At 39.1% G+C, this 1,153,433-nt stretch overlaps 3 protein-coding genes, 4 long non-coding RNA genes, 1 other non-coding gene and 2 pseudogenes across 59 annotated transcripts; 4 read left to right on the top strand and 6 right to left on the bottom strand.

The window, feature by feature from the left end:
* The first annotated feature begins 107,513 nt into the window (after window positions 1–107,513).
* Window positions 107,514–108,703, top strand: LOC123577489 (annotated as a pseudogene).
* Window positions 108,704–152,641: 43,938 nt separating this feature from the next.
* LOC123576556 lies at window positions 152,642–176,253 on the bottom strand. Its single transcript, XR_006701485.1, has 4 exons — window positions 176,097–176,253; window positions 172,636–172,828; window positions 158,268–158,342; window positions 152,642–154,439 (listed from the first exon to the last, which is right to left on the bottom strand). It is a non-coding gene; the product is annotated as an uncharacterized LOC123576556 (long non-coding RNA).
* Window positions 175,272–297,566, top strand: RHOBTB1 (Rho related BTB domain containing 1). Of its 12 annotated transcripts, XM_045437524.1 has the most exons (13): window positions 175,738–175,910; window positions 190,832–190,931; window positions 233,905–233,955; window positions 234,083–234,174; window positions 259,072–259,273; window positions 259,654–259,757; window positions 276,884–277,069; window positions 280,249–281,228; window positions 283,047–283,165; window positions 288,969–289,119; window positions 291,935–292,023; window positions 294,764–294,869; window positions 295,390–297,566. In XM_045437524.1, exons 5-13 carry the CDS (start codon window positions 259,082–259,084, stop codon window positions 295,557–295,559), a joined length of 2,097 nt encoding a protein of 698 aa, XP_045293480.1. In that variant the 5' UTR covers window positions 175,738–175,910; window positions 190,832–190,931; window positions 233,905–233,955; window positions 234,083–234,174; window positions 259,072–259,081; the 3' UTR covers window positions 295,560–297,566. The 12 variants fall into 12 exon arrangements, with proteins under 12 accessions (XP_045293484.1, XP_045293478.1, XP_045293483.1 ...); XM_045437522.1 differs by lacking the exons at window positions 175,738–175,910; window positions 234,083–234,174 and adding an exon at window positions 175,300–175,486; XM_045437527.1 differs by lacking the exon at window positions 234,083–234,174 and having other exon boundaries at window positions 175,726–175,910.
* Window positions 297,567–364,256: 66,690 nt separating this feature from the next.
* CDK1 (cyclin dependent kinase 1) lies at window positions 364,257–392,695 on the bottom strand. Of its 4 annotated transcripts, none has more exons than XM_045437517.1 (8): window positions 392,562–392,680; window positions 390,010–390,070; window positions 383,385–383,541; window positions 382,409–382,532; window positions 380,260–380,430; window positions 378,638–378,801; window positions 378,372–378,513; window positions 364,257–364,292 (listed from the first exon to the last, which is right to left on the bottom strand). In XM_045437517.1, the coding sequence occupies exons 2-8, from the start codon at window positions 390,044–390,046 to the stop codon at window positions 364,272–364,274; spliced, it is 816 nt and encodes a 271-aa protein (XP_045293473.1). In that variant the 5' UTR covers window positions 390,047–390,070; window positions 392,562–392,680; the 3' UTR covers window positions 364,257–364,271. The 4 variants fall into 4 exon arrangements, with proteins under 4 accessions (XP_045293473.1, XP_045293471.1, XP_045293470.1 ...); XM_045437515.1 differs by lacking the exon at window positions 364,257–364,292 and adding an exon at window positions 374,016–375,168 and having other exon boundaries at window positions 392,562–392,695; XM_045437514.1 differs by lacking the exon at window positions 364,257–364,292 and adding an exon at window positions 374,016–375,168 and having other exon boundaries at window positions 392,634–392,694.
* A 1,372-nt stretch (window positions 392,696–394,067) lies between these two features.
* LOC123577584 lies at window positions 394,068–394,174 on the top strand. The gene has a single exon (XR_006701942.1). It is a non-coding gene; the product is annotated as a U6 spliceosomal RNA (small nuclear RNA).
* A 3,253-nt stretch (window positions 394,175–397,427) lies between these two features.
* LOC123577488 lies at window positions 397,428–397,818 on the bottom strand. Its single transcript, XR_006701873.1, has 2 exons — window positions 397,707–397,818; window positions 397,428–397,604 (listed from the first exon to the last, which is right to left on the bottom strand). It is a non-coding gene; the product is annotated as an uncharacterized LOC123577488 (long non-coding RNA).
* A 46,873-nt stretch (window positions 397,819–444,691) lies between these two features.
* Window positions 444,692–1,132,595, top strand: ANK3 (ankyrin 3). Of its 38 annotated transcripts, none has more exons than XM_045437484.1 (54): window positions 444,692–445,020; window positions 562,196–562,234; window positions 902,420–902,521; window positions 902,929–903,027; window positions 903,241–903,339; window positions 912,032–912,130; window positions 917,607–917,792; window positions 918,449–918,472; window positions 919,635–919,733; window positions 941,139–941,237; window positions 963,969–964,067; window positions 969,787–969,984; window positions 972,064–972,162; window positions 974,862–974,960; window positions 976,817–976,915; window positions 979,662–979,859; window positions 981,875–981,973; window positions 982,255–982,353; window positions 987,945–988,142; window positions 994,277–994,375; window positions 1,002,704–1,002,802; window positions 1,002,892–1,002,990; window positions 1,003,530–1,003,625; window positions 1,007,919–1,007,991; window positions 1,008,152–1,008,214; window positions 1,022,487–1,022,540; window positions 1,029,557–1,029,680; window positions 1,031,332–1,031,343; window positions 1,034,587–1,034,689; window positions 1,050,579–1,050,685; window positions 1,052,641–1,052,673; window positions 1,055,365–1,055,589; window positions 1,056,124–1,056,222; window positions 1,058,395–1,058,549; window positions 1,075,780–1,075,991; window positions 1,077,212–1,077,419; window positions 1,079,656–1,079,752; window positions 1,080,438–1,080,666; window positions 1,081,308–1,081,433; window positions 1,082,373–1,082,495; window positions 1,082,932–1,082,958; window positions 1,084,021–1,084,102; window positions 1,088,170–1,094,658; window positions 1,096,591–1,096,665; window positions 1,099,748–1,099,879; window positions 1,100,799–1,100,942; window positions 1,103,806–1,104,487; window positions 1,106,520–1,106,898; window positions 1,108,599–1,108,649; window positions 1,110,963–1,111,049; window positions 1,117,539–1,117,622; window positions 1,117,735–1,117,794; window positions 1,119,304–1,119,384; window positions 1,131,176–1,132,595. In XM_045437484.1, the coding sequence occupies exons 1-53, from the start codon at window positions 444,961–444,963 to the stop codon at window positions 1,119,373–1,119,375; spliced, it is 12,894 nt and encodes a 4,297-aa protein (XP_045293440.1). In that variant the 5' UTR covers window positions 444,692–444,960; the 3' UTR covers window positions 1,119,376–1,119,384; window positions 1,131,176–1,132,595. The 38 variants fall into 38 exon arrangements, with proteins under 38 accessions (XP_045293440.1, XP_045293446.1, XP_045293452.1 ...); XM_045437503.1 differs by lacking the exons at window positions 444,692–445,020; window positions 562,196–562,234 and adding an exon at window positions 794,774–795,904 and having other exon boundaries at window positions 1,103,806–1,104,117; window positions 1,104,397–1,104,487; XM_045437490.1 differs by lacking the exons at window positions 444,692–445,020; window positions 562,196–562,234 and adding an exon at window positions 605,758–606,295.
* On the bottom strand, window positions 767,985–769,603 carry LOC123576550 (annotated as a pseudogene).
* LOC123576551 lies at window positions 1,077,394–1,078,420 on the bottom strand. Its single transcript, XR_006701483.1, has 2 exons — window positions 1,077,839–1,078,420; window positions 1,077,394–1,077,596 (listed from the first exon to the last, which is right to left on the bottom strand). It is a non-coding gene; the product is annotated as an uncharacterized LOC123576551 (long non-coding RNA).
* Window positions 1,111,589–1,113,311, bottom strand: LOC123576552. The gene is made up of 2 exons (XR_006701484.1): window positions 1,113,121–1,113,311; window positions 1,111,589–1,112,623 (listed from the first exon to the last, which is right to left on the bottom strand). It is a non-coding gene; the product is annotated as an uncharacterized LOC123576552 (long non-coding RNA).
* Window positions 1,132,596–1,153,433: the final 20,838 nt, after the last annotated feature.

Below are 1,153,433 nucleotides of genomic sequence, written 5' to 3'. Positions count from 1 at the left end.
ATTGAGCAGTTGTGCCTCTGGAGTTTTCTCATTCACTTTGGCATTCCTACTGTCCTGCTTACCTGCTATTGCATAAAAAACTGCACCAGAACAGTGACTGAAAGCAACAGCCATCACTTATCTTGCTCTGGGAGCTGGCTGAGCTCAGCTAGGTGGTGCTCCCTCAGAGTTTTTCACGAAGGTACAGTCAGAAGGTGTTGGGGGCTCACATCATCTTGAAGGCTTCTTGCTGACACATCTGGGATATAAATTGACAATGTTCAAAACACTGGGAACCAAAACATCTGGAGCTCTTCCAGCATCTGTCTCATTGTGATCCTTACATGACCTTTAGGCACAGTGACTTCCCAGTAGTCAGGCTCCTTACGTGGTTGGTGAAGGCTCCCACAGGGGTTGCCCTAGTAAGTGGCATTGGTTTCTTGCCTCAGAAGTTACCCAGTGTCACTTCTATCACATTCTGCCCCTTGAGGCAGTCACAAAAACCAGCCCAATTTCAAGTGAACTGCGTCAAAGGATTTGCAACACATTTTACACCCACCAGACCCACAGGGCATAATGCTGGCCCATCCCTCTAAGGTCCCAGAGCTGTCCTGACACTTGCCAGTTGAGAGAAATCTCATCTTTCTCCTTTCCTGTTAAAGTCATTTTCCTTCCATTCTCATCTGAGACTGCTCCAGGATAGCAGATAGGAAAAAAGGAGCCCTGAATTTCTACCTGAAAGCGTAGACACTGGCACAGTAACTAGAATGAAGAAATAATCTTTTACTATTAAAAAAGTCAAAGACAAATGACAAAGGGCAACTGACCCTGGAGGAATTCATTTCAGAAGACAATAAGGAGTGGGAGGAACTGAGGCAGTCCATCCAAAAGGGGCAGCTGGGACTCTGCTTTAGCCAGTTGTGGCCATGTGGGAGGCAGGCCCCAGTTTGCTAGTCATGCCACTTTTTCTAGAAAAGTCAGCAATCCCAATTTTTATGTGAAACATCCTGATTGTTAAATACTAGTTACTAATTCAAATGCCTTCAAAACATCATCTGGGCCAAGCAAAATAGGTCATGGGCCATATTCGGGCTTCCAGACACCAGTTTGTATCCAAGGCACCAGTCTTGGATTTCAGAATAGGTAAAAATAAAGAAAAGTTGGTTTCAGTCAACTTCTGACTTCTGCTCCGTTAAAATCCTCAAGTCAAAGAAGCATGAAAGAACCTGTTTATACATTTTCTATAGAAAAAAAAAAGATATTAATTAGTATTTCAATAAAGTATCCTGCCACACAGTATTTACCAGGGATGAGAAAACCATGAACGAATTGGCCATATCTGGCCTGCTGCCTGGTTTTGTAAATAAATTTTATTGGAAAACAGCCACATTCATTTGTTTATGCATTGTCTTGGCTTCTCCCTTGCTGCAATGGAGGACTTGAGTAGTTGCAACAGACTGTGTGGCCCGAAAAGACTAAAATATTTATTATCTGGCCCTTTACAGAAAAATTATGCTGCCCCCTACACAGCATCATTGAGGCTGGGAATCACAGCAATTTAAAACTAAGGGCTGTTAAATCTATTTCTAACATTGGGGCTACAGTGTGGATATTTCCACTTTAAGGAAAAGGCTGTAGTTTCTCTGGATCACTGGTAGCAATTGACTTTTCCTGTTCAGCTTGGTCTGTAATTAGCAGGTGTAGTCAACCTTGACTGTTTTCCCTATGACATGATAGTTAAGGCCTGTAACTCAGCAGCTTTCTTCTAGTGAAGAGGAAGAACAAAACACACTGAAAACTATGCATTCCATCCTTTTCCAGAGCACCTTTATTTAAACTTCACTGACATTATCACTTTAGAGCATGACTCTTCCCTGTCAAGCACAGAAAATTTAGAATGAGGATATAATCCCCAAGTTTCCAGGTGTGTTCAAAAAACAGACTCTTTAAATGTTTTCTAAGAAAAAAATCAGTTGATATTTTTAAGAAAAAAATATTAATTTCCTTTCTTATACTCTTTCACAAAAACAAAAAGCCTGCTATTACTTTATATGGCAGAAACAATCATTGAGCAATGGCTACCAGTTTCTCCCAAAGTGCCCAACTCAGAAAGAAGTTAATAAACTGATGAGGTCTAAATTTCCAGCCAAAAACATCACCATTGCTGTAGTTTTACTTGGATCTTGGGCTTTACCAACTACACAACAAAAATGAAATAAAATGATTCTATGACTTCTGGTTCAAGACCAAGATAGTGTAATACATTTCTCCTTATTCCTCTCACTATGTACAACTAAAACTCCTGCACATTATATAGAAAGCAAACATAACTAGACATTTAAAGGTGGCAAGAAGAAGGTAGACAAGCTAGGAACCTTAGGACCCAAGGAATGACATGGTTTTATCAGTGGAGGCCAAGTGGGGAACCTAGACATCTATCTCTACCCGTTGGTAATAGGAAAGATCCCCCTTCACCTGTCAGTTTGGTATCAAAAGAGGCCTGCTAAAATAGAAGATTTCAAGAATATCCAGATTTTATAGCATAATATTCAAGATGTCTAGGATAAAATAAAAAAATCAATCATCATGCCAAGAACCAGGAAAGTCTAAAATTGGACAAGAATAGACAATTAACAGATGCCAACAACAACATGACGCAGATGTAAAAATTATCCAACAAGAAATTTAAAGCAATCATCATAAAAATGTTTTTATAATCAATTACAATTACACTTAAAACATATTAAAAAATAGAAACTCTCAGCAAGAAAAGAAAAAAGGAAAAGAAAACATAAAGAGGAACCAAATGAATAGTTTAGAACTATACAATAGCCAAAACAGGAAAGTCAACATATGGACTCAATAGCAGAATGGAAAAGACAGAAAAAAAAAAAAAAAGAGAGAGAGAGAGAGAGATCAGTGGCCTTCAAGATATAACAATTGAAATGACTCAATCTGAACAACAGAGGTAACACAGACTGGAAAAAAAAAAAAATGAACTAATCCTGAAGGGCTTGTAGAAGTATAACAAAAGATCTAACATTCATATCATTGAAATCCCAGAATAGGAGAAAGAGGGCGGGGCTAAACAGTATTCCCAAATTTGGCAACAGACATAAACCTACAGGTTCAAGAAGCTGAGTGAATCCCAAACAGAACAAACCCAAAGAAAACCATGCCAAGATTCATTATAATCAACCTTACAAAAACAAAGAAAAAAAAATATACTGGAATCAGCAGGAGGAAAAAGACAACTTACGTACACAGTTAAAATAATTCAAATACTGTAGATTTCTCATCAGAAACCATGGAGGCCAGAGGGAAGTAACACATTTTTTGTGTGCTAAAAGCAAAGAACTGTCAACCTTAAATTCTATATTCAGCAAAATTATCTCTCAGGAATGAAGGAGAAATAAAGACATTCTCAGATGAAGGAAAAATAAGAGAATATGCCACAAGTAAACCTTCTGTATAGGAAGTTCTTGAAACAGAAAGGAAGTGATTAAACAAGGAATCTTGGAACATCAACAAGGAAAAAACAATAACAGAAAGAACAAAGATATGGGTAAATACAATACATGCTTCTCTTCTTGGGTTTTCTAAATTATGTTTGACAGTTGAAGCCTAAAATGTAACATGTGAAATGTGATTCTCAACATATGCAGAGTCAATATGTAAGGCAATTCTATTATAAACACAGGAGGGTAGCAGACTTTTAAGGGTGAAGCTTGTACAGTTCGCTCAAACCAGTTCGTATCTTCATAATAGTGATGGTTATACAAATTTACATATGATAAAATGGCGTAGATCTGTATGTACCAAATATACTAGAAATAACACATGCTATAAAAAATGTAGGCAAAAGGGAACACTGCACTATTGGTGAGAGTGTAAATTGGCTTAACCACTATGGAAAACATTATGGAGGTTCCTCAAGAACTTAAATAGAACTATCATATGATTCAGCAAACCCACTTCTGGGTATTTATCCAAAGGAAATTAAATCTCCATCTTGAAGAGATATTTATACTCCCATGTACATTGCAGTACTATTCACAATAGCCAAAATATGGAAACAACCTAAATGTCCACTAATGGATGAATGAATAAAGAAAATGTGGTATGTATACAATGGAACATTATGCAGGAATAATAAAGCAGGAAATCCTACCATTGGCAACAACATGGATGAAACCCGAGGGCATTATACTAAGTAAAATAAGTCAGACAGACGAAGATACATACTGTATGATCTCATTTATATGTGGAATCTAGAGTTGCTGAACTTCTGGAAACAGAGAATAGATTAGTGTTGCCAAGGGATGCAAGGGAGGGGAAGTGAGAAGACATTAGGAACAAACTTCTACATATAAGATAAATAAGTTCTGGGGATCTAATGCATTGTGACTATAGTTAACAATACTGTATTGTACACTTGAAAGCTGCTAAGAGAGTAGATCTTAAATGTTCTCACACACACACATACACACACCACACAAAGACAAATACGTGAGGTAGTGGATGTGTTAACTAACTTCGTATGGTAATCATTTTACAATATATACATATATCAAGTCATCACATTGCATACCTTAAGTTTGCACAATGGCAGTGAACCTGGGTGGCACAGTTAAGCATCCGACCTCGGCTTAGGTCATGATTTCACGGTTTATCGGTTCAAGCCCCACGTCGTGCTGACAGCTCATAGCCTGGAGCCCGCTTTGGATTTTGTGTCTCCCAACTCCCCTCTCTCTGCCCCTCCCCAACTCACGCTCTGTCTCTCTCTCTCACACACACACACAAATAAACATTAAAAAAGTTAATTTGCACAATGTTATATGTCAACTATATCTCAGTAAAGCTGGGGGGAAAAGACGTATACATATACACATTGTCAATGTCAATGTCAATGTCAATTTCCTGCTTTTGATACTATACTACAGTTACATAAGCTACAACCATTGGAGGTAACCGGGTGAGCTATACATAGGACCTCTGTATTATCTTTACAAACTTTTGTAAATCTATCATTATTTCAAAATAAAAAGTTATTTTTAAATGACATCAGATGGATACAAAGTTTCTAGTTGGGATGATGAAAATGTTCTGGAAATATTGGCAATGGCTACATAACATTGTGGATGCAATTAATGCATCTGAAGTGGCTAAAATGGTAAATATATATATAAACATATAGTATATACTAACATGTAAATTATAATATAATTTATGTTATATATCTACTATATAAATACAAATATATACAAATTATACAATATAATATATATATTATGTTTATATTATATATTTATATATTATTATAGTCATATACTTTTATGCAATATATTGTATTTATATATAAGGAAATATAAATTTTTATATAATTACATAAATTTATTATCTATAAATACATAAATGTAACATATATATTACTACAATAAAACAAACACTCTAGAAAGATTATCCTTTCCTTTTTTTAATTTTTTTAATGTGTTTTAATTAATTTTGAAACAGAGAGAGTCAGAGCATGAGCAAGGGAGGGGCAGAGAGAGAGGGAGACACAGAATCCGAAGCAGGCTCCAGGCTCTGCGCTGTCAGTCCAGAGCCCGACGCGGGGCTCGAACTCACAGACTGTGAGATCATGACCTGAGCCGAAGCTGGATGGGTAACCGACTGAGCCACCCAGGCGCCCCGAAAGATTCTCCTTTCCTGGGATTATCAGAGTCAGTCTTTTAGAAAATACGAAGTTGATCCAGGCCAGGGACAAAGGAACACTCTGAGGCTGTTGAACATGGAAACTGGCTCAACTTCTCTGTACATTTCATTCCCTCAGCATTTAGCATTCTAAATGGATTTATTTTTCTAAATGAAACACCAGAAAGTATACATTCCATTCACCTCTTCTCCCCCCTAAGGATGTCTGGTGCCATCTGGTGATGAGGTAAAAAGATTGGATTTCCAGAGGGATTAGTCTAGCTGTTTAATGTAGGAAGTTAGCACTGAGGTTTTTAACCTGTAGTGACAAATGGCCCTGGGCTATATTCAAGTTCTACAAATAGATTAAGCCCTTTCCCTTCTTAGGAATAAAACTGACTCATCCAGTCCTAAAAATAGATTCCTAATCACCTGGCCTATTTTCCTACTGTTGTTTGAAAAGAAAAAGCAATAAACTCCTTTGACCAGACCTCAGTAACTTATTCCCTTACTTAAGAAATTAAGTATACAATTTTTAATAGGAGCTTTTTCTGATAAATTGTCTCCTTAAAAATGTTAATGATCTCTTATACCAAAGTGTACAATTGCAGAAGGAAATAAAATATCCAAGCAAACCCAGTCCGAAAAAAATCTGAACTGCAGCAGGCTCATCAAATTCCCTCAGAGATCTTGTACATCTTAATTTTTCCAATAAATAAAAGCTTTTAATTTTGGATTAAGTTTGATATTATTTGTACTTTTATAATGAATATTGTTGAGTTTGTGAAAAGGCAGTCCTTGGAAAATCTAATCAACCCCCTCATCTTTCCAACAGAGCCTATATTTGCAGATGTTATAACACCATAGCAGAAACAACAGCATCCTCAAGGAACCTCGTATTTTAGTGCCAGCCAAAGCAACAGATTTCTCTAAGCCTTTTTAGATAAGAGAAATCTCTCTGCTGTTTGCTTTTGTTCACTTGATTCATTTCCCTGTAAAGTGAAAGTCTTCACAATTCCCTGGGCAAAATGCCTATGAGAGCTGGCAGGGCATTTCATACTTCCTATTATTAAGAAGACACCAACAACAATAGTACTTACTTTATTTTGTTTACATCCCTTCTTGTTCCAGAATATGATAATAACAGGAGTTATTATAATGGGAGTTACATGGTTGTAATAATAATGGGAACTGCCATTTAGTAAGTGCTCGCTATGTGTCAGGGGCCGAGCTGGGCATTTTTATGTGGAGGTGAAGAGCAGAGATTCTGGAACCAAACAGACCTAGTTCAAATCCCAGTTCCACCACTCACTAGCTCTGTGGTCTCACACAGGTTACTTCCCCTCTCTTAGCCTCTCCCTTTGTAAAATGGGGAGAATTATGGTTCCTATCTCATAAGATGATGGTGAGGTTTATCTCAGATCCTGCTGATACTTCAACGCAAGCCCTAACATGTAGAAAGCACTCTGTAAAGGTGACTCTCATTAACTTAATCTTTGTAACTTTCAAAATACAGAGTACTTCAATAGGACACCGGCTTAGACAGATACACCAATTGGCCTTAAATAGGGTTTCGATCCATGATTATCTGCTCCCAAAGTCCATGACCCTTTCCTCACCGCTATGATTCTATTTATTCATTTTATTGTAATAGCAATGCTCATGAAAGCTTTGTTATTGGAGGTGAAAAAGCAAACCGTGATACAGGCTCATCCCCTCTCACTATGGCTCTCTCTTCTGGGACTTCTCTTCCCCTGCTCATTCTCCTCCTCTTTCTCTGTCTTTGGCAAAGCAAAGATCCCGATGGGTGAATCCAAAACTTGCCTGAACTGGGATTGGTCTTGTTGAGAGATGGAAAGGATGAAGGGTTCAGGAGGGGGACCCAAGGCCTCCAATGCCTACACCAACTGCCTCCGCTTGATGAATTTCAAACCAGGTCAGCCCAAAGACAGAGAGGATGTGGCACTCCACATGGCCATTGGCTTGAATGATGCTCCAATCAGACTGGAGCTCTTTCGATACACACCATTCACACCACTAGTGCCACTCCACTAAGGGTTTTTTGTTTTGTTTTTATTACACAGTAGCATCCAACAAAGATGACACATGTAATACATAACTGCTGCCACTGAAAGAACATTGATAATGCTAGAATGTTCCCATCTTCCCCACCCTTACCAGCTCCTCTAATTGAGCTTGCTTATTTGTACATACTTTGTATATGTCTTGTTTGGCTTTTCTTTATTTAGCTGGTCTGGGAAAGATTTAATTCTCCTCTTCCTCTCCCTCCTCCTCCTCCTCCTCTTCCTCTTCTTCTTTCTCCTCTTCATCCTCCCTTCTCCTTTATCATCATCATCATCATTTAGTTTTCCCATGCCTCCCTAAGCTCATCATTTCCACTTGGAAACTACTCTGAATATTCTCTAAATCCTTCTTAGAAATAATTTTCCATTCAACAAATAAGGCTACAAATCCATGCCTGCAACTCTTCCTGGTTGCAATCTTTTTTTTTTTTTTATGACACCTGTTGCCTGATAAAAATGTATTTCCCCAACTAGTATATGATTTCCCCCCACTTGTCTTGTGCTACCTGATTGAAAACCCACATTTTAGTTTTATGGCTTTTGCTGTCACCTTTGTAAATTACAGAGCCAGCTTCATGAGACACCACTGCATCTGGGGATTCATTTCAAACTGATATTTTTGGTGTGACCACATGTGGCCCTATTTGTTCACTGAAACCTGCGGGAAGGGGAATGTGGGCATTTTAGAATCTCACCAGGCTTTCATCTCTCGTGCTAGGCTGTCCCTTTGCTGACACGGACCATTATTTTCCCCTCACTCACACAGCCTCTCTGGTTTGCTTTCTACAACCCTACACATTTCTCATCAGCTTGTTGTGAGCTCTGACACATCCCAAGTAAGTTATTTATTTTGACAGTTGTGTGTGTAATACATCTAATGTGGGATGAACCTAAGAGTCAGATAACCAGTTATTTTAGTCCTGGGAAACAACTTCATTATCTTGTGAAATGTACTTTCAACACTCAATTCTAGCAAGTAATGAATGATATTGTGTAACATGTTTGCAGCAATTACCTTTGGAAATGAAGACTCCCTCTGGAGCTATTGATAGAATGCAAGGTGAGACCCTTTTTCTTGTAGAAGTCCGAGGTTTCTGTACAAGACCAGTAAGCATGCAACACAAGCATAAAATATCTGTGCAACTGGATTGAGGGTAATGACCTGTCCCCTACCCCACCTGGCAGCCCTCCAGTCCCCACCCAGTTCTGGCTTAGCCTTGTCCTAGGCTTGGAGACCGATCATGATTCTAGTTAGAGGGAATCTGAGGATCTTAGACTAGAAGCCCTGCTACTTTGCATCCGGTCAGCCTTTATTCAGTTCTGTTATTGCTATAAACCCTTGTTCATCTCATAACTGGGCCATCCATAGGTCCATGGTCTTGAATTTTCTGTCTCCTTGCTGTTGCATGTTCTACTGAGCAGCATGTAGGTGTTTTGATGAACCCAGTTTCCAAATGCTGGCTCTTTCTTGTGGGTGCATTTGTTATTCCTTCTGAAGACCCCTGAGGGCCCCTTCCTGTGGAAGATCCTGGCACAGCCTGGCCTCCCCCCTACCCCATGGCCCCTAAAAATGGTTTAACCCTCAGCCCCTATGCAAGTCTACTCCTCAGCCACCTACTCCTCTGTACAGTCCTTTGGGACCCCAGTGAGCTGATGTAAACCCTAGCTACTCTTACTAGCATCCAGGTCTTCTTGCCATAGCAACTATTGCTGACACCCCTTGCTCCCGGGCTCTCCACCTGTCAGGTCCACTCTCTCTCTCCTATATCTTTCTCCACATCCCTGCAACATCACACACAGTAACACTCACCTGGACTAGTATCTCCCATGCCTTACTTGATGGGTTGAATTTCTTTCGTACTCTGGACTGTGGAGGGCTTTGCACTTGGTGAATTCTTTCTTGAGATAATCAAGGTGTGAGGGGCCGCTGGAATAGCCTCTCTGTGTAAGAGCTGTGGTGAGGCTGTCCCTAAATTTAGAATATATGGCACCATATGGGTGATTGTCAGCAATTCCAGGGGCAAAGTGAAAGATCCCAATTAACATTTTACACTTCCATTTTATAAAAATTATCTTTTGAGTGTCTATCATTTTCTAAGCATGTGTTATTTTACTTACGCCTCACTGCAGCCCTATATTATAACACCAATTTTACAAATGAGGACACTGAGATTCTTGGAGATTATAGAACTTGTCCTAGGTCAAACAGACAATAAAGGATGTATTTTCATTTATTCCTTCAATATATATCTAAGCAGGTAATATGTTTAGGGAATATGCTGGGTGCTGATACTACAACAGAGAAATAACAGTGCTGTTTGTGTTTGGTTTTCTCCAGTAAGACATAAATTGTTTGAAGGGAGGGGGTTTGTCTCAATGATCTCTGTAACCCCAGTGACTACCACAATGCATACACTAAGAGCTCAATAATCACTTGTAAACTGAACAAGTCATGCCATCAGTCATGCTCTAGGTCGGTGATTCTCAACCAAGAGCAATTTTGCTCTTCAGGGTACATTTGGCAATGTCTGGAGACATTTTTGTCATTACTGGCATCTATTGGGCCAAAGCCAGCAATGCTAAAATGTTCTAAAATGCACAGGGCACCTTTGAGACACACGTGCATGCACACATGTGCGCCCACACACACACACACACACACACACACACAAAGAATTATCCAAACCCAAATGTACTGAACTTGAGAGACCCTGCTCTAGGTCTGACCCCATCCATTCTGTGGCTTGCCACCACATGCTAAGCCTTTCTGTAGCTAGTTATATAGTTCTTACAATGGATCCTTTACCAGTTATGTGAGGGTAAATACCATAAAACCACAGTCCTTTGAAATCACGTTCCCATTTGAGCCACAACTAACCCAACCCCTAAATGTAATCCTCTAGTGGACTTCCTTTTCTGAGCTGTGACTTTCCTATTTCCTCTGCACTTGTATTTCTTGAAACTTGGTCTTGGATTAGACTAAACCACAATTTATTAATGAATAGAGTAGATATCAATTGATATAACTGCTAAGCTTCTGAAAATCCTCCTTTTTTTGGAATCACTATCAATCACAGAGGTGGGCTCCCAGGGGCTGTACTCACCTTTTGGCCATCGCTGGCAGACACCAGAGCCAAACTGAGTCAATTTGAGCCTTTCCTGGCATTTGGAACTTGACTGGAGAAACACAGGGGCTGGAGGTCTTAGGGACTGAGCTGAGAGGCTCCAGGAACTGTCCATGTCCTGGTCTTCCCAGAAGCCTAGATCTTTTGCTTTTTGTTCAGTTTTGCAAGCATTCTTAATCATTCCAATCCTCCACTTTGGCGTAAGTAGTCAAAATCCATGCCTCTTGCCTGCCACCAAAATGACAGTAAATAATATGTAACTCAATACCATATTGCTACCTACTTTTAGAAAATATTTGAGGGAGTTGATAAAAAAAAGCATTAGCATGATAAGACCAAAGCTATTAACAGAAAGCAAAAGATAAAAACCAATAAATTTTAGAATAACAAATAACTTCACTTTATTCCCTCCATCTCCAGGTACGCCACCCCCAAGAAACATACATGATCTCCCACCTCTCTTTTTCCTTCCTTATTCAAAGAACATGACAATACTATGCTATAGGTCAGTGATGTTCAACAGTTAGTGCCCTATAATAAACTTAAGAGTATTTTGTTAACCTCCATCCCCCATCTCCCCTTCCCAGGATATTCTGATATGGTAGTTCCAGTGAGGACCATCCATAATTTTCAAGAGCTTTCACAAATGATCTTAACATGTAGCCAGGATGGAGAATTACCTTAGACTAGTGGTTTTGCAGAGCAATGCATTCCAAGAACCCAATGAAATCTACGAACTCTCTGTCCAGAAAAATGTACATATGCCTTTATACTATTTTCATTACCACAAGGTACACAGATGTCCTCAAGCCCATCTATGAATGCTTGGTTAAGAACCCTGTTTCTAGACACTGGTAAGCAATGAAGGTGGAGGGGCAAGAAGACATTATAAATAAAACATGGCCTGGCCTCAGAAAAACTTATTTTAGCAAAAGGTCTTAGATACATGAACCAATAATTTTTTCAGGGCCACCCAGTATCTTTCAACTTACTTTCTCTGACTTGGGCAACTTTCAGCTTTCTTCTAATAATATCACAGTCTTCCAAGTCCTTCTCTCATGCAAATACAAACAACAGTTAACCTATCTTAGAATTGACTATAGTTTAAATGGGGTCCAAGTTTTCACCTAAGGCATGAGGCACAAAGTATAGTTTGAGTCCTTTTTGTGCCTAATAATCTTTTGTAATTATGCATATATTTATTCAATTATTGTTAATATATGCCTACTAAGTTTCAAGAGCTTGCTTTGTAAGTACAGTTAGGCATTGCATTTATGTAAACTCCTAGAAGGTAGAGGTTGTAGAAGTGCCTCATGTAGATTAGCTGATAAAATCTTACTAAGCTTGGATACATCTTCTGATTCTCAATGCATGTTGCACCACCAAGGAAAAGGACAGTGGTTGCAAACTATGAACAATCATTCTCACTGGCCCTGAAACTTTGACTGTCTTTGATATAATGGAAATTCCATAGGTTGAAGAGTCAGGACACTTGGGTTTGAAGTCCAGCTCAGTCTTTGCCTGGCTGCATGAATGGAGTGAGCTTTATTAACTATTTTCACCCTCATTCCTAATCCACAGGCAATGACAAAGACCACATCCCTAATGAGTAATTTTTAGCATTCAATGAGATGGAAAAAAATTTAAAGTCTTATATTATGAATGACTACACAAATAGTAATCTGGAGGCAGCCTGGCATGAAGGGATGAGAGTGGGCTTGGATTTGGATAAATCTGGGTCTATCATTCAAAAGCAGTGTGATTTGGGGAAGTTGCTCAACCTCTATGAGTGAGCCTCACTTTTCTATAAAATGAGATGCTTATGCTATCTTAGAAGACTATTATGAGGATTATGTGTGCAATGCTTATCACAGAATTTGCTCCATGGGAGCACTCAAAATATATTAGTTTCCATTATAAATATTAATATTAATAATTAATATTAATGATATTAGCTCTTCAGTAGTAGAGATAAGTTCACACTAATCTGGTTATATTTTCTTGTCCTTCATCTCAGGAGACACATGTTGCATGGCATAGGTTTGAGAAAAATTGTCAGAATTAGGTGAGCCCTCAGTCACCCTGAAATTGGCCACATGAAATTTAACACCCATCCTGGCCTCATTAGTACAGAGATTAAATGATATACTTGACTTAGGAGTAACTTCTGCTAGGCCTAAAATAGTCAAAACAAGAGACAAAGAGAGGGAGAAGAGGTTAGTGGCCTAATAAAGTCTGTTTCCTTACAAAGAGGCCCACTTGAAGACTAATTTAAAATAGTGATATTATGGGGCTTTTTATATCACTTTAAACAATTCTTAGAGCTTAAGTGGTCATAAAAACTCCATTTCAAAAAATAATTGTATTTTTTAACAGCTGCTTGTGGTTTTAGAGAGCTGCTTATCCTTCCCCCCAAAAGAGCTTACAGCCTAATGTCAAAACATCTGGCAATTACCTTGGACACTGATGTCAATCTCACAGGCAATGAAACTTCTACTATTCCATTAGGAAATGAAAATCACTGTGACATCTGACCACTTGTATTTTAGGATTGTTCCTGACCCTGAATTTTTATAACAATCATGAATCCATAATAGACACATTGTATGACTGAACTAGAGCTCTGATGAGTCGTTGAAGCAATTTCCTTTCCAGGCTGCTAGGGCAAAAACATGTATTGGTCACTATGTATCCAGCCACTGTCATCACCCTGAGGTAAAATGATGAAAAGATATATAAGGACTATATCTTCAGGTTTTTAGGATCTACGTTCTTAACTCAAACACCAAGGTTGAGTTTGAATGACACCAAGGTTTATTTGAAAGCTCATTTAGCGCCTCCTTTGCTGAAAACCTCACAACCATTTACCTTCTAAGAAAGGAATGGTTAATCAAAAAACATGGTGTTGAAGTTGACCACAAGAGCACTGCCAGTCTTTCAGAGAGACAGAATAGGAAGATACCCACTTTAATGAAGACAGAGATAACTTCATACTTCTAAACATTTTCCTTAGCAACCCATGGTCCCTGGCATTATCACCATTGAGTTACTTCCTTCAAGCTCAACTTGTTCTACAGGACCTGGCAAACATGGTACAACTCATTTACATTCATTATCCAACATGGAAGATTAGTTTGCCTATTATTTGGCAAAGAGTGGAACCTCAGTGGAATAATCAACGGGACAAGCTTGAATTTTTAATGCTGGGCTTTTTAATATTTGGAAGGGCAAGTTCTAGTACACAGAAGATCTTGAGAGCAGAAGACAGTTGGGAACGGGTGCTGATGACAAGTTGCATCTTCCTTACAGGCATACAGGCTCTGCTAGAGATATCACTCATCCAAAGTTGGCAAATGGAGAGCATCTCCAACCACAACTCTTCAGGAGTCGTGGATACTCAATCAGAGCGTCCTTTCCAGCTAATTCTAGATGCAGTTTCAATCTCTCCCCCCTCACCCATCCAAGAGGCCACTGCCATCCACCTGAACTAGGAAGAGAGGAGAAACCCAGTGCCTTCAAAGATCATCTTCTTCTCTTTTTCCTTCCAACATACCTTCCGGTTGACTTTCTTAGGAAAAATAGGATTTTTCCTGTTTGAAAAAACATTCCAAGAAGAAAATGAAATAGGAATGGGAGGTTGTTTCCATTTTTAAAGACTTTGGTAGATGATTTGTTTTTAGAAATATCTTCCTGGGATTTATATCATTTTCCTCCCACCTTACCTCTCCTGTGTCCATTTTAGAGAAAAGCACCTCGTTTATCTTTGGGAGACAGTAATGCAGAAACTGTAACTGAGCAGATTTCCCCTTGAGGATCAAAATATTTGTGTTAAATGAAATGAGAAATCTGCTAAGTGGCGGCATGAATACCCCAGGGAAGGATATTTCGTAATTTTGAAAAATTCCTACTGAAATTCTTCTCTTGCCAAGGAAAGAGGAATGATTTCTATTAAAATTACTTCATGTCTGAATTACTCTCTGCCCCTTGGGAACATATAACATTACAGCTTTTATACTCAGTAATTTAGAAGGACGAGGGACACCTTATTTGGAAAGCATACAGGCTTAACACAAAATGTTGAGTATTAAGTATTTTCACCACAAAAGTCTCCTTTTGAAAATTTGGCACTGTTAAACTGTTCAAATTAAAGTTTGTTTTCAGAATTGATCTCTGTGATTGTCTGCACACATTATTTTTAACTTCCTACCTTTATCCTACCATTCCCTGAAACTACAGAGAAAATTCTTCAATTGGTGTGCAGGAATTGCACTTTTTATCTAAAACAAGATAGATGGTAGCACATTAATAAAGCAGTTCAATGCTTTGAAGCCAATCAAATCAGTAAACTGCATTAAAATATATGTACCTAAGTGTGTATATATGAATAAATTGGCCTACAGTAAAGGCTTTGGAAAGGCACAAGAGATGGAAAACAGTTATCAACCCATGGGCCAATTCTGATCAAGTATTATGGGTCCTGTAGATACTGCATTGAGAAAGCCAAATTCAGGTTAAGAAGGGGGAAAAAATGCCATTTAATACCAATATTGTGCCATGATCCCAGGTGGCCAAACACAGTTGTCATCCCTGGTATGTGTTAATTAACAACAAAGGTGCTCTTAGGTTGGTGCAATTGGAATTGTTTTCTGCGTTTTCTCATTTTCTGTCGTAAAACATATAATGTTTTTGTAATAAGATTAAAACTATTTTTAATATTTTTTTAAAAACTGAAAAACCTGTTTTTTTCTTAAGTTGTCCCAAAACTTAAAGGGAAGTAATTAAATTATCATCTTTGTGCCCTGGTCAGAAAAAGTCATCTTTGGGATCAGTGGAAACCTTGCAAAGGTATAAGGTACATTTCTATGTGTTAAAAGTCAGTAGTTCTTTAGATTATTAATTCATCATTAATTATTTGAGTTATTAGGCAGAGTTCCTAATGTTATTGCTGTAAGATGGGCTTGGGCTAAACAGAAGCAGGTGTAGGATGAGTGAAGCAGCAAAGCTGTAAGAACGTAAATCCACCAGAACAAGAGCCAGACTGTTTCTGATTTTTAACATGGTTGTGGGCTCAAGCGCTCTCTCTCTCTCTCTTTCTCTCTCTCTCTCTCTCTCTCTCTCTCACACACGCACACACACATACTCACACACACACTTTGCCCATACAAAGGAGAGAATAGTAACATCTGTCTCAAGTGCCCTCATGTGTATTTCAAAATGTCACAATGTGTTTGAAAAGTGCTTTGTAGTACAACTTACTAGTGCCAGCACAAGAGCACTACTCTAGTGCTATCACTGTTAGTAGTAACCGTAAATATCCCTGATTTCCATATTAAAGGAAACAATAGTAGTCAAAATACAAATAATCTGAAACTATTCTTCATGTTTTAGTAACTGATTTCTAATAGCATAGACTTATCAATGCCTCTATGCAATAATCATCAGAATATACGTGGTTCAACAAGTTGCCACACGTGAAACAGAGCCCCAAAGAAGTTCAGTGATGATTCTGGATCACATTTACACTTAGTGTTGAACATGAACTGGAAACTGTGGCTTTTTCCTTTCCTTCCACTCTTTCTTTCAGTCCACACTGCTGCTTCTTTTTTATCTTTATAATCATATTTCCTGCACTATTCAATTTGAATGAATGGTCCAAATTTGGCTGAAAATGTCGACAAAATGATTGTGCAATCCTTGACCAATTACCATCCAAGAGAGGAGACCTCACCTAGATAGGTGGTATAGTATAAAATCCTCACCCCGAGACAGATATTTGCCATAGATCACCAATGAGTAGGTTTATCCAATATATGGGTAAACATCATCCAAATGAATAAATAACCTAGCTTATGTGGTTAAAAAAATTAAATAAATAAATAAATAAAAGCAGCATACATATTTGAACCTCCATGTTGTGCTTCCTCTAATATTTGAATATTAAATTAGAAAAAAATAAGAATACATAATTTGTATGGGAGCTGGGCCTGAAGTAATATGTAAAAATAATAGCTATCATTTAGAGTACACATGTTTTGTGCCAGATATTTAAACATATTACAGATTGTCTTTATAGCAATCCCATGATATATTGATATTGTCATTTTACAAGTGTGAAAACTGAGATTCAAAGACATTAAGTAATTTTTCTAATTTACTAAATAGCAGCTACTTCAGAACAGAGCCAAGATCTGAACCTGCAAAGCCCATGCTCTCTTTGCTCTGTAATATTAACATATTAGTATTAGACAGCTCATTATAATCATTCTTATCCTCCTAAATTAGTTCACATGGTTGTAAAAGTGCTCCGAATGGAAATTTTAAATTACTAGTTCCAGGTTGTGCCATGTGATAGTGGCAAAGTCAGACCTAGCACCCAGTCTTCTGACTTCTTCATTAGCGTGTTGTCCACTTCTTTAATCAGCCTTTAGCTGATCAGATAGCCTACCAGCTCCTGCGACTTTCTAAAATGGTTAGCCATGGCAAAGCAGCAACCACTAAACAAATCCACAAGTTGAACCCATCAAGGTACACAGAATTTGTTCTGACTGGTGGACAATAAGGTGTTTCATAGGGCAGTTTCTGAAGATAAGAGTGTAGGAGAGGGATACCTCAAGAAGACATGGCTAAACTCCTGAACTGATGTTTCTAAGCAGAGAAAATCTCAGATTTCATAGAAAAGAGATAAAAATTAGCTGAAACTGAACAGTGTGTCTGTGGTCCTGTCTATGCCCTTGTGCAAGTCACTGGTCCCTTTGTGCATCTTTAAATCAGAAATTCTAATGTCAGTCTGATTATATCACAGAATAAGAGTAACAACGAACCCAATGGCAATAAAGCAGTCTACCCAAGAAGTGTGCAATAGAAATTATTCAAATTAATGATCTGGGCAGCTTGCAGGTAACGTGCCTGCTCCAATTTGAGCCAATTCCTTTCAAGTTGGACTTTTTTTTTTTTTAAGAGTTCTGCCTCAATTCAGTGAATTGGATTATTTCAATGAAATACACTTAATAAGTTCCCTTGGGCATCACTTGATACTTCTTTGCTATTCTTTTTACCTTTTTTTGTATTAGATTTAACACCTGGGTAATACTAAGTGCCATGGTTACCATAAATTATAGGAGACTAAATAAATATTTGAGAGAGCAGGAGAGATTTGATTAAATTGCTGGAAATGAAATGTTGAGTACCATTTCCCACACCAAATAGACTTTCTTGCTTCAGTGTGCACTGCCAACAGTGGATTTGGTTTTCATAGCCCCAGACATTTTCTAAATGGGTAAACTGCCAGCATGACCACGTCCGCTTTTTCTTGTTTAAGTCTCAACACACTTTTTTATCCTTTGACTTTAATCCAAGCTGGTAAATCATGGCCAAGAATTGAAGGCTTGATAATAAGGGGCTGCAATGTGGAGCTCTACCACAAAATCTACCTGGAATGGGCAGGAATATTTATATTGTAAATGTGGGTTTGGGGCGTATGAGATTTATACTTCAAAAGTGACGTCCTTACTGGTAAGTAGGGATGAATGGAGGAATTCAGCTAAGATGAATTAATAACAATTACAGCAATGTCAGGAAATTTGGAACAAGCAAAAAAGATTACTGGGTGCCTCCAGTGGAAAACTATGCACTGCTTAGAGCAGTCAATTTCAATATTCCTGATCTATAAATGACTCTTTTCTTTGGATTCCCCTTTTGAACCAGTTGTACTCATTTAAAAATTTTTTTTAATGTTTATTCATTTTTTAAGAGACAGAGAGCAGACAGAGGAGGGGCAGAGAGAGAGAGGGAAACACATAATCCGAAGCAGGCACCAGGCACTTAGTTGTCAGCACAGAGCCCAACACGGGGATCAAACTCACGAACCTGCGAGATCATGACCTAAGCCAAAGTCAGACACAACCGACTGAGCCACCCAGGTGCCCCAGTTATACTCATTTAATGAGTTAAATGAAATCTTTTATTTTACCTTTTTTAAAAAAAATTATCCTTTCCCAGTTTTAATAACTAACATATAGTGAAATGCTTATGGTGCTAAATTTTGCATGTGCAATTACTCATTAAGCCAAACAGTATAGAAGTCCATTTCCCCTTTAAAAAGATGAACTGAGTGAGGTATAGAGAAGTCACATAATGCCCACATAAGAAATGAGGTAGAAACTCAGAGAAGTGTCCTTTGTCACCCAAAAAAGTACAAATTTCTGGTTAGTTCTCCATCACTTCTGACTAGATGAGATCATAATGAATGATTTCTTGAGTTTTTCCCCTTTTGAGAACATATTCTCACAAAATGCATACTAGTCCATATCCTGTTTGCAGTCTCACCAAATGACACCTTTCTCTGATGGCTGATAACAAAGATATCTTCCCAAGAAGAATGTTCACTCTTCCCTAACCTAAGGATTCCTCTAAGGAAGTCAAGAATTAAAGAATGATGGAGAAAAGGAAGAGCCCTGAGTTTAGAAGACAGAAAGAAGCAGGTGGCAACTACAAAATCCAGGTTTCTGAAGTCTTTGCTGAGACCCAGTAGCAGGATGGGTCAGGCAACAAGAGGGCATGCGATGGAATCTGGTGTTTGGGGACCTGACAATGAATTCATTACTCCATTCTCCTTGAATTCCAGAGAAATGCTCCCCAGTGCCCCATCACCCCCAGCTTCCATTCTCTTGGGAATATAGTGCTCTGCTTTTAGGCTCAGATTCTGTAGTGGCCTATGTACAATCACTTTTCTGTCCCAAACGGGAAAATCCTTCTAGGACTGATCAGCCATAAAGTCTGGGTAGGTTTGTTGACCTCCCTAGACCCCAGTTTCTTCAGCCAGAAAGAAATCCAGGGTCGAGATTCCTTTCAACTTCAACATGGAATGATTTCTATAATTAATCTCCATCATTCAGTGAAACATAATTTCAAGTGCACAATGAAATATAAATGCTTTTTAGGAATTCTATTTATTTATTCCCTTTTTCTTATGTCTATTTAAAATTTATTTCATTCCAAAAGGGAGTCAGGCTGGCTTACTGTATTGTTTCATGGTAATAACCCGTATTGTATTGTCTGCTGAAGAGTTAGGATAAAGTAAGCAGATCATAGTAGGTAAGGCTGTTGATTGCAAGTACAGAAAATCACTCTGCCATTTAAGGGTAATTAATGTTCTCGTGGAATCCCAGGACAGGAATACCCCCTTGGCCCTGTGAATGAACAGGAACCATGAACTGGAGTAACCTCCCAACTCTGCTCCCGACTGTGCACCTGCATCATTCATTTCCATTACAGAGTATGGCACATGACATCTACAAACAGTAACCACACATATATACCATGTAAAGAGGGACCAGCTTCTCTAAGATCCAACCCAAAATTCCTGGGGAAGGAATTGGCAAGCTTGGGTCAAATGCTCACCTCTTGATCAATCAATTGTGGCCACCATCCAGGAAAGGTCCTCTGATTGAAACGTGTGCTCTTCCCTCCTCTAATCAACTGTAACCTGTGGGTGGAACCACACTGTGCAAAATGGACACTGGGAGCCACACACCCACTCCTGCCTCAGGTAAGAGGAAGGGGATAACTACCGGAAAACAAGGGAGTAACATAACAACTGAAAAGATGTCCACCATAAGTCCCATAAAAGGAACCATTATTAAGTAATACAGTATTCATAAAACTTTAAGTAATAGCATAAACCTCATTAAAAACCCAAGCTAGAGGCTTTGTGCACCCCCTCAGTCCACAGGGACATTTAAATACATCAGAAGTGATCAAGCAAAACACACTGTATTCTCCCCTCTAATTAGTATCTTTCTTTGCTTCTCTCAGGACCCTTATATGTGGTCCCAATAAAAGTCCCTGCACATTCCCAAAGAGTTCTTCATCTGTTTCTCAGCATTTTTCTTATGATTGTTGGACTTCACTTACTCCATAAAAGCACATTGGAACATCAATGCGTATCCCTGTTTTCACAATTGTTTCTCTCTGCACAATTAGGCATAATAATTAAAGCATCCTTTTTGTCTGAAAGGCAATTAAAGTACAACATTGGAAACATGCGACAATAATATTGAATAATGTTACATTTGTCAGTGAGGTCACTAAATGGGCAATAGATCTTAGAAAGCAAATGGTCTTTCCTTTGTAAACAGATCATTGCTGAGCTTACTTAAATGGCTATAATAAGTCCCATATAGCACTGGCTGCCGTAGCAAGTTTTCCTAGCTTGCTGTATTTCTATTCCCTTATCAGAAGTGAACGCTTTGTGGCAATGTCCAAATATGTGGACATTGACATGCTGATGAGTCTAAAACCACTTGGAATTCAGCAGACAGACAAATAAAGATAAAGTATTACAGACTTTTTAAAGTTTATTTAGAGAGAGAGAGAGAGAGAGAGAGAGAGAGAGATAGCAAACAGGATAGGGGTAGAGAGAGAGGGAGACAGAGAATCCCAAACAGGCTCAGCGCTGTCAGCACAGAGCCAGACGTGGGGCTCGAACTCATGAGGCATGGGATCACGACCCAAACCAAAACCAAGAGTTGGACACTTATCCGACTGAGCCACCCAGGCACCCCAAGTATCACAGATTTTAAAAATAATATTTAAAAGGTCTCAGAAACATAATGATGCACTATCAGATGTTTAACTCTAAAATGAAAGACAACTATGGCAACTAAAAGTAACTACCAAATAAATTCAGTAATCCCTTACCAACTATACTTTTGCAATGACATTAGCTTTCCTTCACTGCACATCTCTGACTCCTCTACTCTGCACTAAAAGTAGCCTTCATGAGGGCAGAAATACTGTCATGTTTGTTCATTATATTACCCCCAGTACCTGAATTAGTGGCTGACAACAGGTGATGCTCAAACTTTTGTGTGTGTCTTACTATATTCATTTTATTTTTTACTGAAGTGTAATATACAACAGAGAAGCACACACACCATGGGTATAAAACTCACTAAATTGTCACAATCTGCATATATGTATGCAACCAGAACCCAGAGCAAGAAACAAAACATCACCAGCATCTTAGAAACCCTTTTGTACCCTTTCCTAGTTACTATCCCCAGAAGAATAATCACGATCCCCAATGTGAAAAGCATAGTTTAGTTTCGCTTATTTTTAGACTCTATAAATAGAACCACATAACGTGAACTATTTTGTGTGTAACTTTCATTCAACACTACACTGGTGAGATTCATCAACGTTGTAGGTAACTGTAGTTCACTCCTCTCCTGTTGTGTGAATGTACCGGTTTACTTAGCCATTCAGCTGCTGATATAGTGCTCTTGTGAACATTCCAGTGCATATCTTTTAGTATATACATTTCAGTTGGATATACACATAGGAGTGAAATTGCTGTGCTATTGAATATGCGTATATTCAGATTTGTACATTAATAATTTAAAATATTAATAATATGAACTTTAAAAGAACCTATATTTTACTTGAATTTGAGGTGAAATTAACACAATTCAATACCTTGATTTCCACATGAGGACCTAGTTCATTTAAGAAAAACAATACAAGGGAATGCAAGCTGTTACCAACTAGCTGTGTGGTCTTGAGCAACAATACTCTGGCCTCAATTTCTTCACATAAATTAAGAAAATTAAATAAGATAATCTCAAATTCACTTCTACATTCCAGCTCTAAAGTTCAAAAAAAACTCACTTGGGGTATAATTGTCAGAGTTGTGACTAAAAGTCATGCTCCCAAACTCATTTCCAGTAGTTTTAACTTCAGATCAGTGAGATTAATTATTGATATAACCATTTATTACCAACATTAAAAGTTAATATTAGCGAATATTTATTGAATGCTCTTTCCAAGTGTTTTTCATGCACTGTCTCATCAACTTCTGACAACTCATAATGAATTATTATGCCCATTCCATTTACAAACAAGTAAACTGAGGACCCAAATGGCTAAATGCCCCATCCAAGGTCACAAAACTGCAGAGTGATTGAGTTAGGTTCTTTTGTCTATGGGCAGTCATCTTTAAATGTTAACAGCATCCAATTTCAAATTCTTTTGCTTGCTACAACTTAACAACTGTTTCTAGCCACTTGTTCCAACAGAAACTTCCAATATGTGACTTGTGACATACACAGTCTGAAATAAGCCACACTACAGCAACATTTTTTTGTGGGCTTCTCCCAACCTGGGTTTAGCATTCTGAGAGTTGGATTCTTCACTGACATCTCCCAAGATCATCTGGTGCTGATTTCTATCTTCAGCAACACTTGGACGGGTTTCTTAACTCATGAATTTATGAAGGCAATAAAACTGATGAATCACAAATATCTGAACCCATATAGGAAATGATGCTAAAGGAGATAATAAAATTATATATCATTATCTACCACAAACTATAAATATTATGCATCAAGGATCTGATAGTAATGTCTAACTTCAGCTTGATAGCAAGCTGGTGGAAACCTGTAGTCATGTCATAAGTAAAAGATCTCTGCTATGACAATTCAGATTTCTGCTTCAATACTCTTTGATCCTTCTTTTTCTATATTCCATCAAGGTTTTAATCAGCTATAAATTTCCATTTTATTATGTACTAGATTCCTGGTTTCTCAAATTCTCAGGTCCTGTCTGAAATCATTCTATTTGATGGCCTTTAATGAGGAGGAGGGGTGGTTCATCAATTGATTTTTAAGGAGGCTTTGCTTTCAGCCAAAATACTTGACAGCAGTATGTTTATTGGGTATCTTGTTATATGGAAATTGTCCCTTTATTTCTACACATAGGTCTTATGGTTCACATTCCATTTCTTCTCTAACTGATCTAAACAGATCTGTAACTGGTCTTCCAACCAAAGTCCACCATGATCTACATTTACATTTAGTCCTACCCCAATGTTGAGGCTGGGGGGTATAGGTAAGGAATGGACCTTACCCTGTATAGTTTGGGGTAGGAACACTGTCCATTCTTCCTAAACTTTTCAAGTATCTTTTGGAAAAGCATATTGCATACATACACATACACCCACATATCACTTTAATTACTGCATAATGTCTCACCAAAGTCCATTCTGACAAAATCCAAGCTTGATTTTGCCATTATAAATATTTAGGATAGCAGTTCTACCTGGCCATTTTGCCATAATACATGTAGACTTACATAACCTGGAAAGTGGCTCTAGTTCTCCATCTGAAGACATAGGAAGGTAGCACCTCAGCAAAAGCTGCATTCATGAAGGTTGTCTTCCCTAGACCCTTGTTCTTTGGTAATGTCCACTGCCTTAGTCCCTGGTCCACATGTGACCCTTATCAAAGTTCAGTAACTGCAGCTATTTCCAAACCTTTCCTGATACCTGTGGTTTAGCCATTAGTAGACATCACTGCCCTTACCTTGGTCACTAATGATTTTGTGCAATTATTTAATAAGCATGGGCTGACCAATAAACAAGTGACTAGTAGTAACTTTGATTAGCAGCTTTATATTTCTGCAGAACCTCAAAACAGATCCAAAGAAATGGTGGTCATTATGGGTTCAGGGACTTTAAGTCCACAGGTCAGCCCCGCCAGAGACAATCAGTTCCAAGTTCCCTTCCTTGGCAGAATTCTGGAAGGCCTATCTGGACCAACAACACCTGTGTAATAAAGTAAAGAAGAGAAAGGGGGTTCAGCAAGACCGTGACAATTGGCGTGATTTGGAGGGAAGGAAAGGTCAAATAACAAAGATCATGATCAAATCTCTTACCAGCTAGGTATAAATTAAGAGACAAGAGCAGAGTGATGAATAAAGAGCCCCTTTCCCACACTTTTGATCCCAGGCTGTCTACTACCACGCTCTAAGCTCTTATAAACTAAGAGCCAGAACTAGAGGCAGATGGGAGCAGAGACACATTAATCATGGGCAATCACAATGGAAACCACAGACTCCTTCTGCTGAAGTCCCCTATTACCCGGCTTCTGACCCATTCCACAACATAATTTGAGAAAGCAGTATAGACCAGGTATTTCATTGGAAGAAAGGAAAAACTAAAAATAAAACATGGATAGTCAGTGAAATTGAGGACATTTTCAAGTTCTTCAAACATTACAAAAATGGTCAAACCAATGCAGGGGGAACTGGAGAATGTTTACATAAAATGAAATGATACCTCACAATTATAGCTACAGTTTGACCAAATGGACTATGGGGTCTGTGCATAACCATTCTTTTTGTCCTGGACATAAGGCTCTTTCCCTATGATAAAGATGTTATAATAGAAAAATTACATGAGAAGAAAGTTAAAAAAATTAAAAAGATCTGGAAGATGTATGAGAGGAGTTAATTACATAGGATAAAGTGAAGTCAGCAAGCAACAGATTTTGAAATTTGAAAGTTAACATAAGCCTGTATTATGAAAAGTCTTCTGGGTACCACTGATCTGTTACTTCTCCCATAGTCTCTGTTGAAGTCTAAGTGGATGGTAAATAATATAGTTACACAACCACATTTTTTCCTTTTTTTCTCCCTTGTTAAGAACACTACTGGAAACTAACCATAGACTGAAGAGAGGGAAGAGTTTTCTCCAGAAGCCTTGTATAACTTTATCTGAGATTGCAGTAAAATAGTCAGCTGTGGCTTAGTTTGATCTACTTATCCATACTATCACCTGAAGGTTGAGCCTGCCCAGAGAGTAGAACAGATTTCATTTTCTGTGTGCTTGCAATAAATCTTGGATTTCATGAGCATTAAATATTTGCAATAAATCTCATTTTATTTAAATTACATTGATCAGGTTGCTTTCTTTTTTTTTTTTTTTTTTTTTTTTAATACAGCAAATCTCTGGCAAAGATGGGATTTTAGCAAAACACAAGTTCTCCCATTGGGAAGAAACACAATGTATCATTTGGATTTCAATCAGAAAACATAAACCATTTAAGGTATTTCAAACAGATAGAATTTAATCTAGGGAACTGATTGAACCAGTGATGAAAAAAAATAAGGAGCTGAACTGGAGATGATGAGACATCCCAGAGATCAGCAACAAGAAAAAGATGGCACTGCCCTAGGACTGGAGAAACACAGAGAAGAGGTGGTGTTCCCAAATCCACAAGCAGAGGTCACTGGGTACAAAATGGGGTGATAGTGGGCCTTCCCAAGGGAGCCATAAAGAGAGACATTTTCCAGCAGAATCTGGAACCACACAGGAGGCACAGGAACGCTGCCAGAGATGCTACCAAAAGCAAAGAAGAGAGAAGTCTTTTCTCCCTCTTCGGGTCTCCTTTATGCCAGTGTAGTCCATTGGTCAAACCTACAAAGATACTAAAGGGCTAGAGCCCTGAAAAATATAGTTTCTTCTAGTACAGAACAGGGCAGATAAATACAGAATATGGATCCGAAAGTAAGCAAGCCAAGATCTGCCCCAAGTGGGCTTCAAGAAACACTCTGTACCACATAATAAACACCCTGCAACAATTCTGGGTGGTCTGGGGGCATAATAACGGAACTTTAGTTTGTGTTATTCTCCTTATATTTTTCTTTTTACCCATTTCATTCTGATCCTCAGTGTCCTGCCTTGGGGATTTCTGTAAGATCGTAAGTTACTTGAAATAATAAAACCAGCTGCATATATTATATTAAAGATACTAGAGGAAGAAGGAAAAGAGGGATGTACCTATATGAGCAACAGGCAGCAAAAGGGGAATAATTCTAAACACTATATAGAGAATAGAATACAGATACCTTAGGGAATCACTCACATGTTACTCAGTGTTGACATCCCAAGGAGAAAGCATGTCCTTAGGGAAAGTGGGTATGTGGCATCCCAATGAAGCCTAAAACCTAAGCACAAGAGATCCCTGCCTTGGCAAAGGGTCCCATGCCCTAGACAGGGTCCGGATACAGCAAAGCTTTCAGACAAAAAGGGAAGTGCAAGCTGAAGTACCATGGGTATCAAAAGGAGCCAACAAGCTTCAACTAATTCCCCATCCCAGCCTTCCCTACTCACTTATCTCAGTACCAGCAGGAAACAAATGGCACACTCAGAAAAGTTTAACTGAAAGAACTTAACAAGAGGACTATTACTTAAATGCGAAGAGGATTAAGGAAATCAACAAGGATGGCAGGGCATCTTGGAGAATGCCATTACATTCAAGGCCTGAAGGGAAAAAGGAAGAAAATAGTGTTATCACAGCCCCATACAAGCTGAAACCACAGAGAAAAAGCTTTCCACCAAGTAGTTCTGATGCCTAGGGAAGCACACTCACTGTGACAACAATGGTGAGAGACAAGAAAAAAGCAAAAGAAATAGATATACTAACTTTTTCCTTTTCAACTCTAGCTGGTACCTCTCTGGCTCAACCCATCTAGAAGTCAAAGAGCACAGCACATAAGCCCAGCTATGGCAATCTGCCCCTGTGCTCCAGGGCACAAAACGGGCAGAGAAGGTGAGAAGAGCTAAAACTAGAAGAGTTTAAATAAAGAACAACCCAGAGAAAATTAGAATAATAATTCAAAAAGATACACACAACCCCTATATTTTTTGCAGCATTATTTATAATAGCCAACATATGGAAACAACCCAACTATATATATATATATATATATATATATATATATATATACATATATATATATATATATATATATATATATATATAGTGGAATATTACTCAGCCATAAAGAAGAATGCAATCTTGCAATCTTGCCATCTGCAACAACATGAATAGATCTAGAGGGTATTATGCTAAGTTAAATAAGTCAGTCAGAGAAAGACAAATACCATATGATTTCACTCACATGTGGAATTTAAGAGACAAAACAAATGAACAAAGGAAAAAAGAGAAAAACTAAAAAGACTCTTAACTATAGAGACAAACTGATGGTTACCTAAGGGAAGTGAGTGGGGGATGGGTGAAATAGGTGAAGGGTATTAACAGTACACTTATGATGAGCAGTGAGTAATGTATAGAACCCTTGATTCATTATATTGTATACCTGAAACTAATATAACACTGTACACTAATTACACCTGATTTTTTATTTTTTTAAAGTGGAAGGAGGATAAAGAAAGAAAGAATAACCAACACTCAGCAGCTCCAGATTTTGTGGAGTCTGAGGTTTCTACAATTTGAGGGGCTTACCTAAAAAAATAACTACAAATATAGGGGCTTCTGTGTGGTTCAGTCAGTTAAGCATCTGATTTCAGCTCAGATCACAATCTCGCGGTCTGTGAGTTCGAGCCCCAAGTAGGGCTCTGTGCTGATAGCTCAGAGCCTGGAGCCTGCTTCTGATTCTGTGTCTCCCTCTCTCTCTGCCCCTCCCCCCCACTCATACTCTCTCTCTCTCTCTCTCTCTCTCTCTCAAAACAAATAAACATAAGAATTTTTAAAAATTAAAAAAAATAACAATATATAATTACAATACAAAATTTGGTATGGAAGTACATCTTTGTTTCTATTGAGAAGAAAAATCACACAAAAACACAAAGTTTAGGGGCACCTGGGTGTCTCAGTTGGTTAAGCGTCTAACTCTTGATCTCAACTCAGGTTTTGATCTCAGGGTCCTGAGTTTAAGCCCTGCATTGGGCTCCACGCTGGGTGTGAAGCCAACTTAAAGAATAATAATAAATATGGAGCACCTGGGCGGTTCAGTCAGTTAAGCAACTAACTCTTGGTTTTAGCTCAGGTTCATGAGTTTGAGCCTCGCATCAGGCTCTGTGCTGCCAGTGTGAAGCCTTCTTGAGATTCTCTCCTCCCCTTCTATCTCTCTGCCCCTCCCACGTTCTCTCTCTGTCTCTCTCTCTCTCTCTCTCTCTCTCAATAAACAAACTTAAAATTTTTAAATTTTTAAATAATAAATAAGAATTTTTAAAAAACCCAAAGTTTAAAATTTTTTTAGTGTTTATTTATTTTTGAGACAGAAACAGAGTGCAAGCAGGGGAGGGGCAGAGAGACAGGGAGACACAGAATCTGAAGCAGGCTCCAGGCTCTGAGATGTCGGTGCAAAGCCTGACACGGGGTTCGAACCCACAAACCACAAGATCATGACCTAAGCCAAAGTTGGACACTTAACCGACTAAGCCACCCAGGTGCCCCCGCCAAAAAACCCCAAATTTTAATACCTAACAAATACTCAACTGTCAGAATCTGAAAGAAGCATATTCTTATTAATTAATAACTGCCCTAAGATATTTTTGTAATATTTACCTTCTCTGTAGTATTGGCTGCAATTTTTTTATCATCTCTTTATGTCAGAACACTTTCTTTTTTTAATATGAATGTTATTGTCAAATTGTTTTCCATACAACACCCAGTGCTCATCCCAACAGGTGCCCTCCTCAATGCCCATCACCCACCCTCCTGTCCCTCCCACCCCCCCATCAACCTTCAGTTTATTCTGTTTTTAAGAGTCTCTTACGGTTTGGCTCTCTCCCTAACTTTTTTTTTCCTTCTGCTCTCCCATGGTCTTCTGTTAAGTTTCTCAGGATCCACATAGAAGTGAAAACATATGGTATCTGTCTTTCTCTGTATGACTTCTTTCACTTAGCATAACACTCTCCAGTTCCATCCACGTTACTATAAAAGGCCATTTCATTCTTTCTCATTGCCACATAGTATTCCATTGTGTATATAAACCACAATTCCTTTATCCATCCATCAGTTGATGGACATTTATGCTCTTTCCATAATTTGGCTATTGTTGAAAGTGCTTCTGTAAACATTGGGGTACAAGTGTCCCTATGCATCAGCACTCCTGTATCCCTTGGGTAAATTCCTAGCAGTGCTATTCCTGGGTCATAGAGTAGATCTATTTTTAATTTTTTGAGGAACCTCCACACTGTTTTCCAGAGTGGCTGCATCAGTTTACATTCCCACCAACAGTGCAAGAGGGTTCCCGTTTTTCCACATCCTCTCCAGCATCTATAGTCTCCTGATTTGTTCATTTTAGCCACTCCGACTGGCGTTAAGGTGATATCTGAGTGTGGTTTGGATTTGTATTTCCCTGATGAGGAGTGACATTGAGCATCTTTTCATGTGCCTGTTGGCCATCTGGATGTCTTCTTTAGAGAAGTGTCTATTCGTGTTTTCTGCCCATTTCTTCACTGGATTATTTGTTTTTTGGGTGTGGAGTTTGGTGAGTTCTTTATAGATTTTGGATACTAGCCCTTTGTCTGATATGTCATTTGCAAATATCTTTTCTCATTCTGTTGGTTGCCTTTTAGTTTTGTTGATTGTTTCCTTTGCAGTGCAGAAGGTTTTTATCTTGATGAGGTCCCAATAGTTCATTTTTGCTTTTAATTCCCTTGCCTTTGGAGATGTGTCAAGTAAGAAATTGCTGCAGCTGAGGTCAGAGAGGTTTTTTCCTGCTTTCTCCTCTAGGGTTTTGATGGTTTCCTCTCTCACATTCAGGTCCTTTATCCATTTTGAGTTTATTTTTTGTGAATGGTGTAAGAAAGTGGTCTAGTTTCGTTCTTCTGCATGTTGCTATCCAGTTCTCCCAGCACCATTTGTTAAAGAGACTGTCTTTTTTCCATTGGATATTCTTTCCTACACTTTCTAATATCCATTTTTACAATGAGAATAGAATGAAAATTTAATATTTTCTGGAATCAAAAAAATTTTATTATTGATAACTGGGATGCATAAAATATGCAACATTACAAAAATATGCTTTTGTTGTGTATAGTTCTGTTGTAAATTTGTGCCCTACAAACAGGAATTTTGATAAGTTCTATTTTGCATGATTACTATAAATTTTTAAAAATATATGCTGCTTTTTAATTTGCATATATTATCATTTGTATACACTATCAAATATATTTCCGGACAGCACAGCACTTCCATTGAAAACAGATTTTGATGAGAACCAAATTCTCCACTAACAATTAAATGCATCTGATGACTGAACGAATTTTCCAGAGATCAGCTTCCAGTTCCATGCATTGCATGCCTAGCTTTTACTCTACTATCCATATTTCTGTTTCCAGGAACCATAGAGGGCATTCATACACTGATGGCCAGCAGTGGCTTAACTACACAATAGTGACTGAAAAATCACATAGATATAACTCACTAAACCCAACTAAATATCATGAACTCAATTTTCCCTAAGCTGAATCTTATAAAATCCTGAAGCGTGGTTAAAGGAAATACAGAACAATGAGGTTTGTAGACTTCCATTTCAACCAAGTTAAAATATACTCATGGTATAATTTTTAAAAAATTATTACCTAACTCTTCTAGAAGCAATAACTAGAAAGTCTAGTTAGCAATAACTCACTCAGTGACAAGGAGTACCCCTAGTGTCCAGATTGTGGTTTCTAAATACCATTTCTAAATAACAGTAATAATAATAATAATAATAATAATAATAAAAATCAACGCTTAAATCCTCAGCAAGATGGCTGATTCCAGGTCTGGTGCAACAAATCAATATAAGCCTACAACATCCTGTCATATGAGAAAGTAAAGAAGCTCTCCACATTCACTGAGGTCATGTCAAGAGATAATAGGAGCCAAGTGAAAGGGACTCCCACTGGCCAAAGATGAGATAGTTTGTGCATCAAAAAGTATAATAACTATAATGAATTAAATCAGATATGTTTTTTAAGAATCTATGAGGTCATACTGGTTTCCACAGTGGATGTAACAATTTACATTCCCACCAACAGAGTGCCAGGGTTCCTTTTTCTCCACATCCTACCCAAAACTTGTTATTTCTTGCCTTGTGCACTGAAACTAATGAACACAATGTGTCAAGTACACTCAAATAAAAAAAAATACAAACATACGATACATGTCACGCCAAGTTAAAAAAAATCTATGAGGTTATAATGATATATTTTTAAAAAATCGGTGGTTCCATTTGAAGGTTTATTAGGGCATGAACCTCTCATTCTAAGATTTTCTAAAGGGGGATAAATTATCCCACCGTTCGTGTACTAACTAGATTCTAGTGTAATCAAATAATTGATGAAAAGTAATTCTTCTCCATAGAAGAATTCCACTTAGTAATTACAAAATGAATGATTAAATTAAAATATCTATCTTTTGTAGGCCCTAATGAAATAATAGCAATAGACAATGGTCATCCAGGGTTGCTAAAACCATCTGGGAAATGATGCATGGGTCAAGCTGAAAATATCTGAAACCTCCAGTCAATCTTAACATGACAAAAAATAAAATAAGATAAAATAAAATACAATGAAAAGAAAGTGTGTCAAGCATCAGATGCCTCTGATGTGATATAATAGTGAGTCCACAGCAACACTTATGAAATGTTCTACCAAAACATTGAATTTGAATATGATCAAGGATCTTAGCTACATGTAACTACCAGTTTACAGGAAATACACAAAGGAAATACACAGACAAACATGTCAAATGACACCACAGGGATGAAATCAGCTAATCCCACAGTGTAGGATATGCTATAAGACACAAGATCCAGTTTCTTCAACAAATAAATGCATTAAAAAAGAGAAAGAGGGAGGAGAAAATTTATAGATTTAAAGAATTTTAGGAAACACCAAATGCAATACATGGACTTTATTTGAATTCTCATTCAAACAAGTCAGTTTAAAAAATGTTATGGAAAAATAAGGTAAACTTGGTGAATACTGAAAGTGTATTTAATGATATTAAAGAAATAGTGTTTCATGTAGTGGTGGCGTCCGCAGCAGCAGCAGAAAGAGTTTGGTTGGGGCCACGTCTCACACCATTTTGCCGGTACAGCCTACCAAGAGGCCAGAAGGCAGAACTTACCTTTGAATCTGTGAACGAAGGCATTGAATGCATTTGTAAAATTATGAAGAGCATCCGAAGAGAATGAATCCCAACAGCCCCTCTATCACATATGATATCAGTCAGTTGATTTTATCGATGATCTGGCAGACCTCAGCTGCCTTGTTTGCAGAGCTAATACCCAGGCATGCCAACCTCATAACAAGGACTGGATTAAAGAGAAAGTCTACATGCTCCCTTGTCGGCAGGTCCAACATGCCAGGAAATAGTTGAGTAGGAGGCATTGGGGGTTGGGGGTGGGCTTGGATCACAGGTATGTCCAGTGTGCTCAGGGGAAGTTTTGTGTTCTAGGAATCCTGTTTCCATTGTGTACACTCTAGCCAGAATTGAATGTATTCAATGAAATGGGAGGACCTTTGTCAATCTGAAATCCCCATGGCCCCTTGCCCCCAACTTTTATTTAACATAAACCTTTTAATAATATAGACAGAAGTTGATTTTTATCAGTGAATACTGGTTCCAGTCCTTCAAACTATTCATATCTGCTTTATAACATTCACCATACTAACCCTTGTTCAAGTTGGTGTGGGAGTGGTGACAGTTCATTGTATCTTCAAGATCAGGTCTTAGTGAAAAACAAATGTTCTTTAGGGTTTTGTTTTTTTTAAGAAGAAATCATGTTAAGTAGTTTTTTGAAGGGGGGTAAGCTGTAATAGTGATTTAAAAAAATAGTGTCTCATCTCTTAGAGATACATACTGAAATATTTAGGAGTGAAGTAATATTGTGTCTACTATTTACTCCAAGTCATCCAACAGATAGGGGTAAGGCATAGGAGAGATGGTGTGGATAAAATAGGGCCCACCATGTGCTGATAATAGATGAATCAGGGCAACAGGCATATGGAGATTTATCCTACTATTTTTTCTAATTTTATGTATGCTCAAAACTTCCATAACAATTTTATTTTTCAAAAAGCAGCTGAAGAAAAAAGAACTTTTCCAAAAGGTTTACTGAAACTGGAAAATGCCACTTTTCCTCTTGTATCATGGAGAAGAAAGTCTACTTAGGCCTTCAACTCTTCAGGCAGAGAATTTGACCCAACAGTGATTCCCTTCTCTCTTTCCAATCGGTAAATATTGCCTGTATCGTCAAGCATTCAAGGCCAACTCCTTAATTTATCACAGAACACCTGTCTACACATCACCACTGATATAGGACAAAGATGAAAACCTTGAGCAGGGGTATCCTGACTCGGTTATGTGTAGCAGGACAAAAACCTTTCTGAACCCTGAACAGACTTTGAATTAATTGACCCTCCACTATTATTTGAAGGCCTTGCCTGAGTGAGAAATAAATAAATAAAGCAAACCTCAACAAGCAATCATTAAAAGGTACTTGGATCGTCAGCTGGTGACAGATCTCTGAATGCCGGGGAGGGGGTGGGGGTTGTTCAAGATCTCTGCAGTGCACGTAACTTCTCCCTGAAATAGCTAAAACGCTTCCTCGGCTCCCACCAGCCTCTGGAGTCCTTGCTTTACGGAAATTTAAGGCTCAAAGTGTCTACCCTTCCCCACGATAAAGTACAGAATTGATCAGGATTATGGAACCTGGAACTCTACATGTAAGAATTTTGTTTGAATATATCATGTGTTAGACAGTGACACCTATTGGTAAAGTGTAGTATTGTAAACCAGGACTATCGAATATTGCAATGCAGTCAAACCTTTCTAACTCAGACACAATGGAAAAAAGACTGAATTGGGGAAAATCCGTGGCAGGAAAAAAATCACTGTCATATGCTTTTATCACCTTCAACTAGTCTACATAATTCAACCTAGGCTAAAGGTGAGGTGTACTAGACCCTTACAGAAAGTATTTTTTTGAGGAGCACAGCAAATATTCAGCCTGAACTGTAGTGATATGCCTTAAATTGCAATTAATTCTTTTTAAATGGGTGTTCCCAAATTTCTTAAAGCTGCTTTGTTCTCTTAAGTGGATAAACATTTCACAACCCTATCTCGATAAAGTATTAAGTGAATTTTATTTCTCTAAAAGTGACCCTCTGAAAATTCACAAATTCTAAACTTGTGAGATCCAAATCAATAAAAAATATATATATGCCTTCTATACTCAAATTAGACAAAAGATTAGGAGATACATTTCAGTATTGTAAACGCCCAATGTAAATATGGAAGGAGGGGGCTTCTAAGTATGAAATAAATAACCTTAATCAGTTGTACAGGGGGAGGATGGATCCTCTCATTAAAGGATTAGATTGTAGGAACAAAGACAAGGCAAATGTGAAAAATAAAATCCCATCCAATTGTTTCAAATGTCCAGTCATCAGTTTGATCCCTTCCCTCATCAAAAGTGCTTACTTTGGGGGCATCTGGGTGGCTCAGTCGGTCAAGTGCCCTACTCTTGGTTTTGGCTCAGGTCATGATCTCAGGGTTCATGAGTTCAAGCCCCACATCGAGCTCTATGCTGACAGTGCAGAGCCTGCTTGGGATTCTCTCCCTCTCCCTCTCTCTGCTCCTTCCCTGCACACAGATCTCTCTCACTCTCTCTCAAAACAAATACATAAACTTTAAAAAAAAATTCTTACTTTGTTCATTAGAATGATTTATATAACTTATAAAAGTAATCTCCATCAGAATCATTTATAAATATGCTTATATTACAGTGTCAATATAGGTATATAGTACAAATATATATTTAAGTATGTATCATATAAATATGTGAAAATACATTTATGCCATAAAATTACATTGTAAAATAATTTTAATAATGAACTCAATGGGGAAACTAGATTGACTCTAAGTGATTTGTTTTATAAACTCCACTTGAGGGAACACACCCACATATTGCACAGGGAGTGATGCCTGAAAGAAGTCCTCTTGAACCAAGGTTCCTCCCTCCAAATCCCTCAGTCCTCTCCTTCCTGACTACTTGACAGCACTGTAATGGGTGGTGTAAGGTTTTCTCAGGCTCAGTTCTGAAGTCACCTTTGCCCTGTGTCTCCTCCTCAATTACTCTTCTCTTCTGAATCCTGGTCTCCTCCCCTCAGGGACTGGGAAGGCAGCCTTGACTGCTGCGCAGAACAAAGGAGTGCTAACATTTTACTTTCCTCTGTGGCTCTCTCCCCTCCCCTCTCCCTGCCTGTTAGTCAATGCCAGAGGAGTGCTTTGAGGAATCCACTCTCAGGTCCTAAAGTCACCGTGTGACTGAGGTGCTTGATCCCACAGGGAGCGGAAGGTACAGCAGGGCCTCCGATAGCCGAGAGCCGGCAGGTCTCTGGAGGACACGTGGAAAGCATGCGGGTTCACTGTGGTAGATGTGGTAACCACACTGACGCTGTGACAAGCAATTTCAAACTCCAGAAAAACTAGCCTGGAAGGACTGGATCTAGAAGGAAAAACAGGAAGAAACAGACAAGGCCTCTAACTGATGAATACTTTGCTAATGCTTCCAAAGGAAGGACAACCTGTTAATAACAGACCAGGAAGGCAACCTTGCAGTTAATTTTTACTTTCTATTCTCATCATCAAAGCATGTTTAATGTGATCCTGCATGGGGCAAGAGGGCCCTTGCCAAAATTAAAATCAGAAAAGGTTGGCCATCTGTGAGCGTTAAAGGAATATGGAAAGAGTCAGAGAACAAAGGATCAACTCCTGGAATAAAGAAACATTTTTTAACTCATGGCTGTTTTGGTGTGTCCTTGTTTACCATAGGACTGTGGGGTAAAAAAGTTCAGAATCTTTAAATAAATAAAACATCACAGTCATGCTGATTTATTCAAGTCATTCACTCAGGGAGTGAGTTAATTGGAATCACTTGGGAATGAGCAGATTCCACTTCCTATAGGAGCCAAGCGAAGCCTCAGATGAAGCAGTTGTTGGAAAAGTCAGGGCAACGCTGATGGTTCATGAAGACAAATTAGTTGAGCCTGAGAGAGCTTGGTGAGCTAACGCAGACTCTGAGGGGTAGGATCTCAGCAAGCTGACTCAATGTTTTACTTAAACACCAAGATTCTGGTTACCAAAAGCTGAGGACTCTATCAGCTGGAAAGGCCCATGGCTACTTTCCTCTTCATAAAAAGGTAGGAATAAATCAGTGGTCACCAAAGTGTGGTCCCTGGACCAGCAGCATCCACAACCCCCAGAAGCTTGTTAGAAATGGGAATTCTCAGGCCTCACCCCCACACACTGAAACAGAAATTCATATGGTTGTGTTTTAATAAGCCCTCCAGGTGATTCTGAAATACACTTGTTAGTGTATTAAAGTATGGGAGCCACTGGAAGAAACTCCTGGAATAAATGACAAAAATGGTCCAATAACTTTGTTACAGTTAAATAGGGACTCAAGGAGTCTTTCCCTTCCTGCCTGGCTTTACCCTGGTCCAGGCCACCACAGCCTCATGCCCAGACACCTACAGGAGTCACTTCTCTGGTATCCCCATCTGGTTCAGGCCCCTCCAGTCAATTTCCCACAGTGTTGGCAGGGTGAGCCTGAAATTACAAATCAGCTAGTGTCACTCCCTTGATACCCTGCAGTAGCTTCCCACAGTATTTAGGATCAGGTTCAATTCATGAGCTGACTTCTGCTGTGTTGCCCAAACGTTCTCCCAAACTTGAATCTCTTTGTACCTGAGGCTCCAGACAAGTTGAACTGCTTTTAGCTCCTCGAATCCAACTTCCAGGCCATGATGCCATGCTTTTTCCACTACCTGAAACCCTCTCTCCATGTCTCTTCATCAGGCCTAACTGGAGGTGACTTGGTGGCAGAAAAGAAAACCCATGGGAGTAAGAGTCATTAAAGAGAGAGGGAACCAGGAGAAAGAAGAGAAAGGAGAGAAACCAACCCAAAACTGTGTCCGCCTGTGCTGTGCACTTGGTGCATGGGGTCTCAAAGCCCATCCTATCCTTTGGTCTTCATCTTCTGCAGGTGTTCAACCTATCCGTGACTTCACCTTAAATGCACCCCCCCTCTGCTGGACCCTCTAGGCCCCAAAAGAAAACACTCTCTGCAGATTAGGCTCTCCATGGCTTCCAAATAATAATTAGCTACTGGACACACAGGGGTTCTCAAAGTGTAGTTCCCACACCAGAAGCATCGGCACCACCTGGGAACTATTTAGAAATTCAAATTATTGGATTGAATAATTCAGAACCTACTGTATCAGAAACTCTAGGACAGGGCTCTGCAACCTGTATTTTTAAAAATCCTCCAGATGACTTTTATGCACAATAGAATTTGTATCTAAAATACTGTCTGGGGGTGGCTGGTGGTTTATTCAGTTAGCATCTGAACTCGATTTTGTCTCAGATCATGATCTCACAGTTCATGGAATCAAGCCCTGAGTCGGGCTCTGCGCTGACAGCATGGGGCCCGCTTGAGATTCTCTCTCCCACTCTCTGCCCCTCCTGCCCCCTCATAAATAAATGAATGAATGAATAAATAAATAAAGTGCTGCCTAAAGTATCTGTGTTAGAGCCCATGCTAATAGAACACCAGATACTCTCCTTGGCCCTCAAAGGGCTTTATATTTAGGCCTTTGGGCGATAATACCCCTCTCTTTTTTGTGTGAACCTCAAGATTGTTTTCATTGGTGTGACTAAATCTCAGGCAGGTGGAGCCAGGCAAAGCATGGGTGGCCCCTTGAAAGGTTATAGCACCTGTCAGATGCAATTGTACAGACATTAGTGACTATGATAATTATAACAGTACTAGTAATCATCGGAAAGTAAATACTGATGATCATTTGCTAACCCCTTATAACATACTTTACTTATCCAACATAGTACAACCTTAGAAAGTAGAAATTAATATACCCCCATTACGGATGCAAAAACCAAGTCTCAGAGGTCACATGATTTGCCTAAAGACATTCGAGGAAGAAGTGATAGGTCAAGGACTTAAATGTGGAACTGACTAGCTCCAAGCCGCCCATTTGAGGGCACTAATTATTCCTACAAAGGTGAATGGGTGGTTACCAGAGGGAACACTCTGCTTCTGGAGCCAGGCCCCTCTTCTTCTAAGGAAACATGGCAACATATTGAGTTTCCTTCTGCCCATCCTGCCTTTCTTTTGATGGCCTTTCTTTCAGTATTTGCTTTTGGGCTTCTCATCCTCACTGACCAATGACTGGGATCATGCAGTTTGCATTTTCTGTTGCCATGCAGAAAGTGGCAGACACTGTGAAAGAGAGTGAGCCTTCCAGATGAAATGCAATGTGTAAATGGAAATTGTCATCATTATCCCCCGAATAAATGGAGAAGATGAACGTTGGCTCTAGCAGAACTGGAAGGAAAAATTGGACTGCGAACAAAAGCATTATTAATTTAAGGAACTGCCTGAATTTGCCTCTGGCAGTTTCCTTTGTAAACACCGTTAACACTCTGGAATGCTTGAATTGTATCTAAATGCATAGCTTAAATATGTAAAAACAGAAACCCAGGCATTACTTTCAGGCATCCAGAGAATTGTTTGCTTCTAAAATCTGCCAGAACAAAATACCACTAGCATATGAGACTTCCAAATTATGAGGGTCTAATATTTCTCATAAAATCCTTTCACAGAATATAGAATTGTTGACTACCTCCTACCCAAGACCAGTTATAATTTACGACTGACAAAATATGGCTCTGTAACACTGCTGGTGCAGAACGTGCTTATATTTGTGTTCCTCTGTAACATGAACATGATTCTTGGAGGTAAAAGGCTGCAGCAAGTGATATCTTTAGGCAACAGAGTTATTTAAGTGGCCAAGTCACAGCTGAGTAACTTTGTAAATGAACCTGGTAGAGTCAACTCTGTGGAGAAGAATAATTGCATCTTTATGACCTCATTCTGAGGTGGAAAGCCCGTCACTCAGGCACCATGGTGGGAGGCATTCAGAGAAGTTGTATTTTGGACACTAGAATCAAGTAAGTTATATTTCCCAGAAGGAAAATATATCTATGAATTTTGGATGAGGTAGTTCTAAGCGAAAAGCCATCCTACCCTCACCAGGCTCACAGACTTTTCCCAAATAATCTGGAAAGTAAACATGGGCTTGTCAGTTCTCTGGAGCCCAAAAAGCATTTGGGAAAAATCTTGACTGAGTTTGATGAGCAACCATACCCTGGGGAATTCTCCATTTAGAAGCAAGAGAATAAAGGAAGCGTTGGAACAGTTGCTGCTAATTGGGAACCAACCAGCCCCTGGAGCAACTGATAGTAAGCTAGCAGCTTCCTGAGCATGAGAGAGTCAAAGTTTGAATCCCTTGCTCAAGTGTAGAATAACAATAATGACAGCAACCAACACAGACTGGGGTCTTACAATGAATGGGAGAAACAAACACTTCATATATACTCGTATATTTATGTGTATATATATATGTGTGTGTGTGTGTACATGTGTATATGTGTATATATATGTATGTAAAATCATTTCTATACATTAATATGCATATATAATTATTTAACCCTTTTAATAGCCTTATTAAGTAATTTTAAAATATTACTCCCATTTTACAGATAAGGAAACTGAACACAGAAGTTATGTAATTTGTACATACTAGAAAGCAACAGAAGCAGGATTCAAACTGAGTCATGCTCCAGAGTCCATGTTCCTAACCACTTACACACATCATCACTTGACAGGGAAAGATCATGGGCTTTCATGTTTGGCACTAAGGAACTGATTTCTGACTTACTTACTTCGAGGTACAATGGGATGCCATTGTGCAAGCACAATGGAATATTACTCAGCCATACAAAAGAATGAAATCTTGCCATTTGCAACAACACTGATGGATCTGGAGAATATTATGCTAAGTGAGATAAATCAGTCAGAGAAAGACCAATACCATACAATTTCATTCATATGTGGAATTTAAAAAACAAAACAAATGAACAAAGGAAAAAAAAGAGACAAACCAAAAAACAGACTCTTAACTATAGAGACAAACTGATGGTTACCTAGGGGAGGTGGGTGGGGGATGGGTGAAATAGGTGAAGGGTATTAACAGTACACTTATCATGATGAGCAGTGAGTAATGTATAGAATTGTTGAATCACTATATTATATCCCTGAAATTAATATAACACTGTATGTTAACTATACTGGAATTAAAATGAATAGAATAAGATAAAATAAAAAATGTGACCCTGAGTAAGTGACTTAACTTTATTCCCTGCCGATAAAATAGATAAAATTCTGAACTAGCAGATTGTCATAAAGAAGGTACTTAAGACTTAGTAGACACTCAATAAATAGTTTCTTAAGCTACATCTTCATTAAATTCACTAACCATTTCTGGCTATGATCCAGTATTGGAATGGTAGCTATCAACTCCAGACTACTTCTCTGGCTAATGATCTGAGAGGCACAAGCAGAGTGGAATGATTGCAAACTATAAAGGAAAAAATCATAAGCACTTACACACACAAATATACGGACTGGATTTTGGTGGAACTCAAAAGACAGAAAACACCTGCCTTCTACATTCAAATCCTATCAAATTTATCAAGTGCCTAGCATCATTGGATGAGGATCCACACTTAATTCTAAATCTGATTTTTGTTTGAAGAGTGTCAAAACTTTAAGTGCCAGCAATATATATTTTAAATAGATATCATTTCATATACACAAATTCATAAAAATATATATACAGTGTGTGGGGGGGTATTTCCCCCTAGGGTGATTGTGTAACAAATTCACCTCATTGCTTCAGGCTATTTGAACCTCTCCATTAACTGGGCTGGATTAATTCTGAAATGATTCACTTAAGTTGTATTTCTCTGTGATTATTAAAATGAGATTTCCCCCCTTTTTCACAACAATTTCACCATTTTTCAAACATGGCTAATGATTCTGCTTTTCCTCCAATCCTTTGGCCATATTCCTTACCATGAAACAACTTGGAAAGGATGTGTGATTATGAATGATTTTTTTATCTTTCCAAGTGGGAACCATGAAGTACTATTGTACTTTCTCATCCACTCCCCTATTATTTGGCTTCCTTCCTCTTTCCTGGGGAAGAGAAGGTATTTCAAGAATAGAGAAGATTAGTTCATTATTTTCAGATGCCTTCTTACCTTGTTCTGTTAGACTCAAATCTCAATGAATTCATTTAAAATAACTGATCATTGGGTATCATTGAGGAATTGCCACTGTGGTATATTCTGACATGTATTTTTGAGTTCCAAATAAAACAAGAAGTTTCTCAGGGTGTAAGTAGCCCCTAGTATATTCCCTGCCTCCCTAATTTTATTTATTCCACATCTCCTGGTAAAATATCCATTGAGAAAAAGAAAGTAAAATGATTATCTGTTTATTAAGTTATTTTGATAGACAGGAACAGAGACTCATTAATGTCACTTGAAGAAAAGGGAGATTGAACATTAACTAGACTTACTGTGGTGATGATTTCACAATATATATAAATAGCAAATCATTATATTGTACACCTGAAACTAATATAATGTTTTATGTCAATTATTCTTCAATTTAAAACAAATCTTTGATGTTTGAAAAAAAAAGAAAGAAAAAGGTAGAGGGGATAATCACAAAGTCATTATAAAAGGTACAAGAATGCATTTAATTCAATTTTCTCCCAAATGTACAGAAAAAACATTTCTTCTTCCCTCTGGCCACCCCCCAAGTGACCTTGTCCTCCTGGAAAAAGTATCTCCTATCTGAGAAGTCCTCACCTTTGATAGCAATGAAAGAGGCAGGGGACACATGCACAGCCAGCCACATGAACCTGACCCACCTGGCAACCACCAGGGAGAAGTCTTCCCTGCCAGGTCCAGAATGACAGGTAGGTGTCCCTCCTGGATGCCTGGGCAGATGGTGATGTCACAGAGAACACAGAAAGAGCAGGTCTGGAGAGGAAGAGGATGAGTTCACGTTTGCAAATATCAACTCTGGGGCACCTATGAAACATTCAAGAGTATATCTGGGCTTGATTCTCACGAGAGAGGTCTGAGCTGCAGAGACAAGACTGGTGACTTGCCCAGGCTACATGGCTTGAAGGTGGTGGTGGCAGTGCTGGAAGTTGATTGGAATCAGGTCTGTGTTAGTTCGTCCGTTGTGTGCTGCATGATGCCCCACATCAGGCCGACTAGTGAAGGTGTGAGGTGTGAGGCCGCCCTTCTGACCCTAAGCTCTCTGTACCTCATCCCCTTGCTTCCTATTCCACTTTCCCTGCCTGCAGACTTCCTGTGCTTGCTTGTCTCTCCTTCTCCTTTATCTTAATTAACACTATACTCAGGAAAGGATCCATTAATATTGCTTTCCCGAGGGGGATTGACTCTTAAGCAACAACTCACCATGGGCAATGCTGAGGATGATGAACATAATGATGAGCCTAAGAGGATCACTTATGGATATATTTTGTGTTTGTCCAGGCTGGGTTTTCCCCTGCATCTTCCTAAGTATCCAGGCTGTTCTTTCTACCTCACTGAAGATATGCACTGAAAAGACCCAATCCTACACACAACTTCTATTTCTGGATCTTTCAAAAGCAGGAGTTCTTAGGGTACAGCTGCAAGAGAAATACAGGGTGCCTGGTTAAATGTGAACTGCAGATAAGTAATAGTTTTTTTCAGTGTAAATATATCTCCAGTATTACAAGGGACATTCTTATGCTAAAAAGTTATTCATTGTTTAGCTGAAATCCAAGTTTAACTGGGTGATTTCTTCCATTTTGTTTTTTTGCTAAATCTGGCAATCCTACTGTAGGGTAAAGGGGAAGAGCCTTTGCAAACACGACAGGGGGATAAAGAAGGGAGAAGAAAATAGCAGGAGGGAGAGAAACCCAACACTAGGGCAGCTTCTGAGAAGCCCTCACAGAAATGGTCCTGAGTCTACCCCTCGTACAAGGGAGAGGGTACAGGACCTCACTGGAGAGGGGCTATTATCCTGCAGGAGTCTGGGCCTTTGGCCTCAGGGCATGTTCCAGGGTCCCCAGGACTAAACCAGGCAGACATCCCCTGAGTCCCTTAACATCAAGTAGCTATTTGTGCTTAGAAAATTATTTTCTCTATTAGGCCCCAAAGACTGAGATAAGGGAGGTCTAAGAATGCTGACAGTAGACTTCCTGCCAACCAGCATACAGAAGGCTTCAGACTACATTTAATTCTATCTAAAGGAAATTATGTGACGTTTCTAACATCCTGTTTTGTGAAGAAAACTTCATAACTGCAAAATAATCATCATTACTAATAAACACTGGATATTTTCTATGTGACACACACCATGTTAAGTGTTTTATGTTCATTATTTTGGCTTTTGTATTAAAACATTATTATAGAACAAAAGGAGGGGTCCTTTGTTAAGGGAGTGCCAAACTTTGAGGAGTCTGTGAAGAAGATTCCAGAAGAGTAAAAGAGGACATAAAGCAATGCCTACTTCACTTATTGATTAGCCTGGCTCTGGCCCCAAAACCTAATTATAAAGGAAATTAGGGGCTCCTGGGTGGCTCAGTCAGTTAAATATCCAGCTGTTGATTTCGGCTCAGGTCATGATCTCATGGTTGTGAGATCAAGCCCCATGTTGGGCTCCAAGCTCAGCCTTGAGCCTGCTTGGGATTCTCTCTCTCTCCCTCTCTCTTTTCCCCCTCCCCTCCCTTACACACACTCTCTCTCTCTCTCTCAAAATAAATAAATTTTTAAAAAACAAATAAAGGAAAAATTATCTCAGAAAGATGCTTCACTCAATATACAATATATTTGTTTCAGGAGCCAGCCCTCTGCCAGCCTGCCTTGCTGCTCCCTTTAAAAGGCAAAAAGGGGGTGCCTGGGTGGCTCAGTCGGTTGAGCATCCGACTTCAGCTCAGGTCACGATATCGCGGTCCATGAGTTCGAGCCCCGCATCGGGCTCTGTGCTGATGGCTCGGAGCCTGGAGCCTGCTTCCGATTCTGTGTCTCCCTCTCTCTCTGCCCCTCCCCCGTTCATGCTCTGTCTCTCTCTGTCTCAAAAATAAATAAACGTAAGAAAAAAAAATTTTTTTTAAATAATAAAAGGCAAAAAGGGTTGGTCCTGATGTAAATGCTAAACTCCTAGCTCAGAACTTGCAGCCTTTCCCCTAGCACAGGCTAAATTCTTCCAAGCTCTGTAACTCTATAAAAACCACCTGTACCTTTGTGCCAAGGTTTTAGTGAAAGCATTATATTCTGCAATTACTATTCACTTGAAAGAGGGAAAATTTTCTTTCCAATCGACACAGTATCACTTCCCTCACAGACAGAATTGTTCATCTAGCACAGGCATTTCTTGTTTTATTTTACTTCAATTTCTGTGCTTCACAGATACTGCATTTTTTACGAATTGAAGGCTCATGGCAAACCCTGCATGGACCAAGTCTATCGGTGCCATTTTTCCAACAGCTTTGGTTCACTTCATGTCTCTGGGTCACATTTTGGTACTTCTCACAATATTCCTAAACTTTTCATTATTATTATATTTGTTATGGTGATCTGTGATCCGTGATCTTTGATGTTACTATTGTAATTGTTTTGGGGTGCCATGCCCATATAAGAGAGCAAACTTAGCCCATAAATGTGGTATGTATTCTGACTGCTCCACCAATGAACTGATCCCCATCTCCCACTCCTCAGGATCTCCCTATTCCCTGAGACAGAGAAATATTTAAACTAGGCCAATTAATTACCTTATAATGGCCTCTAAGTGTTCAAGTGAAAAGAAATCATATGTCTTCCATTTTAAACTGAAAGCTAGAAATGATAGAGCTTAGCTAGGAAGGCATGTCAAGGGGTGCCTGGGTGGCTCAGTCAGTTAAGCGTCTGACTTCTGGCTCAGGTCATGATCTTGTTTTTTGTGGGTTCAAGGCCTACATCAGGCTCTGTGCTGACAGCTTGGAGCCTGGAGCCTGCTTCGATTCTGTGTCTCCCTCTGTCTCTCTCTGCCCCTCCCTTGCTCACAGGCTCTCTCTCTCTCTCTCAAAAATAAACATTAAAAAAAAAGGTTTTTTTTAAAGGAAGGTATGTCAAAACTAAGGCCAAAAGCTAGGCTTTTTGTACCAGTCAGCCAAGTTGTGAATGCAAAGGAAAAATTCTTAAAGGAAATTTATAGTGCTCCTCCGGTGATCACATGAATGATAAGAAGGCAAAACAGCCTTATTGCTGATATAGAGATATGTTTAAACCAGCCACAACATTCCCTTAAACCAAAGCCTAATCCATATCAAGGCCCTAACTCTCTTCAATTCCATGAAGGCTGAGAGAGGTGAGGAAGCCGCAGAAGAAAAGTTTGAAGCCAGCAGAGGTTAGTTCACAAGGCTTAAGGAAAGAAGCCATCTCTGTTAACATAAACGTGCAAGGTGAAGCGTCAAGTGCTGATGTAGAAGCTGCAGCAAGTTATCCAGAAGATTCTGCTAAGATAATGGAGGTGGCTACACTAAATGACAGATTTTCAATATATTGGAAGAGTAGTCTGTTAGAAGAAGATGCCATCTGGGACTTCCATAGCAAGAGAGGAGAAGTCAATGCCTGGCTTCAAAGCTTCTAAGAACAGGCTGATTCTCTTCTTAGGGACTAATGCAGCTGGATCCTGGAAGTTGAAACCAATGCTCATTTATCCCTCCAAAAAACCTAGGGCCCTTAAGAATTATGCTAAATCTACTCTGTCTATGCTCCATAAATAAAACAACAAAGCCTGGGTGACAGCACATCTGCATATAACATGGTTTACTGAATATCTTAAACCCAATGTTGGGACCTACTTCTCAGAAGAAGATTCCTTTCAAAATATCACTGCTCATCTCTAATGCACCTGATCACCCAAGAACTCTAATGGAGATGGACAACGATATTCTTGTCATTTTCATGCCTGCTAACACAACATCCATTCTGCAGCTCATGGGTCAGGAGTAATTTTGATTTACAGGTCTCATTATTTAAGAGATGCATTTTGTAAGGCTATACCTGTACAGATAGTGATTCCTCTGATGGATCCAGGCAAAGAAAATGGAAAGTTTTCAGGAAAGGATTCACCATTCTAAGTGCCATTCAGAACACTTGTGATCCATTGGAGGAATCAAAATATCAACATTAACAAAGGTTTGGAAGAAACTGATTCCAACCCTCATGGATGACTTTGAGAGATTCAAGACTTCAATGGAGGAAGTAACTACAGATATGGTGGAAACAGCAAGAAAACTAGAGACAAAAGCAGAACATGGGGGTGCCTGGTTGGCCTTGTCAGTTGAGTGTCCAACTCTTAATTTCAGCTCAAGTCAAAAATCTCAGGGTCGTGGGACTGATCCCCGCGTTGGGCTCCATGCTGAGCATGGAGCCTGCTTAGGATTCTCTCTCTCTCTCTTCCCCTCACCCCCACTTGTGCTCTCTCTCTCTGTCAAAAATAAAAATTAAAAACAAAAGTGGAGCCTGAAGACGGGCCTGAATTGCTGCAATTTCATGATAAAACCTGAATGGATGAGGAATTGCTTCTTATGGATAACTAAAGAGAGTGGTTTCTTGAAACAGAATCTACTCCTGGTGAAGAGACTTTGAAGATGGTTGAAATGACAACAGAGGATTTGGAATATTACATAAACTTATTTGATATAGCAAAATCAGGTTTTGAGAGGATTAGCTCAAATTTTGAAAAAAGCTCCACTCTTGGTAAAATTCTATCAAACAGCATCCCATGCTGTACAGAAAACATTCATGAAAGGAAGAGTCCATCAATGTGGCAAACTTCATTGTTGTTTTCTTTTAAGAAATTGCTACAGTCACCCCAGCCTTAAGCAACCACCACCCTGATCAGTCAGCAGCCATTGACATCAAGACAAGACCCTCCACCAGCAGAAAGGTCATGCTTCATTGAAAGCTGAGAAGTTGATTAGCATCAAAGTATTTTATTAAATACTTTAGCAATAAAGTATTTTATTAGAATATGTACATTGTTTTTTTAGACATAATGCTACTGCACACATAAAAGACTACGGCATAGTGTAGACATAGTTTTATATGCACTAGGAAACCAAAAACAATTTCATTTGACTCACTTTATTGTGATATCCTCTTAATTGTGGTGGTCTGGAACCGAACCCACAGTGTCTCTGAGGCATGTCCATGCACAGTGTTCCTTCTCCAATAATAAGAGGCAAACAGGTTTCGACCTAACTTGGAAGCATTTTGCGCCTCCTACATGAAGGTATGAAATGGTTTTTCTTTCATGCTGAAAAATAAATCACAGTCATCCAATAGTCTAGCACCTGACTTTGAAATCTGAAATCATCTTCAAGACATCACAAAAATAGAAATCATCATCATCATCATCATCATCATCTTTCTCAACAATGACTAGCATAATAGTGTTTGCCCATGTTACAAAGGTTTATAAAAGGATACAGGTCATGAAATTTCTTGATTTTTGACCAAAACTTAGCAATTATGTTTTGAAGAGGTTTTACCACTTAACCTTACAGATGAACTCCCTACCAAAACTTATTGGAAAAGCGGTTTTTTTAAAAAAAAAGAGAGATTTGTGTTATAGGATTTATTGCCAAGTCCATGGTCTCTGGTACAGACACCTGATATTACAAATAATTCAATCAGAGGTTAGTCTTAATTATCTTGATGTTGAAAGCAAGAAGTTATTGACATTAATATAAACACTTTGCACTGGGGAGCTCCCCACCATCCACAATGAAGGCAGAAATAATAGTTTCTTTTTAAAGGAACTGGGAGGCATATACACGAATATATAATCCCTAACCCCATGCAGACCCTGCATCTTTGACCTCCTTAGCATTTATACTTCTGTATAAACTGCAATAAGTTAAAGGCAATTTTTCCTTTGGTAAAAACAATAAAGATCCAGACCTTTCTCCACCTGGATGTCTCACATTCTTCAAGATCAAAAAACTTCATTTCTCTCTGCCTTTTAAAAATATATTTGTTCTGAGCTAGGATTCTCAGTTGGATATTGGAGTTGCAAATATGAAAAAAAGACTAGAATGTACTATTATCAGTATGAACTCATGGTTTTTTTCAATACAGACAGACAAAAAAAACACATACATAATACATAATATAGAAATATATATTATAGGGGCGCCTGGGTGGCGCAGTCGGTTAAGCGTCCGACTTCAGCCAGGTCACGATCTCGCGGTTCGTGAGTTCGAGCCCCGCGTCGGGCTCTGGGCTGATGGCTCAGAGCCTGGAGCCTGTTTCTGATTCTGTGTCTCCCTCTCTCTCTGCCCCTCCCCCGTTCATGCTCTGTCTCTCTCTGTCCCAAAAATAAATAAACGTTGAAAAAAAAAAAAAGAAATATATATTATATACAAATACATATAAATAGAAGTACAAATGTTAAAATATATATATTTACATGTATACATATATATACACACACACATATTTCCTAGCTCTGTCTAGAAAAGGAATTGGAAATATTAACACTCCAATAGTAATGAGTACACCCAAATTTTAGTACTATGAATGAGTGCTCTCTGGACAAAGGAGGATTCTAGGACTGGAACAAAGAGAGTACCAAATGATCTCTGTTGTACTATATTGCTCTAGAAGTCAGAAAGTATCCAAAGAATGGTAGAGACTATCAAAAGCATACAGAAACTAATTTGAAGGGATTCTCAGAGGGAAAATCAGGGACAATTTGAACATCAGAATAAATGACATAGTGGATTATAACTTATTTTTAAGAAGAAATCCATGAGTCTGACTTCAGCTCAGGTCATGATCTTGCAATTCATGGGTCCAAGCCCAGCCCCATGTCAGGCTCTGTGCTGATACCATGGAGCCTGGAGCTTGTTTCAGATTCTCTCTCTCTGCCCCTCCCCTTCTCATGTTGTCTCTCTCTCTCTCTCTCAAAAATAAATAAACATTTAAAAAATTAAAAGAAAAAGGGAGATCGACTGGGTGGCTCAGTTGGTTAAGTGTCTGACTTCGGCTCAGGTCATGATCTCACGGTTCATGAGTTCAAGCCCCTCATTGGGCTCTGTGCTGACAGCTCAGAACCTAGAGTTTATTTCATATTCTGTCTCTCTCTCTGCCCCTCCCCTGCTCATGCTCACTCACTCTGTCTCTGTCTCAAAAATAAATAAACATCTAAAAAAATTTTTAAAAAGAAAATCCATGAGTCCATACTGATATAAATAAGTAAATACATAGATGAGGAGAGCAGAAAAGCTCTTCCTAACAGTAATATAGATATAGTCATATAAATACAAAAGCAATTATGAGTTAAAAAATCAACAATGGGGAAACAAAAGCAAAAATAACCTCTTAGGACTTCATCAAAATAAAAAGCTTCTGCACAGTGGAGGAAACAATCCACAAAACTAAAACACAAGCTATGGAATTGGAGAAGATATTTGCAAATGACATATCTGATTAAGGGCTAGTATCCAAAATCTATAAAGAACTAATCAAATTCAACACCCCCCCAAAAAAAACAAATAATCCAGGTTAAAAAAATAGGCAGAAGGCATAAATAGACTTTTCCAAAGAAGATTTCCAGATGGCCAACAGACACATGAAAAGATGCTCAACATCATTCATCATCAGGGAAATACAAATCAAAACTACAATGAGATATAACCTCACACCTGTCAGAATGGCTAAAATTAACAACACAGGAAACAACAGGTGTTGGCAAGGATGCAGAGAAAGACGAATCCTCCTTACACTGTTGGTGGGATTGCAGCTATTCTAGAAAACAATACAGAGTTTCCTCAAAAAGTTAAAAATAGAACTACCCTACAATACAGCAATTGTACTACTAGGTATTTACCCAAAGATTACAAACATACTAAATGGAAGCGATATATGCACCCCAATGCTTATAGCAGCATTAGCCCAAATGTCCATTAACTGATGAATGTATGTATGTGTATGTATCTATGCATGCATGTATATATAATGGACTATTACTCAGCCATCAAAAAGAATGGAATCTTGCCATTTGCAACGACATGGATGGAGCTAAAGAGTATTAACGCCAAGTGAAAGAAGTCAGTCAGAGAAAGAAAAATACCATAAGATTTCACTCATATGTAGAATTTAAAAAAAAAACAAACAAAACAAATGAGGGGTGCCTGAGTGGTTCAGTTGGTTAAGTGTCTGACTCTTGATTTTGGCTCAGGTAATGATCCCACAGTTAGTGGATTCAAGCCCCGCATCAGGCTCCATGCTGGGTGTGGAGGCTGCTTAAGATTCTCTCTCTCTCTCCCTCTTTCTCTCTCTCCCTCTCTCCCTCTCTCTCTGTCTCTCTGTCTCTCTCTCTCTCTCTCTGTCTCTCTCTCTCTCTCTCTCTCTCTCAAAACAAACAAACAAACAAAAAAGAAACAAAACAAATGAACCTAGTGAGGAAAGAAAGAAAGGCAAACCAAGAAACAAACTCTTAAATATAGAGAAGAAACTGGTGACTACCAGAGGGGAGGTGGTGGGAATTGGGTTAAACAGACAACAGGGATGAAAGCATGCACTTGCTCTGATGAGCACTGGGTGTTGTGTGTAAGTGATGAATCACTGAATTCTACACCTGAAACCAATATCGCACTGAATGTTAATTTGCTGGAGTTTAAATAAAAACTTGGAGGGAAAATATACAAATTTTTTAAGTAAAAAAAAAAAAGAAAATCAGTAATGGATGCTCAAACTATCAGTTAAAAGTTTGATAAGGAACATGATAGTTACATAGCCTCAGAGTGTCCCCACAAAAACCCTGATAATTAAAAAGGGGAAAATTAATGTTATAGTGAAGAAATTTAGTGAACATCATCCTAAGTTATCAATGTCAGTATCACTGATTTTGGGACAAACCTACATTAAGTGCCTTATCCTATGACACACCAAGGAGGATACAACCTAACTTCTTTCTTTTCAAAAATGCATAACCTGAATCTAGTCATAAAGAAACATTAGCTCAGCCCAGGTTGAAGGGCATTCCACAAAATAAATGGTTCCTACCTTACAAAAATGCAAAGACATGAAAGACAAAGGTTTAAGAACTGTTTAAAATGAGAGGACAACTGCAGAGACAACTAAATGCAATGTATGAATCTGGATTGGATCCTGCACTGGGAGAGACAACTAACAAAATCTGATTGTGTCCTGTGGATTCAATAACAGTGTTGTACCAACATTAAATATCTTAAGTTTAATTATTTTACTGTGATCACGTAAGAGCCCATCCTTTTTCATAGCAAATATACACTAAAGTGTTTAGGAGTAAAGGAGCTAATAGTCTCCAACTTACTCTCAAAAGGTTCAGAAAAAAATTACCTGTGTGTGTATGACAGAGGACAAGAGCAAATGGGGTAAGAGGTAAGCAAGAGTGAATCTGGATGAAGTATTAGGTGGCATCTTGTACTATTCTTGTAACTTTTCTATACATTTAAAATAATATCAAAATAAAAAGTTACAAAAATCTCCCCATTTTTCAAGGCCCAAGTGGATCCTATATCTTCCATGAAGCCTTCTTTTCCTACTACAGAATGAAATCATAAGTCATAGAATTTTATTGCGCGAAGAGTCTAAGTACTTTCTCCAGAGAAATCCTGTAGCGGGGTGAGTCTGTATTATTCATCAGTTATTAATTAATCAAAAGACTTCTGAGGAAGTCACTCCTCTTGTCTCATCTATTACCAAAATCTTCTGCTATCATTTACCTCTCCAATTATATTGAAAGCCTCTTGAGACCTGGAAATGTTTCTTACAAGTTCTTTAACCTTCTGACCTCTTGTTCACACGCCCCACCCCTTCTGTCCCTACCCCCATGGCTCACAGCCTCTTGGCCAACAATAGAAAACAACACTGGTGTACTCCTCCTCTTACTCCTTAACCCATCATGGTTCAGCTTTAGATGCCAGCCCTTTATGACACCATAGACTGGATTGATTATCTTTGTACATACTCCTGAGAGCACCCCATTCTTATGCCAGTGTAGCACTCATTGTGCTAAACTGAAATTGGCTACTTTCTTGTTTATCTCCGCCACCATATTCCAAGCTCCTTGAGGGCTGAGACTGGGTGAGAGGATTAGAGATTCATTAAATATTTATTGAATAACTAAATGAGTAATGATGGCTTAATTTCTGGAAGTCAACACTTGATGCCGGCTTCGATACCATTTTCAGACAACCTACTTCAGAATCACTTGGGGTGCATGTAAGCTATGCTACCAGGACTCACCTGGAATGTAATCAATCTTTGGGGGAATAGGGGCTGAATATCAAATTCATAAATTTATCAGGCAATTGTAATTAACACTAAGAGGCCATAGATGGAGCAGAATGAAGTCATTTTCTATTATTCCTGCCCCTGCATTTCTCACCCCTAGTACAAAACTCCCCGAAACAAATCTTGCTGTGATCCTGGAGTTTCTACTCAATTTACACCCTCCCTATTGAAGTATGGCCTTTGAGGATCTGGCCTCCAGGACTATTTCTCAGTGGCCAACTTTAAACAATTTTGCAAGCTCCTCGTGTCCATCCAAAATTTAAGGCTAGTTGGTGCTAAAGAAGCCAATTTACTTAATATATCTGGAAAGGAATGACAAGGAAATACAGTTTAACATAATCAAAATTTTACATAGAAAATAACAAAAAGACAACATATAGGATAAAATACAAAAAACAAAAACAAACAAAACAAAACAAAACAGAAAGACTTGCTTTCCAGCTCTAGTCCTACCAGAAAAGAAGGATTTTCATCTGTAAAAACATTGACTTTGGATTAAACCAACTGTTACATACAATTACATATCCCTTGAAGTACTAGCAGTGCCCTCAAAGTTTTAAAAACTTGGAGAGGGGCGCCTGGGTGGCTCAGTCGGTTAAGCGTCCAACTTTGGCTCAGGTTATGATCTCACGGTTTGTGAGTTCAAGCCCTGTGTCAGGCTCTGTGCTGACAGCTCAGAGCCTGGAATCTGCTTCAGATTCTGTCTCCCTCTCTCTTTGCCCCTACCCCACTTGTGCTTTGTCTCTGGCTCTCAAAAATGAATAAATGTAAAAAAAAATTAAAAAATTAAAAGTTGGGGAGAAGACACTTATGGTTGTATGAAGTTTTACTGAGGGTCCTAACAGTGATATTTTTAGCCTGTGCATCTCTGTTGTGTGTTAATACAGACTGTTTACAAGCTACTAATAACCTCTTTGCTTTGTGATTCTAGATGAATTGCAAAAATAAGATATTCATTTCTCTTTCCATCTCTTAAATGCCATGCCTTTATCATGATCTTTATTTTAAGGTTCATGAAAAGACAGCCCCCCCAAAAAAAATAATCAATGGACAGCATCTTGAACACTGTGACATAAATTATTCTGAGTTAATAATTTACTAGTTTAGAGAGCCAAGGGAGATAAGCAAGATTCCCAACGTAAGTGAAAAAAAAAAAACTGTGTGCATATTTAAATAATTCATACTTTAATTAAAATTGCCTATGGAACACTAGGATAGTCCAAAATCATTTGACCAACACCTATGTTCATCAGTTTGAAAAAGAAAAAAAAAGAGTCACCATAAATAACTTTGCATGGTTTTCGAAGGTCCCCAAACTGTGGAAACATATAGGTCACATGCTTTTACCCCGTGCTCCGTGCTAGAATTAGCTCGTGGTGTCAAGAGGGGGAAGCACACACTAAACAGCAGGTACTCAGTGGGTTTTGCTGCATGAAGCATAATGAGGATTTCAGATGTAACACACTAATACTTGTTTTATTACCGTAGTCAATTGTCCGTGCATCTTAGGATTCATGTTGTGTACATTGGCTAAGTCATGTTTCTTTCATTAGCTGAAGCAATTAATGTACATTCAGCCTTTTAAGTGCTACCTCTTTATGCTTTCTCCTTGTGTAATTCAGTTTGCAATGATTAAAATAATTTTTCAATGGAGATGTCACAGCTTAATGAAAAAATATATAGCAGTAATGTAAGAAGCATTTGTAAACATTTTTAGGAGGATATTGTTTGTTGTTACACAACCCTGTAGCAGATGGCTATAAAAAGCAGCTCAAATTCAAGAACGAGCTGAGAGACCTCAGGGGATTGGGATAAATAGGTGAAAGAAGGAGAGATTTTATTGTTCTGAAAGAGAATTTAATGCCACGTCAGAAATAGCTTTTGGTCCCTCTTTTGGTTTGTATGGTTAAGGACTAAATATAGGCTGGTGTTGACAATGAATGCCTCAGTCTTTTAACCATTGGGCACTCACCTTGTGCCTGGCCCCGGGCTAAATCTTTGACATACACAGCTTCTCATTCAGTCATAGAAACTGTGAGGAACTGAGACATAGAAGAATGAAACAACTCTCCCTAGAGTCTCACTGCTAGTTAGCACTGGAGCTAGGATGCATCCCGCACCCATCACCCTTTTACCTTTTTACCCTTTTACCACCTAGCAGAGTGGTTAATGAGTCAGGCTGCGTGGGGTTATGTCTGAGCTTGGCTGTATAGTAGCAGTGGGACTGGAGCACGTTGCTTAGCCTTTCTGAAACTCACTCAGTTCATGGTCTTTAAAAATGGAGATGGTAATAGAAACCCAACTCACAGCAGTGTTGTGAAGAGCCAGTAAGTGAATACATGCCACGCGCTCAGAAGCACGCCTCGGCACACACATGGCAAGCGCTCGCTCAGCATCTCCTCTTAGAATTATTACTATTTCTGCTATACTGCCCACCCAGTGATGTCTGCTACTCTATTTCAGGCCTAATTGTTTCTTTGTTTTAAGCAAGATGCTGTGCTATTATGATGCCTATTAGTAAATGAGTATGTGTGCAAAGCGTCTTGGAGAGAATTATGACTTGCTTGTCACATGTTATAATCAGAATCCAGATTTCATCAACGTATCTTTCCTAATTTAGTAAGTGGTTATCCTTTTAATGCAATGGGTAATAATTTCACTAGATGTATTTTTTAAATTATTTTTAGCTTCTGTAGGCATGATATGATAATTCAGTCTTTAGCAACTAAATATATGTGATTAGACAAAGTAGTTCAGCTATTGAGAACATCATATAATGTTTCCTTTAGATTCCCAGTCAGCATTGAACAGAAGAAAAGCTATTCCTGATCTATGGTAACTCACTACATTCTTTATTCAGGCTGGCTGCTTCCTGAAAGCTCTCATACTTCCCTCTGCCTATATAATGCTTCCCCTGATTCTATATTTGTCATGCCCCTGCTCTCCCTCAGAGACTAAGTTAAATGTTACCTCCTCCAGGAAGCCCTCCAAGAAGCTTTCCAGATCTGCTCTTCCTTCCCGGATAAAATTATCTCTCTCTCATATGAATGCCTGAGACAGAAAGCATCCATTTTCTTCCAATAACTATACTCTCTTTCTACTTGCTTATGAACTTCTGGGCTTCAGCCAACAAAGGGCTTTCCAGAATAAAGACCGTATCAGCCTCTCAGAACACCCTGGGTATGGCCAGCCATGTGACCACAGTTTGGTGAACAGGATGTAGACAGAAGCATCGTGTCCTATTTCTAGGACACGTCCTCATATAGAGCAGTTCTTGACTCTTTCCCTCTTTCTGATTGCTCAAGTGGACTTAGCGGCTGATACTTGAGCAGCCATTTTAGACCATGAGGTAGAAGTCAAGTGTTGATGATGGCAAGAACGGCTAGTTAGTTCCTGATGATTATAAAGTCACTGGGAAGCATGGCCTGCCCACTGCCAGAAACTATGTGAGAAAGAAAGAAACTTTCAGTTTCTTTCATTTGTATATGGACCCAATCTTGACTCATTCAACTCCTTCACATTTGGTATTGAATGCACCTGTATCTCCTGCATGGCACTCACAATATCACATTGTATCTAACCACGAGCATAGCTGTCACTGTGCTAGATGGGAGTTCCCAAAAGTGAGGACTGCCCATTGAGTACTCATCACATGCCAGATTCTTAGTAGGCTCTTGAGTAAATGCTTGTTGCATAAAGACAACCTGAACCAGAATGTGTAGAAGACATTAAAAATATAGCTCCTCTTGACACGAAATCAGGAGCATTGTTTTGTATAAGCATAAACGTCTTTTTCATGCACAGATTTACAGTGCACAACAGAGAAGCAGCACAAAAACGTTCTGTTGTTATGCCTATCCATTGCTCTTACTCAGAATGACCTTATTATAATTAAGAGAGTAAATTCTCTCGCTTCAGGATTGTTTGTTTGCTTGAAGCCTCCAGCAATAAAGCATCTACATTTGGCTGAAGAACACTCTCGTCTGAAAAGATCATCCTCTTGAGTAGAAAGCCTTAGGAAGAGTGAGTGGTAGCTGTGAGGGAAGAGAGGCTCACGGCTATCACATGATTCTTACATGTTACATGAGCCAAGGTTGTGGGATATGATTACAAGAATTATGAGACTCAGCCCATGTCCTAGGTTTTAGGCACTTGCTGGATATTTCTACACTTAGTCTGACTTCCTATCCAGAATAATTGTCCAGGGGTTCACTAAAAGAGACAGTGTCCGTCATTTGAAAGTCTATATTATTATGAATTGCAGGGTTTAAAAAGTAGCAGGAACAGAATATTTTAAACTTGAAAAGCAATGTTTTAGCAGAAGGTAATGATTTCGAGTATGCAGCCTTGGGGTTTTGTTTAGTTTTTGTTTTGTTGTTTTTTTTTTTTCTTTAGAATAAAACAATCAACTAAAAGAAAATAGAATATCTTGGGCATGAGTGTGTTACTGATTTATCCATCCTCTGCTATGATCCCATGACTCTCTGGTAACACCACATATCTGAAATTATTATATGAACTTTGCAAAAAGCATGACTTCTATGGGAATTCAAAACTCAACTTGAGTATTAAGCACTTAGCTCAGTTTCATTTCCCAACACTACTGACATCATGAAGCTCTTCAGAAGGTTCTGAGTGGTATAGAAAAAAGGTTTGTCTGAATTTAAGAGCCTAATTTGTCTGCTTTAGAAGAAAAAAATATAATCTTTTTGGTGGCAAAGATTTTTGAGATATAAGTATGACACTGATTTGGCTGTAAATTTTTAAATGGCAATGAGAAAATGAGCCATGTTCTTTTTCTCAAATTCACACTTGGCCAACAGTGAGAATCCTTTCATACTGCTTCCTCTGAATAAGGGTCACTTTATTCAAAGGGCAGAAAAAAGTAGAATTATTTAATATATAAGAGCAGCTGCAGAAAATGCCCTCACTGCCATTCTGAGGCCCAAGACAAATTGGAAAACATATGTCCCTCTGACATCAGTCACTTAACATCTTGCTCCCCCTAAAGATCACCGTCCTGGCTAACCATGTGTTGGCCAGTTTAAAAGTTAGTTCATTGGTACCACACAGCAATACCACTAGAAATAATGTACTCCAGACATTTTGTATATTGGAAATAGGTATTTTATCTGTGGAAAACAATGCAAATGTCATTGAAACAACTTAAAGGGCATAATTGTTAAAACAACTGAGCATGGCTAGATCATTTTAAGAGTGAGATTCTTAATCAGAATCACTTATCACCTTAGTTATTACCACAGTTATAAAATATTTGCCATCAATAAAGAAGAGAGGGAGGGAGGAAAGAAGGGAAAATGGAAAGAAGGAAAACATCTTCAGAAAGATGTCATAATCTCCCTGGTTTCAAGAACCTTAAGCCAGAGTCTTAGAGAATCTGAATCCCTGATGATGTAACCAGCCTTTGGATCCCCTGGGAAGCTAAAGCACGGCTGTTGTCATTCATATGTGTCTTAACAAAAGTCTAAGGACATGGGGACCACAAATTCTATCTGTGGCTCTGTCCAACCCTGGATTCTTGAGAGTCTTTTCTGTTCTTTTTTGCCTGGGTTTCCCCCCAGCCTACCAAAGGGAAGAGAAAGTGAGAGAAAGTAAGGAAGAATGTGTAGAGGAAGGGCAATAATATTAACATAGAGACATAATTCCCATTTATACCCCAGGTTTTCCCTTTTTTTACCTATCTGGGAGACTTTGGGTGTTGAAAGTACTGGAATGTGAGACCACATTCAGCAACTGAGCTGATCCACTATGTACTAGAAGTACTAAGTACTAAGGTGTGGGGAGAGCCACAAAGAACGGCCGAATTACAAGTAAAATAAACAAACTCCCGGTGGAGAGGAGCCAGTGCCCCTCTAAAATACTAGACCAGTTTCAGTGACCTTGAACCCAGAAGCATTTGTATAGCAACTCAACCAAATGCTGGCACTCCAATCTGAAATCAAAGCCAAAGGCACAGTTTCAGAATCTGTAACCTATCTGATCTTAATCTCGATCCACGGAAACTTCATGAATATTTTCTACTGAAATAGAGCCCGATCCAGGAGTTCCACTGAGGCATCTTGGAGGTACAGTACACTTGAAAGAGTTTATAAACAATTCACCCTGAAACTCTAAGGGAAGTTGGAAATGAGTAGGAAGTAATTCTTTATGAACCAAATCAAAGAGAAAATTGCCAGAAATTACATTACTTCTTTTTGTAAGACAGAGCTGAAACTGTTTTGACACTCATTAAAAACAAGACAGCAGGCTCAAAAGGGAGTTGCTTGTGCTAAACTCCAAGTCACCAAATCAAGAGGTAATTGCAGGTATGGCTTTTCCAGAAATGGAATCTCAAACCAGTCAACCAGGAATCACCTGATCAGCACTAGTTAGGTAATCTGCCTGACAGACCCCTTCCATCCTCTAAAGTAACCTTGTAACAATCAACAGACTTTTTTACCTAGTGTAACTTCCTTGTTCCTGACTATAAAAGTTATTTTGTACAGCTCCTCAGATCTCCTTTTTATTACTAGATAGGATGCTGCTTAATGCGAATTAATTTTTGCTCCAATACACTCTTAAAATTTTAAATAAGCCTTGGTTTATCTTTTAACACAATGAATTATTCTTTATTCAACTGATGATTCACTCTTGCCAAAACAGTTCCCTCTTGCCTTTTTTTTTTTTAACTCAGAATGTTTAGTCATAAAGTTATTATTGAGTGTTTTGGGTTTTATCCCTGTAAGCTGGCAACCAGATCTGAACTGCGTTAATAGATCTGGTAAAACCCTGGAACTTGACTCAGGAGGATTTGTTTCTGTTTGTTTTCAAAAATACTAATGACAATAACAATTATAACTGGTAGGAAAACAGTTTCAACACTGTTGCTGGTTGCTACCAAAGTACTGAGTTCCCTGTTTTTGAGAAACATGCTAAGGGATAAACTTTGTATTCTTTTTTTTTAAATTTTTTTTCAATATATGAAATTTATTGTTAAATTGGTTTCCATACAACACCCAGTGCTCATCCCAAAAGGTGCTGTCCTCAATATAAACTTTGTATTATTCTAAGTAGGTCTTTCGTAGTTTGAGAAGGGCCTTTTCTCTCTTCCCTCCTCCACTGGAAACCTTTCCCCACAAAAAAATTAAAATTAAAAAATATTCTTTTGGCAATCTATTTGGGGGAGGGGGGGTGTGTGCTAACAAGATACTCCTAAGGGTAATGAGAAGACACTAAAGAGAAACTTGCTTTAAGTGATAATTTTGCCTGAGGTCCATTTACCATGGCAATAATTAGAAAATCTGAATGTGGTAGGCAATGTTCTAAGCTGACCCCCCCAAGATTCCAGCTCTCTGGGATACAATCCCTGACCAACCCCGTCGTTCCCCTAACTGTGGACAGAATAAAACCTGGATGGAACACTCTCCTCCTGGTCTGGAAGAAAGAAAATTGCCATATTGTGAAAAGAGGGTGGCCTCTAGGAGCTGAGAGTTGTCCCAGCCAATAGCTAGCAGGAAAACAGAGAACTCCGTCATACAGCCACACAGAAATAAATCTGCCAACAACTAGTGAGCTTGCGAGGACACTCCAAGTCTCAGCCAAAACCTTGATTTCAGCCTGAACAGAGGGTGTATCTAATTTGTATCCAGACTCTTAACCCGTAGAAACTATGAGATAATAAACTGACATTTTTATAAGCCACCAAATTTTAGGTAATTTGTTATGTAGCGATAGGAAACCAATATGTTGACAAATGCACGTAAAAGTCAGTCAACAGAACTATTAAATATCCCTGCAGTAAATGGCACTACTTTATCCTGGTGGAAGCAAAAGCAAAGGTTAGACTTGGTATTCGATACTGTTTTCTCTTCTTTTTTCAATGATAACATCTGGCATTTGGCATAAGTGCCTAGAGCAGTGTTTTCATGTCTCCTCTGTCATCTTCTTCAGTGGACCACAGAATCTATTTCAGAGGAAATCATGGAATGATTCCCTTCTGATAAGATGCTCAAAGTCAAGATTCCATTGAAAAGAATATATGCAGCTAATCCATTTCGATTAAGTAAAGAAGTTTCTCTCTTATATATATGGTATCTCCTCAAGTACAATCAGAATTTGGTCAGTCTAAAAAATGTGTTTGTAAAGAGGGGAGCCCATAGGGTCCAGTTGTACATATGGATAATATTAGAATTCTAATCATTGGTGTGTTTGTTTTCCCTTTTCCATTTTGTAAAAGTTATAGTAGTAGGTAGTAGTTGTGGTATAGTAGTAGTATCCTTTATGGCACATTATGCTCAGCTGTTTTCTCTCCACTGAGACTCCCAAAGGAAACAGACTTAATCTTAATGAGGAGAGAGCACACTGGAAGGGAAGACAGTGGTAGCCTGGGCATTAGGAGACCTAGGTTCCAGGACCTACTTCGACATTAAGTAGCTCATGATTTTAAACATACAATTTTCTTTTTCTAGGTCTTGGTTTCTTCATCTATATAAAGAAAAGGTTCAATACGCTCACTATAGTTTACGGTGTTTAAAACCGCAGGGAATCCCTAATGTAGCCATGGTGAAAGTGAAGACAGCAATGAGGTAGGGGAGACAGGAAACCAAGCAGGCAGGCTCCAGGTCTCCACGTTTACTTCCACACAGGTTAGTTATTCTCAGTTTCATACCTGTGGGCTCCATGGAGGATTTCATAACAACAAAGGCTGCCATCGCTTTAAAGCAAAAATGTTGAAAAGCACCGAGCTAGATGGTCTATTAGGTCTTTCTCAGAAAAGACTATGAGTCTTTCAGAAGAAATAAACCAGGAGAATGAGCATACGTTCATTCTTTTTCTGATCATCATTTTTGTCTTAGATTCTGCTTAAGTAGGAATAAATTATTTTTAAGGAAGATGAGGTGTCCATTAATCCACCTGGCATTTCAGCTTTCTTTGTCATGGAGATGTTCTCCTTCGCTTTTCATTCAGGTGGTACGTTTCACAGACAACCTATACTCAGAGCAACCATGATGTTCCAGCACAGTAATTACTTCATTTAAGCTTAGCTATATTAATCAAGCTAATTCGCTGGGTGAGATAAAAATTTCTTACATTCTAAAGTTGCTTATGTAAATAAGTTCAAAAATCAAGGAATAAATTATTTTCTGTCTTTCTGTCCAATTCCTAGCTCTGGTCCCTGAATTTATGTTTGATGCTGGAGAAAGACCAGCTCCACCATCAAGCAGAACAATTCCTTCGTACTCTAGGAAGCTGCATAGACTTAATTAGGATTGGGTACTACTAGGTGTAGGGAGAGTAGAATGACTGGGAGAAATGCATAGGAATAGAGTTTCTAAAAATTAGTGATGTCAACCAGTAGGGAGCAGAGATGCAATCTGTGTTATTCTTGCCACATCTCAACTGCACTCCTGTCTAGATTTATTACTACCAAACCAAGGTAAATACTTTCCATCCTTTCTGCTGAATGGAAGCATGGCCTAATACGGACAAATATCATTGATCAATTTTAACAGAAGCTACATTATTATAATGATTATGACTACTTTTGCCAATACTTGTTGAATTACCATGTTCCACTGTGAAAACTGTACTGAGCACTTCACTGCTATCACCTCATTTAACCTGTGCAACCACCTGCAGTGTAGGTATTATTTTCCCCAGCTTACAAATGAGAAAACTGAGGCTCAAGGGAAGTTATTTAACTTGCTCAAGGCACACAGCTAACAAGTGACAAGCCTACATCTGTCTGACTTCTAGAACTTATCCACACGTTGTACTCTCCTCAAACCACTAGCGTTCGATCTGTTTTGGAGCAAAAATCAAGATATTTACTTTTGGGTGCCCTCATCACCAACATAGTATTGTGTACAACAAATGGTATTCAAAATATTTGTTATTGAAATAACTATCCTTGTTATTATCAGTGATTAAATTAAAACTGAATCCATTGGAAGGTATGGAAATATTAATACACCGCTCAGTGGAACTGAGCTTTATAGTTACCATGATAGCAAAACAAAATGCACACAGAAAAGCTTAATTTTAATTCATACCATCTCTTCTCTAAATGGATTTTTAAACATGGGACCATTTTCCTCTATACATAAATTCCTAATTCTCAAAAGCAGCAACATCTAAAGAGGACTATCAAAGCAAGATATCTAAAAAAAGATATAGTCTAATCCATATTAATTTGAATCTATATAATCTCTCCTGTAAATGGATTTGTTGCCATAGGACCATGGTCTTCACTACATGGAAATTTCTAATTATCTTGAATGCAATAATATTTAAAGAAGAAAATTCAAGGCAAGAATCTAAAATAATGACTGGTATAGTCTGGGTTACTTTGGGATTCATCCTAAAATAACATTTAGCTCATTAGCAATAGCAGCCTGATCTATTCTCCCTACTTAGTAAGTGTTACATATGGTATCAGCTATATTTTCCAAACCCCGAATCAGGGTACATGACATAGGATTGCTAGGGAATATCCAGAACATATGGTCACCATCATATTAGGGAACAACCACGAAAGATACTTTGGAGTTGCTATTCCTACAGCACATATGTGTTTCAGGGAATAACCTCTTAGTTTCCCAAAGATATAGCCCAAATCTACCCAAAGCCTTTGAGAGCTGAAGTTAATTATATATCCAGGTAGGTGGGCCAGCAAGAAAGCTCAGAAAACAGCTTGATAATACAAGAAATCAACCCTTCAACCATTTTCAGTTTAGAGAAGCCACATCAAACCTTAATGAGAAACCACATGTAGTGGTAAATTCTGGCATTTAATTTTATGATTATTTACAGCCATTCTGGTGCATAGCATATGGCATAGAGTTGCCTTTTTAAAAGTACCAGGAAAATAAGCTGGAATGGACTAAATACATAGCCATTGAGTTTTATTCCTCTTGATAAAGAGATGGGAGACATATTTAATTAAACAAACAAAAGAAAAGATAAAATGGCATGAACTGTGGGTAATAATTCATACATTAGGAACCGCTTGGCATCATGCCTTAGGCAAAAACTGGTGACAAATATTAGGAAAGTAACAAAAGTTCCAAAGTAATTTATTCTTAGGTGAACGTCCTATAGTCTGCCAAAAGCTTCATTCTTTTAATTCCATAGTCATTTATCATTCTAATAAAATTCTATAAAATACACTGTAAAACCTTTCACCTATTTGGTTTTTAAATTACTTTCTGAAATCTCATAGGAAACTTCAGGAATAGAACCAACAGTAAGACTCTTTTTTTTCTCCCCAAGAATAACTACTTTGCTCATCTGGATCCAAACCTAACAGATTTGAGTAAATTTACTTCCCAAATCAACCATTATGGTATGTTCCATTGAATGGTAAGATGAACAACTACACACAATACCATAGAGTAAAAAAAGAAAAGCAGAAGAGTTTCAGGTACAGGATCGCAGAGCAGGGATTTGCCTCTCTCTCTATCCAAAACCCTGCCCCAAAAGAGTATACCAGGACAAAGGAACACAAGCATAGAAACACACAGAATGGGGGAAGAGACTAGTTCTTCACATTTCTGGAATTACAAAGCAGACAGAAGCACACTGATGGAAGAAACAGCAGAACAACACACAGTCCAGAATCTGCCGCAGGGAGGCATAATGCAAATCACTGAGCAAGAGAGGCTCTGGGCTAGAAGCAAGACTGTGGGCAAGAAGGAAAAACAGGCTGAAAACAGAGGCAATGACAGAAGGATGATGAATTGAAGAACAGCTCCGGTGAGTCCCTGTCTTCTTTGATCCCCACATCTGAAGGCGGGCAGGTGGAAGGTAGGCTACTCTTTACTCTCAGGCAAAAAATTAATACAGAAATAAAAATTAAGGAAATGACCCTTATAGACAAAAATGTATTGGGGCCAGCCATGGAAAGACTCACCACTGCTATGTTACTCCTATGGATTTAAGCCAGAGGGGGAAAAATAATATAAAATTTGACATTTAAAATTCAAGATTTTCATCAATTATCATTTGAAAACAATACCCAAACCTTGGAAACATTTAGAACCCACTTTTCCTGTGTCCAAATGCCTAATGTGCATCCAGGATTCAGAACCCCAGGAGCTGCCTCTACTTATAAGATGACTGAAGGCTATTTGAGTAAGGAACTGCAAGCTTTGATGTGGGGTGTGAGTGCACACAGGCATCTCACAAGTATGTAACACTTCAAAACAGCCACTTAAGAAAACGTTGAATATTCTCAGTCATAAAATATTGAAGATTTAAAATCAACGAATTTCAGTCTCAGAAGGCCAAAGGAAGAAGAAATGGATGCAGATCAACACAGAGCCCCAGTTTTCCTCTGACAAATAACCCATCCCCTTGCTATCAACTAAGACCCTTTGACTTGACTTAATGACACTCCCAGACCTAGGATGGAGTGGCCATCTGATGCTGGTCTAGCCACCTGGGATTTCCTTTCTTTGGCCATAATAATTATTCGAGAACCAAATCAGAGCCAATAAGACACAATGTGTCTATGACTCTGAAACTATGGAAAGTAGGACAGTGCTTTTTCTTATGAGACTGGAATCTGAAAAACTATAGGTTAGATTGGTAGAGCCAATATTTCCAACATAAGGAAAAAACCTGAGAATAACTCCAATAGAGAAGATCAGCTGAGAGACACTGAAAGAGAATCCAGCACCTGATAACATACTCTGGGTTCCAAAACTGAGCCTAGCCTACGACCAAACCTGCAACTGAATTTTAAGTTATGGGAGACAACAAATTCCCTTTTAATAGGTTTAGTATGGATCTTTGGTAACCCACGGTATTCTAAGTGAAACATGCTCCCATCTACACATGAACACTTTCTTTCTCTGTCGCATACTGTTCCCACTCCCAGCATAAACACAGGATGCCATTTCCACGAGTCCAATACTCACATTTATAGACACAGAATCACAAACCAGCTCATTCATTCTCATTCTCAAATGTCCTGTGGTCCCATCTAGCCCCATGATAGGCCCAGAAAGATTATCCCAAATTATTGCACAAAGTAAAAGCTTGACTAGAAGAGAATCAGGCTGTGATTGCCTTATCAGTCATTATTATCATCAAAAATACTAAGACTTGGGGAAACAGGGTGGCTCAGTCCATTCAGCATCAGACTCGATTTCAGCTCAAGTCATGATCCCAGGGATGTGGGATCAAGCCCCACCTCTGGCTCCATGTTGAGAGTGGAGCCTGCTTAAGATTCTCTTTCCCTCTCTCTTCTTTCTCTCTCTCCCTTTGCCCCTCCTGCTCTGTTCCTGCTCTCACTCTCTCAAATAAAAAATAAAAAAATACTAAGACAAAGATTTACAAGGAGAATAAATACAAAAGCATGTAATAATAAAACTACGGAAAGCATCATAGTAAAACTACTGCAACGTAAGGACAAAAAGAAAATCTTCAAAGATGCCAGAGAAAATACATATTACCTTCAAAGAAAGCCTAATGTGATTTACAGCTAATTTCTCAACAGAAATAATGAAAGGCAGAAGAATATAAAAAATCTTTGAGGCACCTGGGTGGCTCAGTCGGTTAAGCCTCTGACTCTTGATTTCAGCTCAGCTAATGATCTCAGGGTCAGGGGATCGAGCCCCACATTGGGCTTTGCACTGGTGTGGAGCCTGCTTGAGAGTCTCTCTCTCCTCCTTCTGCCCCTCCCCCACTTTCATCTCTCTCTTAAAAAAATGAAATGACATAACAAATTGTAACTATAAATTGACTAGGAAAAAAATACACACACACACACACATGTATATATATATATATATACACACATACATACATAAATCTGGCAGCTTAAAAATCTTTTTTAGCATAACACCAAAGAGGAAAACCAAGAAAAATAGAAAAGAGGAATAGATCTGACCACATAAAAAGTATACATTTATAAGTTTTTATGTAAAATGAATGCTATAAAAATGTAAAAGATATTTTCAAACGGAGGAGAAATATAATATTTCCAATATATAAAATATAAAGCTATTATCCTTAATAGGTAAATAGTATTTACAAATCAATAAGAAAAAATATAATCACTCAAGATTAAAATGAGCAAAGGATATAGATACAATTCACAAATAAGCAAATATAAACATTTAATAAACATGAGTATATTTAACTTCATTAGTAATAAAAATATAAATTAAACAAAAATGTCACAGAAACTCAGCTGTAAAATGGTCAATATTCTTCAAAATTTTTAATATTGAGTTTTCAAAGAATATGCTGATAATTAGGCTTTTTGCGCTTCTGGAGGGCAGTTTAGTAGTGTACACTTTTATAATCTTTTGGGGGGAAACCAGAAATTTTTTGTATAGAAAAAAAATTCATACTTGTGTTTTGGTCTATTCATTACACTTCTAATAAAGAATACTTAATCAATAATCAAAAAGGTAAATGAAGGTTTAACTATAAGGAAGTTTATTACAAAGCAATTTATGTGTATAAACTTCAGAAACAACCTAAATATTCAACAATAATAGAGTGAATAAAGTAGTAAAATATGCTCTAATATTTTGTAATAAAATAAAAGGGGGGGGGCACCTGGGTGGCTTGGTAGGTTAAGTGTCTGTCTTCGGCTTAGGGCACGATCTCATGGTTCATGAGTTTGAGCCCCATGTCGGGCTCTGTGCTCACAGCTCAGAGCCTAGAACCTGCTTCGGATTCTGTGACTCCCTCTCTCTGCCCTGCTCATGCTCTGTCTCTCTCTGTCTCTCAAAATTTAAATAAACATTTAAAAAATTTAAAATATATATATAAACAGGTAAGCATAGTTTTATTCCATTTCTTTAGAAGATTTTTGTAGGATACACATCACCTTTTGTAGTACAGCACAAATTTTTAAAATACTGTATTGGACTCAATTTATATGCCAGATTTACTCAGCACCACTGACCTCCCAGGCTGGACTGAAGACTCTTAGCTGCACAGCAATATAACCAACCTGAGTTCAGTGGTGAAGGTTTTGGGTGCAACAAGCAGAGGACATATTGAGAACAAGAAGGCTGTTTGATGACTCTCAAATCAGATCCCATTTACATACTTGGGAAGCCTCCAAATGTGAAGGTTGGGTGTGGAGAGAGGAAAGAAGAGCCCAGTAGGTCCTTGTCTTACATTCTTACATTTCCTTTCCATCAGTGACTTTGGTGGGAAAAAAAATAGCACTCCAATTTGGGATGGTTAAGAGATCAGCCTGCAATTCAGTATCATTGCCAATTCATGCAAAGAATCCTTGAGAAGGGTTTCAAATCATTGTGTTTATGCCCTAAACAGATTGACTCTACAGCTACACACAGTTATTACCTGACATGCTCTCATCAGTGTTCCTTGAAAGCAAATCCTTTTGATTCTTTCCCTTCTTAAATACAATCTTCCTCCACCTCACCCCAGGTCTTGGTGGTCTTCTATTCTTATGAGAATAATAATAAATGAGACTCGGACAACAAAGGACAAGATTCAAGATTCCTTAATCAGATATCTCAGAACACAGACAAATTTAAACAAATTCTGTCCATGCAGGTGTTAATTTCAGTGTCCTTTCAGGAACATTCAGTTAAAACTGTATCAACATTCTGGTGCAGATGATCAAAGACAAACACTATTATCTTTTATGGTAAGTTTCTGTTGCCATGACACAGGTTCCCTTTTTGTGATCTCAAAATGGAGATAAAAAAAGAAAAAAAAACAGAAACCTCAAATATAGATTTTTACAAAGGGTGGCTGAAATTAGCAATACAATATTACTAAACTGGGAAACTTCTTTAGAATCTTAAAGTTGGTGAGACTCCCAAAATACATGAGGCACATGTTTGTATACTGTCCAAGATTCAAGACTTTTCAATCATAAGAGAAATCATGTATGTTAAATAAAGGTAAATAAAAATCTGCCTTGCAGGATTCCAATAATATTAAAAATAAGCTTTTAAAAACCTATTAGTCTTATCTCCACATTAGATAATGGATTAGACAATAGATACATCTGCTCATTAGTACATTTCCTCAACAGTCTAGAATTGTATCTTAATGGTGATTGTTTTAATCAACAACCGTGCATTAAAATTTTCTTAGCTGCTAAATTTGCATCTAGGATTCCCTTCTAGTAAATTCTCCCATGATGCATTTGACTAATCCAGAACTTGCGTGCTAGTGACTTCACACCCTCAAGGTGTAGGCACAGAATTCAAATAACCCAGTAAATCCCTTTCCTGGAATGTTAGGACTTGGAAGAAAACAGTTTATAGGTAGTGCCTGCCTTGGTGGCTGACAGTTTAGGATGGGAACCAGGGAGATGTTAGCAGCCATGGAAAAAAAAAAAGCAGTGCCCAATAGGAATATGTAGCAATATTCAGAGAAAAGCAGAAATAGGGCAGCGGGAAGAACGTATGGACACTGTAGGCCATTCTTACAATTACATCTCATCAATAACATCCCCCTTTGGTTCGAGCTACTTCAAGTTAAATTTTTATCACTTGCACCTGAAATACTTCTGACCCATTCATCATTTTTCCCTATAAATCCTCACATTCATTTCTTTTCTGGTCTTAATTGTTGCCAATTCAAGTTGTGTCTCCCATGAGATAGTCAATTCACATTTTGTTAAAAAGCAAACAAAATACTGATCAGATGTCATAATTATGAACCTCAAGTTTATGTTCAGAGTAAACATTTTGTATTGTTGGGTATCACTCAAAACAAAAGGCCTTCAGTTGAGATTTAAAGATGTCATACAGCATATAACACTACAATAGCAATCTTTTAAAACATGCTCTAAACTGAGTTAATTGCATTTCTTATAAAATTCACTACCTAATTTTCAATAAATACATTTTTATTTTCTTTCCAATAACAAACACTAATATTTTTCTAGTACTTAAGATTTTACAATGCCTTTCACATATAATCATATTTGAGACTCTCAATAACCATGTGGAAGGTAGAGTGGATATTGTTTGCATTTTTGTACTATTTATGGTAGGCTAATTGCTACAATTCACAACCCCAAAAACTCAGTGACTCAAAACAATCAAAGTTTTTTTGCTAATGTTGAGTCTAATGCAGACGAAGCAACCTTCAGAGATGCCCTTGTGACGTCATTATCACCAACACCAAGCCAGCAAGAGGGCAGAGCAAGGGAAAGTATGCCAGACACTCCACCTCTTCACAAGTGACACCCATCAATCCACTCACATTCCATTGGCCAGAACTAGTCACATGACTTTGGCTAAAAAGCCAAGAAAGAGGGAAAGGTAGTCCTTGGTTGGATAGCAGCTTCCCAGAGGCAAATCCGTACTATGGAAGAAAGCATGGATTGGGAGTATTCAGGTAGCCATCCCTGCTATAGTTTTAGAGGTAAAGCCACTGAAAATCACATAGAGCAGGAACTGAACAGAACAGTTACTCCAACCCAGGTGTTCTGACTTCTAAGTGGTGCTTTCTCCTCAGCACAAATGCGAAAGGTAGTCACAATGACATGCATTTAAAGTTGTCCATACATCTCTCCTTCTTCTCAACCCACTCGTTCAGATTTTTTTTAGAGACTCTTAAAAAACTCAGTTATTTTAGTATTTGTTTTATTCTGACCTCCTTCCTTTCCCGCTGTTGTCTTGCCCCACCACATTAACCATGCTCCCTCTATTTTTGCATTTATTTGCATTCATGTATATTGGAATGTATTTTACCAAGGTCTATATCCACTGGCAGAACATGAGCATCTTGAAAGCAATGTTACTCCTTTATTTAAGTGATTAATACATTTAATCACTTTGTGTCTGGTACACAAAATGATTAATATATGCTTGGTGACTGAGGAATGACTTTCTCCCTATCTGCGTTTATTCAACACCTTGACCTCTCTTACAGATTAAACCTCATTTTCCTCTATTAACAGGGAAGACCAAAAACAGAAGCCAGAGCACATGCTACAGAAACAAAAATGTGAGCCTGGTAATGTTCTATATTTAACACGTTTTATTATGACTCCTCTTCAGTAGCGTCAGCAATCCCCCTTTTTATAATGTTTGTTTAATTCTACCGTTCAGCAGCCTCAAGAGTCAGGGCGCCTACATTAGCTCTGAGTTGATGCTTGGATGAGCCTTAAATCTTCATGTTTTTTGACACCGTGCTGAGACAAACTCTTTGATTCAGGAAAACTGCATACTCTATGGAATAAGGCTGAAGCAATTAATCAAATATTTAATTATATCATAACAGAACACACAGTTATCAAGCTTTTAACTAACAATGGTAAAGAGTCCCCAGTGACCCAGGCAACAGAAGACACTAAGACACAAAAGGCTGCTTAAACCTCCATTCTTCCTGCCTCAGTGGAAATGTGTGGAGTCTGGAATGGATCAGCACCAAAAGGCGAAGAATCTGGTAGCCGGGCCTTTAATAGCAGTCCCTTCCCTCAGAGACTGCCTGTTCCAGACGTTCCCAATCACTAGTCCAGACTGACCTGCCAACTTTCAGCACCTTGCATACTCTGAAACAGAACTCCTCAGTCCCTTACCCTTTGCCTCCTTTCTTACTCCTGGAGAACCACAGTCTAAAATCTAGATAGTACAATCCTGACATTTTGAAGCATGATTATCTTGAAGGGCGTGCAACACCAAAGAAATCATCCTACCCTTGGCTGACCATAAACAAATTCAGAATCCATAGAATGGTGCAAAACATTTATTTTCTAATTATGTCCACGTCACATAGATATCCAGAAGTCTCTTCTCCTTGGTCTCTTTCCCTTCTTTTCAACCTCTCAGCTTTAACCCCAAATTCCTGGTTCATTCTGTGGCTATCCTTATGCCCAAGGCCAGAGAGATATGTTCCTGTCCCACTCCTCCTGGTGAGACTGGGCATGTACATTCTTTAGATTGGGTAACGTATCCCAACTCCTCTCTCACTGATATGGAGAGCATGTCATGGCATAAACTTGATGGATTGTTATGCTTAAACAACCCTTCATACCAGTGTGAGAATGGTAAGAAACCAAGGTAATAATGGGACGGAGAATCATCCTGCTACAAAAGTTTGCCTACCCACTGTAATCTCAGACAGGAGACCATTTACCTCTACAACATAGCCCTCTATGTCACATACAGCTTACACCCACTTTTTCAGACCAATAAGATTATTGCTGCTTCCCAATAAATGTGTCAAGAGTTGTCTACCAGTTACAGAGTTAAGATTTAAGGTTAAGGCTTAATTCTGAAAAGGTCTGAAAACTGCAAAGTATGACAAAGTAGATCGATTGTTCCAATTTTTTACTCTTTCCTTATAAAAAGATTACCTATCCATAGCCTTCACCATGGATTATGCAGTGCCACCAAGTAGAATATGCAAAATACACACAACTCTAGGGGCACCTGGGTGGTTCAGCTGGTTAAGCATATAACTCTTGGTTGGCTCGGTTCATGATCTCACAGTTCATGAGATCAAGCCCTGCATCAGGTTCTGCACTCTTAGCGCAGAGCCTGCTTAGGATTCTCTCTCCCTCTTCCTCTGCCCCACCCCCTCCTCTTTCTCTCAAAAAAAAATTTTTAAGTACATACAACTGTACTTTCAACTTGGTTATGTGACTTGCTTTGGCCAATGGAATGTGGGTAAAAGATACAGTGTGCCAGTTCGAACCAGAGAGTTTAAGAGGTGTTGTTTGCACCTTTAACCTTAAGCCCCTACCATGAGAACAGCATATCCCATATAGTGGCTCTTCCTTTGGCTTGGGCCCAGGAATGAGAAACACATGGACATGAGCCAAACTGAAACACCTCAAACTAAACCAAACCCAGCCGAACTCAGCCAAGCCCAGCAAAGCCACAAGCAAACTGTGGCTCTCATGTAACATGAGCAGTAAGTAAAATATCTCTTGTAGTAAGCCACTGCAATTTGGGGTTTGTTTGTTGCATGATACTCAATAGGTTCTGATTAAATTTTTGTAGACTGAAATTTTAAATAAATGAATGAATGAATGAATAGTAAAATACACAATTCAACAGGATAAGAGCTATCATAAAGCAATTTTAAAATAATTGTCAGATTAATAGACACACATTTTCAAAATTGTACCATGTAAAACATTAGTTTTGCTCAAGATATTAAAATGTATTTCTTGAGAAAACTGCTTTACAGTTAAATTAGTTTAGAAAATCTTGCATGAAAATACCTCCCTTTGGAGATTCATAATGCACATTAACAATTAAGGGCTCTGAGAAGTCATGTGATAAAGAATCCTATTTAACTTAATTTAGTACCTCCTAAAATTAATTGACCATCCATTCTTCCCCCTACTGGAATACCTATTAATATTCAATGTTTTTCAGAACATGGTTTGTGTCTTGGCTTGGGCTGCCATAACAAAATAGCATAGACCAGGTGGCTTAACCAACAGGAGTTTATTTTCTCCTAGTTCTGGAAGCTAGAAGACTGATATCAGGGTGCCAGCCTGGTGAGTTTACAGTAAGGACTCTCTTCCTGGCTTGCAGATGGCTGCCTTCTCACTGTGTCCTCACATAGCAGAAAGAGAGAGAGAGAGAGAGAGAGAAGGGGAGGGCCTCTTCATCTTGTTATGAAGCCACCAATCCTATCAGATTGGAGCACCACCTCTATGACTTCATTTAACATTCATTATCTCTAAAAGCTCTATCTCAAAACGCAGCCATATTGGCATATGAATTTTGGGGAGGACACGATCCAGTGTATATAACAGTTTGGGAAGTACTGGTAAAATAAGGGGTGTAACAGGAGGGCAGCAAGGTGAGTTCGGTCTGTTGGTATAAACAGGCAACACTTTACTTAGGAGGTAGGACTTAAATTAGTCTGGGACCCAGGGTGAATTTAGCAAGTTATTTGAGGGATCTATAAAATGGTCCATTTTAAGTTGACAATCCTGTCAAATTTCAGGAGTCTGAGCAATTTGTTAGTCCAGAAAAATATACTACTTTAGGTATTTTACTACCCACTCCTTCCCTCACCCCCGAGAGGAAGGAAGATTTTTCTCCTCCCCTGGCAACAGCCCAGTTAATGAGAATCTGTCACAACTCAACCAATGAAAAGCCACTATACTTTGAACTCCAATGGACTTTCAATTTATAACATCCTTCCCAACCTCCCTCTTTCCTCCATAAAATAGCTCTCCTTTCCTTTGTTCTCTGGACTTGCCTGTGGTTTTGCTGTAGCTACTTGTCCCAAGTTGCAATTCTCTGCTCTTCCCAAATAAGCCCATTTTTGCTGATAAACTAAGAGTTTCATTTTTCAGGTTAACTGTATGTTTATTTGTTTGTTTTAAGGTTCAGGAGGAGAGTATCTAGTACAACTATTTAGTAAGTTAATATGGTATAAATATATAGAGGTTTGAAAATGCAAAAGCTCACAGGAATCAGCATGTCAAATGCAAATGGGTAAAATTAGCCAAGTGCAAATGATAGGGGTGCTGGGAATTGTCACAAACTGGAGAACACAGGCTCCGCTTTCTAGAATTCTAGCTAGTATTACCTTGTAGAGGTGGAAACTGTTCACACATTTCCTCATTTTTCAAGCAAAACTGGAAACCTGAATTTTAATGTAAAAATCTCCTAACTTTAAATGTTGGTGACTAACTGGACATTTTTAAACCCTCTCTCTATATATGGAGATAAATATGTTCCTCCATCTCCACACACACACACACACACACACACACACACTCGCAGGTCAAGTGCAGTCCAGAGGTCACCAGTTTTTAACCTGTGACATATACAATAAACACTTATTATTGAACGAAGACATCAAAACTATTTCTTTCCTTCCAGCTGAGTGACAGATACCATAGGAAGTCCTGATGTTGGAGAGCAGCAGCTGGGATTGTCAGAATGGGATAGCATTAATTTTTATCTTTGCTCTATGAAGAGAAGCACTCTTTAGACCACTAAGATTTATGGAAATGTCTGAGAGAAGTTGCCATCAAATATTTCTTCTCTGTTAAACAAATACTTCTAAAGGACCCTAGTCCAGATGTCGTTATACATGGACTGGACTTCAGATGGTGTGGACTTTCACTGCCTTATTCAATGTCAAATTGAAAATATTACTATTCTTTTCATACTCATTATGAATATTATTTTAAGATGATGACATTAAGTCATGCATAAGAAGTTGTACACACAATATTGAATCATTAAGACTTAACTGCAGGATGCATTACATATAAATCCATATGTCTTCCACCTAACCATGATTTCTGTTTGTTTGTTTTTGTTTTTTACCAGAATGGTTTAATCTTAGGAGAGGATGCCCTAAGTGGGGGGAAGAAAACTGCTCCCAAATTTTGGAGGACATATTAAATTTAGTTTTTCTCTGCAAAGCTCTGCTTCCTGTACTCCTTGTCCCACTGCTGTCCCTCACACCTCTTCCACCCAGAGAGAAAGCAAGATGTGAGGCCCTGACAATGTGCTTTTGTTCATTTCTTGAAGAATTAACTTTTGGAAAGTCTTCCCAGGCCCTTTCCATGAGGAAGCTAGGACTTGCCTCGTGTCCAACTGAATGCCTGACCCTCTTCCACATCCTCCAACCCTTTATCCTTACACATCCCTGTGTGGCAGCAGGACTTGCCCCAAGCTAAACTGATCTGACTGTGTACCCCTGTAATTGGGAGTAGGATGTAAGAAACCGTCTGAGTTCTCTTGAATAGAGGAGACATAAGGGCATCTAAGGAGAGACTGTCAGATGGCACAGCCTGAGCACTAGAAGGGTGATACAGAGGGATAAAGCAAAGCCTGGAAGCAGAGAGAAAGTTCCAGGGATCACAGTGCTTGTTTCTAATTGCATCCTGAGGCCTGTCAGCTCTTCAGTCTTTGGGCTCCTTGAGACATATCTGTACCGTCATAATAAACACTCCTACACTTCCTTTTTAAAAAAAAATGTTTATTTATTTTAAGAGAGAGAGAAAGGGAACAAGTGGGGGAGGGTCAGAGAGAGAAAGAGAGAGAGAGAGAATCCCAAGAAAGCTCCACACTGTTAGCACAGAGCCCAATGTGGGGCTCGAACTCACTAACTGTGAGATCATGACCTGAGCAAAAATCAAAAGTCAGATACTTAACCGACTGAGCCACCCCAGTGCTCCCCCTCTGCTTCCTTTTATAAGCCCATTCTTACCTGTTTGTAGGACCTGATGAGGTCAACAGTAGTTCTATTTTGTAAACATTACCAAGTTCGATCCAGGATGTTATACCATTTAAAAAGCGGGGCAACTGGGTCACTCAGTTGGTCAAATGACCAACTTCAGCTCAGATCATGATCTCATGGTTCATGAGTTCAAACCCCACACCAGAACCTCTGTCCCCCTCTCTCTCTGCCCCTTCCCCACTGGCTCGTGCACTCTCTCTCTCTCCCACTCTCTCTCAAAAATCTATAAACATAAAAAAATTTTTTTAACTAAACAAACAACCCCTTTTCAGTTCAAAGGTGGCTGATTAGAAAATCAAATTCATGGTATATCTTAAGAAACCTCATCCTCGGGCACCTGGGTGGCTCAGTCGGTTGAGTGTCCAGTTTTGGCTCAGGTAATGATCTCATGGTTCCTGGTGGTTTCAAGCCCCATGCCAGACTCTGTGCTGACAGCTCAGAGCCTGGAGCCTGCTTCAGATTCTGCGTCTCCCTTTCTCTCTTCTCCTCCCCTGCTCTGTCTCTGTCTCTTTCTCTTTCAAAAATAAATAAACATCAAAAAAAATTTTAAGAGGCCTCATTCCAAATTTAATCAAATTTTTATAGAGAAAGTAAGCAAAAATACAATATGCTGAATATTTATTTGAAACAGCAGCTTCCTTATTTCAAGCCCTTGTACTTAGAACACTGTACATACAGATGTGGAGCTGCTGTATCCCCTGGTTTTCCCAGAGACATAAGAGGCTACGGCAACAGGGCAGCTAGAAGGTGTGGCCCACCTTCAAGTAAGTCAGATGAGGTGTGAAACAAGGGCGTCAGCTAGGACCCATTCAATTTGAAGCCATCATTGCTACTGTATCAAAATACCATACCAAACCTTGTTGTGATTTACTCCATAGAAAAGGGTCCCTGCCTTGGTTTCCTTTTGTTAGGCTTCAACCCCACCCCCACCCCAACCATAGCTTTAGATTTTTACTTTTAATTTCACCCAACTTTACTCTTAGCTTTATAATGACTTTAACTGTTCAATATTTAATGAACCAATTAATTAAATAACATTTATTATGCTGCAGGACAGTGGTTCTCATATTTTAGTATGCATCAGAATTGCCAAGGGAGCTTGTTAAAAACTCCAGGCGCCCACCAACCCAGAGTTTCTGATTCAGGAAGTCTCAAGTGGGGGCAGGAATTTCATTTTTAAGAGTTCTGCTGCATCTGATCTTGGTGATCGGCTGACTACATTTGGGGACGAACCAGTCTAGGGAAACAGGATTACAGCACAGTATGCTTTGCAGGTGGTAAAGAAAACTGGCAATAGAGTTCAAATCCCTGGTCCATTCCTTACTAGCTGTGTGATTTGGGACAAGTTATGAAATGTTCTGTGACTCAGTTTCCTCATCTGTAAAATGAGAACAGTAATAATACTGGAGCCACAGGGTTGTTGTGGACATTGAGTGAGGGAGCACAAGTGAAGTCCAAATCTCCTGGTACCCTGCCTGGCACTTTTGCTGAGTCCAAATGCCTCCTCCTCCTTCCAGAGCAACTGAGCAAGAGGGCTAGACTCTGCTAAAAGAATCATGGAAAATTCTGGGAAAGCAAATATGCGCCCCCAGCCCCCATCCATCCGTTTCCGGGAGAAGAAAAGGGCAGTTGTCTGAGGTAAAACAGGTGTGATGTGAAACGCCCCCTCCACCTGAGTCAACTCAGGGGTGAAAGCCTGTATGATGTGAACAGAAACAAGAATGGTCACTACTACCGAAGTAACCAAAAAAAAAAAACCCAAAAACCCTTTGGGACAAATGGCACTTTCCCTCCTAAATGATCCCGTATATAGGACCATTTACAACGTGTATACACAGATTTCACTGTCCTATTTATAGAAAAAAATGGGTCGCTGCTGGCCACTGACCTTCGCCAGCCCAGGGTGACCACCTTAAATCAAGAGCTTGCTGTAACACAGCTGAGCTTAGCAATTTTAATGAGAAATCTGGTCCTGCTGGATTACTGTTCCTGGACCACATCTTGTCAGCAATTCCTCAGGAAATTATTCAACCATCCCCAATTGCAAAGAAACAGATGGCGTACTGGAAAAAAAAATATTCTGAAGTGTATGAGCTGGTAAAAAGCAAATTTGAGGACACAAAGGCCAAGGATGACACAAATACTAAAAGTACTTTTTCCTCAGAAAAATGGACTTGTGGACATCTTTGTTTTTTCCTGTCCTTTTAAACCATGAACTACTCTCAGTGGAGAGATTTGCTTGACTTTTTAGAGCCGTTTAACAGAGACAGCTTGTTTTAATAATACAGAATAATACTGATCAAACGCTCTCATGGAAGATCAAGTTTTAAAATTTGTATTAATGCCCTGCTTTCATTTCCCTAATATCCTATAACCAAAACTCTAGGATCACACTCTATTATGCCAACTGCCCACAAAGAAATGTGGAATTATTATTAAAAATTATCATGGCACCTGAGAAAATAGCAGTGTAACCCTCATGAATATTAAATCTTTTCATAATGATCAGTGTTATTACCATGAATACTAAAATGTTACGAATTCATTGCAAATCATGCTCAGTGTGAAAAGTTGGCCTGTAACCAGAAAGTCTGAATTATACTTGGCAAATGCTTGAATCGATTTAAGTTATAAAAAGCAGGAAAAGGAAAATGGATAAAACGTTCGACCTTCAGCCTCAGAGGCCAAAAGGTGTTAGAAATCTTTCAAAAGAAAAGCAAGCTGCAATTTTCAAATATTTCATGGGAATGTTCGAATCTTTTTCAGAGTCCCCACATATGCCGAATTATATCCCAGCGAAGAAGAACCAGAGAAATGTTAGGCAGGAGAGACTGGCACATTTAATTATTAGTCTGTGGTTGTACTTAGATGGCACTAACTTGTACAGGTTGGTCCTACAGCGTGTCATGGGAGTGATTCTGACCTTGGAAGAAATTTGTGAAAAATAATCATTTTATGACAGCGCCTGCAGTTTTAAACACAAAGCAACTTGTAGTGGTCACATTTCCCACTGAAGTGAGCGCCAGTATGTTCTGCCTCAATAACGGGAAGCCACATCTATAGGAAAACAAATGTAAGGAGTGCTTTTCATGGCTAACTGATCACAAGCCTTCAGCCATGTGTTTTTATATTTGTATGACATTCAAGCAAATAAAACAGAATGATTGATTCTCAAGACATTCCAAAAGCAGAGTAACAGACGGAGTTTCAGGCAAAGAGATCCTAATGAAAATCTGATGGGAAAGTGGATCTCTCTCGGGGGGATTCCGACTGAAAAATCTGGGGGCAATTTATAATGAACTGAAGCCTACACTTCATGAGTATTCCCTTAATAGCGTCACTTACAACTCTATTTACTGAGTAGGTCTCCCCATTCTTGTTGCGTGATCAGAAATCATAGGAACCACGCTTTAGAGTTCACATCAAAGCAAAGAGGTTCAACTCAAAATTCTCTCCTTGGAAAACATGTTTGTAAATCCACAGATTATTTAGCATCGTTCAAAATTAGGAGCATGTTCAACATAGATTTTAAGTAGTGTAATTTTACCCCAAAACTAGTTTAAGGTCCATCTGAAATTTCAAGTATCCAAAAATATCCTTAAGATTTAGAGAAAGTTCTGATTGGTGGACAGATTTAAGCAGCTCACAAGTTCCTAAAACATTCTCTCAGTGTCTTCGACAATAATTCTTTAAGGTGATGGAGAATACAGGACAGATGCTAATTTTGCTTCTGGGAATTTCTATGAAGTTACAGGATGGCACTGAAACTGCAATACAGCAGGATCTAACTCAACAGAACATCAATCAGTAAAGAACAGTATGGCATGCCTGGAATCCATTCAGAATGTCCTCGGGGCAGATTCCAAGATATTTTTCCCCCTCTCAATTTTAAGTGCCATAAGCAATGTCTTACATTCTTCCAGTAATTTCTTAAATTATATAATCACAGCCAACCAAGTGGCTCCTGAGAGTTACTCGGCTAATGATCCACCAGTAAAAATGATTGGGCTCTTCAGAAGAATTACTTTGCATTCTTCTTGAATTCACCCAGATTCCTCCAGCGCCCTCTGCACCTCGTTGGTTTCAACAACACTTTCTCAACAGGGTCTGACGTCTTCAGAGTCTGAGGGACCCAGGTTAGAAGTACAGATAAAAATTCTTCATATGTTCCCAGAGAATCATGAATAATATTTCTAAGTTCAAAAATAGCTCCTACTTACTTAACAAGGCAAGCAAATTGAGTAAAATTTTAAAGGAATACCATGAAGAAAAAATTTTCAATATTCCAGTTTAAATGAAGTCAGATGAAAGAGCATGGTAAAATGAAAGGAAAAAAAAGAATGTGGTTTTGATTCCTGGATCTTTCATGTAAAGGCAGTGATTGCTTTTCTAGGTCTCTGTGTCTTCATCTGTAAATTGGGAATAACTATGTATCTTGCAGGGTTACTGTTAGGATTAAATGAAAGAGTAGCACTGTGACCGACACCAAAATATGGCTTAATAAACACTTATTTTCCCTAGGATTAGAATGTCTCTTCACAAATGTGATTCCTCTGTGTGTCTGCAGAGGCCTGGGGCAGAACTAGCCATTTTCAGGACATCTCCTGTTTATAAAGCCCACTCATTAAATGGTAGCATTTCTTCTCTTCCTCATCGGAAATTGCAAAATACAAGCAACAGATGCTCACTCAAAACAGCTCACATAAAGGAGGACAATTGGAAGGATGTGGGGAAAGTTTCAAAGGTGTCAGTGACCACGGCAGCTACCTAGCTTCTCTCTCTCTCTCTCTCTCTCTCTCTCTCTCTCAAGCCTACTGGTGTCTTCCCTACTTCCCTCTGCTTGCTGCCTTCCCTCACCTGCTTCTCTTTGAAGACCAGTTCTCTCTGCCTGTTGAGGCACGTGGCTGAAAATGCACCCCGTGCCAGACCCACTGCTACATGGTGTCTGCATTCAAGCATGCACCACCCTATGAAGACACACTGTCTTTGACAACAGACTCACACAACAGAAAATCTGGTCTGTCTCTGGCAAATCAGCTTTATCTCTGGTACAAGAGTGGGAAACAGCAAGGGCAGTTGCACCATGAGGACCATGGCCCATCCTTTCTGAAAACACTGTAACTGGGGACAGTTCTAAAAAAAGGAAGAATGTACTAGGCAGGCACCCAGAGCAGACCTACTCCACTTCTCAACAAGATGTTACCTGCTTCTCATTTATCAAGAGCCTGGAGGCATCAGTGAAGCTGTGGCACTGTGCCGGGGGCCAGTGGGCATCCATGGCTGTCATGGTTCTCAAAAACTAGGATCATGAGCAACATAGAAATTCAGGCCCTGAGCAATCATGGGAATTATCAACCGCTTCCAGAGTTAGAAAATGGTGCCAAGCTTCTTGTCTTTCCTATTTCTTCTCCCATGCATTATACATACCTCTGGTCAACTCCCACACACAGGCCACACACAATCACCTCACTACACAGGTCTGCCAAAAACTCACTGTCCATAATCAGTCTGCCCTTACTGCATTACCTGTCCTTCTCACAGGTATTCTCTTCTTTCTCTCTTCTTTTTTTCCCACCTACTTTCCCTTGTAACATCCTCTCTCCTTCTTTCATTTCCTGGCCTGTTAGCCCTCAATTCCAGAACTAAGTTTGAGTCTATAAATAAAGCATATACTGGGTATATGGGTATATCATATTATATCATATAAGGGGTGTCAATATGTTTGACACTGAAATGTCTCTTACTTTATTTGTTCTAAATTGAGTTCACTCTGGTATTAAGCCCCTCACTCAGAGTTTTCATAAACTGAATCTCAGACGTATTTAGGGAGGCCCTCCCCCTCTCTAGAGGATTATTTAATAGTCCCAAAGAGTGTATACAGTCCTTAACATTGGAGAAAGAGGCCTCTTGTCTTCAGACCATCATGACTATCTTTGAGATGTTCATTATCTGACACACACACACAGAGGCCATCTAAAGGCAAGTGTTTCCCCACCTCTTGCCAAGCTCAGGCACAGCATCTTTTGCTATGGCTGGAACCTAGTGTATAGACTTTTCAGGCATTTGTGCTGTCATTCCCATCTGAGGCACAGCCATCTCAGGATGGCAGTGAGGAAATCCATCTCTCTCCCTCCAAGGTCAAACTACATATCCTTCCTCCAGTCCTTGGAGGCCACCTCCTTTTCAAATAATCCATTCACTTAGTGAGTCTAGATTTTCAAAGCACAAAGAATTGGCGACCTCCCCCTGAGGGCCAAAAATGTCCAGTTTCTGGGACTCTAAGTTCACTTGCTGTCTGGAAGGTAGAGAAGAGAAAAACACCTCTCGTTTATTCTTTGACTCTCCTGTAACTGTGAGAACAAGACAGATATTAATACCACTTGCTTTAGCAACTCCCTATAAGTGAAACTTTTTAAATGAGTGTGCTTGAGGCCTCTTCCCAAGCTGTTGATTCCAAGGTCATTCTCCGAGAAACTGCAGGTGAGCATTTTGACCATCTATATAAGGGGTCATGGAAAGGAGATACTTCAGACTCTGATGTTCTCAAGCAGCTAGAATGTAGAGGTGACCACACAGACTTCCTAGTCTGGCCTTTGATTTCTTTATCCGTTAAGTAGTAATAATACTTGTTATTATTAGCTGTTGCGAGGGTTAAATGGGGTGACATTTGAAAGGGTCATGCCAGAGGTACTGAAAGGTGTTATATGGAAAGTTTCTTTTTCTGTACAATGAGGGAGCCACCTTCAGAGTGGACTCCAACCAATCAATAAGTCTTCCTTCAAAACAGAGCTTAAAACGCCCCCTCTTGAAGAGCAACAGCCTGCAAAGAATGCTAATCAGAGCGGAAAAAAAATAGCAAGCTGAAGACAAAAGACAAAGACCACTCAAGTAATCTCCACAGTTCAACAATAAAGCCCGGCAGCCAGCATTTGGGGAATTATATTATCCACCTGCCCCCTACCGTCTTCCCCCCCTCTCATCAGAGCCAGCAAGGGCTCCAGAGGTGTGCTCCCAGGCCAGAATCTGGGAGCCAATGTCAAGCATGGAAGTATGTGAAAGGCTCTGATGTCATTCCTGGGGCAAAAGCAAACTCTTTTGTGTAAAGGTAGTTTTAGGAAGCAAGGAAAAATCCAGAAAGTAGAGTCCCTGGAGTTGCCAGAAAAGAACTGAAGGCAAAGAGATGTGTCTACAACATGAAACATGCACGGCCAGGCTAGGCCAAGAACGTGGAGCTAGGAAATACTCCTGTGCCAACCTGAGTAAGGCCAGGTACACTCACTAGGAGAGTCCAGAGGTAAGGGTGGAGGAGACAGAACAGGGAGAGAAGTACTATGCAGGCTCCACAGATAAACACAAACCTTTGGGCAATAACAGCAATTCCAGAAGTACTGATAAAATATAGCTAACATTTTTGTGTGCTGGGCAATATTTAAAGCATTTATTTGGCACGCCTGGGTGACTCAGTTGGTTAAGTGTCCGACTTCAGCTCAGGTCATGATTTTGCAGTCCGTGAGTTCGAGCCCCGCGATGGGCTCTGTGCTGACAGCTCAGAGACTGGCGCCTGTTTCAGATTCTGTGTCTCCCTCTCGATCTCTGACCCTCCCCCACTCATGCTCTGTCTCTGTCTCAAAAATAAATAAACGTTAAAGCATTTATTTAATCTCACAACACCCTGTGAAGCAGTTCTATTGTTGTCTCCATTTTATGGCTGCAGAAACTGAGGCATCAGAACCTGCCAAGATGACACAGCTGAGAAGTGGCAGAGCTGGGAGTGTCTTCAGGGTCCAAGCACTCCCATGGTTCTTATGAGATGCCAGGCACTCCTTGAGGTATCTTACATATGGTAACTTAATACTTACAGCACCCTGTCCCATAGGCACTATTATGAATCAAGTATAAGTCTATATATATTGGTGCAAAAATACACTGATCTGATATGATACTTATTAAAGATCATCACCAAGAACTCTGTGAGGAGGAATCTGAGGCTCAAACCAGCCCCACTGCAGAGCACTTGTTCAATAGTTATTATATATAAGATAAATTCAGTAGATACATACAACATATACATATATATACACCCACATATCTAAGGTAAACAGTAAATCCTTACAAAATTCTATCTGAGTTCTGAACATGTTTTTAAAAACTAACTACACAAAAAGTAAAAAAAACAAAACAAAACAAAACAAAACAAAACAAAACAAAAAAACTACCCTATGATCCAGCAATCACACTACTAGGCATTTACCCAAAGGATACAAAAATACTGATTCGAAGGGAAATATGCACTCCTATATTTATTCCAGCATTAATTACAATTGAAAAATTATGGAAATAGTCAAAGTGTCCATCAATTGATGAATGGATAAAGAAGATATGGTTTATACACACACACACACACACACACACACACACTGGAATATTACTCAGCCATTAAAAAGAGTGAAATCTTGCCATTTTCAATGACATGGATGCAGCTAGAGTGTATTATGCTAAGAGAAATAAGTCAGTCAGAGAAAGACAAATACCAAGTGATTCCATTCATATGTGCAAGTTAAGAAATAAAACAAAGAAACAAAAGGAAAAAAGAGAAAAAGAGGCAAGCCAAGAACAGACTCTTAACTCTAGAGAACAAACGGATGGTTAGTAGAGAAGAGATGGGTGGGGGGATGGGTGAAATAGGTGATGAGGATTAAGGATGCACCTGTGATGAGCACGGGGTAGTGTATGGAAGTGCTGAGTCACAAGACTGTACACCTGAAACTAATATTACACTGTATGTTAACTATACTGGAATTTAAATTAAAACCAAAAACACCACCACCACCACAACAACAACAATAACAACACACACACACACACACACACACACACACACACACACCACAGTATCTGAATCTGGCAGGAAAAAAGCAAACTAATAATTCTGGGGGGCTTAATTCTGTGTCAAGAGCAACTTTAGACCTTTCCCCCCAATTTAAATTGTTCATTACACAAAAGCATTATCTATTTAATCCAAATCTAAGAAATTTTCTTTCAAAACGAAGAACTAACCTTCCAAGGGACAAAAATTTAATGAAAAGAGGAATACTAATGAAATTAAGGTATTTGAAGAAAAATAGTTCTATGTTAAGGTATAGCTTAAAAGCAGTGGAGGAGAGAGACCGATGTGCCTTCATGGGAGTCTGCATCTGGCATCCCAGCACAAGGAACATCTCGCAAGGCATACCATGGCCAGAGAGACAGAGGACCACACAGGCAATGGTCCAGAGCAGGAGAGCCATTAGTAAATGTCAGTAGGGGAGCCGAGCATTGCTGACACAGATCTGGGGTACCCGCCTGGACTGGCATGCATAGACCTTCACATTGTCAAGCATGTGCAGAAGAAAAAAAACAGAGATCAGAGATACAGAGTGATGTTCAGAAAAATGGAAATGGAAGGATATTTCTGCAGCGGAACAATCATGTGCCCTGAGAGCTCAAACTTTGCGTTTTCAGACTCAAATTTCAAAAAGGATATGGCCATCTTTTCAGCTGAGCTGATGGTGAATAATTATATCCTGTCTACATTTCTTCTCAAATTAGATGAATTTTAAAATATTATGCTGACAGGCAGGTTTCATAGCCATCCTAATTCAATATTTTGATAAAGAATTTCTTCTGTACATCATTAGTGCTTCACTGGCTCCTCTTTCTTATGTGGTATGGACTCTGAGGGAAGGGAAGTTAATGTTGAAGCCCATCATTTGATCTCCCAAGTAGCCATGTAAAGAATACCTTTGCTAGGTCAACTGTAAAAATAATATATTTTTTCCTTGCCTTTCTGTTGTTAAATAAAGTGAGGGGCCTCACAAGGAGGTAACTGGCTTCAGACAGCCTTTTGCGTGTAGAATCCAGGCAGGTTAGCAAAAAAGCCAGTTGCACGTCTGGGTTTGAAGCCATCCTTGAACTAGCATTGATGTGAATCCTGGTCCCATCGCTGAACTGGAATTGATGTCCTTGGGGAACTGCCTGCCTTCTGTAAGCTTCTCCTTCCCCTGCTGCAAAACAAGTAAAACTACATCTACCTTGTTGTGGCTTGGCAAGCTTCTAAACCTAAAGATAGGTAAGTGCAATTTTCACTGTTGCCAGAAGGTTTAGCTGGGGATCATATGACCAAACTTGTCAATAAACACACATTTCATGAAAACTGTGTCTATTAATTCTAATGCCAGCAACCAAAAGATGAAAAGGAGGGGTTGCTAGGGTTCCTCAGTGGCCCAGTCGGTTAAGTATCTGGCTCTTGATTTTGGCTCAGATCATGATCTCACAGTTCTGGGGCTCAAGCTCCATGTCGGGCCCTGTGCTGACAGTGCAGAGCCTGTTTGGGATTCTCTTTCTCTCCCTCCCCCTCTCTTGCCTTCCTGGCTCTCTTTCTGTCTCAAAAAAATAAACTTGAAAAAAAATAGAAACAGGGGTACCCAGGTGGCTTAGTTGGTTAAGTGTCCGACTTTGGCTCACGTCATGATCTCAGGGTTGGTGATTTCAGGCCCCACATCAGGCCCTGTGCTGACAGCTCTGAGCCTGAAGCCTGCTTTGGATTCTGTGTCTCCCTCTCTCTCTGCCCCTCCCCCACTCATGCTGTCTCTCTCTCTCTTTCTAAAATAAAATTTAAAAATGTTTTAAAAAAGAAAAAAAAAAGGAGGGGCTGCTTTAAGAATAATGTTTTTCTTGGCATTTATTTATTACTTAATCTTTAAAATCTAATATTCTAATTCCTACAACTGTAATTCCTACAACTGTAATGGTAAAATATTATCCCCTATTTTGAAAAATGATAAAGTATATAAAAGTCTGTGTAAAAATTCTGTGCACATCTGAGGACTCACAGGAATAGACATTTGACAAAATCTGCTTGTACCTAACAAACCTTCATTTCATGCAGACAACTAGATATGCTCTCTTCAGAGTTTGATTTTTGGATTTAGGTGGTGCATCTGAAAGAATGAGGCTGTTAATTGGATTTACAATGAATTCTATGAATAAATAAGTATACAGCATTAATATTTTATTAATAATTATTAAAATATGTTGGAAAGGCACATATTATACTAGATATTTACTAATACATGTAAAGTATCTAGTACAGCATTGTCATAAAGCAAACACTCAGAAAATGATAGGTCTTAGCAAATATCCTGTAGAAAATAAGAATATAGTTAGAATAAACTGGAGAAGTTCCGGTGTGTTCTTTTGGAACATATCTTGCCAAAACCAAGCCAACATTGTCTGCCTTTTACAAACTATAGCATCCTACATTCTAGAAGAAATCACTTTATTTCAATATGGGGATATTTAACTTTTAAATAGTTATTAGTTGACTTATGTCAACTCTGGTTATTTTTAAGTCCCTAATTTTTTATTCAGGCAACCATGATTTTTTTTAATATTTCAATCAGTATATACTAGTGCATTTTCATTGGCTTCACCAATCTATTAAAAACATCTGAATCTATTATCCTGTTACTAAAAACATCACTCCACCTATGACAATCTATTTTTGTTATACAGCATACACCGCATTATCCGTTCTTGCTTTTCTGAATGCATCAACTGGGTAGAATTCATGGCTGCAAATTTCTAAATCACAGTCCTTCACCTTTCACATTCAATAAATCTCTTGTTTCGCTTAATCAAAAATTATATCCTCCTCTTCTAGGGCAATACATGGAGGCTTAATGCCATATGAAATCTATGTATCTGTTAAATCTTGTTTTGCATTCATCTTGCTCAAATATTTATGGCCTTCTGAACTTAGAGCTCAGAAGGATAGTGGTGGCTTACATTTCCATATGGAATCTGCATTTATTCCCTCTCCCTTTTGAGACACCATCATACTGATTCTGGAAAAACAAAAACAGATAAACCCAAAAGCACAAAGGGAATGACAAGGCAATTCACCAGTAAGCAAGGGATCTCAAAATTTCTGTAAGACAAAAAAACAGATGGATGAGTCTGAAGACTAATGGAGAAAGATGGAGAAAACCGTAACTAAGAATACTAATGAAGTAGACTGCACTCAATAAAAGAAAACAGGTCTGCCCTAGAACACTCAGAATCACCAGGTATGGCAGAGGACAGATTTAAAGAATAGGCTTGAAATGAGGATTCACTGAAAGTCTACAGATGGAACAGTCAACACTCTCCCTCTCACCTACTCCCATGCAGAACACTCTAAAGTGAGATATTTATCTTCCAGGGGAAAAAAAGGCATCCTCTGGATATGGTGAATAAATTATCTGTGAAGAAGTAGGGCAGTCAGTATAGCAACTAGCACCCCTGAGCAAATTGCTCATCATGCTGGCATTAAGGAATCTCAATGCATCATCTTTGCTTTTCTAACCCCTTAACATAACCAACTCCTTCCCCTTCACCAAGTTCCACCCACATACACAAGGCTTGCAGTCCATTTTTTAATCCCACCAATGATGGCATTGAAGATAGCTGAAACCAGCAATATAAAGACATCAGGCAAAAATGACTGAAGATGAACCAGAATAATTCAGGGAGAGAGGAAAAGAGAGAGAAAGAGAAAGAACAAAACTACTTCTGGTTAGTGTTCCCACAGAGGATGACAGAGAAGATATGGCAACCATAAACCAAGAAGAGGAGGCTATGAAAACAGTACAAAGGCCAAAAAAAAAAAAAAAAAAAAAAAAAAAAAAAAAAAAAAAAAAACTCTTAGAAATTCCAAAATTGTCAAATTAAAAAAAATGACACATTATAATATTAAATCAAGCAAATTTCTCAGAGTGTAGGACAAAGAGATTGAGATAGAAGACATCGTTATGCCTTGACAAAATAATATACATTTTTATTTTCAATTTTTAGAATCAACTTGCACACAAACTGGGGAATACTTTGCTATGACTACTGATCAGAATGTATGTATTCTCAATCCTGCCAGTGTAAGAGGAAAGCTGTAACTGACCAAGGATAGAATGAGATGAAAGGCAGTGGAGGAAAGCATGGGAACATTGATGTCATTATCCTCACAGTGGGTAGTGAGTAAATACTGTCCATTACGATGCAAGAGGAAGTGGTGGCTAATTCCTGCTGGGAGTTGAAAAACTGACCAGTAAAGAAACTAGGAGTGGATAGAAATGGGGAGAAAGACGTAGAGGCCAGTATTACTAAGCTAACTCTTTGTACATCATAATAGAACACTGATAAGTCAAGAAAGATAAATTAAGAAACAGCAACGTGAGCAATTTTATATGAAGAAATGGAGAAAAATACATGAATAGACAAAAGCAAAGACAATGATAAGTAGTTGACTCTTACAAGTGAGACTGGAGTGAGGAAATTACCAGAAGCCAAGAATTATTGCTTTTCATTCTAAGTGTTTCTATACTATTTGACCCTTTAAACCATGAGCATTAAATAAAATTAACTTTAATGCATTGTTAGAAAAACAAAACAGCTTCTATCTACCTCAATCCCAAACCAGTTGAGAGGCTGTCTGTGCCTTTTGTATTTCTTTGGTGGATGTTCAACATTGATGCATTTCAGAATCAGGGGGGGTCATTTTCCAGCCATTGCAGACTTCCTTAAAGCCCATATTTACCCGTTTGATACTGCAATCTATCTTCAAACTAAAGACAAAGAGGTAGAGAGAAATGAGCAGAAATAGTTTCATCTGACCTGCAGAGTCTGATACACTCAGGAAGGATTTCAGCATTTAGCCTTTGAAAATATGCTAAGTTCGTCACAAATGAAGTAACCTCTTGATTACTTAGAATCCTTATCCAGAAATGCTGTGGGTCCCACTACCATTGTGACTCTCGCTTTGCCTCATTTTACCACACAAGGAGAGAAGAAACACACATATACACAGCTCACTCTGTTTTTGATCTAGTGGAAAAATTTAGTTTCCAAGCATGCCCAGTATAGATTCACATCAATTCCCCTGGACTTACTGAAGTTAGAAAGGTAACAGTGTAGAACTATGAGGTATTTTTTTTCTGCTTCTTTGTATCTTTTGATATTTTCTTGATTTTGCAAAAGGGAGACATATTACTTTCAGTAGATGAAAAGAGAATAAAAGCTCTCAGGGAGTAGGGGGAGATCAGGAATGAGAACTTGAAAGACCTCAATTATCAAATAAAGGGAGATACATTTCAATTCCACCTGATGCACTAATGGGGTGAGGAAGGAGGTGCATACATTTTGATTTTTACTTGCATGGTGGGACAGCTTCCTAAAAGAAACTCTGGTCAAAGAGCCCTATGTCAACTTTCCTCTTCACTGACTTCAGAAACTGCTAAAATATCTCGTGCCATAATTTTCCTCCTTGTTTTCACACAGTTCTATGTGAGTAAATTCATTTTTTTTATTCACTGTGTATATTGGGTTTATTTGTTTACACATCATAAAGCTAATACATGCTCCATACAAAAATAGTAGAAAATACTGAAATGCACATTTAATTTTGCAATCTGCTTAGCAACTTATTGTGAACATTTTTACTTCAGTAAATATATTTCTCCCAAAATTGTTTATTGATCACAAAATATTCCATCTGGTACCCGTTTTACACTTTTGTTAATCTTTTATCGTTGGACATTTCAAGTGTTTCTAGTTTCTGACCATGATCAATAATGCATTGGTGAATATCTTTATACATACATCTTTGTACACATCTCTGAGAATTACTTCAGAGAAGATCGCTAAATATGAAGCTAGTAGACAAAGGCAATATTTTTAAGTCTTCCATCAAATTTATTACTTAAAATCTATTTAATTCATTAAAATTCATTTTAATCCACATCTTTCATTTTAACCCACATCATCTCATCCTTTTAGGATCTGCTCTTATTAAATACAGCATTTTCAGATCTAGAAAAAAAAAAGCCTTGAAATGAATATACCAAAATGTCTGTATTTGATTTGACTCCGGGTAATGAGATTATGGATAATTTTACTATTCGTCTTTTACAGAATTTCTCAAATTTTCTCTATGATCACATATTACTTCTTTTAATTTAAATTTGTTAGCTTTTATTTTTTATTATTTTTTTAAAAAACTTTTTTAAAGTTTATTTATTTTGAGAGAGAGAGAAAAAAAAGAGAGAGAGAGAGAGAAGGTGCAAGTGAGAGAGGGGCAGAGTGAGAGGAGAGAGCTAGAACACCAAGAAGGCTCTGGACTGTTGGCACGGAGCAAGACTCGAACTCACAAGCCATGATCATGACCTGAGCTGAAGTCAGATGCTTAACCAACTGAACCACCCAGGCAGCCAATTTGTCAACTTTTAAAATCTAAAATGTCAGCATTAATATGTGTAGTTTATACACACCTGCTTCCATGCCAACTTCCCCTTTGGTCTTCATCTAAGGTGCCCATGGACCTTGGAGAAGATGACATTCAATCCTCTGAAGTTGAAGAAGTGAAAGCTCCTCATCCAATGGGAACAAATCCACAGGCCTGGCTCTGTCAGATTTTCTAACTCAGACATAGAGACTGTCACTACTAACTGGTAGGCTCTGGGACTATAAAGTCATCTAGAGAAGGCATCATGCTAAGCGAAGTAAGTCAAACAGAGAAAAACAAATACTGTATGACCTAACTTATATGTGGAGTGTATCGTTTCAAAAACCTCATATTTTGAGAACAGACTGGTAGTTGCCAGAAGCAGGGATGGGCGACAAAATGTGTGAAAAGGGTAAAAAAGTACAAGCTTCCAGCTATAAAATAAATAAGTCCTATATCGCATATTTGAAAGTTGTTAAGGAAGAAAATCTTAAAAGTTATTATAATAATAAGAAAACAATTCTACAACTATGTATAGTGACAGATGTTGGCTGGACTTATTGTGGTGACCATTTCACAATATCTACAAATATCGAATCATTATGTTGCACACCTGAAACTGTTATGTCAATTATTGCTCAATTAAAAAAAAAAAAAAGTCATACAGCTCAAGAGCCAGAGTCCACTACTCAGCTGACTAAAGCCTTGTACATGTCTCAGATGTGGGACAGCGACACCCAGAAGTAACAGAGGGAGCCAACCTGCAGGGAGAAATGGAGGTACATGCCTGGAAAGGCAGAAATATGACTGTGTGTCCTCAGAAAGATAGAGAAAGATACCATGGTTCCTGATTTCTAGATCTCACTCCTGTCTCTGTGAATCCTGTGTCAATTTCTTTTCCATCATGTATGATATTTATGAGATAGCCAGTTGTAGTCTTAACAACAACAAAAAGCATATATATATGTACATCTATATACACACACATACCTACATACATATATATCTAGATGAGTTTGTGTTCTTTGAGATTACTGCCTACTTGAGCAACATGACAATTAACTTCATATTAAGTTTGGTGTGAGAACATTGACATTCTAAACCTGAAAGTGAAAAAAGAGAGCCCACGCACATCATTCCAGCCTCAACATAGACAAACGTTTATATATGGGGAGGTTTCGCATAAAATCTGAATCTTTATCTTCTTTTGAAAATATTGCATAGATTGAGCATCACTGTGTCCCAGTTTTCTGGGAAGCCTAAACTGGCTGGAAATGAGCAGCTGCTGACCCTGTAGTCACCTGCAGCTCACATTCACCTGTTCAGGCATCTTTCCTGGCCGGCTATGTTTCTTTCCTGTATCGTTTAGCCCCCCCCCCCCCATAGGAGTGAAAGTTCCCCACCACCTATTCTAAAAGATCTACTCTGAATGTCTCCCTCTCCTTTGTCTGCTTCTGAAGGTCTGATTCCTGGGTTCTTTATAAGAGATTACATGCAATGCTCACTCCATCTCCTGGATTCTCACCAAAGCCTCACTTTTAACTAAAGTTAATGGCTTGTCATTAAAGGGTGGTGTTGGTGACTGAGGAATCAGGCATTTCATCTGCCTCAGCAGTACATCTGTGGCAAAGGATAAAAGCCATAAAAATCAAAACTTCCTCATTTCTCCAGAAAACCTTCCCTTTTCTAAATTAGAAACATCCATTTTGGAAAAAATATATATATATCTGCAGATTCTTTGACACCACATCATTATCCCAAACCCAAACACAAGCCATGAGGCTGAAGGATCTGATGAAGGATCTGATCTGAACATTAAAATTATTCAGCTCCAATTATGAGATTGCCTGGTTTACAGAAGTGATTAGATGGTGTTCATTTGGGGGTCCTGAAAAACTGTTGTGAAGAAGCAAACAAGGCATCATGGTATTTCACATTTTGGATGGGAGCAATGTATGCCAGCTTTGAGCACCTGCTGATGCCCAATTCTTCTTCACCTTTTAGTGAGCCTTGGAATAACTCAAGGGCAATAAAGATAACTAAGTGGGGCCACAAAGGAGATCTTAATCTCCAAAGTCTTGAAAATCTGAGGTCCTCGGCATTTGCTAAACCTCAGAGGAAATGTTTTTGATAAGAGTGCATGCTTTCGGAAAACTATTTGTAAAGAAGCAGAATGTTTTCTTTTACCCTTAATTTTTTGAAAGCTTTTGACATGAATCATTAACATTTTTCAAAATGAGCCCAATCCCAGGTGAACTAACATATATAAGTAAAGTGTTTGCTCATGAGATCTGAATGATTTTTTTATTTTTTTTTATTTTTTTAATGTTTTTTATTTATTTTTGAGACAGAAACAGAGCATGAGCAGGGGAGGGGCAGAGAGAGAGGGAGACCAGAATCTGAAGCAGGCTGCAGGCTCTGAGCTGTGAGCACAGAGCCCAACACGGGGCTCAAACTCACGCACCATGATATCATGACGTGAGCCGAAGTCAGACGCTTAACCAACTGAGTCACCCAGGCGCCCTGAGTGAATTTTTTCAACTTACCACTTCAGGGCAGGAGATCAAACCAAGAATTGAACAAATTGCAGGCTAATGAAGAATGTCCCACCTTTTCTCTAGAAGACCAGACTTGTAGGAGACAGAAGGGAAAGGCATCAACTATAACACTGCTTTCCATTTATCAAGATAACATATTTCTCTGCAGAAGTATTCCAAATTGTGCATTTCAAACACTAAGTCAAATTAGGGGTTCAGCCAAGCTCTGACCACAGTCAATATTAGCCAACCATTAACCAAGTTATTTTAATTTTTAATAATAAAAAATAGAATAGAACAATAATAAGTAGAACCAAATATATAATTATAAAACAGAATAGATACATTTATCCAACTCACCATTCTTCAAGTTTCAAATGGACACAAGGAAACACTGATGAGCTGATTCAGCAATGAACTGTCATTCTCCAACAAGAATATTGAATGTTAACATACTTGACTTGAGACTGCAATTAAATGTACATCTAAAAGGCACTGCATGAGAATCTGGAGGGAATCCAACCCTTTCATTCTACTGTAATGTCAGACAGTCTACAGCCACCTTAACATTACACGCTGAATATGAAATGTCTGCTTGTATTCATCACTACAGAGATTTGCAGAGAGCTTTAAATTATAACCCCTTGTGAATAACCACAGGCTTGTTGCTATGTATTTGTTTCATTTTTAGCAAACTGAGAAATAAGGGACTCCAGCAGACAAGAAATAATAGTCAGGAGCCCCCTGGGATATGACCCTGTGATCTCTGCCAGGTTCCGACTTTAGATTATCCAAGAAAATTTCAGGCTTCAGTTCAGGTCTCCATTGAGGTCTGAACCCCAGTACCCCCAGCCTCATTCCACAAAGAAAGATATTGCTATCCTCAAGAGGAAACACTTGTGACAAAATGTCAGGTATATTTTATTAATAGTAATGACCCTGGTCATGAGAAGGTGATTAAACCAGTTCCTGATTTGCTGGTTTGCTAGGAAATAATCTTAACTGACAAAACAAAGTGGTATTTTTTAGAAATATATATACCACTGTTTCTTCCTGAGCCATACTCCTCACATATGAAATATCAGATCTCAGAGGGAAATTAAATCATAAAATGCTGTAATGTCTCATTTAACAGATACAGTCAGAGAGCACTAAGTTACAGGTGAATGAATTTTCCAAATAACTTGAAATTTACCCCATTAAGCATCAACCTCTTAAAAGCTTAACAGGTAGATAAATAAAGTATATGTGATACAAATGTATATAAGTTATAATGTTACAGTGTGCCATATAAATTATAATGTTTTATATATTAAATATGAGGTTTTTTTTTGCCTTTTAAAACAAACGGCATTGAACACGTACGCTTCTTAATAACACAGATCCTTAATCAAGAAAATGTGTGCATATGTTAATCTAAGATTATTAGTATTAACTAAGATTATTAGTATCCTAATATTGCTATATATTTTGATTTGGCTTTTGATAATTTTTCGGTCTCCTTTTCAATGTCAGCTGTTTGGTATCATTTCAGGTTGATAATTCTATAGTCTTTCTCAGCTATCCAAAATCCCTCTTACTCTAATTCCTTATTTCTAATTTGCTCTGGACAGATGGACTAGATTTTTAGAAGTGTGTGTGAGAGAGAGAGGGAGAGAGAGAGACAGAAAGAGAGAGAGATGACTGTAGCCAGCCTTTAAAGACTCCCACAAGAGTACAGTGCAGGATCTTAAGTTACTGGAAACTACAGCCACATTTCTGACTTCTCAGACTGGCTCTTAGCCAACTTCCCAGTAGTTGATGTGGCTGGTTAGGTGACATCCTGATAAATGAGGTATTAATGAAGCATGATATTATATAAATTCTTTTCAATTGAAGGCTTAAGGAAACAATTCAAGTTTCAAGATTAACTTATTTCCATCCCCAAATTATGCAACCTTGGTGTGCAATGTAAATAAAATATTATTGAGCATAAAGCATAATTTAACACTTAAAGAGCAAAGTAGTAATTTGGGATCACAAATGTTTGGGGAGAGAAATAAAAGGCAGCATATTAACGAACATTCTTCTGATGAATCTTCAAAGAATTATACCAGTCACGCACTTCAAAGTCCCAGGTTTAACTTGTTCACTTGTTCAAGCATGCCTGGGGCCCTGGCTGGAGACTCTTCTGAAAGTCAAAAGAAGGGCAACACCTCGTTGTGTTTTTAAAGTCTCCTAGAGGGCTGAAAACCACAGGGACTAACCCCTCTGGATTATTACCGCCCCCCTCCCAGGTACTGCTTTCCTATTTTAATATTAATATTCACCCTCAACTCTCCTGTTCTGTTCTTCCTCTATTTCTCTTTTCTCTTTTGTCCTGCCCCGCCCAATAGACTTGGCAAAGGCTCCAGTGCTCTTTTCAGGAAGTGTGAGATCTTCCGGTTTTTCTAAGGCACTAATACATGCTCTAAACTTACTTTCCTCAAAACGAACATCTGCCAACATTCTGTGCTTTCCCATCCATGTTGCTCTTTATTTATTTATTTCCTCCTGCCTCATATTATAGCTGTTTTTTACTTGCCTATATTCCCACTAAATTCTAAGCTTCTTGAGGATGAAGATTATTCCCTATTCACCTTGATATCTAATGCCTAGTCAACAGGGGGCAGTAGCTCTGTAGACATATACATATAATGTATATTTAATTAAATTGATGTTATTTGTACCCAATAAGGAGAAGGAAAATATACTACATTGATATGTGTTGTTTTCAAAGCACTTCTACATTCATGGTCTTAATTTAAACATATAGCAAGCCAATGGTTTAAATGAATCCAAAATACTCATTTATTATTTTGCCTCCCCAGCATTCATTTACTTTTCTTATGATACTAGCACTCTGATTTTCCCTCCTGAAGGATTCCTACACTTATTCTATTCCAAGTGATACAGGCGGCACTAACTCCAGTCCTGGCTCTACACATGGTCATGTGATAGATGCCGGGCCTATCAGGGCACAACATCCCCCAGACTCTGGTGATTGACTCAAGAATAAGCACTTGCCGAGAGAGAGAGAGAGAGAGAGAGAGAGAGAGAGAGAAGAAAGAAAGAAAGAAAAAAGAGGGAAAGGAAGGAAGAGAGAGAGGAAGAAAGTAAGGATTAAAGAAAGGGAGAGAGGGGGGAAAGAGAGGGGAAGGAGGGAGGAACAGGAAGGAAGGTAGAAAGAAAGAAGGAAAGGGAGAGAGAAAGAAAGAGGGAGGAAGGAAGAAAGGAAGGAAGGGAAAAACCTGAATTCTGGGGCTTCTGTGAAACTGTTAGGAAACCAAAATAACTTATTTTTGAAGTTTCTGTGACATTAGGATGTAAATTAATTTGATATTACAAGGGAAAGACATTACAAAGACACCAGAACTGAGAAAAAGAGAAAAAATATTGACTCTTAATGATATCTTTTGAACCCCTGAATCCAGCCAACACCTAAAGCCTACATAAAAGAGTTTTGGTAAGTGAACCAATAAGAAAAGGTTATGTACAGTAAAACAATCAACAAAAGGTAATTACAGATTGAGAGAAAATATTTCCAAACTATATGTCTGATAAGGGGTTAATAACCAAAATATACAAAGAATTCCTACAACACAACAGCAATCAATCAATAAATAAAATAACCTAATTAAAAAATGAGCTAAATACCTGAATAGGCATTTTTCTAAAAAAGACATATGAATGGCTGACAGGTACATGGAAAGGTGCTCAATATCAATAATCAACAGGGAAATGCAAATCAAAATCACAATGAGATATCACTTCACACCTGTTAAAATGGCAATTGTCAAAAAGACAAAAGATGGCAAGTATTGGCAAGAGTGTGGATAAAAAGAAAATCCTTGTACAGTATCCGTGGGAATGCAAATTGGTACAATCATTATGGAAAATAGTATGGAGGCTCCTCCACAAGTTAAAAATAGAACTGCCATATTACCAAACAGTCCCACTTCTGGGTATATATTCAAAGCAAATGAAAACAGGATATCAAAGAGATATCTGCACTCTCATGTTTACTGCATCATTATTCACAATAGCTAATATATGGGAGCAAAGTATCCATCTATGAATGAATAAATAAAAAGATGTGATATATGTACCATATACGTATAAGAATATTTTTCAGCCATAAAAAGGGGAGATCCTGCCATTTGTGACAACATGGATGAACCTGGAATACATTATGCTAAATTAAATAAGCCAGACACAGAAAGACAAATACTGTGTAATCTCACTTACAGGCAAAATCTAAAAAAGTTGAAATCATACAACTCATAGCAGAATGGTGGTTGACAGGGATGAGGGAGTGGGGGAAATTGGGAGAGATGTTGGTCAAAGGATACAAACTTTCAGTTAGAGTAAGTTCTGGGGAATCTAATGTACAACATGGTAACTATAGTTAACAATACTGTATTTGAAATTTACTAAGAGTAGATCTCAAATGGAGAGCACTTGTTATGATGAGCACTGGGTGTTATATGTAAGTGATGAATCATTAAATTCTACTCCTGAAACTAATGTTAACTAGAATTTAAATAAAATTTGAAAGAAAAAAAAGTAGATCTTAAGTGTTCTCACCACACACACACACAAATGATAACTATGTAAGGTGATGGATATGTTAATTAGCATGACTATGGTATGGATATGTATATTAAATCATCACATTTTACTGTTAACACATCACACAACCTAAATATATATAATTTTTATTTGTCAATAATACTTCAATACAGCTGGAGGTGAAAAAAAGCCATTTGAATACATTTTTTTTCCATCTTAAATAAGAAAAAGTCCTGACTAGCCCAAAGATTAATATCAATGAGGGTTAAGGTTGTTATATGACCTACCTCTGACTCATGGAAGTTAAGCTGAAGAAGGTTTTGGGGACCATGATAGTTCTCCCTCTGCTACCTTGCTCCCCATACCATTATTCCTCCTCAATGCAGTGTCATAAAATACCAACATCCCAATGGCAACACTTAGGGAGAGTCACGAAACTACTTCAAAATAAGTCAATGTTTTTTTTAAAAAGTACATTGTTGCTACAAATTTATTTTATACAGTTCAGATAAATTTACCAAGTATTGACAGCTTTCACAATTTTACTCATCCACAGTATGAGTGAATATAATCACCAATATTCCCCACACTGTTTTTCCCCCTCTTGGTACCAAATAGATTTGCTATTTCCTTCCAGATTCAGGTAAGTCCCTATGCCATGTGACAAGAATAGAAATTACTCAAGCAGAATACATTTTTTAAATGTCATGAACTAGGACAAAGAAATGAAACAGATCAAAACTTGTCTATGTGGTCTGACTAAATAATTCAACAGCAGATGGTTCTGGAAATTCGGACAGCTCTCAGTAGTTAAAGATCTCAGCCCCAGGCAGAAGGAGGCTTGCTTCAGCTGTTTCAATGATGCCTACCCATTTTCAGCCCACAATATTGGTCAGTGTGTGCTCACCTGGCTTCTTCCATAAAACAGAACTTAACAAAACAAGGGGAAAGGAAAATAAACCTGGAGCTCATGTGAAGTATTGGCTGGTAACTTCTGCTGATAGGAAGGAATAGGATCTGTCCCTCTACTGGGTAAAATGTCAAGGTCAGGCTGGTCAATTCTCACACACATATGAAGATGAAAAGGTCATCAAGCTTTGGGGATTAATTTTGTTTTGTTTTCCATTTGTCCATATACACACACACATTCAACCCTCATTATTTGCAGATTCTGTATTTGCAAATTTGCCTACCTGCAAAAAATTGTTATCCCAAAATCAATACCAATGATGTTTTGTGAACATGTGCAGACATGAACGGAGTCTACAAAAAATGTCAGCCACACATGTTTCCAACTGAGGTAAACAAGGTGATGCCCTGCCTTATTTCAGCTGCCTATTATAAAAAAAGTATCCTTTTCACAGTCCATGTAGGGCCATGTTTTCCACATTTTTGTGTTTTTTGCTGATGATTTCACTGGTTAAAAATGGCCCCCAAGCGTAATGCTGAAGTGCCATACACTGTTCCAAAGCACAAAACAGTGTGATGTGCCTTATGGAGAATAGACATGTGTTAGGCAAGCTTTGTTCAGGTAAGAGTTATCGTGTTATTGGCTATGAATTCAATGTCAATGGACCAAGAATATATATTAAATAAATTGTTACATAAAACAAGGTTATGTATGGATCAGTTAATGATGATGTTGTGACCAGAGCCTCATAGGAGTCTAACCCTATATTTTCCCTAGAAGCAATGGTTCAGTGACTTTGCAAAACATGACTAGTGTGAATAATGAGACTTGACCATTAAAATGCTGTTAATTGACATTGTGTACAGACAGACCTTCATTTGTACAGCCATTTTTTAGGGGAAGGGCTACATGACCCTTCCTGTATTCAACTGAAGGTCCAGAGATAGAGTCGTGGTGAGAACATTCGGGGCCTGCTCCACCCAGTCCCAGCAGGCAGGAAGGTTATAAATCCCCTTGTGGGACAACCTTACAGTGGACATGGAAGATGAAAGAGCTGACTTTGAGCCAATTAGAAACTGCTTCTCTCATGAGTCCCAGTAATGACATTCATGGAAGAACCATGGAAACTGCTTACCTGAGAAACAGCAAAACAAGGTACAACTACTAACTAATGCCATGATCCCTTTCTCCAAACATGGACATAACTTTAGAATCTGCCTCACCACAAGTGGCAATTATGGTGGCAATCTTTGTGTTTGCTCCCTGCATCCCAAGTTTAAGCAAGGCATTGATTTTTCTATCAAAGTCTAACAGGTTGTAGCCATAGTGACCAGTTCTAATGTCAGCATCATTGGCCACAAACACACATGGCATACCTGCCAGGTAAAACGTGATGCAAGACAGTTTGAGAAAAATACAAAAAAGTTCAAGGTAAGGTTGTTACCTTTGAAAATCTAATGATAAAAGGAAAAAAAGCTTAACATTCCAATTTAAAGCTTTTGAGGACCTTAATTAATTTGGCATTTCTATGAACTAATTCAGAATTCCTTTCAAAATCATGCAATGAGCAGTGGTAGGTCCAATGTCATGGCTCAGGCTTAAAGTATTAGCATATGAGCCTTTTGGAATAGGACATACTATTTTACTTTTTGTTTGTTTGTTTACTCCTCTTTCGGTGGCAATTTTATGCCATGCACATAATTGGAGCTCAATAAATATCTCCTGAATTAAATAGAAGGTACCTGGCTGGTTATTTGCTGATATCTTCCTAACCTAAAGCCCTGTCCTTAGACAAGGACAGTTATGGATCTTACTCTTTTTTAGAGTGTTTTCCATAATGGCTATTTCCAAATTGTTCAGGATGCTAAAGGAAAACAGATCTACCGAGCAAATGTCCCCTGAATGTGGCATGAATATGGCAGAAGGGATGCACGAGGAAGGAGAGAGAGATAGGGTGCTGGTAAGGAGAGAAAGGTTGAGAGACAAGCACCAAAGCTTTATTAGGTCCTAGAAACACGGCAACTAGTATAAGAGTGCAGGAACCAGGACTTCTAGTTAAATATCGTGCACTGAACGTATACAGTTTCATTCCCTCTCAAAACCTATTAATACAATAACAAATTATAAACACACAAGCCCAGCAGTTCATGAATTTCACTCATGCTCACAAACTTTAAAACCAGATTTAGTTCCTTGGTCCTCACTAGGGAGAGGAAAACCAAGGTTACCAAAAATATAAAGACATTCTCCACAATGAAAGAAAAGGGAGAAACACATTAAAAACGACAGAGATGAGGGGCGCCTAGGTGGCTCAGTCAGTTAAGCATTGGCCTGCAGTGCAGGTCATGATCTCATAGTTCGTGAGTTCAAGTTCTGCATCAGGCTCTGTGCTAAAAGCTGCTTTAGATCCTCTGTCCCTCTCTCTCTGCCCCTCCTCCACTCTCTCTTTCTCAAAAAAATAAACATTATAAGAAAACAACAAAAAGGAAAAGTTACAAAAATATTATCAGAAGATAACTTACAAAACTATTATGACAGCATCAGCAATAATACTGAATATTGCATACATCAAAATACAGGGTGTCACAAAAAGAAGTAATATTTAGAGAAATAAAAGAACTCTTAGAAGTGAAAATTACAAGAGCAGGAATTGAAAGAATTCAACTAAAGGGTCAGGAGAGAAACTTAAGGAAATTTCCTTAGAAAATAGACACAAAGACAAAAATATGGAAAAAGAAGAGAAAGGATCAGAAAATTAGAGAAATAGTCTAGAAGCTCCCAAAAGAAACTGCACAAAAGATAGAATAGGAGAATCCAATTAGTAATGGATGCCACATTCATAAAACTGAAATATAAAAGTTTCCAAACTTAATGGGCTAACCTACTACACTTGACAATGAATAAGACAAATCAAAGACCCATCACCAGTAAATCAGCAATAAAACCTAACGGAATGAAAAAAATTGTCATATGGAAGAAATTAGGAGTCAGATTGGCATCAGATGACGCAAAACCAACACCAGAAGCTAAAACTCAAAGAAATAATAATGTCTTCAAGATTCAATGAGAAGTGGGGCATCTGGGTGGCTCAGTTGGTTGAGCGTCCAACTTCAGCTCAAGTCATGATCTCGCAGTTTGTGAGTTTGAGCCCTGCATCCAACTCTGTGCTGATGGCTCGGAGCCTGGACCCTGCTTCAGATTCTGTGTCTCTTTCTCTCTCTGCCCCTCCCCCACTTGTGCTCTGTCTCTGTCTATCAAAAATAAATAAAATATTTTTAAAAATTTTAAAAAAAGATTCAGCGGGAAGACTGATCTCCAAAATTCTACACTTATCCAAATTATCAAATAAATGTGATCATAAGGACTTTTTAGATATACAAGTCCTCAAGAAATTTACCTGCTGTGGCCCCCTACTCTAGAAAGTACAGGATAAACAATGCTTTCCACCAAAATGAAGGTATAAACCAGGAAACAGAAAGACATGGAAATAAGGAAACTCGGGACTCAACGAAAAAAACGAGGCAAAATGTGTCCTAGAATGGTAAAGAAGGGAAGTGTAGAGTGACTGTTGTGCCCAGGCCCAGAAAGCACTAATCCAGACTAGAGCAGAAGCAAAGAGGGTTCCCCAGAAGTTCCCTTTCTAAAAAACCTAATTAAAACTAAACATATTACTTAATGTGTTTCAATCTATTGAGTTATTTATGGGGGAACCTAGGCTGCTCAGTCAGTCAAGCATCTGAGTCTTGATCTCAGATCAGGTCTAATCTCAGGGACTTAAGTTCAAGCCCCCACTGAGCTCCACACTGGGCATGAAGACTACTTAAAAAAAAAAAAAGAGTTATTTAGAATAGGTAATAATCCCATAGTACATACTTGGAAGTTGCTTAGAGAGTAAATCTTAAATGTTCTCACCACAAAAAAGAAATGATAATTATGTGACACGATGAAGGTTTTAGCTAATGCTATGATAGTAATCATTTTGCAGTTTATAAGTGTATCAAATCAATACGTGTATACTTTAAACTTATATAATATTATGTCAATTGTATTTCAATAAAGCTTGAAACTTAAAAAAATTAAAGTCAAGAAAAAAGAGATTTAGATATGACAGAGTTTGGGAATAATTTTTTCATCCATAAAATTGAGTAGACTAGCAGATCTCCAAATCCTTTCCAGCTGAAACAACCTATGATCTCTAACCTATGATCCCAAATTCTTTAAAGATGAAAATCTATATTTTAGAGCCAAGGTCAAAGATGTATGGTTCATGCACTTACCCGGGAAATGAGCCAAACAATAATATTTAGAAAAACATTTTATTTATATCAGGATTTTAAAACTTGGCTAGTTAGCCTAATAAGCTGTGCTTCCTCTAGTCAAACCACACACAACCCACCTCCTCACCCTCTTCCAGGCACGGACTTCTTACTGTGGTTCCCAGAGAAGGATCTGTAAACAGGTGACAAGAAATGACTTTGCTAATATTGGTATCTGTCACAGACAGGCCACCAGTCTACAAAGAGAATCTAAGGATAAGGAAGCCACTTAAGCATAAAATTCACATTAGCAAACTTATCCTTGCATTTGCTGATGACCCAAACCTCAAATACATGTGAAGTGTTCTACATAACTGGGAATAAATGTGTATTTCATGTGAAATCTCTTTTTTTCTCTTCAACCTCCATGTAATCCCAGAGATCCTGCTGGTCATATATTTCTTGTTCAGTAGAAATGAATTTCCAACCTAAGCAATGAATATGAAAACAAGAGACCAAGAAACTTTTCATACTTTTCCCCCTGGTTTCTAGCTTCACTTCCCCTCTAGCCATTACCCTTAGTTATATCTTGCCATGACCCCCCAGCCTGATCCTATCTGCCATATTTTCTCCAACCTCCCTGTCATTGTCAGTGGGTCTCTGTCCTCAGATACCTTCTCTTTGCCAGATGAGTTACAACCCTACTGTTCCTTATGCTAAACCGCTGGGAAAGAACCATGAAGAAGTTTGAGGGCAAGGCCAAGGAAACCTGCTGAAACCCACTCAGCTGTTTCAGGAAATCAGGACAAAAGCTGAGAGTCAATTCTGGGCTTCCCTTGTACTTTATTCAATACTATTTCCATGACATCCCATGAAACCTGAGAAATTAGATAATCCAGGACTAGAGCAGTCAAAAGGTAAATAAATGACCACATGTGACTTGGCTTTGAGGAGATATTCATCTGAAGGTTTGCAAGATTTTCATTCACATTAAAGCTGCATATTTTGGGAGCAACTGGGTGGCTCAGTCTGTTAAGTGTCTGACTTCAACTCAGGTCATGATCTCACAGTTCATGAGTTCAAGACCTGTGTCAGGCTCTGTGCTGACAGCTCAGAGCCTGAAGCCTCCTTTGGATTCTGTGTCTCTGTCTCTTTCTCTGTCTTTCCCCTGTTTGTGCTTGCTCATGGTGTCTCTCTTTCAAAAATAAATATATAAACATTAAAAATATATAAATATTAAAACTGTATATTTTTAAATCTGGCTAAACTGGGATCCTTAATGTTTGGGGAGAGGCACCTTCCACTCTGAGTGTTTATAGCAGATTAGGGGACAGCTCAATGGCCTCATGCAGACAGCAGGGGGTACAATTTATTACATTGGATGAACCTAATTCTTCTAGATCAATATATCTCTGTACACAAAGCTTACATGAAGAAATAGTTAAAGTCCCTGACAGGGATTGCAAATTCACCTGCCTGGAGGAGTCAGGAGGTAACATCAATGACTGGCCACAGGCAGCCACAGGCAAGAGGGAGACCACAGGGAATTGATGAGAGCAAGCCCCATCTGAGCGGGGACAGCTACTTCGCTCCCGCCTGTTGCTATCACGCAACAGCATATGCCTGTTGTCTCCCTATGCTTCATTCTTGAACCATAAAATGCCCCAACTTTTCAAACACTAGAAAGAAAAAAGAAAAATCTGTAAATTTAAACCAACTGAATCTATCACATTATAGTCATGCAAATTTTTATCTTTGCCAGCCAAATGGCTCTTCAAGAAGACAGTAGTATCAGAAAGGTTTAGAGAACCCTCTGGGAGACTGTTCCAAATTTCAAATACCTCAAACGTGACCTCTGGCTCTTTGCATGCACCACTGTCATCAACATCAGCAGGAGTTAAGAATTTATCAGATCAATTATATCAAGATTTTCAAATGGGCGCCTTCTTTTTATCTCTTCTGTATCAAACACTTATTTCATAATCCTTTGAAATATGGATGCTAGTCTAAACAAAGAGTACTGAATTTTCCTATTTAAGAAAATACTTGTACTAATAAGAGACCAAAAGAGACTTTATGTAAATTGACAAAAGATCCATTTTCCGTGGCTTGCATTAAAACTTTCAACATCAAATTAGGTAAAAGTGTCAGGAGGTATTCTTAAAAGCTTGACTGCTCAGGAAAGATCCAAGGATATGAGTGCAGCTGAGCGTCAGGACGTTATGGGTGGTTTTTCCTCAGCAAGCGTTTGGCAGACGCTGTTTCCACAGGATAGGATTGTTCATCTATCTCGCATTTTAAAATTAAACTAGTATTTTTATTGGGGCACGTGGATTAGAGGAGATCATGAAAAAAGAAATGGGTTGGCAAGAGAGAAAATTCAAATACCACCCAACGTCCTAAATTGAATTGCCTTGAAATAACCTAACAAGGTCATAAAAGTTTAAAACACTTCAAGTGTCAAAAGCTCAGAATCTCAAAGCATTTCTAATTAGCAAAGTTCAGTTCATAGAAGGAAGCTAAGCGCTCAAGATTAAACCCAGCTGATGATCCTGACCACTTCCACTTAACCAGTCCACTTGACTAAGCCATGGGTTCCTTTTCTCTGTAAAATATCTGCCTGATTTTACATTGGACAATTACCACTAGTAGGTTGGTTTCTAGAATGCCCACACATATGTTTAATGTTCACTCTGAGTTCTCTATGTTTCTCTCAAGTCAGTTTATGCCAGTTTTCTTGCTATTGCAATTACATAACTTAATTAAATGTACACAAACTGATGCAATAGCAGTGTGGGAGTTTGAGGATTCTATGAAAACCTGGTCAAATACTTCAGAAAGAGTTGACAAAGGCAAGAAAATTATTGTGGTAAGATATCTGTGAAAGAGTGTGAGGTATATTTAACAATCCAGGCAGATTCTGCTCTCAGGCTACCTCACAACCCCTTAACTTCTAGCTCTGCTTTTAGTAAATTAAAACTAGGAGACACAGGAGACAGTGTCTTGTGGGTATGCAGGACGCAAGGAAGATGACCGAGCTCTCCTCAGAACACTGAAAAGAGGGGCCTTGACTCTTCATCAAATATTAGTGAACAACATGAATATTTAAAACATGTATATATTGGGGCACCTGGGTGCCTCAGTCGGTTGACCATCTGACTCTTGATCTCGACCCAGGTCATGATCTCATGGTTCATGTGTTAGAGCCCCTCATCGGGCTCTGCATTGATGGCACAGAGGCTGCTTTGAATTCTATCTCCCACTCTCTCTCTGCCCCTCACCTGCTTGTGCTCTTGCTCTCTCGCTCTTTCTCAAAATAAATAAATCAACTTTAAAAATTAATTAATTAATTAATTTCAAAAAACAAAACATGTATATATTGTTTTCATGAGTCCTTTCTTTTACATTCCTATTTGAGTATAGTTGACATACATTGTTACATTAGTTTCAGGTGTACAGCATAGTGATTGGACAATTCTATACATCATGCTATGCTCACCACAAGCGTAGCCACCATTTGTCACCATACAACATTGTTATAATGTCACTCATGACATTCTCTATGCTTTGCCTTTTATCCCCATGACTTATTCATTCCATAACTGGAAGCCTATATCTCCCTCCCTTTCACCCATCTTGTCCACCTTCTAGCAGCCATCAGTTTGTTCTCTGTATTCATTGATCTGATTCTGCTTTTTGTTTCTTTGTTCATTCATTTGTTTTTTTTAGATTTCACATATGACTGAAATCATATGGTATTTGTCTTTCTTAGTCTGACTTATTTCACTTAGCATTACACATTCTTTGTCCATCTATGTTGTCTCAAATGGTACAATCTTGGGCAGAACTTTCCAGAATGCTTGGTCAGAAGTGGAGGAGCCATGGCTGCCCAAACTACACCCAGGAATGAGCTCCTTCCCACTCCCTCACACCAACCTTGGCCTGCTCACTTGCTGTAGAAAATGGTGAAAGAAACTACTTACTGTGATGTTTGGGGTCAAACCCAGTGCTACCCAGGAAGAATTGAAAAAGGCTTACAGGAAACTGGCTTTGAAGTACCACCCTGACAAGAATCCAAATGAAGGAGAGAAGTTTAAACAGATTTCTCAAGCTTATGAAGTGCTCTCTGATGCAAAGAAAAGGGAATTATATAACAAAGGAGGAGAACAGGCAATTAAAGAAGGTGGAGCAGGCAGTGGTTTGGACTCTCCCATGGACACCTTTGATATGTTTTTTGGAGGAGGAGGAAGGATGCAGAGAGAAGGGAGAGGTGAAAATGTTGTACATCAGCTCTCTGTAACCTTAGGAGATTTATGTAACAGTGCAATAAGAAAACCAGTTCTGTAGAAGAATGTGATTTGCGACAAATGTGAAGGCCAAGGTGGTAAGAAAGGAGTGGTAGAATGTTGTCCCAATGGCTGAGGTACTAGAGTGCAAATAAGAATTCATCAGACAGGACCTGGAATGGTTCAGCAAATTCAATTTGTGTGCATTGAGTGCCAGGACCCTAGGGAATGGATCAGTCCTAAAGATAGATGTAAAAGCTGCAATAGAAGGAAGAGAATTCGAGAAAGGAAGATTCTAGAAGTTCATATTGACAAGGGCATGAAAGATGGACAGAAAATAACATTCCATGGTGAAGGAGACTAAGAACCAGGACTGGAACCACGAGCTATTATCATTATTTTAGATCAGAAGGGCCATGCTGTTTTTACTTGGTGAGAAGAGGATCTTCTCTTGTATATGGACATACAGCTGGTTGAAGCACTGTATGGCTTTCAAAAGCCAATATCTACTCGTGACAACAGAACCATTGCCATCACCTCTCATCCAGGTCAGACTGTCAAGCAGGGAGATATCAAGTGTGCTAAACGAAGGCGTGCCAATTTATTGTAGGGTGAATACGAAAAGGGTCACCTAATCATCGAAATTAAGGTAAACTTTCCTGAGACCGGATTTCTCTCTCCTGATAAACTCTTTGCTAGAAAAACTCCTATCTGAGAAGAAGGAAGTAGAAGAGACTGATGAAATGGACCAGGTAGGACTGGTGGACTTTTGTCCAAATCAGGAAAGATGGCACCATCACAATGGAGAAGCATATGAGAATGATGAACATCTTCCTGGGGATGGTGTTCAGTGTCAGACCTCTTAATGGGGCCTGTGAATAACCTGCTGGCATCTTGTATGCAGTAGTGAATGAGAGAAGGACTGTAATCATAGCTCATTGTTTTTGTTTTAATATTCAACTATTGTAATGTTTTAAAAGTTAAATGAAGAATAAACTCAAATATTAAAACTCTGCCTTTGCCCCATATGTATGATGACTTCAGTGTGCAAGATAAGTTTAACACTCGTAAAAACTACTTTTAAAAAAAAATCTCCCCTAGCATTTGTTAGGCCATACCTTGTAACTGATTTCAGCTCTAGGTACCTGAAATAGTTTAGACTGAAATGCAAGGTGTATGTATTGATTTCAGTGTATGACCCTTAATTGGCAAACTATGAAGTTAAAACTTGTGTTTAATTGGCAGTCAGAAGAACTTAACTTGTAGGGAAGTGTTGGTCTGTAGTTCTATTCAGTGGGATTGATTGTGATGCTTCTGCAATTATTCTATTGCCTCAACTGTTATTTGAAGATGGCAAGCTGTGTGATTAATTGGGCCTGTGGTATCAGTGGTGGAAAGGTACCTTGCTAAAGAAGCATTTGTCATAATCTGCCATTTAAGGTCTTGCACTTATAGAACCGCATTCCCTTCTGCTGTGCCGTCTTATATATATTATATAAAATTTTATATCTTATGTATTTTTTTATATTTATTTACATTTTATATACATATAAAATCAGTCCTGGTTACACTTTTCTTCCTTCTCTTTGTACCATGATAAGCTTCAGAGTAATGACTTTGGGAGCAGGGTAACTTAGAGTGAAGAGACATTTGCATGGAGAAGTGAATTTGCATGTATGAGCCAGGAAGGTGTTTCTTAGGTATGTTACAGGCTTACTTTAAACCATTTAACTTACACCCCATAATTTAAATGTTGGTAGTATAGTAAATTATGATGCATAGCTTTAATTATATGTTTATAAGTTATGTTCACAAGCTTGAATCTGGATATCAGAATTAAGCATTCTTGAACTATATGAATGTCTCCTTAATATACTGATTACAAAGCAAAAAAGAAATGGTACAATCTCATCCTTTTTAATGCTTTGTAGTATTCCAGTTTGTGTGTGTGTGTGTGTGTGTGTGTGTGTGTGTGTGTACCACATCCTCCGTATCCAATCATTTATCCATAAATACTTAAGATGCTTGTATATCTTGGCTACTGTAAATAATGGTGAAATAAACATAGTGATGCATATATCATTTTGAATTACTGTTTTTGTTTTCTTTGGGTAAATACCCAGTAGCAGAATTACAAGATCAAATAGTATTTCTATTTTTAATTTTTTGAGGAACTTCCATATTGTTTTTCACAGTGGCTGTACCAATTTCACAGTCACTGTCCCACCAACAGTGAATGAGGGTTCCTTTTTCTCCACATCTTCCCCAACGTTATGTCTCTTTTATTCTAGTTATTCTGACAGGTGTAAGGTGATGTCTCACTGAGGTTTTGATTTGCATTTCCCTGGTAATTAGTAATGTTGACTAATCATTAATCATGAATCCCCTTTCAATTTACTGACAAATTTTTTGACCAGTGCTAATCACATCGGATAATAGGGCTTCTACTATGTATGGTCATTCCAAGTTAACCCTATTTTCAATATGAACAAGGTAGCACTTTTACCAAAATTTATATTTGTAGCCTTTAGGTATTAAACCATTGTCAAGATAAATATTATCTTCTCGGTCTAACATCCTAGCATAACGATCAGTTGCAAGGTTAACATTTCAGTGGACCAAAATCAAGGTAATACCTATGGAAACACTCCACTATGAAGTTGCCTTTTTCTTCTTGATCTCATAAAAATGTTCATGTGAAATATTCCTAATTAGGTCAAAATTTTGAGAATCAATAATCATTAGTAGTTTTATGTACAAGACCCTACTAATAAACATAGACACACTATCTATATTTATACAGTTATTTTTCACAGCACTGAGAAAATTAAGTGCCAGAGATAATAAGTTGCCCACAGTCACTGTAATGTGAAAGGCAATAGCCATGACTTGGCCTCTGGTCTCTTGGACTCCAAAGCTTGTACTCATCGATATAATGCTATCAAGAGCCCCCAGAATATGTCATTTTAATGCTACTCAACTAAAGGCTCCAAGTCTTTAGAATATCCAGATTTTATTTTTTTAAATGGCTTCATGGGGCGTTTGGTGTGACTCCATCAGTTAAGCATCTGAATCATTTTTTTAATATAATTTATTGTCAAATTGGCTTCCATACAAAACCCAGTGCTCATCCCAACAGTGTCCTCCTCAATGCTTATCACCCACTTTCCCCACTGCCACATCCCCCATCCCCCATCAATCCTCAGTTTGTTCTCTGTATTTAAGAGTCTCTTATGGTTTGCCTCCCTCCCTCTCTGTAACTGTATTTTCCCCTTCCCTTCCCCCATGGTCTTCTGTTAAGTTTCTCAAGATCCACATGTGAATGAAAACATATGATACCTGTCTTTCTCTGACTGATTTCTCTTAGCATGATACCCTCCAGTTCCATCCACGTTGCTGCAAATGGCCAGATTTCATTCTTTCTCATTGCCAAGTAGTAATCCATTGTATATATAAACCACATCTTCTTTATCCATTCATCCATCAATGGACATTTGTGCTCTTTCCATACTTTGGCTATTGTCGATAGTGCTGCTACAAACTTTAGGGTGCATGTGTCCCTTTGAAACAGCACTCCTGCATCCCTTGGGTAAATTCCTAACAGTGCTATTGTTGGGTCATAGGGTAGTTCTATTTTTAATTTTGTGAGGAAACTCCACACTGTTTTCCAGAGTGGCTGTACCAATTTGCATTCCCACCAACAGTACAAGAGGGTTCCCATTTCTCCACATCCTCACCAGCATCTATAGTTTCCCGATTTGTTCATTTTAGCCACTCTGACCAGTGTGAGATGTTATCTCAGTGTGGCTTTGATTTTTATTTCCCTGAAAGCATCTGAATCTTGAATCGGCTCAGGTCACAATCCCAGGGTTGTGGCATTGAGCCCCACGTCAGGCTCTGCACTGAGCGTGGAACCTGCTTAAGTTTCTCTCTCTCTCTCTCTCTCTCTCTCTCTCTCTCCTTCCCTCCCTCCCCTGAGCTCTCTCTTTCTCTCTAAAATTAAAAAAACTATTAAAAATGGTTTCACATAATTTTTTAAGTCAGTGGTTATAACATGCAATTATATAATTTAAAAACACTAAATGCTCCTGCGCAAAATTTCTTTACAACAGAAAGTATAAATACATATTACTAATAAGAAAGTACTTCAAAGGAAGGATATAAAAGGAATAATCCTTGGACTTTTAACTCATTCATACAAATACTCTAGGCTTGTACTCAGCACTGAGAACACCAAGATGTCTAAGATAATATTATTGTCCTCAAGGAGCCTGTGGTCTGTGTGAGATAATTAAGCAGCTGTAACATGATATCCCAGCAGTTCTTTTTTTTTAGATACAATTTATTGTCTAAAGGTTTGTGATAGTTTTGTCATTGAAAAAGTATATCTATATAACTTGTCAAGTTGGCTAACATACGGTGTATACAGTGTGCTCTTGGTTTTGGGGGTAGATTCCTGTGATTCATCGCTTACATACAATACCCAGCGCTCATCCCAACAAGTGCCTTCTTCAATGCCCATCACCCATTTTCCCCTCTTCCCTGCCCTCCCACCAACAGTTCTAATAGAGATCTACCCTAAACACTGCAGAAGCAAGAGGTGATGAAAACTCAACAAACTGGTTATAGAAGGAACATATCTCAACACAATGAAAGCCATATATGACAAGCCAACAACTAACTTCATACCAACAGTGAAACGTTGAGAGCCTTTCTTCTAAGACCAAGACCAAGAAAAGTGTGCCAATTCTCATCACTCCTATTCAACAGAGTCCTGGAAGTCTGTACTAAAATGATGAAGCATGAAAAAGAAATAAAAGTCATCCAGCACAAAAACAGACACATAGATCAATAGAACAGAACAGAGAGCCCAGAAATAAACCCACAATTAATGGCAAGAAATATGCAATGGGGAAAAGACAGTCTGGTCAAGAAATGGTGTTGGGAAAACTGGAAAGAAACATGCAAAAGAATGAAACTGGACCACCTTTTTACCACAAACACAAAAATAAAATCAAATGGACTTTAAATCAAAAGGCCCTAAAATGTGAGACCTAAAACCGTAAAACTTCTAGAAGAAAACATAGGCAGTAATTTCTTTGACATTCATTGGCTGTAGAAACATTTTTCTAGCTATGTCTCCTCAAGCAAAGGAAACAAAAGCAAAAATAAACTTGGGACTATACCAGAATAAAAAGCTTTTTGCACAATGAAGGAAGCCACCAACAAAATGACAAGGCAACCTACTGAATGGGAAAAGATATTTTCAAATGATATATCCAATAAGGGGTTAGCATCCAAAATATATAAAGAACTTATACAATTCAACACCTAATAATAATAATAATAATCTGATTAAAATGGGCAGTGGACCTGAATAGACGTTTTTCCAAGGAAGACACACAGATGGCCAACAAACACATGAAAAGATGCTCAACATCATTCATCATCAGGGAAATGCAAACCAAAACCACAATGAAATATCACATTATGCCTATCAGAATAACTAGAATCAAAAAGACAAGAAACAACAAGTATTGGTGAGGGTGTGGAAAAAAGACACTCTCATGCACTGTTGGTGGGAATGCAACCTGGGAGAATATGGATATTCTCCAAAATATTAAAAATAGAAATACCATATGATACAATAATTCCACTACTATTTTCCCAAAGAAAACAAAAAAGATATATGTACTCCTATGTTCATTTCAGCATAATTTATAATAGTCAAGATATGGAAGCAACACAAGTGTCCACTGACTGATGAATGGATAAAGAAGATGTGGTGTGTGTGTGTGTGTTTGTGTGTGTGTGTGTGTAACAGAATATTACTCAGCCATAAAAAAGAATGAGATACTGCCATTTACAACATGGATGGACCTAGAGGGTATAATGTTAGGTGAAATAAGTCAGACAGAGAAAGACAATACTATATGATTTCATTCATATGTGGAATTTAAGAAACAAAACAAATGAACAAAAAAATGAGACAAACAAATAGAAACCAGAGTATTTTTTTTCTTTTCCTTTTTTCTTTTTGAGAGAGAGAGAGCATGTCAGTGGGGGGAGAGGAGCAGAGGGAAAAAGAGAATCTTAAGCAGGCCCCATACTAGGCACAGAGTCCAGTGCGGGACTTGACCCCACAACCAAGGGATCATGACTTGAGCTGAAATCAAGAGTCAGATGCTCAACCAACTGAGCCAACCAAGCACCCCAAAAACAGACTCTTAATATAGAGACCAAACTGGTGGTTGCCAGAGGAAAGGTAAGTAGGGGGATGGGTGAAATAGAAAAAGGAGCTTAAGCATGATGGACACTATGTATAGAATTGTTGAATTATTATATTATACATCTGAAACTAATACACCACTGTATGTTAATTATACTTCAATTAAAAAAGAAATAAAATTGGGGCACCTGGGTGGCTCAGTTAAGCGTTTGACTTCAGCTCAGGTCATAATCTCACAGTTCATGGGCTCAAGTCCCACATTGGTCTCTGTGCTGATAGCTTGGAGCCTGGAGCCTGCTTCAGGTTCTGTGTCTCTCTCTGTCTCTGTTCCTCCACCACTCATACTCTGGCCCTCTCTCTCAAAAATAAATTTAAAAAATGAAAAAAAAAATTTAAAGAAATAAAATGCATCCAGGGACACCTGAGTGTCTCAGTATATATGGAAAAGCCTAAAGACTCCACTCAAAAACTGTAAGAACTAATCAATGAATTTAGTAAAGTTGCAGGATATAAAATCAACATACTGAAATCTGTTGTGTTTCTATACACTAACAATGAAATATCTGAAAAAGAAAACAACCCCATTAACAATAGCATCAAAAATAATAAATAATTATAAATAAATTTAAAGAGGTGAAAGATCTGTATACTAAAAACTACACACTTTGACGAAAAACTGAATAAGATACAGACAAATAGAAATATATTCTGTGTTCATGGGTCGGAAGAGTGAATATTGTTAAAATGTCCATACTACCCAAAGCAATCTATAGATAGAATGCAATCCCTATCAAGATTCCAGTGACATTTTTCTCAGAAATAGAGGAAACAAACCTAAAATCCTAAAATTTGTATATAGCCAAAGCAATTCTAAATAAGAACAAAGGTGGAAGCACTATACCTCCTGATTTCAAACTATACTACAAATCTTTAATGATCAAAATACTATTTGGAAGGCACCTGGCTGGCTTAAGCATCCGACTTCAGCAAAGGTCGTGATCTCATGGCCTGTGAGTTTGAACTTCACATCAGGCTCTGTTTTCCCAGCACACTATCCTTTTTCTATTGTGTATTCTTAGCGTCCTCGTAGAATATTAGTTCAACAAATTGTGCTGGGAAAACTGAATAACCACATGCAGAAGAATGAAATTGGATCCCTATTTTACACCACTCACAAAAATTAACTCAAAATGAATGGAAGACTTAAACATATGACCTGAAGTTATACATCTCCTGAATAGGGGAAAGCTCCTTGACATTGGTCTTGGTGATGATTTTTTAGATATGACACCAAAAACACAAGCAACAAGGCAAAAACAAATAAGCAATTCTACACAAAACTAAAAAGCTTCTGCACAGCAAAAGAAATAAAAGTATGAAAAAAAAACCTATGGAATGGGAGAAAACATTTGCAGATCACAAATTTTTGTGATGCAGGTCTAGTAAGAGGTTAATATCCAACATATATAAAGAACTCACATAATTCAGTAACAAAAAAAAAGCAACCCAATTTAAAAATGGGCAGAGGGACTAAACAGACAGTTTTCCAAAGTAGACATAAAAATAGCCAACAGGCACATAAAAAGATGCCCAACAATACTAACCCTCAGAGAGATGCAAATCAAAGATACAATGAGATATCATCTCACCCGTGTTAGAATGGCTATCATCAAAAAGACAAAAGCTAACAAATGCTGGCAAGGAAATGGAGAAGAGAATTCTTGCACACTGTTGGTGGGGATGTAAATTGGTACAGCTATGGAAAAAGCATGAAGGTTCCTCAAAAAATTAAAAATAGAACTACCATGGGATCCAGTAGTCCCACTTCTGGCTATATATCTAGAGGAAGTGAAAACAGGATACCAAGAGATATCTTCACTCCATGTTCATTTTAGCATCATTCACAATAGCCGAGATACAGAAACAACCTAACTGTCCACCAAAGGTTAAAGGAAATGTGTTATATATACATACATACAATGAAGTGTTATTTGGCCATTAGAATAAAATCCTTCCATTTGCAACAAAATAGGTAGATCTTGAGGGCATTACGTTAAGTGAAATAAGTCAGAGAGAGAAAGACAATTACTGTATTAGATTACTTAAATATGAAATCGAAGAAGTACAAGTCATAGGTACAGAGTAGAATGGTGGTTACCAGAGTCTTGAAGGGGGTTAGGTGGGCAGTTGGGAAGATGTTGGTCAAAGAGTACAAACTTCCAGTTATAGGATAAATGCATCCTAGGGATATAATGCACAGCATTATGATTATGAATAACAATAATGTACTAGATACTTGATGTTGCTAAGAGAGTAGATCTTAAATGTTCTCACCACAAAAAAAGAAATGGAAGTTATGTAATGTGAAAGAGATGTTAGCTAACACTAAGGTGATAATCATATTGTAATATATACGTATCAAATCAACATGGTATATACCTTAAACTCGCACAGTGTTACAATGAGATACATAATGCTTATTGAATTATCAATCATATCTCAATAAAGCTGGAAAAAACAAAACAGGTGATAAATTTGCCAGGGAGTATGCCACAGAATGGAGTCTTGTCACTAACACTACAATTGCTGGCACATGGTACTAATAAAAGCAGACAACTTTTAGTCAGTTTTGTTTTGTGTTAAACAGTCTACAACCAATGCACTGGCTTCTGACCACACCCAGGTGAACTGTCTCCACCATCACCACCACCACCCCTGGCATGCCACTGTGAATTTGAGCTAGGTCTGGCTAAACAGAGAAGACATGGAAGGTCCTTTCAGAGAGAGACAGCCCCATATTTGAACAAGCATGGTGGTATGAAGAAAAAAGTAGGGGAAGAAGTTTGGTGTAGCTAAGCACAGGGTACAAAGAACCAAGCTGATATAAAGACAATCTAAAGTCAAGCCAGAATCTGAGCTGACTGCCTCAGGAAACCTGAGTAATCTGACACTCTCTAGTTCAAATTCTGGCTCAACCATTTAGCTTCTACATGATCTCAAAGCATAAACCTATCAAATTAACGTAATCACAAAATGCCTACTCTGTACAGTTGTTGTGTGGATTGAAGGTGATGATGGATGTTTAATGCCCTGTATGGTATGAGTAGACAGTACAAAAGAGCCCCCTGAAGGAGTTTAAACAGAAGAATGACATGTTTAGATGTGTGGTTTAGAATGATTTCTCTGACAACAGTGTGGAGTCAGGGAGATGAATAAGGGATTTGTGTGAAAGTACAGGTAAAGGAAGGAGAAGATATATATTCCAGCTAGCAGTTGTAGTATTTGAAGCAGGAAATAGGTTCTAGAGATATTTAGAGGAGGAGAGTGAACTAAATGTTAGTGGGAGTATGTGGAGCATCCAGCATTTTATTAGCCCACCAACAACCAAAGTGATGATTCACATTACTCTGAACACTTATTTATACCTACCTCTTAATAAAAAATAATAAATTTTGATTAAAAGATGTCAGGGTAAGGAGTCAAGTACACCAAGTTCAGATCTGACTCAGCCTTAGCTGGCTCTGTGACCTATTATGAATTTCCTCATTCATAAATATGAAGAAAATATTCATTCCACCTAGTCATAGGATTTTGAAAAGAATGAAGAATATTATTATCAACAAAATTTCAAGGTTTATCATAGGCATTGAATTAATAAGAATGGAATTCTCCATGGTTATATACAATGTTATTGTGGGAAAACCTGTGCTATTTTTGTAGCTTTCCTGTAAGTCTGAAATGATTCCAAAATAAAAGTTAAAACAGTTTTAAGGATGTGAATGCGCTTGCAACCCACGTGTGAGTCTAAAAAGCTGTTCTCAGAGATGCGGTCCGCAGAGAAGTGGGGACTATTCAAGCTGAGTTTCAGTGATGTTGCTCTGGCAGATTGAATGACTGCCCAGTGACACACTGACTCTTGGAAGCTCCCTTGTGGCAAAATTCTGAAATCTCTTCTTGCCAAACCTTTCTTTTCATGTAAGAATCACAGTAAACAGCCAAATCAAACAGGAAATCTTTGGCTTGTTTTAAAGAAGACTTTGGAAAACCACGTCGAGTAGCCATTTGTCATTGCCTGGAGCTGCAGGGAGAGGAAACACCAGCCCATCTCCAAGAACTTTTCTCACATGGTCTTTCACACAAGATCAGAAGGTCCCTGTGGACCTCTTCTTGGAACCCAAATCTCTAGTACAAGAAAAATAGATGAACATTTTTTTAACCAAAAATCATATGCCAGACACTATTAGCAGCTTCCATATCCTTTTGAATGGAAGAGTTTTTTAAAAGGTTTTCATCAGTAGGAAAAATTAATGGGAAAATAAGGTGTGTGTGTGTGTGTGTGTGTGTGTCCAACATACTAAGGCCATTGGTATGAGCACAGAAGACATAAAAATAGCCACTGCATTGCCTAATTTCCTTCTAACCAAAAAACCACTTTACTGATGAAGAAGCAGAAGTTTAGGGAAGTGACGTGTCTTGCCTAAGAGTCTTTCCTCTTAGAAGAGTCTTTCTAACTTCAGAACACTCATTCCTATCTGACACAATATATAGCAAATAGTCGTGGGTAGATCCCGGGAGAACTACAAACAAGAAATAAATCATGCACGAACGGCCATCATTGAAACAGGCTTTCACTGCCACGAAACTACTCTGCAGAGCCTGACCTAAAATCACCTACCCCCATTCAACCATAGGAAAAAGAAAGCCCCAACACAAGCACAGCCCCCTCCAAGCACACATAATCACTGGATTACAATTCTCCTCACATGCGTACGTGCAAAGAAAGGTCTTTCGAATGGAGCAAATAATCCATTAAATACTCAATTAAAGCCATTTCCAGAATGTACAAGAATGTGATTTAGGTCACACACGTGATGTCAGAACTACAGGTTGAATCTCATCGATCAATGAAGCAGAAGAAAATAAGATTGAAACCAGTTGTTTGGCTTCATGTAGCTAAAATAACTGCATGATTAACTAAATTTTTCTCTTTCTAACTGGTTGTCATGGTATTGTGCAGATAGAATCTTAGACTGAGACTGCAGACAACAACGAATTTGTGACATTCTGCCTTGACCCTTATATTGCAATTATATTAGGGCTGTCATTCTCAGATGACACAAAATCACAATACACTCTCTTAAAAATCTCAGAAATTTGGGAATGGGAAAGCCAAGGAGTCAAGGGAAAGCCATGTTTTTAATAATTTTAAAAGATGGTTTTATTATTTTCAAATACTATATACATTCAAAACTCAAATATATATGAGAATGAAAAATAAATTCAATTAAGACAATGAAGAAATGGTAAAGACCTGCATTGCATAGTAATATATCAAAAATACACAGTTCTTACAGTTTACAAATATCAATTGCTTTACACTGAGATAAAGCCACTTTGACTCAGTGAGAACTGCAATCATGATGATAGTCATTAATGTTTATTGGACATTCAGAACATACCAGAAGTTTTACATGTATTTTCTCATTAAACCAAAACCATTTTAAGATGGTGTCTAAGATTATCTCAATTTTACAAATGAAGAAACTGAGTTCAAGGAGCTAAGTACTTTGCCCATGATCACAGAGCTGGCAAGGGGTTGGACCCCTATCCATAAGACTCCACAGCCTGAAGCCTCAACTCCATCCTGACTAGCCTCTGAATACACACACTCCAAACTGCCAGATATCCAAAGCTTATTCCTTCAGTTACATTTCTTATCCATCCCCTATTTCCAATCTCACTGAGACCAGAGGGCACCTTTCAAATGAAGAATCAATGTTCACTACAGCATTATTTACAATAACCAAGATATGAAAGCAACCCAACTGTCCATCAATAGATTAATGGATAAAGAGGTGGAATACATATGCAATGCAATATTACCCAGCTATAAAAAAAGAATGAAATCTTTCCACTTGTGATCTAAAGAGTATTATGCTAAGTGAAATAAGTCAGAGAAAGAAAAATACCATATGACTTCACTTACATTTGGAATCTAAAACAAAACAAAACAAATGAACAAACAAAACAAAAAAGAAACAGATGCATAGATACAGAAAATAAGCTGTTGGTTAGTACAGAGGGGAGGAGTTGGGAGCAGGGGAAATCAGTGAAAGGCATTAAGAGGTACAAGTTTCCAGTTATAAAATAAATAAGTCATGGAGAAGCAATGTACAGCATAGGGAATAGATGCAATAATATTGTGATAACTTTGTATGTTACAGATGCTAACTAGACTTATCATGGGATCACTTCACAATGTATAAAAATATCAAATCACTATGATATACACCTGAAACTAATAGAATAGTGTACATCAATCATACATCAATAAAAAAAGAATCAATGAATGATGAGTAGTTATCAATTTTGAAAGGTAAAAACAAACCTTGGAATCTAAAACAACTAACTGAAACACCCAACTCAAAATAAAGACATTTTTATTTCAGCAATAACATTCAGGATTTTAATCCACTTCCATCATTCTTTTTAATTTTTTTAATTTTTATTTTTTTACTTGAGAGAGAGAGCATGTGCGCAAGTCGGGGAGAGGGGTAGAAGGAGACGGAGAGAGAATCACAAGCAGGCTCCACACCCAGAATGGAGCCCAACAGGGAACTCAATCCCTGGGATCGTGACCTGAGCCAAAATCAAGAGTTGGATGCTCAACTGACTGAGCCACCCAGGTGTCCACACTTCCACCATTTTTAAGAGATATATTTCTTCCTGGTTTGCTGGAGGTATTAAAATGAAGACTTTAAAACAAAGAAAAATAATTCTTCTCTAAGCCAAAGAAATTAGTGCTCCTAGAATCCACATTCAATCTGACCTTTCTATAACATATTGTGGTTAGTGCCTGGAGATGTGCACAGCGGTTATGGAAGTCTCTCTTCAGTCTCATTTCCCAGACACTGCACAGGGAAGATGTCAGGGAAGCCATGTTCGCTAGTGTTCTAGAGATGCAAATAGATACTAAAAGAGAATTAAATCAGCAAGAATATCGCAGCACGGGGACTCTGTATTATTTGCCCCTAGAGGTTCAAAAGTGGAAGATAGACAAAATAGACACTGTATCTCAGTGGGCAGAAGAAATGATTCATTATCTTAGAACACAATCCCTAATGTACGTGACTTAAAAATAAAAGGAAACGGCAATAAATTTTCATCTATAGTGGGTTTGATAGATCACAACTCTGATTTCCCCTCCCCACTGAATTATTAAGGAGGAAGTCAATATGAATATACAACAGAGTTGTGTCCTGCTTTCTCTTTTTGGCAAACTGGTCTTGGCTCCTAATTCCCAGCAGCATCAATTAACAATGCGTAATTTTAATAAAATGCTTGAAAATACAGAACTGCTGCTGTAAAAATTAATTGTCTTGAGCTGATTTCCTATAAACACCGTTAATCAATATTTTGCCATCCCACAAGCAGCTGCTAGCCTTCTTCCCGTCATTTGAGAGAGAAAGGAATGTGAATAAGGTGACCACGTACTCTACAGGTGTGTGGGAGACATTTGAATTTTTAACATCTTGGAATGTAAAATCCGGGAAAGAAAATAAATAGTTTTGTATCTTAAGCTAAAGCTGAAGTTCTTAAGAAGATTTCAGAGTGATTTAGATTAAATGATTTAATTAAATAAGGTCTGAATGAAGATTTCCTGTTACAATGGTACCTAAAATGTGATCAATTGTTTGATGCCAAACTCTGGAAATTATACCCATTTATGTCAAAGAGTATTGCATATGATCATTTGGTGTGTTCAGAAATAAGATGATGCAGTTTATATCACAGAAAATGTTTTCAAATCTCTAGATCAGCATGAATATTTGAAAAAAGCACTCACTTAAGAAGAACAGGAGTCCAGGCCCAGCTCTGCCACCTCTTATAACCTTGAGTAGGACAATGTAGAAAACTAACATTTCCCCTCTTGTAGTCAAAGTTTCCTCATCTCTAATGGGAGGAAGGAATCTCTAAAGGTCTAGTTCTAAAGTTCCTTGATTTAAAAGCAAAAGGCTTGGAGCATTCACACAAAGATGGAAAACCACACATATTCTTTAACAAATGTTGGATATCTAGGCGTGTTAGTTCTCCAGGCCAGTGGGTACTGTCCAATTCTGCAGCCGTGAGGCCCACATTACTATCAAACACTTGAAATGTGCTGTGCCAAATACACACCAGATTACAAAGACTTAATATGCAAAAAAAAAAAAAAAACCAATGATTTTATATTGATTACATATGGATATGATATTTTGGATATGCTGGGTTAAAAAAGTAAAATACATTATCAAGATTAATTTTACTCCTCTCTTGTTCCTGTTTTCAATGTGGCTACAATAATGTGTTAGGTTGCTTACATGGCTTGCATTCTGTTAGTGGACCACACTGGTCTAGGTCTTGGCAGCTTAGCAGTAAGTGAAACAGACAAGTCCCCACCCTTCAGGAACTTGCACTCTAATAGAGGCAAGAAATAATGAACAAGAATAATTAATTTTAAATAACAGTGCTATGAAGATAATAAAAGAGAAAGTTGTGGCTAAATATTTTTCTTTAGATATGGTGGTCAGGAAAGATCTTTTAGCCAAGGGGACATGTAATCTAAGAACTAAATGGTAAGACATGGGAACTTGACACAGATCTGTGAGAAGAATGGTCCAGGAAGAGGGCACAGCAAGCCCCAAAATCCTGAAGTGGAAGCAAACTTGGGATGTTTATTTTTACTGCACATTGAAACACATTTATAACACAAAATTTACCAGAAGTACTATTCAGGCTCCATAATGGATTTCCCTGGCACCAAGCAGTGTTTTAGGAGCTATCACATACATCACCCCATTTTGTCTTCTCAGTGACTCTCTTTCTATGAATCTGCAGCACAGTGTCCATGGCACAGATGAAGAAACTAAAGCTCAGACAGTGTGAGGGGCCCGCCCAAGGACATCTGATGTGGAAGAGAGAGTGGGGACCAGAAGATCCCCTCTTCACACCTCAAATCCAAGGTTCTTTGCAGTGTCCTCTGTCATCGTCACCCAAAGTACACAGCATATGCAAAAATGATTTCCTAGCAGAAGTGTGATGTCTCTGCCACTCTTTCCTAGCTGTTCTTTATTGCTCAGTGGCTCACAGAAGGAGGAGTCAGTTTGGAGAAATGCAATTACCACCATCAAGTATTTCACAAACATCAAGTTTGCTCTCAGGCAGCACAGTTACTAAACAACATTGTTCATTTTTAGAAAGGAAGGAAGAAACGCTTAATCCCTTTCCCCTTCTCCTCTCTTCCTCTTAATTACTAAACATTCATCTTACTCATTACATTTGTTAATGGCTTAACAAGTATTTTTGTTTGTGGTTCAGATGACCTCAGAAAGACAGCTGTGTAGTGCAGATCCAGGAGCCTGAGAGACCTGGGTCAATCCACCTCACCACTGAAAGGCTGTATGGTCTTGAACTGTACAATCTTAACACAAAGTCTCAGTTTCTTCATATGAAAAAAAAATGGCATAAAAGTACCCACTGATAGGCTTGTGAAGGCTAAATTAGAGGATCTTGAGCAAGTACCCATCCCAGAAGCTAATGGCGGCCCTTCAATGAATGCTGTACAATTATAGGTGTGACCACACTTTAAAGAGGCTTCACTGCACTCTCCTGGCAAGCTGAGGCATGGGGAGTTTGGGCCTATTAAAATCCTTGAGCATCCATGGGTTAAATGAAGATGACCATTTTTCCTTTATTCTGCAATATAACTGATATGTTTCTATAAATTAGAATCTCCTCACACCGGGTCCCAATCAAATCTATTCTCCATCAATTATCATTGGGGCAATGGCAAAATTAGAAACTATTCTTTAGTCACTGAACCCTTTTCTTGTGACTAAAGAATAATTTGGAGTTCCTAAATACTTTTACGAACTAAAACTTCCCCAGGTATAATCATAAACTAAAGCAGCTTCTGAAAGATTTCTTTGAGATTCCAAAGGGAATGCCCCAATACCTTCAAATAGCAGTAGCTTCAGCTTTTGGACTGCAGTTCTTTCTCCAAAAACAGAGCACATAGCTTCAAGGTCTGTCCCCTTCAAGCTATGACACAAACAGCTAAGCCTGGCCCCTGGGAAAGTGCTCCCTGCTTCACAAAGATCTCAACCCGAGCAATTAGAGGAGAGGTCTGTGAACCATGAAGTTATTGGGAGTGGGGGCGGGCAGGAAAGGGCATGGAGATATAACCTCAAACATTTATATACCTGTATACTGATGAAACACAAACAGTATTCCCTGCTTGATGCTGACTGTGTTTCTGGGAACTTGTACTGGTTGTAGAAATAACCAACAAAATCCAATGGTTTCATGGTGAGAGGATGTTTTCTCTCTTGTCTAATTGTGTGAGTTGTCCCAATGAGCAGATGTTTCTCTGTGAGGGAAGTGTATGAACTTGTTCAGTCCCAAAGACACCCACTCCATCTAAAATGCCTGACACAATCATCTGTCCATCTACCAAACCACTTCTGTTATTTCTTTTCGATTCTAAATCACAGTGTGTCAATTACCCACATACGGCTTCCCATAACCATTCCAAACTTTTCTATAAACACTGAGCTGGGGATAGGGTTTCAGAGGGATTAAAAGGTATTTTATTTATTTGCAGTGAAATGGTGTTGGGAAGTCCTTTAACATCAAGAGCAATCATAGGAGATGCTGTGGAAAGGGACATTAGCTTCTCACCACTCATGACTTTGTCTCATCGTCATGGGGGTTGAATTGTGTAGACTGTATATGAGCTTCAAGAAAACCTTTGTGTCTCCTTCCCTTATTACATCTCTGCCCCCTTTTGTAGATGCCCCAGAATGGAAGTAAGAGGACAGCTGGCCCAATTCCTTCTTTCTGGAGCTCTGCAAACTCGCATGTGGAAAATCCTTAAGCATTATCTTAGGTCATATGCACAGATCTAGAAATCCATACTTAGAAAGCACACCAGGGGTGCCTGGATGGTCAGTCGGTTAAGTGCCCAACTCTTGATTTCTGCTCAGTTCATGATCTAATGGGTTTGTGAGATTGAGCCTCACATCAATCTCATGCTCCACGCTATCAGCAAAGAGCCTACTTAGGATTCACTCCTCTCTCCCTGCCCCTCCCCCAACTCGTTTTCTCCCTCCCTCTCCCTCTCTCTCTCTAAAAACAAACAAACAAACAAACAAACAAACATTAAAAGGAAAGAAAGAAAGAAGAAAGAAAGAAAGAAAGAAAGGAAGAAAGAAAGAAAGAAAGAAAGAAAGAAGGAAAGAAAGAAAGAAAAAATACACCAAAGACCTAGGACCAATATGGACCAATATGTCCTTAGTATAAACTTTTCTCAGAGTGACAGGGATTTCTGGGAGTGTATTGGAAGACTCATTTGCTTCTCCACAGAGATCTGTTTCATTCTAAGGAAACATACAAATCCAGTTCACTCATATTTTTACCTTATATTCTATGTAGAATATCTAACCTAAACTTGAAGTTTTCAACTTGCGATACCAAAGAACATAGACTTCACATTTCTTTCAGAACATAGCTGTTCTTCTAGTTTTAGTGTCTGTCTTCTCCATTTCCCATTCCTTCTTATACCTCAATATGATTGATCCCCAAGTTGAGAGGTATGACTGCGAGGTCATTTACCTAAAATGTTCTATCAGAGTTATCCCCAGAAAGGTATAGATCTGGGACACATAGGAAGTGCTCAATAGACTTAATGGTGTAGACCATTAACGCTCACAGTCTGGCGCCAGTCAGCTATGCGTTTCCCACCACCTTCCAACTTTATATCCAGGTAAAATATCTTCAAATGATTTTCAAGAGATCCAAAAAGGGACAGGATGCAAGATACAATTTAGAACCAGAAAGAATCATCTAGTCCAACCTCATCATCATTTTGCTGGGAAGAATATGAGGCACAGATTGATGATGACTTGTCCAATGACACTGTGTTTATAAGGCCAGAGCTTAGGAACATACGCCATCTCATGACTTACAGGCTAATGTTCTTTTCCACTATCCAATTTACCAACCCCAGGAATAGCTCTGCCTCTTATCCTAAGACTATCCTCCAGCTGTCCATAACAAAAATTTGGAAAGACTCAGCATTGTGAACTGAAAGGACCTTTGATGTGAGATCTGGGGCCAAGTTCACCTATGTGTAAGTTTCCAGGAAATTAACAGCAACTTCTCTGAGCCCTTATTTTCTTTTTGGTCAAGTGGGGATAATACCTGCCTTTGGTGCCTGCATTCTGCATTGTTGTAAAAAAATCAAAGGATACAGGGAATGTGAAATTGCTGTGAAAAGTATTAGGTGTAATAATCCTCCAATTCAACTGAACTAATAGGCAGAGCACTGGATGCCTGAGAGGAACAGATACAACACCTGCTATAAGTCCCCACATCATAACATATCTGGAACTAAAGCAAAACCTCTTCCCAGCAGCTCTGGAATGGGAGGAAAACCAGGAGGGGAAAAAAAGAGGAAACAAAATCCTATAACATCATGGTGTTATAGATGACCAACTGTCCTGGTTGTCGCAATTTTAGCATTAAAAGTCACATGTCCTAGAAACCCCTCAGTCTCAGGCACACTGGGATAGTTGGTCACCCTAAAATACAATACTTTTTAAAAACCTAAAATGTGAATCACATTATATTCACTTACAGGAAACTGAAAATGTTTCAGTTAAAATTTTTTCAGTAGCCAACTGTGAACTTTACATTACCCCTCTTCAGTGAGGTCAGAAATGTGAGGCAAACCTAAGTAAAGGCTTTAAAACATATTTTTCTGCCTCTGATGGCCAATGGTTTATTCCTCTCCTTATAAAACACTATACACAGCAGAAAAACAACAGCAAGATAAAATGGGTGAGTATAGAGACAGGATAGGAGATTAGAAAACATCAAAAAATACAATTTTATAACTCTTCTGCTCTATCCAGCCAATGAGTGCCTTGCATCCTCCCTGTCTGTGTGCAAAAGTTAGGAAGCTTCTCAAAAAGATGGTTCAAGATGGCAGCATAGGAAGATCCTGAACTCGCCTCTTCCCAGGGACACAAAACATTCTACAGCTACATATTAAACAAGTCCTTATGAAAAAGACCTAGCAACTAGCTGAACAGTTCCTCCACAACAAAGGACAAAAGGGTCAGATAGAAAGGTGGGAGAGGCAGAGATGCAATCTCACCAAAAACCTTACCCCTAGCACAGCAACCCACAATCAGAAGAAATCTCACAAATACAGAACTCCCTGAGAGAGTGAGGGGTTTGTGCCCCACAACAGGCACCCCAATCCTTGAGACCTGCAACAAAGAGACAAGCCCCCAAAACACCAGTCTTTGAAAACCAATGGGACATACATCCAGGAGATGCCATAGGGCTGCAGCAAGAGAGATTCCTCTTTTAGAGGGCCCACACACAGATTTACTCACCCCAGGACCATCACAAAATCAGCAGTTTGAAAAGCACCTAGACCATATGTAAAGGCAATTCATTTACTAATCTTAAAGCATGTGTCATAGGGGCAAGAATCTGTTGGGACTCTCTCTTCAGACAGAGGTACTGGCAGGCACCCCTTTGAAATTCTGTCTCTACCTTGTTAGTGCTAGTACTAGCAGCTACCATTTTTGCACTCTCCCTCCAACCTGTTAGTGCTGGAGCACACACCTCACCCTGTGCCACAGGCCCACCAAAGCCACCCTGCAAGTGCCCCACCCTTGCACTGCAGTCACAGAGCTGCCAAAAACAGTGGGCATTAGCAGCCTACAAGGGACACCCTTGAGTTCCTGGGTGTGATGACCAGTGGGAACTTCATTTCTGGGTCTCACAGGTCTGAAACTATTTGAAAGACCGTTCTAGCAGAGTATCACCCCCATGGGCACCACTTAGACAAAAGACTAAAATAGGTCCTTAGTCTTCTTGTGAAAAAGACCTATTTATTTGTCCTACAGAGTCAGCCTGGTGGCAGACTTCAGTTTAATATGCAACTATGGGGCGCCTGGGTGGCTCAGTCGGTCAAGCGTCATGATCTCGCGGTTTGTGGGTTCAAACCCAGGTGGGGCTGTGTCTGTGCTGACAGCTCAGAGCCTGGAGCCTGCTCCAGATTCTGTGTCTCCCTCTCTCTCTGCCCCTCCCTGTGTTAGCGCTCTCTCTCTCTCTCTCTCTCTCTCAAAAATAAATAATAAACATTAAAAAAATTTAATAATAATATACATCTAGAGGTTATGGAAATGCTCTCAGGGAACAGAAGCTTTGTGTTCTACCTCGGTGTCACTAGATTTCACTGGCACTTCCCAGAAAGAAGCTCATACACTCATCAGGAACCATGACTTTTACAATTGTCACCAGGGGGACACCTCTAGATCATGTGGTCTGAAGATCCAGCAGGGTTTACAATTGTGGTCCCACAGGACTGTATGTATTTGTATACTTTATAAGCTGCTGCCTGAGGGATTAGCTTTCAATCAGCTTGAAACTAGGTGCTGACTGAGATCCCTTCATCTGGAATGTTGACAGGTCTTGAAACACCTTCCACAACTCGGACCTATCAAGAACCAATTACGCTCCTTAGATAATCACAAAGTTTCAAGGGACAACCAAGAGCTATGGCAAAGTTCAATGATGAGGTTCATCTCCTACACAAGGCCACTCCTTCAAGACTGGGAGAGATAGCTGTTTCACCTAATACATAGAAACAAACGCAGAGAAATGAATAAATAGAAGATTATGTTCCAAATAAAAGAACTGGAGAAAATCTCAGGGGAAAAACAAAGCAAAACAAAACAAAACCTTAAATGAAATGGAGATAAGTAATCTACCTGATAAACAATTCAAAGTAATGGTCATAAAGATGTTCACTGAACTTGGGAGAAAAATGGACGGACACAGTGAGAATAAAGAGAGAAATATAAGAAAGTACCAAATATCAATCACAGAACTGAAGAACACAACTGAACTGAAAAATACACTAAAGGGGTTCAATAGCAGACTAGCTGAGGTAGAAGAAAGAATCAATGATCTGGGAGACAGGGCAGAGGAAATTACCCAAACACAATAGCAAAAAAGAAAAAAGAATTTTTTTGCAAAAAAAGTAAAGATAGCTTACAGGACCTCTAAGACAGCATCAAGTAGAATAACATTTGCATGAAGGAGAAAGGAGTGAGAATGAGGCACAAAGTTATTTGAGGAAATAATGGCTGAAAATTTTGCTAACCCGGGGAAGGAAATAGACAACCAAATCCAAAAAGCCTAGAAAGTTCCAAACAAGATGAACCCAAAGAGACCCACAAAAATGTCAAAAGTTAAAGAGACACTCTTAAAAGCAGCAACAGAAAAAAACAAACTTGTGACATACAAGGGAACCCCCCCCCAAAACTATCACCAGATTTTTTTTTTAATGTTCATTTACTTTTGAGAGAGACAGAGCATGAGTGGGGAGGGGCAGAGAGAGAGGTAGACACAGAATTTGAAGCAGGCTCCAGGCCCTGAACTGTCAGCCCCAGTAGGGGCTCAAACTCAATGAACCATGGTATCATGACCTGAGCTGAAGTTTAGATACTTAACTGACTTAGCCACCCAGGCACCCCTCAACAGATTTCTCATCAGAACTTTGCAGAGTAGAAGGGAGTGGTATAATATATTCGAAGTACTGAAATTTAAAAAAAAAAAAAAATCTAAGAATTCTCTATAAGACAAGATTAACTTTCAGGATTAAAGAAGAGATAAAGAATTTTCCAAATAAGCAAAAGCTGAAGGAGTTAATCACCATGAAACCAACCCTACAAGAAATGTTAAAGGGACTTTTTTAAACTGAAAAAAATGGTGTATCAATTACTAACAAGAAAAACATAGGAAAGTAAAAATCTTACTGGAAAAGGTAAATATTTACTAAAGGTAGTAAATTAAATCATTTAAAAAGCTACTATGAAGATTTAAAAAAAAAAACAATAAAAGTAACTACTGATCTAATAATGAGTTACAGGATACACAAAATAGAAAGGTGTAAAATATGACACCAAAAACATAAAATGAAAAAAACAAAATGAAACATACATGCATACATACATACATAAATAAATAAATGAAAGAAATGGAGCAGGTAGAAAAATGTAGAATGTACCCAGGGTACCTGGGTGGCTCAGTCAGTTAAGCATCTGATTTTGACTCAGGTCATGATCTCGCAGTTTGTGAGTTCAAGCCCTGTGTTGGGCTCTGTGCTGATAGCTGAGAGCCTGGAGCCTGCTTCGGATTCTGTGTCTCCCTCTTTCTCTGTCCCTCCCCTGCTTGCACTCTCTCTCTCAAAAATAAATAAACATTTAAAAAAATTTTTGAAAGAATGTGTCCAAACTTAAATTGCTATCTACTTAAAATAGGTTATTATGTATAAGGATGATAAATGTGAACACAAAGCAAAACTTATAGTAAATACACACAAAAAAACAAGAAAGAAATCTAAGCCAAATATTAAAAATGTCATTAAACCACAAAGGAAAAATATAAGAGAAGAAGAGAGGAACTACAAAACGTCATCAAAATATTAACAAAATGGCAATAAGTACACACCTATCAATAATCATTTTAAATGTAAATGGACTAAATTCTCCAAACAAATGGATTTAAAAAGTGAATGGATAAAAAAAAAAGAGACCTATGTATATGCTGCATACAAGAGACTCACTTTAGATATAAGGACACATGGACTGAAATTGAAGGGGTGGAAAAAGATGTTCCATGTAAATCAAAGCCTGAAGATGCTGAGGTAGCTATACTTATAGCAGACAAAATTGGCTTTAAAACAAAGACTATAATAAGAGACAAAGAAGACATTATATTAAGATAAAGCAGTCAATCCAAAAGAAGACATAACATTTATAAATATTTATATACACAATATAGGACCACCTAAACATATAAAGCAAATATTAAAAGACCTAAAGGGAGGAATTGACAGCAATACAATAATAGTAGAGGGCTTTAACACCTCACTTATATCAATGGAACATCCAGACAGAAAATCAATAAGAAAACATCAGCCTTAAACAACACATTAGGCCAGATGTACTTAATAGCTATGTATAGAACATTCTATCCAAAAACATGAGAACACATTGTTCTCAAGTGAACAGGAAACATTCTCTAGTATAGATCATATGTTAAGCAACAAAACAAGTTTCAAAATAAATTTTAAAAGATTGAAATCATATCATACATCTTTCCCAACCACAATAGTATGAAACAAGAAATGAATTACAAAAAGAAAATTGGAAAAAGCACAAATACATAAAGATTAAACAATATACTAGAAAACAACTAATGGGTCGGCAAAGAAATCAAAGGAGAAATCAAAAAATACCTTCAGACAAATTAAAATGGAAATGCACCATGCCAAAATCTTTGGGATACAACAAAAGGAGTTCTCAGAAAGAGGCTTATAGCAACACAGGCCTACATGGAGAAACAAGAAAAATCTCAAATAAGAAATCTAACTTTATACCTAAAGAAGAAAAAATAAAGCACAAAGTTAGTAGAAGGAAGGAAATTATAAAAATTAAGGTGAAAATAAATGTGATAAATGCTAAAAAGGCAATAGAAAAAAATAGCGAAAACAAAATCTGGTTATTTGAAAAGATAACAAAATTCACAAACTTTTAGCGAAATTCACTAATTAAAAAAGAGAGAGGACTCAAATAAACAAAATCAAGTATGAAAGAAAATCTACAACAAATATCAAAGAAATACAAAGGATTAAAAGAGATCATTATGAACAATTACATACCAACAAATTGGACAATCTAGAAGAAACAGATAAATTCTAGAAACACAGCCTTCCAAAACCGATTCATGAAGAAACAGAAAAATCTAAATAGACCAATTGCTAGAGAACACTTCCAAACTAATTGCATGAGGCCAGCATACCTTGATACCAAAATCATATAAGAATACCACATACACACAAAAAGATTATAGGCTAATATCCCTGATGAACATAGATGCAAAAATCCTCAACAAATATTAGCAAGCCAAATTCAACAATACATTAAAAGGATCATACATCATAATCAAGGGATATTTATTTCAGGGATTCAAGGATTATTCAACATCTGCAAATCAATCAACATAATAACTCATATTAACAAAATGAAGAATAAAAATCATATAATCATCTCAAGAGATGAAGAAGAAGCATTGAACCAAATTCGACATCCACTGATGATAAAAAAAAAAATCCACAAAGTGGGTATAAATGGAATATATCTCAATATAATAAGGGTCATATATGCCAGGCCCATAGCTAGTTACTTGTATATATAGCATATGCACTCTTGCTACTTTTATTCAAGATAGTATTGGGAGTCCTAGCCAGAACTATGAGGCAGGAAAAAGAAAGAGACGGCATCCAAATTGAACAGGAAGAAGTAAAACTGTCCCTATTTGGAGGTAACATGATTTTAAATATAGAAAACTCAAAAATCTTGACCCAAAAAACTGTTAGAACTAACAAATGAATTCAGTGAAATTGCAGGGTACAAGATCACTGTACAAAATTCTGTCACATTTTTATATACTAAAAATGAACTATCAGAAAGAGATAGTAATAAAACAAACTTATTTACAATTGTATCAAAAGGAATAAAAACTGGGGCACCTGGGTGGCTCAGTCAGGTAGGCATCCGACTTCAGCTCAGGTCATGATCTTTCAGTTCATGAGTTCGAGCCCCGCATCAGGCTCTGTGCTCACAGCTCCGAGCCTGGAGCCTGCTTCAGATTCTGTGTCCTTCTGTCTCTCTGCCCCACCCCACCCCTCCAAAAATTAAATAAATAAATAAATAAACTCGGAAAATTTTAACCAAGGAAGTGAAAGACCTATATGCTGAAAACAATAATACATTTATGAAAGAAACTGGAGAAAACAGAAATAAATGGAAACATATTCCATGCTCATGGATTAGAAGAATTAATATTAAAATTCCCATATTACCCTAAGCAGTCTACAGATTCAGTGCAATCTTTATCAAAATTCCAGTGGCAATTTTTACAGAAAAAGAACAAATAATCCTAAAAGTGGTATGAAACTACAAAATATCTCAACAAGCCAAAGCAATCTTGAGAAAAAAGAACAAAAGCTGAAGACATCATGTCCCCAATTTTAAAATACATTACAAACCTATAGTGACCAAACAGTATGGTATTGGCATAAAAACAGATATACAGATCAATGAAATAAAGCCAGAAATAAACCCACACTTATGTAGTCAATTAATTTATCACATACGAGGAAAGAATACACAAAGGAGTAAAGGACAGTCTCTTCAATTAACGGTGCTGGGAAAAAAATGACAGCTACATGCAAAGGAATGAAACTGGACCACTATCTTACGCCATATATAAAAATTTACTCCAAATGGATTAAAGACTTGAATGTAAAACCTGAAACCATAGAACTGCTAGAAGAAAACTTAGGTGATAAGCTACTCTCGGTGATGATTTTTTGAACCTGATTCCAAAGGCAAGGGCAACAAAAGCAAAAACAAATGGGACTACATAACATAAAAGCTTTTGTCCTGTGAAGAAAAGCATCGAAAAAAACAAAAATGAAAAGACTACCTACTGAGTGGGTAAAGAAATTTGCAAACCATATATCCAAAATATATAAAGAACTCATACAACTCAGTAACAAAAGAACAAACAATCTGGCTAAATGTCAGCAGAAGATCTGAATAGACATTTTTCCAAAGAAGATATACAGGTGGCCAACAGGTACATGAAATGATACTCAACATCACTCATCATCGGGAAATGCAAATCAAAACCACAATGAAATATCACCTCACACCAGTTAGAGTGGTTATTATCAAAAAGACAAGAAATAAGTATTGGCAAGGATGTGAAGGAAAAATAACACACATGCACTGTTGGTAGGAATTAAATCTGATGCCACCACTATGGAAAACAGTGTAGAGGTTCCCCCCCACGCCCTCCAAAATTTAAAGTAGAATTACCATATTTTCCAGCAAATCCACTTTTAAAGGATTATCCGAAGACAACAAAGACACTAATTTGAAAAAGTATATGCAACCCTATGTTCATTGCAGCATTATTTACAATAGCCAAGATATAGAAATAACCTAAGTGTCCATCAATGGATAAATGAAAAAAAAAAATGTGGTGTGTGTGTGTGTGTTAGGATACTACTCAGCCATAAAAAAGAATGAAATCTTGCCATTTGTGCATGAATGGGCCTTGAGGATATTATGCTAAGTGAAATAAGTCATACAGGGAAAGACAAACACTGTATGGTTTCACTTCTATGTGGAATCTGAAAATCAAAACAAAACAAGATAAAACTCATAGATGCAAAGAACAGATTGGTGGTTACCAAACAGGACAGAGTTCGAAAGATGGGTTAAATGGTTGAAGAAGATGAAATACAATCTCCCAGTTATAAAATAAGTAAGTCATGGGGATTTAATGTACAGTATGTTGACTATAGTAAATAATATTGTATTGTATATTTGAAAGTTACTAAGAATAGATCTTGAAAGTTCTCCTCGTAAGAAAAATGATTTATAACTCTGTATGGTGATGGATGGTAACAAGACTTATGTGGTGATCATTTTGCAATGTAAACAAATACAGAATCACTATGTTGTACGCTCCAAACTAATATAATGTTATATATCAAGTATATTTTGATTTAAAAAAAGAAATTTTTAAAGTTTTAAAAAGAAGTTTATCAAAGCTTAGTATCCAATATGTTATTTTATCTTACATTTGCTCCCGTTTTTCTAAAAACTACAGAAAAATGTAGTAACTGGTCATGACAGCATGGACTATCCCTAATATCTATATCTATTTTTTTTAAGTGCACTTTTAAAATGGAGGATTGTAAAAGGCATTGTTTCAACTCGATTTATTCCAGTTGGCTTTTCTGGTCAAGGCCCTTAGAGCGTGTATTCTCTTGGCCAAGACTAGAAAGAATGTCATCATCAATATTCTAAACTATTCATCCCAAGTTCTAAATTAGGATCAGGCAGTCTGCCTGAATATACACCAATTCTGAAACCTATTCCAAAGAAGCAATTTTGCAGTGGGCAGAATAACTTCTTTAGGACTGTGTGCAGAAAGCATACCAAGATAAATGAAAGGCTTTGGAAAACTTCTGGTGTGCAACCACATTCAGAGTTTTCACCAAATATTTATTCTGGTGCCTCTATCTCCTTTTATTTCTTTTTTCTTAATGTTTTATTTATTTTTGAAAGAGAGACAGAGCATGAGCGGGGGGAGGTGGGGTGGGCAGAGAGAGAAGAAGGCACAGAATCCGAAGCAGGTTCCAGGCTCCCAGCTATCAGCACAGAGTCCGATATGGGGCTCAACTTCATGAACCAGGAGATCATGACCTGAGCCAAAGTCGTACGCTTAGCTGACAGAGCCACCCAGGAGCCCCTGGCTCTTCCATTTCTTTAGCACAGATTTTTGAACATATGGCTTCAGGACATTTTCTCTATCTTTCTGACTCCTTCACCATCTCATATTCCAGTTTTGCAAGTGAAGACATGTATGAAAATGATGGGTGGGGTTTTTTTGCCCTTCAAATATGAGGAAAATTAGAAAATAAAATATACTAACACAGCAACACTCCTAAAGGACTTACATACAAATCTTGCAATGAACTCTATTGACATACAACGTACAGCAAGCCCCTGAGATTTTGTCCAGCATTATTCTTTCCACAATCCTTTTAGATCACATACAATTATGCCCACATAGAGCTAAAAATAGTTTTAAATTCCGATGAGGTATAAAAGCAAGATAAAATGACAGGCATAGTACACTTAGTAAAATAATCAATAGTACCTCATACATCTGTACTTTCAAATCTCCTTGAGAAGAATGATCTATATATACCAGCGTGGATTATTGGCTGGGGAGAAGAAAAGAGGGCCCTCTTTACCCGTGATGAATTCAAAAAGATCATAAGAACATTTGTCTTTAAAAATAAATCCAGTAAACTATACACTACACATTCCATCATCAGGCATATGTTTATGAGGTGCCTTGACAAAAAAGGTGTTTTGTTATGTTTTAATTTTTTAAATATCTTAGCTATGGTTTATTCTTCCATGTGAAATCCACCTGGGCCTCTGGGCCTGTGTATACATGCAACCTCATGTTACCAGCACTTATGAGAGTACTTACTATGTATAAAGTCCTAAAATTTTTACAAATGTAAATTTAATCATATTAATTAATATTAAGAACAGTAGGTACAATTCTTATCCTTATTATAGAGATGAGAAAACTGAGCACAGAGAGGTTAAGAGACTTTCCCAAAGTCACAGAGTTAGTAAGTACTGGAATCAAGATTGAAACCCAGACAATTCAGCCATGATCTTCACCACTGCCTCAACAGGCCATAGCATTTGCTGCCCATACTAGAGACACCTGTTGTTTAGTCTTTCAAAGATTCTTGCCAGTCTCAGTGCTTTTGACATGTTCTCTTTGCCCGCAGAATTCTTCCCTGCTGGCACCTTCTCACCATTTCCCTCCAAGCGTAAATGCCTTGTACTTAGGAGATCTTCCCTGTGCCCCCTCTAAAGTTAAGTATCTCTTTTCCATCCTTCTCTCTTTCTGTTCCTTGTTTATATCTCTCTACCATTCATCGCAATTTATAATTAGTTTCTTTCTTGTTTCTGTCAGACTTCCCCACTAGAACATTCTCCCCATGAAAGGACTGCCTATCTTCATCACTGTAGTTTCCCCAAGTACTAAGCACCGTAACTGCCTCATAGTCAAAATCAATAAATATTTGCTGAATAAATGAATATTTAAAAACTCTTTACATAGTCTGAACAAATCGCCTAATTGGGACAACTTTGGGGCTAACTTGAAGCTATGTCCAGGTGCAGATTTAAGAAAAGAGGTTCTGGGTCAGGATTATTTAGAACGTTTCTAGCATAGTCCATGAATATGGGTCCAATCTCAACACTTTTTAGACATCCTACTTCCTGCAAATGGTGAGGGTCCTGTAACAGCACAGCACCCTGCATCAATGTCCAAATGCTGCCTTGACTCATACCGAACAACTGGTAAATTCAAATATAGAAGGAAGATGCTTGGCTGGAGGGGATCCAATCTTGTAGCCCCTGGCCTCTTGTGCTGCCTACAGATGTATGTTTTTGCCGTAGAGTCTAACTTTTATATAAAGCCTACCTAAAAGTGTGGTGCTATAAAGGCAATTAGGTCCCCAATTATTTCTGTCAACCTCGGAATGATGGTAAAACTAGAAAGTCTCACTTTTCCAAAGTATTGTTACATAATTATCTTATCTGAACTTCCAAACTGAATAGCTGCTAGTCTGGAGTTCCACTGGGCGGAAATTACTGCTAGCAATTACCAGTGTTACAGGTCTTGCCTGAGATCAGAGGTCCCTTTCCCTGGTCTTCAAACCAACACTCTGAAGTAGAGACATTTTTAACTGCAGGGTCTGTTTGTGCTCACAGCGCCCTGCAAAGCCATGCCATCCCTCTGCCTGGGCAAACGTCAGGCCAGCCCCAAAACAGCACTGATTAACAAGTGACCACATCAGTTACAGTCATGGCTGGAAACAGATGAGACTTTCAAACTGTGTAATTTAAAGAGAATTGAGTAAAGGAATTGTTTACAAAATTAAGGTCAAGGTCTAAGCAATCAAAAAAAAAAAAATGAAAGAAAGAAAGATGTAGTGCAGTCCTCTAGGACTAGCAACAGCAGGTGCCATTAGCACTCCTAGACATAAAAGGGCAAGAGCAGCCAGTGGTTCCCAGAACCAGATTCCAGAACGATTAGCTGTGGAGGCAGGTATCTGGAGGATGCCATCTGACAGGGAGTTGTGGCCTTCAGAGGGATGCAGACAGCCTGCGGCAGCCATGGCAAGAAGGAAGCAGGGAAATGAATAACCCAACCTTCTCTTAACTCACACCAACCACAGATCCAACCCAAATGGGACCCAAAGTTCTGAGAAATCATGTGATTAAATAATGTGACCACAAAAATATCCCCCCCACACACCCAGTTATATCTTACAGCATCACACAGAAGTGGTTCTTCACAGTACAGACTTTGAAAAAAACTGGAAAAGATGACTTCTGTCATCTCTTCCAGCTCTAGCATTCTATGACTCTGGCCAGTAATGAATGGGAAGGCATAGGACATGAGCATCTAAAAGCCAAGTGATGGCACTGTCACCTTGTGTTAACCAATATTACTTGCAGAATTATAGCCAGTCCCAGGATTCCATTCGGTATGGAGTCCTTGGCCACTGGATTAACAACGTGTGGGGAGGGGGTGTCTTTTTGGATAAAATAGCTGAAATTCATCCAAATTTCTTTTTTAAATGAGGCTGGAGGTTACTGAGAATTCACAAGAACCTATTAATTGCCTTCCCAGAATCATGATTGTGACAAGGAGTTCATACCAGATGCTCCTAAATATAATGAGACTAATTTGTAAATGTTCCCATAATGCACTGACTCTGAAGGAGCTCGCTGTCAGGGGAAAGTTTCTTCTGACCTCAGTTAATGACCTCCTTACATCGTGAAGCATGAAGATTGATAGATCTTGTAATTTTATCCCTGTTAATTTAACTGCAGATGCTATTCTTGGGCAACTTGGTGATCACAAGATTTGAAATATTGATAAGAGTCTATAGGACGGCAGTAAAGAAATAGCGGTTTTTAACAGACTGTGAAGGAACTTACAGCTTGTTAAAGAAAACTGGCTGCAGCTCAAAAATGCATGGGAAACTGACAGAGTGGGAAGCATTTAAGATAGAGTCAAGGAAGTAAACCATAAAATTTATATTTATGAAGCCAGCAATACCAAATGAGCAACAGGAACCAATGTGGCTGAGTGTGGAAGAGAAGACATATACACCAGCAGAGAAGCAAGGAATATTAGAAAAATAAAAATGCATGTGTATACTGTAATGTTTAACCACCAAACATTTGCAACTAAGAACTGTGGAGAATACCTGTGACTTGGTGGCTTTGCCTGGGATGGGAATGGACTGCCCAGCACCCAAGCCACCCCACCACCTGGGAAGGGTTTTTACTGGTTATCCCTCTTTGTCTCCTGCACCCTGCTTCCCTCATTCTGCCCCCATGCTGGCTTCTGGGACATCTGTATATCCGAACTCCCAGTTACCGTGTTAGGAAATTCAATTGCACAATCCACAGGGCTGTGAAAGATAACAGCCTTAGTGAGAAGTCCTGAGTAGAAGGATATACTTTTTGTGCAGAATAAATTTCTTTCAGGCATTGCCATGTGATGTTGTTTTTTGTCCAAGCTGTAACCCACCCCTAATGCACAGGGGAATTATAATACCCAGGCAAGGGGAAAAAATTGTTCATAATTATCAGATAAATTCCTTGCCATTCTATTGAGATATAAAGTATTATCTCCATCTCAGAAATGAAGAAACCAAAACAAAGAGATTTCAGCACATTTCAGCAATGTGACCAGCCCGCTGGGTTGTGGGGAGTCACCATTGCAGCCCAGAGGGAGAGAACCTGTACATTTTCATCACTTCTGATGGCTTTACCCCCAAGGACTTGAGAAGGGAAACAAAGCAACTGGAAACGGTACCTTGAGTTCTTCTCTTGTCTCACCATTACCCATTTCTCTTGACTACCCCAACAGTAAGTGGAATTATAAAATAAGTATGGAGGAAAAGGGGAAGAGAGCACTGGCATACAAGTAAAATGGCCACTGGTAGTTACAGAGCTCCAAATCTGTGCTAGGGAGAATCTGGTGGCTGGGGCTTTTTGGGGAAGTGATTTAGATCTGCACAGAAGGGAAGAAATAGAATGACCTCTCCTGAGGTTAGGCATTGTAACACAAAAGCAACAATATTGGACTAAAAGTCCAGTGGGTCTGGAGTCTAACCCCAGCTCTGCTATTCTCAAGGTTTGCGTGACCATAAGCAAGTTGCTAATGTGCCTCCTGCATCTCAGGTTGTTTGCCAAAGAATGGAAGTTCCTTCCCAGTTCTGTCTCCGACCCCTCAAGCTCCACTCATAACTGGTTTAAATATATTTAAACCAAATGGCTGAGCAGAATTGAGCTTTTAGAAAGAGTCTCCCTTCACACAGCTGACAAACCAGCTTCCTGTGGTTTCTGTTAGCAGGAAGCTATCCTCAGCAGTATAAGCGCCCTGGATCTCAACCAGTATTTCTGAGTTCTCTGAGATAACTGAGTTCCTGTCTGTCATGATTTAGGGAGCAACACGTTGCCTGAAAGGGGCCCAGGGTGAAAGTTCTCACACTTCCTAAAAAATCCAAGACAGGATGCTGTAACATTGAAGAATTCTCAGAAATCCAAAATCCCCCACTGCTATAATGGAGTCCAAGTATCTACTCCATGTACGAGAGCTCACAATAAATACAGTTAATAGACTATTTTTGTCAATCTGTTTTCTTAGAGTTCTGAATGTCTTGGATTTGATATTAAAGGTTTCCTTTGTTCCCTTGTCAAAGACATTGCCTGACAAGCCCAGAGAAAAGTATAGTGACATGTTTTTATAGAACATATCACCAAAGCTTTATTATGAAGCTTGAAGCATTAGGTTTTTGAATATATATTTTAAATAAATAGAAAAGTAATGATGGGCTCCCAACAATTGTAAAATTAGAGGTTCCAACATTATTCTAACAGATGGCATCTTGCTTTGTGTTATCGTGTTTGAGTTAGCAACAGTCTTCATTATACAGAGATATTCTTCATTGTGTGATCTTCATAATAGGGATTAAGGAAAGGATATAAATGCAGTAATTTAGCAGATCTTATTGTTGGAAAGTGCTCATTTACTTCTAACTTGCAGCATGACTCTGTTGCTTAAAAAATGTTTTCCTGCTGTTTTTTAGCAGCAGGGAGAACACAACACATTGTTGTTAAGGTTGTTGATTCTAACTAGCTTTCATTAGGTATAAAAACCCATAAAGAATCAATAAATACTTTGTGTTTTTCTAAAGAGCATTCAAGGGTGGGTACTGTTAATGTGCTCATTGTGTCCAAACAGTATTAGCCCAAGAGAAATAATGAGGAAAAACATGAATAGAAAATGGAAAATACTGTTAGTAATGCTTTCCATGCAATAAAGCATTTCAAGTCAATAACTTGCTTACTACTTACAGGCCAGCACAATATTAAAAAAAATTCCCTTACATAACTAGCCATCTATGTTTAATGGGATTTTCTGTACAAATATTACATGGTCCCTGAAGGAGCTATTAGCTGTTCATGGCAACTGTCCATCTTGATCCTATTCCTCTAAGCTAGCCTTACCCATCCCCACACCACAAAGATAGTGGCCAATTAAAAAAAAATGCTATGGCTTCTTCAGCTCTATCTCGGCATTGCCTACTGACCCTGCAAGGCTGATTACAACACAATTAATATGTTAGGTGCTCAATAAATACTTCATGTATAGGAATGAATCGTCTCTAATAACTGTCTCAAAATTGCTTGCTTGTAGTAAAGTTGGGATTGATAAGAATACTATTTGTAGACAGTGGACTGAGACAATAAACTCATTGTTTATTATTCTAATCATTGTTAATATCATGATCCTTTTGAGAAAATGATAAAAATAATGAACTCTCTCCCCAGAAAAATTCACACACACACACACACACACACACACACACACACACACACACACACTTGCTTTTACATACAATTTTATGTGGTTCCAGAAATCTTTTAAAGCATAGCAGATTCGAGGTTAAGGGTCCCTGACCTTCCAAAGTAATAAAATGGGCCATGAAAATATTCATGAGCAATAGTGAGCAAACAATGACAAAATTCTTTGCAATGTTATATAATTCACTTTTTTATTAAAAAAATTTTAATGTTTATTTTTGAAGGAGAGAGAGAGAGAGAGTGTGAGCAAGGGAGGGGCAGAAGAGAGGGAGACACAGAATCCAAAGCAGGCTCCAGGCTCTGAGCTGTCAGCACAGAGCCCGATGCAGAGCTCGAAACCACAAGCTGTGAGATCATGACCTGAGCTGAAGTCAGATGCTTAACTGACTGAGCCACCCAGGTACCCCTATATAATTCACTTTTCAAGGATATCCATTGTATGGATCTTACAGGGCATTTGGATTTGGAGTCTGATTATTTGCTTCTCAAAAGTATTTTCCAATCTACCAAAGACAGTAAGTGTCTTGAAGTCAGGAGGTCCATATCTTTGAATCCACAGTCTCTGCCTCATAGCTGACCTTTGGTATATGTTTGGTGTGTGTGCTGGATGAATATATGGTTCTCTTGCCACTTCTGTAAATAGCTATGCTTCACTGAAGTGTTTGCATTTAGGTCATTAAATGCTTGCATGGAAGTGCAAAAAGCCTCTGTCAATTGAAGATTACTCAGAAAAGAAGATAAAGCGCATCTCAAATTGTAATGTGAGTCAATGGGAAAAGTGATTTACTTTACAAAAATGAAATTTATACAAAACTAGTGCATAAATCAAGATCTCCTCTCTCTCATGAATAATTTGAGTCACCTAGTATAATTTATAGCCTTTGTCATGAAGCCAATTTAAAACCCTATTCCAATTTTAGTATGTCTTCTGTTGAAGCTAGCACAAATACTGATGCAGGAAACTTGTCTGAATTGCATAAATATTTTTCTGGAGTAAGGGATGTGAGCTCTTCAAACACTGGGCATTTTGTTTTGTTTTGTTTTGCTTTTTAGGTCTTTGTTGAGACAAATTTTGAAATCTGCAACATCATTGTCACAAAGAATTCTTGTTATGTGAAGGTTATACATAGCTAGTGGCTCCAACTAAAGATGCAAATAAGATACTGAGGGGAGTAACTTCACTCTTCTGGAAATGCTAGAAAATTCCAACGTCCTGATTTGTGGGGAAATATTCATGAGAAAGGATTTTTCCTACTCCTAGCAGGAAAACCTCATTATGGTACAATCCCCTTTACCAATAAGCCTCTCTGCTTTGAGGTGCCAAACTGATTATCCAGGAATTTAGCTTCCTCTATGTATTAATTAGTTTGCTAGGACTGCTATAACAAAATACTGCAGACTGTGTGGCTTAAACAACAGAAACTTATTTTCTCCCAGTTGTGGAGGCTCTAAGCCCAAGACCAAGATGTCAGCAGATTTGGTTTCTCCTGAGGCTTGCAAATGGCCATCCTCTTGCAGTCTCTTCACATGGCTGTCCCTCTGCCACACACCCTAGTGTCTCTTCCATTTCTTATGAGGACATCAATCCTATTGGATTGGGGGCCCACCCTAAACAGTGTCATTTTACTTAATCATTTCTTTTAAAGAGTGTAACTCCACCTACCATTACATTCTGAGGAACTGGGAGATTAGACTTCAACATATAATTTTAGGGGAGAGGCACAATTCAGTCCATAACACTCTGAACTCCAGGAATCTGGCAGCTTGACTTCTCATGCTCCTGTCTTCACAGATCACCTCTGGCTAAGCCTACTGTCCCAAAATCAGGTTTAGCGTGACTTCTTTCTGATTCCAGGGTCCATGGTGTCTCCGAAGCTATTAGTTACTTCCACTTACTTTTCTACCACTGCCAAAGTAACCAGGGGCGAAAAAAGAGTTCTATGTAGAATTCTGAATCACTTGCTTATTCTACTGAACTCTGTGTGTGTGTGTGTGTGTGTTCTTCTTGACATAGAAAACAAACCTCCAGTTCCTTGTTTATTTTTTTTTTTATTTTTTATTTTTTTTAACTTTTTTTTTCAACGTTTATTTATTTTTGGGACAGAGAGAGACAGAGCATGAACGGGGGAGGAGCAGAGAGAGAGGGAGACACAGAATCGGAAACAGGCTCCAGGCTCCGAGCCATCAGCCCAGAGCCCGACGCGGGGCTCGAACTCACGGACCGCGAGATCGTGACCTGGCTGAAGTCGGACGCTTAACCGACTGCGCCACCCAGGCGCCCCACCAGTTCCTTGTTTAAATGTAAGCATCAATAAATCTGTCACAGTTTCTCTGACATTGGCCATAGAAACTTTTTTTTAGATATGTCTCCCTGAGCAAGGGAAAGAAAAGCAAAAATAAACTATTGGTATTACATCAACATAAAAAGTTTCTGCAGAGCAAAGGAAATAATCAACAACAAAAAAAGACAACCTACTGGGGGCGCCTGAGTGGCTCAGTCGGTTAAGCGTTCAACTTCCGCTTGGGTTGTGATCTCGCGGTTGGTAAGTTCGAGCCCCGCATCGGGCTATGGGCTGACAGCTCAGAGCCTGGAGACTGCTTCAGATTCTGTGTCTCCCTCTGTCTGTCCCTCCGCTGCTTGCACTCTGTCTCTCTCATTGTCTCACAAATAAATAAACATTAAAAAAAAAAAAAAGACAACCTGCTGAATGGGAGAAGATATTTGCAAAGGATACATCTAATAAGAGATTAATATCCAAAAAACATAAAGAACTTATAAAACTCAACACACACACACAACAACAACAACAAAACAAATAACCCAATTTAAAATGGTCAGAAGACATTAATAGATGTTTCTCCAAAGATGGCATCCAGATGGCGAAAGATGCTCAATATCACTCATCATCAGGGAAATGCAAACCAAAATCACAATAGATATCACCTTGCACCTGTCAGAATGGCTAAAATCAAAAACAGAACAACAAATGTTGGTGAGGACATGGAGAAAAAGGATCACTCGTGCAATGTTGGTGAGAATGCAAACTAGTGCAGCCACTGTGGAAAACTGTATGGAGGTTAAAGTTAAAAACAAAACTACCTACGATCCAGTAATCACACCACTGGGTAAATACCCAATGAGTACAAAAACACTAACTTGAAAGGATATATGCACCCCTATGTTTACTGCAACATTATTCACAATAACAATTATGGAAGCAGGCCAAGTATCCACTGATAGATGAATGGACAAAGAAGGTGTGGTATATATAAACAATGGGATATTACTCAACCATAAAGAAAAATGATATCTTGCCATTTCCAACAACATGGACAGACCTAGAAGGCACAATGTTAAGTAAAATAAATCAGTCAGAAAAAGACAAATACCATATGATTTTACTCGTATGTGGAATTTAAGAAACAAAACAAATGAACAAACCAAGAAAAAATGAGACAAACCAAAAAAATACTCTTAACTATAAAGAACAAACTGATGGTTACCAGAAGTTGGTGGGTGGGGTATGGGTGAAATAGGTGACAGGGATTAGGGGTACACTTATCATGATGAGCACTGAGTAATGTATAGAATTGTGAGAGAGAGAGCAAGCATGTGAATGTGAGTGGGGAGGAGGAGGGGCAGAGTGAGAGAGAGAGAGAGTGAGAGAGAGAATCCCAAGCAGGGTCCATGCTCGGTGTGGAGCCAGATTCAGGCCTCCATCCCACAGCCCTGGGATCATGACCTAAGCTGAAATCAAGAGTCAGACGCTCAACCAACTGAGCCACCTAGGTGGCCCACAGAATTGTTGAATCAGTATATTGTACACCTGAACTAATATAACACTATATATATATATATATATATATATATATATATATATATATAACTTATATATAACACTATATTTAACACTATATGCTAATTATACTGGAATTTAAAAATAATAATAATAAATAAGTCATTCACAACAATTCCATTTACATTAGTGTATAACTCAACATTAAGAAGAGAACTGTGGAAGAAATTCCAACAAAAGCAACCGAAAAGGAAGAGCCAAACAGAAGGGAAGAGAACAGTGAGAGAACAATGTCAAAGGAAGAAGGAAAAAGGAGATTCACATGCTGCACAGGCACCTTGAAGGATGTTCACCAATGAAAGGACACAGAGTTTGGAAATTAAGAAATCGCTGATTATCTTAAGAGCAGTTTCAGTGGAGCAGAGTGGAATTTGGCAAGCCAAATACAGTTGGTTGAGAATTTAGTAAGTAGTAATTAACCAGAATAGTGAATATCAAACAATATTTTCAAGACACAGAGAGAAGTAAGACAGTAAGCAGCTTGAAGCATGGCCGGTAGGACATGAAGCACCAAGAAATGAGTTTGTAAAAAGGGGTGAACATGGTTGTAGGTTCGGGATGGGGGGGAACTGTAAAGAAATTGAGGATTATATGAAGAGAGAATATAAAAAATGGAGAAAAAGACTGTCCCAGGGATGAAGCACAGACTAGAACATACTAGGAAAGTGTGTGGAAGACTCGATAAAGAAGAAATTTCACATCAGGGGAGAACAATTGTTAGCATGGTAACAGGAAAGACATCTGAGCTTTTCCTGGGCCTGGTAACACCGGGTAATTTTAGCAGCTCGCATTCAATGACCATTTGATACGAGACATGACATGCTTCAGATGGCAGCTGGGGGAAGGAGGCCTTTTGGGAACTGGACTCATCTTCAAAACATCATTCTGCTGAAAAATTAATTAAGCAAAGAGTCAATTCACCAACTTTATCAGTTTATTTGTAATTTCTTTCTCTTAACTGTAAGTTTACAGCAATTAGTACTAGATGAGATTTTACAGATATTTGAAGATGTGGGAAAAGTTTTGGTTGACTGATTTTCATTTTGTTCTTTATGCCACCATTTTAAGGAATATTTAATCGGTCAAAAGCAAAGCATCATGGAGTGCTTTAATCTATTTATGAATATATGTGATATTCAGAAAAGTGTATTTAAATACCATAATCAAATCTCAGTGTTTCCTATGGAGTTTTAGGTTATGTACCTAAAACTAATATACCTTATTCCCTTTGCTTTGCCTACTGTTTGCCCTATTTGAGACCCTTTTGCCAAAATACTAAGTAGAAGAACCCACTCACATTGTTATTATAGCAATTAGGAGCCAAAATTTTGTATGTAATGTAGTTGCTCTTATTACTTCACAATTACTTTCCCTCCTAAAACAAGGACAGTATCCCCACGATGCAAAGGATCAATGAACCTGTCAGCTATTGAATAAAACTCATCACACATAATTGTCCTTTGTATTTGTGCATCCAATGCCATCACTAAAATTTCTGCTGTGGTCTTCAAAACCTAGAATTTTTTGAAAATATGTACATGTCCATCATTTAGTGCATAGCTGTGTTACTTGGGCTCTTTATGACTGCTGGAAGAGGCAAGTTCAGGATTTGCTGCAAGGGTACTGGGGACCTAGGGTAGCATCAGCTACAACGTCACAAGGTGGGAGTGGTGGGGGGGACCTGTAATTCCAAGACCAAGATGTGTAATCAGCTCCACAGAAAGATCATTGGAGCCCAGGAGAGACCTGAGCAGCACTTATAACTAACATATTATCTGATCTCTCTATCACAATTTTGTATTTTGTATTTAGATTTAGATTTAATGTAGCTCAAATCTGAAGTCCTAATCACATGGTCCTTTAAAATAATCTTATCTCAGCAGCATCACTTTCTTTCTCATCTTTGAACGGTTTCAACCTTTCCTTTTCCTGCAACTGTCAACAAGTCTATGCTTTTGGATGTTTTACAGGGGAGCATAAACATTCATTTCCTAAATGAGCACCAAGACAAATTTTATTTAGGCTTAAAAACTACTTCTCGCTAATGAGAGAAAAACAAATTGGATTATATACGCAAATTTATAGAGTCCTTTGGGGATGGAAGAGGGTACCTCTTGACTCATCCATTTCAATCATGGGCCTCATAAGGAGTCTGGTTCATGGCCCAGAACCGGAATGCCGGACCACCACACCCATAATGTCAGCCACAAAGTATGTAAATAGCACAGTTCTCCATAGTGGTGAAAAACTGATATAAGGTCTCCCAAGTTTAAGTTCTGGTCGCTAAGATGTTCATATAACTTAATACTAATATCTGACATGTTATTTAATCTCTTTCTGCCTTTGTTTTATCTTTCATGAAATCAGGTGAGAATTGGATGAGTGTGTGTGTGCATTACTTATATATATATGTATATACACATACATGCATATACACACATACACACATTTATATACACAGTTGGCACATAATATACACTCATGTTAGTGGTTTTGTACACACTAGAAAAGTCTCTAGATCACAGCTTAAGATCACACAGCTTAAGTTCTTCCCTTCTTGCTTTTCAGAAGGCAAATCTCAACAGTTGAACTCAAATTAAATGCTATTATTTCTGTGATACATAATTTATTCAATGATTCAAGGAATATTTATTGAGTCATGCTCAATAAATGTCATGCTTTGTACTGAATGGTAATAAAATGTAGTGAAAAATAAAATGGTGCAGTCTCCACCCTCGAGGAGTTTACAGTCTAGAAAGGAGGATTTCAAACTATAAATAAAGCACAATTAGAATACATGTGATGGATAAAAGATTGGACACAGTTGGGACAGACTCAAAGGAAACACAGATTTGCACTAGCAGATCTGCTGACCAACTATCCTCATATCCTGGGACACCCCCCAGTCCCAGGTTTGCCTAGGACTGAGAGGTGCCCCAGGATAGGAGACTTTCAATGCTAAAACTGGGACATTCCCAAGCTAACCAGGACAGCTGGCTCTCCTCCTAACAGGGAAGTCCCACAAAGGCAGGTATCTGCTTTATACTCTGGAGCATCTCCAGTGTGAGCCCCTAGGAATGGAGTACAATGGTTAAATATGGGGGTACTCCGGGGTCAAACAACACGTGCTCAAAGCCAGATTCCACTCACAAGCTGTGTAACCTCAGACACTTTACTCTTTCTCTCTGAGTCTCAATTTCCCCAAAATAGTGACATAGTTGATAAGTCGATGATAAGGATTAAATTAAAAATTAATATAGAGAATTATAAGGATTAAATTTTTAAAAATGGATGCAAAGCTTTCTACACACTGCCTGGCACACTGTCCCATTAATTTTGCTACTAATGGCCACTAATTTTGCTACTTTGTAGACCCTCAACAAATATTTGTTGAATGAGCATATAATTGCATATACTTTGACAATTCTATAGTGTTTCTGACAGTTACAAATGTGTTTTTCCTTTGGAAGTTGGGTATGGAGTAATGAATATGACACCCCCTCACACACAGCCCACCACATCCATCTCAGACCACTCCTCATCACAGCTCTCCTTACACATTTCTACATTCTTCTGGATCTGGTCATATTCCTTTGGAGTCTCTACATCGCACCAAGGCATGTCTTAAGCAGAACACTTCATTGTCCTGGTAATAGACAGAGTTACATTCTCTCCATCCCTCCCTAACCCTCAGCCCACCTCCTCAGGATGTCTGGTCTACCTTGTAGTCATTACTACTGTTAACATGGAAAATATTTGGTTGACTCAGCCAGGATCCAAGGAGTGAGCAGAAAGTTCCCTTCAGGAAACTCTCTCTCCCTCTCAGGAGAGGACCACTTGTACTCTTTCAAGGGTGTGTGGAAATGTACAGCCAGGAGCCAGGTCACATCTAATCTCTTAGGAGAGAGAGGTTGAGTTTCATCGTGAAGCAGGTTGACCTTGAACCAAACCAAAAATATCAATATGGCAAGGGGTTTACTGTCTAAATGAAGCAGCCAATGTGTATTATATAAAAAGTATTCTAACAGGAAGCATTTTAGCTTCCAAAATAAAAGATTTCTAGACTCCTAGGAAAATGTAGGAAGTATAGAAGGAAAGACTTAGAAAAGTACAGAAAATACATTCATAATGCCCATGATTTTTCAGAGTTCTTCTAGGAACGTGTTAAAACTATCCCAAAATTCTGCAACCACACCAAAACACTGATACCACCCTTTGGAATCTCATCCTCCTACACAAACGTATACACACACCCTATGAAAGTCACTGGTGTTGCAATCCATGCAATATGTGTCTCATTTATCAAGAGTGATTCCAATTGGAAAGCAAAACAGCGATTCAATGACTGATAGAATGCTGGACTAGGAGACTAGAGATGTTAGTGTCAACCCAATCCATTTGTGACTATGGCAAATCCTTTACTTCTTTGTTCTTCTGTTGCTCTAGCTCTAAAAGGATCATGGCCATCTCTGTCCATTTCTCCTGCATTGGGAATTCATAAAGAGGAATAAGATAAAATGCATGGAGGTATTCTTCAGAATAGAACTTATGCATACCTTATATTATTAATAATAAAAATTGGATTCAATAAGCCTGCTTTAAACAAAAGGCCAGGCAAGGGCAATTCCTCTGTAATAATGCCAGTCTTTTGTATCATGTAGACTTTGGAAATGTGAAGATATTTTGAAGCAATAGGAGGTGACTGTATAATCATTCTCTGTTAAATATTTTCAAGAGCCTTGCTCAAGTTAGTTTTAACTTTATTTAAATAATCATTCAGAGGGGCGCCTGGGTGGCGCAGTCGGTTAAGCATCCGACTTCAGCCAGGTCACGATCTTGCGGTCCGTGAGTTCCAGCCCCGCGTCGGGCTCTGGGCTGATGGCTCAGAGCCTGGAGCCTGTTTCTGATTCTGTGTCTCCCTCTCTCTCTCTGCCCCTCCCCCGTTCATGCTCTGTCTCTCTCTGTCCCAAAAATAAATAAACGTTGAAAAAAAATTTTTTTAAATAAATAATCATTCAGAGCTTTAACACAGATATTAATTTTAAAACTCCGTTTCTATAGTAGATATTATATAAGCTTATTCTTCCTTTATAAAGCATTCAGTGCACATTGAGAGAAACAAGTAGTTTCTGATTATAAAGCATATTGAAAAATACAACTATCATCAGATAGTGTATGTTGGATAAATAACACTCAATCATGTGAGTCAGCCAACTACTGTGGATACAAACACATTTTTTGAGTCATGCTGGCTATTAATCAGTGGTAACACCAATGAACAGAATGAAAAATTTCACCCCAAACTGACTGTTGAAGTGTTGCACATAATATTGCCCATTCATTCTCCATGTAATTAGTCACACTGCCAGCTTTGATAAGGGGGTTGGGTTTCCTATATCTTTTCTGGTTTCTTGTGTACTGAACAGAAATTGCATTTGCTTTCACTTCTGCTTGTGATTGGAAACTTTGCTGACATGAATGTCACACCTGGAATAACAGGTGGAGCTGTGCTCTCAGTCTTTGATGAGCATATCAGTCCAGTAACAAGCAAACACTGTCATCAATAAGAAGTACACACTTCTGACTCACTGTGCCTGATAGCATTCTTTAGAAGAATGTCAGCAGTAAGGGGTCAATATCTTAATCTTACAGAAGAAAAACCCAACTCACCACCTGGCTGTGCTACTTAGATCTGCTACCTATTCATGTCCAGGTTCCTACTAGTTTGCTCTCTTGAGTGTTAGAGATCAGACAGAATTAGCAATTGATCAGTAATTACTGACAGGGTGTCCTTGAGCTGAGCACTGATTTTGTCTATGTGGATTTTGATTTGACTCCCCTGTGACATAAGATACTTTTCATACTCTCAAAGAGATTATGATCTAGTGGAGAAGTCAAAACAAATATTTGGAAAATTAAAAGACCATGCAAATTGTAATAATATGGCTGAAGTGTAAGAATTGTCTAAAGACAGTAACTGAATAAATGCCAAATGAATGATATTAAGGTCAGTGGTTTAGAAACAGTGCTCCAGGTAATCCCAAGTATTCAGGTGGGGGGAGCTCCCAAGGCAGCAGCAGAAGAGAAGAGAAGCTCCAAATGAGTAGGACTTAAGCCAAGCCCCCTTCCACCCCATCCACAACCTAGATTCTACCTCCGCCAGAGTAACTCTTGTGTTTGTTTTTTGTTTTCTGGGTTTTTTTTTTAACTTTTTATAGTGGAAATTCACATACAATTTCATATCAAGAAAGGGATTCAGATTTGTTTTTTAAAAAGCCATTGATGTATTTTTAAATGTTATGAATTTCAAAATTGCATAGTGTAATCACTAGTGTGTTTTCAGTAGGTTTTCTTGGTGGAAGAGAACAGAAGACTTGCCAGATGAAGAAGATTTGGATAGTCAGATGGCTTCCAGTTTAGTGGTTTATATAAAAACATTAAGATACTTAAACAGGTGGAAGTCCAAAGAGCTGGACTAAAGTTAGAGGACAATGCCACTTGCCCATGGGCTGTAGTGCAAGACAGTGAGAAGGGTGATTTCAAAGGTATCATCTTGGAGAGGAGCCATATCACGATCAACACAGTCATCATTTCATTAGAATAATCCATGTACACACATACAGGGCAGATATAAGAAAGCTCAGAGAAGAGAAGAAGGTTTCCCAGTAAAGAGGCAGAGACCTGAGGGGCTCTATAGGGAGTTAGTGTGGGTGGGACTCCTGGCCCATCTAAAGCAAACATAAGAGCTAGATCGGTTTCAGAAGTTAAGAGCAAGAGTCCTGGCTTGCCAAGAAACACTAGAAAAGTGAAGTACAAGGACTAGGTCCTCTTCTCCCCCAAATCCTTTAGCCTTGAATAAAATAAGCAGCAGAGAAAGCTCTAGAAGTTGTCTTGATTCCACTTCTGCCTTCAGCTGACCTTTGAACCTAGCAACCAGGAGATATCAATTCTGCTTTTTTGTCTAAAGAGACGGAGTTGTAGGAAGTCAGAAACATTCCTCAGCACTTACAGCTAACAACAGCAAAATTGGTGTGCATTGTCTGAACACAAGTGATATATTTTTCGAAATTACACAAATAGAACTAAAGAATATTAAAGCACACCATAAGCATTCTTGGGCTACAAGCACAAAACATGGATAATTCAAGCATAAAAAATTACTAGAAGAATACCAGAGTGTCTTGCAGAATTAAAGATGAGGAACAAGGGTTGGGAAGGGCAGAACAGGGCTGAGATGTGGGGACTCTCAACAGCAGAAGTCTAAGGAGCCCCCTCTGTAGGGGCTGCCTTTTAGGGTTTCCACCTGCTTCCATATCTGCACGATATGGAAGATTCACTTTTGCAGATTCTCCAAAAAGAACAGCTAGCTGTTACCAAGGAATTTTAATCTGTGCTGCAGTCACCTATAGCAAAGAGAAAGGGTAAGTGGAGCTGGAGCAACTCTGTGAGCGGTGACACCTCCACAGTGTGCAACTATTGCATACACCATTATTCCCTGGTCTAGGAGTCATGGGAGAAGCCATCTATGGGGTACTGGAATCCAATGAACTTAGTCAACCAAATATAGTAGTCATGATGGCCGCCATTTTGAAAACCAGAAATAAAGCAAGTTGTTCTGCTTTGAACTATTTAGTAGAGCCTAATATTAAAATGAGTGCTCCTCCAATGGATTCTTATGACAGTGTTTACCCCATTATTGTACATACTATTATAATTACCTGTTTACCTTTGCCCCCACCCCCACCCCACAGACTAGAAGCATCTCAAATATAGGGGCTGTTTCCTGCTCACATTTGCATTTCATCTATTAGGTGATCAATAAACATTTCTTACATGTAGGGAAACCATGCCTGTCAGACTCAGGATGGGCATAACTATTGGTCAGGAAAGGTATGTGTTCTTCAGGCAGAGGTTGTGAGTAAAATAACAGTAGATTACTGGAAGATGAGACCCTTGATCCAAGATTCATGCTGTGACTGTGGTTGGAAGGCTAATTAGAAATCAGGCAATACAGTCAGCTTGTGGGAGGCAGACTTCGACAGCACAGGCTGAAGCAAATGAGCCCTTGGAGGTAGTCCTAGCCCCTCCCCATCCTGGCTCCTAAGGTAAAGCCTGGCTGATCTTATTAAATGTTTGGGCTACTGTCTCCAAACTGGTTCTGCAACATCATATGCTGGGTCCTCTTCTTCTTCTTCTTCTAAATATTTGTCCTAAAATGGGAGAAGTAAATGTGGAGGTGCTATGTGATTCCCTTGCATCCTCTACCCAAAGAGAGATAATTTAATATTTTATTTTCTGTATAAACCATCCGTAAACTGTTCATGTAAAGCCTGATTTCCAGGCAATCTGATTATGTCTTCTACTTCCCAAGGGGGTTTCTTCCACTCTACTGGTGAGAAGCTTTCCTCTTGTTAATCAAGGATCATGTTAATCATACCCCACCCCCACAGATGGAATTGAATAGTAGCAAAACCATCTCTAGTCTGGCTACCACTGAGGCCCACTAGAGACCACGGCTTCTTTGAAGAACGTTGTCAATATAGCTGACACTTCCCCAAATACTAACACATCTCCAGGTCATCAGTGATCATTCTCAGAGTTAACAGATCATGTATCCTTGTGGATCACACATCTACTCAGAATTTTTTTGAGATAAAAGAACATGGATTATAACACTGCGAGCTCTTTATGCAACTTCTTAACAACTCTGTTCATGCTAATTAATTGCCAGATCTTTGGAATATGATCAAAACCAAAGTCCCCTAGTGGCCAGGATGAAGGTCCACAGCTGATGCAGAAAACAGAGAGCCCAGAAGAAATTTCATCTGTCCTGGCAAGGAAACACAAAGAGAGAATCTGGGTCAAAAAGCAGACAGCTTCTACAGTAACATTTGCATCAAAGAAAAGGCTGAGAATATTATTAACTATAGAATAAATACATAAAATGTAACAATATTTGAAAGCAAATAGCAACTCTGTCCTTTAAAAAAAAGCATTATATTGCTTTCTTGGGAAGCATATATCTAAAATTACAATAATTCAGATTGCTTTCACTCAGAAACATTTTGTTAAAAGATTGCCTTACATCATATTTGAAAAACATAAGCAGACTTTTACCAAATATAGAAACAAAGATCATAAACTGAAAATAGAAGCCAGAAGACAGACTCAGTGGAAACTACAGAAATATTAACATTGTATTAGATTTGGCAGTGAAGAAATAGAAATATATCGTGATTTACTACCTTTACAAAAGAATAAAAAATTAGGTGAAAAAAATATTCAAACTATCAGAAATAGCAAGACACTTTTTGGCAATACGTAAGGAAGAAGATTTATTTAACTTTGGAGAGGGTTGGCAGAAAGGGACTAAAATGAGAAACAATAATACCACATATTAACTTTGTTCTTAAACATCTACATTTAATGTATCAACTTTGGCTGTTGTTATATGCCTTGGCAATTCAATAAAGTTACTGGAATGGAAAATTGAAAATTTTTATTGTGATATTTCCAATTTCTCCACTAGTGGAATAGTTTAATAATAAGCCATTGCATATGCTTTCAGCATTCTCATTAAAATGAGTGAGCTACCATTTTTCTTTCTATTCCTAGTTATCAGCAGCTTTATTTACCAGTGCATATGAGGTAGGACACAAAGCTCAGCTAACCATTTGTGGTTATAGTTTCTGAACAAGCAAGTATTACCTATTGCAAAGGCATAAGGTTTTAAAGCTGGAAGGAATCCTAAGTGGTTTCATATTCCGTATTTCAAAGTATCAATGAAGAAACTGAGGCTCAGAATGATTAAGTAACTTGTCCCAAGTCAACAGCTAGTCAATAGCTGAGTAGATGTCATCCTTCTAAAATGTTGTGTTACAGTAGACTACCCTAGAATCCAAAGTATTTCAGGAGTAGCCATTGAACATAGGCCTACAAATTCTTGTCTGGCAAAAAAAGAGAAAAAAAGAAACAGCCAAGGAGGATACTAAATTTATTAAAAGTCTACTTCAGCCTCTACCTTTACTTGGAATGGTTATTTTTCTTTTAGCTTTTATGAATCTGCCCCCAGTTTTTACATGGTTTAATGTTTTATAAAATGTCTCTCTGCTTTCACACATCAGAGTCGTGCAGAATACTGATGACTCCCTAATTTGGAAGGTGATCTCTTCATAAAGCCGTGTTAATTCCTTTGTTGGTCTTTGCAGAGTAAATCTACTTATAATCTGGTACCTGCAATTAAATTGCTCATATAACAATTTGTTTCCCTTTTAAGCAACAATCTGGGCACGTTTCTTTGGCTCAAGCACTACATAAACATTTATATTAACTATTAACCCTCCTGAGGCAATGGACTTGATGGCAACAGGAGCAGAGCAGAGCTGAAAGAACCAGGGGTGGATCCAATTCTCAGTCTGGTTGCCAATAAGCCATGTGGCCTTGAACAAATCATTTATCTTCCCTGAACCTTTCTCCGTGTGTAAAATGTAGAAGGTCATTTTTATGACCCCTAAGATCTAAAACCCTGCATTTCCAAACTGATTGTTTTTAAGCCACCCTTAACAATAATTATTATGTTTACACCCTAAGCTTCCATCCCGTTTACTTCCATGCACCTGATACATATTTCAGTCCTACCATTGAGAAAAGTAAATAAACTGCAATAAAATGTGACGTCTCCCCTACTATGCTGTGAACTCCATAAAAGGTTAATTCATTTTTATAGGCTTAGTGACTGGCAGACTTGACATTCTTTGAATGTTTGATATATGGATGGATGGATGGATGGATGGATGGATGATTGCCACAGCATAGCAGTAAGGAGAACTTAAGTATAAGTTTACATTGCCTCTGTAAATAGCCTAAAGATCATTGTCCTGAACCTCATCAGACACTTATATATAAGTTTACTTTTTTACAGCATAATGCTCATAGTACATCTCTTATACATGATCTCTTCTTGCCTAATCTTAGCCTGTTAACTTCCCTTCTTCATGATAAGCTTGTTGAGAGCAACAGATGTGTCTCATTCGTCCCATTCTGTACCTATTCGTTGCACTTACGTATAAGACTTTCATCAATTTAGCTAGTTAAATGAATTTTAAAATTAGTTTCAGTAGAATAGTAGCCAAATAAAATAAATGATACATTTTGTATCAAAGTATAAATCTTTTTGGGGGTGGGGGCAGAGGTTTGGAGTGAATTATCTGGGATGATAAAATTGTGACTTTTTTGTCCTTTTACCTTTTATTAATCTCAAAATTTCACCCCCTATAAAAATTCATTCTTAGTGACTTTATTTTGCTTCATATGTGGTCAGCTTGTAATTAACATAATATAATTAGGTCTAATGTAATCTAGGAAGATCTCACAGGAGAGGAAGCATGAAGAACCCTTTGTTCAGCTGCAATTCAAAAAAAAAAGTCATGGTAGAGAGGTATTTGCATGGTTTCAGTTTATATGAAATCCAGTGGCATTGCAAAAGTATTCATTCCCCTGACCTTGCATGCAAATCATCTCCACCTTGCTTCAATAGATTCTTTGTCAAATGTTAAGAGTCCACACTCCAGAATGATACAGAATAGCAACAGCATATTGACTCTTGGTGGGATGTCCTACCCTCTTTTGACTTATCATCATGTGGATTATAGGATGTTTACTTTAGTAAGATGTTCTGCTCTCAGATGGATGCCCATTTCTCTGGTCAAAGGAGGATTTCCATGCAAGCAGCTCTCCTTTTCAGGCAACATAAGTTCCCTGATTGCTATCTCATCACTTTCAGATTCACAATGTCATTCTGGCATAAACAATGTATATGAACACATACATAAAGTTAATATTTTCTAACTCAGTTTTTTAATAGTCATCACAATCCTAATTATGCTATTAATCCATTATAATTATACTCATTATTACAAATATGATTTGTTCATGGGGATCTTCATTATTATAAGCAGTACATTACTGTTATAAATGTTATCAATAAACCATAACTGTTAGAAACACTCTTAATGTATTTACTCTTTGTTTTATCAGGTCCCACATAATCCACATGGGCATATTTATGTCTATATAAACTTCAAAGGAACCAGATAATCTCTTAGTCCCAAAAAATTACTGTCATGTTAATAAAAATAATAGCTGAGGCTTATGGAGCACCTGCCATGTGCCGACACTAAGTGTGTTAACACAGATAATTTCATTAATGTTCCAGGATCCTATGAGGTAGAAGCTTATATTAGCCCCATTTTACAGATAAGAAAACTAAGGCTTATACAGGTTAAATAACCACTCAAATGTTAAGAGCTAATAAGTGATGGAGATAGAACTGGAACCCAATTTCACTTCAGATTACTGTTTGGGATAGCAGATGAACCTGCTCATCTATTTGTGTAATTATTTCTTTAACTTTAAGTTTGCATGTCACTTTTAAATTCTGTCTTAAAACCAGAAGTATATACAGAGTGCAAGTTGAAATGTTTGCAATAGGAATTACAGGCTATCAAAAATATAATGAATATTATTACTGCAAAATTAGCAAATATAATAAATCAAAGTAGGAGAACAATGCAAGTATTATATAATTATCAGCATAGTTTTCTGTGAATGTGCTGTTGACTGATTAATTTTACAATTAGTAAACTTATTAACTGTGTACCTTAGCAGTTTTTTTCTTTTCAGTGTGTAAGGTTTAAAGTTCAATTTCTTTCCACAAAGATTAAAGATTTTCCAGCTGCCAAAAGATAATAAGGCAAAAATGATTAAAAGTAAATTTAACCACAAAGGTTTTGATAGTACCACATTCCATCCCATCCATTTATGAATTGATTTTTGTAAAAAAGCAAATATGTAAAATCTGATATTCATCGTTCCCTTTATTATTTTCCATTTGCTGTAGTCCAATTAGTATCACATTCATAAGGATCATGTGCATAAAATAGATATGAAACCACATTCCCTCTGAAAGTTTAAAAGCATTTTAGAAAATATGCCTAACACATTATCTTAATGAAGACAGCATACAAATCAGAAATGTTTCCCGGCTTTATAACCTAAAGCCAAAACAATATGAAACTTAAGAGCTTTCAAAACTATGAAATCTAAAAAGTTTAAATATTTATACTGGGAAGCCAATAAGTACTTTGAGAATATGAGAATTCACCCAGATAGCCTTTAGAACAAAACAACACATTGTGATCCATTTCAAAACTGCTGCTGTATTTACAAATCAAAAGCTTACTGAGGGTTGTCATATTCAAGACCTTATAAAGCATACTCCATGGAAAGCACCCTCAAAGAGCTATCTTTTGGACTCTCAGGTTTATTTTGTCTGTTTTTAACTATGAAAATAAAACAGACCCCTGTTTCACAATATTTAAAGAAAGAATTAGTATTTCTTAGCCTATTTTTTTTATTACACAAAAATCCAGGTGGACATATCAGAACCAAGAACTCAATTTTTCATCTAGAATTCCTTATACTCAGATCTTCTGAGGCCTATGGGAATACTACATTTTTATCTGCAAAACCATCTACTAAAATTTCCTTTCAATTAAAATAGAAATGATACTTAGCAAAAAGGGTGATTACATGAGTACACTTTTAAGAGGCATATTGCTTTTAAAAAGAAACTGAAAATGGGGAGCAAGGATGACACAGTGACTGGTATGAGCTTAGGGTCCGTTAGAGCCAGACTCCAATCCTGGTTTTGCCACTGACCAGATACACCGCCTTGACTAAGTCATTCGACTTGATTAAACCTCAGTTTTCCTCATCCAGAAACTAGACATAATTATGCTAATTCCCTAATAACACTGCTGTGAAGGTCAGGTAATATAAGCAAGCATTTAGCAGACTCTTGGAAACAAAGCACATATTCAATAAATGGCAGTTAGCCTCACAGTTAGAAAAGAGGTAAACAACAGGTAAAAGTAAGATGTCATTTGTCACGGATGCTGCAACAACGCAAAAAAAAAAAAAAAAAAAAAAAAAAAAAAAAAAAAACAGAAAGCAATTAGACGGCCGTTTCTACTTCCCTGGTGTGTTAGTGTAAAACAACAAAGCTTGGGCTGGACTAAAGAAGGAAATGCAAGTATCTTTCTTCACCACAAGCCATGCGGTTAGGAGATGGGCAATGAGAATTTGACCTAACGAAGAACCACATGCTCTGAGGAAACTGTGGATAATTAACTTGTTAAATAATTCACTGAAATCAACCACTTGTCATGCTGTCAACCGCTTGGTCATGGCTGAAGAGGCTGTGTAAAACAATGATGCTTACAATTCAAAACTCGTACAAAATTCCTTACTTGAAATGACCTCAAAGATCTTATTACAAGATTGAAATTAGGGTTACACCACGGTACACAGGTTTAAAAAGGGGGGAAATGACAATATCGTAGTCATTGCTTTATACCTAAGATTAACTATAAGAATGAAACACATAAAACTCCTCTTGTAAATTAAAAAAAAAGTTAAATATCAGTAATCTCATATGGCTCAAACTAATTTTCTGGGGTTTTTCATGACACATCATTCTAAGTTCATGTAAGTTTTGCCAGTCTACCATAGCAGGATGTGGACTAGCTTCAACCTTTTCAGAGTCCCAAAATCGCAAACACAAAACCAATTTTCTACAGGAAGTTAAAGAATATAAGTAAGGTGACATTATGAAAGTAGAGTCAGCTATGTCACATCTGCATTAAAAATATTTTTTTTTCATGCAATCCTTGAGTACTCCACCAATTCTCCAGGGGCCAGTAATCCAATTTTTACAATATAAATTGACACAAGTTCCAAGGCCCTCTTTTGAATAACATTGAGCTCTGAGCTAAATCCCTGTTTAAAAAAAAAATTCAATTTCAGGGACTAATACACACAGCTAGTCCACACTAAGATCAGATGCCTCACTCACACAGGTGCACTCACTTCCAGGCACACTTGCAGGTCTGTATGACCATGTGGGTAGTTCTGGCCAATGAAGTGTGAAAGAGACAATGAGTATCTTCTCAGTGCTAGAAGAAAGCAAAAGGCCCATATGGTTTTCCTTACTACACCGCAATAATCAAGGAGGTCTTGAATTGAGATTACAGAGGCGCAAGATCAAAAGAGCTTGGATTGCCAAGGCACCTCAGATGGGATAACTGCCACAAAGAGTCAGACAAACCCAGTGGGTCCTTGTTTGAGCAAGAAATAAACTTTTATTGTGTTAAGACATTGAGAGCTTGGGGTCGTTTGTTACCACAGAACAGCCTAATATAACCTAACTGGCAGAAACAATTTTGGAACTATCTGTAACCTGCCAGAGCAAGTGGGCTCACCCCTGCAGAGCCATCACACATCACAGCTGGATCTGGTAACAGACCAGACCTCCCCTGCACCCCATCACAGTTTACATCTCAGCTAGGCCCTGCCAAGCCCCACATTGCAGGCCCAGGCGACAGCCCCACCTAGCCCTCCTGATGCTCCACAGCAGACCATTGGGCACAGTGGACACAGAAGACAACATCTGAGTGCCCAGCTCTGATGATCAGAAGGGATTGCACTCCTGGGCTCCATGCAGTATCTCCTACACAAGGCTACTCCTCTAAGACTCACAGAAGTGGCGTGCGCGTGGGTGGCTCAGTCGGTTAACCATCCGACTTCGGCTCAGGTCATGATCTCACGATCCGTGAGTTCGAGTCCTGCATCAGGCTCTGTGCTGACCACTCAGAGCCTGGAGCCTGCTTCAGATTCTGTGTCTCCCTCTCTCTGCCCCTCCCCTGTTCACACTCTATATCTCTCTCTCAAATAAATAAACATTAAAAGTTAAGAAAAAAAAGACTCACAGAAGTGGCTCATTTCTAATACATGGAAACAAACACAGAATCAGGCAAAATGAGGAAACAGAGGAACATGTTCCAAACACAAGAACAAGACATAAAAAAAAAGACATTAATGAAACGGAGATAAACAATCATAATTCAAATAATGGTCATAAAGATGTTCATCAAACTCAGACAAATGGATGTACACAGTGAGAGCCTCAACAAAGACAGAAAATATTAAAAAGTTCCAAACTGAAGTTAGAAGCTGAAGAGTACAATAACTGAACTGAAAAACATACTAGAGGTTTTCACAGCAGACTGGATGAAACTGAAAAGCATATTAGTGAGCTGGAAGACAGCACAACAGAACTCACCCAGACAGAACAGCAAAAAGAAAAATAATTTAAAGGGGCTCCCTTAAGAGACCTTTGGAAAAACATCAAACAGAATAACGTTTGCATTTAGGGGCCCTCGATAGGGATAGGGAGAAAGGGCCAGAAAATTCATTTGAAGACACAACGGCTAAAATCTTCACTAATCTGAAGAAGAAATACACCTAGGTCTAAGAAACCCAGAGAGTTACAAAAAAGATGAGCCCACAGAGATCTACAACAAGACACATTATAATTAAAATGGTAAAAATTATAGATAAAGAGAGAATCTTAAAAGCAGCAAGAAAAAAACAATTTATTACATGCAAGAAAAACTGATAAAATGATCAGCAGACTTTTCAGCAGAGCCTTTGCAGGCTAGAAGACAGTGGCCTGACATATTCAAAGTGCTGAAGGGAAGAAAAGTCCAACCAAGAATTCCCTATGTGACTGCAGAAAAATGAACCAGGACCACTTTCTTACACAAAAATAAACTCAAAATGGATGAAAGACCTAAACAGACAGGAAGCCATCAAAATCCTACAGGAAAAAACAGGCAACAACCTCTTTGACCTCAGCTGCAGCAAGTTCTAATTAGACATGTCTCTGGAGGCAAGGGAAACAAAAGCAAAAATGAACTTTTGGTACCCCATCAAAATAGAAAGCTTCTGCACAGTGAAGGAAACAATCAGCAAAACTAAAAGGCAACCAATGGAATGGGAGAAGATATTTGCAAATGACATATTAGATAAAGGGTTGATATCCAAAATCTATAAAGAACTTAACAAACTCAACACCCAAAAAACAAATAATTCATGAGGAAATGGGCAAAAGACATGAATAGACACTTCTCCAAAGAAGACATCCAGATGGCCAACCGACCATGAAAAAATGCTCAACATCACTCATCATCAAGGAAAAACAAATTAAAACCACAATGAGATACAATCAAGGAAATACAAATTAAAAACACAATGAGCCATTCAGTCAGAATGGCTGAAATTAACAACTCAGCCAACAAAAATGTTGGTGAGGATGTGGAGAAAGAGGATCTCTTTTGCACTGCTGGTGGGAATGCAACTGGTACAGCCACTCTGGAAAACAGTATGGAGGTTTCTCAAAAAATTAAAAATAGAACTACCCTACAACCCAGCAATTGCACTAGGTATTTATCCAAGGGATACAAGTGTGCTGTTTTGAAGGGACACATGCACCCCAATGTTTACAGCAGCACTATCAACAATAGCCAAAGTATGGAAAGAGCCCAAATGTCCATCGATGGATGAATGGATAAAGAAGATGTGGTATATATATATACAGTGGAGTATTACTCAGCAATTAAAAAAAATGAAATCTTGCCATTTGCAACAACTTGGATGGAACTAGAGGGTATTATGCTAAGCGAAATTAGTCAGAGAAAGACAAATATAATATGACTTCACTCATATGAGGGCTTTTAAGGTAGAAAACAGATGAACAGAAGGGAAAGGAAGCAAAAATAATACAAAAACAAAGAGGGCAACAACACATAAGAGACTCTTAAATACAGAGAACAAACTGAGGGTTGCTGGAGGGATTGTGGGGGGGGGGGGGATGGATAAAAACGAACAAACAAAACCCCCAAAACTCATCTATAACCTCCTACAAAAGATTAACTCCAGATGGAAAGAACACAGAGACCGAAAGTGAAGGGATAGAGAAAGATATTCCATGCAAATGGAAATTAAAAGAAAGTTAGTGTAATTAGCAAAATGAAGGATAAAAAACATATGATGATCTCCATAGATGCAGAAAAGGTATTTGACAAAATTCAACATCCATTCATGATAAAAATTCCCAACAAAGTAGGTATAAAGGGAACATATAAACATAATAAAGGCCATAAATGACAAACCCACAGCTAACATCATACTAAACAGTGAAAAATCAAAACTTTTCTGCTAAGATTGGGAATAAGACAGGATTCCCAGTCTTGCCACTTTAATTCAACACAATATTAGAAGTCCTAACCACAGCAATTAGATAAAGGAAAAAAGAAAAGTAAACAAGAAAAGTCATCCAATTTGGAAAGGAAGGAGTAAAACCCACTATTTGCAGATGACACGATACTGCATATAGGAAACCCAAAAGACTCCACCAAAAATGTATTAAAATAAATAAGTAATAACTCTATTCAGCAAAGTAGCAGGATACAAAATCAATATACAGAAATTTGTGGTGTTTCCATACTGAATTAGCAAATTATCAGAAAAGCAATTTTTAAAAAGATCCCATTTAAAATTGCATCAAAAAGAATAAAATACCTAAGAATAACTTTAACCAAAGAAGTGAAAAATCTATACAATGAAAGCTGTAAGATTCTAGTGAAAGAAAGTGAAGAAAACACAAATAAATGGAAAAATATTCCATGCTCATGGACTGGAAGAATTAATGTTATCAAAATATCCATACTACCCAAAGTAATCCAAAGATTCAGTGCATTTCCTATCAAAATTCAAATGGCATTTTTTTTACAGAATTAGAACAAATCATTCAAAAATTTGTATAGAACAATCTTGAGAAAGATCAAAGCTGGTATCACGGTCCCGATTTTGAACTATACTACAAAGCTACAGTAATCAAAATAGTATGGTATTGGCATAAAAACAGATCCATAGATGAGTGAACAGAAATGAAAGCCCAGAATTAAACCCACACATATACAGAGAACTGATTTATGATAAAGGAGCTATGAACATACGTGGAGAAAGGCCAGTCTCTTCAATAAATGGTGCTGAGAAAACTGGATAGCCACATGCAAAAGAATGAAACTAGAACTATCTTACACCATACACAAAAGTTAAGACCTGAACCACATATTTCTAAAGGAAAACATAGGCAGTAAGTTCCTCAACATCGGTCTTACAATACTTTTGTGGATGTGACTCCAAAAGCGAAGGAAACAAAAGCAAAAGATTACATCAAACTAAAAAGCTTCTGCACAGCAAAAGAAACCATCATCAAAACAAAAAGGAAACCTACTGAATGGGAGAAGATACTTGAAAATCATATATCCAACAAGGGATTCATATCCAAAGTATATAAAGAATCCATATACTGAATAACAAAAATGCAAACAACCCAATTAAAAAAATAGGCAGAGGAACTGAACAGATATTTTTACACAGAAGACATACAGATGGCCAATAGGTACATTAAAAGATGTTGAACATCACTAATTATTAGGTAAATGCAAATCAGAACCACAATGAGATATCACCTCATACAAGTTAGAACAGCTATCATCAAAAACGCAAGATATAACAAGTGTTGGCAATGTTGTGAAGAAAATAGAACCCTCATACACTGCTGATGGAAATGTCAATTGGTACAGCCACCATGGAAAACAGTATGGACATGCCTTAAAATAAAGAACAGAATTACCATATGATCCAGCTATTCCACTTCTGAGTACTTCTTTAAATTTTATTTACTTATTTTGAGAGAGAGAGAGAGAGAGAGAAGGGCAAAGAGGAAGAGAGAGAAAATCCCAAGCAGGCTCTGTCCTCAACATGGAGCTCCAACTAACAACCATGAGATCATGACCTGAGCTGAAATCAAGAGTCAGACGCTTAACCAACTGAGCCACCCAGTGGCTTGCCACCACTTCTGAGTATTTATCTGAAGAATACAGAATATTGATTCAAAAAAATAAAATGTACTTTTATTATAACTGCAGCATTATTTACAATGGCCAAGAAATATAAACAACTGGGGCGCCTGGCTGGCCGAGTCGGTTAAGTAGCCAACTCTTGATTTCAGTTCAGGTCATGATAACATGGTTGTGAGATAGAGCCCTGCATTGGTCTCCACACTGAGCTGGGATTCTTTCTCTCCCTTTCCCTCTCTCTCTGCCTCTCCCCCACTTGCACTTGCTCTCTCTCAAAATAAGTAAATAATTTTTTTAATGTAAACGACCTACCAAACTCTACACCCAAAAAACAAATAATCCAGTGAAGAAATAGGCAGAAAACATGAATAGACAGTTCTCTAAAGAAGACATCCAGATGGCCAACAGGCACATGCAAAGATGCTCATCATCACTCCTCATCAGGGAAATACAAATCAAAACCACAATGAGATATCACCTCATGCCAGTCAGAGTGGCTAAAATGAACAAATCAGGAGATTATAGATGCTGGAGAGGATGTGGAGAAACGGAAACCCACTTGCATTGTTGGTGGGAATGCAAACTGGTGCAGCCACTCTGGAAAGCAGTGTGGAGGTTCCTCAAAAAATTAAAAATAGATGTACCCTATGACCCAGGAATAGCACTGCTAGGAATTTACCCAAGGGATACAGGAGTGCTGATGCATAGGGGCACTTGTACCCCAATGTTTATGGCAGCAGCACTTTCAACAATAGCCAAATTATGGAAAGAGCCTAAATGTCCATCGACTGATGAATGGGTAAAGAAATTGTGGTTTATATACACAATGGAATACTACTTGGCAGTGAGAAAGAATGAAATATGGCCTTTTGTAACAACGTGGATGGAACTGGAGAGTGTTATGCTAAGTGAAATAAGTCACACAGAGAAAGACAGATACCATGTGTTTTCACTCTTATGTGGATCCTGAGAAACAACAGAAGACCATGGGGGAGGGAAAGGAAAAAAAGAAAAGTTAGAGAGGGAGGAAACCAAACCATTCAAGACTCTTAAAAACAGAATAAACTGAGAGTTGATGGGGGGTAGGAGAGAGGGGAAAGTGGGTGATGGGCATTGAGGAGGGCACCTGTTGGGATGAGCACTGGGTGTTGTATGGAAACCAATTTGACAATAAATTTCATATTAAAAAATAAATAAATAAATAATAAAAAATGTAAACCACCTAAATGTCCATTGACGGATGAATGGACGAAGAAGATGGGGTGTATATACACAATAGAATACTACTCAGTCATAAGAGACAATGAAACCTTGCCATGTGTGACAACACAGATGAACTCTGAAGGTGTTATGCTAAGTGAAATAAGTCACATGGAGAAAGATGCCACATGATGTCATGCATATGGTGGAATCTAAAAAAACAAAACAAACAGAAGGAAACAAAAACAAACTTGTAGATACAGAGAACAGACTGATGGCTACCTTTGTGGAATCAGATTGGGAGGTGGGTGAAATGGGTGAAGGGGGCCAATTGTATGGTGATAGATGATAAATAGGCTTTAATGGTGATAATTCTGGAGTACATAGAGATGCCAAAGTATAATGTTGTGCACCTGGAAAAAAATTTGTAACTCATAGCATCCTCCCAGCTACCACCACCACACACACTCCTTCCACAAAAGATTTGGGTTTGTGGTTGTGTGGTTTTGGTTTCGGTTTTCCTTGGGTGGTTCAGTTTTAGGGAAAAGTTATTTGGGGTTTGAGGCTGAAAATTTGAAACTGGGATCTGAGATAGGTCTAAAACCCCCAATCTTATTTTCTAAAACATGTCTAGAGAGGATTGAATCAAAACCTTTAGAGGCCAGAACACTGGAGATACTGTGTTTGGCCCTGACCCCTCCATCTATATGTAATTAATTCAGTTTGATGAAGCAAAATCACATATATGTGTAAGAAATTCTAACAAAGTTCTGACTTCTTTCTCATGATAATTATGCTGTTCTTTCTTTTTCTTTTTCTTTTTAAACATCAAAGATTGGGGCATCTGGGTGGCTTGGTTAAGCATCTGACTTCAGCTCAGGTCATGATCTCAGGGTTTGTGGGTTCGAGCCCTGCATCAGGCTCCGTACTGACAGGTCAGAGCCTGGAGCCTGCTTCAAATTCTGTGTCTCCCTGTATCTCTGCCCCTCTCCCACTTGTTCTTTCTCTCTCTCTCCTTCTCTCAAAAATAAACATTAAAAAACAAACAAAAAAAATCAAAGATTAAATTGTTTTCAATAGGGCTTTGTTTGCCCATTATTTGCTAGCACCTATATTAAGTTAGGACCAACTACCATCAAGTGATTAAGTTAGGTTTAACTGACCTTCAAGTTTCAGAATGAAATTAGAAAGATAATAAATATAAGAGGATAGTTTACAGAATAATCAAACTGGGCTTCTTTCAATTATTTCAGACAGGATACATAAAATATCCAAAATAGTTTCAAATTTTAACCAACAAAGTAATATAGGGTCCAGCTACTAAGACAATCTGTTTCTAGACTTGTTCCTGGGGTTTTAAGCCAAATAGGATTATCCATGTACAATCCTTCCAATAAAAATGGGCTCAGGGCACTCTGATCCATCCCTTTGGTGGCAATTGTCTTAAGCCTTCTACCTTTGTTTCTTCCTTGCTTCTTGCTCCCACCTGCTCTACCCAAATTCTGAACTTTGTAGGTTTGTGCTTTTGATTTTAATCAAAGAATTTTCTTCCTGGCTTTTTACCCCTGGCATACCCTAGAGCTCAGAGTGTACTTGGCATCTAGCCCACCCTGTTCCTTTCCCATCTGAAGGAAAAACTATTATAGCTACTATTTAGTGAGCAACTGTCATGTGTTAGGCATATGATAGGCACCTTGTATACATCACCTCAACTGATCCCCACAACAGTCTTCACTGGTCAGTATTTTTATCACCGTATTATGATTAAAGCAACCAACGAACTGGAGAAAGGTTATTCAGCAAGAGGCCAGAATTTAATCACAGATCTCAATCCTACCCTTTTAGCTTAAACTATTGCTGCTTCCATATTTTCATTAAAAATAAATATTTACTGACAGGGCTCCTGGGTGGTTTAGTTGGTTGTGTCAGACTCTTGATTTCACCTCAGGTCATGATCCCAGGGTCGTAAGATAGAGCCCCACATTGGGCTCCACATTGAGCATGGAGCCTGCTTGAGATTCTCTCTCTCTCTCTCTCTCTCTCTCTCTCTCTCTCTCTCTCTTTCTCTCTCTCTCTGCCCCTCTCCCTTGTTCACACTCCCTCTCCCCTCTCCCCTGCTCACACACACTCTCTAAAGTGTGTGTGTGTGTGTGTGTGTGTGTGTGTGTGTATAACTGAGCACCTAGTACATTCCAGGTTCTGCGCATTCTAATTGAGATCATATCATAAAGTTTCAAGCAAATAGATAATATCATTTCTGGAAGCGATAAGTGCTATGAAGAAAAAAAAATAAAGTAATGAAGAAGGACTAGAAGGGTGGGTGGCAACATTAGATGAGAGGAGGAGAGGAAAATTGAAAAGGAGCCAATCATTTGAAAATCTGGGCTAGAAACATTCCAGACTGAGGAACATCCCATTCATAGGTACAGGGTCAGGAATGAGTGTGCTGTCTTCAAGAAACAGAAGGGTGTCTGGTGTTACTGAGGTTAGTGACCCAGGGGAAGATATGTAGAAGAGACGAAAAAGGTAGGGATGGCCAGGTCCTACAGGGCCTCGCTGCCAAGGCTAAGAGAGCTGAATTCCACATGCAATAGGAGCCACATTTGAAGGAGGAAGTGCCACAATTACCACATAATTTTTTAAAGCACAGATAATGCATCAGTTTTAACAATGAATATGGAGACACTAGAAAGACATGCATGCATAAGGTACTCTAAAAGGCCAAAGCACAAAAATTCTAAAAGCAAATGGATTTTCTGCATCCTCTGCAATCAGTTCTATCCCAGGAAATATGGAGTTCGTGGGAAATTCAAGGTCAGATTTTAATTTACTAATATTTAGTTATACTTAGGAGTGTCATCTCTTCAGGTGGGAGATGTCCTCCCAAGGTGAAATATCCTCTCTTGTATTGGCATTGTAAAGTAATGGTTTCAAAATTCAGGAGAGCCCCTGCAATAAATTCCAGGCTCTACTGTTTCTCCCCACAAAGCATGTTATAGGTGGAAAATGGATAACACTACCACCATCAAATAATTTTATTAAGCACAGCATATTGAGAAAGAAACATACAGAATCTTCCAATCAAGGACTTGTCTTCTTTTATGGAAGGAGAAAATATGGTGCCACCTGTACAAAATCCATCTGGACAGACATTACAGAGATATATTTTACCATCCAATGTTATCTTTTGTAATAAAGCCCAAAAGGCATAGTACTGTAAAAATATAAACTTTAAAAATTCGAGACTTTGTTAATAAGAAAATTAATAAAATTTGTTCACAATCCATGGAATTTGTTATAGAATTTACAAGTCACAATTGTAGGACTACAGATAAATTTCCAAATTCCTTTCAGAAATATTCCACCCTACCGCAACTTTCAAAGTTTGGGAGGGGGGAAATATCCAAGTTAGATAAAATTATGAAATTATAGCATTTTCTTACTTTAATCCATGCCATAAAATCTAACATTAACTAGCTTATCAGGAATATCATGAGAAATACAACTAACAAGATTAAAATCTGGAGTCTAGAGCCAGAAATTCAAATGTTGGGGGAAAACACAAGAACTAAGGTGTGTTCCAGAATAAATATAAGTGCCCTAGAAGTAACAAAGAAAAAATATTCAGCGTATTTTAACAACTAAACTGCAGGGTAACTTCTTGCCCCTGGGTAAAAGAAAATCTTTACTTTCTCATAAAAGAATAAAGAACACACACATTTCAAGAGCCATAAAAGCTGTAGCTAAGGAAAGCCCATCTGGGCAACTAGATTATCTTTACAATACACTCTTCACTATTTTATTTGGTCCTATTTTACGTACCTCAGGAAATTAGGTTTCCATCACTCTCAAAAATTTTCTACCGAACTATTAGATATTATTGCTAAGTAGTAACCAATAATCCCCACCAACTAGTTTAAAGTATTCTGCCCTCCTGTGTCTTACTGATATTTTTATTACTATTTTTCATTAAGACTATATTACGAAAATAATATTATTTTGTGAAGGTTAAAGTTCTAATTAGGAAAACAGGAGCTGGCAGTGGTTTAGTGCTGAGTTAAATTCTGAGACCCCAAGGAGAAAAAGAAAATAAATAATATAAAAATAAAATAATCTCTAAGGCCTCCTCTCATCCTTTATTAATCGCAAAATAAATCTCTAGGAAAGAATGATCTCTTCACCTTCGTGGGCACCCTTTGCGGTAGGGGTTTTGGGGGGAACTAAAACACCCTGGGCTGCCAGACACATGTGTGTATGGATACAGTGAGGAATCGTCCAACGTGTCCTACTTTCTCTAACTCATACTTGGAAAGAAAAACAACATTCTCACCCAGCTCATTCTGCGGTAGCATATCACAACGAAAAGTACTCAGAATGAGAAGTCAGAAGGTTCAGAGCTTTGACCTCAGGCAGGCCCTGTGGTATTCCAAGCCTCAGCTGCTTTTTTCACACAATGAACTGTAGTCCAGCCTCCCCTGACTCTCCAAACGTTATAGTGTAATGATACTCATCTAAGAAAACAGAACTAAACAGAAAGTCCTTCTAGTAACAATATGCTGATACCAATTGTTACACAATGTTGTGGCTCAATAACTGAAAATTTATAAATTTATCCTGCAGATAAACATGGTAAGTCTTAGAGTAGGGAGAAGTTTTCAAGAGCTTGCAAAAAACAGGGAAAACCTTTCTTATGGGTGAACAGTCAGAAGAGTTTGACTGGGTTTTCATATTATTTCAAATCCCAGGCTCTGTGGGTACTTTCCATTCTAAGAGAAAAGTCAACTAATTTAAAGAAGACAGGTGAATATAAAGTCATACTATTATAAGCTATTGTAATTCAAAACTAGAATAACAAGGTAAGCCAATACTCCAAAGTAGACCCCAAGTTACTTTTATTTGGCAAGTTTAATTTCTGCTGCCAAATACCATAGTAAATTAACAGGGCTTCTTCTCCTCTTATTTCCCTTGAAACTGTGGAATGATCAAAAGAGAAAACAGAAGAAAGATATAAAAAAAAGGTACTGGATATACCCTGAATAGGTATTCTCTGATTAATTAGTTGGTTTTATTCACTTTTTTCTTTCAGGAGCAGGGTTTTGGGTTCTAATGAATTATTTTACCCCTGGTTATGTAAATCAGTATTCGCAAACACTTTTGATAGACAGTCCATCGGTTAAATGTTCAGTATATATCCCCAATATTTATTCATTTATTAATTTATTAACCAGATCACTTATTGCATATGCCAATATACATTATGAAATATATACATAAATAAAAGTGTTAAAAATCACTTAATGATGAACTAGATATTTGTTATTTTATGCTAGTCACGGTGCTTCATTTTATCATTAGCCTATGACTCAAAGTATAATATTACTTAAGGCAAGGCTCATTGTTAACAGAATTAGATTTAAATCCATATTTCATAGGCCTTCTTGATCATTTCAATGAAAGAGAGAAGCTGATTTCTTGGTAGACTGAATTAAGCAAATCATCAACTTTGTTAACCTCCCATTATGTCAAAGAATTCTTACTGCAGTCAGAGAAGCTTCAATTCTACCAATTTCCTGTTTGCTTATGCTTGTATTATTAGTATTATCTTCTTTACAAAAATCCTTTGAAGCCACTTTTCTATTTTGTAACTGCTGGTTTAGTTAATACTGAATAATAGAATCCTTAATTCCCTAAATGAACAAACATAAAATCAGTAAGACGCAACACAATGTAATTGAAAGAAGAGCAGGAATCACATGTTAGCTTCTCCACACTATGGATTTCCCAGTATTTCTTCAAGATTCCTCTGTGAGGGAGGACAGGAGACCAAGGGACCTATGCGCAACTGGGAGGCCAGTATCAATCTGCATATTGTACACTTGCAAGAGCTTAGGTTTTATGAAATTTAAAAAAAACATAAACAGAAGTTCAAAGTTTACTCCCCACAGCCTATTTTGGAGATAAAGTGTATAAGCAGTTGTAGTACATAAGGAGAGCTGTTACCTAAAGCATCTGCTACTTTACTTGAATATCAATGGGCCATGATTATGTTCTAGGCACACCACAGCTTAAGAGTCCTTCAGCTTGACCAGTAGGAAACTTTTATGGAGTTTAGAGGCTGTACTCTCTTGAAACAGCACTTTTCACGATAGTGACTAGACCATTCTTATTCCTTCGACCTTCAGTCATTCATGCCCTCAGAAACAAACAACAACAAAGTTGTAAAAGGCATTTGTTTGTGTTAAATACTTAACTCTATTCTTGTGTCCAGGTAAGATTAATCTTCAAACCTCAATGATCCTTGGAGGTGCTCCAAAGTTTGTTCATTGGCTAAAAGTTACACCATCACACCATTTTGTGCATTAGTAATCTTGAAATGATTAGCTATAATATATAATATAATGTATGAGTGTAGATGGTATCTAAACTCTTTCTTTAACATTCTTCATAATTTGTCTTAGTCTGCTGACGCTGCCATAACAAAATACCATAGATGGGATGACTTAAACAACAGAAATATGTTTCTCACAGTTCTAGAAGTTGGGGAGTCCAAGATCAAGTTGCCTGTGGGCTTAGTCCCTGGTAAGAATTCTCTTCCTGGTTTGCAGACCATTGCCATCTCACTATGTGCTCATATGGCCTTTCCTAAGTACTAGAGCGAGCTCTCCAGTGTCTCTTCTTATGAAGACATTAATCCTATCAGATCAGGGCCCTTCAATTATAACCTCATTAACCTTAATTACTTCCATAAAGACCTTATTTCCAAATATGGTCACAATGGAGGTTACAGCTTCAACATAGGAATTTTGGGGAGACATTCAGTCCATTACATAATTTATATGCTTTCTTTCAACAAATATTTATGTTTTGTCTTCTATGTGCATGACACTATAACCGTTGTTGTTCTCATTTTAGAGGAGACACAGCAAACAATAAATGTATGCATGTGTATGTGTGTGTGTGCATGCACATGCATGTGTGCACATGTATATTATATTAGAACAGGTGGTCAGGGATTACCTCTCTGACATGAGGACAAGGGAGAAAATATCTGATGTTACTGAGGAGCAAGCCTCTAAATATTTAGAGAAAGTGTCTCAGGCTCAACGACCAAGATGCAGGAGCCTAGGGGATGAAAGAACAGCAGAAAGGCCAGTGAGGGTGGCAGGGCTGGGGAGGGGACAGTGATGGAGAAAGAGGTAAAGAGAGGTGGGGTGGCAGATATGTAAGGCCTTGGTGGCTAAGGTCAAGTTTGAACTGTCACCATGGAAAGTGACTGAAAGTGATGGGAAGCCGTGGGGTGGTTTTTGAGCAGAGGATCGGCATGAGCTAATACACACACTTTTAAAGGGTCACCCAAAATTCTACATGGATAATAGACCATAGGGGCAAGATTAAGAGCAGTAAGACAAGTTCAGAGCCTTTTTCAGAAATCCAAATGGGCACTGCTGGTTTGGAAGAGGGGTAGTTGGGGTTAGACTTGGAAAACATTTTGAAGCTGGAGCTATCAGGATTTCCTGATGAACTGAATATGAGATATGAAAGAAAGGATAGCAAAAAAAAAAAAAAAAAATCTTTGCAGCATTGAAATAATTCTAGGGTTCAAAACAAAATAGCAATCTAAAAGACCATTTGGAGGGTGTCCTCTCCTAGCACTCCATACTTCCACATACAACTTTTCATAGGTGCATTAATTATGTCTGCACTTGTCTATTTAGTAGCTATCTCTCCCCCATTAGAATGTGAGCTCCTGGAAGGTAGGACTTACATCTCTCTATCTAGTTCACTCTTACACCACCTGCACCAAGGTCAATGCCAGGCAGTTTTTGAGACCTCATTAAATACTTATGAACGAATATCCATAAGCTTTGAGCAATCTTGAAATTATATCTTATAAGTAGCAATTGAAAGAAATAGGGTGCTAAGAAGGCAATATTCTCATTAGATGGCAGGTAGGACTATAAAGATTCTGTAATGTTTTCTAAGTTACCTTTTTCTAGTATTTAAATTCTAAGACACAACCAACTGTACTACACCAAAAGGATGTGTCTCCTATCAAGTGGTTAACACATTCTTCTGTAAATGGAGTTTTACCCTGATCTGATATCATAACCATATTATACATTTAATCTGTTTAATAATTCTTAGAAAAGTATTTCTGCTAAAAATAATACATACTACCAACCTTCTGTAATTCAAACTCAAGCAAAACGGCAAAACTGAAGAGTGAGGTCTACAGATAATTTTCAAATCTTATTTTCAATGATTGCAGGCTGTGTCTGCCATAAACTTTTATACCAGCTGTTAAAAGCTCTTCAAATTGTTTTTGTTGCATTTCATTTTCACCACTCCTCCATATAGCGAGGTAAATAGACTGAAGACTAAAGATAGGAAAAGTTGTGGAGATTTGGGGGTGTAAAGTAGTGGCTGGCCTATATAATCCCCGTCACTAAGGTTGGAATTATTCAGACGTGACCATATTTGGAACTTGGGGCAGAGCTAGTATGTAATGTACTGGTTTCCAGCAGTAACTTTTTATTTAAAAATTAAGTTCCTTTAACCGTTCTGCTGAAATGTCACTCGGTTGGGGTTTTGAAAGGGGAACGTGCAGACGGCTGCAGTACTGATAGAGACTCTTTGTGTAAACTACCCAACACGACACCGAATGATGTGTGGTTTGTGATGTCAGCAGAAACCGCAGATAGAATCGCCTGGGTTTCTATCTCTTTGCTAGAGAACGTCCCTACAAGAAAAGGCTGACCCTTGACACCGCCAGAAACTTTCCCCAGACTTGGCCTCCAATGGTAGAAGGAGTCGCCCCCCTGCTGGCGGGCGCCCCACGAGAGTCCCAGAGGTGGGTCGTGGGGACGCCGACACTGGGGCGAGGTCCCTCCGGCCCTGCACAGACAAGGGCGGGGCCACACGCACTTGGGCTGGCAAGGGCTTGGGGGGAGGGGGCCTGGGGGGGGGCGGCGCAGCAGGGGGCCAGCCGGTGGCGGGGGGGGGGGGGGGGAGCGGGTGGGGGGGGGAGCGGGTGGACGGGGGCGGGCCAGGGCCACGCCTGAAAGTCTCAGCAGGCCGCGAGAGTGGGGAGGGCCCCGCAGCCCCAGCCCCGCGGAGAGGCAGTGGCAGGCCGCAGCGAGGTGGCCTAGCCGGGCGGTGGCTGGAGGGAGGGGGGCGCCCGAGGTGGGAGAGGGTGGGGTCAGGCGGCCTTACATAGCCAGAGCGGCCGCCGGCAGCACCGCCAGCAGTCGCCGCCGCGCCTCCAGCGCCCGCAGGTAGAGTCGGCAAGGGCGGGGCGGGGCCGCGTCCGGGGTGGGGGTGGGGGATGAGGGACGCTCCTGGGTGGGAGGTGTTACTCAGAAGGTCCCCCTGTGTGCGCACCCATATTATCCGCAGACGCGAGGGCTTGGAGCATCCTTTTGCACCTCTGAAAGGGGCAGGGGTGGGGGTGACCCGGTTACCTTACGCTGACCTCCTGACAGCTGCCCAGCTGCACTGAGAAAGCACAGGACCCCAGAGGGTGCTAGCTTCCGAGATACTTCGGGTGTTTTCTGCACCCTCCAACCTAACTGTCCAACACACACACACACACACACACACACACACACACACACTCGCGCGCGCGCTCTCTCTCTCTCTCTCTTCCCACCCCCCTCCGCCCCCCGCAGGCAGGCGGAATTGGGGGCCTGAGGGATTAGAGGGATAGAGTCACTGTCAGTCAGAAGAGATTAGAATCTGGACAGGACATGTCCAAGCTGGAGTCTTCAGAAAGTAGGTGCAGCATCTGTGGCTCCTCGTGTCCAGCCCTCAGGTGATGTGTGATTGATTTTTCTTGGTTTGTTAGCTCTGAAAGCCCCAGGCTGTAAAAGGTTTGGGTCAACAATGAGACTGATCCACGGAGGCTTTCGTGCCCTGCTCTCCAACATCTCTGGTATCTGGAGGAGGGGCAGATTGGAGGATCCGAAAAGTCTGAAGTGAATGTTCAAAGGAGCTTAGCGTTTTTAACTTGTGACTTTTTGAAAAAAGGAAATACACTCTTTTAGTTTGAGTTAGGTTTTATTCTTTTAATATACATACATTCATCTTAAGAGAACTGATGATGGCATTACATAGTGAGTCCAGTAGGTATGGCATCATTAGAACTAAAAACCAAGTTTACTGTGTAGTTCTGGAAAAATTGCTTCCTTACATGTTTTTCTATGTCTCTATTACTGGGATGCAGCTTTGTTGGGAACGCTGTCAATAATCACCTTGGTGTCTGTGAGGTTTCCCCTGGTGCTGGCCACCTGACCCCAGACAGAGCCCAGTATGTACCCTTTTTGTAACACTGTGTTTCTGGTGGGCACGAACCTGCTTCCAGGCCTCTAGCCTTGGTCCCTGGTGAGAGGAAAAAAGTATCAAAAATGTGCTCTTGGCAAGTTTGGGAGCAAGGAAGAATGCTGTAGATTTTTTTCCCCATTAAAGTTTTCACGAATTGGCAATTTAAAACCCAAAGCATTGTTTACCACCTGTCAGACTCACTCGTAAGTGTAAGGATTAACTAATAAAAGATTTGTAAAATGCTTCCTGAATATAAAATTCCATAAATATGCAAAATAGTAATAATCCACCCATTGTTAAATTTATGTAGCTGCTTCTGCCATGCATACAAGATGATTTAGAATGCATGTTTCCTGTCAATTAAACAATGAGTTTGGAGTAAAATAATGAGTTCAATTCACATCCTATGAAACTTTGAAATAAAATTTCTCCCATAAGGCACTATCGGCAGAGAATCATAAAGTAAGCAGCATTTCAAAAAGTTATATATGGAATGGCACTTACCTTATGGCTGGGGGGAAAGGGACCCAGTGAACTTCTGAAACTAAGAAATATTCAGCCCTGGTTCGAGTGTGCCTGAACCATAAATATTCCCTTATGTTTTGGGGAATTCTAAGGAGAGAGCAAATAGATTTTGTGGCCTTATAGATAGTCCACTTTAATCCACAAAATATGCCTCTCCATATTTTAAGGCTGAAGTTCAATCTGTGGTTTTGTCCATAATGAAGAAAATCTTTATAGTTACTTGGATAAATTATTCATTCTTCCAATACCATGGGCTTGGTTTTTAAGCATCCTTAATATGAGCAATTATTTTAATATCCTGCAGATAATTAGATTAATTTGTTCCCAGTGGATTGAGTGACATGGTAACATCATATTTTTCTCTTTACATGTATTTAATAATAAAGTACGTCGTTTTTCTGCTTACTGGTTTCCTAAAGTAAAACCTGCTTCTTACATGCTAATTTTTAGTATAAATATTACTATGGATGGTCTTTGCTGTCTTATGAAGACAACTCTAGATTCACCACTAACAGATTAAGCTCTGAGCAAAACCATGAAGTTGGGAATGTCTTTCCTTGACATCTTCCCACCTTCAGTGGCCTTTTCTTCTCATTTTCTCCACTCAGCTCTCAGATGGACAGCCGCTAAACAGGCCCCAGCTCAGTATTCCAGAACTTCTCCTCTGCCAGCACTCTTCCTTTATCCAAGTAACTTAACCTCTGCCCTACTTATTTTCCAACAGCTTGGTATGGGTGAAAGTGCACTAGGTGAAAAATCAAAAGAGTTTGCATTTATCAGGCAGCTATGATACACCAGGCACTGCGCCACCTTATCCATTAAATCCCTGATGCAGCAAATGTCATCCATGTTTCACACAAAAGAAAACTGAGTCTCAAAGAAGCTCTGGTCCCCAAGGACAAGCAGAGAGCCAGGATTTGAAGCAAAGCATTGTGGTACTTACTGCTGCATTGTGAGCCTGATCCCTAAGAAGGGCTTATGTTCTAGACTAAGGCATGGAAGAGTTCTCCCACTATCTGGCCATTTGACCTTAAACCCTCTGGGCCTTTGATTTCCTTTCTCTAGTTTTGGATTAAATGATCTCTCAGAGATGGAAAGGATATTTAGATGCCAACCACATAAACTATTCCTCCCACGGGCTTCCAGAATGTTCTTCCCTGCCCTGACCTTTCCTCCAACCCCCTCCTTGGTCTTCTTTCCTTCCTGTGGGTCCAAGTATATATCACCTCCTCCAAGAAACTTTTCCTAAATACTCTTCTGTTGTTTTCTAGCTCAGGCCTAGTGATCCCTTCTAACACTGATGACCAACTGCACTTACTTTATTTACACATCAGCATATATGTGGTTGGTGTTTTTATCTTCTCCTCCATCATTCCCACCATCAGACTGTAAGCCATGTGAGACCAGAGCTCCTCTTGTCTGACTTTTTCCATTATTGTATTCCCAAGGTCTACCACAGTGACACAGACCACATAGTTGGTGATCAATTAGTGTATGTTGAATAATTATGAATGATATGATTATAATTCTATAATGAATAATTATTTCCTACAAAGGACATGTGCTAATGGCCAATATATCGTCCCATCCCTGGGAAAACCTAAATGAAGTATCACCAATCTTACACTGTTACAGTGAGCCTGAATTATGAATGGGGATCCAAGTATAGCAACAGAGACGGCAGGACAACCCTGGGACACACAGGACAAGCAGACACACTGAACATGGTCCAACCCCCATACTTTACAACAGAGAAATCTGAACCTCAGAATGATAATAAAAACTTGGGTTTAGAAGGGCATTGGAGACCATCCAATGGTCCAAACCATTGTTTTATTCATGAGGACACACAGAACATAAAATATGTAACAGATACATCCTGACTTCCAGAACAGCACACCTTTCACCAAGGAGTCAAAAATCTCGGGGACCACCCAGTGAACGGGGGAAGGGAGCTTTAGGCAATGATGCTTTTTCCCCCCAGAAATTCCAAAGAGGCTTAGGTTTCCCAGACCAATCCTGGATAGCAACATTAGTACACAGCAGAACATTCTACTTCAGATAATCTAAGTTTTAAATTTTGTATGGCCTGTATAAATTTCAGTAACTCATTTACTATTTTAATGATCCACCAGGCAGACTTTTAATACCTATCATTAGTTTACCAGTTCTGTTTAAATGCTGGAGAGCTCCAAATGGCAAAACGACAGTGCTGAGCACTTACCACTACCATGATAGATTCAAGATACATTTAAAAGATGATTGATATTTTGAACTCCAAATGATGATAGCTTGTTTTTAAGGACTAAAATAACTTTTCTTCTCTAACTTAAAGAGCAATCCTTGCTAGAGTATTACATCCCATAAAAAAGCAGTCCTTAAACTTTAGAGGGCATAAAAATCATCTGGAAGGCTTTTTAAAAATCCAGATTGCTTAGAGCCTTTCTGCACATTTCTGAATTAGTAGGTCTGAGATTGGACCCAGACAACTGCATTTTTAACACCTTTCGAGATTTTCTCAATCAAATAGTCTGAAGACCTCACTTTGAGATCCAGAATTATTTTAGTATGTTTTGATTTTCCCAGATTCCTTACAAAACGTTTTTTTTAAACAAAGATAATTGGGGGAGATGTGTAATGTGTTTCAATCTAGCAAACAGCATACTGGGTATGATGGGAATCTGTTTCCTTGTAGCCAAAGCCATGTATGTAAAACCATGATATAGTTACTACGTTTGATACTGGCCCCAAATCAGGAACATTCCAAAATATCTCTATTGGACTGCAAAAGTAAATCAGTAATTAGCAATAAAGTGTTAAGTTCTGTGGAGCAATAATGAAGCCCCTGCCCTCTAGATGACTATATTCAGTATAGTAGAGAGATAAGATTAATATCCACAAAACATTCAAGGACAGGGTTGCAGATCAAGCACAGGATGCCCAGTTAAATTTGAATTTCAAATGCACAAATCATGTTTTAGTATAGGCATGTCCCATATATTTTTACTTGCTAAATCTGGGAACCTTGCTCAGTGAACATTAGCATTTAATGTTATTAGTTTCCAGGACTTGGGTTGGGGCGGCGGGGGGCAGGGAAGGGGGGGTAGTAATGCTGAGTGGTTGTTAAGTTTTGAGAAACTGATAAAAGCTCTGAATGTGCTCCTGAGAGCACTTTCCGACAGAACGCTCATACTATTCCATGGACCCCACCCCCCCACCCCAGGCTGCCAAAGCCCTTGTGGACATCAGAGTCATCTGCAGTGTAGACAGCAGAGGCCAGCTCTTCAGACTACTTAGGTTGGTGAGTCTGGAAGGTAGCTTGGAAAAGTGGAATGTGAACTGGGCCATTAAGAGCAGAAGAGTTTAGCTGTATTGTGGGTTTAAGAGACTTCTTAAAGCTTTCACAGAAGGCAGGTTCCTTTAGGCTTTGGGGGTATTTAGTAAGGAATATGGAAAAATTAGCTTGGGCTGGTTTTTGAAAGCCCAGCTTGTGGACAGCCTTAAATTCTAAAGGGTTTAGACTGCCTATCCTGGGAAAAAGTGTGTCCTTACTGATGTGTCAGTTAGGGATGAGGATCAGACAAAGGGAGATCACAGAGAGAAATTGCAGGCAGCCTCAGCTCTAGGGTCAGTAGGCCTGGTGTAAGCTCCTCCATTAACAAGCTGGGAAGCCTTCTGTGTGTGTGTGCAGTTTCCCTGGGCCCCCATCTCCTAAGCTGGGAATTGGGAATAATAAAAGGAGCTGCTAATAGGGTTGTAGTGAAGGTAAAATGAAGTTGTACGGTGCTTGGCACAGTGGGTGACACAGCATAAATATGTGATAATATAACATAATATAATCAGGGTTCCCCGGGGCTATGATCCACTGTTCCTGCTGCTACTGCCCTTGTTATTATTGAAGGGGGTGTGGTCGCCCAGCAGCCTGCAAGAGCGGTTTCAGGGGGAGTAAAACAAGAGAAAAATGATTGTTTGATCTGGATTTGGAGAAAGCTTTAAAATGTCCCTTTTCCAAGTTAAAATTTCATTATCAAAAATTGTGAAGGCAGAAACTGGTTAGTAAAATAATGTTTGTACTTCTGAGGATTTTAAAATAAATACATTCAACTCTTCATTATTTTTCCTAGAAGAGGGAATATTAAGGACAATCTAAATCATATACTCTGATCCCAAGTCAAGGAGACGTTTTTTAATTGCATGTGTTACTCTTAATAGATTTGCCATCTTACCTATATCATTTTGGCTAATATTTAAATTAATTTGCACATGATAAGCTCAGACTAATCATTCAAAATGTTGCTCCCCAAAGCCATTTAAGCTGCAAAGCAGATGAGTTTATCAGAAATAATTCATGAAGCAACCTGCCTCCACAAAGCTGACCGAGAACACCGAAGACGGGACCATAAGGGCTCTGGGGTCAGACCGTTGAGGTTCCCATCCCTGCTGCCTCCTGTGACTAGCTTTGTGACCACATTTCTTTGCTTCTCCAAACCTCAGTTTCTCCCAATCTGTAAAATAGAACTAATAATCTCCCTTACCTCCAAGGGCATGGGCATAGAGTTCTCACGTGGTTTCCGGTACCCAGTTAAGCGCCACATAGAATTCTGTGACCTCAGTGTCGTCTTCATCTTATCAGTATATTATTTAATATATGCATAAAGAATTTATTTCAGGAAAACATCTAAAAATGTGAGAGATATTTATGATCTTTAGTCACATCTTAATTTATTTATTTATACAGCGAGGGCTATTTAGAGCATTTTCCAAACCACAGAGTACAGAGTACAGTGTTCTTATTTCAAAGAATTTCTAATCCCAATTTTCATTATGTGTTGCTTTCTCCAGCTCATCTATCTTCAACTTTTACAGGGTGATTGGTGCCTTTCTAGAGAGCTTTGGGTTTCAAACTATATATTAAAGCGTCTGGGCCCTAGAATTTAGTTGGCTCATAAACCTACAGTACAGAACAATAAGGATTGGTTTAAGGTACGTTATAGTTACATGTATGGCAGTTATATTTTATTTGGTCTGTGCTGAGTACCTTGAGGGCATGTCCCATTGTGCCTTCAAGATGGTAGACTCAAATATTTATTGAATGAATTTAGTGTATAGTAAAATACATCGCGTTCTTTTTCTGAGGATACTTTTCCCTCACGTTAGGAATTTTAACTCCTAAAAGAATGAAAACAAGGAAAAGACTTCTAACTTTCATGCATAAGATCATTAGTCTGATATTTCTAGACTGAAGTACTGAAAGTGAATTCGGACATCTACCATTCATATTTCTATTTCCTAGAACAACATTTCCCTTAAGGTCTTCAGATTAGCTGCTCCCTCCATCTCAAATGTTCTCCCCTCAGATATTGCTTATGTTCATTTTTTTGTTGTCTATTCTCATCCCCACTGGACTAGAAGTGCCCTATGGTCAGAGGTCAAGCCTACCTGTTTACTGCTGTCTACTGCTCTAAATGCTACTGAGTATCTATTACAGTGCCAGGCACTTAGTAGGCAGTCAGTAAATATTCTGTCAATTAATTGAATGTCAGAAGACCAATATTTGGTCTTCTACTGTCATCCCAATGCAGAGCAGTAATTTTTTTATACCTTTTGGGTCAAAATCACCTTTCAGAATTGGATTAAAATCATGAAGTGCCTCATTAATGAAATTTTACATGCTCAAAATTTTGCACATAATTTGAGTCCACGGACCACAGGTTAGGAATCCCAGTTCTAAAAAAAAAAAAAATATATATATATATATTTAATATCTAAAAAAATATATATATATTTAATATTTCAGTTAGATTTTCTTTATATATATGTATATATATGTATATATGTATATATATACACATATATGTATGTATATATATGTATATATATACACATATATGTATGTATATATATGTATATATATAAAGAAAATCTAACTGAAATATTAAACTAAATATCACAAAAATTTAATTACTATGAATCCCAATGTGTTAATATTCATGCATCTATAGTAATACTATCGTAATAAATTATATGTTGCCTTGGGAAAATTGTGCAACCCTCCAAAGGGAAAAAAAGGCTATCTATAAATGTTGAATGTTTTATTTATATGCTGGAAAGGATTTAAGGCTTATAGAGAAAGGCTAATAAAAATACATACTGTACAGCAATATAAAATATATTTCAAATAGGTATGAAAAAATAAGTCAAAGGAAAAAAATAAGGCTAAGAACGTAAGATGGGGCCAGTAGAGAGATTCATACTCAAAATTTATGCCATGAAATTCAACACTCTTGCTAGAAGATAGTAACAAATTTTGTTCTCAGTTTTTTAGCAGCCAATGTGAAGGAGAAAAATATAATCAGTTATGTCTTGCAGAGGGCCATATTTTATATATACTTAAATATGAATACCTGTATGTGTATTTAACAGCAAACTGGTTCTTAAAAGAAGGAAGTTTTATTATCATAATAAGGAATAGTGATTGTATTTCCAACGTTTGTTTATGGCAAGTGTCTTCGTACCTGAGCTTGAAATAACCTATAAGAAATGTTCACAAATAACTGGCACTTTGGACATTTATGATTAAGATGTAATAACCTTCTGTTCTTTTTGTTAGCAGGCCTTACAGAAAGAAGCCTCCTTAGGGCAGTAAGACCGCACAGAACTAAGAAGGGGAGGGGTGGGGACAGATGAGGAAAACCGTTTTCTCCATTGTCTTATACCCCATCACTTCCTGCAGCACCCCACCCTTTCCTCTGCTGGACACTATTTAAATAAGGTGCCTGAAGCTCTCTTTCTCCCCTTTAAGGCATATGCACCTAGGATGTTGACTAATGTAAGTTATTCCCCCTAACCTTAGTTTCCTTGGATAACAGTCTGTCAGGGACTTCTATGCCTTCTCTGAGAGAGCAAATACAATAACTAGCTTCTCAGAACATTATGTGGATTTGTGGCATTCTCTGAGGGGCTATAAATGGATCACATTGACAGCTTTATTTGTCATTCTTAAATGGAATGTGTTTTTCCCCCTTTGAGTTAAATCAAAATCAGATGGCATTTCTTATTTCATTGTGGAATGTTTTTAGTCTCATAATTGCAAAATTACATTCATAACTGATACTATGCTAATTTACAAAATTTGTGTTTTATTATTGGGGAGTTCCTATTTGGAAAGTCAGTGAGGGAAAACAACTTATGCAACATTTTCAGTTTGCCTATTTATTGAGATCCTGATATAGTTGCTAGAATCCTGTTGCCATATGGAAGTAGAGACAATTATATTGCATGAAATGACATGGATTTTAGAAGGAAGGATATAAAAAGGCATAACCAGCAGAATATCCACAATCCAGAGACTAAAACATTCTTGAAACCTCTTCTCTCTTTTGCCTCCCCAGCGTGTCCCTGGTCTCAGTCATCCCTTCCTCTCCTTGCAATGGCTCTTGTTCAACATATGCAGGGGCAAAAATCTCAAGAATAGGGTTGGCAAGTACTACTTTCATACCATGGCATACTTCTTACATGCTAAAGCAGTTGCTTGGGCCCAAGTGAAGTTTTTCATTCAAAAAATCCCTATCAACCTTAGCTTGACAATAGCTAGGCCTCCAGGATCCTGTGAGTCTTCTTTAACATATGAATAGCCTTTTGGACACTTCCTCTAGTCTTTACCTCCCCTAACTCCCAAGTATACAATCAATCTGCCCATGGGTCCTCTCCCCATGCTTTAATAAAACCACCTTTTGTACCCAATTAAACAAACAAACAAACAAACAAAAAAATCCCCGTCACTTCCATCTACCCACTACTAAATCTGTATGAGAAAGGAAGCACTCCTACTTTAATTTCTTAAATCCTCTAAAAGTTCCCAATGCTCTTTTACTGATCTCAATACTGTGCTTATCTTTAGAATTTTCAAACGCTATGCAATGGGTAGGCTTTTCTCGCTGAATTTATATGTGTTTATTTTCATACTCATTTTATACACATGCCTTTGATAAAGTCAACTTTACTGAGTACCCGCTATGTCTGGACTCTCAGCATACAATGAACTGCATCAGGTATCCCCTGCCCTCATTGGGCCTACAGGCTTGTAGGGAAGACAGACAATAAAAGGATGACACAAATAGGTATGAAACTGACACTCTTCTAAATATGCCACAAAGAAGAGACACAAGGTTCTGGAAAATGAGATCTAAACGATATGAGTCAACTAGACAAGGAGTACAGGCAGAAGGCATGACGTGGAAGGGATGGAAAGCCATGATGTATGGAAAGCAGAAAGAAGAAGCAATGTGAGAAACTGGAGGAAAATCAAGTGGTTGGAGTACAGAGGGCAGGGGTGAACAGCTGGAGTCTAGAGATGTGATCAGGGGCCATCACCATGAAAGGCTTTTTAGCCATAGAGAATAATATGTATTTATCCTAGGGACCAATGTGAAGGTTGGGGGAGGGGAAGGGAAATTGTAATTAGTTACATCATCTATTCGGTATTTCAAAAAAATATTTCTGGCTAGAATGCAGACTATGGGTTGGCAAGGGGAATAGTGATGCAAACCAGTTAAACATTTTCAGCATAGAGATACTGATAGCATGGCCAAGGGGAGGAAGGATGAGATGTTCATGATTTCTAAAAAGTGAATGGATTCAAGAGACATAGAGGAGGTAAACTGACAGGCCATCTTCTGCAATATTTATGTGGAGCCCACAAGAAGTGTCAGGTAACGCTAGAGGAGAAAAACAAGTTTGCAAAGACAGATGCTAAGTTCAGTTGGACACGTGGAGTTTGAGTTCTTCAGGAAACATTACAGGACAGAGCAAAAAAGACATTGGATTATGGGTGTGTAGCTTGTCAGAAAGCTCTACAGTTTGGATATAAACTCGTGACACATCTTTAATTCATAGTTGTGGATATGATGGATATGATCCATAGATGGATATGACTGCCTAGAGAAAGATTATAAAGTGAGTGGTAGAAGAGAATGCTAGGACCAAAGTCTTAAGAAATTCAAATCCATGCATCCAAGTAGTGAAGGATGAGCCTTAAAGGATGAAACAAGGGATAGTGAGAGAAATAGAAGGAAACCCTGGAAACTGCTGGATCATGGCTGGGAGGTGGGGAGGGGAAGGGAGCAAGGATTTCATTTCAGGAGGGTGGGAGTGGTCAGTTGGCTTGAATGTGGAAGATTGAGAACTGTTTATTTTATTTAGCAAGAGTGGAGAGCACTGATCAGGAGAGAATTGTTTTGAATTAAAATAAAAAGAAATCAGGGGTGCCTGGGTGGCTCAGTCGGTTAAGCGTCTGACTTCAGCTCAGGTCACGATCTCGCGGTCCGCGAGTTCGAGCCCCGCTTCGGTCTCTGGGCTGATGGCTCAGAGCCTGGAGCCTGCTTCAGATTCTGTGTCTCCCTCTCTCTCTGCCCCTCCCCCGTTCATGCTCTGTCTCTCTCTGTCTCAAAAATAAATAAACGTTAAAAAAAATTTTTTTAGGGGCGCCTGGGTGGCGCAGTCGGTTGGGCGTCCGACTTCAGCCAGGTCACGATCTCGCGGTCCGTGAGTTCGAGCCCCGCGTCGGGCTCTGGGCTGATGGCTCGGAGCCTGGAGCCTGTTTCGGATTCTGTGTCTCCCTCTCTCTCTGCCCCTCCCCCGTTCATGCTCTGTCTCTCTCTGTCCCCAAAATAAATAAACGTTGAAAAAAAAATTTTTTTTAATAAAATAAAAAGAAATCACTAAGTGATATGTATGGGAAATAGAGTTATAACTAGTTCTATTTGTGGTCATGCCTGTTTGAGAATATTTCACATTTCATATTTTACATCTCTCTTAACATGATACTTGGGGAGCCAGCATGATAGACAGGAAAGTCATTTTGACATGCTGTTGACCATTATAGAGAAGAACTGGGGTGGATTTTGACAATAGAAGAGTCGAGGTCCTGGGGTCTGAACTGGAGAGAAAATAGGAACCTGACAGCAAGGAATTTTATGAGCACAACACTGCCTGTTCCTCCACCCAGTGGTGCTAGTGTGACCAGTAAATAAAACAAATGTTCACAAAGCAGTGTTGACTCGCCTCACCCACTTGCTGGCACCCCTGTGTTATAGAAGGAGGCTGTGGGCTGACACATTGTACGGCACATTCTCGGCAACTTCTTTGAGGTGAACTTCAACTTCTCTCCCTGCACCTGCTACCACACAAAAGTCTGAGCATGCCCACTGGTGGGGGTGGGAGGTGGGGAGCAGCAGGGAGACCGCAGAGTAGAAGTTAATACCTCAGCCAGTGAACGCTGTGAGGAGACAAAGGTCAGATTGCAGAGGTGTGAGCTGCCAATGGGAGGTTAAGAAAAGAAAGATGACTATTGGTAATTACTTGCAGTAGTCTGGCTAGAAAGATGAAGCAAGAGATTGGAGGGCAGCTGGAAAGAGGTAACTGGATAAGCAACCACTTAATCAACAAATATTAAAATATCTTACATGTGTCTAGTGCTAAGAAAGGCACCAGGAAGAAATTTTCCAGCCTTAATGGAAGATCTGCCATAAGATCTATTTCTCGAATGCATAATGACTAAATATTTTGTGATCTGATTCGTTGAAACAAATGCAACATCTTCCCTCAGATGTAAACCTTACTTGATCTTTATGAAATGATCAAATAAGTTTGTGTTAAGATAAAAAAGAGAAAAAGAACATGTCTACCTGTACTTTTTTTCCCCCTCATCCTCTCTCCTTTCATTCCTTCTGTGTCCCAAATTTGGACAGTTCTGTTACTATCACTTATTCAGGAAATACCTTCCAGGATGGTGTTCTTAAGCCTATGTTCAGAGCGTCTCATAGTACTATTTGATGTTTAGAAATCATCTAATGTATAATTCATAGAGCACTCACATATTGGAGTATTGAATATTACTACCCCATGGAAGTTAGAAATGTGAATAAAGCGGTATTCCCCTGGCCAGATTATAAGCTTTATGAGGGTTCTTGGCCCTGCTCTATTTAGAACTATCGAAAATAAAGTCAGAGTACTATAAATGGGATTTTTGTAGTTAGGTTGCAATTAAGAATCCTTGGGTAGGCAGAGAAAGGTACAATAAATTCTTACACAAGAATTCAGGAAGATCCCTGAAAGAGGTAATATTGGAACTGGGTGTTAAAAGATGAGACTTTCAGATAGCAGAAAGCTAGTAAGCAAAATCGCAGTGGCAGAAAACTACTTTTTGGAGGAGCCAGAAGAGCGAGGAGAAATGGTTTGGTATGGTTAGAGAGGCTGTGTGGAAAGCAGTAAACGCACAGATCTGGGATCCTGGAAAGCTCTGCTGAGGAGTCCTAGACTTGATCCTACAGTGACTGGAAGTGTTAGAAGTTTTCAGGCAAGTGGGGAAGCATGAGGTTTAGGAAGAAAACTGGGACCATCAGGAAAATTACGAATCAACGGGGACTGGAAGCAGGGAGTACATGAGATGGGAGGCCCCTGTCTGGATGGGAGATAGATGGTGGATGGTGGGTGAATTTCTGCCATGACGACAGCCTTGAACACGGAAAGGGGAAGTCGAGCTTCTTGTGCACGAAGTGGTTATAATCAGCTGGAGGTGTGTGTTTGGGAGGTGTGGTGATGGGGTAGAATGAAGAGGACGCCAGGTGTTCAAGCCAGGGAGAGGGACAATGCCACTGGTATTAGGTATGAAAGAAAAGCAAATTCAGGAGATGATGGGGATGAGGATCTAGCTAGAAAGCGTGAAAAAAGGTATTAAGACATTTAAGTCATGGGTGTAAATGAAATTGCTTCTAAGTGGAGAACCTTGGTGAAGGCCCACATTTAAGGAAGGGAGAAGAGCCAGAAGGAAAATTTGAGGCATTTCCTACAAGATTAGAAGTGAGATTTCAAGGAAGCCAAGAAAAAGCTTCAAGGAAAAGGACTCATGTTGTGATAGGTTTCATTGATAGAGCTGACCCTTGAATAACATGGGTTTGAAATGCAGGAGTCCACTAATATGCAGATTTTTTTTATAAATACAGTACAGTACTATAAATGTATTTTCTCTGCCTTATGATTTTCTTTCTCTAGCTTATGTTATGAGAATACAGTATATAATACATGTAACATATGTTATCTGTGAGGCTTCCAGTCAACAGTAGGCTATTTGTATTTAAGTTTTGGGGAAGTCAAAAGTTATATGCAGATTTGTGACTGCACAGGGTCAGCACCCCCTAACCCCTCCATTGTTCAGGGTTCAAGTGTATAATCATTTGGTTGTATCATTCTTTCTTCCCTTCTGGATTGGCCCCAGGAAATGGGCTGTGCAGCTGCCAGTGTTGTATCACGTCTAGGTTCACACTTCAGGCTTGCAGCTCTACCCACTATTTACTAATGAGCAGTGACTGGCCTAGAGTCATCAGCAGTCAGTGACTTCCTTGGGAAACTCCTCCCAACTACTGAGAGTGTGTGTGTGTGTGTGTGTGTGTGTGTGTGTGTTAGGAAGGCACAACAAGGGAGGAGAGCCGGGTTTATATTTAGGATTTCCATAATTCAAGCTTCATGTTTGTCTCTAGGAGTAATACGATTTTATAGCAATAATAACTACCTCCAAGCATAAGTATTGTTTTGCCCTTCATTTTTCATGGTAGGTAGTCATTCCCGCTTTTGTTAAATAGTTGATTTTATTTCACTGTTCGTGTATCCTGTTTTCCATGAAATTTTTTTCCATGAATTTTGCGTCAGGAATATTTCTTTGAGGGAAGTAATGCATTTTTTCTCCTAACTATAGGTGTTATAGAAGAAATTATGTTCTCCTTTTACCTAAATTTCCAAGAAATTCAAATCGAAATGGTAACTTCAATTATTTCAACTGTTGACCAATATATAGGTAGCATAATGAACTTCCTTTCTTTTTCACTCTCAACCTTGTTATTTTTATTCATATTTCATGATTTTTCTTTTTGGAAGTCACCCCAAATCCTTAAAATGAAAAGCCAGGGCATAAATAAGTACGTTCGCTATTAACTAACTGTCTTTCCAGACATCATCTCACTTGATCGTCAGAACAAGCCATTGACTAGCTGGTCTTATTACTCCCACCAGAGCCATGAGGGAACAGAGTCTCAGTGAAGTTAAGGACATAAAGTTCACCCAGACAAATACTGAGTGGAATTCAACCCTGGGGCATCTTTCTCTAGTGGCAGAGTGGTCATTTCAGCCTATGTGGCTCCAACTTCTGTGGGCAGCTGGCCTATGTGTACATGGCATATGGCTGGCTGGGATAGCTCTTGTTCCAATGAAAACTAATCACTGACATATGAAACTAGTCTTGTTTTGAGCAGTTTTCTTCTTGATGATGAAATAGTCCATGTTTGTATGTCCTCCCCAGATTTTATAACATTCAAGAAGCACATGAAAGAGGCCTCTCATCCAGTATTCTTGATTAAGTTATGAAAATGGAATTGAAGCTTATGTTCCCCCTTCGTACGGTAAGTAACTATGAATTTGGGTAACAGAATTGCCTTTCCCCTCCTCCTAATTTCCTCACGGTATTTACAAAAGAAATGGAAATGCTCCTGGTATGAAGGTAGCATGACTTGTGAATAATATCCAGATTTGTCTTCAGCATATTTCATTAAAAAGGAGAATTTCCATTTTTTCAGTTCAGTTGTGGTTTTTATAAATTCTAGTTTAACATGTTTTATCTGGTTTAGAATTGGAGTCATTTTGAACTACATACGAGTTTTGGTAATTAACATAACTCTTCTACCCACTTTATATACACTTGTAATTCTCTAGTGAAAACTGACATGTGGACTGTGAACATGGCCACATACAAGGAAGGTTTAGAACTGCCAGGTTGCTGTGCAGGGGCATTTCTCTTCATCCCAGAAGCCCTAGCTTGGAGCATCCACCCCCATTTGGCCTGGGCACTAACTGTCTTTAACTGGAAAGACATATCACCTTGCAAGTGATTAGAACTGACTCATCCCACATGAACAAAATCAGGTTTTAAAGAAAGGGCAACATTATCAAGTTCTTCTAGATATTGTGCCTGAAGGATTTAAAAATGATTTGAGACAGTTGATTCCTTTGTCCACCTACAAAATCATCTGTTATTTTCACTCTTCACTATATTTTATTTTTCTTTATATGTGCTAATGCATGTTTAAAGGAAAAATTCTATATGTATAGTTGTGAATATTCATTAATAAATTTCATTCATTGTAACAAATTAGGGAGGGAGGCATATGTGAATTTGTGGGGAGGCTGAATTACAGATAACTTTTAAATAAATGTGGCTTTTATTCTTTAAACTACATGTAGTAACTTCAACAAAACATTACAAAGTAGAAATCCTTAAGGAGACCTGTAATAATAAATCATATGAACATTTTGTTATTAGCATATAGATTGGATGTGTGTAGGAGCTTGTAAAGTGCCTGAGGTTCACTGAAAATAGTTTATTCTGTGTCTAAAAAGTGTATGCAAGATTGAAAATAAATGTTTAAAACACCATATATTACCTACCTATAAGTAAAGTGTTTGCAAAGCAAAGGTAAACATCAGCCCAGCTCATGAACAAATTATCAAAAGATTTTAAATTTATTGAAGCCGTAAATTAATGAGATATTACCATGTGTGCATAAATAACTTAAAGAATAAAATTTGCTGATCCTTCTCTCATATGGATATTTGTGCTAATGAATCAGGATCCTATTTACTCTATTAGTCCCCAAAGTAATTGCTTATTTGAAGAAGTTCTGTCTTATGGGTTTTCAGTTAATTAAATCCATTTGCATTTTATGCACACATTTTAAATTCTCAAGTCCTATTTTTCATAAGCCAGATTCAAATATGTTCATGTAATAATACCTCTCATTAAGGCATTAGTCTTTCATTTTTAAAGGAACTTTCAGAATAGCCATATGCATAAAATGGTTATTAATGAAATTCAATCAATATTTTAGAAAAGTCAACCCATTAAATGGTTTTTTTTTTAGTTTAAATTTTCCTATTTGTAATGGTGATTACTATGCTGAACATACTTCCAATTTCTAATTTTTTGGTTAGCTTAATTTATTCAATGATTTTTTTTTTTTTGCTTTGATTTTGCATGGCAGTTTTTAACTTCTAATACGCCTTTAGAATTACAAGCGACCTTTTCTCAAAGGGTGGTTTTTTTCAAGGTATGTGCATATTAACTGATTGATCTGGCCAACCCAGTTGGGAGATCACTAAAACACGAAGCAAAGCTTTTCTAAATCTAATACTAAAGAACAAGTATAATAATTCAACAAGTTAGGGATATTTTTTAAGGGTTTGTTTTCTCTTAGTTTTCAAATATTTGAGAAGTTGTGAATTAAAGTGCGTAAGTGATAAAAATTGTAAATGCCTTTGTTGTATCCAAACTGTAGAAATTTTTCCATGCTGCCCAAGTTTGGAAGCTTGAAAATGCTACTGAATTTAGGAGAGTAGAAAAAGTAGATGGAAGAGAGGCCAGGAAGCGCCTCACAGGATATACACAGTGGGCCCAGGATCTAAGACCCAAGTACTTGGCAAGGCCAGATGCTGGGAAAGGCATCCAGGGGCACAATCTGGAAAGGTGATCTGGAAATCCAGTTCTGAAATCATACCTAACTGAACTATCTCTAGATGGTTATTACATGTCACCCCATTTATAGTTTATCTAGCTTATTAGTTCCTCTTTGCAAAAAAGACACAAAATGCAGAGTCTGGATACATTTGGGTACCAATTCCAGCCTAAGTTTATAGCAGAATCAAAAAAGGATAGAGTATCCAAATGGACAAAGAAAGAAAAGGAAGCAAGGGAGGGAGGGAAAGAGGAAGGATATCCTAAAATCAGGATAAGTATGAATTATTTTGATCTTTTTGGCAATATTGGACAATAATGTACTTTTATTGACATCTAACATGAGATATAAGTATAAAATGGAGAACAATTTTTGATACACTTTAAAATTCCTACACTTTATAGTAAAAGAAGCAATTTTCATTCAATTAAGTTTTATTAATTCATTTAAGTCATGATCTATGTAAAACATAATGCCAATAGTATCCTAAGAAGATAACATTTTCTTTGTAGTTGGAATCGCCCTAAGGAAGCATTTCTTCTCATTTAGACAAAGTAGAAATAAAGCACATGTATTACCACTCGTATAAATTTTTAATACTGAATAAAATATTAGTGTTTAGTGTAATATTGATTCTCAACATAATACTCCTCCATAATAGCATGCTAATTGGTTAGAATTAAATCAGACAGATTCAAAAACCCTGAGAACAGACCATCTAACACTTGTAATTTTTTTTCATTAGTTTCCAGAACTCCAATTAAAATGGAATTAATCTGCCAAATAAAAGGCCATGGCGCAATAAAAGTTCCACATACTATGTCATGTGCATGCCTTCCTCCCTCCCAGGGCCACACCCCACAACAAGATACAGAAGTGAAGATCACTTGTGAGTTCGAACCACATAGTAACAGCCTTCAAAAGAGGCAGGCAATCTATGTGCATTCCAGCTCTATAATTTATTAACTGTGAGACCTTAGGCATTTTACTTGAAACTCACAGAGCCACAGTTTCCTCATCAATAATATTACTAGTCTAATAGTACCAACCTCCTAAAGTTATTGAGGAAGTAAAACAGAGGTTCGTTTAAACTAGGGGTGATTTTTTTTTTCCCACCAGGAGACATTTGGTAATGCCTGGAGATGATTTGGCCTGTCCCAACTGGAGGCAGTGGGTGTGATATGGGCATTTGGGGAGTAGAAGCCAAGGACGATGCTATACAAGATGCACAGGACAGCCCCCCAAAATAGAGTCCACTGGTCCAAAGGTCAATAGTGCCAAGACTGAGAAACACTGGAGAACAGTGAAGTCATGTATGTAATGAGCATAATGTCTGAAATACAGTAGGCCCTCAAAAAATATTAGTATAATTACATTGTTATTGTTGTCATTATTTGTTTGATAAGAAACTCCAAATCACCCTGGTGGTATCAGGACTGGGTACTACAAGCAATTCAGTAAGCCCATTGCAGTACAATAACGCCTATCTGCTAAGTCATCAGATGGACTGTCCAATTTTAGGTGCCTTCAGGAATGGACTGACCCACTTAATGCCTGACTAGTCTACCAAACTCACAGATAGGATTGTACCAAAGTCCATGGGCTATCATTTAATTTGTACCTTATTAGAAATTAGGAAAAAAAACAGGAAAAGACAAATAAAAAGTAACTTATTGTACCAGGTGACTATTACTTTCTAACTCTTGCTATTAGTAATGGCTCATGAATCTCCTGATGATCATTTTTTTTAATTTTTTTTTTAAGTTTATTTATTTTTGAGACAGAGAGAGACAGAGCATGAATGGGAGAGGGTCAGAGAGAGAGGGAGACACAGAATCCGAAACAGGCTCCAGGCTCTGAGAGGTCAGCACAGAGCCCGACGCGGGGCTCAAACTCATGGACCGTGAGATCATGACCTGAGCTGGAGTCGGACGCTTAACCGACTGAGCCACCCAGGCGCCCCTTGATGATCATTTACTTTACAAAATAAGTTGATGTCTGGACATCATTTGTCTGGCAAATGGAAATATGGTCTTCTGGTTAACATAAGATCTTGACTATATATGGTACACAAATGTTATCAATTTTAAAACAAATTGAATGCAACAAAATAGTTTTAGCTTTATGTTAAAACAGTTTAGAGAGGGAAAACTCTTGCTTAATGCAAAACCTTCAAGGTCAAAGAGACCTGAATTTGAATTTCAGCTTTATGACCTTCAAGCTGTGTGACCGTGAATGGTTTGTCTTCTCTGAGCTCAGTTTCCTCATCTGTTTAATAGACAGAAAATTATGTCACAGGGTTGTTGAGAGAATTAAATGATACATGCAGCATTTGACATTTATCAGTAGTGAATAATTATTACCATTTCTTCTGGAGACCTTGCATTGCCTTGAGGTTGTTATCATAGCCACTGGTTTTTATTGTAAGAATGGTAACTATGATGTGTAGATACTTTTTATTAACAGAGGAAGCCCAAAATAATCCATAGCCTCAATAAACAAAAAATCTTAGACTTACTTCAATAAAAGTGATTTAAGAAGAAAAAAGAAAAGGTACATATTATACATGGAATTTCCCAGTGAGAATTTTTTTTTAAGGAAAAGATGGATTTCCTAAATTAAAGAATGAATGATGTGCACATCTTTCCGGCATATTTTAATATAGTTGATAATCCACTTTTTAATTAGCCACCTAATTATAATTCAATAGAAATTTCCCTAGGTGAATGTAGTAACCTACTTCAGAGAGAGAAATGGAGCTCTGAGTGGGCGCTCCTACTGTGAATTTTGACACCTTTTCAGGTTCAATTTGTTCTAAGGCTAACTGGCCCAGGAGAGATGGGGAGAGCTGTGTTTCATAACCTAATAATTCCCACTGCCAGGAAGGTTGACAATAAGGCCAAGTTCACCTTTCATTGGTATTTTTATTTTTCTCTTTTCTTTGTTCCCTGGAGAAGACCCAACTCTTTTTTTTTTTTTTTTGTGCTCCCATCATTCAAATGTTTTAAATTTGAAAACAAAAACATTTACGCATAATCCAAACTACACCCTCCTTCATTTTCTTGGGAGTTTGGTGTCTTCTCAACTCAGGTTTCCCTTACTTCCAGCTCCTGAGAAGCAGGAGGCTGGAAGACATGTGAGGAGACCATCTCAAGGTTTAATTCCACAACCCAGACTGTGCCAAGGAGGGAGATGACTTTTTAATCTATTCCTTAGCAATAGATGTTTGAATTTCTCAATCCTTAATATACTTTTTATCATTAGTTGCTCATCACCTTAGTCTAAAATATTTTCAAACTCACCAACTTTTGCTTTATTAATTGATTAATAAATTGATTGCTTTATTAAATCTCTCTTCCAACCAGTTTTAGCTTTGTGTAATTACAACTTCAATATATTTGAATGTAATTATATACTATTGTCTCTCATTAATTTCTGGCTCATATCCATTAAACATATACAGACAAGAGAGGTGAACTTCTCACTTTAATTATTTCCTTGCTTTCACCCCTTGCCTCCTACAGTCTATTTTCAATAAAGTATGAGTCAGATAATTTTGTTCCTTGACTCAGAACTCTCCAGTAGATCCACTTCAATCTGAGTAAAAGCTAGAGCCTAATGATGGTCCTCAATGCCATATATGTGACCACCATGACCACCATCTCCTGCCCCAACTCGTACATTCACTCCACTCTAATTATTCTGGTTTCCTTACAGTTCTGTCGCTTTACCAGACATATCTCTGTCTCAGGGCCTTTGCACTTGCTATTTCTTGTCTGAGACAGTCTTCCCCCAGGACTACACATGATTTACTCTCTCATCTCCTTCAAGTCTTTGTTCAAATGTCAACTTCTCAATGAGACCTTCACTGACCACTCTTCTAAAAATGAAACCCCTTCCTTTAAAAAAAAAAAAGGGCGGGGAGGCTGGGTAGCTCAGCCAGTTAAGCATCTGACTTCGGCTCTGGTCATGATCTCGCAGCTCCTGAGTTCAAGCCCCACATCGAGCTCTCTGCTGTCAAGGCAGAGACCACTTGGGATCCTGTCTTCTTCTCTCTCTGCCTCTGCCCCTCCCCCATTTGCACACATGCTCCTGCACTCGCGCACTGTCTCTCTCTCAAAAATAAGCGTGTTTGTTTTTGAGAGAGAGAAAGAGATGGGGGTGGGGAGAGGCAGGGAGAAAGGGGGCACAGAGGATCCAAAGTAGGCTCTTCACTGTCAACAGAAGAGCCCAATGTGGGGCTCAAACTCATGAACCATGAGAACATAACCTGAGCTGCAGTCAGACTCTTAACCAATTGAGTCACCCAGGCATGCCCCCAAAATTTTTTTTTAAATAAAAAATAAATGAAAAAAAATGTAACCCCTTCCCACACTATTTTCCTTCCTTGGTTTATTTTTCTCCATAATACTGGTCACTCTCTAATAATTTCTGTGGTTTTCTTATTTATTTATTTATTTTCTGTCTCCCTCCACTAGAATGTAAGCTTCATGAGAGCAGCAATTTTTGTTATTTTTGACCAAGCACCTACTCCAATGCCTAGTATCTGGCAGACACTTGACAGATATTAGTTAAACTGAATTGAAGTAAAATTACACTTATTGACCTTATTTCATTTCCCTCAAAGCTTTCATTTCCCTTCTGTTAGTCCTTATCTTCTCGTGTTCTGCCATTATAGCTCCTATAGGACATCTTTGATCCCCCAACCCCCAGGTGGATTTTGGAAATGGAAGAAACAGTTTAACTGTGCTTCCTTTTCACTGATCACTGACAAGCTTTACTGGGATAAGTTTGCATTTTAGCCATATTCCTTTCCTATTAGATGAGGAGATTGTTATCACCAAAATGGTGAACTGACCGGGATAAATTAGATTCCTGATCAGAACACTCCTGGGTGAATCTTGATGGAAAAGAGAGGGAGAGAGGGAGAGAGGGAGAGAGGGAGAGAGAGATGGAAATGCTAAGCTCTATAAATAGGTATCCTTTTCTTAGCACACATGTTCCTAGCATAAATATTAGATCCTTAAACCTGATTCAAGAAAATACGTACTTCCTGATGACAAGAAAGCCATAAATATAGTTCATGACCAAAGATTAGTCACTGTTTATTATTGCTGGTGACACATGATACGTTGGGGAGATCTGGCAATATTTCAGACATCTCCAGTCAGCCATTTATCATTTCACAGTGGAAGATGAGGAGGTATTTCTATATTAACAGCCCCTGTAATAAGGGAGTGAGTGAAGAAACATCTGATGTGTTTTATCATTGAGAGTCAAAGGGACACTGACAATGTTAAAAATGTGCTGAGTAGATTACAGGTTTTGTACAAGTTGGTCTTCTAAACAAGAAGACTCCTTTTTTAAAAAAGTAGTAGAAGAAAAAAGGAACTATGTTCTACGTTGCTTACTTCTCCCTTGTGCCCCTGAATGATATTTCTAGACTTGAGAAACTGTTTCTGAGAAACAGAAGCTTGATTTGTCTCCAAAGCCTCTAACATTCTGAGCAGCATGATGGTCTGGAGACCCTGCTGCTTCAGGCCATGCTGCGGTCCCAGCACAGGATTACCCTGCAGTTATGCAACAGAGACCCAAGGCACCTGCCCTCCACCCAGTGTAACAATGTTTCCCTATTTCAACCTAAAATTTAGAATAAATCAAGGCACATAGCATGTTAACAACTTCCACCTGATTAAAAAATTCAAGCCTATGTTCCCTTCATAACTACTATGGCCATGCAAGTGAAAGACATAAAGCTCTCTGGGAGAGGATTTTAAAAAGGGGCTTGGGGATGTGAATGGCCAAGAACTGTATCTTAGAAATGGTGGGAGTGAGCCACTGAAAAGTTTTTAACATAACCAATAACTTCTGCAATGCTCTGCAGAATTCTGAAGACACCATTAAAAATTAAATAAAAAGCCTCAGCTTGGTTTTGTGTGTGCTTCAATAGGCAAAAAGATATATTTAATGCAGAGGGTGTTGAATCTGAATTAGTACAAATATTATTAATTTAATGTTCATACTGCATTTTATGGTTTATAAACTGCTTAGCAATAATTTTATATATTTTTCCTCACAGCGCCACTGTAAAATATATCGGTATTTTATTTTTCCCATTTTATAGATGAGGCAACCTTTAATAAGTGATCTATTTCTTTCCTGTGCATATTGGTTAACTGGTAAATGATTAATTTATGTCTGCATGAACTTCATCATGCAGAGTATTTATTTTAGTGTGAGTTGGTATTTATTTTACCGACAAAGCATTACAGTATCCAATTATATATGCATGTTTTAAAGGCAGTAAAGCAGTCACCAGTAGTTAATGCAACATTAAGTCAGAGATTTTAAATCCACAGTAAATTCTGAGTGAGGGTATTTAAATCAAGCAGCGCCCTTTCTCCCTGCTCTCATCCATGTGGGTAAGCAATGGCCCTTCTATAAAATGACCACGTGGCATCCGTCCTGTGGCATGGAAAAGATGTGCTGAGATTTTCAGAGCTTAAAATCTTAACTGAAGAGAAATACCAAAAGGTTTATAATTACATCTGGCAAAAGTTCAAGAGTAAACAAATCTTATCATTTGTATCTGCCTATAGAATAACTTGCAATTGGGGGGCTTCTACCTTGCCTGTTTTTTCTTCCCTCTTTCTTATGTGCCTCCATTTTTTCCTTTCATTTTCTTTATCAGTTCTCCTTCACTAAGATGGTTGTTGTGGCTGCTGGTATGAACAAGTATAAGTAACCCCACACAAGTGATATATTAAGGCTTAATAAAAAGGATAACGTGTCTACAGTATTTGCATTCTCTCTCCATATTGCATTCTAGTGAGCTATCAGCAAAACTGCTTTTCAATGGGTGTGGCATATGAAGTCCAAGGTTCTCAAAATGCTCCCTAAGCACTAACTCAGCAATACCCTCTAATATCATTTCATACTTTACCCCTATAGAGGACAAAGCACCAAGAAGTTCATTCATCCATAAGTCAAATTTTTTAGCTAATTAGAAATATAATTTCTTTTCACAATAACTTATAACATATAATTTTCCTTTATTTATTGATCTCAAGACTCTTAAATTTAGCCAATAAAGCTAAGGATTTTTAAAATTCATTGCAAAGATTCCAGCCCTAATTTCACATGCAAAAGTCTAAATATTGGCATGTTAGCTGTCAAAGACAGATGATTTAAAACACATTGTGTGTGCTGGATACTTAAATGCTTCCAGATTCAGAAATTGTCTCTTTCAAACTTAAAATGTACTTAAAGACCCAGCAAGTGATACCAATTTTGTGAAAATATTTATATTATTAAAAGTTTGGGGGTCGCCTGGGTGGCTCAGTTAGTTAAGCATCTGACTCTTAACATCTCACAGTTCATGGAATCGAGCCCCACATAAGGCTCTGCACTGACAGTGTGGAGTCTGCTTGGGATTCTCTGTATCCCTCTCTTTCTTCCCCTCCCCTGCTCACACTTGCTCTTGCTCTCTCTCTCTCTATCTCTCTCAAAATAAATAAATATTATAAAAATTTTTTGTACACACTGAAATATAAACTCCATTACCTCAGATCTACTAGTAAGATAACATATTACGAAGTAATATTTTTTAAATTTATGTGATTTGCTGCTATGGGACCTACTGAACAGTATCTATGTATTCAGGACACAGATGTTTTAAAAATAAATCTGTAAAACAAGGAGCATTACCAGAGAGGAATGTCACTGAAGTAACATCCTCAGGCTTCCTGCTTAGAGATCAGTAATAAAAGGAATCAGCACCCCAGTGTGCTATTTTCTAACTCAGAATTAGATGGACTTGACCCTTAAATAAGCACAGTGGATTATTTTCATATAATGATTCCCACTCTCTCTCTCCATATATATATATATGTATATATATATATATATATATATATATACACACATATGTATATGTATATGCGTGTGTGTGTGTAAATGCACACACACATGGAGATTTTAGCCATCTTACTCTGTTATAAAAATAGAGAAAACATGTGTAATCAAAAGAAACATTTCAAGTATTAAAGTATAAATTAAATGTATGAAATACAGAAATTTCTTCCTTTTAAAAATCGTTCCATCTAATAAAATGTCCAAATGGAGTGCTATCATAGTTTCCTTACATGCCACAGTTCCAAAATCTAATACCCCAAGGCTTTTCCCAGTCCAAGACTTTCCCAAAGGCATTTATTATTCCCATTTACATTTATTTGACCCATATTGCATCTTCTAAATTGGATACATCATCTTCCCTGAGAACTCGGTGTCCTTACATAGCCTTACAGGAGAACTGTGAGTTATATCACTTTCTGATGCAACAATTAACTAAATGGGCAGAAAAGCGTAAGACTTCCTCACACTTCCTTGTTTTCCACCACCCACCCCTCACATAACATGAAACACAAGTGAGTGTCCCATTATTGTAAATGTTGAACTAGGCTTGATTCCCAGTTCTCAGTCTCGTAATCCCAGAATCCAATATTATGGTGTTTCTGTTTTCATCAATTGTCATCTTTTTATATAATTCTGTAAGCTTTTGCCAAAAAGAAACATTTCAAGGAGGGATTCTTATATGGAAAAACTGAAATATAATGTTCATGCTAAGGAAAAACATTTATTCTTTTTTAAAGAGAGAGCTTTTCACCAAGTATCATGATTTTCCAGAACTGCATAGATGGAGAAGTTGCACATTCACTTGGTAATCAGTTCATTGATTAGAATTCTTCTTCTCACCTACTTATGTGTATATATCTATACCTACAGGGAGAAAATACAGCAGTCAATATAACTCATTAGGTTGATGGATATATTTCTTATTATAAGTTAATATATTGGGATTTTTCTGTAAGGACGCTTTTTAATTACTATAAATATTGTCAATGAGATCATTTTAAAATTATAAAACTCTCAGCCACACGTACAGAGGTAAAAGTTCCATTTCTGGAACATGAGACTAAAAAGAGTCATTTCTCATCCATATTTGCTTTTAAAATATAGCCACTCCCATACATGCTATCACAATGCCTTCCCCACCCCACAGGAAAGGGAACTAATGCTTGTAAGAAATGATAGTCGATAGTCTTACACACTATCCTCAAAGAAAGTTATTTGTTCAGGTTCACCCAACCAGTAACTAACAGAGATTAAAACTCAGGTGTGATAGATGCCCTTTCAACTAAACTTATGTCTTTACTTAGAATCCACTAATAGCAACATAGGCTGTGACTAGGAGAAGCAGGTAAGTACTCCCTGGCTGCTAGAGAAAAACACTGATCCTACTGGCTGTTTCCTCTAAACAAGCCTAAACCCAAATCTCCCATCCAAGAAGTTGGTGTTCTCTATCTGGCGCTTTTATCTTCATGGACATGTGCAGAAACCTTGTCTGATGATTTAGCTATATATATATATTTTGGAGTCTGATTTTTAAAGTAATTCAACACAAAGACATTTGTTCATAGTAAACTTAAGAATGGATTGTATATTACCAGGGAACTGGAAAAGCAAAGAGAAATGATAATTATTTTACCAAGCAATTTCATAGCTGTCTTTCATTGTCTATTCATATCTATTTGGTCTGGCTAGTTATGAAACCAGCTCCCATTATTACATTTTGTTAATTGAAATATAGCTTTAGCTGTTCTCAAGTATACTTTTATATTTTTTACCTAAAACTAATCTGAAAAAGGTCTTAAACCTATTTAATTGGAGCTGGTAGGAATAGAGGTGAGGGCACTCCTAAATTAATTATAAGCTTGGTGAGACAGATGAAATATTTTGGATTTTGACCATGCATGTTAGGTATTAGGAGAATTATATTTCATGTTATGGAGATGATTTTTAAATCTTAAAGAATCAGGTATTGGGGCGCCTGGGTGGCTGAGTCGGTGGACCATCTGACTTAGGCTCAGGTCATGATTTCGCGGTTTGTGAGTTAGCACCCTGTGTCGGGCTCTGTGCTGACAGTTCATAGCCTGGAGCCTGCTTCCAATTCTGTGTGTCCCTCTCTCTCTGCCCCTCCCCCCATTCATGCTCTGTCTCTCTCTCTCTGCCAAAAATAAATAAACACTTAAAAAAATTTTGTAATAAAAAAAGAATCATAGGTATCAAATATTTATTCAGTCAGTTTGACTTCATTTAATGAGGTCATCCTTCCATTTTCCAGGAAACTATTTTGCTTAAACTAGTTCCAACATTAAAATCTTTCTTTAAGAAAAGATTATCACTAAAGATTGACATTGTATAATACAAACAGGAACTCATTTCAGTGTTTAGCCTACCTCCTCAATTTGAGTAAATTCTTCCTAATATCTAAGTAAAGTCTCTCCCAAAATGGCCCGTATCTTCTCCTCTGCAAGTAATGTAGCACTAATTTATTCTCCATAGTCTTGGTTCTTCATCCTTGTAATGCTTGGTTTGAATCTATATTCTCTGCATCGTCCCAGGCCTCCTTTCTTAATGGGTGTCTCCATGTTTCCAGATGTCAGGGTTGTTTCTTTGGAGTATAAAACCCAAAGGGTGTTGCCCTCCTCACTGTAGCTCTGATGCTTCTATGATATAACCCCCTAAATATTTTTTTCAAAATTCCATCAGAAATTTACATATTAAAAACAAAGAGCAAACAAAAGAAGGCTATCTCAGATAAGGCTCAAATGGAGTTTATGCCGAAAATTTTCAAGAAGAGTATGAATACTTTTCTTTCTTGGATGCTATTTTGAACGGTGACAGGATGAACTAAGTGACCTCTTGATGATCTTCCAGCCCTGTGATTCTGTGATAATCTTAGCTTCCGGCATTTCATTTTCTCTAAACACTAAAATCTAATCTGCCCTAAGATATGAGAGTGTTTAACAGATGAAAACCTTTTAATGGAGGAAAGATTCTGCTTGTTTTCTTGGAAGTAATTTTCTTAACAATTGCTTACATTTATATTCAAGGCAGCCTATATTGAATCATTAAATCCAAAGAAAATCATAAAAGAAAAATTAGCAGACATATTATATAATGACATGCAATTTATTTCTTGACTTTTGCCTTTATTGTTCTGCATTAGAAACATTTACTCCTGTAGACGTGGTTAAAGGATTCATGAACTCCACTTTCTTTTTAATTTTTTTTTTTCAACGTTTATTTATTTTTGGGACAGAGAGAGACAGAGCATGAACGGGGGAGGGGCAGAGAGAGAGGGAGACACAGAATCGGAAACAGGCTCCAGGCTCTGAGCCATCAGCCCAGAGCCCGACGCGGGGCTCGAACTCACGGACCGCGAGATCGTGACCTGGCTGAGGTCGGACGCCCAACCGACTGCACCACCCAGGCGCCCAAACTCCACTTTCTTAAACCTAAAACCATTCTTGCTTTCTATACCACAATTGTTTCTACTTAAAAATGAGACGTATGTTAGTACCAGTAGACATTTTACTTCCAAGCGAGGCTGCTTTCTGAGCGGGGCAGCCATAGAGCAAATTACATCTGACAAGTCCGTTTAGTAAAGATTAGCTGTAGTTAGATTAAACAGACCTTGAGCCTGCCATTTAATCCACCACGACTGGTTGCGTGTGCCCAGCCAGTGACGATACTTGCAGGCACAGAAATTAGATTATTAGTTTTCATTGCTTTTTAATCAGCTGTTTTTGAACCAGTGGAAAACTTTAGACATAAAGTGAAAAACAGCCCTTCCACATATCAAATGGATGATCTACTTGACTCTAGATTCAGGTGCTAATATTATTAATTACATTATCAGTACTACTAATGATGATGATAAGAGTGTTACATAAAAACTAGCTACCCTGAGCTAATCTCTGGCAGAGCTTTACACAGATTATTTATATTGAATCCTCAACAACTGTTCTCTGGAGTTTTACCAAAATAAAAATGGTGAGTTATGCATATATTCTGGGACATTTTTTTTCTGATATTGACTCGGAGCGTCCATGAGTATTTTTCAATGAATTGTTCAGCATTCAGTTGATTATTTTTTGTTGTTGTTTGGTCCAACTGCAGTTTGGATGATATAGAATGAACATAGAAAACCATAGCATTAATCTTGGACTGTAAAAGCCCTATTTGTATTGTGACACAAATATAAATGTAAAGCAAGCAGAAAAAATGCTATGTAAGCTCTTTTCTGAGCTTAGAATTGTTAGAAAATATTTAACTCTTGTGTTGTTTGGTAGCTTTTCTATTGTGTGTACCGTAAGTGCAAAAAGAATTACACTAGAGTTAAAAATTAGTCTGAAATTTCATAGTGAACTATTTTTATCAAAAACTTATCAGTTCCTCCAGTAAATGGGCAGCACTGAACTTTACACAATTGCCAAGAACCAAGAAATATAGAATTAATATTAAACACAGATCTGAGTTGTATTGATCAGCAAATACTTGATATAAGCTGCTAAAAAGAAAAGCCATGTATTATCATATCCCTTGTCTCTTGAATAAATACATGTCTTATGGGTAGAATAGTGGGTTTATATACCTACAGAGGGTAGCATTTGGTTGTGCCTAATGTAAGGTCTGCCTGCCACTCACATCATGTAAGTAAGCCCCACTCTATTCAAAACTGGGAAGTATTTTATTTTATTTTATTTTAACATTTATTTATTTTTTGAGAGAGACACAGAGTGTGAGTGGGGGAGGAGCAGAGAGAGAGAGAGGGAGACACAGAATACAAAGCAGGCTCCAGACTCTGAAGTGACAGCACAGAGCCTGACACGGGGCTGGAACTCAGAGACTGTGAAATTATGACCTGAGCCGAAGTCGGACGCTTAACCGACTGAGCCACCCAGGTACCCCGTAAACTGGGAAGTATTTTTAATGCAATGTGTATAATTGGAATAGAATTGTCAACAACCACAACCTATGTTTTTTTGAAAAGCTGACACTATTATAGGCAAACAATCACGGATCACCGTGCCATTCTGCTAAATGACAGCAAGACTCACCCATAGCACTGAATGCTCGCTCTGCCAGAAACCATTGGAGACCACACTGGAAATGGAGTTTCTGGGTGATGGTTTTACCCCATTGGCCTTGTATGTATCAATTAAGCAGTTGCCCTGGTTGTCCAGTTCTTCCCCTGCTGACATCATAACTCAGACTGTTAAAAATGTCTGCAATCCCATCGTCTGCTCTCCAGGGCTTTCGCCTTGAGATGGAGAAAGGGACTGTATGGTCTCGCTTACTCCATCTCCCCAACTTCTAAAAGTACAGCCTGACGGTGACCAAAAGAGCTAAGTCAATGCCATTGTACAATAAATGGTTGGCAAGCAGCTCTGGAACTAAAAGACTCTTAAGGTTGAAGGGAACCTTAAAGGTCATAAATGACGATCCTACACTCTTCTGATGATTGAAGTGATATTCAAACACCACTGATGATAGGAATCAATCTCTTGTCCTCCCAACTTCAGATTGCTCTAATTGATACAAAGTCCTTACATTAACTATAATGTGGCTCTCTGCAAATTCCACTTACTGGTCTTTAATGTAACCTTTGGAACTAATGAAATGTTTAGTTTATGTCCTCTTTGATACCCCAAGAAGTTCCTTTCCAATGCTTCCTCATTCTCTCTGGTTTCCTTCCTCAATGCCCTTGTCACTTTCCTCTCAACATGGTCCAATTTTTTTATGTTGTTTATTTTTGAGGGGGGAAGGGGCAGAGAGAGAGACAGAATCCCAAGCAGACTCTACACTGACAGTACAGGGCTCAAATTCACAAACTGTGAGACCATGACCTGAGCCAAAATCAAGAGTCAGTTGCAATGCTTAACTGACTGAGCCACCCAGATCCCCTGAACATGGTTCAATTTTTTAACATTTCGCAACTTCAGAGTATGATTGGGACTTGCGCAGGATAAAACACAATTCCAAGCACTGTCTTGCTATTAATACTGAATTTGCTGTTGTGACAACTATATCAGAGTGACACTTGAAATTCCTACGTGCTTCTCAAATATCTAAACTAAGTCACATGTACCCCATCCAGTACCTGTGTAGCTGGGTTTTTGTCTCCTTGTTTTGGACCACCATAGTAGATTTCATTAATGTTACCTCATTAAATTTGTTCCATCCTACCAACTTTAATGTTTTTTCATGAGGAATGAAGAATGAATTCTAATCCTGTCATCTCACTTATCCACTATGTAAAATCCTAACTAGTATCATCTATAAATCTGACTAGCACATTCTCTATTTATATTAACACCTCATCTTTTTAAAGTGTATTTATCTATTTTGAGAGAGACAGCATGAGTGGGGGAGGGGCAGAGAGAGAGAGAGAGAGAGAGAGAGAGAGAGGGAATCCCAAGAAGGTTCCATGCTGCCAGGGCAGAGCCTGACATGGGGCTTGAACTCATGAACCATGAGATAAGATTATAAGCTGAAAGCAAGAGTCAGATGCTTAACCAAGTGAGCCACTGACATGCCCTAATACCTGATCTTTTTAAATGTTGACAATAACAGGACTGAGGCATCACTATTAAAAATACCCTTTCATGAGCATCCGTCTTTGGTTCAGGTCATGATCTCATGGTCCTTGAGTTCAAGCCCCACATCGGGCTCTGTGCTGACAGCTCAGAGCCTGGAGCCTGCTTCGGATTCTGTGTCTCCCTCTCTCTCTGACCCTCCCACATTCACACCCTACTCTCTCTCTCTCTGTCTGTCTCAAAAATAAATAAACATTAAAAAAAGAAGAAGAAGAAGAAGAAATGCCCTTCTAGGTAGCCATTAATCATTCATTTCTATTCTCTAGGGTGGCTATTCAACAAAATTGCCAACACCCTGGATTTTTAGCTCATATCTTCACCTTAGCCAACAAGACACTACACAAACGCCCTGGCAGATGTCCTGCAGAAATCCAGATATACTAGTTACCCCCATTGGCTAATCCATTAACCCTTTCAGAGAAGGAAATGATGTTCATCATCTACATGATCTATTTCATGGTGAATCTTTTGGAATCCAGCTGTGAGCCTTACCACAGTGATTTGAGGCTCACAGATATGTACATTTTAAGAAACTGCATCCCTGCCCCTTTAGAAATCAGATTCACATTTGCCAATCTCCATTCATGCTTCCCACAGTCCCGACAGTCCCTCAGAAATGTCAGCAGGGGTGTCACAGGTTTCATATGCTGCAGGGGTCTCAGCTTATTCATTGTCCCTAGCACCTAGCACAGTGTCTAGAATGGAAGAGGCATCCTACTATTTTTAAGGACTCAAAATACTCAAGTTAAAATACTCAGTCAAAAATATCAGCTCAGATCATTGATTCCAAGGTTGTGAGACTGAGCCACACATCGGGCTCCACACTGATGGCGTGGAGCCTGCTTGAGATTCTCTCTCTCCTGCTTTCTGCCCCTCCCCCGCTCCCTCCCTCCCTCTCTCTCTCTCTCTCTAATAAATAAACTTTTAAACAAACGAAAAGCACAGTCCAAACTTGATATTTGGGTGTTTATATTCATGTTTTTAAAACTCTAAAATAAGAATCTTATAGGTCAGAAGACCATATTAATTTATACACCACGTTAGAATTTTGAATTGAACCAAGAACACTCTCACAACCAATCACATGCCACACTTTCTTCCTGTGGTTGTAAATGACATCCCCCAGGTTTACAGAAAGATGGTCTGGATTTCACCTGGAGACATCTGGGCGCTAGTGTTCCTGCTGAGGCTCAGAAGGAGCCATATTTGAATTGTTTGGGGGTGTGGAGACATTAAAGAATATAAGAAGGCAAAGCCGGACTTTGGAGGAGAAGGGAGGGAGGCTTCCAAGTCGTTCCATGAGGCCTCATCCCTCTGTGCCCCTAGCACTGCACCCTTTCTCTGTTCCTCTGTTCCCTTTTGTTCATCTCCAGGGCCAAATTCTCTTAGGACCTGGCCCCTCCTCTGCTAGCATAATATAACCTACAGCTCTCCTTTTATCACACTCCTTAGGGAAACTTAAGCCACAAGGAAAGGAGAATTTCAGGTGGAACACGCTAACAAAGAAGGTGATGATGACAAATCTCACATTTCAATAAAATCCTGGTAACTGAGATTTGAGATACTCAAAAGAATTACAGAAACACCAACACTGTCTCTTTGCCCCAAGGTTGCTGTCATTTCTGAGGGACTGAAAAAAAGCGATGTGCAGGGACACAGCTCCCACTACCAAGAGTCCTGGAAGGCATGGAGAACGTGGGCATCCTCTTACACCCTCTCTGTTCATCTTGTCTTCCCTCTCAGCAGAAGCAGTCTGTCATCCCCAGTCTCTCCTTGACACAAAGAAAACAGAAGTCCTACAATTCTGCTCTCTTTCTAATCCATCAGTGTTACTGTCACCTCTAAGCTACATGTCCATCTTTTATTGGAACAACAACGTGCTCCATGAGCTTCAAAAGCAAACAAACAAAAAATAAAACAAAACAAACACACAAAAAAGCAAACATGTATCCGGACGTTCTTTTCAACAGGTCTCAGGTCGTCTGCAGGTTTCCCTTTATATTTGCTGTCCTCCTGCCTGGACAACCCTTCACCTGACTTTTCCCAAGGCCAGTTCATAGTATTCAAGCCTCTCACGAAGAAGTGCCATCTTTTCAAAGACGGCCTCTCGACCACCCTGACTGAAGCAATCACACTGCGTTTCTCCCTTTCCCCTACTCAGCCCTGGTTTTCTTAAAAGCACACACTACTGCATGCAATTAAAGACTCACCTTCTTTGTCCTTCTCCCCGCCTAGAAAAAAGGCCTCTAGGAACAAGGACTTGGCCTTATTCACATCAGTGTCCCCAGTGCCAAGAACAGTGCTGCTACCCAGAAGTTTCTCAATAAACATATGCCCAATGCATGAAGTGACAAATACTCAGAAATGGGAAAAAAAGTGGTTTCTTCTTTGTCTTCTCTTTCACTTCAGAATTATGTACAACTAATTTCTAGAAATGGCTAATAATGGTAGAAATGGCTCGTTTTAAAGTAAATTTTTTTTTTTATTCTGTAGAATATAATATAACAGCAATGCTTTGATAATCTGAAAATTTTAGACAAGGTAAAAAAATAAAGTGGTAAAACTTAAAATAAGTTACTTATGTGGCCTTTGGGTGGCTCAGTTCGTCCGGCAGCCAACTCCTGATTTGGGATCAGGTCACGATCTCACAGTTCGTGAGTTTGAGCCCCACATTGGGCTCTGCGCTCACAGCACAGAGCCTGCTTCAGATCCTCTGTCTCCCTCTGTCTCTGCCCTTTCCTGACTCACACCTGTGAACACACTCTCTCTCTCAAAAATAAATAAATGTTGGGGCGCCTGGGTGGCGCAGTCGGTTAAGCGTCCGACTTCAGCCAGGTCACGATCTCGCGGTCCGGGAGTTCGAGCCCCGCGTCAGGCTCTGGGCTGATGGCTCAGAGCCTGGAGCCTGTTTCCAATTCTGTGTCTCCCTCTCTCTCTGCCCCTCCCCCGTTCATGCTCTGTCTCTCTCTGTCCCAAAAATAAATAAACGTTGAAAAAAAAAATTAAAAATAAATAAATAAATAAATGTTAAAAAACATTAATAAAAAAAATTACTCACAATCCTAATACTAGGGAAAACTGATCTTAAGAGTTTGGGAGTATGTTTAGAATTTCTGCTAACTTCTCAATCTTTTCAAGGCATCTTCCCTTTCAAATTCTTGTGCTGTAGAATTCTTCTAATCTGTTCCCTGAACTTTTAAAAATCTGTTCTCATAAATTTGCCATATTTGTCTGATATTTTTCAGACTTTCTATCCCCATCACAGTTTTTAAAACTACATTTTTATTGTTCTATAAAATTCCTGTTACTTCCACATGGCCAGCCAGTTTCCCCTCATGAACTAGAATTTCATTTTTTTCTGAAATATCAGTTCTCTCAATTCAAATTTTTAGACAATAAAATTGCCAACAAGGCAGGTCAATAATATATCGGATGTCCTTAGTTTAACTGAAAATGAATTCCAGCATAGCTGGCTAGAGACTACCATTGATATGGTATCTCACGAAATACTTGTCTCATTCAGTCTTAAGACTATTCTACCATTATGGATATACCATAAGAATTAGGTAGTGGGAAAATACTCACAAAAGACTTCCAAGAAATCTTCATTCACTCATCCATCCAATGATTAATTATTGAAGACCCATTATGTGCCAAAATTGTTTGAAGCACTTGAAATACCAAAATAAAGGCAAAGAATACAGTTGACCCTTGAACAACATAGGAGTTAGGGGCACTAACCACCCCCCAACACACAGTCAATATTCCATGAGTAACTTTGGACTCCCCAAAACCTTAACAACTTATAGCCTGCTACTGACCAGAAGCCTTACCAATAACATAGTCAATTAACACATATTTTGTATATTATATGTATTTTATACCGTCCTCTCACAATACAGTAAGCTACAGAGAATATTAATAAAATCATATAGAAAATACATTTACAGCATTGTCCTACATTTATCAAAAAAAATCCATGTTTAAGTACACCCACACAGGTCAAACCTGTGTTGTCAACTGCACACTACTAAGGAAAAGCACACAATTATTTTACAAATAGTTACTGAACACCTACTAGGTGCCAGGTGCTACACCAGGCACATAAGCAGGAAGGAATCGTAATGTCAAGGATACAGACACACTTGGGTTTAATTTCCACTATGTGCTAGCTTAATTACTGAATAGTTTATTTCATCTATAAACTGAGAATAACAACACAGGCTTAAAGCACTACTATGAAACTTGAGAAATTAAATCATCCAACATACTATAATCCAAAGATGAGCAAAATTCCCTATTCTTGAGATACTTGAAATCTAGTAGATAATATACATAAAAGGTAAGCATTCAATAATACTTGTTGAATACAATTAAATACAGGGCAAAATGTGATACTGTAATACTAATTATGCTCTCTTCTGAATGGTAAATTTCTTTGTACACTTAGAATCCTTAATATAGTATGTTATGAGTGATGGAATACTCAACAAATGTTAAATACATGAACAAATAGATGTTTTGTAAGTAATTCTGCAATATTGCCCTAAAATGATGAAATTCTCTCTTAAAGCCAAATATTTACTTCCAGAAACTTCATTTTGTATTAATCATATAAATTATGCTTCAAGATTCTAGAAATGAAAGCAGATTAATTTCTGCCTGTAAAGTAGGATTACAATAGATATTACCCCCAATTTTTCAAGTTTTATATAAATAAGTTTGATCAGAAGGTATTTCAAATTGGATCTGCCATGTGAAAATCACAAGTTCATATTTGCTCTTCACTTTTAATTAGTGAGGCTTCTTTGTCCAGAAATGAGTTACAATTACACAACGTTGGAAATGTTTGTACATTTTCCCTGTATGAACTAACTTTATAAAGAAAGACTGAAAGGGCTGGGGTTTCTGGTTTCTGCTGCAAGTACAAACAGTGACTAACACGTTAGTCATAGTAAACAGCTGTTCCTTAACAGGACAAGAAATAACATGTTTAAAATGCTGCAGGAAAATTAAGATAGACAAAAGAAAGAATTTTTTACGTGTTGAAAGTAACTCTAATTCAGGCAATCCTAAAAAAGCATGCAAATGTAAAAATATTTTTGGGATTATACAGCTAGCCTTGAAGTAATTTTAGTTTTTAATTATGTCCTCCTCAATAAAAGTTGGATAGATGAGATGATTCTCCAAGGTCTTCTCGGATTTCTGGCAGTTTAAGAGACTTTGCTTATTTTCCATATGTCCCCTAGAGGGCAGCGGTGGCCCAAAACACAGGAAAGATTTTTTTTTTTTTTTTTTTTTTTTTTGGTCAGTCCTGTATCCTCTCTGGCGCCAGCCTCTACTGCAGTCCCTTTGCCATTTCTCACACACCTGTCTTCTGTAAGCAAGTTGACAATGATATTTCTGAGTGTTTATTTTTGAGTACCTAACTAGCAAAACCATTAAATATTAGACAAGAATGTTGCATGAAGTATGTTTTTACAGAGATTGAAAGAAAAGAAAGTGTATATATCACTTAACACACATCCACATCCTAACTGTCCTATCATGCACCTTTCATGCATTTTGGAGTAGACAATGGCTTGAGATGGTTGGGAAAAAAATTATAAGATGCGTCAAAGCAAAGAAATCAATTTTTTCCTTTAGTTGGTTTGAAATAAACCATAGTATTACCGAATACCTATTCATTCATTTATTCACTCAAGAATTACCTAATATGTAAGAACCATATATCAGGTGTTGCATTTAGTAATGTGTGGAACAGAGAAACTACTTCAGGAACCTTATAATTAAGAAAGTGACACTAAATTACGTGATACAGGGAAGGATGACACAGTAATGTACCCAAATAATTACGAACTGTGGTAGCAATGTAACATCAAAAATTGTTGCGCCTTTTACAAACATTCTGGCTTTCTCTTGGAGGCCCACAGGTCTGAAGAAATCCTTGTCCTGTTCCAACAGAACACATAACTTTATATTTAAAAAGTGATGACGAACCACAGGAAGCTTCCTAAATAGGAATGGAGAGCCTGAGTGAGCACTTTACTAATGCTGAGGTTTTCTTTTTTAGTTAATGTTGCTGTTTAAATATTTTATTCTGCTCAGAGACATTTTTATGCAAAGGGTGCAACTTTCAAAAGAGACTTTTGCAAGGTTGCCCTAAAAGCCTCTTATAATCCCTGTAAATTTATCTTCTGGGATCTCTTTTATTGTATTCAGATTATTTGCTGATTAAACTTTTTATTCACTTTCATCTTGTGAAATTGGGAGCAACATGCACTTCAAGTATGTGAAGAAAAAGATTAATGATGTCAGAATTATAATTCAGTCAATATTTGCTAAGCCATTTGGGTTTTCTGTATAGAGCAGAGGATAATGAAAATTGTCTACCGATACAGCAGTGAGTGGCTCTGAGAACATTCTTGCCATAACTTTTCGTCAACCCAAATGCTGCGGTCTGTTTATGTGGCTGCTTGTTTATGCAGATCACTGTGGCTGGGAATTATACATATTTGCAATACTTCCTGGGAGAAATCTACCATATCTGTACCTGTGGCCTTCAGTCTGCATTACAATCAAGGCTTTATTGAGATGCTAGAAAATGGACTTTCAGTCCTAACAATATGTCTGGTAATCATTTATGATGTTCTAACTCTAAGGAATGACGTATTTGTTTAAGTACATTGAAACTGGTGGATAATTTAAGTGAAGTTACTTTCAAGATTTAAAGTAGCAGGATCATAGTACTGTCAGTGGACAGGTTAGGCTGACGAAGACAGGACTAACCCAGGGAACAAAATTGTTACCACTGGACCAGGAACCACAGCATATTTAAAATTATTTCTATTTGCCCAGAACTGACTAAGCCAACTGTTATTTCCAGAGCTATAGTAAATCATCTTAAGACCTTATCAAAGGACAGATAAGCTTCTAAGTACTTGTCAAGTGGAAAACTTCTTTAGAAAAAAACAGAAAATTATAAGGATCTGGACATTTACACTAGACATTTTATGAGGAGAAAAAAACACTACATAACTTGCTTCTTTCTGAGGGTGTGGAAATTTCCCCTAAAAGTCAAAAAAAATTGTTTGTAGAAAGAGTATAAGAGCTAATTTGGACTCCTAACTTTATTTTGCATTTGCAATTTGAAATGAGTCTATAAAATGGCTACTATTAAACATTAATCATTCCTCTCTCCTCTGCTCTTTCTGTGTGCTCATGTTTAAAAAGAACATATAACCCTTGGGTATATTCTGATATATTATGTGTTGTAGGAAAGTATCTCCTGTTTCTATTGGAAGCCAGGGAAAACCAGATGATTTTCATGTTAGTTCCAACAAGAATTAGACCACTAACTGCATGTAATCAGCAGACATTTTCTACCATGTGGCTCATTTTGAAACTTTCTACTCACAGTAGTCCTACCACTGGATGTCGGGTGCAGAAAAATGGCCAATTCCCTTAAAAACATTATAAATGATCACTACATTTAATGGCACTGCAATAACATATCCACAGAATAACCTATCTTGCTTAGAATTTACAGTTTGTAAAAGCACTTGCACACAGAGTAATGCACTTGAACTCATGCTGATCCTAGGTGGGTGTAGTTAAGTCCATTCCAGACATTTCTAAGAATTAGAAAGCTTGGGGGAGTTTCCCAAGGTCACATAGCTAGAAAATAGCTGAGCTCTTTCCAGGCAAGGTCTCTTCACTCAAGTCTAGATCTACGTGACATTCTAGTGAGGCTGTATTTACCACATGGTTGTATTCATTTTCTTACACCAGGCAGCCTACTTAGATGTACATGTAACATATGCACAGCGGTGCTTTTATTATGTGTAGGCAACACACAGGTCTCCTTTTTAGGGAGGAGGAAGCAGAGCCCCAACAAGGCTAGATAATGCATCCAGAATGACACAGCTAGAGAGCGGTGGAGTCGGGGTTCCAACCCGGGGGTGTCCGGCTCCAAAGCCACGTGGCTGCCAGTAAGCACTTTTCTTTCCAATGCCACCTATTCTAGACTGGGCTTTCCCTCTCCTGTGTTCTACTTTAACACTCTGTCAGGCAGTTCTATGCAGACTTCTTTCTGCCTCACTGTTGTGTGTTTTCATTGAATACAAGGTTTCCTACATGGCCCGGATGATATTGGTGTGGGCTGTTTTGCGTATAACTTGCGTAGAATGGCACAGTGTCCCTTGAGCATCAACAGAGGACAACTGAAGTAATACAGGAAATCCCAGGGCCCTCTGAGAATGGCAGCCACCCTCCTTGTTCTCTGGTTGGTTGAAGGCTTATAAGAAAAAGAAGGTCTGAGCAAAGCTCACTTGACTCTCTGAGTACAGGACAGAGTCATGACTCCCCTACCCACAAACCCAACCCCAAGTCAGTAGAAAAATGAGGAAGGGCTACAGAAAGAACTTTGAAAAAAACTTCACAATCCTGCTGTCGGCCCTGTTGACACCATGGTGACAAGGCGTCTTCCTGAAATGGACAGTTCATGGGTATTAGAGGTGATAAACAACGGAGTAGTAGCCAATGGCGCCTAAGGGTACAGGCCTGTGGGAGTAGCCAAGCTGCCAGTACAGCTGATGAGACCACAGAAGGTGCATTCCAACTGTAGTCACCACAAGCCCTTCACAACGTGGGCTATAACTGCCCACAAGTAAGAAAGACTCCAAAGTGCACAGTAGGGGCATGATCCAAAAGTAGTATCATTTACATTTTGCTTATGAGTATTTTCAGTTTGAATACATGGTCCAACCAAGTAGTTCAAACTCTCAGATGGATACTATGAAAATGGCTCTCAGAAAAAGCAGTCTAATTTATTTGATTCAGTATGTGAAGTTGCAAATGCAGGTGATTAAATGTCTAGTTCTCAAAGGGAGTACTTTGTTCCTGTGAACAGCTTATTAACAACTGGCAAAAACCACATGTGTGTCTGTGGACAGCAAATTCCGTTGAATTACTTAAATACACATACTATTTGATTAAATTCACCACCATAATCAATAGGGGGGTCTGGTTGCCACATTAATTATCTTCTATAGAAATTCTATGGACACATCATTTAATTAGATTTTTCACTTAGTACTTATCAAAATATAAGAAATGCCATCATAGTTTTTTGCACATGGTAATGAAAGCATAGGTACATTACCAAGATTAAATCATGAAAGAATATCTACCCTTCTGTTTTCCTTCCTGCTAAAATCATCTAGCTTCTTACAGTACCACCTGTGATGATAGGCAGGCTATGCAGAATTTCAAAGCTTTCCACAACACCTACCAATCTCCATGTCAGAACAAATTAGTATTTCCAGTCTACTGTTGATCACTGTGGCATTTTAAAGCCTAATAGCTAATTCTTAAAAACATTAATAACATCTACTTTTATTGAGAGCTCATGTTCAGTGAATGTGTTAACAGCTCCACTTATATGAGCTTATTTAATCTATAGAGAAACACTTTGAGGTTTCATTATACAGATGTAGAAACTGAGGCACAGGTCACATAGATGGTATAGAGCCAGGATTGAAACCTAGATCTGACTTATTTTATGGCCCACCTAGGCTAATCTGTTTATTTCACAGACACAGAAATGGACCCAGAGGAGTAACCTGTCTTTCTACAGGACACATAGCTGGAGAATGGAGACAAAACTGGGACTCAGGTTTCCACCAGTTACCTTTATTGCCTTGAGCCATCACTATAGGCCTGAGCTCTTCAGCTTTTTATTCTGTCTTATTTCTGTTTCAGCATACAGCAGCCAGGCTCAGAGACATGTAAACAATATCCATTAGCACTGCTGCCTGTGATGTGTAGTGCAATCACATTTTTAATGGACTCTGTCTGAGTCCTATGCTTGTCTGCATTGCTCTTAAAGAGGTCTGGAGTAAATCTATTGCTCACTTGGCAGTCAGCACTTGGCACAGTTTCTCAAGTGGTAAAGTTAGAGATCTGTGGATTTTGCTTTCTCCCATATCTCTGGAAGCTTCTCCTAGAGAATGTCATCCTTAGCTCCCTATTCCAAGGCCAAAATCTATGACTGCTTCAGAAAAGGTCTTCTACCCTAAGCAGCACTGATCTGGCCATGCCTTTCCCTTGCTTTAAATTCTCAGATAATAGGTTTTTATCATGAATGGGTTTTGCATTTTATCAATTACTGTATCTGTATCTATTGAGATGATCGTATAGTTTTCTATTCTACTAATATAGTGATTTACTTTATTGGTTTTTGAATGTTAAACCAACCTTGCATTCCTGTTCACTTGGTCTTGATGTGTTGTCCTTTGTTAAATTGCAGATTTGCTAATATTTTTTTATTTGATAATATGTTCAGGATTTGTGGGTATATGCTCATGATGTCAAGTTTTGTCATGAGTATTAATGATGGCTTCATCTTGATCCAGGTGGTGGTCACACAGGTATTTACAGATAATGAACATAAGTTATAGACATTCCACTGTATGCAAACTACACCTCATTTAAGTACAATTTTAAAAGTCACTCATATAGTTTCACTGTGTCCTTAAGCAAATTCATTAGAATGACATCCAAGGGTTCTGTTTGTTTGGATAGCTGGGTAATCTTTATACTTCACCTTGCAACATGGCCAGATTACTTTTAATTACTGAAAACTATCATACTGTTTCCTACTGTCAGAACTTTGCTAATGTTCTTCCTTCTGCACAGAATGACTCTCCTCCACACCTCTCTCTTCCTATGAGAATCCCTTTCATCCTTCAAGGCCTAACATTAATGATGTTCCTTCTGGGACATTTCTTGGAAGATTCTGACACCCTCACCACCCACAGGCAGAATGTGCCATTGCACATTGTCCTCTCCGTTGAAAATATGGTCCTCTCTGTTGAAAATATGGTCGATAGTTGATATTTTGTGAGATTTTCTCAAATAAAAATATTTTAGAAATTCATATATAAACAATATTTTAATTCCAAGTTTTTAAAGATCCAGTTATGCTTACTCATCAAAAGTAATGTAGCTCCTCTGACCTGTGTAATATCAAGGTCCCAAACCCTTTAAAACTAAAACCTGTTGAGTTTCTTCTGCAAGATGCCCAGCTCAGAAATTTTGGAATTTTTTGGAGGGTTTTTTTTGGCTAAAGTTTATTAATTAATTTTTGAGAAAGAGAGCAAACAAGTGAGAGCAGCGGTGGAGGGGCAGACAGAGGATCCCAATCAGGCTCTGTGCTGTCAGGGCAGAACCCCATGCAGAGCTCCATCTCACGAACTGTGAGATCATGACCTGAGCCGAAATCAAGAGTCACATGCTTAACCAACTAAGCCACCCAGGTGCAACAGAAATTTTGGGTTTTAAAAGAAATGAGAGTTTAGCATTTTTCAGAAAACTTAGGATTGCATTAGCATTCTTTTAATACACTGTGCTTGAAACTAAATGTTTTCAAGCTTCGATTTTATACATATAAAAATGGAAGCAAATCAAGTTCCCTGTGATTTCTTCCTTAGAGGTGCTTGACTTTTCCACCTCCTTTAATTTGGTATTAGCCTTTTTGTTCCCTGCACTGACTCTTTTAACCACATGTTTTGAGGATCCAATTACTGACTTTTTAATCCGATTAACAGTGAAATCTGTGTCTGTTCTGGCAAAGCACAGAAAATACACTCACAAGTGGTATCTGCTCACAGTAAGTCCTTCCACTTTGCAGCAGTACTACATAACAGGTGTGAATTTGGGATTGAATTTAGATTTAGGATGTTAATCCTTGAAGTCGTCTTTCTAGGGATGTGACCTTGCACAAGTGACTGACCTCCCTATACCTCAGCTTTCCCACCTGAACAAGAGGATAAAAGTACCTCACAGGATGGCCTTGAGGATTACATGAGATAAAACATGCAAACCACTAAACAGTGTGTAGCCATGGAGTAAGCAATCAATAAATATTGTTGTGTTATTATCATTGGGCAAATTATTAAGAAAATCTTTCAGTTACTCAGAACTGGATTACTAAATTTGTGATTATCCAAAAACTTTGTGGTGTTTTTTCTTCCCTTCTATTACTTACTCACTTGGACCTGCATCATTCTCAGTACCATATAGCATTTGATTCAGGTTGGTTTGGAAGACAGGAGGAGGAGGGAATCAGAGCTGACTCCTAACACTTAGTGGTGGGTACAGCACAGCACCAAACTGTTTGGGAACAGCTGAAGTCATTCAGAAGAGCACTGTCAGCCTATAAACAAATGAGTCCCAACTAAAACTTTTGTAGAATCCCACGTGAGAGTAATTTGATGTATCCGTTGAGAAAACTAATGGCTAAAAATTGTTATGAATTTAATAACATGTTTAAATGAAAGATACGTCATCAGCCACAATAGCATACCTTAATTGTTAAAACAGCAAAATTCTTTTCCAAACAACAAACAAACTTGGTGCACATGTGGGTTCCTATCTCTTATGCAATCAAAAACTGGACTCTCCTGAGTATCTATCACTGACTACAAGTTATAGACCACAAATGTAGACTAAGAAAATGCTTTCTAATACTGTGTCAGTGCTTCTATATTACCCTAAATAGTTATACTGCTTTATAATCAGCACTGCTGGTGTATACTGGACTGGCAATTTAAATGAATGTATTTGTGCTATGTAATGATAGCTGGCAATTATCTGTGGTTTGGGGTAACCCAGGACAGCTATTCCTTGAATAATTGACCACAGTGACCCACATGTCTGCCCAATCAGAAGGAAGCCTCCACATCAAGTTCTTTGAAATGAATGCCCCACCAGTACACTGTTTTTCTATTATTTACTTTGATATTCAGGAAGTGCATTATTCAGTGGAACACTGGATTGTTGATAGGTATTCTAATATCAAAAGAAGGGCTCCTCATCAAATAAGTATGGGCTATTCAACATAAGGCTATTTTCCTCTTATCGTTGCATAATTTACTGTCACATATAAACATCCTGAGAAGTCTTGCAATAAGAAATATAACTTTAAGAAGAGGACAAAATGCAAAGTATTTCCCAAACTTACTTGACCATTTATAAACAAAGTCTATTCCCCTTTATTAATAGAGTTTCACTCAGGACTGCTCCAAGAGAATTGGGAAAAGCTACTTGATTAATATATCTCCTATTTACTATTAAATTCACTATTTGATAATTCCAAAAATATTGTTGTCTGCTTTCCTTCCATCCAATTTTTCTCCCTGTTCCTTATCCTTTCCAACCCATTACATTGCCAGATATAGCAAATTAATTAATTAAAATAAGAACGGGATACCCAGTTACATTTGAATTTCAGACAATCAATAATTTTTTAATATATGTCCCAAATATTGCATGAGACACTGAAATGTAATTGGGTGTCCTGTATTTTAACCCCAAGCCAAATGAGGACAATCAGTGAGTAATTAAAGGAACTCAGCTTAATTTAGTAATAAGTACATGCAAGGAACTCATTCAATGCTTGCTGAATGTTTCTTGAATCTTTCATAATAACAAAAGTATGACATACTTTTTGAAACAACTATATTTGGCCTTTTTATAATAATTCCAACATAAGTAGTGAAGTCACTCTGGAACGCAAGACTGAAATAAATTCTTACGCTCCAGTGTGAGCGCTTGATTTTATAGATGAGGAAACTGAGCCCTGAGAGAAGTGACTTGACTTGCTCAAGGAAATTCTCCCACAAGGAGTTGATAACTGTCAGTCTCAAGTTCTTGTTACCTAACTTGCAAGCCAACAAGGCTATCTTTATCATTGTGCACATATTTGGTAGGGCTTAAAAAAGGTGATGAACTAGTTAATCAAGTGTTCTAAATTATAGTTGCTAAGTTTACCAAAATATAGTTGCTAATTAAGTTAGCTACATTTTAGTAATGAAGCTTAATAAAATCAGAAAACGGAATACAATTAAAATAAATTTAAAGCTTTAATTATACTGTATATAAGCTAATGTTTCCTTCATCAGTCAGAAGATGGTTCAGTATCTCCCAGTGTCTCAGTCCCCCATTATTGTATAGTATGCAAGAGTGCAAATTTAAAAAGAATACCAGTATGTCTTTTGTGTGCCTAGTGTTTCTATTTATAAACTATTGTGCAGGACGTATATACTTATTTTCATCCATTAGTCACCTCAAGTGTGTTATTGAGAAAAAACATCAAGCCCAGCAATAATCTCACAGTACAAGCAGTAGTGCTTATAAGAGCACAGTTTTTGTTCTATAGAAAGCAGAAGAACCACTTCCATTCACAGATGATACATCACCTTTACTATTAAAAAGAGGTATCGTTTGGATTGGACTATTGCAAACTGCTAAGAAGACACTCAGGTACTGCTTTGTTGCCTGTGGGTTTTGCATTTAGTACCCATCATACAAATACCACTGTCCCTTCAGGTGCTGTGTGACTCAGAGAAAGGAGTGAGGGATGCCACATCTTCAACAGGGATTTCAGGTTGGCCAAGAATGAGGAAGAAAGAAGCATCGCTTTGAAACTAATGAGTTCTTACGTATACAGCTTATTCCCTCACTAGATAGATGTGGATATTTAAACATCAAGAAATACCCTTCACTTGGTAATTGAGAATGATAAGCTCACTAGGAGCCTAAGTCCCTGCCTTATCTGTATTACCCATATATTTAAATCAGACTTCATAATCACATCATCTGTTAAAATGAGCTGGGTTTTTCCTGCATAACCTTCCCCTCTTATCTCATCAACTTGACATTGCTGGCACAAGGTGAAACCATTATAGTATGCCACTTGTTCCATTAGGAAGTAGAGCAATATTTTAATTTCAAGAAATATCAAGAAATGGACGGGGATTGCATCGTATATTTTTCCATGAATTATGTGCTTTCTGTGACATGGTGGTGGTAAGGCCATATCACTCATCCACACCTGGCCCACAGGTATTGGCCATCTTGTCAAGGACCCTGGGAATCCTGAAATTGTCGTCCCATAAAAATGAGCACCCTTCAACTCTACTTAACCTTTAACCTACCAGAGGTTTCTAAAATACAAAGTATTAAGGCAGTTTACCTGAGTTTGATATTAGAGTTTAAGAGACGCTGTGGCCCATTAGTGTCCAATGACACAATGCAATGTCATACACTGTCATACATACAGCATTACTTTGAATAAATAAGGAATCATAAATATGAAGTGCTAATTATATGGAGGTAGAATCTTTACCAGGAGTTCCTATTTTAAAATGAATAATACTTAGGGCACCTAGGTGATTCCGTTGGTTAAATGGCTTACTCTTGATTTCAGCTTATCTCATGATCTCATGGTTCCTGAGATCAAACCTCATGTTGGGCCCCGTGCTGACAGCAAGTTGCCTGCTTGGGATTCTCTGTCTGCCTCTCTCTCTGCCCCTCCCCCTCTCAGGCTCACGCATGCACTCTCTCTCTCTCTCTCTCTCTCTCTCTCTCAAAATAAAATAAATGAACTTTAGAATGAATAATACTTAAATAGGTATTTTACCTCTGGCAAGTGATTGACCTTTCTGGTCCTCAGTTTCTTCATGTATAAAATGGGGATGATAGTGGTACCTCTCTCATAAAGTCACTGTAAGAATTTAATGTCAATGTGAAAGCATTTAGCACCATGCCCAACACATAGCAGGTGCTTACTGAATACTAATATAATTATGGATTAAAACGTCTGGTGGTGATCTTGATGTTTACTACTATTATTTGTGCATACTAGTACCTTATCTTTTTATTTTTACACTTTAATCTTTGCAAAACACTTTCAGGACCTCAAAGTGCCTTTTCACGAATGACCAATGTAATGTTGGCCGTGATTACAGTGGAACAAATGAAACCATGAAGGGTAGTTTTCCCTTAAAATTGCAGCTTTTTCACAAGTAACACAGGTGGCCTGTATATATGAGTAGTTAGAAGGTAGAACTAAGGTACAAGCTTTCTCATGTAACATTATTGAAAACCATTCAATGTGGGCCTTCTTCCCCACCCTGCTGTTCAAGGCTCTGTAGGAATGGAAACACAAGGACACTGCCATGCCCTTCAGCAAAACCTCAGTGTTTTCTAAGACTGACAGGAGGATGGGAAGTGAGAACCTGTGCCTGAGCCCAGGACTCATCAGCTTATGTTTACAGGCTAAGGGATTGTGCTCCTTCAGTATCGATCTTGACGTCTAACTGCTTATCTCACTCACATGTGATGCAGCTAACTACTTGTCCATAAAGGGGAGTTGACCAAGTGGTACATTAGAGGTCATGTGAAATATTACAGCAAACATAAATATTTACAGCGCTAAGGAGAGACTCAGTTGTGTGCACAAAGACAGCTGCTCTTGTCTCCAGGGCCAGGAGTCAGCTCCTCTGTGTTTTCAGATAAGGAATTATTATGAAAAGAGGGCAAATGCCAATGAAGGAAAAGCCTCCACAACTCAGCTTTCTTCCTAGGGGCTGACTGGCGGGTCTGCTTCCAGGCCACTTGTGTTTCTTACAACCCTGTATCCATACGTAAGTTGTGTAGTGGTATCTGCACACAAGTTAGTCTACTGTGCACTAGATTACCTCAGAATAGTTACTTCCACATGGCCAGACGATCAGGTTAGAATTCTGTTCCCCCTGTACTAACGGAGAGCAAGTCACTGTCTAGGAAACTTCATTCCCATCTCTCATATTTGAGATAATTCTCAAGCTTGTCATGAAGATTAAGTGACACGTATATTAGAAATGCTGGGTAAGCAGAAAAATGTGATACGAACATAGGTGGAATTATTCTTCTGAATTGGGCTGTGTGTGTCTGTGTGGTCCATTTATTTTTCTAGTTTCTGAATGTAGTTTAGCTCACTTCTATGGATGGGAGAAAATGCAGCAATTGCAAATCACTGGCAGAGCAAAAAGTCAAATCTCAAATATTAAACTTTCTACCTTATGGAGAGAGTTTGGTGGAAGCTATTATGTCTAATACTTACAGTCAGCACTCAGAGATGAGTTGTGGGAATGAGATAGTTCCTATAGGATTGATCTTTGGCACTCCCAAATCAAGTGATACTCTGTGCTGCACAGTGCTTTTGAGTGGCCTCATGATGAGTCCATTTTTACATTTACCAGTGTGTACAGAGCTTCATATTTACACTTTCCACAAACATTTGTTCATATAGTCCTCTGAACAACTTCTATAAAGTTGTGTTTCTTTTCCTCATTTTATATATGGAACTTTGAGATACAATGGACTAAGGGATGAGCACAGAATTATGTGGCTCGTTGATGGGATAGCCAAAATACAATTATATTTTCCTACTGTGTCCAGTACACTATGTGTGTTTGGGTTTTCTGGAGTTTTGGTGGTGGTGGGTTTTTGTTGTTGTTGTTGTTGTTTTCACTCATTTCATGAAGAGAAACAGTTTGGTATTTTTTGTATGAAACAGTTGGTCAGGCAAGATAGCCTTAAATATGTTATGATACATAAATATTGTCATATACTTTTCACTAGGCAAATCTTAAGTCTAGCATTAACACATTTTTAATATTAGAAATATAGCTTATTCCTGAAAGAAATACCCCTTTCACATGCAGATTTTTTTTCATGTGCAGATTTTTTTATCATATTTACTTTTAAAAAAATCAAAGATACACATTGTGCATTAGACTGTTGTGGTTTTCTGCTTACTAGAGGTATGATACATGTTTTCATAGTTTTATGAAAGAATCATACCTTTACTTTAAAAATCATACTTAAAAAAATCAAATATACACATTGTGCATTAGATTGTTGTGTTTTCCTTCTCTCTAAAGGTATGACATATATTTTCCAATTAGTAATGCCATACTAAAGAAAGACCTGCAGATAACCACAAAAGCTATTTTTTACCTCCTCTTACCTCCTCTGCTGAGCTAGACCAGCAGAACAACATCTTGGTATGAGAGATTTGGGCAGGAAGAAATGTAGTTAGATTTGCGGAGCTTGCAAAAATCACATTTTTGCCAGACTCACCCCAAGCCAGCAGAAAACCTAATGAACGGATCCATAAAGGATTTTTTATTATTATTATTTTAAAGAGAGAGAGGGAGAGAAGTGCAAGCAGGGGAGAGGGGCAGAGGAAGAGAGAGAGAATTTCAAGCAGGCTCCATGTTCAATGCTGAGCCAAACAGAGGCCTTGATCCCACAACTCTGGGATCATAACTTGAGCTGAAATCAAGAGTCAGCCACTCAACAGACTGAGCCACCCAGGCACCCCATACAGAAAGGATTTTTATGCAAACCTGCACAAATATATTTAACATGCTATAAAAAAAAGAATACCTTTGTGTCAATTTCCAGCACATAGCCTATATCCATTAGTGCCCAGTAAAACGGGAACTCCAATATGAAAAACATGTTTGCCTTCATAGAACTAAAAAGTACCTAATATTTAATGTTTCTATCTTTAAAAGGGTATCATGAAAATTCCAAGATTGGATCCACTAGATTATTTTAAGTATTCATGTATTCATCTGTCTGTCCATCTACCTATACTTTCTATATCTATCTATACTTAAATGGCTCTTTAAAAAAAAAAGTTTCTCAGGGGCACCTGGGTGGCTCAGTCGGTTAACTTACGACTTCGGCTTAGGTTTTGATCTTGTAGTTTGTGGGTTCAAGCCCTGTGATGGGCTCTGTGCTGACAGCTCAGAGCCTGAAGCCTGCTTCATATTCTGTGTCTTCATGTCTGTCTGTCTGTCTTTCTCCCCCCTTCCCCTGCTTGTGCTCTGTCTCTCTCTCTCTCTCTCTCAAAAATAAACATTAAAAAAATTTTTTTAAGTTTCTCATACAGACTAAATTAGGACAAACAGTGATAACTGGACCACAAACCCAAGACTAGGAGTTCATTTCCACTTGTAGTTTTTAGGTAAAGGACATCTCTTTCCGTTGATTCCCACAGACAAGATTTCCCCAAAACAGTGAACAGAAAGTAGAACCTTCAGAGATCTCAAGAACTGGTTTGAGTAACACCTGAGATAAATTTCCAAGTAGTCAAACACACACACACACACACACACACACACACACACACACACACACACACACAGCTTAGCTACTTGGACTTAAGGGTTTTTACTTTTATCCAAGTGAAAAAGCTATGAACATACAGATTCATGCAAAACCTGCCTGTAGTATATGGGACAGAAAGGATTCACTGACCTCAGGTGTCTCCATTTCATTGATGTATCAACTACATGAAAGCTAGGGATGGGCCCCTACCCTCCCTACAGAATGCTGGACAACATCTGGCCTCGGAGTAGTCCAACACCTTGGAGAAGTATCTACTCTGGCAGAAGAAGTACTAGAATTCCTGAATACAGAAAATCTTTCAGGAGAAACAGAGATGCCAGAAGGCTCACGTCATTTCCTTTCTGAGCCTTCAATGTTTGGCATTAATGAAGAGACCCACACCAGGGTCCATCTTACCTGCCTGTCATCATTAGCCGGAGCCGCACCCAGCCGTTTGGACCCCCCTGACCAGACCGACCCCAATGCCAGGCAGTGGGGGCTAGAGTCATGGTTCTTCTAGCATGCAAGATGTACAAGCAAGTAGCCATTAAACCACCGCTTGAGGCCAGGGCCCAGAGACCCTATTCTGTTCGGGAGTCCAGAAACGTTTCTTTAAAAGCCAGAAAACCCAAAAATGTGGGTCAGTAGATCAACTATGCCACTAGCATTTTCACAGTGCAGCGGAGTTGTTGGCCGTTACGTGAGCTGCCGTGTAACTCCAGGAATCTGCTCCAACAGCTGTTTTTTTTAGCATCTTTCTACCAAACGCACCTGTTCTTAAAAACATGGGTGAGTTCATTCCCTTCCACGTGCTCAACACTTGGTAGTACTTGCCCATGAAATTTCTCTGGAACACCTGGAACTCGCCACCCAGGATACTATTCTCCAAATAGCAACGACACCCTCCCCACGTCCAAGGGGGATGACGCCTACCGCGCAAGGCGGTCCTCCTCGGGGCGCCCACGGCTGGGGCAGCTGCCTCGCTGGGCCTGGGCGCTGGAAGAGCGTTTGCGCCTGCGCGGAGGCGGGGCCTCGGCTTCTTGGGCTGCAGCCCCGTGCGCTGGCGCTGGCCATTCTGAGGCTGTTACCCACCGCTGAAATGCAGGTTTATGAAACCCTGAAAGGGCTCTCACTAGAGAAGTTTCATGTAAGTGCTTTAGAATACTTCATGTAACTGTCTGAGAATGTTCTCTATAAAACTGATGGCAACAGAAATGTTGAACAATAGTGATGGTATCGAAATTAGAATTGTCTTGCGGTAGTATTTAATTTGCACTTTGAAAATTCTATTATCCTAGAATATATTTTTGAAAAAACTCTCAAAACTCAGTAATTAAAAATAGTAATATTCCGATTATAAAATAAGCAAAAGACATGAACAGGTATTTCAGCAAAAAGGGATATGGATGGCAAAAAAGAACAAGAAAAGATGTTCAAAATCATTAGACATTGGGAAATGAAAATTAAAACAATGTGTTGTCCCAACAAAATTACTGAACAAGTGAGTTTTTAAAAAATAGTGAGCCTGGGTGGTTCAGTTGGTTAAGTTTCCAACTTCGACTCAGGTCATGATCTCATGGTTAACGTTCCAGCCCTCAATAGGGCTCCACAGTGTGGAGCCTGCTTGGGATTCTCTCTCTCTCTCTCTCTCTCTCTCTCTCTCTCTCTCTGTCTCTCTCTCTCTCTTTGCCCTTTGCTTATGCATGTGTGCATATGCTCTCCCTCTCTCTCAAATAAATAAACTTAAAAAAAAGAAATTTAAAAAATAGTGATAATACCAAAGGCTGGTGAGAATGTGGAGAAACTAGATCTCTCAAACATTAGTGGTGGAAATGTAAAATGGTACTCTAGAACGCTGTTTGACAGTTTCTTAGCATATGACCCAACAATTGTATTCTTTGGCGTTCATCCCAAAGAAATAAAAACCCATGTTCATACAAATGTCTATATACAAATGTTTACAGAAGTGTTATTGGTAACAGCAAAATACTGAGAATTACTCAAACATCCTTCAGTGGGTAAATGCATGGACAAACTCTGATGCATCCATGCAATAGAAATTTATTTAGTAATAAAAAGGAATGAGCTAGTGATACATGTAACACCCTGGATGAACTTCAAGGGCATTATGCTTCATTAAAAAAAAAAAAGTCAACTGTATGCTACCAGTTAATTTAACAGTCTCACAGAAAACTCTGGTGATGAAGGACAGATTAATGTTGGGGGGGGATGCAAATACAAAGAGGTAGGAGGAGGAAGTTCATTTGTAATAATGAAACAGTTCTGTTTCTTGCTTGTGGGAATTTTTTTTAATCCTATGACTTTGGTAAATATTTAACCATAAAAGCTAGTCAAAAGTTTTTACACCGCTTTCAAGCAATTCCAAAAGTGTTTAAATACACAGTGTTGGTTTAATTAAGCTTAAGTACCAATTTTGAATATTTATTAAAAGCTAATAGTATTGATTTTATTACCATGCAACAATTTTAGTATTTAAATGTGAATTATTTTGTGGTAATAAGAACGAGGATACACTCATGGCAGTGACTCAAGGGATTCTTTGTGTTCCTTTTCGCTCTTGTTGGCATAATATAGTCTGTATTTTTTGCTCATTTTCTCCCACTTTTACAGAATCAGGGGTTTTCTGTGTAACATTTGGGGGCTACAAAGCACCATTATGGCAATCTCTTCCTCAGATTACTGCTTTTGTTTGAAAGGACTTCCTGGAACAGTGACTTTTCCTCTGCCTTATCTGATTTACCATTTACACCAGTTTATTTTCCTGAAAGTTCTTCCTGTCAGTTTCCCTCAAATTTAGACATCAAACTGGGTAGTTCCATGATGACTATTTGTTATTTAGCTCCTATTATAAGAAGCATCTTCTGGAAGACCTAAGTGAGCCTCTGTGTCCCCTGGGGGTGGATGGCAAATGGTAGGTAGCCTGTCAACTGGGTATGGGTATCTTTGTATAGGTATCTTTCTGGTCCTAGTACTTGCTTGTGCTTAAGCATGCTGCTTAATTCTTTTTTAATTTATAATTGAGGAAATGAAAGAAAGGATGTCAAAAAGCAAGTTAATGATAAAAGAAGGTCTTAGCCAGGCTAACGCTATCAACATCGTTAAAAGAAGGTCTTGGCCAGGCTAACAGCTGTGCAAATGCAGCTGTCAAAATCTAAAAAACAAAAACAAACAAAAACAAACACCTACTTCTGCATGCCTCAGTTTCTCATATATAAAATTGTTATGATGATAATAGCACCCACCTCATCATTTGTATTAATTGAGAAAATTGCTTTAAACCTCCTAGACTATCACCTACCACATATGAGTGCTGCAATACATGTTGGTTCCTGTTTCTTTTGAATTTCTACCCTATTTCTTAGTCCCCAGGGCAGTTTGAAGAGAAATAGCTTGCAATAAAAAGGACTGATTGCCAGCAATGAACAGGGTTAATTAACTTTTCCCAAGAAATGTGTTCCTGAAAAGAATCTGTATTGATTAAACCTTTCAAAATAGGGTCATTTTTAAATAGACTAAGGGAGGTCTGTTTTGGGCCAAGTAAACGATCACCTCCCCAGGTCTCTGTCTTGAAGTTCTTAGAGTAGATCCCCATGTTTGACTTTTCACTACCCTCTCTCTCTTCTGGATATCAAAGATTATGGACCCATGACTCCATTTCCAAAGACAGTTCAATGGGGATGGCTTGAACAAAGCAGTTGCCCTTAAAAGGCTCCCTTTTCCCTAGCTTTTCAACACCTTAGGAACACAGTACCTGAAAACTCCTTCGGGACTAAGGGCACATTGTTGCCATCTTTGTATCCCCCTTGGTACACAGCCATCTAGATTTATAAAATGAATAAATTCCTAAGGCAGCTGAACACATCAATACCTTTATCCCCCAGTTCTTTATAGGCCAGGACTAAGGAGGTTTAAGGCACCCTAATTTTAGCAGACTGACTGAAAGCTCCTTGAGGGCCAGGACAAAGCTGGCTGTGTTCGTTGTCACTCTCTTAGAGCTTCGCAGGGCACCTGACACTGGGTGAGCACTCAATTAGTTTTTGTTATGTGAATGCATGAAAACTACCCCTGGTCCTGTCCTCAGGGGTCACGGCCAGCCTAGAAGAGGGGGGAAAGTTCATGAGGAGGAATGCACTGTCCTGGCCTTCCAAGAATACTGACAACCCACGAGCGCCCGACGCCAATTTCACTTCCTCACTCAGCCATTTGTAGGAGGTCGTAAATCCCCTCCTTCCTCGGTTCTGGGGACAGCCAAGTCGTGCTTACGCCCCCTGCGGGGACCCCAAGTCACAGAGGAAGGTAACCCAGAGGGGGGAGCCCGGCAGCACGTGCAACCTCCCAGGAGAGGAGGAGGCTGGGCTAACGCAGTCCTTAGTCAGCAGCTGGGCTCGCTTTTGAAACAAAAGCCAATGTCCTCCCTCGGAGTCCGCGGCCGGTCAGCTCCTAGGGGGAAGAAAGCCATGCTGCCCAGCCGGTTAGTGGCCCAACTTACTTTTCCAGAGCCTGGGACAAAGGGCCAGCAGTTGTAGGGGTGTGGGTGGGGCGCTGGGGAATAGAGAGGGGGCACAGGTCGCCCTGACCCGACCCTCCCTGCCGCGTGGGAGAAGGGTCGGGGTCTCCCCGCTCTGCGCCTGTTTGTCCCGGGCAGCCCGCTTCCCAGCCCGAGCCCCCCCGGATCTGCGTAAAGCTGAGGCACCTTTGCCACCGGCGCCCCAGCGCACAGACACACCAGGCCCTGGTTTCATGAATGAAATCCAATCGTGTGGATATAAATAGCCGCGAAGGCTGCTAACGTCACAGTGCGAGCGGCGGCCGCCACGGCGGCGGAGCTCGGGGCCGGCCGCTGGGTTCCGCCAGGCTGGCCCGCCCGGGAGCGGGGTGGGGGCACAAGCAGGCGGGGAGGGCTGGGGTGGCAAAGGGCAAGCCCCTCTCCCCAGGACCGGGAAGAGCGGCCGCGGCGCCGGGCGAGCCCGAACCGGGAGGCAGTGCCATGCTGCCTTTGTGCAAAGTTGGGCGGCGGGCTGCACGCGGCGCGCAGGGGTCCCGCACACCCGCGACCGCGCGCAGTCGTGGCTGCTGCTGAGTGGCGGGGACCCCCCCCCACTCCCCCCACCCCTTGAAGGCGGAGAGAGCTCGCGTCTCGCTCGGCTTCTGGGTAGGTTCTGTGTCGTGAGTGCGCTATGGTATGAAACTTATTCTTGGAGCAGCCGCCGCGGGGCCCCCCTCCCCACCGCCCGGGCCCCAGCGGGGGGCAGGTGGGGGCCTCGGGGCCGCGCCAAGCGGCCCGCAGCGTCCCAAGAGAGAGTTGTGGGACCGAGCTGCTGTGGGAGCCGCCCTCGCCTCTCTGCGAGGCCGGGAACCCTCACGGCAGAGGCAAGCCGAAGAGATTTCTAGGAGCGCCCGCACAGCCGCACCCCTTCTTGGAGCTGAGAAAATGTACAACAGGCACCCTTAGCAGGCTGGCGGCGCTAGGGAGGGGGTGGTGCCGCGTCGACGACAGGGCTCTTTTCCTTCGAAGAACAGTGGTGGGGAGCCGGAGGACCTGAAAAGGTGGATCGCTAGTCCCTTTAGCGCTTGCACCCCCTGGAGAGTTGACGGGTCAGCCCACAGTTTGGCGCTCCCCACCCCCAATCCCGTGTCTATGGAATCTGTTGTGAGTTGCTGTGACAACAGGAGGAGCTGCCATGAGGGGCTTGCAAAACACCTTACCTTGTTTCTGTGTGCTCAGCTTTCGGGGAGAACAATGGCGTGAAGGGTGGGGAAGGGGAGATGTGCAGACAAGGGAATCCAACACCCTTTCGAAAGAAAGAAAAAGGAAGGAAGGAAGGAAGGAAGGAAGGAAGGAAGGAAGGAAGGAAGGAAGGAAGGAGAAGTGGAAAGAAGGCACAACTATGTAAAAATATATCATTAGATCCTACTTTTAGCTGAGCCTTTTCTATCCTCAGCAATATCAAACATCTCAACTGAGGAGCAATGTCAATATTTAGACTTGGACAAGCCAGAAAGTTAGAAGGGAGCGCCAAGCGCAGGGTTTTGACTTGGCTTTGCACGTCAGCACACAAGCTGTGCCTTTCGAGCTGACTGTACACATTTGCTGGGGGAAAAATTGCATGAAGGTTGATATATATACAAAGACATCCAGGCCTAGGAAGATCCAGGAAGTTAAGACCAGAAGAGTCGCCTTGACTTTGAACTCCCCCGAACCTGTTCTGTTCATGCAGTTCTGTTGGACTCCAGCCAGATGCTCAACTTGAGGTTTCTCTAGTTTGGGGCTCCCTCATCCTCCACCAGGGCTATGCTGTATAGTTTACACTAGCCTGTGTATCCTCTCTAAACTGAGGAAAATATTGTTATTAGTAGTTTTCATCTTTGTATAAAGTCCTCTCACTATCAGCAGATATAAATAGCCAATAGGCTGTGTTTGTGTGACCTACAAGCTCCAGGCTTTTCTAAACATACATTGATAAGTTTGTTTACAAACACTCTTTAAAATTTGGAATTCTATTTCCTTTCCAATAACTTTGTGGATGCAGAAGAGTCACTGGTTGGTAGAAAATAAACACGAGTTATTTTCGGTATAAATAATATCTGCCTACTGCTCTGCAGGTGGAGTAAGCAGTCAATTATTATATGAGGTTGCCTCTGAGATTCCTGGATCATATGTAGATACAGTGGGAAAGGGGTTTAACCAGTTCCTCTCAGTGTGGAAGACTTTGAAATGATTATTGGGAAACAATAAAATCATGGTCAGTATTCTTCTGACCTTGCCCATTGATTGTTTTTATCCCAAATTTTGAAGGTAGTGCAAATGTAAGTACATAGTGCTGTGTGTGATCACAGAGGTAAAAATAGAAACACAAATAATTTGATGTCATTCACCCAATGACGAGTTTTGTAAGTTATAAACTTGTAAACTATACAAATATAACTTGAAAGGAAGAACCTAGAAGCATATGGTCTTTTATTTATGATAATATAGCCAAAAAATGTTATTTAGGAAGAGTAGTGTGTCCACATGTATGACTTCTGTATGGTAAAATGCCTGTAAGGTTTTCCTTGTTCCCATCCGTGGGTTTGGGCCAAGTGCTTTTTTTGTATCATCCTCAAATGCTCAGAAATACATTTTTCACAAATGCTACAAAATGTTAACCTAGCTATTTCAGGATGTATTTGACCCAAAGAAATGCCACTTTAACACTGGCACTTGGCAAAAGTAAAGCGGATTCTGCCCTTTCAGGGGGTGGGGGACAGAAAATTATGTGTTGAAAATGTTAGTGGTTGTCCATATGCTTCTGGCCAGAAGTAAGTCTTATCAAGTGTTTCTCTTTTCTATGTAGGTGAGCCCAGCTGTGAGCAGGGTGTTCTGTTCTTCACTTCCAGCAAGCCAGGTCAGTGTCTTTGTGCAAACCCATGGCCATAGCTCGATGACATCTTGTGTCTAATTCTGAGCATGTATTTCAGAACAGGTTTCTTAGTCATTTGTCTTAAAACAATTGACTTTAACATTTTTTTCAGGGACTCAGTTATGAGCATCACAAGTTCAATGATTAATAAAATTATTCTATTTACTCTGTGAGTAAAATGGCACTAAAATGGACCTTGAATAGGTTTGTACTTTGACTTTTTTTATGTTGGGATCAGAGGGATGCCAGAATCATTGAGGATACTGGGGATCTGGGTGTTTGATTATTAAAGTTTTACTTCTACCCTAATCTTAACACTCTAGAGCTGGAAGAAACTTGATATAATAATAGCTCTCTTCTTATTTTCAGTTAATGTGCTGCATTCTTTACATTTATGTTCTCATTCTGCACCTAAAAACAAAAACCAACAAAAAACCCTGTGGAGTAAAACCACTCTCTTGATCCCCATAAGACAGGTGAAGAATTGGAAGTGTAGAGAGGTTAGATAATATATTCAATTCCTACTTTTAGTAAATGGAAGAAATAGGATTTTTTAAAAATCCCATCTTACTCTAAAACCTAAACTTTCTAGTTGAAAAATTCTTCTCCAATAGGGAAGTTGGGGCAAAGAAAGGTTAAGTGACTTGCCTAAGATAACATGGTGATTACAGTTCATATAATAACATGAAATGGCCCAACTGCTGCAAAAGAGTAAATACCATTCTCTTAAATAAAACAGTGAAATAGTAAGTATTCATGTGTACTTTCTGGCATGGCACTCTCTAAGATTTAAGAAAGTTTTTATCAGGGGGTCTGTGGTCTTAAGGATCTTACGAACAGATTTAAAAGGCAAGATGTTAAACATCCACGTGTGAAAAGTTAAAGAATACATCAAGATCATGCATGCCAAAAGGCTAAATTGGGAGGTCAGTGGTACATTTACGAGAAGTTCAGCATTTCCCATTCTGTGGGATTACTTTCCAATTCCATGTATGCATGAAAGAAAGTCCAAGCACATATTTTGTCTGGATAGATGATAAATGAGTGCAAGTTTAGGAAAAGACAGAAGGCAGAATTTCAACCCAACAGGGAGAGATTATGCAGTCATCTAGAACTGCTAAATTACAGTATCTCATACTCAAAGGTGTTATTGCTTCAAAAGCATTGTAACAAAATTGTGAGCTGTTTGAATCTGCACAGCATCTTTGAGAAAGCTTTACTATTTAGCATGATACTTTAAAACACTCAATTCCTTTTGGAACCTCAATTTGCCTAAAATGTGCCATGTAGATAGACTTGGATGCATAATAGATAAATCCCAAGCAAAGTCCTGAAAATGGCCAGTAAAGATTAAGCAGGACATTTTCCATTTTTACCAGGGTTGACAGCCTTCTCTTCCCCTCTTGCCTATTTTTGCAAAATAATTTGTAACAGTTGTTACAATATAATAATCCTTCTTAGGGAGTATTATATAAAAATAATTAAAAATGAAATGGAGAACAATTGATAAAACCTTCATATATCATCTTTTTTAAAATGTACTAATATCCCCAACTCAAGCTAATAGCCCTAAAACCTTAATTAGCTAAGAGATACTTTTAAGCATTTAAGGAGTTGTTATAAGCTGTCCTATATAACAGCTTTGTCCTGTATAAGCTGTTATATACTGTATTATTACAGAATAGATCATAACAACACTGAGAAGATCCAATTACAGGTTAAGACCTCATCATCAACTGATATTTGGTTAACTGTAAGACTGATATGACATAAAAATATCAATATAGCAACTATAAACCTGTAATTATTTAAAAAGTAAAAATAAGAGAGCCTGTCTGGCTTAGTCAGTAGAGCATGTGAGTCTTGATCTTAGGGTCCTGAGTTCACACCCCATGCTGGGCATAGAGTTTACTTTAAAAAATCTAAATCTATGGGGCACCTGGGTGGCTCAGTCGGTGGGCGTCCGATTTTGGCTCAGGTCATGATCTCATGGTTTGTGAGTTTGAGCCCCACATCAGGCTCTGTGCTGACAGCTCAGAGCCTGGAGCCTGCTTCAGATTCTGTGTCTCCTTCGCTCTCTGCCCCTCCACCACTTGTGCTCTGTCTCTATCAAAAATAAATAAACATAAAAAAATTTTTTTTAATCTAAAAGTAAAAAAGTAAAATTATACTCTGAATCATAAGAGACCAAAAGAGACCTTATAATTAGCATGTTATCCCTGGTAATAATTTAATTGGCAGTCATTCATTTGCTTTATTGAACTTCAGAAGGCTTTGGTTAATATGCTTGACCTATTTCAAAACATGGATGGAAACACTTGAAATTTTATTATGTTTTTCACTTGGGAAATTTACCTGTAGTAAATAGGAATTTTAATTTTTTTTTCAACGTTTATTTATTTTTGGGACAGAGAGAGACAGAGTATGAACGGGGGAGGGGCAGAGAGAGAGGGAGACACAGAATCGGAAACAGGCTCCAGGCTCTGAGCCATCAGCCCAGAGCCTGACGCAGGGCTCGAACTCACGGACCGTGAGATTGTGACCTGACTGAAGTCGGACCCTTAACCGACTGCGCCACCCAGGCGCCCCGAGGGAATTTTAAAAAATCTTTCTGGGGTGCCTGGGTGGCTCAGTCGGTTAAGTGACTGACTTCAGCTCAGATCATGATCTCACGGTTTGTGAGTTTGAGCCCTGTGTCAGGCTCTGTGCTGACAGCTCAGAGCCTGGAGCCTGCTTCTGATTCTGGGTCTCCCTCGCTCTCTCTGCCCCTCCCCCTCCTCAAAAATAAATAAATACTAACCAAAAAAATTTTTTTTTAATCTTTTCTATTGGTCTTCCTTTTGGAAAACAGGCAGTTCAGTCTCATTATTTGAAGGTCTCACTCTGGTTTCATATAAATAGGGTTCAAAGAGTACAGGTGATCTGAATTTGATTTTTGTGTTCATCTTCTTTTCTCTACTCAGGCTTCTCACCAACCTCACAACACCAAAACAAAACTTGGGGAAGGAAGGAAACAAAGTCACAAAAGAGTGACTTATGTTGTATAGAAAGAGGCTGGAGGTGGGACAGGGGGGAGGGCCGAAGGGGGGAAAGCTTTGGTGTGGAGGCCAAGAGGCAGTCACTCAAACAGATGGGATGTGTATGGACTGGTTGTTTACATGTCAGCATCAGAATTTTTTTTGTTAGTTTATAAACAAAGTCTCCACCTCCTCTTCCTGAAACCCTATATTCCTTGTGCACAAAGGGCAGAAATCGGGAAATGGGCAAATAAAGAACCTGATATGAACTGTGGGTGTGACAGCCACTCTTTCCAGGTGCCCCAGGACACTTCTGTCTTCAAATACTCCCTCCAGCTGTCCCATCAAGTATGTTAGCATGTCTCTGGTAAGGTTTTATCCACTAAGGGGTGAATTAGGAAGTTTTACAAAGAAAGAAAGGGATGCCAGTAGGTCCAGAAGAAGCAATTACATTTCTCCATTCTGCACCTTTGTTAATTTAGTGCCTAGACACACGTTAATGCCAAGTTCCCAGTGCTAATGAGGTTACCATCTCAGGCTCCATCCCTCTGTGAAGAAAGTTTCTTTGAACTGTTACTCAACCATAGTCCAAACCCCTAATGAGCACTGGAATAACAATAACCAGCAATTAATATGCTCCTACTAGATGCCAGACATTTTACTGCATTTCAATTAATATTCATTATCAATTCCAATTTTGTGGAAGCAAAAAATGGAACTCCAGATATGCTAAGTTCAAAGAGCAACAGGAAGTAGAGCTTGGATTTGCACCCAGGTCTGCTTAAGAACTTGAACATACATTTGTTTTAGATGAATTGCTAAGGGGGGGAAATCACTATAAACCATTTTATCCCAGGTTAGCTTTGCAGATGGTGGAGTACAGGGGTTAAATAATTCTTGTTATGGTGTTTTTTTGTTTTGTTTGCTTTGTTTTTAATCTGACTTGAACTACATAGCTGGCTTGTTCAGACAAATTTGTTAACCTTCCAGGTCATTTCTAACATGTTTTGATGAAAGTCAAATCTTAAAACAGTTGAGTTGTGAAGGGTAGAATCATGGATCCAGAAAGGTCCTCAAAGATACTTAAGACAACTTCATGTAAGTGGAAAAACCTACCACCCAAAGAGGTGATAGAGCTTACCCCCTCTCATAGTTAATATCTAACGCATCTGGAAGCAAACCTGGGTCCCCAAGTCTGAGCCCAGGACTCAGTTCTAGAACATAACACTGCCTGAACTGTGCCAAGTCTTCCAAAGCCTCCAGCATAGCCAAAATTACAACTATCAAGTATGAAATCCATCTGAAACCTAAGATACATCCCAAAATGGGTGATAAGAGGATCTCGGGGCACTAAGAGAAACCTGATTTCTGTTCATTGATGGTGGTGTAGAACAGTCTTCCTGCTTACTTAAAGCATAGCAGCCCCACACTCCCATCCCTACCACTCTGTCTTCGTGGAACGATCAGTTTTAATCAAGTATGGAGCTTTTCAATTTTGTCTGTGGAGCTCTGGCTCTTTGCAGACTATGTCTGTAAATCTTCTTTGGACCTCATTTTTCTCATCTATGAAATGCAGACAGTATCACCTCTCTTAGAGAATTATGAGGATGTTATGAAATGACACATGTAAAGCACATAGTAGTTGCTCAGTAAGGGATAGTTCTCTTCTAAGCCTTTCTAGAGTATTTCAAGGGGAAATGTTAATAACACACTAGGGCAGTCCTATCATTTTTCCCCTAAATGAACTAGAGTTGTTTGAATTTTGATATTGCAGGAGGTTATTACAGTAACCTTTTTCCTTGGGTAAAAACACATGCCGGGGTCTCTTGGGGTACCAGTGGCCCAGTCACAACTACATTTGTTCTCTTTGTACTCTAGGGTTGCTATGGTTTACTTGAATTATTTTATTGCTTCAGTATCTGCCACAAACTAATACCAAGCTCCTCTTGGAGATTTGTGGCTCCCATTTCCTTCCGGAACTGTTTAAGTATCTAACACATTTTCCACACAGACCTTTGCATCTCAAAGCAACTACTATATTTTCAGCCGAGTAACGAAGAAATACTTTCAGAGAATATTACCGCCAGTAGAACATTTTTGCTTTCAATTTCAAAATACACGAGACTTTCCTACCGTCATTTCAATTAACTGTAGCATTAAGTATTCTCTGTGCTCTGGCCCTAGCTTTTCCTTTTGTCCTATGTTGCTGAGTGACCTATGGATAGGAAAAACATAAGCACTACAATTTCCCCCTTTTACCCTCCGTACTTGATAACTACCCTAGACTAAATTACATCTCTGGAAAGTATTTCCTCACACTCCTCTCCCCAGCTGCCGCACTCTGTCATGTGGCTGTCGCTGCCCTGCTTTGGATTTTTGGAACCAAGTCTTTGGCAACGTGTCTTATTCATCACATACATGGAGGGAAGCTAGTGTTGTGATTTTTTCCTTCTTGTACTTTCCCCCCCTTTTTAAGTTACTAATCCAAGTGGCCCAGAATAGCCTTTATTTTCCTGGTGGCACAGTCTCCCTTTCAGTGTTTGACAAAGCTATATTGTAAGAGGCATGTCCTTTTCTTCAGGTTTATGTATAGCAATTATGTGTTTTTTTCCTTTGCTATGAAGGGGCTGAAGGTGCTAGGCTGACCCTAACCTTATTACTAATCCCAAATCGATTATATAAATTTCAGTTCATACCAAGGAGTTTATTTTTAAAGCAGTGCTTCTCAAACTTTTTTAAATTTGTTTTTAATATTTTTATTTATTTTTGAGACAGAGAGAGACAGAGCATGAGCAGGGGAGAGGCAGAGGGAGAGGGAGACACAGAGTCTGAAGCAGGCTCCAGGCTCTGAGCTGTCAGCACAGAGCCCGACACGGGGCTCGAACTCACAGACTGTGAGATCATGACTTGAGTTGAAGTCAGACGCTTAACCGACTGAGCCACCCAGGCGCCCCTCTCAAACTTTACTTGTGCATGCAAATCCCCTGGGCATCCTGATAAAATGCAGATTCTGATTGAGGAGTTCTGACGTGGGATTATGAATTTCTCACAAGCTCCCCATAGATGCCAAAGACCACATCTTAATAGTGAAGGTCTAAAGTGTAGGTTTTGCTATATCTTATGCTGAAACTCATGCCTTACAAGCTGCTTATTTTGTTTGCTTGTTTCTTTTTTTTTTTCTTTTTTTTTTTTTTTGCTTGTTTCTTAAATCATAATAGACACTCATGGAATCTTAAACATGGAGGAGATGTACACAGCAGTGGGCTAGTAAATCAACCAGGTCTCTGGGAAAAAAAAGAATGTATTTATGTGCATACATAAGTCTATTATAAATTTTACTGACATAAAGAATGTATGTAGCACACAATTTACAAATAATAAAAAAATATACAACACTCTTTATTGTAAATTCCGTAAAGCCAGTTGGGTTTTATAGAATGCTCACTGGTTTTGGTCCAACTCTTTTATCCATAAGTTACCTGCAGTACAATTGATGAAAGGGTGTAATTCCCTTATAAATATTGGCTGATATTTTCCATTATGTTAATAAGCAGGATGAAAGTGCAACAACAAAGGCATGTCAGAATTGTACTTATTTATCAAAGATACGAATACCTTCTGTGCTGAACTGGATAATAGTTTTTAAATACTATAACGATATTTCTGAAAGTGTGCTATTCACATGTACCTCACTTCTAAATTTAATCTGCATCATTAACATTTTTTAATCATTTTCTTAAGTCAAGCAACAAAACAACAAAGCAAGCCCTGAATTGGTAGCGGTTGCCAATTTCTGTGGTATACAGACTCCCACCTCAGTCAGTTTCAAGCTACCATTGCCGCTGAGTGTGGAGTTGGGGAGAGATGGCCCAATAAACACTGTGGTGAAGTATTTCCATCATACAGACAAAATTGGCATAAATAACCTCAAAATGTAGGTAACTGTAAAATGTAATGCAATAATTAGAAAATTATGAGCTTTGAGCATTTAGTACCTTTGTTTTTAGTATTTCTTTGTTTGAAACTTGATCTAATTTAATTTTTAATACTGAACCTATTTTGTTTATTTTTTTAACTGAAGTATAGTGACACACATTACATTAATTTCATGTGTACAACATCACAGCTTGACAACTCTGTACATTAGGCTTTAACAGGTTTGCAAAAATCCTGGAATTTAACAGCCAGCTCTCACGAGCTAGTAGAGGCTGGCTGTAGCACACCACTAGATAGAGATGGTCTGGTCCAGTGAGTCTCAACCTTTGCTTCACATCGGACTACCCCAAGAGAACCATAACCTAAAGTCAGTAGATTTTAGTCAGGGCCGAGGAACTGGAATTTAAAACATTCCTATTGATGTGTATCTTATTAAAAGAAAAATACGTAAATCATAAGTATATAATTTAAAGGATTTTTCACAAACTGAACACACCCACATAACCAGCACCTACATATAGAAACAGAAAGTCACCAGCGCCCAGAAGCTCTTTTTAAATCCCTACCCAGTCACTTCCCAAACAAGGAAACCGCTATCTTCACTTGTAACCATAGACTCATTTTCCTTCTTTTGAGCGTTTACATAAACAAAATCTCTTTAGTGTCTGGCTTCATCCCCTCAATATTATGTTTGTGAGATTTAGTCCTAATGTATGTAGCAAGAGTTCATCCATTGTGTAGTATCCCAGTATATGACTAGAGTTCAATTTCTTCTTTATTCTTCTTTATTCTACTGCTGGTGGATTGTTTCCACCCGTTGGGTATTATGAATAGTGCTGTCAAGAATAATCGTGAGGCGCCTGGCGTGAAGAGCGTGTGACTCTTGATGTTGAGGTTGTGGGTTCGAGCCTCATGTTGGGTGTAGAGATTGCTATAAGTAAATAAATAAATGAATAAATAAATAAATAAATAAATAAATAAATAAATAAATAAATTACCTGGAATAATTCTAATCAGCTGATATCTTGACTGCCTTCTCTACAACTCCCCCTCCTTTCTTATTTCTCATATAATATGATCAAGGCTATTGATTCTTTTGTGTGAATGTAATTTTAGTACCATAAACCATGAAGCTGTATGTTTCCATTCATTACAGTATGTTCTCCCGGCTCTTTTCAATTTACGTTCACCAACCTCCCCTTTCATCAAGACGCTGGCTCTTGTGCACTCTAAATAGGGATGAGATTGAGCCTCACATCAATAGCATGGAGGAATAATAGATACAGTGGAGATGCAGCCAAGGCTAAATTTGGCCGCTGATCATTAGGGATCCTAGAAAGAGGCTTCAAAGAAGGGGAATTGTTTCCCTTTGTGTTTATCAAACAAAAATCAACAATGAACCCTTAGAATATTTCAGATTCTAATATTTTTAAAAATCCACTTATGTGAAGTAGACCAAGGACTCTTCTGAAAGAGAACTGAAATCTCTCAAAGTCTGATGACTTGATCTGGAAAGATTAGAGAAGGAGGTTTTCCCTGGTGTTCAGCAGGTGTATCCTTTGCCGCATTGTTCTAGGCTGAGTGGCTGTGTGGTTTTGTGTGTGTTTGGGCCGACTGAGATGTTAGTTCCTTTGATTTAAGTCAAGGGAGCTGAATGACCAGGAGCTCCAGGATAACACTGGTGATGTGGGATGGCTGCTCAGAATTTAAAGAAAGGTTTCTGGGGCAGCAGGCACTGAAAGGCACTTCACGTAAAGCTTTCAAGGTATGCAGAGCAAAGGTAGAGAGTAGACATTAGTTCCACCTAATGAAGGAAGAATGCATTCTCACATGCATAAATATTCTAGTCCCTGGTTTTCCTACTTCCCCATCTCACTTTTCTATAAAATTTCTTTGTTATAAAATAACACACGTTTATTCTAGAAAAGATGGAATATATAGATAAGAAAAATGTTTAAATCAATTATAATCCTAGTTGGCATTAATATTTTAATGTTTCTTGATGCCAAATGTTGCTGTGTATATTTAGGTACTTAATTTTTAAGGAATGGTGTTATTCTGTAAATTTTTTTGCAATCTTCTTTTCATTTAAATATGTTTATCATAAACATAAATATCAATGTACTCCTATAACACATTTTTGATGGCTATATACTCTCCTACTATGTGGACATTTATTGTTGTGGGTTTCTTTGCTTTTAATCAACCCCCTGTCGTTGGATTTCCAAAATTGTTTCCAATATTTTGTTTCCACAAATAATGATGTGTAACATTCCTTTAATGGAATCCTTTTGTATACCCTAATTATTTATCCAGGAATAAAGTCTTATAATTAGATGAAAAGTATGGACATTTTAAAGTCTTCTGAGTACCAGTTGCACTCCAAAATAATGGCATTATTTTCCACTCCCACAAACAGTGCCTCATCCCGCTTTCAAAAAACGTACAAACTTCTATGTGATAAGTCGTAGCTAGAGTTGGAGGGTATAGGGACGTGTGCTGAAATTATTAGCTGGAATCTGTGCATTGATGTTAGCCAAAAACCTCTAATAAAATATGAGATTTTAAGGAGTCTGCTTTTTGTCCACAACACTTTTGTATTTATGGTCTAATTTGCTAAAAAAAATCCTGGGGGAGAAAAACAAAACAGTTTTCTTCATTTGTCTGAATCAGAGCGTAACCTAATCCTAACTGGCATATTATAGTCTCCTAAATGATTAAATGCAGTTGCTTTACTGTCATCGTATCTGAACGTTTCACAGCAAGTGGTCTCTCTGGTCCTGCAGAAGCTGACCCAGTGACATCTTCAGAGAATGCTTTCAGTGAACAGAGACTTTCTTCATTAGGTTGGATTTTTAAGCATATCTGGTCTACAGACTTGATATTAGCTTTCTCAAATGAGCACTTACAACTTTGACATCTCTCTGTAGACTAAACCAATGTGTTAATTATTAATTCTTGACATATCTTCCTGATGCAGCCCTTAGCTAAGGTTCATACACAGGCCCTCCAAAATCAATGTGTAGTGTCTTTTGTTGCTTTAATTTTTTTTAACTTAAAAAAAGTATTTAAGGATAATGTCTATAGAGAAATGTGTTTAGATCACAAGTATACAGTTTGATGAATTTTTGAAAACCGAACATATGTAATGAGCACCTAGATCAAGAACTCGATATCAGCAGCACCCCACTTTTGGACATCACCCCAGTGCACCCTCTGTGTGTTTCAAATGCTCCAGATTTTATGTCCTGGGTACGTCATTCATTTATAGAATTTGATTTTTCACTGAACCCTCACTTTAATGTGAGCTAGCTGCAGTCAGCTTTGATCGAGCTATCTCCCTTGTAACTGAAAACACGTACAATCTGCCTTTCCAAGTAAAGATTATAACATTAAATTTGTACACTGAGTGTACATCAGTATTTATATGTTTGTGATTTGCAGGTACACAAATACATACACAGCGTGCATACAAAGAGATTTGGAATTTCTTTCTTCTTAATGAATGTAAGGCTGAATTATACTATATTGATCCAAGCTTCAAATATCTTAACTACAATTGATTATCACAGAATATTTCATGTGATATGTTTCTAAACAATTTTTTTTAATTTCTCATTTCAGTTACTCTAAGTATTCCCTCTGAACACTCAAAATTTAAAGGCCAAAAATTTTTCATCTTGTGCTTGAAATATATGTGTCCTGGGTGTCCACAGCTGTCTCTCTCTGTGGTTCAATTTCTTTGTCTGGTATTCAGCTAGATTATCATTTAGATTCCCATGGGGGTTTTTTAGTTGAAAGCCTGAGTGAGAGAAAAAAAAGTTTAACAGTCTCATGAAGCTTTATAAATACATGATTTTGAAAAATAATTTATACATCATCAAAAATCATTTATTATTATTGAACTGTATATGTATATATACTCTTATTAGAATTAACAGTCAAAGGTTAGACTTATGTACCCATTAGCTTTTTAAAAAACTAAGATATGTCTCCCATTGTAGAATACATTTAAGAATATTATTCATCCATAAAAAGTAATGAAGCATGAATATATGATACAACATGGGTGAACTTGAAAGCATTTTGTTCAATAGAAGCAGACAGACACAAAAGGCTGCTTATTGTATGATTTCATTTATAAGAAATATACAGAACAGGCAAATTCATAGAGACAGGAAGTAAATTAATGGTTTCCAGAGTTGGGGGGCAGTGGAGAACAGAATGACTGCTAATGGGCACAATGTTTCTTTTTGGGATGATGAAAATGTTCCAGAATTAGATAGTGGGCATGGTTGTAGGGCTTTGTGAATGTAATAAAAAACCTCAAACTGTATGCTTTAAAAGGATGAGTTTTATAACATGTGACCTTTATCCCAATTTTGTTAAAAAGGTAATATATTTTTGTCATAGAAAATTTGTAAAGTAAAGGAAAGTAGGAGAATGGCAACAAGTTTTAGCCCCGTTATCCAACAGCAATCCCTGTTATCTGTTCAGGGCACTTCCTTCGAATTTTCCTTCTGTATATTGCTCTTGCAAGAGGAACAGCTTCCCTTTCAATGATGGAGACACAATTATTAAATTTTAAGTATTCACATATTAATACACACCTATTCCTCCCCTACCCCTGGAGGACAGGGAGGTGGGAACAATAGATCCAAGGAAGATCCATTTAGATGGTGGAGGGGAATAATGATGGAGATATAAGTAAAATAAGAAGATAGCCATGGCTATCATGGAGAGGTAATAGAGAAGCATCTCAGGAGAAAATATCTGCGGTCCCAAGAGGCAGAAAGACAGACAGACCTGAGCGGTTACCACAAGGGGTGGAACTCTTCAGGGACACATCCCAAAGAAACTTTTTAGGAGTTTAGCTGCAAGATGCCCAATATATATCATGTCAACCACTCCCCTCAATCCTTAAATACCCATGTTGTTTCCCAGCTTTCTAAAAGTCACATTTGCGTTTCTTTTAGATGTGTCACCGTGCTAAGATGGTATTTAAAATGAAAGAACAAGGAGGCCCAAATTTATTTGAGTTACACGTATTTGTTTATCTTATCTGGTTTTCATCAACTATTTTTTAGATTGCTCTCCTGGTCTTGCCCGTAGATTAGGGTAACATTAGCATTTTTCTATATTAATGCAAACTCAACATAAACATGATTGTAAATAATGACAGTCTTAATAGAAAAGACTTCTTGGGTATTTTCTTGATGGCAGGTATAGAGATTAAAATATTTTACAAGCATTATCTAATTTAATCTTTACAACAACCCATCAGGGGAGGCAACTGTCCCCAGTTTACAGATAAGGATACAGAAGTTTAGAGAGATTAAGTAATTGGCCCAAGATCAGATAAGCCAGTGCCTTAATTATTCCCTCCCTTGTCATAGATTTGGGTGGTTTTCCTTTTTTTTCTTATTCTTGATAAAGATGTGATAAATATATTTGCTTTTAAAACATTTTCTTTTTACAAAGTCATTTCCTTAGATGGATATACCAGAACATATTTTTTTTAAATTTCCAAATGGCTGAGCTTTTTGTTGTTGTTGCTGTCAATAAAACCATTCCTTTTAACTTTTTCATTTATTTATTTATTTGTGTGTGTGGCTAGGGAATTTGATTGATACAACTTATGCTTTGGGAGGGGGGTTTTCTCCTTCTGGTGGGTTAGTCAACTTCTGTAAATGTGCCAAGAACACCTGAAAAGACAGTGCACTCTCTTATCATGGAGTTTATTGAATATGAGATATCTTCCATTTATCACTATTTTTAATGTTTATTTATTTTTGAGAGAGAGAAAGAGCATGCACACGAGCAGGGGAGGGACAGAGAGAGAGAGGAAGACAGAGGATCAGAAGCAGGCTCCATGCTAACAGCAAACAGCCTGATGTGGGGCTCAAACTCACCAACTGTGAAATCCTGACCTGAACCAAAGTTGGAAGTTTAACGTACTGAGCCATCCAGGCACCCCCATTTATCACTACTTTTTATGCTATTCAAGCCCTCCCTGTGTTGTTTTTCAGTTTTGCTTTCTTAATCTGATGTTGATTCTGATTCTTCATCTGCTACATGTAGATAATTTTCATTGATTTCTCCTTATAGAATTTGTCTTCATTTTTAGTGTATGCTTTTTGGTCTGTGAAGGTTCATTATTACTGTTATGCTTTTACCACAAATTGCCTTTTTTTTTTTTTACCTCCTAAATTATCTTTTACAGATACTTTTTCTATCTAATTTTGAAATCACAATCAAAATAACTATGCAGGTTAGTTTTATATTTTCAGTTGGTTTTGGTTTCCACAGTCCTTTTACACAGAAATAGACGTTTTTTGGTTTGTTTGTTTGTTTTAGTTTTTAATCTTGAATTATCTCTGAGTGTTTTGTCAAGTATCCTTGAGCAGTTTAATTCAAAGAAATCTGAGTTTTTGCTCCCTGAGTCTTTTATACCTAAAAATAGTCTTATGGTTCCCTTTACATAAATAACAATTTGACCAGATTCAGAAGCTTGTTATTATGTCCTTTTTCTTTCAAGGCTCTGTTTTTCTACTGTCTTAAAATAGTGTATTGGTGAAGTGTGTGGTCGTCCATATTATTATTTCCTTCTAGAAAGAAATGCCTTTGGCTGTTAATTTTAGAAGATGTTTTGCTAAAATATTTGTAAGGTTATTATACAGTTTTTTTCTGCCACTGGTGTTTAAACCTTTTACTGAAAATAGATCTAGAGTCTTTTTTTTTTTCCTTCTTCTCCTTTTTGTATTGGGAAAATTTTGTTTTATTAAATCAAGGTTTGCTCCTTTAGTTCCTCAAGAAGCCATACTATCCGGGGATTGCCTATCAATGGTCAGCCTCTTTATTTTCTTCGGTTACATCATTTGCAGGTGGCCTTCCTTCTATACATAGTTTCTCATGTCTGGTCTGTACCTCATGAATCTATTTTACTACATTTTCAAAGCTCTTTACTGTTGCCATTATGCTTTTTAATTTGGCTCCCTTATATTTCACTTATCCATGGTCTTTACTTGTCTTTTGCCTCTTTTTTTTTTAATTTTTTTTTTCCAACGTTTATTTATTTTTGGGACAGAGAGAGACAGAGCATGAACGGGGGAGGGGCAGAGAGAGAGGGAGACACAGAATCGGAAGCAGGCTCCAGGCTCTGAGCCATCAGCCCAGAGCCTGACGCGGGGCTCGAACTCACGGACCGCGAGATCGTGACCTGGCTGAAGTCGGACGCTTAACCGACTGCACCACCCAGGTGCCCCAATGTCTTTTGCCTCTTTATAGCCTCATGTGCTATTAGTTTGTATACCTGCATTATCTTCTTTCGTGTGATCAATTACATGGTTCAGATATTTTTAAAGAAATAGTTTCTTCTGCTCTTTCTTTTTTTTTAAGTTTATTCATTTATTTTGAGAGAGAGAGAGAAAAAAACGAGTGGGAAGAAGGGCAAGGAGAGAGAATGCCAAGCAGGCTCCCCACTATCAGCACAGAGCCTAATGCAGGGCTCAGTCTCACAAACTGTGGGATCATGATCTGAACCAAAATCAAAAGCTAGACACTGTCTGAGCTACCCAGGCACCCCTTCTTTTGCTGTTTCTTACAGTATATCTACTTCAGTAGAAGACCTTTCCTTCATGTCAGGGTTTTTAATAGACCATATGTTAGCTGGTCTCTGTTTACTCCATCCACATAGAAAAGGATTCCTCTGGCCAAGGATTAAAGTATATTCCAAATGCTTAGATAACCTAGGCTGTGTTGGAGAGCAAAGTAGGGCTCTATAGTGACTCAGGAGCCCACTCAGTTCCACAGTGGACAAGCAAAGCTATTCAGTCTTGTGCATGTAGAGACATCTGTGGAAGGTAAGATAAGATCACTAATGAGGGGGCGCCTGGGTGGCTCAGTCAGCTGGGCATCTGACTTCGGCTCAGGTCATAATCTTGTGGTTCGTGAGTTCGGGCCCCACACCAGGCTCTGTGCTGACAGCTCAGAGCCTGGAGCCTGCTTCAGATTCTGTGTCTCCCTCTCGCTCTGCCCCTCCCCCACTTGTACTCTGTCTCCCTCTGTCTCAAAAATAAGTAAACGTTAAAAAAAAAAAGTTTTCAATAAAAAAAAATGTTTAAAAAGACCACTAGCGAGGAGTGTCACCACTGAAGATATACCAATGGTCAGCCTTAGAGGTTGCACCCCTACCCCTACCCCTGTCACATTAACAAAATCAGTCACTTCTGTGGCAGTATCAAAACTGAAACAGCTTGGCTAAGCAGGCTGGGGGAGGAAAAACAAAAATGAGTCTTTTCCATGCTCAGTGCTGTCTACCTGGTACACTCTCAGCAAGGGGTGCTTACTGGAACTAATCCTCCCCTAGGACAGCATACCAGGTTCCTCATGGCTTTCCAGTGGCTCCACAGCTGATTTCTTCCACCTCGGTCCCATGTCAGGCCAGCTCTCATTACTCCAGACTATGAGCATCTGTGCCCAAGAGCATCCTACTTACCTCCCAGCCCAGCTCTTTTCCCTGTGGAAATGGGCAGTCTGCTTGGTCTTCAGTGATGTTCTCACTTGGCTCCATGGAAGTGAATTTGGCAGAAATCCTTCCAATTTCTGGTATATGGTTACTCCTTAGCTTTATTCTGATACTGTTGTGGAGTCTGCTCTTTGTGCAGAATAAGGTTAATTTCAGTGAGACTGTGTAGCAGGAGATCCAAGGCATGTATTCCAATGCTGTCTTGCCTTCAGGTCCAACCTATTGCCTCTTGTGATGTCTTTTAGGCATAGATTGAATTTCCTCATTCAAGATTCATTTATAAATCACTCTCCATAGGTAGTGGGTGCACATACCTCCATTTTCCACTTCTTTCCCAGCCAGTTAGTGACTTGCCAAAAAGGTTAGAAATCCCTTGAATGGGGATGTTGAAGTCCACAAGTTGATGGGAGTTTTATGAGACACTTACATGTGAATATTATTGAGATTCATAAATTGGCTCTCCCCACTAGAGCATGACAAATGATGACATTACTTTTTTTTCCCCAATCAAATTCAGCCCTAAGCTCCACTGTGCCTATATATGGGCTCCCTCCTGCCCCCTGCCTTATCATTTGGTGAAGGGGCCTGGTTCTTGGTCCCTGGTGGTTCCCATGGTTACTGATGCTCTTGCTGATGGGGAGCTACGGCTGGTGTGATGCCATCTGTCAAATACCACTCTCATGATGGGCCGCACAGATGTCCCTCAAGGTGTTCCTCTGACTGTGGGCTTAGCCACATGCTGCTGCTCTTGAGGCCACGGGCTTAGTGATCAGTCACCAGAGATAGCCGAGTGCAAGTCTGCAAGCGGATCCAGGTGGAGGGTTTCCTGAGGAAGGTGGAATCGCTGTACTTTGATATCCCACTGAACAAATACTTATTGAAAGCCACAAATGGCCAAGGCATTGAAAAGACTTGAGGATTTAAAGGTGAATAACAGTCTCTGCTGTCAAAAATGTATAATCTTGGTGAGGTGAAAGCAACTACATACACCTATAAGCATAACTGCCAATATGACAAATTGGAACTTGACAAATTGGACAAATTTGTCAAATTGGACAAATTGAATACCCTAGGAATTCCTGGTATAAAGGAAGAATGTTTTCAGTGCACCTTCTTCTAAAGTGTAACTTATATCTATCTACTTTGCTCCATCTCGACCAGTTCCTGGTCCAAGCCCCCATCCTTTTCCCCGGAAAACCTGGGGGCATCCTAACCAGTCCTTCCACTCCCCACGCTATGTTCTCCACACAGCAGTCTCAGTGTTTGCTTTTAAAAAAAAAAAAAAACATTTTTTAAATGTTTATTTTTTGAGAGAGAGAGAGCACACATGTGCACAAGTGGGAGAGCGGCAAAAAGAGAGGGAGGGAATCCCAAGCAGGCTCCGCACTATCAGCTTGGAGCCCAAAGAGGGGCTTGAACTCACAAACCATGAGATCATGACCTGGACTGTTAACTGACTGAGCCACCCAGGTGCCCCATCAGTGATGCTTTTAAAAAGCAAATCAGAACCTGTTATTCTTCTGCCTACAACATTTCAGTGTCTTCTCACTGTACTTAGAACAAAATTCAGGTTCCCCTTTGTAGCCTAAAAGGCTGTGTGTAATGTGACACCTGCCTCCTGTCCGACCTTCCTCTCTCCTGTTCCCCTGCCCCCAGCTCCAGTGGGCCTGCTTCCTTTCCCTCCTCATGCCTGGGCCCTGCTCATTCTTCAAGTAGCCAGAAAATGGGCCCTCCTCACAGAGGCCTCCCTCGTCTTTCCTGCAGGCCTCCCACCCATTATTTTCTCATAACACCCTTTCGTTCTTCAAGGAACTGAAATCAAGTCTATGATTACAACTACCTGTTCCTCCCCGCCTGATTACGAAGCCCATGAGAGCAAGAATAGCGCCTGGCCTGTTTACCACTGCATACCTAATACTGTAGGCCTGCCACTCATGAAGCACTCAGCCTATTATTTCTTTAATTACGACTGCCTGAGTCCTAAAGGTGCAGAACAATTTCAGTGGTGGGTCAGGGGCATGAGAAAGGATGTCTGAGTAGAGTAGCAAGAGCAAAGTCACCAAAGGAGAGGTTACCTGGCATATTTGTAGACAAAATCAACCGGAATGTCTAGAACGTAGCATACAGTTTACTTACGGTGGTTCTGAAAACTAGGCTGGATTTTTTATGTATGCATCTTTTAAGCTAAGTTTTTTATTCCTTATTTTTCAACTGGGACAGCATTTACTAAGGGCAGTGGATAGATAGCAACTTTATTTCCAATCCTGGCTCACCTTCCCCACTGACAAGTTTTAAAAAAATGGGGAGCATGATCTTGTGGACATCTCCATTATCACAGGGCTCTCGTGAGGATAATGAGTGGATGTTTTAAAAGGTGTCTCTGTATTATCTGTATTCCTGAACTTATATGCACTGTCCTTTCTGTTACTTAAACTCTTTTCCTTTCTGTTTTAATCAAAACTTTCAGTTGAAAAAAATATTGTTGATTTGAAAGGCGATTTTATGCTAGAGATATATTTCTTTAAACTTTTGATTTAGGGACGCGCAGCCCAGCCCTGACTGCCTCTTTCCCAGATCTGGACCCGTTCTCCATTCCAGCTGAGATGTTTATATTATGCACAGAGCAGCTCCTGCCTGCCTAGGACTGGTGATTAAGAGCTCAGGATAATGAAATCTGCACAGTTGAAACTTGGCTGTTGGCTACAGTTATTACGCAACTCTTAACATTTCTCTTTTGTTTCTGTCAATAATATACAATTCCCAGTTTTTCTTTCTGAGCTAACTCTTCCAACGCACAAAAATTTGTTCCACTAGTATTTTTTTTAATGACCAAGTTAAATTATTTCTCAAAGTTCAGACTACATGCTTTTCTAAAGGACAAGAAAATTTAGTGGTTGTGGAATAGCATTGTTCAAACTGTCTATGAACAGCTGAATGGAACTGGAAGTACAGAGGCCTTCTCTGGCCTTAGAGTTTTGTCTTTGAGTGGACTGCTCACCATGCTTTGATTCAAAGAGCAGGCAGAACAAGAAACACAACACAGGTCATGGGAAGAGGTGGCATATTCTGATGGTGGGTGATTTGGAGCAATTAGACAATGCTTTAGTAAGATATCATAGACAAATGATAAACTTTCCCTGCCCACCCTCCCTAATATCTGAATTTCTCATGGTAGAAGAGACTCACACATTCACCTGGACGTAAAGAGTGGCTCTGTACTGGGATGTCTGGGTGGCTCAGTCGGTTAAGCGTCCGATTTCAGCTCAGGTCATGATCTCACGGTTCATGGGTTTGAGCCCCATGTCGGGCTCTGTGCTGACAGCCCAGAGCCTGAAGCCTGCTTCAGATTTTGTGTTTCCCTCTCTCTCTGCCCCTCCCCCTTTGTGCTCTGTCTCTCCCTGTCTCTCTCTCTTTGTCTCTCTCTCTTTTTCTCAAAAATAAGTAAACGTTAAAAAAAAAAAAAAAAAAAAAAAAAGAGTGGCTCTGTACTAAAATGCACCTATCCAGAGCAAGGAAGAATATCTTGAGTTTCATCACCCACAGTGCCTCTGAATTATTGAATTACAGAGACAGGACTCTGATGGTCATTGAGCCATAGTAAATGTGTCTGGCACTTCCTAAGAGCCTGTGTCTTAAGAGAGGAACAGGACACCAGGAAGGCCATCATCTCAAGGACTGAAAGTAGGAAAAAGTACCACCATTGGGAAGAGAAATGATTTATAAAGGAGATGAGGTCAGCTAAGTTCAGATTTGGCTATGTCACTATTCAGGTCATGGTTGTTCCTAAAAGAGGGTCACAAATAATGGGGGACCTATGGACCAGAATGAATAGTCAAAGAAAGCTTTACTAAAGCGGGGCATGATATAGTCTTATATTCCAAGCCCTTTGGCATACCGTAGTACCCCAGAAACACTTGATGATTCATTAAGGGCATTAGATGTGCACTTTGAAGGTATAGCCACAGGAAAAATAAAAAGTTCACAAACGACCATTCTATGGTTTGGTAATATAGGAAAAATGGGGGTATATGTGTATTTGTGCTTGTCATTCATTCTCCCGGAACCATTTATAATACAGAGGAGAAAGTAAATCAGTCTGTGTGGAGGCAGGGCAATTAGGAAAGCTTTTTAGAGGAGGTAATATCTGAATAAGGTTTTAAGGAACAAATGAAGTTTTCCAGGCAGACAAGGAGTGGTAGAGGGTTGGCTGCAGGAATGGTATATGTTAAAGGGACTGAAGCAGCCAACGACATTTAGAATTTAGGAAACCATTTTGTGGGGCAAAAGCATGCCATCATGTCATCACTGCCGTAAAAAGTTACCAAAAATGTCATGGCTTAAAACAAAACAAATGTATTATCTTATAGTTCTGGAGGTTAAAAATCTGAAATGGGTTTCATTGGGCTAAAATTAAGATGTTGGTAGGCTGCGTTCCTTCTGGAGCTCTAAGAGAAAAATCTGTCTCCTTCCTTTTTCAGCTTCTAGAGGTCACGTGCACTCCTTGTTTGTGGCCCTTGGCTCCATCTTCAAAGCCAGCAATGTAACATCTTCACATATCTCTCTGACTCTGATCTCCTACCTCCTTTTTCTATATGAAAGAACCTGAGAGACTACATTGGGCCTTCCCAGACAATCCGGAATGAGCTCCTTAAAGTCAGCCGATTAGCAACCTTAATTTCATCTGCTACCCTATTTGCCCCATGCCATGTAGCAGAATGTATTCACAGATCCCAGAGATTAGGACATTAACATCCTTGAGGGACCATTATTCTGCCTCCCACACATGCAATACAAGATGCTGAGGATGATGGTGAAGAGAAAGTTGGCATGATCCATCAACCCTAGGTAGAAAAGATCATCCAGGGGCACCCGGGTGTCTCAGTCAGTTAAGCATCCAATTTTGGCCGGTTCATGGGTTCGAGGCCTGCATCGGGCTCTGTGCTGACAGCTCAGAGCCTGGAGCCTGCTTCGGATTCTGTGTGCATCTCTCTCTGCCCCTCCCCTGCTCGTGATAACAAATCACCCCAAAACGTGGTGGTTTAAAACAATAATCTGTACTTTTTCCTGATTCTGTAGGTTGGCTAGGTGATTCCTTAGCTGGGCTCACTCATAAAGCTTCATTCAGCTGGACAGTTGGCTGGGCTAGAGGATTCAGGTAGCCTCACACCATATGGCATCTGGTGAAGCCATCGGCAGGGCTGCTTCGGTTATTCTCACTGGGAATTCTCGTCCTCTGTGGGGCTAGGCCAGCTTCCTCAGAGGACAGCCTCAAGACAGCATTCCAACAGCGTGAGGGTGGAGCTGCAGGCCTTCTGGAGACCCTGGCTCTCGAACTCACAGAGCATCACCGCCACATTCTTTTGGAATGGGCCATGCAGTCACAAGGCTAGCTCAGATTCTAGAGGAAGGGAAACAGATTCTGTCTCCTGATGGGAGTTGCTGCCGCGCCCACGTCTCACCAAGCAGAGGCTGTAAAGATAGGAGTTTTACTTTGAGAGTAGGATTTTGAAACTCGACATTTCAGGGGTAAAATGTTTCTGGATGACAACAATATCCAGCACGTGGCCAAGAGCATGAACGGCCCAAGTAGAGTGTGGGGAACGTTAGGTGGAGCAGCCGAGAGGCTAGATGTAGGATGTGTTGCCCTGTGGACGTGACAAGAAGGCTGAGCTGGTGGTGAATGTGGATCTTCAGGAGAGACCTGAAGTCCGGAAGGTGACAGTAATCACAGTGTGAGCACATGGGGCCATCGTGACCACAGTCTCTAAGTTGATGGGGGGTACCAACACCCAGGGGGCAGCCACCCTGGGCCACCTCACCGAGTTCTCACTCCCCACCCACCACGTTGTCTTGTTCACTGGTCAGTTCTAAATAAGCTTAACTGCTTCTGACATCCACAGTGTTCAGGTATGTCCTTCAACACTTAATGGTCAGCATCCATGTCCCGAGGATTCAGAAAAAGTATGAAATGAAGGTCAGGTCAGTTTTGAGTAAGATTACAAAGCTGCCGTGGTAATAGGTTACCAGTGTCAGTCCTTTCTAGCTCTTTCTTTTATACTTTCTTTGTTTCCTCAGATTCGTATCTAAAGGCAAAAGAGTATCTGCACTGATCGGCAGGGTTCGTGGTGGTGAAATTTATTAACAGTGTTAAAGGAATAATATTTATTGCTCTCATTCTAGGTAAATGAAAGTCAGAAACCAGATAGTCATTAACCAGATGGTCCTAAGAGCTCATTCAACTGTAAGAGTGCTAAATATGAATAAATTAGAGCCCATAACAAGTAAAGAAGGATAATATTGCATATTTTTATAATTATCATAACTTTATTTATAAAGGATGAACAATCAGTTTACAATACATGTGTAGCATGGCTTTGCATGCTTGGCTGTGACTTCTTACACTTAAAATAATTTTTAGATTACCACAAAATCAAATTTATACCCCAAAGAAAAGATTTTCAGTATTTGGAATCCAGAAAACCCTTCCTGGAAATTCCACGTCTGCAGTGAGTGAGCTGGGCTACGAGTGTTTAATTCTGCCCTGCCTTTCACTTCCCTTCCATGTTGTCCCCTTTGTACAGGGTTTAGCACCTTTGGCAGTCACTTGGGTTTTGAGCAGATTGCTAGAGATTAGAGGACCCATGGATGTTATTCTCACCCTTGACACAGAAATTCTTTTCAGAACTGTGCATGAGGTGTATCTATAAATAAGTAACGATAGTTTTGTAATCATAGCCTTAATATAAAAGCAGGAGAGCTTTCATCCCCTTCAAAGTAGTCTTGTGTAAAAGCTACACAGCTCTTCCACCAATGCTGTCATGATTCAAATTATTTGGGGGTTCCTTTCAGGGGGCTGCTCTCAAAGCTAGTTTGCATTCTGACAAGAAAACCAACTGTGTGTTTTGTGTGTGTCTATTTCAGTTTTGACTAAATCCAAACGTTCCCCCGAATTTTAAGGATTGGCTCTCCATGGCTTTTATCCATCTAAAAAAATAAAATTCACTTTCAAAAGAGTAAGATTTTCCACCATTTAGGATGATCAAAATAATGTACCTTAGTTTCCAGAGTTGTGAAGCTCCAAACAGATCCTGTTTTTCTGACACAGGGTATATACCCTACAGTAATATCACCAGAAACATATCAAATTTCTTACCCACAACAAGTGTTACCATTTTTTATCCTAGAAGCTAGAAATGCCCTAGGAAAATATTTCTAACCTACCTTTCCAATTCTATTATTGCTTAGCTAACTGTGTCCAACTCCCACCCAGAAGTTTCCCTGCCTTCTTGACGCAAAGTCAGCTCTGCTCCATCTTGCATTTATGCTTGTTTTTCACTGAATTACTCTGTGATTGCTCTACTGAAATTCATCCTTCGTATAGATCTTCGTGGTTATTAAGTTTATGATTTCACGGCTAATCCTGGGCTTCCCCTGACTGTTTTGTTGTCCCCTCAAGGCACTCAACTCACCTTCAGCACCACGATTAGAATCCTGGGAGTCATGGGTGTGTCAGGTACATCAGTCAGTTCACCAAATCCTCACTACTTTAGGAGCCTGGTACTATAGTTCCCACTTAACAGATGCGGAAGCTATGGCTGAAAGTGCAAATGTCTTGTCCAGTGACAAAATGGCTGGAAAATGGGGAGAGTAGGATTCAAAGTCACATCTCCTCTAAGGCTGAGATTTCTCAACCTCAGCACTGTGACCGTTGGGCCCCAATTACTCCGTGTCGTGGGACCTGTACCTTGTATTATAGTATGTTTCGAAACATCTCTGGCCTCTCCCCCAACCCCATTGTGACAGCCAAAGATGTCTGCAGACTTTGCTAAATGTTCTCTGGCAGGTATTGCAGGACCACTGATCTGATGCCAAAGTCAGGCTTTTGCCACGTTACACTATGAAATAGGGAACTAATAAAACCATAGACTAGAAATTAGAAGAGATCAATTTGAGGAGTCACCACCTGTGGGTGATCATCAGAATTGGAGTTTTTCTTAAGCCTCTCTTTCTCCACCCAAGACCTTCAGAATCTACATTTGCTGGTGGGCACAGATATCTATTTTAAGCCTCTCTATGGTGTGTAAACCACAGACAGGATCCTGAGACCAGATCCTGACCTCACCACACATCTGTTGTTTGAATCACTCCACTCAAGTCTTGCCAAATAGTCTGTAGTCTCGGGTTCAACACCTCCTGTGATGGTGTTACAGGAGACAGTCTCATGTTCAGATGGTCCTAACTGGGAAAAAGTATTCATTCTATTTCATATTCTTTCTTCTGTCTCTCCTTCTGTACTCTTAATCTCATATTATCCAAATTATCATTTTTCTCAAATCAGTTGAATTAAACAAACACTTACCGAGCCCCGGTTATGTATCAGGCCCTACTCTGAGCAGTTTCTTTACCAATATGACCACTAAAACCATTATTGGCTCATTAAAAGTGACCATCTAACCAGTTTTCTCCTTTTAACAGTTACTTCCTCAGAGTGCCTGGGTGGTTCGGTTGCTTAAGCATGCTACCCGTAGATCTCAGCTCAGGTCTTGATCTCAGGGTCTTGAGTTCAAGCCCTGTGTTGGGCTCTGCACTGGGTGTGAAGCCTACTTTAAAAACAAAATTAAAAAACAGTAGACTTCTTCAAAAGGGCAATTATAATTCATTAAAACCTTAGAATCTTCCATGGTTGGCCAGCCATCCAGCTGCTGCCAAGAAGCAGTCTGCTCTGCGTTTTATGGAGGTTCCTGAGCCCCGCCCCCCCCCGGGGAAGCAGAGCTCATGACAGCTTTTTCTCTTCCTCTTGACCCCTCACTCAGCAACTCTCTTAAACCTTTCTTGATGCTTTCAGGGAGATTCCAAACTAGCTCCTCATCCTGGTAAAATCATTCTTCACCATATGCTCCAGATTTCTTAATGAAAACACAGAGAGAAAGAGAATTAAAAAAAAAAAAAAATACATTGCTTTATGGTGCCCCTTTTAAGAATATCGTTTTTATGAATTTGATTCATAAAATTCAAATTCATAAAATTTATGAATTTGATTCATAAAATTCAAAATTCAAAAAATAAAAATTCAGTTGGACTGTTGACTCATCTTTAAAGCAGGCTAATCCTCTCTGCTTGCACTTTTGAGCCTCCCCTAAGTCACCATGATGGTGTAGAGCCTGCAGGAAACTGCTTTTCGGATAGAGAGATTGGCTCGTTGGGAGATTGAGATGGCATGGTCACTAATATTGCCAAGGTGGCTCGTGCCCCAGTGTCTAAGGTTAAACCTGCAGGTGACCAGTGTCTTTAGTGGATCAACATGAGTAGCTAGTGAGCTATAAATGTGTGCAGCACTCTCATTTGCCTGGATGGATTTTCAGTAGGCAGGTTGTGTTTAGAGAAAACCAAGGAGAAAATAACATGTTAACCGGCATAAACCGTTTGGGGTCAAAATAACAAGCCGGCGGTGTTTTTGCACTTGTGTGAGACATAAATAGAAAACTTGAGTTTCACTTAGGCTTAGTATGAAGTTCCAAACCTCTCGCTTATGCCTGGGCACTTCCGAAGAAGAGCCCAGACAAAGGGGAAACGGCCTGAACCCCTCTCCCCTGTGATTGCTCTGTAACTCTCTTCTTCCAGAGTTTTATAAATGGACACTGACATGGACTACGAAAGACCCAACGTTGAAACCATCAAGTGTGTGGTCGTGGGAGACAACGCCGTGGGGAAGACGCGCTTGATCTGTGCCAGAGCGTGTAACACAACGCTAACGCAGTATCAGCTGCTGGCCACCCACGTGCCTACCGTGTGGGCGATCGACCAGTACCGAGTGTGCCAGGAGGTAAGATGTACAGAGTTTCTTTAGACTCCTAAGGGCACATCACTGCTATTGCCAGTCCGGATTTGATGGCACATCCCCTGCTATTGCCAGGGAGTACGGGTAACTTGTGCATGGGAAAGAAAGCTTATGTGTTTAGTGCCACAAGAGAAAACAAAAGTAAAATGCAAACTCGGGCGTATGGCTGCGGTTTCTTGAATAAGGAGGGTTTGGGTCATGTGATTCCAGAAAGAGAATTAGGACTTAGCTCAAGTCCTGTTAGATGCAATGACAAAACTAAAGGCAGGTGGGTCAAGTGAGCCTTGAGGTGTGCTGACCTAGACATCCTTCTCCTGAGGAGCCTCTGAGTGACACTGAGCAGGACTGCACTCTCTCTCCTGCAGGTCCTGGAGCGTTCCCGGGATGTTGTTGATGAAGTGAGCGTTTCTCTCAGGCTTTGGGATACTTTTGGCGATCATCACAAAGACAGGCGTTTTGCATATGGCAGGTAAACCAAGACCAGTGTAGTGTGTTTGAACCTGAATACAATTTCCTTTTCCAAACCTGCAGCTGCTTCAAAAAGCAACAAAAGCCACGTCACATGGCCTTGAAATGTGTTGGATTCTGCGCTGTGTTTAAGAAAAAAGAAAAAAAATGTGGAATTGTTTTCTGATGTCAAGAAAAGCAGTCTGCCTTGACGCTAGGTCCCTCCCAGGAAGTCCCTCATTTGAAACAACCAGTGTTAGTCAAACTGGGACGTTAGCTAGAGGTTTCTGGTGTGCCCTCCGGCCCTGGCTGCTTTGATGGCAGGTTTCCTGAATGGCACTTTATTTACCTTTTGCTAAAATGTTTTAAGTTATTTCAGCACTCGGCCACCCCACTTCAGAAGGTCTCTTTGGTCTTTTCCTGACCGCATTAGCAGAGTCTGATGTTTTTCGCTTTGGGCTTTGTTATCTGAAAGTCTATTATTTTTATTTGAAGGTCGTTTTTGAAAAGAAAGAAAAATATCTCTGAAATCCTTCACAAGGCACGTTTCCAAAATGAACTGAAGCACTAATGTGTATTTTACATTAAAAATCAAGCAAAATTCCAGAAGAAGGAAAAATCAAGTGAAATCCCTGTAGTAAATCTAGAAGGACATTAATAAGACTAGGAACATGGTCAAATTGCCTTAGAATATTCAGCAACTTCTTCTTGCCACCATAACTTAAGGTCTTTCTCTCGATGAATGTGTTATAAGCTATCAAAACCCAGATAAAGAGATTTTCTTACCTCTTAATTGTAAATTAACACATTTTATCGTAAGTTTAGAATTTAGGTGTCATGAATCAGTTGTCCCTCGTTAACCTCAAATGTCCTGTTACCTCGAAGGATTGGATTAGGCAGATACTCCAACCACATGAGTTACTCCTTGGCATTGAGATAATCATTTCTGAAAGCACCTCTAGTCCTTATTTTTTTTTTAATGTTTATTCAGTTTTGAGAGACAGAGCACAAGCGGGGGTGGGCAGAGAGAGAGAGAGAGAGACAGCATCCAAAGCAGGCTCCAGGCTCCAAGCTATCAGCACAGAGCCTGCTGTGGGGCTCGAACCCATGAACCGTGAGATCATGACCTGAGCCGAAGTCAGACACCCAACGTACTCAGCCACCTGGGAGCCCCGCACATTTCTCCAAGCCGGTGGCTCTCTAAGGCTCTGAGCAGACTTTTATTGGCATTTATCCAAGTGGTCTGAGCTACTCAATAAACTGCTGAAAGGGTTTGCCCTATTCCTAAGAAGTTGTTCACACCCTGAGAGAATCTGCCACTTAGACCAGGATGTTCGTGGGGACTCAGAAAAGGGCATCTGGGAAGTAAAACATCGATGTTAATGTCCCCTTGGTAATGAGGACTTTTGAGGTTAATTTCCAGAGTTGTAGGTACTTTTCCTCTCCTTGAAAATCCTGTTTTATCATTTCTTTTCTTTCCATGGTGTTCTTGATTATTATATTAGTTGCCACTTTGTGGTTTTTCTTTTGTCCAGTTATTCCACACATACAAACAATAATAGTAAAGTGCCATTTAAGGACCATGCAGTTGGATTTGTAATATCTAAAGCATCATAAAATGATGACTTTAAGCAAAGTAAGGATGGATGTGATAGATTTCTGTGGACATTTTGCACCCTCACTTCCAAACAGCTGTCCGAAGATGATGGGCCTATTGATGAGCTTACTGAAGGTTTTGGGTTTAGCTGCTCTGGACCGTTTCATGTTGCCACTGGAATGTTACACAGCTGAAAAGAACGAGTTTTAACTTGGCCCCGAGTTTTACTTGGTTTAATGTAACGCTTATCTTTGGGTAATACAAGGGCTGCTTCACTGTCATGTGAGATTCCTGCTTAGGATTGATTTAATGGCATGATGGCCTTCATAGATCTCACACTGACAGGCATCCACACTGGGCCTTGTCCAGCTCCTGATGTATCTGGAGTCACTTCACCACGTGTCATGCCTGTGTTTGTTTATGCCCAACAAAAATAGGCTGCTCTTTCATGTGACTGCATCAGGTCAGACTGCATTGTTCTGCTCCCTTGTCTGTAAAGCTCGGTTCTATCAGCTGTAACCTGTTCCTCCTTTGATGGAAACAGGATGTGTTTTCCAAGGCAAGTTTGATTCTCCGAATGACACAGAAGGGCTTCAGGAAACACTCCCATGTTTCTGGCCCAGCTCTCCGTGGGCCTCACTTTATATGCATGTTTGTACCTTGTATTTCCTCTGTCCTCTCCAGTTCTCCACAGCCTCACAGGTGTCCTGCCACGGACCGCACTACTGGTAAAGAACAAAAAGCAGAGCTGTTCTGCCTCAGCCTCCAGCATCTTTCTGTAAATGCTAAATATTATGCAATTCCACATTGATGTAACACCAAAAAATTGCATTTTGTGGAAAAGTCTGATGGTAATAGGAGTGCCTTTTACTTGGTATAGCGTTCTGGCCACTGTATTTCATTACTTTGCAAGAGCTGATCAATTTCTTGATGACTTCCATTTTTAGCTTTGTGTCATTCGTGAAGGAAAAAAATCCTAATTACAATTTCTGATAATCCATTTGGTTTGCAAACCTGCTTTTTGACAGATGTTTTTTACTGTACTTGGTGTGAATGACAAATCAGTGGGATGTGATATATTCTTTATACCTGGATGTATTTGGAACCTTTTTAAAATAATTCCTGTGATTCTTTTGGTGACGGTGAGAGAAACCAGAGCCCTACCAAGATGCCTTAGGCCTCGTCTTTGGTGTCTTCTGCCCCTAAGGACCACAGTGGTTAATAAGTTGTCCCCTCAAACATTGTCTGGTGTGGACAGGCTCCACTTGCAGTGTGGATCCTGTGGGCCACGGTGGTGTCGGTCTGCCTACTGGAATTTGTATAACTATAAGCAGAAGGGCGTTAATCTTTCACCCCATTTTTCAACCAACTGGAATAATAGCTCCAATTTATCAAAGGCTTATATGTGCCAGTCAAAATATTAGGTGCCTTGCCAACATTATTTCAGTTAATCCTTTCAGGAACCCTAGAAGGCAGAGATTATCTCCATGCTACAGGGGAGGACAGAGCTGAGTTCTTTTACTCCCGTAACTTGCCCAAAAGTGAGTTTCAGAGGCAGATTCCAGCCCACCTCCTCCTGAATCCCAGCCCCCACTCTTTCTTCTGTACCAAGCTACCTCAGCCTCATTTTAAACAGATGCGGCTGCAGCCCACCCCCCACATTGACGAGCTGGGTGTCTCTTTGCTCTTCTGTATATGTGCAAAGGCTTAGAACTGGAAGAGGCCTCACAAGGTCATCTAGGTGACCCCTTTTCTTCAGGAAGGGAAATCATCCATCCAAGAAAAAATGTTGAGTACGGGAGTCCTTCTGTGGATGGAGAAGGAAGGTGGCACAGCAGCCTCAGCACCACTTAACACATTTAGAATCCGTCAAACCCTGTCTTGTCTGGAGTGAATGACTCCAACTCTCGCAGCCTTTCTTCCCACCACCTACTTTCTATCCACTTTGGATGAACTTTTTCTGGCTCTTTTAAAATATCAAGAACAAAACTATACCTAGTAACCAGGACTGTGATCAGCTGCCCTTTTTTGGCAAGAAAACAGCCTCTTTTTAAAGTGGCGGCGGGGGGGGGGGGGGGGGGGGGGGGGGGGGGCGGGGGGAGGGCGCGGGGTTGGGGCTGGGTGGCTCAGTTTGTTGAGCATCTGAGTCTTGACTTTGGCTCAGGTCATGATCCCAGGGTAATGGGATCGAGCCCCACATCAGGCTCCACACTGAGCATAGAGCCTGCTTAAGATTCTCCCTCTCTCTCCCTCTCCCCTCCTCACACACACACTCTCTCTCTCCCTCTCTAAAATAATAAAGGGGTATCACTCTCGGTTTTTCTCTCAAACTATTATAAGAATGAAATGTTCACAATTAGGCACTAAAAAGGGAGACAAAGAGGGTGGACTCTGCCTTTCAACAGGATATCTGGGCCCCTGTCCCTCTCGTATAGTCACCTCACACGTAAATAATTACAAATTTTATGTTTCCTTTCCTTGAAAACCTCCAGCATTGATCTGTCTCAGGATTGGATAACCTTCAAACACATCATAAAGCTTGTGGCACTGAAGGTGGTGATAACAACAGCTACAATTTAATCAAGGCTGGGCCTGTGCCTGATGTCCACCACTTCATTCTTGTGGTGACCCTGCAAAGTAGGCTCATTTCACAGTTGAGCAAACAGGCACAGAAAGGGGCCAAGGTCAGTCAGCTAGGAAAGAGTAGAACTGAACTTTTCCTGCTAGTTCTGTCGGACTCCAGAACCCATACCTTCCCTTTCCACCGTGCTGTCATGGCTGGTGATGATGGCTGATGACAAGCTTACCTTAAATTTATCCCTAGTCCAGTCTAATTTGTATGCTGTTCTATGTGGACACTGAAGACCAGTATTCTCCATCTGTCACCAGCTCTAGTATGCCATTGTGCCTCGTAAATTCTTTAATACATAACAAATAGCTTAATTCTTTGTATAGCTAAACATGAGTGCTTTCATTTTCGTTAAAAATAATACATCCAAGTGAACTTTCTGAGAGTGAGTAGGAGCCTTGGGTCCTTTATATGGCATGCTTTCCCCTAAAAAAGTGAACTTAAACATGCAGAACCTTGCCCTTACACCCCACAGTTTCTGGGCATATTTTCTGTTCGGTTGGAACTCATTTATTAATACAGATTATTTTCACACGCGGATTTTTCTCAAATGTTAGCTCCTATGAGAAGTGCAGTATGTGTTTTAAATGATAATATTAATCAGAGCCATGGTTTCTGTGTGTCTATTTAGATAGGTCTAGTTTCATGCTGAAGGCACATGTAATCAGATACACCATGAATACATCCCATTTTGAATGCTTGGTTGAGGCTCTTTTAAAAATTCAGGACTATGGGTGACCAGTGTTTATGTGTTTGTCTGGGATTGGCTGTACTTGTGGTTAATGGCAAGGGGAAAAGTAGGAAATGTCTAATGTGTCCAGATAGGGTGCTTTGAATGAGCTCTTCTTGTCCCTGGCGCATTATAAATGCTGGGCCAGAAGTAACATTCTAATGACAATTTCAGGACAGCAAAAAGCCTGTTGGACAGTGAAATATATCAGGTGGAGGTGAGCCTGGGCCAGGACTAGGCTGAGGCAATAAGGCACTCACATTGGGCATAAAATATAAATAGTAATAACTTTTAAAAGATAGGATCACTAATTTTTTCCTTCTGCTTCAAACTCAGTATGGCTCAGTATGGCAAGGTTACTGGTCCTGACTTTATTTAATATTTTGATATTTTGTTCACCAGGGATTTATTTTGCCTTAATTTTGTTTTTTGTTTGTTTGTTGTTTTTTTTAATATTGGGCACCTGGATTATGTAGTTTTTTGGCACCTCATTGAATTTTGCACCTGTGATAAAGGAGTCCTACTCACTCACAGGACTGTCTTTGCTAGAGTCCTGACCCCCATGGTAGACTTGAAAAGGAGGAAAGTTCACAATGCATGTACTATATGGAAAAGTAACTGAAACCACGCTTCTAAATGTGGGCACAATGGGATCTAGGAAAATTATTGCAACCTTTGTCCTAAAGTCCTGTGTCCTGCTGTGGCCTAAAGGTTTGCCCAGGTTATAGAAAACTGTAGAAAGACCAGGGCACCTGGGTGGCTCAGTCGGTTAAGCATCCGACTTTGGCTCAGATCATGATCTCGCGGTCCGTAGTTTTGAGCCCCGTGTCGGGCTCTGTGCTGACAGCTCAGAGACTGGAGCCTGCTTCAGAGTCTGTGTCTCCCTCGCTCTCTGACCCTCCCCCACTCACGCTCTGTTTCTCTGTCTCTCAAAAATGAATAAATGTTAAAAAAAATGTAGAGAAAAAAACAAAACAATAGAAAGACTTAGAGGAATAAGTAGCTAGACCCAGAAACAGGAACCGTCGTTCCCTAAAAGGTTGAACTAAATTGCAGGTTTAAGTATGCCCGCATATGCTGGCTATTCTGATGTCAGAGTTCTAGGGAGAGGTAAATCAGCACATTTTAGCCAGTCCCTGGATGATTATAAAGCAGGTGGTCCTCAAGTCATGCTTTGGTAAGCACTACTGTGGAATCATCATGATTATCATGCTCTTTACTGAACCTCAGCCAAAAGGGAAGAATCTCTTAAAGATTAGAGACAAAGCTTTTAAGTGAAGGAAACCAGAGGAAAGGAACACATACTGTGTGATATCATGTCTATAAAATTCCGGAAAATGCAATCCATGGTGATAGAAAGTAGATCACTGGTTGCCTGGGAAAGAGGACGAAGAGGGAGGGATGGATTGCAAAGGGACACAGGAAACTTTGGAGGTGATGGAAATGTTCATGATTTTGATAGAGATGATAGTATTGGGGTGCATATGTAAGTCAAAACTAATCAGACCGAACACTTTAAGTCTGCAAAGTTTATTGTATTTAAATTGTATCTCAATATTTTTTAAGTACAAGTATTTTTATGAACAAAAAAATCTATTATGTCTGAGGAAATGTATGTGGTAGACAACATATGTTTTAATTTATAGAATTTAGAGTTAATTCTCACTGAATACAAATTATTTGTGTGCCCTTAGGGCGGGAAATGGGACAAGATCCTTAATAGAAGAGTATGGGAAACAGGATGGTCTTGAATCTCAAGGCTCAATAATGAAACACTATCAAATTGTCCCCAAATCATGCTGATTCCCTTTTCCCAGAGATAAGCCCTCAGCTGTGTGGATCAGAGTCTGACCAAGTGGCCTGTGTCTTCGGCTGTGGTTATGTTTGTATCTTTTTCTAAAAAGATACATTGGACCAGGTACCCTGTGATAGCTGACCCCCAGTTCCCTGAAAGTTTTCTATTTCTCTGTTTCCCCATCAAATAGTAACCGTGTGGTCTTTTGTAGTTGGTTCATTCTGGAACTGGAGGATACAATGAGAACCTGTGGGAATGTACAAATGACCTTGTCTGTTTTGTGCTCATTCACCTTGGCTGAGAATCAGGTGCAGAGCTGGACAAGAAGTGTCCTTTCCCTGGGTGAGGTAGCTGCACGTTGGATATGAGGCTCCACTCTGGTTTGTTTCTCTGGACTGAGTCCCAGCCTGCCTGTCCAACCTCCTGTCTTGCTCCAGACATAACCCGATATTTTAATTGTGTATGGTCTGTAGCCTCTAGGCCCACAAATGTGCATTACACCTGCATAGAAATTATACTCCCACCTGCCTATTCTTTACCTACTTAATTACCACAACTATTCCAAGACTTTAGAATAAGAGGCACAAATTCCCAGAAGTCCCCTCCATACTCTCCCCCAACTCCCTGTTACCTTCAGGATCCAGGTGAAATGTCCCTCCTTATGTTCCTCAGGACTCCTTGGCAAATCCCTCTCATCACTATGATCACACCACTTGAAAGTTGGCTCCTTCATCATCTTCTTCAGTTGCCCTTATGCTATGACTCCTACTATCTGTAGAACAGGAATTTTGTCTGTCTGCCCTATGCATGGGCGTGGCACATAGTAAGAGTTTAATGAATGTTAGTTGAATGAGTGCATGAATCTGTCCATCAGTCTTGTACATGGCAGGCTCTTCTAAGGCCTGGAAATGCCATTGTAACAAACTCCAAACTATGTCACTAGGTTGAATTTTATGTTTGCATTTTATAGTAAGAATCACAAATCATGTGCCTATGTGAAAGTGACAAAGACAGAAAACACTGGTGCCTAACCTCTCCTTAATGAATGAGCAAATGAAAAGATGAGCTAGGAGATGAGCTAGACCAGGAGAAAAAGAATGGAGGTACACTGACCCACACCCTGAAACCCACCTTTTCTCCACAAATATTTTTAGATTTGTGAATTATTTTTGTAAAGCCTTGTTTGAAGGAGTATTCCTTTTTTCTTTTTTAATATGAAATTTATTGTCAAATGGGTTTCTATACAACACCCAGTGTTCATCCCAACAGGTGCCCTCTTAAATAGAAAATTACTTATGTCAATACTAACGATTTTCCAGTTGTAAGGTTGTTTGTCCTCTTAGTGTCATTTCCAAGATCCTTATAAGAATCATATTTTAGGAGCACCTGGGTGGTTCAGTCAGTTAAGCGTCTGACTTTGGTTCAGGTCATGATCTCATAGTTCAGTTTGTGGGATCGAGCCCCACATTGGGCTCTGTACTAAGAGTTCAGAGCCTGGAGTCTGTTTTGGATTCTGTGTCTCCCTCTCTCTCTGTGCCTACCCTACTCGTGCTCTCTCTCTCTCTCTCTCTCTCTCTCAAAGATAAATACTGAAAAAGCTTTTTTAAATAATCATATTTTTAAATTTATTTATTTATTTATTTATTTATTTATTTATTTATTTATTTTAAATTCATTTGCCCAAAGATGAGGGCAGTGAGTAGAAAAATTGAAGGTGGATTATTACTGCTTTGTGCTTAACCAAAACAAATAAACAAAAATGCATCAGACTAAATGCATAGAAAGGATTCAAAAACTTAAAAGTGGTGGAGATTTGTAGATTGTGCACTAAAACACCCAAACAAGATTTCCGTGATGCCAGATCATCTGGCAGACAGAAAACATGCCGTGCTCTGTACCACCCTCAGCCTACTGTCCCGCACTGTCCTTCCTGCTCTGAACTGCTACATCTCATATTGTGACCAGAAGACAAAACATCAGAAAGCTGGAATTTCTTTGTCCAACTGAGCCCTGGCCCCAGGATGAATCTGTCCTTGAGAAACAACAGTGCCAAATGAGATAGCAACAGGATTTGATTGATGAGTGGGGTCACTCATGTTCCAGGACCTAGACAGATGCTGGCTGCTGCCCAAACACTGGTCACATGACTAGGAAAAACTGTCCATCGTGGCAGCCCAGAAAAACATTGATGGCCTCAAAAGGTGCCATAGAGACATGAATAATGAGGCCACTGGAATAGGTAAGGAGAATAGGACATACACATTGTTCAGTATATTAACGTCTTGTGTTCTGCCTTCTTACTACCTTTTTTTCTATTACTACTTAATAACTGCAAGCTTGACCAGTTGGGTCAAATAATAGCTAAGTGTGTTAACTTTTCATCAGTTTGTGATGTTTCTATACTATAACATTCTGATGAAGAAATATATTTCAGCACTACAGTTTTCCCTTTTACATTAGGTGGTAAGAAAAAAGAGACTGTTGAGTAATTCTGCAGTGTCTTCCGAGGATGATTCTGTTACTAGCTTTCAGCAGTTATATTTCAGTTAACGACATGAGCTGGTACACCGAAAGGAAAACATCTCGTGATGAGAATGTTCCGCAATTCTTATTGGCTACAACATATAAAATATATCCTGTGGTGACTTTTGAACCCGTGATCATATTTGTTGGACAATAATTGGTAGTGTAAAGTTTACAGAACACTTTCACAGATATGTTTCTTAGTGAACCTTGTCAACAGTTCTATCAGTAACTTTTAATATTGGCCATTCATTAGGTTTCCAAAATCGTTCCACCACTTTATTCTTCCCCTGGAACCCCTGTGTCCCCAGCCTAGATATCATCTGAAGGACAGTGCTGAATTACAGAAAGATAAAGCAAATTAGCAGATTGTCTTTTCAACTTATCACCTTGGCTATCTTTCTATCTTACTGATTTTTGTTTTTAGTGTTTGCTATGTTTTTTTAAAAAAAACAAGATGGTCTGTGAAATAGAGGGTGTTCCCTTCAGCCTTGATTCTGTGTAACACAGAAATTAGTGGGTTGAAAGTAACCTATTTCTTTACATTTCCTTTGCTTCTGGAGATTATCTAACTCCATGAAGTGATCATTAATACATTATTATCCCAGTGTTATAAAACTATCCAATTAGATGGGGTAAATGGATTTTTTAGATAAATTCCAATAATTAAGAAATATATATTAACTGGTTAATCTCTGCTGTATACCAGAGATATTATATGGCTGCCTTTCAGCAGTAATTGTCTGAAGAAATATAATAGCTCACATACTGTCTTCATTCTTTATTAAAACGTATTCCATAACTGACTTACTATACGCCTGAACTCCTTTCTTTTAGACTTTAGGACTGCAGACGTATTTGCATCTACGTCCTTTATCCTTCAATATCTAGAAGGCCATTTTACTTGGTAAACAGTCATTGGGAGCCTCTTTTGTCACAAATGCTGTGTTACATATACACCATGCAAGAGGAACTAATAGGAATGGAACAAAGTCCCTGAAGAAGAAACTCAGGGTACAGCAGGAAGACAGCAACATAATTACAGTTCAGTGTTAGAGATGCTAAAGTACAGATGTCAGCACCAGGAACAGGGAATACAGAATCACTCAGCACAAGCTCTCTAGCATCATCCTTGACTCCTCTTGGGCATATCCCACACGTGGTCCGTCAGCAAACCCTGCTGGCTCCCCGCTGCGCAAATATAGGGAATGCGGCCACCTCTCACCACCTGCACTGCTCCCAGGCCAAAGTCCAATCGCCTCTCTCGGGATTGTTACCTTTTCACTGGTTCCATCCTTCTGCCTTTTCCCCCTGGCACGCCCCCTCCACCACCACCATCACTACCACCGACACCACCACCACCATTTGGTCAACTCTCCTGTTCAAACATAAATTATGTTATTCTGCTTAAAAAATCCCAACGGTCCACCAGTTCATTCAAAGTAAGAGCCAGACCCCATGAGGCCCTCCCTACCTCAGTCCAGCATTGCCTTCCTGAGCTCAGCTCCTGCTATTTCCCCCCCTCACCCAAGGGAGACAACCTTCCTCAGAGCCTTTGCATGAGCTGTTTCCTTTTCCACAGGGCTCTCCCCCGCAGACAGCAGCATGTTAGCTCCCTCACCTCCTCAGGTCTTTACTGAAATGTCAGCTGCTCAGTGAGGCCCTCCCTGGTCACCTCATTCCAAAAGTATCTTCTGTTCCCTAATATTTCTGTCCCTCTTCCTTGCTTTATTTTCTGTTTGGCACTTGTCACTACCTAACACAGCACCTAGTGTACATATTTTTCTTGCTTATTGTCTTTGTTCTCCACTAGAATATGAGCATGAAGATAAGCATGAGTGATTTGTATCTTTAGCTAATTGCTGTATCCTCAGTGTCTAGAAGAGTACCTGATACATAGTGCATTATCAGTTAATATTGCTGAGAGGAATGACTGTGTATTACTATTGGATAAGTGGCATGGGACAAGTCCTTTCACCTTTATGAATTCAGAGAGGATTGCTGAGAGGTCTGGGTAAAGTCTCTTTACCCTTTCACTTCACACTTTCTTGTGTGGTGGAATGATCTTGCTGGTTTACATAGTTTCCTTTCAAAAGAGTTAAGGAGCTTAATCCCAGAGACCTCCCATCTGGCATTCAGGCTGATATGGAGGCTTTCCTGTATCTACAGCTAGTCTTGCTCTCAGGAGAAAACATGAACAGTACAGGAAGGAAGTACCTCCATCATTTCTCTTCAGGGAAAGCCAAAAAGGAATGAAAATGAGAAGTGGTGTTGGGAAGGAATTTATTACCACAATTTCACCTTCTCCTGTTAAACAAGCCTTCTTTATGTCAATGCTTTCTGTTCTCATTGACCAGGAGTTAAATAAGATTTCTTCTAATAAATTACTTGTGCTTCACTCAATTTCCCATGCATTCAACTTTTTCTGATGATTGTATGAGATTTAAGAATATACTAAATGGAGCTTAGATTGTTCAGTATGGAAAATGGTATATTGAGTGAAAAATAGCCAGTTTCTATTGGATGATAACCCACAACCTTCTGTGGTAGAGGACAATGCCCCCTGTGATATTTGTATCGTGATAGAAGAAGCAACCGTTCTTAAGACTCAAGTTTTATCTATCTCAGGGTTTGGTGGCATTGGTGGGATGTTGATATGGCTTTCCTGCACTTAAGAGCGTGCATTGCTTTGGCTACTCAGTTTTGGAGGGTGGGGGAAAGACTGTTTTAAAGTATTGCTTCCTACTAAACGTGCAGTTATGGGCTTAGAAGAAATAGTTGCGCATGCTAATCACTCCCAAATCTGGATATATTGCAGGGTGTTTTGACAGTTTTCCCCACATAACATCTGTACTTAAGAAGCCTCACTGCTATTGGTAAAGTATTGACTTGATTTCTCTGCTCACATTCAGGGCACTGCATGGTCCTGCCCTGCTCTCCCCAGATCCCCTGCCAGGCGCTCCCCTACAGACCTCTCCATCTTCCATGAGTATGAGCTTACAGAGCCATTCATCTCCTGGTGGTTATGTTCACCGATCACTGACAACTCCCCCTGCATCTCATACACACCGGGCTGCTTCCCTACTAAAATTCTCCAAAGCCACGTGTTACACATTCCTTTTCTCTGCCATGCTCCCAGCTGTTCTGTGCTGTTTTGATCTGTTTGCATAGCGCTGTCAGACTACATGCATGAAAGGTGTGTTGTTGACTTGGTTTCAAAAATGTTTCTGTAAAGAACCTACCTAAGTTGTAGGGGGAGAAGGAAGCTTGAAGCCCCAAAGGTGGAGGTCAGGGACTCCTGCGTGAACCTTTGCCAGAAGGAGACCTGTGCTCATTGGCAAAGGAAAGAAGGCCATTAAAATGTGATTGTGATCTCTACCAATATAAAGGATATAGGAGTTTCTACTCGAAAAGGAAACAATAAGCAGTACTGACATATAAAGAGGTGGGGTCCTACCACAGAATGAAAGACTTTAAGGGGCATATTAGCAACGACATACTTATTGGTCACCAAGTGTTTGTCAGCAAGGAATTGGCCTTTTGGAGAAGGGCATTTGGCCATCCTGCTCACAGCTATGTGGAGGACCAGATGGAACCCACAAACGTTCACAATGGCCTGTCAGACTGGCCTGATGTTGGGCTCTTAGATAAAGGATAATTTAGGTATTTTTCCTTCACTTAACCAGATAAGAAAATGCAAAGGCAGCCCCCTAGCCGACAGTGGTGGTGGACTGGATGGGACTAGGAAAGGAAAGATAAACCAAGAAGATAAGAGCACTTGTGTGATAGGAAAGAACTTGGAAAATCCATTCTTAACAACACATTTTTTTTATAGTGACTATCAACCCTTTTTCAACCACTTCTTCAAAGGATGAATTTGGTATTTCAGATTGGAAAAGCAGCATTGCTTCTGGTTGCCTCTCTGACCTTTTCCCACCACGTTTGCTATATTTGACTATAGATATTACAAAGACAGGCCTTGGGAACTTGTACGGCCTTTGCTGTTTCAAGTCTAGCTTGGGCCAAGATATGTGGGCAAGATGCACTGTGTTCAGATTTTTTTTTCTTTCATCCTTCAATAAAGATTGGTCCCAACTTTGCACACACTTCTTATGTTATCCAAATACCTTTGCCAATTTTTTACATGCTATCTTTGGCCGGTGTTCTCCTTGAAAGATAACTGAAAAAAAATATGCTGTCTTGTTTGTTTAATATCTGAAGAAAAACTGGTACAACTCAGGTTGGCTTTATCAGCACAAGCATTTTTGGAGGACTTGGGCCTTCTGTGACCCCCCCCCCCACCCCGCCCCGCTGCCCTCTACCCCTGTATGAAGCAAGATCTGCAATTATTTCCACACACAAATTTACTTTGGATTATTTTTTACTTAACTAATCAAAACATCATTGCATGGGCATTATTTGATGTGTTAGTACCCTAGAGAAACTTTTACAGTAACATTTTCCCCTTAGGGAAAAGAAATTACATTTTTCTCCCCAAAATAAACATTCCGTAGGCAAGCAACTGAGACCCTGCATGCTTAAGTCCTTTGTAACCCTGGCTTTCTTTAATAAAGCCACTTAGCCGGGTCCACAACAACAACAAAAAATTCCAAACTTCTTCCTACCCCTTCTCAGTATTCAAGTTCTGGAGTTTAGAGTTTTGTCTACTCTGTGCTTTGCTTCTGCAAAGAATTCTCAAATTCTTGTGCTTTCTACTCAAAATAGCTGTAGGACGCCATTTAAATCCTATCAGATTCTTTTTACAGCTGAAATAGGAACCCTGAGGTCATTTCTAGGCTAACCCTGCTGCATAATATGTGAGAATGCCCTCATCACACATTCCCCTCCCAATTATTTTTAAACTCAACTCTTCAAAGTAAAAAAATGTAACAGAGCCATGGAAGTGGAAATGCTAGAACCTGCCTTTTTCTTTTTATCTTCCACAGGAATGGCATTTTTAAACACGAGCTTGTGTCAGACACTGAACAGTCTCCACACAGGAATGAATGTTTTGATTAAAAGTTATTTAATAGCTCTAGTTCCTTGGAATTCTGCCTAAAGGGGGAGATATTCTTAGCTGCAGGTCCTGTGCCTTCCTTGACTAGATAGAAAAGAGGCTAAAAATCTACAGGGAATATGCGGTGTTCTCAAAATAGTTACTTGATTGTATATGTGTTTATATCGCAGAGAATACTGCTATGTGAAGAATTAGGAATTAGAAAAGAATATAGAATTAGAAAAGAATAAGGAGCAATGTGTCAAAACAGCATCTTTCTGTAGCTGTATCACTACATCCGCTGATTCCCCAGCCTTTTGGTTAAAATCAGGGTTAGGGTACTACATTATTAGGGCAGGCCAGAAAAACTGGCCTCTATAATTTATATAGAATGTTTTCTTAACTTGCATTCATATTTAGATCAACAACAGTTAAACCAAAGACGTTGAAGCAAGTTGGTAGGTAAAATATGATCTTATTTCTTAAGTGCTTTGAGTGTAAAGTAATGGAGATATATTCTCATAGCCCCTAACTGTGCATTAAAAAAAAAAAAAAAAAAAGGAAAAAAATTTCTTTATTCCAAGGATACAAGTAGAATTTTGACTCAATAAGTTATTTTAGCTTCAAAGGTAGTGTTGTGCTCAATACAACCTCTTCTCTTTAACTATCATCCTTTTGAGGCAAAATATTTACATAACATGGAATTATTTTTCTAGCCATCCAACAGCATTTCATGCATTGAGATATTGCTGCGACACAGTTAGAAGTCGGGCCCTCCGGACCTGTATTGGGTGACGGCATTATGCTATTATCATCAAGAGATTCCATTGTTTCCAACCCCCAAGGTCCTGTCTGTACTTGTTTACAGGTCAACCGAATAGTAACTCGTGTGTGCTCAGTGGCTTGAGTGTTATCACTGTAACCTTGGCAACCGAGCCAGCTCTGATTTCAAAACCTCACATGCTGTATCATAAAATTAGATAACAGAATTGACATTTAGCTTCATGTCTGTCATATAAATTAAGCTCTGAGAATATTTCTTTTATAGCCATGTGCTTCAATATGGAAATAGGCGCCAATTAGAACAATTTTATGCATATATATACTAGTCCACATTTAGGTGCTGGGTACATTCCTCAATTCTTCCTCTACAGTATTGAACCTCACATATTGCTATGTTAATCTCACTGTGCCAAAATTCACGGTGGCTTTGTTTTATGATCAGGATGAAGCTTATAGCAGAGCTGTATCAGATATCCTATACAAATAGGATTATGAATAATAGAAAACTCAGCTCCTAAAAAATGTAAAATTCAAAGCATTGCTGGGTACTGTTATTTATGCTGATTAGAAGTAAGGCTGTGCACAGAATATTCCACTAACTAAATCAGAATCCCGACGACAAGACAGGCTTCCCTTTCATTTATATATTTATGCATATTTTTACACATATTATATTTTCCAGTGTCTATGAATCTCTGATAATATCTTTATTTCAAGGACATTCTAAACCTGCAGATTAATACATTCATCTACTTTGAGTCCCAGGTCCTCTTTTATAATTTGTAAATATTTTAATCTCAGGATTTTCCCCTCTACTTGCTATGGTCTGATGCAGTTTTCCTGGAGTATAAATTTAAAGACTCAACTTGTGAATTACATTTAATGTAAGCACCCTGCAGTTTTCTGCATTGCAAATGATTATTTTTAGAAATTTTATGGTTGCCTGGATATATTTGTTTGTCTTCATTGATATGTAGGGGGAAAAAGCTCATTAATGATTTAAAAAGAAGGTGTTTTGATTCATCGACTTGATTCTTCTCATTACATAAACAATAAAGGCAATAAATTAACATCTAATAAAATTGTAAGAGTTTATTTCTGAATTTAGCTGCAAGATAGTCTTGAATCCTTGGGCATAATTTTTCCTGTTCTTTATATTCTTTTGCCTCAATGTTTTCAAAGTCACCATTCAGCATATTTTAACCTAGATGATTGGTTTATAATTCTTATTAAAGATACCTTTTAGCAGCTGCCAAACACCATAATTGAACAACCGTTTTATGAAACGGTTCTTTGGCCTCTAAAATGGTAAGTTGTTATGTAAAAATAGAAGATCTTTATGTCAAAATTGACTGTAAAATACTTTTTCTTTTCCCCGTTTACCTGCTGTTGCTGTGTCATATATACCATTTGAGAAATCTGCTTCCAACATTCTCTTATTACCCATCCATCTAACTACTGCTAGTTTTCTGTTAAATACTACCTTCTTGCCATATATCTAGTAAAGAGTCAAAATTCCTGCAAATTCAGGACATTTTCTTTTCAGAAACAGATAAGTGGTTGTGCTCTCTACATGTGTGCTTAAGTGGGAAGAAGGGCAGAAATCCTTCTGTGTATTTGCTGACCCTGTACAGCAAATACCTGTTATGTTTTCAGTAATGTTTAAACTGTTTGCTTTATCTCATTGGGTTGAGTCATCATCACCTTTCTGTTTAAACTGGTAAAAGGTAGTTCTTATTATTTTATTTTATCTTGAAACTATTTCTTGTGATTAACAGAAATAGTTCAGCATGTTGTGGCTCCAGGACTGAATCAAATTTGGGTAGTCGTTTGTATTGTAAAAGAACATCTTTGGAAACTTTAATACATAGGCGTTCTGCAGTGCAATATGAAAATGAACTCGGGCTGTGTTTGGTGCTGGGATGTGGGGGCTTATCCGGCTGTTTGCATGACTCCGAGATGTATTATACTATCCTTTTTTTTTTTTTAATTGTGACATGATATGGCATTAGATGGATGGGGGAGGGGAGGAACTGTAATGATAAAAGAAAAAAAGTTATATGGAAATACAGCTTCTTTTGTGATTTCCTTTTAGGTCTGATGTTGTGGTCCTCTGTTTTTCGATTGCTAATCCCAATTCCCTAAATCATGTGAAAACCATGTGGTATCAAGAAATCAAGCACTTTTGCCCTCGCACACCTGTTGTTCTAGTTGGCTGCCAGCTAGATCTCCGCTATGCTGATCTTGAAGCTGTTAATCGAGCCAGACGCCCTTTAGCAAGGTAAGCCAAGGGACTCAGTATTTTGCTGTGCTGGCCAAATTAAAGTTTAGAGGTAACAGATGTCCCTGTAGCCTAGGGTTATGCTCTTCGGTGGTTCTGGGGCCCCATCAATCAGCCATATGCTTTAAGTTAGTTTGTTAATACTGACCCTTCTCGTGCTCACCGTCCCCTCTTAGGTGAGGAACCCATTTTTGTAAACTAGTTGGCCAGTTCTGGAAATGAATTTTATAATTGCAACCTGGTGTGAATAAAAGTGTCTTGGGGGCACCTGGGTGTCTCAGTCAGTTTACCGACCTACTCTTGGTTTTGGCTAAGGTCATGATCTCATGGTTCATGAGTTCAAGCCCTGAGTTGCACTGTCCGTGCAGAGCCTGATTGGGATTCTCTCTTTCCCTCTCTGCCCCTCCCACGTGTGCTTTCTCAAAATAAATAAATAATTTTTTTAAGTGCCTTGAGGCACCTGGGTGGCTCAGTCAGTTAAGCGTCTGACTTCGGCTACACGAGTTTGAGCCCCACGTTCCAGCCCTGCATTGGGCTCTGTGCTGACTGCTCAGAGCCTGGAGCCTAGTTCGGATTCTGTGTCTCCATGTGTCTCTGTCCCTCCCCCACTCACACTCTGTCTCTGTCTCTCAAAAATAAGTAAACATTTAAAAAAAATTTTTAATTGCCTTGAAATTTGCAAAATACTAAACAAAATAGTAGCTACTCATAGTAATGTCATTCTTGAAACTATGATTAGTTTAATAAAGTTAATGAACATTCAGATTGACTAGTCCCAGTTCTTGGCCCCCCAGAACATCAGGTTCATGCAAATACACATATCCAAGTGTTTTTAACCTTCTCGTTTTCCCCAATCCAACCTCTGAGAATATTTCATTCCCAAAATGGTGGTGTCTAGTTTTAAAACATCATATGGACCTATAGTTGCAAAACAGGAACACTGGTATTTAAATGTTACTAGTAATTGTTTTTAAATTTTTTTTAATGTTTATTTATTTTTTGAGAGAGAGACAGAGACAGAGCATGAGTGAGGGAGGGGCAGAGAGAGAGGGAGACACAGAATCTGAAGCTCAGAGCTGTCAGCGCAGCGCCCAATGCAGGGCTCAAACCCACGAACCGTGAGATCGTGACCTGCACAGATGTTGGATGCTTAACCGACTGAGCCACCCTAGTGGTGCTCCATCTAGTAGATGTTTTTTAAAATGTCAAACTTTAAAAATCAAACTGAGGGGGGATTTGTTTTACTTGTATAAAATGTGAATACCAATATTAGGGGGAAGTAAGAGTTTTTTAAAGCCCATGCCCCTTCCATTTTCCTGTCATAAAAAAAATAACTTTATAAATATTTTATGTTTAACTACATTTTTTGCCAGAGAGCATAGCTTTCCCAAAAGTGTTGATATTAATACCTTCCTTCAATGTTTGTCTGATAGGCTTGTTGCAATTTTGTACAGACACAGCTTTTTACACTCTCACAGCAAAAGCAAATAGTATTTTCTTTAGACAATTTCGGATGTTTTTGTTGCATTTTGGATTAATTTTCTGAAAATGTTTCATGTTGTTTTCACAGTCCCTCTGTTAAATGCATGGACTAGGAATTGAATGTTAGAAGCCACATAGAGGGAAAGGGGACTCACAGTGAAAGAGAGACTGCCCCTGGCATCCAGAACTTTCTGTGTAAAAGAATATGCTGAGATAATCAGGCCTCACAACCATAGACGTGTGGAGGACAGGAGGAGAGTTACAGAGCACTAGAGGACAGCAGAGGGGACAGTCCCGATCCCATGAAGGAGCTGGTATTTGAGCGCAGCCTTGAAGAGTTTTGCCAGTTAGTGATTTCCAAGTCAGTCCCAGGAAGAAGGAGCACAAAAAGCCCAGAGAAGCAAACTTTGAAGTTAAGTCTTCTTCCCTGCACTTCCCTCTGCCTTTGCAACACCCTGCCTTTTTTCCTTGTGCTCTGTCCAGGGCTTCAGATCCAAACTGTAACCAGTATTACCGTATTTCTCCTAAGACCAGTGCCTTTCACACACATTGCCTTCAATTTTGGAAGCCAAATATTTATTTAGGAAGATCAATTCCTAAGAGTGTGTCTCAGCATCAAGTGTGTGTTTGTGAAGAATGGAACAACAAAGTTAATTATGTTCTGGAACCTGTCTTTTACATAGTCACAGCACTATTCTGCCTGGCCTCCCTGGGTTTGATTAGAATGTAAAGGGGCCTTGTGTGCCAGCCTGAAGGGCTGTGTGGAACCAGAGGAAATTTTTAAAAAGAATTACAGCTGAAAGTCATGCTTGTGTGATGTAAGGACATTTCGTGCAGCAGTGGAAACTGTGGGCTGAAATGTGGAAAGTCTGAAGAAAGACAGTGCAGAGGCTAATGCCGTAGTCCAAGTGAAAGAGGCTGAGGGCGTGACTGCAGAGGCAGAAGAGAAGAGAAGCAGTTAGGCATGAAAGGAGAAGCACAGATCTGATGCAAGAGGCTTAATTGGCTATTGGATGGGGACCGTTTAACTAGTCTAGGACTAGGGGCTTCTAGACTCTAACTGCTGGGCAGGGGTCTCTGTTCAACTTGCAAATGTGACCTGAAGCAAACCCTTTAGACTCTCTGCCTCGGTTTCTTCACGAGGTGGCATGCGAATAACACCCCTAGGGTTTTTGTGAGGCTCAAGTGAGAAAAGGTATATAGATTCACTGTAAAGTTATCAAGCAAAATGTAAGCATAACGTGGTGATGAAGATGCAGACATCACAGTTGTGATCGTTGTAACAGCTAATATTTGTCAGGCACTCCCTGTGGACCAGGCACCGTGCTAAGCATATGATCTCATTTCAACTTCTCAGTAGTCCTTTAAGATGTAGGTGTTTATTATTCTTATTCCTATTTTACAGTTGGTAGAACCAAGGCTTAAGAAGGTTAAGTAACTTGCCCAGGATCAAATAGCAAGCAAATGGCCGATACTTCAGTTATTATAGTTACTCCTGAAAGCATTTTCCCCTGCAGGCCTGAGTCCTTTATATTTGGAAAGCTTGAGGTAGATCGATTTTTCAAGAGCCTTATTAAAAGTCTGAATAAGGACTTTAAAGGCACAATTCTATTAGGTGCTTTGATAGGCCCTTGTTACCATTTTTTTTTTCCCTAAAATAAGGCTGATTATAATTTTTTTTAAATACTCCATTTTAGGCCCATAAAGAGAGGGGATATTCTGCCCCCAGAAAAAGGCCGAGAAGTTGCAAAGGAGCTGGGCATACCGTACTATGAGACAAGCGTGTTTGACCAGTTCGGAATCAAGGACGTGTTTGACAATGCGATCCGAGCAGCGCTGATTTCCCGCCGACACCTGCAGTTCTGGAAATCCCACCTAAAGAAAGTCCAGAAGCCTTTACTTCAGGCACCATTCCTACCTCCAAAAGCCCCTCCGCCGGTCATCAAGGTTCCAGAATGTCCCTCCATGGGGACAAGCGAAGCTGCCTGTTTACTGGACAATCCTCTGTGTGCCGACGTCCTGTTCATCCTTCAGGACCAAGAGCACATCTTTGCACATCGAATTTACCTCGCTACCTCCTCTTCCAAATTTTATGATCTTTTTTTAATGGAATGTGAAGAAACCCCAAATTGGAGCGAAGGAGCTGGTGAGAAAGAGAAGCAGAGCAGGGATTGCCAGGGGCGGGCATTGAGCCTTGACCCAGACGAGGAGCAGGAGGAAGGAACGCCAAGGACACCTCAGGCCAATCAGTGGAAGGCCTCGAGCCAGAACCTGTCCCAGCAGGAGAGTCTGGCTCTGGAAGGCAAGAGCTCAACTCCGGAGACACAGACCTTATCAGGCTGGAGCAAGGGGTTCCTTGGCATGCACAAGGAAATGCAAGCCAATCCCGTTTCAAAGCGCGTGGGCCCTGTCACTGTGGTCAGGATGGACTCCTCCGTCCAGCCAGGCCCTTTCCGGACCCTGCTCCAGTTTCTTTATACGGGACAACTGGATGAAAAGGAAAAGGACTTGGTGGGCCTGGCTCAGATCGCAGAGGTTCTGGAGATGTTTGACTTGAGGATGATGGTGGAAAACATCATGAACAAGGAAGCCTTCATGAACCAGGAGATTACAAAAGCATTTCATGTCAGGAAGGCCAATCGGATAAAAGAGTGCCTCAGCAAAGGGTCGTTCTCAGGTGAGGGGTCCAACGGTAAAGTCATCAATCCCTTTGGTTGTGATTTATCAAACATTAGCTGTTCCCAAATAGGCAAGAGAGTAACCAGCACTAACATGTGTCCATGCTTATATTTTTATGTAACCTTCTAGTTTGCGTGTATCCATCTATTTAATTCTTATCAGACTAATGGGCCAAATACTATTCCATTTTGAAGATGGGGAAATTGACAGGGAGGTTAGGCATATTGCCTCCAGGTTGTACAGTAGTAAATGGCAGAGCCAGGATTTGCACGCAAGCTGCCCTCTAAAGTACCCTCACGGCGCTTCTCAGTTAGGTCACATTCCTCCTGAGCCTGCACCAGAGCCAGAGCAAGTCAGCTCGATGTTCAACTCCTTCAGGCTCCCTTCCCTGACCACATCTGCTCTCCACTGACCTTTTGGCCTTGAAATCCTTGAGGTGATTTTGGCAACCCTCTGCCTTCGTGTCAAGGGTGCCTCATCTGTCCATTTCCCCCTCCCTATCCTTTCTCGCACTCTACCACCCTACACTTCTCTATTTCTCTTGCCTCTTCTTTATCCTTGATAGCTATGCTGTATGCTGACCACAGTGTCCTCACATAATTGCTTGTTTGTTTCTACTAAATTCTGAAATAGCCTTCTGTGTGTGTGAGTGTGTGTGTGTGTGTGTGTGTATTTCATTGTTAAAATTTGACTTCCTGACTTTTATTTACATGGATACTTCCATTTTGTCTTTATCTTTCATAATGCCTTGGTAGTACATATTTAGTACTATACATTCAGTAATTGATTACTGAGTCTGTTCATTAATTTTAAAACTTATGAATAATATTTACTTGAAACATTGACCATCATGAAATAGAAACAATCATGAAAGGAAATGTTACAAACCTGCAGTAAACAATGGACCTTAAGTGAAATGGATTGAATCGCCCTCCCCTTAATGCAAAGGCATAATGACCAAATACAACATGGAACTTCAACTGGATTGTCTTTAAAAAAAAAAAAAAAACCTATAAATACAATTTAGAGATAATTGGAAAATTTTGAGTATGAACTAGACGATGATATTACTAATTTTCTTAGGAGTAATAATGATATGATTATCTAGAAGTATATTATTATTTTTAGAAAACGCTTGATAAAGTAGTTAGAAGTGTCATGCTGTTAAAAATGTCTACACACATAGGGGCACCTGGGTGGCTCAGTTGGTTAAGTGTCCGACTTCCGCTCAGGTCATGATCTGACAGTTGATGAGTTCAAGTGCCGCATTGGGCTCTGTGCTGACAGCTCAGAGCCTGGAGCCTGCTTCAGATTCTGTGTCTCTCTCTCTCTTTGCCCCTCCCACACTCAGGCTCTGTCTCTCTCTGTCTCAAAAATAAATATAAACATTTAAAAAAATGTTTACACACGTATATATACACTTACACACATATTCACTACGTATACACACACACATACTCATTCACCCCTAGTTAAAGCAAACATGGCAAAATGTTAACAGTGTGATAAATGAGTTATCATTGTACTGTTTCTTCCACTGTTCTGTATGTTTGAAATTTTTCATAGTGAGGGAGAAAAACTATTCCTCTCCTTTATGTTACCATGTGGTTCAGAGAATTTGTATCGTGATCTCATGTGTCATCTTATATACTTACTCCTCAATCCTTGGATGACATAGAGGGATCTGGGTGTAGTGGTTGATACCAAATCACTAAGTAGAGACACGGAAAAGAGAGTAAGAGACGCAGGTTGGTGACTGTGGGTTGAACTCTCAGCAAAGCTGGCTCATGGTTATGTTTCTTTGATCTTTGGGCAGATGTGACGTTCAGGTTGGATGATGGAGCCATCAGTGCCCACAAACCGTTGCTGATCTGTAGCTGCAAGTGGATGGCTGCCATGTTTGGGGGCTCGTTTGTGGAAAGCGCCAACAGTGAGGTATGTGCCTTCCGAGAAGCCTAAGTAGTATCTTTATGACTGTGTGTGTGTTTGGTTAACCAGACGACTTCAGCTCTTCAACTGCTTCCATGGAGGTCACCCTCTTCTTAATTTTGCTGTTATGGGGAGCCATGGTCCGCTGTTCACTCGTGGTGTGTGAGCACCTGAGTGGTACCTGCGCGTCACCCTTTTATGGTCGCTGCTGTCATTTGTAAAACATGATCAGCTATACTTTTTTCAAATGTCACCAAGCAAGACACTACCAAACTCACATGCAATTGGGGCAGTCTGTCTTCCAGAAGTTCGGGGTGGTGAAAAATTTCTTCGCTTACCCGCATCCTGGGCTCAGCTGAGCCCCCAACCAGACGACGGCCCTTGAGAAGCCACATCCTTGTGCCCCTGTCTTCTCATCTGCACCATGAGGGGTGCACTGGATGGCCCTCGACATCTCCTTGAGCTACAGCATCCCCTGAGGCACTGCCCCGACTCGTCTTCTCCCAGCCTTTGTTAACTGGAGGAAGACAGTAATGGAGCAAATGGTCATTCCTCTGAACACACCGCTGTCAATGCTTGGGTCTAGTGGAAGCCACTGAGTCACTTCTCAGACGCTGGCCCTGTCTCCGAATAAAAGATATTCTTAGAGCAGAGTAAGCAGTATCTTGAAACCATTCTGTGTTCATCTTTTTACAAACCCTGTTGGAAAAGAAAGAAAAATTCCATTCAAGCACTTCTAACTTTAGTCTAGAAGAGCAAGCATTTTTGTTGAGTTCTGAAAGTATTTTTTAACCATCTTTTTTTTAAAGGGGACACCCCATCAAGTTTATTGTCCTAAGAGGCTCGCTTTGCTGATCTCAGCATCTCTCCACACTTTTAAAAGAAATAGAGAAAACAAGAGCTAACTTCTCGAAAGGGGCACTCACACCAGAAATCTGAGCACTCCCACAGTGACCCAGGAGCCTGCATTTGCATCCCCAAGTAGGGAAGCAGAGTCACGGCCTCACAAGCAGGGATGGCTGGGGCAGAGGAGGTCACTAGGCCACCTCCCGCTTTCAGAACAAACTGCAGCTGCTCCTAAACCAACTCCCAGCAAAAGGCTGTCTGCTGTGGGGGGAGGAGAAATGTTAGGATTGTTCTGATGACCTCGCTAGCTGTCTGCCGGCCTTTATAAGCCCGGAGGTCTGCAGCTGTGAGTAGTGAAGTCTTTCCTGTGCCACCAAAGATGTTTCCGAGCCATGTCACTGAAACTACGCCAGCGTGGTGGAGGCCGCCCAGTGAAGGGCGCAGGGCTTGAATCTCAGCTCCTCCACGTATAAGCTGTGTGGCCCTGGGCATCCTCCCTCTCTGGAAAGCAGGATAATAGCCACAGTGTGGTGGTGAAGTGCAAAAGTCACCACTCGCAGATCCTCATGAGCATTAAGTAAATGGTCGCTGCCATTAGTGTTATTTTGATGTCAGTCGTGTTCATATTCTTTCACTCTCACTTCCAAGAAAATTTGGGGAAGCCACCGATTAATAAGCCTTCATCCGAATGGCACTTCACCGGCTCCAGTAATCTCCAGAGATGAAGAGCCCGGAGGCTTGCTTCCCTTATGTGCCCAGCTCACTGAAATGTGTGCTGATTGTGCGGCAGAGCACCTGCTACTGACCCAGCAGAGAACTTGATCAAGGTCAGGAACCCAGGCACAAAGAGACACTGTCAGAGCTGACCTCACAAATGCTAATCCCCTTTATCCCTTCCCAGAATGGACTGTAATCGTCTCCAGATTAAAATGGGCAGGAGAGGTGACCAAAACAAAAACTTGGCAGTGAACATGAATGCACTCGTCTATGGTTAACAGCCTCTCTTGGAGGGGGCCACCTGTTTAGCACTATCTCTTAGAAAGACTAGGTCATTTGCCACTTAGAACGATAGCTGAGGTTAATAGGTATGGATGGCTTCTGCCCAGCTTAGAAGACAGAGACCATGGACCCAAGCAACAGGAGGTCTGTGCCAAATTCCTTTAGCCAGTGAATCAGGAATGCCATGAGCTGTTGACATGTGTGCCCTCATCTGCCCCTTCTCTTGATTTCCAGAGTAGACTATAATGGTTATATAGTTTGAACTCTAGTCTCAGTTTGACCTTGGGAAAGCGACCGGCCCACTCCAAACCTGTGTCCTCATCTTTAATATGGGGATAACAAGAGAACCTTCTTCAGAGGGCAGATAAGTCATGAGAGTACATGTGTAAAACATGGAATCTGGTGCTTGGAACATATGAAAGCTCGAGAAACGTCGGTGACCATTGTCCTGGAGGATCCTTGTTAAATTCTTTCCATGAGTAATTGAAAGTCTTTGTCCCCTGAAAGCCCCAAGTTAAAAAAACCCCAGTTCCACACTTCCTAAACCAGCCAAGTGTGGAGGACGGGTCACGGGGAGGGAGGAACATCAGTTAAATGCTCAGTAAATATTCCATGACTTGGGATCTGTCCTTTGTAGGCCACCTTTTAACTCTTTATTGTCCTGTGAAAACCTGACTTCCCGAACCTCAAAATTCAGTCTTTCTTTCTTTTTGGCATTAACAGAATTCTCATACGTATCCAGAAAGGAATAAGATATACCCATTGACGTTACTTTAACATTTTTTGTCATTTAATATTTAAGAAGACATTGTATTTTACTTCTATTTTTCTCATTACTTTTAATGTAGCAGTAAGCATAATTCTCTCCCCAGAGGTGCTCAGCAAGTGGTTCATTAAAAATGCATGCCTGAATTGTAGTAAGCAATGCTCTGAATCTGGAAAACTTTCTCATCCTCTATGAGACTGTCTCTAATTATAAGCCTAATAGTCTGAGCTGATCTTTGCAATTAAAATTTTAAACCAACGAAACTGGAATAAGAGACGTAGTTTAGGATAGCATTAGAGTCTCTTTGCTGACTCTTATTTCTTCTAAGCTACGTCCAGCAGGTAGGATGCAAAATTCTTAATTCCATTTCTTATATAGCTTCATTTATATTGTTTTTAAAGTTCTATAAAGTAGTCTCTCCATTGTTATGCAGTTAAACATAAATGTTGAAATGACAGAAACGGGCTTAAAAAAAAAGAAACATGAGAATGGTGTGTGTTCTAAACGTGTTTTTAGTTTGTTTTCATTTGCTCTAACGGTCCTTAACATTATTTGCCCAAAAAAAGCCATCACTTCAAAAAATTGTTTGCCTTATGTTACACAAGAAAGAAAAAGCAAGCCACAAATGATTATAAATGTCAGAACACTCCAGGGGCAGCTGGGGGGCTCAGTTGGTTGAGCTTCCAACTTCGGCTCAGGTCATGATCTTGAGGCTTGTAAGTTCAAGCCCTGCATCGGGCTCTGTGCTGACAGCTTGGAGCCTGGTGCCTGCTGTGGATTCTCTGTGTCATTCTCACTCTGCCCCTCCCCCACTTACAACCTCTCTCTCTCTCTCTCTCTCTCTCTCTCTCGGTCTCAAAAATGAATAAACATTAAAAAAATTTTTTTAATCAAATGTCAGAACACTCCAAAGACATTGAAAGTATTGGGGCAGGGCTGCTTACAGGAATCTGTCATCTCTTGTTGCTAGAAATAATTTCTTTTCACTTAGGATGTTCATTTTGTCATGACTTAGAACACAGTCTTAACAAAAAATGCTAAGGTAATATGAATATCTTCCAAATCCAGAGTCTCTGTGAAGAAGAAAAAGCTGAAGGTTATCACTAACAGATGAGGAAACCGAGGGTCAGAGAGGGAGAATGATTAGTCAAAGGTCACACTCATTTTAGTGACAAACCCCCAGGCCTTTCCCAGCCTCTTGCCCTGGCATCTAAGACGTTGTTTTCAAAACAGCAGACCTCCCCGTAGCTGAGAGAGCAGGTTTTCACAGAAAGCTCTGAGATTTTTTATATTTATGATCACTAACACTTTATCACACTTAGGACTTTGTAAAATGTACATACCTTCACTACCAAAATGGTCCAAATTTTAAAGTTTCACAACTTAACCTTCAATTATGTATAAAATTGTACTAATCCAAACACGATCTGCATAAGATAAATGCATGTGTAAACATATATGTATGTAAGCATATGCACAGGTACAACTGATATTAGATTCACTGGAATAGGAATTAATTACAATACAACAGCTTCTTTATTTTAAAATCACACCAGTAACAGTGTCTACTTGCCAGGTTCTATCTACTGTAGAGGTTGCCTAGAAACTTGAAATGAAGACCTTTGTCAAATCCTTGATGGTAGTAACCCATACAGCTTATTTACCAAATCATAATTGTTTTCATTGACTATGTCTGAAAGGGGGTGTGTGTGGAATTTTCTTACTATTTCTGGGAAGTTCTTTGGGCCTTCCCTCTGATACATAAAGAGAAAGCTCTGTCTGAAAGGACAGTCCCTGTCTGAGGTGGCTGGTGGCCATGCAGGAGAATGACATAGAAGGCTGAGATAGCTTAAATGATTCTGGAACCACAACACTAGAATGCATTGACCATGAGACCCATGTAGATTCTGGAGAGAAAGAGAAGGAGGGAGAGATGAGATGTATAATAGAGATGTAATCATCTTTCTGTGGTATATAGAGGTTTGCTAAGCACCAGAAATCAGAATTTTATAACTGTTTATCCTTCTCAACTTAAAATCTGATTCTTAAAAACTGTTAGTGAAATACAGTACTTTATTATACTGTGAGCCAAACAAACCTTTGCTTCCTTGCCATGAAGGGTTTCTTGTACTGCACAGTGGCTCTGACCACAGACCTTAGAATTATGCTCCCTAAGTTCAAATCCCAGACACTGACTAGCTCTGTGACCTTGGATTTGGGACTTAACCTCCCTGAACCTCAATTTCCATACCTGTAAAATGGCAAAAATAATAGTCTCTTCTTCCTGGGGAGGATATAAGGATCAGAGTAGATCACAGTACCTTGTGTATAAGAAGCCTTCAATTTTTATCATTATCATTCCAGTAGCTAATACCAGTGGTACTGTTCTGTACTGTGCCGGGGTCCGTCTTGTAGAGTTACTTAGAGTCTCTATGCTGCCCAGCAGTGTGCATCCTCATTGATCCATGCCTTGGTTCTCTAGTGAACTCCAGCATATATTAATATTAGCAACAACTACGGGTACTCAGGAGACAGATTAGGTAAATCCTACAAAGAAGATGCCCAACCAACTATTCCCCAGATGTCCCAGGTAAGGATTTCTCTGGGTTCTCTGAATCTACTAATACCTGATAATGTTCCGATAATTTTGAATCTATGCGGTCGTGTCACAGGAAAAACAATGAAGTGTGTATATTGTGTTAGCCACTATCGATAGAATGTTGGAATCGAGCCAGTCACTGTGGCAACTAGGGTGGTTCCTCATCCTCTGTTTTGACATCTTAGAGAGCTGGGCTCTATCGTGTGTCAGCAACAGTGTGGTTTGCAGCTCCCCCCAACACCTGTCATGTCGCTAGGAGATTTCTTTCCCCACAATAGAGTATTATAAGGTACTTGGCAAAGAGAGCCCATAATGTCATCATACATTTACAGCCCATTTGTCTGATTTATAAGTCCAAATAGCCATTTAAAAATTCCAAATCAGGCTTTGTCAGGCAGCCCCACTCTTTTGTCATCTACAAATCACACTGTTATGTGTAAAGCAGTAAATAGTGAATGACTTCTATACACAGCCTCAAAGCAAGTGTCCCAGACTTGCCAATATCAAAGCATACAGTTGGGATATTTATAAGCAGTGTAGCCTGAAAATGTACCCACTGCTTTCTTCAGCAGAACTTAGCTTTTTAAATAACGTTTCAGGTGTATCTCCCGAACATAAACAAGATGTCAATGCAAGCAGTATTGGATTATCTTTATACCAAGCAGTTGTCACCTAACTTGGACCTGGACCCACTGGAATTAATTGCCTTGGCAAACAGATTTTGCCTGCCACACTTGGTTGCACTTGCAGGTAAGGCCGATGACTGGGGGCCATGCAGCGTCTGACTGTCGGGCTTGTCAAAATTACACTTAAACAAAAATAACGTTTCCAGGGAATAAAAATTAATTTTGTATCACCCAACATAAGACTGTCTTGTTCAGGGTGGTGGGAATTGATCAGATGTATCAGACAGCCCAATTCAATTCCACAAATATTTTCTTAAGCACCTACTTTGTGCTAGGCCCTGTTGGGTGATGCAGTTATCAAGATGAGTAACGCATGATCCCTGCTCTTGAGACCGACGCTCTATGCACTCTGCCTCATTTGTGGACCATGGAATTTGAAATAAAACTATTGTGTCCATATTATCCCCATAATGTGTGCTCAGACACAGTCTCTAAGAAAGAGGCAGTAGGAGGCAGTGGCTAAGAACATAGGCTACAGAGCCAGATTTCTCGGGCTCAGATCCTGACTCCACCATTTCCTGGCTAGATGACTTCACACTTAACCACTGTGTCTCCGCTTTCTCTCTCTTTGGAATGGGGACCGTGTTATTCTACTGTAGAGTTGTTACGAAGATTAAGGAGTTAAGATATATATATAAAGTTCTCAGAACAGTGTCTGGCACCTAGTAAGCATTATGTAAGTGTTTTTTTTTTTTTTTAAGCTATTTTAGAAAATGTTCTGACATTGTCAAGAGCATTTTGGGAGAAAGAAAAAACGGGGACTTGGCTTCACTTCTCAAAATCTATGTGTCATTTCTGGATTTGTTAGGCTGGTAAGCTGAAACAGGTCTAAATAGGATATATATATTCACATACCTTTTTTTTAAATGTAAACCTTCAGCTTCATTCACTGCAGGTGTCAGTTAGCAATCTGGGTGTTTGTCACTACGTTAGCTGATGCCTGTTAATCGTGAAAGCAGAAATAGTGCCAGTTTCATACATTGGCCTGCCTGTCCCCCCTCATGCGGAAAAGTGCCTGAGCATATTAGCTTCCCAGTAAATACCTGTTGAATCATTAAGTGAATGAAAACGAATGTCGGAACAAACTAACTGGTCTTATCTGCACTTGACTTTGTGGCAGTGTCTTTAGAAAAGAAAATGTATTCCTCTGGACTCCAGGTTTCTACCAGGAGATCAAAGTCCTCCTTGCCTTGCTTCTTCCCCCACTGGAAAGAAAGAAAGAGATTGTTGAAGCATTGCTATTTGACTTTTTAAAAACTATTTTTAACCAGTACACCCAGAGTGTACTTATTTTTTAAATGCTAACTCTAGTAGGCTGCAGGAAGCAGTTCCTTTTTTCAGAGGTAGAGATTCTGATCCATTTGACTATCCAGTTTTTACAAGTATTTATCCTTTGAGGATGAACTGATTTTTTTTTTAAATAGCCAAAACCAATTTGGAGCCAGATATGCTGAAGAAGGTTTGTGATTAATCTTAAAATAATGCCATTTCTGCTTAAATATTAAGTATGGTGATGAAAACATGGGACTGACTTCTCCGTGAAAGGAACTGAATCAAAGAGAGCTTCTCGGGTAAACGACAGACTTCTGTGCATCTTTCCTTTTGTTATTAAATGCTATCATTACTATTATGATTAATATAGAGCTTCCTAAGAAAATTCCCTTAATCATTTATAGTGTTTGGTTAGTACAGAGTGTTTAGAACATGTTTTTTTTTTTTTAAATCAGTTTGTGGCATGAAAATGCTTTGCAAACATACATGTTAAAGGAATGTCAAGAAATGTTGCTATTAACTTGAAATTAAAAAGTCCAATGACTTCTTTGGAAAATTTAGTCCCAAATAGTTCTTTGTCAGTCCAGCCAAGGAAGATTGTGCCAAAGAAACCATTCAAACCTAGATCTCGTATTGACCAGATAGAGGCATGTTGACTAAGACGTACGTAGAGCCAGAACAGAAGGTAAGCATGATTAAGACAGTTTATTGGACTAGAAGAATACATGCAGTGGCTAGAGATGAAAAAAGCACCTTGACATCAAGGAGCTAGAAATGGGAGCCTAGATTGTACCCACACAGGTCAATCCCAAATGCAGGTGATGGCCCCAAACAGAGGCAAAGACAGTTCAGTCTCAGAGCCACTATTCCAATTCAGCTTCCAAGCCTTGGACACAGCTCCCAGGCTTAAGTGGCTCTCCCAACCATATTTTTGTTACCTCTGAGTGAAGGTCTCCCCAGTCTTTAGACTCCAAGAAGCTGAGCAATAAAGATGTCACCCATCTTCAGCTGTTGAGACAGACATAGGCATTCACATTTTTAATTCCCCATATGGATCCATTCCTCTGACACTCAGTCCCTCCACTGTCAGAGACTGTTGAGAATTGGAGTGATAGGAGTGGAGAAACTGTCAAACAGGAAGATAGCAGAGAGTCTAGAGGATTCTATGAAGGCGCTGGATTCTCCAGAGCAGAACTATCTGATAGAACTTTCTGCAGGGATGGAAATGTTCTGCATCTGTGTTGCCCAATATACATGTGGCTATTGAGCACTTCAGTGTGACTGAGGGTGTGAATTTTTAATTTTAGTTAATTTTAATTTAAGTTGAACTTGTCTCATGTGGCCAGTAGTTACCATACTGGACAGCGAAGGTCTGGAGGACTCTGGCTATTTCAGAAGTGCAAACGAGTGTCCCACAGTTGTTGGTACAGTGGCTGGAGACCAGAATTCCCCATGCTGACAGGCCACCCTGAGCTGAGTTCAGATGGCTACCAGAGCTGTGTCCCATACTTCCTCTCCAGTTAGGTGGTCCCAGACCAGACCCTCTAGGCGAGATGTCTGGCTTACAGGGTATGGTTCAACTTTCTCCCGTTCTGTCTCTTCCCCAGAGCAGTATGCTGTTCAGGAGCTGACGAAGGCCGCAATGAGCGGCGTGGGCATTGACGGGGAAGTGCTCTCTTATTTGGAACTGGCCCAGGTCTGTAACAGTTTGCCTTTCACCTTTTCAGTGTGTTCAACCAGTTCATTTAATGCTGATAAAACATTCCGCTGTTGCATCTGTCTAAATAAAGATGTCACCACTGAGTCACAGAGGGCCCTGTGTACACTGAGAAGATCTGAGAGTTTCATGTTTCATGCACCATTCACCCTGCTGGGCTTCGTTTGAGAAAACAACAAGGACCCTACCCCACGCCAGCCCCATTGTCCCCCGAGGCACCAGCTTCACATGTGGGAGAACAACGTGGGGCATGATAGGGGAAGGTTTTGTCTCTCCTTGTTTGAATTCTTGGACACATATTGGCCAAGATCAGACAGTTTCTAGAACTCCACGAAGCCCTGTAATGCCCTACATCTTACTGCAGCTCTCCTGGGGTTTTCCAAAATCAGTATTTGTTAATATCAATATTGTGATTCCATAATCCCAGTACACACTTGCACTCTTCCAGCGAGGACCCAAGATCCAGCTCCAGCTTTGTCATGCATAACTTACTCAAGGCACAAAGCTAAACTCTGCCTCAGTTTCCTTATCATCCTGTCAACCTTACAGATTATTTTGAGAATCAAGTGGGAAAGAATGTCCAAGAAAGAGCAGTGAAGAGCAGAAGCCCTCTCACAATACAAGGCACCCATGTGGGATGCTTAGTCCCTGACATAGACTTCACTGACAATGAGTTTACGGAGGAACTAAGAAAAAATCCTTCAGTCCTTTGTTCAGCCCACTGGCTTTGGTTTTCGCTCCCCTTCTGTGTTAGGGCGGTGGTTTACTAAGTCTTAGATCCTTCTCAGTTAAGGGAGAGGAAGTGGTTTCAGGGAGAAGTGGGGAGGAAGTAGCAGGCCAAGATGGCTGGGATTCCCAAGGGGAAAAGGCAGAAGAGGACTTTACAGCAACCTGCTCATTGTAATTTACCATGCAACAAGTATTTTTATTTTCTCCCCACATATCAGACACCACCCTAGACAAAAGGACATGTGGCTACAAATGGTATGGGGCAGTCATAGGCAGTGAGAGAAATAGAAGCATGAATTACTAAAATCCAATGGGAAACACAGCCTAGTAGAGGTTACAATTAAAACCAAGAACAGACATCTGTTGCAGTAGGATTAGCAAGCTCCCATCAAAACCAGGGGTGCCTGGGTGGCTCAGTAGGCCAGGGGTCAACCTCGGCTCAGGTCATGACCTCACGGTTTGTGGGTTGGAGCCCCGCATCAAGGTCTGTGCTGACAGCTCAGAGCCTGGATCCTGCTTCGGATTCTGTGTCTTACCCTCTCTCTGCCTCTCCCCTGCTCACACTCTGTCTCTCTCTGTCTCTCAAAAATAAAATGTTAAAAAAAATTTTTTTTAACTGGTTGTCTATACTTGGAATCTGAGGTCTTTTGAAACAGGTCTGGAGCATAGTTTACAATTTGTGCTCTCTCCAGTAAATACTCCTCCTGGAAAAAAATGAAATGACCCAGAATTCCATATAGGGCGAGGCCACTTGAGGTAATGATTTGCAGTTGTGTTGATTTGCTCTGTGTCCCTGCCCTGACACGCGTTGGCAGGAAGAGTTAAGGATGGCATCTTCCATATCTTAGCTCATTCATTATACCCTAGCCTAGTGGCATGCTGGGCTTGTTTCACAATGAGCCTGGGGACAGGTGAGACCCTGATCTGTTGTTGCATTTTCCAGTTTCCATGGTGTAAATCCCCCCACCTTAACAACGTGAAATTGCTGAACTCAGAGTAGGGAAGAAATAGGCACAACTGACTCCCTTGGGCGGGTGCAGGCCAACTCCAGGACACCAGTGCCCTAATCTTACTTTCCGAAAGAAACCTGATATCAGGAGAAGTCGGAAGCATCAGCCAAAATTGTCTATAATGTTGGGGTTGCAATTCTCAGAATTTCTTGAGTTATTTTCTGAGGACTTCGCCTTTCTTCTGGGCCTTTGTTCACGGTAGAGACATGGGTAGAGAGGAAGCACCCTGTCACTTTCGGGGCTTCACCCAATCAAAGAAACCTCAGGACCAACAAACTGAATGGATGTCTGAGAAAGACGTTGACAGAGTGTGAGGTGTGGAGTAGACCTGCCAAATTTGGGGAGAAATGGGGAGGTGACTGTCGATCTTTGAGCACGAAGTCTGTTCTGATCACAGCTCCCTCAGCTGCTACCCCCCCAGGCACCTGCTCAGAAAGGAGATGCTGTGAGTGTCGACTCCCTGCCACCCTGCCCACACCACCCCCTCTTCTCAGGTAACCAAAGGACAGGTATAGGACAGTTACACATTCTGCAGTCTCCTCTTTCAGATCTTCGGTCCCAGCAAGTTGAGCTCTGACATGCGACACAGAGTGCTCCATGGCCTAGGCTTCCCTAAACAGAGTTGGTGTCCCTGCTCCACTGCTGGCTGGCACCTTCCTGAGGCCATGGTCATTTGTCGCGAGTGGGCCAGCAATGGGGGAAGCTGGGAGATAAGGCGCGCTCTCAGCTCCTGATCTGGCATGGTGATTATTTTCGGTGCGCCTATCACAGGGGCAAGGAAGGGGTGTGCCAAACACTATATTTGGCTGGCGTTGGAACCATGGCCAAAGTCAAAACATTGTAGTCAAAACAAGAGGTTTACTGAATTAGTCACACGGGCCCTTTATCTCTTTCACCCCTCTCATGGCTTCCTATTCTTTGTGGCCCCACTTTAGAAAGCAGAGTCTGACCCCCCCCCCTTTTTGGTCACTTCCCTGTAGTTCCACAACGCCCACCAGTTGGCCGCCTGGTGTTTGCACCACATCTGCACCAACTACAACAGCGTTTGTTCCAAGTTCCGCAAGGAAATCAAATCGAAATCTGCAGGTGAGACTGTGGGTCCCTATGTGTCCGGCTCTCATCGCCTCCAACCGAAGCATTTACCTCTGTGCCCTTGGGAAGGTCCATGAGCAGCAGGCAGCTCATGGAGAATTCCTTGTGACTGGCTGGCAGTCACATGCATGTGACATGACACAAGGACTTGTGGGTTGGGAATTCTCTTTGAAGAACTTCATCCTTGAGGGATTTGGGTGGAGTGGGGATCGGGGTTCCCTGCTGCACACCCTGCCGAGGTTGTTGCTCGTCCTTGTCTAGGGGGGCATGCCTAGGGCCAAGCCTACACTCTGAAGTAGGCGGTCCTGGGTTCAGGTTCTCTGTGCCCGGCTACGTCAGGCAAGTGATGGTAACTCTCAAAACTTGCCTGTCACTATCTGCAAATGGTCCTACACACTGGGCTGTTGAGAGAATACATAAGAGAGCATATATGAGAAACATTAGGCACAGAACCTAGAATATAGAAGTATTCGATGAACCAAGAGTATTATCATCTTCATCTTTCCTTCATCAGACAACCAGGAATACTTTGAGCGGCACCGCTGGCCCCCTGTGTGGTACCTGAAGGAAGAAGACCACTACCAGCGCGTGAAAAGGGAACGAGAGAAGGAAGACATTGCACTAAATAAACATCACTCGAGACGGAAGTGGTGCTTCTGGAATTCATCTCCAGCAGTCGCCTGAGGAGGAAGAGAAACAAAAATCAGTAATCTGACACACACTTTTAAAAGCACTACTGTAAAATTAGTCCTATTATTAGAGATAAGTCGTAGTTCAGGTTTCAGGCACTGATCTTCCTCCACTTTTGTGCATTTATCTTTGTTGGGATCAAAGCACAAGCCTCCCCATCAATGAGCCTGGACAAAAAGGGAAGTTGACGCTCACTGCATTCCTTAAACCTATATGTATATTTTTTGTTAGAAGGCTTAATAAACTTTAGTCCGTTATTCCGTTTGTTTTTATACAAAGGAAAAAAAAATCCAGCTTTCATGTTTCAAATTCCAAATTGGAAAATATTTTTATATGGTCTCTTGTATTTTGTTGAAATGAAAATACTATGTATTACTTTATTTTACAGGCCACAAATTAACCATGAAGTCACCCTGTGATTCTCTGCCCACATGACCACCAAGCATTATTACATAATTAGAGGGTTATCCTTTCGTTGTAAAGTAAAGGGTTGGAATGAAATTCCCCCAAGCGCAAGTTAGAGAGTGTTTAATCTTTGTTCTGCTGAATAACATTGGTATAATTACCAAGTCAACTCCAAGAATGTGTATTTACAATATTTGCCGTGTAAGTGCTAGTAATTATATGGTTATATGTGCCATGTAAAATACAGTGATATCAAATCTTCTGTTGTTTAAAATGTCCAGATTCAAGAGGATAATCTTTATAATCATTAGAAGGGCTTATTAAATCCCAGCATTATCCAGGGCAAACCCACCAGTGGACCTGAATACAAAAGATACCATAAGAGTGTTGGTGTTTGGATTGCTGTGTTCGGGTTTGTGTCACGCAGTATTCCTTGATCTTGCCATGCTTCTGCATGCAGATTCTCTAATGACTTGAATCGAGATGGGCGAGGGAAAGATCTCCAGACTTTGTCCCATCGTCTTTCCAACCGAAACAGGCTTCCTCAGGTCTCTCACCTGCAGCCAACTTCACTTTGTAAGACACGCATTTTTAACTCTTCCCAGGGAAAATTCATGCCACTGTAGAAGTAGGCTGAGGCAGACCACCCACCCCTACTGAGATTCAGCGGGGCCTATGAAAGCGCAAAGCTGGAGGCTGGGTTGTCTGAGGTCCCTGCATTCTCCAACGCAGACAGGAATCTTATTCCAAGAGTCTAGGAAATGGTGCTATTGTGAGTTAGTCCTGACCCTTTGTCATTCTGAGTTTTCAGTGTTAAAATAGAAAGCATTGAGCAGGGGAGCTTTATAGAAGCAGTCAATCATTGCTTCTCTGTACATTAAAACGTTACAGCACTCATACAGAGCATTTTAAGGCGACAGCCCCATACTTGCCATGGGATGTTGTATGGCGGGGGCTAGGGCTTATTTTGTTGAGAGGTCAACTTACTGATGCTAAAGGCTGTTGATTTTTTTTCTAGTTGTCGGAAGTTAGAAGAGAGTTGAGTCTAAACCCAGTGTTGACAACCGTATGCATTTGAAAATCTATCCAGATTACGGATGGACGTTTATTTACTGGCAGTGGATACACACCAGATACAAGAGATTGGAGAGGCCCAGAAATGCATCACCCTCTCATGACAAAGGAGAGGGCGCTAGAGTAGAGATGGATGGTTGTAAATGCTTTTACTTTAACTTTTGGTCAGTGGGGCTGTAAAGCATTAACAGAAGGAGAAAGGAGACAGAATGAGAGGATAAATGTCAAGACTCAGGACGATTTGACATATATCCCACCATAAAATGGCAACAGTTGAGTTTTTAGTGAATGGTCAGAGTTGAATTTATACAACCAAAGCTCCCATGTGATTGTAATCTTGCCAAAATATAATGGACATGTAAATGAACCTGGGGAATAAGCAATAATATCCACTAGTGTTTGTCATCAGCTACTGTAACCAAGTGGCTGGTTCATTTGGTTGATGCTGATTATGGCCTTTAACCATGGTGGTTTGTTTTCGTGTTTTTTATTTCACAAAAAGCCAATAAAACTGTTTAGCTATAAAATGCCTCCTTTTTGTTTTTAAGGACTACCAAAATATCGTGTGTATAATTTTAATAGCTTTAAAAAAAAAAAAAGTCAAAATGATAGAGGTGCTGGGTCATGGGGGCTGTGTGTGCTTCCATAACAAGGCATGTTAATGACCGTCATCTTTTTGGTATTGCCAGCAGACAATCAAATGCCAAATGAGGGATCTGGCTCTTTGTCCTTGGATAATACAGTTATGTCACTAGACATGACAGAGCATTGGAAAAAGCAGAAAAGGTGTGGGGGCTCCTGGGTGGCTCAGTCAGTTAAGCGTCCAACTCCTGATTTCAGCTCAGATCATGATCTCATGTTTTGTGAGATCAAGCCCCACATTGGGCTCTGTACTGACAGCCAGAGCCTGCTTGGGATTGTCTGGGTTTGGACAATTCTTCCAGCAATTAAGTGAAAGGTTGCATTTTGGTCCATGAAGATCAATCTTTTCTTTAGAAGCAAACCTAAGAAAGACTATGGGAAAATCTGTAAACAATGTCTAGACTTCTAGTTAGTATAAGGTCTACCCAAACTCAGAGGAAAGAAGGGTCTCCAATGAGATCTCATAACAGCACTCTTCTGAGTGGCATATCTCCTATAACTCCATGGAAAGGAGTTGACAACTATACAAAATAACTGCAGAGAAAAGACAGTGAGATTTCCAACACCTTCCCACACCTTTCAAAGGTGGGTAGTCCATATCATGACACCATTTACATAATATATACCAATGAAGTCCTACCTATAGGAAGCACTGATCTAAGTTTCTCCCAGAGGAATGCCTGGCAAATCATCAAAGATTTCAACATTGGCATTATAATACCCACAAATCCTACTGGTTCAGAGGTAACTCAAGTATTTTCTTTATGGACATTCAAAGGCAAGAATTCAGTGTTGCTAGGAATTTTTTTTTCACATTTGTTTCCATTGTATGGTATATCAGTTATCAAAATTCAGTTTTCATCACTGTGACATTGACTTCTACTAGTCAGAGGAAAAAATAAAATGAATCCTGAGTTTCAAAACTATTTTATGAGTATAGCATTTCTGAAATGAATGCCTTTCTGCAAGCTAAAGATTTACCAGGCTATTTCTTTTCTTTTTATTATTTAAATCGAAGTTAGTTAACATATAGTGTAATAATGATTTCAGGAGTAGAATTTAGTGATTCATCACTTACATAGAACACCTAGTGCTCATCCCAACAAGTGTCCTTAATTCCCATCAACCCATTTAACCCTCCCCCCCCCACCCATCTCCCTTCTAGCAACCCTCAGTTTGTTCTCTGTATTTAAGAGTCTTTTATGGTTTGCCTCCCTCTCTGTTTTCATCTTATTTTTCCTTCCCTTCCCCTATGTTCATCTGTTGTGTTTCTTAAATTCCACATACGAGTGAAATTATATGATATTTGTCTTTCTCTGACTTATTTGGCTTTTTTTTTAGAGCATAATATACTCTAGTTCCATCCACGTTGTTGCAAATGGCAAGATTTCATTCTTTTTGATCGCTGAGTAATATTCCATTGTATATATAAACCACATCTTCTTTATCCATTTATCAGTCAGTAGACATTTGGGCTCTTTCCATACTTTGGCTATTGTCGATAGCACTTCTATAAACATTGGGGGGCGTGTGCCCCTTCAAATCAGCATTTTTGTATCCTTTGGATAAATACCTACTAATGCAATTGCTGGGTCATAGGGTGACTCTATTTTTAACCTTTTGAGGAACCTCCATACTGTTCTCCACAGTGGCTGCACCAGTTTGCATTCCCACCAAGAGTGCAAAAGTGTTCCCTTTCTCCACCTCTTCACCAACATCTGTTGTTTCCTGAGTTAATTTTGGCCATCAGGCTTCTTCTTGAATTGAGCATTTCTTTAATCCAATACTCTAATTGGATGCTAGTGGACAAGTAGCAATAACTCCTCTTATCTAGAAGAATGTGACTATTGCCTTAAAGATACAGAGAAGGGGCACCTGGGTGGCTCAGTCAGTTAAGCATCCGATTCTTGATTTTGGCTCATGTCATGATCTCATAGTTTGTGATTTCAAGCCCCGAGTCAGACTCCATGCTGACAATGCAGAGCCTGCTTGGGATTCTCTCCCTCCCTCGCTCTCTGCCCTTCCCGCACTCACACTCTCTCTCAAAAAAAAAAAAAAAAAAGAGATATAGAGTTAAAAGTTAACCAAGGAGAATGTGTTTCTGTTATATGTGTAATGAAGAAGCAGCTCAACAAAGCAAACAAACAAAATGCTAAAGATAATTTTAAAAAAGAAATAAAAAAAGAAAAACGGAGAACAAGCACTGACCAAAGCCACACTTCAAAGTTGCAGTAAGCACTCTGAGACACAGATGTACTCTGTTTCAAAATGCCAAGTTTTGAGATTACTCCATATCTTATGGCTGAATTTATTTTCAGATGAAGACTTTGCTTTCTTGAATTTCCAGTTAGAAGGCAGGTGATGTATGCAACATGTAAAGACACTGGTGTGGCAACACTGGTGACTTGTAAACGCAATGCTTCTAGAAAGCTGTTCTGTTCCCTCTGGCTGGACTTGAAAACTCTATCTTGTGCCTTTAAATTGTATATGTTTACTTAAACAATTTAGATTCATGGTTTTTCGCTGGGTTCATGTGTAAGTGCCTCATAAGTTAGGTATTACCTGACTACAGTCTACAAAATATGGGAATAATTTAGGAGCAGTAACTCTTGGGTAGAAACCAACCACATAGTTGCACATCCACAGGCATGAAAGTGGTAGAAACAATGATAGGAGACATGAAGTGACTTGTCAGCAATCACTCCTATTGCTCACAAAAATTTCTAGGAACACAGCGTCTCAGTTACACAATATCCAGTAGAATGTAGATGAAATGGGTAATACGCAAATGCGGCCCCATGCAAGGAGTATTTGAATCCTTTGAGTCTGAACACATTCTCAATCCAAAGACGAGAATGGTTAGATTTTTGCAGGCAATCATTGAGGAAAGAACTTGATTCCCTTCTCTCTCTCTGCTTGGATGCCCACGGTGAAAATAAAGGAAACCTCATTTAAAACGAAGTCAGGAAGCCCTGAAGGGGGTGCTCTCACACATGTACCACTCCGCAGCCTGCATAAACAGCAGAAAGAAGAATTATCTTGACAAGAGAGGCATTTTTCACATAAGAATTTCATCTCCTGCTTTTAAGAAAAACAAGGAAGATCCCTCCCTGCCCCAGCAACAGCGCACTAACCTCCTACCTGCAGCCAATGAGAAACACTACAACCTTAAACTCTTGTTCTTCTCCAATGAACTGCTGTTTAAACAGGGCCTTCAATTTCCTCCTAAAACCTAATAAAAGCTGACCTTCCCTTTGCCTGTGGTTCATCATAGCTTGCATGTTCTGAACTGCAACTCCACCGCTGTTCCTGAATAAACTCATTTTGCTAGGAAGTAACTGGCTATTTTATTTTTTAAGATTGACACAACCAAAGTTTGGGCATTTTATTATTATTATTATTATTATATTATTCCCTCCCAGACTAATAAAAAAAAACATCCTTTTGCTTTGATGATTCATGGTGGTTCCGATCAGAGTGGGTATCTACCCAGGGGATAAGCTTTTGTGTGAAAAGATACACAACCTCCCTAAGCTTTAGTCATCTAAAACATGGGAATGGTTTTCACTTTTTTGGGTGCAGATTAAATGAGATGATTTAAGCAAAGCACTTGCACAGTTCCTGGCATATAGTAAGCCCTCAGTAAATGAACCTGTGATCTAAGCGTGTTGACTACCAAGATAAGAAATCTGAGAGAGTACAACACTGCATGTTTCAGAATAGAACAATGTGGGCTTTTCCTCTTTTCCTTAAAACCTTGCTGCTTAATGCTTCATGACAGTGATTTAAAAATTAGACAATAAAAGCTATGGGAAAATAAAAAAAAAAAAAGCCAGAAAGTAAAGGCGGGTAATGGCAATATGGAGGAAGGTATAGCACTTTCCACAAGGGCTCCCCCCTCCCTAGGCTGCCCTGTCTCTATGGAATAAGGGCTGCACTACCCCAAGGCCAAACTTGGCTTGAGTCTCTGATTCCTTTGGAGCATTTTCTCTTTCATTCCTCCCAGTCACCTTTTTTTCTTATTTTTGGATGTGAAGAGTCTAGTTAACCAGGCTCCTCAATGCCCTGAGTGCTTAGCATTATCAGCTGCAGTCCTACAAGACCCTTCTCTTTCATAATACCCACTCCCATAACATGTTCAATATATGTCTTTACATGTGTGGATATCCTTAGATACAGTGCTGTTTCGGGTGTGCGATCAATTTCATTGATCCATCTTTCAGGCTCCACATTGTTTTTGGAAACCCAGCCACATAATACTGCACCCAGTCCTATGCCTCCCATAGCTGCATGGTTTTCCTTAGATCATATCCACATTTCACTCTCCAATCCCACTGGTGATGGGAACATTAGTCAATCCTCTCTCCCTGGCATTGCAAACGAACCTCCTCACACACACCCTGGGGTCAAGATCTAAAAAACAGATTCTGGGACTCCCTCCAGATGTATAAACCAAAGCCTCTGAGCTGATGGACACATGTGGGAACTCACTGGTGAGTGAACTCAATGATGAAAACCCTTCCCTGCTCCCAGCAGTCGGTTGATAGGATTCTATAGAATTCAAGACTCAAAAAACCTGCAAGGCTCTGACACAGCCCAGACACTTGTCCTCTGGCCCACAAGAAGAGAAAATGGGCTTAACTCCCTGCCACCTGAGAGGCTTTTAAAGAGGCTCTCCTGATGGTGAAAGTTGTGGCCTACTGGAATGAGGTAGTCAATCCCATCTGGCTCTGGCATTTTGTGTCCTGTGACTCTCACGAAACTCCAAAGGACAAGATGGCCTCTCAGGAGCCCCTTGAACACTAACATCCCTGATTTTCTGCCTTAAAAGAATCCTTGCTGGGCTTGTGCATGCTAATTGAAAGTTGCCTTCTAATTTTATGTCACATGAAGTCTAAAGGAAAAGTAAACTGCTAGTACAAATTCAGTAGATTGTTCAAACTGTCTCAGAGACTTTCAGTTTCTTTATGACTCTTAAATTCCCTAGAATCTATCAACTTGAATATAAAACTTCCCTTTTTCCTAGTTTCCTACCTTTGGTGGTCAGCCGAGAGCAACACCTCCTAATTCATCAGATGGAGCGTGTTCAGGCCACTGTGATTTCCCTCCCAGCCCTACTCCCACTGGGATGCTCAGACTTCACTGTCACCACTGTCAAGACAGTCTTTTACTTAGTGAATCACAGAGATCTCTTTAAAAATAAGCATAGATGGGATGCCTGGGTGGTTCAGTCAGTTAAGTGGCTCAGGTCTTGATCTCATGGTTCGTGAGTTCAAGCCCCATGCCGGGCTCTCTGCTGGGTTCTCTGCTGTCAGTGCCTGCTTTGGATCCTCTGTCTCTCTCTCTCTCTCTCTGCCCCTCCCCTGCCTCTTCCACCATCCCACATTTGTGCATGCTTTCCCTCTCTCCCTCTCAAAAATAAAATAAACACTAAAAAAAAATACAAATAAGTAGTCATAGTGGGTCCTTCTTAACTCTAACCTTCAACTCTTACAGAAATGGGCTCACCAATCTTTAATAATAATAAAAAATAATAATCTGAACTATCTCTCCAGAAAATCCTGTACTGCTGGTTACCCTTGCTCTCATTTTGCTTACATTTGTGTTGAGAGCCTGAGTAGTGAGACTGCTAGGATGAACTCTCACACACTCTCCCAATAATATTCAAGTGTTTCTTCACAGTGCCATAACTTGGATTGATGTTCCAAGCCTAGGCACCAATCTACCAAAGTCCTAAATAACTGATGTGAGAGCCATAATAATAATAATACGTCATTTTTCATATATATCATGGCCAATCACTATGATAAATACTTTACATGCATTTATCTCATTTAATTTTCACAACTTTACCTTATGGGGAAGGTATAGGACTCCCCAGAAGCAGACCCTGAGATGAAGATTCACATTCTAGTGATTTATTTAGGAAGTGCCCTTAGGTGAGACCATTAAGAGGAAGGAAGGAAGGAGGAGGGGACAGTTTCAGGGAGTCCCACTCTCAGCTAGATCTCAAGGCATACCCTGGAATATGAACTACACCTCAGAGTTGGATTTCTTATTCCTACAATGGTGATCAAAGGCTAAGTGCTCTGGGCAGGGGAGGGGGAGGGGATAATTGTAAATCCTTGACAATTTAAGGTTCTCTGGCATCAGAGAATTGAGGGAAGTGGCTCCAGAAGCCTGAAGGAAACCCTCCCATGAGAGTCTCAAGTATGGGCTGTTAAAGGTAAGTAGAAGTCATGGAGGGGACATTCAGAAGAGTAAGAAGGACCCGAGGGCATCTCGGAGGAGAACAGTCTAATCTGCCTACTAACCTCTATTTTGAACTTCTGAAAAAACACCTGTTCAATTTGATGGGCACATTGATGGAAGTGTCATGTGCCGGTGAGTAAATATGGGTGAAAATTTTTGCATCCTCTTTTGCTTCTGTGTCAAAAAGCTACTGAAATCATTCTGAACAACATCAAAAGATAAATTCACCTTGATTAACTTGCCAAAATTACAGAATCTCAAACATAATCATCCTCCCACAAATGTACACAAGGCGTTATTCGAAAGGGCATCATTGAATTTTCCCTCGATTATGCAAAAACAAATTTAATAATTATTTACTTGAACCTAAACAAATTTCTGTCACACAGCATTTTATACACTTATGGCAATTTCTGGAAAAGGCCCGAGATGGCAATTCTGATTCTCCCTTGATATCCCCACCATCTTCTGTGCCCCACCCCCCCACCCCCACCACACACACACACAGAATCAGTCCAGGAGAGATGATCAAAGGCTAAATAAAGATTTAAAGTAGACTTTATGCCAATATGAACTGCTTGATTTTCATGGCGTTCACTGCCTGATTTTTATTGAGCCTACCATAGGACCTAAAGTAAAGTCATTGCCTGGAGCCTAAGCAGTGGGATCTATACCTGTCTCCTAAACAGAGCATTCCTCCAGCTACCCAAATACTAAGCAACCTTTCCAACTGCAGCATAGGGCAGTGTCTCCCATTGGATCATTTTTCTGGTTTTATCCCAACAGTTCATTGGGGAATAAAATGGTTTTATTGATCCCTATATCTATTTGCAACTCACTGAGATGAGAGGTACAGGGAGGGGTAAATATCTGAGCTCATCCCAGTGGAATATCTTTTTGTATTCTTTTCATAGGTTGGGTTATTTTTGCTGGACGGATGTATTGGTAGTGGGTGGATGATGTCTCTGTGTGATGGTAATTTTTATTGGAACTAGTTCTTTCCAAAAATGGTATTTATCTTCAATTTCATTGAGAGTGTTCTTCTTGATTATGCATCTCCTGAAGCAAAAATGATTGCATTCATTACCAATTAGGATATATCTCTCCTGTCTTAAAAACACTTGGCCTGAGTGAGGCCCTCCGCTGACAGCCAGGAAAACACACTTCTATTGAGAAAAACTTGACCCAAAGTCCACCCAGGAAATCAGGGCCTTCCAGGTTGAGGACTATTCCAAATCTCATTTGCCCTAAATCAAATGAGCAAATTCCCAGCAAAATCTATCAATGGGGTCCCTTTGATCTTCAAGTCTGAAGGAATGCATTACAGCTGTCATTTTTCCACCCCACCTTCTCCCTCACCCCAAGCCTGACCTCTGCTTCTAGGACTGGCCCTGTAGAAATTCCATTTGCGCCACATCATACCAAAAGCAAGCAGACGATGCAAATGAAGGTCGGTGCCTTGTGGTGGGTTAGGTGGAGAAAGGTCCGCTTTTCAAATCCTACAAAACTTCATATTGAATACCTGGTAACCCCAAATCTCTGGCATCAGACCTGACTTTTTGATCCACTGTATTTGCCAGGAAGTAGCTTCCTTTCATTCAGTCTTCAAAATTTCTTGTACTCGTGTGGTGCAAAGTATTCACCTCTTATCTTGGGAAGACTCATGATCACATGCTGATTAAGCTTTCCTTCTACCTTGGTAAAGGGTTGATCCGATGATTATTACAATCATCTAGAACTTTTTTAACTTCTAGGTGCTAAAAACAGTGTGTGACTGAATCTATGGCTCCAGATGGTATCTAGTATCTGGTTGGACACACCCAAATAACAATAAGATAATAAATGAACATGTCAAAATTAGATCAGGTATAGAAAACAGGTATAGATCAGGTATAGAAAACAGGTTTAATTTCATCTGCTCAGATCAGTAATGCATGATTGTATTGAGTTATTCTGAGGTATGATGCAGGCTCCAGGGCAAAGAGTGTTGGGACTGTTTAAAATTGTCTGACATCAGCTGAATGGATAAAGAAGTGGTATATATATATATATATATATATATAGAGAGAGAGAGAGAGAGAGAGCATTACTTGGCAATCAAAAAGAATGAGAGCTTACCATTTGCAACAACTTGGATGGAACTAGAAGGTATTATGCTAAGCGAAATTAGTCAGTCAGAGAAAGACAAGTATCATATGACTTCACTCCTATGTGGAATTTAAGATACAAAGCAAATGAACAGAAGGGAAGGGAAATAAAAATAATATTAAAACAGGCAGGGGGACAAAACATAAGAGACTATTAAATACAGAGAACAAACTGAGAGTTGCTGGAGGGGTTGTTGGTGGGGAGATGGGCTAAATGAGTAAGGAGCACTAAGGAAGACACTTGTTAGGATGAGCACTGGGTGTTATACATAGGGGATGAATCACTGGAATCTACTCCTGAAATCATTATTGCACTATATACTAACTTGGATGTAAATTTTAAAAATAAATAAATAGGTGCTCAATAAAAAAAAGAAAAAGAAAAAGAAAATTTAAAAAAGCGTCTGATATGACTCTGGGAGAATGAACTAGTGGTCATTGTCAAGTTTTATTTATTCCACAAACATTTATTGTACAAATACCTTTATAATATGTGTAGGCACTTTTCTAAGTGTCAATGTCCCTATCACTACAGAGTTCACATTACACTGTGAGAAGCCTGTAGTGACTTACCAGGTAAGTGCTATGAAGGAAAAAAAGATGACTATAGAAAATATTCAAGAATAACATTTTAAGGCAAAATGGGTGAAGGTGGTCAACAGATACAAACTTTGAGATATAAAATAAGTCAGTCCTGGGGATGCAGTGTACAGCATGGTGACTATAATTAGTAATACTGTATTGTACACAATGGAATATTATTCAGCCATCAAAAAGAATGAAAATTTGCCATTTGCAATTATGTGGATGGAACTAAAGGGTATTATGCTAAGCAAAATAAGTCAGAGAAAGACAATTACTGTATATGGAATTTAAGAAACAAACAAAAATGAGCAAAGGAGAAAAAGGAGAGAAAGAGAAAGAGACAAACTATAGAGAACTGATGGTCACCAGAGGGGAGGTAAATGGGGGTTTGGGTGAAATAGGTGATGGGGATTAAGGAGTGCACTTGCTGTGATGAGCAGGGGGGATGTATGAAAGTGTTGAATCACTATATTGCACACCTGAAACTAATATACACTGATGGAGCACCTGGGTGACTCAGTCAGTTAAGCATCTGACTCCTGATTTCAGCACAGGTCATGATCTCAGTCGTGAGATCAAGCCCTGTGTCAGGCTCCATGCTGAGTGTGGAGACTGCTTGGGATCCTCTCTCTCCCTCCTTCTGCCTCCCTCTCTGTAAGCTAACTATACTGGAATTCTAAATTAAATTTAATTAAATTTAAAAAGAAAAAATAATAGTAATACTGTATTGCATATTTTTAAATTGCTAAGACAGTAGATTTTTTTTTTAATTTTTTTAATGTTTATTTATTTTTGAGAGAGAAAGAGCATGAGTGGGGGAGGGGCAGAATGAGGGAGACACAGAATCCAAAGTAGGCTCCAGGCTCTGAGATGTCAGCACAGAGCCTGATGTGGGGCCCAAACCCACGAACCATGAGATTGTCACCTGAGCTGAAGTTGGACACTTACCAACTGAGCCAGCCAAGCGCCCCAAGACAGTCGATCTTAAAAGTTCTCAACACAAGAAAAAAATTTGTAACTATGCATGGTGATGGATGTTAACTAGATTTATTGAGATGATCATTTAGCAAGACATACAAATATTGAATCATTATGTTATACACCTGAAACTAATATAATGTTATATGTCAATTATATCTCAATTTTAAAAATACCATTTTAGACAAAGGTGGTCAAGGAAGTGCTCTCCAAGGAGTTATTATTTAAGTAGACATTTGAACTAAGTGACTCAGAAGTTCAGAGAGAATATGGCTTCACAATGTTTAGAGATTTCACTAAGACCTGGAAGCCAGGGGTAACCAAATGGCTAGGGGCTGGGATCATCTGGACATAGCTACACTCACATATTTGGTGGTTAATGCTGGCACTTGCCTAAGACCTCAGCAAGGGCTGTTGATTAGGACTCCTATGTAGGGTTTCTCCATGGGGTCCCTCTACCTAGACTTATTTGGGTACCTGGGTTCCAAGACTGAGTGTCCCCACAGAAGAAGGTAGAAGTATAGGGTATATTTTTTATTTAGTCTCAGGAGTCATATCCTCCAACCATACTCTATTGTTTGAGGCAGCCAAAGGTTCAAGTTCAAAGAGAGAAAGCATAGACTCCACCACTCAATGGGAGGAGCGTCATGGTCAACTTAAAAGAACACATGGAATGGGAGATACTGTTGCTCCCATCTACTGCAATATCTTAGAGTGAAAGAGTTGGCTGGTTTTTCACAGCTGGTGTTTGACTGGAGGAGGGAGAAAAGGGAGATGGAGAGGCAATGAAGCATACTCGACACCCAAAGGGAGCAAAGGGAGGGTCAGGGCTCAGAGCAAGCAGGAAATGCTCTGTCCCCACTTACTTTATTATTTGACATCTTCCACATGCAAAACTACTGCCAGGGCTGCTCCCTGACCTTTCCAGCCTGATTCCGACATTAACCCATGTAACCAACAGGAACTGCATACACCTCACCCAAGCTCATCAAGAGGCTTACCTCTCCAGCTGGGACAGCCACCATATTTTAGCAGCTTCAACTGTCTAAAGATTACTGACCCCCCTGAAGCCCAACTACTTTCCAATTGGATCTCTCAGGTAAGAAACAACCTCTTTAAAGTCATGTTCTCTCATTATCCTCACACAAACTCTCCAGAGAGAGTCTGAACTGCTGGAGCTAATGGCCTTTGGTGCAGTAAAATTTCAAAGAGCAAGTATTTCTTCATAAACAATGATAGCAGCAACAATATTCATTTTCAGTGGAGAAACCAGAGAGCCTAAAAGTCAACATGAAATACCAGTGGGGTGGCGCCAGGGTATCTTGAGTTTTTAAAGCACACTGGGTGATTGTCATGCTTATGGAGGTTGAGAACTACTGTGCCATCCAATCTGTCCTGATCCCCTTCCTGACCACTTCTTCCCTTTTCCTGTTGTGTTCCAGCCTCATTGGTCTTCTTGATGTGCCCTTAATAAGCCACATGTGTTCTTTATTTTTTTTTATGTTTGTTTATTGATTGATCGATTGATTGATTTTGAGAGAGAGAGCCTGAGTGGGGGAGAGAGAGAGAGAGAGAGAGAGAGAGAGAAAGAATCCCAACCAGGATTCACACTCAGCACCAAGCCCGATGTGGGGCTTGATCTCACAAGATAGGAAGATCATGACCTGAGTTGGAAACCAAGACTCAGACGCTTAACTGACTGAGCCACCCAGGTGCCCCACGTGTGTGTTCTTGTCCTATGGTCTCTGCACATACTTTTGCCTTAGCCATCAGATGTCCTTCCCCAGTTACCTGCTTGACTAACTCCTCAATTCCAGGACGTGCACCAGGATTACAAAAGCTTCAAGAAGCAGTTCTAGGTTTCCATGGAGGTCCCACCACAAATAGGCTTCTTTGAGTTTCTATCCATGTGTATAACCATCTTCAGGGAACTAAAACAGCCACCTCAAGTTAGAGATGGAAAAGAAGTCAGCCTTGAAGTTCTGTGATTATACACACCACGTCTCACTTGTCTGCTTTATCATCAGAGCAAAGCAGCAGTGACTCAGCTTCCTACTTGTCTCCTTCTCTGAAAATGGCCCCTCGGTGGTTTATAGGTAAGCTCATTGTTGTACCTTCAATCAAACCCTGGTCACAACCCAAACCACCTCTAGCTGCTCCTCTCTCTGATTCTAAGGCAGCTGTGTGCATGTCAGGAGTAGAATGGGAGGCAGCAGCCAGCAGAGAAATCAGCTATGAAGCCCAGTGCAGAGATGAGGACCAGAGGAAGGGAGTGCCGGAGAGGAAAAAGGTCTCCCTTCCCCCAGAGTAACCTTTCCAAAAATAGGCATCCTGTTTTTTTTTAATCAAAATCACCAACTCATATGTATTCTTCGGCATCTGGCACCGCAAAGTTCCAGATGTTCTGCAGTTGCTCTCACAAACTTCAACAGGATTGGATATTCAGATCATTCAAGGGGAATGGGAACAAGGCAGACTGCATCAGAGCCAGGTGTCAGAAAGGCTATTCATCCAACAGGTTTCCTGGAACCATCCAATTGCTGACTTGCAAGCACCTTGGGCCCAAGCTCTTCACAGTGGTATAACTTTCTCATCACCGTGGGCACAACCGTTTTGGAAGGGAACCCTGAAGTCCTGTCCATGTTTGAGAAGCATTTTCTTACCCCTGTCATGATGGTGAAGTCTTGGGGCAACATTTCTTGAGCTTCTCTCCGCCTCCTGTTGTCTCCTGCCCTACAGCAGTGGTGGACATGGTCGGCGAGAGTGTGACACTCATTAAACAGGGTTGTTCAGTCTGGCTCTTCCTTGCCTTGAGGAACTGCAGGAAGGGCCAGGAGTCTCTTCTATTCCCTGCAACAAGAAACCCTCTGGATCAGGACTTTGGAAGGCAGCCTGGAGGCCACCATTTTCTCAGGGGCCTTCCTTTCTCAGCCAGCAATGGATTGAGCAGCCTGCAGCCCACCCTGAAGCCAGCTGGGTAAGTGTGCCCTAGCCCACCATGCCATGCAGCGCTCCCCACCAACAGGGGCTAAGGCGGGATCTGAGAAGCAGCAGGAGGCCCTCACTTGGCCCAAGGCCTCCAGACAAGGTCTCCCAATCCAGCTTCACTGGGAAACCCTGAAATTCACGATTATTGGGCAGCTGACCCCACTATTGTAGCTGAGACCTTGTTCACCTTCTGGCTGCTTATACCTTTTCTCTACTCGTTAGAACCTGGAAGCAGGAAGAGGTGACTAAATGGCTTCCTCAAGCACACACCTAGTACCTTTTGTCCTTTCCACTCACTGAAAGCATGGCATTGCCCTGCAATTAACCCCGATTCCAGGTGAGGAGGCTATGGCTCGGAGAGGATAAGTCATTTACCCGAGGTAGAACTCCAGTCCGTCTGATTCCTAAATCTATCCTGAAATGCTCTGCTGTACAACTTCCTGCTTGTTTCACAAATAAGAATACAGACCCAGAGAGGCTACATAGCTTAGCGAGTTTCCAACCTGGGTGCCTGAGCAGGGATTCTAACTCATTTCAGTATTCATTCACTGAATCAGTCATGCCCTCCATGTGTTTGTCTATTTACTAGATTTAGACAAATTTATCCTAAAGTTCTTAGAGATAGATAACAATGGCCATGTGCTATAGATTGAGTGCTTGTGTCCCCCCCCCCCACCTCCAAATTCATAAGTTGAAACCTATCCCTGTTGGGATAAGAGTTGAGGCCTTTGGTGTGATTAGGTCATGAGGGTGGAGCCCCGTGAATGGGATCATTGCCCTTATAGAAGAGACCCCAGAAAGTCCCCTCGCTCCTCCCTGTATAAGGACAACATTTGGTAAGCTGTGAAGGGGTTCTACCAGACACAGAATCTGCTAGTACCTTGACCTCAGACTTCCAGCCTGCAGAACCTGAGAAATAAATTTCTGCTTATAAGCCAGCTGTCTGTGGTACTTTTGTTATAGCAGCCCAAACAGGCTATAACAAAAGAGAACCCTGAAAACAGGAGAAAGCAATAGCACATGAATAGCATTATTGGATATTAAAATATCTAATATTATAATTCACACAGTTAATGCCAAGCCCAAGAACAGACAGAAAAGTGGCATAAAATAGAAAGTATAGAAACAAGCACAACAGAGTATGTTTGCTCTGTGATTCAAGTTGTCCTCACACGGGTGGGACAAGGATGGAATTTTTAATAAATGGTGTGGAGACAAACGGATAGCCATTTGAAAAGAAAAAATAAAACATATCTGTACTTCCACATCATTTTTCACCTTACAAATCTCAGTGTAAAACAAAACAAATATAACCAAAGAACCAACAAAACTGTGGGTGAGTCTCTTAACAGGGGAACAACATTTATTACTGATTACTTTCAGGAGACAAAAGAAAACAACTGATAGTTTCAATTATTTAAAATAAGAGTTGGGGGCGCCTGGGTGGCTTAGACGGTGAACGTCTGACTCTTGATTTTGGCTCAGGTCATGATCCCAGGGTTGTGGGACTGAGCCCCAAGTCGGGCTCCGTGCTGAGCAGAGCCTGTTTGATATTCTCCCACCCTCCCTCCTCTCCACTCTCTCTTTCTCTCCCTCCCCCTCCCCCGCTCACTCCGTCCCCTTCTCTCTCTCAAATAAAAAAAAAAAAAATGAAATGAAATGAACAAATAAAATGAGAAATGCATTCATGAGGCGCCTGAGGGCCAGAGAATGTGACACACCCCAATGTACAGAGTTGATGTAAGCGACCAAGTCTCAGACCAGTTTCTTGGGCCTTTCTCATATATTTGAGCATGCTCCCCACTGCGATCTCTGGCACTGACAACCCTGCTGTTCTTGTCTCGAGTTTGTATCTGCAGACTGTCTCTCACACCCACCAAGCCCTGATCACTGGGTGCCCAGAGCTGCAGTGTTAGGTTCCAGGGTCCTTGGCATCAAATGTGCATCTCCTTTCCACCTCATTCATTGGCTAACGTTTAACCTGTGATGGGATTCTGAAGTCGTCCAAAGTTCACCAGTGCTGTAATCTGCACAGACAGGTAACAGATGAGCCCCGCGTTGGGCAGACATGGGCTACATCTTTGTTCTCTGGAGAGGCAGGAGGTGAGCTGGATGCAGTATCTCACCAGGCACCTCTGTTAAAAAGACACCTCATTAGGAGAGATAACAATGACACAGGAAACCTATTCCGTGCCCTCAAGTGTGTTGGCAGCAAATTGGGAAACGAGGAAGATGGAAGGGACCTGAATGGTAAACCAACCACTAGTCTTACAGTCAGTGTGATCCCAGTAGGAGATCCTAGGTAATCAATGCCAGCCTCTCTGGCCAGCACGTGCTGGAGCCCAGAGAGGGGAGAATAAGAAGCAGAGTGAGCGAGGCTCTGTATCACCAAGGCATATGGCTAGTGGGAGAGTCTCACCCGGGTGCCATTCAGTTTATCCCCATCCCCTGACCAAAGACATCTTCCATACGCAGTACTTCCTGTATCCAGTAGTACACAACACAGCTGCTCTAGCCTTTGCGGCTCACAGCAGGCCCTGTGGTCTGGGTTGTCACTTTGGGTGAAGACTCCAAACCATTGCAGATTCCCCCTCATCCTGGTCCAGGAAAGCGTGCCCTCAGGTGCTGTGATACCGGGAAATCCGGCATATGGTGGTTTGACATCCTGATTCTTGAATGACTAGTTAAAACTAGAGGTGAACAATGAGATACCACCTCACACCTGTCAGAATGGCTAAAATGAACAACTCAGGCAACAACAGATGTTGGCAAGGAGGCAGAGAAAGGGGAACACTTTTGCATTGCTGGTGGGAATGCAAGCTGGTGCAGCCACTCTGGAAAACAGTATAGAGTTTCCTCAAAAAATTAAAAATAGACTACCCTATGACCCAGCAATTGCACTACTAGGCATTTATCCAAAGGATACAAAAATGCTGATTTGAAGGGGCACATGCACCCCGATGTTTATAGCAGTGCTATCGACAATAGCCAAAGTATGGAAAGAGCCTAAATGTCCAGCAACTGATGAATGGATAGATATAGATATAGATATAGATATAGATATAGATATAGATGATATAGATATAGATATATACACACACACAATGGCAGTCAAAAAGGATGAAATCTTGCCATTTGCAACAACGTGGATGGAACTAGAGAGTATTGTACTAAGCAAAATAAGTCAGTCAGAGAAAGACAAATATATGATTTCACTCACATATAGAATTTAAGAAAAAAACAGATGAACATGGGGGAAGGGAAGGAAAAAGAAGATAAAAAGAGGGAAGCATACCATCAGAGACTCTTAAATAGAGAACAAACTGAGGTTGCTGGAGGGGTGTTGGGTAGGGGATGGGCTAATGGGTGCATTAAGGAGGGCACTTGTTGGGATAAGCACTGGGTGTTACATGTAAGTGATGAATCACTAAATTCTACTCCTGAAACCATTATTACACTATATGCTAACTTGGATTTAAGTAAATTAAAATTTTTTTAAATATTTATTTATTTTTGAGAGAGAGAGAGATAGAGTGAGAGCAGGGGAGGGACAGAGAGAGAGGGAGACACAGAATCCAATGCAGGCTCCAGGCTCTGAGCTGTCAGCACAAAGCCTGACGCAGGGCTCGAACCCACAAACCTTGAGATTATGACCTGAGCCAACCGAAGTCAGATGTTCAACCAACTGAGCCACTCAGGTGCCCCTAAATAAAATTTTTTAAAAACTGGAGGTGAAGTTCCAAACCTTCAGTCAAGCTCTTTGGGATCACAAGGCCAAAATACAGACAGCCTACAGATCCCAGCCGTGAGGGTTTTGTTTCAAGGGTCCTTAGGCATATAGTGCAGGAGGCGAGGTTGAGGACGAAGTAAATAAGGGGAGCACATAATCCCCTTGCCTGCCCTAAGAACTTTGGACCAGTTCCCTGTGGAAAAGAGTGCTTCGAACAGACACCAAGCAGCTGCTTTCATCATACATTCTGACCACAAGCAGCAGGGGCTCTGAATGACAAACAGAAACTTTGCCCATGGCATGCTGGAGCTGACCCACACCAGTTTAAGAGAACCAGTTGTTAAAATTTTAGGAATTTTGCAAGCCATTTGACAAGTTGGTGGCTTGCAATGAGTATGGGAGTATGTGTACCACGGAAATTAGAAAACACTACGAAGCAGAGATTTCTTTCTTTTTTTTTATTCCTTCTCTATGCTTCCTAACAAATTTTTATGGGACCTCTTAAATAATTCTGAAGACAGGGAGCTCCCTGCTCTCTATGTTGGCCCATCCCACTCTTGGGCAGCTCCAGTTGCTGGAAGCTTTTTCTCACACGAAGCAGAAGTTTGCTTCTCTATCATTTCCCCTTGCAGCCTGTTTGCTCACGGGGACCTCCCGGTGCTGATCCCAGAGGACACCACATAGGCTGCTCCCAAGTTCCCATGGAGAGAACACTACGCACTGCCAGAACAAGAGACGTTCATCGCCGTTGGGCCGTCTCCCCTTGCCCATGACCCCATCCCGGAGGGTCTTTGCCCAAGTTTGCTTGTGCTCTTGAATGTTCCACTTGCAAAGTCTGTGATGACAAAACCACATTTCATCAAACTGTGTTTCTCTCTCCCCTGCCACTTAGAGTGATCTCCATTATTCTTAAACTCTTCCAATAGTCTTAATGCCAAAAGCTGCCAGAGGGGGCAGAATCGATTTTGTGGAGTGCTTTGCACAAATAAGATACACTAATTTTTTCTCTGAGAGGATCCTACCCGGGGCTAGGTGTCAAGTGGGGCTAGGCAGTGCAGGGCATCGGGTTTCAAAGCCACATTGTCTTGAAAACCATGGAGCTTTGAGATGGGGCCAAGGGCAGGGGGAGAGGAGCTCAGAGCAAACTGAGGCCTCCTCCCCAGGGGGTTCTCAATGACCTTGCCTGCATTGGGTAATGAGACTCCAAAGGCTTACTGCCAAATTCTACTCTGGCCAGCTTTCAGCTGTAGAAATATTCAAACAATATTTGTATAAATGGATGCCATTGAGGAGGTTAAGCCTCCAAATAGGCATGCATCTCTGGGCTCAACTTCCTCTGCAGAAAAGGAGGCGGGGCGGGGGTTGGGTGGGGGGGGAAGACAGGCTTCACAACCAGAGCTGAATCCCTGAGCTCCAACACCAGCCCTGCCCCTACAGAAGTGACCCCACGTCTCTCAACCTCTGTTCCCTCATTTATAAAATGGGTGAGTGTGCACATTAAATGGTAAAAACCATGGGAGTACCTACAGTGGGACTCGGTACATAGCAATGCCCACCGATAACGGTAGCACCCTCTGATTACCAAGAACTTCTTATCAACCTCTTCTGAGCATTAACTGGGGCTTTCTTTATTCACTCAGCTGAGTAAATTGCTGCTGAATCTCCAGCCCTTGGGGTAGGCAGAATAATAAGAGGCCTCTCCCCAAAATATCCGTGCCCAACTCCCCAGAATCTGTACGTGTTACCTTGCATGGCAAGGCGATTTTGCAGATGTGATGAAGTTAGGGATTGTGAACTGAGGAGGCTAGCCCAGATTATCCAGCTGGGCCCACTGTGAGCCCAGGGTCCTTACAGGTGAAAGCAGGGAAGTGACAGTCAAAGGAGATGTTAAGACCAGAGTACAGGTCGAAGTCATGCAAGGCAGACTAGTGGATGACAGGCTGCTGGCTTTGATGCTTGAAGAAGGTCGTGAGCCAAAAAATACAGGTAATCCTCTAGAAAATGAAAAAGGCACAGAAATGCCTTCTTTTCTAGAGCCTCTAGGCTCTAGCCGACACCTTGATTTTAGCTGGGTGAAACCCAGGTCAGATTTCTGACCTCCAGGAGTGTAACATAGTAAATTTGTTTCAGTTGCTCTAAGCCACTAAACGGTGTTACAGTAGAACTAGGAAATTAATACAGTCCTTAATCCCTCTTCGCCCTGAGAGACCCACCAATCTCCTCCTCCAGTTTTGGGGATCTTCACAATCTCCCAGCTTGGTTCTGGCCCTACTGAATAGCAGAGCCACCCAACACTGTCAGGATGGACAAAAGATGTTAAGTCTGACTTGAGACAGAATGACAACAGGTAACATCGAGTGTGTTTAAGTACCTTACATGTAAATTAAGTCATTTAATCCTTACCACATCTCTATGAGGTAGGTACTTCAAATACCCCTTTTACAGATGGGAAACTGAGGCACAGAGATGGTAAGTAATTTATTCAAGGTCCATACTACCAGCAAGTGTCAGGATGCAGATTTCAACCCAGGAAGCCTTATTTCAGAGTCCACGCTCTAAAACACTGTCCTACACAGCGCAAAGTTGCACACCCACCTCAAGTCCCTCTCAAGGTCTCCCCTGCAGAGACTCACCCCAAAGGCAAGACGTGAAATTTACAACAGCAGTTTTCTGGAGGCTGAAGAGTGGTTGGAAAGAGGGTGGAAGCCAACCTACCAATCCCATTTCTGAAATGCAATCACTGTCAAAGCCCAGAAAACTTTCCAAGATACTTGGAAAGGACTATTGGAGATAGAGTGCTCCCTCACATCCAAATCTCCCCCCTCCCACACCAGGCTCTGCTTTTTGCCGGGCCCCAGAAAGAGGCTCCAGTCATCTCCAGTGGCTGGGCTGGTGTGGGTGCTCCATATAACAGGGCATCTGCCACCCTCCTGGTTGCTGCAGGGGGGCCCTGACATAGGCATTAGGCAGGAAGAGTGCAGCAGTGTGGCTGATGGGTTATTAGAAGAGTTAACATTTGAAAGGTGTTCAGAACTTTGCCTGGCCAACTTATTGATTCTCTTTCCCCAGAAAGAAGGGTGCTGGAGGAAGAGTTATATAAAGCAGTGCTTCTCAAACTTTAATATGCATATACATCACCTGGGGATCTTGTTAAAATGCAGACTCTAACTTAGAAGGTCTGAGATGGAGTCAAAGATTATGCATTTTTAACAAGGGGATGCAGATACTTCTGGTCTGTGCACCAGACACTCAAGTAGATGGAATGTAGGGCACAGAAAACAGAGCAGGAATCCCATCTCATGATGGAAAGGGGCCTTGAAGGCCCAGTGTGTACCCTAACCACAGTTAGAAGTCTGGACTCTTCAAACACTTCTCCCTTTCTGGGCAAGCAAGTTCAAGCAGGAGTCATTGCTCGGCCTGGCCAGGATAGTGGCAATGGGCCATTTTCACTGTAGGCTGGCCATGTCTCAAGCAGGAATGAGACACTTAGCCAGGCAGCCAAGGAAGGAGTTGACCAGTAGGAGCTTAAACCCTTCAAAGCCTCTGCATCCCCTAACAGAATAAACACCAAGCTCCTTGGGATTCACACCCATGTGGACACAACTCAAGGTCCTGATCTCCTTTCCACCACACCACATGGCTTCCCAAAGACTGCTGGCTTAGGCGGCCTCCACTTGGTCAAACACCTATTGCTAGGAAGTCCCAGATGGCCTTCCGTGCTGATGCTCAGGCAAGAGCCTCTAGGCCCCCCACAGCCCCTCCATTAGTCCCCTCCATCATCGAAGCCCTCACTTCTCAGAGTGCGGTCTGTGGCCCAGCAGCATTGGTATCACCTGGGAGCTCATTAGAAATGCAGACTCTCAGGACCCACCCAGACCATCGGGATCAGAAGCTGCATTTTAACAAAACCCCTGGTGATTCGCGTGCACGTTAAGGTCTGAGAAGCACTGGCCTAAGCCGCTTCTATTTCTGTGTTTGCCTCCCCTGCACACTCAGCCCCCATCTCAACTTCCCTCTCCCAAGCAGGTCAGCATGACCTACATACCGAGTGTAAATTTAGCCTCCTTTCTGGCTCTCCTTGGTTACCTCTCTTTCCAGAAGCTTCCAATCCAGTGCTCCTCTTCCTCTATCAAGGGTCAGTTCTGCAACCCCACCCATCCCTAAGTTAGCCCAGAACATGTCAATAGCCTTTATTTAGGAAATCTCTCCAGTACTTCTTTTTCTCTCTAAACAAGAAATCATTTGCCTGAAGACTTAAATTGTTCAGACAAGCTGCTGTGTGCAAGGCCGGGGTTGTGCTAAGTTTTCCACTCCAGCCTGAGATCGTCCGTATACCAGGATGAGTCTGCCTTGGTGGGACAGAAAGGGAGGCTACCACGTGGAGACAGTTCTGTGTCGAGCTCTTGTCCTTGAATCATTTTGGGTTGTAACAGGGAGAACACAACAAAATTACAGTGGCTGCCATTCCTCACGAGGCACCAGCCAGGCTGACCCAGGTCGTCCCAGGGCAGGGGGGCGTTATTCCAAGGAGTCCATTTGACAAATGAGCCCGCGGAGGAGGGTTCCTTTAAGGCCTCAAGGGCCTGAAGATACATTTCTGACTTCACGTGGAGAAATGGATGATCCTGCTCCCTTCTCAGACCCCATGGGAACACCACTCACAACTCTTGACCAGGAATCCTTTGTGTGCATTTTGGTTATTAATGCAGTCTGTCAGTTTTGCCCAGAACATAAAACTACATGCAGACATTTGTAATATAAATACAGATACTTTTATTAAAGGAAATAAAAACCAGTTCACCAAACAAAGATATCACAGATCATACGTGGGTCTGTGTCTTTCCCATCTAAGTCTCATAAGTCTAATATAGACACTCCTTGATTTTGACTATTTCTTGTTAATTTCTGATACCTTTATCATGTGGTTTAATGAAAGTTACTTAAATCTTTCATTTATTTAGCAAACGTTTATCGAGTATATACTAAATGCCAGGTACTCAACCGGGTGGTAAGAACATAATGATGAGTCACTGAGGGCCCCACAGTCTTGCAAAGGGACAGACAGGTAACAAATCCACAGTGTAGTAAGGCCTGCAATAAAGAGGTGTGCAGAGTACGAAAAAAGAATCCTTTTTTTTTTTATTTATTTATTTATTTTTAGAGAGAGAAAGTGCACACAAGAGGGGGTTAGGGGTAGAGGAAGAGAGAAAGAATCCCAAGCAGGAGCCACACTGCCAGTGAGAGCCTGACGTGGGGCTCAAACTTACGAACTGCGAGATCATGACCTGAGCTGAAACCAAGAGTTGGATGCTTAACTGACTGAGCCACACAGGCACCCCTGAAAAAAAATCCTCAGTCGTGAATAGTGGGATTCCCCAGGGAGTCCTTATTGTAGTGATTATTTCAGGAAGTACTGAGTAACACATCTGCTCTAGGATAAAAATCATTGTCACTTGCATACATGTCTTATGCCACCTCTATGTTTATGGTGGCAATGTATTTTCATGGCATCTTCCATATCTGTCACATTGTCAATAACAATAAATATGTAGCTTCCCAAACCTCTTGAGAAGGCGCCAACAATCCTCTGTAGGTTCCCAACATTACCCAAGTTCCCTATTCTTAGCACATTTTTTCCTACAGGTTCAGGACCAGTGCCAAGATGACAAGGATAAGATCTATCATCCTGGAGAGCAAGATTCACAAGGACTAGGTGGGTGGCATGAGTGCCAGCCACACGGGCCAAGTTCAGAGTAGGACTCCAGATCCAGCATGGGATTGCCATGCACTTCAAGAGCCTGCAGCCCAATGCTATTAAGTGGGCGAATGGGGTATAAGTAAGGGAGAAAAGTTCACCCAGGTCTCCAGGGTCCCACTGCAGGTCTGCACACCCAATCAAGACACCAGCACTGCAGCCATGAGGAAGCAAGCCCCTGCCACCATACCTCCCACATGGATTACAGACACACAACCTTGTATATTTTGATATGGTTTCCTTGTTGCTACTTTGGGTTAAGTCTACACACTCCTGGATAGGGAGTAGAGAGATAATTTAACTTGTCCAGGAGCTAGGGCTGATATGTGAACTCAAGTGCGTCATTCCAGTTGTCAGACTCCCAGAAAGATGTAGCTCCTCAGACAGAAAACTGGAGGCTAGACATTGAACCTCAGATGGGTAGGAAAATAATCATCATGTCACTACTAGCAAAAGTAATTGAGAGATTGCTACATGTCAAGCACTATCATAAGTACTGTACATATAGGAACTCGTTTAAAGCTCACAAATTTATGAGGTAGCACTCACTACTTTTATAGATGAGGACATTGAGACCCAGAGAAGTTAAGCCCAAGGTCACCCAGCTAGTTGCAGAATCCACCACTCAGGCTCTGAACCAATGCACCACACCGCCACCCTGGGAATTCTCAGCTTTTTCTACAACTTGGAGTCTAGAATCTAAACTTCTAGGAGTCCCAGCATGCATGAAAGAACCTCCAGATGGAGTGAGACAGATGGCTTCTGTCACTAGGAGGAGCTAAGCAGGAAGCAGAAAGTAAGCAAGCCATACCTCCTAAATTACTGGTTCCTGAACCACATACTGCTATGCCCAACTCCAGGCATTCTGAATCAGAACCTCCATAGGCGGGGCCTGGGAAGTAGTACTTTCATTCTCTCCAGTGATTCTGTCGCACCCAGTCCAAACAGCAGCATCTGGGAACCATGTCATAAGACTATATGCTATTCTATGGATCTATTTCTCTTCATTTTCAGGCATGTCATAAAGTTTCAGAAAATTGGGGTATGATTTAGAGGCCAGGGAAGATAGAGGAAGCAATTATATGAATTCCCCCAAGGGGTAGATAAAACTCAAGGAATAAGATTTAAGGCTATCAGAACTAGTTGCCCAGAAATAGAGAGAGCCAGAGTAGTCTGAACTGACAGTTGAATGGGTAATGTGGCCCAACACAACGATCAGATGCCATTCTGCATGAATGTTATTATGTAGGAGCAGTGAGTTCAGTCTCAACTCACCATTTGTCTTACCACACACACCAAACATATATAATTCCAAGGTTTTGCATAGTCTTAATTGGAATCACATCAATGCCCAATTTCTATCTAAGTATAATTGGAATTATATATTTAACAAAATGGTCCCTGAAAAGATAGGTTGATTAAACCTAACATATGAAATATCCTATTATAAAATCATTGTATTTCATGGTGGCATTTGTCAAGCCATTTTTCCCTCTCCCAGCACATTCTAACCACCTGTTATCAGTTGAATTGTGTCCTTCCAAAAGATGTTGACGTCCTAAACCCCTCAATACCTATGAGGTGATCTTATTTGGAAGTAGGGTGTTTGCAGATGATCAAGTTAAGGTGAGGTCATTAGGGTGGGCTTAACCCAGTATGACTGATGGCCTTATGAAAAGGGGAAATCTGAACACAGAGACACACATACAGAAAGAATGCTGTGTGAAAATGAAAGCAGAGACCAGGATGATACATCTACAAGCCAAAGAACACCGAAGACCAGCAAACCACAAGAAGCTGGGAAAGAGGAATGATACAGATTCTTCCTCAGAGCCTTCAAAAGAAACCAAATCTGCTGACAGGTTAAGCCACTCCATCAGTGGTCCTTTGTTACTGTCGCCCTAACAAACAAATTCGGCATCATATGACCCCAAGTTAATTATCAACCAACTGTACAATTCATATAATGAGGAACCATTTAGCTAGGCTAATTCCAAAGCGCACCCAGTTTTGAGAAGCAGATTTTAGAATCAAGCATATTGTGTATCATATCCTTAATATGAAAGACACAGAAAGAAAGAGACGGACGGGAAATAGCAGTCTCAAATTCTTCACGAGTCATTGGTTGTCACCAGTTTGGAGACGAACATATGTGGAGAGAAGATTGCAGGTAAAAAGTATGCAACCTTGGGGAGGAAAAAGTATTTTCCTTTTACCCTTCTAGGTTTTGGATGAGACCCCTCTATAAACACACACACACACACACACACACACACACACACACACACACACACAGATTAACAAGAGAAAAAAAAACAAACAAACAGAAGTTTAATAACACATAAACCTCCCAAATACATGGGAGATACCCAGGAAAACTGAGTAACTTTCCAAAATGGCCCAAGCCACCATCGTAAACACCATGTCCAGCTAAAGGCAAAAGAAAAAAAAAGAAAAAGATGCTTGGAAGGGGGACAGGAAGGGCCAGTTATAGGAGGTTACCAGGAAAAGCAAGGTAAACTAGGGTGTGGTTCTTATGTAAATTTATGTCTGTTGCCTTTTCCATTGATCAGAGTTTCTCGAGATTTGGTCATCCTCCTCTTCCAGGTACAGACAGGGAGATACCCTTACAAATGGAGATTTCCTTTATAAATATAAATTTCTTTTGTCTGCATTTCTTAAAATAATCAGCCTAAAAGAACCCATATGCCAAAGAGGCATATTTGCAGGTGGCAAATTCTTCTCTCCTTTACCCCAAATCCCAATATTGTTGTCTGATGAGCTATATTCATTACATATGAAGTACCAGAATTTCTTTTTGTGACTTGAGTCCTAAAATCTCAAAGAAGGTGTAGCTGGGACACAGGGGTGCGAGAGCAGCCTGGGATGCAGGGGTCCCAGAAAGATGAGGTTTCACCACTCACTGCCAACAAAATGTAAAAGCAGAGAGATAGGCAGTGTGGAAACCAGAAAGGAATTTATTTCAGTGAGACAGAGCACAACTCTATCCCATGACCTGAGATTGTGACCAAAATCTAGAGTCAGACTCTTAACCAACTGAGCCATCCAGGCGCCCCCAAATGCCTATTTTCAAAGGGAATAAGGTCCTAGGTACCTCTCATGACCACACCATGAAAAATGTAAATCATATGACCAAATGGTTTGGTAAACAGATTTCTTTAGCAGAGGACCTCACAGAGCTGTTGATATGCTAATGTGCTTTCTAAAGCCCCCAGAGGAGACTGGAGTGTGGTTCCCTTGACCAGAGCCTGGAAATCACACACACTGGAAATACGGGATCTTATGATTCAATTTGTCTAAGGCTTTTTTAGCACTGATCACAGGAAGGGATCTTCTTTTTGCCCACCACCTCTTTGAGTACTATCTCCCAACTTGTTTGATCATGGAACTCTATTCTTTGAATGGTTAGTAACATTTTGAAGGAAATTAGTTTGAGGTTAAGGTAGCCAGGTAAAACAGTTACCAGAGAAAACCAAAGAAAAAGTAGTAAATAACCTTCATTAGAAACATTCCATTTTCAATTCAAATATAACTAAAATTGTTGTTCACTTAAGTTGGGTATATAATTACTTTCTTCTAACAAATGTTCAAAAACTTGCAATGAATTTGTCATCAGTTGAATTTAGGTTCATATGAGATGGGTTAAATTAGATGGTAAATTAGAGAAAAGAGAAAAAGACAAAATGCTGAGGAGTACAATGGATGAGCTGGTCTGATACACTGTAGCATTTGATTTCATTGGAAGGATGCTTTTGTGAAGTAATTTAACAACATGTATTCAGAGCCAAGAAAATATCCTATACCCTCTTACCCGTTAATCCCCCTTCTTAGAAATAATTCGAAGTCTGGAACCAGGACAAGAGATGAAGGAGGGGCACTTTCCACATAAATACATTCACTGCATTTTTATTTTTAATGGCAAAAATTAGGGGAAAATTAAATGTTTTAGCCTACAAGACAACAGTTAAGGAAATTTTGGCACATCTCCTAGAAGGAATACCCTGTAACCACCAAAATTTTAAATTAAAATGTGGGATATGTAGCAACACAAGAAAAAACTTATTTTATAATAAGGGGAAAAAGAGCATGATAAAAAATTGCATAACATTATGAAAACCATATGTCCACAAACATTTATAAAAAGATGAGTTCTTGGTAAGATTATAGATGAATTTCTTTTTGCATTTTTCTAAAACTTTGTAATATTATTATATTACATTTAACTTTTAAAAATATTTTAAGAATATAAAAGCAGTTTGCTGCCAATACACCAGTATACGACTAAAGAAGTATCCGTATACATTTTTAAACCCAAATGAATTTCTGACAGGGTACAGAGCACATTTCTCAAATATTCTCCCACTCATCTGTAACCTCATTAAAATTCTATGACATTTCCAATGATATAAATTATCTTTCAACTTGAAAGGTATGCCAAGGCCTTTAGATAAATATAACCATTTCTGGTGCCCAACATGATTATTTTAAGTAATTTTACAAAATCCATTCCGCTCCTGCTGCACCTGGTAATTAAGTTCAAACATCCTGAAGAAGGGCCGCCTCATCTCCCTGAGGCCCAGAAAGAATTTCAATTGCCATTTAAAGCTTCCAATTAGCTCACAACATAAAATTACAATTTACTTTTGATATTTTTTCCTCTGGGCCTAATTTTTTTTTTTTTTACTACTCTTCTAACCTATATTGTAATTACGCCTTCTCAATCTGATGTGAAACGTCCCCTTTCTCCACACTGGGCTTACGGAAATACAATCTGTCTAGTCAGTCTCTCTCCTCTTTAACATACCTGTTGGTGGACACAAACAGGAGCTCTGTGCTCCTTAGTAAGACTCTCCCAAAGCACCAAGGACCCACCCACCCCTCATCAGCTGTATCACTCTCTCAGGGGGTGGGACCCCAGGTTATACCTCTAATACTTGTGTCCACTTTTCAAACGTGATTTCCAGAATGGCCCCATTGTAATTCAGGGACTGGAGGTAATCTTGAAATTTATCTTCCCACCACATGGGAAGCACAAAGCCACCCCACTGTGGTGGGATAGTCTACTAAGGCATAATTTGTTTTTCCTGTAACCTTCCCTCTTGCTGTTTTAAGCAGATGGCCACACCCTTCATAATTCCTTGCCTTAGGGATGGTCTGCTCACCCCCACCCAGAAACAGAAAGCTGGCTGAAGTCAAGTCTGCCTAAATACTTAAATCATTAAAGAGATACAAATCTGAGAGAGGAGAAAACAGGGTATGAAAGCAGTGAGAATGAGAGGAGATGACCTCCTGAATCTAACCACTCTCCCCATCTCCACCCTGGAGGCCCTGGTGACAAGTGTATGGAGGAGACCGCAGCCCCAGGAGTTCTGGGTAACAGGGAAAGGGTGGTTCAGAACCAGGCTGTTCTTTTGTCCCAGAGGCAATAGGTACCTGTGTTCTGGACACACACACCTATCCCTACATTCAGTAAAGAACATTTTTAGCATCCTCTCTATGCATAACAGCTTTTAGGCCCCAGGGAAATATGTCTCCCCATGTCTTGTTCTAGTTCCTCAAACTATCTGTGTCTGAGTGCCGTGACCCTTTGTGGGCTGTCCTGATGACAGTGCCAAAGAGACACACTGCTTGGGAGCGTGGGGAGGACTGGAGAGGAGGAAGAGTTGAGGTAAGAGAGAAGACCAGGAAATGTGGCAAATCCTTTCTTTCAACTAGCATGAATGAAGTCAATCTTGCAGATGAAGTATTAGTTCCCAGAAGTGTGAAGTGGTCTTTTCTTGCCTTTCTTCTTGTCCCAAGTTAGAGTTACAAAGAAAGCCAACAGTCAGAGATGTATTTGCAATATTTGCACACAGTAGCTCAAAACCGTTGTGCAATGTTAAAGGATTCATGTTACTCAAGCTTCTACACACGGTCTACATTGTTACATGCACAAAATGGGGTCTTAATTTAATGCAGGTCAATGAGAACACTGGACACTAGAATTGTGACTAGATTTTTTATAATTTAATAAGGTTTAATTAAAATTTCAAAATTAATTTAAAATTTAAGCTATATTTACATATCCTTGATTTCTAATTTTTGATATTAGCTAGGATATGTATATTTTGCTATCTTTTGATAGATAATGTTTAAAATCTTAAAAGCAAAATAACTTTTTGAAAACATACAAATATTGCTAATTTCTTAAAATTCACATTATCTTAGTTCTACATTTTTTGGCAAAAACATTCAAATCTCATTTTTGTGATCCATTGGATCATTACTGCAATAGAATATAAATTATGTGAAAACCTTAATTATAAGTGATTTTTGCTGACATAATGAAAGAAAAAGTGTATGGAAAAAAATACATAATAACTCATGGCATACATATGTATATTTATTGTGTTACTCGTCTAATCATCACCAGCCCACTAACAGAATGCCCAATCATACTCAAGAGATTTTTTAATTCATTTGTCTTTTGGTATTTGACAATTTTCAATCATAAAAACTATAGCTTTAAACATGTTTTGATTTGGTCATTATGAAGATATATTTGTCATAGTGGAAGGACAGAACACATCTTAATAACCAACTTGATACCTTGATTTACTACTTCATCATTTCTATTTTTATTTATTTTTTTAACAAGAGAACATCACATTTCATTTCCTATGTATGGGGAATCCACCAAGATGTGAGATCTCCATGACTTCTTCTTTAGACATATGGTATGAAGCGTCCACGCCCTGCACACGGGAGGTTAGGGGAGGCTCTGCTTCCCAACCAACCCACTTCCCAACACAAGCCTCAGAACAGAGTCTCTGGCTCCGATTGGGTCACATGACCCTGAACCTATGAACTGTTCTCTGAACAACTAAATGCAATGCTCCATTGGCGAGCCTGGAAAAGCCTGTCCTTCTAGAGTCTGAGATGGAATTGGCTCCCCTTGAATGAAGTGTATGTGCTAAGAAGGGTTATTCCAAGAGGCAGATCAAGCTGTGTGAGTTCTAACACTATTTCAGTTGGGAGGGTCCAAGGTACTTTTTAAGAAAAAGAAGACAAAACACAAATTCAAAATTAGATAGTGAAAAAAAAAATTCAAATGAGGAAAGAAATAACAAATCCCAAACCCCAAAAAGCTGACAGGTATCACAATTATCACAAAATCCTACCTGACATTTCTCTGTAATTGTTTTTTTTCCCCTATGCTTTTTTGGCTGAATACACTTCAATCACTTCTTCATACAATAATGACTTCAGAGTATCATTTTTAAAGGAGAATAGAAAGATAATTCAGTCCTTCTTCTATGTTGAATCATGGTTGATCAATATTTGTGGGGCTTTTTTATCACTGATAGTTTGAAAATGTTCTCTTAGCTTCCCAATGTGTTTCTGTGTAGTTTTATGATTATTGCCAAATTTGGGACTTCTGTCAAATGTCTTGCACATATGAGCTGGATAATTTCAAGACATTTCAAGTTTTCTTGCCCAAACCTGACATCTTAAGTGCTCTGATTTTGACACTCACTACCAGTTGCTGTCAGTCAGTCTCTCTTTTAGTTTTTGTCTTAATTCCAGTGGGTTAGCATACAGTAATATTAATTTCCAGTGTACAATATAATGATTCAGTGCTTCCATATACCACCCAGTGCTCATCACAAGTGCATCCTTAATCCCTACCACACATTTCACCCATCCCTCTACCCACCTCTCCTCTGGTAACCATCAGTTTCTTCCCTCTAGTTAAGAATCTGTTTCTTGGTTTGTCCCTCTCTCTCTTTTTTTTCTTGCTCATTTGTTTTGTTTCTTAAATTCCACATATGAGTGAAATCATACGGTATTTGTCTTTCTCTGACTTATTTTGCTTAGCATTATACTGTCTGGTTTCATCCATGTCCTTGCAAATGGCAAGATTTCATTCTTTTTTATGGCGGAATAATATCCCATCGTTTATACATACATGGCATCTTCTTTATCCATCCATCAATCGATGGACATGTCGATGTCTTCTTGTCCTGGCATCAGCCACCACAGTGGGCAGAAGGAGTAGTCCTGGAAGTCAAGGATCACATCAGGATGCTAGCAAACACTGAACTATGACTGACTACGAACCACAAAAATATATCCATTGGAACACAAACTAAATGTATTCCCAACTCAACTTCTCTTAACTGGGTTAAAAAATATGCTTAGGGGCGTCTGGATGGCTCAGTCAGTTAAGTATCAGACTCTTGATTTCGGCTCAGGTCATGATCTCATGGTTCGTGAGTTCCAGCCCTGCCCTGGGCTCTATGCTGACAGCTCGAAGCCTGCTTGGGATTCTCTCTTCCTGTCTCTTTGCCCCTCCCCCACTTGCATTCTTGTGCTCTCCCTCCCTCTCTCTCTAAAAAATAAATCAACATTTTTTAAAAATATGTGCCTACAGCTCTTCTATTACCTTGAACACACGGGGAAGTGTGAATGAGGAAGGTCAGAAGGGAAAGAGACAGTGTTCTTAATCAATTGCAGTTAAAATATCTCGTTTTTACACATTTTACAACATGCATGGCTTGGTGACAAGTTGCTAGGGCCCCTCACAGTTGTCTTGCAAGGGGACTGTGCTAATGACAGGCTTGGAGGGTTAAGTTTCAGGAGCTTCACAGCATACCCACCTCTGGGTATTTCTGATGCTGTTTCCTGAAGAAGGGGAAACGGATCCTGGCAGGTCAAAACTGTAGCTGTCTACTACAATCGTTTTGGCTTCTATCGTTTCCACCACTCCATTCTTTCCCCTATGAATAAATATATCTTCTACAAAAGATTTTTGCCACCCTCAATTTTAATAACTTCGGTTTTTGCTTTTGCTCTGTTCTGCCTAAAAGATCCTGCACCTTTATTTGACCAAGTCATTCCCATCTCACGAGGCCCAGCCCAGCTGCTATCTTTTTTGTTTCTCATCTCCCCATCCCAGGGCTTTCAAAATCTGGTCCTTAGAACACTAGCTCCTACTTGAGATGCTCTATTTAAAAAGAAAAAAAATAATAGTAATGTTCTGGTTTTGGAAGAAGTTGCATGATTTTTCTGTCCCTCCCTGCCCCCCATCCTCTCCAGTTCAAAATGTATATTAGCAGTTTGCGTTCTGAGAAATCCTACACTGAAAGAATAATCATTCCTGAGAACTTAGTCTATATCAGGCTGTTCTAAATGCTTTCCATGTCTTATTTAAACCTCACTACTAACCCTACAGAATACACTGATTTTACAGATAAGGAAAGTCTAGGGCTAAATAATTTGACCGAAATCACATGATAGGTAAGTGAAAGATCCACGTTTAGAATGTAGATGCTCTTGGCCATTGCTCTATGCTGTCCTTTTGATTTTGCTTAAACCAGTGCTTCCCAGTATTTTCAGTCACAGACCCCCTTTCTGCACAACTCTATTAAATCACCCATAAAAGCAGGATACACCCCCACCCACTTCAGCCGTGCCGCTCCCGAGGCTTACCCCCTTCTGTCTCCTGGCAGAGCCATTGTGACGCTCTCATTTCCTGCAGTAGGGACCTTTGTCTTGATCATGTTATCCCCCAGACTCTCCATACTGTCTGACACACAGTAGGTATTCAATAAATATTCACAGACTGAATATATACTGATAGTGTTTTAAACTTTCCCAACTATATTTAATTGCAAAAGTGAGGAAGCAAATCCAATAAATTCAATGCTAGCAAAAGGAAAATAGAAGACTTTATACAACTTTTCCAAATCCTTTCATATTGCTCCTCTTCTACTGTTTACCAGCGAAGAAGGAAATTAAAAGAAGCAACTACAAGCTGTTTTAATAGTCAGACTTAAATTCGGTTTGGAATCAGCACAGAGAAATTATTTCTGAAGGCCCTTAACCAAAAAGGACTGGAAAGTATATTAAGTAAAACTCAGAAAAGAATCGACCATAGCCTGATATTAGCATCTTTGAAAGAGGAAATACACAACAGCATTCTTAATAATGTCTAATAATTCCCATAGCACAGGGGCACAAATAATGTTCCTTCTGAATGACAACGTCTCAATTCCAGTTCTTGTCCTCCAACCTGGAATAAACAAGGACCATCCTCTGAATGTCCTATTGTTAACAACTACAAGGGCAGAAGGCATTTTAATTTCAGAAGATTCAAGTTCAAATCATGAGTCATCTTCTCCATTTCAATCACAATTCCGGTATACTTCTTATTGGTTAAAATGAATATGTTTTTACTGCAGGAAAAAAAAAAAAGAATCTAAGCAAATTGGCACATACACTTTCAAAAATTTAATCCACACGTGTTTTGGTACCAGCATAAATAAGCTTGGCCCAATTTTGCAATGTCTTTGAAGACAACAATAGGGCTTATCTTAAAACTCCCTTGACCATATTATAAATATATCACATATCACAAATCCATATTACATTATTTCGCTTGCAAGAAGCCAGTCCAAATATTTAATGTGGATAGCTCTGAAGAGCAAAATTCTCTGCAGGTAGCAAGATGTTGATCAGAGCTGCCTGCTAGGTAGGAGCCCAGTTGTGAAACCAAATCTGGTCTCCACAAGGCCTCTGGAGTGATCTTATTCCTGCTTTACTTTTGGCCATTCAGTGCCCCCCCCAGTACCTTCAGAAGAAAGTCCAGACCAGCAACAGCCCTCCCATGGCCTAAGCTCCTCTCTTCTGTAGCCTTATTTCCCACCATTTTCTCCATATAGAACCATTGCAAGTTTCCTGCATATGCTTTTTTATGTTTTAAATCGTTTTGCTCAAACTGCAAAATACCCTCCCAATCCCCCACCATCCTTCCTGCATCCTCTGACTCTCCCTGCTGCTTTAGCTTAAAACCTTACCTATCAATCAAAGCAACACTTAGCCAAGCAATTCCACTCCTAGTTATATACCCAAGAGAAATGAAAACATGCCCTTATAAAAATCTGTCCATGAATGTTCATAGCAGCTTTATTCATAATAGCCAAAAAATTAAACCCAGTTGTCCATCAACTGATAAATAAATAAAATGGAGGGATAACCATACAATAGAATACTCTTTGGCACTAAAAATAAAGGAAGTACTGATACATGCTACAACATAAATGAATCTTGAAAACATGAAAATGAAGGAAACCAGTCACAAAAGACCACATGATACAAGATTCCATTTTTTTTTTTTTTTTGGTAATCTCTACATTCAATGTGGGGTTTGAACTCATGACCCCAAGATCAAGAGTCACATGCTCTACCAACTGAGCCAGTCAGGTACCTCTACAAGATCACATTTACATTAAGTGGCTAGAATAGGTTAATCTTTAGAGAGAGAGAAAATATTAGTGGTTGCCTAGGTCTGGAAGGGTTGGGGACAGGGGGAAGTGCCCGCTGGTCAGTATGGAATTACTTTTTGGAGGTAACGTAAGTGTTCTAAATTTTTTTTTTTTCTTTTTTCAACGTTTATTTATTTTTAGGACAGAGAGAGACAGAGCATGAACGGGGGAGGGGCAGAGAGAGAGGGAGACACAGAATCGGAAACAGGCTCCAGGCTCTGAGCCATCAGCCCAGAGCCTGACGCGGGGCTCGAACTCACGGACCGCGAGATCGTGACCTGGCTGAAGTCGGACGCTTAACCGACTGCGCCACCCAGGCGCCCCAACGTAAGTGTTCTAAAGTTGATTGTGGTGGTGGCCGCACAACTCTATGAAGATACAGAAAGCCATTCAACTGTGTACTTTAAATGAGTGAATTGTAAGGTATGTGAATTATCTCTCAATAAAGCTGTTACAAACAGCAATGCTCATGCATCACCACCTCTGGGAAACTCTCTCTGACTTTTCCAAGCACGTTTTGTCATTCCATCCGCTCATTACCTCTATCCTTGACACATGAATTTCACCACCAATTTATCACAATTAAGAGCGGTCATTTGCCAAGTACTTCATACCCAGCATCTTTTTTTAATATTTTCAATAAGCCTGTGAGATTAGTATCGTGAGCATGTCACTTTGCAGCTCGGCACATTTCAAAGTGTTTTGTTATCCAAAAAGACTGTTTCTCAAAGACAGCAGTTGCACGAGGGGACCCACACCTCTAATGTGGTCCGGTGGAATCTTTTTTGATTCAAGTCACAGTATTTTTAAAAACTTCAGTTGATAGAATTTTTAAAATCTGGAGATTTTATGTGAAAGTCCATTTTGATAACCTACTATGAAATTCAGAGAGCCTAATGATAAGATCCCACCAAAGCCTTTAAGCCTGGAGAGCCCTCTCTAACTTATCACAGTCCTTACTTCTCTCTAGTGTCTCATATTGAGCTTGCTTTACTAATCGATGCTACCTGCACAAGGTAGCATAATAGGGTTTGTACGCAACAACTCACCCTGGGCAAGAACCATGTCCTAGTCATATTTGCATTCCCGTAACACCTAGACAGCACGTGATAAGTAGTATGAGCACAATAAATAACCTAGAACTGTTACTTTTCTTACTCTGTAAGTGAGCTATGTTCTGGAGCATGTTCCTGACCCTTTTATTATTATTTTTTTCAGCTTATCAGCCAATAAATCCCAAGTACAGCCTTGCATTGAGCTCCTGGTTGAAATCAGTTCAAAGGAGGTCAAATCCTGGCCTTCCAGGAAAACCAGGGGAAGTAAGATCTCACTTACAAAGCCATTAGCAAATGGTACGAAACATAATTAACAAAATGTACATGTACAGATTATAGCATTGGATGTCCTGTCACTACCCCAAGAAAAATTCAAGTTTAGTAAGCTTTAGAAAAAGCCCATGTATGTAAACAATAAAATCTTACCATTTTGATTACCTGAATAGGGCTGGGGTGGTCCAGTGTCAGTCTGACCTATAAGTCTTCCATGAGGGTATATTTTGCCAAGCAAACTAACAGCCTACATGGAATTCGTAGGGGTTTAACCTATTTATCAGGAAAGAAAAAATTGAGGCTTTTACTGAATCTATTATTGCTCATATGCAAATTATACTGATTAAAAAGTATCTTCATTTACTTCCAATACTTCCAATAAGACTCCTGGAAACGTTTTATTGGCACCTGGTACTGACTTCAGTGACTATACACTGAGCTCTGACTCAGCCTTTAACCAGTTCACCGGTGGTGCAGAAAATTAGCCCACTTTTAGACACACAGCTATATTAATCATGTACATACATTGTGCTACAATTAGTCATGCACATACCGCACATACATCTAAGCTAAATCTTTTTTTTATTTTTTTTATTTTTTATTTTAAAAAAAATCTTTTTTTAACGTTTATTTATTTTTGAGACAGAGAGAGACAGAGCATGAACGGGGGAGGGTCAGAGAGAGGGAGACACAGAATCTGAAACAGGCTCCAGGCTCTGAGCGGTCAGCACAGAGCCCGACGCGGGGCTCGAACTCACTGACGGCAAGATCATGACCTGAGCCGAAGTCGGACGCTTAACCGACTGAGCCACCCAGGCGCCCTTAAGCTAAATCTTTAATCTCCTGATCTTTTTAGATAAGTATATCATTTTAATTTTAAAATATTCGTACTCACAGAAAATTAGAAAGAAAAAATAAATGTTTGGTAATTTCAACCACACAAAGACTAGCATTTAACATTTTAGTACCTTTCCCTATAGTCTTCTTTTTATGCATATTTTTGCATAATTTTAATCATAAAGTAAATCACTTTTACACATTGCTTCCCATTTAAAATTATAACTTAAATTCTTTAATGGCTGCATAATATTGCATTGTGTGTATGTGCCCTAATTTATATAATTAGTTCCCTATTACAGGGCATCTAAGTTATGTCTTATTTTTCAGATTCGTTAATAATGCTGTAATTATCTTTCGGTAAACAACTTTTTTCATATTTTAAGTTGTGTCCTGAGGGTAAATTCTCAAGAATAGAAGTACAATAAAACCTTGGTTTGCGAGCATAATTCATTCTAGAGACATGCTTGTAATCCAAAGTGAATTTCCCCGTAAGAAATAATGGAAACTCAGATGATTGTTCCACAACCCAAAAATATTCATACAAAAATGATTACAATACTGTAATATAATACAAAATAAATAAAATGTAAAATATAGAGAAAAACAAAATATAAAGAAAAATAAACAAATTACCTTGCAGGCACCCTTGAAAACCTTCGAAGCTGGTGTGAGGGAGATAAGAGAGAGGAGGGTTATCGTATAGGACAACTTTCACTATCACTAATGGAATCACTGATATCTGTTGGCTCAATGAAATCCTTTTCTTTTCGTGCAACATTAACAAGGAACCTATCCAATGACACATGCTTTTGCTTCCTTTTGAGGATTTCATGGAAATGTGATATTGCAGTGACCTTAAACAGATTCATGGCTTGCACTGCTACAGCCTTATTCAGGTGGTGCTTTTCTACAAAATTTTGCACTATTTCCCACATTTTACACATGTCGTTAATCTCATTTACAGTGAGGGATTCTCGCTTTTTCTCCTTTTTCGTCTCCTCCTCTGCAGACAAGATGCAGACTTCTGATAAAATCTTGCAATTTCAGCCACTCATGTACCTCGTTGGTACTTCTCACTGATTTCCTTTCCTATTTGTTTTTTTAAGTTTATTTATTTATTTTGAGAGAGACAGAGACAGTGCGAGTGGGGGAGGGGCAGAAAGACAGGAGAGGGAGAATCCCAAGCAGGCTCCACACTGTCAGCATGGAGCCCAATAACGGGGCTTTGGCATGGGGCTCGAACTCACGAAACCTTGAGACCATGACCCAAGCCAAAATTAAGAGTCCGGCTCTTAATCAACTGAGCCACCCAGGCACCCCTCAATGGTTTCCTTCTTAGCTTCCACCATAATCATTTTTTTATTCTTACCCTCTTTCTTTTCTACATTTTTCTGCATGGGGGCCATTGCATACACTTGCATGGATGTTGACTACAGTATAGTATTAATAAGCCCTTGTCATACACTGTATTTAATGTAACTGGCAGTAAGGCTGAGGAAAGGCTCTATATCTGCAGGCAGCCTGACCTAGAATGAAGCAAAGCATTCCTGAGCCTACTCTTGTGTGGGAAAACAAAGGATAGTCCATAAGTGCTTTGGGGTGACAAAAAAATACACTAGTGCCAGTTGTGGGCACCTTCCAAAGTGCTGAAAAATCACTGATTTCTGCCAAATGCTGTACCTGAGACGAAGCACTCGAGCATGGAAGATGATCATCCACAATCCTGAAGTGAGAGAGAGATACAGACAGAGACAGAGAGAGAGAGAGAGAGAGAGAGAACCATTGGCTCAGTTGTGATCATGTGACATTCGGTATCATGTACTACTGTATTGAGAAACATCGCTTGTTTATCAAGTTAAAATTTATTAGAAATGCTTGCTCATCTTGTGGAACACTAGCAGAACAAGTTACTCACAATCCAAGGTTTTACTGTACATTGTTACAACCTTTTTTTGTATTCCCAAACTTCCCTACAGTTTGGATAGATTGCTATTCCTACCAGCAATGGCGGGCGGGGGTGGGGTGGGGGGAGTCACCAGTTCATTTTCTTTTTTTTTTTTTAAGTTTATTTATCTATTTTGAGAGAGGACAGAGACAGCACGAGAAGGGGAAGGGCAGAGAGAGAGGGAGAGAGAGAATCCCAAGCAGGCTCTGAGCTACCAGCTGCAGAGCCCGACATGGGGCTCCATCTCACGAACCGTGATATCATGACCTGAGATGAAATCAAGAGTCAGATGCTTAACCAACTGAGCCACCCACGCATCCCTCACCAACCCATTTTCAATGAAGATTTTTCTCTTCCAGATTATTTGCAGTTGTGATATACAGGGTTGGCTATAGACAATCTGGAGAAATTAGAGAAGAATGTCCTTGGTGCCACCTCACTTGCTTTTCACTCCTGTTCATGCAGTCGCCTCTATCCACGTCTCTCCTGCCCCTCTGGGTCCCCTTCCCCTTCAGGCATGCAGTGCCTCTGCCTTCTCCACCCGAACCCCTCCTGGACCTGCACACTCCAGTGAGCAGCTAACTGCCGGAGCCAGATGTAGGAAGGAATGGCTAAAAGGGGAGGTGAGCTCATTTGAGAGAGGATTTGCGTCTGCAATATTCCTAGGAGCCATAAAGCTGAGGAAAGTCCTGGGGGTAGCCAGGAACTTCCTGGGGCCCTTGAATCTCACCACAGAGAAAGCTGCTGGCCCATTTTGAAAGAATTGTTTTGGAGGAGAAAAAAAAAGAGAGAGAGAGAGAAAGAATTGTTTGTTTTAACGACCTTTATTTATTTTCCTGATTGTAAAAGTAATATATGCTCCCTATTAAAAATCTGGAAAATATTATCTCCAAAAGAATTAAGAAAAAAAACAGAATCACCAGGATTGCATCACCAGCTCAACAAATTTAGCTGAAAGCCTCCGAATACCCCATACCCTTGTCTTGAGCTCCTGCGGAGTCTGTAGTCCACGGGAGAAGCTGAGTCCTGCCTGTTCCTTTTTGATCAGCTTCCAGAAATTTGTATTCAACCAGGTCACCAGAATTGGAACCAGGAAAAGCAATTTGATCCCATGTAAGCTCAAAAGGTTTTGGAAGCCCAGACCAGCAGCTCTTCCCCCTCCTTACTTAGAAGATACACGCTTCCTGTCTGTGTTCAGAATTCAGTGGCATTTCCAGGAATTCAACTACTTTCCTCTCTTTACAGAGGGAGGGACAGTTTAGAAACCCAGGCTCTTGAATGGGAACTCAATTATTGGCATCCATGTCTTTATACTGTTTCCTTTGAGTATAATTATCAAGCACTTTCCGTTTTGCTTCTGGTTTGTAGTACTCGTGGCCAGACATTTGACTTAGGTCAAGTTTCTGACCTTTTCCTATGCAACTTAGTTTTCCTTGGATTCACACAGCTATCAAACTACTTTGCCCTCGGGAAACAGCATGGTGCAACAGTTGAGGGTACGAGTCTTATGACGGAGCACTGTGTGAGTATGGCCATGGTCAAATAGGCACTTTGGCCCATGGCTGATGAGATGGTAAAGGGTACAAGTCCTTTGAAAGGCAATTTGGCACTATCTATCAAAATTACAAATGCATATGGCCTTCAATTCACTAACCCACTTCTAGGATTTATCCCACAGATAGACCTGCACACATGGAAATAAACATGTGTTTGATATTTACTGTACATTTATATTGTTATAATTATATATTAATTTGCATTTGAATTTTGTATTATAATTATGTGTTGTGTGTATATATATATGCATACATACACACACATACACACACACTATATATATATATATATATATATATATATATTATAGCAAAAGATTCAGAAATAACCAAAATGTCCATCAGGAGATTGGTTAAATAAATTACAATATGTTGGCATAAAATACTTTACAGATGTTTAAAATGTGGGAGAACCTCTATGTACTGATATAGTAGACATTTAACATTGCATATATAATTTATATTATATGAAAGAAAACAGATTTTTTAAATTTTTTTTTTTTTTGACAGAGACAGAGAGAGCACATGTGCTCTCTTTGACAGGGAAAGGGAGGGAGAGAAGCTTAAGTTTGCCCCACGCTCAATGTGTGGAGCTGGACACAGTCTCAGTCTCGTGACCTGAGCCAAAATCAAGAGTCTGACACGTAACCGACTGAGCCACCCAGGCACCCCAATAGATTTTTTGTAACATGTGATCTATATTATATATTCATGATGTATCTTCTTCATATATAATATGAGAAAGGCAGCTTAGAGTAGAGGTTAAGAACACAGACTCTGAAGCCAGACTACCTGGATCTGAAGCCTGGGTCCACCTCTTCCTAGCTGTGTGATCTTAGGCAAGTCATTTAATCTCTCTCTGTCTCAATATAATCATTTTATAAAATGGAGATAATTATCATTCTTACCTCACAGGGTGGATGAGAGCATTCAATCTGTTGGTATTCACCAAATGCTTAGACCTAGATCTGGCACACAGCAGGGAAGCACCATGTAACCGTTAGTTACTTTTATATTCCATTAAATGAAAAGGACAACATTTTGGGGTGCATAATTTGCTACCTTTTGTGTATGAAATGGAATAAAATAAGAACTTGTGTTTGTATTTGCTTTTCTTCTCATAGAGCAGCATTGGAAAGATATATGAGAATCTAATGAGAGTGGTTCCCTGCAGGAGGAGAGGTCATGGTGCTGAACACAGGAGCAAACTTTTTAATCGCATACCTTTGAATATCCTTTTGATGTTTTTGAACTACATGGATTTAATGCCTATTCAATAAGTTACTTTTCTTATTTTTTATTTTTTAAAGTTTCTATTTAAATTCCAGTTAGTTAACACACAATGTTAGTTAATCACAATATTAGTGATTCAACACTTTCATACATCACCCAACACTCATCAGGACAAGTGCATTCCTCAGTCCCCATCATCTGTTTCTCCCATCCCCCACCCACCTCCCCTCTGGTGACCATCAGTTTGTTCTCTATATGTCAGAGTGTGTTTCTTGGTTTGCCTCTCTCTCTCTCTTTTTTCCTCTATGCTCATGTGTTTTGTTTCTTAAAAGCCACATATGAGTGAAATCTTACAGTATTTGTCTTTCTCTGACTGACTTATTTCCCTTAGCATAGTACTCTCTAGCTCCATCCATGTCGTTTGCAAATGGCAAGATTTCGTTCTTTTTGGTGGCTGAGTAATACTCCATTGTACACATATACCACATCTTCTTTATCCATTCATCAGTCAATGGACACTGTGTCTATAATTTGGCTATTGTAAGTAATGCAGCTATAAACATCGGGATCTATGTATCCCTTTAAATTAGTATTTTTATATTCTTTGGGTAAATACTCAGTAGTGCAATTATTGAATCATAGGATAGTTCTATTTTTAACTTTTTGAGGAACCTCTGCTCCGACTTCCACAGTACTTGTACCAGTTTGCATTCCTACCAACAGTGCACTAGGATTCCTTTTTCTCCAAAAAGAAATTTTTTTATAAGTTTTTTTAATGTTTATTTATTTTTGACAGAGAGAGAGAGAGAGAGAGAGAGCATGAGTGGGGGAGGGGCAGAGAATGAGAGGGAGACACAGAGTCCGAAGCAGGCTCCAGGCTCTGAGCTGTCAGCACAGAGCCCGACGCAGGGCTCGAACACATGAACCATGAGATCATGACCTGAGCTGAAGTCGGACACTTAACCGACTGAGCCACACAGGCGTCCAAAAAGAAATTAAAAAAAAAATAAAATAAGTATGGACCTAGGATTCAGGATGGTCTGTGTGCTAGCTCTGCCTCCCACTAGCTCCAAGACCTGGCACAAAATTACAAAGTTTGTGACTTCTTCAAGCCTGAGATTCCTTTCTCCATAAAAATCTTATCCGCAGGTAATCAAGATACCCCAGTAACCTGTTTGGTGTAGGGCCAGCCGTGGCAAATGCTCAGGAAGCATTACCACTGGTAGCACTTACTGTTCACTTCCACTTCCTCTCAGGTGCCCCAAAGACGCTCATTCTCTTGCTCCACCTGCTGGCATTCCAGAACCTGAGACCAGATTACCCAGGGATGGAAGGGGAAGGCCAGACCTTAGGGTGAAATCAGCACAGGGTTCAGAACCCAGGTAAGTCCATTATTACTAACAGCATGGACCTGGGCAAGTAGCCTCAGTTCTATCATTTGTAAGGTGATGATGATAACATCAATAACCCCCATCTTGTAGGGTTAGCATAAGGACTGGAAATGATGTTCGTGAAGTGCCCAGCACAGCGCAGGGGAGGCACTGAGTCTGTGGAAGTTAAGACGAAAGAGAGGCGTGGTGGGAAGAGAGATGGAAGGGCTCTTATTCCCAGCTCCCACTCTTCCTATGTGGTGGAGGGCTTGGCTCCTGAAGGCTTGTTTGTTACCCAGTCTCCTGCTCTTTTAGCCCCCTGAAAGACAGAGAGCATCTGCCACGAGTGGACACATTCTCATTCTCGACGATGCTCAACAGAACAATTTCTGTGTAGGTTTCCCATCAAGAAAGACGCTGCAGGGTGAGCTAAGTGACAAGTACAACAATCCCACTTTGTGAGCACCTCCTGTGCACCATTGTCCTTGGCATTGAAGCTCCAGGCACAAAGCAGACAAGGCTCCAGTTTTCAAAGCACCTACATCCGATGGACCATCAACAAATACGCTCAGGGAATGAGGACCATGTCTGTGGGGAGCCGCCTGAGTGAGATGGTCATGAAGGGAACTTGGGGAGCTCAGGTCATTGGTTTGAATACGTTATTTTCTTACTGAAGATTTTCTACTCTCCAGTTCTCTGGAAGATTGAGGACTTCAGACACATTTCTCATCTAAGGAGGAGGAGGGGAGAGGTCAAATTAGCGATCCAACCTCACCAGTTAAAATCCTGTCGCCACTATTCACCAGGGCCTGTGCTCTGAATCAACATGATAGCAAATAGGCTGGAAGATCGCTAATTATCAAGGTCCTGACACTCGGGGTCCCCCTGCTCGTTTTGGCATTAACTTTAATATCGATGTAATGTCATTGCAGAATTAACCATAATATCATTTTTATGTCTTTGCAGACTTTTCCTATTTTCCTTTCCCTCTTGCTGAGAGCCATGTGCAGCTCTATGTATAATGGAGTCAGGATTTTACTACCCTGGATGCTAAAGGTCACATTTTTGGCAAGATGTGGATAAGCAAAACCCCATGTGTGTCTATAAAACTAAATAGGAATTCCAAAGTATCTCTTAGTATGAGCCGGGATGTTTCCCAGATTTTAAAATATATAATTTTAAATTCATGATTCTTTTGAGAAATGCAGAAAAGTAAAATAAACCTCCCCTTCAAATACAAGTGCCTCAGGGAAAACGAAGTTTTATGTAAATAGCTGCAGGTGGTGATGTAGCAGAATCACAATAGCCCCCATAAATTTTGGAGTTCTCCAAGTGGGCTGAAAATTTTCTAATTTTCCTTTAGTTGCAGCTGAGACTTCTCTTTCTCTGGGAAGAGATCTTTCTGTGATCTTCCCAAGACTAGGTTAGCTACCCACCCTTCTGTGCTCCCTTAGCAACCTGAACCTTTATCAAATGATTTCGAAAACCTTAATTATCCTGTTTAAATATAAAGTTCTCTTTTTCCCTTGACCTTATGGGCACAGAATCAGTTGAAAACTAATCCTTGGTTTGTAATGCATTATCATCACTGGTCTATGCTTGACCCTGTTTTATAATCAGTGTTTTATTTTATCTGGGTATATATTTATCTGTAATAGTTCTGCCAAGTAGAAATATAATGGAAACCACATATATAGCTGTAAATTTTCTAATAGCTCCATTTTAAAAAGTATAAAGTAACAGATGAACTTAATTTTAATAATGTACTTTATTGAAACCAATATATCCAAAAGATTACCACTTCAACATATAATACATATAAACATTATTAATCAGATATTTACATTCTTTTCTTTCTATATGAAGCCTTCAAAATCTGGTATGTATTTTACATTTACAGAATATCTTAATTAGATCTAGTCATATTTCAAGTGATCACTAGTCCTATGTGGCCAGTGGACAGCACAGATTTATACCATAACCAACTTCCATGTGTGTATGACCAAAACAAGACCTAAAAGATCACCAATAACTTATATATATACCTGTAAACTCTTCCGTCACCCTGCTTCTTGTCAGCTGGTCTGCTGGTTCAATTAGATGTTAAGTTCATGGAGGACATAATATGTGTATTTACGTAGATAGTTGTGTTTTATTGTCATCTCAAAGTGTGTTCCCCAGACCCTGGGAGTCCTGGAGACACGTTCAGCTCACAGTATTTTTCTCATACTATTGAGACATTATTTGCCTTTTTCACTATGTTGACATTTGCACAAATTACAAGAGCAATGGCATGTAAAACTGTTGGCACCTTAGCACAAATCAAGGTAGTAGCCCCGTGTCGGACTGTAGTCATTGTAAAGTACAAGTTTTACTTTTTTTTTAAGTTTTTTTAATGTTTATTTATTTTTGAGAGAGAGAAAGAGAGAGACAGAGTGAGAGCAGGGGAGGGTCAGAAAGAGAGGGATACACAGAATCCAAAGCAGGCTCCAGGCTCTGAGCTGTCAGCACAGACCCCGACACGGGGCTTGAACTCACAAACTGCGAAATGATGACCTGAGCCAAAGTCAGACAACTGAGCGATCCAGGAACTCTGTGAAAGTTTTACTTTAAGATGTCCTTGATTAACCAGTAAAATGTATTAATTTTATTAAATCCTGATCCTCGAATGCCTGCCTATTAAAAAAAAATGTTTAATGTTTATTTATTTTTGAAAGAGAGAAGAGAGGGACAGAGCAGGAGCAGGGGAAGGGCAGAGAGAGAGGGAGACACAGAATCCAAAGCAGGCTTCAGGCTCTGATCTATCAGCACAGAGCCAGACATGGGGCCTGCACCCGCAAGCCATGAGATCATGACCTGAGTCAAAGTCGGAAGCTTAACCGACTGAGCCACCCAGGCGCCCCAACTGCTTGCCCGTTTAACCTTCTGCATGACAAATGGGAAGCAGGCACAGAGCACTCTCCTGCACACTCAAGTTCAGTTGTCCAGAAGAGCACCTGTGCACCAGTCTGCGTTGTGAGCTGCGCTCGTGGCATTTCACTGAACACTACTTGTACTTGAAACAACTGACAGATACACCGTGGTTATTCAGAAGTGGGAATTTAGTGGGCATTTCCCCAAAATAAACAAAGTAAACCTGTCACTTCAGAGAAAACAACTGATGGTATTTGTTGCCAATAATAAAAATTTGAGCATTTGAGTGAAAACTCAAATTTTGGGAAATTTATATCCACTAATGTGAGTTTCACAGCTTGTCAATGTCTGTACACTTTTCTGAAGAGGTCAGTGGTGTTATTAACAAATGTGGTCTTTGTCATTGTTGTTGTTGTTGTTGTTGAAAGAAGTGGCAACATTTAGAAGATATGTGTAACTCAGGGAGCCAATTTTTTTCAAGTGACTAGTGTAGTACAATGTTAACAAAATCGTGCCTGGGTAAAAGATCCATCCAAAATGCATGATAAGCCAGTAGATTTTACTGTAATGGAGAACAAAATGTTTATTGATAATGGTTTTAGATTCTACACTGTAGCTAACCTTTAAGAAACTATCAATTACTGAGTTTTGGGACAGTATCAAAGATTATCCACAATCGTGAAAAAGCTACTAAAATACCCCTTCTTTTTCCAATTACATATGTATTTTTTTCTTCATCTTCTTCAACCAAAAACATATTGCAACAAATTGAATCCAGAAGCAGGTATGAGAATCTAGCTGCTCTCTATTAAGCCAGAGATTAAAGAAGTTTGCAAAAATGCAAAACAATGACATTATATTCACTAATTTTTTTGTTTGGGAAATATAGTTATTTTTCATGTATTATGTATATTACTATGTAACAGGTTTACTATTGTTATTTTTTTTAATTTTTAATGTTTATTTATTTTTGGGAGACAGAGAGACAGAGTGCAAGAAGGGGAGGAGCAGAGAGAGAAAGAGACACGGAATCTGACACAGGCTCCAGGCTCCGAGATGTCAACACAGAGCCCGATCCGGGGCTCGAACCCATGAAACGTGGGATTAAATATATTAATTAAATTAATTAAATATATTAATTAATTTTTAATATATTAAATTGCTATATTTAAATATATTAATATATTTGGGGCGCCTGGGTGGCGCAGTCGGTTAAGCGTCCGACTTCAGCCGGGTCACGATCTCACGGTCCGTGAGTTCGAGCCCCGCGTCGGGCTCTGGGCTGATGGCTCAGGGCCTGGAGCCTGTTTCCGATTCTGTGTCTCCCTCTCTCTCTGCCCCTCCCCCGTTCATGCTCTGTCTCTCTCTGTCCCAAAAATAAATAAACGTTGAAAAAAAAATTTTTTTTAATAATAAATATATTAATATATTAAATATATATTGCTATTTTAAATATATAAATATATTTAAATGTATTTAAATATATTAATTTTAAATATATATTAATATATATTTTTAAATATATTAATAATTCAATATTTTTAAATTTCTCCATTTTAGTTTCTAATACAGTAAACACTGATAGCTATAACTAAAATAAAGAAAAGCTCTTTGATGTTTATTTATTTATTTTGAGAGAGAGCACACACGTGTGTAAGTGGGGAAGGGGCAGAGGGAGAGAGGGAGAGAGAAAATCCCAAGCAGGCTCCATGAGCTCCCTGACATGGGGCTCGATCTCACAAACTCAGATAATGATCTGAGGCAAGATCATGACATGAGCTGAAATCAAGGGTCAGACACTTAACTGAATGAGCCACCCAGGTGCTCCAACAAAAGCTTTTTGAGACCCTCAAAAATGTGTAAGAGTGAAAAGCATTCCTGAGACCCAAAGTTTAAGAACCACTAGCCTAGCACATTAGCCTAGCACATTTCATATTATGATATGATATGTTATGATATTTAGCTTATATATTATATATAATATACAATATATATTATAGCTTTCATATATTTACTGTCACCCTAATAGGTGATCAAAGTTAGTAACACCAGTGATGCCACAAATCAACATCATGTGCTTCCCAATGTAATGCACTAAGAAAGACACAACATCATGTCTATGGTATTCCTAACAAAAATGCACATCCTGAATCTAACCATGAAGTAATATCACGCAAACCCAAACATTGACATTCTACTAAATATTTTGCTTGTACTTTTGAAAAATGTCAAGATCAAGACAGACAGGGAAAAACCAAGAAATGGTTTCGGTTTAAAGGAGACTATAGAGACATGACAAGTGAGTGCCATATATCACCTGGGACTTTCTTTTACTATGAAAAAACATATAATAATGGCCATTGGAAAAAACTGAATAAAGTCTGTAAATTAAGAAAATAATAATGTCTTAGCGTTCATATTTTTAATTTTGATCATTGTGCAACTTGTGTAAGAGAACGTTCTTGTTTTAAAGAAATAGTGAACAGGAGAAAGATGTCATTTCTGCTATTGATTCTCAAATGGTTCAGAAAACAATATGAGAGAGAAGAGAGAAAAAAGCAAACATGCTAAAATGCTAATATTTGGAATCTGGGAAAAGGAAATTCGGAAATTCTTTGCATTATTTGTGCAACTTTTCTTTTAGTCAGAAGTTATGTCAAAACCAGGAATTAAGAAGGAAAAAAAGTTTACTAAATGAATATGTAAGTATTTGCTGATACCCCACCTTCTCCAGCTTCTGGGTTTAGACATTAGAAGGATTAAACAGGAAAAGGCAGTCTCTTAAGGTTGTTATTATATCCTTATATTGCTTTCAGAATTTGTGTTAAAAGTGCCTCCAGAGTTCACCTCCCTTTGTCATATCGCTTGAAAGGGCCTTTAGAGCCCTGAAATGAGATTTTTATTGCATGGACTCCAAATTACTTTGTTTCTACTTCCATGTGGTGGGGGAGGATCATTTGCCAGCCTCTAACACGGAGCATGGAGAGAAGAGTATGAAATGACTCTGGGAAGAAATAAGAAAGGGACTGCTGTCCACTCTGAGCGTTAGCCATCAGGAGTTGGGACAGTTGCGGGGCGGGCGGGGTAAGGATGTGAACAGAAGCCGCTTCTCCAGCCGAGGACGCTCTGGAGGACAGGAAAGGGGTGGGACCCCGTATCAGTGATTCTTTGTTCCACTTCTCTGGTCTGAAAGTGCTTCGCGTGTGGCTTCACTGCTTTCAGGGTGAAAAAGGAGCCCGGGCCATCTAGGATTGGCTGAAATGTGTGTGGTTAAGAGTCTAGCCCTGTTGTGTAATTAGAAGCAGATCGTGAGAGTGAGCGAAGGGCTTTTTTTAAAACAACACGCCTGCAGCCTTTTCTTAACATTTCCACTCTGCAAAGCTGGCTTCGGCCGCCTCCCCCTAGTGGTCCTGAGCAGGATCGCCGCGGCCTGAGGAGCCATTGTGTCTCTGGCTGTGCCTTTTTCCGTTCAGGACCGCGTGGGGAGCAGTGGTTTCTTGTTTGAAGAGCAGGCGTCTTATAAATTAGCTCATCTTACCTGGGGTGAGGACATTAAAATCTAGAGAGGGTGAGGAGATCTCTTGAGAGCACAGGTGCATCAGTCAACTTGAGCCCAGTCCAGAACCCCCTCCTAGGACAACGGGGGAGCCCACTGTCTTCCCAAACTTTGTGAAAAATCCCAAAGCCATGTTTAGAGAAAATCAAAGCCCTTCCCCATTACTGTGGGCCACCTGCAGAGCCCTGCACATTTCCACCACCCAACACATTTCCTACTGTTCTCCTAGGCCCCTTGGGCTACCCCTGCCCTGCTTTAGTTTTAGTACGTGTAGCAAGCATCACTGCCTGACATTAGATTCTGCGTCTATGTATCTAGAGGTTGTCCGTCTACCACCTTAGAATATAAGCTCCATGAAGGCTGTTTCTTCTTCATTGCCGTCTCCCCAATGCCTGTCTCCTGGTAAGCGTATTAACTCCCCATGGCTGCTGTAACAAAGTGTCACAAACGTTAAAGCAACAGAAATTTATCCTTTTACTTTTCTGGAGGCCACAAGTCTGAAATCAGTTTCACCAAGCCAAAACCAAGGGTTGGCAGGGCCATGCTCCTTCTGGGGGTTCTAGAGGAAAATGAGCCAGTCTGTGTCTCTTGTAGATTCTGATGGTGACTGGCATTCCTAAACTTGTGACTACAACCTTCAAGGCCAACATCTGCAAATCTGTTGATTCTCACATTACCTTCTCCTCTGTGTGTGGGCATCAAATCTCCCTCTATCTCCCTCTCTTCTTTTTTTAAGATTTTATTTTTAAGTAATTTCTACACCCAATATGGGGCTTGAACTCACAAACCCTAGATCAAGAGTCGCATGCTCCACTGACTGAGGCAACCAGGCGCCCCTCTGTCTCTCTCTTATAAGGATCCTTGTGATGGCATTCAAGCCTCCCCAGATAATCCAGACTAATCTTGCAAATCAGGAAATTGAGGTCCTTAGAGGTTAAGCGAGTGCCCGTAGTCAGATAGGCAGTAATCATAGCTGCAGGATTTGAACCCATCCAGTCTGACTGGAGGGTCCTCCCATCACCCTGTGCAGGAGTCTGGTGGGTACTTGTACTCTTGGGGTTTGTGCTTATGAAGTAGCCTTCCCTAAATCCTATGCTGGACACTGCAGGGATACAAGGAGATCAAGGATTGGTCCCTGTCCTCCAGGATATATCCATTTATTTGTAAAGAAGGCATAAGTCAGAAAATGGTTGCTTTTGTGTGGAGAAGTGCCTGAAAGAGCGTGAACAGGCTACTGGAAGCTTGTGGTGTCATTTCTTAATCTGGTGCTAGTTACAGTAGTGTGTGAAACACTTTGTAAAAATTCATCACTACACACTTGTGATTTATGTACTTTTCTTTGTGTACATTATCTTTTGAAGAAGACATAAAAATTTCGAAGGCATAAAATCAGGACTCTGGGAAAGGTAGGACCTGCAAGAGAAGCCATAAGGCAGTCTCTCCGACAGCCCTGGATGCCCAGGCCATTCCCTAGCCTTCAGGCTAATTGCCTGGCTAATTAAGGGCTATGAGGTAGGAGGGTGAGGGACTGAGATTTTTCCAGGGCCTTTCCTACCAAAATTCCCAAGGTGAGCTCACCTCAAACTCAGTTTGGCTGTAAAGTATCTTAAGTAACATTCTAAAATGTTGCCGATAAGAATGAACTCCCCCCCCACCCAACACACACCAGAGAAGTCTACTATCTCCCAAATTTGGAAAATCTTGAGCTAAACAAATTTAGATTCCTTTTCTATTACAGACTTTGTCAGAGCCTTTACTATATTAATGTAAACTATAAGCCTTCAAGAGGAGACTTTCTTGCATTTTTTCCCCAACTTATTTTATTTTGGAATACTTTGTTTCCTTAACACTTTCAGGGTTAATGTTCTAAGGAACACATTTGAGGAAGTGCTATTGTAGAATACTGATGTTCAGACCCATATCACTCAAAGATCACAGAGACTGAAAGTCATCTTTCAAAGCATTCCTTATGGTATTTCTAGGTTATATTCGCTGTCCCTCAACAAGCCAGGAGGGTTGGTTCAAAAGAGCAAATGAAATATGCCATAACCTGTCTGGATAAATGATGGGGACAGAAGACACCTGGGGAGTGGAGGAGGGTTGGAGTGCAAAGGGAAAAAATTACAACGACTTGAGCTCCAGGTTATCCCGAAAAGTTGGAAGTTAAGATACTTTTAATTGCAATGAATTGCAACCACCAGAGTGGTTTGGTTGAACAAAATGACTATTTACTATAAGGATACTGGGCTTTCTCTGGAAACCAAAGAGAGGATGACTCCGGACCTCAAGGGCAAGTTGGACCTGGATACCATCAAAGCTCCCTCTCTGTCAATGCTCCTCAGTGCCCCCTTCATTCTTGCCTTTCCCCGGACACCTATGTTTTTGCTTCTCAGTTGGCAAGATGGAAACTATGGTGACCAACAGTTCCAGAGTCTGCATGCCACTGTTTGGTCATCTGAGGAGAGACTCAACTAACTCAGTCCCAAATTCCTGATGAAGGATTGGGGTCAGGCTGCTAGCCACTGCTAGAACACTGGGTGGTCACATCGCATGCCAGTCACGCTGTGACCATGTGGATGGAAGGATGCATGTGGACACCTGCGTATGAGGCGGGAGCCCAGCACACCATCCGATAGACGGCTCTTCAAATCCAAGGGTTTCTTGTGTATATAGTTGCTTTCTTAAAGCACCTTCTTGGTTTCTACGTTCATAAAGAAATATAAATTTTTTGGTAACTCGGGAACTTTCAGTTTTTCAGAATCACAATCCAGAACACCAGCTCACCTCTACCAACCTGTAGATGTGACATATGGAGGGGACACTGCAGACTGTTCTAGCTATATGTGAAAAACATTTTACCCAAGTAACATGAAAGGAGCTTGCATTTAAAAAAAAAATGATTTGTTTCCTTCCCCTAAAATTTGAGTCCGTGAAGGGAAATTTGGTTAATTAACAATAGTTGTTTTTGGAAACTTGTTCTTTGAAGCTTCACTGGGCAGGATTTTGGCTGTTGTCAGCTACTATATCCTCCATATTTAATGCCATCGTTCTGAAATAGATTGAGTTCAGAAGTATTTTTCTCTTGCTTTGGAGATTTTGCATACTGGCCCAAATGGGTTTTTATTTTCCATTTTAATTTATACAGTATAAATACAATGTTGGACTTCTTTGGAGTTAACAGTTTCACTGTGCAGATGTTTCTTGAAAGCCTTTTGAATTCATAGTGTTGGTTTTAAAAACATTTTTTTTTATTAGCCTGGCTGCCTGCCAGGAAAAAAAAAGTACTATTTCATTTTGCATAGAACTGTAAGATTCTTTCCTTGCTCTTTCCCCACCCCCAGCCAGCTACGTGATTACTAGGATTAAAAAAGCCATAGTGACATCTTGTGGTCAACCACCAGAGACACAGCACAAAGGGGTCATGGTGGGATGACAGACGTGATCTAGTTTGCTCTCCCACAAGTATTTCTTAATTTACTTTATTTGCTTTTTATTTACCATTTGGCTCAAGTAAATCACCCTAGATTTCCAGGTTGTTTTGCTTTATGGAAAATCTCAACTTTGCCCCCATAAAAAGGATAAACACTCTGTGTTCTGGAAAGGAAAGGAAGGCCATAACCCTTGCTTTTTGTTGGGCCCCTTGTAAAAATAGTGTTGTGCAAGTTACTCAGTAATAAGTCTGAAAAATATTCAAATCTTTTTCTTAAAAAATGGACAAAAAACAGTGTACAATGACTTTAAGCGCTTTCATTTATTATTCTAAGCTTTCAGAAACTAACTGATTAGTTCACTTGTTTAGTATTTAAATGAAAACATTAAATAATAATTCTCTAATCTTTATGTCCACTCCCTAACTAGTGTCAATGGAGATAACATCTGCTTGCATAATGCTTGACTTGTTTTTGAATTTTTTTAATGTTTACTTATTTTTGAGACAGAGTGTGAGTTGGTGGGGGAGGGGGCAGAGAGAGAGACACACACACAGAATCAGAAGCAGGCTCCAGGCTCTGAGCTGTCAGCATAGAGCCCAACGTGGGGCTCGAACTCACGAACTATGATATCATGACCTGAGCTGAAGTCAGATGTTTAACCGACTGAGCCACCCAGGCACCCCTTTAATTCTTGACTTTTAAAAGGAAAATATACCAAATATTATGCAGCAATAAAAAATTATATTACCAGAAATTTCATAAAACATAGAAGAAAGATATGATCTAATGTTAAAAAAACAAGACACTAAATTATTAAAGTATGATCCAATTACATATCGGTGTGAATATGGGTGTTCATGTCTACACAAGTGTGGATGTAAATGTCAAAATCAAGGTCCATGGAGGAGGGTGTAGACACAGAAATAAGCCCAGAAAAATATACTAATAAACATTTTCTGTTTCATGTCATCATAACTAATATTTATTTTTTATGTTTTTCTCCATTTTCTATTTTTTCTTAAATGAGCATATGTGAAAGATCATAATCAGGAAAAATATTCAGCATTTCTTCTTAAGGATCAAGTTTCTATTTGTTTATGGTTAAAATATCTCCATTTGAGGATGACACCGAAGCATGAAAAAAAAATTCCTGTGAAATGAGATGCATGTCAATGAGATGAGAGAACCTGAGTGAGTCACCAGACCAACAGCAAGAGTTGAAATACTTGCAATTCCAGAAACATAAAGGCCTGTCCTTTTAGGTGCCTTCTCTGTGGAGCTTAGGGAACAGGGCCACTCTGTAGGAGAAGTTTGCCAAGGCCTTGAGAGAAACTGAGTTTGTCTTTGGTACAAAATGTGCATCAAACTATTTATTCACTACATAACGTATGCCAGGTGCTGTGCTAGAATCGTGAAATATACTAATTCTAACACTGAGAGTTCTGCAGGGTATTTATAAAGGTGAGAGAAGTGCTAGATGGAGAAATTAAGTGCCCCAAATCACACAATTGGCAGGCTGGGATTCAGACTCAGTCTCTTTGGACTCTAAAGCCCTGACTCTCACCATCCTTTTCAGCACATGGAATACTCCACATAAACCCTTAGTGTCTCAGCTCTCTGGAATCACAAGATCAAATTGTGATTGTCAGCCACTGAAACGTACCGAGAGGAATCCCTGGCAGGTACCCCTCAAATTCTTGTTAATGGTAAACACCTACATGCATCTGCTTCTCACCTTCCCATGGAAGAATAGGTTTTCTGCTCTACTCCCCAGGAAAGTACTAATTACTTCTGGTTGCCTCTCTTCTCCATCACTCACTCAAACCCATAGGCAGAGTGGTATTATATCTGATTTGTTATATTTGTGAGAGTCTGACATCCATTGGACCACACTAAACAAGGGGCAGGACCTCTGCACTGTAAAGGTAATATAAAGCCAGCAGTCCCCTCTATGTCAATGTGTTATACAAAGCCAATAATATATTATCTTCTTAAACTTTATTAAATAAGCTGATTCTGAAGTTTAGATGGAAAAATAAGCAAGCGAAAGTGGTCAGGAAAGTCCTGAGAAAAATTACCAGATTTTTTTCCAAATCAAAAATTAAAGCCTATCGTAAATCTATAGCGATTGAAAAATGTATAGTACTGGGGCATCTGGTGGCTCTGTCGGTTAAGCGTCTGACTTTGGCTCAGGTCATGATCTCACAGATGGTGAGTTCGAGCCCTGCTGACAGCTCAGAGCCTGGATCCTGCTTCCGATTCTGTCTCCCTCTCTCTCTGCCCCTCCCCCACTCGCACTCTGTCTCCCTCTCTCTCAAAAATAAATAACCATTAAAAAAACGTATAGTACTGATACATGAATAGAGAGATGGATGAAAGAGAGTATAAAGTCCAGAAATAGACCTAAAAGCATCTGGAAATTTTGGATGTGATAAATTTAATATACTTTAAAGATAATATCTCAAATCAATGGAGAAGATAGAAAAGATTCAATTAAAGGCTTTGGGTCAACTGGATGGCCATCTAAAAATAAAGTTGAATCCCATACCTTATACCTTATACCAGGAAAAATTCCCAGTGGTACAAAAATGTTAAGAAAATAGCATATTACAAGTGATACAAGAAACAATGGGAGAATTATTTAATAATCTCAGAGTGCAGAATATCTTTATATTTATGACATACCTAAAACACAAAAGTCACAATGTTCTGTAGGAAAAATAAAGACAAATAGCAGAACTGGAAGGAAAAAATATTTCCAATAGAAACCATGCTGGTTAACCTAAATGTATAAAGAATTTCTAGAGACCAATAAGGAGCAAACCAATGACCCAACTGAAAAATAACCAAATGATATGAACAAACTGTCCCCAGCAACGTAAAACCTATAAAAATCGGTTGAACATCACTCACAGTAGGAGAGATACATACACTTTACGACTATTGGGAAGTATCATTTTGTACCTAGTCCCTTGGCAGAAATCAAACTTCTGTAAGAGACTTTGTTGGTGGGGGTGTGGGGAGGCAGGCATTCTCCTATGTTGCTGGAGGAAGTAGGAATTAGAACAACCTCTGTGAAAGGCAATCTGCAAGTGTACATATCCTTTGACCCAGTTATTCCTCTTCAAGAATTTATAGAACAAAAGATGCCCTCATATGCAAAATGACTTACATCATTGCAGGGAGAAGTTTAAATAGCAAAAGGCTGAAAACATCAACAGAATGTTGGTTAAATAAATTATACTACATCAGAACACTTGTACAGCTATTAAAAAAAAGATAAAGCTCTTTATGGGTTGATATAGATAATCTCCAAGATATATTGTTAAAGTAAAATTCAGGACTTAAAATAGCATGTGGAATGTGTTATCTTTTTTACAAATCAAAAAAGGAATATGTGTGTGTGTGTGTGTGTGTGTGTGTACAGTCTATCACTGGAAAGAGTGCTGGCAGTGGTTAAATATCCAGAAAGAATGGCCTCTGAATGTCCCACATGATACCAAGGCTGTGCTCTCCACCCAAAGGCCAGGGGACACTAATGGCAGAGATGTGTGAATGATACCCTCAGGGAGACCTGAGCACTCCCTAATGTGTCCTCCAGAAAAAGGGGTGTTCTTTTCAAAACAGACGAACTTTTATTTTTATCTTAATTGATACAAATTTGCCATTGTAGTCAATAATACATTTACATTACTCTTTTTTTAAAAAAAATTTTTTTTTTCAACGTTTATTTATTTTTGGGACAGAGAGAGACAGAGCATGAACGGGGGAGGGGCAGAGAGAGAGGGAGACACAGAATCGGAAACAGGCTCCAGGCTCTGAGCCATCAGCCCAGAGCCCGACGCGGGGCTCGAACTCCCGGACCGCGAGATCATGACCTGGCTGAAGTCGGACGCTCAACCGACTGCGCCACCCAGGCGCCCCACATTACTCTTTAAATAAAAATTATTATTTCTTTTTCCACAAGAAAGACACACTATATGGAGCTGAGGTCCCAGACACTCAGATATCTGAGCCTTCTCCCCATTTTGGCAGCATCAGAGAGTTCCTTGAGATCCATTCTCAGATGTTTATTTTATGTTTTAAGTCTCTAATTTTTCTTTCATTTATTTTTTGATAATGAATTTTTTATTGACATATAATTGACTTACAATATTATATTAGTTTCTTGTGTGCAACCTAGTGATTCAACACATGTATAATTGTGAAATGATTCCCATAGTAAGTCTAGCTACCATATGTTGCCAAAGTTAATACACTATTATTGATTATATTCCCCATGCTGTACGCTACATTCTCATGACTTATTTATTTTATAATGGGAAGCCTGTACCTCTTGATCTCCTTCATCCTCTTTGCCCTTCTTCCCAACTCTCCTCCCCTCTGGAAACTACCAGTCTGTCTCTGTACGTATGAGTCTGGGTTTTGTTTTGTTTTGTTTTTTAGATTTTACATATAAGTGAAATCCATGGTATTTGTCTTTCTCTGTCTACCTAATTCACTTAGTACAATAACCTCAAAGTCCATCCATGTTGTTCAAATGGCAATATTTCACTATTTTTTGTGGCGGAGTAATATTCCATCTTATTGTATAATGCTACAATGAACATAGGAATGTATGCATCTTTTCAAATAAGTGTTTCATTTTCTCCAAATACTAGATACCTAGATATCAGTTCAGATAGATGCACAAAAGTGAAATGCCGGGTCATATGATAATTCTATTTTTCATTTTTTGAGGAACCGCCACACTATTTTCCACAGTGGCTGCACCAATTTACATTCCTGCCAACAATGTACAAGGATTCCCTTTCTTCCTCCACATCCTAGCCAACATTGGTTATTTCTTGTCATTTTGATACTAGCCATTCTGACAGGTGTGAGGTGATGTCTCATTGTGGTTTTGATTTATATTGCCCTAAGGATTAATGATGTTGAGCATCTTTTCATGTATCTTGTCCATCTGTATGTCTTCCTTGGAAAAATGTCTATATAGATCCTCTGACCATTTTTGAATCAGATTGGGGTTTTTTCTGTTATTGAGTTGTATGACCTTTTTATATATTTTGGACATTATCCCATTATTGGATATATGAATTACAAACATCTTCTCCAATTCATTAGCCTGTTTTTTGTTTGACTGATTGTTTCCTTCACAGAACAGAAGCTTTGCAGCTTGATGTAGTCCCATTTGTTTATTTTTGCTTTTGTTGCCCTTGCCTTTGGGGTCATATCCAGAAGAAAAGAAAGAAAGAAACATTATTTTTTTTTTTTTAATTTTTTTTTTTTCAACGTTTATTTATTTTTGGGACAGAGAGAGACAGAGCATGAACGGGGGAGGGGCAGAGAGAGAGGGAGACACAGAATCGGAAACAAGCTCCAGGCTCTGAGCCATCAGCCCAGAGCCTGACGCGGGGCTCGAACTCACGGACCGCGAGATCGTGACCTGGCTGAAGTCAGACGCTCAACCGACTGCGCCACCCAGGCGCCCCAAGAAAGAAACATTATTAAAGACCAATGTCAAGGAGCTTAACATCTATATTTTCTTCCAGGTGTTTTATAGTTTCAGGTTTTATGTTCGGGTTTTTAATCCATTTTGAGTAAATTTTATGTATGGTGTAAGATAATGGTCATTGTTTTGCATGTACCTGTCCAGTTTTTCATCACCATTTATTGAAGATTGTTCCTTCCCATTATATCCTTGCTTCCTGTGTTGTAAGTTGACAATATATGCGTGGGTTTATTTCTGGTCTCTCCAGTATGTTCCACCGATCTATGTGTCTCTTTTTATGCCAGTACCATACTGTTTTGATTACTATAGCTTGTAGTATAGCTTGAAATCAGGGAACGTGAAACCTCTGGCTTTGTTCTTCATACCCAAGATTGCTTTGGCTATTTGGGGTCTTTTGAGATTCCATACACATACAAATTTTAGATTTGTCTCAGCTCTGTGAAAAATGCCAATGGAATTTTTATAGGCATTGTATTGAATCTGCAGATTGCTTTTGGTAGTATGGACATCTAAAAAAATTAATTGTTCTAATCCATAAGCACAGAATATCTTTCCATTTATTTGTATCTCCTTCAGGGGGCTCCTGGGTGACTCAGTTGGTTAAGCGGCTAACTTCCACTCAGGTCATGATCTCAAGGCTTGTGAGTTCCAGCTCCACATTGGGATCTGTGCTGACAGCTCAGAGCCTGGAACCTGCTTCAGATTCTGTGTCTCCCTCTCTCTCTGCCCCTTCCCTATTCGTGCTCTGTCACTCTCTGTCTCTCAAGAATAAACATTAAAATTTTTTTTAAAAAATTAAAAAATAATAACAATATTTGTATCTCTTTCAATATCTTTCACACGTCTTATAGTTTTCAGTGTACAGGTCTTTCACCTCCTTGGTTAAATTTATTCCTAGGTATTTTATTCTTTTTGATGCAACTGTAAATGGGATTTTTAAAAATTTCTCTTTCTGATAATTACTTGTTAGAAACAGAACAGATTTTTGTATATTAATTTCGTATTCTGAAACTTTACTGAATTCATTTACTAGCTCTAACAGTTGTTTAGTACTCTTTAGGATTTTAGTATCATGTCATCTGCAAATAGCAACAGTTTCACTTCTTCCTTTCTAATCTGGATGCCTTGTATTTCTTTTACTTGCCCAATTGCTGTGGCTAGGACTTCTAATACTATGTTGAATAATAGTAGCAAGTGTGGACATTCTTGTCTTGTTCCTGTTGTTAGAGGAAAAGCTTTTAGTTTTTCACCATTGAGTATAATATTAGCTGTTATGTTTGTCATATATAGACTTTATTATGTTTAGGTACATATCCTCTATACCCACTTTATTGAGTTTTTATCATAAATGACAGTTGATTGGCAGTTGTCAATTGATTTTTCCTGCATCTATTGATATGATCATATGTTTTTTTATCTTCCATTCTGTTAATATGGTGTATCATTTGATTGATTTGCAAATGTTGAATCATCTTGTATCCCTGGACTAAATCCCACTTGATCATGGTGTATTTTATTGTGTTTTATTGACTTTTATTGAGGATTTCTGTATCTATTTCATCAGGGGTATTGACCTATATATATGTGTTTTTATTTTTGCTTTGTTTTAAATTTTTTTTAATGTTTATTTAGTTTTTGAGGGAGAAAGAGACAGAGTGCAGGTGGGGGAGGGGCAGAGAGAGAGGAAGACACAGAATCAGAAGCAGGCTCCAGGCTCTGAGCTGTCAGCACAGAGCCCGACACGGGGCTCGAATTCACGAGCTGTGAGATCATGACCTGAGCCGAAGTCAGATGCTTAACTGACTGAGCCACCCAGGCACACCATTGTTTTTGGTTTTTCTGGTGGTATCCTTGTAGGGTTTTAATACCAAGGTAATGTTGGCCTCATAAAATGGGTTTGGAAGCGTTCCATCCTCTTCAATTTTTTGGAAGAGTTTGAGAAGGATGTATTAAATTTTCTTTGGATATCTGGTAGAATTCACCAACATACTCACATCTTTAACCTTTTTATGCTTGATATTTCCTCCTGAATTCCAAATAACAACAACAACAACAAAAAAAAATGAATTTGCTACACACCAGGCAATTTGATTAAATGCTCACAGCAATCCTAGGATGTAAAGATTATGACTATCCTCATTTTTTAAATGAAGAGAAGAGGCTCAGAGTAGTTACATGTTGTCCAGCATTACATAAGCTAAAAAGGAGAAAGGCTGAAAGTCTACCACAGATTGATCAGACGCCGAAGATATTTCTTTTTCTCTGTATCTAACAACTTTCAATTCTCTCTACACTGTTCTCAATACCCACTTAGGACTGTGTCTGTATTTGGTTCTCTTTCTGGTCCTTTTCCTTGACATATTAAACCTTATGCATTCCTCTGGGTACAGTGGCTACAAATTCTAGTGGTTCTCAAGCCTAGTTGCACATCAGACACTTGGGGAGATTATAAAACACACCTATGTCCAGAATGCATCCCCCAGTTGCTGTTTTAACTGGTCTAGGATGGAGATTAGGAATCAGAATTTTCAACCCCTTACCTCCACTCCAGATATGTTTTATTCAATTCTGTATCCCTGGTGCCTAGTAGGCATTCACTAAATGGCAAATGAATGAATAAATGGATTGATGGATGAGGGATGAATAAATCGCGAACTTTAGGGTAAGGTAGAAGCCAAAACTAATTTTGACAATAAAACAAGAGCTGTTTTGAAAGACAGGCTAGGTGGAAGTTGATAAATGCAGAGTCATTTTGATCTCCTCCGGAAGGCTGGACAAGAAGGAAGCTGCATCCATGTAACCCCGTCCAGAGCCCCACACAATGGAAAACTATAAATAGTGGCCCTGATCACATGAGCGTTATGTAATACAAGTTTCACAGAACACGGCTGCCTTTATCACTCAGGCTTAAGTTGCACTGAAATGGAAACTCAGCTGATGCCCTATGTATTAATTTCTCCAAAAGATGAAAGTCTCCAGCTTTTTCCCAGACCATCGATTGGCCCATGTTCGAGGCAGATTGCTAGGGCCTTTCTTGCCAAAGAACCCCTGCCATCTTCGCAGATAACAAGGAGGCAATTTCAACAGAAGAATTATTTTTATTTGCAAAGATAGGACCAGAATTTCCCCTGATCAAGTGAAAAGGCAGTGCATATCAGGTTTTCAGACACTTGGAAACACAGGGTCACAAGGTCCAGAGAGGAGTTAGATATGCAGACTTGTGTGTATGGTTCCAGAGAGGTCACCCTGTGTGTTCCTCCAGTAGAGATTTGCTGATCATTCGAAAACCTTTTGCAAAACACACAAATCCACTCTGTGCCACTTAACTCTATAACAAGGGCTTCTCATCTTTTATAAAATGATAGGGAACCCTCTTTGCCTGGGAAAGGAATCCCAGAGCAACCCTTGAATACACAATTTATTCTCACTGCTTAGTAAGGGGGACTTGAAAATAAATTTTTCCATGAGGCAAAGGCTAAGTATGTGATGGTAAAGACTCATACAATATTCTCCTTTTCCTCTCTGATACATAGCTAGCCCTCACTTCCCTGTTCTTGGAGTTGGGCAGGGCCACATGCCAACAAAGATGCCTCCTAGGGCAATTCTGGAAACCATGAGTTAAAGACACTGGAGCATGGCAAGTCTGGATCCTAGAATGACTGCCTTTGGGAAAGCTGTCCTGCCTTCTTCCTTCTCATTACCCAGTGCTGCCATCACAGCAAGAAATACATTTCGAGGGGAGCCTGGGTGGCTCAGTTGGTTAAGCATCCCACTTTTGGTTTTGGCTCAGGTCATGATCTCCCTGTTTGTGAGATCGGAGCCCTGAGTCAGGCTCTATGCTGACAGTGCAGAACCTGCTTGGGATTCTTTCTCTCCCTCTCTCTCTCTCCACCCCTCCCCTACCAGTACTCTCTCTCTCTCAAAACAAATAAATAAACATTTTTTTAAAAGAAACAAACATCAATTGTGTTTGAGCTACTATACATTATAGGGTCTGTCTCTTCCAGCAGCCAGCCTTCCTTATCTAGTTATAGATGTCACCCACATGTCATGACTCTAGCATCAAGGCTAGGAATCCTTCATTTGCTTTGGAAGAGAAGATCCCTCAGAACGGCCTACCCAAAAACTATTTTGCCAGCCTATCTTTGCCCTCAGGAGGCCCCAGTGATTGATAAGCTCAGATTTCTTATCTGAAGCCAGGTGTGGATGTTTGCAAAGATCATCTGGTTTATATCTAATATAGATGAGCTTTTCCAAGTTCCACCTCAAAACACATATTCTATGCATGGACTTTAGTAAACACCAGAACCAGAAGAAAAGCATACTTCAAGTAAAATTCATAATATGCTACGGATGGATTTCTGGAACAAACAAAATTGAAATTTTTATCAAACCGATCACATGTCAAAAAGATAAAAAAGAATCTGTCTTTAAACATCTTTCTGCAACTCAAACAATCACAAACCACATTCCCTAAGTACTTTTTGAATTATCATGGACTAGTAATCCTTTTAGTGAAACGAAACGTGTATTTTGCATAAGCTATCAATGATTTCAATGATACCCAAGATGCAAGCTAAGGTGGAATGGAGAAAGAAGAAAATGGAACACTTAGACAAAAGTGAGAAATGATCTACAGTCCAGAAATTCACCATGGTATAGCAGAGAGGATTTCTAGGCCAGAAAGCAAGCAGAGTGGTCAATGTACAGACACTGGGTTAAAGAGAATTTACACTTGTCAGTGAAGCGGGTAGAATGCTCTGGGGCTGACACATGGGGGGCTCTGCTGGACATCTGTTACCAAACGTAAGCGTCTGGCAACAGAAGAGGTGTGGGAACTCAGGAAGTCCAACTGATTTTTCCCCAACTCCAGCTAGGTGAGGAACAAGGAGTAAAGGGCACTTATTTGGGAAAATAGGTGAAAAACAATTACAGAAGAGCTCCCACAACAAATAAAGTGGATTCTCCGAGTGTGAGGGGGAAAAAGCAAGCTCTTAAAACTCAGGATCCTGACAGGAAGGAAGAGCTTATTCAGTGAAGAAGAAATCTATCCCTCCTCTGTCTGAGACACAGTCTGCAGGAACTTACTTGAACTTTACCACTCCAGAAACCTTGTGTAATACTCTCTTTAGCCATCAGGACAAATGTGAGTTCAATGACTTTGGAAAGCTGCCCAAATGAAGCTTTCAGCAGAATTTTATATACTTTGGGAAAGGAGAGCCAGTGTAGCTGTGGCTTTAGAGCAGTGAACCCCCACTCTTTTTTTTTTTTTTATTTATTTTGAGAAAGCAGGCACATGGACAGAGAGAGAGGGAGAGAGAGCACAGGGTTAGAGAGAGAATCCCAAGCAGGCTCCTGCACCATGAGCACAGAGCCAGACATGGAACTCGAACTCACAAAATGTGAGATCGTGACCTGAACCAAAATCCAGAGTTGGATGCCTAACTGACTGAACCACCCAGGCACACCAAAACCCCAAATTCTTGACCATCAATAAAATACTACTGAGTATATATGTGTATGTATTGATTCACAAAGTATGTATGTGAACTACCGTGTATAATACTAACACATTATATATCACATGAAACATATTCCTGGTAAAAGAAATGTTATAAGCCTACATGAAAATAGTATCTTCCTGTACCCTAAATGGGTTGTCTTTTACACACCATGTTGGACGCCATTACCTTCAATCCTGCTCCTAGAAAAGAGACCTTAACTTCACAAGAATGATTTGGTGTCAAAAAGAGATGAAAAACTCTTGGCTGGTGCTTTAGCTAAGAGATACCTTTACAGAGCTGTCCCCAGTTGTGCCTAAGTGGAAAGTGTGGATTGCATGTTATCTATCGAAGTCTGTTGCCTGAGTAACCAGAAGAATCATGTGGAAACAGAGCTCCTTAAGGGAATAACTCATGTTTTATTTATCTGTCCTCCTCTAAGGGCTAGCAGGGTGTGTTACACTGAGGATAGGCTGGGTACTCAGTGACGCCTGTTGAATTCAAACATGAATGAGTAAATGACTGAACAGTTGAGCGAATATGCGAAAAACATTTTTAAGCCACAGGAAAAACACAAGTAAGGTATAATTCTCACTTGTCAGTGAAATATCTCCATTACTGGGAGAATGCACATCTTCTGCCTTGCCTTCAACTCAGTTGAAGTTCTAACTTCTCATCAATAGCTCTTCTTCAAAGGCCTTCAGGGTCTAGGCACGTACCACCGATGCCTGAAGACCAAGTAAAACAACAGGGACAAGTGGACAACTGGAAACTGGCAAAATGGAGCATGCATAATGTCTGCTGAGGGTGACCATTTTTACCTCTGTTAGGCTAAGTGTTTTCCTCTCTGGGTGTCCAGGGGTTTTGTCACATGTCCCAACTACATTATTAACCTAAAGAGATCTGGGAACGTAGGGTGTTTCTTCCTCTGTCCCCACAGTGGTCTGACGGAATAAAAACTAGACTTAGGGTCCAAACCTTAGGCCCAAACTCTCCAATGCAATTAGCTAGATGGCCTTTGACAAGGCATAACCTCTGTGATCTTCAGTTTCTTCAGGCAGCCAATGAGAATAGCACTACTTGCCTCAAAGGGATGTTCAGAAGAACAAACAAGATTTTGCAAACTGTGATAATGTGTATAAATGTAAGGACTTACAGGTAAAATTAACATAGTGAATAAAATACCTGTTGAAATGCATCAAATAGAGAGATGATGTAATTCTATACTCTAGGCACAGAATCGATGTGTCTCTATTTAAGACTCCTTTTAAAAATAACATACATAGATGGGCATTTGGGTGGCTGAGTCAGTTAAGCGTCTTACTCTTGATTTCAGCTCAGGCCATGATCTCATGATTCATGAGTTTGAGCCCTGCATCAGGCTCTGTGCTGACGGTGAGGGGTCTGCTTAGGATTCTCTCTCTCCCTCTCTCTGCCCCTTCCCTGTTTGTGCTCTTGCTCTCTCAAAATAAATAAATGAACTTAAAAAAAAATTAAAAACTAATCTAAAATAAAATAAAATAAAAATAACATGTAGAAAAAAAATTTTTTAAATAGAGCAAGTTAACACACACATCAACACATTACATTGTTATCACCAAGGAGCTTGAAAATTTTGAACATTTATGATTTTAAGGTAAATAAGCAAGCATTGATGAATGTTTTTCCACTTAACAGCTTAAAGTGTATGTTTATTGTATTTGTGTTTTATTGGGACATGTAATACATCTATTATAAAATATTGGGTCCTAAACACTCTAATAGTTGTCACTGAAATATTTCTAGGTAGTAGAATTACTCTTAAATTTATTTTCATCTTTGTGCTTTTCTCTATTCTCCAAATTTTCTTCAATAAACACAACATACAACCTTTTTTTTTTTCTGATTCTTAAATATTTTAAAAAGAAAAAAATACCACCCACGGACTGGTGGCTGACCAGAGACCTTTTTTTTTTTTTTTTTTAAGTTTATTTATTTATTTTGAGAGAGAGGACAGGGTTGGGGAGGCAGAAAGAAAGAACAGAGAAGGGGAAAGAAAATCCCAAGCAGGCTCTGCACTGTCAGCACAGAGCCCTATGAGGGGCTCAATCTTACAAACCATGAGATCATGACCTGGGCTGAAATCAAGTCAGAGGCTTAACCAACTGAGCCACCCAGGCATCCCTGACCACAGACTTTTAAAACTGTGGTAGGAGATATGATAAAGAAAAATTATCAAAATGACAGTCAATTTGTAGGAACAATCTAATTAAATTAAAACGTGATATAAAAATTCTTTATCAAACACTTCTTAGATCTGTTTTTTTGTTGTTGTTTTTTAATGTTTATTTTTGAGAGAGAGAGACACACAGAGTGCGAGCAGGGGAGAGGCAAAGAGAGAGGGAGACACAGAATCCAAAGCAGACCCAGAGCTCTGAGCTGTCAGCACAGAGCCCGACACGGGGCTCGAATTCACAAACTATGAGATCATGACCTGAACCCAAGTCAGACACTTAACCGACCAAGCCACCCAGAGGCCCATTAGAGCTGTTGTTAAAAACAAAAAACAAAAAAACAAAAAACTGTATAATATTCCACTTTGGTGTAAAACAGGAAGTGTAACAAGATACATTCATCTTTGCTTGAAATGATAGCGGGGAGGATGGCAAGGAGTGTGAGATGTAGGTTAAACATCTGACTTCCACTCAGGTCGTGATCTCACGGTTTGTGGGTTCAAGCCCTGCATCGGGCTCTGGGCTGAGAGCTCAGAGCCTGGATTCGGCTTCAGATTCTGTTTCCCTCTCTCTCTGCCCCTCCCCACTCACATTCTGTCTCTCTCTCTCTCTCTTTCTAAAGAAATGAACCAACATTAAAAAAAAATTTTTTTTAATAAAAAATAGAGAAAAGAAGAAAAACTGTGTACTTTTTGTTATATTGTTTGACTTTTTTAAATACCACATGCAAGTAATAACCATTCTAAAATACAGGTATTATAAGAGCTCCTAACCTTTGTTCTGGGGAGCCAGTCTTCACAGTGGGTTTGCTGCCATTGCCAGCAGAGAGATAAATGTGCCGGCCTGTGTGGCCAGGGAAGCACCAGACTGATCCTGAGCTCAGTTTCTTCAGCCTGCTGAGGGGTCGCGCTTGGAATTATCTGCTTCCTGTGGCAGCACGAGGCTCCGAGGCTCCGGCTCCACACTGCCTGTGTGTTCTCTGTTCCAACCCAGCATGGCTCTTGCTTGCCAGTTGGCTACATTGAACATAGTTGGTTACATTTCAGAAACTTGCCCTGTCCAATAAACTTTCCAAGACAGGCTCAGTACAAACTGAAAGAAACTAGGCTTGTGTTCAACTGAGTCTGAAGTACATTTGAGGTAGAAAAGCCTGGCAGGTGCTCCCCAGTGAAGCCACGCATTCTCCATGCTCCAGCTAGGGTTTGCAGCAAACACAGCCTCATACCTCCTCTTTCGAGTCCATCCATGTAGTCTAAAGGGAAACACTGAACTATGGTTTCTTGACTAGCTGGCTGCAAGCCACTTCTCTGCACATGCCCTGTCTGGGGGATTTGGGTTGTAGATGTTTGCCAACACAAGTAGTCTGGTAGTCCAACTTAGCTCATGACTGGTGGATCTTATCTTATCAGTGATGTTCTATGCTGCTCAGAGAAATATTTGTGAGAACTACATTAAAATTAGAAATTGTGTTAATGAAGAAAACCATCCACTGAAAAATGTTAAGATAAGACAAAGAATGGGAAAAAATATTTGGCACACACATAACCAACAAAGAATTAGTATGCCAGCATTAGCAAGTCCTATAAATCAATAAGAACCAAACAATCTAAAAATAGGTAAACAAGCAATTCACCAAAAGGAAAATCTGAATGGTCTATAACATACTGAAAGAACCTCAGTTTCAAGAAAACAAAACTAAAATTCCGTGGACTATTATTTCAAACCAATTAGATTAGCAAAATTTTAAAAGTCCAACAATACTTAATATTGGTTACTATTATAACAATGGGAACACATACACTGTTGTTAGAAATATAAATTGATGGGGCACCTACCTGGGTGGCTCTCTGCTGTCAGCGCACAGAGCCCACTTTCAGAGGCTCTGTCTCTCTCTCTCTCTCTCTCTCTCTCTCTGCCCCTCCCCTGCACTTTCTCTCTCTTGAAAATAAATAAACATTAAAAAAAAAAGAAATACATGGGAATGCAAGCTTGTGCAGCCACTCTGGAAAACAGTATGGAGGTTCCTGAAAAAACTAAAACTAGAACTACCCTATGACCCAGCAATTGCACTACTAGGCATTTATCCAAGGGATATAGATGTGCTATTTCGAAGGGACACATGCACCCCCGTGCTTATAGCAGCACTATCAACAATAGCCAAAGTATGGAAAGAGCCCAAATGTCCATCGATGGATGAATGGATAAAGAAGATGTGGTGAATACAATGGAGTATTACTCGGCAATCAAAAAGAATGAAATCTTGCCATTTGCAACTACGTGGATGGAACTGGAGGATATTATGCTAAGTGAAATTAGTCAGAGAAAGGCAAAAATCATATGACTTCACTCATATGAGGACTTTAAGAGAAAAAACAGATGAACATAAGGGAAGGGAGACAAAAATAATACAAAAACAGGGAGGGGGACAACACAGAAGAGACTCATAATATGGAGAACAAACTGAGGGTTACTGGAGGGGTTGTGGGAGGGGGGATGGGCTAAATGGGTAAGGGGCACTAAGGAATCTACTCCTAAAATCATTGTTGCACTATATGCTAACTAATTTGGATGTAAACTTTAAAAAATTAAAAAAATTTAAAAAAATAATGGATAGAACAACTTGACAGAATGTCAGCAAGGAAATTGAAAGGTAAATTAACTACACTATAAACCTACTAGATCTAACAGACATTCAGGAATTCTTCTGAACTACACATGGAACTTTGTATATGCCGAAGATAATTGAAAACATATATTCACACAAAAACTTGTACATGAATGTTCACAGCAATATTATTCAGCATAGCCAAAACAGTAGAACCACCCAAATATCTATCAACTGATTAGTGGAAAAACAAATACTTTTTTTATAAAATGGAATATTATTTGTCCATAAAAAGGAAAGAAGTACTAATGTATGCTACAACATGGATGAATCTTGAAAACAGTATGCTCTGTGAAAGAATCCAGACACAAAAATCCACAATATATGATTCCATTTATATGAAACATCCCGAATAGGAAAGTCCATTGAGACAGAAAGTAGACTAGCAGTTGTCATAGGCTAGGGTAAGGATGAAATGGGGATGGCAGCTTAATAGATGTAGAGTTTCTCTGGAGGGTGACAAAAATATAAAAATACACATTAATGATGGCTGTATATCACTGTGTACATACTAAAAACTCCAAAGATTATACTCTAAAGTGTTTAAATGTGAATATTATGTTCTTGTGAATTTTATCTCAGTAAAAAAGAAATTTAAAAACTTAAGCAAAGAAAAAAAAAAGAAATATAAATTGGTGAGGGGCATCTGGGTGGCTCAGTCAGTTAAGCCTTCTATTCTTGATTTCTGCTCAGGTCATGATCTCACAGTTCATGAGATCGAGCCCCAATTCTGGCTCTGTGTTGACCGTGCAGCCTGCTTGGGATTCTCTCTCTCCCTCTCTCTCTGCCCCTTCCCTGCTCATGCTTGCCCTCTCTCTCTCAAAATAAATAAATAAACTTGAAAAAAAAAAAATACACATCGGTGCACCCAATTTGGAGAGCAATTTGAACATAAGATATACATGACCTACGTATTAGGATGTAACAGAAAAACAAAAATTGTCCCAAGTACTGAAACAGAAGGAATTTAATGTAAGGAATTGGTTCCCTGGGGCCTGAAAGCATTATGTCAAAGAGCAGTGAGGGGGGCGCCTGGGTGTCTCAGTCGGTTAAGTGCCCGACTTTGGCTCAGATCATGCTCACAGTTCATGGTTCGAGCCCCGCGTCGGGCTCTGTGCTAACAGCTCGAAGCCTGGAGCCTGCTTCAGATTCTGTGTCTCCCTCTCTCTCTCTGCCCCTCATGTTCTATCTTCTGTCTCTCAAGAATGAATAAACGTTTAAAACAAAAAACAGCAGTGAGGCACCACCACAGGAACCCAACAGGAGCCCGCTACAGACCCTGGAGCTACGGAGGTGAAGGAGAGGAGCTACTGAAGACCAGGGGGCAGGAGATGCATGCGTGATGACGGCTGGCAGAATGGAAGGGACCCAGTCCTAGCAAGAGGGAGATGGACATTCTCACTCCTCTCTCCCCACCTTCCCCACTCTCTCACCAGCGCCTCCCACTGCCTAAACCGGGAAACAGGCAGGTGACACGGGACGGGAGGTGGGGCCATGGCACCCACGTGGATCAGGGCCTGGAGACACAGAGCAGAGGAGGGAAGGATAAGGAACAAGTCTGCCAAAAACAAGACAAAAAGCAAAAACACCCAAACCCCAAACCCTTACACACAAGCAGATGGAGACATATACAGTAAAACTTACAGTGACATTGTTCATAAAAGCAAAACATGAGAAACAAGTCTATTAGGAGAGGATAAATTGTAGTAGAGTCACACAATGGAATATTCCACAAAAGTGAGAGCAAATGAACTATAGTTACATTTATCAACATGGATGAATCTCACAAAGCCAAGCAAAATATATCTCATTCTTTAATATTTATATAAAGCATAAATGCATGCAATATGGCAATGATGATTATAGACAGACATGTTATATAGGGATAAAGAAAAGTTGAAAAAGTATAAACACATCTTCTGGGGAAAGAAAGGGAGATGTGAACAGGAAGAGATCTGAAGGTTTCATATGTAATAATAATGACACTGGGTGATGGATACATGGGGCAATGTATATTGCTGTTTATAGTTTATATAAAAGTATTTCATAATAATTACATTTAAGTGTTACAGAAGAGATTGAAGGAATATGAGCGATGTGGACCTGACTATTCTAAGCGGCAGGAGACTCCATTATCTTGGTTTTGGAGGCAGGGCTGGGTGCCATTTGGCAAGACCCGCCCGAGAAAGCCCCTGCCAGCTGTCTCTACCCGCTTGACCCCATCCAGTTAGGTAAACAGTCAGTCCTTGCCCCTGCAAGCTCCAGACGTGCAGGGGCACCGTCAGTGGTACTCTCCTGACTGGTCGGTAGTACTCCGGGTAGAAGTCACGCTCCCTGTCTGCTTGTTTTCTCAGGCCTCAGCCAGGCACTTGTTCTGTGGCACGAGGGCAAGCAACATGCTCCAGAGCTCTTCAAGGGGTCTCTCTGCACCCCTCCTTCATTAGGCCTGGGTTAGATGGTAGCATTCCCAAAGCACAGCACAGCTCTTCAGAGTCACCATCCCCAGATCTCTCTTCCCCACTCTAAACCTTTTTAGTTCTCTTTGACTAGATCTAAGCAGGGCCGGCTTCACGGGTGTGTGACCTGTGCAGTCACACAGGACCCCACACTTCAAAGGGCCCTGTGCTTGGTTTAATGCTCTGCTGTTGCCCTGTGGAATTTTTTAATGATTTTTGAGCAAGAGGCCCACATGTTCATTTTGCACTGGGCCCTGGAAATTGTGTAGCTTATCCTGGGCCTAAGAGCTGTGGGACAGGTTCCTACAGCCATTTCCTTGCAAACCTGCATACTAGATATGGTAGTTCTGACAACTCAGATAGCTGATAACTATCTTACTGGTCTAAGTCAAAGCAGGCAGCAAGAATCCCATTCCTATGGCCACTTCACTTATTTACTTGCTTATAATGGGTCTTCCCTCCAAGGATATGTAAAGTCCACCGAGACAAGACCTATTTAGTTGAATACTGTGTCCTCACGTCCTAGCTCAGTATCTGGCTCATATGTTCAGTAAATACTTGTTGGATGAACATTTATAAAATATTACACCTAATAACCTTATATGAAAATCATATGCCAGACTTTATACAGAGGATATTATTCTCAAAGAATCAGCATAATACTGATTTTTCCACAGAAATATGTGTAAAGTAGGGAGATGCTTTCTCAAAATCTGCAACTAATACATAGTTTTGCTTTAATGCTGTAATTTTTCAAGATAGCCACTAGCCATTTATAAAATACTTGCTCTAAAATGTACCATGGGAGTTGTTTGGCCTTCTTTGTGACATTAAAGCCCATCTCAAGCTCATTCCAAAATACCTACTTTTCAGCACCAGCAATGGACCCCCATTTAATGAGTGCTCATTTGAGATTGTTCCAGAAAGTAAAAATATTTCAAATGACAAACAGTAAATGTTAAAATAAGTACAGCATTGTAACCACCACAGCCTACAGGAGTTCTAAGTCAGGGAGACCACAGCCTGGCTCACGCAACAAAGGGCTGCACATATTACCAGCCAAAGTACAGTGCTGCAATAGCATAAAGCAGTTCAACCAGCTTGCCAACTTTAAACTTTCAAAAATTGGGGGTATTTGCGTTATTTCACTTTCTATATGGATTTAAACGTAACTTTATATTATTTGACATTTGCATAATCAAATTCACACAAATGGAACCACAGTATATGTCACTAGGTTATCTGAGTTTTAATGTGTCTGTAAATATAAACACTACTTTAAACTGAACACAATAAAGGGTGGATGGGGAATAAGCAAAGAAGCAATGACTTTGTCTAGCACCAGATGACCTAAAGTGGTTTTGGCAGCAAAATCAAACAGGAATATCTCTTTGAATTCATTTGCTCTACATGGCAAGAGAAGGAAGAAGTAAAATATCTAATACCTAATATTTAAATCCTAGACAAAACATTTCGGTGCAAATAGGGAAGTGCTTTATTTACTCTGATCCAAGTCAAAGGTAGTTGGATAATTAGTTTTCTTTAAACAACATTCAGCTTTGCTGACATCTCATTTTCCAAAAGCAGCTGTTAGCCAAATATAGTATTGTTTATTCACTCCCCGGAAGGCTGTTTTTAAAAAGTGCTTCTTCTGGTAAATATGTTGCATCACATAATTGGAGATAACAGGAAAAGTAGGAGTTGCTGTGTGGATTTAAATAAACATATCCTCAAAAGTCCAGTTTTCTGTTTGTGAATAATTCTTTTATTTTTTGCCACTAAGGTACACTGAATTGTTTATTCCCTGATTTTGGGTCATGTTAGGAAATATTCCAAACATGATCACACATGAGATATTTCTCTTGAAAAATAAGAGATGGAAGTTGAGCCCTTTGCCTTTTCCCCTTATTGTACACGTCAGCTAATGTATGTTAGCTATTCCAGTGCCAGAGACCTTACCTCATACCTAAATTGCAGTTGGATAAAGTTTTATATTTTTTTTTAAGAAAGCCATCTATTTAAAAATACCTGTAGCATCTAAGTCCCAAATTATCCTGTGAAGAGGAGTAGAGAATGAAAATTGCTATTGCTTTTGCAAAGAACACACTCCGTCCCTATCATTTACAATGTGTTTGGCTTGCATGTGCTACTTACATTGTTGGCTACTTCAGTTTCTAGGAACTGAGAATGTATGTAACTTTCTCTGATCTGACTGCTATTTTCTTCTGACCACTTGGGTTTTCTCCCGCCTAAATATTTCATCCTTAAAATACATTTCTTTCTTGACTCCATTATTGACCCAAATTCACTGTCAGAGCCAATGTAAAAGAGAGTAGAAATCTCTTTAAACTGGAAATCAGAAAATCTAGACTCTAATTCTTACTCCATTGCTGAAATCCATGGTTTCTCCTTGGGGAAAATAAGGATGAAATTGATGTCCAAGAGATCCTATTCAATTCTGAAATTTTTTTATTTCACTAACTAGTTAATATGATTTATTGCTGAAAGTGGGTGGGGTCACACAGTGAATGCCAAAATTTGGGGCATGGAAGGGAAGATATTTGTTCTTTAGGCTTATCCAAGCTGCTATGACCTTCTAGACGCATAGCTAATTAAGAGCTCCCAACATACAATTCACATTGCATTTGTCATCTACTTCTTGCGGTTTTAGATGGATGCTGACAGGCCAAAAAATGTTCTGTGCTTACCTGGGAACTTGCAATCTTTTCATGTTCGGAGTCATTTTTCCATTAGTGCTTGTGCATGAGAAGTATTTCAAACAAGAAGCCAAAATGCACTTCTAAAACTATGTTCAAATTCTAGCAAGATTTAAGATGAAGCAAATGCTCTGCTTCCCATTTGGATTCGTGAAGCAGTGAACACACTTCATGACGAACACATTTATATTTTCTTGCACATAAATATGTTTGTCATAATACCAGAACCATTGAGACAAATTGCTATGTTCAGCTGGGAAGTGTATCTTTTCTCTCTGTATTATAAAGAATGTGTTATGGTACAATTATTCTTGTGGTTTTATAGTTCAGGGCACTTTTATAGTATAGGAAGCTTCTGTCTACTGAAATAACATATGCTACTTAATTACTATAAAGCTCTTTGCAAATATAAAGAACTACTAATACCCATTAGCAAATAAATTTTCTAAATACATTCTGCTTTTGTTATTGTATGATTTCCATAACAGAGAAGTACAGAATGGTTTTGACATCCTATCTCAAGGAAAAGAATGATTCCTTGTAGAAAAGTAGATCTTACAGATTTCTACTTCTGACTGGTAGGTACCCATAATATAAACATTTCCCCAAAGTTTATAGGTTCTTTGAAAGGCCAAAAGGCATACATTGAGTATCAGTACCATTCCACCCAACCAGTACTAGAAGCTGCAGTGAAAACTGATTATGAGCAATAAAGAGCTTTTCAAGAAGATATTTAATTACATAAACATTTCTAACTACAAGGGTGCTTAAATCGAGGGCTCCTTTAAAATTATTCATCCAGTTTTGTGTTGGTATCGATAGCTGCATTAGTCAGGACTCTGAGGTTTAAATAACAGAACCTCAACTCAAACCAGACCAAGCAAAATCAAAACAAAACCCACAATCCCTACACCTACAAAGAACACTGGGTAGCTCAGACAATTTTAAAGCAGCACTGCAGGAACCAGGGACATCCTGGTCCCAGGAATCTACCACTTTCTCCACTCAGGGAGCTCCAGAGTTGGGGGTGGGGCAGAGGGGTGAGGGAGAGATGGCTCAGGCTCCCAGTCATGTTCTCCCAGGTTGACAATATCAGCAGAAAGAGGGCTTCATTCTCTCAAGGTTCCTATAGCAAAAAAGGATCCTGATGTGTCTTAGTTCATTTGCCCAGTCCTTGAACCAATTACTGCTACTGTGGTATTGTATACTGTAACTGATTGCATCCGGGTCATCCTTAAGAACAGAATGGAGAGCCAGAATTAAGAACCCCAGTAGGACCACAGGCAGTAGTGGGGCTCCCCTAATAAAAGAGGGTATTGCTACCAAAAATAGGATAGGAGAATGGACTGGACTTAAAACTGAACCTTACTTTGGTGACCTTGGTCCTTTCAATCTTGAGATGGAGGTTTCTGATAATCTGTTAATGAGTGATCTGCAAGCCTGTGGTATTGTTTTTGACAACCGTGAGCTTGGTGCTCCTTGGCATCTGGGCTGCCTTGGCTTTAGTTATTTGCCTACCTCTGCAATTCTTTCCTCTTAAGCTTTTGAAACTAAATAAATACATTCGTTATGGATTGATTTTGGGAACCAACATGATGCCATGCAAAGAGAACAGGGGAAGTCAAAAGCCCCAGATCCTTCCTTGCTCTGGCATTTACTAGGCTTCTGACCCCTGGAAGGTCACTTCGGCAGGTTCTCAGATCTTAGTTTTATCATCTGTAACATCAATGCCCGTTCCAAGGTTGCCGTGAAGAAAGAGGAACATATGTAAAGCACAGTGGCTGCTCACATGTTCAATTACCGAAGGTGAGGTACCACCACCTTTAGGCAAACTTAAAGAATCGTGTCTAATGCTTCAAGTACTAGACCGAGAGCTGGACAACAAAAGGGTAAGACATGGCTGCTGCCCTCACTGGACTTGCACTTTAGTAAAGGAGAAAACAATAGAGGGAACATGAAAAAAACTGCTAAGCGTGCAAAGAAATTACCATGTGCTAGAACTTCACCTATACACTCTCCCATCTAGGGTTGCTTTTTAATGGATTTAAGCACCAGTTACTGTGGCAGAAAAACAGAACTGCCCAGTTTTTTGTAATAGATTGAAAAGAGGACATTTAGGGCATCCTAAATGGACATGGCAAAATACAGGCAAAAATGGACATGTCCTATATATGCAGGATGCTTGGCAACCCTATCTCTATCCTGACAACCATCCTACAATCCTATTTATATAGTTATATAAATATATTACATATATTTACATAAATAATAAATCCTATGATCTCCACTGTACGAGTTAACAGACTCAGAGACACTGGGTGACTTGTTCAAGGACACAGAAATGGCAGAACTGGGAACCAAGCCCTAATCTCTCTGTCTCTAAAGCCTGGAATCTTTATACCATTCACTTTTCTCCACAAAGACAATGGAAGGTTTAGGGTCAAATTCCATTTTTTAAAAAAACAATTTATATATATGCCATGTCTCCATGTAAATTACCAAGATTTTACTGTACATTATGTATTAATCTCTGCATCATTATTGCTTGTATATTTAAACTTAAAAAAAAAAAAAAACCCTAGGGCAAAGACTAGGGACAATGCTAACATAGGGCAATTGTCACAGTGCTATGCTCAAGTATATGGAAGTCTTACATTGGTGACAAAATATATAGCTATCTCCTGTCCATCATGAAAAAGTATAGACTGAAACAGAAATAGAACAAGTTAAAGATACTGCATAATGCCATGAAGTTTTAAGACAATGAAAACTAGATGTCATTAAACTCACCACTAACTGATGGTAACGGGCTGCATCAGAATCAGCCTGGGGAACTTCTGAACAAAGTTTCCTGGGATACATTTCCCAGTTTTCAACTTCAGAACTGCTCAAGAGTAGGGCTAGAATTAGTTTCAGGTGTTTCTAGTGTACAACAGACTTAAGAACTACTGACCTAGAGACATGTTCCATTTTAAAATTAATCAGAAGCAAGAGAGCACAAGCCAATTTAAAATATGTATGAGATGAGGGAGGACCCAATTCAGTAGCTTTCACCCAGCTACTGAAGCTGACATAAACACTTTACACAGCACTACACAAAAAAGTAGGACACTCATTATAGCAATTGATCACACACACTGTTCTACCATCTCGTTTCCCTGGTTCACAATGTAGGTTCTAAATTGATGACTTATTGACTTTTCAAACAATTAGACTCCATGCATCAGTGAGGTTGCCTGCTGCTTCTACGAAATCCACAAAGCCCCAACCATTTGTAACCCTCATGTATCTAGACATTACTGAGACAGAAGTACCAAGAAATATTTACTCATAAGATGCGGAGTTTCTATTCTACATGGTGAGGAGGGGAAGTTGTGAACTACTATAGAGTTGCAATCCACAATTTGAAAAACTGATGCAGTTCAACACTTCACTTTATAAGTAAGAAAACTCAAGCCTAGGGGGAATGTCATTTCACCATCTTAATCAAATCTTTTGTGTGACCTTTCATTTACCAAATTCCCACTGTGAAATCTTAGCTCTTAACAACGTGACCCCAAATGACTTCCATCCCTAGGTTCTGCACTCTCTTACTGCAGACTGACTGTAAGTCAGACTTGAAAGCCAAGATGAGCAGTTCCTTTCTCTAGTTATTACCTCTGACCAAGGCATAAGAATTCACTTAGACAAACAGCTTTTGTAACCTACCTAAAAATAGGCTAGTTCATAAATTTTCTAAACTGTTCTTCCCTGCTGTGAGCAGCCCTTGATCTTTGACTGTAAAACCTAGCAAACTTTGGCATGCTCTAATGTTAGTTTTATAGGTTACTGAAAACCTCTATAAATTTAGCATCATTTCTCAAATCTCAATAGTTTTCTCATTCTGAATGCTTGAACATTTAGGTCACAAATTGAAATAACAGCAGAAAAATACTCATCTTTAGGCAGGTTGTACAGTTACCACTTGGCAAGAAACAGACAAAAATTTAAACAGAGCATAAAAACACTTCAAAGCTTTATGAACTTTGAACTTAGCACACTTTCCTAAATTTTGGTGGTTCCAACTACAGGAAAACCAGACTCTAAAGATTTGAGATGATTTAAGCTAACTCAAAATTTTTCCAATTCCTGACATCAGTACTAGATTTATACTTTTATTATGGTAACATATAGTTGTTACAGTGAGATCTATAAACATATACAGAATTATTATATTTAAATTCATATAGAACAATATTTACATTTTTAAGTTACAGTTTTGAAATCAGAAGATGAAGTACAGCTTAAGTTTACGACAAAGAAAGAAAAACACAAAACAAAAAATAGACAGAGTTAACAGTAAAAATATAACTATCTGTTTTTGATACGTGGAAATGCTCAGAAAGCTACATCTTCTTAATCTGATTGTCCAAATCATTAAAATATGGATGATTCAGTGCCATTTTGCCAGAAATTCTTTTGGCAGGATCATAGACCAACATTTTCTGGAGGGGGGGGCGGGGAGACAAAAAAGAAAAAAGGTTTTGACTTAAGAAATGAACCATAAAAAAAATAAAGCTTTAATTTTTCTACCAATAAGCCATAAGCTAATAATTTTAATAAAAATTACTACCAAATGAACATTTCCATTAGTTCAATACCATACCACATAAATGTCTCAATCCTCCATACTTCACCCTCTAGCTCTTATTCCTTAAATCGTAGATACCTCAATAACCTCTTTCTGCTATAAATTATGCTTTAAGACACAAGCATTCTTAGTGAGATAGAGATAGTTTTAAAACCAGGACATAAATTTAAGAAAGATATCTAGTTAACTGTATTTACTTTGAGAATTAAATGGCCATCTGAGTTATTTACAACATTCTTGAAATGGTGGCAATTAGCTATAGTGGTTTCTAATGTAGCTTCCATCAAGTTCCAAATAAAAACAAAACCAGAGCACAATGTGTTATAAACATAGTTAAAATGAGAGACTAAATGAATGATGGTCAATCTAGTATTAAACTTAATTTACACATAACCAGAAAAGACTGCATAAAGTTTAATGCTGATCTTAAATTTTATCTTTAAGAAACATTAATCTTAAAGAAAATCAAATCAATAAGCAAACCAGACATACTTTTACTATCTAGTTACCCTTTGAGCTGCTATTACATATTTAGCACTATATTAAGTGCTTGACACATACCGTGTTACACAACCCTCACAACAAAGGTAAGTATTGGTCCCATTTTACAATGAGGACACTGAGGCTCAGAGGTTAAGCGGCTTGCCCCAGCAATTCATAAAGCTAAGGAGTGGTAAAGCTTAAATGTGAAACCAAGTCTGATGTTTTACAGTAGTGGTTCTCATCTGGGTGAGATTCTGCCCCTCAGTGAACATTTGGCAATGTCTGGCATTTGGCAATTGTCACAACTGAGAGGAAGATGCTACAGGCAGGTATAGGGCAAAGGACTGGAATGTTGTTAAATATCTTATAGTGTACAGGACCGATCCCGTTAACAAAAAATGATCCAGTCCAAGATGTCAATACTAGCTAGACTAAGGAATCATGATTTACAGTATTTTAGTTTCATTGACTGAAGTGAAATTCTTTGTGTTCAAGAATTACAGAAGCTAAATAGACAGATACAAAAGGCCTTCTAAGTCAAATCAACAATATTGATACATAAAATATCTGAATGACAAGTAAAGGACTTGGGATTTCACTGTAAGCAATTTGGAAATCTGAGCTGAATTTAGAGGCATAATGATTTATAAATTCTGAAAGGAGCCCAAAGACCAATTAGAAGATTTATAGGATAATATCACAATATTACATTAGCCAAGATTCATAAAAATTAGTTCCATCTAAAAGCTTAAGATTTAGGGGGCATCTGGGTGGCTCAGTTAGTTAAGTGTCTGACTTCAGCTCAGGTCATGATCTCACAGTTCGTGGGTATGAGCTCCATGTAGGGGTCTGTACTACAGTTTGTGGGTTCAAGCTCTGTGTCGGGCTCTGTGGAGTTCTGCACCACTGGTGCAGAGCCTGCTTGGGATTCTTGCTCCCTCCCTTCTCTCTGACCCTCCCTCACTTGTGCTTTCTCTCTCAAACTAAATGTACTTAAAAAAAAAATAAACAAAAGTTCGATATTTAGAGGCGCTTGAGTGGCTCAGTCAGCTAAGAGCCTGACTCTTGATTTCAGCTCAGGTCATGATCTCAAGGTTTACAAGATCAAGCCCTGGGTAGGGCTTTGCACTGACAGTGCAGAGCCTGCTTGGGATTCTCTCTCTGCCCCCCACCCCCCCACGTGCACTCTCTCTCAAAATAAATAAACTTTTAAAAAAATAAACAAATAAAAGCTCATTATTTTTGTTATTTTTTATTTTTATTTTTTTTAAATATATGAAATTTATTGTCAAATTGGTTTCCATACAACACCCAGTGCTCATCCCAAAAGATGCCCTCTTCAATACCCATCACCCACCCTCCCCTCCCTCACACCCCCCCATCAGCCCTCAGTTTGTTCTCAGTTTTTAAGAGTCTCATGCTTTGGCTCTCTCCCACTCTAACCTTTTTTTTTTTTTTTCCTTCCCCTCCCCCATGGGTTCCTGTTAAGTTTCTCAGGATCCACATAAGAGTGAAAACAAATGGTATCTGTCTTTCTCTGTATGGCTTATTTCACTTAGTATAACACTCTCCAGCTCCATCCACGTTGCTACAAAGGGCCATATTTCATTCTTTCTCATTGCCACGTAGTACTCCATTGTATATATAAACCACAATTTCTTTATCCATTCATCAGTTGATGGACATTTAGGCTCTTTCCATAATTTGGCTATTGTTGAGAGAAAAGCTCAATATTTAAATACTGTTCTAAAAACAATTTTCCTAAAGCAGGCCTAGGACAATTTCTTTTTTATCCTAATAGATTTTTTTGTCCCTATTTTTAAAGAAAACAACTATTAGTTGAGAGTGGCAATGTAGTAGTAAATGCAATTTTTTTTTTTTATACTTTGTTATTGTTTTTTTTTTTTTTTTCTTTTTTGAGAGAGAGACTGAGAGAGAGAGAGAGAGAGAGAGAGAGCAGGGAAAAGGAGCAGAGGGAAAGAGATAATCTCAAGCAGGCTCCATGCTCAGTGCAGGGCCCTATGAGGGACTTGATCCCAAGGATCCTGGGGTCATGACCTGAGGTGAAATGAAAAGTCAGACATGCCCCATGGATTTATAAGAATTACATTATTCCTCCTAACCTTTCTGATGTAGAAACAAGGCATAAAGTAAGAAATGAGAGTTCATGCAGTAAATGGCTTTAATAACTAAAAATATCAAGCAATAAGGAAAAACCTATGTCTCGGATAAACTAAAAAGTAGTACACACCGGGACAAAAGTTAGAACGGAGGGCCATTACACACCAGCAACTTAAATAAAGGTGTACTAACCCCGGCCTTGCCTTCACAGAGCATCTTCACTATGTAAGGTTAAAAAACCAAACAAATAACATCTAATGCTGAATCCTCCTCTCAAAACCACTAATGTTTCTTGGTATCTAAAATGAAGCTAGTAACATAATAAACATTAACAGTCATAATAGCTATGTGCCTAGCACAATATATATTGGCTTTCTATTTCCCAGGTAAAAGACAGGAATTGAGTACAGTCAGAATCAATAATGTTGAAATCAGTATAAAGGGTCTTCTTACCGAGAGCAGATCCAAGCCATTTTCATCCAAGTTTTTGACATGCGATGCCAGACTTCCTGGTTTCCACTTGGGAAATGTATTCTTATAGTCCTGTAAAGATTCCACTTCTGGCCACACTTCATTATTGGGGGTGCCCAAAGCTCTAAAAAGCCAGAGAAAAACAAAAAAATTATTAAAGCATACATATAATCTTATTGTTATACATGTTGCCTTATTATTATTTCATCTGAAAACTTCTTAAAAGCTTAAATATAAGGCAAAAATACCTGAAAATTCTGAAGAGTTGATCAATTTCTGAATCCCCATGGAAAAGTGGTTTCTTAGTTGCTAATTCTGCAAATATAGTGCCTATACTCCAAATGTCAACTGGAGTTGAGTAGCGAGCTGACCCCAGCAGTACTTCTGGAGATCTATACCAGAGTGTCACTACCTATTACAAAGCAAATTTTTACACTGAATAAAAATACCTTTAAATAAATACATTAAAAAAAATTTTTACTTAAAAATTAAATTAAATATTAAATTTAAAAAATACATTAAATACCTAAATATAAACATTTATATTTCAGTAGGACTATCCTTTAGAAAGTTCCATTAATTCCTCTGATAATATTGTTTGAAAGTCAATTAACTATACACAATATACTAAATGGAAGATAAATATTTCATTCCTAAGTTCTATTCATTAGGTTAAAAAACACTATACAAACATACCAACTCTTTTCTTGCTTTTCAAATCATTAGAGGAAAAGGATAAAAAAAAATAGTCAAGATAGCATTCACTTTTCAAAAAAAACAAAAAGGCAATTGATAATAAATTCAGTGTGGCACCGTACAAATGAATGAATACTGCTTACATGCTAACAATGTTAAGTCAGGGACTCCTGGGTGGCTCAGTCAGCTAAATGTCTAACTCTTGATTTCTGCTCAGGTCATGATCTCAGTTTATGCATGAGCTCAAGCCCGGTACGGAGCCTGCTTGGAATTCTCTCCCTCTCTCTGCCCCTACTCCACTAGCACTTGCTTGTGCTTTCTCTCAAAATAAACTTAAAAAAAGAAAAACATAAGTCAAATAACAGTGGTCTAGGGCTAATCTATTATTTTACTATCTATAATTTGTCACGGCAAAAATATCATCTCTAACTTAAGCATCTGTTTAAGCCAATGGGAACCAAATAATCTTTATTTATACAGCTATGGGAAAAATAATAAAAAGGGATGATAAAAAGAAGCCGAGACATCTAACCAAATGAACACTGTTCTAAGTTTTGATTTGAAGATAGTCTTTGGGCTCAGGGATAGACAACCCCACAGAAGACAGTTTTCCAGAAGCTCTCTACTATACAATTTAATATTCCCTTTCTCTCCAGAAATAACAAATGAAATGCCATGTCATCTGTATTAACACTGAAAAACGTTATAGTAGCTTCTAAATGTACCTGAAACAGTAACCCTTAGGTAAAAAAACCTGTCTTTTAACCAATTTGTGTACCAGATGATCCAAGCAGGAGACAAAAAAACACACAGGAGATTTGCATGGGTAAAGTTTACTAAGAAAGATTCTTAACTAAGAGAGGGTTAGAATAAAGAGACTGACTAATAAGAAATAATAATTTCTAGAACTGTAGCAAGGATAACCCCTTCCTCCTGCAGTGCCTCTTCAACACCATCCACTGACATCACACCTTCTGGCAAAGAAATAATATTTAAAGGTCTGAGTTAGATTTTCAATAACATGCAGTGAAGGGTGCATGAGAGCTGAGAGGCAATAAATTAATCCTGCACAATGGAAACCTTTATTATTTCTTTCTTGACTTAAAAAACAAATACAGAAAACAATCCAGCAATCACACATACTCTAAAACACAAAAACCACTATTCTACATACCTCATGTGTATATACTCTAATAGGTATTCCAAAAGCTCTGGCGAGGCCAAAATCAGCCAATTTAATTGTTCCTTTGTCATCAATCAATAGATTTTGAGGTTTTAAGTCTCTGTGCAAAACTCTTCTGGAGTGGCAAAACACAATCCCTTGTAGAATTTGGTACAAGTAACTCTGGAAGAAGGAAACATAAGTTAGAAACTGTACCACACAATAATTTTCTAAATAATCTTTGTGGGTTTGTTTCAAAGATATAAGAAATTATAATGCAGGTAAACAATTTAACTGCCACAAAAGCTTTCAGGCCATTTGAGACTAGCAAGCAGCATTTGGGGTGAGAAGCCCACTGATATGCTAAGATATTCACCTTATGGACACATCCATATGAACTCATTTAGTCTTCTACTATTTTTCATCTCTCATTCTTCTTTCATCTCTTATTCTTAAGTCCTAATTAGTTTTCTGTATAGAAAGTTTAAACTTTTATCTATATACTTATAGCAACTCTAATTTTATTAAGATTTGTCCATCTCTATTTCTTATTACATATTCATTTCCTCTTTAGAAACCCTGGTCACAGATTCCAAAAGAAATAACAAACAGGATATTATGATTATATATTTAAATAGAGACAATTATTGTAACATGCTATTTATTAGTTCAGAGAAAAGTATTATACAAGACAGGTGTTGCCAAGACAACATAATTGTCATTTGAAGCAACATGAATATTACAGAAATCTGAAGTATACATAGTAACAATATTGACTTATAAAGTTCAAAATTATAAAATAATACATAAAATCAACTGTTGGAACAAATGGCTAACCATTAAGATCCCTAGTTCTTTATACCAAAATAAAACTTTGATCCATCCACACAACTTAAAACAAACAAAAGGGAGGTGTGGCAACCTACTAAAAAATATTGTCAAGTATTGTTCTAGCATACACGATGTTTGAAAGACATATAAGCTAAAGTCCAAAAGTTATGTATAAGACTGTTAAATATATGATAAAAATTATTAACGGTATATGCCATTAACAAGTCAAAACAACAAAAGAAAAAAGGAATAAAGGGAGTATTATCAACATGTTAGCAAAAAGGACCTTAGAGACCAGTGAAAAAATATCCTAACAGAAACATCAATGAAGATGTTTATAAATGGCTAAAAAATGAAAAATTATTAAATGAGATACAAAATATTTGCCTTTTTCACATGATGGACTGATAAAATATTTAAAAGACTGATAAAGCTAGGTACTAAAACAGTAACTGTTACCCACCACAATGAGTAAACTGCTACAAGTCTTTGGAGGGCAACTGGCACTATCATGATTTTAAATGTAAATAAACATCTTCAACTCATTGATTCAAGTTATAAGAACTTATCCTATAAAATTGCAAATGAAGATCAATATACATAAGGATTCACTGCAGCATTGTTCCTAAGAGCATGAATCACCAAGCTGGAAAACAATTTCAATGTTTATTAGTATGGAACTGGTTTAAATAATCAGATCAAACATTTAGGTAAACAGGTAAGGCTATATGTTGAATGTTTCACAGAAAAAGGGTTTTACAGTTTTGTAAAACAGCGTATGTATGTACACAAAGTTGACATGCAAGTGTCTGTAAGACTATTAAAAAACTAACAATGGGTACCTACCTCTGAGAAGTGGTTTGGTAGAGTTAGTGTAAAGATAAGACATATCCACATATACACTTCAGTGCTTTTAAAAAAATTATACATTTATAATTTAGAAATTATACATTTATAATATAGAAATGTCTATTGTAAATTAACCAAAACATTCAAAACCAGAATAAAAAACCACTTCAAGCTTTTGTTACATTGTTTCACACATATCTGACCCTCAAATAAAGACCAAAACATCCTAGCTTCCAGCAATGGAATACATACCTACTGGTTTTGTTGTTTCAGGCACAACTTTTCACTCTACAACTAGAAGCACTATCTAGTAATAAAAGGGGTAACAATCTAACCTATAGACTGTGGAAAAAAAATCTTCCTAGTTCTACCTCCTAACACTCTTTCCGAGGATATTCCCCCAAAACACAGGAACTTCTACAGAATAGACCCTTTACACTCACAATGGATAAATACTAATAAACTTAAGTAAGCTTTTTACCTTAACAAGTGAAGATTCCATGAACTGACCAGGAGGGATGGAATCTAAGTATTTCTTGAGATCCATGGAAAGGAATTCAAAGATGAGATATAACCTGGAATCTTGCATAAGCACATCTTGAAGACTGAAGAACAAAACAATTATATGGAAAAAAATATCTACGAAACATTTTTGACCTCTCACAAAATAAAACTTCCATAAACTTAACAGTGGCTATCACAGAAAGTGAAGCTTTAAGAAATGTTCTGTACCAACAAAAAGTACATACTGTTTTGGGAAAGAAGAGATGGTAGCTTCCCTAGTAATGAAAACCTTAGTTCTAAACTAGAATTTGAGAAAGGACTCTCAGGGCAGCAACTGAAAATTACGTAATATTATACAGAAGGTACTAACTGTCAAACCACTTCTATTACAAAAGAACATTTCTAGGTTGACTACTTGTTGCTCAGAGTTTGTTTTTTCACTGAAGTGAATTACAGAAATAAATTTTAAAATTTATTAGGAACCCTTAACAGTTGCTCATTATCTCCAACCCCAGAAAAATGCAATTTAACCGTAACTTGGCCTGTTAGGAAACACCCTCCCTCCCCGCCAATACCAATCCAAATAGTTAAAAGGAAGAAAAACACTTTTCTTTTTCATCTGACAGAACTACCTGTCTTAGGACTCTGATTAAGAGGTCTTCAAGGACCAAAGCTCAGACTGGTATAGGTGATAAAGGTCTGTGAAAAAGGACTTTTTTCTCCCTTGGCTGGTTTACCTTGAGTTTTCAGCTCCCAATACTAATCTCTTATCACCCTGCTCCTGTTTTAACAGCCCATTTTTCCTATGCCTGGCACCCCCAATTAACAAAAATAGTAGGGTTCTCTTCTGCTCAGCAATTAGACCAGATATTAAGCAAATGTAAAAGTTTCTACGTTGAAATTCACACTTGAAATAGTATGCGGAAAATGGTTTAAATTCAAATATACCATACCTGACTATATTTGGATGACGAAGTTCTTTTAATAGAGAAATTTCCCGAATCGCAGTACTAGGAACCCCTTCCTCTTCACTTTCTAGTCTGATTTTCTTCATGGCTACCACTTGACCTGTAGTTTTGTGTCTACCCTTATACACAACTCCATAGGTACCTGAAATAGACAAAGTAAATGTCTACTATACGACACCCTCCACAAACTAAGATTTTACAAAATGACTCATCTTGTAAAATGTCACGTGATAGAAATGTCTACTGTGACCAGCCAGGAAGTATCATACTCATGATGATACTCTCATCACTTCCAAAAAGAAATTGCGGGTAACTACAACTTATCACATCTATAGTTTAGAAATAAAGTTCATGTAGTCATCACAATTTTCCCATACATTTAAATAACAATTTCCCAGCACATTTTAGAGAAGAAAACGGATCCTTTGCAGATCGAAATTTATCTCTTTTCAAACATCCAATCTAACAATAAAGCAGGCATAAAATACAGGGTGAGGATTTGGGCTGAGGAATTAACAGGAGTCACTGTGACACTTTCAGAAAACTTTGTATAGACTGCTTTATGCATATCAAATACATACTCAACCCTTATCTAAAAAAGAATGGGGCTAAAATATTTTATTAAATATTTATTAAATATGGAGCACCTGGGTGGCTTAGTCGTTTTAAGCATCTGACTTTGGCTCAGGTCATAATCTCAAGGTTCATGAGTTCAAGCCCAGCATCAAGCTCTCTGCTATCAGCACAGGGCCTGCTTCAGATCCTCTGTATCCCGCTCTCCCTGCCCTTCCACTGCTCATGCTTTCAGTCTCTCAAAGATAAACAAACATTACAAAATATATATTTATAAAATCTATTAAAGTTCACAATATCTACTATATAGTAGGAAAGCCTCCCACCCATTCTGAAGTTAACAAGAACACTGATTTGGATATATAGGCTTCAGATAAGGAGTAACAATGTCAATATAAGGGATCTTGGGCAGGAGAAGGGTGGATACAGAGGACAGAAGTGGCAATATTAAGGGAGGCAGGTTAGTTGATTTAAAAAGTTCATATACAGGACACATTTAGTCCCCAGATTTAGTGCATTTTAAAACTGGAGTGGGAGGGGTGCCTGGTTCAGTAGGTGAAACATGTGACTCTTGATCTCAGGGTCATGAGGTCAAGCCCCATGATGGGCGTGAAGCCTACTTAAAATTAAAATAAACAGGGGCACGTCGGTGGCTCAGTTAGGGATTCGATTTTGGCACAGGTCATGATCTCACAGTTTGCGAGTCCCAGCCCCAAGTTGGGGTCTGTGCTGACAGCTCAGAAGCTGGAGCTTGTTTTGGATTCTGTGTCGCCCACTCTTTCTGCCCCTTCCCTGCTCATGCTGTCTCTCAAAAATAAACATTAAAAAATTTTTTTCAAATTAAAATAAATACATAAAATCTTAAATAAATACAATCTTTAAACTGGAATTGGAAAATTTAGGGAGATCCTGAACTGCTTGACTATACATAAAATTTTACTGAATACCTTATTATTCTTCTGTAACATCAGTATAACTTCAAAAGTGATTAGAGTACATTTTTCTAAAGAGATCTATTCTAGTTTTTACCAGTTTCTCCAAAGGTAGCAATGTTTTTAAAAAGGCTAAGAACTACTATCACAAATTATCTACTGGCTTAATTAGATTATTAGAGATGGTTTGGTGAGTGGCAAACTGATGTTATATAAACTTTGTTCTAATTTTGTTTTAAGATTTTATTTTTGAGTAATCTCAACACCCAACATAGGGCCTGAACTCATAACCCTGAGATCCAAAGTTGCATACTCTACCAAGTGAGCCAGCCAGGATCCCCTAATTTTGTTTTAAAGAGAAATTCTAGGGGTGCCTGGGTGGTTCAGTTAACTGACTTAGGCTCAGGTCATGATCTCATGGTTCGTGAGTTCAAGCCCCATGTCAGGCTCTGTGCTGATGGCTCAGAGCCTGAAGCCTGCTTCAGATTCTGTGCGTGTGTGTGTGTGTGTGTGTGTGTGTGTGTGTGTGTGCGCGCGCGCGCACCCCTCCCCCACTCATGCTCTGTCGCTCTCAAAAATAAACATCCAAATCCAAAAAAAATTTTTTTTAATTCTATACAATAGTGGGTCTTCCTAAATACTGGTGTCATTTTAAAGACAGAATTTGACTAAAGAGCCATTTCACATTATTTTGATTAAATCTGGATTAACTGTGACTCTTGGACAACCAAAGTCATTCCAGATTTTAAAAACCTCAATTTTATGGATCTTTACAACCATCTTTAAAAATTGGTAACTTTCTGTACACTTAAAATCTGTCCATTTTTTGGGTATAAATCATACTTGCATCAAAAAACACAAAAGTAGTTAAGTCAGAAGCACAATCACCTGGCACACCATGAAAGCAGACTCGGGAAGAATCATCACTTGCATAAATATAATACAAGCAGTTAATGGTAAATTCAGGACTAAATTTTTTCCCCTAATATTCTTTCTTTCCTTCAAGTGTACAACCTCATCAAGGTCTAAAATTTACTCATAACAATTAATTAACTTATAGCCAACACTTAGTATTTACCCAATTTTAGAAATCACAAGTGCTCTATGGTTCTCTTCTTTCTCTTTTTGAGCCATTACCCCTCATAACTACTGGTACAGAGCTCTAGTTAAACAGACCAGAATGATTCTACTAGGCAATTACCAAAAATTATTTATAAGATGCATGCATGGTATGTACTCTGAAATGAATTAAACATTATTAAATTTTTAAAAATGTTATAGTCAAAGTTATGGAGACTCTAAATGCTAAGCACAAAACCTTTATTTAACACATATTTATTGAGTGAATAAAGGCCAAGTTAGGTCCCACATCATGGATATAGCTACCATGATCCAAAAAGATGTTTTCTCATGATAGAGTTCAAAAACTAAAGTGACAACACTCAGATCTTTGTAATTTAGAAGAAACCAGAAAATGTCTTTGTAATAACTGAAATAAGAAAAGTCTATATTTAAGAAATGAATCAGGTTGTCAAAAACTAAAAGTGTCAGGGCGCCTGGGTGGCTCAGTCGGTTGAGCGTACGACTTCGGCTAAGGTCATGATCTAGCGGTCTGTGAGTTCAAGCCCCGCGTGGGGCTCTGTGCTGACAGCTCAGAGCCTGGAGCCTGCTTCAGATTCTGTGTCTCCCTCTCTCTCTGACCCTCCCCCGCTCATGCTCTCTCTCTGTCAAAAATAAATAAAACATTAAAAAAATTTTTAATAAAAAAAAACTCAACGTGTCAAGATAGAAAAGGTAGGGGAACTATTCTAAGTTAGAAAAGATTAAGGAGATATCAATCACTAAATGAAATGCAGAACACTGACTAGATCTTCAGAAGATCCATACAGAAGTATTAGAAGTAAGACATATATGCAGCCACCCTGGAAAACAGTATGGAGGCTCCTCAAAAGTTAAAAATAGAACTACCCCTCAACCCAGCAATTGTGCTACTTGGTATTCATCCAAAGGATACAAAAATGTTGATTTGAAGGGGCACATGCACCCCAATGTTTATAGCAGCACTATCAACAATAGCCAAAGTATGAAAACTACCCAAATGTCCATCGACTGACGAATGGATAAAGAAGATGTGGTGTACATATGTACAACGAAATATTATTCGGCAATGAGAAAGAATGAAAGATTGCCATTTGCAACAATGTGGATGGAACTAGAGTATATTATACTAAGTGAAGTCAGTCAAAGACAAATATCAGGATTTCACTCATGTAGAATTTAAGATACAAAACAGATGAACATAAGGGAAGGAAAGAAAAAATAAGACAAAAACAGAGAGGGAGGCAAATCTCAAGAGACTCTTAAATACAGAGAACAAACTGAGGGTTGCTGGTGGAGTGTTGGGTGGGAGAAGGGCTAAAGGGGTGAGGGGCATTAAGGAAGACACTTATTGGGATGAACAGAGGGTGTTAAATGTAAGTGATGAATCAGTAAATTCTATTCCTCAAATTATTATTACACTATGTTAACGAACTTGGATTTAAATTAAAAAAATAAAAAGTAAAGCACACCACTACAACTTACTTTACACTGGTCAACAGAAAAACAATATGCTAAAACACAGATAATAAAGTAAATGTGACAAAACTAACATCTTGGTAAAAGGTATTACAGGTTCATTAAATTTATTTTTCAACTTCTCTGTATGTTTAGAAATAAAATAAAAAGTTGAGGGAAAGAAATTTAACTTTTCAAATCAGTACTATAATGTTAAAATTTGACCAGGTATCTGGCAAAAAGCAAAAGAAAATACTGTGTGAAAGATATCGTCTAGGCCTTAAATTATTTGTACAATTTATTTTTTCAAAAACAATGTCCACCAAAGGGGCGCCAGGGTGGCTCAGTCAGTTGAGTGTGTCAGACTTCAGCTCAGGTCATGATCTCACAGCTCGTTGAGTTCAAGCCCCACATCAGGCTCTGTGCTGACAGCTCAGAGCCTGGAGCCTGCGTCAGACTCTGTGTCTCCCCCTCTCTCTTCCCCTAACCCACTCACATTCTGTCTCTGTCTCTCTCAAAAATAAATAATCATTAGAAAAAAAAATTTAAGAAAAAAAAAATGTTCACCACATAATCTAAAACTGCCAGGCACTGGAGTAGTCAAAACAATACAAGCCAGAAAAAGAAACAGGAAAAAACACTAAGGGAAACTGATGTTATTATCAAATATTTGACTACATCCAATAGTGCTGGACACTACTACCAGGCACTGTTCAAACAGCTGTGAACAAGACAAAATCCCAAACCTCACAAAGCTTACTTACAGTGTAGCAAAGAAAAAGGATATTAAGGAAAACAAATTGAAAGAATTGCCATTGCCAAAGGTCCAGAGGTCAAAGAACAAGGCATATGAGGAGGTATCATGTAGAAGAATTGGGGAGGCTTGTAACTCCAGTAAATAGACTACATTTCAGATTACGCTCTGAACCACTTCTATTTGTAGTAGCAATTACAGTACCTTCCTCAAGAGTCAAATCTGTAGTCTCTTGCATGTTAGGAGTTCCAGAGTTTCAAAGAAAAACACATTTACACAAAAAGAATGTTTCTTTTTATTCCAAACTAAAAATCAGAACTCATTAAATTCTCTGAAGACTTAAGAAAAACTCAAAGCAGAAAACATTAAGTCTGTTAATCAAACCTATTTTTAACTCAGAAACAAGACTAGCTTAGTTGACCAGGTGTTAATAAAGTATCTAAGTGATTTTTTTAAAAAATCATCTAACATTTGTAAGTTAAGAACAAGAATCAATCTCTAACCCAACCACCACCCAAACATATCATTAGTATCTTACTAAATTCTTTCCAGTATTCTGCCCTTGGCTTTTTAGTAGTACTCCTTGTACAAGTATAGTTTTGGAGAACACTAACAATACACTAGTCAGAAACATCCGTGAAACAGAATCTACATACATAGGGGTGTCTATGTCGGTTGAGCATCTGACCTTTGATTTCAGCTCAGGTTTTGCATTTTCTCACGGTTCCTGGAATTGAGCACCGAATTGTACCAGAGCAGAGCCTGCTTGGGATTCTCTCTCCCTCTTTCTACCCCTCCCCTGCTCATGCTCTCAAAAATAAAAAAAAAAAATTAAAAAAACAAAAAACAAACCCTACATAAATTAGACTCTAATAGTATAAGTTGTACCATTTATTCCTATAGAGTTTAGAATGTTAATACCAAGACTTTTATATAGAAACTTAGATGCTCTTGGGGCGCCTGAATGGCTCAGTCAGTTAAGCATCTGACTCTTGATTTTAGCTCAGGTCATGATCTCAGGGTTTATGGGTTCAAGCCTGCATAGGGCTTTGATGCTGGCCGAGCAGAGCCTGTTTGGGATTCTCTCTCCCTCATGCCTCTCCCTCACTCACATGTTCTCTATCCTTCTCTCTCAAAAATAAATAAATAAACTTTAAAAATTAAAAATAAATAAAAGAAAGTTAGATTTTATGTTAGGGGGAAAAAGGTAAAGGGATATTTTTACCCATCACTTATGCCATATAAACATTCTTTAAAAACTTTAATGAAAGTACTACAGAAAGGGAATGAATAATTATACATAAGAGTTATTGGTTTAGAATTGTTTAAACATGTAAACAAGACAGATCATTTAAATCTAGGGAAACTATAGAAAACTTATTTAAATTGGCTTAATAGCTTATTGTAGCAGCTTAGAAAGTTTAGGTAAAAATATTTACCTTAAAAACAATTGTAGGAGATTAAAAGTACACTGTTAAACCTAATTCTACTGCCCTAATCTTTCCCAACACACATACGAGTTATCAACAGTCTTCTCAAATTATAAATACTGCTTTAAGTGTTTCATATTTAAGATAATTGGGGGGAAGAGGGTTGCCAGGTAAGCATATCAGAATAATTTCAATTCTCTTGGATATGAACATTTTTGTGTTTAAGTTACCATGTAAAGAACATATAATTAATGCACATTAGCACAAGATAAAGATTTGATTTTAATATTTACATGTCTTTATGTCACAGATGTTATAAGCATTACAAAATCCTTTTTTAAAACTTGGGTATTAAAAACACTCACCTTCTCCGATTTTCTCTATTTTGGTATAGTCTTCCATAGTTAATCGTAGATATGGTAGATCCTAGAATGAGAGGAAAAACTAATTTGATCACATGATCACCTGCCACTATAACTCAAAAGGTGGTTTAAAGTTTGTAATGAGATACAATGTGTAAAGCATTTTCCAGTCTCTAGTACAGCATTAATTTCCCATTAATATTAGTTACGTAAAAACAACACGTACAGGGGCACCTGGGTTGCCCAGTAGGTTAAGTGTCCAGCTTAGGCTCAGGTCATATCTCGGTTACTGAGTTGAGCCCCAGGGCAGTCTCAGTGCTTGCTGACAGCAAAGAGCCTACTTGGGATTCTCTGTCTCCCTCTCTCTCTGCCCCTCCCACACATATTTGCCTGTGTGCTCTCACTCTCAAAAATAAATAAACATTAAAAAAACCAAAACACTTATAAAGGAAAGGACTTCTGCAATTAAGATTTTCCCACCTTTCTTGGCTCTTAAAACATCAGAAGTATTTGTGTATCTTAACCAGTATAGTATTTGCTTCTTCCAAACAAATTAACACTCAAATTTAGACACAAACTTATGTATACACCCCAAACAAAAAACAAAAGTATGTTCTCTTTACATAACACTTCTAAGAAGCACCAATGTGTGCTAGTTATACACCCAAACATTTCCGTAAATATTATTTGACTGAATTTGTATCACTTCATATTTTTTTGAAGAGAATTCAAAAGAAACATTTATTTTTTTTTTTAATTTTTAACATTTATTCAGTTTTTGAGAGACAGAGAGAGCATGAGTGGAAGAGGGGCAGAGAGAGAGGAGAGACACAGAATCCAAAGTAGGCTGCAGGCTCTGAGCTGTCAGCACAGAGCCCGACGCGGGGCTTGAACTCACCAACCGCTAGATCATAACCTGAGCCAAAGTCGGATACTTAACCAACTGAGCCACCCAGGTGCCCCAAGAAACAGTTTTTAAAGACACAAGTAGCAGGACGCACAGCTGGCTCAGTCAGAAGAGTGTACAATTCTTAATCTCAGGGTTGTGAGTTCTAGTCTCATGTTGGAAAGAGCGCATTTCACTCACTCACACACACACACACATACACACACGCACTGGGTAGAGAGATTACTTAAAAATCTTAAAAAAAAAAAAAAAAAAAAAAAGACACCAGTAGGGAGCTAATGTGGCCATACTGCTCACCCATTAGCAAGACTGTTTTAATGTCTGCTAAAATGCTGACAAGACACTCAAAACTTCCACAGCTGAGAAGTTTGCCGATGAAACATAACTTCAGAAGCCCAAATCATAATTCCCTTGATTTCCTAACACACTCCTCTCCTCACTGATAAGATCACATATGTAAAGGTGACTCTGAGTGACACTTAAGTTCTATTTCTCACATTCATCTGCAAAATTATCCCAGAGGTAGAGACAAATCTTTTTAAATGAACAAAAAATTGCACTACATTGTCATGAGGGCCAATCTTAAATATTTTTTATTTTAATGTTACAAAATAGCAATAATTAGGATAATTGCCTTTTTTTACAATATCCAGATTTAATATGCCTAATGAACAATAAGACTTTGAGCTCTCTTTGAACAAATGGCTAAAACTTCAATTTCAAAGTTGGGTTTAATTACCCTCCCTCCATTTTCCTGTTTGTAACAGTTTAAAATAAAGGATGTCACTTTAAAATGCCTTTTGAATGTCTCCTGGGGCTGCGTACTAGCAGCAGGATGTAAAATGCCAATGGCTACATCTCCTAGCCAGAGACCTCCAGGTCTTTAAAGGAAGCGGGACGTGCACATGACCAACTCTAGTATTAAATAAAAATACTAACACATATATATTTGTATCTATCTCTACGCATTTCTTAGCTTTCCACTTTGCATTGTACGTAACAGCCACCAAGCATAAAATTAAAACGAAAAATATCCAAATTCCCTCTGGCTCTATGCCTCGGCCAAGTGTTTTTAAGCGCCTTGGGTGCACAAGGGCCCTGGGCACGGAGGCAAGCCCGAGAAGGCCCACAGGTTAGTTCGGTGTTCCGGGACGGCCTGGGTTTGGGAACCGGCGTGGGTATCTGGCCCCGGAGCCGTCTGGCCTTCCGCCCCCGAAGGCTAGAGCAGGGCGCACAGGGGACAGGCCGGAGCCGCAGGGCCTAAGACGGAGCCTGGCACTCCGCGTCGTCGAACCAATGCAAGGGTTTGGCTTCAACCAAGACCCGAAAGCCTCCTCAGCCAGGTCGGCGGCATTTTTCCGGAACAGCCGACCGCGACCCCTGACTGCAACTCCGAGGCCAGGGCAGCCCCAGCCCTCCCCGGTGTACGTCCGCTGGGTCTGGGCTCCCGTGAACCTTCCTGGAAAGCCGGGGCCAGGCCCGGAGCCGAGTGGAGGCCCGGCCTAGTCTCCACAGGCCCGGCCTGGCCCCGCGCAGACCCCCGCTGCCCAGCCCGGCCTCCTAATACCACCCGGTTCCTCAGCACTCCTTCTCGGGGGCCTCCGAGCCGACCCCCGCCGAGCACACACCCCGTAGGCATGACCCTGACCTCAGCAACTCTACCCGGCTTATTATCCCACGACGAAAGCGGCAGCAGCTACCACGTCAGCGTCGCTCTCACCTCAACTTCCAAGAGCCAGCTTTGGAATTAAGTGCAAGCTGTTTCAAACTCACCGCGCTAAAGGGTCCGGGGCCCACCAATCAGATAGCCCGTAGACTTTCAAAGGAGCCAATCGGAGCCCAGCCACGCTTGGGCGGGCCTTCCCGGGTGGCTAAAGCGCGAAAAAAAATGGAAAGGGCGGCTGGAGAAAAAGCAGGAGGGCGGGCGCCAACTGAGTCTTAGCGCAGGCGCTTTCATTCAGCCCAGAAGAGTGTCGTCCTACTGTTTCTAGTCTTCAGAAATCTACCGTTCACCCTAGGTCGGGTACTTCCCCTTCCAGTATTGGCAAAAATAAAACTTTTTGCACTCAAAGTGATACTACATATACATTTAGATTCCATTACTTTCACTTCTAATACTTAAAGCTAGCGTATATTTATGTTTTTCTAAGTCGGTGATTTTCCAGCTAGGCCAAAGAAGGAGCACATTTCACACATGCATGCATACATATACATATATGGATATATAGATATACGTATATATATGTATGTGTGCATATATGTATATATGCATATACACACACACAGATATATATATACAGATATATTCACTTTCTAAAATGTTTAGTGTTTTATTAAAGATTGCATTTATTTAAAAATTAAAAACAGGGGCTCCTGGGTGGCTCAGTCAGTTAAGGGTCTGACTTAGGCTTGGTGAGTTCGAGCCCTGCATGGGCTCCCTGCGGTCAGCACAAAGCCCGATTTTGGATCCTCTGTCCCCCTCTCTCTCTGCCCCTCCCCCTCTTGCTCCCTGTCTCTCTCAAAATAAATAGATAAAACTTTAAAAAAATTAAAATTTAAAATTAAAAAGTTTTAAGTTAAAAACAAAATTTTACATTTTTAATTTTAAAATATTTTCACATCAGAATTTTAGTTGATTTTTTAAAACACAAAAATTCACAATTCCATGAAAGGAAAAAAAAAAAAAAAGATCTAAATTATACTTTAAATAATCCAGTATCCAAAACTTTCTCTTTCATTGCCCTCCACCATATTCTTAAGAGAAATTTCTGCACTTGAACTATCTTTAAGTCTTTAAGAAAATATGAGTAAAATAGAACTAGGAATAATAAGAGTCCCTTAGTAAGAATTTCTCTTTGGCCTACCCTTAATGGGATGTAGAAGAAAGAGTGACTACCGTGAACTCTACAAATATGTATTAGAAGACTCAGATTATGGGGTGCCTGGGTGGCTCAGTTGGTTGAACGTTAGACTCTTGATTTCAACTCAGGTCATGATCTTTGGGTATGTGAGTTCAACCATCAGGTCAGGCTCTACACTGGCAGCAAGAAGCCTGCTTGAGATTCTCTGTCTCTCTCTCTCTCTCTGCCCTGCATGCTCATGCTCTCTCTCAAAAACAAATAAATAAACTTAAAAAAAATAAGACCCCAATTAGATGCTCTTATAGATAGCACATCTACTAAAATTGGAATGACACAGAGAATATTAGCATGGCCCCTGGGTAAAGATGACATGTTCCATATTAAAAAAAAAAAAAAAAAAAGCAGCAGCAGCAACAGCACCAGATTAGGGTAAAGAATAGAGGTAGTATATCACACGCATTTAATTTAAGTGTTTAGTACCTTTTTACACAGTGAGCAGTTTGTGTCATCTGGCACTATTTGTGGCACTAATGCATGGCCTTGACAATGTTATGCTTCTAGGTGGCAGAGCATTTGGGATTCACAGTGGAGGTAGAGGGTTGTGAAATCTCTGCCTGAACCTAAGAACTTTTAAAACTTACTTTTAAAATCCCAAACTCACATTCTAAATGAAGACTGACTACCCCAGAGAAAGCTTTAGAGAAGAAGACTGTTCTCTGCCAGTTCAGGGTACTGATTTTAATGAGAGTATATATATACATATACATATATATGTTTCTGGGAAGCCTCAGCAAAGCATTCATTTTATAGCATCTAAAAACAGCTGGTAATTCATTATATCCGTTTTACATTCAGCATAAAGAAGACCACAAGCTTCCACAGCTGTGATGCTAGATTTTTCAATTTAACTCAATTATCTTTGTTTTTAAATTTTCAGGGGGTATTATAAATTCATGCTATCATCTTAGCAAATACAGTTTATTAATTATTTGGGCTAAATTGTATTCAGTGTCTCTAAAGTACTTTCCAGACACAAAATTAATCAGATACAATTCCTGCTGTAGGTGGTGGGGGTGGGAGAACACATGATTACTTAGAATTGTGTTCTGGCACTTATGCTGTAATTTATGCTATAAAGTGAAATGAGAACATAGAGGGGGAGATTATGAATTCGAACAGAGGAAGGGATATTTGAATAAACATTGGAGAAAGAATTGTGGGGGTGGGGCTTCCAAGCAGAGGAAATTCCATGAGGAAAGCACTGAAAATCAGCTCAGATAATTCAGGGTGCCGTCATTGTAGGGTGCAGGGGTTCCTCAGGTGTTAAGCAAAGAAGGGAGTTTGGAGTCAGAATCTTGAAGAGCCCTGAATACTGTTGTAAGGGGCTGCACAGGAGAGGTACAGAACCATTTCAGAACCATTCTTGACATGCTATGAAAAAAGAACAGAAGAGGATAGGATGAAAAGGCATGTGCTCCTAAAAATTTCATATTTGTATTTTGATAAACTCCATTTAGGAAAAAAAAAAAAAGATCTGTTGGCACTGCATATGTTTGTCTTGTTTTATTTTTAGAAATAAACATTGCTGTGGAGTGAAATATCTCTCCCTCTGCCCCAAATTCATATATTGAAACCCTACCCCTTAATGTGATAGTATTTAGAGATGGGGCCTTTGGGAAATAGTTAGGTTTAAATGAGATCTTGAGGGTGAAACCCTCACTATGGGATTAGTGCTCTTTTAAGAAGAGAAAACAGAGAGGTGGGTCACTCCGTCTCCCCCTTGCATGGACACAGCAAGAAGATGCCATCCACAAGCTCAGAAGCCTCATCAGAACCCACCATGTGGACAACCTTGATCTCAGACTTCCAGTCTCCAGAACTGTGAGGAAATACACTTCTTTGTGTAAGTTATCCAGTTTATGGTATTTGGTTGTGACAGCCCAAGCTGACTAAAGTATTTTTTCAGATGAAAAGGTTAAGAACATTTGCTTGTAAATACATAAAATACCCTGAAGGGAGATGCAAGAAACACTGTGCCTGGAGGAGAAGGAGTGCCTGGGGCACAGAGGTGGGAAGGGAGACTTTTGTGTCTTTGGAAGTTTGAACCATGTGAGTGTATTACCTAGTCCAAAAATAAATGAATGGATGTATGGGTAGATAAATGGATGAATGGATGGATGAATGAAAGAGGCCGAGCCCTCTTTTTGCTACTGGATAAAATTCACAGAAGTTGCTGGAAAACATACCCAAAAGGAGAAGACCGATCTCTCTTAACATAATTCAGAAAGTAAAGTGGTGGAAAAAGTAAGACATACAGTTTCAAGATCCTTTAATCACAGCTGAAAACATGGAACTATCATGGCTGTTCCTGAGTTAGGCACTTTTTTTTAATTATAAAAGTAATGTGGTTTTTGTAAAATGTTCAAACAACTCCATAATAAGAATTTGTCATTTATAATCTTCATGCTCCAACCCTCATACCTCTAACAAGAGACAGAAAGAGGAATTATGGTTAAGATGTTGGCATCCATACTGTAAACCCACGTGTGTCAACCTATCTCAATCTTTCATTGGAAATTCAGGAAATGAACATGGGGTCAGGAATAGAAATGTGTTCACCAATGATTAAGGATCAAAGGTAACAGATGAATAGATGCATGTCTTCCCATACAGGTGGGGAGCAAATCCTTAAGGTGTGATAGGTAAAGGCTGCTCTGTGCAGAGCATGGTGGTTACTAGGAATAGTTGTGAGTATGGTGGAGGGCAGAGGGGTCAGGCAAGGCTTCACCACAGAGGTGGGTTCTAAATTGAGTCTTGAAGAATGAAGAATTTCCCAAGCAGACACATGCATGAGGAGAAATTTCTGGTCCATTGAAAAGAAGAAAAAAAAAAAAAAAAAAAAAGACATGTTTGATGGACTGAAATTAATTCAGTATTGCTGGAACATAAATGGAGTTTAGGGGGTTGGAGAATAAGCCAGAAAAATGATGCTATGGAGTCAGGCAATATCCACACCTAGAAGGGTCTTTCAGGTCCTGCTAAAGGATTTGGACGGAGGATGGAATTGAAAAAAACAAAATGTGAGTAGGGAGTGACATAGTCAGGATGAGGAACGTGGGATTAGGAAGGTAAAGTCACTGAAGAGGAGATCTGAGGAGGGACAATAAGGTAGCATCAGAACCAGACCAGTGGAGGCTCCACATCTATCTGAACAGGTGCTGAAACCAGGGGAGTGGTCAGTTTGGAGAGGTGGAAATAATGATGAGATACTGTAAGGAGCTAGGACAGTAAGACCTGAGGGATGAACTGGGTGTGTTGACCAAGGGAGAGAGGATCATCAGTGATGACCAGGGGATATGCTTGACAATGAGCTGAGCTGATACCACTACCATTCCGGAGAGAGGCTAAGGGGCACTTACGGTCAGGGTAAGTGCCCATTTGGGCATGTTGATTATGAGATACCAATATGACATCCGTGTGGCCTCAGATATCCAAAGGCAGATGCAAATTCCATGAGGCCTGAAGTAATATCATTTGGGGCAATTTTTAAAGGAAAAGAATGCTAGATTAAGTGTGATAGGGAATATTATGAGAATAAGAAACAGTAAAATTATAAAATGTTTAAAGTTGAAAAATACCATAAAGTCACAAAATTCATAGAAAATTATATTTTTATTGATTGCCTGACACATCCTTATAATGCTTTTTGTCCTTACATTTCTGAGGGGCAACAATTTTTGGAATCCATATTTTCAGCGTTTATTCACCCTTTCAGCTGGCAAATTCTTTATCTTTGTCTCTTTATACAAATCGCAATTTTGTAATATTTACTATGAACAGAAAGAAGATAACTTAGTCTCTCCTTTAACATGGTTAATCCAAACTGGCTTTTTATAATTAATTATTTCAAAATGGTTTTTATGACTTCTTACCTCATTATTGATAACATCATGTAGATTTTAGACTTTCTATCAAATTTGAGAAAACACTTATCAAGTTTCTTTCACATCTGAGCTGTTCGTATGACTTCTCTGAGCTTATGCCCTACAAACACAAGTATTATGCTAAATTCTAATTTGCATGATTCTAAAGAATTCCAGATTCCAAAAACTTGTCTGATGCATTTATGATTGTTTATGCTGTGTTAATGAGTGTGTTCCTGACACAAGGGAAGTTCCATTTGGATGACATAATGATGTAATTTTACCAATCTCCAGATTGGAAGAATTTCCCACAAGTTAGCTTCTCCTCTATGACCCGCTGCCCACTTACTTACCATTCTGACAAGATCTCTGACCCTATATCTTTATCTCCAGATGCCGACAGAGTCCACAGAAAGGGTAGAAGGAGTATTTCCAGAAGCTGTTGCTATGTTAGGATCGCTGGCAATGACTTGGAAGTGCTGGAGATAACTACATGCCCCTAAGCCTCAGCTAAATGTATCCTCCACTCAGCTTCCCCTGAGCTGAATCCCCATTATGTTCATGGTCCCGTCAGTGCTGCTGGCAGGTGGGGAGAAATGCAACTGGTGGGAGTTGAACTGGAAAGAAACAATAGCTTTACAGAACTGTGGCTAAACTACTTTATTCCATACATTTTTGAAAAACATATGATTATGTGAACACCCCTCTCAGAGTTCTGGGAAGGGCCTGTGCTAAGGCAGGATCCGAACACTTAAGCTTCGTTAAATACATGGTGCATCTAACTGTTAAGCTGCAAACAATTTTAAACATAATTGGAGCCCGGAGAAGTGATCAGGGCTGTTGAAATGATCAGAGCAGTTGTTTTACTTGAATCTCTGAGGTGTTTTTAATATATCTTTTTAATGGAATCTTTAAATTGTATCACAATACTGCTTATGCTTAAGATAGTCCCTTCTGCCAGAGGTAAAAGCTTACAGTAGTTACAGTACTTCTTTAAATTTTTATCTTTTAAAATTATCCCCATGAAACAGTGCAATGGATTATGACTCGATCTCTAATCAGTAAGTTAAAGAATTAATACAAAAGTTTATTTTTTTTTTTAATTTTTTTTTTCAACGTTTATTTATTTTTGGGACAGAGAGAGACAGAGCATGAACGGGGGAGGGGCAGAGAGAGAGGGAGACACAGAATCGGAAACAGGCTCCAGGCTCTGAGCCATCAGCCCAGAGCCTGACGCGGGGCTCGAACTCACGGACCGTGAGATCGTGACCTGGCTGAAGTCGGACGCTTAACCGACTGCGCCACCCAGGCGCCCCAAAAGTTTATTTTTTAATGGTGTTAAACAGATGAAGTTCTATTAAAAAATTTTTTTTAACGTTTATTTATTTTTGAGACAGAGAGAGAGAGCATGAACGGGGGAGGGTCAGAGAGAGGGAGACACAGAATCAGTAGCAGGCTCCAGGTTCTGAGCTGTCAGCACAGAGCCCGACGCGGAGCTCGAACTCACGGACCACGAGATAACAACCTGAGCAGAAGTCGGACGCTCAACCAACTGAGCCACCCAGGCGCCCCTGAAGTTCTATTTTAATTCAATACACTGTCATCCAAAATTATACAGGTGTATAATGTGAAAGCTGGGGTTTCACATTATAAAATACTCTGCTTCATTTTAAATGTTTCCTGTAATTGACAAATTCCAAAGAGCAGAGCTACAGTAACACACTGCTAATAGTAAAATAATACAGATGAAACATAATTTACTCTTTCTTCAAAAACGAGACAGTCACTTTCAGGTACCACAGGAAATTAAGCTCTTTCGGTTCCACTCACCAAATACTTGAGTGTTTTCTGTTCACCTGACATGGTTTGGGGGCTACTAAAGACAAAATGATGAATTAGACTGTCTTCCTTGAGCTTGAGAGGAGGGGCCGAGATAAGAAAAATACACCAAATGACTATCCTTCCTTTAGGCTACCTAGTTAAATATCTTCCTTCAGCAGATACTTTGAACCAAGTACTAAGGGAATGCAAGTAAAGTGATGTCACATCCAGATAAGACAAAAAGGGAAAGATATCTGTTCTTCCCACATTTGATAACTTTATGGAGCCCTTATTTTATCCTAAATACTGGCTCAAATAATGGGCAGATAAACAAGAATCGGACCCAAGCCTGCCCTTCACAGTTTCAGAATGCAGATGGGGAAACATGGAAAAAGAAAACAAAAAAATTTCAAAGAGAAAAGTAGACCATTTTATTCAACAAGACAAAAGAAAAGCTTCTTCCTACTCCAGGGATTTTATTTGATTCTTTCCATAGCCAATTCCAAACCATGGATTCGAAATGAGAAGTGGGAGCGGAACCAATGAAGCCGCACGGTCCCAACAAAAAGCCCACCAGGAATGGCTACACCATCACTGTAGGTAAAAGTTTAGGGAGGAGACTTCTTGGCCTCTAAGCGTTTTAATTCCTGGTTCTCCCCCTTAATCTGTCTGTGGCTTCGGGCAAGTCACTTTATTTCTTTGTACCTCATTTACTCAAGTGCAGATGATAATAGTACCTGGTTGTGTTAAAATGGGGGTAATCCATGCAACATCTCCTGAGATCCAGGCCTAACCTACAGTAAAGCACTTCACAGGTGTGATTTTCCCTAATCATACTGATCACTATCTCTCACAAGAACTGCTCTGGTGATGAGTAGTGGGACAGAGACTTGAATACATTGCTTGGGGTCACAAGAGAGGTGGGAGGGAAACTCTGGAGATGGCAGATAAGGCTTCATTAATGCTGTGACCTTTACATTGGGTTGGGAAGGGAAACTGATGTTTAAATGGGAATTGAAGGAGAGCAGCCTGGGCATATGCAACGGATGGCACAGTGTCAAAGAGGTATCTGGCGTGCAAGGGATTGACAGAGAGAGCTTGGTAAAGCTGAGCTAAGGGTGCATTTGAACCAGTTCTTGAAGTACAGGCCCAACTTTGGCAAAGGGAAATGAAAGAAGGGAGTTAGTGGGAATGACGGTGGGAAACGTTCTAGGCAGAAAGAGGAAAAATAGGGAGCCGATTTGGAGAACACCCAGCAGTGGGATTTGGCTGGAGGGATAGCAGGTAAAGGGATAGAAGAGGGGAAAGGAGAGTTGGATCCCTATTGTGAAGAGTTTTAGAAGTCACTGTGGGGAAGTTTACCTGCAGTACTTCAAACAGTCTAGAGGGAAGGACTAAAGGTTTTTTGGTTTAACTGAGCAGGGGAGTGATAGGATCCCATTTGCAATTGAAACAGATTAATCTGGCAGTACTGAGCAGAAAGGACTAGTGTGGCAAGACAGCAGTGCAAGAATGCCAGCTGAAAGGTAATTACCTCCAGAAGTTGATTATATCTGCTGCTGGGACCAACTCTATAAAGCTGAACTTTATAAATCTCTATATACGTGGTGAATTTGTCATCTGGAGGCAATGCTGTAAAGACATTATGACTATGATTCCACTAGAGGGTAGTAGAGACAAATTGGTAAAATAGATGAAGTTATCATTCCTACCTGCTATAAACCAAGTATTTTTCTTCTGGCCTATATTTTGTTATGGTTTCAGCTTAATTCAGTTAGCCCATGACTGAGAAAAATATGACAAGTACATTTAGTGGGTTGTAGTTCTAGACAAGTTAATAAATTCAATGTATCCATTTTTAAAAGGCAAAAATAAAGCTACCTGGCCAGACCAAAAAACTAGTTGGCACTTAAGACTTTTTACAATAACCAATATCTCATTATGGCCTTGATTGGAAACTCTTGTTTTATTTATTTTTAATTTTTTTTAATGTTTATTTCTTTTTGAGAGAGCGAGCTGGGGAGGGGCAGAAAGAGAGGGAGACAGAATCTGAAGCAGACTCCAGGCTCTGAGCTGTCAGCACAGAGCCCAACTTGGGGCTCAAACCCATGAACCGTGAGATCATGATCTGAGTTGAAGTCAGACACTCAACCTACTGAGCCACCCAGGCACCCTGGAAACTCTTCTTTTAAATTGAATCCTGAACATTGCATCCAAGTTGATTGTGGTTTAAGAAAAAGATGACAATGGTAACAAAGACATAAAAGTATGATTGGTAAAGTTAATTTGGATATGTACTCTTGGTTAGATAATTTAAGCTGAAAAGAAGCATATTGTTGGTATACTCATTTTCAGATAAAATCCTAAAATATTTTTCTGATAAAATCCTATATTTTATGCACACACACACACACACACACACACACACACACACACATTTCCTTTTGGGAAGTAATACAGTAAGGAAAAGCCATAATACCCATACCATTTTTTTCTTATTCTTTATTTTTTTTAAATGTTTATTTATTTTTGAAACAGAGAGCACACACATGGATGGATGGGGGAGGGGTAGAGAGAGAGGGGACCAAGGATCTGAAGCAGGATCTGTGCTGACAACAGAGAGCTTGAAAGCAGAGCTGGATGCTAGGCTCAAACTCCCAAACTATAAAATCATGACCTCAGCCGAAGTCAGCCACTTAACCGAGTGAGCCACCCAGGTGCCCCCCAGTTTTTTAAACTTAATATTCCTCTAACGTTATTTTATCATAAGGAAATAATTCTATATGAATAAGTCATATACTTGAAAAAACTTATTATGTTGTAATAACATTTTCTATAATAACAGAAATTTAGAGCCAACCTAGGAGTCTAATAGGAAAATGGTTAAATAGGTAAATTACGGTATTTCCCTTAATCAAATACCACATACTCAGACACATGCACTGTGATTGCAAATTTATAAGAGCGTGAACTTATACTAGAAGGAAATAGAAACAGATTGTTCTCTTAGTGTAATGGGATGTGTGGTCATTTAAAAGCATTTCCATTCAACCAGTTTTATGTTGTTTTTACAATCACCACACACCAAAAGGGAGAATATGCTGCCACTAACATTTTACTTATAATTTCAAGGTATTACCATTTAACTAATACTTTTCCAAGCTTCACAGTGTAAAGATCACTATATATTAAACCTTTAATCAGAATAACTCTCTTCAATTACCTTAAAAAAAAAAAAAAAGGAAGGAAGGGAGAGAGGGAGAAAGGAGAGAACTAAAGTGAGATTTCTAGAATACACCGGCTAACATATTTACAAGCAAAATATCTCTGGAGTCAATTATTATATTGTAAAAGATTCATGAATACCTCCCCCAACAGCTTCAGAAAAGGAAAGCAAAGAGGCTAGCAGAGCAAACAAATTTTAAATGGAATTTGTCCATATTCCAAAGTCAGATAGACATGTTCAGTCATGAAAATGTCTAAGCTGAACATCCTCTTCCATCTTTAAAAACATAAACTCCAAAACTAGAAATAAACTCATCTTCATTTTAATGGCTTCTAAACACTTGGAAAGGCAATAATCAGAATTTATAAATTACACAATGTTACAGCTGATGGAGCCTTAGAGATCATCTAATGAGAAATGAACAGTGTTAAAGCAATGTGTTTACATTTCCCCGATTTTCAGAGCTTCACATACTTATTTGTCTTGTTCAGTTCCTGATAATAAACAGTGTAACTTTGTCAGCATGTAGGAAATACATATATGTATAAATTAATAGATGTGTGTATAGATAAATAGAGAAAGTAAATCAATTTCAGTGTTTCAGTATGATAATAACAGCTACTTTTTATAACATTAGACATGTCATGAGCTGTGCTGAGAACTTTAAGTGGACTGTCTTTAAAGATGAAACAATGCTATTGTTCAGATGAGGAAACAGATCTAGAGGAGTTTAATAATCTGCCCAGCGTCAGACAGCTAATAAGAAGTGGAATGAAGCCTTGAACCCAGGATTTTCTGACTCTAAAGCCTAGCTTCTCTACCCCCATGCAATCTTCCACTTAGATGCAATAAAATGAATAGATACCCTAACATGACAGATAATTGGAAATATTAACACTAATTTTGTTAAAAAGAAATTATATAGTCTTCTTATACTGTGTATCTTCATGACAATTTCATCCCCACTAGTGTCTTCTTAAAGAACGGAAGAAGAGTACCATTTTCTTTAACTAAGAATGTGATTAAACAAGTTTGAATCATTCACTAATGGTAGAGTATTCAAAATAGTTGTTCATTATTATTGGAACACCACAATTATTAGCTTCAGATGAAAGGGATGAAAACTTCAGAGCTCACTCTTGAATAGTTGTAGGTCTAGCTTTTCTCTCATCACTAGAATTTTCTACTCGAGATAAATGGCTATTTTCAGTGTTTCCAGGGGAGCAGGCTGATGGTAGATTATGAACACAGAAGTGGAATAATGTAATCCTTGGTTCATTACAGTCTCACCCTTGGTGCATTTGAGTACCTTTATTCATAGAATTATTAATTTATACAGTAATAAGCATCCATGAAAACCATAACTTTAAACCAAACTTTAAAACTGGGACCTTAACAATACTTTATATGGATGTGATCCTCTTTACACTCTTTTTTTTTTCTTCTACCAGTACCGAAAGCCCAGGTAACTGCTATCTTTTTTTTTTTTTTTTTTTTTTTTTTTTTTTAGTGTTTATTTATTTTTGAGACAGAGAGACAGAGGGTGAGCAGGGGAGGGACAGAGAGAGAGGGAGACAGAATCCAAAGCAGGCTCTAGGCTCTGAGCTGTCACTGCAAAGCCTGACGCAGGGCTCGAGCTCACAAACCCCGAGATCATGACCTGAGCCAAAGTCGGACGCTTAACTGACTGAGCCACCCAGGCGCCGCGGTAACTACTATCCTTAATCATCATTCCTTTGCTTGCATTTTTATTTGGTTTTATCTTCTCTATGTGGTGTTAAAGAGAATGTGTATGTGTGCTTCCCCCCAACTTCTTATTTAAAAATTTTAAACCTACAGGGGCGCCTGGGTGGCTCTCACATGAGCATCTGTGAGCATCTGACTCATGATTTCAGCTCAGGTCATGATCCCAGGGTTCTTGGATGGAGCCCCAAGTAGGGCTCTGTGCTAAGCATGGAGCCTGCTTGGTATTCTCTCTGTTTCTGCCTCTGCCCCGCCTCTCTGCTCGTGCTCTCTCTCTCAAATAAAAATAAATAAATAATAAAAATTTTAAACCTACAAAAGAAGTTGAGAGTAGTAATAACAAAACCCATGAACCCTTCACCTAGATTCACCAATTGTTTTCATTTGGCCAAATTTGCTTATCTTTTCTCTCTCTTCATCCCTCCCCCCGCCTTCCTGAATTATTCATTCTCTAGTAAATTACAGACACCATGACTTTACCCCAAATGCTTCACCATGCATCTAAGAATGACCTTTTCCTTCATAACCAAAACATCTAAAGAAAGTAACACTAATTCCATACTTTCTAATATCCTATATACTTTCAAATATCTGTAATTTTCCCCAAAATGTCTTTTCAAGATTTAAAACAAAAACCCTGAAATATAGTCAAGACATAGGAATTGTATTTTTGTCTCTTTAGTCTATTTTAACACTGCTTTTTGTTTTATTTTGTTTTTGGTAATACTATTGTAAGCCAGTTTTCCTGAGACAGTGTCCACATGGTACATGTGATTGGTTTTTCATGGTGTCATTTACCTTGTTCCAATATTCCATGTACTATATACTTTCTTTAAATGTTAATTTATTTTTGAGAGAGACAGAGAGACAGAGTGTGAGAGGGGAAGGGACAGAAAGAGAGGGAGACATAGAATCAGAAGCAGGCTCCAGGCTCCGAGCTGTGAGCACAGAGCCAAACTCAGGGCTCAGACAGAGAAACTGAGCAATCATGACCTGAGCAGAAGTCAGACGCTTAACTGACTGAGCCACCCAGGCGTCCCTTCCCTGAATTGTATAAAATACCTTCTGTAATTGGCAGTTAGGTCTAGAAGCTTGATTAAATTTGGGTGAAACGTTTTTGGCAAAGGATGCTTCACAATGAGGTCGTGCACTTCACGCTGCATCAGGTCAAGAGGGACACGGTGCAGGTTGCTTATTTCATTTAACCGATAACTTCTAGCTGTTTCCATTTTAAAGATTTGTCCGCAAATTCTTTGATACTCTTTTGCTTATGAGGTAGATCCTAATTCCCTGCCTCCAGATGCTGTGCCATGGGGATATGGCTTACATACAACACCCAGTGCTCATCCCAAGAAGTGACCTCCTCAATGCCCATCACCCACTTTCCCCTCTCTCCCACCACCCCCCCAAACCCTCAGTTTGTTCTCTGTATTTAAGAGTGTCTTATGGTTTGCCTCCCTTTCTGTTTGAAACTTCCCTTCCCCCATGGTCTTCTGTTAAATTTCTCAAGTTCCACATATGAGTGAAAATATGTGATATCTGCCTTTCTCTGACTGATTTATTTCACTCAGCTTAATACCTTCCAGTTCCATTCACATTGTTGCAAATGGCAGGATTTCATTCTTTCTCATTGCCACGTAGTATTCCACTGTATATATAAAGCCACATCTTCTTTATCCACTCATCAGTTGATGGACATTTAGGGTCTTTCCATACTTTGGCTTTTGTTGAAAGTGCTGCTATAAACATTGGGTTACAAGTGCCCCTATGCACCAGCACTCCTGTATTCTTTGGATAAATTCCTAGTAGTGCTTTTGCTGGGTCATAAAGTAGTTCTGTTTTTAACTTTTTGAAGAACCTCCACACCGTTTTCCAGAGTGGCTGCACCAGTTTACATTCCCACCTATTTTATTTGTTTTTGAAGAACCGATGTTTGGCATTCTATTTTTTTAAGTAATCTTTATACCCAATGTAGGACTCGAACTCAAGAGTCACATGCTCTACAAACTGAGCCAACCAGGTGGCCTTGGCTCTAACATTCTTTATTAATTTTTGCTTTATTTTTTTATTTCTGCTCTTATATTATTTTTTTTCTTGCTAACTCATTAAGTTTTAGCACCTGGCCTTTTTTTGTCTGTTTGTTTTTTAGAGATTGAGTGAGAGCACACGAGCAGGGGAGGGGCAGAGGGAGAAGGAGAGAGTCTTAAGCAGGCCCCACACTGGACTCAGTCTCACAACTATGAGATCATGACCTGAGTCAAAATCAAGAATCAGACATCCAGCCTACTGAGCCACCCAGGCCCCCACACCTGATCTTTCCAATCCAAAAATTAATATCTAAAATGTCCCTCATAGGCGCCTGGCTAGCTCAGTCGGTAGAGCATGAGACTCTTAAAATGTCCCTCATATTGTATACCTGAAACTAATATAACACTGTATGTTAATTATACTGGAATTAAAAAAAACAAAACAAAACAAAAAATCATCTCTCATAATATCATTATTTCTGTATCCTATAAACTTTGATTATAGTGTTTTAACTTTTTGAATATATGGAATACATTAAAAATAAGAACTTAAATGTCATTGTCTGCTAATTCTAATATCTGTGTCTGTCCTACTTTGTTTTCAGTTCATTTTTTTCTTCAATATTGGTTGTATTTTCCTGTTTCTTTGCCTGCTTGGTAATTTTTTACTATGTCAGACATTACGAATTTTACACTGCTAGGGCCTAGATATTTTTGTATTCCTATAACTATTTCTAAGCTTTGTTCTAGGGTGCAGGTAAGTTCCTTGGAAATGATTTAATCCTCTCTAGGACTGCTTTTATGGTTTGTTAGGCAGGACCAGAGAAGTGCTTAGTCTAGGGCCTACTACTGTGGCAAGGTCCCTCTGAGTATTCTTCCTGTTGTCCCAGAAATTATGAGGTTTTCTAGTCTGGCAGGGCCTGGGTGAGCACCTTTAACTCTAATCCTTTTGGGTGGTTGTGTTAGAGTTCTCCAGAGAGACAGAACCAATAGACTGTATGTATGTGTTATTGGACCCAATAATAATACAATTATATAATATAGAGTAATAATGTAATGATACTAGAACCAATAGAATGTGTATATGTACCATTATATATATTATTATTGTCAGGAATTATAACTATATTATTTAACTACATCATTATACTACATAACTATATTATTAATGTAAGGAATTGGCTCACGTGATTATGGACACTGAGTAGCCTCAAGAGCTGTAGTCAGCAAGCTGGAGGCCCAGGAGATCCAATGGTGTAAATTCTAGTCTGAAAGCTGGCAAGCTCAAGACCCAAGGTGAGCCAGTGTTTCAGTTTGAGTCCAAAGCCAGAAGACCAATAGCTTGAAGGAAGTCAGACAATAGGAATTTTCCCTTGGGGGAGGGTCCAACTTTTGTTCCATTCAGGTCTTCAACTGATTATGTGGTGTCCAATCACATTGGGGAGGACAATCTGCTTTATTTAGTCTACTTATTCAAATGTTAATCTCACCCAGAAACACCCTCACAGACACACCCAGAACAATGTTGTTGTTTTTTTAATAAAAATTTTTTTTTTTAATTTACATCCAAGTTAGTTACCATATAGTGCAATAATGATTTCAGGGGTAGATTCCTTAATGCCCCTTACCCATTTAGCCCATTCCCCCCTCACACAACCCTTCCAGTAACCCTCTGTTTGTTCTCCATATTTAAGAGTCTCTTATGTTTTGTCCTCCTCCCTGTTTTTATGTTCTTTTTGCTTCCCTTCACTTGTGTTCATCTGTTCTGTGTCTTAAAGTCCTCATATGAAGTCATATGATATTTGTTTTTCTCTGACTAATTTTGCTTAGCATAATACCCTGCAGTTCCATCCACGTAGTTGCAAATGGCAAGATTTCATTCTTTTTGATTGCCGAGTAACACTCCATTGTATATACATACCAAATCTTCTTTATCCATTCATCCATCGATGGACATTTGGGCTCTTTCCATACTTTGGCTATTGTCGATAGTGCTGCTATAAACATGGGGATGCATGTGTCCCTTCGAAACAACACACCTGTATCCCTTGGATAAATGCCTAGTAGTGCAATTGCCAGGTCGTATGGTAGTTCTAACTTTAGTTTTTTGAGGAACCTCCATACTGTTTTCCAGAGTGGTTGCGCCAGTGTGCATTCCCACCAACAATTCAAAAGAGATCCTCTTTCTCTGCATCCTTGCCAGCATCTGTTGTTGCCTGAGTTGTTAATGTTAGCCATTCTGACAAGCATGAGGTAGTATCTCATTTTGGTTTTGATTTGTATTTCCCTGATGATGAGTGATGTTGTGCATTTTTTCATGTGTCGGTTGGCCGTCTGGATGTCTTCTTTGGAGAAGGGTCTATTCATGTCTTTCACCCATTTCTTCACTGGATTATTTGTTTTTCGGGTGTGGAGTTTGGTGAGTTCTTTATAGATTTTGGATACTAACCTTTTGTCTGATGTGTCATTTGCAAATATCTTCTCCCATTCCGTCAGTTGCCTTTTAGTTTTGCTGATTGTTTACTTTGCTGTGCAGAAGCTTTTTATTTTGATGAGGTCCCAATAGTTGACTTTTGCTTTTAGAATAATGTTTGTTCCAATACTGGCTACACACTCGTGCAGTCAAGTTAACACATGAAGTTAGCCATCACAGTGGTTCTTGTCCTGCCCTCTTAACGGTTTCCACACATGCATGCGCTGTCAAAACCCTCCTGAATCCTTCAGGGGGACCCTTTGCAGATTTCCAGGCTTCTCTGTGCATCTCTCCCCACCCTAGGATTCTGTCCTGTGAATGTTAGTTTGATTCCCTGGACCCTCAGCTTTGCATCTTCAGTTTGGGGGGTCCACCAGGCTCTACCTGTGTCTCCCCTCTCCTCACCACAGACTAGAAACTCAAGGCAGAAAACTGGAGCAATCATTCAATTCATCCCATTTGATTCCAGTCTCTCATGGATCACTGTCCTACGTTGCCTGATGGCCGGTGTTTTGAAAACTGGTGTTTCATGTATTTCATTTGTCTTATTATTCTTTTGGTGTTTGAGGTGGGAGAATAAATTCAGTGACTTTTACTCCAAGTTTCAAAGCAGAAGGTCCTATAGTGTTCTAGGTTTTATTTTTAAATTTCCTGTGTGATTTTTCTGTTTAACCCAGGGTTATTTAAAACTATGTTCTTGGGGCACCTGGGTGGCTTAGTTGGTTGGGCATCCGACTTCGGCTCAGGTCACTACCTCGCAGTCCATGAGTTTGACCCCTGAGTCAGGCTCTATGCTGACAGCTCAAAGCCTGGAGCCGGCTTCGGATTCTGTGTCTCCCTCTCTCTGCCCCTTCCCCACTCATGCTCTATTTCTCTCTCAAAAATGAATAAATGTTAAAAAAAAGATTTAAATATGTTCTTAAAATTTTAAATATATAGTACTTTTCATTTATCATTTTCAAAGTAATTTTTTTTTGACGTTTATTCATTTTTGAAAGACAGAGAGAGACAGAGCACAAGCAGGGTTGGGGTGGAGAGTGGGGGGGAGGGATGCAGAATCTGAAGCAGGCTCCAGGCTCTGAGCTGTCAGCACAGAGCCCAACGCAGGGCTTGAACTCACGAACCATGAGATCATGACCTGAGCTGAAGTCGGATGCTCAACCGACTGAACCACCCAGGCGCCCCTCAAAGTAAATTTTCTAACAAAACAGAAAACTTCTTTTTAAATGATATTCGATCTTTGAGATTTATTGATGTTTGCTTTATTGGCCTGGTACAGGATCAATTCTGTAAATATTCCATGTGAATTAGAGGAAACTGGGTATTCTCTAATCTTAGATGTGGATTTATATATACATTCATTAATTCAGGCTCATTAATTATGGTTTCTATCAGACTTTTTAATCGCTGTTGAATTTTTGACAGCCACACCTATCAATAGTTGAGACAAATGTGTTGAAATCTTTCTTCGGTACAACAGCTGGATTTATCAATATCTACCTGTAATTCTATCAAATTTTGCTTCATTTTATTTGAGGATATTTTATTATATACTTAAATATTTGGTTGTACTATATCTTCTTGGTTAATTAAAACTTTCATCATTATATAGTAACCATGCCATTTCCTAACAATGTTTTTCTCCTAAAGTCTATTATCAGAATTTTCTGATGGAAATTTTATGTGAGAAATACATGCACTTTCAAATTTTCTAGTGGCCGCGCTGAAAAGGTAAAAAGAAAAGAAAGAAAAAGAAAAAAAAAACAAAGATAAAAAAAATAAAATATATAAAAAGGTAAAAAGAAACAGGTGAAATCAATTTCAAAAATACATTTATTTAACCCAGTGTATTGAAAATATAAACGATTAGGGACGCCTGGGTGGCTCAGTCAAAGAACCAACTCTTGATTTTGGCTCAGGTCATAATCTCACAGTTCATGAGATTGAGCCCCACATTGGGCTCTGTGCTGACAAAGCAGGGCCTGCTTGGGATTCTCTCTCTCCCTCTCTCTCTCTGCCCTTCCCCTGCTCATGCGCACGTGTGCACATTCTCTCTCAAAACAAATAAACATGTTTTCAAAGTTACCAATGAAACATAGTAGAAATAATTATCAGTGAGATATCATACATTCTTTATTTTTTTTGTGGCAAATCTTTGAAATCTGGTGTGTAAAAAACACTTATGGCACATCTCAATTCAGACTAACCAAATTTGAAGTGCTCAGTAACCACATGTAGCTGGTGGCTACCGTATTGGACAATGTAGGTCTACATAAGAGTACCAGCCTGCATTTGGTTACTATTTGTCTCTAGCGTCTTTTTTCATTCTTTTACTTTAAAACATTCTGTAGTCATAAGCCCTATGTTCTTGTAAAAGACATATGCATCGTTTTATGGAGTTTAAGATGTATATGAAATCTGGCATGTAAACTGCTTTGAAATCAGGATTCACCTCATAATCAATCAATGTAGTGTTAACAATTTCTGTCATCTAGGTGGTATTTGCACCATAGTTGTCATTGCCTGAACATGCACAAGAATCAAAAGTACCCTTATTGGGGTGCCTGGCTGGTTCAGTTGGTGGAGCATGCAACTCTTGATCTTGGGGTCCTGAGTTCAAGCCCAAAGCTGGGCCTAGAGGTTACTTTAAAAAAAAAAAAAAAAAAAAGTACTGTGTCAAAACTTGAAAAATGGATGTCAGTGACTCAGAATCCAATCCCAAGAGAACACAGTGGGACTCTCTTTTAGCCCCTAAGAACCGTGTGGTTGTGGAAAAGGAGCGGAGAAAGTATGAATCAAACATGTTTGGCAATATTCACAAAATAAGAGTAAACAAAATAGACTTAGCTCTGCATAATTGTAAAGCTGTCCTAAGAGCCCAGAACCAGTGGCTTTCAGTTCTTTTTTGAATTATTTTAGGCAGTGCTGACTCACCAATGCTCTTGAGCCACAAACCATGATATTGTAATGGATATCGATAAATGAAAAGGTGATTCATGAGGTTTGGGTGACTGTGATGAAATTTTAGAAACACTTTAATCAATTTATTTTGCTTTTATTTTACTTTTTATATGCACATATTAGCTATGTATGATAAATTACATGTCTAAATAAATCTAAAAGAGCTCTTTAAATTAACATAAAATAAAATCTAAGAGATCAGAAAGCTTTTGTCATAATTTAATTGATAGCATTTCTTTTTTTTACTTAGATTTACATAATAAAATGTACATTTTAGATTCAATGGCATGTTAGATTTGATTAGACAAGGTGTCTAGATTTCAGTTTTGCTTTTATACAATATGACAATCTCTTGTAACTGTCAAGTTCTGTTTACTTATATTTATTATAATTATTAATTATTAAAATGATCTCTTTCTATAATCATATTTTATTATTTCAAAGTGTACTCCCTTTTCTGTGCTTCTTTTAATCCTCTCATTATATAGCTTGCCATTTTGGCATGCTGTCGCATGCCTTTAATGTCTAGAATATTCAATTTGGGGTATTTATGGATATTCTGCTTTCTCTATGGATATTATGGTGGGCAGAATAATGGCCTCCCAAGATGTCCACATACTAATCCCTGAAACCTGTGAATGTGCTTTGCTCTTACATGGTAATGGGGACTTTGCAAATGTGATTAAATTTAAAGGACCTTGTTATTTGGGAAATTATCCTGGATTATCCAGGTTGGCTCAATCTAACTGTCAGTCTAACTGTCAAACTGTCCTTAACAAATGTCCTGAAAAGTGGAAGAAGGAGTCTGAGAGTCATAGGAAAATATGACAGTCTGGAAGGATGGTTAGAGGGATGCAAGATTGCTGGCTTTGAAGATGGTCTACAAGCCAAGGAATGCAGTAGCACCTTCTAGAAGCTGGAAAAGACAAGGAAATGGATTCTCCCCTGGAACTTCCAGAAAGGAATACAGCTTTGCTCACACCTTTATTTCATCCCAGTGAGACTTGTGCTGTACTGTTAATGGATAGAACTATGAGGTGATAAATTTGTGTTATTATAAGCCACTACATTTGTGCTAATTTGTTACAGTAGCAAGAGAAGACTAATACAGTTATTTTAAGGTAAACACAAACTTTACCAAGTATTTGAAGATCTTTACATATCTTGCATACTTTTTAGACTTGTTTGCTTTTATTTGTACTTTATCGAAAATGGTTTTCAGGATGGCCTTTGTGTTGCAAATATTCTAAACCCTTAAGTATCTGAGAATATTTTTACCAAGCCCTATATTTCAGCTGTTAAAAAATTCTAGATCCTTAATGTTTTTCCTTTAAAAAAAATACATACTTACTCTTTCTGCAAGATTTAGAATATGTTTTGCCTTTGCCTTTTAAAATTTCAAAGAGATCCAGGTGAAGTTTTTTTCTTCTTCTTTTGGGGCTTTATGAGACTTTTGATTCTAGGTCTCTCATCCTTCTTTACTTTCAATATTTTGTCTCCATTATTTCTTCAAATATTTGTTCCTCCCTATTTCTATTTTTCTCTTTTTTACCCAGATATTAGCAATTATATTCTTTTTCTAAAGTTTTCTTGAGGTTAATTTATTTATTTTTAATTTTTTTTAATGTTTATTTATTGTTAAGAGACAGGGACAGAGTGCGAGCAAGGGAGGGACGGAGAAAGAGGGAGACACAGAATCCAAAGCAAGCTCCAGGCTCTGAGCTGTCAGCACAGAGCCTGATGTGGAGCTCAAACCCACCAGTCATGAGATCATGACCTGAGCCCAAGTTGGACGCTTAACCAACTGAGACACCCAGGTGCCCCTATTCATTTATTTTGAGAGAGAGAGAGAGAGAGAGAGCAAGTGGGGGAAGGGCAGAGAGAGAAAGACAGCGTGAGTGAACGCAAGTTGGGAAGGGAGAGGGGGGAGGGAGAGAATCCCAAGCAGGCTCCTTGCTGTCAGTGCCAACACAGGGCTCAAACTCACGAACTGTGAGATCATGGCCTGAGCCAAAATCAAGAGTCACTGACTCTTAACTGACTGAGCCACCCAGGCACCCAAAAGATTTTTATTTTTTAAAAATTTTTAAAAAGTTATTTCTACACCCAACATGAGGCTCAAACTCACAACCCTGAGATCAAGAGTCACATGCTCCACCGACTGAGCCAGCCAAGCGCCCCACAATTACACGTTTTCATACCATCTGGCTTTATTTTTATGTTTTCTTTTGCTTTTTTCTCTCCTTCTTCCTTTGTTGAGAATGACTCAATATGATCTTCCAATATGCTAATTTCCTCAGCTGAATCCTCTTAATGTTTATCCCATCTAGTATGTTATTTATCTCATCTATTGTATTTCCCATAACAATTTTTGCCCTTGTTTTTCTTTTATACTGTTAATATTTTTCTTCCTTTTTAAAATTTTATTATTTATTTTTAAAAAATCTTTTAAATGTTTATTTATTTTTGAGAGAGAGAGAGAGAGTGAGCAGGGGAAAGGCAGAGAGAGAGGGAGACACAGAATCCGATGCAGGCTCTAAGCAGGCACAGAACCCGATGAAGGGCTCGAACTCACAGACCACAAGATCATGACCTGAGCTGAAGTCGAATGTTTAACTGACTGAGCCACCCCCGGTGACCCATTTGTTTAGTGTATGTTTTAGACATATTTTACATTCTTTATCTGTTGTTGTAGCACATGCTTTTGAGGAAATCTGTAATCACTTGTGATTTTTCATTCTAAGTAGGTATCTGGTTAGTTTAGCCTATGAGCTCTGACTCTCTGGGAAGTATTGCTTCACATGCTGGGAAATGCCAAAGTCCATTCCTGACTAGGTGCTGGGAAGTGGGATCTGCCCCAGAGGGGATAGCCCAGGCACCAGAAAGCCACAATTATATTTCTCTCCCCATGAGAGGCAGGATGAATCTGTTTTCCATGGAAGTAGTCCTAGACTGGGTCATTGAGCCTGGGGAGTATTGGTGGGGAGACTGGGTCATTGAGTATCGATGGGGAGGACTAGGGAAGCAATTGCTCCAGACAGGTCAGTTCTCACTGTTTTCACTGCTCTTCACCTGCACGGCCCCTGGGCACTGCCCTTTGGTCCCACATTTCCCCTTGGTTTAAGATGACAAGAGTGGATGACAATAATACAAACTATGTCAGCCTGGAGACAGAGACTATTTATCTCTGAATCCACAGTGACAGGACAGGGACATGAGGGGCCAATAGATAATTATTTAATAGTGAAATAGTGATAAATTGGATGCAGGTGGCACAAGGGTGGTATTTACATATTGATTACAAATACATATTAGGTAGTTAACAGAGATTGCAGATAGAAAGAAAGGCTATACAGGGAATTTGAAAAAAAAATTAAGTTCATTAGGTTATTCTACAGAAAGAAAAATTATTTGGTTTGTTATTCATACACACAGAAAAGTCAGACAAAAAGTACTTACTTCCCAAACATCTACATAATTTTATGTGATGTCTATGAGGCATTTGATATTGTTGGCAAAACTTTTTCTTTTGAAACTGTCTTACAAGATGCACCCTTCCCGACACTAGCCTCCTTGTGGTAAGTGGTTTTCCTCTTACCCAGTGGTTTCTGTTTCCCCTTGTCTTTTATTGGCTGTTTCTTTCTCTCCATCATGGTTCCCACAATTTGATCCTGGGGACTCTCTTCTCCCTTTATGTTCTTTCCTTGCATGGTCTTGTTGAACCCTGAGGTGACAGCTACCACCTATAGAATGGTGATGTCCACATGCACATTTCTAATCTGCATCTGTCCTTTGAGCTCCAGGCTTACTACTCACTGGAGAAGCCCCACCTGGAGTTCCTGCTGGCACCTTAACCTCAGCCATGCACAGTCTCTCCACTTCTGCCCACTCCACAAGTTTCAATGTTGATCCTAATTGACCGTTTTCCTCCCCAGCCACACCTAATTCAACATGTCCTTCTACTTTTTCCTTTATTTCCATTGTCACTGCTACTTCCTTAGTTTGGGCTCTCATCAATTGCTAAGTCCACCATTTCAATAACTGCCTAGCTCTTTATCTGTCCTCTAGTCTCTCCTCAAGCTCCACAGCCATGCGATGACTTTCCTTAAAATTATTCAGGAGCCCTCCATCACAGTGACAATAAAGCCTCAACCTATTGGCATACTACTCCACTTTTGTCACAATATAGTTCTAGTCTGTCTGATCTATCACATCTCCTGACATCCCCCATGCTTCACTCTGTGGTCCTGGAGGTTCAAATAAACTGCAATTCTTCAAAACACGTTAATATTGCATTCTCTCTATCTGAAATACCTACCTGCTTTGTCTATACTTTGTTGAGTGAGATGGGCCAGCCAAGGTACTGGTTAAGAAGAGAAGAAAGGCCTCAAGTTTAGCTGGTAGAAATGAAAGCAATAAATTCAGTAATTTCAAGAGAAAGTGAAGGTCATTCAGAACATGAGGGAGAGAGAGCCCAGGAGTACAGTTTTGGGGGTGGGAGGCAAGGAGAGGAAATAGAGCTATTAGTTCAAGTTTCATTACCTATTATTGAGTTCTTGTTGACCTGGCAATGGAATCATCATCTTATGGTAATTGTACCATAATGAGAAAGCCAACACGTAAATAAAATAAACAGTGATTAGGGATCTTGAGCTACTTACCATTTCTTGGAAGCAAGTTGGGGGATGATTTTGAGAAAGGTCTGTGCTGTAAATAAAGAATGAAGTCATGGAGGCAAAGAAAATGGTTTATGTATATACAAGAGTAACTTGATGCTGCACTTGGGAGAGCTTTCTGGTACCATACACCTGTGTTTTCCTGACAATTTTTGGTCAGAGTCAGTGTAAACTCATAAAGTGTGTGGTTATAAGTGTCTTTCATAGCCTAATCACATGTTTCCGTTTGGAGGGAAACCCCAGAAATCAAGAACCTAGGCAGGAAGTGGTAGACACTCACCGTGTCCCATGGGTTAGGAACAATCCAGGCAGTTTACTCTCCCCATCCTTTCATTACTCAATGCGGAGGGGATTGTGGGGTGCAGAGGACAGGGTCAAATTTATCCAAACCTATCCTGGGGGTTAGAGCAAGGAGCCAACGTATAATAAACTTGTTTCAATGATATCTCCCCAAAATGTAATCCATGGTACAGTTTAAAAAAAAAACAGCTGGAGGAAAGGAAAAAGAAAGAAAAAAATTTAATGGTATCGTCTCCAATTGTCTGCTAAATAGAAAAAAATAAAATAAAATGCAGAACATGAGTATACCAAGCTAGCTTTTGTGTAAGAAATGGGAAAAATGAGAATATATATGGAGTATTTGCTAATATTTGCATAACACTAAAAATTTACATAATAACCTAATTAAAATTGTTTCCTGTGATGGAAGAAAATAGGAAACAAGATAAATGGATACAGAGAGTTAGCAAGATATCTTAATTATTTTTTATATTGTTTTGATATTTGAAATATGCAAATGTTTTATCTATTGAAAAAGTAAAATAAATTTAATTGTAGCTGTATATTTGCTACCTTCTAGAAATAAGACAGAAAGAAATTATCAGACAATTAATTATCAGACTACTTGGGGAGAGGGAGGTAGGAGAGACAGAGAGGAAAACGTTCATTATAGTGTTGTTTCTAATAGAACAAAGAAAACTAACCCAGATAGACTAGTAACTGCACATAAGAATACACGATTATACAATGAACACAGGGAACTGTTAATGATTATGATGCAAATACATATTTATTGACAGTAAGAGTGGGGAAACATGATACAAAATGGTATGCATACTATGATCTCCATATGCGGAAATAAAACATTGTGGAACAACGTGTACCAAAATATTCATTTGAGAATACAGGAGATTTTACTTTAAACTTTGCTTTCTAATGTGGCGAAGTAATAAGGATTTTTTTTATGTATTAAATAAATAAAAGTTTAAAAAAAACTCTCCTCTCACGGTCGCTCTTTCTCCTCATTGACCTTCTGTATTTTATACTATCAAAGTAGTGGCAGCGGCAGAAGCAGTCACCTTCATCTCGCCCCAAGCGTTATTGTAAGTGCTTTAGAAGGATTAGTTAACAATCAGAACAACGATTGGAGGGAGGAGTTATTATATTTCCATTCTATAGGTAAGGATCCCGAGGCTTTCTAGAGTCAGTACCTGGCCACATGGATAATCATCAGCAGTGATAGTCAAGAGCCAAAACACTCTGTGTCTGGAGCTTGTGATCTCATCACTGTGTAATCATCTCATGCCTTTATTGGATTTTATCTCACTTCATTATAACTGTACGGTTTTGGCACCCTTGACACCCTCTTTAATCTTTGGTTCCCTGCAAAGTAGCTCAGCACCTGGCTTTTAACACACACCAAGTGTTTATTGGATGAATGAAAGGATTTATTTTAAGCTGGAGTAGTTGTTTAACGTTAGTAGCTCTCTGGATATTATCTGTTGTGGCAGTTTCTAATCATGTTGTTTGGTCCCCTTCGATGTTGCTACAGTGAATTCCATGTTTTTGATAGTTACACATTCCTATACTGTAGGACTGAGGAATAATTTTTATTCTATCACTCAGCCTGTAAAAGAAAAATTTATAAAACGTGTATTGGTACCTAGCATGTGGTAGGATCTGTCCTAGGCGCTGGCTGTACAAAGATTAAAAAAAGACAGTTGTGAGGAGCTCAGAGGCTGGGGCAAACGGCAAGGAAGTTGGTGTCCCCAGTATTCACACCTTTACAAGGGAAATGGAGGGATACACAAGTCGCCAGAGAGCCCACAGGAAGTACCACTCCCTTCAACTGTGGACTATCCTGAAAGACTTCCCAGAGGAGGTGGCAGTGACTGAGCAGAGTTTTAAAGGATAAGTAAGAATGAAGCTAACAATAAGTTGTGGACAGAAGCAGCATAAGCCAAGCAATACTTTTAGGAGCTTGATGTCAAGGCAACCCCTTTACAATTTTGAGAAAAGACTTCCCTGATAGGAAACCTAATAATTTATATGTGGATGGATCAATTAATGTAGTCAGGAGAATGGGGATTTAGAAATTATGTGTAAGGAGAAGTGTATGTGTATGTGCAGACATGCAAGCCTGTATGATTGTGTAACATCAGAGAAAAAAGGAATAGTTCCATTTAGTAGAAAATTAAGTCTTATTTCAGATCACATCTTTGTTTTCTGACATTCTTAACAGTAATTGCATTAATTGTGACCAGGCCAGTCCCCTCTGTGCTGGCTTAGGTACATGAATTCCTTTCCTTGACCCTAGTAGCCTTGTGCAGTCAGAGTAATTTCCTCATTATTACTTATTACTCAGTGACCAGGAAAAAAATTAACAAGCTTCAAAGTATGTCTATTTTTTATCCAGAGAGAATTTTAGCCCTTCTGATTTTATCAGACCAAATAAATATATAACCAAGTATATTTCATGGCATTTCTTCTTTCCAATTCTACACTTGATCCTAGCCAAAGGGCCAAGAAGTGATCTTCTTTCCAATTCTAAAAATTTCTTTAAAAACAAAGGGAGTAAGTTGTCTCATCCTTCATGGTCTCCAGAGGTCTAGAGGCCAAAGCAAAATTTCCACCAAGTGCTCTTCTAGGTGGCCAGGTGGGGACCCAAGAAAAAATGTCCCAGAGGAAGACAATAAAATCTAGTCTTCTAGTCAAATCACCCAATTAAAAAAAATAACAACCCTATAGCTGCTATAATTATAATTTACTCATTGAACACCATACCTCAAATTTCTTTATCTTGACCACTTTGTGAAGTGGGGTGATTAATTAAAAGTTAATTAAATCACAGGCAATTTTAATTAAGTGGTTAAAAAACAAGTAAGACAAACTTAGAAATGTTACAAAACTCTAATTAGAAGAGCAGTAAAAAACCAACAAAGTAATCCAATAAACTTACATTTTATCTGCAAATCGACAAAAGAATCCAACAAACTTCTATTTTATCTGCAAATTTTTACATCATCACTACCTAATTAAGTGGACCCAAAAAGGTGGGGTCAGATATTGAAGTATGAGCAATTTGGAGGAAAGATGCCAGAGATGGGTAAAATCAGATTTTTATGTCTTCTGTACCTTTATGGAATTATATTCAAATTTCTCTTAATTGGGCATCTGGTAGCCTTGGGTGATTCTGGACGGGAAGTAGATGGTTCTTTGTGTTTAATACACAGTGCATTCTTGGCACCCATTAAGTGCAAAATACACACAAGGACATGGAGAAGTGCATTACAGGGCTCCTTTTATAATGAATAAGTTTGACTTTCACTGGTTAAATGAGGAAACAGTACTGGTGATTCAGGATGGGTGTAATTTGTGTTTGGTGTTCTGAGTGGGTAAATAGCACATTTCCCATCCCAAAGTTATATGTATCCTCTGCTCCCACCCCCTTGCAAGCCCAGAGTTACTGATGTGAAGACAGCCTTTGCCCACACACAGGGAAAGGACTAGGAGAAGGTGACTTCCAGATGGAGATCAGGGGTTGTCTCGCTGACCTGTTGACTTGATTTTCTCTTCTTTGAGTCCATCTGACAGTCTTTACCTCTGTCTCTGTCACTACCCCCAGCTCTCTCAACCACTACTAATTGTTCTCAGTCAGTTTGACTCGGTCTAAATACTCAAAGGTACAACTTTTGTTGCTTGCAAACATGAGGTTTTCACTAGGAAGACAGATAGCCAGTGCGTGTGTGACTGGGACGGGGTCTCCTGGAGTATCTCACCCTGGAGCAGGGTTTCCTGATCTTGGCCCTGTTGACTTTGGAGCAGAATAACTGTGGAGGGCTGTCCTGTGCTGTGTAGGCTGCAGCATCCCTTGCCTTTACTCATTAGATGCCACTAGCAATCCCTCATGCTGTGACTGTTAAAAATGTCTCCATATTGTCGGGATGCCTGGGTGGCTCAGTGTCTGACTCTTGATTTTCGGCTCAGATCACGATCTCATGGTTCGTGAGATTGAGCCCTGCGTTGGGCTGTGCACTGATGGCATGGACCCTGCTCAGGATTCTCTCTCCTTCTCTCTGCCCCACTTGCTCTCTCTCTGTCTCAAAAGAAATAAACATTAAAAAAAAGTCTCCGTGTGAAATGTGCCCCTGGCTGAGAGCTACTGCCCTGGATTCATGTCCCTTCAGGTATAAGAAGTGTTACATTTTATCTCTTCACATCTCACACCTGACCTAAAGAGGAGAAAGGAATCCCCTGGCCTTCACACCCTGCTATAACTGAACCAAACAAAAGCTGCTTCCAAATGGAGGCTCCCAAATTGTTTTCCAGCGAAAGAAATTTCTGCTGGTGTCATCCAGTAAATTGTCACTGTTTCTTGTAATGATTTTGCTGCCAGGAATCCATCTTTCTTTCCTTACACTTTTGTTCAAAGACAGAACTTAAAAAAAATGTTCAGATCTCTGGGCTACTTGGAAGCAAGACTTTTTCTTTATACTCCAAGTTTCCCTGGCATACTGATTGAAAATGTTCTTGCTGTCACCCAAAACCATACTCTTGAGTCTTTCCACACTGTTGTCCATACTATTTAATCCTTTGTCAATTCCTTTTGTCTGGTAAATCACTGTGAAGGTCAGAGTTCTCCACTCCAATACACCTGTGAAGAAAACACATCCTTAACTGTAATAATTTCCATGGTCATTCTCTACATGGGAAGCAAGCCCTGCTCTCACTCTTTTCTCCTGCCCACCACCGTCTTCACCCAGAGAAGTCTGGCTTTATCTTAAGAAAGTGGTTCTTGGGGTGCCTGGGTAGCTCAGTCTACTGAGGGTCCGACTTCGGCTCAGGTCATGATCTCACCATCTGTGAGTTCGAGCCCTGCATCAGGCTCTGTGCTGACAGCTCTGGGTCTTCAGATTCTGGGTCTCACTCTCTCTCTAACCCCTCCCCTGCTCATGCTCTGTCTCTCTCTCTCTCTCTGTCAAAAATAAATAAACATTAAAAAAAAAAGAAGAAAGTGGTTCTTACTTTAGCTTACATCAGAATCACCTGGAGGGCCTGTTGAATCATAGATTTCTGAACCCCAGCCCCAGGTTTCTGATCTGATCTGGGGTGAGGCTCAATAATTTGCATTTCTAACATATTCCAGTGATACTGATGTTCTTTCTCCAGACACTGCACATGTTGAGAATTGCTGCCATAGGTATGATGGCAGAAGAAAAAGCCCTCCAAGTGACTCTGATAGGGGTAGGGTGCCTGCTTAGTGCAGAGCCACCGGCCCCCACCCCTCCACTCCAATAAAGATCAGTGTTTCTTGACAAGTTCCATCCCACCAGCAATGCCATCTAAGCTTGAAAAGGACCATGAGAAAGTTCCAGACCTCAGGGAACAAAGGTGGGCTCAAAAACAAACAAACAAACAAATAAACAACAGCACTGCAATTCATATGCATTTCGGGTGCTCAGACAGGTGAATTTCCACCTGGGCTGGCTTTTCAGACGAATGTTTTGCCATACTCCTTCCATGAAAGAAATGACATTTGCTAGCTTGAAAACTTAGGGACATTTATAAGTAAACTAATTGCATGCAGAGTTCTCTCAAGAAATAAAGGAGAGAGCATGAGGCTTGGAGTATGAACATCTGGGCTCTAGTCTGGTTGAATAATTTGGGCAGGTTACCTCTTGGCATTTTGCAAATACTCAGTCTTCTCATCTAAGACAAAGGCCCTAGATCTGTTCTGAGAGGGCCCTTTCAGTGCTATGATTCCAGAAACACCTCCCTAGGAAGGGACCTTTTAAGATCCTGGCCCTAAGAGCTGGAAAAGGTAAGAGACAGGTTCTCCCCTAGAGCATCTGGAAGGAACCTGCCTGCAGACACCTTGATGTTAGCCCCAAAGGACTCATTTCACATCTGCCCTTTGACACTGTAAGAGAACAAACTGATGCTCTTTTAAACCATTAAGTTTGTGGCCATTTGTTAGAGCAGCCACAGGAGACTAATATACCAAACTTAGACCAGCATGCCGCTCTCCTAGTTCCCAAATTGGAAGCTTTTGACAGAGCTGGCCACAAGTGGTAACTTGCTTGTTCCAATGAATCTCATTGCCTGCCTTTCGACATTAGAGCTGCCTTTCTTTAGTTAATACAGTTTCATGATTCTCTATTCAAATTGCAATATCTCTGACAGGCACTCTGCCTTAGTCACTAATAGGTTCAGCACTAGACTTGGCAGACTGTGGTTACTTCCTAAATATTATTATAGTTGACTGCCAGCTGAGTGCAAAGCACCATGAGAACAGGACCTAGAGCTGGGGGGAGGGAGAGGGAGCTGTTCAGAAGGAAGTACAGTATTCGTCCAAGCTTACTTCCTCGGGTCTCTGTGTTCCCGGGGAGTCCACTGTAGGACCAGATATATATCATCTCATCAAGGCCCTGGAAAGACATTTTTGTTGCTCTTGCAAGGGAAGCTGCACAGTCATTCATTCCTGACTGTGCCATTGTTCCTGTTGCCACGGTAATCCACCATCACTTCCAAATACAGCCTGTGTCCATAATGTTCTCAGACCTTCTTAGGCCTGGTGTCCCTGGCAGATGACAACCATCTTCCCCAGTTCATGATGATAATAATAATCAATAAAATCAATAATCAATAATCATAAAATCATTATGGAGGACCTACTATGTGACAGTATATCTGACTCCTACAGCAACAATGCAATATGGGTATTACACTATCTTATCTGACTCCTACCCAATATGGGTATTACACTGTCTTCTTTTACACAAATTTACTGAGACGCAAAAATGAATTCTTTTAACTCAAATCATACAGGTGATCACTGATGGAGCCCAGGTTCAAATCCAGAAGCCAAAGTCCTCCCATTTTGTTACATTGTTTCTGACTGCAAGAAAAGGGACCCCAAGTACTTAGCACAGTGTTTGGCATATTGTAAGTTACCAGCACAGCAACCCCAGACACGGGGTGGCCTAGGATCCAGCAGATGAGGGGGCTTCCTTGGTACTCCTAGAAGAGCTTCAAAACCACACAGATGCCCTTCTGATTCTTCTCCCACGTTCCATTTAGCCCACTGTTTCCATCTTTATTTTATTTTTTTTATGTCTTCTTTTCTAATTTAATGTTTATTTATTTTTGAGAGAGTGAGACAGAGTGTGAGCCAGGGAGTGACAGAGAGAGAGGGAGACACAGAATCTGAAGCAGTCTCCAGGCTCTGAGCTGTCAGCACAGGGCCTGATGCAGAGCTGGAACCCACAAACTGTGAGATCGTGATCTGAGGCGAAGTTGGATGCTCAACTGAGCCATCCAGGCACCCCTATTATTTCTTTTTTGAGAGAAAGAGAGGCAGAGAGAGATGGGGAGAGAGGATCTTAAGCAGGCTTCATGCTCAGTACAGAGCTAGACATGGGGCTCAATCCCACGACCCCAGATCCCATGACTGTGGGATCATGACCTGAGCTGAAATCAAGAGTCAGATGCTCGGGGTGCCTGGGTGGCTCAGGGGGTTGAGCATCCAACTTTGGCTCAGGTCATGATCTCACACCTCGTGAGTCCAAGCCCTGCGTTGGGCTCTGTGCTGACATTTGGAGCCTGGAGCCTGCTTCGGATTCTGTTCTCCTTCTCTGTCCCTCCCCCACTCACGTTCTGTCTGTTTCTCTCTCTCAAAAATAAATAAACACTAACAATTAAAAAAAAAAAAAAAGAGTCAGATGCTCAACTGACTGAGGCACCCAAGCACCCCAGTTCCACTGTTTCCAGGAGCTACCGCTCAAAGGGGAATGAGTGGGAGAAAAAAATGTAGGCACAGAGGCTGAGCACCTCTTCACCTGGCATCCTGCCAAATTGATTCCCTCTCTTCCTTCAATGGCTGCCGATAGGCCTCTATGCCTGCATTAAAGGCATAATGTCAAAAATTTCCACATTCTCACCTTCAGCACATACGTTCTGCTGTCTGGGAAGCAGAGAAGGTAAAGAGCAGTGGAATTTGGGAAGAACCTGAGAGAACTCTTTCCTGAAAACAATTACCTCTTCTTATTTTTTATCCCATCTTGGTACTAGAACACCTCGGCATTGGTATAACTTAAGGAGAAGGTATTTTCACATGAAGATACATAAAATTTTAATTGGGACCAAAATGTTCTCATTGCAATGTGGAAAAACAGGTCCTGAGAGATCTGAGCAAGTAAGGCAAGCATGTGGCCCACATGGTCCCTTTACCCCCATTTCTGATAGTGGCAGGCTTCCCCAGCTGATCACAGCACTTTTCTCCACTAAACCCAGACCAATAAACAGGAGATGAACTTTGGAGGGCAATCATTTGGCATGCCTAGAATATGCCATGACTTTGAAGATGGGGTGCTCTGTGATTTCTTCCTGAGTTGTGAATTCACTTAGCAGTTTCTGAATTCTATTCATCCTTTAAAGCCAACACCCCCATCCTACCCACTCTGGGAAGCCTTCCCTAAATTCCTCCCTGACTGATAAATCCTGGGGAGAATCCAGATTTTGTGGGGCCTGAACTTTGGCAACAGCTTTATACATTTTTCTATAGAGAAGATGGAAAGAATTCAGTTGATCTGAATTTGTTTATAAAAGTTTGTTTTGGGGGCACCTGAGTGGCTCAGTCAGTTGGGCACCTGACTTCAGCTCAGGTCATGATCTCGCTGTTTGTGAGTTAGAGCCCCGCGTGGGGCTGTCTGCAGTCAGCACGTGGAACCTGCTTTGGAACTTCTGTCCCCCTCTTTCTCTGTCCCTACCCCACTTGTGCTCTCTCTCTCTCAAAAATAAATTAAAAAAAAAGTTTGCGTTGGTTTCATATTGATTGTTGATAATGTCCTGTAAATTTTCAGGATGTTCTCTACTTTGGGAAAACCACTACCAATTTTCTTTTATATATTAACTCTAATATTTCACGGTGTTTCAAGTTTCCTGTGCAGTGTCTAATTGGAAATAATCTTATAACTGATGACACTCATTGACTAGATTGTCCTCAATGTCCTCATATCATTAAATTTTATTTCTAGGAAGGATGCTTCAAATATCCAAAATTGTTGTGGCTGACCCATCATGTCCTGGCAAAGGAAACTGGGCAGATTCCATGGAGTATCAAGTTAGGAATGTTCCTTTCTGAGCAGTATGGACTAGAACCAGGTATATATACTCCAAGCCTTGTGCTCTCTTTCCTGCCTGCTTAGAGAGCTTAAAATGCATTGGGTATTTAAAAAATATCTCTAGGATTAATCTACTAAAATATCTGTGAGAATTCAAAAATGTATTTTTTAAAATTTATTTGTTTTGAGAGAAAGGGGGAGGGGTAGAGCAGCAGAGACAGGAAGAGAGAGAATCCCAAGCAGGCTCCACAATGTCAGCGCAGAGCCTGACATGGGGCTCGAGCCCAAGAACCGTGAGATCATGACCTGAGCCAATACCAAGAGTTGGATGTTTAACTGACTGAGCCACCCAGGTGCCCCTCATAAATGTATTTTTAAATGAATGCATGTAAAAATGAATGAATGAAGAATGTAGGTCCAAGCATCTTCACATGTTCTGGTTGCTCTTTTCTTCTATATTTCTTGTACTAATGTGTTAATGCCTCAATGTGTCTTATTTAACTGAGTTTCAGGCTTATCTTTTCAGCTGCTGGGATTAAAGTCTTGGTGAAATCACAGAATGCTAACATTGGAAGGGACCCTAAATATTCATAGTTTAAACCTTTTTCATTTTTAAAGGAGGCAACCAAGGCTGAAAAAGTTGAAGTTATTTTCCAGGGAGTCAGAGTAGGGAAGGGGTTCAGGACAGACCCCTACACCCCCTCTGCCCTTGTCCTGGGAATGTGCCACTTTGGCATGTGGATTATTTTGAGCTAAAGGCACTTGAGACCGTGTGGGCTCAAGAAAAACTTTGGTCTCTCCCTTAACCACACAGAAGAAACTAAACTGGGCTCTTTCCCAGAATAAGGGCTATTAACAGAGATGTATTTTATCTGAGTGATCCATCTGTATGGCAGGGCAAACATCTAATTACCAAACATCTGGTCTTCTTACCACCCTGTGAAATGCATTCCTTTGCTCTGAAATACCAGATCCCCACCCCCCTCTCTTTCAGAATGACATATATATCTCATTCTGTCTGCCTGTCTTTGGCATTTCCATGTCTACGTGGATTCCCTATACGTATGCCTCTTAAATTTGATTTTCTCTTGTTAATGTGTCTTCCGTCAATTTGATTCTTAGTGCAACCAGAAGGCCCTTTGAGAGGACAGGAATTCTTGCTCCCAACAGTTGGCGTGGTTGGCAAGATAACTCATTGGACGTTGCATGGCTGGACAGTGCTGCAGCAGACAGATCCTGGGACACCTGACGTATAGTCAGCAGAAGGTGAGATTTCTTAACCATAGACACCTCCTGGAATCTCTGTCTGCAGAGTCTAATAGAGCAAGAGTGGTAAGAGTCTTTTCTCTCTTTCTAAATTTAGATTAGCAGGAAGAAACATTTGTGGTACTCGCCTGGTGACTCTTTGGTTAAATTTGGCAGCGTAGTCTTTGGTTACTGATCCATTTCCTCCTAGAGATTGTCTTTGCTTTCCTTTTTCTGTCTTTTATGTTGTTTGTCATCTGTTGCAAAGCTGCAAAATTGGTGGGCACAAGGTGACCACTTAAAAGCTCTTAGAGCACTTGCCACCTCAATAAGACTCCTGTGATAGGACAATTTGGTCACAGGATTGGTTGGATTGATGCTAGGTCATCTGCCCACCTTAAGAAAACTTCCATGAAGTGAGGTCCACTGTAAAACAAAACACTGTAGCATATCCCTCTTAGGTATTATTGTGGCTCCAAGAGACCCAAGGCTTATATAAAGCTGTTAGAGTTTTCCTCTTGTCTTGTGCCGTGTCCTAAGAGTTTGGCTTTGTGACCAATGAGAATCTTCTTTTTGGTCTTCACCATTTAGAGAGTGGACATTGGGTACACATTGGTGGCCAATCAAATAGACTGGGGATCTTAGTTTCTGTCTGTGTTTGGCTGTGCCAGTTCTCAGGGCATCTGACATGAGAGTTTCCAGCCCATAGGAACATTTGTTGTCTCAACTGTCGTTGTTTGTTAGTGCTAGAAAGTTCCAGAAGTACCTGCCTGGTGTCACAGATTAGTGAGTCTGTGACTAAAGGCACCTCACATTTTTGTGGGAGACTGGAGACACTATTTTCACTGCACCATCCTTACCACCTGTGCAACAAAAGCTCTTTGCTTTCTTGGACTAATGTTGGAAGCAAACTTTTGGATCATGGGGATGTATTATCTATGTCCTCTCTAGACACCTCTTGCATCTTTGGTTAAGCCATTAAAAGGCTTCTTGGGGCCCCTGGGTGGCTCAGTCAGTTAAGCATCCGACTTTGGCTTAGGTCATGATCTCATGGTTCATGAGTTCAAGTCCCGTGTTGGGCTCTGTGCCGACAGCTCAGAGCCTGGAGCCTGCTTAGGATTCTGTGTGTCCCTCTCTCTCTGCCTCTCCCCTGCTTGCACTCTGTCTCTCTGTCTCTCTTTCAAAAATAAACATTTAAATAATATAAAAATAAAAAGCTTCTTGGTTTGAGTCACTATTAAGAGATTCTGCTTGTCAATGGCCAGACAACGGATTCTTTAAATTGGCTATATTTAAAATATATATATTATAAAGAGCTCTCAATTGTCTTATTAGTATAACAGCTAGTTTCAGGGACTCCCTTGACAAGATAAAAGGACAGAAAGTAGACACAGACAAGAAAGAAATGTCCACATCCAATATAAATTCCCCTCTTAAAATCTGGTTGCATGTGTCTGCTTTAACTTCCCTTTCCCTGACAGATTTACAGAGATCACTCTGGATTAATCTCTAGGTTCAAAGTGTACACGTGGCTCACATAACTGATAAAAGCCAGAAAATGAATTTAACAAAAGCACATGAGATTGTCTCACTTTGCTCCTAGCTTCTGGGGCTTGATAATCAGGCTCTGTCTACCCTCAGGCATTCCTGTACAGCATCCTTTGCAGGAGTATCCTAGACCCCCACTACAAAAAAATTTGTGTCCCCTGGATAACAGCAGAGCTTTTAAATTATAAAGCCTTTTTACCTCTACTTTCAAAAGATGCCACCAAATTTAGAGAGTAATTAGAAAGATTATTTGGCCATATTCATAACCTTCCCTTCTGAGGAAATAGATGACGAAAATTCCTCCTAGGCTCTCCTACAACTGATTTCCAAAGGCCAATATTCAGGGCCTAAACAGTAGTCAAGGTTAAAGGAGTTTGTTAAAATACTTTATACAGACTTTACAAAGGTGTAAATCTTTTGTTTCCCATTTTAGTTAAAATTCTCCCTGATATAAAGAAGTAAACTTAGTTAAAAAGATAGGCTAACCCTTTGATATTTAAGGTATAATCCAGTTCTTTGGGGGAGTTAGAAACAACTGTCCTTATCTTATAAATCTCTATAAAACCAGAACTATAGCCCTAGAAATAAGTTGAAGCCCACCCATCTTTGCCAACTCTAAATCTTGACTATTTCTTTCTTTTTTTTTTAAATTTTTTTTCTTTCAACGTTTTATTTTTATTTTTGGGACAGAGAGAGACAGAGAATGAATGGGGGAGGGGCAGAGAGAGAGGGAGACACAGAATCGGAAACAGGCTCCAGGCTCTGAGCCATCAGCCCAGAGCCCGACGCGGGGCTCGAACTCACGGACCGCGAGATCGTGACCTGGCTGAAGTCGGACGCTTAACCGACTGCGCCACCCAGGCGCCCCTTGACTATTTCTTTCAAAATGTTTGTGGACATTATTAAAAATAATCAGGATATTGAATCAAAATTGTTCTGTACTTTTTTTAAAAAGGGTAAATTTTAAACTTTTTAAAAAGTTTATTGATATATTTTGGGAGAGAGAAACAGAGATAGAGTGAGCAGGGCGAGAGAGCAGGCAGAGAGAGAGAGAGGGAGAAAGAGAATCCCAAGGAGGCTCTGCACTGTCAGCACAGAGCCCCACTCAGGGCTCAAACCCATGTGCCATGAGATCATGACCTGAGCTGAAACCAAGAGTTAGATGCTTAACCCACTGAGCCACCCAGGCGCCCCAAGGGTAAATTTTAAATAGCAGTTACCTAAAAATTCTAAAAAAATTTTTTCTTTACACTCTTCTCTGCCCCTGAAATTATAAATCTTATCACATCTTTGATAAGCAACTCTGTATTCAGGGAAAATTAGATGTGTTTTTGAAAAGTATGAGGAATAGGAATACATTTTTATTGAGGGAAAAGAAAGTAATTTTGTCCTAAAATGAGACTGGTTACTTAGAAGTCTTAGGACAGAATCTGAATTGTGGAAGGTTTGTGAAGGGAAATCTTTGAAAAAGAATTGTACACATGCTCAGGACTTAACTAAGATTGGAATGAATAAGTTCTAAAAGTATGCTGGGGGGACACCTGGGTGGCTTAGTCTGTAGAGCATTGGCTCTTGATGTCAGCTCAGGTCATGATCCCAGGGTCGTGAGATCAAGCCCCATGTCTTGTGTTCTGCACTGAGCATGGAGTGGAGCCTGTTTAGGATGCTCTCTTTCCCTCTCTCCACCTCTGTCTCCTGCTCTCTCTAAAATAAAATTAAAAAAATTTTTTTAATAAAAAATAAAAGTACTCAGGTATTAGATTAAGAGTTAGCTTTTTCTTTGTTAGAAGTACAAAGTTTTCTTGAACTATTGGTCTGCTCTTCACAAACAATTGTAAACAAGGGGCACCTGGGGGGCTTAGTCAGTTAAGTTTCTGACTCTTGATTTAAGTAGGTGAGTTTGAGAGTTCAAGCCCCGAGTCAGGCTCCAAGCTGACAGCAAGGAGCCTGCTTGGCATTCTCTCTCTCTCTCTCTCTCTCTCTCTCTCTCTCTCTCTCTCTCTCTCGGCCTCTCCCCCATTTTTACTTGTGCATACTCTCTCTCTCTCTCTCTCTCAAAAAAAATGTAAACAAATGCTTTTCTTTACCTTTAAGTAATCTGCCAAAAAACCAATGATTCCAGATTTGCCAAAATAATTTCCAATGTTTATCAGGTCTTTGATTACTTAAGGAAACTAAGTCTTAATATTAAAAGACCTAAATTTTACTCGCAATGATGTGACTTTCTGTATTTGCCTTTGACATCTTTTATTGTCACTTTGATGAAATGGATCATTAAATACTGTTTTCACAATGATTGTGATTCTATTTAATCAAATATTCAAACTTCTGATATTTTTTTGGACTTAGTTTTCAAAACCAAATTCTAAAATAAAGTCTTTTGACCATAATCTAACTGAAATTTTCCAGCGGGCCCCTGGAACATTTTAAGAGAAAAAAAATTGTGAGAAATTAAGTTAATTAGACTTGTTTGGTATGTCAAATTATGTGGGACGCATTGTCAAATAAGTGTTATTAAACACTATTATGTTATATTTATATAGACATGTTATTGAAACTAGAGTTCTAAAATTATGTGAAACTCCTAGAAATGTGACGTCCTGGTATATTATTGTCTTGAAGTGTTGTGTATCACAAAAATGACCCTATTTCCTTGTCAATTGCATTATAATGAATTCAAATGAGGTGTGTGTGTGTGTGTGTGTGTGTGTGTGTGTGTGTGTAGGTGTGTGTGTGTGCGCGCGCATGTGTTGTATTTGTGCTTTATGTAGGGAGAGTGCATGGTATATACATAAATTGTGCGTGTAGTTTGTGCAGTGTAAATGTGGTATATGTGTGTTTTTTTAAGTTTTTTATTTTCATTCCAGTATAGTTAGAGTACAATGTTGCATTAGTTTCAGGTACAGTATAGTCAAATCAGATCATTAACCATGGCTATTTTAAGTCTTTTATCATTTACAGACACTCATGCTTGTACTCAGATGCTTTATGAAAGTTTCCTGCAAATGTGCTTCATCTTCAGTGAGACTCATGGAAAAAACTCTGAGTACAGGTTTCTGATAAGCTTAAGACCATAAAACTGAACTAGATAAAAATTTCCAGAACTAGTGGAAAAACTGGATTCAGGAAGAACAAGAATTAATAACATGAGACTGAATGATTTGAGGAAGAGGATTATACTTTTAATGACTTTTGGTTTGAAACATTGTTGACTTTTTAAAATGTTTTTCCCCCAGAGTTAAGAAAAGTTTTTCTCTTAAGCTGACTTATAGCAATTTGATAAAATTAAACCTTTGTGAACAAATTAAAACATTTATCTTTTCTCCTTACCAGAACCCTCCAGAATTCAGAAAATCTCAGTAAGTATTCTTATATTTTTGTGGCAATATATTTATTTGCATAAGTTCAATAAGAATCTGTTATTCTTATGACAAGATACAAATAAAAACACTGGTTATATTACCAAGGCTTTGACTGGAATGTCATATATGACCAACATAAACTCAGATATGACCAGATAGCCTGAAGGAACTAAGGCTGGCTTTATGGAGCCAAAAAAGCCCTCTTGGAAATGTCAGCCTGATACCTTGTTTACAGAGGTCACTTCCTGGCGGGTGCAGGAACCTCAGAATATTTTGGGGACCTCAAGAAGAGAAGAATTGACCACAATTTATGGGCTTGTCTTCTGGCCCTGAGAGACTAAGGCTATTAGAAGTTAAATCTAGAGATTCCTTATGAAAAGTTCCAACAAAGCAAGTTTTAAAGAGTTTGCATGGTCAATCACTATTCTTGCTGCACTTATGTAAATAATTAGGTTGAGGGTTTTTTTGAAACGAGTTATTTTTCCAAGCAAATTAGTGTTATTTTGGTTATCTTTGGTAAAAATGAGGGTGATTATGTAGAGAAATTATGTTTCAATAGCACATCTTTGTATGTATTAGATTTTAATACTATTCATTATAAAATGGACTAGATCCTGATTTCTTCTCGTGTCCTCCAATGCAAAGATCACCAGAGATGTTTGAACTGCAAACCAGGAAGATTTAAAAAAAATTTTTTTTAATGTTTATTTATTTTGGAGACAGAGAGAGACAGAGCATGAACGGGGGAGGGGCAGAGAGAGAGGGAGACACAGAATCTGAAGCAGGCTCCAGGCTCTGAGCTGTTAGCACAGAGCCCGACGCGGGGCTCGAACTCACGGACTGTGAGATTATGACCTGAGCTGAAGTCGGACGCTTAACCGACCGAGCCACCCAGGCACCCCCAAACCAGGAAGATTTGTGAGATTGCACTACCTATCCTCACTCTATCTGAAGATACTTCAAGTGTGACATGTAGAAGTCTTCTCAACTGGCTACCCTCAGCACTCAGAACCTGCCTTAACATTTGGTCCAATTAACCATTGTTTTTCTTTTGTTTCCATAGAAATCCCTCTTGTTTAATATCTGATTACTTGAACCATAGGTCTAACTTTGAGAACATACCTGTATCATGCCCCCCTGAAATGAGTTTGACTGAAATGACCTATTGTCAGGACTAAAAGACTGGATCAGTGAGATGAAACAACTTGTTAGCTCAATTTTTTAATATGTGAAACTCCCACGGAAGTTTCAGATGGGGGAGTGGGAGAGGTTTAGGGCAGACTCCCTGACCATCTGAATGTGCCACTTTAGCATGTAGATTATTTTGAGCTAAAGGCACTTGAGACCCAGTGGGCTCAAGAGAAACTTTGTCCCTCATTTAGCCACACAGAAGAATCCAAATTGGAGGTCTTTCCCATAATAAGGGTTATTAGCAGAGATAAATTTTATCTGAGTGACCCATCTGTATGGCAGGGCAAACATCTAATTACCAAACATCTGTTCTTCTTTTCACCCTGGAAATGTATTTCTTTGCTCTGAAATCCCAGACCCCTATTCCCCTCTTGTTCAGAATGACATATATACCTCATTCTGTCTGCTTGTCTTTGGCATTTCCATGTCTATGTGTATTCCCTGTACATATGCCTATTATATTTGATTTTCTCCTGTTAATCTATCTCATATCAATTTGATTTTTAGTCCAGCCAAAAAGACATTGAGCGGGCAGGAATTCTTGCCTCCTGAGAGTAGTCCTTCTAAATCCTGATCCGGACTTTTTACCACAACTAAGCTCTTCAGTATTGCAAATCAAATGCCTATTGCTTCCTTTTACCAATCTGGGAATTCAGAAGGCTTTCAACTGCCTTGAAATCAATCATTTCCACTGTTTCTTTCCTTTCCTTATTTTTGATTTAAGACATTGAATATATATTAAATGTCTGTGTGTTCATCATGATGGGAATGCAAAGAAACATGTTCCCTACTCATGAAGCACTTACAAGTGTTAGTTGAGAGTAGAAATACATATGATCATATTCATGGCAAGACATAATTATGGGAAAAATCCTGTTGATTTCCCCTGAAGTTGGTGTGTAACAAAAGTTTATTCCCTTGTATACCATAACTTTTTCATTTTTCAGTGAGACCTTTGAAGAATCCTTTAGCAAGGCTGTTTATCTAAAGAACAGAATTTTAGCCGTATTAAGATGGGGCTGTCATTTTCAGTGGTATTGTTCTTTAAATGGAGCATAGCATCATCTTTGCATTGAACTAACTGGCCAACATAATTGGTGTAGTTTGTTTTTGTCTCTTTATGTCTTTGGGTTATAATATAAGTTAAGGAATATGGATGGAACAACACAAACCAAATGGTTTTCCAACCAACTGTTCTGATGTGATGCACGAGAAATAGCCTCAGCCAGTCCTGGGAAGTGGTAAACTGTGATGAAGAGCATGGGATTTTTGTTAATAACCATTCATTAAGCAGATACCTATAAATATTTCTTGATTCCTTACTATATACCATGCACTATTGAATACTCTGATGATATAGCAGTGAATAAAAGGGAAAGTGAATATAGAGCTTATGTTCCAGTGGGGCAGACAGGCAATGACCAATCGCTTAGAAAGTTCACATAGTAATGAGTGCTGTGCAAAGAAAAACGTGATTGATGATGAAGCACAGATGGGAGGATCCATGAAGCCTTCTGGGGAAATATGACCTTCAGGGTAAGACCCAAATGATAAGAAGGAGGTGGCAGGAAGACCTGGAGGAAGGGCAGGGAAGATGCTGCAGGCAGAAGGAGCATCAGGTGGAGAAGCCATGAGATCAGATGGGTCTGGGCACATTTCAGAAACAGAATTTAGGCTGGTGTGGCAAGAGCCTGCAGGAGAAGAGTTATAGGGCAGGGGGTGAGATCAGAGAGGCAGTCAGGGGCCTGACCATGGCAGACTTTTTTGGCAGAATAAGAAGTTTGGTTTTAACTCCAAAGGCAATAGAAGCCACTGGAGAATTTTAAGCAGGGGAGTCATATGATTTAATTTGCATTTTAAAAAGCACACTCTTGATGCTGTGACAAAAGTGAATTATAGGAAGGAGGGAGGGAAGCAAGGAGACCAGTAAGGATGCATGGGAGTATTCTAGATCAGAGATGGTGGCCTCTGAACAGGAGCAGAATGATAACACAGACAGACCTGATTACTTGACTCACTAGCAAGGAGAAACTGGTAAACTCTGGTTGCTAAGCCCTAATTTCCTCACCCATAAAAAGCAGGTAGTAATATCCATCTTGCAGATTTGTTTGGGGGATTGCCTGAGATAAAACAGAGTGCCTGCTACAAAGCCAAAGGATAGCATGCTGGCAATCTAGATTGGGAGTCAGCAAACTGGCTCATTTGGTCCACCATTTGTTTTTGCTAATAAGTTTTATGTGAACATGACCATGCCCATTTGTTAGGCATGATCATTCTCATTGTACAACAGTGAAGTTGAGTAGTTGTAACAGAAACCATAGGGTGTGTAAAATCGAAAATACTTCATCTCTGACCCTTTATAGAAAGAGTTTGCTGACTGCGACCAAGACCGTAACAAAGAGTAGAAAGAATGTAAGACAGATGTACTATATCTATATACCTAGGAAGTGGTGCATTCAGAGAAATATTGGTGACATGTCATGCAGTATATTTTTCAAGTGGTCTGTGAAAGAGAAGGCCCCAGCTATAAAGAGGTGATCAATAAAAGCATTTGAAATAAACTTAAAATGTCATTGTCATATAAACCAACAAATAATACCATGTAACATTCATATAATGTCTCTATCTTTCCATTCTGTTCATCAATAGTTTTATTAAAATCATTCACTATAGATCTATACATTCAATGTAGAAGAGGATAAGTGATGGAGAGGATAAGCAATATATTTCAATTAATTGGAAGACCCATACCTAAAAGACAGAGTTCAGTCAGGCCGTCAACAAGTATTGATTTAGCATTAAGTACGTGCTAGGTCCAGTGTTAGGTGCTGGGATATATGGTGGTAGGCATATACTACTTCCGGCTTTCACGGTACTTTGAGTTTAATGTTTGCTTTTAGGGAAGACCTATAGGACAGTGTGTGAGTATCTTTGTGAGAAGAAAGTAAGACCCTCTCCTTCTTCAAGATATTTTATCTCCATCTATAGTAAATATTTTTAAAATATTGTTTTTCTTGCTCATCATCAGGGAAATACAAATCAAAACCACAATGAGATACCAGCTCACACCGATCAGAATGGCTAAAATTAACAACTCAGATGTTGGCAAGGATGTGGAGCAAGAGCAACCCTATTGCACTGTTGTTGGGAATACAAACTGGTCCGGCCACTCTGGAAAACAGTGTGGAGGTTCCTCAAAATATTAAAAATAGAACTACCCTACAACCCAGCAATCGCACTACAAGGTATTTACCCAAAAGATACAAAAATGCTGATTTGAAGGGGCACATGCACCCCAATGTTTATAGCAGTACTATCAACAATAGCCAAGTTATGGAAAGAGCCCACACGTCCATCAACCGATGAATGGATTAAGAAGATGTGGTATACAATGGAATACTGCTTGGCGATGAAAAGGGATGAAGTCTTGACAATTGCAACAACGTGGATGGAACTGGAGGGTATTGTGCTAAGTGAAATAAGTCAGAGAAAGGCAGATACATGATTTCACTCATATGTGGAATTTGGGAAACTTAACAGGTGATCATAGGGGAAGGGAAGGAAAAAAAAGATAAAAACAGAGAGGGAGGCAAACCACAAGAGACTCTCAAATACAGAGAACAAATTGAGGGTTGATGAGGGGTGGGGGAGGGGAAGGGTTAAACAGTTGATGGGCATTAAGGAGGGCAGTTTTTGGGATGAGCACTGGGTGTTATATGTAAGTGATGAGTCACTGGGTTCTACCCCTGAAGCCATGCATGTTAACTAAGTCGAGAATAAAAAAATATATATGGTGGTTTTCTTAGGGCTATCTGCCAAAAACATGTAATATAAATATTCAACTCTACAGTAACTGCAATGTGAATGGCACCTGGGTGTGGCGCCCTTTTGCAGTACAGAAACTTGCTCAATTATATGCAGAAGTACAATATTTAGATGAGAAAGTGACTATAATATTATAAGGAAGGGACAGCCCTGGACTGAAGAGTGTGAAGACTGTTTCACTGGTTGTCAGTTTCAACTAAGTCAATGATCCCTAAGTTGGGTTGTATCACTATCCTAAGAGCGTCCACAAGAATTTCATATGACTCTCTAAACCTTTTAATGTAAAATTTGAATGAGCTACACACTGTTCTTGAAAGAGTGGACAAGGGGAAGAGCAGGCAAAATAAAACCATCAGTTATAGGATGTCTTTGTGACTGGAAAGTTGATGCTCTTGGAGGGCACAGCTGGTTTGGGGGCAGTGTTGGGGAGTTGTGCTGTTGTGTTTCAATTTTCATCAAGTTGAACTTATTTATTTACTTATTTTCCAGTTTGAATTAAAAAACTCAGATTGGAAGTTCAAGGTTTTATATCACACAGTGATATACAATTAGAATCCCTAGATGCAGGAGTCCTGCAGAAGGCTACTCAAAACAGCTGTATAAAACACAAAGGCTGAAACTAGGTGATTCCATGGGAGCTGGGAGCAAAGCATGTAAGGAGTAGGTCAAGGAGCTTCATGGTTATTATTTCCCTTGGCTCAGGCCAAAGATGCAAACACCTGAATTAAAAGATCTTGGTTCTGGTTTATCAGAATTAAAAGGAAGAGAGCAAAAGAAGCAACAGGGAACTAAAAGGAGTATGTGGGGAAAAAGAAAACATTTGAAAGGAAAATCTGTTCTTTTTTAATCTCCCAATCCCATTCTCAAGGTGTCATTTTCTTTCACTCCTTTCCTCTTGTGTCCTAGGTGCCATGTCAATGAACAACTCAAAGTGCCTCTTTCCTTTACTTTCCTAAGCACCCTCAATCAGAATCATGCAGCTTATTTCAGTGGGAATTCAGCCAAGGGTAATAAGGGAAGTTTGCTTTTCCTTCTTACTTTGAGGCTGAAATTTATCAATTTATTTCTCATTGCTAATTAGTTTTGCTTTATGGTAACTTTTTATATGTATTTTTAAGGATTGATATTACTATTATTCATACTATCATCACTTTATGTGTTTTTGAAATTCCAGACCAAAATACGGGGAAGTGATAAATCATGTTAGTTGGAATATGGAAATAGAGTTTACCACACTGATCTTTTCTATAACTCTACTATGAAGTTTATTATGATTCTGATTATGATTATTACCCTTTTTTGTAAACTATTTTGTGATTTGTTTTTTTTTAAGTTTTATTTTTAAGTAAGTAATATCTACATTCAACGTGGGGCTCAAACTCATGATCCCGAGATCAAGAGTCACATGCTCTACCAACTGAACCAGCCAGGTGCCCCATGTGATTGGGTTTTTAAAATATGTTGAGTCAAGGGGTGCCTGGGTGGCTCAGTCGGTTGAGTGTCCGACTTTGGCTCAGGTCATGATCTCCCAGTTTGTGAGTTTGAGCCCTGTGTCGGGCTCTGTGCTGGCACCTTGGAGCCTGGAGCCTGCTTTGGATTCTGTGTCTCCTTCTCTCTCTGCCCTTCCCCCACTTGTGCCCTGTCTCTCTATCAAAAATAAATAAAATATAAAATATGTTGAGTCAGACAATGTTTCTCATTACATAGGAGATACCCGAATAATCCCCATTTCCTTTGAAACGTTGAAGAAATTTAAGGAATTAAGTGATGGAAGTAGACACTAAAATATGTTATTTAACCGTATTCTAAATGGGATTGTAAAAACTTACTCAATACACAAACATTGTCTTCTCATTCCAGTTGACTTTGATAAAAATATTGCTAAGCCATGATCTTTACTGTATATTTAGAAGTATGAGTTTCTACCCAGTAGAGACCATAAATGGGGAGAAAGGCCAAAAGCCACAAGAGAAAAAACATTTTGGTTCAACTTTGTGCTGGGTGAGCTGTTTTCTCTCATAAAATTTACAAATTAAGGGACATATTCCTATACACATTCATAGTCCCCATGGGTGGTGGTAACCAAGTATGTTTCTTTTGAGAAATGTTTTTTTGTTACTTGCTTATCTTGTGAAACAAATACACATTCACTAACCATAATCTCCTGAACTTAGAAAAAAATTTTTTTCTCACAGGCAAAAACTTTCTGTAGTAACTCTTATTTCCCTGCTAATTACAGATTCCATAGACATCATGCAAAAAAATCAACTTTTCTCATTTGCTAATGTCCAGGTGGGAAATTTCTACTGTTTAAACACACTTGTGAGTTAGAGTCTGATTATAGTAGAAATTACTCTGGAAGGAATAGAGTGTCTAATGAAGTTGTGGGGAAATATATAAATGTAGAAGCAGCAAAGGTATGACAGGGTAAGAGCCCTTCTAGTGGTGGTTCTTGAAGTAACATTAGGTGACTTAAGGACAAGGTATTCACTACTTCTGTTAACACTGAGGACAATGTTTACATCTATTGCCAGTGCTTGTATCCTCTAAACCCTTGTTAATTTTTTTTTTTTTTATTGAAGAGAGAGGGTTCAGGCAGAATACAGAATAAATCAAGAAATTTACAATAATTTGTTTTCATCATATCTGTTGGGTGCAAGTGAAAGTGGTTTTCCATTAACATAGTAAGATAATATTTCTTTTAAAAATAAATTTGTGGGGGCGCCTGGGTGGCGCAGTCGGTTAAGCGTCCGACTTCAGCCAGGTCACGATCTCGCGGTCCGTGAGTTCGAGCCCCGCGTCGGGCTCTGGGCTGATGGCTCAGAGCCTGGAGCCTGTTTCCGATTCTGTGTCTCCATCTCTCTCTGCCCCTCCCCCATTCATGCTCTGTCTCTCTCTGTCCCAAAAATAAATAAAAACGTGGAAAAAAAATTAAAAAAAAAAAAAGAAAAAAAAATTTGTGAGCTAAGAGTAAGTTAATGTAAATGAAAGGTGATACACAAATATGGCAAGTATTGTGAAGTGATAGAGTTCAGAATATTCCATTAGGGTTCTCTTAAAAGAGGTTAAATCGTCTTCAACCCAGACTTCTTCCAACTTCTTTTTTATCTTTCCTTCTTTGCTCTTTCCTCCTCTGATATGTTCTACTCTCAATGATTCAACAGCATGTACTGAGCCCATGTGTAGTGTCTGACATTGTGCTGGTTACTGTGAACACAGAAATACAGAGATTAATACATCATCATCTTCACTTTCAACCTGCTCAGTCTCACTGCAGACACAGTTATGCAAACAATTATTATACAATGAGAAATCTGATGTGCATGCACAGTATAGTGTAGCCCAGAGGAGGGACAGTCATGCGGGAAGCAGGGAAAGGTATCGGGTTTCGACCTTGGGAATCAGTCTGATGAAATAATAGTCCAAGTTCATGAATATATCCTTAATCTATTCAGCAAACCTCTATTGAGCCTGATGTGTTAAATACTGGGGATTTGGACATGAAAAAGATACAGTTGACACTTCAAGATGCTTTTGATTATAAGGGGAGGCAGATAAGGAAAACAATGGTTATATAGATCTATATACCTTATCTGAAACTTTTGAAGGCAGATGAGTGTCACAATCCTGAATTTGTAGAATGTTAGTAAGGTGCACATACTGTATACTGCATAACAGCCATAAAAGCGTATGGAGCAGTACCCCACAATGAAAACATGTGACTATTCACACTAAATGGAATAAAGACTATAAATAGCCTCACATCAATTTGGTGTAGGTTATTAGTTATTGTAACATTTAAGATTTCTGAATTCAGAAGAGGGTGGATCTGTTCTTTAAAATAACCAGTTATATTGCCAGTTTTTTTGGAAGAACAAAGAAAGGGTGATGAAACACATTAAAAAATTTTTTTTAAGTCATCTCTAAAACCAACGTGGGGCTCAAACTCATGACCCCGAGATCAAGAGTCACAAGCTGTACCAACTGAGCCAGCCTGGTGCCCCGAACCACATTCTAATTGAAAAGTTGTTAGGGAAGCCTTCCTTAAAGATGTATTTTCTGAATGGGGTCTTGCTGGATGAATAGGAGTTAACCCCACAGAGACAATGGAGAAGACAAAGGACTGGAGGCTGGGGCGAAGGGTTTTCTAGGCAGTAGGGACAGCCTGTAGAAAGCCAATGGACTTAGTGTTTGGGGGGAAATGATTCAGAATGGCCAGGTGAAGGTGTGTCTGAGACAGAGACAGAGAAGAGCATGGAGATGGAAATGCTGATGGAGAACAGCTGAGATCAGGTAGATGCAGTGGTCAGGGCCCCTTGGTAAATCTCACCTTTATCCTGAAGCATAAAGAGAGCTAGTGTGAGATTTTAACAGCATGTAGTCATGTGAACAGATTTGAAATTATAGAAAAATCATAATATTGGATGACAGAGCTGTACCACTACACAAATTCAGGCTTCTGTGGTTGTCTAATGAGAGATGAACAGAAAATGCAAGTTGACATGGTTTGCATATAGCAATTGCTCAATAACTTGTAGCGATTGGAAGGGCAAAGGCAAGGGTGTAGTGGGGAAGACTTAGAGATATTTCAGGGAATTATCTAGGACTCAGTATCTGATTGGACTAGGAGAGAGGAGGTGCAGAGCCTCCTCCCCTCCAAGACCTGCAAGTCTCCTCTCCTGGTTTCAGGGTCCCTGTTGCTTGGCATTCCATTTTGGACATGATGAAGTATGGGTTTGGGGATTGGGGAAATTATCTCCATTGGATTAGGGAGTCATCATGTGGAAGCTGAAGCCTTGATGTGGATGAGATCACAGAGAGACAGTGCCTGTATGAGAAGAAAGGAAGACTGAGGTCAAAGTCCAAGAAAATACTTAAGGAGAAGGAAAAGAAACTGTTGACCACGTTAATTGCCCTAGAAAGATCAACTGAGACAAAGTCTGGAAAACTCCACAATGGACATGACCAATAGGATGTCAAATGTGATTTTAAAAGAGCAGTTTCAGTCACTGAAGAGGGGCAGAGAGCGACTCTGACAGAGGACTGTGCAAGGGACCACCGTCCTTTTAAGACACCTGGCTGTGATGGGAGGGACAGAGAGCAGAAGGCCAAAATTAGAAGCGGTCATGGGGTGGTATGGAAAGATTTGGGTTTAATTTTAGTTTTTAAAGGTAGGAGTGCTGCCAGACGCCCAGCTTTTCCAGTGGTGTCACAGCCTGCCTCTGGACGAGAAGTGTGTTTAAGCTGAACACGAGTGTTTCTCAGAAGCAGACGGACCGATAAACGGACTGGACTGGAAGAGCTCTGCAAGAGAGCACAACTTTCTAGGCTCGGCTCTTGTGCTAACTTGTTGTGCTGACTTCCTGCTGGGCTTTTGCACCTTCCTCCTTCCTTTGTCTATCTGGTTGGCTCCTTGCTACTTGTTTAAGATGGCTTTTATGGCTGTAAGGGTGCCTGGGAGCTGGCTTGTAAAATACCTATGTTTGTGCAGGATTTACCAAAGGGATGCTCTTCCCAAGCTACCCCATTCGTTTAGCCTGAATTGTGTGTTTCCTACATTTGACTGAGCCCAACCGATTCCTGAGCAGCTGAGGGGATAACGCACCAGGCTGGGCACAGTAAAGATGTAAGAAGACAGAGCATTTGCCTCTCTGGACCTTATATTCCAAGATATGGGAGTGTTTTGTAAATAATGGTAGCACTGGCTCTTAAAACTTTTGGAGGATATGTAGATCTCTTTGAAAAGTTGAATTTAATATAAAATTTCAGAGTGTGTGTGGACATGCTAAATTCTGAAGTGGTTTTCATTTATTTAATAAGGATTTTTAAAAATGTTTATTTATTTTTGAGAGAAAGAAACAGAGTGCGAGTGGGGGAGGTGCAGAGAGAGGGAGACACAGAATCTGAAGCAGTCTTCAGGCTCTGAGCTGTCAGCACAGAGCCCCATGCTGTGCTTGAACTCACACACCACGAGATCATGACCTGAGCCAAAGTTGGACGCTTAACTGACTGAGCCACCAGGTGCCTCTGAAGTAGTTTTTAAAACTCAAGTTAAGAATGCCCAAACTATAGAGTCGTTAGTGCTCTATTGGTTTGTAACCTTGGCCAAAATAATCTTTCTGAGACTCAGTTTCCAGATTGTACTGCCTGTCTTGCAAAAATTTGGGGAGGACTAAATGTGATATTATGAGTATGATGCTTAGCACAGAGCCCAACATAAAGCTGGTGCAAATAAATGTTATTTCAGCTTTATGTGTGTTACGAAGGAGGTGAGCTAGGTGTTAATATAGAGGCACAGCTAACTCACTACTTTCTGGTTAAGGAGTTATTCTGGCATCTAGTTGATGAAAACATTGTGCACTTCAATCATCTCATACCTACCTCTAGAATTTTGTTTTATCTCAGTCCCACCTGAATTATTACTATCTTCATTTACATAATTTAAAAACACTTACATATACTTGCTTAAAAAGGAAACTGGATCCCTACCATAAATAGAAAACCACTTTCACTTGCCATAAATAGAAAGTAACAGTAACAATAAACAATGAAACTAAACAATGAAAATTTAACAATGCTATAAATTCTAGTTAGATACCAGTGCTCCCCTAGGGCTTTGAGCTTGGGACCTGCTCTTTGATAAATAGTTTAGCGTCAGAACACTTTCTTCTGGTTATAATCAGAAGAACTGGAAGAGAATTGAAAAGGAAATAACTTTCCCGCCAGTGTGATTCGCTGTTCTTTAATGCCCTGGCCCTGCTCGGTGCACGGACTGAACGCATCTCCCCGGACTCCAGTGACAGGCTCTCCCCCTTCGAGAGACATTGCTTCACACCCCGATCTGAATCTGAATAATAAATGTTGTGGGGGGAAGCCTCCTGAATCCAACTGTCCCTTGGCCTGGTCCAGGACAGGAGCTCTGCAAGCCTGGTTATTTAAGCCTCTAGAAACAAGGCCACTCATAGGTCCTGTCCCCTATTTCTTTGCTAGATCAGGCACAGCGCCTACCTATCCCGGACGGCTCTGGAATTTTATTTTTTAACTGGACGAGTAGCCGAAGTATTCTGTGTGCTGCCGGAACCCCGGTGGGGAGGACGGGAGGCTGTGGACACTGTTTTGAAGCTGTCTGCCTGGCAGACACGGCTTCCGTATGGGTTATATGCTATAGATTGATAATAATAAAAAAGCAAAAGCAGCATTGCTCAATGATTTTACTCACCTGAGCTTCAATAAGCACCAATTAATCAAAGAATCAGAGACTTTTATTACTATTTTGTTACAATGGACGTGGCTAGGGGAACTGTATTCAGCAGCCCGCGGGAACTAGGACTTGCCCTCCCTCCCTTCCCGGAGCTACCTCGGCTCCCCTCCTCCCCAGGTAAGACCCCCCACCCCACAGCCCCCGCTCCGCGCCCGCGGCCGCTCCGACCCCCCCCCCCCCCCCCCCCCCCCCCGAGCGCCCGCCGACTGGGCATGCTCGCCCGGGCCGGGCGGCCAGCGGGGCGCGGGCTTGGCCCTCCGCCGCGCCCCTACCTGAGGCGAGGCCCGCCCCCCGCACACCGGCCCAGGCGGGCACCTGGCGGGCGCTGCGGACACGGCAGGGGGAGGAGACAGCCGCGGGGCGGGCGCCGCGGGGCCGTGCGTGGCGTTGCCGAGCTGCAGCCGAACTTTCTCCCCAGAAGTCCCGCTTTTGGGGTCAGGAGGAGCGGGGCGGGGAGCGGAGAGCGGAGATCCTGGAAGGAGCGGCGGCCGCAGCTCGGCAACATGGCCTCCTCCTCCACCTCCTCCTCTCCGGCCGGGGCCGAGAGCACCCCTCCTGCGCAGGTGAGCGCCGCCCCGCCCCCCCTACCTGTGGCTTCCTTCGTGGCGGGGGCGCGCGGGCGGCCGGGGGCTGGGGCCGGCGGGGGCCGCGGGGCGCCGGGGGCTGCCTGGACTCCTGCCCTCCGGGGTGCGCCGGGCGGCCCCGGCCAGGCGAGCGGAGGGGGAGCGGATCCCCGCGGGTCGTGGGGTTCTGGCTGCGCCGAACTGAAGCCGCGGCCCGGGGCGGAGGCGTGAGCAGTGCTGGTGTGCCCCGGCGCTCGAGCATCCCCGGGAAGGACGGAGGAGGGCCCGAGGGTCTCGGGCTTCTGCTTCGAAACGTTTGCCGCTTAGAAAAGCGCGGCCCAGGGCTCGGGACGCGCTCCTCTCTTGGGCTTCCAGTCTCTGGGCTTTTCTGGTCTGGGCTCGCCCCTCCAACTCCGTGCCAGGCTGAGCCCTTCGTAGGGACAAGACCGAAGTAGGCTGCGGGTTTGGCCGGCAGGAAATCACCTGGTGCTGAAAGTTACCTTCAGAATTAGTGTGCCTTTTTTGTTTGTTTTTTTTTTTTTTTAAAGGTGAGTCAAGATACTTCGTTTTAACCCAGTAAGAAAACAAAATATACCTAAAGGTTGGGACATAGATGAAAGGCAGACCTGTACGGATGTAGTGGCAGTGCCTGGGGATGGCTTGGGGTGGGATTACCTCCTCCTCTAATCTTCGACCGCTTGCCATAGGCGTGCAAGTGAAACACGAGGTAAAAACCGGGTGCGTGATGTGCAAAAGCACAGCTTCCAGATAAGTCTCCTTCCTCCCACCCCACACTCCCGAGCGTATTGCCACCTTTTAGCCCAGAGGGTTCAGCGGCAATTTTGCAGCTGCCATTGGGTGTATAATATAGGATAATTGGTTTAAAACACTTGCGTATGTTTTCACGTTCATAGAGTGCCGACGGAAGTGGCCTCGAGAAACAGTAGTTGTCTTTGGGGAGGACCCGGGGAGGGGGGAAGGGGGAAGGGAGAAGGGAGACTTAATTTCATGTACCTTTGGGGACCTTTTTCTTTTTTAACCATGTGCATGCAAGATCTATTTTAGAAAAATGAGAACTACCACCTTAAAAAAAAATGAGGTATGTGTGAGTAGCCTTGAAGGCAATAGCTTACTTAGTTTCAGATTACGTAGAATTTCGCTTGAAACATACAAATCTTCTAGCCCTTATCATGTCTCCTTTAGTCGCCAAAATCCTCAGGGAATCAAGGGGACGTCTTCAAAAGAAGACTCTTAAGTCTTGGCAAAGTTAATAGGTGGTTTCTATTGCTAATTTGATTCTAAATTTTAATTTTGCTTGTTTGAAAATTAAGTGTGGCTTGTCTAATTTTGGAAGAGACCACTTTCCATTTAAACGCACGTTTGGGAGTCATCCTAAGGTTGTAACCAGACCTTATTCCAGGAGGGTAGGCCACGCAGATAGGCTGGAGTAGGAAAATTGGAGGGAGACGGTCTTGCTGCCTTAGCAGTTCTGGCATCCTTATAATCTGCTGACCTGGGCTCAGTCGGGAGCATCTTGAAGGCAGCAGATTTTCAATATTGAAAGTGGATGTAAAATTAAAATCACAGCTCTGAAATGAAAACTGAAAATAAAACAATCTCTTGAGCATCTCAACACAGCCACTAATATCTAGAGGGCCCATTTCTCTTAGTTCTCAGATCAGTGGAGGATGAATAAGTGAGCTGTAGTTGTAGTTAAGTCAATGAGCTGTAGTTAAGTCAATGATGAACCATTTATGATGGTTCTCAGTGTTCTTTTTGTTAAAGCATAAATAAATATCTGTTTTGTAATCTGCACAGTGATATGTTAGGCTCCATAGCAGAGAATGTGGCTCAATGTCCTTCAGACAATGTAAAGACCAGTCAGGGTGTTTTGGAATCCAAGGAAACACTGTGGATTCTGAATTTGTTTGCATTTTTGTGGTGGTGGTTACATTAGGACTGTGGTTTTCCTTTATTCAGTATTTAAAAAAGTTTTTTTCCTTCTACGGTGTTAATGGAGCAAGTGAGTCTGCTTAATTCTAGATTAATATTTTGGTAATTGAAAATAATATAATTTCTCTGGACTCTCAGGGTTGTTCTTAGCTTGATTTCTGATTAGTAACTTGTTTGTTTCAAATTTTTTTGTAGAATGTGTTACTATAATTATAGGAAATCAGTATAATCCAAATTAGAGAGCCTGTGAAATTCTAGCCTATGCAAGTGGCATTTTTACTTTTTTGAATAAACTAAATACTTGAAATTGATGATACCAATTAACCTGACACTTTTATACCCGAGTGTTTATGAGTTAATAAATTTTAATTGAAATGTTTAGCCTTGCTACACTGTCTCCAAAGTTACTAAAGTCTACCCTTCTGAGAAGATCAAGGTTACTAATAATCTAATCAGATCTGAAGTAACCTTTCCATGTATATATTGACGGGTCTGTTCATATAACTCTACCCTTGGATCTTACAATGTGAATGCCAGGGAGGTGTTGGGTTAATGCCGGAACAATAAAAGTATCTGGAATAGGGCCATTTAATTTTGATTTTTCATTTCATCCTCTGTCAACAGTTTAAATTTGTGAAAACAGCTTACATTTTTTAAATTGCCTTCTATCCATGATATAATTTTTAAGATTAATTTGATATTACCTACTTTCTTTTAGACATTTAAAAATCTTATTATTATTACTTTTAATTAAAAATTTTTATTTATTGGGGCGCCTGCGTGGCTCAGTTGGTTAAGCGTCTGACTCTCGGTTTCAACTCAGGTCATGATCTCACGGTTTTGTGAGTTCAAGCTCCACCTCAGGCTCTGCACTGACAGTGTGGAGCTGCTTGGGATTCTCTCTCTCTGCCCCTCCCCTACTCACACTGTCTCTGGCTCTCAAAATAAATAAGTAAACTTAAAAAATAAAACAAAATTAAATTTATTATTATTTTTACCTACAAGACTTTTTTTTTTTTAAGTACTAGAAGCCCAACTGGTTAGTTATAAATTGAAAGTTCCTACAAAGTTAAGTGCAGTCTCTGAGTATGTTTTTTTTCTGACTGGACCTTAAAGGATGTGGTAACATCTTCAAAATCTATAGTCACGGTTGAAGTACTCCTGGACACTTGTCTCAGTGTGTTTGAAAGTGGGCAGACTTTCAAACAGATTTATCTTCCAATTGATTTGTGTCTTCCATATCTTCCAATGGATTTATATGCAAAAGGACAAAGATATTTCCAGGAACCAATCAAGTTCCTGTTTGGAGTGAGATAAATGGCACCAAAATAGAATCGATTCTTCCATGTTTTATAGAAATTACTCCTGAATTTCCTCTTTGGGAAAGTCCCATATGGATTGATTAGCAAGTATCTTATATTGGGCAGGAAGAAAGCAGGTACATGAAAGTCACGTGCTTTCAGATCTAAATAGATGGTAGTATTTTTTTTGGGATAAACTGTCTTTAGTACTTCATAATGTATATTATTAATAAGCAGAGATTAAGTGAACTAGCGTTTGGAGTTAGAAAAGAGAACTATTGAAAAATTGGCCCTAGCATGCATTGTGTTTTCTGGGTAGGGCATGAATATTCAGAAGTGGCCTGGTAGATGAAAGAGGCAGAATTGAAGTTAATTGAAATGCCATTGTAGAATAAAGAATTGTGTGTTGCTGAATTGGAAAGGCTGTTTCCTCAAGTGTTTTAGAGATAGCTACAGTGATTCATTAGTAGCTATTTTGTCCCTCTAGCACCGACTGCATTCTTGCCCTATGCGGTTCCTCTGGGTAATGTGAAGACTTCATGCCAATAGTCTGCCATGCAAGAGTCTGCTACTGTTCTCCCCTTTGTTCATGTCATGACATTTTATGTGGAACCTTGGCAAAAAGCAGCTCTGTGACTGCAGCTTTGCTCGTTAGCATCGAACATAGGGCTTGACACACAGTAGGCCTTCAGTGAATGTTTGTCGAATGAATGATAGAATAAATGATGAAAAGGATCTGGCATTCAGATTCAGGAACAGATTTAGCCATTTGAACAATACTTTGGAGCTCCTATCAACTGAAAAGCACTCTGTGTTGCACAGTCTTGGTTTTTACTCTCAAGAAGTTCATAATCCAACTTACTTACATTTGCATAGGACAAGACCTACACAGAGCCAGTACTGGAAATTTTTCCATGCATAGATTTTTTATTTAATCGTGTGCCATGTGCCTGATTTTAGTTTGGGCTTTAGTGTATAATCAAGAAGGGGAAATGTAGACAAAAGCACCTAAGAGTTTTAGGATGGCATCAGGAATGGAGAGACTTTACATTTCCTAGTTTCTGCACTGAAAAAATGCTGCAGAATAGAAATGTGTGAAAAGCCACAGAGAACTATATGGAAAGGTGCTCTAACTTTTTCTTGTTAATGACTGTCTAATATCCACAGTGTGGATAGGCCATAATTTATTTACTGTTTTACCTATTAATAAACATTTACCTTGCTTCCAGTTTTTTGACCTCAATACACAGTGCTGCAAATAAATATCCTTACACAAAGAAAAAAAAATTTGTAATCCAATTGGATGGAGAAGACATATGCATCTTTAATAATAGCAGCGATGATTTCTTGTGCCTCTCATGGTGGATACTGTATACCTTAGCACAAACATTAGGGTAGGGTTTATTACCTCACCCCATTTTCTACACAAAGAAACTGAGCTTTCATAGTTTCACAGAAAGGCTGTGCAAGTTGTAATTTGGTAAGGGCCGAAACTGGATTGGAACTCCTGTCTGCTAGAGCAATGGGCAGAGCAATGATGATGCAACCAGGAAGCCAGGAATGGAGTCCCCATAATCCAGCTAACTAGCACTGTGACCTCAGAATCTTATCACCTCTTTGGCTTTGCTTTCTCTCCTGGAAAGAGAGCTGGAATAAATGGTTTCTAAGCTGTAGTCCAGCTCAATTAGTCTATGATTTAAAAAAAAAATTAAATGCTAAGAGAGAGGTGTAGATAATTAGTAACAAAGTGATATATTTCCTTGTTTCTCGGAAGCATTTCCCCCTCATATTTTGGCATTCCTGATGTTAAGATAATTGCCTGAATGTTGAGAGCTTTTAAGTTTATTATATATTGTTTATTTTAAATGATTTATTTTTCTCAGAAAATCAGATTTTAAAGAAATAGTGCTTTTTTGCAATTGATGATATCTTGCAGCATAAGGCATTTAATAGTTCCAGGGAGGAAATAGAAAGATTATCTCAGTGAGTTTGGGCTGATAATTGAACACTCACCAAGGACAAGGGATTTGAATGGAGTATAAAAGAAGAGGAATACTTCATATGTAGGTGGAAAGCAGTTGGGATAGCTGCTCGGACTCTGTGGGTCCTTTAGGTTTCCTCCCTTCCTTCCTTCTTTTCTTCCTTCCTCCCTCCCTCCTTTCCGCCCATTCTTCCTTCAATTTGAGAGGTAATCAGTGGTATACTGGTAAACTGCCTCTCAAAAAAAAAAAAAAACCCTGATTTATAGCGTTTGTCCATTTCTGGGATGTAAATATAAGAATTCTGGTCGCCAATTCCGACGTGTGTGGGGAGTGGGGTTTCCCCTATGCAAACAAGCAATGCAGGAGGGTGTCCTACCATTCAACTAATTTCCCACATTGTCTACCCAGACGTAGCATCAGATCCCACAGGTTAAAGGCTACCCACTACACTACTACCTCCCATATCAGTTTAAGCCCGAGTTATCAACTGTGCTTCTGACCAACTGGCTATAAACGGGAGGGTCTCATAACCCCCTCTTTGGGTTTGATTAACTTGCTAGAGCAGCTCACAGAACTTGGAAAAACATTTTATTTACTGGATTACTGGTATCAGGATGTAACTCAGGAACAGCCAGATGGGAGACATGCATAGGGCAGGCTGTGGGAAGAAGGCTCAGAGCTTCCATGCTCTCTCTCTGAATGCCACTCTTAGGGTATCTCCATGTGTTCACCATCCTTGAAGCTCTCAGTACCCCCTCCTTTTGGGTTTGAATGGAGGCCTCATTACACAGGCAGGATTGAGTAAGTCATTGGCCATTGGTGATTGATTCAACTTGTAGTACCTTTCCCATCCCTGGAGGTTAGTGTGTGGGACTGAAAGTCCCAACCCTCTGATCCCATAGTCAACTCCACCGGCAACCAGTCCCTGTCCTTAGGAGTTTTCTAAAAGTCACCTTGTAACATAACAAGATACTTTTACTCCTCTCATCACTTAGGAAATTATAAGGGTTTTGGGAGTTTCATGCCAAGAAACAGGGTCAAAGACCAAATATATATTTCTTAAAAATTATAATATAGAATACTTCCACCGTGACTGATTTCAAGCTGCCAGTGGGAGGTAAACATGGAGTTGGGGAGACATGTGTACAAGTGACTGGCAAGCTGGCATTAGCCAGCTGCAGCACACCAGTTACATATGGTAAAAGGCACTGAAATTTTTTGATTGAATCAATGATTTGTTTACTATGTATTTGGCACTTACCAGATACGAGGCACATATGGGGATACATGGATAAATAAGAGCTAGTTTTTACTCTTCATGATGTCATAGTGTAGCTGGCCACTTAAATGAATTAAAAAAATTGTTATTTATTTATTTGTTTATTTATTTATTTATTTATTTATTTATTTATTTATTTATTTATTTATTTAAATTCAAGTTAGTTAACTTACTGTGTAGTATTGGTTTCAGGAGTAGAACCCAGTGATTCATCACTTACATATAACACCCAGTGCTCATTCCAAAAAGTAACTTCCTTAATGCCCATCACCCTTTTAACCCTTCCCCCTACCTACCTCCCTTCCAGCAACCCTCAGTTTGTTCTCTGTGTTTAAGAGCCTGTTACGGTTTGCCTCCCTCCTAAGGGAGGATTTTTTTAACAAAAAATCTTAATTTTTCCTTCCCTTTCCCCATGTTCATCTATTGTATTTCTTAAATTCTATATATGAATGAAATCATATGATATTTGTCTTTCTCTGACTTATTTCGCTTAGCATAATATAATCTAGTACCATCCACATTGTTGCAAATGGCAAGATTTCATTCTTTTTGATTGTTGAGTAGTATTCCATTGTGTGTGTGTGTGTGTGTGTGTGTGTGTGTGTGTGTGTGTGTGTGTGTGTACATGCCACATCTTCTTTATCCATTCATCAGTTGATGGACATTTGGGCTCTTTCCATAATTTGGCTATTGTTGATAATGCTGCTATAAAGATTGGGGTACCTGTGCCCCTTCGAATCAGCATTTTTGTATCCTTTGGATAAATACCTTGTAGTGCAATTGCTGGATCTTAGGGTAGTTCTATTTTTAATTTTTAAGGAACCTCCATAGTCTTTCCCAGAGTGGCTGCACCAGTTTTCATTCCCACCAACAATGTAAAAGGGTTTCCCTTTCTTTGCACCTCGCCAATGTCTGTTTATTCTTGAGTTGTTCATTTTAGCCATTCTGACAGGTCTGATGTGGTGTCTTGTGGTTTTGATCTGTATTTCTCTGATGATGAGTGACGTTGAGCACCTTTTCATGTGTCTGTTAACGATCTGGATGCCTTCTTTGGAAAAATGGCTATTCATGTCTTCTGCCCATTTCTTCACTGAAGAAAACTGTTTTTTGGGTGTTGACTTTGAGAAATTCGGTACAGATTTTGGATACTAACCATTTATCCAATATGTCATTTGCAAACATCTCCCATTCTGTCGGTTGTGTTTTAGTTTTGTTGATTCTTTCCTTCACTCCAGAAGCTTTTTATTTTGATGAGGTCCCAATAGTTTATTTTTGCTTTTATTTCCCTTGCCTTCGGAGACATGTCTTGTAAGAAGTTGCTTCAGCTGAGGTCAGAGAGGTTGCTTCTTGTGTTCTCTTCGAGGATTTTGGTGACTTCCTGTCTCACATTTAGGTCTTTCATCCATTTTGAGTTTATTTTTGTGTATGGCATAGGAAAGTGGTCCAGCTTCATTCTCCTACATGTCGTCATCCAGTTTTCCCAGCACCATTTGCTGAAAAGACTGTCTTTTTTCCATTGGATACTCTTTCATGCTTTGTTGAAGATTAGTTGGCCATGCATTTGTGGGTCCATTTCTGGGTTCTCTATTCTGTTCCATTGATCTACATATCTGTTTTTGTGCCAGTACCATGGAACCAGAAAAGACCCCAAATAGCCAAAGTAATGTTGAAAAAGAAAAGCAAAGCTGGAGGCATCACAGTTCTGGATTTTAAGCTGTATTCAATGAATTTTTAAGTAAAGGAAGGACTCTTATACTGAGAATGGTTGATCAGCTCTCTGTTTTCCACTGAGAATAAAATAAATACCAAGTAGATCCTCAGATATCTAAGTTAGAAATGAGAGAACTGAGGTTTATAACTAGATTATTAGATGTTAGAGTGGTGAAACATGACTTTTAAGACCTCGTTTCTTTGGAAGTCAAATTAAGCCTAATAGATTTTTCTTCCGCTTGTGTATGTGTTGGTGAGTGTGCATGTTTATTAATCGCATTTATTGAGATACAATTTACAATTTGAGATTTACAATTTATAATTTGTGATATAAAATTCACCATATTAAATGTATAGTTAAGTGTACAAATATTATACTCCAACCATGACAAAATATTTATCATCCTATGTTTGCTTGTGTTCTTTCCCAATTAAATTCTCTGCAATCCTCCAGGCAAATACTGTTCTGATTTCTTTCACTATGGATTCATTTTGCCTACATGTTTTTTGTTTGTTTTTTGTACCTGGCTTCTTTCCCTAGCATAATGGTTTTTTTTTGCTGTTATCTTTTCATGCTGTTGTCAGTATTAGTAGATTATTCCATTTTATTGCTGAGTAGCATTTCAATGTATAGAATGTACCACAAATTGTTCATCCATTCATCATTTGAATTGTCTTCAGCTTTTGTCTATTATGGATAAAACTGCTATAAACATTTTCGTATATATCTTTTTGTTGACATATATATCCCCCCCAACCTTTTTGTGTATGTGTGAATGAGGTTAAATAACTAGGATTAGGATTGTAGAGTTGAAAGCTCATATATGATTGACTGTACAAGAAACAACTCACATCTTTCTTCATATCTGTAGAGAATGAATGATCTCAGATCAGAATGGGAGGGGAGGGGAAAACCCATGGAAAAATTATTCCTTTGGCATGTGCTTAATATGAGAATTTTTGAAAAATATGATTTTAACAATGGAAGAAAGATGGATATTGAGAAAAAATTGATGTTAAGTAAGACTTTACAAGCTTGTAAACTATAAGTTTAATAGTTTTATTGAGATATAATTTATATACATAAAATTCACCCACTTACTGTGTACATGTCAATAAATCTTAATATATTTACAGAGTTGGAAAATCATCGCCACAATCTGATTTTAGAATATTTATTACCCTCTAAGAAGTGCTCACTTATGGTTAAAAAAAAAAACCCCAAAACAAAAAAAAAACCCATGGTTTTGGAGTTAAGTAAGACCTGTGTTTTCGCCTGTATTTTACTAGTTAGCAACTGCGTGACCTTGGTAAGACAAATCTCGGTTTCTACACCTTTGAAATAGATGAAGACACCTCCTTTACTATGTATATACATATATATGTATGTGTGTGTATATATATATATATACTTTAATATATATATATATACTTTAATATATATATATACTTTAATATATATATATGTATATATATATATATATATATATATATATATATATATATATATATATTTTAATGTTTATTCTCGAGAGATAGAGACTGAGCATGAGCAGGGGAGGGGCAGAGATAGGGAGACACAGAATCCGAAACAGGCTCCAGGCTCTGAGCTGTCAGCACAGAGCCCAACACGGGGCTTGAATCCATGAACCGTGAGATCATGACCTGAGCTGAAGTCGGATGCTTAACCGACTGAGCCACCCAGGCACCCCTACAATATTTTTTATAAAGATTATAAGTAATGCACACAAAGCACTTGGTACATAATAAATATTGAATAAATGGTAGTGTTTATTGTTAAACTGTGTCTGCATTTTTGTAATTTCTGTGGTATTTTGTTCATATCCTTATAACTGCTCAGTAGTCTCTCGACTAAGGATGCCTTTGAACATATCTTTTAAATGTTTATTTATTTTTGAGAGGAGGGAGGGGCAGAGAAAGAGGGAGACAGAGGATCTGAAGCAGGCTCTGTGCTGATAGCAGAGAGCCCCATGTGGGGCTCAAACTTACAAACTGTGAGAGCATGACCTGAGCTGAAGTCAGATGCTCAACCCACTGAAGCACCCAGGTGCCTCCTTTGAACATATCTTTTAAGAGGAAATCACGTAGAGTAGGAAGAGGACTTTAGATAAATGTACTGAGATGTTCCAGCTCTTCCATTTAATTGCTCTATTGGACAAGTCACTTAACTGTGTCTGTTTCCTTCTATGAGGAATTATAGTAATAACATCCACCTTGCAAGATTGTTCTAAGTGGTTGAGGAAATACACATGGTATGTCGATATAGTAGGTGCTCAGTAAATAGGAAGTGTTATTCTATGATATCAGAAGCCATCATCTTTAAAAAAATTTTTTTTTAATGTTTACTTATTTTTGACAGAGAGACAGAGCATGAGTGGGGAAGGAGCAAAGAGGGAGACACAGAATCCAAAGCAGGCTCCAGGCTCCGAGCTGTCAGTACAGAACTCCACATGGGCTCGAACTCACAGGGCTAGAACTCACAAACTGTGAGATCATGAAGTGAGCTGAAGTTGGTGCTTAACCGACTGAGCCACCCAGTTGCCCCTAGAAGCCACCATCTTTGAAGTGTTCACATCTAGGAATAAAATTTATGTACAAAATTCAAGGCATAGATGGAAAATTAGCTCATGTGTGCCTATTTGCTATATAAATGTTTATATTTTAGTACTAGTGGAGTGTAAGGACAAAGCCCTTAATAAAATATTTGATTAAATGAATGCATAGATGAGTAAATAAAGAAGAAAAAGTATTTTGTGTATATGGTTTTAGTCTCCCTCAGTGTTTAGGTATCTAAGAGAAAATTTCATTTTCCAAGCTTCAGGTTTATTTGCTTATCCCCTCCTATTTGGCAGGACAGGCTAGAGGGTGGGGAGCAGGATAATTAGAAATTAGAGTAAGAACAAGAATTATAATTTTTTTTAAAAAAGGACTATAATTGCTGACATTTGTAAACAGCTGTTTATATTTTAAAATAACTTTCATGTTATTTTTTTAAATTTGTATGTCAACAACCATATAAGGCAGTTGGAGCAAATAGTCTCATTTTAGGAGAAAGAAAGACAAGGTTCAGAGGTGTACTTGTTCCTGATCTTTATGGAACTAACAAGTGGCAAAGCAAACGAGGGAAGGGGGCAATAAATAAGAAAGCTTGCGTGCTGCTGGTGGGAGCTTAGACTGAGGCAGTCCTTCTGGAAAGCATCTGGCATTACTTAAGCAAATTAGCTAGTTATTTACTCTTAACAATTTAATTCCTACAGGTGGACACTGGTCCCCAAAGAATGTGTCCAAGGTTATTCACTGCTGTGTTATTAGCGGTAGGGGGAATGGGAGGTAACTGGGGACCACTGCTGGGAGAGGGAGTGTATGCATCATGGAATTGTCTGTAGCCATTAGAAGCAACAGATTAGGTAAACAAAATTAACATGAATGGATCTGAAGAATGGAGTGCTTGGGGGGCACCTGGGTGGCTCAATTGGTTGAGCATCCAACTGTTAATTTTGGCTCAGGTCATGATCTCATTGTTCATGGGATTGAGCCCACATCGGGCTCTGCACTGACAGTGTGGAGCATGCTTGGGATTCTCTCTCTCGCTCTCTCTGCCCTTTACCAGCTCCTGCTCTCTCAAAACAGACAAATAAACAAACAAACAAAAAACCTTAAAAAAAGAAAAGAATAGAGTGCTTGGTGAAAAATGTAAGAGTGAGAGACATATTAATTATTTATGTGAATTAAAAATTCATAAGCATAAGCACAGTAGGCATTTCATAAGAAACTTACATAAAATACTCATTAAGTACATTAGAATAACTGCCGGTGGGACCCAGTGAATAGAAGTAGGCTATGTAGATAAAAAAGAATTAATGAAGAGAATAATGATAAGGTGCTATGAACCATTACATATGGCTCACTCAGCCTGCTGAATGATGAAGTTAAAAACAAAAAAGCCCAGCATATTGATATAGTTTGAATACCTTTTATGTGATCTCTGTTACCACTAGGCTTAACCAGGGAGACCCTGCTATCATTATACTGTATGGAATGGATAGTCCAAGTGAAATAAAATTTGGATTGGTTTCTGAAGTTGCAAGTAAAACTTCTCACAGAGAGCAGCACTATTTTTGTTGTTGTTGTTGTTGTTGTTGTTATTGTTTTGTTTTTTTAATAAAGATTTATAAGGGGCGCCTGGGTAGCTCAGTCGGTTAAGCGTCTGACTTTGGCTCAGGTCATGATCTCATGGTCCATCAGTTTGAGCCCCGCTTTGGGCTGTGTACTGACAGCTCAGAGCCTGGAACCTGCTTTGGATTCTGTGTCTCCCTCTCTCTCTGCCCCTCCCCAACTTGTGCTCTGTTTCTCTTAAAAATAAATAAATATTAAAAATTTTTTAAAAGATTTATAATATGGTACACTTGAGTTGGTATAATTTAAAAATTAAATTCCTTTTAAATTTTATATTTGGGATAATAGAGACAGATGTGTCATATGGTACAGTTTTTATGGAGTTAGAATGTAATATACTAAATATTTAATTATAAAATGATAAACTCCTTATTCTTCATGAATTCAAAACATACTCAGTATCCTCTTATATCTAGATGTAGTTGTCTTCGTGTATACTATTTTTAAAGGATATAAGTGATTTTTTTTGACAGATATATCCCCTTCTATTGTATTATTTGTTTTCCAAGTTAAATTTGAAGTGATACATCACTTTTTTGGTGGTATGGGGTGGCTTTAAAAAGTGCAGATTTATTATGTTGCAGTTCTGGAGGTCAGAAGTCCAAAACGGGTTGGTTGGACTTCCTTCCTTCTAGAGGCTCCAGGGGAGAATCCTTTTCTTTATTTTTTTTCAGCTTCTAGCGTCCACATGAGATACTTGGCTCTGTATCACTTTAACCTCTGCTTTTATCATCATTTGGAATAGGTTGCTTTTTAGTTTACCTTGCCTTTCTATTCGCTATTTGTCATACCTCTGAAAGATAGTTATATAAAATGATTATAATTATGTTTTGTACATGTTGTACAATTTCTTAACAACTATTCTGACTGTTGAAAAAGCCATAATGGTTAAAAATTCAGCTGAGAATTCGCAGCCTTTCAAAGTGTTCATCTATCACTACTCTGGAGGTGTTGCTGGTATTCTGTAGGCAAACTGCTGAGACCAGAAGGGCACCCAATTATTTTAATGATAGGTGTAGAAGCTGGAGAGAAATTGATTACATCCTTGGTGCTCCCAGCGTCCACCTGTTTGTGAGTGGTATGCAGAGTTTCAGGTTTACCTGTAATATGCAGAAAAAGACCTAATTCTTGGGTGAGAGTTTCATCTACAGCAGCATGCAATAAAACGTTGACAACAAAGAACTGGTTTTAATGCTGTTTTGTCTTTCTCAACAACATAAATAAAACAGTAAGAAAGGGGAAGCATTGTTAACCTGTAGAAGGGAAACAAGCTCAATGTCAGGATATTTGAAAATGAGATTTGTAAGTGTGATGCTGAGCCGTCCTGCAGTTGTTTCCTCATCTACAAAAATGGGGTTAATGGTAACGCCTGCTTTATCCATCTCAGAGCTGTAAGGATCACGTTGTATGATTAGGTAACTTATTTAGTTCAATTGCTTAGTGCCATATGAACATATTGGTGTGGTTTTTTACATTTTTTTTTCACTGTGCTGCTTTTCATTATGATAGCTTTAGCATCCTGCAAAATGTGGTAAGTGATAGAGAATAATATCTCAGTGATAATTGGGTACTTTAAAGTTGATTTCTTTTTTTTTTATTTTTTAAAATTTATTTTTGAGAGAGAGAGAGTGTATGTGCATGCACACACTAGTGGGGGAGGGGCAGAGAGAGGGAGAGAGAAAACCCCCCAAGCAGGTTCTGTACTCTTAGCACAGAGCCCGACCTGGGGCTCAAACCCACAAACTGTGAGATCATGATCTGAGCTGAACCGGACGCTTAACTGACTGAGCCACCCAGGTGTCCCTAAAGTTGATTTCTTAAGAAATTTGGAATTTTTAGCATCTTTTTGAGATTTTGGCAATTTTTAATCTTATTAAAGCATTAAGTATGCCAGGAAACTGCTATTTTAGTTTGCTGGTCCAGAAGAACAGATATATACGCTATAATTAAAATCTTGGAGCTCCATGCTGCATTTCCCAAAGTCTGGTTAGATTGCAAAGCTGTTACTGAGTATGAAATGGCATGGCTTTGATTGGTGTGGATATCTACTTAAGTCTCCATTGAATATTTCAATATGTGGTACCTAGCAGCTTGAAATTCTCTGGGTGTTTGAAGAACCAATGTAATGAATTGCCCTCTAAGTTGGGAAATTTGGGTTTAGTCTGTTATTCAGTGTATATGTGTTTGGTCAAATCACTTCATTTCTATAGAGTATCCTCTTAACTGGTAAGATTTCTACCTGCTTAGGGGTGCCTGGGTGGTTTAGTTAAGTGTCTGACTTCAGCTCAGGTTGATCTCATGGCTCACGGGTTCAAGCCCCACGTTGGGCTGTATGCTGACAGCTCAGAGCCTGGAGCCTGCTTCAGATTCTGTGTCTCTCTTCTGGTCCTCCCCAGCATGCTCTGTCTCTCTCTGTCTCTCAAAGAAAAAAAATAAGATTTCTACCTGCTTAATTTCCATGTTCTGAAATCCAGACTGTGATGAGGCTCTCAAAACTAGTACATGCTGTTTTGCAGAACCTCCCAGGGAGCTAATTCTCAGCTGTAGGTTTGCCCAGAAATTGGTGTCTTCTCTGGAAGGGTAAGTAAATACCTAAATGTACATGGATTCCTAAAGAAGCCTTTTATCTGTTTGTGATCATTGCTTAAGTTAGAAAGCTAAGTCATTAATGAGACCGTTCTCTCTTTCTCATGTAATGTGGTACAAATACTCTTAGTTCTGCTCCATACATGGCTTTTGAATCCCACCCCCTCTCCAACTCTGTGCCACTGCTTTAGTTCTGGCCCTCATCATCTTTCACCTGGGCCATTTGAACAGTTGCCTAAACTGTCTCCTTGCCTCCAACTGTCTTCCAGTGGACAGTTGGCATCCTGACTCATCTTTATAAAATAAGGATACAGTGTCATTCCCTTGTTTAAAAACCTTTTATAGTTACCCAGTATAAGTAGGGTAAAGTCCAAATATCTTGCACAGAAGATCTTTTACCATCTTGTCCCAATACAACTTACCATTTTTACTCTTTGTTTTTTTTCTGAAACATCTGACATTGTGACCAGGCTGAATAATTATATTTCCAACTTTCTCCAAATGGACTGTACCTTTGCATTCTTCCATGTTCTGTCTGCTAGTTTGTGCCATCCTCATTTTTCTCTTCCTGGAAAATCCCTACAAATCCTTCTGTATCTAGTTCTAGCATCCCCTCTTCTAGGCAACCTTCCTAAACTTCTATAGACAGTGACAGTCACCCTTACTTCCATAGTGTTGTAGCCCTTTGTGTACAGTTGGCTGTAATGGAAAGTATCACATTTTATTGGAAGTATTTATTCTGTCTTCTGTAACTAACTGAACAGTGGGCTCCTCGAGGGCATATTTATGCTTTTTTCCATTTTCATGTATGCCTTTCTCTATCTAGGATCTAGCACATCTTGTGCTCGTTGATGATTATTGAACAAAAAGATAGTTGGCAGTTGTACAGTGTTTTCCATCATGGTCTCCTGAAGGACCATGTTGAGGATACTTTGCCCTAAGTCAGATGTAGATATATATAAGATTTTAGAAATGTGTCAGAAATCTGGCAAGGGTATATGTGTATACTACTATGTAATGATATTTTTATCTTTTGGAAGGTTTGACCTTACAACCATTTGCTGCTAAATAGCATAATGTAGTGTTTGGATCTTGTAGTATCTGTGTGCCTTGGGCAAATGAAATTAACTTCTCCGAGACTCATTTCCTCATTTTTAAATGGGGTTGCCTATCTCATAGGGTTGTTGACAGAATTACTTGAGCTGCTCCATGGAAAGCTGTTAGCACAGCACCTGGCACTTAGCTACTATCATTTGGGCATCTACCAATAATATTGAATTTACTGTGTCTGTGTTAATATATGTTAATAATATGCATTTTCTACTGTTTCTTATCCTAGTAAAGAAGGGACTGTTCTCATATATTCTCTTTTGCAAAAGAACATTACATTCTTTTGCTTAAACTTCCTCTTTTCCTTTTCTCTTACCATAAAAAGGTGGGAAATTGTCCACCCTTTTGCTTCAAAGTGATTTTTTAAAGTAGAGATTATTGATAGAATCAATTGATGATAAAATTAATTTGTCTTTCTTGTTTATGATAGGTAGCAGCTAAAAATCTGTGAAGAAGACAGATCACATGCATAAAACAAAAAGCACCACTGTCTGCTTCTAATAGTCCCCAATCCAATGTATATTCTTTTGATTGCTTTGTAAAATTTATAACCAAGTGATAAACCAAATGGCATCACAATTAAAATCAGAAGAAAGGTTAGGAGAAAATTTTTATTATAATATAACAAATCAGTTGTGAAGAACATGACAAAGTACCAAAAGGAAAAATGGTCAAGGGGTATGAACAGACAACTAATACAAGAGGGAAAAAAAAAAAAAAAAGAGAGAAAAGAAAGAAGAGGAAATGCAAAACAACTGGCCAATAAACAAGTGAAAAGATGTTAAATTCACAAGTCTTAAGAGATTAAAAGGACTGCTTTCTATTCTATTTGATAACATTTTATGTACTAGATTGGCCAAAAAAAAAAAAAAAAATCCTCTTTGGGGTATTGAGGATACGATTTGAGTGTCAGTTGTATAACTTTTTTGGTGTGGGGAGAACTTAGGTACACTATTTACCTGTTAAAATAAAAGCATGCTTACCCTTTGCTTATCTAGCAACCCAGTTTTGGCGAGTTCTGCTGTATAGAAGTTAAAACATCGAAAACAAAACACCAAAAAAAAAAAAAAAAAACAACTACATCCATATGTAAGGGCATATTTACAGGGATGTTTATTACAACAATGTTTGTAAAGCAATAGCACTGGAAACAGAATTTAACCCTTAATGGGACTGGCTGAATGTATTAGGGTTTCTCTATTATATAGAATGTGATTAAGACAATTTAACAATAAAAGCTACACACAGTAAACTGGAAGGATGTGCATTTAAAAAAAATTATTTATTTTTTAATGTTTATTTTTGAGGGAGAGAGAATGTCAGAGCATGAGCAGGGGAGGGGCAGAGAGAGAGAGGGAGACAGAATCTGAAGCAGCTCCAGGCTCTGAGCTGTCAGCACGAGGAGTCCAACGCGGGGCTCAAACCCAACGCGGGGCTCAAACCCAACGCGGGGCTCAAACCCGCGAGTTGTGAGATCATGACCTGAGCCGAAGTCGGATGCTTAATGACTGGGCCACCCAGGCGCCCCAGATGTGCATTATTTATTGAGACTGTAGCATGATCCAATTTTGAAAACAAAAAGAAAGAGAAAGGACAGTCATAATGTTTGAGCATAGGTTGTTGATGGATTTTGAGGGGAGGGGGAATTATTAAATTTTCTTTCCACTTGATATGTTAAAATGAGCATATATTTAATAATGAAAGTATCCAATAAAGCAAAAAACCAAATCAAGGAAAGAAATATTTAAGTTAAAGAAAAAGCAGAAAGACTTGTTCTCTTGGACATCTTTTACGTGCATACATTTTTATACCGTCATGTATTGTACATTTTATCTTAGGATTTGTTCCTTATTCATAGTTATAGAACTCCACTCTCTAAAATGGCTTGGTATCTGTGCTTGTGGAAATTTTTTCATTGCTAATTAAGATTTGTGGTCCCTTTGCACAGGTCTACTGTTTAGAAATTACATTTGGAACTGAGGTGGAGCTATACAAAATTTTTGCTTGGATGTTGATATCATAATCATATTTTTAGAGAGTGGAATTAAGAATGTTTATTTTCCTCTTTCATGCCTCAAAGTGAGATAGTTCTACCCTCATCCTTTTTATTTCCAAGTGAGTAGAGTCCTTGCCTCATTTGATCCTTTCAGTTACTGAGTTTCTTTTGATTAAAGTTTAAATTCTTTAAAAAAACCTTTTTTTTAGTTACAAGAACAAGTGTTATTCATTCCTGAAAAATCAGAAAACACAGTCAAGTAAAAGCAAACAAACCCAACCCCTCTCCTCCAAGGTAAAAAATGGTGTGAATCCCACTCATTTGATATCAATAATCCCTTACTCCCTTGGTAACTTTATTTTAAACTGTCATTGCAAATATTTTCTATCGAGTAACAATGAGGGTCAGCTGTGTTGTAAGGAACAATTATGTTACTTATGAATGGTTGTTTTTGATGATCAGTTGGGTGCCGGTGTGGAGTAACACCACAGAGAGAGGCCTGTGGAAAGATTTATTACGCGCACAGGCCCCTGGGGCACAGAACCACATGCAGGGGCATGTGTGGAAGAAGCTTCAAGGGATCAGGTGGAGTACACAGGCCAGAGACAGGAGAGGATTTCATTTTTGCATTTGAATATCACTAGGTCACAGTTAAGAGTAAACCTGAAGGGGAGCTTGTACCTAGTCGCCTGGGTGGGGTATTCATGGCTTATTGGTGAGGATGTCAGGGCATCAGGTAAAAATAAAGTTTTAAACCATTTGCAGTGCACAGACAAATCTGAATTCCCATCTCTACAGCTTGTTGATTTATATCTTTTCTTACCTGGAAAATGGGCATAATAAATAGTACTAACCTGCCATAGGGTTGTTGTAAGCACAAAATTGTAAAGCTCACTGCTTGGTTCATAGTAAGTTCTTTTTCTTGTTATTTTTAAAGGTTTCATGTGTAGTATTGTTTTTACTGAGCAGGTAATGCACGTTTTCTATAGAGAAGTCAGTCACTGTGCTCCTGAACCTTATTTTATAACACGGCACACTGGGGTCAAAGGACCAGGCTGCTCCTTGATGCAGGTGGTGCTGTGGGGCTGTGGCCACACTAGGCCCTTTTTCCTTGCCCTAAAGACTGAAGGATCAATAACCTCCTACTTCCAGGACACATGTAAGGATTATAATATGTTATTAGAAGTGAAACATGTACAAAGGATGTGGACATTTTTATGTCCCTTTTGTTTTTGGAGTACAGCCATATCCCCCTTCAGATGATAGATTATACCAATTCATATCCCACCAAAGTATGTAACTTCCTGAGTGCCTACTTCCTGAACTTCCTACCGCACAGTATTTTTTTTTCTTTACCTTTACAAATGTGATCAATGAAAAGTGGCCCAACATTGTTTTACTTTGTGGTTATAAATTTTTGATCAATGTAAAAGTAAAATATGGAATATTAGCTTTCAGAAAAGATCCTCAGGGGATAAAGTGTGTAGGCACTAATACCTGACAGTCTTATACATCACTGGCTCTGCGAGAAGCTTCTGTTAGTCTCTGCTGTTTGCACTTGTCCCAGGAGCTCAGCTACTCACATTACATTGCTACACCTTGTGCTTCTGGTGACAGTGTGCAATCTGTTATTAAATTGAGATTCAACCTGGAAATCTCCATTCTGAAAGTTCTTTCCCTTTAACATTGATGAGAGTGAAATTGCAAGAGAATATTGAGGACTATCCACGACTTGAGTGGAAAGGACTTCTTTTCCTGGCTAGAAATCCTGGCTAAAGACAAAAATTTGTCCTTACTATGTTCAACATTTTCTTTCTTAGCAGTATTTAATCACATAGTGTACTTTGGCAATACAAAGTTTGTTTCTCCAAATGCTTGCTTTATTTATGAGAAGCTGTACTTTGATTGCAGCACTTTTTTTTCACACATTTTTTTGTTTGTTTTCCCTCAGTTTCCCTGAAGAGGTGGCAAGAAAATGAGTAAAAATGTGAATTCAAAGCTTAGAATAACACTTTTCTAACTTTCTTGGATTTTGGTGTTAAAATTTTTGTGGGGTATGGTATTAGTGATTCTTGACAGATTGTTATTTTCATGTCATATTCATGTCTTGTAATGGGTGTGCAAAAAAATGGAATATGTGTATTATATGTAGCAATGGTGTATGATTCTTCAGAGGAAAATATGACATTCCTAACCATCTGAAGTAGATTTGCTAATATTGGAGCTAGATTTATTTTAATTTGTACGTACACTTCTCTAGTTTTTCTTGTACTAGGGACGGTTCTTTGTTAAACAGTAGAAGTGCACTGACGTGGTCAACATCGTCCTCAAATTTCAAACCTCTGATCTTCAGATCAGAATTTTAATATCTTTTGACTGAGAGCCATTGCAAACCTTGAATTAAAAAAGAAAAAAATCATGAAAACAAATATCATAACATTCATACTAGAACAGAGTTGTAAATATTCAAAACTGCCATTTAAGAATAAATTTCATAAACTCTTGTTCATCTTAAAAAGTAAAACTCAGTTATTTTGCAGCAACAATGGGCTTACTCAAGACTAACATAGAATTGCAATTTGGGTCATGCAAGTTACAGCAAAACTATGGCAGGTCTAACAGGAGACAAGAGAAGCAGGAGAGGGCGATGATGGTTTCTCATTGGCTGAGTTGCAGGAGTAGTTGATTTCTTGTAGAAGATGCAATGTACATCTTTCCCTGTTGGGGCCTGTAATTAGTGATTCTTTTATGTTGACTATTCTTCTGTTGGGCTCTGTAATTGGCAGCTCTTCCTGTAATTGACATTGAGCTGTGCAGGCTCCCTCTGCTAGCCTCCTGACTCCACTTCAGTGAGAGACTTCAGTCTTTATCAATGTTCACATTTTCAATGTAGCTCTTTAATTATAGTAGCTAAAATGACTTTTTTCTGGCTTTAGAAGGAAATCCAAACAAAAACTCCCCAGAGTTTACCCTCTTGCCATTGTCCAAATACACACCCTCTCCCAGTATATGTGCTTTTGTTCGAATCCTTCTCTGTGTATTCTCCTACCCTTATGTACCTGGGAAAGGTCTCTTGTGCTTTATGCCCATCTTTTTTTTTTTTTTTAAGTTTTATTTATTTGTTTTGAGAGAGAGGTGAGCAGCGGTGGGGCAGAGAGAGAGGATGGAGATTCCCAAGCAGGCTCTGACCCATCAGCATGGAGCCCAACGTAGAGTTTGATCCCATGAACAGTGAGATTATGACCTGAGCTGAAATCAAGAGTTGGATGCTCAACTGGCTGAGCCACTCAGCTGCCCCTAAGCCCATCCTTTGAATATCACTTCTTTTGTAAAGACTTCTTGAACTGCATCTCTGTCTCTCCTGCCACCAGATATGTGTGCATATGTGTTTTCAGGGCTTGCATGCCTTTATGCCTTATACCTTTAATTTGTCTAATACTGATACACTTCTTTGGGCCAGGCACTCTGCTGAGACTGGATTTACAATGGCAAATATAACACTGTCTTTGCTCTGAAGTACTAGACTTTAATTAATAGATGTTAATAGGCTTTAATTAATAGACTTTATTAATAGACTTTAATTAATAGATGTTATTTTCTAGAGCAATTAGGTTTACAGAAAAATAGTACAGTAGAAAGTACAAAGATCTTCCATATACCACCCTCTTCTCCAACCCCACACACAGTTTCTTCTATTATGTTAGTTAGTTTGGTACATTTGTTACAATTGATGAATGATATTGATACATTGTTATTAACTAAAACCCATACACTATTTTAGTGTTCAGGATTTATGTTGTATAGTTCTATAGGTTTTGACAAACATTTGCTGTCTGTATCCTTCATTGCAGTATCATACTAAACATCCCTGGTGCTTAGCTCATTGGTCCCTTTCCCCTCCCCCACTGCCCTGGCAAACACTAATTGTTATACTGTCTATAGTTTTGCCTGTTTCCAAATGTCATATAGTTGGGGATTATACGGTAGGTAGCCTTTTCATACTGGCTCCTTTTACTTAGTAATATGCTTTTAAATTTCTTCTTTTTTTTTTTTTTTTTTTTTGTGGCTTGATAGCTCATTTATTTTTTAGTACTGAATGATATTCCACTCTCTGGACGTACCACAGTTTATCCATTCACCTATTAAAGAACATCTTGGTTGCTTCCAAGTTTTGGCAATTGTTGATAAAGCTGCTGTAGACCCTCATGTGTACTTTTTTGGGTAGACATGGATTTGAGCTTATTTGAGTAAATAACGTGGAGCATAATTGCCAGAACATGTGGTAAGACTGTAGTCAGCTTTGTAAGAAACTACCATCTTCTAAAGTCACTGTACCATTTTGTATTCCTATCAGCAGTATAAGAGTTCTTGTTCCACATCCTTGTCAGTACTTGGTATTGTCAGTGTTTGGGATTTTTATCCATTTTAACAGGTATGTGGTAGTTTCCCATTGTTTTAATTCTCAATTCCTTGATGACATACGATGTTTATTGTCTTTCCATATGCTTATTTGTCATCTGTGTATCTTATTTGGTGAAGTTCCTAATCAGATCATTTGTCCATTTTTATTTTTATTTATTCTTTCCCTTGTTTTTAAATTGAGTTGTTTGTTTTTTTATTGTTTAGTTTTAAGAATTCATTTTATAATTTGGATACAAGTCTTTTATCAGATATGTACTTCGCAAATATTGTCTCTCATTCTTTTAATAGAGTCTTTCCTAGAGCCGAAGTTTTTTATTTTAATGGAGCCCAACTTAAAATTTTCTTTCATGGATGATGCCTTTGGCATTGTATCAAAAACTCATCATCAAACTCTATATAACCTAGATATTTTCCTATGTTATTGCCTAGAAGTTTTATAGTCTTGTGTTTTATGATTTTGTAGTTTTATGTTTTGTGGGTTTACACTTATAGGGCTGTGATCCATTTGGAGTTAATTTTTGTACAAGGTGTAAGGTTTGTGTCTAGATTCATGTTTTTGCATATCGATGTCCAGTGTTCTAACATCCTTTGTTGGAAAGACTATCCTTTGTCCATTAAACCAATTTTGCTCTTTTGTTAAAGAACACTTGAATGTATTTGTGTGTGTCTGTTTCTGGGTTCTCTGTTCTCTTCCATTGATCTATTTATCTATTCATGTGCCAACATACACTGCCTTGATTTACTGTAGCTCTGTCATAAGTCTTCAAGTTGGGAAGTGTAAGTTCTTTGATACTGTGCTGGTTATTTTGGGTCTTTTGCCTCTCCATATAAACCTAAATTTTTTTTTTTAATGCTTATTTTTGAGACAAATAGAGTAGGGGAGGGGCAAAGAGAGAGGGAGACACAGAATCTGAAGCAAGGCTCCAGGCTCCACACTGTCAGCACAGAGCCTGACGCAGGGCTCGAACCCATGAACCGTGAGATCATGACCTGAGCTGAAGTTGGACGCTTAACTGACTGAGCCACCCAGGCGCCCCTCCATATAAACTTTAGAATCACATTTTTGATATCCACAAAGTAACTTGTTGGAATTTTATTTTTAAACTGAAGTATTAGTTTTAGGAGCACAACATAGTGATTTGACAACTCTATATGTTATACTATACTCACCACAAGTGTAACTACCATCTGTCACCCTATAATGCTATTAGAATGCTATATACCATTGACTATATTCCTTATGCTGTACCTTTTATTCCTGTGACTCACTCATTCCAGAACTGGAAGCCTGTGCCACTCCATTTCACCTCTTTTGTCCATCCCTCCCACCTTCTTCCCCTCTGCCAACTGCCAGTTTTTTCTCTGTATTTGTGGGTTTGTTTCTGCTTTTCTGTTGTTTTGGTTTTTAAATTCCACATATAAGTGAAATCATATGGTTTTTGACTTTCTCTGCCTGACCTGTTGCACTTAGCATAATACCCTACAAGGTCCATCCATATTGTCACAAATGGCAAGATCTCATTCCTTTCAATGGCTGAATAATATTCCAATGTGCACATGTATCTGTGTGTGTGTACAATATCTTTTCTATCCATTCCTGTTAATGGACACTTGGGTTGCTTTCACACCTTGCTATACTAAATAATGCTGCAATAAATGTACGGGTGCATATGTCTTTTCAAATTAGTGTTTTGTTTTCTTTTTGTAAATACTCAGTAGTGGGATTACTAGATTGTATGATTTTCATATTTTTAGTTTTTTTGACTCCATACTGTTTTCCACAGTGGTTGCACAGATTTACATTTCCAGTAACAGTGCATGAGGGTTCCCCTTTCTCCACATCTTTGCCACTACTTGTTATTTTTTGTCTTTTTTTTCCTAGCCATTCTGACAGGTGTAAGGTGATACCTCACTGTGGTTTTGATTTGCATTTTCCTGATGATTAGTGATGTTGAGCATCCTTTCATGTGTTTGTCAGCCATCTGTATATGTTCTTTGAAAAAAATGTCTATTCAGGTGCTGAATAGACAGCTCATTGTTAAATTGGATCATTTGTTTTTTGTGTGTGTGTGTAACTTGCTGGGATTTTGAGATTGTGTCAAATCTCTAGGTTGGAAGAATTGACATCCTAGTTGTATTAAATCTTTTTGTCCATGAATATGAAATAACTCTCCATTTATTTAGGTCTTTGATTTCTTTTATCAGAGTTTTGCTTTTCCATGTTATCCTGCAACCTTGCTATCCTTGCTTATTAGTTCCAGGAGATTTTTTGTTTGTTGTTTGTTTTTGGTCAATCTTTGTTTTTTTTTTTTTTTTTTTTTTGGCATTTTCTACATAACAATTTATATCTTTATGTGTACAAAGACAGTAGCTATGAGTTCTAGTACAGTGCTGACTAGGAGTGATGAGAGGTGACATCCTTGCTTTCTTTGTTCCTGATCTTAGGGAGAAAGGATCTGATTTCTCACCATTAAGAATGATGTTGGGGGGCGCCTGGGTGGCGCAGTCGGTTGGGCGTCCGACCTCAGCCAGGTCGCGATCTCGCGGTCCGTGAGTTCGAGCCCCGCGTCGGGCTCTGGGCTGATGGCTCAGAGACTGGAGCCTGTTTCCGATTCTGTGTCTCCCTCTCTCTCTGCCCCTCCCCCGTTCATGCTCTGTCTCTCTCTGTCCCAAAAATAAATAAACGTTGAAAAAAAAAAATTAAAAAAAAAAAAAAAGAATGATGTTGGCCGGGGGCGCCTGGGTGGCGCAGTCGGTTAAGCGTCGACTTCAGCCAGGTCACGATCTCGCGGTCCGTGAGTTTGAGCCCCGCGTCAGGCTCTGGGCTGATGGCTCAGAGCCTGGAGCCTGTTTCCGATTCTGTGTCTCCCTCTCTCTCTGCCCCTCCCCCGTTCATGCTCTGTCTCTCTCTGTCCCAAAAATAAAATAAACGTTGAAAAAAAAAAATTAAAAAAAAAAAAAAAAAAAAGAATGATGTTGGTGGGGCGCCTGGGTGGCTTGGTTGGTTTGGCATCTAACTTCAGCTCAGGTCATGATCTCAGGTCAGCCTCACGTTGGGCTCTGTGCTGACAGCTCAGAGCCTGGAGCCTCCTTCAGATTCTGTGTCTCCTTTTATCTCTGCCCCTCCCTGTTTACACTCTGTCTGTGTCTCAAAAATAAATAAAACATTAAAAAAAAAAAGTATGTTGGCTGTAGGTGTTTGTAGGTACTTATAAAATCAAGTGTAGGAAGTTCTTCTCTATTCTTGATTTGCTGAGATTTTTTTTTTTTTTAAGCATAACTGAGTTTTGGCTATTGTCAAATGTTTTTTTCTGTATCTATTGATAAGATCATATGATTTTTCTTTTTTTAGGCTGTTGCTATGATGGATCCCAGTAAATGATTTTTAAATGTTAGACCAGCCTTGCTACCTGGAATAAATCTCCCTTGGTTGAGATGTATAATTATTTTTATGCATTGTTGTACTTGATTTGGTCATATTTTCTTGAGGGCTTTTTGTATCTTTTTTCACCAGAGGTATTGATGTGTAGTTTTCTTTTCTTGTAATGTTTTTGGTTTTGGTATTGGGGTAATGCTGGCCTCATTGAATGAATTAAGAAATATTCCCTCTACTTAAATTTTCTGGAAGAGATTATGGAGAGTTGGTATAAGTTCTTTCTCAAATGTTTTGTAGACATCACCAGTGAATAATTTTAGAAAGTTATTATTTCTGCGTATGAATGTTATTAATTTTTGATTCAATTCATTTAATAGATACAGGCCTATTCAGAGTAGCTGTTTCTTTCTGTATGAGTTTTGATAGGTTTAACTGTATCTTTTAAGAAATCAATCCATTTCATCTAGGTTATCAAGTCTGTAGGCACAGGACTGTTCATATATTCTTTTCTTAAAATATGTTGTATTTTCATTTAGTTCAAAATATTTTAAATTTCTCTTGAGATTTCTTCTTTGACTGCTGTATTATTTAGAAGTGTGTTGTTTAATTTCTGTTTTGAGAGTTTTCAGCTATCTGTTATTAATTTCAAATTTAATTCCAATGTGATCCATTTCTTTTGTCTAAATTTGTTAAGGTGTGCTTTATGGTTTAGCAGAATGGTCTGTCTTGGCCAATGTTCCATGTAAACTTGAGAACAATGTGTATTCTGCTGTTGTTGGATGACGTATTCTATAAATGGCAATTAGATCCAATTGTTCAGTGGTACTGTTTAGTTCACCTGTGTCCTTCCTGATATTTTTGCCTGCTGGATCTGTCAATTACTGATAAGAGTATTGAAGTCTCCACAATAATAGTTGATTCATCGATTTTTCCTTGTAGTTCTATCAGTTTTTGCCTTACATTATTTTTTTAACATTTATTCGTTTTTGAGAGAGAGATGGAGTGTGAGCGGGGAAGGGACAGAGAGAGAGGGAGACACAGAATTCAAAGCAGGTTCCAGGCTCTGAGCTGTCAGTACAGAGCCCAACCTGGGGCTCAAAACCACGAGCTACAAAATCATGACCTGAGCTGAAGTCAGATGCTTAATTAACTGAGTCACTAGGTGCCCCTACCAGTTTTTGCTTTACATATTTTGACACTCTGTTGTTAGACACATATATATTAATGATTGTTATTTCGTTTTAAAACACTTACCTTTTAAATCAGTATGTAATGCTCCTTTTTATCCATGATATTTTTTCTTGCTTTAAAGTCAGCTTTTTCTAAAATTAAAGTTACTATACTGGCTTTTTTTTTTGACTCATGTTGGCATGATATATCTTTCTTCATCCTTTTACGTTTAACCTATGTGTGTCTTTATATTTAAAGTGGGATTCTGGTAGACAACATGTAGTTGGGCCTTCTTTTTTTTAGTGCGTTGTAACAATCTCTGTCTTTTAATTTGGGTATTTAGACCATTCATATTTGAAGTGGTTATTTATATGGCTGGATTAATAGCTACCATATTTTAAGTTCTTTTTTAATTTGTTGTCCTGTTCTGTTTCCTTTGTTTTCCAGTGCTTTTTTTTTTCTTGGCCTTCTCTGGTTTCAGTTGAGCATTTTATATGATAATTCCATTTTCTCTCCTCTCTTAACATATAAATTATGCTCCTTTAAAAAATTGTTTTTAGTGTTTGCTGTAGAGTTGGTTATATTAATTTATAGCTAATCCATGTCCCCTTTCAAATAACACCATCTACTACACAAGTAATACAAATAATTTACAATACAGTATTCTCAATTTATCCCTCTTATAACATCGTTGTGATTCATTTCACTTATCTGTTAGCTATAATCACTGAATACATTGTTGCTGTTATTACTGAACAAGAGTTGTTACTGGACAGACTCTTGTCTGTTAGATAAGTTAAAAATAAGAAAAGTAAAATATTTTTACCTTAATTTATTCCTTCTTTAACACTCTTCATTTTTTAATATAGATTTGAGCTTCTGACTTACATCATTGTCCTTCTCTTTGAAGAACTTTTTAACATTTTTTGCAAGGCAGGTCTACTGGCAACAAATTAATTTTTATTAGTCTGAGAAAGTCTTTATTTCTCATTACTATTGTTGAATAATCTCTTTGGATACAAATTTTTAGGTAGGTTTTTTTTTTTTCTTTTAGGACTTTAAATATTTCATGCCACTCTCTTCTTGCTTGCATGGTTATTGGGGAGTAATTCTTATGTTTCTGCCTCTTTCAGTAAGATGTTTATTTACTCGTGCTTTCAAGATTTTTCTCTTTGTGTTTGATTTTCTGCAGTTTTGGATATGATATGTCAAAGTGCAGATTTTTTAATATTTATCATACATGATATTCTGTGAGCTTCCTGGATCTGTGGTTTGGTGTATGCAGTTCGTCAGCTATAATCTCCTGTTACCATACCGGAGCCAGATTGATTAGGTCTTTTAGTGAGACCCTGCACTGTGACCTTCAAAGTACTTCTCATCCTTTCTTTTTCACCTTAGGTGAGAAAGAAAGTCTAGGGCATGCTGGCAGTGGGCATTTTCTTTCCCTCAAGTAGGTTAGGCTCTGGTAAAACCCAGTTAGGCTTTTGCAAATTAGGTTTCTCCGAAGGGCAGACTTTTGTTAAGGAAAATAGAGCTCAGGGTATATTTTAAAATGACTACCTGTCCCCTCTCCCTGCCAGAAACAGGAGGGGACGTTTTCTTCAGTCTTTACCCTGAGAACGTGGTGGGGTTCCTGGAGGTAAAACTCATGAAAGGGTTGGGGCTCTATTAAGACTGGGACCCCTAGAATTTTAAATGCTCAAGCCTGCCCAGAATCCTGAGGTGTGACTATGACTATTATTCCTAGATTAGGAATACTACAAGGTAAAAGTAAGCATCTAATTTGGAGTCATTTGATATGATTCCTAGTGTTGTGGTTATCTAATTTTCCCCACCCCTTCTCTCAGTACAGAATTTTGGCTGCTACTTTGCTGATGGACAGTTTTAGTGCAGGGTCCACTAAGCAACTATACATTGTGCATTATTTTCCTGGCCTCTTGTGTTCCTTGAATGTAGCATTTCCTGTCTTGTGTGCTTTCCAAAGAAAGAAAAGAATATTCTAGGTATTTAAATTCCTCCAATTGACAACAGTGATTTAAAAAAAATAGCTCATTGAAATTTGCCACATTTCCCTCCCTTTGTTTTGAATGATAAGAGCTCACATTTGTTGACAGTGCTCTACGTGACAACTGTGGTTTTAAAGTCATCAGTTGTTTTAGCTCATTTGATTCTTACAACACTGCTATGAGGCAGGTGTAATTACTGATCCCATTTTATGGATGAGGGAATTGAAGAATAGAGAGATTAGGGCAATGGATTACGGTCACACACATATTAAGAGACAGAGCTCACCTTCAATCCCAGGCAGTCTGGCTCAGATGCTTATGATTTTTTTTTTTTTTTGCTATATCCACATACCACATTAAGTATTATTCTTTAAGTCAACTCATGTTTTGCAAATATCATTTTTTTTCTTTGAAAGGAAACTTGACAACTCTTGTAAATTGAAAATCACTATGGTTTTGCTGAAACAGAAAGTAAACATAAAAATCTTGATGAAAATAAAACAATGCTGCAAAATCCTAGGTAGATACCATAGCTCGCTCAAAGCTTTGATCCAAGAACTGCTTTTTCTTTTTTGGAAGGCAAGACTGGCACTTATTGAAGAGTTAAACTCTCCGAACTAAACTAAATGTCTTGAGGTAATAAGAAGGATTCAGAGAATATTGACAATGGCATGGCTACTAAGAGACAATACCAGTTGGAGACAGACAGCCTGCAGAGCCGAAGTGGCTGAGTGACTGAATCATGAAAAAGTGGGAAAGCAAGTGCACACCCCACCTCCAAGAAAGCCTGCAGTCCCTTTAGCCACCATCACTTCTGATATCCTGCCCAGTTATGTCTAGCTTTATCAGAATTGTGTTGTGTTCAGTTTCAGGAAAACCTTATAGTCTGGTCCAAGTCGGGGTATCTGCAATTCTGTCACATTCTTATAATTATTGTACCCTTTTTGTTTGATGATTTTAGACTTAAATGAGGTTTAGCAAGTTTAGAATTGAGGCTTTACTTTCACATACCTGCCCCATACTTGTGTATGTATTAACTCGAGGCAAGCCAGATCTTAAATCAATTGAAATGTGAAAACGTGGATTTTAAGGTGAATGGTTAAAACATCCTCTTTTTTAAAAATATAATTTATTGTCAAATTGGCTTACATACAACCCCCAGTGCTCATCCCAGCAAGTGCCCTCCTCAATGCCCATCACTCATTTTCCCCTCTCCCCCACCCTCTGTCCACCCTCAGTTCTCTGTATTTAAGAGTCTCTTATGGTATGCCTCCTCCCTCTCTGTTTGTAACTCTTTTTTTTCTCCTTCCCTTCCCCCATGGTCTTCTGTTAAGTTTCTCAAGTTCCACATATGAGTGAAAACATATGATATCTGTCCTTCTCTGACTGACTTATTTCACTTAGCATAATACCTTCCAGTTCCATCTATGTTGCTGCAAATGGCAGGATTTCATTCTTTCTCATTGCCAAGTAGTATTCCACTTGAGAATTTAGATTTAAAAAGTGACATAGTGTAATGTAGCCTCCTAATAATTTCACATTAGGATCTCTGTAGTCTAAAATTAGATTTTATATGTTCTAAATTATTCATAATAGTGATTGTGACTAATTATTCTGTTATGATGGTGATTGTGACTGGAAGGTTCCCAGTTACTTTTTGTTGTTTTATTTTTTGTTTTGGTAAAAGTGGCATTATATTAAATATTGATTGTGAACGCCTAGAATTTATAGTGAAGGACTATTTACATACTTGAACACTTTTATATATTATAGGTGTGAATCATGTATGAATATGTGTATATGAACACACACACGTGTGTGTGTATTCACACTCAAGAATATTGAGTGCTATGAGTACTGCCTTTATTTGTGTCTCCCAGTATCCCAACAGTTTTTATTTGCTTTGGTTTCAAATACATGGTCAAATTATGTTCAAAATATTTTCTTGAGTATCCAGTATAAATTAGTTTACAGGCCTGAGTTCATTGTGCTTTAAGTATTTGTGATATGTTCTACAAGTTGTTTGACTTGATTTTGTCAGTTAAGTCTGGTAAACTTGAACAATTTGTTCACCAGCAACAATGGCAGGAATTGTGGCAATTTTGAGAACAAATGAATCCATAGAAAAAATGCATTTACTGTTCATGAACACCCAATGTTTCATTAAACCACTGTTATCCATATTACACTCTAAAATATGAGGGAGAGGGGCGCCTGGGTGGCGCAGTCGGTTAAGCGTCCGACTTCAGCCAGGTCACGATCTCGCGGTCCGTGAGTTCGAGCCCCGCGTCGGGCTCTGGGCTGATGGCTCAGAGCCTGGAGCCTGTTTCTGATTCTGTGTCTCCCTCTCTCTCTGCCCCTCCCCCGTTCATGCTCTGTCTCTCTCTGTCCCAAAAATAAATAAACGTTGAAAAAAAAAAAATAAAATAAAATATGAGGGAGAGTAAAGCAGTGTTCAAACTCTTGCAGAGTCAGGAAAGAAGAAGCTGTGGTAGGAAACAAAACCAGGAAGGTACCAGAGATCACAAACCACCATGCCCCGTGATGGGTCTGGTGATGGCTGTCATTGTGCTTGGTGAGCTAGCACAGGTGCTGCCTGCACCAAGGAATGCCCTTTGTGTTCTTTGTGCTTCCGTAGTTTGCTGGGAAAATGCACATCTGGTTGCTAACCAGCCCCCACCCCGCTCCGATTTAAAATAAATTTGAAGTCTGAGTGGAACAATAACTGTCCGATATGTCTGTATTCCCTCTTGAATTCATACTCATTTCCTTGCATGACCTTTGTACTTCCTCTTCGTAGAATTTCTTGGTTAGAAAAGGTCAGGAGGACAACGTCATTAAAATTCTTTAGATCTCTCTCACTTCATCACTATAATCTATTGCTTTTTCTGAGGTTATCTTTTGAGTTTCTGGATAAAGTCATTTTACTTTAAAAGCTCTGGTGTTTTGGATACTCATTTTTTGTATAATTATACTGTATTTCCTTCAGAGTTGAGGCGTATGCTGATTGCTGCTATGTACTCAGGCTAAGTAGTCAATCAGCCTTGATTAAAATGCATTGTAGAGCTGAGGGTTTTTGTATTTCAACTGGTATTAAATTGAGATAGTATAGAAAGAGAAACAAAACTAATAACTGATGTGAAATGAAGTGATAAAAATACTGTTCTTGACATTTACCTAGACTGATTTTAAAACTTCTTGGATGCTAATGGTATATTGTTTGATTTTGATTCCACCTCCATATGATTAGGCTTATACTTACTTGGCTATTCACAGTTAACTTTTGGAGAGGCAGTAAGGTGTAGAGGTCAAGAGCACAACCCTGGAATCAGACTGTCTGGGATTGAAGCCAGGCTCTGCCATGTGTTTGCTCTGTGATTTTGAGGAGCTACTTAATTTTGCTAATCCTCAGTAAAATGCAAGTAATAGTGTTCCAGTTTTTACCATTGTTGTTATTGTTTTAAACTTTTACAACATCCTCACTTTCTTGGGGTTCACTGGTCTACAGATTAAATTCAAAAACCAAAGCTGTTTAGAGCTTTGCTTGAACCTCATAAGAGCTCATTTGAGGAATGTCAACCTTTGATAGTGAAGAAACAATCAGATATTAAAGATATTGTCTGTCCTCCAGTTATAAGGAGATAATGGATATAAATGTTTGGAAAATTGTTGGCACTTAAGGGCTTCTTCTTATTCAGCTGCAGAGTACTTCATACATACAGTAATTTTGTGTACTTAGGAGGCATGCTTAAATGTGTTTTTTGTGTATAACTGATTTCCAGTGTGCCTCCTCCTTGCCCCCCCCCCCCCCCCCCCCCCCCCCCCCCCCCGCCTCACCACTTCAATTTGAAGTTGTTCTCTTGGAGGAAACCCTACTTCCCATACTCTGTAAGACCCATGCTAACTATTGTCTTCCCATGAATAGGGAGTTCAAATGACCTTGAAACCATTTTCTCCTTTTCCCATCTTTCCTTTAATCTACTGATAAATTTATCTGGTGGTAGGGTAATGATTGTTTTTCTTACCAGGCTTTGTTTTAGATGGTTTTTTAAAGGCTAGTCTCCTCTTTGTTCTTCTGGGTCAGTTTCAGGTTCTCCCACTTCTTGTTCTTCAGCTACTTTAGTGAATTTTTTTTCTCCATGGGAAGCATTTGGTAAGTAAATTTATGGCAATGGTTGGCAAACTTTTGATAAAAGAGCCAGATAGTAAATATTTAGGCTTTGCAATGCATGGGGTCTTTGTCACACCTATGCAACTCTGCTGTTGTAGCTTGGAAACAGCCAAAGACAATGCACATGCATAGTACATGAAGGAATGAGTATGCCTGTGTTCCAATAAAGTTTTATTACAGACCCCAAAACTTGAATTTCAAATGATTTTTGTGTGTCATGAAATAGTTTTGTTGTTGATTGTTTTCAGTCACTTAAAAGCATAGAATTATTCTAAGTGTGCTGGGCTGTACAAAACTAGGCACATTTGGTGCCTACATTGTTGTTTGTGGACTTCTGGTCTGTATCTTATCTGTGTGACAAGTGCAATGGTGAAAAGGTATCCGTAAATCATAGGTATTATTTTTATTATCAGGTTTTGCTCCTTTAAAGTACTTTATTTCATTAATAACTACTCAAAGGATAAGATGTGTGGTATTCTGGTTATGTATTGCTGTGTAAAAAGTCATTCACAAACGTAGTGACTTAACACATCAATTTTTTCTTATCTCTTACATTTCTCCTGGTAGACATGGTTCAGCTGTCTTACTCAGACAGCATCTGGGACTGGGTTGGAGTCATCAGAAAAGGCTCAGTTGCTCTGGATTTCCAAGATAATTGGCTCATGTGGCTGAAAGTTGATGTTGGTACTGGCTTTCAGCTGAAAGCTCTGTCTTTGCATGGCCTATCCCTGTGGTCTGGGCTTCTCACAGTGTAGCAACTGAGCTCCAAAACAGAGTGACCTAAGAGGCCCTGGTAGAAATTGTCAGGCTTCTTATGACCTGTCCTAAGAGGTGACACAGTATCAGTTTTACCACATTCTATTGAAGCAAAGTGTTAGGGCTATCCCAAATTCAAGGGCCTACTAAAGGGCATGAACACCTAGAGGTGTTGTTCAACTGGAGAGCTATCTTTGTAGACCAGTTACCATATGAGGCACTGTTCATCACTGAATTCAGAACAGTGGTTCCCTTTGGAGAAGGTAGTGGGACATGGATAGAGGGGGAAATATAATTGCAGAAAAATTTTCTGATTATTATGTATTTTGTAGTATATGGCTATATATAACTTTTTTTTATACTTTTGGTGCTTTTTAAAAAATTTTTAAAACTTTTATTTATTTTTGAGAGAAAGGGAGAGAGACAGAGTACAAGTGGGGGAGGGGTAGAGAGAGGGACACACAGAATCTGAAGCAGGCTCCAGGCTCTGAGCTGTCTGCACAGAGCCCGGCATGGCGCTTGAACCCCCGAACCTTGATATCATGACCTGAGCCAAAGTTGGATGCGTAACCCAACTGAGCCACCCAGGTGCCCCCATATACTTTTGGTACTTTAAAAATATTTCATAATAAAATCATATACTTTTTTAAAAAAGATTCCATGGTATCATAGTTTTGAAGAAGATCTCATAACTAGAAAATGTTCATCAACAATAAATGTGCACTCAACAAACACAGGCTCTTGGCTAATCTGATTTCATTTATACCCCCACCCATTTATTTTGAAGCAAATTGAAGACACCATAATATTTCAGCTCTACATATTTCACTTGTATCTCTGAGAGATAATAATTAAAAAAACAAACAAACCAACTAATCCCAACCTAATCATAGTGTCTAAATCTTAAATAATACCTAAAACTTCTATCATATCTAAAACTTCAATAGTAATTCCTTAAATATTATCAGATAATCAGGAAGTTTATATTTCTAATTATCTATTAAATATCATAATTTTTGTTTGTTTTTTTTTTTAAAGATCCACACATTGTAATTGGTTGACCTGTCTGTTGAATCTCTCTCTTTAAAAAAAAAATTTGTTTTTAATGTTTTCATTTATTTATTTTGGGGGTGGGAAGGGGCAGAGCAGAGAGCTAAGGAGAGAGAGAATCCCAAGCAGGTTCTGCACTGTCAGCACAGAGCCCAGTGTGGAGCTCAATTCCATGAACTGCGAGATCATGACCTGAGCTGAAATCAAGAGTTGGGTGTTCAACCAACGGAGCCAGGTGCTTGGAATCTCTTTTGATCTGTTGGTTTCTCCTTCTCTGTTTTTTTAAATTTTTTTTCTTTTTCAATTTATTTGCTAAAGAAACTAGGTCTTTGTTTGCTGACTACATCCCCCTGGTTACAATGCATTTAGTAGTATCATTGAGTATGTTCTTTTATTCCCTGTAAATTGGCAGTGAAATTTAAAAGCTCTATCAGATTTAGATTTTCTTTTGGATAGAACTTCATAGGTTCTGTGGTATGTTCTTCCATGTGGATGCAGAATAATGAATGCTTGTTTGTTTATTGAGGAGAAATACATGATCCACTAATTTTAGGAAGTACAAAATGGTGATATTCTGATTATAGAATTCATTCTCCTTTCATAAATTTATGGTTTTATTTTATTGGTGGTATTTGCACCAATACTGCTATGAAGAGAAAAGTCCTTAAATCCTTTATTTGCTCATCTTTTGGTACAGTTCACATAGGAGGTTTTCAAAATAATGAGTTAGTCCATTTGTCTCTGTCTTACATCCGTCTCTCTTTTTTTTTGCTCACCAAGATTCCATTTTCTAGGCCCCCAGGAGTGATAGGACTAGAATATCAAATAGTTACTTTTTTCATTTATTCCACAATAAGCACTGAGTCTCAAAATAATATCAATACTGTGACCAACAATGTGATTACTGTTAAGTATGTTTTCTTCTCCAATTCTTTTTGTCTTTGTGTATGTTTCATGTGGGATATACAAACTACATGTTTTAAATCATTTGGTGTAGTCTCTGTCTGTTTAGTTAGGCCTCCAACTGGCCACACATTTATTTTAGGAATTTGTTTTTAGGAATTCCTGCATTAGAATTTAATTTTATAATTATGGGAATTATTTATCTTCTTTCTCTACCATATACTTTCTCTTCCCCCTTTAATAATTTTTAAGTTTATGGTTTAAATTTTTCATTGGTTTTCGCATTATAGGCCATTTGGGGTATATATTTATAAATATATTTCCAACCCCGTTTATCAGATAAATGATAGCATACTATACACATTTTCCCTATCTTGCTTTTTTTTTTTTACTTAACAAGATATTCTTGTGATTTCTTCAGAGCTGCAGGGAACTCCATTATGCGAATGTACCATAATTTTATTCAGTTTGCTACTTCTTGATGAACATTTGGATTGTTCCCAGTTTTTTTGCTGTTATAGTCCTGCCATGCATTGCCTTGTCTTCTTATGGCCTTTTTGTTTTGTTTTGTTTTTTAACCAATGTATGTCTTTTCATGTTTTTCTTAGTGTATCCTTGATGATTACAGGTTTGTAAAAAAGCTTGAAGTCCAGGATTGTGATTCCTCCTGTTTTAGTTTTCTTTTTCAAGATTGCTTTGGCTATTCGGGGTCTTTTCTGGTTCCATACAAATTTTAGGGTTGTTTGTTCTAGCTCTGTGAAGAATGTTGGTGATAGGGCCTAGTGTATCCTTGAAATAAATATCTAAAGGCAGGTTGATGGGTCAAAGGGCAAATGAATATGTAATTTTGTGAAATGTTGCCAAATTCCTTTTCATAGAGGCTGCTGTATTTTGCATTTTCACCAACATATGAGAATGACGATTTTCACCTATAGAATATGACATCAAACATATATATTTTTTTACCAGTATAATGAGTAAAAACATGACATGTCTACATGGTTTTAATTTCATTTTTCTTATGAAGACTATTGTGGTTTTTTTTTTTTTTACATGATTAAGAGCCATCTTCACTTATTTTTCTGTCAGCTGTTTAGCTCTGTAGTCCATTCCTCTATATCATCATTGGTTCTTTCTCTATTTTTTAGAAATTCTTTACATATAACTGATATCCCCCTCATTTGTGTTAAAAATTGTAAATATTTTGTCATTTTACTTGTGATGTTTTTTTGCCATTTGGGTTTTTTTCTTTTTGTTTTAGTAATCAAATTTATCTTTTTGTTTCATTGCTTATAGTGTTTGGTCATAATTAGAAAAGTTTTCTCTTGGCTACAGAGGAAGTTACTTAGGTTTTCTTCTGGTGTTTATATGATTTCACATTTTTACATTTAAATTTCTGATCCATTTGGAATTTATCTTAGTGTATGGTATGAGCAATGGATCTAATTTTGTATTTTTTTAATCCAGTTATTAAAATGCCTCCCAAGTAAGAGTGTCTTTATAAAATATTACTTTTGCATTTGTAATTAGAAGTAATAATGGATTTTATTTTGCATTATTTATTTGCATTACTCATATGTCAATATTAACAATTTTTTTTTTTTTTTTGAGAAAAAGATCAGGGGAGGGGCAGAGAGAGAGTGGGAGAGAGAATCTTAAGCAGACCCCATGCCTAGTACAGATCTTGATGCAGGACTCAGTCCCACAAACTGTGAAATCATGACCTGAGCTGATACCAAGAGTCAGACACTTAACCTACTGAGCCACCCAAAGTGTCCCATAGTTCATGTTTTTGGTTTTGTTTTTAAATTTTTTAAGTTTATCCATCTGTTTTTGAGGGGGGTGTGCACAAGTGGGGAAGGGGCAGAGAGAGAGAGGGAGACACCGAATCCAAAGAAGGCTCCAGGCTCTGAACTGTCAGCACAGAGCCTGACGAAGGCTCGAACCCACTTTGGCTTGACCTGAGCCAAAGCTGACACTTAACCAACGATCCACCCAGATACCCCAGCAATTCATGTTTTAATATTAGCAACTTTATAATGTATTACACTAGTCACCCACTGCATGTTCTTTTGCAGGATTTTCCTGGTTTTGTTGTATGTTTGTTCTTTCAGATGAAATTCAGAATTGACTTGTCTAATTCCAAGAAAAAACCAAAATGACATTTTTATGTAGATTGTTTTAAATTAATAAGTTAACTTAGAACTGACATCTCTGTGATGTTGAATCTTCTACAGAGGCATGTTTTTTCATTTCTAGTTCCAGTTTGCTTTCATGACTTTCAAGTGTGTTTTGTATTATTTTCTTATTTAAGTTTAGTATGTTTTAAATTATGCAAAAACTTTAAGTCATAACATACCTCAAAAAACAGAAAAATTGAGGATTATTGCTGTAGTGACCTGCATTTTCACTGTACTGGAATTATTAATGTCATTGATACTCCCCATAGTAGATCTTTTATATCTGTATTTAGTTTCTTTACTTCAAGTCATTAAAAAACATTTTTTAAACGTTTATTTATTATTCAAAGAGAGAGAGTGTGAGCAGGGGAGGGGCAGACACAGAGTCTGAGGTAGGCTCTAGGCTCTGAGCTGTCAGCACAGAGCCCAACACGGGGCTCGAACTCACAAACTATGAGATCATAACCTGAGCCAAAGTTGGACACTTAACCGACTGAGCCACCCAGGCACCCCATACTTCAAGTCATTTTTAATGCACCTGTCTTTAGGAAGCAGAAAACTCTACCCCTTGGTCCAAAGAAGAAGAAAAACAAAAAGAAAAAACAAAGGCTGTCTGGGAAAGGCAGTGGGTATAGGAAAGAGCTGTACAGAAACCTAGGCTGTAGAAGTTCAATATTTATATAAACTCTTAAGCCTGTAGTCTGTTTTTTCTCCAAAAGAATTTTGAAAAACTATTTGCCTCTGCACATTTTTTAGTTGACATCTAATATTTTTACCATAAATTTAAACCGTTGCAAATAATGTGATTTCCTGTTTATGATAAACAGTGTCACTTAAAAATGATACCATTACATCATTCTTTTAAATGTAGCCAATGAAATGGGAATAACAGCATTTTTAAGACCTCTGGTCATGCATTAAAGAAATATAAGCAAGATCTTTAGCAGCTCAATTTGACATTATATTTCTCCTTAAATGTGTATTTCCTTCCTCTTCCTGCAGAGAATTACATTGTATTGAAACACATTTTTGTGCCAGTTTGTTGTCTTGGCCACTGTATCATATTTCTTGACAATAAAAATGCATATAAATTTAAAATAATTATTTAAAAATTTTCCATGACCATAAGGCTTTAAGTGCTAAGATATTTTTTACTGAATTGTTACCATTGTAATTATTAGCAGTATAAAATTTATCCAAATAGCTCAATGTATTAAAATATTTGAGAATCATTGCATTTTTTTAAAAGTAAAATTTTATTGGAAATGCTATTTCTTAGAGAGATGGATGAGACTTATTTTAGTTCTTGTGTTTTAAAAATTTTTTTTTTTAATGTTTATTTTGGAGACAGTGTGAGTGGGGGAGGGGCAGAGAGAAAGCAGGACAGAGGATTGGAAGTGGGCTCTGTGCTGGCAGTAGAGAGCCCGATGTAGGGTTTGAACTCAATGAATCGTGAGATCATGACCTGAACTGAAGTCAGATGCCCAACTGACTGAGCCACCCAGGTGCCCCTAGCTCTTCTTATTTGAATAATAGATATTAGTAGGATAAAACAGGGTTCAGTAACAATTCCATTTCTACTGTTGTTTTTATAGCTCTAATCTTGAGAAACCTGGTTCACATGAATAATAAATGATAATAAAAAGAAGTTTTATTATAACAGGTCAGGGGCACCTGCGTGGTAGTCGGTTAGGTATACAGCTCTTGGTTCCAGCACAGGTCATGATCTCACAGTTTGGGAGTTTGAGACCCACACTGGGCTTCCGCTGACAGCACGGAGCCTGCTTGGGATTCTTTCTCTGCCCCTCCTCTTTTCTCTCTGTCTCTCAAAATAAATAAATAAACTTAGAAAATACTTTATTATAACAGGGCATTCAGTTCTTTGATTGGCTTCCATGTCACATGCCAAACACATGTAGCAAATTATTATCAAAAATTGCTTTTAAGGAGCATCTGATAACTGGATTATACCCTTCTTTGGTTTTGTTCAAAGTAAAGCATCAGAAATCACTTCAATTGCCAAAGAATTTGTTAATCAGACAATAAGGTCGTTTAGTTTCTCAAACTGACAGCAGTAAAACTTGAACTGTGCATATACTTGGCACCCCAGTGATTATTATACCCTGATAGCATGTGCCCTAGAAAGATGCAGTATGAAAGTGGTTTGCCTTTTTTTTTTTTTTTTTTTTTTTTAATTTGGAGGGGAGAGACTTTTATAAGGAAGGAGGAGGAGGAGCAGATCAGCTTTAGCAGATCAGCTTTAGGAAAAGTAGAAGTGTAAATTGAGAATCTGCAAATTGATATATAAAAGTATCCATGCTCCACTTTGTTATCCTGAACCTTGTGGAATACATATGGCCCCAGTGTGAAGAACCCCCATCCCACCCCCCATCCCCCAAATTCTAGTCAGCCCAGGACAGAAGGAACAGTACCTGGGGCTCATCTAACAAAAAGAAACACAACAGCTGGAGGGCAGCAGAAGTGGTGCTACTATGCTCAGGATAACTTAACACATACAGGGGCACCGCCTAGTGTAATGATATTGTCTTCACAAGATATTTTCTGTGTGGTCAGTCAAAACAGAACAAAACAAAACAAAAATATTTGACATTAATAGACACCTCACCAAAGAAGATACACAGATGGCAAGTAGCATGTGAAAAGATGCCCCACTTCGTATGTCATCAGGGAAATGCAAATTAAAACAATAATGCAAAGCAACAGCGAGATACCATTATATACCTATCGGAATGGTCAAAATCCAGAACACTGGCGACACCATGTGCTGATAAGGATGTGGAGCATGGGAGCTTTCATATAGTGCTAGTGAGAGTGCAGATGGTTACAGCCACTTTGGAAGGCAGTTTGGTGGTTTCCTATAAGACCAATACTTAAACACATAATCCATCAGTTGTGCTCTGTGGTATTTACCTAAAGGAGTTGAAAACCTACACAAAAACCTGCACAAGGTTGCCCAAACTTGGAAGCAACCCAGATGTTCTTCAGTAGGTGAATAGATAAGTAAACTGTAGGACATCCAGACAGCAAAATATTATTCTGTGCTAAGAAGAAATGAACTTTCAAGCTGTCAAAAGGCATGGAGGAAGCCTAGGTGCCTATCACTAAGTAAAATAAGCCAATCTGGAAAGGCTACATACTCTAGGTTTCCTACTATTTGGCATTAAGGAAGAGGCAAGACAATGGAGACAGTAAAAAGATCAGTGGCTGCCAGGAGTTGGGGGTGGGGAGCGGGTAACGGATGAAAAGGCAGAGCACAGAGGATTTTTAGGGCCGTGAAGACACACTGTATGATACTATAATGATGGATGCATGTCACCACGCTACTGTTCAAACCCACAGAATTGGTGGGAACTGAGACGGAACTGCTAATGTAAACTATGAACTTTAGGTGATTATGATGTGTCAATGTAGGTTCATCAGTTATAACAAATGTTGGGAGATATTAAGAAGGTGGGAAATTATGCATGTGTGTGGGGGGGACAGGAAGCAATAGGAAATCTCTGTCCTTTCTTCAATTTGTTCTGACGCTAAAGCTGAAACTGCTCAAAAAATTAAAATCTTTTTTTAAAATTAATTTATTTTTTAATTTACATCCAAGTTAGTTAGCATATAGTGCAACAGTGATTTCAGGGGTAGATTCCTTAATGCCCCTTACCCATTTAGCCCATCCCCCCCTCCCACAACCCCTCCAGTAACCCTCTGTTTGTTCTCCACATTTAAGAGTCTCTTATGTTTTGTCCCCCTCCCTGTTTTTATAATCTTTTTGCTTCCCTTTCCTTATGTTTATTTGTTTAGTATCTTAAGTTCCTCATATGAGTGAAGTAATATGATATTTGTCTTTGGATGATTAATTTTGCTTAGCATAATGCCCTCCAGTTCCATGCATATAGTTGCAAATGGCACAAAAAAATTAAAGTCTTGTGGGGTGCCTGGGTGGCTCAGTCGGTTAAGTGTCTGACTTTGGCCTAGGTCATTATCTCGTAATTCGTGAGTTTGGGCCCTGCATTGGGCTCTGTGCTGACAGCTTGGAACCTGGAGCCTGCTTTGGATTCTGTGTCTCCTCTCTATCTGTCCCTCCCCTGCTCATGCTCTGTCTCTCTATGTCTCTCAAAAATAAATAAGTGTTAAAAAAATTAAAAAAAATTAAAGTCTTGAAACAATACACTGATTTTGAATTCTGTTGAGTAATGTCTGTGTGGATCTTAAATAAAGAAGTTCCTATAACTTTGGTCAATCTGCTTGAAGACTACTTGAATTTAGCTAATGGTGAAGGATAGAAGGTTCATTGGCCTGTTTTTTAGAGCTGCCATCTATTCCTAATAAAGGATTGAGCTCTTTTCCTGGTGGAATGAGTTTGTGGTACAGGTGTGTGAGTATAGGCCTGTGTATGTTTTAGCAGAAGATACTTCAGAACCACTGCCTTAAATTATTCATTCTTAAATATTTCAAAAATCTCAGCTGGGCTCTTGAGAGAAAGAAGATAGCAAATGAAAGTCTAGGGTTAGGGACTGGAATACAGTACTATATTTGCTATTATGTTAGCAAAGCCGTCTAGATTAGACTTGCAAGAGACGTCATCATTGACGTTGTATATTGAAAAGTCAGGGAGCCTGACCCACATTTTGGCCGTGCAGAATGGTCATCTCACTTCACCTTAAAAAAATTACTATTTATACTTATATATATATATTTTTTTTCCTTGAAGAGAGACAGGGCACATGCGGAGGAGGGACAGTGGGAGAGACAGAGGATCTTAAGCAGGCTCCATGCCCAGCCCGATGTGGGGCTCCATCTCATGACTGTGAGATCATGATGAGCCGAAATCAAGAGTCGGAGCTTAACCACCTGAGCCACCCAGGTGCCCTTCACTTCACCTTTTGAGAACATCTTTCACTATACCCCTATGTAGGGCAAAATGTTCCTTTAGAATTTTGCTGGTTATTTAAACAAATAAAAAGTGGCATGTTCCCTGTGTGTATGTACATAAAGTTCTAAATACATTGGTCCTTTATTTATTTATTTTTTAATTTTATTTATTTTGAGAGATACAGAGATAGCGTGAGTAGGGGAGAGGCAAAAGGGGAGAGGCGGAGAGAGAGCGAGAGAGAGAGAGAAAATCCCAAGCAGGCTCTGCACTGTCAGCGCAGAGCTCGACGTGAGGCTCAAACTCAGGAAACTGTGAGATCATGATTGGTCCTTCCATTTAAAGCTTCTAACTCTATAGAGTTCATACTGGTTTTATTCTCTCTATTTTACAGGTGGGGTAGCTGAAGCATGGTGTGATTGAGTAATTTGCCCAAAGTCACATGCTAATGAGTGATAGAGCAAGGACTCAACACAGACTGTTCAACTCTGAGTCTCTGCTCTTAACCATTGTATCATGCTGTTTTAAGGTATTTGAATAAGAGCTCCCAGAGCAAAGCTTCCAAATACGTGTGTCACAAAATGGTGAGTGGGGTTCATGTGTATTGAGACTCTCAGTCTCAGAGTTGGCAGGAACTGCAAGGCCAATTTGCCCAACTTGGTGAACAGCATTTCCTTCTTATTCAGAGCGCTAGTTTAAATACTACTTGTTTATATGTCAAGAAGTAGAAAAGATTGGGAGGCTCTGTCCTAGAGTTTAGGAGAGTTGACTTTGATCTAAAGGGTCTGTGGGGAGATGCCACAAAATAACTACATACGCACCAAAAAGAACTAAAAACACACAAATCAACCTGTTGAATGAAGTTATCAATGTAGTTTGTTTGAATGGTGAAGCAAAGTTGTGTGGATTTATTGAATCCAGGAATTATTAAAATACTTGCTTGTGGGCAGATTTAGGCTGGAAATCTCTATCAACAACCTTATGTTTTGACCCAGCCCAATATTTAAACAAGAATAGAATTTGTGTCCTTTTCACAATACTCTTGGAAATACTGGAAATACTCTTGGATTAGAAATACTCTTACTCATGGTCCTTACTGCTACTATGTACCTAGAAGCTTCCTACTTTTACATGCCTGGTTTCCAAAGACATTTGAATATACAACTAGCTCTTGGTGAAATTACTCAAAGGAGGTGGTAGGTCATATATGGTTGGTAGGCTGCATTAATTGTCTTTTGGTTATTTTCATTAGGGGTTTGGTGGGGGTGGGGTGACAGCACTGGGTTTATCCAATAGGCAGAATAAAAACATGCTTCAGCACCAGCTGGTTAGCCCCCATATGACAACAACATCCTCATTCCTTCTTTGTCTGAAAAGTTATTTGGAAAAAATTTATTTCATGTGTCATAAAAAGTATGAGAGTTGTCTTAGAAAACTATATTGCCTGTCATACAAGTCAGTTCTCAAAAAGTTGTCTTATTTTCTGTAATTATTACTGGTACAATCAGAACTACTTTGGATTTCCTTATACTGATATCTTGGTGTTATTTTTAATTTGAATTGTATATTTTGAGAGGAGGAGTATTATAAATCTTGCACTGGAGAAAGTGTCTCCTTTGGGGATGTGGTTTCTAGAAAAGAATACTCAATCTATAAAATTACTCCGTAATTCTGGTCTGTATAGTTACCTACCTTAATTATTATGATGAGTTGTGAATATTTAGTATATCACACTAACTCATTTTCCTTAAAAACATTTTTTTAAAGATATGAAATTATGGTGCATATTATGATGATTACCTGTGAATCCACCAATCTGCTTTATGAAGTCTTATGTGTTTTTTTTTTGTTTTTTTGTCACTTTTGCTTTTGGTATGTTTTTAAAAAATAAATTGTACAAATACTGTTTATCTTTTTTCTATCCCTTTCTATCCCTTCTAATATGATTTTTTTTCTCATTGCATCCCAGTTAACTGTTTCTTGAAGTTGATATTTCCTATATTCAAGCATGTTGTTATAGTTTAGTATTGTTTCAAATTTCATTAAAATGGTTTCATGCTCTACCTATAGTTCTGCGCTTTTTTTTTGACTCAACATCATGATTTTGAGATCTATTTATATATATGGTTATAGTTCATTTTTAACTGCTGTGATTTCATTATAAAATACAGTTTTATATAGGAATCCATTCTCTATTGATAAACACTATTTGTTTCCCTTTTTCTGCCTGTCACTTCAGAAGCCGACAGCATGGTGTAGGGGCTAAAAGTAGGGATGCTGGAAGTTTCTTCTGGTTCTTGTCATATTAACATAATTAACAAACCGACTAACAGATGAAAGTAAGCCGTGCATGGATACATGAAGAGATGCTATCCTGAACAAAGGTACTGACTAATCCAATGTTGTAGAATGAGGTTCAAAAATGAAATAAAAAGTAAACAGGTGATTATAATAGTACCTAACTCATGAAGTTGTAATGAGGATTAAATGGGTTAATATTTGTAAACAAACAAATAAGCAAACAACAAACTTTGAATAGTGCCTTGCACACAGTAAGTACTACATAGATATTGGTCATAGAAAAATATAAATTATATACAACAATAAAAGTTCTTGAAAAATCTCTCCTTGGGTACTTGAGATTGAGTTTTTTCTAGGATATGTAACTAAGAGTAAGTAGAATTGCTGAGACTAAGGGAATACAGTTCTTTTTTTTTTTTTTTTTTAAAGCTCTTGAGGTTTTGTTTTTCTTTCTTTCCCCAGTTTTATTGAGGTAGAGTTGACAAACAAAAATTGTATGTATTTAAGGTGCACAATGTGATAGCTTGATGGTGTGCATGTCTTCCAATGTTAGCAGATACTGCCAGATCGCTCTCCAAGGTATTGGTGCTAATTAGGTTTACAGGCCCCATCACCCAAATGTGTACAAGAGATGACATTTTTCCAAATTCTTTCACAATCCACATTGGGAGGTTTTTAAGTTTTTGTCAGTTTTTGGATATGAAATGAATCTCACTGGGGTTTTAATTTGCCACATTTCCCTGATTTCAAATGAAGTTGAACTACTTTTGTATGTTTAATGGCCATTTAAGTTTGTTTTTTTATAAGTTGCCAAATTAAATTCTTGACTCTTTTTTTTTCCTGTAAGCTTTGTGTTTTTCTCATTGACTTCTTGACCATCTATATAATCAGGAATGGCATCCTTTCTGTTTGACCTGCCCATAAGCATTTTCAGTCTGTGGTATTTAGGTAAATATTTTTTATAGTGTCTTTGGATGAGTAGAATTTTAACATTTAATATGGTTGATTTAATTTTTTCTTTATGTTTTATGCTTACTTTAAAATCTAGCTTAGGAAATCCTTTCTTTAAAAAAATTTTTTTAAAATGTTTATTTATTTTCAAGAGAGAGAGAGAGACAGCCTGAAGGGGGAGGGGTAGAGAGAGAGAGAGGGAAACACAGAATCCGAAGCAGGCTCCAGGCTCTGAGCTGTCAGCACAGAGCCTGATGCGAAGCTGGAAATCATGAACTGTGAGATCATGACCTGAGCCAAAGTTGGATGCTTAACCAACTGAACCACCCAGGCACCCCAGGAAATCCTTTCTTAATTGAAGGTCACAAATATATTCTTTAATTCCTTCTAAAGGTATTAAAGTTTTTCTTTTGACATTTTAGTCTTTAATCCACCAGGGATTGTTTTATTTATGGAGCAGAGTTAGGATTCAATTATATATATATTTCTGTCAGGTATACATGTTTGTCCTTGTTTATTTTACTTCTGCTTTGGTCACATATCAAGTTCTGTGTATGGGTATTTGGATCTGTTTCTGGGCTTTATGTCTGCTTCCTAGCACCTTTTTAATATTAAATACTATGACTTTTTATAAATCCTCTTGAGGCCCAGGGCAAACCTTCCCTTAAAATTATCTTAGCTATTCATGTTCCTCTCTAGAATTTGATATCAGCTTGTCAATTTTCATGAAAATTTTGTTTTCATTTTGATGGGAATTATTTTGAATTTATAGACTAATTTTGGGGAAAAGTAATAATGTGATTAGGTTTGCCCACCCATGAGAAAATTTTTACTTAGGTCATTTTTTTTTTTGGCTGTATTTATATTATAATTTTCTTTGTTCTGACTTTTACTTTTTTTTCAGTTTATTATTTATTTTGAGAGAGAGAGCATGCACCCAAGAGAGGCAGAGAGAGAGAGAGACCGACCCAAGAAGCTCTGTGCTATGAGTACAGAGCCTGACACGGGGCTTGATCTCATGACCAGGATATCCTGACCTGAGCCCAAATCAAGACCTGGATGCTTAACTGACTGTGCCACCCTGGCACCCCTTTTCTGTCTTTTAAAATTTCTGTTTATATATTACTTTCCATGTTTGTATGTTTGGAGCAGCTGTGGTTAATTGGTGGGTTTATGTTTTCACTTGGAGGCCTCTCCTTTCTTTGCATTTTCTACCTCACAGATCTCTGTAGCTGTCAGAGTTCTAGCCCCCACCTCTCTGTTAGGGGAACTTGAGTCTCTCTTCATAGCTTCTGCAGTCCTGCTCTAGGCCGTCATTCTAGGCACGCCTTTGTTCCCATTTTCTATTACAAATAACATTGTCCATTCTAAAATGTATTGCCAGCGCCTTTTAGATTCGCTGAAGTTTTGCCAGGCTTCTCTTCATTGGGGTGGGTCATTTTTATATAATAAACATGTAGTAGATGTTTAGCAAATGCTAATAACTTAAGATGGTACTTTAAAAGCTCTTAGACTAACGTTGGTACAGTTACAAGGTCTTTTATCAAGGGAAATGAAAGCAATTGAACATCAAATGTTGCTTGTCCTGTCTTTACATTGGTTTTAGAAAGGGTGTTTGGCTATAATGTATCACAGACATATTAGACTTTCAGACCCATCTCAAAAATACAATACACTTAAGGCTATGATTTGTGTGTCCACCCCTCAAGATGATAGGACATTTTTTTGTCCTCTTTTTAAGGCACCTGTGGCCTATCTATGTGGATGGAGTAGCTGCATTTCTCCATAAGGACTCTGAGCAATCTTGACAAGAAAAATCTAAATGATTTAAAACATACTTTCAGTCTGGAACATTAGTAAACATTTTCTTTTCTTTTTTTTTTTTTTTTAACGTTTATTTTTGAGACAGAGAGAGACAGAGCATGAACGGGGGAGGGTCAGAGAGAGGGAGACACAGCATCCGAAACAGGCTCCAGGCTCTGAGCTGTCAGCACAGAGCCCAATGCGGGGCTCGAACTCACGGACTGCGAGATCGTGACCTGAGCCGAAGTCGGCCGCTCAACCAACTGAGCCACCCAGGCGCCCCAGTAAACATTTTCTAATACTTGAAGGAAGGGCACGAGAGGCCATATCATGTCTTTTAACATCTGGAACCTTTTGTTCTGACGATGCTGTGTCCAAGAGAATGCCAGTACAGTAATGAGGAGGAGTATTAACCGACATTAAGGTTTTCACATTTGTCAAGCCGCTTCCTCTACCTTTCCAAGAGAGGATTGTTAGTTCTCTCTTTACTTAGTGTGTTAATACTTTTCTTGCTACACCCAGGACTGCAGATTTGTTTTAACCCCACATAATGAGCTGATGTATAGTTCTACTAGTCAGCATTGACTGAACACACAAAGTTCCTGATGACGCATAACTTAAAAATATTCCTAGCGAATTAGAGTATTTCCGTGAATTTTAAAGAGTAAGTTTATATGAAGTAAGAATATCTTTTTTTTTTTTGTTTGAAATTCAGAATTACATAATGTGACTGCAGTGTGCAGGAAGGCCCGTGGATCTGCGAACTGACGTGCGATGTGTAATTCTGTCCTAGCCACTTTTATTATCTGAGCCTCAATAGGTTAATTTGGAAAATGGGGCTGCTGCTTATAGGAACTAAATGAATGAGTGCAAAGGAATTTAGAAAGCATAAGAAGAGAGGATTATGGTGGATTTTGCCCTTTATAAATTCAAAACAGACTTTTCATAGCTTTCTGGCTTTTAAGGTGAAATTGGGAAAAGGCAAACTTGGTGTTTCTAAAAGGAAACCCCACTTGTGAAATATCTTCAGAGTGAAGTTCAGGAATATGTTTCCAGTTCGTCTTCCCTTCTGGAGATAAGGATAGGGCATCACATACGTCAGATGATCAGATGGTGAGGGTTATAGTCTGTAATTAGCCCCCCTCTGATTAGCAAGTTTGATGTTGTTGGGTTGGCTCTTCTCATTCCTCTAACTCTGCCAGAAAGGACCATGCTTGGTCAAAGTTAACAACTGTCCCACATGTTGTTGGATACTTTCAGCATTTTTGAGCACTTTCTGAAGGCCAAAAATCCTCATTTGTCACTTTTCCAATGTTAATGATGACCTTCATAAGTAGATATTATGCTCACCATGTAACTGGTTTTAAAGAAAAAGGCCAGCACAGGAGTTGTTCACTGTAAACCAACATGTATTAAATGGCAGAATCAGGGTTAGATGAAGGATACCTAATATAGAGTTTTGTGTGCTTTCCACTGAAAGGCATTGGACTTAATAATATGGCTTCTAGGATCGGGCCCCATGACCATGGCCTTGGGCAAGTTATTAACCTTTCTGAGTCTCTATTTTCTCATCAAGAACATGGAGATGGCAATCCTTTTCTTTAAGAGCAGTTTCTAGATCCCTGTCCTCTTCTTTCTTTCTTTCCCTCTATCTGCCCTCATCCTTACTGAGGTCTTACTATGTGCTGTGCTGCTGGTGTGCACCAGGTGACACATTACTGAAGAAGACAGCCCTTTTCCCTGCCTTCGTGGAGTTTCCAGTTTGCCGGCTATTCTTATACTGTGGAGGCACAGGTGCAATAAGCATGTAGGGTATTATTGGAAGGCATAGAAGGGCACATGAGACTGCTGGGCCGGATGGGTGGGGAGGGCTTCCTGCACTGCTGAGATGGAAAGATGATTAGCATTCAGCCAGATGAAGAGGAGGGAGAAGAATGTTCTAGGAAGAGAAAACAATATTTGCAAAAAGTAGGAGGTGTGAGAGATCATGGTGTTTTCCAGAAACCGAAAGAAATTCTACCTGTGTCCACGTAGAAAGTGGTGGGAATGGTAGCAAAGGCACCTCATGAAAGGCCTTGCCACTCACATGAAGGGTTTTGGTCTTGGTTCTGAGGAACCAAAGGAACTTAAGGACATTGCCAAATGATAAGATGTGTACTCTCTGTGTTGTCTGAAAAATAGATATAAGGAGGTCAGGAATGGAGGCCAGTTTGGAGAAAAGAGATGATGGTGGTGGTTGGGGGGGAGGGAGGGGTTCCAAACTAGAACAGAGGTAGTAGAAATAAGAAGTAAATATCTTTAGCAGATACCCAGATTGTAGGATGGCAGCTGGGATACAGCAGTTACAGGAGAGGGAGAAGTTGAGCACATTGTCCAGATATGTGACTTGGACACCGGCTGAGTAAGTGGTGCCTTTCCCTTAGATAGAGAATGTCAGGAGAGTAGGAATAGTGTTGCTACTTACTCCCAGATGAAACATGTCCTGTGTGCCAGGCAATGTTGTAAATGCTTCCCATGTACTACACTGTTGAATTCTCACAGTGGCTCTTGAGCTGGAGCTAGTATGGATTCCCATTTTATAGATGAGGACACAAAGGCATGGAGAGACTAACAATCTGCCCTGGAACGCATGGCCACAAAATGGTGGAGCCAGAATTTAAACCAGGCACCTTGGGCCCAGCATCCACCCTGTTGTGTCTTATCAGTGAGGAACAGGAGTTCCGTTTTGGTCGTGCTGAGTTTGAGGCTCCATCAAGACGTCTACATAGAGAAACCCAGTGGTTTTGAGTTTAGGAAAAAAATTTAGGGGGCGCCTGGGTGGCTCAGACGGTTGAGTGTCTGACTTCGGCTCAGGTCATGATCTTAAGATTTGTGAGTTTGAGCCCCACATCAGGCTTGCTGCTGTCAGCACAGAGCCCACTTCAGATCTTCTGTCGCCCCCCCCACCCCACCCCCCGCCGCTCACTGCCCCTTCCGCACGATCTCTCTCAAAACTAAATAAAACGTTAAAAAAACAAAACAAAATTTAGCTCGCACTCATGGATTTGGGAAATACATGCTGGTGCATGATAACTTAACTCTGAAAGGAAGGAGAGGTAGTGGCGTGAAAGAGGAAGGGAAGGTCTCTTGGGAGCACCAGTACTCTAGAGTCATTCCCAGAAGACTGAGAGTAGGCAAGACTGCAGAGTTAGAAGAAAACCAGAGGAGAGTTACTCAGTGACAGCTTCATGGGCTACCTGGCTTTAAAGGACTCCAGTGTCCCCCTCTCCCCTCCCTCAATGATCAGGAGTCACTTGGACCAGTGGGCATTTATTGCCTTCTTCCTGGCCCTGAGGGCACCCCCATCTACTCCTGTGGTGTGTGTCTAATACATATCACTGCATTATTTCATCTCTCAGGCCAAGTTCTTTGCCCTGCCTCATGAATCATTGCGGTTATTTTAGCATCCATACAGTGCATGGTGCTCACTCGGTTAATTGCCTTCCTTGGTCCTACCTGAACACTCTCCTCACCAGCCATCTCTCCAATTCTCCTAAACCCTTTGCTTTGTGAGCTCTGTTCTTGCTTTTCAGTTCAGCCTGTTTTCTGTGATCAGCCACCCAACAGCCCTCTAACTAAAACCCAATCTTAGGCTCCTCTTATTAACCCATTTCCATGGCCAAGTCCCAATGTTGGATTAGTCCTGTGCTTGGCCTGCCCCTTTATTTTCTCCTTCTAGGGCCTCAGAATGTTATGGGAGGAAAAATCACAGAACTGCATTGATTCAACTTCCAAAAAAAATCTTATATTTTTGAAACTTTGAAATCCTAATAATATCTTTAATTTTCTTAATATTCAATAATCTATAACAATAATTTATATAAATATTTCATAAAACAGATAAAGTGATAATTATTTGTAAGTAGCCTGATAGCATTATCCATGATAGCTTTTATAGATTTTATTTGAGAATGATATTGGATATATATTTAGTAAATAGGCATTTTATAAATTACCTATTTTAAAAATACATAGTTTTGATTCCAAGGAGAAGAAATTCATATTTAGTGTTTAAGCTAGATAATAAGTCTTATGCTTTGCCTAAATATATACTCTTATGCGTTGAGGTTTTAAGGCTATTCTTGACTTTTTTTAATCTTCTGACCCAGTGTCTTGAAATTTTGCCCACTAAGTTGTTTCTTTAGTAGTCATTTGTTTTCATTTGTTTCCTCCATGTTAAAGCCAATAAACTGTCATCATGAGCTGTTTTCCTAAGCTGATGATGTAATTCTCACAAAAACCTTATCAATTTATTTTCTTGTTGGATTCTGCAACCTTAATATACTTTACCATACAATTTCTTCAGGATTTTTGAAATATTAAAACCTAACTCTTAGAGCCCTTTTTGTTGCCTTTGTGTTCATAGAGAGTAAGAAAATTATTCTAAACTGACATTGCCTTTTTCTCAGCCTGTGTCTTGCATCATTCATTCTCCATCAATGAGGACAAAACCACCAGCTCACAGCGGATTCATTTCCATCTCTTGCCTAACAGTGTGGCAAAGTACTGTCCGTAAGTAGGGCAGTCTGAGTGGATTTGGACAGCAGGGATAGCATTTAGCCCCTGTGACAAAGGGCCAGTAGACATCTAACAGAGTCTGGCTTTTGGAAGGAGTATTGTGCTTCATCATGTAAGGAAAAGCGAGTAGTGTTTGATATCTTTTTTTTTTTTTTTTGGTAGCTGGGAAAGGATTAGTTTGGGATTCAGTCTCTAGGTGAGGTTGTGAGAAACAGTGTGGAATTCGAGAGTCTCTGGAGACCAAACTTAGTGCTTGGTTGCAAAGGCTGGGGCTTTTATCCTTCATAAATAATTTTCAATCCTCCATAACCATTTCCAAATCTAAGGCATTCGGTTATTCCAAATACACTTCTTTCTTTGAAAGCTGGAGTGGTAAGGCTGCAACATGGTAAGCTGCTTATTTGAGTAGGAAAAGTAAGTGAAATATTTAAAATCCATTTTAAGAAATTATATCACCTCAGCCTCCAACCCAAGATTTTCTTTCTTTGATAAATTTTAAACATCTAAATGACACAATGTATAGTAATGACTTTGAATAGTAACATGTACTGATTTTAAGCTGAAAAAAGTGATACATTGTAACCCCCATAAAACTACAAATACATTCAGACCCTCTTGTCTTCTCCTCTTACTTTCTCTTCCACTTGAATGCCTCCCTGCTGGTGTGTCTCATTATATTGGATCAGTTTTTTGAAAGAACAAATTAGTTAGAATGTTGCTGCTTCTTCCATCTGATTTGTTGGCAGCATTGCTAATCTCTTCTCCCTGGACTAGAATTTTACCATTATAGGCAGGACACCTGGTCTCAGCCAGTCTCTGCACTGGGCATCCACCTCAGCCATGAGCAAGCATTACTAGTGACACCACTTAACCCTCTGATACTTTTGAATAAAGAAGGAATCACTGTGCTTTTAGTTTTTCATTATAATTATGTCTCTTTAGTTCTTAAAAAATATATTTTTTAAATTGAGTATAGTTAACACACAACATTACCTTAGTTTCACGTGTACAACATAGTGATTCAGCATCTCTGCATTATGCTGTGCTCACCACAGGTGTCGCTGCCATCTGGGTCCATACAATGATATTACAATATCATTGACTATATTCTGTATGCTGTGTCTTTTATTCCCAAGACTTACTCATTCCATAACTGGAAGGCTGTATCTTCCAATCCCCTTTACCCATTTTGCCCAACCCCCCATCTCCCTTCCTTTTGGCAACCAACCATGGGTTTGTTCTCTCTACTTATAGGTCTCATTCTGCTTTTTGTTTATTCTTTTACTCGTTTTAGATTCCACATATGAGTGAAATCATATGCATTTGTCTTTCTTAGTCTGATTTATTTCACTTAGCATAATACCCTCTAGATTCATCCATGTTGTCACAAAATGCAAGATCTCATCCTTTTCTATGGCTGTGTCATTCCATGGTACATATATGCCACATCTTTTCGTATTCATCTATTGATGGACACTTAGGTTGCCTGCATAGTGTGACTGTTTAGTTCTTAACACTTTGTACCTTCTCTAGTTTACTTTTTCATCATAACACTGAAGGACTCATGATCATTAGTGATCCTTAATGATTCTGTAAGTGTATTGTAGCTGAGATTTAGAACTTATTGTTAGTATTTTACAATTAATGGATACTATTTTTATTATAGAAATGCAAAAATGGATTCTTGGGGCGCCTGGGTGGCTCAGTCGATTGAGTGTCCAACTCTTGATTTTGGCTCAGGTCATGATCCCAGGGTTGTGGGATCAAGCCTCACTTTGGGCTCTGCGCTGATCATGGAGCCTGCTTGAGATTCTCTCTCCCTTCCTCACACTCTTTCTCTCTCCCTCATAAAACAATGACAGCAACAACAACAACAACAACAAACAAACAAAAACAGAGATGGATTCTTTAACAAATGTAATGACTTGCTGCTGTGTGTCATGAAAACAGGTTACTGAAAATGTGTATAATAGAAGTTAACATGATTCTATTAGCATATTCCATATAAAATTGTATTAGTAGTGATTTAAAGAAAATGTGGAATAAACTTATAAGTAAAAGTGATGATCTAGTAAGCATATGAACACACTATTTAATTTTATTAATTATTAATTATAATTATTAATTAATTTTATTAGTATTTCAATGTTAATATTGATTAAATGTTTCAAATTACAAGAATTGTTGTTAGTTTAGTAGACAAACAATTTAATTTTTTTCATTTTAAATTGCAACATTGGGGCGCCTGAGTGGCTCAGTCGGTTAAGCATCCAACTTCTGATTTTGGCTCAGGTCACGATTTCATGGTTTGTGAGGTTAAGCCCTGCATCAGGCTCTGTGCTGACAGTGTAGAGCCTGTTGGGATTGTCTTTCTGTCCCTCTCTCTGTCCCTCCCCTGATCACAATCAATCTGTCTCTCTCTCTCTCAAAATGAATGAATGAATGAATAAACAAATAAATAAAATGGCAACATCAAGTATTTTGCTTCATTGTAGCATTTTCACTGATTTTATTGACTATTTCATGATGGTTTTATGTCAAAATGAAATAAGCCTTACCTTTTGAGGTAGTCGTGTTTTTATAATTTCCAGTGTACGGATGAGATAGAAAAAAGTGGAATATTCTTATTTTTGAGTTGAACTTATGTTTAGATATATAAATGGTGCAATTTAACTTTTAGAATACTATATGAAATGTAAATTCTGTTGTTATTTTTTCTTCCCAGTTATCTCAGTATTTCAACTTCTTTGTTGGCTGTGTTCATAGGTAATAAAGGTGGTGGCCCCAGATGTGTGGAGGAATGTGATACCTAGCTGACCTTTGAATTTCCCTGTGATTTCTTACCATCTTTTAGGACTAAAGTTCTATTTGAGATCAGAGGAAAGAAAGCCATGGACCCTTTCTTGAGAAAAAACACAAAACACAAAATTTATTAGGACACAAAATATACTATAACACAACATTTAGAGGCACAAAGTTTATTATACATTTCAAGGCATTTTGTGAATTCCAGTTTAAGAAGCCATGTCCTGTACCTGGGTGCTATTTCTGTTTAATTTCAGAGATTAAGTACCCCAATTTAGTATGTTATTTTCACATTTCTACAGAACTATTCTGCACTCATCCAAAAAGTATTTATTATATCAATTTTGTGCATGTTATAGAATTGAGGTATTGAGAAGAAGCCAGTACTCTGGCCATTATGCCATAGGTTCATTTGATTTCAGCTTGCCCATGCTACCAGAACCCAAATGTATCATTTATGCTTTTGTTCTTTTTTTTTTTAATCAGGTCATAATTTGATATATTACTACCTGATATCAGTTTGATTGTGAACATAAATTGGCACAGTATTTAGTTATCAGACATCCAGATGATTCAGCAAGTATTTATATTAATTTAAAAATATTACAATTGGCATGGTGATATTAATCAAAACAGAAGTTACCTCTAAGGGAGAGTGGGAGATTACTTGGAAAGGGGCACACAAATTTCTGGGGTGATAGAGACTTCTTATGTTCTGATTTAGGTATTATTTTTATGGGTGCGTGCCTTTATCAGAACTCATCAAATTATACACTTTAATTCATTATATGTAAACTTTATCTTAACAAAGAAAACATTTAATAGGAATAGAGACAATAGTTAAACGTTTTTTTGCAAGAGTTTTATATGCTCAGAAGAGGTCAGTGGACTTTAGTTTGGGACCCACAATCAAGGAGGACCCTCCAGGCCACTGAACAACATTTATGACCACACAGGGTTTTGGCCCAAACCCATGTGCTGCTTCCTACTCAGGTGAACTGAACTTGACCACGTGTGAGCAGGGAAGAGTCTGTGCTTAGAGCAGAGATAGCCTGGGCAGTATGACTCACGTCACCAAGTCCCTTGTGCCATCTTGACTCCAACTCAGCCTTCTCCTTCCCTGATACTCCTCTGAGTATTCCTCCTTCCCCCTGGTAGCCACATGGGAGCAGGGGAGAGGGGAACCTGAACTGTCCACAGAAAAAGGGATTGAAGAGAGCGGCAATCAAGAAGATGAGAGTTTTTTAGTTGCTTTTTCCTCAATCTGTATTTTTACAGTGAACACTTGTGGGAGAGGTCAAAATTGAAGACATTTTCTGAGGAGGGGTCAAAATTAAAGTTAGATCCTTGTTCTATGAGTTATTTCCTGTTGTTGTAGTTTTTCAAGTTGTTGAGGATAAAGGATGGGATTCTACAGTCTTTTCTGAGTGCCTGTTTTTGCCTATTAAAGACTTTTTTTATTATTAAAAAAATTTTTTAATGCATATTTATTTTTGAGACAGAGAGAGAGCATGAGCAGGGAAGGGGCAGAAAGAGAGGGAGACACAGAATGTGAAGCAGGCTCCAGGCTCTGAGCTGTCAGCACAGAGCCCGACGCGGGGCTTGAACTCACGGACTGTGAGATCATGACCTGAGCCGAAGTCGGACGCTTAACTGACTGAGCCACCCAGGCGCCCCTAAAGACTTTTTTTTTAAAGCAAAATATGCTTGCAGCATAATTTTTAAAAAATTTAACAATTACTTTATCATCCTATGACATGAACTCTTTCAAGTTTTCCGCGTTTTAGATAGGTGGTCATTGTCTGCAGGCGAAATGATTGTTACTGAATTTAAATGATAGAAATGGATATTAGTTGTCTATTGTTGAGTAACAGATCACACCAGAATTTAGCAGCTTAAAACAGTGTTTATTATCTCATATACATTCTCGGGGTTAGGAATCCAGGAGCACCTTGGTGAGAGGATTCTGGTCTCACAGTCCCTCACGAGGTCCTGCCAGGATGGGTTAGGAATCCAGGAGCACCATGGCGAGAGGATTCTGGTCTCACGGTCCATCACAAGGTCCTCTCAGGATGTCAGCTGGGATTGCAGTTGTCTGCAGCCATAACCGGGGGCAGCTCACTCATGTTCCTGGCAACTTAGTTCCCATTGTTGGCAGGAGGCTGCAGTTCCTCACCACGTGGGCTTCTCTTGGGAGTGCTTGAGTGTCCTCACAATGTGGATCTCTCCATTGGGCTGCTGTGTGTCCTCATAACATGGAGCTGACTTCGCCCACAGTGAGTGATCCAAGACAGGCTACAATGGAGACTGCAGTGTCTTCTGACTTCGCTTTGTAAGGCACAGTCTTTCACTTTCACCCTCTCCTGGGCTGGACTCTCTGTTCTTACAGCTTGCAGACCAGCCAGGGGGAGACATACACACACCTCTATGAGGTTAGTGACAAAAAAGGATATTGACAAAGGCAGAAAGTGCTGCTACTAAGACAAAGAGGGTACTGAGTTAGAGTGTAGCTGGTGGTGCCAGACAAGACCTCTGAGAGGAAGTGACGTTTAAGCCGAGACCAGATGGATGAGAAGGAGCCCATCACGGCAAGGACTAGGAGGGGAAAGAGAAGAGTCTGCGTGAGGCCCCAAGGAAGGAAAGCATTTGGCCTGTTGCAGAAATGGTGTGGCACAATTGAAGAGGTTGGCCGGTGCTGAATCATGCAAGTGGATCCCTACAAGTCGGATTTTAATATCAATGCCATGGTATATTTGCACTTAGGTTCACCTGTGTGTAATGGGCCCCCTACTGCACCTCCCCCAAGGAGACTGGTTTATACAAGATAACAGTTTATCCTTTTCTCTCTTAGGAAATGAGTCTTATGGTAGAAAATCCAGGGACCCAGGCTCCTGTTGACTCATTTATTCATTCAACTATTTTCGGCTCCACTATCCTATTGTGTGGCTTCCATCCCAAAGGTGGCATCATGGACTAATATGGCGGCTGTGGCTCTAGTCATTACATCCTTGCTGTAGACCAGGAGAAGAGCGAAAGGCAAAAAGGCAAAACGAAGACCCCCTCCTGGCTTCTCGGTTCCTTTAAATTTTTTTTTTTTTCAACGTTTATTTATTTTTGGGACAGAGAGAGACAGAGCATGAACGGGGGAGGGGCAGAGAGAGAGAGGGAGACACAGAATCGGAAACAGGCTCCAGGCTCTGAGCCATCAGCCCAGAGCCCGACGCGGGGCTCGAACTCACGGACCGCGAGATTGTGACCTGGCTGAAGTCGGACGCTTAACCGACTGCGCCACCCAGGCACCCCTGTTCCTTTAGATAGCTTTCCTAGGAGTCCCACATGACACTCCTACTTGCAGTCAGTCAGCCAGAACTTATTCACATGGCCTCCTTCAGTTGTAAGGGAGAGTGTAAACTTTTATTTTGGGCAAGGAATACCCAACTGAACTCTCATGTCCCTTCTACTTAGGGGGAAGGAAATTGGATGTTGGGGGTCAGCAACCAGCAGCCTGTGCCACAAATGGAAAGTCACTAAAAGGTTCAAAACCAGGAGCTACATGATGCTTAAATAAAAAAGCTCATGGTGGGAAATGGCTGACAAAGGGGAAGGAGTATGGTGGGGAGACCGTCAAGGAGCCTGTGCAGTGGTTCAGGGCTTAGGTCATAGGCTACATGAGGGGCAGTGGTACTAGAAGCAGGTGGATCTGGGCTGTATGTCAGAGTTCAGATCTACAGGTCTTGGTAACATGGGAGGTGTGAGGGAAGAGGAGCCATCAATAATGAAATTCAGGTTTTCTGAGAGTGGTGCAATTACAGAGATGAGGAAGAGCAGCCAGGAGACAAGCTTGGAGGGAAGATTAGGAGGTTGGTTATGATTCTTTAGGGTTGAGATATCTATGACAGCTGTTGAGTAAGCACTTGACTATATATTTCAGGAGTTCAGAAAGGAAGTCAGACTGTACCCATTGTGTTTGTAGCCATCGGGATATTTAAAATCTCCCAAGGAAGGAGTATACAGAGGGAAGAGAAGGAGGAATGTGTCTTAGCTCCCACAGATGCTAACATGTAGATATTGGATAGAGAAGGCTCTGTTACCAGAAGAAAGTGAGAAGGAATGGCCAAGGAAAGCCAGGGGTGTGGTGTCTTGGAAACCTGGAAAGGCAGGGCTTCAAGATGGACTGTTTCACTGCTGAGTGGCTGAGTAAGGTATGGCCAGGAGGCATCCATCAGACCCAGGAAGCTGGAGGTCACTGGTGACCTTGAAAAGAACATTTCGGGAGAGTGGTGGGGATGGAGGCTAGCTGGGAGTGTGTTCAGGTGTGAGTGGGGACCCAGCAGTACCCGACTGCTGTGTATGGAGTATAGGCTTCTGAAAATCTGTGAGTTCATCACAACAGGAAAATGAAAACTCTCAGACAATTGGAAGAGGCAGGATGGGCAGAAAGTGCTAGCTGCTGGAATGCAGGTCACTAATAGATTTAGAAACAGAAGAACAGTTTGTCAAGTTATTGAACACTCACTGGTGCTGTCAGTTGTCAGGAGTAGACATGGTTGTGAGGAAATTGTTCCCCAAAAGTGCCCTTCCCTGCTGGTAGCCCACAAATACAATCCATTTCAACAAGGGCTAAAAGAAGAGGAAAACCTGTTTGACGTACGTGTGCCAGCAATACAAGTCTGATCATTGAGGCCCATTCTCAAAGCCAGGAGATGATAAGCAAAAAATTGCTGGCCCCCAAAGCCACAGCAGCATCACATTTCTTGTGTTTGAAGACTTGTTTGAAAGAATCTTGGACAAGCTGAGCTAGCTAATGCGCACCTGCTAGAAATCATTTTTCTTTTTTTGCAGTCAAAGAGAAGGTCCCCAGTGTTCTGGCCACAGTTCCCCTTTCCAGCAGGAATGAGTAATATCCCTGTGATTAAGAAATTCCTGGCACCTGGCAGCAAGAAGAGCCCACCCCCTGGTGTCAATGATGTGAAAATGGTCCACCAGATCCTTATATCCTTATAAAGCGGGTATTTATATCTGTGCGTTGGTTGGTCTCTCTGGATTGCGGTGTCCCTTAAGTACTATAATCAATGCCACACTGAAGTGGCCCCCAGTTCTATGAATAGTTACTTCCTCACTTGCATCTCAGGGCCACCTTCTCTACTCAGAATCTTAATTTTGTCATGAGTAATTGGGAGAGAAGACAGGCCAGACTTTAAGTTAGACCCTTAATCTGACGAGTTATTTCTGGCTCCTCTGGATGGTCCATCGTGCTGTAGAGAGAGTGAGAATTTATGTTCCCCGAGCTTCTGTCTTCATCCTCTTTTTAGGAAGCAACGAAGGAGCAGCACACATTCCCTAGTGCAGTAGTCTTCAAAGTGTGGTCTCCAGACCAACAGCATCAAAGCTGCCCGAGAACTCACTGGAAATGTATTCCCTCTCTCTAACCAAGGCCTATAGTATCCAAACTGAAAAGTGGTTCCCAGCAATCTGTTTTAACAAGCCCTCCAGGTGATTCCGTTGCAAGGTAAAGACTGAGAAGGACTGACCTAACCAAGGAGAGAGGTTCAGGGCCATCCCAGAACAGAGGAAATGGGTGCCAATGACTGGGAGAGAACTGGGCCTTGGGTTGACTGTGTTGTAGAGTCATACGAACCTACAGGCTCTGAGGCCACTGTCTGAGGCCCTGCCTATGTACCCACTGGAGAGGAAAGAAGGGGAAAGGGAGGGAGTCATAGGGGAGAGATGAACTGGAAAGAAATGCACACAGCTTGAGTAAGACACTTGGGGCTAGAAGGAGAAACAAAAATGACAGGTTTGTAAAGGATAAAAAATGTAAATTAAAGACATTTCCAGAAGATGGTCCATGTTTCCGTATCTAAGACGTCAGTGTATCTTTAGAGATTGAGAACTTTAATTTTTATGAAATTCTTTATCATTTCGCTGCTTTGGTTTTCTTTTTTAAATACTCAAAAGATGGTAAGAGTCATTTTGTTCAGCAAAAAGTGCTTTGAACATGTTGGTGTTTTGTTTAATGCAACAACATCTGTAACACGTTTTTGACTTTATTTGTATTTAAGAACATTCTTGTTTGTGAGGATTCTTCGGAGAGGCTTCCGACATCCTGGTAATAGGGAAGGGGGCTCCTTTCTGTCTTGGCCATCTGGTTCATCCATGTGGGGTGGTTCTCCTCCCTGTACTCGTCCAAAATGGATGATAACTCAGGTCTGTCCCAGTTCCATGGGCGTGACCAGATCTGAACCCCACACTCGTTATGTGGGGACATATAACAGCTGGTGCTGCAGCTTTGTTTTTGGCAGGGAGGAGGGGAAGGGATGGATTACCTAACAGCATTTTCAAAGTGCATAGGTGATGAAATTAGATCTTTAAAGATCTCAGTAAATTGTCAAAGAAGATACCTTTGGCAAAGCATGCATTGCTTTCACATGCATCATAGTTGATTTATTTTCAATCTTTTCTTTCCTAAAATTTTTATGCTGTGATAAAATTAGGAAGAAATTGGGGTAGGGTGCCTGGGTGGGTCAGTTGGTTAAGCTCCCGACTTTGGCTCCGGCCATGATCTCACGGTTCATGCTTTCTGCTGTCAGTGAGGTGTGGCTGCTTCAGATCCTATCTCTTTCTCTCTCTGCCCCTCCCCTGCATGCTCTCTCTCAAAAATAAACATTAAAAAAAATTGGAGTAGATTTGCCAGTTTTAGCAAATAAAAATAGAGGGTGCCTAGTTAAATTTCAATTCAGATACATAGAGAATAGTGTTTTTTTAAAGTATGGGTATGTCCCATGCAAAATTGTTTATCTGAGATCTCAGTTTAACAGGGTGTCTTGTATTTTATCTGACAACCCTAAATTCGTAGTAACTAAAATATAACGTCTGATCATTACTGTCATTCAAAATTTCCCCAGCTATAAGCTAAAAGTTTCTTGAAATAGTTACGGCCTTAGCTAAGATTGGTTGTGGGCTGTGTACAGTTTTAGGCAACCTAGAGGCAACCTCACTCCTCAAGAAATCACATTAGAAGGCAGTGACTATGAGTGATAGACCTCTAGGGATAATCTTGAGCATATTCCGTATCTTTTACAATGCAACTTTAGAACAGGTAATTAAAACAAAATTTAAATTAAAAAAAGTCATAATGAAATACGTATCACCCAAACTTGACCATCTTAACTATTTTAGGCATACACTTCAGTGGTATTAAGTACATTCCCATTAGTGGGCAACCATTACCACTACCCATCTTCGGGATGGAATTTCATCTTGCAAAACTGAAGTTCCACACCCATTACACAGTAACTCCCCATCCTACCCTCAGTCTGCCCCTGGCATCTTCCATTTTACTTTCTGTCTCTAATTGGCTACTCTAGGAGCTTGGGCTGCTTTGACCCTTTGGCGGTTGTGAATAATCCACATATCTGTCCCTTTGAGACCCTGCTTTTGGTTCTTTTGGGTGTATACCCAGGAGGAAAATTGCTGGATCGTAGGGTAATTCTATGTTTACTTTTTTTGAGGAAGCACTGCTGTACAACTTTCCATAGCAGCTGCAACGTTTTACATTCTCACAGCAGTGCAGTAGGGTTCCAATTTCTCCATATTCTTAGCAACTTCATCCTTTTTTGGGTTGTTTCCATGGTAGCAATCATAATGGGTGTGAGGTGACACCCCTTATTTAAAGAATAGATCACTAGATAACTTAGTGCTTTATTATTGGTAATGAATTATTTGATCCAAGTGCCCTGTGTGATGTTACCTGGTAGCTGAGAACTGCTGTCCTGTGTGGTTTACTGGTTGCAGGGAGTTTATACTGATATTAGGATGGAGAAGTTGGATGGCTTTTTCAGAATCTTTCAAGACACTCCTTTTTTTAAAAAAATGTTTATTAATTTTTGAGAGAGAGAGAGAGAGACAGTCAGTATGAGTGGTGGAGGGACAGAGAAAGAGGGAGACACAGAATCCGAAGCAGGCTCTATGCTCTGAGTTGTCAGCACAGAGCCCGATGCAGGGCTCAAACCCACAAACTGCGAGATTGTGACCTGAGGTGAGGTTGGACACTTCACTGCCTGAGCCACCCAGGGGCCCCAAGACACTCTTACGAGAATGGCTTCTTTATTTTGTTTTTCATAAATTCCCAGAACTTCAACTGTGTTTATTTTAAATACCAAGGATGCAATCCACACTTGAGTGCGAATGGGCACTTTATCTGAAATACTGTCCTTTCCATGGTGACAGTGTATTAGCCTCAGGAATGGGATTCATGTCTCAAAGAATTTGTTCAACCAATATTTAATGAGCAGCTGGTATATGCCAGGTGCCATGTTGGTATTGAGGACACATAGAAAGATCAGCACATTTTGATTCTGTTCAGGGTTCCTCAGGCATGATGGTGAGCACAATTTTAGGTTCTCAGGGAATGCTTTATGAATAGAATTGCATTTTGGTATTTTTGTTGTTTTGTGGTGTTTCCAGTAGCTAAAAAAAAGAAATGATACTACCTTTATTTCTTTAAATAACAATAAACATACAAAATAAATTCTTACAGTGTTTTGTAGTGTCCAGCACTACAGAGTAGGAGCTTTCTCCTCATTTCATTGACGAGAAGACAGAGACTTGGTGCTGTTAGGTATGTTGCACAGAGAATTAATCTGAGCACCTGACTGGGAGTCATTCTAATTAGCATTCCTACTCTTCCCTTCTGGACGGGAAACACTTCCTGTGTTCCTTTTTTATAGCATGGTCCCATAAAAATAGTTGTTTTAAGGCTTGTTCTTTTTTAAGTGACTTGAATGTTGGATATAAAAGTAATTTAAATTCCTTGTATTTTACTCTTCTTACATATTTTTAATCAACATTTGGCTTCTGTGGACTTGAAAATATTTCAACTTAATTTCAAAATTATTACTTTGTGACCAAATTGAGCATTATCATTATGGCATGAAGTAAATATCTCTGCAATACCTTTTGAAAATATTTTGTAGGTACCTTATTCAACAGAGGTCATTGTTGGAATTTTGAGTTTTATGCCTTTAAATGGATCCTGAAGTCAATGATTATTTAGATTTTAGGTCTGTCTGAATTCATGAGCATTTTGCTAACTATTTTGGCCTGCAGCGTTTTCTTTTAAGCTAATTTATTCTGTTTTCTCTCTGTGCTTTGAGACTTTAAATGGCTAACTTTGCATGAAACAAGCTTACACTAGGACCATCTGGTGTATCAAGGTGACCGATTCTCAACTCCTTTGGTCAAATGTTGCTTTCCTGAATGTTCTCTGCTATATATGTACATACCTAAATACCTTAATGTGGATATCTTGGATTGTATTTTATATTTAAGACAATGTCATTGCTTCTTATTTTTTGGCTCCTTATTTCATCCAATGTGATGGCAACTGTCATTTCAGGCACAATTATAGAATCATGCCATAATAAAACCTCTTTTATACTTCGCCCTAACTTGCCAGCATTAGTACATGAAATTTGACATTAAACTCTTCTCGTTTATTAATCCCCAACATTAAGGTTAGAAGTTCTTAGAGGCGCTGGATTGGATTTTAGGCTGAGCTAGTGTCAAGGCCTCACAGTGGCCTCCTGTGTCTGATTCCGCTTTCCTCCCTGACAGCCCGTGGGAGGCTGTGTGGGTGGGTAAGCGTTAGTCTGTACTTTCTTCCCAGTGCTGCTGTGTGGCCTTGTGAGCAGAGCAGAGCGGGCTGGGCGGTGGGGGGGGGCGGGGGGAAAGACCACTGCCTTTGGTTCTGAGTGAGCTCTTTAATCTCTCTTTATTTTCTTATTAGTAGCATCTATCCTGTTCTGACTACCTCACTGCTTACTGTTGCAAGGGTAAATAAGATTTGATTTGTGAAGGCTTTGTAAATTCAAACCCCAGCACAAAAATAATTTTTAGATACTAATTTGGAGAGATTAGTTACACATGTCACCTCGTTAAGATGGAAGAATTAAAATAATTTATGTTAAAAAGTATTTTTACAGTTTCAAAGTGTTTTTACATGTAGGTCACATTTGAACATTTTTATACCATTCTGAAGTAGGAGGAGGTGCTGGTCTTATCAGCTTTATTTCAGTAATAATGGAACTGAGGGGTTTGGTACCGAGACATAAAGTCCAGATGTAAGTCCCTGGGCCAGGACATGGAGGGTTAAGACCCCAGGGCTTCTCTCTGGCCTGGGACCACTGCCCTAGCCTGCTTTCCCTTCATGGTACTGAACAGGTGTAAGAAAGTCATTGCTTGGTGTTTTCATGCCCCCTCCTTTCAGCCAGCCCTGTAACATAGGTAAAGGTAGAGCTGCTTGAGTTGAAGCAACAGACAAGGGGCCAAGGGATCAATACCTTCAAACCTGGGACCACTTCAGTGGAATCTGTCTCTACCCTCTCCCTTTGACCTTTCTAGGAAAATCATAGCTCAGTGCTCTTTCCCTGTATCATGCTTATAGTAACTTCTTGAATCACAATTTTAAACTTCCTGGTAGCCAGGAATATATGCATAGGAAGGGTTTAATGGCAGCCATCTGATGGTGGGGGACGGGTTGTGTACTATTTGTATAGCAAACATTATTTTTACATGGACTGCTCATTTATTGGCGGGGGGGGGGCAGGGGGAGGGCTTGCTGAGGGGAGTTACTGAAGGAGGAGGGGACAGGAAGGAAGGCTTGGCATTACCATGAACTCTTACATTATTTGACTTGCCTTATCTCCCTAAGTAGATTGTTCTAAAGGACTTTTCAAGGGCCTTATGTAAGGCTTATTTGCATACCCCACAAGGTCTTACACAGGTGTTCTGTAAATATCTGAGCGACTAAATGAATAAAACATTGAGGAAAGTCCTGGAATAGTTTAATAGTTTATCTTAAGGGCTAGTTTTGTAGTGGATTGTACTCTAAACATGTTCATCCATTCAACAAATATTTGCTGAGCATGAGCTATTTTGCTAGACACCGTTCTAGAGACTCAGAATAATGCAGTGAACAAAACAGATTTCTATTCTCTTGGAACTTGCTTTTATGTTTTACTTTAGAAAACACGGATATAAACATTTGGAAGGAATTAATTGGCAAAGGCATTTATTCTAATTACAGCTTGCCTCAGGAAATCATCAGTACATTTTCTACATTTACCTTAATGACGTGCAGTATGCATTATGAAGTGATGACAATAATGAATGTGCATGTAAATGTATATATGTAGTTACCAGTACATTTGATTGTTAGGATTTGGGTCTGGGGAGCATACGGCTTTTACTTTTTCAACTTTCTGCAGAACTTTGTGGCAGAAAGATTAATAAAGGATTCATTGTATTCTGTGATCTCCATGTTATCCATTTATCTTTTAGTGTATAACAAATATTTTCATGAAATGTGAATGAAGCACACTGTAATTTAACTTTATATCTCTATGTAAATGGAACAGTTGAAAACATTTTTTGTATTCCATCTCTTTGCAGGGCAATCCCACGATTAAGATTGTCTACTATGTCATCAATTTTCTTAATCTTTTATTTATTTTCTTTATTTTTCTCAAAATAAACTCAAAAGACCAATAAAAAAGGAGATGAAAAAAGTATGTTCACAATTTTCCTGATTTGTTTATAATTCATATTCTTTTAGGAGATGGCATAACTGATTTCATCAAAAAATTTCACTGAATTGATTTAAGGTAATCCATTCAGCCTTTGTTCCTACTCTTTACAGCCTGTGGGGTATAGAAGTTTAGAGCTAAGACTGGGACCAGATGATCTGGTTCAATTCCCAGTCTGACTTTGTTTGGGAGATAAAAGTGCACACTGGTGTTAGACTCAGCTCAAAGAACTGAAGAAATAATGATGCTTTTGTAACCCAGCTGTGCCAGATGGCAGGTGAGGGTGCCAACGGGCTCCCCGCAGGTAGCAGGGCATCATTCCTGTAGATGTTGTTTGGGATGCCTTTTCTTGCCGCTACACCTGGAAACTGCCATTTGTCTGGGAAATGACTATTTAGTTCTTTTAAGTTTGCAAAGTTTCATAAAGTGAGCAGGTCATTACTGTGCTAGGAGTTCAGAATCCAATGTTAAGAGACAACGGTAACAGATAAAATAAGATAAAAGTGGAATCTGCCTAGTATGAACTGGTATCCATAGCAAAGTGTGAGAATAGACAGGTTGAAAACAATGAAGTTTTTATAGGGTAAGGAAAAAGAAAGTAACTAGAAGAACAAATGATTAGGTCCTTATAAACTGTATCTTTTTTTTTTTAAATATATGAAATTTATTGTCAAATTGGTTTCCATACAACACCCAGTGCTCATCCCAAAAGGTGCCCTCCTCAATACCCATCACCCACCCTCCCCTCCCTCCCACCCCCCATCAACCCTCAGTTTTCTCAGTTTTTAACAGTCTCTTATGTTTTGGCTCTCTCCCACTCTAACCTCATTTTTTTTTTTTTCCTTCCCCTCCTCCATGGGTTTCTGTTAAGTTTCTCAGGATCCACATAAGAGTGAAACCATATGGTATCTGTCTTTCTCTGTATGGCTTATTTCACTTAGCATCACACTCTCCAGTTCCATCCACGTTGCTACAAAAGGCCATATTTCATTTTTTCTCATTGCCATGTAGTATTCCATTGTGTATATAAACCACAATTTCTTTATCCATTCATCAGTTGATGGACATTTAGGCTCTTTCCATAATTTCGCTATTGTTGAGAGTGCTGCTATAAACATTGGGGTACAAGTGCCCCTATGCATCAGTACTCCTGTATCCCTTGGATAAATTCCTAGCAGTGCTATTGCTGGGTCATGGGGTAGGTCTATTTTTAATTTTCTGAGGAACCTCCACACTGCTTTCCAGAGCGGCTGCACCAATTTGCATTCCCACCAACAGTGCAAGAGGGTTCCCATTTCTCCACATCTTCTCCAGCATCTATAGTCTCCTGATTTGTTCATTTTGGCCACTCTGACTGGCGTGAGGTGATATCTGAGTGTGGTTTTGATTTGTATTTCCCTGATAAGGAGCGACGTTGAACATCTTTTCATGTGCCTGTTGGCCATCCGGATATAAACTGTATCTTTGAACACAGTGCCTATCATAGACTGGAGGGGCTCCCTTAAGAGTGTTATTTTGGTAGAAGAAAGCAGGAGTGCTTAAAAATTATAGTACTTTTATTTTTGGCCCTTGTTCTTTCACTTTCTAAGAAACTCTTTAGTTTTATGATTAAGCTCTTAGAAGTTTAGTTGTACCATTTTAGTAATATTTTCTTATATATTTATATGTTATTTTGACAGGTGAACATAAAACTGTAACCTAGACATTGGGTACAGGTCCCTTGTAACAATTGTCTTCCAGAAAGAAAACAACTTCCCTCTCTCTGCCACACCCCTAGCCCCATGCATCCCCATTACTTCTCCCTTCATAGTCCATCCTTCACCTTGAGGCCAGTCATCCTTCTGATTATTTTACTTTCTTTTCCAGAAAGCTTTCTTGGTGGTTCCCTACTTTCTACAGAACTAAGCCTGAACTCCTTGGTATACTTTCCAAACTGGTTGGTTGTGGTGCGTGTTTGTGTGTGTGTAATGTTATAATACTCCCAAGTTTTTGCTCCTGTTCTCTAAATATTTTGAGGTAAGTTCCTGATTCCTGAAATAGTGCTTAGATGCTCACACTGTTCAGCTCATCCCATTTTCTTGGCCTCTAATGCTCTCTAGTTTTTTGTCTAGAAGAATCTCACTTCTGCTTTAAGGCCATCTTATATGTCATCTCTGCTGTGAAACCTCCCTGATTCTGGTCCAGGATTAGAATTAATAAAATGTTCCCTTCTTCATGGCATTTCTGCCATAATGTCCAGAGGAACACAGCAGAATCCAGAGTTGCTATAATTCGTTATCCCACTAGATATGCGAAGAAGCAAGAACATTTGACCTGTACTCAGGCAGAAGGGCAATGAGGGGGGAGATGCTGCTAGTTGATGCATCTTTGCATCCCAGAACAGTGCCATATACAGATTGGTTTTGTTGATATATTCTTATTTATTTATTTATTTATTTATTCGTTTGTTTTCTGTATATATATTTTAAATATTTATTTTTGAGAGAGAGAGAGAGAGAGAGAGCGAGCAGGGGAGGGACAGAGACACAAAATCCGAAGCAGACTCCAGGTTCTGAGCTGTCAGCACAGAGCTCAGATGCGGGGCTTGAACTCATGAGCCGGGAGATCATGACCTGAACTGAAGTCGGCTGCTCAACTGAACTGAGCGAGCCAGGTGCCCCATCATTTGATATACTCACACAGAGATATAGTATTCAAGAAATGTTTTAGTGCCTGCATGTGGTAGGAGCTTCAGTATATACGAGGGCAAATGAGAAGATCCCTTTACCTGAAGCAGCTCAAAGCCTAAAGCAAACAGCTAATTATCTAATCAGAAAAACAGATGCCCTGGAAGAGGCATAAACCAAGAGTTCAGGGAGTCCAGAAAGAGAAATATACCAACTGATATATCTACCTATACACCTACTTGTTTTTCTATCTATATAACAAAAGTAATCCTCAATATGGCTAAGGTTTAAGAACAGGCAGATTATTGATTAAATTAAAGTAGAGCAAATCCTACAAGTTTAGCAGAGAGAAGATTTGGGGGTATTTTCTCTGATTTGTTGTAAAGTCTCCTGGAAATTAAAGGGCCTATTATGAGATTTTTTTGTACCTTCTGCCCCTTTTGTTAGCTTTCTTTATAGCTCTTAATTTAACTTTGTATACAGTGCATCCAATTGTTTTTTCCTGTTTTTAATTTTCCCCCACTAATTTTATACTTATGACAATGTATCTGAAAGCAGTCACCATTCCCTTAAATGATCATCATATCCTTTTATGTTTATGATAAACTAAGGATATATTATTTTTGTTAAAGGTGTTTAAACCATTTTGTATGTATAGACATTATGGTGCCTCTTATAAGGGACAAATAGCCATTATGTACTTTTGAGTTTTAAACTTGTATAATATCAACAGCTTCTAGTAGAGGAGTGATGTGGTCTCACAAACCCTTTCACAGATAACAATGGTAAGAACAGAGTGAAATGATAATTAAAAGTTAGAAACTGTAGTTATTTAAAGATTTTGGAAAGTATCACAGAATAGACAAAAACCAGAGGGAAATTTAATCTCAAAAAACTGATTAGAATTGTGACTTTGTAGCTTTCTGGCCCAATACCCCTTTTACTTGCCATAACTTTCAACGGCACACTGTGGCCATACTGGCGACATACATACATACTGGAGCAGGGATCAGACATCAGGTGTGGAAAAGCATGTGGAAATTGAAAGAGGAAATCTTGGCAGCAGCAGAACCACAGAAAATGGATAGGTAACTGCACACGTCAGGGAGATATTAGGGAACCTGGCTAAAATGGTCCCTCAGAAATAGGTGGCGATGAGAGAGAAAATTACCTATTGGTAAGGATATGGAAGATCAGAACAGCACTCAGATATCTTAATCTTTTTTTTTTTATGTTATTTTTGAGAGAAAGATCATGGGTGTGAGTGGGGTAGGGGCGGAGAGAGAGAGAGAATCCCAAGCAGGCTCTGCATTGACAGTGCAGATGTGGGGCTTGAACTCATAAACCATGAGATCATGACCTGATCCAAAGATGGATGCTTAACCAACTGAGCACCCAGGCACCCCACAGCCATCTTGATCTGATTGGTATTTATAGAACACAATATACAAGTACAGAATACTCATTATTTTCAAATGCATATAGAATATTCTCCAAGATAGACTGTATATTGGGCCATAAGACAAGTTTCAATAGATTTCAAAAGATTGAAACTTACAGACTATGTTTTCTGACTACAATGGAAATAAATTAAAAATCAACAACCATAAAACATTTAGGAAGCCCAAAACACTTAGAAATTCAATGCTGCTAAACATTCATAAGTCAAGAAATCAAAAAGAAAATTAGAATAATTTTGAATTGAATGATAAAACACAGCATATCAAAATTAGAAAAAAGAAGTTATATAGGATATAGCTACAGTAGGAATATTTATAGCCTTATATGTTTATGATAGAAAAGAAATGAAAGTCTGAAATAATTGATCTAAGCTCACACCTTTGCACTTTAGTACACTATAAAATGAAGAAAAAAATTAAACCCAAAGTATCTGAAGGAAAGAAAATAATGATAATGTTGGAAATCAGTTAAAAAAAGACAAGTAAAGGAAAATCAGTGAAACCAAAGACAGATTCTCTGAAAACGTAAGTAGTGTTGATAAACCTCCACCTAGACTGATTGAAAAAAAAAGAGAGAATCTGTAAAAAGCTACTAGAACTAAGAAATGAGGTTAGCAAAGTTGCAGGGTACAAGAATAATGTACGAAATTAATAGTATTTTTTTTTTGGAAAATGAAATAAAAGTATAATTCTGTGTACAATATTATCCCAAACCATGAAATACTAAATTATGCACAAGACCTGTCAATGAAAAGTACAAAAACATTGCTGAAAGAAGTTAAAGAATATCTAAATAAATGTAGAAGTATATCATGTCCATGGATTGGAAGACTAAGTCTTATTATTAAATTGATCTATAGTGTCAGCATAGTCCCTGCTAAATTTCCATCTTATAGCCAAAGCAGTTTTTAAGTAGAAGAAAAATATTGGAGGAGTTATATTACCTGATTACTATAACACTATGTAATCAAGCCATAGTAGTACTAGAGAAAGGATAGACACATGAATCAGTGGACTAGTAACAAAATCCATAAAAATTTTATTACATGTATAATTATCAATTTATATAGTATCAGTTTTCAACAAAAATGGTAAGGCAATTTAATGGGAAATGGATAAGTCTTTTCAAGAAATACTGCTGAATAAGTGGAAATCTACATGGAAAAAAGTTAACATTTGCTCTTACCTCATACTATACTCAAAAATTGACTCAAAATGAATTGTGGCCCTAAATATCAAAGCTAAAGCTGTAAAACTTTTAGAAGAAGAATGGAAAAATCTTTGTGACCTTGGTGAAGGCAAAGATTTCTTAGGACACAAAAAATCATGATCATAAAGAATATAATTTTAAAGATCAAAATCAAAACTTTGGCTATTTATTTATTTTTAAAGTTTAGTTATTTTGAAAGAGAGACACAGAGTGAGACTGAGAGAGAGGGAGAGACAGAATCCCAAGCAGGTTCCATGCTGCCAGCATAGAGCCTGATGCAGGGCTCAGGAACTCACATACTGCAAGATCATGACCTGAGCTAAGATCCAGTTGGAGGCTTCACTGACCGAGCCACCAGTCACTCCAAAACTTTTGCTCTTTAAAAGGGGTGCCTGGGTGGCTCAGTTGGTTGAGCATCTGACTTTGGCTCAGGTCATGATCTCACGATTTGTGAGATCGAGCCCCACATCTTGCTGCTGTCAGTGCAGAGCCCCCTTCGGATTTTCTGTCCCCGTCTCTCTGTCTCTCCCCGCTTGTGGTCTCTCTATCAAAAGTAAAAAAAAATTAACATTAAAAAGTATCATTAAAAAGATAATTTATAGAAACAGAAAAATTTTGCAATATATATGTCTGACTTATATCTAGAATTTATAAAGAGCTCCTAGAAGTCAAATAACTAAGACAAATAACCTAACAAAAGTGGTTAAAAAAATTGGAATAGCACTTCACAAGTAAAAGTATATGAATGGTCAATAGAATATGAAAAGATGTTCAACATGAGTGATTTGGGAAAATGGAAGCATGTGAAGGTCTTCATTTGTAGAACTTGTCCAGGCTCTACCTCCTTTCTGTTCTCTGGAGCCCCACCCAATCTTTCTGTGGTATAGTTTTTGATCTCTTGGATTTTTGATCCTGTGCTTGCTTTGACTTCTGGATAGTTCCTGTCTCAAAGCCCTGAGATTGGGACCAGACTGGTCCTATTTCTTTGAACAACTTAGATTTTTGTATATTTTTCCTGGAAGAGAATAGACCCCTTAGACAAAAATATGGAAACAAACCAGTGGCCTTTTCTTTTCATAAAGATTTTCAGTGCTTGGCTAATATCCTTTTAACTGTTATGGTTTACACCATTACGCTCTCACTTATGCCTCTCTCTGTCTCTATTTTCTTTTCTCCCTTGATTTTTTTATAGAATGAAACCAAATCGGCCTGTCCTTTGTCTCAGTAAGACTTTCTTTTTTCAATTTCTTTAATCACCTCTCTTTTTAATTCTGTTAGTGTGTTACTCTGTAAACTGCCTCAATACCAATTCTTCTAGAACATTTTTCATGTTTAAAAAAAATGTTTTTAATGTTTATTTTTGAGAGAGAGAGAGAGCATGAGCAGGGGAAGGGCAGAGAGAGAGGGAGACCCAGAATCTGAAGCAGGATCCAGGCTCCAAGCTGTCAGCGCAGATCCCAATGCGGGACTCGAATTCATGGAGCCTGAGATCATGACCTGAGCCGAAATCGAGTCGGATGCTCAACCGACTGAGCCATCCAGGCGCCCCCATTTTTCATTTTTTTATAGGTAGGAATTAAACAGATGTCAGTAAATTTAACGTTTTTTTCTTAATGGGTACTATATTTTATAAGATTTAATCATCTGGTTTTTAGACTAGTGGCCTTTTAACTGAGTGTATTTTGAGTGTGTGTTTTCTTGTGTGTGAAAGGCCAGAATGCCTGTACCAGAAGGAACTGTTGTGGCATTTAACTAGCAAAGACTTATATGGTGCTTACTCTATGCCAGGCACCAACTTGGCACTATTACAAATAGAACTAATTTAGCCTTCACAAAATCCCTTCACTATTATGTCACCATTACCAGTGAGGAAACTGAGGCAGAGAGAAGTTGGGAAATGTACCAAGGTCAGGTAGGTAATAAACAGCAGAGCTGGCATTTGAAGGTGGAGTCTGGCTCCAAGTTCTACCTAAATTGCTAACCTGTGCTGTATTATATAGCAGTGCTGGCTGTGTTCATTCTCAGTGTGATGTTGAAATGGATTAGGATAAGAAGTTGCTTTGCATTTTACTCAACAGTTAAATGTGTTACTTGTGCATGCCCTTAACTTGCCAAGTTAATTGTCTTTGTTACTCTCTTTAAAGTTTTGGACCTTGTATGATAAGCAATTTTTGTACTGACAGGCCCTCGCTGAAGTAGTTGGACTAGTGTCTCTCTGTAGAGTGCCGTGGCCTCCTGTATGTTGCAAGCAGAGCCACCACGGATCTTGATGGACTACTCTTTCACATGAGTAAAGCATCTGTTTTCAGGTTAAGAACATCTCCTAAGACTTTGTTACTTTTGCCATCAGCATGACTAGCTAATTTCATTTCAAGGCTAGTTTTATACAGATAAATATTTGCTTTTTTGACCATGCATGAGGTCAGAAACTCCCAAAGCTAAGGGGAGAAAAACAAAGTTGTGATGAGACAGGACTGATGAGCAATCTACTAAGTAGGGTAACTTCATAGGTCGGTTTCTCTCCCCACAGCAGCTTCTCCATGCTATACCCAAGGTTCTGCCTCTACAAAACTCCATTTCTTTACAGTGTCCTTAACAGATGCCAGACAATAGTCATAACAATGAATATTAAGACTACAGATGCCACTGGTCTGTTGTGAACACATTTTGCCTTGTTTATTTGTGCAGACCTAGCACCTGCTATCAGAGAATAGATAGGTCTTTCTCATCTTTTCTTAGCTGTACTGGCTGGCATGGGGCTGTACAGCAGTGGTTGGCAAACTTTTTCTGTAAAGGACCAGATAGTAAATATTTTAGGCTTTGTGGGCCATATTAGTCTGTAGCTCTGCGTTTGTAGCTGGAAAGTCGCCATAGGTAACATGTGAATGAACAGGTGTGGCTGTGTTTCAACAGAATTTTGCTAACAAAAACAGGTAGCTGGCTAGATTGGGCTCCTGTGCAATTGTTTGCTGATCCCTGCCTTGGAGTAAAGGTTCAGTAAATTATTTAGCAGTTGTAACAGTCAGAAGCATAAGTTGCACTGTGGTAACAAAGAACCTTGATATCTCTGTGGCTTTATCCGCCACAGTTTATTTTCTGCTCATCCTTTCTGTCCAGCGGCAATTGGCAGAAGATTTCTGCTCATTCTAGATACTCAAGTTCCGAGGCTGATGGGGACTTCATCTAGACATGTGTTACCACGCAGCAAAGGAAGAGGAAGGTGTCAGATCATGAACTGTTCCTTAAAGCTTCCACCTGGAGGTAACACAGTGCATTGGCTGAAACAAGTCCTATGGCCATACCCAACTTCAAAGGAAATGGTGATGCAATCCTATTATGAACCTAGAAGGAAGAGACATGGAGTATTCACGAATAGCTCAAGAGATCTTTTGTGGAAGATAGCAGATAGAACACTAAACAGGGTGAAACCATATACATGAGAGTTACTCAGGCTGAAGCTGGAATGTGGTGGCCAGAGCTGTAAGGGACTTAGGGGTCTCTTCGAGCCCCACAGACGATGGTGGGAAAGCCTCTGTTTTAAAGACAGCTACCAGCCTACAACTGAGAGAAGTAATTCTGGGTTTCAAATGCACCAAAAATGTATTGAGCTGAATTGATTTCACATCAGATACTGTCATTTTTGGAGCAATTAATTGACTTTGTTGAACTTTTATATTAATTCTTACCCTTGGTACTTCATCTTAAGAGACTTACCTAGGATGTTATGGGAAATACTATTACTATAAAAGTACTATTACCTATGCTTTAATAGGTTAAATTATTATTAGGATAAACTAATTACACTGTTAAAAGAACTATAGAGACCGTGCATTTTTAAAATTATTTTTTATTTTAATTTTTGACAATGCACTTTACCCCAGCTTTATTAAGATATAATAGGTATATAAAATGCACATAATTAATTTATACAATTTGGTGAATTTGAGTATGTGTATACACTTTTGTTAACTTCACCATAATCCATGTAATAAACATATCCATCACCTTCAAAAGTTTCCTTGTGTCCTTGGTTGGTTTTCTTGTCTTTTTCTTATTTTAAACACTGAATCTAGCCTACTAAGAAATTTTTAAGTGCACAATACCTTATTGTTAACTATAAGCAGTATGCTGTACAGTAGGTCTTTGGAAGTAGCCTCTGGTATAACTGTAACTTTGTAGTTTTAATTTACTTATTAGGGGTTTGTGGCAATATGGATGGTATTTTGATGGCAGGGCTCACCAGTGGCTTGCTCTATGCTCTTCCTTCCTGTGAATTTCTTGGGACAGCATAGGCCAGAAAAATGGCAATCTGAGAAGCAAAGTGTCCTCTCTTAATAAGTAGGAGACCCTGTTGGAGTAGCTTGAGTTTGTGTCTTGGGACCAACGGGATTAGCAAAGAAAGCTGGGACTGTCCAGTTCCTAAGAAGAACACTGAGTCCTATTACATTCCCTGATGCATAGAACCAGGAAAAGAGACATGGTAACATGGCTTTGTATCTTCTTCAGGTACACTAACCCTCCTGGTTATGATTGCCTTGGGCTCTTGCCAATTACACTAGCAAATTCTCCTTCGTTGGGGGAAGCAGGAGCAGGCAGAGCTCAGGTGGATGAAGGGTAGATCTGGGTTGGGGAGGGGGGCAGGAATACCACCTCCCAAAAACTTTTTTAAAGAAACTCTTCCCCTAAAAAAAGAGAGAGAGGGAATCAAGCCATAAGAGACTCTTAAAGATAGAGAACAAACTGAGGGTTGATTGAGGGAGGTAGGTGGGAGATGGGCTAGGTGGATGATGGGCATTAAGGAAGGCATATGTTATGATGAGCACTGGGTGTTGTATGTAATTGATGGATTCTACTCCTGTAACCAATATTGCACTGTATGCTAACTAACTAGAATTTAAATAAAATTTTGAAAAGAAAGACAAGAAACTTTTCCCCAGAGACAAACTATTTGTTTTTTTTAAAAGAATTTTCAAGAGTTGTTTCAGTTGAAAGGGGAAATGCTTTTCTTTATTCTGTTATATATAATGAGCCTGACATAGTTTTATCCCATAGTTTGTTACTTTGTGCAACTGATCATTATTAGCAGTAGTAAAGATATGATTTTTCCTCCTTTTTTAAAGGAACCATTGGTATTTTAATTTTTATTGAGGTATAATTGACATACATTATATTAGTTATAGATGTACAACAAGATGATTTAACATCTGTTTATTTTGCAAAATGATCACAATAAGTTCAGCCAACATCTGTCACCATAGTTAACAGAATTTTTTTCTTATAATGAGAACTTTTAAGATCTGTTCACTCAGCTACTCTCAAATGTGCACTGCATTAACCATAGTCACCATGCTGTACGTTACATCCCCATGACTTATTTATTTTATAACTGGAAGTTTATGCCCATTTCACCTACTCCCCCATGCCACGTCTGGCAACCACCAATCTGTTCTTTGTATCTATGAGCTGAGCTTTTTAAAAAAATTATTTTAAAATTTTAGTTTATTTTTTATTTTTTAATTCTAATATAGTTAACATACAGTGTTATAATAGCTTCCATGTATGATATAGTGATTCAACAATTCTCTCCATTACTCAGTGCTCACCATAAGTGTACTTGTAATCCCCTTCACCTATTTCACCCAGCCCCCACTCCTCTCCTTTTTGGTAACCACCAGTTTGTTCTCTATAGTTAAGAGTCTGTTTTTTGCCGGGCGCCTGGTGGCTCAGTTGGTTAAGCGACCAACTTCAGGTCATGATCTCGCGGTTTGTGAGTTTCAGCCCTGCGTTGGGCTCTGTGCTGACAGCTCAGAGCCTGGAGTCCATTTCAGATTCTGTGTCTCCCTCTCCCTCTCTCTCTCTCTGCCACCCCCTCTGCCCCCTCTTCTACCCCCCTCCCCACTCATGCTCTGTCTCTCTTTCCTTCAAAAATAAATAAACATTAAAAAAAAAGTCTGTTTCTTGGTTTGTCTCTTTTTTTTTTGTCCATTTGTTTTGTTTCTTCCTTTTTTGATTTTTTATTTTGATTAAATTTCTTTTAATGTTTAACGTTTATTTTAGGGAGAGAAAGAGAGAGAGAGAGAGAGAGAGTGAGCGGGGAAGGGACAGAGAGAGAGGGAGACCCAGAATCTGAAGCAGGATCCAGGTTCTGTGCTGATGTGGGGCTGGAACTCACAAAGCATGAGATCATGACCTGAGCCAAAGTAGGATGCTTAACCAACTAAGCCAGCCAGGCACCCCCATTTGTTTTGTTTCTTAATTTGACATGAGTGGAATCATATGATGTTTGTTTTTCTCTGATTAACTTGTTTCATTTTGCATTATATTCTCTAGTTCCATCTACGTCATTGCAAATGGCAAGATTTCATTCTTTTTAATGGCTGAAATATATCTATATGTATCTATTGTAAACAATGCTGCAAAGAATATGGGGGTGCAGATATCTTTTTGAGTTGGTGTTTTCTTTTACTTAGGATAAATACCCAGTAGTGGAATTGCTGGATCATATGAGGAACCATTAGCATTTTAAGTTCACACCACAGAAGATCATTATGGCCACGGTAAGCCGTTGGCCCTGTTTCCCATCCAAAGAGAATAATAGAAGCTATGAATTAGAAACTGCATTTGAGAAATTTTGAGATACAAATTTTGATTTAATTTTGAGGAATTTAAAGAGGCAATTTTATTAACTTCAAGTTTTCTTAGTGCTTTTAATTGAGTAATGTGAAATAGACTTTCCAAAAGGGAGATATTGTATGTAGCATCTCTGAAACTTTTAATTTATGAAATAATTGTGCAAAGGGCTGGTGATGCCCAAGTGGAAACATCATGAAAGATACACATGTCTGACTCTCTCAGAGAAGACATTATTATGTATGTTGAAATGATAGTGATTCTGAATCAACACTGACCCTCTGTATTTCCCCTCATATTCATTCACTCACCAAATTCTATTGACTTCTCTTTCATAATTTTGCTTGTGGTTTATCAAACCATTTGTGCCCTCTTGCCACCATCTTAATTCATGCCCTAATAATCTAATTGTTGAAAGTGTAGCTAGGTGACAGTGCTCTTTAGCAACATCACTGTTATAACCAACTCTTGACTTCTTTCTTTTGTAACTCTTCCCAAGCTGGGACCTTTAATTCTGATCTGAGTGCATTTTAGATTCTGGGATAGCTAGGGTGATTAATCTTTCCAATTTGCCTGGGACCATTGGATTTCCTGGTATGTGGGACTTCCTAAAACCCATATAGTCCCTGGCAAATGGGGACCAGTTAATTTTTCCTCCCTTTTCAAAGTCCACATAGTACATGCTATAAAACATAAGGCAGGGTTTTTTGTTTTTGTGTTTTGTTTTTTGTTTTCCCTTTTTCTGTTTTTAGACACTATGAATTTGGAGATTTATTGAAATTGAGTCCCCTTAATAACATATAAGTATCTGTATTATGTTTATTATATTTTTTGTATTATGTTTACATTTTGTTATATGGCATTTATCAGATATTTGACTGCCCCAATTAATATTCAATGGAGTTGTCCTGTGATAGGACTAAAACTGTCAAAGACAAGTAACAAAACAGCCAGGAGATGGCAGTGTGACATTGTACTTAAAGCTCTGCAGAAGACCTTGCATTGCAGCTGCAATTTGGCATTATTAAGGCAAAATGACTTCCTATTTCATTTGGAAAACTACATTTTGATCAACAACCAAATAGCTTTTAAGTGAGTTCTGAGCAATCAATTCCTTCCCTGCTTATAACCTGTCTTATATCATTTTAGCTGTACCATATTTGTTTGCCTACCAGATAGCAAGCATCCTGAGGTCAGGAATAACATGCTGTAAATTTTGTCTCCTTTCCAGAATGCTCAACTCAGAGCTGGGCATATAATTGCTCAATTACTTGCTCACAAGTGTTTTAGCTCAAAAATGATTAAAATGTTTTACTGTTATTACGCATTCTATTCAAAATATAGTCCTGGAAAGTCTATATAGTCTGTGAAGACACCTGCATACATGCAATGCACACAGATATACACTGGTGACCATGCTGCATAATTTTATATTGGAAACTTAAATATGTGAGTCTTCCATGCTCTGATTCTTTTCCACCTCTCTTCTGCTTTCAGCGGAACTTAATAAAAGTGCTGCCTGCCTGCCCTTGTCTACACCTCTCGCCAACCATTGACTCTGCTGTCGATTTCAGTTTGGCTTTTGTTCTTATCCTGCCACTGCTCTTGCTCAGGTGACCAGAGATCTCCATGTTGCTGAAGCCAGGGGACACACTTCCTTGCTTTCAGCATCTTCCCACACTGGGCGCCCTGGGCTTATAGTGTACTCGTCTACATTTCCCTTTTGGCCTTCCTTTCCAGCAGAAACTGCCTAGTATTCATTCAGTCCTCTTCTGTCTGAGCTAAGTGTTGAAGTCCCTCAGGTCAAAATGATGTCTGATATCGTTCTTTCCTGTCCCTCAGTGAAGCCCTCAACTTCTTTCCATCACTCTGGCTCCCACCCGGGGCCAAGCCATGTGACCTTTGCATCTGGATCACCCAGGCATCTCTTCAGGGTTTTCTTTTGTCCAGACTCGTTGCCACCAACCCCTTCTCTACATTTCTCCAGACAGAGCTTTCCAGAAGCCATCTCCTTCTCTTAGTGAGAACACCCGCAAAGTTCTTCATTGCTCTTAAGGACAAAGTCTCAAACCCTTATTGCTGCACTGTATATTCTAGCTAGCCCCACCTCCAAGCCAGCTCTATCTACATTTTTCAGCTTGATCTTGAGCCATTCTCCTTTGCTCAGTGCATTCCAGCCACAGCAGACTTTTTTTTTTTTTTTTTAAGCATTTCTACCTGCCTGCAGGCATCTGTCCAACAGTGAGCAAGCTGTTCTGTCTTCCTAGTTCTCTCTTTCAGGGCCCTCAGCCCAGTGTCTTCCCCAAGAGCTCCTTCCCTGTCCCCATAGACTATGTTAGGTCTGCCTTCTGTGAGAAGTTCTTTTAGTGTTGCATTATTTTGGAGCCTTTATGACAACTCTGTCAATGAAATTTTGTATACTCATGTGTTCCTTCCTAGACTCTAAGCTGTTATTGCCTGGTTCTTGGTTGTATCCTGATTTATAACAAAATTCCCAGATGCAGGCCAGGCTGGTATACACATGATAGACAGCATTTAATAAATGCGCCAGGAACTTCAGAAATGTTCCATCCTCAATTTCTAAAGCTTAGCTTTTCACTGTCATAGATTATGTATCAATTTATTAGACCAGTAACTTCAGTAGGAATGTTGTTACTAGAAATTTGTTGAAAATTACTCAGGTTAAACTGAACTTTTTAGAATACCAAGTGTATTTTTAAGAAGTTTGTCCTTGGGGCGCCTGGGTGGCTCAGTCGGTTAAGCGGCCGACTTCGGCTCAGGTCATGATCTCACGGTCTGTGAGTTCGAGCCCTGCGTCGGGCTCTGTGCTGACAGCTCAGAGCCTGGAGCCTGTTTCCGATTCTGTGTCTCCCTCTCTCTGACCCTCCCCCATTCATGCTCTGTCTCTCTCTGTCTCAAAAATAAATAAACGTTAAAAAAAAAAAGTTTGTCCTCATTTTGTATTAGATATACCTCTCTCTTTTAATAGAATACATACCACATTTTTATCTTGTGTTGTCTCTGTGTGTGTTTGTGTGTTTGTGTTTTGTAATCATCTATAACTATGGACAGTATAAATTGGGTGATAAAATTTCAAATTCTGGGCATCAAAAAAACCTTATTAGAGAAAGCTTATTTTTGTTTTGTTTTATTTAAGATATATAAGATTTATACATATCCTAACCCACACTTCCAGATATATTCTAAAATTAAATAAAAAAGGTATTTATTTTTATAAAAGCCCCATTACTTTTAAAGTAAATAAAATTTTAGTCCTAATCAACCTTGTGGACCATAATTATTTCTAAAAATGTAACCTGAGTCTTATGTCTAAATTTGAACACCAAGGAAGAGTAGCAGTGAGTCATCATCATTATTATTTTTTTAAAACTAAAACCAGCAGTAATTCAGGTCTCAATCTCAGAGCTTTTTTTTTTTTTTTTTTTTTTTTTGTCTAAATTAACTTCCTTGGATAGCTTTTCTTACTGATTTGAAAATTGTCCAAGTAGTATTGAATACCTCCCTGCTACATGGCTCACAATTACACATTTTTGTAAGATATATGATCTATTCTGTAATCTAATCTAGGAGAGGAGGGAGAGAATGGGTAAAGAGGAGCAGTATGTGGCTGGGGGAGAATTATTTACCAAGGTGTGTGTAAACCAATCCTGTAAACTAAGCTGCAATGCTTCAGAACCCTGTTCTGATGATTTGACTCATGAATCAATCTGCTATATTATTTTTCCCATAGAGAAATGTACTTTTAAAGATAATTATTCCTTCATTTGGTTCAGAGCAATTTCAAACCTTCTGGTTTTTCTTTAGTGGCATATTTATTTACTTAGAAATCTGTTTAACATAGGGGAAAAATCTTTGTGGCTCCATAATAGAAATTAAAAAAAAATCTGTTTCATGCTATGTGAAAGCATTTTAACAAATGAGTAGAAATATATTTTAAAGACTGACATAACCTTTAGAAGAATCTACCTTGTATATTTATTGGTCTTGCTAGATACCATGTTCCCATGAACCTCCTAGAGGTGGTTTATTTTCTCTGACAGCTTCTTTTGAGAATGACCGTCCAGTGCCAGCCTGATGGGCATGGACGAGACCAAGAAAAGAAAAGTCATCTTATAATTCATTACTCTTTTCTTGAGAGAAAAATATAGATAAGCAAACCAGGGATTAGTTGAAGTAACTCTTTTACATCATTTTGTATTAGGGTTCTTTTGGGTTTCCTTTGATAGAAACTACACTCAAAATAGCTTAGGTAAAAAATGGAAAATTGCTCTATAACTGAAAGGTCCAGGAGGGCCTGTTTTAAGCCATAGCTACATACGGAGGCTCCAATAGTATTGTCACAGCTGTTTCTGCCTCTTTGATACTTATACAACTTTCTTCTTGATAGGCTTTTGTCCTGGGAAGGCATTCTCCTTAAAAAGCAATGATGCTTATGTTGGTCTAGGCTTACCAGGCCCTGAAATAGGGAAAAAGATCTTCCAGGATATATATACATTTTATTTTTTAAATTTTTAATGTTTTGCTTATTTTTGAGAGAGAGAGAGAGAGAGAGAGAGAGAGAGAGAGAGAGAGAAAGAGAGAGAGAGAGAGAAAGAAACCCTAGCAGGCTCTGGCTCTGAGCTGCCAGCACAGAGCCTGATTATGCAGTTGAATTTCTGTGTTTCTGTTGAGTTCTGTCAGGTTGTGCCATTATGTATCTGGCAGCTCTTAGATGCATACTTATTGTGGACCACTGTGTCTCCTTGAGGAGCTGACTCCTTTTTATAAAGTGTCTGTCTTTATCCATGATAATATTCCTTGCTCTGAAGTCTACTTTACGGTTGTGAATATAGTGCCTCAAGCTTCCCCCCGCCGCCCGCCTCGGTTAGTGTTTCTATGATAGATCTTTTTTCATTGTTTTACTTTTACCTTGTGTCTGTAAACTTCAAGTGGATTTCTCACAGACTGCATATACTTGAGTTTCCTATTTTTATCAAACTTTACAATCTCTGCTTTTTAATTGGAATGTTAAAGGATTTATGTTAAACATATTGATACGATGATTTGGTTTACATCTACTATTTTGCTGTTTACTATTTGACTCCTCTATTCTTGTTCTTTTTTCTTTTTCTTTCCTTTTCTGGAAAAATAATGGAGAATTTTTTAAGATTCAATTTTATATGATTTTATTAGAAATACCTCTTTATTTGGCATATCTTTTTTTTTTTTAATTAATGAAGTTGTTCTTGAGAGAGAGAGCATGAGCAGGAGAGGGGCAGAGAGAGGAGAGAGAGAGAGAATTCCAAGCAGGCTCTACAGGTCAGCATGGAGTCAGACACAAGGTTCAAACTCTGTGAGATCATGAACTGAGCCAAAATCAAGAGTTGGTCACTTAACCAACTGAGCCACCCAGGCGCCCCTTGTTTTGGCTTATTTTATTGATTTATTTTAGTGACTATAATCTGGGATTATGATAAATATATTTAACATATCATAGTAAATAAGCACTGCCTATTTTCCAGTATCTGTGTAAGAAACCCACAATAGTACAGTTCTATTTACTTCTTTCATTTTTTGGTGCTATTGTCATATACTTTAGTTCTACATATGTTATAAATTCCATATTTTTGTGTTAAATGGTCACTTTTATTTTAAACAGTCACAGGTTAAACTATTTTAGAAACAATCTCTTATATCCCCTTCTCCCTCATATTTACCATTGTAGGGGTGCTTCATTGCTTTGTATGATCCACATTTTCATGTTTTAGAGAAAATCTAGTGTGATAAATTCTCTCAGCCTTTCTTCTTTTCTCCTCCTTCTCCTTCTGTCTAAAAACATCTTTATTTAATCTCCATTTTTGAAAGATATTTTTTTCTGTTTTTTCTGGGCATAGAAATTCTGTTCACAGTTTTCTTCTGTCCTAACTTTAAAGCCAGCATTCTACTGTCTTCTGTTTGTTTACTTTCTGACAAAAAATCTACTGCCATTTCTTATTCTTGTGTCTCTGAACTCACTCAATATGTCTTTTTACCTCCAGGTGCTTTTAGAATTTTCTGTTTTTCACTTTATCACTCTTTATCAGCAATTTGATTATGATGTATCTTTGTTTTGTTTTCTTTATGTTTATTCTATTTGAGATACCTTGAGCTTCTGAAATCTATAGAGTTATTATTTCTTTAAATATTTTTGTACTTCTTCCCTTTTCCCTAAGACTCCACTTACACGTATGATAGACTACTTAATACATATGTACTTGTCACTGATGTTCTGTTCACTTTTTCGGTCTTTTTTCTCTCTGTGCTTCTTTGGACAGTTTCTATTTCTGTTTTCACGTTCATTGATCTTTTCTTCTGCAATGTCTAATTTGCTGTTAATCTCATCTAGTATATTTTTGACTCAAGAAACCATCCAGCATATTTTTGTCTATATACATTCCATCTGGCCTTTGTATATTTTTCCATTTCTCTCTTTGGTATGGTTATATTTTTCCTTATGTCCTTGAGCATATTAATAATTGTATAATAGCTTTGTTAACATTGTAAATAACATTTGTTAACGTGCCTGCTAATTCCCTCCTATCTGTCATTCTGGCTCTGTTTCTATTGATTGGATTTATTTTTTTTCCTGGTATTGGGTCATATTTTTTCTGCCTCTTTGCATGCCTGGCAATTTTTGACTAGATACTGGGCATCAAGATTTTCTCATTGTTGAGTGCTGGATTTTCTTGTATTCTTTTAATTTTTGTTCTGTCATGTAGTTCAGTAACTCACAGATTAGTTTAACCTTTTGAGGCTGCTGTTCAGCTTTGTTAGGGTGGGTCCACAGTAACCTTTATTCTTGGGCTAAGCCCTACCTACCAAGGTGTAATTCCTCAGAGGACCTTACCCAGTGTTCCATGGATTACAGGGTATTTCCAGTTTGGCTGGTAGGAGCATAGACTATTCCCAGTCCTGCTTAAGCACTTGGAATTTTGTAGCCCATTGGTTCATTCCTTCACCTCGTGGCGTTCCACCCTGTGCACGTAAGGTCTGTACTTGTTAATGATTCAGTGAACCTTGTTGCGTATCTACAGAACCTTCTGTGTAGCAACTTTCTCTCCTTTTTTAGAGAGAGAGAGAACATGATCAGGGGAGAGGGGCAGAAGGAGAGAGAGAGAGAGAGAGAGAGAGAGAGATTGATTCTCAAGTAGGCTCCACACTCAGCATGGAGCCTGACTTGGGGCTCAATCCCATGACTCTGAGGCAAAATCAAGAGTTGGACGCTCAACCGGCTGAGCCACCCAGGCCCCCCATCTCCTTCCTCTCTTGTATTCAGCCTTACAAATTCTAGCTCTGTATTTCCTCCAGTTAGTAAGTCTGCTGTGCTGTGTTTGCATTCTCTCTTCCTGTGCTGTGGCCTAAAACTACTCCCAGGGAGTGTGTTGGGGCTATTATAGGGCTGAACTCACTCTTCTTCCTTCCCTCAGGGATCACATTTCAGCACTGCTTATTTTTCAATATCTGAAAAACATTGCTTCGTGTATTTTGTACACTTTACAGCAGAAAGGAAATTTCTATAGCAGTTAATCCTTTAAGAGTGGAAGTAGAAAAAATGTTATATAAGTGGCTTCATTTTATAAATGCATATTTCATTTAATATTATATCATAAAAATTTCCCACATGTGATTATAATGTCCCGTTATTCCATCCTGAGGATGATCTATAATTTATTTAACTCTTCCCTTCTTTTAGGATATGACCCTTGTTTCCAGTTTTCCACTATTTGAAAGTGGCTATCTTAAACATCCCTGGCTACATCTTTGGCTACATCCTTGGATATGAGTCCTTGTTTTTTTACATTCAATTATGTCTTCATGATGTATTTCTTAAAGTGTAATACTTGGGTTGAAGGATTTGAGAGTATTAATACCCCACAAATGTGTCACTAAGTATTTTCTGGAAAGATTATACCAATTTCCCATTGGCATTGTATGAGAGTACTCATTTTGCTACCCCCTTATAGCACTACCTTTTTTATTCTTTGTGTGAACACACTGAATGCATTACAGTGTGAAGTCTGTTGCTGGGGAGAATCAAGCACAGACTCTTTCCCCAGAGTGCTCATAGGTGAGTGAGAAAAACAGTAAACCAATCACCAACATATGATACGTTTTGGAAGGAGTGATCCAAGTCCACCTAGGAAAACCCCACAAACGTGAAGTTTTCATCAAATATTTGAGGATAAGCAGTTTGTAATGTCACACAGAGAAAAAGCAAACAAACATTAGAAAGGTTAATGCGACATTTAAGGTGACTAAAGTGTGGGTTTGGGGTGAGAAAGTAGGAGGAAATAAAGAGGGATTTGAAGGCAGAAAGCAGATAGTGAAGGGCTTTGTTTGGTTTTGGGTAAGTGCAACACACACCCAATCTTCTACATTCCATGGGTGTACTGAATCTTTATGTGTAGTAAAATTCAATTTCTTACCATTGGCTTTGTTTTTCCTACAAAGATTTTCTTACAAAGGTTTCTAAAGTGTTTTCATAACGACGGGTCCTATTTCAATTGAGGATAACATCCGGCATCTAAATACTGCAGCAACCTTTTCTGTTGTTTGTTTCTTAAGTGAACAGGGTGAGGCCTTGTCTGCTCTTGTAAATTCAATGGGCTTGATTCTTTCTTGTCTTTTAAATAGCATACATTGCTGTCTGTGCAGGCATAGCTGTGCCTGGAGCAGTTTTCCTTGCGCTGAACATATGATCTGGTCTTTATCCTGGGTGAGTATTCTTTCTGGGGCTGGCTTTTCTCCCTCAGGGTGAAGGTCTCATCTTCGCTTTCTGCCTCATTAGAACAAAGGCAAACCACGGGTATGCGGTATTATAAAACCAATGCACTTTAAGCAAAATTTAGCCATCTCACCAAAAGGAAAAAGCTTAAAAATGTCAAGAACAGAGATGATCTAAGACTTTGGAGACAGACCTACCTTCCAGTCGGCTGAGTGACTAATAAGTTGAATGATCTTGGTCAAGTCACTTAGCTCTTTGGTTTCTGCTTCTTGATTGATGAAATGAATTTTACATTCTCTAGTAGTTCTAAACTTTGAATGTATAAACAAGGATTAAAAAAAAGTTTAAAAGGATAAACTCGTTGTGGATATAGAAATTAAATTTGTGTTTTATATTAAAAGCAACATTTAGGGGCGCCTGGGTGGTGCAGTCGGTTAAGCGTCCGACTTCAGCCAGGTCACGATCTCGCAGTCTGTGAGTTCGAGCCCCGCGTCAGGCTCTGGGCTGATGGCTCAGAGCCTGGAGCCTGTTTCCGATTCTGTGTCTCCCTCTCTCTCTGCCCCTCCCCCGTTCATGCTCTGTCTCTCTCTGTCCCAAAAATAAATAAACGTTGAAAAAAAAAAATTTTAAAAAAGCAACATTTAGCCATATTCTGTAATGATCTATGTTTCCAGATTACCAAAGACCTTTAACAAATACAATTCTAATTTTTTAATGAGTTATATTCTAACCATGATGTGTCAGCTTAATATCTGAGCAAAATATATTGGGTTGCTTTTCATTTATCTTTGATGCATCGCAGATATTTACACTTGAGATGTTTCACTAGGACTATAGTTAAAATAAAGTGCTTAAATGAGTATTCAGTTCTTTTTTAAGAGACCTCAAATTACCAGAGTTAAACTCAGAATAGCTGTCCTGGTTGTGGGCATCTGTGGCTTCTTTCCATATCCACTTCTGCTGTAATTCTAAGGCTTTGTGAGATGAGAGAGGAGGCTTTCGAAGGCTGTGTATTATAATTTTTGTTTAAAGTACTATTAATCTGATACTTTAGTTATTTTTGTCTTAAATAGGGGTTTTGTGTGCTATTTTGGGCACAAACTGTACCACTTTTTAAAAAATGACTATAAACACTTTTTCAGTCCTAAATAACAGACTTGTGCTTGAGCTTTGGGCAAACTCTCCTTCTTAATTCAGAGACTGCTCATATAGAGAACACATCTGAATGTCCTGCTAATGATTTGGAGCCACTGATAGGAAATCTGTTAGAAACTGATACTTTTGATGTTCAGAAACTGTTGCTGCAGGTGGGTCTATCCATCCTTAAAAGAAGTGGCCCTAGATTGCTGTACTTCTAGGTATTTTATCTAATGGTACACATTTTTTTCATCAGTATGTTGCTCTCACATTTTTATTGACTGCTTCTGATGTAATTTGTGCTCAGAGTCCAGTTACTGGAGTTTCTTTAAATTACAGAGAAATCAGATGTAGAAAGGCCACCCTATAAAGATAGGCCAATAGAGTTTAGGTGTAAACCGCCATTTTGCATAATGAGAGGTATTTCCACCAAGACTATTTCTGGAGGTATGGAGTAGAGTGGATTGTTGGGGAAACTAAAATATGACTGCTGCAAGACCACCCCTGGGTTACTAAGGTTTTAGAAATGCCCGAGCTGCCAAAATGATAACAAAACTGTTTAAATCATATATTAAAGTTGGTTTGTGGGAGAATTTTGGAACACTTGACAATCTTAAGACTGTTTCCCTCTTCTCGTTGAATTATCATGTGCCTTCAGAAATTTCCATCCAGCCAAACAAAACCCAAACAGAAATAGCAGGCAAAAAAACACTTCAAAAGTAATTTCAAAGATTCTACATTATTCTGTAGCAGTAAAGCTTATTATAGGTTATTATACAGAATAAGTGAATAAATTGCAGCCAAACACTCCCCATTTAAGTGGTTATAATTGAACTTGATGCAGATTATATTATAATTGAGATAGATATTTCTTATTTAGATGGAAGCTACTAGAGTTTGTTCAAGTTTTATGAGACTCCTGTCCAATTTCTTTGTTCATGTTATGTTAAATTTTATTCTCCTTTGTATTTGACCCTAAGGCAGGAAACATTTGCAAAATTTGTTAGGCAAAAACAACAGCCAACATTCAGTAGAAAGTGTGGGCATTTTAATTCAAGAGTAAATGAGCATTTGAAAATTAGAAAAGGGTAGATAGAATCAGAGCTGAATGCTTCAAGTGGTGTAGACTTTTAGGACATTGGTCTGCCATGATGCTTTTTACCATGTTGTACATTTGTAAATATCACCTAATGTTACCCAGAAAATTGAAGAGATGGAACATCATTGCCTATCCCTACCCCAGCTCAATTCCTCTCTTTGTTTCATTGGATTGGCCAGCCAAAATTTAAAGCAACAGTCATGAGCTGTTGTATCTGAACCTTTACATTTGTTTAAATTTGCTTAAATGTTTTTGTCTATTGCAGAAGTTTATGTGCTTTCAAATTCTTTACTCACTAGTATTTTCTTTATTAATAAGTGTTTTTATTTTTAACCTACTATATAGTGATTCATTGTGTTTACTTTTTTTTTTAACTTTTTTTTTTTAATGTTTATTTATTTTTGAGACAGAGAGAGCATGAACGGGGGAGGGGCAGAGAGAGAGGGAGACACAGAATCGGAAACAGGCTCCAGGCTCTGAGCCATCAGCCCAGAGCCCGACACGGGGCTCGAACTCACGGTCCGTGAGTTGTGACCTGAGCTGAAGTCAGACGCTCAACCGACTGAGCCACCCAGGCGCCCCAAATTGTGTTTACTTTTTAAAAGAAACAAACAAACAGCAAAAACAACAACTCCAGCAATTTTTTGTTAGAAGTAAATTATTCCTAGCCACAGGATAGCACTTAAAAATAACCTTGAAGGAGTCTTTGTGATTTAATGTTTTTCAGTCTGGGGAATATATTCTCAGCTTGTGCTTAATGTACAGTTATTGGATGAAATAAAATATCTAAAGGTTTGCTGTCTTTTGTTCTTTCACTAGTCATGCTAATGATTTTTTTTTAAAGGGTATTGTGATGACTATTGTTTTGCATACTTGCTAAAACTGGATTTAACCTAGGTAGAAATTCCATTTGATTTTTCATTGTTATTAAACCCTAGGTGAATAATATTAAACTTGTAAACATGATTTTATCTAAGTTTATTCTATCTGGGTTTAGTGTAGAATCTATATACACTATTCTGTCTGGAAATAATAGAGATGATAACCCCAAAATAAACTATTAAAAATTCCCAGTGCTTTAATTTTATAAAATAACGATTGACTATCAAAGCAACTTTAGACAAGTCTTAAACTAAAATACTGACCATCTTAAACATCATGCTTTTCTAAACATTTTAGTTTCTTTTACTTTTGTTAACAGTCAAGGGTTTTAAAAAGCAATTATTTTGAACTCTGTTGAATTGTGATATAGAATTTTAAATATTATATGTAAGTGTTATTTTATAAATAAGAGATTAAAAACAATTGAAAAGTCAATGTCTTGCTGGATGTAGGAACAATTTCGCTTTCATGTAAATGAATATGCAGTGTATGAATTACAAAGCAATGTAAAAGTAAATGGTGGTTGAAAAAAGAAAGCTTGCCTTATGTTAGCTGAACGTCTCATTTGGTAGATACAGGGTTTGAACGTGGCAGGTGGTGGTGGGAACTGGTTGTGGGGAAGACAGACATCACAAGAGGTTGGCTCTACCCTCCCCAAGGATGTTTTCCATTCTTATGTCTGGAATTAGATTAATGGGCAAGACTAGACTCTGAAATGCTTAATAATAACTAGGCATGAAGGTGTTATCCCTTACTTCATTTAAACCATTTTGATTTTTTTTAATGTTTATTGATTTTTGAGAGAGAGAGACACACAGAGCACATGGGGGGCTGAGGGCGGGAAGGGCAGAGAGAGAGAGGGAGACACAGAATCCAAAACAGGCTTTAGGCTCTTAGCTATTAGCACAGAGCCCAATGTGGGGCTTGAACCCGTGAACTATGAGATCATGACCTGAGCCAAAGTCGGATGCTTAACTGACTGAGCCACCCAGGTGCCCCAACAGTTTTGAAATGTGAATTTTAGATTTCTTCAGCTTTATCAAAACTAACTAAACACACAAAGGTAAACTAATTAGATTTATAGTCACAAAAATATTAATCAGACTTATCTCTGGATGAGAGCATTAGAGGTAATTGTTATTTTCCCTAAACTTTTCCATAGTTTACAAAATTTCTGCAATGAATCTATATTAGTTTTATCATAGAAAAGATAGTTACCTCAAAATGTATTTTTTTATTTATACAAATACTTTTATTCTGTTTTTAGATGTATATATAACAGTATACATTTGAGTAAGGTGGCTGCTCAAATCTAGTAGGGGAAAGGTTACAAAAGATACATAAAAATATTCATATCAAAAGCATGAGGATCCTTACATCCTTCTTATAGAACAAGCACATTCTATACAAATGGAAGGGTTGTGACAAAGAATTTTAAAGGTCAAGAGCCTCTAAATGTATTTATGTGGATATATATTCTTCCTTATATATTCTTCTTTCATTATCACACAGCTATTATTAGTCTAATCTAAAACTTAGTCTAAATTTATATTTTTGATAAATGTGGTGATTTTATAGTTTTTATGTATAATTTTGATGCACATTTTGAAAGAAGAGTCTCTGGATTTTTATAAGGTTTGTAATAATGGACACCAATTAATCAAATATTAATTTTTTAAGGATTTTATTTTTAAGTAATCTCTACACCCAACTTGGGGCTTGAACCCACAACCCTGAGATCAAGTGTCATATTATGCTCCACTGACTGAGCCAGCCAGCTGCCCCATATAATTAAGTATTTTTAAGGAAATTTATGACTACAGCCTGGGAGAACATTTAATAGGCAAATCAGTACAAAACACCTGATTCCTGTCCACCCCTTCTGACAAGATTCCTTTCTCCCCTCTATAGTCCCTATGCTAGATGACTGTACCATCAGCCAGTTGTTTGTGTCAGAAACTTGGGAGTCAAAAATTGATTCCCTCCCAGCCTGTCTTCTGTACCTACTCCATTAGCAAATCTGAAATATATCTTATAGATGTCTGTTTCTTGCTGTCACCATTGTTACTGCCATACTACGAGTCACACCATTATCTCTAAACTGGACAGTGTTGCAGTCTCCAATCTGGTCTCCCTGCCTAATCCATTCTCTACACAGTCATAAAAACATGTGTTTCTGTTGGTAAAGTCTTTGTACTTGTAACCACATTTATATTCTTTCTAGGGCCTTACTTTGGTCCTGCCTCCCTTTTGGTTTTCATATCATTCATTCTGTCCCTGTTCTCTCCTCTTCAGCCCCACTGACATCTGGCTGTTTTGTCAACATATTAAAGGCTTTGCTACTTAAAGGGTTTTTTTGTTTTTTGTTTGTTTGTTTGTTTTAAGTAAACCCTACCCGCAACATGGGGCTCAAACTCATGACCCTGAGATCAAGAGTCACATGCTGTACCCACTGAGCCAGCCAGATGCCCCTGTTGAAGCTCTTATGATGGCTGTTCCTCTACCTGGCTGTCCCTGTTTCCGCATGGCTGGATCCTTGGAAGTCTCCCTTCTCAGTCCCTTCCCCTTCCTTCAGGAGGAATAACTGCAACCTGAGTTAAATTAGCCTATCTCTTCTCACAAGTCGTTTCTATTCACTTCATTCTGATGATTTCCCCTGGGCTTCTTCTTCTTCTTCTTTTTTTTTTTTAGTCATCTTTGTTTACTTACTTTCTGACGTTATCTGCTAGAACTGTGCTGGAACATTAACTGTCTTGTTTGTTCTCATACCCATAACTGGCAGCATATTACATGCTCAATAAATAATTGTACATTGAGATAGTTCATAATGAGCATGGATTTTACATGGATCTTTATAATTAACCCCAATGTTTTAAAATGAAAATATAAAGGAATATTTTAATTCTTTTTTTTTTTAGCTAAGACAATAAATTTAATTTATTCCCAGAGTGCTCATGTATATCTAGCATATTTTGCAGCCAACTGGTAATGAGGGGGAGGCAGATATCATGCCCCTTGACAGATAAGATGCTGACACGCAGATTAGATGACGTGTTCACATTCACTTTCTGGTAAATGGTAGAATAGGAATCACAGAGGCTTTAGTTAGCGTCCTTTAAATATAACATCCTTTTGTGAAAAGAGAACCTAAAGCTTTTAGAGGTTAAGTGATCAAGGTTACACAGCTGGAACTCTTGAAAAGAATAGGAACCAGGAAAAGATCTAAACAGAATGCCCCTGAGTTGCTTCTCAGGTTCACTTACATTGTAGCATGTAATACTTCTGCAACTGGGAAAAAATATATCCCTTTATGTAAAAAATTATGGTTCTGTATTTTAAAATATGACTAACATTTTTTCACATTTAATAGTATAGTGATGTGAATTCTTTAAGTCCCGTAGGCATTAGTGCTATTTTTTTTTCCAGAAAATGCTTCAAATTAGCCTTTCGATTTTCTAACTAATGTCTTTGAACTCTGATATTGTTTGTTAAACATACAAAAGCATCCATAACATTTGTCATAGATGTTACGTGAGCTTTTTGGTTTCCAGACATCACCTCTTTAACTCTCTGTTGCTATGGGTTTTCATTAGTATTCCATGGAGCCTGGGTTGCCATAGAAAATGTGTAGTTGTAGAGGAGTTACCATGGTAACAGTCCGCCATTATGTGGTTTTCAGTATCAGCTAGCTGGAGATGATAGTGAATCTGAATATTTGCTTAGGAGTCCAATATTGAAAAATAAAACAGAATATTTTAATGTCCTAGTTATGTCCAACAGATACTTTAAATATGATGCTTGCTACCCTTTATTCAAATAAATTAAATAGAAATGAAAGCTGCTTTGAAAGCTAGTTTTTAGCAGCCATTTAGCTTCATCTCTAGAGGTACTAAAAATTTAAATTGCCTTAAATGTTTGACACGCACATAAACTCCCGTGGAGTAAAGCTGCTTGTCAAATAAACATAAGTTTTTGTTTTAACCGGCTTGCCTTCTTCCTGACCTTGAATAATAGCAGCTCAGGTACATGTAAGAAGACCGAGAGGAGAAGAGTGTTTTTGTCTTTGAAATGTAAGTCAGAAATAAAGAAAGGAAATCACCTAGTGACTCATGGCTTTAAGTAGCTTTCCAAAAGAAAGAAAAAAAATCAGAGAAACTATTTTCAGTAAAATGGCAACTCCCTTGGTTGAACAGCAGTTTTAAAGATACTATTCAAAAACATTTTGATATATCCAACCCTTTAGCAATCATTTTGAAATTTCTAACCTATTAGAAATGTTAGGCATATTATGTCAGTTACCTACAAATAACCTTTGTTATTTTTATCTTGATAGAGTGACGCACCATTATTTTGTCACAGGGTGTGTAGAAAAAAAGTTATAACAGTTCGGCAAATTAGATCTGTGTATATTCGAGATTTTAAAAAGATGAGTGAACTTCAAGTTTTACAATTTAATTTTGTGATCTGGCTTAAATTTTTTGTTTGTTTGTTTTTAATTGCTGCTGTTGCCTGAACACTTGTGTTCCCTCTAAAGTGATATGTTGAAACTGAATGCCTAATGTGATGGCGTTAGAAGGTGGGATCTTTGGGAGGTGATTAGATCTCTTATGAAAGAATGGGATTAGGGTCATTGAAAAGAGACCCTGGAGAGCCCTCCTGTGCCTCCTACCATGTAAGGACACAGTGAAAAGGTAGCTGTCTTTGAATCAGGCATTGGGTCTTCACCAGACACCTAATTTGCCAGCGCCATGATCATGACTTCCCAGCCTCCAGAGCTGCAAGAGATAAATGTTTGTTGTTTATAAGCCACCCAGTCTATGGTATTCTGTTATAGCAGTTTGAATGAGCTGAGACAATTGCCAAGCCTTTCTCTGAAGTTGTGGGAAGACATGATGTTGGGACCCCTTGTTTTTGTTTTCTTGAAGCCACTTAGTGTTGGAGACCTTTAACAGTCTTCTCTTGAAGCTTTTTCTCATGGGACATAGGAAGCTAGCCTTTTCTCCAGTAGAGCAGAGGCTCAGCACAGAATCATGGGGTCATAACTGAGCACTTCAGAGAATCAGTAAGTGCATGAACTGCTTCTGGGTAACCACGGGGTATTTGAGAGAAAAATGTAAAACCAAACAGTGTTTTATTAGGCACAGCTTGCACAGAGGAAGTATGTAGAGTTTAATAGAAAATATTTAAAAACATTTTTTATGTTTTTTTAATGTTTATTTTTGAGAGAGAGAGAGAGAGAGAGAGAGAGTATGCGAGAGTGGGGGAGGGGCAGAGAGAGAGTGGGACACAGAAGCAGGCTCCAGGCTCTGAGCTGTCAGTACAGAGCCTGATGTGGGGCTCAAACCCATGAACCATGAGATCATGACCTGAGCTGAAGTCAGACTCCTAACCAACTGAGCCAATCAGGCGCCCCTTGATAGAAAATATTTAAAAAGCTGCTCTTTAATCCATGATGTTACTGTAGGAAGTAATCCTCTTGCAAGGAGTGGCTACAAGTGGACTTGAGAGTAAAATACTCTGAATTGCCAAATTATAGAGTTCTCAAACAGTGATGTTCATCTATAAATGCCATTTAACACAGTCCTAGTTTTACAGATAAGGGAATTAGTAACTTAATGGGTATTATCAATCTAGGATGAGAGTATTGAGTTTAGGAAAATAATAAAATTAAATACTTGGCATTTGGTGAAGTAAGGGTTTATTGTTGAGAATGCATTCAAAATGTTTCTGTGTACATTCATTTATAAGCCCCCACGGTATCTCAGAGCAGTGGGTAACAGAATGCTGTAGTTAAAAGCACAGACTTTGGAGTCAGGCTGCCTGAGTATGATTCCTAGTTTGATCAGCTATGAGGCTCTGTGATGTTGGAAAATATCCAATGGGATATGGGCCTCAGTTTCCTCATTCACATTATGGGGATAACAGCCGTTACTATGTTATAGGTTGTTATGAGATATGATGGAAAGGATTTATGTTTGTAAAGTGCTTGGAGTACGACCTGGTACACAAAAAGTGCTATTTGGGTGTATGTTAATTAAGGTGGAAAACAGTAGGAAGGTTGGGGTTGAGAGTTACCCAGCTGATGACATTTGACCTCCAGACTGAGTCAAAGAATAATTAATTTGAAGAGGTCAGATAGGCAATTCCATAAATAGTACACCTGTTTCACTCTTTTCAGATTTAAATTACATGTAAGACATTGGCATAACATTGGTAGCCTCTTACACTGTATACCAAGGTTCCATTTGCTAGTAAGTCCATTCAAATGCAGTAAGGATTTATTAACCTTGATTTTTATGATCCTCAGTCCCTATATAGAGGTTTTTGGCAGCAGAAGGTACCTTTTCATTAATGGCAGAAGATAATGAGGTCAGATAGCATTTATCATGATATATTACCTTCTCTTACCTGCCTTTTCTTTTCCCTTGATGGATTTTGAGTCAGTACTTAACAGAAAGATTAAATAGAAGATAGAGTTTTTTCCAGAATTTGCAGTTTGATTTGGGGCGCCTGGGTGGCTCAGTCGGTTGAGCGTCTGACTTCGGCTCAGGTCATGATCTCGCAGTCTGTGAGTTCGAGCCCTGCTTCGGGCTCTGTGCTGACGGCGGAGAGCCTGGAGCCTGCTTCGGATTCTGTGTCTTCCTCTCTCTCTGCCCCTTCCCCGCTCATGCTGTGTGTGTGTCTCTCTCTGTCAAAAATAAATAAACATTATAAAAAATTTTTTAAAAAGTTGCAGTTTGATAAATAATTTCTTGGCTATAGTTAAATTCCTTTTATTGTAATGGATCAAGTTGTCTATTTAAATCAGATATCAGAGCTAATCCACAGCCCTGATTCAAACTCTCTTGTTTTTCACCTGGTGGCCCTGGACTGAATGAAATATTTACTATCTCTCATTCATTGCTCTCATGCTTTTCTGTCTTCAGTCCTTTGCCTTTCCCCTCAAATTTGATAAATCTCAAGTCAAGGCTCTGATCTCCTCTGTTCTGTCTTTCCCACGTTTGTAATTCCCCTCCCCCCCCCCCCCCCATCCAATCTCGTGGCCACACTTTTACTTCTATGTGGCTATCTTGGAAAATTATCTTGCCGTCATCTTGATCTGTTTCTAGCTCGTCCTTAGTCTGACTGTATGCTAGTGTTTGCAGTGAGTACCTTGCTATAACTTCACCGAGGCATGCAACCCCCCAAACCTTTGTACCTCTTGACCATGCATGCCTCTACCACGTAATCCCATTCCTGCTATCTTTCAATTTTAGTATATGTGCTGCCGAAGCGAGCACTCCTGCTATCTTTCAAAACCAGTGGGAGATTCTGTCAGGGTTCTAGCCTCTCCCAGGCACCAAGGCTCAGTGTTTTGGAAGTTCTGTGAATTCAGTATACTTAACGAGAGGCACGCTTGGTGCTTTACTGCAGGCAGGGGATTGTAACTAACTGGGAGTAGAATTTACAAGTCCCTTAAACTTGGGTGGGAAAAAATTACTTCGTTTCAGTAAAATTTAGCGTTTCCTTTAATTATGAATTTAGGACAGATATCAAAGTAATGTTACTAATACCTAGGACTTTGTCATCAGTAATAATTATGAATATTTTCATATTATAGCTGTTGAGGATATCTAGAAATACCATCCATACTCTTAATTACTTCAAAATTAGTTATTAGACCTGCTACTAGATTGTACAGTGTAATGTATAAAGAAGCATTTATATTATTTTGTTATAAATTTGTTTTAAAATATTTTAATATTTTCATCAAATAAAAGGTGGATGGGTGAAATATGTGAACAGAATTAAGAGTCTACTTACTTGTGATGAGCAGAGTAGTGTATAGGACTGTTGAGTCACTATATATTGTACACCTGAAACTAATATAACATCGCGTGTTAACTATATTGGAAATTAAAAAAGGTGTTACTGAAAATAATGTAAGTTCTCTCAGGAGAGGTAGTATATCTATCTTGATTGCTGTTGTACCTTAGCATCAGGTTCAGTATAGAATCAGCTCAATAAAAATTTGTTAAAAGACATTTTTTTTGATTACTGTGTTTTGCTATGTTTGATTTCCTTTGCAATTCTATTTTATGTTTTAAAAGCACTGTCTTGAGAAGGGCTCCAGAGGCTTCATCATTCTGCCAAAGGGGTCTATGGCCCAAAAGATTAATCATCTGTATTCAGAACCCCTGTTTTCATGTTTGTATGATATCAAATATCATATAAAATTTGATAGTTTTGGTACTGCTCATTTGTTTATTTTTTATTTAAAAATTTTTTTAGAGTGAGAACGAGTAGTGGAGAGGGGAGAGGGAGAGAGAATCTTTTTTTTTTTTTTTTTTTAATGTTTATTTGCTTTTTTGAGAGAGAGAGAGTGAGTGCAGGAGAGGGGCAGAGAGATACAGAATCTGAAGCAGACCCCAGGCTCTGAGCTGTCAGTACAGAGCCCGATGTAGGGCTGGAAATCACAAATGGCAAGATCATGACCTGAGCTAAAGTCAGATGCTTACCTGACTGAGCCACCCAAGCGCACTGAGAGGGAGAGAATCTTAAGCCTGCTCCATGCTCAGCAGGGAGCCTGACTCAGGGCTCCATATAATGACCCTGAGATCATGACCTGAACCAAAATCAAGAGTCAGATGCGTAACTGAGTGAGCCACGCAGGTGCTCTTTATTTATTTTAAAGTGTGAAAACACAGCTTTTATTTAAGAATTTTTAATACTCAACTGAAATGGCAGTGGTTATACCTTGCTTGGGCCACTTGGGAGTGGAATGCCAGGCTGGAGCCCCCCAGCCTCAGTTTCCTCCAGCATTTAAAAATATTTATTTATGCCTCAGACATTATTTTAGCCAATACTGTATCTCAGTGTTTAGAACCAAAATGCCATGATTTTACAAGTACCATGGATTCTTTTCAACTATTTTAATATAGCAAAATAAAGATTAAGAAAAAGATTAATTTGTGAACATTTGTATTGCTTTGTACTTTGATTGCAGATAGCACAGAACTATGCAAGCTTGCCAGCAGTTTGTAACCGGGATTAGATTGAAGATACTAATAAGCTGGAAAAGTATAGATAGGAGGTGAGGGGGAGGATGCACCAGGTGCAATCATACCTGATTGAGTGCATGCTCTTTAGTGCCTCCTTACAAGGAAATTAGGTACTTCGGAAAGTAACTGGTTTTGATAATCTATAGCCACATAGCAAAATGTTCTCAAGCTCTTTGGGTCATTTAGGGATTTTAATTTGTTATACCTTTTATTTTTGTCCTCTGTTATCTTGGAGGATCATATATTTTCTAAATAAATAAGCTAGGGAAAATGATTTCGTTATATTTACTGTCTTAAATTCAGTTATCTTATTATGTCGTGACAAACCACCCCAAAGCCTAGGGGCTTAAATGGCACTGTGTTTTTATCCCTCATGGGACTGAGGGGCTCTCGCCCAGGGTCTCCTGTGTGGTCACAGTCCTCCATAGGCCCCACTGCTCTGCATGTTCAAGGTGCCTTCCCTTCTCACCCATCTGATACCTCTGTGCTTCTCTTTCCCACCCCTCCCTCAGCAGACTTGCCCAGACCTTTTATATGGTGGCTCAGGTGACAAGACACGGGAAGCACGGCCTGCTGTCCTCTTAAAGGCCAGAGCCACAATGCGCACAGCATCATTTATGCTGTGTTCTAGTGGCAAGGAAAGATTCCAAGGGGTAAAGAAACAGACCCCCGGACGATGAGGTCAGTGGCATGTGTGCAGGGAAGGAAGGAGCTGAAGGTACCCAAAGCCCTCATTTCCCGTTTCATCTTGCTTTCCTCCTCAAGCTCATTCTTCCTTCTCTTTTCTCGATTTTTACTTCTTCTTCTTTATTTTTTTTTTAGAGAGAGAGAGAGTGAGAGAGATGGAGAGAGAGAGAGAACTTGAACCTGTGAGCAGGGGAGGGGCAGAGAGAGGAAGAGAAGAGAGAATCCCAAGCAGGCTCTGCCAGGCAGTGGGGCCCAAAGCAGTGGGGCCCAAACTCACAAGTGGTGAGATCATGTCCTGAGCCAAAACCAAGAGTTGGATGCTTAATCAACTGAGCCACCAACATAGCCCTCAATTTTACTTCTTTTCTTTCTAAAAAAAATCTTTATTTATTTATTTTGAGAGAGAGAAAGAGAGGGGCAGAGAGAGAGAGGGGAGACAGAGGAACCAAAGTGGGCTCCATGCTGACTGCAGAGAGCATGATGTGGGGCTCAAACTCACGAACCGTGAGATCATGACCTGAGCCAAAGTTGGATGCTTAACCAACTGAGCCACCCAGGTGCTCTTCAATTTTTATTTCTTAATAATTTAGTTAATTCCTTTCTCCCAGGGTAACTCTTTAAAAATTTTTTCTTAACGTTTATTTATTATTGAGAGACAGAGAGACACAGAGCGTGAGCAGGGGAGGGGTACAGAGAGGGGGAGACATAGAATCTGGAGTAGGCTCCAGGCTCTGAGCTGTCAGCCTGACACGGGGCTCAAACTCACAAACTGTGAGATCTTGACCTCAGCCGAAGTCGGTCGCTTAACCAACTGAGCCACCCAGGAGCCCCTCCCAGGGTAACTCTTTTTAGGTTCTTAATATGTAACCATGTCTCTATCCACTTTTCTTTGTTTTTTTTTTTCCCCCCTGTAGAGCCATAACATCAATGCCTTTTCAATTCCACCACTGTTTTTACAGGCTTTCATAACTGCCCCCCTGCACTGTTACAGAGGGTTTTCTTATTGGTTGTTTTAAATTTGGACGTCCCAAGATCACCTTTGCTTCTGAGTCCAACTGCACGTTTAAGATCCCAAGATCACCCTTAGGTTCCCAAGATCACTAGAAAGACTCCTAGAACTCTGCAAGTTGTTGTGCGCACGCTTGTAGTTTGCTACTGGGAGGGATGCAGGCTCAGATCAGCCCAGGGAAGACACGCACCCTTCCAGGCCTGGGAGAGTTCCATGTGCTGAGCTCCATCGTCCTCCCCCAGTGCAGTTATGTGGCCACTCTTATTTCCCCCAGTAACCGTGTTTGAGAACACACATGCAGCATTGCCAGCCAGGGAATTCACTGAGCCTTTGTGGCCAGAGTTTTCACTGAGGCTCAGTCATAGTCTTGGTTGGCCACATGGATATTGTTGATTGCTTGTGTGATTTACCTTAGTCCCCAGTCCTTCCTGAAGTCGAGCGGATAGCACGTGGCCACAGGTACCCGCGATAAAATCGCATCATTAGTATAGCATATGTGGAGGGACCCAAAGCCCCAAGGTAAACAAAGACATTTATCAGGCCGAATATTCCAAGGGTCAAGGCCACTTCCCGGGAGCAAGGGCAGAGGCTAGACCACTTTTCAGGAAAGGTTAATCCTTTATTACAGAGCTACTTTATCTCTTTGCTTCTCCATTCCATCTAACATGTGCCTGCCAGATCAGTCCATCTAATGAATAGTCTTGGCCATGTTACTTTTTGCTCAACAACCTATGTGTCTTCTTATTACACTTTTGTCCCTATGTTCCAGAGTTTACATGTGGTTTTGATAATAAATATTCTTTTTTTTTGACCCCATAAACCAGTAAAATATCAAAGTGGTCCCAAATTATATAATCACCCTGTGTTTTCCAAACTGGTCTTTACCCCTGCTGTCTTTTCAACCTGCAATGCCCTTGCCCATTCAAAATCTTTGTGGTCTCATTCATGTGCCTCACTATCATAAAGCCTTAATTGCTTAAAATAGATTTATTTGATTTCTCTTTGGATCTCTTTCCTTGTACATCTCCATGATACTTGCTGTGATCTGCCTTGCATTGAAGTTATTTTTATACCTGTCTTATTCTCTTTATTAGACAGGAAGCTCCTTCAGAGTAAGGATTGTGCCTTATTCCTCTTCATGTTTTTTTGTGGAGGCCACAATAATGCCTGGAAACCTGAAAGGGACAGAATATGTACAGAATTTCATTCCTGTCTTTTGGAGAAGATCCAACAAATTTAATGTCACAAGAATAAAGTCTCTAGAACAGTGGCTTCTCCACTATAGTTAAGTGCCAGACGAATGTTATAGATAATAGGCCCTTCCTCCTAAGGTCTGGAGTGGGCTAGTGTGGTTAGGGAGATTCTTGTGAGAATTTAGCTGGTTTTAAAGAACTAAATTTGCATGAGTACATAAAGGTTAGTATTGTGTTCCTGGGTCAGTCTGCAGCATTTGGCACTATGGATAGGTCAGTGATTTGGGGAATCTAACCTAAGGGATCTGGGGGCATCTGGGTGGCTCAGTCAGTTGAGTGTCTGACTCTTTTCTTTTTAATTTTCTTTTAATGTTTATTTATTTTTGAGAGAGAGACAGTGTGAACTAGGGAGGGAGAGAGAGAGAGAGAGAGAGAGAGGGAGAGAGGGAGAGAGAGAGACACAGAATCTGAAACAGGCTTCAGGCTCTGAGCTGTCAGCATAGAGCCTGATGCTCGATCCCATGAACCATGAGATCATGACCTGAGCCACAGTCGGATGTTTAACCGACTGAGCCACCCAGGTGCCCCGAGTGTCTGACTCTTGATTTCAGCTCGGGTCATGATCTCATAGTTAGTGGGATCAAGTCCCACGTCTGGCTCCGCAATGCCATCTAGGAGCCTACTTGAGATTCTCTCTCTCTCTCTCTCTGTCCCCCTCCCCAACTCACATTCTCTGTCTCTGTCTCTCTCTCTCTCTCTCTCTCTCTCAATAAATAAATAAATAAACTTAAAGGATCTGATTGGATCTTGTTGGTCCCAGTGTGAAAAATAACTGTAAAGACTTCATTTAACTTCTCTCTTCCATATTTAACCCTCTCTCCCTTCCCCAGTCACAAATCCAGTGTGCCTTCATGAAAAGATGCTCAACGTCGCTCCTCATCAGGGAAATACAAATCAAAACCACACTCAGATATCACCTCACGCCAGTCAGAGTGGCCAAAATGAACAAATCAGGAGACTATAGATGCTGGAGAGGATGTGGAGAAACAGGAACCCTCTTGCATTGTTGGTGGGAATGCAAACTCGTGCAGCCACTTTGGAAAACAGTGTGGAGGTTCCTCAAAAAATTAAACATAGACCTACCCTATGACCCAGCAGTAGCACTGCTAGGAATTTACCCAAGGGATATAGGAGTACTGATGCATAGGGACACTTGTACCCCAATGTTTATAGCAGCACTCTCAACAATAGCCAAATTATGGAAAGAGCCTAAATGTCCATCAACTGATGAATGGATAAAGAAATGGTGGTTTATATACACAATGGAGTACTACGTGGCAATGAGAAAGAATGAAATATGGCCCTTTGTAGCAACGTGGATGGAACTGGAGAGTGTTATGCTAAGTGAAATAAGCCATACAGAGAAAGACAGATACCATATGTGTTCACTCTTATGTGGATCCCGAGAAACTTAACAGAAACCCGTGGGGGAAGGGAAGGGAAAAAAAAAGAGGTTAGAGTGGAAAAGAGCCAAAGCATAAGAGACTCTTAAAAACTGAGAACAAACTGAGGGCTGATGGGGGATGGGAGGGAGGGGAGGGTGGGTGATGGGTATTGAGGAGGGCACCTTTTGGGATGAGCACTGGGTGTTGTATGGAAACCAATTTGACAATAAATTTCAAAAAAAAAAAAAAAAAACAAAAAAGGAACAAATCCAGTGTGCCTTATGCTGAGACAACTCTTAATATACTCATTCATAAAATGAATATATATATATAATTATTCAGCATATATTTAATGAACATGTATCTATTAGATACTGTGTCACGTATTGTATATTTGCTCAATATTTGCTTTTTTGGTGAACAAGAAAGAAATAGCTCTTGTCCTCATTTTCTCCCTTAAAAGAGATGTAAAACACTAAAGCTCCTTTTCTGTTAGTTCAGGTTACTTTCATCTTATTAATTTCCCTAACAGGTCTGTGAAACAGGAGAGCTAAATGGATCAGATCTGCAGCAGCTAATATTAATTGAGCACTTAACTATGTGCTAAGCACTCTATATATTTATTACCTTGATCCTTACAACCCTTTGGGTAGCAACCTGTTTCTCGTTACATTATAAATGAAGAAACTGAGGCTGTGTTTCAGCTTTGCCTACTCTAGAGCTTTCACTTTTCACTTCTGTTGGGTGGATTACTGCGAGATTGGGTGAGCTTTGCCACCTATAGCTGCAGTTCTCTATGATCCCACATTGTCATTCTAGCCTAGTGTCAAACATAGCTCGTTAGTATTAAAAATCGCACTTTAAGTTGTTACTACATCATTGGCTGAATGAATGGATCAAATCCATTACCTGTCCACAGCAGTAATACTTGTCTTTGTTCTTTACAGAGCTTTCTATTTGCTTGAATATCTATTTGCTTGAATATCACCTTGGGGGAAAAAAGAAATAGATGATATTAGAAATATTTTTTTTCACCAGCTACAAGTTGCTAAAAAAAACTGTGCCACTTTGAATTTTCTAATAGTTCATGATAAATACATTAGTTGGTCTGAGTTCAACAAGTGAATTAAGACTTTTCTCAGCAAGTTGGTTGACATTAAGCTTCTCAAACTTGCAACAAATCACAGGACTCCAGGAAAGTCTGGACTGCTGGTTTGTCAGTGGTAAATTGTTGCACTGTTCTCTAATACAAGAGTATTATGAATGTCAAGTATTTCCATTTATTTGTTCAAATGTAGTTGAAATAATATAGTGTTTGGAGGCCTAGCCATTTTATAAAAGACTGATTTCCTGGGGATGCCTGGGTGGCTCAGTTGGTTAAGCAGCCAACTTTGGCTCAGGTCATGATCTCATGGTTTGTGAGTTCAAGCCCCGCGATGGGCTGTCAGCTCAGAACCCACCCTCTGTCCCCTTCTCTCTCTGCCTTTTCCCCACTTGTTCTCTCTCTCTTTCTCTCTCTCAAAAATAAACAAACATTAAAAAATTTAAAAAAAAGACTGATTTCCTGAAGGAAATAAAATGTCCAATTTGGACACAACAATCTAGAATTTTAATTATCTTAATGACTAAGGGTGAGAGTATTACTTTACAAAAAGTCTTACTGTTCTAGCCCCTCTCCCCTAAAGGTCTTTAAAGTGCTTCAGTCCACTAGGTTCTTCTTCTGAACACTGGCAGGTAAATTTGTGAATGTAGGTGAACACACTGCATTGTGTTGCCTTGTGTAGTTGAAGTGGAGAAATATTTGCTCAAATTGCTTTTTTTCTAATTTAACCAATGTTATCTCAATAGACTAGGCGGAGGGCAGGTTAATAGAATGGCTAAGAGTTGGGCTCTGAAGATAGCATTGGGTTTGAATGTTGCCTTTGCTGTGTATAAGCTGTGGAGCACTGGGCAATTTAATATCTCTAAGTGTCAGATTCTTCATCAGTAAAATGGGAACAATAATAATTCCTACCTCATATTGCTTATTGGATTAAATGTGTTTTGTGTCGGGCATATATGGTAGATGCCCTCTAGCTCTAAAATGCTAATAATCGCTGTTTTATTTATTTTTATTGTAGAAAGTATCAGTTTTCTTTCTTTGTATTTATTTAAAAACAATACGCTTTAAAACAATGAGTGGTCTTGATGATTAGCATTGTTGCTAAATACAAAGTGGCCACTGTAAGGAGGAACTAAAAACGACACAAACAGTGGTCTCTTAACAGGATTGTTTTCAAGATGTTAAACTTGATTCTAGCAGTCAACTCATAAGAATTTTGGATTCATACCTAATTCTTGCTACCAAATGAAAATTTTTTGTTAACTAAAAGTTACTGAAGTCTGTGGATTATGGAGCCACACAATCTGGGTTCAAATCTAAACTCCGTTACTTATTTACTGTAGGACTTTGGGCAAATTACTTACTTTCTCTTTTCCTCAGTTTCCTTGTTAAAATGAAGATAATAAAAGTACCAATCTCATAGGGTTGTTAGGTGAGGATAAAAGAGATAATGCTTGTAAAGCTTTTAGAATAGTACCAGGCACATAGTAAGAACAATATAAGGATTAAGTACTTATTGTTTTATATTGATGGGGGTGCCTGTGTGGCTCAGTAGGTTAAATATCCAACTTGGGCTCAGGTCATGATCTTGTGGTTCGTGGATTTGAGCCCTGCATTGGGCTCTGTGCTGACAGCTCAGAGCCTGGAACCTGTTTCAGATTCTACATCTCCCTCTCTTACTGCTTCTCCCCCACTCATGCTCTCTCTCTCTCTTTCAAAAATAAAACATTAAAAAACTTTTTAATTTATTTTATATCGATGCTGCTAACAGAGCTAAACTTGATTTTCACCCAACCATAATGATGGATCTGCATTTTAGATGATGGATGGAATAATTATTATTGCAGACGTTGAGTAGTTGGATGTATATGTAAGAAATATGTCAGACATGGAAAAGTCAGAAATTCAAGATCTTCTAGAAAATGAGACATTATTGGGGTGCCTGGGTGACTCAGTCAGTTAAGCATCTGACTGTTGATTTCAGCTCAGGTCATGATCTCATAGTTTGTGAGTTTGAGCCCTACATCAGCTCTGCACTGACAGTGTAGAGCCTGCTTGCGATTCTCTCTCTCTCTCTGTCTCTCTGCCCCTCCTGCTTTCTCTCTCTCTTAATCTCTCAAAATAAATAAATAAACTTAAAAAAAGAGAAAAAGTCATTACTTAAAAGCAGCTATTTATAAGATTATAAATAATTATAAATAATCTTTTTTATTTAGCATTTGTAGCCCTATAATAGTCTCCAATACTGCTTTCCTAAAACCAGACATGATTTGACCTATATTTTCCTGCTTATTACCTTAAGTGATTATTCAGTCAAAGAACAAGTAAGAGTTGTGTAGGACAGTCTCAAAGTGATTACCATGAACTTCAGAATAATCTTGTTGGAGAACAGTTGCTGAGAATTGAATCATGATTGCCTCTGTGGCCCTGATAGAAATGCTAAGTTTAGTAACCAGTGGTTCTAGAGAAGGTGGGAATCAGTTTAAGGAAATAGGAAGAATTTTGGATTTGACAGCAGAAGTCCTGGGTTTGAGTATTGGTGATGCCACTTATGAACATATAACTCGGGGGAATTAACTTGTCTCTTTGCTCATTAGGTTCTTCTTTTACAAACTAACAGTGATGATCTTTACCCTGATGTTCTCACAGGATTGTTTTGTAGGCCCAATAGTATAACATGTAGAACCCCTCGCCATGTATGTGATTGTGCTTTCCATTTTAATTAATGTCAAGACAAGACAACGTCAAGAACATTTTTGTTTCTGTATGGAACCTTGGATAAATGACTTGGGCTACGCCAAGAGAAAAGCAGACGGGATATTTTCTGTTTAAATTCTATTCTACAAATTTAGATCTATTAAATTTAAACCATAACTAATTTAACTTAATGTAATTTATTCTAATTTTCTTGAAACACATCACTTTCCCTCACAGCATATGATTTTGACCTGGCTGGCAGAGAAGGAACTTGGGTTGGGGGCTGGATTAAAGGAGAGGAGAGGAGAGGGTCTTGATGTGAAGCTGGTTACCAGAAGAGATGTAAATAGGTTTTGTTAAACTTTTGTCCTACAAATGATGTTTTAGCAAGACTCTCAGACCTTTTCTGGGGGTGAGAATAAGGGAAAAGATAGTAGGACCAGTATATTTCCTAGTACAGAGAGGATTGGGACAGGCAACATCTGGGGTTTCTGTTAGGAAGAAGGCAGAAATCTGGCCCATGAAGGAGCTCTCACTGAAGAGGATGGAGCTCATGTAGAGATAGAGTGTGGTCTGGATAATTACGTTCTAGGAAGAACTAGGGTCAACTGTGAGATTTTTTGAAACTGCAACTTTCTTTTTATCTGCATTTTTTATTTCCTGCCAGTTGTCCAGCAATTGCTAAAGTTAAACTTCCCTAGAGCAGAAAGACATGTATTTAGGAGCACCTGGGTGGCTCAGTTGGTTAAGCGTCTGACTTCAGTTCAGGTCATGATCTCATGGACTGTGAATTTGAGCCCAGCATCAGGCTCTCTGCTATCAGCTCAGAGCCTTCTTTGGATTCTCTGTCCCCCTCTCTCATTGCCCCTCCTTCACTCATCCTCTCTCTCTCTCTCTCTCTCTCTCTCTCTCTCCCCACTCTCTCTCAAAAATAAATAAGCATTAAAAAAAAAAAAAAAAGAAAGACATGTATTTATTTTGGGTCAGGCCAATAGAAGGAAAACTTGTCTTTCTGAAATGCAGTGGATCAGAGGGAGGGGAAAACTTGAGATCAGAGCTTGGCTGAAAAGGAAAACAGATGGGCCAAATTTTATTTATATTTGGCATTTGCTCTAAAGGCACATTCAGCCCTTATGGGTCTAAGGAGAAGGAGGATGTCAGGAGATGCCACTTAAACCCTCTTTTCTGGCTTTGTCCTTCTGCTCTACTCTCTACCACCATCTCCGTCTCATCTGCTAACTCCCAATCCTCTTCCTTGAAGAGCTTCTGTTTTGCTTTAAACAACTCCTTTCTACCCTTAGGTGGCCCAAAACGATAGACGTTCTTTCTTCTCTCTGCTTGGGGGATATCTAGGGAGGATTTCCAGCCATGTCTTTGGTATATCCTACTAGATTCTCTTTACCATACACATGCTGATGAATACTGAAATATTTCTACAGGTAATAACTGATGATCTACATTTCTTCAGATCAGCTGAGAAATTAGCCATCCTTTATTATATTACTTTTATAAGAAGATGTTTTATAAGATCTAAATGAATTTATATGGCTAAGTTTGGAACAAAACAAATAGCTGGCTTGAAGACTGACTATATTATAGGGTGATAGCATTGTTGCAATGGAAAATAAAAAAATAATGGAATCAGACAACTTGGGTGTGTATTCAGACTCCATGTGCTGGCTGTATGACTTTGGGCAGCTCATGTTACCTCTTTACAATTCATTTTCCTATGTGGGATAGAAATAAAAATAATGTCAAAAAACAGTAATATAAAGACTTCAGTGTTACAAAGACTATGTGCCTTAAACCCATAGCCAACAACAAACTCAATGATGAGACTCTAGAATCTTTAGTATTTTAATTAGTTAAAAGACAAGGATGTCTTGCCATTACTTTTTAGAATTTTTTTCAATGTTTATTTTTGAGAGAGAGAGAGAGAGAGAGAGAGAGACAGAGTGCAAGTGGGAGAGGGGCAGAGAGAGAGGGAGACACAGAATAAAAAGCAGGCTCCAGGCTCTGAGCTGTCAGCAGAGTTCGATGCAGGGCTTGAACCCACGAAGCACGGGATCAGGACCTGAGCTGCAGTCAGCCATCCAACCAACTAAGCCACCCAAGCACCCAACTTAAAAAAATTTTTTTTCAATGTTTATTTTTGAGAGAGAGAGACAGACAGACAGAGTGCAAGCGGGGGAGGGACAGAGAGAGAGGGAGACACAGAATTGGAAGCTGGCTCCATGTTCTGAGCTGTCAGCACAGAGCCTAACGCGGGGCTCAAACTCACGGACTATGAGATCATGACCTGAGCCGATGTCAGATGCTTAGCCGACTGAGCCACCCAGGCGCCCTCAGGCACCCAAACTTTTAAGCATTGATTTGGAAGTTTGGGCCTATGTACCAAAAAGCAAGTGTGCAAGAGATGGTTGTGGAAAGAAAAGACCATACCGCATAACTGAAATGAAGAGTGAGTTGGGGCTATCTATGTACAAACAGGTGGGAACAGCCAAGGCAATTTTGATAAAATAATTGCAGATACTTTTCCTACCAAATATTATGTGTAACATCAAGTTTACACTGTGAGCACAAGAATAGACAGATGGTAAGAGGAAGACAAATAAATAGACTGTCCTGAATGTGGTGTCCAGCCATTGACTTACTGAGCATATGTGCTGTGGTAGGCCCTGAACTAAGGGCTTTTTGTAAATTATCTAATTTAATCCTTACAACAAAACTGCAAGATGGATGTTGTGATCTCCATTTTACAAATAAGGAAACTAAAGTTTAAGGAAGTTAAGGGGTGCCTGGGTAGTTCAGTTGGTTTGACTTCACCTAAGGTCATGATCTCACAGCCTGTGAATTCAAGCTCTGCATTGGGCTCTGTGCTGTCAGCATGGAGCCTGCTTGGGATTCTCTGTCCCCCCCTCTCTCTAACTTTCTCTCTCTCAAAAATTAACAAAAATAAATAAAAATAAAAAGTTAAAAAAAACTTACCCAGGTGCCAAAGCTGACATTAGAGCAAATATTATACCTCAAAGCAATTGCTCTCAAACTGAATCTTACACAAATGAACCATGAAGGAGTGAGTGATTTTACCAGTGGTTTGGGGAAAAAGACAAGGGAGGTTGTCAGAAATTACATTAAGTACTCACATCACAGTATACCTGCAAAAATTCTATCCAGATTGAAGAAAAGGGCCAAGGGTAAAAGGTGGTGGCAGGAATTAGAGGGCAAGTAAAAGAAATAGAAATAGCTATTTAATTGCAACTGGACTAGGGAAGAACTTTCCAAGCATGGAAACCACAGAAGAAACCACAGAAGAGATGATTGATATGTTTGACTACATAACACTTAAAATTCTGCACATCAAAAACTATTAGAAACCAACCCAAATGCAAATAACAGACTAGGAAGGCCAATGAAAATATACAACTAAGATACACAAATGATTAATCTCTTTATTGTACAAAGAGCTCTTACAAATCAATAAGAAACCCACAAATTTCCTAAGTAAAAATGGTCAAAGGCAATAAATAGGAGAATTACCATGAATTTTTAAAATTGCTCAGAAGCACTAACAAGAAGAAAACAACTAAAAGTAGAAGTAGACACCATTTTCACTATGAAATAAAAAACATTTTATGAAATTGTTAAGATATTTGTGAGAAATTTGAGAAATAGGACCTGAGATACACTGCTAATTGTCTTTTTGGTGGGCAGTCTATAGGCATATCTCAGAGTTACTGTGGGTTTGGTTCCACACCACCACAATAAAGTGAATATTGCAATAAAACATATGATTTTTTGTTTCCCATTGTGTATAGAAGTTATGTTTACACTGTACTGTAGTCTCTTAAGTGTATAACAGCATTATGTTAAAAAATATACATACCTTAGTTAAAAGCAATCTGAGCTTGCCAGGAGTCGTACTCTTTTTTGCTGGTGGAGGGTCTTGCTCATTGTTATGGATGCTGCTGGACCAGGGTGGTGGTTGCTGAAGGTTGGGGTGACGGTGGCAATTTCTTAAAATAAGACAGCAGTGAAGTCTGCCACATTGGTCGACTCTTCCTTTCACGAACGATTTCTCTGTAGCATGCAAGGCTGTTTGATAGCATTTTACCCGCAGTAGAACTTCTTTCAAAATTGGAGTCAGTTCTTTCAAACCCTGCCACTGCTTTATCAACTAGTTTATGGTTTATTCTAAATCCTTTTTGTCATTTCAACAATCATCACAGCATCTCCAAGAGGAGTAGATTCCATCTCAAGAAACCACTTTCTTTGCTGATCCAAAAAAAGCAACTCCTCATCTGTTCAAGTTTTATCATGAAATTATAGCAATTCAGTTACATCTTCAGACTCCACTTCTAATTTTAGTTCTCTTGCTGTTTCCATCACACCTGCAGTGACTTCCTCCACTGAAGTCTTGAACCCCCCCAAAGTTCTCCATGAGGGCTGGAATCCCCCTCTACCAAACTCCTGTGGGTATTGATATTTTGACCTCTTTCCATGACTCATGAATGTTCTGAATGGCATCTAGAATGGTGAATCCTTTCTAGAAGGTTTTGCATCGACTTTGCCCAGATCCATCAGAGGAATCCCTATCGTATCTATGGCAGCTATCGGCTTATGAAATGTATTTCTTTCTTTTTTTTTAGTGGTTTTATTTCTTTATAAGACTTTATTTTTTTAAAATATAATTTATTGTCAAATTGGCTTACATACAATACCCAGTGCTCATCCCAACCAGTGCCCCTCATCCATTTTCACCTCTCCCCACACCCCCATCCACCCTCAGTTTGTTCTCTGTATTTAAGAGTCTCTTATGGTTTGCCTCCCTCCCTCTCTGTTTGTAAATATTTTTTTCCCCTTCCCTTCCCTTCCCCTATGGTCTTCTGTGAAGTTTCTCAAGATCCACATATGAGTGAAAATGTATGGTATCTGTCTTTCTCTTACTGACTTATTTCACTTAGCATAATACCCTCCAGTCTCATCCACATTGCTGCAAATGGCAGGATTTCATTCTTTCTCATTGCCAAGTAGTATTCTATTTATATGTAAACCACATCTTCTTTCTCCATTCATCAGTTGATGGACATTTAGGCTCTTCCATAATTTGGCTATTGTTGAAAGCACTGCTATAAACATTGGGGTACATGTGCCCCTATGCATCATCACTCCTGTATCCCTTGGGTAAATTCTTAGTAGTGCTGTTGCTGGGTCATAGGGAAGTTCTATTTTTAATTTTTTGAGGAACCTCCATGCTGTTTTCCAGAGTGGCTGCACGAGTTTACATTCCCACCAACAGTTCAAGAGGGTTCTGATTCTCCACATCCTTGCCAGCATCTGTAGTTTCCTGAGTTGTTCGTTTTAGCCACTCTGACCAGTGTGACGTTGTATTTCAGTGTGGTTTTGATTTGTATTTCCCTGATGATGGGTGATGTTGAGCATGTTTCATGTGTCTGTTGGCCATCTGGATGTCTTCTTTAGAAAAGTGTCTATTATGAAATGTATTTCTTAAATAATAAAAGTTTTAAGTCAAGATCCATGGACTGCAAAATGGATGTTGCATTAGCGGTCTTGAAAATAAGATGGATCTCGTTTTACATCTCCATCAGATATCTTGGGTGACCACGTACATTGTCAATAAACAGTAATATTTTGAAAGGAATCTTTTTTACTGAGCAGTAGATCTCAACTGTGGGCTTAAAATATTCAGTAAACCATGTTGTAAACGTATGTGCTGTCATCCAAGCTTTGTTTTTCTGCTTATAGAGCACATACAGAGAAAATTTAGGGTAATTCTTAACGGCCCTCAGATTTTCAGAATGGTTAGTGAGCACTGGGTTCAACTTCAAGTCACCAGCTGTGTTAGCCTCCAGCAAGAGAGTCAACTTGTTAGTGAAAGCTTTGAAGCCAAGCCTTGACTTCCGTATGGCTCTGTGAGTCCTAGATGACCTCTTCTTCCACTAGAAGGCTGTTTTGTCTACAATGAAAATCTGCTTTTTAGTGTGGCCACCTTTATTAATTATCTTAGCAGAATCCTCTGGATAACTTACTGCAGCTTCTACATCAGCACTTACTGCTTCACCTTATACTTTTATGTTTTGCAGACAGGTTTCTTTAAACATGGAGATTTCCTTAAGCCTTATGAACCCACCTTTGCTAGCTTCAGACTTTTCATCTGCAGCTTCCTCATTTCTCTCAGTCTTTATAGAATTGAAGAGAGTTAGGGCCTTGCTTTGGATTGGGCTTTGGCTTAAGGGAATGTTGTGACTGGTTTGATCTCATGTCCAGACCACCCAAACTTTCTTCATATTAGCGATGAGGCTGTTTTGCTTTTTGATCATTTGTGTATTCACTTTGAATTTCCTTCAATAACTTTTCCTTTGCATTCACAACTTGGTTAACTGGTACAAGAAGCCTAGCTTTCAGCCAATTTCAGCTTTTGAACATGCCTTCTTCACTTAGCTTTATCATTTCTAGGTTTTGATTTGCAGTGAGAGACATGCAACTCTTCCCTTTACTTGAAACACTTAGAGGCCATTTTAGGGTTATTAGTTGGCCTGATTTCAGTACTGCTGTTAGTTAGGGAGTAAGGAGGCCTGAAGAGAGGGGGAGAGATGGAGGTCTTAGGGGGCAGGGAGGATGGTTTGCAGAACAGTTAGCAAACACACAACATTTATCAACTTAGTTACTATTTTATATTGGACAAGGTCATAGTGCTCCCAAATTACTGATCACAGACCACTCTGACAAATATACTAATAATGAAAAAGTTGTGAGTGTTATAAAAATTTGACATTCAGTCAAAAAACGGACAAATGCCGTTGGAAAAAATGGTGCCAATAGAACTTGCTCGAGGCAAGTTGCCACAAACCTTCAATTTGTAAACAAATGCAGTATCTGCAACACCATAAATGGAAATGTGCCAGTATAGATTTTTGTTCTTTTGGTCTGTAAGCTGTGGGCAAGTGCCATGGAAAAAGCGTATGCCTTTTCTTCAGAAATTCTATTTTGGTGAATTTCTTTTAAGGAAACTGGCAGCTATAATGTCAAGATTTTCGTGCAAGGATATTATTGCAATGTTAGATGTACCCAGGTAAATAGAAAAACAACACAACTTTAACAAGAAATATCAGGAAATGTTTAACAAATAGTGTCATGTGAATATGAAGATGTAACTTTTTTTTTTGAAGGGAGAGGAGGGGCAGAATCCCAAACAGGCTCCATGCCCAGCGCAGAGTACCATGTAGGGCTTAATCTCACAACTATGAGATCATGACCTGAGCCAAAATCGAGTTGGATGCTTAACCAATTGAGCCACCCGGTTGTCCCAAAATGTAACCATTAAGACTGTGTTTTTAAAGACTATTATTGGTAAAAGTGATTTGCTATTGAGGGAAAAAGGCAACACACACCCTATCTGTGGTATAATCCCAATGTTGTTTAAAAAGCTCTGTGTGTGTATGCCTGGGAATATTGAAAGGGAGCAACAGAAGATATAAATTCCATTCTAAATTGTGTGTACATTGGTTTTTTCTGCATTGTGCATATTTTCTACAATAAATGCATATTGCTTTTATGATTATAAAAAAGCTATTAAGTTTACTTTTAGAAGTTGTTGTACAGATTAAATAAGAAAATATGGCCAAAGTAAGGTTTTAGAAATATTCATTTCCTGGAGGCACCTGGGTGACTCAGTCAGTTAAGCATCCGACTTTGGCTCACGTCATGATCTCACAGTTCATGAGTTCAAGCCCTGAGTTGGGCTCTGTGCTGACAGTTCAGAGCTTGGAGCCTGCTTTGGATTCTGTGTCTCCTTCTCTCTCTGCCCCTCCCTGCTTGCACTCTGTCTCTCGCTCTCTCAAAAATAAATAAACATTAAAAAAATCTTTTTAGAAATGTTCATTTCCTGTTTTCCTTTATTGGACACAGATAGGAATTTCAAATTTCAGATTTAATTCTTTGTGATTCGAGAGTGAATTTTTAAAAGTTGAGAAGACTAAACTCCTGAGGCATCCGTTTGTGTAGCTTTCGGTACAGTTAACTAATGCAAGCAAGCATCACTACAGCTAAAGGTGCAAAGTACTGTGTTCGTCTCTTCACATTCTATAGATTTAATCTATGCCAGTTGGAATAATTTGCATCTTGCACATATTATTATATCCTCATAGGGAATGAGCTAAATTCATTTTCTCATGGCAGGATAAAGTTAGCACTTTGTAAAAGCAGAAAGTCAGCCTTCTCCTTCATCTGGCAGCGCCTGCACTCAGAATAGGTCTGTAGTTCTCTCTTTTGAGGCTGCCATTGTCTTACTGGAACCATGTCATCTCTTGCATATCCGGTGTTTGGCTTTTCTTTGTCTTGCTATTCTGGCCTTTGGTAAACAATATTTGGGATAATGAAGTTTGAGAGAGAAAATGGGTTTCTCTTAATAGCTGTGAAGAAAAATGATGTGGGGAATGTGTTTTACGGTGCCAAAATCTTCACTAAGCAAGACTGTTTTCGCAGTCTATTGTTAACACTGTTGAAATTGTATCTCATGGGCATATTCCTTTCATGTTCAGGTTCACACTTTTTATGTATTTGACACAATTTTGTTTTTAAAAATTCTATTCAGATTATCGATGCCTTTGATTTGGTGAATCAAATCACACTTGGCACACTTCAGAGTTTTTCTTCATTGAGCTAGTTATGTGGGAACATTTCCTGCAGGCTCCTTTTTTCACTGTGCACCGTCACCTTTCCTCTGTTTTGCTTTGCATTTTAAGGCACGTCCGGTGTTTTTAAGTCCATTAATAATAATCATTTGAAGGGGCGTCTGGGTGGCTCAGTCTGTTGGGTGTCTGACTCTTGATTCTCGTGGTTCGTGAGTTTGAGCCCCGTGTTGGGCTCTGCTCTGATAGCACAGAGCCTGCTTGGGATTCTTGGTCTTTCCATCTCTCTCTCTTTCTCTCTCTCTCTCTTTCTCTCTGCCCCTCTCCTGCTCACACACACATACCTATTCTCTCTCTCTCTTAAAAAATAAATAAACATTAAAAACAAATAACTGTTTGTAAACTGTTGTCATGGTAAATATCTAAAATTCTTTCATGTTTGCTAAAATTTGTTTCTTTGTTTCTAGGGTGACTATGGATCCTACTATTCCCGAAGCTCCAGAAAGGTAAAGAAAGTTAAGATGGAACTCAATAGATATTTTATTTTTGGTTTCCCTTTTTTGTCATAATTATAAACATGGACTGAAAGAATTATTTATATAGGATGAGGTTTTGTAACCTTTTAAAAATTTAATTTTTTAAAAATGTTTTATTTATTTTTGAGAGAAAAAAACAGTGCGAGCAGGGGAGGGGCAGAGAGACGAAGACACAGAATCTGAAGACAGGCTCCAGGCTCTGAGCTGTCAGCACAGAGTCCGATGCGGGGCTTGAACTGATGGACCGTGGGATCATGATCTGAACCGAAGTCGGACACCTAACCGATTGAGCCACCCAGGCACCCCTAAAAATTTAAATCAGAGAACAGTTTAAAAGTTTTTTTAGTTTTTGCCTCATGGAGCCACCTGGTCACCTGGACACGTGCTCATGGTAGAATGGTACCTTGGGAGTGCTACCTATGTTCCACATCTGGTCCTCAGCTGTACGATTGGAGGTTTGATTTTATGACATCCAAGAGTGGCCCTATCCCCAGGAGACTAATGCAGCATCAATTTCTCCATTTATAATGCCATGAAAATCAAATGCTTGGCTTGCCTCATTAGTACATTCTCTGTTTGAAAAGCCTGAATAGAAATTTAATTATGATCAGATGCTGCTCAATCTGGAATTAGGAGAGCCAGTTTGATGTTTTTAATAGTGCAAGTCTTTTAGCCATGATACCCCAGTGCCCCATCTTACCTTGAGGAGTGTTCTGCCCAGTGGGCCTTGCAGGCTGCCTTTCCTCTATACAGCGATGGGTAAATGATACAACTCTCCCCCTCTCCCTTTCCCACCTCCCTGGACTTGCCGCCACTTATCTTTCCATATGCTTAACATCCACTTTCTTTCATCTTTTAGTCTGGGTAATATCTGTTCTCTGCAACAGGCAGGCTAAGGAAAGGGTTAGGACTGGTTGTATTTGAATCTCAACTCTACCTGGTTCCATGTTCTTGGACAAGGTACTGAGTCACTCTGTGCTTCAACTTCCTCAATGTGAAGATAGATTAGTAATGGTACCTATCTCATAGGTTTGTTGTGAGGAGACCATTTCATTCAGTGGTACAATAAGAGCTAAAAAGGTCAAATGATATAATTCATGTTATTATAGCTTATTGTTTTTTCTGAGGTGACTACTGCACTCATATGTATAGATTTTATTAGGGTGAATTATGCAAAATTGCCATTTTGGTATGTCAAAAATTGTCTAACAACAGCTACTTCCTTTGGCTAAATCCAATAACATTAACTTTTAAATCTTTTTCCTATTTATGGAACCTTTAGTTATTTTACTGCTTTAACACATATCATTGCCCTTATTCTTTGAAATATTCACTTGCATCATCTTCCTTAAATGATGTTATTTTGTTGTTGATATTCAGTGAAATGGTAGAGTAATACTGATTTTTTGTTGTGAACTACTCATAAGAATGATAACATAGTCTTTTTAGATTTTTACATTGGTTCAGTAGATATTTCTTCCCATCATATCACCAGCCTTACAAGATGTTGTCGTGTTGCTGGTCAGTGTTATTTGTGTCACTGATAATAAACTAAGACTCATCTGAATCCTACTGTTAATTCCTTCTTACCCATGTATGTTATGTCTCACCTCTTAAAGAACTTTTGTATTTTGGTGGTGTATTTTCTTTTCCAGTAATTTTAAGGGGCAAAAGTATAATTATTTTCATTTTCTAAAGTTAAAAAATTGAATTATATGTTGAATAATTAGACCAAGAGCATAGATTTAGTTAGTAATCTAGTTAGTTGAACAGAGATCTTCATAATTTCAAAGCTAAGAGGGGCTTTTATAGGTCTTACCCAAAACTCTCATTTTGTATTTTTGAGTAAATAAAAACCTTAAGAGGCTGTCTGAAATAATAATGGCAGAATCAGAAAAAAAAATGGGTATCCTTTAGTTTTCCCCATTCCCTCTATATTTCTAGGGTCCTCTTTTTGCTCAGAATCATTCTTTGACCACATTTTAGAGTTTTAAATCCAGCATAGTTAATAATCGATACCAATTTTGGAATGAATGGAACATGAATTTCAGCACTACTCTGATGAGAACAAATATATATGTTGTCATGTGTCAACATTGAAATGTTTTAGTTTTTCTTAAATATTATATGAGCATGAAACAACCATTCAAGTGTGGATTTAGGACTTTCTTGTTCTGTTCTGCTAATAATGTATTTGTGCCCAAACCAAATGTAGCTATGTCTTATATGTGGTTTAAATGCTGTCTTTACTGAAGAACTGACTTTGTACTGTGATGTCAGAAGACATGAGGCATTGGCATTCCTAGGCTGAAATAAATGATTTCTCTACAGACTTCAATACCACCAGGAATTCACCAGTTCGGTGAGTCAATAAATCTGAATAGGGCAAAAAGAGACTGGGAGTTGATGCCTTTTTTTATCCAAAGTGAAGGATTTCTTCTGCTTTACAGTTTTGGTATCTTGGGAATGTCTTTTGTGGCTTCTGTCTGGTTTGGGTATAAACTCAACTGCCTTGGTTCTTTGGAACCCACAATGGCCAATCAGCTCAGTTTGCCTCCATTCTCTCTTGTCACAGTTTCAAAGAACACACCAGAAGTCAGAGATCTGAACTCTAAAGAGGCCCCTTGCTGCTTGGCACCCACTCCAGTTTCTCATTTCTCATCTCCGGTCATTTAATGGTCCAACCCACTTTGCCGGCAAGGGAATGTCTGGGGCCTCAGGAGGCAACACAGAATCCTTTTTCAGAATTTTTGTTATTGAATCCTCTCACCTACTTAAAATATTAAAGTCCTCCTGGGATTAGAGACTGAGGAGGTATGATTTCATAGTGCACAAATTGAAGGGGTAGCTTGGATGAATTCTGAATTTAATAAGAAGATGATCGATAAAAATGAAAGGAAACCAATTATTATGTCTTGATATCTGATTCTTTCTTTGTTTCCCCCCACCACTTTGATTATGTGTTTTTATAGAATGTGAATTGAATGGCAGCATTTAAGAAACCAAGGTCACTTTTTGAATCTCGTATACCAAAGACTTGCCTAGGCAAGCCTTTGATTTAGATGTTTGTAAATGTGACTTGACATCTATAGATAGGTGTGCTGTCAGAACATTCGATTTGCTTAATAGAAAAGATGAAGGAAAGCATGAGCCTCTGTGATAGAATTCTTTTGTCTTTGAACTCTGGAATATGAGTAATCAGGAACAATGCTGCATCGTGTCAGGCGAAGTCTGAATCCTGATGACACAATTCTAAGAACTGTCAGAATTGACTTATGCCCAATTTAAGGGTATGGGTTACAAAGAGGCTGACTAAAAATACTTGGATATTTTCTGTTGCTTGCCAAAGTTTGTTTTCATTTTACATTCAGAACAAATCAGAGCTACCACAGTGCAGGCACGATGCTGCCCTGAAGGTCTTTACGTGGGGAGACTGGCTTATACCAGGTTCAGATGTGACAGTGTGCTGGCCACATCCACTGTCATTTCACTTAGCCTCAGGACTGATCTGATAGCTTGGACATGGCTTTCCTCTCTGCTCCTTCAAATGGGCCCTTTACTGAAGGTGTGTGGTCAGTAGGAAGAAAAGACTCCCGTTTTCATTTGGGAATATCAGTCCTTTAACACTTTTTCATGACATTTAAGGAATACATGTTTGCTTTGATTTCTATTCGAAAGAGAATAATGTTATTGTATGCCTTAAAAAAAATGTGTTAGGAATGCAAGTAAGAGTATGTGAGTGTGTGTAAAAAAGAGAGAGAGAGAGGGAGTGAGTGAGTTGGGATTTGGAAGACTAAAAAATATCACATAGAATATTTATGAAAGTATATAGTTTGCTATATTAGAAATCATCTTATGAATGACAAGTTATTGTTAGTTCACTAATGTATAGTTGTCACATGTAAGCAACTGACACCAACTTTGAACCCACAAGCTTAGCATCCTGGCTTAGCAGACCAAAAGATTCATATATGACCAGATATTGTCACTCTCATGCTCTCACAAAATGCTACTATCCTTCCGCTCATGAGAAAATAGAATTTTTCAATTGATCCTCTATTTTTCTTTTTTTCTTTTTTTTTTTTTTAAATTTTTTTTTTCAACGTTTATTTATTTTTGGGACAGAGAGAGACAGAGCATGAACGGGGGAGGGGCAGAGAGAGAGGGAGACACAGAATCGGAAACAGGCTCCAGGCTCTGAGCCATCAGCCCAGAGCCCGACGCGGGGCTCGAACTCACGGACCACGAGATCGTGACCTGGCTGAAGTCGGACGCTTAACCGACTGCGCCACCCAGGCGCCCCGATCCTCTATTTTTCAGTATGATTACAAAGTTGTTTAAAATTTCAGAAATGAAGTCTGATATCACAGTATTTTCTCCCAGACATCTTTTGCTGTTTATTGCTTAACATCTTCTTTTGGAAATTTTCTCTCCATGTCTTTGGGCATTATTTTATCAGGGTATTCATATTTTCCTCATCAATTTATACAAGTTTTTTATGTATTAATATTATTTGTCCTTTAGCTCCATTTTGGGGGCAAATATTTCTGTAGAGTTCCTTTGACTTTTATTTCCCTTTATATTATTTTTAGCTTGCACAGTTTAATTTAAAAGTTTAGTAAACAAACACTATTTGTGGTGGAACTGTTAACCGTAGACTTGTTTTCAAATATGGTAATTTTTAGAAAACATGTTTGGGCACAGTTTCAGATCATATTTTTTATATGAAAACCAAAAATCAAAAGGTGGTAAATATGGCTGAGGTGAGAGTCATGTTGGGGGCTTTGAATTTTCAGCTAAGGAGATCAATCTAGAATAGACATGCTTCATATTAAATTGGATACAATTGTGGACCACAGTATGATAAGGGATCAGTATATGTTAATCTCCTTGAAGCAGTGGAGGAGATGCCAAACTGTGGGACACTGTCATATTATTTCACTGTGGTGGTGGTGGTGGTGTTAACTCTCACGAAAGTCCCTTTTGTGACAGAATTAAAAAAAAATTAAGTTTATTTATTTTGAGAGAGAGAGAAAGAGAGAGATCAAGTGTGGAAGGGGCGGAGAGAGAGAGAGAGAGAGAGAGAGAGAGAGAGAGAGAGGATCCCAAGCAGGTTCCACGCTGTCAGTGCAGAGCCTGACGCAGGGCTTGAACCCACAAACCGTGAGATCATGAGCTGAGCCGAGATCAAGAATCAGACACTTAACTGGTGGAACCACCCAGGTACCCCATGTGACAGACTTTCTAATGGATTTATCTATAACACATTTAAATCTATGATCATATCTGAAAGGTTTCATATGTTCACATATGAAACTGAACTGTCTTCACTGAGTCTCTAGAACTCAAATTAGTACCCTGGAATTCCAAGGTGAATTCTTGTTCTACAGTTCTCATCTTTATGATGAAAAAGGGACCCTAATCTGGGTAATGTTATGGTTTCTGCTTCCAAACCATCTCCTTCTGGAGGGCGGGATACCTAGTGGTTGGTATCTAGCAAGCTACTTGCTAGTTAGTCAAGCCAGTCACTTGACTGCTATATTCCTCAGTTTTCTCATTTCTAAAGGCCCATAATAATAAGTACTTACCTCGTAGAGTTTTTATGAAAATAAAATGAGAATACACCTTTTCCCCAAAGTTACTGCTCCATTGTATGTGTTTCAATGTGAAATTCACCACCAGCAACATTAAGATGCCCCTTCTCCTTTCCTTTGCCTCAGTTGATGATACTCTACACCATCTTCCATGTAGTAGGCTTTGAGAAACTGAGGCTAAAACCCAGAAAACTATGAGGACGTACACATTTTAATAGTGTAGTAATAAAGCAGGAGACAAGAAATTGGTGATGGAGCCAGGAAAGGATGCTTTAAAATCCCATTTCAAAATGGTCAGTTTCTTCCCATGGTTGCTTCCTTGGCCCACAGGTCACCGCCCCCCCCCCCCCCCCCCCGCCATATCCATTTGTAATATTATAAAAGAGGGCTCAAAGTAGATGAACAGAATTTGAGACTGTTAGTCTTGTTTTGGTCTTTAATGATGTATGCTTATCTACTGTGTGTGTTATTACTAAATATGTGTTACTATATGTAATATGAATATATAGACAAGTGTACATGTGTGAGCACACACACTGTATAATGTATATAAAATGGTGTAAGTTAGAACTCTAAAAAGTCTCCATGATTCCAGATCCCTGCTGAGCCTCTCAATAGGAGTTACTCTGCTAATTCATCCCAGGGGGAAGACCTGGGGAGGAGCTTCAGTGTGGTAAATACTGTTTACTCTAAGCTACAATGATGGGTTTCTTTCTTCACGATTAGAGTATAATGTGTATCCCCCACTGCTCAGTCTGTAGCTCCCAACTCAAGAGGTTATTGGAATAAAAAGTGATTCTGTCTCAGGCCAGAAGGAAAATAGAATTCATATGTATTCTTTCTTAGGTTCATGAAAGAGAAAAAGATTTCCTGATGTAACTGACTGGTTTGTCTTTTGAGTCTATAACCAATCTGCTGATAATTATTTCAAATAGTGCAGTAAAAGAAAAGGAACCAACATTTATTGAATGGCCATTATATGCTCTATGATTTTAACTCATTTGATTCTCCAAAGGCTCTGTGAAGCTGGTTTGATTACCCCCAATTTATAGATGAGGGACTGAGGGACTGCTATTGGTAAATAGCAGAGTTCTGATTTACACCCAGGTCCAACTGATCCCCCAAATCATGCTCTTTCTGGGGCTTTGCCATCTGCTGATACATTCGATTATGAATAAGGGAGACCAGAAAAATTGCTCAAAGTTTTCCACATTCCAGGTGCTGGCCCTGCTCTCCACACCCAGGGAGATGAGTAGGCAGCTGCTGTGGGCAGTAATAACCATGTAAAGCAAGTTTCCTGCTCAGACATAAGTTCCGCCTGTCTCTTTTTCATCTGACTTGGGTACTGTCCTGCTCTTCACTATTTACCTCGACTCTAACTTCTAACCTGCCTCCTACCTCCCGCTAAAATTTTTACATTAGCTAGGTTTGCTTGGAACTAGTAAAGCCATGTTGGTGACAGTTATTTACTTTACTTATTTATTTCAACTTTAATCTAGTGTTTTGGATATCCAGTTATAATTTGAGGCGTTTATAACCTCCTGAGAAAAGAGTCAGCAATTAAGATGTCAGCCTTGTCAGGATTCTTAAGCACTGTGCTGATAGGTACTTGGAAATGACATGGATGGAACATATGCTAAAACCTTCTGGCATGTAAATATGTTGCTCTTTAATAGAAAGTTTCCAGGATCCAATAAGCAGCCTTTTGCAATGATTTAGGTATTCTGGGTTGGATTCAGCCTTTCTTAGTAAGATTTTTTTTCTTTTTTCTTTTTTTTTTACGTTAGAAAGGGAGGAAGTGTTCAGTATAAGGAAAAATGGGTGAACTTGAGTGTCTGATTGGTGCAGTCTTAAATTTTAGTCCCATCTCTCACTGTTGGAGTGCTCCTAGGCAAGTCACTTTACTTCTTGGAGCTCTGGTTATCCATTTGCAAAGCACATGTTGTACCTACCATTCTTTATAACACCCACTATAGTGCCTAGCACAGAGCATCACTGAGCAAATATTAGTTCTCTGTGTTTTGACCTGAAAGGTAATGCTTTTTATTTTATTTTATTTTATTTTATTTTATTTTATTTTATTTTAATGTTTATTATTGAGAGACAAAGAGAGACAGAACATGAGCATGGGAGGGGCATAGAGAAGGGGAGACACAGAATCTGAATCAGGCTCCTGGCTCCGGACTCCAGGCTGTCAACACAGAGCCCAATGTGGGGCTCGAACTCACAAACCGGGAGAGCATGACCTGAGCTGAAGTTAGATGCTTAACCAGCTGAGCCATCCAGGTGCCCCGGGTAATGCTTTTAATTAATTTTTAGTTCTTGCCTTTAATGAATTCATGTGTATGAAGAAAAGACTGATTAAATAAGACTTTCCTCACATAAAGGCTGTATTCCCTTTATAGTTCTGTATCTGTTCTATTTTAAATAAAGGTTTAAACTCTCTCATTTCCCTGATGCCTTCTGCATGAGATGAGACTTGAACTCAACATACAGCAGCTAGTTGGGTGGATTCCATACATCCGCTGTGGGCAAGTGTTTTCCCTGCCAGATCTGGGGTGTGGTGAGTTTGAGAGTCACATTTTGCTAGACTTAGCTATTGATGATTCCAACACATTTTTGAGACATAGGTGATGCCTTTGGAATTGTGCAGGAAGCAGAAATGACAAATATGGTAGGTCAAAGCTTACAGCCATAGGAGAAAACACTTCTTGGCTGGGCAGGGATCATGTTCCATTTTGCAATCCTCTGGTCTTTTCTGTGTATTCTGTGCTCCTGATAAAAACTTGCCTATCCCACCTGCCATATTAAGTAAACTCAGGAGTTTTCAAAAATAATTTTAAATGTGCCCAAAGGTTAACAGTTAATGAGTATAAGCCTAGAAAGATTTCATCTTAATCAGCAGTAGATATTCTCCAGTACCTAAAGTTAAAATTAACTACTGATCTTTCACTTTTAAGTCAACAGATGAATATTTTTATATGCAAGACACACTTTTTAATGAAAATGTAAATATTTGTTTTCAACAAATGAGAGAAGACCTTTCCCTGTACAGGAATATGTTTTAGAAAAGACGATGTGTACTTTCTAAAGCATCACAAGAGACCAATTAATTTGATTAATCAGAAGCTTTGAAATTATTTTAGTGCTGTACAGTTATCAGTGTTCCAAAAAAAACCTGTTCCTCAGTTTACAAATGTGTTTATTTTTGTCCCAATACAATCATTAAAACTCTAGGAAATGTATTTTTAAAAAAAATTTTTTTTAACGTTTTATTTATTTTTGAGACAGGGAGAGACAGAGCATGAACAGGGGAGGGTCAGAGAGAGGGAGACACAGAATCTGAAACAGGCTCCAGGCTCTGAGCTGTCAGCACAGAGCCCGACGCGGGGCTCGAACTCACGGACCGCGAGATCATGACCTGAGCCGAAGTCGGCCGTTCAACCGACTGAGCCACCCAGGCGCCCCGGAGATGTACTTTTTAAAGTCCAGAAATATAGGGAACTTAAGAATGACTACCTGTCATTTTTTATGTTTTTTTTTTTTTTTTTTTTTTTTTTAGTTGTCAATACTGCTGCCCATCAACAGCTAGCACCAAATTTTCTGCTGGTCTAAAGTCTAATGATACAGCTGTATTTTGATTTTCCTAAACACTTCTTTATAGACAGAAATAAGATAAAATATCTCTATACTAATATTTTGGAGCTCTGGAGATAATCAGCACCAGTATGATACCCTTATAACATGACTTGAGGAAGCAGGAAGTGTTACGTAAAGTCAGAAAGAATATTCAGAAGTTTCTGTATGTTTCCTGTTACTTTCTTTGACATTTTATTTTTAGATCATCCTTATGAAGTGGGCAGAGAAGCTCTTAATATAACTTTATAGACACAGAAATGGAAGCTCATTGCCTTGACTTACACAAAGTCCCATAGCTGACCTACTTGTGACTAGAGCCTGGCCCTTGGTTCAGTGCTTTTTCCCCTGTCCCACTATCCAAGTCACTCATTTAAGGGACCACATGCCCCCATTCAAGTCATTTCCCTGTGAGAAGCAGTCAAGCCCTGTTCCTTCGTGGGCTAGTTGTTAAACATTAATGGATGCACTCTGTAACTAACTACAGAGAAAGTAACACCAGTTCACCAATGCATATGAATCTTTCTGTGTATGTCTCCACTTTTCCTTTAAGAACATTTTTGTCTGGACTCATCACACTTGGTAATGTATGTTCTTTATTTTTTCCTGTGTGGAACCTAGATGGAGAGAGACTGAAAGCTGGTCTGTGCCTATCAGCTGTGCTGATGCCAGTAAGTGTACTGATTATGTTTACCAGGCTCAAGCTTTTAAGATGAGTCTCTATGGACGGAAATGAATTGCTCATTTTAGGGACTTGTCCAGTGCTGTGATCAGCTACATTCAAGAATGGCAGAAGATACTAAAAGAATTCAAGTTATAATAATGTGTTTATTGGAAAACTAATATAGCAAAACCCAAAATGAATCTTGTTGTGTGGTTCAGTAGCAATCTTGGGGACAGCGTAGAGAGTGGCCTCTGAATAAGGATGCTTAGGAAGTCTGCTGTTTACCTTCTAACTCTTGAACTCAGTGATTTAGTTTTGTGGAGCTTGCTTATTTTGTTTCGGCAACCAGGCACACTTCCTATAGGTTTGGTGCCTTTCTCTCAACAGTCAAATGGGAATTGCCTACATAGAGCATAGGTGGTGAGGAATTATTGTAGAGGTGTTAAAAGCATTAGAGAACTTCCTTCCAGATCTTTGGTTTTAGACACATGTGGAACATTAGTTTATCTTCTTCTTTTTTTTTTTTTTTTTTTTTTTTTTTTTTGCAAATACAGGTAACCTTGCAAAATAGACTGAGTAGTTAGCTCTTATTTTCACAACCTGGCATGAAAATTTCTTCCAGGCTGGAGCGGCTGCTTAGACTGTTGCTATGCAACCAGGAGAGGCGTTCACAAGCATTGTCACAAGCTGGCAATCAAAGATGAGACAATGTTTTCTTTTGATTATGTGTTTTATTTATTTATTTATTTATTTATTTATTTACTTACTTACTTACTTACTAACTTACTTGTTTATTTATTTGTGTCAGCTCTTGGTTTGGTGAGTGTGTATTTACATCCTTTGGGGAGTTTTTATTTGCAGAAATGCCTTTTCCAGAGAAACTTTTTTTGTTGAAGGCATTTTGATTTGATCTTGCTAGATAAAAAGGTGAGCCTCACCTCACGGGCAGTAGGTGTTGAAATTAGGCCTCGAAGCAGATAAAATAGTTCTTAATAAATAAGAACATAGTGGAGTCAAATGCGGCTTTAACCACCCTTTTACTAAGAAAACATCCAAGCTTCGTATTCTTCTACTGCTGGTCTTTATACATTGTGCACTTCTCTGACCTAAATCAGTGGCTTTGAATCTGCAGTTCCTTCAGCTCTCTTGTCCCTGAAAGTCATGTCTGAATAGAAGACCATTTAAACCTTTACAATCAGGGTTTATCCTGACCAGATTTTCTGGAGCCATCTTTTATGTGAATCTTTGACCTTTACAGATTTTGTCTTTCAAACCCTAATGAACCGGCTTTTAAACAAATGTTTGGGCAAATGCTTATAACCAATGTTTATATTTTGAGTTATCTATTTTTCAATTACCGATTGGTGTTTATTGAGTGAGGCTGAGGGATGTGCCTCAGAACTGTTCATAAGACTCCTGCAGGTCAAGAGGAGATGGGAAGACTAAAAGGATACAGTTCTTCTGCCAGGAACCCAAAGGAGAAAAAGAGGGAGGATAGAAACTGCGTATCAGTGGGCTTCCTATTGATGTCTGGCAACATTACAGTCCGGGTTATTGAACTGATAGCTTGTGATGACTAAGAAGCGGTGACAATTAGGAGCCAACCTGATTTCACTAGGAAAAACTCATGTAAAATTGAACCTGTTTTCTTCCTGATGATTTTACTATGCTGGCGATTCATGTAATTCTATAGCCACTGGATACGGATTTTAGTAACATCTTATGATCATCAACATTTCATTACTGCAATCTCTAACTTTTATGCTTTAAAATAGCACTTAGCAATTTTTTCCCCCTGAAAATGGCTCTCTGTGTAAATTATTTGAAGAAATGAAACAGAACATTACAACTGATGTAAATGTTTTTGAGATTCAGGGATATAACATTTGCATATAAACATTACTGGTTGCATTTCCCCCCTTGTAATTGGGCCTGCTGTGGAAAAGAGTTTTGTTTTTGATCTTTTAAAGTCAATATTTAGTGTTTTATTGCATGAGGCCATGCTCACATTTTAGAATGTAGCTCAGTCAGGATGAGCTTATCTTCATCATCTGTGCCCTCCCAAAGTGAGTGGGGTTACAGTTTGGGCCTTTGTCACCGCTGGGGTTTTGCATATGAAGTGTCAATGTGTCAGTGACTATTGGAAAAAAGCCTGATACCTCATCTTAGTTTCCATGTTCCCTTTGAGTTCTTTGTACAAGAGGGGAGACTGAACTATTTTAAATCAAACCATAAAGCACTACAGAGAATGCTGAATTTTTTCCATTTCTTCAATCCACAAGCATTTACTGAGTAGCGCCCTTCATTGGTTTGAAGACAAATGGGGTAGATGCATTCTCTCACATACTAAATTCTCATACTGCCTTTTTAAAAGACCTTTGGCCAACTGATGGATCCCTTCTTAGAAATAAAATTTTAAACACATAAGATATGAGGAATTGATTATATTAAAATAGTTATCAAAGATTAAAAATTATGATAAAGTAATGGATGAATAATAGATATTAATGCATTAGGTAACAAGAACTAGCAGAGAGTTTAATATCAGCTCTATTTTTTAAGTTTATTTATTTTTGAGAGACAGAGTGTGATCAGGGGAGGGGCAGAGAGAAAGAGACAGAGAGAGGGAGAGAGAGAGAGAGAGAGAGAGAGAGAGAATCTCAAGCAGGCTCTGCACTATCACCGCAGAGCCTGATGCAGGGCTCGAACTCATGAACTGTAATATCATGACCTGAGCCGAAATCAAGAGTCAGATGCTTAACCAACTGAGCCACCCAGGCATTTTTGTTATCATGATACACTTAAGCAATATCATAATATATCTGCTAACTATAGAGTGGTAGAAAAGTAATCATTATTTGTATTGGTGACAAAGTCACAGGTACTATTAATACTCTGTGGCTTGGATCATGCCTACATTTATAATGCAAGGAGATGCTAGATGTCAGTTAGATGTTAATAAAAGTAAAGAGGTACTTTTCTCCATCTAAGAGTCTGTCCCTGGACGGATGTCTGTGGAGGATGTCCATATACCCCAATCAAAATACCCGTGTTTACATGTTCACCATTGTAATTGTAATGTTCTCAAAAATAATTTTCTTAAAAATAAAAAGTAAAATATAATATTAATATAAGATTATGATATATTCTTTCCAGATAGTAATGTCTCTAGGATTAGAATCCTTGTGGATATTCTAGTTAATATGTATAGTTTAAATTATGTTAGGCTTGTGTAATAGCAGAAACAAATGAACTTCAAACATGTATATTGTCTATGTGATCCAATCCTCAAAAGAATAGAATGGTAACTCTTTACAGAAGATGCCAGATGGCTGGGCCCTTTGCCAGTTTTCCATTATATTGTTGAAGGAGCGTAAGAAATAAAGCCATAGTTTAAGTGGAGACATTTCATCTAAACAACCTGTAAGAGGCCAAGGGAAAATGCTCAACTCATTAATGAAAAATGCTAGTAGCCATAGTGAAAATCTTTTGTGCAGATCACAGCACTGATATCATAGGTATTTGTGAGTTAATATATATGTAACACTTACAGTCATGCCTGACACATAGTAAGCCCTGTATTAGTGCTGTTATTGCTATTCCAGCATAAGTCACTACTCGTAAGCTCTAGAGATTTGTTGTGGAAGTCATGAAGCTTTCTTTCATATTTCTTTTTTTTAACTTTTTTTTTAATAAATTTTTTTTCATGTTTATTTATTTTTGAGAGAGACAGAGACAGAATGTGAGTGGGTTAGGGGCAGAGAGAGAGGGAGACACAGAATCTGAAGCAGGCTCCATGCTCTGAGCTGTCAGCACAGAGCCTGATGTGGGGCTCGAACTCGTGAGCTGTGAGATCATGACCTGAGCCGAGGTCGACACTCAACCGACTGAGCCACCCAGGTGCCCCTCTTTCATATTTCAAAGAACCATATTTACATATACAACAGTGATTAATTACCAACCCAAGATTGTGGGAAGACATCAGGGACATATTTAACTTATTATTTGAAAAGATAATACATGAATGTTATATAAAATCTTAAAGATATAAAAGTGTATATATGGTGAACAGGAAATCATTTTTGCTTCCTTTTCCCCAGTCACCCAATTTTCCTTCCAGAGGCAATGTTTTCTATATAAAAGTAATAGATTCTTATTTATTTATTTATTTATTTATTTATTTATTTATTTAAAGTGTATTTATTTATTTTGAGAGACAGCACAAGGGGAGGAGCAGAGAGAGAGGGAGAGAGAGAATCCCAAGCAGGTTCCACACTGTCAGCCTAAGCCCTGTATGGGGCTTGATCCCACAACCATGAGACTGTGGCTTGAGCCAAAATCAAGAGTCTGACTGACGCTTAACCAACTGAGCTTCCCAGGTGCCCCAATAGATTTTTCTTTAAAGGGGGAGTTTATGCATATATTTACAAGTTTGTGTACATACACATATAGGGGTTTTTTTTTTTTTTTTTTTTAAGTAAGCTCTACACCCAACATGGGGCTTGATCCATGATCCAGAGATCAAGAATTGCATGCTGTACTGACTGGGCCAGCCAAGTGCCCCACATGTAGTCTTTTTCTTTTTTTAAAAAATATTTATTTATTTATTTTGAGAGAGGGAGAGAGAGGGAGAGTACACATGTCAGTGGGGGGAGAGAGGCCGAGGGAGAGAGAGAATCCTAACCAGGTTCCATGTGCAGAGCAGAGCTCAGCACAGGGCTCTCTCTCATGACTGTGAGATCATGACCTGAGCCGAAATCAAGAGTTGGACACTTAAGCGACTGAGCTATGCAGGTACCCCCACATTATAGTTTTTTTGATACAGAAATGACTGCATGCTATATACTGTACTTCACCCTGAGTACATCAATAAATAAATCCTAAAGTTCATTCCAGATAGAGCTGCCTTGTTTTTCAAAATTTTTAAAAATGTGTGTATTTATTTTTAATTTTTTTTAACATTTATTTATTATTGAGAGACAGAGACTGAGCATGAGCATGGGAAGGGCAGAGAGAGGGGAGACACAGAATCCAAAGCAGGCTCCAGGCTCCAGGTTGTCAGCACAGAGCCCGATGTGGGGCTTGAACCCATGAATTGGAAGATCATGACCTGAGCCGAAGTCGGACGCTTAACCGACTGAGCCACCCAGGTGCCCCTGTATTTATTTATTTTTGAGAGACAGAATGAGAGGGAGCACAAAATTGGGCACCCCAATTTCTTTTAAATGGCAGGTAAAAAGAGCTCCACATTTAGCCCAAGATACTGCCAATAAGACAGTAAAAACCTAAAATGCAAGAGAGGACAGATTGACAATTCATGGCATCTTTTCTTTCTACAATAATTCTTCAGCATGAGGTTCTTAGCCTTTTTAATATTCCTAACAGCGTGCATGCAGTGTCATGTACAGCATCCCTGCTAAGAGGCTCAGTGAGGGAAAGGAGAGAAATTTGAGAGAAATACATGGATTTTATCCGACATGAATAAGACCGTGATGCAAATAAGGATATAACACTTCTGGGATTGTCAGTTTTGCACATATGAATTTGTTCTGCATACTGTGTGTTCCCTTAATAATACTGGGAAAATGTTCAGAAGGAAAAACAAATGCTTGAAATAGATCTTTAACAAGCTGTGAAATGGCTGAACGCTTAACATAATGAAATACTAGCAATGAAATTAAAATCTACCACCCCCAAAAGTCCATTATGATCATTAATAATAGCAATATTTTATATGTCAGAAACACTTGTTCTAATCAAACAGGGAAACAGAGCTAGACTCTTTCACGGTCATTGGCTTGTTGTGTACTCCATTTGAACAAACTCATTTTTTTTATATTATATCAAAAATAATTTTCCAGATTATCTATTTTCCAAACCTGATAGAATTTTAGGGCAAAATAATGAAGAGTACCCATAGCACTCTACTGGTTGCTCTGATGATCTCAGTATAAAGTCAACAGGACATTGAACATGTTCTACTTTAAGGAACTCCAATATACAAAAGTCCACAACATTTTTGAAACCAATAAATTATACAAAAGCTATGTAAATAAAAAAAAAAAGAAAAAGAACAGAAAACATGCCATATGAAAGGATTTATTCTGAATATGTAATTCTTCTCATTAGAAAAATAGAGCTAGTAAATGTGTTCTTTAAAATGTACTTTTATTAGGATTCCTACCACTACAGTGAGTCTTCAGATATAAGAACATAAAAGCTTTAAATCAACTGCTTCTATAGAGACTCCTATTAGAACCAGGAAACTAGAAACCCAAAACTTAAATCAGATGGATAAGAAAACCAAGTTTTTTTAAATCAGTATGTTATAAAAGACTAATTACATTAAAAACGGACTTAATGTAATATGAAAGGATTCACTCTGAATATGAATATTTCCTGATCAAAAAAATACAGCTTGTTAAATATACTTATTTATTTATTTTTAATATTTAGTAATTTTTGAAAGAGAGCGAGCACAAGCTGGGGAGGGGCAGAGAGAGACACAGAATCTGAAGCAGGCTCTAGCTTCTGAGTTGTCAGCACAGAGCCTGACACAGGGCTTGAACCCACGAACCGCAAGATCATGACTTGAGCCAAAGTCAGACGGTTAACCAACTGAGCCACCCAGGCTCCCCTAAATATACTTATTTAAAATTCTTAGCATTCCTCTCCACTAAAGTGAGCCCCCAAAGGTTGGAAAACAGAAATATTAAAACAATTGTCCTTTTGCAGACTTTGAAGACAGGAGACTAGAAACCAAAGACCTCTCTCAGAAATGTCTGTCTTCTTTAGCCCAAGAAAGAAATCCTTATGAGTTCTTTCTCCTACCAGATGTATTCTTTTTCCTTCTGATTTGCAGCAGTTGAGTCAGGAAGTTGCAAGTGAGATGTGAAGCAAATAAAGCATATTGCCAACATCGGATAATGTAAATATAGTTTATGTGATTATGCTACCTGGTTTAACAGATTTAAACACATTAGTAATCTGTATGCTGTCAGTGTGTAAGTATGCTGTCCATCCATGTGATTGTATCTGTTAATCAGCCTCTGTTCAGGGCACTTGGTGAGCTATTCAGTGACCAGTAAAGTGACCCGCACAATCCCTGGCTGGAAGAGAAGAGCCAGAATAGGTGCTGTCATTTCTACCCCCAGGACTTTCCTCAAGGCTTCTGTTGCCCATCATTCCTATCTGTTTAAATTCTACACCTCCCTCAAGAATCAGTTCAGATGCCAAATTCCATGTCATTCTCATGGCTGGACTTGCTCTGTTCTAGTGCGTGCTCCCCTAACGTGCTATATGCACTCTTCTGGCTGTGCACAGAAAGAGGACATGCTAGAACATGAACAGCTCTCACGTCCAACTAGATTTAAATTCTTTAGGAAAAGATTGTTTTGCTGACATCTTTATATCTATCATGCCACTTTTTACAGCTTTCCTCTTTGTTCAAGTAAGTTTAATCAAAGAATCAGCGTAATTCATAATGACAACCTTTGGTTTGGTTTTGGTTTTTACTCTATCTGGCAGTGGGAATATAATCTCCTGGGGCTATGAGAACCGCAGTTCTCTCCTAAGAGTAACCACATGAAATATCAAAACATTCTTTTCTTACAAGGATTGAAGTAATTTTACTATTTCTTATTTACTTTTTTATTATTAAAAGTGTGTCTTTTAATGTAGCTAAAAAGCTTGGTTCCTGTTTCTGGACCTCACTCAATTAACAGAGTTAATTACATTCTAACTAATAAACTTGGGCAGAATTCTGTGCTTGAAACTAACTTACATTCTGATAGGCAAACCCATTTTAACTGAAGGTGTCTTTAAAAAACCAAACATCATCCAGTATTACACGAATATGTGGTATACCATAACACAAGTTAACTAAGTCTTATCAAACTAAAGTACTGCTACACTAGCCCTAATAAACAGATGAGAACCATAGATAGTTAACATATTAATAACACCCATTTGCTTGATTTTGGTGACATCCATCTACTTATGCAGTGCTTTTAAAAAGTTTATTAAAGAGGCAAATGTTTCCCTTCTCTTTACCTCATCAGCTCCTTAGCAAACTCTTACTTCTAGAATACAAAACTAAATTGTCCCTATCTTGCTTACTTTACCCAAAAATATTAAATTGAGCCCCACTAATGAGGCTGTTACATTGTAACAGTATTTCTTCATACAGGAAAAAAAGTATTACCTTGAAAATTTAAAACAAACCAATTGTTATAATGTTAAATTTCAGGCTCTCCTAAAATGAGCTGCTGTATTTGATGTAAAAGTCAAAATGTCAAAACTGACTACGTTTAGGTATCCATTCCAAAGAAAGCTTTGTAAAACCCTTCATCAAAAGGCATTTTGCGTGCAAGTAAGAGCTACAACAATGAAATGTTTTCTCAGTGACTCCAGAGTTAAACATCAATATGTGATTGAAACATGATCTGCTTTGCTGAATATTACAGTCATTATGACAGAAAAGTAATTCACAGTGACCATTACATCAGAAATATTATTACTAAGATGAGAATGTCCTGAGGAGTAATAATCAAATAAATGGGATGCTTAACTACTCCAGTTTATTATTAAGCCCTAAAGACAAATTCTTACTGTTGTGGGGTTGGTAGGTGTAGCAGACTACCATAAGAGATATTAAGAGCTCATTACGTTGGTGAGCAAGTTTCCTCTTCTATTACTGATAAGTTAGGGTGGGCATGGCTCCCTCATATCTTCCTAGTGTGTTAATGTGGACATTTGATACCCTTTGCTTTTTTTGTTTTAAGTTTTCTATTTGAGGATAGTCGACATACAGTGTTCTTTGGTTTCAGGTGTACAGCACAGTGATTTAACTTTCCTGTATGTCATGCTGTGCTCACCACAAGCATAGCTACCATCTGTCCGCATACAATACTGTTATAATATCATTGACTATATTCCCTATGCTGTGACTTTTATTCCCGTGACTTATTCATTCCATAATGAAAGGCCGTGCCTGCCACCCCCTTCACCCATTTTTCTGTTGTGTTTTTGTCCTCTCCACCAACCATCAGTTTGTTCTCAGTATTCATAGGTCTGATTCCGCTTTTTGTTTGTTTCTTTGTTATTTTTGGATTACATGTATGAATGAAATCACAGCGTGTTTCTTTTTCTCAGTCTGACTTATTTCACTTAGCATAATACCCTCTGGGTCCATCCATGTTGTTGTAAATTGCACAATCTCATCTTTTTTTATGGCTGTGGAGTATCCCTGTGTGTGTGTGTGTGTGTGTGTGTGCACCACATCTTCCTTATCCATTCATCTATCAATGATACCACTCTTCTTTTAAAGCATTAATTGAAAATATAATGCCAAAGCTTCTTTTTTTTTAATTTTTTAATGTTTATTTTTTAAAAATTTTTGACAGAGAGAGACAGAGCATGAGCAGGGGAGGGGCAGAGAGAGAGGGAAACACAGAATCTGTGCTGTCAGCACAGAGCCCGACGCGGGGCTCGAACTCACGGACCATGATCATGACCTGAGCCGAAGTCGGACGCTCAACCGGCTGAGCCACCCAGGCGCCCCCAATGCTTCTTTTCTTATGCCAAATTTTTCTAACATTAGACTTACATGCAATACAGTCTATATTGGAGGCAGTTTTATATGGCATCATCACCTCATCTACCTACTTTTGTCTACCTTGCTGACAGTCTAAACCATCATCTATCTCTCACGTGGACTGTTACAATGGTCTCCTGTTATCTTCCTCTTATCTCGCCTACAATCTGTTTTTCACATAGCAACCAGAAGGTGCTTTTCAAACACATAGATCAGATGTCACTTCCCTGCTTAAAACCATCCAGAGATTTCCCATGGACAGTAAAGAGGTACCAGGCCCTGCCTACCTCCACAGCCTTCCCCACGTCTCGGCCCTCACTTACACCACCCCAGCCTTGTTATTCCTGGAACTCACCGATCTCCTCCCAGCTCCAGATGTTGCTGGAGAGCTCTTCTGCCAGACTTGCAGATGTGTGGTCTTCCTGCAGACTCAGCCCTCACTTCAGGACTGCACTGGCCACAAAGCGGAGAGCAGACACAGCCGCCAGGACCAAGGAATCCACCTGCGCCTCACTCTGCATATTTCCTCACAGCACTTATCAGGCTCTGAAATGATCTTCCTTATGAATTTTTAATGTGTTTATTCTGTGTGTCTGTGTCTTGCACTAGAAACATGATCTGCCTCACGTTAGGCATCTGATTTGTCTTAACCACCAGACCACGGCAAAAACCAGCAGAAGCTCAGTAAATACCTGTTGACTGACTAATGAGCTCAAAAATATGTGAGTACACACTCACATATGAAGTTTTATGTTACAAAGTTGAATGTAACATTTGATAAGACAGCAGTATCCCTAGATATTAATAATTTCAAAAACATGGCTGTATGAAAACCGCTTATTTAGTCACCTGGAGCATATTTACTGTCAGGTTGGTAGCTTACCAGTTACCATCTACAAATGTCAACAAAGCCATTGTTAGAGTAGCATGTTGCTTATCTTGAATTCAGGTCTATGCACAAGCATGACCTAAAAAACTAGGAAATTATAAACAAACTAAAAGAGGTTTCTTGGCAGCTAAAGAGAGGTGTCCCCAGATATGAAATATATGTGAAGGGAGAGGATAGATTTGGGGACGTATCTCTTAAAACTCTAGATCTGAATTTTACTTTAGAAGTAAAAAAACAGACATTCACATGTCCTGTAAAGTCCCATGGACTATTAGAAAGTCATTAAGCACACACACACACACACACACACACACACACACACACACACACAGCATCCTTCTCCCAAGGAAGTGGAAATTCAGTGCATTTGAGTGTGGCTGCATTTAGTAAGCTGTTTCCAAAAAAGCAGAGTACGGAATGGGAGGAAAGGTAACTTTACAGTGCAAAACTGGGCAAACACTACCTTGTTCAGGTGACTGAGGTCAGCATCATCAGTGATAAGTTACATTGATAATTTATGCTCAAGAGCATAAGAGCATTGGTCATAAAAAGTATAATTCACCTCTGTAATCATGCTCCCCCAAACCTATAACCCTAGACTAACCATGAGAAAACACCATACAAACTCAAATGGGGGAACATTCTACAAAATACCTAGTCAGCATTTCTCAAAACTGTCAAAGTTGTCAAAAACAAGGAAAATCTAAGAAACTGTTGCAGACTAGAGGAGACTATAAGGGATGTGATGACTAAATATAATATGGATCCTGGAAAAGGACATTAGGGGAACACTAGGGGAATCTAAATAGGATGTGGACTTCAGTTAATTGTAATGCAACAATATTGGTTCCTTAGTTTTGACACCTATAGCACTAATATAAGATGTTTAATATAGAGGAACCAGTGTGGAGTATATAGGAACTCTGAGCTATCTTTGCAACTTTTCAGTAAGTCTAAAGTTACTCTAAAATAAAGGTTTATTTAAAAAAACAAGGCAGCTCAGGGTGTCTGGGTGGCTCAGTTGGTTGAGCGTTTGACTCTTGATTTCACCACAGGTCATGATCTCACGGTTCATGGGATCCGTGAGCCCTGAATCTGGCTCTGCGCTAACATCTAGGAACCTGCTTGGGATTCTCTCTCTGTCTCTGCCCTTCTCCTGCTCGTGCTGTCTGTCTCGAATAAATAAACTTAAAAAAAAATTAAAAGAACTTGATCTTCCAGGGATTTGTCTGAGTTGACAGGCCCTATGCTTAATACCTAAGTCTGGACATTTTATTTCTTTCTCTAGAATGTTCTAGTCCTTCAGACACCAGAGATTTTAGTGGGCTCTTACCTTGTTGGAAGCAGTAACAACCTAAAAGATGCCATTAAGCCAGAATCATCCTGCAATTGATTGCTAATGATTACCTAAAAGGAGCAATTACTGTTCCCTGTAAGGTGATTGCAAAGAAACCAGGTAGCATGTATTTCTCAGGTAAAATCAAGGCCTAATCCTGTAAAGCTTCAAAGACTTCATCATAGTGAGGCTATTGCTGTTTTGTCCTAGTCCAGACAAAAGTATACCTGGAATAAAAATCAGCTTGCTATAAAAATAAATCTTCTGCAGATAAAATACAGGCCACAAAATGGCAAAGATCTGTAAAAAATTCTCTGTTTGCATTTTACTTTCATAGAGGTATATCTGTGTCTCGTGTGTGTTTGTGTGTGTGTATAAGGGTATGTGTGTGCATGTGTGTGTGTGTGTATATATACATCCAAAAAAGTGTGTAGTAAATGGGTAGTAGTGAATGGGTTCCTAGCATTGTTTTGCAAAATGTGTGGTAATGAATGACTTAACATATTTTTGAAAGAAGGAGACAAAAGGCCAGGTACATGTGATCCGTTCTCTTAGAAGAAGTTAATAAAGTCTTCAATTGAAAAATGGATTTATTTTTAAAGAAAGCACCAGCAAGACCAAGCAGCATACATTGGATTATTAAATGTTGCCTCGTCTGATAGAAGTGACAGCTGTAGTCCAGAGATTAGCTTTAGACTGTGCGAGTCTTTCCAAGGCTATAGCCCCTGGTTTAACTGTCTTTAGTTGGGAAGATGGCAGGTATTATAGGGAACCGAACAGAAAGGTAGGTAGAAAGATTTATATAGGTAGATGGGCAGATTAGGTGGGAGGACAGAGGACAAACTGATTGTTATGTTCCTTATTAAAATTAAGATATGCATTTCCTTGATAAATCTAAATTATATACATCTCCTCTATGGATATTGGTCATTTAACCAATGCCAGAGTGTAGAGAAGAAAGCCTCAATGGGATTATATCAACATGTGACTTACCCAAATTTGTATTTTAGAGCACGTGGAAAATAGATACTGGTTCCAGGTCTTCTATCTTTAATGCATAATGTAAAGCACTAAGTAAGTGCTTCCACTCTAATAGCTTTCGAGGCAAAGATCACAGACTTTTTACTCATAAACAACCTTGTAGACGTTTTCATTTTTGTTTCAGTGGCTAGGTCTTATGCCAGCAGAAACATAGAGGGATTGAAATCCGAGCGAGGAAACCCTGCAGTTCACCACAGGGCCCTGGAACAAGAGTATTCTTCTTAGAACTCTTTCATCAAAATTACTTTTAGTACATATTTGATTTTTTTGTAGTAAACCCATATTTGGCCAGCCAGCCTTAAAAGTCCAAAAGGAAACTAATAAACATTGTTCATACTTTTGGAAATATTGAGAGTGCCCAGAAAGTAATAGGAACCTAAAAAAAAATCATGATTTTTGTATTGTTTTCCTTTTCCTGATTATGGATTAAAGAATTTCATTTGCTACATGGAGTTGTATGCCCCACAGCTGCGTCTTACGCTTCTACAACACATTCAAGCACTTGATTCTCCTGACAGTGACTTTCTAGAGATCAAGGCAGGACATCCTGGATAAAAGGAATAAAATTTTATATAAGGCAATGATTGTTTTTGATTAAAACACATTTCTTCATTTCTTGGCTGCAAGGCAGGCACAACATGTTTTAAACGGGTGGAAAAAATTGTCATCAATTCCTTAGATTTGGGGGTACCTATAATGGTGAGAGTTAATTAATAAGTACATCAAACTCCTTAAGATTAATTGTTGTGTTTACTTAAGTATCAGTTATCGTTCTAAGTACTGCTGTAGCCCTTGGCAACTCTAAAGTGTTCTGTGTGGTGTGAGTTCAGCAAAGACATAGGGGTCATTCATACTGCTTGGCTAACAGAAATGCTAAGGAGGTTCCAGAGACAAGGAAGCAACAAGAAAAGCGCCAATTTTCTTTTTACTTATTCTCCCCCGCAAGGATGTATGCCTTTGGAAAGAAGGGTGGGGAGCACTTTCTTTGGGTTAGTTGTGGAATGTCCTCTTCAGCTGCAGCTTCTTGCAGCATTTAGCCCATCAACAGGCCAGAGAACCTACCAGAACTGTTTGTTGTAGGGAATGTGTGAGGGTTACACTCTAAGACCCTCATCTGTCTTGAAATAGTTCAGTCTAACTTTTGAATAACTCAGATGCTCAGTTATTCACTTGTCTCCTCTCCAATCTCTCTGTGTCTTACTTTGCATGTTGACGGACTATGGGTGGTATGCACTCAGGTGCTATATTGTACAGTAATCGTGTGCTTTCCTTCTAGTTCATAGCCCTCTAGGTTCTAAAATCTAAAATCTTTTAATATATTGTTCTTAGTTGCAAACAAAAAACTGATTCTGGCTAACTTAAACAGAAAAAGAATTGGTTGAAGAATACCAGACAGCTTGCAGAATTGAATGGAAGCCTGGACAACAAGGCTTGGAGTTATGACAGAAGTAGGGAATGTGGGCAAGCTGAGTCATATAGCCAGTATTAGTCAAAAGAGGCAATGTAGTCATGCCACAGAAAATGTTCTACTTAGGACTTTACTAATAGAACATGCCATGTTCACTGCTGGACACTAAGCCCTATCAGCACTTCTGTAAATGTAACTGGCTTCTGCACCGATGCTTTGTATCTCTTGCTCTCTGGCATGCATGTGTCCCATCTAGGCTGACTGCTCGGTTTTGAGGAAGGCTCAGTAAGATATCTTCAGTGTTGGTAAATATTGTGATTCTGTAGCTTGGCAAGATGATCAAAGTTGCAGATGAATAGGTAGAACACAGTCAGAGACTAGGTGTGGACCTAAGGCAAGACACCGAAGATGTTCCAACCATCCTTATGAGGTCAGCAGGTTGTTTTTGGTGTTTCTGCTTTTTAGGGTCTAGCACTTGCATGGTCAGTGGTAGCCCAGAGGGTTTCAGGGGCTGAATCAGCTTGTTCTGCTAAGCAGACCAAGTTCTGAATGGCAAGTAAAAATCCATTCACCACCTGATTAAACATGATAATCTTGTTCAAACTAGAAATCACCATCTCTGCATCTCTCAGGTCTTTCATGCAATTGTTGATCTCTGCCATTCCTTCAGGGATGTTGTATTACTTTGATTAGGATTTTGATTACAAGGAAAAGCAGCTCAAAGAGTGCTTGGCTGTTCCCACAAAAATAACTTCTATGTTATGAGTCAGTGGGCTTTCTTTTTAGGAATATCTCTATTAAGTCTGCACTTGAAAATGGAGAAAGTAACCACAGTATGGGTTTGAGGTGCCACTGGGCTCAATGTGAGCTAGACTGAGTCAACACTTGACTTGTAACTTGACCCCAGAAACCTCCACACTGGCTGTTAGACTGCAGTGTCATGTGCAGAATTAGTTCTGGCTCAGAGCCAGTGCTCAGTAATTTCCAAGAGGCCTGGACATTTTTCTTCCCGTAATGTCCAAGCCTCTAAATGGCCACAAAGTCTTATGAGGAAGGCTAGACAGAAGATTCATGAACTGGATTTATGATTTTACAGAAGACATGTATAACTTTTGTTTGTATTGTTTAATCTCTCTTTAAAAAAGTTTTTTTTTTAATGTTTATTTATTTTTGAGAGAGAGACAGACTGTGAGCAGGGGAGGGGCAAAGAGAGAGAGAGAGAGAGAGAGAGAGAGAGAGAGAGAGAGAGAGAGGAAGACACAGAATCTGAAGCAGACTACAGCACAAAGCCTGAGGCAGGGCTCAAACCCATGAACCATGAGATCACGACCTGAGCCGAAGTTGGACGCTTAAGCAACCGAGGCACCCAGGTGCCCTTTTTCTCTTTCCTTCCAGCTGATCTTAAAAATACACTAAGATGGAACCACTAAATCTGAAAGACTCTGTTCCCAATTGTTTGTGTGGATTGACGGGCATCTCCATTTATCATGACAAGGCTTCTTTTCAAGTAGTTCTTTTATTTTTTTCAAGTCGTTTTTAACATGGGATCTACTTTCATTCTAGCATAGAAGTTTGGAAATTTTATACTTAATTCTTCCTTCCTTTCTTCCAAATAGGTTGGTGGCTGTTATCTCCTAGGGAAGATAATGTTCTTATTATTTATTTATTTTGAGAAAGAGAGAGAGAGAGAGGGAGCGCGCGCAGAAGCACACATGAACAGGGGAGGGGCAGAGAGAGGGGAGAGAGAGAATCCCAAGCAGGCTCTACATTGTTAGCACAGAGCTCAATGTAGGGCCCAAACCCATGAACCGTGAGATCATGACCAGAGCCAAAATCAAGAGCCGGACGTTCAACCAATTGAGCCACCCAGGTGCCCTGGGAGGTGGTGCTTTCTGTTCCTGGCAGATGAATAAGAAACCAAGAGTAAAGAAAAAAAAGAAAGAAAGAAATTAGGACTAAAGCAGATGGACAACTACACGCTGCTCTATGGTTCATTCCTTTGAGCCACATCTGCACAATATTGATTTATTATTTCTCTTGACTTGCTTATCATCAGCATACTCAAGTCTGAGATTTGGGTGGCTTAACTGCCTGTAAGAACTAGGCTGGGCTGTCTGGCCTTGAACACTGTTTCTGCTGCCTGCTGGCCATGTGACCTCAGGCAAGTCATTTAATGTCTTTGGCCCTGTTTTGTCACCTATAAAATGGAGGAAATAGTGCATATCTTAGAGGCTTGCTATATAGATGTAATCAGATAAAAATTATAATGCCTAAGTGAACATTTAATAATATTAGCTAATATATATCTAAAAGCTTATAAAATTTTAAATTATAGAAATAAGTAATACCAAATGTAAATATTTTTAACTTCCATATTGGATTATCTGTGCTGCTGATTTTCCTGAGATCATTTATCTGGCTTATATTTCTGAAATACCTACTATGAGCAAGGCATCATTGCTGGTTTTTATGTGACATGCTAATCTTGATCTGAGCTTGCTACTGGCTGTTGTTAGAGGACACAGAGAGTGAAAAGCTTGTTGGTAAAACGCTGGGCACATAAAAGTTAGTTTCTTTTTTTCCCCATCTGGGTTCCTTCCTATCCTGACTTCCATACTGCACTAAAATTTAATCTATGTAAAATCTTCAAACACTAAATCAGCATTGTTCAATGGAAATATAATGTAAACCACATTTGTAATTTCAAATTTTCTAGTAGCTTCGTAGATAAGTGAATGAGATGAGATTAATTCTAACTATTTCATCTAATCTAACATATCTAGAATAACATGATTTCAACATGGAATAAATCTAAGTAATTATTGATAAGATATTTTACATTTTTTTCACACCAAGTCTGTGGAGTCCAGAGTGTTATTTTACATTTGTAACGTATCTCTGTTTGCACTCACCACGTTTCAAGTGCTCAGTCACCATATGTAGATAGTTGCTACTCTAGGGGACAGAGCAGGGCTAAATTATCTCACCAGATTCCAAGAGGTAGCTCTGAATTCTTCATTAAACAATTTTGGCCTATTCTCAGATCCTCACCTGGAAGGAGAAAAACAGAAAGAAAATGAATCGTAGTTGCGTTTTTTATATGTGCTTTTTACAAAACTTACCCAGGGTAAACATAAAAAAAGAGTTTGTGGGTCAAAGACCCTGTTGGCTATTTTCAGAAATCCAAATAGCAGTTTACAGTTGTTAGGGAAGAGCTAAATTGTGGAAACTTAAAGGAAGGTTACATCTTTAGTTATTCTTGATTGGGAAGAAAATCAATAGCTGGTTAGTGATGCCCAAAGGAAGCTGGTTGAAATTAAAAAAAATTTAAAAATGAATGTGATAATTTACCCATAATAGTCAATGACATTTTTTTTTTCCACCTGAGACCTTATAGTCAGAACATGATATTGGGGCACCTGGGTGGCTCAGTCAGTTAAACATCTGACTTCAGCTCCAGTCATGATTTCATGGTTTGTGAGTTCGAGCCCTACATCGGGCTCTCTGCTCTCAGCACAGAGTCCACTTTGGATCCTCTGTCGCCCTCTCTTTCTGCCCCACCACCGCTTGTGTTCTCTCTCTCTCTCTCTCTCTCTTTCTCTCTCAAAGATAAATAAAACACTAAAAAAAAAAAAAAAGAATATGATATCTGTTAAAAGGGAGAAATTACAGAATTTTTTTTTCTTTCTGATTGGGAGTACCAGTGCCTTTTTGTTCTCTAAACTGGTTATATGGTTTACTATGGAATGAAGTCAGTTATGTGGAGATTAAGGGACTCTCTTCTTTCATGCCATCTGTTGCCAGAGTTCTGTCATGCTTCATGCCACAGTCGTCTGTGACTTCAGTTGTCACCCATGTGGTTGATGATCCAAGCTACCGTGCCACCTGAAATTTTAAAAAAGAAAGCTCAGTGATTTCTCAATAATTTATGATGACAGTCACATAGATCATGCATCATATGTGATGTCATTACATATAGAAGCATAAACATTTAATTTATTTGGCAATTGATTTTTGGATCAGAATCATTAAGGGTTCACATGAGACATATCGTTTTTTATTTTGCCTAAACTTTTTTAAATAGAAAATTTCATATATATGCAGCATTAGAGAGAACAGCATGATGATCCATGGAACCTTTTAGCTCAGCTTCAACAATTATTAACTAATAGCTAATTCTTTGTCATCTATAGCTCTGACCCCAATTACCTCAAGGCATAATTCCAGAATCATTGATACTGCATTGGTAATTTTAGTACCCTCAATAAAATACCACATCGCATCTAAATGTAATAGTTTTAATTATGTAACTTAGAATTATTCAGTCAATGTTCATATTTTCACAATTGGTTTTGTTTTGTTTTGTTTTGTTTTTTTTCCTGATAGGAAACTTGTTTGAATCAGGATATAGTCAGTGTACATATTACACTTGGTTCACGGGCTTAATCCATAAGCTCCCTCCTCTCCTTTCCCCACCCCTCCTTGTAATATTTTGTTGAGAGAACTCGGTACTTTGTTCTGTAGAGTTTTTCCCAGTCTAGATTTTGCTGGTTGTGTCCCTGTGACCCTGGTTATCATGTGCCTCTAATACTCTGTACTTTTTGTAATATGGTGGTTAGATCGAAAAGTTTGACTAGATTCAGGTTTGAGTTTTTCTTTTTCTTTCCTTTTCTTTCCTTTCCTTTCCTTTCCTTTCCTTTCCTTTCCTTTTCTTTTCTTTTCTTTTCTTTTCTTTTCTTTTCTTTTTTTTGTAAGACTGTTTCCCAGGTGCTCTTGTGTACTTTCATGAGGGAGCACATAAAGTCTGCCTATCTTCCTTACCACAGTGTTAACAGTGGTGAACAGGTTTGTGTGCCACCAGCTTGAACCAGCCAGCCACTATAAAGTTCTTCATCTACTTTTCAGGAAGGAGTCTTAGAAACCATTGCTTTGATCCATCATTTCATTAGGCATTGCAAAATAATGATATTCTAATTCAGTCATTCCTTCTTAATTCATTAGCTGGAGTATTTCCACATAGAGAAGCATTCCTTTTTCAACTGCTTGGTCTATTTGAGGTACAGTTTGTATAGTCAAGACAGGATTGACACTTGATTCTTTTCCCTTTTTTAGCAGTTTTCAGAATGAGTTGGTTCTGTAAGGTATCCTCCAAGGGTAAATGTTTCTTTTCTCCAGTACCATAATTCAGCGATTTAAACTGATTTGAAGTGTTTCAGTCCACCCTATACATTAGTCTTTTTGATGACCCATCTAAGGCCAGTGGGAGCCTCTTTAAGTCGGTTCTGAGTCCTCTCTAACATGACCCCAGTGGACTTTGATAGCTCCTTTGCTTTCTGGGATGCCAAGATGTTGCAGGCTCATCTTACATTTCTCTGCCTCAGATCTTGAATCAGCCATTTCTCCAAGGAGTCCCAGTGTCTCTAAGTGAATAAATGGTATTTAGAGAACACGCCTGGGCACCTTGGATCTTAGGCGTAAGGAATTTTCAGTCTGGAATCTATATTACGAAAACTCAAGTGAAATTAGTCCCAGTCTAAGCAGCTTTATGCAACTCAAGTTTATTTCTACCTATTGCACTGGCAAGCGGTCTTCCATGCTGTGGTTTAGGAACCTGGACTCCTTTTGTCTTACACCTGTAAGAGCAAATAATGCCTTAGAATCCTGTCCCTTCAGCTGAGAGATGAAGAAAGGAAAAATGGAAAGACACCTGCTTTTTAACCACTTTAGCCTGGATGTGCTACACATCATTGCTATTCTCATTCTGTTAGTGAGAACCACTCATATGGCCCTGCTTCGAAGCGACACAGTAAAGGTGGTGAAGGGAGCCCCACTGGCCAGGGAACTCGACACTGTAGCGGAGTACCCATCTTTGTTGAATGGCAGGCTGACTCTGCCAGAGGCCAACCCTTTTGCCATCCCAGATCGCATGCTGTCCCCTACTTTCTCCAAAGTCTCAGTCAGTCACTGCATCCAGCTTAAAGTACAGCATCTTCCCTCCCCCTAAATCAGTATACAGTGGTGGAGCGTAACGTGACCACAATTATCACTCCTGTGTTGAAAAGAGGAGGAGGAGGAGGAGGTGGGGCACAGTTCATTGGTCCATAGAAATTTTGGAATACTCTTGGGGATACATGATGAGATCTTTGTGCTCTGGCATTGGATGAAATTCCTTGGTTAAATGTATTTTTTTTTAATTTATTTTTGAGAGACATAGAAGAGTGTGAGTGAGGGAGAGTCAGAGAGAGACACACACACAGAATCTGAAGCAGGCTCCAGGCTCAGCTGTCAGCACACAGCCTGATGTGGGGCTCAAACCCACAAACTGTGAGATCATGATCTGCGCCTAAGTCAGACATTTAACTGACTGAGCTATCCAGGTGCCCCTGAAATTCCTTGGTTAGACTTGAATTCTACTTTCAGTTGCTGTAAGCAATTCCCTGTCCATTTCTCTGTGTGGCCCTTGCCTCCCCTCTGGCAGGTTTGTCTGTATTCACTTTCATACCTGTCCACGTTCGTTGTGGTTATAGAGTATGCCATCCTTGGGAGCTATACATTTTTTTGCCATCTGTGTCCTATTCTTGCCAGTTGGAAGGTAACTTTGGGGATTCAAAGCTTAAATAATTTTTTTTTTTGGCTCAAACTCTCTACATCTTTTTTAGAAGAGATTCTGATTTCTTTAGTAATATAATTCTTTTAAAACCTTGGAAGGGTCCTTCCAGTTAGTTCCAGGTGCCAGTAACCTCATCCAAAGGTCTGTGAAGTTAAAACTGTCAATTTCTTTTTTGTTTGCTTTCTCATTCCTTTGGCTAGATCTCTCATTTAGGAGTGGCTGTTCAGGAACCACTTAAAATAGAGAGAAGGCATTTTCTTAGTCTGATCTTTGCCCCAAGGCTGAGTGCCAGGGGGCCTTTGTCCATTATGAGGTGTTTCTCAGTCTTCTGTTTGGGGTCTTGAGGCACTCGCCTTTTCCATCCTTGTAAGTTCCCACATTTCTGGACTTCCTCTCTCCTATTCTTTTTTTTCTGATAATTTTTACCGAAGATCATCTCTTTCTTCCCAAACCTTGCGAAATGCTGCCAAGAACACCGAGCACACGCAGAACATCCAGACACAGCAAACGTGCAGGGTGCCCTTCAAGTTACCATGGGCAAGAGGTACCGAGTGCTCCACCCGCAGGCACCCAAGGATCTCCAGGTTTGCAGCCTCTGGCAGTAGTTTCTTGGCTGCCCACTGCCTGACTACTAGGCCAATTTTAGATATTTTTTATGGCAACGCTTCACTCGAAGGTGCTCATTTCTGTATTCATCAGGGTGATGCTAGCTAGCCAGGGTAGTAAGTACTGTCACCAAATTGGAGAATTTCAGAACTGAAAGAGGACTTTAGAGATCACGTAATAAAGCCAACTCCTCTTCATTTCGGGAATCAGGAACCAAGACAGGAAACAGCCGAGGCTTGGCCACAGCAACACAGTGACCTGGAGGCATACAGTTACCAATCTAACTAGGCCTCTGTGATTTTGCCCCTTGGCCCTTAGCTCAGCCTGGCGCATCCCAGAGGCTTAATGAATATCTCAGAATGAATTGGGAATGTGTAAGTCTGAATCTGTTAGGACATCACTGAGGCTCAGACAGAAAGAAAGGAAGGAAGGGAAATTCAGGGAACCACTGGAACTTCAGTAAAAATGCCTCAAGAAAGTATAGATTAGAAGACCTATATGACTTTGTTATTCTCTTTTGTACATTTCATGCTTTTAATTTTTTTTTTTTAATTTTTTTTTTCAACGTTTATTTATTTTTGGGACAGAGAGAGACAGAGCACGAACGGGGGAGGGGCAGAGAGAGAGGGAGACACAGAATCGGAAACAGGCTCCAGGCTCTGAGCCATCAGCCCAGAGCCTGACGCGGGGCTCGAACTCACGGACCGCGAGATCGTGACCTGGCTGAAGTCGGACGCTTAACCGACTGCGCCACCCAGGCGCCCCCATGCTTTTAATTTTAATCAGAATGCTAAGGCCTTTTTTTTTTCTTTTTGAGAGAGAGCTGGGGAGAGGGGAAGAGGGAGAGAGAGCTGGGGAAAGGTGCAAATCAGAGAGAGAGAGAGACAGAGAGAGAGGGAGAGGGAGAGAGAGAGTCTTAAGCAGGCTTCATGCTCAGCATGGAGCCCCACGTGGGGCTTGATCCCATGACCCTGGGATCATGATCTGAGCCGAAATCAAGAGTTGGGCGCTCAATTGACTGGCCCATGCAGGCGCCCTGCTAAGAACATTTTGATCATGTAGTTTTGAAATAGCTGTTTTTATATAGTCTTAATAATAAGTCATTTAATATTTAGCTAAAAACCAGTAACAAATAATTAACTCCTTAGTTCTGACTCCCAATCTTCCTCTTACCATCTCTGAGCTTCTAGTGAGGGGCGAGTGGGGTGGGTCGTGCTTGGGATAAGATGGGCCATGGTTAAGGAAAGGGGTGGTTTGAGGAAATAAAAAAAACTGCCATCTTTGTATTTTGGTGCTGTGTGGGAAGTAGCCTGTTGAGATTTCTATGTCACTGCCTTCTCCCACACGACATCAAAACGTAAAGATAGGACTGGAAATTTTAGAGAGCACAACACTTCCAATGTAGGGTAATGTCTAGCATGCCACAGGGCTCTATAATTCTGTCATTCGTTAATGCAGGTGGTATTTATGAAGCACCTGTTCTGTACCAGACCTTGTACTGGTGCCTGGCATATACACACAACATGATACAAGTGTTGTGCCAGGAGCTTATAGGCAACATAATTTATTAAGTTTCAGACTATTCTATTGGACCACAATATTGGGCATAACAGTTTTTGAAGGTGATAAAAGTTTGCATGGACATATGTGTTATCCTCTTGAATGCAGACATAATTTGGAAATATTGTGGGTTCAGTTCCACAGCACCGCAATAAAGCAAACATTGCAGGAAAGCCAGTCAAATGAATGTTTTGTTTCCCAGTGCATATGAAAGTTATGTTTATACTATACTGTAGTCTACTGAATGTGCAATAGCATTATGTCTAAAGAAACAATGTCCATGCCTTAATTAAAATACTTTGTTGCTTAAAATGCTAATAATCATCTGAGTTTCAGTGAGTTGTAATCTTTTTGTTGGTGGAGGGTCTTGTCTTGATAGCAATAGCTGCTGATGGACCAAGGTGGCTGAAGTTTGGGGTGACAGTGGCAATTTTTAAAAATAAGACAACAGTGAAGTCTGCCACATCGAACGACTCTTCCTTTCACGAAGGATTTCTCTGTAGCATGTGGTACTGTTTGATAACATTTTACCCACAATAGAACTTCTTTCAATTTTTTTTAATGTTTATTTATTTTTGAGACAGAGAGAGACAGAGCATGAACGGGGGAGGGGCAGAGAGAGAGGGAGACACAGGATCTGAAGCAGGCTCCATGCTCTGAGCTGTCAGCACAGAGCCCAACACGGGGCTCCAACTCACGGACCGTGAGATCATGACCTGAGCCGAAGTCGGACGCTTAACTGACTGAGCCACCCAGACGCCCCAATAGACCTTCTTTCAAAATTGGAGTCAGTCCTCTCAAACCCTGCCCTGCTTTATCAGTTAAGTTTATGTAATATTCTAAATCCTTTGTTGTCATTCCAACCATCTTCTCAGCATCTCCAGCAGGAGTAAATTCCATCTCAAGGAAACACTTTTGTTTGTCATCCATAAGAAGCAACTCCTTACTGTCCAAGTTTTATCATGAGATTGCAGCAATTCAGTCCCATCTTCAGACTTCACTTCTAGCTCTCTTGCTGTTTCCACCACACCTGCAGTGACTTCCTCCACTGAAGTCTTGGACCCCTCAGAGTCCTCCATGAGGTCTGGAATCCACTTCTATCAAACTCCTGTGGGCGTTGACATTTCGACCTCTTCCCATAACTCATGAATGTTCTGAATGGCATCTAGAATGTTGAATCCTTTCCAGAAGGTTTTGTACTGATTTTGCCTATATCCATTAGAGGAATCCCTATCCTTGGCAGCTATAGGCTTATGAAATGTATTTCTTTTTTTTCTTTATTATTTTATTTTTTTTAGTGTTTATTTTTGACAGAGAGAGAGAGAGAGAGACACAGCATGAGTGGGGGAGGGGCAGAGAGAGAGGGAGACAGAATCTGAAACAGGCTTCAGGCTCCGAGCTATCAGCACAGGGCCTGACACGGGGCTCAAACTCACAGACCGCGAGATCATGACCTGAGCCGAAGTCAGACACTCAACTGACTGAGCCACCCAGGCGCCCCGAAATGTATTTCTTAAATACATTAAATACTTTAAATAATACTTGAAAATCAGAATTTCTCCTTGATCCATGGACTGTAGAATGCATGTTGTGTTAGTTGGCTTGAAAACAGCATGAATCTCATTTTACATCTGCATAGGAGCCCTTGGGTGACCAGGTGCATTGTCAATGAGCAGTAATATTTTGAAAGGAGTCTTTTTTTCTGAGCAGTAGATCTCAACTATGGGCTTAAAATATTCAGTAAACTATGTTGTAAGCAATTGTGCTGTCATCTAGGCTTTGTTGTTCTGAGAAGATTTAGGGTAATTCTTAAGGGCCCTAGGATTTTCAGAATGGTCAATGAACACTGGCTTCAGCTCCAAGTCACCAGCTGTGTTAGCCTCTAGCAAGAGAGCTGTGTTCGTGGAAGCTTTGAAGCCAAGTCTTGATGTCTCCTGTATGGCTCTGGAAGTCCAAGATGACATCTTCCAGTAGAAGGCTGTTTTGTCTGCAATGACAGTCTGCTTTTTAGTGTGGCCACCTTCATGAATTATCTTAGCAGAATCTTCTGGGTAATTTGCTGCAGCTTCTACATCAGCACTTGTTGCTTCACCTTACATGTTTATGTTATGGAGACTCCTTCTCCCCTCAAAGCTCATTAGACCTCTGCCAGCTTCAGACTTTTTTTTCTTCAGCTTCCTCTCCTCTCTGTCTTCATAGAATTGAAGAGAATTGGGGCCTTTTTCTGGATTGGGCTTTGGCTTCAGGCAATGTTGTGACTGGTTTAATCTTCTATCCAGACCACTCAAACTTCCTTTATATCAGTGATAAGACTGTTTCACTTTCTTAGCAATCGTGTGTTCACTAGAGCAGCACTTTGAATTTCCTTCAAGAACTTTCCCTCTGCATTCACAACATGGCTGGCGCAAGAAGCCAAGCTTTGAGCCTATCTCGGCTTTTGACATGTTTTCTCTCTAAGCTTAATTATTTCTAGCTTTTCATTGAAAGTGAGAGACGTGTGACTCTTCCTGTCACCTCAACACTTCAGGGTCATTTTAGGGTTTATAACTGACCTAATATCAATATTGTTGTGTCTCAGGAAAAAGGGAGGCATGAGGAGAGAGAGAGAGAGAGAGAGAGAGAGAGAGAGAGAGAGAGATGGAGAACAGCCTGTCAGTGGAGCAGTCAGAACACACACAACTTTTCTCAGCTAAGTTTGCGTTGTTATAGGAGCGTGGTTTGTGCTGCCTGAAAACATTCACAGTAGTAACATCAGAGACCCTTGGTTCCAAATCACCATAACAAATACAATAATAATGAATAAGTTAGAATATTGGGAGAATTATCAAAATGTGACTCAGAGACATGGAGTGTGCAAATGCTGTTGGAAAATGGCTTCAGTAGACTTGCCCAAGGCATGGTTGCCACAGACCTTCAATTTGTAAGAAACACATTATCTGCAAAGTGCAGAAAAGTGAAGGGTGAGAAAATGAGGCCTGCCTCTGCTCTGTCTACTCCCACAGAGTTAGAGAAGGTCAGCTTGGAATCCATTTCTTTGGGAGATTTTTCTGTCCTTCAAGCCTGAAAAAAGCCTGGTCAGCTGAGGTAGACCAGATTCCCCGTGAAGGTGTTCTGTGCATTTATTTGGGGATGTTTTCCATTTCTGGATGAGCATTATCTTTAGTATTTATGTCTAAGTGTAAATGTTGAATTTGCTTTTGTGAAAATATTTTTACAGACTCTGTTATGAGAGTTGAGGGATAAAGATGGCCTGCATACTTGGGTTAATTGTTTGGAGCACTTTCTTAATAACTTTGTAAGCTGTTGTACTGAACAATCCTAGAGAATCAATACATTTTAATACAGAATCTTAGTATAAAGATTAATTATATCAAGCTAACCTTAATTTATATGGAAAAGTTCTCATTCTTTAAAAAATCTTTTGTAGTAAGGGTGAGAAAGGAGCAGGATTTGGACATGTTTATTATCCCAACCCTGGCTTTGAGGTAACTAAAGATGTCATGCCAGAAAATGGTGTGTATGTATGGCTGTTTCTAGAAACTGATTTAGATAACAGTTGTGGTTCCCTGGTCACATCCTCATTTCTCATTTTGATTAGAGTAGAGCTATGTGTCTCTTATTCCTTGAATCCTTAGGCCTAGAAATAAGTTCACCTCCACTGATTATCCTAGTAGACTTGAGGTATAGTCACAAAAATAAAATTCACAAAATAAGAAATAACAGCAATTCATACATGTGAAGAGATTCAACTTTTCTACCAATCAGAGAAATGCAAGTCAAAACCCAGAATGATAATATTTTTCTCTTGTCAATTTGGCAAATGTTATAAAACTGATTCTAGGATGTGCTGGTGAGGGTGTAAGGAAACACACATATTTATACATCAATGGGGAATGTTTAGATTGATACTGAATGACAAATTCTGGGGGAATATTATTCTTAAATTTTTTTTCTACATTTATTTATTTTTGAGAGACAGAGTGAGACAAAGTGAGAGTGGGGGAGCGGCAGTGAGAGAGGGAGACACAGAATCTGAGGCAGGCTCCAGGCTCTGAGCTGTCAGCACAGAGCCCGACACAGGGCTCGAACCCACAGACTGTGAGATCATGACCTGAGCCGAAGTTGGATGCCTGAGTTGAAGTTGGAATAACATTTCACCCAGGCGCCCCTGGGGGAATGTTATTCTTACTGCTTATCTTGATGAGAATTTCTGAGTCATTTTACCATGTCTTAAACGCATAAATCATTTAGAATTAGAGGCATCGTTTCATAATTTTATGTCAAAAGCATCAATAATACAAACAAACAACTTAAGAATGTTTATAAGAGGATTGACGTTGCCCTGGAATCACTCACTTCAAGAGGACTTTGTACTTTCACTTATTTGGTTGGAGAAATATGGGTCAAGGACCATGACAGATTCAGAGCACTGTGTGACATTCGATATACACCTTGTAAAATTAACAATATTACCTTAACTTTGTAATTCTCATAACTAATCTGAGGATTAACCATGCATGACATGGTGAAAACGTCATTGGCTGGATCCTTGGCCTGGCTTTAGTTCCAATATGATCTTGGACATGCGGCTAAATGAGGCAACAGCCTGGTTTCACGTGTGTGAGTAGAGGTGGGCAGGAGGCTCCTAGAACAGCTCTCTTCGTCTTCATTTCACAAACTCTCTGCTTCAATAACCAATCCCCCTTTTATTGTAGCTCCTCCTTTGTTTTTAAAAATTTTTGCTGCTAGAAAAATCTCTCCAGCCATGCCTTCTCCTGTTCCATGAAAGAATGATTTCAAGCATTTGTGCCAACAATTATTAAGCAAAATGAAAGTAGGAGGTGTGTGGGTATACTCGTCATTATATCGTGATAGCTTTAGTCAAGGCAGCATTAACATTAGTAAAAAATGTTCAGATACTGTGAGATACAGCTTATGTGAAAGTTTTTAAATAAAAAATTTTCTTCTAATCCCTTCTATTTTAGTCATTGAAAGAATAAATGTTTCAATATTACCATGTGGGGTGGATGTGAAGCAGAAACTGTCCTGTGTGGACATCTAATGGGGAAGGGTGCCCTTGGAGCTGTATCTGGCCAACTTTCGCATACCTTTTCCACAGCAGTGAAAGAAAACTCAGCAGAACTACTGGCCCCATTTGGGTGTGGACCCAAACATAAGCATCCATAGTTCTTAATCATTATAATATTAGCATTGCTAGAGATTACCTTTTGTAAAGCAAGGGACTTTTCTTTTGAATCTGTCACCATGGTTCTTTTAAAATCATTTAGGATCTCTATTGTTATTAGATAAAGCACATGGATTTAGGGAAGATCACAGGAATGACTCATCAGTTCTCACTTCCCCAAAGGACTCATATCTGGTGTGTAAATACTACTGGGCCTCTAAAGAGAATTGTGAGCCTGGGGAAAGAAAATTGCCTTGCTCAGAAAATTATACTAGTGAAAAAGCATAGGTTCAGAAAGAAAAGAAACAAAAAACAAATCACTCTTTTATAGGAGCATTCTGTCTCTCCCTATTTTACTAATCTACTTTGATTATATCATTATATTTTAATGGGCACATGGCTAAATACTCAGGAAAGAAAGAACACCCAGGACAAAATAGGATATTCCTGCTATGAACCTGCCTGAAGGGTTCTGATATATTGTCAAAAATGGAGCCAGTATATCAAATGTAACTTCACAGATAATGTTGCTTAGAGCAAACCCGGTTAAAAATTTTTTATTTTAAAAACACTAATGAGTAGTACAGATGGCCATTGGATAAGGCAAAAATCATGGTGATATTTGAGAAGGGGCTGAAAATTGAGACTCCATTCACTCTCTCATTCTACTTCGCCTCATGCCCACACCTACCTGAGTGTTCTGTTGTTCTAAGCCAACGTCTAGATGTCACTGTGTGTCACTGTTCAATGTGCAGACTTGAAGAAGATGAGCGGCTTAAATACAGAGTGTGTTTCTTCAGATGTTTTCACTCACTTTAGAAATATCAAGATGTTCTGTAAAACATGTTGGTTTTTAAAATTAAAAAAAAAATTGTTTTGAGAGAGAGAGAGAAAGAGGGCGAACAGGGGAGGGGCAGAGAGAGAGAGAGAGGGAGAGAGAGAATACCAAGCAGGCTTGATGCTGTCAGCACAGAGCCTGGTGTGGGGCTTGAACTGATGAACTTTTGAGATCATGACCTGAGCCAACACCAAGAGTTGGATGCGTAACTGACTGAGCCACCAGGTGCCCCAAACATGATGGATATGATACATACAATTACACTGTGATATTTTTTGTACTTGTAAATCATTACCAGCGATAGCCCAGAAGTTTAGGGGTGCTAGCACATCACTTGAGGTAGTGGGCAAGCGGGAATATGAGGCAGTAGTGGGGGTTATGGTGGAAGCAACCTCAGAGCAAACTTCGCCTAAGGCAACCTCGAATCTTTGGGAAAGAGAGTGACCAGTTCGACTTATGAAGTGACTATTTCTGTGATACACTTCCTCTGTTTTCTTTTCTCCTGGCATTCACCCAATATAGGGCAAGGTAAATACCAAAACCTCACAGTGAAGTTTCTACAACATGCACCCAATAAACCCTAGTTATGTTTGTTGTTGTTGTTGTTGTTGTTGTTGTTTATTTAAAGTACATGCATAACTATTGAAGGCATGTTTGCTTACCACTGGAGATGATTTCAAACCTCACTGTGGATTCATGTTATCCTCTCTGGGAGATACTGGTGTAGTGGAAAGGGAGCCCTTCAGTGGAGGAATCCGTAGAACAGCCTCTGGTCCCAGCTCTGCTATTAACTGGCTGGGTTAACCTCAGGGAAGATCTGTCAGGGCCACAGGTGGGTGAAGAGAGAACAACATCTCCACATTTTCCTCTGTGCTGAGGATTCTAGGGTTTCCAGAAAATAGCTCATTTGCCTGTAGTTTTGCCTTTAGCTGTACAAGTATTTGAAACATTGAGGACTAATGAGTGGTATCAAGGGAATGCTCTTAGTAAGATTTAGCACCTACTTTAGCTTGCCAGCCAGCAGTGTAACTTACAGTATGTACATGACGCCCCAGCCTTAAAAATAAAATTAGCTTATTCATATAGGTATTTCTGCTGAACTTCAATGGAAAGTTTTATTTTTCACTTTTAATTTGATGTGCTTTAATTTTAGCCAAGAAATTACATCAGTGTTAGTGTTTTCAAGTGAATTTTATGCAGAATATAGCATAACACGTTTGCTTCCTAATAACCCTGGCCCCACTATTTCTCCTATGGTAAGCCACTTTCATTTTAAAAATAGATCTGTTCTACGAGACTTAACTTGGCCCTGGTTGTTGTCCTCTTATGCGAGTTATTTAATTTAAAAATAGAACTGTCTCAGTAGATCTGTATCAACTAGTTTAGGATCGTTTCTATCTGGAGTAAACTCTAATTAGGCAGGCAGTTCTGTGGAGTCATGTTTGGAGCATTGCAATCCAGTTATGTTTTCCAATTTGGTGACCTGATAGAGAGCTTTGTTTCCAAGTTGATAATTTCAGTGTATTTAGCTTATAGTTTTTTTCTTAGACCGAATTTAATTTCCTCAAGGGTTGAGGAATTTTAGAATTTGGATGAAAAAGAGATAACTCTTGGAAAGTAGTTAACATTTAAGATTTTTGGAACAAGGATTCACCTGCAGACTGTTTTTAGATTTTTACTCAGGGCAATTTTAATATGTACTGGTACACCTTTGGGCATATTAAAAACAGTATTTCTGTGAATGCATATTTCCAGAGTACAAGTGTAGGAAGGACCTTTAAACAGTTATAAGGAATAATTTTTCTATTTGTCACATCTAAGTTTTAATTTTTCAGACTTCAATGAAATTTGTCTAATTTCACAAAGTGAAATATGTTTTGTATTGTGAGGAATTAAATTACTATTGATTTTGCGATGCTTTAAGCCCTTAATTCTGACACAGAAAAGCTTTTTGCCTTATAGACTTTTAGAGATTTGTTCCTTCTAAAATGCGTAGAACTTATCAAGTTACAGAAAACAAACATCAAACATATTATATACATCACCACATTCTGTTATTATCAAAATATACCTTAATTCATTTTGTTATTGAAGTATACAGTTTGACATATTTAAAACTTAATTTTTGAAACTGGGCTTTCTATCAGATTTGATTATACAATGTGACATCTGGAAATATTATTCCATCAGATTTATGAATTCCTTATCGGTAAGGTTAATTCCTTCCTAAAATGATCTTTTGTAGAATTTTGCTATATAATTTTATATCTAAAAGTCCTGTTTTTTTCTATCCAACCAGCAGAGAGCACTTTAGCTAATAACATGAGCAATGTGTATATAAGTGAATAGTGAAGATCATGCTTTATCAAAGACATGGGCAATTATCATCACTTACAACCCCATTCTCTCCTGTCAGTTCCAGTTTATTTCATCAGTTTCCTAAACTTTTCATCAATTTAAGCACACTTTTGTAGTTTAAAGAAGTTATTATAACAACATTTTCTCCAAACCCATTCTTGTGCTATTGGCCAGAAATTTTGTGTTAGTTGTTTTTTTTATAGATTTGATAATCCTAATTTATCTATTTTTATACAAATGGACTAAATTTAGTCTCAATTTCTATACATCTTGGTTTTGTTTTGTTCAGAGAGGCTCTACTCTGGATACTCAGTAAATAATTATTGACAAAGAATTTTCTGGAAGGGAATTCAACTCAGTCATTCTTTAGATACCAGGAATCAAAATGTCAGGATTCTACTCTAAATGGGTGCAATATCACTGTTGCTTAACTAGTGAAGAATGCAAAGATTTAGATAGTCTGACTTCGGTTCCACCTGCGTACATCCTTTGGTTTATACAGAATTTGTATCAAGTACCTACCTCACCCTTGTCCCTCAAAAGGTCAGCAAGTAACAAACCCAGGCTTATCTGATTAAAGCATATGAAGGATAGAGACAATAAGATACTGCCTAGTGCCCAGATTTCCCTGTGCATTGAAGATGAGAAGGGTTGAATCAGGGAAGAAGGTGAAAGGTTTATTCTTCCATAATATGATTTTTTTACCTCGTATTGTGTGACAAGAGGAATGTTGAGAAATAGCAGCAGAAAGTGGGGACGATGGAAAGGTAGCAGTTCACAGTCTGAGCAGAAACTTGCAGTATGGGGTTACAAGCCTGACACCATTCAGAATTGTGGCCACATCAGACTTACTGAGGTGTACATTATTATAAAGAAACAATGTGAAACCTCATAGTGGGTAGCTCCAGTAGCTAACCTACAGTTCATAAAATCCAGGTAGCTCTTGGAAAGGCCATTTGCACCCATGGCCCTGGCCTGCTTGGCCACAGGGGGATATCTCAAGCATCCCTCACACTCAGGTTTTCTGGGGTGGGGGCTGGTGATTTGAGGTGTGGTCGAAGGAATGTTTGCATATAAACACAAACCCCCTTCCTATGTTAGGTAAAGAATGGGGAATATTTGAGTATAAACATCTGCCCTTTTGGGTCAATATTTTAGCATCATTTCCTCAAACCAGTGCTAAATCTTCCCCCACACAATACTGAAAATTAGTCCTTGTGATATGGTTTTCCCTGCAATGCTGTGCTTTATATCATTTTAATCCAATTTCTTGTGAATAAAAATGTTAATCCAATTGCTCCTGAATACAGTTGTTAGAGCGAGAAAGGAAATGATTGATTCCTGGCTTCTGGGCCCCTAAGGATGGATCTGACCTTGCTGTTCATCTCCTCCTCCCCTGTTCACTCTTCCTGTCTTTACAACTGTGTGAGTTATCTGCTTTGAGAGACCTGTTTCAGTCTTCGTGGTGGCCTGTGTTGGCTCACAACTTTGTTCCTTCCTGAATCAGAATGTATCTAGCGCTCTTCAAGAGATGCTTACATGACGGTTTCTGCTTCAAATTCAGCTATGTTTAAATGGATGGAAAGCAGGGTCAGGGAGTTTCTCCTCAGGTGGGAGCTCCCCCCCTCCCTCCCAGGTATCCAGAAAACACCCTGCAGCCCTCGGTTAGGATAGTGTGTGGCGTGGAGTATGTAATAGGAGTATGTACTGTGTCTACATGTGTAGACGGCGGCTCTGCTCATCATATTTCCTGAGTGTTCTGGAGGGCTTCTGGTGTTGGTTGGTTGGTATATTCATGGCAGGAAACCAATGATGAAATACAAATGAGGGTAAATTAGGTATGGGGCCTTCTGTAATTAGCCCTTCATTAGAAATCTTTAGCTGGAGATTGGCAATTTGCCCATCTTTTTGCTCATCACATAAAGAGAAGTAAGCATGGAGAAAGTGTAACCTTTGGCTTTGCCAGTAGTAGTAGGTCTCTTTTATTGTCTGAATCACCCAAGTGTTTTTTGCGAACCTGTAACCTGATCTTTTATCACTCTCTGGACCGCCTCCTCCTCTGCTGTGCCCTGATGCATTCAACACATGTGTTCGAATGGGAGGCCGGCAGCCCTCAGAACAATTTACATTCTGCTTCCCAGCCTGCCACAAGCAGCAAATCAGCCTCTGGGAAGGCTTCGGGAGACTTGTCAGCAGTCTGTAGCTTATTTCTGTATGTGTGAGGGTGTGTGTGTGTGTGTGTGTGTGTGTGTGTGTCTCCGTCTCCCTCTCGCTTTCTCTCTCTCACCATTTACAGGCTGGAATCACTGTGGAGGAACAAGCAACAAAGTGTTGTCAAGATTTTATCTCAGGGTAATGATTAGTTAAACATGAAAGGCTGAAATATTGATTTTCATTGTGAGAATCATTGACTGTTTGATGTAGAGAACACCCAGTTTCTTCCTGAGGAGAAGCTGAACGGTGCCACATTCGCAGCCCGCGGGTCTCTGACAGCAGCAAGAGCTGGGCTGAAGCAGCGGCTGCCTGCCTGGGGAGCACCCGTAAATGGACTTTGGTCTCAATGCTTTGACTCTTTGTCGTGGTTTTGGATGTTGGAATACGGGCGGTGATCTCTTGTCTTTTATAAACTCACCTGATTTAAAGGAAAGATGAGTGAAGAACCAAAGGAGAAAAATGCAAAACCTGCTCACAGGAAAAGGAAAGGAAAAAAGGTAAGAAATGAATAAGCAACATGTTCTCTGTATTGTTCTCTGGCTCCGGGGAGGAAGTGATCTTCAGGCTGGATTTTTCAGAGATTGGATTTTTAAGAAGCTGCTAGAATCAGATTGCTTTTGTTTTCCAGGTCTATTAATAATGGGTGTGTTCTGTGTTGGAGACAAACATCACAACTCAGATGCATTGCTAAAATATTTAAAAGGTTAAATATAGTCATTTAGATTTCACTGAAGTGGTGTGTTTTTCATAGCGATATTCAGGATTATTAAGTAAACACATGTCCTAATTATGTGGGTGGGTGTGTTTTTTCCCTTTAAATTTTCCAGAGTGCTTGTTAATCAACAGGGTACAATTACTAATGAATATTATTATGGTATAGATGTTTAGCTTTAACACATATTTGAGGCAAACTTAGGGAAACCTGTAGTTACACTTTAAAATTACAGCATGGAGGTGAACTCCATTTTAATTATTGATCAGCTTATGGCTGACAAATCTCAATTTGCAATAGACTCTGCAGTTATACAGCCATATGCCTCATCTGTCCATTACAATTTATAAAATTAATTTTGTTTTCCATGTAAATTGAAGAATCTCCCAAATATCAATAGATGATTACTATAAACCTGTAGATTCATTTTGGTTGTCTTGAATGTGTATATCTTAAAATGTGCTCCTAACTTTTTAGTACATTTTGAAAATGGGGGTTGGGGGGGAAGGTAGTTCCCTAGGTCTAGCATTTGCTTTTGATCCATTGTGGCTAATAAACTGGCTTCCATAGGGTGTATACCAGCAGAAAAGACATTTGTATAGCTATAACAAAGAAAAACAAATTCCTAAAATAGGATTTTAGTTCAGAGCTAGTTAAGGAAAATGTGTACTATATATTTTTTTTATCTATAATTAGAATCTTCAGATAATATATTCTAATAGCTAGGGCCATTATATATAATAGTGACTCTTTAAAATGCTTCCTTGACCCAACGTAATGTATGCTTGACCAATGGACATGTAGGGAATGGATGATTATAGTAGAGAAGATAAAGATATCAACTCCTCACTGAATTGTCAGCATTAACAGTTTTTTTTAATTGTTAACAAACAGCACTGTTTGTTATTTATGGAAAGGTTCATTTGGTGTTCTTAAAGGAGCTACTATCAGTAGACTACTCTGAGGACACGTTTATGAATGTGCCATATTCTAGGGCAGTGGTTCCACATCCTACAGACGGTGAAGCTGTGCAGACGAGCTTTAAGTCAGCCTTGACTTCTTGTATGTCGTCTCCGCAGGGATTGATGATGTTGCAAAGGTGCTATTCTGATTTCCCAAGGGAGCAGGTCGCAGCTGCACAGCACAAATGATTTGTTTAATGCTTGGCATAGTGGTGCTGGTCTCAAGGAAAGCTGTCAGCTTTGCTCATGTTTATGAGATATGGCCTTAAGTGTCTGACAGGCTCCACCATGATTCTGAACACGGAGTGTCATGGGGAGCCCAGACACACATCATGAGCCACGACAGTGCAATCCAGATGAAAGTGAGCAGTGGCTGGGTCGGTTGTAAATCCATTGAACCTTTATTTGGAATCCTTTAACATGAGCATTTTTTTCTCTCTTCCTTGAAATTTTACCAGCTGTGTTCCACTTCTTCTCATATAAGGTTATCCTTCTCAGAGATAGTATGAAGTCAGTTGCTTTGATTCCTTCCCTCATATGTGCTATACTCTCCCAGCTGCTGTCAGGGTACTCTTTATGAAGCCTTCATTATCACTCTGCCTCAGTACCTTCCAAACTCCTTCCAGCCTGCTTAGTGAAGTCCAAATTCCTCACTACAGAGCCCGAGGCCCTTCCCAATCTGACCTGCACCCACATCCCAGGCTTTTTTCCTCCTTTACCATTTACTTCATTCGTATTTGACTCCATCCAAACTGGAGATCTTACCAGCCCCCAAATTAATTATTTCTTCTGATGCTTGTCCTTTGTCCATGGAGAAGGCATTTCTGTGCCAGCCTGCTTGGTGAAATCCTACCCATCCTTCAAAGTACAAGCCAGATCTTGCTTTCTTCTTGAAATCTGTCAATTCACCCTGCTTAGAAGTCAGTCAGTCTTCTGGATTGACAACAATACCTTATACTATCAAGACACTTAACACATTCTGCTTCTTTTTCAAGGTATCGTGTACCTGTCCTATTCTCTTATCTATATTGAACCTGCTGGTATTCACCTCAGGAGGCCCTCAGTATGTTCCTTGTATGCAGCTGACACTAAATAAATGTCCCATTGAAAGATCTCTCTCATTTACTGACCAGAATTCACCAAGAATGTTTAGTGTTAGAGTAGATACATACCAAGTAGGAGGTATCTTTTAAATGAATAGGCCTCTTTCTCCCAATATTTTCTGGATTAAAAATATAATAATTTTTTGTTTTCTTAAAAAGGATATATATGTATACACACACATCTGCGTGTGTGTGTGTGTGTGTGTGTGTGTGTGTGTGTGTGTGTTCTATTTCCTTCTGAACAAAATATTCCAGAAGGTCTCGGGTGTTCTAGATGACCTACACTGCAGCATCGGTGGGTGTGGTCAAATGAAAGCATTTCAGGTGGGAGCTATATGCAACCTGGCACATTTTGTTGCAACAAGCTCCCCAAATGTTTGAAATATTCCTAATTATTTATGGAGTGGTTTTAAAATAAAATTTAGTGTGGAATCCTTTTTGTATAGGAATATGTCTCAAAATGGCCTTAAAAATTATGTGTTGTTGTTGTTTTCAGAACAGATCCCATGTTTAGGGAATTTGTGTATAAAGTCTCTCATGAGACATATTTCATATTGGTGCCAGCAAGCTAGATGCAATGGAATCATGATATTATTCCTTCTTTAGTGCACAGGAAGTGTTTTGTATTTTGCTCAGAGATCGAAGGATGCAAATTGATGTGAGGAAATTTTTTTTCCTAATAATTTCTATATTTTGCTCTGAATGTGAAGAGGGAGTGTGCATGGGTGTGTATGTGTGTGCGCGTGTATGTGTGTGTGTATCCATATTCTGTAGCTATTTATCTTTCCTTGTGCTGGTTATAAAGAGAAGGATTTACTGAAAGTCAAGAGAGCTGGCTTCTGATATAGCCCTGCTTCCAACCGGATGTCTTGAATAGAACAGTCAAACTCTTCAGCTATAAAATGGGGTTCATGTGTCTGACACAGCTATCAGGGATATTAGGAGAGTAAAATAAAAATAATCAGTAGGGCCATATTTTCAAAAGAGATGTTAGAAATGATAACACCTAAAATCAAAGTGGTTGTTATTGTGGCAATTCAACCTTCTATAGATTGCCTGATTTTAAAGAAGAAATGGCAAATGAGGCCATTTTGCCCACATAATATTATACTGACTGCCGGAAGTACTTAGCTGAGTCAGCCACCAAAGAATAAGTGTGAAAAGTGTCATTTGGTGATTTTATTTATTTAGCATCTGCATTTAATTGGCCTAAGCTACCATAACAAAATATCATAGACTGGATAAACAACATACATTTATTTTCGCAGTGTTCTAGAGAATGCAAATCCAAGATCAGAGTGCCCACATGGTGGGTCCTGGTACGGAGGGCTCTTCCTGACTTGTGGATGGCTGCCTTCTCACTGTTGCTCATGAAGCCTTTCCTTGGTGAGGAGGATAAGGAGGGAGAGACTGATTTCTTGTAAGACTGGTTGGATAAGCAGTGCACCCTTATGACCTCATTTAACCCTGACTACCCCCTAAAAGCCTTGTCTTCAAACAATTACGTTGGGGGTTAGGCCTTCAACATATGAATTTGGAGAGGGGGTACAATTCAATCCATAGGAGCATTCAGAGAAGGGTGTGGTGTCCAGATTCCCAACTTCAGTATGCTTAATAAAACATGTGATGGTGCTTGAAGTCCTTTCAATTAATTTAGTTATTCAGCAGATGCTTTGTAGTGGAGAGTCTTTAATTACTGGGCCAGGGCCAGCTATGGTAAACCAATCCATGCAGAAAGTATTAAGGGTACCAAATAAAGGTGAATTCAGGTTCTGTTGGTGGCAGAATGAGGGAGTAGGAAATTCCATCTGAGGGTGATGTTAGGAAAGCATAGATAGAGGAAGGCATCCTTGAATTGATGTTAAGAAGATACGTGTTTTCTAAGTGCTCCCCAGAGGGTCAGAACCTTCCAAATAGAGTGTGGGATGAAAGAGAGAGAAAGATTTGAAGCCGCCTGCTTCCTGCTTTGTAATCTAAACATTGTTTTGTGTGGTTGGAGTATAGTGGACAGGGATGTGTCATTGCAAGATACAAACATGGAAAAAAGATGAGGGCCAACTCAAGAAGTTTGAGCTAAAGATCTCTTTATTGTTCTGGGTTCACCAAAAGGCTTTGAGCAGATGAGTATTGAAGTCAGATTTGCTTTTTAGAAAAACACCCTTAGTATTTGGTAGAAGTGCTAGGTCTTTATTTTACACCATCATCCCATCTGGTGGGAATATAGGTCATATATTTTACTGCCGATGGTTGTTGAAAACTTAGGTCCTCTAGCCTTTCATTCAGTGACTTTTTTTTTCTTTACTTCTTTCCTCCCTCCCTTGCTTCCTCCCTTCCTTTTTAGTGGCAGATTGGAAAAAATACTTAGATATTTAGACCCTGCTGGGTAAAACTCATTGTAGTGAGTTTGCTGATTTTCTAGGGAATGTCAGGAAAGGATTTTCACCATTTCAGTTCGCTTGCCTCTTCCATCTTAAGAATCCAAAATAACTTACTTTAGGTTAGTCTTTTTCACTTTGTGTTCCTTCTGCGGGTGGACTTCATAACTTTCTTTCTTTCCTAGTCTTTTTTCCCGTGTCCTTGCCTTATGTATGAAAGCTGTCTTTGTTTCTTCTCTTACGACGCTTATGTTATCCAAATATATACCTGTTTTTTTGAGGAAGAGTCAAGAGAATGTCCATTTCTGAATTTCGTTCACTATTCCTAATGCTGCTGGAGTTTTCATTGTTCAAATTTTTGTTTGTTTATTTTGGTTCTAGTGTCTTTGGTTAGGTGCCTTGATAGCCGAGTGCCCTCCAAACTGAGGTGATGTGCGGGCACACTTTGTACACATTTCACCTATGTTGACCTGTGTTGTAATTTTTATTTGTGTGTTTGGACATTGCTTGCTATTGCTCTAGAAGCAAATAGCTTCTTGAAGTCTTTTGTTGATGAGTGGGATGAGTTGAGTTACGGTTCACGGAACATGATCACATATCCAGTGCTTTGTATATGGGGACTAATGTACACTCCATGTCAAATGGCTTTTATATCCTTTTCCATTTCACTGTATGAATCACTATCAAATATTTCTTCTTTTAGTCTTATTTAAGTAGAAATTTTTTAATGTTTTTAAATTTATTCTCAATAATTTTTCTCTTGGCTGCTGCACTTTATTTTTGCAAATACTATCAATTTTATAGTTAATAGGCATTTAAAATGTTTAAATATCTTGTGCATCCATATCCAAGAATCAGAAATCTTGATTGCTCCAAGAATGAATTTGTAATGGTATTTTCTTGAACTTAGTATTGGAGTTTGCTAATTTCAGTATGCAGATTTCCATGTTGTCTTTACTCAAGACGTTTCTACATTTGAAACTTTCTTTTTGCAGGGAGAGAGTGAATGAATTAAAAGCACCTGAGAGGTTACTTCAGGATTTCAGAATTTAATTGAAAACCCTCACTCAATTTAATGTCACTTTTTATTATTTTAAATTTTTTTAATTTTTTTTTAACGTTTATTTATTTTTGAGACAGAGAGAGAGCATGAACGGGGGAGGGTCAGAGAGAGGGAGACACAGAATCTGAAACAGGCTCCAGGCTCTGAGCTGTCAGCACAGAGCCTGACGCGGGGCTCGAACTCACGGACCGTGAGATCATGACCTGAGCCGAAGTCGGCCGCTTAACCGACTGAGCCACCCAGGCGCCCCTAATACCACTTTTTAAAAATTGAATTTAGTGAGGTACATTTACCTGGAAATTTTCTTCAATTTTTTATTAGAAAAAAGGCAGTTGAAACTTGATACAAATTTATTTTCTGTATAGCAGCCTTGGGGCATGGCCCCTGAACATCAAATCCATAAAGGAAGCCGCTGATATCCCACAAGTTCACAGTCCCTTCTCCATAATTCCAAAATTCAAAACGAAACCTGAAAATATTTTCTAACTTCTTTGGCGGCAAAATATGACCCGACCTGAACTCATTTGGCAGCAAAACCTGTTCTGACCTTATGTGAAGCTATTTATAGTTTTTATTTATCCAACAGAGTGTGAATATTCATACTTTTTTCTGCAGAAGTAAAGATTCTTTGCTTATGACGTACGGTCCCAACACACTGTGGGGGTGAGTCCGTAATATTGGTATATACCTTTCTAAACTCTGGAAAGTTTTGAATTCCAAAGCTTTCCTGGCTGCAGAACTTCAGATAATGGATTGTGAGTCTGTACTGAGTCCTGAGCTGCGGCTGGACATGAGCCAGCATGACCTAAGGTTAGCTTGCAGTGAGGAGGAAGGGGCTTGTTTTTGTCCTTAATAAATTTCAGATAAAGTGGCATTTTGTAATGCTGGGCATCATATCAAAGGTCCCTAATGCAGTTTTCAGTCTTGCAGGAAAAATTACTTCCAGGTGCAATCTAACAGATACTTGCTTGTTCGGCAATAAATCTCAACATTTTTGGAAACGAATTTGACAATAAATTTTATATTAAAAAAATAAATCTGAGCATTTTGGACAAGGTGGTTTTGAAGATGATATTTATGAAGCCTTTTTGTTGTTGTTGTTTTGTTTTTAAGTAGTGAATTGTGGCATACCAATAATAAGAAAAAAAGTCTTAATATGTTATTTAGTAAATTTTTGATTTTTTTTGTTATTCATGGCCATTTGATGAGGTCATGTGAAATAACTGGTATATGTTTTCTAGAAGAAAAAATATAGATTTGGGGAAATTATTGTTTGATTCAATCACTGTGCCTACTTACGGAGAAAATAATGTTAATCATATGAGGGATAATTAATTTCTCACAATTAGCACATAAAATGACTTTCTCTGTCATCCGTCTTAGATAAAAATTCCCACTTATGGGTGTATTACTCATATGTTATACGACTTAATTTTAAAAACTTTTCGTTCCATTTTTTCCTCACAGTTATACATAAATGTAAACATAAAGTAATTTATTTCATGGTTGTGTTAACAGCTTAAAATCTAGAAACTTCTCTCAACTTCTTAATCCTTCTATTGTTTAACTTAGTCATTGACATCCATTGGTTCTGCCACCACTAGGGAATAGGAATATGCTGTCCTAAGACATCTCATTAATATTATTGGAAATACCAATTGATAAACTGGCTTTAACAGTGTCTTGAAGAAAACCAAGATTTGAAATCATTCCTGTGAAGTTTGCTTATGAAACTCAGAATGTAATTACGCAGTTTACTGAATGCAGGCCATCCTGTATCTTTCACTCCCAACTCACTAGTCTTTTAAATTATGTTTCACAGCACATGAGATATGTTTGGCATTTCGTGTGTGTGTGTGTGTGTGTGTGTGTGTGTGTGTGTGTGTTAAAACAAACTATAATGTTACAAAGCTATTTAGTAGATCTAGTTCATCATTTTGGTTCTGCCTCAATACCATAACATTTCTTCTTTCAACAAATCTTTTTTGAGCACTCACTATTCTAGGTGTAAGGGATTCATCTGGGAACAAAAGAGGCAACAAACTTAGAGAGTGAGTACTAGCAGTAAGTCAGTATGGAAATTCCACAAGAGGCCTCTACTCTAGAGAAAGACTGGATTTCAAAGAAGGGACGGCCCCTATAGCTAGGGAAGGAGTTTAAAACATGGCGGGAAGGTAGCAGGCAAGACCTTGTGGTAGGGACCCTTAAGCGGTAGAAACCCTTGAGCGGTGAGCTCAGTCATGACAAGGACTTGGCCAGCTCTGGAAAGATGACATTTAGGCAGAAGGAACTGCTTGGGGAAAGCCCTGTAGTAGTTAGGTCCCCAGGAAGGGACAGTTTAGTGGACTCTTCTCATTGGTATGAACTTTAAAGATTTCTGTACACTGCTCTCAAATGTCTTTTTCTTCCTGGAATTCAGTCAATGTTTTGTGAATTTTAAGGGTAAAGAGCAATATTTTATGGAGGCAGCTGGGGCTACATGGCACCCAAACAGGGTAGCACCCAGTGAACTTGTGATGACGATGAGCTTCTATTCTACTTTTCATGTTCCCTTCAGTGCTGCTCATTGTTAACCAGTGTGACTTAAGTACAGCAAGGAATTTGGAGACTTTCAGGAACCCTCATCTCTTAAGCTTCTAATTAACAGTGACTCCCCCCCCACAAGTACACAGTCTATTCAATAAATTAGAAATACAAATAAAGACATACATCAGAAACTAAATTGGATAAACCTTGATATGATGTTCGTGCACAGTAATTTTTGCAAATAGCACATATGTAGCCCATGAAATAAATATGCCTTGCCTGAGAATATAGACTTCATAATTCCAAGCATTGGTGTCATCTTTAATGTCTATGTTTTGTGGGCACTTAAAGAAAAATTAAGTGATAATTATAGCAAACCAAGCTAATTCCTTGACATGAAGCTTAACCACTAGATAATTTATCTGGGAACATTGTGTAATTTTCCTTTGTCATTTCCACCATGCTGGCTTATTTAGGCTTTACGTGCAGTGATTTCATCACTAGGCAATTTATCTTGGCATTTTACAAAATTGGAAAATTTCTTTGGAACATTATCATGTTATCTTAAATATCATTTTCACCATTTTTAAATCTAGCTCATTTTAACATAGAGGGAACATCAAAAATACATACAGAAGTTGAACCGCGGTAGTCTGAATATTAATGAAAAAGATTTTCTGTGTAATTGCAGGTAATTAAATGAGTCATGTATTCAAGTAAATATTTATGAATAACTTCAAAGTTTCTTTTTAAAAACAAAAGCAACTACAGTTCTGATTTTATGGATTCCCACCCCACTGCCCCCACAGAGATGTTTATCAAGAATTTAATGGATGCCTCCTACCATACATGTGGGTTTATTTCACTCAATCTGTTGTTTTGGACACAGAGAGAAGCACAAGAAACAGATATTTGAAGTTTCCTGTTCGGATCCATTAAGCAGGGCTCATCCTCCTCAACTGTTCTTTATGTCTTCCAATTAGAAAAAAATGCACAGGGTATTTATGAGGTTAGAATAGCAATAATAGATTCCAGGACTCCAGCCTTTCCTTTTAAGAATTTGCTAGCGTTGGACTTTGATGCTTCAATTATGTGAGGGTACTTGAGATAGGTGCTAGGAACTTGCAGGAGCACATTAGTTCCTCTGAAGTTTTCACTGTCTTTCACAGACTTTTGCTATTTTAGGGGATCTCTAGAACAAAACTAAAAATGAAGGACGGTCCTCTGTACTATCACGGTGTAAAGACTACAAAACAGTCATTTTAATTGCTTAAATTTAATGACAAGTTTTCTCTCCTTAGTACACCTGATGAAAATGCTTTTAACGTGAATCTTTTATCTCTAGACAAAATGCCTTTTAGGAGGTAAACTTTAGGCATTAGGTGATAGCACTTCATGTAAATTATATATATGCCAATTATAGTTTTGTCTCTAGAAGATAGATGTACTAATGTAGCTGCACTAAACTAATGTGTCAATATGTGCCTTTTATCTTCTGCCTGTAAAGCTTGTCTATAATCTTTGAAGTGGAGATTCTCCTAAAAGTATTATGATCATGGGCTTTGGTCAAAGGAAGATATTTTGCATGGGAAACTGGCAAGAGTGAGAATGGAATCACGTACACCAGGGTTTATTTAAATTCTTGTTGTGGCACTTAATATTTATGCAAAGTTAACCAGGTTGCCTAAAGTCTAAGCCCTTGTTTCCTACTCTTTAGAATGGGGATGTATTGCTTACATAGAGGTTTAATATAAGGATTAGAAGCAGTATATGCCAACTGGCTAACACAGCTCCTGGCTGAAAATAGGCATATGTCATAAAGTAGCTGTTGTTGCCATTAGTGTTAAAAGCATTGCTAGTATAAGATTAAGCTTGGTCCTTCTTACTGCCTATGCAGAAATGCAGACTTTAAGAGATGTAAGTTCATTGTCTCCCTCAACGAGAATTTTTGTGTGTCATTTGAATAAGACTTGTTCTCTTTTCTTGTTTACAAATCCGAATAGCTTGTTTCTTGATGATAAAATTTATTTGTAATGTTGATTTCCTTCCTCTTCGATAAAAAAATTAGAAATTTGTCATCCAAAAATAACAATGTGTTTAAAAATTATCTTCTGAATTGTTTTAGAATATTACGTATTTACCTCTAGTGAAATTTCAATTTAGGAACAGATTTATAGAACACATTGCATTATAATCATAAAAATCGGTGGAGATCATTCATTATGTTTGTGTAATGTTAACTTCTAGTCGTACATGTCAGATAGGATTTAGATTATTAGCATTGATATTCACATGGTAGTGTATATTTTACTATTGTATTTGTGCTCTAAAAATCCTTGTACTTTGTATTTTATTTAACCATTTAGAATGAGGGAACAGGGTGGTATAGAAGAAAGAACAACACGTTGTGGATTTTCTTCTTGGCCCTGTTATAACAGCAGCAAGAAGCAATGTAGTGGAAGGAACGTAGGATTCAAAATCAGCCGATATTGACACTAAGATAGTTAAGACAACATATATGAAAATATAAAAATGTTCATTGAGTTTACCAGTGTGACATTGAACTGAAACTTCCCATTTTCTGATATCTGAAATGTAGTTTGAACTAGTTGATACCTATGATGCTTATGGGTTTTAAGACACTGCTTTCTAGCAACAATATTGAATCCATACTTTCAAAGCAATAGTGTAACGGGTGAGATCTGGGGCAGAGCTTTGTGTTTGCTGAAGGGGACAGAAGCCCAAGGGAACCTCCTCTGTGTTGTTGTCACCTTCCATTCAACACCTCTAGTGTTGTTTTGTCCCTAATAATGTAGCCACCTCATTTGCTAATTTGCATTCTAGTTTTTGTATTTTTATAACTGAAGTGTAAAGAAAACAAGGAACGGTTACTAGTCTTTTCACCTTTCACATAGAATCCCAATGCCATTCTGTTATATTTATACTTAACACCACTCTAAATTTAAAGTGTGGGATATGAAGTAGTTCTAGAAAGAACACCCTAGTTAATGGCAAAGCAAGTTGTTGGACTTTCCTTCTTGGGCCGAAGTAGAAGATCCCTCAGTGACAATTTGTGCATGGTTTACATGTAGATCACAGATGATTTTTTTTTTTTTACTATGGTAAAATGCTCATAACATATAATTAAGCATTGTCACCATTTTTAAATGCAAGTCACCGGCATTAATTACTTTCACAATGTAGTGCAACCATCACCACTGTCTAGTTCCAGAACTTTCTCATCACCCCAGATGGAAAGCCTGTATCCACTGAGAAGTCACTCCATATTCCCTCCCCACCCCTTCAGCCCCTGACAGCCACTAATCTTTCTTCCTCTATGGATTTACTATAATCGGTATTTCATATGAATGGTTTATGGTTTATACACTATGTGTCCTTTTGTGTCTGGCTTTCTTCACTTGGCATATTTTCAGTGTTTATCCATATTGTCACATATGTCAGTACTTTATTCCTTTTTGTAACTGAATAATATTACATTGTATGGATATTCCCCATTTTGTCTATCCATTAATCTCTTAGAGGACATTTGGCTTGTTTTTATTTTTTGACTATTGTGAATAGAGCTGCAATAAACTTTTGTGGATGAATTTTGTTGTTGTTGTTTTGTGGATGAATTTTTCTTTGAATACCTCTTTCCATTTCTTCGGGGTATATACTTAGGAATGGAATTCTTTGGTCATGTAATAATCCTATAAACATAAAACTTATTAAAGAACTTGCCAGAATGTTTTCCTCTAATAGGTTTTTTATAGTTTGATTTCTGTTGTGTTCTTCTTTCTTTCTTTAAAAAAATTTTTTTTAATGTTTATGTATTTTTGAAAGAGAGAGAGAGAGAGAGAGAGAGAGAGAGTGGGGGAGGGGCAGAGAGAGAGGGAGACACAGAATCTGAAGCAGGCTCCAGGCTCTGAGCTGTCACCACAGAGCCTGACATGGGGCTTGAACTCACGGACCATAAGATCATGACCTGAGCTGAAGTCATATGCTTAACCAACGAGCCGCCAGCACCCCTGTTGTGTTCTTATTTTTATATCTTAATTACTTTAGTCACTTATGACTCTTTTGGGGTTTTTTGTGGGAGTAAAATATAGCGAAATTTTGTGTGCATTTATCACAGACAAATAGAGATGGTGGGAAGGGGTTTGTGGAGAGACAGTGACACTGATCTAGTGCAAATAGAGGAGCCACTTGTGAGCTTTTAGTGAATGGCAGCAGGTGTATACTAGAGCATAGGAGGAAAGTAAAATTCTTGTGGTAATGTTCCTGATGAGGACTTTTACTTGAAATAGGATCTTTGAACGGTGGCAGAACTGAGAAGACTTTGCAAGCACAAGTTATTGACTATCCCAGAACAAAGTGGACAAAATGGACTCTGTTCTTTGCACAAGGCCAGAAAAATAGCTGGTGCATTTAGCTGCATCTGGCATAAGGTTTTCCGGAGAGAAGAAAGAGGCTTAAAATATCAGATGCCCTCTCGGTGGCATGTATTTATGGCTAACTTTATAGTGGAGCAAATAGTATATAATTCTCATTTCATAGTATAGCTTCAATCATCCTCAGTTACTTCTCTTGTAATATCGACAGTGAGAAAATGCTCCTGGGCAAGGTCACAGAATGGGAGGTTTCTGAACCAGGTGGGCTGTGACTGACAACTGTAGGCCCATTTTTGCTACATGTTTTGTGGGCAAAATCAGGTGAGCTGCACCACTGGGCGTTTCCTCAAGAGCTTCTGAATATGTGACTCTAATCACGTGATATCATAAACAAGTATTAACTGCTTTGCTCTGCAGTAGACACTACAAAAAATTTGGAAAGGCATTTGCTTATGGGTTCCATGATCCTTACAGAAGAATCAGGAAGATTCCCAAAATACTGGGTGCTTAGCTTTTTTCTAAGTGGGGTAGGTTTGTTGTTTTTCTTTCTTTTTTGGTGATACCCAACCTCATGAAAATATGCAGTTAATCAAGTTATTCCACACAGCGCTGAGCAAAACTGTTATTACCCCATAAAGTACTTTCTGGTCATGACATGTGTTACATATTGAAGATTTAGAATTCCCATTCAAAGTCTGTTTTGTGGTCTTCAGATTCAAAATGAAATGTAGCCTTTATATCTGAATGCTTTAAATTTTTTCTTCCTTTAAATATATTTATAACCAGAAAATTTTTATAAATTTCAATTCTAAGAGGATATATTCCTATAAAATGTAGCCTTTTATCTAAATGTTTTCTTAAAATTTCTTGCTTTAAATTTTTTTGTAACCGGAAATTTTTAGAATTTTCATTCTTTTTATTTTTATTCTTTTTATTTCTTACCATCCTCTGTAAGAATCTTGGACTCGGGTCTTATTTAAAAATGGAAGAAATGCAAAACTAAAACGTTGGAAATATTCCTGCTGAGGGACTCAACTAGAAGCTATAGTGATAGTACTGTATGGTTGATCCTATAAGGAAAATAAGCTTACTAGCAAAGAGATGTACGAGAAAAACCACATGGGAATGCACCCTTGACACCTCTCATTGCAGATTCCAGTGTCTGTTGGGTGGGTTTTGGATTTTTAAATGACATTCAGAGTGGTTCTTGTCATATACTTTAAATTGTCATTGACTCCCTTTGGCTGTACTATAAAACCTCATGTCATTGTAGTTTCTGGCTTCATCTTCTTAAAGTTGGTCACCAGTTGGCAGATATCATTTGTAGAAAGAAGCTCCAGGGAAGAAAGGCTTAGTGTTGAGCGCATTAGGTCTCTTTCCTTGAGCCGCCACCAGTTTGGACCCAGCAGGATGATCTGGAACACCTGCACTCGCGGTGAAACACACTGTCCTGGGCTCCATGGGTCCTGCCCTGTCTCTGTTCTCAGGAGCATTGTCATCTTTCGGGACAACCGCTTTAGAATTTTATTTAGAGAAAGAGCTGTATGTGATGTAGTTCGAAAAGGTAATACATTTACAAGATAAAAAGATAACCTAAGACCAATAATAACACAGACTTAAGAGTATATTTGAGGGCCACCTGGATGGCTCAGCCGGGTAAGCATCCAACTCTTGATTTGGGCTCAGGTCATGATCTCAAGGTTCATAAGATTGAGCCCCTTGTGGGCTCCCTGCTGACAGCGCAGACCCTGTTTGGGATTCGCTGTCTCCCACTCTCTCTGCCCCTCCTCCACTTGTGCACGCATGCACACATGTGCTCTCTCTCTCTCTGTCTTTTAAAAAAGAAAAAAAACTTAAAAAGAGAGTGTTTTTGTATTATAAGTATATTTTGTTCATCTGGAAAGGTTTTTTGCAGAGAGCTTGTTTTGAACCCGGGTGGCAAGCTCATGATTAAAAAGCAGAGAAGTAATATAAATGAATAAATTGGGGCCATGTGGACAGTTTCATAATCATTTAAGAAAAGCCAGAAGTCTAGATTTGTATGTGAAATCCCTTGATATGGAAATACTGAAACTAATTAATATTTTTTGAAAAAATCCTTGTGTTGCCAAAACAATAAAACAGACACCTAACCAGGACAGTCTTCTGGCCCCAAGTTTGTACCTTTGTTGTTGTTGTTGTTGTTGTTGTTGTTGTTGTTGTTGTTTGAGAGAGAGAGAGCATGAGAGAGTGACTGAGCAGGGGAGGGACGGAGAGAGAGGATCCCAAGCAGGCTCCATAGTGTCAGCACAGAGCCTAACACAGGGCTCTGTCTCATGAATCATGAGATCATGATCTAAGCCGAAATCAACAGTCTGATGCTCAAATTGAATGAGCCACCCAGGTACCCCTGTACCTTTGTTTTTAGCTATGTTGACCACTGTCTTCAGTTCTAAGTAGAACTTTAGAACTGAGTTCCTGGGTAGAGAAATGTCTGTGGTAAACGTTTATGTAGTCTAAACCTATCTTCCTTTATTTTATTGGTTAAAAATTTTTGTTTTACTGTTTCATTGTTCAAATACCAATATTAGATTTTGTTCCACCCCACACCAGTCAAAGCCTATTAGAAAAATGATTTAAATAAGTTCTATATACATCATGTTTCTCAGGGCGCCGAGTAGAAGTAATAAAGGGGCTGTAGCTGGAAAAAACTGGATGGTGCTTGAGGAGTTCAGGAGCTTTAAATGGAGGCTGAAATTGTAGATTTCTAAATCATTACGTGTCAAGCAGGAATTTATTTTATTTGAAATGTGTTGTAAATCAAACTCTTTGAGAAAAATGGAAGATGGAATTAAGATTTTCTGAATCCCTGCTATGTACCAGGTAGAGTCTGAGATTTACACAACTTACCTCATTTTCTTAAGTCCTCCAGCAAACCAGTGAAATGTTTTCTTTATTATTTTACTATTGATCAGGCTCACCCAGTGGGTGTGTGGCAAACCCAGGAGTCCAGCCTGTGGGAATCCAAAGCCTGATTTCTTCTCTCCTGCCCTTTTATACTTCCCTGTTTTAAGGAACTTTGCTGTTGAGGCAGTATAATTCAATTTCAGGCATTGTTATTTATCAGTTTGTATCAGTCAGTATTAACATGAAGTAAAGGAAGCAGAAACACCTGCTTTAATAAATTTAGCAAGATAATTCAGTTCTTTATGCTTTATTAGTATATACAGCAAATTTCTAGGATTCTACAGCAATCTAGCTTCATGAACACAGCTCAAATCTCACATATATAGAGTTCATGACTAGTACACGAACAGTAGTAGCAAATAGACCTGTTTTCACCAAAGAGCCATACCAAATTCACAAGGTATCCAAGAGTCTTAACAAAAAACATATGTTTGTACTATGCCATTATACATAAAACTTTAATGCTGGCAATATTTATGCTTATTGTTGTAATAAAAAACATTTTGTTGAGACCTAACATGTATATTTTTGTTGGTTGTGAAAGCTCAGATACGGATATTTAAAAAGTGTTATGTATTCAGCCTTATTAAATACTTAGTTGAGAGCACAAACATTAGCTTAGATTTTATAATTATAGGATATGAGATGTAAGAAAACTCCTATTCCTAATTGCAGATTAACAAGAAATGAATATGAATATCATATTTCCTCAGTTCTAAGTGGTAGAGTACAGTACCTGGCACATTTTAATGTGCTGAGATTGGAGTGCATTTTACAATCCATGAGCTCTTATCTCTGCTGTTGTGCAGACAGCAGCCATGATATAACTGTCATAGCCTGAATGTGCAAGCTTGCTTGTTACTCCAGGGGACATGACTGCAGCGCCTCAAATTTTCAGTCAACAAAGTACTTAAGGATCCGTTAGGGAGGGATTTGTAGAAAGGGTGACAATGGATTGGGAGATTATCCTGGAGATGGTTGTAGAGCATTTGTCAACCAGCACAGAAATGTTGGTGAAAACTCACTGATGCCCCAACTTCAAGGCACTGCCGATACAGAAGAGTGAAGGTCTGAATGTGCTAAGTTTTAAGAATACCTTACCCAGTTTATTTCACTTCTCTCTTCTTGTTTTAGTATGTCTAAGAGTCACATCTGATACAAGATTATGTATAAATGAGTCTAAATAATTATTTTCAAAGAAAATAAATTGGAAAGTTCATGTGATAATGCTTTGTGTCATAATTTCATTGACTGGATTTTTTCTTTCTTTATGTTGCATTAAAAATGGCACATCTCATAATCAGTGGCATCCTAAATTGATGAAATACAATAGTGAACAATGGACTTTTCAAATTAAAAGTCAGATGTCAGAAATAGATTGTGCTTTCAGGACTAAAATGAGAAACTTAATGGTGTTAAGTGTCTGCTAGATGCGGTAATAATACTGTGATGCTAAATTATAATTTTAAAAATGCTATTTAGTTTTGGAAGATAGTATTTTTCTTCAAGGTTTAATCAAACTCAAAATAAATATATGGACTATACACATCTTCTCAAGTTCCTTCACTTTATTTTGTAAATGGCCGCTGAGGTGTCTGCAGCGTGCACCAACTTAAACTTGTGAATTGTAAGACTAAATTAAATGTGAAAGCAGGGGCACCTGGGTGGCTCAGTTGGTTAAGCGTCCATCTTCAGCTCAGGCTATGATCTCAGGGTTTGTGAGTTCAAGCCCCGCGTCGAGCTCTGTGCTGACAGATCAGAGCCTGAGCCTGCTTTGGATTCTGTGTCTCCCTCTCTCCTGCCCCTCCCCTGCTTACACTCTGTCTCTCTCTCTCAAAAATAAATAAACATTAAAAAAATTTTTTTTAATGTGAAAATATAAATGAACATCCTGGGAGTTAGTTGCTTCTCATTTTAATTCCGTCAGCAAATATTTTTCATCAGCAATAGCCCTTTCACTTCTTTTAATTTCATTTTTAAAAATATAGTTGTATTTTAATCAGTTATTGAATGTATTCGCCATACATTTTCATTTCAAAGCAAAATTTTAAAGTGTTACAGAATTAGATGTCCTCAAGTATTCAGTTTCTAAATTCGTATATTAAATATTTTTAAGTTAAAAGCTTAAGAAAATAAAAAATCCAAACCAGGCATTTTGTTGTGCGATGTATTGGTAATACATGTGACTGAAAAAATAGAAAATGTGTAACTTAACTTTGTGTGTGGAAGACTCTTGATAAGGGTGCTACTGAACCTTCTCTTAAACTGTGGATATACTGACATGATGTGACTTCACTTGTGAAGAGACACTGAACAGTATTTGCAGTGACATGGTTGATGTATTAATCAGAAATACAAAAAGACATAATATTTAATGAAGAAATAAATATAAAAGCACAAAGATCCTTGTTACTTTATGAAAATGTCAGAGAGCTATAAAGAAAAATTCACTTTGTGATAGCATTGGTTTCTCCAAAACTAGATGAGCTGCCACCACATTCTAATTTCTTGCTTTTCTGTTGGACATAAAAGGTGGACACATGACAGTGGAGTTAGAACTCATTTATCTTTAAATCTTTATATTCTTGTTTTTCAGTGTGCCATTTCGTTTTATGTTTGTCTTTTAGACAATGTATTTCATTGTCTTTTTAAGTAATACTATGCTTCTAGAAATACCAGAAAATACAAAAAGACAAAAAACAAAAAAACAAAAAAACAAAAGAGAACCAAATAGACATTTTGAAAATTCTATTTCATACTTTGGACTTTTTAGAAATTCCCATCTTTTTTTGGGCTGTTTAGAAAACTCTAAACACATTTTCCCTTTCTTTTTATAAAATGGTATATTACTCTGAAATTTTTTTAGAATACATTTATACAAAGTAAATGCCTCTTAATTCTGTTACTTATGAGAAAGGAATCTGTTAATGATACAATTATGAGCTACTTAAGAAAATAAAAGCTGCTTGTGTATCTTATCTTAATCAAACCTATTTATCCCTACCACACAAGAATGTTTTTATAATATAAAATATAAATATGTAATACATATATACATATATATACACATATACATATTACACACACATATATACACACACACACACATATATATATACTTTTTAAAGCCCTGTAATTATTAAGACAAATATTATGGTACAATTCACCCATGATTTTACTGTTGTTATTTTTAGTTTCAATAGTTTCCTTTTTCATAAGATATGGCAGATTATTGAATAGTTCTGTTGTTTTAGTTCAAATAATTCTAGTTCATGATGACACAAATGGAGGTTCTTTATGCAAGCATAGTAAGTACTCGTCTATTTTTTTGTCCTCTACTAGTCTTCTTGATAACATACTCCTTATAGGTACCTGTTCAGACAACCCAGAGTAATATGCCACCTAGTGACCCCATTAAGAATTCACATTTTTCAGGGGCGCCTGGGTGGCGCAGTCGGTTAAGCGTCCGACTTCATCCAGGTCACGATCTCGCAGTCCGTGAGTTCGAGCCCCGCGTCAGGCTCTGGGCTGATGGCTCAGAGCCTGGAGCCTGTTTCCGATTCTGTGTATCCCTCTCTCTCTGCGCCTCCCCCGTTCATGCTCTGTCTCTCTCTGTCGCAAAAATAAATAAACGTTGAAAAAAAAAAAAAAAAAGAATTCACATTTTTCAGTCAACAATCCAGCATACATTAAAGCCATTTCAGAGTACAGGTCTTTATCAAAATGCTCTTGAATGACTCCTACATACACATTGCTTTGGATCTTTTCTTTTGTTTGTATTCTCAAATTTCAATTATGATAAGAACTTTTGGATTAGATGTAGAAGAAACTTCAACATATAATTTCCTTCCACCTGACCTAGTAAAAAATGTGATAGTCCTCCATAAAATCTAAGTTTAATGGCCATATCTCCTAAAATTCTAGGTAGATTAATCTACTTTGTGTATGGAATAAAGTTTAAATGAGTTTAAAATACATTGGAAACATTAGTTTAACTAATTATGAGCTTTAGGGAGAAGTATTATTAGGTCTTTTCCCCAATGAGGAAATAAGAATCATGGTCTTTGAATATTACATACATTAGTTGTAAAAGAAATGCTGTATTATTTTATAAGAATAAAGTATTAAACTGTAGTAAATTAATAGTAAAACAATATTTTTATGACATTGCAGATGAGAATAACATTATTGAATCATAAGCCATTATTAACTATTAATGTTTTAGACTATAGTTTTTGAAACTTATTTCAAAGTGGCTAAGTATTTCAGACCTCATGGTATGTAACATCTCTTGGAAAACCATGGTGTTTTGTGTACACAACAGTCACCATGGGGATGTGTGTGTGTGTGCATATGTGTGTACGTGTATGTATGTGTTTGGAACAGGCCCTTCTGTCTCAATCATATGTGTGGCTGTGTCTGATGTGCTTGGTTTCCTAGAGAATTATATTATTCAGAAGGCTTGATAACAAAGACTTAGTTTCTTATTTAATTTCTTTTGGAATTAAAATACCCATGACATTGCAATTAGTGAATTTGATGATACTTCCCGTTATGTGTGTGATGTGGCTTTAACATGCATTAAGATGTAGATTAAGTGAGCAGGAGTTATAAAATCTGATTGTAGAATGGCCTGGACTCTCTCATCTTCACTTTCCTCATCCATAAAAATAGGGATAATCTGATGTCTTGTCTGCCTCATGAGAGTTTTTAAGGATTAAGTGAGATTGCAAACGTGAGTGTGTTCTTGGGTTTATAATGTAGACAATAGTATAAATGTAGGTTACCAAGGGCCCCTTCCTGGCTCAGTTGGTAGAGCACATGGCTCTTGGTCTCAAGGTTGTAAGTTTGGGCCCCATGTTGGGTGTAGAGACTACTTAAAATGAAATCTTTAAAAAATAAATAAATGAATAAATGGGGACACCTGGGTGACTCAGAGTTAAGCATCTGACTCTTGTTTTCGGCCCAACTCATGATCTCATCATTCGTGAGATCAAGCCCCACATTGGGCTCTATGCTGACAGCACAGAGCCTGCTTGGGATTCTCTCTCCCTCTCTCTCTCTCTCTGCCCCTCCCCTACTCGTGTGCATGCATTATCTCTCTCTCAAAATAAATAAACATTTTTTAAAAAATAAATGAATGAATGAATGTAGGTTACCATAATTATCATATACATAACTACCATATACTATTTTAAGAATTACCTATATATGAGAAATGGAGTAATAAAATTTGAGAATCAATGGGAACTAGTACAGTATGTTTAAGTACTTCAGTATATGAGTAAGGATATTAATGAGTCAAGGCCTAGCCCTCATTTTGAACCATCAGACTTAAAGTTATTTGAGAGATATATAAAAATAGGTTTGAGACTGGGGTTTGAGACACATTGGTTATATAAAACAAATGGTTTGAAACTATGTATTATTATTGGCTATTGTGAATGTCCTCTGTGACTGTTTTTAAATACTTACTGTGGGAAGTTTTCCTCTTTGGGAGAAAATAATAACTTGACCACAGGGCAAATGGTGTTCATTATGCCATTTCAGACTTGTTCCCTTTGTGGTGTCTTGTAATTTGAATTTATAATATCCTTTCGGGGGGTGTCTGTTTGGCTCAGTCAATAGAGCATGTGACTCTTGATCTTGGGGTTGTGAGTTGGAGCCCCACATTGGGGGTGGAGTTTCCTTAGAAAAATAAAATAAAAAACCTTTCCATTTTGTATACTGTTTTTTTTTTCTTAGAAATTAAATAAAACTTAGGGCTGTGATGTTGAGATGGCCTCACTCTTCCCTATTGTCTGTGGTTCCTAAAATAGAGGTTTATAATCTTGTTTCAAGTTTGAACAGAAGAGAGCTTTCCTTTTGCTCTGTCCTGTTCTTGAACATATTGTTAATCTGCTTAATAAGGGCAATTCCCCTCTCCCTTTTTCTCTAAGTATATGTTTTCTGGTTAACTACAAATGTTCAAAAACTTTCGTTGATGGAACTGATAAAGAAGATGACAAAGAAAAAGGAACATATGGGTGAAGGTGGTCAAAAGGTACAAACTTCCAATTGTAAGATAGGTAGGTCCTGGGAATGTCATATACAGCATGGTGTCTGTAGTTGTCAATACCATATTGTGTATTTGAAAGGTGCTAAGAGAGTAGATCTTAAAAGTTCTCGTCACAAGGGAAAAAACTGTATATGTGGTGATGGATGTTAATTAAAATTACCTGGTAGTCATTTCACTATATATATATGTATACACACACACACACACACATATGTGTATATACATGTATATATATATGTATATACATTTATATATGTATATACATGTATATATACACATATATATATACGTATATACATATTATATAGTGGAATCATTTCACTATATATACATAGTGAAATATATATATGTGAAATCATTATGTTGTACACCTAAAGCAAATACTAGATTATATGTCACATCTCAGTTAAAAATTTTTATTTTATTTATTTTATTTTTTATTTTTTTACAGATTTTTTTATTTTTTATTTTTTTTTAATGTTTATTTATTTTTGACAGAGAGACAGAGCATGAGCGGGGCAGGGGCAAAGAGAGAGGGAGACACAGAATCTGAAGCAGGCTCCAGGCTCTGAGCTGTCAGCACAGAGCCCGACGCAGGGCTTGCACTCACAGACCGCGAGATCATGACCTGAGCCGAAGTCGGACGCTCAACCGACTGAGCCACCCAGGCGCCCCACAGTTCTTTTTTTAAATATTTTTTTAACATTGATTTATTTTTGAGGGAAAGAGACAGAGCATGAGTGGGTTAGGGGCAGAGAGAGAGGGAGACACAGAATCCGAAGAAGGCTTCAGGCTTTGAGCTGTCAGCACAGAGCCCGACGCAGGGCTCAAACTCATAAGCAGTGAGATCATGACCTGAGCTAAAGTTGGATGCTTAACCGACTGAGCCACCCAGGCGCCCCTCAATTAAAAAATTTTAAAGGCAGCATACACAAATACAGTGGTTGACAGTATGTCTGTTTTCAAATCCATACTCCGTAATTTACAGCTGTGTGACCTTGGACAAATTAATCCATCATTGTGTGACTCAGTTTAATCTTCTGTACAATGGGGATGATATTATTTACCTGCATAGAATCGTTACTAAGATTATATGAGTTAAATACTGCCTAGCCCTGGAAAGCACCATGTGAGGACCTGCCACATAAAGGGGCCTGATTTTGAACCCTTTTCTGATCTTTTCTTTTGATATGATTATTTACATGGTTTCTTTCTTGTAATTATTGTTTTTCCCAGTTGTATGCATTCTACCTCTTGCATTGCAAAAGTTAAGTCTGGGTGTGTTTTATAGGAGGGGTCATAGGCATGAAGGAAATGAAGACAATGAAGGAGTAAATAGGCAGTTGAATGGAATGGAATGGTGGTTATTGCTGAGTTCAAGTTAGTACAGAATATCCTGAAATGCAATAGTTTGCCCTGAAGTTGCACAAAGCTCCTTGTGTTTGACTTGGTCATTCCTGTGGATCCTCTTACATTCCAGGAAAAGCTCTAAAGTAGAGACATACAGTGGCTTTCAGGAGAATAGAAGTCAAATTAAGAATCACAATAATATTTCGTGGTAACTAAGATTATGGATGTTGGGGACCCTTGCTTTCTGGAAGACACCGTGAGGCCTTGCATGCTGGTTTGCAGAGCATGTTATCTCTCAGTCCCTCTGGGCTGAAGGCTCTTTATGAAAACTCATGAAAGCATCATCTAATCTTATAAGGAAGTAGATAATGGCATTGTTCTAGGATTGTGCCAATTGTAAAATTTTAATGAGAAACTGAGGTAATATTGCTATTGTGCAGTATCCTTAATTGGAGGAAATCTAAATAACATATAGCCAGCTCTTAATTTGTAGTGCCCTCTCTATATCTTTCACGATCTTTGATTTTGTGGGTTCTCTCTGGACACATGCTATCTTTTGCTTTGACTTAAGAATGCTTTAGGCTAAATATAGTGTTTCTTTCAATTCCTTAAAAATCTTACACATTCATGAGAATCGTGAGAACATCTCTTGCCATCATCCTTGGCAGGCTTAAAAGCTTCTCAAATATTTGTTTTTTGGGTTTGAACCAAGGTCTATAACACCTGCTAGCACAGAACTGACCGGAAACACTAGTTACCTAGAACTATTTTTTCATGTTATTGTTCTTCATTTGACTCAGAACCATAGAACTTCAGTTTGGAAGTATCTAGAAGAAAATTTAGTTCAATAAAAGGCACGAGTACTCTCTCCAGGACTCATGGCTGGACCACAGGATAAAACTGCTATTCCCTGGACAGATAATTTCTGAGACTGCTAGTTCTCTAAGCTCACCTTTGTCTTCTTTCCTAGGACCTACCTTCATGTATCACTGAGTTTCCATCTTTTTGTCTTCTCCATCTGACCTTGCTGGCCATTCTAGCACTCTGATGTTCCTCTTCCCACCCCTGTGCTGTCACTTTTCATCACAAGAGTGATGTTCCTATTTTATATCTCCTTCATACTTATTATGGTTGTTTCATTTTTTTCAAAGCATAAATCTTTGCAGGTAGATTAAGAGAATCTTCTAGGGAAGAATCAAGAAGGGCCAATGTCAGCCAAAATAACGTAACACTTTCTTTCATTTACAAAACCATTATCTACCATCCATAATGCTGAATTCAGTAGAAAATCAGATAACTCTGCATTTGCCACTGAATTCCTTAAGAATTTTATATAGACGTGTGTTAAAATATTATGTGAAACCAAGCAATATGGAAAACATCTGTGATTAGTACCTAGATTTCTTTAAATGTCCTATGGTAAGCAGTGGTGGAGATTGACACAGACAAAATTATCATGACAGCCTTATAAATGAGGGGAAAAATGGTTAAAAGTGTATTTATTTTACATTATTTTGGAATTTTCATGTATTGTTTTAGATTAAAATCGAAGTCTGTCATTTTAGAGTGAGTTGCCAGATAATTTTTTCATATTTGTCACTGCCATTTAGAGATAACTTAAAGCTCAGTGCAAAGTCATTATTTTTTAAAAGAAGAATTTGTTAACCTGTCAGAGTTAAAGATCATTAGTGATGATTAAATATGAGAGAGAAATGGAAAGCAGTATTTCAACTGCCATCCTGAAGCAAGCAGGAATGTGCAAGAGTGGCAAACAAGAATGTTATATTCTTAGTTTATACATTTAGGATTCTGTAATTATCTTTTTACCTCTCAGAAATTTTAGTAATATTCTGAACTTAAATTCTAATGTAAAAAATCAAAATCAGACTATTAAGTTAAAGGGTAATAACTCAAAAAGGGTTGAAATACTATAAGCCTAATATTCTTTTGTGCTAGTTTTCTGAGTGGGCTCTTAGAATAAAGTGTATATGGATGTTTACTGAAGCCTGCCCCATTCTCTGGGTTTTGATTTTTGTTTGTTTTTGTTTTTGTTTTTTTTTTTTTTGCATGTTGCCTTTTACCAATATGGTTGCTTTCAGTAAATTTCTGGGCATACGGCTTACACATATCTAGAGCCTGCTGTATGTTTTGCACTGTAGCAAACCACAGATAGAGGTATGGATGAAGCCTTCTCCCCTCCCCGCCCCCCGCCCCCCAAGGAGTTTACTTTCCTGTTGAGAAGATAGGAGCTCATGCAACAAAACCCAGGTAGTACAGACACCAAGATGGAGGCATAGACCGCGTCCTACACAAATTTCACCAAGATGGGAGTTGAGTCTGGGCAGAGTAGCTAGAGTACAGCCCCATGCTGAACTAGGATTTGAACTAAAGCTTCAAGAATTTGACAGTTTTAAGTAAGTTGGTGGGAAAAGGAAGCATCATGAAAAAATGGAATGTGTATTAACAATGAACTGAAATAGGTAGAATTAGTAATTGAAAATTTCGCATAAGATTTTGTGAGATTTTATTATTTTATTTTTTAAAGACTTAATTTTTAAGTAATCTCTACACCCAACGTGGAGCTTGAACTCACAACCCTGAGATCAAGACTCACATCCTCTAACCAACTGAGCTAGCCAGGCACCCCAGATTTTGTGAGATTTTAAAAAAACATAGTTATTTCCTTGAGAATAACACATGTATATGATATGAAAATCAAGGACAAGGAAGTCACTCTGCGAGAAACAATCACTATTACCAGTTTCCTTTTCAGAAACAGTCTATGTACATCAAATGTATGTAATGTTTGTCTCTATCCATCTATCAGGCTGTGTTTTTTCCTGGGACCTGACTTTTTCCATACAGAGACACCCTGTTCTGTGCTGCAGCCCATTGCATTGTTTGGGAGTGTGTACACTTTAAGTATGTTACCACTCACCTGCTGATGGACATTGGGTTTAGTTTTAATCTTAAGCTTTTCCAAGAGTTGGTGCAGTAAGTATCTTGCCCACTTATCTTTGTGCATATGTTTCAGTGTGTCTGTGAGATACCTTCCGAGAAACGAAATTCTGGGAGCAAAGCATGTATACGCTGTCATTTTATAGTTCTGGCCAAGTCTCCCCCCACAGAGTGTGTCCCATTTCATCCCATATTTTCCCATCAGTAATGTATGGGACTTTGTGCTTCTTGCAGTCCTGCCATCACGGAATGCAGTCGAGACTTTGTGATATTTTTCAATATGAAAGATGAAAAATGTATGTCACTGGAGTCAAATTTGTATTTCTTAGTTTCATAAGATTTTAATTAATATCAATAGCATGATTCCTCATGGACTATTTAAAACAGGCCATTTAAAAAAGATTTGCTGCAAATGTTTTACTAGAAGGATTACTCATTGGATAAAGTCTCAGTAATAGCTAAAAAAGCCATGGTAAGGGCAAGATGAACCATGTTGGGTGTGTGGGGGACAAATTGCATCTGTGTTGTGGGTATGTAGGCAGCAAATTACCTCTACATTTTTCTGGCTTCCACAGTTTTAAATCCCATCAAAACCAGTAAAAGGAAATGTTGTGTTTCAAACCTCAGCCTGATGCTGAGTGGGCTCAGCGCTTGAATAAATGACCCAGTGAATGAATTGGAATCCTAACCTTTAGACAGGTGAGACTTCAAAGTTGAGAAGACAACTGATTATTTTAATTAATTATTTAATTTAATTATTTAACCAGTCAAGCACAGAATGAAGGAGCAATCCTTATATTACCCTTGGTGTCCAGAAATCATAAATGTACTTTATAGATAAAATGGTTCTGGGTTTCTTTGCATTATTCCCCCCACGCCCCTGCCCCTTTATATCCACACCTGCTATGAGGCATTTTGAAACTTAATATAGCTGTAGGATTTATCTTTTTAGTTAAGAGAAAAAACAAACACAACTGTGTACAAAGGAGAATACAGCCAATCCTAACATTCTTAGCATTGTTTTAACATTGTGGACTGATGTTTGAAGGGAATGCTGCCCCACAAGGAAGTGTGGATTAACGGGGGTGGTTTTCGGGTAAATCTCTGCTCTTGTAACTGTGATGTGGACCTCAGATACAATAAAGGAAATAGACAATTGCTGGGGGTGGGGACTGTTAGGATTTTTTTTTCCCCAACAACATTAAATGAGTCCAAAAGTCACAGGAAGGGGAGAAAAGACATTAAAAAAAAATTACAGCCAAACAGTTGGCAATTGGTGTGTGGCGTTCACAAGTAGGAGGGGAAGTGAGAGGATGTTTCTTGGCACGCTGTCATATTCCTAAATAAGCTACACGTGTGTTTACAAATGGAGCACACACTAGTCTATGGCGGCTCAGTCCCAAGGAAGTGGCTGCATGCTCACAAATGAAAGGTGCCTGCAAGGAGCTTTGCCTGCTGTGCCAGAGAGAAGAGTCCTCACGTAGGGCAAAACTCCAGTCACCTGGACTTTTCTGAAGAAAAGTCTCTGCTTTATTTTTAACCCAAGTGTCTCCCAATTTAGCCTTTTGGGGAAAGCCTGTCAGGGTGCCACGACAACCCTACTTTTCCTTCCCCAAAGGAGCTCCCTCCTTTGCCAAAGCCATATTCTAGCCTAGAAAGTAGTGCAACTTCCTCTCTAGCCACACTTTCAGGAGTACTCTAGAGAGGATGGGTGTTATTCTTACGATATTTATAGCAAAGAGAGTTAAATGAAAGCTGGGTGCTGTGGTGGCATAGGGGGTATTTTTAGTACTTTCAGTACTTTGCGCCTTTCTAAAACTGCCGGCTTCTGTGAGCAAGATGTAAAATCACTAGCTTTCTTTCTTTACAGGTCTGTAGTGCAGTTAAAAAAAGAGAGAGAGAAAGAAAGTTTCTCTTCCCTCACATTTCTAAATCTGTGGGCTTGCTGACAGTTTTCGTACAGTTGAACACTTTTTGCATTTTCTGCACAGGCAGGGATTGAGTGTGGTATCTTCATTGGCTCACTGATTAAGAGTGGCATGTGCATACTTGTGAAAAATGTTAACAACACTGAAAACAGCAGATGGGAAAATGAAAATGCCCCTTTAATCCCCATCTGACCAAATCTCCTCAGTGAAGAGTTTGGCGGAAAGCCTGACAAACTTTTCTTTGCATATTCTCGTTACATGTATAAGTGTACACGCTTATATGCTTTTCTTTTTTTTTTTTGAACCTCAGACAATACTCTATGTCCTTTGGTGAAGAATTGAGTTTTTTTTTTTCCATTTGCCAGTATATCTTGATTATCTGATGGCTCAGAGCCTGGAGCCTGCTTCCGATTCTGTGTCTCCTTCTCTCTCTGACCCTCCCCCGTTCATGCTCTCTCTCTGTCTCAAAAATAAATAAACGTTAAAAAAATTAAAAAAAAATACTTAAGACTTTAAAACAAGCAGATTGGCACTGTCATGACAGGTTTTTCAAAGGTAGGGTGATTTTTGAGCCTAAAACCAATGGCCACATTGGAGATAGATAGGTCCTGTCAGCTCTCCATTCAAGGTGCCATGAGGCAGGAGCCTCTCCTGACTTTTGGAGACACTCTAAGCTGGTCTTTATGTACCTTTGTGGAGCTCTCACCATGGTGTTCCTGGACTCACTGTCATCACATCTTTATCCCATGTACCTCTCTCACCTTACCACACTTTCTCTTAGTTGACACTTAGTTCTCTTAGGTGTTTAGGATTAATTTGAAAAATTCATTCATATGTAGTGTGCTTCCAAGTGGAGCTAGGATAGCAATACCCATGTTTTAGAAAGCTAAACCCATTTGTGAAATTACCTGAAGGATCCAGATGGACCTCATAGAACTTATGGGCTGAAAACACAGCTGTAGCTCAAAAAGAGACTAGACCAGGAGCTGGAAAGCCATGCAGAACTAAGGTCACTCCATCTCCCCACAACCATGTGGTTTCTAATCTCCGTTTATATCCATCTCCATTCTTCGGATGATCCATGGTGTTGCCCATCAAGCAGAAACAAGACACCTCCAGCCATTTTTACATCACTGGCTGGTTCAAGCCTTTTAAAAGGTAACAGTCTTGGAGTCCTGATTCCAAATTCCTAGGACAGAATATTGTATTGATTGGTTTAGTCGTGTGTCTGTCCCTGGGATAGGGAATTAGGCAAAGGAGCCTCAACACTCCTGAAGCTTTCTTCTTATTCACTTTCTCCTTTTTACATGTCACTGTCTCAAGGAGTGCTTTCCCACCCACCCAAAATGCGCCCTTGCCTGTGACTTTCCCTCTCATGGTTATGTGTTATTATTCCACAGCACTTAATCTTGAGCTATGTATTTTTTGCCTTTTTCCCCCATTAGAATATTAGTTGTGTGGCATAAGGGAACATATTGATTATATTCATTGTTGTAATCCCAGGACCTAGAAGAGTGCCTGGTTCACAGCGGGCACTCAATAAATACATGTTGAATGAAGACACGGATGGACAGACCTCAAAGACGTTCCTGTATCTTACAGAAGCTGTGTCTTGGCGATGTTTAATGGCCAGTGAAATGTCACATTTCAGCTTCTCTGAGAACTGCTTTCTCCTACATGTGTTTTTGAGAATTTTTCTTATTTGAAGAACTATGTATTTCAGTAGTTCCTGTTTTAATTTTTTTTTTTCAACGTTTATTTATTTTTGGGACAGAGAGAGACAGAGCATGAACGGGGGAGGGGCAGAGAGAGAGGGAGACACAGAATCGGAAACAGGCTCCAGGTTCTGAGCCGTCAGCCCAGAGCCCGACGCGGGGCTCGAACTCACGGACCGCGAGATCGTGACCTGGCTGAAGTCGGACGCTTAACCGACTGCGCCACCCAGGCGCCCCAGTAGTTCCTGTTTTAAATAGGGTTTGCTAGATGCTTTGCTAGACTGCATGAGGAGGAAGTCAGGTATCATAATGTTTGGTAGAAGTATTAACTGAGATGCTGGAGGAATGCATACTTTGTTCAAAACCAAACACCTAGTAGATAATGGATATTATTTTAGGACCCAGGTCTCCTGATTCCTATACTGGCGTTAATCTCAGTAACCTCTAGCTTTTATAATTAATTATTTGGGGTTAACAAGAAGCTTTTAGTTCAGACTAAATGCTATTTAGTTCAGACTAAATGCTATTTTTTATTAAGATAAAGTAAGGAACCATGTTTAAAAAAACAATGGTATTATATACACTTTTTAAAAAGAAAAATTCCTGTGGAGTCATATGTATGAAATTTCTAACAACAAGAGTATTTTCATAAATTTGTATTTTAATATAGTGTCAACATAATTGCAACATTTCAATGATAAAGTGTTATAGTTTCATGTTTGTATTGATGGTCTATTTTATGCTTCCCTTTTTTATGGATCTCTGAAGACATATTATCAAAGAACAAATTCTGTGATACTGGCATTCTCCTTCATTTAGCTTTGCTTGCTGTTAACAGACTACTGTGTGCTGTGCATAGGAACTTTATGGATACAACTTGAATTGGTGAGATGTATAAAACCAAAAATAAACACTGAATTGAAATGTACATGCTAAATAATTCTATTAGAAATTGTTATTTCATTGACTATAAGAGATTGTTATAATTTTATTAAAAATTTTTTAAATGTTTATTTTTTTTTTTTTTTTTTTTTTTAAATTTTTTTTTTTCAACATTTTTATTTATTTTTGGGACAGAGAGAGACAGAGCATGAACGGGGGAGGGGCAGAGAGAGAGGGAGACACAGAATCGGAAACAGGCTCCAGGCTCTGAGCCATCAGCCCAGAGCCCGACGTGGGGCTCGAACTCACGGACCGCGAGATCGTGACCTGGCTGAAGTCGGACGCTTAACCGACTGCGCCACCCAGGCGCCCCTAAATGTTTATTTTTGAGAGAGAAAGAGAGAGACAGAACATGAGTGGGGGAGGGGCAGAGAGAGAGGGAGACACAGAATCTGAAGCAGGCTCCAGGCTCTGAGCTGTTAGCACAGAGCCCAACACGGGGCTCGAACTCACAGACTGCTTGACCATGACCTAAGCTGAAGTCGGACACTCAACCAACTGAGCCCCCCAAGTGCCCCAAAAGATTATAATTTTAAACATACCACTTCTTTTGAGAAAGTCAAAGAGTAGTTCATTGGTGTGTGTCTCAAAAGCAGTAGGAGGAGATGATCTCTGCCTTTGGAAGTTTTAAATGTAGAAGGAAAAGTTACATTTAAAAACTAACTGCAGAATTACACTGTATGTTACATGTATATGGACAGTCCTTCTTTGTATCTGGCACAGTGCCTAGCAGATTTCATAGCTTATAGAATAGACTTTGCAGATGTTTGTTGAATGACTAAATAAATCAATGATTGAATAATTGAATTGGAAGTTCAATTACTTCCAAGCAGAGTGATTAAAGAAAAAGTCTTGATGAAGACGTCAGCTTTTTGGAGGCAATGCAGGGGCCAGAAGGGGGGTATTCTAGGCATAGGGAATTAACATGAGTAATGATTTCCTCTTCCAAGGAAACAAAAGGTAATGTGCTGTGGCATAAACCTGCTGACAAACACATAACTGTGAGCTGCTGGCCGTTAAGAATCTTGTGTATGAGACTATAGGATACACTGTAGGATAAATCTAGCATACAAGACTTTTTAAAAATTATTTTTTAATTTTCAATTTTTTATTATTTTTTTATTTAAAAAAATTTTAATGTTTATTTATTTTGAGAGACAGGGAGGGAGAGAGAGAGGGAGACAGAATCCAAAGTAGGTTCTGCACTGTCAGCAACAGAGCCTGATGTGGGGCTTGAACTCACGAACTGTGAGACCATGACCTGAGCTGAAATCAAGAGTCAGACGTTCAAATGACCAAGCCACCCAGGCGCCCCATAAGACTTTTCTTAAGTGGCATTTAATGGGTTGTTTTAATTTGGAATTCTATGGAGTAAACTTCCCCTATCTGTTATTCTTGTTCACCACTGGTTCCTTTTCTTTGCCTTTCTCAATTTTAATCATCCTTCTGAAATATCTGCTCTGCTTCTAAAAACAACTGTCAAAGGACATGTGACCCAACCTGAACATAAGACCATGGCTGGCGAACCATGGTTAAGGAATAACACCAAATTAAGTAGAACCACACTTGCCCTGCTCTAACTAAAATGACGTTTAACTGAAAGTATTTTGGATGTGCTCAGTTTTCTTACTGTTATTTAAAAAAAGAGTTTAGAATTTATTCATTACACTAATACATTTTAAATTTGTTCCCTTATAAAAATGACTCATCATGAATCACACATTATAGGAGCATCTTAGTCATTATACACAAATGAAATGGTGACACAAAAGACCATGAAATGTCACCTTGTTTGTTCCATGATGGTAAGTATGACTTACAATTCAGATTTTATTTGAGGTTCTATCATATGGCTAATGCAATTACACTTTCATCATATTTTTGAAAATCACATATGAAATATTTTATTTCTGTGAAATAAGGCTGCTTAATAATATTCCGTTTGAGCAATACTTTATTTTCATAATATTAAAAGTTATAAGTACACTTTGCTTCCATAACATATACTAATTTCCATTTTCTTCTGTGAATTTCAAAAGCAAGCTCTTTAGTGGCTTGGGGTTTTATGAATATAATATAGCAATGTGTATGAAGAGTGACCGATTAATCTGGTGGCTTATGCTGTAGCAGTTTTACTCTGTGCCTTCACTTCGTCTGTGCATGAGATACCCAGGTGGCACTTTGGGGTTCTCAACTGAAAATGATCTCCATTGTTCTGTTTAAAAACATTTTTATATCTAAATCTTAAAATAATTAGTATATTTAAGAGGTACATGGAAAATCCAAAACTAGATTTACATCCCACTGAATGGTTGAAATGTTTTAAATTTTTTCTCCAAATTTTATATCAACCATTAAAAAGCTAATAAGCTATAACAATACCATTTGAGAGAATGAGGTAACTGTTTTCATTCTACAAAATGACGGCCCCCTAGTGAAAACAAAATTCTTATTTAGTTGGTCATGGAATTTAAAAATTTTCCCCCAGATTTTCATTTCTTGTAAGTCCTTTCACTGGTATGTGAGTTTTTGTGTGCCATTTTTTTTCCGTATAATATTTCTTGAAGCGGAATGTCAACATTAGCATTTTCTGTCCATTGCTGAAGCAGACATTTGGGTTAATGCTGATGCTGGCTTTGTTTCAGTCAACTGAAGAACTTTGACTGTAATTATTGGGATTACTTTAATTTAGAAAAGTGCCTGTCCCTTTTGTGAGCATGATTTATTCTTGCATAAGTCAAATTAAAAAATTTTATGGCTACAGACCCATCTTCTTGGCTTTTTAATTCTTGGATGCACTATTACTTTGAGAAGAAGGAACTGGAAGAAAGGAGACATGACATATCATTCGAGATGAGACAGATTCAGTCTGGAAATCTTTGTCACCAACTGACCCACAGTTAACTGGTTGGAAGACTTGCTGAACCTTCCTTTTAATGACAGAAGTGACCATTTTTTGTTGTTTATATAATTCACCTTTTTTGATGAGAAGATCCCAGAAAAAAGAATTTTGTTCATAAACTCATTTTGCATTTGTTTTAGGATATTTAGAATGTTCCTGTCTTTGAACATGAAATATTTTAGAAACTTACTCTATTATTAATTTTTTAATGGGGAAAGTATTTTTATGTTTAGCTGGTAGAATTCTATTTGAATTTTCTTGGGGAAAAATGGATGGTTTACAGGTGCCATTTTCTCAGTTTTTGCTATTACATCATTCTAACAGTGCATGGTTTGCTAATTTTTCATGCAGGCTTTTGAAATTTGTGCACTATTTTGCAAAACAAGCTTTCTGGAGTTTAACAAAAGGAATGCAAATTGTTACATCTTTGAAATAAGATTGTTAAAAATATAGGATTGTTAATTTTTTATCAGCAATTATAAAAGTACCTGTGGTTAGGATTTTGACACAAGATAATTATATCTATTTTACTATAGAATTAATAAGAGAGAAATAGTTTGTGAATTTCCAAAAAATGATATGATCAACTTGTTAGAAGTAGTTTTTAGTCATTCCTAATGAGATCACAAGCATTTGTAAAAATATTTGTGACCATATAGATTCTTTTCTGCTTTGTTGCAATTTACAGTGACTATCCTCAAAAAGAAAATAATTTGTTATTGAAAGCTTGAATTTAAATAATGAATTGCTATTTCCAGAACAATACTTATGATTGTCTTGGCTGGAGGTTTCAAGCAGTTGCTTTGCCAATATCTAGAACATTGTTTCTCAAGCATTATTTCCCACCTAAGGAGCCTCTTTAGACTTCTTTTTTTAATCCCCTCAATGAAATTTTAATATGATAGATATACTATATATCTCTATATACACTTTATACACTAATTGTATATGTGCTTAGTCCATATAAATAATGTGTAATGTCTAAGATTGTTTTCCCTCCCCCATCCCCTGCCACCAATATATATATATATATATGCATGTATGTGTGTGTGTGTATATATATATATATATATATATATATATATATATATATATTTTTTTTTTTTTTTTTTTTTTTTTTTTTTTTTACAGGGGGCACTATTGCCCCATTGAAAATGCATGCTCTGGAGTAGACTACACTCAGTCCTGAAGGAAGATCACTATCAAGCCAATAAATCACAGTCCTCTTTATTGCTAAGTAATGTGCAAGATATATAGTCTTCTTACTTATAACATTAGGCTTCCTGTCATATTATTTTACTACATAGAGCTAATTAGTATTTGCAACTTATCATTCGAAGGGAAAATATTGACAGTCCCCTCGGATAAAGGAGCTTTCAGAGCCTTCTGAAGTAAGGGGATTCTGTACCCAGAGAGCACTAATTTGGCTGTACATCACTGAATCGGAAATTTCGGATGACCTTATTTTCTTCTACTGCTGAGAAACTGGAGAGAGTAAGGAATTTCCCAGTCTGGATTTGGCTCACATAGTATATTAATTTAATATCTGGGCTAAATCTAAAAGCCCACTGGTACTGAATGATTACATAACTGCCAACATCAGAGCCAAATAAGTTTTGTTGTTTTTAAAACTACAGATGCAGTGGTTTAAGGTCACTGGCCTATAGTGACCTATATTCCTAGTGGTAGCGCTCAGTGACTTGACAAGAAGGAAAATGTGTCTCCAGGTCGAAGCTCTGCAGCTCTAGCTACAGCTCAGAGCCAGCCTCCAGCAGTCCTGTGGCTGTTTACCCAGCTGTGATGAAATGAGGTTTGGTTTTGAGGGTCTGTGAGGCTTAACAGTGGAGGCTGATTGACACTGGTTGATCCTGCTGCAATTCTTTTCTTAAGTTTGTTCCTTGCTGAAAGACTAGGGGAGTATTTTTCACCCTCTGGCCTCGGGACTTTTGTCACAAGCCAGGAGTTCAACAATTGCAGTAATAAGACACATGCGTTTTCCCTGTACTTGAAGATAGGGCGTTGTCCTTTTAACTGTTACAGCTGGCTATGTCTATGATTTCAGACTAATTACAGTTTTCTCACATATACTAACAGCTCTAATGTAGAATTTGTTAATAATCACACTCTTAGGTAGAACCAATAAGCTTCTGAGAAATGGAAACTTTGTATATACCCTAGAGGATATTTAGGTTGTTGCAAATTTAATACTCTGATGTACTGTAATGAGATGTATTATTTTTCTTAAGTGCTTCTATAATTTATACATAGGACTCTTTGATCCAATTTCAAGTAGTAAAAAATATACATCTTACAGACTTCTTTGACTTGTTATTGCAACTTGGAACACTTTTATCATTTATTGTATAGTCGACCTTTGCAAATTTAACAGCGTAGTCCCAGTCTTTACTAAGTGATGTGAGTAATCTGTAATTTTGCTGAGACATGGATGTGTCCAGAGTTCTAGAAGTCTGGGGTACAGAAGAATGTGATGTAGTGAGCAAGTTCATCCATCTACTCAGGGCCTACTGCCCACTATCCCTAAATTGTCTTGTGCTCTTTGTTGCTTACACGTGTGGAGGAAATTACATGTGGGTGGGATCCATGAATTTGGGGAGTGACAGATGTCTCTTGCTCTTCTAATTACATGTATCAGCTCTATTGTAATTGTTACCGTTTGAGAATAGTAGTCATTCTTACCACCAACTGGAGATTCCTGTATGGCCATCCTGAGAATCACTTCCATAGTGACAGGGTTGGATCAAAACTTCAGGTGTGTCAGGGTAGGAAAGAAACCAACTTGAATCAGGCTTGAAATATAACAATAGAAACAAAGCTCCTTATGTTCTTGTTAAATATGTTCATATATACAGCGTTGACATATTATAGGATGTTACTTAAATGGAGAGAATGACTTTTTAATCAAGTCCTTGCAATTAGATAAAGTAGAATAGTGTAAGGGGGCTCAAGAACAAATTCTCTCCTCTCTAATTTTCTCCTCTACCAGCTAATCTTTTTACATTATAAATTTACCTCTGGAACGTAAAACAACCACTTCGCAACATAATTTAGCCAGCTCCTGGCAAAAATAACATGCGTTACAAATAATGGGGTCAGAAACAAATTCTGTTTTGCACTGCACTTTGTTCCCCCCTCATTTCCCACTCTTGTTCCTCTTTCCAATGTCCCTTATACTCCCCTCCCCCCAGAACCCACAGAAATGTTATGTTCTTAACTCTACCTTCTGGGATGCTACTAAGCCATAATATGTTCTATCTTTTGTTCCTGAGAAGCACTTATTGCTATGTCTGAGGGGTGTTTTGTGGATTAGACAAGGAGAAGAGAAAAAAAACACCATGCAGAAGAGCCCAGCATAGGGAGCATGGAGCCCCCACCCTGGAGGGGAAATGGGGTATCACTGACCACTGGGGAGTGGCTGAGCACCCCATCTGCTGTGGTTCATGGATTCCTCAACTGGACAATGGTGGGATTTTCCTGGATTGCACACTCCAGTTCTAAAATTGTGAGTCTTAGCAAATTCTTTTGATCTTAGTCACTCCGTCATTTATGCAGCCAGGGAGCCACTGCATGACCCAGGGCCTGGTGCCATCGGCATTTGGTTGCATAGTCCTGTTCAGATTGGGCAGCAAGGTCATCGTGACGGGCTGCTGATGGGAGTGGTTCTTAGCCTTTAAAGTTCAAGGATCAGTTTCACACACAGGAAATGTTGGAGGGACATCTTTAAAGATTTCATTGCATTCCTACATGTTACATACACTCTTTATGACTTTTCTGTTGAATCAGAACTGTTTGCAGCCCTGACCAGACTTTCTTAGACACTCCTGAGGGTACCTTTTAAACATTTAGCTATTCCTCTTATTAATTATCTTCATCAAGTGTTCCCTACCCAGCATTGCACAGTATAACCTGCTCAGCTCAAAGTTCTGTCTCACACTTATTCCCATAAAATTTTGCATCTTCACTTAGTGCAAAAATTACTATACATCATAGTGATCATATTTGGAAGCATGCTTGGAAAGGGCATGTAGCATCCTGGCTGAGAACCAGTGGACTAGAGAGAGAAGTGGTTGCCAGGGTGCTCAGACCAACAGCATCAGTAGCAATATCCCCTGGAAGTTTCTAGAAAGGCAAATTATCCGTCCCTCTCCCTGCATTCTACTGAGTGAGAAACGTTGTAGTTGGGATAATACAATATGTGTTTCAACAAGCTCTCCAGGCCAGTCTGATGCACACTAAAGTTTGAGCTCCATTGTACTACAAGAATTATTTCCATACATATACTCAACTGTGGAGGTGGGCATGGAGCTGGGTCTCTTTAATCTGCCATGTGCAAGTTAATCTCAGTAAAACATTTGGATTGATCACAGCAGACTTTGGTTTTAGGAAGTGATTCTCAAACTCTGGCTGCATGTCAGATTCAGGCGATTAAACAGTACACATTCTTGTGTTTCATCCAGTATATTGTAATTCAGTCTCGGCTGGGGCCTAGCGGCCCGTTTCAAACAAACAGCCAGTCTGCAAACTGTGAATTACTGCTCAGCCCCGTGGGTGTTAGAATCACCTGGAGGGCTTCTTTAACCGGATCCCTGGCCCTACTCCCAGAGATTCCTCTTTGGGAGGTCTTGGATGGGACCAAGAATTTGCTTTTTCAGACTTTCAGGTGATGCTGGTTCTTGGCCCTCAGATAACACTGATCTAGAATGCTATAATGCCATTATCTGAGCTCCAAAATACACGTCATATTTTACTCACACAAGCTCACTATAAGTTATAGTAATTTTCTCCAAGTCTTCTATTTATTTTTATTTTTTTTTTAGTTTTTGAAATAGAAATATATTCACATAAATAAAATATTTTTTTAAGTAAAAAAGGACACTCTTTGGGTCCACAACCACTGATTTTTCCTTCCCAGAGCAACTAATATTACATGTAAATTATGCATCTTTTCAGTGATGTTTATGTTTATATGGGCATACATATATAAATGTACACAGACTGAACCTCCTTTTTAATAAAAATGCTAGCATTCACTGCTCGGTACCTTGCTTTTGTCCCCTGATACATTGTGTGACTCTTTCCATTTCAGTTCATGGAGGGCTCCCTGATTCTTTGGTGTAGCTGTATAGTACTCATTGTGTGAATGTCCCATTACCTGTTTAAACAGTTTCCTACTGATGGGCATTAATTGAGTTTCCAGTCATGTAGTCCACAAATAAACCAAAGAGCAGACACCCAAAATCCAAAAACGTCCTGTTGGAGCAAATTGCCTTATACTCTCCATTAGCTCCTGAGGAGATCACCTTCTGGAATTATCCAAATAATTATTGTCCTATTGGAAAAAGTTTATTTTTCATCAGCATAAGATATAGTTAAAATTTTTTTTTAATGTTTATTTATTTTGAGAGAGAGAGAGAATGAGAGATAGAAAGTTTATTTTTGATCAGCATAAGATATAATTAAAAAAATTTTTTTAATGTTTATTTATTTTGAGAGAGAGAGAGAGAGAGAGAGGGAATGAGAGAAAGTTTATTTTTGATCAGCATAAGATATAATTAAAAAAATTTTTTTTAATGTTTATTTATTTTGAGAGAGAGAGAGAGATAGAGAGTGAATGGGGGAGGGAGAGGGGTAGACTGAGAATCCCAAGCAGGCTCGGTGCTGTCAGTGCAGAACCCAACGTGGGGCTCGAACTCACGAACTGCGAGATCACGACCTGAGCCAAAGTCAAGAGTTGGATGCTCAACTGACTGAGTCACCCAGGTGCCCTGGCATAAAATATAATATTTAAAAATTGTCATTAAGATATTAAGTGACAAGTTTTACTGGGTAAGGAAGAGTAGAGAGTAATATTTACTGTGCACACCTTGGGGACCAGGCCTTGTCACTAACATATTCTCAATCTCAGTCATTAGAAGGCGGTACCTTCAATAGATGTTATCATGATTTTTCACAGAAGTAGCATGTGTCTCAGAGACATGAAAGTCTGCAGCTGGTAAATTGTGGAGTGAGTTAGTACACTTCTTCCCACCCCAGCACCCTGTGCTTTCTCTCATGCCTGTGTCCAGTTTAGTGGTGTGCCCAGAACTGGGTGGTCCTGGCATGCCTAGGGCAGGGCAGTTCAGGGTGAGTGAGGCGACTGACGTGCCTGAGGCACAGGACTGAAGGAGCAGCTCTCTCTTGGAGTCATGCCCGGGTGCCTTGTGCGTGTCAGATGCTGGCCCTGAGTTTCCTCATCTACAAAATGAGGATAAAAATGACACCTACCTCATAGGGTCTTTTTCCTTTTTATGAGGATTAACAGAATTTATACACATAAAGTATTTAAAACAGTGCCTGGCCTACAGTAAGTTCTAGTTAAAGTTAGTTATAATTAAAGTTCAGTTTCTTGATTCTTCACTTACATAGAACAGTCATAATCCTGCTTCAATCAGTGGGATTTTGGAAGCTAAAAACTTTTTTTCTAAAGAACAAAGGAATATTTTCATAGCTATTCATGAGCCTGCTTTCATGACCTAACTCAAATAGGAAGATCCTGACATCTCCTTTAAAGTCATCATCTTCTAGAGAGCTCCCCCAACAGACCACCATCTGGGCACCGAGGTTGGCTTCTGTGTCAGGGGCACGGGGCTGGGCGGCAGGACCCTGGCAAAGACTGGCCTGTCCAAGGGGTCAGGCCAGGGGCCAGCTTTCTTGTGACTCAAGTTCTGTTTTCTTCCCCTTTGGAGGCAGGAGGTGGGATGGGGGAATCCCAGCTCCTATTTAATGCCAGCTTTTATTCAGTTCCTTTTGAGAATTCCCTCCTTCCCACACTTCCTCCCACTCAATACCCAAAAATATTAATGCCTGAGAAAGAAAGTGAATTCTGAGGCTTTTAAGTAAGTACTTCAAAAATGTCTGTCATGTGCCTTTATGTATTTGTAAATTGTTTAAGATATAACAAGGCTGGTGTTTATGTGTAGATGGTGATAATGTCTAATTGTTGTTATTATCTAATATATGCCATTGGGAACCAAGACAAACTCATTTGTGATTAAAAACTGTTTAATTGATGTTTTTAAGGCATGTCTTTTTTCTCCAAGAATGAATGTGTCTTCAGACTTGCAGTCTGAGCAGATGAACATCTGGACTTTACCATTTTTGTTTTGGAGAGCAGAAAGTGAGCTCAGTGAGCACTGGATTCTGGGCATATCCTGCAATGTGCACATGAATCTATATATCATCAATTTTAATTTTCCGAATAAATCGTATTGGTTAAACCTCTATCAATGTGTGGGAGTGGCATGAAAGATCAGTTTGTGACGAACAGCCTCTTCCATTGTGTGCATCTGGGAAGATAGTCCTCTGGCTCTGGATTGCAACTCTCATTGTGTTTATGGTGAGGCATTTGAGAACATTTTGTGAGCTAGTGTTCAGTGCCTACGGAAAGCCTTTGCTTGGGAAACGCATACCAAGGCCTGATGACTGCCTCAAGTCTGGCCTATCTGTGACTGGTGTTTTTGGTGCTTCACAGATATGTTTTCTCTTACCCTTGTTGTGTATTCCTAGTTTAGTCTGGGAGAACAGCTGTGCCGGCATTCACTTGTGAACGGGTCTTTGCACATGCCTTCTGTACCTAGAATGGTACTATCTTGAGTATCTTCACTGGGTTGGTAGATCATACCATTCATGGTGATGAGGAACCTGTCTTCTCGTTAACAGATGGCTCACATGTGAAACTCATCAAAATGTCTATATAGGGTTAGCATCTTGGTGTTATTATCAGTGTTAATGGCAACCATCTCTGTTCTCTGGGCCAGTGGTGTTCACACTGTTTTGATCATTTATTCCATTAGTAAAAAATCAGCATATGCACTTATATAGGAGTGGTTCTTTTTTTTAAGTTTCTATTTGCTTAAGAAAGAGAGAGTGAGAGAGAGAGAGAGAGCTGGGGAGGGGCAGAGAGAGAGAGGGAAAGGGAGAATCCCAAGCAGGCTCCATGCTGTCAGTACAGAGCCTGATGTGGGTCTCTACCTTACGAAATGTGAGATCATGACCTGAGCTGAAATCAAGAGTTGGATGCTTAACCGACTGAGTCACCCAGGCACCCCCGCAGTGGTTCTCAACAGGGGATGGTTTTGCCCCCCTGGGGAACAATAGACAATGTCTGGAAACATTTTGTTTGTTACAGCTGGGGAGACGGCGTTTACTGACATTTAGTGGGTGAGGCCAAGGATACCACTAAACATGCTAAATGCACAGGATGTCCTCCCAAAAGAAAGATTGTCTGGCTTATAATACTATTAGTGCTGAGGTTGAGCAATACTGATATACAGGTTGAACCATATGAAATTGTTAACATTATATTAATTTGTACTTACAAAAATGCCAGTTTCATGCATTTCAGCATAATATGTGGAATTATAAATTGCATGAATGAACTATTCAACCAATAAATTATTTACATAATAGAATTCACAAAATAGCTTCTTTTGGAGAAGCTATTAAAATAGAGAGCTTTAATATTTTCTTCTTATGTTCCTGTGGATCATTTTGTATATACTCCACCTTGGAGAATACTGCTCTAGACTTTAGTCTAATCTGGAGTTTGATGTGACTGCCATCGATTTAGTAGGATAAAATGTGTTGTATGATACTCTTTGGTATAGTTGGGGGTTCTTTGTGATGTCTGGGGTGACTGGCTGCTTCTTGTAGGGCACAGCTGTAGGAACCTGGGCTCTGATCTTGTTTGCCCCCTCAAGCAGAGCAACTCTACCTAGCAATGACTTAGATCTTGAGCTTCCATTTAAATTGCATTTGAAGAGATTGGGGTGCCTGGGTGGCGCAGTCGGTTAAGCGTCCGACTTCAGCCAGGTCACGATCTCGCGGTCCGTGAGTTCGAGCCCCGCGTCGGGCTCTGGGCTGATGGCTCAGAGCCTGGACCCTGTTTCCGATTCTGTGTCTCCCTCTCTCTCTGCCCCTCCCCCGTTCATGCTCTGTCTCTCTCTGTCCCAAAAATAAATAAACGTTGAAAAAAAAATTTTTTTAATTGCATTTGAAGAGAGAGTTTGGTAGGTAAAATTATACTTTGAAAACCACCACACTGGATGGTGACCTTGGGAGGTGCAGGAGCTATCTCCTTACATAGCCCATAGTAGCTGCTTAATATATGCTCTTTTGAATGAATTCCACAGGACATTCTTGAGAAGGGCTTTGAATTGAGGAAATTTTTGTCTGTTAATATCATCCATTGAAAAAAAATTGATTTTCCCAAGGTTCTTAGGGAGGCTCATATTGCTATTTTTGCTTTGTTGTTTTGTCAGGTGGTATTAAGAACTCATGTGGGTGTGGGTGTTTCTGAACCCATCTCTCTCTTTGTATTCTTTTTTTCCCTCTCTTTGTATTCTTAACTTTTTCTGTGATAAATATGGATTAGTGAAAACAAAAGACTTCTGCATATAGTCAAATGGTGTGCCTCGATACTATAAAGCGTGTTGGAGAGATTGCCTGTCATCTTAGCACATTAGCAATGGAATGACATTAGACTTACATAGGGAGCTTTTAAAACAATGCAGATACCTGATTTGAGGTAGGTCTCTAACATCAGTATATTTTAAGTGGTCTGTAGGTGATTTTAGCTTTCAGTTAGAGCTGAGAGCCACTGATTTCGAAGTTAGATACCTTTTATTTCCTGCAACGTCTTTTTAAATATAATTGCATAGCTAGCACTTTGTGTACAAGATCTTCAATATCTACCTATTTAGTGGGAAAAAAAGATACAGATATATGTGTACACACGTGAGTGTGTGTGGAAAAGAGACTCATTAATTGTCCATGTTGCATTTTCTCCCATGAACATGTATTTTTTTTAAAAAAAGCAAGAGCAAAAATGACAAATAACAAACAATCCTACCAATCTACATTTTTTCTTCTTCATACTAGTCTTTTTCTAAAGACTCAACCGTAGGTCCCTCATTCCTTTCCCACCACAGTGACATAATTTCTTTGGAAATCTGTGGAAGAAAATATTAATTTGGCATTGGGGAAAAGCTGATTATCTGTTTCCTAACAGCCTGTTGAGAAAGATTCTGATGTATTTCTGTAACAATACCTTTTTTGTTTCAAATTCTTTATGGGTAAGCATGTTATATCAAAGAGCTGTTTTATTACAGTGGTCTGGAATAATCACTACTGATGTTTTATGAGGCACTGCAAAATTCAAAGAATGTCTCTCTGATGGAATGCACAGTCAAAGGGACTCTGATGTATAGAATCAGGGTATCAGGAAAAATGTTATATATTATAGTTGCCTCCACTGGGATGAATACGGTCTTTAAAGTTGCTTCTGATTTTGCTGTTCCTACAACACTGATGAAATCATTCTAGGGTACTCATTTTACTGTACTTCGAGAACAGTCAATTGTATAGTCAAAAAACTAAGAGTTCATTCAGATAGCTCTTCTAGTTTTTCCATCATTCTGTGTAGAATGATGAGTATATATGATTTCACTAAGAAAGGTTTACAAGTGAAAAATACCATTAGGATGGGAAATGTTTTCATGGCTGACTTGTATATTAATATTATCATGAAGACTGGGGTGCCTGGGTGGCTCAGTCGGTTGGGTGTCCAACTTCGGCTCAGGTCATGATCTCACAGCTTGTGAGTTCAAGCCCCACGTCGGGCTCAGTGCTGACAGCTCAGAGCCTGGAGCCTACTTCGGATTCTGTGTCTCCCTCTCTCTGTGCCCCTAACCCACTCACATCCTGTCTCTGTCTCTCTGAAAAATAAATAAACATTAAAAAAAAATTTAATATTATCATGAAGAGTCAGAGCTTCTGACAAATCCCATCTATCCTGAGCTAGCTCACATTATGTTTTACCTCTTTGCTGTTTGAGATTCAAATATCTTTTCTTTGCAATCTCTGAAATAGCTTGACCAGTTTGGCCTGGTCTTTCTTGACCCCAGCCTCAGGCAGTCGGGCCCAGTTCCTTTTTATACAAATAATGTTGTAGGTTTCACATCTGTGTAGAGTAATTGAATGGACAGTAACTAGCCTTTGTTAGGTGCTTGATCATTTACAAAATGCACTATCCCGTTTGGTCCTTATAACAACACTAATGATGTAGGCATTCTGTTCTCTCCCTGTTGCACATGGGGCTCCAGGAAGTTAGGTTGTGCAAATTCAGTTTATGCAGATAGAACTAAGACACCTAGTAAAGGGAGGAAAAAAAAATCCCTATTTGTTGGCTTTGGCTGTTAACAAAATCTAATAGGTCTCCATCCAAAAAGGATTGCAACTACAAAAGACAAACTATGCTTCCAATTTTTGTAAGTACCGCAGCTCAGGGCATGCAGTAGGCTTTCAGAATGTATTCAGTATTTGTTATCTCTTTCCAAAGATGTTTAATGCTGAGTTCTTTTAACATCATGTCATGTTATCTTTCTTTAAAAACGTATTAAGTTTTTTTTTTTTTTAACTTCTAGCTTTTGGCTACTACTGAAACTGTGCAGTCATTTTCCCTAGTACACCTTGCATTTATATCAATAAACAATATTTGCATGGATTTTCTGAGTTCCTGAAGGGTAGCTGTGGTTGTTCGTGGTAGGAATCTGATTTGAAAGTTTTACATGGTTTCTGGGAGTGACAATAATAAAATTCTCTTCTCAAGTTGGATGTTTATATTTGTAATAGAATCTTCTGATGTTTTTGCTCAACTGGATAGGTTCTGTTTACATATGTAAATTGCGTTTTTAGACTTAACCAATTAATTCCTCCTACAACTTCCCATTATTGTCCTTTGTGGTGGGGTTTCTACAAAGAAATTCATGTCGGATGAAATTATTAGAGGGAAAATAAAGTATTTAAATTATATATGTTTTGGTGAATATGACAATGCTTTAAATGAATAAAAACTGACAAAGGACAGTGTTTGCTTTATTGATTGAGCTTGTAGTGTTCAACTACAATGCAAAACACCACACTTCACTGGTTTAGTTCATCATGTGAACTGTATGATCGTGGACTCTCATTGCTTTTGGGGTGATTCTCCCCTTCAACCTTGAGAGCGTGCCTCATAAGAGTTTGAGACAAATAGAATTTCACTGGACTCCAATTTCAGTTTTGTTTCTCTGTTTGTCATGGCTAAATGTATGGGTTTATTCAGCTGGAAGTCTGAATATGGTTCCTACTCTTTTATGGACTTTCTTCATCGCCAGGCTCCAGGATGGTGCGTAATCTAGTGTTTCTTCAACCTGCCTGGTCATTCAGATTGCCTGGGATGCCTGATTCAAATTCCCAGGGCCTTTTATTGGAGACAGGACTTTAGTTAGCTTAGGAGATTGTTGTCATCAGGAGTGTGTCCCCCCTTAGTTGTACCACCATGCCCATCTCTAGGTAGACCTAGAGGTAGCCAGAATAGTAGGGGTGGGAGAAAGAAAGGGGAGGCCAGCAGGAATTGGACTTTTCAGTCCTTTGTGGACATAGGAGTTCCATAGCATCCCTCCAATTTAATACAGGAAAAGACCTGGCCCAAACCTTGTACCTTTTGAATAGACCAGTGTGGGTTTATACATGTTTACAGATGTATACATTTGTTTTTAAATAGCTACAGGGTGCCTGGGTGGCTCAGTTGGTTGAGCATCTGACTTTGGCTCAGGTCATGATCTCGCGGTTTGTGAGTTCAAGTCCCGCATCAGGCTCTGTGCTGACAGCTCAGAGCCTGGAGCCTGCTTCGGATTCTGTGTCTCCTTCTCTCTCTGCCCCTCCCCCACTTGCATTCTGTCTCCTTCTCTCTCAAAAATAAATAAGCATTAAAAAAAATTTAAATGGCTGTAATTTGTTAAGCACCTGGTAAGTCCTAAACATTCTTATTTAATGCTACAACAGCTTTTTCTTATGGTGGTGACAAAGAGTCCACTAAAAAAAATCATGTACTAGATCATTTATCTAGAAAAAATAGATCTCTGACAAATTACTGCTGGTAAATAAATGTTTTAATTCACAAAGTTGTTTTGCACAAATGTACTTGTGTGTACCCCAGGCAAAGTTGTAAAAAAAACTTTGACATAGGCAAAAAAAATTACGAGGTGTCTTTTGTGGAATATTGGGTGATGTCTACTGTCTTCTTTTCAAGTCATGTAATTCTCTAGAGGTCTGTGTCTTTCATTATCTTTAACATGGGTTGCAGAAAACTGATAGTAAGACAAATAATTTTCGTCGCATGGAGATGCAGTGGACACCACCACCCGTCTTCTTGGTCGACGAGGCCGGTTTAGTGTCTGTTAATTCATTTCGGCATTCCAGATCGCATCCCAGATGTCTGCTCTCCCACCTGGTTGTAACATCCTGCTGGTTCCTTCATCAATTTAATGACTTCCATAAAATCTTTGAAACTTGTTCTTTTATATTCATGTAAGAATCATCATTTTAACCTTTAAGAAGATTATCCTTTAACTCCTATTATTCTTACAAAGCCCTATGAGGATATGTAAAATGGGCATTATTATCTCCCTTTAACAGATGGGAAATATTTAGCCAGTGGATGGGATTAGGAACCTCTAATCATTCAGACGATCTGGATGAGTATTTAGGAGCTTCTGGTTACGCTGGACCACAGGGTCGGGACCTAAGCAGTCTAGAGTGGAGGCTCTGGCCACAGCCAGCCAGGAGGCAAAAATCCAAAACCTGGGTCAAGGATGGGAAGTCAAGTGTCAAAGATTTAAACAAATAACAGTTGTGGAATATAGGGCAGATGAGTGAAAAGTTTGAATTTAGGAAAGAGGCGAGACAGCAAGGAGCCCATGATGCAGGCAGAAACCTGGCCAGAAAGCATGCATTGCTTACAAAAAAAAATATATCCTGATAGGAAGCCTTAGCAGTCTCTTTGTGTTAGAACCATTCTGTGGTCCTGTGTCAGCAGGAAACAACCACAGCCTGGGTATTTAAACTAAGCATAAAATTGGAAGCACCTGGCCCAATGAAGGAGTTTGGGGGTTGAGGCAGGCAGTGACTTCTGCAAAGGAGGTGGGGACAATGGCCTTCAGCTGGGCTCAGCTGCAAGGAGTTGCATTGATTTTTAGCCATGTGGTTTCTTTCAGAAAACTGCACACATTCCCCAAATCCCCATGGTGCTGACATTTCTTACCACTCTGATTAATCAAACTGTGTTCAGAGTGAAAAAAACTTCCCTGGCCAAACTATTAGCCTCTTGATGGTAGCAACATTACCTGGCCTTTGGTTTGGTTTTTTGTTTTTGTTTTTGTTTTCCCACTTGAAATTATTCCTGAAGTTATGTTCGCTCACATTCTCATTTGGAAGCAAGTTGGGTATTTGTTAGCATTCATTATCTGCTACAAAGAATCAGGAAATGGTGATGTTTTGGAAGTGTTTCAGGAAAAGCTTTGTAATTACTTTTTGGGGAGGATCATCTTCAGATAAAGGCAATCCTCACAGCTTTGATCAATTATATTACAAAGGGAAAAAAAGTGATTCCAGAGTAGGCCCTGCATGGCTTGTAAGAAACTGTTTAAAACGTAAGATGTTGAAATGATTTGGGTATTTTATTCCACACCATTTTCCAATGATGCAGCCACCGTTTGACATTAATCTCTAATTTTAACTATGAGATCTTGCAAAAGTAACTCATCATGATTACAAATGAATTTTAATCAGACCTGATATGAATTTACTAATTATTTTTTGTGCTCAGATCTTAACCTCTGCTCAGAACTCCAGGCTTTATTTAAACTCTAAAATACTTAACAAGCATGATTTTCCCCCTCAGCCTACTCTAATCAGGAACCTCATTAGACACACTAGCTTTTTGCATTACATAACGTATAACACAAATGATGGAAGTCTCTGGATGAAATATTTTAAAAAGTTATTTGCTGTAGGCTATAATTCATTCTTAAAATGATATACTGAGAGGGGCGCCTGGGTGGCTCAGTCGGTTAAACGTTCAACTTAAGCTCAGGTCATGATCTCATGGTTTGTGGGTTCGAGCCCTGCGTCAGGCTCTGTGCTGACAGCCTGGAGCCTGCTTTGGATTTTGTGTCTCCCTCTCTCTCTGCCCCTTCCCTGCTTGCGCTCTGTCTCTGTCTCTGTCTCTCTCTCAGAAGTAAATAAACATTAAAAAAAATTAAAATGATATACATTAAAATGAGTGACTTAACTCATGAGGCAGATTCATTTAGACTCAGGAGGTGTAAACATACTGGAAGTCCCTGAGAAACAAAATAATCCTCTTACAGTGGATACTTGAAGAAAATAAGGCCATGATTATTCACAGGCATGATTTATATTGCCCCAAATAGATGAAACTTGGTTGTACTCCCCAAAGGGCTATCACTACTTTTAATTTTGAAATAATGGAGTTTGTAGAAAATAGTGGCTGGTTTGATGCTGAAGCATAGTGCTCCTGACACAGTGGTTAGCTGGGCTGTGAATCAAATTTCAAAAAAAAAAAAAAAAAAGGAAGACAAAATTGCAAAATGGAAAAATGACCAGAACTTTTGTGTTAGGTACAAATTCAGAGAATTTGGAACATGTCATTCTATGTGTAATTGGTCTATTAATATCTAAAACTGTTTTTAATTTCCCCCTTTGCACAGGGGTCATATTTTACAAGTGTTGAGAAGGAGATGTTTTCTGCTTGTCAGTCATTATGATTTAAGTGGCAGCAGTGGGCAGAAACACTGTAAGTACTCAGGGAGTAACACAAAAAATGGAAAAGCCTGTGATGGCAAGGCAGAAAAAATGGACAAAATAATCAGAGGAAAAAATATTAAGAGATTGTTAGTATACTGAAAATTGCATACAAACTGGTCAAGTATCTTTAAAGATGTCTTGGTTGAAAATTTTTTCAACTTGGTTTTACTCCTTTGAAATGTCTCTTAATTTCACAATTTCTTTTTATCCCTGTGTAGGCCTGAATGAGCATGGGATTTGAAATCAATAGACCTGAGCTTAAAACTTAGGCTCACTATTTTCCATTGAGTTCTCTGATATTGTGAGTGTGCTCGGGCTAACATTGCTGAAATGGAGGCCCGCAATCAGAACATAATAGCTTATCACTTCATGACCAAGAAATTTCCACAATTTCATAACTGGTTGCCCCCTTAAACTCATCATCCTAATCCTGAACACACGTCTGGGACTTCGATGGCATCCAGTTTTTTTGTTTGTTTGTTTTTTAGCTTTAGAGAAGGAGAGAATCCTTTTTTAAAATGTTCATTTGTTTTGAGAGAGAGAGGGAGAGAAAAAATTCCAAGCAGGCTCTGTGCTGTCAGCGCAGAGCCCTATGTGGGACTCCATCTAACGAACTGTGAGATCACGACCTGAGCCAAAATCAAGAGTCAAATGCTCAACCGACTGAGCCACCCAGATGTCCCATATTTCCCCATTTTATTGTTACGATTCTTTGCCTTTGTTCTGACTGTGGTGAGGTATAATAAAATCAACACGAGAATATAAGCTCTTTGAAGGCAATGATTCGGTCCTTTTTACCCTGTATCCCAGTGCCTAACACATGGTAGGTGTTGCATATACATTTGTTGGCTTATGTAGAGTTGGAATAACTAGGATGAATGCCTAGACTTGTTCTTATTAGCTAATTGTCAAGTCTTAGGCTCTCTGAGAATCCATTTAGAGACATCAGAACTTAGAGAGACACCTTTCCTGTTGGTAAAATGAGGGGCCAGAGTGAAATAAATTTCTCCAAGATGTTTTGCAGTTCAGCTAGTAGGAAATGATTTCTCCCTCCTCCAAATATCTGTAACAAGTTTTCATTTATCCTTTCCTTTTATTAATTGTTCAGCCATGGTTGGACTATGTAAGCGTCTGCAGTGCAGGCACTTTGTGTGAACATGGATTGCATTTCCTATAGCACCGTTCTGGAGCCTTAAATATGTGACACTCCGGGAATTTTTTAATGAGTATCTGGACAGACTTCATCTAGTATTGCAAAAAAAGTGCCCCCAGACACACAAGTAACTTTGTCAGCCTCTTTAGTAGAGTTTGTCATGACTTAATATCTCACCCAGGACATTGGGTCTGGGCCAAGGGCACCTCTTAGCTCCTTGGATATTATAACCTTGCTTTTCCTTATTCTCCTTATGGCTAGAGCAAGGAGGGAGGCAAAGGCAAGATTCTCTTACTGAATTCTCTAGCATCTACAGGAAAGGTTTTTATGAGGAAGAAATTGAATTTCCCATCCCTGAGGCAGGAGGGAGCTGGGTACAAGAGAGGCTGGGAAGTGAGCCAGTGAAGAGATGGGAAAGCCATCCAATGCTTCCCAGCAAAACTGGAGCTGGGTCCTTTTATCCTATTGGATCAGTTGTGAATTATCAAAATGCCTACGGGCATTGTAAGCCAGATTTGCATGTTGACTCGGGTAATTAAAAGCTGTTTCCAATCAACAAATTTGTAGTCAAGCCATCGGTAGTCTTCAGGTGAAAATAGTCTTCCTGTTGTTAAGGTTAATTAGTGTGTGCGTTTATCTAGGAAGCTGAAGAGAATGGTTTCACACGCAATGAGACTGGGGTTTGGAAAGAAGGAAGGGGAAAGTGGAAATCAAATCATGACTGGTCTCTAGCAGTCAGCTAGGCCACTGTGTGCAGCATATCCCAATCCCAGCATGGCCGATTGTAAGCCTGCTTTGGGGCACACATTCTCAGGCCTCTCCCCTGGAGGTTCAGATCCAGGGATTCTGTGGTAGGGAGGGGAATCTGGAGTTCTAACAAGCACCCAGGTGATTCTAATAGTGGAGGAAGTGTGTGAAAACTGGCTGAGAGCCTATTCCTAGGTCTTTAAAGAACCCAGTTTGCAGTGGTAACCAGAGGGTCTATGGCTGGGATGGAGTCCGGAACAGCAATGGTATATAGCCTTTTACGAGTCACACTGTGTGTGTCATTTTCTAGGGAATAGGAACTTGCTAGTTTTCCCTTATGACATTTGTTGGTATGCACCATGTTATTTGCAGTTAGAAAAGTAAGTGAATTTTACATAAGTTATTTGCTGACCATACCAGAAACTTCTGGCAAGAGTGAGGTAAGTTCTTCCATGATTTCTTTCTTGTCCCAGGCTTTAGACTTAAGTTCGACTCAGCTGACCTCTAGGGTGGTGTGGTGTTAAGGTATTTCGGCTACTCTTATTATAGCAAACATTGATCACATTTTACTGTGTTCTAGGACTTGGCTGAGCAAATGAATCATGGCACTTAGGTATCATGACTTCCCCGAGACATAATATTATTCTTATTATGCCAAGATGGGAACGGCGGCTCAGAGAGGTTGAGCAACTAGGTTGAGGTTACACAGCTAGCTGTTGTGGTGGTTCTCTGGCTCTTAAGCCTTGCTCTTAACCAGTAGCCTCTGCTGCATGCTGAAGAGGAAATCTCCAGTGGTTGCTCCCTGTGTAACCTTGGCAGTCCTCTTCATTGTTGGCATTACACAGAATGCACCTCTCTTCATTTCTTGTTCAAAACCATGTTATGTATTGGTATATATTTTACAGCTTACAAAGTACTTTCAAATGTAAGACTCTGTGATCCCAACAATCCCGAGGCACAAGTTGTGTAAGAGAAAACAGAGTCTTAAAAAGGTAATGACTTGTCCAGGGTCCCAGTCCCAGTTATTTCTTTTGTTTTCTCTTTTTAAAAATTAAGGTAAGCTTTTGGTGTAGGCAATACACGTGGCACAAAATTCAAATGGTACCAAGTGTGTGTGTGTGAAAGCTGGCTGCCTTTTTCCCTGCATGTATTCCCGACACGGGGTTTCCTTCCCCAGAGACAAATGCAGGGCCTGATACCAGTTCTGTGGACCCAAGTCCTGTGATGCCCCCTGCTGCTCCATAGCTCAGTGCCAGCAGAACATTCAGTATCTCCTGTCTGGACTTGTCACTGCAAAGTTTGATTAGTTGAGTGCCTAATGGTTTGAAAGACTGTCACAGTGTATTCCTATAGATAGAATAATGTGCTGGTTCTTGCTTTGCCAAATCTTTTCTCACCATCTCTGCTCCCTGCCACCCAGCACCGACACACCAAACACGTCCATTTAGCTGTCACTGAAATTCATCATCAGGCAAGAATTTTTCTTTCCTAAAAACGAGAGGGGAATAATGCTGTTCTTATACCTCTGCAATAATTGCAGACCTTGGGGAAAAGGTAGTCCATGGAGAGACCATTGGAATAGAGTGTCCCTGGGCTTTCCATCCACCAGTGGTGTGCACTCTTGGGCAAGTTGTCTGATCCACTCTGACCCTCAGGTTCCTCATTTGTGAAACTGGTAGGATTGTGAAGATGACCTGGGATTACTAGAACAGGTCCTGGCTCTCCCTATCTGTCTCCTCATTCGTACAAAACTGTGATAGAAGTAGCTTCTCCTCCTCTTTTGACAAAAGGTGCTTGATATGTTTTCTTTTCCAAAGCCACCCTTGCAAACATTTGACTTAAGATAAACCAGTGGTCTCTACACTCTTACGGGAAGTGTGTCTTGTTCAGTGTTGTGGAATTAAGTCCTTTGTTGGATTAAGGTGACCTTGCACATTTCACCTCCTCCTTGGCTCCCTTAGTTGCTCCCAAATTCCCTATTAATCTCCATTCTGGTACCCTGTTGATTACGTTATCCCTGCCCTAGTGAGCCTCACTCTGAGCTCTGACCACAGTCAGTATGGACTGGCCCATATGTTGGCTTCTTTGCTCGATGTTCTCGATCTTTCCCATTTAGGTTGCAAGCTCCCTGAAGGCAGAGGATATATTGACTTAAAAAAAAATTTTGTTTTAATTTGAGAAAGAGAGAGAGCACAAGCTGGGAAGGGGCAGAGAGAGAGAGAGAGAGAGAGAGAGAGAGGGAGAGAGAGAGACACACAGAATCTGAAGCAGGACCAGGCTCTGAGCTGTCATCACAGAGCCTGACATGGCACTTGAACTCACAAACCGTGAGACCATGACCTGAGCCGAAGTCGGACGCTCTACTGACTGAGCCACCCAGGCGCCCCTAGGATATATTGCCTTTATTCACAAGTGTTTATCCAGCACAAGCACAGTGCCTGGCACATTGCGGGTCCCAATTAACGACACATTATTATCTTTCAGTGTTTGACAGTTAGTTTGCTTCTAGTTTTCTGTTTGGTTGCTTTGACTTCTAACTCTAAGCAACACCGAACAGGAGGAAAGAAGAATTTCTCCAGTCCTGTTGCTGTAGCCATAAATCCTGTAGCCATCTCCTTTGAAAGTAGAACTTGGCATTGTTAAGGGACAGTGGTGGTTCTGAAACACCCTGCTGGTTGTTAACCCCTGGATGCACACAGCCTCGTGCAAATCCAAGGCACTGATATTTTAATAATGATTTATCAGTATATCAAATACTCTATTAATGAACTAATTAAGCATTATTCTGGGTATTTTCTCATTTATTTATTAACTCATTTATTTTGAAAAATTACTTCTGCCCTTCTAGTGGGTGAGGAAAGGCCCTATGTAAGGCTGATGATTCTCTTTGTGGATATATTGCTTTCTTGTAAAATCTTAATTGCACTTTCCTTTCCAGCCAGCCCAGACTAGACCCTGTTTAATGTGTGAAGGCTGGAACCACCGGGGAGCATTTATGGCCAATGCTTCCTGCAGTTGCACTTTATTCCCTGAGTAATAAGAAAACTGGAAAGTGGTTGATAAGTTGATTTAATCATTTTTGCCCTTGTTTGGCCTATGATGTCAGCTGTTTTCTGGAAATGTTCATATCTGTATCACCCCAGAATGTCTAGCATATAATATGTTACCTGTTGTAGGTTCCTGGTCAGAATGTTTTGAATAATAAATATTACTGGTCTAGTATTCTCATTTATTATTAAACCTGTTTAGCTTGAAGCTTAACATACTTACATTTATTTAATGAGAGAAGTCTTTTTTTCTTTTAAAAAATTTAGCAGTGTTTTTTTTTAAAATATTTTTATGTTTATTTTTGAGAGAGACAGAGTGTAAGTGGGAGAGGGGCAGAGAGAGAGGGGGACACAGAATCTGAAGCAGGCTCCAGGCTCTGATCTGTCAGCACAGAGCCTCATATGGAGCTTGAATCCACGAACTGTGAGATCATGACCTGAGCCGAAGTTGGATGCTTAACCAACTGAGCCACTGAGGCACCTCAGCAGTGTTGTTATTTTAGAGCCTATTTAAAGATCCAGTTAGCATCCTCAATCAAGCATATAATTCTTTACAGTCAATTTTGACATTTTATATGAAATATCTGGGGGAAGTAGCCATTTGATGCACCTTTCATTTATTTGCTATGTTTTTAGTAAATTTTTGATTCAGTTATGTTGACATAGTTATAAGCAACTTAGACTGCTAGACTACTTACATACTTCATCCTCTGGTAGCTCTATTTTCTTTTTTTGGAGAGTTTTTTTATGGGTGATCTCAAAGAAGAACAGTCACAGAGTAAGGTTGCTAGATAGGGAGAGTACAGAGGGCCTCAATTTGCTTTGTGTTTTCTGTTCATTTTGGACTTCAAGGAGGAGAAACCCACTCAAAAAGCTCAGGTAGGGAGGAACTTATTTTTAAAGCACTAAAGGAATGGATACTGGAGAACTGAACCGCAAGAAAGTAGCGCTATTACCCTGAGGTATAGGGAAAAACCATCAGGCAGCTATATTGTCTCTTCTTTTTGTCTGAGTTCTATGCTCTCCATCTCAACTTTCCTCTGTTCATCTGCTTCATGGTTGTATTATTATTATTATTATTATTATTATTATTATTAATTTATTTGACAGGCAGACTTTTCTTCTCACTCACTTCCACACTGCCCCATTTAGCTTCCTCTACTGACAGACTTCCTCCAATGGCAGACTGACTTGGTCTCAGCATTTTTTTAGCTCAAGTTGGGCTAGCATTGATCAGGTATCCGTCTTGGTTCCAATCAACTCTGGGTGGGTTTTTGGAGCATTTAATACCAACATGGCTGCCTAGACCTACCTCTCCAGGAGGAGATGCTCTCTTCAGACGCAGATGTTCTCTCAAATAAGAGAACAGAGAGATAAGGATCAGCAGTGCTAGAACTGGGGGCTGATAATCAACCAGGTGAAACCCAGGCCATACTCTGATGGGTCAGAGGGCCATTTTGTTTGCTTTATGCCTGAACCCTACAGCTAATTAAATTTTGAATATCATTCTTTATTAGTATTTTTTTTGGGGGGGGTGGATTTTTATTATATCAACCTGCTGACTTGTCTAGATTCACTTTTTAAGGCTATTTTAATTCTATAATAGTTTCTTACTACTACTTGAGTTGGTGCTATACATAAGATTATCTGTTAAATGACAATTATTTCCCCTTCCGTGAATGCTGTGCACTACTTTAAAAATATTATATAGATAGAGTTTCTAATTTTTCATAATATGTAGAAGGCAAACAGGAAAGCCTATTTAGGGGGTAGCTGGTATGTTACCAGTTTGAAGCCATTTTACGTTAACATTCGGACCCATTTTTCATTTTCAACCTTCTCCCACCCCTTCTCAACACAAATTCTTATTGTAGCCAAACATCCTTTAGCATCCAAAGATTTGTCCCCTTCAATTTTTACCTCCTTTGCATTTTACTTTCTCAAAGAAACCTCCCAATCTCCTTCTGCCAATGGAGTATGGTCTCTGGTCTCTTCCTTGTCTGAACACTCAAAGATGATAGCACTTCTCATCCAAACAAATAGTTAACCACTTACAAAATAGAATACTGACTGGTAGTTGGCTTTTTATGTTTTAAGATCCCCAAGTAGTTTTTTTAATTAAGTAAACTCAAACTTATGACCCCAAGATCAAGAGTGGTATGCTTGACTGCTGAGCCAACGAGCACCGCCCCTCCCACCAACTAGTTTTTAAGGTCTTGAGAGAAATAGCCACATCTGACAATCTTTGTGCCCACCATAGCACCTCACACCTATATGGGTCTTAGTTCACTTATTGAACACACCCTGTGGATCAAATGTTTTAGAGACTGGAAATAGGTAAACAAGCTGTTCTCCAGCAATTTCTTTGTCTGATGTGTTAGTCCTCATGCCACGAACTGAGATGCAGCTATTGTGTTTAACATTAAAATTCATGATTAGAAAATTCCTCAGTGCAGGTTTTCAATGAAAAGTAGCAAGTATGAATTATTTAAATTAAAGAAATAATTGTTCCTCTGTATTGTTGATATTTTTAGTATACCTCAGGTGAATTGCCCAGGTCCCCCTCTCCCCCGCCACTAACCCCCTGATACAGCCTGCCATGACTGCTATTTCCCAGCTGTGCCTATGGTACCTAACCCTACTTGGTCATTAACATATATATGAAATCCAGATAAGAGTTTTCTTAAGCCTCATCTTTCTCGGTCTGCATCAAAACTGTAGTTATTTAGTAATATTGTTATATAAAACTTAATTCCATAAAGAACTGTTTTTCCAGAGTGTTCGAAATCTTTGAAAGAATCCTCCTTGCATTAAATTAGGAGACTAAGAATGTTTAAAGCTAGGAAATTATTGATAGCATCCTAGGCCAGCAGCAAAATCATTTTCCTTGAGTTGCAATGAATAATTGATTTTGCTTAAGAATTTTCCTTTCTCCTGTGGAAAGATCTTTTTGCTATTTCCTCAGTGTGAAAATAACCCCTGGCATATACATCATGACACTTTCCCACTTGGTGGTAACTTTAACATTTAAAACCGGTAGGATTTTTTCACTAATTGGATGTATATTTCCTTTCAGATTTTTTTATTCTTTAGTTTAAAAAAAAAAAAAAAGCATTCCAAGGACTATGGCATTACTTGATGTAGGGGGCAAAAAGTGCTCAAGATATGATTGAGTTTTGGTTTTCAATCCCTGCACTGAGATGGCTGATGCAACACAACCCTATTCAAGTCTCGTTTTCTGTTTTTTGTCTTTATTTGCTTGTCTATCTCTGGGGAGAAGAAGATGACCTTTTTCTACACAGGAGAAGACTCAGACTGATGTCTGCATATTGTATTTATTTTAATGGATGGCAAAGATGACAGTTCTCTGAAACGACTAACTTGTGTCTTTGCCCATGAAGGGTGATTTCCCTGGGTATCACCCATAGTGAAGTTGGGCACGCTATGCTCTATGGTCTGCTGCTAATGTTTCCAGAACATGGATAATTCCAAGATGGCTATTTCAGTCTTGACTCAGTGGGTCTGTGCCTCAGATTTATTTGCATTGAGTGTCAAGATCTTTAAATATCTCAGAAATTCTGTTCCTACCAGGAAACTTTGAATTATTGTTTAGAACGGCAAATATTCTGTACACTACTCAACTTGCATAGTCTCCTGCTGTTAAAAAAATGTTCTTCACCACTGTCCTGCTGATGGTTGTGTGAAAGGTAGGGGAAGTGGTAGGTAAAAAGCAGGGGAGCAGTCTGGTACTGGGGGAACCTGGGTTTATCATTTCAGTATTCTGCAGTGTTGAGGACTTCTGAATGTGCATAATGAGCTGAAGCCACATGTAGTCATCTGCAAATGCTTTGAAAATAATGTTCTGAGACACATGAATAGCTATTTGCATAAACCAACTCCTGTATTAAAGAACATCTCTATATGATGCACTAAACATTCATTTCTATCTGCTAATATCTTTTATTATGTAATCCTGGAATGGAACTTTTTTCATACAATGAAGCACAGGTGTATTAGTGCTATTCTTCCACCCCAATAATTACCTTTAATCTTGGGGAATTAATAAAAAAAAACAACTTTGGGAGCTGCTGCTTCTAGTGCCTAGTCCTCTGACTCCTTTTCCTGGCAGATTCCCTAATTCTTCAGTAACAAAAGTTAGAGCCATCGTAACAAAATGCCCACCCCAAACACTTGTCAAGCATTCTCTTTCTAACAAATTTAAGGAAGAAAAGAGACAAGATACAGTTGGGACCATTTTGATCATTTCTATTTGAATTAAAATGGGCTTGTGAGCACACATGTGTCATTTCTCTCCAGAGCATTCACATGGTATCCAGAACCGTCAATGTGTGTAAGACTGAGAACTAAAATACAAATCGTAAGAAGCTGGCTAAGCCCGATGAATGTTTTTTTTTTTTTCCCTTTTAATAAAAAAATATTTGCACTTGGTAAATCCATATCTCACATTATCCCTATAAAGAGAAGATGGTCAGTCATATAGCTAGAGGCGGGTGATCCGGCAAATATCTTATGGTCTGGACACCTGGGCTGGAATCCCAGTGAGTAGCCATGTTAACTTTTCGCCCTTCATGCTACATTTCTGTTTCCTTATCTGTAAATAGGAATCATTCTTTTCTTAAGAGGATTCTTACTAAGGTAAATCCAGCTGATATGCAAAAATGCTTAGCCTTGTACTTGGCACATGTTAGCTAATCAATGACTATTAATTGAATTAGGTCCTTTCTACGATTGGCCTCAATGAGAAGGACGTTAGTGGAAGATAAAACCACATGCACTCCAGGACATTCAAAGAAATATTTTGCCTTCAAAGTCTTCACTCTAGGAAGTAGTATGCATGTTCAAGAGATAATTTACCTTGATATATAGATATATGTGTACAGCTATATCTAACTATCTATCGTCTATCTGCCTACCTGCCTATTTATCTGTGATAACTTTAATGAGTAGAAATATAATTGAAGAGTGGATTTGAGTTTTTAAAATGTTATTTTATACTAGGTAAAGGAGTATTCCCATCAAGTAATATGGTTTTTAGCCAAAAATAAAATGTTACCTTAAAGTAATGGGACCATTGTCTCATAGAATTCCTATGTCTGAATATAGTTTCAAAAAAAGGGTTCCCAGAAGAGAGGAATAGTTATTGCAGTAGAAAAAGCACATGGTTTCCATGTGCTTTGAAAGGAGATAAGATACCTTTGACTAAAAAAGGTCCTGTTACATATATTATATACCATTTAATAGAACATGTATCAATTCTATGAATAATCCCTAAAGGATCTTTTGTGAGGACAGTTTTATAGAATCAGTCCAAGGACAGATAATCATTTGATACTTGCAAACTTTGATCCATTGAAGCACTTTGTTTCTATCAAGCTTGTATTGTTAATAGTTTATTCTAAGGGAGTGATGTTCTTTGTCTTACAGAAAACAGCTGTAAAACCATATTGTCATTTTGATGTTTTTTGACGTGCACAATTATAGACTTCCTCAGTCTTTCAGTAACATGTCAAAATGAATCCCATGAGGGAAAGAACTTGATGTCTTGACTCAGGAATCTGTGAAATCTGAGTTGATGATAATAAAAAATACAATTCTTTATTCTAGCTTTGTCACTCCTGGCCATGTGGCTTTGAGCAAGTTTCTGAATTTCCTGTTTCTTAACTTCTTGATTGACAGAAAATGAGAATAACATTAGTTCTTGCCTCAAAGTCTTGTTTTAAAAACAAAATGAATTTGCGCATGTAAAATGCTTTGGGACTTGGCACATGAGAGTAGCTCAACTATTAACTGCTATGGCTTTGGATATATATAGTTCATTTTTTTAGGTTCTTCATTTTTTTCCTAGTTCTCTGTCCTATACTTTGACACAAGAGGAGTGCTCATGCTAAAACATACCTCTGCGAATGTGCACCCTGAAGTAGATAAGGGCAAAACGATGGTGTTTGCTGCTCTATTTATGGCTTTTTAAGCTGTCAGTTGCCTAGGAGATCATTGGCAAAATCCCAGCAATAACTAGCACCATTTTATCCTATAAAGAGAGAGCTGCAGCTGATCTAGTAATGATCATTAGACCCTGCTTGGGGAAATACCCTCTAGATCTTAAGAGATTTCTATTTCTCTTACTGTTTTATTGCCATATTTTTTCTTCATTGCACTGTGGAAGAATCATTTTATCACCTCATCATAAAGAAAATACTGACTCCACTTCTGTATCCAATTAACTTGTACCTGTTAAAGAAGTCATAGTTTGTCCATGGGAGAAGGAACCCTCTGTTTTCAAATGATGTTATTAAAGACCTCAAGGTTATATTTGTCTTTTTCTTTATCGCATAATCTGCTTTAAGTCAAAGCTAATTAGTAGACATGTGGGGAGAGAATTGTGCCTTCATGATTAGACTGTTTTAAACCTTTGCTCTTCCTTTTGTAGGTAAGTGAACATGGCATTGGGCATTGCTCATTATGCTTCCTGTCTGGCTCTTCCTCGTGCTATCAGTTTATGGACTACAGCTCAACGAGGCAGTTAAAAAAAAACATTGAGATACAGGTACTTGGATACTATTGGAGTGTATGTTCTGAGAGAGATGGTAAGTGTTTGTTCATTTTAACTACACCTCATGATGCAAGCTGGGCACCCACTTCCTTTCCCTGCCCTAGCAAAAGTGGTGGTGTTGCTCTAGTAAGCATCTCTAGTTGGCACAGCTGAAAGAATGGAAAATGAGATTTACTTTGCAGTCCTATTGGATGTGCTTTCTGGTGGACAACTTAAAAAGGCCAAAACGTTTGGTGTTTTAAATGAATCTGTATCACTACACATTGTATTTCACATATGGCCAGTTTGGAAAGAAATTTTAAGTATCATGATACGACAGTGATGTTACAATTGTCACTAGATGGTCTGTAGAGCTCAAAAAAAGAAACTCTGGGCTGATAGAGAAGGGTCTAGGGTCCCAGCCAGAGTAAAACTCTAAATTAATAGTTGCCTGAGGACTAGAATATTATTAGATTTTTTTAAATTCAGAGTTCTAAATTACAGAAGTATAATTAGAGTTTTCTTTTTAAAGATTTGAAAACTATTTACTAGGTAGACACTCAAATATCAGATCTATACTTAGAAAGGAATCTAAAGGTATTTAAATCTAAATAGGAATATGAATTTCTATTCGATTCACTACTGAAAAGATATATTGTCATGAAAGACTTTTGAAGTATTACGTATCTTTTTAGTATTCTAGGACTGTTATATCCTTTAAATATTTCCATTGTTAATTTCTAAGAGTTAAAAATGTAGTGACACTTCTGTGTTTTTTGAAATTTGGAGTTCAGTTCACTAGCTGGCCATTTCTTTTGGTTGAGAATTGTTTTTTTCACTCTGATTAAAAATAGACCACAAAACTTATTTAAATATAAATTCTTGGTGGGTTGTTGTTCTTTTTATTAGAGAACAGATATTGCATACAAGCTTTCTTTTGAAATACGCATAAGTATGTTTTCAGCTTGACATACTTAGAAAATATATGAATGTGTTGGTTTCTCCTTATAGCTGAGATAAAGGAAAAGAAATATTATCATTACCTTTAGAAATCTTACTCTAGAGAGGCTCAATGTTAAAAGTACTGCAAATGCTGACTGACTCTATTTTCTTAGAAGAAACGGTACGTTTAGATGATGGTTATTTCAAGATGATTCCTTTAATTCTTAACTGTTATGCTGCTGTGGCATTAATCTTTGAGTTTTACTTTAGTAGAAATGAATCCCCTCTGAAAGCACTAAGTTTTGTACATCTGACACTTTCAAACAGCAAATTTCTAAATGCTACATGGATGTGTGAATAAATCTTTTATAATGGTGGCTATTTTCTCAACAAAATGTTATCTTTCACAGATCACAAACAAAAGAGCTCTGATTTATAAGTAAATACAATGTTACCATTTACAACATAACTTGTTTTACTACTAATGAGAAATATCCTTGAAAAAAAATAGGACATAAAAACAGAACTTTCACAATGAGGCCTTGAGAGAATTGGTCATGAACCTCAGACCTCTGAAGGTATCATCTTGTATGCTCATCTTGTATGTTGTAAATTTTATTAATAGTTTATTCATCAGAAATCAATCTCAATCAACATTATGCTTGGACCCAATATATAACATATCATCGGTTCCTAGTATCGTAGATTTTACTAGGGTATTCTGTGACAAGTTTTCCATTCTTATTAGAAGCAAAGTCATTCCTGAGTTACTGAGCTACAGAAATTCAGAGGCTTTGGCCTTTGGGGAAATCCGAGGTTCTTTAGAGCCTTCCAAGAAACTTGAAGATAACTTTTAAAATATCAATAAATTGCATTTGTTTGGAGTATATGGTTTATACTATATCATCTTCTGTCCTAGCAATTCCCCAGTCATGTTTCTCTTTAATAGAAGTTCAGAAATTGCCACAGTTGTTAGTCTTGGGGGAGCGTTCTAGAGCCCTCTGAAATTTACTTGACTGATTTTTGTGATGTGTTGCACAGTCCTTTAAGTGGTGCTGATGGTGACCAAGCTGTTCTCCTTGTAGGAGCTGAATCATTTTGGTGGTCTTTATAGCAGGACAGTGACTTCCTTTATTATTAAAATAATGCCACTGAACGGGAAGGAAAAAATATTTTTGAAATTTTGCTACGTCAGTGAGCATTCTCCTCAGCATTTCATGTTTTCAAATGTAAACACTAAAAATCAGTTTCGTTTAGGCTCTGTTGTGCTCCTCTGTGGAATGGATTTTAGGCTTTACTATGAATATGAATAGTTACTTAACTGGAAGAAGAAACTTGACCCAGGTAGCTGTAGAAGCAGGTTGTTTTTGAGGGCTGAGTGGACAAGTTTGAACCTATCCCAAGTGATCGTCACCTTTTCACTGTGTAAACCGAGATAGGTCACCTAATCTGTTTGGAATTATATTTTGAATTGAGGTTGGAAAACACAAAGTTGAGTTTTTGTTAAACAGAAAGAAAATTTTTTGTCCGTAAAATCCTAACTCCTCTCAGAGTATTCTGTTGTAAATACTAAATCTTGGCATCTAAAAGAAACTGGAAGATTGTAGGCTAGTTGGAGTTGTGGGATAAATAGGACATTTGCTGTACCTCTGGACCCTACCTCTGACTGTGACAGACTTTGCTTCCTAAGTAACCATACAAATGGCATAGCAAATGGCTACCATTAAGTTTGGAAATGTTAATAAATATAAAGTTTAATTCATAATTGTGACAATAACTTTTAGTTGCATTTCCCTTGTAATGTTCTAAGAAGAATAGCTAATACTTTGGACAATAATTAGCCCTCATGTATTAAAATATTAAAGACAAACTAAAGGAAAATAGATCTTGGTGGGCAAAATAAGAGATTAGTGTTTAACAAACTTAGTCAAATGATATAAATGAATTTGAGTAAAATATGAGTTCTTTCAGAAGCATAATTTTACATATCTTTCTTTCATGTTAAAATTTTCAACAATCATGTGTTTTATAATTCATGTCGATGTAAAATACTTTGCACAATAGTTGTATACGTCTAGCATTCTAGATTCTCTTTAAATAAAATTTTCACTATGAAATTTCATTATACACAAAAAGAGAGTCATGCAAATATCATCATCACAGATTTACCAATTATCAAGATTTTTCTGTAATTACTGTACTGTTTTTGGAGGGTTTGACCTATTTTAAAGCAAATCTTAGACATGTCATTTGCTCCTAAATACTTCACCATGCATGTCAAGGAAAAGGGACATTTGCTTACATTTAGCTACACTATCATCACACCTGGAAAATCGATAATAATTTCTTTACACCCTCTAATACCTCGTCTATGTTCAAATTTCTCATATGGCTCAAAAATGACTTTCTGTAGCTGGTTTCTTTGAATCCAGGTTCAGACAAGTTTCCACTTGTTGCGTTTGGTTGTATCACTCAAGGTTCTTAAAATTCAGAACAATTTCCTCTCCTCCTTTCTATTACTTTTTCTTGCCATTGATTTGATGAAACATGGTCAAACATCCTCTGGAATATTCTGCATTTTGCGTTTTTCTTGTTTCCTGTTGGTGGTGTCCTGTAATTTGTTCCTCCATTCCCACATACTTGTAAACCGGAAGTTGGATCTGAACGGTTGACTATATTCAGTTTTAACATTTTCAATAAGAATACCTCATAGATGAGGTTTATATAGATCCTCTCAGTATCTCAACCACATTTGTTTAGTAACAAACTTCATTCCATTCTTCAAATAGAGCTCTTACTGTAATTTTTTTAAATTGTAATTCCAGTATAGTTAACATACAATGTTAGTTTCTGGTGCACACTATACTGATTCAACAATTCCTACATCACCCGGTGCTCATCACAACAGATGTACTGCTTAACCCCCATCACCTGTTTTCCTATCCCCCACCCACCTCCCCTCTGATAACCATCAATTTGTTCTTTATCTCACCGTAATATTTAAAAGAAATTTCTTTATTTTCCTTTTCCTGCTCATTAAGTCTTTATGGTAATTAAATCCTTTGGAATGAGAAGTCAACTTCAATTAATTGATGCAGGAAATACTGGAAGAAAAGTGGACACTCAATGCCTCTAAATGCATAAAGAAAGCTGCATTCCTCATATTTGTCATAAATTGTAAATGACCAGCCAGATGGAAGCTGCGGCCCACACACTGCCCTGTTATGAGCAGATATCCTCATGCTAGAGAGGTCCTAGTTACACAGACCTGCCATTAGGATCTTAGCCCATCAAGGTTTTTCCTACCATTGCTATATTAAATGCGTTCAGGTTTTGGGTAAACATCTAACACATATCACTTAGGAATAAAATAGATCACAAGAAAACATGATGATGGATGTTTGGTTTGCTTACAAACCCTGGTAGATCCATTTTGTTGCCCCTTATATTTTGATATTTTAATTCATCATCTCTTAGTCATAACACATGAAATTCTCACTTTCAGGATCATTCTTTATGGACCTTTAAAAAAAGTGTAATAGAACGGAGTTAAGGTATCCCATTAGCTGGAAAGGATAATAGAAGACTCATTGTCACCCAGCCAAATGATAGTTCCAGAGGGTACCATCTGAAGAATGTTTTCACTGTGGATGGGCATCTCATCTGGAAATATGAACACTTGGGAAACAGCTTGTGAAGGCCTCATCTCATTGTAAAAGTGGGGAGACTTTAAAAGGAGAATGTGCAATCTAATGGGATTTTGACTCTGGTTTCTAATAGGCTGAATTATAGTGATAGTACCTATCCAGGCTCCATAGTACATGGAATGAACTTGGATTTGGAGATGCAGAAGTCCAGTTCTGGATTTTAAGCAGTATAGCTTTCTGGTCAAGAACACAGGCTCCAGGTTCACACTGGGTGGACTGAAATTGTTCTTACACATGTGATTCTAGAAAATTTACACGAATTTCTGAGAAGCCCCATTTTGTTGATCTGTAAAATGGTGAAAATAGACCTTGGTCTTAAAAATTGTTATGAGGATTTAGTGAGACAGTCTGCTTAAGTGCTTTCCTAGTTCTTATATGTAGGAAATGATCAAAGAATGTCATCACTGCTGTTTTACTATTGATGATAACTAATGGCTGTTCCCTTCATTAAAACCTTCATAGTGGGGCGCCTGGGTGGCGCAGTCGGTTGAGTGTCCGACTTCAGCCAGGTCACGATCTCGTGGTCCGTGAGTTCGAGCCCCGCGTCGGGCTCTGGGCTGATGGCTCAGAGCCTGGAGCCTGTTTCCGATTCTGTGTCTCCCTCTCTCTGCCCCTCCCCCGTTCGTGCTCTGTCTCTCTCTGTCCCAAAAATAAATAAATGTTGAAAAAAAAAAAATTAAAAACCTTCGTAGTGAATTCTGTCAGATCTGTATTTAAAACTTGGACTCCATTAGTTTATTGGGGTTTGTTTTTGAGTAGTGATAGTTATTTATTCAAAAATTTGCTCTTTGTGTGCCAGAGTCCTCTAATGATGAAAACTAAATTTAATAAGTTTAAAGAGAACATATCAACAGAAGCACAATCAACCTGTCTGCTGATTGTCTTTCTACATGAGTAAAAATGGATGCAAACTTTCAAATATATAAAGTTACAGACTTAAGGCTACATACTTAAACATGCATATGTAATTTCTAGCAAATATATATGATGAACCAAAAGGTTGTAGTTAGATTAGTTAACCAGAGAGCCTTCTTTAGTGCCAAGTATTCTGCCAAACATTTTTTATAGATATTTCATGTAATCTTCATAACACTTGTTTAGTGTGTGGTATTATTATTCCATTTCACAGATGAAGAAACTGAGGCCTAAGGTCCTACTACTAGAACATGACTCAGATCTGTGTAAATCTGGAGCTGTGTATTATCTTCTAAATGAACTCTCTGCTTTTCAAATCCTGTTATGAATTTAGGGAGTTCTTACTGGCTCCTCTTTGCTACGAGCTATGCTGTTATTAAGGTAGAGTAAGCACTTGCATCTTGTGGTCTGGAAGTTGTGATTATGGCTGTGATCACCTCAACCGTGGCAGAGCTCTGGCACTGTGGTTACTGTCAGCTCATCCCCCAGGCTTCAGAAAGCTTTGCCACGTGGGCTAAGACTTTTCTAGCTAGTCAAAAGTATTAGATAAAGTATTTTCTGTTTATTATTTTGGTTGAATTCAGATCTTCTCCAGTATCTAGAACAAGTTCTGGAACGTGTCCTCTTGGAAAGGACTACTCTTCACTGTGAAGTGCTGCCCCTTCTGTGAAGTGTATTCCCCTTTGGCAGCACCATGGTTGATGATACGGGAAGGAAAATGCACTCCCCTTGGGAAGGGGGTTCCCTGTAACATAGTTCTCATTCTGCTAGGACGTAGATTAGAATGAGGGCTCAGTACTGATATGTACACTCTGTCCCCTCACCTCGTGTCTGCTCTCAGCGCCATTCCTTCCTCACCCCCTTTCTCTTTGCCTTACCTTAAAGTCAAAGCTCTCAGAAATGTGTTGATTTGGACTGCAGCAAATTCACCTATTGGTAAAGAATAACTTTGAATTTTTTTTATGACATCCTTTATGCCCTCTTCTTAGTGACCCAACTTAATGATGACATAATTAAGTTGAGAATGTAAAGTCCTGGAAGGCAGAATATTTATCTGGTTTTTGCATCTCTCAAGGTAGTTAGCATTTTCAAGTAGTAACATCTGTTTAATAAAGGGATAAAGTTACCGCGCTCAATTATCTCCTTGAGAAGCACTGTATTAGGTATGTGTGCAGAGAGGCTTCAAGGTGACTACTTGAGTCCTTCAAGGACAGGTGCTAAAACCTTCTAGAGCAGTGGTCCTCAAATTTCGGCATTGTAGGAATTACCTGAAGTACTTGTTATAAGATGCAGATTCCTACATCTCACCAGTAGAGATTCTGACTGGGCAGTTGAGGGGGGGCGGGGCGTGGTATGGGCCAGGGCCTGGGAATCTGTATCGAAAACGATCTCAGTCGTGTCAGTGCTGGTGATCCCCTTATTGCCTTCAAAAATCACTGCTGTAGGGTTTCTCTGTTGTCTCAAAACCTTGCTCTGTTTTCAGGCATGTGTTCTCAGTGCCTGCCCTTAGTGTGTTGGTGGGGCCTGGGAGGTGTCCAACAGTTGAATAGCTTTTGGAACCCTCCCACCATTTCTGTGTTTCCATCTCCCCACCCCCCCCCCCAAGCCTTTTATTCTATGTACAAGGTATCTGCTAACCTCAGTTCATCTATGTTTAAAATATATTCCTAATTCTTCACATAAACCAAAACTCTCGTTTCTTCATCATGCTAGTTGTCTCCAAAAAAAAAGCCAAAAGAGTAATTTGAGGTTGGATGTATATGATTGACAGCTGCTTAGTGTGTTACCCCTTCCCAAAATTCAGTTTACAAAACCCAGATGAATAGCATTTGTGGTACAAATTTAGTTAATAAGACAGATTTGGGGGACAGGTATGGGGGAAGAATGATTGCGGTCAGGGATCATTTTTCTTGGGACTACTCCAGTCACACAGTGCAAGCCTTGATCTTCCTTCCCTATCTATAATGCTGTGTTATCAGTGGGTAAATCAAACATTCTAGCTTTTTCTGGTCAATAATAGGTTCAGCAGCAGCTCAGGTAATTTAGTCAAGATCTCTTGATTTCGGTAAGTGCTGTAGTTGTCTGTTTTATAATAGGTGGCATTTAGTTAACCTAGATGTTTCTGAAAGATACTTCTGGATTCTTTAAAATAATTTAGTAGGTGTCTGTGTGGGAGGGATTGTGAGCCCTCTGGCCAGAACGAGATTGTTTTTATGTTGATGACCACTGTGCACCCACTACTTAGCTTCACAGATTAATTATGCAGCCCTCTATATGTTGTGTATATTTGAGATTTTTTTATACTAATAAGACACTAACTTGAGCTTAAAATATTCCACTAAAGTGGGCCAAGCTTTCCATTTTCCTGTCTTTGAACAAGTCCCTCAGAACTGTAGCATTCAGATGCTCTTAGAATCTGGCTTCTCTATAGACCATGCATGACACTGCAGGCTGAACATAGGAGGGGAAGAGGTGCCAGCACTGGGGGAACATTTTGTTTTAAGTAGCTTTTATTAAACTGGTGTTTTCCTTCCATGTCTCTCACATTTTGATCTGGACGGAAAAGGTCAAACCAAATCGATACGATTTGGATATTTGACTCCTTGATTAGGACATTTCTAATGTCTCACAAATTGTTCAGTTTTTAAGAGCTGAGCTTCTTAGTTTCCTTTTCTGACTATTGATGAAAACATGTATGTATAGAAACATGTATGTAATTAGCACTATAAATCATATGCTTTATGGAAGACTGATAATTTCTACTCACAGGTGCCCAGATCATACTGGATATGAACAAACTGAATTTCTTTTTTGCATCATGGCATAAGATTCTTGGGACTCTTTAGAAATAATTTATATGGCTTTATTCATGACCTTTTTGAAGGAGATTATTTTTGTCAGGTAACTAGGATACTGGCCAATTAATTTTTATAAACATATCTAGGCCACTGGACCCTGTGAGGGCAGGAACACATTTTAATCTAGCTTCCTTGCAGCATCGTGGAGGACCATACAACTGGGACTTTGACTATAGCAATGAATAAATGAACAGTTCATTGCCACTTTACTACACTGTGACTAAGAAGATAATGTGACTAGATTGTTTAAATTACTTGATGTGACAAGCATATTTTCATTGAAATCAATCATTTTCATTGGGTCAATGTGAAATTCTTCTCATCTTTATCCTTAATATGTCTATATTGGTCTTTTTACAAATCTATTTTAATGGCCACATTGAAACTTGGTACTTTAATAGCTTATAATGATAACTAGCTTTTTGAATGGCAGTCTACCTGGGGAAATCAGTCAAGTCAGTTAAAGACAATGGAATGGGATAGAATGTTGAATAAGAGTTTATGGATGCATTGCAAAATTTATTGTTAGATGTGAAAATAAGCTAACCTCAGATTTGCCATTTCATTCCCAAATCCTCTCTTTGAAGCAGTGTTCTGCCCAGATTCAGCATATTTAAGGAGATGCCCATCACAAAAAAAATGATTTGTAAATGAGAGTTTGTTTTCTTATGAAATTCTCTTTGAGCTACAGTAATACCTCAGGAGTGAGAGTACCAGTTCAAGGACAAAGGAGATGAAGATCTGGGGGTAGGGAGGTGGAGATGGGAAAGAGGCTTAGGAAAAAACTGGAGGAGAAAAGAGGTTGAGAGGCAATTTGGAGGTAGGGATTGTGGGTGGATTGTCAGGAGTCTGACGGTGATAACGGATGCTCCCATGAGGGGAAGACACAACTGTAGATAAAACCTCTAAAAATATTTTGTTTTACTGAGAGATGCCGAAGGTTCTATTGTCTGAGCTGCAGGGGTGAAATCTCACTGGTGATTTATGGCAACCATATTTTGTCTTGCTGAGTTTGTTGTACTTTGTCTGGTACATCCTAATCCCTGTATTGTGATTTAGGGCCTTGCTTTTCCAACTCTGTGCATCAGAATCCCCTAGGTAGTTTGTTCAAGCTGGGAAGGGGACCTGAATTTCTGATTTAAAAAAGAAGGCTGTAGTGCTAATCAACTGAACATTTTTAATGGATGAATATTATTACTACACAAAATTTGAAACAGAGGGGCCCTCTTGTTTTTCTTTAGAAGAACCTTGAGAGCCACTTGTGGGAATATGAAAATGAAATAAGAACAAAGTTTAAAAGAGTGATCATGCATGTGTTGAGTTCCCTTCTAGGCTTTTGCTTTACACATTGTCATGCTCATTTATATCACAAACTTAGAAGAAGAAAATCTGTACACGTGGCTTCCTAGGACTTCATTTTGTGTGCTATCTGTTGTTGGCATTTGAGCTTTTTTTTTTTTTTAATGTTTATTTTGAGAGAGAGAGAGAGAGAGAGAGAGAGAGAGAGAGAGAGAATCCCAAGCAGGCTCTATACCTCCAGCACAGAGTCTGACACAGGGCCCAAGCCCACGAACCATGAAATCTTGACCCTGAGTGAAACCAAGAGCCAGACGCTCAACCCACTGAGCCATCCAGGCACCCCAGCCTTTGAGCATTTTTCAATGTAATTACGTACCAGGACAACCACAATCACTCTTGAGTGTGCCATTGATAGGACTGATATCAGACGCACATTTATTTCAAATCATTTGGACCATTCCCTGCCCCACCCCTGCAAAAGCCTGTGTTGTATCAAAAATGAAGACGTTCTTCCTGTGTGAAGTCCTTTCTCAGAAGTGAACATCAGTGGTAATCTTCAGCGATCATCTGTCTAAATGTTTGTAATGTATAAGGAGGAAAGATGTGGTACAAATGGGTGAGAAATGGGAGACCCAGGCCCTATCTGCCTCTGAATTACCTACTAGCCAAACAATTCAACCTTGCCATGCCTTACATTTTTCTCCTTGGTAAATTAGGATGATTTTTTTTTTTGGGGGTCTCAGGATATTGTGTGAAGTATACCAAATAGTGCAACATGTTTCTTATCTTGAAAGGAAAGTTGTCTTGCCTTTAAAGTAATTAAAGTTGAATGAATTGAGGTATAATAATAAAAAGGAAGGCTAATGTTCATACGGAAGATTTCCTTCTTAAAGTCATTTTGGAGAAAAGTGAGCAGATTAGATTTCCCCAGAGATGGAATACCATGCAGGTTTCTAATTATGAAGAAATAATGATTATAAAGAAATAGGGAGTAGAATACATTTAATTTTGCCTTGCTTGTTTTTAACGATGATTTGTTTTGAGTCGGGTAGAGTTTACTTAAATTTTTTTTTAAATTAGGAGTAGGCAGTTTGCTATTGAAATCTCAGGGCCAGGAGGTGGTGAAGAAAAGAAAAAAAAAAAAAAAAGAAACATACAGACATCAGGGATCTGTCCTTAATTTAGATTACATCAGCTATAGGAACACCTATTACATACCTCTGAAACAGGGATTTGGAAAGATAAGTTAATTATTAAGGACAAGCCTCTGGAGTCTTCTAAAGAATCATAACTAACGGTTGCTTCTCTGCTTGAATCTCCATGTCTTTTAACACTCTTTGCCCCACTGTATGTTATAATTATATAATTGCAAATTTATTTTTCTTTCTCCTCCCTCTACCATATTGGAATTTGCAGTGAAATTATAGAAATTTTCTTTTTAATCTAAGTATTACAAATCATACCCAGTGTTTTCACAGTACTTCATAAAAAGGTAGCTGTCATGTTATTGTTTGATTTTGAATCAGACTCTTGGACTTCTGCTTTTTTGCTGGAACCCTACATGCACAACGAACTGAGCACTGCACTAGAGTTTTAGGCTAGCTATCATGAATCATGGGCTTGGTATGCTTTCAATGAGAATTAAAGCAAGAGGTCAAATGGAGAATATTCCAGAAGTGTGCTTTACAAATGGTCATGTGTCTACCAAGCATTTAAGGGTCCTGTCAATAATGTAGATTCTGATTTAGTAGGTCTGGGTGGAGCCCACAAATCTGCTTTTCAATACACTCACAAGCAGTGTCAATGTTGCTGGTCCATGGACCACACTTTGAATAGTAAATTTCTACAACCATGGCCTAAATCTTAACCGTAGGGGTTTAGTGTAGTTCTATAGGAATTGACCTTGAAGTGTTAGTTTTGGTTTGTAAAGCTTTGTATGGAACTTCTTAAAGTTGCCCTATCCGTCTGTACTATCAGACAATTGCAATTTGCTGTTGATATGAACTTTTTGCCACTTTGTGGATATATCTTACAGGAAATAGTGGTTTCTCTCTCTTACAAAAGAATGAAAAAAAGGTTTTTTCCTACTTTCTGCTATTTCTGATTCTTTGGAGAAAGTATTGTTAGATTTCTTAGTTCTTTTGAAGCTAGAAGAAATCTAGGCTTGTAAGTATTTTTGCTAATCCCTGTAGAATTAATCTTATTCTGTGGTGATTTAGAATGGTAAAGTCACTGTTGGTATTAGGCTATACCTAACTATGTATTTATGACATCAAATCTATGGTATACATAATATTAACTTTCAGTAGGAGTAATTAAAAATATGAAACCATGACATAAATGTCAAGATTCCTACATTTTAAAGTGTGTATTTATTGAAGGTAGTTGAGAGACCATCTCCCATAGTAACTAATTAACAATAAAACTGATCAAATTTTTAAAAGGAAGCCTAAAATTACACACTTTATTGGAACCAGTTTTTATTTACCCTACAAATATTTACCGCAAGCTTACGTGCCAGGCATCAGGTTAGATTTTGGGGACAGAGAGAATGAGTAAATATTTAGTAATGTTTTTATAAATACAATGATCAAGAGAGAGGAAGAGCACCTATATGTTGATATATAGAGAAACATATGTCAATATAAACAATGTTCACATACATATGTACACATGATTCAAAGATCAGATAATATCTCTTGTGCTTCTTTTCATTTTGAAGCTTTTTATTTTTTCTCTGGGTTTCAATAATAGCACTCTCTTCCTCTTTCCAGTTTAATTATTTCCTTCCATCTCCAGTGATACCTTTTATCAGTCAGGGTGTTTTCTACACCAAGTAACAGAAACCCTGCTAACTTTAAAATGTTATATTTCTGGGGCACCTGGGTGGCTCAGTTGTTGAGCGTTGGACTTGATTTCGGCTCAGGTCATGATCTCACAGTTGGTTAGACAAGCTCTGTGTCAGGCTCTGTGCTGACACTGTGGAGTCTGCTTGGGATTCTCTCCCTCTCTGCCCCCCTCGTACTCACTCTCTTTCTCTCAAATGAAAATAAACTTTAAAATAAAATAAAATATTATATTCCCGAGCTTTGTGTTTGAGAATCCTATTCTCACTGTATACTCTGTGTGTGTATAATTTTATCCACCCCCATGGCTTAACTACCACCTTGATGTGTGAAAATAGTTCCCACATCTATACACTCAACCCAAAATATTTTTAGCTTTTCATATCTATACATCTAGTTTCTTCTTGGAAAACTGAACTTGAAACTGCCAACAAAGTCTCAAGTCCATTACAGTCCAAAATTGAGCTGATTATCTTTACCTAACAATTCCAACTTTTCTACTCTTAACTTGACAAATCATTTAAGCTAAGACCCCAGGAGTCCTGTTTGACCACTCAATCAGTAGCCAAAATCTTTTGATTCTTCCTTATCTTCTCTTGGCCTCTTCTCCTCCTTCTCCTGTCCGTGTTTCTGCTGCCTCCCTTTGGGCTCTTATGATTGCTGGTCATTAACTCCTCTCTCTCTCTCTCTCCTTCCATGCTACAGCCTCTTCCAATTTCTTCATCTCTACTCAGTCAACTTCCCAAAAATGCATCTGATAATTTCTGACTTGTAGTCAGAAGCTCCCCTTTGTCGAGTGAAATTCCTTTCCATGTCCTAGCCTTATCTCATGCCTTGTATTTTATTTAGTTTTTCCTACTTTCCCCCCAAACATGCAGTGGTATTCTTGACAGTGCCTGTGTTCCTGCTGTTTCATTTACTTTTATGTCCCAGCTCAATCACTATCCCCTTCTTAAAGACTTCAAAATTCTACTCCTTTTATGTCCCCAGGAGAACTGAGGAGGAGGCAATGGTGGTGTCGGTGATGATGATAACAATGGTGACTACTTGGTGTATAGAAATACACATATAAAGCATGCATGTATGTGTATATAAATAGCATAAACACTATTCTAAGTGCTTTATACATATAAAACCATAAAAAAACACTATTAGTAGGCACTCCTATCTCTATCTCATTGAGGAAACTGAGGCACGAAGATGAAGTCATCTGCTCAAAGGCTAAAAGCAATGACAGTGGAATTTGACCTTAGTCTGGCTCTTGGATCTGTGCTCTTAGTCACCATCCCTTCCTGTGTCTCAATCATATGGTCAGTTTTTTCTTGGGAAGCACTTTACCTGATACATATTTTTATTCTTGCACTTAAAATATTTCACTGCACTGTCCATCCTGTCTAATTTCCCCCTCTATACCAACAGTTCCTTGAGCAGTTTTTATTCACACCCAGTCCTAAACATAGTAAGCACAAAGTATTATTAGGGTGGGGATAGAAAAGAATGGAAAGAATGTTTGGTATAATATTTATGGATCAAGAAAGAAGTTCTGTATTTCTCCCAAACACTATAAAACTGTGATTAGCTTGGCATTCATAGTGGCAGCGATTTTGATTGAACAGTTTAAAGCCTTAAGGGCAAAAGTATTCGTGCATTTTGCTGACTCTGAAACTTAAAAATAGGTTTATTCAGGACACATAACCCAGATTCCCTTACTGTATATGTTTATCAAACACAAATCAGTTTCAGAAAAGACTTGCACATGAGTGTTCACTGTAGCCCTAGTCATAATATGAACTAAAACCAGTCTAAATATCTACTGACACTGAAAGAATAAACAGAGGATAGTGGATTCATATAATGGAATATTATTTGGTAATAAAGAATAAAAAGGCGCAAATAACTGATATACAACAATATGGTGAATATCAAATACATTATGTTGAGCAAAAGAAGCCAGATGCAAGAGTACAGACTATATGATTCCATTTCTATGGAGCCATAGAACAGGCAAAATTACTTCTAGTTCTATAAATCAGGTCAGTGGCCTGAGTGGATAAAGTGGAATTGATCGAAAAGGGGCAGGAAGGAACTTTCTTGGGTGATGGAGATGCTTTACAATTTGTTTTGGGTGGTGTTTACATGGGTTTCAGCAGTTTTCAAAACTTACTAACCTGAACCCATAGAATCTGTGCATTTTATTGTATATTAATCATACTTCAGTTTATAAAGCTAGTGGAAGTAGCTAGCAAGGGAAATAGAGATTAAAAGGATTTATTTTGGCTGGGGGGGCGGATAACAGCAAGTTTGTATGCTAATAAAAATGATAAAGTTGAAGGGAAATATATTGCTGAATAAAAGAGAAAGGAGAAGTCGTGAAGTGATGTACTCGAGTAGGAGAGAGGGTGGGAGAAGTGCACAGGTGGAGGGACCAGCTTGAGAAAGGTCATGGGTAAGGTGCGGTCATGGATAAGGATGGGGGGAGGCTTGGTTGTGTCCTTCTGAGTCTCCGTGAGTCTCTGAGTGCTTTTTCTCAGAAGTGAGGGTAGCAGAGGAGATGTGCAGGAAGTTAGAGGGAGTACAGAGCAGTGTGGTCAAACTTTTATCAGAGGCATGATGCATGTTAAAACAAATTTGCTGGCCCCTGCCCCAGAGTTTCTGGTTCAGTAGGGCTGGGGAACACTGAGAATGTGCCAACCAGGTTTTAGAGGGTGCCCATCTGGACAAGACAGGGGTCTTGAGAGCCACTGACGAAGAGCTCTCACTTTTATTGCTGAAACAGTTGTGCTTTCAATGATACCACTGCTCATCTAAGGAGCTAGAGCTGTGACCAGTAAGTAGCCCAGGCTACTGCCTCCAACTCAGTATCATCCTACTACCACCCTCTCTGGTTTGGGTAAGGAGAGTAGTGGAAAGCAGTGGGTGCCACAGGTGGAATAGGGGTGTGCACCGGGAGAAACAGGGTGGAGAAGGGACAAGCTGGGATTACTGAAGCAAACCTTGTCAAGGTCACCTTGGTTTACCTGTGTGCCCTGATGAATAAATGGGTGGGGGGTGGGGTGGGGGGGAAGGCTTTGTCCTGTTCAGTATACATGAGCATAACTTCAGATCATAGCAGGACTTTGTTTTGCTTTCTACCTACAAGGAAAATTTATTTTAGGAAGTTTATTAATGGAACATTATCTTATGAGAGCTAGTACTTCATTTGTAAGCATATGCTTTCTTTTGGACCCCGTGTACATACTATATATCAGATATGTTGTAAGTAAGATCATGTGAATAAGATTGTGAAAATGTGAAATACTTAAAGGCCTTTTAAATTTTATGTACATACAGGTTTAAGTTCTTCCCAGTAGCAATAGTGAAATATGACTCAAACTATATATACAACAATTAATATATCCGTTTATTCAGAGAGAAGGCTAGAACGTAATGTGCTAAAAGCTGTGGCTTTTGTCTAAATAGGGTGATCACAGATGATGATTTAATCTTTCCATATCTTTAAAATGAGTATAAATTATTTTCATAAGAAACTTGTTTTAAAAACTATTCATCATAATGAATACAACAACCTGTAACATGTAACAAAATAACTAAACAAAAAACTAATTTTCTTTTTTTTTTTCTTTTTTACTGCACTGGCTTGGGATGCTTGGGATGTTATCTACAAACAAGTAAAGTGTACCTGCCCTTTCAGAATTTGTATGTTTAGACACCGATGATCAAACTCACTGAATCTCAGTGAGGCTCTTGATCCTAGTGGCTGTTTCAGCATAAGCTAGTTGCACATTTATGTTTTGGTTTGAAGTACTGTTATTCACTTTTGTTTGCCCCCTTATGTATTACAAGTGTTTTGAGATTATGGGCTATGGCCACTTGTTTCAAATGCAACCATGGTAAGAATGAAAGTGTTGTAGTTTTGCCTAGAATACGCTATTAAAATGCATTTTTTAGTATAAAAATATAGTACATGGCCTCCATTTCTGGTGGGAGTCTATTTATAAATATGAGCAAAACTGCCAAGAATATGCTTGGTAATGTCAAAGTATATCAAATAAGATCGATTTATACAACTTAGCCACTGGCATATGTTATATTAGTCTGATACATGAATAAATAAGCACTCTGATAAGAGTGCTTATTTTGTAAACATTTGGTTTAAAAATATATTTTTTGGCAGCAGAAGGAATGAAGTGCATACTACCGTCTGCAGGGTGGATGAACCTGGAAAGCTTGTGCTAAGTGAAAGAAGCCAGACACAAAAGGCTAACATATTCTATTATTTCATTTAGATGAAATATCCAGAATAGGGAAAACAATTGAGACAAGGTAGATTCCTGGTTCCTTAAGGCTGGAAGTGGAGAGGGGATTGTTGGGGCTGTTTACTAATAGGTGTGAGGTTTCTTTTGGGATGATAAATTGTTCTAAAATCAGACAGCTGTGAATGTGCTGACAGTGTTGAATTCAACAGTTTAATTTCAAATTGGTGAGTTGTATGGTATGTGAGTTGTACTTCCGAAATTGTTAAGCATTTCTTCACATCTTTAAGAGCTCTTCGTCTAAGGTGTGGTGCATCTTTGTCTTACTGGGATGACCGATTTCTAGAACTTCCACAGACTTTCACCCAATGGCCCTTTCCCACTCACCTTCCCACTCCTTCTATGGCATGTGTAAACTGATCCCAGCATTTATACTTCCATGTGACAGACAACTTGGCCTAAGGGAGTTTCTTAAACTGAGTTACTTTTGGCAGACATTTTAATTAGCTGATAAGCAGAGAAAATCCAGATGGTATCTATCACCTATAATTAAACACTTCAAACTTGTTTCAAATTCCTTACTCTCTCCCACAGGTCTTTGTTCCCCCTTGTACTTCACTTTCTTTTGGTGTAGTAGAAAAAAGCCTCAACCTGAAGTCTAAAGTATATATTTTTTCTCATCTCATAGTAAATTTTGATCAGATGCCCAGGATTTCAAAGGATAACCTATGAACCAACAACATCAAAATTATCTGAGGGAATTTATTAAAAGTGAAGATCCTGAGTCGAATTTCCAGAGATTCTTGGGGGTCACCAAATATACTTTGCAAGTCAGATTGATCAGTGGGCACCTGGAGATATGCGTTTTACCAGGTAGTCCTCCCTCTGGCCCACAGTGGTCCTTATGTGCACTAATTGATAAGCACTGTTAATTTATTAAAACTCCTGCCCATTGATCATGCTTAACTATTGTTCATGTCTTTTCTGCCTTGTTTGATTTATTCTTTTCAGGTGTTAGGAAACTCCTTTGCTTTAGTCTTAATGAAGAGTTGGGTCAAATGTTTATCTGAGATATTTTTGATTTTCTCTTGGAGACCATTTTTACTTTTTTCCCTTTATTTCCTTTACACATCTCCCTGTTTCTCTTCTTTCATATAATATATTGAGTGATTCTAGGTGATGTGCTAAATACTGGATATTCTGAGTAATCCAGGATGAATAAACTATAGTTGAGGTCTTCAAAGATTTACAGTATAGATTTTTCACTACATGGTTGAGGGTTTTTTTTCCCCTTTAAAATATTAAGTCTTCTTTTTTTTTTTTAATTGCCCTGCCCTGCCACATAACTGCTCATAGCAATAACTTTTAGAACAACTAACATATTTGCATTATTAAATTTGGGAAAAAATATATGCTGCTCCTTTGCTTAAAACAATTAGCATTAGGGGCTCTTGGGTGGCTCAGTTGGTTAAGTGTCCAACTTTGGCTCAGGTCATGATCTCATGGTTTGTGAGTTGGAGCTCCGCGTTGGGCTCTGTGCTGACAGCTCAGAGTTTGGAGCCTGCTTCAGATTCTGTGTTTCCCTCTCTCTCTGCCCCTCCCCTGCTCACACTCTGTCTCTCTCTCTCAGAAATAAATAAAACATTAAACAAAATTTATAATTAAAAATTTTTAAAAATTAGCATTAAAGCATAAATAGCATGGAAATTTAATAAAAGTATTTAATTTTGTTTATAAAACTATAATATAGACTGACAGTTGCTACATAACTTTTAGGAATAGGGAGTCTATCTATAAATGTTACTCTATTCTGAAAAGCATCTTTCAAAAGTTGTATTATTACATATACTGCTGAAAATTGGAGACACCGATTTCTTTGTGTTTGCATGAATAAATAGATCAGTAAGAGAAGTTATTAATTTACTTTATTCTAATACATATCGTTAAAGAATTTTTTTCTTAACATTCCATGTCTTAGAATTTAAAAATATCGACTGCAGATAGATGACAGAATAAAATCAAGGCTTGTTCAAGTGTGCTTATAAAACTTGGTCATACTTTTATTACTAATAACTATAAAGTTTAATGGAGGCCCAATATTTTCATTAAAACTGATAAGGAACTCTTGCTATTCTTTTACTTAATTGTCACTTATGTTCTAATTAATAATTCTTCCCATTGCATGTATTTATAACACGGTCAGGAATTCCTGTTCAGAGAGCTTGCTGCTAGCATATGGAAAAAGCACTTTCTGATTTGCATAACCAGCACCTGTCACATCCACCTATAGGGCAGACTCCATTTGAGTGAAGTTGTCCTTTCCAATCTCTCAATAATAAGCCTTCTTTCTTCAAGAACCCCCTTCCTGCTTCATTTTTTTCCTTTGTTTTGCCAACTTATTCTTCTCTGTTCTCTTAAATTATAGCTTTCCTTTTTAGTATCCAAAAAGCCCATTTTTTAAATGTACTACTTAAAATTTACAGCCATTTTATTTATTTATTTATTTATTTATTTATTTATTTATTTATTTGATGGAGAGAGAGCATGTGCCAGTGAGCATATGTGGGTGGAGGAGGGGCAGAGAGAGGGAGAGAGAGAATCCCAAGCAGGCTCCATGCCCAGCACAGGGCTGATGCGGGACTTGATCCCCCACCTTGAGATCGTGACCTGAGCCAAAATCAAGAGTCCGTCACTTAACCAGTGGAGCCTCCCAGGCACCCCTACAGCTACTTTAGGTAGAATGTTCTCAGTGTGACTATCGTGTTCATATTTCCCATGCCATCGTAAGTTATCATTCCTCTCCCAGCAAACACAAGTGAAGCATGTCAGAAACTTCTGAATGCTGGAGATACACTGTGAATCAGAAAGCCACAGTCTCTGCCCGGACAGCTCATGCAGCTAATTATAAATCATGACAAATGCTTAGATTTGTTCACGGGACTATGGGAACAGTAGGTGGGGCATCTAACCCACCCTGGGAGAGCTGTGCTCAGGAGTGATTTATCAACAGCACCTTCCCCAGCTGCCTACCTCTCTCCATCTCCCCCCAGAAGTCTTGGGTCCCTTGTTAGTCTTCCCGGAAACCCCTTATACAGATGTGTTACAGAACTGAGTGCACTGTTATACTCTTCCCTGAGGATAATCTCTTCCACATGTCTGGGACTCCCTGCCTGTTTGCAGGGCTTCATTCATATCCTATGAGAAAGACTAGAAATAGACTTCTCCTTGCTGTTCCATCAGTCAGACTTTGTTGAGACCTGGAGCCTTCCTAAAATTGGAGGTGTCATAATCTGTGGTGAGCACCGGGTTCCTGAACAGGTGTAGACCTGGGGAGAAACAGATTGCAGCCTGTAGGATGTCAGGATCAAGGGAAGCTTGGATGGCATGTAATGGAACCCACTCACAGTGCACATAAAGAAACTGGAACCCCAGAGCTAAGTGACTTGCCTGGATTTACATACTCAGAGTTATAGTCAGCAGAGTACCTCCGTCTCTTAGTTCTTATTCCAGTGCTCTATTTTCCACCATACTGCTTTGCTGAAAATTAGTGGCCTTTATTATTGTTCTATGGTGAGCCTCATGGATTACATCCCTACACTTAACTGTACCAGTGTTATAGTTAAATGTCATTTTTACAACCGCAAAATACACAGATGTGTGTATGTATAGTTTGAAAAATCATTATTTTACTTGATATAAAGGGGAAAGTAACATTGGGGTCATCTTAAATTAGTTGTTAGATGTAACTATGTAATAATTTCTTTTTAAAATATATTTTTAAAGTTTTTATTTAAATTCCAGTTAGCTAACATGCAGGATAATATTAATTTCAGGTGTAGAATTTAGTGATTCAACACTTCCATACCTCACCCAGTGCTTATCACAACAGGTGCATTCCTTAATCCCCATCACCTATTTAACCCATCACCACCCACCTCCCCTCTGGTAACAATCAGTTTGTTCTCTATAATTAAGAGTCTGTTTCTTGGTTTCCCTGTCTCCCCTTTTTTCCCCTTTGCTCATTTGTTTTGTTTCTTAAATTCCACATATGGGTAAAATCATATCTTTCTCTTGTTTTACTTCGCTTAGCATAATACTCACTAGCTCCATCAATATCATCGCAAATGAGAAGATTTCATTCTTTTTTGTCGCTGAGCAATAATATTTCATTATATATATCCCACATCTTTATCCATTCATCAGTCGATGGACACTTGGGCTGTTTCCATAATTTGGCTATTGTAGTTAATACTACTAGAGAAACACCAGGATACATGCATCCCTTTGGATTAGTATTTTTTCTTAAAAACTTAACTTAGAAATTGAAAATTCTCAATTTTTTAAATTGATGTATAATTGACCTATAATATTATGTAAGTTTCAGATGTACAACATAGTGATTTGATATTTGTGTACATAGTGAAATGATCCCCACACTAAGTCAAATTACCACTTGCCACCATTCATTTTTAATACAATATTACTGACTGTATTCTCCATGCTATACATTACATCTCCATGACTTATTTATTTTATAACAAGGAGTTTGTATCTCTTGATCTTCTGCATTTTTTTTTGTCCCCAACCCTATTCTCTTCCCTTCTGGAAACAACCACTTTGTTCTTTGTATCTATAAGTTTGGGTTTGTTTTTTGTTTTTGTCAGATTCTACTTAGAAGTGAAATAAGGCAGTATTTATTCCTCTGACTAATTTTGCTAATTTCTCCACATTTTCACCAGCATTTATTGTTTTTGCTTTTTTGATAGTGGCCATACAAATGGCTGTAAGGTGATATCTCATTGTGATTTTGATTTGCATTTCCATGATCATGAATGATGTTACATATCTTTTCATGTTCCTTTGGCCATCTATATATCTTTGGAAAAATGTCTAATCAGATCCTCTGCCCATTTTTAGAATCAGATTTTTTTGGTATTGATTTGTAGGAGTTCTTTGTATATTATCCCCTTATCAGATATATAATTTGCAAATATCTTCTCCTGTTCAGTGAATTGCCTTTTCATTTTGTTGATGGTTTCCCTTGCTGTGCAGAAGCCTTTTAGTTTGATGTAGTCCCAATTGTTGATTTTTGCTTTTGTTTCCCTTGCCTTTGGAGTTCGATACAAACAAACAAACAAAAAAACAAAAAAACCCAACCAACACAAAAAAACATTGCCGAGACCGATGTCTAGAAGCTTACTGTCAGTTTTCTTCTAGGAGTTTCATGGTTTCAGATCTTGCATTCAAGTTTAATCCATTTTGAGTTAATTTTTGTGTATGATGTAAGATGGTTCAGTTTCATTCTTTTGCATGCAGTTGTCCTGCTTTCCCAACACCATTTATTGATGAGACTGTACTTTCCCTGTTGTATATCTTACCATCTTTGACCATATATGTACGCATGGTTTTACTTCTGGGCTATTTTATTCTGTTCTATTAATTTATGTGTCTTTCTATTTGAATACCATACTGTTTTGATTACTATATCTTTGTAATATAGTTTGAAATCAGGGTGCAGGATACCTCCAGCAATGCTCTTCTTTCTTAAGATTGCTTTGACAATTTGGGATCTTTTGTGTTCCATACAAATTTTATTATTATTTGTTCTAGTTATGTGAAAAATGCTATTGGAATTTTGCTAGGGATTCTGTATATTGATTTGGGTAGTATGGACAATCTGACAATATTAATTATTCGAATCCGTGAGCACAGAGAGTATCTTTTATTTGTGTGTTCTATTTTTTTTATCCGTGTTTTAGGATTTTCAGTGTGTAAGTATTTTACCACCTTAGATATATTTATTTCTATGTATTTTACTCCTTTTGATGTGATTGTAAATGGTATTGTTTTCTTGATTTGTCTTTCTCATGATTTGTTCTTAGTGCATAGTGATGCAACAGGTTTTTTTATGTTAATTTTGTATCCTGCAACTTTACTGAATTCATTTACTAGTCTAAACAGTTTTTTGGTGGAGTTTTTAAGGTTTTCTGTATATAGTATCATGTCATCTTCAAATGGTGACAGTTTTACTTCTTTATTTCCAATTTGGATACCTTTTATTTCTTTTTCGTTTCTAATTGCTCTGGATTTCCAATACTATGTTGAATAAAAGTGACAAGAAGGGCATCCTTGTCTTGTTCTTGATTTCAGAGGAAAAGTTTTTAGCTTTTCACCATTGAGTATAATACTAGTTGTGGGTTTGTCATATATAGCCTTAATTATGTTTATGTGCATTCCTTCTATACCCACCTTGTTGAAAGTTTTCAGCATAAATGAACACTGAATTTTCTCAAATGCTTTTTCTGCCTATATTGAGATGTATATATGATTTTTATCTTTCATTTTGTTGGTGTACTTTATTGCTTTAATTGATATGTGAACACTGAACCATCCTTGCATCCCTCACATAAATCTTGCTTTATCATGGGGTATGATCTTTTAATGTATCATTGAATTCGGTTTGCTAATATTTTGTTGAAAGGATTTTTTTGCTTCTGTGTTCATCAGGAGTATTGGCCTGTAGTGTGTGTGTGTGTGTGTGTGTGTGTGTGTGTGTGTGTGTGGTGTTCCTGTCTTCAGTATCAGGGCAATGCTGGCCTTGTAAAATGAGTTTGAGAGTGTTTTCTTCTCTTACATTTTTTAGAAGAGTTTGAGAAGGGTAAATATTAAATCTTTGTATGTTGGTGCAATTCACCAGTGAAATAGATTTTGGACTTTTGTTGATTGGGAGGTTTTTGATTACTGATTCTGTTTCCCTTACTAGTAATCAACATATTTAGATTTTTTATTTCTTCATGATTCAGTCTGGAAGATTATAAGTTTTTTGGACTTTATTGTTTCCAGGTTGATCAGTTTGTTGGTGCACAGTTCATAGTTTCCTATGATTTGTGTTTCTGTGGTTTCTTATTCTCTTTCATTTCTGATTTTATTTGGGCTCTCCCTTTTTTTCTAGATGAGTCTGGCTAAAGGTTTGTTAATTTTGTTTATGTTTTCAAAGAACTGCTCTTGGTTTCATCTTTTCTATTGTCTTTTTAGTCTCTATTTCATTTCCACTCTGATCCTTATCATTTCCAACCTTCTACTTATTCTGAGTTTTGTTTGTTCTTCTAGTTCCTTTAAGTATAAAAAATTGAGGTTTCTCTTGTTTCTTGAGGTAGGCCTGTGTTGCAGTGAACTGCCTTTTTACCCTTTATCCAGCTTACCAGTTATCAATTCATTGCCTTTCTTAGTTGATTTGTTTCTCCCATCACACATTTATTGATCAAAGAGTACTTTTTTTTTAAGTTTATCTTATCTATCTAGAGAGAGATACAGACCATGCGAGTGGGGAAGGGGTAGAGAGAGAGGGACATGGAGAATCCTATGCAGGCTGCACATGGCCAGCATGGAGCCTGATGTGGGGCTCAAACTCACAAAACCACAAGACCATGACCTGAGCTGAAACCAAGAGTTGGACACTTAATGGACTGAGCCACCCAGGTGCCCTGATCAAGGAGTACTTTAAAACAACCCCCAAACATCATATTATTTCATCCATAAATACATATGTATGTACATATGTACATATATATGTACATAATACATATACATACATATATATATATATATATATATATATATATATATATATATATATATGACCTGGGTCCATGATTACAGGGTATCCATCCAAAATGGTTTATGGGAACTAAAGGGAGAAACCAACAGAATTTGGAAAACTATGATATCACTGAAATCAGAGGCATAACAAAATTTATTTTGTTGTTTTCAAATTGCTATGACATTTTGATATAAAATACAAAAAGAAGAAAAAATGCATTACTTTTTAAAAGCATAAAAGAAGAGCTGAGTGGAGCCCATTAAATCAAAGTTGTCTTTCATTCTGTTTCTCACCATACTGAAAATTATCTTTGAAAGAACATGAGCATGAAGAAGGGAGAAAATGGGCAGAAAATGGGGAAAAACATTATTTAAAAATGTGGGATGCTATAGCTACATATTTGAAAATTCTATGGGATATTGCATGTAAAAATATTTTAGAAAATTTTTTTAGGTATTTTCATTTTCAGAATTAATGTTTTGTGATAGAGATATTACAAGCAGAAGTAATTTTGCTTACTGTGAATCATGATTTTGCATATTCTTTTCCCAAGAGAAATGGCATTTTAGGGTGATTGAAAGTAAGACTGGGTTCTGGAGTCAAAGAGACCTTATTAGCAAGTGGCAGAGCTGGGATTTTAACATTTCTCAGGACTAATAAAATATACAACTTTGCCAAGTTTCAGTTTATTCACGGACAAAGTATAGAGAAAAATACTATAAATTGTTACAAGGATTAAACAAAAGACTTACCTAATAGAGACTAGTGTTGACACATCCATATTAAGCTCCAGAAAGACATGGCTATCACCTGTCCTCCCTTCATAATCAGACTTTAGGATAATCCTGTGATTCATTCGTTAACTTTTCTCAGTGGGCATGGTTCTGTTACATAATCTCTTGTGCCATGTGTTTTGTGTTTTTTTTTTTTTTTTTCTTGTGACCACAATATCTTATCTTGGGTAAAATTGTGTTTTTATTTTTATTTTTATTTTACTTTAATAAATGAGAATTGGAATTGGGAATTGGAAGACCTGGGTTCTGCCAGTAACCAGGTTCGGTGATTGCAGGCAATTTACTTAATCTCTCTGGACACCGCTGTCCTGTTATGAAGGAGGGGCTTGGAATAGATGATGGTACAGATGCTTTGAGTTTCAACATCCTATGATTATCACTGGGAAAGTAGAGCTTCAGCATTTGAACCAGAAAGAGCAACACAGGAGAAAGGCTTGTGGGTGGGAGTTGGGAATGAAAGAACAGGAGGTGACAGAAGGCATTACTTTTCAGAATGAAGGGAGCAATATGGGGAGTGGGAGGAAATAAGAGAATTAAAGAACAGAAAAGGAGAGCAGTGCCAGGAATTTCATAGCAGTGCCCACTATTGTTTCTGCTACATGTTTTAGTGTTGTTTTTTGTTTTGTTTTGTTTTTCTTTTTTTCTTTTTTTTTTTTTTAGGGCAATATTCAGTGAGTGTGTACTATAAACCCAAGTTCTGAGGAAACTCCAGGTCTTTACCATTCATTGGAGACAAAGATAGTAGGTTTTGGTGTCTGTGCTGGGATGCAAAGCAAAGTATAGCGTGATGGATTTTGCTCTCAGGTTTAATGGGAGCTTCATACATGAGGTTTGTGTTGATAGCCAGCAGAAAGTATGGAATTTCACTCACTAGCCAGGCAGCAGAATGTAAGACATGGCTTTCACTAGGGACTTGATATTAGTTATGCTGGCAAGATATGACAAAAATCACTTTAAAAACATATTGGTTATGTGGCCTCGTGCCAGTATTTTGTAGCATTTCCAAGAATTCTCATTGTGACAGTTTGGGATTGGACATAGGCAGGTAGATCAGTATTTAGCAATAAAGTGTTCCTTGCTACTCTTTGGTAAATAATCTCTGTAGTTCAGCCTTTGAAGGTCGCTTTGAGCAAACTTGAAAGGAAAGTGTCATAGAGATGAATAAGCAAAGAGAATGGTTACTTCATAAAACAACAGTATCTTAGTGTGGTTATTAGCTTCTAAAACCTGGTGCTAGTTTTAGAGTCCACAAGCATCAATTGCCAGTGCATTGATTCACAGTTTAATTCAGAGAAACTGCTCCTAACAAACCAAATCTATAAGATGCTGATGTGTAAACCAACATGGTAATTTATAGTGAAACCTATGAATGGATCCAAAAGTTTTGTCAGCTGTTTTCTGACAAGATGAAAATTTACCTGGAGAGGCTATTATTATCTGAGTTTGCACAGAGTTTGGAAAATAGTTGAATGACTTTCTTGGCCAATACCATTAAGTATCTTGGCCAATATCATTATCTGTAGTTCAGGGACAGATCTGCCCAAAGCACTGGATAACCAAGCTGGCTGACCAGAGAACTCCCTGTGGTCACTTTTCTCCTGCTTTATTTCTGTGCATCATCTTATATGAACTCTGTCTTACCATTATATTTCCAATTTCTAGTAAGTACTTGTCACATATTTGCTGAATTATTGAATGAATTGATAGGTGTTCAAATACATTAATTTGAATTTTGTTGAAACTGAATAACAATCTGTTTTGTTTTAGCTTTCACATCACTGTTTGTTTTACCTCTTCTGATTGGAATTGAATGTTCCCAAATCTCAAGACCACAAATTGGATTACTTTGTAATCTATCCATTAGGTGTTAATTATTTCAAATTTCATTATCTTTCTTTTAAACAGATGTTCTACAAAAACTCTTCTGGTCCAATGGCTTTTAAATAGCTTCAAAATCCTGATGCTTTCTACTTATAAACCTAATAGGTTTTCAGCTCTCAAGGCCATTTCAAACTGAACATAACCAAATTGAATGCGTGATAGTCACCCAAATATGCTCTACTCTAAAATTCTCCTTCTTCAGTAATGACTCAGGTGCTTATGTTGGAGCTCAGGAGTAATCCTTAGTCCTCTGTGTCTACACATCTACTTAATCCTGGTGTGTCAGTGCTCAAAAGTAGCCACATTTCCTAAACAATAGTTTTAATTCAAGGGGGTTGTGCCTACCATTTTTTTTTTTGTATTTATGACTAACCTCCAAATGTACTAAATAATGTATTATTGCCTTAGAGTAAGGAAATATTTTACTTGATGACTTTGAAAAATATTTAGCTGATATATAATTGTGTAATTTGATCCTGTTTTCTAAAACCATCAAAACCTAGAAATGAAGCAGTCAGCATATTTTTTCTATAAAAACTTTTGTTTTTTAAGAGGAAAAATCATTTGGTTGCCCTGATCTGTTATTCCTTGAATTTTAACCAATTCCTAGTATAACCAATCACAATTTTAGTTCAACCTGTTAAAAATTGATGAATAAAATAACATAAATCTTGGAAGTAGTCTTAACTGCATATATTTAGAGATCTTTGATTAATACAGGTAAGATACTGGTTTAGGAGCTGTATTTTCTTTAAAAATTGACAATATCGATAACAATAAAAACAAACTATTTTCATGTGCCAAGAATAGAATTCTGTACTTTTCACGTGCTACCTAAATAAGACTTCGTAACAACACTGTAAAGTAAGTTTTATAATCCTTATTTTATAAACGAAAAAATTAAGTTTCAGATCAGTTGTAATCCAGGTCTTTTGACCCTAAGGCTTGTGCTCTTAACCACTAACGTGTTGCTATTCGATTTTCCATGATATGTGCTAATGAAATATATTTATCAAGTTTTGTTTCTTTTGGTAAGAGTGATTCTGTCGATGACAGTGATTAGCTCTAAAACATAATGTTCTCCTCTTACCTTCCTTATGCTTACCATAACTAACAATTACTGTCAAGTTGTGTTAACTTAGCAGAAACTTGTATCCTTCTTGTACAGTTTTTCTTTTCAGAATTTGCTAAATGATCCATATATACTTGACAAAATTACATTTTATTCCATGATCAATTATTTTAAATGTTAGATTAGAAACGTGGAGCTATAATGGTGATTTCATGAAGTCCTATTAGTCACTCTTCATTCATTCGATTTTCATTTTTACCATTGTATAAAATCCTCTACAGTATAATCTACTAATATAGCTCTAGATTTTTTTTTGCATTGCTGAAAATGTGTGACTCTTATGAATAGAATCAGAAAATAGGAAAAATGGCAATTTTCTAAACTTTTGAATTTGAACTTTTTTTTTTTTTAAAGTTTATTTATTTTTGGGACAGAGAGAGACAGAGCATGAACAGGGGAGGAGCAGAGAGAGAGGGAGACACAGAATCGGAAACAGGCTCCAGGCTCTGAGCCATCAGCCCAGAGCCCGACGCGGGGCTCGAACTCACGGACCGCGAGATCGTGACCTGGCTGAAGTCGGACGCTTAACCGACTGCGCCACCCAGGCGCCCCAGAATTTGAACTTTTAATAGGACTATGAAAAGAACCCCATTGGCTCAGGCTAATGACCTACCCAGGTTCATTTGCTAAAAGTGTTGTGTTGGCTCTTCTACAGATGGACTGTTTGGAAAATTTCCTGCCCTAAATGTTATTGCACAGGAGAGAAACTACTTTCTTGGGGGAAGAATGAATTCATTATTCATCCCCAATCCCTTTCCCCAAATGCAGACTGCTATTTCTTTTCTCAATAAAAGGAAATCTTAGTGGGTAATGATAGTTGATTTCCTACATAATTATCAAGTGTGAATTTTAAACTTTACAACTTGCCTTCATATTATTCTGGGATGTCCTTTTTGTGGGGTAACTATAGATTGAATGAAAATGTCCCTTCGACTTGTCCATTTTCAACCTCTTTCTTAATCTTGTACTATGGAAAGAACGGGGGTGTGCACTTAGAGTTCTCTGGTTTTCAGAATGATTCTACCATCTTTTTTGCTTATCTCTTTTCTGTCATTTTGATAATTTTTCTCACGAGAGTTTAAAGTCAAGTGAGCATTCTGGCACCAGCATTCAATATCTTCCTGTTCTTGTAGGTGTGGTAGCCCTGTAACACTTTACATTTTCTGCTGTGCTTCATGAGTGTGCATGGACTTGTTGCTCTGAATTCACCTGCGCTTTGTGTCTCTAAGACCTTTGTTTTCCTTTAGACTTTAGAACATCATCCTGTTTTTTTTTTTCCTCTGCACAATCCCTGTGTTTGGGATTCTAAATGCTTACTTTCAAAGCTGCTGCTTTTGGTTTGAGCTAGAATATCTGTTGGCATGCTGTGTGTGTCTTCAGTGCTTCTTGGCTCCTACAGAACCAGAGTTTTTTAAAAAAGCAATTTCATGTCATGAGACCAGAGTAAATGTGGCAGCAAGATGGACAGATGCATTGCTGGGAGGTGGCCAGAGTCTTTGAGACCGGCTCTCTGACTTTAAAGACACATCCATGTGTAATTGGGAGTGACAATCATTTGCTAATATTTTTCTCATTTTTGAAGAGAAAAAGATCATTCTAAGCGTTATATACAGGGTTTACGGAGCTGATACACTATTTCAAAATTAAACTGTATGGCCTCCTTTTTGAAAACAGTTTCCAGATACATTTAGACTCAGAAAATGTGTACACTTTCTCTCTTAAAATGGGTAAGATGAGTTCTGTTGTGAATTCTGAAATAGGACTAAACCATGTCTGTATAGCTGATGTGACAACTGAAGCCACGCTTTATGGACACAGCTAACTAACACCAGTAAACAGGAAACACAACTCTTATCTAAAAGTGGTAACCATAGGTGCAGTGCAATTGTTTTCAACTTAGATTTATATGAAATGGAGAGATGGGAAAGCTTGTCTTGTCATGGTTTAATCCATGTGTGTTTTTCTGATAAGGAGTATGGTCAGTAGATATGGTTATCAGTGGGGTCCATTTGCTTTTATGAGGAAGAGGTTAAAATGTGTGTCCAAGGTTTCATTTTCGTTCAGCACTTCCAAATGAATCCTTCCAAATGAGTCATTGCTGCCAACAAGTTTTATGAATCTTTTATTTTAATTTCTGATTAGATTTGTGTGGTAGCTTCTGAATGGCACATTTCTGTAAGTAAGGCAATAATGGTTTGGGGTTATTTAACAAAAGACTTTTTAAATCGTGTGTGTGTGTGTGTGTGTGTGTGTGTGTGTGTGTGTAGATAGGTAGATAGATAGGTAGATAAATTAAATAGCCAAATTCTCTTTTGCATGTTTTAGATATAAAAACCTTATAGAAAAAAATTAAATGTAGAAAAATATAAAGAAAATAAGTGTCTCCCACAAACTCCTATGTTCAAATAACTACCAATCACATAGTAGTATATGTGCTAAAGAAGTATTTACACACAGAGACATGCATATATTTCTTTCAAAATAAGCATGGAATATTTTAAAAACAGTATAATTGCATACATAAAAATTAGATTTTAGATTTATGCTGGGAAATCCCCATTTCCTAAGAAAAGAGTTTCTCCTTAGGTCTTATTTCTTTATTCATTCAACTGTTTGTTTTTTACGGCTTATATCAATTTCAAGTGTACAATATAGTGATTGGACAATTAGGTGCATTACCATATGTTCAGCATGATTAAGCATAGTTACCAACTGTTACCACTTAGTTATTACAGTATTATTGACGATATTCCCTATGTTGTACTTTACATCCCCGTGAAGTCATATTCTGTTTTAATCAAAAGAAAAATTCAGGTCTAAGTTCTTTGCAAGGTCATAATTGTTGGAGACCAAAGTGTGAACTCACGGATCCTGAAATCATCCAGTCTCACTCTTCTGTTGCACATCCCTGAGGTTTTCGTTTGATGACCCTGCTGCTTCTGTCACCCTCCTGCTTATGGGGTGAAGCAAAGCCATCTTTAGCCCACTGTCGCTGGCTGTCCTCTCTTCAGAGTGACATCAGCAATCTGGAGACATTTTGGCCCTCCTCGCTGGCATTAGAATGCAGTCTGTGAATGGGGGATGGAGAGAACAGTCTCCTTACAGAAGTTAGTTTCTCTCCATCCTTTCTGGGTGTATATTCTTTTCCCTTTCCTGTGCTACCTGGACTTTTTGAAAAACTGCTAAAGGGCAGTGAGTTCATATGTGTCCCAAACTGTAGCAAGCTTTAAATTCCTTGGGAAGTTTTGGAAATCATTCTTTTATGTTAGAGGTTTGTATAAGCTTGGCATTCTATCCTAAGTCAGCAGTTGTTTTGATAGAAAGATAATATGCTGCGGCATCACCACCCACTCCTTCCTAGATTAAACAGGCACTCCAGGAAGATGTCCACATTTTTCCTTGGGTGTTTACAGCCCAGTCACCTCACCACCAGCATGTGTGCTTGAGGTTAAGAAGCCATGAAAGGCATTTATTCAGTGACATCCATCACCTGGTGTTCCCATGTGAAAACAGGGAGAGAGTGGTGCCCTTTCTTGAAAGGACCTTCATGCTCATACCCTTTTTGCTATTCTGAACATAGAGTCACATTTGAGATGAGAGCATTACTGCTTCAATATTTTTTGAGCCATTTTAATAAATACAAAACCCTGAAGTTATATTTTTGTGTTTGAGTATGGAATTAACATATAGACAAAGAATACTGAGGCATCTGAAAATTCTGAAGCATTGGAAAGTAGATTTGTATCCTAGTTTTTCTTTATAAAATGTGTAAATGTAGGCTTTTAATGTAATTATTTATAATAATGTAAAAAATAGACATATAAAGAGAAAAGCAGTATCAATCCCATCACTGAAACACACACACACACACACACACACACACACACAAACACACACACACACACAAACACACACACAATAACCTTTTTAGGCATTTCCTTCCAGAATTTTTTTCCATTCAGGTAAGAGTGTGGTTGTCTGTGGGTGTGTATAGACATGTTTGTGAGTATTGCAAAATGGGACTCATGTTTTATGTTCAGTTTTGTATTCTGCTTTTTATTTGCTATATTGTGAGCATTCATTGGTATCATTAAATATTCCTCAGTTGTGCAGAAAATATTGTCAGTTGTGTACCCTATTACTTAAACATTAAATAATAATATTAAATAATACCTACGTTACAGCAGGAGATGGTGGGACACTCTCACTATGGAAGGTATGTTGCAGGCCTGGTAAGTGGTTGTTGCTCCCATTATCAACATTTTCAAGTTGCTTTCTAGAAGCTTTGTGTACACAATGTGGAAGAGAGAATGCTCTCACCAGAAATGAATATTATGATTTTACAGATGTGGAGTAAATTTAAAACCTCAGTTTTCTTTATAATGATGAATTATTCATTCACCAATTTATTTCTGAGTTTCTACCATGTGCCAAGGGATGTGTGAGCAGTAGAGCAAGTGTAAGATACAGTCTCATCCTCAAGAAGTTTGCAGCTGTATGACTCAATCTCTCTTGAAAGTAACAGTGCATGAGTATTTTAAGGGGAGAAAATTCATTGACCTAATAAGTTTGCAGAATGTTCCAAGTATATCTCATTCTTGCAGGCTCTCAGAACTTATGAAATCTTTAAGAGAAAGACACCCCTTCTTTAGCTTCATTAAGTGAAGCATTTACTGAACATATCTACCCATGGAAATCTGTATCCCAACACACTAGGGTTCTCTTAAATTCTCCTGATGACTATGGTAAGTTACTTAGCACTACAATATTTTTTATGATTGTTTCTATTTATTTATGAAATCATATATTTGTTTTAGGTTGGGATTGGAGGTTGGGTTGTTATTGGAAAAATGAATGTGGTTGTATAAATAACCAATGGATATTTTCCTTTGTCTTGAGTTGGTCTCAAATAATAGCATAAAGACCATTAATACCAAAGTGCTATACTGAGATTTTAGCATGCTTCAATAATTATAGAAGACTGCAATGGTGCTTACCTATGTGTGTCGGCTTGAAGATAGTTCAAGTAGTGTCTGCCTTGAACCTCTAAAGACCTCTTTCTAAGTTTGACATCTATCATAAGCATGACTTGAAATGCTGAATTGGAAGCCACTTGATCTGACAAAAACTCCTTCTCTAAAACTTTTTCTATTAAATTTCTCTGAAATAAATCCTGAGAGTACAAAGGCTTTCACTGATAATGACTTCTTATCAAATATTAATATTATTATTAATCTGCTTTTGGCTACTTTTTGTAACTCTTCTCTCGAGAGCCTTTAACAGCGGTGCGGGCAAGCTCCATTACCCAGGGATGGCACCGTTCAATGAAAGCCAAATTTCCATCTCAGCTGGCTTATTCAGATATGTTTTTCTTGTGCAGTATTTCAGAAATGTAACCTGTTGTCAGGCCGTAAGAAAAAAATCTATTTTGATGTATCTGAAACAAAGTATAAGGAAATTGGTAGTTTCTTATACTATCGATGGGAGTTTTCAGTTATTCTAATACCCTTGGGAAGCAATAGGCAATTTTTTCAATAAAGTGTATATAGCTTTTGATCAAATAATTAAACTGTCAGGAACTTATCCAGTGAACATCCTTATGGAAAGAAATCCCTAACATAATGTACGAGGCTAGGCATTTCAGCTCTGTCTACCTATAAGGTATTAAATTTGCATCCATGCAACTGAGTACCAGGCAGCCATTGAAAATTATCAATATATCTGCAGGGGAAAATTTCTAGCATATAATAGTAAGAGGATAAAAGCAAGGTGCCAAGTGGCTCATGTAGAATGATAACCTTTTATTTAAAAGTAATAACACAAGGGGCACCTGGGTGGCTCAGTCAGTTAAACGTTTGACTTCGGCTCAGGTCATGATCTCATGGTTCACAAGTTTGAGCCCCGCATCGAGCTCTGTGCTGACAGCTCAGAGCCTGGAGCCTGCTTAGGATTCTGTATCTCCCTCTCTCTCTGTCCCTCCCCCACTTGTGCTTTGTCTCTCTCTCTCTCCCTCAAAAATAAATAACACAAATATACATAAAGACACACACATATACACAACACTTAAGTCTATGTGTGTGTATAGGCCTTTTTTTTTTTTTTTAAAGAACTATACACAAAAACTGTTGGCTATGTTTCTTTTGGGGATAGAGACTAGGTGTTTGTGTTTTGCTTTATATGTATATATATATGTGTGTGTGTGTGTGTGTGTGTGTATATATATATATATATATATATATATATATATATATATAGTATTTGAAATTCCTAGCTGATTGCATTTATTACTTTTTTCGTTTTGTCCATGGGAGTTTTCTGTTTGGTGTGATTTGGGGTCTTTTTTGTAAGTATTAAGTGAGATACCACATGTAAAAAAGCCTAGAGCAGTATCACATTGATAATTATGATACAATTTTTAAAAATCAGTGTTCTGAAATAATAAGGGACAGAGCAGATGAAAGAGAATATGCCATGGAAAATCAGAAGTGGAAATCAGGGAGAAGATTTGAGAAGAAAGATTTGTTTGGGAGGTGTGGGGAAAGATGGGTTTTTAAAAATTTTTGCCAACTACATTTCTTCACCTTTAAGTGTTATTCTCTCAGTAAATCTCATGCTTTTGTAGTTGTGTTTCTATCTTACTCTTTGGTTTCTTTATTATTGGATTCCATCACTGTGCTGTCACATTATCTTCCACTTTCAGTCATTGGTCCACACGGCTCTTCGCTGCTCTCACTTCAGGTTAGGACTTCAGTGGAGAACAGGGGTTAGGATACTGACACCCAGTAGGCATCAGCTTTTGTCAGGTGCTTGCCACTAGCTGGCCACATGGTTGATGCCTTCCAGCGGTCTGACTTTCGAATTTCCTAAAATGTGTACTTGTCCTTATTAAATCAACAAATTCAATGTTGGCTAGCCTTATATTAGGAAACATTGAATTGCTGGATTTTTTTAATGGCTGTGAAATTGCATAATCATGATACTTCATTGATATTATTGGAAAATGTGAAATACTGCATGGTAGAAGAAAATATTGACTTGCAAGAAATCATTGTGGTTTATTTATTGTCATGATTGTTTAACTTACCAAACATAGCTCTCCTACTGTGCAATTGTATAAATGAACAGCTGAGGCCTACAGTTACCCAAACTGACTAATTCCTATTCAATTAAACAACACTGAGCTATAAAATGCACATTTCCGCTGTGATATCGTACATTTTTCGATGCTCAAATGCTTACTAGCCCACCCTTTCTGTGATTTTTTTTTTTTTGACTTGACTGGTAAATTCAAGAAAACCCAAAGTACTTTGCATATTAATGTGGGGGATTATTATAAATATATCCTTATCTACACATGGAAAATAGTATTCAACTCTGATTCTGGTCTCCATTGGCTTTTCTGTGTCACTAAGTCTAAAGTGAAGAGCTTGGGGAAAGAAATTCTATACAAATAAATAGGTTATCATAGAATTTATCTGTGACTATTCAATCTAGCTTGTAAAGCTCAATGCCTAGGATGTTCCTGTTCCATATACATGTCACCATTGATGAGGTGAGAGAATTGGTTACATTGACACAGACTTTCTTTCAATATGGTAAATGAAAGGATGTGACTCACTGATAATGTGTTTATAGCCAGTTTTTAAATATAGCCAGTTTTAAATGTACCAAAAGTACACAATTGTAAAAGAAATACTATGATTGTCTCATGTTCAGTGTGAGTATATAGGATGATTGCCACAAGGAAACATTAAAAAACAGTATTGGTCAAGATAACACTGTCTTAGAATTTCATTTTAGCATTATTCGTTAATGATTGTATGGCATATAACAACAAATGATATAACCAGCATTTACTGGTATAGTCTCTTGGAGTGCTTTAGTTGAGCCACGATATTTATTTATTCTCCCCTTAACATTGGCTTTATCATCAGCTCCATTTTGAAAGGAAAATAAATCTGCCAAAGTTCACCGAGCTAACAAGTGACAGGGCTGGGATTTAAAACCGGGCTAGAATATCCTTGTGGGTGAACTGATAATCATAGGAAGCAAGAAATTCATTAGGGGACCACTGGAAAAGGACGAGAGAGAGAGAGAGAGAGAGAGAGAGAGAGAGAGAGAGAGAGACAGTCTGACCTTTATAATAAGGTTTTGCTGTTTTACTTGAATGCACATTTGTGGAATAGATACCCATACTTAAATGAGTACAGCTAAATTGTTGCCATTCCTTTTTCTTTCAGAAATAGGATATACAAAATCCGTTTTGCTTAATTCACTGTTTCTCTACAACCTTATGAGCAATATCCATTTTAAGTACATATGGTGTTGGATTACAGATATACAGAAATTTTTTGCATATTTCTCATTTATCTACAATTGTTTTAATTTTGTCTAGTCTCAACATTGTGTAATATGTGAATTCAGTTAGTTTATCTCATTGATTTGCAACACTATATTTTTTAGTTTCCCCCAACTTATGGACTAATAGCCTATAAAAATACCAGGAAATAAAGTTACTGTTTGTTTTTTGTTTCCAGACTGGTTTTCTGTTCCTTTACATGTTCTCTGCTATGAGGAAACAAAAATATAAGTAGATATTTTACATGATTTGCTGGGAAATACTTCTGGTTTAAAAAATAATATAAAATAATTGAACTATTTTTATTCAAGTTATGCAAAAATTGAGAGTGTTTTAAATGTTTCTTATAAATATTTAGGTGGAAAATTCTCATGAAGATTAATAATGCCAAGCTATATATGACTAAACATAAGTTCATTGCTAATTGATATTTAAATGTAACACACACTTGTTTGGCAGTTACTTTTGAAATCTTTTATAAGGAATGGAGCCATACTTTTTTTTACATATCTAATGATGGTTCCCCTAGGCAACCACTGATCTATTTTCTGACTGAGGATTTTTCTGTTTTGGATGCTTCATGTAAGTAGGATCATACATTCTGTGGCCTTTGTGACTGGCTTCTTTTACTTAGCATAATGCTTTCAGGTGTCATCCCATGTTACAGTATGTATCAGTATTTCATTCTTTAAATGGCTGAATAATATCTCATTTGAGGTCCGTACTACATTTGTTTATCCACTCATCAGTTGGTGGATATTTGGGATTCTTTCCACCTCTTGAAAATAATACTGCTGTGAACAAGTTTTGTGTGGACAAGTTTTCGATTATTTTGGGTAGGAGTAGGATGGCTAGGTCATGTGATAACAACTACCAGCTATATAACATAAGTCTATGTTGAACTTTTTGAGGAATGCTCAGACTTTTCCAAAGCAAATGCACCATTTTATATTCCTATCAACAGTGGATGAGGATTCTCAGATCTTTACAATGGAATAATACAGCCCATTTCACCAGTGTTGTGGAGATTAAGGCAACATATGTGAAGTGGTTAGGGTGGTTTTGGCACACAATGTGAAGGCTCAACAAATGTCTCCTTCTTTGGCTTTTCATCATTAGAAAGACCTCTCTTATCTTGAGCCAAAAGAATTCAACTGAAGAGAAACAATCGATTGCCTCCACCAGAAAGTAGCCCTTCCATAATTAGAAGACAGTTTTGATGCCTTCTTGATCAAAGACCTTACCTGAACAAATTCAGTCTGCCTCTTTTAGCTTTACCTTATACATAAATGGACCCATATATTCTTACATAATTATAGAAGTGCTCAAAGCGTGAATGACCTGCCCCTCAGCGTGATGGAGGGGCAAAAGAGCTCTTGGCTAGAATCAACTTCCATTTCTGCCACTGTCAGGCCTGAATTGTGACTTAATGCCTCTGTAGAACAAGGACTCAGATGAAATGGTCTCTAGGGTCACTTTCAGCTCTATTTAGCATTTGAATTTTAACATAGTCACAAAGATAGCTTAAACTTACACATCTGGGCTCTTCCAAATGAAATACCTTTCCATTGCTGTAGAGCATTTTGTCAAGTTTCACTACTGAATTCCAAATTTCCAGAGTTCATCTGAGAAGAGATATTCCTGCTTTCTAACAGAAGAATCCAGAAATGTTTAGCTAAGGGGACAGAAGCAACCTGGTTTCTTTTTCTCCCTCTGATCCCACTCCTTTGCTCATTTGAGTTTAATTATATCCCCAAATTCTCTTAGAGCAATGTTTTTTCTTTCTTCTGCACTCAACAGTTTTCTACCCTGTAGACACAATACTTGATGACTAATTGGGAATATGTTTCGCTGGACACTGAATAGGTAAATGTGGATTTATGTTATCCCAAGTAACTTGGAGACCATAAACACTGCCCTGCAATTTTGTGCAGGTGTATGGGAATTTTCATGGTCCACATAGACTCCAGAAATTCCAAGTTATTATACTCAATTATACCCTTATTATACTCAAGGGATACACTCCTTCAAATGCTTCCTGGAATTTTGTAACTCACTAGTAAAATTCTGGTATGGATCACAGTAGGAAATTAAGAACTTCTCATGATAATCTAGTGTACCATATAAACATGGTAAGAAAATAAAATAGAGCTCTGTACCATTTGCTTTGGAGAGCCCAACAGATGTAGGGTGTGGCTCATTGATTTCTAGATAGAGAAAGAACTGTAGCAGGTGAAGAAAATATTCTTATAAGCATTACATTTTTTTTAATGTTTTAGGGTGGAGATTTTGTATTTTTAAGTATTGTGGGCATAAAATTAGTTCTACATATTGCATCCAAATTATAAGTGACATCTGTGTTTCAACTTTGAATTTTTGCCATGAGGCAATTGCCATTGGGGAATAGCAAGTAGAGTCAAGCATAATAAGTTTTTGAAGATAGGAAATCAAGCAAAAGTGTTCCGTCTTCATATGCTAAAGGAGAGAAACAAAGACATTGGCAAATAGTAGTTCCACATCATGTGAGGGTGTTGTACACATGGGACCACTTTTAGTTAGATAATGTTTAAGGTGTTTTAGAGAAGACTGCATATCTCCCTGTCCTTGTAAGACAGAACTTTATGAATCTGACAGAAATGGCAGAAATTTTGGAAGAATTAACAGGTTATTTATTTGTCCATTATTATCTGGTTTCCAGAAAAATTACTTAAGGAAAAACCATTTATTTGAAACACCACATATCAAAGCAAGAGATGAACAAAAATGTTTATAGTTAAAGATGTAAAAACTGAAGGGAAAAAACTCTCAGTAACTTCATATATAGAATTTTTCTTTCCTGAGTAAGTAATTCATATTGTGCTCACCTCTTGAGTAGTTCCATCATGTAAGTTTTTCTAATGAATGATGACAAAAGCACCAATTAGCACACTCAACCTGTAGCATTATCATCTCTCAGTAGACTTTTAGTTGTTTTCTTCCTTAATGTCAGTACCTAGAGTCCCCACATGGGAGGTGCAAAGTTTAATGCAATGTGGGGATAAATTCTCCATGTCAAGCACTGCTAATCTCTGTGTTTCTGGATCATTTTAAAGTTATAGTGGAGTGCATTTCTTGGCAAAGAAAAAGGAATCTTTAGTTCCCCAGCAGAGAAGTAAAATGTCTTTTTGATGGAATGAAACCATCACTCCCCATGGAGTACTATATACATGGAGAACTTCTCTCTTTCAAACAAATACAAAATCTTTTTAGAGGAGGAAGTGTTGAGTCTATTAGGTTCATTAAATTTAGGTTCATAAAAATTTGTTTCTTTGCAAATATTTTCCAGTCAACTGTTTCAAATCTGGAAAGTTCTTGGGTATTTGGGTTTTTTTTTTTAAAGCAAAATTATAAAACTATTACAGCTGAGAGTGAACTGGATTAGTTCTGTCCTGTCAGAATTTCCTTAACTTCTCCTTTGACAGGTTGCTAGCCCAGTAGATCAGGAGATTTCAGTCTGTTTGTTAAGATCACTCTTGATACTCTTAAGAGAAAGATGGAGAAATTTTAGGAAGACAAAAAATGGCACATAGTTGAATAATCCTATCTAAAGATGACAGGGAATTTTATAAAGTCATGCCACAGGGTTCTGTCTTGGGCCTTGACCTAGCCACTATTTTTGTCAGTGGCTAGGATAAAATGTAGACAGTGTTCTTCTTGACAAAAAATATTGTAATAAGATCTGGAAAAGTAGATCAAAGAGATGAATCTTCATAGGGATTAATGTAAGATTCAAGAAAATCTATGGAACAAGTCCAAAAGAAGAGAGAAATTTCTTAGCTATTGAACCTCAGGGAAAAATGTAGGACAGAAGTTTTCAGCTTTGGTTACACATTTGAATCACATGGTGGGTATCTGGGAAGACAAAAAATGCCAATATCTGGACACCACTCCAACCAATTAAGGCAGAATCTCTGGGGGTGAGGCCCAGGTCTTGGTGCGTTTAAAAATCTCCCCTGGTGATTGTATTGTGCATCCAAGGTAGAGAGCTACTGAGTTTATCTTGTAGATGGATTATAAAGCCAATAAGGAAGTAACAGATGTAACTGTCACCTTTTTTAAAAAGCTAAATTTTTTCTTGATTGGTCAGACCACGTTGAGAGTATTGTAGGAAAAGAGGGAAGAACACGATAAAAATGGTGGCAGATAGAAGTCTTTTCTGAGAACTCTTTAAGCAGGTGGAAATGCTTAGATGGTTAATGTCAGTAGGGCAGTAGCATTTTTAAGGAAGAGATCTCAGCATGCATACTTTTACACTCTGGGATACTGTTACAAAGAACCTTAGATTAGATTGCCTATAGAGAATCAGAATATTATGGAGACTTTCTTGCAAGAAATAAGGGCTTCATTAAAATGAGTCCTATCCTTTGACAGTTGGGGCATGTGCATGCATATCAACCCTTGTGGTGTTTTTGTTGTTGTTCATCAACAGACTAATTTAGAATCTAGAAACCTGGCCTTTCAGTCATGGAAAGCCACTGATTTCTGCCAGCCCTTGACCAAATCTTCCCATTTTGTCCCTCCTTGTTAAATAATGTCATAAATCTCTTGCTTCTTCTAGTTTCTTTCTCGAAAGAAGCACAATCCAATTGCATATCCCTAAACTTGTACTTCCACTGTTCTTTCTTTGGTTCCCTTGGGCACCCAAACCACCAAGTGCTTCTTTCACATCTGAGCAATGTTCTAAAGAGCCTCCCCTTTCTCTTCCATCTGGAGCTAGGCAGCTGGGACTGGCTCGGCGAAGACAGAGGGGAATACTGTGAGAAGAGGTTATTTTCACTTCAATCTCTTTACTGTGTCAGGATTGAATGTGTGAATTGATATTTGATTGCATGATTCTTGACCTTGCCCAATTTGAGCTTGCAGGGGAGTCATTTCAAATACTTATGCTGATATGGAGCCACTTAAATAATAGTTATATTTGCCCTGTTATTAACTTGTTCTCAAGTCACTGATAGCCTTTTCCTGAGGACAATTTTGCTGTGACTTTTGATGTGATGTTGGAGTTCAGACATACACCTAGAATAAGAAGATTACCCAAGTATGTCTTATGTACACAGAGTTCACTAAACAAATGGGTTATTGGACCTGTCTAGGCCAACAGTCTTTATTGTCTCCACTTTGCTGATGTGTCTACAACATCAGCATGTGAAATTCTCCATAACAGATGTTTGGACATTCCTATCCATTAACCATCAGTCTATGCACTGAAATTATCATTTTTATCCAGCTATTTTTATGGTGACTATCTTAATAAGTGTGAAGGATTATGAACACGTGTTATTTTAATTTTAATTACTTGTCAGTATAAAGAAGTAGCATTCTTTGATGTTGTTTAGGTTTCTTCCTTCAGATTTGGTATCAGGAAAAGAATGCATGTCCCATGAGGGAATGGGTTAGAAACCAGGATGTTCATTTTAATAAAATGTTAGCAGACTGTGATAGGATGTGATGCTAGGGAGGCACCATTCAGGGTAGATTTGTACATAGTTAAAAATGGGCAAACATTGGCATTTCTATGACCCATGCTCAGATCATGTCCCTGCTTCTGACCAGTCATTAATTAAAAGTCACAACTTTTCTGAGCATAAGTCTTTGTAAAATGGGAATATTTGACCAGAATAATTCTAAAATCTGTTGTCACTCAAAAACCTCTATTGTATTATAATTATAAAGCCATATACCATTTTTTCAAATTATTATGCCATCATTCTATTTTAATAAGGCTTAGCAATAATTTTGTTCATCTACACTCAAACTTACTATAAGTTTTGTATTGTCTTGTTGGCATCTTTACATGGAAAATATGAAAATAAAATAAATTATTAGGATTATGGGCAACAAGGACTCTGAGGTATGTTTTTTGGGGAGTTGTAATACTTTCAAAATCAGGAGAACTAAAACATTTTCTCTCATCACCCCCTTAACTACGTAGACACTTCAAAATATTAGTGAGAGTATAAATTCAACATACAGGTATAAAATAATACAAATAGGTAACTCAGTGGATTAAAATCTGAACACTACCCTTCAGAAAGCCCTAAAAACTCCAGTCAGTCTAAGTTAAATGCCAGAGGAAATAACAAGTCATTTTTAAAAGAAATATTCAAGAACATAAGAAAAATGAAAAGATGTTATCTGTCAAACCTATATGGTTCCTAGTGTGTTTTGAACAATGAACCCCTACCGCCAAGGTGGATGCCAATTTTAATTCTGTGAAAATTAAAATTTGGATGGTCATATCCAATTAGGGCAATTGACAAAATAACCCTGATGTGTTTTATTTGTTTGTTTGTTTGTGTTGGTGGTGGTGGTGGTTGTCATTGCTGTTGTTTTAAGGTAATCTTCAGGACCATACCTTTTCAAGACTGGGTGTGTTTGTTTCTTTGTTCTAACAGTACTTTATGTTAATTATCTTTTGGGGCCTTTAAATTGCTTAGGTAAGTACCATGCAAAATTATATTTCTCCCTGAGTTTCTAATGATTTTTTGCTTTCTTAATATTGCTTTTCTGGCTTCTTTAGTTTGCTGAATCATTGCCTATGCTTCTGGGAGACATGTAGTTATTTCCCAGAAGATTCATTCCTGATGAGAAGTGATTGCCGACATATTAGAGGCTTAGGTGTTTCGGCTGTATGGCTTCTTTTTTGATAAATCACAGTTGTTGCAAAACAAGTGTACAGCTAAGCTCAGGAATTGCAGATTTCATGGTGGATGGGCCCGATGGAATTGGTGACATGTTCTCTGGCTTTTATCTTTAGACTTGTTTCAGGTATTAGAGGGTATTGGAGATAAAACCATTCTGCCATCTGCTCTTCTGAGCTGAGGTATTGGTTCCTGTTGTCTTGGACTTGTGTCTCATACACTTGACTCTACTTTTGAAGTTCCTGCCACCAGACATGTTATGTATTTTCAGAGATGCAGGTGTATGGGGGTTTGTAAAGACCAACTAGAATAGAGTCTAAGGGAGTGTGCAGGTTTCCAAAAGCAGTAAATTACTGGAAATGTCCTCACGTGGACAGTCTGAAGAAAATTGTGGTGATTGATATGAGATCACTTGGGTTAATTAAGGTCATATTCCATAAAGTGGTTGCATTTTACTTTCTGGGTGATGAAGACTGAGAAAGCGTTATGGAAACAGTTTTAAACACCCTCATGCATCATTAATTAGAACTGACAAAAGAAGCAATCAATCAGAAAGAGAAAAGACCTGGAACAGTGCTTAAACATTGAAAGCAGATTATAATAAAGCAGAGGAGGGTCCCAGGCAAGTGTAAAAACAGCGAAAGCTGCAGGATCTGGAAGAGTCCACAGCACCTCATTCATGTCATCCAGGTTTGTGATTGTCAGTTTGAAGCTTCTCATCAGTACAGGACCCAGTGCAGGTTTCTCAGACCTGCCATGTCTCACAGAGTTTGAAAGTAAGGTATATGGCAAGGGACAGGCAGATATGCTGTTTATTATAGAGAAGGGAAACACTCAAAATATTAGAAAAAAACTTTTGACTTCCAGACCAGGTGATTTAAAAGTCTGTAAAATGTCACAGGAACAGAATCTCATATTGTGTATGTAGTGCATCTGTCCTTTAAAAAGTGAATAGATTTGTTCCTTGTAAACCAATTGTCCCAAGGTAATGTGGAGTATTTTCAGTTTAGGCTCTTTATGATGTAGGTACCGTCACTTATTCTGATGTACTGTATTTTTTGGTACTTTTAGTTTGCTTTTTATTTCATATAAAATAATCCCACCTGTATTTTAAGTAGAATAAATGTGTCATCTATTTTTTTTTTTTTTTTGCCAGTAGCATTAAGGCCAATCCAATTCTCTTTGATAAATGAGATGCATATCCACGAACTCTGTTTTTGGGGGTATGAATAACACACCTCTCCTTCTTACTTTAACTACATTATTCATAGGCCCTAAGCCATGAGACCAGTGTTCTTTCCTTCATGCAGGCGGAAGTCCACTGAAATAACTGGGAGTTTCATGTAACTCTGGCTGAAGTTAATAACTTTCTTCTGCTACTATCCCTTAGACTATCCATTGCTATGTGGCACCTATTTTTACTTAAGCTTATTTTTTCTGTTTCCATTTCACTTACTCATTGCAAGTTCCGAAGGAAAAGGAACCTTTCTGTTTTAATCTCCTCTGTTCCCAAAGGACAGAACCAATCTCCTTCTCCCTCAGGTTCTTGTTGAATTTTCTCAGTACAGCTGTTATAATCTGCAACCATTTTATGAGATGTCACAATCAGCTGGCATTTGTCTCTTTCTTTCTCTAGACTGAATTCCTCTTTTGAGGGAGTGACTATCTTATCATTATTCCTCACAGTGGCCTAAGGCTGTACCAAACACACAGTAGGACCCTAAAAATGTTGAATTATATCTTCCTTTGAGGGGAATTATGGGGCATCATTTTGGAATATGGAACACCTGGGCTGCTAGCAAGTTTCATTTTCTCAAATTACATTGATGGCAATATGAGATCATTGGGAGGAGCTGGTTTCAAATGGAAGAACATGATAGAAGAGAGTATACTATCATTTTCCAGAAATTTCCTTCCTTACCAATAAGGTGCCAATTCAGTGAAGTTGATTTTTGCACAGAATAGCACAACTTGCCTGGAAAATGTTTGCATATGGGAAATAATTGCAATCAGTGATTTTTGTTCGTGCTATGTGCTAGATACATTCAAAGGCACTTTCTATCCCTTACCTCTTTTTTTTTTTAATTTTTAAAAATGTTTTATTTATTTTTGAGAGACAGAGAGTCAGAGAATGAGAGAGGGGTAAGGGCAGAGAGAGAGGGAGACACAGAGTCTGATACAGGCTCTAGGCTCTGAGCTGTCAACACAGAGCCTGATGCGGGGCTCAAACTCGTGAACAATGAGATCATGACCTGAGCCAAAGTCAGATGTTTAACCGACTGAGCCACCCAGGTGCCCCTCTATCCCTTACCTCTTTTAATCCTTACAATAATTTAATCCTTTTATGAAAAAGGTTGTATATTCTTCTGTATGTTAGAGTATAGAGAAAGAGAAGTTATCACCCAAGACCACGTTAGAAATAGTACAACAGACTCATGACTGAGCCTGTGTCTGATCCAGATCACATCTCCCCATCTATTTACACTGCCTCCTGCCACACCCCACCACTGATTCGCTCTTAGACTCAATTGGTTGCTGGCAGGATTTGCCAGACTAGGAAGACTGAGGACCCAGAGATTAGGCGGATGTGAAGGGAAAGCTGCTTTTTAAAATAATAAGACAGAGGGGCGCCTGGGTGGCGCAGTCGGTTGAGCGTCCGACTTCAGCCAGGTCACGATCTCGCGGTCTGTGAGTTCGAGCCCCGCATCAGGCTCTGGGCTGATGGCTCAGAGCCTGGAGCCTGTTTCCGATTCTGTGTCTCCCTCTCTCTCTGCCCCTCCCCCGTTCATGCTCTGTCTCTCTCTGTCCCAAAAATAAATAAACGTTGAAAAAAAAAAATAATAAGACAGAAACTAGAACCTCCAAGGAGATTCTCTTGAAGGACACCCTGAGGCCCTAACTCTTTTCCTCCCAATTTCACCTTCCCCATGAGGCTCCTTCCCTTCGTGTTTCTTAGGCACACCTCCTTGCCTCATGGAGACACAAATGATCTTTTTTTATCCTGTGACTTAGGGGACAATGTAAGGTGATATCCTCTTTTGATTCCATTAACATAGCAGAGACCACTGGAACTTGATAAATGCCATGGGAGAACAAAACTGATAAAAATACAATTGAAAAACCTATTAGCAATCCAGTCTGTAAATTCCAAGCTTCTGTTTTGCCCGACCTAGCTTTTTGCCCATTTCTTTCAATATCCATTATCCACTATGTATCAGCATGGTGAGTCAGTATTTTTTTTTTTTTCATTTTGAAGACAGCTTTGGTTTCCTTAGTGTATAGACAATGTTTGTTGCACATGTGAATTTGCAGCCTTTAGTAGTTGCTGTACTCATCACTTCCACTCCTTTCTGGGACCCACAGTTTAGTTCTAACTTTGCACATGTATAGCTTCTTTATTTGCAGAGGGTAATGTCTTACCACCTTTACCTAGCAGCCCCTTCTTAGTATCTGTGACAGCCATGGTGAAGGTTAATGTAGGCAGCCCCTTTTTATCTCTTATTTAAGGCGGTCTTACAGGTCTGACTTCTTAAGAGATGTGCCCTTTCAAGTGATTGCCTCCAGGAGTGGAGACCCACCAGTGGGTGGCCTATTGGCTAGAGTAGAAAAGTCCCAGCTAGAGTTGACAGCTGAAGACCCAGGCAAGACAGTTAGCACTAGGCCCAGGCTCTGGATAGAGGGGAGTAGGAACAGGAATCCTATCCAGTGGTAGGTAGAGAGCAAGAGAACAGTAGGCTAAGGTTGGTTAGTATCAGGAACCCGACAGCAAGAAGCAGAGACCGAGATTTGCAGATGGGGCTTTGGGAATCAGACAGCAATCCCTGAGTTCACTCTCACAAGGCAAGACTTGAGTTTTGGAGGAACTTGGATAGAGGATTAAAGCAAGGCCAGCAGCTAAGACTGAGTTGATGTTGGCTGACAAAGGTCAAGGGTGGTGCTAAGCCTGCTGCTGGGTCATATGTTGTTGATGACAGTGCCTCAAATGTAAGGAACCAGAAGGACAGGACATGTGGTAAAGAGATAGACATGTAGTCAGAATTACAATGGTCAGTTTCAGTCCCACTCTTTATCATGTTATGGTTTGATCACTGGTACTTCAGTTAGGAGAGTCATTGTAGGAGGCCGTGGCTGTGCTGGGAAGGGTGTGTTTTCTCTCTCTGTGGGATCAGGCGAGGGGGTAGGTATTTGAAAAAAATATTGATCAGTGTTTTAACTTTTTTTACTCAGAAGGGAAAACAACCCTATTGTTTTTGTAATACAAACTATAGAAATTAAAGCTCAATGGGATCTTTTTGGCCAGTAGTGGGGAATACGGTGATTCACTCCAAGGAAGTGAATCAGAATCTCGTGGGGAAGGTAGCTAATTTTATTTATTCAAGGGAGCACTGGTGGCTTGGCTCTTAACTGGAATTTTTTGACAGCTCCTCACAGGCATTTATTTCCTTGGTTAGACACAGGAAAGAAGGGTTTGCTCTCAGAAGGAACCCCTGGCAGGTGTCCTCCACTAATTGGATTAGTGATTCAGGCTTTGAGTATAGATGGATCTCCAAATTATGTTGCATGCATGACATTTTAAAAAGATGACATGTTGAGCCAAACCAGCTGTGAAGAACTGGCGTTCCCTGACTAGGAGGCTCTAAGACAGGTGCACCTTTAACCAAAAAGGACTTGGTTGAATAGATTGAGGAGGGAGCTATTTATTTATGTATTTTACTTTTTTAAGGATTCTTTTTTAGTAATATCTACACCCAACATGGGGCTCAAACTCATGACCCTGAGATCTAGAGTCACATGCTCTTCCCACTGAGCCAGCCAGGCACCCTAAGGACGGAATGATTTAAAAATATTTTTGCAGATGCCCTCATTATATATCCTCATCATGTCTCCCAAGAGGAGTGACTCCTAAAAGAAAAATAGAGCGGAAAAAGGATGGATACCATTAAGACCTAAGAAGGACTCATTCTTAGATCAGCAGCCAAGACTGAGTGGACATTGCCTGGTGAGGGCCAAGAATGGGCCTGCAACACGGCCACAGTGCCTCAAATCTAGGGAATTAGAAGGATGTATAATGAGACAGGCATGTAACTGAAATTAGAGTTAACTATTTTATTAAAGCCAAAGTAATTTTTGAGTGTGATGTAGACAAGCGATTTACATTTATAGGCAAAGTAAAGGAAATACATTTTAAATTGTGTTTAAACCATAACATAATAGTTTTAAAATGACCAATTATAAACTGTGTAAAACTGTGAAGAAGTACAAAAGGTTAGCACATAGAAGCCCTGCAGGGCATTAACTTTTGTTGCCTGGTTGAATGATTTTGTATGTACTTTGAATAAAGCTTGTACCATCATCTACATTTAATTGAAGAATATCTTGACACAAGGTAAAACATTAAATAGTATTCTTTGAAACTACTTGTCTGTATTAATTGGGCATTTTTCAGCACTGTGCACCCTAAAAGAAAATACAGACCTAATATGAATGCTGAAACAGATAAGATCTATAATGCTGTAAATACAAATAACCTTATTCTCATTAATCAATTTTATAGTGAGAAAATTTGCTAGAAAAATTAGATTTTGTAAACTATTATTTATTGAAAAAATTAATGTTTATTTATTTTTGAGAGAGAGAGAGAGAGAGAATGCATGTGTGAACGTGGGGGAGGGGCAGAGAGAGAGGGAGACAGACAATCTGAAGCAGATTCCAGACTCTGAGCTATCAGCACAGAGCCTGATGTGGGGATTGAACCCACAAACCATGAGATCATGACCTGAGCTGAAGATGGACACAACTGACTGAGCCACCCAGGTGCCCATGTAAAACATTTTTTTTAGTAGAGATTTTTTTAAATGTTTATTTTTGAGACAGAGAGTGCACGGGGGTAAGGGCAGAGAGGAGGACAGAGGATCCGAAGCAGGCTCCACACTGACAGCAAAGAGCCTGATGCGGGGCTTAAACTCATGAACCATGAGGTCATGACCGGAGGTGAAGTTGGACGCTTAACCGAGCCACCCAGCTGCCCCTAGATTTTATAAAATATCTTTAATTAAATCTCTTCTCTGTTCTCTGCATTGAGGGCTTCTTATTAGGCTTTTGTTTGAAAATGATTACTTTGCTTTAAAAGCATCTTAACAACAAATGTTTAGACGCACCAAAGAATGCTACTAATTGCTGCATATTATCATACAGAAATGTCGTTTTCATAATAATTTACAACTTTCCCAAATTTAAGACTGTAGGCTTCTCTTCCTGTGTATGTATTCCATATATTTTGAGTGATTAAAAAATTATTTGTGAACCTGAACACAGTGCTGTATATAGTTTTACTGTCTTAGCTTTACATATTTTTGTGGCTAAATTTTCTTGGGAAAATTGCATTCAGTTAGTGTGTCAGGCCCAACAAACTTATTTGTGAGTTCCAACAACTTCAGGTAAGGAGAGAGATTGTTTTATCTTTGATTTTCAGGTAGAGCCAAGCAGGACAGAGGAACTCTTTTTTGTATGTAATAAAAACATTATCCTAGGCTGTCCTACTTTAGGCAGAGCCACACGGTGGCCTATTTTCATCCTAGCGCACAGAATGGAACTTCTCTTAGACAGGGGGCATCCTGTAAACCAACCTCCTTGGCCTTCTTCCCTATTATAAAGGAAGTGCTTTTCCTGTCCTTATCAATGTTGGGCTTACAATTTCAAGGGGCTCTAAGCCACGAGACACATGAGAGATCCTAAGAGGCTGGGCTGGCATTAATAGAAACTGAAGGAAAGAGCCCGAGGGCATTCTGTGGATAGGGAAAGAAAAGGAAAGAAGTGTCATTCTAGATTGTGCTTCTACTGACTTTCCAGGGGTTGTGCTTTTTCTCTCCCTCTCATCTTCCAGCGTATATAAAACAGTACATTTTCATGTCAGAGGGGACTGAGAATGATGTTATCAAAAGATCTAGTTCTTGAGAGATTTCTGCTCAGAATCAACATGACAATTCAGTAGTTATAATTCCAACTGCTATTATGATTTTGTAGATGGAACAAAAATACAAAGGAAGCATCCAGTTTCTTGTGAATTTAAATCCACACTTTCAAAATAGAAGGGAAGAGAGTGGTGGATAAAAAATGACTTTAAAAAGACAAAATTTGCATATTAGCAAGAAAACATGCCAGCTGTTTGATTCATTGTTAGATGTAAATGATAGCAGCCTATAAACCAGTCTTGTTCAGTCTGACTGTAAATCTAGATTTCATCCGTTTTCGGTGTCTCGTTACCAGTAGTAAGCAGACAACTAGATTCTCCTAAACCAGTGCTAATGGGGATATTCCAGAAAATTGCTAATATTTAGAGAGAAAAATTTAGAAATTATGTTATAGCTATGTCAGAAACAGGACATTCTGGGAAATTCTTATTTAACTATATTTTCTTTTTCTGTTTCCTATTGGTTGGGTCTAGTGTCACAAAAGGTCCATCTTCTGTCTGAATAATGGGTAAATAAGGAAAAATGTGAAGGGGAGTTCAAGTTTCTCAGACATGTATATGCCATTTGTTCTTGATGTCTTCTTAGATCCTATCCAAATCCCAAGGTCTTTTACCATTTGTCTCTAAGACATGGAGAATTTGGGAGCAGCACACACAGAGAGATAACTGGAGATATATTTTAATTTCCTTTGAGAACAGAACATCATGAGAACAATTTAAATGGCTGGAAAATGTATTCAAATTAAAGAGAGAATTCTTAATTTGTAGGAGCTGGAATGGATTATGGAAGTGGGTCAGAGGAATTTCTTCTCCAGAAAAGTATCTGCAAAGCGGTAGGGCAGGGGTAGGGGCGGGGAGGGGGGAGCATGCTTCCCACTCTGGTGTTTTGCCAGGCTTGTGTACCTTCAATCTCCACAACCACTTTGTAGCTTCCATGTTCCTACTGAACTTGACGTAGGAGTAAACAGACTCTGAGGTTGAGCAGTTTACCCAGGTCTTCACATCTAGCAAATGCTGGAGCCAAGATTCAAATTCAAGACTTTTCTGTTTCTAACAGTGCTGTTCTTTTAACAGTTCCACCATGCCCCTTCCCCTAGAGATCCTATTCATGCGTTTAGTTTTCTTTGGAGCACACAACAAATGTGACTTGCCGGGTTTCTTCTGGCCCCTGCTGCCGTGGGCAATAGAGCAGACCTTTCACTGACCTTGCCCACAGTTCCCTGGGTACCACAGGAAATATGTCCAGGATGGTTTGTGATCGGGTATGTGGTATGGCTTCCTTTCCCCGAGGCTGTGACCACGTGCGTTTCTTGAATTCAGCTTATGTGAAGCTTTTCAACGGTCACTAACAAGCAACCTTTTCCAACAAAACCTGTAAAAGGAGAAGTTAAATGAAAAGAGAGGTCCACATTCTATGGGCAACCTACATATAATTTAAATCAAAAGTGTAATCTTTGAAACCTCATTTAAAAAAATAAAACCTCATATAATTAAATTGAGCTTGAATTTCTAGGTATCTTCATAAAATTGTGAAGAACTTAAGAAAATTCAGTTTGTGAATCGCATTCAGCATTCATCACTCTTCGGTGACATTAGTTTCATTACAAGGGCTCTCCCTCCTTTGAAGACTTTCAAGACACAGCAGTCAAAGTGACTATCCCCTCAGGTCCCTCTTCATTTCACTGGCTGTAGAGTGTCAAGAACACTGAAAGACTATAATGGGTGATTTTTCAGTGATGTTTTCTTTTCCTACTTCTATTTTGCTGTTGCTTTATTCTTTCGGAGTGGCTTTGCCATTTCTGCATTCCTCTCTGCAAGGTCGCCCTTTCTGTTAGCACTTCTTTCAGAGTGTCCGTGTCTGTAGGAGAGCCTTGTCCATAAGGAGAGGAAATCCTGGGCTGCCCGACATGATTATCAGTGCTCACCAAAACTCTCTTTGGAAGAACAAGATCGCGGTCGCTCTTGACAGTGAGGAACCCATCCTTGTATCCTGCCAGACCTCCATCCCAAAGGAACAACACTGGTTGCTCTGAGGAAGCCACAATGGAAGGACGGGGGGCAGTGGGGGGGAGATGGCTGCTGCAGCCGTGGTGGTTATACTGGGATCAATAAGGGCACATTTCTGGCAATGCGGTTGGCAGAGAAACAGTTCCTTGAAGTTTGTCCCTGGAAAAAGGTGGCTATTAGTGTTCCAGAGATTGATCAGTCCACTCTGCTGGTTCATGCTGTGCTCTGCTAGGGGATGGATGTCACCTCTCTTACCCCACAATTATCAAGATTCTGAGTTTAAAGATAGCATTTTCAGAATTTGCAGAAACATGTTATTCTGTTTTTTTTTTCTTCCCTAGAAGACAAAGTACATGAACAGAGTTTATGAAGCAAGACAGAGGAGGTGTGCCTGACACCTATGTGCTAATGAGACTCCACTCTGTTTTTAGATGTGACCTTGCCACAGGGCCTCCAGTGTGTGTTCAGTGTCCTAGAAGATGGTAGAAACCCTTGGGATATACTTGTCAAATCCTTCAGTGATGGCAAAAATCACTCAATTCCTTAAGTGACTTCTCTCTCTCAGGCAAGGCTCACGGTTGGCTCCACACACACCAGCAGAGTGTGAGTCATGAGAGCAAACAGCCCAGAGACAGCTGCATTGTAGCTGCCCAAAGGCCCAATCCTACCATAAGGCCAACTACTCCTGCCCAGGAGCCCGCAGACTGTCCAGATCTGGGTGCTTATAAACACACTCATGGGTGCAGGAAATTGGGGGCATAAGGAAAAGACAGGAACAGAAAGCATGATTCCATATTCTGGGCAGAAGATGAAGTTTACCTTTTGCTTTTCCCCATCCCCCTGTTCAGCTTTTGTCCTTTTCCTGGACCCCAATGTGTTCTTTGAAGGGCAGGTCCATGCCAAATAATAGCACAAGACCAGCTGCCAAGGCACTTGGGTCCCAGTGCCAACCTCAGCAAGTTCTAGACCAGTGGTTTTGAACAAATAACTTCAGCTCTCTGAAGCCTTAATTTAACACTCACCTCTTTCTAGAGGTTTTAGAAGTGTCCTAGGGCTGCCGTAACAAATTACCACAAAGTGGTGTGGCTTAAACAACAGAAACGTATTCTCTCACAGTTCTGGAGGCAAGAAGTTTGAAATAGTGGTGTTGGGAAGGTTGGTTCCTTGTGGGGGCTCCGAGGGAGAATTCATTCCACACATTTCCTAGGTGGTTGTTGGCATTCCTTGGATTATTGCTGCATATCATTCCAATCTCTGCCTCCATCTTTACATGGCCATTGTCTCTATGTGTCTCTGTGTGTCTCCTTTTCTGTCCCTTAGGAGGACACTGTTTGTTGGATTCAGAGCCCACCCTAATCCAGAACCATCGCCTTTCAAGATCCTTAATTACATTTGCAAAGATGCTTATTCCAAATAAGGTCACATTCTGAAGGGCCAAGAGGACGTATCTTTTTTGTATTTGACCCACTACAGGGGCAGGAATATCAGCTCTGCCTACTGCACAGGTTTGTGTTAGGAAGAAGTGAGATAATGCACATGTGAGTGTTTTCCGATAGGTCAAGTGTGACGTTTCATTTTTGGCACTCTCTAGCTTAGCAGCCTTTGTAAATGCCCCCATTTATGGAAGCCACTCTCCTGTTTTTGTATTCCATTTCCATTATGGTCTCATCTGGAGCTGTCTTTCTAGAGATTTATTCCTATCACGTTCCCTACAGTATCTTATACTCTGGCCCCAGAAGATTACTTAATTCTCGAATCCTCATGCGCTTCATCACTCTGAATTTTCCCCACTTATTCTGCCGCCTCACTTTGCACTCACTTCCCTCCTACTTATCTTTCAAGGCTGGGCTGATATCCCACTTCTTTGGCTAAATGTTCTTCCCCTATGTTGAAATTTCTCCAGGAATGTACTGAAGCTAGCTCACACTGCCTAGAGAGAGCTGAATGCTGCTGGTTAAATATTCAGTAATACTTTGGCAGCTTGAAATCCTCCATGGTAGGAGTGTTTCCACCGTAGAAATTGGCAGATGCCACAAAGGAGAGCGTTTTCTTTCTCTTTGCTGTCACACCACTGCATCTTCCCCGTCTCTGCACCTCTTACAGCACATTGTTTTTACCTCTCTTTTAGCATCTTAAACATAATCTATGCATACGTAATTATGTAAAAAATGACTCTTGCTAGATTGAGTTCTTTGAGGCCAAAGAAATGTTCTATATTCTGTACAGTTGTCTCATATCTCACAGCACCTGCTGTGGACTGCGTGGTGTTTCTCAAGGTTAACGTGTTAAAGCCTCAACCCCCAATGTGACTATATTTGGAGGAGACAAGGCTTATGATGAGGTTTTTCAGGTTAAAGACAATCCTAAGGGTAGAGCCCCAATCCAGTAACATTAGTGTCCTCTTAAGAAGAGGCACTAGAAAGTGAGCTTGTGCTTTCTCTCTGTACTATGAGGATACAGTGAGAAGGCTGTCATCTACTAGCCAGGAAGAGAGCTTTCACCAGAAACCTAGTTGGCTGGCACCATGATCTTGGACTCTTCTGTCTCCAGAACGTGAGAAATAAAAGTCTGTCATTTCAACCACCCAGTCTGGTATTCTGTTAAAGCAGCATGAGCAGACTAATACAGCACCTAGAATATGGAAGATGCTCCATAAACGTATGTTAAATTGAGTAGGATAAAGGAACAACTAGAGTAAGGGCAGCCAACATTTGTTAACCCCCCCTCTGTGCTAGCAACACTGTAAAGCAGGTACTTTAGACCCATTTTATAGATGGTAAGTGACACTTAGAAAGTGAGCAAAGTCACACAGCTAGGAGGTGAGCCAAAAGTCTGATTCTATAGTCTAATTCTTAAACACTGTATTAAATTTTCTCTTGAATAAGATGAATTTCCTGTCCCAGACCTCTACCATCCAATAGGGTAGGTAGCTACATGTGACTGTTGAGCAGTTGAGATGTGGCTAGTCTGAATTAGAAGTGCAAAACACATTTTAAAGATTTAGTATGGAAAAAATGAATACTAAATACTGAAATGTTAAAATAGTCATATTTCATAGTAAGATATATGGGGTCATATAAAATAATTTCTACCTGTTAAATGTGGCTACTAGAAAATTTTAATAACACATGTGGCTTCATTATCTTCCTATAGAAATATAGACTACTGTTTCCTAGGGGACTCCACTTCAGCTACAGCAGTTGTATATCCAGACGTGATAATTCAGAGACTAGTCCACAGGTCTTAAACTTCCTCTGGGATTTGCTTTTGGTCACTTCACTGACCCTTTGAGACTAGGCATTTGCTAGGGATGAAGGAATATAGGTCAGTGCTTCAGTCAAATTGGAGTCTTGTGGAAAGGTCAGGCATCCAGGGAGTCATGGAGCAAGGTTGGAGCCATTGGCCAAAGTATTATCTCCAAATAATCTGTGAATATCGGTTACAATAAATCTTGTGTCTGCTCACTTGGAGGGGAGCCATAGCTCAAAAGGAGATGCTTCAAAGGAATTAGTAATCAATTCCTCTCTTCCTTTAGAGGGCAGGAAGCTGCTTCCAGTAAACAAAATAAGCCGTGCTAGGATCTCACAGCACTCCCCAACTAGCAGCTTGAGGTCATGAGGATGGGCTGTCACTTCCAAATAGATGAGTAGAGAAAATCCACAAAGCAGGTGACTAAGACTTAGGCATTGCATCCCTACCGGTTATCCCAGGAGGCAAATAGTAAGGAAAGGAGACGTATGATTTGTGTAAATAGGTCAAATCCTTTGGAAAACAGAAAATGAAATACCAATAGATGCCAGTAAAATGAATCCATCAGCTTCCCAGCTTCTCTGTCTCTAGGCCACAGGGGTTCCCGCACGTTCCAGTCTGAGTGAGAGGAAAGAGAAGATGTGGAGGCCCTGATTCTCCTGCCTTTCTAATGAAGAAGTAAACTCTGGAAATGTTATGATGACATTTTATGTTTCTCCAGAGAGCTCTAGTTTCATGTAATTCTTTTGGATTTTCTTTGGTGTTCTAAGTTTCTCTATCAACCCCTGGAAACATCATGACTCTCGCTGATTTTTATCGGCGCAGAGCCCGGACATTTGTGCCCAAGCTGTGATGTTTATGGCTGTCTCTGACTAGCAGCTGCAGAATGCTGCCAGAGGTATTTCCCTCACTTCTTCTCTGAATTTCCCCAGTGCACAGAACAGAGTCCTATCTCCACTCCTATGCTGTGAATGAACAGGCTTTGTGAAGGGGGTCAGGGAGGATTTCCTCTGGCAGGCAGGGGGGAGTGGGGGCTACCCATCTACTCCTCCTTCATTGACAGAGCATGGTGTGAATTTCAAGGGTCCCCATATCTGTTAATACCATTCCTCTAAGGAGAACAGAACCATACAGCTCTAGAGATGGTAAAAATTCTTCAAGTCTTTTCGTCACTCCCTAATTTTTAAAGTGAATGATCCAGTAAGGTTAAGTCCTTAGTCTTGGTGCCTCTAGACCAGCCCCCTCCCCACATGCCAGGCCCTCACCTTTCACTGCACAACCTCTGAGTCCTCATCATAGTCACAGGAAGAAGCTGGATGGCAAGATCCTACTCTTAAATCAAGGTCAGAAATAAGCGACTGCCAGTTTTGGCATTCAGTGTGAAAATCTGTGCATGATGCATTTGGCCCAGGGAACACCTAGTCTCACGATGACTTTGGAATTCCCAGCTGCGCCTGTCTCCTGGGCAGACCTCATTTGTTTCAGTTAATGCAGATGACAGGAAGGAGCTGCCGATCCTGGAGCAGCAGAGGCTTTTCTCCTTTTTGTTAGCCGGGGAAAAGTGCACTTCAGTACCCCGCAAAAAGTAGGCTTCCTTGGGGAGCATGGGCTTCTCCAGCAGTGATAGAAATGCTTCTGTTTTTGCCCTTCCTGAACCGTCCCCTTCCTCCTTGGCACACTAATGCTGGCACTTCATCTCTACTCTCCCTTTGTCCTGATACCCCCTGTGTCACAGGCTGTGACATTTTTAGAATGCTTTGTAAAGTAAAATGCCTCATTTTCTTCTTGGCTCATCCTACCTGGGGGAAGCCCTCTGGTCTTTGAACACACTAATCTCCCTGTCCCCTCCAGTCGGAATAACTGCGCGCAGCCGCCTGTGATGTGGCCGTGTGGCATTTGGCAGCGCGGTGGGCGCTGGGAGCGTGCCCGGTCTCACACTCCACCGGTATTTCCTGTCACTTGTGGAATTTGTTTCCGATCACCTTTGCTAACCCGCGTGGGTTTGTATTTTAAGCAGACTTCCTGCTTCCGCAGTGGTTCTCACAAGACACAGAGTAATCCGAGGATCAAACAGAATAACTAAATCACCAAGGAAGTTCATCTTAAGTGGTGCTTTACCTCCAGACACCTCCTGGGGGCCATCTTATGAATTTTTTCAAAGGTGTTTTCGTTGGTTACAGTAGTTTTGAGTGTTTTGTCTTAATATGAAAATACCTTACTGTATCCTAGCCTGTTTCCCATAGAGAATCCCACCCCTCCCTACAATTAACCTTTGAAACTGAAGCTACTTTTAAAACAACCCTGCCGTTGCTATTTGAAAAGGCAGTGTCAAACTTGATAGCCTGTACATGTTACCTTGGCTGTTTAGAAGAGCTCAAAAAACAAAACAAAACAGAAACAAATGAGAGAGATAAAGGAGAAGAAAATATTTTGTTTTGATAAAGCTCTGTCACTAAATGTCGTTCCAAACCCAAAGAAGTCTCTCAAAAGTCTCTAAACCTTGAAGTCATCTACAAACTGGGAATGGATATTAATTCATACTAACTGTCAGAATGAAGAGACGGAGAGGATAAAGGGACACACTGAGAATATCAGGTACTACCCAGGATTAATACTAATTGATCCCAACTCAAGCTGCTTAAGCCTCGGAGATGGAGGAGTTCCCGGGGCATAATGGAACACGCCGTGAGGTGCGATTTTCTCAAATTCAGTGGGCCCTGGATGGATACATTCCATTCTGATGGATGAGATATTTGCTTCCTGGGAGTGTTTTCCTTCACTGGAGGCAAGAAAAATTGCTCCTTAAAATATACCTCTCCATGGTTGAGAAATACAAAACCCAACATGTTTTAAAATTCCAAATGGCTAGGGATTGTCAAGCGTACAGAGACGTGAAGGCATCCAGGCACTGGTCTTGCTGTGCCCTCTCTTAAGTTGGGTATTTATAGAAGGGCCTTGAGTGCCTCTGCGTCCCCTTCCTCTTGTTCCTCTGAGCAAACAGGTTATAATTCTACGAGGACAGTTCTCATTTTGCAATAAGGTGGAAGGTGGAGGAGACAGACCCCTGAGTTTTTTTTAAAATCAGTGATTTCAACTTAATTATTACTTCACTTATTGTGATCCTAGTTTGTGCCAAGCATTAAGTATTATCTTTTGGCTAACCACAGAATTTCAAAGGAGTTTTTTTTTTTTTTTTTAAATAATCTGGACCATGATATTTTACTTCAACTTTGCTTTAAAATCAAGTTTATTAAAGAATAAAACTAGCTCTCATAACAGATTTTTTCTTCCTTATTTTTACCTTCAAGCTGTATCATTGTGATGCTTGCAGAAGGGATTCATTTTCAAAACAGTGTAAAGGCTAAAAAACCTTATATATGATGAGATTTAATTTATCAACATAGTGCTGGATTCCCTTGGAGGAAATACAGAATTGCAACCAAAGCAACACAGAAAAGTAGAAGGTCCTCCAGATACCACATGGTCGTCCATGACCTCTGTGACGTATTCACATTTCAAAACTTAAGTTTATGCTAAACACATTAAAGAAAAAATAAGAATGTTTTTCTTAGCAATTTAAAAACTCATTTAAAAAGAAAAAAGAACAAACACGCCCTCTAGTGACAAATCATAAATTAGCAATGAAATGAAATTTGGTTGATCTTCCAAACCCCAGGGAGGAAAGCCCTGTGTTTCAGAGGAAACGTGAGTTATGACTAAAATCAGTAGATTAAAATGTGGGAGGGAAACAGAGAGAGAGAGAGAGAGAGAGAAACATTTTGTGTTTTTAAGTGTTGACCATCTGGTCTGTCTCTCCTTTTATTTCGTTTTTAATCTTCATTATTTATTTATTTATCTTTTAGAAGCATTATGCCATGTAAAGAGGTTCTGATGTACAAGCTTGGGGATTCATCTGGGGTTATTTCACCATTTTTAACTTCAGTAATACTTTGTTTTACTCTTTAGTTAGGATTAAACATTTTAGTTCTGGTACTATTATCACTTGCCAGAATTTCAGGTCTAGGGGTGCACAATAAATGGATATAAGGTATAGGCAGAAAAAAACAAACCAAAAGGAGAAAATAAACACTTGTAATCCCACTACTCAGAAATATTAGTGTTAATAATTGAGATTAGATGCATCTTTTGTCTTTTTTTTAATGAAAAAGATTGACATTTTCATGCCAAATGTTGGCTCACCAGCAGCATTGGGGTGGCTCCCTGGTTGGCTGAAGGTGAGGTCAAGGGCTTGAGATATGTTGGTAAAAGTCAGCTTGAGCGTATGTGGATGTAAGTGCACATACGTGCACATACCAGATGGATGTGGGCCCCAAATAAGTAGTGTCTACCATCTTGCCGGACACCTATCAAGGGGTCAATACATGTTTGCTGAACGGATGAGGTAGCCTCACTATTAAATCAAAGTTTTGTAGAGGAGGAAAAAGCTCGAGTTGAGCAGGACTTTTGTGATATACTAATCCAAGATGGACATCTATTTTTTGATTGCCTCCAGCATCTGTCGGTATCACATGGGAGCACCCTCCTTGAAATTTCAAAGGCTTTTATTTTTAATCTTCTCTTTAGAGCAGTTTTCCCCGGAAGGGATAATGTTTTCACTCAAAGTAAATTGGGCGAAATGTAATGGATTACGCTGGGGACACTGGAAGTGAGCATTGAACAATGTGATTGGGCAATTCTGGAAATTTGTGGTTTGTTATTTTTGAAAGGCTTGTGCAAAATCTCTTATTTTACTTTCATCATTGTCTCAGGGTCCTAGCGAAGAATTGGAGGCAGGGCAGAAAAGAGTGAAGCATTTCATCGAGGTCATCAGACAGCAATGATCCATCCGCACCCTGCTTCCCTTCCCTACTCCATGCGCCCAGGAAAAATGTTTTATTCCAACCTGCATCCTTTGTTTCCCCACCTCTATGCTTTTCCTCCAGTTGGACACTAGGGGGAAGTGTTGTGAATAGCAAATGAACACAGGAATTTACAATGGAGATCTTATTGGGCTTACTATCAACATACAATATTTTATTTACTTATGTTAGATAATAACCATTTTCTAAACCTACTCTGAGTTTAATTCTGCTCACGTAATTGCTGTTGTATGTGTGTGGGACCTACATATAACATTTCTGTAAGAAAAATGCTAAATTCAGGAAGTAGAGATTAAACTGCAGAAACTTATTAGCAGAAGATCCAGAAGAAAAAATAAAGCTTTCATGACGTGAACTGGAGGTTTCACTGCATGTTAATTCATGATATATTATAAAATTAATGCTTTGACTTAGAAAGCTTTTTTTAAATATATATTATTACTGCAATCGTGGATTTTCAGTTCTCAAGAAATTGTTTTCAGTCTATTTGTAGCAATTTTTTTCATCTCTGTAAAATCAAGATGGAAAAGTATTTTGATTAATGATTACAAAAATAGTAATGCTCATTGAAAAGCAAATTCAAACAATGCAAGAGGAATGATATTATAAAGAGAGTAGAGGGGCCCCGGGTGGCTCAGTAGGTTAAGCATTCGATTCTTTATTTCGGCTCAGGTCATGATCTCAAAGTTCATGGGATCCATCCGCGTGGGGCTTGGCTCTGACAGCCTGCTTGGGATTCTCTCTCTGCCCCTACTCCCATTTGTGCACTCTTTCTCTTTCAAAATAAATAAACATTTTAAAAAATAAAGAGAGTAGAAATCATCCATAATCCCTATTACTACCCAGACATGACCACTATTAATGTTTTGGTGAATATCTTTCTAAATTTTTTCCTGTCTTCTGCTTCTTCCCCATCCCTCTGTTGCCCACCCTCCTGCCTATAGGCAATAAACCCTAAATCTATCGATATTACCAGCTCAAATCTGTCTCCTGAGTGCCACTGGAATGTCCCACAAGCTCCTCAAACTTAATACTATTTTAAAACTGTTTTATAGAGAACGAATTCATTTTAATTTTTTCATATACACTGTCTTTAATATTAGTTCCAATTGTTGAGGCAGTCTGCCAACTTATACAATATACGTCCTACGTGAATTTAGGCTACTGGATGAAATTTAGGTACTTTTTGCCACATAGTCTCTCAAACATTGGGACCTGTCAGACTGTGCAAAGCAATCACCCAGGGAGCACAGTGCAATAGAGTTTCTTGTTCCCCATTCCCAGAGATCCTGAGTCAGTGGATCTTTCGGGGAGCAGCTTAGTTTCCCAGTGGGACCTGACCCCAAGTAATTTGGTACAGCTGGTCCCAAGTTCCAAGTTTGTGAAACTCCACACAAAGTCAAGGACAAGCAGGTAGATATCGTTTAAGTTGTTACTCTGTCTCCCTTCCACGCTCATCCTGAATTTTGTTTTGTTTTTATTTTGCTTTTTCCCCTAAGTTGTTGGAGCAGCCAAGCTTGTGAATACCCACTGATAGCTTGAGTGTTCTTTGTAACATGAAAGTCTCCTGGGGGCACTCAGCAGGGAAGGACATACTGAAATGTACTTTGTACAAATTGAAAAACGTGCTATGTGGAATGTGTTAATGAACTGAATTTTTTCATCTAAGTGATATTTGCTACAATTTGTTTAGGTTTTCACACGGTTTTTTTAGTTGCTGGAAGGAGAGATGTCCAGCTAGGACAAAATTAAAGTATAATCGTGAATTGTCAGAGCTGTAAGGACTTCAGAGGTCATTGGAACCAATGTTCTTAAGGGAACTAAAGCCCAGAGAGGTGTAGTGTTCTAATCCAAGGCCACACAGTAAGTTCTGGTCAGAATCAGATCTAGAACTTAGATCTTCATCCCAGAGTACCATCTCTGTGTACTGTTTGTTCTTATCCCAGATTGGATGGCATCCCTGAGGCAAAGGACCAACTCATTTGCTCTGGGGGCATGGTGGGGGTACTGAGAAGCCAAGTGTTACCAGGGAAAGATCCCACAGCTTTGCTGCAGCTTTTCTTATGGGGAATTGTGGACAGCACATTGTTTTTCTTTACCAGCTCCTTCCTTGAGTAATTATTGCCGGCTGTTCAGGACTGTAGAAGTGTTGTTCTAGGGATTTATTTTATCTTCCTCTTTAAAATGTATCCTCCCACCCATTAAACTAACAGACTTGTCACTGCGAGGTCAAATGGCTGCAAATGGCTCCTGCATTCACATTAGCATCTTCCTCCCCTACCTCTCATTTTAAGCTAGGCTTTTTGTTGTTTTGATGAAAGAAATGGAGCCCCAGATGTTGGAATGTCAGGAACTTAGCTGTGTTCATGAAGAGATACAGTTGGGGGGATGAAGGTGGGAGAATAAATTTTAGCAGGGCCTTATATCTCATCCTTTAAATGTAGGCCTTGTGGCTGGCAGAGTTGGGGTTTCAGAAAGTAGACCTAGGGTTTTTTAATATCTGCGCATCCTAGCCTCACCCCTGCCTCATCCTCTCAGACCACATGTACACGGATGTAACTTTGCAGGAGAAAAACCTAGTATATCGGGAGTAACTTTGTTTTTGTTTTTGTTTTGCTGTTTTTATTTTTATTTTTTTTAATATATGAAATTTATTGTCAAATTGGTTTCCATACAACACCCAGTGCTCATCCCAAAAGATGCCCTCTTCAATGCCCATCACCTCCCCTCCCCTCCCTCCCACCCCCCATCAACCCTCAGTTTGTTCTCAGTTTTTGAGAGTCTCTTATGCTTTGGCTCTCTCCCACTCTAACCTCTTTTTTTTTTCCTTCCCCTCCCCCATGGGTTTCTGTTAAGTTTCTCAGGATCCACATAAGAGTGAACACATATGGTATCTGTCTTTCTCTGTATGGCTTATTTCACTTAGCATCACACTCTCCAGTTCCATCCACGTTGCTACAAAGGGCCATATTTCATTCTTTCTCATTGCCATGTCGTACTCCATTGTGTATATAAACCACAATTTCTTTATCCATTCATCCGTTGATGGACACTTAGGCTCTTTCCACAATTTGGCTATTGCTGAGAGTGCTGCTATAAACATTGGGGTACAAGTGCCCCTATGCATCAGTATTCCTGTATCCCTTGGGTAAATTCCTAGCAGTGCTACTGCTGGGTCAAAGGGTAGGTCTATGTTTAATTTTTTGAGGAACCTCCATACTGTTTTCCAGAGCGGCTGTGCCAGTTTGCATTCCTACCAACAGTGCAAGAGGGTTCCCGTTTCTCCACATCCTTTCCAGCATCTATAGTCTATCAGGAGTAACTTTGAATTATTTGTGATGACAAAGCACTTGTTAATGTGCGAATTTGGGTGGAGAAGTCTGTGCGGTAGTCACACACAGGGGCCATTGCAAATTTCTGGCGAAGATGTTTCTGTCTGCTGTCAGCTTTGGTAGACAACTCAGGTTCTCCACTTTGAAATAGTAGTAAGTAGTGCCTTGTTATTTAATAATTGTCAGAAATGCCATAGAAGCACAGAATCTTGGCATTCATAGGAACTTCAGAGCTAACTCCCAACAGTGTGATTACATGGAAAGTTATGCTTTCTGGAGACAAACTTCAAATCAAATCTTACTTTCTGTGTAGTCCCAGATAGGACACAGAATCCTTTTAAGTGTGTTTCTTCATCTGGGCAGTTAGGATGAAGACATCTAACATGTAAGCTTGTTATGAATACTTGTTCTTGGTCAAGAACAATTCACACTTCTGTCCCCTGCCCTTATGTCTTCTCTAGGCGTCCTTTCCACCATCTTCTGCTTGAGTTATTCCAGAAACGTGGAACTCGTTAATTCTTTGGATCCCAGTGGCTAGTCTGGGAACTTCTGTGTGTTCATTCTTTTATCAGTAATAGTTATTGAGTCCCTCCTTGATCCAGGCATTGCTCTTTATATCAAATTCAGTTAGTGTCGCTGTCACTTCTACACTGCGACACCCCCCCCCCCCCACTTCTCATCCCTGCAACAATGCAAGTCTCCCACATGGCAGCCCTTTGGCTGGGTAAGGACAATCCTTGTGTCTTCCATGCCTCTTTTCTTCAAACAAGTGTCTTCTGTGGTCTCTAGTCTATGCACTGACCTGTCCATCAACATCTGGTTACATTTGTTTTTAATTTTCCTTAAAATATGGCTCCTAGAAATTCTACCACATCTGCTGTTAGGCTAATGATAAGTCCTTTACTTAGGATTTTAACTTCCTCTGATTAGAACTCTCTGTCGGACATGATTCATTGGAGGACCGCATTTGCTCTCAGCTGCTTTTAGATGGCAATTGTGAATTTCTGATACCTACATAAATGTCTGAACACACTCAGGAAGTCAGTTGTAGCTCTGGGAAACAGATGCTCTGCTAGAAGGAGCAGTGTTCCAGGTGCAGGGAAGGAACAGCATGTGGTAAGGAAGGAGCTTCTGAGCATAGGGTGCTGATGAGGATTGTGTTCTCTAACCCCAGTCTGCATCTAACTGGATACGGATTAGACAGGCACTGTGTTACAGATTGTTATGCAATGTTGTATGCCTGTTATTCTAAGTCCAAGACATCTTGTGAATCAAGATGGATCATATTGATATGACACCAAAAACATAAGCAACCAAAGAAAACCTAGATTGGACTTACCAAAATTAACTTTTGTGCTTTAAGAGACACCATCAGGAAAGTGAAAAGACAGTTCACAGAGGGGGAGATATATTTGCACATCACTTGACAAAGAGTCAGTTGTATTTATTTACAAAGCTGTGCAATCGTTACCATCATCTAATTCCAGAACATTTTCATCACTCCAAAGAAATGTGCCATGCCTACTGGCAGCAGTCACTCCCAGTTCTCCCACTGCCAGCTCTTGTCAACCACTAATCTAATTTCTGTCTCTGGATTTGCCTATCCTGGACATTTGCTATAAAAGGAACCATATAATATTTTTCCTTTGTGTCTGGTATCTTTCACTAAGCATCATGTCTCTTTTTTTCTTCTTCCTTTTTTTAAATAATTTATTGTTAAGTTAGCTAACATACAGTGTAGTCTTGGCTTCAGGAGTAGATTCCCGTGATTCATCACTTACATACAACACTCAGTTCTCTGTGCCCTCCGCAATGCTCACCATACATCCCACCCACCCCCAATCCCCACCCCCATCAACCCTCAGATTGTTCCCTGTATTTAAGAGTCTCATGGTTTGCCTCACTTTCTGTGTGTAACTTTTTTTCCGCTTCACTTCCCCTATGGTCTTCTGTTAAGTTTCTCAAATTCCACATATGAATGAAAACATATGGTATCTGTCTTTCTCTGACTGACTTATTTCACTTAGCGTAATACCCTCCAGTTCCATCCATGTTGTTGCAAATCTCAAGATTTCATTCTTTTTCATTGTCAAGCAGTATTCTGTTGTATATATAAGCCACATCTTCTTTATCCATTCATCAGTTGATAGACATTTGGGCTCTTTCCATAATTTAGCTATTGTTGGTTAGTGCTGCTATAAACATTGGGGTACATGTTTGTGCTACAAATCAACACTCCTATATCCTTTGGATAAATTGCTAGTAGTGCTATTGCTGGATCATAGGGTAATTCTATTTTTAATTTCTTGAGGAAACTCCACACTGTTTTCCAAACAAGAGGGTTCCCATTTCTCTGCATCTTCACCAACATCTGTTGTTTCCTGACTTGTTAATTTTAGCCACTTTGAACAGTGTGAGGAGGTATCTCAATGTGGTTTTGATTTGTATTTCCCTGATGATGAGCGATGTTGAATGTCTTTCCATGTGTCTGTTAGCCACCTGAATGTCTTCTTTGGAAAAGTGTCTATTCGTGTCTTCTGCCCATTTCTTCACTGGATTATTTATTTTTCAGGTGTTAAGTTTGGTAAATTCTTTATAGATTGTGATACTAACCATTTATCCAACATGTCATCTGCAAATATCTTCTCCCATTCCATTGGTTGTCTTTTGGTTTTGTTGATTGTTTCCTTTGCCGTGCATAGCTTTTTATCTTGTTGAGGTCCCAATAGTTCATTTTTGCTTTTATTTCCTGTGCCTTCAGAGACATGTCAAGTAAGAAGTTGCTGTGGCCAAGGTCAAAGAGGTTGTTGCCTGTTTTCTCCTCTAGGATTTTGATGGTTTCCTGTCTCATGTTTAGGTCTTTCAACCATTTTGAATTTATTTTTGTGTATGGTGTAAGAAAGTGGTCTAGTTTCATTCTTCTGCATGTTGCAGTCCAGTTCTCCCGGCATCATTTGCTAAAGAGACTGTCTTTTTTTCCATCGGATACTCTTTCCTGCTTTGTCAAAGATTAGTTGACCATACAATTGTGGGTCCATTTCTGGGTTCTCCATTCTATTCCTTTGGTCTATGTGTTTTTTTCTGTGCCAATACCATACTGTCTTGATGATTACAGCTTTGTAGTAGAGGCTGAAGTCCGAGATTGTGATGCCTCCAGCTTTGGTTTTCTTTTTCAACATTACTTTGGCTATTTGGGGTCTTTTGTGGTTCCATATTAATGTTAGGATTGTTTGTTCTAGCTTTGTGAAGAATGCTGGTGCTATTTTGATTGGGATTGCATTGAATGTATGGATTGCTTTGGGTAGTATTGATATCTTAACAATATTTGTTCTTCCAATCCATGAGCATGGAATGTTTTTTCCATTTCTTTCATAAGCTTTTTATAGTTTGCAGCATACAGATCTTTTACCTCTTTCATTAGGTTTCTTCCTAGGTATTTTATGGTTCATGGTGCAATTGTAAATGGGATCAATTCCTTGATATCTCTTTCTCTTGCTTCATTATTGGTGTATAGAAATGCAACTGATTTTCTATACATTGATTTTATATCTCGTGATTTTGCTAAATTCATGTATCAGTTCTAGCAGATTTTGGGTGTAGTCTTTTGGGTTTTCCATGTAGAGTATCATGTCATATGCAAAAAGTGAAAGTTTGTCTTCTTTTCTGCTAATTTGGATGACTTTTATTTCATTTTCTTGTCTGGCTGCTTAGGCTAGGACTTTCAACACTATGTTAAACAACAGTGGTGAGGCTGGACATCCCTGTTGTGTTACTGATCTTAGGGGGAAAGCTCTGAGTTTTTCCCCATTGAGGATGATATTAACTGTGGGCCTTTCATATATGGCTTTTATGATAAGGTATGTTCCTTCTATCTCAACTTTCTTGAGGGTTTTTAATTAAGAAAGTATGCTGTATTTTGTCAAATGCCTTTTCTGCCTCTATTGAGAGGATCATATGGTTCTTCTTTTTTTTAAATTTTTTTTTAACATTTATTTATTATTAAGAGACCGAACGTGAACAGGGAAGGGGCAGAGAGAGAGGGAGACACAGAATCTGAAGCAGGCTCTAGGCTGTGAGCTGTCAGCACAGAGCCTGATGCAGGGCTCAAACTCACAGACTGCAAGATGGTGACCTGAGTCGAAGTCATACGCTTAACCGACTGAGCCACCTAGGCGCCCCAGGATCATATGGTTCTTATCCTTCTTCTATTAATGTGATGTATCACATTGATTGATTTGCGAATATTGAACCAGCCCTGCAGCCCAGGAATGAATGCCACTTGATCATGGTGAATAATTCTTTTAATGTGCCATTGAATTTGATTTAGTATATTGTTTAGAATTACTGCATCAATGTTCATCAGGGATATTGGCCTTTAATTCTCCTTTTTAGTGGGGTCTTTGTCTGGTTTGGGAATCAAGGTAATGCTGGCTTCATCAAATGAGTCCAGAAGCTTTTTTTTCCATTTTTTAATTTCTTCTTTAATTTCCTGGTTGACCCATTCATTCTTTAGTAGGACACTCTTTAACCTCCATGTATTTGGGGGTTTTCCACATTTTTTCTTGTGGTTGATTTCAAGTTTCATAGCATTGTGATCTGAAAATATGCATGGTATGATCTCAATTCTTTTGTATTTGTTGAGGGGTGTTTTGTGACCCAGTATGTAATCTATTTTGGATAATGTTCCATGTGCATTCGAGAAGAATGTGTATTCTGCTGCTTTTGAATGAAAAGTTCTGAATCTATCTGTTAAGTCCACCTGGTCCAATGTGTCATTTAGAACCATTGTTTCCTTATTGATTTTCTGCTGAGATGATCTGTCCATTGTTGTAAGTAGAGTATTAAAGTCTTCTACAATCACGGTATTATCTATGTATTTATTTATGTTGTGATTAATTGATTTATATTATCAATGTGCTCTCACATTGGGGGCATAAACATTTACAGTTGTTAGCTATTCTTGATGGATAGACCCTTTAATTATGATATAATGCCCTTCTTCATCTCTTGTGACAGTCTTTGTTTTAGTATATGTGGGGCTGACGTGAGCATTACAGTCTTTGTTTTAACATCTAGTTTGTCTGATATAAATATGCCTACTCCAGCTTTCTTTAGACATCTAGTAGCATGATAGATGGTTCTCCAGCCCTTCACTTTCAATCCTCAGGTGCAACATGAGCCTCTTGTAGGAAGCATATAGATGGATCTTGGTTTTTATCCATTCTGATACCCTATGTCTTTTGATTGGGGCATTTAATCCATTTACATTCAGAGTGATTATTGAAAGATATGGATTTGGTGTCACTGTGTTATCTGTTGGTTCCATGCTTGTGGTGATATCTATGGTTTTTTGTAGTCTTTGCTGCTTTCCACTCACAGAGTCCCCATTAGGATCTCCTGCAGGGCTGGTTTAATGGTCATGAACTCCTTTAATTTTTGTTTGTCTAGGAAAGCCTTCATCTCTCCTTCTATTCTGAATGACAACCTTGCTGAAAAAGGATTCTTGGCTGCATATTTTTCCTATTCAGCACGTTGAATATTTCCTGCCACTCCCTTCTGGCCTGCCAAGTTTCAGTGGATAGGAGATACTACCCTTATGTCTCTACCCTTGTAGGTTAAGGCCCATTTGTCCTTAGCTGCTTTCAGAATTCCCTCTTTATCTTTGTATTTTGCAAGTTTCACTATGATATGTCATGGTGTTGACCTGTTTTTCTTGATTTTGAAGGGAGTTCTCTGTGCCTCCTGGACTTGGATGTCTTTTTCCTCCCCCTGATTAGGGAAGTTCTCAGCTATAATTTGTTCAAATAAACCTTCTGCTCCTTTCTCTTTCTCTGTTTCTTCTGGAACTCCTGTGATAATGGATATTCTTTCATTTCATTGAATTACTTAGGTCTCTAAGTCTCCCCTTGTGGTCTAGTAATTTCCTTTCCCTCTTTTTTCTCAGCTTCATCATTTTCCACAATTTTATCTTCTATTTCATCTGTTCTCTCCTCTGCTTCTTCCATCCTTGCTGTCACTGCATCTAGTTTATTTTGCATCTCATTTACAATGTTTCTTAATTCATCGTGACTATTTCTTAGGTCCATGATCTCTGCAGCAACAGATTTCTCTGCTGTCTTCTATGTTTTTTTCAAGCCTGGCTATTAGTCTAATTCTTGTTCAGATATATTGTTTGTATCTGTTTTGAGCAATTCTCTGGCTGTCATTTCTTCCTGGAATTTCTTTTGAAGAGAATTCTTCCGTTTTGTCATTTTGACTAGGTTTCTGTCTTTTATGTGTTTTAATAGCTTGTTATGTGTCCTGCACCTGCGAGTACTACTAAATTAAAAAGGGGTCATACACTGTCCAGGGCCTGGCACTTTAGGAAGTGTTTTTAGAATGTGTTACATGCACTCTGTTGTGTCTTTCGCTGTTCTACCTCACTGTCCATAGTTGTGGATTGTTTGGACCTTCCACCAGGTGTGCTTTGATTTGTTCACTGAAGTAACCCTGGAAAAAAGGAAGAAAAGGAAGGGGGGGGGGGAGCCTTATCCCATACAGAGAAATCAAAGGGGCTAAAGAAGAAAAAAAAACCAGGCAGAGAATCAAAGAAACTATAAGGCTGAATCGAGAGAGAGAGAGAGAGAGAGAGAGAGAGGGAGAGAGACAGAGGAAAATAAAGAAGGAGATATAGAAAATGTGTAAAAAGAATAGAGTAAAAATGCCTGATTAAACAAACAAGAACAGATAAGGAAAGAAAACAAAAGATATATTTATATATAATAGAAATTGACCCAAAAAATCAAATCAGAAACTATGAGTCTGATTCCAAAGGAAAGAAAAAAGGAAAAGAAGGGAAAGTGAAACAAAAACAAAAACAGACTAGCATATAAAACTGCAGGACAGTTGTCTCTTGGTGCCTGGGACTGGTGCCTTGGTGGCTTTACTGGTCCGGAGGAGAGGCTGTGTGGTTTGGTCAGTGTCAATCTCACTCCGGTAGATACGCAGTTACCAGGCAGGAGGGGTGGGGTTTGGTGTAAGTGGGTCGCCTCCACTGGGGGCCGCTGTTGTGTTCCCTGAAGCCCCACTGTGTTGCCGATGGGGAAAAAATGTCCACACATCCCAGTCTCTTCTCTCCTGACTGGGTGTTCAGGCAGCTCAGTGAGTAGCACTGGCGGCTGACTTGTCCTGCCCCACAGTCTCCTGCACCTCCTAGGTGCTCACCTGGGACTCAAACCCCAGTATCTTAAAGGATGCCGCTCTGCATGGAGCTAGTTCTGGAATAGCGCCACTCCACCTAGCAGACAAAGGGCCTCTGGCTGGTGCATGCAGGGTCTTTTGTCCTTGGAGGGGCAAGATACCCTCTTCCCACAGTACTCAAGGGAGGGGACTCTTCTCTCCCTGTGCTCCCCTGAGATTGCTGAGTCCCGTGACCAGTTCCCTACCCACCCCCTAGGCACATGCATATGGTGGTGGCTCCAGTTTGGGCAAAGTCACGCACCCCTGAAATCTCCAATCTTTAGCTCCTAAGGCTGTTTGCAAAGTAGAAACTGGCTCTCTCCATATTTTTCTTTCCCCATTCCATGGTCTAGAGAGGTTATTCTTTTGTCCAAATACAATCCCAAACTTCTACAACCTCTCTTCTCTTCCTTCAGTCTCTTCACAAAAGTGGTTCACCCACTCTGTGCCTACACTGCCTGCTTTATCTCTCCCAATTCACAAGCATGCACCTCTGTCCTGCCAAGCTGTCTCTTTCCACCTGTGGGGATTTTTCTGTCACTCCACAGACTGTATTCCTGGATATTCCAAGTGTTCTGACCTCAATACAGCTGTGTTTGAGGGACGAGGGAAATTCCAGTCCCCCTACTTCTTCACCATCTTCCTTACCCACAAGGAGTTGTTTTCAAGTGTCATGTTTCAAGGCATGTCCATACCATAGCATATCTCAGCATTCCATTCCTTTTGATGGCTGCATAATATTCCATTATATGGCCATACCACATTCTGTTTCTCCATTCATCATTTGATGGATTTGTTCCTACTCTTTGGCTATTAAGACTAATGCTGCTATAAACATTTATGTACAAGTTTTCTTGTATAAGTAAGTTTTTAATTCTCTTGGGAATACACACACACACACACACACACACACACACACATGCGCGTGCGCGCGCACACACACACACACACACACATATATATATATATATGTATAGGAATGGCCAGATGGTAGGAACTGAAAAGCTGCTTCTAAAATAGCTGCACCATTTTACATTTCCTTCAGTAATGTGTGAGGGTTTCAGTTTCTCCGTATCCTTTTCAACATTTATTTTGTTGTATATCTTCTTGATTATAGCTATCCTTGTGGTAGTGGATGCAAAGTGGTATCTCATTGTGGTTTTGATTACATTTCCATGATAGCTAATGATGTTGACCATCTTTCATGTGCTTATTGGCTATTTGTATATATTCTTTAGAGAGCTGTCTGTTTAGATCCTTTTCTCTTTTTAAATTGGATTATATTTTTATTATTGATTGTATGGATTTTTTTTTACATAATATAGAATTTTTACCTAAGGAAGATTTTTGAGAAAGGCAAAGATATTTGGTATTAGAACTCATCTAGAGAAAAGATCTTATAAGGAAAGGAGATGTGCTTGAAATAAGAGAAATTAATAAGGAGACAACTACACTTGTTTCTCAAAGCATCAATTATGTAATTTTTTAAATAGATGGATCATTATTTCCAATGTAAAACATCATTTATATCAAGCCAAGAGGAAGATAAAATGTATTTAGGAACTCTCAAAAACAAACATTCCAACAACCAACACAAAAAAACAAATTCAAGCCTATAATGCCTTGTAATATCAGAAAATACTATACATTAAAAAATATATATTGAGGGGTGCCTGGGTGGCTTGGTCGGTTAAGCGTCCGACTTCGGCTCAGGTCATGATCTCACGGTCTGTGGGTTCGCGCCCCGTGTCAGGCTCTGTGCTGGCAGCTCAGAGCCTGGAGCCTGTTTCAGATTCTGTGTCTCCCTCTCTCTCTACTCCTCCCCTGTTCATGCTCTGTCTCTCTCTGTCTCAAAAATAAATAAACGTTAAAAAAAATTTAAAAATAAATAAATAAATAAATAAAAAATATATATTGAGCAAAGAAAGTATTATGACCTTTTGTGAAAAGCCCCTTATTTCTTGTGCTATTTCAGTTATCACTTTTGTAAAAATAATTCTAGTTCTCAGGATAGGGGTTAGGCCATAAAAATAGGTGCAGTGCTCAGGTAGCCACAAGCATCCGTTCAGATAAGTTTGAACTATGGTTCATTGCCTCATGCACTCTTTCAGTTACTTTTTACATTTTTATAGAGCTTTACCTAAAATCTGATTTAGGGGTGCCTGGGTGGCTCAGTTGGTTAAGTGTCCAACTCACAGTTCACAGCATCATGATCTCACAGTTCATGGGTTCGAGCCTTGCATCGGGCTCTGTGCTGACAGCTCAGAGCCTGGAGCCTGCTTCGGATTCTGTGTCCCCCTCTCCCTCTGCCCCTCCCCTGCTTGCACTCTCTCTTTCTCAAAAATAAATAAACATTAAAAAAATTTTTTTAATCTGATTTGAAAAAATAGTAAACATGTTGAGAAGGAACCCAAATTCACATGAAACTGCATTTTTTTATGTTTATCAAAAATGGAACATCAGTCATTTTTCAATTATTTGGAGAGTGCTCAGTGAAAACTTCCAAAGTACAAAGTCATTGCAGACACCTAGATTCTGAATCCATTTATTTGAGCTTCTTTGAAAATGCATATATTGTACTAAATAATGAAAAGTCAAGTGTTTTAGGGGGAGTGGGTATTGGTGGTGTTCCTATTAAATTCAGCTTTAAAAAAAAATGTTTATTTATTTTGAGAAAGAGAATGCAAGCTGGAGAGGGGCAGAGAGAGGGAAAGAGAGAATCCTAAGCAGGAAAGCGCAGAACCCAACACAGCATTCAATCTCATGATCATGACTGAAGCCAAAATCGAGTCCCATCAAGAGTCTTCGATGCTTAACCGACTGAGCCATCCAGGTGCCCCAAGCTGTGTGTTTTTAAGTCTGATTGTCTTCTCCGAGTATTCCACAGGGTGGCAGTGCAGGAAAGCCACATATTGTTAAAAACTCTATTTGAGGTGAACATTCTGGTACAATTGGCCCTGCCAAAGAATTTAAGGCTTCCTACCTATAAAAGACTGTTTTTTGTACTAGGAGTTGATGTTACACTGGATTAGACTTTTTAAATAAAACACGAGATGGAAGATGACTCACATTACAAATTTCTTTTGACTTTATTTTGTTTTTGTTTTAGCCCACAAATATTCACACAAGTGAGTTCATGTACATTATTCAACATGTGATTTTATTTATATGCCACATGCCAGCATCTCTGTTGCACAAGAGAATATATTGCTTCCTAATACTAAAAATGTGAGCTGTGATAAAGTCACATAAATGAAAATAAATTTTGAAAACCAAAGTTATGAGCTCTTATAAGTATCTATGTATTGTGTTGAAATCAGTATGAATATTCACCAGTAAATATAAAAGTATATTATTTAATCAAAAAATATGAGTGAGCACAGAAGTGTTTAATATTGCATAGGGATTTTTAATGTTTAACCAAGACTTTCCTTACTGTACAGAGCTTTGCATATATACTCTTATTTGCTTCACTTTTATAAAACATTTGACTTTGTTTTTAAGTTAATAAATGTAACTCCTATTTGCTGTAAATTTCAAAATTCATTTGATACATGTCAACTAGAAAGTTTAATCAGCTGGGATACCATGTAGCAAGAAAGATCCAGGATTCATCTGCAGCCTGTGCCTGTCCTGCTGCCATGATTGCATAGGAAAGCAGTACTCATCTGAGCTACATTTGATGTGTACTCAGGATCTGGAAACAGATCAAGAACTTGAATATACTCTGGGAGATTCTATCAGTGATGTAGTAAGAATGTTTTCTAAAACAGTCTGTAAGTGCAATCAAATAATCCCAAGCCTGTTTTCCTGGTTCCTTTCCTACCCTCCACCTCCCACCCCCCACTCATCTCACCTCCTACCCTTCATCCACTTCACCTCCCACCTCACCCCCCACCCTCCACTCACCTCACCTCCCACCTCGTCCCCCACCCTCTACCTCTCACCCTCCACCTGCCTCACCCCCACCCCCCACCTCACCCCCCCTTCACCCCCCATCCTCCACCCACCTCACCTCACATGCTCCATCTCCCACCTCCCCCATCTCACCCCCTGGCTGCCATCCCCTACCACGCATCCACCTCACCCCTCACTCTCCATCCCCCACCCCCCACCTACTTCACCCCCACCCACCACCACCTCACCTCCCACCCTTTACCTCTCACCCGCCACCACCTCACCCCCCACCTCACCCTATACCCTCCACTCCCCACCCACCTCACCCCTCACTCTCCATTGCCCATCCCCCACCCACCTCACCTCCTACCCTCCACTCACTTCACCCCATACTCTTCACCCACCTCACTACCCCTAGGTTACTTAAAGATTTGTTTCTATTAATTACATTTCCATTTTTAGTGTTCTTCATTTGTCTTTTAAAAAAAAATGTTGCCTTTTTACCTACAATTTCTGGCATTTAGGCTGTGATCAGTACCTGAAATGGGGTATTATTATTATTATTATTATTATTATTATTATTATTTAATTTATGGATCGACTTTATTTTTTAGACTGGTTTTAGGTTCACAGCGAAGTTAAGCAGAATGTACAGAACTTTTCTGCATACTCCCTGCCCTTACGTACACACAGCCTTCTGACTGGGCAATTTTTTTTTAAATGTTTATTTATTTTTGAGACACAGAGAGACAGAGCATGAACGGGGAGGGTCAGAGAGAGAGGGAGACACAGAATCCGAAGCAGGCTCCAGGCTCTGAGCTGTCAGCACAGAGCCCGACGTGGGGCTCGAACTGACGGACCGTGAGATCATGACCTGAGCCGAAGTCGGACGCTTAACCGACTGAGCCACCTAGGCGTCCCGTGACTGGGTAATTTTTTAAAGAGCATTGGGGTTACCTTCTGTTGTCCTTATCACACTGTCTTGAAGGAAGCTTCATCTCCATGGCCATCCATTGTCCAAAGGTGGGAACAAAAGGGGGTTTTCAGTGATGGAGTTGGCTTAACGCAGGAAGAAAGGCCTGGGCAAATATTCAACTTGTTCATAAGGCTGTAATAGTTCATCCTGTAAATGGCTTCCTCAGAACGGCGGAGGAGCCACACTGGGATAATTTCACTTGGCAAGGACTTGTCGTGCTCTCTTTATTACTATAAGATCTTAGAATAATGCTGATGACCATTTTATTCCTGATCCCATGCAAGGCCTCCCCCCAGGCCCCAACTTTAATATACAAGAATTGTAATATTTGATCTTTTGCTTGTTCAGCTTTTTCTTGTTCAGATTGTTCATGTGTTTTTTATAAGTTGTCCATTTTTCTTATTTTATTATTATTTGGGAAGGAAAATACCATATTCCTTATTCCTCCGTGTCTGGTCAATTCCTCGAGTTAAAAAGGAATAAAACAAATGTCTTGGAATAAAGAGTGCAGTGGAAATGGCTAACTTCATGAGTGTTGGCATGTGTCCTGCTATCAGTGCCAGCCTGAATCAAAAAGGGGCCTAGGAGGTACTGGTCACAGAGTACTAGGTCCTGTCAACCTGGTGCCCTCTACAGAAGACCTCTGGAAAGTTTATCCACAGGGAATCCAAACTACCTTGTAGACCAGCTTTCTTCTGTGCAATTAGGGCACTTAACTCTTAACACCTTCATATAAAGCAGGAGAAAAGCTGGTCTGAAGAAAAATCAGCATTCGTGTGGTAATAGCAATTGTTACACCATCGCCCCATTTGGGAAGATGGCAGCCTCAGAGCCCTGCATGGAGGAACAATGGCTCTACCTTGTGTGAACATTCGGCCTACTTGCTCTGAAGTTAACAATGTCTACTTTGCAAATAACCACTAGAACAGTGTTTATTGATCAGCTCTTTAGATGTAGTCTAGGCTTTTTTTGAACATTCTGAATTTTCACTGCAATCCTTGAGCTAGGTAGGATAGAGCATGGTGTGGAGACAGTGGGTGGCCCAGGTGGTTTGGCAAACAGGCTGACAGGCAATAGGTAGGATGAGTCAGAAAGGTAGAGACACAGGAAGCATCATCGAGAAGTATGTGGTTGGACAAGGGGATGCTTTTGTGCTAAATATTGTTTCAGAATTTACACTTTAATGATAATATTACAAGTTAACAATTGTTATGTTCTAGGCCCTATGATGAATCCATTGCATGTATTAACTCCTTTAATCCTCAAAACAAACCTGTAAGGCACACATTTTGTTCCCCTGTGTTTACAGATGAGACAACTAAGGCTCAGAGAAGTTAAGTTCCCTTAGCCTGGGGTCACACAGCTAGGATATAGTAGAGTTGGAATTCAAATCCAGATCTTTGATTCCAAACTTAGAACTTTGAGTTATGAAAGATGTTTTTGAAACTCTAGAAAACTGATTCTTCCAGGAAATGGCGGCATGAGAATTTATTATTTTTCTCTCTTTTCCCTAAGTTGATTGACCATATTCTGTCCTAATAAATTCTCTGGGGGTGTTGAGGGGAGAACATGTCTTAATTCTGGCTGTTAAAATGAAGTCCCATAGACTGTGTAACTTAAACAACAAAAGTTTATTTCTCACACTTCTGGAGTCTGGAAGTCTGAGAGCAGGGTGCCAGCATGGTCACATTTGGGTGAAAGCTCTCTTCCAGGTTACAGACTGCCACCTTCTTGTGCCCTCACATGGCAGAGCAAAAGCTAGTTAGCTCTCTGGTCTCTTCTTATAAGGGCACCAAATCTGCTCCTCAGGGCTCCCCCCTCATGACCTAATTATCTTCCCAAAGCCCTACCTCCTAATGCCATCACATTAGGAGTTAGGATTTAACATATGAATTTAGCAAGGACACATTCAATTCATAACAACAATATATGTAACTCAGAGGATTACCCATGCAGTGTCTGAGCAAACTGTTCACATCTATGGACCTGATATAATTATTAGTAGCATCCTTTCACTCTCTGTAGTGTCCCAATTTGGACAACAAATGACATGGTCCCCCTATGTATAGCCTCATTTCTTCCAGGGAAGATCTGAGAAGTGAAATGACCCATCGGTTTGGAGTCCAAAAGCAGATGGGTAGCTTTCTCTTGCTTTCCTGTGGACCACCCATTCCACCCCATGTCAGGCATCTTGTGAGGAATGACAACTTTTGGTCATTGAACTGTCTTGAGTCTGGATGTTCTGTGCTGCAGATCAGTGAATTCTGGGTTGGTATTCTCTCGCTTTCCTGTATCTATATACCACAGTTCTCTTTTCCTCCTTTTCCTGGCAATCATCCTTCCACCAGTGTCAAAACTTTTTTTGTAGACTTCCAAGCTCATGAGACATTGGCCACTCCACATCCAATCAAGGGGGTTAGTCAAATGCATTGGTCAGGAAAAACAAAACAAAACAAAACACCTTTAAACAATGGTTTTCCTAATGACATTATATTCCTATGGGCCAGATGAGATGGTTAAATAGAATTTCCAAAACTTTCATACAATTTTCTACAACTTCATATGACTGCTTATGACTTGCACATAAGCGGATCTGGAACCACACTGGATAAATAGATAATCTTATCAGTCATCATAATCAAGTAGGACTAGCAGTTTCCAAAGTTTTATTTTGCCTTTGGGAAAAAGAATATGAAGATCAAAGTAGTAAGGTTCTTTTACTTTAACTTTATCCTATATTTTGACTCAAGAGTGATGAAATATTAATGTATACTATTAATAACATATTTGCATATGGTGCTCTCGTTTTTCAAAGAAGTTTTGCATCTATTACTTTATTTGATCTTCCAACAGTCCTGCGATTAAAGTAGGGTGGGAAATTTTATCTGTTTTTATAGAGGAAGCACCTGTGTTGTGGAGAGTCTAGTGAACTTTTGGGCTGCCAATGCATTTGATGTTAATGTTATCCAATAAAACACATGGAAGTCTCAATATAAAGAGCAGTGCTTATTCCTGGGGACTGGATAGGAAGTGATATCGAATTGCCTTTCTCACAATATGGAAGGCGAATTAAGACATGTCTTCCTCCTACCAAACAGGGAGAACCTCCCTGGTAGAGTTGTTCCATTGCATCTGCATTTTTAGTGCAAATAGATGCGGTTTCCAAAATGTCATAGTCCATTCTATCCCCATGGAAACAAGGTTGGAAACCACCCAGGTCTTTCTATTGGACTCACAGGAGAAGATAGTATTGATTTATTCAGGGAAACTCAGCATGTCTGATATCCAGGCCTTTCTTAAGTCTTAGGAAGTGATTTCAGTGCTGATGGAGTTTCTGGAAACAAGTGTCACAGGACATTGCCAGTAAATCCATGTTCTCAGGGTTGTGGTATCATTTTTACAACTCTGGCACCACAGGGAATGATGTCATGTTATAGTGATGAAGCAATCAAGTCCCTTGAAAGTTAACTGTGAGGAACAGGAAAACGATGGAGAACAGCTTTTTGGGGGGAATTTTTTAGATAAATATCTTCTTAAGCCTTGTCTGTCTTGGTATTGAGCTACTAAAGCAAGTCACAGCACCCTGAAAAATGATGAGTTGTGTTTGTAGAAGCTAACCATATTTCAAAGGAGTGCTGAGCAGAGAATCTAGGGATGGCTCCACATTCCAGACTTGATAGAACTCTACTCATGCTTGGTTGTGTCTCAGACAGCTTCATTGCTTGGGCTCCATCTTTTGGTATGCTTGCTTACTTCAGTGATGGTCCAAACAGGCTTTTGAGGGACTTTATAAACAGCTATGAAGAGTTCATTGCCTACACTCACTGCATGAAAATGCAATTCAATTAGCCATTCAGAATTGAGTATTGGAGGAAGCGAAGCAGTTGGAAAAAGAGATGCTGCTTATTGCTGATGTGGGTTCTGGCTCCCGAGAGGGCATGGTGATGCTGATTGCATTCTCTGGACTTGATGCTGGCTGCCTCCTCGAGGATAGAAACAAGGGTGCCTGCTGGAATGAAGGCCTAAAATGCTCATTAGTAACTGTATTGTCTAACTGCTTATGTAAATATGTTCTTCCCAGAAGGAACGTGGGTGGTGCTCACCTATTCTGTGCACTTAGAACAACTCTGGGCTCCAGTCTGGCTCTATATGTAAGCCACCGGCTAACCTGGTGACCTTGGGAAAGTTACTTCGCTGCTCTGGACATGAAGATTAGATGCCATCAGTATTTTTCTTCTCTTTTTCATTTATTAAGCCATGAACCCTTTTAAAAACATTAAAATTTCATGCCCTTGTGTTTTTTTAAATCATAAAATGCCCATGGTGAGTACAATCAAGAGTGTCATACTGGATATGTTATTTTTAAAAAATACTTAGCAGGCTCAATTCTGATATGCCCATTCCTTTTACCTCCCAAGTTTGAACTCCGGAGGTTTTTGAGGCCACTAAAACCCTACATTCTATGTCATAAGACCTATTGATACAAAAGTGCTTTTAAAATAATCACCTTGTGGGTTTTTTTATCTTCATGGTTCGTCAACAAAAATGTCAAGGAAGCTCACTTTATTCTTTACTTTTTCTGGGTATGAACTGCCCTGGACTTTCCCGTGAGATGCCCACACATGTACAGGCCAGCATCAGAATGTGCCCATCTGTCTGTCTCTCCTGATACCTTTCTATAATTTTTACTGGAAACAAATGTTGACTGCTGTCGTCTTTGATAATCTGTGCTCAGTTTCTTGATTCAAATGTAGTGTTTTGTCGACTTGGTTACCCCCTTTGGAATGTGGGATATAAATGTTGCCCTAAGTCTATGGATGATTCTCAGAATGACCTTCATCAAATGTTCTGTTAGTTTTCCAGTATATTCTTTATCACTTACTTTGCTGATTTGGTTGCATAGAATGTTAGACCCAGATGGGAACTCAGAGTGTCAGGTTGAACCCTCTCATATTTGCAGATGAGAAAACTGAGGTTCCAAGTTCATTCCAAATGAACCTCTCTCAAAATCTCTTATTATGATTTTGCTTAAACTGCAGCCTCTCCCTTACTATGGTTATATGACACCTACTGTTTTCATAGGCCCCAATTCCCATCAGCTGCTCTTTACATACTGTCTTCCTTACTTCATAAATGTAGAACTTGGGTGACCTAACTGAAGATGCTGATTTGTGCTTTGCTAAAAGCTTCTAAAGCTATAAATAAGTAATTGTGGGAAGATGCTTGATGGCCTTTCAGCTAAAATAATAATCTCTCGGATTGATAGAGTTTCTTTCCTACAAGAGCTAAAAGCACCTCTTACATATTAGCACATTTATCTTCAATATCCTTGTGGAACTACAGGGATAGATGTGATCATCTGGATGATTCAACAAAGCTTTGAACAAGGCTTTCTCAAATGACCTACAGTGTGTCCTGCCCATAAGCTAAACCGAAGTTGGTGAGATTGAAAAGAAATTATAAGGCAAAATTCTGGCTTTAGACTAGTTGTCACAATAGGGTGTAGCATCATGAGACAAGACAGAGGACTTCAGGAGGTTTTGTATAGTTGTGAAATTATGAAAAGTAGGACGGTAATGTCACAACTGGAGTTAAATGCAGGGACATGTCAGCTGGAGCAAGTTGGATGGAACCTAGAGTTCTACTGAAGCAAGGAGGTGGGAGTGAGAACTCAGTTTATGTTAGATGGTAAGGCATCTGTGATACAGTGGGAGTTTTTTTTGGCCACACTGGAAGCAGGAAGCAAGGGGAGACCAAGGGAGAAGGTTTGAGAATGTGGTGAGCTGCAAAGGTTAAAATACAAATCAAGTGGAGAGGACGAAAATTAATTTGAAGTAGGTCTACATTTGCATACCACTTCAAGTTTTTTCAAAGTATTTTTATTTCCCTATATAACCTCTAAGATTTGCTCTTAGTCCAGTGAAAGAATCTACTCTTTTTTTGTTCCCTTTTCATTCTTCTTCCATTCCTCTTTCTTCTCCTTCTTCTCTCCTCTCCCTCCTTCTCCTCCTCTTCCTTTTCTTCTTCCTCCTCCTCTTCTTCTTCTCTTCTTCTTCTTCTTCTTCTTCTTCTTCTTCTTCTTCCTCTTCTTCCTCTTCTTCCTCTTCCTCTTCCTCCTCCTCCTCCTCCTCCTCCTCCTCCTCCTCCTCCTCTTCTGATGATTTGGGTTGTATCCATTTCAACAGATGGGAGAAGTGAGGCTTTCTCAAGGTCACATGGTAAGTAGTAGCATGAAGACTAAACAAACCTGATATTTCCTGATCCTCTGGTAAGTCGCACTCATTATTCTACCCCTTTTGCTGTGTCTAAGCCTATTTGAACTGAAACCCAAGACCCAGTTCTTTATGTGGGTTTTGCTGATTTACCTCAGTCATTCCCTTGCATGCCACAGTGGCCCACCCTAACTTCATTAATCTTTCATGATCTACTTGCTATGCATATATTTTAAGCAGGCAACAGCCTGCCTCAGGAACAAAAACTTAAATTCACAGAGTGTGACTCTATTGTTAGAGTTGGTTACTGAAGCAAGGGCTTTAGCCAAGATTAAAGACATGTGATAAAGAACACAAGTGGTGAATGAATGTGGCTCACAGGGTGAAATGAAAGGCAGAACCTTTCCTATTTACCAATGACTGTAAGTGCTGCAAGGAATCTATTATTTAAACATATAGGACTTAAAAATAGATGTGGAAGGGAAACAGAATCACTACATACTCGAATATTATTTCCCAATATGTATTGTATAGTCTTATCAACATAATAGCCTACAGACTCTCTTTACCTGCCTCTATTGTTCTCTGAATTCAAATCCATCTTTCTGATACTTCTAGATGTATTTATCTAAAACATGAGTCTGACCACGTCTTTTACTTGCTAAAACCCTTCAGTAATTCCCCATTTGCCTAAAGGAACAACCCAGCATATTTATCTGGATGTACGAAGACCTACCACTTGGCCTCCACCCAGCCCTCCAGATTCCCTTCTTGCCACTCGCCTACTTTGAAATTACTACGATCTCACTTGTATTTACACCAGTCCCCTTTGACACATTACCTTTTCATTTCTCCTTCTGTTCTTTCTGCTGGGATATCTTTTATCCTCTTATTAACATGACTATTACTCATCCTTTAAGATTAAGGTGAGGTGCCATCTTGTCTAAGAAGTAGCCCTCAACTATACCTCTTTCCTGTCTCTAGCTGATCTAAGCCCTTCTTTGGGGGTCATATATCCCTTTGCATGTACTGTTCTATCATTGAAATGGTACACTGAATACAATGAAGTAATAATAAGCGTCTTAAAACTGCATTGTTTACCATGTGTCATCACTGTTAATATCTCTTTAATCCTTGTAACTACTTCATACTTGGCATGTAGGAAACAATCAGGGAAGACTTGTTGAATAGAATCAATGAACCTATAAGAGGTATTATCTAGATTTCCCATATGATAAGACACATTTTCAAAGTGATTCACTAACTTTACTAAGTTTCACAGCTTGCAAATGGGGGAAAATAACTGCTATACTGCACTGCATATCAATCAAACCTCCACTTTAATTTCTGTCTGCTCCATCAAATTGTAAGGACAGAATTTAAAGTCAAGTACAGGAATGATAGCTTTTTTTTGTTCTCATTCCCTAAAGCCAGAATATTAATATAGTAGGTGCTCGATAATGTTCAATGGGATTGACTTGAATTTTCTTCTTATTCACCTTTTGATTATTTTTATTTTGGTGATAGGGGCCATCTCTACCTTTGAATAAAGGTACTGAAGAGTCAGTATAAACTATTTTATAGCTTACAGGCATTCAAAAAAGACTTGATTGGTTTTTTCCTCTAAAATTAGCCATCTAGACCCTCTTATGCATAATAATAGTGACAGAGTCATTATTATGACTTTGTTATCTATCTCCAGTGACTCAAGGTGTAATGAGGGTGGCCACATAATTGACCACACTTTTGAGAATAAAAGGGAGTGTTGTTAATAATTACATTAAAAGAGGAGACAAAACTGGAACTGTTCTGGGCAAACCAGGATGTGTGGTCACCCTGAATATGATGAATCACAGATAGGAGAGACTTAATTCAATGCTTTTGACCAAGTCCTTAAATCAGACTTGTGTTGTCTTCTGAGTTTTCCATATGGTAGAAAAGCTCCAGAAGAACTTCTCAAAATGTAAAATTCCTGTAAGAAATATGGAATGGACAAGGAACTAATACGTTCTTACTAATATTAATATGCTTGCGCGTATCTTGAAGTTTATTTTTCTGCAAAACCACCATTAGAGGTAATTTTTATGAAACGATTGTAGGACAGTTGTTTGAAACCAGTGCTATAGACCTCTAGTGCACTGTAAGCCTTTCACAGGACTACTGCTAAATTTGGAGCGTTGTGTAAAATGTGTATTCTGGGTCTTCATGCCATCTCTAGAATGTCTGTCTGCTGACATCCTGTCTAACATAATGGGTCATGAAATGCAATGGAGAATAGGGACCAAGTGACTCTTAGTTAAAAGAGACTGCTTGGCAACATGAAGCCATTGGCAAAGATAGTGATTTTCCTGGAATATACAAGAAGTTTGCTTTGTTGGTATGTAAGAGATATGGTGAAGGCAGTTGTCCTCGATAGTCACTCTGGCCAGAAGTGTATCCACATGGAGATTAGGACAACTTCCGATGCTATCATAGACACTGTGAGTCAGTGTGTCTGCTATTGTTCGGTTGCTAGTAGTTCTGGGAACTACACTAGGGTGTGCTAGGAAAACAAAAGGATTGAGAAAGGCTATTCCAGAATAGGAATTCCTTACTGCCCTATCCTACCTTGTATAAGACTGTTTTGATTCAGAGGCAGCTGTGGATATTCTTTTTTTCTTTTTCTTCTTTTTAACCAACTTTGTCAATAATAAAAGAAAGGTCACGTGCAGATACTTGAGATGGAAATAGACCACAAACAAGTTTTTCCGGCTCAATTAAGTTTATCTTCTTTGGTTCTCCTCTTGCCCTACAAATATATTTAGGACATATACCTATGGAGAATTTCACTAGACTGGTTTTCAACTGGACTAATATGACCTCCCTAGTGGTCTTTGGGTATTATTTGGAGGTGTGTTGATTGCCGCAGTGACTGGAGGGAGACCATTGACATCATTTGGCGGAGGTCAGCAATAACCCTTCACCCTTCAATGCACAGAATTGTCCTGCACAATAAAGAATTGTTCTTTCTCAAATGTCAGTAGTGCCCCTTTGTGCAATTCTTGGGAAGTATATATTCTGATTTGGAGAGCATACATCTGTTCTCTCTATATGTATGAAAGGTGAAACAAAGTCTTTAGGTTTTAAAGTGACTGAAAATTACTCCCAGATGACCTTTTTATTCTGTTAGTTGACGTGATTATTTAACAACTTAAAAAATATTTGGCAGAACTCTCTTTATTACCTTTTGCAAAGTAATAGGTACCTTTTGTACCTACTGTCTGTTTGCATTTTAATATTTCCCTTACTGCAATAGCTGTACAAAGGCCATTACAGAGTAGGAGGAAAAAAAGAGACCATGTTTATAAACCAAATTAATGAAAGGCAAAAGAAAAATGTTTTGCTCAGACTCTGTGACATAGAAATGAATAAAATAATGTGTTGCCAAATCCAAATTGAACTGAAATATAACAGGTAAGAATCTTATAAAAAGATATTCTACTTCCTACCCCCCAGAAGCTTAGATTTTAGGCAGGTATTTATGATTATTTCAACTCAGATGGCAATAGAGGGTCTGGATCTCTTGGCAAATCACCCAAAGTTTAGAGTAGTCTTTCTCAATTAAAATTTACACTGTTGGAGTGCCTGAGTAGCTCAGTTGGTTGAGCATTCGACTTTGGCTTAGGTCTTGATCCTATGGTTCATGGGTTTGAGCCCTGTGTCAGGCTCTGTGTTGATAGAGCTCAGAGCCTGGAGCCTGCTTCTGATTCTGTGTCTCCCTCGCTCTCTGCCCTTCCCCTGCTCTCTCTCTCTCTCAAAAATAAATATTTAAAAAAATAAAATTTACACTGCTAATCACATGTAAAAGCAGAATAATTTTATAGGTAGAAGATGATCAACGGATATTTGTTGACAGTTGTATGAATGAATAAGTGAATGAATGAATGATGAATGAATGAATGAATGAATGAATGAATGTGTCTTGTTGCTTCTTAGTAGCCAGAATTCCCTGGTTCTAAGCCATAGCCAAGAGTAATTAAAAGTAGAATTGTTTTGGGGAAGACTTTGGTGGAAGTTATTTAAAATTAAAAGGCAAGACAAAGTCAACATTTAAAAAATACTCCAAGCATAGATTTGAGTCTGAAAATAGATGATTTCTTTATCTCTCAAGCCCAATCCATTTCCAAAGCCCTGCTGCATAATATCTGCACTGAACTTTTTTCCAAGACCTTCTCTATTTTTATATTACCTAGTTGTAACAATCCATCTTGGGGTCTGGGCCCTCCAACAAAAGCCATGTTTCAACATACTTTCTCCTTTTGGCCTCCAGTGTGCCCCTTAAAATAATTGAAGTCTGTGGGTTTTAAATATGGACCTGCCTGATGCAACTTGATTACAATGACCAAGTTTGAATTTCAGCACGAATGCTATGTTTACAATATCAGAGTATGGTTGGATTTTTAACAATATATTTTAAAAGGTCTATTGGGGTTATCTATACCTGGTTAGCACTTTCCTTGAGTAGTATTTGCTTTTCCTTGTTGCTTATCTGCTCAACATAAGGGCTGCGGTTTCACTTAGCTAGCCCCTGAGAATGAGGGCTTGAGGGGAACAGCTAGGGAGAGAAAGGAGAGGTCACAGGACCATGCCACTGTTGAACCTGTGGAGATACTGTTGGCAGAAGTGCACTTCCTGTACTCACTGCCCCTTATTTGATTCCCCCCTGAGAATTCAGCACTTGATTGCTCCAATCCCACAGGTCGGTAGGTGGCGCAGATGGCCCCTCCTCACTCTTCCCAGTGCCCTTGCAGTTTGCCTTGTAGCTGAGAGGTTGTCATTTCCCCCACCCATGCTTACTAAAGAAGACTTTCCCCTTTCTGCCCCTCATTTTTTATTGTGGTAAAATGTATATAATGTAAAATTTGCCATTGTAACCACTTTTAAGTGACATTCATTATATTCACAATGTCATATAACTATCTCTATTATCTATTTCCAAAACTCTTGTATCAAGTGCCCTCCTTAATGCCCATCACCCATTTAGCCCATCCCCCCTACCTACCTCTCCTCTAGCAACCCTCAGTTCGTTCTCTGTATTTAAGAGTCTCTCATGGTTTGTCTCCTTCTCTGTTTTTATCTTATTTTTCGGGGCGCCTGGGTGGCGCAGTCGGTTAAGCGTCCGACTTCAGCCAGGTCACGATCTCGCGGTCCGTGAGTTCGAGCCCCGCGTCAGGCTCTGGGCTGATGGCTCAGAGCCTGGAGCCTGTTTCCGATTCTGTGTCTCCCTCTCTCTCTGCCCCTCCCCCGTTCATGCTCTGTCTCTCTCTGTCCCAAAAATAAATAAACGTTGAAAAAAAAATTATCTTATTTTTCCTTCCTTTCCTCTATGTTCATCTGTTGTGTTTCTTAAATCTCACATAGGAATGAAATCATATGATATAATTCTTTCTCTGACTGACTTATTTCGCTTAGCATTATACACTGTAGTTCCATCCACATTGTTGCAAATGGCAAGATTTCATTCCTTTGATCGCTGAGTAGTATTCCATTGTGTGTGTGTGTATGTGTGTGTGTGTGTGTATGGTGTGTATATATATATATATATATATATATATATATATATATATACATACACACCACATCTATTTTATCAATTCATCAGTCTATGGACATTGGGCTCTTTCCATACTTTGGCTGTTGTCGATAGTGCTGCTATAAACATTGGGGTGCATGTGTCCCTTCAAATAAGCATTTTTGTAACCTTTGGAGAAATACCTCATAGTGCAATTGCTGGGTAATAGGTTAGTTCTATTTTTAGTTTTTTGAGGAACCTCCATACTATTTTCCAGAGCGGCTGCACCAGTTTGCATTCCCACCCACAGTGCAAAAGTGTTCCTCTTTTGCGATCAAAGGAATGAAATCTTGCCATTTGCAACAATGTGGATGGAACTACAGTGTATAATGCTAAGCGAAATAAGTCAGTCAGAGAAAGAATTATATCATATGATTTCATTCCTATGTGAGATTTAAGAAACACAACAGATGAACATAGAGGAAGGGAAGGAAAAATAAGATAAAAACAGAGAAGGAGGCAAACCATGAGAGACTCTTAAATACAGAGAACAAACTGAGGGTTGCTAGAGGAGAGGTAGGTAGGGGGGATGGGCTCGCCAACATCCGTAGTTGCCTGAGTTGTTAGTTTTAGCCATTGTGACAGGTGTGTGGTAGAATCTCATTGTGGTTTTGACTTGTATTTCCATGATGATGAGTGATGTTGAATATCTTTTCATGTGTCTATTGGCCATCTGGATGTCTTCTTTGGAATATTGTTTATTCGTGTCTTCTGCCCATTTCTTCACTGCATTATTTTTTGAATGTTGAGTTTGATAAGTTCCTTATAGATTTTGGATACTAACCCTTTATTTGGTTTGTCGTTTGCAAATATCTTCTCCCATTCCATCAGTTACCTTTTAGTTTTGTTGATCGTTTCCTTTGCTGTGCAGAAGCTTTTTATCAGGCACACTTTAACTATAAAAGTTGCCCAGAAGACTCGGGCCTAGGCCCAGGTCTGTGACTCATAGCTTGTGTTCATTCCTTCCCACCAGGGCCCACGGCTTTGGCTTCCTGCAGTTATAGACTGTCGGAGTTGGAAAAGGGGGTCACTGAGATCATGTAATAATCCCTCTTCCTTTTATAGATGAGAAAGATGAGTTATGTGCCATGCCCAAGTTCACATCTCCAGCTAATGACTGAAATGAGGTCTCCAAACTCCTGGCCCAGTATTTTTTATATTAAATTCATCTCTTTTCAAAGGATGTGTTTTAAATCTTATGGGACATTTATAAATGTTTCTAAAACTTTAAACTTCATTTGAGAATACAGATGTTTATATCCAGTAGAAGACTGAATTTACACATTACCTCTTTGAAATAATCAAATTAAGACTTTTTATTTTAATTTAAAACTGTATTGTTTAGATAAAAACACTTAGAAGAGAATTCTTTTCTCCTGATATAGATTGTAAATACAAATTTTTAACTTTAAAAAGACTTAATAAAAATATGTATTTAGAGCCGGGGTTTGGATCAGTTTAAGAAGATGGAAGTTTTTGAAACTCAGAGTACTTTATATGTCTGAAAGGGTCACTCTAAATAAAGAAGAATAAAATAGTTGTTTAAGCTCTCTGAAAATTTCTATTTAGAGTTGACAGGTTAGTATGGAATGCTCAGTTAAATTTGAATTTCATATAAACAATAAATAATTTTTTCTAGTATAAATATGTGTATGTAATATCTGAGACTTAACCTAAAAAATTATTTGTTGTTTATCTGATATTCAAATTTAACTGGGAGTCCTGCATATTATTTGCTAAATCTGGCAACTTTATTCCTATTATATTTATAATTTTTGACAATCATATTATTTTTAAAAAGATTTTATTATATTTAGATCATCCACAGTTTAGGTACTAAGTGTTATGAAATGAATAGAACACATTTCTCTCTCAAGGAATTGAGATCAAACCCGAACAGATAACATTACTGTTGTGCTAAATGCAGCTATAAGGGCAAAGAAAAAGTGTACACAGCCAGCCCAGTGGTTCAGAGAAGGCTTCCTTCCACATGAAATGATACCTGGGCTCAAGTGGAACGGGTGAGGGAAAGTTAACCATGTGATGAGACATATAAAGGATGTTCCAGGCAGACGCAGTGGGCAGTAGTGAAAGCTAAGAGGCATGAATCAGCCCGGTGTGTGTACACTGAGGGTGAGCGAGAGGCAGAGTGGATAGACCATTAGGCATGGTCAGAGTTATGCTTCAGGAAGACCATCCTGGGGTGACCTGGAAGCATTTCAGGAGGACGGGATTGGTAGTAAGAAGGTCAGCATTGAGGCTACTGCAATAGTCTACCTCAGACATGATGAGTCAGAACCAGGGCTATGATCATTAAAGGAGAAGAAACAGACCAAATGTTCCAGAGATCAGAATCCCCAGTCCATGCTTGTTGGCTAGATGTGGACCTAGGAGATGATAACTAGATAAGCGTTTTCACTTCAGGACAACAGAACTAATTGTATATGTGGATAAAGAGCATACAATTGCTTTAAAAAAAAAAAAAAAAACCTTACCATGATAATTAGTAGATGTATTAGTTTTCTTTTGGGTGATTATCTTTATTTTATATATATGATTTTTATATATCTTGATATATATATAAAATATATATATATCTTGATATATATGTGTGTGTGTGTGTATATATATATATATATGTATATATATATATATGTGTATATATATATATATATATATATATATATATATATATATATATATAAAATCTTGATGTTATAAAATATTCCTTCCTCAAAATTCTCTATAGAAATTAGGGTCTAATTTATTTCTGTTGGTCCTTGATGTGGCGTCATCCACCTGCCATTTTGTTCCCCTCCAATAGTACCAATAAGCCTTCCATAAAAACCACAGAAGTTTGTGTAGGTTTGCATCCACTCTTTCTGCAGGATGTTGACCACCTCATAGGTGGCACTTCAATATTTCACTTATATCTTTTTCTGGATCCATTGTTCAGCCAAGAAACAACGCATGCTCCAAAAAACGCATACTCTGACATCTATTTTTAAGTTCAAACTATTACATGAAACACCAACTCTGCACAGAATTCCCATGTTCCCTGGAAATAGGTTTACACTATTAAACTAGCCTGACAAACAGATCAGCTTCCATATGTGTTTTTATACCAGGGTTCAGATGTTGGCCTGGTTTATGACTTTTTCTCTAACCCTTAGGGCGTTTGGTTTTCTCTGCTGGCCCCAGTAAAGTTGCTTTTTCTTTTTTTTTTTATTATTTTTTTTTTTAATTTTTTTTTTTTTCAACATTTATTTATTTTTGGGACAGAGAGAGACAGAGCATGAACGGGGGAGGGGCAGAGAGAGAGGGAGACACAGAATCAGAAACAGGCTCCAGGCTCCGAGCCATCAGCCCAGAGCCTGACGCGGGGCTCGAACTCACGGACCGCGAGATCGTGACCTGGCTGAAGTCGGACGCTTAACCGACTGCGCCACCCAGGCGCCCCAAAAGTTGCTTTTTCTTAAACCACCTGAATCCTGGCCTGGTGATTCATTTTTCTCTGAGGTGTCTTCCATAACCTTTATGCCTAATATCTGTCTTCCAGGACCTACATTTCCCCCTGGAAGTGAATGTTCTCTAGAAGTCTCTTTTAGGTCTCAGACTATTTCTTGCCCACTCACGTCTGGTCAGTTAATGCGATTGTTTTCTGTCTTCCGAACGCTGCAAATGTCCTGCATGAAATCTTCCTGCCTTTTATAGGGACCTGACCTGCCTTCCTGCTTCTCAAAAATGTCCTCTCTATCACCATCCACTTCTCTTCACACTTCTCCCTGGATCTCAGCAGTCTATTGTCAGGGCTATTTTCTCTCAAGATCAATTTTTAGGTCAATTTTATTATTTCAGCACACATGCATACATGGTTTTGCATGTATATTTTGGTGAGTTGTGACAAATAAGACCTAAATAACCACTAGTGAAATCAAGATATAGAGATAGAACATTACTATCTGATGAAACTTTTGAGAACCATAAAACGTGTTCTTTACTGTCCACATATTGCTGTTTTCTTGAACATTGGAAACACGGATGGTGTGGCTGAGAAAATGAATCTTTAATTTTGTTTAATTTTTTAAATTTTAATGAGCTTAAATCATCACATACGGATCCTGTACCGAATGGCATAGCTCAGATGTAGGACTTTCCCGTCACTCCCAAATTTCCCTCATTCCTCTTTGGAGTCCATCCTTCCCATCCCTACTCATCAAGCACCACTGATGTTGAATTTTCTTACTTAGAACTTCTCATGAATCAAATCATCTTGCTTGTCCTCTTTTATGTCTGGCTTTTTAAAACAGTTTTATTGACATATAATTCACAAATCACACCATATGCATATTGAAAATGTACGGTTCAATTGTTTTTACTATAATCATAGATACATGTGAGTCTGGCTTCTTTTGCTCAACATAATGTTTTTAAAATTCATCCATATATAATTGCATGTAACAGTAGTTCATTTTTATATATTTTCTATCTTAACAGAAACCAAAATGTAAATTACGATTACTATAGCCCATTTAATATATGTGTCTAGTATTTGAACGAGCAGGATTTCTGAGTCAGAAACTGTTGTACTCAGTGCTCCTCTTGCTCATGAAAATGTTTTCTGAGGTTTGGTTTTCTTTGCTGCCCTGGTAAAATATTAGAGCTCGTCTCACAACTTGTTTGGCTCACTCTCACAATAACAAAAGGCCTCTGGCCACTCTGTCACAAGAAAACTCTCATTTAGGAAATTAACAGGTTCATCCCAGTATATTGATAATAATAGTAACAACAGGGGCGCCTGGGTGGCGCAGTCGGTTAAGCGTCCGACTTCAGCCAGGTCACGATCTCGCGGTCCGTGAGTTCGAGCCCCGCGTCGGGCTCTGGGCTGATGGCTCAGAGCCTGGAGCCTGTTTCCGATTCTGTGTCTCCCTCTCTCTCTGCCCCTCCCCCGTTCATGCTCTGTCTCTCTCTGTCCCAAAAATAAATAAATGTTGAGAAAACTCTATCCTTTAAAAAAAAAAAAAATAATAATAGTAACAACAACAACAACAACAACTTGGAACTTCATAGAAAGTTAAAGCCTTTTCTCTCCTTCCAGCTTGAGCCCGACTGGAAGCTTGTGGCAGGGGACAGGAATCCCTTTTTCACTTTTTCACTGAGTATTTATCCTCCCTCCCCCACTAGCTCTTCCAGCTGCTGGCCACTCTGGGCTTGGAGCAGGTGGAGGGAGCAGAGGCAGGACAGATCGCTGATGTAATCTGGAGGTGGTTCCTCTGGCTATTATGGAATTGAAAGTGTCTCCTCTTTGTGCTGTGTACAGCATTAACGCTGCCTGTTTGCAGCTTTTAGGGGTCCCTTCTGAAAACGTTCGACTGTACTTCCCATGATACAGCCTGGCCTCTGATTTTTCTTCCCTCAGCCTTTGGGAATATTGGAGGCCCTCTTGAACTGGATTTTTGGTAGCTGCAGACAGACCATTTTCACCCCTGGGGCCCACAGCTGATCACAAGCAACACCTGGGCACATAGGCCCTGCAGCAGGTGCCACAGGGAACTGTAGGCAGCTGCCAGTGCAGTCTGGTTCATTCTTTCTCCTGCCTGCTGCCTCCTGTCACTTGCGTGGAGATGCACGCAGCTTCTGGAACCCCAGACTTCCAAGGAACTCCCTGAGCTCTGCTCTCGCAGTCGTTGTGGGGGTGGGGGTTACTCAGAGCACACTGACATCTGGAGTGATTCCTGTCTAGTATGCAGCTGTCTCCTCTCAGCTTTTCTAACCTCTCACAGTCTGAGGTGAGCAGTCAACTGAGGTCACAAAACTGGCTTTCAGAGCCTGCCTTTGCAAATGCTGCTGAGACGTCTAATAACTCACTCTGCAAGGTAGACATGCTCGTCACCAGCTTTTTATGCCCTCAGCCAAGAGGGAGATTGAAGCAGTCTCATTGAACATCCTGTTAAACATGCATATGATTTTGGCAGCATTACACCATTGACCTTTTTTTTGTGGTCCATCCCGTATAGGAGAGAAAGGCATATTCGTTTCAACCCTACCCACCTTCCAAAACCTGTTCCTTCACAGAGGCTTTCTTCCTTGATCTCGAAAGGACGTCTCCCCCGGATATCATAGCTGCTTTTTGTACCTCCTTTTCTGTTGGTAATTGCCTATAAGATCTTTTACGATAGTTATTTGTGGATATGTCTTGTGTTTGTTGAATTGCACTGAAGATCGATCATTATATAAATAGCTTTGTATGCTTCTGAGAAATACTCAGGATTTGTGTATTCCCGTTATGTGCTGGAGTCTACATCACTGGAGAGTGGGGAGCGCATTCAACAGCTGTACTCGGGGAGGCTACAGTTCAGTGCCTACCTGCCCAGCAGGGGGTAGATTTGGGAATTTGCTGGCAACAGGATTGAACCTATTTAGCAGAACAGGACTCTTGTAGGCATGTTTTTACATGATGAACATACATGCTAAAATAAAATGTCATTGTTTTCTTGTGCTGTAAGAATAATAGAAACCATCTTTTTCAAATTGCAAATGTTTTAAAAATTGGGGCAAAAATAATAGTGCCTATATCGATGTCAGTGTTTCCTTTTGTCAATTTTATTATAAATTATATAACGCCTGAGAGTATATTTTAGTTTATTTATTAAATATCCATAAAATGCTCCTGCGTCATGCTGAATAAAACATTTCAAAACGCTCTTTTATCTGAAGTAAACTTGCTTTTCTTTTATACTGTTGCAGAAATATATACTTACTTCGTTTTGTAGAGCCTCCTAGATTTCTCAGAAGTTAATGGGATATTTCCTGGTAAATGATATAATTTTGGAATGCAAGTGAGGGGTCAACACTTTCTTTTTGATTTTTATATTGTCTCCATAGAGAAGAGAAATTACTTAGTAACTGTGGTGGGAGCTAGATGAGAAACTTGTCAGTGTAATGAAGATTTTATCTGTATCTTTTCAAAGTGTCCTCTGTAGGGTTTTACCTGAGGCACTTGGCATGGAAGTGTAACAGGTACGGATATAAAGCACCGTGGTAGTCAGCATTTTCACTTATGGAGAACTCTTCACTTGTGTACTATGTGCCACAATATCAGAGGGGGAAATAAAATTCTTTTATGAACTCAATATCCTTTCTAGTAAATTGGCCAAAGTGAAGCCATCCTTCAAGGTCATAAAAACTTAATGCGAAAGAAGTGGCTAAAATTTCTATAATCCCCTTTTATAAAAGGGTTTGAGATTAATACCATAGAAAGGAGATCATTATTTTGTCCTTCACATTTGAGTTTTGTAAATTCAGATTGTACTATTCTACAAATTTGGGAGAAAGATGATTCATGAGTAGACTTAGGGATGATCCATATTTTTATTGATTCATTAATTCTTTCCATCTTTTATTGAGTCCCTATTATGTACAAGATATTGTGCTGGGTGGGCATGAAAGATAAATGAGGTATGGAATCTGCCCGCAAGTGGCTTTACAGAGAAATACTATATGCACATTAAAATAATCAGAATCCTAAATAGAAAGTCTTGGTTGTCATTAGAAAGGTAAAATCAATGAGTTGAATGTTTGTTGCACATTTTCTCTGTGAAAATAACGAACGGTACCAGTGCTCAAGGAGCTGTTATGGCTTAACCTCCGCAAAAGCTGGGTAGTAATGCGCAGTGAAGTTTTTAACACTTGCACAGTTTATCAATCTGGTTCCTGCAATGATGTCTCCAAATACTTCCTACCTAGCAGCAGACGAAGAGTCGCCCTCCTCACATGCCTTCTCACCTGTCGTTTTTGACCTATCCTCTCTTGGTTCTTCTGTGGTGCTTAGAAGCTTCTTAGAGATTCAAAAGTAGTTTCTCTTTAAGAAAAATTGTAGGACCCATTTAAATTGGACAGTACACAACTGAAATTAATTGTCCTGGCTCTCTAAGTATTTTTTTGATTTTTGTAATGTTTATTTATTTTTGAGACACACACAGAGAGAGAGAGAGACAGACAGACAGACAGAGCATGAGCAGGGGAGGGGCAGAGAGAGAGACACACACAGAATCCAAAACAGGCTCCAGGCTCCAAGCTGTCAGCACAGAGCCTTATACCGGGACTGTACTCACAAGCTGTGAGACCATGACCTGAGCCAAAGTCAGATGCTTAACCGACTGAGCCGCAGGTGCCCCCGTTAGTCTTTTTTAATCAAATATTAATTTTCCAAATAAAATATTACAAATATTAAGTCATCTCCATAACAACCTTATGAGTAGTTTCTTCTATGCCCTCATTTCTCCATTTTAGAAGTGTGAAAACAGAAAGGTTAGGTCACTTGTCTGAGGCCATTCCCCTAGCAAGTGGTCACTCTGGCACTACCCTATGACATCTCTTTTTTTCTCTTCAGTTTTACTGACATATAACTTTATTTAAGGTTTACAATGTAACAATTTGACATACGCCATATGAAATGTTTACCACAGAAATTCAGTCAACATCCATCACCTTGTATAGCTTAATAATTTCTTTTTTCTTGTGATGAGAACATTTATGACCTATTCTCTCAGCAACTTCCACTTCTGAATTCATTTGTGTTCAGACTTCCCAAGGTTGGAAAGGTTGGCACCCAGGTCCCCCACCCCCAACTGGGGCCCAGCTTTCTGCTACCCCTCCCAGGTGTTAGAGGCAGACTAGCTCCAAACTGGTCCCTCCTCCCCAAGACTGCTCTATCAGAAGGGCTCCTTTTGTGGTTGCTGTTCGTGATATTGTCCCCCCCCACACACACACACAGAAACCAGCAAGAAAACAGACTGTGTCCTTAATAGCCCAACGGCTTTATCCGGCCTAGAGAAGCTTAGCATTTCTCTGTTGAGGTTGCCGTGACCAGAAAGTACAGCTACTGTTCACCACTTGTATTTGTCAGTTTGAAGCATACGTACCTTTGATCCCCAAACATAGCATAATTGTTTTCTCTTTTCCAGGTTAGAAAAGCAAAATAATCTGTGTAAGAAAATTCACAGGTGGAGGGTGATAACTGCTTTATCTTGTCTCTTCCCAACTCTGCAAGTTAGTGTAGCCTGATTGCTAAAACAACCCCTAAATTTGACCCAGTAAAAGTTCAGTTCTGGTTCACATCACAGACCAGTGTGGCTTGGTGGAGGGGCCGTGGAGTTATTTGGAGTCTAGACCCCACGTGGTTTGAAACTCCGTCTCTACTGGGCCCTTGGAGTCCTTCAGTGGATCTTTGGAGAGGGGTCAACAGCCATTAGAAGAGAGGGACAGGAGAAGAAAGGGACAGGACAAGAGGGACAAAGACTGTGTGGGAGTCTTAAGGGCCAGGCTTTGAGGTGCCATGTGTCACATCAGTGTGCATCCCTTTCCGATGTCCGTGACATTGCTTCACCTGGCTGCAGGGAGACTGAGAACACAAGTTGAGATATGTGCCCAGCAAGAGAATGGGAATTGTGTGGAGAATAACTAGCCAGTGTCTGCTATACCAACTAAAGTTGGTTTTATTAAAACTTTCCTAATAAAGTTTTTTTTTTTTGTTTTCCCCTTTCTGTCCTCCCTCCCTGCCTTCCTTCCAAGAAATACTTAGTGAGAACCTCCTTTTAAGTGTCAGGCACTCTAAGCTCTATGGAATACAGCTGTGAACAAAATCAGACATTGCCCCTTCTGGTGGAGTTTGCAGCCTGGCACTGGGAAGTTTAGAGGTTAATCACATCGTGACACACACAAAATGGAAAGTTGTAGCCATGCCTTGTCCTCTGAAGGGAGGCATGTGAAGCTATGAATCCTACAATGGAAGAAGCTTACTTTGTCAGGATGGCAGGAACATGAAACTGTAAGATAGAGAGGCATCATCTAGGTGAAGAATGGAGACAGCGGGTAGGGGCAGGCCTGGCAGACGATGAAGCTGAAAGGGAGAAGGAGGCCACAGCACGTGGCCCATGATGAAAGGCTGGGGAGGGAAGCTTCTGTCTTGTGCATGCAGGTGCCATTCGCTAAGCAAAGAAACAGTGGTAGATCGGTGGGGGGCACGCCTTGCATTTACCTTTGGACATGGTGGAGTGGGACGCTTCCAAGGGAAGATGTTGTATAGATGGTTGAATTTTGGATTTGGGGAGCTCAGAAGCAGAGTCTGGGACGAGTCATCTAGTGCAAGAGATAACTGAAGCTGTGTGTTTGGATGGCATGGCCCCGAGCGGAGACTAGAGCGGGAAGAGGGGAAGGTCCCAGCTGGAGATCGAAGGACTCTGATGTTCAGTGGGAAAGCGGGCTGGGTCTGCGGAGTAGGGAGAAGAGCCAAACACCTCTGCAACAGCTACTTCCTAAGCTTCAGTTTCAAATAAGTGAAAGAATGAATGAGAGGAAGAGGGAGGAAGAGAGGAGGGGGTGGAGGGAAGGAGAGAGGGAAGGAGGGGGAGAGGGATGGAAAGAGAGAAAGGACCAATGGCACATAAATCAGGCAAGGCCTTTCTATGTTCATCTTTTGCTTAATCAGAAGAGTTGTTGTTTTTAACAGGTAGCACACAAGTAGGCCAATATTACCTACAGTGTGATACATGAGGGATGTGGCAATAAGTCCTTTCAGGAAGGTGCCGTGAATTCCGACTGATGAGAAAAGTGAAAATAATACTATGATTTTCTCTTGGTCTTTCCAGAACTGGAGGAGTTGCTGTTTGGAAAGTTTCATAAACCAAACTCTCAAGCAATGCAAAATGAGGCTGAACGGCTATAGTAGTGAAGAGAGTCTTAAAAAAAAATCAAACTGAAACAAAAGGGGGTGGAGAAATCAGCTGCAAGTCTCACTGCAGCAGTAGCTATGTCTGATTTCAGGAAAAGGAATTTGAACCCAGCTGGCACTTGCAGTAAGGATTTTACTTTGCCTTCCTTCGTAGATATATTGACATCCCTGCCTGCTTAATGAGGACAACAGTGTCAGGCAAAAGCCACATAATAATAACATTGCTTCATGCTTGTTTGTTTTCCGAACTCCTTACTGTTTCTAATTAGTTAATGTACCCAGTGTTATTAGCTGATGTCAGAAACACATCTGAGAAGTGGAGTCTACCCAGAAGGATCTCAGTTGGTGTAAAAGCCTGAGTGGGGGAAAATGGGAAGAAAGAGAAGAATCCCCAGCTAGAGGAGGATGCAGCGACTTCAGCCCCGGTGACTGACGCATTCTACTTGTGCACTGGGAGGAGGTGTCTCTCCAGACTGCACTTCATTCTCTCCAGTAGCATATAGGCAGATGCCTTCGTTCTTTTTCTGTCAGTCCTCCAGAGTCCTTCCTTGTCTGAGCGGCACAGCAGATTGCTAAGTGTAATGGCAAAGTTCAAAGTTGAGGGAGTGTTTCGTAGGAGGGGGAGTCTCTGATTCTATTGCCTTCTGCAGATTAATTCTGGAGAGGCTGGGAATAAAGTGAAAAAACATCCTGCAGGGGGTGTGCTGGGAAATGAGTTGCCTGAACAGACGGTGATGGGGGCTAAGGGCAAAAAGCAACAAAAGTTATTGATTTTCCACTGTGCGCATAGCAGTGGGGAGGGATGGGGGACAGTCGTAGGTGGTGGGCCTCCTGGACCAGTTCTTTACAGAGATAATAGCTAAGTGGCAGAGACAGGACAAATATGCTGGAAAAGGGCAAAGCAATACAGAACCACATTAAACAAGTGACCTCAAATATGCAGTCACAATATTTGTTAAGTCTCCAGAAGGTTCATCTCTGCTAGATTGTATCTCTGCCACTCAGGGGCCAAGGGAGCACTGGGAACATAATGAGTCTCTAGACTCAATGTACTCAGTTTGTAACACAGGAGTCATAACATCTACCTTATATGATTTTGATGTAGATTCATTAGATAATTCATGTAAATCCTGGCACACGGTGAGTATTTCATACATATGGATGAATTTGTAAATAAAGGAATCAAATGGTTACCATAGTGTCTGGGACATAATAAATGCTCATTTAAGGGACCTATCGTTATTGTGGTATTATTTTGTAAGTCTTTAAAGAAAATGGAAGAAGTCTCTTCTCTGGTAACCTAATGTTTGGCTCTACCCTTCCAACTTTGCCCACTGACATACTGAGCAAGGGGATGGTTGGGTAATTTGCACCCTCACAATTCTGTAGAAAGGAATAAATTTGAATTATTAGCATTTTGCTGCCTCAGTTGCTTCAAGGTTTTGGAAAGAAGCCAAAGATAAGAGTGTAGAGGTGCCACCCACTCAATTTTCAGTGGGATTTTGGATACAAGGGACACACAGGTTGGCACCAGGGAGTAAATGAAATCATGCCGTTTACAGAAATGGCCCGAGAGAAAGCGTGTGTTTAAACAATTTGTTTACTCAGGTGTGGAATGGGGGCGAGTAACTGGGACCTCCCTGTGATATAATAGAGTAGAAAACCTGGAGGGCCCTCAGTGAATTTCTATCTGAAAGTTGGCCCAGAAAATGCAGGAACAATCATGCATTTCCATTGACAGTGCAATCGTTTATAGATTTCCTGAACAAAAGTCTACCATGGTTGATTAATTTGGTTGAACAGCATTAAGCAGTTTGTTTTTCTTATTGTAATTCATCCAGGCCACCAGGTATAGTGGCAAAAATAGCAAATGAGACAAAGGCAAGGTAGTAAAAAAAATTATTATCTGCTTTAAAACAGGTACAATGCTAGGTACTTTATAAGAGTTACCAAATTGAGGTGTCATAGTAACCCCGTGGAGTATATAAAACACAGGTAAATCTGACTCTAAAATCAATCCTTTTCTATAACTTCTGTAATGAAAACACCTGGATTATCATCTAGGGATCAACAAACTGGCCCCTGCCTGTTTTTGTGAATAAAGTTTTATTGGAGCAAGGCCATGTCCACTTATTTACAAATTGTCTAACACCTGCTTTTATATTACAAAAAGTAAGGTACAATAATTGTGGCAGTGACTGTATGGCCCCAAATACTTGCTACATGGCCCTTTATGAAAAAGTCCCGTGGGGTGCCTGGGTGGCTCCGTCGGTTGGGCGTCTGACTTTGGCTCAGGTCATGATCTCACAGTTTGTGGGTTCGAGCCCCGCGTCGGACTCTGTACTGACAGCTCGAAGCCTGGAGCCTGCTTTGGATTCTGTGTCTCCCTCTCTCTCTGCTCCTCCCCCACTCATGCTCTTTCTCTCAAAAATAAATAAACATTGAAAACGTCTCATGGCCCCTGGAACTATGAGTTTGTCTACTGCCCTGACACTTTGGGTGAGGTTCCTTATGAGACAGTGTCTTCTGCTGTAAAACATGGTTGATGCCAGCCTTGTCTATATTTACAGAATTGTTGTGAGAAGGTAATCTCTTACATGTGAAAATCGTATAGAAACAAAAGTGGTCTACCCTGTAGTATAGTTTAAGTTTTTTCCTCCCATCATACTATTAAGGGAATTTTTTTTTTTTTTTTTTTTTGGCTGTGTACATAGAGTGCTTTATTCACCACAGAGTGATACATGCTAAGATGGGTTGGGCTTGGGCCAATGTCCCTATACGTACAGAACTGAATACAGCAGGTCTCTGAGAGGCAGTCTGATTTGCCTTGATGTGGAAAGGGACATGGAGAATATGAAGATAGACATTACAACCAGGGATGTGTTCAGTCCTATGCTGGTAGTCACTTCCAGGCTGGGGTCGATCCCTGCCAGGCTTGGAGGGCCTTCTGCACCACATCTTCCCACTGGGCATCTGATATCTCCAGAGCCCAGGCAGGAACCCCTGGCACAGGCAGGCTTACTCCAGCCATTGTCCTTTTCACCAACTCCACATGTTCTGAAATCACAAAAAGCGGGAGAACAGAAACAATGGGACCAGCTCCACTCCCCCATTCTTTGAATTAACCCATAACCCTTGGGCTAGCAATGTGGCCAAATCCATCTTGTTATTTCCAGGCAAGCCCACCTGCAACCCAAGTCCAGCACAATAGCCTTTCACCTGGATTCTGAAGTCTGTAAAGTCTTAGATAACAAACCGTTGTTTTAGGAACAGGGTGTTCCTCTATGACTCCCGTTTATTGGCTCTACCCAGTTCCTTTCCTCCAACATTATTCCAAAATGAAAGCATGCTCCCTTTACCCAGGTCCTGTGGCTCCCTCCTCCTCTTCATCCTCGCCCTTTAATGGCAGGTGTGGCAAATGAAGCCCAGGGCCTGGATCGGATCCTCAATATCAGCAACTACATCTTCTCCATCCCCCACCAGTGCCAGCTCTGCCTCCTCTTGTTCAGGATCTTGGTTCAGGGGTTGGTAGGAGTAGCCAGCTGGGCCTGCCCCTGTTTTCTCCTGCTCTTCCTCAGGCTCCTCGCTGCTCCAATCTCCAGTGCCTTCCATAGGGCCCTGGTGTGGCCCTAATTCCTCGGTCTGATTGGGGAAGATAACGCTGGGGGCCAGTGGTGTCTCCCCCTAGGACTACTGCTGCCATCTGGTAGGGCCGCTCAGAGCCCTTGGCTGAACCCCAAGGGAATTTTCAAATATACAAAAAATTTGAAAGAAGTGCACAGTGAATGCCCATATGCCCATCACCTGGAGTCTACGATTAACATTTTTCTAGATTTGTTTTGTTACCTGTGTATCTATCTACCAATCTCTCTATCCACCCATTATTCCATCCTATTTTTTATGCATTTCAAAGTGAGATGTGCACACCAGTTTAACTGGAGGTCAATGTGTGTCTACTTTTTTAAGGTAAAACATACATACTGTGGAATGCACAAAATTTAAGTGTATCATTTGATGAATTTTTACAAGTGACCCTTGTTGAGATATAAAACATTATGATCACCCCAGAAAATTCCCTCATGCCCCTTCTCACTTGTTCCCCACCTCACCCCACTCCCAGAGGCAACTGCTGCTCCGATCTTTTTCACTCAGCATATTGTTGTATTTGAGATTCAATGTTTTGTTATGTAGAACAGTGGTTGGTTGCTTTTTGTTGCTGAGAGATATTAATTGGATGAAGGCACCAGTTTATTTCTTCATTCATCTGTTGGTCCACACCTAGGTGGTCTCTGCTTTTGGTTATTATGAATAAATCTGTGCACATTCTTGTACCAATTCTTTCATGAACATATGCTTTCTTATTTTTTTGTGTAAACTTCTGGGAGTGAGATTGTTAAGTTGTAGGGTGGTTTTATAAAGAACTGCCAAAGTAGCTGTAGAATTTCACCCACCCCCTCTATCCCCCAATAATGTGTTAGAGTTCTGGTTGTTTCACATTCTTGGCACCATTTGATTTGTTTCTGTCTTTTTAACTTTACCATTTCCAGTATGTGGTTAGTGGTATCTCATGGTGGATTAAATTTGTGTTGCTCTGATAACTAATAATGCTTAATAAGTACCCTTTTATGTATTGGCCATTTGTAAGTATCTGGTAAAGTTGAGTTACTTCTAGTGTATAGTATGAAATGGGAATAGAGGGTTCATTATTCTCCTTACGGGCATGCTGTTGTCCTGTACAACTTGTTCAAAAGACTTTGTTCCCCCAATTGAATTGCTTTGTACCTTTATTATAAATAAATTAAAGATTTAAGTATAGGTCTATTTCTGTTCCATTGATCTATTTGTCTACCTTAACACCAGTACCAGTACTCTCTCGATTATTGTGGTTTTATAATAAATCTTAAATTCAGGTAGTGTAAGTCTTCCAACTTTGTTTTTATTTTTCAAGATTGCTTTGGATATTCTAGATCCTTTTTATCTATTACAAATTTTTGAATAAGCTTGTCATTTAAAAAGAAACTGAAAAAGTTATGATGGGGAATTCATTGAATCTGTAGATCTGAAGAAAATGGGTATTTTAACAATGTTGGGACTTCCAATCCATGAATGTGGTATATCTCTACATTTGTCCAGATCTTTAATTTCTTTCAGCATTATTTCAATGTAAAAATGTGAACATCTTGCATGTTTTTCATTAAATTTATTCCTGAGTGGAGGCGCCTGGCTGGTTCATTCAGTGGAATGTGCCATTCTTGATCTTGGGGTTGTGAGTTCATGCCCCATATTGGGCATAGAGATTACTTTTAAAAAATATTCCTAAGTATTTAGTGGTTGTTGGTGCTTTTAAAAGTAGAATTTTTCTTTTTTCTTTCTTTTTTTTTTTTTTTTGAATTTCATTTTCCACTTGTTTGCAGCCAGCATATAAAATAGAGTTGCTATTTGTAAATAGATCTAATTGTATCCTAAAACCAAGCTAAAGTCACTTATTAGTTCTAGGAGTTGTTTTGTAAATGCCTTAGGGTCTTTCTATGTAAACAATTATGTCATCTATGAAAAGAGTCCGTTTTACTCTTCCTTTCCAATCTTTATGACTTTATTGCTTTTCTTTAACTTTTTACACTGGCTAAGATCTCCTGTACAGTGTTAAATAGAAGTAGTGGAAAGGACAGGCTTACCTTGTTCTTACTCTTAGTACAAAAGCATTCAATAGTTTACCATTATGTATAATAATAGCTTCTGTAACTTTTTCATAGAATTTTTTTTATCAAATTGAGAAAATTTTCTTTTTTTTTTTATTTATTTATTTTTTTATTTTTTTAAAATATATGAAATTTATTGTCAAATTGGTTTCCATACAACACCCAGTGCTCATCCCAAAAGGTGCCCTCCTCAATACCCATCACCCACCCTCCCCTCCCTCCCACCCCCCATCAACCCTCAGTTTGTTCTCAGTTTTTAACAGTCTCTTATGCTTTGGCCTTTGGCTCTCTCCCACTCTAACCTCTTTTTTTTTTTTTTTTCCTCCCCCTCCCCCATGGGTTCCTGTTAGGTTTCTCAGGATCCACATAAGAGTGAAACCATATGGTATCTGTCTTTCTCTATATGGCTTATTTCACTTAGCATCACACTCTCCAGTTCCATCCACGTTGCTACAAAAGGCCATATTTCATTTTTTCTCATTGCCACGTAGTATTCCATTGTGTATATAAACCACAATTTTTTTATCCATTCATCAGTTGATGGACATTTAGGCTCTTTCCATAATTTGGCTGTTGTTGAGAGTGCTGCTATAAACATTGGGGTACAAGTGCCCCTATGCATCAGTACTCCTGTATCCCTTGGATAAATTCCTAGCAGTGCTATTGCTGGGTCATAGGGTAGGTCTATTTTTAATTTTCTGAGGAACCTCCACACTGCTTTCCAGAGCGGCTGCACCAATTTGCATTCCCACCAACAGTGCAAGAGGGTTCCCGTTTCTCCACATCCTCTCCAGCATCTATGGTCTCCTGATTTGTTCATTTTGGCCACTCTGACTGGCGTGAGGTGATACCTGAGTGTGGTTTTGATTTGTATTTCCCTGATAAGGAGCGACGCTGAACATCTTTTCATGTGCCTGTTGGCCATCCGGATGTCCTCTTTAGACAAGTGTCTATTCATGTTTTCTGCCCATTTCTTCACAAGGTTATTTGTTTTTCGGGTGTGGAGTTTGGTGAGCTCTTTATAGATTTTGGATACTAGCCCTTTGTCTGATATGTCATTTGCAAATATCTTTTCCCATTCCGTTGGTTGCCTTTTAGTTTTGTTGGTTGTTTCCTTTGCTGTGCAGAAGCTTTTTATCTTCATAAGGTCCCAGTAATTCACTTTTGCTTTTAATTCCCTTGCCTTTGGGGATGTGTCGAGTAAGAGATTGCTACGGCTGAGGTCAGAGAGGTCTTTTCCTGCTTTCTCCTCTAAGGTTTTGATGGTTTCCTGTCTCACATTCAGGTCCTTTATCCATTTTGAGTTTATTTTTGTGAATGGTGTGAGAAAGTGGTCTAGTTTCAACCTTCTGCATGTTGCTGTCCAGTTCTCCCAGCACCATTTGTTAAAGAGGCTGTCTTTTTTCCATTGGATGTTCTTTCCTGCTTTGTCAAAGATGAGTGGGCCATACGTTTGTGGGTCTAGTTCTGGGGTTTCTATTCTATTCCATTGGTCTATGTGTCTGTTTTTGTGCCAATACCATGCTGTCTTGATAATGACAGCTTTGTAGTAGAGGCTAAAGTCTGGGATTGTGATGCCTCCTGCTTTGGTCTTCTTCAAAATTCCTTTGGCTATTCGGGGCCTTTTGTGGTTCCATATGAATTTTAGGATTGCTTGTTCTAGTTTCGAGAAGAATGCTGGTGCAATTTTGATTGGGATTGCATTGAATGTGTAGATAGCTTTGGGTAGTATTGACATTTTGACAATATTTATTTTTCCAATCCATGAGCAGGGAATGTCTTTCCATTTCTTTAAATCTTCTTCAATTTCCTTCGTAAGCTTTCTATAGTTTTCAGCATACAGATCCTTTACATCTTTGGTTAGATTTACTCCTAGGTATTTTATGCTTCTTGGTGCAATTGTGAATGGGATCAGTTTCTTTATTTGTCTTTCTGTTGCTTCATTGTTAGTGTATAAGAATGCAACTGATTTCTGTACATTGATTTTGTATCCTGCGACTTTGCTGAATTCATGTATCAATTCTAGCAGACTTTTGGTGGAGTCTATCGGATTTTCCATGTATAATATCATGTCATCTGCAAAGAGCGAAAGCTTGACTTCATCTTTGCCAATTTGGATGCCTTTGATTTCCTTTTGTTGTCTGATTGCTGATGCTAGAACTTCCAGCACTATGTTAAACAACAGCGGTGAGAGTGGGCATCCCTGTCGTGTTCCCGATCTCAGGGAAAAAGCTCTCAGTTTTTCCCCATTGAGGATGATGTTAGCTGTGGGCTTTTCATAAATGGCTTTTATGATCTTTAAGTATGTTCCTTCTATCCCGACTTTCTCAAGGGTTTTTATTAAGAAAGGGTGCTGGATTTTGTCAAAGGCCTTTTCTGCATCGATTGATAGGATCATATGGTTCTTCTCTTTTTTTTTGTTAATGTGATGTATCACGTTGATTGATTTGCGAATGTTGAACCAGCCCTGCATCCCAGGAATGAATCCCACTTGATCATGGTGAATAATTCTTTTTATATGCCGTTGAATTCGATTTGCTAGTATCTTATTGAGAATTTTTGCATCCATATTCATCAGGGATATTGGCCGGTAGTTCTCTTTTTTTACTGGGTCTCTGTCTGGTTTAGGAATCAAAGTAATACTGGCTTCATAGAATGAGTCTGGAAGTTTTCCTTCCCTTTCTATTTCTTGGAATAGCTTGAGAAGGATAGGTATTATCTCTGCTTTAAACGTCTGGTAGAACTCCCCTGGGAAGCCATCTGGTCCTGGACTCTTATTTGTTGGGAGATTTTTGATAACTGATTCAATTTCTTCGCTGGTTATGGGTCTGTTCAAGCTTTCTATTTCCTCCTGATTGAGTTTTGGAAGAGTGTGGGTGTTCAGGAATTTGTCCATTTCTTCCAGGTTGTCCAATTTGTTGGCATATAATTTTTCATAGTATTCCCTGATAATTGTTTGTATCTCTGAGGGATTGGTTGTAATAATTCCATTTTCATTCATGATTTTATCTATTTGGGTCATCTCCCTTTTCTTTTTGAGAAGCCTGGCTAGAGGTTTGTCAATTTTGTTTATTTTTTCAAAAAACCAACTCTTGGTTTCGTTGATCTGCTCTACAGTTTTTTTAGACTCTGTATTGTTTATTTCTGCTCTGATCTTTATTATTTCTCTTCTTCTGCTGGATTTAGGCTGCCTTTGCTGTTCTGCTTCTATTTCCTTTAGGTGTGCTGTTAGATTTTGTATTTGGGATTTTTCTTGTTTCTTGAGATAGGCCTGGATTGCAATGTATTTTCCTCTCAGGACTGCCTTCGCTGCGTCCCAAAGCGTTTGGATTGTTGTATTTTCATTTTCGTTTGTTTCCATATATTTTTTAATTTCTTCTCTAATTGCCTGGTTGACCCACTCATTCGTTAGTAGGGTGTTCTTTAACCTCCATGCTTTTGGAGGTTTTCCAGACTTTTTTCTGTGGTTGATTTCAAGCTTCGTAGCATTGTGGTCTGAAAGTATGCATGGTATAATTTCAATTCTGGTAAACTTATGGAGGGCTGTTTTGTGACCCAGTATATGATCTATCTTGGAGAATGTTCCATGTGCACTCGAGAAGAAAGTATATTCTGTTGCTTTGGGATGCAGAGTTCTAAATATATCTGTCAAGTCCATCTGATCCAATGTGTCATTCAGGGCCCTTGTTTCTTTATTGATCGTGTGTCTAGATGATCTATCCATTTCTGTAAGTGGGGTGTTAAAGTCCCCTGCAATTACCACATTCTTATCAATAAGGTTGCTTATGTTTATGAGTAGTTGTTTTATATATTTGGGGGCTCCGGTATTCGGCGCATAGACATTTATAATTGTTAGCTCTTCCTGATGGATAGACCCTGTAACTATTATATAATGTCCTTCTTCATCTCTTGTTACAGCCTTTAATTTAAAGTTGAGTTTGTCTGATATAAGTATGGCTACTCCAGCTTTCTTTTGGCTTCCAGTAGCGTGATAAATAGTTCTCCATCCCCTCACTCTCAATCTAAAGGTGTCCTCAGGTCTAAAATGAGTCTCTTGTAGACAGCAAATAGATGGGTCTTGTTTTTTTATCCATTCTGATACCCTATGTCTTTTGGTTGGCGCATTTAATCCATTTACATTCAGTGTTATTATAGAAAGATACGGGTTTAGAGTCATTGTGATGTCTGTATGTTTTATGCTTGTAGTGATGTCTCTGGTATTTTGTCTCACAGGGTCCCCCTTAGGATCTCTTGTAGGGCTGGTTTAGTGGTGACAAATTCCTTCAGTTTTTGTTTGTTTGGGAAGACCTTTATCTCTCCTTCTATTCTAAATGACAGACTTGCTGGATAAAGGATTCTCGGCTGCATATTTTTTCTGTCTAACACACTGAAAATCTCGTGCCAATTCTTTCTGGCCTGCCAAGTTTCAAAAGAGAGATCAGTCACGAGTCTTATAGGTCTCCCTTTATATGTGAGGGCACGTTTACCCCTTGCTGCTTTCAGAATTTTCTCTTTATCCTTGTATTTTGCCAGTTTGACTATGATATGTCGTGCAGAAGATCGATTCAAGTTACGTCTGAAGGGAGTTCTCTGTGCCTCTTGGATTTCAATGCCTTTTTCCTTCCCCAGTTCAGGGAAGTTCTCAGCTATTATTTCTTCAAGTACCCCTTCAGCACCTTTCCCTCTCTCTTCCTCCTCTGGGATACCAATTATGCGTATATTATTTCTTTTTAGTGTATCACTTAGTTCTCTAATTTTCCCCTCATACTCCTGGATTTTTTTATCTCTCTTTCTCTCAGCTTCCTCTTTTTCCATAACTTTATCTTCTAGTTCACCTATTCTCCCCTCTGCCTCTTCAATCCGAGCTGTGGTGGTTTCCATTTTGTTTTGCATTTCATTTAAAGCATTTTTTAGCTCCTCGTGACTGTTCCTTAGTCCCTTGATCTCTGTAGCAAGGGATTCTCTGCTGTCCTGTATACTGTTTTCAAGCCCGGCGATTAATTTTATGACTATTATTCTAAATTCACTTTCTGTTATATTATTTAAATCCTTTTTGATCAGCTCATTAGCTGTTGTTATTTCCTGGAGATTCTTCTGAGGGGAATTCTTCCGCTTGGTCATTTTGCATAGTCCCTGGTGTGGTGAGGACCTGCAGGGCCCTTCCCCTGTGCTGTGGTGTATAACTGGAGTTGGTGGGCGGGGCCGCAGTCCGACCTGATGTCTGCCCCCAGCCCACCGCTGGGGCCACAGTCAAACTGGTGTGTGCCTTCTCTTCCCCTCTCCTAGGGGCGGGATTCACTGTGGGGTGGTGTGGCCCGTCTGGGCTACTTGCACACTGCCAGGCTTGTGACGCTGGGGATCTGGCGTATTAGCTGGGGTGGGTAGGCAAGGTGCACAGGGGCAGGAGGGGCAGGCTTAGCTCACTTCTCCTTAGGTGATCCACTTCAGGAGGGGCCCTGTGGCAGCAGGAGGGAGTCAGATCCACTGCCAGAAGTTTGGCTCCTCCGCAGAAGCACAGAGTTGGGTGTTTGCGCGGAGCGAGGAAGTTCCCTGGCAGGAACTGGTTCTCTTTGGGATTTTGGCTGGGGGATGGGCGGGGGAGATGGCGCTGGCGAGCGCCTTTGTTCCCCACCAAACTGAGCTCTGTCGTCCGGGGGCTCAGCAGCTCTCCCTCCCTTTGTCCTCCAACCTTCCCGCTTTCCGAGCAGAGCTGTTAACTTATGACCTCCCAGACGCTAAGTCGCGCTTGCTGTCGGAACACAGTCCGTCAGGCCCCTCCGCTTTTGCAAGCCAGACTCCGGGGCTCTGCTTGGCCGGCGAGCCGCCCCTCCGCCCCGGCTCCCTCCCGCCAGTCCGTGCAGCATGCACCGCCTCGCCGCCCTTCCTACCCTCTTCCGTGGGCCTCTCGTCTGCGCTTGGCTCCGGCGACTCCGTTCTGCTAATCCTCTGGCGGTTTTCTGGGTTATTTAGGCAGGTGTAGGTGGAATCTAATTGATCAGCAGGACGCGCGGTGAGCCCAGCGTCCTCCTACGCCGCCATCTTCCCTCGGTCGAGAAAATTTTCTTAATGACGTAAGGAGATTGAATTTTGTCAAATGGATTTCATTTGTTGAGATAATCATATGATTTTTTTTCTTTATTAACTTTTTGATGCATTGTCTTTATTGACTTTTATGAAGATTAATTCAAGTTTGTATTTTTGGAGTAAACCTATTTGTTGCTCAATTTGATTTTGCAAATATTTTCCAAAGTGTTTTTGCATATATCTTGATGAGAGAGATAATTTTGTGTTATTTGTTGTTAATTTCTTTGGTAGATTTTGGTATTAAGATTATTCTGACCTCATTAAATGAGTTGAAGTGTCTCTACCTCCTCTATTTCCTGAAAGACTGGAATATATGAAGTATAATAGATGCATAGTGTTACATTGGTTTCAGGAGTACAACATAGTGATTGAAGAAGTCTGTACATTATTCTGTGCTCATCACAAATGTAGCTATCATCTTTCACCATACAATGCTATTACAATACCATTTACTATATAACCTATACTGTACCTTTTGTTCCTGTGACTTATCCATTCCATAACTGAAAGCCTGTATCTCCCATTCCCCTTCACCCATTTTGCCCAGAGCCCGACTCCCTTCTTCTATGGCAATCATCAATTCTCTGTTTTTATGGATCTTTATCTGCTTTTTTGTGTATTTGTTTATTCACTTGTTTTATTTCTTAGATTCCACATATAAGTGAAGTCATATGGTATTTGTCTTTCCCTCTCTGGCTTATTTCACTTTGCATAATATCTTAGAGATATATGTGTGTGTTTGTGTATGTCTGCATATCTCACATCTTAATTCATTCATCTATTGATGGACACTTGAATTGCTTCCATATCTTGGCTGTTGTAAATAATGCTGCAATAAATGTAAAGATGCATATGTTTTTAAATTAGTATTTTCATATTATTTGAGTAAATACCCAGTAGTGAAATTACTGGATCATATGGTATTTCTATTTTTAATTTTTTGAGGAACCGCATACCGTTTTCCACAGTGGCTGCAACAACTTACATTCCCACAGTGTGCAAGGGTTCCTTTTTCTCCACATCCTTGCCAGCACTTGTTATTTCTTGTCTTTTTGATTCTAGCCATTCTGACAGGGATAGGGTGATGTCTCATAGTATTTTTGATTTGCATTTCTTTGATGGTTAGTGATATTGAACATCTTTTCATGTATCTGTTGGGCATCTTTATGTCTTTGGAAAAATGCCCATTCAAGTCCTCTGTTCATTTTTTAATTGGATTATTTTGTTTCTTTGGTGTTGAGTTGTACAAGTTCTTTATATATTTTGGATATTAACTCCTTAGTGGATATATCATTTGTGAATATCATCGACAATTCTCTAGGTTGCCTTTTCATTTTATTGATGGTTTCCTTCACTGTGCTAAAGCCTTTTATTTTGATGTAGTCCCAATAATTTATTTTTGCTTTTGTTTCCCTTGCCTGAGGAGACCTATCTAGAAAAATGCTGCTAAGGCCAGTGTCAAAGAGATTCCTCCCTATGTTTTCTTCTGGGAGTTCTATGGCTTCATGTCTTGAATCCATCTTGAGGTTTTTTTTATATGGTGTAAGAAAGTGGTCCAATTTCATTCCTTTGCATGTAGTTGTCCAGTTTTCCCAGTACCACTTATTGAAGAGACTATCTTTTCCCCATAAGTATTCTTGCCTCCTTTGTCATAGGTTAATTGACCATATAAGCATGGATTTATTTCTGGGCTCTCTGTCCCATTGATCAACATATCTGTTTTTATGCCAGTACCATGCTGTTTTGATTACTACAGCTTTGTAGTATATCTTGAAATCTGGAATTGTGATACCTCCAGCTTTGATCTTCTTTCTCAAGATCGCTTTGGCTATCGGAGGTCTTCTGTGGTTCCATACAAATTTTAGGATTATTTGTTCTAGTTCTGTGAAAAATGCTGTTGGTATTTTGATAGAGAGTGCATCAAATTTGCACTTTGCTTTGGGTAGGATGGACATTTTAACAATACTAGTTCTTCCAATACATGAGCATGGAATATCTTCCCATTTGTTTGTGTCCCATTCAATTTCTTTCATCAATGTTTTATAGTTTTCAGAGCATAGGTCTTTTACCTCCTTGGTTAAGTTTATTCCTAGGTATTTTATTCTTTTTGGTGCAGTTGTAAATGGAATTGTTCTTTTAATTTCTTTTTCCACCACTTCATTATTAGTGTATAGAAATGCAACCAATTTCTGTGTATTAATCTTGTATCCTTCAACTTTACTGAATTCACTTATTATTTCTAATTCTTCTTTGGGTAAGTCCTTAGGGTTTGCTATGTATAATATCACATCACCTGCAAATAGTGACAGTTTAACTTCTTCTTAATCAATTTGGATTGCTCTTTCATTCTTTCTTCTTTCCTTCCTTTCTTTCTGTTTTTCCTTCCTTCTTTCTTTTCTTTCTTCCTTCCTCCCTTCCTCCCTTCCTTTCTTTCTTTCTTTCTTTCTTTCTTTCTTTCTTTCTTTCTTTCTTTCTTTCTTATTACTATGCTACAACTTCCAGTACTATGTTGAATAAAAGTGGTGAGAGTGGACATCCTTGTCTTGTTCCTGATCTTAGACGGGAAAGCTCTCAGTTTTTCCCCATTGAGTATAATGTCAGCTATGAGTTTTTCATATATGCCCTTTATTGTATTGAGGTATGTTTCCTCTGAACCCACTTTGTTGAGACTTTTTGTCATGAATGGATGTTGAATTTTTTCAGATGCTTTTTCTGCATTTATTGAGATGATCATGATTTTCAACCTTCATTTTGTTGATGTGGTGTTTCATGTTGATCTGTGAATATTGAACCGGCTTTATATCCCTGAAATAAATCCCATTTGGTCATGGTGAATAATCTTTTCAATGTGTTGTTTAATGCAATTTGTTTATATTTTATTGAGGCCTTTAGTTTTCTTTCTTTTTTGTGTGGTGTCTTTTGTTTGTTTTGGGTATCAGGGTACTACTGGCCTCGTAAAATGTATTTGAAAGCTTTCCTCGTTCTTCTATTTCTCAGAACACTTTGAGAAGAATAGGTATAAACTCTTCTTTAAATATTTGGTAGAATTCACTTGTGAATCCATTTGGTCCTAGGCTTTTGTTTGTTGAGAGTTTTTTTGATTTATCACTCAATTTTGTTACTAGTTATTGGTCTGTTTGGCTTTTCTAGAGTTGGTGTAATATTGATATTTCTTACCTAGGAATTTAATTAAACTCATCAGTGAAACCATATGAGTGTGGAGTTTCTCTTGTGAGATGATATTACATGATTTCAATGTCTTTAAAAATTTTTTTAATGTTTATTTTTGACAGAGAGAGAGAGAGAGAGAGAGAGAGCAGGAGAGGGGCAGAGAGAGAAGGAGACACAGAATCTGAAGCAGGCTGTATGCTCTGAGCTGTCAGCACAGAGCCCGACATGGGGCTAGAACTCACAGACTGCGAGATCATGATCTGAGCCGAAGCCAGATGCTCAACCGACTGAGCCACCCAGGCGCCCCGATTTCAATTTCTTTAAGAAAAAATAGCCTCTCAAATTTTCCTGTTCAGTTTTTGTCAGTTTTAGTAAGTTGTAATTTTATTGAGGAATTTGTCCATTTCATCTAAATTTTGACTTTATTGGCATAAAGTTACTCATAATATTCACTTATCTTTTTAACATCTAGTCCCTAGTAATTATTTATAGTATTGTAAATTGTGTTCTTTGACTTTTTTAGTACCAATTACTTGTAATGCATAACAAGCCACCCCAAATTAGTAAATTAAAATAATAATCATTTATTTATCTGTGAGTAGGCCATTTGGGCTGGAATTACCTAAGAAGTTCTTAGAGTCCAGGCAGGTTCACATGGGGGTCTTTGCTCAGCTGCCAGTCTGCTCGGAGGCTCTGCTAAGCCAGAGTTGTTATATAGTGGCTCTGCAGTGTTCTTAGACAGAATGAAAATGTGCAAATTCTCTTGAAGCCTAGTCTTGTTTTATGACAGAATTGCTTTTTATCCATATTTTTTTGATCAAAGTAAGTCACAAGAAGAACCCAGATTTACAAGTTTGAAAAATGGACTTCATCACCAATTCCAAATGACTGTGGTTGTGGGGCAGGGGAGAATTAGTACCATTTTTGCAATCTATCACATATATACTATTATGGAGAAATTGTCATAAATTTGGCAATTTTGTGCAAATAGTCTTATCAGTATCATGATACAGCAGTCTTCGTGCTGTATCTTTCTGGAATTTACATAACATTGAGTTTTTTGGTGTTTAATCAAAAGCAACTCCTTTTCTCCTGTTAATACTTAGGAAGATTTTGATTGTTTATATGTTTTTGTTTTATAAGTAATTGTGTATTTTGGTTACTTGCACAATCCCAAACCAATAGAGTTTCAAGCTATATTTTGGTCCATAATACTTTAAGAATTGAAAATGTGGCACTGGTGAAAATTATCATGGATATGTTGATTTGGGGCTTAATAATGGGTTGAGTCTTCGATGTTGTAGATAAACTATAGGTAATATGAAAGGTAATTAAGTACCTTATCATAGGTAAGATATTTCTCTAGGTTTCTCATCTTGTCTGTCAGTAGAGCAATTGTTGGACACAGAAAATGTAAGTGGAGTTGGGCATGTGATAATGGAAATGCAGTTTAATTCTACCAATCTGCAAGTATATATTTATGCCTCGCTGTTAAGTCATATTTGTTTCACCTTTTTGGAAATGTACCTCTGGACATTTATCCAATATTACTTATGAGTGTGTGAACTCATCTGGTGAAAAGAGTGGTCATTTTTAGCATTGATTCTTTCATGCGGAAATTGGAGGTAACCTAAATGTCTAACGGAAGGGGGCTGATTTTTTTTTTTAATATGACAGATTCATCACATGAAATAGTATACAACCATTTAAAAGTTATAGAGGAACATTTAGTGACCTGTATGGATGTTCATTATATATAGTTGGTACATAATATATATTTAAAAGCAGATTGTGAAGCTACTTGTGGTATTCTACTTTTGGTAAGATACTTACATGTAAATACTTGTATGCACAAAAAAGGCTTAAAAGGATATATAACAAAAATGTTAATGGTGGTTATTTCTGAATGATGGCAATATGATTATTTTTCCAGTTTTACTTAAGATAGAATTGACAGCATTGTAGTAGTTCTAGGTGCACAACATGATGATCGGATAAATGTATATATTACAAAATAATTACTACCATAAGTTTATTGAACATCCATCACCTACAAACTTTTTTCTTGTGTTGAGAACTTTTAAGGTCTACTCTCTTAGCAAGTTTCAAATATATGATACACTACTGTTAACTTTACTCACCATGCCATACATTATATTCCCAGAACTTATTTATCTTATAACTGGAAGTTTGTACCTTTTGACCACCTTCACCCACCCCCTCTTTGTATCTATGAGTTTAGTGTTTTTAGATTCTATATATAAGTAAGTTCATACAGTATTTGTCTTTCTCCGTCTGACTCATTTCACTTAGCATAATGCCCTCAAGGTCCATTCATGCTGTCACAAATGGCAGAATTATCTTCCTTATTGTGGCTGACTAATATTCCTCTGTATGTGTGTGCATGTGGGGGGCGTGTGTAGGTGGGTAGGTGTGTGTGTAAGATTTTTTTTTTATTCACTTGTTTGTCCATAGACACTTAGACTGTTTCCATGTTTTGACTATTGTAAATAAAACATGGGGCATAGTTACCTTTTCAAGATAGTGATTTTGTTTCCTTCAGATACATACCCAAAAATGGAATTGCTGACTCATTTGGTAATTCTGTTTTCAGTGTTTGTTGTTGTTTGTTGTTTTGCTGTTGTTGTCAAGTGTATTCTTAATCCCCTTTATCTGTTTTACCCATCAACTCCTGTCCCTCTTCCCTCTGACAACCACCTGTTCTCTGTACTTATGAGTCTATATTTGCTATTGTTTGTTTGCTCATTTGCTGTTTTTTTTAAGATTCCACATATAAGTGGAATTATAGCATGTGCCTTTGTCTGATTTATCTCACTTACCATAATACCCTCTAGGTCCATCCATGTTGTCACAAATGCCAAGGCCTTATTCTTGTTTATGACTAATATTTCACTGTGTGTGTGTGTGTGTGTATGTGTGTGTACATACACTTACATACATATATCACATCTTCTGTATCCGTTCATCTCCCAGTGGGCACATAGGTTGCTTCCTTATTTTGGCAATTATAAATAATGCTGTAGTAAATATAGGGGTGTGCATATCTTTTTGAATTAGTGTTTTAGTTTTCTTTGGGTAAATATCCAGTAGTGGAATCCGTGGATCATATGGTAATTCTATTTTTAATTTTTTGAGGAACATCCATACTGTTTTTACTGCATCAATTTACATTCCCACCAACAATGCACAAGGATTCCTTTTTCTTCCACATCCTCGCCAACACTTGCTATTTCTTGTCTTTTTGAATAGCCATTCTAACAGGTATAAGGTAATGCAATATGATTTTCCTGTTTTTAATCCACAATTTAAAATTTTTAGCATATATGTTGAAGACATGAAAAATAAATAAAAATGACTTTTAAAAGCCTTACACAGCCACAACTTACAGAATTATTTCCATTTTTAAATTGCTGCACTCTATGTAATAAGATCTATGGAGCTTTATAAAATCTCTAGAGTTACCTAAAGCTTGAGATGATCTACTTATACAAAAGACGGATTTTATTATCATCCTAGTAGAACATGGCATCATGAAATATAGTAGTTTCCTTAGGATTTTTGCTTTTGCCGTTAACATTCACAAGAACTCATAAAGATGGGGAAATTCTTTTCTTATAAGCATCATGTTTTTATTTGAAAACATCACCGTTATTAAAATGACTTACAGACATTTTGGTTGGAAGCAGAATCAGCATTCTTATTCCTTTCTTATAAGTCAAATATTCATGGCTTCCTGAGTCTTTAAAAGAATCAGTTGGCTGGAAAATCATAGTTGAAAATGGCATGTATATTGGATCTGTGTTAAACTACTTGCCATAATTCTGTGCTTTTCTTTCCAGTCTAACTGATCAGCTCCCTGACATGGTAAAACACATTACATGTCTGTGGTAAAGTGGTATTTCTATTTAGTAAACCCTACTATCACCACTTATGGAATATAGACTTCAGCTAAATGTTACTAGATTTTAGTATCATGTCTGTGAAAAAAAAATCTCCATATTGAAGATTTTGGTGTATATTTTATTTTCATTGACTGGACTATTGAGGCCAATTTCCATCCAGGAAATAGTTAATGCAGTGTGCAATCTGTATGCACAAGCATGTCTACAAAGGGTTATTGAAATTTTGTGGGACCCAAATTAAATTAGATTTTAATTAAGTAGATGCTGGAGAGAATTTTTAAAGTAAGGCAAAGTGTTGTGAAATCACCACCTCTGCAGGATAGACCATGGATTGAATATTTTATTGATATATTTTACTGGGTATGCTGCAGGAAGGTACAGAACACGTCTGGGTGTGTAGAATTGAATGCATGGTTTCTCAGTTGGGAGGAAACACTGAGGAAGATTCTCCACATCTCCGGATCTGTAGCGGCTCTGTGCCTGCAGCACTGTTGTATAGGCAGCTTTTTCCATGTCAACACCTGCTCATTAGGAAATGGACCAACACTCCCCAAGAGCTCTCAGATGGCCTGAGTTTTGTATCCCTGCCAATCTGCACTAGAATTTAATAACAACCATGAGGTGAAACTTGGGCCTTTCCTCATTGCTAATCCCCCAAACCATCTGGCCTTTCCCTTTCTCTGATTAACGGTAGAGTGTATGTGTTGGGGTGAGGGAGGAGGTTGGAGACAGAAGAAGAGGAGTAAACCTATCTTATGTTTCTTAAAGGACAATCCACTCTCCATCAGAGCAGATAGAGGTCCTTGGAGATCATAGCTCTAAGCGCATTCTTCCATTGCGTCCACATCTTTGCCAGCTAGTTGTTTGAAAATCGTACCATTCATTTAATATTGACAAACGTCCAAGTTTAGTTCTTGTAATGAAATAATGCCGAAAAGAAGCATGTAAGTCTGTAATCGTGATTCTGATATTAAAACACAAGGTTATGCATGTTCTCTTTAATTTTCTATTAGTTTTAGTAGAGTATTAGAAATACAGGAGATACTCCGTAAATATTTGTTTATTCCAGTGCTTTGCTCTACAAAGGATTTGAAGTCACTTAACAGGAAATATTTAGAATATGATAGTAAATTACAAATAAAACATTGGAACTTTGTAGGGGAAGAAATAGAATACAGAAGTGAACCACATGGCCAGTGTATTGCATAGAGAATATCGTGGTTTGGGTCCTGTTGAGGGCTCACTCCAGGGCAAATGCTCCTCAAATAGAACTATGTATGGGATCAGTTGTTCTACTTCAAATTGCTCTCTTCCTCATACTACCGAACACTTGCTGAGTTTGGGTGTCATAAATACATGTGTCGGATCATACTACTTCATAAGGGAAGTGTCCAACAAATGTATTTCAATGAGTGAGTTAATAAAGAACTTCGACTTGTCTGTACATAGGATAGAAAACACCCATAGTAATGTCTTTCCATGACTCAAATGACAGTTACTATGTTCAAATACAAAGGGTAGATTCTTTTGCAAATATACACACAGTCACACTATATATGTATATACATGTGTATACACATAAACATTCCAAGCATCCGTTTTGGACACTAGTGTTCATTCACTCTATTTTTCAGAAACCCTCAGAACAGTATGTCGCAAGCGATATGATGCCTTGGAAGAGGGGTCAGCAAACTGTGGACCTTGGGCCAAATCCGACCTTGTTTTTGAATTGCCTACAAGCTAATGGTATTTACATTTTTAAATGGTTGAAAACAAATCAAAAGAAGAATAATACTTGATGACACGTGAAAATTATGTGAAATTCCAATTGCAGTATCCATAAATAAAGTTTTATTGGATCCTAGCCACATTCACTGGTTTATATGTGGTCTCTGTCTGCTTTTTGCATTGCAGCGACAAAGTTGAGTAACTACAACAGAGACTATCTGGCCTGCAGAGCCCAAAATACTTACTATCTGGCCTTTAACAAAAATGTTTGCTGACCCTTACCTTAGAAAATACAAAAAAATGAATAGGATGAAATCTGCCTGAATCAAACCACACTTCATAGTATTTGGAAAGATACACCCTCTACCCCACCCTTTTTTAAAAAAGAAAAATTGGAAAAGAATAAGAAATTATTTTCAACTCTTATCTTTTTTAAAAGGGTATCATAACTTATTTTTTCCAGACATATAACCTTATATGTCAAACAATATTTTGAATAGTCAAACTTTATTCCTTAAAAATTGAAGTCCAGTTGGCACGACAATATTCTATTAGTTTCCAGCCTGCAACCTAGTGATTCGACCGTTACACCTGACCCTTGAGCAGCATGGATTTGAGCTGCATCGATCTGCTCAACACATACTTGTTTTAAAGAAATATAGTTCAATACTGTAAATGTGTTTTTTCTTCTTCATTATAACACTTTCTTTTCTCTAGCTTACTTCATTGTAAGATAGTATATATAATACATATACAAAATATGTGTTAATCAACTGTTTATGTTATTGGTAAGACTTCTAGTCAATAGTAGGCTATTAGCAGTTAAGTTTTTAGGGAGTCAGAAGTCAACTGTGCAGAGAGTTGGTGCCCCTAACCCCCATGTTGTTCAAGGATACACTATAAATCACAAAGTGCTCACGATAAGTCTAGTTACTACCTGTTACAATACAAAGTTATTGTAATATAACTGATTATAGTTCCTATGATGTACTTTTCATCCCCATGACTTGTTTATCTTATAGCTGGAAGTTTTCACCTCTTAACCCCTTCACCTGTTTTGCTCATCCCCACACACTTCTCCCCTCTGGCAACCACAAGTTCTCTGTATTTATGAATCTACTTCTGTTTGTTTGTTTTTTTTTCAAATGTTACTAACCCTTGTGATTATATTCTAACATGATATAATAGAAGGGCAGGTAAAAAGGTACAAGGTTATGGAACATACAACAGAAAGTTTAATTTGTCTAATTTATAATTGGCCTTGTGAAGCAATGTAAGAGAGAAAGCCTACCAAGACTTACCATAGTAAGGTAGGAAAAGGCAGATCCTAAATGCACTTGGAGACCCTGTGGAATGCCTTGGAATTACATGTACTGCTTTTGTCTTCTGTGATCATATTGTTTCATAAACATTAGCGATCAAAACATACTAGTAATAAGCAGATACCATTATTTCCATTTTACATGAGGAAAAGGGCTATAAACTTTGTATATAGGTCTTTTCTAGAGCAGTAAGTCAGTGTCAAATCTGAGAAAATAGACTTTTTTCTTTTTTGTCAGATGGAAATCTCTGCATGATTGATATGGTCTAAAGTACGGTGAATTATTACCTGAGTTATAGTGTGAATATCTGGCTGATTTCCTTTCCAACCTCTCTGGCACAGTGCTCAGTCGTCATTATTACACTATCCTTGGTCACTATAGATGACCTCATGAGTGAACTAAAAAATTTCTAAAAATAAGAACATTTTCTTTCTTTAAAAAAATTATTTATTTATTTATTTATTTATTTATTTATTTATTTATTTATTTATTTTGACAGAGAGTGTGGGTGGCAGGAAGGGACGGAGAGAGCGGGGAGGGAGAGAATCCCAAGCAGGCTTCAGGCTGGCAGGGCAGAGCCAGAAAAAGGGCTCGGACCCACAAACTGTGAGATCATGACCTGAGCCAAAACCGAGAGTCAGACATTTAACTGACTGAGTCACCCAGGCACCACAAGAACCTTTACTTTCTTATGCACCACTCTATCCCTCATATACAGTGTTTGCAAATGATCACAGAGTAGGCCAGCAGATTCCTGAATTTTTAAATCCTATCTCCTTCATACCTTTGACTTTCAGTTTCCTCTTAAAAGAAATATTAAAAAAAATTTTTTTACGTTTTATTTATTTTTGAGAGACAGAGAGAGACAGAGTGCAAGTGAGGGAGGGGCAGAGAGAGAAAGAGACCCAGAATCTGAAGCAGGCTCCAGGCTCTGAAATGTCAGCACAGAGCCCAACGTGGGGCTGGACCCCACGAGCCATGAGATCATGACCTGAGCCTAAGTTGGACACTCAACTGACTGAGCCACCCAGCGCCCCTTAAAAGAAATGTTTTAAAAGTGGGCTTGCTTTCCTTATATCTTGACCAGAACATACCAACAGAAGAAGAGCACATAAGTCAATCATTGTCCTTCCTATAATTGTATTTTGGCATCACAGAGTGTGTATTCTGGGAGAAAGATTTTAGAGTTCCTTTCCTTTTGCAGATACGGGAGTAAAGACTGAGGAAGGATAAGGGACTTCTCTAAGGTCTCATAGCCATATGTAGCGAGGTTGGGGTAAGAGCTGTTTGACCCTGCTTGCTTGCACTGTCTTTGCATTGGGCCACTTCAAATATGATTATTGTATAAACATTAAATAACAAGAGTTTAGTGAAATATCTAAAGAATATCCTCTCATAAAATATGTTATGTTTCCTATGAAACAATGAGATTTATCTCCACAAGATCCATAGGAAAATTTATTCTATTACTTAGTAGACATAGGACATCCATGCTATTGGAATAGTTATTAAACTGTCAATTAAGAAAAGGTGATGGAAGCTATAAGTATCCACATAGTTCACGAGAGAAGTGATACAAAAGCATCTATTGTTTATCTTTAGTAATAGCTATCTTTGAAGCGAGCACATTACTTAAGAAAACATTTACATTCACCATCCGCCACTGTAATCAGTGTCCTAGTTTAGGCCATGTGAGGGAATCCCTACCCTAATGGAGTGGAAGACTCAACTCAATTGTCTCCTCACCATCTTCATTTATTTTTCCTGGAGAATCAAAAATGGAAAGAGGCGGAGTCCATGAACAGTTGTTCCTACCCAGTCACTTTCAATTTGGTCACGAAGCTTTATTTCCTTCACAACACTTGGAACTCCCGAAGCTATCTTCTTCCTGTATCTGTTTGCTTACTCCCTGCCCCCCCCCCCCCCCATCCCACACTGACAAGAATGGAAGCTGCAAGGCACAGGGCCTCCTCTGTCTTACTCACCACTGGCATCGCCAGTGCCTATAACAGCACCTGGACCATAAAGGGAAATCCACAGTGCGTGAGCAGTTGGCTAAGTGACTGGACTGTGCGGGGTCAAATTGTGAAACTGTGAGCTCTGTGGCTGATAAAGAGGGACTTCATTCCTGACTGAGTAGCACTCTTCTGGGTGATCTCTTCACTATGCCCCACTCTGCTTCCACAGCATCTGAACATGCGCTGTAACTGCTGGTTGACTTGTCTCTCTCTCCCATCCATTGCTTGAGGGCAGGAACCAAGTTCCAGTCATCTGTATGTCCCAGGTGCTAACCACAATGACCAACAGGGTGAATGGGCGAGTCCATGAGTGCCTGAATGGTTCTTTTAGCACAAATGCCTGAGAACATACTACCTTTGTGTGCTTCGCCTTTTCAAACAGAAAGCATGACTGAGTGCTGAGTGTCTTCTAATGCTTTTTTGGAGAAATATCTGTCTTTGGGAAGATAATTTCTGTCAAATAAGGCCCTCTTTTTGTTAATATACACTCTTTATATAAACTATCACTATAGTGTGAGCCACACATATATTTTCAAATTTCTAACAGCCACATTTCAAGACCTTTTTAAAAAGTTAAATTTATTTTAATATGTTTTATTTAACTGAACATATCCAAAATAGTCTCATTTCAACATGACTTAATATATAAAGTTATTACTGAAGTATTTTATATTGCTTTTTTCTTGAAATCCATTTATTTTATGTCTTAATTTGGATGCTAAATTACTGGAAATACTTGATCTGTATTTTTCAAATAAAGTTTAAAGTTGAAAAAGTAGATTCCCAAATCCAGGTTGTTTTAGACACACTTAAATGTGTTCCAGTATTTGAATCGAATATGATTTTTTTAATGTTTATTTATTTTTGAGAAAGACAGAGACAGAAAGACAGAGACAGAGACAGAGTGCGAGCAGGGGAGGGGCGGAGTCCGAAGCAGGCTCCAGGCTCTGAGCTGTCACAGAGCCCAGCATAGGGCTTGAACCCGCGGACCGTGAGATCATAACCTGACTCGAAGTTGGACGCTTAACTGACTGAGCCACCCAGGCACCCCTGAACTGAATATGTCTTTAAGTTTAAAATTTAAATTCTAGACACACTAGTCACATTTCAGTGCCCAATAGCCAAATATGGCTGGTGGCTACTGTATTGGCCAGATAGATTACAAACTCTCCTTAAAGGAAGATTATAGGAAAGGTAGATTTATTTCCAAACACCCACAACCTTCTATCACTTTAGGTCGTAGCATTTTGGATTCGTGAGATGATGGCTTCAAAGTTCTTTGGTCCAAGCTACCTCCTTCCGTAAGAACAGGGGCCCAGAGAGGAAGTAGCTTGTGCAATACATTTCATTCACCCACCCTTCTTGGTGCTGGCTTCCAACGCAGTGCTCTGCCAGGCACTACCCGTCTCCTCCTTTGGGTCAGATGGAAAACAGGGATGTCCCTGTGGGGGTCTTCCCTGGAGCATGAGGGATCCCTGCTGTTGGCCAGTGTGGCTGTGATAGAGAGACCTTGGGGAAGCCGTCCCCATGTGCCTGTCCTTGCTGCACCTGTGAGGTGACAGAAGCAGCTGGAAACTTGGGGCCAGCTGGCTCTCTAGCACTGAGGTCAGGCCAGTTAGTTGGACAGACAGTCTTCTCCAGGGACAGAGGGCAGACTGAGCAGTAAGAGAGATGGGCCCAAAGCCAGCGCTCATTTATCCGAAGGTGCCACCCCTACAATGGTGTGGGAAGGACCTCCAATCTTTCAGTATTGTCCAACTTTTTTTTTTTTTTTAGCATTTCATGTGTCTCATCTGAAAATGAAGAATGCATGACGATGAGTTGAGTATTTCCCAGGGTGCTTTTTTGTCATTTACAACCATTGACAGGTTTAGTGCTTGTTTTCTTTCTTGTTCCCCACGTTGTTCAGAACCTGCTCAAGGTCTCTTGACATCATCTTTATCTAGGATGCCAAAGTTAATGAAATGACGATGGATCCATTTTTCTTTGTGAAGGAAAAATATTGTGACTCTCACGGTGAGGCTGCTCTGTTCCTGAGGAAGCTGAAGTGGGTGCAGTATGAAATAGTTTTCCTTCCATCAAAATACACACTTTGCTCATTACCGAGAGCAGAGGGTAGCGTTGGGAAGGTACAGCCTCCCCAGCAGATGGGGAGTATTTTTTTCTCTTCTTTTCTTTACTTTTCTTTTCTTTTCTTTTCTTTTCTCTTTTCTTTTTTTTTCTTTTCTTTTCCTTTCCTTTTCCTTTTCTTTTTTCTTTTTTTCTTTCTTTCTTTCTTTCTTTCTTTCTTTCTTTCTTTCTTTCTTTCTTTCTTTCTTTTTCTTTTTTTCCTTCCTTTCTTTTGGTTTCCCATCCTCCATTTTTCTGTATACTCTCATCCTTCACTTCTCTACATTGCTATGTAATATTTTTTCAGAATGCACAGTTACTGTAACTTCAAAACGACCAAGAGATAGTATCCTCCTCATAGAAATCACACACACGTTGTTTGTGTGTCAACCCAGTTCAACAATGTGGAGACACAATATAGAATGACACCTCAGAGGGATCAAGTTATTAATTGGCTGAAGTAATAGTCAAAGTTTATCTCAAAATCCTGGCAAGGTGTATACCTCAACTGTGAAGAAAAAATTCCCTCACTGGCATCTAAAGTCTGTAAAACATCTTAATGAGTTGACTTGGTTTTGTTTCAGTGGGATATTTAGTCACCAACTTGTGATTCCTGGATTAGAAATCACTCAAGGTACAAATATTACTCCAGCCACCAGAAATCCAGCTAAAAAGGGATTTTTACTTTTTTGTACTAGTTTTATGTGCATTACGCACAGATAGGAAGTACTGTAAATGAAATTTGTCATTTTTGGTAAGAAATCAGGAATTATTTTGGACAAAATCATAAGGAAAGTTTTAACCAGAGTTGCTTTTCAACATAAGTTCTGGTAACCAAGGTTCAGGAAAGGAAAAGACCAGGACTCCTTCTTGCTTCAGTTGGCTGGTTTTCAAATTTGCTTACCCAGGCTGCCTTCTGCGGGAAGGGTAGGCAGTAGGGCTGGGCTACCATTCTTTCAGTTCAGCCAAGTGGCTCCACTGTTATGTTTGTTGTAATTGCCTTTCCCATAGGATTTCTTCAAAGAAGGATTTCTGTAGCTAACAAGTTTGGAAGATCAGTCTTTTACTTTATTGTAGAAAGGATGCTTTAGAAATCCCTATACCTGGGACTTTTCTAAAACTAGAACAGATTCTCCTCCCGCCTTCCCTGGAGAGGAGTGGCTTAAGAATAGTTTTTCTTTAACTTTCAACAGCTTTGATATTCCATGCCCAGGCCATCCCCATCCTGTCCAGTATACCCCCATGGCCAGTGTCAGGAAGCAGGATTGGAATGCTATTCCTTGCTATAATACTATTCCTGTATCTCCTTCTTGCTGTCGGAGAGCTGCCTCTCTGCTCAGAGATACACTCTTGTACCAGCTGCACCATCCTTCTACTTTGGGGATTCGTACTAATTCTGTAACCTTGCAGAAGAGAGCAACCTATTCAGACTTAAGTGGAAAAATTTTATGAATCTTCAAAGAATAAAGTTTTTAAAAGTTCTTTCCATGTTTTATTTTTAGCTCTTATAAGGGCTTGCTTTCTAGAATTACCGACAGAACTGTCAGTTCACTTTGAGAGGAAAAAAACTAGTATTTGTGGCTATCCTGGGTAAATGCCTTTGTATTGAGAGTAAGTACACAAGAAGCTAGGGAGTTACCTGTCAGGGCATAGGATGGATAGGGAGAAAGGAACTAAGACTTTAGTAGTATAACCATCAACATCTCAGACCCTCAGGGCTTCTTCCTTGGCAGCATTGCTGTTAAAAGTTCTGGTTTATTTATTTATTTTTAAAATATTTATTTATTTTTGAGAGGCAGAGACACAGAGCATGAATAGGGGAAGGGCAGAGAGGGAAACACAGAATCCGAAGCAGGCTCCAGGCTCTGAGCTGTCAGCACAGAGCCCGGAGCCCAATGCAGGGCTCGAACTCATGAGCAGTGAGATCATGACCTGAGCCAAAGTCAGACAGTTAATCAGCTGAACCACCAGGTGCCCCAAAAGTTCTTCTGATTTAGAAATGGAGGACAAAACCCCACATTTTTTGTGAGATTGGAAATCTAAACAAGCAAGCCTTAGAATTTATTTTTGATGGATCCACCACTTACTGAAATACTCCAAAATCAAACATAACAAAAACTTTATATTTTGTTGACATAAAGATTGTGATGGACTCAACTTTGGGATAATTTGGGGAAAGCAAACTATTATTCTAGAGAAAGTGTTTTGAGAAATACCTGTGAGTGTTGGTTTTCCTAATTTCCAAGTATGCTTTGGCTGATAGAGATCAATGGGAAAGTATAGGTTTGCCAGCCTCAGACAAAGAGGTTACTCTGATCAAGGATACTTATAAATATATTTTGAAGTTTCATTAGTGTCTACAAAGAAGGAAAAAAAAAGGCCTAGGAGCCAGTGGGAAACCAGCCAGTTCTTTAGCTGGCTGGTCCTTCAACTTGCTGAAAATAAGGAAAGGAAATTGTATGAATGTTCCTCAAAAGTGCAAGGTAATTTATAAAAGGGAGACTATAAAAAAGTTTGAATTTTCCTTCTTTTCTCCACTCCACCTATTCCTATGACAATAAAAAAAATTCTTCTGGTAGAAAAACACTTATTTTTATTACTAAGATCCAGATATGGCTTATTGCTTTTGGATCTGAGTCACCTTTACTTCCCTTCCTTCCTTTTCTCCTCCCTCTTGCGAGATGATGGTTTGGTAGGCAATGGAGAACGTTTCCAGGACTCTCTCTTGCTGAAGATGATTTCTGTGGGGAAGCAGCACATGAACATCAGCGCACGCAGTAGCCCCTTGGGAACAGTTTGACCCGCCTGGTTTTCAGGTGGTTCACGGTGAGGCCCCAGAGGAATGTGCCATCCACTGGCAGCAGGACTGGAAATCCATGGGCCCAGCATCTTCCCTTCTCACTGCCTGTCACTGCCCGGCAGAGGGTAAAGCCCCCTACAAGGGGACAGGGAAGAAGGTCTGGGATGTCCGAATCAGAAATGTAGTGGACGGATGTTTGCAGGAGCTCCCACTGGGGGTTCTTTATGAAGCACATAAACCACAGCCCCAGAGAACCCAAGCAGCTCTTCACGTGGCACCTTCGGACTTCTTGCTTCAGCCTTCGCACACGTTAGCTGTCACTCCTGCAAAGCCAAGTGCACCCATCTCCAAAGTTACAGATTTTTTTGTATTGGGAGAAGTACATGGACTTACAGTATAGGAAGCACACATACAAAGTCTTTTCAACAGAGCATCATTTTTTAAAAAAAATTTTTCTGCTCCTTTTCCTAGTGAATTTAGGGTTTCTTACCAGAGCCCGAGTGTTTTAGGTCCAGTCTACCATTTAGCCATGTCTTGCTAATGCTGTGTGAATACCACGTGTGTATAAACGGCTCCTGACTTAGTATGTTTCTTCCAGTGTGTGCCTCCTGGCAGAAGCCACCCAGCCACCCCACTGCCGCCGCTCCGCTTCACATCATGAATATTCAGAGGCTGCAGTCATTGAGGACTCAGGTGGCAAAAATAGTAAGGTGATGGAAGCAAACCCTGACACGAAAGCCAGGGCTGCATTTCAGTGTCTCCACAGCCCTGAGTGCTGCACCCATCCTCTGACCCGTGGACCACATGAGAGGAGAGTCCTGGGGAACTCCTGTGAATCAGGCGTCTGTTGCATACACCAACATGCTCACGTCTTTCTGTATGATGTGTTGTAATCAGCATGTTGTTTTTAAAAGACAACAGGCCCCTCTGTAGTCCTCTCCCACAAAATGCATTTAGGCTGATAGTTCAGCATAAAGGATGCACTGTTGAGGCCAGCAATGCCTGCATTGTTTTCCCTGTAATTCAGTCCGGGTTTCCTCAGCAAAATTTAGTGTATTTTGTGAAATCTTATTTTATATATTTTGTCACCAGCAGCAGTTAAACTAAAGGAGGAACAGCTCCATTCTATTACGGGTTAAATTATGCTCTGTGCCGAACTAGTGGTGATGTATAAATTGCAGCCCTGTCTTTTTTCCAAAGGATTCTAAAATAGGTTTTCCGAATTAGTGCTGGATTTTCGCTCCTGCATGTGTGGTGACTCTGGATTTTTTCCCTTCAGAGAACCATCCTTTGCAGCATTCCCCCTTCCGAGGAATCACTTAGACACTTCCAGCTGGTGGCAGGGGATACAGCCATAATACAGCTTCCTCTGTCCCAGCTGTCTTTTTCACTACGATAAATGCATTACGATGGCTGCACTCTCGTGTAAAGGTTCAGGTAGAGGAAGGTGTAGGATGAAGTCTGGAAGCCGTCTTTTGGGTTTTTAAAAGCTTCAGCTTCGACAGCATCTCTGCATTTTGAATGTCTTCCTGCTTCTGGTCAAAGGTTTCTCTTCAGTGATTGGAATGCTACTGTAAGCCTGGTTAAAGGTGCCCGAGGATATCACCTTATACAAGGAAGCCCTGCGTGCTTGAGAAGAGCTTTTTCAATGCATTATGGCTCATGCAGCCTCACAATTAAAGAAAAACAGGGATTTAGAAATCAATGCTGAAGAGGAGACTGAGAAGAAAAGGAAACACCGCAAACGGTCCCGGGATCGGAAGAAAAAGGTAGTTGTATACGCCAGAGCATAAATCTTGCCTGGATTCTTTTTGTTTTAATCTCCTCCTGGCGTCTGTTAGAAGCATTAAGGGCTATTTTTACGTGCTGTGTAGAGTATAAATTGGGAACGGATGATAAAACCCAGTGGCCGACCATGGCCAGAGGATGGGCTAGGCAGGGGGAGAGTCTGTCCTGTGTGGGGGTGATTGCAGTGCTGATGCGGAAGGTGTGCCTGCACTTGACACAGGCAGGGGCATGTTGCCATGACACAGAAAGGTGTTGCAAGGGAGTTCAAAGTAGTTTCTTCCCAGCCCGGTCAAGGTTAAATGGACTGCGGTGACTTGGGTCTGAGGGAGAGGCCAGCGAGCCGGTCTTTGTACTTGTTGGAGGTCTAGGCTCGTGGAAAAGGAGCTTTTGTGCTAGAACTACTGTCACATGTGTGCATTTCTCAGGCACATCTGTGACCTTAAAGACGTAGCAGAAAAGTCATTTCCTGCTTTGCTTTCTTCCCCTCCTTTTGCCTCTTTTTTCTCTAAGGTGCTTTTAGTTAGGTTGTGCGATGGAAACAAGCTGCCAGAAATGACTTTCTTTTGTTAAATGAAGCTGAAATCACAGAGGTTTGCTATTCTCTGCTGGGTGAGAGGGATTATCCTGAACGCAGGAATTCCCATGGCAGGGCAGGGACCTGCAGCCTTCACCGCTGATTGCTTCTGATTAAAGCATGGGCATTGATCATCCCCGACTGATATTCTATGGCAGGGGGAAGATAGGAGGAATATTCTAGGTCAGTGGTGTTTCATTACAGCCGGAGAGTACTTACTGAGTGTTTAGTGGCTGTGCCCTTAAATGTGACTCCTAGGTACCCACTGGGGAGTGAGGGCCCGAAGCACTTTTCCTCTATGGCAATTAATAAAAATTGACTAAAACTCTGTGATCTGAATATGAAAGTCAGGTCATAAAGCATTTTTATGTCTCTTTGTGAGAATTCCCAAGGGAAAGATAATCTTAATTTGCTGTGAGCAGTGATGCATGTGCCTTCTAAATGACATGCAGATTTCATCCACCACATGTACCTCTCTTCAGGGCTGATCATGAATATTTTTGGTGCCTTTGCCATTTTCTTCAGAGTGAGGATCTGTGAAAGAAGGCTCTCTGTGTTTTGTTATGTGGCAGACTTTATGAGATTGAGTTTGGAGAGGTACAGTCGCTTTGCTGCAGGATGTTAAATATAGATGCTTCCTACTTCAATATTCTTGTAAATAAACTTCTTGAACAGATTTTCACAAAAGTACAAACTCAGGTTAGGAAATTGTTGGCAGGCATATTTCAGAGTCATGCACAGCAGAGTTGTGGAATTGCCATATTTTGCCAGGTTCTGGTCTAATTGCACTGTATTAGGTTCATCTGTGGGAGGTCACTACGGAGTGCCCACTCTTCACACATCTTTACCCACTCCCACCGTGATAAGCTGGCTTCTAAGAAACATGAGGAAAGAAGGTACATATATTTGTATAAAGATACAATCACATCGTTGCTGTTAATACTCTGTATAAGACTTGATAGCCGAGCCAGGCTTATGCACCGCAGTTTCCTGTAGTGATGACAGGCCTGCTGCCTTGGGGCCTGGGCCCCTGTTTGACTTGGAAGCAAAATAGGGAAGGCGTGAGGCAAAGGGAGCTTCTGGGCTCACTGAGCTGAAGCAAATGCTTTGTGGACCAAAGTGCTTTGTTATGAGTACAACAGAGTCTGTCCAATGTAAATCTCTTAGCAACCAGGAGGGAACATGGAGAAATATCAATATCGCTATGTCAATGTGCAAGCAGATTTAAATGTTTTTTCTCAGGACAGTCACAGAGTTGATCCAGAAAGTGGCCTGTGGATAACACTTTCATTGCCATTGTACTAGTTAATTCACGACACACTAAAACCAGTATACATGCATTTCAGATTTAACATTCACAGTCCAAGGATTTTAGGGACTGCTTTCAAAGTACAAAGTCAGCATTAGATTACTTTCAAGACATAATCTAGATTCTTTTTCAGTCATATAGTATATATACCACTTATTCTCTACAAAGTGAATTGTTTTTACTTGGAGTGTCTTTTTCCTACCTTTTCCTAAGATCCTGATGAAGGCTTTTGGGTTACTTTGCTCCACGTTATAGGCCCCATAGCAATTGGAAAAGCTTCTCTTATGTACTTTGTGGGTTATTATGGGGTTCATTGCTCTTACTTTTATGTAGAAATATCCTCTAGGATCTTTTAATTACATAAAAGTAATAGTAATTTCATAAAGTCACAAAATAGAAAAGCTTTAGATACACGTGAAGAGTATCTATTTTGTAAAGGAATTTGATTCATGGTACCCCTGTAATTGAAGTTTAAACAAGCCCAGGATGAACTTTTCCTGATATATATATGACATAACCTCATACAGTATGAGATATTACTAAGTATTATGATCAAATCAGAATGCGTATATAAAATTAACATTCTATTCACATTTCATCAGTGCTTAAAAAATCCATGATTGCACATTTGGTCTGCTATGCATATTGATAACCATGAATAAGTGGTTACCAATCAAAAAACATAGGAAACTTTTGGAATTTATAATTACTTGAATTTTAATAATGGTGTGTTTTATCTTGCCATAGCAACATTCGTGTCAAAGAAAGGAAAAATCTTTCTATTTGCTAAAAGGAAATGCATTTAAGATGGACAAACCTTTAATCTTTTTATCCCAATTTTTCTGACTTGAAGCAAACAAAAAGCAACTTTCCCTGAGTATTTTGTTTAGAAGGTGTCTTTCTACTGCATTTACCCATCTCCTTTACACACACTGTCCCATCACTCTTCCCTGATAGATTTTCGCCTTCACTCTCCTCTTCTCCCAATGGGCCGCTAATGCTGGCAGTGAGTGGGGTGGCGTGCCAAAGGTAGACAGAGTGCCTTTGGGAGGGACAATATTGGATCCATGCTCTGACTGAGAAAGTTGCAGAGAGGAACTCTTTATATTCCCTGCACCGAGCAAGGTCCTGGCCCACGGGTGGTGGTCAATGGATAACCCAAGCTACCATGAGTTCATGAGGACTAGAAGTCACAAATGCTCTCAGGGCCACACTTCCCTTGTTGCCTCTGGCCTCTGGTGCCACATTACCTGGATATTTTGCTTTCTTTCCATGTTAACTATAAGGTACATTTCAATAATGAGGGCTATTAGGAGAAATAACATTAATTTATTCAGTAATTTTTTAAATGTTCACAAGTATGCTTGTATATATTTATTATGTCCTATCAAAAAAAAAAAAACCACTTTGAGGTGATCTAAGGATATGTATACTAAAAAAGGAAACATTTATATGCATTGCTGACACAGGGTATACTGGGATAAAGGAACAGTCAATTTTATGATTAATATCTTTTCTGATTGTTGACAACAGACTCATGCAGCTATTCAGTGGCAGAGCAGGAATGAATATTTATTGCTTCATTTTTGCATTCACGTATTCATTCAGCAAACATTTACTGAGTGACTTCTGTGGATCAGGCATTGCATTCAGTGTTGGAGACAAAGCTACAGGAGGCAGAGTGGCAACAGTACAGTGACTCCCTGCAGAGAGAGGAGATCACTAATCACCCTTCATAACACATGTAAAGGGAGCCACAGGAGCCCACTGTAAGACTGCAGTTCAACTCAAATGGGCTCAGAGAAGGTTCTCGGTGAAGCTGAGCCTTGGCGGAGGAGTGAGCAAGACAGGCAGGCAAAAGGACAGGAATCCCATGCCCAGTGTGGTGGAAATAAGAGGGAACATTCATGTGTGAAAAGCAAACATAAATAAGGAGCAAAAGGGATATGAGTGTATGGCTTGGAAAGTGGTCAGAAGCCAGATCATGAAGACCTTTGTATCCCATCTCACAGGGTGGGAAATTACCTTCTCCAAGGAGAGCGGGACTTGAATCGACTTAAATGGAGGCAGTAGGAAGAGTAACTGAATGGCTTTATGGTTTAGAACCATCACTCAGGCATCCATGCTGCAGATAGCAGCCGGGAGAGCCTTCCGGAAGCACTGGTGGTGATTCAGGAATGAGAGATGCTGAGGGTCTGAACCAGGGCAGAGACTATGACAGTGGAGAGGGGGTGTTGCATGCAAGAGATATTTAGGGGAAGACTCAACAGAATTTGGCAATGGACTGGGTGTAGGATGTGAGAGGGAGAGATCGGATTCTAGGGTAACTGCCAAGTTCCTGGCTTGAAGCGGAAGATGAATAATTAAATTTCCTGGATTCATGTCTTTTATTCCAGGGCATTTATTGACCACCTAAAATGTATCAGGTAGGGTTTTAAATTGCTTTGTAGGTAGAGGCTCATTTAATCTTTATAACTACCCTACAAAGAAAGTATTTATTATCCCCATTTGCAAATGAGGAAACTGAGGCAGGAACCCATTAAGCATTCCCATAGTATTTAGTGGCAGATCTAAGACTCCAGTGTGGAAAGTCTAGCTGTCCAACTTGTTCTTTTACCTACAACACGGAACAGCATATGTAGTTAATATTTTCACAGCTACATATCAAAATGGATTTGATTCAAAGAACCTTCTAAGTGATCAGCTATTTCCTAGACATTGGGAGCCTTAAATAACAAGCTTTATATCGCTAAGTAACCCAGTGCACTATGGCAGTGTGTCTGTTTTTCTTACCCTCTGCAATAGATTTTAATGTTTTACCAGAAGAATTTATTTTTTTAATTTTTGAAAATAAATGGAAAATTGCCAACACCAGGATTTCAACTCCTCAAAGACATGTTGCTATAATAACATAACAATGTCTTAGGTGCTCACTGTATACCAGGCAATGTGCAGGGTGATTCCATGGATTATTCTACTATTTTTCTCACAACTTCTGTATGAGACAGGTATTATTTTCATCCCCATTTTTTTTATAGCTAAAACATAGACTTAAAGAGAACAAATAACTTGCCTGAGGTCATGCAGCTTCTAAGTGTTGGGTCTACACTTAAACTTGGATCATAGGACTTTGGAATCCATATTTAACCACTAGGTTTATTGTCATAAAAATCTACCAGTCTCATTTAGGATTAAAGCAGCTTAAAGATTTGAGAATAAATTTCAAGAGAGATAAATTATTGAGTGTTATCTATTGCTATAGAAGCTTGATGCTTCCTGACATTTATAGGCCTTCTCCATGCCTAGCTCCCGATGTACCTATGGCACCCATGATGGAAGATACCAGGCAGGGGAGGTTTTGTACTATAGTGACTGGACTTGTGAGGGTACCGGTATCAGATAAAGGGAACCCACTCTGCATCCTGTTCTGCTGAGAACATAGACTCCAGATCTCCAGGGAGCCTCGTTTCTCTCTCAGCATCCTTTCTGCTCTGCAGTATAATTATAAGCTCCATGTGTCTCACCCAGGAGACTATAAGCTCCTTGAGGGCAGAGGTGGTGTCACAATCTTCTACTACCAAACTGGTGCTTGCAGGGTAGGAAGTGGATGGGAGGGAGGGAGGAGGTGGATGGATGAGAGGCAGTACCATGCAATGATTAAGAGTATGGCCTATATGTAAGATTGTCTGAGTTCAGGTACTAACACTCTTAGCTGCTGTGACCTTGGGAAGTTATTTAACCTGCCAGTGCCCCAGTCTTTTTACATGCAAAATGAATATAATAGAATTATTATTATATTATTAGTCCTGTGCTTTAGTCACAGGGCTGTAATGAGATTTCAATGAATGAATGAATGAATATTAGAATGGTGCTTGGCACAAAAGAAGAGCCATATAGTGGTAGTTGTTGCTGTTTTTATTGATGTTCATAGTGAACAGAAGAATGAGCGGACTGTTTCCAACCTGAACCTTTAGGGGTTGTGCCAGCAAGTTATCTGACTGAAGCCGGCAGGTAAGCTCCCTAGGAGCACAGCAGCTGTCCTGTCTCCACTTTTCCTCTGTTGCAAGAGGATGGATGGAATAAGGCTTAGCTCAGTAGAAAAGTTATAAACCGGGGTGATGGTTAGTGAAGCATCCCACTTCAGCTCAGGTCATGATCTTGTGGTTCGTGAGTTCAGCCTCACGTTGGGCTCTGTGCTGACAGCTCAGAGCCTGGATCCTGCTTTGGATTCTGTGTCTCCCTCTCTCTGCCCCTCCCCCTGCTTGCATGCTGTCTCTCTCTCTCTCTCTCTCTCTCTCTCTCTCTCAAAAATAAACATTAAAAAAGAATTTCTTTAATAAAAAAGAAAAGTTGTAAACCTTTGTCCTTTGATGTGCCATTGTATTTAGGGATAGGGAAGCAATTAAATAAAACTGGTCTGCTGATTGATTCTCTGTGCTCTCTGTTACTATCATGATAACATTTTTTATTCTCAAAGTCATATGTTTGCTAAAAAAAAAAAACTTAACACTTTCTTGACCTTGATGAATTACCATTATAATGAGTACAAGATCATGTTAGGTATAAATTATACATTTATTAATGTCTGAACATGTTATTTAAAATTTTGTTAGTACTGTCACCAATATACTGTAGCTATTGAAGTGTTTCTTCATTCTTCAGGCTCATGGTCTTTTCTGTCTCTTAATTTGCCTTTGGTAAGATGACATATTATTGTGTGTGTGTGTGTGTGTGTGTGTGTGCACGCGCGCACGCTTTATTGAATCTCAATATGGAAAAATGTTTTCAATATGTAAGCTTGAGGAACAAGAGGATTTGACAGTGCTTTGTACTTTTTGGTAGTTATATTATTAGAAAAAATATAGTAATCCTATTACATTTAATTGGTATCCATTTAATAAAAATGTACTGTGCAGCTACATTGTGCCGATTATTGTGCTGGAGACTGGCATGTAAAGGATGGGACCTGTGGGCCCATCTACCTGCTCTTTGATATGCTGCTTGTACTACTTGATGCAGGTAGGGTGAAGGACCAGAGAGAAAAATAGATATTTTTTGTTGCTGGGTTAGCACTGGTTTATGTTAACACTATGCCATAGTGTTATCGACATGGACAGACGCTTTAGCCTAAGTTTAAGTTTGTTATGTAACTATGTAACTTGCCTCAGTCCAAAAATAACTGGTCTTGGAATCAAGGTCTGTGTGGCTCCCCTTCTTGGGCCATCAGAACCTCTAGAGGATAGGTTTTTTTTTTTTTTTAAGGGAGGTTCTTACTAATAGATATCTATGGTGAATTCTTATGTCAAGAGAAGAATGGTCACTGTTGGAATGTTAAAAATTAAATAATTTAATAATTGAATTTTTATAAATTATTTATCATTCACTGCAAAATCTAAATATTGTCTAAATCGTAACACTTAAATTAGTGTACGTTTAAATTAGTGCACATTTAAAATAACTTTTAAGAGGAATCCAGTCACTGAAACAAAGTAGAATTGTAAGCTATCTGTTGATTGACGAATAGGTTAAATGTTGAAGGATGATGTCTAAATACAATGTTACACTGTCAGCTGTATACTCCAAATAGTAATCTAAAGAAATACTTGTATAGAAAGATAACATTTGAAAACAAGGAATCTGCTGTGTTTTTACTCAGACTGTTTCTTGTTTGTGTAAGTTAAAAGTAAGTTAAAAAAGTTCATTCCAAAGCAATGGAAATGGCGCCTGGATCTTCTACATATGGTTCAGGTTTTTCTGGTGATTATCCCCTTCGTTCAGGATTATGCTGTCCTGGACCCAAAGTGGCATCATGAGAAGGAATGACCCGTCCCTGTCAAATATAGGAGCTGCCTATAAAATGTATAGGTTTCAATTTAGATTTAGTTGGTTGCAGTAAACCATAGGTGACCTTCTACAAGTTAGGATCGTATCATCAGTTCTGTTTGAATTTATATGAAGCCCATTAGAATGGATAGAGACTAATGTTTTTATCTGCCAGGTTTGGCAGAACAAAAGCCAACCAGTACCATCACCATAGGAGAGGAAGGGTATATGGACTGTGTGGAAAAGCATAGGGACAGATAACTTAGCTGGAGAGTGTTGGAAGCCGAAGATTTTCTAATGACTGGAACCCAGTGATACTGAAACATTTATAATCTACATGTAGGTATCCCTGAAAGCTTTGTAGTTTCAGTACTAGGAATAGCATTATTCTATCCTCACGAAGTACAGTTTTCTAAGAGTCTATGCAATTGAAGAAGGTATGAAAATGTGGTAAATTGTGTTTAGTAGAGGATCAAAAACATTAATAAAGCAGGCAAGCAATAAGGAGAAAGTTGTGGGGAAGGGGCTAAGTATTACAATCCATGGTGATGGAAAGAGAGGGCTTTGGGCCTAGATAAGAATTCATATCGCAGCTGCCACTGATTAGCTATGTGGCCTTGAACTAAATTTCTCTGGGTCTCAGTTTCCAGATTGGTCCGATGGGGATATTAACCCTTTCCTTGCATACATATTGTAAGGAGTGAAAATACTATAAAGGCATTTTGCCAGGGGTCTGACATAAAGGGAGCAGTTAGCTAAAGTTTCCTTATCATATGGGCTCTCAAATGTAACCAAGTGACCATAGTCAAGAACAGAGCAGAGGAGCTGAGAAAACAAGAACTTTTATACCTAGCAATCCCTCAGAAGATTATTTGATGAATGAAATTTTACTGATAAACTGGTATACTCAAAAAAGTCATTTGAGTCCTGCAGTTCAGGTCTTTGCAAACTTTTTTGTAGTCCTTGGGGAATTAAATCTGTCATTTTGAGAAATATTTCAAAAGACTCACATGTTACACCTTCCATTCATTAACACTATTATTAATAGTTTCTCTCAGGAGTTAAATGATAGCCAAGGTAGATAGTAAAGAAAGCTTAAGAATCATATGTATAGATAGAAGAAGTATCAAATAATTCTTTTAACAAACCAACTTTATTTTGCAGATTTGGGCATAGATGTTAAAATACTTGGGGGAAGAGTATTTAGGGCTGAATGGAAGCAATCTTCACTGGATATACTTATTATATATATTATATATTATATGTAATATAATTATATATATAATATATATTTATTGAAACAAAAACATTACCTATAAATATGTCCATAAAGTATATGCACTTCATTACCAACCGGCTTTCCACCCCCTCTAGGTAATGTGGCCACCAAAGAGGTGTCGGATGGTTTCAGGGTAGCTGGGGACCTAGGGGAGAGTGGATGATCTGGTCAATAGGGAGATGTCACCATCTGTACCTGGTTTCAGAACCCACAGTGGCCTGTGGACTGTCTTCCTTGCCAGCACACCCCCTTCTCTTCTTCTCAGACTGCCACCCTTGAAGCCAAACAGTTTTTAGTCAGACAAAGCAAGCCACCCTGCCCGGACCAAATTGAACCACGTCAGCAACTGCCACTAAGAATTATCGGTGTGTAAACAGCCCTATTCACCTTACACCAAAAAGAAAAACAGAACCTGAAATGTGGACATCTCTCATTAGACACTTTTGTTACAGACTCTAAGTGAGTTTTCTTTTCAAAGAAGGGCAGTACAGAGAGATGCCTATCAGCAAAAGTATATGGAGAAGAATTTACCTTTTCTTTCTTTTATTGAGCTGTAACTCACTGAGGAACTGTGGTGGGCCAGGCGCTCTGCTGAGTGCTTTAAGAAGATTATTGTATTCAGGTCTCACGAATGGGGGCTATTATCCTACTTCTCTGGATTAGGGGAGGCATACTCTTGAACATTTCAGCAAGCCCAGGGTTGCATAATTAGTAAGTGTAAGGCTGGAATTTCCCCCCAGGTGAGTCTGATTCCCAGCCCATGCTTAGTCCGCCACTTCTCCCCCCTCAGTCCCTGTCAGTCATGATTGTTTCCAAGTCCCCACTGAGAGCCATTTTCACTGGAGACTGGGATCTGTGAGGTGAATCTTTCCTGGACCATGAGATGCCACCATGCAAGGGTTTCCACACCTAGAAAATGCCTCACAAAATCCTTCTTGTGATTGATTTCTTCCTCCCAAAAGAAAAATACACGTTGGGGCATGGACAGCAGGAGGGTAATAATGCTGGGTGTAATAAATAATTTAACTTTCACATCGTACAGTTACCTGAAATGCATCCTGCCTCAACAGGACCATAATTATATTAATGGTAAAATAAGTGTGAGTGCAGTTTATTTCCAAACTGTTGGCATTTGTGAACACAAATAGTGAAACCATTTTGTGTTGGCTGATTTCTTGATGTTTGAAATGAGTATATTCCCAATGCCTTGTGCTTCATGCTTACCATTTTTATGAGAAAACTGTTAAGCTGATTTTGAAGAACTCGGCCTCAAAACAGACTAATTTTCAGAGCCTAAATTAGAAATTAAAAAAACAATTTGTAGAATGGTAAGAAATTAGCACCAACATTAAAAAAAAAAAAAAAAAACCCTTTAGCCGACGACACCAACAAATGTTAGAATTGAGTCACCATAGGTGCTGCCAGGTTCTTTGCCAGGATAGAAGGGACCTCTTAGTCCTTATGAAGTGATTTTTTTTTCTTTTCCTTGATGGTAAGAACTATGAGTAAAAAGCTTTAATTTGGGGAAGGGAGTTGGCAAAAATTGGAATCTCAAAAAAAAAACAAAACAACTTGATTATTTAGGACAGATGATTTTAGGCTTTCTAGCACACTTCACTTTGAATCCGTAGGAGCTCTGCTAGCAAAGTTAGGCTTTGTTTATAATAAAATAATTGGCAGGTGTGAAAGGCTGTTCTCTCTCTTCACACTTATGTGAGTCTCTGAGTTACATGGCTTTCTTCTCCTTTTGCCCATGAGCAGATTGAGGCTCAGACATTGACTTTAACAGTCACAGTGACCACCGGACAGAGGCAGAATTTGAACTCATGGCCTTCAGACTAAGCTCTTTCCCTTCTTTCACTATTCTGCCTATAGGTTTTTCACCGCTCATGTAAGATTCTTGCGTTTGGAGAAAGCTTTTACTTTTATTTTTTATTATTTTCTAATCGGTTATTAAATCATTTTTATGCTTCTCATTACTAATGTTATTGTTCATTTGTTTTATGTGACAAATACTAGATAAGAAGTGCTTTTTAAATAATGATGCGTGACTTAAACCCTGTGTTTTTATCTTCAAATGTTACATGGCGACGTTAAGTATTACTGCAAAGCACAGAGCAATTTTGAATCAGGAAAAGAATCATGATTGACCTTGGTACTGTGGATTTACCATTGCTTACAGAAGCAATGTTTGTCAAAACCATTATCTTGAGCAGTGCATTTTGTTTTCTATCAGTAAATCCCCCAAATGCCCGATCTCATAATTCCCAGCCACATTCCTACTACCTGGCTGGTTAGGGGTGAATGAGAGAGGATGGGCTGGAAGGCTCTGAGGTCACCAAATCCCCACACAGGCCACTGCTCCCCCTTCTTCTGTAAGGACCTGCTGTCCCTCTGTGCAATGGTTGGGACACTGCTACCTGATTCAATAACATAATGAGTGTATTTACTTAGCTCTGTCAACACTCAAAATATATTTGCCTGCTTCAAAGTAAGAAGATAACCGTACTGATGTTGAAAAATGCTGAATGCAATTAATTTTTTTTTCCTTTGAAGAATGGCCATTGTTAAGGATCCCTGCTTTACTCTTCCTCTTCAGCTGGAGTCATTGCCACCTAAAAATAAATGGTTTTGTTGTGGACATTTATTCTAACCACAATTACTTCAAATAGAATTAATATATTAATACCGGTGACCCAAGCATATGAAACTCGCTCATTCATTTATCTTCATTAGTGTAGAATTAGCCATCCTGGTAATCCTCCCCAGTTCCTGTCTGTAATTCACTTCAAAAGGTTTTGACTGCGCCTCATCTTAGCTGAAATTGGGTGTTTGAGGGTGACCATGAATACATTAAAATAGGTGTTTTTCCTGTTTGCTGTGTTAACATAAACCCTGGGCTTGGTTTTTCCACAGCTGTTCAGCGTGGTTACGGCAGCCTGACTTCCTCCCATTCCACTGTGCGTGGATCCGGTTCCTGGGCTTTGTCCTAGCTCTCCACTAGAGAGCCTTGTCTCCACTGGCTGGTTGTAACTTGATTTTACATAACATGTTTCAGTGGATTTTCTATGGGATCAGATTAAAATAATTACATAGCCATCCATTTGGCATCTGATAGGCATTATCTTTTTGTTTTCTGGTGGATTAGTTAGGGTTTTGTTTGCAGTGTCAGGAAGGGAGAGTGTGCTTAGGTGCATTTGGCATTCTCGGCTTTGACCTGCTTTCCTAGAGCTGCTTTGCAGCTCTAGCAGAACCTAAATTATTAATGCGATCTGTTCTGTATCTGCACATAGAGCCTAATCCAGCCTTTTTTTTTTTAAGTGCTGCTGAGGATCTCTGAAATAATGGGAGATTGATTTTTGGAGGCTGCGTGGAATGAGGAGTGGGCTTGGGTGTGAGCTGTGGAGTCATGTAGGTTTGGGTTTGAGCTTCCTCACCACCCTTTCTTTGCTGTGTAGTCTTCAGTTGGTTACTTAACCTCTCTGAGCATCTATGCCCTCATCCCCAATAACACCTATTGCAAAGAGATGTTATGAAGACAAAATTAAATTGAACATGAAGTGCCTGGCACAAGTCAGAGATTCAGCCGATATTCATTCCTCCCACCTCCCCACTCCTTTCCTCTTGCCCTCATCCACTTGGAAGAAATGAGTTTATGTTATGCTAAGTGTATTCAGTGAGAGTTGTGAGTTAAAAGAAGGAAGTGAATTCACTGAAGGTAATTCCAAGCAGGGTAAAAAATACATGAAAAACATGTATGTGTATATGTGGAGAAAAATATACATTTATATAAAGTGTAATATTAATAATTACATATACATGTACATATGTGTGTTTAGATTTGAGATGTATTCCAAATGTGTATTATATATATTCTAAATAAGGCAGTTAAGCCCAGAGCCAATTTTTATTAATTTCTGTAGAAAGAAATGTGGTTTCTGGAGAGAGCACTGTGCGTGGTGTGGGGTATAGGGACTCTTGGCTTTTGTGCAGGTGCAGTGGCTTTCCCAGGATCACTCCGCACAGCCCCAGCTTATTCCGCAGCAGCACCCAACGTCCAGTTGCAGGTGCCTCGATAGATTTTCTAAACTGAGTAAGAAGCCAGTCCTTTTTCCCTGGGTAGGCCTTAATGGGTTCACCTTTGCATTTAAAGGTCTCCCTCGGGCAGCTGCTCCTTGACTCCCAGAGTGAAACCCACTCGGAGGAAGCTAGTCAGCAAAAGATCAGTTTCGGTGACTCTCCTAAGAGGGCTTTTGAGGCTGTCTCTGATATGTGTTTCTCAGGGACAATTACAGAGAAATAGACTAACCTTGGGCAGATGGATTTTCTTGCTAAATGTTACTGTCCAATCAAAGACTTCTTTCAGAGCCTTTGACAGCATTTATTACCTGTTTGCCACCTTTACTCCCTGCTTGATTACCTATAATGTTCTGGGACATTCTGTCAGTTCTCTTACCTTCCTCTTTCTCACCATGTGAATAATTGATGTACATTGTAGACACAGCCTTCAACACAGGGAGGCTAAGGTCACCCAGAGAAAGCATTATTGCTATCATCTTGAAATACGTTTTTCCAATATTTTTCTTGCATGTATATACTTAGTTTCTTCTTCCCTCTTCTGTTTTTTTTCCTTCCCTTCTCTTCCCTTTTCTTTCTCCCCCCACCCCAAATTAATGGAGATAATGGTGGCACCTCCTGTTTTGTAACCTGATTTTTTCCTACTGAACAATATAATATGAGCATTATGTTTGTGTCAGTAAATACATTTTTGTAAGGTTTTTAATGGATCTATGGTATTCGACTTTATGGGTGTACCAAAATGTACCAAACTAATGTCTTGGTTTTTTTTTTTAATTTTTTTTAATGTTTATTTATTCTTGCGACAGAGACAGAGAGTGAACAGGGGAGGGGACAGAGAGAGAGGGAGACACAGAATCTGAAACAGGGTCCAGGCTCTGAGCTGTCAGCACAGAGCCCAGTGCAGGGCTCGAACCCACGAACTGTGAGATCATGACCTGAGCAGAAGTCAGACGCTGAACCGACTGAGCCACCCAGGTTCCCCTGTCTTGTTTTTGTATGTTTAGTTCATTTCAACTTTTGTTACCTTGAAAAATGGCACAAAGGACAACAAGGGCTTCATCTTTATCCACACTGAAGGGTTCTCACTTTCTGCTTTCCTTATGTTAGTGACTCTTTAGCACAGCATTCTAGGTCCTTCATTCTGAAGCCAACGCCACACGTACAACCTCATTTTCCACACGTACACTCGTTGGCCTTACTTAGTTCTAGTCGAGGGACTGACTACCTTTCCTTTCCCAGAGCGTACATTTCCGCTCCCCCACTATGGGGGTTGGGGGGTCCTTCATGCTGCCTGCAGTGCCTCCCTCTCCCATTCTGTTCCGTCTGGAAGTCCTGTCTCTCCTCTTAACTGTTACAACTTTATTTGCATCTCTGAGGAACTTTATGTGGAGGATAGTCCTTGTGTATGAAGATACCTAGATGAAAAAAGTCACAAATCTTGATTTTGGATCTTGGCATAGCCTCTAAGTTTGCAGCTTCAGCTGCTCTTTCCTTGTCCGTGTTATGTCGAGGACCCTGATACAGTTGTGTGGAGGGACTCCAGTGGTTCCTTCGCACACTTTACTGGACTGCAAGTTCCTTGGAGCAGAGTTACCACTGATTCCTGGGGTGTCTTCTTCTAGGCCCCCTTGGCTCTGTCCTGTCAACCAATAATGACAGCTCTCTGCCCAGGGCTCTGTGCTCTTTCTCCAGCCTTTATTAGTTCATCAGAGATTATTGAGGCCTGTGGCTCTCAACTGGCAAGAGGAGAGGTTCTGCCTTATGCAGCTGGGGTTGGTGTGACCAGCCAGCCTTCTTTGTCCACAGCTGGGGGGGTTCCTAGGATGTGGGGCTCCCCGTGATGAAACTGAGACAAACCCAAGGGTGTATTAGATTTGGTGGAATGTGGTGGGGCAAGGGCAAATGGTAGTGCAAGGGAAAGGTCCTTTGTACTACCTGCTTCTAAAACTCTCTCAGCTTTGGTAACTTTGAGAGGCTTGCCTTCCATCTCTGATTATGATGTCACTCCTTCTCCTCTAGGAGTCTTTTACCTGTTTTTTAATTTCCTATGTCATCAGTGGGCATTACTTTTTCCTAAATTTTCTGTTATCTACTGAGCATACTAGCACAGTGGACCATTGTGTGTGCCATGCCATCACACATACAGGGAAGTACTTAAAATCTAGCTTTGGGCAATGACTCCTGCTTTCATTATATAGGGTCTCATCTAGGACCCAGTTGGCTTTTGCTTTACTTTTTTTTTTAAGTTTATTTTTAAATTTATTTTTAGAGAGAGATAGAGAGCAAGCTGGGGAGGGGCAGAGAGAGATAGGATCCCAATCAAGTTTCATGCCCTCAGCTTAGAGTCCAATGTGAGCTCAGACTCCTGAACACAAAATCATAACCTGAGCGGAAGTCAAGAGCCGGATGCTTAACTGACTACGCCACCCAGGCACCCGTCTTTTGCCTTACTTTTATTTCATTGGCTCTTTAACTCCTGGATCACGTGTTTTACTTCTTAAGGTTTTTGGTTTTTTGGGTTTTTTTTTTTTTTTTTTTGGTATCTTTTGCTTAACTTTATTTTTGACCCCACACAAATTTCGATTATACAGTACATACAGGGGGTTTTTTGTTTGCTTGTTTTATATACGCTTTAGTTTTCTGGAAAATGGCTCAGGGCAAAAGGAGTAAAAATATAGGCAAGGTGATAAAACGCTCTAGCACAATCACCTCATTTTTATTATTCCCAACCTGGACTTGCCAAAGCTGTCTCCTCCCCCCATGCCACCTGAAACAAGGGAAGGATACTGTGACCTTCACCCCGTTTCTCCCCTGGAGAGGCTCCTGGCCTGCACGCTCCTTTCACCAGGCAGTGGGGGACTGGACACAGTAAAGAACTTTACTACTTTCCAGTTTCATTCTCAGGTAGTTTTCCCTTAGTCAGAGGGAAACTGCCACTGTTTTATTAGAAAACATTTTGATGTAGGCCACTACAAAGCTACATAAGTAAAATGTTTTAAGTGCAAGAAAATCACCTTTTGCTCAAATTTACATGATTGAGATAAACATATGACTTCAAATTGTTTGTCACTCCTCCATTTTCATACCAATCACTCAAATCATATTTAATGTGTTAGTTATGACTTTTATGGATCGCAGATTTAAACATATGATTCAGTGAAAAGGAGAGCTCCTGTGGAAGTCTGAATTTGAACCTATAGGACTTATGTAAAGGACAGATACATTGAAGGGCAGAGCGGTGTGGAAAATTCCCACAGAGTGTCTCCAAGTCGTGCAGTCTTCGAGGTGGAAGGGACCTTGGAGGTCACGGACCCAGGGCCTCTGCAGAACCTGCCTGTCCTTGAAGATGGCTTTATGAATTGCTTGTCAGTCTGCTTATGAATCGCCTGGTGCTGGAAATGTCCTACCTCTAAACATAGTCCACCCCCATTTCTGGACACTTCTAATTGTTAGAATATGCTCTCTTATTTTGAGACTAAATCTCACACCCTACCATGTCCCCCCATATGCCAGTTATTTATACAGATGAAGATAGTGATGTTCTGGTGCCAGTGTCTTCTCTCCAAGTTAAATGCTCCCTATTTCTTCAGCCAGTCCTCATAAGATATGGTTGCAAGACCCCTTTATTCCCCCTTTAGCCATCATTTGCTACCCCGAATTGACAGTCTTCTGTATGTAAATTGTCCATGTCATACTGTATGACACAGCTCAGCCTCGGCTGTTGCCACTATTTGTAAAAGAGGCCAAGGTCACAGTCATTTTAGGGAGAAGACAATTGAGCACCTGTATACTCCCTTTTCATAGGAACTTTGTTTCTGTTTTGCATGTGGATTTATCCTTCCTCTTTCACTTTTAGCTTTGGCTCTCTGTTGGCATTGAAACATATACATTTGACTGATCTGTGAATACATTGGAACGTTTATAAACAGCATTTAAGTACAGTTTTATAAAGATACAAAAGCTCTGTCCCCTCCGGAAAATGCCTTATCTTCTGTATTTTCCACTCTCCTATCTCCCATTACTTTATCCCTCAGACTCAAAAATTATTTTCTAAGTAATTATTAAGTACCAAACATACACACATTGTCCTTTCTCTCTTTTTTTCTTGGCTTCTGCCCTCCTATTCTTGTTTCCGCTTTCTTCTTTAAACCTAAAAGTATTCACTAGAATTCACTAGAACAGATGGAAATAGTTCAGTATCAGCTGGATACTAGAGAGGAACAAATAATGTAATGTGTTAAGCTTTATCAAAGGTTGATTTTTTATATTTCAGACTAACCAATTTACTAGGTAAGCAGCTGGCTTCTTAGAGACTTTTATGGACTGAATCCTTAGACACTAAAGTATGTAGAACTATTTGGACAAAAAAATGAGCCAAATGAGTTTGCCAATAATTTGGCTAATAATAAGGATGTAAAAGTAACAAAATTCTAAAATATTTTTGTAGTGCAGTGCATATGAAACACACATATTGTTTTGATTCAATAACACTTCAGTTCAATAAATATTTATATACCTTAGAAATACAAAGAATAGTAAGACATGCTCCTAGTCCTTTGAGAACTAGTAGTGTAGTAAGGGAGACGGACAAGTTGAAAAGAATTAAGATAGTCTTCCAGTTAATATGGAATGTCTATAAAGTGAGATGGAGGCCATGTGAGGGGCCAGAGAGTAGAGACAGGTGGACATTGACCCTGGCCCTGAAGACTGAGAAGTGTGAGCAGAAGGCACGGAGCATAGTTAGAAAACTTGCAGAAACAAGTAGAACTTGTCAGACAGGATGGCTTAATGTGGGCGCAAGAGAGAGGGAGGAGCCCAGCAAGATGAAGGGGCTGTCAAATGCAAGCATCTGAGAGGCTAGTTATACTTTGTGTTAAGAAAGGAATGAGGAGGGATTGGCTTGCATTTGTCTAAGATATCTTCTCCTCCTGCTTTCCCTTATTCCTGTTAACTCTTAATAACATTTTTGCTTTACAAAAATAGTATCTTAGGCTGACTTTTAACTTGGGTTTCCAGTATGAAGTTCTGCACTTGCACCTGAAAGAACAGAACCCCACTGAGCTGATACACGATGAGCCTGGAGAATAAATAGTGAATGGCTTTGAGAAATGTGGAAGTCATTGCCTTCTGTCTAGGCTGCCATCCATTGTCATGGGGTATGATGGATTTAGAAATGCTAGTTGAAAGGCATCTCAGATTTAGATTATGACGGTCTTTATGATAAGAACTGTGATGTTATGTTCTTGCTCTCCCCTGTCCTACAAGTTTTTGTTATATTTACAGTAAACCCTTTAAAACAGTGACATGTTTTAATGTATTCTTCCATTTTGTGAGCAATGGATTTAAAGTGATTTTATTTTTTTATTCTTTTAAGTTTATTTATTTTGAGAGAGAGAGAGTGAGAGCGCGCGCACGCGCACGTGAATGCAAGCAGGGCAGGGGCAGAGAGACTCCCAAGCAGGCTCAACACTGTCAGCACGGAGCCCAGTGCAGGGCCCGAACTCATGAACCATGAGATCATGACCTGAGGTGAAACCAAGAGTCAGACACTTAACCAATTGAGCCACCCAGGTGCCCCTACAGTGATTTTAAAAGGAGAGTAGTAAAAAAATAGAAGAAAATCATCTGCGTTAAACTGCATGAACAATTTAATTCATTTCTTCCACAAAACATCTTTAAATGTTTAAATTTCAGAAGCTTAGAGAAATGAAAAAGAATATATCTTGAAAAAAAATAGGATGGTTTTTCTTGCAAATATGTTCATTAATAAAAATAAGCTTGATTACACTTGAGATATAAGAATGCACTGAAAATTTGCCAAATTGATTCTAATAACATGCACTAGGTTTAACCTTTCTGAAATGTACTTTTATTGAAAAAAGAATTCCAGTTTGAAGTTTCATTTTAAAGACTTCTGCAAAAATATTAAAATGCACTCAGTTGACCTTTTGTAAAAACCCTTTTGGGCAAGCATACATAGTATTTTGATGAAAAATGTTGCTTTAATATTAAAGCCCTAATTACCAGTAAGGAATTTCATCACCCCAAAATTCATGAGATGATTTTTTTCTAATTCTTCTTATATGTTTGTGTTCATGTGTGTTTGAATATCTCTATGTATTTTTAATTTCATGAACCTGACAACCGTATCTCAGTATCTGCAGCTATTCCTTCTAGTAGAAATAAACAGACATCTAATGTCATGAAAGAACTGAGCTTCATTGAGAGTCAAAGCAGCTGAGAGAAAACAATCCAGTTTGTTGGTTTTTTAAAGATAAACCATAGATCTATTGCTCAGTTCAGTAGGTTGTTATGTTACATGGGAAGTTCCCTGGATGAGTTGATGTAAAATACATGGTGGTACTTGACCATGGAAAGGAATCCTTTTATATCAGAATAATTGGGTCTTGATGTATCTGTCTTTGAGGTCCGCTATCCAGTTATCAAAAAATGAGGCACACACACACACATTCTTTCTAGAGACCTTCCTATACCCACTGTTCTACGCTGTGGATCACGGCTGGGACATTTGCTTCAGATGTGACTGGGAAGTCCCAAGGTCCCTTCTGTCATCACAGGGAATATGGCAGGAATGCCTAGCCTAGAATTTTAGCTTGCACTTGCAATTTAATGTAGAGCTTTTAATTGCATTCTCAGCAATATTTTCTTTCATCTCATAACAATAAAATCTTCATGGTGATGTCTCAGTACAGCATGGCACTGAAGCAGGGACACGTGGCACCAGGAAGCCCTCAGCTTTTGCATAAATGCTCAGCAAAAGGCATTCTTTTTGTTTATTTGCCTTACAATTCTATGTCCAGAAAATTCTGAAACTGTGCGCACAGAATCTTATTGTCTTATAATGTTTCTGGGAAGAGTTTTTTAAACTCAGTTGTAATTTACTTGAGTCAAGTGCAATGATCCTGAGTATATATTTAATCAGTTTTGACAAATGCACAGTTGCTTATCTCATTCCCTCAACAAGATGAATTGCATTTCATCACCCCTGGGAGCTCCTTTGTGCCATTTGCCAGTCAGAGTCCCTCCTCTACCCGAAGCAGCCAGTGTTAGGACTCCCAGCGCCATTGTTGAACCTTAACGTTAATTCTTAGAGGCTTCTCTGTCAAAGAAGGATCTTTAAAATTGTGTTTTCCTTTTAAAGAGCTTCCCCCACCCCAGGGAGGCATTCAGAGGCATGTGCATAGGATGATGTAGAGTTTCTGTATATTGCTTCTAAAACAGTATCTTAAGTGTATCTTAAGTGTTAAATTCTTACTGAGAGAGGAGCAGATCTCTTTCCAGCCTGTCAAACAAGATTTTAAGTAATTTGTTTTCTTGTTGTATTTTAATTTGTCTCCAGTTCAATTTCCACTTCTGGTAAAAATAACCAGCAATGATTTGTAGATTATACCTTAATTTTGTGGAGTACATTCACCCTTCTGTAGGGTGGGTTAACCAATTAATGGAAATTTAGTAAGAATGCCCACTAAATGCCATGGATGAAGCTGAAGAGTTCAATATAATGCCTTAATTGTAGAGAAACAGGGTTCACTTTGGTCCTTTTAGCTTCTGTGGGGTGATAAAAACAAGTAGAATAGTCTTTGCATCTATTTCTTCTCCATGGCTATATATCATTGCCTCAAAGGTGACATTCCATCATTTGCTTCTTATCGTAACCAAAGAGTATTTCTGTTCTCCGTGTGTGTGTGTGTGTGTGTGTGTGTGTGTGTGTGTGTGTGACAGAGACAGAGTTGAGCATTCCATGTTACCCCTAGAGATTTTTCTTTCCCTCCTTTTAAGCTAACATGCTCTTCTTCATCAATAAATTTCAGATGCAGGGTTGGAATAAACTGAACACTACAGAGAAAGAAAAGATTCCAGGATAGAGAGCTACTTTTATTTCCATACTGCAACACATGGAGTATAGAATGAAATCGTGCTGCTGTCGGAATTTATTCTTTTTATTGAAATAGACAAGCATTAAACAAGCCATAAAATTTCCATCTGTATTCACAGCAGGCTCCCACCACCCAAAATACAGATTTCCTCCCCGCCCCCTCTCTCTAAAGCATCCAGGACTGAAACATTTTAGTATTTGAGACTGACAGAATCATAATATTTAGTTTCTAAGAGCAGTGGATCACCTCCTCCGTCCTTTGCACAGAGCCGCGTCTGTGTTAAAGGGAAAGTGCAATTTCTGTCCTTAAATGTCACTGAGGACGGGGGAGTTGGGTCAGAAAGAATCTGCAGTGCAGCAGAGGAAGCACATGGGCTCCCGGCTTGGTAATTCTGGTGCTTTCATCACCTCATCAGGCTACTCACCTTGGGAAGGAAAGCAAATGGCATTTTCACACCATGCGCTGATGATGAGTCCAGAAATGAGGCACCCATTGCCATTCTAGCACATTTTTCTCCATCGCCTGAAGGACAAAGGCTTTTACTAGTGGGGAATTACCACCAAGGCATGTAAAAGTGAAAGAGCTTCTCAGGCTTGAGGAAGAATTCATTTTTTCTTTCCCTAATTTCAAAGCCAAACACTTGCTTGGCATTTTAGGCATAAAACAGCATAGAGTTCTAAAAAGATGGTTAGAAAGGTAATTGTAAATTCTAATCTGTTTAGCAAACTGTTGCCCCACTCGGAGAATACTCTGTTTCAATTTTTTATAAAGGCATTCTGATAAAAAATTTAAGCACACTCTTTTAGGAGCAAGTTTTTGTCAGATGTCACACGAAGCTTCCCTTTGGTAGGAACGGTTATGTAAGGCGGGATATGCCTCTATCTAACGAGTAGACATCTATCGTGAATGTAGGGCTCCAATGCTTTCTTGTCTCTCCCTGAAGACTATGGTATTTCTGCCTTGGTTAATTTAAGTGTAATAGAAATTTTTAATAATGTTACTCTGTTGGAACAATATTGGCCAGGGTAGGGGTGGGCTGTCCTTACCCCAGAGGGTACAATAGGATGTCCATGCAGTGGTATAATTATGTAAATTTAGTAAGAATGCAAATGATGTTAGAGCAGGTGTGTCCACTGGAGGAAGTGATAGGATACTATAGTGCTTTGAGAGGGACATCAAAGGACACTGAGGAGGAAAACTGAACAAGTAAAAATTTTGAAATCTCAAAACATGTGTATCAATTTATTGTTTACAAAGGACTTTCATGTACATTATCACATTTGATCGTTGTAATTCTGTGAAAAGGATGGTCTCGTTTTCAAGAAGTTATATTACTTGTTCAAGGTCAGCTGGCTACCAAGTTACTTTGAATCCTCGTGCTATCCTCCCTCCTTCCCTCCTTCCTTTCTTCCTTCCTTGAACATGTTAGAGCATAGAATGTCCTCATCTGAGCATGGACATCCTGGGGCCAGGCAAAGTGGCATCACTAGGTTCCAATGTTTCTCTGGAGCACAGTTCAAGTCTTGAAACAAAGGAGTGGTATTTGGCTCCAAATTTAAAATATAAATTGTGTGTGTGTGTGTGTCCGCTATGAGACAAAAACTGGAGAGTAAAGGAAATGTTCGTGTCTTGATAAAGCATACTATTGAGTTGCTTTCTATTCTAGTCGAGCCAGTTTACACGGCAGCAATATGTTGACCTCATTATACCCTCTCCAGCATTAAGTGTTAACTGTTCCTTTTCTTCACCAATTTCACAGTTGAACAGTGTTTGTGCCATTATTGTTTCAATTTGCGGTATTGTTTTATTAATGCAAATGAGTATTTTTTGTATGTTTGGTAGTCATGTGCATTTATCATTTATGGATTGCCACTCATGTAACTCACATATATCCTATCCTTCATTTTTACTAATGCCTGTCTTTCAGTTCAGAAGTAATCGGGGATGCCAATCATGTGTTTCTAATATTACTGTAACGTGCCATAAACATGTAGAGGCTGAGTTTGTACCAACATAAAATGTTAAAGTTAAGATCTATTTTTAAATAATCAATTCCCTAATCAGTGAACTAGAATTTTAGAAACCCGAAAGGTACTTTTTTTTAATATTTCAAATAGGAAAAAGAAGACAAAGTTAGGACCACAGCAACGGATAATAGTTCCCAGAATTTCTTTAAGCTGAGAAAATGAACACATCTATTTTGTTGTTTCTATATAATTTCTATCAGAAAATTAAGATAATATCTCTTAAGTATGCATTCAGAATACAGTAAGAGTAGCTATTCATTTTCTCTCTGGCACCAAACTGAAAAGTGTAATACCTACTAGGGCCAGAGTAACAATTGCGGACATAGAACAATTTCAGAGTAAGAGCAGTAAAGAAAGGTTTAGTCCTGTCTAGATAGTATCTTGAGAGGCCTGGAGGAGATGCTACAAATGTTTCCTGCCAGGGTCATTAGCACTGAGGTACAAAGGGAGAGAAAACAGTTTTGTTTTGTTTTGTTTTGTTTTTTTGATAAAGAATTTCCAAATACAGTGATTTAATACTTTGGTCCTAAAAACTAAGTATTTTTGCTCTTGGCAGGCAAGGGACAACTGAGGCTTGGTATACCTTACAAAGACTAAATGTGTGTGAAATTCTTCCAGCAACCGTGTATATTATCACAGGCATACCTGAGAGATATTGTGGGTTCGGTTCCGAACCACCACAATGAAACAAATACTGCCAGGAAAGCGAGTTAAATGAATTTTTTGGTTTCCCAATAATGTAAAAGTTATGTTTACACTATATTGTTGTCTATTAAGTGTGCTATAGCATGGTCTTAAAAAAAACAATGTACATACCTTAATTAAAAATACCTTATTGCTAGGGGTGCCTGGCTGGCTCAGTTGGTTAAGCACCCAACTCTTGATCTTGGCTCGGGTCATGATCTCACAGTTTACAGGATTGAGCCCGAAGTTGGGCTCCCTGCTGAGAACACAGAGACTGCTTGGGATTCTCTCTTCCCCTCTCTTTGCTCCTCCCCCTCTCACACTCTCTCAAAATAATTAAACTTAAAAAAAATGCTTTATTGCTAAAAGGTGCTAACCATCATCTGAGCATTCAGCAAGTTGTAACCTTTTGCTGGTGGAGGGTCTTGCCTTAATGTTGATGGCTGCTGACTAATTGGGGTGATGGTTCCTAAAAGTGGGGGTGGCTGTGGCAATATCTTAATGTAGGACAACACTGAAGTTTTCCACATCAATGGACTTCTCCATTCACCTGAATACTTAGAGGCCATTGTAGGGGGATTAAGTGCCTCAACTTTAATATCATTTGTCTCAGGAAATGAGAGGGAGAGAAGCACGGTGGGGCAGGCAGAACACACACATTTATCGATGAAGTTCGCCTCCGCACATGGGCTCAGTCTGGTTACCTCACAACAATTACAATAGCAACATCAAAGATCACTGACAACAGATCACCGTGACAAATTTAATAATAGCAACAAGAAAGTTTGAAATACTGCAAAATTTACCAAAGTGTGACACAGAGACACAAAGTGAGAAAATGTTGTTGGAAAATATTGTGCCAGTAGACCTGTTTGACACAGGATTGCCATGGTCTTTCAATTGGCAAAAACAAAAAACCAAAAACCACATAGTGTCTGTGAAGTACAATAAAAGGAAACACAATAAAATGAGGTATGCCTGTGTTAGTATTACCATCAACTATTATTATCACTGTCACTACCATTGATACAATTACAATTCATGACAGTGATCAGGGGTCAGCTCTGCTGTCAGATTCCCAGATTCCCTGCCAGTCTCACCTCCATTGCTTACTCACCTGAAGTTAATTAATTAACCTCACAGAGTCTGTTTGGTCATCTATAAAACAGAGATACCAATAATCCCTGTCTCAAGGTGATTGTTGGGACAGTTTCCTGGAATGGTCAACATAAAGTGTTGCAGAAGTGCTCAATAAATCTCTGATGCTTTCTTACTGTCCCATTAAAGAACATAACTTCAGATTAAATCTTGTCAGAGAGTTTCCTAAAGAGGTTTTTCATTATTGGCCAACAGAAGACATTTCTTAAACATTAGGCAACCAAGAGAGAAATGTTCCTTACAAGGAAGGAAAGGCTTCCTTGGTAAAGGCTTGTTACCTCATTCAATGTAATTCAGTCTTCCCTTTCAAGAGCAGATTGCCCTTTGTTCTAGAGATTTATTATACAACAAATATTTGAAAATTATTCAGTGAAAATGATGATACATATTACCTATCAGGTTATTGAGAATGAAATTTGAGAGTGTTCTTCAAAACACGTTCATCTATAACCTGCCTCATAAGAATGTTTCCTGTGCTGTTTATTTCCTTAATATCGTTTTGCAACTTATGTGTATTTTATACCAAATGGTACTTCTGTGACTGAGAAAAACTAAGTCCTTTGTAAAGAAAATCTTGTTCATGAAGGAAGTTTCCTGTTTTCTTCTCTTTTCCTTCTCTTTTTTCCCCTTTTTTTTCCCTAGCATTTCAGCACCTATTTACTAGGTGCTGTGCAAGATACTAGCAAATAGTGGTAAATAACAGTCACTGTTTTGCCCTTGGTCACTACAGTGAAATAGATCCACAAAAAAAGCACCACCAAGGATAGTGTCCCTCACCCTTTGGGAATATGCAGAAAATGTCTCTAATGTTTCCTTGCTGTTACTACTCTTTCCTTTAAGACGCATGGTTCTTCCCCATTTATTTATGATTTTGTAAATTGTCCATAATTAAAAATGATTGGCTTATTTTCTCATACCTTGGGAAACAGTTTCCTAGGTTGTTGGGTTTGTTATAACAACAGTCTGCATAGAATATTGTCTTATTTTTCTAACGAATTGTATACATTTTTGTCATTAGATCTTTCTTCTTGTGAGACACCCCTTTACATGATTTCTGTGATACTGAGCAGGCTTGAATAATCTTTTCGGCTGTTCAGTTGGCCAAGATCCATGATATTCTAGATGCCGTTCTTTTCTCCTAAAATTAAACAAACAAACAAACAAACAAACAAACAAAAACAGAAAATTTCTTCCTTTTAACTCCACTGTGCTGGTAATGTTTTGGCTGTTAGCTTTTTTAGAAATTTGCCTTCTATCTTCATGTAAACTTCTAAAGTTTCTGCCAGAGAAAAGGGATACAGAAAGGACATTATATGCATACATACCCATTGCCTAGATGTACTGCCTTTCACACACTCACTTTGGACTCCACATTATATTTACTCTTTGGTTCTATAATTCACATTAGGATTTGTTTGTTTTATTTTTGGAACTTTTGAAGTTGTTGCATCTCAAAGAAACCATGTTTTGGGTTCATTATCAGATGGTGTCCTCATATTTTTTCTAATAAAAACACACTTTTAGGCCTTGACACTTAGGAGAAACATCACCCTGTATACTTAGCTATGCGTCCTGAGCTTGAAAGGGCCATTGAGAGGATAAGAGAGTTGTTGAAGGTGCACGTTCTGAAACCTGCTTGCTGTTTTGCCTGGTCATGGCCCCTTATCCTTGACTCTACCCACAGACCATCTTAGTTGCAGGAATGGTAGGAGTGCCTTCAGCTGCAAATAGCAGTATATCTGACTAGGAGTGGTGTAAACAGAGAGCTTGCTTTTCCCCATAAAGCTCCATCTCAAAGTAGAGGGCCACTGAGGCTACTTCAGAAGCTTAGTGATGTTGACCTTCACCCCTTGCTTCATGCCTCAGACCTGCATTTAAGGCAAAAAGAAGTGAAGGAGAGGGTAACTACTGCAGTGGCTTTTTCAGAAAAAGAAAATGCCTCTTCTTGAGCTCCCAGCAGACTTTTGTCCCACTGACCAGAACTGCCTCTTCTAGCTCTCTCTGACCACAAGGGAGCCTGGAAAAAGGAGTAGCTAGCCTTTCTACTGTGAAGGTAACAAAAGAAGGGGGTGTTGGGGTCATTCAGTGGCTGACCAGGGAACAAGTCTGCCTCCGTCTCAGGCAACCCAATCCATTCACCCTCCCAGAGCCAGCACTCATGCCCCATGTCCCTGAATTGCTCAGGCAGAGTTCTTCTGGGCGAATACAGCTGGTCCTGAAGCTATCATCAACTAGACTGATGGTGCTCCCTGGCAAGGACCATTTGTGCACACGTGGTAACAGAGAGATGGTGTTCAGTGAGGTTTGCTGAAACAATGAATGAGTGTGTAGTGTGTGTGGATCCCCTGATTGTTGCCTAAAGCCAGCTGCTGGAGGTCAGTGCAGAGTGCTGAATGAGGAGATCTCACTTCCACCTGACATTCCATCCTTGCCCCTGGGCATTCCCTTGATGAAATGTGAAACCACAACCCTGACCACTTGTATTCATTAAGGTACTATGGGGAGCTTTTTGCCAAAATCCTGCTGGCGCTTGTGTGATAGAAATATTCACATTTGGGGCACTAGACTTTCTGCTTTCCTAGAATTTTTATACATAGTTTTAAATAGTTATAGTCATTTGGTGTCTTGATGATATAAATCTTAGCTCAGCATAACAATCAGTATAGCTCTCTGAATTGAGAATGTCTACAAAGTATCTATTCATAGGAAATATTCTGGTTGTGCTGGAGTAGGCATAGAATTTAAAATATAGTTTATACTTTCTAGAATTTATCCAAAGAGGATGATTAAACCAGTGTGCAAAGAGATACATGCAAAGTTTGGGTGTTTTTTTTAGTAACAATGTTTTAAAATAAAATTTGGAAACATTCGAACTCATCATTAGGAGTTGGGTTAAATAGATAATGGAACACTATGAAAGCATTAAAAATGATCATGTAGGATATCATAAGAGCATCAAAGTGTTGCTGAGTATATCAAGTATGCTGTGTGCATATGGGGCATGTGCATGTATCAATATCTTTTTCACCAAAATGGTAGACAATGCTTAAGTTTTCCTGCATTGTTTATTTTTTTAAATAATGTGTGTTTTTGTTTTACAATCAGAAAATATATTTTTGGGGTGCCTGGGTGGCTCAGTCAGCTAAGTGTCTGACTCTTGATTTTTCTGCTCATGTCATGATCTCATGGTTCATGAGACTGAGCCCCATGTTGGGCTCTCCAGTGACAGTGCACAGAGCCTTTTTGGGATTCTCTCTACTCCCTCTGTCTCTTTGACCCTCTCCTGTTCTCTCTCTCTCTCCCTTTCTCTCTCTCTCTCTCTTTCTCTTGCTCTCATAAAATAAATAAATAAACATTAAAAAACCTGAAAATATAATTTTTACAGAAATATGCATTAGGTTAATAGAAAAGTACATGGAACCTCCACTAACTGGAACAAAACTAACAGTAAAACCTGTATTAATGGATCTTTTTTCTTTTGTTCACAAAAGTGGGGAAATCTGGATGAAATAAACTACAACTAGGGATATACTGTAAATAATAGTTTTCAAATTATGACACAGAGTGTATCTTCTCCATTTTTTCCCAATACCTCACTTTACCACAATGAATATTACCACAATGAACTCCTGCCAGTACCTTTCTTACTGAGCAAGTGACTGAACTCTGTGAAACAGAAGTGAACTAATACATTTATGAAATATTTTCAACATCAAAGGCTAAACAGAAAGTATTTACCGAAAAGTCTTTGAGTTAAACCAAAAATTAAATTCACATCCCAGTCCTTGAACATTCCAATTAATGAGGCATTCACCATAGAAACTTTGAAGAAGTGATTTAAAATTCCCTCTTTGGACTCTTCAGTACAGAGAACAAACTGAGGGTTGATAGGGGGTTGGTGGGAGAGAGCGGAAAATGGGTGGCGGGCATCGAGGAGAGCACTTGTTGGGATGAGCACTGGGTGTTGTATTTAAGTTATGAATCATGGGAATCTACTCTCATAGCCAAGAGCACACTGTGTACACCGTATGTTAGCTAACTTGACAATGAATTATACTTAAAAAAATTTTTCCTTGGAATTCTAATATCTCAAATTGCTATTATTTACTAAAGACCACAATTTTAGGGGGAAACTTCCATGAGTGGTTCACTTACATTTTTTCTATTGTCTTGTTTTTTTGAAGTAGCATAATTATAAGTAACAAAATTATGACTCAAGTGGAAATTGTACTAAAAGAGATAAAGGCACGCATCAGTTCTGTGGAATATTGGATAACTTCCTTAGGTACTTGAGAAAGAAAAGGCAGCCCCAGAAGAAAGATTTTAAAAAACATAATTGATCTAATTTTTGATTTTAGAATATGTCCAGTGTCACCCATCTTCCTGTTGATATGAGCCTGCATGTGACTGTAGAGTTTTCAGGCTAACGACTAAAGATTTTAAATTGAACTACTTACTAAAATAGACCTACCTGGACTTTTGTTTTTCATTAATCGTTTCATCAGGTATGGTATTTCCCATTTTCATCCATCTTTCTAAAAAGAACCACTTATGGGGTGCCTGGGTGGCTCAGTCGGTTGAGGGTCCAACTTCGGGTCAGGTCATGATCTCACAGTCTATGAGTTTGAGCCCCGTGTCGGGCTCTGTGCTGACAGCTCGGAGCCTGGAGCCTGCTTCGGATTCTGTGTCTCCCTCTCTCTCTGCCCCTCCCCCGCTCATGTTCTGTCTCTCTCTCTCTCTCTCTCTCTGTCAAAAATAAAAATAAACATTAAAAAAAAATTAAAAAGAACCACTTAGAAAGAATCTCTCTCTGTAAATGTCAGCTTCCTTTTTCTTTTATGGATAGATCATAAGTAGAAACCAAGAAAAATAATTCTGGGTTTCTCTTTTTAGATAAAGGTTTATAATATTAGATCCAAAAGTTAAAATTGATTTTTCATCCAAAAGAATTCTTTTAGTTTTTGACTTTTAGTTTCAACAAATCCAGCTACCTGTCTGTTTAGGTCTCCTGTCACTAAAAAGGAAAAGAATGTTTTAGATAGTGCCCTTAATTTGCTTCTTACATGGCAAGAAATATTTCACATCTCCTTTATTGAAATAAAATGAAACAAATATCATTTTCCAAGTTTCTTGACCTTTTAGCTGAATAATCCTGGTCATTCAGCTCCTTGGAATAGAATAATTGTTTTTAGTAATTAGATCTGTGCTTAATTATTTAGGGTCTTGGTCAAAATAGGTGAATACAATCAAGCCTAAAATGTGGTTTCTTGCCCATCCTCATGAGCACACACATGCACACAGAGTGCACACACACTGAGATTTAAACCTGTATGAAAACTCTATCAAAACTGTTTTTTTGATTCTGAAAATACTAGGTATTTTGGACTTTTTCAGTGAATTTATTGTCTTTTCGTTATAGTTCAGAAGTACAGAGAGAATTACTAATTGAATTAATACTATTTACTAATAGTAATAGAGTATTATTAATACTAATAAAATAGAGGCTTTAGAAATAAATAGTAAAGCTGAGCTTAGCCTTCTAACTTTGGTCAAATTAGTTTTGTTGGCATTATCATTTGGAATTTTAAACTTTCCAGTAGAGTGGCTGAACTCCTTTGATTCAAACCAGCCTGTGATTTAAATTAGCTTTGTTTTTAAAGGAACCTAAAAAAGACCAATTTACTCTAAGGAAAGCATGGATCACACTAGCAGTTTGGGGGCTAAGAATTCATATGAGTTAAGAACCTCAAACTGATCAATATATGATAGAGTGCATTTATAAAAAGTATAGTTCATTTAGTAGGTGTGATTTGAAGAAGTGCTATTAGTTCTTCACCACATTAAGCCTGGGTATAAATTTGCAGAGAGAAATCATTCTAAGGGAGCCATTCTGAGCAGCACTTTCAGTCAAGATGGTACATATGTTTCAGCTAGAGAAGAGTGCTATCGGGGGTGCTCTGGTATCACTGGTTGTCATCCACATTGTGAAAAGGAGGCTAGCAGGTGTTTATAAAAGAGTGCATAGTCAAAACACCTTACTAATGATATTAATCCTCACCACCATTTAGGTAGAGCTGGCAAGCAGTCAAATGTCAGATATTCCCTGAGCATTTCCCTTGTGCCAGACACCTTTCTAAGTATCAGGGATGCAACAGTGAATGAGACAGCCTGAGATCCTCAGAGGATAGAACTTGCATCTAGTGAAGGGAGTTAAATAATAAATACCCAAATGAATAGGCCAATGAAACCATTTCGTTTCGAAATAAATGCTATGAAGAAGGTAAATGTGGCCAAGGTGTGTAGGTAGTGAGTAGAGGAGCTGCTTTATATGGACTGATGAAAGAGACCACTCAGGGAGATGACATCTGAGTTGTGATCTGAAGTATTAAAAGGAGAATTTTTTTTCCCCCAAGAAGAGTTTATTGAGCAGAAGGAACAGCAGGTGCAAAGCCCCTGGGGATGGATCTCAACTGGAGCATCCTATGCTCCAAAATGTGGCCAACGTTCCAAGAGTAAAGTCAACAAAAGAAGATTGGTAGAAAGTAGAGCTAAATTGAACCTTAATATGTCTGCTCTACAGCCAGCTGTTGCTACATCAGCAGGACAGTCTGATGTACAAGTATGGATGATAGTCAGGGGTCCAAACCTGAGACCTGAGATGGTCGTCTGTGAATGTAGTGAGTGATTTTAAGCCAATGGAACATGATTGGGGATGGCTAAAGAACAAAGGATGACCAAGCACAGAGCTCTGGGGCACACTGGTATTTAGAGATGTAGAAAAGGAGGAAGAACCAAAAGAGAGACTGCAAAGCAACACATATTGAGGTCAGAAGACCAGGTACACCTGTGTGATTGTCTGAGGCGGAAAGCTATTCATGGAGTAGAGTGTGGCCAAGCATGCTAGCTGCTCTACAGTGTTAAACAGAAAGTTGACAACTGACTTTGTAAGATGCAGGTGACTGGTGATCTTGCTAAGTGGGTTAAAGGAAGAAAGGAGATAAAGAATAAAAAGGACATTATACTGAGGCATTTTATGATGAAGGAGATTAGAGATACAAGGTAATAGCTGGTGGAGAAATGGGACCATGGGAAGGTTTTTTGGTTTTGGGTTTGGGGCGTTTTGTTTTGTTTTGTTAGCACAGGAAGGATGGGAAAAGCATCTCACTGATGGGAAGAAGATTGTAGAGGTGAAGAAATTGACAATGCAAAAGACAGGGAATGATGACAGTAGCTAAGTTCTTCTTAAGAAGCCAGGACAAGACCTGGATGACATGAGAGAGCCAGTGCCCCCATGGGAGGCTTGGCTTTACATAAAAGCAGGGACGCCACTTCCATTGCAAAAAGAGAGGAAACATAGCATTGCGACAGATTCAGGAAGGTTGCTGGAGGCGGTGGCAAGAAGCTGACTTAGTACTCATCCCATTGCCTCTGTTTTCTCCATGGAGCATGAGACAGCTGAAAGTGAAGGATGGAAAGGAGTTTGGGAGAAGGAAGAGAGAGGATTGGATGTGAAACCATTGTTTTGTTTGGATGGGAAAGCAGATTTGCCAGGGAAGTTTCATAAGACTGTCTGGCACCATGGAGTGTCCATTCAAGATTTATGGCAACAAATTTCAAGTGAGTCTAGTCTGCAGGGTCAGGTGATTTTCTCTGGGATTCTTTAACTGATCAGATCCAGGTGCAACTGAATTTGCTTAAATGCGTTTGGGGATTTTCCAGAAGGGTGTGGTTGAAATGCCAAGGATGTAATATATAAAGGGAGCAGTTGCAATGCCTGGAGATAGCATATAAGCCAATAAGGAGGAAATTGAAGACAAGATGGGGGTAATGCATGGTGAAAGAGTGGATGATTGAGAGGCTTACACTGTGTATTTTGGAGGTGATGCTACTGTTGGTCATAAGGTATAGCTCATGGTCATGTGCGTATATGGCTGAAGTGGATCAGCATGAAGGACGCCAAGGACTTGAAAGGCCAGAGCCTTGGAAATAGCTACATGAATGTTGAAGTTGCTAAGAAATCTGTCAGGAGCTGTAATAGAGAAAAAGATGTTGGGCTATAGAATGCCACCATCAGTGATGAAGGGGGTGTAATGAGGATTTCGGTGGATGGACACAACAAGAAAGACTAATAAGTGATAGTCTGGTGCTTCAGGGGATCTGGGTTTTTGAAAGAGGAAGGAGGAGAAATGACTTGGAATTGCAAAAGAGAGCAAGAAGGACACCTGCCAGGCCCTGAGTTTCATGAGGCATAGAAGTAAAACAGACTTCACATGAAAGGATTACAGAAGTATCTAAGGGAGACAGCCCATTTCTATTAGATGAATAGGGTGATCGGAAAGTGTACTGAGTGTTTGAGACACTTGAACTTCAGATAGTGACCCAGGTAATGGGGACATTAGGTCAGGTGGGACTGTACCTGGAAGTCTCTCAGAGAAAGGTTGCTAATCCACTGGAGTACAGAGCATTTAGCTGGAGCCACTGCGTGGACATTCTGTCCTCCAGCCCCTGGACATAGGGACTGAACAAGGACTTCTTCAGGGAACTGCTGTATTAGTTTCCTGAGCTGGGAGTACCCAAGAGAGGAACTGCAGATGCCAGTAGATGCCATGCCTGCTGGGAACATGCAGCCAGAGGAACTCTCTAGGCATCTGATCTTCCTGGTAGCTGACTATATGTAGTGTGTAAATATATGCTGACAAGCATGAGTACTCAACTCCCACATGATTTCAGAGAATTATAAATTATATATATGAACTTAGAATGTATTTCCCATGAAACTTGTAACATGGAGGACATCAGATTCTCGGGGGAGTCCATGAAGACATTTCATACCCAAGATGGATAAACCAGGGATCTAAGGACACTACAGTGCTCACCATCCTTGAGACCAGTTCTGTGGGGATGGTGCATTCTACTCACTGCTGCTTCTCTGGGCTCCCACAAAAGCAGCCCAGCGTGAATTTCATTCTTTTCTGGACACTTTTTGTATGGGTTGCTGTTACTAGACTATAAGATCTTTGAAGGCAGGGCTATTCCTGAATCATAGCACGATCTCCATATTACATTGCCTGACAAGCACTCTGAAATGTCTCCTTTCTGTTCCTCCTCTGTCCTTCCTGGGAGGAGACAGGAATGAGAAACAAGAGAAGGTAGAGGACCCTTACAGGTTTTCTTTTCTACTTCTGTCCAAAATGCAGAACTTTAAAGTTATCAGAGGGCAAGATGATACTGACTAAATTTAGCCATGTGAAGAAAGGCACCAGAGGGAGGAAACTGGCTTAAAATCTGTAATCTGTTGAAGAAAGAAATATTGTACTATTGCTATGGAGGTGAAGAAGTACTTTCTGGTCTTTTGTGGGAATGTAGAAGATGAGCCTTTGGGGAGTTGTCCAGCCAGTTTGTCCTTTCCCTCAATTAGAGCAATATTTTCTAAACTATCTTTGGCCTCAAATGCCTTACAGAGACTCAATGTGATGAAGTCGTAGGAGAATATTTTGCCAGTATGTAGGCTCCATTTGACAAAGTATTGTTCCCTGAGAGCATGGGCAGTGATAATCCAAATAAGAACTAATTATTCCAGTAATGGCCCAAGAAAACATGTTATTCAAGCCAATGGTGCAAAAGCCAACCTTGAATTAAAAAACAATTTTGATCATCAATTTCCTCCCTTTTAATGTCATGAGGGGAAAGCAAAGATGTTGATGTCTTGACAAGATTTATTTTCAGTTAAGCTTGTTGACGGGAGTAATTGTTTTAATTTATTTGCAAAATCTTGAAAAATACAATTCCTGGAATTATGAAAAATACAGATTATAAAAAGAAAAAATAGCAATCATGAAAAATCTTAACACCCAGGATTCACCGTTATTAATAACGTAGCATATTTTCCTCTACTCTTTTTTTCTATGTCCCAATTTTTCAAGTAGCTAAGTTATATTCTCTAAACAGTCTTGATAAAAATAAATGTGAAGTCTGTTCTTAGATTAAGCTACAAAATACAAGATCTTACACTTCTAAAATTAATTGTGAAGATGATCAGATTCAGGGCTATTCTTTAGCAGACATATTAAATGTGGAATTCTCTCTTTTGAGAACACAAAGCCATCAATATCTAAAAGTTAATTTAAAAGGAAAGGTATTTTAGGGAGCACCTGGGTGGCTTAGTCGGTTGGATGTCTGACTCTTGATTTTGGCTCAGGCCATGATCTCAGTGCTGTGGAATTGAGCCCCACATTGGGCTCCACACTGAGCATGGAGCCTGGTTAAGATTTTCTCTCCCTCAGGGTGCCTGCATGGCTCAGTTGGTTGAGTGTCTGACTTCAGCTCAGGTCATGATCTCACAGTTCCTGAGTTCGAGCCCCGCATCAGGCTCTGTGCTGACAGCTCAGAGCCTGGAGCCTGCTTCACATTCTGTGTCTCCCTCTGTCTTTCTGCTCCTCCCCTGTTCACATGCTGTCTCTCTCTCAAAAATAAAGATTAAGATTTTCTCTCCCTCTGCCCCTCTCCCCTGCTCACGCTCTTAGTCTCTCTCCAAAAAATAAATAAATAAATGGATAGATAGATAAATAAATGAAAGAAGGAAAAAATGAGGAAAAAAGAAAGTATTTTTTAATTTAAAAATCCATAAACATAAGATAAACATGTATTACAGTAAAAGTTTACATTTTTTATACACCCACATTTTAGGGAGGAACTCCATTAAGATGGAAGGGGGCAAAGAATTGATATTAAACACCCAACTCACATCACAGTCCCTTCTCTTAATCAGTATCCGGGCAAGAGCCAAGAAGAACTGGGGCGAGGAGCTATTTTTGTGTTCTATGTTCTTTATCTCTGGGGTTTGCAGGAGAAAAGGTGGCAAAGAACTTCCTGACGGCTGTTCTTAACTCCAGCTTATTTGGAAAGTATTATTAAAAAATAATGTTGGTTCTGGTTATTTTTCTTGTAAGATTTAGCAAACAATGTTTGTTTTCTATTGAGTTTGAAGGTAGTGACTTTTTTTTGCAGCAATGAAAGCGGTTACCTGGTGAGAACAGTTTTGCAAACAAGCGAAGATGTGTTATGTCTCTAGTCACCTATTACCCCAGGAGAACCACTTCATTATCTAAAAGGCTTGAAGCACTGTCATCTCAGGGGTTTCTCATATCTTCTCACATCTCTTCTAACAAATTTGTCACCCATCTTGGGGGAGGCGAAGAAAGGCTTAAATCCTAATGGTTTATTTTCACAATCATTGAACAATTCACAATTCACACAGTATTCAGTGGTCAAGTCTAGCTGATTGTAGAAGGTGGGATGGAACTGGAAAACTGGGCTCTTTATCAGAATTGATTGACGGAACACAATACCCTGCTAGAGACAGCAGCGTCCATGACATCATGGACTGCACGCGGGCATGGAGATGCCCCAGCCAAGCACAGCCACTTGGTGCCTGGTCACAGGCCAAGCTCATGATGACAACAGTGCATGTGGCTCTCTGGCCCTGCCTGCTGAATTCCATTGGGAAATATTAACAGGCAGGGATCTCCCTGGAAAATCCTGAGACAATGAACAAGTGCAAAGGTTCAGCAGGTTCCTGAGGCAGTGTTTATTTTAGCATTGGTTGTCATTCTAAAAATTGCTGCTGTGACCCTGTACTTTCAGTGGCTGTGGAATGTTTGTGACCTTCCTCCTCCCCCAGATCAAGCAGGGGCACATGTGGAGAACAGAACAAGGGATGGTCATGTTCTGCCTGTGTTGCTGGCAGGGGGCTGTGGGCCAAAGGTCTCATCCCTCACACAAGAGTAGTCTCGATTTGTGCTCATCAACAAAATTAATGATAAAAAGGCAGATTGTGTGGCAAGAAATACTGTAAAGTAAATAGTGTGAGAATCCAAGGACATACAGTTGGTCAAAGATAATCAAGGAAATCTTTACAGAGAAGCTTATATTGAAATAAATAAATTAAATCTGATATTAAATCAGACAATGCTCCAATCCTGGCTTATTATAGCATATAGGATAATAGTTAGGGGGAACTCAAGGACTAAAGGAATTCAAGGATCTAAGATTCACAGTTTCTATTTTTCACTCATTCATTCATATTCTCTCTCTCTGCATCCCTTCCTTCCTCTTCCATCCACCTTCTACCAAGAGAGTCCTGTTCGATTTACTTAAGCTATGAGCCTAATTCAGCTGCGCTGTGCATGTATACATACAACAACGTACCATCCCTGAGTCTTCGAAACTTCAGTTGAATGGAGAAGTAAGTAGTTCATAAGCTGTGTCAGAGAGGAAGAATATCCTCTGCCCTTCAAGGTTCTTCCAGCTGGACTAAGAATCAAGCTGACATGAGACAGATTAACAGGAGAAAGTCAATTTTTAATTTTGTACAAAGGGGGATCTACCCAGAATCTATGGACATGGAAATGGGCAAAGACATGCAAAATGAGGTATATAAGTTATTCTGAACCAAAGAGAATGGGGGCAGGGGTCTGGGACTTCAAAGGGAAGGTGTGAAATTCACAGGAAGATGAAAAAGAGTAAATGTCTGGCAAACAAATGTTGCTGAAAACTCCACCCTCTTTTCTTTTGGAAAGAGAAATAAATGTTGGAAGAGTCAGAGGAGCAATTCTGAGGTGGTGGGGTCATTCCATAAGAACCTGGTAGGAAGAAGGTTCCTACCTATGCTCTCAGTCCATGATTTTCTTCCACATTTACTGCACTCTGGATCTGGTGGTTACCATGAACTTCAACTCAGCATTTATATAAATGTGGGCTCTTCCTTCTGCCAGGTCACTAGCATCTGTGTTTGTGTGGGTGTGTGAATAAAGTCCAAAGGCAAACCCTCAGCAAGGATTTTATCATCATGTGTGGGAGAGTTTATTACTCAGGCTCTGTTTTTCCATTTGCTGTGTACTTTGATTCCTGAATCAAATAAACAGAGAAATAAGTTGCCACTGTGCACCTAGACTTTAAATATAAAATAAGAGTATTTTATTTTAACTTTAAATGCCTTTCTGGATGCCTTTCATGCATTGGCATCTGAGCTTTTTGTTTTATAATCCTTGTTAGAGAGCAATTTTTAAAGTAATAGGGATGTACCTTTTCATTCTGGATGCTTGCTGAGATGTTCTGTGTGGCTCTGCCAGCCTGAGCAGCTGTCCCCTGCCGCTCTATGCCTGCCTGTTCCCCCCTGTGAGTTCTCTGGGGCTCCCATGGATCTTTGTACAGCCTGAATTGTAGCTAGCTTTCTCATTACCTTATCCTGCCATGCAGTTTTCCCCTAAAGTCTCAAGGCAATAAAGTTCAAAATAAAAATTTACATGGTCTGTAGATATTGCGTGTTTTAGTAAGAGACCGTGGACTAAAAAATGTAAGTGAATGGTCTTTTATTTCCTTTCTTCAGATAGGGAACTTCCCAAATGCCCCTGCCTTTGTATGGGACCGGTCTGTGATAGCATTGAAGTGAATAATTTTATATTTGGCAGTTGTATATCAAAGCAAGTCTCATAAACGCAGCAGATGTACATTCTGGGAGACTGCCATTAGCATGCATCTGGGGAGTTATTTAGTGGTTATTGACAGGCTTGGGGATGGGGGGCGGGGAAGGATGGGATACCCAGGACTTTCCCCCTCATTGTTTTATTTTCTGATTGTCCCCAAAGAAAAACCTTCTGAGTCTGAATCCTTAAATGAACCTTTTATATTTAAATGTTTGTAGTGCTGTTAACTGTGGGAAGCCTTTGGATTGGAGGTTTTCCACGGGAATTGAGAAAAGTAAGTCTGGCCTCTTTCATTGTTTAAATGCTAATTGTTTCTAAGAGAAAAGCATTTGAGGAAATGCGTTCGTGCCCTCTGATTGGCATTCTCTGCTTTTGAAAGTAGATTTAGGGGATTTTCTATGTGAAACCAACAAAGCAGTTTAAGTAATTTAGAGCTAAATTATTTCTCCCCGGAAGACAGCCAGGTCAATGGCCTGGGAAGAAAGGAAGGGCCCAAGGAACTCACAGGTAGAACAACAGCATCTTGCCCCCCCCCCCCCACCTCCGCCTCCCACAGCTGGTGAGTGAGGGGCTGCTGTAACCATCTGGATCATGAGGGTCCTGCCCGGCTTTACCATCCAGACCCGGAGGGTCCAACTGGGCTTTTCTAGCACAGCAGACCTAAATTGCTCACATTGTAATGTTTCTCGTCTTCTGTTCCTCCAACCTTCTCTCCCTTTTATCTTGGTAACAGTCACAGTTGTAGTTTTCCAGCTGTTTTTCCTTTAGAGATTTGAGCTGGGGCTTAAGAGATTCTTGGTATTAGGTTTCTGAAGTGTCTTTCCTGGAGAAGCAGGACTGAGCAGATTGGTGTGAGCAACCTAGGGGACCTGCTTCATCTACTCCAAGACAAAGGTGGAATAGCTTTTACAAATTACTTAATATCTTCTTGCCCCCACCCTCATCTGTAACATGCGAAGACTTAGGAGATCCCTATTGCTTGCTCAAGGTATAGTGAAGATCAGTTTAGTCTCTCAAGTTTTTGTCCCTGTTCACTTAAAGCTCTTAGAGTTCTTTCTCCCTCCCTACTTCGCTGCCCCTCCCTCATGCCCATTCAGTCTCTTAAAGCCAGAACCTTAGCTGCCATCTAAGCTCCATAATTAATTAGCATACATTTGCTTGATGTTTACTATGTTTCCTAGTATGCATATTATATTACAGATATTTGTGTACATTATCTCCTCCATTTGACTGTAAATTCCTTAAAGACCAGGCATTTTCCTTCTTTGAGTCTCCCTAGAATAGCGCCTTGTCCATAGTGAGTGCTGAATAAATGTGGCCAGCACTATGGTTTTCAATCGATTTGAAAAAAACATGTAAATGATAGATATGTTAGTTATTAGGCATGTAGTCTCAGCACCACTGTGTTTCCATTTGTTTCCAGAAAAATAGTTATTAACTGTATAGGGCTCTTTTCTTTTTTTCACCTGCAATATATATATGTTCTGTGCGGCAGCACAGCAATATATATATATATATTGCTTGTTTGTTTTAACTATTTTTGAGGGAGGGAGTGCACATGTCTGGGGTAGGGGCAGAGAGAGAGAGGAGGACAGAGAATCCAAAGCAGGCTCTGCACTGACAGCAGAGAGCCCCATGGGGGTGGGGGGGCTCCAGCTCACAAACAATGAGATCACAGCCTGAGCTGAAGTTGGAGACTTAACCAGCTGAGCCTCCCAGGTGCCCCTTTCCTTCTGATTCTTATCACCTCCTCCCTCTACATCTTCACTGGGGAGATGGGATTTGTCCAGAGATCCTGTTACTTGGAAGCTTCTTATTTTCCCATGAATATTTGTGCCTAGTAGAAGAGAGAACAGAGAGGATGAGAATCTCTCTTTCTCCCCTCAAGCTAGTTCCTATTCCAATGATTGCTATTATTTGTATATTTTCCTCTCTTTTTCTTTGTATTTAGAAAGAAGGTTCATGTGGTTTTTATCAGGTAAAGTGAATTAATTTTATCCAAAGAAGCTGCGTTATTGGGAGTCCATTTTTATGTGAAGCCCTGGTTGTAAATGAAGCAGAAGAATTTTCACATATTTTGGAGTTTTGGGGTTAAAAGAAGTGGGGGGTGGATCTTAGATGCACCGAACATTTCACGGATATGTTTGTTGAGCATTTATCTTCCTCAGCATCAAACAGTTCTCCCTAACTAATCTTTGCTTACGATTTTTATGAGAGCTAAAAGATAGTTCCTTCAGTTTTGCATTGCCTGGCAAAGCTCTAACACATGAGGTCTTTGTACGTCTTTCTCCAGTAGCTGATAAAATCCAGCCTTCAGACTGAGTAGACGTCTTGCAGAAAGAGATCTTTTTCTGACTTCTCTGCTTGAATTCATGAGATCACAAGTTAAATGAAGGGTTGAAGTTCAAGTAGGAAATAAAAGGCCGAGTGTAACACCAAACAGTTTGCACCAAAAACGTTCTGCATTTCTCTCCTTCAAGCAACTGTTGCTCAACTAACTTGTGTTGGTGTTTTCTCCTCTCCTGTGTTTCTCTCATGAGCCTGTACTGTTACCACTTCCTTAGCCCTGGAGGAAGCGTCCTTCAGAAACCAGTTCATGCTGGGAAGACTGAAATGGCCGTATAAATACATATGAGAGAAATGTGTACTGGTTCTGCATCCCTTGCATCTTTAGAAGTTAGGGTCTCAGACCTTTTAGATCTGTTAGCTTTATCTGTGTTCCTTTTCACTCACCGTATAGTTACTGACAACTGATCTTGTGCATGTTATTCTGTTCCAGGCATTGTGGGCCTGTATAGTCTATTGAAACTGTGAGTCGATTTCTTGCATGGCTTATGAAATCACATTTTCTTTTAGAGACACCCCTTATATAAAATAGAAATGTACTATCTCATGAGTGTTAATACTACTGTTATTACTACTACCACTAATAATAATAGCACGTGTCAGATACAGGGACTTTATCCCAGGCACTGTGATAAACCCTTAAAGTATAGTATCCCATTTAAACGTTTCAGTCCTCTGAAATGGCTAATGTATTTCTTCTCTTTAACAGCTGGAAGCCTGAGGCTCATGGAGGTTAAATTACTTGTCCTGGGTCACACAGCTATTGTGTTTCAGAGTTGAAGTTCAGACTCAAGTCTATTTGACCACTAAGTCTGTGTCTTTAGTCACTACCTCCTACTCTCTCTGGAGATTGTCAAATGCCAATACTTCCTGAAACAGCCAGTTACATTTTTGGCCAGATGTGAGGTTTTCTTTCATGCAACAGATAAGACAGGTGCATGAGTAATTAAAACCCAAGGATCTGTAACCGAACCAACGTGAGTTCGCTCCTTGGTGAGTCAGAAACTGCACCAGGTTGAGTTGTCGCACCAAGAAAACTTTTATTGGCAGCAAATAAGGAGATCACAGGGAATGGTTTCCAAAGCCGTGACTCCTTGAGAGAGGGTGCACGGGTTCCTTTTATTTAGGGTTAGGATGAATATTTAGATAGGGAAGACTTGTCACCTGTGTATAGGTGGACACAAGGTCACACATACGCCTTAAGGAAATAGGCCTACACGTACATTGTATGTTATGTAAATGAGGCCGACGCTCCACCTTGGTTAGGGAATTTAGTATTGTAATGAGGTAAAGGTAATTTTAGGTCATACCAGACGTCACTCCATGGTCCATCTGCCCAGTTGCAGGTCAGGTTTAGCTTAAAAGGTCTGGGACATTGGGTGGCCTTGTCCTCAGGCAGTCACTGTCACCTGGGGATGGGGGTCCGGGGGGTAGTTTCAGGTTTCATCTGCCTGAGTCCAGAGGAAGCCAGAAAGAAGACTTGAGGGGAAATTGTAAGACAAAGGTTAGTGAGTGCAAGCAGGTGGGCAGTAAAGGCCAGATCTTGGGGTCTAGTGGGTGACAGATCCAGGTTTCTGTAACACCCAAACTCATGATGGGCTAGCTGGGGTGACAAAGACTTAATATTCAAGAGTTTGCTTGGGGAATAGCAGCAAGTAAAATGGAGGAGTCCCTTTTGCCCTTCATAGGATTTGTAACTTAGCTCGTCCTGTTGCTAATCATGCTGAAAAGAATGTGGAACCCTAAATCAATGTATGAAACAAAGCCATTTCTTGGCCGACACCTTCCAGTGCAAGGGAAACAAGCAAAGCAAAGCATGGTGTTGGTTAAGGGGCTGAGGGAACAAGACTTAGAGGTTCAAGGTCACACCTGAAACCATAGAGCCTATTTTTCACTAATGCTAAACAGAAGCTGTGTTTCAAAGTAGTCACACATTTTTAACAGACCAACAGTCGACATCACCTGGGAACATGATGAAAATAGACATTCTCAGACCACATACCACATCCACCAAATCAGAAGTTCAAGGGGCGAGTCACAGCAGTCTGTATCTTAACAAGGAAGTTCTGATGCACAGTAAAGTCTGACAACCACTGGATTAAGGTGTACTTTTTTTCATCATTGCAAATCAATCTGGTGAAGGAATTGATTTATGGTATCAACTCACCTATCTGGTACTGGACCATTTATTCATTCACCATTTATTGTCAGGCACTTTCACAGATGTCACTTTATTTCATCCTTCTACTAATCCTGTGAGATGTTCTTATCCCTCTTTTACAGAGAAGCAACAGAGCTTCAGAGGCGTTAGGTGGCTTATCTGACATTACATAGCAGATACCTGTCTTGGTATTTAACCCAAGTTTCTGGACACATGCTCCGGGCATTAGACAAGATATGCCACCCCAAAATGCTCATGGTCAAGCAGGAAGACAGCTACCCAGCAAAAATTAGAAAACCTTGCTATCTCTATATATGTGTATTCATAGGAGTAAAATTAACCTTTTCAACATACAGAGAGTTAACCAATTAATGTTCCCTTGTTCTCTTAAAAATATCCACATAAATCCTTCTCAGCAAGAGATAAGTAAAGAGATTAGACATGGAGTCTTTTTTTACATTTTACAATCATGGAACACGATGTTAATGGTTATATTTTAAACCCATGAGGCTTTTGAACACCAGTGAGCATACACATTTATTCAGTAAACATGTGTCTCGTTTGTACAGTACTGCATTAGGTACTGGGCAGAAACTAAAAAAAGTAAATAATAGATGGTTTCAAGTCACTTAAAAGGTTCTTTGTATGAAATCATTAGAAAACAATAAAAGAATATCAGGGCCTAAGTGATATGATGTAATAGTGGTCGAGTAAAGGGTGAGATCAGTGAGGGTCAGAACACCCATTCTCTCTAAGTAATTCAACCCACCAGTGTTTTCGAGGAGAATAAGTCTGTATAATCAGATTGAACTTTGTTACTCTGGGCCCAGGGCAAAGAGGTATGGATGTAGCTTAATCTGAGTGTGTGTGTGTGTGTGTAAGAGAGAGGGAGAATATGTATCTACGCTTGCATATATGTTTCCATTTTGTGGGTAGTTATATACATGTAAAATCTCAAGTATAATTGCTAGATTGCCTCCTAACTAGATGTATCCATTTATACTATATATTCTCAAACAATATATGATGATCTCTGTTTCTCTTGTCTTCCCCAACACTAGGTATTTATTATCAATATTCTTTACCAATTTAGTAGGCAATGTAATATTTTATTATTTTTGTCTGTATTTATTTAAAGATTTATAAGTTTCAGTAATTTTTTAGATGTTTATTTTGTCTTTATGTCCTTTGCCTATTATCTTTCAGAGGAGGGTTTTCTATTTATAGGAATTCTTTGTACTGTATGGATGACAGCCTTTTGTTGTAGGAGTTCCATATATTCCTTGTTGTTTGTCCTTTTTTATAACCTTACATTTTTTGTGTGCCGTATAGAAGTGTTACATTTTTATATACACAAATGTATAAACTCTGTTCTCTATGACTTTTGGATTTTGTTTTCTACTTAGAATTCCCTGCTTTAAAACTAGCCAGCTTATTAATGAAGGCAGCTTAATAACTATATTAGCTATATTTCAGTTTTATTCTTCCATTTCTACACCTGCAGGAAAACTTTTCTGAATGATATTTGTCTTGGCTTCCATGTAGAATATAAAGCTGTGCATGATATCAGACATCTGAAGTCAGTTCACCAGTTGCTTTGAATGCTCTCTTTCCATCTATACAAATAGTTACCTGTTGGATTTTGGATGTTGAAAGCAGGTAATTTGGGTGGAAGTGGCAGGAAAGGGCAGGCAGGCAGGCAACTCCTTTATGGAGTTGATTTAAAACTAAGTGGTTCTCAGGGTCCACATAAGAGTGAAACCATATGGTATCTGTCTTTCTCTGTATGGCTTATTTCACTTAGCATCACACTCTCCAGTTCCATCCACGTTGCTACAAAAGGCCATATTTCATTTTTCACTCTTATGTGGACCCTGAGAAACGTAACAGGAACCCATGGGGGAGGGGGAGGAAAAAAGGAAAAAAAAAAAAAAAAAGAGGTTAGAGTGGGAGAGAGCCAAAGCATAAGAGACTGTTAAAAACTGAGAACAAACTGAGGGTTGATGGGGGGTGGGAGGGAGGAGAGGGTGGGTGATGGGTATTGAGGAGGGCACCTTTTGGGATGAGCACTGGGTGTTTTATGGAAACCAATTTGGACAATAAATTTCATATATTATAAAAAAAAAAATAATAAAAAAATAAAAAATAAAACTAAGTGGTTATTAGGATCTGCCTCTACCTCAGCCCCTTTGCTTGCTCAGCTTGGAGCAAGCACTCCACAAGGTCCAGGTCTGTGCAGTTTCAGAACTGGCACTTGTGCTAGCTCACAGTGTAGTGCCCGGGCCAGCAGCCCAGCAGCACCTGGGGGCTTAGGAGAAATATCAGTTCTCAGGCCCTGTACCAGATAGACTGAACCAGGGACTCCCAGGTGGGCCCAGCAGTCTGTGTGCACAAGCTCTCCTGGTGATTGTGGGGCCTGCTCAAGTTTAACAAGCATGGCTCTTACAAGACAGAAACTTAACCCACAAGCACATTCTTCCTGCAGCTCCTTTCTTCAGTTAGGACTGCATCATATGCAAAACCCAGTTTCCCCCTTTAGAGGAAGATACCAGAGATCTACCTCCATTTCACAGAGGAACCATTTTTGACCATTTCCTTTTTAGATACATTAGTAGGACTTCTCATAATCTAAACTACATTCTTCTTTATGTATCAACTGTTAGAAGTATTTATGGCTACCCTCTTTGAGAGATGAGGATTTGGTTTATATACGCCCTTCCCTTTCCCCTACCTCCTCCAAAATTTTTATCTCTTACTTTTCTTTTATATTTGGTTCTTCCAGACTACCTTCAAAATTTTATTTATTTTTATTTTCTTAAGTTTATTTAGTTTGAGAGAGCATGTATGTGCACAGGTGGGAGAGGGGCAGAAAGAAAAAGAGAGAGAATCCCAGCAGGCTCCACACTATCAGCACAGAGCCTGATGTGGAGCTTGAACCCACAAACTGAGGTCATGACCCAAGCTGAAATCAAGAGTAGGGTGCTTAACCTACTGAGCCACCCAGGCACCTTTACCTTCATAATTTTATTTTATTTAAAATTTTTTTAATGTTTATTTATTTTAGAGAGAGATAGGGACAGAGTATGAGCGGGGGAGAGGTAAAGAGAGAGGGAGACACAGAATCTGAAGCAGGCTCCAGGCTATGAACTATCAGCACAGAGCCCAATGCGGGGCTCAAACTCATGAACTGTGATATCATGACCTGAGCCCAAGTCGGACGCCCAACTGACCGAGGGCCACCCAAGCGCCCCTCTACCTTCATAATTTTAAATGACATACTTCAATTCTTAAGTTTTCACTCTTTGAGTACAATGAAGAAATTGACACCCACTTCCCCACCTCCTCCTTTCTCCCTCCTTCTTTGAGATAATTTTAGATTGTCAACATTTCTATTTTTCTATGATATATTATTACATAATTTGTTTATACATTGCTTTTGAATATTGGAAATAGTGTTTGCAATAGGATGGTTATATAAAAACAATATTCACTGAACAATGAAGATGTGCAATTGGTCTTTGACTTAATGCCTTGCCTACCTGCATGTGTCCTGTCCTTGATCGCTTACCTAGGTTTGATTCACAGTCACATTATCTCATGACATTTCCCAAAGTGTTTTCTGTAGGCGTTAAGCAAAAATGTGGCAAAGTGAGTTTGGGAAACACTCAAAGTTAAACACACTACTACTATAAGACTCTTCAAAGCCCTTGAGTTCTAATGAAAATCATTAATCTTTGAAAGAGGGATTGGTATATAGCATTTCTCAAATGGAAACCCTTTTTTATAAGGCATCTCAAGCAATTAGTGTAATGTAGAACATACCATGGAAAGTGTTGCCCTATGGGATCTGCAAGTCTTCTGCTCTAGAAGGCCTCCTTTCTGCCTAGATTCTGCACCCTGCCTATTACCTAACTGGTCTGGTTTGAGTCTCAGACTTAGTCAGCCATTGTTCACCTAGATCCTAGCCCTGACTTCTGGACCCAAGAATGTTCTTTTCCCCTCAGCCGCCATACTAGCTTCTAAGAGCTACATGTCTATGATCTAGGATGTAGTCAGGTACTGCCCACACCATTGTCTGTCAGAGTGCTCATTCACTGATTTTCTTTTATCAGATACTATGATAGTGATTTGCATCCTTCCTAAATGCTTGGTTTCTTTTATTTTTTTCCCAACTTATCCTAGAGATGGTGAATTTAACCAACCTACTCAGAAGATATTTTCTTTCTTAAAAGCAGAGTCATCTCACAATAAAACATTCACTCAAATTCATGTTTCAATATCTGAATTCTTATCTACTTAAATAAAAAGGTCCTTTATTTTGAAAAGGAGTGTTTTAGAATATGGCAATGTAACAGATCATTTCATTTCAATGCAATTCAGGCTTTAAGAATAAATTATACCATTCTTCAGGACAAAGACCTTGTCACATCTCAGACTCTAGGCAAGCACAGTAAGTGGCACAGAGTAGATGTTTCATGAAAATATTTACGAATTTTGAATAAATGAAAGCTTCCTTCCTTTTCCTACAAGTTCAATTCCTTTTTCCCCCTTTCTCATGGATGTGTAATTTGTCGCTCAAAAGAAAGTAGGTTTATATTTATCTTTCTGGAAGTTGTCCCAGCTGAACCACCTTTGAGACACTTGATTTTGTAAAACTGACCACACTGCCCTAACCTGACATTCTCAAATGAAACCTTTGTCTCAAGTGGATTAACTCAGTCATGAGATACTTAAAAACCAATCCAGATATTTTTAACCTAAAATTAGCACTTCCTGTTTCCTTTTACCAGATTATTTTGTGTAACCATTCATTCAAAAAACCAGTCAGTCAGTGCCTACTCTGTTTAAAGCACTATGCCAAGCAAAGAACAGAACTCAAAGATGAATAAGGCATTATACTAAGTATCCCTAAGTACCCTAAGTATTCTAACTTCCCTAAGTGTCCCTAAGATGCCCACTCTTTAGTTTGGAACATCAGACGTACACATAGGTACATAAAATGCAAAGCAGAGGCATGCCATGTAACAGAACCAAGGATATAGTCCTGGGGATGAAGAGTTCTCTGAATACAAATGATAATCATATTTAGGTTATTTTAGTGGAACCTCTTATATTATCCGATACATTAATGATGCTTCCTAACTGGTAGATGGTGGAATATAAAGAAACATGAAAGCTGGTGTGTGCCCTTGAAACACTGATCAGGAGACAAGCCATGAATGCAAAAAAATGGGTAATAATAGAAGAAGTAACAAATGTAAGCCAAAAGATATATGAAGTGTCATGAAGCAGAACATGATTAATCACCAGATGAATAGATTTGCTTTTCAAAAACTCCCTACTGGGTTTCCGTTGGTCTTTTATACTTCTCAAGAAATCAGAATGTCCCAGACTCTTAATAATAAAAGTACTAAAAGTGTAGAGCTGAGCAGCCCATGTCAAGGCTGGAGAGAAAAGAAAGGTAGAATTCTCAGGAACAGAGTTCCTGACTAAGGAAGAGGTCAGGTTTGGAGTGATTTTGAGCAGATGCTAGAAGGGATAAGAGCCAGACAGGATAAAATAGAAAAATGATTTAGAATTTCTGTTCTAAATAATCCTGAATTTGAGTCCCAGGTCTACAAGTCTGCTCATTTTGAAGTTTTGGGTAAGTTTTGTAATCTCCTCAGCCTCAGCTTTCTTATCAGTAAGATGGAATAACAATAGAATCTGCTGGGTGGTTGTGAGGATGAAATTAAATATTTCACATGAAGTGTGTGGCACAGGGTTTGCCTGCCCCAGATGCTTAGTCAATGCTGGTGGCTGAATACTGCTAACATTTTTACTATTACCTCTACAGTCTCCTCCCTGGGCTGTAAACAAAGGATGATAACAGTACCTCCAGGTGGACCTCCAAGTGTTGGTGAGAATTAATGGAGATAAACAGGCAAAATGCTCAGCAGGGACTGCAGCTTCCTGTCATACAATGTATGTGTTGCACGTCTCCAGAAGATCCCCTCATCATCATCATAGATATGTAGAATTATTGTTTTATGTTTATTTATTTTTTAGAGAGAGAGAGGGAGAGAGCACATGCACATGTGCACACGCACAGGAGAGTGGCAGAGAGAGAGGAGGGAGAATCCCAAGCAGGCTCCACGCTGTCAGTGCAGAGCCTGACGTAGGGCTCAAACTCAGGAACTGTGAGATCACGACCTGAGTGGAAATCAATAGTTGAACACTTAAACAACTGAGCCACCGAGGCGCCCCTAGATATGTATAGTTAGTTAGTAGAACATCTTCTTGAACAATGATCAAATCCTCCCAATTTGCACAGTCATTGTATTTGCCAGCACTGAGCTGACCAATAGTGAGTGCATGTGAAATTTTAGCTACTATTGCTACTGCTCCTAGTATTTTACTGCTCCTATTCCCTGCTCCCAAAGGCCTCCACTGTGCCCTGAAGGAGAAAGTTGTCTGGACAAGTCAGAAGAGTTTCTCTGCTTTTTGTTACTTCATTTAGTATTTTCAAAAACTGTATAGGATAAACATTGTGCTGTGGATTTGGTAGAAGAAAATGTTCTGCTTCTTGCTGAAAAGCCCATGACCCTTAAGTGATACAGCTGGAATGTAAATCTGGGTCTGCCTGACTTTTTTTTTTTTCATTGACACACATGGCCTGCCCAGATGAAATGCGTGTGCCTGCTTTCAGTGACAGGGAGAACTGTGCAAGTACCACGTGAGAGGATTGTGTTCAAATAAGTATGTGAATGTGAGGTGGTGACGCATTTGTAACCTATGTGTGGCTGTTGAGAAATTCCCATTAACATATGCAGGCAGAGGTCATAAGGTGGCCTCTCCTTCCCTAAGAGAGAAGTCGTGGGATTCGTAGAAGGCTCACTGAGGTTTTTATTCCTCTGATACGTTTTCATTTTATTCCACAGCCTAGAAATATTCTTGGCCTCTGAGTAGATTACATTTTCATAGCAATGCGGAGGATTTAACTCCCACAGATGTTAATGGAAGCCATACAGCTATGCAGCATTTTCAAAATGTACCACTTAACGTCTGAACCTTTTAATCATGCTAGATTTTTTTTTCTAGCAAATAAACAAAAATCTATTTTTATACTAACAAAGGAAAGAAACGAACACACAATTCTGTTTCACTCTGCTCTGGGAGTATATACCGATTTTCTCTTTGGAAATTCACCAAACATCTGTGAAGCTTCAAATCTCCCAGATTTGGTGGCTTCATACTTAAATACAACTGCCATGTATTTGGAGACAAACACCAAACAAACAAAACCCTCAAATTTTTCTACTGTAAACCTCTATGGAGAGTGGCCTAAGTGGCTCAGTCAGTAAAGCGTCAGATTCTTGATTTCCACTCAGGTCATGATCTCACAGTTCATAAGATCAAGCCCCACATCAGGCTCTATGATGTCAGAATAAATAAGCTTAAATTTTTTTTTAAATATTAAACTTCCATGGGGAAAATGTTTCTAAGGAGAGTCAGAGAGCAAGCCTGTATCAGGGATTTATTTAGAAAAGCAACAAAGATTTTACCGAAGGATAGGGAACTTTCAGCCCAGTGTCCTCTATATTATAACTTCACCACAGTAGAAAATGAAACTTGGTATGGCAGTAGACCCCACCAGGGCTGGGAAAATACCATTGTATTCCCATTGCTTGGGACGTGTTGACATATCTTACATATGCCCTGATGCCTTTGACATTACATGACAACAATAACAAAAAGATTTGATATGCTATTCAATTTGAAAAGTGAGTTTACTGGGGTGCCTGGGTGGCCCAGTTGGTTAAGCACCGATTTTTGATTTCAGATCAGGTCATGATCTCATGGTTCATAAGTTCAAACCATGCATCAGGCTCTGCGCTGACAGCATGAAGCCTCCTTGGGATTCTCTGTCTCCCTCTCTCTCTCGGCCCCTCCCCCACTCGCTCTCTCTCAAAAATAAATACATTAAAAAAACAGGTCTAACATGTTTTTAAAAAAATAAAAGTGAGTTTATATGTATTTTCATTTCAATATCAATTCTCTAAGTGTGCTCCCTGGATCAGCAGCATCAGCATCATCTCGGCACTTGTTAGAAATGCACATTCTTTTTTTTTTTTAACCTTTACTCATTTTTGAGAGATGGAGAGAGATACAGCATGAGTAGGGGAGGGGTAGAGAGAGAGGGAGACACAGAATCCGAAGCAGGATCCAGGCTCTGAGCTGTCAGCACAGAGTCCGACACAGGGCTCGAACCCACCAACCGTGAGATCATGACCTGACCTGAAGTTGGATGCTTAACTGACTGAGCCACCCAGGTGCCCCTAGAAATGCACATTCTTAAACCCAAATCCAAACATAATGAATCAGAACCTGAGACAGGTGCCCAGGAATCCGTTTTCTCAAAGCTTTCCTGGTGATACTGATGCAGACAAACATTTGAGAAGCATTGGTCACAAATTGGGTAAAGTACTGAGTTAATCTGAGTACTGTTTGTGTGCCTCCTGGGTGGGTGAAGGTTTATTATAACCAGCTGCCCATTCATCATACTAGTCAGCTATGTGTGATCGTACTTTGTCAGCCAGTGCTCTGTTTCACGCTTCACTGAACTTCAGTGTGCAGAGAAGTAGGACCCAAGATTCAGGAAAGAATCAGAGATGAGAGGAAAAACAAGAGAACAGGTGCACAGACCTCAGTACGCAGGTAAAAGAGGTCAGGGGTCAGCCTTTCTCCTACCAGTTCACAGCAACAACTCATGGCAACTACGGGACTGAGGTTGACAAATGGGGCTAGACAAAATATTGTACAGAAAGTTAAATATAAAAGCAGGTAAGGGGCTAAATTCCATGCTACTTTATTGACAGTTAGGTGCAATCTGCTTTTAGCTGTGATACCACCTCAGGAATATGTGTTTCTGTCACAGCTCTTACCAGATGCATGGGAATTACTTGTTAACCTATGTCCATGATTCTGTGAAAACAGAGAATACCATGCTTTATTCATTTTTGGTATCCCTTAGTATATGCCTAATATATACGAGGTATGGGCATACCCTGTTTTCCTGTGCTCTGCTTTATTGCACTTCACAGATACTGCATTTTACAAATTGAAGGTTAGTGGTGAACCTGCGTCAAGCAAGTCTACTGGTGCCATTCTCCAATAGCGTTTGTTCACCTGTGTCTCTATTTACAGTTTGGTTATTCTTTCAGCCTTTCAGACTTTTTCATTATTGTATCTGTGTCTGTGATCAGAAATCTTTATTACCATTGTAATTGTTTGGGGGCACCATGGACCGCACCTATTTAGGATGGCAAACTTAATAAGTGTTGTGTGTGTTCTGACTATTCCACCAATTGGCCATTCCCTCATCTCTCTCCCCCTCCCCAGGTCTCCCTATTCTTTGAGACACAGCAATATTGAAATTAGGCCAGTTAATAACCCTACAATGACCTCTAAGTGTTGAAGCGAAAGGAAGAGTAGTATGTTTCTTATTTTATTTTCTTTATTTTTAAAATGAAAAGTTTTTAATGAAGATACATCAAGGTTAAAGTACTAAATCTCAAATTTCTATGGTATGTCTCTCATTAAAAATCAAAAGCTCGAAATGATAGAGCTTAGTGAGGAAGGCATGTCGGAAGCCAGCATAGGCCAAAAGCCAGGCCTCTTATGCCATTTAGCCAAGTTGTAAATGCAAAGGAAAACGCCTTGAAGGAAATTAAAAGTGCTACTCGAGTGAACATTACAGATGGTAAGAAAACAAAACAGTCTTATAGCTGCTCTGGAGAAAGTTTGAGTGGTCCAGATAGAAAATCAAACCAATCACATTTCCTTAAGCCAAAGTCTATTCCAGAGCAAGGTCCTAACTCTCTTCAGTTCTCTGAAGGCTGCAAGAGGTGAGGAAGCTACAAAAGAAAAGTTTGGAGCTACCAGAGGTTGATTCGTGAGATTTAAGGAAAGAAGCCATGTCCATATCATAAAACACAAGGTGTGGTAGCAAGTGCTGATGTAGAAGCTGCAGCAAGCTATCTAGAAGATCTAGCTAAGATAATTAATGAACGTGGCTACACTAAACAGATTTTCAATGTATATGAAACAGCCTTCTGTTGGCAGAAGATGCTAGGACTTCATAGCTAGAGAGGAGAAGCCAACGCCTGGTCTTAAAGCTTCAAAGGACAGGCTGGTTCTCTTGTTGGGGGCTCACACAAATGGCGACTTGAAGCTGGAGCCAGTGCCCTCTGACTGTTCCAAAAGTCCTAGGGTCCTTAAGAATTATGCTAAATCTCCTATGCCTGCACTCACTAAATGGAACAACAAAGCCAGGATGACAGCACATCTGTTTACAGCATGGTTTAGTGAGTATTTTAAGCCCACTGTTGAGACTTACTGCACAAAAAAATGATTTATTTTAAAATATTACTACTTATTGACAGTGCACCCGGTTACCCAAGAGCTCTGATAGAAGTGTATTAAATTAATGTTTTTGTACCTGCTAACACAACATCCATTCTGCAGCCCTGGAGCAAAGAGTCATTTAAACTTGCAAGTTTTATTATTTAAAGAAATATATTTCATAAGAGTGTAGCTGTCATAAATAGCAATTGCCCTGATGGATCTGGGCAAAGTAAATAGAAAACCTACTGGGAAGGATTCACCATTCTAGATACCATTAAGAATATTCATGGTTCAGGGGTACCTGGCTGGCTCAGTTTTTAAAGCATGCAACTCTTGATCTTGGGGTGTGAGTTTGAGTTCCATGTGTGGTGTAGAGTTTACTTAAAATATTTTTTTAAAAAGAATTGAGACATTGGAAAAGATCAAAGTATCAAAAGGAACAGGAGTTTGGAAGAAGTTGATTGCAGCCCTCATGGAGGAATCTGAGAGGTTCAAGACTTCAGTGGAGGAAATCACTGCAGATGTGGTGGAAACAGCAAGAGAACCAGAATAAGTGGAGCCTGAAGATGGGACTGAATTGCTGCAATCTCATGATAAAACTGGAATGGATGAGGAGTTGCTTCTTATCAATAAACAAAGAAAGTGGTTTCTTGAGATGAAATCTACTCCTGGTGAAAGTGCTATGAAGATGGTTGAAATGACAATAAAGGATTTAGAATATTATGTAAATTTAGTTCATAAAGCAGCAGCAGCAGGGTTTGAGAGGATTTTCTCCAATTTAATACATTTTTTAAATGCTTATTTATTTATTTTTGAGGGAGAAAGAATGCATGCATGTGCAATAGAGGCAGAGAGGGAAACAGAGAATCCAAAGCAGGCTCAGTGCAAAGCCTGATGCAGGGCTCAAACTTACAAACCATGAGATCATGACCTGAGCTGAAAGCAAGAGTGAGACGCTTAACCAACTAAGCAACCCAGGTGCCCCATACTCTAAGTTTGAAACAAGTTCTTCTGTGGGTAAAATGCTATCAAAAAGCATCACATGCTATAGAGAAATCATTGATGAAAGGAAGAGTCAATTCATGCAACAAACATCATTGTTGTCCTATTTTGAGAAATTGCCACAGCCACCCCAGCCTTCAGAAACCACCACCCTGATCGGTCAGCAGCCATCAACATTGAAGCAAGATCCTCCATCAGCAAAAGGATTACAACTCACTGAAAGCTCAGATGATGGTTAGAATTTTTTTTAGCAATAAAGTATTTTTTTTTAATTTTTTTTCAACGTTTATTTATTTTTGGGACAGAGAGAGACAGAGTATGAACGGGGGAGGGGCAGAGAGAGAGGGAGACACAGAATCGGAAACAGGCTCCAGGCTCTGAGCCATCAGCCCAGAGCCCGACGCGGGGCTCGAACTCACGGACCGCGAGATCGTGACCTGGCTGAAGTCGGACGCCTAACCGACTGCGCCACCCAGGCGCCCCAGCAATAAAGTATTTTTAAATTAAGGTATACACATTGGTTTGTTTTCTTTAAATTTTTTAATGTTTATTTATTTTTGAGAGACTGAGAGAGACAGAGCATGAGGGGCAGAGAGAGAAGGAGATACAGAATCCGAAGGAGGCTCCAGGCTCTGAGCTGTCAGCACAGAGCCCGACACGGGGCTCGAACTCATGGACCGTGAGATCATGACCTGAGCCAAAGTCAGATGCTTAACCAATTGAGCCACCCAGGTGCCCCTACACATTGGTTTTTTAAGATATAATGTCATTGCACACTTAATGGAAAACAATATAGTCCAATATAGTGTAAACATAACTTTTACATGCGCTGAGAAACCAAAAATTCATTTGACACACTTTATTGTGAAGTTACTTTATTGTGGTGGTCTGGAACTGAGCCTACTGTATCTCCAAGATCATGTCTACACTCTGTAGCTATATGTTGAATTGAAGCAAATCCTTCTGGTTTAGGGAGAGTTTCATATTTGCCAAATATGACATCACCAAATGAAGGAAAAGCAGATAAAGAGGAGAAGCATGGACCTTAATGGGAAAAATATTCAGTGAGAGCCAATAAGAGAAAATGCTGTGATTGGAAGTATGAATCTGGATTTGAAAAAGTAAAGAAAATGGTGGGAAAATGTGGTGTTTGGAGGAAAACAGACAGTGTTGTGTATGGACAGGAGAACTCAGAATGCCGTGTTTGACAAGAACAGAGCATTCAGAAGACAGAATGGAACAAGATGGGGGCAGCCAAGAAAAGACTGGATAGAAGATATGAAATACCATGAGCAGTAGGAGAGAATATAGAAAGCACGGGGCAGGGGGTGGGAATGAGAATTTTATATTTTATTTGGCCAGCTAGACTTATAGACTTTAGAGTTCATTGTTGTCTTGCTGTTTCATCATCAAAAGAAAGTCCAGCTCACACAATGAAGCCATCTGTCAGTGTCCCCACAACTGCCCCACCGCCTTCCCTGAGAGCCCCCACGGGATATTTTCATCTTTGGCAAGACAAATTGTTTCTCTTCGACTGGTTTTAGAGGCTTACTCTTGATGACAAGCCACTGAGCAGCAATCCCTTTCTTCAGCCTTGTGAAGTGTGTTCCTAGAAACCGAGAGGGAAAGGCCAGCGGGCTCCAGGGTCAGGGCTTCACCCAGGAACCGTCACCATCTACCTGATTTGTGGCAAACCGGTACGAGGAAAGATTCCTTCTCTTTGTCTCAGCATTGAGTACTTTTCTCGCTGAATACATGGTTTGCGCTTTGGAGATGCTCTCAGCCAATTCCCAGGGCTGCAACTGGGCCTGAACTGTGGGGTCAAAAGCATCAGCTGGTATCAATAGATAGGCAAGCTTTGCTTTTACCATTATCTTAAACAAAATGAGTTTTAAAATTTCTTTTTAATAATTCGATGTTGCTTTTTTCCCTCAAAATGATGTTAATTTTAGAAAATGTAGGTAAGCAAAAAGAACATAAAAATGTCTTCAAGTCTCACCAAACCAGAAATAACTGTCACCATCTTGACATTGCACTATCTTTTGTGCGTGTATATGTGTGTTTATGTCCTTGCAGAAGGAAACATAGTCCTTCAGGACAATGCATTGATGGGACTGTATATTGGTCTCATACTTCATGTTCTCCATTTTGAACTATCAGCTACTGCAATTTATTGAATCAAGAGATACATTATGAGAAAGTGAGATCCTGGGTTTTCAAGAGTTCCCTCTCATGCTCACATTTTAAAATTTCCTCCTATGTTCTTTCACATCCCCCTGCAAATATGCTGTTCTCTTCCAATCTAAATTAAGCCTGGGTCACCCCAGGATCCCCTGCCCGATGCCTCTCCCTCCCTTCTTAACCTCACTTTTTGGTAACCTCATTCTGGTAACAGCCTTACTTCCCAACCTGCCCCATGTGACTTTTGCATAGCTCTGTCCCAAGGCTGCCCTGCCCCCCCCCAAAAAAAAATTGGATTTAAAATATCCTCAGTTTACATTATATCTCTGCCCCCAAGAGGTAGCTGTGCAACTTGGGGCAAATGTCTCAACCTTTCTGTGCTGTGTTTGTCTCACTTGTAAATTAGAGATAATAATAGAACCTACTGCATAGGATTTTTATAAGGATTGAATGAATGAAAACTTATACAAAACTTAGAATACTACCTCAAGAAATAAATTGTAATGATCTTATGGATGATGTCTTCTTATACCTGTTTATTTCATGCTGATAAGTTTCTGAATCAAGGCTGGTGGGTTCATTAAAATTCTGATCACTCCATCCACAATTGCTCAAAAGTCAAAGTTCGAAGAGCTGTCATCATTGCCTCCATTTATTTAGTTTTGACTCTGCCTTATTTGCTATCCTATAGCTGTTTGTAAAGGCTGGAATTTAGATGGGCTGACTTTCCTCATTCTTTCTGCCAAAGAGAAATGGTCCAAGTCTGACTTTTGTAATTGGCAGGGACTAGACCCTGGAGGAGAACAACTTTCAGGTTAAGCACTGCCAAAAATATACCCTCAACCATGTAGAAATAATTTGTTCTGTAGAGTGTATGTATGTAATTGTATAATTTGTGTATATATGTGTATATGTATATACTTATATATATTTGGGTGTGTCCCCCATTAGCACTATGCTTTGAAAAAGCAAAAACTCCTTTAAAGAAACCTTGAAACAAATAAATAATAATAATGAAAAAAAAAAAGGAAAAAAGAAAGGTTAAAGAAACCTTGTGTATATATGTGTATATGTATATACTTATATATATTTGGGTGTGTCCCCCATTAGCACTATGCTTTGAAAAAGCAAAAACTCCTTTAAAGAAACCTTGAAACAAATAAATAATAATAATGAAAAAAAAAGGAAAAAACAAAAACTCCTTTTTTGAGCTGTTATCACAATATATTTTTTGAACTGCTACCAAAAAAAAATTCTCTTCTATACAGATATTGTTTGTTCATGTGTATATTTATGTATCATGTCCTACAGTAGCATTATTCCTTTGATAAAACAATTGTTTTCTTTTTTGGGGGCTGCTTGAAGGCTGGATGTAAACTAGACACATTTGTTTTTAAGATTCATATTTGTAGCCCTTACTTCCCCTGATACCCAAAACCTTGTGCCTGATCCTGGGTGTCCAGGGACCCCTACTGCTGAGTTGGGAAATACACCCTGGAATGTGCTCTTTTTCCTTAACAACCCTCAAACAAATATATGCACACCCCTTTCCGAATGCTCCCTTTCTTTAAAGTGGCATGAAGTCTCCAGAACTTTAGCCTTAATAAAAATCCAAGTGTCTCCTTGAAAGTGACATTATTAACAATGAGAATTTAAGGCCATATGAGGCCACCATTTCAGATCTCTGAGAATCTGAAGAAAGTGATAGAATCTGCCTTCCACTGCCAGATGGACATCTATATCTAATAGACACATACTTTTTGGGGTTCATTAATCTCCTGACTTTGGCCCATGGAGTCCAAGTTCATAAATAAAAAACCTTGAGTTTGGATGATTATTTCTATACTCATAAAATGCTAACTTGTCCATATTATTATCTGTCGAAGGGGACAGACCTTGGTCCTGTTTTCATTTTTAAGATAAAGCATTTCTCATTTTCCCTAGTTAAGTTAGACAAGGAAAAAATTTAGTGGATCACAACAGACTTCTGAAATCCATTATCAGACATTAAGAGCTTGCGACAAAGGTTTGTGAGGTCATTACTTTCCTTAGCATCTCCTGGAGCCAGGGAGGCCAGCAACTTACGGACCCTTTAGAGAACTTGCCAAGGAAAGGAATCAGTCTTTCCATTTCCACCACCTGCTTGAACTGGCCACTTCGTTTTACCTTTTGACCTCCTCTAGCTGGCATGAAGCCAGGGGAAACAGGATAGCTAAGAATGAAAATTTTAACTACATAAGTACATACTTTGTGAAGTAGAGGGGAAACAGAATTCTAGTGGCTTTGAGATGCTATCTTATATAGATCATTTTTATCAAGGGAAATCTTTTCCCACAACATACACTTTAAAATTAAACAGTTTATAAAAATCATTAATGTGCTCAAACTAAATATGTGAAGCCATGTAAATTGTGTTGAGTGTTGATAAAATCTTTATTAGGTGACAAACTACAGGATAATTGGTATCTAACATCCCCATGACTGAAACATTGTGTAAGAGCTATGAATACAAATAGAAATTAACCTAATTGCTATCATCTGCTTTTTTAACCTTTTGTAGGTTAGTATTAATTTCTGCTCTCTTTCAAAATTCCGGTGAGCACTGAGCTAAGGAAATGAAAACAGAGCTAAACAATATGTATTACACATCATTAGTGGACAACTGATGGATATAAAGAAAAGAATAATATAATTAGAAATTAAATAGTATCCAAGATTCAGAATAGCAGAACATCTGTGTCTTGCTTGGTAGAAAATAAAAAAAAAATTACTTTATATACCCTATGGCGATTTGGGGAAGGATATAGATCCACATGAGCCCGTTTTAGAGTTCTTTATCAGAATTAAAAGATTAAAAAGCCTTTAAAAATCTCTAGTTATAATTTTTTATACTTCAGCTCCTATAAGGTGTGTGTGTATATATATATATATATATATATATATATATATATATATATATATGTACATACTTTAAAATAGGCCCTGCCATGGGGCGCTTGGGTGGCTCAGTCGGTTAAGCTTCCGACTTCGGCTCAGGCCATGATCTCACAGTTTGTGGGGTCGAACCCCATGTCGAGCCCCATGGTTTGTGCGTTTTGAGCTGTTAGCACAAAGCCTGGAGACTGCTTTGGATTCTGTCTCTCTCTCTCTCTGCCCCTCCCTTGCTCACATTCTGTGTGTCTCTCTATCTCAAAATAAATAAACATTAAAAAAATTTAAAAAATACTTTTAAAATAGGCCCTGCCAAATAAGCCTAAAATTTGCTCAGAATTATAACGCTGGAATGGCATGGTTTATTCTTATTTCTCTTTATCCCCCCCAACGGATCCATTCTCTTTGTGTTGTAATCACTTTTCACAGTTCAGTGATTCCTCTGATACTATCTTAAAGCACTGATTCTCAGAAGGGTCGAAATTAAACAGCATTTGCAGAAACCCCAGAGGCAGCACACAGCCAACAGCCTCAGACGCGTTGTTACAGAAGGCAATTATCAAAATAGAACGATGCCTTTATTTCATATGGTTTAGAACTTAGAAAAGAGTGCTTTTATTAATATGTCTGTATTTGGTCTTTCCTGGGTGTCTGCCTGTGTTCCTTTTTTTTCCTCTCTTGGTAGCTACTGCCAAGCAAATGTGGCAATACTGACAGTTGCCACTTTAAGCAGCCTTGCCCTTCCCTTCTGTTCCCCCTCCATGTGTCCCTTTCACTGGGCCAACTATGAGGTGACTACAAAATTGGTAAATATCATTCTAAAAGTTGGAAGAGAGAACATGTACTACATGCACTAGATGCTTGTATCAGAGCGGTGGAGCCAACATCTGCAGACACAGCCTTTACAAGATGCATACTTGAATTAAGTGAATATGTATTTAAGGTACATTTTTAAAGGAAAAGCACTGTATCATTTTCTGTCCACATTGTATTAAAGTATTTTGCACATAATTAAGCTGCATATGTCTACAACAGGAAATCCCTAGTCATTCTGAATAAAGCCCTGAATTGCTTCTTTACACTTCTTTCAATTTAGGAGCAGAACATTAAGGAAACAGGGCCATTTGCATGTGCGTATAATGGCAGAGTTGGAGGAGTGTCTTAATTATTTTAATCATGAGAGGAATGATTAAACTAGTTGATTTCAGTTTATGCTGAGCTTAGCACAATAGAAAATGAGCTTAGGCTGCAACAAAAAGAAATTGAGTTACCTACATGGATAAATTTCCTGATGCTATGAATTTTTCAAATGAGTTATTAAGAGGCTGAATACATAGAGTACAAAGGAAGAAGGTAGTGACCCTATCTGAAATGAAGGGGGAAATGAGCCCATTTCTTTCTCCTTTTTTTTGACTCACTATCTTTAAAATGGTTTCTCTGAAAGACAGATACTATATGTCTTCACTCTTATGTGGATCCTGAGAAACTTAACAGAAGACCATGGGGGAGGGGAAGGGGGAAAAAAAAAGTTAGAGAGGGAGGGAGGCAAACCTTAAGAGACTCAAAAACTGAGAATTAACTGAGGATTGATGGGGGGTGGGAGGGAGGGGAAAGTGGGTGATGGGCATTGAGGAGGGCACCTGTTGGGATGAGCACTGGGTATTGTATGGAAACCAATTTGACAATAAATTTCTCATTAAAAAAATAGAAATAAAAAAATAAAATGGTTTCTCTGCAAGAAGTAATGTGCATTTAATATTCATATCTCAATGAAATCAGGTCACTCTTGAGTTTTAATTGATTTCTAGTTGTGATAAAACAGTATAATTTAGAATATGAACTTTATTTTTTAAATCTCCTGAAAAGACAGGCTAATGTGTTTATCAAAAAGAATGACATGTGTGGCTTCACAATGGAAGAGACGTCAGCAGAAAACAGATTCTGAATCACAAGCAAGGTTAATGAATGACACTATATGGCAGCTGCAGTGACTTTGTTTTTTGTGGGTTTTTTGTGGGGGAGGGTTTTTTTGTGTTTTTTGGGGGGGGGGTTATTGTTGTTTTTATGAGGCTGGTTTAACTTTATAGTGGGATTTTCCTCTATTGACATTTTAACTTTTACAAAACTTATGGAAGTAATTATTCTCATTTTTGGAAATAACTTATTTAACGCCTACGACATATTCCATCACAGGAATATAGTTCTTTTATTTAACCACTATTGTTAGACATCGCTTCTAATTGTTCCTTACTGTGAGTAATGTTGCAATGAACATTACTGACAAATCTTTGCCCACATTTAATATTCTTTCATTAGCAATAATACTTTTAACTCCATCTTTGTCTCATGATCTAAAATTGATACTGCTTTATAATTAACTTCATAAGCCTACATAAGATTATCGAAGAGATATTATGGGATTAAACATGTCACGGAGACTTTTCTTGGTGTATCGATGACTTTTACATTGTTTCATCAATTGTTGTCTCCAGGAAGTATCACAGCTGAATAGACTTGAGTTTCTTATCTTGGCAATATCTACTTTAAACAATTTAAGCCGAAATTTGAATAGATAAAACAGATTTAAAGATGATTACACACCTTTCTGTTTATTTTTAATTAAGGTATAGTTGGCACACATTACATTAATTTTAGGTGTACAACATAGTGATATGACAACTCTATATGTTACGCTGTGCTCACCATGAGCACATGTAGCTACCATCTATCACTGTACAATTTTGTTACACTATCATCGACTATATTCCCTATACTGTACCTTTTATCCCTCTGACTTACTCATTCCATAATTGGAAGCCTATACCTCTCACTTCCCTTCATTGCATGCCTGTTAGAAAGAATTATTTTTAAAAAGAGGATTCACCAAAGAGTTCATTTAATTGTGTTTAAATGTGTTTAAAATATAACCAAATTCATTACACTTTGGTGTACACACACCTTTCTGAAAATAAATCATTGGACTCTAAAGTAGCTCTTTGCAAACCTGCCTGAAGATCCAGGTTACCTGGGAGATGCCTTAACAATACCATTTACTAGGCCCACTAGAGCAGAATGCCCACGAGGTGGTCCTGGAGAATTGATACTTTTAAAATTTGACCAGGTGATTTTGACGATAAGTCAGGTTAGAGAGCTGTAGGGCGAAGGGCACCTTTATCCTATGATGCTCTTCAGATTTAAAAAGACGTCAAACAAAAGAAAGGAGGCATGGAAGAGCCAGGAGACTCTCTGAATTAAGGCAGCACCGCCTTTAGGCTTGTCTTTTACTTCCAAGAAATCCCAAGGCTCTCCCTATGTCCTTACCCCCATTCTTTTCTGGACCTTTAAAGGGGACCATGAGGGACTCTGGATCTAGAAGATTGTATAGTCCTTATGGACTGTTTTGCTTCACTATATGGAGAAAATAAAGATTAGTAGAATGTGGGAGTCAGTACCAAAACAAACAAACAAAAAAGGTTTTGTATAAGGCAGCATTTACCAACCTTCCCACTGTTCTAAATTTACATACTAATATGTATTGTAGCTACCACTTAGAAAAACAAACAAAAAAATGGTGCTTGCTATCCTACCTAAGAGAAAATTATTTGCCCCCTCCCTAGAGCTCCTAAAAAAGAGAGGACAGTCCCCCCTAAATATTTATTTATTAAACCCATTGCATGCACTGAATATGAGAACCCACGAGTACCTATTAAAAGATAGACATAGAAGTGAGAGATGGCGTGATCTGACATCTCACATTCCCTTAATCCCATAGTGAAATCACTTGAAGTGGCTACTCCCTTTCCCCCTCCTGTTCCATGAATATTTGTATGAAAACTGTTATGCTTGGATAACAATAAATACATTCGGTCTCTGCCCTGATGAAACTTACTTTTTAACATGAGAGTGAAGGCAGTGAAACCATCTGCCTCTACCTGTGCATATAAACTCTTGAACAGTGTCAGCAGGAGGGTCAGGGAGAGGGAGATGGTTCTGTGATTTGGCTGATTCTAACATAAGAAACAGGTGGTGATGGTAGGACAGCTTCTGAGGAGCCCTGTCTGTGACTGAACAGAGAAAGGGGTGTGATATTAGAAACCAGATGGAAAAAAATGCTTTCTCAAGTCCATATATTTAGACATGGTGGGGGGGGGGGGTTGGAAAGCAAGAATAGATTCGCACATCAGGATAGAGAAGGATCTGGAAACAAAAGTAGGTGAGTGAAGTACAGGGTCCTGGTAGAAACTCTTCAAGGCAATAATCAGAACTTTACCCTTGATCTTGACTGAAATGATACATGGAAACTTTCACAGTGCAAACACTAGCACCAGCTTTGGCTTTCTTAAGCAATTGGTAACTTACTAGAAGATATCTGAGCCCTCTTCTAGGAGAAGACTGGAAAACCAGCCTTGGAAAACCCCAGAGAATCCAAGGTCTGTTGTCCATGCTACATATCAGGGATGGGGGGGATGAAAAGCCATACCTCAGAGTAACTTCAAACCATCTTACCAACACTTACGGTTCACTACGGCAGGGAAAGAAAGCCCTGGAGGGCCTCATACTGGTGATGAAGTGTTCCAGCCAGAAAATTATGTATAATGTCCACCCACAATCCTTGGAGATAATATCCTCTTACAAGCCCAGAGGGGAAAGCCAGATATAGGCATATATTCCATGCCTATGTGGTGGACAGGAAGCAGGGCCCAGGAAATAGGAACTATAGAAACCTTTGTCTTAGATGGTCTCTCTGGGCGCTTCCCAGAGAGGAATGAATAAATGTGGAATGAATAAAGCTGAACAATACTTAAGACTCTTTGTCACTGTCTTTTAAGATACATATGTCAAAGAGAAAATGTCTGATTGGTCTAGCTTGGTTCAAGTGCTTACTATTTTACTTTGGTAAGCAGGGCACACTGTGGGCAGTTACAGTGGGTGAAAGCTAAACCAAGAGGGAATCAAGGTGCTAGGAAGCAGCATAGGATATGAATATAAGTTGTTTACTGAATAACAGAAATACCTTCCTCGGTTGAGAGGTTACCAGGAAGCCTCTCGTTTTGGTATTCACCAAATATTTATGGAGCACCTCCTATGTGCTCTTATAAGAACTGTGGACCCAGCAGTGACACAACGGACAGTCTTCCTTCTCACTGAGCTTACACTTTTGATGGTCAAATAACCACGGTTGATGGATTGTTTGGTGGTGTGGAAAATATTCTGAAATTGTGGGAATAGGAAAAGATTATATGGGTAGGAAGCCAACGTGAGACCTCTGGGGACAAAAAAAAAGAAAAAGTTTTTATAAGACTTAAGGGCCTTTGTGTTCCTCACTCCAGAAGATTTCAAAATAAAGCTGACTGGCCACTTACTACCAATGCTATAGAGTGATTACATAGACTGCATGAGAGAGGGAGACACAAGACACCCTTTGCTGCTTAGGTCCCTTCCAGCTCAAAAGTTCAGTGACTCAATGACAGCTGTATAAGGCAGAGTTGCCACTGGGAGACAGGGACATGGAATGAGGGAATCGGGCAACATTATCAGGAAGGAGACATTTCCTTCTGGAGACTGAGGACTCCAGAGTTTACCTGGAGTAGGATTCTAAGCTGGAGAACCAGATGAACACTGTCGGTTTATGACCATACTCAGGAGTCCCTACCATCACATCTACTCATCTACTGCTTCTACTTTGTCTTCTGTCCTGGCCCTAAGTGTCCGTACTCCTGTCGAAGGCCATACTCATGACATGTGCGCTAGATCCTTTTCTTGCCAACTCTAGGTCCTCAATCCAGCATTTCTCCCTTCTCCTTCTATTAGTTTTCCTCTCCTTTGTGAGTACTTCCAGTTAGCATTCCCATGGTTAATTTCTCCTTTCATAAACCCTCTTTGTCCCCTGTCTTCCTCCAGCTTCTACTTCATTTCTCTGTCCTCCCTCACCACTAAGCTCTCCTAAAGAGCTGTTCCCCAAGCCTCCTCTTCCCTCCCTCATGAACCCTCTCCAGGCAGCCATCTTCTTCACCACTCGAGCAGCGCTGCCTTTGAGACACTCTCTTCACTTCTAGGACATCTCTCTGCTGATTTGCGTCCTACTTTGTTAGCTACCTTTTCTCATTCTCTTGGCTGATCCTCCTGTCTCCAACTTCAAAGTGTTGGCAAACCTCAGAGCTCAGTCCTTGGGTGCCAGCCCTTTTCCATTTACCTTTCTTCACTGGTCATCCCATCAAATCTCATGGCTTAAAAAACCTGTCAATATGTTGATAACTCCCAAATTTGTATTCCCATTGGGACATCTCCCCGAAAATCCAGGCATATATATCCAATAGCCTACTCAAAATCTCCATTTGCAGGTTGTTGCCCCCTCCATATTTTCTCAGAACTGTGCATTTTGGCCAGACTTCTAATTGCAAACATCTGTGATTTTGCCGGAAGACTTTCTCATCTGCAAGAGTCTACATGGCCTAGTTGACCCTTGTATGCAGCTGAGTTAACCCTCTCTTGGAGTGTCCTTCAACCAGTGACTAATGGAGGTTGATAGATAAATGTTCCAGCTCCCTCACCTTAGGGACCTCTGTGCCCCTGCATAGAGGTATGTTGTGCTTCCCAGGGCTCCCCAGAGAGTCAGCTCCATTTACCCGTGGCATCAACTAGCTTGGTAGTACAATCTACATGCGCCCTTTCCTACACATGTCACATTTCTCCAATTCCCTACAGTGTTTCCTGGGATTATCTCCCAAATAAATTACTTGCATCAAAATACTTGTCTCAGGGTCTGCTTGTGGGGAAACCCAAGCTAAGGCAGATGCCAAATAGGTATCTCACCTCCAACATGTCCCAAACCACATCCAAGATCTTTATACAAGGCCTGTACCCTCTCTTCTCATGGTCTTGCCTTCCTCAGTAAATGAATGATTCTGCCGGTTGCTGGTCAAACACCTTGACACATGTCTTTCTCTCACACCTTATACCCAACTAGACAGCAGATCTGCCTTCAGAATTCAACCCTTGTTTTTTGTCCACAGGATTTTACTCTCTGGAATAGTATAATAGTCAACATTTTAAAATCGTTTGTCTCCAGACAATTAAATGTACTTCCACAAGGAAAGAAATGTCCATTTGTTTCATTTGCTGTTGTGCTTTCAGTGCCTAGAAGAGAGTCTGGAAACATAGCAACCTTTGAAAAATTTTTGCTTAATGGGTTGCATAGATGGAAACAAATGGTTAATGAGAAAAGGCTTAGGGGGTGAAAGTGTAAAAGGCCACTAACCTAGATCGCTTCAAGATTATGAATGTAGCTGTTTCTCAAACCAAACTTTTTTGTTATTTAAATATTTCTACAATTAGAAAAAAGCCCTCTGGGGACTTTAGATACCCATGGTTTATGCTATAAGAGCTTACCACAGTAGGGTGCTATGTTACAAAAGTGGAGAAAAATTCTAATGAATCATTTTTAATAAGGAAGTCTGCCTCTTCCTACCTCTACCACCCCAACAGTTGTATGTGTTCAGCTCTACACACCTGTTCTCGTAGGTATTTTGAGAATACATCTGCAATTGCTAGGACCACTTAGAAGAAGTAAAATTACTCTTGGGGTCAGAAAATGAGCTGGTATCTTGAGCCTGATGATCAGCAAGGGGCAATCAAAGAGGCATGGTGTCATAGAGGTTAGGGTCCTGGGCTCAGAAGTCAGCCTGCTCATTTCAGTCCCAGCTCCGTAGCTTACCAGGGGCACAGCCGTGGGCAACGCTACGTGACCTCTGTAATGTCAGCTTCTGCACTTGCAAAATAGTGGTGCCGATCTAATGAGATCATTGTGAGGATTAAGTGGGCTAATACATGCAGAACATGGAGCAGAGTGGCTAAGACAGAGTAAGTCCTGAGTAAGTGTGAAATCGCCTTCTCTGGTTGGGTTTATATGATTAACTTTCATATGTCCCAGACTATACCGTAGCTCCCAAGACATAAGCTGTGCTTTTGCACAGCATTGTTATTATGTTTGTATAATGCTTTCTCTATTTTTTAAATGTTCTCTACATTTAATGTTCAAAATAATACCCCTATAATCGGAAGAGTGTATATTATCGACTTTAGTAAGGAAGCATAGAAAGTTTTTCTATAATAGCTTATTATAATAAGCCTGGGGACATTGCAGAGGAACATGCTGGGAGGATTTCTGTCACTCTACATTTGCCCACTAGAGATTCTGAATGACTGTCACACGAAACCACTCTTACAAATGGGATGGGGAGGGATTGTGTCCCACAGATTGAGTACACCCTGTTCAGTGGTATTTCACACAGTGTGTGCAACAAATAAACATTTTCTCTCAACTCACACTGCCCTCCCCAGAACAGATGGGAATGTCATCTCTCTAGGTTTTGCCACATCCTATTTGTTCCTTTCAGATCATTGTAATCACTGAGGCTTACCAGTGCTGTGCCCACAGCCAACTTCAGACAAGTTGATGCTTTGAATACAAGCCCACAGAGGGCTGCAGTGCTGGCTTCTGTTGTTTATCCAGCCTTGTCTTTCTCTGCCTCAAGATATCCAAAGTGGGTGAAATGAGGGGCAGAGTTGAGAACAAGTCACACGAATGGTTCCAGGCCTCTCCAGAGGGACATGGTAAATGATAATAGAGCCATTGCCACCAACATAGGCACAGAGCCTGGCTCTTTGCTATCCCAGGAAAGAAAGTGGCCAAACTGGGGAGAAACTCACTTTAAGGAATTAAGGAAGGAGAACCTTGAGGAGGTAGGCATAATCAATATGCACAGGAAGCATCAAAGGGTGAAGGAAAATGAAGCTGGTTTTTCTCTAGAAATTCCTCTATCGCACCAGTTTGAGAAACACAGGTCTGGACTGGTAAAGGGAGTTGGAATGACGTGGAAGAGAATATAGAAGAGTATGTAGGTTATGATTAATCATCATCAGTAATGCATAGGCATGATTTATAGATGAGAGGTAGAACTCTTGGGCTGCCCAATATACTATATACCTATTAAATATGAAGATCATAGCCTTTTGTGGTCCAGTAGAGAAAGATTTCTTCACAGCATAGCTATGTCTCCAAAGACTTTGCCACTTGACCATAAGTGGAATATCCCCCAAGAATGTAAGCTCCTTGGAAGCAAGGCTCCATCCACTGTATATCCCAGCACTGAGCACAATGCCTGACACCTAGTAAGTGATTGTTATATGTTTGTCGAATCAATAAAGGAATGCATGTTAGAGCGAGCTGGAGGCTTAAGCAAAATATATAATAATATACTAAATAATGGGAATAGAATGGAAGACATGTTTCATTATAATAAATTCTACATCTCCATCCAATTATTTTTCCCTAACCTGGCACTTGTGGCATTGTTTTGTTTCCATTGTGATAATGGGAAACTATGTTAATATGCAGATAGTAGAAATGAAAAGACCTAGTCTGGTCCACTCAGATCCAGTCCAGCCACCCAATTTGGGGAAAGGTTGTTAATTTCTCTAAGGATAGATTTCCTTGTTTATTAAAGAAGGATTGTAGCACCTGCCAGAGAACCTCCTATCTCAGGCACTGGTGACTAGTTCACAAAGCCTTGGGAACTATGAACACCCCTTTGCAAATGTGTAACTATTATAACAGCCTTCATATAGTGCTTTTATTTTTTCAAAAACAGGAATTTACTATACAATCTGGTAATATTTTGAAGGAGTTGTATTAAGAACAGCAGCTCAATGCTCTTCTGTATGGATGAGCAAGTGTGCAAGTACTTAAGGCTGAGTAACTTGCTCACAGTTAAGAAGTAGGAAGGAACAGAGCACATTTTAAACCCAGGTAGTCGGCTCACTGAACCATGACACTCAGGGCCACTACTTTTTTATGAAGACATCTATTTTGTTAAGGAATCATAAATTTACATAGCTTTCCTTGTTCTGTTTCTCCTTCCTCATAGTTAACAGTTTTCACTGGATAAAGTACCAGGCTGCCCAGAACCTGCCTTAATGGCAACTGAGAAGAATGCAATTATTCATAATGCGTCCTCACAGCTCACCTAGTTAGAAGAATTCTTGAGTTTTCCTGGAGCTCCACAAGGGCTGTGGCTGGGGACCTTCATTTTAGCAGGCTTCTGATGCTGAGGAGCCCTCAGTCTCTGGAAATCCTGTCTATTGTGCTGAATTGAACAAATTAGAAAATCAAAAGCTTTTCTTCACATTTCTATCATAACTAGCCTCCCTTAGCACGTAGATTGAAAGCTGGGGAGGTTTCCAACACTCCTAACATATAACCATTGGAATGTTCTGAATTATCACCTTCTTGTTCATATATCCATTGGTGGAATTTTGCTAGAAAACCTAAAATAAATCCTTGCCATGCTAGTTAGAGAGAGAATGTTTGGTAAATGGGGCCAGCTCACGCCTAGCTCAGTAAAAACGCTGTGGATTGCTCAGCTTAGAAAGGAAGCTAGGGGGAGGCAACAGTATATTATTTTTATTTTAGAACTTTCCCAAATTCCATAGAACAAGTTTAAACCAGTGAAACTAAATCTCCAAATTAAATTGTGCGAAACATGCTTTCCACAGTGACAGGTGGAGAGATTAGACAACTTCCTTCATGTCCATTTTCATTACTAGTGTTTTTACAAATGACTCATTTCTAACAGTGATTTTGGCAAAAATCACAGGGACTCTGGAAACTGTTTTTACATTTTCATCAATATATATTAGAATTATGGCAATCTCAGTGGACTCCAACCTGGGTTCAGTGTCAGAATTTTTGGGTTCTTAGAAGGTCCTCAGATTTATTGGACTAAATAAGCAATCTGTTTGTATATGTTATTTGCACACCCTAGTGAAACTTAATAGATTTTAAAACGCCACAATATACAAATGCTTTCATGACAGATTTAAATAAAAACAAGATAATACCCTAGGAAATATTAATGAAAACAATGCTGAATAGTCCATTCTGTTTATCAGACGAAGATCTCATAGATATTACTTAAAGTTTTCTTGCCCCAATGTCTTGTCTCCCCTCTTCCTCTGGCCTCAGTGGTTGTGACTGTTTGAAATTCTTCTGCACCCACTCCCAACCTCTACTAACTTAAATTGCTAGGCCATGCAAGAAAACAAGAATAGGATGGATAATGGGCTTTATAAATTGAAAAATTCTGCACTAATTAAAGTTGCCATTAATAAGTGAATCATATCATTATGTCCTCTATGTTTCCATAAGTGTGGGATCAGAAGTCAAAGCGAGTGGAAGAACTTTACCGTTAAAGTTAAAACCATGTAGCTTTTTTTACATGGCCCTCAGGTCTGGCATGCAAGTGTTTTCCTTTCAGATCAGCCCTTCATGTATTTCCAATTTTTAAGTTAGTCGTCAACATAAGAAGAAGGGAGAGTTCACTCAAAAACAGATTCACATCCTTTCTTGAAATATTAGAAAACCCACTTATAGCATGGCTCCCTGATGGTCTAGACGAGCCACCTATCATGAGCTTGAGCTGGGTGGGCCCTGCCCCATTCAGATGCCGTCTGTATGTACCTTCAGTCAGCTGGGCCTACGCTTCCTGCAGAAAATGTTATTCACCCAGGGAAAGTGAGGCTCCTGTTTTCAGTCCTGATTATGCTTTTACGGTTTTATATTCGTGTGACTGTTTCACAGGAATGTGCTTATTCCTTTTCTGGTGAGTCACATATTACTCATATGACACATATTTCCAAGACTTGTCTCGTTCAGACCTGGCTCTGTTTACATAACACAATTGAAAAATTGCTATTTTTAAGGGTTAATTTGGTTAGCTCCTATTGGATTTACTGCTCTGCAGAGTCTTCTCTTGTCAGAATAACACAATAATAAAGACACCTTGCACCATTCACTTGCACACCAACAGTGACTTCCTATGATGTTATGAAAATTGGGAAAATGAATGCACCATGCTTAGTGCAGTGTCTGGAATATATCATAAGTAATAATATCACTGGCATTAAATGTGTCTGCCTATATTGAACACATGAACTGGATGAAATCTGATGAAAATCATCTAATTTGAAATTTTGATAATTTTGGTTTCTTAACTTGGTTTTCTCAAAGTATCCCCCTATCAGAAGCTACACAAAAGTAATTGCTATTTATTCAACCAATCAAAAATTATTTACTATTAGGAAATGTTCTAGCTATGAGGGGAGCTGTATTAACCAACAGGCAACCTCTTGTCCTGGAGGTTTTTACACTTTAGCTGGGAGATAGACAGTAAACTGATAGAGCTACGTATTAATTCACATAGAGATAAAAGCCAGTAAGAAAAGTACAAAGGGGCACCTGGCTGGTTCAGTCAGTAGAGTATGCGACTCTTGATCTCAGGGTCATGAGTTTGATCCCCACATTGGGTGTAGAGAATACTTTAAAAAAAAAAAAGTAGAACAGAGTCAGGGCTAGAGTAAGGGCTGGGGTTGGCTAGAGGTGCTATTTTAGCTAAAATGTTTAAAATATATTTGTTCTCATGTTTATTTGAGACTTCCTTTTTGCAGAAGCATTTTTGTAAACATGGGACATGTCATGATAGCAGAATTTAATGAACATAGCTTGAAAGTAGAGGAGGAAATGTTTTGTGGTGGTGCTGAGTTTCAGGGAAGAGCCAAGGCCAAAGAAAGACCAACTGAAGATTCAAGAAAATGGGCTGATTGATGGTTAAAGAAGTTCTGGAGGAAATGAATGACCCCAGAGGGCAGGCAAAGAGATAAGCATTGGACAGCCTGAGAAAACCCAAATACCCCAGTTTACCCTTTTCTGTGGGGAGAAAGAGAAGTCAGCACTTTTTCCAACTGTGCATAAAATGTTAACCCCCTGAGTCAAGGGAGGCTCATTTTTTTCAATACTGACTCTCTTTTAGGGTATTACTATATTCATGTGGTTGTTACCCCAAAATATACTTATTTCATTTCCTATGACTCACACGTTACTCAAAAGTCATTCGTTTCTTGTTAACTTTGAGACTGCAGAGTCTCTTGAGGATATTTCTTGAACAGTTGTGTTAACCCCACAAAGCCACAGCCCACATCATCCCTACAGCCCCGGGAATGGGTGCCATTTCCGAACTGGCTTTACTCAGTTCTGTTCTGGTCAGTTCAGCAAACAGGTCTCGGTGTTGTGCTAAGTGAAGGAGGAGCAGAGGGGAATAGGCTACCTGTCCTTGGAGATGAACTACAACAAGACTGATCTTCCCTGCAAGAGCCCCACCATGTCTGTTGTGGGGAGGACCCAGGCGTTTTCAGTGGGGCCTTGTTGATGGCACTCAATGACGGAGCTGCAAAGCTTACTGTCTAGTGTGGCCAGGCTTGGGATTGGGACCTGGGGCAAACTGCAAAGGAAGGGTCCCGTTAAAGTTCACACCTCTGGCTCAGCTACAGCCAATTGTTAGCACGCAGAAATGAGGGGGTAGTTTTGCCAATGCATCTGATTTATTTCATTTCATTTTTATTTTAAAGGGAGCATGTGAGCAGGGGAGAGGGGCAGAGGGAAAGAAAAGGGGAGAGAGAGAATCTTAAGCAGGCTCCACTCTCAGCACAGCGCCCAATGTGGGGTTCAGTCCCACGACCGTGAGATCATGACCTGAGCCACAATTGAGAGTCAGACGCTCAACTGACTGAGCCACCAAGCATCTGACTTTTTTAAGAAGAAACAGAAATATGACTTTTTATGCAAAATCTCTTTATTTGTGAACATTAGCAGTAAGAATTTTTAACAAATTGTTTTTAAACCTGAATGAATGTTTTAATGAAGGAAGACATAGAATCCATTAATGAGCATTGTGACTTTGAACAAGTCATTTTTTCCTGTATGGATTTGTTACCTCAGAAAAATTGCGTCCCATGGTCTGTGAGACACCTTCCAATCCTAAGATTCCATGTTTGTCACTTGGAGACCACAGCTGAATTGCTGATGTGACAAGGTCAGTAGGTTATGGGACTGTGCCCACCTTACTCGTGTAGGTCCCTTTAGTGCAGAACCAGAGCATGGAGCACTCTTGCCTTTCTGGACCATTAGCGAATATACCAGTAGGGAGCAGACACTTTCAACATCCAACAGACATTTATTGAGGGCTTGCTCTGTGCCAAGCCCCGTGCCAGGAACCAACATTCGGCTTCTTTATATGGATAAAGAGATTTATTCTTTCCAACTCTGAAATGCAGGGCTCTTAGCCCAGTACTGGGCTCAGAATTACAGCTCAGTAATTGTTAGCTTTCTTTTCCACCTTCCCTGAGGCTGTCCCCATAGAACTCTATTTGCTTGACTTTTTTCCCTCAGCCTAGGATACGCTCCTGTTTAGAAATTTTAAGTACCCTCAGAAGCCAGCTCAAGCCTGCCCTCTTTCATTTCTGCCTATAGACTCTGAACTCTGGTCCTCCTTCTTCATTTAACAAATATTTATTGAGCATCTACTATATTCTTGGTCTTGTTCTACCCATGAACAAGACAGACACAGCTGTGCTTGTACCAAGTGAAATTCTGTGGGAGTTGGGAGGGAAGGAAGAAACAAACTAGGAACTAGCAAATCTGAAATTTATCAAATAGTGAGACATAGAAAGTAATGGTGACATGAGGGTTATTTCAGGCCTATGTTAGATTGAGTGGCCAGAAAGGGCCCATGTGAGAGGATGCTATTTATTCTTTGACCTCACTGATAAGAAGGAACTAGCCTTGGAAGACCTGGCAGAAAGGGAGCATTCCAGGCAGAGGAAACAGCAACTGGAAAGACCCTGGGGCAGGAATAAAATTAGCATTTGGAGGAATATTAAAGAAGCTTGTGTGGCTGGAGCATACATTGGAGGGAAGAGGTAATAGGTGATATCAGTATAGACTTTTAAAAATTATTTTATGCATGCAAGTTTTCTTTTCACCCAATTAGAGTATAATTTCTTTAAGAGAATTGGACCAATCTCTTTTTTGTCTTCTGTTTAGTTGATATTTAGTTAACTGATATGGCAAAGTAGAGTTAACATTTCAGTGTGGTTTGATTTAGGAATATTCAGAATGGGTGTGTCTAATAGCCTAGGAGGTTTGCAGGGGTGTGTTCTTGTCCAGCTGCTATTTGAGCAGTGCACGTGTGAGGACACATGATCTTCCCTTTCTTCCCAGCTCATCCATGTGCTGTTTTGACTGCGTGTCGCTTCTGAGCCAGAAGCCAACAGACCTCCATCTGGTTTAGGAGATAAAGAAGCAGGGATGTTTCCACAAGTCTTTGTAATTAAACCACCACCACCACAAGATGGCCTTTCTCCACCAAGTCTGGCACTTTGATGAGAGAAGGCGTGCCTATTCCCATCTCTGATAACTGCTTCTTCCCAGCCCCCTTCGTCTTCTGCTGCCTGAGAGATTAAAGATGGTTGGAATGCAGGCTGGAGTAGTTCAGTGTTCTCACCCCTTCAAAGAAAGCACATGACATACTCCAGTCCTCTGCAGAGCAGCAGACCATCATGTGACTTGCGCCACTTGATCCTTTGAGTTCCAGAGTTGAGGAAAAGGACATTGCAGATAGAACGATGTGTGCAGATATTTATTTCTACCCTGTTTTTGAATTTCTAGAGGGAAAATACGTTCAGCAGAAAGGAGCTAGCTTCAATAATTTCATTTCTACACGTTTTAGGTATTGGGCATTACTTATGTTAGGATCTCGGACGCAACATGATCAGACTGCCCATCCATCTGGGGTAGGCATCGTGGTCCCTGAGTCTAGAGTTGCTTCTTAATAACTTGTCACATTGATTTATCAAATTGTTCTGTCTCATGCACTTTTGTTGATGAATGCATTTTTAGTTCCTCATATTAAACTATCATTTACTCTTCTCTTTAATATATCCAAATCATGCATAGTTTCTTCCAAAGAATAATTTTCTGGAATACAGCTAGTGTTTCCCCGTTCATAAAAGAGAACCACTTTTCTTTAAATTATCCACATTTAACATGGCTCATAAAATATAGAAGCATATGGGGGCGCCTGGGTGGCGCAGTCGGTTGAGCGTCCGACTTCGGCCAGGTCACGATCTCGCGGTCCGTGAGTTCGAGCCCCGCGTCGGGCTCTGGGCTGACGGCTCAGAGCCTGGAGCCTGTTTCAGATTCTGTGTCTCCCTCTCTCTGACCCTCCCCCGTTCATGCTCTGTCTCTCTCTGTCTCAAAAATAAATAAACGTTAAAAAAAAAATATATAGAAGCATATGTATGTTTGTGTGTGTGTGTGTGCACATGCATGGGTGCATGTTGATTACAAAAGCCGGGCCTAGAAAAAGCATTTTAGCTTCTTCCTTTCACTTGTGAAGGTTAGTCTTCCACTCATACGTCAGACCCAGAATTAGAGCTTTACAATTAGAGTTGAATAACCGTTGGAAGATTTCTAGAAACCTAGATCATTGTGTGCATGTGTATGTGTGCACACATGCATATTAACTCTCTATGTAAGGGTTTTCCTTGTTTTCTTTTTAATGTTTATTTCTCTTTGAGAGAGAAGGAGACAGAGGATCTGAAGTGGGTTCAGCACTGACAGAGCCTGATGCAGAGCTCAAACTCACAAACAGCAAGATCATGATATGAGTCGAAGTCAGCTGCTTAACTGATTGAGCCACCCAGGCACCCCTATACTATAAGATTTTTAAATAAATTGGACACATTGATTTCTGCCTAATAAAACACAATTTAGAAAACTGCTAAATGCTGGACTGTGCAGCAGACCCAACTCCTATTTCTCTTATTTACTATTCTGATAGTTTAGAGAATATTTTAAAGAGTTGGCATATTTGTTATTGTTTTCCCTTTACTTGCAAGTGTTAAACAGGTTAGTGTTCAAAAGGCAGAGGAAACTACCTGTAGAAGTTATTCCAGCCTTCTAAATCATTTCTAGGAGTGTGTATGGATGTCATAATTTGTGGACACCCAACTGGAGTGATGTGTTGATGTCAAGGAAGCACAATTGTAAGCTCACCATCTTTAAAGATTTTGTTCTTAGGCTATTCAAAGTCCCCAGAGTTCATTATGTTTTCCAAATCACAAGACTTGATTATGCACAACAGCAGAAACATAGTCAATTTCATCTAGCTAAGAATGTTTACACTCAATGGAGCCCTTCAGAGAAGGGAGGAAAAAAGTGATCATCATTTCATAATCAGTTTTGAATTTTGCATGCTTCATGTTTATGTATTAAACAGCATATGACACAATGCAGAAATATCTTGCTGTTCTGTTTCTTCAGGCTACACTGAACACAGCCTTGGAAGTCCAGAAATAATCTGGCTTTCCTAATGCAACTCAGGCTCATAAAACCAGGGTGTCTTTGTTGTTAATGAACAGCATCTTTTATAATCCGTTAGCTATGAAGTATGCAAGCATTGGGAATGTGTATATATGAAGGGCTGATGGCAATATGTTACCACACATCATTTGTTCTCTTGTATCTTTGCTGAGGGGACCCCGTTTTTATTCTACCTGCCTCATTTGCACATAAATCCATTTGCAAAAGAAAGGAAGGAGGGAGGGTATGTTGAGTCCATCGATGTCATTTCTCATGGAACATGAGGCTTTGAGGAAGTGCAGGAGCAGTGTTGAGCGGCAAGGCTTGTATAGATGAAGGCAGGAAACTGTGAACTCAATGGGAGGCAAAAGTCTGCCAGACATCGAGTTAGAGAAGAATTTGTATCCTTTCTGTTGGGGATAAAGGAAGCCTCCTGAGAGTTTGGTGAATTGGTCATTCTCACCATAGACTACCCTGTTTTATAAAAGTAACCACCAAGGTAGCTCTTGTGTGTCCTTGTCTAGATTGGGTATTACTGGATATTGGATGGTAGAGGCCTGAGGCTCTGGGAATGGAGAGAAATGGGATCACTTGGCATTTTTCTACCCTACCACATTGAGTTCCTGACCCCCTGGCCCCATAGGAGCCATCCAAAACCAGGCTCCCTCCAAAGTCAAGGGTCTTCTGTCTAATCTGGTCTCTCAACTTTTCTTTTATCCTCTATCTTGTCTGTTTCTCTGCTCATGAAGGAGGGTAGAATGTGCCCTGATGAAGATATGGAAATGTTGAATACAGCCAATCCAGATTACTTTACTGTTTAAAAGCTCCCTTGTAGATTAGATCATTTGCCCTCTTACAGGCTCAATGAGCTGCTTTTTCCATGTGTTCCTGTGAACAATGCCTATGTCATGGTCTCAGCTTGAAAGAAGGGGCAAACAAGGAAAAGAGAGAGCACACTTTGTTACTACAAGTTTTCAGGAGTCATATCAATGATGTAAATGCTGTTATCATCTTTTTTTCCTTTTTGAAAACATTTTATGTTTTTGTTCAATATTGAAGAGAGAAAATTATGCAGAAAATAGGTTGTAGTGCTCAATGTTTTGTGTGTGATTCATAGGATAGAGAATAGTGTTAATATTTTAAATTATTGCTCAAAAAGATACTGCTGTTTTCTGTCACACAAAGCTAATGGGTGAATGCATTCTGCTGGATGGCAGGGAGTTTCTGCTATTTTCCAGTCTCAAAGATCAGACAGCATTCTAGGTATACACGATACTTTCAAAAATGCATCAGAGGGCTATAACCTCCAAACCCCTGGCTCTAGATTAGGGGCTAGCAAGTTTTCTTTCTCAAAATGGGCAGATAGCATTTTCGGTTTTGTTGCCCATACAGTCTCCCACATATTCCAATAAAACTTTGTTTGTGAACACTGATGTTGGAACTGCAGGTTACCTCCACGTGTCATGGAATATTATTATTCTTTTAATTTATTTCACCCGAACTGTAAAACCCAGTGTCAGCTCAGTGGCCATACAAAAACAGGTAGCAGGTCAGTCTGGGTGTTCATGATGTAGTTTGAAGAACCCTTTTCTTGTCTATCCTGGGATGTTAGTGACTTCTCAAGACAAACCAATCTTCACAATGAAGTCGGTATGTGGCAGCCCACTTTCAGGATGGAGTCGTGGGAGAAGGCAACTCTGCAGACATTTGCTGAATCTTGAAAGGATCTGTGAAGCACCCAGGGTTTCAGGAACTTCCAGCAGAGCCACAAAAAATTCTTCCCCTTGCTTGAAACGGTCCTGACACTGGAGATTATCTCTGAATTCCATTGAATATGCAGATGCTACCAACCTCTCCGTGGTTCCTCTCTGCCTCTTCCCACCTTCCTGAAATATCTGTTGGGCACATTCTGTTTGGAGCCCTTGGGGAGAGGTTGGGGGACACAAAGAGGCAAGCAACACATGAGTGTTCACAGCCTGCGGAAGAGTTGGAGAGCTGTGTGGAGAATCTCACCCAGGTGAGCAGCCTGTTGGAAGGGATGTGTAGCCATCCACACTGCCCACCCAGACTTCATCCTCTGCTCACAGAATTTTGAGAACCAGTTCCAGCTGGATGACTCATGATTCAGGGTGGGTTGACACTGAACCGTTGGTTCCTAGTCAGGAACTTGGGTTGGTGGGAAAGACCATAACTTCTAGACTATTCTGTATTTTAAAGATCCATCCAGAAAAGTATTACCAGACTCTGTTTTGAGCTGGTAACTGTTCTTTCTACAGCCTGGTACAAGTTTCTGTCCCTTTGTCTGAGCCCCCAAATGCTGAATACCAGAAACAGTGCTCATGCCATCATTCTTCATGAGCATTGCCTTTGTAGAGCAGTATTCATGCACCATGAAAATCACAAGTTAAATCTCATTTTGAAAATTAAATCCCTGTGTAAATACCTTAAATCTTTAAGCTTGTTATAGGAATCCCATCATGAATTCTAGGCACAGCAGTATCTTTCACAGTGTGCCATCACAGAACTACTCTTGGGTTTCCATTTCTTCATCTTTGAAATGATGGGGTTTGATTAAATGATCTCTGAGATTATGCAACTTATTCTACTGTTTATCTTTTATGTCAAAATATATTTTTAAATATTGGATTTCCTTGCGGTAGGGCACAGTTGTTCTCATAAGATGTGGTAAAAGATGGTAACATAACATACCCCATTATAAAACATTTACTATTTTCAGCAGACCCTCCAGACCACCAGTTCAGGCTATACCAGCCTCCCACGTCAGCCCGCATGCACCATTTAGGGATGTTAGCTTCTATCCGTGCTTCTCCTTTCACAGCTGCAGTATCTGTGAGATGAGTGGCGTCAGTTTGGGAAGCAAAATGTACTGGCCAGGGGTGGGTTGCAAGACACAATTATGGGAATTATTACTCTTCTTACTTAGTATAATTATAGAGCGTTTTTCTCTGAAGAGTTCCACAGAAAGGTTGATCCGTTGGGATTATTTATCCTAGAGAAAAGAAGAGCAGAGGGGAAGGGATAACTCAGTAACAGTCTGGAATGTTTGGAAGGCAATAGCCAACTGTTCTGTCTTCTCACTGAAGACAGAAGATGAAGAAACCGGTGGGAGAGGTCTAAATGAGATGTGAGGAATAGTGCCTTGCCACTAAGCATGATTAAACACCAATGTGAGTTCCTTCTGGACAGGTCTGGGTAGACTGGGGGCTTGGATGCCCTGCCTGGACCCAGACACCTCGCTCTCTGATTTACATTGCAGACACCTGGAACAGCCTGTAGGATCCAGGGGACAGATTCACAGGTCTGGACTCCTAGGCCCCCAGCATTCTGATAGATAGGGTGGGGTTAACGCAGACATAATAGCCTGGAACAGGACAAGAAACACAATAAATGTTATCGGAAAGATGTCTGCAGCTCGAGAGGAAAGAGCTGGGCTTGGGTTTGATGGACTTTGCCCCACCGGGGCAATGCTTGGCCTGGGGATGGTGAAGATTTCTTATGCCAGCCTCACCATCTCCACAGCATCAGCAGATGGGACCTTTCTCCCACATGTTAGGTGCCCAGTCTGTATGTGGTGACTGTATAAATGAATGAATGCGGGAGAGAGGGAATAAAGAGATGTACAGTCAGTAGTGAACAAACTCTTCTGGGCATTTCAGAGCCATGCCTGGTCCTTCCCCGACTGTTACTCCTCTCTTGGGTGCCATTTGCCCCCCCCCCCTTGGGTGTCACACTCCCTTGGGAATCACTAGCACTGTGGTCAGCAGAGCAGGCCCTAGAGCAGAGGCCCAAATTCAAATGCCTCTGGGTAGCTCAGCACCCAAGGAGTGAAGCAGACCAACCAAAGTAAGACAGTTGGGAATACTCAGGGCTGAAGTGGAAAGCTGTCAGTCAACACCAGGAAACTGGCCTAAGGGAAACAGTCCCAGAGTTGCCAGATCCTTGATTTTTTTTTTTAAACAAGAACTCTAGATTTTGATATGAAATTACTCAATCTTTAAATGTTGGCAACTAAAAATATTTTTAAAAACACAGTGAGGGCCAAGAAAACATGTGTTTGTTATCTACCACCAGTGTGACCTTTCCTTTAGAATAATGTAGAATTAGATTCACAGCTTGACTATTTAGTTGCTGTTGACCTTGGCAAGTTATTTAACATTTCTGAACTCTAGTTTCTCTCTCACGAATGTAGAAAGATTTCTTCATAGCCTAGCTCTGAGGACTAAAAGAACATATGTAAGAAATTAACATAGTACCTTGCATGCAGAGTATTTAATAATTATTAAATAATAATAATAATAATGGCTACGATTATATTATTAGATTGAACAATATGAAAGTCCTGGAATACATATGGATTTGACCTATAAAGATGGCAATTTCATGTGGTTCAACATAATACTAATATAAAATCCTACCCCCTATACATTTTTATTATTTTGCCATCATTAAGTTTACCTACTGACTCCCTAAACACATACTTATGATCCCCCCTCTCCTACACTCTTCTCCACAGCACCTATCCTGTTTATCATACCCAATAACTCATTTATTATATTTATGTCCTGTATAGTCTACCCCACCTCTGCTGGTATATAAGCTTCACTTAAGGCAGAGATTTCCTGTAATTTATTCATTGTCTTTCTACCCACCTCAGCCCAGTACCGAGAATTATGTAGTAGGCTCTCTGCAAATATGTGTTGAATGAGTAGGCTTGTACACTGGCCTTCCCAAAGTTGAGTTTAGTCTCCTACAGACACTTTCCTCAGCCCTTACAGGTTTGAGGAAACTATTGATTAGAACTGTTCAAATAAAACATAAATGATGATGATCATCTTATGGTGAAGGGTTTTTGGGGCCTTTGACTCGAGCTCAAGTATAATGTAAGACTAGTGAAAAGTTGCGTAAGTATTGCTGACCCCAGATCTGAAAAACTGAATTCAATTAGTAAAATTAAAAATACCTAAATTGGAAAAAAAAATGACCAGAAGCCTTCAATGAGGTTTTGTTCTGCTTTGTTTTTCTGGTCAAATACATGAGCATTTTATATGATGCCACATTTTTAAAAAGATGGAATGCATTTGCCCTTGGATAAAAGGAAATTCAGTTATCTCAAGATAACTCTCCTTGGCACTACAGTATGCTTTCACTGTGTGTGTGTGTGTGTGTGTGAGCGTGCACGCGCGTGTGCATACATATATTCAGTAGTAAAACTATTGCAGCAAAAGGAGTTAAAATTATAAAAGGCAGTCTTGACTGGATTCCAGAGACAGGGGAAAATGGCGGTATTGTCTTTAGGAGGAATGTCAGAGTAGCCCGCATACAGAGGAAAGTGCTGATAAGCAGAATGACAAAAGCCAGTTTCATGAGTGATTCCCAGCAGCTAGGGTACACTCCCAGCTGATTGCCTTGCTATTTTCGGTATTCCACATATCATGACTAAATACACAAAGCTTGTCTGGAGGCCACAAATATGGTAAGTCAGTGGGTAATTCTGGGAGCTACTCTATCGTTTGTAAGGGCCAAGGCACCTTCCATGCTCTTGTCTGCCCTGCCCACTCCCTAGTTCACTAGCTAAGAAAATTTTGAGCAGCTCCTACCTTTTTACCAGGAGATAGGGAAAACCTTTACATTTCCTAAGGCAGATATTTTTAGACTCAATGCTCAGTCCAAAGTGTTAACTAATTGAGTTATCAAGTTTCATACTTGGCCACAGAGAATGGCAGTGGAGGAGGGAGAGAGCTTCCCAGAACAAGTAAGCCTTTACAGTTTCCGAATGAAATGTGTTTTCCTTATAGAAATGCTGCTTGGGCCTGAATAGTTGTGTCTTTTACAAAATGTGTGTTGCCAGATAGGAAGGAGGCTAGCCTATGTGCATCATGGATCGCCTGAGTTCAGTATGTGTAGGACAATGGGCTGTCCTTTCTTTCTGTTTTGCTCGGATCCGGACTCTAGGTACGTTTTGTCTCTGATGTAATTTGGAGTGTGCTGGGCTCAGGCATGTCTGAAGAAGATGCTTAATGAAATGCAAAAAGAATTTGAGGAGTTTGGGGTCCTGGAAGGGCATAGTGGACCCAAGAATGTAAGGTTTAAATGTTCACACTTTTCTCAAGAGAAATGTGAGAGCTTTAAAACTCAGCTTTGTCTGGTTTATTAATTTACAAGGGGAAATATGGAATCTTACTGTTGGGAAGGAAAACATTGTAGAGTTAAAGTTTGTTTTTAGAACTCATATAAGTGGCAGATGGGGGATGGGATGTATTTGGAAGTTGGAAAATGTAATTTTGTTTTTGTTTCACTGGAATTGCACATAATATAAGTATATCATCTCATTTAATAATGTTAAAGAATTAGCATAGTAAGCCATTGTCCCCTTAAGGGATACTGGATGGATATTTGCTTGATGTGTGTAAAATTTTGAATGTTTGATTCTGAGGGATTCATAAAATACGATTTTGATTATGGCACAGTTTAAGGTTTCATGTAATCTCTCTACCCGTGTCTTTTCATTTAGCACCAATTTATCTACTTATGAGAACACACATATGCTCATATATGTACTTTGCTATTAATACAACATATTAAATCCTGAGCACCAGATGAACATTTTGTATGCAATATTTAGAATGCCCAGAAGAAGACATCATAAAAATGAGGACATTGGTGCTAGTTCTCACATCAGGCAGGCGGACATGCTAATGGTTTTGAGAAAAGAACTGTCATTTCATAGTGTTACAGAAAGCAATTCAGATAACTCTCACAATTTTGAACTTTATTTTAAATGGATTCAGTTTTAATCTTTGTATTCTTAGAAATAGGTTCAGCTCTTAGCGAAGAATATTCTTTTTATGCACTTTACTGAATATTGCTGTATTCTGCAGTAGACATGTATGAAATTTTAATCTCCATGAGACTTGCAAACATTTTGTGTGCCTCAGAGAAAGGCTTTTTCAAATTAAACTTGAGATTCATTATAAAGATATAAACATTGTTGTGAATTCCAGACATTAGTGGTGATTTACTAGTAATATAAGCATACTGACAGATGAGTCCTAAAAATCATATTATGTCACTCTAAAAATAATCAATTCATCCATCAAAAATTTTGAGCTATATTGAAGGTTGAATTTCAAATGTGAATTCTGTTCTATTAATTATGGAACTGAAAACTTTACATAAAATCAGAATGACATTTGCTGATGACCTAGTGAGACTTGGCTTTGCAAAATACTAATTGCTAAGAAGTTTCAAGCTAAGTGCAAATATAACAAATCTTAAAGCATGTACTTGAGAAGTTTTGGCCTCTAAGAATTGATGAGTTATTAAAAAAGAAAAAGATCTGAGATCCAAAAGGAAAGCTCAGATAAAAGCAGACCATCTTGTTTCTGCCTCGTGTCAGAATATATCAACTAAATGGTGAGAGCATTTGATCTCGGCCCATATGTGCAGCATTTTCTGTTTTGGTGGGCATGCTGTTTAAAAAATGTGTAATAAAATGACAGACTGAATTTGAAATTATCCTGCCCTAAGCAGTGACTCTGGAAGGGTACTGACCCGACACAGATCACACAGAAGTCCCGACACAATAGAGAGTAGCATATACTATTGCTGTCCTGGGTTTAGTTGGACAATGAATAAGAATTATTCATCTCCTGGTTTCGCCTCTGACTTGAATGGAAGACTGAACAGTTTGTCTGCATGAGCTGAACTATGGACAAAATCCTTGCAGAGAGGGTATAGTAGATAATTACATTTTCACAAATGATCATTAATACCTCCTGCTACTTCTATTGGCTTGTGGTTTCTGTAGTATTGTTTAGAGATTTTCTACAGGATTGCTTAGTCTGTGTTTTGGGAGAAACTTTCTGTGATTTTACAACTTGTAATTGGGAAACATTTGCAGCACAAACCTTCTAGAAAGGTAGAGTGCGTGTACCTCTTCAATTTTAGAAATTCTCAAGGGTTGTTAATCAAGTCTTTATGAAATAACTAGTTTTGCCATAAATGATTGATTAAAAAATTAACTCTTAAATAATAATCAAGCCCCCCAAAAAGCTAGACTTTGAGCAAAGCCCAAATTTAATACAATTTTAATGTGCATTTCAGAGGCAGCTAATAAGATCTTTCAATAGCTGTGAATTATTTTTAAATCCTTTAAAGTTGCTCTGTCATACCAAATAGAAGTTATTGGTATCACTTCATTTTCTATCTTCAACTCAGATGGGTTCTATTTTGTATGTCTGATTTTTTAAGAATGCGTTAATAAATATGTATTGAATCCATAATTTTATTGTTGATGATTTTCACTTTAGGAAGCATAGGGCAAGTGGGAAAATTCATCTAGTCAAACTCAAGAAAGGAGTCACAATACCTTTTTGCTGCTGACACTATCTGTACAGTTTCTTGTTTTAAAATGGAAACTTTCAGTTATATAGTAACTATGGTATTTACTTACCAACTACATGTGCTTTTTTTATGTGACAATGTGAAGATACTACCTCTTCTCAGTTATAAATATAGGTGATGATCAATCCTAAGCAACGTTTATAAGACAGAAGAGAATTTAAAATCTAAGTGTCCTGTCTTTTTAACAGTCACTTTTCTTTATAACACTAAGGCATTTTTAGTCACAAAGTAAAAATATATTTGCCAATTCTTTATTTTAATGCAAATATTGATGTGTTTTACTACAATCCCCCAAATATATGGCAAACGCTAGTATTAAGAATGAAATCATGTCTTCTAATTGGACTACTGATAAATATATTATTAGACTACACAACATGAATTTCAGAGCATGTCAGGCAAATACCTACAGTTACTAATTAATCATTTATTAAGCATATAAATCAATAAAGACTTTTATTCTTTTATTTTAGGAGACCTTTTTTACTCCCACATGAAATACAGATCTAAACAGACATTTAAGATAGATACTCTTCCAGATAATAATGTTGGAAAGTGAGTGCATTTTTCTTTGGTCAAGTGACAAGGAAGCTATGCAATTAATTTAAAAAGTAGAAGTTGATAACGTTAAAAATTGCTTTGTAAAATCTGGGTACGCGTCAGCTTTTAGTCTTGAATTCTTGATTATATTATGTTCCAATTCAGCATCATTCTGATATGTTATTGACTTATATATTTCCATAATTCAATGACTATTCTGCTGTATTTTGAAAACACTTGTATCAATAAGGTAAATTCTATACTTTGGGTCCTGTAGCTTTTCAAACACAGACTGTGTCTTACTCATCTTTTGATCCTCAGAATTGGGCACATATTGGGCACTCAATAAATATCTGTTAAATATTTTTAAACAAATCCTTATCTCTGAAGAGTGTACCCACTCATCAAAACTAATTGCTCAAGAGTATTTTAAGCATCTCATCAACAGAGTATTTGAATGAAATTGAAAATAAACAGATATTATATAGCTGAAAAGAAGCCAAAACTGTTTAGTAAACTAGATTTAAAATAATGTTTGGCTTTCTAGTCACCATTGGTCTTATAAGACACACTATTTCTAAATGTTTAAATTATTTGAAACAGGGGGGCGCCTGGGTGGCGCAGTCGGTTAAGCGTCTGACTTCAGCCAGGTCACGATCTCGCGGTCCGTGAGTTCGAGCCCCGCGTCGGGCTCTGGGCTGATGGCTCGGAGCCTGGAGCCTGTTTCCGATTCCGTGTCTCCCTCTCTCTCTGCACCTCCCCCATTCATGCTCTGTCTCTCTCTGTCCCAAAAATAAATAAACGTTGAAAAAAAAATTTTTAAAAAAATAAATTATTTGAAACAGGAAAATGTACTAGCTAACTTTGCATTTTAGTGAGCAAAATTAGACTATTATTTCCAGTCTAGAATTTTCCCAGAATACAGGATTCATATCTATAATTGTGTTTACACACTAATGACAGATTATCTATAAAGAATTTTCATGTTATCTTTTTGAGATGGTGGCACCACTTGCAATGAGATAGGTTCTTAATTTTTCATGTGTCCTTTCCAAGGACATTAAGTTGATGTTCTGGGGACGGTTATCCTCTGGAGAAGTGTAATAGCGTCAGAGTATTTGGAGTATGTGGACATGGGCACTTGGAAAGAGCCTACATATGAAGAGGGCCAAAATAAGGTAGTGAATAGGAAATAAGTACGTATTTGACAGATGGGAGAATCCATAATTTTATTGGCAATAAAATCAGTAAAGAGGAACAATTAGAGTAATCCTGGTCCATACTTTGCAAAAATAGCAGCACTGAACTTATTCACACTCTGTCTTCCTGCTCAAGCCTGTTGGCCAATTATTCTGTTAGGAGGTAGTAGGCTTCAGTTGACAGCTTTGCTGTAGACCAGCCACTCTCAAAGTGTGGTCCAAGAACCCCTGGGTATTCCTGAGACCCTTCCAGAACCTACGAGGTCCTTCCTTTTCTAACTACATTATCTATCTGAGGCTGGATTCCTTTCACGTACTTGAACCAAAACAACACATGGCCAAAGACTGAATGCCGCAGTAGATATGAGAATCTAAATATCTTCTGTTGTCAGGCATGAAAGAGATTTGCAAAACTAAAACAACACCATCCTTCTCACATTTTTGGTTTGTTTTGGAAAACTATTTTCCATAAGATAAATATTTTATGTTATGTAATGTGTGTTATTATTTTTAAATAAATTATATATTTAATTATCAGTTTTATGTTCTAATATGATAAATAGCAATTCAAAAGATCTTGGGGGATCCTCAATAATATATAAGAGTGTAAAGGGACCCTGAGACAAACAAGTTTGTGAACCACTACTCTAGACAGAATGCAGTGTGAACCTTCTTTGCCCTGGATTGTATCCTTAGCTTAGTTGCTGAAAGCACTGGTCAAATATTCATATATTCAGTCCCTGTGTGATCAGTTATGTGCACTTGACTCTCATGGTAATCATGATAGGCAAGGAAGCTAAAAAAATTAAGACATTTTAAGGTGATAATAACAAATAGTATTAATTAAAGACCAACTGTGCACCAGGCCATTTCTAACTGCTTTGCATATATTATTTCCCTTAGTCTTATCAAAGGCTGTACATGTTAAATTTTACTACTATTCTCATTTTACAGATGAGTAAACCAAGCTACAGTGTATTTAAGCTGCTTGTCCAAGGACACATAGTTTGTAAATTGTGGAGACATGTTTCGAATGCAGACATTTTGGCTCCAGAGTCTGAACTTGGAAATCATCAAAGTATATTGATTTGCTCATAGAAAGTGTTAGATTAGATCTAGCTCCAAAAACTTAAAAAATACATACAGCATTCTACCCCTGAGTCAGCACCTTCATCTTCATACATGAAAGACAGCTTCTTAGATATGAGTGTTTATTCCCATGATCCTTGCAGTATGTCTTAGCTGTCTGATTATAATATAGCTGAACATTTCAAAGTTACCCACCATGTTGTAACTACTGCACATTCTAATGGTTACCTTAACTTTGGGATAAAGTCTACTCTTATATGTTGAACTTTAAGTAATAAAAGATAACATACTTCTTTACATTTACCATGTGTTTTCATTGTATTTTTTGAAGTTTTAAAAATTTCTTTATTTTGAGAGAGAGCGCATTGCGCATGTGAGCAGGGGAGGGGCAGAGAGAGAGGAGGGAGAGAATCCTAAGTAGGCTGTTCGCACAGAGGCCCCACGCAGGGCTTGGAACCATGAGATTATGACCTGAACTGAAATCAAGAGTTGGACACTTAATCCATTGAGCCACCCAAGTGTCCTTCATAGTATTTTTTAAAAGACCTCTTGCACATCTGGGCATTACTTGTTCTTTCTCTCTCTCTTCCACTTTATTGCATTCAATGTAAATACGTTGCATCTTCTAATTACACATCTTGTTCAGGAAAATGTAAATCCACCTGGATATTATTTAATATTCCCAAATCATTCTATCTGTAGACCTACCCATCTATTTCTGACTTCACTAGTGACCTAAGCTTATTTTAAAATATGGTTTTTTTCTTTTTTATTCATTCAAAGAACTTATTTAGCTATATTTTCACCGAGGGGTTCTAAAATCCCTTTGTTGATGATAGGGTCGAGTAACAATGAAAAATTAAAATGGAAAGAGCAATAGCATTTTGGTATATTGGTGTTATTGAGTCAGTATGAAACTGTGTTCCCCACAATCCCCCCCCAAAAGCAAATAGTTTCATTCCAGCTGCACCATCTGGCACACAACATTTTAGGATGGTAAATTCAAGAACCCTTCATCTCACTAGCTAATGCCTCTTCTCCCTCTGGTGTCATGGACCTCACCCTTCAATTCCTCTGGGCTTTTATCCCCAGACCTCTAATTATCTGACCAGGAAGCTAAGTCCAGTGTATTGTGATTTCCTGGCTGATCCCCACCATATAAGGTATATTTATGCAGTGGAAGAAACTATGTATATTCACAATATTAAGTCTATCCACACTAAACACCAAGATATTTATTTTCTAACCTCAGAAAGAAAAAGAAAAAAAAACTGTTGGGAAAATGTTCATCTATTCAAGTAAAGACTTTCTCTTTTCTCCTGATACCTAGACCAATTTTAGCTTATCACTGTTTTCGGTTGCTATATTTAAGATGTGAATAGTTCGCTGGATTAAATATTTTAGGACTCATGCCAATACCTCCTACATAATAAGGATCCTTAGGCATGAAGCCCTGTTCTGATTCATAACATACCAAATAAATGGAAAAATCCCAAACAGTTGATGTGTCTTATATAATCTACCATGTGTAAAGCCAGAAGTAACTGCTATGTATTTCCTAAGTGGTAAGTAGCAATACCTTCGTATTACAAGATGCATTTCTAAGGGACTCTGCAGTTCTTTGTGGTTTAGCCAAGTTGTGCAACAACTTGCTGCTTGTTTTAATTTTTTTAAGTTTATTTATTTGTTTGTTTGTTTGTTTATTGAGAGAGAAAGAGAGAGAAAGTGGCAGAGAGGCAGAGAGAGAAGGAGAGAATCCCAAGCAGGGTCCGCACTGTCAGTGCTGAACCTGATGAGGGGTTCAAACTCACAAACCTGAGTCGAAATCCATAGCTGGACACTTAACTGGCTGAGCTACCCAGGCACCCCTTTCTGCATGTTTTATAAAAAAAAAGGTACACACAGACCCCCAGATTTCAGCTGCATAATACTACCCGACTGGGGCTCAGAACAACTTCATTTGATCTCTAAAGAGACAAAGCTGTCTGTTTCTAGCCCTCGTCATGCAGCATGGGTCACAATGTTTAGATGCATCACCATGCCGCACAGGATGCATGAGATAACTGTGTATGTAGGGAGTTACAAGATGAATGGTAGTTTGGGGAAAGGAAGGGGGAACAAGTAGACATTGGAGATCCTACTCTTTATTGGAGTGTGGCAGGAAAATCTTCAGCCAAGAACTTATACTAGTTCAAACCATAAAATCATCGACCGCTTCCTTCTTGCTCTTGTACCATGAGGTAGGGAGAACATAAAATCCAGGAATCCTGATTTCTATTTTCAGCAATTTCATAACTAGTTAAGCAAATCATACTTCTCTTTGCTTCAGTTTCCTATTTGTACAGTAGAGATGATGCAGTAATCTACCTCAAAAACCAAAATGTGTTTTTAAAAAAAGAAATGTGCATTTTTTTGTAATACAAAGCAAAGCTCTATATTAAGCCAAGATTTAATCATTACTATACTGAATCTTTACTTTCCAGTTTACTAGTTCAGGGCTATGTCTCTTCAGATTATTTGGTACATATCGTTGAGGTGAATCAAGGGCACTTCCATAAATTACTCTCCTGCTCTACCAATTATAAAAAAAAAAAGCATGATGGGGGTGCATGTCAACTGATCTTTCCAGGGGTGGGAGAGCCTGATCGCTTAAGACAGCCACTTCCTCCAGCGAACAGTGGAGTACGAATTATGCCTCAAGTATTTTATAGGCAGCCTTGCTCATGGGAGAATAAAAGAGAATTTCTCAAAAGACATGTTCATGTGGGAAATAATTGAGACAGATGAACTAGATGAAGCTATAGCAAGAGAAGAGAAGGGATGACTGATAATGAGAAAGTTTAAGACCCCAATGGCTCTATATTTTTTTTTCAGCATTTACCTTTTGCCTAATGAATGGAAAAGGCTTTCAGTCATATGTTTTGGAGAGCCTGGCATCCACCAAATTTACACGTTACAAACCAACATTAACTGCTAACTACTTTATGCAACCTTCAATTAGATTCTTGTTTTAACTCATTGGGGAAAATAATTCTCTGAAATAAAAATGATTACAATTTCCAAAGGAGCTAAACCTTCCTCATGTTAATATTCCATCTTTGTGGATTAAGGTCGGGGGAAAAAAAGGAAATTCTCCAGGGCTGTTATATGTTCTGAATTGTTGAGCACTGAGAGAGCTGTTGATAGACTTGTTTTGTTTTTTTTTTTTCTAAAGCAATGTATTACCATTTCTCTTGTGCTTCTTCATCCCAAGAGATAACCAGAAACATGTCCAAACACAGCAGAGATATCAAACAAGCCTGCTAATGAATCCAAAAAGATACATTTCAGAAATGATTTCTCCATCTCTGGCTGTCTTCCAGGTTTATTTATTTATTTGCATCTTTATATTTCAGAATAACAAAAGCTAAATGTTTTATGAATTTTAAGGTTAATGTGTCCCTGTTGCATAACTTTACTCATCTGCAAGTGAAGACAAACTCACCCTGTACTGAAATGTCCTTGAATGGAATGAAATGAAGAGATCATGTTGTTTTCACTTTAAATGTCAAACATATTTTGGCTCAGGAGCCACACACCCCTTTCTACATCTTGTGTTAGGTACTTTGGCTAAAATGGAGCTTTCATTAACATTTTTCCATTTGTGTTCATTTGGGAAAACACCACTTATTAATTCGCTGTGAGAGTACTTTCACATTGTACAGTATCAGGGAGGAACCCACTTGTCATTTAATTGAACCATTCTATGCATTCCTGACATCATACATACCATTCTGCATCTATATACAAGAGTGTTGGGACATAATCTGTGTCCACAGCCCACTAAGGTACTCTGCAACGTCTATAGTGTAAGGAAAGTGTTTTAAATGAAAGTTTTAGGTCAAAGTGGTTTGAAATTCTGTCCCAGGCTACTACGAATCAGCACATTAGATTACTATATTGACCACATATTAGGACATACAAAACTCTCCTCTTCTGATACAAATGGCCTTACATCCCTTGAGATGTAGGTGAAACTCGCTCTTTAAAATCTTTATTTATGTTCCCAGAAAATTTCAGACAAACTCAAATAAATCCTGTTTTACAGCTGAACAGAATCGACTTCACGTTGAGAAGTATTAGAAACACCCACCCACCACCAATACCCGATGTGCTTTTTTTTTTCCTATGGGAAACATATTTCTTCTCTGTATTTATTTTTATTTCTAATCAGTCTCCAGGAGAATTTTAGGTCTCTGAATTCTGGGTGAGAAAAGACACTGCAAGGGGCTTGGATTCTGGGTCTTCCTTTTGATGTAAACCAGATCATAGTAGACAGACTTGATGAGAGTGGGTTTTATCAGCCTGGCAAAGTAAATCCTTAAAAACACTGTCTTTATAAAAACAAAAGCCTTCCAGCACTGTATTTATTTTTTTTAACTGGGTCCCAGTTCCCTCTACTTAAAGATAAAGATGGAAATGTTGTTTTGCCTTTCAGTTTTAGAGGGGCCGCTGTGCGCAGAAGCCCTGGCAGATCTGAAATGTGCAACAGCAGGGGCCTTGCTGGCAGAGGCCCCAGTGGAAAGATGGTAACCATGCCTAACATGTGTTAGGGGACAGTGACCTCATTTTCAGGGATGAACTAAGGTTAGTTCCAAGCAAAGTCCTCACAAACAAAGGCAGCCTTGTAGCAATGGGAAGGAATCTGTGGAGGCAACCCCTGTCCTTTGGGTGGTTTTGATAGAGATGATTACAAATATAGATAGTCTTTGGCAGCATTTCCCTTATTGGTTAAGCCCTCACCCCCTCTCTCACTCCTCCCATTGCTGATTTATAGGTGGAAACCCACTGGTTTATTTCCAGTAACTAGGTAGCAATTAAATCAAAAAGAATGAAATCTTAATAATTCAAGATCTTCCCTAACTAGAAGGGTTCTAGTTTTTTTTTTTTCAAGCACTTGCCATACAAAAGACACACACACAAAATTCCCTTTTGAGATCTCTGCACCTCACCCCCCAAAAACACCCACCTAAAAAGGACTTATCTGCTAAGATAAAGACCTAATAGTACCCCTGGGTAGGGGAGGGGGACCAGTCTCCTAAAGATTTGCGGTTGTTTGTTGACAGGAGACAGATTATCCCATGAATGTCACAGTTGTTGTAGGTTGCGCAATTGGTCACATTCTTTTGAAATTGGTCAGAAATTAGATCACTGTGCAAGATATCTATAAAATATCAGCACACAATATCATACTCTAAAATATCTGGAAACTTTGAGAGGGCACTATCTGAATGGCCATGTCTCTGGGTATAAGCTATAATTCCACTCTAGTCTAGTGGGTTAAAAAAATCCCTCCTTTTTACTGCCTCCCCCCTCACATGCTTGAGTAGCTCTGTGGCTCCATGTCCAATCTCAAAGCTTAAATTTGGAAGAATGTGACTCTCAAGCTATTTTTTTTTCTGTTGAACATTGTTTTATCCCACATAAATATACCAGTCTTAGATTTTGAGGAGTTCTACAAAGCAGTTCCATTTATATTTCAAAACTAAAACTGACATTAAATCACAAATTAAGGAGCAATAGCACACAGGACATTGGGATTTTGATAAGCAGCCCCCATACTGTGCAAATCCCCTTCCTGATCGAGAATAATTTACAAATCTGTATTACTTTGTTCACCAAACATTACTGCTTGATACTACCAAGGAAAGCCTTCCATCTTTCACTTCTGGGTACAAAAGTTTGCTTTAAATGGGGGATATAGAAGAGTAAAAGAGAAAGGTGAAAGGCAATTATGAAAGCCAAAATTTAAAAATCTTAACATTCTCTTATGTGAAAATAAAAATCTGTCAGCAGACCTTCAGAATGCCTCTCACATTGTTCTTTTCTTTTCTATCCTCCCTGCTATCCCCCCAAAGTATCCATATCACATACAGCCATATTTGTTTATTTTTTATGGCAATGTAATTAACATACAATGTTTCATTAGCTTTAAGTGTACACCATAGTGATTCAACAATTCTATACCTTATGCTTTGCTCACCAAGATAAGTGTAGTCACCATCTGTCGTCATACAGTGGGATTACAATATCATTGACCATATTTCCTACTTTGCTTTTCACCTCCATGACTTATTTATTCCACAAGTGGAAGTTTGCACCTCTTTTTCCTCTTTCTCTATTTCAGCCACCTCCCCCCACCCCTCCCCTCTGGCGACCACCAGTTTGTTCTCCTCATTTAAGAGTCTGGTTTTTGTTTGTTTCTTTGTTCATTTGTTCTTTAGATGTTACATATAAGTGAAATCATATGGTAATTGTCTTTCTCTGTCACATAGATCTGTATTTTTACTCTCACCTAATTCCGTGTTGCTCACGTCTGGTTGCACATTAAAATCATTTTAGCTGTGTTTATTAAAATGTCTCATCTCAGGGGCGCCTGGGTGGCGCAGTCGGTTAAGCGTCCGACTTCAGCCAGGTCACGATCTCACGGTCCATGAGTTCGAGCCCCGCGTCGGGCTCTGGGCTGATGGCTCAGAGCCTGGAGCCTGCTTCCGATTCTGTGTCTCCCTCTCTCTCTGACCCTCCCCCGTTCATGCTCTGTCTCTCTCTGTCCCAAAAATAAATAAAAACATTAAAAAAAATTTAAAAATAAAATAAAATAAAATAAAATGTCTCATCTCAGACCAATTGAATGTCTGGGGGTAGAGTCTGAGTGTCTCATTTGTTTGCTTGTTTGTGTAAGTCTTCCCCTGGAGATCCCTGAGGCATAATAAATTAACAACCAGTAACCTATAGCTCTTTTTGTCTCCATTTTCTTCTACATGAAGCTGCTGTCAACTAAGTAGGCTAAAACATAGATTTAAAACTTTCTTCCCACTCATCAAAACCCTGCACTGTGTCCTGATAGCTTTGTGATGAAGTTAAATCAAATTTAAATGCCATTCCAAACCTTCTGTGAACTTCTCCTTTACCAATCTCTCTAGGGGCCTCCCCTTTTCAATAGATTGTCTATTTTCCGTTCCTGAAACCTCCCCATTTCCATATCTCTGCCCATTTTTCCTTCCTTCTTTTCTCCACTGACTTGGTCCCCTCTAGAATTCCTGTCTCTCTTCTTAGTTGTTTTCCCAGCCATATTCAGTGTGCAGAAATGGCTCTTCTCAATAGCATCTATAGACTTCATCATCTTCTTTAGGGTCTTCTACCTTAAATTCTCATTCCACCTGCTGTCTCCAGCCTTCACAGCTAGATTATAACATCATTGAAAGCAATAACTGTATCCTCAAGGTTGAGGCCAAGTAGATATCACTGCTTAACTGCCAGATATTGAACCCTGTATTGAATATGAATCCTTAATCCTCATGATGGAATAAATAATGTAATACTCACTTTGAAGATTTGTTTTACTAGTTAGAAGAGATATAATATTTATTTCTTGAAGACCCAGACTTGTGAATTCATGATCTACACAACACCATAGTGAGGTTGAGAATGTGGATTTAACTAAGCAGATTTATTTATTTTCTGATGTGTCTGCATAGATATGCTGGTTGACATTCACATTTGAATTGGTGCATCCAATGTGAGAAAACTAAAAAATTGCTGCTCTTCCTGGGCCATATTTTCTGAGGTGTGACCAGGCAACAGGTCTGTTAGATCTGGCCATCCAGATCATCCTTCTGCATGTTTTTATTAGAAGAAGTTTTGTTAGAGGTGTCTTACAATTTTCTTGAAATTAACTTCTTGAGAAGCAGAAAACAAGGTTAACAGATGGCCTTTTATATAGCAAAATTTATATCAGTAATTATTTGGTTAATTTAAAAAAATGATTCATAGCCAAGAACACTAAAAGGTATATATATTTGGTAAATATTTGAGTGTTACCTTAAATCACATACATGTGCATCCATTTGCCCAACATGGATTTAAAGATGAAGACTTTTCTCAGAGTATGGATCCCCGACTATAATTCTCGTTGGCCTTCCATACCATAAATGCTCTTTCCAGGAGTCCCACTTTTCATCTCTTTAACGGAAAGCTAGAGATTAAAGTAATCTGTGAAGTAATCTGAGTATAGAATCTTTCTGGATTTTTCTGATTTTTATTTTAGCCCCTTACAATCCTCTCATTCCTATCTGATTTAGCAGGAATATTTTTAGGAACTTCTTTCTACTATGTCTTTCCAAAGTACTTAACTTAGTTTTCATAAAAGTATCCTTTCTCTGCATTGTTTTAAAGTTTAAATAATACCTAATTAAATTATGTAATTACAACAACCAGGACCACTGGTCTAAACATGTTAGAAGAAAACCACAACTGACTACCAGTAGGAGTAGAGGTATCTATTTGGGAGTCATCCTGTGTTGGACAAAAGGGGTGAAAAGAACCCCTTTATTGGTGAAGAGAACAATGACCACATTCCAGCAATATCTGGAAAGTTCTAGCAGAGTACCTGTCACTCCGATGACTCTAAATAAACGTTGCTGCTCTTTTTCTCCTTCTTTACTCAAGGAACATGAGTTCTTTTATATTATTCCGGAACATTTAGCCAAGGAAGCATTAGAATTGGGAATAAGGGCAGAGTTCTAAAACCAGGTAGATGTGAATTCAAATCTTGCTTCTGCAAGTTTCTAGAAAACTGCCCTTGGGTAAATTATCTAACCTTTTTCATCTGTAAATAGAGATGATAGTAACACAGACTTCACAGACCTGTGAGAATGAATTTGGGGTAATCTACAGAAAATGCCCCACATATTAGAAGTGTCCAATCACTGTTAGTTACAATACCATGTTATTAGGTATCAGAGCACTTAAAGACCTCCTGATTCATAAAACACAATAGACTGCAGGCCTCACCTGCATACACTTTCTGACAGTTATTACTGAAGCAGATACATTGCTCCACAGGTGATCCCAGCAAGCATCACAAAAATAAGGTGCTTTGCCTAAGGTGAATTGGGAAACCAGAGTAATCTCAGACTCGCTGAGCATCACCCCTTTTATCTTCTCTTCAAGTGTGGAAGAACCCCTAAGTCTGTCCCTGGACTCTTATCTTTCTTTGGTGAAATGGAGAAACAGCAAGGAAGAGCAGACTTTTTTGGTTCCTAATTAAGTTTCTGTAGGATTTCGCTTCTTGAGGAATGATTAGAGCATTGGACCATGCAAGGGATCAGCATTTCTTGGTTCAGCATGTACTGGGATTCTGTTAGGTAGAACTCTGTCCTGAACAAGACAAGCACCTGCCCGAAAAGACATTACCGTCCATCTTGATAGACTCACTGGATCCTGAGCAAAACAGAGCACATGCTGTAGGAGTCCCCAGGTCAGGGGAGGGGTGTCATATCTGGCATTTGGGGAGAAAATTGCACAGATGAAGTGACAGTTGAACTGGTCCTAGGACTTAGTTACTAGGCCTGTTGACGGGGGAGAGGGAGTGAGGTCTAGTAGTCAGCAGAGAGATGTCCTGGATGACATCACAGTGACAGGATATTATGGGGCCTGTCTAGAAATAATAAGTGGGAGAAATGAAAAGCTGTCTAGATTGCTGTCAAGATCAGTATTTGTGTTTTTGGTTTGGGTTGGAAGTGTTTGTTTGCGTCAGGATTTAAAGGGCCTTGGAGGCTATGCAATAGCAATTGAATACTGTGATTTAAAAGCAGAAACTTTTACAAATGAAGCTTGCCATCAAACATCAACATAAAAAGCAGATACTAGCGTATCTACTTGGGGTGAAATTGCAAATAGGCATAAGGAAATCAGCTTACTCCACCTCACTCTTGATCTTAGTTTGTCTGCTAGGGCCCCACGGAACAACTGGTATTGAGGAAGGAGCCTGGGTTTTTATCAAATACTTATGGCTTTCAATCCTTGCTGCTTACTTATTAGCTGTGTGACCTTGAGCAAGCCACTTACTTTCATGAAACTCAGTTTTTCATATCTGCAATGCAGGTTCCTATCTTGATTGAATTTTTAAGAAATAAACACTTAACAATGCATGTGTAAAGATTACATATGTAAAATGCTTAGTGGAGTCTGACCTATAGTAGGCATTCACTAAATTGCACTTACTGTTTTTGTCATGATTTTCTCAGAACCCTCAGTGGCTCCTCAGTGAGCTCCTGAATAGTGTTCGGTGCTCCTGGAATATTCAGCTAGGGATAGTGTACTGGCTACAACCTCTTAGAGGTTTTCAGAATGATCTGGGCATCACATGGCTAGGGCCTGAACTGGGCAATTAGAACAGGGTGAATAGAAAAAAAAAAAAAAAAAGAAAAGGTTAAGCATATTCCCAGCTGTAAGGAAAGCTAAAATGTTAGGATAATGATAAAAATAAGTCCTTTGAAGTGCACTTGTAAACTGGCACAAAAGTAAGGGATCTATAGAGGTAAAAATGACATGAAAGCAAGAACCAGTTTTACTTGTCTATATAGACACAGGGCCCAGGAGACAAAGCCTAGAACATGCCCAAGTGGGCAGTCTAATAAGAGATCCCCTAATAAACTGGGCTCCAAAGGGGTTGGCTCCCAATACAGGGGTGGACAGGAAATAAATCCACCACATAAAAAGAGTAGCAGAAACTTGCCTGTCTCAATTTGTCACCAGCTGGAAGGGAAAAAAAAAAATCTTCCCTGAGAATTTGTAACCACAAGGAATCCCTCATATCCATACCAGCTTGAAATCTAAATTTATTTGTGTAGTCTTTAAAACAAAACCAAAAAAACTCTCAAGGCAAACATTTATTTTAAAAATAATCTTGGGTTGATAGTGCCTCTAAGCAACTGGAAGAAGCAATGTTAAATTCGTTTTTGGAGTATAGCATCCTTAACCCAGGCCCGAAAGAATTCCCAAAGATTAATTTCTAAGGAATATGAAATCATGGTCAACAATCACAAACCACAGAAAGTGTAAATTGGTACAATCACTTTGAAAAACAATTTTCCATTCACTGGTACAGTTGAGTTAGCACATACCAAGTGACACAGCGTTTATGATAGTAGGTATGTACCTTAAAAATCCTTGCCTGTTTGCACCAGGATTAGAGCCAGAATGTTCATGGCAACCCTGTTCATAGTAGACCCAAACTGGAAACAACTCAAACATTCATCAACTCCACAGTGGATAAATAGATTGTGTTACAATCACATAATGGAATCTTCTGCAGCCACAGTGATAAATCGGATAAATCAGTTATACATGTCAGCGTGAATGACTCTAAGACAACATTAGACAAAGGAAGCATGTCACAGAAGGATCCATAATGTATGATTCCATTTACAGAGAGTGCAAAGACAGTCCACTACATAACATTTAGGTTGGGAAGGTTTACATAGATGTTGAGAATGATTAACTAGAACAGAGGATGCCTTTGGAGAGCCGGTCAAAGAAGGGCTCATTGGAAGTCTATGGAGTGCTTGTAACTTTCATTTTTGAGTTTACTGGGCATGAGACTGTTTCTTCCATTATTTTTCTTTAAGCTGTTCATATATGCTTCAGGCATTCTTTTGTATGTATGATATACATTATGATAAGTGCTTTTTAAAAGGAGGATAAACACTGTAAAAGTCCCTGGAGGCAGAATGTTTGATAAGAAACATACACATAATTTTCTAGAAGAGAGTTTGAGGGAGAGACTAAAGAAATAAGTAAGTAATCAAAGATTCACACTTCGCATCACACACACATACACACACGATCTGTAGCTATTTATGGTGACAAATGTTAACTAGACCTATTGTGATGATCATTTTACAATATATACAAATATCAAGTCAGTACATTGTATACCTGAAAGTAAATATGATTGTTATATGTCAATCATACCTCAATTAAAAAAAAAAAGATTCACACCAAAATTGTATGCCTGAGTGGCTTGGAAATCTTGGGACCTTTAAATACAAATAAGAAAATGAAAGGAATTTATGATTCACATCTCTGACATTAGTACCTAGTTGCTGCAGCAGATGCTTTATACATTGAGTATAGATTATAATGTTTGTTGTTGCAGTGAAGGTCAGGGAATTGGGGGACATGGAAGTGGAAATGTTTTGGGATCCAACGGGTGCAATGTACATGCAGAATGTTAGGCTTCAAGAGAATGGTGGAAACCACGGTAGTGATGAGGTCACTTTGGGAACGAGCACGGGGGGGAAAGAAATATGAGTTCTGAAAATAGGAAACACCCATTTTTTAGTGATGGGTAGGGACAGTAAGGAACAAAAAAGAGTGAACAAAGACATGAGGGAAACTAAGGGGAAGACTTTCAAGAACGAGAAGGGGGTCAGTAATGTCAAATGGTTTTACATTAAGAAAAGGCAGAGCTAAAGTTTAAGCAATGGGATTTGATGATTGGAAGGTCATCAGTGATTTTGTGCAGAGAGGCTTGACTGATGAACCAGATAAGCCATATTGGCAAGAACTCAAATATGAATTAGTGTTAAGGATATAGAAGCAGTGAGACTAACCCAGACCAACATGTTTGATGCTAATAGGGTGATTTTTTTTTAATATAGGAATTTTTTTTTTAATATATGAAATTTGTTGTCAAATTGGTTTCCATACAACACCCAGTGCTCATCCCAAAAGATGCCCTCTTCAATGCCCATCACCTACCCTACCCTCCCTCCCACCCCCCATCAACCCTCAGTTTGTTCTCAGTTTTTAAGAGTCTCTTATGCTTTGGATCTCTCCCACTCTAACCTCTTTTTTTTTTTCCTTCCCCTCCCCCATGGGTTTCTGTTAAGTTTCTCAGGATCCACATAAGAGTGAAACGATATGGTATCTGTCTTTCTCTGTATGGCTTATTTCACTTAGCATCACACTCACCAAAATAAAGTTATAATCATTTATTGAGTGCTTGCTATGCACTCACACTAAGCACCTGATATAAACAAGCTAATTTCATTCTGATACTAGATTATTTTATGCCCATTTGACAGCTGAGAAACTGGAGGCACACATAAGAAGCTTGCCAAAGTTACTTGATAAAACTTACCTCTAATAAGTGGAGTAGCTAGGGTGCAGGCTAACAGCAGTAGAGAAATAGAGGAGATCATCATTTGCAGGGAGTGCTAGGTAGAAATGTGGGGGAAAGTTTTTTGCTTTGTTTTTGTTTTAAGTTGTTTAAGAAACACCTGAGTATGTCAGTAAGCAGAGGGCAGGACACCAGTAGAGAAAAGGACCCTGAAGCTTACAGGAAGGATGCTCTTACCCTTCATACAGTTCCCAGATAGTTGGGAAAATGAGATAAAAGAAAAAGATTCAAGAATTGGTAGATCAGGTATTAACAGTTCTCAGACATTGCTCCCTGAGGTTTAGAAGCAACGGAGCACAGCTCTATTACATACTCACTGAGCCTCCAATCTACATTTCTTCTGCCAGTCCACTGTCAGCCTGATCTTGAGGCTTCAACTAAACTCATTAAAGGAATTGTGGTCTAGAGAGGATATACCTGAAAGTACTTACATAGTTAATTTAATGGTTGGATGGACTGATGGATGGATGGAAGATGAATGAATGAACCAAGAGTTCGCAAGCATAAACTATGGAGCAAACATTTATTAAGCCCTTTCTCAAGCTAGTTATTAACAGCCTAGACTCTGGAGTTAGACTGTCTGGGTTTGTATTTCTGCCACTCATAAGCTGTGTGTCCCTGGGGAAGTCATTCATCCTTTCTATAGCTCAGTTTCTTCATCTATAAAATGGAGTTAGTAATTGTTCTTATTTGTATCAGTTGCTTAGGGCTGCCATAACAAACCACCACAAACTCAGTGGCTTATGGCAATAGAAACTTACTCACTCACAGTTCTGGAGGCCGGAAGTCCAAAATCAAGGTGTCCACAAGGCCACACTTCCTCCAAAGGCTTGAGTGGATAATTCTTCCTTGTGTCTTCCAGTTTCTGGTGGTTCCTGGCATTTTGTTGTTGTTGTTGTTAATGTGTATTTATATTTGAGAGAGTATGTGAGTGGGAGGTGGGGGCACAGCACAGGGCTGATGTGGAGCTCGAACTCACAAACCTTTAGATCATGACCTGAGCTGAAGTCAAACACTTAACAAACTGAGCCACCCAGGTGCCCCACCTGGCACTCTTTATCTTGTGTCAACTTAACTCCAGCCTCTTCCTGCATCTTTACATGTTCTCTCTTATGTATCTGTGTGTCTTGTCTTTTTTTTTTTTTTTTGAGATATAGTTGACATATACCATTATATTAGTTTGAGGTGTACAATATAATGATTTGATATTTATATATTTTCTCTTCTTCTAAAACCATCAGTCATTGATTTAGGGCCCATTCAAATCCAGTCTGACCTCATCTTAACTAATTATTTGTGCAAAGATCCTATATCCATGTCCTGTGTCCTATGCCATCTTCTGGGGTTCCGAGATTTTGGAGAGACACAATTCACTACACTACTTCATGTAAATATTATAAGGACTAAACTAATGTAAGGATTCATGCATTTAATACATACTGTAGTAAGTGACTAATATAATGAAGTTAATGTAAGTACTGGTAATAGTGTCTAGCATATAGTCAGAGGTATGAAGTATTAGTTTATTACTGATGTTGGCACTCAGGAAATGCTTATTCATTCCAATCACTGCTTTCTGCTGAAAATATCAATATGCCAGTATAGGTGGAAATCCTGAGTTATTAGATTAATCCATAATAATACTTGACTCTACCCTTGAAGCTGTTTCCTTGAAAAACACACGTGGTTCGTATTTCTTTCCTGTCTAGTAAAATGACTAAGTAGACAAGACATGAAATGGTGATGAAAGACGTTATCATTTTCCAGATTCTTCCTACAGATTTTGATCATCTACGGGAAAAAATGCTGACTGACCTGCTTATATTCATTTTGTGCCAACTGACTCACTAGGCAATGATCTCCTCTGTTTGACTTTTCACGTGGCAGAGCTTACCTTCTCATGAGAGCTGATTTCCTTTCATAGGGCTTTGTCTACAACTGGCTTTAAGAGGCGTTGTTTTGATAGCATGCTTAGGACTAAAACCCAGGCTGTAGTCTGTGTAAAGAGTGACTCCCAAGTTTTTGATGAAATGACAGCTCAGAGACACAACACATTGATATTGAGCCAAATACAAAATATTATATATTTTTAGCATTAAGGAAATAAAGAGCATCGTATAGGTACTAGGGATAGAATTTGAAAAAAAAAATAGGGAAGAATCCATTATTTACCCTGCCACTTAAGCAACATGATTTGGTAAAGTGTAAGAGGGAGGTGAAAGCGAGCCTTCACTGGTGCCAGTATGTTTTGCTCACCTCTGTGCAGCCAGATGTCAGCCTTGACTAGCACCCCATCCATGTTCAGCAAATATTTGTGGAAGACAGGGCTGCATTGTTTGAAGATGGTTGAGAATAAAAGGAGGATCTTCTTGGTTCCTCTTCTGAAGGCAGGAATAACCACACTCCCTAAGTTGTCATTTTTCTTCAAGGCAGGCTTAATTTTCTTCCTCTTGCTTTTTCTTTGTATTTTCTTCCTTCTTTATTGCCCATACTTTTTCTTGGAAGTATAAAGTAGCTGATTGTTCTGTATCAGTGTGTTAAGTATGCCTGTGCATAACAGAGGGCTGAGAAAAGGGAAGAAAATAATTTTTTTTTGTTTCTTCTCTTTTTCTTAAAGTTCTCAGGTGATAAATTAGCTACCTTAGAGAATTATTTGATACTAGGGTCACTGGGTGAGACATATACAGTGAAGGTATCCACCGGAAAACTCTTAATCATTTATCTACTGCTCATGGATTCATGTTAAACATGTTCTTAAACATGGATCCGTGAGCAGGGTTGGCAATCCTGAGCCACATGAAATCAGTGTGCAAATTTTGTGTGCACGCACAGGTTTGGTGTGTATGTGCAGATTTGGTGTATGTGTGCATATATGTACAGTTGTTGAAGGAAAGGGATTTCTTTGCAACTTTTGTTAGTCTCAAAAGAATCTGAACTCCAAATAGGTAGAGAAGCACTGGATTAGAATTTTTTTTATCGTTGTATTTTGTTTTGCTTTAGAGATTCTGGTGAGAAAATTTTGGAGAGGAAAATGGGCAGTATATACAGTTGTCAAAACTTTTCAGATATGGAATCAACTCAGAGGCTTTCCTTGAATTATGATACCTCTGTTTGAACTTCTTTAGTAGCTGTTTTTATGCACTCAGAGTCAGAATTGGGGATGCTTAACTCACAGTTGTTATCTCTGGCAGTTGAAACATCCAATACTGATGTCATTTGTTCCCAGAACAGCCTCAGAGCCCTTCTGGGCAAATTCGCTGATAAGTCATTGAGCAGGCACAAAGAAGATGATGTTTTACGGTACAATGAGCCATCCTCGCATAGCTAATTTATTTCTAACTGGACTTGAAACCAGACAACCATGCCCCCAACCATCTCAAAGTAGCAAACCTCTTTAAAAACTGCATTTTATTTTTCTTGAGATTCCTTCAAACTTTTGGTTTGTCCTTTGTCTAATTTGAAGCCATATCTCTTGTCCTCCTCTTACTTAACCCTCTGTTCTGATTAAATGATTTGCATGCTTGACTCACATCCCAATTTTATTTTAGCAATAGCTACGTGTGTTCCCAGATACAAACTCAATGGCTTAGTTTATCATCTTTGGCAGTCAGCTTTGTATTCTAGCAGGTTCTCCATTTAGATAGCTGCGGCTGCTGTTATGAATAAAACTTCCTGTATTGTTGCAGGCAATATTTTAATTAGTACAGTTATTTCCATACAATTTACTTATTTGTTGATTCATTCATTCACAAAACCATTTTTAGGCACCTGCTGTGTGCCAGGATGCTTCTAATTCCAGGGGAAACACAAAAATGAATGTTATACATAGAGTCACTGGCCTGCAGTAGGTCAAGGCATGTGGTAACTCAGGCAGGCCTACAATCTGTAAATAAATTGGTTTTCTCTTTATTTAGAGCAGTGGTTCTCAGCTGGGAAAATCCCTCTTCCCCAACTGCCAAGGGAAATTTGGCAATTCAGGATATATTTTTAGTAGTCACAAATAGGTGATAGTTGTTAGAGGCCAGGGATGCTAATAAACATCGACACCAAACAAGACCATCTCCCACATCAAAGAATTCCTTGGATCAAAATGCCAGTAGGGGTGGGTGGTTGGCTGAGTTGGTGGAGTGTGCAACTCTTGAGGTTGTGGGTTTCAGCCCCATGTTGGGGATAGAGATTACATAAAATAAAATAACATCTTTCTTTAAAAAATGCCAATAATGCTGAGATTGGGAAGGCATGATTTAGACAAAGGAATACTTCTTCAGGGAGAGGTGTACTGCTATAAATGAGGAGGGTGGAACACATAGAAATAGTGGCCTATCCTTTGAAGACCTGAGCAAATCGAATCCTAACTAAATTGACCCACACCAGAACCAAAGACTCTTCTGAGAATGGAATTTCCTTTATCACAATTACATTTCCAAGGATGAAGTAGCACTCCTCAAAGATTGGCATCTTGTCAGCTTTCTGTATGCCTACCCCTTGATCAAGGCTACCTCTGCTTATTCTTAAGGGACTTACAATTTAGAGAGGAAGAAGGACAGGTATACCAAAAACTATAATGCTGTGTGAGAAATACCTAGAGGAGTCAACAAAATTCATGGTTTGTGAGCACCAAGCAATTAATCTCTGACTGGGAGGTCTGGGAAGGCTTTCCAGATGAGGTGGCCTGTGAACAGGGGCTTTGAAGGTATTTGCCAAATGGCTGAAAGAAGACAATTTCCTCTGTTATTTCAGCCATACCCCCACATGATGGCATTGATAACCAATGATGAGATGTTTTTGGCTACCCTTTCAGGAAAACCTGCTTCTATGTTGTTCTACACTGAGCAAGACTCCTTTACAAGTTGTGCAGACCCAACTTTGAATTCTTTCATCTCCCTGTCTTCTTTCCATTAAAGGTTCACTGGTATAGGTGGTTTCAACCCCACAATCAGAAGTACTAGTGTTTAGCAGAAAGGCAGAGTTGTAAGCTTTTGGTGAATGCATTACAGATTTGGTTTTTGTTGCTTTCCAGTTTATATGTATTTATTTATTTGCTCTTGCTAATGTTCCTAATAGAGTTTTCTTAGGTGGTAGCCTTAGCTTGCTTGAAAATATATGGAAAGTACTCTTCACAACTTGTACAGAAATTTATAAATGCTTTTCAGAAACGTTCTATGTTCTAACACATGGCTTTGTGCTGTGGGAAAATCCAAGAGAACATCCTACAAATTCCTGTTAAACTAGTATAATAACATTAAACATATTTGTGAAACTATGAATTGAAAAATTGGTGGGGACAGTTAAATATGAAAGAATGGAATAGATGTTAAATTTCTGTAAAATAGAATAATGAGATTTTCATAATGAAACCACCAGGAAGTTATAGGATTTCTCTTTAGTCCCTAGGAATTGTATGTTGATTGAAGGCACCTACATATTATGGGAAATTTTCTCAGTTATGACATCACACAAAGGGTAACTTTGTATACCTGAAACTAACTTTTCAAGAATTTATCCTTTTCCTGGTGATTTCACAAAGACTTTTTAGAGTATTTTCATGTTAGAAATACAATAGTTCAATTTAAAAATCTTTTTAGTTTGGACTATAAGCTGAATTGCTCTAACATGTATATGAGTTTCATTTCACCAACATGTTTTTCTTTTTTCTTTTAGTCTGATGCCAATGCAAGTTACTTAAGAGCAGCTCGAGCTGGACACCTTGAAAAGGCCCTTGACTACATAAAAAATGGGGTTGACATAAACATTTGCAATCAGGTTAGTTGTGGTTTTTGTTGCTGTTTAATTTTCTAGTTAAAATTTTAAAAAATCCAGACTATAAACTCCTTGAATCTTTCCTTAGTTGTTACCAAGACTTTCTCTTTCTTGCCTTTTTTCTTTTTTCTGGTTAAACATCATCAGTCAGATTTTCAAATTACTCTGCTTTGTTAAAGGGGCATTCACACATGTAGGTATGCATTCTTTAAGAATTCTTAAAATTTAGTAAAAAATGATACCAGAACAACCTGCCTAATTTTCAAGTACCTTTATTCCTAATTCAAGATTCTATACTGCACACATACAAGTGATTGTTGGTGGGATATTATCTTCAGAGTTCTAAGTAGACTGTTTGCTGCTCTATTCTCAACGTGCTGAGTTAAAGTTTTCCCTTCATTCTTAATCAGAATGGGTTGAACGCGCTCCATCTTGCTTCTAAAGAAGGCCATGTAGAAGTTGTTTCTGAACTGCTACAGAGAGAAGCCAATGTGGATGCAGCTACAAAGGTCAGTATCACATATTTAATGGTTTTTATGTCAATTGACAGATTCAGTAAGGATTCAGCCTTTGATAAGAATCAGGGCAAGCTTCTCATGAGATACTTATCAACCAACCATGTTCTCTTTGGGGAACTTAGAAACATGGAAGGATTCCATATTTTATGAAATGTTGAAACAAAGAGATAAAGAGGGTGAGTGATGTATCTTTTCATTTTACAGAAAGGAAACACAGCCTTGCATATAGCATCTTTGGCTGGGCAAGCAGAGGTGGTAAAAGTCTTGGTCACAAATGGAGCCAATGTCAATGCACAATCTCAGGTAAACCTACCAACTCTATTGCCAATAAATTTTGTTATAATTTATAAATGTTTGGGTCAAGTCCTTGCTTGGCATATGTATCCTCTGAGAATATAATTCCTAAGAGTTATATTCAATGAACAGTTATGTTGTTGCAGATTATTTAAATTCATATATATCCTCATTTGCAATATATTTATGTGAGAGAGATTTTTAAAAGTAATCCATCTAGAAAGGGGAACCGTCTTGCACTGTTGGTGGTAATGCAAACTGGTGAAGCCACTCTGGAGAACAGTATGGAGGTTCCTCAGAAAAACTAAAACTAGAACTACCCTATGATCCAGCAATTGCACTATTAAGTATTTACCTAAAGGGTACAAAAATACAGATTTGAAGGGGTACATGCACCCCAATGTTTATAGCAGCATTATCAGCAATAACCAAACTATGGAGAGAGCCCAAATGTCCATCAACTGATGAACAGATAAAGAAGATGTGGTATATATTTACAATGGAATATTTCTCAGCCATCAAAAGGAATGAAACTTACCATTTGCAAAACATGGATGGAACTAGAATGTATTTGCTAAGTGAAATAAGTCAATCAGGGAAAGACAGATACCATATGATTTCACTCGTGTGGAATTTAAGAAACAAAACAGATGAATATGTGGGAAGGTGGGGGAAAAGAGAAGAGAGAAAAACAAACTACAAGAGACTCTTAACAATAGAGAACAAACTGTGGGTTGATGGAGGGAGGTGAGTGGGGGTAAATGGGTGATGGGTACTAAGGAGGCACTTGTGATAAGCACAGTTATATGTAAGTGATGAGTCACTGATTTCTACTCCTGAAACCAAATTGCACTGTATGTTAAGTAACTAAAATTTAAATTAAAAAATAATAAAAGGGGCGCCTGGGTGGCGCAGTCGGTTAAGTGTCCGACTTCAGCCAGGTCACGATCTCGCGGTCCGTGAGTTCGAGCCCCGCATCAGGCTCGGGGCTGATGGCTCAGAGCCTGGAGCCTGTTTCCGATTCTGTGTCTCCCTCTCTCTCTGCCCCTCCCCCGTTCATGCTCTGTCTCTCTCTGCCCCAAAAATAAATAAACGTTGAAAAAAAAATAAAAAATTAAAAAGTTATCCATTTATGAAACTGTATGACTGATAGTCATAGACACAAATATTTAGGGAATATTTGTAATGTAGGGTCTTTTACTATTTTATCATGCTAGCTTAGGTCCAGCCTCAGTATTTATTAACTTACAAAGGAAATGAGAGTTCCTGTAAATGAGGAAATGCTCTTAATTCATAATCTCTCAGTGCTTTATATAGCTGAAAATGGGAAGACACTGCTTAATTCCTGTTTAGTAACTAAGGCCTCCTTGTTGTTCCGTGAAACAGATTAAAATAAAAAAACACACAGACTAAACTTTAAAATTTCCTAAACTAAAAATTCCAGATTCTTTGTATTGGATATACACTAATAATTTATTTAGTAGGTCCTCCTGTGTGCTCTGAGTCTTGCATGAAGTTCTAAAAAGAACACAAGTATATTACCGTTTGGTAGACTTTCAGTTTAAAAAAAATTACTTTAAAATAGGTTTAAAAATTGGTCCTCATAATTCAAAATTTTCATTATTTGAGTTCCCACAGAAATAAGATTGTATAGAAAAGCAAACATCATCATAACACAGAAATATTCACTAAGGACCTGACCATTTTTAAAACTGGCCCTTGCTCAAACGTTCCTTCTAGTTGGATGCTTTCATCTACCCTTGTGTGTAAGTGTGAACTCCAGGAGGTTGGATATTGAACAAATTGATTATGGAACAAAACAGCAAGTTTTGCAAGACACAGGATTGTATGAAGTTAGGGGGATGGCATGGGGGAACACTGGCTGCACAGCTGTGGGTTGTGTTTTTTTCTGGCAATGTGTGAAGAATTAGGATGATTCTCTGATAAGTGTTTCAAGTGAGAATGAGTTGAAATCAAATGGTTTAATGATTTAATCAAAGATTAAATTACCCTCCCCCCCCAAAAAAAAATTAGGTGAGGTCTTTGGTTTGCAAAATACATTTGCAAAAAGACTGTATTTTTACTCAAGCAGTGAAAATAAAAAGTGAAGGACATCAAGCTACCATATAATTTTGTTGGAAAAATTACCCTTTTTTCCACGGAAATCCTATTTGATTTAGGCTTTGTTCATTGTGAGAACTTGTACATGCATCCAGTTATAGCCAATATTTGCTTAACTCCTAAACTTGCTTTTACAGTTTCTAGTTTTGTCTTTTACAATAAAGTCTCAAACTAACTTTTTTCATTATAAGTGTACTTGATTTCCTCAGCCTTTTTCAGTACTGATTATCTTTGGATAATAGGATCCTCCTATATTTCATGGGTCCACAGAATTGCAGTGACACCCTCCATGGTTAGTAACATGGTTCCGATGCTGTTAAATATCAGTGTCATGGAAAAACAACTGTGTGGCACTTCCAAACATGTGCTTTCATGTATATCTGATCTATTTTTTTTTCTAGTTGCTTGTGGTTGGACCTTTGATCCATGGTCTATGCCTCTTTATTCTGATTCCCTATGAAGGTTTACTTGGACCAATGATGCTTTTCCAGAAAGGAATGTTATAAAATTGAATATTGACAAGTAAAATATTTTGAAAGAGATACAGAACAACTGACCATAAGCAAAGCACCATGCTTTTAAAACATTTTTTCAAACGTCCCTATAACTTTTTACTGGAAAATAACTAATGTTAAGCTCTGAGAGAGTGAGAGAACTCTTTAATCCATTTTTTCATTTCCTTTCTCCCCCCACAGGAGAAGACATAAACCTCCTCCTTTTAACTAATGTGCATATTCTTGACTGTTCTTTAGAGCACACAGAGTTTTAAACCTCCTTGACAATGAGAGACTCTGCAGTTGAAATCAAATCCTAACCAGATTTGATTTCAATTGATACACATTCCCTGCTGATGACAAATGAGAAGAATAGAGCCCATGGAATTTCTTGTTCCTTACAGCTGTGCTTGGCGTGCCCTGCCCCACAGTTCACAGTCAAGCATGGCGCCTTCATTTGGACACCTGTCCCCGTGTGCCTTCCGAGCTGCACCATTCCGTGGACAGAATAAGTAATGAGATGGTCATGCAGCAAATGGGTTTTCCATGATAATTTCTGGTGGGAGTACTTCAATAGGAACTCTTACAAAGGACAACTGAGATCAAATTCCATTTAGGTGTCAGCACAGAAAACATCGCAGGAATGTTAATATTCAAGAAAGACCACATCCCTAAGTGAAATTTTAACCAAATAGGTAATATTTAGTAGCCAACAATAAATAGTATAAAGAGAGTCCCCCTCACCTTCCTTGTGTATAAAAGTTCTCCTTATCTTGAAAATAAAAGTGAAATTGGGCAACAGCAAGTTCTGATCTTATAAACTGAGGGCCTGTAAACTAAGAATTTTTAGGTGTCACTTTAATTCTTGTCATTGCCTTGATGTTACATCTTACTAAGTTAGTTAACTCTTTCTTATCTTACTTAACATTCCAGAAATGATTTAGGCCTACCCTGAGAAAGAAATTGGGTTGAATAATTAAATTGTGATTATAAAGAACTCTACTATGATTAAGTCCATAATACTTTGTACTAAATACAGCAACAATGATTACTAGTGTTTGCAAGTGTAAACTCTCAAATTACCACATCAAATGACATCCCTCACTCTTTTCTCCTCTATCTTTATTCTGTAGTATAAGGCACCGTGTTCATAAAGAAGCAAGGTCAGTTTCAAATAATATTTTATCATAACTATCAAAGTATTCTAAGTGGACAAGTTTTCATAGTGGTATTAGCAAAGACAAGACCTTTTGCAGGTATTCGGTGGGGGTGTTTTTAAAAATTTTTACACTGTATTTATTTAAGTTATGAATAGGTGATATATTCACATGGTTCTACCATCAAAATGCATGGAAGGACAAACTGGAAAACCTCTTCCCACCCCAACCCCCATCTGCCCATCCCCACCCATCTGCACCCCAGGGTGAAACAGGTAACTTCTGACTAGGTTTCCGTGTTCCTTTTCAGAAAGGACAAGACCTTTTGATTAAATCAGTGCCTCCTTGGTCTTTTTGTGGTTTTAAATGTTTTCCTTCGGTGAGGAGGTCAGGTCTTGAGGAAGTCAGAAAATAGGTGTGGTCCAGATAAAGCCTCTCTGACCTTTGACCTTATAGCACACCGGTAATCTAACCTACATTCACAAAAATCAGTATCACCTGTAAATCAGTGCAAATTTATCACCATGCCCTTATAAACATTTTAATTCAGAGCAGCACTTCATAAGGTACACCGGCTGGCTGTAGAAACCTAGGATGGATAAAAAAAGTTCATGGATAAAATTTAAGCCCTTACTTTCTATTTTATTTTCTTTGGGTAGATATGAGGCAGCATGCCTCAGCATGGTCTATAAAGTTGTAGGTCTGTATATCTGAATGCTTATGATAATATCACAATAAATGTTTTGAGCCGAAGGGACTGAAGATAATGCATCAAATGAGGTATCAACGAGCATACTTTCTCAATCTTGAACTGTTCTGCCTTTTGAAAATTGAGTCTATTGTTGCTACAGAAAAAAAAATGCAAATTAGGCACCCATATGTTCCCTTTTGGCCAGCTCTTTGTTTTGGAAATTTCCTAAGTTAGGAAATTAATTTAAAAAAAAAACAAACAGTGGTGTACTTTTTTATCTTAAAAGAAAAATACTATTCTTTCTGAAATCTGACCATTTTCCCAATGTAGGTGCTATTTTACAAAAAATCATTTCAGCTGTAGGTTGTCCATTGACAACACATTGGAATCCTTGTGCCTTAAGCCTCTTTGTATGAGAGTGTAATGATCATATTTTCATTCAGTCTTTCCAAAGGATGCTTATAATTACTCCCTAGAACCATAACTAGATGGTGTACATGTATTCTCATGCCATGTTGATCCTTTCTTGATTTTAAAAATTTGTATTGGGATTTTTGGGATTAAAACAACAGAAACTAACTTGAACAAAAATGGGAATTTATTGAAATTATTTGGGGAACACATCAAATAGAAAGCTAAAGGAGCTTTTTGGAAAGCTTTGGTAACCAGAGAGTTAGGGTGGGAGTAACCAGAAGCTAAACAGTAAAGTTGCCCTTCAATAATAGTTTTTACAGATCATTTGAGAGGGGGGAGGGGGGACTTGGCAGAAAATAGAATTAAGAAAAATAGAGAGTAGACCTGGAAGAGAAAACAGAAGATATCCTGTACATGTGCCTACTCTGTGGTTGAAGAAGTTCAGGCTAAATTGTCTTAAAGTCCAACAAAGACAGGCACTACCTACATTTCAGGGAAGAGGTAGTGCCCTAAAGAAAATAGGGGTGACATTTTTAGAAGAGTCAGATGCTTGCTGACCAAAACTAAAGCAAAACAAAATAAAGAAACACTCAAATTTCCACTATAAAATGGAAACGTCCATTATGGAGGAAAAAACAAAAACACCAAAAACATTTTATCAATATGAACCACAGAAGTAAAATGAGACCATTCATCCCCATTCAATGCCATATATTGTGTGATTCCATTTATATGAAGTGTTCAGAACAGGAAAATCCATAGAGACAGAAAGCAGATTAGTGTTTGCCAGAGGGCATGGGGAGGGGTCAATGGGGAGTGAATACTAATAGTACAGAATTCCTTTTTGAGGTGATGAAAATGTTCTGGAATTAGATTGTGGGGATGGTTGCCCCACTAAATTTTACACTTCAAATGGGTGAGTTTTATGATATGTAAATTATATTTTAAAAAAATATATATAAAACTGAAAAAATGTGAAAGAATGTGACCATTCAGAAAATGACCAGCTTTCAGGTAATGGCAATAGAGTGGCAAACACTAACAAAAAAAAAAAAAGAGGAGAAGCAATTGTGGGAAATGATTAATCATAGGGCTCAATCTTACTGTGACTCTTATCTACATATGATTTTTGAGTGATCACAGTTCTACACAGCTCAATTTCTGCTCTTGTGAGAAGGGCATGTGGAATGATTTAAAAGTCGTGCTTGTTGGGGCGCCTGGGTGGCGCAGTCGGTTAGGCGTCCGACTTCAGCCAGGTCACGATCTCGCGGTCCGTGAGTTCGAGCCCCGCGTCAGGCTCTGGGCTGATGGCTCAGAGCCTGGAGCCTGTTTCCGATTCTGTGTCTCCCTCTCTCTCTGCCCCTCCCCCGTTCATGCTCTCTCTCTGTCCCAAAAATGAATAAACGTTGAAAAAAAATAAAATAAAATAAAAATAAATAAAATAAAAGTCGTGCTTGTTAAGAATCACTCTTTGAAAGCTCCAGGTCTGTAAGCTCCAACATCCCTTAAACCTCAGTACCTGGTTTTGGATTATCTTCCTGGCTCATGAAACGTTTGGTTCTGGAAGATAAACTCAAGAACTGTCTACGTACATCAGGCCAGAACCCGGGTATTTGTATGCAGACCAGTGTTCCTTAGGTAACCTTGAACGACAGCAAACTTGTGCCCTGAAGTTGAGAGAATCCACTGACATAAATTGTTGATATTTATGTTTGAGAGAATAACATCTATTTTCAAATTTTTTCTTAAGAACTTTACTCCTAAAAACTGGAACTTCCATCTGGAAATTTCAGCTGGTGAGGAAAGACACTCAGTAGTTCACTGAGCTATAACAAAAATCCCCCTAGTTTTTACATTTTTCTTCTTTCTTAATATTTTCTGTTGTTTTTTTCTGTTTTTTTTTTAAGGAATATTTAACTCAACCAAGAATTAAGTAATCTTCCATCTTGGTCAAATAAGAAAATAAAAAAATAATCGGCAATATAAGGGTATCCTAAAGTACCTCTCAGTTTCCCTCAAATCTATGGGAAGAGTGACAAAGACAAAACACACCAGGCACATACACACATACCTGCCTGTATGCACACGCACACACACACATGTACACACACATTTTGTTGCAATTATTCCACGTTTAATGTTGATCAAACCTTTCATGAGAGAACAGGATAGCAGTGAACTTCAGTGATGTAATTTAAAGGGAAGAAGCTTGAATGCTTTGTCATATTCTCTAGCCTCTAATCTCATGTCTCTAATTTTGAGCTTGGCAACCAGATAACCTAGCATGTTATAATTATATGTAAAATAGAGTAAGTAGAATAGATGAGCTCTCTGATGAATAAAGTATATACACTATGGTAGATTTGTTATGTGACATCACTTTTATCTGCTTGAGGATCTTTTTTTTTTAATTTTTAATGTTTTATTTTGTTTTTGATGGGGGGATGGACAGAGAAAGGGGGTCAGAGGATCTGAAGTGGGCTCTGTGCCCAACAGCAGTGAGCATGATGTGGGGCTGGAACTCACAAACCGTGAGAACATGACCTGAGCCAAAGTCGGACACTTAACTGACTGAGCCACCCAGGTGCCCTGCTCAAGGATCTTTTTAAGTTACTTTTAAATTTTTAGCTAAAAGCCAAAAGAGTGGTGTCACCAGAGGCTGAATTATAGATAAGTAAGGTAGTCATATAGTCACTGATATTTATAACAATGAACCTAAACCTTTTGAAGTATAAAAGTTTGAGTAATATTTGGTACATTTTATTTGGAATATATTTACCTATATTCCTTGTAATTGCATAATGAATATAATAAAATTTCCAGAACATACAATTAAACAGAACTGTATTCTGAAAAAATGTATTCAAAGAAAATGTTGTCATTTGAAAAATATGTTTTGGTGTATGTATTTGGCAATAAGATTTTGAAATATTACATAGATGAAATATTGAAATATTTCATAAATATGAAATAAATTGTTCTAGAAAACAAGCACACATATGCAACATATTTTTAGTCAAAAGCTTAAGATGCAATGTACACATTCATTTACTTTAATCCAGATTCTTTGGCAGTGGCCACATTTCAGACAAACATAAATACACATATAGAGTGTGTGTGTGTGTGTGTGTGTGTGTGTGTGTATTCTGAACATGAAAATACTATGGCTTTGCAAAACAATGCAAGGAAGGAAACTTACCAAAACGTAGACTACTAATTGAATTCTGTTTTGAAATTGAAGTATACGTTTTTGCATATTGGTGTCCTTTCCTTTGCTCCAAGTCATCCCATTTGTAGCAACTTTGAAGCTATTTGAAAGTAATATAAATTCCTTCCAAATTGTGAACTATTTTAGACTCTTAATTTAATTTTAAAGTATTACACCTTTTATATGATATAGCTAATTATTGTGTGGGGAAAAAGTTCATTGGGACACTGACCAAATGTATTTTTCTTCAAATCCTTACATCATCTAGGAAAATCCTTTGCTCATTGTAGGCACTCATTAAGAGGTTGATGATTAAACAAATGTACTTATTTATCTAAAGTGGATCTATTGGTATGAATTATACACACACCATTAATTATAAACTATACCCAAGTTACAAATTATAAGTGTTATGTTATAAAGTACTTTGAATTACACTTATAAATTCTGCTTAAACTATCATGTTTAGGCTTTCTAATGAATATGAATATCCACATTAAAGTATTATTAAACTTATTATACATGAGCATTTTCTGAAACAAAAAATACCAGTATGGTAGAAAACTAGATTGGCCCCATAAATCCATAAATAAACATTTTATTTCTTCTTTTGCAGAATGGTTTCACGCCATTGTATATGGCAGCCCAGGAAAACCACCTGGAAGTTGTCAAGTTTCTTCTTGACAATGGTGCAAGCCAGAGCCTAGCCACAGAGGTAAGATATATTGGTTCTTTCTGTGGGTAAGTTCCCATGTTTACAGGGCATGTTGTAGGCTTGGAGTTGTAAAATGGAGAATTTGTCCCACTAGTATTTCAATTGTAGTCATAAATTAATGTGGGGATTCCTTATTTAAAAAAAATTTTTTTTTTAATATTTATTTTTGAGACAGAAGAGAGCATGAACAGGGGAGGGTCAGAGAAAGAGGGAGACACAGAATCTGAAACAGGCTCCAGGCTCTGAGCTGTCAGCACAGAGCCCAACACGGGACTCGAACCCATGGACCGCGAGATCACGACCTGAGCCGAAGTTGGCCGCTTAACCGACTGAGCCACCCAGGCGCCCCAATGTGGGGATTCTTAAATGTTTATGAAATACACTAGAAAGTCTATTCTTCGTCTTTAAGGAATCTTCATTGCATAGATATCCTTTCTGCTCTTAAATGCCTGGCTCTATCTTATAATTGAGCTATTTACTATTTACATATTTATTTTAGAACACTTTTCTGTTTCTTATAATTTTGCCTCACAGGCAACCACTGTTTTGAAATATGTTTGTAATAAGACAAGTTTGAAATCTGTTTGTTCCAAATATAAGTTAGTGTAGTTATAATAATTGAATTTATGTATTTCTAAAATTAACTGGATTTAATTCACACTTTTCAACAAAACTATTATGTTTTAAGTGTTAGATTAACATAGTATTGAAGAAAATTTTGCGGTCTTGAATAGAAGAGTTATTTTTAAATAAAAAGCTCTTTAAGTCAGCAAGACTGTCTTAAGTAATACAGTTTATTTTTTAAACTAAACTGGATGGAAGATTATGATTCCTGGTGAAGCGTATCACTAGAAATCTATTGCTAGGGCACCTGGTGGCTCAGTCAGTTGAGCATCCAACTCTTGATTTCGGCTCAAGTCATGATCCCAGGGTGGTGGGATTGAGCCCCGCATGGGGCTCCACACTGAGTATGGAGACTGCTTAAGATTCTGTCTCTCTCCCTCTGCCCCTGTCCTCCTTTCATGCTTTTTCTCTCTATATATCTCTCAAATTAAAAAAAAAAAAAATCTATTGCTAATATTAAAAGATCAACATTTGGGTATTCTTTATTTTTAACAAAATCATAAAAACAGATGCAGAGTTATCCCTGTCAGAATAGGGTTCCTCTTACATTCTGATGTGCTTTCCAAATGGCACAAGAAAGGTAGCAATAGAGGAACTGCATATAACCTCACCCAGCTTTTGAGATCATGCCTTCTGGGGAAACCTCTAAATAAATGAAGGGCAGTTTGCACAAAAAGAAATACAAATGACCATAAATGTATGAAAATACCCCATCCTCACTGATAGTCAAAGAAATATTAATTTATTAATCAGTTAAAAAATTAGACCCAGTCTTTTGCCCAGGAGATAAAGAAAAGAATTTGGAGAGTAGAAGAAATTGGAACTTTCCCACAGTATTGGTAAAGTTGACCATTGGTTGCAACACTTTTGCAGAACATTTAGCAGTAACTGTCAAAAATTAGTATTTACGTACCTTTTTAAAATTCCACTTCTAAGAATTTACATTCCAGATGTATTAGAAGGAGATGCCAAAATGGTATATGAGAAGTTCACCAACAGAATTAGAACAATTTTTTAAAAACTGGAAAAAACCTAAATATGCACCAGTAGGAAGCCTGTTTCATAATGTTGCTATACTCACACAATAACATGCTATTTGGAATTATCAGAAGTGAGGCAAGACAATATGTACTGATAGAAGAAAATTTCCATGGTATATTGTTCTCAGTGGTTTATTCTGAGCAGTAGGAGGGAGATTTACTTTTCACTTTATACCCTTCCATACTGTTGGGGATTTTTATCATGAGAATGTATTGTTTTTATAATAGTACTCTTAAAGGCAGGTAAGAACTACTGGTTTATAAAAAAAAAAAAAAAAAAGAAACTACATTTGGTAGGCGTAGAGCAATGCCTACTTGTTGGATAAGAGAAAAACCCATTCCCATTTTTGAATAAAAACACTAAATAATATAAATATCCTAATGAAAGTGATTTCATAGCACTTTTTTTGCCTGTTAAGGACAGGCAGTTTTAGACTGTGATATACAGATCACTAAGTATCTCTCCTTTAGCAGCAAGCATTAAGTCCAACTTACTGCTAAGTCTTTGGCATGATTATGGTTTTTAATTTTTTTAATGTTTATTTATTTTTGAGAGACAGAGTGTGAGCATGGGAGGGGCAGAGAGAGAGTGAGACACAGAATCTGAAGCAGGCTCCAGGCTCTGAGCTGTCAGATGTGGGGCTCGAACCCACGAACCGTGAGATCATGACCTGAGCCAAAGTCAAATGCTTAACCGACTGAGCCATCCAGGCACCCCTGATTATGGTTTTTAAAACCTTTCCTGGGGTGCCTGGCTGACTCAGTCTGTGGGGCATACGGCTATTGATCCTAGGGTTGTGAGTTGAAGCCCCACACTAGGTGTGGAGATGATTTAAAAAAATAAAAATCTTAAAAAAACAAACAAACCCTTTTCTGTATTAACTGTGTACTGCATATCCCCTCTTTTCCATATACATCTTCCTTCTTTTGCTAATTAAGATTCTGAAACATGAGGTAAATGTATTTGTTCATTTACCCCACAAATAATTATTAAGCACCTATTGCATGCCAGATACTCCCCAAGGTAATGAAGTTTCTCTTGGAGCTTCTGTAATATTTTCTTTTGGCTTGTATTTTTTTTTTTTTTAAGAATAACTGCACAGAGTGAACCAAACTGTTTAAACTAGGTTTGCAACCAAAATCTGGAGCTGCTAATTTTAGCTATTGACACCTTAGAACTGGTATCTTTGTGTTTTTAATTGGCTTATTGCGGGAAGCACATTCTTAGGGGTGCTGATGGTATCAGTTGCAGTTAATTTTCTGGTGCAAAGTCGTTTTCTTTATGTATAGGCCTTGTGGGTTTAGAAGTTCATATTAGCAGAAATGTAGCCATTTACTTATGATTCAGAACCATAAATGGGCTGTCATTTTTACCCTTTAGATTTTGTCCAGGTTTAAATAAATTTTTTTTTTAATGTTTAGTTTTGAGAGGGAGAGAGACAGAGACAGAGCATGAGCAGGGGAGGGGCAGAGAAAGAGGGAGACAGAATTCGAAGCAGGCTCCAGGCTCAGCAGAGAGCCCAATGCAGGGCTTGAACTCACTAGTGATGAGATCATGACCTGAGCTGAAGTCAGATGCTTAACCAACTGAGCCACCCAGATGCCCCCTTTTTTAAATTTTTTAATTTTTTTAATGTATTTTGTCCAGGTTTTAAAAGGGAGGTGCCACCACATTCACTCTTTTTTGGTGGGGAGGGGCAGAGGGAGAGGGAGTGAGAGAATCTCAAGCAGGCTTCACACCCACACAAAGCCTGTCCCATGACCACAAAATCATGACCTGAGATGAAATCAAGAGTCAGCTGTTTAACCAACTGAGCCACCAAGGTGCCCCATGTTCCCTCTTAATACATAATGTTCCTTTTGCCATTCTATCCTTTAAAAATGGTTTTTTCTTTTGCTTTGCAAAAGTAATAGATTATGTAACTGAGAAAGTATAGGAAAAAGCAAAAGGAAAAAAGAGCCACTGTTAATTTTCCCTAGAGTAAACACTTTGTTTATTCACTAAGACCTTTTGGTACATGTTATCTTTACAAAAATGATGTCATATATTTACACAGTTATGTATATTGGTTTTCTCATAACATTAAATTACATTCTAAACTTTATGTCCTTAAGTGTAAATCTGTGATATTCTTTTGGGGATGTCTTTGTTGTATTCAGCTTTCTTGTCTTTCTTAAGGCTACAGGGACAGTCCTTCTAGCCACATTAATGATCATCCTTTCCCTCATTTGAGTCTTCTTGGAAAAGTTGAAAGGGGCAGATGGAATTTCAGCTGGATCTCGAAGCATGAAGAATGGATAGAATTTGTATATGTAGAGCAAGGAGGAGGACATTTCAGGGTGAGGGTCATAGCATGAGTATAGGAGCTGAAGCAGAAATAATTTGCACATCCACAGCTATTACGGAGACTACAGGAAAGGATTTATATGAGAAGAGCCTGGTATTGGGGCCAATATTTTGCACATCCTTAAAAAGAACCACAATGATGTGCATTCAGTCAGGTAGGAGCCCTTATCTGGTTGTTCATCAAGGAAAAGAATGATGAAGGTGGTGGTTTAGGAAGACAAGACATTAGTATACAAGTAACTAGATTTTCTTTTCTCCCTTCCAAATACCGTTCCATTGGAGTAGTCCTCTACGTGTAGCACCAGGGCTACTGATATACAATATCATGAGCCAAGTGAAATAAGTAATTCGCCAGTTCTCTAGTAAAAATGATTTATTAATGTTCTTTTGAGTGTCTAATAATAAAAGCATTGCAGAATTCAAATTTGTAAGCCAGTCTTAGGATTGTCTACTCTGTGCTGTTTATTCTGCAGTCAGCAATACTAGACCATCCACAAATTACTTAACCACGGTAAAATCTGTAGCTGACTTTTCTTTGTCAGGTCCCAGGGACATCAACAGGAAGACTCAAAATATACAGGAGTGTATATCTGAATTTATCCTAGTCAGATTGTTCCTGATCCCTGTGTGTTCTCCCTTGGTTGGTCAGAGAAGTCAAGAATTTTTCATAAAGACCTTTCCTAAAACAGCAATTGCTGCGATTCATTAATTAACATGTTTAGATTGACCACCAGATAAATGCTAGGCAACAAGGTACAGTGATGAACCAGACAGGCATATCCCCCAGCTTTAAAATATCAGTTGGGGGGCACCTGGGTGAGTCAGTCTGTTAAGTGTCCAGCTTCAGCTCAGGTCATGATCTCACAGCTCATGAGTTCGAGCCCCACATCGGGCTCTGTGTTGACAGCTCAGAGCTTGGAGCCTGCTTTGGATTCTGTCTCCCTCTCTCTCTGCCCCTCCCCCACTCACACACTGTCTCTCTCAAATATGAAAAATTAAAAAAAAATTTTATATATCAGTGGAAATTTGTATATCTTATTTAAATAAGATCCTTTGAAAATTTTGCTTGGGTTTAACCTGAAATATTATTGTTTTCACTGTGGTTATTTTCTGGATATTGAAATTATGGTATATTTTTCCTCTTTATGTGGTACTTTTATGTATTTTCAAAACTTACCCAGTTAATGTATATCACTTTTTAACAGAAGAAAACCCATAAACTTTTTATAAATTTCTTATCATTGTATGTTTTGGTAAATATAAATAAGTATAAATATAAATAAGATAAATATATATAATATAAAATATAAATATAAATATAAATGTGTCTTTCACATGTCTGCCTACTTGAATATGCTAGCTTTAACAACCTAAACAAAAATTGGTCACATGGTCGCATTCTTATTTATTAATCAGAAAGAACGGATCCACAGGCATCCTTCTTGACCCATCCATTTATTTGCAGGATGGCTTCACACCATTGGCAGTAGCTTTGCAACAAGGTCATGATCAAGTAGTTTCTCTGCTGTTAGAAAATGACACTAAAGGAAAAGTGCGTCTTCCAGCTCTTCACATCGCTGCCCGAAAAGACGACACGAAAGCCGCGGCCCTGCTGCTGCAGAATGACAACAACGCAGACGTGGAGTCAAAGGTGAGGCACGAAGGAGGTGAGCTGGTCATGCCACTCTCCTGTGTCAGGCACCCACACTGTAAGAATGCCTGGTCTCCCTTTTGGCAAGCTTGCCCCAAACACTGAACTTCATGGGGAGTAATAAAAATACGTGTCCAAGCACCTAAAGCTAGGAGGTAATAACTGTGGACACCGCCCGATGCATGCTAACAGGGAGGCCACCTCAGGCATTAATTAGTATGCCCTTGTCAGTTTCCTTCCTTTTACCATATATTTTTAACGTACTTAACATGTCAGCCCAAACACCAGGGTGGAAGATTAGAAAACACTAACAATGATGTGCACAAATAAACCTTTGGTTGGTATCTAAGATGAGAGGCAATGCACTGAGTATTGATCGGTTGTGGAGAGCATGCTGGCAGCCAGAGTCCCAGCCGAAAATTCTCATGGCCTTGACATGTACTCCCTGAAAGTCTCTGTGAAGGAAATGTGGCATTTGGAAGGGGCCATTGTGTAGCCCTTCATTCGGTCTAGCTTTCTTTCTGTGCCTCTTGTGTTCCCATCATTGCTTTCATCCTCATTACTTAGCTGTCATGAGCTTGCTGCCGTCCATGTCACCGACAGTGAACTAACCGTTCATTTTTTCCTCCTCTTTGCTTCCAAATGTGTTAACCTAGATGGTGGTGAATAGAACAACAGAGGTATATATATATATAAACATATACATAGAATCTGTATCTGCATCATCATTTCCCCATCACTTAGTGCTGCTGCCTCATTTCTTTCCCTCCTTCTTTGCATCGCCTTCTGTAGGCTAGATACCTGCTTTCCACCCCTGCCCCCCAAAGTAGCATGTGCCAGAGAAGATAGTAGTTTGATTACCAGGGCTTTCTGCAGCTGAACCTGGTGTTGGAAGGGAAGGATGAGGAATCCTTGAGACTTAAGGGCATCGCAATAGAGTTGTGTGAGATGAAGAGTTTTGATGCTTTAGATGCTTATCAGCTATACCTGAAGCTGCAGACAACCCTGTCATTCTACTCATCCAGGACTGATTCTTCAGAGTTCTGCATGACACTTACCCTCAGTGGTGTCAGCAAAATGAAGGTTACCTCTGAATGGTAGCAATATCTATCTCCCACCCCTTCCCACAAGACTCAGTCAGATAGCTAGCATGGCTAAGAAGCTTGCTAACAACTTAGAAATGCATCTAGTTCCTATAAGGTTTCAATCTTTGGGGACTAAGTGAATCGCTGCATGTTTTAGTATTTTTTTAAGGAAGTAAAATGACCTTGGAATGGATAAGCTAGAAACATGTGTTATTGAATAGGCATTTACTAATAAAGAGACCAACTTGTGGATTCTTTATAAAATGGAATCACCCATTATACAAGACCAATTGTAGTGACCTCCCCCCAAATTGGTTTTATCATTGAAATTGGCATTTGCTCTATATTAAATATATTAAACAAATTGAATTTTGACAAAGAGTTTCAATGGACAATTCTATCTTTGATAATAAAACAGCAGTACTAATCAAACTTTCTATAAGCTATAGATTTTTCTTGTCATTCCTGTTTTGACTTTTTGAAACGTTGGCTTCTGTATAGTTCTGCTACTGGACTACTAAAATTATTCAGTCTGCACCCTTGGTTCCTTCCTGGCTATTCCTCTGCCTATGAGTTTGGCGTTTATTTGAAACCCTGTGAACAATTGGCACTAATTGAAAGAAACCTAGTACAGAATGGAATGTGGACCTTAGCATATTTTGCTTCCTCCTTTTTCTTTGGGCAGGGTTATGGTTTTCGCGTGTCAGACAAGGGGCCGGCAAGAGTCCATTGAATGCCTGCTATGTTTTCTTTACAGAGTGGCTTCACTCCTCTCCACATAGCTGCTCACTATGGGAATATCAATGTAGCCACGTTGCTGTTAAACCGAGCGGCTGCTGTGGACTTCACGGCAAGGGTAAGAGCATTGTAGTATGACCTGCCCTGAAAGTATGGGAAAAAATTCTGAGCCCTCTGTTCCCAGCATGAGGAGGGGATTGAGACAGATGACCTCCAGGGGTCCTGTCTACCCCTGTCCACCCACAGTGAGAGCTGTAGTTTTCTACTTTTCCTGCTGTGTTTTCTTGCTTTTATATAGGTGCACCTATTTCCTAACAGAAAAAATAAGCCAAGATCATGGGAAATGGGGGTGGGGAGGATACATATATAACCGAACATGTAGAGGATGCAATTCAAGGAATCATGACTGTTTCCCTTGTACTGGGAAAGTACAAACCCTTCCCCAAGTAGAAATTTCCAAGACCATTAGAAATAAGTCAGATGGCGCTCATCGTGCTTTAGGTATCAGGGTCTTGACCTTGCAGATGGGAATATGGTGGAATATCTGGATGAGACCTAAACTTCAGAACCCAAAAGCTAGAGACCATCTTTTGCTTTTATCCTCTGTCTCCTACAGACTTTCATAATGAGTAACAAGGTTCTGTACCCTGAGTAAGTTCTTATCCCTGGAGAAAGGAGTTACAGTATCGTGTGCACCACTGGATGGAAACTGGGATATCCAGACCAGTACTGCTCTGAGCGTAAACACCAGTCCGATGCTAGGTCCAAGCTTAAGAAACCTCAGCAGCAGCAGTAGAAATGAAATAGGAAGCAGGATAGGGGAGGATCCAGACTCCCCGGGTTCCAATTTTGGCTTTAACTTTTCTCTCTGTATCCCATCAGTTTCCTCATTTATAAGATGAAATGATCTGAATTATGAAGTTAAATCATAACACAATAATATCACCACTCCCTCACTGGGTCACTGTGGGGATTAAAAGAGAGTGTATGTAAAGCACTTAGCACAGTGCCCGACACACTGTTGACGACAGCATCAGCACTGGGATTTCGAACATAGCATGTGAAGTAGTGTTTTTGCTAAAACCTTACACATGAGGAGAAAATGGGATTAGATGACACTGGAGAGAGGGCGTATACTGAAACTAGCATTCATTCCCAATAGCTGTGGAAGTAATACCATCTTTGAAGTCACTACCGTGTGGCGGATGCCAGGCTAAGCATTTTTCAAATGTCACTTATTCAAAAACTGTTATTTATCCCTGTTTTACAGAAGAGGAAACCAAAGCTTAGCAATAAGAAGCAGCTAGTCCAGGATCCCAGAGCCAGCAAATTAGGAAAGGCAGGATTTCAGCCCCAAAGCTCCTAACCACACCAGTATTGTGTCTCCTGTTCATTTTTCCTTCTCTTCTTATAATTCATTAGTTCTATAAAAATTAATAAGAACTCAGATTGTACTAATATAAAAGCTATTTCCTACACTATTGTCATCAGCTTGCTGTAAGCCTTTATCGGTTTTAATGACTCAAGAGTGCCAGTCAGTCCACGTCACTGCAGAGCTCTGTTCTTACTGCATTAAGTGTATCCTTGGGATTCACTGACATGGCTGGGCTGAAACCTAATTTGACATTTTGAAGGACAAAGTGAAGCACCTCTTTAAGTCCAGCATCAATAGGGCATGTCAGTGTTAAAACTGAAGTTCTTGTCTTGAAGATGCATTCTTCTGGTTTTATTTCTGTAATATACAGTATAATGAAAACCTCATTAAATCACATCTTCTAATTAGGACATTTGGAAAATTTATGTCAGGGTAGTGTTTGAAGTTTGTCTTTGTGCAATTGTTCAGAAATTTCCTGATGCTGAAGTTGGGGCAATGTTTAAGGAATTTAAGAGGACAAATTACAGTATTTTTGGACTCCTTCAAGCAATTCCAAAGCATCCACTTACCTTAAAACACTGAACGTGGTAATCACAAATGAATGCTAATTTATTGATTAAAGATCAATGGAGATCTCAGACCCACTTCCTTAACCTTGCCTGTGGTTTAAAATAACCACATTGTACTTATGTATAAAATATGTTAAAATTCAGAGTGTTTTCTGATTTACAAAGGCATTTTCTCCAGTCATCCCTAATTAACGAGGCCTGCCCACACTCTGAGCTGAAAGCTGTGCTTTAATTGGATTGTACTTTGTAGGAGGCCCGTGTGGTTGCTTACACCCCAACACTTGAGGCTCCCCTCTGGTTGGTGATTGATGACTTGCTTTAGGAGGTTGGAGAAGAATTAGTCTTCACAGACAGCTTAAAGAAACCCATTTGAGGTTCCAGATCTCTAGTAATTCTACTGCCTAGTAATCCAGCATCTGCACTTTGGTACCAAGGCCTCTCCCTGGTCAGCCTCAGCGGTGTCTTTCTGAGTCCCAGTCCTTCAGGGATGTAGCAGAAACAGCAGCTGGCAAGTAAGATACTGTGGAACACAGAGGGGAACAGATTTTACCTGGTCAGAACAATAAAGGAAGGGTCATTAAGCCCTGCTTGCTAAAAGCTAGCTGTAAATCATGACCGTAAATCATATGCCTCAGGAACCCGGTTCGAACGAGGTATTGATTAGATGGTTGGAGGTAAATTTCAAAACAACAGCAGCCCTTGTCTTAGGGGGCTGTGATATCTGTTAGCTGGCTGTGACAGATCATTGAAGAAAGGCAGATGGAGTCTTGTAGTTCTTTGTGGGCTGAGGACGTGACCTAGACAATGGCTGCCTGTTAGCAAAGAGAGCTGAGGAATAAGACCAAGGACAGCACCCTGGAATCAATTTCCTGCATGCGGTAGATGTGCATTTCCAAAGCAGACGTGAGGCCGAAACAAACACGGTGTAGCTAAAGGGAGTACACAGCAGAACAGATTGTTCTCTATGCTTCTCTGCAGGGCTGGCTAATTTATGCAGCAATAAAGCAGATCCTAACCAGTGGCAAATGTGTACCTTGGAGTTGCAATTAACATTAACCGATTTATAGCACACTCACCTGTTTACTACACCTGTCTGATTTTTATGATGTCAGTTTTGATTTTGCATTATAATTTTGCTATTTGTATGTAAGATACCTTGTGTGACATCTTCAATATTTCCTTCTGGATTATCCATGAAGACCTGGTCAGCCACATGGGTCCACTGCAGGGAGTTAATAGAGTAGCTGCTGAACATGGCAATGCAACTCCAGTGTTCTTCACTCCCTGAATTGAGTCTGCAGACATGGCACTGTCAGAATTTAAGTATGACCCCTGCTCTCTTAGCAAATTATTCTAACTCTCTTGGGGGAAGAGAATGTAACTAAGACACACCAGAGTTGCTACTGATTATCATTCCAGTAAAGCATTTTGCACTGGACTAACTGAAGGCCAAATTACTATGTGGATGACCGCAAAGTTCCTTTTATTGACTGAAGGAGATATATTTATACTTTATTTATTTATTTATTTATTTATTTATTTATTTATTTACTTACTTACTTACTTACTTATTTATTTTGCTAAGAGTTTTTTTCATCAAATATAATCGACCACCCAACTTAATGTTCACTCATGTCATTGACTTTTCGCCTGTAAATGATTATCCAACTCCCCATTTTGGAAAGGCAATTGAATAAAATATCCTTATATTGGTCTTGCTATTTTGTACTTTTTGAGTTTGATCTCTGGAAAGAATTAGGGATTTATGTGTTTCAGTGCTATACCTCATTTGTTTCCAAAAGGATTTCAGGTGGTTTGCAAATTAATTACATACAAATTAAACCATCTGAGGATGAAACAAAAAAAGTAAATGTTACCAAGCAGCTGGAATGAACCAGCAAATATAACCAGAGGACAAATTTAGGTGTAGGGCTTTGATATATGTAGTGGAAAGAGGAGCTAAGATTATATCATTTTCATTTTTTGACAAAAGAAGTCTTACAGTTATCTATAGAGACAATTTTGTGTGTATATGAAGTAAATATGATTTTTTATCCTCTATTAAGAACAGTGAGTTTCATAGTTGAAAATACCTTTAATCACCACATTTCAAAAGACTCAATTCTGATTGCCCCATCCTGCGTATTGATGCTAAATCTTTGTCCGTGAAGGCACCCGGCCCCAGGAGGTTGTGGGAGGGAGGCTGTGGGCCAGGTACTCAGCTTGATGATGTTCTAATTGTGTGTGATTAGAACTTGGCATGTGTGTCACAGATGAATGATGACTTAGAATGTCCATTGGACTGCCTTTCTCAAATATCAGATCCTTTGAACAAGATTTTTGGAGGTGCTGGGTCATATTCAGAACTCAATTAAGTCATATGAAAGGTTACTTTAGGGATGCCTGGGTGGCTTGGTCAGTTAAGCGTCTGACTTTGGCTCAGGTGATGATCTGATGTTTGTGGGTTTCCAAGCCCTGCATTGGGCTGTGTTCTGACAGCTCAGAGCCTGGACCCTGCTTTGAACTCTCTCTCTCTCTCTCTCTCTCTCTCTGTCCCTCCCTGCCCCCTTGTGCTCTCTCTTTGTCTCTCTCTCTCTCTCTCTCAAAAATAAATAAATAAACATTTAAAAAAAGAAAGGTTATTTTAGATAGGTGAACTGCTAAACCTACTGGTGGAAAAATAAAAGTGTCAGACTTACAATCTGCCCACATAAGTGGTCGACATGATTCAGCATGTGTATGAGCAAAGCAATGCCGTGGATAAACATTATCTGGAGGTTTCCTTTCTAAATTAAATTCAGTCTAGCAAACATTAAAGGGCTTCAATTATGGACTAGATTTAGAGACTCAGACTTCAGAAACCTACTGCCCTTAGTCTATTAATTTGGTTAGGCCCCAAAGTGCTGAACCATATAACACAGTCTCTCTCTTAATTTCCCAAAGCACAACTGAGTCTAGGCTATAATAACAAACATGACTTTTCCAAAAACATAGCGTGATGAAGGGTATTCAGATGACAGAAGCAAAGCTGAAGGACTGGTTCTGGACAACAGTGCCCCCAAAATCCACTGGCTTTACCCAGTCTCCAGCGTACCTCTAGGTACCACCCGTCTGATCCCCAGAGGCCACTGTGTTGCAGACTATGCTGCTTCCCACTAGTGAAACCCCTTTTACTGTGTCTCTCTTAGCCAGATTCCAAGCCCCTTCACCTAGTCTCTGGACCCAATAAGAGCAAACATGGTTATGTTTCCTAGACCATTTTAACTCAGCAGCCATTATCTAGTGGGGACTAACTTTAATTTAAATTAAATTCAATTCAAAATTCTATTTCTCATTCTCAGTAACCACATTTCAGGTGCTCAATAGCCACCTATAGCCAGTAACTAGTGTATTAACACAAAAGATATTTCTTTCCATCAGCACAAAAAGTTCTTTAGAACAAACTGAGATACCATTAGTCTCAGGTCTTCCTTCCCATCAATATCATAATTATCTCTAAATGTAACTCCCTCACCCAAGGAAAATGATCCCTTAAATAGTTCTGCAGAGCAATTTTACTCTGATGGACTTGCCCTTTTTGCTCCAAAGGAATATTTTGCCTTTCTCATTATGAAACTAGAAACTACCACATCACCACCAAATATAAAATTGAAATGTTTTTGCGAAAGAGAAATAAAAATTACTAGAAGCTTTGGTGTGCCTGGGTGGCTCAGTCAGTTGAGTGTCCAACTTCGGCTCAGGTCATGATCTCATGGTTTGTGAGTTCCAGCCCCATGTCAGGCTCTGTGCTGACAGCTCAGAACCTGGAGCCTGCTTCAGATTCTGGGTCTCCCTCTCTCTCTCTCTCTGCCCCTCCCCCACTCGTGCGCTGTTACTCTCTCTCTCAAAAATAAGTAAACATTAAAAAAAAATTTTTTTAATTACTAGAAGCTTTAATGTAGTGATTTCTTCCCAACTCATGCTACGAGAATTTCAGATGTACTGGAAATCAAGATAAATCTCAAGAGAGGTTCCCAGTCACTAGATTTTACCACATGGTTACTTCACTTCTAAAAACCTCAGTTTTTAAATCTGTGTAGAGGGTGCTTGTATCCTGTTCCTCAAATATGCATTCTCTGACCCCCTAAAATAAGCTGCTCCCCCCCGTCACACCACTGTATGTGTTCATCACACTGTGTGCTCTCGCTGTCACAGTGGGTGTTGCCTGTTCTTTCATGTGTGTGGTAATGTCTGGCACACTCTGCTTATGAGTTCACTAAGCCCCTTGAAGGCTAAGATGCCTCATTCACCCTCTCTCGAGCTCCTGCCCTGTGATATTCTCATCTCACCTGGTAAATATCCTCTTCCTCAGTACTCCCCAGGTGCTGAGCTCTGTGACAGTCACTTTACCATGAAGTTAATCTTTTCAGTCTTCAGTGAAGGACTCCGCAACAGAGAACCTATTTCTTGCCATGTCGATTTTTTAGGAGAGGTAGGCATTTTATTTCGGAGAATCATTACTCATTGTACTATAAGAGGGCAGGACCTTTTTTTTCCTTTTTTCTTTTCTCCTGCCTGACAGCCCTTTATCTGCCTTTGATGAAATGGTACTTTGGCATACAGCTGCATCCCACTCAGCCAGAGGGCTACAATGTGAAGACATGTGGGACTCTGCTTGTTATAGAATAAGGGCTCAGTAGATGTTCATTTTCTTCCTTTCTTCTATAGGTGAAATTTACAGTAATAATGATTTTCAAAATAGTTATAATTTATTGAATATTTACTAAGTGTCAGCTCTTTGTTAAGCATTTGACATGTATTATCTCAATCCTATACAGGCTGAAGTAGGGATGTAATGAAATACAACTCCCATGTCCTTTTTGCTGCACTTACAAGACTTTGAATTCCTCAAAGACAGACCTGTGTATTATTACACATTTTGGAATCCTTAGGGTAGGGTCCAGCACTTAGTACTGGGAAGGACTCAATATCTATTGATTGAATTCAAGATTGAATGAACAAATAACATTCAGGCATCCATGTCCACTACTCCTGGGCAGGCAGCCCCTATCGAAACCCACTTTCCTCAAGCTCCAATCCTCTCCTGTCTTAGAATTTCAGGCTGAACCTCACCTGACTTGAGGGAGCTGCTTCCCAAACTGACATCAGCTGCATTAAGGGAGATGCAGAATCCATAGGATTCTAATAGCGAGGTTCTAAGCAAGTGTACCAAAGCCACAGATTGAATGTCAGGTGCCGAGGGGTAGGTTTATTTGAGCAGCAGGAGGACTCGTTATTCGACTGTGTAGATGACCTTGGAAGACAAGGCTAGAATAAAGGACCAGTCACCCAAGGCTGCTGCCAAGCTTTGTTCAATTAAGAGTGTTTTGAACAGGGCCTCAGGTTCTGGACTGTCAAGTCCCAATCAAGCCCCCACTAGAGGGCACTAGAAAAGACATCGGCTACTACACAGAGAAGCAGGGAGCATCATGCCAGTAAGAGTGTGACTCTTGAAACGGCTTAACAGGGCTGTGGCACTTCTGGAGACTCTACTTTGGATTGGATACAGGTTCCAATGCAAATATATTTTTACTATATTTTACCTGCATTATACAATTTGTTTTTCAGATGAAATGCAATAGAGGTGCCTGGGTGGCTCAGTCGGTTAAGCGTCTGACTCTTGATTTCGGCTCAGGTCATGATCTCACGTTCTTGGGATCGAGCCCCACATCAGGCTCTGTGCTGAGAGCATGGAGCCTGCTTGGAATTCTCTCTCCCCCTCTCTCTCATCTTCTCCTACCCTCTCACTCTCTTTCTCTCACTCAAAATAAATAAATAAACTTTAAAAATAAATAAAATAAAATACAATAAAATAAAATGAAATACAAAGCAAATGAAAGAAGAGAAAAATCACCCCAAACAGTCCTGTTAACTCCTTTAACACACACACACACGCGCACACACACACACACACACACAACACGTTCGTTTTTATTGACAAATATTTTCAAAGATAGAGAAAATTAGATTTGTATCCTAGTACAGGCTCAGAAGCATTAAAGACAAAGACTTTTAAAAATTGGGTTATATAAACCACCTTTGGAATGAAAATGGGGATTTGGAAGCATTAGCAAAGGAATGTGAATTATGGGAAAGTAGCAATGCGGCTACTGCATCAACCATAATATTGTTGCCATGGTGACATTAACACATCAGGAGGAACAAAACCAATAAGCCAAGGATAGAGTGGTGAGAGATACACCTTGTACAGAGAGATTCTTCTAGCACGCTATGCAATCTCCCTCCTGCCTTTTTCATTTCATTTCCTGACTGTCACATCAAGGAAGAATCTCCTATAAAATAACTAAATATTTTTTTTTTATTTTTTAAAAAAGATTTTATTTTTAAATAATCTCTACATACAACGTGGGGCTCAAACTTAGAACCCCACAATCAAGAGTCGCATGCTTTTCTGACTGAACCAGCCGGGTCCCATCCTATATAATTTTTTAAAGGAACATTTTAATCTCAAATTATGAGTATGTTGGAACTTACTAACATCTTGCTGTGTGGTATGGGATCTGTGTTCTCTTCTGAAGAGGTGATGTTTCTAAGTTGTAGCTGAAGAAGAGTCCTTAGATTCATGTCGGACCCCTGGCTCTTGTTCTGACTGCGTCCTCAGTCCTAATGTGGTCCAGGGCAAGTCTCCTCATCACGGGGCCTGCAGTTTTCCTAACAGCTGGGTGAGACAAATAGCATTTCAGTCACAAGCCTTTCCCCTCTGCCCGACCACCCTGTCTGATGGTGGTGGAGGCCACCTTCACCTCCCTTCTCCTTTCCTGACAGAGAGTAGGTATAGTACAGTGTTACAATAAACAGCACCTCAGCTAGACTGCTGGGTCCCATACTAACAATGTGGCTGACTTTGTGTGCTCTTGGGCAGGTTAGTTATGCTTCAGCTTTATCATCCATAAAATGGATCCAATAATGGCACCCAGTGCATAACGTCACTGTGACTGAATGAGATGGTCCATTATACATTGCTTAGCACAGTGCTTGACCCACAAAACATGGACAAGGACCCTAGCCATGTTTGTGGTGGAGGTTGTCATTACTTTTTTCGTCTGGGAGGAGACCCATCACCGTAAACCACATTCATCTGTAAAGCATGACATATGTCAAGCAACTGGCATCATGGCAGCTCTCTAGAGTACTTCTAGAGGTAGTCAGAAATGTTGCTTCCCAGAATGTTGGATTTACCCTGCAGTGGTGTTTATCTCCATGAGAAGGTCAGCCTTTAATCATTTAAGAAACGATTACTATGACATTGTTTGAGACAGTAAGAATTCTAATTAGATCATAGAAATTGGAAGGTCCATGTTTCTCTTTGTGTCAGCTTTCCTCTTTGGACTTGTGCCCTGCTTCCTGCAGTGCCGCTCTGGAATTGTTGCTCTGAGGACATTTTTAAACAACCCGAATAAATCCTATTTTAAAATTCCATGAAATAAAGTTCTATTAAGGTAGGAGTTGGCAGAGCTCCCTTTATTCATCTGCACTTTAAAAGAGAATTATTCATCAGCTGTAGAATTTTCATTTCTTCCAGTGAGTGCAAACAGTGGTGAAGGGCTCCTGGGCCCCTCTGCTGAACATTCAGAACGCTGTCCACACTGTCATCAGATAGCACATTTGGATGAGCCCTCAAATGCACCCTGGGCTGCCCCTGAGCACTGTAGTTCTTCTGTGACAAAAAATCTTTCCTTTCTTCCTCTGGTGGTTTGAAGAATGTGCAGAAAGGGTGAAAGGGCACCTAGAGGGAAGAGCTTAGGACAGGAGCAGAACCAAAGGTTGCAAAGGGATGAACTTGAGAAACATGACCAGTCATTTACTGGCTCTCTCCCAAGTCAATGGAGGAGGTTTAAGAAAACAAGTTCAGGTAGGAGATCAGCATTGGCTAGCATAGTTGGGAAAAAACTGAAGAGCTAAGTTGTGCTGGAAACACAGGGATTAGAATGAAGTCTAAGAAATGGAGGCGGAAGCCCACTTGCCAATGTGAAATGAGACTAGACACAGACAGTCATTGTTGACTATAATCACCAGGCTGTGCATTAGCTCTCCAGAACTTATTCATCTACTAGTTGCAAGTTTGGGCCTTTAAGTAACATCTCCCTAAATGCCAGCCCGCCAGCCTCTGGTAATCACCATTCCAATCTCTGTCTATAAGCCATTGCAGGACCTTACATGGAAAAGTAGGATGGTGGCAGTGGTGTTTAAGATGTTAGAACATACATGATGAAGGGGAGATGAGGACACTTGGCTGTGAGCTGTGGCTGGCTCCAGTCACATAGGGAAAAGAACTGTGCTCAAGAAGAAGCTTGTCCAACCTCAGGTCTGATGTGCCTCTCCTCAGAGGTGACTTCACTAGAGTCCTCCTACATCCACAGTTTCTCAGTAGGAAAAGGGAGATTGTCCTTCTCCACAGAAGATTTAGAAATTTGCAGAGGCATTTTTCATTGTCATCGTGGCTGGAATGTAATGGGACAGGACCAGGATGGCTAAATCTTCTCCGATAGGGACAGACCCATGCAAAGAACAGTACCCCAACCAAAATGCCAACAATACCCCCTGAGACATGTGGATTGAACATCTCTTTACAGTGCAGGTAGAGAGGTGGGATATCCCAGGATGAAGAAAAAGGGCCCGGAAGGTCATGCTCAGTCAGTGCATTGAGTTTCTCCCAGTGACATACCCCTAAGAGTAGGTGGGCCAGAAGACCCTAAGGTTCTTTTCAGCTCTTACTAATGAGATTTTCAATATGAAGTGGACAAAACTTATACAAAGTTAAAACGAACTTAGGTAACAGCTTTCATTTATTACTAGGTATGAGGTACTATAATAAGCTTCCTATACATGATTTTATTTATTCCTCACAGTAAGCCTGTGAGGTGTGGGTATGATATCCATTTTACACTGGGAAGCAAGCAGTTAAATAAGTTGTGCAAAGCCACACAGCTTTAAGGTGGTGGAGCTTGGGCTAAGAAAAAGTAAATACACTCAAATCAGACCCGAAAAAATACTCAGACTATGTAGTTCATACTATTCTAATATTGGAGGCCACATGTACTGGGCTTTGTACTGAATCCAGGATCATCACAAGAACACCAGAACCAATAGCAGCCTCTCTTGTCTCAGCTGGCATTGTGTTCTCGGCCTGTGCCAGAGCCACAAAGTGAATTAAATACATTTTTTAAAAGGAGTTTAAAAGGTTTTTTTTTATTTACTAGTAAATCCCATTACACATTTGAGAACATTTAAATTGAGAGGTGAGCCAACCTAAAAACTAACAAATCATCAAATTCATTCTAAAATACAATGCCTTCCCATCTCCCCCACATTTTATTTACCTCTATTACTTCTGCATTTTTGAATCCTGAAAGATCATGGTTTGAAATGAACTCTTGATATGTAGAAACTTAATGGCTTTCTGACAAAAAGGTATAATATCCATTTTCCGGTAAGAAGAAATACAAGGTGAGCTTGTCTCTACAAGGAGTGAGTTCCTCTGAGTTTGAAAATTAAAACCCACTTTTTCATTGCCTCCAAGTCAGAGCCTCACAGCCAGTGTCCCCAGCTGGCCAGCAGCCTCCTGCTCCCTTATATTCGGAGTCAGTACCTTTGGGATAGGGCTTTGCAATCTGTGTTTTTAACAAATTCCTTGGGTGATTCTTCTGATAAGGCACAATAAGAAAATACTGTCTGAGGTTGATGGGGGGGGGGTGGGGGAGAGGAGAAAGTGGGTGATGGGCATTGAGGAGAGCACCTGTTGGGATGAGTACTGGGTGGTGTATGGAAACCAATTTGACAATACATTATATTTAATATTAAAAAAATAAAAATAAAAATAAAATGCATAGATCTTGACCCCCCCACACACACACACACAAAAAGAAAATACTGACTGAGGCCGTGCTGTGAAAATCTTGTCCGAAGTTGAGCCACAGAACTCTTAGTAACTCATTGGCTTATAATAACTATCTTTATAACATCTTAATAATGTAACCTTGAATTTACATTTTGTATACAGTTGACAAAGTACTTTTATGTAAAGCACACTATTTGAGGCCTTAAGAATAGATGAGCAAACGGAGATCCCACAATGTCACTTGTCCCAGATCCTACCGTGAGTAAAATAGAATAACGGGGATTTGGATCCAGACCTGCCCCATTTTAATATGCCTCATGCGTGACCATCAGCTGGCACCTGCAGAGGCTGGGTGGCCGTGAGGGTGTGTGATATTGATCCCTGAGTGGCCGAGGCCTTCGTGGTCCTTTGAGAGCAGCACCATGTCAGGACAAGTGCACTGCACACAGTTAAGGCCATTTATGCCAGGACTGCTTCTTTTCCAATTGCTTTTTCCTTAAAAACTTCAAAGACCTTGTTTTCGTTCCTTGACATGTTTGAAACTTCTGCAAGGATCTAATTTATTCAAGCAAGGATCTGGTTTGTCCAAAGACCAAATGAGGGCAGAATACCTGAGAAACTAACAATTTCAAGTTAACTTACATCTCAGAAGCCTATAAGAGTGATTTACTTTTTGGATGGGAAAGAAAATTATTTAACACAGAAATAGGTGAATTTTATTCCAGATTTATCAGAAATGATGTAGAAGTGTGGCAAATGTATCATTGTAAAGCCCCTTAATAGTTTTGTTTTTAAGAATCTTGGATGGTAGGGTGTTAGGAAAAGGGGTGGACTTCATTCATTAGAAACACTACGGGAAATCTAATATTGCTAGATTAACTTATTTTAATGTTAAAGAATTACAGAATTTTCAAACAACTTTCCTCAATGTACAGAAAGCAGCCGATTACTTTGTAATTGAACTTTTGATACCCCATTCAGTTCAACACTATAAGCCTCTCTGCCCAGATATCGCAATCAAGGAGGGGCTTTCTTTACTATAAAACAGGGAGGGCTACTTTTGAATGAGTACTAATAGTGACACCTTTAAAGAAATCTGAAACCCATGAGTTCTTATTTAAAATGATAGAGCTGAACTAGCCCCTCTTTTAGATTCTGCATATTTGTACTAGCTCTGAGATACGCTGTTTCCTTTTGGTTGGAACTTGCACATCGGCAGCATTTTCAGTATGGAGACTATGCTGCTTGGATTCAGAGCTGCAACTGATGTTTGCCCAAGTTTAAGGGGAGACTCACTATCTGGATATGGTTTCTCCTTTGTGACCCCCTGGACAAGGCCAGCAGAGCTTTTAGAAGCAGAAAATTTAGGTTAATCCCAGCTCAGGCATTTTTCTCACCATGTGACTTGAGGCTCCTTTCAGTTTCACCCTACTCACCTGAGAATCTGAACTAACAGCATCTACTTCATGCATGGATTGTTGTAGAGATTAAATGAGATGTATCTCATAGAACCAGCCAAAATAAGAGCCTAATAATTCATACCTTTTTTTCATTTTAATTACATTTGTTCTGCAAAACAAAGAGTTGTTTGGTCGAAATCAAGAGGTGCCTTTTTTTCGCAGAATTCTTTTTTCTAACAAATTCTTATAAAATAAAAAGGCTTTTGGTGGTCAAAAATTCATGACTGTTCATAGAATTATGGAAACTCTGAAATGTATCCTGAAAGATATATTTTAAAAGTACACATTGAACACCCATTAGGATGACTTCTATCAAAAAAGAGGGAGAGAGAGGGGGGGTGGGGAGAGAAAACTAGTGTTGGTAAGGGTTTAGAGAAACCGGAACCCTTGTCCTTTGTTTATGGGATGAATGTAAAATGATACAGCTACTATGGAAGAGTTTGGAAGTTACTCAAAACATTAAGTACAGAGTTACCCTATGGTCCAGTAGGACCACTGCTTCAATACAAAAGAATTAAAAGCAGAGTCTTGAAGATATATTTAAACACCCATGTTCATAGTAGCATTGTTTACAATACACACAAAGTGGAGGAACCCGAGTGTGCATTAACAGATGAATGAATAATCAAAATGTTAAACAAATGTTAAACAAAAGGAGATGGTGGGCTGGAGAGAGACCTGGCAGAGGCTTATCTAAATTGTTGATGAGAGATCTGCTATTAATCCAAGTAAAAACTTCTAACAGTATTAACGATAAACAGCTTCATATTATCCTTAAAAGAACATAAATAAATTGCCTGAGGTTTTTAGAGCAGAATAGATCCAAATAGTCAGAGCCTGGTTTTATAGCAGACATCAAACATCTAAGCATTTGCTGCTGCTCCTGGGGAGCCCAGCATCTCCCGATGTGTAATCCTGTAGGATCTGGTCAGTCTCTGTGGGAAGAGTGAGGTGGGAGTGTCGATAGCATCAGTATTTTTCAGTGTCAGTCTCAGCAAGACCTGTGTGGACTTAATCTCCTTATCCAGAAATCACAGAAAGAGAAAAGTTGCTGTTAGTAAAACTGGAGAAGAGGAAAAGACGTTGCCTAAAAAGACCTATTCCATTTAAGGAAAACTTCATGAAGGAAGAGGAAAATGGACTTTAACTAACAGTGGTAGTCATCTTAATAATGACTGCTGTAGCAGTCATGGAGGGTTCCCTCTCAGTTGAATATTTAATTGTTTTAGAATTTGTGTTTGACTGGGACCATATCAAGGAACTAAACTAAACTGGTCATATTGTTTAAATTTTCATTATCTAAAAGACTGTGAGTGCTATCATCCACCTGCTCTTCTACTTAGTGAGAACCTCCCAGACATGTTTAAAGAAAAGTAGAGAGAGGAGAGGGGACTGGGGATCAGAGGTCTACTGCCCTTTATATGTTTAAATGGAGTGAAAAGTCTGCCATTTATCACAAGGTAGGAAGGGGCTCTGATTTCACTTCAGGAAGTTGTGGGGAAAATCTGGCTTTGGTGACAATTTCATAAAGAAACTTGGCCACTCCCTCAGCCAGGCTCTTCAGAAACAGCTGAGAAGAAAGAAAAAGCCAGCAATTCCACCATTTCCCAAGAAAGGTACTTGTTTCTTCCAAGTCCTTGGAAGTTTAAAAAAAAAAAAAAAAGTATGGCTTCCCATGTTTCTATCACGTTCTGTCACGTGTATCGTGTTCTATCAGCCACTGCTATGCCCCTTCTTCCACCCTCCCCCCCAGTTCCACTTACTCCAGACACACCCCTTCTGAGGCTTTCACAGGCTGAACTGTGCTGAGCAGACCTGTCCATCTCCAACACCCCTTGCGTCGGCCCTAAGAACTGTCCCTTTAGCACCTCTTAGAGTTCACTCATTACTTCAGGTCTGCCATGTGAGATGTGTTTATGTCATCCATTTTTAAATGTCCATATGATGAATAATAAAAAGGATAATAATAGCTAACACTTTTTATAATGTTTACTAAATGCCAAGAAACATTGTTAAGACTACCCTTATTGGTGCACCTAGGTGGCTCAGTCGATTAAGCGTCCGACTCTTGATTGCGGCTCAGGTCATGATCCCAGGGTCATGGGATCTAGCCCCACATTAGGCTCCACACCTAAAAATAAACAACTAAATAAATAATAAATTTTAAAATAAGACTACCCTGGGGTCCCTGGGTGGCTCAGTTGGTTAAGCATCCAACTCTTGACTTTGGCTCAGGTCATGATCTTGCAGTTTGTGAGTTCCAGCCCCACATCGGGCTCTGAGCTGACAGTGCGGAGCCTGATTGGGATTCTGTGTCTCGTCTCTCTCTGCCCCTCCCAAACTGGTGCTTTCTCTCTCTCTCAAAAAAAAATTAAAAAGACTACCCTTACTAACTCAATCCTTATGACAAGTCTATATGATAGAACTATTATTGGCCTAATTTTATAGATAACAAATCCATGATTCAGAGAAATTAAATAAGCTCGCCTAAGGTTAGGCAGCTAGTGTGGGGTCGATCTGGGATTAGAAGCTAAGTGGTCTAGCTCCAGAGCATTAGCTCTTAACTGCTGTAGTATTGGACCACAGTGTTCTCTTTATCTACTGGCACACTATGAGGTGCTGCAGGAATGCTCTACTAGTAAGAATCAGTCCTAGATTTATACTGTTTAGAAGTTCAGGGACAGCATGATCTGCTCTAGTGAAAAAGGCATAAACTTTGGGGTAGCAAATTATGACAGTTTTGTGACTTTGGAAAGCTATTTTGATTTTTTGTTCGAGTTTCCTCATCTGTAAGAACAAAAACAAAAACAAAAGCAATTAGATAGTACCTGTTTCTAGAGTTGGTGTGTGGGGTGGATGAGATAAGTAATATGGAATACCTGTGAGTTTCCTTCCTCCTTCTGACATGAATTATCTCATATCCGCTCTTGGCCACCCCATGGTGGAGGCACTGTAGGTATTATGTCCATTCTACAGATAAAAACATATATGTTAGTAAAGGATACGGCACATTCCCAGCATCATATATCAGGAAGAAGAGTGATGATTATGGTCTGGTCTTCTCATTTCCAGTGACATGCTTACTAAGGAATAAAATTGAAGTAATGTTAGAATTCCCCACCCCCTAAACTCATTATGAAAAATCTTTGTATTTCTAGGACAGTTTTATAGTTTAGGAAACACAGTAAAGATTAATCCTTATTTTTGGATTAGGAAAGCGTGAAGAAACAATCATCTAGAATCGCAGCACTGAGGGAGAGATTATTAACATTGGGGTCAATATCTCTACAGCTTTTTTAGAATGTGTGTAACATATACTTATGCATAAATGTGAGAGCATATTTTTATTTAATAATATATTTTGTAGTGTGTTACTGATTTATCACAGTCTACCTTCAAAGTTATAGCACTTTACACATATGAGAACAGGGTCATTCTCATTTACTTTTGCATATGTTGTAGAGCCCACAGTTCATTTTACAGTTCCTGCTTTAGATAATCAATTATCTTTTATATTTCCCTTCAGTCTTGCCATTTCTGTATTTCTCTGTGTGGGTCTAAGCTTTGTCTGGTATCATATTCCTACTGCCTGAAGAACTTCCTGTAATGTTTTTTGTATTGCAGGTTTGATGGTAATGAGGACTCCCAGCTTCTGTTTATCTTAAAAAGTCTTTATTTCTCCTTAATTTTTTAGAAGATATTTTGGCTGGGAATAGAACTCTCATTTGACAAGTGTTTATTTTTCAGTATTCAGCATTGCATAATTTCTGAGGCTGTAATTATTGTCTTTGTTCTCTATATGAAATATGTCCTTTTTTCCTTCTGGTTACCTTCACAATTTTTCCTTTATCTTTCATTTTCAGAAATTAGATTGATGTGTCTAATTGTGACATTTGCTGGTTTATAGTTTATCTTGCTGGGTGTTCTCCAAGCTTCTTGGATATGTTGTTTCATGCATTTCATTATTTTGAGATAATTCTTGACCATTGTCTCTTCAAGTATTTCTTCTGCCCCATCTTCTCTCTTCTCCTTATTCAACTCATTTGTTTTGTACTGTCCCACATCCCTTAGGTTTCGGTTTTCTTTTCCGCTCTTTTTTTCTTTGTGTTTGGATCATTTATATTGACATATCTTTAAGTTCACTGATGCTTTCCTCAGCTGTGTGAAGTCTGGTGATGAGCCCATCAAAGGAATTGTTTCTTATATTGTGGTTTTTCTTACCAAGGGTTTCTATTTGACTGAAACCCCGTATCTTTGGTGAAATCCCCTAACTTTCGATGCCTGTAGCTCACTGTTCCACTAGACAGAATGCAGGAGTGACTAAGGTAAATAGTATCTTTGGATATGGGCACATGTTTGTCAGGCTATAAATGTGGAAGGTTGAGCCTAGTCAAAAGTTTACATTTTGTTTGAGTGTACCACAGGCTTCAGCTTCCTCTGGAGGAGAGCTGCACTCCCTTATGCTCAGGGTGGTGGCTGGGTGGGGAGGGGGGTAGAAAATTTTAGGTGGTGTTGGTGCTTCATCCTCAGCTCTCCCTGCACACCTGAAGCATGAAGATGTCTCTTGCGAAGCTCCTGTCTGCCCTCAGCAGCTGACTACTGTTGCTTGTTACTCTATGCTAGGCTCCTGCTGGGACTGAGGGTTCTTTCATTCTGTCTCGGCTTCAGTCTTAGGGAGTGTGCCTGGGCCTCAGGGCTGAGTCTTTCTTAACATTCCTGCCCTTTCGACTATGGCAGCCAACCTCTGCCTTGTGTCTGTGGTTTTAGATTTGAAGGCTTTTCATATATACCGCCAAACTGCATCACAGAAAGCGTGTGTAAATTTCCATTTCACAAGCAGCAAATGAGGGTTCTCTTAAATAAGCATTTTCATCTCTAATAGCAGTAGGCTCTTTTGATATGTTAGGAATCCATAATTTTGTTCCTCGCTTATATAATGGAAATGCAGCACTGAGTCTTGTGCATAGTAGGGCATAAAACATTTTTATTAGTTACCTGATGAATCAGAATATAAATGTCCCATTGAGTGGTCCAAAGGTACCACTTTCCTTTCAGTTTGTTCCAAATTGTCAGAAGCAGTCACTACCAGATTCTGGAATACAAAAATATGTATTTCACTCAGAAGCTCCATTTTATAGAGAGAAGCAATAGTTGTTAGATGGAGGCATTATGATCCCTGACTGAAAAATACTACTGCACAAGGATCTAGAAAACCGAATTATCATTCTGATTCTGCCTCTAATTCTTTGTCTTTTAATATACAAATTACTGACCGATTCTATTCTGCAGTTTATGTATCTGTCAAATAGGGTTAGTGATTTTATTTCAATAGAGTGTCATGAAGGTAAAATGAAATTACATAAGGGTAAGCCCTTTACAACACTTTTCAAGTGCTATAGAAATATAAAATATTCCTCTAGGAAGGGCCAGATAGGTGTAGAAAAAAGTGGGAGTTAGAATTTCAAGGCACACTTTTGACATCTATGCATCACTGTATGAGAGAGTACATGAATATGGAAGAGAGCAAAATTAGAAGTAGAGTCTTCTTCTCACTAAAATTAGCCTACTTGTAATAGAGGTTAATTAAGTCCTTCTCAACCAGGCAAGGGCACAATTTTAAAGGGAAATTGCAAGTAAGTAAGCCCTGACTCCTGCGGGGAAGGGAGGAGGTCTTAGCACCATATCCCACTCTGGGCTCAGTAAGCTTCCTGGTAGACCATGTCTCCTACAGACCTAACCTGACCCTCCACCTGCTGTCTCAGGTCAAGAATTCATCCACTGTGATGCTTGGGTCACTGGAGTGACCCACAATGGAGACAAGCAAGACAATTAAAAAGTCATCAGGAAGTTTGTGTCCTTCTGCCAGCAAAAGGGGACCAGAGCAAACACAATGTACAGCATATAGTTTTACTTCCTCTTTTGTAAACTGTTACACACAGTTGAAACCTTCAGCCATAGCTGGTAGGTATACAGCAGGTCAGCCCCTAGGCCAAATCTGGCCTACCATCTGTTTTTGTAAATAAAGTTTTTTTTTAAATATTTATTTATTTTTGAGAGAGAGAGAGAGAAAAAGACAGAGCATGTTCAGGGGAGGGGCAGAGAGAGAGGGACACACAGAATCTGAAGCAGGCTCCAGGTTCCAAGCTGTGAGCACAGAGCCCAACACAGGGCTCGAACCCATGAACCATGAGATCATGACCTGAACCAAAGTCAGATGCTTAACCAACTGAGCCACCAGGTGCCCCTGTTTTTGTAAATAAAATTTGATTGGAATACAACCACTCCCATTTCTTTACATATTTTCTATGGCTGCTTTACACTACAATGGCAGAGTTGAATAGCTGCAATAGAACTTATATTGCCTAAAAAGCTGAAAATATTTGCTATCTGGCCCGATGCAGAAGTTTGCCTACCGTTGGTCTAGAGCAATGATATTCATCCTGTGTACTCCCACCAGCATTACTGAAGCAAATTTGGTTTACTGAGATCTCTTTCTTCTTCTTTCATTTAATGAATCATTTGATACTTCAGCACCTAAAAATAATGAGGGAAAGAGTAGTTCGGATAGGAGAATGTAATGCTAACAGCATTATAGTTTATAATGTTTAAAAAAACCTTATAGGAAGTACAGGGCAAAAAGAACATGTTAAATAACACCCCATGAGGATGAAATCATGGAAGTTAGAAAATTCTACATGATCAATTATCCGGTTTTTTCAACAAGTAGTCATGGAAAAAAGAAGGTGGAGTAAGGCACCTATGGAGATTAAAAGACTTAAGGGACATTTTAACCTAATGCAGGTGTGGATCTTCTCATTTGAACAACCCTACTGAGCTAACTGGACATAATGGGAGAATTTGAACACTGACAGGGTCTTAGTGTTATGAAGGAATTATTTTTACTTTGTTAAATGTGATAATGGTATTGTGACTATTTGTTAAAAAAAATCCTTGATGCCTAGAGTTTTCTTTTCCTTCTCTCAGACTTCTCCAGAAAAAAAAGTAGTAAGGAGTATAGAAGAAAAAATATTCCTAAGAGGCTGATAAGTATTGAACCAGAGTGATGAGTACATAAAACTCATGCCTTTCTCTCAAACTTTGTATCTGTTTGAAAATTTTCATTATAGTGTTTAAAAAAAACACATAAGCTTGAGTCATATTTTAATTTGAATCCTGGTTTTTCCAGCTATTTGTACATCTATGAAATGGACATTGTAAGTCAGATTGTTTTGTGGCATTGTGAGGATTATGAGAATTAAGTGAGATAGTAGAGTTTAGCACAGTGCCTAACATATAGGAAATAATCAATGCCTGGTAGCTATTATGTTGTATCTGCTATCAAATGGCAAAAATACAACCCCATAGGAGCCTAGTTCACTGATCATATAATTAACTTAGGTGAACAACGGACCTAAAATCCATATTGTTGCTACAAAGGAATAAGGAGCCAGCATAGAGAATGTTCTCACAACATACACATATTTCCCTGACAGTCTGGAAACAATCATAACACCTGTAAGATGCATGGGGAAAGACCTGTGGTATTGAGTATCATGACTTTAATTTCAGATTGTCCTAACAATATGTTTATTCCTCAATGGTAATAATAAAAAAAAAAAAAAAAACAGTTTTCTGTGAGATTGCTAACAAATGCCTGCAAACACACTTTAGCCCCACGTGCATGGGAAGTCCTGTGACTTTGTACAGTACTGACTGATTTTCCACTTTGCGTAACTATTGTTTTTCCTTGATATCTTGTGCTCATATGAACCCAGAGATGGTGCTGAGCACCATACTCCTTTAACTGAGTCTGGCTGACTTAATCAGCCACTTAGTCAACCACACATTAGCCAGTATGTATCACACAAATTTGCAGGAAAACACATCGACTTAACGGTGCAAAATTTTAGAGCAAAACTAACAAACAAAAAAACAAAACCAAAAAAGACCCCATCTCATCCATCAGTCACTGCAGCTAAGTGAAATAAACTTGAACCCACCTTCAGAATGTGTTCCTTAAAATTCATCCCTTTTGGGGGGAGAGGGGAGTCTACTGAGTAAAATTACTGTCAGAGAGAAATGTTGGGAAGCATTCTGTTCACAATGGATGTTAAAAAAGGTAAATAAAAAAGTGAGGACATGTTGGGGGAGGAGTTGGGGAAGCAATGTTTCAGTTGAACTGAAGATACCAAAACTGTCCTTTTTTTCTGTTCTTCTACAGAATGACATCACGCCTTTACACGTTGCATCAAAAAGAGGAAATGCCAATATGGTAAAACTCTTGCTTGATCGAGGAGCTAAAATCGATGCCAAAACAAGGGTAAGTGTAATTTGTGTGCATGCTTATACTTATTTTCAGGAATAGTAATCTTCCCCTGATACCTTCACACTGGTTCAACAGTGGCTTCACTTTTACTTCATTTGTTATAGCCTCCAAGAAAATGATTCTAAATGTATTTGTCCCAAAATGGAATGCTGATCGACATGTATAAATCTGTAACACGTTTATATGGCGTATGGTTTTAATTATAAAAACTAAGGCTTAAGGTATAGAGTTTTAGTTGAGTTTGCATTTTTAAGAATGTAATCACTACCTGACCTGATAGGCTGGGCTGTTTGGTCAGTTTAATACTAAAACTGACAGTTACTCTATTTAAAAACAAATTGGTCTACTTTCGTACACTGCTGGTGCAAATGTAAAGTGGTACAGTTACTCTGGGAAACGGTAGGGAGGCTCCTCAAAATATGAAAACTAGAACTACCCTACCATCTGGCAATTCCACTACTGAGTATTTACCCCCAAGTAGGGAAAACAGTATCTTGAAGCAATATTTGCCCATTCCTCTTCATCACGGCATTGTTCACAATAGTCAAGAGATGGAAGCCACACAAATGTCGATTGACAGATGATGGATGAACAAAATGTAATGTATATAGATGGTGGAATATTATTCAGCCTGAAACAGGAAGCAAATCCTATCATTCTACAACATGAATGAATCTTAAGGACATTATCCTGAGTGAAAGAGGACAGTCACAAAAGTATAATACTACATGATTCCATTTTTATGGAGTTTCTAGAGTAGTCAAAACCATAGAAGCAGAAGCAGAATGGTGTTTGCTTGGGCTTTGGGGGCAGAGAAATGGAGAGTGTTGTTTAGTAAGTTATAGAGGCTCAATTCTGCAAGATGAAAAATTTCTGGAAATGTTATACATAGCAATGTGAATACAGTTAACACTACTGAAATATATACTTAAAAATGGTTAATGAAATAAATTTTGTGTGTTTTTTACCACAATTTAGAAATCAAAAAAAAAAATACAAAGCTGTCTGGGTAGGTGTTTGGCATGTTGCTTATTCGGTGCAATGCCTTTTGGGTAGAGGAAAGAACTGAGACTCAGAAGCAAGTTTGAATCCCAGATGCTGACCTTAGCCAGTTGACTTAGGTAGGCTGTTTAACCTTCTGCATGTAATTTCTCTTTCTGAAAATAAAGAAAATTAATGGCCACCTTGAAGGTTATTGCAGTGATCAAGCTAATGTTTGTAAACTGTGTTGCAAAAAGTAGGCCAGAAAGAGGTCACAGCCATTGCTTATATAACTCACAGGTCCAGTTAGCATTAAACTTGTAATCAGGGGATTATTTTGTCCAACACTTCTTGTGTTTGTTCCAAGATGCGAGCAAGAGTGAGGCTAACGGAGAGGTGATCTCACTATACCCAGCCCCCTCTCTGAGGGTTTGGGGTGGTTTTCCCTATCTTGCCATTGTAGCCTCCGCAATCCCGTGCTTCCTCCTCACAAGAATCCTGATCTCTGTGTTTCCAAAACTGGCCTGGTAACCTGCATTCAATTCCTGTGGCTCCTTGATTTACTACTTCATTTATTGTTCACTGTGTGTATTCCCTCAAGCAATAAATGATTACGGAGTGGGCCTACTGTGGGGCAGATACAGGAAGACTCCAGGACTCTGTCCTTACCCTCATGAAGCTGACAGGCAGTCAACTACCTGTGCTCTGACCCGAGAACAGCCCAGCTATAGTTAGTTAGCAGGACACCCGGGCTTCCTTTTCCCGATAACTACTGACCCTGAAAATTTGTATGTACCTTAAAAGAAACCAGCTTTCTAGAGAGAAGGAGGGAAGAAAGATGAAGGTTGACCCCTAGAGGACTGTCTGACTGGGGAAGGAGATTGAATAGAGCTCCTAGTGAATTGACTTTGCATTCTGTAATAAGAAGCCATTACCAATATGCTAGAGCTGTCACTTTAAATGGCAGGGATCTTCCGCTAATATAGGCTATTTCAAGAGGTCGTAAGGAATAAAATAGAATTGGTGCTGTGCCACTCGATTACAACGTAAAGCTTAAGGATCATTTGTGAACAGGGAAGATTTTTAGGAAGAAAAATGAGGAATACTAGAGCCAAGCAGGAAAGAGGAGCTTGAAGAGATATACCTGGTTATCCAGCTGGGGTTTTAGTGAGTATGTGGATTAGAAATTACCTTATTTCTCCCTCTCTCAAAATAATCATCAATCACTGGCAAAATTCCTTTTCAGTTACTTTACCTCATTTATGCAAAAATTACCTGCCGTATTTGATACAATGAAAGGAGAAAGGGGCATATGGGGAACTCAGACCCCATGTTTATGACGCAGATAGTGGCACCAGGGCAAAAACTTAAAAACTCTTCTGGATAAAAGTATTAGAGATATGAGGGCACCTGAGTGGCTCAGTCAGTTAAATGTCTGACTCTCAGCTCAGGTCAAGAACTCATGGTTTGTGAGATCGAGCCCTGTGTCAGGCTCTGCACTGACAGCAAGGAGCCTGCTTGGGATTCTCTCCCTCTTTCTCTGCCCCTCCCTTGCTCTTTCTCTCTCTCAAAGTAAATAAATAAACATTAAAAAAATAGTATCAGAGATATGGAATAATGTAGTATACAACTTTGCATACTGTGCAAATTCAGGGGGCAACCTGGTTTCTCTAACACTTTGTCCCTGTTGTGAAAGCCTATCTTATTTTGAATAAGATGCAGACTCCTTTTTACCATCCATTCAGTTGTAACCGGGATTCAGTTTTCTCCTGTGTTCTGTGAATGGCGCGTGAATGTGAAGGAGACAGACACAGAGAACAGAGAAGCCTGCCCTACTTCTGTTGTTGTCCTACAAGGAGTGGGGTGAGGGTGGGATGGCATTTGGGCACAGACTGAATTCCTGGCAGACGATATCGAAGAAAGCATAGTACATACCCCAAATATGTAAACTATTTTGTGTTCTTCTCGTCAAAGCCTCCCTTCTCTCTGGCTGAAATGACTGAGTAGTCATTGGGTGTGTGGGTGAAAGGGAGGAGGCCAGTTAAAATGTCAGAAAGCCCTGAGGCCAAGCCTAAAAACAGAAAACAGAATTGTTCATAAATGCAAGTTTTAACTACTCAATCTGGTAACTCTTGAGAGAATAAATATTGTTATCTACCCATCCACCTCCTACCAATTACTTAGGACTGTTGTGGCTACCTTGCTACATCAATAGTCGGTTTAGAGACAGGAGACATCTCAGGCGCCAGCACTCCAAGGGACCTCGTTGGCTTACTCTGTTCCCTGCATGTGCTGCTGACCTAATAAAGTACTCAGTTTAAAAGCAGACTCAGGGGCGCCTGGGTGGCGCAGTCGGTTGAGCGTCCGACTTCAGCCAGGTCACGATCTCGCAGTCCGTGAGTTCGAGCCCCGCGTCGGGCTCTGGGCTGATGGCTCAGAGCCTGGAGCCTGTTTCCGATTCTGTGTCTCCCTCTCTCTCTGCCCCTCCCCCGTTCATGCTCTGTCTCTCTCTGTCCCGAAAATAAATAAACGTTGAAAAAAAAAAAAGCAGACTCTTAGAGCCCTTTTATTCAAGCAAAGAAACTTGATTTATGGTCAGAGTAGGTTAGGAGAACTTGAGCAAGATTTTACCAGCCAGAAAAGCAAGATGAGAGTGATCAGTGATCTGATCTCTAGTCTTAAGTGTGACTTGCAAGTAAAATTGTGACCTTAGGCAAGTTCACCCTTCTGAGTCTTAGTTTCTGTCCCAGCATGGATGGAGAGTTGTTCCAGATGATTTTACAAGCTCTCCCATTTGGAAGGACACCACATATTGTAGCTTCACTGTAAAACTCAAGATGGTTATATAAGTCAGGTTGATGTTACCAAAATGGTAAAGTAGGGGAGCTCAGCCTCCAACCCCCAACAAAGATCAACAAGAGTTCGGAAGCATCCACAAAGAAAAGCAGTTCTGGGAGAGCTCAGGAGTGCTCTTAGGAATCTTCAGCAACTCAGTGTGGGGAAGGAAAAAAACCCATCTGAGAATAATTACAAAAGAAGGGAAGGAAGAGCAGCTTCATTTTGCCTGCATCATCCAATCTCCCAGGCTGGCACTGCTCACTGCCAGCAGGGAACTCCTCAGCTTAGAAGAATTTCCCTTACCAGAAAAGGGAGAGTGAAGTGCGTGGCTGGCTTCCCTAGCTTTCAGGACATTGTATGAAGGACCCTCTTCAGTTTGCAAACCAGATTGCAAACTGGTGTAGCCGTTCTGGAAAACAGTATGGAGCTTCCTCAAAAAGTTAAAAATAGAACTACCCTATGACCCAGCAACTGCACTACTAGATATTTATCCAAAGGATACAAAAATGCTGATTCAAAGGGGCACGTGCACTCTAATGTTTATAGCAGCATTATCAACAATAGCCAGGGTCACCTGGGTGGTTCAGTCTGTTGAGCATCCGACTCTTGATTTTGGTTCAGGTCATGATCTCACAATCATGGGTTCAAGCCCCACATCAGTCTCCACACTGAGCATGGAGCCTTCTTGATATTCTGTCTCTCCTTCTTTCTACACCCTTCCCCAACTCTTGCACATGCTCACTCGCTCACTCTCTGTCGCACTTTCTCAAAATAAACTAAAAACAAAAAACCAACAATTGCCAAACTATGGAGAGAGCTCAAATGTCCATTGACAGGTGAATGGATAAAGAAGATATATATATGATTTATATTATAATGGAATATTACTCAGCCATCAAAAAGAATGAAATCTTGCCATTTGTAACAATGTGGATGGAGCTAAAGTGTATTATGCTCAGCAAAATAAGTCAGTCAGAGAAAGACATAGACCATATGATTTCACTCATAGGAATTTAAGAAACAAAACAGATGAACAAAGGGGAAGGGTGGGGGGAGAGAGAGAGGGAAGCAAACCATAAGAGACTCTTAAACATAGAGAACAAACTGAGGGTTGCTGGTAGGGTGTTGGGTGGGGGATGGGCTAAAAGGGCAAGGGGCATTAAGGAAGACACTTGGTGTGATGAGCACTGGGTGTTATATGTAAGTGACGAATCACTAAATTCTAGTCCTGATACCAATACTACACTATATGTTAAGTAACTTGAATTTAAAGAACCTCTTGGAAAGAAAAAAAAGTTTCACCCGACCCAGAGACTGGCAAAGCTGAGATGAATATAGGAAGGAACAAAGAAGAGTAGATGCTACCAGTATCATCCATGCAGTGGGAATGACTGTGGTTCCCAGCCACCTGCTTTGCAGAAGACCTCAACAGCTTTCTTGCTATTAAAGTAACTAATGGCCGGAAGAGCCACTGTGGACTCCCTGAAGACTTCATTCGGTTTGGCCCCTGCAATATTCACATTCACAGACTCCAGCCTCCTGAGTCCCTCCCTGCTCCCTACCTACACCTCCACCCCCACCCCAGACTCTGCTGCTAGAGCCAAGGGTCCACACCAGCAGCCAGCCCAGCCCTCTGTGTCTGCACAAGTGTCAGAAGACAGCCTAAACCCTGTGCTGCCCCCACGACTGTGTATGCACTTGAGGCTAGCCCTTCCAGCTGTGCATTTGCACACTGCTGGCCAGACCCTCTACTGCTACCCACACACCTATGGCAGATCCTGTGGCATGGAAGGGCACATCCACAAGCCAGGGCCTTCATAGCAGTCCATGGGTCTGAATCTGGCTCTGTCACCAGTCACTGGCCTTCACTCCTTAGCACATGTCAGGTAACCTTCTAGCTGTGCACCTGTATGCCCCAACCAGACCATCCTTACCGGCCTCCCAAGGCTTGGCACACACCCCCGGGAGACTGCAGCCACAGGAATACACACGAAGAGCAGAGCCCCCACAGCCATTTGAAGGCCAGATCCGGTCCTGTCTCATGTCACTGACCTGCACCACTGGGCTCACCTGAAGCTGGTCTTTCAACCTGTGTTCCGGCACGCCCCTTGCCTGACTCCCAACACCAGCCTCCGCTGCTGCGTGCCCACGGTGAGGCCCCACAGCCGCGGCAATACACACAGACAGCCATGGCACCCACAGCTGCCTGTACACCTGAAGCTGGCCCACACCTTTACAACTGGCTCTGACCCCCACCGCTATGTATATGTGTGAGACCGGCCCCCACCACTATGTAGGGGACCACCCTACAGCTGTGTACATACCACCAGCTCCAGCCACCACCACCACCTGCCCACGTCACCAGCCACTGGCCCTGGAGGTGCTGCTGACGACTCGGACCACCCCCTAGAGTGCTCACCAAGAACTGCACAGTTGTCAATGCCGTGAACCCGAGTGACCTGAGCAGATAAGACATCATATACCTCTTGGACCCAAACCACCACACACTCCTGTATTTAGCCCTCTGTACCACTAGACCTGGGGTTACAGCACATTCCAGCGTGCCCCTGTGCACAAGTGAAAGTCTTTCCATATTGAAGTCAACCCATAAAGTATGGAAGAAGTGAGTGGTTATTTAAATGTGCAGACTTTAAATATGCACGACTATAGGGATCTTGAAGAATCAGAGAAACCACCAAGGGAGCATAGTGAGCTTCCAGTAATTGACCTCAAAGAAATGGAGATACCAGTGACCTAAAAACATCACACCCGGGGCACCTGGGTGACTCGGTCGATTAAGCCTAATAAAGGATTCAAAGTAATTGTTCTAAAGATGCTCCGAGAGCTGCAAGAAAACATAGAAAAACAATTTAACAAATTAGGGGGAAAATATAAAAACAAAATGAAAAGTTCAGCAAAGAGATAGAAAATATAAAAAGAGAACCAAGCACAAATTTGGAGCTAAAGAAGACAGTGATGGAACTGAAAAACTCAATAGACAGCTTCAACAGCAGACTGGGCCAAGCAGAAGCAAGAACACTTGAAATTATCTAGTCAGAGGAGCAAAAGAGAAAGGATGAAAAATTCATGAAGAAGACCTGCAGGACTAAAGGGGCATCATTAAGTGAAAACAGTCCATCCATCATTAAGTCCCAGAAAGAGAAGAGAAACTTACTGAGGACCTAGAAGTGACACCACCCCCAAATCTGAAGAGTTAAGGGTCAGTAGGGGGAAGAAACTAAACAAAGAACCAGGTGCCCCTAGAGAATAGAAACTTAAGTCTTTTAAAAAAATATATTAAAAAGAACCCACTGGTTTTATGAAAAGACAATCCCCAGTTCTACTGAGTAATCAATAAAGCTTTAATACAGAATTTAAACTGCATTTGCATGGCACAAAAACAGACACATAGACCAATGGAATAGAATAGAAACCCCAGAACTAGACCCACAAACGTATGGCCAACTCATCTTTGACAAAGCAGGAAAGAACATCCAATGGAAAAAAGACAGCCTCTTTAACAAATGGTGCTGGGAGAACTGGACAGCAACATGCAGAAGGTTGAAACTAGACCACTTTCTCACACCATTCACAAAAATAAACTCAAAATGGATAAAGGACCTGAATGTGAGACAGGAAACCATCAAAACCTTAGAGGAGAAAGCAGGAAAAGACCTCTCTGACCTCAGTCGTAGCAATCTCTTACTCGACACATCCCCAAAGGCAAGGGAATTAAAAGCAAAAGTGAATTACTGGGACCTTATGAAGATAAAAAGCTTCTGCACAGCAAAGGAAACAACCAACAAAACTAAAAGGCAACCAACAGAATGGGAAAAGATATTTGCAAATGACATATCGGACAAAGGGCTAGTATCCAAAATCTATAAAGAGCTCACCAAACTCCACACCCAAAAAACAAATAATCCAGTGAAGAAATGGGCAGAAAACATGAATAGACACTTCTCTAAAGAAGACATCCAGATGGCCAACAGGCACATGAAAAGATGTTCAGCGTCGCTCCTTATCAGGGAAATACAAATCAAAACCACACTCAGATATCACCTCACGCCAGTCAGAGTGGCCAAAATGAACAAATCAGGAGACTATAGATGCTGGAGAGGATGTGGAGAAACAGGAACCCTCTTGCACTGTTGGTGGGAATGCAAATTGGTGCAGCCGCTCTGGAAAGCAGTGTGGAGGTTCCTCAGAAAATTAAAAATAGACCTACCCTATGACCCAGCAATAGCACTGCTAGGAATTTATCCAAGGGATACAGGAGTACTGATGCATAGGGGCACTTGTACCCCAATGTTTATAGCAGCACTCTCAACAATAGCCAAATTATGGAAAGAGCCTAAATGTCCATCAACTGATGAATGGATAAAGAAATTGTGGTTTATATACACAATGGAATACTACGTGGCAATGAGAAAAAATGAAATATGGCCTTTTGTAGCAACGTGGATGGAACTGGAGAGTGTGATGCTAAGTGAAATAAGCCATACAGAGAAAGACAGATACCATATGTTTTCACTCTTATGTGGATCCTGAGAAACTTAACAGAAACCCATGGGGGAGGGGAAGGAAAAAAAAAAAGAGGTTAGAGTGGGAGAGAGCCAAAGCATAAGAGACTCTTAAAAACTGAGAACAAACTGAGGGTTGATGGGGGGTGGGAGGGAGGGGAGGGTGGGTGATGGGTATTGAGGAGGGCACCTTTTGGGATGAGCACTGGGTGTTGTATGGAAACCAATTTGACAATTTCATATATTAAAAAAAACTAAAAAAAAAATAAACTGCATTTGCAATATGTGAACTATTATTCAGCCATAAACATAAAAGCAAATCCTGCCACTTGCAACAACATGAATAGACTTTGAGGCCATTATCCAAGGTGAATTAAGTCAGACAGAGAAAGACAAATACCACATGTCATAACTCAGATGTAGAATCTAAAAACATCACACCTGGGGCACCTGGGTGGCTCAGTCGGTTAAGCTCCAACTTCGGCGCAGGTCATGATCTTCATGCTTCACAAGGTCAAGCCCTGCCTTGGGCACTCTGCTGTCAGCGTGAGGCCCGCTTCAGATCCTCTGTCCCCCTCTCTCTCTGCCCTCCCCCACTTGTGTACACGTGCTCTCTCTCTCTCAAAAATGAATAAACATTTAAAAAATAATAAATAAAATACAATAATAAAACATCACACTCATAGAAACAGAAAGGTGGTTGACAGAGGCTGAGAGGTAGAGGAAATGGGGAGATTTAGTCAGAGAGTACAGACTACCAGTTATAAGATGAATATGTTCAGGTATCTAAAGTTTACTTGGTGGGGGCACCTGGGTGGCTCAGTTGGTTAAGCTTCTGACTTTGGCTCAGGTCATGATCTCACAGTTTGTGAGTTTAAGCCCCACATCAGGCTCTGTGCTGACAGCTCAGAGCCTGGAGCCTGCTTCGGATTCTGCATCTCCCTCTCTCTGCCCCTCTCTGGCTTGCACTCTGTCTCTCTCACTCTCAGAAATAAATAAACATTAGAAAAAATTGTTTAAAAATAAATTACTTGTTGACTATAGCTAACAATTCTGTATTGTATATTCAAAAGTTGCTATGAAAGTAGACCTTTAATATTTTGACCATGACATCTGCAAAATTCATGTGAGGTGAAGAATGTGTTAATTGACGTTATTGTGGTAAGTATTTCACAATATATATGTATACCAGATCATCACATGGTATAACCTAAATTTCTACAATGTTCCATGTCAATTTTATCTCAGCCAAGTTAGGGCTCAGGGGGCAAGAGGCAGAAGCCTCTTGAACGTTTCTGAAAAGTGTTTAGCTAGGATCTGATGAAACACAAAGCCTGTGGTCCTTTTTCTATCTAGTTCATTTCAAGAAAGGTTGTCCTATTTTCCCAGTCCTGTGATGCTATCTAATATCAACTGGCTTGTTGTATATTCTCCTGCAGAATAGACAAGAGTAAGTATGTAGAGTTATCTCTGTGATAACGGTGGCAAATGTGCTGAGATATAAACATATATCAAGGCAGATTCTTCAGTCTGGTCTATATGTAGATTCTAATTTTAAAATAAGTTTTGAAATTTGCTCACTTTTTTCCAACAAAATTTTAATGACTTTATTTATAGACTAAAATGTTTTGTAAGAATGGCTATTTGTGGTAGCCTGATGGGTTTTTTGGTTTGGTTTTTTTCCCCCCATTTAACTCTCGATCTAAGCAAAGCAAGCATGTGTACTTCTCGAAGGAAGATACTTTGCAATGGATGGTCTCTTGTCATTTTCCTTTTCCTTTGCATCAGTTCACAGCCAAATCAAAAGCTCAATATGGACCCTAATCAGAACCATTTTAAGACTTTGTGGCATCTTCTGAGTTCTCTCTTTTCACTGGCTCTTCTCTACCCAATAATAAAGGCAGCTGTGCTTGTATTTAGTGCTTCAGAGAAGATGGAAGGGTTCCAGGTAGAGTCAGTAATACCAATACTCTGATTCCCAGAATGCGGCTCTAATCATGCCTCTTCCAGCTTCCAGTTTTCCTAGCAAGGTGCCACTAGGAACCTGTAAGTTCTATACAGATCCACATGTAATCTCATTACCACCACATCATATCCGAGCCACACCTTGCCACTCAGATGCACACATTCATCTTGGTATCTGTAGCACTTAGCATGCTTTCTGGCACATGCCAGATGTTAAATATGTATTTGCTGAATATATAGAAATGAAAGCTACATTCTTGAAGGTTAAATTTGCCAAAAGGTCTTAATTTTCTTGACTTTATACTGATCCTGTGGTAATGTAATTTTGCTCCTGAAGTTAATGGCTTCCAATTGATTCAGAAGAACGAAGAGATATTTGTGTGCAAGTAGATAAAGCGTTTTCAGAATACCTCAAATCTGTCAGTTGTTAAATTCTTATTATTCTGGGAAGGTATCAGGGGACATTTGGATGCCCTGTAATTTTAGCCTGTCCTTTCCCAGAAATGCAACTGGTTATTATTTCTGAGGTTAAATACAAAGAAAAAAGAAATATTGGTATTGACTTTTGCTTTCTATTATATTTCCAGAAGTGTATTGCCTGGCTAAAAATAAATCCTTAAAGTAAATATTAAATATTTTATAGTCATAAGATAGTCCCTATCAAATGGAAAATTCTAATACAATATTTCCTCCTTACAGTTCTAACATAGACATGTTGACAAGAGCACTTGAAATAATGCAAACTGCTCTGGGTTTCTACATTAATCAAGACTAATTTGAAAATATGTCATTCAAAAATAGATTCATTTTTAATTTTTATGTAACAGATATTAAAAGTTAATTGAAAGTATTTATTTAGGGGCGCCTGGGTGGCGCAGTCGGTTAAGCGTCCGACTTCAGCCAGGTCACGATCTCGCGGTCCGTGAGTTCGAGCCCCGCGTCAGGCTCTGGGCTGATGGCTCAGAACCTGGAGCCTGTTTCCGATTCTGTGTCTCCCTCTCTCTCTGCCCCTCCCCCGTTCATGCTCTGTCTCTCTCTGTCCCAAAAATAAATAAACGTTGAAAAAAAAATTAAAAAAAAAAAAAAGAAAGTATTTATTTGGATTCTAAGAAGGGCAGGGCACCTTCCTCTAAATTTTACTGTTAACCTTAAACCACTCTAAAAAAATTAAGTATTAATATAAAAAAAGAAAGTACAAGTAATTATGACATGCCCTTAGCGTTCAAAACATGAAAATCTCTTTGAAGGAAAGAATGCTTTTGAGAGTTGCAAAGAGTTCTGAGAACATAAGAGCATCTTATCTCTTTCTTTCTCCCTTTCTCTCTCTCTCTCCCTCCCTCCCTCTCTCTCTGTCCTAGTGATTTTACAACATATTGGAGGTCTCATTTCCCTTACCAAGTAGAGATCTAAAAGTATCGGATAAATTTTGTGTGCTACTAATCCTGGTTCTCCTGAAGAATCTGCGAAGCAGGCTCAGGACAGCAGTTATTTTAGTTAATTGCTATGTGGTTCTAAGTGCTGGTGCCCAGAAAGTACTTTACTCTTTCTCCTATTTTCTTGTGATGTATGTTGGTAATGCTCACTCCCTACTTCTTTTAAAAATTTTACATCCATTAGGCACACAAGTACTCTGCAGTTACCAACTATAAGCATCTTTAATTATCCTCCTTGCCAAAGGAAAGATACAATAAGTAAATACATCATTACTGTTTTTTTTTACATTGTGAAGCTTAATTTGATTTTTTTCCATGTAAGATTTTCTAAGAACTATATAAAAAGCACCTTTATACATTTAAAATCATATTTTATAATAGGTTATTCAGTTTCTACCTACTGAAAATTTAGAAATTATCATCTATTTATAGAAGGAACATTCCTAAAATAGTATATGATAGAAACAAATATAAACTATGATGGTGTAGTGTGTAGAAGTCACATATTCATGGGGGCGCCTGGGTGGCGCAGTCGGTTAAGCGTCTGACTTCAGCCAGGTCACGATCTCGCGGTCCGTGAGTTCGAGCCCCGCGTCGGGCTCTGGGCTGATGGCTCAGAGTCTGGAGCCTGTTTCTGATTCTGTGTCTCCCTCTCTCTCTGCCCCTCCCCCGTTCATGCTCTGTCTCTCTCTGTCCCAAAAATAAATAAACGTTGAAAAAAAAAATTAAAAAAAAAAAAAAGAAGTCACATATTCATGTTTTTTACTCAGCTGTGTTAGAGTTTTGGCTTCAAGGAACAATAGAGTAGCTTACAATGAACTAAGCATCCTGCTGATAAAAATCATAAACCCCGGAAAAATAGTTTTTAAAAACTTGTTTGTAGGCACTGAAAAATAATCGAAAATTGGCATAAATTGGAGTGAATTCAACTTTTGAAAGAACTAAATAACACAAGATGAGATCTATATTTTTATGGCAGGTACTGGATACAGTTGATTGAGAAAGTCACAATTTTATTGTCTTGAGGTCAGAGGATCAAGTTTGAGGCTGTAATGGTGGCTGGATATTCAAGGAGGAATCACTGATAGGAAGGAACCACAAAGGAAGTGCTGAAGTCAATCTGCAAACATATACACTCCCCACAATCCTTGAATAAGCAATGAACTATGTGTGTGGAGGTGGGAAGTGGAGGGGGGTGGTATGAAACTACAAGGAGAGCAGAGGGAAATAACAGGTAAAAAATTAAAAGCTGAGAAGGAAGTTCAGCAGTGCTTGCTGCAAGGAAAATAGAACACCACATCAAGGAGACTTGGCAAATATCTTTGGCTTTTTATTAATACTACAAGGACTACATCTTAGAAGTTATGACTATGTCCCAGGACTAAAGGGATTACTCTTGGAATAAGGACGATTCTAAAACAGACCTGCTATTGAAAGCCTAAAACAAGTCCCTTTAAGACTAGAGTCTTTATAGCACATTATCCACAATATCCAGTATTTAATTTAAATTTTATATATGATTTAAAAATCACTAGTATACATGAAAGGAAATGAGAAAATCTGACTTGCTGTCAAAAGAAAAGTTAAGTAATAAAAGCAGACCCGTAGGTGACTCAGATGTTAGAATTAATAGACTTTAAAATAACTATAATTAATATGTTAAATATCTGAATGAAAAGACAGATATAGTGAGTAAGGCAAAATTTTTCAGGAGAAATAGGAAATCTTAAAAAAATAGCAATCTTAGAACTAAAAAATGCAATATCTGAAATTTTAAAAAAACATTCACTGGATGGGATAAAGAACAGATTGACTACAAAGGAAGAAAGAATTGGTGAACTTGAAGACAAGTTATAAAAATCATCCAAACTGAAGAACAGAAAACAAAAAGATTAAAAATCAATTTGACACCATGTCAGCAACCTGTGGAATACTAGCAAGCTGACTAAACACAGTGTGGTCCAAGAAGCAGAGGAGAAAGAGAATGGAACAGAAAAGATGTATATATTTATTTTCAAATTCAATCACAAACCACAAACCCTAGACCCAGGAGACTTAGAACACCCCAAGGAGGGTAAATACAAAGAAAACCACACAGAGGCACATAGTGGTGAAGCTGATAAATGGCAAAGATAGAAAAAAAAATGTTCACACAGCCAAAGGAGACGATGCATTATAAATAGAAAAACAATGATGAGACTGTGATCTAACTTCTTACCAGAAACACTGGAGGACAGAAACAATGGAACATTCTTTAAGATGCTAACTGAAAACTTTCTGTGAATCGAGAACTTATATCCAGTGAACGTAAATTCAAAATAAAAGCAAAATATAGTTTCAGATAAGCAAAAATTGAGATGAAGTGTTACCATCAAACCCACACTAAAAGAAATACTAAAGGAAGTTCTTTAGTATTCTGAAGAGAAATAATACCATATGGAAATGTGGATCTAAATAAAGGAGAGAAAAATTAGAAGCAGATTGCTATAAAGAACACTTTTTCTTTTTAGAAATTCTTTAAAGTTTGACTAATAAAAATATCAATTTATTATGAGGCTTGTAATACATGTAAAAGTTAAATATATGATATTTATAGCACAAAAGGTAAAATTAACAGTGTAAATGGAATTATAGAATTTCATATTACACATGAAGTTATATAATATATAATACATCATATGTAATATTACTCTATGATATATAATTAATAATATAATATGTATTATGTAATATTACTCTGTGATATATGATTAATAATATAATATTATTTAGACTGATAAATTAAGGATACATATTATAATGTTTAAGGCAACCACTAAGAGGAAAACAAAAGAAAAAGGAGATTTAGTTAAAAAGCCAAAGAAGGAGGGGGTGCCTGGGTGGCTCAGTCAGTTGAGCATCTGACTCTTGATTTCAGCTTGAGTTGTGATCCCAGGGTCGTGGGATCAAGCCCATGTCAGACTGCACTGAGTGGGGAACCTGCTTGGGATATTCTCTCTCTTTCTCTCTCTCTCTCTCTCTCTCTCTCTCTCTCTGCCCCTCTCCCCTACTTGTGCTCCCCCCCCCCGAAAAAAAAAAGCCAAAGGAGGAGATAGCCAGTGATATATGTGATGATTTGGTGATTAGAAAACTAAATAATGCTCAACCCAAAAGAAGACAAAAAGGAGGGACAAAAAACCCACAAAGAACAGTGGACAAATACACAACAAATAGCATAAGGGTGTGTTCCAGGGTCAGAGAGAAAGCCATCGTTTTTTAAGCAGAGAGAACAATACAAGGATTTTGCCTTACTTTAGTTTTAAACACATAGAATGTATGACCGGGGTAGCAAGAAAGGGAAGTAGAAAGAGATATTTCTCTCTCCTATACGTGAATGGCAGAAATGAACTCTAGATCTTAAAAGGAGATTGTTTTCTAGAAGGAATCCGATCCCTCAGATGGAGGCAAGCCTAAGTATAAATTCTGATTCCAGCCATTTGCTTGCATGTGACCTTGAGCAGGTACATTCCTCTTCTGGAGCAGCTTTCTCATCTATAAATGGAACTTGTAATGCCTTTCTCATGAGTTGTAAAGATTCAATACGATCACAAATATAAAGCGCCTGTAACCACAGAGGGGTTTCAAAAAATGTTATCTCACACCCTCCTATGCCAAATCTACAACTGCCTCACGTGCACAAAATGAGGATACAGTCAGAATTTTTGGTAAAAAACACAGATATGAGACTAGCAGTACTGTTGGGCTGCAGGTGGGGCCCCCTTATTTATCTCTGGCTGTGTTATAACTCTTCTTTCCTGAGCACTACTGGCTTTTTCTTTCATTGTTTTCAGTTTTGAATTAAGTATCACATCCTGTTTCACATCCATGATATAGGAAAAGAGTATATATCCATTGGATTCTCTGCTTGGTTTCCTTTTCCATCTCTAGAGTGAGATTTTTTGCTTAGAGGGTTTTTTTGCTACAGAATACAAATAAAATAAATGTCTGTTTTTTCCCAAGTCATGAATTTGTCTCATTTCAGTATTGGCTGTGAGCAAATTCAACATGTTAAGAACATATTCTGGGTTCCGTATTCTTAGGTCTGATGCCTTAATGTCCTGTTCCATGCTTTTCAGCCGAATAGGACCTGAAAGCAAGCCTTTTTGACCTTCGAGTGTGCTAGGTTTTGCTCTTAGGCTAACACAAGAGAGCATTTTGTCCAGCCAGTAAAGTACAGTTTCCCACCTCAGTAATAAGATTACTGTCATTGAAATGAAATATGAGATCTGGACTAGCCAGTTGGCTTTGCTTCAGAATTCTGCCCAAGGGAATACTTGTTCATTATGTCAGTGCTTTAAAAATCAGGGGAATTGGAAAAAAACTACCAACCCTGTGCAATTTCATTTCCCTCCCATACTGTTACTATGGCAACTCAGCATCCCTCTCTCCTTCTCTCCCGTCCAAGTGCATATGCTGCCATTCTTGAGGCAGCCTCCCCTGAGCCCCGGCAATTGCCTTTGTCAAGCATTTTCCAACTGGAAGTTGACACTGTTGTATGCAGCTGAAGAAATGCTTTTTGGTACTGGACCCAGTCTAAGTGACCCTGTATATCAGCTGTAAATTTCTAGGGTTTGGGAGCAGGTTAGAATCCTCATTTTTGTATTGGAAAAAGCATTGCTCTAGTTTTAGGGAGAGGAGTAGACCAGTTCACTGCTGTGTTCCAAACCACAGCGCTCACAATAGTTCTCTTTTTTCAGCTCCTGGTATTCAAATAAAAGGAAAATATCTTATTTAGAATAAATCCCCTAATATTTTTCTTATTCTGAGAACTAAAAAGACTGGTCATATTCTTCAAATCACTTTTTTATGGGGAATTTTATTTTTCTGGAAAGAAAGACATTAGAGCACTTCTGAAGGATAAAATGAGTCTGCTCTTAACAAAAAGAATTTTTGACCAACTAACTAGAAAACATTTTTAGCCCCCAAACGCACTCATTTGCTCACTCCATTCCTTCATTTACTCATTTGCAACTTTCATGGATACAGTGCTGAGTTATCTTCTCTGTGAGATTCAAATATCCCTTAAGCTAGTGACCTTGTCCTCAGAATCAGCCTAGCTGAAATGAGGACGCCTGCTCACAAATGACTAAGATACCCGGTGAAAAGTTAGAGAAGCTTCCCCAAGAGAAGTGCAGATAAAACAAGGCAGATGTCCTGAAAGTACAGTGGTTATGTCTAGTTATGGAAAAGTCTTCTGAGAAACGTAGGACTTTAAAACAGTACAAATTTGGATCTTGGAGAAAATGGAAAGGGAACTCCTTCCTGGTACCCTGTGTGGGCAGAGCAGAGAGACCGGAACACGAAGAGCTGCGAATGGCTTGCGAGCTGGGGGAGAAGGGAGGGGCATTGGGGAAGGCCCAGTGTAGCAGAGACTGCTGGTGGAAGACCACCAATGCTGATCTGAGAAACTGAGGCTTGGCTGAGGACCGAGTGGTTATTGAAGGCCACGTAGCGTTTCATAATCAGAACAGTGCTTCAGGAAAGTGAATGATAAGCCTCACCCATTTCAAAGCAAAAGAAACCAGTTTGCAATCTACATATTATTTCTTGTCCAAATGCAGGTTAAGTAAAGTCTGTGCTGGCTAATTTTCCCCCTTTTTTTTTAAACTGAACTAAGTGTGAATCAGTACATGGCAGACACTTTCCAGTCTGGCTGTGGGTCAGCTGGTCCTATCTTCTTTGTGACTATAAAAGATGTGACACTAATTAAAGACCTTACATTAACTCTAGGCACTAGTTTTCCACTGACCTGTGAATGTCCCAGCAGCCAGGCTGGCACTGCCTGTACAGCCAGGCAGTCGTGACATCTTGTACAGCTTCCTGATGAGCCGTCTCTCCTGCCGGAATTCTGGCTGTTTGAAGTCATGCACTTTTGAAAAGTTTCAGAGCAAATGTACAGCAGATCCAAAGGAGTCAGCCCAACTTGCAGTCAATGTTAAAAATACTGCAAGTGAAACTGCAGTCAAGAGAGCTATGCTTCAGGTAGCTCTTTGCAGTTAGCTAGGAACTGAAGATCTTACCCTGGGGAGCCCCCTGACTTTATCATTGAAACCAGGTGATGAGAAGAACAATGGCGGTAACAATAGCACTTCACAGCTCTTGCACTGATGAAAAAATCACCTTCCCTAGCTGAGTCTCTAAAGTCTATGAGTGTTTAATAAATAAACACCAGAGAGCAGAGGCAGCAGCTGCAGAATGAAGATAAAAGAAGGCTCAGGATGGCTGAAAGTTTGAAAAGAGGGGCTTTGTCTTAGTAACTCCTCCTAAGTCATGTCTTGACTGTCCTGCACAGTCTGGCCAAGATCTGCGTTCAGCCTGTGCAGGCTTGGAGAAGTAAAGAGTCTTCATTTATCAAATGAATATTATACCTTTCGTATAGGGGTAATCGTGAGGATAAAGTGATATAATATCTTGGATTTGTTTCAAAATAATATAAGAAAGGAGAAAAGGTCAGGATATGGATGAATCAAGATTGATCAGGAGATGACAGCTGAGGCTGAGCACCAGACACCTAGAGAGACTCATTATACTATTCAGTCTGCTTTAGTCCAAAATAGGTTTGAAATTTTCCATAATTAAAGCTTTTGTTGAAAAATGAAATCAGCAAAAATGTAAATCTGTAAAGGACAGTATGTTTCAAAGGATTGAGGTAGATTTTGCTCTTAGCCACTTTGCATTCAGTATGTAGCAATTTGCTTTGGGTAAGATAATTTTCATGGATAAATGAGTTGGGCTAAAGTAAATACTTTTTTTCTGTGTGAGCATGGTTTGAACATGTCTGCACACATTCTGTCACCTCTTACATCTTAGAGTCTACTTATGAGAAAATAAAAGAAACAAATTTGACCTTTCAGTCCGTAAAAGACAATCACGTTATGACAGGACCTGTGTGGTGTGTTTTTGTGTGTGTGGCAGAAGGTGGGTGTGATTATTAGTTCCCCTTCAGATATTTATAGGTTTTATATTATTGGGAAGACACTTGGACTTCATGGTGGTTTTTTTTAATGTTTTCAGATTTTATTTTATTCTATTTTATTAGAAAAATGCTATTTCCCACTTGAAAATCTATACACTGCTTTACTTTGGTTTATGAGAGCAAATGTTTCAAATCAGCATAAGAGGCAGAATATTTAAATATGCTCACAGCATGATCAAATGAGTTTGTGATTCAAATTTCATTTTTAAGGGATTTTAATTCTGAGATGTGGCTAATAGGTTAGAAATAGGATTGTACCTTACTGATTATACATTAGGATAATTAGGGTTATTTTCAAGATCTGCTCACACAATCTGGGAAGTGATTTGAATACACTGATAACATTTTAATGTATCTTAAAATGTGACTGTCCTTAGGGTAGGCTTTGTCAACCACAGGAATCCTCAAGCTGGGGAAAACTTCTCCGTAGAGTTTGGGGCCACTTAGATAGCTTTAAGTGAATTATTTTCCACTCCTTAACTCCTAATTCTCCTTTCCCACCTAGCCTGTAGTAAAATAGTCCTTGTCTCCTAGCACAAAAGGAAGACCTAAGTCACTCTCACACACCTGGCCCCAGGGTGCAAAACTTGGAGAGAAGAGGGGACAGAACAGAGCAAGGGGAAGAATTCAGAATATCCGTGTCATGTTAACAACTGTATGACTCTAATGATTGAACAACAAATTTGTCTGCTCATTGGATGATTGGAAATCCTGCTGCTGCCAACAAAAATGAAGGAGCTAGTGGAGTTGCCTTAGGATGCATCATTGAAAAAAATCTTTGGTAAAATATTATTAGGTGATTTTGGCATGTAATTCCAGAGTTTAAAAAATTATTAGTTGACACTGCTTTAACAAAAATCCATCTTCTTATTTGTGCAGACAAGATGTCTCAGCACTAACATTTATAAAAACAAAAATTGGGTAGCTCACTAGATCAAGCATCTGACTCTTGCTTTTGGCTCAGGTCCAGGGGTCCCACGGTCATGGGACCAAGCTCTGCATTGGGCTCTGCACTGAGCATGCTGCCTTCTTGGGATTCTCTCTCTCTCCCTCTGCCCCTCTCCCCCACTCATGCGATCTCTCAAAAAAAAATGGGATAGTGTTTGTACCAAAAATAATAAAATTACCTAAGCAATAAACTTAACCAAGACAGAGAAAGATCTATACTCTGAAAATTATAAAACACCAGTGAAAGAAATTGAAGACAACACAAACAAATGGAAAGATGTTCTGTGCTCTTAGATTGAAAGAACCAATATTGTTAAACTGCCCATACTACCCAAAGCAATCTACAGATTTAATGCAATCCCTATCAAAATGCCAAAAACATTTTTCACAGAATTAGAAGAGTCAATCCTAACATTTGTATGGAACCACAAAAGACCTCAAATAGCCAAAGCAATCTTGAAAATGAAAAAAACAATCTCAGATTTCAAGATATCCTTCAAAGTTGTAGTAATCAAAACAGTATGGTTCTGGCACCAAAACAGATACATAGATCAATGGAACAGAGCAGAGAGCCCAGAAATAAATCCATGATTATATGGTCAATTAATCTTCAATAAAGGAGGCAAGAATGTGCAATGGGAAAAAGTCTCTTCAACAAATGGTGTTGGAAAAACTGGACAGCAAAGGAGTGAACCTAGACCACTTTCTTAACCTGTTGGAAAAACTGGACAGCAAAGGAATGAACCTGGACCACAAAAATAAGCTAAAAAATTAAGGACCTAGGGGCGCCTGGGTGGCGCAGTCGGTTAAGCGTCCGACTTCAGCCAGGTCACGATCTCGCGGTCCGGGAGTTCGAGCCCCGCGTCGGGCTCTGGGCTGATGGCTCAGAGCCTGGAGCCTGTTTCAGATTCTGTGTCTCCCTCTCTCTCTGCCCCTCCCCCGTTCATGCTCTGTCTCTCTCTGTCCCAAAAATAAATAAATGTTGAAAAAAAATTTAAAAAAAAAAAAAAAATTAAGGACCTAAATGTGGGACCTGAAGCCATAAAAATCCTGGAAAGGAGCACAGGCAATAATTTCTCTGACATCGGCCATAGAAACATTTTCCTAGATACATCTCCTGAGGCAAGGGAAACAAAAGCAAAAATAAACTGTTGGGACTACATCAAAATAACAACCTTCTGCACAGAAAAGGAAACAAGAAAACTAAAAGACAGCTGACAGGATGGGAGAAGATATTTGCAAATGGCATATCTGATAAAAGGTTAGTATACAAAATACATAAAGAACTTATACCTCAACCCAAAAAACAAATAATATGATTAAAAATGGGCAAAAGACATGAACAGACATTTTTCCAAAGAAGACATCCAGATAGCCAACAGACACATGAAAAGATGCTCAACATCACTAATCATCTGGGAAATGCAAATCAAAAACATTGTGAGATATCACTTCACACCTGTCATAATGGCTAGAATCAAAAACACAAGAAACAGTATTGGTGAAGATATGGAGAAAAATAAACCCTCATGCACTGTTGGTGAGAATGCAAACTGGTGCAGCCACTGTCAAAAACAGTAGGGAGGTTCCTCAAAAATTAAAAATGGAACTACCATATCATCTAGTCATTCCACTACTGAGTATTTACCCAAAGAATATGAAAACACTAATTGGAAAAATATATGCACCCCTATGTTTATAGCAGCATTATTTACAATAGCCAGGTTATGGAAACAGCCCAAGTGTCCATCGATAGATGAATAGATAAAGAAGATGTAATATGTGTATATACACACACACACAAACACACACACACACACACACACACACACACACACACACACACACTGGAATATTAGGCAGCCATAAAAAATGAAGTCTTGCCATTTGCAACAACATGGAAGAATCTAGAGGGTACAATGCTAAGTGAAATAAGTCAGTCAGAGAAAGACAAATACCAAATGATTTCACTGATATGTGGAATTTAAGAAATGAAACAAAGGAACAAAGAAAGAGATAAGCCAACCAAAAAATAGACTCTTAACTATGGAGAACAAACTGACAGTCACTGGAGGGGAGGATTGTGGATGAAATATAAAGGGGATTACTAGTACATTTATCATGATGAACACTGAGTAATGTATAGAATTGTCAAATCACTATATTGTACGCCTGAAACTAATATAACACTGTATGATAACTATGCTAGAATTTTTTAAATATATAAAAATTTAAAAAGACTGCATTTGACTTTAAAAAAAGCAAGATAGTGTTGATGCTGACTCTGTCTCATTCCAGCAATAGCTAATATTCATTAGCAGACACATGAACTAGTTTTTGAAAACATACATCTCATTAAGAGGGGAATTTAATTAATTGTTGCTTTTATTTAATAATCATAAAGTTTATATTATGTTTTTGCAATTTTGACCAATTGTGTTTGAATAATTTTAATAACTCCAATTAGGAGATTTACTTTAGTGCTTGAAAGACTTATATTCTCAGGAAATCTTTAACCTTTTCAAAATTTAACTTACATATTTTCACAGCAAAGAGATATGATATGGTAACTTATTAAAAATACTCAAGCACAAAATTATATTATATTAAGATAAAACCATGTGGAAGAAATTAAATGGAAATAGAAATGCAAGAGGGAAGAGGACCAATGTCAAATTCCTATTACAAATTCCTATTTTAAAAGGTTGTTTTTATATTTTTTTAACGGTGGATATCAAATTACATATGGTGTTTCAGTTCCATTGGATATAAGAAGAGTAGTGGAACAATTCTGTTTTTAACTGTGAGTATTCTAATATGTGAGAAATTACATACTTTACAGCTACTTAAACTTATGAAAAATTTAGTTCCTAGTTAAAAATATGAAACCGAGATATGTGAATAAATGTTTGAAGGTCACAGGTCCATAGCATGTGGATGCTGTACTAGATCCTGAAGAAATACACTGCATTTACAGACTTTCCCACTGAACCTAACTCAAGATGTTTCCTCTGTTTAACAGGATGGTCTGACGCCCCTGCATTGTGGAGCACGGAGTGGCCATGAGCAGGTGGTAGAAATGCTGCTTGATCGAGCTGCCCCCATTCTTTCAAAAACCAAGGTAATTTCTTCCCAAGTTCTTGGACACTGACTATAAGTAGCTTTACATCCTTTTACTGCTTCTTTAATGTAGCCTTTTGAATCATGTAGAAAAATGATATCATTCCCATTTAGCAATTAAGGTAGGCTAGTTTACCAAATCTTTAGAGAACCTCAAAATAAGTTTGGGTTTAAGAAGCCTTCTGCTAGAATGCACCGTAACACAAAGTCATTTGTGTGTGTGTGTCTGTGTGTGTGTGTGTGTGTGTGTTGCTTTTGTTTTTGCTTTGTTTCAAGAACACTGACTGCTTGATTTTATCCAATATTTTCATAGTTCAGCAGTGACTGCTTATTGGGGAAACAAAATACAAGATCTATAGTCTCTAAAGTCTGGGTGCTGGCTCTCTTTCTCCAAGACCTTAGTTTATTTCTTGAGAGTTTACAGATTATTGAAGAGGATAGCATTTAACTGATAAAGGCTAGAAACTTTGGAAAGATTGCATCTTGCTTGGGACTTTGGGGAAGTTGACATATCCAAAAGGAATGCATCGTGACTGCCCAACAAATAGTGTTTTGCAAAATGTCTTCTGGATTTTTATGGTAAAACCTTTTGGTGCTATTTGAAAAACAAGAATATTTGTAAATAAATTTTGGTACATATGAACTACTTGAGTCCCTACTATTTTTATTAATCAAATCAGTGAGTTTTGGAAGCTGTATTAAACTTTTTAAAGGGCCTTAATTTCTAAATATCATCAAAACAGCAAAAACACATATTGCTTCTGTGTGCACTCTGGTGTTTCCTCAACAACCCTAGTAAAGATGGAACATGGTTAAGGTGGTCTGAATAATTCCTTCACTCATTTGAAATGCAGGGTTTAGATTAGTGAGCCATGGGAAGTATATTACCCAACAGAGTTAAACAGCCACAATGTTTCATTGTATGCAATGATACCATGGCCTTTGGAGCGCTTCTCATCTAAGCCATTCTGTTTGTTCTTTTTCCTTTCACCTAGTCTGTATCTATCTTTTCCACCTCTACTGCTGTCTTCAGAGCCACCTCATCGTTAACTGTAATAGCTTCCTTACTGGTCCCACATTTCCTGCCTCGCTCCTTTCCAATCCTGCTCCCATTGTGCAATCAGAGTGGCCAGATAAACTGTCAACTAAATCATGTCAACCTCCTGCCTAAAAAATTTCCAACTGATTCCCTTTGTTCTCTTAAAAATTAATTTTCGGGGTGCCTGGGTAGCTCAGTTGGTTGAACATCCGACTTCGGCTCAGGTCATGATCTCACAGTTCATGGGTTCGGACCCCGTGTCAGGCTCTGTGCTGACAGCTCAGAGCCTGGAGCCTGCTTCGAATTCTGTGTCTCCCTCTCTCTCTCTGCTCGTGCCCTACTCACACTCTGTCTCTCTCTCAAAAATAAAGATTAAAAAAATTTTTTTAATTAATTTTCACTTTATCAAAGCAATAAGGCATAAATATAAAATTGCTGTCTCATCTTTTCTTCCTTTTGTTCATCTCATTATCTATTCTTTCTTTACAAGAGATTTCCTTGATTTTTTTCTTCTTTTCTTAAAGTTTTCCAGTTCTTGTTTTATGGATGCAACATATTCTGTTACCTTTCTGAGAACACTCAAGATAAATTTCTTTTAATTTTTTTCTGCCTCTCTTCTGCCCCCAATTCCTCATATTTTCTCTTCACTTTGTTGGCTTTGGTCCTCTATTTCATGTTGGGGGTTTCCCCACAAATGTCTGTCCCTGACCATAAGTGTCAGGCACTAACATTTGAGTGGAAGCTCTGTGCGAGTGTAGTCAGGACTCCAGGTGGTGATGGGCTGGAAGGGTCCCCTGATGTCACAATCAGTTGCCCTTTCTTCTGGGAAGTTCAATTTTTTTGAGAGATGACTCCTCCAATCTTTTGCAGTGTATACCTGTGTGAACACATTCAGAGTAAGAAAAAGGAAAGGGGACTACATTCTCCTGATCCTCCATGCATACTTTAATCATAATAATAACAAATATTTACATAGTGGTTCCCACATAGCAGGTTCTAAGCACTTTATATATATATAAATATATATATATATATATATATATATATATATATATATATATATATCTCAACCCATTTAATCCTCACAATGAGGCACTAAACTGAGACCCAAAGAGAAGACTTTCTCAGGATAGCTTGTGGCAGAACAAGGATTTGAACCAGGACATCTAACTCAAGAGACCATACTCTTGACACCCATACTGTCCTTCCTTTTTCTGTGAGCACCTGGTCTCAGTCCAGAGCCTCACCACACCCCTCTGCTCTGCCTGGGCTCCTGTATCCAGAATCTCTCTGCTTCAATTTCTCCAGAGACTCAACTCTTGATTTCCTATAAGGGGCATGGGGCAGTCATCTGGCTTTGCTGAGTCAGAAGGGCCTGGAAACCTGACAGCACCATACACAGGTGAACCAATCCTGCTTCTAACTCTGTGCCTCATCTATATCTTCCAAGGTGTGCTGTGTTTCCATATCCCTTGCCTTTGGGGCATTTGAAAATTAAATCATTATGTTGGAGCCACATCATCAAGCCTATTGTGTTCATCTTTTCCCAATTCTGTATTCACTGACATGATGCTGATGGCTTAAAATTTGTCATAGGAGCGTTCTTTACATCATGGGAATTGGCAAATGCCACATATTGGGGTTTCTCTTTTTCAAAGAGCTGTTGTTAAACACTTAACAGTACATCACTGATTATAGCCCACCATAGACACGTAGCATTCAGCCTTCTGTCTTCTCCTGGCTGAGTTAACACACTAAGCCCTCTTTTCATATTCTAAAACTTGTAGACATCACACATCTGTTTTTATTTCCTTTCCTGTGTGTGTATGGGGGGGGGCGGTATGTGGGTGTGCATGTGCACACACATACATGTGCTCTTGTGGAATTTATGTTTTAAATTACTTTGGAGTTTGGAAAAGGATGGATAAACATAGGTCATATCTACGATTTCATTCTAAAGTGTCCCCCTGCACTAATAAATTCCTTACCAGAATCTGACCACCTCTGTGCCTTATCTCTCATTCTGCTCCTCCTTTTGCTTCCTGGAATACACCAAGTTTGTCCTCATTTCCTGTGCCTGCAGATTGAGTTCCCTCAGCTTGTCCCAGATCTCTGCAGTCTCCACACATTTTTCAACTCACATGTTTTCTTCTCAGGGAGGCCTTCTTGTTACTTTACTTTCTTGACGGCTGTCTCTCTCCTCAGTAAAATGAAAGCCAGGACTTTGCCTCATTCAGTGCAGTACCCCAAGCACCTAAATCAGCCCCTGGCACATAGTGGAATTCCAGTAAACCTTTTCTGAATGAACATTAGGTGAATGAATGCATTTCTGACTTTAAAACGTTTGTCTAATTCCTCAAGGCTTTCATCTTTCTGAGCTAAGAAAACCCATCACATTGGATCTATACTTTCAGCTTTATGAGGGTACAGTATGCAGTAAGACCCCTCTCCCTAGGGTTCAGGATCTTTACTTTCTTGTCCTTCTCCAATGACATGTTACTACTCATATATTGTTATTTTGTGTATCAGTGGGGAATGTCCTTCTTTTGTTGACACTACCTTCCATTTCTACTGGCCACTAAGTCATTTGTTTCCTAAGATTTTGTTTGTTTGTTTACTTCACCGTGAAGTAATGTATCAAAACATATGACTGTATCAAAACATAAAGCAAAGGAATGTCTTGGCAGGAAGCACAGGAGCGCATGTGTGCATATGCTGGTGGGTGCTACTATCCCCAGTGTCCCCATCCTTTGTTGCACATTAGTGTCTACTTTGATTCAAGATGTTGGAGAGAATTTTTTTAATGTTTATTTATTTTTGAGAGAAAGAGAGAGTGTGTGAGAGGGGGAGCCGCAGAAAGACAGGGAGACACAGGATCAGAAGCAGGCTCCAGGCTCTGAGCTGTCAGCACAGAGCCCAATGCGGAGCTTGAACTCACAAACCATGAGATCATGACCTGAGCCAAAGACAGATGCTTAACCGACTGAGCCACCCAGGTGCCCCTGGAGTAGAATTTCTTAGGTAGAAATATTCTGATTGACCCTGTGTGAAGTCTTCAAATTCACAGAAATATTTATTGACCTCTTTCTATATATACATGGCTCTCTGTGGGGCAGTATGGGAAAATTGTAACTCATGAACCTTTTGCTTTCAAGGAACACAAATAGTTGAAATACTTGACAGTGAGTGAATGATGCCATGAGAGTGACTAGAGGGAGGCTGGCACCTTTTCTTCCTATCTTGATATCGCATTTTATATCATTTATAGATAAATTAAGGGAAATAACTTGAAAACAAATTTTTGGAAACTGAATTTGTGGTCATATCCTACCCCCCTGGCCAGATATGTTAAACTATATCATAGTGATTAATAGAGCCTCTCTCAATAATTGGATTCTCTAGAAATTTCCATGTTTCCTCCACTTTGCCTCCACATTTAAAGGCAGCATTCTTGAAAAGACTCATCTCTTAATACCTTGTTTTTGCCTTCACTGGGAAACACATACTGAATGCTAAATGTCACTCTAACCTTTTTTTTAAGGTTTTATTTATTTACCTTTGAGCCTATTCATTTGTTCTCTCAACTCTTTAAAGAATTTTTGACTTATTCCCACTACACATGATTAACCGTCATTGAACCCAGCTGATTTAAACTGAGGCCAGCATTAGCTAATGAGTTGGTCAATACCTTGCCTTTCCTCATCATAGACACATGGGGGCACCAGACTGATGGCAGAGGGAAAATTTCCTTTCTACACTGATGTGAGATAAAATGTGTTTAGTCAGAACTTTTTTGTTAATCAAATCAATATAGTATCAATATCAAGGGTTAATAACTTGTAAAGGCAAAATAAAACCCAGTGTAGTGAATACCATGGGTATTCATTTTGTTTTTTTTTAAAGTCCTTTTCACTCTTAAATATTAAGAATTCTGGGGGGCAGGGGGCGGAGAACTCTTGATCTCAGGGTTGTAGGTTTGAGCCCCACGTTGGGTGTAAAGATTGCTTAAAAATAAAATCTTAAGAAAAAAGAGAATTCCACGTCGCTGGGAATATGATTAATAATGGGTCTTAGGGCAATTCACACTATTTTTAAATCAGAAAAGGAATTTTCTTGGAAAATGTGTTTTCAACTGATAAAAGAAGTGGGAGGACTTGTTTTATAAGTACCTGCAGTTCAAACCAATCATTAAAACCTTTTAAAAAGAGAGCACCTGGCTGGCTCAGTTGGTAGAGCATACAACTCTTGATCTTGGGATTGTGAATTTGAGTCCCATGTATGGTGTAGAGTTTACTGAAAATTAAAAAAAAAAAATTTCTTTAATTAAAAAAATTATAACACCTGAAAGTAATATTACTCCAAATTTTAACTAATTGGAATTTAAATAAAAACTTAAAACAAAAAAGCATAAAAGGGGAAGGTAGGGGCACCTGGCTGGCTCTGTTGGTAGAGCCACTCTTGATCTGGGGTTGTGAGTTTGAGCCCCATGCTGGTGTGGAGATTGCTTAAAAATAAAAATAAAAATAAAAATCTTTAAAAAAAAAAGTATCTTAAAAAATCTTAAAAAAAAGTATTTCTGTGTGAGAAACAAAGTTTTCATCTTTTCATGGTTGTATTGTATTTCGTGTTTGGCACATTTGTGTTTAAAAGGTAAAACAACTGGTTTCCTTATGCGTTTCAGAATGGACTGTCTCCATTGCACATGGCCACACAAGGGGATCACTTAAACTGCGTCCAGCTTCTCCTCCAGCATAACGTGCCCGTAGATGATGTCACCAATGACTACCTGACTGCCCTGCATGTGGCTGCCCACTGTGGCCATTACAAGGTCGCCAAGGTTCTCTTGGACAAGAAAGCTAACCCCAATGCCAAAGCCCTGGTGAGTAGCTCAGTCAACAGGTCCAGCCTGTGTTGTCTTGCTGACAGTGTGCTACCTCTGCATGTGAAGGGATTACTTTGACGAGATAAAAATGGACAGTCTAGTTAAATAAAATGTACTTCCTGTCAACTTTTTCAAATATCTTTTAAAGAAACAACCTATTTCTGACATGAACAAGGCTGATAGGGCTAAATCATTCTCTTTATAGCCACACTGGTGAATCTTTTACAATAAACAAGACCCAAAGACCATGTAAGTATAAAAAAAAGACTGAGCTAGTCAAACCAATCTTACTGAAGGTAAAGTTATAATTATGTGAATTAAATTTTTTTTCCTGAGATCTAAACATGAAGTAAAATGGTCAAAAAACTTTATCTTCAGCATCAGAGGTCTAGGAATTTGTGAGCTGAAATTTTGTGTTATGTTTACCATGTAAGTTAACACATTGCCTGTCATCTCCTTTTCCTAGTGATAAAAATGAAACTTTGGGTCTGATTTGTAGTCTTAACTCCTAAGATGATCCGTTATTTTAACGCTTAGCTGTGCTATAGTTTTATTTTCATAACAAGATGGTGTGTGTTGTCTTTGGAAAAATAAATAAACCCAATTTGGTAAGCTGTTTAAGTTTAGTTCAGAATAAGTACCCATGTTTAGGAAAAAATCAGTCACCAAATGTTAGGGGAAACATGTGAGTTTACTAGCAGTTTTGAGGTAAAGGCTATCATCTGATCAACTGATTTGGAAAGGGTCACTGCTCCGTTCCAACTGGTGCTATCTCCCTGTCTGAATGAATCCATGGCACCTCTGGTCCTCTGTGGGCTCAGGACCAGTGGGCAGGAAAGATGAGGACTGAAGAGCACTCTTGACCCCAGGCAGCTCCACCGTCTTTGTCACTCGAAAAACTTTTACCACAACAGCATTTCAAGAGCTGTTGACCTGCCCGGTATATCAAACATATCTTTGCATTCTGAGAAGGGAGGAAAAGAAATTATTAATCATGACTCATTTTTCCATACAAGAAAAAAAAAGCCTTAAAACAGGGTGTGGACATTCACTCTCATTTTCCTCTGACTCTAAAGATTTCACAACATGTAGAGATTGTAGCCAGTCATCCTCGAATGGACTCTGGCCAGGTAAATGGTCTCACAATGGCTATGGAAGCACCTATAGTGACTTTGACCTAAGCTTTTATAGTGGACCCTGATATTTTATACTTCTCTATGGTGGCTGAAAAATGCCCCATAGTCTCAATTATCGGGCAGTACAAATTGGTAGGTAATATGTTAAAAAGCAGATTCCTTTAGTAGATTAAATATTAAACCAAATGATCCGAATAATGTTGGGTTGTTTCACTTCCTGTTTCCTTGGACTAAGTACCTGCTTGAAATTTAAAACTGGAAGGGATGAAAACATTCTAAAACCATCTTTTTTTTTTTAATTTTTCTAACATTTATTTATTTTTGAGAGACAGAGAGAGATAGAGCATGAGTGGGGGAGGGGCAGAGAGAGAGGGAGAAACAAAGTCTGCAGCAGGCTCCAGGCTCTGAGCTGTCAGCACAGAGCCTGACGAAGGGTTCGAACTCATGAGCTGTGAGATCATGACCTGAGCCGAAGTCAGACGCTTAACCGACTGAGCCACCCAGATGCCCCTGGGATGAAAACATTCTAGAACTGGTCTTATAAGTAGTATTGGCAAAGTTTTGGCTGTGAGGACAAACGTTTGGGCCCAGCTGTTTTTAGTCCATGTTTGAAATGGGATGGAGAAGGGAGGGACACATTATTTAGAAGAGAAAATTCCAAAATAAAATAATCTTGAAAAATGCATGACTGTTTTGCGTTAGCTACTGAGACCATGACAAAAGTTCACTTCCTGTTCATGATCCCCAAGGTACTTCAGATTTCTAGGAGCAGCTAGACTACCTACACTTCCAGAAAAGAATCTGCATTCTGTTAACCCCTCATTGTTTCTGCTCACTTCCAAATCTTTACAGAACTTCATTTTGCAACACATTTACCACACGCAATGGAACTGGATTTCAATGGAAGGCAGTAATGTACTTCTGTCTTTGTCCCTTTCAGAATGGCTTTACCCCTCTTCATATTGCCTGCAAGAAGAATCGGATTAAAGTCATGGAACTCCTTCTGAAACACGGTGCATCCATCCAAGCCGTAACCGAGGTGAGGGGAGTGGGATTTCTAGGGTTCCCTGGGTCATGAGGGGACGGTCTTCACAGCTGGAGTCCCAGAGCCATTCTCAACAGCTAGTTTTGCTGTGTATATGGTTGCCACTACTTTCTGAAGCCTTCACCCAAGGGGCTGCAAGGTCAGAGGGAAGCAGCCAGGTATGAGGGGGAATGAGTATAAACACATCATTCAGAACACACGCTTTGTGCTCAGGGGTGAGTGGCGCCACCACTGAAAGCATAATTTACTTGAAATTCTGTAATGCGGTGCTTCTCAGATGGGGGCGATTTTGTCCTCCAGGAGGCATGTGAAAATGTCTGGAGGTATTTTTAGTTCTGACAAGTGGATGGTGCTCCTGGTGTCTAGTGGCTAGAGGCCAGATGCTACTAAATATTTCACAACGTTCAGGCCAGCCTTCTACAACAAAGATTATCTGGCTCAAAATGTCAGATGTGCCAAGGTTGAGAAACCTTATATAACACGACCTCTCAGTGTTTGTAAACTGAGTATTACTCTCTCTAAAAACTCAGAATTAAGAAAACACAGAGTTGCTGAAGTTAGTAAAGCACAACTCTAGGTTTCTCTTGTAAAACTGACACAGAACTCAGAGAAACGCTCCACCAGGAACAGTGCTAAGCACGCCTGGCATCTACCACTCCAGACTCCACAGCCTGCCCCGCCCCCAGCACTCTGCTCTCCATAGATTCCAGCCACAGCATTTTCTGGGACTGGGTACCCTTTCATTCCCCTCCTATCTCTGTACCCTCCATGTGTCACCCCCAGTTTGCTATCTTGGCTAATCCTGTACACTCTTCAGGACGAATCTGGGGCCACTCACTAGGAAGTCCTTGGCCTCGTCTAGGAGGTCCTCCTTGAAGCGCCTCTTCCTGTGCCTGTTTCCGTTAAGGCACTTATCTGGATGCTTCACTTATGACCTAGCCACTCCCCCTCCCCAGAAAGTGTAGGCTCCATCAAGGCAGGCCTGAGTCTGATGGGTCTCTAGGTGCCTGCAACATGGTATAGGCCATTCAGTAAAGGTCTGCTGAATGCATCAATAAAGACTGTAGCATTTGAAGCAGATATAAAATTTGAGATCTAGCCTAGTTTCTTATCTTCAAATATCTGCCTTGATTTGTAACACTTACAAATTTAACGTTATTAAATGGTTGAAAATATTAATACTGATTTGCTCTTTTGTCACTCCCATGTGTTTATGGTAGGGACCTGTTATTTTAAAAGCTTATTCTCAGTATATGGCAACCATTTTTAAAGATCAGAATGGGCTCCGAAATAAAATATTTTTGACTGGTGTTTGATTAAATATCCAGAGATGTCAGCAACTGGAAAGGATCCTCTGCCAGCCCTGTACTCCTCAGAGCTTTAAAAGGCAAGGCAGACCAAGATGAGAACATGCCTTGTACATGTTCTAAGGACTCCCCCTACTGATGGAAAAAGGTGTCAAATTTTTAACACAGTTCTCATTTTCCTCAGTCCCCATTATTTGAAGCCTGGCCAACCAGAAGTCTTTCTCTTCTGCCTTTTACTTCACTTTTATTAAACAGAATTTCTTTCACATATTTTTTTGACATTTCTCAAATTCCTGTTGAGACTGGATCTCCTTCTCATTCTCTTTTTAAAATACATTAGCTATTTCTAGCCATATTAAGCATTTTTACCAAGTTATGGTGTTCACGCTGTACGTGGAATTAAATTCTAAAAAATTCAAAATGGCATCATTTCATATAAGAAGCATAAGGGTGTGTGTTTGTGTGTAGGATTTGGGACAAACAAAATTTAAAGTCTTGTCTAGTAATCATTGTATTATTTGCTTTAATTATATCACCTTAATTTGTAATATTCATAAAGTTAAAATTAAGTGATTAAAACAATTAATGTGATCTGCTCATTTATTAGAGGGTTGGCCTTGTGTTAAGTACCATGCTCTTTTGTGTACAATGGAATCAGTTGACTCTAAGTTCGTCGGAATCATTTTTAAAGGCCAAAATAGGATCTGAAATGAAAGTCAGCTTTTTTTTAAATTTTTTTTTAACGTTTATTTATTTGTGAGACAGAGAGAGACAGAGCATGAACAGGGGAGAGTCAGAGAGAGAGGGAGACACAGAATCGGAAATAGGCTCCAGGCTCTGAGCTGTCAGCACAGAGCCCGACGCAGGGCTCAAACTCACGGACCGTGAGATCATGACCTGAGCCGAAGTCGGACGCTTAACCGACTGAGCCACCCAGGCGCCCCAGAAAGTCGGCTGTGTAATAGTATGTATGTAATCATACATGCACCTATCCCCCCCCACACACACACACACAGTTATATGGATAAGAAAGGTTTAGTAGCAAAGGGGGAAAAACTTCAGGTCATTTCTCTCTAATTTTTTTTTTCATAGCTCTTTATAGAATGTTTGAAATCATTCTTTAGCAGATATGACATAGGTCCTTCATAATCACTGAACCTGCTTTAAGGAAATGATTATTATGTATTAATACATTTATCTTATAGAATCTGACATAGTGGGCAATGTCCTGATGTCTTCTGATCTGATCACTTGAGTGGTTATGTTAAGATGAGTATGGGATGGATGAATGAATGGGTGGGTGCATGGAGGGCAGACAGGGAGGCAGGCAGACAAAACCTTTTTATGATAAGCTCACAAACCACTATTTCCCTCTTTTCTTCCTAGTCGGGCCTTACCCCAATCCATGTTGCTGCCTTCATGGGGCATGTAAATATCGTATCACAACTAATGCATCATGGAGCCTCACCAAACACGACCAATGTGGTAAGTATCCTTTTAACAAAGAATGTCCAATTATGAGTATTTAAGAAACTGGTAAAAATTGCTCTTATTTACTTATTTTTTATTGTAATTAAATTCATTACTATTTAATGTGACTACTTAGAAGGACAAAATTTGAGAATACCTGTGGTTTCCTTTACTTCGAAGGCAAGATCCATTCAATCGCCAGCTGGCCACAAATTGTTAGGACTTACAGGTTGTGTGCCTTAAATTTGCATATATGTTACTACCAGATGTTATGCTTTAAAAAATAGCTTTTGTGGAGGGGAAGAATTTACAATAGAAGCATTTAAAGAAGTGTTTCATGTTGAGGAGGCACTTCAAATGATCATTATTGTAATTTCAAGTAAATCCAAAGTAATTCTTCTCTTTAGTGAGCTTGACCATGTTATAGCAAACCCATGGTTATAACAAACCCATGTTCATAGATTGTCGGATGGTATTGTTGTCCCATATTAATCATTGCTCATTTCAGAGTAAATATCACTCTCTAAGTGACTTATCACTCTGGATCTACATGTGGCATTTGACATTGTTTTATAGGATTTTAAGTTTGTCTTCATAATAGTATTAGCATACCAGACCATAAGCATAACAACACTACTTGGACTCATGAGCACCAAAGCAGTAAAAATCAAATAAACCACTTTCTGGCACAGAAAGGGCAAGCCATAAGGTCCTGCACACTCACCCTGACGGTGAGCCTCCAGGAAGGCTCTGTCTTCTAACAGCCCAAATGAACACATCCACAAGATAGGAACAGACCAGCTTCTGAGCAGAAATATCATCTTTCCTGTTCCTAATGCCAGAGAGAGAGAGAGAGAATGTTTCCCTTCATAAAGAGAACCCTGGATGATCTGGTAAACTATATCTCCAATGCCTTTCTAGTAAGCATAGTAACAAGTTACATGCGAAATATGTCCTTGTGTATCCTTCCATGGATGTGGATGTCCTGTAAGGCAATGCTCAATTTATAAAAGGAATTTTTAGGTGGATATCACTTGTGTGGGAGAATATATTTGCTCTTTATGACCTTTTGTTTCTTTTTGTCTATCCATATTTTCTATATTGTTTACATTTTTTTGTGAAATAAATGAATAGATAATCTGAATTAAACTCTCTCTGGTGACAATGAGGGAAGTGGTCAGGGTGGAGGAGTCCAGTGGCCAAGAAAATGGCCCCATGGGATAATGTCCAAAGACCAGAATACTGGTCTGCTGAGCTAAATCACAGAATGCAAACCAACAGCCAACAGCAAAGTCTGGCCCTCAGGTGTGTCTATATTGCCCTGGCAACATAGGATTTCTGTTTTGTTCTGTTTGCAATTCTGATTTTGTGGTCAAGGTTTAAGAAGTATATACAAACAGCCAAACTTCCAGCTTTTGAAAAATAGGAAGGTGTGGCATGATATGGCTGGCATCTGGCACAACTACTGAAGTGGTCTGCAGATGCCAAGGAGCAGCAGCCTCCCTTGGGCAAGGCGTCGGGCTGTCTAGTTGAGCGCTCCCCTCCTGCCCCACTCACTCATCTCCCCTCTTGCTTGGCTCCTGGGAGTATTCACCTTTCAAGCTGGGAGGAGGCCACACTGAGCAGCACTTCTGACACTGTTGGAGACCAGGCTCCCCAAGGGTTACTCCAATCCCTTCCATCAGGAATCAGGTTGCTGTGAAATTCTTGTGTATTTCATTTCCGATCTTTCCTCATTTTCAATAAGGAAGTGCTTGGGACTATTTTTTACTTAAAAAAGAAAAACACCCTACATCATAAGCATTATGCAAATAAAATATGCCACCCTTCTTCAGAGCTTCCATTAACTACCTTTGACTCATGTTCCCCAGAGAGGAGAAACAGCGCTGCACATGGCAGCTCGATCTGGCCAAGCTGAAGTCGTGAGGTATCTGGTGCAAGACGGCGCTCAGGTAGAAGCTAAAGCCAAGGTATGTGTGACACAGGAAAGCCTTTGCTCTTGAGGAAAAAAATTACCCTTGATTTTATTAAAACCTTGAAACACCTGCATGCTCTCTTTCAGGGATACTCTTATAAAGTCATGACAAAAGTATCTATCCAAGTGATATTGTAAAAAAAAAAAATCCTTCCCTACACATTTGTCCATTCAATTATTTTACAAAATTAAATAGAACAAGAACTTTGCATCCTTGGCACATTGCTAACCTCTAACAGATTTTGGAATCAAACCTAGACTTGATCCAGAATTCTTCACACTCCATAGAGAAGGGCTCATGTGCAAAGCTTCTAGAACAGGCATAATTTGGAAGCATAATTGAACTCTTTTGGTTGACTTATATGTCACCTGTCACAGCCATAAAAGGAAAAAGGAAGGTTTTACCTTTTCTTCACAACTTGAGATGTTATAAACCCTCAGACTCAAATTGGAGTGGCTTTAGGGATTTGCCTTTGCATAGGAGAATGTCTGGGTTGAGACTGAATGCTTGGCTTTCCTGGTTTAGCTCCCAGAAGAAACCCACTTTTCTTTCACTATTGAGATAGGTAGTTGGTCTGGCTATCAAAATGGCAGTTCAGGTCAGGGATCGTAAATAAATATGTAAATGCCTTAATCATTTAATTTAACCTTCAGTATATAAATGGTCTGCAGTTTCTAGTTTCAGGTTAAGTAGTGAGAAAACTGAGACATATATGAAGCAATTTGTATACAAAATATGTCTAGACTTTTATAACATCCCCCCAAAATATTTAGTTGTCTCACCCATATCTAATTTGACCACAATTGTTTTTTATCAACTTCTGTCAAAGCTTTCCAAAGCTTTTAAATTAGTCTTCTTAGGAGAAAATTAATCTTTCCCTTTCAGATTCATATTTTACCTGCTAACATATTGTGCGATTGTTTAATTAAAGTAATTAGTGCAAATATAGCACAAAGTAGCAATGTAACTAGTACAAAATAGTAGTGTGGGAACAAACACAACTAGATCATTGTAAGCATAAGATCTGCAGATGAGCCTAAAGGTTATAACAGCAGCAGACACAAGCTTTGGGTGTCCAATGTACTGTGGTGCCAGTTGGTGGATTTTACAGAGGATCTGGAGACAGAGGTCAGCAAACTTTTTCTGTAAAGAGCCTGTTAGTATATATTGTAGGCTTTAACAGATGCACCATCTCTGTCACAGCTGCTCGACTCTGACATTCTGGAACAGAAGCAGTGATGGGCAATCCTACATAAGCAAATGGGTGTGTCCATGTTCCAATAAAACTTGGTTTACAAACACAAGTGGCAACTGGATTTGGCCCCTGGATTGTAGTTTTCATACCCCTGATCTAGAGATGGTGGTTCAGTCTGCTTAATCAGTAAAGTAGAATAAATAAGAAAAGCTGTACTCTACCATGGATTACAAGAAACCTCACATTTTCTGAGTGTTGTTAGTGACATATCAAGCATTGTATCTAGGAAAAGGTTTCACTCACAGCTGAAATTGAGCATAGAATTTATAGTTATTGTTTCATTAAGGAGGCAGTATGTATTGTGATTAAGAACCTTTCTTTCTCAGCCAGAATGCCTGGGTTTGAACCTTGGTCCTCCATTTACTAGCTATATAGTGTTTGAGCGAGTTAATGAATATCTATCTCTGTGGCACATTTATTTTTCTAGTTTCTTCACATAGAAAATGGAAATACTAACAGTTACAAGTGGTAAGATTGTCGTGATGATTAATGAATTCATGTAGGTGGCGTACTTAGAACAGAGCTTGGGACATGTAGGTGCTCAGCCCATGTTTAATGGTGGTCATGGCAGTAGCAGAATTACAGGACATTTTTCTGTGACAATTATCTTTTTTCTGTTTTCAGTATTCTTCTTCCTGTGGCTCCACCAATTCCTCTTATACTTCTTACATAGACCCTCTTGCTTTGACCTTGACTCTCATCCTCCTTAGCTTTTCAGAGCAGTCTCCTGTGCTCCAACCTCTTCTCTCTACCTTCCCTATTTAAAGTACTTACCTGAATTTTTTCACATTCAAATAGAGGATTTTTCATTGGATGACCACCACAAGGCATCTTTGGGCAAACTAGGAAAAGATGCCTCTCCCATTTGGGGATAAGATCCTCAAGGTACAAGATATAGTGCCTCATGCCTGGGAGTGAATTGTAATAAGGGGCCTTTCCTAGGCAGATACAGCTCATGCCAGGATGTATACCTTGACAAGCAGAGGGTTGGCTGCCTTTCAGCCTTCTTGGCTAGGAGTCTTTGTGCAGTTATACCTGGACAGCCCTATACCCAGCCTCTGTGCTTTGGACTATGACAAGGTGGCACCAATAAAATAATTCATTCCATATGAGGGCACAATAACTGGTGAGGTATAATACCTTTCCCAGTTTTAGTAGGATAAATTCCCTTACCTCCCCAAAAAAGGAATCATTAGGGGATAAAATTTTAATAAAATATGGAAGGTGGTAGTGAGGATAATTTATAGATAGAACTGCCTTTCACACTTTTCATACTAATAGGTTACTCAAAGGGTATTTAAGGTGCTTAGATCCACCATCTCCCCCTTACTAAATGTTAAAGAAAAAGATAAATGGGATTTTTTTTAGCATTGAAGCAAAGAATCTACGGTAGCCTCTGATACCAAGCAAAGTTTGCTGAATGTTTCACAACGTCACCATTGTGTTCTCAGCTAATCAGCCTTGTATTTCAACCTTGTCATTTAGGATGACCAAACCCCACTCCACATTTCTGCCCGATTGGGGAAGGCAGATATAGTACAACAGCTGTTGCAGCAAGGAGCATCTCCAAATGCAGCCACAACTTCTGGGTATACCCCACTCCACCTTTCGGCCCGCGAGGGGCATGAGGACGTAGCTGCATTCCTTTTGGATCATGGCGCATCTTTATCTATAACAACAAAGGTATGAAAGTGAATCTTGGAATCCTGTTGTGTCCCCCCAGATCCATCCTCCTTACAATTCCCAGCATGGTAATAGGTACACGAGTGGTACAACAGCATCTATCCTTGGGATCCCATGATAGCCCTTAACATGGTCAGCAAAACCATGGAGGGGCGCCTTGTGGCTTAGTCGGTTGAGCGTCCACCTTCAGCTCAGTTCATGATCTCGTGGTCCATGGGTTCGAGCCCCACATCAGGCTCTGTGCTGACAGCTCAGGGCCTGGAGCCTGCTTCTGATTCTGTCTCCCTCTCTTTGCTCCTCCCCTGCTCACATTCTGCATCTCTCTCTCTCTCTCTCTCAAAAATAAATAAACATTAAAAAAATAAGGGGTACCTGGGTGGCTCAGTCGGTTGAGCGTCCGACTTTGGCTCAGGTCATGATCTCACAGTCTGTGGGTTTGAGCCCTGCGTTGGGCTCTGTGCTGACAGCTCAGAGTCTGGAGCCTGCTTCGGATTCTGTATCTCCCTGTCTCTCTGCCCCTCCCCAGGTCATGCTGTGTCTCTTTCTCTCTCTGTCAAAAATAAATAAACATTAAAAAAAATTTTTTTTAATAAATTTAAACAAAGCCATGGAGTGAGGCAGGGTAGTTTGGGGTATGTTTGTTTGTCTTATGTTTCTCAGTGCATTATCTTCCAAAGAACCATCAATGATATCTAGATTACAATGTTTCTTGCACATTATTTGATAGATTTAAATGGTGATTTAAAAACACAGCCATAGATCTCTCCTGCTAAGGCCAGGTATACAAACCACTTTCAAATCAGGAGGTGAATTTTTCTTGGATTATTTTTGTTTGGTGTTCTTTTGTTGCTGTTGTCTTGTATGATTAATGGTTTAATTTTTAAAATCTCAACTCTGATGCCTTAGAACAATAATCTACCACTCAGTTACTTTGTGGGTACAGACTGCAAATTTAGAGCTCATTTTTTGGTGATACTACGTAAACCTAACAAGTGTGATAGAAAGATGAATTGGCCTATGGCATGTCTTAGAAAACTAGAAATCAGTGCTTCACTCCCTTATTTGGATGCAGAGAAGTGTGATCAATGCACAAGATAATTACAATAATTAGAAATACTTGGAAAACTATCCGAATAAATGATGACTACCTCCAACTTTTGCCCCCTGTGACTCTTCAGGCTCTTAAGTAGAGCTGAGTTGCAAAGTTCCTGGATTTCATTTAATATGTAAAACAGAGTAATGAGTGATGAGGTTTTGAGTACACTTGCCCTTCCACCATGCCAGCTGCCCATTGGCTCTAGTTGGCTTTACTCTCATGAGGTCAAATGCGTTGATGACCCTCCAGTTGCTGACTCATGCTTGGGAACCTCCATAATTGTGCATAGTGACTGACTGGTGGATACCCATGTCCTTGTAGGAGCAGGTAGCAAGGGAGAGCAACTACTCAACTCTCAGTACCCAGCTCTTACAAACTTACTGGGATAGAACCATGTGTTATTATTCAGTTCACCTTTTGTGGTTAAGATGCATGATTCTCTGACTCCTACCCCTGAGGCCTGGAGCATACATAAAGATATGTGTATACATGCAGAAATAGGAGAAGAGGAAGAGAAAGGCTCCAGTCTAGTCATGTGGGAATATGGGAGGTCCAGACTTGTCCTGGATTTTCCCAAGCCTTCCAAATCCAAATTGGGACCCAGTAACATATTCTTCCCAAAATGTGAAATCCCCAAATAGCTCTAGAATAAGTCCCAGATCTAGCTCTCCACCTTCATCCTGGTCAGATGCTTGATTAGTCCCAGAATTAGTGGCATGTTGTGACTCAGTCAACAGAGAGAGAAAGATTAAATACTGCTCATCCTTGTTGATAAGGAGATTCTAGCTGTTGTCTTCCAGTGTTGGTCTTTAAATACAGGCTTAACTGTGCTTCATCGTGAGAATAATTCATTGGTTCCAAGAAAGCGATACCTTTGTTTCATTTCTCTTGGTCATTATTTTTATGTTTCTGTTTCCAGAAAGGATTTACTCCCCTCCATGTGGCCGCAAAATATGGGAAGCTGGAAGTAGCCAATCTCCTGCTACAGAAAAGTGCATCTCCAGATGCTGCTGGGAAGGTATGAGGCTGACCACCTTGTAGCAGGCCCCTTCCATGGTAGCAAAACAAGCACTTGCTACTTCACCACCAGCCACCTAAATTATGACTAGTCCCGAGTTAAGTCGCATAGGATGAAGATCACTTTGGAAACAGGAGGTGAACGCTGGGGTCCAAGCATTGTGGAAAGCGGAATGTAACTTACGCTCTGTGTTGAACCCACACTAATCCCATCTCCTAAATCTAGGCCTCTGATGTTAAGACGCTTTTGACACTGGTTGTTGTTTCTGCACGTGTTTTCAGAGCGGGCTAACTCCACTGCACGTAGCTGCACATTACGATAATCAGAAAGTGGCCCTCCTGCTTTTGGACCAAGGAGCCTCACCTCACGCGGCTGCAAAGGTACCTGTGATTGGACAGCCCGAGGAGGCCTGTGGGCAGTGTCTGTTGGTCTCTGTATGTGCATCCACTTTGCTGCACATGTAGCACCCTGCACCTTAGACATCACTTAAAAGACACAGAAATATAAGCTCCTCAGGGAATCTGTGCCTTCAGATCTTTGGTCACCTAATGTGGTAGATGCTCAATAAATATTCACGTGCCAATTGATTTTCCTTAAAAATCCGGGACATCCTGGAGCCTGTGGAGGAAATAAAGTTGAAGTATTCTTCAGCCAGATTAAAAACATCAGCATAGCCTGAGGGAGTAAGAAAGTCTGATTTTTCAAGATTATAAAATATGTGTGATATTTTCCTGGCCATAAAACATTGCCTTCGAGTTATTTATTTCTGTTTAATAACATGGGTTGGGAAATTTTGTTTATGTGTTTTTATGATTGTTAAGAGGAATCTTTATTCCTATTATTAGGGTGTTTGGGGCCAGTAGACAACCTACATTTTTCAGAAAAGAGATACATAGAGTATATGGCTTCCTGATTCCCTGATATTCTGATTTGAGAGGCAAATCGTAAAGAAAAGTGTATTTGAAGATAGGTTAATAGAGTGCTGTCAGTTTTGTAAGCTCTCTCTTGTGGAACAGGTGGCTGTGATCTGAGAAAAGTGGAAAGATACAAACCACAACTTAATGCTGTCTAGTTCTTTCACTAAATACTATTGGTTGGAAAAACTTTTAGCATTTTTAAGCTTTATACATCTTTTTTTTTTTTTACTCTGCCATTGTGGGACAGCTACAGTGCTCTGCTTTAAACTTAGTGGTTACATCGAATCTGTTGTACACACAGGTCAATCAATGAATGGGCTGTTCTAGATCACTTTGTGGACTTTAAGAGAGAAAGTTTTCAGGTACCTTCTCTTTTTGAAGACTAGGTTATCTTTGACACCTATTTCTCCTCAGAACCTCTTTTCCTATATGTCTTAATTATGTCCTGCCCCAGCCTCTCCAGAATGTACCCAGTGAAATCTATACTTCAGAACCAAACCTCTAAATTTGCTTTTCATCTAAATGTGGCTTTCCCTCCATAGTTTCTGATTCTGACAAACATTTTTTCTATCATAAAACCATGCCTTGACATTTGATAAAGCTTTATCTTTAAAACAAAAATGAATAGTAGAATTATTCACAGTAGCCAAAAGGTGGAAGCAACCCAGTATTTATTGAAGAATGAACAGATAACTAAAATGTGGTGTATACATACAATGGAGGAAGTAGGAAGGAAATTCTGGCACATGCTACAACATTAATCAGCCTCAAAGACACCATGCTAAGTGAAATAAACCAATCACACAAAAGGACAAATACTGTATGAGTTCAGTCATAGAGAGATAGAAAGTAGAATGCTGGTTGCCAGGGGCTAAAGGGAGGAAGGACTGGGGAATTGGTGTGTTTAATGGATGGAGTTTCAGTTTGAAGATGGATGGTGGTAATGTTTCCAGAACAATGTGAAATGTAGTTAACACCATTGACTATACATTTAAAAATGGTTTGGTTTTACATAATGTATATTACCACAATTTAAAAAATGAAAAAAATTACATTGAAACTTAATGATTGTCTATTTCATTTCAATATATTTTAATATCCTTTTGGGTCTGGGCCACTTTTATTATATTATAATAACTCCAGGTTCTTGGTAGGAAAATAATTAATAAGCAAATTATTCATTCCTCACAGAAGAGTAAGATAATTAATAGGAAAATTGTTCATTCCTCACATGAGAGTAAGAATTTTGACACAACTAGTACCAAGCAGTTTAGAATTGACAAGAGTCATAAAGTAGTTAAGTGAAGCAAAATGAGTGCAAACCACCCTTCCGTCCATCCATTCCTTCTTTCAATCCATAAATAACCCTTAAATAGGTCCGTAGCAGGTATGTTTGCAGTTGATTTCCAGCTTCATATTTGTCAAACAAGACTTCATGTTTCCATGTCTGTACAACATCCTTCACAACAAAGAGTTGAAAAGAGTTCTAACAGCACTTAGCCTTTGGAGTAGCTTTTATAGCCAAGCCAACACTGGCTTTGCTAAGGAGACGTTACTTCTTGCTGCCACAGCACAATTGCCTCCATAAGAGCTTCAGTAATACCATCGCTGCTACATGGCTGATCATTCCCACTGTCTGAGGCACTGATCCTGGTCAGGAACTTTTTCTAGACTTTGATCCCAAGCAAAGCCTGTTCCTTCAGTTAAGGATGGGCTTTATCTGCTAGGCAAGAAACCTAGCTGCTGTTGTTTAAACTGATGAGGCTCTATTTTTTCTCATTTATAAACAGTCTGGAGGTAGGCAGTTGTTGATGTTGGTCCAGTGTTTCCAGAACATTAAGAAAAGCTCCCTGTGATTTTGTTTTTTTCTTCCTTTCCTTTCAGAGACTGTTTTTGCCCAGGCTGCCAGTTCCTCTTTTCAAGCAGGAAAGAAAGACAATAGGGCATTCCCAGAAACTCCACCCAGCCATTTCTCCTTACATGTCATTGGCCACTTCTTTCTGCAAGGGAAGCTAGGAAGTGTAGTTTTTCAGCTGGACACAATGCCAAGGCTCTTTTATTAAAGAAGGAGGAAGAAGGGATAAAGAGTAGGCAAATACTCCCTGGAGTAAAGGAAGATTTAGCATTTCCAAATTCTGGCTGTGGTGAAAAATGAGGGACAAAGGCTCAAAAAGGCACAATTTGAACATATGACTATAACAGCAGTTGACTTCAGTGTGAACTCTTTCTCAGTTCACATGCTGGGTTCTTAGGGTAGGTGATGCTCTCTTGCCTTTTCTTCTGTTTCATAGAATTGCCAACATATTTTCTTACTCATACATGTCCTAGGAACCTGATGCGATTTTGTAATGGGGGAGGAGGGAAGGTGCTGAAAAAGTAGATGGGCTTCTGTGATCCATTTTCACCAAATCTATTTCCCGAGGCAGGACTCTATGCTAGAAGGGGTATTGGCATGAAATCAGGCATAACCTGGACACTCATCGTGGAAAACAGATAGTGAGTCTTAACTTATTATCAGATTTCTCTTCCATAGAATGTACAATGTATCTACTGGTATGGAACAGTAGAGATTCTTGGAAAAAAATATAAAGTATGATATACATCTATTACTTTTGTTAACTTAAAATTGCATTTCCTTTTGTTTTCATCTTGAATTACAAAAGCTCACACTGCAAGCATTTTGTTCTCCACATCAAGAGGAAAAAAATATTTAAGATTATTCTATAGCCGAATCTGTCACTATTTTATTTCTCTTCTGATAAATGCATCTTTCCCTTTAGTGTGATAGGTGAGAATCATTTTACTTTCCAGAAATTAAGAAGCATTTAAAAATATTAGAGAACTTCTGATAGGTCTCAAGATGAACTTTTTGTTTATTACTTGAAATATTTTTAAGTCTTTCTGAGATGAACTTCCTTTCTAAAATAAATGCCATGACTTGTTTTTCCCTTGCTTTATTCTTTCCTTTGTAGCTCAGGTAAGGAGCTCAGAGTAAAGCCCTCAGTAATCATGAGTAACTTGTCTAAAGTCAGCATGCATTTCAGAGATGCCAGAGTTTCTCTTTTTAGTGTTCTTTAGGACCTAGGATTTTTGGGTGGAATAAGAAATAATCCAGAGGATTGTCACCTGTTAAAGGACACTGACCTGCCTTCGGTGGTTAAGTAACTAATGCGAAGGTTATGTCCATAGCAAAAGCAAAAAGAAATAAGATGCATGACAAGAAGCTAAACTCAGGCTGTGTTGCTGTTACCACTCTGATTAGCCAGTGCTAGACATATTGACTAATCAGATGACCTATTTTAGCACTGATTTTGTGAATTTTGGCTTTTATGCAGGGGTGGGGATGGTAACGAAACAGACCACCCCCTCCTGTCATTCGCTGTAAAGTTGGGCTCAGTCCAAAGCTCTACATTTGGCTCTGAAGGCAATCCCTTTAGGGTGTGTCTGTACAGAGGGACAAATGTTTCCCAGGTCAGCTAGGGTTTCCAGATGGCAAAAGGTCAAAACTAAAAATAGGGATATAAAATCTTCTACCCTAGCCCATCCCGTTTGGCAGAGGCTGGTTTCAGAAGAGTCTAGAAGCAGCATATCCACTTGCTTAAATCCTCTACAATTGATTACAGAAAGGATGTTTCTCAAGTCAGAACCATTATCCTACTAGGACATGCTAATGACTTAAAATATGAGGGTAATTGCAGTAGGCTGGCCGGATCAGTGGTGCAGCAGCCCCCACTGTCCTCTGTGTTGTTTCCTACCCATCCATATGGCCTGGAAAGATTGTGACTGATAGTTGTCTAGATTTGGATCATTTTGCCAAATGTGAATCCATGAATTCCATTTTTTTCCTCTAAATCTTCTTTTCTACAAAAAAATCATTCTCATTTTTCATTGGCATATCTTATATAGTTGGATTCATGCCCAAGTGAAAATATAATCTTGCATTTCTCTTAAATGACAATAAGGCTGGACAAGGTCCCCTGCACTAGGGGACCTTTCTTTCTCAGGGCGGAAGACTATGAACAACGCTGAGGCACAGTTAATTGCCAGTTTGCCAGAGGAATTTAAATTGCTTGAACCTCTGGTCATCAGAGGTCAGTCAAGACAAGGATCCCAGAATGTCCTGAAAGTGGTAGTAAGCTTGAGTCAAATTCTGAGGATTCACCAGTCACTGTGAGGCACTAGTAGAGATACAAAGACAAATACGACACAGTACCTGCCCTCAACAAATTTGTATTTTAGTAGGAGGAAACAGGTATGCAAAGGAAAGAGTGCCACTATCTCCAGGACTTTGATTGGAGTCAGTTAGGTTGGGGGTAGGTGTAGGTGGGGAAGGAGGAAATGAAACCCTTCGTGAGTGTATAACCCTTGAGCTGAATCTTCAGCTGATAGATGCTGACCCCAAAGACATGGTGGAGAGGAACATCCTTGATAGAATGAGGCAAAATAGAAACATGAGCTGTATCTTATGTGGGAAACCAGTTCAGCTGAAGCATAACGTATAAACTAGAGTTTCATAAAAGAGGCAATCAAAGGGGCTGTGAGGGTAGATTATAGCATCTTGACTACCATGAACACTAAATTTTTCAACTTGTTAGCAACAAGTGACTATTAAAGATATTTTAAAGGTAGAGTAATGCCTCTGAATAGCTATTATTGAATGAAAAGTGGAATAATGGCTCTGAACATGTCCATGGTACCACATTGTTTGTTGTTTCCTAGTTGCGTTTCCTCGCATTGGCAATTTAAATAAAGCAAGTAATTATTGAGCACCTACTAACATTAACTGCCTGCAAGAGAGGACCCTATATTCCTTTTGCAAAACTGGTGGTACTCTGCATTAAACTGTCTGTAGTATGTTTTCCCAATTTAGGGATGCGGGAGACATTAGGGCAGTACATTAACGGCACAGCTTGATTTATCAGTTTGCTTCTGTGATTATGAATTTTTAAACCGTCGAAGAAAATCACTAGAAAGGGAAGCATACTATTTGAAAGTGCACTGCACACATTTTTATCTTGTTACTGGGCATGTGACCAAGTGATTCGTGTTGACAGAATGGTTATACGCCACTGCACATCGCTGCCAAAAAGAACCAGATGGACATAGCGACAACTCTGCTGGAATATGGTGCTGATGCAAATGCAGTTACCCGGCAAGGAATTGCTTCTGTCCATCTTGCAGCTCAGGAAGGACATGTGGACATGGTGTCCCTGCTCCTCAGCAGAAATGCTAATGTGAACCTGAGCAATAAGGTAACCTTTCTTTTTCCCTGCAAAGCGTATAACGAACCCTTACCTCTCAGAGAGGTCACTAAGAAGCATGCACTAAGAAGCATGAAGAATCCAGGTCAAATAGAATATATAAAGTGTAACGTTGCACAAAGATGTTTACCAAAATATTGTTTATTATAGTAAAGACTTTGAGAAAAATTGTTTAAACAGTAAGAGAATGGTAAATCAATACTTGTCAAGTCATACAATTGAATAACATATAGTCATAAAAATGAAGTCCACAAAGTTTTTCTTAATAATATGAAGGTTTGCTATAATGCTAATTCAAAGTACCACATTACCTTGCCAGAACTTAGCAAAATAGTAAGTTGTAAATTGTAGCCTGTTGATTCTGTCTGCAAATATTTTGGGGGTAACTACTCATTGCCTCTCCCAGTTTTAAGTCCTACTTAAAAAAATAAATATTGGAAAGAGTGCTGCCTTCATGGAGTCCATTTTAATAACAGAAGTTTAGAGTAGCTATTTTATTCAATAGGTTGGAAAGGTTGTTAGTCTTTCTATGTAAATTGGCAGTTTCAAGGAACGTGTGAAGTCCCTGTTCCCTAGTTTTTTCAAATTCCCGTCCTCATATTTGGCAGCCCCATTATTAGTGAAGAATTTTATGAAGCAAAGTCTAGCCCACAATTGGCCAGAGACATGTTAATGAAGTTAGACCTCTCATTGCATGTATCAGAGAATTTGGGTTTGCTAAACTATTTATTAATACCTTAAGTCTGAGGTCTGCTCAAAGCACAGGACAGATGTTTCTAAGTCTTCCCTTCATATAACACAAAAGCCTGCTACAGTGCTCCCAAGTTCTTGACAATCCAAACTCCCTGGCTTTTTCTCTACCAGTTGGTGATGGCATGGCCATAGCTCAGATTTTGGAGTGGAGTTTCAAGACAGCAATAGTTTTATGGGGACAAATGACAAGTAATTTTATTTGTTTTTCATATACGTGGACTGTATTTTGGAATCATGGAGGTTTTGAATCCCCTGGGTGTGAATCCTAAGCCTGACTCTTCCTTGATGTGTGACTTGATTGAACAAGCTATATGACCTGATGAGCCTCAATTTTGCCCTCTAGTAAATGAAGACAACAATATTTACTTCACAGAAATGTCATAAAGATTAACTGAGGTAACATTCAGCACCTTCTCCTTAAGGAAGAAAATAAGAGTTGTCTTAATTGTGGACTTCTTATAATTTAGGGAAAATGTTATTCTGCACTAACCTGAATTCCCGAGGTTGTAATTTAACAAATTCTATAGACCAAAAGACATACATAAGAGAACAGGGAAATATTTTTTATTTCAGTTTTAATATCTTGAAAATATTTTGTGATTATTATAGAACAAAATATTTTTCATATTTTTCTGGTGTAACAATTTGATTTTCTCTTATCTTTTATTTTAAACATTCCTTTTATCTGTGCATGTCTCTGTATTAATAGGAATCACAGAGCAATTTCAAACAGCCATTATAAACAGGATGGTTTTTGAATTTCAAGCGTTCAGATAGAGACCAAGCTTACAATAATTTGCTGCAAAATTCAACTTGTCTTAAAGACAAGGTAGAAGACCTGGTCTTCTCAAATTGAAGTACATTCTGGCATCCATTAGAGTCTATTTGAAGGGCACAGAATACTGTATCTCACTAATTCTCTCAAAGGCAATATAGACCTTAACAACTGGTTAATAGGTAAATGTTTTCAGGAGATTTGATACCAAAGTATACTTTGACTTCTTTTTCCTTAAAATCCTCCAGTCAAACAAATAAATAAATAAATAAAATCCTCCAGTCAACTAGTTGCAATACATATCCAGCCTTGCATTCGCCTTAAAATCACAGACATTTTTTAGGCTGAAAATACTTCAGAATTTCCCAGTGTTTGCTTTGATAGACTGGAAATTAGCAAGGAAATTCTGAGGACCAAAATTGTCAGCCATCCTCCAGGGAAAAAACCCTACATGAGCAGAGATACTTCCAGAGAAATTTTGAAAAGCAGATCAGCTGGCTTCCCATGAGCACATTAAAGTTAAGGAACTTTCAAGAACTTCACAGTACCAAGGAATGATCTAATATGAAGGCATTTGTAAATCTTTGCTTCCTTTCTCAGTTGCCATGTTCCATATAAAGTGTGAAGTAAGCCCTGATGTGAAAACAGAAAATGAGCAAACGTGTTATTCAATAAGGAAACTCTGACCATTTTCTGTCAGTTTTTCCTAAACTGCCAATTTTAAACATCATTTATTGTCTCTCCCTCCCTGTCCTACCTCCCCACTTAACACTAGATTTTATTTCCTTGTTAAAAAATAGATATTAAAAAGAAAGATTTAGCTTTTGTGAAAATTGATATTGAACTAAATAGTTTATTGCTTTCACTTATTTCTTTTCTGACTAGTAATCAGTGGTTCCCAGTAGCTTCAAGGAAAAGAGACCATGACTAGCTACTAGTGAAGTTAGCTAGTGTTTGATTTCAGTTTCGCTTTTGATGTTCCTGCTTTCCCACATGGATTTTGTAGACCACAAGTAGCTCTATTCCTTTGTACCACTAATCGAATATTAAGCAGGGCTGTTGATATTCTGAGTTAGTGGTGTTCTCTTGTTCCAAATAACCGCCACTTTTTAAAATAAGCAATGGTTGAAACCTTATAAAAGATTAACAGGTAACCTCTGAATTCAAATGGGACTGTTGTAACCACCACATTATTTTTTAAAAATCTTTTTAATGACGGGGTATCTGGGTGGCTCAGTCGGTTAGGTGTCCGACTTGGATCTCACGGTTCATGGGTTCGAGCCCTGCATCAGGCTCTGTGCTGACAGCTCAGAGCTTGGAGCCTGCTTTGGATCCTGTGTCTCCCTTGTTCTCTCTGGCCCTCCCCTGCTTGTGCGTGCTCTCCCTCTCTCTCAAAATTAAATAAACTTTTAAAAAAATAACAAAATAAAATCTTTTAAATGAAAATCATGAACATAAAAATAAGTTTCTTTTTAGCATATTTTATCTAAAGACGTTTGCTTTTATCTTCTGATTTAATCATCCAGTGGATGATTCAGTGCTAGACGCTAGACACTGGTTATAAAAAGATTAAGGATACAGTATTTGCCTCAACAAGGTCACAGTGGTTTGAGGAAGACAGACAAGGAAACAGAATTTATTTATTTTTTTTAATTTTTTTAACGTTTATTTATTTTTGAGACAGAGAGAGACAGAGAATGAATGGGGGAGAGGCAGAGAGAGAGAGGGAGACACAGAATCGGAAGCAGGCTCCAGGCTCTGAGCCATCAGCCCAGAGCCCGACATGGGGCTTGAACTCACGGACTGTGAGATCGTGACCTGAGCTGAAGTCGGACGCTTAACCGACTGAGCCACCCAGGCGCCCCAAGGAAACAGAATTTAAATGCAGGATTATGATGCTCTTAATAGAGGTGAGCACATAGAAGGTGTGCACATAAATGTAACAATGAGGCCCTTTGTGAGACAAGGACAGACAGTGAAGTCCAGGAAGGCTGTGAGTGACTCCATGGCACAGGTAGAGTGGGTAACCCAGGAGGCAGCATGAACACAGGGGAACACAAGAAAGTAAGGCACATGCCACAATACCTTTCCCAAACTTTGCTGAGAAACACTCAGTAAAGTATCTTCAAAAGTCTTGAAAAGTCTCAAACTTAGAATAGGTAACCTCTGCAAAATACTATGGCTGAAAATATTTGTTTCCTCTAAAGTAGAACATGGAGGGGGTGGGGGGATGGGTGAAACAGGGATTAAGGAGGGCACTTGTTGTGATGAGCACTGGCTGATGTATGGAAGTGTTGAATCACTATATTGTATACATGAAACTCATAGAACACTGTATGTGTACTAACTGGAATTAAAAATAAGAAAGAAAGAAAGAAAAGAAAGAAAGAAAGAAAGAAAGAAAGAAAGAAAGAAAGAAAGAAAGAAAGAAAAGAAAGAAAGAAAGAAAGAAAGAAAGAAAGAAAGAAAGAAGGAAAGAAAGAAAGAAAGAAAGAAAGAAAGAAAGAAAGAAAGGGAAAGAAAGAAGGAAGGAAGGAAGGAAAGAAAGAAAGAAAGAACGAAAGAAAGAAAGAAAGAAAGAAAGAAAGAAAGAAAGAAAGAAAGAAAAAGAAAGAAAGGGAAAGAAAGAAGGAAGGAAGGAAAGAAAGAAAGAAAGAAAGAAAGAAAGAAAGAAAGAAAGAACGAACGAACATGGAACATTGTTCTAAGATTATGTCAGTGTTGGGTGGTGCCAGTCTTGGCCCCAGCTTATTTTTCTTGGACTTCAGCTGAGTGCATTGGTCCTCCTTTTCATATTTCCTCTCTTTTCAGTTTAAGTGGGCTTCCTCCCCAATTCTGTAAATAGTTAAAAAGCCGAGAGCAATTGAGTCTTCCTGAATCCTATAATCTGTTTGATGGGACAGCAACCCCTGAATAAGTCATGTACGGCATCTAGAGGGCTCTGTGCCCTCCCTGGTGTTGTCCCTGATTCACTCCTCTCCTCTGACAAATGCCATGGCCGAGGCTCCCATTGCACAGATGCTAGAGGAAGAGAAGGAAGGCCTCCAGGACTCAGATACTAACCTCCATGCTCGTACTGGGGGAAAGAAAACAATCTGCAAGCACTCACACCAAGTTACTCTTTCCTAAATATTATTCATGAAAAGACACTTTACAACTACAGAGGATTTTTAAACTTGTGTACAGTCTTGGTGATTTTTTCTTGGCCATTAGAACAACCAGGTAGCCTGCACGTTCTGTTGTAGACTCAGTTTCAAATGTTCAGTCTCATTAAACACATACACCATTCAAATGACCTGGAAATTCTCATGGTACAGCATTCATTTTGCATTTCGAGGCCATCTTTCCTACCCAGAAACAACATACAGAACATATTTATCAGCTGTGGGTATTAATATTTGGTGAAGAAAATATTATCATCATATGTCAATACTTAATTTTATAACTAACTTTTCTTTTAATTCTGCTAAAGCTAGTGCCAATGGCCATGTGTTGAAATTCCTGCATAATTTTGCAAAAAAATTCTCTAGGTGTCTTTTTGGTAAATATTTATTTACTTATTTTTGAGTTTAGTTGACATACAATCTCACATTAGTTTCAGATGTACAACTTAGTGATTTGACAAGTTTATACATCATGCTGTGCTCGCTACAAGTTTAGCTACCATCTCTGTCCTGTCACAACACTATTATAATATTATTCACTGTATTCCATATGCTGTGCCTTTTATTCCCATGACTTATTCATTTCATAACTGGAAGCCTGTGTCTCCCACTCCCCTTCACCCATTTTGCACAATCTCTCACTCCCCCTTCCCTGTGGCAACCATCAGTTTGTTTTCTGTTTTAACAGACCTGATTCTGCTTTTGTTTACTCATTTAAAATTAACAACAACAAAACATTTTTGTTAATTCATTTAAAATTTTTTTTCTTTGTGGAAGTATTTTAAGGCAAATCCCAGACATTATATCATTTTATATCTTTTTTTTAAAGCCTCTAGTTTTCACAAGTGAACACTGGAGTATGTAGTAGGAAAATGGTATAATGTCTGGGATTTGCCTTAAAATACGTCCACAAAGAAAAGAATGAACAGGAAGTAGGGCTGGATGAAGCAAATGTAGGAAAACCTTGATAAACCATAGAGTCTGTGGTGAGTCCACAAGGTTCAATCCATTCCCTCCACTTCTGAGAATGTTTGAAATTTTCATGAAGCCTGCAGATAACAGTGTTGCCACGGTGCTAATATATAAACATATTTTGTAGATTTTTTTAACGTAAGAATTCTAGGCTTGGGCACCTGGGTGGCTCAGTCTGTTGAGCATCCGACTTCGGTTCAAGTCATGATCTCACAGTTCGTGAGTTCAAGCCCCACATTGGGCTCTGTGCTGACAGCTCAGAGCCTGCTCGAATCCTCTGCCTCCTTCTCTCTCTCTCTGCCCCTCCTCCACTCATGTTCTTCCTCTCAAACATTTAAAAAAATTTTTTTTAATTTAAGAATTCAAGGCTTAGTCTCCTACAATTCATAAATTGTTGCTCATACATGCCATGTGTGCTATATTACCTTCTCTAAAATGACTGTACTTTGAATCTTTTGCAGAATGGCCTGACCCCACTCCATTTGGCTGCTCAAGAAGACAGAGTGAATGTGGCTGAAGTCCTCGTAAACCAAGGGGCAAATGTGGATGCCCAGACAAAGGTATACAAAAAAGAATGTGTCGTTTGGTGACTCCTATATGGAAACAAGTACAATTTGATGGGGGGAGAACAAATTTTCCATCATATCTTTTATACATAGCATGTCAAACATAAATCTGTGCAAAGGAGACCAAAACCTCTGGTTATAGTGTCCCAGATGCTTTATGTCTTTAATGGCCTGGGCACTTTATCCCAGCTGCCTATAGATATCCACCCATGTTAACAGTATTTATCCTTGTGATAACAAATCGGTCCTCCAAGGACAGAGTGTAAAATCTTGGACCTTTTTTAGCTTTTGTGACTGACTTTAAAAACGCATCCAGAAAAATTTATCAGTAATTTGTGACCATTAACTTTGTTCAGACATAGTCTATTAAAAAAAGGATAAAATAAGTTTTATTCAGTTATTCCTCACTTGCTAAAATCTTTATGGTATGTGTGGTCACTAGCATCTCCCTCTCTCCCTCTCTCTCTCTCTTTCTCTCAAATAGCTCTCTTCAGAAAGAAAACAATACTGATTAATATCTTATAATTACACAATTTCAAACTCAGATAAGAAAAATGGATGTTTTGTGTCATCAGACATAGGACTTCACATTAACCCCATTTCTCTGAGCATTTATTTTGCACTTAATTTTGCTACCTCTTCATGGCAAACTTGTTTTATCTACTCTAAAATATAACTCTTGTTTCTTTCCATATATCATATTTTTGACACAAAAATAAATGCTTATTAAATATTGTGAATACAAGGGCACCTGGGTGGCTCAGTTGGTTGAGCATCTGATCTTGATTCTCTCTCTCTCTCTCTTTCTTTTCCTCTGCCTCTCTTCCTCACCCTCTCTCTCAAATTAAAAACATAAAATAAATAAATAAATAAAGTTGTATCAAGCCTTTCACTGGGCTCTGTGCTATGCATGAAGCCTGCTTAGTATTCTCTCTCCCTCTCTCTCTGCCCCTTTCTCTGCTCTTGAACACATGCTGTCTCTCTCTCTCTCTCTCTCTCTCTCTCTAAAAATGAAAAATTGTGAATACAAACACTTTGTATATAATATGTATAGATTCTGAGGTGTATATATAAATACTGAAGATACTAATATAGAAGTATCACCAGGAATTAGCCAAGTCAAAAGATATTCAGGGGCACCTGGGTGGCTCAGTTGGTTGACCGCCTGACTCTTGATTTCAGCTCAAGTCATGATCCCAGGGTCATGGGATCAAGCCCCCCATTGGTCTCTGCACTAAGCATGGAGCCTACTTAAGATTCTCTCCTCTCTCTCTCTCTCTCTGTCTCTCTCTCTCTCTCTCTCTCTCTCTTCCTCTGCCTCTCTTCCTCACCCTCTCTATAAAATTAAAAACATAAAAAATAAAGTGGCATTCAGACATCAAAATCAGACTGGATTTGCCAGACAAGCACAGAGGGAACAGCCCTGAGTAGACTACACCCTTTGGACATTGTTCGGCTGTCTGTGGCAGTGGCTGCTCCACCCATACTGTGTTCTATTAAAAAGAAGCTGCCTGAAAGAGATCTGACCAGGCAAGATCCTGTCTGTGCTTTAAAGTTTGTGTTAAAGCAGTAAAGCAAGTATCATTGTCCCTGGTCAGGACGGCCCGAGGTGGAACTGGGAAGTAGGCAAACTCCCCTCTACCTCCCTTTCTGGAATTTCTGTGGCCTTGAGGTCTCCACGACCTCACTTGGTAGCCAGCTTGCTCAGCAATCCCTTCACTCTATTTCCCTTCCTTTCTAAAAATTCTCATGATCCTCAGCCTTGAGTTCTTTCCTAGGTAGCTAAGTATTTAACAGAGAAACCATTAAAGGCACTGGCAGCAGCTGGATGGTTTCTTGCTACTCTCCATTCGAAAAATAAAAGCATTTTTAATTCTAAAAAAAGAATCAGACTGAGTTTAGCTTACCATCTTTATTTTACTTATGGTAAATATATTCATCTTGTGTTGTTTTATTTACACACACAAACACAGACTTAAACACGTTTTTTGGTTACCTCTCTCTTTACAGAGTAAAGATTCCAGGAAGCACAGGCAGGATTAAGTTTCTCCACATGTTTTTGCCCCTGCACATCCAAAGCATATACTATAATTCAGTCAGGAAGTGTGGCAATGATTCTCCGGCGCAGGTGGGGAGGCAGGACATGGTGCCATGAGTCTTCTTGCACACGTGGCCCCTGGGCTTAAGGTTCTTAGGCCTCTACCAGGGTTTCCTCCTAACCCAGCCCACCTTAGGTCATGATCATTTTTGTACTTGGTATAATATTTATGAAGCATGTTCCCTTTCCTGCCCTTTACAAGTGATGCACTTTGAAAAGCACCTCTCGTGGCGCCTGGGTGGCTCAGTCGGTTAAGCGTCCGACTTCGGCTCAGGTCATGATCTCGCGGTCTGTGAGTTCGAGCCCTGCGTCGGGCTCTGTGCTGACAGCTCAGAGCCTGGAGCCTGTTTCAGATTCTGTGTCTCCCTCTCTCTCTGGCCCTCCCCCGTTCATGCTCTGTCTCTCTCTGTCTCAAAAATAAATAAACGTTAAAAAAAAAAGTTGAAAATCACCTCTCTGCCTCCTACAAATTCTTTTCCCTTTCTTTTTCTTCTCAGCAAAGATCGTAGCACCAAGAAAGCCCTGAGGCTGTGATCATCCTGTAGCTGAATAGAGCAGAAGTGCAGAGAGATAGGTTGTTGGGATTTGCCTTCTGATCTTGTGAATAAGTTTATTCTATGAATGTCCAAATTCTTATTGGTGAAGATGATGTCTCTAAGCAGCCTACAGTTGGAAAGTATAGTACCGTCAGATTCAGGCTTAAATTTTAAAAATGATAATCATGAAAACATGGAGAACACTTCTCTCTTGTGGGAAAAATATCTGAAAATCCTGGTAACAGCTTTTGCAGCCTTCCCACTGGGCTTGCTGACCTTCTCCACGTCCAGCTCTGTATTTGAAGTTCACCAAATCAGTTCAGACTAAATTGTGCTGCTGGGCACAGGGTTTAATATTTAGTGCTGTTCAGATGAAATAAAGCTATTCCTTTCACTTTTTAAAAGAATAATCTCCTGAAGCATTTTATTTAGACCATCCAAATGCACTGATTCTCAGGGGTACTAACTAGCGAATTAATAGTTAAATTATATTTCTTTAAATGTGTGTAAAATAATGAAAAAATTTATTTGATGCTCATTTCACATTCATTTTTTTGAGCTCTTACTACTTGCCAAGTTCTCAACAGGGTGATATATTCCTTGATCTCTTTATAGTCTAGAAAAGAAGACATATGATAATAAAAATAATAATAAAATAATATAGTAATAATATAATATAACAATGTATAATTATATATAATAATATAATAAAATGTATTACCCACCTTCTCTGTGTCAGGTATTAATTTCTTTCCTTTATTAATTAGTTTAATCCATACAACTACCCTAGGAGGTGGGTGAAATTAGTATCCCTGTCCCTCAGAGGAAACTGAGGTACAGACAAGTAATTACTTATACAAGGTCACATAGGTAATTAGTACAAAGCCTGAATTTGACCCCATATATAAATTAGTAATTTTAGAACTATTGGAATTAACTGAATTATTCCCCACAAAGGTTGGGAATGTAGGAGGGAGCTATAACTGGTTCAGTATCACAGAAACATGAGAAAAAATTGGGGGCATGTCCCAAGATACTGCTAGAAGATTAAGATTTCAGAGGGCCTGGGTGGCTCAGTTGGTTAAGCATGTGACTTTGGCTCAGGTCATGATCTTGTGGTTTGTGAGTTTAAGCCCTGCGTCAGGCTCTGTGCTGACAATGCAGAGCCTGAAGCCTGCTTCAGATTCTGTGTCTGTCTCTCTGCCCCTCCCCAGTCCATGCTCTCTCTTTCTCCCTCTCTCACATACACACACACTCTCTCTCTATTTTTCTGTCAAAAATAATAAATAATAAAATTAAGTTTTAAATAATAAAAAAAAATATTTTCAAAGATTTCAGAGGGCCTTAATGTGCCGGGAAAAGTAAGTTCAGCTTTTTATCCTGTTTGCACTGGGAAGCCATGGAAGGTTTTAAACAGAAGAGTGGTAAGATCAGACATCGGGTTTAGAAAAAGCCTAAGAGATAATGCAAAAACTAAGTAGGTCAAAGGAGTTTGGAGGAGGGGCATTTGAAGGCTGTTACTAAGGTCTAGATGGAGAATAAAGAAGACATCTGCTTAGGGGCAGATGGGAAATTGATGAACAAGGGAGAAATTTAAGAAATACTTAAAGAAATATTGGGGTGCCTGGATGGCTCAGTCAGTTGAGTGTCCAACTCTTGATTTCGGCTCAGGTCATGATCCCAGGGTCATGGGATCAAGCTCCGCATCAGGCTCTGTGTTAAGTGTAGAACCTGCTTAGGATTCTCTTTCTCTCCTTCGGTCCCTCTCCCCTGTGCTCTCTCTCTTTCTCTCTCTCTCTGTCTCTCACTGAGAATGTGGTGGAAATCAAAGAACAAATCCTGGGATCAATGATGTTTTAAAAAAGCTCTTTGTGAAGATATCTTACAGTCTTCCATGGGTCTTCATCTGCCATATTATCAAGTACTCCTTAGTATAACATGTGACGATAGTCTTTCATACACATACAATAATCAACACATAAAAATTGAAAAAAAAAATTCTACCTGAAATAAAATCAAGGAGTAGTCATAGCTGTGAATGGGTGTGTTCACTGAGGAAGACTATGCCAAGAGTAAGGAAGGCTAAGGATGGACTCGTAGATAGAGAACCACAGATTTTAGGAGGTTGGGAGTGAAGTGTGGCTTTCTTACTCCTCTCTCCCAAACCCCGTTTGAGCAGATGCACCTAACTCAGTAAAGTAAGGTGCTACGGCACCATGGATCAAAAACGCCAGAATCTCCATCTGCACCTGTTTGCTCTTCTTATACAAATGCAACCTCTTGGTATTGCCTAAAGGAGAAGGCTTAACTCCCACTTATAATGATGGTATAAGTAGGCAACAGTGGAAAAAGAGGCAGAGACTGCTCAGTTAGCTGAACTGTGATTATTTCTTAGCTATTCCAGACAGAATAGTCGGTCTTTCCAAAATTGATTGCTGCTAGTTGGAAAGTATTTCTCAAATCACATCCCTCTGAGCATATTTATGCAAGGTACCATTTAATGTGGGCATTTTATGACTCTCAATGAATGGAAAAGCCCCAATTTGGTTTCTCTAAATGCAAAATAAATCTTCTTGATGATGCACGTGTATTTTTAATAAAATACTTAAATGCTTGTGGAGCACTGAGAATACCAGTGTCTTAGAGTATAACAAACAGGGAAGAGATTGGGAGGAATGAGCTCAGAGATTTAATGCATAGGTGGTGTAGAGGAGGGACCAGATCAGACAGGCCCTAATAGCCCATCACAATGACTTAGGGTTTTACTAGGAATGAGATGAGAAGCTATGATGTTGAGTAGAAATTGTACATTAAATTACTTAAAATCAGGGCTTCTGGGTGGCTCAGTAAGCTAAGCATCCAACTCTTGATTTTGGCTCAGGTCATGATCTCACCGTTCATGAGATTGAGCCTCACGCCTCTCCCTCCCTCTCTCTGCCCCTCCCCTGCTCATGCTCATGCCCTCTCTCTCTCTCTCTCCCCCTCCCCTTCTCCTTCTCCCTCTCTCCCTCTCTCTCTCAAGATAAATAAATAAATAAATAAAATACTTAAAGTGATTCAATTTCTTTAAAAAATCTAATTAATAGATGTAGTACAATAGCCATTGGAAACTGCTGCATTATTGCTTAGGCACATTGACTCAAAACATGAAAAGTTTCTTAATATTTAGATTTTTAAAAAATTTTCTATATGTTTTTTTAGCTTGGGATTAATCCTCTACCACTAAAGTTGGGAGTAATGTTACTTCAGTTAAGCTAATTGTACTGAGAACTGATTAGAGAAAAGTATTTCCATGCCTCCTACACTAAGCACCATTCTGATTTCTAATGCAGTATCCTGAGCTCCTCAGCATCAAGAAAGAAGTCTGTAGGGTGCCTGGATGGCTCAGTCAGTTAAGCATCTGACTCTTGATTTCGGTTCAGGTCATGATCTCACAGTTTGTGAGTTCAAGCCCCACATCGGGCTCTGTGCTGACAGCATGGAGCCTGCTTGGGATTTTCTGTCTTTCTTTCTCTCTCTCTCTCTCTCTCTCTCTCTCTCTCTCAAAAATAAATAAACAAGAAAGAAAGAAAGAAAGAAAGAAAGAAAGAAAGAAAGAAAGAAAAAGAAAGAAAGAAAGAAAGAAAGAAAGAAAGAAAGAAAGAAAGAAAGAAAGAAAGAAAGACAAAGGAAAGAAAGAGGAAAGAAAGAAAGAGAAAGGTGCCTGTAAAGTAGGCAAGTCAGTTCTGGTCACCAAAACAGGATCTTCTTCATCATGCATGGAGCAGCTTTGGGGTTTCCATATGACTCCCATACAAGTGGTTACGCTGAGCTTTATCAGTGGGAGTCCAGGCAGTGTGCGAGCACTGACAGCTCCGTTTGTGGAACAGAATGTGACCAGAGTAAGCTCTTTAGGGCATCACGTCCCTGGTGAGATGTCTTCACCTTCCACAATCAGCCATGGCCTGGCCATTCCCTTTTCAAATTCAAATATACCCATTTGTAACATGTCTTCGTCAGATGGGGCCGCTATAACGAGAATACCATAGAGTGGACAAACTTCCATTTCTCACAGTTCTGTAAGTTGGGAAGTCCAAGATCAAAGTGCCAGCAGATCCCTTGTGTGGTAAGGGACCTCTTGCTGGTTTGCAGATGGCTATCTCAAACCTTCTTGTTGTAATCTTCACATGGCAGAGGGCAGAGAGAAGAGGCAAGCTCTCTCCTGCCTCTTCCTATAAGGGCACTAATCCCATTCATGAGGACTCCACCTAATTACCTGTGACCTAAGTACCTCCCAAAGGCCCCATCTCCAAATGCCATCACACTGGGGGTTGGGGTTTCAGCATATGAATTTGGGGGGACACAGACATTCAGTCTGTAGCATGGAGTCACCATAAAGATACAATAGTGCATCGCACATGAGATACAGATCCTTGAAACCATGGACCCCCATGTTCCCCAGCCCCCCTCGTGCATACTGAGAAATGGTTTTAAAACTCTATGCTCTTCCTTGTGGTGATCTGGTGCTGCCAGTGTCCTCATAAACAGAGATTGATTGTGGGCACTGAAATGACATGGTGGTGTCTCTTGCAATGTGGCCATCTAGAAGAGTATCTGGATATCCTTATTTTAAACACATAGTTATACACACATATATATGATACATATATAATCATATATATGTGTAAAAATATATTTTTTAATAGATAGGACTTATGTCCTTCAGCGGTCAGAGGATATTAATTTGGGAAACAACTTACTGCTTTGTCTGTTAATTTGGGAAACAACTTACTGCTTTGTCTAAATCACTTGTTTTCAAATTATGGGACTGTAGCTAGTTGGGCAGCAGCCTTTAGCTACAGCATATACACCCGGATCAAGTTCATGCGTCCCAGACCTCCTGAAGACCAGCCTCTTCGGCTTTAGTGGTTCTGTGCTTCCCACCTCTGTCATGCGTTCTGATGCTCATCCACTGCCTGTGTTTTTTTCTACCTCAGTTTTATGCTTTTAGAGAATAGAGCGTTCATCTTATGTGGATCCTGAGAAACTTAACAGGAACCCATGGGGGAGGGGAAGGAAAAAAAAAAAGAGGTTAGAGTGGGAGAGGGAACCAAAGCATAAGAGACTCTTAAAAACTGAGAACAAACTGAGGGCTGATGGGGGGTGGGAGGGAGGGGAGGGTGGGTGATGGGTATTGAGGAGGGCACCTGTTGGGATGAGCACTGGGTGTTGTATGGAAACCAATTTGACAATAAATTTCATATATTTAAAAAAAGAGAGAGAGAATAGAGTGTTCTGTAAATCCTAGTCCACATCTGTCTGCAGAACACTCTCCCTAACCCTCCCCCAGAAGCCACACCATCACTCTGTCCAGACTGTTGGCTGTGCCATGTTTACTTCCTGTCTTGAAAAGTTGGTGCGAGAATAAAATGAGTTGATGCAAGAGAGAGTCCTTTGGGAAGTTCCTAACTACTTACATGTGACATGGTACTATTTTTTAGTACCCCCCCCACACACACTCTCTCTCTCTCTCTCTCTCTCTCTCTCTCTCTCTCTCTCACACACACACACACACACACACATATGGGGAAAACACTTTTTTTTTGCCATCTCAAAAAGACAGGTTAAATAATACTTTTGCTTCTATTTAGGGTAGCTGTTACTAAAAGTATACTTATGAGGTTTCTTTTCTAAAAAATATAACTACAGATGGGATACACACCTCTCCATGTGGGCTGCCACTATGGAAACATCAAGATTGTTAACTTCCTGCTCCAGCATTCTGCAAAAGTTAATGCCAAAACAAAGGTAAACTCTTTTCTCCTTTGTATTCACCAAAGTCATTGATTTTTGTGTCCAAGGAAGTAAATGTCCTTTCTTCCACCTTCCTTCTGCAGAATGGGTATACGCCGTTACATCAAGCAGCTCAGCAGGGACACACACATATAATAAATGTCTTGCTTCAGAACAACGCTTCCCCCAATGAACTCACTGTGGTAAGGGGGAAGGGAAGGGAAGAGGGAGGCTAAGGGAGGAGGGAGGGAGATGAACCTGGATACTGGAATCTTCTTACATTTTTTATCGGGCACCAATGTTGCTGTTTTACTTTCATTGATAGGTATAAGCAGAGCATTCAGTGGAATGCAGGGCAGAGACAATAGCTATATTGTGAGCTGTCCAGAGAGAGAAAGATGTAATTAGATGTTTCATACTCAGAAACTACAAATCCATTGCCAACTAGTAGGAAATACATATATAAAATGAAAAACGTTTGTTTCTTTGATGATTTAAAACGTTAATAAGCCTCTTGGGTTCCGTGTGTAGAAGCCGAGTCTCTGCTGAGTGAGTGGGAACAGGTTAGGTGGGTTTTGTGCAAGGTATGTGTCTAATGAAATAGTGTTTTGTGTATGACCGTGGGTGGGGCCAATGAGACACTCGCCTTCTGTTTAGTATGGGCGAAACATGTGGGAGCACACAGACACTAAGACACGGGGAATGACTTGTTAATTCCTTGTCCTCATTTCCCTCTGGCCAGAATGGGAACACTGCCCTCGCCATTGCCCGGAGGCTGGGCTACATCTCAGTGGTCGACACCCTGAAAGTAGTGACTGAGGAAACCATGACCACAACTGTAAGTAGCAGATGCTGGCCCTTGTCCCCTCATAGCCAGCTCTCAGGCTGTAGATTTTCTGGGGCTTTTGGGAGATGAACCTACTTTCCCCCCTTCACAGACTAAGCGCCATGTTTCCGAATGCTGTCCCTCTCATTTCTGATATTGAGAAACTAAATACTAAAAATACCTTTTTAAAATTTGCATTAGGAACTATGGAGTTTTTCATTCCACGTAAAGCTAAGTGTATGTATTTATTTGTTTTGCTGTAAAAATAGTTTTAATGAAGTGAAGGCAGAAATATTTTCACATTCTTTGTCAGTGTAGGAAAGTTGAAGATAAGTTGGTTCTTTACGATGTTGTGACTCACAAATGATAATGGATACGTTGCTATCATTGTGAAAACAGTTTTTACGTTGTTGCAAAACTAAATCATTAGGGAGAGGATCGAAATGGATTTTTATCACCACCCTCACCACTCTTCCAGTCAGCTATTGGCGTTTTCGTAGGAAAAACAATAGGATGTTTTATTAAAATTATAAATAAATCTTTACCAGGGAGCCTTATTGCGTCAGATACATTTTTACAAGCTGCAGCCTCTAGGATAAGTCATTTCTTATTAACACCATCTGGAGCCTTTGAACTGCATCAGGATTTGGTAACTTTGGAATCAAGAGCTGATATTGCGCCATTATCACAGGCTTATTGCAGTTATTCCTGACTCCATGACTCAACACACATGCCTGAGATTGGCTCTGTACAATGTAAATTTAGGACTCTGGAACACTGGGAATTATCGACTCTGCCTCCTTGTCTCATCCACCACCTTCCGATGTGAAGAAAGGCATAGTTAGCATCTGCAAACAGTTTGTGTACACAGTGCTTCACGTAAAAGAACACAGGTTGAGGGTCTCTGCAGCAACCCGCTGGCTGAGTTATATACAGCGTTTACAAACTAAAACAATAAGCCTGCTGATCACAAGAGAGAAAGTATGCTATTTGCCAAAGAGAATGCAGTAGCTTCAATGGACTAGAGCAATGGTTATCAACCAGGGCACATTTCTAGCTTCAAGATACAGTTTTTATGCAGATAAATTACCCTGTATTGCTTTTATATACCTCTTGAGTATTTCATGATCTTAAAATCTGGCATTAAATTGTTGAGAAACGAGTTTAAACAAATAATGTTTATTAACCTTAATCTTAAAAATATTCCATCTAGCTCTCTGTAGGGTATGAAACAAGAGGGAGAAGGACAAGGTAAAACAGTGGTCAAGTGTCACAATGCTATAAAAGATTTGAAGTCACTGTAATAAATATATAGAACTTCTTTTCCAGTGTTGGAAAATTGAAACTTGTATAATAGTTCAAAGTATAAATCTTGGGGCACCAGGATGGCTCAGTCGATTGACTGTACGACTTTGGCTCAGGTCATGATCTCATGGCTCATGAGTTCGAGCCCTGCGTCGGGCTCTGTGCTGACAGCTCGGAGCCTGGAGCCTGCTTCAGATTCTGTGTCTCCCTCTTTCTCTGCCCCTAACCCACTCGCATTCTGTCTCTGTCTCTCTCAAAAATAAACATTAAAAATTTTTTTTCAAAATATAAGTCTTATTTATCAAATGTAAAAAACTTTCTCACCCATCAGGAAAGTTCAGAATGTTTCTTTAATATCAAAAACAGCTTGAGAAGGGGCGCCTGGCTGTCTCAGTCGGTAGAGCATGTAACTCTTGATCTTGAGGTTGTGGGTTTGAGCCCCATGTTGGGTGTAGAGATTACTTAAAAATAAAATCTTAAAAAAAAAAGAAAAAAAAAACCTTGAGGAGAAAATAAAGTTAAAGACAGAGAAAGTAAAGTGATAGCCTCAGGATATCTACTGAAAGAGAAGTGTTTCAAGGCTCTGGTTTCTAGTGAAAGACAGAAACGTATGGGAGTCAGGCCATAGCCTTCAGTGTCATCAGCTGAGTTGACTGGTAATTTCTTCAAGAGAGAGAAGACGGGACTTGTGCTAACAGGAAAGGTCCAGTTTGCCTAATGAAGTGAATGAGGCTTCCACCAAATGAAGTGGTCCCATAGGTTAGGAAAGAGTACATTGTCCCTAAGACTTAGTCCATCATTGTGGTATTTGAGACTTTATCTCAAGCTAAGACACAACCTTGTCAACTCTGCCTTAGCAGATACATGTAACTTGGCACAGATGAGGACTGACACAGCTCAGGGTGGAGTCTGTGATCTCAAGCTCACAGGGTGGCCTGCACTGCTGGTGGTCTTTGCACAGCCAGTTGCTGGGGCCCCAGCAGCCATTGGCTCCATAAACAGACGTCTCTTTTTTCAAAACGCTTAAAGAGAAGATTCATCTTCCCCATGAGTATAACATATGATGTGGCAATTCTAAGAAAGATGCTTCAGTTAATGACATTACAGTCCTGGCAGAGTAGAAAACTGAGTAGCTAGAAGCTGACACTCAAAAGATGAATTAAGCATTTAAATTGCATTGTTTAAAATATTCAGTTTCCCTCATTAGCAAAGAACAGAGCATGTCTCTCAGATACTGGTTTCTAATACTGTTCTATAGTAAAGGGAATCAGGGCTTCCTTGGGAAATGACTGAATCCAGATCTGGAGAAGGAAATACACAAGATGAACATCTTGTAGTGCCAAAAAGTAAGGAAGTGTCTGCTTCCACAAATAAGCAAATAAACACACACACTCACAATGATGAGGCTATGTCACAGGGACACAGGAATCAACTGAAAGAGTTCCCAATGGCCAAAGCTGGAACAATGTAAGATAGATAGAAAGAGAGAGAGACAGACTGACAGACACACAGAGAGACTTGGAGTATAGTGCAAAGTATAAAGTAAATATCCATGAGTCCATATTATATAGATAAATGAATAAATAGGGAAGAAGAGACAAATCAGGGGAAAAAAAAAATCAAACAATTTATGAAAATATCCGCAAGGAGGTAGAGAACAGAATTCTCTACTGCTTAAGTGTGGGCTGGGTATAGTGTTTTCCCTCCAGTGAAGACAGTCTGCGGAAGGGGGCGGAGAACAGAGTAACTTTACAATGGAGAAACCTAACAAGCACTGCCTCAGCCAGGTGACCAAGCCTAATACCAACGCTGGTAAATCATGTTGATAGTATATTGGCATTTTACCTCTGTGGTCTTCCTCCCCAAAACATGTGACCCAGTCCAGTCATGATAAAACCATGAGACAAATCCCAATTGGGGGACATTCTACAAAATACCTGACCAGCTCACTTCTAAACGGTGAAGGTCATTAAAAGCCAGGAAAATCTGAGACACTGTCACAGCCAAAGGAGCCTAAGGAGGCCTGCCAGCTAAAGATAATGTGGTATCCTGATGGCTCCTAGAACAGAAAAGGGACATTTGGTAAAACCTAAGGAAATCTGAATAAAATATAGAGTTTAATTAATAATAATATGTGAGTATTGGTTCAGTAATTGTGACAAATGTACCATAGTTTTAACAACCTAGCTTTTTTTCCAGTTGCCTTATTTAAGTATCTTCCCATGTTCCATTAGCCTTTCCTATGCTCAGGATAAAAAGAGGACTTGTTTTACAACTAAAACATTAAGTCACTAATATTTTTTAACAAGTTATGTTGTTGGTGTCTGTGGATGGACATAATCTATATAGGTAAAAAGTCATCAAAGAGCAAGTAAAAGATTCACTAAGGCCTTTGCTCTGTAATATACAGTTCTTTAAAATTGTGTAGGGGTTAAAATGATCTTGCAAATGCATTACCTCTAAAATATTTTCTGCAAGGCATAGTTGCACAAATTATATAATTTATACAATCTTGATGTTTTATATTTAAGCTAGGAATCAAAATGTACATATAGAAGGCCAAGACAAAAATCAATGGCTGGCATGGCACAGGAATAAAGACACAATGCTTGCTGTTCATTTGGCTTATCTTCAGCCAAGACTTTTAGTGGAATGAGGTGGCAGGTTCATGAGACCATGAAAAAGTGTGACAATGGACAAGGAGAGGCAATATCTCCCTTCTCTTTTCCTTTGAACAGCCTTATTATGGACCTAAATCTTTTAAGCCGGTTTGCTTTGCCACTAGAATTTGTTCACCTTGTATTTGTTCTTATCAGTGTATCTATGGTGAGGACCTTAATGCTAAGGGACAGTTTTGATGTCGTTTTATATGTGGGAGCTTCAAGATATTCAGCACATAAGTCCTGTAATAAATCAACTGATTAATTTAGAAAGAAATAGTGTCATTAAAATGTTCAGTCTGCTTACACTAAAGTACTGCTTTTTTGTTGTTGTTACTAGACTATCATAGAGAAGCACAAAATGAATGTTCCAGAAACGATGAATGAAGTTCTTGATATGTCTGATGATGAAGGTACGAAACCCACCTTTATGTTCGTAATTAAGTGTGACTTCATATTTGTTTCCTGAAGAACGTTTATTGCAAAATGTTTTTAGAAATGTTCATGTTTTTTGTTGTCGTATAAAGAGTATGCATTTTTCACACACTTACACTGTTCACTTAAATCATGCAGTTCGTAAAGCCAACGCCCCTGAAATGCTCAGTGATGGCGAATATATCTCAGATGTTGAAGAAGGTATTTGTAACTTTTTACTGTGATGAAATTTAACTACCAGCTTTATCTTCCATTTCCTATCTTTGAAATGTAACACTTCCTTGAGTTACTAACTTTTCACTTAACTTACAATTATTAACTTACATATCATTTAAAAGATGTGTGTTTGGAATTAGTGTCGTTTCTTTGAAGCCCCTCTGCTTGAACCCATTTTCCAACTTGAAAATACAAATGTCACTATATGAATTACTTTCTTTCTTTTTGTTTCTATTGAGCAGAAACTTGATTTTTATTGTTTACATTTGAAAATCTAGAAGAGAAAAATCTGACTAATGTTTATGCTTGAAATATTTTTTAAAATAAGTGAGAGAAGGTATCTTATAGGTAAGGAATTAAATGCCCATTTTTAAGGTTTACTCTAAGCTTCATAGTAAAAGCAGCTTTTGAACTTGAACTAATAATGAAAACTCAACCTGAACAAAACTCCTTTCAAAATATAAATTTTCAATATTGATTTCATTAAAGAGATCAATATATAAATGCTGGTAGTCATACTTCATTTACTTAAAATAAACTACTTGTTTTCTGCCTTATTTAAAAATCGATACATGTGACTAGCTCATGACATGTAGATATATCGATTAATGATATCTTTAAAAGTTACATTGGAAAGGTAGTACTTTTACAGAGCATAAATATTCTAAAGATGGCAAATTTGAGAGTTTTACTAGAATAATGAAATGTGTCCTTTTAGTAGAATTTATATTATATTTATGTTTTTTTTTCTTACACCATTTGACTCTTCCAAACTACATCTATCTTCTTGCTCCCTGTATTTGCCATCTCTTGTATATTTTTCTCATAGAGCGGACTCAATGCTGTTAGTCTTTCTCTGCGTTTAGGTAATTTTCCCTATTTTAATTATTGGTTTCAACTTTGAATTGCACAAATGTAACTGAAAATCTAAACAGTGGAAAGCCTACGTAATCCAAAGTCACTTCAACGTTTCTGGCATCCTATGACTGCCTACTGTAAGTGCACTGTGGCCAGGGCGCTGCGTGCCTCGAAAAGCTAATGCCCTGGTGGTCATTCAGGAACCTGGAAGGACCCGTCTCATTGTTTGTAAATGTCGTGTTGATAAATGTTAAGGGCTTTTCCTCATTTTTCTTTCCTTTTGTCTCAGCCATAAGCTATATGTTTACCACTGTTCTATCGCCAATTGAATATTTGTATCAGCTTTAGGACTTTAAGAATATTATGCCTTGCTGTCATGTTATATTTCAATGCCTTCTTATGTAACATTTTAGGAGTAATTTCTTATGTGCAAAAGATAGAAGGAAAGTGATGTTCTCACATGGATGTGTACGCACATAAAACATGTCAGAAGTACATTTTCAAATGAGCTTTTATGAAATATGACAATCACAGACCTAAAAATTTGCTAGCTTTGACAAAATATCTCAATATTTGCATTGACGAGAGGCCAAGTTTGAATGGAAGAAATAATACTTTATATATGTGAATAACCAAATAATTTCCAAAAAGGGAGAAATTTTGAATCTTTTCATTTGAAGAGAATCCATCTAGCCATTTAACTAGAAATGACAATGATTTCTTATAGATTTATCTCAGCTTGAGATTTTGAAATTAATAAACAAATTTTAATTCTCATTTTAATCATCTTTAAACTTTTTGGCCCTTGCTTTATGGGTGGGTCATGGGCTGTGAGAATCAGATGGCTTTTGATTTCATAATATTGTAGAATTTGATGGTGGAAGGGGTTCCTAAAAGGTCACTTGATCTGAACAATAACCTTCTATGTTGGGGTCATCTCTATGAAATCCTCTCGGGGAGATCTTTTGCCCAGATGCCTCAATGACAGAAATTCCCTAATTCCCAGACTGCTTGTTCCATTTTTAAACTCTGAGTATAAAAATTCTTCATTTTATTGAGTGTCCTTCTCATTGATTCAGGCTTCTACTCATTGATTCAGGCTCTGATATATTTGGCACTATTTAAAACAAAATCTGCCTCTTCTATGTGACAATCCTTGCGATATTTAAAAAATATGTTCCTTATTTCCTCTTACTCTATTTTTCTCTAATACCTTCCTTTCCTCTGCTCCCTCATCATCATGGCCAGTCACCTATGCACATTTCAGTGTGTCAATTTCCATCTCAAATTGAGGTGACCAGAATGGAACACAGCATTCCAGGTACAGTCTGATCAAAGCAGAGTAATGCAGGGCTATTGCTTTGTCCATGGATGATACTAAAAATCTATTATTGAAGATTAAGATGTTTTCAAGGTTGGGGCACCTGGGTGGCTCAGTCAATTAAGAATCTGACTTTGGCTCAGGTCATGATCTCATGGTTTGTAAGTTCAAGCCCTGCGTGGGGCTCTGTGCTGACAGCTCAGAGCCTGGAGCCTGTTTTGGATTCTGTGTCTCCCTCTCTCTCTGCCCCTCCCCTGCTTGAGCTCTGTCTCTGTCTCTCTCTCTCTCTCTCAAAAATGAATGAACATTAAAAAAAATCAAGATGTTTCTGAGGTTATAATACCCACTTAATTTGACTCCTGTTAACATTACTATCAGCTGATGTTCCTAAATTTTGCTTATATGAGTCCCGATAAGCCATATCTGCCTTATCATGTGTTTACATGGTTCTGTGCTAAATACACTAGTGTTTCTGTATTATTCCAAATCCCAAAACAAATCCCTTTGAAATTTTAATTCTAAAAGGACCCCTACAACTTTAATGATAGCTTTTACTTCTGACTCATTTACCATATAGTCTTGCCACTGCTTTGCTACTTGATGTGGATTCTGAGTTGCCGTACAGACTGCGGCAAATGTTTATTTCCATGTCACCACAAGGTGTTGTGAATATCTTTCTCTAAAAACCAGTAAGAGATCATCACACTGGTATCCTATGTTACTGAGGATATCAGCAGGTTTTAGAAGCAAATAAAAATGAAAAGCGATATACACTGCCAGTGTTTCTCAAGAAAGAAAAAGAGAATGAGTTTGCAATATGGAAAAATATAATTTTAATCCTGTATTCTAAAAATTGGTAAATATTAAGGGAATAGTGTCAACAGTAGTCTTTCTAGCCCTTCTCCTTCTTTTTCTTCTTTGCTTTCTCCTTCTCTGTCCCTTCTCTCTTTTGTCCACTATGCAAAATTAGTATAGGTAAAAGAATGTGTGCATTAATTTCACACACTAAAAAAAATAAGAAAACAAATCTAGACAATGTTGTCAGTTAATGATATAGGGGAACAATGGAGCCAAGTCACAGAGTAGAATAAAGGCTGAAGTATCAGCAAAGCAGAGCAATAGAAGGAAAGGCGATAAAGCAGCCTTCTCTAACTCACACATTACCAGGCAGAGCTCCTAGATGGTCAGACTGATCCACAAATATCTTAATGCCCCACTATCTTCTTTCCCAGAAAATATGTTACATGCATGTACAATTAATATACATGCAAAATTAATGCTGGTTCTGGTGCCAGTTACATTCTTATGTTTTGTAACTCAGTTTATAATTTAAAAGAAAGAAAAGCAAAGATGAAAGAAGGAGAGAGAAGAGGGAGGGAGGGAAGAAAGAGAAAGAAGAGAGAGAGGAAGTAAGAAAAGAAAGAAGAAAGAAGCAAGAAAAGAAAGAAGAAAATTGAGATTAAGTTTCAGTCTGCCTTCTCTTTTGGGTCCCCCTGCCCAAGAGATTTTAGAGTTGGCTTTGGTTCAGTGCTGACTTTAAATTGTAAATTCCTATAAAGTATATTTTATAAATTTTTAAATAATGTATAAAATGTTGTTTTAGCTTGCAGAGTTCTAGTGAGTTGGGTAATAGTAACAGAGTTAAAGAGCCATAGATGGGACATAATGAGAAATGCAATTAAACCATGGAAAGTAAACCAAAGGCAGCTCTGTGAAATAAAACTCTACTGAACAGGTTTGGGAGATAACTGGGTAAGACTGGAAAAAATTGTTTAATTCTTAGCTACTTACAATTTTGCTAGGGCTGCAAAATCTCTCTCGGGATCTAAGGCAGACACTGAAAATTAAAAGGAAAAAAGGAAGAGGCTGAGTGTACATGTGGTCAAATAATTATCAGATAGGTAGAGGTTTGAGATAAAATGCCGTCAGATGTTAGTGACATGAGGGGTGAGGAGAGTCAGGCTCAGTCACCTCTGTGCCAAATTCAGTGCCCAGTGAACTGAATCAGTCATGTAGCCTATTCTCTCCACTATACTGATGAGGTAGCAAAGCCCAGATGAATGCTGAGTGGCTTGCCCACCCGGGTTACTGGCAGAACTGAACAGGAAGACGATCAGACAGTCTGGTTCTAGAGCTTCTCTTTCATTGCTACTCTAACATGATCTCTTTTCTTATACACAGAACCCAAGAATGTATTATTTTTAAGCTTCTAAAAGTTTTAAAAAGGGAAATATTAGGGAAAGGGACAGATTATGCTCTTGGATATTATCACAAGTAATAAGAATTATTTTGTAATGAGCTCGATGAGACTATTGTAGAAATAGTTTACTTTCTCCTGACCATCCTGGTAAAAGAAATATGCAGACCTAGATGCAAATACAAGTAAAATAAATAGACATGGAATTTAGAATAGATTTTAAAAACTCAAAGCAAGGAATTTTAATAAACATATCGGAGTCTTCTCAGGAGAGAGTGAGTCGAATTTGAATGGCACAATCTGAAACTCAAAAAAATTACTTCAGGAGACATGAAGATGCATATCAAGGGAACCACCAGAAAGATGCCCTTTTAGGACTTCTTCTCACAAATGCCTAGGACTATCCTGCTACCCTAATCCCTTGTCCATCCTAATAAATAAGTCAGGCGATGAAGTTTTTAGCTTCATAGGTCAGGAAACAAGCCTTAGAGACTAGCCTGACCCAGGTGGTCCAAGGGAGTGGTGGTGGTTGTGCAGAAATTGTTCTTTACCTGAAATGTTATCATTTTACAAATGATAACATCATAAATCTAGCCTTTGCCTGATATTTCTCTGCTTACAATTGACCTTTCAAACAGACCTTATATAACTGCAAGCTTCCTTCAGTGATAAAGTCAAAATGAAATACCACAAGCAGAACCCAAGTCTTATTCTCTGTTACATCCCCAGAACCTAGCACAGTGCCTGGTACACAGGAGATGTTCAATATGTGTTTAGGTGGTTGCACCACAGTGGAGGGAGACTCAAAGAAAGGAGAGTTTTACAGGTTTCTGAGAACTGGCAGGATAGAGAAAGTTTGCCTGCTGTGTCCCTCTTCCTTCTAATAAACACCTTCCCACTGAGACAGTGCTGGGCTATGTATCGTGTCAATAAACAGCTTTATAATGACTCTCCTAAGGTATATCTGCATCTCAAAGAATAGTTAACAAATTTAAAATAATTTCCAGTGAGAGAAAAAGAACTGTTAACTGGGGCAGAGGCCTTTATTCTAGTTTTATTTAATTTATTTTTTTAATTTACATCCAAGTTAGTCAGCATATAGTGCAACAGTGATTTCAGGGGTAGATTCCTTAATGCCCCATACCCATTTAGCCCATCCGCCCTCCCACAACCCCTCCAGTAACCCTCTGTTTGTTCTCCATATTTAAGAATCTCTTAGGTTTTGTCCTCCTCCCTGTTTTTGTAGCATTTTGTTTCCCTTCCCTTATGTTCATCTGTTTTGTATCTTAAAGTCCAAAGGTCTTTGTTCTAAAACACAGTCCATCCTATCTTTGGTATGCTATCTTTGGTTTTGGAATTGTTGAGTGATTTTCCTCCACACCATCCACCTACCCAGCTACATACCTGAAATTTCCATCTAGATTCTCATAGACATCTTAACTCATCATGGCCTGGACACCTGCTCCAAACAGTGTCTCCTCCCGCCTTCTCCGTCTCAGTAAGTGGCTCCGTCATGCAAGCCAGCTCTGAGGTTCTGTGTAGTATCCCTTTTCTTAGCACTCATGCCAGGTCCCTCGGCAAGTCCTATCAGTTTTCCAGAACCCATCTCACATCCCTCTTCTCTGCCTCCCCATTGCCACCACCCTCATCCAATCCCACATACTCCATTCTCCTGTGGACTACTGTAGGAATCTCTGTACACAGGTCCACATGTTTCCCCACAGACTTAGCTTTCTGCACAGAATACTCAGCAATCTTTTAAAAAATATAAATCGCATCATATCATTCCATTCCCCAGCTTAAAACACTCCAAAGTTTGGGGTGCCTAGATGGCTCAGTCAGTTGAGCGTCCGACTTTAGCTCAGGTCATGATCTCGCAGTTCGTGAGTTTGAGCCCTGCTTTAGGCTCTGCACTGACAGCTCAGACCCTGGAGCCTGCTTCAGATTCTGTGTTTCCCTCGCTCTCTGCCCTTCCTCTGCTTGTGCTCTCTCTCTCAAAAATAAGTAAACATTAAAAAATACAACTACACTCCAAAACTTATAGTTACGTTTTTAAAATTCATTCACGTGGTTGCATATTATCATCGTTCACTTGTTTGTATTTCTATATAATATTCCACTGTGTGCCTGTACCATAGGTAAGTTATCCATTCCACTTGGAAATAGGAATGCGGGTTGTTTCCAGTTTGTATCTGTCCCCAGGTACACGTCTGCATATATTTCTGTAGGGTATAGACCTATGACTGTAGTTGCTGGGTTGTACATTATGCAGAGACAACAGAATTAATCAAAGCCAGGGAACAGTAAACTAGGATTATAAAATTAGTGAGGCTATTAAAAAAAAAAAAAGGAAGGGAAAGAATGTTATAAAGTGATTACCATGAGAGAGGGAGGAGAAGGCTGTGATTGGGATAGGATATATTCTAGTTCTTGACCTGGATGCTATTTATTTTGTAACAGTTTGTGAAAATGTACATTTACATTTTATGTACACACCTGCCTGGTTGCTGTATTTGATGATAAAAGTAGCCAGCCCCTCTAAATAATGTATAGTATAAATACAAAACTCAAATAAAAACCTCCCAAGGTTTTACACTGCACTTGAAATAGAACTCGGGCCCTTCCATGGTCAGTGAGTTCGGTGTAATATGACTGTGGCTACCTATTTTCCACCGTCCACTCAATCACTTTTTAACTTCGTCCTAAAACTCATCTCAAGGCACTAGTCATTAATATACAGGCCAGTGGTAATTTATATTACCTACATTAATAGGTAATATAGGTAATGCCTATATTAATATACAGGCCAGTTTTGAATTTTCCTGCCATGTGGCCTCTAACTACTCCACCCTGCCTCTGTAGCACAGAAGCAGCAGGAGACCATACCAGGACAAATGAGCATGGCTGTGTGATGATAAAACTTGTTTTAAAAAATAGGTGGGAGGTGGGGCTCCTGGGTGGCTCAGTCAGTTGAGCATCCGACTTTAGCTCAGGTCATGATCTTGCTGTGTCTCCCTCTCTGTCTGCCCCTCCCTCACTCATGCTCTCTCTCTCTCTCTCTCTCTCTTTCTCTCAAAAATAAACATTAAAAGAAATTTTTTTTAAAAATAGGTGGGAGGCAGATTCAGCCCACAGACTGTGGTTTACCAATCTGTGGTTCATTTTTTTCATTTTCTTTTAATGTAGACTGTTAGCTGCATGGGAGTAGACCTGTCTTTATCCCTGTCCCATCATTTAGGACACATACAGATAGGCCCTCTTCTATGGATGTGCCCACTGGCTTAAATCCACACATTTACTTGTGTCTGTCCCCTGACAGGATTCCATATAAATGAACACTCAAAACATCATAAACAAGGTACTTACCAGAGCCCGCTACTCTTGATCTTGGGGTTGCAAGTTTGAGCCCCACACTGGGTGTAGAGATTACTTAAAAATAAAATATCTTTAAAAATAATAAACAGGTACTTACCATTTACTGAGCCCTTTCTATGTGCCAGGAATGAATCTAAATACATTTCATGAATTATGTCATTTAACCTTCACAGTAACCTCAGAGTTACAGCCATTAGATGTGGAAAATGAGTTCCAGCAAGGTTAACGACCTTGATCAAGATTACACAAATCAGGGGCGCCTGGGTGGCGCAGTCGGTTAAGCGTCCGACTTCAGCCAGGTCACGATCTCGCGGTCCGTGAGTTCGAGCCCCGCGTCGGGCTCTGGGCTGACGGCTCAGAGCCTGGAGCCTGTTTCCGATTCTGTGTCTCCCTCTCTCTCTGCCCCTCCCCCGTTCATGCTCTGTCTCTCTCTGTCCCAAAAATAAATAAACGTTGAAAAAAAAATTAAAAAAAAAAAAAAGATTACACAAATCAGTGCAAGGGATTATATGCAAATCCCTGTCCTAACCTCTTCTCCAACATCCATGGTGCCTGGTAATTTAGATAACAGCCCCACAACTGTTGGATTTTTGCACATTTTAAATGAGATCATGTATAAAGGATCTCAGTGAATGTTAGTTACAACATACTTTATCTTGCTTAATTTTCTCAATCACTTTGAGAAAATATTGGTACTATTATTATTCCTGATTTACATTTACTCTTTTTTTATTTTTTTAAATGTTTATTTATTTTTGAGAGAGACAGAGACAGAGCATGAGCAGGAGAGGGGCAGAGAGAGAGGGAGACACAGAATCCAAAGCAGGCTCCAGGCTCTGAGCACAGAGCCTGATGCGGGGTTCGAACCCACGAGCCGTGAGATCATGACCTGAGCTGAAGTTGGACGCTTAACTGACTGAGCCACCCAGGTGCCCCTAATTTACATTTACTCTTAATCTAAAGTGTTATTTGTTGTAATTTATGTTAAGGAATCTGGGACTCAGAGGGTTTAAGATATTTGTTCAGGTTCACATAGTTAAAGAAACTGGAATTTGAATTTGGTTTTTTTACTCTTTCTACTCAAATTAGATGCGATAGAAAAAATAGATAAAAGTGATAAAAGTGACAAGGAAATTCAAAAGAATGAGAGATACTAAAGGCCTCAGGAAGAAAGCATTTCAAGGAATAGATAGAATGTGGACAAGTAGAAATTTGGGGGCAGGTGGAAAGAGGTGTTCTAAGTGCAGAAAGATGGGGCACCTAGCTGGCTCAGTTGGAAGAGCATGTGACTCTTGATCTTGGATCATGAGTTTGAGCCCCACATGGGTGTAGAGATAACTTAAATAAATAAAACTTAGAGAGAGAGAGAGAGAGAGAGAGAGAGAGAGAGACAGGAAAGCAGAGGACTTCACAGAAGAACTCAGCACAATGGGGCTCGGGAAACCAAGCACCGGCCTGAATGAGGACCCCGGGAAATGTCATAGGGAGGATGAGAAGCAGTTCTAGAAAACTCCAGGCACATTCTCATGTACAGAGAAAGAGGAATGCCAAGGGATATGGAGGGAGAGCAATGAGGAAGAAAACCAGAAAAGGCGGGAGATTCCCTGACAGGGTCCAGTCAGCTGAGCACGGGTAATCTGGGGATCCCTGGGGATCTCAGGCAGCTGCCACCTCCGTGACATGACACTGTGGATATAGACACAGAATAGAGTAGTTCTAATGGAGTGTGTGTACTTTTTCTCCCAAGAAGTCGTGACAGGATGAGTAGCTGGAGTGGCCTGTGGAATAAAACAGACACAAGGATTGATGGCTGGGAATTAAGCATGCTTATTGGTTAAGGACAATAGGTGTTTTTTTCATCTGGCCAAAACAAGTTGTAATTTTGAATATGCTTTCTTCTCCCACCCTCCAATTATTTTAGTCCCTGCCCATCTACCTGGAAAGTCTGACCTGCTTCTTATGGAAGTGGGTCCTAATCTGACCACCCCTAACCCTTTCCCTTCACGTTGGGAACCGTGCTGCAGAGAGAAAAAAGCGGAGCATCAGCACTGGGAATGGACAGGGAAGGGAAGGCAGGGCAGTGCAGAGAGCTGGGAATAGGAGGGTGTGGAGAAGCAAGGCAAGATGCTACGCACGGGAAGGGGTGCTTTGACCACCTGGGCCGGAACCAAAATGAGGACAACTGACAGCAGACCCCACCTGTCTTTGCCTTTTAAGCACACATATTCCAGGTGGAGGTAGGAAATATATATAACATGCGGAAGAGGCCAAATGCTTGCTCACAAAGCATATGAGCTCCTGATACTCCTTTATTCCTAGGACAGTGAATATGTTCCTGTTGTGCACACACTGTCCTTACACACGTAAGTAAGGAACAGCTGTCACTACTGAGGTCTGGATTTTGGGTTGAAGCTAGACAAATAGCCAACAAAGAATAAATAGAGGAAAGAATCAATTGGCATGATGGACATGACCACCTTGAATTAAGCTACCTAATTTCTCTCTAAGTGAGAACCAACATTTTTTAGTGCCTGATTTCACTGGGCTAGTTTGTGGCTAGTGATTTATTCATTGTCTAGTCTTCTTTACAAGGAGCATAGATTTTAGATAATGAGAACAGGGTAAGTAACCTTGTACTTCTTTCTACCTGCTTTCTGTCTCTAGTCTCAGAAGTTTATGTGACCAAGTCAGTGTCATCTTACTGAGATGACAGAGGGCAGTTTCTGGATGAGAGTTAAGGTATATTGATAAGAATGATAAGAATATGAAAAAGTTATAGTGTCTGTCCCAACATTGTCTTTTTCTACCTCTTCACAGGAAGGACACTGAAATCGTTTTCCTTTCTGGGATGAGTTTGTTTATTAACCCAACCAAGATCACAGGGGACATTTTTCATTGCTACATCTGGAAGAGTTCCAAGACTTGAGTCATGCATGCTTATTTAGAAACTATATCTAGCTTGGATTAAGGAACAGTTTAAAAACTGTTATCCAGTTTTTAAAAAGAAGCACATCTAGCCACAAAGAATAGAATAATGTTTGAGAGTAAAGAATCAAATGGACTTTGTTTACTCTTTAAAACAAAACAAAACAAAACAAAAAACTAGCCTGAGCAGAAAGAGTCATTTGTTCTGTGGGATAACAGCAACTTGTTCTTGTTGGTTAAGAGATGTGCAAACTTTGCCAGTCAAGCCTGATTTCTCTTTGGCCACCTGGGAAGGCTGGCTCTTAGGAACGCCTAGAGCTTGGGAAAAAGCAGGCAGAGTGGCACATGGCTTCCCACAAGAAGTACATGAACCCCTTAATGACACACACTTCCTTAGCCTTCTTAAGACCACCTATTTCACCCACTGCTCATCTAACTGTTGTCTCAACTTACCCATTGTTCTCACATATTTTGAGAAGGAATGCAAGAAAGCATTATATATATTCCAGAATGTAGTTGGTAAACTGTTTTGAAAGAACCTAGTACCATTGCTAGGAGATGCTGGAAAACAAAAGGCTCAAGGGAAGGCCCAGCATCTGCTGCTTCCAGGCTGAGGGAGGGAGCTCTGTTCTTTACCTGGCCTGGGGCTGCAGCCTCTCCCGGAGCCTCCACCCCTTCCCGAAGGTAATGGAGTCCTGAGCTGGGCCTCCAGCCTAACACGGAAGAGCCTGTGCCACACACACGACCTCTTCACCTGCGTGGAGCAATTGCACGAGCCGTATGTCACTCCCTCTTTATCAGTCTGTCAGATATTCACAGGAAACCTTGCTTAATCCAAGCTCTTGCCCCAAACTACAAAATGAAAGGTGAAATACGTGCAGATCTGGAATCTGAGTAACTTCCCATTGCTCATTGTGTAACTCTGGGATCGAATCAGACACTGAGAACGAGACTGAGTGCATCAGGCTTCTACTATTACCACACTCCTCTTCCGTGCGTTTCCCGCTCCCTCGCTTTTTCTGAGACTAAAAATATCAGGGGAAGGAGAGAAAAGACTTGTGAGCAAAATATAGTCATTTGGATTCTCCATGCTGAAAATTTATTGTCTAAACATGAGGGGAGACAGACATCTTTTGATTAATGCTTTGCGTTGATGGAAACTGTTTTCTCTTCAAAGTTATCTGTATTTTATGTCCCTTATTTGAACCTTCAAAAAATAAAATATGCTGAGTCTTATTTGTCTCATCTCTAAATGGTTAATTATACCACATGGAATTGCTGAGAAGATGAAAAGAAATAACATACTAAGCATGTAGAACAGTGACCAGCATATAGTAGGTGCTCAATAAACAGCTGAGTCTTTTTTTTTTTCTTGTTTTTATGAAACAGAGGCAACTATCAGTGAATCCTGCTTCCTGCTATAGGATTAGAATTAGGATGGGAGAGGGGTTCCTGGGTGGCTTGGTTGGCTAAGCATCCTGACTCTTGATTTCAGCTGAGGTCATATCTCGAGGTTCGTAAGATCGAGCCCTATAGCTAGCTCTTTCTCTCTCTCTCTCTCTCTCTCTCTCTCTCTCTCTCTCTCTGCCCACCCCGCCCCCACTCTTACAGTTTCTCACTCTTTCTCTCAAAGTAAATAAATAAACATAAAAAAAAAAGAATTAGGGTGGGAGAAGATGAGAGGAAGAGGGTTTGGGTCTCCAGTTTGTGTGTGTGTGTGTGTGGGGGGGGTCAATAAAGTGATTACATTTTCACCCCCCCCAAAAAAAAAAGAATTAGGGTGGGAGAAGATGAGAGGAAGAGGGAGAACTTTGAGGGTTTGGGTCTCCAGTTTCTGTGTGTGTGGGGGGGGGGTCAAATAAAATGATTGCATTTTCACCCACTGATGGACATACAGTGGACATACAGTTGCTTGTCACTTCGATTGCAATGGTTATTCTATAATCCAACTTCAGAGACCCTAAAAACATGGCCCAACGTGGCCATCACTTCCCACAACTCAGTTGACTCTCACTTTAGTAAAATTGGCTGCTTGCTGTTCTCAGAACATTCCCATCCTTTCCCTGTCATGCCACATCCACTGGCTGGGATGGCCGACTTCCCACTTCCACTCCTCTCTGCTTGTCTTTACTCACACACCTCCATTCAACATCTGCCATGTCTCCTCAGTCCAATGTGATGCCCTCTTCCTGTGAGCTCTTGGATACTTTCGTCATTTCTCTTGCACACCCTCTGACACTGGTGTGGTGGTGAAGAGCTTGGGCTCTGCCACCTAACTGTGTGGGTTCTAATCCAGACTCTACCACTAACTAGACACGTGAGCTTTGAAAAATAACGGAACCTTTCCATATCTATGCCTTCATCTAGAAAAGGGAAGTAAGAGTATTTGCTTTGTGGGGTTGAGAAGTAAATGAGACGTGTGTATAAGTGCATATGAAGTGCTCAGTTAGCACAGTGCCTCACACATGCAAAGCACTGAGTAAAGCATAACCAGCAGGAGTAGTAGTATAGTATTTCTATTATTGTTTTTGTCTTGGTCTTAGCTTCTTTATCAGAGACAAAATGCCTCAAAGGCAGTAGTTGGCTTTACTCATAGCAGATCCTAGTCTGGGGCTCTACTGTCTCACTGCCCAAAGTGTGGTTTGCATCACCTGGGAGCTTGTTATACACGCAGGATCTCAGGGCCTGCCTCAGACCTGCGGAATCAGCATCTACAGTTCTACAAGGTTCTCGGATGATGCAAACATACACATGGCAATTTAGAAACACTGCACTCAATTCTTTGAATTCGGTTGCTGAAGCTATGTCAATTACTCTAGAAATTCCCACCGGGAAAATAGACACTTAATTCTGCAGAATCAATACTGCCATTAGATAACTGTCATTTATTTGTAAGCATCCTTTAAAACAGTGGTTATTGGGGCGCCTGGGTGGCGCAGTCGGTTAAGCGTCCGACTTCAGCCAGGTCACGATCTCGCGGTCCGTGAGTTCGAGCCCCGCGTCGGGCTCTGGGCTGATGGCTCAGAGCCTGGAGCCTGTTTCCGATTCTGTGTCTCCCTCTCTCTCTGCCCCTCCCCCGTTCATGCTCTGTCTCTCTCTGTCTCAAAAATAAATAAACGTTGAAAAAAAAAAATTAAAAAAAAAAAATAAATAAAAATAAAACAGTGGTTATCACAGTGCGATTTTGGACCAGAAGTGATTAGGACCAGAACTTGGGAACTTGTGTAATTGTAAATTTTCAGGTGATTATAATGCATCCTACAGGTTGAGAACCACCATTTTAGAACAATGGGCAGCTACTAGAAGTACCACATTAATAATGCATATCTCCTTCCTCTTGCCTTGTTATTTTATTTTTTCTGGTCCATCTCTTAAATAGTAAGGTTGAATATCGTAACTTAGTTTTCTCTCCACATTTGCCAAATATTTGCTGGTGCACATACACATCTTAGTATCTACCTGGCAGACCTGTGTATGTCCAAATACCAGTCTGCTGTATGGAACACAGCCTATCTGATTTATCTGCAGTCCCTGTATTTTGTTTTGTTTTATTTTGTTAATTTTATTCATTTTTTGAATAGGTGATAGATGCACATGGTATAAAATTCCCAAGGTACAAGAGTTTACGGTGAAAAGTAAGTCTCCCTCCTTCTCCTCACTCCAGTAATACAGTTGCTATCTCCAAAGGCAATCACTGAATTTTCATTGCACAGATTTATTGAGCACCAACTATGTGCCAGGCATTGTTCTGGGCACTGGATATGGACCAAAACAGACAAAACTTTGCCCTCATGGACCTTACATTTTGGTTACCAATTTCTTGTAGTAGTTGTTCAATAACATAGTGTATTACAATAGTTAAAAGTAGGGCTCTGTAGTCAGACCAACTGATTTTGAATCCAGTTTTTCTCATATTCTAAGTGATCTTGGGTTATTTACCATTGTGAACTGGGTTTTCTTTATATTGAAGTGGAGACAACGATTCTATTTTATAAGGTGGATTTGAGAATTGCTTCAGATCATACTTACAAAGCACCATACAGTGCCTGGAACATAGTAAATGCTCAGTAGATAAAGTGTTGACTATGATGGTGTGATCTCACTCTATTGTTCTGTAATGTAGACTAGAAATGCTTAAAGGATTTATTTTCCCAAAAGTTTTCATTTCTTCTCTTTGCTATGTGATGATCAAAAAAATCACTTTTTTTCAGAATAAGTGTGCTAACTATAAGCCTAAGTTTTGATCATTAACTAGTTGCCTACAAGACCATTTGCTAAGTTCTGTTAAGAAACCAACTCCTAATAAATCACTAGAGCATAGGTACTATGTTCCTCTGTATTCTTTCTGATCTAGCTTTTTTGTAATCCCATGTAATTTGAAGGTTTTCTACTATCAATTCATTTGAAGGTGTTATGTATTGTTACTTGCAACTCTATAAGTTTACAAAATACATACCTTGAGAAGAAAATTCTGCATTTCGTAGCAGGGAAATAAAGCACTTCTGAGCAAAGTTTCAGACAATATAATTTGGTACACTTACCTTAAGGAAATTTCTTTATGATTCTTGTCTCCAGACAGATGAGAAAACAACTTTCAACCCCTAGAAAAGCAACAAAAGTATTCCTTGGTGATGATCTTAACATGGAAAACATTAGAAAAAAAGTTACATGTAAAAAAAAAAAAAAGAAGAAAAGAACTCCTAGGGCATATGAAACACTTTCAAATATCAGGCCAAGAACTGTTTCCTCTATTCAGCATAAAAAGGATATTAGTGGGCACAATGAAAGATTGCAAGGAATTGGGTTTGGTATATTCCACCACATGCTGACCTGAACCATTGACTTGGAGTCTAAAAAGAATGAGGGCTGGGGTGCCTGGCTGGCTCAGTCAGTGGGACATGCAACTATTGAGTTTGGGATTGTGAGTTTGAGCCCTATGTTGGGTGTAGAGATTACTTACAAACCTAAAAATAGGTAGGTAGGTAGGTAGGTAGGTAGGTAATAGATAGAGATAGATGAATGATGGAAAGAAAGAAAGAAATGAGGATACAGCTATCTGACCAACTACAGTCCTGATAATCATTTTATATATTCTTTCTTTCTCTCCTTTGTTCTTGATTCTATTTTGCATGATTTCCTGGTAGTCAAAGGGTATGGATCTTTGAAAGGTTGACTGTGGTATGAGAAACTTTTTTCTTAACCTAGTCATGATAGGAGGACCAGGAAGAGGAGATAGCTGGAAAATTGAAGTGAAATCCTCTGAACAGCTTTTATTATTTGGTGAATGGTGGGATCACAATAGATTGGGGTGTTTTGTGTTCTTCTTTAAACATTACATTTCCAGTCTCTGGTATTTTATTATCAGAAATGGATTAACAATGAGAACTTCAGTGCTCATAATTTTAAGAGGCACAAAGTCAATACTAAATAGATGAGGCTTCCTCTAGTGGCATTTACCAGTGTGGTCTTCCAGGACTTGGTCTGTGCTAATTGAGTAGCACACTACAGAGCTAACTCTTAATTCACTAGGGATGCATTAAGCAATCAGCGTGTGACCTCTTTGGCCGACTTTTGGACCTTGTCATTTCTCATTCCTCTCTGTTTTCACTGCTTACTACACTGTGACAACCTACCTCTAAACTCAATATTTTAATTATTCATCTCCCATGGTTGTGTGGATTCATTAGGTTCAGCTGGATTCTTGAGATCTTTGCTGAGATTACAGTCAGATAGCAGCTGGGGTGGGAGTAATATGGCAGAATGTTCAATGTGGTATCTTCATTCATAGTCTATCAACCCCACTAGGACAAATGGAACATCTGAGCACTAACTGGGCCTCTCTCTGTCTCTTTCCATGCTGCCTCTCCTTACGGCCACCTTGACTTTCTTTACATCATGGTGGTCTCATGGTAGTCAAATTTCTTACACTGGGATTGGCTTCCCCCAAACTAGTGTTTGAAAGAGACTCAAGAAGAAACTGCAAGGTTTCCTTGAACTAAAACTGAAATGGCATGCAAAATCACTTCCCCTGCACTTTAGTGTTCAAAACTTGACCCAGCCCAAATTCATTTAAAGGCCGTACACATGAATATAAGAGACATGGTTCTCATATATATATATATTTCAACTAAATATGTTTGATATTATAACAGAGCTGTCCAGTCACAGAATTACCTTTGTCAGCTTATCTACATTTGGGCATGTTGGTCAGAAGCTACTACCAATCAAAATATTTTTGGGATTAGAGACAGTTAACAAGTCACCCAACACAACTCATGTCATGCTTTTCAAAGTTTTGGTATACAAAATTATGGAATATTTTGTTTATTGAAAGGAGAGTGAGTTTTTTCTATTATTATTCATTCACTGAATCAATCAACAAATATTTGTTGAGTCCCTATGAGCCAGGCCTTGTGTTACATGGTACAAAGCAGAGACATTTGCTGCTGTGGTTGGATTTTGCCTTTACCACTATCAATACTAGCAATCTAAATGCTAACTACATGAGTTCATGAATTCAGATGTTTGGGCACTAGACAAAGCTGTGTTACAGAATAACACTAACAGAGCAGATTAAGTCCTTTTTCCGTGCATTATTTCACTTAATTCCCCACAAGAAGGCTTCGGCTGGAAGGCAGCGTTATTATCCCAGTTTTGTAAAGGTTGAAACTGTGACTCAGGGTAAACAGTGCTCCAAAGGTCAGCTAATTAGTAAATGATGAAGCCTGGATTTGAATCCAGAGCACCAACTGTGCAAAACTGCTTTAAAATAATACCATTGCCTTTGTTTCTACTTGCCATGCCTTTTGAGAAATGTTTTCACCATGTGGTAAGGCTATTTTAATTAATCTTTGGCCAAATATATTGACAGCTCTCACCCCATTTCAACTCTGGGCTTCTTTTGGTTTCCTAGTGACCATTTTTGAAGTTTAAGAAGGATGGGCAAAGAAGAATAGAAACTTAACCTTATTACCATTTAACTGTATACCAGCCATCAAGTTTGACTTGTCAGAAGAATGCTATGTTGCCATTGCCAAGGCACATAGATGCAGAGACGAGCACATCACCTACCTCTTTATTTTCCTCGCCCATCCCCCTACTCACCTCCTCTCTGGTAACCACCAGTTTGCTCTCTGTATTTAAGAGTCTATTTTTTTAAACCGTACTCTTTAACAAAAGCAATGATGAAATCCAAAAATATTTATTGGGCACTTGCAATATGCCAGGCTCGGGAAAATTTGGTTCCTAATCTAGGGGATCTCACTCTCCAGTGGGAGAGACTAAACAGATGTTTTCACCGGCAGTACACTCTGATAAGGGAAGCCCACATGCAGAACCACTAACTTAAGATGGTGAGTACAGGATGGGAGGAATTTTAGAGTCAAAGATTGGAGAAGTAGAGGGGTGAAGGTTCCATCAAGAGTGCACCCTATGTGGTGGTTCAAAGTCTAAAGTGTTTCAGGAATTCTAGGGACTGAAATAATTCTGTTTGATAGAAGGGCAACAGGTGTGGAGGAGTGGCCAGAGAAAGAGAAAGACTGGCCAAGAAGTCAAAAGGAAGGAACTTGTTCACTGCAGCCCTTGTTAGGGAGCTTGAATGAACGACAGTCATTGAATGAGGTTTCGCTAAGCAGTTTGGATTTTAAGTGCAGATGTGGAAAACAGATTAATGTTTAGCCCTTTTATCCATTCTAACCATGACTTCCCCTTCCATTCTTTACAAAACTGAAAATTTTTCTTTTGCTTGGGAGTATTTTTCAATATGTACCAGGCATTATAAATGGCTTTCCTTCTATCGCGGCATAATTACAGTGCTGACTACAGTCAGTCTCGTCAAATTAAAGCACCAGGTCTCCAATTGTCTTAATATTAGATGAGCCATTGATTCATTGATTGAGGCATTTATCCAGGAAAAATAAATCTGTACCCCACTTCATCAGTTCTACAGATTCAAATTTCTGTATCTTTAGATAACAACCAAAGAGATAGAGACCCAATCAGAAAAAAGTACCATATGCCACTGATTTCAGCAAGACCGTTCAAAACCCTTTACTTACTCTCTAACCTCATTTTCCAGCTATTCTGAGAAAAAAGAAATTGAAATTGCCTCTCTAGTGTGCCCAAATGGAGGATGCAGCATTCCTGCTAGTTTTCTCCTCCACTTGCCAACACAGACAGGGTGGAGCAGCTGGGAAGGGAGGCCGGGAGACCCAGAGAGAGGCCAGGAGTCCCAGAGAGAGGGAAACACCATAACAGCAAAGTGACAGCAGTGCCTCCTCCGGGCTGTTTCCTGCCCTTCGCAGCAAATGCTTCTTCCTCTCTGCTGGGAGCTCTCTCCAGAGCCTTCTCAAGGGGGCGGGGGAGGGGGTGGTGGTGGAGGGATGACCAGTTAGTTCCTTTGGGTGGGTTAAAGAGTCGAAAGAACTTATGCCCAAAATAAAGCAGACATTCACTTGCTTTTTCCTTCTGCTCCTTTCTTCCAACTCTTGACAAAAAGCAGTGGGGATCCATGTACTCTCAGGCGCTTCTCGGAGAGCTTCTGGAATCGCTGTGGCTTCCTGCAGCCCCACAGTTTCAGCACCTCGGCTCAAGGGCAGGCCCTCCCTCTGGCTCTTTTTGTCCCCTCCTTCCACCTGACAGGGACCATAAATAACCAGGGCTCCCGGTGTTCCCAGCTGAGAACAAAGTTGAAAGTTTGCCTGGAGCTCCCTGCCACTCCCCGCCTGGGCCATTTCTTTGTTTTCTTCTGTTTTTTCTTCTACCTGGCTTGGCCGTTTCTTCATTCATGTTGGAGAAGAGTCACCTCCTGACTAAACGCAGCACCCCGCTCGCCGGCTCTCCCTAGATTTAAGGCGGTCTCGGTTACCCGGTTAGGCACCGGGCATTGGTATCAAATTACCGAAAGTCTACACTGGAGCAGTCCTCATATTTACATACAAATAACTCAAGGGCTTGCATTTATGTCACCATTCGGTCCTGCTAGAGGCTTGCCAGCGGAGTTCTTGGTCCAATCAGAAGGAGCTTTGAAAGGATGTCTGCAGAGTGATCAAAAGGGTCTTCTCAATTAAGTGTAGCCAGGTTTTGCTCTTTTTTATTTTTATTTTTTCTGGTCTGAAAGATCGAAAATCTTTGCACTCTGATGAGTAGAAAAAGATGTGTAAGTCCTCCACTGCCTACGAGAAGACAAAGATGCTGAGCAGGACCCTGCGGTGGTGGTGAAGACGTGAATACACCCCCAGGGGTCGGTTTGTTTGGGCTGATTCGGAGGTATATTCTAAATCACTGCCTAAGGAATTCCTGGAAACATCAGGAAAACATTTGATCAGCCCCGCCTGGTGGAAATGGCTTTACCGCAGAGTAAGCTCTTTCTTTAAGTTGTACTTGGTGTGTGCTGTTTTTGTTTCATGTGCAGTGAATGTGCAAATAGCCCAGCTGTGAATAGTTACTTAAAATAATCTCTTGGTACCGGGTAGTAGTAGAAAACAGATCTGTTTAGTTTTTATATTTGCAAAAACAGTAGTTGACAGTGTATTTTTAGACTTGATTGGTAGTTTAAAAGCTAAGCTCTGTGGTTTCCTGGGTTTAAATGAATGGAAATTATAAATGGTACCAAATGAAGGAATTGGAAAATATAGCTGGAACAGATGAATCACTTACCTTTGAGAAAACATAACATACATGCTTTTGAGATCTCTCTCAGCCAGACACGCTTGTGTCCAGAAAGACAAGGAGAGTCATAAAAAGGAGATAGGTTTGCCTGTTTGCGGAATGAACTTTTCCACAGTCTGTGATACGTTTTGAAAAGGATGGGAAACGTCCCAGAGGGCAAAAGGCATTTGAAAAACCTGCTCTGTCACTCTTGGAATGTGGTTTTTCCGTGAGGTCATGCTGTGCATATGTAGCTAGTAAAAGTTTTACGAAATTAACTCTTTGTATTGATGGGCAAAGAGCAATTTATATCAGTCCTTTCAAACTGCTGGTCTCTACATTTGGTCTCTACAGAAAGTAGAGCTCCTTCCCAAGTAGGGTTCCAGCCCTGGGGCAGCTGCACTGAGCTGTTACTGTGATTGGTGTAGAAACAGTTCAAAATTGATGTGTTTCAAGGTTTTCCTTGAACTATTAAGTAGTAATAGTTCAGATTAAATAACTTGCTAGTTCCTTCCATAAGCCCCGAACTGGAATCCTGTGTGTCAGAAGACCATTTTGAAAAAGAGAGTCCATTCCCTTCCCATATATGATTTTCCAGAACGGTAATGGAGAGGTGGCTCTTATTTTGCAATCCACGTCCATTCAGACGAGCTGCCCTTGTCATAGTGAGGCATGGAAAGCTAACCGAAGTGAAAGATCCACCGTTCTAGTCAGCCTTCTAGTCAGCCGGGGCTTGAGGAGGGGAAATGAGACAGGGGAGACATTTTAATATGGAAAACTTAACACCAGGAGCTCTTTCACTACTTAAATTCACTCTTGAAATTATGGACTAACCTCTACCTATGCTTTTTCCTTCTAAATGGCAGTTACAGATATTATCCAGGGGGTAGGGGATTATGAGAAAATGAGTGATTTGCTGGTGATCAAAGGAGCGGGTTTCCCCACAACAAATGCATTTTCAAAAGGGAAGCTTCTGATTGTGGTTTGCTTTGTCCATCCACAGGTGAGGACGCAATGACAGGTGACACGGACAAATACCTGGGGCCCCAGGACCTTAAGGAGCTGGGCGATGACTCTCTCCCTGCAGAGGGCTACATGGGCTTTAGTCTTGGGGCCCGTTCCGCCAGGTATTTTATTGTTGCTGTTTTTCATAGTTACCTTAATACAACCATGATTTGTCATAAACCAAAATCATTTTCATTGTTCACATTATCCCCAAATGTGCTCTTTGGATGAGGATGTGAATTTGGTAGAATGTTCTCAAATGTTCTCAACTCTGGTATACATGCTCTGCTGTTTTCTTTTGTGGTTTCTCAGTCCTTGGTTTTACGTGATTGAACATGTTGAGTGTTGGTTCTTTTTCACCCACCTTGCAGTCATGCTTCAAGCATGATGGCAAAAGAGCTCACTGATAAAACTGGGAGAGTCAGTGTGGTCTCCATGTTTAAAAATTAAATTTTGTTCCATAGTGAAAGAAAAATCTTATTTTCCACTAAGTATGAAATAGTTGTATTGATTGTTCACTATTCTCTAACACTGAAAGAATAATTCATGATTGAAACTTAAGAGAGCATTCTAAAAAAGATTACATATAGCTTATTAGAATTGTCTACCAAGTGTTTGGGTATCTCTCTAAAACTGTGGCATTACTTTGTTTACTATGGACATGTTAGGAGCGTTGCAATGACTTACCCAAAGTCATGGACAGGAATGGTAGCAAATTCAGCCTTTAAAACTGAAGTATAAAACTTTTGCATGTGAAAAACCTTGGCTCAAACTTACCTGACACTGGTTGAAAGAAACAGGACCTTGTCCAGAATCTGGGGACTTCTTTTCCCTGGTTGGTTTAACAGCATGTTTGCTGACAGTCAAGTTATTTTAAAGCTAATAATTAAACTTTCTAAGCTAGAACCCTGGGGACATTTTCCTATAGTTTAAGGATCTGTTGTAAAAAGTTTCATTGTCTAATAGTAAATGGCACTTCCCACAAAGTAAGCCTGGGAGTTTATTCTCAGTGTTGTTGATGTGGCCAAGTTTAGATACTGAATTGATTTTTCTTTGAGCTAGTCTTTTTATTAATACAACTTGGAACCTTATGTAACTTCATAGAATTTTTGCTTTATAAGTATATTTATAAAAGTCCTTAAGATCTCAGTGTAACAGGGGATCATTAATAAGAAGAGGAAAATAACTGTTTAAAAATATGTAATATCTCGTGTAATCATGCAGAGCCATGAGTTAAACTGAAAAACATACAGAGTCTCAAAGGATCTCAAGGGAAAATTCTACTTAGAGGTTTAATAGCTTTTGTAATCCAATAACTAGCTGATTCTCTTCCTCAGATGATATGTAAAAGCTGCATTTTGTGAGTCAATCATTTGTATATAGAAAATTATAGAGGCTGACATTCAGGGAGAGATGACACCAGCATATTTTCCTAAGGCTTTCACACTTCTGGTTTTGATTGCACCCGTTATTATTTGTTGCTATTATATGTAACTCATTTTTTTTACATTGGCAAGTCATGTTATGCTCAGAGGCAAATCTGCAAAAAAAAACAAAAACAAAAACAAAAAACAAAAAACCAAGACAAAACTATAACACTGATATATTTCTTAAAGTATTGTTAGAGTATTACCAAATATTCTGAGTGTAACATTTAAAAAGGAATACATTAAGTGTGTAACTCATTCAACCATAACATTTTTTTCTTTTTTCCCTGTCTGATTTTTTTGCTTTCTACTTCTCCTGTGTTTTTCTAAAAATACTTTAAATTAGTCCCAAGATCAGGTAAGAAGATATGTCACTTTTACAGTGTTTTTCTGCCCTTCCCTGACTCATTTTCTGATTTTTACTTTCTTCAGCATTGTGCTGTGCTGTGCTGTGATGTGCTGCAATGTGCTTATTTTTTTCCTGCTCTGCATTAGAAAATCATTTTTGTAATTCTTAGAAAATTAGCAAGTAACTGAATGTATGACAAGAAATGTGACTTAATGCAAAATTGAGTACTTAAGGAATTTCTTTCCTTTAACTAAGTTTGTGTAATGCATGAAGTAACTGGAGAACTTTCACTGGGTTTGAAGAAAAAATCTTGATTTGAAAAGCAGTTTGTTTGCTGGTTGCTGTTTTGTTTAGGTTGTGCTAGGTACATTCATATAATTTTAGACTTCTGAGGCATGTGTTTTTCTAACACTTCCTATATTTAACACGTAGGGTATACTGATGGCTACAAATAATATAGTTGACCTTAGTTGGAAACAATTTAATGCTTTCCAGACCCCCATGCAAATAATATCTAGTTTTAGTAGCTGAAAGGACTTCGATGTATTAAGGATTCAGAGTGAAGCTTAATGAACTCCATCTGTCTAACGTAACTTGTTGGTCCAGAACAGTGAGGAGTAGGAACTTAGACGTTATGTAAAAGAAAGACATCTTTAGGCTTTCCCATTGACGGCACCCAGTTCTAGGCTATTCTTCAGTTGTCACTCATATAGAAGTTAAAAGAAAGAGAATATTTTTTAAAAATCAACAAATCTTAGATTTTTTTAAAGCTGAAGTTGAAATGAATATGTAATAATTTTTTAATGTTTACATGTTTGTTCACATCTACTGTAAAGTTGTTCTTACATACCACAGCGTTAGCATGTACAATGGGAACCAGAACTTAAAGAAATGAATGTGGTGTCTCCCAACCATATCACTGGGGCAAATGGAACCTTGCTATGACTACTTAGAAGTTACGCTAATGGTATAGCCCCTAGCTACATAAGATTATTTAAACTAAAATTAGTTAAAATTAAGTAAAAATCAGTTCAATTCTTCAGTCACAATAACCACACCTCAGGTGCTCAGCAGCCATACCTGGCCAGTGGCCAACGTATTGAACAGTGCCTGTCATTGCAGAAAGTTCTCTTGGGCAGTATCTGCTTTTAGGAAGTTTATATTGTATTTGAGGGATGGTAAGGGGCTAGAAACAGGAGTGATAGGGAGATGTTTGCAAGTAACGCAGCTTGCAAAAAATTGTTTGCAAGTAACCCAGAAAAAAAAAGGAAGAGTTATGTATCATGTGACTGGGTCCAGAAAGCCCGCCCATGCAAGTGGCCAGATACATGGCTTACTAGGTAATCTCTGTGCAGAAATAAGGCTTAGTTCTTTTTGTTTTTGCTTCTATATCCAGTCTCTAATATTGTGCCTTACTAATAAGAATCAGTGTATTTGCTGAATACACTAGATAATGACTCTGTAGAATGATGGTTATTTTGAGGTCGAAAATCCCCCAAGGATTCTGGTGGAAGCCAAGGCTCTAATCCTAGAAGAATGCATCTCCTCATTCGTGTGGACCCTTTGAATGATTCCTATAATTCAGGGGCCTCTGTAACTTGATATAAAATACCCACCTTGGGTAATCTTTAGTATAGGGAACATTGGGGAAAAGAAGTCATTTTGTGCAAAGCAAGGAACCGTTCTTCTTTTCATCTTCTTTGCTCTTTTACACAAGCCAAGGCCAAGGCCAACATCTTACTGATTCTACTGATAAAGATTCAAGCGGCTACATTTAGATTCAGTTTATTACTTACATGGGCAGTGACAGGTAGCAACTTCCCACCATCTTTGTCCTCCATACCAATAAGGACAACACCAGAACAAAAGGTTCTACGGTAGTTGTGGGATGCTGTGGGATGCTGCATTGCAGGGGGTCGACTCTAGACTGCAGCTAAGTGATTTCATGCTCTGCAGCTTATTCCAAGGAGGGTGGGGCAGGAAGCGTCAGACCTCATTGGAAACAAGAGACAATGAGAAAATTACCTTATTACAGCCTATCATATTAGGTGGGATAGGGAGGTAAGAGGCAGATGGCTTCAAACACCTCCCCACGAGTTTCTGTCCTCTGTTTGCAGAGGATTAATCACAAGGTGTTCTGCCAAGGCTCAGATTAGTTGTGAGCCCAATCAGCCTGCATGTCCTATGTGCATATGTGCAGGCTTCCCAGCATCCCTTACTCTTTTTTTTTTTTTAAGTTGAGAGGTAATTGACATATTACATGTTAGTTTCAGGTATACAAAGTAATGATGATCATAATAAATCAAGTTAACATCCATCACCACACATAGTCACTCTCTTAGCAGCTTTCAAATACTTGATCCAGTATTATTAACTAAGTCACCATGATGTGTATGTATTCCCAGGACCGACTTATTTTATAACTGGAAGTTCGTACGTTTCAACCATCTTCACTCCCTTCTGCTGCCACCCCCTGCAGCCCTCCATATTGGCTTTTAGTTTAGAGGTCAGTATATGAGAGGCACTTCAGGACATCAGGGGCTTGCACTCTGGGAAAGTCAGGGGCTGTGTAGAGGATTTAAAAGAAGCTAGAAAGGAGAACAATTTAAGGCACAAGGAAGAAAAGAGTAGAGTGTGGAAAGACAAGGTCACCATACATGAAATTTGAATTTTTCAAGGCGAGAGAGATGGCAAAGATCATGTAAGATATATTTGTCATACTATTTCCTTTTTGATGTTTTCCATGAGTACAGCTATAAACCAGAACTCTTAATAGGTCAAACCCATAGCTAGTTTCCAAAGACTTATGAACAGACCCATTTGCAGCAGACATAATTCCATTCAATAGTACAAGGTAAACAGATAAAGGAGACTCTGAGATAAGGCCTTACCATAGAAAAATCTCTTAAACTATCAAATTATCTATAATCATCTGGTTCTTCTCAGTTACCCTCAGTTACCCTGTTAGTTCAACTATCATAGTGAAACATCCGGAGTTTTCATTCATTTCATATTGTCACAGATTTAACACCATTTAGCCTAATTTTAAACAAAATCTGATCATGAAATTGTTTAAGCTTAAGAGATTTCCTCAAATTTAAGGGATTTTATTTTTGATAATGTCTTTTCAAGAACAACTTCTGTTGATATTTTTAGCCATCTTGCCTGTTTTCAAACTTGCATGCATTAATTTTATTTTGTTCATCTCATCATCATCCACCACTCTTGAATGGTTAACTGTAAATACAACAGCCTCCGCTCCTTCAGTTCGGATAGGTCGTACACCTTGAACAGAAGCTCCTATGCGCGGGACAGCATGATGATTGAAGAACTCCTTGTACCATCCAAAGAGCAGGTATGCATCCTCCTTAAAATATTGTTGGATTGTTGAACTTTCATTGCTGTGATTGAATTTGAGCTCTTTGACAAAATCTGTACCTCTGCATGTTTGATTTTGCATTTGTAAATCTTCTTGTACTGCCAGGGAAAAAGGAAAAAAATCAATTGTAAAAAAAGAGGGGGGAGGGGAGAAAGAAATCAGTTGTGCCATACACAGAAATAGCCTGGTCTTCTGCAGGTGAATCCCCAAAAGCCCACAGAGAGGAACTCAGAAAGTCCTAAGAATGACACAGATACCTTTCTCATTTCTAGATCAAATCTATTTCAGTTTTTTTGAAGAGAGTTAATAATAATTGGTAGCTAAAGTTGCTGACATTATCCACATGAGTGTTTGATTTTCCTAAACAAACTGTGGGTGCATGCTGGAATTTGCTAGAATTGTTTTTAGCAAGTAGTTAAAGATGAGATTGGTCAAGTCTTTGATCCCTTAGCTTCAAAGCTGCCTGTGATGGGCCTTCTCAAGATATGACAGTATTTTGTTTTCTACCAGAATCTCTGCTGGTGTTCACACAGTTTCTTCTTTCTGATCATTGTGGTTGAATAGATACTGGCTTAATGCAGGAAGTTCCAGCAGTGCAATCCTGCTGCATATGGGCTCAGGGTTATTCATTATTCTGATACACACAATACTTGATTTTAAATGTGAAGTCATGAGCTAACAATGGGCCATAAAACTAATTTTGAAGGTGGCTTATCATATTCAAGCAATGTAAATAATTGATGAAATCATGCTACACTTACTTATTCACTGAACAATGAAGGTAAATTGGAGTAGGTAAATACGTGATAGTAACATTATCACCAAGATAGAGGTTTAAGTAGCCAGTAGTCAGATTTCAGGGACTCCCATGTGTTTGGGACATGCTGACTTCCAGACGTTCAGATGTACATGGAATTTCACAAGAACCTGCAATTAATATTTTATTGCTTTACACTCTCTGGAACATTCTTAGTGAGCAGGTTTTACAGAGGTGAATACAGTAGCCATTCAGTGTGTTGTCAGACACAAACAGCCTTTGTAGAATAATTATAGGTGCGATAGCATGTCATGGTTTAAGTGGGTATTAGCACTAAAGAAGGCACTTGTTTCAAATAATGGAGCTAAGCTCTTGGGTGTTAAGGTATTGCGCAGGTATTGGTTGAGATTTTCTGAGGTGCTCTCTCTTGGTTGGCTGTGGTCATTATCCTGGTTGGGTGATTCTGATCTCTTCATGTTCCCAATTGAAATGAGACATTAGTGGATATATTATAACACCAGTGTAGACATGCCTGTTATTCTCCATGACTAAGGAAAACCCACAAAACTTACAAAATTGCAGGTGATAGGAGATTCCTTAGGTATCAGTAACACTTTGGTCATACATAAAGTATGTGCCTAGTTCTATAATGGAATCTTAAATGCTTGATTGAATCTAATGATGGTTTATATTTCTGAATGTATATTTACTTGGGGGCAAGGGTCTGAAATTGGGACCATCACCCCCATCATCACCATGACCTCACCATCACTACCACCATCACCACTACTCCCACTGCCAGGTACACTACCTCTCCATGTCTGCACATCAACCTGAAAATGTAGATGATTGCCATGCTACAGGTGGTGAACAGGCTTCTGAGGGGTTTCGCACCATTACCTCATAGCTACTGCCAACACCTGCTTACTCAGGGAGGCTGGAAGGGGTAGCTTTAATCAGAATGAAAAATTTGTGAAAAGAAAGGATAAAGAGAACTTTAAAGGTAAAGCTGATGTTCTCTTGTTGAGTTTGTTGCTGCTTCAGTTTGAAAAGCACCTCTGTGGATGTCACAAACAACTCTCTAGACTAGTCAAGGGAAAGAAGAGCTTAGGACATCTTGAAACCTTTACAAATAAATCTTAAGTTGATAACTGCAGAGGTAGGAAGTTGCTTTTTCCAATGACCACAGAGAATCCCTTGATCCGACAGGTGTTCCTTGTGGAACACATACATTATTCCTGGCCACACAACTTCATAATAAAATCACCAGAGATTCAAAAAAAAAAAGTATGAATGACATGAAGACATTTTAGGGACAAATGAGGACATTTGACAATGTACTCGCTGTATTGTTAGAAAATCATTGTTAGTTTTGTTAACAGTGACAACATTATTGAAACTTTACAGGGTAATGTCTCTGTTCTGGGGGTATGCATGCTGTAGTTTTCAGCAATGAAGTAATCATTGAGTCAGCCACTGATTTTCAAATGGTTCAGCCAAAAGAAAAATACATGTGTAGAGAGAGAGAGAGCTCGTGCAAGTGCAAACATGGCAAAATGTTAATGTTGAGGGGCGCCTGGGTGGCGCAGTCGGTTAAGCGTCCGACTTCAGCCAGGTCACGATCTCGCGGTCCGTGAGTTTGAGCCCCGCGTCGGGCTCTGGGCTGATGGCTCAGAGCCTGGAGCCTGTTTCCTATTCTGTGTCTCCCTCTCTCTCTGCCCCTCGCCCGTTCATGCTCTGTCTCTCTCTGTCCCAAAAATAAATAAACGTTGAAAAAAAAAATTAAAAAAAAAATGTTAATGTTGAATTTAGGTGAAGTGCAAATGGTGTTTCTTATATAGTTTTTTCAACTTCTTAATTTGTTTGAATACCTTCAAAATACAAACTTGGAGGAAAGGGGAAAACAAAATCTGAAAGAGGTGTGTTAACTTATTTAGTGTTTGGTATCTCATTTATTATAGAAGAGAGACGAAGCTAATTCCTCAAAGAGAGGCTAAAGGGAAGGGTCTAGGTGTACTTTGCAAGACTAATGAGAAGCATTTACTTTAGAAGGATGCTTAATATAAAGCACAGACTTTATATCAGAATTAAGTGGCAAACATTATTAGTTTGTATCCATCATGCCTTTAAATCTGTATTTATTAACTTCAAAATGGAGTTTCTCCACAGTATTGATTATGTCTGAAAGCATGCCAGAAGTCTGAAATATTTAGAATTCTGGAAGCAATGACACATGACTTACTGTCAGATTTAAAACTGCCCTATCATTGCCCAGTTAAAGTTGCTTGGACACATAAAGTTGAAAATGAATAAAAATGAACTCTCCATGTGTTGCTTGTTTTCAACAAGAGTAGACCTCACCTATACAAAGCATAGTTAGTTGCCTCTTTATTATTGTGCTGCTGATTAATGAGTTTGCACATTAACCACAGTGAAAGTAAAGTTGAGATTCAGGATAATTAGCACAGGCCTGCTACTCTCGTGTTCCTAAGAACCTGTGCTGTTGAAGGCAGGTGTGGAGGCCAGAGCTGGGAAGGGGGTTTGGAGAAGTGAGCCCGTCCTCATGCCCTGCTGAGCCTGAATCATGATCAGTTTGTAAACCACTTAATTCTCCCCCAGATAATCAAGAGTGGACTCTTTTGCCACTGTGATACTGGGTTATCCATGAAATGAACTCCCTGTCCTTTTACCTTCCCTTTACCTTGGAATCAAGAGTCACCTGTAGGTATGCCTCAGAAAATATATATGTAAATAAATCATGCCTTGCATTTGTCAGAAGATTTTATTGTTTAAAGCAGTGACTCTCAGCCCTGACTGCTCATGAGAATCATCTTAAAGAATTTTTAAGGGCACCTGGGTGGCTCAGTCAGTTGAGCGTCTGACTTCAGCTCGGGTCATGATCTCATGGTTGGTGAGTTCAAGACCCACATTGGGCTTGCTGCTGTCAGCCTGTCAGTGCAGAGCCCGCCTCAGATCCTCTGTCCCCTTCTTTTTTGTCTTTCTCCCCTATTGTGCTCTCTCCCCAAATAAATAAACATAAAAAAAGAATTTTTAAAATATGATTGCTCATCATATGATTTCACTCATATGTGGGATTTAAGAAACAAAACAAAGAGAAAAAGAGAAACAAGGAAACAGACTCTCAATTATAGAGAACAAACTGATGGTTATCAGTGGAGGGAATGGGTTAAATAGGTGATGGGGATTAAGGAGTGCACTTGTCAGGTGATGAGCATTGGGTAATGTATGGAAGTATTGAATAACTATATCATACACCTGAAACTAATATAACATGGTATGTTAAACGAATTAGAATAAAAACTTTAAAAAATGTGATTGCTCAGTGGCTAGGAGGGGCTTAGCATAGGATTTTTTAGTGCACCGAGAGCTGAAGCCCCTGATTCCTAGTCAGAATTCCTAATTAGGAGAAGGAGCATCTGGGTGGCTCAGTCAGAAAAGCGTGTGACTCTTGGCAAAAGCATGTGACTCTTGAGCTTGAGGTCGTGAGTTCGAGCCCCTTGCTGGGTGTAGAGATTACTAGAATTCTCTTTTTTCTCGTTTATTTATTTGAGAAAGAGAGAGAGAGAGTGCATGCGTGAGAAGGGAAGGGGCAGAGAGAGAGAGGGAGAGAGAGGATCCCAGGCAGGTTCTGCACTGTCAGCACAGAGCTCAGTGTGGGGCTTGAACCCATGGACGGTGAGATCATGACTGGAGCTGAAACCAAGAGTCAGATGCTTGATGGACTGAGCCACCCAGGCACCCCAAGATTACTAGAATTCTTAATCGGGGCACACATTGGAATCACAGTAGCTCTTTGGAAAGAAGATACCTATAGAATCAGAGTCTCCTGGCTGGGTTCCTGGACACGTGTGTTTTTTAAAGCTCCACATGTGATTCTAGGATGCATCTCTGCATAAGAATCACTTATTTAAAGCAACTCTGGTTGGGATCTTTTTGTATATTGATCATTCAACATCTAATGTATTTGTTTTATAAGCTCTGACTTGTGTGTGTCAGATTGTTTTGGAACAACATCTGTGCTTGGAAACATTCTTTTCCAAATAGGAGGTAATAAGAAAAGGGATGATTCCAGATTGAAGCCCAGTTGTCTAGGATGAATACAATAGACTGGTTCTTTCATTTCTTCTGGCATAATTATTGAAAGCAACTGTCTGGTATGGCTTATGGAATTGCTGTGTGTGATCCATATCAGCCAGTCCTCATGTGTAAATGGCATAATATTTAGTAGATGCTGTGTCAAGAGGTATGGTGGTGATGCTTATGGGGATCATGGTGAAAACAGTTCATTTTGAGCTCCTACTATATGCCACTATTGTAAGCGTTTTGCTAGTATTAACTCATTCATATTTCACAAAAAAAAACATTTGAGATAATTTCTTGGCTCCATTAAAAAGGTGAAGAAACTGAGGCACAGTCAGCTAACTCACCCCAGGGGGCACAGGTGATAAATGGCAGAGTCACTGGCCATGTGGCTCCAGGCTGCTTCCTTAGCGGCTGTGCATCTGTGTTGCTCTGTGTTGGAAGGAAGCCATCAAAGAGCCCTAGGACTTTATACTCTGTCCTCCAGGATCTCATACTTGCTGGTATTTTTAAGATGGATGTGATACCATCATCTTTGCCCATTTTTTAGCAGAAAAGATTATAATGAGACATGTGTTCTTTTTAATAAAATTTTCTTTTTAATGTTTATTTATTTTTGAGAAAGAGAGAGACAGTATGTGAGCCGGGAATGGGCAAAGAGAGAGGGAGACACAGAATCTGAAGCAGGCTCCAGGCTCTGAGCTGTCAGCACAGAGCCCAGCACGGGGCTCCAGCTCACAAACCATGAGATCATGACCTGGTCTGAATTCAGATGCTTAACCAACTGAGCCACCCAGGTGCCCCCAGACATGTGTTCTTTATTCTAATAACAAATTCTTAATTCTAATAACAAATCCTTATTTAATGTGACTTAAAGGGAACTGACAACTTATTCAGAAGCAAGTTATAAAAATTATGGAGACAATTATTATGCTAAAAATTATGGCATATAAAGCATCATTAAAGGAATGGCAATACTTGACCATCACATAGATATGAGGTAGAAGGCATGATAGTGGTCTAAAATGTTTTGCAGGCTAACCAATTAATTACAGTTCCTTTGAATGACCCTAGAAGTATTTGTAAGACCAAGAGATGCATGTATACAGCAGGCAGAAACATTTAATCCAGTATGAATTTCTGGTAGTTATTCAAAAATAGAAGAGCAGGAATCACTTAGGGATATGAATTGTTTTTGCCTATGTACACCCATTCAATTTTCATAGGTGGGAGACAGGATCTGATGGTCAAACCTCTTCCCCCATCCATTTCTCAATGGATCTTTACAAGGGTCAGAAATCACTTCCTCTCTAAGGATGGGCCCCAGTCTGGCCATTCAGAGCATTCTTTTTCCTGGATTACAGTGATTACTTTAGGTTAAAGTATAAAATCTAGGCAAGTCTAATGAGACTCCAAGTTGAGACTTTCTTTAGTTTTTTGGGGTTGCTAAGCTATAAAGATGACGTCAACCCAAAGCTGCTAAGGATGGAGCATGAAGACAAGCAGTTCCTACCATGTTTTGAGCCATGGCTGGATTCAGCCATTGCCTGAAGTTAGTCCTTCCCAGACTTTCCTGCTACATAAACCAGTGAATTAATCGCACTTTCCTCCCATCCCTCGGGGGCTGGGAACATCTTAAGCCAGTTTAATTGGGGGTTTGGTCCTCACTAATATGCTTGTATTGTGGCGATCAAACCTGACATAAACAACCACATGTCAAGGGCAACATAGAAAGTCTTCCAGCATCTTAAAGTGCCATTCAAACTTGAGATTCTATTGTTTTATGCTTTCTCTCTAGAACAGTTGATTTTTTTAAGAGCATAGCTATAAACTTGGGTGTTCTAAAGCAAAAACTTTTAGAAAAACATTCTTTGCTAATTGATCACTGAGGAATGAGGGCCTTTCATTTGCTTTCAATTCTGTTGATCTAGAGGCAGCACGTCTGTGAAGAGAGAGATACAGAGCAGCTGTGTGGCCCTGGCCCTCGTTTAGGAGGTTGCTTTCATTTTGCAGCCTTCTCTCATACCAGATTTGCCCACATGGTTTATGTCTAAGGGGATGAGTGGCAGGGCTTCTAATAGTGAAGGTTTAACTACAGTAGTGTGCGAATGGTTGCATTGGCTGTTTGAACGGGAGCTGTGAGGTCCTTCCGTAGTCACAGTTAGAGGCCCTGTTCTAGCCTCCCCATACCTGGAAGTAGCTGTCATCCTTTCCACCACTCTCCCTGTAACTCTCTCATTTATCTCAGCCCAGTACTCACTCCAGATCCTCTGGGTTAGACTTGGTCTTTTTTTAGGCTAAGGACAATCTCATGTATATTTAGTCATATAAATGTTATGTACTACTTGATATATTAGCAAGTCGTAAGTGAATTGGAAGGTTCTTCAGAAGAAATTGCACGTCTGTCACTTCAAGACCTAGGCAATTATCTCAGTAATAGAAAAGAAGAACACCTAATCCCAAAAGCTGGTTATGCTAATACCCAGTTTTTCCTTCTCTACCTCTCACTCTGTTCTCCTCCTGCACCTCCCCTGCCCCCACATCAGCAGACTGGTCTTCCTGTTTCTGGTTGTGAAGGTAATTCTAAGGGGCTTTCAGAAATGTTCATGGTGGCAGAAGGTAGCCAGCCTGGGATTAAAGATTTGCTAGAGATAGTCTCCTGGAAGATAAACACCTTTGACTAGTGACATTTAATATGCTGCTTTTTTCTCTTTAGAGTGCTTTGCCAGCATTTCTCAGGTGATCCATTCAACACCTCTCACAGATTGGTCAGCAAGATTACACATTTTGTTTTAAGGCAGACAGGTTGGTGTTGTGACTTACTTAAGGTGGTACAGTTAGTTTAGACATCTTGAACTAGATGTTGATGTGTTAACACCTTCCATGCTGACCTTGATTCACCTTCTTTTGTGGAAATTGACAGCTAAATTATTTTGAAACCAATCAGATTTGGAAGTTCCAAAGAGCTCAGATTCTATGGTTTGTATTTTAGTATAAAATAAATCTTAAGGGGGCGCCTGGGTGGCTCAGTCGGTTAAGCAGCCGACTTAGGCTCAGGTCATGATCTCGAGGTTGGTGAGTTCAAGACCCGTGTCGGGCTCTGTGCTGACAGCTCAGAGCCTGGAGTCTGTTTCAGATTCTGTGTCTCCCTCTCTCTGACCCTCCCCCATTCATGCTCTGTCTCTCTCTGTCTCAAAAATAAATAAACGTTAAAAATAAATAAATAAATAAATAAAATCTTAGGTGTAGCAATAGTTGACTTTAAGAAAAGAAATATTTTGGGGGAAAAAAAGACCTGCTTTAGTCAACCTTTAGTTTTCATTTTATTCTCTGATTAAATCAGGTTTTCCTTTATAGAATCCATTTTTTAAAGGTGTACAACATGATGTTTTGATATATTTGTAAAATAATTTCCATAATCAAGCTAATTAACATATCCATCACTTTGATAGTTACCATCTTTTTGTGTGTAGTTGAGATCTACTCTCTTAGCAAATTTCAAGAATATAATATACTATTATTAACTAGTCGCCATGCTATATATTAGGCTTCCAGAACTTACTAAACTTATAACTGCAAATTTGTATGCTTTTATCAATATCCCCCCTCTTCCTCCATCCCTGAGCCTCTGGTAGCCACCATTCTATTCTCAGTTACTATAGATTAGACTTTTTGTCTTTAAAGATGGAATCCATTTGTTAAAAGAATATTTCCAACTAGTTGCACTGGATGTCTATACAGACCCATAGCAGTTTGCCATTTCATTCAGTTTGCTGTAGATTACAATACTTATAATACTTATTGTAGTACCTGCCACAACATGGATCCATGATGGATCATTTCATGTCATGCTTTCAGCTTCCTATGGACTAGATACTATCATTACCACATACAGACAAAGAAGCTGGAGCTGACAGCAGTATTTCACTTGCTCAGTTTCACTTCAAGTGACACGAGGTGATAGACCTGAGAATAGAATTTAGGTCCGATGGCTGTTTGGACCCATTCTGTTGCTGACCACTGGGCTGCCACTCTCATACGCCAAATATGGCACACCTGTCAAAGCATGTTCACCATGGGGAGAGTCAACATTTACGCAGGTATTTGTCATAGCCGAAACACCACTATTTGTTAATCCAGCAGGCTGCTTCATCTGGTAAGGCATATGCTATCTCAAAAGCTCATAGAAGGCTATAATGTCATCAATTTAAGAAATTAATATCTTCACTTATAAAAATTCTGGGAAGTTTAGGATTATTATTATCTGTGTTTTTGTTTACATAGAAATTTGAAATTTAAAATTTAAAATTTTCAAATCACTTTCACAATACTTCAGCCATTCCATTCTCACAGTTAATCTTATCTACCAGTTGCCCAATGCAGAAATGGAGGTTCAGTGAGGTGATCAACTTGTCATTCACTGGGCCGTGACATGAAGTAGCCAAAGTCAAACCCAAGTCATGTACTCTTGGTCTAAGGGAACTGACACCCACATGGGTTCCTCTGTCCTGGTCCTGTCTAGTTTGTGGTCATGGGGTAAAATTGTTCTTGTAAGCCTTTCCTTCCATGGGCTCCTAGTCTGGTGCTGTCATCCGGGTGTTTCTTAATTACACTGTGTTTACAGTTTTTCAGATTAGCTGCACTGCGTTTTGCATGTGACCTGATATTGTGAGGTCTACCTGGTTATGTGAACAATAGCATGTCAAGGCCAACAGTTAACCTACAGGACTACCTTCTGCTGCCTCCCAGGGGCAGCAGAGCTGACAGTGAAGGATCTTCACTGTTGTCATCCCACACTGGGCTTTGACAGTTGGCAGCTTGGAGAATTATCTAATATTGAACTTAATTGGTTATTCTTTCTTTTCCTTGTATATATTTTCTTGCTCCCTGCCTCTTTGCTTCCAAGCCTGGACATTAATTTCCAGACCTGGGCATTTGGGCATGTCCTCTTGTGAGGCCAGTGCATACTTGCTCTTTTCTTTCCTCTGATGAATAGGGCTAGTGAGAAGCTATTTTTGGAAAGTATTAAGCTCATGGAGGCTGTGATATCATCATTAGTCAGGCTTTGGACTCTATTGAATAACTTGCATTTTGATTTTAATAGGGCCCTTGACATCATTTCCAAGATGAAAACTGATGTGCTTATTCATATCATTTTTGATGTGGGAGTAAAACGTCTTATTAAGTCAGTGTGAATTTTTCCTTAACACAGTGTTCTACTAACTAAAGCTACCCAGTGCTGGCTGTTGATTTTATGTTGTCACATTTTTGAAGTTTCTCTCTGAACTTCAGTTTCCTCAGTTCTGTACCCTGTGAAATGGGTATAATATTACTCCTAGGGCTACGAGGTTCTGAAATTCAAAGGATACCTGAATGTAAAGGTCTAGGACAGTCCTTGACATTGAGTTGACACACAGTAAGTGTTGGTATTGCTCTTGTTAACATTAAGCATTTTTGAGTCAACAAGTAAGTCCTACACATTTACAAGATGCATTCTTCTAACTGAACGGGCTCCATTGATTTGATATAAGCATGCTGTGTATGTAACTGTAAAGGACTGGCGCTGGCACTGGAACGTTGTTGTTTTTGCTGTTTCCCGATTACTGTATTTTAACAAATGAGCTAGTATAAATGAAAGTCCTTTGAAAAGCAGAAATGCAGTAGAACAAACTGAGGGTTGATGGAGGGTAGGAGAGAGGGGAAAGTGAGTGATGGGCATTGAGGAGGGCACTTGTTGGAATGAGCACAGGGTGTTGTATGGAAACCAATTTGACAATAAATTATATTAAAATAAAATACAAAAAAATTAATAAGAAAATTAAAAAGTTAAAAAATAACAGTGCTGTTATTAAAACACATGCCTTATGCAAATTATGGATTTTATTGTACAAAAACAAGGAATAAAATTAAAATAATGGAATACAAAAAAAAAAGAAAAGTAGAAATTACTATACTTATAAAGAAACATTAATATGACTCCATGCCAACACTGGCCTTGGTGCCAGATTTTTTAAATTTTTTATTTTGTTTTTTTATGAGAGAAAGAGCATCTCATACATGTACGTGAGCATGTGTGAGTGGGGGAGGGGCAGAGAGGGAAAGGGAGAGAGAGACAGAGGGGGGGGAGGGGGGGAGGGGGGGCGGGGAAGGAATCCTAAGCAGGCTCCATGCTCAGTGCAAAGAGCCTGACATGGGGCTCAATCCCATGACTCTGGGATAATGACCTGAGATGAAATCAAGAGTCAAGACACTCAACTGACTGAGCCACCCAGGTGCCCCTTGATGTACATTTTTATTGAATCTCCACAGCAAGCAACTCTCAATTTGAAAATTTCAAAGGAAACTGAGACTGGGAAAAGTTAAGAAATTCACCAAGGACCATAAAGCCATCAAGTCACGTTGGGGCATCTCCAAAAGGGCTTTCAATAAATAAAGATAAGGAAAGGCCAAAAAATATAGGTTCAGTTAAATTCCCTTATTTTGTGTTTAAAGGGATATGGTGTGGGAAGAACATGTTGTTTGTGTTTAGGTTATTAAAATTGATAGGTCTGCTCGTAAATGTAAGCAAACCTCTTTGGGGAAAAAAAAAGTTGGGACAGATATTGGGAACATACAGCTCATCATTTTGAACAAGTACATTTGCTCATATTACATTTGTTCATTTGTATGCTGACAAAGTTTCATTGTGTGGCAAAGGTAAAGGAGTCAGGAAGGACTGACAGGGACCTGGGACCCCAGTGTGCTGGCACACTCCTGCCTCCATAAATAGTACATGATGGCAGTGATACCTCCTTGCATGGTATAATTCATTGTTTCAATAATTAATGTTGCCAGTGAATGTTTCTAAGAGTTCCAAAGGTAAATAATTTACTGTAATTACCAAGGAGGAGTGATATTACTTATTTGTTAGAACTTAAAAAAAAATGGATCCTTTGTGAAAAGTGACCTCAAGTCCCCAAATGTAGGATTGATACTGTGCTAAAACATTAAAGTGAGTATCGCCACCAACTTTATACTAATATTTGCCCTATTCTGAAGGTTAGTTGGTTGGAGTCTCCAGAAGTCAGTAAAATTGGTGAATAAGGCTGGACTAACACTAACACATAATCTTTGGTTAATCCATGTAGAATTTAGGAACTTTCTGAAGTGATGTGTTGCTTCTGAAGTGTTAGGACCTTGCTATTGTTGACTCTAATTCTATCCCAATTTGATTTCAGCGTTTTAAAAAAAAAATCTTTGTAATTCACTGTAAGTTTTTAAATTTATGTTTTATTATTGAAGTTATACAAACAAATAAAAAGCCATGTCATTTTATAAGACGTACTCATTAGGAAAAAAGAAAAGAATTCACATATATACCTTCAGCCTCCAAATTCTCCTCTCCAGACACAACTGCTTAGCGTACCTTTTGATAGCTCTTATCATGTGCTTTCGTGTGTCTAAAATGTATATGTGGCTTCTTGTTGGCTTTCACCCATTTCAGGAATTATTTATTCACTTCCCAAAATGGAAGATGAAGTTGTTACTTTTTAAATACCTCTTCTCTCCCACCATGCACACTTTCCATCCTCTTACTTTCCCCCAAACAGTTGTATTTTACTTTGGTTATGCCAGCATTTAGTGCTTCCATTATGCCTATGTAAATGCTTTCCACAGATGTGAAATGTATTGATTGAATTTTCTTTTTGGCACAATATTTTGCTTTCCCTGGAGTTTTTTGCATTTGCTTGGTGTTCTCTCTACATATCACTGGTCCAGTCCACCAGTTCCTCCCAGTTATGCCACTCTCCTCTCAATATGATTACATTCATTAGGTGTTCTATAAATTTCATCTCTCTGTGAGCTTTCTTACTTGTCAAGTTCCTTGTAGTTCCACTGCATAGATGTCCTCCTGGGTCTTCCTTCACTGTCACCATGAAAATTCTCTATGTTCTTATATTAGACCCTATATCTTTCCCCTTCTTGGTTGAATCCTTCACTTTGATGGAATACATCTTCCAATAGTTTCCTTACAGAGTTAATGAGAAATATATTTGGGGCGGGGGGTATATTTCTTAAGATATCTTAATTCTATTTCCGTACCTTTTTTTGCCTGGTTTTAGAATTCTGGGTTGAATATCATTTCCTTTCAGGACGCTGAAGGAACTGTTCCATTGCCTTTAACTTCAGTTTTTCCTATTAAAAGACTGGTGGAAGTCTGCCATGTGTGATCACTTTTCCTCTCTAAATTTGTAGGCTCTTTCTTTGTCTCCAGATTCTAAAATTTCATGATGATGTGCTATAGTCGGTTTATATTCATAATGCTGGTCATTCAAGTGGATTGTTTTACTTTGGGAACTCAGGTCTTCTGCTTTGGGGAAGTTTCTTGAATTATTTCTTTGATTTCTTCTCTATTTCACTATTTTTTTCTTTCTAAAACTTTTCTCTCTCTTTTTTTTTTTTTTTTTTTTTTTTTTTTTGAGAAAAGAAATGGGTTTGGAATTCCTGAAATAATCCTCTGCTTTCTTGTATGCTCTCCTATTTTCTACATTTGAAAATCTCCCCCTAACTTCTAGATATTTTTTCAACTTTAATGCTATCATATTTGTTACTTTCTATGAGTTATTTTTTCTCTGAGTTTTTTGTTTGTTTGTTTTTAGTGTTTTATTGCTTTATAAGTATAAAAAGATCTCCTCTCTCTGGATATTAATGAAAAATTTTAAGTTTTCTTCTCACTGAAATGCCTCAGTTTCTTCTGATTTGCTTTTGTTCTGTTTGTTTATTTGTTTATCTTATTCCTCATATTATACACTTCACAACTATCTAGTGACTCTTGGCTGTTTGCTCACTACTAAGCTCATGGGAAGCTCTCTGCACGGGAGCAGAAAGGCTTTTCATCCATGATCTACTGAAGTAATAAGCCAGAGACATTTCACTGGGAAATCCCAATTCCCACTGATTCGTAAGTCACTGGGAAATCCCAGAAAAGATTCCCATTTTCTGCCTGAGGCTCTGTCCGTATCTGTCTTGGAGACCAGTAAAGGAAGGCTGTTCTCTCCTCAAATACAGCTTCTGCCTTTTTCTCTTCTGAGAGTCCAATTGCACATGTTAAAACCTTTCACTGGGTTCCACATGTCTCGTACTATTTTCTGTGTTTTCCATTCTGTTTTTAAATCCTTTCTTTTGTACATTTTTCCATCTACACTTCCAATTATCTGACTCTGTTTTCTATTGTGCCTAGTCAAGAACTGGCATTGTATTTAGACGTGATCAAATGCCCATTTGATTCTTTCTTATGTAATTCCAGGGCCTTGTTAACTTATCCACCTTTTCATTTCTTTCCTCTGTTTTTTCCTTCATTTTTTTCAACATACTAATTAAAGCTGTTGTAAAGTTCTTATTTGCTTACTTCAAAATGTAGGATGACCTGGGAGTCTGTTTATGGTATCTGTTTTATTTTGTTTTTGTTCATGTGCTCTGGCCATGCTGGACATGATATATAAAAAGTTGTAGACAGGACACACCCGATGATGATGTAATTCTCCATAAAGTGTGCACCCTCCCTCTGCTAGACAAATAGGGTGGTAGCTGATCATTTCAATCCAGTCGAGGTTTTGCTGAAATGAGGCAAAATTGTTTGCCCCCCTGGTAAACTTGGACTACCTCTGCTTTGTCCCTGGCCCTTCAGGGTCCTTAAGTGAAAATTTTGTGTGATCCTCTCCCCTGAGAAGTCCCAAACTTCTAAATCTTTTTTTCATGAAACTGCCAAGAAGCAACACTGTGCCTTTTAGTGATTTTCTGGTTAGGTGTCTAGCTTCCTGTTCTGCACAGTCCCAGAATTCAGCAAATGTTCTGCACAGAAATCTGTGGCACGCTTAAGGCCACCCAGATCTCCACCAAAACTCCCTTGGTGTTTCTAGGCCCCAGTAGTGTCCCCTGCAGGTACAAAGCCCAAATTCTATCTGCACTGATAATTGACAAATGCATCCAAGTTAAACATGGCAACAAAAAGCCCACAGGGGTCTTCGAGCCCTTCCCCTCTCCGGAGGGCAGCTCCCCTTGTTCTCTGTGCCTCTTGTCCATGGCGTTCGGAGCCCATCTGCATACTTACCAGGTGTGCTTGCAGCAGCAATAGGCTTCCACTAGCTACTCTGCCCCACTTGGAAACAAAAGTCAGCAAGGTGGGGTTTTTTTTTTTTTTTTTGAGACATGGGAAAGAATTTTATAATTGTAAGATGAACTTGGAGATGTGTTCAAGTAGCTGAAATCATGGTTAGCGTTACTTCTGTGATATTTCTTTTGCCATGTCAGTTACTGAAGATGCTGTCCTAGAAGACTGAAATAAAACAGGGCGCCTGGGTGGCTCAGTCAGTTAAGCATCCAACTCTTGATTTCAGCTCAGGTCATGACCTCTTGGTTCATGAGATTGAGCCCTGCATTGGGCTCTGCGCTGACAGCCTGAAGCTTGCTTGGAATTCTTTCTCTCCCTCTCTCTCTGCTCCTTCCCCCTGCAGGCACCCACTGTCTCTCTTTCTCTCAAAATAAATAAATAAACATGAAAAAAATGTGTTTCTTTTAAACTCATGCAGTGGTATGTATAGAAAAAAAGACTCAGAGGCACCTGGGTGGCTCAGTCAGTTAAGCGTCTGACCTCTTCTCAGGTAATGATCTCGCAGTTTGTGGGTTGGAGCCCCGCATCGGGCTCTGTGCTAACACTCAGAGCCTGGAGCCTGTTTCAGATTCTGTGTCTCCCTCTCTACCCCTCCCCCACTCGAGCTCGCTCTCGTGCTCTCTCTCTCTCTCTCAAAAATGAAGATTAAACATTTTTTTAAAAAAGGTTAAAATAAAACAACTTATCAATAAACTTTGTTTTCTATTCTTGAAACTTCAGTGTAGACCTATAGAGGAGTAAGTACAAATTTATTTTGACTATCTGAACTTACAGAGACATACAGGTATATTTTGTAGGTACAGAGAAACCAGTGTCTTATGTGAGTTATTGATGCCTTATATCATTTTATTTTGCAGCATCTAACATTTACAAGAGAATTTGATTCAGATTCTCTTAGACATTATAGCTGGGCTGCAGATACCTTGGACAATGTCAATCTTGTCTCAAGTCCTGTTCATTCTGGGTAAGTAATCTAAAAGTCACTTTCCTTTATCCCATTAAATGAACATTACATTTGTTATTTGTATTTATAAATTCATATTGACAAGCTTTATATGTATGAAATATTGTTCTTCTAAAAGACTTCATTAGTGAGTATATGTCATATATATTTGTAAATCATTTGTAAATGTTCTTTTCTGAGCAAATTGCTATACCTGTTTTTTGTTGAAAAAAAAAACACTGTTGGAAAGGAAAATAATTAAAGTATTGGTAAATCTAGTCATTTCCCTTAATTTTACTTTATTCAGATAAAGTTTTATTTCTGAGTGTCTGATTTTCCTTTGTAATGGAAAATTATATATGGAGGTATTTCTGTTCATCCCTTGCTGACTGCTCTTGTGCTTTGCTTCACATGATGAAACACCTGAAATCTTCAGACCAGTTTGGTACCTCCTGCACTCCTGAAATAAAATTATGATTAAGTCTTATTAAATTACAATTAGAAGAAAAGAAGTTAATTTTTAAAAGAAAAGAAGTGAATGTACCAATGTGTGTACCCCAGAAATGCTGTGGTAAAAACCACATTGAACAGGCTCCTTACCGCTGCCCCACTGGTAGCAGAATTAGAGGTGGGCGGTTTACAAGGTAGCCTGCTCTAACTACTGAATTGATAATCAGTGCATATTTACATATGGGATTCTTCACCTGTCAGTAATTAAAACTTGGGATAGTTGATGCCACACAAATGGAATAGAAATCATTGAGATGACGAAAATTTCAAGGTATTTTCACCTCTAAATTTGGCATTTAGGCCATAAATTAGTTGTGATCCAGGACAAGGACAGAGTAATTTGGAATTAAATTAGTTAACAGTAATTAACATTTCTGAAATGCTATATGTGTTATATGAATTATTTTCTGCTGCTTTTAATTAAAATAAATTGTAATAGCTTTACCTTTTTATGTGCCTGGCATTGTGTTAAATGTTTTACATGTATTATCTTACTCAATATTTTTTTGAACCTTAAAACGACACTGTGAGATAAATTTTACCACTATCCCCATTTTGCAGATGAAAAGTCAGACTTAGAGTAATGCTGCAGGTTAAAGTATCCTACAGAATTGTGGCTTATAGCACAAATAATTGCAATATCATTCAAATGGAAGTAATTGACGTGAAAGTACTTTGTAAACTATAAACTACACATACATATTCTTTGACTAATTAACATTATATCTCTTTAACTCAATTACAAAATTCTTTAATTATGGAGTAATAATTTTTAATTGCTTAAAATAGTTACATCATTGATGTTAGATGTTTATGGGTCTCAACTTAGAAAACCAAAAAACAGTCAGTTGGGAAGGAAACTGACATACTTAGGATACATTCAGTGAGCCACATGTTGAAGAGGTTCTTTGTATCAAGCTTGGTGAATGCCCACCATGTTACAAAGACCTAGAGTCAACGTTTTCTCTACATAGGAAAGAAGTGTGTCATTTAGGAAACTTTCGTGCTTTGCTTTTGTGCTTTGCTTCAAATGATAGTTGGAACTTCAAATGAGAAATTGAGGGAACATAGAATAATAAAATCAGAGGTGAACTTTCCTGTACATTGGAGATGATGAAATATTTGACTATGCAAATTCTCTCTCCTTCCTCTTGAATTTATTGAAGGCAATAGACATGTCCAGGAAAGCAAAAGTAATGGCAGCTGGCGTGGGCTTATTTGAAAAGGAAAATATAGACTTGGTATACACTTGGAAATGGTTCACTAGTGCTGTCAGGTCTTAGGGAGTAGCTTCTATAGCCACTGAAGGTGAATGTTTTTCCAGGTTGTCCCACAAATGCCAAATGCCTTGGTTTCATTTTCTGACAGTTTTTATTTTTCCTTTGCTTATCATTGACATTTTCTGTTGCTTGCTTCTAATTATCTTCCATTAATTTCTCCCATTTGCTTTCTAAATTATTTTGCAGCTATTCTTCTCCACTTCCTCAGTATGATTCAAGGTGATAACTGTGTCCTTTATGTGAACCATCCTTTTTTGTATTTTTAATTTATGTGACGTTTTCCCACAGTTAGATGTGTCAGTGTCTGTAGTGTATCAGCTTTTGTCATCCTGCTGTTCTTACAACTAGAAACATTCATGTGTTAGTTTTAGGATTATTTGTAGAATTACTGCTTTAGTTTAAGTATTAATAAGATACAAAAGATATGATTAAACATCACCTTTTGATTTGTTTCTATGAGTTGTATTGCATGAAATTTTATTTTGCATAGAATATGTAAAGAATGAGTCTGGAAAACAATTCATGATGTTATTGAATAACAGGACCTTTACCCTGCTTAATATTTATTCTCTCCTTTCCTCAGTCTATTGGCTCTATAAAGTTGAAAACCTTAGAACAATAAATTACTGCTAATGAGTACCAACTAGGCACTGGGTGCTACGCAGAATCCAGAGGAAGAGCTTCTTCTAATTTGTCGTTAAAATCTTCTAAGACATGTTTGTTTTGTTTTTTTCCATTTGTGTCTGATATTCTTTGTAGTTTGGATATTTTTATTTTGACACTGATGACCTTCTTAAACTACCCTCATATTGCTCACCTACAAGTGTTTTATATATATCTTTTTCATATAGATATATTTTTAGTGTTAGTAACCGCATCTGACCTAGGCGGTTCCAAAGCACCTCTAACAAAATAGTTTTTGTTCAATGGGTCATTCAGTAAACATGTATTATGTGCTTACTGTATTTAGGAACTGTGCTCAGCCCTGCAGGTCAAGCAGCAAACAAGGCAGGTCTGATCCAAATTACTATCTATATTATTGAGATCAGCTCTTTGTTGCCAAGGCAAACACTGCCCTCCAAGTGTAAACACTCTGTGTTTATATGTGCTAATACAACCACATTTTCAAACCCAGAGTTGACCTCGAATCATTTTTAATTCATTCTGTTGCTAGTATTCCCAATCACAAGTTGATTTTCACTACTGAATGCTGGGAAAGATAAGATTTTGTCTTAGGCTTCTTTATAAATTTGCCCTATTATCTTCATTACTGAGTAAAGATAGTTATTAAATATGTGTGTGTCCAAGACAAGACAATGTAGGCTCCCCAGAGCAGTTTCAAGTGAGCCTTGTCATTTAGCACCCGAGGCAATTCATGTGGACACTTGCACAAGTAGATAAGTGTCTTTGTCTTTGATGTGAAAGGTGTGTATTGTGTTTTGTTTTAGAGGGGTTAGTCTCTTCCCCTCTTACTTTGAACATTACAGGGGTTCCAACTCTCAAAGTAGATCTAATGTTATACACACACACACAAAAAAAACATAACCCAGAGGAAAATGGCTAAATCCAAAATAAGCAGAAAGGTATGAAATTGATTCTACCTCACTGATGACCAGAATTGGTCCTGGACATCTGATTGCCTGGGAAATGATCACCATGCTATTGCCTTTTTCCATGGGGATGGCAGCTCAGTTGCTTTGAGGAAGAGGTTACTCTTCCAAGATCAAGTCCCCAGCTAGCACCTCCATACAAGGTCTTAAAATCTATTTGCAAGATGTTACTCTATTTAGATGAACTACATTTTAGTAGAAGATTTTTGATGGATGGGATTTTCCACCACCACCCCCAATACTATAGGTATTCGAACAATTTTCTCATTATCAACATTTATTGCTGTTGCAGTAATAAGCATATTTTCATATGTGGAAGTTGGAATTCACAGGGGCATAGTGTTCTCCTGTCTGACCTCCACTCTTCCATGAGTCGGATTCACTGGTTTATGTTACCAGAGTGCTTTATGACACCAGAGATTTGGGGACGACTCTTCATGAGCATGTGAAAGGAATTGAGAATTGCAATATGCTACTACCCAGATGAGATACTATAAGTTTCTCTATATTTTCATATATACATGCAAACAAATATTTTTTTCTTCATTAGCTTTAATGTAAAGGCCAATGACAGAATTATAATATATAATTTAGAGACATCTTCTAAAAAGTCTAGGTTACTAGTTTTGTATGGCTGTGTAAATACTCAAGTATAGGTTATTTTCAACAGTTTTAAAGTCAAATTTATGCTGAAAGGATTAAATCCCTTTCCATCAAAATTGCCTTAGCAGAACTAGGCATCTGCTTTTGTCCTTATATTCTGCTTTGTGATAGTGCAAATTAGACTGGTATGATTAAATACGTACATATTTTATTTTAGGAGTTGTACATGTTAAGACATACCGTGGAGTTTCATCTGACTTGTCAGGGAGTGAGAGTCCATAGTGAGCATATGGCTAAAACCACTTACAGTGGTTAAAATGACCTTTGAATACAGCATAAGCCATCTGCAGAGGCCACATATGGCAGCCTGGGTTTGGGTTTTTAAATGCACAACAGTTTTTGTTACAGCTTTGAACCATTCACTGTTCCTCAATCGGAGCATCTGACAAAGTGGTTGGCTTCTACTAGGAGGCCACGTCCCACCAATAATAAGTTGTCATGTTTCCCTTTTTGCCCAATTCACAAGTTAAATGCATGTTTGGTGTGACTCCACTGTATTTACTTCCAGTTTATTTTTAAAGAGAGGAAATGATAGCCACATTGTCTGTCGTTTTAAACCTTAACATTTAATTTCAAAATCTGCTGTGAAGATGGTTTATATGTATCCTTGATTTGGCCTCTGGTCTTCTCCCTACAGGTTTCTGGTTAGCTTTATGGTGGATGCAAGAGGAGGCTCCATGAGAGGGAGCCGTCACCACGGGATGAGAATCATCATCCCCCCGCGCAAGTGTACGGCCCCCACCCGAATCACCTGCCGATTGGTAAAGAGACATAAACTGGCCAACCCACCCCCCATGGTGGAAGGAGAGGGATTAGCCAGTAGGCTGGTAGAAATGGGTCCTGCAGGGGCACAATTTTTAGGGTAAGTGATTTTGTCAATTTTTATTTTGGCCCTTGTATGATATATTTGATTTTCTTTCCCTTTTTAACTCAAGTAGTTAACTATTAAGACGGCATAGTCGGACCATTTTGATTGAGTACACCTCTCGTGTAGCGTCAAAGGTCACAAAGCTGTGTAATTCTGTGAAAAGCGAGTAGGCTGATACTTCCTTAACTCAGTTTGCTGGTCAAAGCTTTTACTAACCAAGAAGCATGTTCTCTGCTCAGTGAGTGCACGGAACCCCAGCAGCCCCTGTAGAAGTCAAGGCACCATTCTTAAGAAAAAATACAGATGTTGGAATTATATGAATAACTGGCTATTATGGGTACATGCCTTTTTAAGAGATAATTTGTAGGGACATAATCCATTGTGATAATGATATTTTACAAAAAGGAAAAATAAATTCTTTTCCTGAGGTGGCACTTGGGTGCAAATCAGGCAGGCTCTGTCGTGACGGACAGTTTGTTCACAATTTCCCCTTCTCGTTTCTCTTCCTGCTGCATGGATGTTATTCAGTAAACTGCATCTTCCTACCAATCCTCCCCCTGTAAATGAGGGTGAGAGTTTGGTTAGCCGAATCCTGCAGCTTGGGCCTCAAGGAACAAAATTTATTGGGTAGGATCTTTATAGACAAGATTCAGAATGTCTACAATTCTTTCTCCATTTTCAATTTTTTTCTGTCACACCCATGGTCTTATTCTTGTCTTAAGTTTCTTTTTATTTTTTCAGTTTTTAATGCTTTCAGTTGATGTGTGTCACTGAAAGAAACAAAAATCATAGTGGCTTGACTTAATGTAGCATCGCTACCTATCTTGTGCTTCTCCGGCATGTGGAATTTCCTGCAAGCATTCTGCTTCGTAACTTTGTGCTTTTGTAAACCTTTCTTTAATTTGAAATGTTTCAACTGAATATGGTAGTTTTTAAGACAGACTGACAATCTAATTTTAACCCAGTGTAAGAGAAAGTATTTGCAGGCTTTGAATCAACATTTGCTGTAAATGATATATATGTGTGTGAATATATATATGTGTATGTATGTATATATATATATATATATATATATATATATATATATATATGTATGTGTCTAGAGTTACATTTTCTTCAAAGTACATACTTATGCATACTAAGTAATCTTCATGGTCTTTGAGAAAGAAAAGTCCTCAATAAGTAAACTGATTTTGGTAAATGTTGGGGCTAGAAGATATTTAAAGCAAGCCAAATAGGCAGCAGATAGAATGTTCTACTACAGTTATTAAATCGTCTTGTTTTGTTTTGTTGAAGCTGAAATGTGTTGGTATCTGTTGTTTGTTTGCTTGTCTGTCTGGTTGGGGGATTTGCCTTGGCAGTCTGCATGAAGAAACCTGTTATGAAAACTTATGCTTGGCTTTCACCTTGGTCAGAGGCCCTGGTTCATACCTTCTCTCCAGTGTTGTTCAATGTCCTACACAAAGCCACATTCCTCAAATATTTACAGAGACAGTATCTGATACATTAACCTGCAAAGATTGTATCTAGTTCTCAAAAAAATCAAAAGTCAAATCAGATGTGGTTAAAAACTATGGTAAATATCTTAACTCTTGAAATTATTAACACGCTTAGGAGTAGTTGATTTTGTTTTTATCTACCAAAAAATAAAGGCATTATTAAAAAATGTTGAAATCCTTAATTTGAATTAATTCTAATTATTTTGTCAAAAGTAAAATGATCATATTTATCATCCTATTTTAAGAGAATGCTTTTGTGATAAATGAAATGTTCATACATATTCATGTTATTGGATCATTACAACAACTAGCCCTTTTTATGCTCTTACCTATCTGAACCCGTATCTTCTGGTGTGACATGCACATAAACGTGTAGGGTAAGAGGTGAGGTTACATACAACCTCTGTAGGAGAATAATGATACTGTCTACTAAATGTCATAAAATAAAGCTGCACAATCCAACTACATAAACTGTGTGTGATTGTGGTCTGCTTACTTCCATTCATCCTTTTTAGCCATTTATCCTATTTTAAAATTTAACAAAATGATTCCTGTGCTTGATTGGCTGTCTTCAATTTGCAGCCATTCTTATACATTCTTCTGCAAAAGGACACTGTCAAAATTTAATGTATCATTAGATTACAATTTCAAACCAGCAAGTGCTTTTTCAGAAAGTTTAAATATTTCTGTGCAGGTTATTATAGTGTTAGGAAATTAAGCTGCCCACGACCATCTCACAAATTAAACATCAGAGAAAACTGCCTTAACCATACAGGCCATTAAAAGTCATGGAAAGTCACTGTTGGAGGGAGTGAATTGTTATGTCGACTGTTTGCTTGCGAAGGGACAAACACCTGTGATCTTTCAAAATAGGAAATCTATAGAATTTCTTTTTCAAAGAAATGACTGTGTCCTTTTAAATCATTAGCTTTTTGTATTATATGATATACCTATTGTGTTTTTAAAAATGGACCAACTTTCTTATGGTCTGTTTTAATCTTTTAATTCCTTGATTCAAAATTCCTGTTTATATGTGCTCAATATTTTCTCCCATATTAAATCAAATGCCTAACATATGATAGGCCCTTATGAATTGTTTGTGAATGAATGAATGATGGCATGTTATCAGGCTTCTGATATATTATTTATTAGCAAATGATTCTGCAGCTTTGAAATCATTCCCAACCTTAGTGGCACCTCTGATTTTCAAATGAATACTGTTAATGAAACTTTTTTTTTAAGTATGATACTATAAACGTATTTCGTTTTGATACCAAAATAATGTGGATTTCTTTTCCAGCCCTGTCATAGTGGAAATCCCTCACTTTGGGTCCATGAGAGGGAAGGAGAGAGAACTCATTGTTCTTCGAAGTGAAAATGGTGAAACATGGAAGGAGCATCAGTTTGACAGTAAAAATGAAGATTTAACCGAATTACTCAATGGCATGGATGAAGGTAATGGTGATAAGTCCTGGTTTCTGTCAATGTCTGCAGGTAGAAATCAAAGGCATGACTACACCAGAGTTAACTGCACCTGAACCTCACATGTCTGCATCCTGAGCTTGGGGTCCGGTTCCTCAGCGTTTAGTGCTCTTATCTGTATCCAAGGCATGAAGTTCCAGTCAATCCAACAGCCTTTTGTTTTCATAACACTAATGTACAAATACCACTTGATGATTCTTTCCATCTTCAATGAGATATATTAATCTTTCCAAAACCTGAGAAAGTTTTCTAAATGAAAAATGTGTCAGGAGGAGGGGAAATAATAGTGGAAGGTATGCAAAGCATGCAGGACATTTTTAAGAAAATATGTTCACGTTTTACTTTCGGAGTTATTATTTCTGGATCCTTTCTTGTGTCTCCATCTTCTCCCCGATTATGTCAACATTCTTTGTGAATTTTTAACTTCTGTTGGGCAATAATAAGTTGCAAGACTAATTATTGGAGTCTGTGTCGTATTCTGTGACCTAGTAGCGCACATAGCCGAGTGTGTCCCTTCCCATACACACCTTCTTCAGCTCTCTGACCCTTAGAACAAAGCAGGTTTTCTTAGTAGACATTGGGAATGGACTTGTTTTGAGAGTAGGTACTTGATGCAGAGTTTTCCTTTAAAGGGGTGAAAAACAATTAGAGGCCAAATGCATCACAGAATGACTCTAATTTTTTTAAGTTTGTTTGTTTATTTATTTATTTATTTAGAGCAAGCTAGCGGGAGAGAGGGGGAGAGAGAGAGAGAATCCCAAGCAAGCTCTGCACTGTCAGTGAAGAACCTGATGTGGGTCTCAAACTCATGAACTGTGAAATCATGACCTGAGCCAGTCAGACGCTAAACCAACTGAGCCTGACTAATCTTTATACTGACTCCCCAATCACTACAAATTCAGCAATTGTTTTAAAGAATAGCTTTATTGGAGATATAGTTCACCTGCCATAAAATTCGCTGTCCTAGCATTTAATTCACTGGCTTTTGGAATGCACCCAGCACAGTCTTCTGGTTTCAGAGTGACGACAAAGGCACTAGAACGACTCGGGTGTTTGAGGGATGACCATGGTCAAGTTCTTTGGTCCCTGTGAGCCTCTTTGACTTCTGCAAAATGGAGATACCTTCCTTACTTCATAGGGCTGTTACTGGGAAAAAATAATTCTGTGAAGCACTTATGAAATACAGCCTTTGTCACATAGTAAGTCCTCAATAAATATCAGCTGTTGTCACTATTCATTCTATAGAAAAAAATTGTCCTATCAAAGGTTCTGTAAAAGACACAGTTCATCACTGCCAACCAAGAATTTAAAGATGTTTTCACAGCAGGGTAGGAGGAAATTAGTAATTGTTGAGTTTCTAGCATTTGTGAGAGAGTGATAAATTCCTTTCTGTATGAAAATTAAAAAAAAAGTATAGTACTATAAAGTAGGTAGTTTTAATCACACTTTTAAAAATTTTTTCTTTGAACATTTATTTACTTTTTATTATTTTTTTATTTTTGTACTGTGTATTTTTGAGAGAGAGAGAGAGTCAGAGTGTGAGCGGGAGAGGGGCAGAGAGAGAGGGAGACACAAAATCTGAAGTAGGCTCCAGGCTCTGAGCTGTCAGCACAGAGCCCAACACAGGGCTCAAACCCATGAACCCTGAGATCATGATCTGAACTGAAGTCAGACACTTAACCAACTGAGCCACCCACGTACCCCTTTAATCACCCTTTATAGATGAGGGAACAGAAGTTCAGACAAGTCAAGTCACTTACCTAATTTACCCAAACTAAGTAGCAGCGCTGGGGTTAGAAATCTGGTTCTATCTTGTTTTCAAAGATTTAACCATATCCCACTTATTTTAGAAATGTGTGCCCTGTGGAGAAGAAAATAAATGTAAACAGGAAAATTCCTACCAACCTCTAGATTTAAGGTTCAGGAGAATAATCATCTTAAATGAGCATATATTAAATGTTTACATATGATACTGATATTTATATCATATATCAGCTATAAATTCAAATAATCTCTGATAGGAACATGCAGTGGTAATTATGATTTCTAATTTTTATTACGTAGTCATTCTCTTCTAAGGAAATTGATAAGGAAACACAATTAAAAATTTTAAAAATAATACATCTTAAGAGAATGAATTGAATTAGCATTTTGAAAATAGTAAAAGAATATAGATGATTCAGGATTCAAAAATGGAGAGAATAAGAAAAATGGGTTATCCAGAGAGGGTGGTTATTTTAAGGAAAATAAAGTATGTAAATATTTTCATGTATCTAGTATTTCTTAAATGCCAATGTAGATTATTAGTTTTTAACGTGTAGCATCTCCTACACAAGGAGATTGTTTCTTTTCTTTCTCTCTTTGTCTTTCTTTCTTTCTTTCTTTCTTTCTTTCTTTCTTTCTTTCTTTCTTTCTTTTTAGATAACTACCTTGATACTGTAACCTCTTGACGGCAGGGTACATGTCTTAATCACCTTTGAACCCCCATTGTCAGGCACAATGCTGATTTAGGTTTTCCCCCCCTTGCTGGTAAGGGGCAGAAGGAGGAACTTCTCAAAATATGTAGCTAGCTGGAGGAAAAGTTCTCATTGGTCTATTTCTTCTACCCCAAATGTCATTAATGTTAATCTACAGGAGAAGAAAATTAAAGAGGAGCATTTACTTTGAGGAAATTTCTGAGAAATTAACATTATTCTAGGAAGAATACTGAACATTCTAAAACAGTACTGCCTAGTAGATGATGATTTATACGATGATGGAAATACTCTATACATGGGCTGTTCAAGAGTAATCACTAGTCACATGTGACTCCGGAGTACTTGAAATATGACTCGTACAGTTGAGGAAGGTAATATTTAATTTTGTTTAATTAATTTCAGATAGCCACATGTGGCCACTCGCTACCTCATTGGACATTGTAGTTCTAGCAAAAACACTGAATATTCTAATATAGTCTCCTTCATTTTTGAGTATAGATTATAATATGTCCATCCTACCAGGCACAGGTAGAATTTTTGAAAAAAAAATTAGTAGATTCTTTTTTTTTAAGTTTATTTATTTATTTTGAGAGAGAGAAAGAGAGAGCAGGGGAGGCGCAGAGAGAGAGGATCCCAAGGAGGCCCTGACACAGGGCTTGAAATCATGAACTGTGAGGTCATGACTTGAGCTGAACCCAAGAGTCAGACACTTAACTGACTGAGCCACCAGTTTTTGGGGCACCCGCAATTTTTTTTCAATTTTTAAAGATTATTTATGGAATGGATTTCCATGGTTTCATGCTAATTATCTTCATTTTGTTTTTATTAAACCAGTTTTAAATTGGAATTAGTCATATCTTTGCTTAGAAATTATGCCCCTCGAGCTTCCATACTCAGGACATATGTCAAGAAATGATGATATTAGCCCTCTGTCCTGGATTCTGTGTGTTATCTTGGAAATAGTAGATAGAGTTTCTTTGTTACATTTTTAAAAACCAGTTAAACTTTGGTTCTATTTTAGGCAATTAAAAGAAAACATAAATACTTCTAGGCGTAAAGAATCTAGCACTGGAGGTACCTCGGCAAAAATAAGGACTAAATTCTCCAGGCACAGTGGTTTTCTTCATGGATTAAGTTTTAAAGTAACAATAATGAAGGAAGTACTATACATATTTTATAGCTGAAACTCAATCAGATTTCATACCAAGCTTAAGCCCCACTTATCACCACTCTTCTCTAGTACCCAAAGACATTTCATTCATACTGGGACATCCCCCTTCTAAAAACAGACAAAAGTCAAAATCATCCTATCTCTTAAAAAAAAATCCAACACTTCTATTTCCCTAAGGTCCAGCTATTCAAAGTTCTCATAGGAAAAGAAGCATGAGCGCAGAACAGAAGTTTTCATGTTGTGTTCTACCTTCTTCCCTCTGCCCCATCCCCCCTTTGTTTATTCCTGGATAGTTGTTAATGAGCATCATAACAATAGTACAGAAAATAAACCAGTGACTAGATCACTCAAGACTTCCTTAAAGAAAAAGAAAAAAGCATCCTGTTGTTTTAACTTATTAATTTCCCCAATTTATAACAATAAGCCTTATCTGTCATCCATGGCAAGTGACTCTTGGTATTACATGTTTTATTATAAATGTCTCCTTTTTTACCCTCTTTTCCATAAATAAATTCTGCTCTGTAACTAATCTATATGCTATTTTTATAACCAGTCCTGTTGCACCTTATTCTCTGAAAAATCTTAAAACCCAAATGTTAAAAATCATCTTAGGCAATATTTTGATAACTGACTTTTACTATACCATGCAATTGTAAAGATTAGATATGGTTCTGTAATATTTCAAAACTTACAAAGCCTTTCCAAGTGCACAAATGGAGTAGTTAGAATAGCTCCAAAGAAAGACAAGTGTAAGGAGGAGGATAATTTTCCTAGTGTAATATGGTGGTTAGGATCAGGATCTGTGGACGTCACATAGACCACAATTCCCATGCTGACTTCCTAGCTGTGTTATCCTAACCAAGCACTCAGTCTTTCTAAAATTTCATTTAAATCTGTAAAGTGAGGATACCTCATAGAGAGCTAAGGGGGAACTGACTAGCTAATATATGTAAAGTTCTTAATCCAAGGTCTGATGCATAAGAACCACTCAATCAATGTTAGTATTTGTCACGGCTGCCGTGTACAATTGTGCAGGAGAGCAAGTAGGAACTGAAATCTTGCCTCTTCCCCTTGCCAAGACATCTGCTCCGACACTGGCCTGCAGGACAAAGAGGCAATCTTAACTAATGTTCCCAAGCCATTTACCTGCAGGGTGGTGTCTGTCCTAAGTGGCACCCTTTTCCAAATTGCACGTGGCTAGTTGAAGCCCTGGTCAGGGTTGATGAAGGTGACATTCTCTCCATCACCACTACACAGTCAGGCAATGGTAGGAAAATAGATCTAGATCTAGACTTCTAAAGCCCAGGCTTCTGACCCCAAATTTAGTTGTTTTTCTATAATACCCCTTTGCCTTTCTGTATTCTCAAATGAAGGATGCCTATGAAAGTGTTTTGCGTGAAACAAAAATGTTACTTAAATGTTAGCTGCTATTTAAATCTTGCATTACTCATCAAGGTACCATCTTAGTTCTTATATGACTCAAAAGGATATGGTGTGGATTCAGGAAAAACTGTCATTGCAAAATGTGGTAGAATTAAGATTTATTTCTGCCACTAGGAGCCTGGAGACACAAGCATCAATGGTTATGCTAATGAAGCAGGTGTGTTAGCAGAGCTCTACTGAAGTAAGAGGCTAGAATGACAGAGGACAGTTGGTCTGGGTGTGAAGAACCTGCTGTTACCAATAAGATATCATGTGGCAGAAGCGACTTTGCTCTTTGGAGGCGGACCCAGATCTTGTCCTAGCACTTTTTCTCTCTGCTGAGAAAAAGATACTGGAAAACACAAAATAAATTCATTCTGCTCCCCCCAAAAACATCATCTTTAAAGCGAACCAAGTTCAATCTACTTTGTAAGTTTGTTTAAAATCTTTAGTTAAACTCACAAAGTTCAATTAAACATGTTTAAAATTCTGCTTCTAAAGTCAGACCCCAAAGGGTGTTTTGCGGTTTATGGTTTTGCTGGACCTGAGAGGATTCACTAGTAGAAAAATCCTTCCTGCTTGGAGGTCTTAAAATTGAAGAGCTGGAGAAATGCTCTAGTGTGGCAATGACACTAGGTTTGCCACTAGTTACACGTGGCTACAGGACACTTGAAATGGGGCCAGTGCACATTGAGATGTACTGTGAATGTAAACTACACCAGATGTGCAGAGCAACCCCCCAATCGATATCTCATTAATAATTTTTACATTGGCTACATGTTGGAATGGTAATGTTTTGGATATACTAGGCTAAATAAAAGATTTTATTAAAATTGGGGCACCTGGGTGGCTTAGTTGCTTAAGTGTCTGACTCTTGTTCTCAGCCTAGGTCTTGATCTCAGGGTCGTGAGTTCAAGCCCCATGTTGGGCTTCTGTGTTGGGCGTGGAGCCTACTTTAAAAAAAAGATACCATTAAAATTAATTTTACCTGTTCCTTTTTAATTTTCCAGGGTGGCTATAAAGAAATTTAAAGTTCCAAATGTGGTTTGCATTATATTTCTTTTAGATGGTGCTTCTCTGGACAATGTATAGATTTGGAGAGACACATTTATTAGGTTTTAAAATCAAAATCATTGCTACCTAAGCATCACAAGAATGCTTTGAACATATAGGAATTATGCTATTATTTTAAAATCCCAACCACTGTGTTGGACCGAAGTGTTGCTGAAGCTCTCCAAACAATGCCATCATGCCAGGAAAATGTTTCCTTCCTGTTGTCATTGTTTTCCCATGAGACCAAGTGAAAGTTTAAAATAATGCATTTTAGATAAAATAATTATGCTATTTTTCTGTAAGTTGAAGCAGGAAAGAGAAATTGATAACTATAATGTCAAGTAACAGAAAACTAATTTTCCATAATTTTGTTATCTAACTATACGAACAATAATTACAGAGGCAGATGTTTCAGTTAAAAATTGCTACTTTGGTTCATTTCAAATGAACTCATTTTTAATTCATCAGGCATGAGACAAAGCATAATCTTAAAGCATCAAGTTAGATTGTAGAAGCGTCCAGTGCTGAGAAGTGGAACACGTAGCTTTATGTTGTACACAGCACCATCTGCTGGACAAATCTGTTAACAATTTTGAAAAATTCTGGAGGAAAAAGTAAAAACAACTTAACCAAATGAAGATTATGTTAGGGTGTCAAAACACAAAAAGCATACCAAAAACTATCAGTTAAACCCTTCAGCCTGTTGCCATAAAACTCATTTTAAATCAGTTGCTTGATACCTACCATAGTGCAAAAGGAAGGGAAATAGAACAGCTACCCCAAACCAGCTAGCTGGGAAATGAGAATGGGACCAAGCCAAATAAACATTAACCACACCGAGCCTTATATGTGCCTGTGTAAATGGATTTGCCAGCATTTACATCTTTTTATAAAACATTAGTAGGTCAAAATAATGATGTCAGATGCCCTGACCCACTTGTCAGACAGAATGGGGCTCTTGGCCTTCTGAGGACAGGGAAGCAAGGCTGAGAGATTGGGTGCAAGCTTTTATGACCTTTAGTGCAGATGAGAATGGAGGCCAGGGTGCCAGACACAGCAGGTCTAGGGCCCTTGGAGTTCGTTGTGCTTCTGTATCTGCTGCACATGCTGGGTTACTGATTTATGGTGTTCAGCTTTAAAGAATTATATACGATCCTGATTTTGAACATGGGATTATATTATTTGTTTTTTGCCTTCATATCGTAGTAATGGTTTAAACAAAGGGTTGAAGAAAGTGCCATAATGGAGCTAATTGCCTGAAAGCCATGCCTTTTTATTTACATAAGTGGAAAACTAAACAAATGTGGAAGAACATTTTCCTGGAAAAAATACATAGAGAAGCCAATGCATAGAATATAAAGTTTCTGCAATCCTGGAGGAAACCCTTATAATGATTATTCCAGCATGAGCAAACACTCCCTAACTTCTCTTCCAGAAAGCCTTCCCTAAACCCCAGACTAGGTTAGATCCACCTGGTAAATATGTCCACAACATCTGGCCTGTCTTCTTCCGTAACAAGCAACTTTGAACTTTGCTATCTTCCATGATGTACGGTAAAGTCCCTGTGGACAGGGACTTGGCTTGACTTGTTGACAGCCATATTCCCAGTGCATGTAGCAGCTCTTGGCACAGTATTGTCACCACACCATAACTTGTTGAATGAATGGAAAAACAAATGCTTTGTATCCAAGCCTGTGTCCCCACTCTTGATGATACATTTCCTTAATAATTCAGTGACCTATACCCAAGAGAGAAAGCAACTTTCTAAAGGAAGGGGTGCCACAACCAAATGAGGAGAGGTGGTCTGCATGGGAGGGAAAGGACACAAAATGATTAGAAATTAGTTTTCAAAAAATAATTTTAAAATATAATTGTCAGAAATTGTATGGATTGCTAAAACCGGAGGGGAAAACAAATAGATAATTCATTGTTTCTAGACAATCATCATTAGCTCTTAATGCATTGTACAAATCTGAATAACAAAGAAGATCCTTACCTTGCACAAAGATGTAAAATAATGCTGATCGAGACAGATATAAAGTGCATACTGGAACTGAATAAGAATAGGAGTTAAATTTCTAAAATTGTACCTGTACATGGGACCTCTCTGTAATCTTTGCAATTTCTCATGAATTTATAATTATTTCAAAATAAAAGTTGGACAAAATTGGAGAGGTTTCTATTATGTTTACATTGAGGAAGAAGGATCAAGTTGTATCATTTGGGTTTTTTTTTCCCTGCAACTTCTTGGACAGACTTATTACAAAAGTTGCATATTCAGATGAAGCTGAATTTGAATTCCGAGGAGATGAACGTCTATGATTTCCTGAAATATTTGACTGAATATATTACAAGTGCCCTGGTGTTCCATATATTCTATAGCCAGAGTTGAATGTTACAGACTTGTCTTTTATTTCCTTCATTTCTCCCAATTTATTTATAAATTCTTATATTTAATACTTTGTAATTAGTGAAACTTTATTTTGAAAACTGGAATGAAATTAAAATGACAGCAATTAAGATTCATACACCGTAGAGATATAGACATAATGTGGTGTTGTTGTTGTTGTTGTTGTTGTTGTTGTTGTTTAATCCAACCTTAGATCTGCCACAGATTGGTTTTCTGTTTCTCCTCTATTCCAAAGCTGTATGACCTTGGAAAGAATAAGTAGCTTGAATTATTACATGAACAGAACTGTGCTGGTGGCTTTATATCATTTATTTGTCATATCTACCCCAGAGGACGCTTTTCTTATCCTGATCTTACTGACAAGGAACATTAAGGCTCAGAGTTCAGGAACTTATCCAAAGTCCAAGCTCACTGGTTGGAGAGTTAGATTTGAGCCCAAGGCAACTGTCTCCAGTGACTTCCCAGAGAACCATCCTGGCTAGCTTGCCCTTTTGAAATCTAACATTGTAGGCCTCAGTTTCCCCCCACACCTCATATCAAATTCTCCTTTCTTAGAGGATCATGCTGAGCAGAATATTCACCTGACTAAAAATTAAACTCTAGGTACAGAAATCATCCTTTGTGAAAATTTGAGGTTGTATTCAAGAAAACAAGGTTGTTTTCAGAAAACAAATTTGGTGTAGGAAAAAGAATCATGGTCCCATCTGACCAAGTTATCTAGATATTTAATCATGTGCATGTAAGAGTGAGGCAAAACTAATCAAGGATAATCATTTGAAAGCTTTAAGATTAACCCATTTAGTGGGAACATGATTTCACTCCTGTTATTTATGCTTCATTGTACGATAATCTCCGTAACCATTTATATTCACAAAGCATTTTTTGATTCTTCTTGCTCTGTTGCAAAATCTCAGTTACAGAGAAAGCTGGCCCACCTTTTACAAATAAAGAAACTGAGTTACAAGGTGCTTGAGAAATTTATCATTAATCAGTGAAGTAAGAAAACTGTAGAACATTAGTTTCCATTTATTGCACAGCAGAAAGTGCCACTGTAATCAGAGCTTTCTGCTCATAGAGCAAGCCAACAAGAAGGGACATCACCTTCTGGATCAGGGTATCTGCATATCTGTCCATTACTCATCCATTTATCACCTACCACCCCTGTGCCAGGTAATCTGCAAATACATTGTGTTAAATCATGGTTGAAGTCCATGTCTGTGTGACTTCATCCCTTCTCCCTGACCCTGTTCCTAGACCTAGGTTCTAAGCTCCAAAGCAGACAGGTCACTTTGGACAGGTCACTTATTCTCTTTGAACTTCACACACCCTCTTTACCAAATGTTTTGTGGGACAAATAGTAACTGACTTGCCAGAAAGCAGACATTCAGTGAGTGTAAATTGTAACATTCCTCCTGACCAAGGCTACCTGTTTCAGAACTCATCTCTTTCTTTTCCCTTAATCGTGTGTGTGTGTGTGTGTGTGTGTGTGTGTGTGTGTGTATGAGAGAGAGAGAGAGAGAGAGAGAGAGAGAGAGAGAGAGAAAACTTTACTAGTAACAGATTAAACAGAGAAAGAGAGGGGGTTTTAGGGTCTTTTCATAGTCTATCAATCACCCTGAAAGGTAAGAAGCTCTTTATTTTTATGTCATTTTCTCCTTTAATTCTATAGGTATGGAGTGGTTTAGTAAATTTTTTTAAGCCATTTAAAAGTAATGGATAGGGGCACCTGGGTGACTCAGTGGGTTAAGCGTCTGACTCTTGATTTCAGATCAGGTCATGATCTCACAGTTTGTGGGTTCAAGTCCCACATTGGGCTCTGGGCTGACGACTCAAAGCCTGCTTGGGATTCTCTCTCTCTGCTCCTCCCCCATTGTCTCTCTCTCTTTCTCTCTCTCTCTCTCAAATAAATAAACTTAAAAAAAAACAGTAATGGATATTATTGCCTCATAAGCTCCTCTTCTCATATTGAACCATCCTTGCAATGTTTTTCATAAGATCCTATTGGCATGTTTTTCACAATTTGGGTTCTGAGTCTGTAGGGACAAACATAGGGTGAAGTCTAAGACTTTGCTTCCCAGACATGTCAAGTCATAAAGTCACCTGAATTGACTGTGAAAAACAGCTTTTCAGGTTCCACTCCTGGCCTACCAAGTCAGAATCTCCAGGAGAGAAACCTAGGAATCTGTGCTTTTAATAGATAGCTCTGGTGATCTTGCCAGATCTTGCAAGATCTTATGATCTTGCCAGATTGGAGCACACACAAGCTGGGTTTTCTGTGGGTATGAATAGGACACAGGCATCATATCTGTAGGTTATTTTCTTGGTTTTATCTATGGAAAGGATAGGAGCATAGCAAAGATTCTTGGTTCTATATTCCTGCTTCTCTAACCTAATAATAGACCATTTTAAAATCTGAATACAGGGGTGTCTGGGTGGTTCAATCAGTTGAGCATCCAACTTTTGATTTCAGCTCAGGTCATGATCCCAGGGTTGTGGGATCAACCCCTGTGTTGGGCCTCACACTGAGCATGGCACATGGCACTTTCTTAAGATTCTCTTTCCTTCTGCCCTGCCCCCCTGCTCACATTCTTTCTCTCTCTGTCTCTAAAGAAAAAGAAATCTGAGTACAAGTATATTCAGTCCTGGAAAGAATATTGACATTATTCATATATACATAATTAGACCTTATTGCTATTTGCCTGGAAATGTGACTTTTCTGGCATACTTTTTTAGTTTGCAACACAGAACTTTTCAGAAGAGTTTGATATTCTCATAAGTTTTCAATTCCCTTTGGATAAACGTCTATTAAGTAAACAGTAATTTCTCTTATAAACACATGGACATAATAAAATTTACTGTGGATTAAAGAGTAGGAAGACAAGATCCACTTTTTCTCATACAATTTTTGTAAAAAATTGTTAAAAGAACAAACAATAATCAGTCTACTAAACTATATATATTTTAAAGCAAGATTTTTTGTTTAATTTTGAAAAAGAGAGAGAGTGTGTGTTTGTGTGTTCAAGTGGGGGAGGGTCAGAGAGAGAGGGAGAGAGAGAATCCCAAGCAGGCTCCATGCTGTCAGTGCAGAGCCTGATGCAGGGCTCGATCCCACAAACCATGAGATCATGACCTGAGCAGAAATTAAAAGAGTTGGATGCTCAACCGACTGAGCCACCCAGACACCCCTTAAAGCAAGACTTACAGAATTATGCAGTTATTTGGTATGAAAAGTGTGAGTCTCTATTAATTCCCAGTGATGTCTTTGTTCAGTGGATACTAGTTGAATACCTGCCATGGGCCAAGCCTCAATATCAAACCTCATTTAATTTAACGTAATTTTACTGTGGTTACTTCACATTTTATGAAAAGAAAATCTAGTTTTAATATACATTAACAGTTTATCAAAACTATAAATAGAATAAAAAGCCTCGTGATCAGGTGCTTATGATGGACAATATGGCCACAAGTCAGGGCTTCCCAGCTGCTGTGTGTCGACAACTTCCCTCCTCTTTCAGGCCTCTCGAGTCGGCTAAGATCATTTCATTACTGTGTTTCAGTCTCCTTTTTTTAAAAAATTTTTTTTTCAACGTTTATTTATTTTTGGGACAGAGAGAGACAGAGCATGAACGGGGGAGGGGCAGAGAGAGAGGGAGACACAGAATCGGAAACAGGCTCCAGGCTCTGAGCCATCAGCCCAGAGCCTGACGCGGGGCTCGAACTCACGGACCGCGAGATCGTGACCTGGCTGAAGTCGGACGCTTAACCGACTGCGCCACCCAGGCGCCCCTCAGTCTCCTTTTTTTAAAGCAAGAAATAGAGAAAATGTGTTTGAGTTGCATCCACATTAAAATTTTAATAATCTGTTATATTATTGATTATATCATTTTATTATTTAATACTAGTATTAGTATTATTACCATGTAATAATACACAAGCATACACTCATTATTATATATATTATTATTTTCCTTTTCTCTTTCCCTGTCCCCTAAATTTTATGTAAATTATATGAATTTATACATCAACATGTAAAGATGTGATTAGTCGATTGTTATCACATTTTTTGGTGACTTTTCCATTTAATATGGCTTGGAGATATACATATTAAAACATATACTTCTAGCCCATTCTTTTTAATACTGCACTGTATTCCATAGTATGAATCTATCATAATTTATTTAACCTTTGTCCTATATGATGACCAGTAAGATCTTGTGATCGATTTTCAGGCCATATGAATTACATAGTAATATTACTGTTCTTCACTTCTTCCTCTTGTCTCTTCATGTTTACCCACTGTGCACATGATTTATTGTCTAACTTATGCAGCTATCCCAACATGTAATAGCCTAGCCTTCAACTGTAGCTCTTAGAGAGTATGCTTCTTTTTATAAACCAGTATTTAAATATTTTTTGTAGTCTTCACCTTTGTATTCACTTTTATTCTCAGAAAAAAAAGTTCAAAAGGAACGATTATCTTTTCTCCATTTCATCATGCAGAGGCCTGGGCATCTGAGTAATTTAGGAGGGCAGTATGTGTATATGATCCTGTTTAAGGAATGGTGCATGGGGATTCTGATGTCCAAAATTTGCACAGTAGTTGTTTCTTTGGGGTGAGGCTTATATATTTTTTAATATTTATTTATTTTTGAGAGAGAGAGAGAGAGAGAGAGTGGGGGGGGGGTGGGGACAGAGAACCCAGCCTCTGTGCTGATGACAGAGAACCCAATGCAGGGCTCAAACTCACAAACCACAAGACCATGACCTGAGCCAAAGTCGGAAGCTCAGCTGACTGAGCCACGTAAGCACCCCGAGGCTTATCTTTAAAATACCTGTTAAAGAGCAGCCTGGGTGACTCAGTCAGTTAAGCTTCCGACTTCAGCTCAGGTCATGATCTCATGGTCTGTGAGTTCGAGCCCCACGTCAGGCTCTGTGCTGACAGCTCAGAGCCTGGAGCCTGTTTCAGATTCTGTGTCTCCCTCTCTCTCTGACCCTCCCCCATTCATGCTCTGTCTCTGTCTCTGTCTCAAAAATAAATAAAACGTTAAAAAAAATTTTTAAATACAACAGTGGAGGTCAATAATTATGCAAGTTTTAATGATGATGGAAAAATTGGGTCAATTTCAGAGTGGGTACAACACAGAGTGTTCCTGAACCACTGGCAAATCCTAAAAGATGTTATAAGTCGAGTGTGGAGTAAGAACCTGAGCTTTTCCATTTACCGCTCATCGGCTGCATCTGAGATGGACACACTCACTTTATATTTGGGGTGGCTTTCGTTCTTTATCAAAGGCAATATGGCAGAGTGTGGCCTGGCTGCCTCTGCTACATAAAGCGGCCATTCTTCCCAGTCCATTGCTATTGTAGTTTCCAGGGGTGATACAGCTGTCTCTCCCTTAACTCCTCACAAATGTGCGTGCACATACCTGCAACACACACACACACACACACACACACACACATACACACACACACACAGCTAAGAATGCATGTTGCCCCGAGTCCCCCAAAAGGTGCCTCACTGCCTCTGGTATGTCCAGCTTGAACTTGAGTAAACTTCATGCTCACAGGATACACAGCTTGTTACATGTGGAGTCAGGAAATCTTTCTTGTTTGAAGGATGTAATTTCACGGTGGGGTCTTCTTATATTGCTCGCACTGTGTGGAGTCCCAGGCTATTTCTGAAGAACATAATCACAAGTTTGAGACCAAGGTGAACAATGTCTGCTTAGCTGCAGCTGATCGGATGCACAGCAACTGAAACTAATCATCAGAATTTCTCAGTTGCCACATGAATTATGAACTCTGGGAATTCAGACTTTCAAAAAGAAGCCAAATCATGGGAAGGGAAATATATCCTCTCTGGATGGAAAACTTATCCATCCAGTTTTGTCAATTGCTGAATAGCTGAACGCCCCCCCCCCCACACCACCCAAGAATATTTTCCTGAGCGAGCTCTTTGGTTCCTTCCTGTTTTTCTATATTAACCTTTTTAAAAAAAATTATTTGCCTTTGTTTTCTGTTATTTTCTTTCACTAAAAACTCAATATTTAGATTTGGATGGAGCAGAGGAGAAGCAGATGGTTAGGAAACCACACGGACCAAATTCTAGTTCCATTTGTGATCTGAGTGGAACCCTATCTGTCTCCTATTTGACAATTTGGTGTTCCCACCTCAGAGTTTGGTGGGTAATCTGTAAAATGAGAAGATGTCACTGATCCAATTACCTAACCATTCATCTTCCCTTTCTATAAATTTCTATTCAGAATAAGCTGTGATCTCAGCCCTGTGTATCTGATGAAGGAGGCAGACATGTTCGTAGTTAAAAAATGGTAGGACCTGTTCTGTATGTGTCAGAGGTATGAACAGAGGCTTATGTGAGTAACAACAAAGACAAAACCAACACCTCTCCCTGAGGTTTGAGACTTTCCCCTTTATTTTGTAACAAGACCATCCCAGCTATGTGAACCCAAAGGTACTCCCCCATCCCCTTCTTAGCTCCTCACCTTCAACCCCATCTCCCAGGCCTCAGAAGTGACCAGTACTAATACTAGAATGTTTCTTCTACAGATTTCTCTTATAAAAGTATACAGATGTGCAGATTAGAGTTTTCCCTAAAATGGAGCAGACTTTGCATTTTTTTTTTTTTTTTTTTTTTTTTTTTTTTGTGCATCTTGCTTCTGTGCTCACTTTCTGTGCTTTATACTAGTCAGTCATTACCTGCCTGGCACCCTCACATCTCACCCCTACTGCCACCTTCTCAGAGAGGTGTTTGCTGTTGGGGATCATCATATTGAAATAGCCTCTCCCGCCCAACCCCCACTCCAGGCAAGGTGTGGCGGAAGAGCGAGGTCTCCATGTAACTGTTTTATTATAATACATCTAGATAAGTTTTAAATTTTTGTAAGAGAAATTCTCCCTTACAAATCTACTTTTCCAAAATACTCTTGGCTAGTCTCAAATATTTATTTTGTATCATGTTTAAATAAGTATTTCCATGTAAATTATCAAGTTTGAACATTTTAATATGCATTTTTCTGACCAGTTTTCAGCTTCTGTGACTTGCCTACTTATAATATTTTGCTGTTTTCAATTGGCTTGTCTGTCATCTTCTTCTCAACTTGTAGCTGCCATTGATACTGAGCATATCAATCCATTATTTGCCATGTGTGACTATTACCTTTCCTTTTGTCTTTTAAGCTTACTATTTTTGCCATAGAAAACTTTGCATTTTTATAGCCAAAACTATCTTTTAGGCTTCTGGGTTTCCAGTTTTAAATATAAAAATTTCTCCTAACTAAGGCTGAGACATATTCTCTTGATTGTTTTATGGTAATATTTTAATTTTTTTAAGTAGTTAAGTCTCTCATCCAGCTGGAATTTATATTTATATGTGATAAAATATAGTGAATTATCTCTGTTCTGCCAAATAGATTTTCAATTATGTCAGTACCATCTTAAATCAGCCATCTTTCCCCCACTGATTTGAAGTTTAAATATATGACTTTGATTTAAATATATTCATTTAAATATATAATATATAATACATAAAAGTTGATATATATGCATTTATATATATACCACATATGTGTGTATACATATATAAATTTAAATCTATTTCTTGCTCTGTGTTTTTATCCCGCTCACCTATTTATCTAATCTTATATATATTCTTATATGTCTCTCCATATAAATTTTATTTTGATACTTCTAGATAACTATTAAAATCTTATAAAGTAAATTCTTCCTCACAAGCCTGTTTTTCCAAAATACTCTTGACTAGTCTCGAATATTTATTTCATATGATTTAAAAAAGCATTTATTTAAATTAAACCTGCCAACATTATGCATCAGATCCGGCTTTTCAAAGAAGACCCATCTGGCTGCCCTGTAGGGAACGAATTGTAGTAAGGAGGGGCGGGTGACAGGGAGATGGCTAGGAGGTGGCTCGGACAGGGGTGGCAGGGCAAAGCCATTTCCACAACCAGATCAGCTGGACTTCGACCTTTCGATGTGATGTTCAAAGAAAAGTGAGTCACGCTATTGGACAGCAGGGCTAGACAAATGTAAATCCTTTTCCAGAGTGAGGACAGACAGGAAGAAGTCAGTTTAGCAGCGCACAGGAGGAAAGAAGATATGTCCATTGTGGATAGGCGGATTGATGCATGAGGGTTATCTGTGGGCAGACAGAAATTGGTGTTGATGATGTTAATCATTTGGGTAATTTAAACATCTTTTAAAAGAGGCTTTCAAATAAAGTGCTAGAGCCTTTTAGACATACTTTAGTCTTTATTCGCTTTCTTATGAGGCCTGACTTTCTTGATTCATTCCTACTTTGGCAGCTGAGGGCAGATTATTGTAAATAATCACAGAATGAGGTATCTCTTCTTACAGAGTAGAGCTCTGTTCAGATGAGGTAAATGCCAGTTTTTGAATATATGTGTTCCTCTTTCATAGAAATATTTTCCTATAAATATTATATATGAATAGCTTGATACTGGCTTTACAAAGCTTCATATTGTTAAGGTCACTATCACTTCCTCTCAATCATAGAAACTGTTTAGACCACTGGATATAAGTAGTATTATCTCTTGAAATTACACTTCAGTTTATCTCCAGGTATTGTGTAGATTGACTTCTCACAGCTTTTTCATTCATTTGTCCTTGCAGAACTTGACAGCCCAGAGGAGCTAGGGAAAAAGCGTATCTGCAGGATCATCACAAAGGACTTCCCCCAGTATTTCGCTGTGGTTTCACGGATTAAGCAGGAAAGCAACCAGATTGGCCCTGAAGGCGGGATTCTGAGCAGCACCACTGTGCCCCTTGTCCAGGCTTCATTCCCAGAGGGTGCTTTAACCAAAAGAATCCGCGTGGGCCTTCAGGTAATGTTCACAAAGACTTGTTTCCTTGGCACATGTAGAGACCATGTGACCATGCTCTGCTCAGAAGACTGTTGTGGTAACTCACCCCAGCGATATTGCTAATCAAAGCAGTGGGCCGGTTTGGGAAGCAGTAACCTAGTTCATGAAGTATAAAGTGAGCTTAGTGGCTTATTAAATAAGGTATGTATTTTAGGGTTTTCTTTTGAAAGTATACCTTGGTTTCTGATGAAAGATTGTTTTGTTAACCATAGGTTACTGGTCTCAGTATGTGCGACAAGAGCACCAAAAGAGCAAATATACCATTAAAGAAATAAACTGTATTTGATTTGGTTTATAATATGCCATACCATGACAATCAGTACTAAAGAAACTTGCAAGCTTTCACGTTTTGATTTAAGTAGATCATAAACACTGGGTTTTATCCAGACCAGTTAGAACTTGTTTTGGTTTGGAAGGCTAACTGAAAATCTTGGCAAGGATGGTCTTTCTTATTTTTACTTGTTTCAGCTAGACCTATTGAAAAAGGAAAATAGTAAGGAAGGTAACTTAATTTGTGTTAATTAATATAGTCTTTAATAGTTTAACTTAAAGTTCCTGTTCTTTTTGTGAGGTTTTTTAGAGTCAAGTACTCTAAACTCTGAGAAGGCCGTCAGTAACTTGTGACTGAGGACACCACCTTATATTTCAGTGACATCAGGTTCCCTTCAGCTATCTCTTGTATTGAGTATTTTACCAAATAGCAAAGAAGCCATAAGGAAGACATTAGGTTTGGTAGTCTAGAATTGAAATCTTAAGTGCCCTTTTGTTACTTAACTCTGAAAACCCTCAATTTTTGCCTGGGCACACATTGCCCATGTAATGTTTTACTGGATGTCCTGCATAGGTTTAACATACACTAGACTCAATATTTGCTGACCTTTACTTTTAGTTAGACTAAAAGTCTTCTATGCTGTGAGACTTGATTCACTCTCTGTCACTCAAGCTCCTGTTGCCTGTTTTCTGCTGGGGAAATACACACACTGACCAGTTCCTGCCACACTGTTAAGTTGTTTTGGTTCTTTTTTGTGCCCTCCTGAAATAGTAAGGATTAAGAAGAAAGACTTTTTTTTTTTTTTTTTTTTGGTTGTCTGTTTTGAGCTTTTTCCTCCTCGCTTAAAAAGTCAATTTTCCAATGACAGAAAAATGTTAACTTCCATTTAAGGTCCTTTCTCTGTCTCTAGGCCCAGCCTGTTCCAGATGAAATTGTGAAAAAGATTCTTGGAAACAAAGCAACATTTAGCCCAATCGTCACCGTGGAACCAAGAAGAAGGAAATTCCATAAACCTATCACAATGACCATCCCGGTGCCCCCGCCCTCAGGAGAAGGCGTGTCCAACGGGTACAAGGGAGATACCACGCCCAATCTGCGCCTGCTCTGTAGCATTACAGGTTTGGTTAACTTGCTGCTGTACTTCCCTGGATGCTAGCTAACATTTGCAGTCATTCTGTACAAAGATATAAAGCCTTTGAAACATCCATGCCAACTTTATAAGCATAGGGAAAAAAGAAAAGAATAAAACATTTTGCTTGTCTGTCACCTCATGTCTGTACCTTTTATCCCTGTACCTTTCTTTTTTTTTTTTTTTTTAAATTTTTTTTTCAATGTTTATTTATTTTTGGGACAGAGAGAGACAGAGCATGAACGGGGGAGGGGCAGAGAGAGAGGGAGACACAGAATCGGAAACAGGCTCCAGGCTCTGAGCCATCAGCCCAGAGCCCGACGCGGGGCTCGAACTCACAGACCGCGAGATCGTGACCTGGCTGAAGTCGGACGCTCAACCGACTGCGCCACCCAGGCGCCCCTGTACCTTTCTTTAAAGATGCAGAGATCATGACTCATTTAAAATTCAGTGATATTCTTTTCCCTGCCATTAAGTGTAGTATTAATAATTGCACTCTTTTAAGGTTATTGAGGTAGTATTGAATCTCCTAGAGCAGCTGGATAATCTCTCAAGGACCTAGACAGAGGCAGTGGACCTAGCAAAACCCTTTAGACTACAGGAGATTGGGTGGACTTTGGACAAAACAGAGCAGCCACAGAGAACGAGGAGTAGGGAAGAGCAAGAGCAAAGGCATGATTCTCACCACACAAAGTCACGAGTATAATCCAATAGACTAAAGCTATGAGGTCAGGAGAACACATATTGTGATAATCACCTGGACTCCAAAGTTAGTTCACCATTTGATCATCCTAATATGATTTTTAACAGAAAGTCCTAGATTAAGATAGGTTGTTTTTTTGTTTCTATGAGTAGTTTCTATGACTAGCTGATTCCTCTTCTTACACTGGAAAATTAAATGATTTAGGCAGTACAAAATGAGCTGCTTCTTTTTTTTTTTTTAATATGAAATTTATTAGCAACTTGGTTTCCATGCAACACCTAGTGCTCATCCCAACAGGTGCCCTCCTCAGTGCCCATCGCCCACTTTCCCCTCCCTCCCACCCCCCATCAACCCTCAGTTTATTCTCAGATTTTTTTCAATATATGAAATTTATTGTCAAATTGGTTTCCATACAACACCCAGTGCTCATCCCAAAAGGTGCCCACCTCAATACCCATCACCCACCCACCCCTCCCTCCCACCCCCCATCAACCCTCAGTTTGTTCTCAGTTTTTAAGAGTCTCTTATGCTTTGCCTCCTTCCCTCTCTGTAACTTTTTTTTTCCCCTTCCCCTCCCCCATGGTCTTCTGTTAAGTTTCTCAGGATCCACATAAGAGTGAAAACATTTGGTATCTGTTTTTCTCTGTATGACTTCTTTCACTTAGCATAACACTCTCCAGTTCCATCTACATTGCTACAAAAGGCCATATTTCATTCTTTCTCATTGCCAAGTAGTATTCCATTGTATATATAAACCTCATCTTCTTTATACATTCGTCAGTTGATGGACATTTAGGCTCTTTCCATAATTTGGCAATTGTTGAAAGTGCTGCTATAAACATTGGGGTACAAGCTACAGTCTGGGATTGTGATGCCTCCAGCTTTGGTTTTCTTCTTCAATATTACTTTGGCTATTCAGGGTCTTTCATGGTTCCATACAAATTTTAGTATTGCTTGTTCTAGCTTTGAGAAGAATGCTGGTGCAATTTTGATTGGGATTGCATTGAATGTGTAGATTGCTTTGAGTTGTATTGACATTTTAACAATATTTATTCTTCCAATCCATGACCACAGAAAGATTTTCCATTTCTTTATATCTTCTTCAATTTCCTTTGTAACAAAATAAGCTGCTTCTTAACTTTCTTGATAGTTCTTGTATTTTTTTAAAAAATTAAAAATAAGATAATTATATTGTCTATCGGAACAACTAATCTTTGCACCTGTAAATTGCACTTACAAAATGTGCTTTATAGCCTGTGGTTGCCCCAGGTTTAAAATATTCTTTAGTAGCCAAACAGAAAAATGATCTTTAAAAAATGTAATATCTTACAAGAAGATCACTATAAGGTAGCACTAGTGCTAGAAGGAGAATAGAGGAAAACTACCTTTAGGGCATGCCATTAATTGAAAGTTGCTGAAGTTTTGCAAGTTCCGGCTGTGCAGGAAGAACAGGATGGTGAAGAAGATATTATAAGGGGCATCTCCCATGATGACGTCAACGTATCTGCTCTTGTTCTCTCAGGAGGCACCTCGCCTGCTCAGTGGGAAGACATCACAGGAACTACACCTCTGACATTTATAAAGGATTGTGTCTCTTTTACAACCAATGTTTCAGCCAGGTATGGAAATAAAGGATTCCCAAAAGCACTAAGGAATTAATTTTATTAACTTTTGGAAAGTAAAAGTTTTTGTGCTCAATACCACCAGTATGATTAATTTTAAAAATTTTGATGGTGAACTTGGGCCTAACTCAGAAATGTAAAATTCACTACTGTATGCCATTTTATCCAGTTCTTACAAGCAGCTCTACGGTGCTAGACTTGCTTCTGCTAGTTCTCAGCAATTTTTAAAAACCTATTTCTGTTGATCGTTGTGGAAATCTGGCCCTTTTGCTAAAGGAAGACAGCAACTTGTTTTTAATTTTTATAGTCTCAAAGAAAAAAGATAGGATTTCCATGTCTTTCCCATTTTCTTCCATAAAATCCTTATTCCTTCTAATGTAAAGTAAGAGATTAAACTCTTAAGCAGGAGTAGAAGGGAAGGCTCATCATGGGTAATTATACGAGGGGAATAAGAATCTTATGGGAAGGACAAGAGAGAAAAAAAATCCTTAGCATTTCCTCAGCAAAGGAACAAACATATAATAAATGTAGACCTTCTGTAAGCAGAGTAAGCATCATTGCTGTTTGTTTAAATGAACAAGTTAATGTTTTGGTATCATTCCCTTATATGCTTTGACTTTTTAATGATTATTTTTAAGATTTTGCTAAAATCATCTCATTTTCACACTTCTGTGTTTCTCAGATTTTGGCTTGCAGACTGCCATCAAGTTTTAGAAACTGTGGGGTTAGCCTCACAGCTGTACAGAGAACTAATATGTGTTCCATATATGGCCAAGTTCGTTGTTTTTGCCAAAATGAATGATCCTGTAGAATCCTCCCTGCGCTGTTTCTGCATGACAGATGACAAAGTGGACAAAACTTTAGAGCAGCAAGAGAATTTTGAAGAAGTTGCAAGAAGCAAAGATATTGAGGTACCTTGTTCATAACAAGTTTGTTTTATTACATTCCCCAGATACGGGGTTGTCTTTTGAGGTTACAATAGCACTTATTAGAAATATCAAGCTCATGATTGACTTCAATTTTTGGTTAAAAAATTTGATATAGACTTATCCTCTAATGTTTTATGTGTCTTTGTATGAGGCTATCTTGGTTTAAATGTAGTAGTAATGAATCTACATCATGGTCAGTGCTTCCCTGTGGTAACTTGAATTGTTTTATTTTTATGGTCACTGTCTTTAGCACATTACTATGATTTTCCATTTGCAAACTCAGTAAAAGTATTGGAGTAAAAAAAAAAAACAACCAACTTTCAAAGTCTGTATGAATAAGCGATTGATGTCAGCACTTTCTCAAACATGTCTAAGGTTGCTAGAATAGAATTGAATATATAATTCTGTCTTATACATGTGCATGATTTGGTTTCCAATCACAATTGTTGAATTGTGAGCCTGAAGAGTTATTTTTGTGGCAAGTAACACCATAGAAGTAATTCCTAATAAGGAGACAAATGTGACCTAGAAATATGTCAGTCTTTTAATATTATGTGACTTAAAATTTCAAAATTCTTCCAATTTAATTAACATTAAATTATGTGTTTCTTTTACTCCAAAAGGTTCTGGAAGGAAAACCTATTTATGTTGATTGTTATGGAAATCTGGCCCCACTTACTAAAGGGGGACAGCAGCTGGTTTTTAACTTTTATGCTTTCAAAGAAAATAGACTGCCATTTTCCATCAAGGTAAATCATCAATAGACTCTGTGAATTAAAAAAAAAAAAAAAAAAAAAGGTGGGGAGCGCCTGGGTGGCTCAGCCAGTTAATCTTCTGACTTGATTTCAGGTTAGGTCATGATCTCACGATTTGTGAGTTTGAGCCCCACATCAGGCTCTGTTCTGGCAGTGCAGAGCCTGCTTAGGATTCTCTCTCTCCCTCTCTCTCTCAATAAATAAATAAATAAATATTTTTTAGAAAGAGCTCTTAGAGAATAAAAAGAAAAAAGTTTAATGATTTATCCAGTTTGAAATAACCCACCAAACTTGAATTCAGAGGAACAAGGTCAGATTTTGCCCAAGTTCTCCCCCAGGGCACTTTTGAGCCAGGAAATCTTTATAATTAGCGAAAAAGAGCCTTTACCTTTTAAACAGCTAAATGATTGTTTCTGTTTAAGCAAATATTTGTCAGACCAAACAATCTAGAATAATAAAATGCATCAGATCTCATTCATGCTTATTAATCAAATAATGGCTGAAATCCAAACCCCATAATTAAGTTCCATCTTAATGGAGCCCAAGGACAGTCTGGAGAAACTTCCTCCTCCGAGAACAGAAGGACATGGGACAGTTATTTGCTGTTATTATTGTTGCTAAAACGGAGGCCTTGGGAAAGAGAAATTATTAGATGGGAAGAAAATGTATATAACCCAGACTATACAGCATATTACCAGGGTAAAACAAGAAGACACAGCAATCCCGGGTCTAATCTAGGAACCTGGCATTCTAAATCCCGTTGAGTTTACATGTGACCACGGTGGTTGTTCCGTAACTATTACCATCATCTTTTCCCTTTACTTTTCTTGCCTCTTGAAGGGCTCTGTAAAATAAACATGTTTAATCCTTGTATAGACAGGAATCCTCAGAAAAGTCCCTCTCTATAACTGTCAACCACCTAAATTCTTCTAGATTAGAGACACCAGCCAAGAGCCCTGTGGTCGTCTGTCTTTTCTGAAAGAACCAAAGACAACAAAAGGACTGCCTCAAACAGCTGTTTGCAACTTAAATATCACTCTGCCAGCACATAAAAAGGTATCTTTTGATACTGGTTTATTGTGTCTCTCTTCCCCTGGTCATGAAGAAGTGGGCCCTTGGTATGCAATTAAGGAATGCTTTGTAACATGATTCAAGTTCCTGAAACTCCAGTTGTATTAGTCTCTTTGTGTAAATTGAGTCTTGTTACCGTGGTGTCAAGTTGTTATGGTTTGTATGATGGAGTCCTCTGTATGGTGCTTCTGCTTCTGCTGGTAGCTCAGAGATTTTTATGCTTTCAAATGATGTCATACATTAATTTGCCGTGGATGTACAGTTCTTGATATTTTGTGTTGGCTTCTTTTGATTTGCTTTGCTCTCTTGATTCAGCTTGCATTTTGTGCTTTCTACTCAGTCCTTTTCATATCCTGATATTCTTTTCCCTGCTGTCCATTATAATATTCCTTGTCTCTGCAATGCCTCTTGGAACCAAAAGGAGACAGAGTCAGATCAAGATGATGAGGTAATATGAACACTTCTGCTTTTACTCTATCAGAGATAGAATAGAAATTGAAACTGTATACAAGAAGTTACAGTGGGCTGAAGTGGGGAAACGGATTATATGTTGGCAGATCTTAGCGTAAGTGAGGTAAAGGGTGTACGGTTTTCTTAAAGAATGGTTTACTCTTCCTCCACATGTACATGAGAACACTCCAGGGCATCCAGGAATGTGATCCCGCTAGTGTTTGAAAAAGAGAAACTAAAATTCTTTAAACATTTTTAAATGTAGTAGCTTGGCATGTATAAATACACATTTTTCCATATTTCCACCTAGTATCCACTCTGTGTAACAGTCAAATCAAGATTATGAGTAACATATGAAGTTTTATTGTATAAGTCAAGTTGTTCTGTGTAATACCAACTATGTGTTCCATGGCTACTGATAAATATTTGTCATTTAAAGAAAATTATCTTGGCCATTTTTAAGGGTATAGTAGAGTAGTTCCATTTGGTTTTGAATGAATTTTTCCTTATGAGGCATCTCCTAATATTTTTCCAAGTTATATGATAATTGGATTTTTAAAACTCATACCCCAGTAATAATAAATAGAATCTTATTTCTAATAAAGCCATTAACCCTTTTTTAACCTAATCTACACTTTATGCCTTTGAACATATAGAAACAGCAGCAGTAATCCGAATGAGACACCGTGTGCCTTTTTCCCTTGAATGTACTCACATAGAGGGAGTGTACATCGTGATATATGTGTTTTAAATATGAAGGATTTGGGAAAATTTACTGCTCAGCATCAGAAGTCTCTGTAACGCTCGTCTTGTATTTGTAGTTCCCTGTAGTCTGCTGTGTTGGTGCTCTTATATTTGCTAAATGGTGGGAATTTGGTTGAGACAGTGGCTGGGGTTGTAGAGTCACAACAGGGAATTACCATTTTCATGAGGAGAATCCATACGAAGAAAAATAGAGATAAACCAGTCGTCAACATGCCATCCTTCAAAATGTTTCAAAACCATACAGAGGTCACAAGGAATTTGGACACAGTCTCTCTCTCTTTTTTTTCTTTTTTAGGCCGAGAAAGCAGATAGACGACAGAGCTTTGCATCTTTAGCGTTACGTAAGCGCTACAGCTACTTGACTGAGCCTGGAATGAGTGAGTTTTCTAACAAATTTACTAATCTATGTGGATGTCTATAAGAAGAGACATTTTTTCTGTACAAATTGAATTTGGGGGTCATTTGAAAGCCCAATGGCAAAAGAAAAATTGCCTGCAAGGAAACTTTATCATGAAATGTAACTGATACTTTGTACATAGTTGAAGATGTGAAGCACAAACACCCTTAGATCATAACCTCAAAACAGTTTTTTTTAAAAAGCCCCTACCTATTTTAAAATTTAGAAACATCTACTCGTTACTTGTCTTTAAAAACCTTGATTTCACTGTGATTGTTAACTGTCCTAGGAGATAATGCACCAATGCTGCTTTAAATCTAAGCTCAAAAGAGAAAATATTTTTATATATGCAGGTTGGTAGAAAAGTGATAATGTAACTTTGATTTTCATCTCATTTTTCATAATATAGGTAGGTCATTATACCTCAGTCCTGATTCTCCTTCTTCCCAGTTTGCAAGAAGTGTATCTTCCTATGTTCTTGAGGCACTTGCTTATTGAATTCGTATCTCCTCCTTCCTCTCTCCCTCTCCGCCGCCACCCCCACCCCCCACCCATCTTTATTAAGTACCATTTCCAAGGCTAGTCTTCACTAGACTGGTTAAGCCCTTTTCTTCTTTCAGTGATTGTTTTGGTTCATTGTTAACTGGCTTGCAAGTATCAGGGTATAAATCCATTCAGTCATATTCATTCATTCCATCTCCCTCCCCACTTCATCTTCCCCTATCCCCTCAGCCCTCCAGAGAATCCCTCCATCAACAGGAGCTAAGAGTGTTGAGAGTAGCACTGTGTTTGATCCATCAGAAAAGGAGTTTTACACAAATAATTGTTAGTGAATAATTTCTGGCTGTTTCCCATTACTCACAGTTAACTTTGAGTTCAGGGAGGATTGGAAATTACAAATAAGAGCCACATCTTTGGTTTTTCCCACCTTTCCTGAGTTCTTGTTTCTGTGGGCCAACATAGCATATTCAATGTGCAGCAGGAAGACTCTAGTACTTAGCTTAAAAGGTCTTAGCATAATCTTATGGAGTCTAGCTCCTTGACTACTGGCGGAACTTTTATATCCAGACACAAAACGGGGAGCATAAGAGAAATGGAGCTCTACCACACTCGTAAACGTTTTTCCAGATCTCAGTTTTTGTCTCTAGCATAAATATCTAAATCCTTCCAAAACCATAAGGGATGAAACTAACTCCTCTTATTCTACAAAGCAAGGACAATATATGTGTATAAGTAGATGGTTTCTCAATAAGACTAAATATTCTTTGAGAACTTTTCTTTGGAATACTATTTTGCCTCAAATCTAAGGCTCTCAGAGAGTAGCTGGTTGGGACTCCCAGGCAAAATACTTAAGATTTGGACAGGCTCCATGACCAGCTTCTTTAGGTCCAAGGTACCTCTGGGCAGGTGAGCTCCCATATGATTCTGGTCCCTAAAGTATTTGGGGGACTATATGAGTTTGAGGTAAGGTCTGTGCTAAGTCAACTAAATTTTTTTCATTTATGCAAGTGTTGCTATTTTTTAGTTAGCTTCGGTTATGGTATAACATTGATAGAAGGAAGAAGGTACTTTTCTCTGTTTTATGAAAGGGAGCATAATAGTGGTAAACAGCAAAATGGAAAGGACTAAGAACTAAAAACTAAGGAAATGTCATGGCCTCTGAATTGGTGTTAGAACTGCAAGTGATGCAGCTTTTCTCTCAGTACCCTGTCCCTTCCACCCCCACCCCAACCTCCCAAACAAGAAAGAAAGAATCTGGTGTAATTCAGTGCCTGACATCCAGAACCTCCCAGAAATTTTCTTTGTTATAAAGTGCATCACAAAATATGTGTCATTTAAGCATAAAATGTGTAACCAATCAGTAAATTGGCTACTTCATGCAAAGTTAAAACCATACATGTGGTTCAGAAGACTACATTGCTTGACGGAGCCAGCCTTCAGTGGTGAAGGAGAGATGCTTTGCCAGTTTCTGGTAGTTATAAAAATAAATTCTCTTGAGACATTGGGCTGAGCCCAAGTCACTAAAGTGAAGGAATCCCCAAATCTTCAATTTGCAGTATGGTGTGTCCAAAATATATTAAGCAATATAATATTGAGAATTATGACTAGGAGGGGTAATGAACAGGTGAGTTTTTCCTCAGTTCTTCCACGTTTCTTTATTATAATATGTAAGCTTAGAAGAGGACATGTTCTGAATATTTGAATTTAAATGTACACTAGGAATGAAAATCTTCACCCTTGTGGGAGTAGCTGCTAATCCAAGGACTGGATTGTAGCAATGGCCCGGGCACAGCATGAAGAGGAGCATAAAAGATGAAGCAGATTGTCATTTCCTCTTCGCGTTTCACTATTATTCTGAACCAGTGCTTTCTGGGAGCGAAACTGTACTCAACTTTGACATAGACCATTAGGCCTTGGCAGGCATTCCAAATCTCTGTGACCAACTCGGTTTGTTTGTTAGAGCTGTAGAAGTAGAGAGGACCAAGTGTGCATTTGCTCTCCCCCAGTGAGTGTGCTTACCTCATTTGTGTGTTTCTTGTCCCATTGCCAGATGAATGCTGGTACTAAATCCATCTTTCCTAGTGGTAGGTTTGCCTCACGGCTGCTCTACTCTTTGGAGCAGCCATGAGCCCCATGAACATTCTGGGAAGGCACCAGAATTGGTACCTTTGCCACTGATAAATAAATATGTATACCAATATATACTGGATCCCACTGCAGATACTTAAGTATGAAGTGTTAAAAATACGACTGTGCTTTTTAGATTTTCCCATGATACCTTTTGAGAATTTAAAGTGTGATAGATTGCGGGGGGCGGGGGGGAATATCCAAAATAAACAATGTGCTTTTCTCCATAATGAAGATCATACTGGATATGGACACATTTAGTTGCAGATGTATTTTCAGTATGTGGTATTAAATATTTTCCTAAAATCTCAAAAGGTACCAAGATTTTGCATCTCATGGAAAAAGTGTACTCTTCTTTCTAAATGCTCTTGTGAAAGTATTTTTAAAGTTTATATATTGTGCATAATATGGCATAAAAATTGTATTACTTCATTGGCTTGTTTGCCGTGATATAATGCGCATGATAAGATGTTTTCAGTTGCTTTGCTTGCTTATGGTAACCATGAACCATATTTTCCGCTTTTCCCCCCTTTGTGTGTATGTACACATGCATTTTTAAATCATTTCATATTACATTTTCTTTTTCCTCACCAAAAGGAATATGCTGCATGGGAAAAAATAAATGCAAACATTCCTTTTCTTTGTTGTTTCTTTTAAAGTTCTAACTCAGAAAATTTCTTGCTCTTATTGGCTTTTTATGGGTGTGAAGCATAACCGAATCATGCATGGAAGATACAGATTTAAAATCCAGTGGCTTCACGGTTTGCAATCAGTTGCCTGTCACATAAAAGTTACTTTGGATTCTGCATGAAATAGGCTTGAGTAGTTTTCTAAAAAAAGAGTTCTAGATATTTAATGTATAGCTGCACACATCGATATGGTTCTGAGTAGGTGCAATCTGTATCACCGAAAGGTTCAAGGAGAGGGAGCATTAGAAATTACTAAAATGAAAGTTATATGGTTGCACAAAACGAACGTGTACCTATACAGGCAAAACAGAATGGCTGCTGATCTTTCGAAACCAGCACATAAGAAAGTCAATAGGAAGTAAGGGAACCGTTTTCCATTGTGGTTATTTTTCTCATCATTAATTCTTTCCTCATGTTTTCTGTTTTTCATTGTTGGCCTATTTGGTTGCGATGTGCTTTTTCTGTCTTTCATTTCCCATTGCTCTGTTTTCTGTTTGTTTGTTTATTTATTTTTTTTTTTTTTTAATTCTGGATTGGTTATGTCTGTGGAGTTTTTTTTTTCCTCTTTTACTTAATTGTTTGTTTTGCCTCTTCCATTCTAAATCATGCAAACAATTGTACTTGCTTTTGTAATATTTCAAAGTTTACTGACCAATTTTTTTCTCTGGTCTCTCTGTTTCTCAACCATTTTTGTTGATTTTTGTGTTTGATTTCATTTTTAAAATTTAAGAAACAGTTGAACGGAGTGCAGGAGCAACAAGATCCCTCCCCACCACTTACTCATACAAGCCATTCTTTTCTACAAGACCATACCAGTCCTGGACAACAGCTCCGATCACAGTGCCTGGGCCAGCCAAGTCAGGCTTCACTTCCTTATCAAGCTCTTCCTCTAATACGCCATCAGCTTCTCCGTTAAAATCAATATGGTCTGTTTCGACTCCTTCTCCAATCAAATCCACATTAGGCGCGTCGACTACATCTTCAGTTAAATCCATTAGTGATGTGGCATCTCCGATTAGATCCTTTCGGACAATTTCTTCACCGATAAAAACAGTGGTGTCACAATCTCCGTACAATATCCAGGTTTCCTCTGGTACCCTGGTTAGAGCTCCCACAGTCCCAGAGTCCTCGCCTTTAAAAGGGCTGGCATCCAATTCTACGTTTTCCTCCCGAACCTCTCCAGTGACTACAGCGGGGTCTCTTCTGGAGAGGTCGTCAATTACTATGACCCCCCCTGCCTCCCCCAAATCAAACATTAATATGTATTCCTCAAGTTTGCCATTTAAGTCAATTATTACATCAGCAGCACCGCTAATATCTTCGCCTCTAAAGTCAGTGGTGTCTCCAGTGAAATCAGCAGTTGATGTCATTTCATCAGCTAAAGTTACAATGGCCCCCTCTCTCTCATCACCTGTGAAACAGATGCCTGGACATGCAGAGGTAGCATTAGTCAATGGATCTATTTCCCCCCTGAAATATCCGTCATCTTCAACTTTAATTAATGGATGCAAAGCCACTGCCACGTTACAGGAAAAAATTTCTACGGCTACAAACTCTGTGAGCTCTGTGGTTAGCGCAGCCACTGACACAGTCGATAAAGTGTTTTCTACCACGACAGCGATGCCATTTTCCCCACTCAGGTCATATGTTTCTTCGGCACCATCCGCTTTTCAGTCTCTAAGAACTCCTTCAGCAAGTGCACTCTATACATCCCTTGGGTCGTCAATATCTGCAACTACCTCATCTGTAACTTCATCTATAATAACAGTGCCAGTATACTCTGTAGTCAATGTTTTGCCAGAACCAGCATTAAAGAAACTTCCAGACTCTAGTTCACTTACAAAATCAGCAGCAGCCTTGCTGTCACCCATTAAAACATTGACTACGGAGACACGTCCTCAGCCCCATTTCAATCGAACTTCATCTCCAGTTAAGTCGTCTTTGTTCCTTGCACCCTCTGCCCTTAAGTTGTCTACACCATCTTCTTTATCTTCCAGTCAGGAGATATTAAAAGACGTGGCTGAAATGAAAGAGGACCTCATGCGGATGACCGCAATACTACAAACAGACGTGCCTGAGGAGAAGCCATTCCAACCCGAACTCCCGAAAGAAGGGAGAATTGACGATGAAGAACCTTTCAAAATCGTTGAGAAAGTAAAGGAAGACTTGGTGAAAGTGAGTGAAATCCTTAAAAAAGATGTGTGTGTAGATAATAAAGGACCACCCAAATCACCAAAGAGTGACAAAGGACTCTCTCCCGAAGACGACTGGATAGAATTTAGTTCGGAAGAAATAAGAGAAGCGAGACAACAAGCTGCCACGATCCATTCCCCAACTCTGCCAGAGAGAGTGCAAGTGAAAGCAAAAGCCGCCTCCGAGAAGGATTATAACTTGACCAAAGTTATTGACTACTTAACAAATGATATTGGGAGTAGTTCGTTGACAAATTTAAAGTACAAGTTTGAGGATGCAAAGAAGGATGGTGAAGAGAGACAGAAAAGGATTCTGAAGCCAGCAATCGCTTTGCAGGAACACAAACTCAAAATGCCTCCAGCCTCCATGAGGCCTTCCACCTCTGAGAAAGAGTTGTGTAAAATGGCCGATTCCTTTTTTGGAACAGATACTATTTTAGAGTCTCCGGATGACTTTTCTCAACATGACCAAGACAAAAGCCCTTTGTCTGACAGTGGCTTTGAAACAAGAAGTGAAAAAACGCCTTCAGCCCCACAGAGTGCTGAAAGCACTGGCCCTAAACCACTTTTTCACGAAGTCCCCATCCCTCCTGTCATTACAGAAACAAGAACTGAAGTGGTGCATGTTATCAGGAGCTATGAACCTTCGGCTGGAGATGCTCCCCCAGGCCAACCAGAGGAGCCGGTGTCACCCAAACCTTCACCTACTTTTACAGAACTGGAGCCAAAGCCCACCACCTCTAGTATTAAGGAAAAAGTGAAAGCATTTCAAATGAAAGCCAACGGTGAAGAAGACGACCACAGTCGGGTTCTGAGCAAAGGCATGCGTGTTAAGGAAGAGACTCACATAACCACGACCACCAGAATGGTCTATCATTCTCCACCAGGCAGTGAAGGTGCCTCTGAAAGAATTGAAGAAACCATGTCAGTCCATGACATCATGAAGGCCTTTCAGTCCGGGCGGGACCCTTCCAAAGAACTGGCAGGTCTGTTTGAGCATAAGTCGGCAGTGCCTCCAGATGTTCACAAGTCTGCTGCTGAAACCTCAGCCCAGCATGCAGAGAAGGACAACCAAATGAAACCCAAACTGGAGCGTATAATAGAAGTCCACATCGAAAAAGGTAACCAAGCTGAGCCCACTGAAGTCATTATTAGAGAAACCAAAAAGCATCCAGAAAAGGAAATGTATGTATATCAGAAAGACTTATCCCGGGGAGATATTAACCTAAAAGATTTTCTGCCAGAAAAACACGATGCTTTTCCTTGTTCAGAGGAACAGGGTCAGCAAGAAGAAGAAGAACTCACTGCTGAAGAGTCATTGCCTTCTTATCTGGAGTCTTCCAGAGTAAACACTCCTGTGTCCCAAGAAGAAGATAGTCGCCCTAGTTCTGCTCAACTCATATCTGATGACTCTTATAAAACATTGAAGCTTTTGAGTCAACACTCAATAGAATACCATGACGATGAGTTGTCAGAACTAAGAGGGGAGTCTTACAGGTTTGCTGAGAAAATGCTTCTGTCAGAAAAGCTAGATGTGTCTCACTCTGATACCGAGGAATCGGTTACAGACCATGCAGGACCCCCTAGCTCAGAGTTACAGGGGTCTGATAAGCGGTCCAGAGAAAAAGTAGTCACTGCCCCCAAAAAAGAAATTCTCTCCAAAATCTATAAAGATGTGTCTGAAAATGGTGTAGGTAAAGTGTCTAAAGATGAGCATTTTGATAAAGTGACAGTGTTGCACTATTCTGGCGATGTTAGTAGTCCAAAACATGCCATGTGGATGCGCTTTACTGAGGACAGATTAGACAGAGGTAGAGAGAAGTTGATATATGAAGATAGGGTGGACAGGACTGTGAAGGAAGCTGAAGAAAAACTGACTGAAGTGTCACAGTTTTTTCGTGACAAAACCGAAAAGCTTAATGATGAACTGCAGTCCCCAGAGAAAAAGCCACGCCCTAGAAATGGTAAAGAATACTCTTCTCAAAGCTCTACCAGTAGCAGCCCCGAGAAGGTACTGCTGACAGAACTGTTGGCATCCAATGATGAGTGGGTTAAGGCAAGGCAGCATGGCCATGATGGACAAGGCTTCCCCAAAGCTGATGAGAGGAAAGAATCCAGTCTGCCGAGCAGCCCAGAGAAGAAGGTTCTCTCCCAACAGCCTGAGGACAGCAAGTCCATGGAGGAAGCCAAAGAAAGCATTTCGCAGAGCAAAGTACCAGAAGGGCCCCAGTCTGGCTTTCAGCTCAAACAATCCAAACTCAGTTCCATTAGATTAAAATTTGAACAAGGCGCACAGGCAAAAAGTAAGGACATGTCTCAAGAAGACAAAAAGCCGGAGGGCCAATCCAGAATCCCAGTCAAAAAAATCCAGGAGAGCAAGCTGCCTGTCTACCAAGTTTTTGCTAGAGAAAAGCAGCAGAAGGCCATAGACCTCCCAGATGAAAGTGTGTCTGTGCAAAATGATTTTATGGTCCTGAAAGCTAAAGATGAGCATGTCCAAAGCAATGAAATTGTCAAAAATGATTCTGGCTCCGAGGATGTGAAGACACAGAGAACTGAAATGTCAAGTAAAGCAATGCCTGACTATTTTTCTGAGCAACAGGCTAAAGACTTGGCATGTCATGTAACCTCAGATTTAGCAACTAAGGGACCATGGGACAAAAAGGTCTTTAGAACATGGGAAAGTTCTGGAGCTGCTAACAATAAGTCGCAGAAAGAAAAACTTTCACATGTACTTGTTCATGATGTAAGAGAGAATCACACTGGTCACCCTGAGAGTAAGATTGTTGATCAAAGGAGTGAATTTATGTCTGTGACTGAGAGAGAACACAAGTTGTTAACAAATGGGTCTCTCTCAGAAATTAAGGAAATGACTGTAAAATCTCCCTCCAAAAAGGTCTTATATAGGGAATATGTTGTGAAAGAAGGGGAACGGCCGGGTGGATCTCTGGAACAACCTTCCAGGAGGAGTGAGAGTTCAGCAGCATCACACATCCCGGTCAGAGCTGCAGAGGGACGGAGAATACTGTCTTCTGATATTCCTGACGGTTTTTGTGAGCAGCCGACGTTCCCCCAACACGAACTATCACCAAAGTTGTCCCCATCAAGTATGAGTAAAGAGACAGTCGAGACACAGCACTTTAATTCTATAGAAGACGAAAAAGTTACCTATTCAGAAATCAGCAAAGTTTCCAAACGCCAGAGTTACGTAGGCTTATGCCCTCCTCTCGATGAAACTGAAACCTCTCCCACCAAATCTCCTGATTCCTTAGAGTTTAGCCCAGGAAAGGAATCTCCCTCTAGTGATGTGTTTGACCACAGTCCCCTGGATGGATTGGAAAGAGTTGCTCCACTAGCCCAGACGGAGGGAGGGAAAGACATAAAAACTTTACCTGTTTATGTCAGTTTTGTACAGGTGGGGAAGCAGTATGAAAAGGAGATACAACAAGGAAGTGTAAAAAAGATCATAAGTCAGGAGTGTAAGACAGTACAAGAGACCAGGGGGACCTTTTATACAACTAGACAGCAGAAGCAGCCTCCTTCTCCCCAAGGTAGTCCAGAAGACGACACTCTAGAACAAGTTTCCTTTCTAGACAGCTCTGGGAAAAGCCCTTTAACCCCGGAAACACCCAGTTCAGAGGAAGTGAGTTATGAATTCACGTCTAAGACACCAGACTCGCTCATAGCTTATATACCAGGCAAACCCAGCCCAATCCCTGAGGTTTCTGAGGAATCTGAGGAGGAGGAGCAGGCCAAGTCAGCCTCCTTAAAGCAGACTACGGTGGAGGAAGCAACCGTGGAGCGTGAAATGCCTACCGATGCGAGCAAAGACTCTAACCAAAGACCCAAAACCAGTAGAGTTGCCTATATTGAGTTCCCCCCTCCTCCACCACTGGATGCAGACCAGATGGAGCCAGATAAGAAGCATCATTATCTCCCTGAAAGAGAGGTTGACATGATTGAAGTCAGTCTGCAAGATGAACATGACAAGTACCAGCTGGCTGAACCGGTCATCAGAGTGCAGCCACCTTCTCCAGTTCCTCCCGGGGCAGACGTCAGCGATTCGAGCGATGACGAGTCCATCTATCAGCCGGTCCCAGTTAAAAAATACACCTTCAAATTAAAGGAAGTAGACGATGAACAAAAAGAAATGACCAAATCCAAAGCTCCTGCTGACAAGGCTCCCAACCAGAAAGAATTGGAAACCAATGGATCTGGAAAAGATAACGAATTTGGCCTTGGCCTCGATTCACCTCAGAATGAAACCGCCCAGAATGGGAACAATGACCAGTCCATCACAGAGTGTTCCATTGCTACCACGGCCGAGTTTTCTCATGACACAGATGCCACAGAGATCGACTCTCTGGATGGCTATGACCTGCAAGATGAAGATGATGGCCTGACAGAGAGTGATTCTAAACTCCCAAGTCAAACCATGGAAATCAAGAAAGATGTCTGGAACACAGAGGGCATTCTGAAGCCAGCTGATCGCTCCTTTAGCCAAAGTAAACTTGAAGTTATCGAGGAGGAGGAGGGAAGGGTGGGACCAGACGAAGATAAGCCACCTTCTAAAAGTTCCTCATCCGAAAGGACCCCTGATAAGACTGATCAGAAATCAGGGGCCCAGTTTTTCACTCTAGAAGGCAGACATCCTGACAGATCAGTGTTTCCTGATACTTACTTCAGTTACAAAGTAGATGAAGAATTTGCCACTCCTTTTAAAACAGTAGCTACCAAAGGTCTAGATTTTGATCCCTGGTCTAATAATCGAGGGGATGATGAAGTTTTTGACAGTAAATCACGGGAAGATGAAACTAAGCCATTTGGTCTGGCTGTGGAAGACCGCTCGCCAGCAACAACCCCTGATACAACGCCAGCCAGAACGCCAACTGATGAAAGTACCCCAACTAGTGAGCCTAACCCCTTCCCATTTCACGAAGGGAAAATGTTTGAGATGACTCGCAGTGGTGCAATTGACATGAGCAAGAGGGATTTTGTTGAAGAGAGGCTCCAATTTTTCCAGATTGGTGAGCATACTTCTGAAGGGAAGTCAGGGGACCAGGGGGAAGGGGATAAAAGTATGGTCACTGCCACACCACAGCCACAGTCAGGGGACACCACTGTAGAAACCAATCTAGAGAGAAATGTAGAGGCACCTCCAGTCGAACCCAACCCCAGCATCCCGACCAGCGGAGAGTGTCAGGAAGGCACATCCAGTAGTGGCTCCCTGGAGAAATCGGCAGCAGCCACTAGCACCTCTAAAGTTGACCCCAAGTTGCGCACGCCTATAAAAATGGGAATTTCTGCATCCACCATGACCATGAAGAAAGAAGGCCCTGGAGAAGTGACAGATAAGATAGAAGCTGTGATGACCAGTTGTCAGGGACTAGAGAATGAAACTATACCAATGATTTCAAATACAGCCAATAGCCACATGGGCACTAGGCCCCAAGAAAAACATGATTTCCAGAAAGATAACTTTAATAACAACAACAATTTGGATTCTTCCACTATACAGACAGATAACATTACAAGTAATATAGTTCTGACAGAACATTCTGCACCCACTTGTACCACAGAGAAAGCTAATCCAGTGAAAATCTCATCAGGAAAAAAGACAGGGGTACTGCAAGGACACTGTGTAAGAGATAAGCAGAAAGTTCTTGGAGAGCAGCCAAAGACCAAGGAATCGATAGGGATTAGGCGAAAATCCAAACTTCCCATAAAGGCCACTTCACCAAAAGATATCTGCCCACCAAGTCATATGCCAAACATGAAAGTGAGTAAAACGAAGCAGGTCAGTCAATCTGAGAAAACCAAAACCCTTATTTCTTCTTCATGTGTAGATGTAAAGTCCAGAATTCCAGTAAAAGACACACACAGAGATAACGTAGTTAGAAAAGCATGTGCCACACAAAAGCAAGGGCAGCCAGAGAAAGGCAAGGCCAAACAGCTTCCATCCAAGTTGCCAGTAAAGGTAAGATCCACCTGTGTCACCACCACCACCACCACCACCACCACCACCACCGCCATAGTAAAAGTTAGGAAGAGTCAGCTTAAGGAAGTATGTAAACATTCCATTGAATATTTTAAGGGAATTAGTGGTGAGACCTTAAAGCTTGTGGACCGCCTCTCTGAAGAAGACAAAAAGATGCAGTCCGAGTTGTCCGATGAGGAAGACAGTACCTCAAGAAACACGTCGTTGTCCGAGACTTCCCGGGGTGGCCAGCCTTCAGTTACCACGAAGTCTGCTAGAGATAAGAAAACAGAGGCAGCACCTTTAAAATCAAAGAGTGAAAAGGCCGGCAGTGGGAAAAGGAGCAGTAGAAGGACTGGTGAGAACGGAGGCAGTCAGGTCTCTCGAGCACTCTTTGCTCACATCCCGGAGAGCGAGCGTAGTTTGTAAACACTTTCCGACTCGTAGACCCTAGTGCATGAACTGTCGTGATTGCCTGTGAAGTGACTTAACCGTAGTTTCTCATTCTGTCACTGTCATCTGTGTGTGCTGTCTATACACTCTTCTTCCTCCCTTTTAACCAAACGACACTGTAGACAGCTAGGGAAGCATGCTGAAGACATTGGTGTCATTCAAGATGAGCAACTTTTTTTTTTCTTTAATGTACTAATAATGATTCTGTCAAAGTAAAAGCAGAGATGTTGAGATCCCATCATGGTGTTTTCACCGACACAATGATTCTGTAACCGCTGTCCAGTAGCTAGCTCGTCAGCATGTTCGATTCCATCACATTGAGCATCCATGTAGTCTCACATCTGGCCGGTGCAGGTGACAATCAAGTGAGCCATGTGAAAAGAGAAGTGTTCATGTAGGTGACTAGGACACATGTAAGTGTACAGTGTTAGCATTAGTCTCTCTGTAAAATCTGAGTACTGCTAAAAAACATTTTCCAGTATCGTGTCTTTCTTGATGATTATTTTAATTAAGAAATTGTAAATCGTAGGTCCACAGAGTCCATGTGAACGGACAGATATCAGGATGGCAATAGTAGCCGACCACCTGGGACTTAGTTGGACAGGTAAGTGTATACACTACTGAGTGAGACAAATACAGTTTCTTAATTTATTTGTCTTTCACAAAGTGTTCATTATGTAAAACAGAAACAAGCAACAAGGAAAAAAAACCAGCAAACATTTTTATCATCTGTAATTCTATCAACCCAGAGATGATTACCGATAATACCTTATATACTGTGTTTTTCAAAGCTTTTTCAAAGCCCATGCACTCAAGAATGGAAATTTAAATCTCACTTTACCTTAAATGTAGGCACTTTCTTCACACTGCCATTTCTGGTAATATTAGATAACATTTTACCTAGTGGTAAATTTTTTTTTCTGGTATAAAGAAAAACGCAATTAAGCCCTATGATTTTTAAATCATCCAAAATTTTAAACATGGTTTATGCCCTCAGGACAGCTCTCTTAAGCAACAGTTCAATTAATCCATGCCCCGGTTTCACAAATTTTAATCATTCATGAGGTCATCTTCACACTTTTTATGACCTACACATGTTATCTGTATGTACATTTACCTGATATTTGTTTCCTTTTAAGTGGACTCACTTTTATGCCCAAAGATTTATTTCAAAGGAAATCTTGTATCACTTTGCTAAAAGACGACAAGGATCATCTTCAATAACTACGTAAAGAAGAAAACACCAGAATGACAGGAAGCTTAAAATTTGAATTATAATTTCTTAAAGCATGATACACATGTATAAATCTATTCAAACTACAAAAATAGTTGAGTTCAGTAAAGTGAATGAAACTGTTTATGATCAGTGTGTAGAAAATGAATATTTAGTTTGATTTCACTTCATCAAAGATGAAGATAAAATTCTGTGTCGACTGAACGATTCTGCTTTGTAGTTTTGATGTTAACTGGGCCCCCAAAATCCTCCTCACATGAGTCAGAAAAATTTTAAGTTTTTAAGGTTGAGTGTATTTTGTTTAACACACAACAACAGCAACAAAATATAATAGCTTAAAATAGAAATGTTAACCATTGTCACATCTAAGTCATCATGTATACCCTCAGCGATATTCTATACTCAGGGAAACAATTATCTATATGCTATTAAAATGGAGAATATGAAACCAGATAATGGCAAACAAGGTCAGCTACATCTTCTTCCTTTAAATGTCCTAAGTTCTGCCCTCACCCCCAGCTTAATAACCTTCCTGTCTCCTTCCACCCAGCCCCTGCTCTCAGGCCCACTGCTAACAACCAGGAGCCTAGTAGTACTCTGAAAAGACAGGTGGTCTGCATAATCCTTGGAAGCTTGTTGAGAGTTAATAGCAATTTGTTATGTATAAATATTTGCTAACATAAAATTAATAATTATATTTTAACATCGGACATTGTAATCTAAGAATATACTGGAGCAAATGTTGATTGTGCAGTATTATATGCCCATAACTATTCATTATTTGCCTTAGACAAATCCAGTCCTTAGTATATCAGGGTACATTTCAGGAGAAGATGTGCTGTAAAGCCATAACGTTGTAAAATTCTTAGTGGCAGTGTGTCTTTGCTCTTTTTGCTGGGTCACTAGACAAAGGATACAGTTGGATCATAAGGGTTTGTTGGACAGTAGGAGTATTGTTTCTTAAAGCACAAAGGACTTGAAAGAACTTAAAACTTAAATTTAACTTTTGTAAATTTGAATTACCTATGCTCAATGAAGATTATTAGAAAAATTATCATGTAGAAGAGCAAAATTTAATTCTGTCCTTCAGAACCACTGTTAACATCTCAATGTACTTTGATTTTTGTCTAAAAGCTTTTAAAATGTTATATACACAATGTAACTTTTTGCTCTTTTATTTGTGGTTACCTAGTTTCTACAAAATTACATATTCTATGGTCTTGATTTTAATGGATAAATAAGATCCAATATACATACTTAATAATGGTGTTTTTCTGACTTTGGGTCACAGTGTACTAGAGAGTCATGAAATCAATACATCCTTTGGTTTTGCTTTTAATAGGATAGAATGGGGGGGGATATGTCTGTATATTATGTGTATTAAGGCTAAGTTTTGCTCCTTAAAGATCTGGTTTCATTTATATAAACATCATGATATACAATGTATTTCTAACTGTAGGCCATGATCAAAACAGTTCGCAAACCACTGCATTAACTTAATTAACTCTTCTTTTGTTCAACACTTGGATTGTTTTCAGTTTTCTAATGGTACAAGCCTGAGATGAACATTCATGTGTATAAATCATTGTGTCCAACTCAATGTATAGTCATGATAGAGTTCCAGAAGTGAAATCACTTGACTAAAGAATCTGGACCTTTTTGAGCCTCTGAATGCATTTTGCCAAATGCTAGAAATATTTAACCAGAGTAGAATCTTGAGCAATTCCCTTTCCATGGGAAGAATTGTTTCCCATTTATTTCTATAATCACTTAATATAATACATACCTGAGAAATTCTTTTAACTGTACAAAAAATATATAATGAAAAGTAAGGCTCCTTCTCATCTTTGGCTCCTAGTTTCCCTCTGTCAAGACAGCTACTAATGCTCACACGTGTCTTCCCAAAGACACTCTGATTAATGAGGTTGAGCGTATGGGTATAGACATTGAGATGGACACAAAGCTATTTCCCTTGTATTTGTTATACAAGTGACACCGTAACATAGACAACGATCTGGTCTGGAGTCATCATTTAACCTCCCAAGTGGAATTCCTAAAGTCATGCTACCAGCACCCCCTTTGCCATATTTATGAGTTGTGTATCCCTACCCATCTTAGGTGAGGTTTGCAGAAATTGTGAAGAATAATTTGGATGACTTAAAAGAATCCAGCAGCATCCTTTTTGTACAGATCAAGAATTCTTTGTAAAATAATCTCTCAAGAGGGAATCTAATTGTAACTAAGTAATTATCTCCAGAGAGTTAAGTCACAGCCTGTGTGTGATCACAGCTTCCTGTAAAATGAAGCATATAAAGATTAATGCTCAAGGCTGGACTGGGTTTTACTATAAAATTCCTTTCTTTTTTTGTGTGGCAGTTGAGCATTACTTTTATGAAACATATGTGATAAAAGTAGTATGTGAAATCTTAGTAACTCTTTTTCTTTTCTACAGAACTGGCAAGGGAACTGAATTTTTCAGTGGATGAAATCAATCAAATACGTGTGGAAAATCCAAATTCTTTAATTTCTCAAAGCTTCATGTTATTAAAAAAATGGGTTACCAGAGACGGAAAAAATGCTACAAGTATGCTGAAATTATATTACTTTAACTTTCACAACTGCATATATCCAATGTTTTAGATAAGCCTACTGTTAAGAAACCAGAGTAATCATAAAGTAATAGCAAGTCATTAAAGTTATACTTGTTTAATTTTAACACTGATATTCCAAACATCTATCTTTGGGAATCTTTTTAAGAAAGCAAATAGTAGAAAAAAAATTTTTTTTTTGCATTTTGTCTTTAGTTCTCTCTGTGACCATCAAAAATGAAAATACAATTGTAGCTGTTAAATTGTGGGGTAGTAGTCAGAAGCACTCTGAGGCTACTGCTGTGGCTGGGGATGGATGCACGGGGAGAGGAAGGAAGAAGGTATAGGATGAAATCATTTTATTCAGCTTCATATGTGCTGGCAGAGAAGTCTCTAATATTTTTAGGTTTGACTTTGTTTAGTTTTGCTGGGGTGGTGGGAGGGGTGGTGCTGTCCCGTGGCCAGTGCCAACCCACAACAATGGGAAGTAAGTTATTGTGGGTTTGCCAGGGTCAGCCTGACCTCAGTAAGCCGTTAAGATGGTCAGTGTCAAATATGAGGGTGATCTATCTTGGCAGGCTGAAAGGAGAGGAACATGTTTAAAATTTTATTAGATCTCCTTGTAACTAAATGGAGTTTAGCTATTTTGAGGCCCATCTGCTGGGCATCTTACAGTGGAATGAATGTTGCTGTCATCACACACAGCTTCTCAAAAGTGATTCTTGAGACCCTAACATGACTTCCCTGTAATGGTGGGCTTTCTGAGCCCTCTGGATGGTGACATGGCAGAGCTCAGTCAGGAGGAGCTGAATAAACTCTAGGCGAGTCAAGAAAGCCGTGCCTTTGTATGGATATTGTGGTGACTGGAAGAAAATCACTTAATTGGGTTTTCAACCCTCTTTTCTCCTTTTTCAGCTGATGCCTTAACTTCGGTCTTGACAAAAATTAATCGAATAGATATAGTGACTCTGCTAGAAGGACCGATATTTGATTATGGAAATATTTCAGGCACCAGGAGTTTTGCAGATGAGAACAATGTTTTCCATGACCCTGTTGATGGTAATTGAATTTAGCGTTCATATTTATTTAATCTTTTGATAAACTTTGAAAGTGTGGAGGACAAGGCAGCCACTTAAAACCAACTAAATTGTGATTTGCTTGACTTCATTTCTCATTTTCACAGCATCTTCTCTGCCAGAGTCTGGAAATAAACACTCTGATAGAACAAACTTGATAAATGTCTGTTACATAAAATACACATAATGAGGTATAAAAGCATAAGTTAACTGTTGGATATTCAATAGTTGGTATTTGAAAATTTTTTACATGACCAAGTGGAAGAAAATTTCATATCTAGAGAATGCATTGTGGTTGTCATTTTCATATTTACCTAAAAAACTAGTGAACTCTTTTATTAGTATATTGGTAAGACCAAATTGTGAGTTATTTTTACCAAATAACCAAGGTACTGGGTCAAGTTTAAGCATAGAGTACACAAATTGTTAAATAAAATGGTGAAATCTTGTTTGGGGACCAAGTATTTAAGCGCTTACTGAAAAAGCCAAATGCATCTCTCAAAAACATGTTTTACTTATTTAGCATTATTTTAACTTCATATGCTTCCATTTATTGTTTGGAAAAACCGTGCCTGATATATAAAAGTCGGTGTCATTTCTAATTCAATGAGCACAGATGTCACTAACAACATAATTCATTTTTTACATTAAATTAATTTATATAATAATATTATCATTTTTCCTTCAATTTCCTATGTAAATTGGGGCTTTTTTAATCAAAGTATTAAGTAAAGGATAACAAATATCTTACTATGTTTTTCAAGGTGTTTGTCTTCCTTTACAAATGGAAACGTATTCTGATAATGAATTTTGAATAAAAAATGATGATGGTGTGGAGGAAGGAAGAAGAGCTAGGGATACTTTTTTATCCCAAGTTTTGAAAATTATGGCATTTTTCCCCGTTTTTAAACTGGCAAAGTTAGACTGACAAGAATCAGTAACTTCTAGTTCTACGTATGTTATGTGGCGAAGATGGCAAATTCTTAAAAAGTTTCTGTTTACTAACGTTAAAGCTAACAGAAAATTTAAAGCATATCTTATTATCCATATAACATAAACACGATGGGCAATAGTGTCTAAAGTGGTTTCTTTATAAGCTTATAAATACCATCAATTGGGGCAGGACACCTGGGTGGCTCAGTTGGTTAAGCATCCAACTCTTGATCTCAGCTCAGCTCTTGAACTCAGGGTTGTGAATGTGAGCCCCTCCTTGGTTTCCATGCTGGCTGTGAAGCCTACTTAAATACATACATACATACATACCATAGAACCTTGGAAAAAAGCTCTCTTCAAGGCCTTGTCTTATATGTGAGACCATATAATGGTAACCAATCTCTTTGCACTAAAGGTAGACCATTATATCAAATTCTGAATTATTGCCAAGTTACAGTTTATGGAATCTTTTAATATTATTTTTTGGGAAAAGAAATTAAGAGAACTAATAAGCAAAAAAAAAGAAAAAAAGAAAAAAGAACAAGCAGGATAACCAGAAAATAATGGAAATAGTCAATAGAATTGAAAGCTTTATTTATTTGTAACATTTTAAAATCAGAATAGAATGAAATAAATTCCCAAGGGCTTTTTGTGGCTACATCTTAATATTTTATATTTCTTATTTTAAAAATTCATAGGAAAATTTAGGAATGTGTATATGAAGTAAATTTCACTTGTGCAGATTATGAACCTCAGTTAATGTCAGCCAACTTTTCAATAAGATTCTGGTTTATAGATGACTATACTTACCTACAGTAATTTGAATTTACCACAAAAGCTAAGTTGATATTTGTCGTGGACTGATGGGAAAATTAGGCTTTAGTTTTGTAGACCATTAATTCAGAAAGTGTGCTTGGTTGCCTTTTTTTTCCTGTCTCTCCTCTTGGTGGAACTTTTATGAAGCCTCCTTTCCTCACCATGACCAGACCATTGTTCACTTCTTTCTCTGCTGAAGGAGAAAAATGTCCCCTTTGTCCACACAGCGAAGGTTAAAACAAGGGAACTGCTCCCTACCTCCCCACTGAGCAGGCTGGTGTTTCACAGTGTTGTTGTGAATATTCAGAGAGCTCTTTGCAAATGGCTTTCTTCCTGTCTCTGTCGTGTATCATTTCTTTTTTCTCTTTGAGTTGTGATTCTGAGTGGTCCGCATCACCAGTCACTAAGACCTCCATGTGCACCACAAGTCTTTCATCTCTGTCACATTATGACACCTGAAAGCTTTCCTTGGAGTCTTTTCTACTTTATCTGCTTCTCAAATCCTTTTCCTAACATCTTTTTAGACTTTTTTTCCCCAGTGCTATTGCTCTAAAGTCTAATAATAATTTCTTTCCAAAGATTAAATTTATTTTTCTTCGCTGTAAATTTCATGTGAAAAAAAAGAAAAAGAATGAGAGTCGGGTAGCATTGCTCCTATGTAAAGCTCTTCAAATGAGTTATAAGTAATTAATTATAACAATTGTGGTTTGCTGTATGCAGTCCACCACCATATGGATTTTGCATGCTGAAAGTAGAAAGCTAATAAATTTGACCGTGGAATAAATGTATTTTATATAACGACAGCTAACTTTTTATTAGATTGAATTAGTCTGTATATTTAAGTTACTGTATTAAAATTATCAAAGTTGATAGAAACCATTTATATCTTAATTAATTAGTGTTCTGTTTTATTATAGTTTGCACTAGTCTCTTATTTCATTGTGTTACATTTAGTTGAACTAAACCAATAAATTTATGAACATTGTTCTGTAACTCATCATACATTTTCATACCTGATATAATTTAATTCATTCCATGTGTTTTGTTTGATGTACTCTAATTCATTCCAGTCAGTCCAAATGTACTGTCTTCCATAGGTTATCCTTCCCTTCAAGTGGAACTGGAAACTCCCACAGGGTTGCACTACACACCACCCACCCCTTTCCAGCAAGATGATTATTTTAGTGATATCTCTAGCATAGAGTCTCCCCTTAGAACCCCCAGTAGACTGAGTGATGGGCTAGTGCCTTCCCAGGGGAACGTAGAGCATTCAGCAGATGGAGGACCTCCAGTCGTAACTGCAGAAGACACTTCCTTAGAAGACAGCAAACTCGAAGACTCAATGCCTTTAACAGAAATGCCTGGCACAGTGGATGTAGATGAGAGCCAGTTGGAGAATGTGTGTCTGAGTGAGTATCCTCAATACCTCGGAAGTATGGCTGGGGTCCCAAAAGATGTTAAACCAGCAGAGCCACTGAAACAAACTAGTAAAGTAAGAGTAAGCTCTGAGCAGCAAGAGAAAGGAAAATCTGGTCCTGATGAGGAGATGACGGAAGAAAAACTCAAATCTCTATTTGAGGACATTCAACTTGAAGAAGGCGTAGAGTCTGAGGAGATGACAGAAGAAAAAGTACAGGCTATTCTTAAACGTGTTCAGCAAGCAGAACTGGAAATGTCTTCAATTGCAGGTTGGCAGAACGAGACATCAGGTGGAAACCTAGAGCCCCCTGCTCAAGCTCGAAGACTAACCGGTGGGTTACTAGAAAGACTGGATGACAGGTATGGCTCCATTTCAGAAAAAAGGAAAGTGAAATACAGATTACATGTTAATAGTTTGTTTTAAAACCTACTTTTTAGCACTTACTCTTTTTCTAAATTACCCTTCCAGTTTGGGGATAATACCTGCTTTAAAGGTTGGTTCATTCTGCTAATCTGGAGAGGGAAACTCACATGAAACTCAATTTAATTCTTAAAACTACTGATAGCCTGAAGCAAAATGTAAAAAGTTTTACATGCATGCCAAAGATGTCTGTGTTTACTTTAGAAGACTACTCTTTTCTAGTTTGTGACTTGTCTGATTTTTTTCACAAAGCTAGTAATTAATATGCTTTCAAAATAATGGGGTAAATAAAACTCCACGTGTTTTAGAAATGCAAACCTTTCTATGATTTCCTGACTTCAGACTTTAAAAGTCATATGTAATTCTTCACTCCAAATAATATTGCCATGATAGAAATTTGATTACAACCGAAATAATTCCCTAATCATGAATCTGGTTCTTTTTGATACTGGACTTCCTCTAGAAAGGTAAGAGTCTAGTGTCCTTCAGACATTGGTTCAAATCCCACTGGCATTAGGTTTGCATTTTGTGACTCTGGATGAATTTCTAAGCTGTAAGAACGTCACTTTAACTGACTTTAAAAATAAGAATACTACTACTTTCCTCACACAGGTTTACAGATTGAAGAAGGAAGCCTATAGAATGGCTACCAAATGGCTGCTACAAATAGTCTGTCAGTAATAGATGGCATTATTTTTATTTATGCATACATCAGACTAAAATATAACTTACTTCAGTGGCAACTAGTGATAACCTCAGGTGTTTTTGCATCCAATTTAAATTTATTTCATGACCATGTTTAATATTTTCATATGACTGGTAAAGCTTCTTGCTCAATGAAAATTCCCAAAGAGGGAGCTTGTAACATTTTGCAAAAAAGGAGTTTACAGAGTTCTTTTTGAAGAATAAGACCAAAGAGTTCTGTGCTCACCCTACCAAAGACAACAAATAGTACTAGTTTTGATGTCTGTGTTCTAATATAGTCACATTAATTTATAGTTACATAACAGGAAATAGATACAATTACGTTATAGCATCTTTGCAGTGTGCTGGGACTGTTTGTACTTATACATATGGAATAGGGTGTGCTATGGATAGGTGTTTTTTTTATATAATCACAATTTGATTTATAAGAATTCACACGTACTCACAGACATATACAATACATAAAGAACATTGCATTGTGCTAATCAGTGCCTTCCAAATTCTGTAGATAATAAGCAAAGACCCTAAAAACAATGCACAAGCTAGAAAATAAAACCCATACTGATACCAGTAAAAATTAGAAGTCACTTTAAAAGAAAGTGTTGGAAGAGAAAGATTTGTAATAGTTCATTAAAAGGAAAATAGTCCTCACAGGACCTAGAAGCAACAGGTAAGCAACAACACCCTGCTCACCAGTGGGGGTCAGCACAGGTCAGGAGCCAAGAAAGATGAGACCCAAGCAAGGCTATCGTGGTTTGCAAAGGCACGCTGGCAAGACCCACAATTGGAAAACCAGAGACTGGAACATGGGGTTCTTGGGGATGTCAGGGCTCTCAAGGAATGCATTTTGTTCTCTGCCAGCAGTTTTTTCACTGGCAATATTAAAGCCTTTGGAGATCTCCTCCTCCTTAGATTGGCGGTTCTGGAACTCCAGGTATGCCCATGAACCTCCCAGGGTGACTTCCTGAGATCTCAAATCCAAGTAGCTATTGCAGTGCAATTAAACAAAATAAAACAAAAACAAGGACAGCATAGCTAGGCAGGTTGGGCGGGGCAGAGCTGGGGCCCTGTGTAGCACCTCATCATCCCAAAACCCAAACCCATGAGACCCTCACAGTTTGAAATCCAGTGACCATATTTTTCATGTCTTTCTATTTCATGCCTTCAAGAGTATTTTACAACATGGTAGTGAAAACTTTAGAGCTTCTGAAGCCCACTTTCAGCCATGTATTGGCATTGTAAATTTCCACATCTTCTCTTTTGCAGCCCTGATCAGTGTCGAGATTCCATTACCTCATATCTCAAAGGAGAACCTGGAAAATTTGAAGCAAATGGGAGCCACGCAGAAGTCACTCCAGAAGCAAAGACAAAATCTTACTTTCCAGAATCCCAAAATGATATAGGGAAACAGAGCGCTAAGGAAACTCTGAAACCAAAAATCCATGGATCTGGTCGTGTTGAGGAACCAGCATCATCACTAGCCGCCTATCAGAAAGCTCTAGAAGAAACCAGCAAGTTTGTAATAGAAGAGCCTAAACCCTGTGTGCCTGTCAGTATGAAAAAGATGAGTAGGACTTCCCCTGCAGATGGCAAGCCAAGGCTTAACCTGCACGAAGAAGAAGGGTCCAGTGGGTCTGAGCAAAAGGTATGCCATCTAGTTATCCGGTACACTGTCATTTAAACCAAAAGTCCTGATGCTTTGCTTTGTTTGATTAGTCTTGTAACATTGAGCCCAAGGTTCTTTATGATGACCCAGTTGTAAATGTAACACTAATGGAGGGGGTGAACAAAGTGCTAGGTGGAACATATGCTATTGGATTACACCTTCATTCACTGAGAAGGAAAAAGCAAGCAGCATCAATTCAGCTATTTTTCAGGAGGAAGGAGAACTACAGAGATGTTATGCTTAAGGTCCAGTGTTAATTTGGTCTGGTATTTAGGTTTTCTAACTCCCAACCCAGTCTTCTTTCTTATGGAAGGGGGATAATTATTCAGACCTTTTCTGGTGGTTCTGCATAATTTAAAGAGTTTATAGCATGTGACCCATCTAAGAGCTCTACCCTATAAAAGTGTGTTTTAAAAATTGGAGAAACATAGTGCCCAAGCCTAAAATGAGGTGGGTATATACCATGGTGGGTTGACAGCATTTAGAAATTGGAAGTTAGAGGTCTCATTTTAATAATTTTTATATCTAAGTTGATGATTATCTTAATACTCATTTTTAAAAATTTGAGAACCTTACTGTCAGAATTATTTGCACTTTGTGCTCCGTGTTCTTGTACCATCTAATAGATTTTTATTCGTTCTTTGAGGTTTATCATTTTTAGATATTAAAAACTTAAAAACTTTAGAACTGAAATTATAGATGGATATAAGAAAATAAAAATTAGCTCTATTTACTACATTCTTTTTTTTTTTTTTTACTGCTTTTTGCTCTCTCCATTATTGTGTCTTTTCCTGAACTGCGCAGTGGGCGTAGACTGAGACATGGGCATCTTTGGAACAGTAGCACCTACAGTTTTCCCTAAAACATCAGGTTGGCTTAAGATCTACCGCAGTGTTTTAGGTAGGACAAAAAAAAGTCTTTTGTAAAATATTGAGTCCATGATTAACTCCTGCTTTAGAAAAACTTTAATAGCAAACTCCCAGTCACTCAGGAGCTAATTATCAGCTTATCAACTAATCATATCCTTTCCTTTTCCCTTCTGCAGGCTATCTTTTGACCATTTTCCTGCATGTTAGGAGGGAAAGTGAGGGGAAGTAAAATGCTAAGACCTTCCTTTCACTTCCCGACAAATGGGTTTTGAATATTGATTTCTTTCAGTTCATTCTAGTATATTTACGCAGTGCGACCTTGGATGTTCCCTTTTAAAATGAGTCCACAAAATAGAGAAAGAAGTGATAACATAGTGATGTCTTAACTATGAAAGTTTATTCTGTAAAGCCTATTAAAATCCATAGAAAAGGTCTGAAATCAAATGATCATATACCTGTAAATAAACACTTCTTATATGTACACATGCAAACACATTGGCCTTTGGGGAACCAGGGAGAGGGCAAAAGAGGGTTTGAAAATGAGAACCTTAACCCTGAATGGAAACTCAGTTGAGTTCATCAGTACTGGAACATAATTGCTATTAGAAAATGTTTTCAAGGTTTCTTATAAATGAGATTGTGCTTTTGGGATTGGTCTAAGTAGATTCCCTAAGAACCCAACCTTACAAGAAATCCAAAAATGTTCAGGATGTGCCCTTTGTGGCTAGACCATAGTGCATTAGCAACCAACTAAGTCATCTGATGTATGATCTCAGAAAACAGCCCCCTTTTTGTCCCCTAAAAAATCAGGTCAAAAGTCCGGGTGCGGTTCTTACACGGATGACTGCCTGCTGTTACAAGGTAAACTTCTGCTACTTTCCAACTCTTTCAAAGCAGTGACCCATGGCAAGAAGTACTAAGAAAATTGTTTGGTCTCCTAGTTACCCTCTTTGCCAATTCTAGAGAATTCTTTAAAGGGAATCCTGATCGAGATTCTACTACCATCTTCTCTCTACCCTCCACCTTCAGATTAGCAGGGAGAATGTGGAAACAAAACACAGGCCGAATGGCCCCTTTCTATTTTTATAATTATGTCAATTATAACATACTTGACATCCAGGCTTGGTAGTGTTTGCATTAATGTATGTTCTGCTTTTTAATTTACCCAAGTGAAAATCTTCCCCAGTTTAAGATCCGTAATTATTTATGAATAATTCTGATTGAATTTTTCCCTCTTCTTCATCTAATCTACTGATCTCTGAATGCAAATTAGAAATTCTTTTTTTTTTCCCACAATAGGAACTCCTTCCCTTTTTCTGCTTCTTTGAGCCATTTCAGGGCCTTCTTTCACAATACTTGGATCCTTCTAAGTTTTCTGAATTTACGGCCTTTTCAAAAAAACTTCAAATTTCATAAGGAACTTAGCAGCCAGTAGATCTTTGCAGGGAATAAGGAACTTGAAAACTCTTTCCTTTTGACACCATGTTATTTAGTAGGGTATTTTGTTCAAATGAAATTTCTTACAAAGTCAAGATTGATATTACTATAATATTTCAAAATATTTGTTAACTATACCTTTGGTGGAAAATGGCCTACTTTATTATCTATTTGAGAAACATTCCATAAATCACATTAGCTAACACTGATACCTCCTGTAACAATTTTACTTTTTTCCCCCCGATTGATACCAACACTGCCATTGATTTTTCCAATGGATATTAACTATAGTTTCTATCTCTGAGACTATTAGATTCAGGGTAACTAGCAAACTTAGAAAACAAAATACCAGAATTATTATCAGAATTCCACCATTAAATTTTGAAATAAAATCATTCAGTAAATAGTGTTCACCATGACATTGCAGTAGAAACTGAAGATATTTTTCCCTTTGAGTTATGAACTATGTGGTAATTCCTCTTCATTCTCATTGCCTAAAAATTAATATTTGTGCAATTACTGTATTCTTGTCTATGCCATATTCTTGTCTGTCAGGTGTTTTTTCTGTCCTAATTTCATATCAATTCTTTAAATTATTTTTTAATATTTATTTTTGAGAGAGAGAGAGAGAGAGAGACAGAGCCGGGGAGGGGCAGAGAGAGAGGAAGACACACAATCTGAAGCAGGCTCCAGGCTCTGAACTGGCCGACACAGAGCCTGACGTGGGGCTCAAACTCACAGACCATGAGATCATGATCTGAGCTGAAGTCGTACACTTATTAACTGACTGAGTCACCCAGGTGCCCCTTTTTTCCTTTTTTTTCCACATCAGTTCTTTAAAATAAGACTCCAAGCTTTCACATGTTTTATATTATTCTTTCATTCATTTGCATAAACTCTTACTGAGTACGAGTTGCATGTTAGGTGCCAATTATACTGCTAAAAATTCCTGTTATAAATGTATGTAGCAAATTATACTGATGTAAATTCCTTACTTTTTTATAAATTTCAAATAGCTTTTGATAAAGTTGTCAAATCTGACCAAAATTTCATTGAAACTAGACATACTATGCCTCTCTAATGAAAGGTCAAGTGAATATAGATTTCAAACTAGTTTTATTTTATTTATTTATTTTTTTCAACGTTTATTTATTTTTTGGGGGACAGAGAGAGACAGAGCATGAACGGGGGAGGGGCAGAGAGAGAGGGAGACACAGAATCGGAAACAGGCTCCAGGCTCTGAGCCATCAGCCCAGAGCCTGACGCGGGGCTCGAACTCACGGACCGCGAGATCGTGACCTGGCTGAAGTCGGACGCTTAACCGACTGCGCCACCCAGGCGCCCCAAACTAGTTTAAATGAATATTAATTTTTCTTCAAACTAATAATTGGTAGCATATAGTTTCTGATGCCAAAATATCTATTATTATTTTTATTATTTAATTACACTGATTTTTACCATATATATGCACGTACAGATCAGTGTAATTAAATATATCCATTACTATATGCACACACATATATATACACACATATACAGAGGAATTTCAGTTAGAATCCTGCTCAAAATTTTCTTCCATCTAAACTTTTTTAAAGATTCTCACAAATACATATCATGATTTTCCTTAGCAGGGAAAACCAGCAAGTGAAAGTAATTCTTTTTTGATTTCCCTTCTCAGAATGTCTTTTATTTTAAATGTGATGGTAAAATTATTATACTAAAAAATGCATTTATCAGGACTTGAAAGACAGTGAGAGTGATTCGAGCTCAGAGGAAGAACGGAGAGTCACTACCCGAGTTATTCGCCGGCGTTTGATTATAAAGGTATCCTGTAGCCGGATGGTAATGGGACATCGCTATGTGATTAGAAAGTCCTTCCTTGTGGCCTTGAAAATTTAGCATGCTTGATAACTAAGTGGCTCTGTGTATGTTTCTTTGCATATTTGAAAGCTTGTAAGAACAACCAGCAATAAGGAAAAGGTTGTGTTGCATGGTAGTGAGTGTTCTGTCTAGGCCTGTGTTTGACATGTGACAGCTGTAATTTTGTCTGGGAATTCTTGGTATTTGTATCCTGCTTTCCCTCAAAGTGTTATATGTGAACAAAGATTTTATCTTGGTTTATATCAAATGAAACGTTCAATCGAAACCTCCGAGGCCACAGTGAGGTATGAGGTCAGGTCAAGAAGGAGAATGAAATAATTAAAAGGCTCCCCTCCTCAGCCTCCAATTCCTACTGCCTGAACAGATAGATCTTAAGTAAAAACCAGTTCTTTAATACCAAACGATGGCTGAGAATTTGGAGTAATAGCCTGGCATGGATGTATGTGACAAACAAAATTGGGCAAAACCTTCTGAAAAAAGGCTGACTTGACTAACATACAGAAAATCAGTCTGTATTTTTATATATACAAAGCAGTTTTTACTGGAAGTGAAAAATATCATTCTCCCCCTGCTACAACACAGTTGAACACTATGAATAAACCTTCATTTCCCCCCACAAAGGCCTTTTGAAGCACTGACTGTATGCATGGTAAGGTCCAGAACACTTTTCACAGCCTGTGCTTGTCTTCATTACTCTCTTTAGAGAGAGATTTCTTGATGTTAGAATAATTGACTACAGAAACTAGGAAGCCATTTTCAATACACAGCCCTTTGAAGGTGGTCCAAATAACTTGAGGCTCCTTGGTTGACAGCTCTGGAGAGAAAGAAAGGAAGGGAAATATGTATTGAAAACCATTTATCAAATTTATCCTCCCTTTCCAAAGTGTCAGGAGGCCCAGCAGAGAGCAGAGAAGTTGGCTTAGGTATCTAAAACTTTTTAATCCTGCTGCTTGTATTTTTCATGTAGATCAGATGAAAGAAGAGGACAAAATCTGCCAAATCTGCTCTAGTATAGTTTTTCTAAGACTCTGGAAGCATTAGAGAAGAAAATAGGTCCTTGTCTGAATCTTAAACTATGCGCAAATCAATCATGAGCTCAATAGATAGCTATCAAAAAAAAAAAAAAAAAAAAAGTACGAATCACTTTGAAAATTCCATATAGGCAAGCCAAATTACTTATGGGTGTCCAGCATATCCAGCATATTTGCAAGTATTCACCTCCCACACATTCCCTGGGATTAGGAGGAAAGAAATAATACAGGTTTTCTGAAGGAGTTAAAGCCATACTCTTTGCTCAGTCAGGCTTTGTTCTTCCCAGAATCAGTGTCTCCAAGAAATGATATTTTAAAGCGAAATGTCCTGAAAAAGCACACCAAACATATTGTCTTGTAACTTGCTTTATATGCTAGTATATGACATACTGGTGTCACCTCCAAATCCACCTCACTCCTTCTAAAAGCTGCTCATTATATGAGTTGACTCTCCTGTATATAGGACAGAAGAAAATAAACATAATCCTGCAACAAAAGTGAGAGAGAGAGAGAGGATAAAGAAGTTTTACTCTAAAGAATACAGAAACAAAATAATAAAAACACAAAACCCATCAAATCAATGAGGGTTATTTCACTTGGTCTAGAATTCTAGATATGCATTAGTAAGCTAGCTTTTAAGTAATTTTGTTAGAGTGTGTTATTTATATATTTGAGCTTAATATAAAATTAAGCGTGTGTGATATATAAACATTTTTATTAAGGGCTTAAGTTTAAAAGACGAAATTATGCTATGATGGCTTCATAGAACAGAGGAGTCTGTGTTCTCTTCAAATCCCCACTTCTTGAAGTTTAATTTTAGGGAGGTTGAGTTGGAATGATCAGAGCATAGGTTTTATAACTGGGGAGTGCATTGTGTACACAATAGAGTCACTCAACAAATTTGGAGAAACCAAAACCTAAAAAAAAAATAGCTATAATTATAATTGAAAACTATAGATATAATAAAAATCTTTATAAATTACATGTATAAGAATCTTTCTGGTTACTCTTTTTCTGTTCAGAGTTTCAGGGCTGTTAGAAAGGATCACATTTCTGTTGCTTTTCTCTTGTTGGTATCTTTCTGAGATAAAAGCTGGAAACTGCCGTCATATACGGTAACTGGGATGTGGGAACTGCCTCTATCAAAAACATGAAAGGAGAATGTTAGGATGGAAAGGAATCATTGATACTAAAATCACTTCTTTTCCAAGGTGACAAAACCAAGGGACTGGAGAGTGGTTGGTTTAGCCCAAATCACACTCCAGTACAGTAGCACTTCTGGAAGGCCCCAACCCCAAACCTAATCTCGAGCCCTCCAGTGCAGCACCTTCTACCTGCTTTTTCCACAACACTGTGTTCTCCAGAATAAATAAAAAAGGAATAGCTTCTTATAGACCAAATTAGACACTTGGCCACTTAAACCTTTCCAGCGGCCTGGAAGAGGGCAACCGTGGGCTGTCTCTCCTGGAAATTATCTGACGGGATTGGAATGCTGAGAATTTGGCCTGCTTCATGGAGGTTGTCCAGCCTTGGGCTGAACCAGCATATTTATGCTGTTTGCCATAGTGATCCCTCTAACATTTAGGATCTCGGAGTTGAAAACTATTGTGGGGTTGTTCCATCTCTCCCAGGACTAGCTGTGGCTATGCAGTGTCCACATAAGCAGTAGGTGTGCTCAGGATTCCATTACAAGTGTGGGTGAATCTGTCTTCCTAGCCATAAAATTTGTACAACTGATGGGGTGAAAGTATAATTTTATGATTTGTCTCTGTAATGTCATATGCAGGTTCATCCACTTTTTATGAAGTTCTTTTTTTTTTAATTTTTTTTTTTTACATGTACTGTATTCAAGTCTCTAAGGAATAAGTCCAGAAAACTCTTCCAATTGTATGGGGACTTGTAGATTTTATAAGCATATTAATTTATTTCTATATAATTTGATAATATCACAGTTGTTTCAAATGCTTCGAAGCAGTTTGAGTAAATTACTCAGTCCTATGAGCTTGTTTATTTTATTCGCTTAGCAAAGACAGTGATTACAAAGGTAAAAACTTTAATTCGCAGCCAAACTATTGTGAAGCTTGGTAGGCTTCAAATAACTGAATTTTTATTATATAGTTCAACTGTATTTTTATTTCTGCTTTTGAACTTTTTGCTAACTTCTGAATTGTTTACATATATGTTTTCCCCAAATCAAGCAACTCAAAAGTATATAAAGTTTGATCTACTCTTTCCATTTCCCAGAGGTAACCACTTTTCACGAGCTTCAGGTTATTTTGATGTACATATATTAATATGTATATAAAATGTGCATGCACTTTATATACATGTAAACACACATTCCCCGAATTGAGTTTCTCAGCATATAAAAATGGGTTATACTATCACTTACTGCTTAATAACTTGCAAAGTCATATATGTCACATACATGGTATCCTTTCCACTTGGGGGAGAAAGCTAAAGTTTTAATGTTCTATACATCAGACAAATTGGTACATTTCGTGCTGGTTTTCTTTCCTTTTATTCAAGGACAGAGGAATAAAAGCTATAAAAGGCAGTGCCTCTAGCAGAGGTCCAAAGGGAAGTACAGCTAGTCTACATTAAGGTGGCCACTGGGGATGATACTGTGACACCATATGTGCTGTGATTTTCCTCTGAAGTAGGAAAGGAAAAAGTGGGGGGGGGGGGGGGGGGAGGTGTTGCCAAAAATAATGCCATCAACAAGACCAGGGGGGAAATTTTGCCTACTTAAAGGTACAAATTGTTGTCTAGAACTTTAGGAACTAATTAGAGGTTATTTTCTGTCATTAAAGATGGATGATTTTTTTTTTAAGAACATGTTTCCTGACTCCTGTCTTCCCTCTTTATCTAATGGATTCCTAACTAATCTCCCCCAATTTAGTGAGTTTCTACATCATAACACAACTTACTTTGGCCTTATTAAAGCACTAATTGACTGTATTTAATGGCCAATTATGGTTAAGAGAGGTATCTTTATCTTTAGCTATACATAAACAGTATGGGTTTTCAGTAGGAAACAATGAAAATGCCTACATGCCAGACTAGATCTAAACAACTTCTATGGCTTGTTATTTAGAAGTAGGACTTTAATTTTTTCTAAGGCTATTAATATAAATCCATTTACTTCTATTATTCACTATATTTATAAATATACCTTCTTTCACATTTCTGTCAGAGCCTTTCCAAACAGTTAACTGGCATCTTTCCCCACAAAAGGGTCCATTCATAATGTATCCAATAGGATTCTACTTTACTGGATTTTCCTGGGATCCTCAAATTGCCTACTATGCAAAACACCAGACATTTCCCAGAGTTAGCTCAAAAACATTTCATTTTTTCATGTTTAAACTGTAATGAAATCTTTCATCACCTCTTATTATTGGCTTTTCTGCTTCTTTATGCCTTTGTTTTCAAAATAAAATGAAATTCATTTTTTTTCCCAAAATATATGAAACCACCCACAGGAAATATAAATAACACTTCCATAAAAAACTTTTTGCAGATTTTAGTGCATTTAAGCATGAGACCTCCCTCTACATTTTTCCAATCCCCTTCCCTCTCTTAACTGTGCTAATTGAAGCAAATCATAAGCAAGAGCCAAAGGGAGCTAAACATGAGCAGCAAGAAACATCATGTTTTATTTTCATCCCACCTCCCTCCCTCTCTACCACAGTGAGGAAAATGAACCCATGTCTTACCCAGTCATGAGCTATGAGCCCATAATCTAGAAGAATACAAAGTCATTTTGTAAAAAGAAAAGAATGAAAACAATTTTGGCAGCAAAACAAGGTAATATTTTAGTCTTTACCCTGTCATTTTAAACCAGCTCTGCCTTTCTACTGGCTGTGACGTAAAGCAGTCATAGAACATTCTCATCATTGGCTGGTGCTGACAAAATTATCAGAGCTACTGCCCTTTCCAGCCCAACAACACTGCAAGAGTTAAAATCCTGGCTCTCCCAGAAATGTAGCTGTCAACTTCGTGATCTGCCATTTTCCCTAAAATAACATCAGGTGAACAACAACTACAGTACATTGTTCTACAGCATTGTCCCGGCCACCTTTTCACAAAGAAGTCTGACTAGCAGGTCACTAGGTCTGTAGAGTAGATCTGCACTTAAGATGTTTGTCCTTGTTCCCCCAAACTAAGTGGCACTAAGTGAATGTTGAATACCAGTGAAGAAGGTTATATATTGCATATATAGCCCCATTTTTGCTCTCTGAGTGGTTTTTCTTTTCTTTTTTTTTTTTTTAATGTTTATTTTTGAGACAGAGGGAGACAGAGTACGAGTGGGGGATGGGCAGAGAGAGAGGGAGACACAGAATCTGAAGCAGGCTCCAGGCTCTGAGCTGTCAGCACAGAGTCCGATGAGGGGCTCGAACCCACGAACTGTGAGATCATGACCTGAGCTGAAGTCGGATGCCCAACCGACTGAGCCACCCAGGCGCCCCTGGTTTTTCTTATTGTACAATCATAGAGCCAAATAGGGAGATATTAAGGAGCCATATAAATCTACCAAAATGGAAAATATGAGCCCAACTTGGGGAGTTAAGACTTTATTCCATTTTTTAAATTCACCAGAGGAAGATCTTTGACAGTTTCCCCTTGTAAATCAGATAACAGTCACTAACTGAAAGATATCATCATCTTAAATTCCTTTGTACTGATCTTTTCTTTTCTTTTTTTTGTCTGTGGCAATAGAGATTAGATGATCCATCATCACATAAGACCCCTTCACTTGAAGATAGTATTCAGAAATTGTGTACACCATCAGACGTAGTTATTCTCATTTTAATACCTCCAAAAAGCTCAGTTTTAAAGAAAAACAAGATATTCTCTGTACTCTGAACTTCACTTTTTAAAAAAAAGTCTATCTTACCCTTAGTAAATGAATTTTTAAATGAAAAAAAAAAACTAATAAAGACAATAAATGTAATGCCCCAACTAAGGTACCATCTTAATTTAGATTAAGGAAAATACAACCTAAAAATTACTTAGAGATTTGGTAGGACTAATTCAGACACAAAGTGCTCAAAATGAGGCGATCTAATTAGAGCTCTAATCATTGACTTTTTTTTTTTTTCTTCAAAAAATGAAACTTTTGGTTTATATAGCATTGTGTAACTATGTTTTATAATTTTTCCTTCTTGGAGTTGCCTGCTAACCGTCAGTCTTGTACATACCTAAGGCTTACTGCTTTGACTGTTGTGGCCTGCTAAGTAACCATTAGAGGAGTCAGCCTTTTCCCTTTGCCCTGGAGTAGCAAGCAGAATTTATACTTTCTTTCTCTAAAACTCTGCAGAGCATGTGTGTGGCCGATGGAGTGCTGTGGAGATCTGTCCATCTAGTATGTTGCTAATCTCTATGCCACATCCTTTAGGGAGAGGAAGCAAAAAGCATTCCTGGTGAATCTGTCACAGAAGAACAATTTACTGATGAAGAAGGCAACCTCATCACCAGAAAAGTAATCATCATTGGGATTTTACACTTCTCTTGGGATTTAGATTTTTCTACTGTTTGTTGTAGTGTCACCATTTGAAACAGAAACAGAAAAATCTCACTATTGCTTCCTACAGATCACTCGGAAAGTAATAAGACGAATTGCTATCCCACAAGAGAGAAAACATGATGACATGGTAATGGAGAGGGGCTGCCAGAGAAAAAGCAGAGGATAAAGGCTTTGTGAACTTTCTAGAATACGCTGCTAACAGGCTGGCATCTGCAGTGTGGCAGCTTGAAGTGTTTGCTGCTTTTGACATCCTGTGCATTTGATCAGGGTCAAAGAAAAAGACTTCTTCTTAACGTTCTTTAACATTATATATTTTTTACTGTCTTCAGAGTTTTCAGAAATAAGTTCATTTATGGAGAGTAGAATGTGCTGGTTACAGCATGTGAGAGAAATAAAATTAAAACCCTCTCTCACCACCAGACCCCTGGGCAGCACCCCCCCCCCCCCCCCCCCCGCACTTTGGCCTCCCACCCAGTGCTTTGCCTGAAGCTTAGTGCCTGCCTAGGGGGAGGGTGGAGAGCACCTGAGGGAGGGCACTCACTTCCAGCAAAGGTACAGGGTTTCAATGTTAGAATGGCAAAAAGCTCACATCAAATCTATATACTTTTCCCTTTCCAGTATGTTCTACAAAGGGAAATCTGAATTCCCTCATCTTAACCCGAGGAGGGCTCTCCTCTCTGGGTTTATAACAGCCCATATGCAATGTGCCAGTTAAAGAACTAATCTTAACCACTGTGCAGTGTAACTCAGCAGATGAAACTCCATCTCCCAGACAAAACACCTCTGGCTACTTGTCATTCCTTTCCTTTTCTCATTTTGAAAATAGAAACTCCAATAGCCTGTGTTTACATAAGAAAAAGTGCACTGAAAATTTCTCAAGACTAACTCAAAAGATTGGAAAGGCTACTGTGTTTCTGTTATAAAGCTGGGAAAAGTGGAGTATTTGTACAATTTTGCTCTCAGGGAAAAGTATCCCTGGTGCTCAGTGAAGAGAGGTCTTGTTTTATGGAAAATGGATGATTGCTTGATCTGCAGTAATGAGGAAGGGGTTGGTAATTCCACAAATTAAAAAAAAAAAAAAAGTCACTCAGATCAACAACATTCCTATGGTGTTTAGTTCATGATCAGTGCTTTCCTGAGAAATTTTAGTCTCAACACAACAGATTGCTTAAAATTCTGTTGGCTTAAGAAGAAATAAATTATAATTTACTAATATTTGTTATAATTTGGGTTTGGGTGCCTTGAGAGCTTTGGTGATGATTTCTTCTAGTTTACAAGTAAATGAACAGGCTAACTCATTTTTTTTAATTTATCACTAACCTTTAAAAAATTTTTATTTGTTACTATTATTCTTTTTTTGTCACTAACCTTTTATTTATCACTAACCTATCAAGTTACTCCAAAGTATAGTTATGTTACTGTATTCATTCTGACGGTGCTCTCTAGCTTGCCTCGATGATGCCAAGCTTGTGTGGTTACGCCAAATAGATTGTGTGTATTTTGAGACGTGAAGTGACAAAGTGCTTTAAACTGTGTTTCACTTACCTAATCCAGCCTCAAGGGACCAGAATGGGAACCGCTCTATGACTAAAACTCTTTCACTGTGAAATCTTAACACATACATTCCTTTTTACAGCAGGGAGAAGGTTATAAGGTGAAGACAGCGAAGAAGGAAATCCGTCATGTGGAAAAGAAGAGCCATTCATAACAGTAAACGGTTAGTCAAGGCAATAGGTGTGCTCATATCAACAACAGTCTGCCTTAACTCGCTGTGAAACCTCTCCTTTCTCTTGATGAGTGATTCAGATCCCCCCATCCACTGCCCTCCTCTCTTTTTCACTGAATTCCAGCTTTGAATATCCAGTATGAACTTATTGGGCTTATTTCTATATTTACATATGCAACGTACACACACACTCCGGTCACAGTTCATAAACTTTCTCCTCACAAACTAGTCAGGAATTTAAATGTAAATGGTGTTTCCAGAAGCAAATGTAAACAGTGATTTTTGAGTCCCCTCTAAGAGCAGAGGCTCCGTGTGAAATGTGGTAGCATTATACAGCCTGACAGGAAGCCGGTCTGGCAACAACCAGTTAGTTCTCACTGATGCACTCTGAGATTTGTGCACATCCAGCCTTTCACCGTTTTAGCAGAATGGCCTCTGAGAATTCAATTTCCATTGAAATAGAGTGGTTGCCCATTTTAAATTAAATGGCCGAGATCCCTATATGCTACTTGGTATATTTTCCAGAAACCAGAGCAAATTAAATAGAAGGTAAATGGACTATTTTTTTTTTTTTTGAAAAAAAAATTTAATGTTTATTTATTTTTGAAGGAGAGACAGAGCGCGAGCAGGGGAAGGGCAGAGAGAGAGAGGGAGACACAGAACCCAAAGCAGGCTCTAGGCTCCGAGCTGTCAGGACAAAGCCCAACGCAGGGCTCAAACTCACAGACTGTGAGATCATGACCTGAGCTGAAGTCAGACACTTAACCAACTGAGCCACCCAGCCACCCCTGGACTACTATTTTTTTTTTTTTAAGTGAAATATTTGGCGAATTTGCTTAAATTTGTCTGAACTTTTTTTCATAGATGAGGATATTTCTAACATTGTTTTCTAAGTTTTACGTTATCCTATTATCTTTAGCTATACTTATGAAAGGTCATTTCCTAAGCATGAAAAAAGCAGATGGAGCTTTGAAAAGAAATTTGAAAAGGTCTCCTGAGTCCGTGAGGTGAAGTAGCATGATTTCTCAAGGGATGTGCACCAGCAGTTCTCTTAGCCCTACTGGTCAAAATGACAAAGAGCATATAGATTCTAGTTTTTACTCGGACAGATCTTCTCTTCCCCAGTGACCGGAATCCTGGTACTGCAGTGTGGACATGAGGAACTGAGAAATCTAGTCTCATTGCTCTGAATTTTGTTTGTGACTTAACTAAGGCTGAGATAAATTCCTTTCTCTAAGTTTTTATTTTAATTCCGGTATAGTTAACATACTATGTAATATTAGTTTCAGTAGAACAATATAGGGATTCAACGCTTCTGTACAACACCCAATGCTCATCACAAGTGCCCTCTTATCTCCCATCCCCTATTTCCCCAGTTGTCCCACCAGCTTCCCCTCTGGTAATCATCAGTTTGTTCACTATAGTCTGTTTCTTGGTTTGCCTCTTTCTGTCTTTTTTTTTTCCCATTTGCTCATTTTTTTTTTTGTTTTTTGAATTCCACATATGAGTGAAATCATATTGTAGTTGCCTTTCTCTGACTGACTTCTTTCACTTAGCATAATACTTTCTAGTTCCATCCATGTTGTGGCAAATGGCAAGATTTTGTTCTTTTCTATGGCTGAGTAATATTCCATTGTATGTATATATACATATATGTATATTATATACATATATATGTATACATATATACCTGTATATGTATATGTATACATAACATATACATATATAACATAATATATACATATTATGTAATATATATATATATATATATATATATATATATATATATATATAATCAAATCATTTTTTCCCCAAGATCTAGGATTAGGGTTAGAATTAGGGCAGGGATGAGGGTCTGTGTCTATTATTGCAGGCCCAGATAAATTCTTAATCCCTCCGTCTCAAAAAAGCTTACCATATGTTTATTCACTCCAAGATTTATTTCACTTCATTTCTGTGACGCTTTCTGCGTAGGCACTGAGAAACTCTTAGTAGACAACATAAGCATGGTACTTTCCCTTACTGAGCTTATGTTTTGGGGATTTAATGTTAACCAATCATAACTAATCACATTAATATAATGGCATTGAGAAAACTACCAAGAACTGCAGAACATTCTGAAATTAATATTTACCATATATACTCGTCCAAGTGTTCTACTCTGCTCTTCATTTCATTCTCACAGCTAACCCTCTTGGACAGATGCCCTATCATCCCCATGTAACAGATGAGGAAATAGGGCTCAGATTGCCCAACATCACGTAGAGTTGGCAGAAACAGGTACAAACCTGCCACCAGAGCCAACACCGTTAACACCCTCAACCATGTTGACTGGAGACTTGAGGTCTGAGGTGACAGGGAGGGCTTCCTTGAAAAAGTGATGTTTGAGTTTTGAAGACTGAACACGACATGACTGGGTGAAGAGGGAAGTTTGACGGTGTCTGGGGTCACCTTCTAGGCATGTGCAGCAGCACTTTGCAATGGCTAGAATGGGGAGGAACAGGAAGGGAGAATCTGGGGAAACAGGTCAGTGCAGCTGGCAGAGAGTTTGACCCTTGGGTCTGCAGAGGTAGGAAAGGTGGGAGTTGTCCAGCCTCATGAGCCTCTCTGTAGGGATTCTGGTCTGCACACTAAAAGCAGAAGGAGAGCAGTGAAGAAAGAGTCTCAGACAAGGGTGGGGTATGGTCCAATGTGTACGTTCTGCATCACTCGCTCTAGCTGCAAAGGCACAGAACATACCAGAGGGGGCAGTAATGGATGAGCAGAAAACCGAGTAAGAAACTATTATAGGTGCTGGCTTGGCCAGGAGGATGGTAAGAGGCAGACTGAATCAGGAGACATCAACATGACTTGCTTTCCACACAGTGTGAGAGATGAGAAAATGATGGATGACATCAGTGCGTCAATACCTAGAATGAACCCACTTGTTATGTACATCTTGCAGCTGTTCCTGGTGCAAGACATATCTAGATACATAGAGATGAATAAAGCACTAAGCATGAGTTTGCAGTCTTGACTTAGTCCATTTAAGCCGTTGTAAGTGATAAGCGAAAGGAATCCAGAAGAGAGTTCAGTATGCACCTCGACATTTGCCAGCTTGTTCAGACTGGATGGAAATGAACCAAAGTGGTTGCCCATAGCAGCGGAACCATTTTTCTAGAGCAACATCCACCTAGTATGTGTGAATAAATAACACCAAAAAAATACAACTATGCTAGGTCCTTTAGGTATGACATGGTCACTAAATGTACAAGAGGCCTTAAAATTACAAATAACCCACCCCGTAAAGAAGTTGTCAGGGCCTTGGCTCACATGCTACACCACTCAAAGGAGAGAGAAAGTCAGGTAGAAGTCATATGAATGTGAAAATAACTCCAGCAGAAAGCAAACTTAATGTGTCAGATGGAAAGAACAGTGATTTGACTATAAGCCTCACGTTACTCACCAGCGTGGTATTTACCTTCCATAAGTGAACCTGGGAAATGAGTCCAAGAATACCCACTGGAATTCCAGGACACTGAATGCATGCTCTGGAGAAATCAATTTGCAAATATATTGAGAGTTTTTATAGCCTGCTGGCTGTCTTTTTTTTTTTTTTTAATAAAAACAACTAAGCAAGTAGACTGCTGCCAAATTTCACGGAGTCTCAGATGGTGACATCAAAATTTTTATTTCCCATTTTAGAACCAGCTAAATTTTGAGCTATCTGAACCCTGCACCTGTTTTTCTTTAATACTGAGTCACAGTTATCCTGTTTTTAATGTAAGGGAAAAGCCAATGGCTTTCAATAGCTATAAAGATTTGTACACAGTGTATAGTGATTTATAGTTTACAAAGTGATTTTACATTTTTGTCTTATTTAATCCTTCAAAGAATCTTCTAGATAGGTTAGGCCAATTTTGTTTGCTACCTTTTGAAGATGAATATTCCAAGGCTCAGAGAGGTCAATGACATTTCTATTGTCACACAGCTTGTGATTGGTAGAACTAGGACTTAAACTCAAGATTATTGATACTCTACCTAGTGCCCTTTCTATTACACTTAGCTGTATGTCTACAATTTGAATAATAATAGTCATGTTCTAGCAAATGATTACTATATGCCAGGTACTAGGTAAGATCATTACGTACATTACTGAATATAATCTCCAACACAATGCTGTAAGGTAAGTACTACTCTGAAGACTGAAGTTGAGAAAAGTTAAATGATTTACTCAAAGTCCTGTACAGCTGATAAGCAAAAGAATAAATTTGAACTTATCCAGAACCTAAGTTCTTAACTTATATTCATAGTTAAATAGTAGTTGATGATGCTTAGAGACCTAAAAGCAAATTTTGAATCAAACAGATGTACATAGACAACCTATAGTAAACGTCCTCATATTTTACACAGTGAAAATACTCATAGATGTTTGTTCTTTTTTAAAATAAAGCAGACATCCATTTTGAAGGGGGTAACCTCTAAGTGTTTACTTCATAAGTACCATTAGAGGGCTGATTAGTGAGGTTGTAGCAAAGGAAGGTCCCCAGATGTAGCCATAAAAGACTGTGAAGCAGCTGTATTCCAAACCTCTTCTGGGGAAATGCTCAGAATCTCACAGCCATGTGGAAGCCAAAAGTGACAATGCTTGCCAAGGGCAACACTTTTTCTCAACCAGAAAGTTGGTTCATTTTTTTCATTCCTTCAAAAAATATTTGACCTTCTGCCTGACTAAAAGTGGAAAGGCTAGATGTATGATGGTGAAGAAAACTTCCATGGGCCCTGCCCCTCCTAATCTCTCAGCCTGCGTGGAACAGATGCTTCAGGGCTAAAAATTCAAAGTCCAATATCCAATAAAAGAATAATGCGGAAACACATTTAGACTTTTGGGGGCTGGGAAGGTCACTCTGAAGTCAAGACACATAGGGGCACCGGACTGACTCTGTGGAGCATGTGACTCTTGATCTCGGGGTTGTGAGTTCGAGTCCCACATTGGGTGTATAGATTACTTAAAAATAAAATCTTTAAGAAGAAAGAAAAGAAGTTGTGACATTTAAACTAAGAACTTATAGGTGGCACCAACCATGAAAAGAATGGGGAAGAGGAGAAGCAGACTCCAAGCAAAGGATATGACATGAGCAAAGGCATTGACCGGGAAAAGGCATAGTTGAGGAAATGAAAGAAGAGAAGTGTACACCAGAGCCTGGTGAGCTGGTGGTGGATGAGGCAGGCACATGATGACTTAAGTGAGGGGTGCATCATCACAGGCCAGAGAACAGGCTTTAGATTTCATTCTAAAAGAATTTGAAGCCCCTGAAGGATTTTAGCCAAGAGCCTGACCCATTTTTTTTTTTTTTTTAAAGCACATAGGTTATGTAGAGAATGGGTTGGAGGGGAAACAAGAATAAACTGAGGGTGACTGGTTAGGTTACTGAGCAGTTCAACTAAGCCATAGTAGTGGTAGGGCTAGGACCTGGGCAGTAGGTTTAGGAAAATCAACAGGTAGATTACTTTGGAGGGGCAGGGAGGAAGGAGAAGGGTTGAGTCAAGAATGATCCCCAGGTTTCTGGCTGACACAACAGGGCAGTAGAGAAAGGAACAGAAGTAGAATGGGTTTTTTAAAAACGACATCAAGCATTCAGGCTTAGATTTGGGTTTAAACTGCTTTTGAGACTTCCAAGTATTGTTTTAGATATAGAAGTCTGGAGCTCTGCAGAAAGGTTGGGGCTGCACTTCTAGAAATGTTAGAGTTATCACTAAAGAGGTAAATGTTGAATACCAGAGAAAGGGAACAGGAGAGAATAGATGTGAACCCCTAGGGAGAGGATTAAAGTGAGCCTGGGAGGAGCTCCCAAGGAACAAGATTTTGAAGAGGAATAGAGTTAAAAGGTTGCCTCTGACTTCTTCCTTCCTAGACATCTCCCAGCTATTCTATATCCTATCATCTAAGATCACCTACATGTTCAGCCTCAACCCTGCAGTATACTTGTGTGGTTTTTCATAGTGGTGGATGAGAGAAACTCTCCTATAATGTAGATCAGCTAACAAGCTTTTGTAGGCAGGTGACCATGCACATTTAGAGCTCCTTTGCTTCTTAGCTACTATGTGCAAGGTTTGTGACACACACGGTGTAGGCAGTAGGGAGAGCACAACATTGTAAGATACTATCTTAAGTCTGACATTATTATCTGAGAGAATCCCTGCCCACTATAACTTTACAGTCTAGTCCAAGAGGCACACATGATCATAAGTCACACAAATCAAAATACATAAATGTAATAAATGATATAACAAAATGCTCAGGGCAACCACTGGAAGATATAATTCCCTCCAACAGAGGAGGTCTTTTAAAGTTTCTCGAAAGTACGTATTTGAACTAGTTTCTTTTTTTTTAATTTTTTTTTAATGTTTATTTATTTTTGAGACAGAGAGAGACAGAGCATGAACGGGGGAGGGTCACAGAGAGAGGGAGACAAAATCTGAAACAGGCTCCAGGCTCTGAGCTGTCAGCACAGAGCCCGACGTGGGGCTCGAACCCACGGACCGTGAGATCATGACTTGAGCCGAAGTCGGACGCTTAACTGACCAAGCCACCCAGGCGCCCCGAACTAGTTTTTGAAGAAAGAGTAGCATTTGAGACGCAGCAGTGTGGAGAATCATACGTGCTTTGCTCAGGAGTTTGGCTCTTATCCTGGATACAGTTGGGTACTGGAAGCTTTGTGGCAGGAAAATAATATGATCAGATATGATTTAGGTAACTCTGATAGAAGCAGAGGAAGAAGAGAGTTTGAACACAAGGGCCTCAGATCTGCAACACAGAGGAGGGCCTGAACTGGAACAGAGAGAATGAAAAGCGGAGAAAAGATTTGAGGAACCAGATTAGTTCTGTGTCGGGAGAGAAGAGCGAGAGTTAAAGACATCAGGGTTATAGGTATGTAGGGTAATTATTAACAAAAACATAGAACCTAAGACCACAAAATCAAAATTAGTGATTGACGTAGCCTGGGTGATGAAGTAGCTTTGTAGATAGTCAGCGTGCAGGGCCCTTGACATTTGATGATGATCAGAGAGAGAAGCCTGGGCTGGAGATCATAGTGTGGTCATTTTTGGTATTTGGGTAAGAAGTGAAGTGGCCGGAGTCGATGGACCTGCCAGGGAGTTTACTAGCTACATGAACTTAGCTGGGGTCTATGCCTTCATTTCCTCACCTCTACTGGGGTAAGAATAACAAACCTCATAAAGTTGTTGTGGGAATTAGCTGAGTTAATACAAGTAAATTGCTTCAGATAGCGGCAGGCAAGCCCATAGTAAGTACTGAGTAAGTTCAGCTAGTAGTAGCATTAAGGCAGCCAGGACCAGTGGCCTGTAGACGAAGATGTGACGGGTGCCAGGAGGGAACAGTGGAAGAAGTTGGAATGGCAGCATCACTGAAATTCTCTGAGAAACAAGGGATGTGAAATAATTGAAAGTATTCTGAAGTATACCAACATCAAAAGCAGAGAAATTCCGTGGGAAATTACTAAAAGAGGCATTCTCATTCCTCTTTACTAAGGAATGGACAGAGATAGATAACAAAAGCCCAATGGCTCTAGTTAATGACAGATCTGGATTTTAACCCAGATCTCCTGATTCTGCTTTCGAGAAATCCAAGGTGCCTGAATTGCTTCACTTCGGAATATTTTCCCTGAATTTATTTCGAGAAGATCTGTTTTTATTTAGTTTTGTTTGTTTTTACTTTTCTTACCCTTTAAAAAAAATCCCTAATTAACCAAAAGCCTTGGCTCTGAGGTCAAGAGCAAGGATTGTAGAGTCAGGTGGTTTGATTTCCATTTCTAGCTCTACTGTGTACCAAGTTCACTCTCTTGGGTTTGCTTTCTAGCTCTGTGGCTCTGTTTCCTTATCTGTAAAATGCAAGATTATAATAGTACCTTATTGTTATTAAATGAGCTAAGCTATTTTATAACAGTGCCTGGCACATAACATTTAATAATAATAGCTGTACAATTTTATTATTTAATTAGTATATCTTTTTCACAACCAAAATATAAATCAATATCTTCCCAGTATTTTTTTTTAAACTGGCCCTATGACCTCAAGTATTTTTAAAGTCACAAGTCATTAGAAAAAACAAACTCAAAAAACCATTTACTGGCTGGTATTTGTTTAACAAATCTCCATGAACTGGGAATTATTAAATTTCACTGTAGTTTATCATGTTTACATGAAGAACTAGAATTAATGCTTAGGAAAAAATATTTTTAGTCCCATGACTTCTGTAACTCAAGAGAGGAAAAAAAAAAAAGGGGGAGGGAAGAGAGGTGGGTAGGGATGGAAGGGAATAGTATGACAAATCTGGGTTCTCAGTAGGCTATAAGAAAGGCATACTAGAAAAGGCTTTCTTTCCTAAAGCTGTAACAGAGCTAAGTCTTTAAAGACGAGTAACAGTTAACCTGCCAAGGCCGATCTCCTTAGGGAGAGCGGAGTCTATACTTTCATGGAGATGACATTTGAAACAAACTTGAAGGATGGAGAGGAGTTAGATATTGGTGAAGATTGGGGAGGAGAAGTATAGGTGGATACAAAATCATGAGCAAGGAAAAGGAAGTTGGTGGGGCACCTAGGTGGCTCAGTTGGTTAAGTGTCCAACTTGATTTCAGCTCGAGTCTTGATCTCAACTCAAGTCTTGCTCTCAGGATCGTGAGTTCAGGCCCTCCATGCCCAGAATGGAGCCTACTTTAAAAAAAGAAAAAGAAGTTGGAAACCAATGTGTTGCTGACTAGCACACAGTCTAGCTCCCCCAAGTGTGGTCCATGAAGTATCAGTGTCACCTGGGAGTCTTGTTAGAAATGCAGCATCTCTGAGTTTACCCTGACCCACTGAATCAGAATCCACATTTGAAGATACTTTAGGTGATACATAAAGATATTAGACTTTGAGAAGCAGTGTTCTAGAATATATGGTTGCCTCTTAAACATGGTTGAACATTCAAATAATCTAGAGAGTTTTTAAAAAGTTTTTTGATATTTGAGGTTTTTTTGATTTTTTGGAGCTCCACCCCAAGAAATTCTAAATAAATTGGCATGAGATGTGGTCTGGACACTGGGTTTAAGTCTCCCCAGATAGTTCTAATGTGCACCCAAGTTTGAGAACCATTGGAGATTATGAAAAAAGCTTCTCGCTGAAGGGTAGTGGACAGTAAGCCTGATTGGGCTGAACTGCAGAAAGCTTCATATACCAAACTAAAGACAGGTGATTTTGTTTTGTTTTGTTTTTAAGGTGGGCCCTAGGGGCTAAAAACCACTGGTATGTGGATCTGTAAAGGAAATTGTGGTTCTAACTCAAGCATACACCTGACTTGAAAATGGATGTGGAAAGTACAACATTCATCTGTAAGATATAAACTGCCATGAAAATACACTGATAGCTGTTTTTCTATATATCAAAAATGTTTCTTAAAATTAAAAAAAAAAATATATATATAGTAAAATGATTAAAAGGAATGTTTGTTTCTACTACCTTTGGGTTTGAAAAGCATGCAAAACCCAAAGACAGATTCCTAAATGCAAAGGCCTCTGTCTCAGATGTATTACTTAAATCCAAAAAGAAAAAAGGACTCAAATTCTATTTCTGAAATGTCATCTTGATGGCCCCTGCCATCACACCTTTCCATCAGATGGCGCTCTCATCACAATTTGTAAGATGTCAATATTTTATAATAGGTATACAGTCTCTCAGCCAAGGCACTCATGCTTTTTGTAGAACACTGTACTTGGTATAAAGTCTTTTATCCAATGAATGACCTTCCTGCACCCCGTGTGGTTAGGGCCAACACACTCTGATTGTATGACCAAGAACAAGAGAGATTTACAAGAGGAACTCACTCCCCAATTTCTTTTTAACTATCACCCATACCATACCTGAATATAAATGGACATAATTAATAGCATTTTAAAAAATTATAGAAACAAATCCAATATTTCTATAAAAGACAACATTTGCTTGCAACAGGGTGATAGGAGAAACACCTTGCTTCTTATGGCAAGATTTACCTGGGAAATTGGATTGGCTTTTGGAAGAGAGGATGCAAAACAAAAAAAAGTTCAACTGGGTTGTAGTGATGATTGCATATCTATATAAATGTATTGAAAACTATCAAACTGTATATTTACAATAAATTGTATGGCATGTAAATTATATGTCGATTAAGCTGTACAGTGTGGGGGGTAGGGGGTTCAACTAGAGAAGACTGCTGAGGAGCCTCCCTAGGAAGACACAAGGAGACCATGGGGGTAACATCATCATAGGGCCATCTAAGAACCCTGGTGCCCAGAAGATTAGGTATAAGTGGTAATAGAGGTGAGAAAATCCTGATCCTACTTGGATTTGCCCACTTTCTAGGGCATGTCCTGCCCAAATAAGTCACCTTCCTTCTCTACAGCCTTTGCAGAGTCCTGGGAAGGGGGGCAGATATTGAAATCACTCCAGAAGGACTTGACACTTTGATGTTCTTGGCTCCAAGCATTAGTGACCTGGGGCATGCTGGTCAGTAGCACTTTCAGCACAAAAAAGGAAGCAAGAACTAGTAGAGCAGACAGAGGAAGTACTGTACTAACATGTTTACATAAGCTGAGGTATCCTGGGTGATCCCTCTTAAAGAGACAGAAACTTGTCTGGGGTAAGTAAACAAACTCAGGGTCACTGAGGACACTCTTGGGCCCCAACAGAAACCCAGTTCTGCTGGTGCTTCTAGGCCTGTACAAATGGTCTGCTGCTTACCAGTGAGTGAACACGGTTATTCCTACAATTGTTCTTGCTTTCCTCAGGTTTTCACAGGGGCTGGGATTTGTTCTCGGGCCAGTATTCAGGTCTGTCGCTTCACACTGAGAGAGGACGATGAACTATATGTAGGCAAACTTTGTTTTATGAAGAAAGAGTTCATAGCAAAAGCAGCTGATTTACTTTGACTGTATTAAGACTGGTTATAAAACACTGAGACTTTATGCAGTTATTATTCAGTAAGACAAGATGTTCTCAGCCTCCATAAAGAAGCTCAAATATAATGAATCGATTTTGTCGTGACTGATGTGGGGCAGGAGGAGGGAAAGTATTCTTTGCAGTGATGGAAGACAGTCTTTCATTTTAATTGGTGCATGGAAAAGCAATTCCAGAGTAATGAAGTAATGATGCTGTTCTCTCTTTTTGAAAGATTAGTTGTACTTTGGGGAGTGAGCACTTATAAAACATATGGACATTCCTGAAATGCTCTATTCTGACTCAATATCCCGGGCTCCTTTATGCCCATGAGAACTCCAGACTCCTGATATTTTGATGTTGATGGAAATCCCACACAGCACCTCTGTGAGCCTCATTTTATAGATAAGACTAGGCCCAAAGGGCTGTAAATGGCTTTCCCAAGTATCTGAGTGACCTGATCGTTAGAGATAGAGCCCTAGAAGAGGGTCTTTTCCAACACAATCTCAAAAACCACACATACAGTGAAGAGTGTGCTTTGGAGATCACAGGGTTACCTAGAAAAAGTCACTGCCTTCAAAGAGCTTTCAGCTACACCTCAGGGCTTTGACCTAACAGATTGTGTTGGTAAAAAGAATCATGTTAAACTACCCCATAAGAAAGTAGAGGCCTCGTTCTCTAAGCTTTTCTGTTGAATGGGAAGGAAGGCTTAGGCAAGGCAAGGCAAGGCAAGAAAAGAAAAGAAAAGAAAAGAGGAAGAAAGGAAGGAAGGAAAGAAGGAAGGAAGAAGAAAGCAAGCGAACCTCACTCCCTCTTGTCTGTCTTTCCACAGGATCGTGTAATTTTACTGCCAGTATTGAGAAATTCATGGAAGAGATGTCAGCAGGAAGTAAAAATTCATGGAGAAGGGTGTGTGTGTTTGCTGCTTCCACACATTAATGGCATGATTTTTTTTTATGCAAAAAGAAAAAAAAAAGAAATCTACCCACATTTTAATTTAGCATGAGCCAATTTACAGAGCATGGAAATTCACTTTCATTCCCAGGATTGGCGCGTGTGCAATTAGCAATGCAGTGTATATACAAGAAGCCATGCTGTTAACAGTTTATCCTAAGTAATTTGGTGTCATTTACAAAAGGAAGAAATTCCTGCCGCCAGAAGGGACAGAAGACGGGATGATGAAATCACAGAGAAACACTAAAATTACTAACTCCACAACAGCTCGCCTTATTTTTCTTGGACCCAAACTGTCAGGGTATAAACACTATTTGTTTCTTTTTTAAAACATCTATAGTTTTGCTGTAAATAATAACACTGTATAAATTCTAACAGAAAAATAGAATAAATGTTGATAAGGCACTGCCTCTTAGAACACAAACAGAATATTGCAAATGCATTTAACATACTAGGGGTCTCAAGTGACTTCACCCTAGAAGAGGAGGGAGGGGTCCTGGGTGGGGGGGAATCTTCACTGATTCTTGTATATTAGCAATTATAATGTTTATATATGCAAAACTGCTAGCTTGATTTTAAAAAACAGAAACAAATCTTTAAAATCTGCTGCAAATTTAAATAATTCCCAAAATGAGGAATTCTGTAGTTCTGTGAAAAAATTTTTTCTTCAGAATACTAATATTTTGATGCATGTGTATCACCTTATTTTGATTAAATCTTTTCCAATTTTGCAAACACTACAGTATACTGCAACACAGAAGATTTTATCTGTAAACACAAAGCCCTTCATCTAATATTTGTTGCTATTGCCAATTTTTCAATGAAATGAACTAAAAATGAAAAAAAAAAAACCCTATACAGTAGTTGCTTTAGGGGGAGGGTGGGTGCTGTTAGTGCTTAAAAGGGGGTAATGCTTGCCGCTTTAGAGGTGGATGGTGCTCATAAGAGGCCCCAGTCGGGGGTATTTAAAATGGACTAAACAGAAATTCTTAGCTCGTAGAATGGCAGCACGCTGTACAATTATTACTGTATTGTGTACTGGCTATAAGATGTAGACACCTTTGAATAAGCCAATCATTTGTAACCATTCTAGCAGTGTCATATTAGGTTAATAAGGCTGCTGTGTTTTAAAGGGCATTTTTATTTGGGTTTTGGTGAAATCCTTTAATTTGTTGATTATATTCATATAAAATCAGCATTCATTGACACATAGCTCTAATGACATATGTATGAAAAACCATACACTGGATGACCTAGTCGATTATTTAAGCATAAAATAAATTGTGTTAAACTCTTCACCCACCTGTGCTCTACAGTGTCCTTGTGTTCTCTGGCAAAATGTGCATTTCGTGGAGGAGCCAAGAATTAAAGATTAACCAACAAGTGATCTTTGCCCTCATCCTGTTTGTGCTGCCCCCAGAAAAGTGGGGAATTGGGGCTTATTGCAACCGCATGTCCAGAAGTTGTCAACTGACAGCTCCAGGAACCCTCCAGGGCTTTTCGTCCCTCGTGCTCTTGTTTGCAGTTGGCGTTTGCGGTCAGTGCTTAGAAGTTGGGAGATTTTACATAAGAACCCAAATTTCTAACTTCCTGTAAAAAGCAAGATTTGACAACAGTTCTCATTTCCAGAGGGCAACAACTTGTGGGGCCATGTCATGCCTGCCCTCTGCAACCAGGTGTGGGGGGGTCCAGACAGTGCAGAAGCCAACCCCGCCTCTTACATTTGTTGGTCCTATTGGCCTGGTAGGTAGGCACTGAGGTTTGCAGCCAGACATTACATGATTAATTCAACAGGGGCAGAGACCGGCTGTTTTAATTTTCATTCTAGCCCAGAGCCAGGCTATACTGGTGGTGGTACTCGCAATTATCATCACTAAAATTGGAGCACTCTCTATATGCCCGACTGTAAGTGCATCGCATTGATTCAGTCTTCATAACCACTTCATGAGGTAGGTACTGCCTTGGGTAGTAATTGTCCCTTTACAAATATTAAAAGGGTGCTTAGAGCCATTTGACGGGGTCACCTATTTCCTGTCCATTAAAGATGATTGCTGATGGGGCACCTGGCTGGCTCAGCCACTGGAGCATGACTCTTGATCTCAGGGTGGTGAGTTTGAGCCCTACCTTAGTACAGTTTACTTAAAGAAAAATGTTGAATTGGATGCATTGTTCCCAACGAAGATTCAATATCAATGCGGAACACATGTATGGAGAATTTACTTTGCATGAATAATGGAGCTAGACTGCATTGTATGAAATCCAAAGCAAACAAAAAGTGCCTCTCCACCGCCACCAAAATCATAATGAGCAAACTCAGACCCCTGAAAGGTTAAAAAAAAAAAAAGTTCCAAAAGCCTCTCGAAAATCGGGATCAGAATTCAGATATTCTAACTTCCCATCTAAGAGTTATGGATTTCTGACTCCTAGTCCTTGACAGGTGTTTATCCTGAATTGGAAACTCAATCACGTATACTTACCTGGGTATTAAATGGTATATTGTGTTTAGATAGCTAAAAAATTTGACTTTAGGGATATGTGATGGGCTAAACTACAGTTCAAGAACAAGTTCATAAATTTACTCAGAAATGAAGTATCCAAAAATGGGAAAACAAAGCTTTTATTTGCATTTAAATGTGTGTTTGCATATATTTATATATGTATGCATAGGTTGAATAGGGCATACATTATGTATTCCTAACAGTCTTTGGCCTGCTAGCTTATAAAAATGTATTTAAGCTTTTCCTTGATTGACATTCTGTTAAAAAAAAAAAAAAAAACAAATCTGCCATTGATAGATTTCTGATATTTGCTATGTTTTTCATTTTATATTCTTAGCAAACTCCTGAGTTTGTTAAATTAAAATGTCACTAGCATATTGCCATATAAGTTATGGCAATAGACCATGCAGGGTTATCTCATCATTTCTAAGAGGGATCTGCTTTACTGAACACAGAAGCAGTCAGCCTTCTTTCCTCTATTAGTAAATTCTGCCTTGGCCTCCTGATGCTCCACCATGTTTGTTTCAGTACTGTCCTGGGATTGCATCAAGACTGAGGTTTCTCTCTAGGGCAAATAAAAAATTGTTCGTTTCCTTTATTATTATGAGTGTCAGGTCACATTTGGCTGTGCGGCAAGGGTATGTGGTAAGCCCAGAAATACAAATCACAGGAATAACTCATCCCTTGAGTCTCTGAAGAAACCAGGATCCCAAAGCTAACTTCCTATCTGGATAAGTCTTTTTGGTTTGTTGCAGAGGCCCTGACATATCAAAAGGTGTGTAATTCCCTAGTCATACAGCACTGCTTCTCCTTCATGAATTCATGACCAAATAGTCCAGAAGTAAATCTCTCTAACATTGACATGTGAGCCTAACTTCACAAGAATTCTTTCAAAAATGGACGAGGCAATGGTGTCATTCATTTATGTGATTAGTTCAAGCAGTGGCTTAACTCTGAGAACTGGGAAAGAGTAGTGTTACCGGCTTTTCAAAAGAGTCCCAGCAGGTGCACGGCACCACCAGGTCCTCATGCTATGCTATGCACTTCCTGAGGGCAGAGACTGTGGTTTGTCCTCTGCTGTATCCACAGCAGAGTACTGCTTGACACCTCATAGGTAGGTGCTCATATTTGTTGAGTGCCAGAATGAATCATCAATCAAACATCAGAGGTCACAGGACAGCAAATAGGAAATGTTACCCTGTGCACCATCTTGTGCACCATTTTTTTTACACGTTCAACCAGGTTGGAAATCAAAGGAAAGAACAGTTTTTGGTTCTAATGACTTCATTCACCAAGGACTAATTTCCTCTTTCTAGTTGCACAAGACTCGTTAGCCACAAAGTCTTAAATGATTAGATTTGAGTATACCAATGCCTCGTGAGCAAACAGGACACCAGTCACACTGCTGAACTGGGCACCCTTCCCATGGCTATGACTATATTACTTACCCTTATCACTAATAGGCTGCTGAAAAGCCAGCCAAGAGTGTGGAGAACCCATCATGAACCCTCGTCTCTGAAAGTCAGCTTAGCCTCCTCTCTTTCAGACATGATAGATTTTTTCTTTTAAAGCCTAGCTACCTCGGGGCGCCTGGGTGGCGCAGTCGGTTAAGCGTCCGACTTCAGCCAGGTCACGATCTCGCGGTCCGTGAGTTCGAGCCCCGCGTCGGGCTCTGGGCTGACGGCTCAGAGCCTGGAACCTGTTTCCGATTCTGTGTCTCCCTCTCTCTCTGCCCCTCCCCCGTTCATGCTCTGTCTCTCTCTGTCCCAAAAATAAATAAACGTTGAAAAAAAAAAAAAAAAAAGTCTAGCTACCTGAAGATTCCTACCTCGGTATTGTTCAGTGTTTGCTGGGTTGATAAAGGACCATAAGGTCCAGAAATTATACCCCAAGGGCCATATCCAGCCTGCAGAGAGATTTTGTTTGGATCACATGAAGTCTGAAAAAAGATAGCCAACATTTTTTTTTTTAATCAGGAGATTTTAAAGAAAAAAAATGAGCTGTGAGTTCTCTTTAAAATCTGAAGAAGCAACAATCCTATTTCTGAACTCCCTATGACAACAACCACCTGGAGCAAAAACGCACGTGCCACCTCTGGACAAGCACGTGTTTTACAGATGTTCACCATAGCCCTTCCTGGGTCCTACTGCCTCTCAACCCAGTCTACTTCATTCTTGTCAATTCAGTCTCTGGTATGACTGGAAGAAGGAGAAGGCAGATTGACGCATTCCTGCTTCAATTCTTCCTTCTATTTGGTAAGCCAAACATCGACCTCATTTTCATCCTCTCAGCTCCAATAGGAAGACAAATAAGGGAGTGAGGAACTGAGAAAAAAGATGAGTCCTGTGGTTCTCCAAACCCACCCCCACCCATCTCATCCAGCAGCAGGTATTCAGTGCCCGCCACTTTGCAGGTACTCTTCCAGATGCCAGACACAGTGAGGAGCATGCCAACAGCCTTTGTGTGAAATCTAAATCTAGGCTCCCTCAGGACAAAAACAAAAACCCTATAATTACTTGTGGAAACAAAACTGCAGGACACTGTAGATAGTGGTACTGGAGAACAAGGGAAGACCACGAAGAGAGAGAAAAACAACTGTGACAACTGAGTGTAGCCATGGCACTTTCATATCACACCTGCTAGTCATAACCAAATACAACTCAAGGGTGACAAAAATAGCAACTCAGAAAACCTTAACATCTCAAAGTTATTGGATCAACTCTACAAGCGACTACAAGCCCATCTCACTTCCAAAGATTCTGGATTTAGGTGAAACCAGTCAAAACTTTGAACTCATGTGCAATGTTCTTCACCTTCCATACATCAAGTTCTTCATAATTCAGGGACCTCTTCACAAAGCCTCCCCTGCTCATGCCAACACACAATGGTCACTCAGGTAAATAAATGGGTGTCCCACAATTCACCACTCAAGTCTCCATCCTTAATGGTGTCTCTGAATGTCTTGCTCTTTAAGAACAGGGACTGTTTGAGGCACCTGGGTGGCTCATTTAAGCATCTGACTTCGGCTCAGGTCATGATGATCTCACGGGTTTGTGAGTTCGAGCCCCACATCGAGCTCTGTGCTGACAGCTCAGAGCCTGGAGACTGTTTGGAGTCTGCCCCTCTGCCCCTCCCCTGCTTGCTCGTGCTCTCTCTCTCACAAAAATAAACCTTTAAAAAAATTTTTTTTAGGAACAAGGACTGTTTTCCACAGTCCTAAGAGCAGAGCTGGGCACACAGAAAGTATGTAATAAATGCTCAGCATTGCATGTCTAATCATTTACTAGTTCTGTCTGGTGAAAGCTCACCAGACTCCAGTGATGCTGCAGTACATGATGAGGGCCCAGTATCAGTGCACACACCACCCTCTGGAAGTTAATGCTTAGTACAGTAAAGAGCAGAAATACAGTTTCCTCACAGCTTGGCTTGCTAACACTGTATCATGGTTAGTGTGCCTTGTCTGAGTAGAACCTAAAGGAAAAACTAAAGGGTGTCTAAGGAAAAGCCTGTGGAAGCTTAACCCGTTCAAGGCCATGTAGGTAGGTAGATGACGGCTGGCTAGCTGGAGGGAGGGATGGATGGATGGAGTGGTGATAGCTGGAGCATGGCAAGCTTTAGAGTAACTGTCATGCTTCTGGCTACAATAAAACTTTGAATACTCAAGTTCCATTGGCCAAAGTGGTCATGCTCTCAAATATCTATGGGCACTAGGCAGGTCATCTAAACTAGGCAAAGGGGTTGAGATAGATGGTTATTATACATAAATTATTGTCTAACTCTTCCTGCAGGTGATTACTTTCCAGCCCCATTGCTATCACTTTAACTATACAGCTTGCTTTGGCCAGTGAAGGATGAGCAGATGCTCCAAGAGCTAGTGCATTTTTCTTCATGTTTCCTTTCCTCCTGCTTCAATACCAGGGATGCTCCCCAAAGATCCTTCCTGGCCTGGTGCTGGAGTGAAGGTGATGTGGAGCAAAGAGACACAGTTGCCCCAATGGACATGCAATGTGAGCAAGAAATAAACCCTCTAGTAAGTGACTGAGATTTGCCGTAACCCATGATTAACATACAAGTCCGGGAGAAGACATTAAGGGGTGTGGAGTACTAAGTAAGCATCTTCCCCTTCTAAAGAGTCTGCAAGTCTAGTCTGCCCAATTTCCAAGTTTGCAAAATGTTGGCAATTAATTCAGTTTTGGTCACCAAGCATATCTGGTCTTCAACCTCTACCACTGGCTCTTGGCATTTGTAGAATAAACACATACCTGGATCACACTATATAAATTTATTGATGTGTGGTTTTTTTAAATTTTTTTAAAATTTTATTTGAGAGAGAGAGAGAGGGGGAACCAGTGGGGGAGGGGCAAAGAGATGGGGAGACAGAGAATCAGAAGCAGCTCTGTGCTGAGAGCAGAGAGCCTGATGCAGGGCTCAAACTCACGAATCCTGAGGTCAGGACCTGAGCCAAAGTCTGACGCTTAACTGACTGAGCCACCCAGGCGCCCCTTGATGTGTGATTTTTAATTATATACTATAAAGTTGGTATACATATGCAAAAAAAATTAATTCCTGAGTCAGTGTGAAGGACTACCTAATTTCCCGCCTCAGTGCAGCTTGGTTGTGCTCTAAGTACCCTTTCAAGTGCTAACACTCTCATTAAGGGTCTATAGGAGTTATTTGGCTTTTTAACTTTCATTTTATTGCATATTAGTGAAGCGGTGATCTTCCTTTGTGCATCTGGGCCTACCGTGGCTCCTGCCTACCTCCAGAACCCCACCCCATCCATCTCACCCTTTCAGGATACCCCAGACCAGTGAGAAAGGCAGTCTGTGAACTGCTCTTAGTCTGAGAGTTCTCTGTTGGCTGCCGAATGGGATAAGAAACTGGGTCCAGAATATAAATCATGTTACTAAGCTTTACTTTAGTTCAGTTGACTTTTTTTTTTTTTTTTAACATATAGTGAGGCTTTTCTGAGAAGGAAATGGTGCACAGATTTACATTCCAGTGTAAGTTCCCTGTCACAGATCGATGCTCTGCATAGCATGACTGTGGCAAACTAGCTTTCTTTCTGTTCCTCAAAAGTGCCAAGTTCTTGGGGTTCCTGGGTGGCTCAGTTGGTTAAGCATCCGACTTTGACTCAGGTCTTGATCTCAAGGTTTGTGAGTTCAAGCCCTGCATGGAGCTCTGTGCTGACAGCTCAGAGCTTGGAGCCTGCTTCGGATTCTGTGTCTCCCTCTGTCTCTCTCTGCCCCTCCCCTGCTTGAGCTCTCTCTCTCTCTCTCAATAATAAATAAACATTTTTTTTAAAAAGTGCCAAGTTCTTCCTCATCTCCTTCCCATCCCATTTGTCCTCTGCCAGGGAGCATCTCATTTCAACCTCCAAATGTCCCCACCTCAGGCCTTCCCTGCACACCCTTTCTGACTCCCTGCTTATTCTGTCATACCACCATACATATTCTCTTTATAGCATTATCGCCACAATCATCCTTCTGCCTTCTACCATCCTTCTACTATCCTGTATACCTGTTTATTGTCTGTATACAATCTCCAAGGCATCCCCCACAAGGCCTAGCACCAGCAGGCTCAAATATTTGTTGCCTAAATGAGGGATGGAGGGAAGCACAGACAAGGATGGCTTAGGACACATTACATACGTATCCGTGAGTGTCAAGGAAAAACAGCAACACCTTCTGTGACTCATTGTGAAGTATCAGAAGGACCTCAGCTTGCCTTTGAGGGTTGCTGTGCTTCCGCCCCCAGTGAAGACTTGCCGAGCGGAGTTTTATAACTCACTCCCCCTCCGCAGCATGTTATGAGAGCTTTGTTACAGACTGTCAGGTATCATCATGGTGTTTTTCCGTCCTGTGCTGGGAACATGTGATAGGAAGGTTATTAAAGTCATCTGGGATGTGTCACAGCATCAGATCTTCAAATGACTCTTTGAATCACCGAGACACAGCACAGCCCCTGTTAAACTGGTACTAGAAAAGTGAGCCATCTTCCTGATGAAACAAAAGTCTTGCTGGTAGAACAATGACAGAAAAGAGCTTCTCAGACAGCCCAAGTGACTACCTTGTATAATGGCTGCAACTCTTCCTATCCTGGTGGGCCCAACCTATAACTGGAATCTGAATTCTCCTTTGGCTTCACCAGGTTAAAAAATCAGATGCTTCAGGGCCTGATGCAAGGCATTCTAAGTGGTAGGGCCTGTGGAAAACCTGAGAGCACATGCCCGAACGAAAACCACAGCAGTCAGTTCTGACAAAATATTACAATGCAGGAATGCAGGCCCAGAATTGTCAGCACTTCTGAGTTTTTGCAGAGAAGCTGAAAAGCTCCATGAGAAGATGAATGTAGGCTATGGATACATAGGTGTATAGGGATCTATCAAATTCAACTCAAATGCTGTTTATGTAGCCCACACTGTGTCCAAGTCACTGCCCTGGATATCTTTACATATCCTAGGTAGATCTCTTTATCAAAAATAAAAAAGAACAAGAGCTGAGATCCACGGACTCCAAAGTTTTGACCTTCTCGGAAAAGCAGAATACGTGCTTCAATAGAACATATGACAATGTGGGGAGTGCTGTGTATGAAATACGTAAACGTGTGCGAAGCAGTCACAGCCATGTATGTGTTGTCTACGATCATGATTGTTATGAGTGTTAGTGGTATCATTATGTTATCCTGACAAGCATAACCTCAGGATTACCCTGGACAGAGGGAACTGAGAAGGCCTGGTGGAGAGTCTTGCACATCTTAGGCCCTCAGCAAACACCGGCAGAATGAAGGACTGCATGGTGATGGAGCAGCATCAGAGCTGGGACTTGAGAAATGAGAGAATTTCAACGTGCCAAGAAAGGAGGCCTGGGCAAAAGGAACAAAGAGGCTAGGAGGATAAACACGTCCCCGAAGCATGAGCAAAGTTTGTTTTGGTCAGAACTTGAGAAAGAATAGGAGGCGAGGGTGGAAGGAGAGACTCAGTACAGAGTGCTCTGACTGCTCCTCCAGACTCCATATGAATCACAGCAGGCACTTGTACTCATTGTAAAGCCTTCTCTGCACAGCCTGCTAGACAACATACGTGACGACTCAGTCAAAAGAGAGACCGGTTCTCAAGAACAGTACCAAATTTTCGATATTTAGGACATGGAGAATGGTTTCTTGTGAATACACGCTTTTATATAATTGACATCATGCTGTACTAGTTACACAAGTTACTTAACCTTTATATTTCTTCATCTGGAAAATGGGGGTGATAGTTTTATCAACATATGAGATCATCCACATAAACCACTTCAAAAAGTATCTGACGGAGAGGAAAGTATTCTATAAACGTTCCCTACTTTTTATTATTTGTGGTGGTGTATTATGCTGAGAGGTGAAAGAGGAAAATGCCTTGCTTGGGCCTCTGTGGTTTGTGAGCATGGTGTAGGTGGGAAGCCCATGACACAACCTCTCACATCTAAGATGCTACACGCTGCTCCAGAGACCAGGGGATGGACGCCCACTCTGGGAGTCTGCAGTCCGGCCCCACCCCCATCACCCTCCAAGGCTACAGCAGCCCCCTTGCTCCCACCCTAGCCCCTGGACAGTTAGGCTTCCATCCCCAGCTCAGAGCCAAAAAGTGAGTCTCTTGCCAGGAAATCTGGCTCTGTCTCCACCTGCAGCCTGGCTCCCTCTAGTCAGTCACTGATGTCCTCTCTACATAGTCAATTCCAATCTCATTTTTGTTTCTCTAAATCCACTTCCTGTGCTCCATGAGAAAAGAGAAGTACTTTTTCTTGTTCACAGAGGAGTAAAATGTGTATCTAGGGTGAGGAGTAGAGGCTGAGTTATGGGAAACTTGGATCCAGAACCTATTTTTTATGACCTGGGCCCACAGTGATACCGACAGATTACAATGAAAAGGTTTGATTGTTTGATTTATCTACCTCTTCATCATCCAAAATAATGTTAAAATTCAAAACTTACCAAATCATAAATGAGAGTGAATGCCCTGCAAAATCAAATAGGATATTAGAATGGAGAACTGCCTCCTCTGTGTACAGGCTGGGCAAAGCAGGAGCATACTGAGTAAAGGAGAGACCAGACCACACCAAAGACTTGTGATCCCAGCAGCAAAGCCGGGGCCATGGGCAGGACTGGTGATGGGGGTTCTCATGAGGATGCTGGGAGGCTTTCTAAAGCAGTAACCTAGAAGCAAAGATGAGTTTGGCAACCACACAGCTGGAAATGGAGGGGAGTCAGGAAATTGGACTTAGGATTGCTGTCAACTCCTTGTTGCTTGGGCCTATTTCTATTTTACCACTTTCAAATGTGGCAGCTTTCATTCTAGGGACGTCATAAGGCACCACTTGCCTCAGACATCAGTCCTTTACAAAGTACCTCGTAACACAGGTTGTTTTTAATGGCTCTGCTATTAATAGTGAATGGTGCCTCTAATTCACCAGAAATAATGCAAAGTTTATTTGCTTTTCACAAGTGTCTATTATTTTGGCTAATGGACTAGGCCCTCATTTTCAGTGCTATGTGTCACCAACAGGAATAAGAAGGGACACTAGGCTCCAAAGACTTGTTTTCTTGTGATTTCTTTAAGTTTCCAAGTACTGCAAGTTTTCCTTGTTTTTTGGGCTAAGTGTGTTTAAAAACAACAGAGTGATAAAATGTAAATACTGGTTAAAGGGAACTTGTCCTGTTGCCATAAAAGTCTCCTGCACAGCAAAGGAAACCATCAACAAAATGAGAAAGCAACCTACCAAATGGGAGAAGATATTTATAAATTATATATTTGATAATATTCAAATTATATAATATCCAAATATATATCCAAAATATATAAAGGTGTTAATATCCAAAATATATAAAGAGCTCATACCATTCAATAGCAAAAAACAAACAAACAAAACAAACAATCCAATTTAAAAATGGGCAGAGAATCTGAACATTTTTCCAAAGAAGACATACAGATGGGCAAACAGGTATGTGAAAAGGTGCTAAACATCACTCATCATCAGGAAAATGCAAATAAAAGCCAATGAGATATCATCTTACACGTCTTAGAATGGCTATTATAAGAAAGACAAGAAGTAACAAGTGTTGGCAAAGTAGACAAGGGAACCCTTCCTTGTACACTACTGGTAGGAATGTAAATTGGTCACAGCCACTATGGAAAAGGATCCGGAGGTTCTTCAAAAAATTAAAGATAAAACTACCATGTGATCCAGAAATTCCACTGTTGGGTATTTATCTGAAGGAAATGAAAGTGCTAACTCAAAAAGATATCGACACTCCCAGGTTCACTGCAGCATTATTTACAATAGCCACGATATAGAAGCAACCTAAGTGTCCATCAATGGATGAATGGATAAAGAAGATGTGGCATACATGTAAAATGGAATATTTTTCACCCATAAAAAAAGGAGGGAACACTGCTATTTGCAACAACGCGGATGGACCTTGTGGGCATATGCTAAGTGAAATAAGTCAGACCAAGGCAAATACCATATGATCTCACATATATGTGAAATCTAAATAAAAAGCAAACTCACAGAGAACAGACTGGTGGTTATCAAAGGTGGGGGATGGGAAAAATGGGTGAAGGTGGCCAAAAGGTACAAACTTCCAGTTATAGAATAAATAATTCCTCGGGATGTAGTGTACAGCATAAAGACTATACTTAACACTGAATTGTATATTTGGAAGTTGCTAAGAGAGTAGATCTTAGAAGTTTTCACTGTAAGAAAAAAAAATTTTATGACCCTATGGTGATAGATGTTAACTAGACTTACTGTGATCATTTCACAACATATACAAATATTAAATCATGTTGTACATCTGAAACTGGTATGTTATATGTCAACTGTATCTCAATTTATAAAATCATAATACATCAAGCAAGTAAAAGCAATATGGAGAAATAGAACAGAAACGGTCTTCTCAGTGTGACAGACTGGGTTCATATCATGAGTCTCTGTGATCTTGGGTGAATTATCTTTCCATATGTACATGGAATACTAACCCTACCTTAGAAGGATATTCAGGGATTCAAGGTAACGTATGTAAAAGTTCTTGTCCAGTAATGGTATTATTCTAATCACAGACAGAATTTTGACTAGGAATTAAATTATCATGACCCTGAAAGAGCCAGGGTGAACACTGTGCAGATAGTAAATGAATCATTTTATTTTTTTATTTTTTTAATATTTATTTTTGAGAGAGAGACAGAGCACATGCAGGGGAGGGGCAGAGAGAGAGGGAGACACAGAATCAGAAGCAGGCTCCAAACTGTCAGCACAGAGCCCGATGCAAGGTTCGAATTCACAAACCACGAAGTCATGACCCAAGCTGAAGTTGGATGCTCACCCAACTGGACCACCCAGGTGTCCCACAAACAAATCATTTTAAAGGTTCCTTGTGCTGTGGCAGAAGGCAGCATTGCTGGATACTAACAAATGGAAGGGATACGTGAGGGACAGGGAACAAGTGGATTGCAAGTAAAAACATTCTTTGTCTTTAAATGTGCTCTGTTATAACTGTTCTGAAAACTGTACTAAAGACGTATGTTTCACACTGGGATAAATTAAAATGTTAAAAAGAAAGAAGAAAGAAAGAAAGGTCTTTTCATTCTTGACAAATGAAACTTTCCCACAGGGAGAAAAAAAGAAATTTGCTTTTGTTTTAGAAAATGCATAATGCTTAAGATATTTCATTAATAGTGCATTATCTTGACTTCCAAAAATGAGCTCTGTGGGCTGGTATTAAATCAGAAGTGGGTGGCTCAGTCGGTTGAACATCTGATTTGATTTCGGCTCACGTCATAATCTCATGGTTCATGAGATTGAGCCCCTTGTGCAGAGCCTGTGGGATTCTCTCTCCCTTCCTCTTTCTCTGCCCCTCCCCCCACTCATGTGCATTTGTGCTCTCTCTCTCTGTCTCAAAATAAATAAAATAAATATGCTTATTATTTATTAAATAAAAAATAAGTATGCTCATTGCTGGTACTGTAGGAAAAAAATGGTTTTAAGTACATTTATATTCCTTTATTTGTCTTAAATCCTAAACATCCTGTTGTCATGGAAATGCATTCCCTGAACATCATTGATGAAGTGTGTTTGTATTCCATGTACAGACATTTTCAGTATTTTTCACATTTGCCAATCTCATATAGAAGAAAGCTGATTATCCAGGATTCACATATGATATGAATATATGATATATGAAGCATCTGGCACAATTAATCCACTAGCTTGAATTGAAATGGAGCTTAAAGGAGGCACTGATAGCTACAGAATGACTAGGAGGAGGAGGAGGAGAAAAAAGAATAAAACCAGTGAGTGAGGGGGACTTAGGTAAGAAGTGCCACAGAGAAGATGGCATATTTCTTCTCTGTGCTTTTCTAATGTCAATAAGGAAGTGTTACCAGTCAGGTTCCCTGGTTGAAAACAAAGGCATCTACCTGGCTAACTTGAGCACAAAAGAGTTTACTGAAAGAATGTCAAGCAGCTCACAGAATCATGGGAAAAGTTAAAGCTTTGGAAAGTAGGCACAAACCAAGAGAAACTGGGAGGCTGGAATTGGAGCTGGAGTCATGTCACAAGAGAAGCTTGGTGAAGGATACCTTGCCAATGCCAGGGCTACTCAATGCCACCACTGTGCTTGCTTCTTCCTGACACTCACTCTAGACACAACCTTCTGGGTGGAATGGTCTGACAGGCTAAGCTGTGTTGTGTCTTAGCGGCCAGGGGCCAAAAGTATCCAATATTTTCAATTTCCACAATTGCAGGCAGAACCCCCACCTCCTACCAGCTTCTAACAGAAGGAGGCTTCAATGTTGGGAAGTCCCCTCAAAAGTACAAAGTTCCCCCACAAAAAATGTTCCTTTGTGTTTTTGGTTTATATATCCTTTCTACCTCCAGAGAAGACTTAAGGAAGCTAACAGTGAAAGGTATCAAAGAGTATATGAAAATAAAGGAAAGGAATCTAGAAGCCCTGGAACAAGGCTAGAAAGGCCTTAGCAGATTGGGACAGAGGGATTCTAGAAGAATTAAGAAAAAAATGTATCCTATTATTTCTGTGACATTTTCCCTCACATTCTTCTTGCTCTGTTTTTCTCTCTCCTTCTCCCTATGAATTTTCTTTCATGCTCAGTAAGATGAAAAGGTATAAAAAGACACTTCCTGACTATAGGGCTTCTTAAACTTGTTCTTTTGTCTTTCTGGATCAGTTTTCTTGAGGTTTATATGTAAAGGACAATGAGTATACAATGTTGAAAATCCTGGGACAGTACTGGCCAAGATACTTTAGTATCTTGGATTTTAGCAAAATCCTCTAAATCTCTCCAAGAAATGAGAGTGGTTGAATTAAGTGCTATGGTGAGATGAACCTTAGCCTAAGTCGTCAAAAAAAAAACTATACTCCAGCCCAAGGTTTTGCCCCTTAGAAGTTAGGTGACCACAGGAAGTCCACCTAACCTCCATCTTGGTACTCAATGCAGCTGGAGTGACAAAAGACCATACGTGAAAGTTGAGGTGCCTCCAGACAACTGTATTCATCGATAGCTTATTACATGAAAGCATAGTGAAGAAGACACAAAGGTTACTACCCTCAAGAAGCTTATATACTAGTAAGTTATTTAAGGTTTGGACAGAAACTCAAATGACATCAGTGATCAGAAAAGACAAACTGTGAAGCAGCTGTTTTTGTATCAGTATTGAGTGGTGAAGCCTGGCTCCGTGCAAGTCCTACCCAAGGCATTAAGTCTGTGAAAGAAAGCAAGAGTGAAAAAGTGAAAGAGTGAAAGAAAGAAAAAAAGAAAGAAAGAAAGAAAGAAAGAAAGACATATAAATAAATATTTAAAATACAGAATACTGAATGTAATAAAGGGTGTACAAATTAATACAGAAAAGGAAAAGATTTGTTCAAACAGTGTGAGCTGTCAGAGTGTTGAAGAAAGTTTCCAAGAGAACATGATGCCTAAAGAGGGTTTGAAAGACAAAAAGGAGACTCTGAGGCAAATAACTGGAGGAAGGGCAGCTAAAGCAGTGAATACCCCATGCAAAGATTGTAGGATTGAAACTTTCAGTTCATGGTGGGATCTATAAGATGTTTGGAGCAATGGAAACCCAGAGGGAAGCCAGAAAGAAAGGACACTAGAGAGAGAGTCTAGGGACAATCAGGGGAACACCTATAATCACCATGTACAGGCAAGTGGAGAACAATAGAAGGCGTCAAACAGGAAACTAGGGATCTGGAAGCAGTTGGGTGGATAGATTTGAGAAGCATAAAACTGTAAGCAAAGAGAGTTACCAGAAGAGATGGCCACATCACAGGTGACAGATGATGAGACCCTAAGTGAAGGGGCTGTGGAGATAGACACTAGATCTAAGGACAGTCAGGGAAGGAAGACCGAGAAAACTTAGTGGTTTAATAAATCGGTGAGGTAACCTAGTGTTAAATGTTCTGCCCTTGAAAGATACCTGTAGGATCAGAGAAGTAGAAAGAGAACAAGGAGACCACAATGTCATGAAAGTCAACAGAAGAGACCATTTTATTTTTTAAATATCATTTGTTGTTAAATTGGCTAACATACAGTGTGTAAAGTGTGCTCTTGGTTTGGGGGGTAGATTCCTATGGTTCATCGCTTACATACAACACCTGGTGCTCATCCCAACAAGTGCCCTCCTCAATGTTCATCACCCATTTTCCCCTCTCCCCCACCCCCATCAACTCTGTTCACTGTATTTAAGAGTCTCTTATGGCTTGCCTCCCTCCCTCTCTGTTTGTAACTATTTTTTCCCTTCCCTTCCCCCATGGTTTTCTGTTAAGTTTCTCAAGATCTGCATATGAATGAAAACATATGATATCTAGGAGGAGACCATTTTAAATGGAAATGAATGTCACCAGTGTGAAACGTTATGGAAAGTCAAGTAAGTTAGAGGCAGAAACATGTTTGTTTGACATTTGTAAGGCTTTTAGATGTTTTGGTAAAAGCAATGGAAGCAAATTTAGTGAATGGTAAGGGTTACCCTAAACAAGGAAATCTATCTCAGAAGAGGGTAGGTTATAGAGGCCATGAAGAAGAGGACCACTGGGCCCACATGGTGATGCAGAAAGGGAGAGGTGGGAAGGCCTGACCTGATAACTCATGTTTTGCACCCAGACATACATTTCTCCTTCTTCTAGCTACAGCATATTGATTTTCCTTTAGAGAACTAATCTTCTAACCCCCAGAATCTACATGATTGGGGATATAACCATGATATGGACACAAGTCCCAGGACTGGTAGAGGATTCCATTTCCTTGGCCACAGCAATGGATTCAGTGATGAGCCCATAACCCAAACCAGATCACAAACACACATTCTTTTGTTTGTTTTTCACATTTTTGGTTTGGTATATGAGCTGGTTTTCTGTTTTTTGTTGTTGGGAGGAGAATTTTGTGGAGCTTTGTTTTTATTTTGTTTTTTAGAGCTGCTGGGTCTTTTCCTCTGGAATAACTAAGCTTATAGGATCCATCCCTGGAGATGCTGGAGGCCACCAGCTGCAGAAGACCAGCCCTGGAACAAGGCCAACACAGAGGAGAACAGAACCAAAGGATGGAGAGGAGGGTAGAGGAGGAGAGAAGGGGGAAGGAGACTAGGTTCTAATGGCATCATTCAAGCACCTGAGGGCAGTCATACTCATATACTTTTCAATAAAATGAATAGATAGATCTTCTTTATTTATACTGCATCCATTTAAAGTGGTTTTCTATCTCTTTTATCACAAAAGCCTGGTCTGAAACAGCAGGGGTGGGGGTTGGGGTGTTAGAAGCAAGCCAGTTTCAGTGCATCCTTGCCTGAAGCCAGCTTTGATCACAGATCTCTAAGTTTGTCCCCCACCCACTCAGTCAACCAGTAGTTTAGGGGTCTTATCCTCTAACTCCCCCAGAGGACTGAGTCAGAGGAACATATGAGGAAGCTTGTAGGATCTCAGCAGCTTGGGCCTGAGCCAGGGCCATACTGTAGCTGATGAATCAAGGTTTCTGGGAACCAGCTGTGAAAAACAGACATACAGTACAATTCCTAGAATTTTTAGAGCAAGGACCCCTGACTGCTGCTATTCTGCAGAAACTAAGGACCAGACCACCATTTTCTGCCAAAGTAAGCCAACATCTAAAATGCAATCACTGTGAGAAAGAGAATCCTAAACACCTGCCACTCTGCATTTCAAGGAGATATTAGGGCTTCTTTGTACAGAAGTGCAGCATTCAACCCCAGGGGCACCAAACACATTGTAGTTATGTGAACAGCACCCCCTGGAATTACACCCCATTCAACCTGAGCAGCCATATGTAATGATCCCGGCAGATACTCACTAACTAGCTCATTAACATTAGCCTCCTGGGACCCCACAGTACAAAAAGTCTACCTCTGTGTAAACTACAGAGTGGGGTGAGAAGAAAGAAGTTATTTGCAACAGCTCAGACAGTAAGAACCTTTAGCATTTCAGATCTTCAGAAACGAGATGCTGAATTGTTCATGTCCCTGGCCTCTGACCTAAGTGTGGGGCAGGGTTCGCAACCAAGGTTAACAGAATAGTCCACCCTAGTCTGAGCCCCTGTACATTCTCTTTCCCAAGGGGATTAAGTTGATCAAACACTGAACAAAACCACTGCTCCTCAAGAAACCATCTGGATTTTTAGCAATCATGTTATTGAGTCCATTTTTAGTAAATAAAAATCAGGTAATTTAAGTGTGGAGCAGAGTCAGAGTTTGAGGCCTTATGTAAACCCTCTGGATTCCACGGTGCCCCTTTCTCTTCCAGATAGGGAACACACTGAAAATAAGTACAGACAGCCTACTCATATGTAAGTTCAGAATAGAATTGCCCAAAATCTTTGCAAGGCCTGTTACTGAGCCCACCTTTCATGATATGAATAGTGTGTCCAATGAGACCCAAATCCAGATCTTTGCTCGCCATCAACTCCATGTGGGAAGTACAGAGAAATTGTCTCTAGCTTCCCAAAGCAGAGTAGGGTCTCAAAGACCAAGTAATTGACCATAAACCTCTCTTAGAGCAGCATTCTGATAAGAGTGCTATGTTTCTTGCCCAGAGGGACTGAAAATCCATTTTTCTTATTTCTTCTGTGAAACTGCAAAATATTAAGAAATCATTTTCTCCCTAACTGTAACCTCCATAGACAGTATATTTGTAGTCAGGGGTACAATTGGATTGGAGCCTTTTTATTTTTCTTTTTCCAGCGAGAACCTCTGCTCACAGCTAATGAACTCCTTACCCCATGTGTATTTTTCTCAGTAACAGAAACATTCACCTTAGATGATCCAGCCCTTAAAAGCCTGTGCTGTGTGTCTCCAAAGAGGCACTGTTCCAAAATAAGAACTGCATTCACACTTGGCAGAGGACTTTGTCTTCTCTCACACTTAGTATGATGGGCTCTCCCAGTCCAACATCAAATATTCTGCTAGTTTACATTTGTGCAAATCACACAGAAAGATTTTTTGATTCCCTTCAGTATTTCAAAGTTAGTGATTATGACTAGGAGATCATAGTGAGAACCTCCCATATATTAAGCCCCTAAAATGTGCTTTATAGACACTATCTCCAATCTTAGAATAACCTAGCAAGAGAGGTAGTAAGAGCCCCATACATAATTATTTGGTGTTGGATACACCAAATATTTGGTGTATCCAACACCAAATAATCCAACTGAGATATAAAGTCACATCTCCCTAGGTCTAAAGCCCGGGATCTTAGGCCATGGACCTTCTCACTAGATCAGTTCAAGCACAGAAAAGACAGATATCCTTAGCTCGCAGAAAACTGGAATTTTATCAACATGACATCACACAAAGCATGGTTGCTACAGTGACTGATTTGGTGACCCTGATTGTGCCAACAGAGTGCTGATCATTAGATTTATGATGATCATGCACTAAGGGATTAGGCCTCGTTGGCTTGGTCAATAAGCCAGTGACACTATTCACAGCAAGGACAGAGAGGGAAGTGACGGCCTGTAACAGATCAACAGCACAGTAGCAAAAAGCAGATGACAATCTTCATGATGGAATCCAGGGTCTGAAGGCAGCCAAGTATATAATATTCAGACATAAAACATTAAGTTGAAGAGTAAAGCATCTAAGTGGAACACTTATGAGACTAAATATTTCCGGTCTAGTAATGAGAAGCAAGATTTTGACAGCCACAAGTACCCACCAATGACAAAGCACCTTCCAGAAACTGCACTGATGATCCTATCAATGTCACCACACGTATGTAGAAGATAACAAATAGTAAGAAATCTTCCACACCTCTAGTTCCAACAAGTTACCAGCAATTCACCAAAAATATCTGAATGGTTATGGTTCTCATAAAACTTTTAATGTGCGCCAAGATAATTAGGTAGACAGAATATGGATTAATATTAATAGACAGAATTGTATTATGTTATACAACAGACAGTTTAGTTAAAAGTATATTCAAGTTACTTGTTACTAAGTTACAAGTTACTAAGTTGGAGAAAAACTAGACTAATCCTGGGATTCTCTGGATTTTAGTTTTAAAAAACTCATATAGATTTTGGAATACAAAACACCTGTGTCTGATTCTAAATCTGAGCTTCAAAATACTAATATTCCAGAAATACAGGTGTCCTAAAATAAAACTAAAACTAAATCTTATTTTTATAAAACCGCAGCCGATTTGACCATCACATAAAAGACAAGGTCATGCTGAAATAATAAATCTTCTATTTTTGAAAGAGAGAGAAATAAATTATATTACCATCAGACAGATACTTTTAAAAACCATAGGGAAAATGTAGTCTAATCAGTGAGATGCATAGCCCTGTAATGAGGTGAGGAGTTGGGTGGTCAGGGAATATGTGAACACTCTGCAGTCTTCAGTGTGTTTGTGCACAAGTGCAGTTGCTGAGAAGAGACAGAAGCAGCTCACCACAGGATTCTCAGAGGAGTATGTGACCCAAACAGGGATTAAGACAGAGTGCAGTGAAGTCTCAGAAAAACTGAAAACCTTGTCAATGATTGGAAGCTATCACCATCACTGATTGGAGCCTAAAATAAGAACTTGCTAAAATATAGGAACTTGCTAAAATATAGGTACAAAATCTCTGAAACTCAAAACTCAGAAGAATAAAGGACCCTTCTGGAGTGATAAAAGAGCTGACTCTGTGGCCTTCAGTAGCATCCAGAGAGCCAATAGTCCATCAGGTCATTGTTCCTCTCTATCCGCCTACAAAGGACAAAGCCCAAAATGTGTAAGGGATTTGCTTTGTTTTTCCAACCACAGGGCCCTAGCAGTTCACAGCAGCTGGAGTCAGTCCAAGCAGCGTGCTGGAAGGGGATGGGCCTTGTATTTCATTTTTATAGACCAAATGGCTTCTCAATAATTTATCATCTGTGTGATGGAGAAAAGTACCAATAAAATGTGTTGTAAATCTCCACCTTCTTCCAGGATCAAGGAAATAACTTAAAGAAAGCTAAAAGAAAAATGACAACACAGTTTTCTGAGCTAAAAAATGCATGTTTTCTCAAATCAGATGCTGCCCCTATTTCTTGAACTAAATGTCTTTGAAGATGTTGAATTTGAAAAGTAGGGGGAAATGAGTCAGTTGGGGGGTGGTGTAGAAGAATTGTGCATATTTGGGTAGCCTTTTGAGTGAAATCTCCCTAAAATAGAGTCTGATAAGAGTCCCCTGTGAAACATTTTACCTGCTATTTTCTGTTAACATGCAGATCTGCATCTTTGTATTGTTTGAACCCCTCATCCCAGAAAGGGTTCTTTATAGATGAAGGAAAATAAACCATGCACCTGAAGAGGAGGACGGGGTTGACATTAAAAAGGGCTATAAGGAATAAAATTCAAAATAATAATAAGGAACAGAATAAGAATGTTTAAAATTTTTTAATGTTTATTCATTTTGAGAAAGAGAGAGAGAGAGAGAGCGCATGAGTGGTGGGAGGGGCAGAGAGAGAGGGGGAGACACAGAATCTGAAGTAGGCTCCAAGCTCTGAGTGGTCAGCCCAGAGCCCAATGCCAGGCTTGAACCCACGAACTGCAAGATCATGACCTGAACTTCATAAAGTTGGAGGCTTAACTGACTGAGCCACCCATGCACCCCCAGAATAAGAATGTTTAAAAGAAATAAGACATATCACTGGATGGATTTCACCAGAATCCACCTGTGGGATTATTCCTATTTATACATTTGTGGCATTTTGCCCCTAAAAATATATTTGCACTGTAAGATTTTTTCCTTTTTCAGCAAAATTTTGTGGCACTGTGCTCTCTCTGATGCATCGTCAGCAGTTACTTCGAAAGGTTAGTGTAGCTCTCGCCTCTGAGCAGTTTCCACAGTCACTGCTCCCTATAAGTATAGGAACCCTTAAGAATGCCAGCCTGTACTGAACAACCAGACTGGAGACCGATTCCCTTTCCTATCTTGTCAATGTCCTAGCCAAGCCCAGTGCACACAGGTGGCTATTACATAGTCACAGAACAGCAACAGCAGCTAACATTTATATAAAGCTTACCGTGTCCCAGGCACTGTTCTAAGCACTCCTGAAAACTTTATGTAGCAGGTACTATTATTACCCCATGTTATGGATGAGGAAATTGAGA

Source organism: Leopardus geoffroyi, chromosome D2 (genome assembly GCF_018350155.1).
Source record: "Leopardus geoffroyi isolate Oge1 chromosome D2, O.geoffroyi_Oge1_pat1.0, whole genome shotgun sequence".
Classification (NCBI taxonomy): domain Eukaryota; kingdom Metazoa; phylum Chordata; class Mammalia; order Carnivora; family Felidae; genus Leopardus; species Leopardus geoffroyi.
This window is presented reverse-complemented; position numbering and strand designations above follow the sequence as displayed.

Coding starts and splice junctions, on each gene's coding strand:
- RHOBTB1 (XM_045437528.1), top strand. CDS start 259,082: ATGGACACTGACATGGACTACGAAAGACCCAACGTTGAAACCATCAAG. Junction 283,166..288,968: donor TGGAAAGCGCCAACAGTGAG/GTATGTGCCTTC, acceptor ATAACGTTTCAG/GTGTATCTCCCGAACATAAA. Junction 292,024..294,763: donor CTTATTTGGAACTGGCCCAG/GTCTGTAACAGT, acceptor ACTTCCCTGTAG/TTCCACAACGCCCACCAGTT.
- CDK1 (XM_045437515.1), bottom strand. CDS start 390,046: ATGGAAGACTATACCAAAATAGAGAAAATCGGAGAAG. Junction 383,542..390,009: donor AATAGAGAAAATCGGAGAAG/GTGAGTGTTTTT, acceptor TGTCTATTTCAG/GTACCTATGGAGTTGTGTAT. Junction 380,431..382,408: donor TGGAATCTTCACTTGTTAAG/GTAAAAAGCTTA, acceptor TCCTTCTTCCAG/AGTTACTTGTACCAAATTCT.
- ANK3 (XM_045437475.1), top strand. CDS start 795,791: ATGGCTCATGCAGCCTCACAATTAAAGAAAAACAGGGATTTAGAAATC. Junction 1,007,992..1,008,151: donor TGATATGTCTGATGATGAAG/GTACGAAACCCA, acceptor TAAATCATGCAG/TTCGTAAAGCCAACGCCCCT. Junction 1,084,103..1,088,175: donor CTTGACTGAGCCTGGAATGA/GTGAGTTTTCTA, acceptor TTTAAGAAACAG/TTGAACGGAGTGCAGGAGCA.